The 1,073,287-nt window shown below is 42.1% G+C and overlaps 5 protein-coding genes and 1 pseudogene across 7 annotated transcripts; all 6 read right to left on the bottom strand.

Annotated features, from left to right (window-relative positions):
• Window positions 1–341,575: 341,575 nt before the first annotated feature.
• Window positions 341,576–345,800, bottom strand: Fzd1 (frizzled class receptor 1). Its single transcript, XM_038315363.2, has one exon. The coding sequence runs from the start codon at window positions 345,340–345,342 to the stop codon at window positions 343,414–343,416; it is 1,929 nt and encodes a 642-aa protein (XP_038171291.1). The 5' UTR covers window positions 345,343–345,800; the 3' UTR covers window positions 341,576–343,413.
• A 45,825-nt stretch (window positions 345,801–391,625) lies between these two features.
• Window positions 391,626–921,155, bottom strand: Cdk14 (cyclin dependent kinase 14). The gene is made up of 15 exons (XM_038315331.1): window positions 921,014–921,155; window positions 914,199–914,230; window positions 797,699–797,944; window positions 783,290–783,384; window positions 742,303–742,382; window positions 684,372–684,466; window positions 650,676–650,738; window positions 639,923–640,046; window positions 604,932–605,052; window positions 584,960–585,053; window positions 525,186–525,249; window positions 504,501–504,549; window positions 471,829–471,968; window positions 465,864–466,006; window positions 391,626–394,926 (listed from the first exon to the last, which is right to left on the bottom strand). Exons 1-14 carry the CDS (start codon window positions 921,102–921,104, stop codon window positions 465,891–465,893), a joined length of 1,410 nt encoding a protein of 469 aa, XP_038171259.1. The 5' UTR covers window positions 921,105–921,155; the 3' UTR covers window positions 391,626–394,926; window positions 465,864–465,890.
• On the bottom strand, window positions 490,396–490,548 carry LOC119804096 (annotated as a pseudogene).
• Window positions 921,156–988,044: 66,889 nt separating the features above from the next.
• On the bottom strand, window positions 988,045–1,009,360 carry Pttg1ip2 (PTTG1IP family member 2). Its single transcript, XM_038315598.2, has 6 exons — window positions 1,009,216–1,009,360; window positions 1,002,779–1,002,825; window positions 992,231–992,324; window positions 990,846–990,939; window positions 989,350–989,423; window positions 988,045–988,196 (listed from the first exon to the last, which is right to left on the bottom strand). The coding sequence occupies exons 1-6, from the start codon at window positions 1,009,358–1,009,360 to the stop codon at window positions 988,045–988,047; spliced, it is 606 nt and encodes a 201-aa protein (XP_038171526.2).
• A 23,209-nt stretch (window positions 1,009,361–1,032,569) lies between these two features.
• Window positions 1,032,570–1,039,628, bottom strand: Cldn12 (claudin 12). 2 transcript variants are annotated; one of them, XM_038315567.1, is made up of 4 exons: window positions 1,039,484–1,039,628; window positions 1,038,008–1,038,079; window positions 1,035,988–1,036,041; window positions 1,032,570–1,033,333 (listed from the first exon to the last, which is right to left on the bottom strand). In XM_038315567.1, the coding sequence occupies exon 4, from the start codon at window positions 1,033,302–1,033,304 to the stop codon at window positions 1,032,570–1,032,572; it is 735 nt and encodes a 244-aa protein (XP_038171495.1). In that variant the 5' UTR covers window positions 1,033,305–1,033,333; window positions 1,035,988–1,036,041; window positions 1,038,008–1,038,079; window positions 1,039,484–1,039,628. The 2 variants fall into 2 exon arrangements, with proteins under 2 accessions (XP_038171495.1, XP_038171496.1); XM_038315568.1 differs by having other exon boundaries at window positions 1,039,349–1,039,486.
• Window positions 1,039,629–1,043,504: 3,876 nt separating this feature from the next.
• Gtpbp10 (GTP binding protein 10) lies at window positions 1,043,505–1,067,202 on the bottom strand. 2 transcript variants are annotated; one of them, XM_038315424.1, is made up of 10 exons: window positions 1,067,111–1,067,202; window positions 1,064,204–1,064,397; window positions 1,062,874–1,062,965; window positions 1,062,041–1,062,185; window positions 1,058,445–1,058,518; window positions 1,056,113–1,056,165; window positions 1,052,885–1,052,992; window positions 1,052,118–1,052,195; window positions 1,050,918–1,051,041; window positions 1,043,505–1,048,250 (listed from the first exon to the last, which is right to left on the bottom strand). In XM_038315424.1, exons 1-10 carry the CDS (start codon window positions 1,067,141–1,067,143, stop codon window positions 1,048,063–1,048,065), a joined length of 1,089 nt encoding a protein of 362 aa, XP_038171352.1. In that variant the 5' UTR covers window positions 1,067,144–1,067,202; the 3' UTR covers window positions 1,043,505–1,048,062. The 2 variants fall into 2 exon arrangements, with proteins under 2 accessions (XP_038171352.1, XP_038171353.1); XM_038315425.1 differs by lacking the exon at window positions 1,043,505–1,048,250 and adding an exon at window positions 1,050,148–1,050,296.
• Window positions 1,067,203–1,073,287: the final 6,085 nt, after the last annotated feature.

A 1,073,287-nucleotide genomic window follows, 5' to 3' on the forward strand; every position in this document is an offset into this window, starting at 1 on the left:
GGAGTTTGTGCTCGCTGGGTAGAAAGACTGAAGTGCCAATTATCATAGCAGCAGCAGAAGCTGAGTTGCTCTTGTTTCATTGGACATAGAAGGGAATAATACATAGGCTCCGTGGTTGACTTTTTGAAGCAAAACATGACTGAATTAGTTTGGATTAAATGATGTGTCCTTCCTGAATGACCTTGGGGGATATCTAGTCTTATAATTTGAAGATCAGCTTTATCATCCAGGGAGAATTTAGGTTTATAATGAGCATGGCTCTTTGCTTCTATATTGGCAAATGTATGAAAGCAATGTGATCTGCACCGTCCTTTTGGTAGCTTCTGGAACCTCAGGATAACCTGAAGAATAACTAAGATGGAAAAGTCTAGAGATGCTGGGTTGTTGCTTTGGCAGCGTCACACATTGTTGTTCTCTTGGTGTTATTCTCATCCACAATGTAGAAAGCCGTTCTTGTCAAGCCTGTGACTATTAGGAACTGCACCAACGAGACATCTGAAATATCCTTCTAATTCACTCATGGCAAATTTAATGGATGATGATTTGATTGTGTAAAAACAGCTTTATCGATTCAGTGGTGGCTTTTATACACGTTGGAAGTTAAGTCGTCTTTTTAAAGTGAGCACAGCATACAGTACTGTAAGCCTAGTAAAGCAGGGAAGTATCTCATTTTGTGCATTTTCCATCCTCAAAACTAAAGTGCCGTATGCTAGCTTGTGAAAGCATTATAGAGAATTATAAGGCTGCGAAAGGGGTAAAGTTACAAGGATGGAAGCAGTAGATAAAAAGCTGGGGACTATGGGAAATTCCATCACTCAGAAGCATAAAAAGAAGACAGGGTAGGCAGCAGAAGAGAGCAGGTAGTTGTTATGTGGGAAATGTGAACTAAGAAAAGATGCATAGAATCATCAATGCTCAGTTTTTTTTTTTTTTTTGGTGGTTGCTACTTTAATGATCTTAGACAAAATATTTTTCTCCAACATATAATTTATTTCACTATCTACTATTTATAATATGCATTGGTGGACATTAGTCAGAAAGCAATTTTACAGATAACTTAATTTAGTTTTTTTATTTTGTGGGGGGGCGATTTGGAGACAGGTTTTTTTCTGTGTAGCCCTGGCTGTCCTGGAACTCACTCTGTAGACCAGGCTGGCCTCAAACTCAGAGATTTGCCTGCCTCTGCTTCCCAAGTGTTGTGATTAAAGGTATGTGCCATCACACCTGGATTTAATTTAAAATTTTTTAAAGTTAAATTTTCCATAGGATTAAACTCACTTGCCCCTCATGAATCAGGTTTTATTTTGAATTATATATTGTATTTCAGAAACATTTTATATTTGATTAATCCATATGATTAAATGTTTGATAAGTCCTAATATCCCAATAAATGACTGGTCTCAATAACAAAAAGCAAGAAATCTTTCTTGGTGAGGATGGTATTTTATGACTCGTAAACTCTTGGTTTTCAACAACTACTGTCAACAACTTCTTGAGAAGCTGCATGGAAAAGGACTCTCTGTATAAGTATATAAGTGGGTGTAAATAGTCTAGTCACTATGGGAACCCATATGGGATTAGCGTGCACCCAGCTATACCACTCTTAGGTATATACCTGGAGGGCTCTGAGTCAGCACATCAGAGAGAATTGAAAATCTATGGCAGCTACGGCACTATTAGTAGTAGCCAAGTTATAGAATAGGCTTAGGCTCATGTAAACAAATGAATCCATAAAGAAAATGTGACACACATGGGGTTTTATTCAGCTCTAAATAAAATTCAAATCACTTGATTTTTCAGGACAATGAGAGGAACTGAAATCATAATATTAAATAGAATAATCCAAACTTAAAAGACAAACATACTGTGTGTGTGTGTGTGTGTGTGTGTGTGTGTGTGTAACTTTTGAGGGGACAGGATAGGAAGAGAGGAGAGTAACAGGGCTAAGGATCTGTGAATATCTCATATTGAAACTTATTATTTTGTATGATAAACAGCACACACACAACACACACACACACACACACACACACACACACACACGCATACACTCATGCAAGTAATAAGACCTTACTTAAAAATGCTAAAATTAGTCAAGGACAAATACCTTTTCTTTTTTATGTAAAACAGAATATTTTTATTTAATTTTCCCGAATCTGAATTCTCTCTTGGTCCAATCTTCAACTTGTCAAATCTCCATCTTCTCAGACAGTAGTGTAGAATGACCCTCTTACCAGCAGCAAATTGAAGATATGATGACACTTACCAAGTTGAGGAAGTAGCCTGTGCTAAAGTCAGGTTTAGTTTTGTAAGCTTTGATGGGTGAAGAATTTTCAAATTTCTGACTATGACCTGTTCTTGCTCATATTATGAAGGCAGACTTTTTCTTTAAGGGGAGACTATTTGGGAAGAAGAGGACCAGCAAAGGTGGGGGAGTAGAGGAAAGGACAAAAGTGGTCAACAGAGAGGTACATATGACAAAGTGCATTATATATAAATGTCTGAAGATCTCACAATGAAGCCCATTCTTTTGTATAATTAATTTATGCTAATACAACCTAAAAAAGTAGAATCATTATTTTACATTGAAGTTTTGATTGGAGTCAGCACTAAGTGTGCTGGGCATACTAAAACATTGTTTAATGAAGTTCCTATAAATTTCAGAGGATCATGAAGTTTAGGTAAAACTCCAGAGGCCAAGCAGTGAGTGGAGACAGAGCTAGATCATGTCTGGTGCAGATCCTCCAGGCTCCCTTTTGACCATTTGGAAAAATGTCTACTTTTGTTCTATACTTTTCATGACAGCTGTTTTCCAGAAGTATACCACTTTTCCTTTCAATGCACGGGTGAGCTGCTAATCTTAAGCCATACATCCTCCTTGTGTTATTTGAGTATTTCGTGGCCATGTCATGCAGGACCATGTTTGTTTAGGGTATCCCAAGGGTACTTTGACTTGAGAACTATTTGGAAGCTCTTGAGTGTATTTTCAGGCTCTGTCTTCCGATCTTTTGGTATTTAAGAAAGAGATGGCAACACCAGAGAGTCATGAATGCTAGATAGAAAAATTCTAGAACCTTCTGTCTCATACTCTTTTCCTTATTGGTTTGCCTGCAAATTTCAAGATGCTTTTTTTCTGCTGTGTAGTATTCCATTGTGTAAATGTGCCACATCTTCTTTGTCCATTCTTTGGTCAAGGGGCATGTAGGCTGTTTCCAGGTTCTGACTATGACAAATGATGCTGCTATGAAGATAGCTGAGCACATGCCCTTGTGGCATGATTGAGCATCCTTTGTATATACCCAAAAGTGGTATTGCTGGGTCTTGAGAAAGGTTGTTTCCTAATTTTGTGAGTAATCACCATACTGATTTCCAAAGCATCTGTGCCAGTTTGCACTCCCACCAGCAATGCAGGAGTGTTCCCTTTCCCCCACAACCTCCCCAGCATAAGTTGTCATGGCCATTCTTTTTTTGTTTTTGTTTTTGTTTTTCAAGACAGGGTTTCTCTGCAGCTTTAGAGCCTGTCCTGGACTGGAACTAGCTCTTGTAGACCAGGCTGTTCTCGAACTCACAGAGATCCGCCTGCCTCTGCCTCCCGAGTGCTGGGATTAAAGGCGTGCGCCACCACCGCCCGGCTAATCTTGGCCATTCTTACAGGTGTAAAATGGAATCTCAGAATTGTTTTGATTTGCCTTTTTCTGATGACTAAGGATGTTGAACATTTCCTTAAGTGTCTTTCAGCCATTTTAAGATTCCTCTGTTGAGAGTTCTCTGTTTAGGTCTGTACACCATTTTTTTTTTTGGATTATTTGTTCTTTTGAGGACCAATTTTTTGAGTTCTTTGTATATTTTGGAGATCAGACCTCTGTCTGATGTGGAGTTGGTTAAGATCTTTTCCCATTTTGTAGACTTCTCTATTTGTCTTGTTGACTATGCACTTTGCTTTACAGAAGCTTTTTAGTTTCAGGAGGTCCCGTTTATTAGTTGTTTCTCTCAGTGTCTGTGCTACTAGGGTTATATTTAAGAAGTGGTCTCCTGTGCCAATGCGTTCAAGTGTCCTTCCTTCCCACTTTCTCTTCTATGAGGTTCAGTGTTGTTGGTTTTATATTGAGGTCTTTGATCCATTTGGACTTGAGTTTTGTGCATGGTAATAGATATAAATCTATTTTCATTTTTCTACATGTTGATATCCAGTTATGCCAGCACCATTTGTTGAATATGCTTCCTTTTTTTCCATTTCATATATTTTGTTTCTTTGTCAAAAAATCAGGTGTTTGTCGGTATGTGGATTGATATCTGGGTCTTTGATTCTGTTCCATTGGTCCTCCTGTCTGTTTTTATGCCAATACCAGACTGTGTTCAGCACTGTAGCTCTGTAGTAGACTTTGAAGTCAGGGATTGTGATGCCTCCAGAAGTTTCTTTATTGTATTGTACAGGATTATTTTGACTATCCTGGGTTTTTTGTTTTTCCATATGAAATTGAGTATTATTCTTTTGAAATGTGTGAAGAATTTTGCTGGGATTTTGCTGGGCATTGCATTGAATCCGTAGATTGCTTTTGGTAAGATTGCCATTTTCACTATGTTAGTTCTACCTACCCAAGAGCATGGGAGAGCTTTCCATTTTCTGGTATCTTCTTCATTTTCTTTCTTCAAAGATTTAAAGTTCTTGTCATACCGGACTTCCACTTGTTTGGGTAGAGTTATTCCAAGATACTTTTGTTATTTGTAGCTATTGTGAGGGGTGATGTTTCTCTGATTTCTTTCTCAGCACACTTATCATCTGTGTAAGAAAACAAAGAATTTTCATTGTGCTAAAAGCCAGCATTTCTTAGGAGCAGCTGAGATGTGTTTATTTGATCTTGATTTGGAGATTGGATGAGGGGAGGAAGTGTTGGCTTCTGAGTGAGGGTAGACTGATCCAAGAGGAGAGGCAACAGCTGTCAGAACACCTGCAGACACGGGGTAGCATCTGCTCCATCACTGCAAACTCAGCACACTGTGTTAGTCTGAGAAGAGTTCCTTAGGACACTTCTGCTATTTTACGACAGAGGAGCGAATGAAGCACAGATAGGCCACATGTTTGCCCAGAGCCACACAGCCAGGGAGGGGTCATTCTGAAACTGGAGCCCAGTCAGTCCCGCTCGGATTCTGCGCTGTCAGTCAACCTCTATACAAACACAGTGGAGAGCACGAAACGGTGAGGTGGCAGACAGCGAGGAGAGCGGTGTGGCTTGGGAATAAAGGTCAGCGTTGGGGGGAATTGTGGGAAATACATTGCAAAGGAGTTGGGGGGGGGCATGCCATGAAAGGCTTTGAGAGAATATGAGCATAAATTTCCTTTGGCAGAAAAGAAGGGACACTGAGGGAGCACTGTGGTCAGAGCTGGGTTGCAGGAGACTCAGACTGGAATGCTGTCAAGTATGGAGACAAGACAGGGAGAGATGTGTGACTTCTTAGGGATTGAGTGTGACAGCATCGGTGACAGCAATGAGGGTCATTGCAAACGGAAGGGGCTCACAGAACCTAGGAATTCATTGGCCCACCCAGAAGGTGTGTTAACCTTTGACCTCTGAGAAAGGCAGCGGTCACAAAGGGTTAACTGAGTATGCCTGCTGTGGAGATTTCTTGGGCATTAACATTTTCTCCTTTCCTTCAGTTGTATCGGATGTCCTTGTGATAGGAGAAACAGTAGAGACATCAAAAGTACCTTTTAACTCCACAATTCTTTCTAAATTTCTTTAAACTTATAGGGCTATACTGCTGATTTGCAGACTTCAAAGTACACAGAAGGATCAGGGTCAGAGAGAGAAAAAAATCATTTCTCACAGAGTGATAAAATATGCATGCAAATCCCATGACCTGCCGCGGAAATTATTTATGTGCTAATGTGACTTTGTAACGTTAATTGCATAGCTTAATGTCCCCCCCCCACCCTCAAGTTGCTTTTTCTCAGAAGGCTGTGGTAAATAAGGTTTCTTTGTTTTTTATTTATTTATTTATTTTTGCTGTATTTTACAGGTTCTACGTGCTGCTTATGGATTCAAGACTGCCATGCCCTTTTTGAGGAATTACGGCCAGAAAAGTAAGTGGGGTGCATTTTCTTGGACACATGTGGGCGCTGCTATCCCTCAATTAGGTCAGCTTTTAAGACTTAATTAGTTTTTACTACCTAATGAGAATGCCATCTCAGTATATATTGGTCATAATTTTCTTCAGAATTAAAACGCTGGTCTTAAAATAGTTTTTTTCCGACATGTATGCATGTTCCTCTCCTGCTCCTTAGGAGGGAAGAAACCGAGATAAATGCACAATAATGGACAGTCTCCTGCTTTATGTGTTTGTGGGATCCCATTAGTATCTGAATCTCTATGCTTCTGTGGATGAAAGGTTAGTTCTCTGTTTGTGTGTCTGTATGCAATGTGTGTGTCTGTGGGTGCTCATGAGTGTGCAGGTATACATACGAATTTTACCTGTGCATACGGAGGCCAGAGATCAATCAACCTTAGACTCTCATTATCAGCTGCCTTCCAACCTAGTTTTTGAGACATAGTCTTACATCGGTCTGAGGCTTGTCAATCATGCCAAGCAGGCTATCCAGGAAACATCAGAGATCTGCTTCTATGTTGCCAGCTGTAATGAGGCAGACATCAAGGAGCCCATGGGATTACAAGTGTGTGCCACCATGCTGGACTTTCTCAGGTCTCAGTGTTGATTTCTTTTTTAAATTTTCTTAAGGTAGGTGGGCTGTGTCCATTCTTTCTGTTGTTGTTAAGGTTTTTGTTTTGTTTTTTTCAAGACAGGGTTTCTCTGTAGTTTTGGAGTCCGTCCTGGAACTTGCTCTGCAGACCAGTCTGGCCTCGAACTCACAGAGATCCTCCTATCTCTGCCTCCCCAGTGCTGGGATTGAAGGCGTGGGGCCACCACCACCCGGCCTATGTCCATTCTTGACTGTGTGGTGTCTACACAGTTATTTTAAGAAGGTCCCTTGACTTTTTCAGGGATTTGAGGCCGTGAGGGAAACGGGCTCTTGTTTCCCGGTGCTGCTCTGAATGGAGGGTGTGTGTTAGGACCGGGAGGGGTCTTTTTGAAGGAGAAACGATGATCAGAAGGTCTGAAGCGGGCAGTCTGAGGACCATACTGTGAGAACTACCCCTGGTTCCAAGTTCACGGACTTAGGACCTGTTGGCCGTGCCACCTTGGGCAAATCACTTAGTAAACACTCTCAGCTCATTTTCCTCAGTTGCTCCACACCACAGGGAGATTTAGGAGAGCAAGTGAGAAAGTGTCTGCAAAAATCTGTCCCATGGAAGAGGTTCATAGAAGCAAAAACAGGTGGTGCCATTTACTGTTTGTCCTTCTAGGTGGAGTGTCATTTACCAACCCGGAAACTCAGACTGATGCACAATGTCTACACCTGACTTTTGCCTCCTCCTCTGTGGGATGGCAGGCAATATCATCTACTTTTGATAGATTTTGTTTGCAAACCAAGAAGACTGTTAGAAATCTGTGAGGTTTCCTTAAACTTCAACTTGTGAGTCTATAACCATCCACAGGGTATACTTCTCGGTCTTTCAAAGGGAGGATGAAGCATGTTATCCTATATTTGTTTCTTATGCCTATAAACTAATTCAATTACACATAGTTTATAATATCTCTCATAATTTCTCTCCCCATATGCTGGTTACTGTTTTTAAGGAAAAGTTCTACAGACAAGTATGAAGTACCAGGGATTAAATTCAATCAGAATTCTAGAAAAACCCCTTCATAGCTGAAGACGAAATTGCCTTAGGCTGCTTTGCAAATGATCATATCTGCATCATATGATAGCTTACAAATCCATTCAAAATGCTTGCTCAGTTATTCGGATAACTGTCTGGAGCTTGCTTCCAAATTCCAGTCCTAGAGAAGAAGCATCCCCAAATATTCACCTACAAGCTTTGAAAATTACATTACGTTTTTAACAAATGTAAGCGATATCACCAAAGGGGAAAGATCTTTATTAAGAAAATAAATTACAACATAAACAGGCATTTCGGAAAAACATCCAGCATATACAAGATTTGCTAGTCATCCAAACTTTTTGTGGCTACGTTAACAGCTGTAGGGTATGAGCAGGACTTTGTTGTAATGAATAAATAGAAATTTGAAAGTGGAAGATAGGTGAGTTGCTCTTTATTACTATGGAAATATTCCTGTCCATTTCCCAAGGGTTTTGAAGTCTTTAGAAGCTTTGTTAAAAATGCAGCACTGCAAAGGAGTGGAGAGATGGCTTTCGCACACTGCCAAACCCAATGCAAATTTGTGCCTTCTGAGAAACTACCTGCGAAGATTGCTGTTTCTCTCTATCTTTAGAGGGGTATAATTGGCAAGCATCCCATAGTTTTATGGTGTACTATATGATGACTTAATAGAAAGAGAGAGGGGAGGAAGAGGGAGAGAATGACTATTACCTATCATAATCAAGCTAATTAAGACATCCACAGTTACCTCACGTAGTTAACACTTCCATGCGTGGATGATAAGGATACTGAAGGTCTACTCTCAGCCAATTTCAGTCACACAATAAATATTATCAACTATAGACAGCATGCTGTACGTTATACCCCTAAGGACATCTACTACATCGAAGCTTGGACCTTTTGCTATATAATATCTCATTCTTGCCCAGTCCTATCCTTCCTGGTCCCTAGAGCTCCCATTCTGTTCGCCGTTTCTGTGTTAGAATTGTTTATTTGATTTTCTTTTATTCAGACAGTTTTTTAAAAATATTTTGTGTCTGATTTACTTCACTTAACATGGTATCTTCTGGGTTCATACATATCAAAATGGCAATTTTATTTCCTATAGCAAAATTACACACACACACACACACACACACATACACACCCAGCCACCGATGACATAAATAAGAATCTTGCATGCTGTAATGCTATAATGCTGTAAAGAGATAAAATCACTCACTCACACACACACACACACACACACACACACACACACACGCACGCACATTAGCCCAGGCTGTCCTTGAACTTACAGTGGAGAGTAGGCTGTCCTTGAACTTGTAATCATTCTGCCTTAGTCTCTGTAATGCAAGGACTATAGGCTTGTACCCTTGTGCTCAGTTTCCATGTGTATTCTTACTGCCCTTGTCAAATGGAGTTGACCATAAATATAGGAGCTGTCAATTTGGTTTAACAGAGAGACACATTGGGCCATGGGTTCATTTTTATGCTAGTGCCCATTCTGCTTCCATACTATAATTTACTTTGCAATATAATTTGAAATCAGAGACTGTGAGGCCTTTTGTTTTGACTCGATTCTGTTTTTGCTATTAGCTTCTTTCTTTTCTCACTATTTAGTGTCCCTTGAGAATCCATATGAGCTTCAGGGTCAGTTTTTCTGTTCATGAAAAAGTCTTTATTTTTCTCTCTTTCTTTTGAAACAAGGTCTCACTTTGCAGATAAGGCTGGCCTAAAACTCACAGCAATGCCCCTGCCTGTGCCTCCCGAGTGCTGGGATTAAAGCTTGCACTCCATGCCCAGCTTCATGGTGATTTTGACTGCACTGATTATTCCATTGCTGTAGGTAGTGTTGGGGGCTGGGAGCTGAGGAATTAAGGGCCTGGAATACATCATGTAGTCTCCACCCTGGGCCACTGGGCTAGTCCTCTAGCCTAAAAGCGGTAATTCATCTAACTAATGGGACCAGAATGCATTTCCATCCACTCATATCTTCTTCAGTTTCTTTCACTAATATTTTATGATTTCCCTTGTGCAAACCTTCACATCTTTGGTTAAAAAGTTTTTTGTATTATTGTGAATTAGACTGTTTTTGTAATTTCCTTGGAAGTTGTTCATAGTCAGTGTACAGAAATATAACTTATTTTACGTGTTAAATTTATATTCTGCTATTTTACTGAATTCATTTTTTAAATTTTTTTTATTTTCTGAAATAAAGTTTCTCTGTAGCTTTGGAGCTTGTAGACCAACTAGCTCTGTAGACCAGGCTGGCTTTGAACTCACGGAGATCTGCCTGCCTCTGCCTCCCAAGTGCTGGGATTAAAGGCGTGTGCCTCCACTGCTCAGCTTTCATTAATTATTTTAAACAGTTTATTTGTGTGTGGGTGTGTGTGTGCGCGCGCACACACACAAGTGTCCAGTGCTCGTACATAGAAGACTGAATTTTCAGGTAAGTATCACTTCACATTTCTTTTCAGTTAGGATGCTGCCTCTTTCTCCCCTCCTCCTCCTTTTCTTTCTCCTTCCAGTTTCTTCCTTCCTGCCCTCTCTTTCTCTCCCTCCCTTTGCCCTTTCTTCCTTTCCTCCCCTTCTTCCACCTCTACTTATTCTCCTCTCCTCTCTCTTCATGTAACTGCTTTTGCTAGAGCTCTCAGTACTGTCCTAAATAGAAATGGTATAAGCAGGCATCCGTGTTTTGTTTCTGATCTTAGAGAAAAAGTTCTTAGTGTTTGACCACTGAGTATGAATTTTTATATAGTGTTCATCATGCCAAATTCTATGCTTACCTCTACTCCTTGGTCACTGGATACTTTTAAATGAAAGGGCGTTGGAGTGTGTCAAATTCTTTTCATGCACCAATTGAGGCCATGTGTTTTTCTTCTTTATTTTGTTAATAGGTTATATTACATTGATTGATTTTCCATATGTGGCATTGTCCTTACATCCTAAGAATAAATCCAATTTAATGTGTAATCTTTTTAATGCAGTGCTGAATTCATCTTGCTAGTGGTTTGCTGACAGCTTTTTACATTGATGTTCCTAGGTGATACGGGTGTGTAGTGTTTTTTGTTTTCTCTTTTAGTGTTTTCATTTTGATATTCTGGTGATATTAGCCTCATAGAACGAGTTGTTTTTCTTTAAGGGTATGGCCTCTGGCAGGCAGGTCAGCCATGCTCCAGTGGATGGCCCAATGCTCACGAATATATAAGTAACACAAGTTGAATTCATCAGCGTACTTAAAAAAGAGGATATGACATTGGGGGATAGGGTAGATCTGGAAGAGTTAGGGAGAGGAAGTGGGGTGAAATATAATCAAAATTCATTATATGCTTGTATAAAATCTCAAATAGTCAATAAAATTACTGCATTAAAATAAATAAAGGTTAATTTTATTTAAATGCAAACAAGATGAGCTAAAGTGAAACAAACACCTATGCCCACAAAGAGCACTGAATGTAAAAGTTTAAAGAGGTAGTATTAATTTTCATTTATTTCCTTTTACTCAGCTTTTAATTGACAGGGTTGTATTTGCCTACAGTTTATCAGTATCACGGAGCTTTACAATACAGATAATTGTGGAGTGGTTAGCTCAAGCTAATTAATGTAGATATTACCTCAAATAATTATTTGTTTGTGATAAGAATGCTTGAAACCTACTATTCTAGAAATTTCTGGGGCCTGGAGAAATGACCAAGTAGGGAAAGCGCTTGCTGGTACAAGCATGAAGACTTGAGTTCAGATCTCTAGAAATCAGGGAGAGTCAGATGTAGTAGCTCACGGCTGAAACCTCAGCGCTCCTACAGTGAGATGGGAGACTGGACAATCCTGGGAGCAGATGGGCCCGCTAGCCTTGTATGCACATTGGGGAAGTGACGAGACTTTGTTTCGCACAAGGTGGAAGGTGAGGACTGATCCCCAGGTTATCCTCTGACTGCCACACACATTCCATGGAAAGCACAGGAACATAAACATTCTCATTCACATACATACACAGACACACACACTTCCAGGCATTTGATGCCTTGTTATCGACTATATGAGTGCTTATAGTGGTAGCTTCATAGTAGCCGGAAGGCATCAATAATTCTAAGTCTATCAATTTATGAAAGGATTAGTAAAAGTACATATTTACAATGGCATCCCACTCACCAATAAAAAGAAATAAGATAGTGATGTATGTTATAACATGGATGGTCCTCAGAAGTGTTATTCTCAGTAAAAGAAGTTACATGCAAAAGACCACATACTACATTACGCCTGTGTATAGTTAGCTTTCCATGGATATACCAAACAGATGGTGTCATCAAACTTTAAGGAGAAAAAGGTTATTTTGGTTCAGTTTCAGGAGATACGGTCTATACCTGCGTGGCCTTATTGCCCATGAACATGTAATGAAGCAGGGCATCATGGTGGAGAGTGTACACTAGAGCAGATCTCTTCTCTTATGGCTGGTGGGGATGAACTCAAGATCCTAATATCTCTTCCATGGGCACACCATAATGATTGGACCTCCTTCCGCTATGCCCTGCCTCTCTAAGGTCTCACCATCTCCCTGTAGCACCGCAGGATGGTGATTGAGCCGTTAGCATATAGATGTTTGGTGGGCATTTAAAGTTTAAACAGGTTGAATAAATACTAGAAAAAGCAACAATCATAGAGAAAGAAAGTATAGTGGCTTAGTGTTGACCAGGGCCTGGATGGGAATGGAAATCAGTGGCAAGTAGATACAAGGGATCTCACTGTGGTTATATAGTTTCTAAAACTCGATGATCTTGGTTGTCTAACATCATGAGAAGTCCTTCTAATGTACTCTTTGTGATATGTAGCTCAGAAGACCAGACAGGCATTGGGTCAGTAAAATAGCCACATAATGTAATGAATGAAGAAATACATGCAAGTAGGTGTGTGTGCGTGAGTGCGCGTGTGTGTGTGTGTGCACGTGTGTGCGTGTGTGTGTGCACATGTGTGTGTGCGTGTGTGTGTGCGTGTGTGTGCGTGTGCGTGTGTGTGCGCGTGTGTGCACATGTGTGTAAGTGTGTGAGTGCACATGTATGTGTGTGTGCTATATTGTTTGGATTTGTGAGAAAATGTATTTAACTATGTTAAATAGTTCTTTAAAAAAAAAAGAATCCAAGGTTGCGCTAAAGTTATTCTGTTGCTTCTGTTATTGAACTAAGATTTGAGATTTCATTTAATATACCACTTGAGTCACAGGGCTTGGAGCCCTAGCATCTTCTTTCTGTTGGATGTTTTCTTTTCAGAGTTTGTGGGGAGAAGGGACTGGCTTTGAGGAGCCCATGTGACTCTTCCAGTGGACTCTCTCCTTTAGGATGTAGTGAGGCAGTACAATAGCACAAGCACAAGCAAGGACACACAAACTCACAAGGAGTAAGCAAATTGTCCAAGACAACCTGTCAGCAGACCAAAAGCATGGTAACTAATGACGCGGGCTCCTAGCCAATCACAACACGCCAGCAGTGACTGCCAGTTTCTAAAGGACCAACCAGAAACATTCCTGAAGCAGCTTAATTTCACTAATCCCATAACTCCCCCCCCCCCCGACCTTTTTACAATAAAGAGCTTCTGTATTGGAATCTCTTGGAGTCTGTGTCTTTGCCTCTAGGTCTTCTCAGTCCTGTCCCTCGAGAAACAGGGATCTCACAACAGGCAGCAGCAACAATCCCTCAAGAACTACAAAGTAGTTTTCTTCAGATCTGAAAATCTCTTTGCTCTCTGGTTCGTCCTCCCATTTCCAGTGACATTAGTCATTGAAACAAGGACAAAAGTTGGCTGTTGGGTTGCCAGCTAGTTATGGATAGGTTGAACACTCCTGGCCTCTGTTGATAAAACAGACAAGTAAGACTATCTGATGGTCCAGGCAGGGGAGGAGGCGTGAGAAAACGAGAGCAGGCTTTCTGTTGAGACACTATGGGAATCTGGTGTTATCCAAAGTAGGGCCCTATTCTTCCCCATTCCTTCCTGTTGCAATAGACCTGGTTGTAGGATTTCCCATGCTCTGCAGACATTCATGTTTCTGCTACATTTGCAGTGAATAACGCCCTACGATAGTAGATGATGCTAATTGGAATGGCATAGATTTATTTTACTGATAGTATAAAATGATGGGGAGAATAAGGTCACATCCTAATGTTTGAACTCTTTAATGAGATGCCATATTAGCTCTCTGGAGGGAATCAACTGCCAGCAGCAAGGTATAGAAATAGAGCCACTTTCACACAGGAAAGGAGAACATGCTTCCCACTGTCCAGCTAGCTGTTATTTCGCATCAAGATTTGATCTTGTTGTGTAAGCTTGTGGTCTTGCTTTACGTGGGCTGATCTCCTACTTCAGCCTCACGTGAGAGCTGCACAGGCGCAGAGAAGACCAACAGCATCAGATGAGAAACCAATGTCTACACCCATGGTAGACCATGGAGATCACGTGAGAGCGGCACAGGCGCAGAGAAGACCAGCAGTGTCAGACATGGAGCAAATGTCTACACCCGTGATAGACCATGGAGATCACGTGAGAAAGGAACACAGGCGCAGAGAACACCAGTGTCAGACACAGAGAAAATGTCTAAACCCATGATAGACCATGGAGAACATGAGAAAGGAACACAGGTGCAGAGAAGACTAGCATTGTCATACATGGAGCAAATGTCTACACCCCTGGTAGACCATGGAGGTGGACCTTCAGATTTCTTAGGGTGTTTTCAGGGATTTTTGTTTTCATGGAGGTGGAGTCACTTTTTAATTTTAATGTCATAAGCAAATAATATGTGACATTATTTTAGTGTTGCTACTAAATATGTTGGCCAGTCTTATGTCAACTTGACACACAAACTAGAGTTATTTGAAAGGAGGGAGCCTCAACTGAGAAATGCCTTCATAAGATTGAGCTGTAAGACATGTTCTTAATTAGTGATTGATGGGGCAGGGCTCAGCCCATTGTGGGTGTTTCTATCCCTGGGCTGATGGTTCTGACTTCTACAAGAAAGCAGGCTGAGCAAGCCATGGAGAGCAAGACAGTAAGCAGCACTTCTCCATGGCTTCTGCTTCAGTCTCTCCTCCAGGATCCTGCCCTGTTTGACTTCCTGTCCTGACTTCCTTCAGTAATGAGCAGCAATGTAGAAGTGTAAGCCAGATAAACCCAACTTGTTTTTTGGTCATGGTGTTTCATTGCAACAGTAGAATCCCTAACTTAGATACTAAATAATTCACAACATTCCCTTTTTATTAAAATGACTTTTATAGTTACTTTGTGTGTGTGTGTGTGTGCTCACATGCACACACACTCATGCCACAAAACGCATATGAGAGTTGCTTCTTTCTTTTCACCAAACTAAGGTCATCAAGCTTGGTGACAAGTGTCTTTACCTGATAGGGCATTTGCTGACCCCCTTCCTTCTAGCATTCATTGCTGGGAGTCTTCTGGTATCTCTTTCCACTGCCAGCATCATATCCTGGTGTACCCTGCTAAATCATTCTCTCTTTAATGACTGTTAGGAGTTGCTAAATAAATATGCTTGTTCCTTGGATGAGGTTATTCAAAACCATGTTTTATTTACTTGACTTCTAGATTTTTCCTGTAACTTTTATAGCTTCAGGTAGTTGCTTTCCATGGTAGCTGATTAAATAGCATACCTTACATTGATGTCTTTGTTATCCCAAAAGATACCACGTCCATAAAATCCTCTGTGTCAGAACCTACTTCTAATAACAGCTAAATAGAGGTACCCTCAAGCCATCTTGAGGAGCAAAGTTGAAAAATAGTTCAAGTTCTCCAGAAACATGCAAGATACAGCACCCATAGCATGATATGAACCCGAATTTAGCTAAATATGCATTAGATAATTTTTTGTAGCTTGTTTAGATGTTCAACTGATATTTAGAAGATATTTTATGGAAAATATGTTGCAAATTCCAAATAGCTGAAGTTTTTTTTTTTTGTTGTTGTTGTGGTTGTTAATCTAGTGCCCAAAGTTTGTTGTCTGGATTATCTTATTAATGTTTTTGAAAAAATTTACTTACCCCCAAATCTCATAATTAATGCGGATTGTGTAGAAGCCTAGAAACCACAACCACACTGAAACTGTTATAAAATAAAACTACTGCTCTAAGAAATGGTTTCTAGATTAGTTGTCACAGAAGAACTTTCTGTAGGATTAGAACTTTCAGGTAGGATTTGTTCCTGTCAGATTTCCACAGTCATGATGGGTTCTCCCTAGAAACCAAGAAGTAACATAGGCTTGTGAATATAAAAACAAGAGACACTTTTGTGAGCATATGGCCTGGTCAAAAAGATGATAAGCAGACTATATTTACAATAAAGATGGTAGAAGTCTTGAGACACAGGGGAAAAATTACAGATGATCTGAGAGTGAAAAAAACCACTTCTTATAAGAGATGATGTTGAGATTCACACACAGGGAATTATACAGACTGGGCAATAAAATGGGAAATATCACAAACAGAGCACAGAAGTGTGTGTGTGTGTGTGTGTGTGTGTGGTGTACTGCAAATTGGTGTGCAATTTTCTGTTTCCCCCTCCTTCATTTTGAAACTTTGCTTTCCAAGTTGTAGCTAAGCATATGCACACATGACTAGAAGCCACATTTCCTGGTCTGGTTTTTGAGGTTTGTTTTGAAACAGGGTCTCATTTTATAACTCAGGCTGGACTCAAACTTGTGTCCTCCTGCCTCAGGTTATGGAATGTTGGGATCAAGACTAGCCATGGCTTATGAGATTTGAATAAAAGCAATGTGGGAGCCGACACTTTACTGGAATTTTGAAAGAAAGATTAACGTATGTTCACTGCAAATCGTAATTTGTTAGTTTTTGTTATATCGGTTCATACCCTCTGCTAAACTAATTGGATTGTTATTCTGTAAGGACCCCTTGAAAAACTCAGATACATTTGACAGAGCATACAGTTGCTTCCTCCTACCCCAGAAATAAGTATTACATAGAATGTAAGCATCTCAGTCATCACCAGAATGCTAGCAAGCTGAATTCATCAGCAAAAGATCAACTCACCCTGTGATCAGGCAAGCTCTACCTCAGGGAAGAAAGGGGGCTCAACACATCCAATCCTATAAATGTGACATGCTACATTTACATAGTGAAGGACAAAACCATGTAACCATCTCATTAGAGGCAGAAAAAACATGCAAAATTCAACATTCTTTGTCAGCATCTTAGGTGTAGAATGGGCATGCCTCAACACAAGAAAGACTCCATCTGAAAAATCCACAGCTTATATCAAGCTTAATATTAAAAATAAATGAGTTTTCCTCTAAGGTCAAGAATATAATAAGGATACCCATTTTCACAAAATATATTAGTAGAATACCTATACATTAACAACAAACTGTTGAAAAACAGGAAAGAGCTATCCACATATACAAGGATGAAATTGAACCCCATACTACATAGTAAGCCACCCAAAACAACGTATTTTAAAGATTTAAACATATGACTTGACCTGAAACTATGAAACTACCTGAAGAAAACAGCACTATCATCTTTGTGCTGCTTTGGGGGTTTGCCCTCAAAGGCTCAGACAGCAAAGAACAAATATGGAAATAGAATTGCCACATACTGTAGTGATGAGGCGAGCAGGCCTGCTTTTCATCCCGCCCAGCTCCTGGCCACCGGCTAGCTTATGCCCTGAAATAACAACACACAAACTGTATTCATTTAAACACTGCCTGGCCCATTAGTTTCAGCCTCTTACTCACATCTTGATTAACCCATATCTAATAATCTGTGTAGCACCATGAAGTGGTGCCTTACCGGGAAGATTCTAGCGTATGTCCATCTTGGGCCAGAGCTTCATCGCGTCTGACCTGGTGGCTGGCCTCATGGCGACCGTCCCAGAGAGAAGAGGTGGGCAATTTGACTGAGCCATCTACCTCACTTCCTTCTTCCCGTTCTGTCTACTCCACCCACCCAAGGGCGGGCCTATCAAATGGGCCAAGGCAGCCTCTTTATTAATGAATGAAATCAACACAAACAGAAGACTCTCCCATATCAACATACTGAAAGGGTTCTGGTCAGCAGTGGTCATACTGAGACTGGGTTTCTTTATTGTGTTCAGATCTTATGCCTTGAATCTAGGAACTCCATAAGCCATAGTCATACGGAAACCCATTGGTTACAAAACAAAACCTGTCCTAGATATTTAGACAGTCACCTTTCCACAAAAGATGTGCGAGTGTGCCTGAGTGAATTTTTCAAGTGTTTTACGGTCCATGTACATGTGGGATGAAGGTGAGGCACCAAGAAAACGGAAACTTCTGAGAATGACCCTGCTTTCCACAAAGGGAATTACTTTTGTACACAGCAAGTGAAGCAAGGAAAATAGGACCTGGGGCTTGAAGACCTGAATTGGAGCCTTGCCTTTCCTTCTCATTAGCTGTGTGATCTGAGATAATCATGTCGTCTCTTAGAGTGAAAGCCCATCTATAAAAATGTAGCTAAGACAAAACCTGCCCTCCTTCTTTCACATGACTCTTATGAAGACGCAACAGAGCTTTATGAAGCATAAATATGGTAGAGATACTAATTATTAGAGCTATAATAGTATAGCCAGAGTTGTTTCTTAGAAGGGGTGCAGGACAGTATTCTTGTGAGCAGACTATGATGCCCCAAAGTCAACGTCTCCGTTTCTCTTTGGGAATGGAGCTGGGGAATTGCAACAGGGAATCTTCAAGCAATGGTTAGCTCCATTTTTCTATGTCATATTGCTTGGCTTGGGGGAAGTGATATATAAAAGGTCCATATGAGAATAAGACAAAGATTCTTTTGTTGAATTGAGATTCAGACAAAGCATGATTTGGACCCAGGAGAAAGAAGGTTGGGAGACATAATTTTCCTTGTGAAGTAAACCCAGGCTAAGCTTATTTTTTGGAGACTTTAATAGGTCTTTAACAGGAGTCTTGCTCCAAATTAGCCCCTGTTTTGAAATAAAATTGTAATGCAAAATAGTTTCAAAAAGTCTAAAGCATGAAATTAACATCTTGATTCACACAGTGAAAACCACCCCACTGGCCTGGCTTCTTGGAAAGTTTCAGCCTGCTTTCCCCTTTGCTACAAGGGCAACCACACAGTTGCTCTAACTTAAGTTAGACTAAACGTCAAAGCCTGTGCAACCTGATCTGAATAGAGATGGAGCCTCAAAGCAGAAAGGAAGTCAATGAGAACAGGATTCTAGTATCTTAGAAGCCATTTCCTCTTCTGCATGCGGAATTTAAATAGAACAGTGCAGGCAGGGGTGGGGAGGGGCTAGGGGATTGGAAACAGAACACGAAACTGGCCATGCGCATGTGCCTGTGTTCATTGTCTACCGTAAATAAGAATCACCCAAACTGTGCAAAGATGGCGGCACACTCTAAATTCGAAGAATGCAAACAACTTAGGAACACAGGTGACGTTTTTTGAAATGCGGCCATTTGGGTTTGGCTGCTGAGCTGTTAGGTGTTTTTGTATTGAACTATGATCTTGGAAGTCTCCAGGAGCTCTTGATTATGTCAAATCATTTTCACGTCCTCATCTGGTTCTCATTATGAATCTCCTGGATTTGATTCCCCCCACACACATTGGTCATTTTCCTAATATAAAACAATTAATTTATTTAATTCTACTTTCCCCATCCCTAACCCCTTTCAGATGTGTTTAGAATGTAGCTAGTACCCAGAAACTTTCAGCAGAGAGGACTAATTTCCGATGCTGAACTATTTTTTTCCCCTTTGACAGAGTTAGCAGGGCTTTCGGATTCATAGATAAACACTTACAGCCGAAGTCTGACAAAACACCAACACATGGCATCAGATTGTGGGCCAGGAACACTCCTGTTGCGTGGTTCCTCCAGCGACGGTTTAGGGGTATGCTTGCTGGCTTGGGAAAGCTTTCTGTCCATCTCAGATCCCTATCAGTGAAGACCTGCCTGCGTGTCAGCTCTGACCTTAGGACTCACATTGTGATTACAAAGTAACTCACGATGGGATTTTGGGGAGGATGCTACCGACAGGGTGCTAGATAAGAACTTTCGTGAAGTGGGACGTGAAGCACTGTAACAGAATTCAATACATGTGTGTTGTTGTTTTGTTCTGTTTTCTTTTCAGCAAGAAAACTAGTGTTTGAATGCACGCAGGAATTCACCACGCTAGTTTCCAAAGTGGCGACTTGCTTTATTCCTGTTTGATGACTTTTAGTTTTTCACACACATGGTATGTTCCCTGCATCTGTTTTACCGTTTCGTTGGCTGCCATTAACAGCAGGAGAAAAGAATCTATGAAACTGTATAAGTCTGTAGTTACCCTTGAATAGATTAAATTGGCCACACCTTAAACCGAACCCCTCCTTTTGACTATAGTGTACAATCGAATGCTTCTTCCCTCTCCTTTTGACTTCCAATCAATTTGGGGCCTAAGGGTGGTGTAATCCATGGTTGACAGATATATTTAATGAGCCTGGGTTTGAGCATTCATAGCTGAGGGACTGAGGATTAGGTTTTATCTTACTTCACATCTTGATTAATAATGCAGGAGAGGCTTCTGCATGCTAATGAAATTCAGTCTGCAGCATGAACAAAGCTGGGAAACACTGCAAGCCAGAGGTCAGCCCAGACGGACCAGCGTGAGGCGGGCAGGTGGGAGGCCGCGTGTGAGCTGACCCCACTGCATTCTCTGTTGAGGGCATTTCAAGGGGCCTAGGCCTTTCCGGGCTTTCTCACGCTGGATCTGAAGGCTGCAGCCTGCATGGCTGCCCAGAGTATAGCTATTTTGCAAGGTTGTCCTCATGGCTGGTTAATGCCAGCTTTGGAAACATAGGATTTCTGTATCAAGGACAAGACCAGAACGTAGCAGTGCAAGACAGAGCTGGAGGCAGCCCTGCAGGAAGTGTTTGCGGTACAAACTTCACTGTGCAGCCGAGTGGAGAGCCGAGATGCCTTGCCCTGGTTAGTCTCTATGGTCTACCGCACTGGTTAGTCTCTATGGTCTACCGCACTACCTACAGAATCGTGGCTCCCCAATGGGAGAGAACTGCAATCTGAGTCTCCCCAGCTGGAACTACTTTCTGGTGATGGAGAGAGCTGGATATCTGAATTAGGTAGATCTTAATTTGGTTGTCTCTCAGGCCTCTGTGCCGCTTGGAATCCAGGGAGGCGGTGCACTGCACGCCACGAGAGCTTCGCCTTTGGGACTGGTGTGAATCTCTTTTATGGATTCCATGTTTGTGCTGAGAAGTGGGACCTTTGCCAGGTGACGATGTCACACCCTTGGGACACGAGTCACGACATGAGTAGGGCAGTGCCATTACTTCGGGAGTGACTCTGTCATATGGAGGAAGTGGGTTTCTTATAAAAGTTTAAGTTTGGCTTTCTCTCTCTCTCCAACCTCCGGTCTTCCTGCCTTCTGCCATGGGATCACATGGAAGGAAAGCTCTGCCCAGACAGGGCATGGATGCTGGACTATCTCGGTCTACAGAACTGTTAGGAAGGCATTTATTCTTTTTCTACCCAGTATCCAGTCTGTGGTATTCTGTCCTAGTAATCTGAAGTAGATTCAGACAGTTCTATAAATGCTTTTCCCCATGAGATGTGAATGAACCCAGCTGTCCTGAGTTGTAGCGGAGGCCTGAGGTACTACGCACGGGTGACTTATTTCATCTCTGTTTCTTTGTCTGCTGTTTTTCAGTGACAGTTTTCGAGAAACAAATATATCATAATTTTTGAGTGGGAAGGGAAATCAGAGTTGAAAGAAAGGAATTTAGAGCTGGCATCAAAAATCTTTTTATTCCATTTCTGCCTGGGGCAGAGACCACAGGGAAAAAAAAAAACTGACTTGCTGAAAGTGACTAGGATTGAAGGGAAAGGAACTGGGTGTGGCCTGGTCCCCGGGCTTCTCGGTTCATCCTCTGTCTTGAACTTTGTGTCAGAGCATCTAGATTGAAGGCAGAAGAACCTCTTAAGGACACAACAGTGACATCCATCAGATGGTACATGGCTTCTGATGAATCCATCAGTTACAGGGCAGGAGATTTGGAATATTTAGAAAAACAGTAGTTTTGCTTGTGCTGTTTGAAATAATAATAATAATAATAATAATAATAATAATAATAATAAAAGCAGTGAAGAAGTTTGTGTCCTTTGAGCTCTTCGTAGGAACCGTTCTGAAAATGTCAGCTGTTCAGAAAATCTGGATGGAGGGCACTGGGGATGATTTAGGGAAAGAATTGGATTCCTCCAAACTTTTGAAATTTCAAACCTTTTCAAAGCCATGCCTCTACCCCAGTCCCTTGGTTCGGCTACTAGAGACTTCAACATCTGGAAAGTCAAAAATGCCAAGAAAATTCTCTTCCCAAGAAACTAGATGGCTGCAGCTTTTGCATGGGGGAACAAACTGACTAAAAATGTCAGCTACCAAATGAGGGGAGAGAACGAGGGGAGGAATGAGGGGAGAGAACGGTCCTGTCAGAATTGGCCAGCGGAGGGCAAGCTGGACTAGGGCTGGCTGGGGAAGACATCGCTACCTTAGTTTCCAGGTAGCTTTCACTGTTCCCAGGAAACTCACCGAATCCTTGCTAGTATGTCATTCTCACATATCTGTGGGGGATAGGTTATTGAGGAAATGTCGTTTGTTCCTACTCCTTGGAATGAATGGTGCTTGAGGAGTATAAATATATGTGGTTATTTTGAATATCTTTGGTTTAAATTCCATACTTCAAAGGTCAGGGAAGTGGGGGTGTTCTTAACCCCCAGGGTGGTGTTGTAGGCCTCAGGAAGTGTAAATTTTGAGAGCTCCTAGATAGGAAAAGCATGTCTTTCTAACAAAAATAGATTTGACTTTTAAAATTTTTATTTTCTAGTAAAATAATGCTAGTATCTGAAGTTTATTCTTAAAAAAAAAAAAAAGGAACTTGCTTGAATCCTGTGAGTTTTCTGACTTTGAGAACAAGTGGCTGATGCCGTGTGGCATACATAGAGGGATGGAAAAGGTCTACTCAGAGGAGAAAAATGAAATAGTGGAGGACAAGCAGAGGAAAAGGAAAATCAAGTCGAGATCAAAGGCAGGGTAAAAATGTCAATGGGAAAATAGGAGAGTCCAAATCGTCTTGAATATTTTATAGAGAGCTTGAGTGTGGGCTTGATCACCCAAAGGACACACCGCAGGGGTCAGTGTTCACAAATGAGCAACAGCTGTTGGCTGTCAACAGACAATATCCCAGTGGGTGGAGAGCATTTTGGGTGAAAGACTGTGTCTTCAGGTAGTCACCGGTCCTTCGGGAGGGAAATCTTTGATGAGGAAAAATATTCTTTCCCATTGTTAGGGGATGAGTAGATCAGGCCGGTGGTTTTCTAGTGAATGCACTTCCAAGTGAGCATGTAAGGAAATTCAATTAGGTAATGGTCACTTACAGAGCACCTTTTAGGTTGAAGTTGCTGCACTTTGTCTTAAAGCTCCCAGAGGGATTGATAGCTGGAGACGATTCTGATTAACCAATGCCTTTGAGCCACTCTGATTGTGTGGGGAGGAATGGTTGTTTCTTCAGGACTGAGGTCTCTAAGATACGCTCCCTCTCTGTCTCTATTTCTAAAGTATTTCTGCCCTGTCGCCCTGGTGAGGGTTTGCTCCGTTGCTCACATTTCGTCCTCATAGTGTTTATCATCGTCTGAAACTTTATGTGCATATTGTTTTTTATTCATTGTTTGTCTTCCTTACCAGTAATAAACTCTCCACAGTTAGAGATAGTTATGCTTTCTTTACGCAGTGACCTCAATGCCAGTACTAGGACCTGGCACAGGGTTGGGCAGGCACTTACAAATGCATCCAGTGAGTTTCCAGACATGATATGTAATTAAAGAATTCAAATAAAGAGGGTGCATATAATTAAGATAAGCAGAAAATGTAGAATCACAGAATCAAGAGGGAGACAAATCATAATTTGCATGCTGTTCACGCTATCTTGATTGGTAGGTTGAGAAGATATCGAGTCTGGACAATCTCTGGTCAAGCTGGGTGTATCTGAGGAACTTGTTAGGAGGAAGGTCAGGCTGTGTCTTCGCTGTAGATCACTGAGCGGCTTCCTTCACCCGTCCCTCTCTTCCGCCAACTGTCTCTAAGCAGAATGCTGAGGGTTAGTGTTCCAGCTTCAGAAACCTGGGTACCGATTGGTCTGCCAAAATTAACCAATTTGTTTGTTAAATATATATTATTTGATTTTACTAATTAGTGGGACCACCCAAAATAAATAATGTATTGTTGTAACTCTAAATGGAACTTAATATAGTTGGCTGACAATTATTTAGCCGGTGTTGTGATTGATGGGACTCTATTATTTTTACTGCTCTCAGAGGATGGCAATGGCCTCTTTGGGATCATGTGACCTCTAGCTCTGTTAATTTGTGACATCAGTTGGAAATAGAGAGCAGTAGATACTGAATTTGCTTATTCACTAAAATAGGATTCAAGAACCTAATAACTGTGCTTCAAAATGATTGTTATATTATTAACATTATTCTGCAAAACTCTTAATCAAGCTCTGTCCCCCCCCCCCCCCCGTTAATTTAGTGAGCCAGTTTCTCTATCATGAGGGGTCAGTTAAATTCAACAATCAGATTAAATTCCTACAGTGTGCGAGGTACTGGGGAAAGAAAAATGAGACAGACAAACACGCATAGTACAAGGAGCTCCAAGTACAGAGGGTGAGAAAACCCGAATCGTGACTCAAAATGGCAAGAGATGAGGTGTAGCTTACAAAGGCTCTGCTAACTCTCTGAGAAGTAAAGGGAATAAAGGCAATGGGGGCTGAGCCAAGCCAAACCCAAACCCCAGCCTTTTGGGGGAGACTTGGAATGTTCCATCTCTCCTGAATCTGAGGTCATAGAGAAGGGAGATGCAGGCACCACTCAGGCAAGCTGCAGTGGTGCTGAAGGGCTTGGATGTTGCTTTCAAGTTTAGTTCTTCAAAACTTTTTAAACTTATTATTATGATGTGTGTATACGCATGCTGTGTGTGGAGTACATGAGTCAGGGTGCATTTGTGCAATCCAGAAGACAACTCTGCGAAGTTAGAGCTCTCCTTTCTCCTCTGCATGGATTCCGGGAATGAACTGAGACCATCAGACATATGAAGCAAGTGCCTTGACCTGCTGAGCCATCTTCAGCTCTCAAGCAGAAGTTCTTTTTTTGGTTTTTTTTTTTTTTTTTGGTTTTTCGAGACAGGGTTTCTCTGCAGCTTTAGAGCCTGTCCTGGAGCTAGCTCTTGTAGACCAGGCTGGTCTCGAACTCACAGAGATCCGCCTGCCTCTGCCTCCCGAGTGCTGGGATTAAAGGCGTGCGCCACCACCGCCCGGCTCAAGCAGAAGTTCTTGATCCAAGACTTGAGGGTGTGGGAGAACACATGTGGCTTTGACACTGGGAGTTTTCTTAGGCATGAAACTAGCCTATAATTTTTCATAAAAGTAAACTTATTCTATTTGAATAAATATTCCTTCATTGGAGACTGCTTCTCCTTATGGTAAGCTGTTTTGGTTGTAAAATAAGAGGTTATTATCTTAATGTCTTACTTTGGCAGAGATAACATACCTGGGATCAGCAGGCACCATTGAAAAATCATTGGAAATGAGAAAGAGGGACGAGATGATACATGAAGAAAAAAGGCAGTGTGTAAATTCACTTTGTGTGGTTGTAAATGCATCCATGGTGTTCCTCTGAGGTAAAGATATCATCACCATACTAAGTGCTCAACACGCCTGAATTAAATGTGTAAGCCTTTCTTCCATCTGGAGTAACTGTTCTAAACTGTTGAAAGCAGTTTCTCCGGCTTGTGACTTGAAAGGTTGATAACATGAACATATCTGTAGCAATGACGGTAGTGTGTACTTCTCTTACTGTCATCGTTTGATTTAACAGTTCCAGGAGAAAGGTGTGAGTCTTGCATTAAAGAGGCGGGTAGATAAGGCAGGGAAGAGCTGGGTGCTTCTTCATGGAGTCTAGAGTCCTAGGAAATCATTCAGCTACTTAGCTGTTTTAGAGTGAGTTCTAGGAAACAGAGGGGAGAAGCCTCCTTCTCTACAGAGTTTTCAATCTAGTGAGTTATAAGACATTTGGGAACAACTTGCCATGATGCAGACATGAGACAGAGACTCAAATTGTATACTACATCTGAAAATTGAGGAACATGCTGAGCCTGTACTGTGTCGGACACTTCCAGAGGAGACTGAAGGTTGATTCACCTGGACAGGACTGTAAGAGTAAAGTCAGGGGCTAAGGGTTGGGATGTAGAGAGAAAATCTGTCTCCATCAAAGACCAAGTGGTCCACTGGCTGGAATGTGGGCATCGGGAAGGGATGTTAAAGGTCATAAGTAGGTAACAACTACATCACAGGTTGAATCTCTTGTCTCAAGAACAAATTTGATTTTGTCCTTTAGATATGAGAATGCCTAGACCAAATAGGATTTTAGAGCTATTGAAAAATGCATTTATTTATTTGTGTATGTGAGCTTGTGTGTGTCCGGGTGCATGGAGTGCCAAAGACAACACTTATTTGTGTGTGTGTGTGTGTGTGTGTGTATGCATGTGTGTGTATCCAGGTGTATGGAGTGCCAAAAACAACTTGGAATCTCTTCTCTCCCTCTCCCACGTTGGTTCTGAATATCAATTGCAGGTCATGAGTCTTGATTGAATATATGGCAGGTATGGTTAGGGGCTTTTTCTGAAATATGATTTACTCTCTGAATAAAGATCAGTAATGTGTATTTTGGCTCATTCATTTGTCATGTACTTCACAGTTTCCCATCTCAAAGACTCCCAGGAGCTGTCTTCCACTGGTATGCTTTCTTCTCTGTTTCTGTAAACTCCAGAGCTATAGACACCCCCCAATATCCCACCATCCCAAACTAATTAATTCAGCAGCTAATTATGCAGCTTTTTTCATCTCAGAAATGCATAGGATGTAGGATTGATTTCAGAATGCAAGTTCTGTAGTCAGAATACGTGGGGTTTTTTTTGGTAATTATATATATATATATATATATATATATATATATATATATATATATATTTGATTTTTATTGAGCTCTACGTTTTTCTCTGCTCCCCTCCCTGCCTCTCCCCTCCCCTTCAACCCTCTCTCAAGGTCACCATGCTCCCAATTTACTCAGGAGATCTTGTCTTCTTCTACTTCCCATGTAGATTAGATCCATGTATGTCTCTCTTAGAGTCCTCATTGTTGTCTAGGTTCTTTGGGATTGTGATTTGTAGGCTGGTTTTCTTTACCTTATGTTTAAAAACCACTTATTCATGGATACATATGATAATTGTCTTTCTGGGTCTGGGTTACCTCACTCAAAATGATGTTTTCTAGCTCCATCCATTTGCCTACAAAATTTAAGATGTCATTTTTTTCTGCTGTGTAGTACTCCATTGTGTAAAATGTACCACATTTTCTTTATCCATTCTTTCGTCTAGGGGCACTTAGGTTGTTTCCAGGTTCTGGCTATGACAAACAATGCTGCTATGAACATAGTTGAGCACATGTCCTTGTGGCACGGTTGAGCATCTTTTAACTAAAATCTAACTCTATTGTTTCCATCTGTAAAGAAGGTAATACTAATATCTGTGTTACAAGATTAACTGAGCATTAAATGATGTGTTAGCTGTTCGCCATGTGATGAAATACTCAAGGTAAGCCACCTAAGAAGGTAAGGTCTCTTTTCATGGTTCAATTCAGTTACTTGGTCCCATTGCTTGTAGGCCAATGAGAAGGCAGAGCCATCATGACAGAGAGCACAAGGCAGAGGGACTGCTCCCATCATAGAAACCAAAAGGCAGAGTTTGTGAGGACAAACTTTGGGTGGTAGGCATGACCGCTTCTTCTGATTTTTCTCATAATCTAGACTGATAACCCATTGGGTGGTACCACCCATACTCAGGACTGGTTGTTCTTCACTGATTGCTATCCCAGATTCTAACTTACTCTAGAAACACAGCCGGAAGTGATTTTTACCAATCCCTTAAGTGTCTCTCAATCTAGTCAGGACAACAACCAGGACTGACAGTCACACTGAGTTCTCTTAGGCAGAGCGACTCATCAAGTACATAGACAACTAAACACTTGCCATATGATGGCGGCTGACATTCTGCCTTTTTGCTTGAAACATAACTCACATTTAAACTGCTTTTAAAAATATTTATTTATTTTACATCCCAACTACAGTTTACCAACCCTCCTTCCAGTTCCCCCCCCCCCACCTTCCTCTCTCTCCCTCCTCATCCACACCTTCATTTCTATTCAGAAAATGGCATACCTCTCCTGGATATAAACAAAACACGGCATATCAGGTTGTAGTAAGCCCCTCCCCTTATATTAAGGCTGGACAAGGCAATCTAGTATGAGGAGTAGGGTCCCAAAAGCCAGCAAGAGTGTCAGAGGCAACCCCTGCTCCCACCGTTAGGAGTCCCTCAAGAAGACCACATTATAAAACTGTGACATATATGCAGAGGGCCTAGGTCAGTCCCATGCAGGCTCCCTGGTTGTCAGTTCAGTCTCTGTGAGCCCCTATGAACCCCGGTTGATGATTCTGTGGATCTTATGATGTCCTTGACCCCTCTGGCTCCTATAATCCTTCCTCCCTCTTAGCAGGATACCCTGAGCCTGGCCTGCTGTTTGGCTGTGGCTCTTTGTACTTGATTCCACCAGCTGCGGGATGAAGCCTCTCGTCATCCACATTTTATTAGAGCTATTTATGTAATCTTTCTTCTTGACCCAAGTGTCACTTCCTTGAGGGCAGGACTCATTTTCTGAGTTTTTAAAAACACTATCATAATGTTACACACACACACACACACACACACACACACACACACACACACACACACACACACAGATTCATCGATCTTTGTTGGTTTTATATACAAAACTTTCTTGTTTTTGAGAAAGCAAAACATCAGCCTATTTTCCCCACCCAGGCTTCAACCCTAGTCTAGGTTTTTAGTTGACTGCCAAGACATTTTGCCATTGATATCTGTGGTGTCTTGATTCTGAATATTTGGTTAGGAATATAGCTGCCAATTATTTCACTTCTGTGGTGGGAAACACAAACTTCTTTATGACTTGGTTTCCAGGAATGGTGAAAATTAAAGACTATTTGTGCTTTCCTAAAACACTGATATATATTATCTCAGGGTTTATAATTTCCTCGTTTTCATGTCTACTTCCTGGACACAAAGCCAAGAAAGGCTTATCATCCGATTGTCCACCCACACAATAACAGTGTGGTCTAGTAATTATAGGCCACATTTTCTCATTTAATGGTAAGCAAATCAGAGTCAAACTCTCGTTTATAGCTAGGCTAGTCAACTACAAATAAAACTTCTCACCCATATCTACTCACTCCATGTCTTTATTACAAGGAACTCTAGCTATGTGAGTTTTTGAAGGAATCGAAGCTGTTATCCAGGTTCTCAAACTACCTTCACTTTATTTATATTCACTGAAAATTCTTTAAAAGAATGACTATTTCTACTTCCTTAAACACACAGTAGCAGACATCAGACTTCTCACTGACAATTCACAGTGGAATTAAATCAACTCTTGCTAACTACTTTACCGCATGTTTGGTGAAAGGGGTCCGAAGACTCATTATCTGAATCATAATTGCTGTACAGTGCTGATGCTATGCAAAACTAGCCTTGGGGATGCCGAACAACATAGGGCATTCACCTTTGCCTTGAATGTTGCCCTCGGCAATTTTAAGTTTTCATCTATACTCTGGATTTTTGCTGCAACACCATCAGGTTGATTCTCAACCTTCCTAATGCTGTGACCCTTTAACACAGTTCCTCATGTTGTGGTGACCCCCAACCATACAATAATTTTGTTCCTATTTCATACCTATAACTTTGCTACAGTTATGAATCACAATGTAACTATCTGTGTTTTCTGATGGTTTTAAGGCAATGCCGTGAAAAGATCTTTTGACCCCAGAAAGGGTTATGACGCACAGATTGAGAATCGCTCTTCTACTGTGGTCTCAAGAGTCCATCTAGATTCTGACCCTGTAGCACATGAATCCAGGGTGCTGGCCATGATTGTAGAGGTACAGACTTCCTTCTGAGGGTCTCAGGAAGACCACCACACACTGGGGGAACTGAGAGTGAGGTCTATGGGCTTCAGACACAGAGGAGCATGAAGACACATGCCAACCGACAGAAAGGTGTATGATGCTTGCTAAGTTTGAGCAGGCCATCCCATCCGTCTAAGCCTCCTCTTGATTTAAGGGTCCTTAGGTTTACTGTCCTCATCTGCTGCAGGCAGCACCTTCCTTAGGAAAAGCCTTTTCAGGCAGGGGTAAGAGGAGTATTTGGTGTCAGCCGCCATTTCCCTGTGGTTCCAACATTCTTCTGGGAACACTTCGTTTTAGTGCTTCCAAAATCATTTTGGAAGATAGTTTCTGTTTTTGGTAGCCATCCATGTGAAGGGAGAGAAGCTTAGTTCTGACCGTGGGTCTTTTTAGCAAATCATACATATTTCAGTTTGTTGCGTTCATAGTGCTTCTTTCCAGGTTCTTTTAATATTGCTTGTCTCTTGGTTGTTTGAGGTCCCCAAGTATATGACTTTACAGATCAACGAGTTATTGCAATTTCTAAAGCGGTCACAGCAGTGATTTTTGTCAGTTTTATTCTAGGTGTAGACCACACAATTTTATGCTGTTGTTTTAAGGACAGATGTCCTTGGGTCTGTAAAGATAAATATGATGCTGTGTATGAGCAGTGGCCAATATTTTTAATCCCAGATCTCAGGAGGCAGAAACAGGCAGATCTCTTTGAGTTCAAGGACAGCCTGGTCTACACAGTGAGTTCCAGAACAGCCAGGGATACATGGTGAGTCCTTGTCTCAAAAATACATACATTATTTAATGTTGACAACTATTTTATTTCCTTTACTTCTTTAGGGTTTTTAAATTCAGTTTATTAATGCTTGTATTATTATTATTTTGAATGCGCAGAAATGTCGCTCACTAGGACATACAGAGGAATTACATTTATCTTAGGAAATATATCAAATCCTTCCTCTTCTCCTTCTTCTCCTCCCTTTCCTATTTATACTTCCTTTAATTTCCCCTTTAGTAGCATCTGGCTCATTAGATCAACCACATCCTTTCCTTCTGTCTTTTCTCTGGTATCTAGATAGCATCTACTAGATTTTAAGTGTATCTTGTAGGAGCGTCTAATCTAGAAAAGAAGAACAAAATGTACACAGATCCCATAACCAAGCACAACTTGTTTAAATGATATAAAATTATAAAATGTGTTGGGCCTTTGTCTTAGTTAGGTTTCTATTGCTGTGAGGAAACACCACGGCCACAGCAACTTTTATGTGGGAAAACATCTAACTGGGTGGTTTACACCTTCATTGGTTTAGTCCATTATCATCATGGTGGACATGGCAATGTGCAGGTAACAGGAAGTGAACTGTGATACTGTGCATAGCTGGAACACAGGGCACTTCAAAGCCTACCCTCAGAGTCACACACTTCCTACAGCGAGACCCATGTTTCCAACAAAGTCACACCTCCTAATCGTGCCATTCGCTTTGGGGGCCATCTTCTTTCAAACCACCATAGCCTTCATGAAGTAACAATGATTCTTGGCAGGGTGTTTATACAAGATCCAGCATCTCACAGAACGAGTTTATGATGAACACAGTTGAGGACGTAAAAATGAGAATGCACAGTCTTGGAGAGGTGGGTGACAACAGAACCTGGAGGGCCTTGAGGGCCAGACTGACAATGGGATACCACCAGCGCCCCCATTTTGTGCTTCGGATGAGCCCAGTATAATGGGGGCAGGATCAGTGTGAGGAACCAGCAGCCATGGAGTTAATTAGATTTGGGTGGGGAAAGGGCAGAATCTTTGGGTGAGATATGGGCAGAGCTGGAGGCAATGCCTCCTTTGACCAGTCGGCTGTCAGCCTCGTTGGCAGAACCACCTGTGAGAGGGCCAATGACATTCTTCAAAGCTATGACAGTGGAGGGAGAAAGTAGCTACAAGGTGAGCTGGACTGATCAGCAATGCCGATTGGGCAGGCGCCTGTTCAGACAGGTCCAGAAGCCGGGTAGAACTTCCCTTCATCTTGGTCAGAGTTTCTCCCTCTATGTTCACTGTCAGTTTTTCCTGTCATTTTATTCTTCCTACTTTGCTCCCCCCGCCACTTAGTGCTTTTCCCTGTATCCTTTTGTTTTTAGGTCAGCCCTGCTTGATACAGAAGTCCTTGCTACTACAGGTCGTCTGCCACCTTTTCTTTGGAGAATTTTATCTAAGATAACTTTTCTTTCTTTACTCTGGCTCCTTTCTTATTGGAGATACATTCTTTGGCATTGGTGGATGCACATCGATAATACCAGGGACTTTGCCATTGGAGGATGCCCATATGCAGTACCAGGGACTTCGTCATTGGAGGACACACATCCACAGCGCCAGGGGCTTTGCCGTTGGAGGATGTGCATCCATTGCATCAGGGACCTTGCCGTTGGAGGATGCGGACTTTGCCATTGGGGGATGCACATCCACAGCACCAGGGACTCCCGGGCTGTTCTTGACTAATGCCACTCTAACATGTCTTGTCATGGCCTCAGTTTTCACTATGAGTTGAAAGGTGAATGCTTCCCACGTGCTCATATTTTAAATGTTTGAACTTGTGGTGCTGTTTTCAAGGCATGCGGCCTTTGGAAGTGAGGACCAACTGAAAGAAGCAGGTCACTAATGGTAGCCCTTTGAAGGTTCTAGCCAGGCCTTTGCCTCCTGGTTGGCCATGATAAAAGGCATCTCTTCCACACGCTGCTATCTCCATAGCTTCCCTGCTATGATGGACTGAGTTCCTTTCGAAACTGTAGTCTAGAATAAATGATGCAAAAGCATCAGTTTGATGTCAAAAGTAACTGATGCAATCTCATTCTAGGCTTTAGTGGTCATTATTAGCTACCAGTCCTGTCAATGTCTGCCACACGCTCTTAGACTCTGCATACTCATTCCCTTAGCTTCCACTGGCTGAATTGTTCTTGCCTTTCTCCACTTGCAAACATAGAACGTACCAGCTTGATACACCCCAGAGCAGGGATTTTATGCCTAGGGGCATTTAACAAAGTCTGCAGACATTTCTGGTCATTGCGACATGGCCAAGGAAGGGGTGCTGGCTTCCAGCAGTGCAAGTCAAGGGTCTATGAAAACTCTCCTAGCACACAGGGACACTTTCCACCCCAAAAGAGTCATATCCAGCCTGAGATGGCAACCTTGTTAGACTAAGAAACTATTATCCAGAGGTATTTGTTTTGGTTTGCAGCTGAAAATCTAAAAATAATAGGATTAATTAAAAAGAAAATAAGTTGCAATCAATTATGAAAACAACAAAGGAATCTGAAGACGGTAAATAGCAAATGTACCTGCTTTAATAACAGAAAGAAATGGATTCTTTTCACTTACAAAATTATACTGATTAGGTTTCCCAGCCCCTCAACAGCTCTGAGTTTGATAGTAGTAATGTTTTAATATAAAGGAAATACGGCATAGAAAATATGATGCCTCTCTTAGAGATGCCATCCAAACAGACCTATGGATTTTTACTCCAAATATAACAACAACCGCCCACCACCCCTGCCCTGAAGACACTACACAAGGCTATTCACACAGCTTAACTGGGGCTATAATGGCAGAAAATCAAAGCAGGAACCAAAGCTGCTGTCGCAAAGAAATCACTCACCCCGTTCTCTATTTGGTATTTAAAAATAGGAGAGCAGGCGCAAAGCTTGAACCTGAGATGATGCTCGCCACTTTGGGAAGGCTCTCGCGGAGCATCGTCTTCGGAACAAATTGGCCCTCTCCTACAAAGGTTTCTTTTTGTAGTCTTGAAAACTCCTTTTTAATGGCTTGCGTGGCGTCGGTTATGCCCCTGAGCTGCAATGAGGCGCTCTGCAAGTCACCACATGTGAGTGAGAAACAAATCTCGCCAGAGAGGACAGAGCTGGAGCCTTAATAGGCTTTAATCCACGGTAAGCAAGCCCATTGAGCCACCACCATGTGCTTAAAAAATCTAAATGTCATGATATTTTCAACTGCTTTCTCCCGCCCGCAAATCAGTTTGGGTCCAAGAGACAGGTAAAGACGGATCAGAAGCGGAAATCCCAAGTGCACATAACTGCCCCGGAGCACACCTTGAGTTTACAAGCATCATCCAGGCAAGACACGGTGACGGATGGAGCACAGCAGAAACTGGAGGCTGTGGCTCAAGCAGACGTATGCAAAGCCTGTGTGTGCAGCAGAGTCTGTCTGGCAATACGTTTGATTGTATCTTCAGTATATGGGGTGAGAAGGGGCTGGGTTTCACTGAAACAGAGCGACAGTGGATGTACTGCCCACTTCTTGCACTGTTCCTAGCCAATTCACAGAGATTTGGTTACCACATACCCATCCGAAATTGCGCAAAGCCTTGGCAGCTCTTGCTAGATGCCGAACCATTGGGGAAGGAATAGACTCTATGCATGGAGGCAAAACAGATCAGCCTCTAAACTAGTGACACTTTTCACTATGTCCTTTCGCAGGTGGATAACAGTGACATGCAGATCTAGACACAGGGACTTGTCCTTAGGGCTTTGGGCCAAGGCTACTGGTCCCATATTCAAGTGTCTTGCACATACAGTAATTTCTCTAGTTAACTGCAGACAGCATCTTAACGCTTGAGATAGCATCTCATCTCTCTTGTGAAAGGCAGATTCTATCCCTAGTTACTCAGCAACTGACTCACTTAAGCAAGTTGTGCAAGTCCTGAGGCTCTGGAACAGAACACTTAAAAACTAGTTATATTTTCAAATTTGTATTGAGACATCGCTGCAGAGCTTGCTGTGTGCAAGGCATGATTCCAAGAGCTTTATGACTTTCATTCTCATAAATCTTCTGGAAGGAGATCCTCTCATTACACCTGATTTAAACGGGCCAACAGAGGCACGGGGGAAGCTAAGTCATCGCACAACTCATGGGAAGCGGAAGTACAGTTTGACCCCTGGGTATGTTTGGAGCTTGCATGCTCCTATTGCTATGCTATATTCCTTCTTGAAGCAAGCAGGGGAGTCTTTGCATATAGCCTGAAGCTATGCTACCTTGGGACATGGATGGGAGTCTCAAACCATCATCAGTTACTCCAAATGACAGATCTTCATTTGGGAAGCAGAGCAAGTGGAAAAGAGAAGGAGTCGGAAGGTCTAGGGTAAGTCTCAGACTTTCGTGTACTTATGACTCTCTTGGGGATCATGTTGAAACACAGATTCTCATCATAGGCCTAGAGTGGGGCTGGGAAGTCTTCTGAGAGTTGCTGGGCCATAAACCATATTTTGTTGCTGTTTTAAATTTAATTATTTAATTATTTATTTTATTTTTAAATTTATGAAATTAAAGATTGTTTTTAATTTCATAAATGGAAATTAAAAGATTTAATTAAACGATTTTGATTAAATCTATTCCGGACTCCCTTCCTTACAACGTTTCTTATGCTTCTTACCATTTTTTCCCTCCTAACTTCACAAACTGTTTTCAAAACCCATCGAGTCCTCTTAATGTGGCCAGTACCTTGTGTGGGTGTAGAGTGATCCACTGGAACATGGCCCGTCTATCAGGTGCTGTATCCCCCCCATTTCCTGTAGCTATCAGTTGCCATAGCACTCAGCTAGGGCTGTGGCTTTGTGAGCCCATTCCCCATTCATGCTGGAGTGTCATCTAGCTTGATCAGGTACAGATCTTGTGCATAGTGATAGCTACTGCAAGTTCAGGTGTGTAATGTCCTTGTCATGACCAAAAATCATTTCTTTTTCATAGAAATCCTCTACTACCTCTGGCCCTTATAATTTCCCCAACCTCTTCCACGAGCCTCCAGAGCAGAGGGTATGATATATGCTACCATTTAGTGCTAAGGATCACATAGTCTCCTATTCTCTGCACTTTGACCATCTGCTGATATGAGATTCCCCCTCTGTGTGCTGTGAATATCATTGCTTAACAAAGGAACTGCTTTGGGCCTATAGCAGAGCTATAGAGGAACAGAGCTAGGCAGGGAAAACTAAACTGAAGGCTGGGAGAAAGGAGGTGGAGTTAGGGAGAAGCCATGGAGCCATCATTGGAGACAGATGTGCTGAAACTTTGCTGGTAGGCCACGACCTCGTGGTGATGCACAGATTAATGGAGATGGGTTAAATTAAGATGTAGCAAATTAAATTAAATTAAGAGTTAGCAAATAAGAAGCTAGAGCTAAATGGGCCAAGCAGTGATATAAATAATATGGCTTCTGTGTGATTATTTCGGGGCTGAGTAGCTGGGAACCAACAAGCAGCTTCCCTACAACAATCTACTACAAAAAGAACCTTCTCTGATGAAAGCTGAGAGTTGTATTAGTCTGGAGTTATAAAGGTAAGTATTTCAGATGAAGTTTAATATTTTTTCCATTTAACTAAACAATGGTGAGAGGTTCTCTCCTAAGGCCTATGTCCTATATAGCCATGGGTTCTTGTGCCAGTTAATAGGCCCATCCCAAGTTGTTTCATCTTATGGAGTAAGTTTTAAATTAAATCAGGAAGTGGTTGGTCCCAATTCATTCATAGCACTATTGAACTTGTGGCATATCTTACCATGTCAGCACTGAGCATATTTTGTTTTTGTTTTATTATTATTGTTATATTATTATTATTATTATTATTATTATTATTATTATCCTTCCCTCCTCCCATTTCCCTTCCCCTTCCCCCATTCCCTCTTCCCTTTCCTCTCAGTCCAAAGAGCAGTCAGGGTTCCCTGCCCCATGGGAAGTCCAAGGTCCTCCTCCCTCCATACAGGTCTAGGAAGGTGAGCATCCAAACAGACTAGGTTCCCACAAAGCCAGTACATGCAGTAGAATCAAAACCCAGTGCCATTGTCCTTGGCTTCTCAGTCAGCCCTCCATGTAAGCCACGTTCAGAGAGTCCGGTTTGATCACATGCTCCATCAGACCCAGTCCAGCTGGCCTTGGTGAGTTCCCATTAGATGGGCCCTACCGTCACAGTGGGTGGGCACACCCTTCTCAGTCCTGACTTCCTTGCTCATGTTCTCTCTTCTTCTGCTCCTCATTTGGACCTTGGGAGCTCAGTCCAGTGCTCCAGTGTGGGTCTCTGTCTCTATCTCCATCCATCACCAGATGAAGGTTGTATGGTGGTATACAAGATATTCATCAAAGTGGCTATAGTATAGGGCCAGTTCAGGCACCCTCTCCTCAGCTGCTCAAGGAACAAGCTGGGGACATCTCCTTGGACACCTGGGAACCCCTTTAGAGTCCATCTTACACCTGTCAGAATGGCTAAAATCAAAAACACCAATGATAGCCTTTGGTGGAGAGGATATGGAGCAAGGGGAAAACTCATCCATTGCTGGTGGGAATGCAAACTTGTGCAACCACTTTGGAAATCAGTGTGGCAGTTTCTCAGGAAATTTGGGATCAGCCTACCCCAGGATCCAGCAATACCACTCCTGGGAATATACCCAAGAGATGCCCTATCATACTACAAAAGCATTTGTTCAACTATGTTCATAGCAGCATTATTTGTATTAGCCAGAACCTGGAAACAGCCTAGATGCCCCTCAGTGGAAGAATGGATAAAGAAAGCGTGGAATATATACACATTAGAGTACTACTCGTGGTAAAAAAAAAAAAAACAATAACATCTTGAATTTTGCATACAAATGGATGGAAATAGAGAACACTATCCTGAGTGAGGTAACCCAAATTCAAAAAGATGCATATGGTATGTACTCACTCATTAGTGGATTCTAGCCATAAATGAAGGACATTGAGTCTATAATTCATGATCCTAGAGAAGCTAAATATGAAGGTGAACCCCCCCCTCAAATGTAGTTATCCTCCTGGGTATTGGAAGTAGACAAGATTTCCAGGCAAAAATGGAGAGCTTGGGGGTGGGGGTAGGATGGGGGTAAGGGGAGATGGGAAGAGAGAAGTGAGAAGGGGAGGATGGGGAGAACTTGGGGGAATGGGACAGTTGAGATGGAGGAGGAGTGGATATGGGAGCAGGGAAGTAGATATCTTAATTAAGGGAGCCATTTGAGGGTTGGCAAGAGACTGAGCATATTTTGAATACAAAGATACGGACTTTATTAACAACGTCCCCATCACCAGGAAGCTTTTTGAAAATGCAGTCTTGGATTTGACTCCAGGACTATCTAACCAGAATCTACATTGTAACAAAATCTCCAGGTGATTTCATGTGCACCATAGTGTTTTGAGAAGTACTAGTTCAGTTTATTCTTCAGTATACAAGGATTCATATACTTCATTAAACACACTATAAACAAACTGGTTATAACAGCAAGAAAGATAGAAGCAATATAAAGTCCTTACCAGAAGTTTTATTCAACTCTTTGAAATATTTATTTTATGTGTGATCACTTCAATTAAAGAAAAAGTCCTTGACAAGTCCCCCATACAAAGATTATTTGCAAGATTTGTGTAATATTTTCATTTCAGAAGAACTACTCAACTCCAGTTGTTGTTCCTTTAGAGTCAGGCACAGCTGGACACTGGCACAGTTAAAATCTGGAAGAGAGCCAGGAGTCTTTCCCACCGGCATCTCCATCTCTAGAGTGCTGTGCTCTTAGCCACCTACAGACTGGGTGTGGCTCTCAGACAGACTGGGGATGACTACCACCTTGCCCTCGCAGAGATGTGCTGAAGCTCACACCCTTTCCTGTGGTAGAGTTTAGACCATTGCGGATGGCAGAGGAATGTGGGTCTAACTTTTGACCCCAAAAGAGCTGGGTGCTGCTGTAGCTGGAAGAAGCTTGGAAATGGGCTCGAGGAGGATAAACTTGGGTTTGCTGATGCGCCAAAGGACAAGAAGAGTGGGGACTGAGAGGAGGGACGTGGCGGGAGACAGGACTGTGCCACAATTTCATGCCTCCCAGCGTGATTCATTATCGCATTGATATTCCACCTACAGTTCACAGACTTAAATATCAGACCATTATAAGAATTTTAAGATAGTGGCTCCAGCCTCAGGCTGAAGTGCAGGGCTTATCTGAGGACGGGCCCGGTACAACTGTGTTGGTCCCGTGGCCCTGAAGCCAGACTTGACTCTGGAAGCTGCTTGGAATCTTGGCATTTGGGGATTGATTTGAAGTTCAGTATGTTTTGTCCCTCTGAAACCTAAGCCACACTGGTGTTAATCATAAGGTCTAACAAGTGCTTCTCCAGTTCTGGACCTAGACCATCATTATCAGTAACAGCACCTGAGAACCCTTTGGGAGACAGGTTCTTGCTCCCCGCCCCACAGTGGGAGCAGGGTCTAAATTGCAGAATCCAGAGGCCTGTAGTTCTAATAAGCTCTCCTGGCACATTCTTGTTTGCTGACCTTTTTCATTGTACTGGGACTTGAACTCAGGGCCTTGTATGTACTAGGCAAGTTTGACCCGCTGGGCTGCATCCTTAGACCCTCTTCTAGAGGCTCTCCATGTTTGCAAGTCAACTGGCGAATGGTTCTGAGGTTTCAGTCTAAGGGTAGCTTTATACAACTGTTTCCTTAACTCATACGTTGTTCCTTCAGAGTTCCCAACAATTGCTTGGAGATGACAGTCACATTGAATTATGGACCACATAAATATTCGCTATTTGTGCCTGTTTTCTTCTAGTGAGAAAAAGCCTCTTTGTAGCAGAATTGAGCCTGGGGGAATAGTGTCTGCTGTAATTCTAGTACTTAGAGGCAGTGGGCTTTTCATGACTGAGGCTAGCATGGGTTACTACACAATGAGAGGTAGAACAGAGAGGAGTGCCTAGCTAGACCAAAACTCTAAACTCAAACCCACATCAAAACAACAGAAGAGCACACACACACACACACACGCACACGCACACACGCACATGGGCACATACACATGTGCATGCACTCGAAAACACCTGAGATTCCTCAGGGACCCTAAATCTTAAGTGTGTACTCCCAATAGCTACTCAGAGCTGCTAGGGAGGCTGTGGGTGTGGACAAAGATTGTAGAAGGTCCTTAGTGTGGTTCGAATCCCAGTTCTCTTTCTAATTAATAGTGAAGCCTCAAAAAGATTATTTACCTCCTCTGATAAAATTGAGATAATGTTAGTAATATCTTGTGTCTGCTTTAGTGTGTGTGTGTGTGTGTGTGTGTGTGTGTGTGTGGTGTGTGTGTGTATGTGGTTTGATTGCGCTCATGAATGGGAGTCCTTATAACTGAGCCTGGCTCATAGTCAGCATTTAAAAAATGGAAGCTTCCATGCTTATGTCATTTAAGAAGATGGAGCAAGGTATTTATGGATGGGTTGATACTAATAATTACCTAATATAAACGGAAACACTGTTTCTATAAAGGTTCATGGAATACACAGACAGACACATAGAGGCACAAACACACAAGACACACCAACACACACAGGCACACACACACACTGACACACACACACACTGACACACACACACGGACACACACACACTGACACACACACACACTGACACACACACACACTGACACACACACACTGACACACACACACACGGACACACACACACTGACACACACACACACTGACACACACACGGACACACGGACACACACTGACACACACACACGGACACACACATACACACACACACACACTGACACACAAACACACACAAACACACACACACACACCCCTTATAAGAATTCTTCCGTGGGCCTTCTTTTCTTTCACTGTGTTTTCGGGGATTCTGCCTGGCCCTCTGGAGGCTTAAGTTTGCTGCAGGAAGTTCACTTCTTCCCGTTATTAGCTTTTGTGCTGAGCATACAATATCAGAATTTCATAGGATTGCTTCCTCATAGCGCCCATATACTTTTAAAAATCAATGATTTGCAAAGTAAAAAGGAGTCCTTTCAGTAAATATTTGTGAGGCAGATCCATCTTCCCCTGCTTTCTGAGACAGAGCAAAGGCCTTTGTAAGCCTGGTGTTGAGAGGGTGATGCGGTATTGATTTTCTGCCTGCTCTCCGCTCCATCATCGCATCTCTTGTAGGAAGAATAGAATTACCCTTGCTCAGATACGCGGGTCCTTTTGTGTGTGTTTGAGTCTGAAAACAAACTCCAGGCTACTTGTAGTTGTCTTATTGAATAATAAATGAAGATCAAGGTCTGTTTGGCTCTGAATACAAGCTCACTTGAGTGTGAGTTAAATATGAAGGCCAACAAGCTTTTCCTGCAAGCATGAACTGCTTTTCGATTAGTTAAAAAGCCAACTAAACAAAAGCAAGCAAGAAAAGAAAAAAAAATAACCCAAACCCCAAACGGCTCAGTAGTAAAAGAATACTCTCTTCAGAGCCTTGGGTCCCAGGTGGTATGCATCTGGATGCCATTAGTGTTGCAGAACTTTGATGCTAAGAGCTGAGCACAAGTATACCCAGCTCTCCCTGGTATCGATTTCCTTCACACTGATTTACTGCCGGCCTCTTGGCATTTCTCTACTGCTGCTAGCAGCTCGGCTCCGGCCCCAAAGGGCTTTAGTTAATGAAACATAGGGCTTAGACTGTGAGAAGTTTGCCTCAGGAATTGAAGTTGTAGACATCCCGATGGAGAAAACATCCAGAGAAGTCTTGTGCGGGAACCACCGAGGGATGAGACTACGGTACAGAACCTGAACTGCAGCGTTTGTTTTAAAGAGACAAGGGACTGGCAGCCTTCGTGTGACTGTGGAGAGTTAATGGGAGCTGAAAGATAAAGTGCTTCTGTGAAATATGTACAGAAGTCCCACTGGGAGAGGACACACGAAGAGGAGGGGGTCACACATCATAACTCTGGAGACGTCCATCACATCAAAAGTATACACCATTTATAGGACATAATTATTGATGGAAGGGAGAATTAGTGAATGATTATGAAAGACCCCCAGTGTGGGGAGACTCCCACTCAAGTCTCAGGATAACACGACCCCCCCAGTAACTCACGAGAGATCGTCCTTGCTGCAATCACACGAGGTTTAATGATGAGATGAGATGGGAACCAGTGCACTGGGGCCGAGACTCATAAACCCATGCAGGGGAAGAGTTGGACCCCGAGTGACCAGGAGAAGGGGCTTTTAAGGGAAGAAACCACAGCCCAGTGATCTGAAAGGGGCAGGGAGGGTGTAGAAAATTCCGAGAATACCAGTGATGATCACCAGGGGGCAACTCCCTGCCTCTCAAGACCACTCCCAAAGTCATAATCAGCTAGTTCCTTTCTCAAGATTATTCTCAAGATTACAATCTAACTTTATCTTTAGCTAGTTCCTGAAACATAGTCACTGAACTGGCTAATCCTAGATTCCTGATTTTTCTCTCCCTGCTTAGATTTTTGGCTATTTTCTTCCTGCTGGAGGTGGGGGGGGGGACCTGGATTTATCCAGGGCTTTCTTTGGGGAGACCTGGTTTTATCCAGGTCTTTCATCTATGGTTGTTTGGGAACTGGCATTTAGATTTCAAAATCAAGAAGATTTGTCCCGGTGTGCAGTGAAATTCAGTTCAAAGTAAAAAGAACACACAAGCATGCCACCTGTATCGATGAACAAAATAAATAAGTGTTGTATGATGATTTTAACAAAAAAAAAGTGTTTTTGCATCTTACAGAAGAAGTGGACCAAAAAAACAGTAAGCAATTGAAAGTTGGTGGGATGCGAAACATATTTGACCCTTTTTCTGGCTGCAAACATAGCAGGATTCCAATGCTACAAGTAGTTTGCATCGAACCTACCTACAAAAGAACTGACCCCGGGGTGCAAGGAAATTTCAAAACCAAAACTCTGAAATGGCCTCACCAAGCTCATCTACTCGGAACGAATCAGGAAATAAACGAGATACAGGAGCACTCCTGTGAGCTGTGCTTACTCTGTGGTCTGACTGACTCTTGGGCAAGAGGCTGGAGCCGAGTCTGACTTTCTGGGCCTCACCTCTCCAGCAAAATATTGGTTTTTTTTTTTGGTTTTCTGAGACAGGGTTTCTCTGCAGCTTTAGAGCCTGTCCTAGAGCTAGCTCTTGTAGACCAGGCTGGTCTCGAACTCACAGAAATCCGCCTGCCTCTGCCTCCCGAGTGCTGGGATTAAAGGCATGCGCCACCACCTCCCGGCCAAAATATTGGTTTTTATAATCAGGACAAAAATCAAGATAATCACAACTTCCCATGCCGAGGTTGCATAAAACCTGCACCTCAGGGTTAAGGACACTGTGCAGCGTGTACAAGCTTAACAAACTCAGGTTCTCTTGCTTCAAAACTGGCTTCTCTAGTTTCTTTAGCGAGACCAGCCAATGTTTGGTACAGGAACCTCCAAACTCATGCAGCAGAGTGGTGGGGGTGAATATGAATGGGGGTGGTGGGGAGGGGGTGGGTAAAGTACACTGTAGTGCAGAGCTGTGGGTTGTTAAGATCTGTTGGGGGTGGTTGGGAAAAGGACCAAAAGGAAGTATATTAGATTGTTGGGGTTTCCCAAACAAAGTGTCACAACGCGGAGACACGGAGGCTTAAACAAAAGAAGCTTTCTTCCTCATAGTGTGGAGGCAAAAAGTCTGAGATCAGAGGATTAGCAGGACTTACTTCTTTTCAGGTCTCTCTCCTTGCCCTGCTGATGGTCATTCCTTCACAGTGACTTCATAGCTCTTTCTTTTCTGTGCCTGTCCGGGTCTTCAGTAATCTCTGCTAACACCAGTCATAATGGATTAGGCCCCTAATGTCTTCAGGTAGGTTTTGCATCAAAATGCAGCCCCATTCCAAAATACTGGTGGTTTGGGGTTCAGTATACAATTTTGTGGGGATACCGCTCCACCCATAGAAAGACAAGTGATTTGAAACAATGCGGGGGTCGTTCCCTTCAGACTTGATTCTGGGACTCCAAGATGACGGCCGTTTGGAGCGGACTTTTGCCTAACGCATTTGCGGGGATTATAACGAGGATGCATGTGAGAGGGGACACTTTGCATTGGGAGGAAACGGGCTGGGTAATACGGCTTTGTCAGGAGCCCATTTTCAGACGACACCGGTGGTGTTCGCACTGCTGCTCTGCCATTGTCCTCCCAGCAGCCAGAAGGCTGACTTCCCAGTGAGTTTTCACCTAATTTTCTTTGCGTCTGCTTCATAACGAACAGTCTGAGTCCCGAATTTAAAAACGAACAGCAGCCAGAATGCTGATTTATTAGTGTGTATCGAGAAACAGAATCACAGAGCGACCTGGATCCTCCAGGTCCTTGGCCAGCATATGTTTTCCCTGTGGGTATTCAGCTAGCATGTGCCCATAAGCGGAGGCGTGGTGGGGGGCGGTGAGGGGAGGCCTGCTGCATTGTCATCAGAGGAGAGCTTGTGCAGAGTCCAGAAGGGAGATTCCTGATCCGATGACCCTAGCGGTTTATCCTTGAGGCAGTTTATCCTTGAGCGTTTTATCAATGGGCAGCAGCGCACACTGACCCTGACTTCCCATCATTCCCTCTGGCTCTTTCCAGTCCAGCTCCACCAGCCTTGCTCTCAAAAGCATTCCTCAGTTTCCCCAGAGCAGAAGAGGACCCGCTTCCTCCCCTGCAGCATGCTCTGCACAGTAAGTAGTTTGAATTCTGTGCTGTGGTGACGTAATTGCTTCCCCAGTGTTCCACGGACTTGGGCTTGTGAGTGAAGGGCTTTCCTCTATCACGGAGAACACACAAGTGGCAGTGTTCAGTAACTACTGGGCTGGTTATCGGAAATACTTTTATAAATGCCTGCTTTTGTTTTGGCCTTGTGGTTTAAGATACTTCCTAGAAAATAATTCATAAACCCTTAACCTTGTACCCACAGCGGTGAGGTGAGATAGGCAGGCTGGCATATTGGCCTAATCTTGCAAATGCGCTCAGAGGTTAAGCAGTTCGCCCAGTTTTCTTTCCTTTATCTTTTCCAAAACTTTAAAAAGAATTAATCTTGAAGCTCATTCAAGGTTTAGCATTTTTATGAAATATTTCAGTTATCATAACATTTCCTTAAGATTTGTGTATTTTTGGAAATGACTGCAAGAATCTAAAGCCATGCATGGGCACAGAGCAAGCACTATTTAGAAACAGTTTCTGTGTGACGTACAGTCAGCACCAAAGCCCTGCATTGGGGCAGAGAAGATCTCCCCTGGACTTGGTTACAGGGATTTTATTTTATTTTTTAAATTGGTTCTTTGTGCCATGCTAAATTGGTTCTTTGTGCCATGCGCTTTGATCATGTTCACCTCCCCTCCCACTTAACTTTAGTTCCTGTTTCCTCCTCTACCAAGCCCAGTTTGTACTAGCTGCATATTCTTGGATACATGGCCTTCCACTGCATATTCTTGAATACGTGGCCTTCCACTGAAGCGTGGTGAATGTTCCTGGGGCTACCCTCTACAAAAAATAAACCACCTCTTTCTGTCCCAGCAGCTACCAGCTGTTAATAGCGGCTCATCAAAGGTGGAACCTCGCGCCCTCCTTCCCTTTCTGATGGGTTTGGTCTGACTCGGGCTGGCACGGGCCTTGTGCACGCGGTCACAGTCACCATCAAGTCTGATGTACAGTTGCCCCTCAGTGTCCGGATGACACGGTTTCCTTGCAGTTATCCCTACCTCGCTCTTGCATTCCCTTTGCTCCATCTTCCACAATGATTCCTGAGCTTTGGAAGGAGGGGGTGTGACAGAGGTGCCCCACTAGGGCTGAGCTCCCTGTGGTCTCTTCTGTCTCGGCACCTTGGCCAGCGTTGGGTCTCTTGTCCATTTTCAGTTAATTGCACTTTTCACCAAACCTATTTGCCTTTGAGATTGTCTTCCCTCCTCTCTGTCCTCCTCATCCCTGCTCCATCCCTACTTCATGGGTCTACACTTGCTGCTTGAGCCTTTCCCCTCCATTGCTTGCCTTCTTTTCTTCCTTTAGCAACTCACGGTCCTCTAAATATGAGACACTCTCTTTTGAAGAGCCCCGCTCAGTTATGCCTTCCTGGGAAAAATTCTATTCTTCAATATCCTCTTTCCCCTGTTATGAGCACCTATCCCCTCCCCACCTTCCTAGTAATTTCCATGTGAAAATCTCATTCCCTTGGAAGTTTTGCATAAAAATGAAAACACTATGCGTAGTAATTTTCCAGGCACACGCTCATTTTGAGTGAATTCCTTACAACATCATTTTGAAAGCTGACTTCTTCCTTCTCCTCTCTTCCTTTCTATTCTTCTTTCTGTCCTCTTTCCCCTCCTCTTATAAACACACACACACACACACATAACTGTGTTTACTCTGTATTTGGTAAAGTTTTCTCATTCTTTAGAAGCTATTTTTAAAAAAAGATTTTAAGAAAATGTTTTAGAACTTACAATTCAGACTCTGCCATGAATGAGTTCCTAAGATCATCTGTGGCTAGTCATTAGAGCCATTGGGAAGACACAGTGCTTCACAGATGAGTCGTTCGCTTCTGGGCTCGGAGAACAAATCTGCAGAACCTTTTCATATCTTCTAATTAAATACATTCTGCAGCTTGCAGATAAACATGCCGATCTGACAGGGAGTTAAGGGGGTTTATCGGCATCTGTGCACCTGCGGCGTTGACACTGAAAGACATGACTTCATTAAAACTCCCTGTGCTTGTGAGAACAATGAGGGATGGCCGTAGGTGGAGAGAAGAGCAATGCTACCAGATGGGGGTTTTAAGCTCATCTTTAAAAAGGTGAACTCATTCTGTCCCACACGTCCAGCTGTGCAAACAGCAAGGCCAAGCACGCTGCAGTTAGCTGTACCAATACAGAGGCCAGGCTATATATAAATGATGCCAATGTGTAACATACGCGAATGCTATATATAAATGCTGCACAGAGCAGGGAGAAGAGCTCCAGAAACAACTGTTTTTCGTCTTTTGAAGCCAGTGTTTCCTAGGACAATAAAACAGTACAGAACACCAGTGTCTCTAAAAGCTCCATTGGTCATCATAAGGGTTGCCACAGTTCCCATCATCTTCCCATAAAACCTCAGAATGAGGAAACGGTGTCTGTGTACTTACCAGAAAAGGGTAGGCAGGGTAGGCTGGGTGGGTGAAGAGAGTCCTGAGCCTGGGTTAGGAGTTCTGGCAACGAGGGTTTAGGGCCAAAGGAAGTAGAACTCAGATTCTAGAAGCTGTGGCAATAGACAGATAGGTCCAGGACGAGCCATTCCTCAGTAAAAAGCCCACTTCATCTGAGAAGTACTGGTAGGAGCGGATTCTTTCTATGGTCCACTCTTTGCTGAGGGCTGTGAGTAATGAGAACCGGGCTGCTCAGAGTCCCTTCGGGTGGCAGATACACAAGGAAATGCTTATCAACCAACAACATCAGCAAACACTGAGTGTCTAGGCACCAATCCCCAACCTTTGTGGTACTGTCATACAAATGGAAGAATGCCAGATGTTTTTGAAAATTTACCATGTAAAGTAAGATATATGTTGATTTCTCTACTAGTCTTGGGAGCTGAATTTTGAGCTCTCCCTCATGCTTTGGGACCGTCATACACTGAATCTCTGGGAGGGAGGGTTTGCAACATCAGTTTTGCATGAGTGACTTATTTCATCAGGAAAAAAAATGCAAGAACTAGGCACAGCAGTACACGTCGTCTTAGGACTCCAGGAGATGAGGACAGGAGAATGGTTAGTCTGAGACCAGCCTGGGATGCATATTGAGATTTTGTCTCTTTAAAAAAAAATGGAAAACCTACAATACAACGTTCAGAAGTGATCTTAGAAAGATTTGCTGCAGGATGTACTTATACTCTTGCTGTTAGTCGTGTCTCATGAACCCTACAGTATGTCTTTGCTTTTTTTGCCAGTCACATGGCAAGAGCTAAAACTATCTTTTAAACAAGCTGGGATTGGGCTTAGTGAGACAGTTCAGAAGTTAAAGTGCTTGCTGTTTGGGTAAGAAGACTGAAGTTTGGAAATCTCAAAACTGGGGATCCCCAAAGCAAACTGGCTAGTGAGACTAGCCATATCTGTGGGGGCCATGAGCTCTGGGTTTGGTTGGAAGACCCAATCAAAATATGAGAAAGACTGAAGAAGAGTCCCTACACCAACACGGGCCTGGGCATGGCACACCCACATACGCTTACACATACATGTGAACACAAACGTATGGAAAGGGGGAAGAGGAAATGTTCACTCTCGTAGGGCGTGAGCATAAGACAGAGATACAGAAGTGAAGGACACAATCCCATGTTTAAAAACAATCACAATGGTGTTTCAGAAAGGCAGGAAAATTGCTTTGCATTAAAAACACTTTGGGTATCTATGGATAAACTCTAAACTCCTTTAAATTCTTCGACCAGTGAGATGACACTTGCCACTCAAGACTGGTTACTAGAGTTCAATGCCTGGAGTTCATATAAAGATGGTAAGAGAAAGCCAACTCCACAAAGTTGTCCATCGGCCTCCTCCTGTTTGCAATGGCATATGCCCTCCCAACCTCAATAAATAACTAAATACATTTAAAGAAAGAATATTAAAATCTTTGGTAGCTATACATCTGATATAGAATTAATATCCAGAAAATACAAAGAACTAAAAAGAAAACTAAACAACAAGAAGTCAAACAAAACAATCAATATGTGTTAAGTCAGTATAGTTATCTAAAGATATATAATATATCTTATATTTATATAAAGATGTCCAATAAACATTAAAAAAATGTTCAGCCATCCGAAGAATGTGAATTAAAACTACACTGAGGGCTGGAGAGATCAGTACCTGCCTTGCAAACCTGAGCATCTGAATGTCATACCCAGAACCACTTAAAGAGTTGGATGTGTTGGACTCGCTTGAAATCCCAGTGCTGGGAAGACAGACATATAGACACAGGCAGATCTCTGGGCTCTCTGATCAGCCACCCTAACCTTCTTGATGAGTTCCAGGTCATTAAGAGACCCTACCTTAAAAAAAATTCATGTCTGAAGGTTAGTCCATGGCTCCCACGTGCACAAGAACACACAGCAACGCACATATGCACATATGCACCCACACACATATAAGTGTGTGCACACACCTCCCCCCAAAAATACACCGATGTTGAGATTTCATTTATCCCAGTCATAACACCTGTCATTAAGAAAACAAATAAATGTTGATGAGGATATGGACAAAGGGTTCCCTATACAATGCTGGAGAGAAGTCAATTAGTCCAGCCACGATGGAAATCAGTATGAAGACCATTTAAAAACTAAAAATAAACCTACTGTATGGCCCAGCTCCCCCACTGCTATGTGTCTACCAGAGGACGCCCAGTGAGCATCACAGAGATACCTGCAGAGGGATGCTATCATAGCGCTATTCAGTTGCGAAGCCAGGGAAACAGCCAAGCTGTTTGTCAGCAGAGGAATGGGTAAAGAGACAGTGGTATGTATCACAATGGAAAATTTTTCAGTCATTAAAGAAGACTGGAGTGATGTCATGTACAGGAAAATGGACACAACTGGAGGAATTATAGAGTGAATTAAATCAGTGTCAGAAAGACACATATTGAACATTTTGCCTCACTTTTGCATTTCAGGTTTATGTAGCAGCGTAAACTCATAGAGGTCAGACAGAACAGAGACTAATGGAGACCTGGGGAGTGAGAAGGTAGCAGGTTCTAGTGGGCATACACTCAGCGTTTATTATGTATGTACATGAAAGTAAACTTGTGCAAATAATAAAATAAAAACATACTTTAAAAACATGAGTTACTTCTTTTTACACCCTATTTCAACCCAATACAATGTTCAACATGATAGATAATGAACCAGTCATGGGATTGGCTAATATAAATATGAAGCACACATAATTAACAGAATATTTAAATATTCTCAAATATTTCTCTATATTGCTTTGTTCTTGGTCGACACTCTTAAACATCTCTCCCCGTCTGTCCACTGCAGGAATCGCAGCAGACAGAACTCGGGATTTATTGGCACGTTGGTCAATACGCTGCTGAGGCTAATCTTCAGTTAATGAATCAGCGGCCAGGGAGCTGTGTAGATGACGAATGTCAGTTTTCAGAAATCTCTTTCTCAATCTGCCTCTCTTCCTTCTGTCTTCCTAATTATTGATTTAATGCGTGAGCCCCTCCTCCCCACCCTTTAGCCAGCACCCTTGAGAGTTCAGTCTCTTCGAGATGTTCTCATTAGAGTCAATAATTCACCATGGCATATTATATAGTGCCCTGAATATCTATAAAGCCGGGCTTTCATGTTGTACATCCTGGGGTGCTCAAATAATTAATCTGACTAGCTTTACAGAACAATACCTTCCATTGTGAGTGGTAGAAGTGTGCTATGCAGAGAGGCAAATGTGCAGACATGCCTGGGAGGACGAGCTCTGGAGGGGAGCTTCCCCAGAGGATTCAATGCTGGAGTGAGGGACTTCTGCCCTTGGCCCTCTACGAAGCTATAAAGTACACCTGGGATGTGGAAACAATCAATTGCCAATTGATTGAAATACTTTCTTTGGGTGTTTTCTTCTTTATTCTAGCTTTTAAGAGTAAAAAGAATTCTTTAAAACAGTTTGCTTGGTGGCATTAAAAACCTTTCTTTGACATAAAGCATTCCAAAGACACAATACTGAGAGAGACTCAGGAAACCCTACTGTTTGCTCCTTGCATCAGTTTGGAGCTGCCAGGTTTTAGATAGATATTGGTATGAATGTTAAAGACTTCTGGTTAGCTCATGTTATTGGAAGTCATTTGTTAGAAAAAAATAAATGTTTGTACATTAATGTTTTCATTATTGCTAAGTAACAATGCAGACTCAAATTTAGACTATGGCATATGAATAACAATTTAGATAAACAACATAGGAACTTTAAAGCAAATCAAGAACCTTTAAACTTATATTCCATGATTAAGATTCAGTTGTTCATAATTCAAATTCTTGTTTTGCAAGAAATTAAGTATAAGGCCTTGAGTTAAGCCTGCCTTGGTTTCCAAGTCTTGTCAATTGGAGGTTAGTTTCTTCTAGCTTGAGTAGTCTGTGTTTCTTTCTATGATCATGGCTTAGATTTGAATTAAAGAACCACTCATCAATTGGAAGCGAGAAATTCAATGGCCATTCACAAGAAAGAAAGAAGGAAGAATGAAGACAGGGAAAGAAGGAAGGGAGAGAGAAAGGAGGGAAGGAGGGAGAGAAAAAGCAGACCTTGAGATACAGCAGTTACAGATTTAGCTTCACCCAGAAGCTGGAGGAGAAACAGTGTCACCACAGAGAGCAAAGGTCTCTCTGCAGCAATGAAGTATCTGCCTTGGTCTATGATGATCAGTCTTTCTGGTGATTTGAGCCATTCTTGGGGGCACCTGAGAAATCTGAGACGGGGCTTTCTTTTCTAGAGGACTAAATGTCACCACAACCAGATCGGACAGTCTTCTCCCCCTGCTGCCCACCATGAAAAAAAGGCTCATTTAACTATGGTAAAACAGTAAGAGAGATTACATTTATAAATATTTTTGCACACCCAAGCAGTAGCATGTATTACATGTGCGTTCTAGTTATCCATTATTTCTTACTGTGGATAATTGTATAAACTGAAACAGTCCCCATATTTACTATTGGAATCTTAGGCAAAGGAACGCATCCTTTTCTTGCACATTATATTTGTCACTAAAAGTCCTTTGTCTCCAGGCATCTAGTTCTGAGTGTTATTCCTAAGAACCCAGTTGGTACAACTTTTTGGAGTTAATAAAACTCGGTCTCCACTGGTTCCCATTGCTGCTCTGTGCAGAATTCCCCACTGAGTATTTGATGAATTTCGACTCCTTGGGGGCCCCGATGTTTTTGTGAGTATGCTGGGGACCCACCAACTTTGTCGAGGGGAGGAAGATGATTTCCTCTGATAACACTCCCCTGGCCCCTGAGGAACTTATCTGAGCCCTTTATTTGGCGGGTTCTGTGATGCTGGCATGGGGCCAGAGCACCGGGAAAGAAAGGGTTGAGCTTTTACAGAGAACACTTTATTCCCTCTTGGGAAAAGTGAACATGACTCAATGTCAGGAAGGGAAATTTTTCATATAGATAAAGGGAAGGAACATCCGCCTACCTTTTTTAATGGTTAAAACACATTTAACGGTCCTGTGTTTTGTTTTCTTGGGGAACTGGAATTATTTGGAGAAAAAAAAAAAAAAAACACTTCTGTTTTCTTGAAACAAGACTAAGCCCAGCTTTTTTTTTTTTTTTTTTTTTTTTTGGAAACTATTTTCCCTTTCCCTAAAGACGAACATGGTGAGCGGAACTAAATGAGTGGATCCAGTAGGCTGCAGATTGAAGGATGTGAGGGTAGTTTCTGAAATAAAGGCCCTTGAGGAGGCAGCGAGAACTTGAGTAGAGAGAGGGATAACTGTCACCGGAGGTTGACCAGACAAGGTGATGATCAGTGTGCCCAAATCTATTGTATAGAACCTTGTTATTAAAAAAAAAAAAAAATCACAAAGACCATATTCTGGTTTGGAAGCTAATGGGTGATGGCAAAAGTTGGTCCAATCCTTGTTGGCCTCTGTCACATTTGCCCTTGCTCAATCCTAACAACCTTAGAGTGTGTAGGGATTCTTCTATTTTATTTTCGAAAACAACCCCCTCCTCAGAGTTCTGAAAATGCGCTCACCATCATTAGAGATGCTCAATAAATACTTCTGAATTGCCCAAGATAGACATAGCAGCACTATTTGTCACAGCCAGAACCTGGAAACAACCTAAATGCTTCTCAACCGAAGAATGGATAAGGAAAATGTGGTACATTTACACAATGGAGTGCCACATAGCAGAAAAAAATGACATCTTGAAATTTGCAGGTAAATGGATGGATCTAGAAAACATCATATTGAGTGAGGTAACTCAGACACATAAAGACAATTATCATATGTACCCATTCATAAGTGTTTTTTAAACATAAAGTAAAGAAAACCAGCCTACAAATCACAATCCCAGAGAACCTAGACAACAATGAGGACTCTAAGAGAGACTTACATAGATCTAATCTACATAGGAAGTAGAAAAAGACAAGATCTCCTGAGTAAATTGGGAGTACAGGGGACCATGGGAGAGGGTAGAAGGGGAGAGTAAGGCAGGGAGGGGAGCAGAGAAAAGTGTATAGCTCAATAAAATCAATAAAAAAATACAGTAATTCATATAAACTCCAGGAAAGGTGCTGCCCATCAGGACTGAGGGAAATGCCTGTTTTTTATCTACGTTCTCTGTAATAAAAAGACAAGGTTGTTGATAATCAAGGCACAGACAATTAATACCTGCCTCTTATTTTTTCCAGACCCAGGGTAACCTGTTTGCTAGTAAAGAATGAGGAATACTTCATGTGGCAGAGTGGTTGAGACCCCTCCAGGACCGTCCACCACATTTACACTCCTTAACGACTCAACTACTGTAAATGGATGAGCTATTATGTTGCTGCTGTCTTATTTCATCTGACAAAATAGCTTCAAGGTTCGTCCATGTGCTACCATATTCTTTCTATTTTGACTGAGTAATATTTCGCTGTATGTATATGTTTTCCTGTTTATCTTCCTCTATTAATATGAATGTTGAGGAATGTACACATTTGGTTTATAATAGCACTCTAAAAATATTCACATTCTTATCCCTAGAAATTATGAGTATTACATAGAAAAAACATTTTGCAGACAGGATTAGCTTTAGGATGAGTTGGAGAGGGTCCCTGGGATGGGTCTCCGTCTGGCTTTCCCAGCTAGGTCTTAAAGGCAAACACTCAAATCTTCCTAAGAGGGAAATGGGGATTTCAGAAATGAGTTCAGTCTGCCTCTACCTGGTTATCCTCCTGCTTCTGCCTGACTCTCACTTCCCTTTCTTAGGCTGAACACTCTGGAGAAAATCACTTTGCACAATCATTTTGAGTCTATTCTGGGTGATTCGTGAATTGTTCCTTTTTGTGGACTTTATCATTCATCTTTTGAGAGTCTGCGCTGTTTCTCTTCTCCTCCCTTCCCTTCCCTCCACTCTGCCTTTCTTCCCTCTCCGCTTTTCTTCCCCTCTGTGTTTCCCTTTCCTCTCTGCTTCTGCCCTCCCTCCACCGCTTTCTTCTTTTTCTTTCTGTGATGAGTTAAGGTTAGATCTCATGGCTGACACTCACTAGGCAAATGATCTACTACTGAACTATATCCTCAGCCTGCTAGAGTTCTTGATTTTTATCATTTTATTAATTCAAATAATAAAAATGTAAATACCTTAAAATATAAAACTTATTTTTTAATATTTGTGCTTATGTAATTGTAGATATATCTGTAAAGTATTAAGAACAAAAATGGTAATTATATTATAATAAATTCAATTTCCTGGATATTCCAATAAAAATTTGGTTTGGGATTTTTGTGTGCAAGATAAATTCTATTAGTAAGGAGTCTGAATGTTTTGCTTCAAATAAAGAACTCTATGTACTTGATAGTATCAAGTAATAACAACTTCACTGTTTTAGAAATTTCGTGTATAGCTATTATTAATTCCATCTCCCTTAACTAATATCAATTTCATTTTTTTTCAAAATGAATATTTAGGGAGCTGTCCCACTTCTGGAGAGATGGTAATTCTGAAATCTTAAACATTATTAGTTTCAAAATTATTTCATTTTCACATGAAGAGAAAGGTGCAAAAAAAGTGAGAAATTGCATGAAACCCTTTGAACTGGCAATGTCTCAAATGTTCTAGAAATGCGCACACCATGAATGACCAGAGCAAGGGCTTGCCGAGTGGAACCAGGGTTTCCAATGATGAAACTCACAGAGTGGGCAAGGAGGGTTTTCCATGGGAATGGAACCCTCAGGTTTAGGAACCATTGGGTATTTTTCCCAAATGAACATAATTGCCGAGGAGTTAACTGTAGAACAAATAGTTTATATGTGAGGGTAGAAGGGAACCAGGAATGAATGAATGCTGCTTTGGAAAGTAAATTGTAACAGCTGAGGATAAGTAACACCGTGGGGAGACTGTAACTCCCTTAGCTGGAAGGATCCTTTTGTTTTGTCCCAGTGACTTCCCGTTTTGTTTGTCTAGGCAGGGCTTGGCTGTGTGTACTGCTTTAAGAGTCTGCTGATAGAGTATGCATTGCTTTTCTTCCCTTTTCAAAGTAAAAGGCTCCAGGGAGAGTCCTTTCTGCCTCAATCTTTGAACTTTGGTCTCAGATCATCCCCTGGAATAGTATCTGGGCTTCCGTATGCCATCTTGCAGCTTCAAAAAGATATTATAAACAATTTTGACTGCAATAATAAAGTTGAAAGTGTACAATAAATAATTTAGTTAATTTATGAGACACTTCAGAAGAGGCTCAGCTGAGATTTTTCTTTAATATAGCACAGTTGTAGCAGGAGGCTCAGGACACCAGTGGAGCTCCCCATTTGGAATATTGTTATTCAATCTATTAAGATGCAGTTGAATTGACTAAGGTTCAGCTAGTCTTTATAGAGCATGGAGGTGGAAAATTTCCTAAAGATATTGGAGAAGTTTTACCCCCAAATATGTATATTTCCCTTTCTCTTGGAAGTTTGAATAAAAACTACCATTTAAGGCTAATTTTGGAAGAGTGGAAGTCAGTTACTTAAAATGATGTAGAATATGTTTTATTTGAGGATGTGGCCACTTATAGTCCATGGTGGCCTTGAACTTGGTGTGTTTGAACAACCTTGATCTTCTCTGGTCCTCCTGCTTCCAACCTTCGAGTGCTAAGTTTGTAGGACTATAGCATGCTGGGAGTTGACCTCAGTGCTTTATATGTGCAAGACAAGAGCACTACCAACTCTACTATATCTCTAGCCCCAAATGCATTATTTCTGAAGCTTAAAATTTCTTGAGTAGCTATAGGTTACAGCAAATCAGCTCTTTATCAGCGAGTCAACATACATCTGTTGGGTAGTTATTCAGAGAAGTGTATCATTGCTCTGTGACACTGAATGCGTCACGTAAAAGACATCACCCAATAAGGGACACAGGAATGTAGTTTTTTTTTTTTTTTTTTTTTTTTTTTTTTGTTATTGTAGTTTGTTTTTTACCTTTCCTCTTTTGGGGGACTGCCACCCAGCTCCCAAATAAATACATGGAGATGTATTCTCACTTATGAATACCTGGCCTTAGCTTGGCTTTTTTTTTATTTTTCTAACCAGCTCTTCTTAAATTATCCTATCTACCTTTAGCCTCTGGGCTTTTATCTTTCTCCTTTTTTGTGTATCTTTTCTTTCCCCCTTACTCCATTTCTGGCTGTGTGGTTGAATGGCGGCCCCAGTACCCTCCTCACTTTTTTGCTCTCCTTAATCTTCTCTTCCCAGATTTCTCCTCCTATTTATTCTTTCTTCCTGCCAGCCTCACCTATCCCTCTCCTGCCCAGCTATTGGCCGTTCAGCTCTTTATTAGACCAATCAGGTCTTTTAGGCGGGCAAAGTAACAGCTTCACAGAATTAAACAAATGCAACATAAAAGAATGCAACACATCTTCGAATCACTAAACAAATCTTCCACAGCACAAACAAATGTAACTCATCTTTAACTAATATTCTACAACACAGGATTTCTTTTGGACAAAATGACTTAAAACTTTAATGCTTTTTTAATTCCTGATTGGGTTTTTCTCATATTTTGCCATACATATCATACACTATCACAAAAAAATCTATGCTTGGCAATATTATATTTTATATTGCTATATATATTATATATATAATTTATATCATAAGAATCATTAGAAACATGGATTTTTATTTTAAGGACATTGTTGAAAATATCTGAAATTTTATTCAACACTACCTACACAGATACTTTCAAAATAATATGAGGCCCACTGGTAAACTCACTGGCTAGACTCGGTGGGTCTCTTACTAAAACAAGGTGAAAAAATAAAAACCCTTGAATGTGGTAAGGGGACTTGTAGGAAAATAGGGGCATTAAGAGGAGGTGGGGTAGAGTGACACTAATCAGAATACATATTATAGATGCATGAAATTGTTAAGAAACTAGCTCAATAAAACAATTTATTTGCTCACTCATTTCCTGGTACATTCATTCAATATTTGAAGACATTAGAAGCAAAGCAAAGCCCAGGCCCTTATTCTTCTCCTTATGGAGCTCAAAATTAATGTGTTCCCCTGCGTGTGCACATGTGCGTGCAGACGTGTGTGGAGTGGTGTCTTTGTTGGTGTAAGACATGTGAAAGAGGAAGTTAAGCTGTTTCCTAGAGTGGGCCAAAGACAGACTTCAGTGGACCTTGAAGGGGAGATGTTTCGGGAGCTCAAGAGCGGTGTGACTATGACTGAGCCCGTTTTAAGTCAGAGAATGACTTTATCTGATCTGTAATTTACAAACCAAATCACATCTGTCCTGAAGGAGGTTGCAGTAAACTAACCTCGGGTTGGGGTAATGTGCTAAAATAGCCTGGAGCAGAAATGCAAATAAGCAGGCCTAGTGAAATTGCTGGCTGATCAGATAAGGCAGGCTGCCTTAAACTGAGCTCTCCAGGAGGCAGGATGGCTTAAACTGAGGTCTCTAGGATGAATGGCGGCCGCCTGGAGGACTAGATCTCAGGTGTGGGCAGAAGGGGGCAGAGGATGATGATGGGTTAGCGTCTCTGTGACTAGCACAGTGCAGAAAGCATCCTTCACACAGAAGGGCCGAAAGGCAACCGGCCACTAAATGTCTAATTTCTGCAAAGTATCCTATCCTTCCAGACACCTGACTGGCACAATGCTGTGGACGAGAACTTCAGATCTCTTTTGCAGATGACGCAGCGAGCTCGCCAGAGACTTCAGGTCTTTGTGTGAAAGGTCATTATACAGACGATGATAAAGCGGTGTGGATGTCCTTGAGCTACAGGAGAGCTTATGGCTTGGGAGAAGCTAATGTGCACATGCAAACAAATGATCATATTGTACCAATAAAGTTATATGACTGTTAAAATAGTATGCATTAGTTATTTTTCTTGGTGGGATCAAATAACACAACCAAAGGCAACGGAGGAATAAAGGATTTATTTTGGCTTGTGGTTCTAGAAGAAGAGAGCCCATCATCGTGGGGAAGGTCTGGCATGGCAACAGGACAGGGATGGGAAGTTGGCCGTTACATTTTCATCCACACACAGGAAAGAGAGAGAGAGAGAGAGAGAGAGAGAGAGAGAGAGAGAGAGAGAGAGAGAGAGAGAGAGAGAGAGAGAGAGAGAGAGAGAGAGAGAGAGAGAGAAAGAGAGAAGTGGGGGAGTGGAGGTAAGGGCATAAGCCCTGAAAGTCCTCCCCAAGTACATATTCCTCCAGCAAGGTTCTACTTCCTGAAGGTATTCCTCCCACACACAGCACATTTCTTGCAGGGAAAACACCAGAAAAAAAGTAGAACAGGATGCAGTTTTGAGTTTTGATAGCAAGGATAAGACCTAAAATGCCAAGGACTCTGAGGGGGGAGCACTGCAGGTATCAAGAGCTGAGTACTTGGTTGGCATGTCCGAGCATACAGGGCTCAGTCACCTCCAGGTGTGTTATATCACGTCAGGATGAATAAGTCATACAGAGGGCTGTTCTTGGTCACATGCTAGGGAACATAGACATGTCACATTCTCATTTGAGAGAAAGCCCTGTTCCTTTCAAATGCTCATCACACAGAGTGGACAGCAAAAACTCATAAAGTAATTCCAGCACTTACATAAGCACCAACCCGAGGCTACCAACCCCTCAAAACGTTCCTGCACTTTTCTGGTGTTGTTTGACCCCGAAGAGAGACTGAGTGACAGCCTCCCTAACCGTTCTTCACACCGTTGGCAGAGGCACCACGGCTGACAGCTGACACTGGCTGGATGACCTCGACCCTCCCTGAGACGGAATATCATAAAGCATCATAAAGACATCCGGGAGCTCAACAACCACATTTTATGTACTACACAAATGATCGCATATCAGTTCTGGAGCGACTGGGTATACAAACTAGAACGTCGATGATCCTGGTTTTTAAATGCCAAAAGTTTAATTTAGGCAAGGATGTCTGGTAAGCTTTAAATTTTAGCCTCCCATGAGTCGATTTACACCATGTACTGTTGATGGAGATAAATAAAGGCCAAAATGGAAGACAAGATGTCTCCTAGGGATAAGCCCACCTCCTTGCTTCCAGCCACTTAATTGAGTTAGATAAATTCACTGGTTTTATAGTCAAATAATTTCGGACAGCAGTGCTTTAATCTGGCTGAGCCCAATGGTACTGACCTGGCTGCAGACCACACTTCTCTTCCTGCGGGGGAAGGCTCTTCTACAGCGCCCTCGGCAGGCCCTCCATTGTTGGGGAAGACATTCTTTCAGAAAGTCCTTACCATTAGCTAAATCCCTCTTGAATTAATTAAAGGCATTTAGTTCTCTTTTCCAGAAGGATCATTGAGAAGGACAGCTCGTCACTGTTGATTTCAGTCCCCTTCCTCACCCTGAGGACTGTAAGGAAGTGCCCAGTCAGGCTGCTTGCTCCAGTCAGGGCTTCATGTGCTCTCCCACAGGGCTCCATTCCGTTCCCTTTCAATCTGACGGTGTTAGCAAGGGAAGAGAGGGAAAAGAACCCAGCATATTTCATCTTCCCAGGACTCGGCTTTTTCACCTATAAAGCAAAGGCTCGGAATAAAATAAAATGTTTCCAGCGCTCTGAAGATCTTCATTTGGGTGTGGATTCTGGAAATGGTATTTGTGCACGCGTGTGCAAATGTGTGTCTGTCTCTGTGCATGTACTCAAGCGTGAGACTGTGGGAATGTAGAGGGATGGGGTGCCAAAGAATAACCTAGCATATATGTCTTTGAAAAATTATTCTATTCTATGAAGGGAGTAGAGAAACAACCCCTCGTATATGTGTACACAGTTGAAATGCGTAATTCTCTGTTTGCAGCAAGCCTTTGCCTGGGAGAAACTATGCTGAGGAAGTGCTCCACCCTCAAACCCAGCCTCCCAGAGAAATTCTTGAATATGGAAGGTAGAATCTGTATCTGAAAATGTCCTAGGGTAGTTTCCTTTGTAATAACAAAAATAAAAACAAATCCAAACGGCCACGAAAAGCAGGCTGATAGATTGTACTGTCTTGTTAAAAATGCCTTATAACAGGGGAAGTAGCCGACATATATCTGTTTACCATCACATGGACCAACTCTCAGAGGGTTGACAAGAGGATAAAAAGCCAAGTCACAGCACACAGAGCAGGACTCCATCCACGTACAATTAAAAGTCAGGCAACCCCCAAATTATGCATATAATGAAGTGAATTATTATTACTATAGAAACCAGGGCAGCAGTTTGTTCTGGCAGGGGCACAGCCTGATGTGGAAGGAACTGGTGTTCCCGTTGCTTGGGGGAATACATAGGTGTTTCTTAATGTGATGTAAAACATTCATGCATAATACTCTTTTTAGTGCACAATATATTTCAAAATAAATTTAAAAAGCAGCCAGGGATCAAGTTATGCGCCATTTTATTTCTTAGAGAATATGACTATTTTATAGGATCTCAGAGATTAAAAAATTTAAAGATCATATAAAAATAAACGCTTGGGCTGGGCAAGATGACTTCGTGGATAACGGTGTTTGCTGCCGAGCCTGATGACCCAAGTTTGATCCCTGGGACACTCATGGTGGAAGAGAAATGAATTGCTCTAGCTGTTCACTGTCAGACTCAAACATGCATGTACCCCCTTCACGTGATCCCACCCCTCCCTCACCCCATCAGACCATGACAACACTTGCAGAGCCTGAAGTTTCAATGGTGTTAAAAGTCGCCCACTTGGGCACTAGAGGGAAGGAGCCAAAGAGATACTCGGAAGGAGAAAATGTATTTGCCATGCAGTAAAAGTAATGGAGTGAAAAGCTAGCTGAAGCAAGCAACGGGCCAAGGAAAAAATAAGAAAGGAGCCAGCCTACGGGGGAGGAGAGGCGGGGGAGTATGAGGGGAGGGACGGGGCAGGGCGGAGGGAGGGGAAGGTGAACGAACAAATGGCAGAGATTGAGGTTCAGGTCACACATGTACCAAAAAAACGCATTCCATCCTGGGTCCAAAATGACCCCACCACTGTCAGACATGACAGAGGTTCAGAGTGGACTTTCTTTTCAGCAGGACTTCACCAACATTCCGAAGGGCGCGCCCACCAGTGCACTCGGGTTTTTCACAGGGTTTCTCCTGTGGGAATTTAGCATCTTGTTGCCCCTGAATCCATGTATTCTCAGATGAATTAAATAGGTCATTATTAGGTAAAAATGATATTTGCATTTCAGATTTTTCTCTTTTAGTTGTGTGTGTGTGTGTGTGTGTGTGTGTGCGCACCTAGTTCGTTTCCTTGCACAGTGTAGAAGTCAGGGAACAATTTGTGGGAGTTTTCCTTCTTTCCATTGTGAGGGTTCTGAGGATCACACCCAGGCTCTCAGGCTTCAGGGCAGGTGATCTACCCAGTGAACCATCACACCAGCCCCAAGAATTAAATTCACCAGTGTCTCTTTCCAATCTCCTCTTTCCCCCTCCCACTTCTCTCTCTTTTCTTTCATCCTTTCCATTTGTTTTTCGGGTTAACAGATGAAGTATTTGGTTTCACGGCATCTTCATATGTGGACATTACTGTACTTTTTTTTTTATTCCCCTCTCCCTCACTACCCTCTGTGGAGACCTTCCCCCCTCACTTCTCTCCTTCCCCTACTTCATCCCCCCTTCCCCATCTGTATTTCTTATATACAATTAATTACTTCTTAATTCCACACGTCCTTTAAGAAGTCTACCTCCTCTCCCATGAGCCTTTATGTAGTTTCATTATCTACAAACACGTATGTAGATACATAGGCACCACACTCCCACACACAAACACCATATTCCCACACACATACACACCGCACACACCCCACATTCGTACTCACACACATCCCACTCGCTCACACAAACCACACTCAGATACACACACCACACTCACACTAACAAACATACACACACACACACCACACACACACACACACACGTACTCTCACAATTTTAAGTTCTGTGCAGGAGAGAACATACACCAATATTCTTTCTGAGTCTGTCTTATTTTGAGTAATTTAATAATTTCTAGTTGTGCCTATTTTCTGCAAATGTCATAATTTCATTTTTTCTTTACGGCAGCATCAAATACAGTGTGTGTGCACGTATGGCTTATATTCTTTGTCCGCCATCGGCAGGTGACGATCTAGGCTGCTTCCAGTTCTTAGCTATTATGACTAGAGCTGGACTAAACATGGACACCGTTCTCTGTGGTCTGTGGACAGCATCCTTCATAGTGAAGAGGACACAGCTGGGCCACATGGCAGCATCGGTCAGGTTTTGAGAGACCTGCACCCTATTTTCCACAGTGACTGCGTAAACTTGCATTCCCGCCAGCAGAGCATAAGTGTGCCCTTTCCTCCGCATCTCTGCAAGTCCTTGTTGCCATTCTTTTCTTTATGATAGCCATTCCCCATGGGTCACGGGAGACACAGAATCTCAATACAGCTTTAATTTGCTTGTCCCTTGTGGCTAAGGATGCTGAACACTTTTTGCCGTGTTTATTGTTCTTTTTTTGTATTTCCTCTTTCGGGAATTGTCTATTTAGGTCACGAGTCCACTCACTTACTGGGTAATTGGGTTTTCTGGTGTTTAATTTTTGCAGTCTCTAATACATTCTCCACACTAAGCCTGTCTGTTGTGCAGGTGGCTCATGTCCAGCCTCCCCCCCCTCACCCATTCTTCAGGCTGTCCCTTACTCTGGTGATTGTTCCTCTGCTGTGTAGAAGCTTTTCAATTCCATGTAATCACACTTGTCAGGTTTGAGGATTATTTCCTATGCTGCTGGAGTCCTGTTCAGAAAGCCCTTGTCTCTGCCTATGACTCGAGGTGTTTTACCTGTGTTTTTCTTTAGCAGTTTCAAAGTGCCAGGTCTCACACAAAGGTCTTTGATCTATTTTGAATTGATTTTTGTGCAGCCAATCCAATTTCTAATATGTTTTTTTGCTGTTGAATAGGAAAGTAAAGAATTGTATTGGTCCCCAAATTAAATTTAATCTAATTTAAATATAACTATGCCTACTAGCTATCACTTTTATCTTTAAAAATATGACCAAATATCTGGGGGAAAGATCAATGCAAAAGAATATCTAGAAAGTATAGAGGAAAAAGTAACAATAATTATAATAATAGAATTGCATCAAAAGTTACCAATACATACGCCAAAGCTATGGTAAGACTGTGACATTATTTTTAAATAAAAAAGATGGAACAAAAGGCCTAAAACTTACAACTATGTGTGAGCATTTAATGTTCCATAACAGAACACTTGAAAGAGAAATTTAAACAACAGAGTTCATGATTGGGCAACAGTGTAGGAAACTAAAACATTAGCTCACAGTAGAGTAAAAAATAAGTTGCAAGTGGCTAATGGTTTCACCATCCAAGGCCTATAAACTCCAGAAGAATCTGTTAGAATGTTGAAGCAAAGATGCTCTTCTTTAATCTATTGCCAAGGTCTGGCTGTATGAACAGAGGATGGGCAGATGGACTTCACAGGGAAAACTTGTAAAGAGCAAGAGGCTAAATTATGAAGGTGGAAGTCAAGAGATGAACTGAAAGGTATAAAATGGGCTAGTGTCCATAACTAATCGATAGATTAAAACAAAACCAACAAAAAAAAAGAAAAAAGGGAGGGAAGAAGAGAGAGAGGTAGGAGAGAGAGAGAGAGAGAGAGGAGAGAGAGAGAGAGAGAGAGAGAGAGAGAGAGAGAGAGAGAGAGAGAGAGAGAGAGATCACAGTTTGGAGCATAGGGTAAGTGAAGGCCATAATAGTAGCTTCCACACCTTTCCAAGAGCCTCTGACGACTTCTCTACTCTCCAGTGAGACTGGCAAGGGAAGAGATAAGCTATTCTTTATGCCCATTTGACAAAGCTTTCAAAAAACAGCTGTCTCATTGTGTGACTTTATACCTTTGATTCTGAAGATTTACTATTCTCTCCTATAGCGGTGCCCAAGTCTGTTTTTACCAAGCACCTTTGGAACATTTTTGTTTTGAATAGCTTGCAATCACTTCAAGTATTCAGGTTCGATTCATTTCTGACAGGATACTTTCTATGAATTTTCTGTACACAAACATAAGATCCCATATTGCATTAGTTATTTATTGCTTCTTAACAAATTAACTACAGAGTTTGGCAGCTCAAAGTTTGTTTCTGTGAGAAATTTGTTTAGTGCTTGGTTAGATGCCCCTGCTTCAAGGCAGTGAGCTACAGGGCTCCATGGGGGAGGAGCTGACATCTCACCAGAAGGGCTGACAAAGAGAGCATGTGACGGCTTCTGAAGTCACTCACAGGATTGCTGGCAGAATTTAGGTCCTCACACATTAAGTCCAAGGGGACACCACTGTGGAGCAGCTTGTAATCCTGCAACTGCTGCTGCTTAGAATAAGTAAGGATAAGGATACCATAAGGATACAAGAGAAAGGAGAGTTACCCAAGATGGAAGCCACAGTATTTTTGCAATCTGGTATCAGAAGTTATATATCATACTTTCTGCTGGATTCAGTGGGTTGGAACTCAGTCACAAGGTCTAGCTGGTACTGAAAGGGAAGAAATGATATGGGTCACTGTGTTGGTTAGTTAAGATAAGCTGACACAAGCTAGAGTCATTTGGGAAGAAGGACTTTCAATGAGAAAACATTTCTATTTAATTGGTCCATAGGCAAATATGTTGGGAATTTTCTTGATTAATGATTGATGTGAGAGGGCAACTGGTCCCGAGTTGTAAATAAAGCAGGCTGGCCGGGTGGTGGTGGCAAAGGTCTTAAATCCCAGCATTCAGGAGGCAGAGTCAAGAGGATCTCTGTGAGTTCAAGGCCAGCCTGGTCTACAGAGTGACTGAGTTCCAGGACACTCAGGGTTGTTACACAGAGAAACCCTGTCTTAAAAAAACAAAACAAATAAACAAAAAAGAAGACCGAACAAACCGTATGAAGCAAGCCAGTAAGCAGCGTTCCTCCATGCCTTCTGTTTCAGCTCCTGACTTCAGGTTTCTGTCCTGACTTCAGAGATGAAGCGTGACCCAAGAGCTGTAAGATAAAACAAGTCCTTTCTCCCTGGTTTGCTTTTGGTCATCTTATCATAACAATAGAAACCTGAAAACAGACAGGCATAGGTGCCAGGAGGTGGAGTTATCAGAAATCAAATTAGATACTGCTTGTCCCAGACGCTGAGACATCCAGCTGAGTTGACAACACAGGCAAAGTTTGGAGTTAGGAAGCAAACTGGCCTGCGCATCACAAAATTCAGAGACATCACAAAATTTAGAGACAAAAACAGATCAGAGGTAGAAGCTCATAGCCAAGGGTGGGAGAACGAAGTAGGAGCAGAATGGGTTGAAGCTGAAATTCAGAGTTCAGAGTAGCTACGAGGATACAGCTGGGTATGCATTCCAAAGCAACAGGCTGAGAACCAGGACTTGGGAAGGCACATCCACAGCCCGGAATGCTGGTAGAGTTTGGCTTCAGAAGAGCTGACACAGGTTTATGGGCAACAGTTGGGTAGAAAAAGAAGTGATAGGAAATTTGGCAGGCAATGCTGAATCATAGGGACCCATGGGAGAAAACTTTCAGAGCTGGTCTGGCCTTGAAATAAGCCTGCCTTCTCAGGGTTCCAATGTAGAAGGAGCGGCGGGGCTGTATCCCGCCACCCGGCTAGCTTTACCCAAAATAATTACACGGAAACTGTATTCTTTTAAACACTGCCTGGCCCATTAGTTTCAGCCTCTTATTGGTTAATTCTCACATCTTCCTTTAACCCATATTTAGTAATCTGTGTAGCACCACGAGGTGGTCGCTTGCCAGGAGAGATCTTAACCTGAGTCCATCTCAGAGAGGAGAGGCATGGTGACTCACTATGGTGACTGCCTGAAGCGTCTCCCTTCTCTTTCCCAGAATTCTGTTCTGTCTACTCTGCCTATCTAATTTTCTGATCTATCGGGCCAAGCAGTTTCTTTATTAATTAACCAACGAAAGTCCTCCATCATTCCAAGTTTTGAGAAGGGCATATTAGTTTTCCTTATGACTTGGTCCCAATTTGCCACCCCCTTTTTTTGCCTCTCCCAAACAATGAATTTCAAAATAATCATTGAAAGTCTGTAGTTGTGTACTTAAATTGAGAGCCAATGGTCCATAGCCAGTGACTGTCTATGATCAATAGATGGTGGTTGTCCTAATGGTTGGTAGATCATGGCCATGACAATGCTCGGTAGTTTGTGCCAATGGTGAGTTGATGATGGCTGTGCCAATGGCCAGTAGATGGTGGCTATGCCAATGGTCAGTAAATGGTGGCTGCACAGCCATTAGGACTGTTAGATAACCCTCACTTTTCTGGAACCAGGGGCCTCATGCCACCAGATTGTGGATAACAATATGCTGAATGGCTTTAGAACTAAGCACACGCCGTTCTCAGATGGGGCTATGGTAGACATTGTTCAAGCGCTCTCCACGAACTCTGTGGCTCTAACATCACCTGCATGCCTCTTTCTTCTTATTTCCAGCCTAAGTGGCACTGCCCTAGTATGCTGACCCTCGTGGGCTTTTTGTAAAGGCTTTCCTTGAGAATCTGCTGGAAGGAAACTCTAGATGCTCTGTGATGATCTTGCTACCATTTGGTGTGTCTTCTCTCTAGTTCCTGGGCCTAGATAGTTCACCCTGCAGACTTGGTACAGGGTTTCCTGTATCTTATCAGAGTGGGATTCATCACAGGGTTGCTGCATCTCAACTCAACCCTCTATCAGCTTCCCCTGTCCCCTGGTCCCTGTATGAGAACAAACTGAATACTCGGGGTTTTCCACCTGAACTCTGGGTTGCTGGATTTCTGCCTGTCTACACCTCTTTACACAACTGGCACCATTCCAAGTTGGTACAAAGAATTCTGCCTGGTGCTCCCCCAGAACAACCAATGAGAAGCAATTCAGTTACACTGCTCAGCCATAGCCTCCCTCCATGCCTATTTATAGCCCTTCACAGTCTCTAGGTCAAACGCCAGAGAAAGGACACTGGGACACTTGTGTCCACTTCTGTCCCCATTTTCTTCTGACTATTACCCTACCCCATTCACCTCTGCACTCTGCCTATGGCTGGGCTGTGGGTTCATCCTCTTCCAAGCTGTTATTTCCTTTATATCATAATTCTTTTTTCACAATCATGGGTTATGTGTCTCGGCCATAAGGCAAGTAGAGACGGGAGCAAGATTAGGTTATTCCTAAGAATTGTCAAAGCAGTAAAGATTTTAAAAATATTATACATAAACCTAATATGTTTTCACAATGTCTAAAACATGTTCATACAGAGATGTCATATTGAATACTTTTAGGGGAAGGAAAGATATGAATTTATGTGCAGATAAGATTAAATATACTTTAAAATATCTTTTTAGTAGTCTTAGGTGTGTGCTATCTTATTTCAAGATTGCTTGTCCTGTTCATCAGGATTTTATGACCACTCCATTGCATGAGGAGCTGACTGGCTTAAAGAATCAGCCCTTTCTCTTCAGCGTAGAGAACTAGCTACCCAGTTTATCTAAACGCACGGTCTCTGTACCTAAATGCGATCATACTCAGAGCTCATTCCATGTTTTTCCTAAATAGAAGCTAAATTCATGGGTCAAATATAGTTCTACTTCTTTCGCCTGTGGTTTCAGGACTTTTCTTTTGCCATGAAAAGGAGGATAGGCCATAGATTAGATGCACACGATATTCATGGTTAAACAAGTAATCTCCCATCCCAGGTCCTAATTCCTGTGACTCTTTTAGCTTATAGACATACACTAACGTGTCTATCTGAGTTTGTTTGAAATTTTCTAATTTTAAAAAGTTAATTTTATAGCCTAGTATCACTACAAACACCAATATTTAAAAAAAAACTTACTAGATTTCTCAAAACATTAAAATGTATTTTAGATGTACAACACATTTCTCATATTTAACATCAGACTAGCATTAATAGTATATAGATTGGACAAAGACACTAGCCATATTCACCGGTTATTGGATTCAGGTGTGCTAAAATGTTTCCATATCTAGAATCAAAAAAATTGCTAAAAAGTTTTTTTTTTTTTAAAAAAAAAATAAGTTTGCTGTAATTATCTATGCGCCCTTGATCAGCTCATTTCAATTTGCTAGGCTCCAAATTTTTTTCCTTTATAAAATCCAGAGTTATATTAACTTTCCTTCCAGCATCTTTACTCAGATATAACTCTGTGACTCTGAATATACATGGGGAAAGGAGCCACATACACTGAGAAAAACAGACCAGGAGACATCTCCACCAGCTACCCCACTTTTAACTGTGCCCTTGTAATTTTCCTGCCAAACCAAGAAGGGGATATGGACTGTCTGGCAAAGTCACCAGGACAAAGGATTAAAGGGAGAAGAAGAGATCCAGATGTTTCCATTTGGGGTAATTGAATTTTCAGACACATCTAATTCAGATGAGCTGTAGCCATGAGCAGCAGAGCCAAGGACAGAAAAGTGAATCTTACCGTTTCACAGAGTTTGCCTGCTACCCGTTGGCATTGGGCACTCTCATGGGTACTTCCCTTTTGTGTGCCTGTGAGTTGGGGGAGGAGAACCCTCATCAAAAGCACATGAAAGCCTCCATAGCGCCCCCTCTCCTGCCCTGTGGGTTCATCGAAGAATTTATTGCATGGCCAATGAAAACTGTTTTAAGTGAGATGGGAAAGGCTAGAAAACATAAGGATAATAGCACTGCAGAAAGCTCTCAGACTATTTGAAGAAAAGGCGTGCACATTAAAAAAAAAGGTTTTATGGCCTTTAAAAATGTCCTGTGAGTAGCAAATGTTTCATCTGTGCATTGAATGCTCTCTTGGTTCCTTCAAGTTTAGTCTTTTATATAAATTTAATTAACTAAAAGATGAAGAGGACCCAAAAGTTGCATTCCACTTGGAAACTTCGATCTTTATCTACTAAGTCTTTTAAATGCTGAGGTAAATGGTAAATTTAGGAAGTAAATGAGAAACAAAGGCAATAAAAATTGTTGAGGGTATAATGTATCATCCACGTCTTTCGCGAGTGCAAAGGGGCACTTTTAATAACTATACACACATATAGCTTAAATGGGGAGTACTTTGACTGATCTGGGACGCATGTCTGACCTTTATAATTAAGATACAGATTTGTCTCAAATGTCACTGGAAATGGTCAGAATGAAATACAATGGAGATCAAGAACCTGCCTGGCAGAATGGTGAGCCAAACTCCATCAGACCCTGAGACATTCAGTGCCATTTGTCATCTCTTCTCCCCTAATGCTTGTTTCCCTGAGCAAGCCCTTATTACTTATTGTTTGTTGAACACCCGTTGGAAGGAGCGGTTCTGATACAATCCTGAGTTGGTTGCTGATGTGGACAAGCGAGCCTTGAAAGACAGTTCTCAGTTATGTTATCAGGCCCTGTGTGGCCAGCTACCCAATAAACTGCAATGAGTAGGAAGTTAGGAAGGGAGATCACTTGACCATCAGGAAGCGGGTGGGGATTTAGGAGAAGATGCGGACTTCTGGTTGGATCATGAGGAGTCAGTGGAAATTTCAGTTTACAAAGTGGCACTCAATGTTTTCTCAATCATTTCCAATCTGCAAATGCTAAGGTATTAAATATGGATGGCAAAATAATTGCAGTAACAAAAAAGGCATAAGTAAGTTTGCAACTTGTTGGCCATAGAAAGTATAAATGCTTGACCATGTAGAAATCATTAAAAGGATACACATCTCTAAAATATTGGTCTGAAGATGGGAAAGAGCAATTGACAAAAGAAAAAGTATGTGTGGCCATTATTTATTTAAATTTTTATCCATTTACTGGTATTTGAAAAGTGAAGGAAACTTGGCAGACTGATAAAAATAGGTAGGAAGCTCTTGGCAGGAGAGAACACGCCGGGATAGCCTATTTTGTAAATTAAGTCTGAGTCATAGCAACATATACATTTTTTTTTGGTTAAAAAATGTTTAGAAAGTTCTTCTTTAATCAGCTCCTCTTACAAAGGTGCAAGCACAGTGAGAACGTTCCGCACAGTGACCTTCCTAGTCACTGTGACATTAGACTTGCGGCTATTGGACGAGGAAGCTATTGCTGCAGTCATTTATACCAGGTGCCTTGTCACAGCAATGCAACAGTGACTCGGGTAGATGTTCAGTGGGGAAGTTTTAGCACGGAAAGTAGCTATGTGGGCAGTGGGTACATTAATGTGTTCACTACGGCAATCATTTCACAATCAAGACGTTAAGCTGCCACATTTCACAATTTGGATGCATGCAATTTTTATGTGTTTATCATAACAACAGTTTGAAATTACACATTCATGCATGGTCTCTGAGAGAAAGCGCAAAAATATCCATTATAAGATTATTCATTCAAATCAAGTTAAATTGGTATTCATAGTGTAATCCCTTCTCCGTAGCCACAAGCATAGAGAAAAAGTTACGTAGCCATCCGTGTTCGGTCACGGTCTGTGACTCCAGAAATAGATGGGTGTTAGGATGCTTGCCTAAATATTAGCAATGGTTAGTTGTTGTTGCTGCTGGTGGTGGTGGTCTTCTTCTTTTCCTTTTTATCATTGTCTTAGTTAGGGTTTACATTGCTGTGACGAGGTACCATGACCACAGCAACTCTTACAAAGGAAAACATTTAGTTGGGTGGCTTACAGTTTCAGGGTTCTAGTCCATTGTCCTCACGGCGAGGTACTGTCTAGGCAGACATGGTGCTGGAGAGGTAGCTGGGAGCACTAGGGAGTGAACTGGCACTCTGTGTGCTGTGTGTGGCTTGAGACTTCAAAGCCTATCTCCACAGTGACACACTTCCTCCAACAAGGCCACCCCTGCCTATAGTGTCACTCCCTTTGGGGGGGCCATTTTATTTTTTAAACTACCACATTCCACTCCCTGGACTCCAAAGGCTTGTAGTCATAGCCTAATGCAAAGATGCATCTAGTCCAACTTCAAAAGTCCCCATAGTCTATCACATTCTCCGTGGTGTTGAAAAGTCTAAGTCTGTTCTGAGATGAGTGCAATCTCTTAACTGCAATCCCCTATACAATCAACATCAAAAAATAGACCACATACTTCTAATATATATTGGCACAGGATATATATTACCATTCCAAATCCTAAGGAAGAGAAGATAGTGAGGAAATACTGAACCAAACCAAAACCAGGCTGAGCACACTCCAAGCTGCATCTCCATGTCTGATGTCAAGATGCTCTTCAGATCTCCAAATCATTTCATCTTGGTTGACTGCAGCACACGTCTTTCTCTAGGGCCGGTTCCACTCCCTGTTAGCTGCTCTCCTCAGCAGGTATCCATGACTCAGGCATCTCTCACATCTTGGGGTCTTCAAAGCAACCCAGGCTTCTCCTTCACAGCTTCACACAATGGCCTCTCTGGGTCTCCATTCAGGGACGCCCCTGACATGTGCCTAGCCTTAGTGATTTTCCTTAGCTGAGGAGGAATATTCCATAACACCCCTTTTCTATCCTGAAAGCCAGAACCACATTCCTGAAGCTGCCAAGTTCTGGTGCTTGCTGGGGCTGGAATATGGTCCCCTCAATTACATCTTCACCAGCTTTCTGTTTCCAGTTTCCTTCACTGTCTAAGGCTGGCTGACCTGGAGCTTGCTCTGTAGACCAGGCTGGCATCAAACCCAGATACCTGCCAGCCTCTGGCTTCAGGGTGCTGGGATTAAAGTTGACTACCAGCACATCTGGCTCTAAGCTTTAATTTTTTTTCACAAGCTGGAAACTTAGCTGGGCAGGATGAGCCCTGAGATCACCACCCCCTTTTTCCATTTCTTAATCTGTTTATCTCATTGAACAAAGAACTTAGCTCCATTTCTTCTTCCTGGTGTGGTACTCCTTTTCTCCTCAAATTTTACATGTTGTAATTTACCCTGGTCAGCTTGCTTCTTTTCGTTATAAATCTTCATCACCACCAATAACTACATGACAGGGTCTATACTAGGCTGTTTGGAGATTTCTCCTGCCAATAGAATTAATCCAAAGCTCTTCCCTTTAGCCTCAGGCAGACTCTTTGGACAGGGGTAAAAGGCAGCCACATTCAAAATATCACAAGGCTGGTCTCCAGGCCACATATTAATTCTTTTCCACAAAACTTCTTGAGCAGGCCCCCACAGTTAAATAACTCTTAGTAACACTGGTTTTCATATTCCTATTAGTAATGTTCCATTAGGCAGCACTTAAAGTGTCCTGCTGCTTTCATATCCCAAATTCCCCAAGTTCATACTATTCCAAATAAAAACAGTCCCATCTATCATAGCAATATCCCAGTCCTTGGTACCAACGTCTGTCTTAAAGTTTCTGTTACTGTGAAGAGACACCATGACCACAGCAACTCTTATAAAGGAAAACATTTAACTGGGTAGTTTATAGTTTCAGAAGTTTAGCCCATTCTCATCATGGTGGGCCACGGCAGTGTGCATGCAGAGATGGTGCTGGAGAAGGAGCTGAGAGCCCTTACATCTTGACTCATAGGCAACAGGAAGTGAACTGATACACTGGGTGTGGCTTCAGCATATATGAGTCCTCAGAACTGGTCTCCACAATGGCACACTTCTCCCAACAAGACCCTCCCCACTCCAACAAAGCTACACCTCCTAATAGTGCCTTTGGAGGCCATTTTCTTTCAAACCACCACATATATCATGAATTCCAATCCCTCTGCACCTGAAACCTCCCCCCACAAAACAAAACAAAATAAAATTTCAATGAAAAAAATAAATCTCATCCGGAAGCCATAGCGTGACACAGTGAGTTACACAGTGTACCCTTTAGTTCACTGCAATGAACTGGTTCTAGGCCTCTGGCTTCTGCTTGGCCCTCACTGGAAGTCCTATTGAGCATCCTGTGATTGCCCTGTGTTATAGAGATCCTGCAGATACGAAGCTGCAGGACCAGCCCCTTCATCTGCTCTGGCAGATTATAGATGGGGTGGATGTAGGGGTGGGCAAACTCATAGACCTGGTTTTGGGCCTGGGTGATAGCTGGGTTGGTCAGGCCACCATCTCTCCCTCATCCTCACCATGGGCAAGCTCTCCAACCTGCTCCTGCCTCAGGCAGTGAGGCCCAGGGAGAAGGGCATCTTTCCCTGGCCCGCACTACCACCCGGCAGATGGGGATGTGGGGTCAGCTTTTCTGCTCTTGTGCCTTTGGGGCCCGTTTGCCTGTGAGCACAGAGTCACCTCTACCGTGCTTCCCAGGTGAGGCTAAGGACCTGCTCTCCTGAGTGCTGCCATTAGTGAGGGGCAGGGCCAGTTCTGCTCTCCAGCCTGCATCACGTGAGCAATAATTATTTCCAAATGGTAATATGAGTAATATTAGTAGTCTATATCTGTAGAGGACACCTTGTTTTAATTTTTATAATATATTTATACTCAATTTATAATATATTTGAATTTTACTCTGAGTGTATGCTGTCTTTAGAAACAGATTGCACCATTAAAACAAAAATATTCCAGGAAAATTCTCTTGCAGGTCTAATAAGTAATGGCTACATTATAGGTACAGAAATACATTTTCAGTGTTGTTCCTTTCCATAGTCCTCATATGATATATGGCTATGTCCCTAATGAATGATTTAGAGATTTTTTAGACAGTTCATGTGTTGGTATAGCTGATCTTTTTAATCCTTTCTTAACTCCTTCCTTCCTTTCTTTCTCCCCTCTTCTTTCTCCTCTCATCCTTTCTTCTTCTCTTTCTTCTTTACTTTCCTCCTCCTCTTCTTCCTCCTCTTCCTTTCCTTCTCCTTTTCCTTCTTCTGAGACAGAGTCTAATTGTGTAGCTTAGGCTGGCCTTGAACTCGTGAAAATTATCCTTCCTCTCTCTATCAAATGCTGGGATTACAGTAGTATGCCAGCATGCCTGAGTTCTGTGTATATGTTTTGATTCATAAATCAATTTCTGAATTTCTAGATGTATGCATGTCTTAAATATTTCATTTAATATTGTTTCTCTAGCTGAATTTTAGGAAAAAGATTGAGTCACAATGAACCCGAGATTGTACTGCATGGCAATTCCTTGGACTGCATCTGATCTATGTAGTTGGTGACATAGCCCTCAAGACAAAGGTAGGGTTAATATTTTTATTGAAGGGAATGAACCCATTGATTGTAGAAATATATCTGGGAGGAGGCTTTTCCAGCTCCTCGGTGAGGACTCCTCAGTCTTGCTAAGCCTTTCAAGAGAAAAGAGTTGGAGTCTTATTTATTATTTAGGGAACAAATGATGTGTAAAGTCCCACTGTTCCATAGTATGCTCAAAACAGTTTTGGCTTAAAACATGCTTGACTTGCCAAAGCCACCATAAACCTAAAGGCACACCTGCAAACAAATGGCTCCAGAGAACGATGCTAATTTCATGCCTATCCTCCCACTGCACTGGTAAGGAAACAGTTGCATGGTATAGCCACTTACTAAAAGAAAACAAGACTTGGAAATTGTTGGAGGAAACCACTAGCTTCGTTCAGGCTGCTCAGTCCTGAAATAACCACACAGATACTGTATTAATTAAATCAATACTTGGCCCATTAGCTCTAGTTTCATCTCGGCTAACATATTAATTTAACGCATTTCTATTAATATGTGTATTGCCAAGTGGCTTACTGGCTTAAATTCCGACCAGCATCTGTCTCCAGAGGCTCCATGGTGTCTCTCTGACTCTGCTTTCTTCCTCCCAACATTCAGCTTAGTTTTCCCTACCCAGCTAAATTCTGCCCTGCTATAGGTTCAAAGCAGCTTATTTTATTCATTAATGGTAATCACAGCATACAGAGGGAAATCCCACATCAGGAATAGTAACTATGTTGTAGAATAACAAAGCTGCCAAGCCTGTAGCTTTTGGTGGTACATGCCTGCAGTAATCTGCTAAATCCAATCCTTATTAAGATAGTAAAATATGTTGATTGCACGAAAAAAATGTTCTTTCAACTCTTTACTCCTGGAGTTATAGTCAAGTAAGTTGAAAAAATAGAGTAAATATAAAAAAAGACTATAGAAAAGCTAGGCCTTAAGTTATATTGAAATATTTGGAAAATCACAAATTAGAAAGGATTTTAGGAAAATCATACATACACATGTACACACACACACACACTGATACCAGATTAATAAACTCTATCTTCTTTATACATTCAGAAAGGAGATTTTATATGTGATGAAGCCTAGTGTGCAGGTTTTCAAAGCATCAGGGCATCTCTGGCAGGTGGCCAGGTTGAGAACCATTGCTTGAAGGGCTGAGCCCTTGTCCACACTGGCTATTCCTGTCAAATAAAGGGTTAGGTTGTTATTGTGAGGCCTTTTAGCAAATAAGCAATTAAAACTGTGCTGGATTTGGAACCAAATAACAAAACAACTCAAAAAGCCTCCAAGTTGAGATTAGACTTTTTTTTTTTTAAATTAAAAAATGTTTTGACTGGAAAATTTCTTACTTTTTTTTCTTATAAAAGCAATACATGTTTACCACAGCCATATTGAAAATGGACTATAGAAGTTTGCAAAAGGGAATCAGGAATTCCATCCACCAGTATTGCCGAGGCAGTCACTGAATCCCTCAGAATCTCATATACAGACAAACTACGCGGTGCATGCGTTTTTCTATGCTTTCTAATATTGGCAATGCAGTGAGGGAAATTGCCCTTATTAATATTCTTCTGTGAACTAATGTTCAAAGGCTACAGAAAATATGATCTTGTAATTAATTTTACTGCTTTTTTCATTCTTGAAAAATGTAGCCTTTTGATTTATGACTCAATCTTGCAGGGATCGCCTTTCCCACTGGTTTTTATGCGCATTTCGAACACTTCCTTAGGAATGCTGGAGGTAGGAGTGTGGCTTGAAAACAAACTTCATAAAGAATTTCCTGCAATTTCTTTAAAGAGCCTTAGGAGAGAACAGACTGATTTTATTCTTTTGGCCAGGGTTTCCAAGCCATGAATCCTTACGAAGGAGTCACAATCTTTGTTAATCATACACTGACAATGTATCCCAAATTAATTTTCATTTCTTTGAAACAACTTCTGTAGGTATTTACTGTTTCCCTTTGTGATTATTGATCAAATATTTTGAGAGAATTGTATTCCCATGTCCCAAATGTTTCCATTAAAATACTTGCTTTTTCCATAATGATGTAAACAGTTTACATTTTTTTTTGATTATTTTTTTGTTATGCAGACTGTATTTCTCTACTTTGTTCACTTTAAGTTTTCTTATGTCGATTTGGGGTGTACAAAATGTAGTAGTTACTTTTTTAATTAATAAAATGTATTCATTGACAATTCACATATGTGTATAATGCTTTCTGATTTTCTTCACTCTTTCTTATTCTCCCTAGACCTGTTGACACCTCCTCTCCTAATTTCCCACAAATCCCTTTGTACTTACACATTCTTTTGGTTTGATTTGAGCCACCGAGTTTAACCAGGGCTCTCTGGATGACCATGGAAGTTGAGCTATTCACAGGAGGCTGGTGGGCTCACCAGGGCGGGGTACACAACTGATAACAGCTAATGCCTCTCCCCCCCTCCCCTCCCCTGCAACAGTCATCCATAACCAGGAATTGCTCAGGAAGGGATGGGATCACACGAGACTCTCCCATACCCTGGCTGTTGCTAGCCCTGCTCACGTGCCAACAGCCACACTGCTGTGAGTTCACGGCGCAATGGTTCTGTCTTGCACACGAAACAGCATTTTGCAGTCTCTTTCTGTCATCTGGCTTTTGGGTTGCCGAAGAGTCACCCTTGGAAAGAGCACGAAGTTGGATAGAATGAAGCATTCTCTTCCTGCAATGGAGCACTGGAAACACAGCGATGGCTCTTACGACAGTATCTGGTGTGGTCCAAGCTATTGATAGTTTGCTGTGAATTTAAGTGCTGAGTTCACATTTCAGTTACTTAGACTTTAATCATTTCTTCTAGTTAGGTACCATGCTCTGTTGAAATTTTAGATACCGAGGAATATGGGGAGATAAAATCAGTGATGCCATTAGTTATTGAACATAGATGATGTAAAGTATATAGCATCAGCCTGCCTAGGCTAATGGATCAGCTCATTGAGGCACCACAAGCATGCTGTATTGCAAATCATTTTTTAAATGTACTACTCTAAATGTATATCTTGTTCTAATAATGAGTATATAGTAAGATTTTGTGATTGTATAGAACCCTGAAATAAAATCCACACACTCATTTGTTTCTCAATAATAGATGAGGTAAGCAGGGCAGTGAGCAATATCAGAGATGACATGGTGAGAAAACTGACTCGGTGGTGGTCAAGTATTGACTACCCTTATTGGATGGGGATTATTGAGCTGGGATTAAAATGTAGGATGATCCACTACCAATTAATTGTCCATTCAAAAGACATGAGAGGGAAAAAATGTAAAGAAAAAAAAAAAAAAAAACCAAGGCATCAGATTTCCCCAGCGTAAGTGAAGACGCAGTTGAATGTTATTGCAATTGCAGATTTTACGGGATGTTGCCTTTGTCTCTACTTCTGAGCCTTACTGTTTACTCAGGAGTTTATTTCCTGCGGCTGAGCCTTGTCTTTTCACCGTCTCTGTGGTGAAGCCTTTTTCTGCGCATCACAGCTCTGTCCACACAGATATGTGTGGAATTCAGGAGCTGGGCATTTTGGTCAATCCATACTTGGACTCCGTTGTGAGCAGCCACAGTGTCAAACAGTTGGGCGAACACAGGCACCTGCAGTTACAGCCTTGCTTGCCAGCACTGTGAGACAGCGTGGAATAAGTTCGATCACAGTCTGCTAGCTCCTCCTCCAAGTGGCTGGCTTTCATTTGAAGCTGTGTTTGGCTCCGAGCCTCAATGAGCTGATCCATTAGCAGGGAGGTGACGTTGAGAGGAAGGGAAAAGAGAGTTTTGAAAGAAGGGAAGGAAGGGAGAAACATTAAATTAGACACCACAGAAACTCCAGAGTTTGTGTAGAACGTACGAAAGGAGCCCTGCGACGATGAGAAATCAATGGGGAAGCCAAGAGACCAAGGGCGAGGGCTACCATGGAGCTGGAGAGAGTGAGTTGGGGAGAGGGTTTGTGTCCGATGTGGTAGGGAGAGGAATGCTCTGATAAAGAGAATAAAGATGATAAGCAGAACATTGCATAAACCTGTGGCTGAACTGTTGGAAGATGTTTTATCTATAGACCTGATAGGAGAGAGAAGTAGAGTTTTCTGGGAATGTTGTTGCATCCAGCTTGCATCAGGGAGTGTCAGAGACGATTTTTTTTTTCCTAACATGGAAGTAAACAGAAAGAAAGAAACACAGGGACAACACTTGATCATATGGAAAAGTTGACTATTTGCTGATCAACATAGTTTTAGGATGTCCCCGAAACTGACCAGATTCACCTGGCAGCTCCTTCCTCAGGACTATATAAACAGAAACAATGTCAAGAGTAGCTCCCAGGAAGCCAAATTTCAAAGGAGACTCTCAGGCAGGCCCAGCTGCCAGGAAAAAGAGAGACCAGCAGAACCAACTAGGAGAAACAAGGAGCAGCAGAGCGGTTTAGAAGTGGTCAGACGGCTGAGCCCTGGGGAAAGGACTTCCCTGACTTATTGAACAGTCTATAGGCTGTAGAACACACTCCTGGTTTCTGGCTCTTGTGGTGTCACCCATGCTGGTACGGGCTTTGGTGATGCAGCTGTCTTTGCGTCATTTATGCCTCTGTAAGGAACTGATCATCCATATTCCTATAAGTGACCCCAAGAGACCCACTGGAACACCTTGTCAGACTTGGTGATACCCCTGCTTTAGTCTGTCCTCAGTTCCCTCTCTGGGGTGAGTAGAAGCTTCTTCACATTTACCCAGGAGTAGTGCCACAAAAGACCCACGCTGATCTCAAGCTTTCTGTAGCTGAGGAAGACTGAACTCCTGATTTTCCTGCTCTACCTCCCAAATCCTGGGATCATGGGTGAGCACCATCATGCCAAGGATGTCTTTTGGTGTTCTTTCAGCAACGTTTCAGAGTTTTGAGTCTGTAGAACTTAAAACTCCTTTCAGTGAATTGTTATAGCAGTGGTTCTCAACCTTCCTTATGCTGCAACCGTAAAGTCATTTTTGGTGCTACTTCATAACTATAATTTTACTACTGTTATGAATTGTAATGGAAACATATATGGTTTCCAGTGGTCTTTAGGCTACCCCTGTGAAAGGTTGTTCAGTCCTCAAAGGGGATCATGACCCATAGGATAGGAACCACTGTGTTAAAGAGAATTTTTATTCTTTTTGATGAAATGAAATTAACTCTTTAATTTTATCTTTGAATTTTTCATTGCAAGTAAAAGCTGATTGGTTTTTGTCTATTGATTCTGTCTTCCATTATGCAGGACTCATTGTAAGTTTGAATAGTAGCTTTAGTGGAGTTTTAGAATTTTCTACACACAAGAGCATGCTGTAATAGAGAGAACTTTATTTTTTTATGTTTTAAGCTTGATAAAAAAATGCTGTCTTTTTATTTTCCAGATGATTTAGCTAAATGATGATGAAATACTCGTTTAGATCAGACCTAATAATATTGTTGAGAAATGATACTTTACCTCCTAGCTGGCCTTGGCAGTTGGAGTCCTCAGGACCAATACTGGAAAAGCATCATTAAATGACCAAGATTTGGGCTATTGTCACAGTGCCAAGACCAAAGCAGTTTCTAAATTGACTATATTGTGCTTACTAGAGATTAAATCATTTCTCTAGAACACAAGAATTAATGTATATATTTTCACCAACTTAACTGGCATTCACAGTTGCTCTGGTGAATCCATTAATAACATTCTTTATGTTAATGTATCAATGACTTAGTCTTGTCTAGAAATAACAATACCCTATTGTTGTGGCATTTTCTGGTATCACGTTATTAAATCACCATTGAGGGTTCAATTCAAAATTAGGACAAGTTGCCCTTAGGGTGTAACTTCATGTGTGTGCATAATCATAAACATTATAGCAACTGTTGCTGTGAAATATTTTAAAACAAGTTAAAGACATCAACATGATAAACAGTCGTTCCTTACTTAGAGCGGATAAAGCAGAACTCTTTTTCTTTTTTTTAAAAGATTTATTTATTTATTATGTATACAACATTCTGCCTCGGTGTATGCCCGCACGCCAGATCTCAGTACAGATGGTTGTGAACCACCATGTGGTTTGCTGGGAATTGAACTCAGGACCTTTGGAAGAGCAGCCAGTGCTCTTAACCTCTGAGCCATCGCTCCAGCCCCCAGAACTCTTTTTTCTTAAAGGTGTTTCTCCATGGGGAATTTTTATCATTATCTCTTTCTATATCACCATAGTACAGATTCTAAAAAACTAAGACTTGATTTCGTGATTCTTCCTCTTCTATAATCAATGCATTCATAAATCTTTGAATTATCACTCAGGCGTGGCTGGAGGTACCCTCTTTCCTTCTACAACTTTAGTCAAAACCATCATATTTCCATCAATTTTTAAAAAAATGAAACGGTGTGACGGGGGAATCTATGCTAGTTCCTGTGGTCACCACATTTTATGACATTTTTGAAAGTTTGAGTTAGTCACCTTACAGATATTTTGACTTTTTTTTATGCCATCCCTTCCTTCTACTTGATTCCATTCTCAGAGAGGCAGCCAGAGGGATCTTTTAAACGTATGAATTATATAACATCACTTCCTTTGCTAAAACCAACCGATGACCTCTAATCATACATACAATGAATTCCAAACTCCTCAGTCTAGTCTGAAGTCTCCATGATCAGGCTTCTGGTTTCTTCTTGGCCCTCACTGCACAGACTCTATTTTGCACGTATGCTAGCCAACTTTTTGGTCTTTGAAAATAACAAACTCATTCTTTCCTTGGGTCCTCTACTATGCTGACTGACTGCTCCTGCCAGACAGCTTTCCCCTTGACTGAAGAATGTTCTTCAGACTGCAGTTTAAATAGCGTTCCCAGCAGAGCCTCCCAACTCCATACTCTAACTTGGATGCACTGGGTCAGGCGCTACCACGCTCGCCTTCTTAGACCTGTCTTTGGGCACAGATGTCATCTCTTCCAAACTGAACCACTAGCTCCAAGGCAGTAGAACTATTACTCAGGGTTAATGGTTTGCACATTTATATTCCCACAGTAGAGAACCCATGGCTAGGACCTAGAAGGACTCAGTACATGTCTGCTGAATAAAACGGACATTTCATAATAAGCCTGATAATGGAATAAAATGAACTTCAAAATTTCCATTTTGGGGGGCTGGGAAATGGTTTAGTGGGTAAAGTGCTTGTCGCCCAAGTGTGACAACCTGAGTTAGACTCCCCCAGAACCCATGTAAAGCTGGAAACAACAGCATGTGTCTATAATCCCAGCACTTCCTCCCAGCTTTGTCCTACACAGTTGTCCTCTGACCTCCACCCGTGTTCAGTCACGGCATGTGCCTATACACCCCACATCCCGTATGCATACATACACACCCAAAGATTTTAAAACTATGTTTGGAATTGATGATAGTAAATCTACTTGGATAAATGGATTATAATATGGGACATAATACTTCTTTGGGAGACAAGATTAGGTTATATTTCTTGTTAGTAGGACATAATAAAGACTCAGTTTTCAAACATCATATACAATATTTGTTTAAGGTGTATATCACTAAATTTATGGCCTAATTGCGTTGGGTAGTCCTGCATCTTACCTGCTTAACTTCCCTACAGTGTCTGATCTATCAATTAACCACCCACTGCACATACACGCAGCTCTTGGCCAGTGTTCTAATGGAGTCAGAATCCCTTGTGGTGCTCCAGGAAGGAAACCCATCAGCATTCCTGATTTTCAAAAAGATGAAATTTCATATAGCCTTATATGAAAAGTCTCAGGTGCTACGCTCTTTAATGATTTTTTTTTTAAAAAATTAATTTTTCTCTTCAAAAGGAGAAATATACCTCAGGTTACAGTTACAGGAGGATGGAGATGGGAGGGGAATAGAGCCAGGAAACACAGGATGATTGCCGCTGTGTGTGCTTCCCTCTGAATATTAATATTTAGAAATCTTCATTCCCTCATCACTCCCGTTCTTAGCTGTGCTAGGGCCACGAGCTCCGAGTCTGCTGTGAACTGTTAAGATTTATCAGCAAAGCCTGAAATCAATGCTGTGGAGTCCTGCAAGTGACCAACAAACAGCTCTCCAGGGAAGGAGCGTGGATTCGTGATGCTGACAAGTTCTGTGGGGTGACTCCGTGTATGTACATCCAAGCTACCCAACGAGACACAGGGATTTAGGATATAGGAAGAGATGTTGATAATTAGCCCTCACAAACCCCTTGACTGAAGATACAAATTCTCAGTTTTTATAAAAAAAAATTCAAAACCAAAAGAAACCACGCTTTAAGTGGAAGGGGAAAGGTGAGAACAGTTCGCAGAGTAGAGATGCTCGTGGACAGGAGGTCTCCATTTGCACTCGTGAGACATTAATATATAATATTATACATTATATATGCATATATAACAATATACATATATGTTCAGATAACATAACATTTGAATTAGTTAACATTTTTGTTCAGTGATGGAGATTGCACTCAAGACCTCCCACATACTAAGGAAGCACTCTACCACTGAATTACATCCAGAGCCTAGGTGAACTGAGTTAAAGACAATTCCTTTCCATAATGTGGACAGGCCTCAGCCAACCAACTGGAGCCCTAAGAGCAAAGGCCGAGGCATGAAGAAGACAGCTCTCTCCTCAAGGCCCATCACACAGGGTCCTGCCTGAGTACCCCGCTTGCTGCTCTCTAGAATTTGGACTCAGGACTGCAGCATCACCTCTTGTCTGGATTTCCCTCCTGCTGGCTGATGCTGCATAGTTCAGATGCAGCAGTTCCCCTGATCATGTTTAATTCCTTAAAATAAATAAAATATCTCCCCTTTTGTCTGTCTACCTGACTGTCTCCCCCCACCCTCCACAAGCGTGAATACATTTTGTTGTAGATTCTGTCTCTCCGGAGGTCGCTGACTATCCCAGCGTCTTTGATGGATGTACTGTTTCTTCTATCCTGTTGGCGGCTGTGAATGTACAGCAGTTGGCTTTCGTGCTCTCTCGTCCCCAGGTGAACCGATGGGAGGACAGAAGTCAGGAGGGGCGTAAGGTCAGAGCATTGATTCTCTTGACACCCAATTCCCTGGCTTGGCATATAGTTATAGCCGCAGGGAGAGGCAGCTGAAGCCTCAGTTATCGGGAGGTTCCCAGGGCCACTCCTTTCCTTGCTCTGCAGGCCTAGGTTGGTAGGAACGCCCCACGCTTGCCAGACCGTTCCACCCTGCTCCCACTTCACCAGTTTTCAAATTTTCCCTTGATCCTGTCCAGAGCTCGGTAAGTCCTCCCCATTTCCCCATGCCATCTGTTTCCCCTCAGAGCGCTGGGTAACTCAATACCCTTGTTATTCTTTTATGCATGAGGAAACTGAGGCCCGGACAGATTTGGTAACTTCTGCAGGGCTGGGATTTGAGCCAAGGTCTCCGACTTCAGTGGCAATATTCACAGCTCGTACAAGACACACCAATTACTTACTCTTTCTGAATCATAGTTTCCCCGTTTGCAATAGGTCAGTCCAAAAATTCTTCTGATGCTTAATTTTATGTGTCGACTTAACTGGGCACAGGATGCCTGTACGTCTGATTAAACGTAATTTCTGGGTGTGTCTTTGGGTGTTTCTGGAAGAGATTAACATTTGAATTAAGGGATTGAGTAAGGCAGATGACCTTCCCAATGTGGGCTTGTACCATCCAATACACCGAGGCGCTCTCTCTCTCTCTCTCTCTCTCTCTCTCTCTCTCTCTCTCAGCTGGTAAGGTGATATGTCTGCCTCCTTCTGCCTTCTGCATCCTAGTTCTTATGCCTTTAGACACAGACTGCTATGTATACTCTATGACTCTCCTGTTTTCCAGGCTTTGAATTGCACAACCGGGTTTCTTGAGCTTCCACTCTGCACAAGATGGCAGATTACAGAATTTCTCAGTCTCTATGATTGTAAACCTCTCTAAACACACACACGCACATGCATGCACACACGCACACATGCACATATATGTACACAATACTAAATGAACTTAGCAGATTGTATTTATAAATTTGTATGTTTTGTATGCATAAACATATGTAACAATAATAATTAAAGAATAAGAGGCTATGAGTTTGAGAAACAGTGGGGACATCGGAGGAGTTGGAGGGATGGGAGTGAGGGGAAAATGATGTAAATACAGTACTCATATATGAAATTATCAAAAAATGAATTTTAAGTTTCTTATATCTATATGCCTTTGTCTCCTGACTGCTTTCTTTGGAGAGATGAGCTTCCAGCGGATATGTATGATGAATGTGAATTTATATGAAGTGTGCCCCCTTCTAACCTTGGGGGTAACTCTAACTTGGCCCTCAAGTCCTGACGGTCTTTTCAGAGCAGCCTCACAGGGACAACACAGGTGTGTGCGCTGTTTGAGGTTTTCAGAAAGCTTCCTGTGTTTTAGCCAGAAAAGGTAGATCTAGACTGATGTCTCACCAAGACCATTGACACTGCTTTGGACGTATGGCTGAGCTGATGGAGACATCCTTCATCACTGTCTCCCTGGGTACCCTCTATCTCTAGTGGAGTCTGGGATCTTGGGAACCCCCATGGCTGAGTAGGGTTTTGTAGATTTAAGGAAGAAACCCCAGAATACAGATATTTCTGCGGTTAGAATGTCTCCCCCGATCAGGTGCTGAAGCCATCTGTGTGTGATGGAATTAAGCAATGGGGTCTTGTGGAAGAGATGGTAAGTGAGCTGAACCTTCATGGATGAAACTAGGGTCTTTCTAAAAGATGTTCTCCACTGCTAACTTGCCTGTTCCTCTATTCAAGGATCCTCGGTGAAGGCGCTAGGAACCCCAATACCAGCTCTCACTAGACAGCAATTATGAGAGCACCTGGCTCTTTGACTGCCCAGACTCCAGAGCTGGGAGAAGTTTCCGCTGTTCCTAAGCTACCCGGGCAATGGCTGTTGTTACAGCATTCTGCAATGACTGAGATGACCCAGGAAGTGGGAATGCTGGTGAGAAGTAGAGCCAGGAGGATCGGGAATTCTTCAGCTACGAAGTGAGTTGGGATCTGACCTGAAGTCCTGTCTTAAAAACAGCTGCAGAAAAAGCCAGGACACAGTTTGTGGGATAGAAAGCTGAGTGAAGGAAAAGGCTAAGGGAAAATTAGTCACTGGGGGGGGGGGGGGGGGGAGTTTGTGCTGAGGGCAATTTCATTCTGTGTTTCTCTGCAGACACCTCTGCAGAATGTCAGGTTTTGTCCCCACAGTGAGCCAAGGTCAGCTCTTGACCTTCACAAGTCTCCTTTCTCCTTCTTTCAAAACGGGCTTGGATTAACAGTGCTGCCCTGAGAGCTTCCTACCTGAGCCTGGGAGAATGCTTTGATAACATTATCCCTAGGCTTTAGAGAGCACTGGGGGTTTTAAAAATCAACACCCAGCCCCCCAAGCACGCACACACACATACACACACAAACACACATTCACACACCACCACCACCACCACCAACAGCAACAATACAACAAAATTAAACATTTTATAATGACCAGAAGATACTGGGCTGAAAATGGTGGCTTTTAATCAGGGATTAGGCAGGAAGTGGGTGAGGCAATTGCAAAATGACAAGGACCATTTGAACTGCCTACTGGAATATTGGCTGAGGTTTTCAAACACTCCAGTGCCCTTTAAAAACCGTTTCCCCCTCTGCTCTTCTGTTTCTGCGCAGCCTCGGAGGTGAAAATGTAATAATTGGAAGTGAGATGCAGGCTGTATTGACTTTTCTCAAAGGGAAGATGGCTGACGTTTCCTGGGAATGCCTCTTGCCAATGAAAGGTCCTTAAGAACAAGACTGGCTGCCAGATTTACAGAGACCATTGCAAACACAAAAATATGGGGGCTTTTGTTCAGTTACTAAGATGTCAAGAAGACAAGGGAGCAGTATACCAAGTGTGGAACCTTCTGAGCCTGGGAGCCTTGTGTGAGTGCACAGGTCATAGGCTCATGGAACTGGCCTGGCACAGCAGCCGATGGAGAGTCGCTGTATTCTGGCTTTGTAAGGTTGCTTCTTCCATTTCTAAAGTTCCGGGAAAGTGGTAAAGTGTGTGTCTGTGCGCGTGCTATTTTTAGGTCCTCAAGTCCACAGTCAAAATGGTTCTTTAAAAAGTCAAGCATTTTTGAAACCCCGTGATCACATCGGACCACTGTGATCTAATCGGGTGAGGCGCCCATTTGCTCTCTGGCCGAGAAGTCTCAGTTTCGAGGCTGGCTGGGCTAGCCAGCAGGGAGAAAACATAAAACATTTATTTCCACAATGAAGCCTAGTGCCAACTTCCTATAAACGTTTGTCGTTCCATTTCTCAACTGAGTACAACTTAGTACAAATGTGTGTGTGTTTAATGTTTACAAATCTTGGCAGATTGCTTCTATTTTGATTGGGGAAATACAGCAGGTTTTTAGGAGGCCATTATTAGATATGCAAGTACCACGCAGGATCACAAATACCTTTTTATTCTGAAGGTTTCTGAATTTTGCACGAACACATAGGTTTTTTTTTACCATAACACTGCACTCTGCTCAAATATCACACAATAAATAATTTTGTCTTTGACACTGAACTTTCGATTCTATCATAGCATCTCTAATAATGTCTGCTATTTCACTGTGCTGTAATGAATATACAAAAGACATCCTTTGCCAGGAATGGTGATGGGCATCTGTAATCCTAGGACGAAGGTCGAAGTGGATCTCTGTGAGTCTGAGGCCAGCCTGGTCTACAAAGTGAATTCTAGGCCAGGGCTACATAGCAAGACTCTGTTCCAATAAATAAATAAATAAACTCACAAGCAAACAAATAAACATATAAATAAGCAAGACGTAGTTTGTTGGATTTCATAAATTGAATTAAAAAACCAGGTGAGAACAAACTAATTTTATCTTTGAATCAGCTAGAGTACCATTTTGTTTGAAGCTTCTCCTTGCTTTTTATCTGTTCTTCTGCTAAGAAAAACCAACACAGTTGCCAAATCCCTTTCGATATGACTGAAAGAAATTTGAAATACTAAGAGGGTGGTGTTAATGTTGAAGAACAAACATTTGAGGCCAGCAAGAGATTAAGTGATCTGCAAATGGCTTCTGCAGGAGAATATGGGACTCAGTGTGCACCCCCAACACACATGCATACAGTAGAAGGAAAGAATCATTAAGAGAAAACTCCTGCTCAAGAGGACAGAATCTCTGGCTGGGTCCAGTCTTCACATTAAAAGCTACCAAAACCAAAAGCTAATCCAGTTGGGTTCGTCAATCAGCTGACCAAGAGACTACTGCTCTGGAACATGTGACACCCCTAGAAAGGCAGACTAACCTTAATCCATCCTGAGGAGAGGTGGGATAATTAAACCTTTAATGAGATACTGTACATTTCCTTCCCAGAATTCCTGCCCCACCTGTTGTATTGTCATGGGGTTTGGGTGGGTCTCTTCCCTCATTTGAGTTTTGGTTCAGAAAGGACTATATATTTTCTCCTTCTCTTTCTCCTTCTCCTCCTCCTCCTCTTCATCTTCCTCCTTCTCCCCTCCTCATTCCTCCTCCTCTTTCTTCTTTTTTGTCTCTTTCTTTTGGATTCTGGCTAGAATCCCAGCATGTATGTTGAGGAGAGGACAAAGGGCCTCCTTATGCTTTCTCTAAAGCTCCCCACCCCAACCCTCCCATGTGCCTGCCCTTTGCTTTCCAGCTGATCTATCAACTTGACTCAAACACTGTGGCTTCTCCACCTTCCTCCTCTCTAGGTGCTAGCCAACATTTACAGAGAGTGAATAGTGATCTGGTGATACCAGGGGTATACAGATTCCTGTCTTGAGCTTTTTAGTCTCACTGATAAAAGAACTTAAGGATAGACTCAAAATTCAAGGATAATTTTATTAGAATTTAAAAGAAAAACAGTGTTCTGTGGTCACTGTTCACAATGAGCTCGGCCTTTACCATAATCATCAATTATGAAAATGTCCTACAGGTTTGCTTTACAGACCAATCCTACGGAGGCACTTTATAAAGATTTATCTTCCCCGATGATTCTAGCTTGTGACAAGTTGACAATCACAATGGTCTTGTCCATTTAGTATAAGAAGAGAGGTGACCACACCAGAAGACTGAAGAGCCGGCACATGGCAAGCACTTGTAGTGGCCACTTTTCTCATAATTGTGAGAAAATACTTAATCAACTCAAAGGGAAGGCTAAGTTAAAGCTTTATACATCCCTATATTAGCGTGGTTCCAGTTCATCTTGCTGGGGAGGGTGTGGTAGCCAGAAAGCAGAGGGATGATGGGGTCAGGAACCACATACCCCTCCAAATTCACATTCCCAGTGACCTGCTTCCTCCAGCTCTCAAAACAGAGCTGCATCTGGAGACTAAACATTCAATGCATGAGCCTGTGGGGGATATTTCATATTCAGAGCATAATAGTACTCAATAAATATTTCAATAAAAGGAGTCAGTGTTAAAGGCGCTACAGAAAGCCACCGACTTCCCCAAGGCTGATTTTGTTTGTTTTTGTTTTTGTAGCATTCAATGATCTCTGGTTAGCTTCCTGATTATGTGTTTATGATTGGCTATTTAAAGGAAGTTTAAATAACCAAAACACAGTAGCAGTAGCATCTAGAAGATCATTGTAAAATGGCCTCACATCATTTAAAATGACAAAGAACTCTTTCTTTGTGAAGGCCAGATTTTGCAAGATTTCCCACATAAAAGCCAGATGGATCACTTATCTCAGAATCGCTGCGAATCCTTGGGTGAAGACCTGCCTATCATATTCCTTTTTCCTGGAATGCTGACTACAGACTTTGCCTCTGCTTGTCAGGTCCAGCTAAGCAGCTAAATGCTGATAGTCAATAGTACTTGATGTCCTAATTAGATCTCCTTTCAATACAAGTCACTGCTGAATTTTGCAAAGGCATGCAGAAATTCAAAATCTAGTTGCTAATGTCATTCTTAGCCTGCTGTTCTGGTTCCAAGCTTTTGGTTGATTGGTTTCTAGGCTTTTAATGAAGTGGATGCTGGGAGCATGTTGGAATAGGGGTCAACAGCAGTGTCAGAACACGATTTCTCACGGTGCACCGTAGCTCGATTCAAATCTTTGCTGCTGCTATTTTCTCCCTGTATGTTTTTCAGCATAGAAGAGAGCTAATATATTTTCCAAGAATGTCATAGAGGCACCAGATAGTTGCATTTTCTCAAAGGACACAGATGTCTGTATTAGACAGGAAGAGAATTTTCTGGTTGGCTCCCGAGGGGTGAAATAGCCTTGCATGTTCTGAAATTTAGTCTCTAAATTCTCTAATGGCATAAAGCAACTTGTGCTGCTAGAAAAATATACAGGAGTAAAGAGGAAATAAAATCTCGTCATCCTTAGCTTTGCCAGAGGGTGTTCCATGGACCGGGGTTCTGGGAACTGTCTCAACAAGAAGTCTTCGATGGCCACCGTCCTCATGCCATGCTTTCTGCCTGAACCTTCGAGACACAAGCTCATGTAGTAGACGGCCTCACTGTTCCCGAGTCCAGTGAGAGCCTGGACTGCTATCACCTGGAGTTATAATGCTCTTAGCCATGTCATCTGCATTCCGTGGTACCACTGGAGAAAGAACAGACGGCTGTGACTCCAATTTCAAGTCTGTTTTTCCTGTATCCGCCGTGCTCGGGACTCGCTCTCTACCGTCTGAGACTCATTTCCTGCTAGGCGCGTTGATCTAGATCACTTCTGCTCTTTCTTCTCTTATACAAAGCAAGTATCTTCACATCCATAGAAGGTGTGCTGGTCAGACTCACGGTGCCCCCACCACACTTTCCCACTTGTTCTTGTTCTCTGCCATCCCCTCCAAATGTTTGAAAGTGTCACACGACCTTATAAAAATCAATGACTGCCACTCTTCCCTGTCAGCCAGCTAAGGAGTTTGTGTCTTGTCTTCTTCTTCTTTGTTTTTATAGCTTTCTTGTCTTCCTTTTCCTTAGCAGGCCATTGAAATGTAGCTGTCACGAGACTCGGTTCTTTGTTTCTTATCCTCTCTAGTCTTATCCCCAAATATTACTTTGCTCTTAGATTTGATCAGCATAAAAAGAAGCCTCTGTTTCTATTCACATCTGTAACTAACAACAAAACTCATCCAGATTGTGGATGCAATATCTTGGCAGGCTGACATAATCCACGTTTTCATCTTTGGACAGAATAACTCTACTGTACTTCTCCGCAGTGTAGACCACAGGAAGTCAGCAGTCTGTGGGCCATCTTGCTTCTCTGACACATGCCTGGCCATCTGGATTTATTAAATTAGTCAAGCAAGTGTACTGAGTGCTTCTACATGCTGGGCATGAAGGCACAGTGACAAAGGCCATGGCAACAGGTGCCCGCTATAATGAAACAAACTAGAATAAGGTTTAGGCAGTGACTTCTTTCAGTTTATAACAGATTTGGGGGTTTTGTTTAAAAGCTGTCCTGACTTAGGCTTCACAAGTGCCGGGCAAATAGGCAGAGGCCACCATTCCTGATTTCGTTCCCTTTTGTAAGCAGCTAAGGGAGACCCTGCCCTCCACAGACTCTCACATTCTGGGCCTCTAAGGAGCATCCCAGGGTTGGCTGCTAAGAACAGCCCTGTGTTTGGAGCCAAGACAGGTCAGGTTAGTAAATACAGAATTGGTGTTTAGGACATCTAATGCCACCCTGCCTTCCGTAGTCTCCTGTCTCCACAGCGTTGTTTTCTTGTCTCCAGTTGCAACATCCACGGGGCCTTAGAGGGACCATGTTGTCCTTTGCAGTGCCGTGTGTCTCAGGCTGTTGATTTGACATGGCGCATCTGTGAGAAGCTTAAGAACACTGTGGAGGAGAAGGGGAGAGACTGAGAACCAGAGGTGGAGAAGGACTACTGAGAGAGTGTCCCCTAGAAGTGAAAAGTTGCACTCCTGAAATCGCAGCAGCTAGGGCTGCCTGCACAGGGTGGGCACGAGAGCAAGCCAGTCAACATTCCAGCCTGCAGTGGAGGGGGCCCCTAAGACCCCACCCCTCGCTGAGTGCCACCGGCCGTTGATGGCTGCTGGAGAGGGACTGTCATCTCTCGAAGGCTTCCCACGCTCCAGTGGATGGCTCCACAAACACTGGCCACAATAATGGGCCTCGGTGGGTTAGAAAGGCGTGGGGGTACACGTGAAGTTGGGAGGGGGTGTGAAGGGGTTCTGGGAGAAGTTGGAGGGAGAGGAGTTGAGCATGGATATGATCAAATGATATTTTATACATGTCTGAAATTCTCAAGGACTATATAAATAAAATTAAAATAAAAGAAACATTAACAATGTAAAAAAAAACAGCTGCAAGTGAAAATTTTAGTTTACTTTCTTTGGGTTATGAAAACTGCAAGAGTCTTAAATACAGAATAATTAATATCATAAGGAACATGGGATAAGATTTTTTTTTTTTTGGTTTTTTGAGACAGGGTTTCCCTGTAGTTTCTAGAGCCTGTCCTGGAACTAGCTCTTGTAGACCAGGCTGGCCTCGAACTCAGAGATCCGCCTCCCGAGTGCTGGGATTAAAGGCGTGCGCCACCACCGCCCGGCGGGATAAGATTTTTAAGGAAAAGAAAATTTAATATTGGAAAACTAACCTGAGTGCTGATGGCTACTGTGTCATACGTGCATCCACTCATTGAGAATGTCCTGTGACTGTGGCAACTCGAGAGCTCTCGAAGATACATGAGCAGGAGCTGTGTCTCCTTCTCTTAGAAAGCCTCTAGATTAGGAAGACATGAAGTGCACTTGCAATGGATGGAGAGGCAAAATCAGAGGTGTAGAAATGTAACTACAGCAACAAAAACAAACCAACCAACCCCCAAAACCTATATAAAGAAACAATATGCCAAAGGCAAACTTCTGACGACACAAAAGTCGCCACGCATAACTGAAAAAATAAAAATAAAATTGACCCCAGTTTTTGTTAATGGCTGACCTGAGGTCGTTTAAAAGTGCTACTGTTTTATAGGAGAAACACTTGTAGTTTGGCCTCTCTATGTCTGGTCTCTGCAGGTCTGAAACTCTCAGAAGAGATGTACGGGGCAGCTTTCTAGCCTTGCTATAGGAAGGCCGGATTCTTCAGACTCATGTGGCTTTTGAGCTGAGGGAGGTAATGAGGTTCTCCCAAGGGAAGGATTGTGGAGGAATGTATTGGAAGTTCAGATCAGATAAAACTACTTATTTATTTTGAGTGTGCTTCAAAAATGAAGTGGTTTCAGCCCAGATGCATATGCATTACCAACATTCTTGGTTGGGGAATGAAATGTTCAGCTAATTATTTTTGATGTGTGGATTTCTGTGTGTTTTCAGTGATGGATGATATGCCTAGAATTTGAACTTCTCCAGTAGGCACTGATATTGGTTTACGGTTCTCAAGATAATTAACATTTTCCCTGATCGAGAAGCAAGAAGTTGTAGCCGGTCAACATCTGCCCTTGCACAGATTAACTCTATAGAAACCAAACTATTCTTCCTAGAAATATTTTCTTGTGAAATACATACCTTGTACAAAAGATTGCCATGCTTTTGAAAGGAATTCCATGCCATGGTAGTCAGCAGAGAAATGAGGGAAGGGCTCTGTATAGGACAGATGATGGGCATTTCCACAGAAGGGCATAAGGTATGAGTTAAAGAAGAAATCATTTCAAGCCTAGTAGATCGGGGAGAGCTTTACAGGAAATACCTCATTTGGGACTTGGAGAACCAATCTTATTGGCTAGCTACAGAATGCGGGCTAAATCCATACTGGATACCATAGAGCCCATTCATGGATATGTTATTTGTTGCCTGCATTTGCTTTGATACAAGAGCAGAAAGAGTGATATAAAAGACATTATGGAACTCCCAAAGCCTGACAAAACACCATCTGTCTCTTCACAGAAAATGTCTGACTTGGGTTTATGTTATCTGCTTAAATGGCAACTACCACTTTAAGAACAAAAAAATTATTATTTGTTGACCTAAAATTCAAACTTATGGACATTTTGTATTTTACGGTTCTCCAAAGTGACGTAAATTTTGACAGCCATTCAACTCATAGAGTACCTTTATACTCATGATGAATGTTTTCGTTTTTTGGGCTTCATGTAGGTCAAAATAGAACACTCTGTTTAACTGGTGCTATGGTTCGAATGTGTACCCTAAAAGTTCGTGGTTGAGAACTTCACCCTCAAATTCATAGGAATGGTATTTGGAAGTAAGACTTTAGTAGATAGTTAGGGTTATATGGAATTGTGAGCAGGGAACACGATAGCATTGATGACTTTATAAGAAAAGGGAGAAAGGCCTGAATGCTGAAGCTCTTGTCACTGCAAAGATTTGTCACTCATACTGGTTTAATAAAACACAGATTGTCCAGTATATAAGCCTCTGTGTGTTTCTTTGGGACTGAATGGCTGTGTGACTAGAAGGGACAGAAACTTCCATCTACAAATGGTGCCCTAATATTTGACAAGAATTCCCACATAAAGCTGGAGAAAGCTTTAAAAAAAAGATTCTAGTCAGACAAGAACAGAGTCAAGTACAGCTTTTTGGTAACTGTCTTTCCTCTAGTAGACTCTGTTTGCTGGTGGTGAGCAGAGGTGTGATTCCTTTAAGATAGGCTTCCTGACTCAGTGTTAGTGACAAAAACCTTGGAGCTCTTTTAAGAGGCTCTGTCACCAAATACTTAAATGACATTTATGAGAAACCAACAGAACACTTCTTGGTGGTGACGTGGACCTAGAAACCCCACAGAGTTTTGACAATAAGCGTGGCCACTGCCCAGCACCTCTGCCATGAAGTTAGACTCTCAGAAAGCTAAGGAATTAGGTGGAACCAGTCACCAAACAGCAGTTTTAATCCTAGCCATATTGCTTAGTAGATTAAGGACTCATGTGGTCAGAAAACCATAGAGATATACAGAAAAATCATATTCAGACAAAAAAAACCCATTCTAAATGGTTGAGAGTGTGTTAAAAAAAATACACGTAGGCTTGGGAGTGAAAAGAAAAAGGATTGAGAAAGAAATAAAGTAGTTGGGTGTGGTGTCACATGCCTTTAATCCCAGCACTTGAGAGGTAGAGGTAAGTGGATCTCTGTTGAGTTCAAGGCCATCCTGGTCTACAGAGTTTCAGGACAAATTGAAGATACACAGAGAAACCCTGTCTCAAAATAAATACCAAACAAAAATTAAAAAATTAAAAGAAATAGAGTTTTAAAAAGCCATACAAAGATGGAAAATACAGAGAGAATCTCTGAATACTATATGTTATTGTGTTGCTTTTAAATTGTTTGGCTGCTGAGAATGGAGCAACAGCTGCTAAAAGACATTTGATTATAAATGCTATATATTTTGAAAATGCCTTGACTTTAAAATTTATGTCAAGAGATATGTTACTTTGGGGAAGAGCTTTTGCTTTTGTTTCCACACAAAATAAGAGGCTGTGAATTCATTCTGGGTTAAGAAAAATAAGGTTTGATCAAGGAAGAGCCCCTAAAATTCTCTGATAGGAGTGACGATCCAGATGATCCAATGTTTTAGAGCACTTTGTTTTCAGTTTCCTCTGAGTTCTACCCCCAGAACAGCTCCAAGACTGGTGGCTGAGGTGATCATGTCTCACAGAATACTCCAGTCAAGACTTGACCATAATCCTGAATTTTCTTTGGGTCCCCATAATAATATCAGCACCCCCAATTAGCAGGAAGTAGCCTACAAAACTATGGCCTCATTCCCTAAAAATGGATTATGGATGTTTGCCTTTGTTTAGCATGTTGTTTATAAGTTGTTATGGATAATGGTCAGGAAAAAGCTAATTAAAGGAGATTTGATTCAGGGTTTTTGTTTTTAAACAAGGGGAAATGCTGTGGGATAATGTTCTTGTACATTATATAGATTTGTTAATTATATTGTTTTAATAAAACATTGAATGGCCAGTAGCCAGGCAGGAAGTATAGGTGGGGCAACCAGATGAGAAGAATTCTGGGAAGAGGAAAGGCAGAGAGTCAGTCATCAGACAGATGCAGAAGAAGCAAGATGAGAATGCCTCACTGAGAAAAGATACCAAGTTACATCACTAACCATAGACAAGAATTATGGGTTAATTTAAATTGTGATAGCTAGTTAATAACAAACCTCAGTTAATAGGCCAAACAGTTTATAATTAATATAAGCCTCTGTGAGTTTCTTTGGGGCTGAACAGCTGTGGGACAGGAGGGACAGAAACTTCTGCCTTCACCTGAATGAAAGCATGTACTTTTTCTTTGTTGTGAGGGTTGCCTCACAAAGTACATGCAGCTTCTCCATCTTGAATGCTTAGTTCCCAGAACTATGGACTGTGTAAACTTAGATTGTTTAATAATATTATCAGTCTGTGGCATTTTGTTATTGTAGCAGAAACTAGACTAAGACATTAAGCACTTTGGAAGCAAAGTATTTTTGAGTCTTGGGAGTGTATGAATGACAGGACGATGGGTGGGTGTGACAGATGGATTGTGAGAGGGGCATGTTATCAACAGAGTTCACAATTTTTACCCAAAGGAAATAATGAACCTAGATTAGGGTTGTAGACATTTCAAAAAGGAAGTGAGTAAGCACTAAAGTATGAAAACAGAAGGCTGAGGGGACCAAAAAGATCTTCAGCAATATGACTGGGGTGTCAATGATTCTTCCATTTAAACAGATCTGGCAGGATTAATTGGATAGTGCTTCTACACTCAGTCCAGTCAAAAGGAGGAAGAAACTGAAGCAGCATTACCTGTCCAGGTCGGTCAGCACTAGGTAGAGAGATGCTCAGCCTTCCAGAGATGAGAAGTGAATGTTGAACCTTGCAATGGAAAGCCTGCTATTAGACAGAAACAGGCTCTGGGTAGGTGCATGAGGGCACTTCCTGGAAGGATTGACTGAGAAGGGAAGGCCCTTCTTGCAGAGCTGGTAGCAGATTCTGGTGAGAACTCAGAAATGAGGAGGTCGAAGGTATAGCTGTTGTTTTCTGCCTGCCCACCTTTGCCTCTTGCTGGTAAGTACATCTACTCTGTTTTCATTGCTGCTGTTGCTGTCACCATCTTTTCCTACCACAAGAACCCAGCTTCTTTAGCCTTCCAACATGGACTGAAAACCAGTGAGCCTTCAGAAATCTTCCAAACCTTCAGTGCTACAGTGGACTACTAAGGCTTCCAACCTCAGGATTATAGCTAGTTATCAGGTTCTCAGCCTCTCCAGTGTCCAGATAGTCATAGTTGGACTACTGTAGATATATCATGGAAGTCGGTCTAGTAAGTTCCTACTCTGACACCTGTTCATTCAATTGACTCTGTTCCTCTAGAAAGTCCTCATGAATGCAAGAGCTATATCTCAAATATTGCATGTGTATATTAAAAAGGCATATTATTCATTTGAAATTCATATTCAACTGGGACTCCATTTTTGAACAACAATGCAAAATTTTGAAGTGAATGTTTTTCTGAGTATAGTGGTATTTATGTTAGAATGTTAACTATTATTTATCTAAAGTTCAATTGGATTTTTTACTTATTTATGGTTTTTAATTTCAGGAAAATTGAACACGAATTTCAGTACATTTGCTTTTCTACATGGAAGTTAGAATTGTCTCCTCCAGCCCCTTTGAGTCACAGATGAATGAAATCAGCCCCGAGAATGAGCCACTATTCCTGGATATAGACAGGATGAGTGTGGATCTGATCAACTGGCCAGACTGGCTGACCATCAAGCTCTTGATCTTTGGTATGTTGGTTGAGTGGGTGATGAGGTATTATTTGCCAGGTTATCTCATAGAGATGTCTTACAGTTAATTTTGCCTGTCAGTGAGAGTATCTAGCTGTCGGGTTAATTTCAATCTAGATACTGGCTGTTGGTTGGTGTGAAATTGTTTTTTGAGACATAAATATAATTTAAATCAGCAGACCTTGGCTAAGGCAGATCACTCTGCATAATGCCAGTAAGTTTCGATCGGGTGAAGGCTCCAGAGAAAGGGCCATGCTTACTCATGAGGAGGGAATTCTGCCTCCAGATTGAGTTTTCATTCAAGACTGTAACATCAACCCCTGGCAGAATTTTCTAAGTCATGTATATTTGGAGCTTGTGAGCCTGCACAGTAAATGTGACGTGCGCGTGTGCGCGCACACACACACACACACACTTTTGCACCTCTGACTACCACAGCTACTATTCAGGTGGTCCTGCAGCAGCAGCAGCAGCAGCAACAACAACAGCTGCCATCCCATGACACTGCTTCATGTCTATTTGTTCATTTAGAGCAGAGCTCATGTGGCCATCGTGGACCAGATTTTCCTGCCCACGCTTGGACTGAGTGGCAGCAAGACTACCTGGTTGCCATGCAGGTTATAAAGAGTGCCTGTCTCTTTTGCATCAAGCCTCCAAGGGTGTGTCATGTTAGAGTGGGCTTCTCCCCCCTCCCCCTCCCCCATACAGGATAGCCTTGGAATTTAGGGAACAAGGCTGTGCCCTTTGACTTCAGGCATGCCTTCAGCAGAGCTGCCCAAGCACGCCTTTCAAACAATCTGTTTTTAAAGTAGACCGAGGCATAGTTCTTTCCCTCCTCACACAGCTGCCTCGCTTGAGAGATGGAGCAAACAAAGGCACACAGGCTTGTATTAAAAAATCTGGTGGATGTTGTGTCTGTTCACTCTCCTCCTAGCTCCCTAGCAACGGCTGTACCCTCCTTTCTAAATCTTTTCACGGAAATTCCAGCTTTTCTGTGCATGTCTGCTTCTTCTTCTGTCTCTCAGTTTCTTTCTTCCTCCCTCCCTCCCTCTCTCCCTCCCTCCCTCTCTCCCTCCCTCCCTCTCTCCCTCCCTCCCTCCCTCTCTCCCTCCCTCCCTCCCTCTCTCCCTCCCTCCCTCTCTCCCTCCCTCCTTCCCCCACTCTCTGCCTCTGCCTTTCGCTGCATGTTTCTTTCTCTCTAGTGTGATTTCCCACATTAGCGCCGTCCATTTCTTTGATTCCTTCTTGGCAAGGAGAGCTATAGCAGCATTCCGGAGCAGGCAGGCCTGCTTCCCTGCTACCTTAAAATACTAATGTCTCCTGGTGACAAGTGGATACAGTTAACAATGGAAGTAAAATGCTTAGCAGGCAGGGGTGCCACCGTGCCAGATTTCTCTTCCTGGCAAAAACAGAGAGCAGCCAGAGGAGTCTCTAAAGAGAGGCACATGTATGGGGAGGCTGGAGATGCTTGCCAGGTGCACACTTCGACTGTTTGATTCTCTACTTAGCTTCTGGGGGCTCAGACAACGTTATCAGAAATAAACAACAGTCATTCTTAATTTGCTCAGTTTGTGTCTCTCTCCTCTGAAACTTGAAGAGTAATGGCCGTTTAGAATCTGGTTTCACTGTTCCTCTTTTTCCCTGATGAAAAAAAAATTTTTTTTCTTTAAACAAACATAAAACAGTCTGAATTAATGAGGCAATGTAATCCTTTGTGTGGTTCAGTGGTGGTAGTTTTATATTGTATCAGAGAAGGCCCAATTAAAATTTAAAAGGAAATGAGAGAAAGAAAGAAAAAGAAGGAAGAAAGGCTTTTCTTCCCTTTCTAGCTTTAGCAGTGAGAGGGAGAAAATAATTTACTATGTAAGAAATCTTCTGTCCACATGCGATCTGCACGCATGTGCATGTCTGTACTCTGGCTGTGCATGTTCCTCTTCCCCTGGGTGCAGATGCTGCTGGAGGAGGATCACATGTGGGCGATGGATGTCCATATGCCGGCTTGCTTGTGCATGTAGGAAGAAGGGAACAAGAGATTGAGGCACAAAACACACAAACCCAAATCAAGAGCAACTGGCCTACCACAAGGAAAGCAGGTGGACCTTGCCCTTCTGCACACTCCACTCTCTCTTTGCCTCCAAGATCGATCTTTGAAATAAAATAAGAAAGCATGGTAAACTAACTGAAACATAGGTAGAAATAATATATTTGGGTTTCAGAAAGAAGGAAGGAAAGAAAGAAAGAAAGAAAGAAAGAAAGAAAGAAAGAAAGAAAGAAACCTGGCATAGCTTAAAAGGCCCCATTGCATAACAACACATGTGCAAAGAATTAGAATAATTGCAGAGCACACATCGGTAACAGACAGGGTGAACAATGAATATTAAAAACACATTCCTAGAGCTGGCCCCTTGGCTTGGCAGCTGAGCTCTGCACAGAGACCTGTGCACTCCTCAAAGGAAGCCTCTTAGCTTCCAGAGCTGTCAGGGCTTGGCAGGAGCTGAGGTGAGCCCTTTGCTGTTGAGCAGAAAAGAGGGAGGCAGGTGGTGGGGACTGTGCTGGCTGCTGTGACTTCTGTCTTCCCCTGGCAGAGCCCTGGGATGGCTTCAGGAGGGGTTCATAGGGAAAGTCAGCCTCGCTGCTTTGGGGCTCCAGTTTGGAGCTGAATTGGAGCCAGGCTGAAAAGGAGGAGGGATGGGGCTAGAAAAACAAGCACAAGAGAACAAACAGACAGAAGGTAAGCCTGGGAACACCCAGTCGGAGCCCTGGCTGAAAACCCCAAGTCCTCTCCCACAAGCCCAGCCTCCATCCAGCATGATCTAGCATGAAGGGCTTTGCTGCTGTGGAGACTCACTCCCCAGTGTTTACCTTCTGTGGTGGAGACTCTGGGCTGGGCTGCCTTTCCCATTGCAGTGCTCATCATGTCGGGGCGGGGGTGGGGTGGGGTGGGGGAGGGCACGGATTCTCCTGGCAGCATGGTCCAGAGCCTTCAAAGCCTATGGACCGAACAGTAAAGGTACACAGCTCTCTTCGAAGTGAATGCCTTCCATTGTCGGGAAAGACAAAGACCACCTCTTAAGAGGAGCTCGGGCCATGTTTGCTTGACATTGCCAGGAGCCTGACTCTTGAGTTCTTACTTAGCTAGGAGAGGGGCCAGAGGGTGGGAATCTCAAACTAGAATCTGGTTCACAGAGTGAACAGAGGTCCCACAATTCTTTTTTTTTTTAATCTTTTTTTAAATTTTCTTTTTTTTCCTCATTTTTTTTATTAAAAATTTCCATCTCCTCCCCTCCTCCTCCCCCTTTGCTCCCCTTCCTTCCACCCATATCCCCACTCCCTCCCTCTCCAGGCCAAAGAGCCATCAGGGTTCCCTTCACTATGTTAAGTCCAAGATCCTCCCAACTCCCCCTAAGTCCAGGAAGGTGAGCAACCAAACTGACAAGGCTCACAGTGAACCCGTCCATGCTGAAGAGTCGAAGCCTATCACCGTTGTCCTTGGTTTCTCAGTCCTCCTCCACCGTCAGCCACATTCAGAGAGTCCGGTTTGGCCCCCTGTTCCATCAGTCCCATTCCAACTGGACTTGGTGGTCTCCCGTTAGTTCTGTCCCACCGTCAGGTCCCATAATTCTTAAACTGTGGATTGGCGAGGAGGAAGGAACTTAGCAGAGTGCTACACATTCGATGTGGCGAATTTACAACTTTAGTTTTTATGAATCTTTGAAGTTCAGTATTCCTTCAATCACAATGCAAGATACAAACCACATTTATGCTAGTAATAATTATGACTCGACCATGAGTAAAAAATCAAGAGTACTTTTGGCAGCATTTCAATGAGGATTTGAACTCATTGCTATTTTGGAATTATAGTGGTTAATAGACTTGTAGCAAGATCTTGTTATTTTGTGCATATTGAAAAAGTAATATATTATAGTGAAATACTTTCAATAACTGTGTCTTTAATATAATTGGTTGTCTTTAGTGTGTTATATACTGTTGCTCCTCCTCCTCTTCTAGAAAGTTTATTCTAGGAACAGGTATGTGAACCACAACGCCTCTTTGCTAGAGGACCCATGGTCTATTCATTCAGCAGGCCTCGATGAGATCCTAGACTCTAGGACAACATGCTTGCTGGGCCTCTGCATAGGGAATTCCACAATGGGCTGCCTGCATGATCTCTACACATGGGTGAAGAAGGGAAAACAATCATGTGTGTCCAGACACAACCAAGTACTAGGCAAAGGGGCTTCTGACTTATATGTCCCTTGATGTGTCTATCACATGTGTATGTCAAGGTGAACTTTAGCATTTTTTTTCTGTGATTTGTAGCAAATCTCCAGATTAGTTTCAGTGGAAAGGAAAGAAACAGCCAAGAACTGTTGCTACACAGTCACAGTTGACACACACAGGGAAGGGCTACAGATGAGAGGTTTTGTCGGTTTCTGCACCAGCGGAAGTTGGAGTGTCTGTGAGTGGGATGCTGAATCAGACAGCACGGTGTTTCCGACATCATGTCTGACAAGAAGGCTCTGAAGGAGTTGGCTACAGGAATAGACACCTGTACATGTCAGAGAGGCAAACTTACAAAGTCCCTCATGCTATACAGAGGAACCTTCAGCATAGTAGGACTGACCAGAACCTCAACTCCTGAGGAACTCTTGTCCCAGAGCAGAATCTAGGGCTAGAAGATTCCAAGGTCTGGAGAAAAATAAGTCCACTTCTACTTGCTTACAAGTTAAGCCTCAGTATCTGGCTTACAAAGAACAAGGAGATTATTTTATGAGAAGACATGCAAAATATTAGCCATCTTCAGAGGCATGTCTAAGAAAATAACTCAGATATTGAGCGTTTTACTAGTTTTGTAGCTTTCTAATATAATCTCAAAAAGTTTTTTCTCTCCTATCATCTATCCATCTATGTATGTATGTATGTATGTATGTATGTATCTGTCTGTCTGTCTGTCTATCTATCTATCTATCACCTATGTTTAGTATAATATAGATCAGCTACTATATTAAATATCTTTTACATACAGATGTATCTCTTTTAATACTTTTAGTATATCTAAATGGTGTTATTAGCTCACATCTTCCAGATCAGGACCCTAAATACTAGAAGATGAAGTAATTTGAGAAAAGCTACAAAGCTAGTCTATGTGCTTTTTGAGCCCAAAGCTACTCTCCCATGATTTTAAATGTTTCTAATTATATACTCATCCAAGCACTTCACATACATGTGTGTGCATGTAAACACACACACACACACACACACACACACACACACACACATACACACACACACACACACACACACACCTGCCTCTGTGACTGAATTATTGAAATCTCAGAAGTAGTTCTAGGAGCAGAAAGTGTCAAATTTCAATTTGGGAACATAGATGACATTGTGGTTTCAGGTGAAAGAAAACCATGGTTTCAAACAAAGTTGTCTCTCACGTAAAGTAAAAAAAAAAAAGAGATTGAACTGTTTTAATCATTTAATCATTAAGCAAGTGCAAAAAGCAGATTTGAGAGCAGAGGCGAGGTTCCCCCAGATGCGCAGTGCTGGGGTCAAAGTCACTGTACTTGCTCTAAAAAGGAACGCTCCAAGTCATGCCACGACATTTGTGAGGAGAGTTTGTCCCCATCCACATTTCTGCACCTGTGTCAAATGAAACCTCAGTGAGAAGCTGAATGAATTTTGGGTCCTATCCACCAAACCATGAGACAAGCCTTGGTGACTGAAATAAATCTACTGACTCTCGACACTGTTTTGTTAGATTCCAAGAAAACCCAGTGCTTGCTTAATGTTAAGTTTTACTGACCACGAAACAAATGCTGCTCACCTCTGTCATAGCCAGTTAAACAGTATCTTTTACAGTGGCCTTCTGCATATCCGAAACCCTTTCAGTCAGGCCATGACGTGATGCGGCAGACTAGACACTACAGACACTAAGTGGTAGTTTAGAATAACCTCCATGACCTTGTCTAGCCTCGTTTCCCTATGATTCCAGGTGACTAACAATTGCCAAGACAGAAGGAGCTCAGAGGGTGCCCACTTACTGTGTCATAGCTGTCAGAAAGTAGAGGGTGCTTGACTTAGACGTGGCAGGGTAAGACTTCCCTAGTCTTTCATTCTCCAGGAGCTGCTCATTCAGTATTCATGACCAGGACAAGTTACAGGGCTTCAAAGACAAAGCAAATAACCTATGATCAGAAAATTCAATTTGTTCCTGAGGTGGAGAAAGGAATCCTGCCATTAAGTAGTAAGATGGAAAACACGCAAGCAAACCACAGTCTGTGGGAGAGAAAAAGAACAGGGAAAGCCCCAGCCCAGACGCGGAGGCAAGCGCAGAAACACACTCAGCAGAGGCGGGGTGTCTGTCACAAATATGGAAGCCACAGCCTCAATACCAACTGAAGTTTCAAGCTGAAAAACCAGAGCTCTCACTCTCAGGCCAGTTGCCCCAGTGAAGAGCACAGGGGAAGTCTGTTGCCCCTGCACAGGTGACCCTTGGAGAAGACAATTCCAGTCAAGTCCATTATGGCAAAATGTCAGTGCCAGGCAAACCATGGTGGTGGGCTCAGTTTGACAGGTTCGCTTAGCTGTTAGGCAAAGCAGATGAAACTGTCTCTGGATTCAGAAGCAACAGCTCATGATGAGCACAGATTCGGCATTTCTGCAAAGCAGCACGGAGAAGTGTTGGGAATGGGGAGGTAACAACTAGTCTTGTATTAGGTGTCTCTCCTCTGTCAAGATGCCCTGTCAGTCTAATGCAAAACCTGCATGCTCTCTGCTGCCCTTTTCTTTATTGTTTGTATGCTTTCTTCTGTACAATAATGAAACTGTAGCATGAGGCCAGAAGATGGTTCAGTGGTTAGGAGCATTGACTGCTCTTCCAGAGGCCCTGGGTTCAGGTTCCAGCAACCACATGGTGGCTCACAACCATCCATGATGGCAACTGATGCTGTCTTTTAGCATGCAATTGTCCATGCAGATAGAGTACTCAGATACATAAAATAAATACATCTTCATTAAAAAAAAAGGAATTGCGACATGTAAAATCAGATCCTATGATACCTACGTTGAGAGCTGCTATGGCCTTGGCTCACTGCCAGCCAATCAATCTGCCACAAATCAGAAAAGAGATCCTCCTTATCACAATATGGTGGTTGGGCGAAAGTTTAAGCCTCATTTCAGGTTTAGTCTCCCTTTCTGCCGGATGCTCTTGTGTAGTCCCTGGTACAATAGTCTCTCTTAGTGTAGGGCGAGTGCGGCTGGGTATTAAGATCCATAATGCATCAGGGCGTGTGGCTCACGCTGCTGCTGTCTGGCTGCATCCCCTCAGCCATCCCGGAGGTTATCTGCAGCATTAGTGCTCAGGTTTCTGTGCAAGTCAAGATTTCTTACCTCCAGCTCCTGTCCATCTCTGCTTGAGGACATTTTAATGACTTCAGGGATGTACAGAAGAAAGCAGGGATCGCCCCGAAGCAGTTCCTAACCAAAGCCGGGTGGTGTGTAGCTGGTGGGCGATCCTCTCAGGCCCCTTGCCTGTGGGTGGGTTTGCTCTGAGTTGTCCCCACGGTATCCCACATGACCCTTGGCAGGACTGTGCTGCCATGGCTTACACTGCTTTTCTGCTTGTCAACACACCCTCTGCCAATGACCTTCCTTCCTTGTTTTACTTCTAATTGTGGACTAAAAACTTTGTTCTCAAAAATTTATATCCCATACGTTAGTATTAGGAGAGAGCTTTTGGAAGTTGATGGATTTTGGAACGGGGTTTGTGCCCTTATATGGGACCGCGGAGAGACAGTTCACAACTTAGAAAAACTGAACCCAATCATCTTGATAAGGGATCTGGGCTCTGAGACAGTAAGAAACAGACCCAATGTTATAAGCACTACCCGCTGTGATTACTGTCTGTAGAGACCTGATCTTAAGTATAAGATCTTCATGTCTCCTAGGAGCAACCTCCAAGCCGCTGCCAGGAGAAGTTTCTCAGTTTACTTTCAGAGAAATCACAACTGGGACCTTGGGATTCTTTGCTTGGAATTCTAACTCTGGACTTGATACAACATCGTATATTTAGCTTGGGCACTATATGACATTCTCCCTGACTAGAAGAACCATTTCACAAATCAGGTAACATCCAAATGTGAACAAATCACACCCTAAGAAGAAAAGAGGCAAAACTGTCACCCAGGAAATTTGCGATGACATGGAGATGTCCAAAATTGTTTTAAAGATTATTCTGAACAGAAAACCAAATGGGTAAGTCCTTGCAGTCAGGACAGAGGAAGAAGAAGGGGTAAAATGGAGTACCCTTCCCCGCAACATTGTGCAGTTGCATGGACTTTGCTTTAGGGAGATCTGAATGAAGGATGGGCAAGAAGTCACGTTTTGACCTTGACTATAGAAGCCTGCTGAAGATTGGCTAGAAGAGAAGCAAGGGGCTTTGAGCAGCAGCAGAGAATGAAGCAGGTACTGTTCATCTATCTATCGAGGTTTGACGGCATCCTCAGTAACTAAGAACTCCGCTTTGCATTCATCATTTATAGATTGTCACCACATTGATATGTGCTGAGCACGGCATTCGGCATCCCTTCATGAGAGACTAGAAACAAAGATGACACACGTTCTCTTCATAAGGAACCTGGTAGTCTATAGAGAACGCCAAGTGTGCTAAGACCTTTGGCATAGGCCAGAACCACCCCTGTCTGCTGCCATAGGACGGCCAACCAGACTGCAAGCGTCTTTAAGACAAGACTGTATTTTTTTAAAAGATTTATTTTAATTATTTTTAGTGTGTGTGTGTGTGTGTGTGTGTGTGTGTGTGTGTGTGTGTGTGTGAGAGAGAGAGAGAGAGAGAGAGAGAGAGAGAGAGGCACAAACATATGTGAATGCAGGTTTTGGTAGAGGCCAGAGGCATTCGATTTCCCAGAACCTGTAGTCACAAGTGGCTGTGAGCTGCACTACATAGATACTGAGAACCAAGGTACGTACTCATCTTCAAAAGAACAGCGCATGCCCTTAACTATTAAGCAATCGCTAAAATTCCCACCCCAAGATTGTATTTTCTATACTTTATCTTCAGGCAGTGCCTTACATACAGTCAAAGCACAAACACTGGTGTCTGAACTACCCAAGGAAGAATCTGATTCTTCAACATAAAGTTTTCTAGGAAGACAGAGAAGTCGGAAATCCACTGTGACTGGGGGATTAAGGAAAGACTTCATAGGGTGGGTGGTTATGAAGTTGATTGACCATTTCAAAGTAAAGTATACCCCCTACCCCCCAAAAGGGACTCCTGTGCTATGAGTAGAGATTTTTGTTGTAGTTTGGACATGTGCTCTTTCTTCTCTGTCTTCTAGGTGTCCCCTGGGTGTAGATTCAATTCTGTCTTATACATCTTTTGAAACGGTTTACTCTTAAAACACTAAAAGTCATAGCCTTTCCTTCCCTTGGCACCAATGAAAGAAGTTCATTTCAACGCTCTTTCCGCAGCAGAGGGACCAATGTTGGTTGACTCTTCATTGTTGTTCAGAGATACACAAGGATGCATTTGAAGACGGGAAACAAAAACAGGGAAATGCAGCCTGTTTAGGAAAGCCAAGCCTCCCAAAGAGAAGACAAGAGGCTGCCAAGTAGATTTGTGTTCTAACTTGTAATCCTTCTTGCTCCCAGCTTGTAGTCAGCTAACTCTCTTTCACACCCTATTTTGATTTTCTTCTGTCAGGAATCATAACAATGCCCTCAGGGGATGCTCCATGTATGTCAGGGATCAGCAAGAGTTTATGTGAGGGACCTTTACAGAGAGAAGTCCTTTCAAAGACAGCGTCTCCCCAGGGATCTGGCAAGGTCACCACCTGCAAGTAGAGAAACAAGCTTTTTATTAATTGCTGAACCTCATGAAATTGCCATTATTTTTAATTGTGGGTCAACAAACGGTTGATTAGCAGTAATTTTACATGGTTCAAACCAACAATTTTCTTGGCCAATTAGTCTATCACCTAGGAAAATAAAACGAACCTTAAACCTTTCTTCTTTGCTTTCCCCATTTTTACTCCCTTCCCCTTCTTTCTTCTCTTCTCTTTCTCTTCTTCTGTCCTTTGATTTTAAGCTTGGCATTGACCCCTGTGAGTGGCGCAGATGTACAAACATTTGGTAAGTTGGCTCTCATGGCAGGATGAGCTCAACTGAATTGCAGTGCAGCAATGAGCACTTCGTGCGGCACAGTCTCAGAGCCACAACCACCTGGACCACGGCATAGTGCTGCCGGGAGCTCACTCAAGATCTGCCGTCAGCCATCTCTGTCTTTAGCTTTTGTGTTTAGAAACCATATTGTATGATTCTATTCCTGAGGAGATGTCAATAAATGCCTACTCACCCCAGAGAGGGAACTAAGGGACAGAGCAAACTAGGGATGTCACTAGGGTCCGAGTCTGTGAGCCAGTGAGTTTCACTGGGGTTGCTTGAAGGAGTATGGGCAAAGGTTACTTATGAATGACTCCAAAATCCCAACACAGCTGGGTGACAGCTCATAAAAGTGGGACCCTGTAGCCACCTGCTCCAGGGAAGGCAACTCAGCAGGTTGGAGAAGTATCCTTTCGACGTAGCTCTGGTGAGCGGAGTCTCTTCTTGGAAGCTCTGCCTGTCTGAGCATGACACTAAAGAGTCCTTACAATTTCCACCTGCTTGGGGAGGGAGAGCTCTAGTGAGCCTGGTCAGCTTCAGCGTCTTCCTGTAGCTTTGAGTATTTCCCTGCAGGATGGAATGTTTCACTTCCTGTCGTAAAGAGCATCTCTTCAAGACGGGTGATTAATCTCAGAAGCAATTGTTGCACAGCATACAGAAAAATTCCCTTTCCTTTTGGTCTTTTCTACCCACAGGCATCTTCCCTTCCTTCTACTTCTCCAGCAAATTTGCTGTGCTCTAAAAGTTTGGACTTTTGGAAAGACTAGCCAGAAATCCCTAGAGACTTCCTACCTTTTTTTAGGGGTGGGGAGAGGAACAGAGGACCTTTTCCTGGAGCGGGTGAGAGCCGAGCTCTTAAGTAGAACAGGCATGAAAGGAAAATGCAGAGAGGGACGATACTATCACAAACTACTTAGCTGCAAAGAGAATATGGCGGCGTGGTAAAAGAACACCATCTCATGAAAGGTCCAGCTTCAGCTTCCCTGATGGCTCAGGGAACAGTTAAGCCCAAACTGATTGTTCCTGGGTTCGTTTTTTTTTTTTTTTTTTTTTTTTTTTTTTTGTTCCTCAAGGCCCAGTCTTCACGGGAGGTGAATGTGCCCGCCACACCCTGCCCAAGAGTGAGGCGGAGGAGAGCTACAGTCGGATTTGTGTTAGTTACTGCCTTGTCTGAGCTGGCCTGATACAATAATCCTATAAAAAGAGCAGGGTTCATTTCCAGACACCAGGCGCAGAGCGGACCCGTGAAGGGTGTCCTTCCCAAGCCAAGTCACAAGACTCCTTTTCTAACACTCCCGAAGGTCCCCAGCCATTGAGACCTTTTCTTCTAGGACGGCTTCCAGCTCCTTTGCTAGTCTCTTTGCCACCTGTTCACAAGCGGGGGACAGCACAGGATGATAGGTCCATCTAATTTTTCACTTGCTTTCCTTCCCACGTGAATGATCTGGCTACTTGGAGCGCCATCTTCGGAAGCCCTGCCTTCCGTTATGCACCACTGACAGCAAATACTTCAAGACTGAGTCAGAGCCGCAGCCTTTGTGGAGGTGGCCCGGGGCTGCTTTGTCTCCAGTGGTTTCATTGCCAGGCTGCCAAGGAAGTCCTTGCTGGGCAAGCTGGGAACACAGTGTCTGTCGGAAGAACATCCCACTCGGGAGCTGCAGTTTATGCCAGGGTTCGACAGTCTCCACAAAGGCGCACAGGGGCGACCCAAGGAAGGAAATGAATGACAAAAATCTCAAAACCTGACTGACATACACTGCCCGGAAGTTTTCTGTTAATAGCATGCTGTCTTCTGACAAACAGACACAGGGCCACACAAGAGGAATCTGCTTCAATGAGGAAAACTGGGTGCCAAATAAGAAATGAGCTAGAATAATAAAGCTGGATCGAGGAATTCTATGGAGTTAGAAAGTCATAAAACATTTATGGGAAAATCCTTCACTTGGGGAGAGTCTGATGGTTGAAGAAGCTTGGGGTGGGGGCGGGGGCAGAAGAGTGTTTACTGAGTTAGTTAAGACGTGCCCCTTATTTAGTACCTCAGTGTTTAAGAAGAGGTAAGAGCGTTTTGGCTTGATGTGAGGAAAACGTTTCAGAGAGCAAAAATGAGGCAGGCCAAGTTATGTTGATGGGATCAAGACCTGAGCAGATGAAACCTACAGCAACAGTCGTAAGGATGAGCCACTCTACATGACCTCAGAAGGACGAGGACTGGTGCCCTGTGTGCTCTATCTGGCCGTATAATCTCTGTGAGGGAGAGAAGAACACTTTCTGGGACAAACCTTAGGAGGCGAAAGACAGCGCTGGACAAAACCGGGAAAACCTTTTACTGCTATTGATTCAGTTCCACAATTTTATAATTGTCAACTGGGAGGTCATAGATTTGACATGTTGTTCCACTCACGGGAAAACTGCTTGAGAGGAATTTAACCTTTTTTTTCCTCCTTGAGAGCTTCTTCTTTTTTTTTTTTTAAAAGAAAAAACTTTATTGAGTTTGCTCTTTGGTAACTTCATACATGTATGAAGTATATTCCAATTACTTTAGATTTAGAAATGGTTCTTTCTTACCCTTTCTAATCTCCCCGTTCCCTCCCATCTCCATTTCTCCCCCATACCTCCCCATAAGTCTCCCATATTTACGGGGGGCAGGGTTGCTGCTTGTGTTGTTTTTTAGGCCCACTGAATTTAAACAGGACTATCTGTGTGACAGTGGGTTTGAAACTATCTACTGGAGTCTGATGGTCCCCAGAATAAGTCAGTAGCTGACCAGGAAGCAGTTTGATCCTGTGAGAGCCCTTCCCTGTGAGTCCCGCCCTCGTCCATGATTGACTGTTGCCTGGCCCAGTCTTGTTACAGGCCCACAGGTGCCACAGCAGCTGTGAGGTCTACCTGCGCTGGCTGGTTCTGCCATGCCCAGAAGACGGGCTTTGACAGGACTTCTCCCTTTATCCTCTTCAAGAGACTTTAAGGGAGTATTTATCACGGCCTTCAGTGTTCTGAGGCCAAATTCTAGTCTCCAGCACGCTTGCTGCCCAAAGACAGCAGAACTATCCTCTCAGGCCACAGACTACCTCAGACAGGGCATACATTTTTGGCCTCTCTTCACAATGGATCAGTTGATCCAAAGGTTTTCCGGGCTTTGCCTGGGAAGGAGCGAGGAGGCTGGAGGCCACCACGCAGTGCGTCCAGATCTCTGCTTCAGTTCTTACCTAGCCTCTCCACTTGACATACCACAGGGACTTTCGACAAAGGCTACCTTGTACTGGAACTTTCCTGCGGCAGGTCAGTCACACAGATTGACAAGCCACCAACAGGATGTAGCTTCTTACTGTGGAGAGAGCATGACCCACGCAGAAAGGAATGAATAATTGTGAAAAGGCTATTTTTACACTTGATACAGAATTTGAGACTTTTTGTCAGCTCATTTAAAAAAAATGACAAGCCGTTGTATGAATCAAAGTTCTGCCCGGATTAGAAGCAGATGCTTTGGAAAGAGCCACCGTTGAGCGGGACGCCTCTCTCTTCCGTTGCCGTCCCCATCCCACGCTCAGGCCTTTGGTGGCAGAGTTGAAATTTTGCAGGCTGAGCATATCAAGTCAGTACGTGCTCTAGCATTAAGTGACTTTGGAACAATGGCTTACCCACGCTGAACCCCAATGATCTTGTTAGTGATAGGAGTGCGCACAGTTTCTCAACACCAAGTCTGCTTGTGAAGATCACCAGCGAGCACAGAGGGAAGGTCTTCCAGAGCTTCGAGGTCTACGGAAACCCAGCACGAGGCTGGCATCCCGAAGAGCAAAGCTTCCTTTGCACAGAGGGCCCAAGCGACCGTAGAGACGGAAATAAGTGACGCCATTTTTAGCGCCTGTTGCGAGTGTGTCTGCGTTTCTGGTTTTCAAGCGGCCTGCTTCTGAGTTTCAGAGTCCTTTTAGATTTAAGAGGCACCAGGTGCCTTACATTCTGCTATCTTTTTTTCCTGGAAAAGCCTTCCCTGGCCGTTTTTATGGATCACATGGTAGCTGGTTTCCATGAAGGGCAGTGAGGGGTTAACTCTCAGCCCCTCTTATTCCTCCTAGTAATTGAGATTTTATAATTACTTCCATCAAAGGTATGTCGGTAAGGCCATGCAGGAAAAAAATGGACTTGATTTCCACTGAGAAATTTCATAAATCCCAGGCCCTATATTCTTCAGCTTTCAGGGTCTGTAGATCAATTTCATTAAAACCAAGACGCATAATGGAAAAAAAAAAAAAAAGCTGATTTGCCCTAGAACCCTTTTGTCTTCTGCTGAACAGATACAAAGACAGTGAAGTTTGTTTCTATGTCCCTTTGCCCTTCACTTAAGACATTTACATTCCTTTGCCTTGTGCCAAATTTAGGCAGGGTTGGGGGCGGAGAGAATGGACACTAGGGAGATGTTTATATTATATTCACTCAAATCTCTCCTTCAGTTTTTATTGTAGGACTCTGAGCTCTCTGTAGGCAGGAGAGAATTTTGAATGAACTCAGCTTTTAGTGACCAGGAGTGGGGACATAAAAGGAGCTTTTCAGCCTCTCTGGTTACAGAGATAAGTACAAAGGGTTGCTGGCACTAAGTCTGTCGTAATAGCTGCTCTAAGTACTGACCGTGATTGGAATCTCCGGATAACTGATTCTGGGGAGGCCGGAATATTTATCAGGCCATTAGGAGAAGCTGTTCCTTGCTGATAAGACGCCTACAACCAATGAGGTCCACCTGAAGACAGGGATGAGGCTGGTCTTGATTTACAGCCATTTGCACGGAGAGCAAATAAATCTTGTCTTTAAGAACAGCATGAGACATTCATCAGCAAAATTACATACCATAGCCCGGGGCAAACCTAGAGAATGCTAAGGAAAAGAGTGGGTGAGGACCCCGGTGTATTAGGTGTTTGGAAACTGCACTTGGGCTTGGTTCATGATGTTAGGATTTTACTGGTTTGGAGGCCAAGGAAGTACAAACAAAAGGCACTAATGGATCTAAAAAATGAAATCACTTATTTTATAACATGTCCTTGGTAATTTCTGTAGAGGCAGAAACTGCAGTACAGTCAGCTCTGAAGTGGGGACGAATACTAACAGAGGGGCCATCTACCTGCGTCTTGTTTTCCATGAAGTCTTCCACCCTGTGAAAACTAACAGCACCTTCCAAACGTTAGCCTGGCCTTGCTGGGCCCACCTGGCCTTTCCTTTCCTGCCATTTCTTCTTGTATCTCCCGTTTCTGTTTGTCGACACGTTGGCTTTTACAGAAATGAATTAACTTTTTGCAAATTTTGAAAAACGTATTACTTTAATTAGCTTTGAAAACTTAAACTTTCTTCTAGATATGTTCTATTTCTAGGGATGAAATTGGGGTTCAGCAGAGACTGTGCTGGTGGTTGGGGGTGGGGAGGCAGATCTGCAGCAAGGCTCTGGGTAGAGCCCCACCGCCTCTGAGGGAACCCCTTTCTTCCCTCTCTTTGCCTGATTAGATCAAAAGCCCCCAGATTTCTTTTGAATTAGCAGTACTCTACTTCACTTGTTCTAGGCTCAAACCAACCATTATCCGGCACTTGCCCAGAGGTTCCTCTGAGAAAATCAATTTCTGATAGGTGCTAGAAGCTATGCAGTTATTTTTTTCACTCAGAATGTTAGATTTTTATCTCTGGATCAAACCAGGTCACCAGAGAAATGGTTCTTTGCATCTTGCTGGTTTTTGCTCCCCTGGAAGACTCATTTCTACTGAAATTATAAATGTAGATTTGGTGTTTTGCTGTGAGGAGGTTTTCAATTTGCTTTGAACACCCTGCCAGTAAATAGCTCTGTGTATCATGTATCCTGCTGCCTTTGAACGTGGATGCCTCCGACCAATCACGTCTGTGCTCTAGAAGATTCTTCCTGCTCAGTTAAAGTGTGTGTGTGTGTGTGTGTGTGTGTGTGTGTCTGTCTGTCTGTCTGTCTGTCAGTCGGTGGGTTGTTAGTCGTTTGGCCATTTTTGGAGTTTCTGACTGTCATTGGTATTTAGCCCCAACTAGTTTTACCTTGTTCTTGCTGGTAGCAAAAGAATGCTGGTAACCAGAGGGCCTGGATTTGGACTCTGCTTCACTCTCTACTCCACTCTCGAGACTGGGCTGCTTTAGTAGATACAGTAATAGAACCTCATGCTGAGGTTGCCGGGGAGCTTTAAGATACAAAGCACTATGGGTGTGCCGAGCATGCCTGTCGCCTGTCATCAGTATGTGGGAGGCCGGGACAGGAGATTGTGAGTTTGAGACCAGCCTGGAAATATCTAGTGAGACTCTGTCTCAAAAATCAAACTGAAAAAAAGAAGGAAAGGAAAAATATAAAGCTCTTTAATTAATATAGAATGATTTTGATATAAAGGAAAGGTAATATTATTAGCCTGATCAGTTTCTTTTCAAAGATTATTTTTATTATGTATATTTTAATCAGTTACTTTAAATTTCTTTGATAAGGAATAGGAAAGCATTCTAGAATGTAAGAATTTAAATAGAGACCCAAGGTCTCTATTCAACTCCAGTTGACACTCTGATTATTACTTAACTTCCTTGAATGTTTTTGACCAAACTGCTCTTTGCCTGTATTATTTTGGATAGTTACAGCTATCTCTCTATTCCATGTGAGCAAACTCTCCTGACTTCTTCTTCCCTTCTTCCCTCTTTTCCTCTTCTCTTTGAGATGGTGTTATGCAACTCAGGCTGGCTTTGAATGCAGATGTAGTCAAGCAGAGATTCTGGGCTTACCCACCATGCTTTATGCTGTGAGGTGCTGGCGATCAAACCCAGGGGTTCACATACTAGGTAAGAAGCACTACATTGGCTGAACTGACTGAGCTAACTCCGCGGCCAAATCCTGATGTCTTTCTGAGGTAAAGCACCTCTTGGCTTCATATTAGGATGGACGCTAAGAATAATGGAAGACTCGGGAACTTCTCTTGGTACCCTCCGCTTTCCATCCTGCCATCTTTCTGATGCTGGGGGATGCAAGTAGGCTCCTGCACACACTACACTAGCAATCTAGCGCTGAGATAGACCCACGGACCTCTTTTTACTTTTCATTTCCACTCAAAGTCTAGGCTGAACTTGAATGTGTTCCTCACCTCCCTCAGCCTCCTAAGCTGTTAGGATTTCAGTCCTGTGCCTCTAAGCCTGGCCCATCTTATTATAGTGGGCGCCTCTGGTATTTTCAAAATGACAGTGATGTCCTGAATGAACCACAGCCGGAGTGCAAACTCAGATTCCTGCTATGACACCGCTCTCCCGGTATACTTATGAGCACTAAGCCAGAAGTCTCCCCTGAACAGCAGCTGTGGATCTCCCTCTGATGATCCTCAGTGAGTTGACTCTGTCCCTGCAGAGATCCCTGGTCCCCCAAGGGCTGGGCTTTGCCACGGAAGGAGTAGAATCTGAACGGATGGTTCTTTTACAGCGTGCCTTATTCCTGCTCAGTTCCGTGTCTTCCAGCACAGACGTTTCAGGCACTAGATTCTCTGGGCCGGACTTGCTTTAAAGCCCTTACATCAGGCTAAACAGATAAAATATTAAGCACCAGTGTGCTCCCTAAATCATTAGCACTGGGTCCACAGGTAATGAATTCAGCTCGAGGCTATTTGGGGCCTGTTGTTTTTATCTTCCACCTCCAGCGCTCACTGTTCGGTAATGAACTCTCCCTGCCCAGGACGATGGTGCCTATCCTCTGTCCCCAGAAGACTCAGGGTGTCTTTTCTGTCAGACGCTCCAGGCCTCAGGGCTCCAGATCCTCTATCAGAGGCAGAGAGGAGGAAAATACACAAGTCTGTTTTTACCGATCAGAAAATGATCTCTTAAGACAAATTACTGATTTGACACATTTTTGAAGATTTTTAAAAATCTGTAATGACTACAGAATCACTTATCTGACCATGTAGAAGCAATGTATGGAGTTGTATAGAGTTAGGAACAGAACGAGGCTTGTTGGAAGGGCTACCTTAATCTAGATGAGTATGTTTTTATTCATGAGTTCATTACAATAAGTATTTTTTAAAATTAAAATCAATATCAGACTAAAGACAGTTTGTCTTTTCCCTTTTTCCATAAGTATTTTAGGTTGGCTCATTAATACACCACTATCATTCTTCATTCTGATATGGATTCCAGGTGGCTTCTGTCTTGCTCTCTCTCAGCTCTTAGGAGAGAAGTTACATTTCAAGAGAAGTGAGTTTCCAGTCTTCTGACACGGGAGAGGAGACAGCCTGATCTTGAAGCTTTCAGATTTCACTACTGATCCAACCTTCCCCTTACTCTGATTCAGTGGGGAATGGCAAGCTCACTTTGAAAAGGACCTGCCAGAAATCTTCAGTAAAGGAAAAATTAATTCCACTGGAGAGAAGGTGTCAGCTAGGTGGACCAGCTGCACAGCTAAAACACACTGGGGAACTGGAAGTCCCTGGGATGGAGTAAATTCCATTCATTAAATTGTCAAGGAAATTTTACTTTGTGACATTTGTGATCATAGCCCTCTGTGTGTGTGTGTGTGTGTGTGTGTGTGTGTATGCATGCATGCACACACATGTATCTCTCTCTTGTTAGACTTTTTATGTTATCATTTGTTATATGAACATCATATAGTTTAAATATACAGTATTATTTGCCATGTATTTCTCTGTATCAGACTCACAAAGTCAGCTACTATTCACTCCTGATTGGAATTATTATTTTTTTCTGTGAAAAAATTTATTTCTTATAATTTTAATTGGTTTTTATTGAGTTCTACATTTTTCTCTGCTCCCCTCCCTGCCTCTCCTCCCCCTTCAACCCTCTCCCAAGGTCCCCATGCTCCCAATTTACTCAGGAGAGCTTGTCTTTTTTACTTCCCATGTAGATTAGATCTATGTAAGTCTCTCTTAGGGTCCTCATTGTTGTCTAGGTTCTCTGGGATTGTGATTTGTAGGCTGGTTTTCTTTGCTTTATGGACTTCTAAAGGCCTTTTCGTTTAATTCTCTGAATCAGACGGAGGGACTGCAGAGGTTGTATTTAAGAAATTATCTTCAGATATACAAATCAGTAAGTCGATGTGCAGAGCGCTGGGCTAGCTGGTGATTAAACCCATAAGAATACTGTGAACAAACAGAAGAGCGTGAATGGAGTGGGAGGGTTCTATTCTAATGTGCTAAGATGATAAATCCATCTGAGGATAAATACATATGGCTAAGTGCTGAGCAGAGCCTAAAGCAGTGGGGCAGAGCCATTGAGAGAGTTGATGAATGAGTTTGCCTTCAGAGATTATCAAGTATCAGAATGCTTCTACTGTGATGGAAACCTCAGGCCAGACCTGTTGAAGTGAGGCGGGACCTTGTTTCTGGAGGTAAGGAGACATTCCAGACCGGCCTAGTTTCAGGTAAAACTTTGTTTCACAGGGTACCAGGACCCAGTCTGCGCATCTTCTGTCCTGGCTCTACACTCACTCTCAAGAGTGTTGGATTATTTCTGCAACTTTGTGAGGTTTACAGGTGGTTATAGCCATTAGTCACACTTAATATGTTCAGTTAAGGTTAAGGTATTTTATTAAAAGCTGGGCACCACAGATCCTAAAGGGAAATGTCACATTTTCTCTTCTATGTGGAAGCTAGATTAAAAAAAAAAAGTTCCAAGATGGGCTATTTGGGAAGAGGAAGGGACCAGTGCAGTGGGGTAAATTTAACAAAGAAAATAATGTCAATGTAAGAAAATATCATGAAGGCTAGCGATATGACTTAGTAGGTAAAATGCTCGCCTCACAAGGGTGCCTGTAATGTCAGTACCTGGGTGGTTAAGGCAGGGCAATGTTGAATTGAAAACCAGCTTGGTTTTGAATATAGTGAGACCTTATTTCAAAAGACAGTCTCCCCCTGCTTCCTCTCTCTTTCTACCTTCCTCCCCTCTCCCTTTTTCTCTCTCTTCCTCCTTCTCTTTCCTCCTTTTTCCTCTCTGTATTTTGGCTCTCCTTCCAGTTCTAGGGATTGAATTTAGGGCTTCATGTATGCCAGGAAAGTGCTCCATCACTGAGTAGTACCGCCCATCCCCTAAGAGGTGGTTCCATGACTTTTCTCTGAACCAACCAGAAGGTCCTCTAGATCCAATTTGCCAGTTTAAATCACATGACACCCATTGTGTAGAGTATGGAGTCAATTCTTCCATTATGTTTATGCAATTAAGTGGGTACTCAAATCAGCATGTGGCAAGTTGGTAAAGGAAGTAGGACACATGGAAGACAATGAACCAAATCCTAGTATCTACTCTACATGGCATGGCCAACAGTATTGGCAACAGAGGGAGAAGTGCATTAATACAAAAATTTTAAATAACCTTTAAATGATGCCATAGCCCAATGAATGAGTAATAGACTTATGGGCACACCTTCTAAAATCATATGCATTCTTCAGAGAAGATAGAGTAGTGAAAGACCTACACGTTGGCTGTGATGGAAGACTTAAGATGTTTCTAGAAGGAGTTTTCAACTAGGTTTGGAGACATTACTATGAAAGCCTATTGGTGCGCCTATTTTTCTTCTTCTACCTCTCATGTTTCCCACCCTGAGCAGGAGTACTTGTAATAAAAATCAATCAAGCAAACAAACCTGAATACCAAAAACAAATCGAGCCAGCCCCACCACAAGAGCTGAATTAGAGAATCTAGACAGTGCCTGTCTAGGTGATGGTCATTTTTTCTTCCCCAACCTTCAAAGGCATTTATAAGAATTGTACACATGAATAAGAACACGCTCTGAGAGCAATAGGCATGCAGCTGATGGGCTGTGAACTTTGGTCTGAGGTTGTGTGTTTTTTATAAACTAGAGGAGAGATGCTTTTCTAGATCTTTCTAGATCTTCCCAGAGTCCTATCAAGAACAATAAAACATGCCAGCCCTAAGCAGTGCTGAAGCCTGCATTCATTCCCAGTGCGCTGGTCACCAGTGGCATCTCTCCTATCCACAGTCCCAGCACATTGATCAGCATGGGCATCTACACTGCCCACAGTCGCAGCGCACTATCAACAGGGGCATCTCCACTGCTCGCAGTCCCAGCGCACTCGTCACCATGAGCATCTCCACTGCCCACACTCCCAGCGCACTGGTCACCAGGGGCCTCTCCACTGCCCACACTCCCAGCGCACTGGTCACCATGAGCATCTCCGCTGCCCGCATTCCCAGCGCACTGGTCACCAGGGGCCTCTCCGCTGCCCACACTCCCAGCGCACTGGTCACCAGGGGCCTCTCCACTGCCCACACTCCCAGCGCACTGGTCACCAGGGGCCTCTCCGCTGCCTGCAGTCCCAGCGCACTGGTCAGCATGGGCATCTCCTGCCTGCATTCCCAGCGCACTGGTCACCAGGGGCATCTCCACTGCCCGCAGTCCCAGCGCACTGGTCAGCATGGGCATCTCCTGCCCGCATTCCCAGCGCACTGGTCACCAGGGGCCTCTCCGCTGCCCACACTCCCAGCGCACTGGTCACCAGGGGCATCTCCACTGCCCGCAGTCCCAGCGCACTGGTCAGCATGGGCATCTCCTGCCCGCAGTCCCAGCGCACTGGTTACCAGGGGCATCTCCGCTGCCTGAATCATGTGCCCCAGCTCTTCTTGGCCTTGGTCCATACTTTAACTCTAGGTTCAGCCTTCGGGGGGGGAACCCCCCCCCATTTTCTTCCTTAGCCTAATGTCCTCATTGCTTTCTTTGCAGCACATTTTTATTATTGGAAGTTGATGTGTTTTCTTCTTTTGCCCTTTTCTCAATACTGGGACTATGCTCTTTGTAGGTCACGGTCTTCTTTACATTATTCGCTTCATAGACCACTGCTGGCACACAGAAAATGATGACGTGTTTGTGGATTCAATAGAACACAGGAATAGCAAAGTGTCTTGGGAATCACCCAGCCCACATTGCCAACACAGATGGTGACGTGAAGCATTTCTACCGCGGCAGGGTCTCCAGGACCTTTTGTGTAGTAACCTTGTCTGGCAATCTAGTGACACCAGCAGAACCTTTCTAAGATTATCTTAAAAATACCTTCAAAGATACACTTTTGATTACATTTTCAAATAAAATAAATTATGTGGGACATGCTGATAAAAAATGTTTGTGATATAGTAATACATATGGTTCCTTATTAATGTAGAAAATAAAACTTACTGATAGATCTAGAAACTAACATGACTTCAAAGTAATGATAAGAGTCAGTTATATTTGAGGATACTCTGATATGACCAGAAGATGTGTGGGATTTCTTTGGTAACAAAGTTACAGATATGATAAAATTCTCATAGCTTGTTATCTATTACTGTAAATTTAACCAAAGGCTAATAAAAATGAAGATGAACCATTTCCCCAATGTAAGTGCATGTTTCCCTTGAATTCTACACACAGAATTTTTATGGGGACCATTAGGAATCTCCATATAAAGCCCTTAAACCCCATAAATCTGCTAGGACTGAGAATGGAGGGTAGAGCTGCATGCAGCTCAGCTATGGAGATGGATTACTTCTTGCCCTTCATAGAGTTTTGAGCCAAAGATCTTAAGTACCACTAAAGAAAGCTCCTGACCTGGAGACCCCACAGACATTTATAGACCAGATGCTGTTGCAGTTCAACTTCTCAGCTCAGGTCAGGACCAGTAAGACATAGGGTGAGGTTAGGACATCAGGCAGCTCTCGTCTACAACATGCATACACACCATATCACACCTCCCCTTTGTCAGGAGAAGAATCAGTTTATCTTGAATTTTACCTTTTCTAGCAAATGTTAAAATAGAAAAGCCACGGTCACGATACACTTATCATCCTGGCATTATGTTTTATGATTATTTATTTATCTTTGTCTTTGTGGTTTATGTAAATATCATGGGAGACGTGACCTACTCTAGTTTAGAAAGCTGTGAAAAAGAATTGTATCTTTCATTATTTTCTTGTCATTTCCTATCAGAAACTGCATACTATCCTGTAACAGAAAGTCCCCCAAAGAAACAAAAGTTTAAGGTTGACTGTCCCTCTTCAGCTCACTAGGAAGGCATTTATCCAACTCAAATGACTACAGAAGCCCACCTGTGATCCTCTTCCAGCTGGAAGATGAGGCAGTGTGAGTGCTTGCACCCATTTCAATAAGGCTTTCAAAGGGATGTTTAAGAATTTACTTCCTACCGTGACCCCGGGACAGACTGTGATCCTCACACCACTTTTCCTTCACTCTTCTCAGGTATCATTAAGAATTTAGAAACATAGCTATAACTTTTAAGTTTTTTTTCACACATTTTGAAGTATACTTACATTTAATATGAGCGTCTCATTTTGGGGGGCGTTTTTGGTATTATCTGCACTAGCAAGGGTAAGATTTTCTTTCATTCAGTTTGACACGTGCAAGAATGAATATACAGATGGTTTTGTTATGATACCAACAACAACAACAACAACAACTACTACTACTACACACATACACTCAAAAGTTATTTCATACATTTTTTTTTCTGTTGTCCAACACAGAGATGTCTGTTGATTACAGGTATTGGGGATCATGGCCAACGGATGCTTTCTCTATCTGGACTTATGATTCTGGTGATCTTTATAGCACCAACTAGGGAGTGTGGAGATCCTGACTGGTTCAAAGCATGACACATCTTTTCTGACATTTTCCCATTCAAGAAAAGTACCACAGCGACAGCAGACTTCAAGCAGCAGAGATGTACATGTCTCCTATGTACATGGCATGAGGAAAGCTGGGCATGCGTGGGAAAGGCCCTCTCTTTGCTTATCAGTATAGGTGACTCTCCAGATCTGTAGGTTTCACCACTATCTTCGTCAGCGTCTCCTTGCCGCGAAGAGACGCCATGACCGTGGCAACTCTTATAAAGGAAAACATTTAATTGGGGCTGGCTTACAGTTCAGAGGTTTAGTCCATTGCTATCATAGTGAGAAGCATGGTGCTGCACAGGCAGACATGATGCTGGAAAAGGAGCCAAGAGCTCCATCTGGATCAGCAGGAAGTAGGAACAGAGAGTCACTGGGCCTGGCTTGAGCTTCTGACACCTCAAAGCTACCCTCAGTGACACTGTTCCTCCAACAAGATCATACCTCCTAGTAGTGCCACTCCATATGGGAGCCATTTTCATTCAAACCAGCCAAACTACCAAGAGTTGAAAATATTTGAGAGGAGAAATGTACCTGCACCGAATGTGTACAATGCAGTTTCATAACTCTTTATATCATTTTTATATTGTATTCGATACTATAAGTAATCTAGGTAGGATGTAAGTATGTAGAAAAATCCTGGGAGTGGTCTGTACAAATTCTAGCCCATTTTATGTAAAGAACTTTAATATCCATGATTTCTGACACCATGATAGGTACTAAGGTACTGTATACACCAAAGAAGACTGTATTTTATTCACATCTTGTTCCTATAGAGGCACTCATTGGTAACATGAAATTCAGAGGCAAAAATTTCTGAAACCTTCAAAAAGCCTGTATAGCATATCAAGAAATAGCTGTTCTTAATCCAAACAAATTTTAAAAAAAAATGTGTAATATTCCATCTGTTCATGATAATGAAGTAAAACAGAGATAAAAGAGCTCAGAACATAGAAATATTTAGAAGGGGAGATTTGGAAATACATAATTTTGCAATCCCTCTGGGAAGAACTGGCCTCTTTCCCCGAGAGATGGAGTATGTGCTCATCAGATGGATGGACCCTGCCCTCAGCCCTCAGGTCCTCCCTCTCTGAGTAGCCCCTCAATTCTCTGCTAGCTCCTGGTAACAAGGCTGGTCACATGGTAGGTGAGCTGGAGGACTATGCCTCCCCTGAGTGCTGGTTCGTCTGCTTAGCTTGCTGTGTCGCCTCTGCTGCTGCTGGAGCAAGGGTATTTTAAAACCACACAGTCACAGTCTGTTCAGTGGTTCCCCTGGCAACACAGCTCTCCCCAAAGCATGGTCAGCTTCCCATGCATTTGGTTCTAGTTAGACATGCGCTAAGAGCTTTCTAATAATTCTCTTTTCTAATATGGTTACTAGGTAGTCTTCATGGACCCCCACTCTTTCTCTACTTGATGTAAATTCTTTGTAGTTGTCAGAGTTTGGAACAAAACTTGCTCTTCTTTTCCTCCTCCTGAATGTTTCTGTCTCTTTGGGTGGAGTTATTGGGCTGTTCTCTGACAATTCACTGCTTGGCATGTGGCTAGCCAGTTGTGCTAACACTGTGGCTTGAGTAGGCACTCCTGTCTCCTATGCAATTTCTTGCTTCCCCATTTGCTACATTCCTGTTCCCTTTCTTGAATCACTCTTCCGCACCCCTTTCTGTTCTCTCTTTATGCCTTTCCTTCTTTATCTTTCCCTCCCCTCCTTTCTTTTCTCTCCCTCTCCCCTGCCTCACCTCTTTAAATTTGGTGTTTGTCATCTAGTGATAACATTTTCGCTACAATCTGTTATTTTTGCCTAAGCTGATTTCCTTCATTAAGCAGATTTCTCCTCTCCTCCACACCCCTCCACTCCCTTCTCCTTCTCTCCTCTCCCCTCTTCTCTCCTCTCCCCTGCTCTCCTTTCTTCTTTTCCTCCTCCTTCTTCATTCCCCTCCTTCCCCCTCCTCTTCTCCCTTCTCTTTACTCTCTCCCTCCTACTTGCCTTCTTTCTCATTGTTAATTTAAACTCAGATTAAGCATCCCAAGTAGTGCTGTTCTTAAGAAGCCAGAGATGTTCATAGATCCTCCCCCAGAAAACTGTTACTGAAGAAGAAAGCAGGTACTAAGATTCCCAGTGAAGTAATCGTCTCATCTCAGCTCCCCACTCTTCTATAGTCCTTCAGGCTCAGAGTAGAGAAGCCACGAGCATGAGACATCTTCACCCTTACATCCATTGCACTCCCACTACAATAAATATAATAAAACAGCAAAAACTGGATGCATCCTAAATTTCCATCAACGGACTATTGGGGAAATAGATATGGCAGATACACACAATGGACTACTACTCAGTCACAGGAACATGTGTAATCTTTCTTTTGTGACAACATAGAACTGGAGACTATTATATTAAATAGAATAAACTATGTACAGGAGGAAAAGAGGCTTTGAATACAATCATTTGCGAAGTCCCTAAAGCTTGATATCCTAGAAACTGAGAACTGAATGGTGGTTCTGGAAGTTTGATTAGGAGGAAGAAAGGTCGGTAAAAGACTGATTAAAGGGTACAACATTATAATCCATTAAGAAAAATAAAATCTGGTGTTCTATGGCACAAAATGATGATTTTTTTAAATGATAGAATAGTGTACATTAAAAAATGCCCAGGAGATATGATTTTGAGTGCTTTTGCTACAAAGAAACAATGATTTGAGCATTATACATTGCATACATGCATCAAAACATCACGTGGAATCCTATATATGTGAATTTATTAATAACTATAAATAAATAAAAATGTAAAAGAAAAGCCCATTTCTCGTCTCTTTATCTACCCTTGGTTATTTAGAACAAGAACCATCTATTTGTAAGAGAGTAAAGTATATCTTTTCCTTCAAGACTCTGATATGCTTTAGAAACTGACACTCCACAGAGTCTGCTTGGCAGGAGAGCCTCTGCTTGTCCTAAGTTTTTCATACTGTCCACAGCACAGCCTCTCTTCAGCAAGACCCTAAACAAGCCTGACGTCTGGTCTCTCTTGTCCATGGTGTGCAGGAGCAGAGGAAGGAGACGGGAAGAAATCTCTGGAACACAGAAAGAGTAATCCGACATGGAAAAGGATAATTTCCTTGATGGTTGTGTTTGTGGTGATGAAAAAAAAAATGGACAAATTCTGTGGGCATTAGAGCCCTGTCCACGTATAAAAGTGTGAGTGTTCTTCCATAGAATGCCCCCAGCCAATTAATGATGTTCTTCTTCTACATGGAAGGCAGGCTTTCCCTTTCAGCTCGAACTTACAAGCTCATATGTTACTCTCCCCTACAGTACCCCTCATATGTTTCTGTGTTTTGATGTCCCCTTAAAACTCATGAAATTTAATTGCCATCATTAATTGTCAGTATCAGGAAGCAGGACATTTGAGAGATGTTAGGTCTTGAGAGCTTTCATGGCATTGGATGGATGGATGGATGGATGGATGGATATTGTTATCTTGAGAGTGGGTTGATTATTATGAGAATAGGTTCTTAATAAAAGAGTAGGTTGCCTGGATTTTCTACACATGCTCACTTGCAACTCCACCACATTATGATGCAACACTGACAAGACACTTGCCAGGAGCTGGTACCATACTCATAGATCTTCCTCATCTCCGCAACTATAAGTGAAAAAATATTGCAACTGCTCTGCGATTCTAACGGCAGAAAATGGGGGAAGTCACAACAACATCTCAACCATTAGCTTGTTTTGAAATCAAACTATATATATTTTTGAGTGTGTCAAGTCAAGTAACATCATTAATTTTTAGCCTGGCCTTTTAGGAAATCATTATTATAACGATGATTCTTCCGGTTTCTGTTTAAATACAGGGTCTGGGGACCAAGTGTTATTTTAGCTGTAATGGAGTACTCAGTTTCTGCTTTATATTGTTCCAGTCGTCAGGTATTCTTAAGTCATCAACCATCACTGAGCTTAGCTATCAATAGAGTATTTTTCAACTTTAAATTGCATTGAGTAGTTAGAGAATGGAGAATTCCTCAACATGATTTAGTTTATGCTCTGTGTGTAAGGACTGACAAATCACTGCACACTAGCAACTGCAATGTTACCATGGAAAACCAAATTAGAGTGGTTTATAAATTCAGATGAGTGGGCGTATGAAAGGAAAATAAGCAATTGAATTTGGTAAGCGATTTGAATTTTAAATACTTTTGAAATGATGTTAAAGCATGCACAGTATCATGACTCTCCTAAAGTAAAGTCTGATTGGAAACCATTAGAAGGGACCTTGGAATCTTGCTTCGTTTAGAACAAAAGTTTTCATTTCAGAACGCAGCTAGTCGCATTTACTTGTAAATAATTAACTGGCTTAAATCCACCGAGGTTTTCTTTATGTTATTCTCTAAGAGACTTAGTTTGCTCATATACTTAATTAAAAATTACTGCCCTGAATTGTCTGTAAAATAGTCTTTACTTGATATAACATCCGGCTGTATATTCTCACCACCTCAGAATGCCTTTATGGAAATTGAGAAGAACCTTTAATTACAGCACTTCTACCAAGTACCCCCCAAAACATGGAAAATATCCACTCAGCTGCCCGTTTTCCTACTCCTGGATATTCATGGTGCATTCTTTTGTGAGATTCCAGTGTTGTCTTTATGGAACAGGGTATAGGTCACAGAGTTCTTTGGCCAGAAAAACCCTCTGTGTCTCTTGCACCAATACATGCACGAGATGATGACTTGATAGATGTCTCTGATAGAGGTTTTCCATTTTATCCAATGCCTGCTCATCTATGATGGAATGATTAGCCCACCAACTCCCTTTTTCATTTTCTACATGCCTGGCTTTGAAAATACACACACCAAATGACAAGGGGTGACCAATAGCCCCAGCCCTGCTTACCTCTTCTTGGTTGTAGTGAGGATAGAAAGGATTAGAACACATCAAGTCTTTAATCAAACACTCTCTGAACATTTTAAAAGGATATCTTGAGGCACTGTCCTTTTTGGTTTTGGGTGAGAGAAAGATAAGACATGATGCTTGTTTTTTAGGATCTTGGAGCCTAGTGAGAAAGAGCTAGATGTAAACTCTGGGTACCAGGTACATAAGAGATGATAAACCCTGGGTACTAGCTACATAAGTCCTGGTAAACTCTGGGTACCAGCTATATAAGACCTGGTAAACTCTGGGTACTAGCTACACAAGACCTGTTAAACTCTGGGTACTAGCTACATAACAATTGGTAAACTCTGGGTACTAGCTACATAACAATTGGTAAACTCTGGGTACTAGCTACATAACAATTGGTAAACTCTGGGTACTAGCTACATAAACCTGGTAAACTCTGGGTACTAGCTACATAAGACCTGTCATTTGTATTTTAGATGAGTTTTAGCGTTTAATATGGCTACTGCCATAGTGTTTAATGTGGCTACTGCCGTAGTTTAATAGCTACAATTCTAGAAAAAGCTGTAGAGTTCACAAGGTTTCATCTTATCAATAATTTTTCTGGTTTGATTGGATACTTAAACCCCTTCATTCCTTTCCAGAGAGCAAAATAAAAAATTTTTACTTTAAAATGACTTACTATAATATTTCCTACTTATAAGTTCTTCCTTGGCATAGATAATGATTTCTTTGGGGCTTTAACTAAGAAAAGAATGGTTGCAACATTGATTTACAATGGTTTTCTTTAGCTGTCAAGATACACGAGATATTGAATGGATAGTTCAACTGACAGAGAATTTATTCTCACAATCAAAGGTTTCACTGGGTTAACGAGCTCGTGCAAAAATTATTGTAGATGCTGCCTCTTAACTGAGGAGATGCAGGAATCTGTGCATATGGAAGACTAAAGTCAAGTCATGCTTAGGCAGGTAAGGAAGCTTATTATCTCATGTCTCCATATTTATGGCCTAATCATGGACAACAGAGGAAATACACGGAAAAGCAGACTTTGAGTCCAGTATCAAGAAGAGGACCTCAGACTGACACATTGTACACCTAGAACTTGCAGGTTTGGTGACAAGAGATATGTCCCTATGGGACTTTGTGACAATAGTGAAGTACCCGTGTTTCACGTACCTGTATTGTGAGGCATGCAGAGAAAACAATAAAAGCACCTAGAGCCTTTCAGTTCTAACTAAAGGCATCTGCCACATTGACAAACTATATCATAAAGTCAGGAGTCTTCTGACTTGAAGCATATATACACCTTGAGTTATTTCTCCTCCACACAAAATTTATTAATTTTGACGTTTTAATCATTGTTTTAGCACCTTCTCCAGTCAAAATAAAAACACAGCAAAACAAAGCTACTCCCTGTGTAAGTACTGCAGGCTCATGGTTGGCTGAAGCTCTCCTCCCTGGTGGTACATGATGGCTGCCATGTCTGCTTAGGCACCTCGGTGCCCACAGTAGGTCAGATGTTACTGTGAACTCTATAGATTACAGGGTTTCAGCATCAGGGCCACATTCTGCTAAATCTTCTTTGTGAATCCAAGCAAGTCCAGAGCTACAAAGGCAGTGCCATTCCTGGATCTGTGCTGAGACAGACCACTTGGTTTCCTCCTCTAGGCATTAGACATCACTTGCTAGACTTTCCGTGTCCTGTCCTGACGGCATTGGCTCTTTGCCATCTGTTGAAAGCAAAGTCCAAGTATGTAGAGTCCTGTATTAGGACGCACACGGGGGACTATAAATTACTACATATGTAACTGCCACTGTGAAGAGGCTGGCTTTTCCCTTCACACACCACATAGGAATCTCAAATCTTGGGTGACTGAAAGAGGTAGATTATGTATCTATCAAGACACTTCCAAGCAAATGCACAAGCAGCAAAACCAAGTCCTGTTTCTACTCCTCGTTCATAACACAAAAGCTGCACCGCAGTCGGTGAAAGCGCTTTGCACAGACAGTGAGGACTATCTGATGATGGGGAAGGAGGGAATGTCCACCCTTTCCTGTTTCTCGAGGACGCGATGAGGACAGTGTCAAGTTCAGGAGCCATCTGCACTTTGAGTGTGGTGAGCCGGACAGACCAACAACAGTTTCTAGCTCTAGGCCTTGAGAGACATAAAAAATTAGCCACACACAAGGACTCTGCAGCTAGAGAAGCAAAAAGAGCTAGCTAATAAAGGGAAGAGGGGGAGAAGTTGAGAGGGAGTTAGGAAGGGAAGGAAAGTGTGTGGGAGGGACGGGGAGCGAGCAGGAGGAATGGGGGTCAGACACACACAAAAGCCGAGACACAAAGAAGGGGTCTCCGTGCCTTGTGCTGTTTCGGGTTCTGCGACTCTGTAGGCCTTTACTTACTTTCTGTCTTTGTGTCTGAAGAGATTCCTGTATAAGCTCATAAAAATCATCTCTCTCTCTCTCTCTCTCTCTCTCTCTCTCTCTCTCTCTCTCTCTCTCTCTCTCTCGTCTGTTTTACTTAACTCAAGTTGCTTTTAGTTGTTTGCAATTTAGGGGTCTTAGCAATTATGAGTGTTTCTTAGAATGGGCTAAGCTAATTTCCTCCCAAATACAATTATAGTTCTCTTTTTCCAGTTCTCAGAAAAAAAACATAATGAATAATCTCCTTGATTTTATGTTTTTCTCCAATAAATTACTTCCCAAACTGTTGAAAATCGTAACCATTTGCGTGGTTGTGAATACTCACAGAGGTCCAAATGAGAACATTGGGAAATGTTAGCAGGAAAACTGAATGGAAAAGCAGCATCTTGTGTTTAATGCACAACTCATTGTGTTAGACATATGGTAATGATTTAGTATTGTGTACATGTATGTATATGCACGTACATTTTTATGCATGCAAACCTATAAATCAATGTAATAATCATATTTCCTACTACACAAGCGATGCTAGTTTATATTTTAGAATTAAGCAGAACAATAGGTGTTCTTGGCACCTAACGAGTTTTCAGAGCCGTTGTCTTAGATTTACTTAAATCTCCCCGTTTTCTTCATTTTCGCCTTCCCCAGGCACCGCACCATCATGTTGGCTCCCATCTGCCTTGTCTGGCATCAGCTCGTTCACTAACGGCCAGATTTCTAGCCTCTTACCAGGTTTGCGTCTCCTTCTGCGATAGCACTGACTGGGTAGAGAGCTGACAGCCATTGCTCTTGCCTATCTGGGAAGAGCAGAAGTAGTCCATCATGGTGACTGCAGCAGGGGAGGAGACCCTCAGGGGCCATCTGCCGACTCCTGCCTCCCGGTTGGTCCCGATAAGGAACCCTCAGTAGTTATATGGCTTCTTCATCTGCCTTAGCAATTGTGGGACCTTAGCAATCAGGTTTGGGATATCACACTTGTGACTTACTAAAATAAGTTGTTTATTGAGGTGTCCATGAATGGCGACCAGATAAAAAAAATGATTTTTTATCTTGTCGCCTTCAAGACTGAGCCAATGATTGTCTCAATGTTTCTATGCTTTAATGACGAGATAAATGCTCATTTATCTAATTGTGCTTGCCGTTCATTTAAAAAAATCTCTTCTTTATGTAGATGACTGGCAAGTTCATTATTAACGGCAATTCCAACTTCATTAGCTGAGATTTTAAGAGCTCCAGCTTCCCCTTGGGAAGATCACTTATTTATTTATTTATTTATATATTTATTTATTTATTCAGACTAATTTGGCTCTTAAAAACCTGCTTTTGGGTCTTCTTCATAGTTTGGTTGTTTAGAAAAATCACCAAAAAGAAAATTTCTTTTATTTTGGTATTTTTTTTATGTAACAAAGAGTCTTTAAAACCATCTTCCACCAAGTATTTACCTCAATATATTTGTAAAGTGTGCTTTTCAAAGAGCTAGCAGGTGAGACAAACAGGAAACAATTTTATGTAGTCTTTCTACTCACTGTTCATTTTGTAGACATAAACCATCAGTAGATTTATCTCCCCCCACTTTCTGCCTCCTCTTACTCCTTCACATGTGTCTAGAGGTTCTCAGCCATGCAGCGAGGATGAAGGATGGGGTAGACTTTATGAAGACCACTTGGGTACCATTTCTTAATTGTTAGACCTGACCTCCTTGGCATCCCATTTGCTGACCCGCTTGCACTGGAGTAAGACTCTGGTATGTATTTTTATAATTGTTGCTGTAGGTGATCCTTCTGTCATAAGAAATGGGCTGCATGGTGTCTGCTCTCGAAGGTCTTGCTCAGTATCGAGCCAGATAGCTTAGGCTGAAGTTTCTTCTTCATTGTTCAGAATGGATAGGCAGGGAGGCAGCCAAGCAGTCACCAAATACAGGTTTTTATGACGATCCTCAGATGGGCCTGTGAGCCTGCAGTTTGGAATCACTACTGTAGTGTGTGGCCTCTGCATGCATATATATATATATATATATATATATAAAATCAAATTTTCTCTCTCTCCTTCATCCTTTGGTTCAGCATCATATAACAGTCCACTTTACACCCTGCATTCATGCTAAGTTTCATTTGGAAAAACTTGATTTAATTATGATCGCAAAAGTTATAGCTTTCATCAAAATTAAAAAAAAAAACAAAGAAATTAGAACTCTGATACATAAAAGTGGAAATCAAGCCCAAGATGTAAGCAGGGAAGTGGACTGCAATGCACAATAGCTCTTTAGAGTGTAAGGAATTGGAAGCAGGAGCTTCATTATAGGAGCAATGCGGACAGGATCGGGAGTTTAGCAGGACTTGGTGAGATAACCCAGTGATATGGACGTGCGAGGCCCAGCTCCTAAGCTAAAGGAGGAGGGGAAAGGCAGCACCATCGGAGTTCAGGAGCTAGGTCACATAGGGATGGCTAGAAAGGATGCTGAGGGCAAGATGCATTGATGCTGGCCACGTCCTACATGGATAAAAGGAGGCTTTTCCTAGCTAGCCATGATTCAGTCTTGGTCAAATGAAGCAGCGGGGTCAGTCACACAGTAATATAGAACAGGGAAAGAACAAAAACCTGAAAATAAGACAGAAATGAATCTGAAGCTAAGAAGGCATTGCCCCTTCCTGTGAATTGCTGCAAGACCTGCGTTTCCAACATTTATCATTTGTATCTGTCTTTTCATTAATTAATGATTATGAGTACTGAAGCCAGGTTCTGAGATGAACTAAAAAATATCTCCTTTTATATTCTTGGCCATTTCTTCTCCCTTCTCACTATATAGCATGTTTTGTTCAGGATGTCCAATCTTAAACTTTCCTAATAACCAGAGACCTCTGTTTCTGTTCCTTTCCTATGACCCTGTATTTGGCATATTAAAAGGAGAACTCACATTAGCAGAGGTGCTCAGTGGTGAGGAGTCCTTGCAGTTCCTCAGAGGACTAGCATTTGATCCCCATGCCCAGGTCAGGAGGCTCACAGCTATCTATCACCTGAACACCAGGGGCTCTGATGCCCTCTTCTGGCTTCTTGGGTATCTGCACACATGCGCGTGCACACACACCACACTGAGTTTTTAAGGTATCTGTCTGTTTCCCTACACTGATCTTTAAGGTTCTCCTGGCAGGTTCGTATCCTCAGCGTGCAGTGTTCATGTGACAGTATCCAGTGTGTTAGAGTTGATGGGATGGCAGTCAAATGGGTATATATGTTTGGCAAAGACAATGACTGTATCCTGTGTGTAAACTAAATCTTGAAAAAAGGTGAGTCTTCTCTGAAGATTTCTGTGCAATACCCAGATTGCACAGGGTTGTGGGGGGAGATTGTTCTATAGAGATTTCCATTTTAAATAGTATTACAAGTGAAGAAGCTGGTAGGGGATTTCAAATTGATAAATATTTATTATACACCTTCCTATTATAGCCTCTCCAGGTCATGGATGCAAATCAGAGGAAGAGGCATGTGCAAAGTCACATTGCTAACCAATATGGGAACCATATTACCTGCTTCTGTGCTTAGATTCCTCAGTATAAAAGTACACAGCATCAAGTAAGTTAATGGGGTTGAGGATGCGAGAGCTGCTGCCTCTCAGAATGGACACCTAACCTTCCTTTGGTCTGTAAGGAGCAATTTCAAAGCTTGTGATTCTCTGCAGTGTTGAGGTGGCCCATGCTGACCACACAGGGTGGGGACTGGGATCTCAGCAGGAAGCATCGTCATCTCTAGCTCTGCTCTGGTCCTATGACTTTACCTTCCAAGGATGGGCTTTTCAAACTTAACTTCTGAGAGACCAGATTTGCCATTAGCATCTTTTCTGGGACATTTTCAATGGACACTTCCACAGGGTTTGAACTCTCTCTTGATGCCGGACTCACACACTTCCAACACGAGGGTCAGACTGAATATTTGTGGAGTAACTGTAGGCATTGAACAACAGAGGAGCCAGCGGCTTCATTTCCACCAGCAACAGCCTGCAGTGTTGCGCAAGCTCTCTGACGCAGCTTCTTGAACTACAGAATTAAATCTGCAACCACAAAAGAAAGAAGTTGATTTCTCATGGCCCTTGTGTAATTTCAGAAAGGGCTCGGGAAGTCTCTAAATTGAATTTAACTGCTGAGCACAGTCTGAACTTAAAACCCTCATCTGTTTTAAGTAAGCCCCCCCCCCTCTCCCAGACATTGTGTACTCCTTCAGGGGCTGAGTCCTAAGTGCTCTGGCTGTAGACATAAGCTCTGGGTGGAAGGCCAAAGAACCCGAGGGCCATGATTGCTGCCTGCATCACCACATTCCTTCTGTTTGAATTCACTCGGCTGAAAAACCACGGAGTGGTAGTGAGATGCCCTGAGCACCGTGGGTTACCAAGGTGGGCGGAAAGAACACTGGCCCACAAGGAATGCCACGTTAGGATTCAGAGAGGAAAACAGGAAGGTGGGAGGAACAATAGACATTTCTCAACCACTTGCCCCTAATTTCTTAATTCAGAGGGTGTCATCAGCATCCAACGTGAAGCCAGACCCAATGGTAATTAATGTTTTCCTTTGTGTCCTGCCACTGGCTAGGCCAATTATCTTCTTGGCACTCAGTGAGCATCCCCAAATACAGGGGAGGACCGTTAATCAGGATAACTGTTGTAACAGGCCACTGATAGCTAGGGGATGCTTGAGTAAAAATTACTTCTTGCTGATGGCACAGCCCGGTGACAGGAAGAAGGGGTCCTGAGGGTAGATGTTCTCTATCCAGCTACTCAGATAGCCTTCTAGAGGATGGCTCTGCTGTGGATCCTGGAATGTCCTTGCCTGCATTGGACTGATACACGGAGACAAAATGCGTTCGTGGAAGACCACAAGGAGACCCGGGGGCTAGGCCGAGCAGTACCTTAGCATCACTCCTGCCCATATTCCGTTGTCAAGAACTCAGCCTTCCGGCTTCAGCTGACTTCTGAGGAAGTCGTAAAGTGTGATCCAGTTTTATGCCTATGACCCCAAAAACGAAAGGACAGATGAGGAGCACGGAGCACCGTGTCTGTCTTAGAGTACGGCGCTAAGCGGTAATAACACGAACAACACTTTCAGAAGGTACTTAAATACCTACTGCCAAGGGGGAGAAGCACATGTTCTATGCCAAGCTGCCCAAGCAGTGCTGTATGGCTTCTGGATATGTTAATGGCACACAGTGGGCCATCGCTTTTATGCCATCTTCATGACCGATGCTGACTCTTTAACCTACGGTGTAGCCATTATTGCTAGTTACAGAAATGGGTCCTCAGTACAGATATCCTGTGCACTATTGAAAGCACACACATTTAAAGGGATATACCACACCTTTAGCTGGTCAAGGTGAGGATGTGAGATTCTATTAAATAATTTTGTTCCTTTACTTCTTAACGTCACACCACTGAGCAGTCAGTGCATGTTACTCTCATTAAAATTTAAGATAGCAAATCTTAGTCATAAAACAATGTCCATGTTATGGTGTGGATTGTGAAGCCACTAGAAGGCTTATGTGCTGGGTATTTGGTCCCCTTCTAGTGGCACTAATGTTGGAGTTCTGGGGACTCGAGGAGGTTAGTAAGACTTTGCTGGAGGAACTAGGTTCTTGGGGGAAGCATACTCGGTGCCCATCTTCCCGACTCTCCTTGTTAGCCAGGATGTGACAGCCTCTCCTACCTCATGATCATACCTCCTAGAAGATTCCCAGGAACACAGAGCAAAAGGCCACAGACACAACCCTCTGGCACCGTGAGATAAACGAAGGAATGCCTCCTTCTGAGCTGATCTCACTGAGGAGAAAAGTGATACATCCTTCCAAATTTGTTTCCCTTGTTAGTAACAGTTTTCAAACCAGTCAGAGCCGGTGTCAGAAATGAGGCTTTCAGGAGGTGGAGGGTACGGAGAGAGAAGAGAGGTAGGCGCAGACCTGAACTCCCAGCAGGGAACTGAGCTGTGGTTTGGAGCCCCCAGCAGTACAGGAGGACCTTTAGAGTACCAAGGTTCTTGGAAAAGTTGGAAAAGAGAAGAAAATTTCAGAATTAGAATTCATAGGTCTTCTTTCTAGCTGTCTTGGTGTAGGCACTTCCAGCTGACCCGGTCCCTCTTGCTCTTGATGCGTTATCTGGGTTAAGAACTAACGAAGTTCCTAACTCAACCTCCAATTGGGTTCTTTTGGTTGATCCTGCATCTGAAATGTATAGGCAGAGTTCTCAGGCCGTCGCTGTCAAACTGCCTTGCGATTTCCTTGGAGTTTCTTTATCAAAGACCTGACATGAAGCTGGAGGATTAAAGAGTCGTTACCCTAGTGGTAAGTAGAAATCCAGGCTGCCATCTCCTCCTGCCAGAGCTGTCATTCCCAGGAAAGTCACGATTTAATTTCCTAATGAGATAGAGAAATTCTGTTCCAAGGGCATTTTCTGTTTCCAGTGCTCTTCATGGCACGGTGTCACAGAGCCACTGCTAGGGGTCCCGGCCTGCACGTTCCCATGTGGCCGACGGTAACAGCGAGTGGCAGAGTCTTTTACTAAACCCGTCCCCTGATGCCACGGATGTGATGGGATCCATTGCTGAAAGTCCTTGAGGTAGATGTTGCTTTTGTTTCTCATATGGAAGAAATTACTTCCTCGAGAGTTTGAAAACTTGCCAAATGTAGAAAGCAATTCTTCCTTTGCCATAAAGCCTTCAGGGTTTTGTAAAAGTACCTCTAACACAGGCCCGCATGAGCGAGGGAGGGCTCCTTTGCACCTGTGGCCTGTGCCATGCCCTCACCTAGGTAGGAGGGAAGGGTGGCCTAAAATCCCATCCCTGGGAATGGTGAGAACAGAGGCTGGGTTGAGTTGGAGTAGCGCTATTATCTATTCCTCTTGTAAGATAACGATTTCAACGGCATGGATGAGTCTTAACTGAGAGACCGTGAGAGGGAAGGGCTCGGTGTCCTTTATTCATTTGAGATTAACTCCAGAAAAGCAGAGTGGCCTTTCCACGCCTCTGGTCCCAGCTGCCTGGGCCTGAGGATCTCTGGAGCCCAGGAGTTTGGGACTGATTGGGCAGCAGAGTGTCTCAGAGGAAGAAAGAAGCAGCGATCACTGCCTAAGTGTAAGGCCTCTATTCAGAGTGGTTTCTTACAAGATGCCTAAGGGAAGCTCAAAGAACAGAAATCGCCCTCATGGGTGGAAAAGTCACATGACTTCTCTAGTCTCTTTGTCTGTATGAAAACCCAGAGATTTGTTTCTGTTTCCTTAGGGATTTACTCTAGTGGCCAAACTTAGCTTTCAGGATCCCTCCCCCACAATGTCCCACCCCCCCCCCCCCCCCCACACACAAAGTATTCTTCATTTGTGCTGGGCGCAGCTTTGTGGGCAAGACCTTCCTTTTATTTGGAACTTTGGGTTCAGGTTTATGACTCTAGATATTAAAAAGAATAATACTTTGCCATTTTGGGGATGAGCAAAAATAAAATGGAGACATCAGCACTTGGGAGGCTGAGGCAGAAAAATTACAGGTTTAAAGCCAGCCTAGAACCTGGTTAGACTTTGTCTCAAAATACATAAAACAGGAAAACCAAACAGGGGTACTAAGCATACACTTGCTGAGTTATTGTGAGGTTTATGGGAAGTGGAATGTGTAAAAGTAATCCATCCAGGGTTTCTCGTAGAGTGAGAGTCAAGCAGAGTTTAGGAGGAAGAAGGACATCAGAGAATGACACAGAATCAATCAGCGAACTCATCTAAGGAAAACAAGCGCCAATCAGGTCTAAGAGTTGCTGGAACAGTTTCAGGCCCTTGAAAGGGTGATCGGTTTGCAGAGCTTATATAGATCTCTCCCTCTTTGATGCCATTCTTGCAACCCCCAAACCCACAGACGCATAGATTCTAGGGGCAATGCCAGCATCTGCATCTGGGAGATCTACAGTTTCTTGGGTGAAGAAACATCAATAAAAGCACTTTTTTGGTAAAGAGTCATATGTAAACATCTATATAGCAGGTACCTTCCCAGCTTTCAAGGCTCCTCGATAGTTAGGCTCAGGGTCTAATTATCTGGATGCTTAACTTACACACTGTTTCAATCTGTTTCTGATCTCTCTGGCAATGTATAACAGCTGGAGATCTCTAAAATAACCCATGAGCCACAGGGTTGGAAGACAGGAATAACATCCATGCTACAACCTGGCAGTGCTAAACCAGGCTTAGCGCGTTTCCTAAAGGTGAGCGAGAGGTCGTGTGTCATCTGCCTTCAATCAGGGACATTTGTGGGGAAAACGAGAAGCGTGCCATGCCACAATGCAGTCCAGCTGTGTGAAGAACCTCCAGGGAAGAGCCAGGAGAGGCAATAATGCAAAGCAGGCAGGGTTCAAGGTGACTCAGTGGCTGCTCTGGACTGGCCCATTCCATATCGGGAGTTCTCTAAGGGAGCCATTTGGGGGTTAGGGGTGCTAGTGCTGCTTTTAAATGCCAGCATGGGTTCAGCAAATCCTTCAGACTCCTCTTTTCCAGAACTCGGCAGCTCTATGGTTCTCTTTTGTCTCCTCCTGGATTCCCATTTCTGAAATGGAAGAGAATTAACCTGGACTTTATTCTGTAATTTGATTCACAATGCATGGAGCCCAAAAGGCTCTCCAGGGGTTATATGATAATATTATTTCTTTGATAATTCAGCCTGTGGCAACAAACAAACAGACAGACAAACCAACAAGCCCAGAGTACATCTTTCCTGACTCACATATCATCCCACAAGTTTTGTAGGATGTTTTCCATCTGATGGGTCATGAATGCACCATTCTTCATGCTATGGCTGCATACTTTTAGGCTTGTAAGTGTGTAATCTGTACCTGGGAAACAAAGATGTCTCACGTGCCTTTCTCTACCGCCTTAAGCAGTGCTCACCCCACATCCGTGAATAACGAATGTTTCTTGGGCAAACGAAAAGAATGAAGCTTGAACAACAACAGCAACAAAAAGGCATTGCCGTTTTGCTTATGTTGATATTTTTACTTCAGTCCCTGGATCAGGGGCTTTAGTTCACCAGCCTGCAATTGCTCAGCTGGATGTGATAGTGTGGGTTTTCCTGGTACCATCTGCTGGCTAAGTCATTCCCAAAGGCCAAAACCAGAACAAAGGGGGCATTGGGAAAGCCGGACGGTGGTGGTGTGGAAGCTGGACAGGAAGAGGTGTTTAAGGGAAATGGTGTCTGTTAGCAGATGTCACAGAGATTTATTCCTGTTTCTGTGGGGATTTACTCTAGTGACCAAACTGCTTTCAGGATCCTCCCCAACACCCCCCCCCCCGCCCCGCCCCAAAGCTCTGAAAGCATTCGTCATTTGTGATGGAGACTGGTTTGTGGGCAAGGCTTTTCTTTTGTTCAGATTTGGATTTGGGTTTAAGGTTTGAGATAGTAAAAGGGGTGATACTTTGAAGTTCTCGGGAGAGAAAAAAGGTGCAAAGCTTATGATGGAAGAGTCATTAAAACATATTCTCAGGTCTACTTCTCAAAGGTATCCCCCCCACTACTCTCTCTCCTAGAGCGGCCACATCAAGGCACATGAGCAGTGGAGACCACAGGCCTTTGCGGGGTGGGAAATGCAAGAGGTCCAAGCCCTCGACGTGTTGTTTAAAGCCACATTGTGGAACTAGTGGCCAGACAAGGCCCTGTGTGTTCTCGGGGGGAGCATTCTCCTGCCTGAGGCTTTAAGAGTTTCCAACTGGTAGGGAAACCCATATATAAGCCATGCACTTAGGAGACTCAATAAATCCTCGCTGATTAACTCCAGACCAGGGCTCCCTTCCCAGCCTGAGATGTAAATTTTCCCTAAAATGCATTTGGAAGATTGTGTGTGTGTGTGTGTGTGTGTGTGTGTGTGTGTATGATTGGAAGGGTTTTAAAAATGCAAGTCTTTCTAATTTCATGCTTTGTCAGATTTTACAATGAACCACACCACAAAAGACTTTTTAATGATACTTGTTTGACTAGCACGAATAGCTGCTCAGGACAGCAATTATCATTAACCCCGAGCTGATAGGTCCGTAAGGAACCGAAAGTGAAATCACTGGGGGGAAAAAGTGATTAATTCCCATGCAGTAAAATAAGTGAGTTAGTAAGCATGAATTATGGAGACTTCTCTGAGAAGAGCAGGAATACCAACGCTGGTCTCCGATTAAAAAGGACACTTTGGTCAGGACGTGTTTGCTGCTATAACAAGTAAGTCCTATAATTCCTGTGCCTGTCACTAGAAACCTTTTTCCGCGTGTAATTATCCACTGTGGCTGTTAGTAATTACTAGAACGGAGGTGTGAAAGCTTAGTTACCCCACTGTTCTGTAGGGAGTAAAGTTGAGGTCATTCTATCTTCAACATGTTTTTTCCAAACACTCCCCCCAAAATCAGCATGAGTAACAGCTAGTTGAGAAAGGAGAGAGACAGGGGGAAGTTTGTTCTGGTATATGCATGCACTTCTGCTCATATTCCACTGGTAGAGTGATCTTGGCAGGGCCTCACCCTAACTGTCATGGAGCTGTGTCTGTGGTCACTGTTCAGAAAGCCAGGGCCTGGCCCACACCCTCTGTTAGGCAAGTATTCCATGAGAATCCGGGACTGTGTCGAAATAGAGGAAGCAATGGAGTTGAGTTTATAAAGTCATGTTTGAGTTCTGACTGTCACCCTCTAGCTGGATGATTTAGTCTCTTAGATCGACAGTTTCCTCATCTACAGAGTCAAGCTCATAATAACAGCTCACCGCGATTGCAGCGAAGACTAAATATAGCACTAACTGTGAGCGTCTTTGTAAACAAGGAAAGGGAGCCATGGCACTCCTGCTGCCTTGGATAAGCAGAGCTGAGTTTTTAAAAACTTGGATTTGCTCCATATTTTTGAAGTCACACTTTTTGAGTCATTAAAGACGCCATAACTGAAGAAAATGTGTGCTTCTTCAATGAACATTATATGTCTTAATTATCGCATGGGAAAATCTCATGAATTTTTAAACCTGCAATTTGGAAATGGGGGTTGGGCTTGCAGAAAAAAAAAAAAGCCGGAATTCTAACAGCAGCTCTGAATGAAGGTGGCTCATCGACAGACCACAATCTGGTCACTTCATCTGTCTGGGCTCTAATTTCTTCAGAGACAGAGGGAGGGCTTAGCAAAATGGTCCTTTCCTGATCAGGAATGAGATATTGTGAGGAGAAACTCAGCTAAAAGACTCACCCATGTTATCGGATTACAATCAGGAGCGGGTCACTGGAGAAGCAGCACTCAACCCATACAAATTTATATTGACATCTTTCCATAATTTAAGAGGAGATCATCAGTTTTGTAACTTCTACGGGAGATGATTTATTTGCATGCATAAAAATCAAGTGCCTAAACACTTCTATGTTGTGTTGCTTGCCTCAAATCCTTTCCCATTTTCTTGAGCTACTGTGGGCATATGTAGAGCACAAACACCAGAGATGGTTGAATAGAGTTACTTCAGTGCCAACTGACAGTCAGACTATGACAGAAAGATCTGCCCCGGAGTAAATTCGATCTAGAGATTTGGAGGAAAGACTGATGTTAGGCAGACTGACGATTGAACCCATACCTCTGTGTCAGGAAATGAGCATTCACTTACATTTCCTTTCTTTTCTAGAATCCCGTGTGCAAGCAAAAGCTTCGGGGTCAGAGGTTAAGTAATGTGAGAGACTGCCCCTCAAACCTGTTAGGCTGCTGAGGACAAAATGACTACTAATCGTACTTGGAGTACTTGTGTTTTTATACTCTTATCCACAAATATGTAATTGTTCAAACACACAGTGAAATGCACATCATCTCTATTAAACCAGGGAGATGGCCATGGCTTTGTCTCTGACCTTCAGTTTTCTTGATCATTAGCCAAGGATAGCTCTTTCTTTTAGAGTGTTTGTGCGATTGCACAACTAGAGAAGGTGTATGAGAAATGCCTGGTGGAGGGTCTGCGTGCTTATCAGATGGCAGGACTCAGCTATTCATCTAGGTTTTGATGCTCTGCTTTGTGACTTGTGTGTCATGCTAAATCATGGAGATTAGAAGAGGCTTAAGAAATGGTCCTTACCATAAGGAGGGTGGGGACAAGGAGTGTGGGGACTACCTGAAGAGTGGCGATTGCTAATGACACAAGCTGATGTCATAGCACAAATGTCATGGAGCTAGCACTAGTAAAGACACCCTTCCTTCCCCACAGGCAGTGTGACTAGCGGGTTTTTACAATGTATGCATCGTATTTAAATAAGAATCATTATTAAATTTGCATTTGTAGACGGATCTTTTATTTGCACAATGCTTTTGTTGTTCTGTGGTTTACAGTACAATAATGATGGGGACCAGTTAAATCCTCCATCTCTGGCGGTGTGAGTTTGTGGATGTGTTTGTGGGGTTGTTTGTGCCGGGTTCCGCGGAGGGACAATCAGAAATCAGATGTGTTGATACCTATGCTAGTGTTCATCTCTCCAGGTCCAATTGGGGTTCAAGGGAATAAGATTTACTGGAGAACTGAGTCTTGTTTTTCTGTCTCTTAAAATTCAGTATTTTATTCTAAAAAGACGGATGGCTCAAATGAACATTGGAGAGTGTCTCTACCTTTCATCTCCTTCAAATCATGGCACAAAAAGCCTCCAGCGCATTCCACCCTAGCTTACCTTTTCTAAAGTTTCTATCTCCCTAGATGACGGTAGCCATGGAATCGCTCCTTGTTAACAGACAGATGACTCCAGAAACTTCTGCACTTCAAAGGGAATCTTTTATTCACCTGAGTGTTTAACTGTGTCAATGTGCTCTCATTATTAGATTTAATTGAATAATTCAACAAGGAAATGTGCCCGGTACATACGTTGTACAGATGTGTTTGCCAAACTTCTCTTGGCTTACAGGAGAGAGCAATTCTCTGATGTCCTGGGTTATTCAGAAGGGTTGTAGCAGATGTCAACATACCGGGGAGAAGACAGATACTTGTGGAAATGTGTAAAGACTGAAATAGGCCCCTAGTTTCTTCTCCCGTCATGTTCTGGGATGCCATCTTGTGTTCCAGCTGTATAAGGGAGCTGCTGTGCTGGTCATGAGCAAGTGTGCTTATTCTCCCACTGGATGCCATTCTATTCTTGGCCACCATACAGTCTTCTAAGAGTGGCTATGCTCCAACATGATTGGATGGCCTTGGCTATGAGAACATCTCGCTAGTTTCCAGACCTACTGACAGAAAACAGCTGAAATCTTAGATAATATGGAAGTGCAGGTGTGAGAACTGGAATTAATAATGTTTCCCTCCAAATTAAAATGCTGGAACTTTAAATTCCAAGGTAACAACATTAACAGAGAGAGCCTTTGGAAACTGAAGAGTCATGTGAGTTAACCCCTTGGGAATGGGATGGATCCCTTTAGAAGTAAGAGTCCAGAGAGCTCTCGGACCTTTCTGTATCTTCTGCCATGTGGGAAGAGTGTTTGCTTTCTGCTAGTTCTGTCCTTTTAGATGAAATAAGAGGGTCCCTATTAAGCAGAGACCAAGTCTTTAGTAGACGCAATCTGTTGATGGCTTGATCTTGAACTGCCGTCTCGAGAGCATGAAAAATCATTTGTTGCCATTGTTTATGAATTACTAGCCTGTAGGATTGTGTTATAGAACCAGACAAGGACCAAGACACAGAACGATTTTTATTATATTCAACAACAAACATATAACCCAAATGATTTTTCTTTGATAATACAGAAACTGGATTAAATAGTGTAATTAGACATATAATTTAAGTTAAACCATTACTGTGAACCTTGTAAAATATAGAGTATGCAAGAGTACCTTAGTACAAGATTGATAGTAGTCAGTTTCCTGACACAATAACTCTGTGTAACAAAATTCTCCCTAAATCTTAGTTCACATATAAAAAAGCAGCAATTATTCTTACTCACAGGTCTATGGTTTGGATATGAATAGGTGGGACCCAGTTGGACCAAGTTTAGCTACAATGAATCCTCTTATCCTCAGACTTAGTTTAAAGAAGCTTGGTTCTTCTGAAACAATCTCTCCATTGCGCATTTCAAGAGGGCCAACCAAACTACACGCATACAGGTAAAGCCTCTAGTTGAATGTCGCTTATATTATATCTTCTAGCAATCCATTGGCCAAAGCAAGTCACTTGTCTCAACTTCAAGCCAATGACTAACGCATCTAACCAAGGTGATGAACAAAGAAGGAACAAGGAACGCTGTCACCACATCTGGGAACTAAGGTGCTGCAAGAGTTCAGGGCTACTGGACCACAAGGAAATTCCATTGAGTTAACTAGGCATCCAACCAACCTATATACCATATATATCAACAGCACTGCAGTGCCCTCAAAATCATTGTGCTTGTGTTTTCCTGTCCATGAGAAATGGATTTCAGTATTTTAGTGTCAAAGTATGTCTTTTGTGGCAAGAAAGTGACTGCTAAGCCTCAAATTAGGATCATTTTTCTTTATTGTTTTTATTGAGCTATACATTTTTGCATGCTCCCTTCCCTTCCTTCCCTCTCCACTTCTACCCTCTCCTGTGACCCCCACACTCCCAATTTACCCAGGAGATCTTTTCTTTTTCTCCTTACTATCTAGTTTCTATTTCATACTTTGAATAAAATTTTGCAATTTGGAGCCTTCTCATGTGAAGGGTAATTGAACAATAATATGCATTAACATATAGTCTTACTCTTACTGTGTTTGGACTTTATAGTCAATGAAATACAGTTATTATGTAAATCTTATTTGTTAGCACTAGTGTTCACGGATGTTAATTACATAGTACATGCTGAAATGATTGCACCCATTTTGTTTCACCTTTAATTCTGATCACATATTTGTGAATATTATTTCGAAATAAATAGTGTAACATGAAGCGGGGGCCTGCTTGTTGGGGTTTTTCTGTCCCACCCAGTACCCCACAGCTGGCAAGCCCCAAAGAAATAACACAGAGATCTCTATAAGTTATAAAGCTGATTGGCCCATTAGCTCTAGACTCTTACTGGCTAACTCTCACATCTTGATTAACCCATTTTTCTGATCTATTTTAGCCATGTGGCTCAGTACCTTTTTCAGTGGGGCAGATCACATCCTGCTGCTTTGGTGATCTGGGCAGGAATGCAAGGAATCAACTTCCTCCTTCCCAGAATTCTCCTGTTCTCATTGCATCATTTCTACTTCCTGTCTGGTTTTTCTGCCTATACTTCCTACCTGGCCAATCAGCATTTATTTAAAACATGATTGACAGAATACAGACAATTCTCCTGCACCAAAAAAGAGGGGAATGCAGGGCTTGACAGAGCTCGGCACTTGCAGCAGCTTTCTCCTGGATGCCTGGCCTGAGGACACGATGTTGGGTGTCTCCCGCCGACTGCTCTGGGCCGCCACCTACCTGACCGTGCTTTGCTTGGCGGTGGCACAGACGGGCACCAGCAGTGAAATAGGAATTATTTATAGTAGTTCTCAGTAAAATGAAGTCTCCTCCCCAAGCCCAGAGTCAAATATTATTAGACAGACGTAATGAAGAAAGGCATTAAGAGAATGAAAAATATTTCAAGTTGATTTAAAAATATAAAAATCAGGCTGGGCCTGGTGGTGTATGCCTTTAACCTCAGCACTGGGAGGCAGAGGCAGAAGGATCTCTGTGAGTTCGAAGCCTAGTCCACAACTAGAGTTCTAGAACAGTCAAATCTACAAAAAAAAAAGCTCTGTCTCAAAAAACCAAAACAAAATGAACAAATAAACAAACCGGCATACACACACACACACACACACACACACACACACACATTTTATATATGTAATAATCATGGATACTTTGTAGTTGACAGCAGAATTTAGAGACATTAAATAGAAATCAGTAGAAGTAGGTAGACTGGATATAATCAAAATAAAAAAAATGAGTTGTTGTGTTGATGAGTTAGCTGGTAAGATAAACAGCTGCAGGAGCTCAGACACAAGTATAGACCCACAGAATGCACATAAATGCCAGGGACAGTGAGAGATGTGTGCCTGAAGCCTATTGGCCAGCCTCCAGGTCAGCAAGAGCTCCTGTCTCAAAAAATAAGGTGGACCCCCACCCCTGCCACACTCTACTGTTTGATTTTTATTTTTTCCATAGAGAGCGAGAGAATAAGCAGAAAATTGGGTGGGTAGTGGGATGGGGAGGATCTTGGGGGAGTTGGAGGAGGAAAATACATTTGTATATTTTATAAAAAAGGTATTTAAACAAAAAGTAAGTTGGAGAACAAAGAAGGCACCCAACATTAACCTCTGGCCTCCACATCCGTGTGCACACACATGCATGTGCCTACACTAGCAAGCACCCCCACCAGACACATACACACTTTTAAATTTATGATTTTTTAAGGGTGTAAAGTTACCATTTGTCCTGCACGCTATCTCAATATTTATTTTAGCTCCAAATTAACATATGAAAATAACATATTCAATAAAGGAAAATTACACTGGAGACTATATCCTCTCATAAATATTCAATTAATATGGGACAGACTGTTTTTTTTTGTTTCCAAACATTATTTATCTATATTCCATTTGTTTCTGCTGGTTTGTATTACTTGGAAAGCAGCTCTCTAAAGTACTGTCATGTGTGGTTTCCCAGAAAGGTAATAGACATTAATCTTGTTATAAATACCATTGTGGTAGAAACCGAAACAGAAACAATCTGATGGTTTCAGCAACAGCGCACTGCGGCCTGCAGGTGGGCGATGGCGCATCAGCTCGTGGAGAGCGCTCTCTGACTTGGCTGCCCATCTTGAGAACCACTCTTGTGTTCACCCACTTGGCTTGGTGGCTGGACTCTGGCCCTGGGTTCCCAGCGCTGCAGAGACTCTTTGGAAACCCAGATTCCCAAAGCTTGCTGAGTCTAGTGCGTGCAAGGCCCCAGGGTATGCTAGAAGACGTTTCTGTGAAGTGTGGGGTCTGATGAAAAGGGATAAAGGCAAGGGAAACTTTGCAGCCAAGCAGGAGCTTGTCTTCTTCATACAGCAGGAGGTGGGATCTATGTTGGAATCCTGAGAAAGCAAGTTTCTTTTGCTTAGGTTTTCAAGTCCCTTCCTATGGGATAAAGCCAGGAGTTTCTCTAGGGAAGCACATTGTAAACTATCCTTTCCCTCTTCAGTACTCAACATCGTGTTCCTGTTTGGCATAGAGTAGACCTAAGCTGCAGCTAATACATGGGACTGTGGCTGTGCCCAAGAGGAAGGCACAATTCACGCACAAAAATGGACAAGTTACATTGCTTAGCTAGCCACTGGGATCAACTAAAAGAGGCTACATGCTGATTAGGGGGGGTCAAGAGAAAGGTGACGTCATATGCCCTAGACAAAGTCCGTGGGAAACAAGACGTGGGGCTCAAGAATGTCTAGGGCTACATGGACCATGATTTCATGTGAGAAATGTAAGGTGTGCTGAAAATTGATTTCTCATCTTATTATTGTGTGTGTGTGCACGTGTGCATGTGTGTGTGCTTGATTTGGATTTTAGATACCCAGGGAGTTGCAGTTTGCAGGGGAAATGCCGCCAGCACAGTGCCTCTGCCCCATCTCTTGGGGCAGAACAGTCCTCACATGTTTCTTTCCTAACGGAGATTCTTATTTGGTTTCAAGGTCGGGAAGTTGTTTTTTATTTTTTTTTTTCAAAGTATCCATTTGCTTTTTCATTGCCAGTCTACATTCTAGGGTTTGACTTGCACGTTCAGATCAGAGCTTTTCCTTGTCAACTTTGCAGATGACTTTGGAGATAATACAGTTCTTCAGAATAAAGACAATGCCCCTGAGAGACGTTCCGTTTAGGATGCTATATTCCCATCACCTTTCAATCCTCGAGGCTAATCTAATGCAGACGGCATCCAGCAGTGTGGAGCCAGTGAGCACAGGGAGAGCTGCAGGGAGTCTCCATTGCCTTGGAGTTCCTTGCTTTACCACAGAGGATCAGTTCTTCCAAAAAGGCTATTCCCGGTAATGCTAGTGGAGACATAACCGTTCACATGGGAGAGTGCTTGTTCTTTAAAATAAATTTATTTATGTATTTTACATCCAGGCCGCAGTTTTCCCTCCCTCCTCTCCTCCTAGTCCATCCCCTTCTGTTCCCACCCTCTGTTTCTGTTTAGGACCCGGCAGGTCACCTGTGAGTATCCACAAAACACAGCATGTCAAGTTGCAGTAAGACTAAGCACCTCCCCTTGTATTAGGCTGGGCAAGGTGACCCAGTATGAGGAGGAGGGTCCCAAAAGCCAGTAAAAGAGTCGGAGACAGTCCCTGCTCCCATTGTTAGTTCCTCAAGAGGACCAAGCTACACAACTGTAACATATATGCAGAGTGCCTAAGTCCATCCCATGCAGGCTCCCTGGTTGTCAGTTCAGTCTCTGTGAGCCCCTATGAGTCCAGGTTAGCTGATTCTGTGAGTTTTCTCGTGGTATCCCTGACCCCTATGACTCCTCCAACCCTTTCTACTCCTTTTCTGCAGGATTCTCTGAGCTCTGCCTAATGTTTGGCTGTGGGTCTCTTTATCTTTTTCCATCATTTGCTCGATGAAAGCTCTCTGATGACAATTGGGCTAGGCATCAATCTATAAGTATAGCAGAATATTGTTAGGCATCATACATTGACTTTTTTTTCCACCAGTCATTTGCTGGTTCTATCCTAGGTCTCTGGGTCATCCAGCCCATGGGTCTTGGTGCTCCAGACAGTGGGACAGTGCTCCTTAATGCTACGGTGTGCTCATGGTCTTCCTGCAGCCTAAATTAGCCGACTATAAAGAACATCAAAGGGAGATCAATGTGCTAGCTAAATATTCTTCCCCCAAATCGCCCAAGCCTATATTATTAATAATCTTACCATTATCTGTTGTGTGTGCATGCAGCATTTTGTTGGTTTAAAAATCTGTTTCTTTTTATTCTGCTTGTCTCATTGATTTTATATATTAAAATAGTAATGAAAGAAACAGTTCTTTCCAAAACCACACGCCCAGAGTTTTTCTTATAATGACATAGTTTCAGTTTTTACTGTGTCCTTTAAGATATACTCAAATGATACATATTCACTGGGGACAATTAGAAAATACAGATAAACAAAAATAAAAGGCAAATACTAAACTAAAGGGGACCACAATAGAGTTTGGTCTGCAGGAGATTCTTCTGTCTGATTAGGTGCTTTTATTGTCCATCTAGCTGGTGTTTGGACACTTTTTAAATTTGATATATAAGTATATATATATATACATACATACATACATATACACACATATATACACATACATCTGTCTGTATTTACATCTACACCTACATTTATATCTACATCTATCTATATTTGTATCTATATCTGTACCTATACCACCTATATGTATATCTATACCTGTATCATCTCTATCTCTATATCTATCTATACCTATATACAGGGTCTCTCACTGGAGCTGGTGATCACCTATTCAACTAGACAGGTTGACCATTGAGATCCAGGGACCTGCCCCTCTGCAGGTGCCATCCATACACTGTCCCCAACACTGGAATCACAGGACTACAGTTCTTTTTATGTTGTTGCTGGGGACCCAAACTCGGGTCCTCACAGACTGAGCCATCTCCCCAGCCCCGTGCAGTTGTAATACCTGCATTGTTGTCTTTCAGAATCGTTGGTCATTTTTTTCCCCACTTTCTTTGTTTGTGTCCGTTGTTTTCATTTTAATTCGTCTCAAAGTACTCTCCTGTCCCAGTCTGCGCATTCTCTCTTCCGGTCCATCAGTTAATGCTGTCATGATTGCTCCATGCTTGTTCCCGATTTCCCTCTGCTGTCGGTTTCTAACTTCATTCCACTGTGGTCGGACAAGGCACTTTGCACACTTTTAGTCTTTTAAAACGTGTGCGCTAACATGCATTTGCTCCCGGAGAAATGCTGCATGCGTTTGCGAGGGCTGTGTATAACCCACTGTAGTCGGGTGGCAGGCATGTTCTGTGAGACCTGGCGGGTCTAGCTGGCCTACAGTGTTCCTCAGTTTCTTTATTGGTTTTCTAAGTAGCAGGTCGATCTGTTATTGAATGGGATCTTGAGGATGGTAACTACCACCGTAGCCCATCATTTCTTTCTTCAGTTTTATCTCCATTTGCCATGTGTAGCTTGCTGCTCTGCCACTGTGTTTATAACGATCGCGTCTTCTTGTTGTATTGACACTTATCATTCATTGCACAATGTCCTTCTCTGTCTTCGATGATGGGTTTTAGTGTAAATTCCATTTATTTATTATTAAAATAGCAATCCACATATTTATTTGGTTGTCATTTTCATGGAAAAATACCTAAGTTTTGAATGTTTTCATTTCAATCCATTTGTGTCTTTGGATATGAAGTAAGTTGCTGGTGAACAGTATACAGGAGCATCATTTTTTTTTTAAATTACTTAGAACAAATTTTGAATGATTTTCTTCAACCTCTGTATTTTATACTTATGGTAATTAATTTAGGAGATATTTGCTTCCATTGTGCCATTTTATTCTCTCTCTCTCCATATGTGTATATATCACATACACACATATTTTTGCTTTTCCGCCATCCCTGGCTACCTCTGCATTTAGTTAATTTAACATTTTCCTCTAGTGCATTGCTTTGTTTTTCTTTTTGTTTCCCTTCCTGTATTGATGAAGCTATTTTTACCCTGATTACATTGGGGATTACGACTACATTCTTCAGCTACTTAGTTTGAATTGATATCAGCTTACTTTCAGTGGCATAAAGGCTTTTCTCCTGAATATCTCTTTCCCTCCTTTGTTTGATGATGTCATAAGTGACATCTCATACCACGAACATAGGTTGAAAATGACTGCTTTGTGCATTTTCCTCTTAAATTATAGAGGAGTTACTAATACAAAATAGAGTAATATTGCAATGTACCTTTACATATTTATTTCCTCATTTCCTGTGTGTTGTTACTGTCTAGTATACTCCCTGCCTCTGTCATTTTAACCTAGAAACTCCCACAAGGATGCCTTAGGGTCAATGTACGAGTGGCTAATACTTACTTTACTTTTGAAGGATAATTTTGTCATTTTCAGGACTCCTGGATGGTAGGGTTTTTCTTTTCTTGTAAATAACTTCAGTATGACACTTTACCTCCTCCGTCCTCCATGATTTCTGTTAAAGTGTCAACTGTTAATATTTTTGATTATTTTCTGTACAACCCAAACTACTTGACTCTGGCTGTTTTCAAGAGAATGGGCTTGGTCTCTCTTACAAGAGTCTGAGTATAGCATACCCCAGCATGGAACTCTGAGCTTACTCTTTTTGGAAACTGCTGAATGACTTGGATGTATAGATCTGACTTTTAGCAAATTTTAGACATTTCCAGCAGTTGTTTTTCAAATGTTCTCTCTGTCCCTTTCCTCTCCTTTGGGATCATGGTTGCACCTTTGCTGGTGAACTCATGGTGTCCCCTGGGGGCTATAAGATGTGATTCTGTGTTCCTTATTTTTTTCTGCCATTGTGCAGACAGGATGCTTTCAGTGAATCTACTTTTGAATGTACTAATTCCTCTTTTGCTTATTCAAATCTGATAGCTAAACACCAGAAGGGGTGGAGTAGGTTAAAAGTAACTTCAGTTGCGATAGAGTGCTCCACTGTGTTTCAATCATGTTCCTTTCCCCATTAAACATTCATGTGTCTCCTCTGAATATTTGATAATCTTCCAGAGTTCTGACAGAGTTGACTTTGACAGCTTTCACCAGCCTATTCAGGGGTTCTGTTGCAGGATGGACTCTTGGCGCTCCATACTCTACTGCTTGTTCTTTCCATTCTTTGAAAACATCTCCCAAGTAACTCAGACAGAGGAAGACAAATGCCAACTATCCTCAGTTGTATGTGGAGTCTCGGGCCTCTGACTCAGAGAAGCAGAGGGTGGGGTAATGGTCTCTAGAGGCCGGGAGTTGCAGGAAAGAGACAAGATGAATAGATCAAGGCTGTAAAATCTCAACTAGAAGCAGGGAGTTATTTTTGAGACATAGTATATTGCACAGTGTTTATTGAAAAAAAATAATGTATTATACTTTTCAATATCACCAAGAAAGTACATTTTAAATGTTCTCATCATATTGAAAAGATAAATATTTGAACCAATGGATGATTTAATAAGCTTGATGAATTTTACATTGAATTAATAAATTATAACATTATCTTGAACCCACTAAACTTTCAAATTTCAAGTAAAATAAAATACCCCCTACTATATCTTGTTTTAACCTAAATTTATTTGACAAATATCACCTTTGTAGTTATTTGTGGTGTATTACATTTGGAAACCATTGTAAATAACACCATGGTGAACATCTTTTGTGGCCAGAGTTTTCATTGGCTCGTGCCCAAGGGTGGTTTCTAGATAAGGAAGCTGCATTTTAGGAACAGGAAAGTTGGAATCCTAGAGTTATGTAGACTTTGGGTGCCGTTAATGTTGATGTGTGATACTTCTATTCATTTCCAAGTTTTTATAATAAAATTTGTGAAATTAATTAACTTTGGCAGAGAGGAAAAATTCCTAGAACCTCAATTATTGATATATCAAGAATCAAGTCTCACATTGTTAGGGTTTTATGTGAGGCATTTGAGTGGATTAGAAGTATTCATTCAAATGCAACATGTTTGGCTTCTAAAGCAGACCATTTCCAAACCTTAGTTGGCATGTGTGAGGGGCTCCTAAGGGGTTCCAACTGACCACGAGGGCTAGACTTGTATATTGATCATGAACATCTCTACATCGGAGCCTATGGGAATGGAACTTTTGCCATGGGGGCTGTGCCCATGAATTCTTAGACGAAACAATTCTTAGTCGGCCACAGACAAGTGAGCCAAAGGGGCAGATTTTTGCATCTACAAAGTACCAATAGGATAAGACCTTAAAGAACTAAGATGGGATAGAGATGGTAGACATGCATGCAGACAGTAAGACTTCTGTATAATTTGTACTTGAACCTGTCAGCACAACATCTCTAGGAGACTTGAAGTACTCCAGGCACGCCTTTAGTGCCAGCACTCGGGAGGCAGAGGCAGGTGGATCTCTGTGAGTATGAGGACAACCTGGTGTACAAGATCTAGTTCCAGGACAGGCTCCGAAGCTACAGAGAAACCCTGTCTCAAAATAAATAAATAAATTGGTCCAGGCTCTTTTTCTTTCCTTAGCAACCTTCTTTTGAGTCCTTCTATTCTCACTTCCTATAAGCTATGCAAGATCCAAATCTAATTCTTTTTGTAAAGAAAAATCATGTTTCTAGTCATACGTTTGTCTATAATGTTGTCTTACTTTTATAGTTTATCTCTTTTAGTGTATTGTTTACAACCTTTTATGTTTTCTATTTCAGTTTACCACCTTTTCTCTCGCTTGACAAAACCAACCACCAACATAAGCTGGATTGGAAGACTCATTCCTATGACCAACTGGGATTGGTTTTGATATTCAGGTCGCCTAGATTCTTCCATTTTAGTACTAGAACATGATACAGTTTAGTTGAATTTTGAAAATAAATCATGTTTATGAATAGGTCAACTTTGAAGAGAAGGTCATCATTCCCTTCTTTTAAGTGTTGCATAGGATTTGGGATTTTATATCCTATTTCTAAACAAATTTTCTCTGAAACCAGGGATAATTCTGAGTATGGGGAGAGAGTTTACACTGGGAAAGCACGACCAGCTATCACACACAGTCAACCTGCAAATGGGCCTCTGCCTCAAGGTTCAAGGCGGCTCTGTTCAGCTGCAAAAGTTGTGAACCAATGTATTTCAAGACCAACCTTAGAACTCCAGAGAAGGTATAATGTGGTCTGGAGTTGCTTCGATGTTTTTGAAGCCATTCTTTCTAAATAATAGTCAAAGACCGAATTTCTTGTTATTATCCCTAAAATAAAATTGATATGGTGATAAATCCTGAAGTGTGACTAGGAAGTGACTCTTTTTCTCATTATACATGGTCTGACTATTACCGACTCCTCCCCTCCACTTTTTCTAGCTCTGACCTGACCGTTAGTATGAAGCTCAAATTATTTTTTCCAAGGGCACTTTGTGTGAGAATGAATGGCAATGCCTCCCTGGAGAAGGAAGGCATCATTTGCCCAACAGAAAACAGTCTATTCCTATTTATTCATTCATCCATTATTTATGAATTGCCCTATATACATCAGGAACTGGGCTGCACGGTGATGAAAGAGGTGTGTATTATTTTCTAAGACTGAATGTCAAAGCAGAATCCTGGGTCAGCACGCTCTCTCTGGAAGAAACCATGAAGCCATCCGGGGCTATTTCTAACCATGCAAATTGATCCGTCAGCTCCATGGAAACAGGAACCCATCCTTTGTGCTTATCCAGTTTGTGTTCTGCTTCACTTCTAATTCTTCTTTTAATTTTTGTCTTTTCACGTGGCTGTTTTGGAAAGAGATGCATCAACTTCAGTCTGAAATGTGGAAGGCGCGTTGCTGAAAGGGAAAACCTCATTTTTTTTTTTTTTCTTAAAGACCGCCTTCCTTTTGGGCCAGGTGTTCCAGGAAGCAATTACTCAGCCAAATGTGTATTTACTGATCATTATTCTAGATAACCCGTAAGAAAGGGTTGCGTTGCTTCCTTGAATTCTCCAGTGTCTGGCAGGAGTACCATAAAGTTTAGGGAGGACCTGTGGGGGGCGGGCAGGGCTACATATGCTCCTAGAAACAGCCAGCTTGCTGATCCAGGATAATCCAAAATTCAGTTCTCGGAGTTTGTACCAAACTTTTATAGGAGTTCCTGGAATTAAGTTTCTGAAATCTTGGGTGGTTCATTCATCTTCAGAAATCACACCAGGAGTCACTGAACGGACTAGCCCGGAGCAGTGGGAAGAAGCTGCCACAATTTGGTTCAACATGTCAAGCTAGGAAAATGGTCTGCGGTGAAGTGGCGGGGCTCTTCCTGCACAAATAATGCCCAGCGTGATGTTTTGCGTGTGCTGCATTTCAGAAAGTAGGAAAATGGCATCCTTTATCTCTAACTGGGTTCTGGAATTAATTTTCTCATTTTTATTCGCATCAGTAGGTTCGTCCCCCCCAGTCCTCCAACAGCATCCGCTTCATCGGCGCAGCCATGTACAAAGCTCCCACACAAAGAAGTGTTTGTTTCCTTAGAGAGCAGGGTAGATAGGGCATTATTGCTATTTTGCTACCAGATAAAGTGCCTCGTTGTACATGAGAACATAATATTGAAGTTGCTTATAGGGGGCCTGCACTTGGTTTTTAAAAATTATTCCACAGTAGAGTTTTCAAATTGGCTTTAAAACTCCAAAAGCCCTGGGATACATGAATATTTTTTATTGTTTTCATCTTACTGGATGCGGTGGGTTACTTATAGGAGCTTCAGACTATAAAGAATTTACAAACTATTTTATCGTGCAGACCTGGTTTAATAGGATAGCAATAACACCATATAGAGCAGATACTCTTCACAATGAAGTTCATCAGCCTTAGGGAGGCAGAATAAATTCACCAAGTAACTTATACTAACACTAAAGAGATATGATGCCCGGAAATAGGGATTTATGTATGACTTTTATCTCATAAGGGAAGAGTATAGGAAAATAAGATAGTATTTTAACAAAAATTATTTTGATTACAGGGTGATTCTATACTGATCTCAGGGTCATAAGAAAATCACAATGGTAAATACTGATGGATAAATCAGGAGGCTGGATTGGACATCTTGGCCACCGAGAATAGGTGACAATGGTGACAAAAATAATGGCTGTACAAGTAACTTCAGAAGAGCAAGTATGAGTATTGAATCAACGTATTAAGTAATTCAAAGGTCCTTGAAAATCGGGAGTTGTTTGCTGTTTCAGTGCAAGTTCAACAATGCAAGATCAGTGGCTGGATGAATGTTCCTAACCTAAGAAAGAAATCAAAGTGTACCTCAGATAAAGCACAGAGGCAACGAAGTTCCGGAATCGTTCCTGGGGCATCCAGAGTTCCCATATTAGCTCCAACTGTAAGGAGCACCCAGTTTGTGAGATCACAGCTTCAGGGCAGGTCCCTGACAAAATGAGATCGAGATAGAGTAATCATTAACCGCGGATCAATGGATTCATTAAAATGTTGAGTTGAGAGCTATTAATGGAAGGATCAGAATGTAAAGCTGAAGGAAACCAATGTCTTCCTCCACAGTGTGTCTACTCAGGTGCAGGAAGCTTCATACTGGCAAGTGTAGACTGGCAAGCTGTTTTCTTGCAGGTCAATGGCCATTTTCAGGGGATGTCTTGTGGCCCTATTCAGATTCATAAATGACAGATTCCTGAACAGAAGCATATTTGTATCGAATAAGTTAAGCACTGTTTTTGAATATGCCATTTTATGACTTTCTAAGAGAATGTTTTAGGTTCAGCTCCATCTGGATCAAGATAGAGTAATCATTAATTACTGATCAATGGATTCATTAAAATGTTGAGACACTGGTAGGTCTACTTTATTAGTATTAGTGGCTAATTTATAATTCAGTTCTTAATTTTCATTGATGGCCAAATGTCATTATCTACTAAATATAAATTATGAAATCTCAGTTTTACTGTGAATTTTCTTCAAAATGTATGTTATTTGTCAAAGATCAAGTTCTATTTAGTTTCTGTTGACTTACTCTAAGTCCCAAGTAGAGTTTAAAGCTTTGCTTGTTGGCTAGCAAATGTCAGAATATTGGAGAGTTAAGCTGTTATCATGTTTTAGCCTTCAAACAGTGGGTTCTGTGTTTTCTTCCACCTTTCAATTAGAAAACAGATTTAGTTCAGAGCCCTGAGAATATGGTTGTTTCTCACATACTTTTTCCCAATAGGGAACTCTACAAATACCTGAAAAAAACCTTCAGTTTTTGCCAAGTTTTATTTTATTTTCTTCATTTTTTTATATACAAGATATTGAGATAGCCCTACTTAATTTAACTTGGCCATCCCTTGGCCTGTGGAATGATCGCTAAAAATAGAGTGTCAACTCTAAATGAAAAATAGTGATTTTGAATTGTAGGGAAAAAAAAATAGACTCACCCATCTGTGCGAAGCTTGCTTGCTGTGGAATATTATTTTAAGGTGTGTTACATTCGTTTATGCTCTGGAACATTCCTTCAGTGATGTAAAGATGTGTTGTTTTTGTTTATGCTTCATGTGTTTAACTCTGTGGAGCTGTGTTTCTTTGCCTGTCTAAACACCTGATGGTCTAATAAAGAGCTGAACGGCCAATTGAGAGGCAGGCGAAAGGATAAGCAGAACTGGCAGGCAGAGAGGATGAATAGAGGAGAAATCTAAACGAGGAAGGAGTAAGGTAGAGCAAGGCAAGGAGGACAGCAGGAGCCACCAGTCAGTCATGGCGTAAGAGTGAAAATAAGACATGCAGAAGTAAGAAAAGGAAAAATCCCAGAGGCCAAAGGCAGTCAGGATAATTTAAGGAAAGCTTGCTAGAAACAAGCTAAGCTAGGGCTGGGTATTTATAAGCAATAGTAAGACTCAGTGTGTGATTTGTATAGGAGCTGGATGGTGCCCCCACCAAACCAAAAGAGGAGAAAACAAACAGCAGCAACTTTTTGGTGTTCCAACATGGGGCTAGAGTAAAAGAAAATCCAACTGCACTTGCTTGTTGGTCCTCCTAAAGCCCATGTGACTGTACATCCTTTGAACGAGGAGGTGGAGACACAGACTGAAAGAGAAATGAATGAAGATTCTATGTTTTATCTTCATTTTTGTGTTCATGCTACTGGTTGCCTGAACCGAATATTGAGATTTCAAGGGTATTGTTAGGTGAATGCTTATATAGGTTTAAGACTCTTGGAGTTGAGGTACGATACATGTTGATGTTCTTCCTCATGAGAAATAGTTTTAGTGATGAGTTTGGCAGAGACTGGCTGCCTTCATGGTGACAAGAAAAGTCAAGAGAACTCATCAAGTACATTTTACACACTAGATTCTAAAACCATGAGAACTACAGACTTGGAATTACACACATTTTCTTTAGAATCTGATAGCCAAGTATGAGTAGTCTTTCTCATGAAAAATCATACAAATAATGGGCCTATTTTTACTTAAATCCCATAAAGGTGCTGGGTACTAGTAGACATTCAATAAAGACTTGCCTGATTATCTGGTTAATTCTATTAATCCTACCACCTGCCAAAATAGATTATATCAGAAGAGTCTTTACAAATCACTATTTCTCTGCTCTAAGGTCCCTATTTCCTTCTAGATAAATTTGCAGAGTGGCCTTTTATCAGTAAACTGTACACTTCAAAGCATTTTTATGGAGACAGGAGTATGATGAAGGATAGTTTCTACTGCCCCGGTTTTTAATTAAGATGTTCTCGGCTATAGGTAACAGGAAGTTTCAGTAAGCAAGCTAAAATAATTTATCAGTCACAGGATCTTTGAGATGGCTCAGCTGGTGAAGGTGCTAGCTGGCATGCCCGACAGCTTGAAATCGTTCCCCAGAACGGACATGATAGAAGGAGAGAGACACCACTGCACGTTTTCTCTGATTTCTACATATACAGCATGGCATAGGCACAATACATTCATACTCACATGCAGAGAGAGAGAGAGAGAGAGAGAGAGAGAGAGAGAGAGACAGAGAGAGACAGAGAGACAGAGAGACAGACAGAGACAGACAGAGACAGAGGGAGAGAGACAGAAACAGAGAGACAGAGGCAGAGAGAGAAATATTAAAAAGTTTATTACCTCCCAGGGACAGGGCACTATCTTTGCTTTCTCCTTGGAATTGAAATGCTTACATGTTGGTTTTATTTTCAAATGAACATAAGATAGCCACATCAGATCTGGACATCATATTCACATGAAGATCTACCAGAGAAAGAAAGAGTCCTTTGTCTTTCTCATAGACCTTTTAGTAGCAAGCACAACATTTCCTTAGATCCATGCACCAGCCTTCCTTCATGGATTACCGCTAGATTTAGGTGACTTCTTATCCTAAGTCACACACTAGTGTGGGAGATACAGACAACAAGTTGGTAGAATAACCATTTGTGGAAGACTTTGTTCTTGGAGAAGACCACATGACACCTTTGCCTTGTTGGTATGTAGTTCAAATTTTTATATCATAAACATCTTTATATATTAATTACATAACCTATTAGTCTAAAATATATTCTAATTTGAATAAATCCTTGATGTTGAGGATTTTTTTTTGTAACATAACCATTAATTGTACTGCAAAATAGTAGTAATTCTTTCTAAAAATCTAGGTCTTATGGATTCTAAAGGATTAAACTAAAGGACTGGAGAAGAAAATTAAAACCAAACAAATAAGTGTGTGTCACTTTGAATGTCATCATTATAGTCTCTGGACACCACTTCTCAATGCCTGATGATGTGGAAGGAAGAAATGATACCACCTTAATACTACAGATAATACACAGAGGATTCAGAGATATGAGACAATACTGGCAGAACCAGGAACAGAGTCTGATCCTTAAAATGGAAATGTAATATCTAGATTTCTCATTTACTCTGAAAACATTCTATAGGCTTCTTTTTTAAAGAAACACTTAGAGTATAGCAAGTGTTACACAAACAGCACCAGCTACAGATCCTTCTGTCTTTTGATTCATTCAATAGCTGCTCTTGAGGACCTAGGATTTCCAGGAGCCCTCAATACCAAGGCAATTTATTTATATGTCCTGGATATTTCTTCTGGTTCAAAAAGTGCTATGGTAGGCTGAGAAATGTCTTGTATTTAAATCCCTTCCTTATATTTATAGTCAAGTGTTTTTTTTACCCTTTCTATGCAAAATAAATGATTGAATAGCAAGCACCGAGGCTGAGATCATCTTAGTTAAAAAAAAAATTATTTTTTAAAGTATCTTTTTTCATTTCAAATATCAAATCCAGTTCCCACTCACTCAGTTCCTCTCACACCCTCTAACTCCCTCCCCCAAATCTTACCCCCATCCACTTCTCAGAGAGGGTAAGGCTTTACATGGGAGGTCAACAAAGTCTTCTACATTGCTTTGCGGCAGGACCAAGGCCCTCCCCACTATATCTAAGCTGAGCAAGGAAGGTATCCTTCCAAGTAGAATGGGTTTCAAAAAGGCAGAACAAGAAGTAGGGGTGAATTCTGGTCTCACTGCCAGTGGCCCCACAGTCTTCCCCAGTCATACAACTGGCACCTACATTTAGAGGACCTAGTTTGGTCCTATGCTGGTTGCCTCGCTATCAGGCTGGAGTTGGTGAGCTCCCATTAGCTCAGATAAGCTGTTTCAGTGGGTTTTCCCATCACGCTCTTGACCTCTTTGCTCATAGTCTCACTCCTTCCTCTCTTCAACTGTACTTTGGGCGCTCAACCCAGTGCTCAACTGTGGATCTCTGCCTCTGCTTCTATCAGTTATTGGATGAAGGTTCTATGATGACAATTAAGATAGTCATCAATCTAATTGCAGGTATCCTCTCCACTATTGCTTAGTCTTAGCTGGGGTCATCTATGTGGATTCCTGGGAATTTCTCTGGTGCCATGCTTATTAATAGCCCCATAATGGCTCCCTCAATCAAAACATCTATTTCCTTGTTCTCTGGCTTTGTCCTTCCCCAATTTGACCATCCCATTCCCTCAAGTTCTCCGTACTCCCCTTCCCCTTCCTCCACCCCTTCTGCCTTCCTTTCTTCCTTCACCCCCACACTCCCTGTTTCCTCAGGAGATCAAGTCTATTTCTCATTCCTAGGGGGATTTTTGTATGTTTCTTTCTGGGTTCTTCTTGTTACTAAGCTTCTCTGGGGTCATGGACTATAGGTTCCTTATTCTTTGTTTTACAGTTAATATTCACCTATGAGTGGGTAAATACCATGCTCATCGCTCTGGGTCTGGTTACCTCAGGCAGGATTTTTTTCTAGTTCCATCCATTTGCATGCAAATTTTAAGATGTCATTGTTTTTTACCGTTGAGTAGTACTCCATTGTATAAATGTACCATATGTCCTTTATCTGTTCTTCAGTTGAGGGGCATCTAGGTTGTTTTCAGGTTCTAGCTACAAATAATGCTACTATGAACATAACTGAACAGATGCCCTGTTGCATGGTTGAGTATCCTTTGGGTATATTCTCAAGGGTGGTATTGCTGGGTCTTGCAGTAGTTTGATTCTCAGTGTTCTGAGAAACTGCTACACTGATTCCCAGAGTGGTTGTACAAGTTTGCATTCCCACCAGCAATGGAGGAGTGTTCCCCTTGCTCTGCATCTTCTCCAGCATAAGCTGTCATTGGTGTTTTTGATCTTAACCATTCTGACATGTGTAAGATGGTATCTCAGAATCATTTTGGTTTGCATTTCCCTGATGGCTAAGGATGTTGAACATTTCTTTAAGTTTCTTTTAGTTATTTAAGATTCTTCTGTTGAGAATTGTCTATTTAGATCTGTTCCCCATTTTAATTGGATTATTTGATATTTTGGTGTGTAATTTCTTGAATTTTTTTATATATTTTGGAGATCATTTCTTGGTCTGATGTGGGGTTGGTGAAGATCTTTTCCCATTCATTAGGCTGCCTATTTGTTTTATTGACTGTATCCTTTGCCTTTCAGAAGCTTCTCAGTTTCAGGAGGTCCCATTTATTTATTGTTGCCCTCAGTGTCTGTGCTACTGATGTTATATTTGGGAAGTGGTCTCCTATGTCCATGCATTGAAGGCTACTTCCCACTTTCTCTTCTATCAGGTTCAGTGTGGTCTTTAATTCATTTGGACTTGAGTTTTGTGCATGGTGATAGATATGGGTCTATTTTCATTCCTTTACATGCTGACATCCAGTTATGTCAGCACCATTTGTTGAAGATGCTTTCTTTTATCTATTGTATAATTTTAGCTTCTTTGTCATAGGTGTGAGGATTAATATCCAGGTCTTCGATTAGATTCCATTGGTCAACCTCTCTGTTCTTATGCCAATACTAAGCTGTTTTTATTATTGTAACTCTATAATAGAACTTGATGTCAGGGATGGTGATGCTTCTGGAAGTTCCTTTATTATGCAGGATTGTTTTGGTTATCTGGGTTTTTTTTGTTTTTCCATATGTATTTGAATACTGTTATTTTGTGGTCTGTGAAGAATTATGTTGGGACTTTGATATGGATTGCATTGAATCTGTAGATTGCTTTTGGTAGGATTGCCATTTTTAATATGTTGATCCTACCTATCCAAGAGCATGGGAGATCTTTCCATTTTCTGGTGTCTTCTTCAATTTCTTTCTTCAAAGACTTAAAGTTCTTGTTCTTTGGTTAGTGTTACCACAAGATATTTTATCTTTTTTTTTTTTTTTTGTCTATTCTGGATGGTGGTGTTTCTCTGATTTGTTTTTCAGTTTCTTTATCATTTGTATATGGAAGGGCTACTAAATTTTTTTGAGTTGATCTTGTATCCTGTCACATTACCAAATGTGTTTATCAGCTGTAGGAGTTCCCTGGTAGAATTCCTGGGGCCACTTATGTATACTATCATATTATCTGCAAATAGTGAAAGTTTGACTTCTTCCTTTCCAATTTGTATCCTCTTGATCTCCTTTTGTTTGCTTATAGCTTTAGCTAGAACTTCAGGAACTATGTTGAATAGCTATGGAGAGAGCAGGCAGCCTTTTCTTGTTCCTGATTTTAGTGGAATCACTTTGAGTTTTTCTCCATTTAATTTAATGCTTACTGTTGGCTTGCTTTATATTGCTTTTATTATGTTTAGATATGTTTCTTATATTCCTGGAGATCATCCTATTCTTAATGCATTTTTGGCTGTGCACCATGTGGACATTTTCCCAGGGATGCTCATGAGTAGGACTAGAAATATTTTATGTTACTTGAATGTCTCTCAAGTTGCTACACTTACTTAGTATAAAACTTATGGAGCAAATTAACACTTTTTTTCTCAGTTATTTTAAATGTCATTATTCCTAATCATTTAATTCACAGTCAGGTTAGCTAAGCAAATTCATCAGTTCTTTCCATTATATGGTTCCATGCTCACGTCACAGACTTAACTGGGAAAGGGACTTTCAGAATGGTGACTTGAACCCTCTTGGTCCAAGAAAAGAAATGCCCAGGTAGAATGAAGGCAGGTTCTAGCAGGTAACAGAAACGTCAATGTTGTCTATAGATCAGGATGCTTCTTGCTATTATTGTCCCCTAAATCAAAATGATTCAATAAAAGCATGCCTCTCCAGATGTCCAGCATGTATCTCCTCCCAGTAAAGTCACCACTGAGCACCCAAAAAACCCTCACTTTGACCCACAACCTGCAAGAAAAGTTGCTCAGTGGTGAATTTGTTAGGCTATATATTCTTGTAGCAAAGTGTAGGTTTTCTTTCTCAAGACTCTTATTGCCTCATTGGGGTAATTTTTAAAAAATGACATCTGCTTGTTTTCCTAGTTACCCCATGACTAAGGAATAGCAAGTTGAATAGGTAGAAAGTCTACGTTGTCAAATAAGAGCTTTAAAAAATAGAATCAGCCCCAATTTTCTACATTTATTTGTTAAAAGAGTCTACTGAGTATCATAAATTGCCCCCAAATTCGTGAACCAAAAAATACCAAACGCACACAGATACAGATACACTGCCATGCTATTGGGGTGTGTGTGTGTGTGCATGTGCACGCATGTGTACACGCGCGATCATGTACACATGCACATGCATGCATAAGCATACACCCATGGCAGTGTATCTGTACCTGTGTGTGTTTGGTATTCTGTGGTTCATGAATTTGGGGACAGTTTATGATACTCGGTAGATTTTAGGATAATTCTGTATCTCCTATTTTAAATGAATTTTTTAATTTCTTCCCATGACTGGGGAATATTTGCTGTGGTGGCCTGAATAAGAATGGTCCCCCATAAGCTTATATATTTGGGACCACAAGCCCCAAATAAACTCTTCCTTGTATAAGTTGCCTTGGTCATGGTGTGTTATCATAGCTATAGAAAAGCAACTAAGCCATTTGCCAAGTAAACCGATAGGTTTAAATATGATTGGTCCCCACCCACAAGCACTCAAGTTACTTTTCTAAAAGGGAACTAGACAATGTGTGATCAAGCAACCAAGGGACAAGGTAGAAGGCACCTAGGTAACACACAAAGGGAAAAAAAATCACTTTGTAAATTACTGATGTTGTTTGTATGTCTGAATGACCTCAGAATAGTAAAGGAAGCTTGTGAGTTTTCCCCTCGATTCATTGAGAACGACTACAGAAGTTACAGCTCCCGCAACCACCATAAGAGCCTAGGAAACTGAAGGAAATTCTCTCTCATTGATTACAAAGAGAGAAGCGACTTCCCAACCAGCTAGCTCTACAGCATAAAAGTGGTAATTTTGCTGGTACAGATTCAAGTATATTTTGGTTATTTAATCTAAGAAAGTGGGTCTTAAAAAGTAGAGGATGTATTTTCTATAGCTCCCTAGTTAATTATAGTAGAAAAACTGCTCTCTCTCTCTCTCTCTCTCTCTCTCTCTCTCTCTCTCTCTCTCTCTCTCTCTCTCTCTCTCTCTTTCTCTCTCTCTCTCATACACACTAATCATTACTGATTGACAAATAGCTCCCAGTTGGAAGTTGGGAGGAAGTATATATATTATGTATCTGTATAAATGAAGTATAAAACAAATTTCAGACACTTGAAAATTAATACCTGGGAAAAGTAGGAATTTTGAGTGAAATTAGGAAACACGCCAAGGTTTGGGATCATAAGAGAATGAAGGCTTGGGAGAGCTAGCAGTACAATGGGCAGGGGCGGCCGGTCCTGTAAACTCACAGTGTGGTCTTTCGCTGTCAAGCGTGCTTCCTGGGAAATGATCCTGCTGGCAGTATGAAACAAAGGGAATTTAGAGCCCTCAGTAGAAGAGCGAGAGAGTGTGACAAACGTGTGCATCCGTGTGAAAGCCCCAGCAGCAGCAGCAGGCGGCTCTAATTGAAGTTAGATTATTGTCTCTGAAGGAGCTAGGCCAGCGTGCGTGGATTGGTGTCGGTTCATATTGCATCAATAGTTGTAGTTACTATAATTCACTTTGCCAGCGTCATTTAAAATTGTTGTGCATTTCACAAATGAAGACCAGGAGCCAAGTCCTCGCACATGGTAGACAATGAAACTGACCTCTGATCCCAGACCTGCCTCCAAATCCTAATAGCTTATCATTAAACATTGTGTAGATCCGGTTAGAGATGGCAGCAATTGAAATAGTGTAGAAGTCTGAAAATTAAATTTTATAATTTAAAATTATAGTTCTTTACGTTTTTGAGGCAGGATCTTCTGTAGCCTAGGCTGGACTTGCATTTACCATGTAGCTGAGGCTGCCCTTGAACTCCCAGCCTCTTGTTTCCATCTCCCAAGTATTGGGATTACTGACTTGTGTTATTGGCAAGCCTGGGTTCTGGAATCTTAAGCCAGATGCCTGCGTGCTTCTTCACTGACTTAGCAAGACAACAAAAGTAGAATCAATTTTCCCTTCCCTCGTACTTCCATTCCCTCCCTTCCTCCTTTCCTCCCGTCTGCTTCCTTTCCTTATTTCTTTTCCTGCCTTTTCTTTTCTTTCTAATGGAATCACAATGGTAATGGCATAGAATCAGAAGACATATAGTATAAAACTGTCTCAGACTGGGTAAAAAAAACATGAAAATATTCTTACTGTTTTATGATCCCATTTAGAGGGACCATTTTATTTATAGCTTTCCTCCCAAATACACATTAAGGTGATATTGAGCTTTTGGTAAAATTATATCATACATCTATGCTGACAGTTTGCTTCCTGCACACAAATCTTTATCTGCTACTTTCGGCTTTCAATATTTTCTCCAAAGAAGTGAGTTAGGACATTAAAGGGTCCAGAAAGAAACATGAAACAGATGGAACCCAGGTTTTTGTGTGAAGTGAGGGTCACACTGAAGTAATGGAAAGCCAGCCAGAGGGAGATGTGAGAGGGAAATCCATGGAGCACACACAAGGAGGGATCTTCCTAGCCTGGAACCTTAGGTGTTTACAAAACACTTAGAGTATCCTTCAGATGGTCCTTGAAGTTGGGTGCTCTTAAATACGGTATAAGAGAATGGTCCTCAGCTCCTCCTGCAGGCTTCGGAAAAATACTTATAACCATTTAACAGTGCTGACATTTGTGACTCTAGTGTTTGCTTTTTTTTTTTTTTAAACTTTCTTCCCTGGCATTCTGACCCCTGAGATCTACAGCAAGGCATTGGCTCTTGGCAGTGACTGCAGACACATCCTTGAGGCAGAGAGGAAGCAGGTTTAGAGGGCTGGGTTGAGCTGATGTTGGGGAACAAGACTTACTGAAGTTTTGAGGCTCGGAAGAGGCTAGGCCCAAAAGGAGGCTGATAGTTGAGGAAGCCTAACTCAAAGGCAGTGTTTGACAGCAAAACCTCCAATTTCTGTGCTACCCAAGAAGGAAGCTGGGGATGTGAATCTGCAGTTAAACTGGATGGTAGGATGGGCACCAACAGTCATGGTGATTTAACCCTCTAGCTCTGTGTTTCCCTGTTTATTCATTTCTCCTAGCGGGATCACACCTGTCAGCATCTGAATTTCCCCGACCTCCCCTGCTTAGCAATCAGGAGAGAAGCTCCGGTACTGCTTCCCTTTAGCCGCCCTCCCTCTTTCCTTTACAGGGGAGTTTGTCAAACTTCTGTATCCACTTGCTCCGTTTCCTCACACTCCACTAGCTCCCTTAGAGACCCATTTCATTTTGACCTTTGCTCCTTCGCTCTAACAATACAGCTCTTGTTGAATTACCTGTGACCACCGTGCTTCTAAACCCAGCAGACAATTTCCAGGTCTTGTCTCAGTTGACAGACAGCGCATTAACACCCCACCTCCACCCCCACCCCCACCCCGTTTGATCATTGATCATCCTTTCTCTCTTAAACTTTTCTCTTGGCTTCCCTTATCCACTCACTCTCCATTCTTTGGATTTTATCTGTCTTTCTAGCTGTTCTCATTCATTCTGTTGGCTGGCACTATACATCAGAGTTTGTTTATTTAAGGTCACGTAGGAGCCCTCTTTTCTCACCTTGCCCTCTTGTACAGGGTATCTCACCCCTGCTCATGGCCTAATAGTAATGGGCGGGCTGCCGTCTGGATTTGCCTCTGCTTTCGTCATTGCTCAGAATGTAAGGACTCAGAGTTACAGGTTGCTTTCTTGTTTCTGTTTAGCCCCAGCAGATCCTTGTAGGCCAGCTTGCCCTGGCCGTTGGTACTTAGAAGAACTAAAATAATGCCTGCTGGCCTGAGGGAAACTTCCAAGGAGGCGGGCATGTCTCCCCTCTACCCTGGTGTTGGGGCTTGAACTCTGGACCCTGCCCTGAACTGAACAGTATTCTTCCACTAAGCAATACTAAACATATTTAAACAGGTCTAAAAATACATGTCACAACAATACTTTTGCTATTTTTCTTCAGTTCTTTTAAAGCTTAAGTTTTTAATCAAACTTAAAAAAACATGTACAATCCCCCATATTTAGCATTCTATTGCAAATTAACCAAAATTTAAACTATCTTTTGCTTAGTAACTAGGACTTTTCAAATAAGGAATTGTGTAGAAGTATGAGACAATTCTCTGTTTTAAAGTAACATTTGCAATAAACATTACTATTATTGGTTTTCCTTGGCCTGCAGTTTCAAATAACTCTGAACAGAAAAAGGTAAAACAAAATCCTTGCCCCCTGGGCCTTTTGATACCAGGCAAGTTGAAATAATAAGCCCTGGCCAACAAAAGGCTTGAAGCAGGCAAGGAGAAAGAGTTAATGAGATCCTGCAACCGGATCCTAGGACCTCAGCAGACAGGGACAGCTGTTCTCTAGCCCTAATGAACCCTGAGAGATCACCTCCTGGCAAAATCCAACCCTGGTAGGTGCAGGCAAGTCCCAACACCAGGGAGGTGGCTTTGCCGGTGTAAATAACAGGGATCTGTTACCATGAGATTACCTGTCTGCAAAATACCTATTTATCTTCATTAGACTGGCTTTAGAGGAAAGAGATGGGGGTGAATGTTGGCGTGTGCAGTGATGGAGCCAGGGGGAGAGATGGCATCTCTGACCTCAGGTGAAACCCACTGTAACTTAGTGAGTTTTTCTGACAGACGGATGGAGTCTGTAATGCTTAGCTCCAAGTACTGAGTTCTCATTAATGTTACTCGAAAATATAAGTAACAAAGTAAGGCAAGGATGCGTGTGTATTTGGAATCACAGCATCACAGTTTCCAGCTGGTAATTTCGATCTGATAATTTTAATGAAGCCGCTATTATAGCCATTCTTTCACCGCGTTCTTGAGTGAATACTGCATGTCTGGCACTGCGCTGAATGTAGGTACCCAGCAATAAGTGAAGGAGACATTGCGCACATCCTGACGGAATCTCCAGCTAGTGGTGCAGGGAAGACAATCAATGGATGAATAAAGATGCTATTATATATTCAGAAAAATGTTCTGGAAAGGAAGACTATGTTACCACAGGGGAAAATAACAGGAAAACCAGTGGGAGAGATAGACTTTAATCTCATCCATAAAGTGTAAAGTGAAGACAGCTATGCGAAGATGGGTAGAAGGTAAGGATAACACACTATAATAATGAATCCCATCTTTATCTTGATTTTAATATAAAATTTAAACATAAAGCATCATGTGATTACAAAATATATAGTTAATCAAAGAGTCCATGAATAATGTAAAGTTAAAAGAACACATTTTTTTTTCTCTGTTTCCCTTGGCAGAAAGCATGGGTGATTGGCTGGTATATTGAGTAATTCTCCTCTAATCATTTATCGTCTGTGGAGGAATACAAGCATGGTCTCTGACTTTGGGAAAACTGCACAGGCTGACTCAACATTTGCAAAGGCAGCCTACAGCCAGAGCCTTTCTTCAGCGTCCTCTTGTGCTTCCCCATCGAGATAGTTCGCAGCTATGCGATGGCCAGTGGACACCGAGTTCTTCACAGCCTGTATTCCAAAGTCACATTCCCACACCTTGTAGCAATGCCCTTAAACAGAGCTGGTAATTGTCGTTACCTTTCTGGCAGTCAATAGAGCTAGTAAAATTGTTTTACTACTTTTGTTCGGTGGCTCAGATCCAGGTTGGGTCATTCATAGTGCGTTGCTTCTGCACATATCTGACTGATTTCTGAAACAATGCTGAATACAGAAATAAAAGGATCCCAAAGTGGATACATGGGGCATAACATTACTACATAATAACAAACAGATGGTCCTCCGAATATCAAATTGATAGCACTTTCTATTTTACCAGATCAAAAATATGCTTGGAAACAATCTGGTTTTACTTTAGAAGTACAGTAAAAAGGTCAGTTACAGACTCACAGTCTTTCCCTTGAGGAGAAATCAATCCAGGGTTTACACCTAGAGACACTGAGCCCGCTCAGCCTCATGCATTCCTCACTTTGCAGGACTGTGAATTCCTGACCGTGGTAGAACCTGGACCGCGAGAGTCCCGAGTCTCCAGGGAAGCCTAACAACAGAGGAAGGGAAACTGTGGGGGGGAGACAAATGCCCTCAGCTGCTGATGGAAAAGTAGCCAACACTTTTTAAACGGTTCAAAGGCCTGTGAAATACAACACGTGCAGAAAAGTGGCAAATCCGGAAGTGTGTTTAGTAAGTGGAATATCACCTGTGTGACTATGAACCAAATGTAGAAATTGGTTGCCAGTGCCCTACAAGCTTCCTCCTGTTTCTTTCTGATTCCAGTCCCTTTCCATCCTTGAAGTGTTTCCACCCCGCCTTTACCTCACAGCCCATTTGCCATTTTATTTTCGTTTTTATTTTTGTCACCTAATTATGTCTTTAAACACTAGAGTGTAGTTATGGTCAATTTTGAGCATTATGTAAATAAATCATATGTACGCATTTTTTTTTTTTTTGCTTCTGCCCTTCATCGTTTGGCATCCTGCAGCTGACCATAATAAAGAGTCATTTATTTTTGTTGCTATAGGGTACTCCATTAAACGATATCTCACAATTAGTGATCTTTCAGTCGACAGAAATGTGAGTAGTTTTCTGATGTGGGACAGTGTTCTGTTTGTGTTGATTTCATTCGCTAATAAAGAAACTGCCTTGGCCAGCCCTTAGGTGGGTGGAGTAGACAGAACAGGAAAAGGAAGTGAGGTAGATGGCTCAGTCAGATGCCACGCCTCTCCTAAGTTAGTCAGACCACCATGCCTCTCCTCAGGGAGAGAGATGCGATGAAGCCAGCCACCAGGTCAAACATGCTGGATCTTTCCCGGTAAGACACCACTTTGTGGTGTTACACAGATTATTCGATATGGGTTAGTCAAGATGTGAGTAAGAGGCTGAAAATAATGGGCCAGGCAGTATTTAAAAGAATACAGTTTGTGTGTAATTATTTTGGGGCATAGGGCGGCGGGAAGCCGGCCCACAGCTCCTCACTACAGTTTTCACAGTCTGGAAGTAATGTTTCTATGTGCCTTCTTTCACTGTTTACAAGAAATTTTAGTTAAGAATGGATGAAGTTGATGGATCATGGGTTATGCATATATCTAATGCCACTGTACAATGCCAGAGTAGTTGCCTGGATTTAGCCTCTCGCAGGAGTGTGCAGGGGTTCTTTCCAGCACACCATCACCTACTTTTGCTGCTGTCGGACTTGGTTTGGCAACTTGATGTGAGTATAGAGTTGCAAGGTGATTTTCCATTATTTGTCTTAGGGATCATGTAGAACATTAGTTCGATTTAATTTATGTAAATACAGTAAACCAATAGAACATTGCAATATGTAAAAAGGACAAAGCATATATTCTATTTACGTGAAAATAAATATCAGATTAAATACAACTGTAACAATATGTTTATCTTTCAGTAGACTCACCTTTTCAACTCTACCATCTGGTAATAAAGAGAGAATAGAAACAGTATTCATGACTCTATAATCGGTACCGAGGAAGTGTGGGTAAGTGAATGGTCTGCCAAGACAATTATTCCATGTGGCCTGATCTCTTTTATTATGTATTGCTTAACTTGAATGGTTTTCCTCGATCTATTTATCCCATACTGGTTTTGCCACTAGAGTTTTATGTCTGTCATGATTACCTATGCATATGTCTTAAGTTTTACTTACAATGTGGGTTATTTCTTCTTTTAGAACAATATCACACATCCATGTTGTGTTTTCGAATCTGGAGACGTAGAAATTAGACTCCCTGAAGATGCAAACATTAATGAGAGAACCTTTCTCCCTTATTGGTTTCACGTACAGGGCCGGGTTTCAGCTGTTATGCTTCCAATAGTCTCGGAGTGTGGATATTCCTACAGCCTGAGTCTCTCCGGGTCTGAATCCTAGAACTGGCACTACTCTGACGATGGGATGCGTTTGTTCTGACAGGTTGTTCAGACTCCAGGCTATGTTTCTATAATCGTGATTGCTGAACTACGGGGAATTTGCTCATCCATGAACTCTGGATAGAGTATCTTTTTCTGTCAATGAAATTTGATCCCAGAGATAGCTTGAAAGTTTGCTGCCGTTTATGTCGACATTTTATACTTTTTGAACAAGGTCTTTTTTTTAAAAAAAAACTATATCCTATATTATATATTTTGAGCAAGATCTTTTTCCTGTATTACTATGTTATTACCACTATTTCTGTTGTATGGGAAAGTTAATAATTTTTGTAACAAAAATATGGTGAGTGGCTAAGTAAAGAAAAAAACATTTGTATGGAAGAGTGTAGAAAGCATAAATGTCTGGCTTAGCAAATTTCCACACCCCATGAAACCCTTTAACCAGAACCTATATCGAGAAACACAAAGCCTCTGGGACGCCTACACTCCCTAAGTAGCCAGTATCTTAACCAGGAAAGGAACTTAGCTATTTGAACATAGGTAAACACGTCTGATCAGCATGGCCTCTGTCTACCTCCTCATGCTCAGCAAGATGCTCTCAGGGTTAGTTTATGATGCTGCAAATGCTTGCAATGGTCACCGCTGTGTGAAATCGTCTTTTGCCCTTTTACCTCAGTTTGTCCATTTGACCCTCAACGGCCATATGGATATTTCCAGCAATGTTGTTAAGAGGGTTCATGTCATATGAACATGTGGGCATTCCCGCTGGTTGTAATTACGGAGGTGGTATCTGAGTATTGAGAAATGCATACGCTAAGGGTTTCTCTATCCCTTAGCCACACTGCTCAGAACCAAAAGCGCTTTAGATGTTACATTCTTTCTAAAGTTTTGAATATGTTCATATACATAACAAGAATATCTTGGGGATAGGACCCAAACTTTAGCATGGACCACTCAAAGTACTTTTTAACAATATTTTAATGTGCCTGCATTTCCTTTCAAGTTGACACACAACCAGCCAACACAGCTACTTTCCCAAGAACTGGTGAGTCTCTTTGTTTATTTACTCTCTCGTGTGATGCTTTCATTCTTTTGATGTCTGCTTTTTTCAGTCTCCTTTCTTTTTCCTTTCTTTCAGTTCATTTTGCTTGCTTTCTACCCTCTTCAGTCATCCCTAGTAACTAGAGTACATTTTCAGATGCAATTCTAATTACTACAAGAACCATTTGCTTATCAAAGCTTCCTTTTGTATACGTTATTGAGCCAGTGAAAGTTACCCAGCTAATTCTGCTTTTCCTTCAGTTGGGGGGGTATGTTTGGAAAGTAGCTATTTATTTTGTTTTATTACTCATTCTTTTCATTTTTCTGTTCTTGTTTATTAATTGGCTAGTTTACAGCCTGATCACTGTTTTGCCATCTTCCTCTCCTCCCAGTTCCTCCCTCCAGTCTCTTTCCTCTTCCCCCATTGACTTCTCCTTTCTCTTCAGAGAAGGGCAAGCATCCCATGTATATTAGTCAACCGTGGTATATCAAGTTGCAGTAAGACTAGGCATCTCCTCTCCTGTTGAGGCTGAAGAAGGCAATCCAGTATGAGAAGTAGGGTCCCCAAAGCAGGTAACAGAGTCAGAAACAGCCCCTATGCCCATTGTTAGGGGTCCCACAAGAAGACCAAGCTAACAACTGTAGTATGTGCGGAGGGGCTAAATAAGTCTCAGACAAGCACTCTGGTTAGTGGTCCCATCTCTGTGAGTGCCTGTGAGCCCAGGCTAGTTGATTCTGTAGGTGTTCTTGTGGTGTCCTTGTCCCTTCTGACTCCTACAATTCTTCCTCCCCTTCTACAGGATTTGCCATTCCCAAGCTCTACCTAGTGTTTGGCTGTGGGTATCTGCATTCATTTCCGTCAGTTGCTGGGTGAAGCCTCTCTGATGACAATTGGAATAGACAACGGTCTATGAGTATAATAGAATATCATTAGGAGTCATTCCATTGACTTTTTTGCCTGTTGTGTTAGACTCCATCCTACGTCCCTGGGATATCCAGTCTCTGGGTCCTGGCCCTCCAGGCAGTATTATGGGTGAGTTCCCTCTCATGGTATGGATCTCAAGCTGGACCAGTCACTGGTTGGCCACTCCCACAATTTCTGTGTGCTCTTTACTCCAGCACATCTTGAAGGTAGGGAAAATTGTAGGCCAAATATTCTGTGACTAGGTTGGTGTCCCAGTCCCAGGAAGTCTTGCCTGGTTACAGATGACCAGTTCAGGCTCTATATCCCCTGCTGCTAGGAGCCTTAGCTGGGAACATCCTTATAGATTCCCGGAAGCTTCCCTTGCCCTAGATTTCTAGCTCATCCCAGAGATGCCCTTGATTCCGGTTGTCTCTCCTAGTACTCTCTCCCTCCATCCTCCTCCTACCTGGTCCCTCCTATTCCCATGTCTACCCCACTCCTCATCCTCACCCTGCTGCTACTGTCTGCCTGTGATGCCTATTCTATGTACCCTTCATATTGAGATTCATGCGCCCCCCTTTGGACCCACCTTGTTACTTAGCTTCTCTGGGCCTGTGAACTATGGCATGGTTATTCTTTACCTTATGACTAAAATGCACTTATTATTGAATGCATACCTGGGTCTGGGTCTTTCTGGGTTTGAGTTATCTCTCTCAGGATGATCTTTTCTAGTTCCATCCATTTGCTTGCACATCTTATGATGTCATTGTCTCTAACAGCTTAGATACCATGGCGCTCAGAGGAGGTCGGTCGAGAGTGAATGTGCCCCGTTGACATGAGCACAGCCTATCACAGCACCAGTGCCTTAGGTCTATGGGAATGCCCACTCTTTCCCTAGGTCAGGCTCAAGGAAATGGCAAAGTCTTTCCCTGCTCTGAGCACTGATGTTGACAGTGTGTACTGAGAGCAGCCACTATAGCAGGTCCCTCATCCTGGAAAACTGTTTTGGAGATTGTTCCCCTACAGAAACCCCTATTGAGTTTCTAGGCTGCTGGTGCATCTCCATCAGAGAGCTTAAGGTCCACTCTCTCCCAGCATGCTTCTGTTAGTTGGGTCTGTCTTTCTTTCTTAATCGTTCTTTATCTCTAGTCAGGTTTACAAGTGCAGCTGTTCAGGCCGTGGAAAGACAAGATGGCTATTAATAATAGCTACAGGTAGTGTCATTTATTTGTAACCCTAGGCAAGACGCTTTGCTAAAATCTTCATTGACACCCTTTTACCTAATCTTCATGATAACGCAGTAAAGTACACACTACTACTTTCTTCTTTCACAGAGGAAACCAACATTGATAGAGGTGTAGTGAACTACAATTTATATTAATAAACATCTGTAGTAGAAGCAAAGTTTGAACCTGAGTATTTGGTGCCAGAGCCTATATTTTTCTCTACGTTCTTTATTCTCATATTTTTTCTGTTTTTTTTTTCCCCTTTTGTTACATGATCTCATGCTGACCTCTAGTTTGGCAAGTAGATTATGCAGCTTAGGCTAGCCTTGAATTCTTTCTTTTTTTCTTTTTCTTTTTTTTTTTTTTTTTTTGGTTTTTCGAGACAGGGTTTCTCTGCAGCTTTTTTAGAGCCTGTCCTGGACCTAGCTCTTGTAGACCAGGCTGGCCTCGAACTCACAGAGATCTGCCTGCCTCTGCCTCCGAGTGCTGGGATTAAAGGCGTGCGCCACCACCGCCCGGCTAGCCTTGAATTCTTAATCGTCCCACTGGGATTATTCATATGTACACCTATACCTAGTAGAGCCTACGTTCTAAATTTTAAATTAAGCTTCTTCTTGTGTCCAAGAAGAATTCTACTTTATACCCCAAAATATGTTAAAGTTGGCTTGCATAAGCATTGATCATATATTGATATTAATGTCTACATTTCTATCAAGGACATCATTTTGGGGAGACCTATAGAGCAACTGATGTGCCCCCCCCCGAAAATTCAGGTTCCATTCTAAACAGAGCTAAGAGAGTCCTGATTGTCTTAAGGCAAATGGCAGCTCCCAGACCCCTTAGGTCAGCTGCTACCTAGATTGATGGCATTCACAGGAGCTCTGATGGCCAGCTGCTGGTCACCTGTCTCTTTCCTTCTCTGTGTTTCAGGGAAGCTGGGCAACCACCTGATTTCCATCTCAGCATCCTACATCTTCCCCAGTGGTGAATGTAGAGAAAATGTAATCAGGGACTCTGGGGAACCACTGTGCTCTTGAGGTTTGAAAGCTCCCATCTTCACCACATCCTTCTACTGTAGACACAGCCCCCTGTACTGTTTCACTGCTTTGAACCAAAGCCAGTGTGAATCCGAACACTGCCATGGGAATCTTTACAAATCCATCACAATTTAGGCAGAAATTCTTTCAAATCTGTAGAAATCAGAGGAAGGCAACATGCGTATGGTTCTTCAATTGAGTTTTGTTAGCTTCCCTTTTAAAGCAGTATTTAAAAGTTGTCTTTTAAAAGTAACTCTACTTTTGCCAAGGAGTTTTTTTTTTATTAAAGGCAGCATAGAGTTATTAAAGACTTCTGAAGAATAATAACTGATCAAACAAAGCTGCTCATAGAAAAACTACATTTTAAAAAAAATCTACAGGATTTCTCTCTTCCTTCCCAAGCTAGGTAGCCTACAGCACCTTCAAGGGTAAGTGCCTTAAATTGGTCTCTATATGATATACCATTGAGAGCACACCATTGTACTGTTTCCACAATGCCTCTATTAGAATCCTGTTCATTTCTGAGGTTTACAGTGTTTGTCACCTTCCAAAAATACCAGATAGACACCAAAACTTGTTTTCATGTGAGCACATGCTGTTTCTCTCCTTTTCTTGTGGATTTTTATTCCTTGCTGTGAAAATCCCTAGTTGCTCTGAGAGTAACAGTTGTATGCGGCCCCTTGTAGACTAATCTTGAGACTGTGCAGCCATGCCTCGATTGAGGCACCTACTTGGGCTAAGAAATTTAAGTTTCTGCCTCATCATCTTGGACGCTTTTGATTTCCCTTCATGACATTTCCGGCCAAGAGGTATATAGGTGAATCAAAAACATGACGACTATCAGACTTTGAAACCTAAAGGATGATGGGCAGGTTAATTAAGTCTTGTTGGGGGTCATGTCATGTAGCAGGCAGATCTCAGAATAAACATTAGAAGTAGCCACTGGGAGAGACATGGAATCATTATTGGTCTGTGACAATACATTCTGACCTAGATTTATATGCAATATCGCCTACAAGCAGTTTGCTGCAGTTAATTTTTTAATCATCATGCTGTGGGCCATGGAAACTACAAGACATTTTGACTGTTGATTGGTCAAATAAAAGTCACAGAACGTCATAGTGGTTTCTATTCTAAGTCTATGTAGATGGGTAAGCACTAGCTCCTTCTTCGTTGGCAGCACAGTGACAGGACCTAGCAGCATCTTACAGCCCCACAGTTCATCATAAAAACTTAACAACAAGTTATTGAATAATGAGCAACTTGGTACGTGAGTTTGGATTTCTCCAAAGATCAATCTAGTCCTTAGATTACTCTTGCAGGACTATCCCCATTGGTATGGGGAGGAGATGATAAACTCATATTTCTTAGAAAGCTTTCCAGTCTTTCCTGGTAGAAGCTGAACAACACCTAATATACTTTCTAGACAAATGATCAGAACCAATAGCATCTGACAGGACTGATCTGATGGAAGAATCCCGATTGAAACTGTAGGGTATGAAATAGGAGGACTGGTGTAAGTCGGGGCCAGGGTAAGGGGGTCAACTCTGAGATGCTTTCTCATAATCTGGAAAGAGGAATTGAAAGACATCATAAAACCGGAAGTAGAAGAGTGTGTGGTCAGCCTAGGAAAACACAGGGATCAGAAAACCAGAGTTAAGAAAGGGACAGAGCTTAGCTAGCAGGAGGGTGTCACAGACTGATCCTTAGTTGTTGTGCCCCTGGTTCTTTGTGTGCTGTGAACAGCCCCTGGTTCTGGCAGGCTATGAATGACGCTCCGGGACCCTGTCATACCCAGCACCAGGCTTGTAGTAACTTGAATGGTAATCTTGACTCAACGGATGTAGGTATCCAGAAGTTCCAGGACCAAAAAAAAAAAAAAAATGAAAAACAGCTTAATTTTCATTTGTTCAAGAAGGAGATGGGACAAGAATGAGTGGAGAGAATGAAAACATTGTGGATCCTTAGTGTTATAGTTCCAAGTCTCTTCAACTCATTTTCAGAAATAAACATTGTTTTTGTTTTTCCTTTAGAAAAGATCATCGTCATGAAACGCCCAGCGGTGTTCCCAACCTAACTGACTGCTCCAACACTAATGTGTCCATCTATGATTAATGCTGACAAATACCCTATGGTTCAGATTCTGCTATGCACATATTCCAGTCAAATTATTATGGCACTTAACCAGCATATAACATTACACAGGGGGCCCAGTTATTATTTAATAGAAATGTTTGTTACTCAGAAAACAACAATAAAACTCACAAGACTCCTGTTGTGGCTAAACAGAAATTTGGGGGCTTGGCTGAAGACCTTTGTATTAATCTTCAGTCCATAAGTATAAGAGATTAACTGAGCCAATCAGTTTGTAAAGAAGCTGCTTTGCCTCCATTTTAGAAGGCGTTTCCCATAATTTGGCTTCATCGTTTTGGGTCTGTGGCAGAAGAAGTCACTTCCAATACGACCAAGAAGCAAAAGAGAAGGAAGGGAAAGGGCTTGAGGATCCCCTTCCCTCTTAAAGAGCATTTTCCCCAGTGACTTAGACTTTCCATTAGGTTACCTCCCAAATATTCTATCATTTGTCAATAGCACCACTCTGGAGATTAAGTCTTTAATATACGAGCTTTTGAAGGGGCATTCAAAATCCAGATTATGGAAGTACTCTTCCGGTCTGTGCTTGGCCCTTTCATCACTGGGGACTGGCCCCTCCCCGCATCTTCAAGTTGCTTGCCTCCTCTGGGGCTCAGTCTGTGAGGCAGGTGGTGAGCCCAACTCACTTTGTTTCACCAGATATCTCTGGGAGGGCAGCGGTTTCCAGTTTCTTTTGCGTTTTTCTCTGCTCTTCACAGCACCAGGATTCTGTGAGGAAATTAAACTCTCTAGCCGTGTTCGACGCTGAAATTCTCCCGTCTTCAACTATGTGAACAGAATGAGAATTTCCATTTGTTTAATTGGTTAATACCTCAAGTACCTTGTGCCCTGCTAGTGTCCCTGTCGATGGTGTCACACTTGGCAGATGTACCTTTTATCTTTTCCCCCCCATAGGTTTGTTCTTTTTCTTCTTTCTTTGTGTGACTGGTATGTACTGGCTTTTTGAAATCCCCAGAGCAAGTTGTGAATGATGTATGAAGTGAAAAGTCTTTACTCACGGCACAGTAGGGATACAGAGAGTGCGGCACGTTCACCGCTGGGCTGAGACTTGGGCTGTGCTGGAGGGATGGGCATCCTGCGTTCACCCTCTGCTGCCTCAAAATCCCTGGAGCTCTGGCTTCAGCGGCAAGGAGCAGAGAGTCCTGAAGAAAAGCAGAGGGCTGAAATGCATTAACCTCTAACGATCCTTCATCACGCCGTCCTGCGTTCAGTGCGGGCAGGGCTCCTCAGCTCCCTGGGATTTTAACAAAGAGACAAGAATGGGAATCTGAGATTTAATTCAAGACAGAGAAAATTAACCCACAATCTGTGATGTGCGGAGGTGGTGGTCGGAGGCTGGCGACCGTCAACATGCTGCAGCACCGTTGCCTCGAAGAGGACATGCTTCTCTCATCCTGGGTTGGGAGAAATTATCATGACCTGAGAAGTCAGGAGAAATGGTCTAGATCTGTGATCTACAGTCTTTTTCTCTCAAGAAACAGTGAGGTCCCTGAGAATCAGCACAGCTGTCTGAGAATTGAGTCTATTCTTGGTACACCATCTAAATTCTTGTCTGTTTCCAGATGAGATGCCCGGTTATCCAATAAATATATATTTTTAAAACTTTAAGAGTAATTTTGAAATGTGTGCATGTGTGTCTCTATGTGTGTATGTGTACGCAGGCGCCTTAGGAGATTGGAGCCCAGAGCTGAAATTAGAGTCATTTGTGAGCTACCTGACAAGAATTCTGGGAATCGAGCTCAGTTTCCCCGGAAAGCAGATGTGCTCTTAACAACTGAGTCATCTCTTCAGTGGCCCCAACATGAATCTTCTACAGACATTTGACATTAGTGTTGAGCTGGGTGCTAATAGCTTACCCCTGGTTCAATGGAGCAGGACTGTGAAGCCTATGCTCATGAAGGAGCGGACTAACTGTAGTACACTAACTGGACTTCTGTAACTTATCTAACGGAAGCCAAGCTTTTGGAAGGTTAACATGGAATTATAGTAGCTCAGGCTACAAGGGATCCCCAGGAGCAGAAGGGACAGAGTTCCCATACTTCGTTTCTTCCTAATTTTTTTTCAACAGGAAATCCAGAGCCTTATGCCCATTCTGTGATGGCATACTCCCTTCCTTGTTATGTTTTTACCTTAGCATATGAAGCAATGGTGTCACTGTGGCATTTTCATGTGTGCATTACTATGTTTTGATTTTAGCCAGTCCCCTCCGCACTGTCCTCCCTGCCCCGCTGTGGCTCTTGACCACAGTTAGACCAGTGTTTAACATTGGCTCCAGTGGTGCTTTAATCTTTGGTTTGATTTCGTCTCCTTACTCACACACTGACAAACAGCTGCTTTCACAAACCCTTTGGTCTCTGAGAATGGGCAGTTATACCAAATGGACTGACCAACATTTAAGTATGATCCTCGACTTTCCAAAATTCACCTTTCACACGTCCTTTGCTTACTGATAATTGCATTTTAGACATGGCATTCAGAGTTAGACTCTCATTGTGTATCTGAATGAAGAACAAGCCAGAGGTTGCCATAGCTCTGCTTCTTACCACATCCTGCAGTCTCCTAGTGAGCCTGGGGAGACTCATGAGAAAGAAGAGGCTGTAGGTAAACTAAGAAACCCTGAGTCTTTTTATTCTGAAGAAAAGATACAGAGACAACATGGGAAGTCATTGTGTTGAGATCATTCTAGAAAAAGAAACAGCAACAACAAATGAAGAGGAACACACCACAGGAAGGGGAACACGAATCAATTAATACCATACTAGCTCCAAATAGGGTATAATAATGCGTTCTTTATTAAAGGGGAACTCATGGATCACAACGAGGAACAGGAATGGAATCCAACATCTAGATGTGGTGAGTGGGGAGAGAGAGAATGAGCAAGAAGGCAGACCCGTGGGCTTTTTGGTACCCAAGGCCACTCCCAACCTGGTCCAGCCTCTCAAAGGCCAGTACCTGAAGGAGGCTCCCCATCAACTCCCCCTTTTGTCTAAATAAGAGAGTTTCAAACCCAATACAAAACTATATACAATAAGAACAAATATCAAGTTTAAAAAACAGAATTATAATTAGCATAAACTATTTTAAGTAAGAAACATATGCTAAATGTTTTAATAATTATTTTATCCTAAGGAGTCTAAGTCTTATATTAGAAATTGCTTGGCTAAGTCATAAGAGGAAAGTAACTGACTATCTAGTCTTTAATGCTATTGAAGGTCTGAAAAGGGAGATAATATTACTTGAGTAGGCAGGAAGTGCAATCAAGCAGCTTCCAAAGTGTGCAATAGATGACAGAGACAACTGGCTACCTGGGCAATCACCCAAAGTCTCATTTGTAACATTGGAACAACCAACTCTGGCTAATGCCTAGAGTAGCTGACAGATCATTTTCGGAGGCAGGAAACATTTTAAAATCATCTTATCTTGTATTGGCAAGGTTTGGCAGTCTTTCTTCTTGTGTCCTGCTAGCCCAATCCAGACACTGTGCATTTTGTCAGTGGTGGAGGCATGGGCAGTTCCTTGTCCAAAGGCCAGTTGTGCCAAGAAGAAAACATGCTCCAAGTGTCTTTGGTGCTCAACATTTTCTCAGGAATAGACTGGTGCTGCCAGGAGCAATTGTGTCTTATATCAACAGAACCCTAAGTTATTTAAATGCCATATTTTACTGTTTTTTGAAGTGGTTGAAGATTATCCATATATGTAGAACACAATTTTTATGTATCTAAAGAACCTGATTAGTCTAACAATAATTATGACAAACATGGATGACTATTGACCTATAATAATTAATACCTGTATAACTTAAAGACTAAGACTTTATATTAGAATATTAGGCCATCCTTAAACAACTGGGTAGCAAATGAGGACAATGACCTCGAAATGTAAACAATGTGTAAGTATCTTGATCAGAGGTAGAAATGTACAGTGCAATATGATAAATACATCCTAAAATTGTATCAATATATGAAATGTCTTAAACAGAGGTGGAAACATGCATGCATACAATATGACAAAATAACTTTGCATAGGTGTATAAATACTTTAAACAGAATAGGAGCATATTTAATATAAAAAATATAATTTGAATTTGTATCAATATACAAAAATCTATACCAATGTAGGTTGTCTATAAACAATAACTCACAAGTATTCACTCTATTACTATTGTTATTATTAGAGAAAGCTCACACTTGTCTACCTATTATCCCATTCAAACCTCATGAGAGATTTAAGAGTTTTACAAATCATCCGCCTAAATCTTATTACCTCTTAATTTTGATATGGAAAAGTTTATCTTATTCTCAGATCAACAATTTCAAGATATTTCCTACAATATCAAAACACAAATGAAAGCACCTTGCAGAGTCACTAGGGTAGGGTTATTCTGAGAATTTTGGCCGTAGCTAGAGCTTGTTGGCTGAGAGAGCAGACGATGCTGTTACAGCTCCAGCCTGGTTTTGGACGTCGGTCCATATGTGGTCTTTAGTAAAGGTAAAGGGCATCACAGCACTTAGAGTTCTCATCTTATTCTTTTTATCGCCCCAGGCGTTTATCTAGATCCCTTCCCAAATGAAACCTGAAACTTGCTAGCTTCTTGCATATGTCTCTGAAATTCTATTTCATGTCTTCTTTTAGTTCTTGACAGCTGTTAGATGCTCATTTATCAACTCATAGCCTGGCAACTTCCCAGCTATCAAATGCATAGTTTGAAATGGGGAAGAGGGGGCAGGCAGAAGAACCTGCCGTCTAAGTTAAAACTGTGTTTTATCTCTAAGGGAAGTTGAAACCTTAGGGCCCTGGTATGCTTTAGGAATATATTTTCCTGCAGAGACTACTCTGATTTTTAAGTAGCCCGAAAAATAACTAGTCCAAGAAATAAAAATAAAACCCGTTCAAATCAAAAGCAAAGGTGCTAACAAATCTTAAGATGCTATGGTTTCTCTGAAGGAAAAATTCAGCAGGGTTCTCTTACTCAAGAAGCACGACAGGACCATCCGAATCGGTGTGTTAAAAAGCCACTGGACACTCTGGCCAGTGCACACTGTCAGCAGCACATTAAACTGCTGAGATACAATTTGTTGTGTCTCTAGTAGTGAAGATCAAACAATGCTTGAAACGCAAATTTACCTCATCTCTTCACCAACAGATCATTTCAAACAACCAGACAAAAGCCGGAGGAAGCCCCCTGAGAGCTCCCCAGCTAGGAAGAGCCAGCTGTGTCCTGACTGCAGGAATGGGCTGTCAATAAAGCTGCTTGCCAATGACTGTCTGACAAATGCCACTGCTGTCTCCAGCACCATGCTTAAGACAGGCCAACACGGAAAGAACATCCTCCGAAGACCGTTATTGGACAGAAACACAGTGCATTCACACCCCGCAAGGAGAGCGCCCTCGTCCATGCCACAGGAGGCCACGGAACACTCCTCAATGCTTCACACCAGCCCTTGGTGATTTCTCACAGATATTTACTTAGCGCATGGCATATAGAACATTAAAAGGCTTTCGAAAAAAATCCCTCAGTTTTCAACTTCTGAAGGATTATTAACTTCAAAGTCTGAAGAAATGTCGCCCTTCTATCTCTGGAAATGCCAGGAGCCTTTGCATATCCCTTACCGCAGTACCAAGCAACCCCCAGCAGAGACGAACGATTACTGCCTCAGTGGCGAGAGGACAGCTTTTGATCTCTTAACATATTGGAAATTACTTAAAGGTAAGCCATCTGCTAGCTGAGGAACAAAAACAGATTACATCACACCCTGCTAGAAAGATTGTGTTAAATCCTGTATATCAAGGCTTTTTAATAATTCTATATTAAGTCAGCTAATAGGATTAGTTACACATTTTCTTTAGGCTTATTTCCTCAACTGTTAAAAAAAAAACTTTTTTGTGTGTGTTTGACGACCTGCAAAATTCAAGAGTATTCTACTGTGACTATAAAGGATGCTTTCAAGAGGAGACGTAGCTTATGTCACCACTGCTAGGTACCACCCAAGTACCTTTCCAGGCGAGCTGGAGGGGGCAGGAAAGCCAGTGTGTCTGTTGCTGCCAATATGAAACATTACCTGTACATTCCAAATCTGCCTACATGGGGTTCCCGCCTTCGCTGTTCTTCAGCAGGTCACAGGGAGATTCCGACAGAGAGAGGAGGAGAGGTGGCTGGTCCTCTCCATAATAATGATTAATGGTAACTATGGAGACAGGACATCATGAGGCTAGATGGCCCACAGGTATTGTGAATGATAAAAGTATAAGCTCTGACTGCTAAGAACTAAAGTATCTGCAAGACTGAAAAGTCCCAACCTGAGAAATCTGGCATTCTGGACAAAATCACTCACACAGACGAAAGGTAGGTGTTGCCTGTCTTGTGTTGAGTACTGGCTCACGACAGAATATTAGAATATATTTGTATGACACATGGCAATAAAAAGAAAGGGCTGTTACATTTAGCCCTTCTTTCAGAAATTTGTTTAATGATGTTCTATGATGCTAAAACATGAAACACACACACACTGTAAACAACTTCCGCTCACTGCTTCTAAATCTGGGCTTAAAGGTGCATTCTGTGCGCCAGTCACTCCTCTCTGGGGACACTGAGCATCGAGGGTATAGCAGCGACAGCAACAAATACGCTTATCTCTCAGTGGTACTTCAGGTTAGAGAGAGAGAGACAGATACAGAGACAGACAGAGACAGAGAGATGGAGAGAGGATCCTGGAGCTAGGCTAGAGGCCAGCAAGCTCCAGCAATCCTCCTGTCTCCGCTCCCCAGTTGTGAGCAGTCCTGGCCAGCTTTGTCGGTAATAAAGAGATCAGCACTGAAGCCCTCATGCCTGCACGGTAGGCTCTCCTACTCACTGAGTCACCTCCTCAGTCCCCTGAGTTCTTTAAAAGGACAGAGCAAACCTCAGCCTGGCTAAGACACGGTAATTTTTTTTTTGTTGTTTTTTTTTTTTTTGTTGTTTTTCGAGACAGGGTTTCCCTGTAGTTTCTAGAGCCTGTCCTGGAACTAGCTCTTGTAGACCAGGCTGGCCTCGAACTCAGAGATCCGCCTGCCTCTGCCTCCCGAGTGCTGGGATTAAAGGCGTGCGCCACCACCGCCCGGCCAACACGGTAATTCTTACTTGATGACAGCACAGCCTCACAAAGAAGTGCAGAGGGCCGGATGAAAAGGGGAACTCATCATGGTTAAAAAGCAGTGCAACCCTTTTTCAGACTTAAGACATTTGAAAGGCATTTGTTGAATCACATTTCCAAAATTTCTGGAAATGTTTGCTTTAATTGTGCTTCAATTATTGAGTAGTACATTATGGGATTAATTTGTCATGGCACAACGAGCAAGGAAACCGCGAAAGCAGTGTCCTGAACATTTTGTTGTTACCATTTATGCCTCGGTGCAAATGGCCCAAACTTACTGTTGTGTACCCTTTACAAACGTGATGAGTACAATTAAGGATAAAGCTAATAACATCTCCCACATAAAGAGATATGCTACTCATAAGCACTTTGAAATCCTTATCTCTAATCCTTATAATTTTTAAATTTTATTTATTACTTTGAAATTGAAGAACTGAAATTTGATGCAAGCAAGGAGTCATCAGATGAATCACTAGCCTTCCTTCCTTTAGGGTCTCAATAATGATTTAGCAAAGGGCAAAATCAATAGTCTCACAATGAGAAGCATTTTTTTAAAAAAATATATTTTTATTTTAGTCTTTGAGAATTTCATGCATGTCATGAAATTATTCATGAAATGTGTACCTTGTATTATACGAGGTATTTTGGCCATATCCTTTCTCCAAACCACCAATTCCTCCATCCCCCATCCATACCTTCCTCCCAGCTTCTGTCTCCTTATGAAAATACACTGATACCAGTTAGTGCTGCCTGTCTATGCACTGGTGTAGGGAGATCCACTGGAGCCCAGGTGATCTGCCAGGGGCTGCATCTCTACAGATAACTGTCTCTCTCAAGGCAGCCACCACCTGTTAATGGCTTCTTGACAGAGTGGGGATTCGTGAGCCTCTCCTCCAACTGTACTGGAGTTATGACTGGCTGATCTGATGCTGTTGATGACAGACACCATGTGCCCCTGGGTGTAATGGCCCTACTTTGTCATGAGACACTGCCCCCAAGTAGCCCTCCCCAGGCTTCAGCTTCACACCTTCTCTGCCCCGTCTTGTGTGACGTCCCCATCCTTTGGGGAAAGGGGGAGTGTGAGCAATCCTCATTTGTGGGAGAGAACACTGGAGGTTTGAAGTGGCTAAAAGAGTCCAAAGTGGATGCAAGAGTAAGGATTCAAAGGAGGATTTGATACCAAAGTCTTCGTCCTTTCTGCCGCCACTCGCTCCACTAGGAAAGGGCCAGGGAGTCTCTGCATACTCAGTGACTTACTCCAGTTCCCTTTGTTTCAGATCTCTTCATAAACAGACAGAATGATGCTGTGGGATGCTCAGAATTTGGATTAAGGAATCCACAGGTCTCCTTAGAACCAAACCTCACTAGGCCCCTCTAGGTTGCTCCTTCCATTTGCTGACTTGAGGCAGTCAAAACAGGATGCCACTCGGGTGTTTTTTCCAAGGCTATGGATTTTTCTCTTTCAGAAACCATCAATTTTAAGTTTACAATTTTATATTTTTTATGTTAAAAATGATGCTTTACTAACTTATTTTCTTGTTAGAATATTTCAGTGGAGGACAAAGAGAAGTAAATACATAAGACAATAGTCATAAGAAAACTCAGAAATACGATTTTAAATACCCCTTGTATGAATGATTATTGAGATGAAGTGACATATACCTAACAATAGGAGCATATCTGCTAGTAGAGATACTTTCAGACACTTGAGCCTTAGATAGGTACTAGCACTCAAAATATTTCTTTAAGACAAATGATAATATTTGTGTAATAGCAGTACTAGCTATTATACCAAAAACACCACCCCCAAATTTTAATGCCTTAAGTTTATTTTTTGCTCACAGAATTCTTCAGTGTTGGGTTCCCAGGAGGATAGCCTTCCATGTGGCATTCTGGACCATGAGTTATTTGCATGCGCATCTCTGATGTCTTTAGAATGTGGCTATAGGGTCCCTAGATCCGCCTGCACCATGATGGGAAAAGGGAAGAAGCATAGAGAATGTCCCATTGAGATGCTTGTGCCCAGCACCTCTCTGTTGGCTAAAAGTCACAAGGCCACATCCAACTTCAAGGAAAGCTGAGAAATGTGCTCTAAATTTGTTACTGGGAAGAAGAAGAAGAAACCTGCTTGATGGTAAATAGGCAGTCTCCAAAAACCCTGACTTCCAGATTATTGCCATTGAGACCATCGCGAGAATCAAAAGGTAGATACACAAAATGTTTTCAGATGGAAATACCAGATGCAGACCAACAGCTATAGTTGGCTGATAGAAATGAAAGGACTCACCATAAACACAACAGAAATCTGACTAGTATATTAATGAGTATATTGACGTATCAAAACTCCTTCCAGCTGTGTTATCTATGCAAGAATTCACATCTTAAATTTTCCTCAGTTTCAGCAACTACGATAACCCTGGTGCTGAGAACTAACTCCACTTTCATGTTTCATCCATGCTGATAGTTGTTTATAATAGCCAAGGTATGGAAGCAGCCTAGATGCCCATAAACAGAGGAACGGGTAAAGGGAAGGTGGTGTAAAGATGCAGAATGGAGTTTTATTCAGCCATAAAGAAGAGCTAAGTTGTGTCATTTGCAGGAAAACGGATGGAAGGGGAGACCATCATGTTAAGGAGAATGAGTCAGACTCAGAACCCAAACCATCACATCTCTGTCGTCTGCAGAAGCTAGAGTCGAACATGTATGGAAGTTCATACATATGTGTGTAGAGATGGGCAAGGAAAATGGAGATGAGGTGAGAGGAACGGGACTAAAGAGGAGCAGGGAGGGGAGACAGGAGAGAGGGATGGACGTGAATAGGGAAGAAGAAGGGACTAGGGGAGTATTGGGAGAGAAGGGGGCCAGGGAAAGGAGGAGGGAAAGAGTGTGGGGAATAAAAGGGTGAGTATGAGCCAAGTACGATGATAAAGTTGCATGAACATGAAAATAAAACCTATACTTGGTACACAAACACTAGTTATAAGGAGCATAAATGAAAACTTTGGGAAATGTGTGCTTCGTGGGAGAAAGGATTTTAGGACTGTGCACAGTCTTCTGTGGGCTGTTCAGTCTTCTGTGGACTGTGCATGGGCTTTTGCCGACTGTGCAGGGTCTTCTGTGGGCTGTTCAGAGTCTTCTATACCAAGTAGCAGAGATCACAGGCCAGATGTCACAGCAAATCAACTCTGTCTGTTGCGGTCTCATTTGTTCTGTATTCACAGCAATGGCTAAGATCTTAGTTATTCGACATTTCAAAACTGCATATTCCTCTACCCTGTAATTCAGTTCCTGGCACAATGCGGTGTTAGGTAAGCTTGCCTTTGCCTATTTGGACTCCTAGGTGAGAATCAACAACTATGCCCTGTCTGGAAGGAACAGAGAGTCTAGAGTAATCTCATTACCTCAACCTCTGCCTCAGACAACGGCTTATTCCAGGGTTCTCAACCCTCCTAATGCTGTGACCCCTTTAGTTCAGTTCCTCATGTTGTGGTAGCCCCAACCATAAAATGATTTTCATTATTGATACTTAATAACTGTCATTTCGCTATTGTAATGAATCATAAATAAATTCTGATACTCAGTTCTTCTGATATGTAACCCCTATGAAAGGGTCATCCAACTCACAGGTTGAGAATTACTGGCTTATTCCTTCTGAGCTTCAGTTTCCTCATGGAGAAAATGGAACTAATTACACTAATAACACCTACTCTGCAGAGTTTTAAGTACAGAAACCTGTGTCTGAAAGACTCAGAACTAAGGAAGCACCTTATAAACGGTCACCACCACTGTTATCATTTTGAATAATAGTGGTTGGTTAATCATATGCAATTATTACATGAAACAAACACACACATTGCTCAGTATTGCCTCACGTTACTCGAAGTCAACAAGAAAGCATAAATAACTGGAATGGACACCATTATAGAATTCTGATCACAGAAGAGCCGATTTTGGCCTGTGTCTCTCTGCTGAGTCCCTCTAAAGGACATGTCTCGCTGGGAACAGATGATAACACATCAGAGAGTGTGTCCACCACCAGCTGGACTTCTGTCTGCCTGGGATTGGACCACCCTGCCTCAAGCTTCCCCAGTGCGAGCAGTTCCCAGTGACACTCGGATGACTTCTGGCCCCGTGCAGCCTTACTAGAGGGTCTTATCTCTGTTAATACCTAACAACAGGTGTCGATTATTAGAATATGTGTACAAAGAATTGACTGCTGTTTTGAATTAGCAACCATGGTTCAAAAACGAATGGCATTTTTATATCAAAATAACAGAAGCTTTCTTTTCCCTCTCTTTGCTGAGGCATAACATTCAACAAGATGGGAATGGCCTTCAGCTGAGGCTGATCAGTTTCCACGCGGCTTCACCCACCAGTTCATTACTGTTGACTTCATTAACCGTTTTCACTTCCCTTGGGGATTATATTTTCTACTATTTTGCCATAATCAAACTTGAAATTACACAGTAAAGTTTTCTATTTTTTTTTCTTGTTTTATTCCTTTCGTTGTGCTGAATTTATTTCAAAATAAATTATTTTCAGGAAAATATGAGCTTTCAACTTTATCTCTCAGTTCAATGTTTAGATCCGGTGGATTTGTTTGTTTGTTTGTTTGGTGTGTGTGCTCATGTCTGTGTGTGTGCACGTGTGTGTAACATGTGCATATAAGTACGTGTGTGTGATATATGTGCATATGGGTATGTGGGTACATGCATATTTTATCTGTGCATATGGAGGCCAGAGGAGAACGTCTGGTGTCCTGTTCTGTCCTCTCTGTCACATTCTTTTGAGAAGGGTCATTCTCTAGACCTGGAGCTAGCTAACAGCAAGCTATCCTTCTACCAGTAATCCTCCTCTGTCCGTCCCCATACAGCACACGGGGGTTACAGGCATTGGTACCAACCCTGGCTTTTCATGTGGGTCATGAGTTCAGAACCCAGGTCCTCAATCTTGTGCAGCAAGCACTCCTTTCCCTACCACGTCCTCGGTCCTAAGAATGGAACTTTACTTGAAAAGAACCTATTTCTATTTCTTCTATCCCTTTTCACAACCCAAGAAGGTTCTCAGAGAGGAGTTGGCTGGTCTTTTACATTTCTGCAGTATTCACCTGGGTAAGCTTGTACTCTGATACATATGACAAAGTAAACTACTATCTTAAGGTAAAACACAGCCAGCGATAGCACAAAGGGGAAATCAAATGTCGGGAGAGAAGGAAATGCAGTGGTTTTTGGTTTTGTCGTTGGAGACAGGGTTTTCTGTAGCTTTGGAGCCTGTCCTGGAACTAGCTCTTGTAGACCAGGCTGGCCTCGAACTCACAGAGATCCACCTGCCTCTGCCTCCCGAGTGCTGGGATTAAAGGCGTGCGCCACAACTGCCCGGCTGGAAAAGCTTTCCTTCCGGTGCTTGTGTTATCACCACTGCTCTAGCTGGTTAAGCGTGGGGAAAGAGCTTGGGCCTCAGACTTAGACGCTTCCTGGTTCTTCGCTTGCATCTGCCATTCTGTTACCTGTCCCTGGGCAAGTCCTTCGCTTACCTGCACTTGTCTGCTTCCTTCTCTGGAATACAGAAATATTTTTACTTCTCAGGATTGTCCTGAAGGTTAAGCAAAGTGAAATGTGTTGGCTATGTGTTCTCTACCAGGAGTTAAGCACAGCGTTTTAAGAACACCAATGGGCCAGCAGCCGGGGCCTGGGTGTCAGCAAGGCTATGATGTAATGAGCAAGAGTCAACTTAAAAGGATCAGAAGTCTGCTTTGACTCACAGTCTCAGAAACAGTCCACTGCTGCTTGCCTCATTGCTTTGGGCCTTGCGAAAGCTGATATTGTGAGGAGCACACGGCAGCGCAAAGCCATGTGCCTCACAGTGGCAGGAGCAGAGGGAGGGAAAAAGGGATGGGGCAACAAGAGAGCTCAGGAATAATAGAGTTTCCAGTGGAGTACCCTCAAGACCCCTCCTCTCAACCGGTCCCACACGGCTGAAGTTTCCATCACCCGCACAGGGCCCATTGTAATGCAGTTCTATCCTTGGAAAGATTCACCTTTAAAGCCACGCACCTCATCATCCAGTCGTTTCTCTGAAGTCCTAGGACATTGTTACACTGTCGCCAAGCCTTCTCACATAGGCCTTTGCAGAACATTTAATGGTTAAATGATAATGCTGCGTTCACCAGAGTGCCGCTGGAAGCAGAGCTGTCTGTGCTCTCGCTTTGACAGCAGGTGCAACCCTGGGGAGTGACAAGGAGCAGGAGGCCGAGAAGCAGACTCCAGGCAAATGAGTGAGCAAAAAGCACACATGAGCAAGTCCAGCTCCTCCATGTGGCTCCCAGGCCATTCTTGCCCCCACTGTCTATCAGCAGATCTAGTTAGAGCAACAGGTTAGCCCATCAATACAAGGGCACCAAAATGTCAGAGATGAAGCTTCAAGCTCAGTGGGAACTTTTCCATTGCCTTGTGGAAGTTTCCCTTTCCTTCTCCACTCTAAAATGGAAACTGGGACTTTCAGGTCATGGGGACAGAAAGCACCGTTTCCACAACTGGGTTACTAGCCCTCCAGAAGAAAGGGAAATGGTTCCGACCCATTTTCCTTAAGAGCACAGAAGAGGATACCGTCGCCCGATTATTTCCACAGAACTTCTATCAGAAGATTTGCTAGTCCAATCATGGTAAATCACGGGGGCATTTGGCATACATCTGGTTACCTTTCTGACAACTTACCATTATCACCGTCTTAATTAGGGTTTCGTTGCTGTGGTAAAACACCATGACCAAAAGCAACTTGGGGAGAAAGTTTTGTTTTGTTTTTATTTCATCTTACACTTACAGGTAACAAAACATCCATCACTGAGTGGAGTCAGGACAGGAACTCAGGGTGGGAACCTGGAGGCAGCAACTGAAACAGAAGCAATGGGGGAATGCTGCTCACTGGCTTGTTCTCCATGGCTTGTTCATCCTACTTTCTAATACCACCCAGAACCACCAGGCTAAGGATTCCACCTTCCGCAATGGGCAGGGCCCTCCCACATAAACCAGCAATTAAGAAAACGCCCCACAAGCTTGCTTACAGGCCAATCTTATGTAGGCATTTTATCATTTATCATTTCTTCTTCTAAGATATCTCTATCTTACCAGAGAGAGAGAGAGAGACAGAGAGGGAGAGAGAGAGAGGGAGAGAGAGAGAGAAAGAGAGAGAGAGAGAGAGAGAGAGAGAGAGAGAGAGAGAGAGAGAGAGAGAGAGAGAGAGAGAGAGAAAGACTAGTCAGGTCATTCACCATGAGTCTTAAACTGTTCAGCATTAGAGAAGCCCTGGGATGAACATACAGGAGAACTCAATTCGGAATATAATGATTATATATGTTTATATATCCCTTATATCTCCTGACTGTGGTCCTGGTCTTGAAGTCCCTGTTAGAGTTGCTTGTAAAGTGGAGCGAGAACAGGAATAGAGTGTTTAGGGGGCTTCTGACTTTCTTCTCCACTCCTCATTGTTTGGCAAACCGTTAGGGTTTCAAAAGATGATAGATAAATTTATCTCAGTCATGTACTCAGATATAGATAATGTTAGGTTGTGTGTGGGAATACTTTAAGGTACTTTGAAACAATCCCAGGTCAAATGTCCCTTACCACATGGTGTGGAAGTGGTTACTCTTAACTGGAGACCTTTGAAGGTACTTGTGGTCCCTTGATAGCATCTCAACTCAAACTTCTTATCTCCCTGGCTTTAACATGTTTGAGTTTCCCCATTTTAACAGTTACTTTACCACATGTATATTTGAGGCAGAATCAAAGGAATATTTCCTGTGTATCTCATGAATCATCGAAGGACACTTCCTCAAAGGATTCTGACCTCCCGACTAATCCCTGGCTCTAGGAGCTGATGTAGATCTGCAATGGCTAATGAGGTAGAGATGTTAACAATCTCTTCACCAAGTCTGAAAATGCACATGAACTGGTGTGCTGAGATTTGGTTTGCTCTAACAAATAAAGCTTGTCTGGAGATCAGAGTGTGGAGCTAGCCACATGTTAGCCACAGAGAGCAGGCAGTGGTGGCACACACCTTTAATCCCAGCACTCAGGAGGCAGAGGCAGGCAGATCTCTGTGAGTTCAAGGCCACCCTGAGCTACACAAGATTGATCCAGTCTAAAAGAGAAACAGAGCCGGGCGGTGATGGCTCACACCTTTAATCCCAACACTTGGGAGTCACACACCTTTAATCCCAGCACGAAGAAGGTTGAGACAGGAGTGATATGGCTGGGCAGAGAGAGAAATATAAGGCAGGAGGAGATAGGGGTTCAGCACATTGATTCTGAGTTCCTCACTCCATTCTAAGATCTCGAGTTTGTTTCTGTGTACAGAGCCCCTACTCTTACCAGATCACACGAACGCATTCTGAATGCGGGTGGCACTATCCCCTGATCTGAAGATTTGGGCCAGCTAAGGACTTATAATAATCCGCACTTTCTGCATCCTGACGATCCAATGTGACAGTTGCCTCCCGCTCCTGCTGCCTCGCCTTCCCCACCACGCATCCCTTCTCCAACCAGGAGTCACAAGAAATCCTATTTCCCTTAAGCTGTTTCTTCTCAGGTGTTTGGTCACAGAAATAAGAAAAATAATACATACAGTTTTTGTAAGCACCATATTTCCCATCCTTTAAATTATTGTGGCCCCTTTGTTTACCAACTGCCTCTCAGCTTCATTGGCCACAGAGGAAAGTCTTAGGATAATGCCACCAGTACACCTGCATCAGCAGTGTGGTGTCTATGAGTCAGAGCCAAAATGCCTTCCTGAGGACCTGCTTTCTGGAGGTTTTGTGATACCAATTATCTTCACTTTGGTCTGGCATCTCAGTGATATAACTTGTCTTCACCTTGGTCCCTAAGAAAGAGGAGCCTGAACGGAAGGTCTGCGGTGTACTGCTTTGTCAGGTAGGGAAGTACAGAATGAGAATAGATTATGAGGAAGGGAGAGATGGGAGAGATGGGAGAGAATGTTGACCATGCCGGCTGCTGCAGAACTAGCTTATGCTGCACCTTCTGAGGAACTATATATATAATTGCCTCTCAGGGAAGGTTCTAAAGGGAAGAAAATAAATCAGCTCATGGACTCCTGTCCCCTACCCATCAAATTTTCTTCCCATGGGAGTATTAACTTCTTTGCGTTTTGAGAGGATCCTTGTATAAATGCCTAGGAAGTTCCGTTGCTATTACAAACCTCTGTAGTATGTAACAGAGGAACCTTGGTAAAGTCAAGGTCTTTGCTTTCGTTATGAGATTGATCTTGGGTGCATTTTACCCATGCACAACCCAGCCACCACAGTGGTGACAAAAGCTGGGGACAATAAAAGAGAAAGGATTCGGTGTGGTCATGGTAGGTGTCTGCTACAAAGGTCTCTCCTCTTCTGTTCCTCTACTACCTCAATAAGCATAATGTCCATATTCTCTGTTTTCTCTTCAAAAGGAGTTCAGCTTTGGTGTTTTTTTTTATCGCTTTCTATTCTTAACTCTTCTAGGCAGGCAGAAGCTGAAATTAGTCCTATAAGAAGCAAACTAAGGTTCAGAGTGGCCTTGAATTATTGGAAGGCGGTAGCAATGAATGTCATGTCTATATTCATAGCTTAAGAGATTTACCCAGAAAGTGCTTTCAGGGAGCAAGGTGTGTATTGGCGGGTATACCACATAGCTGATTATTTCTCTTTCTCTCTCGAATTCTGATTCTTATGGCCCTGACTTCATGGGCATGTTATTGTAAGACAGGCTCTTACATCCAAGTGATCTTGAAGATTTGGATTAAAAATAAATAGAAGTTCATTTTCCATGGTTTTCTATTTTCAGTTTTGGCCTCCTTGGTTTGTGTTTGCTTGACCTGAGAATAAAAGAGACTTTTTAGTAAGATACCAAGTAAGGGTGGCCCAGAAAAAACGGTAGAGGCACATTGAATACTCCATGTATTACCCCAAAGAAGACATTACTCCAAAGTATTCTTCAAGGGAAGTCGGTATCACCTGTGCCTGTCAATGCCTTAGTCTTTGCCCAGAAAAACACAACTATTCCAGATGTTTTTGTTGAAAAAAATCTTTAAAATGTCTCCTTCTCAGATATATGCACACCCTCCCTTCTCCCTTCTCTCCATTGTCAAGGCTAGTTTTACAAGCTACACATATTTTTGAAACATACTTTACCAAAAGAAGCAGATTCTAAATAGAGTCATCTCAGGCATTATCATGACCATCACGGAGGTTATTCTAAAATTCTACGTGGGTTTCATGACATAGCAAGCCTCCTTTCAAAATATCAAGTACTCAGACAATGGTAGCAGTCAAGGAAATAGAAAGACTTCACAGTCTTTCCCCTGAGGGTGCTGATGCTTTCCTGACAACCCTGAAAGGGCCATTGAGAGGACACACAACTTACCTCCAGGCTCAGGGACATTTGCCTAGAATCATTAGCCAGTTCTTCCCTGGGTGACTTGAACTGTTTCTGTGATGTCCCTTCCTTTTGCAGATAATAAGCCCCAGGCATAAGAGCTGCTAAACACCCTCACCAGACAGTGAACCCCAGCTGTGCCTCCACTTCTACTGCAGCCCCTAGTGTGAGGCAGGGGGAGCTGGAGTCTTTAATTATTCCTGAAGGCTGAGTTGGCACGAGGCATTGCTTGTGCCAGAATCTCTCTAGTGGGTGCTACTATTTTCCTTTGGGATAGTACATATTTTCCATTAACCAAAAGAAAGCTTTCTGACTTTTTGGAAACGGATGTTCTGAGGTTTGAAGCCCTTAGCAACAGTCCTAAGCCAAGGCAGAGGCTACATACTGACACAGGGTAATGTTTAAAGTAATGGAATCCTGCTTCAGGTGGTTGGGATGTCAATCCTGCTTCTGCTGCTTTTCTGTGTGTCAGCAGGCTTGCCATTTATCGATGTGAGAATGCAGAGAAATATAGGACATACCCAATAAGATCACTGTGAGGAATAACTAGATGAAATCATGTAAGACACTTAGCTTAACTGAGTGCTTAGTACCTGTGTTTACACCTGCTAGGAGCTATTAACATCATTAGCACAGTTAGTCACTGTCAGCTGGAACAACTGTCCAAGGTTGGTAGTGACTATATTTGGGAAAGTGTCCACAGAGAACAGTAGCATAATCCCAGCCCTTGAGAGGTAGAGGAAGTCGATCTCTGCGAGTTCGAGGCCAACCTGGTCTACAAAGTGAGTTCTCGGACAGCTAGAGCTGTTACACAGAGAAACCCAGTCTCAAAAAACAAACAAAACAATTCATCTGGGAGACAAACCTATTACAGAACTTCCTTCAAAATGCTCAGCTCTCTATGTTTTCTCACTTGCACAAATGGAAGCCAGCATTCTTTTAAGACTTGAAGGAATTATTTGTCACAGACAGGGTCAAAGTTAATATCCCCCTCTTTCTATTTCCTTAGAAGCTCAGCCTTCTGTGGGGTAAACGCTAGACTCCAGCTAAGAGCATCGTGGGGACTGATCACCTCAGTACCCTGAATTGGCAGCATGTGCAGTTCACATGGTGAATGGTATTTTTTTTTAACCAAATCAAGAGATGCAGAGAGACAAGGCAAAGATCTTCAGAGGAAAATTCTTTAGTAACAGCCTTCAGCAACACAGTCCTTTCAACAGACTTGCTTGAAGGACTCCACATTTTGAGCAATCCAGCTACTTGTTTATTTTAGCTGCATCTTTCCATAGGTATAGGTCCACCCATGGCAATCCAGAATGCCAAAAATACATGCAAGTATAAATTAATACTTCTAGATGAGAACACTAGAACACGTGAACATATCTAGAATACTTCTAGACGTGAACATGTATGATTCATATGTGCATATAACATATGCTCTTTTATATAAAGAGAAACCTGGTCTTAATATCTTTCTTATGGCACGTTCTTATCTACCCTTTGGTCTAGTAATTAAACACTTAAGTGCCATTTATGATAATTACACATTTACAACAAAGTGGTAAATAGGCATTACCTCACTTGAGAAATATGTTCTCTGTTACAGCCAGTATGACCACACAGTAGCAACCACGGGCTAAGTATCGGTGTTTGGCACATGGCTCAGCATTAACACCATTGTAGAAGACAGTTCTCCAGTACCTGGAGCAGAGGCGGGGGAGTCCCGCGCCAGGCTTAGTGAGAGGGGCCTGGTGGTTTGCTCAAAAAAAAAAAAATCACTGTTTTGTTAGTGCCTCTTATTCCTGTGCACTCTATGGGGGTAAGAAGAGGACATACATATTGTTCACATACACATACACATACAAACACACACACACACACACACATACACACACCATAAAACTTGTCATGATTTTCTTACTTGCTTATCCTGTATGAGTTTGAATATCCCTCATGAGTCTCAACGTTAAAACTTGCTCCATTACTCCCAAGAGGAGAAGCGATAGACTTTAATTCTATCCTACCTATATGGTCAGTTCTTTGTGTGTGGCCACGCACATATTTGTGGCTTGTCACTGATCAAGACTGAATATCTTCCATGTCATGAGCAGGCCCAGCCTTCCATGCAGGGAAGGGGGAAGTTAGAAAGAAATATCTCAGTAAGCCATGTCCACGTTGGAAACTAGAAACAAGTACTCGCTCATCCTACCCACTTCAAAGGGTGAAATCATTACAAGCAGTTAGAAGAACCATAACACTAGAGAAGACAATCGTAGCAATAATCACCACTTATGGATGCTGATGTTGCCATGGATGACCATAAGAGCACAACAGTGTGTGTGTGTGTGTGTGCACACGTGAGTGTGTGCGTGTGTGTGCGCACATACGTGCATGCACACACATGCTGGATTATTGATTCTTGCAATGTCCCATGTTCATCTTTGAAGTGCACTCTCTGAAGGGCTCTAGCACATTATCTGAAACTTCAGCTCACAGTTTCAATACAGGAAGTAGGTAACATTAGTGTGCCAAACCGTTTAGGAGGGCTCCAGACTGAGCAGATGCTGCCACAATGGTGGTGTTATCTGCCATTTGGGGACAGAAATAAAAGGGGGCAGTTGAAAAATAAGATATAGAGATGAAAAAATTCTCCCTATAATACAGAGACAGAAGTCAACTGGGTGTCAACGTTGCCTTCTACGAAGATGGAGCCTTGATCTAGAGCCAAGCTCCTGGATCTATTCTGGCTAGGATGCTGGTCTAAGGGGTTGGTGTAAGAATCTTTCCGCTGATTTAAATAAATTTAATGACCACAGATAGAATTATTTTATTAAATACTGGCAAGAATAAATCAACGAAAATGCTCCAAAAGTACAAAGGTCACATTAGGAGCCCTTGCAGCATTTTTATTCCAGAGGGCCACAGCTTCTGGTGGATGTACATGACACTTCTTTGTTATATTTAGAGCAGAAAAGAGCTTGGGAAAAAATTCGAAGGTGAATTCTTAAATAGAGTTTCATTTTCCACAAACCATCATTTCTTCTACTTAAAGTGGTTGTGAATGTGAGGTTTCTGCATTGCTGGGAATTTGTCTGTGGGTGCCATCAACACAAGAGCAGTCAAAGGACAGACCACTTGTCAGTCCTGCCACCATAACAAAACACCTGACATAGGCGAATAATGAGGAAAAACAGGCTTACTTATCTTACAGTTTTGCAAGTTCAAAGACACAGTATTTGCATGGCTCAGCTCATGACATGGCATGCTCTATGGCAGACGGTGGCATACTGTGTCCTGTCATGTTGTATGGCAGAGGGTGGCATACTTATCTGAACAAAGCACCTCATCTGAAGCCTGAAGCAAAGAAAGAGACTTATGACCCACCATTTCCTTAGAAGGCCTACCTTCCCCAGCCGTCTAAAGATTCTATCACCACCCAATAGCATCACCCTACAGCACAAACCTATCACAAGGGACTTTGGGCAGAGACAATGGAGCAATTCCAGAACCTGTACTCTGATCACCGGTTAAAGACTCTAAGACTCATTCACGAACTGTGTCTGTCCCCTGTAAGCAGAGCAGGAAGGTCTGTTTAGCATGAGGCATGTCCTGCTTGGCCCTTTGTTGTGTGCTGGGGCAACTCAGTTTTGAGATAACTAAGATTCTTGAAATGATTCCTGCTAGCCAATAGCATGCTGCATGTCGGATTTAAAACCATAAGACTGGAGAGCATACACATTCTTTTTAAAGTTTTATATAAACAGATACAGTTGGGCATTTTATTTTTTAACAAAGAAGTCCCACCAACTTACAGAAATCCTTTGCAGTAGCCAGTTGAATAAAGAGAGAAACAGGGGGGAATGGATGGTGCTGTAGTTAAATGGGAAGGGAAACTGAGTCTGCTGTGAGCTCCAGACTTGGCCACCACTCAACAAACAATGTCACAGCTTGAATCACAACAAACTAGGGTTCTCCACCTTTTCTCAATAAACCAGTTAAAAGAACCAAGTTAATAATGACAATAATATTAAAATGGAGATTTTTTTAAAAAATGTGGACACACTGGGAACAAAGAGAACCAGCAACTGTCAAAACTCTCAAGTCCGTACTCAGGTCTTAGCATGTGGGTTAAATTTAAATAGAAGCAAAGAGATTTGCATTACTAGGCAATCCATCAAAGGCGTGGTCCCAAATCTATGCTTTCTCAGCCCTGTCTCTCCTGCAGTGGTCATCTGACAAGTTGTAAATCTGTCTCCAAGAAAAGCCCCTCTTTGACTATTCAAGGTTTTCAGTCCTGCAGCAAGTGATTCCCTGGGAAACCCCAGTTTCCTGTTGTCTATTGTTTAGTAGTCTGGTAACCAAAGGTAGGAGCTCAAGCCTCCTTAGAATACAGATATTCCTGCCGGGCAAGACCGGTTCACATTTGTGGATTAAGTTAGTTGCTCATTCTCACTTTAAATCCAGCACACTATTTTGTGCTTCAAAATGGTCTTGGGAAATTACTCTGTCCTAGGTAGCAGACTGCTCATCTTGGACAAATGTAGGAGAGTCGTTGTTTTATTTCCCTTTAATTCAAAATAGTGCCGAGGATATCTTGTGGGGACAGCCACTGAACATGGGTCTAATCTCCCCCAGGACATATTTCCCTCTGCAGAAGTGTACGAGAAGGCCTCAGTGTAGTTTGACAAGAGTCCTGAGCGAATCCCCTCCTCTCCTGGGTGAGCCTCAGCGTCCTTGTTCACAGGGAGCAGAGGAATAGGTCCCTTAATTCCACAACTTTGATTTTCAACCTAGTCAGCAGTTTTTAAAATGTGAAATGTTTAAAAAACAATTATAGTCCACTCCTGTAAGTTTCCATAGGATCTCTTGTAGAGATCCAAACAAATTCTTTCATTTACTTTTGCTGAATAAAAAAGACAATCAAAGAGTAAAGGGCACAGCCAGAAAAATCTGTCTATGTCATAGAGAAGTAAGCGAGTGTTGCATCACTAGGGTAGGCCATAGAGAAGTAAGCCAGTGCAGCATCACTAGGGTAGGTCATAGAGAAGTAAGCGAGTGCAGCATCACTAGGGTAGGTCATAGAGAATAAGCCAGTGCAGCATCACTAGGGTAGGTCATGGAGAAGTAAGCGAGTGTTGCATCACTAGGGTAGGTCAGGAGGGATTGTGAACTTTGGAAAGATCAACTCTGCCTGTTCTCGGATCCTGAGGTTCTCTTTTCTGTAGCTTGGATGCTCTCTGTTACAGTAATGAATTTTGACTGTCCCAAATGACATTATCTTGGAACAAAAGATTCTAGAAAGTTAAGACATCTTATCTCCACAAAAAAGGAAAACAATGTCAGGGACTGAAAATAAAATGCACGTAGCAAGAATAGTAAACCAATAGATCCCAAATTTGGGAGGGACAAGAATGAAGGGTAGGAGTGATATATGTGCAATGCTCATGTTTATAGTAATAATAAAAGAACAAGACTATTTTAAAACAACAAAATAAGTACATTTTAAAATGATACAGTGGGCCTGTGCAAATGTTCCTAATGACATTAATCTACTTTTAACAGCCTTCTCTGCTTATGAAGGGAGCATCAAAGCTCCAGGACACAAACTACAAATAGCCCCACAATAGTAGCAGGATGGCATTTCAAAAGAAGGCATCAAAGAAAACTCACCAACAGTGATACTTTTTCCTAATGGTTCTGAGGGATAATTAAGTTGTTTATCACCTTTGATGCTATAACCCCAACACAGGTGTTCCCTGGAAACCAATTAAAAATACTTACAGCTGATAAAGAGTGCCTCGCAGCTCAACAAATTTACTAATAATTCCAATCCCATTTGGAAAACAATCTTGTCAAGTCTGTTGACACCAAAAGGCAACTTTCACACTCATTTACACTTCAGTGCCCACAGTGATAAGCACACAAGGGGTATTTACTCAGCCTCCCTTGATCTCAGGACAAGAGTCCTCCAGACAGCTTCCCCTGACTATTGAGTGACAACTTTAGTTTTGAAGTATGATTTGCTCTGGGTAGCCTAGGTTGCCTTTGAAAGGAAATAGTCTAGGATCTTGCAGATGGTAACTACAGGGGAACTTTTAGGAAATGAAATGCCTTGACTCTATTGCTGCCAAGTCTGTAGCATCCAGCAGGTACAAATTTGATTGCTTTTAGGCCTCATAAAAGAAGGGAAGGGTTCCCTGTGGAAATCCCAGATGGTAACAGGTGGCATGTGTGGTAGACCCATAGAAGGAAGAATCTAATTTGGTAGATTGGTTAGGTCCTACTTATTATTTCCAAATTCCTGAGAAGTTGTTCCACCACCTCACCAAACTTGAATCTCTCCCCGTCTGTTGATGATAGTGTTAAAGCCTATCTGAAGCATGAGAAGACTATGTGACATCTTGTTAGTCCCACATCTACCACTGGCTATCTCAAAGGGACACTCACTCAAAGTTATCTTGAGCCAATTGCCTAAGACTGGACAAATTTGGTTCTAATCTGCTGCTTCAGCCTACATGCTTTAAAAATAGTTTTAGCCAATCAGGTTTGAGACGCTTTTGAGATATCCAGCAGTGATTTGGATGTGTAGTTATGGAACTAACAGGGTAGCGTGGACTGGATGTGTGGGTTTAACCTGGTTGAATGGTTCATCGACAAAGTTCCTGGTTCCTGTGTCGTGAAGAATTGCTGGTTTTCTTGTGGATATGTTTGGTCGACAGCCTGTATTTAGACTCCTTTTCTCTACTCCATCCCCATACTAGTGTCCTCTATGCCTTCAGAACTACAAAAGATCTCTGGTCACTCTCTTCCTTATTAGCTATCTGTCTTTGCTGGGGCAAAAGCTGTGACATTGGGTTCAGATATGCTTAACTCTGGAACTGCGTGATTTTGGCCAGTCTCTTCTACTCCCTGGGCATTCCAGTTCCTTTATTTGAAAGAAGAAGAGTGACCACGTGATACATCAAAACCTCTTTAGGTTTAGGTTTTATATAATGATTTTGGCTGATGCAGATGGCAGATTTTCATTTCTCTTGTAAGCCAGTGAATTTTACCATCCATCCTCGTCTAATCCTCTTGAGTATGCAGGTGCATTTAGGAAACCAATTTTTGTTCACTATTGCCATAGTTGGAGAGTGTGGGAGAGGGTAGTAAGGGACACTGGAAAGTGATGTTGGGGCCTCTTAAGACTCCAACAATTTTCCCCACAGATAGTAAAACCATTTTAGCTGTAAATGTGGAGAGTTCATTGGTAGGAAATCTGAGACAGTGGATTTACCTCTTTTGATTAATAAGCAAAAGCTAACTCGTTTGTACCATGTGGCCATGGAGTCACAGACAAAAGAAGGATGTAAGAGCAATGCAGAGAATGAGCTACACAGGAGTTGGGGACATCTGCTGACTTTCAAGGTAACTCCATTAATTGCCTGGAGACATCACCACCAAGACAGGGCAAAGTAGGAGAGGATCAGGGGCAGAGTGAGCAGAAAATGGTTTACTTACTTTTAAAACTTTTAGTGGGGAGTTCAAGACAGGGTTTCCCTGTAGCTTTGGAGCTCTTGTAGACCAGGCTGGACTTAAACTCAGAGAGATTGACCTGCCTCTGCCTCCTGAGTTAAAATTAATTTTGTTTTCATCCAAAGCAACAAGTTTCAGGTTTCATCACAACCATTTTCCTATATATGACACTGTACTTTGCTTATATTCACCAATCCTGCTGTGGGACAATGGTCTGTACCCTGTCACTTGTATTTAAGTAAATATTGATTGACCAGCAGCAAGGCAGGAAGTAGAGGCGGGGTGATGAGAACAGGAGAATTCTGGGAAGAGGAAAGCTCAGTCTGCAGTTGTCACCCAGACAGGGAGGAAGCTAGACACAAAGCAAGCAAGACGTGACTACCTCACCAAAAAAGGTACCAAGCCATGTGGTTAACACAGACAAGAATTATGCACTAATATAAGTTATAAGAGTTAATAAGAAGCCTGAGATAGTAGGCCAATCAGTTTATGATTAATGTAGACCTCTGTGTGATTTCTTTGGGACTTAATGAGTGTGGAAACTGGGCAGGACAAAAACCTAGGTCAACACAATCCTATTATCTTATTGCTTCTTTCCACCCTGAGTACCTTCTTCTGTCTGATTAGCATTATGCTTTCATGTCATATCGTACATGTATACAAACATACACACACAAACCTAGATTCTGCACATGAGGTAAAATACATGATGTCTTTTTAGCTCCACATCTGCATCTCAAAATTACCACTGAGTATGTCAAAGATGTCTTAAAACTATCTTGAACCCCCTGTTTGTATACAATCAGTATAAGAGTATACAAACTTGGTTTTCTAAGACATATTTGGAAGATTTTCAAGGACATGTTAGAGTGAGATAGCGTTGGGATATCCATTGTCAATTTGGTTATAGGTATACAACAAACAGGGCAACATGAACTGGGTGTGCAAACTTGGGAGTCACCAGGAAATAAATAGTCCCTGAGGTAAGGGGCGTAAAATGAGAGTTCCTGAAGGAGAGAAAGAGTGAATAGAAAAGAGGGTCTAGAACTAACTCTAAATTCTAGTGCCCACAAAGGAAACCATGCCCACAACTGGGTGCTGGGTATTGATCACACAAGCAGGAGACAAGCCAGAGGAGAAAATGCAGGCTTACTTCGTCAAGTAGGGAGTGTTCAGTACCATCCAGTTTCTTTCAGAGACTAGACTGAGGGTAATTTGTGAGCACATGGATAAAATGTGACTATATTCAAAGCTGTTTTGGTGGAACACTTAAGAACAGAGGCAGACTGAGGTAGGAAAAGGAGGAACTGAAGAGAAAACAGGGGGACAGAGGCTCTCCAGACCTCATTAGACACCCAATTCTGTAGAAGGGAGAGATGAAGGGGTAGACTTAGTGTTTGTGGGGTTTAGCGACAGTTACTTCTTAAAATGACAAAATATTCATTGCGTACTATCTCAGGCAAAGCATGAAGTAATTAATAGAGAAGCAGAGAACTTCAAAATTCCCCATTTGCATGGAACCTAATAGTGGGAAGGTGGAGAGATACAGACAGTAAAGAAAAGCACTGTTAGAGAATTGTCCTCATCCTGGAGACATAAACAAATGTTTACTCCTTCCTAATAAGGACCCAGCAGCAAGTCAAAGTACTTCCTTGGGGAGACCAGTGAGCTTATTGTGCTGACTTATAGAGCATGGGTAAGGGGCTACTTACAGGAGTGTTGTTGACCCCAAAGCATCTGGAAACCCTCACCTCAGCATGGGTGACAACTTCCTCACAGCTGCATAGACAGAGTCCCTCTTCATCTCAACCTTGCACGGTCTGTATGCTCAAGCTCATATGGACACAATGAAGCCTCGGGTCATTTGGACAGAATTACATGTAACTGGCTGAGAGGTAAAGGATGGAATCTCAGGCGAAGGTCCAGTGACCCTTCCCATCCCATTCTCCAGATGGAATGGCAGTAGTCAACAAGCCTCTCATCTCTGGGGGAAAGGGTCCTCTTATAAATCCTCACAATCTGTTGATAATGCTGGCTCTTCTTGGAGGATGATGCTCCACCACAAACACAGATAGAAGAATGTACTGCAAATAGCAAATGTCCACGTGGGCTGGAGTACTTACTGATTTATACACCAAGTGATTAAGAAGGTGTGTGACCATACCCCATTTGAAATTTGGAGCACAATTATATCCCATATTTGCTTTTAAATCTAAATTCAAATTTAACTGGGTATCCTGTATTTGTCTAACAAGATTATTCAATGTTTAATCTCAGAGATAGCCCTACCATTTTAAAGGGTCAGTAGAATATAAACAAAATAGAAAGGAGGTTGCATTGAAGGGATGCAATGACCTGGTGGAGGTGGAGGAGTCAGCCCTATACAATGAAAGGGGGAGGTTGTGGGCATGCGTGGAGTAGTGAAAAGATGGAGATATGACCTCATGAAGAGCACAGGCTAGCCCCACAGGAGAAAGTTGTAAGGTTAAGAGTGAAGGGTCTTCATAGCCATTACTGAGAGCCCTGGACACAGGAGAGAGGAACTGAATATCTTCTCTCCCCCCTCCTTCCCTTTCCACCCTCATCCCTGCAGCACAGAGGTTGCTAAGTACTGACTTCAGCATCTTTGCCTGGGGTCAGGGCGGGGCTAGAGAACAGCAACTTCTGCTGAGAACCGGACCCTTTTAGCACTGAAGCTGCCTTAGCTTCCCTGGAAAAGCTGCTACTGGTGAAGCCTGTTAATCACTCTCCTTTGGAAAGGAGATAGATGAATTTGAAGATAACATCAAAAGAGTCAGTTATAAGCATCATCTAATTTAGACACAAGGCCCATCTATATTCTTTGAAGAGAACTGGAGATTTGAAAGTTATCTCCGTCTTTTGAATAATGTGGATAGCCAGTGTGGATAGGCAATTGAACTCGCCTCTTTGACTTTTGGCTTTTGTTTCTGTCATGTTTAGGTTTCTGTCATTTCTACACTACTTGGACGTGGCGTCTTCTTTTGGTTGCTTACACTTCATCTAGTAAGGAGGCAAATAATTTTGAACAAGTTGAGACGGATTTTCCTCATTAACACTTCACATTTCATAATCATATTGCTGCATTCTTAACAAGCGTAATAATTGCTTTGCATTATTTCGCTTACATGCGGAACATTTTTTGACATGTGCCTTCATGTTCCATAAGTAGGAGGCTAAATCCAGACATTCCAGAAGGAAAGTGATGTGAATGGAACCATCTTTCATGTGAAGGTTTGCTCAGGGGACCTTTATGGCATGGCTCCTGCTGTAACAAAATGGCACCTCAGCCAAGCTGCAGCCCTCAGCGGCATTTCCCGGCATACCCGGCACTCAAGTGGTATGACCTGTTCAGCAGAGGTGTGTATATCCACCAGCTGTGGAAGGGTGTATTTACCGATGTGAGGGAGAGCTCAATAGAACAAACCCCATTCCTCCTTCTCCCAAGGGAAGGGTAATGCTGGCAACCTTCAGTATTACATTCCCAGCACAGACTCTGGGTAGATGTCAATAGAGAAAAAAGACTTAGTTGTGAAAGAATGTCATTTGCAGGTCAGAGTGGAAGAAAAGGGAACTGATAAGACAAGGACATGATATTGGAATATTGATTGAAGAGCAATACCTCATTGATTGTCTTGGACTTTGTCCTCTTTTGGTATTCCTGTATGCAGTTTTAGACGATCCAGACCTGGGTTCCCATCTATTGTCTGTATTCATTCATCTTACAAAAATGCAGTCTTATCCAGGGGGAGAAAGTCCTTTGGAGTTGGTGGACTCAGTGTGAGAGAATGGACAGAAGGAAATGCTGCCTAGGCAGCATGCTAGGAAATGTTGCCTCTTATGAATGGGAGAGAAAAACCCACTTCTAAGTGAGCCTTCTGCGTGCTTTTGTACAAAATGACAATGGTTGATCAGGAGTCTATGACAAGTTGCTTCTTAGCTGTGGCTGCAATGTAGATGTCTCTATAAAGAGAAATTATTCAGTCCTGAAAGAGACCTGACCTTGTCCAGTGGTCATTGTACTGGGGCAAGCTGGTGAGTCACAATCGGCTGAGAACAAAATGCCCAAGGCTTTGCTTGTCAGAGGGATCAGCAATTGTCTCTATGCTCATGCCTGCTTTCCTCATTCGGACATTTCTGTTGACTGGGAAGCCAAGAGCAAATATAATAATGGAACACCAGGCACAACCAAGAAATCTATGAGTGGAGACCGTCTGATTAAGTACAGCAGGTAGGAGGCATGAGGTTTATTTCTGAAGAGGGCCCTCCCAGAACAAATAAAGCAAGGGGCTTGTGTCATAGAAGACTATCCATACTGAAAGAGGAAAGCACTTTAAAGGTAAGCATGTTTTGGAGAATGCTGAGTGTAAGGACATTGAACAAACATTTGTTAAAATCATAGACAGAAAAGAATGCCCACTAGCATAAAAATTTGAATGGAGGCTCCATTGGTCATATCAATTTTCCTCAAATTGTTTTACTTGAAACAAAAGGAAGGGGCACAGTAAAGGCACATCACTATATGATTTTTCTCTTTCTGATGCTTTCCTCACTTTGTGGCCAAGTAGTCCAGGGACAGTACCTATGGATCCCTACTTCCTAAAGCTCATGGATGTCTATGACCTTGAACTATGCTGTTGATGGTACCCATCAAATAAGGCATAAAAGGGAGAAACATTGAGAACCACATTACTATTAATGGATAGTTACATCATGTCTAAAAGACAGATGGTGACATAGTTTACACTCCTTCCACTTCAGGGTATGTCCTAAGAGATTGAAGAGGTAGCTGGAAATCTTGTACTTTTATAGAGTGGTAGTTAGCACCAGGACTACCATTTTTAAAACTGTCTTCAGCCTTTAGACAAGAAAAGTGACTATTGGGAATGAGGGCTCAATCCATACATTCCAAGTCTGTCTGTGAAAGATGGTTGTCATTATTTTCCCAGAATCACCAAAGGAAGGCAAATTTTCATGGAGTCTTCATCTTATGCATAGGCAATGGAATAGAGGTTGGACTTAATCAATGTTAATCAGTGCACACAAGGAATTGAAAACTGGGTACAAGATTCACATATTCTTATCTAAGTAGGCTTGTGGGATCTAAGTACACAGTCATAACTTTATTTCAGGTTTATACAAAGTGTACTGTGGGTAGGAAACTCAGTTTCCACCTTTAAAAAAAACTTACGTATTTATCTTTTTAAAAAATTATCTTTTCTCATTTTACATGCCAAATCCAGTTCCTACTCCTTCCCCTCCTCCCACTCCCTTCACTTTCCCCTCCACTCCCCATCCACTCCTCAGAGAGGATAAGGCTTACCATGGAAAGTCAACAAAGTCTAGCACATTGCTTTGAGGAAGGATCAAGCCCCCCCTACTATATCTAGGATGAGCAATGCATCCCTTTAAAGAGAATGGTTCTAAAATGTCAGTATAAGCAGTGGGGATAAATTCTGGTCTCACTGCCAGTGGCCCTAAAGTCTGCCCCAGCCATATACAACTGTCACCCACATTCAGAGGGCCTAGTTTGGTCCTATGTTGGTTCCCCCACTGTCAGGCTGGAGATGGTGAGCTCCCATTAGCTCAGGTAAGTGGGTCTCTCCATCATGGTCTTGACATTTTTGCTCATTATTATTGCTCCTCCCTCTCCTTGACTGGACTTTGGGAGCTCAGTCTAGCGCTCCTCTGTGGACTTCTGTCTCTGCTTCCATCAGTTGCTGTATGGAGGTTCTATAGTGACATTTAAGACAGTCATCACGAAGTGGAGGATGGGGAGAACTTGGGGGAATAGGATGGTTGGGATATAGGAAGGGTGGATATGGGAACAAGGAATTATATATCTTAATTAAGGGAGCCATTCTAGGGTTGGCAGAGACTTGACCCTAGAGGGGTTCCGAGGTGTCCAGGAAGATGCCCCCAGCTAGTTCCTTGGGCAGCTGAGGAGAGGGAGCAGAAATGTCCAGATCCTATTGCCATACTCATGAATATCTTGCATATCACCATAGAACCTTCACCTGGCGTTGGATGGAGAAAATGACAGAGCCCCACATAGGAGCACTGGACTGAGCTCCCAAGGTCATGATGAGGAGCAAAAGGAGGGAGATCATGAGCAAGGAAGTCAGGACCATGAGTGGTGCGTTTACCCATTGAGTTGGTGGGACAGAACTAACAGGAGACCACCAAGTCCAGTTGGAATGGGATTGATGGAACAGGGGACCAAACCGGACTTTCTGAATGTGGCTGACGGTGGAGGAGGACTGAGAAACCAAGGACAACAGCGATGGGCTTGGACTCTACAGCATGGATGGGCTCACTGTGAGCCTTGTCAGTTTGGTTGCTCACCTTCCTGGACTTAGGGGGAGTTGGGAGGACCTTGGACTTAACATAGTGAAGGGAACCCTGATGGTTCTTTGGCCTGGAGATGGAGGGAGTGGGGGTATGGGTGGAAGGGAGGGGAGGGAAGGGGGAGGACGAGGGGAGGAGATGGAAATTTTTAATAAAAAAATGAGGAAAAAAAGAAAGAAAAAGACAGTTATCAATCTGACTACAGGGCAAGAAGAGTTCAAGCACCCTCTCCACAATTGCTTAGGGTCTTTGCTGGGGCCATCCTTGTGGATTCCTTGAAATTCTCTAATGCCAGATTTCTTGCTAGCCCCATAATGACTCCCTAAATCAAGATATCTCTTTCCCTGTTCTCCCTCTCTGTCCTTCCCTGATCTTGACCAGCCAGTTCCCTCCAGTTCTCCTCACCCCTTTCTTTCTTCCCTCCTTTTCCCATTCTACCCTCCCTTTTCCCCCTATATCCATGCATAGTTTCTATCTTCTTAATAAACACTAAAACTTCTATTTCCTGGAAATAAAATTCCAATTGAGGTTTTACTTTGCTTTCAGGACCTGATATAGAAAAGATACAGAAGATAGATTATTAAATCTACTTTAATCTAAAAAACTAACTGTTAATCTCAAAATACTTTACTTTGGTATGGATTTTGGCTTGCTGATACAAATTTAAGGTTAATTTTGTTATCATATATATATAATATATAAATATATACTCTTAAATAAGAGTAGAAATATATATAAACAATATACTCTTATTTAAGGTATTATGCTTATGCACCTCATTTAAAAATATAACATAAAGTTAAAAATACAAATTAATAGTCATCTATAATATCCAGACTTATACTTATGTTAATTAAGCTTTCTAGATATGCCCAGATAGATTTCAGATGGATAGGTTATCTTCAAATACTTCAAAGATCTACAGAATATGGCATTTAAAATGTTTTAAGAACTTAGGCTTTTCTTGACAGTAAGAGACATCTGCTCCATCAATTACTTCAATTAGGATGATGGTATTGAAGCAGTTCCTTATAGAGTTTGCTTTCAGTATGCAAAGCTAGCCATTTGGGCAAGAAACTATTGTTGCCTGGACTGCTTGATTGTATGCCATATTAATTGTACATCCAGGACACAGAGGAAAGTGACTGACAAACTGCCAATTTAGGCAAGACAGTCTTTCAAATTTCTCACTTCATTAAAAGTCTGCCAGATACTATGGGCCAATAGGCTAAAGATGGATGCCTCAACAATACAGTAGAACTTTGAGTGACTGTCCAGGCAGCCAGATGTCTCTGTCATTTCTAGAGTTTTGGAAGTTGCTTACAATATACTTCCTATTTACTTAAGTAATATTATATCCTTCTGGGGTCTTTGATGGAGTTAAAAGCTAGATAGTTATAATTATAGCTTTTCTTGGTTATGATAAAATATAAATTAGATTCTCGGCCGGGCAGTGGTGGCGCACGCCTTTAATCCCAGCACTCGGGAGGCAGAGGCAGGCGGATCTCTGTGAGTTCGAGGCCAGCCTGGTCTACAAGAGCTAGTTCCAGGACAGGCTCTAAAAAAGCTGCAGAGAAACCCTGTCTCGAAAAACCAAAAAAAAAAAAAAGAAAAAAAATATAAATTAGATATGAAACTTTAGACTCACAAATCTAAAATGTATAATAGAGCACTTTCTCTAATTTTGCTAAATACAAATAGACTAAATATTATAACTGTAATTCTTGTTTGATACCTGTTTTGTTGTGTATAATTTTAAATGTTAAAGTTGAAACCTTAATTTTAATTAGACAGAAAATGTGAGATTATGTAGGATGCCCTTTTGGATGCTATGAATATGGTTTATTATCATTGGTTAATAAAGAAGCTGATTCGGCCAATATTCAGGCAGAATTGATCCAGGTAGGAAACCCAAACAAAGATACAGGGAAAAGGGGAGGTGGAGTCTGGAAGATGCCAGCAGCTGCTGGAGAAGCAAGATGTGAGGTAACAAGCTATGGGCCTCATAGTTAAATATTGAATAATAGAAATGGGTTAATTTAAGTTTTAAGAAATAGTTAATAATAAGCCTGAGCTAATAGGCCAAAGCTTTTGTAACTAATATTAAGTCTCTGAGTGGTTATTTGGGAACTGGTAGACAGGAGAGAAACTTCCAGTTACAGGGACCATTAAAAACAAAAACAAAACAGCAAGCAAATAAATTTGCCAAACAAAACCTCAAAGCCTATCTTCATTCATGCATCAGATCACATCAATGAATGTTGTGTCATGGGTGATATCAATGTGCTCTTTCTACACAATTCACTTTAACATATTTAATATTTAATTTTGTTTACTTACAAGAGTAAAATGGGCAACAGCATACATTATACTGTAGTACTATTAATGTCTATATTGATGACTACATTTAATGACTACATTAATGTCATTAAAAATTATCCTGAGGCTTATGTCACTTTTTCTCCCATCCTGACGACTTTTATTGATGAGAAACAGCTCTAGTATGGCTGAATGTGATAGGGTCACATCAATGTCAGTGAGCTGTATCAAAATAGATCCCTACATCTAAGTTAAATGCATGGTTGCAAGACACTTTCTGACGCATCTTCTTCAGGTCTTATCAGATAAACATTGAAAAATAAAGCACTTAATAATTTATGCAAAATTCATGCACTAGAATATTTACAACCATGAAAGCTTGATCAATGTGAAGTGGAGTGGTCATAAATCAATGAAGACCTTGCAGAAGACTGTACAACCTGACTCCATTTTAAAATTTACTTTGCAAGCGTATCCACACTGAATAACATGTTTGAGCCTGGAAGGCATCAAGCTTTGAAATGGCAAGGAAAGGCTGGAGGTATGCCATTATAACTTTTTATATTCCCCTAAAAGGACAGTGGGATTATGGGTGGTTTATAAAGCATCCTGTTTTACATTTTGTGTCATATTGTCTTGTGACACAGTCCTCGACTTGTCTTCATGTGATCCGCCTATCTTCACCTTCCAAGTGTTGGGACTGTATTTTTAAAATGAAAGGTTTTCAAAAAAAAAAAAAAACCTTTATTTTAAAGATGTGGACATGAGCCCCAAAAAGTGACTTTTATAAAGTCATGCAGCTCAATCAGAGAATTCAGCCTCATGGTTCTCTAACAATTTCTGTAGCCACCATTTCATTAGAATACAGCACAGGAGCTTCAGCTAGAAGAATGGCTTCCACCCCGACCCTTTGGTGTGTGGCATTACCTCAACACTTCCTGGTCAACAGCAGCAACCTTCCAGCATAGTTAGCGAGCAAAGATGTCAGTTTCTTAAGTGCGTGTGTTTTGCTCTTTCTTTCTTTTTTTTTGGTTTTTCGAGACAGGGTTTCTCTGTAGCTTTGGAGCCTGTCCTGGAACTAGCTCTTGTAGACCAGGCTGGTCTCGAACTCACAGAGATCCACCTGCCTCTGCCTCCCGAGTGCTGGGATTAAAGGCGTGCGCCACAGCCAGCTGGCTGTTTTGCTCTTTCTTAAAAGACAGCTTTCCCTCTGGATGAATTTCTAGATGGACATCTGAAAGTGTATTTGTGTCCTGCCTGTACTTGGGGAGCTACCACACACTCTGTCTCGGTTTCCTCACCTGTGAAAATATTGTGCTGACCTACTTGTGTGGTAAAGCTGGGTGGCCTGCTTCATGGTTTAAACGTGCTTGAAAGCACAAAGCTCCATTGAAACTGTTCGTCAGGAGTTCCTCCTGGCTTACACCTTCCTTTCTGCTCACATTCTTCTCTGTAATCTAAGCCACGGAGCACTGGTGTTTCTTATGTCTGATTTAAAAGTCCACAGAATTAAGTAGTTGTTTTTTAGTTGTAAAATTTGGTTTAATGATACTTGTCAAAGCATTTTTAGGATGGAAATCTACCCTCACACCCCAACTCCCATCTGATGCCAGACACAGAGCAGTTGGGGATGCTGGCATTCTAGAGGCAGCTCTTCCTGCCACTGTGAGGTTTAACATCACCTACACAGTGAGAATAAATAGTCCAGCTTTAAAGCAGGGGTGTGGAAATTAGTTTCTTCTGTCTCCCCAGGTTCCTTTTCCCTGCCTGTCCCATTACTGCTCCCTCCAGCCAGCTGGTGACTTGAATGCCAAGGATCAGGCAAGCCACACAGAAACAAAAAACAACAACAAAAAAAAAATTCACAAAGTGAAACTGAGTTTTTAGAACTATTCTCACCAACTAAAACACCATCAAATGAAAGTGAGAGCCCCACCAAAACCAAATGGAGTTCTTGCCCCATTTCACTCCATCTCAAACCCTGCTGGGTCCACGAGATGAATGAGGCATTGTGCACTGTCGCAGAGACGGTCTCTTTCATGGAGCGCAATAACCCACAGGTCTGAAAGGGATCCAGTAGTCTATCCTTTTAAGTTAGAGTTGGGATCCTCTTCAGTTGTTCTGTTGGCTTTCCGTTGTGAACATTTTCAATGTTTTCTCAATGTTGGCCTTACGTTTTGGATTAGTAAAAATGTCTTTCTCCAGATATATTACACTCTCCTTGGGCAATAAACATCTTGTCACTCTTCCAATACCTACACCAGCGCTCTGTGCACAGTGGTCAAATCAGAATGCCTAATAAAAATCCTTCGATGGTGTCTAAGGCGTTGTTTCTGGTGGGTCAACCCTGTGTGTTGCACTGCACACACGCTTAGGAGTGGGTGAGTGTGAGACTTAGTGTGATACCTTGAACAACTGTGATAATGCCCAAGCTTCTGCCACTACAGGTTCTGTCCCCAGGCTTACAGTTCTGAGCATAAGCAGAGTTTACTTTTCGCTAGTGTAACACCAAACATTAATAAAACTGACGAGAATTACTTCAATTGGCCAGGAGGATTCTGAGTACGGTACACACTGTGGTAAAGTGCCTTCTTCATCACTGGAGATGCTCATAATGACATCAAGATGACAGAAACCAGGGATGCTAGTGTAGCAGCTAATCCCATCATAGAGTCTAGTCCTTAACTAATGAAGAAGAATTAATTTGGTAACATGTTCTGTTATCTTTGGGTTCATGTGGCCAGAGTTTTCTAGAGTATACAACTGATAGAATGAATATATGTGAAAAAGGGCTTATTAGATTGGCTAGCATGACACTGTCTATACAGCCCAACAATGGCTATCTTAACACTGGAGAAGTCAAGAATATGGGAGCTGCTTAGTCCATGAACTTGGCTTCCTCAGCATTGCGAAGCCAGGGCAAGGGACCTGAAAGATTTCTGAGGAGTCACTGGAGATCCAGGAGCACTAAATTCATTTATCTTGCAGCTATTAACTATGCAGCATAGTTCACACTATGGATTTCCAGTGTTCTCCATGCTAATAGGAGAGTTGTTAGCATTATAGGTTTCATCTAGTCGGAAAGACAACACCAGTGCCACCAAGCTCATGTTTCTCTAGAACCACTTTTGGGTACCACAATCTGGGTTAGTCCAGGTTCTCTATATGAACAGAACCTATAGAATAAATGTTTACGACCAGGGAGTTTATTAGATTGACTATATAGTCTAGGAAGTACAACAATAGCTGCCTTTACAGTGGAGAGGATAAGAACCTTATAGCTGCTCAGCCCACAGTGCTAGATGTCTCTGTAGTACCCATCTACAGCAGCAGGCCTACAAGCGTCATGAAGAACTACTGGACCTCTGTTGACACCAGCCCTCTATTCAGCGTGGGAAAAGAATTTTGCTACAGGAGAACTGGATATTGCTGAGTAGATAGACACAATGGTTGCCCAATAACACAGGTGATGTTGTTCTCATTGTACACATCAAGAAACTACCATGCAGAAAAGTCAAGTAACTCTTGCAAGGTTGCGAAGACAACCTTCAATCAAGACCGCCCCAATGCTGAGACCCATATACCTTCCACTCTCCCTCAGTGTCTACTTGCCTAGAGAGCATGCTGATGTTGCCTTTGGAGTCCTGCCATGCTTGATAGGCTTGAACTTTACTGCTAGTCCCAGAATTGTCAGTGTTCTTGAGTCCCATGCCAGTTCCTAGGGGATAGCTCTACCAATGATTTCTGTCTTTCCACATGAAACTCCTCTTGCTCTGATGCCCTAGGCGGAGACAAGAGAAAATGAAACTACTGCTCATCTTTCCAGCTCATCAGCTGACCCTGTTTGTCCCTTGGGAGCAACAATACCTCCCTTTTTACATGCTGACCTTTCAAATATTTGCAACGAGCCCTCTCCCACCCAGGTCTTTTCTTCACAAGCCAATATCCCTGTTCCTTTAACAGTTCCCCACCCTGCAATCCCAGAGCACCACACGGGGATAATTTCCATATGTCAGCTAATTCTCTAAGACTTACATCAGATCAGAATCTGGCCCTGTATGAAAAGAAACCCTTTTCCCCGGCTCTCTCTTTCTGATTCATTAGATTCCACATAAACCTTTCTGATGACTACCTGCTGTTCCCAAACTCAGCTGCAACTCGCTGTGAATCACAAGGCAAGAATGGCGGTCTCCAGCTTTCACTGGTCATGTCCTAGCCACCCAAGGCCCCCAAAAGTGTACTTCTGGGGCAGTACCCAATGGGCAATATGCCCATGAAAAAAAAGGTCAAGTTATGATTCTTGATCATTTTTAATTTTTATAAAGCCACATGACTTTTTGGAGTCAAGTGATTTTCTTCTTCTTCTTCTTCGGGGGTGAGGAGGAGGGAGGAGGAGGAGGAGGAGGAGGAGGAGGAAGAAGAAGAAGAAGAAGGGAAGAAGACGAGAGAGAGGAAGAAGAAGAAGAAAGACGAAGAGAGGACAGAAGAGAAGAGAAGAGAAAAGAGAGAAGAAGAAGGAGAGGAGGAGGAGGAGGAGGAAGGAGGAGGAGGAGGCGTCGTAGGAGGAGGGGAGGGCGCAGAGAAGCTGGAAGAACGAATAATCCGACTAATGTAAAAACGCTACTAGCATCTTCTTCTCTCCTTCCACGCTTCTTTCTTCTTCTTCTTCTTCTTCTTCTTCTTCTTCTTCTTCTTCTTCTTCTTTTTAGTTCAATGTAAGTAATTTTAAGTTTGAACAGCTGTAGTTGAACAAAATACCCCCAAAGGTGGCTGAGAGTGTTACGTGCCAGAGCTTCCCTTTACCGTTTCTTTAACTGTTCTCTCGCCTTAGCCGAAAAAGGGGAAGTAGAAATCCGAAAACTGATTTGAAGTTTCGGGCATTTGCGGGGACTTTCCTCGCGATGATAGCTGTGCTCTTTGTGAAGCCAAGTGTTTGGTTATTTTGACAGAAAACTCGAAGCTTGAAGATGGGGGAGAAAAGGAGAATTGAGAACGACGGGAAAGCAGCTGGTATTTTACTACTCACAATATTAAAGCTGGGTGACTCCAAAGACTTTATGTATAAATGACGTATACATTTTATATATTATAGAACTGAATAAATACTGAAAGCTGGGCTGAATGGATGTGAGTCCTGGGCCCAGAAAACAACTCAGACACAGGCAAATGTTTCCCTGCACACAAACCCAAGGCCTTCTGTTTATGTCTGTACAGCACAGAAGATGAACTGAACAAAGGGATATATGATTTTAAGGCTCTGCTCTTAAAGCCATGAGTCTAAACAAGCCATTGTTCCAGGGAGATGGTCTTGAAGGATGACAAGAGATTGACAGAAACTGTTGAACAGCTTCACGTAGAGAACAAGGACACAGCTTCACTCCCAGGCCTCTGCCTGATCGAACTGAAGGTTTCCTAAATGGAGTAGGGATTGTTCAATAAGATGGCGGCTTCTGTAGTCACTGGCTATCAGCTATAAGGAATCATAGAGGTCTCAGATTAGGGAAGCCCAAATGTCCTCTGGTGCAAATTTTGGCCTGATGCAAAAATAACCCCATCGACTAGGGAGCACTGGCACCTGACTGGAGGACGACTTGGTGTCATGGATGTAGAGTTCCCGCGCCTCCACGGAAGCCAATTCTCTTCTGACTCAATATCCTCTCAAAGAACTGAAATCTATCCCCTGCTGATGCTGTACACACCCTTTTCTGCCGCAAAGTGTGATAGCCGCAGTGCTTCCAAACCAGCAACTCTTAGTCTGTGGGTTGCTTGTGTGTGTGTGTGGGGGGGGATCAAGTGACTCTTTCCCAGGGGTCACCTAGGACCACAGGAAAACACGGATATTTATATTACAGTTCATAGCAGTATCAAAATTACAGTTTTGAAATAGTATCAAAATTAATTAATTAATTAATTAATTAATTAAATTTGAAGGCCGGGGGTCAGCACTACATGAGGAGCTGTGTTGAAGGGCCCTGGCATTAGGAAGGTCAAGAGCCACTGCCGGAAAATGTGTATTTCATCTTTGTTCATGCTATATAATCTTTACTATCTTGATATCATCTTTAATATACACTCCATTTTGTTGCAACCCTTTGGACATAGTTTTACTAGAAGTACATCTCAGGTTTCTGGGTGTCCAGACTATGATAACAAGGCTTTATTCTTTGTAGTCTACCAGTAACTAGAAGTACCTGGAAGCTTTTAAACAACACATATGTGCTGAATGACTGAATCATCTACTTTTCCACCGTTTTCTTCCCTAGAAAAGGAATACAAACAACCTACTATCTATCTAATAGGGAGGGAATTGATCCTTTTATGTTTCAGTTACAATAAGGGCAGATCCCGCTCTCTCACTCTGTCTCCCTTTTGTGTGTGTGTGTGTGTGTGTGTACATGTGGCATGTGTGTGCATGTGGTGTGTACGTATGTGCATGTGCTGTGTGTGTGTGCATGTGGCATGTGAATGCATATGTGCATGTGGTGTGTGTATATGTTCATGTGGTGTGTGTGTGCATGTGGTGTATGTGTGTGTGCATGTGGTGTGTGTGTGCATGTGGCATATGAATGTATATGTGAATGTGGTGTGTGTGTGTGTCTGGCATATGAGTATGTATGTATATGTGGTGTGTGTGTGTGGTGTGTGTCTCTGTTGTGTGGAATGAGTGTGTGTGTTTCTCTTCAGAGTCAGGTTAGATTTATTAGAAGGCTGGTAAATTTTGCTTTAATGCTGTATTAAACTACATGAAGACATTATTGCTAGCGAATAATTTAAACATTAGACAAATTGCATTCCACATGTGTTGAACTGATGTTTGCGTGTGACTTTGTGATTCATGAAACTTTCTGGGACCTTCTGGTTAATAAAAGTTCATACATCTGCGGGAAAATGAATCATGGATTTTTGCTTCAACTTAATCTGCTAAGTAATGATATGAAATCTTCATAAGGCCAACTCTGGCACCTGGCTTTACAATTGACCTGGATAATTCCTGAATTACCTTGGCACGTACCTCTGTAAATGACTGTCAGAGTGGGTGGGTGTTCACGGGACTCCAGCGAAATGAAACACAGCTGTCGAGTTATTTATGTTCACTTTAAAATCAGAGAAGTCCTGTGATTCCACTCACAGGTTCCAGGCGCCACAAATAGACTTCAGCTGGTCCTTTACCAAGAGAGGATCCAGGCCACGTCTGCATGAGGCCAAATTGCAAGGTGTAACTTTACCCTCCGTAAAGGACTGCTAGCTGGCATGTGCCTCCCTTTGAGGACAAAAAAATAATGTCTTAATGGGATTTCTTATTGCGTGTACCACTTCCAGGGTTAGTGAGATCAAGTAACTGAGTGAGGTTTTCCCGTAGTGTTATTTGCGCTGAGCTGGGTGCCTGTGTGCGTGAGCATGTGCTCTCTGTGCTTCTACCTTCACAAATAGCCAGGAGACTAAAGGGGGCCTGGCCAATTAGTCCTCTGCTTCCTGGCAAGGAATCAGAAGCTGAAGGAAATCAGCTTTAAAAGCTTTTTTGGCCCCTCACATCATTGTTAAGCTAAACCTAACAAGGACATGGGGGTTGGGGAGCACACTTTCTAAGGAAACTAGCCTGAGGCTATTTAGAAACATGCTATCTATAATGTCTATTTTAAAAAGTTCTCAATGCCCTTTTCTCTTAAGATCTGAAATAATCCCTTAAAGCCAATATAATTACAGCATTTATTTCCAGACAACATCTATTTTCTTAGCCTTTTCCAACCTCAGTCTTGCATACCCCTCCCTGCTGGAAACCACTTCATTTAAATTCATAAAGAAGAAATTACTATAAAACAAAAGCAGAGCAAGGTCTCATCATATGCAGTCCCAATTCTCAGTAAGGACGGACTCCAGAAACTACGGCATATGAAAAAGGGTCAATGTGTTCTGTCCTTGAGTTAGCTGGCTTTTAAAAAGTGGATTACCAAGCAGTACTTATTGAGTGGTCGGGTTTTATTTGTAAAGGAATGATTATAGTTCACGACATGTCGATTAATAAATTTTTCATTCTTTCAAACATCTAAACGAAACTTAGTAGCATATACTTACAGGGCTCCTAAAGGCGAGCCTCGTTCTGCGCTCACGTTCCTTCCCGTTCTCCGCCAGCTTGTCTTCATTGCGAAGCACTGATGGCCGGACTCGGCCCCGGGGACTGAGGAAAAGGCTCTTCTCACCAAAGTAAGGAGGGACCGACAGTGTAACTATTGCCACTTAAATATAAGCCCGAGGAAAAGGAGAGAGTATTCTGGGAAAACATTTGGGCTTTGTAGTATTGGGTCATTTTTTGGTGCTCAGAAGACAAACATAGAACAGAACACTCCATCTCGATAATGTTTACTTGTTTCCAGCTGTGTCCCCTACACAGCTGGAAACTTTATCAAAGGCGAGAATTGTGCTTTTTGCACTGTTTTTTTTTTTTTTTCCCCATCCCCACAGCCTTGTTTGGTACCTGGGACATGGCCAATACATATCTGTCAAATTAATCCGTGAAGGTAACTCAAAGTACACAGTGTGGCGTTAATTGTTTCTATTGGCAAGGCCTTTGGGAGCCAGTAAGTGGGTCCACCATGGGCTTGGTAACCACGGTACTGGGCGCTCTCCCCCTCTTCTGGCCCAGCTCATGGTTAAGGGAGCTTCCGTTTGATTTCCACATTTGGAGCATGCTGAGTGTAGGCCCAGTCCTATCCTCCGTTTCATCCTGAGACTATGGGCGTCTTTGGAGTCAGGAAGTAACATCTGCTGCGGTGAGCTGATTGCCAATGAGAAGAAGAAGGTAAAGGGCAGCCGTAGGTGGGGTCTGGCTTAGCTTCAAAGCAGGCATATGGCTTCTATCTTAATGAGAGAATTTCATATTCAGGAAAGACGCATCTGAAGAGCAAATTAACTAATTCAAGACAGAGCGCATAAACACAGGGTGGCTGGTCGGATCCCACCCATCTATGGCACCCAGTCTTGTAAGAACCTCGCAGCTGCAGCGGAACCTCTTTCCAGGTCCCCACTGTGCAATTTTAGTTGACACCCTGACTGTCTAACGGCTGGATTGCCGCAGTGCGGCACATAATCTGCCTTTGTCACATGTCCCTTTGTCCCAAACCTTGTTCCACAAACTAGAATCTTAACCTCGCCAGAGCACTATATTTGCTTAAAAGCCTCCGAAGTTGTAGAACATTTAACTACTTCCACGATGATCTAACCTTACTCCACATTTTCACGCTACCTCACTACAGAATCCAAGGCAACTCCCCAGCCTGACTGCTGGCCATGCAATGGCTCCCAAGTCCTTTTTGCTTTGTCCTGCTTGCCTGTGTGTCCCAACAAAATGTTTTCCTTGCAGCGGTGGCGCACGCCTCTAATCCCAGCACTTGGGAGGTGGAGGCAGGCAGATCTCTGTGAGTTCAAGGCCAGCCTGGTCTATAAGAGCTAGTTCCAGGACAGCTAGAGGCTAGAGCTATTACACAGAGAAACTTATGCCTTTAAAACCCAAAAAAGAACAAAAAACAAGTGTTTCCCTTGCACAAATTCTGCCTCTCCATCTTGACTCAGTCTCTCCTACGTTCTGTAACTCCCCCTTGTTGCCATTCTAACCCTCAACAACAGTTCCTTCTCTGAGCGGTGTCCGGGAAACAACTCTAGGCAACTAATGTGCGCCTGGATTTTAAATAACTCTCATCTAGACATAATTCAGTAAGATAAAAAGCATAGGGTTTTTTTGTGTGTTTGTTTTACAAACCTCAGTGTCAGCGCATTGACTGTCCACTGTGAAGATGCCTGTAATACAGAGAACGAAGACCCAGACTAACGGGGTTTGACAGGTACAGCAGGGTCAGGCCCTCCATCCTCATCAGCGCATGCGGGGTTTGACAAGTACAGCTGGGTCAGGCCCTCCTGCATCAGCATCAGCGCATCCAGCCAAGAGGGTTTGGGTCGCGTCTTCTTGTATCTTGTTAGGCTATGTTTGGTGGATATTCCTGGCCACCAGCTTCTCTCTCTCTCTCTCTCTCTCTCTCTCTCTCTCTCTCTCTCTCTCTCTCTCTCTCTCTCTCTCTCTCTCAGGGAAATAGAGGAGAAGCTGATCTGGGGAGAGAAGAAGTGGGGAAAGGGATTGGGAGGAGTGAAGGGAGAGGAAACTGTGGTTGAAATATAATGCATGAGAGAATAAAAATTAAAAATAATTTTACATAAGTTGGTATTTCACAGGTAAGAAAAACGACATTGTTAAGGTAAGAATGACATATGCTGGTATTTAAATAATCTTGTCTAGTCTTTCAAAAACTGATATGTGTAGGTACGATTGTATGCCTGTTTGTCTGTATGTGCTGATACGTGGTGTTCCTGGAGGCCAGGAGAAAGCACTGGATTCCTTGGAATTTGAGTTACAATCAGTTGTGAGCTGCCTGATATGTGTGTTGGGAACAGAATCTAGGTTTTCTACAAGACCAGTGAATGCTCTTACCCACCGAGTCGCCTCTCTAGCCCTTAGTCTAGTCATTTTAATTAGAAAAAAATGTTGGTCAAGACATACAAAATTGACTTCATGACCCACTACTGAGACAGCTATGTTAGAGCTGTTAGGAACTGCTGACTTTCAACACCAGAGAACAAGAACTGAGAGAGATGCAGTAAACCCAGCACCCAGAACACCCTTTCTGTAGTGGAGGGGCTGCGGGCAGGCCTGCTTTTCATCCTGCCCGGCTCCTGCATGGCTAGCTTTACACCCGAAATAATTACATGGAAACTGTATTCTTTTAAATACTGCCTGGCCCATATTAGTTTCAGCCTCTTTTTGTCTCATTCTCACATCTCTTGCTTTAACCCATATCTAATAATCTGTGTAACACCACAAAGTGGTGTCTTACCAGGAAAGATTCAGCATATCTGACCTGATGGCTGGCTTCATCGCATCTGGCATCTCTCTGAGGAGAGGCACGGCGGTCTGCCTAACTTAAGAGAGGCGTGGCATCTGACTGATCCTTCTACCTCACTTCCTCTCCCTGTTCTGTTTACTCCACCCACCTAAGGGGCAGTCTATCAAATGGGCCAGGCAGTTTCTTTATTAGCCAATGAAATCAACTCAAACAGAAGACTCTCCCACATCACACCCTGAGAGACCAACAGGGATGTTATTTGTGGAACAACTTCAAAGGCTCATTTTAACCCTCCATCCTTTGTTGTTTTGACCCTGCTGCTGTAGGATGGTCTGCTTAGAAACATGAGCCTAACCTAGAACCCAAGGATTCATTGGCACTGTAGGGATCTCTGTAGCGATCGATGTTCACAGCCAACCCAAGTCCAGCCTTTGCCATCAAGCCCAGGCATTTATGTTTCTGCAGCATTTCCTTGTTTCCCCAGCCTTACATGAGCAAGATGGAACTTCGTGGGATTAAAAGGTTTCACGAGCTAGGATGTGCCAGAGTCAGGATTTGTATTCGATCTTGCAGGATTCTGAAGCCTGCCTCCTTCTTATGTCTTCAGGATGTTTCTGAACTTAGGAAGATGGACACTAATGTGAACACAAGCATGAACTTTGTCTAAACTTCTCTTGCATATTGGTCAAACTCTTTGAATCTTAATTTTTCTATTTCTAAACCATGGAGCTTCCCTCCGTATAAAAGGGCAATTGAGACGATTATATGAGGTGATAACTTACATAAGTTATGAACTAAGTTCTGCTTTGTAAATGTAAGGAGCCATTGAAGACTTGGCTTCCCATGAAAGGCTGACGGTAAACGGAATACTTTTGTAATTGTGTGGCATCCTGCCTGAAAAGTGATACACGCCCAATGCATTTACCTTTCCTTTTCTTCTTTGTCTGTCATCTTCCTCCTTAGGGTGTTGGTATGGGACATCTACACATCTCATACCAAATAACCAATAAATAATAATAAGGAATAAAGCATTGTAAGTAAACTCCAGACTGGCAAGAAACAAGGCAAGCACCTTGTGGTACCTACCAGGAATCACCAGGCAGAGCTTATAAACCCAAACCTTAAAAGATTTGTAGCCACTGGAATCCTATGTACAGATGGAAACACTTGGATTCAAGCTGCCAAGAAGCAATTTCCCAGTTGATCTGTGCCTTTGGAAAACTGGCTTGAGCAACATTTATATCTCTCTGTGTCATAGGCATCCTTACCTGTATGTAATTCTTGAAAGCAAATCAGCAAATAGGAGAGTGGTTTGTTTATATTTTAATTAAAAGTCATCAGCAGTGGTCATTATCTCCTCCCAATGGCCCTAAGGTTCTCCAGATGCCTCAAGAATATACCAAAGAACACTGGGTTTATTATAGATTTCAAAACTAGACCTTGTCAATTAGAAATCAGAAGATCAAATGAATGGAATGTTGCTCTCTCTCACCCAGCATTTCTTCCACATCAGAAGCAAAGTGGAAAAGCAGGCTCCAAATCTTCATACCCAGTCAGCTGTGGAGCAGAGATCAGAATAAAGCTCATAAGCCATAGCATCCTGACTCTGCCTACAGTTCCAAACACAGCCCCTGTGGATGGTGTGGGTTTTTGACCAGCCATCCCCTCTCAAGGAGGAGAAGGGAATCAGCCGAGAGCCAGAGAAGCCCCCAGCAATCCCTAGAGAAGAGCGGGAAGAATACCAATGATGGTGGGAGGTGGGATGGAGAACAATTGGTCTTCCTTTTGCAACATCGACTTTGTCTCTTCTGTGTGAAGCAGAGATTTCTAATTAATTTTGGTGGCAGATATCTTGTGTCTTCTTGATCTTCCAGCATCTCCCCCTCCTTGATTCACCGAGTTTAGTCAGGAACCGTGTTGTAATGAAAGAAACCTAACGGGGATCAAGGTGCTCCTAGCGGGTGAGTTAAAAGCAAGCGTTTGGATTGGCTTAATGACCTGTGCTTTCCCCCACACAACTAGGGCTATTAAATGTTTATTTTCAAGTCATTATTTTATGTGTATGAGTGTTTGACTTGCATGCATGTCTGTGCACCATGTGCATCCCTGGTGCCAGTGGAGACCAGAGCAGGGCATTGGATCCCCTGGGACTGGAATTACAGAAGGTTGTGAATGGCCATGTGGATGCAAAGAAGTGTATCCTGATCTTTTGTAAAGACAAGCGCTCTTAACCAAGAACCATCTCTCTAGCTCCCTAAAACTTTATTGCTGAAATTCATGTTGGAAGGAGAATTTTCTTGCAGCCTTGCATCTGATAACCAGGTTTAAGCTGCCTGCAGAGCCCAGAGTTTTGTGACAGTGACAATAACCATATTATGGCAGACAGAACATATTTTATTCATTAAATACCTAACTATCTTACATGTTTTAGGCAGTCTGGAGGATCAGGAATTGAAGACGATATAGTTTACTATTTTAAAAGCCAAGCAGAAAGGCAGCGAATGCCAAGAATAACACTACGAGCTAGATGCACAAAGCTAACACTCAGCCAGGAATGGAGTAAAGAATTGTAGCGGGGTCCATTTGTATATTAAGTAACAGGGTGTTAACAGTTTTGGAGTCAAGCGGTGGGGGTCTTTGGGAAAGAAAGAGGTTTGAGATTTCGGGGAAGAAATGGAATTCTAGCCCATGGCCTCTTTTCTGCTTAATTTTAGAAGGCATCTGTTGTTTATAGGGTGGCTAAGCCATGCTAGGCAAAGGGATTTTTCAAAGCAAGGATAGAGGGAAAATTGGAGAGGGTGGAGGGGGAAATGTCTTGTTATTGGACTGGGCAGTGAAAAACAGAAACCTCAGTAAAGGCCAGTAGTGGAGAATTCTCCACGCCAGTCTAGGGAGCTTGGATGGTTCTCTAAGGCTGTGGGTCCTTATAATGTACTGTGAGCCAACTGCAGGAGATCATGTCTGCTTTGTATATATGAACCTTAGCTTTGGCTCCCAAAAAACTACAGGGAGATACAGAATCCCTGGAGGTGGTCATCCTCATCCAGGCATGCTGGAGGCAGGACTGTGGCTGTGGGACCTGGAAGAACATGGATGGAGCTGGTGACACTGATTATTCATGATGTCACCCAGTAATAGCCGTATCCCATGAACTTTAACAGAAATTCCCCTTGGTCATGTAACCTGTGAATCATTTCTTTTCTCATGAATAAATACAGACTCACTCAGATAAATGCAAATTAGTTTCAATACAATAGTCAAATTTTGATACTATATTAATTAGTGAGATGCTTAGGAGTTTGAGAATCAGGTGGAGAGGTTACTGGGAAAGAGAGGGACCCAGGATTCCTGAGAGGAGATGGCATCTGAGTCGAGTCTTCAGTAGGTAGCTGTTTTCCCACTCTGCCTTATTCCCTTGTGAAAGAATCTGTCATTTGAACTTGGAGCTAAGCTGATGGTCAGCAAGTCCCAGAAATCTTCCTGCTTCCGTTCTGCACAGCCCTTGCATATGCCAGCTTTTTATGTAGGTGATGAGGACTTGAACTTGGGGACCTGTGCTAGCACAAGTGCTTTTACCTGCTAAGCCAGCCCCCCAGCTCTGAAAGTTTGTTCGTTTGTTTTTAATCAAAATAATTATGAGGTACTTAATCCTCATGGGGATGGGAATTTGTTGACACAATCACAAGATGCTTTGGAAAAATCTAAAAAGTCTGAAGAATCAAAATGAAAAGACAACTGTATAATCATTTTTAAACAGCTTGGAGTTCCTGAAGAAATTGGAAAATGGCTGATTATATTTTGCAGATTATTAAATTTATAGAAGATTAATGGAATTAGCTTTTGGCAAAGTTTAGTTTTGTCCTTTTTGCATATGTCTCATGGGTTCTGAAAATAACTGTGTGCATTTCTCCCACATCTGTACACTTTTTCCAGGTTCTCCATTCAAAGGCTCTACCCCTCAGCTATGCCCCTATGTTCCAGGGTCTGCACTTCTGTATGTACAAATCAACAGCAGTGCTTGATCCAGAGGATGAGGTCGTACCCAGGCTTTGGGGAGCTGCTGGTGGTCTAGGGACTAACAATGCACATTGAATAGTGAGGTGGTAGAGTGGTTTTTGTGCTCTGTCCCCGTGGAGTCTGGCTATGATCACAGGGGCGCCTACATTCATAATGAAAATGTTTTTCTCCCAGGCAGTATTCCATGAAATTCTCCAAAGTCACAGGCACTGCTGAGGGAGTAGGCTAGGATTTAGAGGAGGTTCCACTTAAGGACCAGCATAGGCTAATGCTTTAAAGGAAAATTACCCATAGTGAGAAAGGAAGGACAGGATTGGAGAAAGGGCTTGGAGAGGGGAAGTGCTTGCTGCCAAGGCAGATGCTCTGAGGTCCATCCCTGTGATCAATGCAATGGAAAGAGAGGACTGATTCTTGAAAGTCATCCACTGATCTCCACACAAGCCATGCATGTGCCATGAAATGTCACACACAACTACACGCATAAATTAAAATGCAGTAAAATGTTTAAAATGATAAAGATGTGGGAGAAAATAATGAAATGATGTCTTTCACTTTTCCTGTCTACTATTTGTGAAGGAACACTAAGGCTTCCTGGCAACGTGTTCTATAGTAGTCTCATACACTTGATGATGTGTTCAAGAGCAACAGAGAAGATAGAATAGGGTGCTAGAGCTGTGCAGAACTATGCCTGAGTTATTCCACACAACCCATGATTTCTCTCCCTGTTAGAATTGTGTGCTGTGTCCTAGCCTTAGGGGTATAGTACTCTGTCTTCTTTGGTGAAAGCTACATAATGTCTGAAACTATTCAGTATTTGCTAATGGACTCTGTAAAGAAAGAGAGTGGGTAAAAGTCAACACACATACATAAAAACAATTCTATTTTTATATATGGAACAAATGAGAATTGGCATACTAAGGTTAAGAAAGATATACCACGTGTAATAGCTTCAAAAATTGAAAGCATGAGGTTTATAGGAAGATGATGGCCATTTCCATCATTTCTGTGTCTAGGTTACATGGCAGTGGGAAGAAGATGAATCCTCTCACACACAAACAGGGATAACTTGGACAGTCCTCCCAAATTTACTCTTAGTTAAAATAGTAAATACATGAATATTTAGGGTTATTAGCTCCTGCAAGTGTTGATACCTTTTATCATTATGAAACTGAATGTGTAGCTCTGGCAATATGCTTTGTCTTGAAGTCAAAGAACAATTTTTATGCCGATGGAATAATTGGTTAATAAAGGCAGAGCTCTTAAAATCCAATTTCTTTCCTAAAGCCCATTTTTATGAACACTGCTTTCAATATCAAAAATCACTTTTGGTAGTTAATTACTATATGTAAACCACAGTATCCACCTCTACTTTCCAAAAGGCTCACATCCATCCCATAATGTGAAGTCCATTGAGTCCATCTCCAGGAGGTTGAGGATCCTGCATGTTTAAAAGTTCCCAGTCAAGTATTCTTGTCTATGAGCTGCTGTACAACAAAAAGATGATGTTTTCAACCCATAATGATACAGAATAAGCATTCCGATTCATACAGAGAGGAATAGGGGCACAGAAGGGAAGGGCTGAACCAAAGCAAGTACAAAAACCTGGGGTGGGGGGAGATTGAATTCTGTGAACCTATAGCTGACTTCCAGGTCGTGTGGTCCAGTGATGCAAGCTCCAAGGGACTTCCGCACTCCTGGGTCCTTGTTCTTTGTATCCCACATGGAATCTCTCTGGGGATGGATTTACACTGCCTCCAATTTCCCTCCACAAATGTTCCACATTCATGATGTTGCTTACTTCCTGGAGTTTCCACGGAAGTTTTGACATCACCCTTCACAGCTGTAGGCATCACCTTTTCAGCAGGTGCCTGCAGGGATCCTGATCTTGCAACATGTTATCTGGCCCCACAAGCCAGACACAGGCTTTACTTTTAAGTTAAAGTGGGGGCCTCTTAATCCCATAACTCTTATGTGGTGTAGGAGGTCCTTCTTTTTATGTCTTGCTTTCATTGGTTAATCAATAACGAAACTGCTTGGCCTGATAGGGCAGAACTTAGGTAGGTGGAGAAGACAGAACTGAATTCTGGGAGGAAGAAAACAGAGTGAGAGAGCTGCCATGGAGATGCCAGATTAGACATGCTGAATCTTCCCTGGTAAGCCATGACCTCGTGGTGATATGAAGATTAATAGAAATGGGTTAAATCAAGATGTGAGGGTTAGCCAATAGGAGGCTAAAGCTAATGGCCAAGCAGTGTTTTAATTAATACAGTTTCTGTGTGATTATTTTGGGTATAAGATAGCCGGGTGGCTGGGAAAAACAAGCGGGCCCTCTCTCCATCTCCACTTATGCAGTACATGCCTGCAAAACCAGCACTGCCCAGGTCACATCAGCATCTTCTGCCAGCCTATGCAGCCCCCTAAGACAACTGAGGCAGTGGCCTCTGAAGGTATGAGTGGCTGGACATGAAGCAGGATTCCTAGGAGGTCTTATGTGAACAGGCAGCTCTGGGCCAGTCCTTTGGGAAAAGGCTTTCTAATGTTTCAAAACCTTTATATCCTTGAGTCTGCAAGGGTGGGGTAGTCAATTCCAAAGGTGCTCTAATTTCCAAATGAAAAGTGATTCTTTTAAGTGGACCCACCCTCTTTATTAGCCTTGCTTTCCTTGGCCCCAGCTTAACATGTGCTTCTTTGCTGGAAAAAAGTTCAAGTTTTTAAAATGTTTCTGCTCCTTATTATTTATTTATTTATTTACTTACTTACTTATTTACTTATTTATTTATTTATTTTGTCATTGCCCTGGTGAAAGCAGTTAGCAATTGTCATCTAGCCTGTAGCTACCATGCTAGCTAGATGCCCATCTAAATTCACCCTTACACAAAGTCTCAGGACATGAACAGAATGCTAATACATTCCTTGCCCAAATATTATATACACGCATTCTAAGTTGAATTCCCACTAGTCTTTGTTTTCATCTGAAATGTCATGATCACAGACTTTCATGTCCACATTCCCACCAGCTCCATTAAAGATTGCAGTAAAACTATCCATTAAGTTCTGCCTGCATGCTAAGGCTTCTGTCGCCCACACCACCAACCTTTCCAAATTCTTCTCACAAAGCACTTGGAAGGCTCCTGAGCCACATCATCTGTTCTGTGAATCTGTGGTGTGACAGCCATTACCCCTCCTCCATCTTACCAATATTATGGGGTAGTCACTTCCACCAATGAGACAAATACATGAGAAAAATAAGCCTAACAGAGAAAAATATTTATTTTGATGAATTATTTCAAAGGTTCAGGTTGTTGTTGGCTGGTTCATTGATGAGGGACTGAGGCAAAGTCAGACATTATGTTTGGGAGCAAACATTGAAGAGAAACTGCAAATCTAATGGTGGATAGGAAGAATTCATGATTAGATACAGTTCAGACTTAACGATACTGGCAAATGATTATGTTTCTAAAACAGAAGATGGAACTAGGAGTGGGTTATTGCTGTAACAGGCTGCACCATGCTGTTTGTTGGAGGAATGCGAGAGACTTGGGGCTTCGGACTAGAAACCTGTTTGAATACTTTGAGCAGAGCTTAATAGGGTATCCCAGTAGGAGTATGGAAGAAAGTGTTGAGGTTATGTGGACTGTGGGGCCCAGCTCAAGGAGTTTCCAAGGGAAGGAATATTAGTAAGTGGTCCAGGTATCATTCCTGTGATATGTTGGCAAAGAATGTTTATTATTGTTGCCCTAATCCTAAAAATTTGCCTGAGTTTTGGATTGATGGCATTGGCAGTGGAGATTTCAAGACAGTTTAACATCGACCCTGTCCTGTGGTTATTAGTATTCACCCTTAGGTCGATCTATAATGAAAATAAGCAAGCTGGACAAAGAGAATACAAATTGCATAGTTTGAGGAGAAAATGAGCACCAGGAAATGTATTAGAGCTAAGTACCATGCTCAGGAGATGAAGCTCAAAGAAAAGCTCACTACTAAATGGAATAAAAAGAATGGTAACCTCAGGGCACAATCCCACTCATTTAAACTTCCAATTTGTGAAAATGAATTAAAGAAAAGTTTAAGCAGTGAAGAAAACCATCAACCACAGAAAGCTGATGCAAATATAATTAAAGAGAGGCCAAGTTCTAGTAGAACTTGGCAGTTTCAGGTATGTTTCTGGTTTTTGAGTCAAGGGAATATGAAAGGATTGTAGAAACCCCAAAGAAGCCAGGTAAAAAGTATACACAGAGAGGGCCCTAGGAAAGGGAAATAGTTAAGATCTCCTGGGTAAACTGGGAAGAGGAGTAGAGGGGAAGGAATGGCAGATGAAAACATGAGGGTTTGAGATGTCCAATTTGGGGAGAGGAAGAGAGAAGAAGCAATAGAAGAGATATCTTGATAGAGGGAGTCATTATGGGGTTAGGGAGAAACAAGGTGATAGGGAAATCCCCAGGAATCCACAAGAATGACTCCAGCTAAGGCCCCTAGCAATAGTGGATAGGGTGCCTGAACTGTGGTCTTCCTCTATAATTAGCTTAGTGACTATCCTAATCTAGAACCTACATCTTATGGAAGCAGATGCAGTAACTCACAGCCAAGCACTGGGCTGAACTCCTGGAGCTTAGTTGAAAAGAGGGAGGAAGGATCATATGAGTAAGGGGGAGAAGATCATGATTGGGAAAACCATAGAGACAGTGGACCCAAGCTAGTGGGAGCTCACTGACTCTGGACTGACAGCCAGGGATCAGCCTGGGACTGAACTAAACCCTTTGAATGTGGGTGACAAATATGTGGCTTGATCTGTTGGGGAGCCCTGGCAGTAGAACCAGGACTTATGCTGGATGTATGAACTGGCTTTTTAGAGCCCATTTTCTATGGTGGGATACCTTGCTCAACTTCAAAACAGAGGGGTTTGGTACTGCCTCAACATGGTATACAAGATTTTGTTGACTCCACAAAGGAGATATTACCCCCTCTGAGGAGTGGATGGGGGTGGGATGAAAGGGGGTGGGGAAGAGAATGGGGAGGGAGGGGATATTGGGACTGGTAAGTAAAATGAAAAATTAATTAAAAAAGAAAAGAGTTATAGAATCTCCCTCCATGCCTAAGGAAAGCCATGGAGGCCAGGCATGTGTCAGGAGTGTTCCTGAATGGATGGCCATCCACAGAGGTCATTGTATGAACCTGTGTAGGTGAAGCCTGGATTGTATTGGAGAACCCATGATGTTGGAGATGCCATGGAAGAGGTGTGAAAGCTGAAGACCAGGCACATAACAAGTACAAGAGAGAAGTACACAGCAATCAATAAATCTGGAAGGAGTCGAAGCTCTGATGAACACTTTGACACCAGACATGGAGTTGCAGAATTTGGATTTTCTTTCCTTGTTTTCAGTCTTTGGTCCAGTATTTCCTCACTGTTCCCTTTCCTCCCCTTTGGGATGGTAATATATATTCTGTGTCACTATATGTTGGAAGTTTGTGATCTGCTTTTTTATTTTGATTTTATAGAAGGATATTTTAAGAGACTGTATGAGTCTCAGAGACTAAACAGTGTAACAGTAGCAATAGAAACCCAGAGACAGATATTGGAGTTCAAGCAGAAGATATGAAAAGCAAAGCAGCCAAGCAACTAGAGAGTTCTCACCTCTACCAAGGCTCAGTCAAACAAAGGGATGATTATGCAGTGCTCTCCACTAACCTCAGACTCCACACTCTGCTGAGTTCCTGTCTCTTCCCCTTTATATTCTTCTTTCTGCCCAGCTTTGTAGCTCCTGCCTTCACCTCCCTAGTGCTGGGAATAAAGATATGTGATCCCAAATACTGGGGTCACCTTTGCGTGAGTTCTGTTTCTCTTTTAGACAGATTCAATCTTTTATAGTCCAGAGTGGCCTTGAACTCACAGAGATCCATCTGTTTCTGTCTCCGGATTTAATCCAATCCTGGGATTAAAGATGTGTGCCACCATTCCCTGATTTATATGGCTGATTAGTATGACTGTTTTGCCCTCTGATCTTCAAGCAATCTTTATTATTAAAACACAAATAATATACCACTATAAAACAGTATTAAGACTGTGATAGACTGACTATGGGATTTTTGAAATTAGACTGAATGCATTTTCTGAATTCTGATATTGCTACAAATCTAAAGGGGTCAGGGAGTGGAATGTGGTGGCTTAAATAAGAATGGTTCCATAGAATCATATACTGAATGCTCAGTCTCCAGAGATTAGAAATCATTGATAGGATTAGAAGAATTAGGAGGTGTGGCCTTGTTAGAGGAAGTGTCACTGGGGGTGGGCTTTAAGGTTTCAAAAGTCCTCTCTCTCCTTTTCTCCCCCCCTCCCCATCTCCCCCCTGTAGTGAGGAGCTGTTGGGCCGGCTTCCCGCCGCCCGGCTCCCGGCCACCAGCTAGCTTATGCCCCGAAATAACAACACATAAATTGTATTCTTTTAAACACTGCCTGGCCCTTAGTTTCAGCCTCTTCCTCACATCTTGACTAACCCATATCTAATAATCTGTGTAGCACCACAAAGTGGTGCCTTACCAGGTAGATTCTAGCGTGCATCCATCTTGGGCTGGAGCTTCATCGCATCTGGCATCTCTCTGAGGAGAGGCACGGCGGTCTGTCTAACTTAGGAGAGGCGTAGCATCTGACTGATCCTTCTACCTCACTTCCTCTTCCTGTTCAGTCTACTCCACCCACCTAAGGGGCGGTCTATCAAATGGGCCAGGCAGTTTCTTTATTAGCCAATGAAATCAACTCAAACAGAAGACTCTCCCACATCACCCCCCTCTCTCTCTTCCTCTCTTCAGATTAAGATGTAGCTCTCAGCTACTTCTCCAGCACCAAGCCTGCCTACTGCCATACTCCCCACCATGATGATAATGGACCAAGCCTCGGCAACTGTAAACAAGTTTCCCATTAAATGCTTTCTTCCATGAGAGTTGTCTTGGTCGTGATGTCTCTTCACAGCAACAGAACGACGACTAAGACAATACCTTTCTAGTTAATGTTCTTCTTCCAATGAGCTCCTTCCTTTCCCCACTTCCTGAAAGCTTATTAAAATATTATATCAGTCAATGGATTTATACATCGATGATGGCAGAATCCTTAGAACCTAATCACTTTCCCACAGCCCCACCTAAGAACACTGCTTGCAGTAAAGACTAGGCAACTTTTGTCATACTTTGGGAGATACTTCATACCCAAACCAAACCATAGCAGATTACTAACATGACTTTTTCAAATATCTTTTACTTAATGTGTACATGACACATCAAGTCCCATTATTTAACTGCCAATCTGTGTACTGATATTTAAAATTCCTTCCCTGTATACAGTGTTTAGTCATGCATTAGTTATTATTTTTCCTGTCTGACAATCTTGGAGTGTTGAGTTCATAAATTAGAGGGTGAGCTTATTCACATTTGATCACATTATTCATACAGCTGGATTTAAATCTATCATCCATTTGTTTTTTTCTTTGTCCCCTTTATACTTTTGTCTCTTCTTTCCTGTTATATATTTAGCAATAAACTAATTTTTAGTGTTGCAGCTGGACTTGTATTTATAATTCTCCATACTGCTTTTTAGAAATTAGCATATGTGCTTAGGCTACCCTAGTCTACAATCAATTCATGTTATACTCATGGATAAAATACAGTTTCATTTATATGCTGACCTTTTTTTGTGCTGTTGTTGCTAAATATTTCAAGAATCCATACATTAAAATTGTCTAAAGTGAATTGTTTTTATTATCAATTCACTTACATATCTTTTCAAAGACAGTATTTCATAACTTAACACATATGGTTGTGACCTGTATAATGATGTTTTGACTAATAACAGACCTCAAGTGTGCACTGATCCTGGAAGATTACAATGGAACTGCAAAATTCGTATCAACCATAACACTGTAGTGAAATGCATTACTCATGAGCTTACGATGGTGTTAGATTGCAAACATACTCATTGAGCTCTTAATTATATAAAAGTATAGTGTATACTATTATGTATGGTTCAGACTTGATAATAATAATGAATGACTTTATTACTCATTGAAATAGTAACTACACCCTTTGCTGCTATTTTAGAGAGTATATCTTTTGCTTACATACTTTTACAGTTGGCTGTGGATGCAGGTTCTTTAGAAGATCTTTAACATCAAAGCACTGATCCATTATAACAACACAGTTCTAGCTGTACTCTTTCCACTAAAGCAGGGTGTGAAGCTGGAGAAGGTGAGCTCAATGGCCCTGACTCTGTAGGCCTAGGCTACTGTGTTTGTGTATTACTTTGTTTTTAAAAACAAAGGAAGTTTAGTCCAGGAAAGAGTTTATGGCCATACTATCCTTTTAAGATCTTTTAAGAATGGGAAAAATATTTAAAACACAAAATAATCTTATCAAATAAGGATAACAATAAAAAATATTTTGAAACTATTAAGAAATGTGTTTTTAAAATAAATGTTATTGCAACAGGATCAAAAATTTGAAAAAGAAGAGGAAGTTCACAATTTAAAAAGTTATTATAAGCTTTAGTTAGTAAATTTATTACTGAAGAAAGAAAAATATTTGTATGCACACATTGTAGCTAAAGGCACAGTGTTCATAAAGTCCCCAGTGCTTTATACTCCTGTCTGAGGGTTCATATCCACTTCCCAGAGAGTCAGCCACTCACTGACTCACCTAGAAAAATTTCCTGAACACATTTATGGGAAGTGCCCTAAATAGACATGCCACTCTTAATCTTTTATTTATTTATTACCATGCTTTTTCTATGCTTAGCTATGATTAAATGTATAGATACGTACCCCTGTGTTGCAATTACTTATTACATTCAATACTGTACGAGGCTGTAAAGTTTGTAGCCTGGACTAAATAGCCTATTCCATGTGGGCTGTGATGTGGTAGATGATACTGTTGGGCTAGTGTAAGCAAAAGCTGCGATGTTTCAGGGGGTCTCACTGCATAGAGAACAGTTTCTCAGAACACACCCTGTCCATACAGGAGAGATGACCTCATCTGTGATCTCTGCTGCTCCCCCTGCCTTCCTGGAGATCTGACTTTCTGGCCTATGTTTTCCTTCTTGGAGGCATTTTTTAGTATTTAGCTGGCAGAAAGTTTTTAAAAGCCAGACATTTCGGATCCTTGCTATAATTTACACCATGTTCTGGTAGTACTAATATTCTCACACTGATCTGAGGTGACTTTAAGTGTCACTTGATAATAAATTTCCAGAATATATTGTCATCTCTAAGTTGCTGGGGCCCAGATTCCCTATAGACACAATTTGATGGAGGAGACGTTCATCGCGGCTCATAGTTTTCAGAGATTTCAGCTGCACAGCAGTGGAGAAGGAATGACAGAATAGCCCCATCCTTGGCAGGAGAAGCAGTCTCCTCCCAGTACAGAGGACCAGGAAGCAGATCCTGGGCTTATTCAAAAGTCCGCCATCCCTAAGGACCCTCGTGCAGCCAGGCTCCAGTCTTCCATCTTGACCTTTTCCTGGACTGGAGCAGAAGCATTAAAAATATGAGCCATCTAGGTTGTTTCCAGGATCTGGCTATTACAAATAATGCTGCTATGAACATAGTTGAGCAAATGCTTTTGTAGTATGATTGGGCATCTCTTGGGTAAATTTCCAAGAGTGGAATTACTGGGTCCTGGGGTAGGTTGATCCCGAATTTCCTGAGAAACTGCCACACTGCTTTCCAAAGTGGTTGCACAAGTGTGCATTCCCACCAGCAATGGATGAGTGTACCCCTTACCCCACAACCTCTCCAGCAAAGGTTATCATTGGTGTTTTGGATTTTAGCCAATCTGACAGGTGTAAGATGATATCTCAAAGTTGTTTTGATTTGCATTTCCCTGATAGCTAGATGCCCTTCAGTGGAAGAATGGATGAAGAAACTGTGGAATATATACATGTTAGAATACTACTCAGCGGTAAACACAATGACATCTTAAATTTTGCATGCAAATGGATGGAAATAGAAAACACTATTCTGAGTGAAGTAACCCAGACCCAAAAATATGAACATGGGATGTACTCACTCATAATCGGTTTCTAGCCATAATTAAACGACATCGAGCCTATTATTTGGGATCCTTGAGAAGATAATAAGAAGGTGAACCCAAAGAAAAACATATAAAAAATAAAAATATGAGCCAATGGGGAGGGAACATTTCAGATTCAAAACATAGCAAAGTTAGTTTGGGTTCGATTTTAACATCATTCAGTTGTGTTCTGGCTTCCACTTCCTTTGAGGTTATTACTCTATTGTCCCTTGTGCTCAGGTATCTGCTTTTCTCGTCCTAAAATTCTTTTCATTCATGGTTGGCTAGCAGCTGTCTTTCCGGTGATGTGCTCAGTTGCAGCCATCCTCATTTTTATCCTTGGGGATTACTGAGCATCCTCGATCTAGGGGCTGTGAAGTTTACTTTTTGATTTTTTAAAAAAATATATTGAGCAATTATTAAAAATTCTCCTCTATTCTTTCCTCTGCAAAAAAATCAATTTGCATGTATGTAAGGCTGCTTAATATTAACCCACATGTTACTTTGACTACTCATTTCTACCCATATCTGTTCCCTCTGTATTTCAATTTGAATGATCTGCCTTCAAGCTCATTCATTTTTTTATTTAGTTGAAATGTGATTTTAAGCTCATCTGGTAACTTTTTAAAAGTTTCAGACAGTGTATTTTTCTGCTGCAGGTTTTCATTGATTTATTTCAGTCTTACATCTCCACTAAAGTTGTGCATGTTCATGTGTTCACAATATGTGTTTCACATACACATATTTTCCTTTAGCATCTTTAACTTAAATATGGTAAACATTATAAAATCCTAAACCATACTATCTCTAATAAATTTTTCTTCCCACTTTGCATCTTTCCATATTTGTATGTCTAGCAGTTTTTAATTGTATACTGGAGGCTGTATCCACATTGCAGAGAATGTAAAGATTATAACCCGTTTTCAGGACACTCTTTCAGAGTGTCACATTTCATCCAAGAAAACAATCTAGTGACTGAGAAATTACTATCAACTTTTAGAACTTTGACTTCATGCTAAACTGGATCAATTTTCATTTTCTCAGTTTCCAGGTAAACTAATTTTTACAAGCCCTTTATTCTTGAGGACTCTGCCATTTTGGTAGGAATTCTAAAGTCTCTTATCAATGACTCAGACTTCTAATTCTATGCCCCATGTAGTCTAGCATCTGCAAATTCCCCTCTGTCTTTCAGCCTCCTAGAGGCCTTTTTAGTTAGTATTTTTATTGCTGTGAAGAGAGACCATGACCACAGCAACTCTTATAAGGAAAATATCTTATTGTGGTGGCTCCCTTACAGTTCAGAGGTTTAGTCCATTAACATGATGGTGGGAAGCAAGGCAGCATGAAGCAGACATAGTGATAGAAAAGGAGCTAAGAGTTCTTACAGTTTCATTCACAGGCAACAGGAAGTGGTCTGAGACATTGGATGCAGCTTGAGCATATATGAGACCACAAAGTCTACCCTTACAGAGACACACATCATCCAAGAAGGCCATGCCTACTCCCACAAGGCCATACCTTCCATTAGTGCTACTCCCTTTGGAGACCATTTTCTTTCAAAGTACCACAAGGCCATTTCCCCCATAGGATCTTAGGAATCTTATTCATGCATCTCCTGTTCACAAATGAATTAAGCAACTTCATGTTTTTGAAAGAAAAATTCTGGGGGTCTTATCTACATAAAGAATATTTGCTTTAAAAAGAACTCTAATACATAGAGCAGAGAATGACCTTACAAATGTGGACAAGTACATAAGAAGTGAGGAGATTAAGGGATACAAAATGGATGAGCAAGCTTAGAGTCTCATGTATAACATACGAACTGATGTTAATTAATTTCTATTGTACGATAGATATGTGTTAAGTGGTTTTTAGCTGCTCTTGTCACTAAAATGTGTGCAAGACACGTGTGAGATGACAAGTATTCTAATTATTTTCTATAGTAATATTTTGCTGTCTATATGTATCTTATAGCATATTGTTATAAGCCACAAGTATTCCTGATGTGGTGATTTGAATAATAATGATTCCCATAGGCTCTTATATTTGAATGCGTTGTCCTCAGTTGGTGGAACTATTTGGAAAGGATTAGAAGGCCTGGCCTTGTTAGAGAAGGTGTGTTACTGGGGGTGAGCTTTGAGGTTTCAAAAACTCAGGCTATTTCCAGTGAGCTTTATCTGCTTCCTGTTTGTGGATGAAGTGTAAGCTCTCAGCTATTGTTCCAGCCCAGCACCTGTCTGTCTGCTGCCATGCTCCCTACCATCAGGTCACGGACTCCCCAGTGATATTATAAGTCCACATTAATTCTCTAAGTTGCCTTGGTCATAGTGCTTTACCACATCACTAGAAAAACACCCAACACTGATCTGGGATAGCACTTTCTTTTGAAACAGAAGTCAATTAAGGATTTGATAAAAAAATTGATATACAGAATTCAGCACTCTGCGTCAGTCACAATTGTTCCCTCTTTTTATAGACCCAACACCCTCAGTTTCTAGTCTCTCTGTCTGTCCACCCATTCTTCTGTATTCCTTCAGTTCAAACAGACTGTGGGGCTCTGCTTGAGTCCTCATACACTGTGCTGCACAAAGACCTGAGATTCTCTTCTGAGAATAAATTTGTTCTTTCAGAGTTCATGGGTCAGATACCCCCTGTCTCTGACTACTGCTGATAACTGTCCAGTCCCATCTACTGGCTGTTTTGTTTTGTGCTTAAGTTCCATCTAGGATCATTGTTATCTGCATGCGCACAACTCCAGTAAAACCCACTCTTCTCTGACAGGAACTGGGGTTCTCTGATGTGTCTGACATCCATTATCCTGGGTCCTCTAGAGCAGCAGGTTGTTTTTTGCATTATTTAATTTATTTTTTTCCATTCAAAATTGTACACTTCCTTCCCTTCTCCCATCCCCCTCCAGCTCTCCCCCTCCCCCTCCTCCCTCACCCTCCCTCCTTAAGAGAGGGCAGGGTACCCTCTTCTGTGGGAAGTCCAAGGCCCTCCCCCCTCTTTCCCGGCCTAGAAAGGTGTACATCCAAATAGACTAGGGTCCCAAAAAGCCAGTACATGCAGTAGAAACAGGTCCCAGTGCCATTATTGATGGCTTCTCTGTCTGCCCCCATTGGCAGCCACATTCAGAGAGTCCAGTTTGATCATACGCTCATTCAGTCCCATTCCAGCTGGTTTTGGTATGCTCCCATTAGATCAGTCACACCATCTCAGTGATGGACGAACCCCTCACGGTCCTGACTTCCTTGGTCATCTTCTCCTTCCTTCTGCTCTTCAACTGGACCTTGGGAGCTCAGTCCTTTGATCTGATGAGGGTCTCTGTCTCTATCTCCATCCGTCACTGGACAAAGATTCTACGGTGATATTCGAGATAATCATCAGTGTGATAGTGGGGCAAGGATAGGTCAGGTGCCCTCTTAGAGCAGCAGTCTTTAATCTCTAGGTTATGCCCCTTTGGAGGTTGAAAGATTGCTGTGTCAATTGTATTTTAATAAAATGCTGATTGGTCAATAGCCAGGCAGGAAGTATAGGTGAGACAACCAGGTAGTAGAAGTAGAGGCAGAGCAACGAGAACAGGAGAATTCTGGGAAGAGGATTCTGCAGTTGGCACTTGTGAACCAGACATAGAGCAAGCAAAATGTCACTGCCTCACCAGAAAAGGTATTGAGCCATGTGGCTAACATGGACAAGAATGATGGGCTAATATAAGTTAAAAGAGTTAATAAGAAGCCTGAGCTAATGGGCCAATCAGTTTATAACTAATGTAGACCTCTGTGTAATTTCTTTGGGGCTAAATGTCTGTGGGAACTGGTGGGACAGAAAACCTCAGTCAACAAAAGACGCTTTCACAGGGTTGCTTAAGACCATCAGAAAACACAGATATTTAGATTAAAAGTCATAACAGTATCAAAATTACAGTTATGAAGTAACAGATAAAGTAATTTTGTGGTTGGGGTCACCACAACATGAGATACTGCACTAAAGGGCCACAGCCTTAGGAAGGTTGAGAACCACTGTGTTATAGCATTTTTCAACAGGTGCCATTTTCTGCCACTCATTTGGAGATTATTACCTCGTGGCGTTTGAATCACCTCCATGCTCCCTGTTACTTTTAGACCAATGGTTTTGTTCAACAAGCAACCAATACTACAGTTCACATTTTCTATTGCTATTTTAGAGGGAATATATTTTAGAATAAAATTCAGAGGGCATGTCTGAAACAGAGTTCCAGAAAACCCAATACAAACATCTTTGGCTACAACTGGCCCTTTTCAGGACTTCACATTTTCAGTTTTGCTTTTACACTTTTGTTTCATCTCACAGAGCAGAATGAAGAAACAGCAAGTCCAAACCTCACAGGACTTTGGAGGAGAATAAACAATTTGTCATCCCCACGGTGGAAGAAGGCAACAGATTTCTGTCTTTAGTCTAAACTGGGCCCCAATGAGGAAAAGAATCTCCACAGAAGCTGAAGTGTGCATGGCTCCAGTCACACGCCTTCCTGTAGTCTCTTTCATGGTCATAGAGGAAGTGCAAGGCTCAGCTAGCGCTGGGAAGTTCATGCTGCTGCTGTTGGGGCATCATCTGAGAAAAGACTGATCTGGTCTAGGACTTAGGCTGAGGTAGAATGGAACTGTACTAGAAGAGATGACAGAGTTGATAGTTCATGAGCTCTGACCTAGGTCCCTTACCATTATACAGGTATGTCATCCTTCTCAAATCTTGTTTTTCTCTGACCTGAAAAATACAGAGACTATTTTACATGGTCCTTTAGAGAATGGAATTGAAGAATGAATGTGAAAGCACTTTGAAAATTATTCAGTATTAAGTATACATTTTTGTGACATCTTCCCCATACCTAAAATCTACTTTGTAGGCTGGTAAGGGACAACCAGGTTTACCTTTTATGGAGATGACTTGAGGGTATTAGTGTGGGAGGTCCTTCTGTCTATGTGTTGCTTTTATTGGTTAATGAATAAAGAAACTGCTTTGGACCTATAGTAGGGCAGAACTTAGTTAGTTGGGGAAGATGGAACTGAATGCTGGGAAGAAGAAGGGTGGAGTCAGAGAGACGCCATGGAGCCAGCGCCAGAGTCAGACATGCCAAAACTTTGCCAGTAAGCCACTGCCACAGATTAATAGAGATTGATTAAATTAAAATGTAAGAGCTAGCCAATAAGAAGTTAGAGCTAATAGACCAAGCAGTGTTTTAAATAATATAGTTTCTGTGTGATTATTTTGAGTCTCTGCTAGCCTGGGAACCAAACAAGCACCTCCTTCCAACAGGGTGTGATGGGTTCCTGCTATGATTGCTCTGACTATATCCCAGAAGTTCATACACTTGAAGTGTGGCTGCCACTGTAACAGTAGGAGAGGTAGCAGACATTAAGAGGTCGGGCCCATGGAATGACACCATTTTTGGAGATACTCGGGTGCTTATGGGAGCAGGTTAGTAGAATGGGGGGTTTTGAAGCAGTGCCACCTTGATGTTCTTATCATTTTATGCAAGCAGCAATGTCCTTTTCTGCCTCTTTACAGTATTGTGATACAGCCACAGGGACCCCTCAGAAGACCCTATAATCATATTTGGATTTTCCAGTCTCCACAATCATAAGTCAAGTAAAACTGTTTTTTTGGGGGGGTGGTAAGTTCCCAGATTCGGGTGTTTTGTAACTGAAACAAAAAATTAATTAAACACCCATGTTGGATAAGCAAGGTTATCAGCACCTTGACGAATGACGCTAGTTCATTTGGATGACAGACTTCTGATTAGGTTGGTTTGTACCATTTCTGTAATGATAGGTTCAGTTTCCCCCAAGAATTACGCACATCCTCTTATATCTAGCTCACTTGTTCTGCCTTTGCTGCCTGAGCTTCTGCTGACTTGAGCAGAAACACAACCACTGTTCTGGTCTGAAGGCTGTCGTTTATTTCCAGCACATTGCTGCTTCTTGTGGAATTGTCACAGAAACTCCATGACTAACTTCCCCATGGCCACCAAACTCTCCCAGTGAAAAACACGACATGTACCCACACACAGCATGGGTCTGTGGAAGATTCTATCAGCCCATGGCTGCTTAAATGCTGGTTTTGGAAGTCTTTTCTAAAATACTGTTTAAAATAAACTGTTCATCCCCCTCCCATGTGTGGTGATTTTAGTCAAGTTTTCTGTCTTTTGTATTGAGTTGTATCTGTTGGATAGAAAACCAAATTGGGGGTGGGGGTGGGGAAATTGCCTGCTATGCATTTTAGCTAATGCAGTGACTAATTGAACCAGTCAACTTGGACCTTTTCTGTTTCCAAGGTAAAATAAATCATTATCTGTCAGGATTTACATGTGCTTTAGTTCTTGCCTTTAATATATATGCACACACATACTTTGTTTTTCCTTTTAAAGGAAATTAGAGAGTTTTAACTTCTTTTCTCCCCATCCTCAGCTGACTTCTCACGTACTGTTGGTCTAAGAGAGATGACCCTAAGAAAAGGACCCCATTCTTCCAAGAATTAGGGGCACTAAACACAATCCTGTCAAGTAGAAAGCAGGTAGCAGGGATATAATTGGTTGTGTTGAAATGGCTTTACCAACAATCACTTGTCCATTTTGAGAATGCATGAGCTGTCAAAGTGGGCAAAAAAAATCTTTATATTTTTTAAATGTTGATTGTTGCAGAGTTCTCTGAAACTCGTGGCTCTAATTCAGATCATTCTACTTCTTAGATTTGTGACCTCAGGAAAATCCCAAAGGACCCCAAGCCCTTTTTTAACCTATTTATTAAACAATGGGGTTCATCTCAGTCATGCTTTAAAGCCAGTTTTACGTGATGATTTCTTTTCTGTGAAATGTGAACCCATAAGAAATATCTGACACTAGTCTGTCAAACTGAGCTGCAAAGACAACATTATTTAGATAAACAATAAAAGGGAAGTGCCTGCTCTTTGTAAGGTTGCCAAAACAAACTGAAGTTTGCCGTTGCGGGGATGGGGTATATCCATCTTGATTGGCATTTCAAAATATTAGCATAAATTTTCATTTCAAGTGCACAATAACTCTACGTAAGAGCAGGACAAATTTTAGCAGTGATATCAATAGGAAGTGAGGAATAGAAACTCTAGCAATTATAGGACAGTCACAATGTAAATGGTAATGTACTTTCCATGCTGTTTGTGAGAAATTAGCATGCAACTAACACAACTGTGTGCTCTCTCGCTTCGAAATGGGACTTTTCTGATTGCAGGTGTGCGCAACACTAGCATCTCCTGGAGTGATTTCCTCTGAGTTTTTTTCCATGGACATTTTCCTTTAGGATGCTCCTCTACTTCCTTTCTATCTTCTATCAACTGGCTTTGCTTGATGGTTTGCTTGCTTGCTTACTTGCTTGCATTGCATTGCATTGCATTGCTTGCTTGCTGATTGGTTTGCTTTGAGGTGCTGAAGGAATGGCTCTCCAGGCCTTGTGTTCACGGGGCAAGTGGTCTACCACTGACTCAGGCCCCAGTCCTCCGCATCTAGCTCTTACTTCTCAGATGAACGTGCTTCCAATGGAAATTTATACTCACTTCCCTCCACAGCCCCAGCAATAACCTTTTATTACAGTTACTACATCATCTTAATGAATGCAGATTTGAAACCATGCCCAAAGCCTTTATAGGTAGTGTTTTGTGGTCATTGGATTCTAAATATTTCATAAGTTCCATTATCACTTATTCTCTGATTCATAAATATTAATAAGATTATTTTTAGGCTCTGAACATAAGAAGTTTTCCCGGCCTTTTCGTTGTTGTTGGTGTCTAACATTGTATTGTGAAGAAGAAGGAAGTTTGTGTTATCCGTTCTTTGCTATTCAGATTACTGCTATAGTCTGCTATGTGGTCAGTGTCCACTTGAAAAGAAGGAATTCTCTATTTATATAATATGGGCTTGTCTTCTGTACAGATTTGCTTTAATCTGAATTAATTGTGTTACTCAAAATATCTACTTTTTATGTATTGCTACTCGATCTGCTTCTAAATGGAGGATACAGAACCACCTTCTGTTTAGTTTACCAGGTCTCATTCACTGACCACATCAGGAGCCTGATCTGTTAAAGCCGTTTGGGTTTCGTGTTGCTAGTGCCTCTGACAACTGCCCTTCATCATTCTGCCATGGTTCTCTTTACTTCTCCAGACTTTCTCCACCTCTAAACTTCACCATGTTACTTTTTTCTCCCACAGCAGCATGCAGATGGGTTTATTGTCTACATCTGAGGATCTCTACTTTGAGCAAGTTAATCTGCTCACACTTACAAAGATTACTGATACATAGTTTCAATCTCTGTCCAGTGCCTTTTCTTATCTCATTTTTTCTACTTCTGCTCCTTATTAGGTTGATATAGTATTCTTTGGTCCTTTCTTTTCCACATGTGTTTTCCCCTCACTTCTAAGCTTTGAAATACATTCCTGCTCATAGTCCAGAGTGAAGCAGGTCTCTGTCTTCATCCTAAATGCCATAATTTGTACTTTCTAATTTCCATTTCTCCCACTCTCTGTGGCCATGCTATTGTCTTCTAGCATTTCAATTTTACATTTGGAAATCCCTTAGTTATCATTGTTAGAAACATGCTTCTTAGATTAACAAACATGTTTAAAAATTTTTTGGCTCATGGTTCTCTCTTGATCTCCATTTCTTTGGGATTAAAACTCTGATTTCCTAAAGCATATCTGTGTCTTAGTTATAGTTCCATTGCTGTGAAACTATGAGCAAGAAAACTTACAGATGAAAACATTAGATTGGGAACTGGCTTAGAGATCCATGGTAGAGCATTGAAGCAGGCAGACAAGCATAGGGCTAGAGCAGTATCTGAGAGATTACAACCCTATGCACAAATAGGAAACAAAGAGAACTATCGGGAAATGATACAGGCTTTTAAACCCAAAAACACACCTCCACTGACACATCTCCTCTAACAAGACCATAATTCCTATCCTTCCCAAATAGTTCCCACAACTGTAGTACAAATAATCAAATATATTAGTCTATGAGGGCCATTTTCATTCAAATCAACACAGTCTTTAATGAGTTCTTTTGGTAAGGACCCAAACTTGATGATGAACTGTTTCGATCTTTGCTTCTCTGAAAATGCCGCTTTATTTCACATTTAAATAATCAAGAACAGTATATTATTCTATATTTTTAAAGATATCATTAATTCAGGCATCATGTTGTTATAAGGAGACTACTGTATATTTAATTTGGCATTTCCTATCTCAATAACTGTATATTATTGTATCCATGGTTATATTCCTTTACTCAGCATATCCCTATAGCAGTCTGTTTTTTTTAAAGCGTGAGTTTGACAGACTCCCATGAGAATCTGATAGCAGAAGTCAACCCCACAGTCCAGGCATATGAGATGAGAAGAACCAGAACACCCTTGAAGTCTACCTGCAAATATAATTAAGAATCTTCGCCTAAAACAGTAAAAGTCAACTTAATCAACGAATGAGTTGAAATCTGAGTAGGTGAGGCAGTAAGTAGATCCAGAGGCATGATAGCAAAGTCACCTGACCTCCTGCCTGGCATTCAGCGACATGACTGAGAAGGACATTTTCTTAATCTGCTAACATAAGTGTAGCTCACGTAAGAAAATTGCTGTTTACTTCTTAGAGATATGTTTCTATTTAAAGGGACTGCTTGCTTGTTAGAAACAGTTTCATCAAGAAGCCAAAAAAGCTAATCATTGTTTGTCTTTCAAGAATTCTAAATATTTTCTCTCCTTCCTTCCTCCCTCTCTCCCTTCCTTTCTCCCTTCTTCCCTCTCTCCCTTCCTCTCTCCCTCCCTCTGTCCATTTTTTCTTCCTCCCTCCCTCTCTCCCTCTTTCCCTCTCTCCCTCTCTCCCTCTCTCTTCTTCCTCCTTCCCTCCCTCCCTCCCTCCCTTCCTCCCTCCTTCCTTTCTTCCTTCCTTCCTTCCTTCCTTCCTTCCTTCCTTCCTTCCTTCCTTCCTTTTTTCTTCCTTCCTCTCTCTCTCTCTTTCTTCTTCTTCCCCTACTGTGCCTGGCCATCTTAGAAAGCTCAAGTCATAAAGGAATCTGTATGATTTTTCTATTGTCTGATTTACCTCCCCACCCATCACTTTCCTTCATCGATCATCCTCCCTTGACCCACTTTCCTAACGAGAGACTTATCCCTAATACTATCACTTTGAATATTAGGATTTTTTCATGTTATTTAGTTATTTAGTCTAGGGGTTGAGGGTGCTCACACCATGATGCATGTGCGGAAATCAGAGGACAACTTGTGGGTGCTGATCATCTCTTTCTACCATGCATGGTCTGGAGACTGAACTTAGGTCGTCCTACTTTTTAGCAAATCCTTTTTACCATTTGAGCCATCTCCTCAGCCTGGAGGTTAGAATTTTGGTGTGTGGAATTTAGAGAACACAGCATTTAGCTTATGATACCTTAATCTCAGAAATACTCTACATCAATGTTAGGTATTTGTAACACTCTAGCAAGGCAGCCTTGTATTGAGAAAAGAGACAAGCCCAAGCCTCCAGAGTGGTCCTTCAGACCCAGGTGGTACTTCAGCATGCTTCATGTAGACAGATAAGAAATAGGAGAGTGGGGTTGGGTGGTTTTCCAGTAGGCAAGCTGTGTGCAGAATACCTCAGATGCGATCCTAATTCACCAGGCTACCTTCTCATACGACCTTTTTTTTTACTGGGCCTTGGTTTTAGAGTCTTTTCCTTTAGAACAACTGCTCCTGCTTTTCTTATCCTGCAATGCCCTCTAAATTTAGCGTGCATCAGGCACCATGCTTCAAACTTTCATCCCCCCCTTTTTTTCCAGCACTGACAGGAGTACAAATTAATGCAACCTTTCATGAAAAGCATTTGACAGTATCTAATAAAGTGGAAACACACACACACACACACACACCACTCTTAGGCATAGACATATATTCACTAAGAGACACAAACATCATTATCCATAATATTGTTAAAGCACACAATATTAAAAGACAACCTCTCAGTAGTAAAATGATAAGCAATATGTACTTGGCTCATACAATGGGATATCATATTATCAGTGATAGTGAGCAAATTGCAGTAGGATGAAATTTACAAACATGATCAAAGACAGCAGAGGCACAAAAAAACCATACACGCTATGATGCTTTCAGACTCGGTACAAGAGAGGCCAAGTTAGTCTCTGGGTAGAAATGAAGATCGTATCTCTCTTTAGATGGAGTAGAAGCTGGAGGGGAGACAAGGGAATATTTTGAGGTTCTGATAATATTCTATTTCTTACTCTACTTATTGCCTGAGGGAGTTCAGTTTGTGAACTGTCCAATTACATGCTTATTTCTCTGTATGTACATTATATAGATAACAGAGTAAACATTTATCTCTGCCATAAGTTAATCTAAATATAGCTACCTAAGGACTTACATATGCCATACAAATGTTCATAGATTTAAAGATAGTAATCCATTGCCTTAAAAAATTATCAAAGTAAGTCATTGCTCTTATCTACCAGCTGGGGCCAGAGCTGTGTCTTTAACTCCTTCATTTCATGGGATATTATGTTAATGCCCTCCACCAAACTACGCCAAGATCAGTAAAGACATTATGTAAATACAGTAGCCAGCCCTGATGAAACAGCAATTATATATCTTAGCAGCTGTGTGCTTCTGTTCGCGTTAGATAATTAGCTAGAAAATTGTTTGTATAATTATTTTATGGAGCATTTGGTGACTTAACCATTTACCTCTGAAGGCTTATCCAAAAGTCATTAAACCATTGGATGTGGCAGAGATCAGACTCTACGCAGTCTCAGCAAACTTAATAAATCCCAAATGGCCTCGGAATTCCACAGCTCTCCTCTGCATGGCCAGTCATTGCAGTTGGCAGGTCAGAACTGGCTTTTGCTTTTGGAAATTTTATTATTTTCTCTCTAAAGGACACATGTGTCGACTCTTTTAAAATGATATACAACTGAAATGAATTCTTGGGCTTGCCACTGCTCTTTCTGATTAGCTGAGCACACACTCAAATCAGTGCTGCGGTTATTAAATCCATGTGCTGCGTTCCATGCTTGAGATAGAACACACTGAGAAAGAGACACAGAGAGAAGTTACAAAGGGTCAGGGACAATAAGCGAAAGAGGTCTTGGAAATTGACTTGGAAATTAGCTATCTCCATCCAATACAATCACATGTGTTAACATCTGAGGGTTTTTCTACACACTCTGAGTGCCATAATGATGTAGTTGATGATATGAAGTTCCAGTCATGTTGTCCACAATGTGGAGAGGGGAATGAAATGGGTAGATCTGTTGAAAAACTCACCTCTGCGAACCTTGCATGATCTTGGGGCAAGAGATATGTGGGGGCTCTTAGTTGATAATGGCATGGGGCCTGGGCTGTGAGTACTTGCATTCAGGTTCTAACTAGGCCACTGTCAGAATTTGCTTCTGAAACAGGAAAGTTGAAGCCCTGAGAGCAATGTTTGGAGCCAAGACCAGAAACACCCTGCACCTACCCTTGGTCTCTGCTCTGCCTTCTGAGCTCTGTGACCTTTGGGCTTCTTGTCACGGAACCTCTGTGCACTTGATCAGACCCATCTCCTCTGAGGGTGAGAATCTGCCTTCTGTTTGTTTTGCTGTAACAAACTACCTTGTACTAGGTAACTTAAAATAATAGAGATTTCTTTTCTCAGAGTTCTAGAAATGGAAAGATCTGGTATCAAAGCCCAACTTCCACAGCTGATGAGGGTCTTCTTGTTGAGTCCTCAATGGGTGGGAGAGATGGAGGGGATGGATTTGCTCCCAGAAACACATGCATATGGCAATAATTCCTCCAGGTTTGACCCCCTTCTAAAGATTCTGCATTTCCACACTATCACAAGGCTGAGTAGGTTTTAGTATATTCAGTTTGGGAATCCGTTATGACTAGGAGAGCATTTGATTAATTTTGCAAATGAGAAGCTCTTAGGACTGCCTGGACCAGAAGGGCACCTTATAGATACTGCTATTTTTACATTTAACTGTTGTTTGGAAGCATAAATAGAATTGTGTGTCTAAATGTGTGATTTAAATTGTAAATTCTTAAAAAGATGATTCATAACATCCTGCAGTTTCCTAAGGAGAACCCAACCATGATTCTCCAGGGAAAAGAGAGGAGAAATTCAAAAATCAAATTTACCAAGAACAATATAAGGTTAGTGCTCCCTCGGGAAGAAAACCCAACTGCCATCAATTAATTAAGCCTTTCCAGAGAGACCATTGTAGGCCGAGCTCAGCTGGAAGATCGCGAATGAATAGTTAAGCCCAGGAAAAGAACAAAAGATGGGCAGCTATTGCTCAAGAAACACATGGAGTCATCTTTTAAAAACCTCCCTTGAGAGTCACGGCTAATGCGGTTGGGCTTCTTTTTAGCAACGAAGATGTAAAATTGATTGTGATGGTGGTTACATTAATTCAAATACATTAATTCCATCAAATCGCATATTTTTAACTGGACGAATATCACTGTGTGTGAAATAGAGCTCACTGGAGTTTTATTTTTAACTGGCCCCCTGTGCTTCAATTCATGTTACATATTTCTTTTTAAATATTCATAAGTAAGAGAGGAAAAGAGAATGCAGTTGCCATCTCTGGAGTAGACCGAGGCTTCTGCTCCTAAGACTGATGTCAATGGCTGCAGTATGGCTTTCTGAGACATGGTTGGGTCCTGCAGAGATGCCTGAAACCCTCAGGGGACCCTGAACAAGTGGAAAAAGAAAGACAGTCTCTTCCTCCTTGCTATTTGTTTATAAAGAAACGCAGAAGAGACTGAAAATCAATGTCCTACCGGGAGTGTGTCCCCAACTCTGGTGGTCAGACTCCCAGGAACTTTCTCACAGGAGGCAGCTTGGTACATAGGAGCAGGGAGGCTGGCCATGGAGCTGTGGTGTGCAGATGCCTAGAGGAACAGAGATTGCTTCCAAGGAGAGGGGTCTCCTCCGCACATGGCACACTTTCCCCCAAGTTGTCTGCATTTCCACATGGTCCCTGAGGCAGAGACGGAGTTCCAATGTGCTGGTGGGAGGGGTGGGCCAGGAGCTCTCAATCTACAAGAGAAAATATGCAGTATTTTTGTCTATGCTCTTCCTTACCTTCTCTTGGTTTCTCCCTTTCCCTTTCCTTTAGACTTTTTCTCCCCATCACAGGCCTCCTTGTACACACATAGGCATATATATGTGTATATGTATGTATATATTTGTATATGTTCTACATATGAAATAATCAGAAATTGAGGTGGTGGTGAATATTGCTGATTTCAGTTAACATGATTTGGTCCAGTTATATTCATTGTTATAGCTAAATAGAACTCTGTGTATGTGCATTTTCTCATATATGTTACATGAAAGCAACAGCAAGAGAAATATTTACATGTAGAAAGGATATCGGTGAAAGGTAGAAAGCAGGATGGGGGAGGTAGTTGGATATGTGAACACAAAAAAGCACAATGCCATTTATGTATGAAAATGCTCTCATGAAACCCACTATTTTGTATGTTAACTGAAACCTTAACTAAAAATACCTTGCAGCACAAACTGCCAGAGTGAGCCTTCAGGCTGGAGGGAGGCTGGAGCCCATTTGCTGGGCCCATTGGTCCCTCTTCCAGCCTGAAGAATGGACAGCCTGAGGAGACAGCGTTCCCTTCCAGAGATAGTGGAAGGTGTCTTTGAAGCTCAAGAAAGGACAAACCTGGTGTCAATCATGTTTCTTGTCTGGGCCATCTTTACTGCCTCAATGTCCCCCTTCCTTTCTTTCTGGGGGAGAGGAGCTTCAGTGAAGAATTTTTATTTTTCTTATTTTTAGTCAAAAATTACACAGGAAGGTCAAGTTCTTAAATACTCTAAAAGGTTAAACTACTAGAGGAAAATGAGCAGAAACACAGTGTTTATATAGCCTCAGTATCCCTCCCCACGAGATTTGTATCAATTGCCAAGAGAATAATAACAGAAAGATTTAGAAGGCCTACTGGGGAAAACGGACATTGAGCATAGAAAAGAGCCCACAGTGCCTTCTGGGATATTTCTAACAAATGTGTGTGGTTTGAATATAGGAATGAGAAAACGTCTGGCCAGCTCAAATTAGGAGTGCAAAGTCTTAAAAGGAAAAAAAATGGCAAAGCAAGAGTTGAAGGTTAAAGGAGCTCTGTCTGGTCCTGAGTCAAATCCTTTTGTCATAGAGTTTATTGTTGGGACAGGGTCAAATCTGAAGACGCGAGGATTAAAGTACAGCAGTGCTAACCATCTTATTATGGTCATATTGCTATATTTATGTCTCCCACTTTAGTACCCGTACTGTCGTATTTAGGGGTATAGAAAGTTAATGTCTGCAGGTTGTTCTCAAGCAGAAAATAAGGTGACAATTCTGTGTAATTAGTGAGAAAGGGCAGAAAGCAAAAGTGTGCTAAAAAAATAACATTTGAAATATCTGGGTGAAAGGTCTGTGAGATCCTCTGCACTGTTATTGCAATTCCTTTACAAGTTAGAGATATCTCAAAATAAAAACCACTAGATGAAACTTTATATTGCCCGGAAGAACAACGTAAGGTAGATCCAGTCTGACCGGTTGCACTGAGCTTCCTAGCTAGAGACTCCTAGAGGAGAAAGCAGTCTGGACAGAGGACTCCTCGGGCCTTCTCACACACGGCCCTGGATTTCTGAAGGAGCTCTGGAATTCCATGAAGTTCTGTGGGTTGCCGAGCCCATCCCTTCCCCCAAAGGGAGCCAAACAGTTTAATAGTTAGGAGAATGGGAAACACTCCCTGGACATTCAACATTTGGAAATAATCACTAGTGTGATAGAGCGGCCTGGTACTCTGTCTGTGGAAACTGTTTTTCCTCTTCCTTCTGTATGGCATCAGAGAGCTATTGTTTGGGATTGTTATGATAATGAGATGCATATGAGAGATTAAATTACAGTTCTATAGACTCTTGAAATGCTGTTCTAGTCGGGTGTGTGTGTATGTGCGTGCGTGTGTGCAGATGTGGGAACCAGTGTGCAAGCACATGTGTGCCTGCCTGTGGCAAGCAGGGGCTGATGTCAGGATCTCCCCCCATTTTATTTTCTGAGCCAGGACTCTCACTAAACTCATAGTTCACCAAGTAGTTCACCGGGTCAGCTAGACTAGCTAGACAGATTATTCCCGGAATTCCTTGGCTCTGATGAATTTACAGATGGACTGCCAACCAGCTGGCTTTTACTTTGTTTCTGGGGATCTGGGCTCAGGTCCTCTTGCACTGCTTCATCTACTGAGCCATTGCCTCAGCCATTGTTCTGCTGGATCCCAGTGATAGCCTCCCCATCTAATTTATTTATTTTTTCTTCTTTTTTTGGTTTTTCGAGACAGGGTTTCTCTGCAGCTTTTTTTTTTTTTAGAGCCTGTCCTGGAGCTAGCTCTTGTAGACCAGGCTGGCCTCGAACTCACAGAGATCCGCCTGCCTCTGCCTCCCGAGTGCTGGGATTAAAGGCGTGCGCCACCACCGCCCGGCTTTTATTTTATTTTTTTTACATATTATATGTTCATTAGTTCATTAACTGCTGCTGCCAAAACACCCTAAAATGATCTTAGGACTTGTAATTCATCCTTTGCCAAATGCTTTTATGAAAATCAATAGAATATTTGACTATCCTTTCCTCCCCCAGTCCAATGTTCACATCTAACTGAAAGAAAGAGAGCAGAAGGGGAGAGAAGGGAAAGAAAGGGGTAAGAGGGGATGATTACAAAGAAGGGAGAGGAAAGAGACGTAACAAAGAGACTCGTTTCAGTATTTCACTTAATCCTCAGTCTTGTTGGGAAGAGAGGTGGAAATAGCCATCCACAGAGAGAAAGTATGATTCAAAAATGCCAAGGGACCGGGCCACTGGAGTCAGCAGACTCCACACTGCGGTTTCCTTGGGTCTGGAATTCGTGCTGGCTCGTGGAAATGGTGCTGAGGCTCAGTTGGTAAAGTCCTTGCCAGGTATGAATGATGGCCTGGATGTGATCCCTAGAACCTAAGTAAATGGCAGATATGCATCTGCAAACCCAGTGGAGGGGAGGTGGAGACAGGAGGACCCCTGGGCCTGCTGGCCGGCTAGTCTAGTTAAGTTGGAAACTCCGGGATCAGAGGGAGACCCTGTCTAAAACAATTAAGGTGAAATGCTTGATGGAGACAGCCACATACACATGTATACGCATAAGCAACCATTCATGTGTCCAACACACAAGCTGTCCATAAATACAATGTACAAGTTAATGAATATTTGCAATAAAACTTTTCAAGAGAATGAAATGTGGCTTCCTGTCGTTTGAAATTCTGATATACAGTTGTCTTACTGAAGCTATGCTTGCAATGAAAACAATTGTAGAAATTCAAAACCTAAATTTCGTTTCTCCCTTCAATAAGAATTGCATGTGCTTTAGACGTCTTCAAAACGTACTCTTATGAATATTAATTTTATGAAACAGTTTCAGCATCTAACTTGTTAAAATTTCTGTGTGAGGGTGATAGATTGCAAAAGATGATCATGACCGCTTCTAAACTTTGGGGCTCTACGCTTCATCGGGTTTATTTGTCCTCTCCGTTAACTATCAGCCCAGCTGGGATAAGGGTCATCCATATCCATGGGTTTACTTACCTAGAAAACCCAAATTTCCTAGCTCCCTGGCTGAGTGGCTTGGGTGCAGTTCTTCCACACTAGGTAGGACGGGCTAAAAAATGGAGGTAGCTGAGAACTGTGAACTAAGATCCATTCTTCTTTTCTTCGGCTAGTCGTCCCCATCTCTGTGTGAACTACATGGGGAGAAAAGCCTGCAGGGGTGAAAGAGTTCCTCCGGCTCCTGGTTGCCGAGGTTTCAGCCCATGGTCTGCTGGCTTCTTTGCTCTGGACCTACGTAGAGAGAGAGCGCGCCATAGCGGCGGGGCATCCCGTGAAGAGGAAACTGTCCACTTCACTGAGGCTGGGAAACCTGAGGTTGAAGGAGTTGTCGTAAGATATACCCTTAACAGTACCTGCTTCCTTCACCTGGCCCAGCACCACTTCCCTCAAACACCACTACAGTATGGGATTCCGACGATGAAGTAGACTGTTATGGTTCGCCTCATTCCTCAAATTCCATCAGTTTCGGCTAAGTCCTTAACACTGAGTGTGGGGAGACGTTTCAGAGTCAAAGCCCAGCATGCACCTAGCTCATCTACCTTCTCCACCCAAAAGAGGCAACAAGAGGCCTGACCTGCAGAAACCGCCCGTTCACACTGCCTCATTCTCTTTTTCTTCTGACTCATTTGCTGGCTGCCTCCAGGCGGATCTAAAACAGCTGATGGAAGGGAGCAACCCTTCTTCCATCATTCTGCGTCTCCATTGACTTCTCTACCCACTTCTGGTAATCTGGAACTTTCCCTTAGGCTACAACATTGTTTCCATGGCTGCCTGTATCCAAATCATAACAGAGATCTACAGGTCCCTTCTAGCTGTCAAATACTAAAATAAATAAACACTGGAGTTATTCAAGTACCTTTACTTGTGTGAAAGAAAGGAACACTTTACACTGTTGGTGGGAATGTGTCTTGGTGCAGCCATTATGGAAAACAATGAGGGTATTTTCAAAAAATGAAAATAGAATTATCACATGGCCCAGGCATTTTTCTTAATATATACTCAAAAGAAACAAAGTGCTGTGATGTATGTTTATATGTTTATTTATTTTAGCCATAAAAAAGTAATAGGGTTAAGAAGATGGCTTAACCTTTTGTTCACACCCATGGGAGGCCTGCCCCTTTCTGAATGGAAGAGGAGGAGGAATGAATGGGGAAGGGTAGATGAAGGTGGGGGAGGAAGGGAATGAAAGGAGAAGAGGGAGGAGAAACTGTGGTCAGCATGTAAAATAAATGGAAAAATTCAAATAATAAAATAAAATAAAGAAGATGGCTTGCTTGGTAAAGCACCTGAGGTATAAGCATGAGGCCCCTGAGTTTGTGTCCTTAGCACCTATGGCTGGGCAGCATGACTGCTGTCTGTAAGCCTACTACCAGGCTGAGGGCTGGCAGGAGCATCCCCAGAGTTCCCTGGCTAGCCAGTCTAGCCAACTGCTGAGTTTCCATTTTTTTTCAGAGATCCTGTCTCAGAAGTTAAAATGGAAAGCAATCAAGAAAGAGATATAACATCATCTCTGGACATATGTGTGTCCACAGGTAAGCCCATCCCCCACTATGTATACATGTATGTCACATACATGCATATAAAAAGGAAATTATGTCACTTGTGACAGCATGGATGAACCTGGAAGACATTGTATTAGGACCCAGAAAGACCAGTAACAAATATACTATTTCATTCATTCAAGTATATCAAATATGTATATCCTTGAGAAAGCATAATTCACTGAAACAGAAAAAAAGTGGATACTAAGGACCAAGAGAAATTATTGGATATCTGTGGAAGGTTAAACTTGCAGCTATATACTAAATGAAGCTTGGGGCCCAATGTACAACCAGTGATTATTGCTAATAATATTATATTGTATATTTAAACCTGCTAAGAAGATAGATCTCACATGGTTTTTCCATATACACAGAAGTAGCTATAATGAAATGATACATGTTAATTTAATTGACTGTGGAGATTATTTTGCACTGTATTTATACAGTGAATATTTGTTTTATACTTAAATATATACTGTTTTGCTTGCCAAGACTAGTAAAATTTTTTTTAAAAAAATGAAGTTTGAAAGAAATTCTTAATGGTACCGGGCTGCATTTTGTTCTTGTCCCAATCCCATGTTGAGGTTCTGATGCTCACCATCAAAAGACAAACTATTTGAAATCAGGACCCTTCACACTCCTTCAATGCCAGCACTGGGAGGCAGAGGAAAGTGGACCTCTTGTGAGTTTGAGGTCATCTTTGTCTACAGAGTGAGTTTCAGGACAGCCAGGACTACACAGAGAAACCCTGTGTGGAATAAACCAAAAAAGAAAGAAGGAAGAAAAAAGAAAGGAAGGAAAGAAAGAGAAAGAAAGAAAAAGAAAGAAAGGAAGGAAGGAAGAAGAAAATAGGGTCTTCACACAGGAAAGCAGCTTAGCAGGGTCTCTCACGAAGGCTCTCATCAGCTGACTCATGTTCTTATAAGATGACGTCACCAAGGATCTCCACAGAAAAGATCGTACGAGATAGATAGATAGATAGATAGATAGATAGAGAGAGAGAGAGAGAGAGAGAGAGAGAGAAACCCTGCCTCAATGTACAAGGTTGTAATCTATGAGAAAGGTATTTTACATCAACATTGGACATCCACACATGAACATGAACCCAGGCAAGCAAGAAATGAGAAAATACTTTCTCATCAGAAAAGATATTTTCTGTGGTGATATTCTGTTTGTGCGTTAACAAATAAAGCTTACATGGAGATCGGAGAGTGGAGCTAGCCATTAGCTAGCCATAAGAGGCCAAACACTTGGGAGGCATAGGCACACAGATCTCTGTGAGTTCAAGGCCACCATGGGCTACTGGAGATTGATCCAGTCTAAAAGAGAAGCAGAACAAGGCAGTAGTGGCTCACATCTTTATTCCCAGTACTTGGGAGTTACATGCCTTTATTCCCATCACTAAGGAGGCAGAGACAGGAAGGGATATGGCTGGGCAGAGAATGGAATATAAGGCAGAAGGAGACAGGAGCTCAGAACATTCCATCTGAGGATTCGGTGGAGATAAAAAAGTCTCTCTAGTGGCTGGCTCCTTTACTTCTCTAATCTTTCAGCATTTCCCCAATATCTGACTCTGGGTTTTTATTAAAATCAATTAGAATTCATGCTACATCTGTCGAGCTGTCCTTAGCCTCAGCAATTTCATTATTCATCTCCTGGGCGAGCTTCAGGTCATCATGTTGTTGTTTCAAATGCAGCCTGATGGATGGTTCTTGCACAATGAGACGGATGGCAGTGCCATTTAACTCCAGGTCTTAAAGACTGCTTCCCGCTCTCACCCTTGTGTGAAACGGCCGTTCTTTGCTTGCTTTCCAAGGAACCAGAAATGTTGCTTTCTGGCTTGAAGGACTGAGTTCACTATCAGGACAGCCTGGTGCTGGGGATATCATGAGGGACCTTCAGGGGGTGTTGTTCATGAGAGTGCCTTAAACCGTGGTCAGAGGAGGGCAGGAGGTAACTATAAAAAGAGCTTCATGCAGTCCTTTGGGGTAGAGAGATGAGGAAAAACTGAGAAGTCCCTGCATAACATATAAATAAGCCTCATATGCACAAAGACCTCAAACAAGTTGGTGCTTTGAAGTCAAAGGGAAACCAAACACAGATTAACATAAGACATCTTTGAGTAGAGAGGTGTAATATCACACTCGCAGAGACAACTGGCAAGACCCTAAAGATGGAGAGAGTGGGAGTTGTTTGTAAGGGTTTAGGCATTTTTATCTTGCTGTTCTTGTGAGGTGAAAGCAATCCTGTCCTTGAGAGAACGCGTAAGGCTGTCTTTCCTATGGACAAAAGAGGAGGCTCTGAAAACAGCTAAGTGTCACGGAACTTTGAAAGAACTGAGATCAACTTTGTGTTTGACAAAGCTCATGTAAGAATGGTAATCAATCCCTTGGCAATGGAAATTTTAAATTTAAAATAAGCTTCGACAAAGCCTTTGAACCTTCAAACACTTCATGCCTAAGAAATTAATGGGTCCCTGAAGAAGTCACATTTCCTTTTCTGTTTCTGTAATATATTCTTCAATTACATTAATCAACAATGTGGCTGCATGAGTGCCACCAACAACTTCCAAGTCGCCTTGCCGCCTGTGCCTTCTCTGTGGCAGAGACGTGTCTTCTCAGCTCATTAATGGAGGTTTATAGAAGCCTGAATAAATATTTGGTGTGATGCTGGATTTCCCCATCCTGTTGTCACCCTCAGCTCACCCCAGAGTCCTTCCCCATCCTTTTCCCTTCCGCCGCCATCTCTGCTTCTCATGACTAACTGTCTGGCTGACAGAGACCTGAAGCTAAAACCTTGACTCTACGCCATCTAGGAAGCTCCTGAAACACTCATCAGATGAATCCCCGTCTAGAGCAAAGTGGGCTTTTGTTTTTCATTATGGAAAAGTAAGCAGAAGAATCTTTGATTTGTCTGCTGAATTCTCTGCCGTCTGGATAATTAAAGCCCACCTTTAATGACACCCATCCTTCAAGACGTGCTGCTAGGTCTAAACTGGCTTAGCATTCATTCCACTTCAGCAATATCCCCACTCAAGCTTTGAGTTCGCTGCCTTTTTTTTTTCCACCCGATAAAGCTAGAAGGTTCCTACTGATACAGGTTTTCCACCTCTCTGTCTCTGCCTCCTTCTCTCTCTGAGTCCCTCCATAATACCCTTATTTAATAATCAGTTTGCAAACAAATGGATAAATTTATGGTTCCTACAGTAAGTTATCTCTTCTCAGGATCTTTGGGTTTAATTCAGAACATCCTCAGAGGAAATTCAATGTTTTTTAGGTGGAAGCCCCTAAGCACCATGGCAATGTAAAAACTTTGAATTAGATTAATGGAGACCTCTGAGGCATTTAAGCAGTTTAAATTTTCATCATTTGTAAATTTTTGTTTCTTGTTATTGTGTATTACCTGAACAGAGTAACGAGTTCCGTTAGGACATTTAATATAGGCATATAGAATACTCTGATCATCTCCAACCCTCTATTTTCATATCCTGGTTCTCCCTCCTCCCACTTTTTTCTTCTCTCTACATCCAAGCCCTCCTCAACCTTCATGAATTGTCTCTATTGTTTTCTTTTCTGTTTTGTTTTGTTTCTCTTTGTCTTAAATTATTGTTCATGCATGCACGCATATAAATAAATAAATACAACGTGATGAACCTGTTTAGAGTTGCTCATATGTACATATGTCTTAAGGACTAACTACTCGGTATTGAATAACCAACCAATCAGGGTCCAAATTCCTTAGCCATTAACTTGCTTAAATTTCTTTTGCAAGGTTTATCAGATATTCTTCAGATTGACAATCATAAGGATTCTACTGTTTATAGTTTAGATATATTATGAGAGAATTTGATTCCACGTGAAGTAGCACATGTGGCTAAAACTTCTGGGGTGAACGTTCTACTTTAGATTTTAAATGTCCATCCTTACAGCTAAAATGCTGAAATTTTCGTCTCCAGTTTGTGGTAGTGAGAAGTGGCGAAGTCTTTAGGAAGTGGAGCCTTGTGGGAGAATTCTAGTGCATTGGAGGCTTGACCTGAAAAGAAATGAAGGGACTGAGGTCTCTCCCTATTCTGTGTCTTGTCCAGGAGGGGCAGTGGTTTGGCCCTGCCGTGCACTTCCACTGTAATGTGCCGCCACAGGCCCAAGGCGGTGAGGACCACTCATCACAGACCTGAATTTCTAAAATTATGAACCGAAAGGAATCTTCTCTCTTTGTAAGTTGAAATCACCTTGGCGTTTGTTATGAATGATGGAAAACCGACTAACATGGTTGTACACTGGGTTATCGAATCTGCTTGGCGCTGAAAGCGAATCCAGGACATTGGGAACCAATGGAAAAGCCATCTGTACCCATGACTGGACTCTTCACTAAGCACACGCATGCTTTAGAGTCAAGCAGCTAAAGGCTTAGAAATCCACAATGAAGCTGTCTAAGCCAACGGAGCTCCCCACGCTTTGCTCACATTCGCTTTGCAGCAATCGGGAGATTTTAAATTTCTTCCCTGTAGCTTCTAAGGGAGGAGAAATGCTCATCCTCTCTGGGCTGCCAGTATAATGTTAGCTGTTGTAGTCTTGCGTTTAGGCGGCTTTCTTTTATTGAAAGAGATTGGTGGTGTAGAGAGCTAGAAAATTTGGGACGAGAGTATTCTACCCACACAATTGTACAGAAAGGATTTGTTTGGGTTCAGACCTTCATGAGGATAGGAAAGGAACGCTAAAAGGCCTCTATGTGCAGAGGCAGGTTTAGCCTGTCCTAGCATCTGTGCATTCAAGAGGGAAACCACACACATTCAGTTACCTGAATTGGCCATGAGCAACACACAGCACTTCCACGGACTCTAGCAAAATGAGACGTTACAGGTTCCTAGCAGGAGCTGACAATTAAGCTGAGTGAACAATCAGAAGGAGGCCAGGGAGTGGGAGTTCACGCTGCTCAGTCACATGCCTCGGGTGCTCTGGTGAGTGTGAGGCCGAGGGCCAAAAGCTTTCTACCACCCAAGAAGCCCCATCCTGAATCCAGCAACCTTTGGCATGCTCTTCTGTTTATGATCATGGAGACTCCCCTGTTTCTTCGAACGATTTCCTCTGGCACTGTAAGGATTTTGTGAGGTGCCAGGGGAGATATAATTCATTAGAATCAAGTAACGATTTGTAATATTTAAACTATTCCATTAAACCAGGAAGCAGGTCAGAAACTAACCTTTAAATACAGCCGAGGGAAAAAGTCAGCACAGCCGCTTAAAATATATATCTTTTGCAGGAAGCATGGAGCATATAATTAGCAGCAATTTCTGCAACTGCAGTCAGGGAGTTTTATTTTCTTGCTGATAGGCCGTGTTATCTCCCGATGGCCTAGGAAGCCAAATGCTAGGGTTTCCTTCCTGATTCACATATAGATCCTGGTGGGTGGCTGTGGGTAGGGAGGACGGGGAGAAGAAGCAAAGAAAAAGAATGAGCAGGGTGGGGCTGGAAGCCCAAGGAGTGGCAGGGAAGAATCAAGGTGAGAGACTCTTGATTCTTTTATAGGAAGTCTCGGAGTTTCATGAATTATATTCAAACGTATTCAGATTTCTAGTGCAATCATTTCCCGGGGACATTTTTAATGCTTAATATATTGAGCAAAAGCTATATTCCTTGGCTCCCACTGCAGTCGGGGAGGAAGTTACATGCGCTACCGTTAAAGGAACACTTTTATTTTGGGCTATTTCAACAAGCAGAGGTTATTTTTTTTTCCAGTGGGCAAGTTTCAGTCTGGCGGAGGCATTAAAAATTAGTAAAGGTGGAAATGCTTTGAAACATTTGATCTCTTCTCAGGAAGCTGAGCAGAGGGGAGGGAGGCGCTGCAGAAGCCGTGCTGGGTGGAAGCATATACACCAACAATGAGATTTTTCTCCAGTGCCTCCTGTGGCCTGGAATTCTCTCTTCTAGTCTGGCTCGGAAGGAGGGAGGATCTAACTCTCTTCCCTGACATCTGATCTAATTCTCCTGAAGTCTTTAGGGAGGCCAGGGGAGCTCAGATGGGGGCAACAGAGCGAAACCCAGCAACAGGGTAGTAAATAAGTCGGATTTCTGCTGTTGTTTATTGCGGTCAAGGCTGGTGTAGCTTGCTGGGGGAGTGATTGGTGCATGCCTTTGTTTTTCTGAAGACTGTCAAATCCTGGCTCCTCTTGCCCTCTGAGCCACATCAACCAGCTAACCATTGAACAAACCCACGAACAGACACCCATCCTTAACACGCAGGACACCAATTGACACTTTGAAAAGTCCATCTCTTCCTGCTGTTTATCAGGATTCTGCAGGGTACGCAACCTATTTTACGACTCTCTATAAAATTTCTACAGTTCATTTGGTAAGGAAGATATATGATCTTAAAGGACTTAATCTTTGAAAATATTGTATGCTCAGCCGTGCACCGGAAAAGCCTCGCTGCCCTACTCTCTTGGACTTCCTCAGTGATCTGGCTTTGATGGAGCTCACATTCAGATGGGTATTATCCTGATAGTCCCCAGATACCACATCTTGAATTACAAACTCGGGCATCTTCCAGGTAGTGGGGGGGGGGGAGGATAAACCAAGAAGGTGAACAAACTCTCACTAAATGAGAAATGGAAAACCAAGGGGTACCCTTCCAGGGATCTCCGTTGCCAGCATTTATTCCACCACAGCCACAATATACAGGAAAATGCTGGGAACTCTGGCTTGGTCAGATAAATCCATGCACCGCATTATAGAAGCAGCCTGAGACCATTTCTCGGGAGCCCCTCCTCTCTTCCGCAGCATCTGTTCATCTCTAATGTAACAGCCCTGCGCTGACCTCCGGAGCGGAGCCGCATTGTCCCAGCTATGAATAAATCATCAAGCCTAGTTTATTAATAAGGCTAAGCTAATGGTACTCCCACCTCGGCCCTGCTCCTCCCTTCCTGCAGAGCCTCAGGAATGAGCACCACAATCCTCTTCCTGTGCTGAGCCTCGAGGATGCACCTTGAAGGGTCCCGGTTCTGAGGCACAAGCTGACTGTCGGTAGAGAAGCCTTGATGCTGAAGCCTTGGAGATTGTGGCTGATGAGTGAGTCAGATGCCTGGGACTGCCACTGCATCCTTGTCACCCCATGAGGCAGGACGGCTATATTGTCCTGGGGAGAGAGCTGGCTGAAAAGAACTATCTCAGAAAAACTCACCGTGGTTTCATTTTTTAATGAAAAGGAAAGGTTATTTTTTTTAAATTTTTTGGTTAAGAAATATTTCAGTATTGTATTCCTCCCCTACTGACCTGGAAGCCTGGCTGTCTCCTTGGAAACAAGGAAATAAATTACAAGCATGGTTTTCAAAAATTTTATCAGGGTGGAAAGCTCTTTGTTACAACACACACACCCTATTACATGTTATGATTTAGGTTTCCTGTTGTACCCAGACTTCTTATAGAGGCAAATGATGGCTCACAATTTAAACTGAGCAATGAGGGTGAAATGCTGGCGGACTGAATGTCAGAATTAAGGATGTCATAGCTTATCTCTGGGCCTGGTCTTCACTTTCAAGCGGGCTGTGTTACAGGGTGAACTCCACCAGGAATTTCTTATAAGTCTTGGGTACTCAGTCGCTCCCTGAAATGTCTAAAACACTGGACTTGAGAGAACCAGCAACAATTTGGCATGTCCCTGGGAAATCTGATGAATTCAATCCTGGGAGCCCTGGAACTTCCCAAGTCTCCCCCACTCAGTATATAATAACCAATATCCATTCAGGGGTTACTAACAGCCTTCAGCGCATCCTAGGGCTCCTCCGTCCTCTCTCCTGTTCCGGTCCAACAACCAGTCCTGCCATCCCTATCTTCAAAGCATATTTCTCTTTATCAACTATTAGATCTATTGCTATAGCCCTCATCTCAGCCATCATCACCTCTTATTGAACCAATGCAAGAACATTTGGACTCTGTCTCTGCTGGCATTCTTGTCCCTTAAGTTTTTCTCTTCCCTGTTTAACTACTTGAGCCTTTTCAAATAATCATAATTAGTGTTTATTTCTGCTCAGTGCTTTCCAAAATAATTTTCTTCCTCTCGTGAAGACTGGCTTATTAGTTACTCTCCTTGTTGCTCTGACAACATACCAGACAAAGGCGATTTCAGGAAAGAAGGGTTCATTTTGCCTCTATTTGAGGAGGGCTTAAGAAGGGATATGGTTAGTCTTGGTGAAGACAGCATGGTATCAAGAGAGTAAGGCTGGTGGCATAGAGCTCAGACAGGAAGTGGAATAGGGCTATAAAAACTGAAGACTCACCCCTAAGGGACAGATTTCTGATGTAGGTGGATCTTCTATCTATCTGTTGTTTTCATTGGTTAATTAATAAAGAAAACTGCTTGTCCTGATAGGTCAGAACATAGGTAGGCAGGGAAGACAGAACAGAATGCTGGGAGGAAGAAAGCAGTGAGACAATGGCCATGAAGCCAGCCACCAGGTTAGACATGCTAAAATCTTTCCCGGTAAGCCACCACCTTGTGGTGCTACACAGATTATTAGAAATGGGTTGAGCAAGATGTGAGAGTTAGCCAGTAAGAGGCTAGAGATAATGGGCCAAGCAGTGTTTAAAAGAATACAGTTTCCGTGTAATTATTTGGGGTAAAGCTAGCCGGTGGCCGGGAGCTGGGCTGTGGGAAGTGGCTGGCTGTTCCTTCTACAGATTTCCTCTGGTGGATCTCTACCCTCAAAGGCTCTAGAATCTTCCAAACAAAGCCACCAACTGGGAACCAAGTATTTAAACACATGTCACTATGGATGACACTTCACTTTCAAGTCACAATTGTTGGGATTCTGAAATCAAGGTGTTGGTGGGGTTGGTTTCTTATGAAATTTTTATGGAACATTATAGTCCACATTCTCAAGGTTAATGACAAAAGACAGCAATCCTATGTTTCTTGGCTATGGCTATAGCCCTTCAGTCTCTGCCTCTGTCATCCCATGGACTAACTCCTATGTCTAAATTTCCATGTAAGTTCACATTCACAGGCACCACAGTTTAATTTAAATTAATTAAACAATAAATTAATTACTAAATTAATTAAATAAGATGTTAAATAACCTATGGTGCCTATGAATGTGAGCTTATATGAAAAGGGAGTTTGGCAGCTGTAATCAAGTTTATTTAAGCTTCTACTGGCTTAGTTCAATCACTGATAGCCTAAAAGGACAATTTAGATACAGAGACACACAGGAACACAGAATACACAATTCCCCTGCCCAACACAAAACACTCTATGGCTTGCCCAAATTCATGTCCAACCCATGTGAAAAAATATATTTTCCATTACCCTAAACTCTTAGAACTCATAACCTATTGAATCAATTCTAAAGCAAAGAACTCACCTAAATATAATCAAGCCACAGCTGGCTGTGGTGGCTCATGTCCATAATCACAGCAGTGCAAGGCTGAAGTTGAAGATCAGCATCTGGCTCTTCATAGTGAGTTCCATTGTGGGCTCTATAGCAAGACTGTCTCCAAAATAACTAAATAATATGATACAATCAATTCCAAAACTTCTAAATTGAAGCTCTGGAATTATCTTGATCAGATTTTGGAGCTTCTCTTGGTATACGCTACATGGAAGCAAACCTCTTCTCCTTCCGTGGCCCCTGGCAATGTAGAACAGTTTATTTGTTTCCAAAATATATACATACATATGACATTGGCATAAGATGACCGTTCTTAGTGGTAGAAATTGGGAAGAAGTCACATGCCCCAAACACATCTCAGATCCTACAGGACAAATTCATGTTTCTAGGCAAAAGAATAACTTTGTACAATTTGATACTCACTCTGCAGGGCCAGTCACCCAGTGTACTGGAGTTGGCAACCTGAGCCCCTGGAAATTATAGAAAAGCCTGAATTTTTGAAGGTGAGGCATCTAGTAGAAAGTGGGAAGTGTCTGAAGACAAATTCCCTGTTGTGCCACGAGCACCACCCCTTGGATTAACTTTAGCCTTGTCTGCAGTTCCCAATATTCTGGTAGTCCTGGAGACTAAGAGGAGGGAAGGGAGAAGAAAGTCCTCTGGTGTAAACCATTTAAACTTGAGAGTATAATATACACAAGACCAACTTCAAGAGTGTGTGACCTGTGCAGATGCAAAAGGCCTTCCTTAGAAAGATCCAGAATCACTTCGAAGTTCTATGGGATCATTTTCACAAGCATAATGCTTGAATCAAATATATATATATATATATATATATATATATATATATGTATGTATGTATAAATTTTACTATGTACTCCTAAAGTATTTAACTAACCCCCAATATAGAACACTGTCATATACATACTTTTGCAAATGTGTAGAAAAAAAACCCTAGAATCTGTCTTGTATTGTTGACAGTTATTTTTCAAACTGGGATTAGGATAATTTTAACCTTTCCTGCTCTTTGTATTTTCTAATTTTATATCTTACACCACCATGATGCATTGCTTATGTAAGGAAATGTATCTTTAATTTTTTGTAATCTGTTGATATGGAAATGTCAGAGAAATTACTTCTAAGGTCTGATTTCTACCTTGAAGTCAACCTGTAACCCTTCCCTTACAAGAAGTTTAGTGGGTAGCAGTTATCTGGGCCAAGGAAACTGGATGCTCTGTTGTGAGCAGCTGGTAGATTCAGATTTCTAAAGGAAAATGCTTCCAAGATCTTTAAGCCGTCTCCACCTCATCTTCCATAAAGACCAGAATTGTGGCTATGCCTGTGATGCTCATAATCCATTTCTCTCTGTGGATCTAACTACTGGTTTCCATTTCCCTTCCAGGTTGCCACTGTACTGAAGAAGAGACCCATGGTGCTCTACCAGTGGGCCCCCTGCATTGCTATAAACTGAACACACTGCCTGGGCTAGACCGTCCATAGCTTTTTAAGCTTTTCTTTAAACCCCTCAAGTTTTAATAATTTACCTTCCAAATAAAGTTGTGTTTCTCCCTTCATATAACACACGATTGTTATATAAAACACATTTTTATCATGAGCATCTCATTGTCACTTGTATCCAATCTTTGTCATTCAATGCGTCTTTCAGGATACACAAAACAAAATATACTAACTATTAATGCAGGAGTATACCCTTACCAACTGTGGGAGTATCTGATGATTAAGTGCTAGCTAATATGCTTTATAAGTTATCTCTGTTCATCTGTCTAAGGCCAGAGCTCAATTTCTCTATCTTCTGTCACTGGTATTCACTTGACTCTCTCCAAATACAGCCTTCAGTAGCTTCTGACTTTGAATTATTTGGAAGCTCTTGATTTGTATTCTTGGAATTCAGATTCAAGAAGCCCAATCAAGAACTTTCAAGATGGTCCAGCGATAGTGCCATGCAGAGAAAGACATGCTGTAGGCTTTGGGTCAACCCTGCTAACACTTAAGATAAATGAGTCACCGTCATGGGTGACCCTGACCTATCACAAAAGACTCCAAGGAGGAGTACAGAAAAGCCCTCTGGCTTAGTCAAGTCAACCTTAGTAAGCTAAAAGGCTCTGAGTTTATGGTAAGAGCTCAGCTTCTAAACTTCGGGGGTTTGCTCGGCAGAAATAGCAATCTGAGACACTAACTTTCTTCCCTGGCTTCATCCTGTTAGCTTTGTAGTGCAACCTTTACCAAGTGCAGTGTGCACATAGGTGGGCAAGACAGTGAGTAAAGTGGTGAGCACATGGTTAGAATCCTAAACTCTGCCTTGCCTTGCACAGTATGAATTTCTTTGGGGGAATTTCTTTCCGACTTTTTGAGACCTCACTCTGGACTGCCATTCAAACATTTGGCCCATGATCTTCTACCTTCGGCAGTAATTCTTCGCCTGGCATTTCTGTAGAACTCGTTTATATCTAAACTACTTCAATCTGGATAGAGTACTTGTGGTCTACACACAGCAGGCCATTTAAAGTTAATGTGTTTTGATTGCTCTGGAGGTCTGTCTGATAGCGAGGTATTTCATAAATGACTTGATGAGTCTTTTTCCAGGCTTTCAGCCTACTCAGTAACTATATTGTTCTCAGCAGCGCCCTGTAGGATTTTGAAAGCAACAGTTCACCGTGCACGTCAGGGGGAAAGAATGGATTTGAAGAGCTCAAAGGAAAGTGTTGACAAGCTGCCACATTTATTAGCATCTCGAGGAATCAAAATTTTTAAGAAATTTCAATTGCCCTTCATTTCTTTAGGCCAGTACAGACCACTGTGCTTACATTACAAATTAGAATGCAAAGACTCTTGCTTGAAAAATATTTCCAAAGAATTTCTAGTGAGTCTCCAGTGAGACTCTCGTGTCTACTCTCACACCGGAGTCCTTTCTTCTCCCCATGTTTCCCTAGACACTTGCTAGCCCTGTTGTGACCTCACAGGACAACTGTTTTCTACTGGCAACTTGGAATCTTCCCCATTCCCAAATGGAACTGGGAGTTCTTCTTTGGGAAGAATGCCACATTCTGTTATCTAGAGACATAGTTGTCCTTCTTGAGCACATGGTTTTGCAAAATTTTCCTAAGGTAGAATTATTTGGTAGGCTCCTTCCTACCAAAGGACTCAGAAAAATGCAGTAGGATGGAGAAGACTCATCTTCATGAACAGTGACAGGAACCACACTCTGCACTCATGACAGTCCCTGTCACCATAATCCTGGTCACGGTCCCATTTGCATTGGGAAGGGAAACTGCAGATCTAAAAGATGTCCAGCATGCCCAAATAATAATCATTTACCTACAACACATTCTAAAAGGGACTTTGTCTTAGTCCATTTATATGTTTGTTTTGTTTCATTTTGTAGCAACAGAATATCTAAGACTGACTAATTTATAAGGAATATATATAAGAATTGTGTTGTAGATATATCAATAGGCGCCGACCACCTCACAATCAATTGCTTCCTGCATTTTCACCAGTTTTGGTTTTCTGTAACAGTCTCAGTGTGTTGCAAAGAGAAGTTTTTTATTTTTATTTTTATTTATTTTTATTTTTTTTAAATAAAGAGTAAGGCTCAGGGAAGATCACTGAAGAAGGGATGAAAAGTTAGTAAGAGTCAGAGGACCAAGAAGTCTACTTGCGAGATTGTATCTCCTAAAATGCAGGGAAACTTTACCCATGATACCATAACATTATGGTTGCCTAAACAAGACCTGAACACACGCAACGCCAGCGGGCATGCTAATATGGAGAGAAGAAACCTTGTGGGGTTCTACCCACAGACAGAGAACTGTAGGCAAGTAAGGAATGCTGCAAACGGAAGGAATAGTCTTCTCCAGGGACGAGCTCCCCAACTGGTTATTACATAAAAACAACACTAAACAGACTGAGATGGTTGTGTGTATATATTTATGCATATGAAACAATAGCAATTAAAGAAAAATGAATTTGAGAGCTAGATGGGGATCTGAAGGGAGAAAATATACAATTATATTTTAATTTTAAAAGAATACAGACTTATTTCTTGCAGCTCTGAAAGCTGCCAAGACCAATATCAATGTGCTGATAGCATCTGATGAGGACCTTCTTATTGTACAATGTCAAGAAACAACACATGATGAGAGAGAAAACGTGTAAATGTGTCAGTTGGTCTCCTTTATAATAAAGCTACTAGCAGCATTATTGAGACCTCACTGATGACCACATCAAATCCCAATTACCCCTGAAGACCTCACTCTTAAATACCATCAACTTACGAATCCAGAGATAGTGTCTAGTACACAGATATTTGGAAGACACATTCATAGCAAGTGCTTACCAAAAAAAACACAGCCAAAAATTACATGAAACTGAACGCCTGAGACAAAGGTGTAAGGAGGTCATTGACCTTTAACTGGTGGGGCCTGCAAGAATGTGGAAGTAGGAAACGTTTTTAGTACAGCCAATTGTACATTACCCTGATGATTCAGTCTTACTATTTCTATTTTAAACCTAGGAAGAGTGGAAGTAGATTAATCAATTTGCTCAAAAGTCACACAAAAAGTAAGAAGTGGAATTTGAGTTCAGACTGTCTGATTAAGAACATTCATATATAGTATCTGTGTTTCTTGACCTCTGTACTAATAACTTTTGGGGACTGAATAACTCTGGCATGGCAAGTTGTTCTGGGTATCATAGAGTGTTTAGAAGCATCCTCCTGGCCTTACCACTAGACACCAGAATTACCCCATTTGAGACAGCCAAATATGTCTCTAGACATTGCCACAACTGTTTCCTACTGAGAACTATTGTTTGTTATTAAATGTTTCCACAGTATGATAATGTCACCTGTCATTAATCTGACCAATACTTCTTGTCTTCAGTGTTCTTGGGGATAGTGGAGGAAGGGTGAGGATAAACATTACATAAGTTAAAATAAACACAATGCTTAGGAAAGGTCTGAGATCAGAATGAACACTGAAGTAGGTAATTCTCCTTCCTACTGCTTCAGTTGCTGTCATCCTGGTGAGAAAGACAACAAAGCAAGACAGGAAAGGCTCTAAAGTGCACAATTGAAAAGCTGAGGACTGATCCTTCCCTAGTCTTATAAAATAACGACAATAAAGGCTCTAATGAAGAATGTCCAGCTTTCCTTAACCAACTTCAGCAGCCACAGCAAGTGACAAGTACCATTTAACACTGTTAAAGCATAAGTTTTATAATATTAATTACATGAGATATTGTTTTAAAGTTATTCTGAAAATACATTCTCTTTCTTTCAGCGATGCTTTTGTTATTGGAGTTTCCCATATCTTGAGGCATCAGCCTCTGTTCTTAAATAGAACACACCTCCTGTCAGTCAATGGCTTAAGGAAGATAAAGAACAGAGACTTAAAAGAACCCTAAGGGATGTGTACAAGGACAGAGCAGAAAGGGAATCATCACAAACTGTTCCCCAGTTGTTCAACAGAGAATGGAGGTGAAGTGGGCAGCCATCTTTGGCAGTGATTGCAGGGAAAGGTAGTTAAGGAGTGGGTGTGACATCACTCCTCTCAGGCACTGTGATCCATTCCAGAAACAGCCACTCGGACTTTAAGGAGCAGATGGGATGTTAAGTACTCTGAGGCAAAATATGCCCTAAGTTTTATCACTAACATGAAGAGGAACACATGACATGGCATTCCCCTCTGTATTCTGTGAATACCATTGATTAATAAAGAAACTGGCTTAGCCTGATAGGGTAGAAGAGAGCTAGGCATGGAAAACTAAACTGAATCCTGGAAGAAGGAAGGCGGAGTAAGGGGAGAAGCCATGGAACTTCCACCAGAGACAGATATGCTAAAACCTTGCCGGCAGGCCACGAGCCCCATGGTAAAATATAAAACACTGGAAATGGGTTAATACTAGGTGTAAGAGCTAGCTAGCAATACATTTAAGCGATTGGCCAAGCAGTGATTTAAATAATATAGTTTCTGTGTAATTATTTCAGGAGTCCCAGTGGCTGGGAAACAAACAAGCAGCTTCTTACTACAGACACACAGTTAGAGTCTGGTGGTATAGCTGCTTTACAAGAAACATTACAAATCCAGGACTGTTCATTGTATTTATATAATATGGCCACCTTCCCAATACGCTCATTCAACTGTCTTCTTTTTATCTATCTGAAATCACGACCATGTTGTATATGCCTTTACTCTCTTCATACTTAATATTTAGCCCCTGAGAGGTGGTTATTAATTAACATGTGAAGTTCAATCTCAGAGAGGTTTTCATCATCCTAAAGTCAAAGAATTATCCCTAAGGCCTGCATTCTTTTTTAAATAGACCATCTCCATGAACGGCTTCCCTGAGCTACAAAGTCCAATAATGTTTTTGAACTTTGAATCTGTAAAGCTATCTAGTCCTTAAATGTTTCCTTCACTTCTTAGAAAAAAAAAATTCTAGTTTTTATCTGTTTAATCCTTTTGGAATGCATAAAACTAAATGGTTTATAATGAAACTGGATCATATATCATAGTTCTGGAGGCTAAAAAATCCAATATCAAGATGCTCCAGACTGAGATTCTCAATACTGCATCATACCATAACCGAAAGCATAAGAGGGAGACAAGGTGACAGGTAGAGAGGAAAACAGGTAAATCCGAGTAATCAGAAACGAACCCCCAAGCTAACCATTACCTCAACAGTGCTATTGATCCACTCAGGGAGGCAGAATTTTTGTGACCTCATCTCTTCTGAAAGGGCCCGCCTCACAGTGCTGTTGCGTTGGTGGTCAAAGTCCCAACCAATGGAGTTAGAAGATACAATCAACAGCCGAATTAAGCCATCAAAGACTGGGAAATCTGCCGAGGGATCTATTTCTTTCTTTCTCCTCTATTTCTTGTTCTTTCCTGCCCCCACCAGTTTGGATAACCTGGCAAAGATGACCAAATTCACCTGTTCTAGATAAATGTTTAGATCCAGTAGTAGACCACAGGAAAGACCCACAGAGGTCAAGCTATCTTTGGGAGACATAATCCAGACTTATCCTAAGCAGACAAGGGCTGAGTCAGTCTGGCATATGTCTGATCAATATAGGCAAATGGGAAATATATATATATTAGTTATGGAAGATGAAACTCCATTTGAATACTTACCAAGAATACAGTGTCTTCAATATCTAGTCAACTGAAGACAAAATAATTATCTTCTTTCTCATTGTACATCAGCATTGCTATGACTGGTTTAAGACTCATGATTGGTCAAATAACATGCAAAGAGAATGTATAAACTAAGAAATAGCCTTCGTATTATTTTTAAGTTAATGAGAATATAATATTTCTTCCAAAATATGAGGAAAATTAATTAAACATATATTCAACATATTTTCCTTTTCAGGGATGCTAGTCACAAAGTATGGATTCTTAAAAAACAACTAATGTCTCAGATTTTCTTGTCATTGCTGAGTGAGAAGGCAACTGACATTAATACTTCTCTTTCTTGAGTTATCTCAGCTGGTGTGGATGTGAGTACATATTGCCTACTGTTACATTTTTGAGGTAGACAACTGGTACAATTTGGGCCAGAAGTTCCAGTTTCCTCAGGCAAACTAAGAAATTTACTTCTTGTGCATACCCCATGATGTGGAGCACAGCATGGTACACAAGCAGGTAAGAAATACTTTGTGCACAATGTATAAATTGTGTGGACTTTACAAAGCCACTGGACCATATTTTCCCCCATGTTAGTGACGTCTATAGTGTCAAGAGAATGAAAAATACCAAGAACGCTGCAGCCTTAAAGTACACACTTTGGGATCAGGCGAAACTGAGTGTAAGTCCTTCTGCACTGAGGTGTGTAGCCTCATGCAGCTCAGTTTCTCTGGAGCTAGACAGTATATATGCACAGCCTCAGCTCACAGCCTCGGCTGAGATGATTTGACACACTCGGCACAATCCTTGGCACCTGGAAGATGCTCAGCAAATTGCTAGATATCTTTCAAGCCTTTATCCCTTCTGCATAAGAAGTCAAAACAGCACCGCATGAAAAATGCATTCCCCTGGGATACACTTCAAAATCAGACCATTTAGACAGGGATGAGAGCCAAAACTGTCTGTAGGAACTGCTTTAGAGCAGGGTATAGATTCTCCATTCAGGAAGAGCTATTTTCAAAAAGCTCTAGAGCTGACTTTGAGGAATAAATGGGGGAGGGACTCTTTTTAGCAATTTTTAAAACTTTACTTTTACTCTCAAAGTTAAGATTAGACTATTTTGAGAGAACAATGTTGTTTCATATAGGGGTCTATGCTTACTCTAGGGAGTTCCATAAATATTAGTGAAGGGCCCAGATGACAGACACAAACCTAAGCAGTGCTGGGGTAGTTCTCGGGTCTTAGGCCTTCTGTTTGCACCAGGGGGTTGTTTCACATGGAAGCATGGTACAAGATCCATTTTGTGTGATGTGTCCTCCTACTACTAACGGTAAAGTCTGCTGCCACGTGCACTAAAATCAGTATGACCGAACTGGTTCAGTTCATACAGCTGTTTCTTTTGTGTCGTCTGAGATTCCGTTTGCCACAGAGACTGCAGTTTTTGCCTTAAAATGATTATTGGTGGGCGTTTCTATGTTGGATTCTTGAGAACCATCCAGCAGCCACAGTTTTGACTAATCCTATCATAGGCTTCACAAACTTCAGCTCCAGGGACTCCCCCAACTCACACACAGCTCTCTTAGGCTGCCTGTCCTGCTTATCCACAAGACGAGATATGGCCTTTCAGTAACTGACCAAAACGTTTTACATCTATGCAAAGAAATGTTTGGAGATTTGTAAACTTTACACTTATTTATTTATTTATTTATTTATTTATTTATTTATTTATTTGGTTTTTTGAGACAGGGTTTCTCTGTGGCTTTGGAGCCTGTCCTGGAACTAGCTCTTGTAGACCAGGCTGGTCTCAAACTCACAGAGATCCGCCTGCCTCTGCCTCCCGAGTGCTGGGATTAAAGGCGTGCGCCACCACCGCCCGGCTCTTTACACTTATTTATAACAACAAAATAAGATACAATGGTATCTGAGAAAACATTGTAAGAAACCATTTGAGAGAACGATGAAGAACATGGCAATAGGCACGGAAAGTGGACATCAGGATACATTTCAAAGTGAAAAAGGTTTTTTTTTGAAGGACTTCTGCCTTCTTTTTTATTCTCATGTGGTTTTTATATATAAATATACATAGGAAAATACCTTAAAGATATTTTTCAAAATATTAAGTGGACTATCACTGAAAGGTAAGATTAGAAGTAATTTTCACTTATTTCTTTTTGATAAAATTTAAGTTGTTTAAATTGGGAGAAAACAGAAAAATGGGGAGTGTTTTAGCTGCTATTCTCATTGCCATGACAGAACACCGGGCGGAAAGCAGCTTAAGAGGAGAAGGAGGATTGATTTTAGGTCACAGTTCATGGACACAGTCTACATTAGTCAGGATTCGCTAGAGGACAGACCTTGTAGAATGATTCATACACACACACACGGGTGCCAAGGATTTAGTAGAATGGCTTACAGGCTATGTATGGTTCATCTGATCCAACAATGCCTGTCTACTAATGGAAAGTTCAGGAATCCATAAGTTGTTCTGTCCATGAGGCTGGGTGTCTCATGTATTCACCACAGTCCCAAAGAAGTAGGCTCTAATGTCAGTGAAGGAATGGATTTTCTATTGAGGACAAGAAGGCAAAGAGATGACATGCTTCCTTCTTTTATGTCCTTTGCCAGTAGACAGTGTGGTCCGCATTAAAGGTGGATCTTCACACTTCAAAGATCTGGATTAGAAGTGAGTCTCCCCACTTCAAATGCTTCAATTAAGAAAAAAACAAATTCCCTCATAGGCATGCCTGGCCACTTGGGTTTTAGTCAATTCCAGATGTAGTCAAGCCATGGCATAGTTCATCATGCTTGGGAGGTCGTGACGGCAGGAACCTGAGGCAGCTAGTCACATTTCATCTCCTGAAAGTGATGAACTCTCTTCCTTAGCTAGCTTTCTCTTTTTATGCAGTCCAAAGCTCTGGAAAAACACTGCCCAAATTCTAGGTGGGTCTTCCCAACTCATCGAAGAGACTAACCTAATCTAGAGGCCTGCAAGCTGATTCTAGATAGTATCAAGTTGACAATATAAATCATCCAAATCCACCCCATGCTAATCGGGCACCCAAATGTATGACTTTTGAGTCATACTCATATACCCCTTGCTCCCATAGACTCATGAACACTTCAGAATGCACAGTGTGTTCAGTCTGGCTTGATCCAACACATTCAAAAGTTTAAATGCGGAATCATTTCTGAGATTCAGACAATTGGGATCCCTTGTACAATAAAAACAAAGGATACATCCACTATAAAACAATACAGAAGACTCATTTTCATTCCAAAAGGGAGGAATAGGGACACAGTGGGGCAAGTTCAGATCAAACCAAAATCTAGCAGGGCGAACACCAATTCTGAAGCTCTGTATCTGGCATCTAGGACTCATATGGAATCATCTGGACTTCACAGGGATTGCACAGCCTCTCCTCTCCAGCCATAGTGTCTACAGCATATGCATTTCTCTTTAGCTGGATTCACTGTGTGCATGCACGTTTCTTCCATGTTCTGGTGATGTCATCATCCTGGGACTTCCAGGGGTTTTCCGAGTTTACCTTTATTACTTCATTCAGTGCCCTCTGGAGCCTTCTTGCAGGAACCCTGCTCTACTTCACATTTCCTACACAAGTGGCTCGGTGGGATGGAGGCACAAGATGTTGTGTCCCCCTGAATCTCACAACTTTCATTTTGGCAAAACCACGTGGACAGTACTGCAAAAGTGAACGCTGCCAGCTTGGGACAGAGCCTGATTTCCTTAGATCACAGTTGGATCTGCTTCTGTCAACCCTCGGAAACACTTCCTAGGCGGTTGTATTCAGTGAGCAGGGAATCCTTTCGGTAGCACTCACAGTTTAAGCTTGCTCCTTTGAAATGAATTTGTGTTTTCACCAGTTGGAGCCTTTGGTTGGTGGTGTCCTGTCCTTGGGGCACCTGTTCTAGTATCGCAGCACAGAAAAGAGATTTTTTTTTCTTAACAATCATGGGCTCTTTTTTTTGTTGTTTTTTTTTTTTTTGGTTTTTTTTTTGTTTGTTTGTTTGTTTTCTCGAGACAGGGTTTCTCTGCAGCTTTGGAGCCTGTCCTGGAACTAGCTCTTGTAGACCAGGCTGGTCTCGAACTCACAGAGATCCGCCTGCCTCTGCCTCCGGAGTGCTGGGATTAAAGGCGTGCGCCACCACTGCCCGGCCAATCATGGGCTCTTTTTCAGGATGGGCCTTGACTTCGGTTGTAAACTTGTTTGAGTTCTTTTCTACAAACTGTGAGGCCACTTGTTCTTTTCCCTGTAGGACCAGAATAACCATGCTACAGCCGAATGTTAACCTGTCTTGAAATTCCTTTTTCATTGTTATTATTTTTTATTAAAAATGTCCGCCTCCTCCCCACCTCCCATTTCCCTCCCCCTCCCTCCACTTCCCTTCCCCTCCCTCTCCAGTCTGAAGAGCAGTATTGAAATTTGTCTTCCCTCAAACACTAGTTCATTACTTTTAAAGCCATCCTCATGTAGGTTCCCTGGACACAGAGAGAATGCATTTAAACTATTCACCACAATACAATCTAAATGGCCTTTAGCCACGATTCTTCTCACAGTCCATGCTACCCTCTCGGACTTTATGAGCAGGGCCTCCACGGCCCACTTACCTCTCAGTCTTTTGCTTTTCGCATCACCCATCCAGAACAGCAAGTTACGTTCTGTTTACGGTGTTCAAGAGGTTTCCTAGCCCAAAGCTTCAAATCACTCTACAAATCCTCCCCCACACAAATTTCAATGACCCGAGAACTCTATGCTTAGGTTTAACACAGCCACAGCTCCTCTCCCTGGTACCAAGTCACTGGTTTACCTCCCTTTTCATTACCATGACAAAATACCCAACGAGAAGCAACTTAAGAGAAGAAACGCTCAAACTGACTCACAACTCCAAAGTATAGTCCATCACGTCAGGGGAAATCATGATGTCAGGCTGGGAGCGTGAGGCAGCTGGCGACATTGCATCCCTAGTTAGGAAGCAGAAATCCAGAGAATGATAAATACCTTAACATGGCTATTCCTTTCCTTTTTGTGTGGTCTAGGACCCCAGACCATAGAGCAGTGCTACCCACATGATGGGTAGATATCTTCCCATCTCAATTAATATAAGCTGGATAATTCCTCACACACATGGCCAGAAGTTTGTCCCCTAGGTGATCCTAGAGCCTGTCAAGGTGACAAGCAATATGAACAATGACAGGGGTATACACATATTTATGCCTAACTTAAACCTACAGTATGCTAGCTTTTTATACTGGGTTCTTTATCCATAGATTCAACCGATTCCTCGTTGAAAATTCAGAACATTAATCTTTACTGATTATTTATACACTGATTCTTGTCACTGATTGCCATATTTCCTAAACAACACAACCTATTTATATAGCATTTATATTTTATTCTATGTCCTCTAGAGATGACTTGAAGAACGTGGGTGTAGAGGATATGTATAGAATATTTGCAAACTACATCATTTTATGTAAGGGATTTGAGTATCTTTTGTTGTCCTTAGATAGGGCTGGTCGTGGAATTAATCCTCCCTGAATACTATGATGGTCAACTACCAACATTCACTTTAGAATTGTTCTGGGGCCCTGTATGTTCATCTAAGTGAGATGGTGAATCTTCCCTAAATACTATGGGGTAAGTAATGGTCAACCACCAACATTCATAGCAGAATATTTCTGGGGCCCATCTGCGTTCATCTAAGTAAGATGGTGAAGACAGGAGAACACCATGATTCCAGAAAGACTTGGGGTCCACAAGAGTGTCACTCCACACACCACTCTGCCTAATTTGCTGCTCTTTGTTCTCCCTTTTCTCAGGGAATGAAGAGCTTATTGGATATTCATGGTGTCTCCAACACCAGCAAGAGATGCTGAGCTGTCAAGAGAATAAAGGTGAAAGGGATGAAGGGCGTGTTCCACGAAGCCAATGAAAGCATTTGCCCACTACATCCAGAAACATATTTACTAGTTAGAACATGACCAACTGAAACAACCAATACAAGACACTTAACATTTCTTTGCAGGGACTTAACCAGGCACAGAGAAAAAAATCCAATGGTTTGCTTTCCCTGCTCTCTCTCTCTCCCTCTTTCCCTCCCTCTCTTACTTTCCTCCTTCCTTCCTTCCCTCCCTCCCTCTCTCTCTCTTCCTCCCTCCCTTTCCCTCCCTCCCTACCTCCCTCCCTCCCTCTCTCTCTTCTTCCTTCCTTCCCTTTCCCTCCCTCTCTCCCTCTCTCTCTCTTCCTCCCTCCCTCCATTTCTATCTTCTATCAGTCACTATACTTTTCATATGGACCAAGCAATCCCTGGAGAGAGAATGAACGAAGCTTCCTAAGTGGCAGGCTGGCATGTTTAAATTTAAAAGTTCTTTTCTCCCCTCCCACCTCCAGCTTCGCTATCTGGTCCTTCCAATACCCTGCAAAGCATCTCCTGTCTGATATGCTGCCTCATTTCAAGCCTGAGTTGGATTTCTCTACCAGGCACATAATGGACTAGTTAAAGCTGCATACGCATGACAGCATGGGCAGATTTCACTTTAAAGGATGCATCGCTGTCCACGAGAGAGGAAAAGCTGTTATCCTGTGTAGGCCTGGTCTCAGTTTCAGTTGGAACATGAAAGAGTCCTGGCTGCAACAACTAGTCTTCATATGCTAATGCAGCCAAGTCAGGTACACTGTGATTTCTTGCCATTTTCGTTTTCCTCGTGTAAAGGTTGTTGCCATTTCACGCACATTTTGCAATGACACAGGTAGTTCTGTTACCGCCTCCCGTGTAGGAACAGGGAAGAGAAGGCATCTCATAGCCGAGTTTCAACAAATTTGAGTTCGCTTCTTCAGATCTCCCTCTAGTCTATCTTTGACATGTCTTTCTTTTCTAGTAATCTATAAGTAGACTATCTTTCTCTGTGACACACAAAAATATGAAGCTGGCATAAACGGATGCGAGCCAGGTCTTTGCTCTATCTGACTTTTGAAAATAGAAACAACAAACACAATCTATGACTTCCAAAGCAACTTGGAGGCGAATGGATAGCACCCAGACTACAGGGGCGGGGTAGGGGGAGGCAAAACAATAATTAACTGTCAGGAGAACCTGCAGTCCCAGGTCTTGGGAATCCAGTCATTCAGTCCACACCATTTCGGTCATGGGACATGAGAACTAGGGAGGGGAGTGGCCTCAGCCTATTGTTGCAATAATTTATGTGTATTAGAGAACATGGCTACTGATGATGCTATTTTATGGAACATTCATGTTCTTCTCTGGACACTTGGTGTCGTAAAAGGGGGGAAATCAAATGCAAACTGAAACAGACTGTTGCTGAGTTTAAAGACTTCCTCTCTAATTTTCAGAAGGGAAATTCTGTGACTTTAGCCTTTCAGTTATATCAAATATGACCAAGAGATAACAGGGGGGAAATAACCCCCCAAACAACAAATAGCATGCACCGGGAATTGACAGCTACCACAGAGACGACTGACCTGCACTGGGTTCTAGGTGCTAAGAGCTAATATTCTCCCCCCCACAAAGAACTGTGGGGAAGCAGAAATGAAATGAAATTGCTTCTGATTATAAGCATTGCTTGTGTCTGGGCACAGGTTTCTCTCATAAACAATCCTCAGCCAAATGGCTGCTTCAAAGCAAGTGGAAACCATTGGCCAGTCTGTAAGGAAACAATTAGATCTCCAAAGCTAAGTATAGTTAGACGACAAGTCTTTGAGTCAGAACTAAGCATGACTAGTTCTCTACAAACGAGTCAAAATACAAAGAGCTCATTGGCTTTTCTAGTTCTACACTAGAAAAACAGAATTCGGTACCGGAGCTTTTCAATTTAACTTTTGTACCTTTCTGCAAACATGAAACACGAGATGTCTGATCACTTGCATTATGCTTGAGGATTTGCGATCTGCCTTTGCCTACCTCCCCCAGTCTCACTCCTCCTTACCTCTCCATCCTGGTTTTTTTTTTATGCTTTCTACCTTCCTTTATATCCAATCGCAGAAGGGAACTGTGAAAAGCTGTTTAAGCCTCCTTAATGTCCTGAGAAAGGAAACTACCTGACCATTTTTTATATTCCATGATATTAAAGCAATTCATCTGAATTTGTGCTAATGACAGTAAATCTCCCATGCTGACAAGCTGTGGTCAATTATCCTTTCTACAGCCTTTTAAATCCAAAGCACTAGGAAGTGCGTCAGTGCTGGGATCTTGTGGCTTGCTTATTCAAACAAAACAGCCAATGGGCTTGAGTAGCTCTTCCACTGCTTCACCACTGAGTGCTGAGCCCTCCCAGGGGCCAGCAAACGCTGGGATCCTTCCAGCGGAATTTACACGGATGGAGGAAATAGTTTAAATAAAGTGGGGTGCTATTTATCCCTATAATGAGTAGTTTAACAGTGACAATTAGGAAGGAAATTCTGCAAGCTTGAACTCCGGTTACTTATTAGTGCCACTGAAAATCAATTAAAGTATCTAACTAATGACAGGGATCGCATATTCTGTCGTCTGACAGGTCCCATTAGAGGGGAGAGGGAGTCGGTTTGTTTTGGAGAGCTTGCGATGTAGAGTCCATTACGCCGGTTAGCTTTCAGACTCGGGAATGTGTGAAGGGTTTGCCACCACACAGCTGCAGATCTGCTCACCTGGGAGAGCAGAAACATTAACTCAGTTTCCAGCTTATCTTGGATGCAGTTCATTGACAGAGAGTTTTCCGAGAGGTGGGTGGGGAGATACTCCCTCTGCCAGACTAGCCACCCAGAATATCATTGTTTATCCCGTAGGGTTCCATATTGCCCCCCACATCAGCTCCTTACTTCTTGTTCACTTCAAGGCCACTTTTTTTTTTTCACTCCGAGGGCTGTTTTCAGTGGTCTTAGGCAGCCAAGCTTCTAAACATCATTGTGATTCAAACTGTGACTTCTCTTGGGCTGTTACTATTGACCCATCCCCTGCCTTCTGCCTGCCCAAACATGCTTCTCCCTTTGTCAGATTGATCCTAGATCCTCCTTCAAGAAGAATCCAATACTAGACCGCTCCTCCTCCAAGTGCCTGTGTGGGTCAGGATTTACTGCCTGATAAACAGCCTGTGAAAACCCATCAGGGCTGTGTCCTAAGAGTTTGCTTCCTGCCAAACATCTGGGAAACATTTACAGTTCCTGAGTGGTATTTTTCTAATTCTTGCTTTTTGTTCCTACTGTAGTTAACTCTCGTGCTTGGCAAGACACCCTAGTGACACTAACATGTTTTTATTTGTTCCTTCCATCCACACAGCAGTGTGTTTAGAACAGCTACTCGGAGCAGAACACCTGAGTCGTGACCATTGAGTCATTGAGTGACCATTGAGTTTCCATCTCCTGCTACATTGAGTCAATAGGGAATGGTCGTGTTCCCACTGCCACACACAATTCAAGAAGTCTCTCAATACTTGGCGAGTCTTTATGAGTCCATATTTGTAGGAACATGATCATAAAAGCACTCATCAATAGACAATTGGGCTCTCTCCCTTGTCTCACCTTCTAGAGCAGTCTCAGCAAGCTAGGAAACAAAGAGAGGAAAATATTTTTCAAATAATTTTCCAAATGACATCAAAGCTTTCATGCGGTTCAAGTTCAGTTCAAGGGATAAGCAAAAACGTGGGTCAGCCAGCTCTGTTAGGTCAGCCAGACGCTGCAGTCAGCTGGTCATGTGTGGGGTGAACCAAGAACATTTCTGCGTTTTCTATCTCCATACAGATACTGGAAATTGGAGTTCACTTTTCATAGTCTCTATTTATGGTGTAAAGTCTCAGTTCGCCTTGGAGGGAGATGTCCCTGAGGATCCACTTCCTCATCCGTCCTTTTTATGACCTGCCCTGTGCCATCACTTGCTTTGTACCTGGCGTGGTTAGAGTTCCTCTCTCCACACGCATGTTTGTCCAAGAAGGAAATGAACATACTTCATGTGCCCAAGACCCCTGACCATGAAGAAACAAGAAATAGGACTGGTGGGAAAATCCACAAAATGTTTTTTATTAAAGTTTCATGCTATTTTCAGCAATAAACATTGCTCCCAACAGAACATTGAAAATAAAGGGTTCTCAGACATCAAACAAATGGCAAGACACCATCAGGCTTCTTCCTGTCCTGTAGACCACGCCTTCTCTTGCTTCACTGGTTACTTGCCTGTGCAGCAGTTTGGGATTTTATGCAGCTTCTTCCGTCTATTCTTCCTAGGTAACCGGCATCTTTTAAAAGAAATTCCTTGTCTGTGTCTTTCTGTCAAAATGCTTCCCTCTTGCTGCTTTGGAGTTCCAGGTTATGCTCTGTGATGCTGAGTTGAGCTTGTATGAGCAAGAGATGGATGGGGATGGGTGTGCTTCTGCCTTTCACAGCACCACTTGCTGAAGAGGCTGCCTTTTCTCCAGCCTTAGGCAGCACAGTCATGGACTGTGTAGATGTGCCGATATGGATGAGACCCTGGCTTTCTAACCATACTCCATGATCTACATGACCCTCTGTAACCACAGCTCTGTGCTGGAACTTGAAATCAGGGGTGTGCTCTGTAGGGCATTGCCCTGTTTGCTAGGATTGCCTGGGTTGCTCAGAATCTTTAGTGCCTCCATTTTTTTTTTTTTTTGCTTCTTTGGTTACTTTTTTTTCCATCTGTATTCAGGATCAAATATAGGGCCTCAAGATTTTGGATCCTAATTTCACACATGCTTAAGATCCTTTCTGAGGCTTTTCACAGACAACTGCGTGTAAACAAAATATCTGCATGGCCATGATGTGTATATACTAGTTTTCTCATAACAAACACCTTTTGCACTGAGTTATTTTTATTAACCTCAGAATAATCTGTATCACATAAAATGCTGAAAAATGAGGCTCAGGCACAAGGCCTATGTAATGTTTTGAATGACATTGTTTTATGATTTATTTCCTAGAATGTTTAGTAATAACATACATTAAATGTTCATATGTATTCTGTACATGTAAGAAAGCATGCAATATTTTATGATGACTTTAAATATAATAAAATGCTTTCTTTATGAAACTTTAAAAATCAATCTTTGTACAAGGGAGTTGGTCAGAGAACCTATCAGTAAAATAAAGGTAGATTTCTCCAAATAATACTGTTTCTGTTTTGAGGTTATTAATGTGGAAGAATTTAGATATAGTCTGAAATGGCATGGAGTCAAATCTAAGGGGCAAGGTGGTTTATCAAACTTAGCAGCAACAATCAGGTATTTGTAATTGTGATAAAGAGCTTCAATCTCATTCTGGTACTGAAACGGCTCCACCAAGGTCAGAGTTTTGAAATGTTCAGAAAGGGTTAGTAAGATGTTCAGCAGGCAAAGGCACCTGCCATCGAACATAACAACCTGTGTTTGATCCCCAGGACCCACATGGCTGAAGGAGAGAACTGACTTCTACAAGTTGTCCTCTGACTTCCACACATCTGTTGTGGCAAGAGTGTGTTCACACACAGGGAGGTTTTTACCAGGACGGGGTCCACTACTCATGTTGCCACACCCATTGCCTTGGCTCTCCTGTGAACTTAAGGATAATGAGTTCCCTGAAAATTTCTCAGCTTAAGAGCAGAGTGGGAAGAATACATGTTCAGAATATCTGACTATCACAAGTTTAGAGGCTTTATTATTTTAAGAAAAATGAAGCCATTTCCTCCTGAACATTATTAGAATGAAATGACTCTAAGATCACATCTGGGCAAAGACACTTCGGTGTTTGTGTTCCTGGATTAACATAGATTTGCACTCAGAAACCTTCTCTATGCCTAAGAGATTAGCATCTCACTTCATCATACTGATGAGGTCATTCAGAGGTTAATTAAAATAATGAGAACAATGTGCATTAAGGAAAACCTGATATACGCATGTCATAGTTAACTAAGTGCGAGTGCTTTCTTCATATGTAGTGATCCACAAGAAGGCATCAGAAGGGTGATGTTAGAGGTGTGGTTTGTGATTAGAACACTTGCCCAGTGTGTGTGAAACACTGGATCTTATTCCCAGAACAAGGGGGAAAGCTTAAAAACTTGCCCAATTTGTTTTAAAAGAAGTTGAGTCTTTGTTGCCTTTATCAGTATCATATACATATATATTAAGGTAGATCAAAACAAATTCTGAATGTATGTAAATATTCTATTTTTATAACCTAGTGGTTATAATAGACTTTAAATAAGCTGAAAAATATTTAAATATATCTCTTGATGCTTTGTCAGATAAACATTCATGAAGCCTACACCATAATCAATACAAATGAGCCATCAACTCCAAAATGCCCCATATCATTCATAACCTCCCCAACTTCTCACTTCCTTTCTGTCACTATTTATTCTTTTGATATAGAGTTTCATGTAAATGCAATCATAATACTTATTGTCACTCGCTCTGCCTTCCTTTACCTCAAATACTTATTTTATATTCATCCCTGTTATTGTGGGTATCTGTCCTTTATGGCTTTTTAAAACCAGTTTTTCTCCTGTTCACCTCAAAACATCTCGTTTCCTTCATGTTTTTTCCTACGCACCTTTATGGGGAATGTTTTAGGAAGGCCACTTGTTCATTTCCCTGCCAACCAGACTCCCGAAATAACCACACAGAAACTATATTAATTAAATCACGGCTTGGCCTGTTAGCTCTAGCTTTTTATTGGCTAGCTTTTACATATTAATTTAACCCATTTCCATTAATCTGTGTATCGTCATGTGGCAGTGACTTACCAGCAAAGTTTCAGCATGGCTGTCTCTGGCGGTGGCTCCATGACTTCTCCTTGACTTCTTCCTTCCAGCATTCAGTTTAGTTTTATCTGCCTAGATAAGTTCTGCCTTGCTATAGGTCCTAAGCAGCTTCTTTATTAATCAATGGTAATCACAGCATACAGAGGGCAATTCCACATCAGGGAAATATGCCAAATCCTCTTTAACAAGCTAATGCCCACCAACCTGCTTATCTAAGGATAACTTATAGAACATAAAATGTTCTAGGTGCTGAAGTTACAGCAACAAATAAGACAGGCAAGGGCCCTTGACCCTATGGAAAATACATTGTTGCTGTTGTGCTCTGAAAGACCACCAACATGATCTGTGTTGTTTTGTCTTGACTCCCAGGTCTTCACTAAAATAGGAAGCACTATTAATGACAGCTGCCTTGCAAATCTTCCCTGGCCCCTCTCCTAACACAGGGTCAGTGTGGAGGTTCTATTTTCTATGGCCTCCCAGTTTCATTTCCACCCCCTTTCTTTTTCTCTCTCTTCTACTCTCATTTCAGAAATGTTTCTCATGAGAATTCCTCAAACAAAAGCAGTATCTGTAGTCAGGAAGATTAAGGAAAGTAAACTGTTGAGAGAGAGTGGGTGGGGGTTCCTGGAGAGACTTGGGTCATGTCAGGAAGGTATAATAGATTCAGTTTAGGTGAGATCAGCCAACAACACTTTTAAATGGTTTAACAAGGGATTGAAGAGATGATTTCATGGTTAAGAGCAGGCACTGTTCTTGTAAAGGACTCACCAGAGTTCAGTTTCCAGCACCTGCATCAGGTGGCTCATACCTGCCTGCAACTCTAGTTCTAGGGGATCTAACACTTTCTTCTGACTCCAAGGATACCTGCACTAATATCCACATATAGCACATGTACGCACATATACAGATTTAAAATAATACAAATAAACCTTTTAAAATGCTATATGATTGTCTAGGTAAGTGAATGGCTTATGGCATAGTCCAGTTTCATCAGTTATACAGAGATGACCTGCATCCCTTTTCAGTGAGAAGGCTGTGAGAACAATCCAGAGCCACTCAGGACTCAGAACTATATCCTAATAGTCTAACACTGTGTGACAAAGCTTATAAATAAGGAGAGTATTCCGTGCTCTTCCCCCACTTTGTTTTTGGAATGAGATGTGTTCATGCTTGCTCAGCCAATGGAACAAATGAGGTCAACCATTTGTTTTCTCCTATGACTGTGAATTCTCACTCTCTCTTCAAATTCTCCTACATCTATGCCTTGAGCCTTAAAAAACCTCTGGAACGAAGAGAATATATGTGCTCCCAAAAGTAAGTGTGGTTAGTGTGCATGGCACATCTCCCATGATCATCACTTTCTCAGCCTAAGCTCTGCGCTGGCTCTTCTGGTTCTTCTCTTCATCCGCTGGAGTCCTCAGAGGATCAGAATGGGTCAGTACTCACAATATAAAACAAGGACAATCTAAATCCAAACCCAGTCAACAGCAAGAAATAATAAAAACCAGAGCTGAAATGAATAAAATACGTTTATAAAAGGAATCAACAAATCTAAGAGATGGTTCTTTGGAAGAGAAACAAAATTAGCAGGCCCTTCACCCAAATAACAAAGAAAGAGAGGGTACAAGTTAACAGAATCAGAAATGAGCATGGCAACATTACAATAGACACAAAAGAAATTCAGAATTTTGTAGAATCTGTACTCCATGAGGTTAGAAAACCTAAAAGAAGTAGATAATTTTCTAGATCCATCCAAGTCACTAAAATTAAACTAAGAAGTTAAAACTCTAAAGAGACCCATAACAAATGAGGAAATTGAAATAGTAATAAAAAGCCTTTAAGCTAAGAAAAGTCCAGAGCCAGAAGAATTCACAGCAGAATTCCACTAGACATTTAAAAATGCTCTACAATTAGTCTTTCTTGAACTATTTTAAAAAATAGAAACAGAAGGAACCCCCGTGACCCCGCCTGCAACAGAATTCTATGAAGTCGGTATCACCCTAATATCCAAACCAGGTAAAGACACAATTAAAAAGAAAAACTACAGGCCAATACCTCTAATGAACTAGAAAAATACTCAATAAATACTTGCAAACAGAATACAGACATACATCAAAAACAATATATACTATGACCAAGTTAGCTTTATCCCTGAAATGTAGGAATGGTTCAACATATACAATCCATACAATATGGACTTAAAGACAAAAATATTACATGATCATTTCAACAGTTGCAGATAAAGTCTGACAAAATCCTACATGACTTTATGATAAAATTCTTAGAAAACATAGGGCTAGAGGGAACATATTTCAACACAATAAAAGCTATATATAAGAAAACCACTGCCAACATGATTCTAAAGAAAAGAATGCTTGAGGCAATCATACTAAAGGCAGGAATGAGACAGGGATGTTTCCCCCACTTTTCAACATTGTCCTCAAAATACTAGCTGGAGTAATAAGGCAAGAGAAATATGGGCGTTTGAGTAGGTATGGTCCCAATAGGCTCATGTGTATGAATGCTTGGCCCACTGTGAGTGGCACTATTAGGTGGTGTGACTTTGTCGCAGTTGGTATGGCCTTGTTGGAGAAAGTGAGGAAGTGTGTCACTGTGGAGTGGGCTTTGAGGTCGTATATGCTCAAGCTATGCCCAGTGTGGAACATAGTCTCCTTCTGTGACCTGTGGTTCAAGATTCAGAACTCTCAGCTCCTTCTCAAATACCATGTCTGTCTGCATGTCACCATGTTTCCCACCATGACTAATGGAATAAACTTCTGAAACCGCAAGCTATTCCCAATTAAATGTGTCCCCTTATAAGAGTCATTATGGTCATGGTGTCCCTTCACAGAAACAAAACCCTAACAAAGACAAGGAAATTAAATTTAAATTGATACAAACAGGAAAAAAGAAGCCAAACTATCTCTATTTGCAGATGATAATATAATACTAGAAATGATAAATAAACTCAGCAATGTGGCAGGACATAAATAGAATCAATTTATACAAATGATTGTCTCTACACCAACAATAAATACATAGAGGTAAACACGGACACATTCCCATTCATAATAGCCTCAAAGAAAAATATATCTAAAAATAAACCTACAAGGAAGTAAAGAATCTCTACAATGAAAACTTCAAACCTTTGAAGAAAGAGAGAAAGATACTAGAAAATAGGAAGTCATCTCATGCTCATGGATTGGTAGAATTAACATTGTAAAAATGACCATTTACCAAAAGCTATTTCTAGATTTCAAAAGAAATCCCCATCTCATTCTTGGCAGAATAAGAAAAAAAACTATCTTAAAATTCACATGGAACCACAAAAGACAATAAATAGCAAAATTGATCTTGAGGGAAAAACAAAAACAAAAATGCTGGAGGAATTACAATTCTAGATCTTAAGATATATTACAGACCCATAGTAATAAAAATAATGTGGCATTGGCACAAAAATAGACATGAAGACCAATGAAACATAATAGAAGACCTAAGCTTGAACACACATATCTTCAGTCACTTAATATTTGGTAAAAATGCCAAAACCATGCATGGAAAAAAAGATAGCATCATCAAGAATAGTGTTGGGAAACTTGGATATATGCATGCAGAGGAATGAAATTAAACACATATTTATCACCTTGCACAAAAATTAACTCCAAATGAATCAAAGACCTAAACTTGAACAGAAAAGTTGATAACAACTAGAAAGAAACAGGAAATATTTCACCTATATAGGTATAGGAAAGGACTTCCTGATAGGCTCTCTCTTTACTCCAAGAATTAAGACCAACTGACAAGTTGGACCTCATGAAACTAAAAAGTTGCTGCATAGGAAAAGAAACAATCCCATTCTGTGAAGCAGAGGTCCACAGACCAGGAGAGCATCTTTGCTACCTATACACCTGGCAGAGGTTTAATATTTAAATATACAAAGAACTGAAAAAAAAGATGAAAAAATGACCCATTCAAATAATGGGCCTGGGATCTGAATAGGGAGTTTGGAGAAGAAGAGGAGAAGGAGGAAGAAGAGGAGGGGGAAAAGAAGGAGAAGGAAGAGGAGGAGGAAAAGAAGGAGAAGGAAGAGGAGGAGGAGGAGAGGAGGAGGAAGAGGAGGAGGAGGAGGAGGGAGAAGAGGAGGAGGAGGAGGAAGCTAGCAATTAGGGAAATGCAAAATAAAATGACTTTGAGATTTCATCTTACCCAAGTCAGAATGGCTAGGATCAATGGGAGAAACGATGGAAATACTGAGGGTATGCGGGGAAAGGGAACTGCTGCTGCCACTATGGAAATTAATGTGGAGAATCCTCAAAAAGCTAAAAATAAATCTACCATATGGCACTTAAACCACACTTCAGAATATGCCAAAACCCTGCCTTATACTCGACAGACACTTGCTCAACCATGTTCATTGCTGTTCTATTCACAACATCTAGAGAATGGAAATAGTCCAGAACGCCCTACAACTGAGGATGGATAATGAAAACGTGTTACACATTTACTACAGAGCACTATTCAGCAGTAAAGAGAAGTGAAGTCAGCATCCTTTAAGGTAAATGGATGGGACTACAAAAGATATATTAAGTGGAGTAACCCAGACCCAGAAAAGACTAATGTCACATGTTCTTTTTTATTGGAGGCTCCAAGCTCCAGATCTTTAGGTGTGAATACATAGCCTTAGACTACAGAAACTGGAAAGTAAAATAGGATCAATGCCAGGATAGGGAGATTGGGAAACAAAAGAGAGGCAATAGTAATAGCAAGGTACAAGTGATAGGACCAGACAGATGGGAAAAGAGGGGCTCCCTAGGGAGTGGGAGGGGATAAAAGGGAATCGCAGTATACAGTTGACATGACAGGGGTAAAGAGAAAATAGGGGCTTTTCAGAGAAGAGGAGGGGGTAGAAACAGAAGAAGGAGGGGGGGTAGATTAAATAGCAGTATTGACGGCTGAAAAGCCACAAAGAATCAAGCATTAACTATTTACCAAAAACCTTATAATGTACCTAATTCTGTTTATAAATACAATGTGTAGTTTTAATGACTTTTTCTCATCTGGGCTGATTCACCCCCTCCAAGAGCAAAAGACTTTCTAACTAAAACCCCAATACCAGAATGAGAAGCCATCTTTTGAATTGCTGGCAAGAGCTCAAAACAGTCAGCCTGCTACTGTTGCCCTTGGCTGCCTTTCCAGAGTCTGAAGTACCTGTTGCTTAAGGAATTATGCACTTCAGAAACAGGGCGGAGAGGCTCCTCAGCTAGACTGACCTGGACACTCCCTGCCTAAGGACTAGCTTTCATGGTACCAGAATGGTACCATTCTACTCTGCCATGACGCCTATAAACTCCATCAAAGATCAGCATGGCACCATAACTCCACTAGGGCAATAGTGACGTGCATAACTTGATAGTAACTGATGGCTCTCTAACTGAACAATCTTGGACTGAAGACCTGCTCAACAATGATACCGTTCCTAGTACTGGAAATCTAGCTAACTCACCAGTGCTAGTGAAATCACGGTTATTGGAGGAGAATCTACAACCACTTATTTACCCAGCAGAGGGTGGCTTACCAGCATCTGTGCCCAGTCAAAAATCACATGTGCTGAAAATAGCAGAGTACTAAAAGACAAAAGTAGATTTCCTCACAGAATTATTGTTAATTATATCTAGTAACCTAAAGGGGCTAACATATAATCTTCTACCCCCGCCAACAAACAAACAAACAAACAAAACTGACTTATCTGTGTGTTTGAGACAGGGTCACTTGTAGAAGAACAGGCTAGACTCTAATTCACCATGCAGACCAGGCTGGACTCCAACTCAGTATGTAACTGAGCATGGCCTTGAGTTTCTGATGTTCCTGTCTCCACTTTACAAATGCTGGGATGATAAGCCAGCCAAAATGGAAATTTTTTATAGATAGATGTTAAAGTACTGCTGGTAAGTAAATGTAAACTATTGAAGAAGAAAGAGAAGTAGGGGTGCACGCCTTTAATCTCAGCACTCAAGAGGCAGAGGCAGACAGATCTCTGTAAGTTTGAGGTCAGCCGGGTGTACATACGGAGTTTCAGGCCAGCCATGGACATGTAGTGAGACCCTGTCACCAAAGAAAAGAAATAAAATAAAATAAAACATTGAAGAATAAATGTTAGGAGTATTAAAGAAATAACCGATTTCTTTAAATGAAAGAAGAGGAAAATACTCATATTTGTGAAATATATGGTATATATATATGTGTGTGTGTGTGTGTGTGTGTGAAAATTGTATTTTTAACATGGCAAACAAGATATTAAAATAAGAACTTTCAAATGTGTTAAGAATCGTTTTTAACTAATTAATTGTTGTTCCATATGACTATACAAACTAAATATATTTGTTTTAAAGTATTGTCATCTTCATTTGTAAACAGAATATTTTGTAATACACAAACAACAGGGCTTGCAGGTACAGAAAATACAAGTTAAAACAGCAGCAGGATGGTGATGCCTTAAAGTTCTCTTGATTAGGAGCTGTCTGCAAACACTTTTTAGCTCTCTCTGTTCTACAGTTCTTGTCGGGAACTGGACTGAATGGAGCAGACACGTCTTCCGCTTCTTCTTGCGGGAAGGCTCACCTCTCAGTAATATATCTTACCAGTTGTTCCATGCTGGCACACGTGTGTGTACCTCGATCTACAGTTTCACAGTCTCAAAGGGCATCTTCTGCATTTACAGCTTTTCTTCCCAGTACTGCTCCAGTCATCACTGGGAGAACATTTCCAATCCAACATCCGTAGCAGGTTCTTCTGCGTCTATGGTCAGAGCACGTGGTTCTGCTTTATGCGCCCGCATGCTGGGGTCCTTCTACTGCTGCCGACTCCCTCGGGGCCACCGTGTCACCTGACTCATGGCCAGCACTTCAAATGCCTCTTTGATTTTTTGTGAGCTCCTTCCATGTTCTCCTCCTCCTTGCCACCCACCGACTTTCTACAGAGCCCGTCACCTGGGCGCCATTACCCTCCATCTGGAGCCACTTGGTACCTCCAGAATTTTTAAAAGAAGAAAAGTCGGGGTGGGCAGAACAATAGGTAATGGCAAACAGTACACTTATACACTTAATCTACAAGAAGTTATTACCTGACCTGGAGAGACATGAACAACTCATTAGAGAAAACCAAGCAAACAGTATGTACAAGCCTGTCCCAGAAGAAGAAACATATGTAAACATATGTAAACAGAAAGAAAGAAACACAACTCAGTTTCTAAATATCTATCTATACATGCATATAGGTATATATATATATATATATATATATTCCCATCTTAGAACAATGAGGTATAAGTTTGCCTCTCACATTACAAAAACTAGAAGGTCACAATGCCCCACATTGGTTTGGATGCGGAAGGAGCCTCTTCTAACACACAGTGGCTGTGAACTTGACATTGACCCTGGAAGGCAATTTGGCTGTTTCTATAAAATGTCTGTGAAAAGTTCCATGAAACTGTTGACCCAGAAATGGTGGTGCCATACGTTTATCTTCTGAAAACGCTCCCAAATGCCTAAAGATATTTTTACAAGGTGTATACTTCAAACTGTGCTGTAACCCAACAGATTGTCCGCTCAACCAATTGGCACTTTAAAAATAGGTGGAGGAATGGTGCTTTCTCGTCCAGCATGATCTGCTCTTTCTGAAACAGAAAGAGGTTGCTTCACAAGCACTACCTGGGAATGTGTCAATGACATTCAGCAAAGAGTAAGCCACAGAGCAGTGTGCACAGAACGATCCGAATTTGTAAAGGAGAAAGAGGATAGAAGTGTTTGGCATATACAAAGATGAGCAGCTTACCAAGAAGCCTCACTTAAAGGTGAAAGAACCCACAGAAACTCAATTCCACTAAAAGAAATGTTTTGCCTCATGTGGCTGGAACCCATAGGTGGATCTGGCCCAGGAGTTGCAGGATCCTGAGGGTTCCCATGCTGTGTGCAGCAGGATGGTCTCTCGGCTGATTCTGCTTCCCCCTGGGTTTTGTCCTCATTCTCTTTCATTCCATACAGCTGCCTCCTTCCTAAAGCTAAAAAAAAAAAAAAATGTGGTCACTGGCAAGCTAACTTCAGCTGTTACAAATAGAAACTTTCCAGCTAGTTCTGGAAGGAACCCTGGGAAGGACCTTGATACTTTGTGTGCCCTTTGGAGGTCAGGATCACTCCCACTAGCCTCTATTGGCATTTGGAAGACTAGAGGGACAGTTAGAACACAGAGTAGGCATGGGGCCTCCCCAAAGGAAGAGATTCTGGTATCAACCTATGTATGCTGCCTATTATACAACTTTAATAGCAGCCATTTTGGAGAGTGAATTACCATTGCAATTTAAAACACAGCTGTTAGGACTGTAGGGTTTGGGTTTCAAATGAACAAATAGCTTCCAAGTCCTACAACTCCCTTCTCAGAAGGCACCTCTTAAGACTTACAGGAACCTCTGCCTCCCCATCCTGTCTCTCCATCTACCTGTCTCTCTCCCTCTCCTTCTCCATTCTTATTCCACTATCCCTCTTCATCTCTCTCTTCCTTTTTCCCCTCCCTATTATTATTTCGTCCTAATGTTGTTTATGTATTTCTTGATAATGAAGTGGTTAATTGCAAATGTCTTCTGGAAATATACTGAAGAGGAATTTGAGGGGAAAAAACAAACTGGCCGGATCTTCTCTGAGAGCATTTTGGGATTGTACAAGGTCCACATAGAAAAGAACAGACCCTGGAAAATGCTGCAGTGGCTGTATGTGACCTTGTCCTCCTGGAGAAGCCCCCAGAAGGGACTCCAGGGTGGGACAAGTCTGGTGGCTATGCTGACCTCAGCACTTGAGGCATGACAGCTTCTGAATAGGCTGAAAATGTCCTCAGAATTTTCCTCCCCAAAAGGTAGAAGCAGTTCTGTCTGCTGCTCTTGACCTGATGGTTTTCCATGAAGAAAGCATATCAGAGACAAACCAAGAATGGAAGAGCTGGTGGCTAAATATATCATCTGGATCCCACAAATTGAGGCTAAACAAATCAGAACTATGGAAACGCTTTTATATTTGTGATTGATGACTAAAGGATTTATTTTGCAAATTATAGAGTAAATAAGATCCCAGTGGAATGGATTTCCCAAACATCATTCACTATTTTAGTGATCAGCTGATGGACATATCAGGAATGATGAAGCACCGATATATAGTTACTCAAATAATTAAAAACAACAACAATAAAAATTATTACTTCTACAAGACCCTTTCTGTTGCCATAGTCCAAGAAGATCTGAGTACTATGTGAGCAAGGCGGAAGATCTTGTGTCATTCACATGGTGTGGTCTTACAGACATTAAAGATGCTTCAAAAGATGCAAGGTCAGGGAGGATCCACCTAGAAGTCTAAGGCAAGCATGAGAAGCCAAACAATGTGTGACAGGGTTGGAGTTCACTCAGGCAGCTTCTAGGAGGGCAATACCTGAAGCTACAATGAAGAATCCTAAATTATAATGGAGATCCAATTGGGTAGGACATTTGAAATTGTGCCAAGGAACACAACAGTCAATAATGAAGACTGCCCAAGAGAGAAACTATTTGGTTTATAAAATGCAAGGTAGTAGGGTCAGGAATGCCCAGGCCTGATGGACCTTATAAAGGACACATCTTTTTGTGTTGTCTTATTTTCTCTAGCTAGAACTTTAAGTATTATATTGAGTAGATATAGAGACCATGTAGCTGCCAAAGGAGAGAGATGCTGGAATCTTACTGTAGGCCACAGCCTCAGAGTGATACACAGATTAGTAGTGTATGCAGGTTAATTTAAGATGTAAGAGCTAAGTAGAAATATACCTGAATCATCGGCCAAACAGTGCTGTAATTAATATTGTTCTGTGTGATTATTTGGGTCTGGGCAGCCAGGAAACATATGAGCAGTCTCCACTCACACATGTGGAAACTCTTACACTGACTCTGTGTGTAACTAGGAAAACATAAAAGTGTTTCTCACAGTGATTTAAACAAGTTATAATGGATTCTTAGGTACCACAGACTGTGGGAAAATTTCTTGACAAGCCTAGATGTGGATAAGAATGTCAATTTTTAGGAGATTCTTCAAGCGCTTGACTCTTAGGTGTCATCATTGGCTCACTCTTCTTGACAACAAGCACACTGAGGAGAGAAGAGTCAGGTGAGTTCTGGGAAAAGCAAAATATGCTGTTGGCGTCTCTCAAAAACAATTTTCCTCAAACTTTATCACTACACATCTCTCGGCGTGTGTAATGTCAGACACACACATTTGCACACAGGTTCGTATAACATGTAGCAAGTCACTTTGCATTTCAATGTTTGTCTTGGTCTGGGTTGAGGTAGAAAACATGAGTGAACAGGGGTTTTCACATGGTCTTCTTGAATGTGTCTGTCAGTCCCATCAAAACTAGCGCGATGCTGGTGTTGGGCAGAGCTAAACGTTAATCATGACCCTGCCATTCTCAGTGCAACTTGATACTTATCTCCTAATCGTTTAATCTTTTGAAGCCCAAGTTTCCTCAACAACAACAACAACAACAAAATGACAGATTTTGTGCCTGTTTCAACAGTTCGAGTGAGATAATACCCCCAAACGACTATTACTCACACAGTTACTGCTCACGAGGAAGTTCTTAATTAAACATACTGACACCAGCAGCTATTGTGTACACGCCTGTCAGTGCAGTAGGCTGAAAGACAAATGGCAGGTGGAATGAACGCTCTGCCCTTCTGGTTCCGCTGCGCTTCAGAAAAACGTCTAAGAAGTGAGAACTAGTAACCGTCATGGTGATGGTGGGGATTAGGTCAAGTCTCATTCGCATTCAAGTCTATAACTGGAAGCAAAATGATTATAACTGGAAGCAGAAGTGAAAGCAAACTTTTCAAAATTCCAATGAAAGAGAAATTTGTTAATTTGATATATTTGGAAAACTACATTGCACTTATAGTTTTTTCAGCGCTGTGAAGAAACACTATTTCCATTCATCATCATTGACTTCGCTGCAGACAACTTCACTTTTGATAATGTTTACTGTAACATCTTTACATTTATATTTAACAGTATTTGTAAAATAAGCCACCTTTAAAGGAGGGCTTGTGTGGTGGCTGAATAAGAATTATCCCTATAGGCCCATAGAGAGTAGAATTATTAGAAGTTGTGGACTTGTTGGACTGGCTGTGGCCTTATTGGAAGAAGTGTGCTACTGGCGGGAGGGGTTGAGGTTTTGGATGCTCAAGCTATTGCCAGCGTGGTACACAGTTTTCTTCTAAAGCCTGCTGATCCAGATGCAGAATTCTCATCTCCCTTTCCAGCACCATGTCTGCTTGCAGGCCCCCATGCTTCCTGGCACGAGGATAATGAACTAAACCTCTCAACTATAAGGCAGCCCCAGTTAAGTGCTTTCTTCTGTGAGAGTTGCCTTGGTCATGGTGTCTCTTCACAGCAATGGAAGCCCTAAGAGAGCTGGTGATGGTGGCTCTATGACGAAGCACCTGTCTAACTTGCACAAAGCCATAGGTTCAACCCTGGCACCATGATGAAACAAATGGGTTCTGAAGGACTTGCCTGCCGTTGCTCACCAGTCACCACAGCTTCTTCTGCCCCTTAAAATATGTCTCCATGTCTCCTCTGACAGCTCAGATCCTATGCAGTCTTTCAGGTTTACCATTTACATTACCTCTCTGAGTCTTTCCTAAAGTCAGTCTGGTTCTTGGGTTTTTCCTATTCGTGTGAGTTGTATTCCAGATCTCCATTTAGTTACAAAACAGACAATGATCATAGCAAGCCAGGTACTGGAATTCCTACTAGAGATGTACAAAAGAAGAAGATGCAGGCATGCACACCCTAAGGAAATACAGGGGTAGATGGTATACTAAGAATTGTAATTCCAAGGGATTGTTTTTACAAAAAACAATTTTTTTTTGGTAAGAAAGAGATATTTGTGGAGAAATACTTCTCCAGAAACAAAACCAGTCATTAAGTTATGTGGGGGTTTTTGCTTGTTTGTTTGTTTTGACAAATCTACATTTTTGTGTAAAATGCCCAGCTGGACTTTAAAATCTTTTACAGTGATGGAAATATGGCCATTTGCATATGGTTGCTGGTTTTCTGTGTCCATAGACAGAGGGAATACTTGCCTTTCTATGAAGACTCTTCTTACTGAACAAAAACATTCTAACATACATTTTTATTATGCAACCGTAGAGCCAAAATGCTACTCTGGGAATAAAGACATTGAGAAATTAAGTAGCTATATAATAAACTGCTTTGCATAGGTGCAAAACTTTTACTGTTTATGGAAAAAGTTGTATCTTGTGTCAACTAGCTTTGGCCACAATAATAATGTATACATAAAAAGTAACCCCAAAACTTAGTGACTGAAACAAATACTTTTTTCCCTCACAGATCTATGAGTCAGTTGGCCTGGTTTTACTTTACAGTGTAAGTCTGCAGGTCAGAACTTCTGGCAGCTCTTTCATCCTCCTTGGTCCCACAAGGCTATTCAAGGCACATTCTTCTTGGGGTGACGGCCAAGGCACAGCCAGAGGTGATTTTAACCTCCCACACACATTTCAAGCATTTCAAGCATTACCTTTTGCATTACATCTGCTAACATCTCATCAGCCAAATCAAAATACGTGACCAAGGCCAGAGTCAAGCAGTAGGGAAGCATAGTCTGAGTTCAAAGGACGAGCATGCAAACATACAAGGCAAAAGGTATGGATATAGGAAATGATTAAGTGTTGGGTACAATAATTTAGCCCACCAAACTCCAGAAAGGTCTTTGTTGAAATATATTTGAAATTGAGGAAGGATTTGAGGTTGCATTTCCTCTTGGTAGACCACAAAGGAGAGCTTTGCCAGATGGAAGGAAGATATGAATACAGGGGAGACTAAACAGTTATTATCATATATTAAGAGATGGGAAGAGAGAGAGATGCTGGTCATTCTGTTATTGCCAAATCCTCAGTGGCATTAGCTATTACTTGACAGCAGCTAAGTTTGTTAATTTTAAGAGAAGTTCATAAACAAAGCAAAATCAGGACCATTGCATACACAAAATCATTTGGGGATGATGTTAGAACTCCTCTATAATACACTGCCCAAGAAGGCAAGCCATAGTGTGGTGCTTTAAATAAGTTTGGCTGCCATAGATTCATGTGTTTGAATGCTTGGACCATACGAATGGCACTATTAGGAGGTGTGGCTTTGTTGGAGAAAGTATGCCACTGTGGCAGTGGGCTCTGAGGTCTCAAGCTATGCCAAGTATGGTACACAGTCTCCTTCTGCTCCCTACAGATCAAGATGTAGAACTCTTAGCCCCTTCTGAAACACCTTGCGGGCTTGAATGCCACCATGTCCTTGTTGATAATTGACTAAAATTTTGAAACTATAAGCCAGCCCATACTAAATGTTCTCCTTGATCAGAGTTGCCATGGTCATGTCTCTTCAATGTAATAGAAACCCTGACTAAGACACATAGTAAAGGTGGATGTGGAACACATGTGTGTTCTCCTAGGATTTATAGGAGCGTTTTATGTTGACACTAGTTTTCTGCTAGGCAAGTAGGGTCTGCTCTTTGAGTTGTCACATTTGAGAAACATTTATTCTCCATCCTAGTGAACCAAGGTGTAATTAGTGTTTATTTAATTCAAGCAGCTTTCCCATCAGTAATAATAAGAATAATTACAATTTCTCTGTTAGCGATTATATTAGATTTAGTTGCTTCCTGGGTCTCTGAAGCCAAAGGCATTTATGTGGACACAATATTAGCATCCCCTAGAATCTTAAGTCACATAGATCATGGTTACTTGTATCACTTATCACTCATTCAATCATAAAGTATGGAACCTACTTTATACGGATACTATGTAAGATAAAGTTTCTAATGTAACAGTACAAATAAGTGCTAAGTATCAGGAAAGTCTATAAATGCTCTGAACTAGCAGAGGTACTAGTCAATGAAAGTCTGGACCTAGTAAAGTCTAAAACAAATCTAATCATAGAAATAATGTTTTCAAATGAACCATGACAATGAGGAAGGAGCTAACTCAGCATTCACAGTATAGAGAGTCAAACATCCTGCTCTACGGCATCTGAGATTCTCCCAACTGATACCTGGATACAGGATGCCAAAGAAATTAAGCACAACTGGTCACGTATATATTCAATTAAAGATGATGAGAGTCTTACTATATGGCAGCCATGCACAAAAGACGGAGCAGTGGATAAAGGTAGATCCAGGACGGACTATAAAGTAGCAGATTGAGTAGGTTGAGACAAAAGTCGCATGTGTCTCTCATGTGCAGAAGCCTGTGAGTTTTAGGCATGTGTATTTAAGATGAAGCAATTGTGCATACAGGATATTAAACCAGGCAGGAGGAAGAGGTGAGGAGAAAGCAATAGGACTCATGAGAAGCAAAAGCAGAAAGAAGTTTATGGCCAGTGTGGAGGGGACTAAGGGATGACAGTGGATAGGGAGAGAAAAAAAGGAGGAAGAGAACTAACAAAAAAACAAATTTTGCTTGAAAATGTCCTAATAAAACCTAATATAGTTCATGCTAATTTAAAACTAAATACATACATTAAAAAGATGTAAAAGAAACCTGTTTTCTTGTCTGTTGGTTAAGAGAGAAGATACAAAAATCAACAAGCAAAGAAACCTTACTATTACTATGGAGATGCTAAGGAATGGCAGTGTGCTGGAGCATGGTCCGTGTGTCTGCTCCCGCCACAGGGCTAATGTACCCAGGATGGCCATGGGGGCAGAAGCCCTGCCCCTGAGGGCCAGCAGCAGCTCCAAAGCCCATCACTGAGTGTGATGTGGCAACAGAGATCTGCTCCACCCTTTCATCCCCTACTTAGTAATAAACCCAGCTTTCACACACTTTCCAGGGAGATAGGCCAGGACTAGCTCAAGACTCATCATAACCACTGTATTTTTATATTCTAGGTTATGTAGACATTAGGGAGAAGACTGCATCTCAAAACTTGGAAATAATACAGTTTTTTGAAAGAAGAAAAACAAATGAAATTGTGGCATTAAGGGTGAAGCCTGAAGCCGAGGGAGAATGTATCCAGATGTCACACTTGATGGTTGTGCTGCACAAAAACACCTTTTTCATGAAGGTAAAAGACATTCACAGCATCCTCCCATCTTTCTTGTCCTTTATATAAGCCTCTTTCTCAGAGATCTTTTCTGAAGATCTCCAGACCGAGGCAGGTGCAGGCATGTGGAAGATGCAGGGCTTCTTTGCAAACACTGAGGCCTAGCTTGTGGTACGGTTCATGCCACATTTCCTTTTCTTCTAGCACCTGCAGGAGGATGGGCTGCTACTAATAGAACAGCAACGAGATGAAGAGGCCTTCATCTTCTTTAAAAATGGGAAATAGGAACCAGGAGTGGTGTCACATGGAGAATCGCAGCAGGTTCCCAGGAAACCGAGGCAGGGGGATGGTGGAGTAAAGGCCAGCTTGAGCTACATAGCTACATATGGTAACCTGGTCTCAAAAACCAGAACTGAAAACATCTTTTCAAAAGAGGAAACTATGTGTGATGACCTCTGTTGCACACTTTTTCTCGTCCTGGCTCTCCTGCCGAGGGCAGAGAGATAAGCAGAGTGAAGCGGCTAGACAGATATTCTGATTTTAAGCTGGTTTGAAATCCTCGGCGCCACATCGTTTTGGCTTTCTACCATTTCCTTAGAGGAATGAAGTGCTGATTAGTCAGATGCGCAGTGAAGGGATGCTGAAGGAAAGCACACAGCAATGGCAAATGACCCCAGCGTTCACTTTCTAAGACTGATTGCTTACAAGCTCAAGGAATGGCCATGGTAACATCTGTCGTCTTCAAAACTTCCTGGCTCTGTCCTACTGCATTTAGGGACAGTTGGACAAAGCTGAGGCAGGAGGTTTAAACGATGAGGCCGTGTTAAAAAAGAAAGACCATATCAATTTAAAGAAAAGAAAAGGAGAAAAATAACAACCCTAGTTCTCCCGCCGGCAGTCTAAAATTGTAAGAATGTTAATTGGAACAAATTTTGTGCTGTAGTCTTTGTCGCGTTATGAAATAATCCCTAGCCAGCTGTGAGGTTCCCGTTCCTCAGAAAGTATTATTGGCAAAATGTAGAACAAGGAGGATCATAGTGGTGTACATTTGTTTAAGGGAATTGGTTGGCTGCTTGTATACACTAATATGTCAAGACAACATTATATACAGGTCTAAACACTTGATTTCCAAACCAATGCTGATAAAAAATGGTTATTTTTTATAACTTTCTCATCATTATAACTTAGTTTTCCATTGACAATATTGATTATACAAAGAAATTGCATAGTCCTATATTATATACTAATATGGTTTTGCTTTTGTTGTTGATTGGGTTTTGGTATGGGGTGTGTATGTGTGTGTGTGTGTGTTAAAGATAGTCTCATGTATTTGAGGTTGGCCTTGAACTCCCTATGTAGCCAAAGAGGAACTTGAATTTCTGACCGTCCTGCCTCTGAGTACTAAGAGCTTGGGTTACAGACACGTGGTACCATGCCCAGTTTATGCAGTGCTGGGGATCCAACCCAGGACTCCTGTCACACTAGATAAGCACTCCGCCAATGGAGCTGTGGCCCAGTCCTCCCAACAAGCTTCTGAGACTTGACGTCATACCCTGTCCTCTGATTGGGATGTGCTTATTAGAATTCTATAGCCAGTTTGCTCTGGCTCTTTAAAGCTGGTTGTTACGTTTCAGAACATTTGTGACTGGACAGTAAAAGCAGTTGTTATCATAATAAAATAATATGAATTAATACATTGAAAATAAGACAGACTTAATATCAAAAACTCAACCACTTCCTATTTTATATTTTTTTTCCTGGAGTTGTTCTGAAGAAATATCACACTGTGGCATGCTACTGAGCGGTCCTCCTCATGTCCATGTTCAGTGACGTCACATTGGTGGCTTTGAATGGACCATGGTGGTAGGCCCTGCCCCATTAAAATCGGAGGCCACAGATCAGAGCAAAGATGTGACAGTTGTATAGCTTGGTCCTCTTGTGGGACTCCTAACAGTGAGCGCAGGGGCTGTCTCTGACTCTGTTACTGAATTTTGGAACCCTACTCCTCATGCCAGGTCACCTTGCCCAGCCTTAATACTGCAACTTGATATGCCATGTTTTATTGATACTCACAGAAGACCGGCCCTTTCCTAAACAGAAATGGAGGAGTGGATTGGGGAATGGGAACAGTGGGGTGGGGTGGGGGATGGGTTGGGAGGGAGGATGGAGAGGAAACTGTGGCAAATATGTAAAATTAATTAATTATTAATTAATCAAAAAGAAAGGGAAATACAAGAATAAAGGACAAACAATATGTACTTAGTTCAAGTTTAAGTATGTTCAATAAGCGTATTGGATTTTAATCATTTAGGAGACCTCTTCTGTATTTAGTCATAAGAAAAATTTTTTAAATTTAATATTGTTTCTAATTAAAATATAATTACATCATTTCTCCTCTGAGCCCATTTAGTGCTGCTTGAATGTGGATGTTTTAGAGTTGATCACATGGTATTGGATGATAAGTTAAGGGACTCATCCCTGGGGAATAGGCTCAGAAGAAATGTGAACTGCATTAACCTCAAAGAAGTCTCTGTCATGCGTCAGGGCCTACTCTCTCACAGTGAAGACCCCGACTTTAAAGAGCACCCTTGACTGGGAGTTTCCTATCCTCCAGAACTCATCTCCTCTAATGTGTCTGATCCTCGGTCTTATGTGTCCTCTCATAGAGGGCAATGCAAAGCCCTTCGTGTGCTCCCAGGAAGGCCCCTGGGCTTCCAAACTTGATTTTGAAGGTGGAGTAATCACCCCAAATCCTACCTGAACATATTTCCTCAGTACTCCTCCTGACATTGTCAGTTGGGTACTGTGGGGGCAGACTTAGAGACAAAGAATTTTAACTAGTACTCTGAAGATCACTGGTTGTGAAAGGAGTAGAAGAGAATGGGCCAGAAGGAAAAGCTGAGAGTCCTGGAGTTTCCCAATGAACAGTATGTCAGCTGAGAGCTGTGGAGCTCAGGCGATCCTTGGGATTGTCCCGTTGCGGGTGTAGCACCCTGGCTTCCGTGCTTTTGCATGACGAGTCTTTGGAAACGAAGCGAAGAGTGGTATTGTGCGCTTTTCTTATTCCTAGATACTCTCCACTGGGAGCTGATATGTGAGAACTGTCTTTTTGAAAGCACTCCAAGAACCTGCATTCTGGGGAATGGAAGCCCTGAGTGAGTGAGTGTGCTGTTGATATGGGGGTGGTCATATCAAGAATCATAGCTATACCCATGGGAAAACAGCAAAGCCTTACCCATAGGGTGCAGCTCAGAGAGATACCAAATCATTTATCTGGCCCACATGTTGATGCTGACAGAAAATATCCACCTTAGCTTTCCTCTCTCTGCTAGTTATACAAAGATTAGCTAAACCTGTCTCCTCGATGCATCTTTTTACCATAAACCCTTTCTGTATGTAACAAGCCCACCTCATTGTTCAGCTGCATGTAATACCCCTGCCTCTCTGTTCAACTATACATGACACACACAGAGAGGGGCTGCAGTTTCCCCGTTAAAGATCCCAGTCGATCTGATGACCATTGTTCTATGAGACCTTCTTTCTGTCTCTGTTTGTTTGTCTTTTCTTCATTCCCTTGCATCCCCAGTCAAGCAAAGTGCCTGGAACCATGCACAGATGTAGTATTACAGTTCTGGAATGGGGCTTGGGTGACAAAGCTTAGCACTGTGTCGTGCCTCCTATGTGCCAGGCGCTGTTTTGGCAGCTGGAGATGCAGATAATAAACACGTTTGGAAATACTGAACATGTAAAGAGAAGCAAACAGGGTCACTCTACTGCTAAATAACATACTTGATGATCTTCAAAATCACCACGATGTTCCCATCCCAGAGTCTCTGCTGCACACCACTCAGGGCTTCGCTCTCTTTGGTCTTGGCTCAACTAGTCCTGCTCAATCAAATGTCCTCAGACTTTTCTGTTAGAAATAAGAGGGGTACCCCCACTAACATAGCACATCTTCACACCCCCATCTCCCTCTCCCTTCCTTCAGTTGCTAGCTTTCTCTGTTCTCCTAAGGGGTCTCCTCTCTCTCTCTCTCTCTCTCTCTCTCTCTCTCTCTCTCTCTCTCTCTCTCTCTCTCTCTCTCTCTCTCTCTCTCTCTCACCTGCCATTACCCTGAGCATCCTTGTTGGTCTGTGGTGAAATACTTCTCTTTCATTTTACTTCTTCCAAATTGGGTGGGGGGGGAGGTGTCACAATTAAGAAAGCAGGGTAGTTACTTTGTTTAATTTCCTCTCACTCATTACTCTCACCATTATATGATTTTTTTTTTCAAATATTGGAAGCCAGATGGGGGGAATGTTTGGAAACTCCAATTAAAGCAAATCAGCATCAGATGATCTAATTGACTACAAAATGGTGTATGCACGCATGACTGGCTTCCTAGGAGGCAGTCTTGGCCCCTCAGCTGCTGGGATGGGATTTTCTTAGCAAAAGCTTCCACCGCCACTGCCCATCTGCCCGACCCCCCCCCCCGTATGTGTGTGTGTACACACATACACACACACACGCACACACACACGCAATTTATTTAATGAAAAATATAAAAATAAATCAACCTGGATTCCTGGAAACAAATGAGAATATTTGGAGTTGGTTGCATGATCTCAGCATCTGGTTTGCTAAGAGACTTAAGAAGAATTCTCTGTGTTTAGTTTGCACATGACTTAAAAACTGAGCAACCTAGTGATGGAACTACGTTTCAGACATGAGTAAAGAATGAATATCACCCATCCCATGTTGTGTGTGCAGTAAATACTCATGACTATTTTCTCAGTCTGCTGTAGTATGCAGAAGAGTTGGCATTTGTCAGTTGTCTGGCACAGCCATTTCTTATCACTTTTCCGTCTTTGCCCCCTCACTGCCAATCCCCTACTGGACTCATCCCAACCCACTTCCACCCATCTGCCAGCCACAGACTCAGTGTTCCTACTGGGCTGCTATTCCACCAGATGGCAGGAACTCACTACCAGAACTCCTGTGACTTCACAACAATGTTTGCCATGATTCTTTGTTCTCAGTGTGTTCGGGTATGACATCCACTTTATCCATCATCAACACAGTTTTGAACATTATCTTCTCCAAAGCACCAAAGGGAAAGTTTCAAGCAAGTAGACAAGGAGCCAAAATTAGAGATCATACTTGCGTTCAGAAAGCAGGGTTTTCAAAACAAATACTCACCAAAATAAGATTAACATAATTTTAAAATGTTTGTCTGTCCCTTTGAGTGGGGTTATTTATTAAGTTGTTTAAACAAATATTTATTTAGGATCCATCCATTACATCATTATCAGTACTTGGAGATAACAATGAAGGTTTCAATACTGATGCCTATGTATCAGGAAGGAATGATAATAACGGACATAACAATATTAACTTCTGTGCTCGGTAGGAGCATCCCATGTGATACCAAAAGCTCTCCCAAGTGGTAAGAGGACAGAAGAGAAAAGACAGGGAGATTCCGAGAGAACAGAATTGTTGGGGTGCAGTTTACTACACGGCAGCCAGGACAGATAATGATATTTTCATTAAAACCAGAAAAGTCTTCTAGGCTATAGAAACATATCGTGCAAAGGCCTGGGGAGGAATTTACCCAGCATAATGAAGGAACCAGCAAAAGGTCAGCATGGAGTGGATCAGGAAGCAAGAAAAGGATGAGAACATACAGGCTCTAATGGACCCACGCCACTGGACATTGAATTTACTCTGATTTGATTTTAAAAAGTAGTTTAATTAAAAAAATTGGGAGCACTTTCATAACTGCTTCAGTTCCATTGTCGTGGTTCTGTTTAAGTTGTTTGTCGCCTCTTGATTTAATTTTGATAAGTCATATGTGTGTAAGAGTTTATCAGATTCTTCTGGGTTTCCTAGTGTGTGTGTGTGTGTGTGTGTGTGTCTGTGTGTGCGTTTGAATGCATGTTCTTAAGTATTCCTTATGGAGTCTCTGAATCTCATGAATCTGTAGTAAACACCTCTGGGCTTATCTTCCTACAACAGCAAAAAAGGCCCCAGCAGGACCCTTGGCTGACTTCTGTTAGAACTTTTAAAGAAGAGCTAACACCAGTGCTCCTCAAACTTTCATAAAACAGAAAGGGAAAGAAGACTTCTAAACTCAGTCTCTAAAGCCAGCATTCTCCTGATACTAAAACCGGCTAAGGACACAAACAAAAAGAAGTTTGTGGACTGTTTCAATCAATATAGCTTAAAACACATACAAAGGAATGAATCTAGCCAAGAAAATGAAAATGTTGTTTTGCTTGGGGTTTCTCTTGCTGTGAAAAGATACCATGATCATGGCAGCTCTTATAAAGGAAAGCATTTAATTGGAGCTGGCTTAACAGTTCAGAGGTCTATTCCATTGTTACCATGACAGGAAGCAGGCAGACATGATGCTGGAGGAGAAGCCAAGAGATCTACATCTGGATGGGCAGACAGAAGGAAGAGAGACTGACACTGGACCTGGATTGAGTTTCTCAAACTTCAAAGCCCACTCCCAGTGACACACTTCTTCCAATAAGGCCACACCTCCTCCAACAAGACTATACCTCCTAAAAGTGTCACTCCTTAGGAGCCTATGGAAGCCATTGTCTTTCAACCCACCATATTCCAGTCTGCCCCCCACGGGTTTATAGCCATTTCATAATGCACAAATGCATCCAGCACAACTTTAAAAGTCCCCATAGTCTATCAGTCTGAACCCTGTTTAAATGTTCTAGGATCAATGTCTCTTCTTGAGACTCATGAAACTTCTTAACTGTAAGCTACTGTAAAATCGAAATAAAAAAGCAGACCACATACTCCTAACATACAATGACACAGAATATGCATTACCGTTCCAAAGGGGAAGAAAAGAGAGATAATGAAGAAATGCTGGACTGACACAAGACCAAAAACCAGCTGGGCAAACTCAAAACTCTGTATCTCCATGTCTGATGTCAAAGTATTCTCCAACTTCTTTCCGTTTTGTTAACTGCAACACATTTCTTTCTCTTGGGCTGGTTCCACACTCAGTTTGCAGCTTTCCTCAGAGGGTTTCCGGTGACTCTGGCATCTCCAACATTTTGGGGTCTCAAAGGCTTTCCAGACTTCACCTTCACAGTTTCTCATGTATGGAGGCCTACAGAGGCCTGGCCTCAGTAGCTTTCCATAGTCACAAAGTGAGATTACATAGCCCCTTTCTTGTCTGCTTAATTTGAAAGTGAAAACCATCGTGGCCAAAGCTGCCAAGTTCTGCTGCTTGCTGGGGTTAGAACATCGACTCCTTGTTCAGTTGCATTTTTATTAGCTTTCTGTTTTCTATAATTTCCTTTACTGTCTAAGCTCGGCTGTTCTGAAGCTCACTCTGTAGGCTGGCCTTGAATTCAGAGATCTACCAGCCTCTGCTTCTGAGTGCTTGGGTTAGAAGTATGTACCACCACACCTGGCCCTAAGCTGTTCTTTAATTCCTTTTTACTTTTCTTTAATTTCTTTTCACAAGTTGGAAGCTTAGTTGAGCAGGGGTATTGCTCGGAGGTCACCATTCCTTTTATTCCACTTAACATCAGGCTTTAAAAAAAAATCTGGTTGCCGGGCGGTGGTGGCGCACGCCTTTAATCCCAGCACTCGGGAGGCAGAGGCAGGCGGATCTCTGAGTTCGAGGCCAGCCTGGTCTACAAGAGCTAGTTCCAGGACAGGCTCTAGACACTACAGGGAAACCCTGTCTCGAAAAACCAAAAAAAAAAAAATCTGTTTATATTTCTCGTTGCTTCTTCTTCTCTCCTCCAACTGTATATTTTGTTTTCCCCTTAACTTCTTTGCTGTCTTTTCATTATAGATCTGCATAAGACTGGCCAACAATAGACAATGCAAAATAATAGTCAATGCAAAGTTGTTTTGAAGCATCCTTTGCTAAAGCTGGAAATCCATACTTTCTCAGTGTAGCTAGAGGCAGACTTTTTTACACAAGGACAAAAAAAGCAGCCATGTTCTTCACCAAAAATACCATAAGAACAGTCTCTAGGTCGCATACTAATATTTTTCTCCTCTGAAACATCTTGGGCCAGCCAGACCCTCACAGTTCAAATTACCCTCAGCACCAGTCTCTTTCTTGCTCCTGTGATAACGTTCTAATTAAATTCTTCTTGAAGCATTCAGCTGATTTTCAAATCCAAAGTCTACATTTTTCTAAACAAAAGACGTGGTCCAGCCTATCACAGCAATACACAACTCCTGGTACCAACTTCTGTCTTAGGGTTTTTATTGCTGTAAAGAGATACCATAACCACAGCACCTCTTATAAAGGAAAATATTTCATTGCAGATGACTTACAGTTTCAGAGGTTTAGCTCGTTTTTGTCATGACAATAAGCATGGTACCATACAGATAGACAGGGTGCTGGGGAAGGAGCCAAGAGTTCTACATCTGGATGGACAGGCAGCAGGAAGATAAAATGACACTGGACCTGGTTTGAGCTTCTGAAACCTCAAAGCCCACCCCCAGTGACACACTTCCTCCTACAAGAACACACCTCCTAATAGTGACACTTTCTACGAAACGATGGGGAGTATTTTTATTCAAATTATCACAGACGTCTACCGTGGAAATTTTAAAACATTGAAGTAATGAAGTAAAGAAGGTACTAACGGACAGTCATGTTCTTATCTCCTGCACTGTGTCAGATACCAAGTACAGACTGAGCTGGCAGAGTTAGAGAAAAGCGGCATTGTGTTTTATTAGACACACTTGATGAAGGAGGAGACAAAGAAAAAGAAGGTGTGTGCAGTGGCACGTCTTCTGGGGATGGAATCAGTTGTAAAAAGACGGGCACTGGCATGTGCAGGGTGATGAGGAGCCGGGGCAGGGTGGGAGAAGAGCCAAAGTCCTAGCTGAGTCAGAGTCACACTCAAGGGGCCGGGAGAGGTGACGGGAGTGTCAGTTCTAATGGATCTAATGGATCTTAGAAATATGACTGTAATGGAGTCAGATATTGGGGGAAATGCTGAGAGATCAGAGGGACAGAGGAGCAAAACCACAGCCATCTTATCTTCTCACTGCCCAACCAAAAAGAGACTGAGTTCCCGTTTCCTCCCACTTTATCACTTCCTCACTTCCTCTCTCCTCCCAGCCATATCACTTCCTGTCTGTCTGTACAGACCTCCAGACCTCTATGGTTAACTAGTGGCCAGCTCCACACTCTGATCTTCAGGCAACCTTTATTTGTACAAACAAGATATTGCCGCATTTCCCCTTTTTTGTCTAAAATGTTTTTTAAAAGGTTATACCTAATATAAGAAAAACTATATACAATAAGTACAATAACTATATACAACATATATAGGTAATAAATACATCAACAATGTCCAGTTCGTTAATTATTAACAAATTCAGAGAAAATATTGCATATCTATCTTATTTTGGTAAGTTCAAAAGTTGTAGCTAAATCACTTTCTATTCTAACCTGCATAACCAAAACTGTCTTTTTATGTCTTTCAACCTTATACGCTTTATGTATCTTTAGTGAATTTCTTTTTTGAATCTGGTAACAAGGAAAACTATAACTGCTGGATCTATTCCCGCTAATTGATGAAGTTTCCATTTTCCTTTTCTAATTAACTCAGAGACCTTTTCCCCATAAGTTTTTAAAGATTTTACTCAGTTTATGTGGTTAAAAAATTCATTCTAATATAATATCTTCCCTCTGCATTAAAATTCCTATAGGGGAATGCTTAGAGGGCAAGATGACCAGAATGCAATTAAATTTCAGAACAACGCAATCCACCTGTGCCTTCTGTAATTTATCTTCCACCAAAGTCAATTCTCTCTCGCTTCAGCTGATAATTTCCTGAAACTATTTAAGTCCTTGTCACCATCTAATGTTTTGTTTAAATTAATCAGTGCATCAGGTTTTATACCAAAAGGGGGCCTTAGATAGGTAATGTTTCATAGTAATCTTTGAAAGTCCATAAGGGTCTGCAATCGGTCTCTTCTGATTTGCACCTTTTGGAGTCTAATGTTTTGTAAACCTATTTTATATCCTAAATAATCAGTAGAATCTTGTCTTTGTTTTTTTATAGGAGCAATTTGTAATCTCCAACAAGGCAAAATTGTCTTTATTTCTTCAAGCATTCTTTCTAAAGGATCTACAATTTAATCAGTTAATAATATGTTGTTCATGTAATGGTAAACTATAGACTCAGGAGATTACTTACATAAAATTTCCAATGGCTGCCATACAAAAAATTGGCACAGGGTGAGGCTATTTATCATTCCCTGTGGGAGAATCTTCTATTGATATTTTTTGAAGTGCTGAAAATTATTATAAGTAGGCACCATGATAGCCGGGCTGTGGTGGTGCACGCCTTTAATCCCAGCACTCGGGAGGCAGAGGCAGGCGGATCTCTGAGTTTGAGGCCAGCCTGGTCTACAAGAGCTAGTTCCAGGACAGGCACCAAAGCTACAGAGAAACCTTGTCTTGAAAAATACCAAAAAAAAGTAGGCACCATGATAGAAACTTTTTCTCTGTCTTTTTATTATAAAGATATAGTGAGGAAATGATCTTTCGGATCAATAACTATAACTATAAAGCCATCCTTCAGGTACTAGAGAAGGCAAAGGAATACCAGACTGTAGGGCCCATTGGCTAAACCACCTTAGCTAACAGCTCTTAGATCTGTTACCATTCTCCATTTTCCAGATTTCCTTTTAGCAGCATACATAGGAGAATTCCAAGGACTGCTTGATTCTTCAATATGCTGAGAATGTAACTGTGCCTGTATGAGCTGTTCTAAGGCATGCAGTTTCTCAGTTGTTAAATGTCATTGCTTAACCATACAGGTTTGTCTGTCAAGCACTTTAAAGGTAGGGTTGTTGGTGCCTTTGAAAGGTCAGCAGAATGGTTGGTGACTATGCTTTTTAATAGCTTCTAATATTTTCCCCAGAAACATATGTTTATGTATTGTTTATTTCTGAGATTAGGGGGATGTTAATCTGAGGATTTTATTGCTGGAACAAATCACATCCCCATTAAGTTCATTGCTATGTCCCTCACATATGGCTTTAATTTTCCTCTCTGACTTCCTGGTCCTATACGTTCAACCCATCTCAAGCTCTGTTTTAACTGAGATAAAGTTCCAATCACTAAAAGCTGAATATTTACCTCCTGAAGTGTCCAATTTGGATGCCAAGATCTGTACCTGTATCTACAAAGCATTCAACGACAGTGTCATTTATTTGCGATTTCCATTTTGGTCTTTGTTCATTTATAGAAGTTTGCCAAAATATTAGTTTATGGTTTCTCCTGATTTTTTTTTTTGTTCTCTCCTCTACAGCTTTTCTACCATCCAGAGCAGTATGGTTTCTTATTATAGACATTAGGTCCTTTAATTGCTCTAAGAAAAAATTTCCTCCATGGTTACAGTAAATGACTGAACCAAACCCAGCATGGGGGCCTGCAAGAGGCCACTCAAGGAGTTTCCCAATTGCAAAGCGTTACCTTGACTGTCCCATGTTGACCTACATTTATTGGTCCAATGCTTGCTTTTGTCATACCTTTTATATAATCCAGAAGGGAGAAGTGTTCCATTTGAATTATACTAGGAAAAATCATTGTTTCTAGGAATGCCCTGTTTACAGTCCCTTGTTGGTGACTATGTTTGTCACAATTGAAACATTTGATATTTTAATTTTTTCAAGTGTCTGGAAATCACCTCTCCTATCCATGCATCATCATGGTCATGAGATTCAATATTGATTGTATCTCAGATCCATTCCTCCAAGGGCATTGATCTTGCCGTTAAAGGCCTAACTACTATTTTGCATTGAGAATTATCATTTTCAAAAGTCAAATGTTCTATTATTATTTGTTTAGCTTCTGAATCTGGTATCATTCTATTTAATGCTGAAGTCAGTCTTTGCAAGAAATCCATGAAGTCTTCCTTTTGGCCCTGTACAACTTTAGTAAATCAATTTTCTTTCCTACTTTTCCAATTCTGTCCCAAGCATTCAAAGCTTCTGTGCAGCATACATCTAAGATGTGGTCATCATATAGAGATTGCCTTTGTACATCAGCATAATCTCCCTCTCTCAGAAGTTTGTCTTGGGAGATCTCTATAACTTTAGCCCCACTTCATTGTTCAATGGTCTTAGCCTCTTCTTTCCACCAGGCTACCTATTGTAATTCAGGATCAGACTCCAAAACTCCTTTCATCAAGTCTCACAAGTCTCTAGGAATAATTCTATTACACTTTTACCGTGAGTTTAACATCTGCTTCACAAAGATGAATGCATGCCGTATGAGACTATTGCTTTCTTGATTCTTCTTAAATCTAATATTTCCACAGTAGTCCATTTAACTTTTATACAACTTTGGAGATATCTGTGATTTGGTAGTTTCTGTAAGGTAATTGGATAAATTAATTTCAAATTGGTTGTTTGAAAACCTTAGGCTATTTCTCTCTAACCTTATAATGCAATAATGGTATTGGTTCTACATTAAATTCCTCTGTATCTGAATATCTCTAACATTTATTTAATTAAATTTTTCTAAAACTGGTATTTTAGAACTCATATTAACCAACTTTTTTAGTAAAAAAAAACAAAAATGATAAAACTGATGTTTATAATTGTCTTATCTAAATTATTTATTCTTTCATTCAATTGTTTTATTTTCAAACTGTCCAGCATACTATCATACAGAGACCTAGATCCCTCCATAATAATAGTGTTTCCCATTTTTAATGTGGGATAAACTCTTTTAACTAGTTCCTCCCTTTAAAAAAATACCAATTGTTTTACCAAATCTGCCAACAATATCAGTGGCCTGTGTGGCATAACGGATTTGAGCAGAGAACACAAGTGGTGAACAGCTTGACTGGGGACAGCTGCAGCTACTAGCATTGTAACCATGAGCTGTGAGTATCAGCCTGAGGAGGGGAGGGGGTGTAGGGAAAACCTATAACCCATGGTGGAGAGAGGGGGGAGGGGGAGAGAGAGAGAGAGGAGAGAGAGGAGGGGGAGAGAGAGAGAGAGAGAGGAGGGGGGAGAGAGAGAGAGGAGGGGGGAGAGAGAGAGAGGAGGGGGAGAGAGAGGAGGGGAGGGGGGAGAGAGAGAGGATGGAGGGAGGGAGGGAGGGATGGAGGGAGAGAGGGAGGGAGGGAGAGAGGAGGGGGGGAGAGAGAGAGAGAGGAGGGGGAGAGAGAGAGGAGGGGGGAGAGAGAGAGAGGAGGGGGAGAGAGAGGAGGGGAGGGGGAGAGAGAGAGGGAGGGAGGGAGGGAGGAGGGAGGGAGGGAGAGAGGGAGAGAGGGAGGGAGGGAGGGAGGGAGGGAGGGAGGGAGGGAGGGAGCTGTCTGAAAAACATCACACAGGGGATTGTAGAAATGGCACATGTGGTGGGAGCTGCCTGAAAGCAGAACCAGTCTAAGGTGGGTAAGTCTTGTGGTGTTTGGAGTGAAGGTGTTTTTGGAGCTTGAGTGGCAGCTGTTTCAGAGAGGCTACAGCAGGAAGATCCCAAATTCTCTCAGTGACTTGGGGGAAAAGAAAAGAAAGCCTAACCGGGTGGGGCAGGAGCCCCACATGCAGCTCCCTGGCTAAAAACCTACAGACAAGTAGCTTTTACCTGAATTCCTGCCTTTAAGTTGGGCACCAATATGTAGCATGAGCTCTACTAGGTCTTAAGAATAAAAGCCTGGAGTCAGATATTGGGGAAAATGCTGAGAGATCAGAGAGATGAAGGAGCAAACCATAGCCACCTTACCTCTCCACCCACCTTATCACTTCCACTCTCAGTCCAGTCACATCACTTCCTGTCTGTCTGCACAGACCTCCAGACCTCTATGGTTAGCTACTGTCTAGCTCAGCCCTCTGATTGTCAGGCAAACCTTATCTGTAAAGACAAGATATCACCACAGGAAAGGATGGTCAGAGTGGGTACATATCTTTGGGAGAGGCATGAAAGGACGGTTAAAGAATGAAAAGAGGGAGGATCTAAGATTTATAATTCTATGTTCAGTATCAATCTCATTACCTTAAAAGATTCTTATGCACAGAGGAAAAAAACTAGAAAGAAAGCTAGATGGAAGTTTTTGTCCCACCCAGTCCCATAGCCATTCAGTCCCAACCCAAATAAACACATAGAGGCTTATATTAATTACTAACTGTTTGACCTATTAACTCAGGATTACTGTTAAATAGCTCTTACAACTTAAATTAAACCATAATTCTTATCTATGGTCAGCCACATAGCTTGGTACCTTTTCTCAGTAAGCCATTTTAACTTTACTTCTTCTGCATCCGGCTGAAGACTGCACCTCTGTCTTTCCTTTCTTAGAATTCTTTTGAATTCTGGTTGCCCCACTTATACTTCCTGCCTGGTTACTGGTCAATCAGTGTTTTATTGAACCAATACGAATGACAAATCTTTACAGAGTATAAGAGCATTATCCCACAGCATATCCCCCTTTTTTCCTTTCAAAACAAGAACCCTGAATCTAATCTTTGTTTGGTTTTTTTTCCTGACCATTATCCATAACAAATTGTAAGCAAAACACTAAACAAAGACAAACATCCATAATCCATTTTTTTGGAGTAATGATGTTTATTGTCACATCTCTGTGGCGTTTCTAGGTCTATGCCACCACCAAGATGCATGCCTGTGGTTATTCATAAACAACATTTAAGTGTTTGGTGGCAGAGCCTCTTAAAAGAGCTGAGAGGTTTTTGCCATTAATGCTGAGTCAGGAAGCCTCTCTTAAAGGTGCTGTTCTCATTTTGCTTCCTCAGCGTCTGATTGGTGATTGTGTCTTTGCCTTTCCTCTTCCCAGAATTTCCCTACTCTGGTTGCCCTACCTATACTTCCTACCTGGCTACTGGCCAATCAGAGATTTATTAAACCAATATGAGTCACAAATATTTACAGTGTATAAGAGCATTAACCCACAGTAAGGAAATATAGTAAAATGGCCAATGGGGTTCATCTTGAAGTAAAATGCGTTTTATCTTTACATCTCTTGTCATTTTCTAAATTCCCCCAAAAAGGAAAAAAATTAACAAAATGCAGCAGAGAGAATACACATTAAATTTTAAATTATTTCTAGTGCATTAAATTTCCTGAGTGCATTTATTATAAAACTGGAATATTTATATGTATTATTCATATAAACGTATTTCACTACATATTATTTTCACTGTCAGTTTCCATTGTCTTCTGCATGATACATTCCTTAATTTGAATAAAATGTGACACAATGTTTTGACTAAGTTTTAAACTGTCTTTTGTCTTCAAAGAATATTTCATATAGCCCATGAAGTCTTTTGCTTTTGTTTTACATTTTAGTCAATAGGGTAGGGACCCAGGAATTTGCTTTTATCCGAAAGTAATGTAAATGACTGTTCAAATTTGAAGGGCTCTTTCCTTCTAGAGAGGCTGCATGCCCTTTAAAGAAAGACCATAAAATAAAACAGCAACTCTGAGAATAAAGCTGGATCATCTGGGTCAAGTGTGGAGAACCCATATCCTCTCTTAATTGCTGCCATTCGGGGTTATTTCGGAAGAGCAGAATTTCCACTGTGGAAAATCTTTGCCTCTTAGTGAGCCACATTCTTATCAGATAAGTTTAAAGAGAATGATTCTAATTAATTCCTTTTTAAAAAATGTTTTAATTGATATAGAACTATATCACTCCCTTATCTTTTCCTCCCAGCTACCATCCCTGAACTCCTCCCACTCTCTCCCACTCTCGATTAAATAGTATCTTTTCCTTTGTTTATATTTATTACATGTATGTGTGTACGTGCAAATGCATGGTAGTTGATCTTTTTAATGTCATAAAATTTATAAAGGATATATTTTTTTCTTTTTCATGATCTTAAAACACTATTTAAATTTAAATATATTTTGATCACATTTTCCCCTTCATCAAGTTCCTCTAGATTCTCTCTCCCTCCCTGTGCAACCAGATCTAAGTTCTTTTTCAACAAGTAAAAATCCAATGCAACAACAAACTCCTCCCAAACTAATAAAACAAAATAAAACACACAAAAGAAACAAACAAACCCCCCAAAAAAACCAAAATAAAACAAAACACCAAATTGTAACCAAATAAATGCACATAAAATCCTGCAGAGGCCGTCTATGTTGGGTCAGCTACTCCTGAACATGAGTCCTGTCCTGGAGTGGTTAATATGTAATATTCATACAGTGTCATTCTACTGGAGAAAACTGACTTCACCTCTCCAAGAGGGTATACGTGACAGTTCAGTAGTTCACCTTTACCCAAATGGCTAAGTTTTAAATCATTTATTTATTCATTCAGTCATTCTAAAGACCATAGCAAAGTAGAATATAGTAAGATAAAACAAAAATTATCTCTTCAGAATTGGACAAGACAAACCAACAGAAGGAAGAGAACCCAAGAGAAGGCACAAAAACCAGAGACCCACTCTCTTTCACACTTAGGAATCCCACAAAAACAGTAATCTGAAAACCATAGCATATACTCAAAGGACCCGGTGCAGACAGGGCCAGGCCATATGTGTGGTACTTCAGTCTTTTGATCTTTTCAGTCTTTTGAGTCAGATCATTTGAGCTTTTTCATGATGATTTAGAGGGCCTTGTTTTCTTGGTGTCCTCCTTTGGCTCTTACGCTCTTTCTGCCTACTCCTCCACAGGGTTCCCTGAGCTCCGATGAGAGGGATTTAATGGCAATATCCCCTTTAGGGCTAAGCGTTCCAGGGTTTCTCGCTCTCTGCATAATGGTCTCTATTTTTGTTCCCATCTGTTGCAGGAAGGAATTTCCTTGACAGTTAATTCTTAATTTAAAATTAAAACTAATTCAAGTGAAAGCACACACACGGCTCTCCCTCTCACACACACACAAACATACAGGCACATGCAAACAAGCACGTACATGCACACACTTTCCCTTCCCCCTCCCCAAGAACTAAGTGCACATTTGTGTTTTTGAACCTATTTGTCTTTTGTTGCTCTTTTTTTTTTTTCCTATAGCTTCCTAAAGAACTTTTTCCTGATCTTTTCAGGAATATTGTATGGGTGATGATGTCAAAAGACCCCTTCTATCTGTCATTTCAGTTGGTTGCTTTAAGCCCTTGTCTCTAAAACCCTCTATAGGATTACTCCATAGAAGACTAGGTTGGAGAAGATAGAAGACAAGATTTGAGATTGAGTCACATGATACTTGAGTCAATATTATCACTGTAGAAACATTCATTTATAAAAGCATTAACCTTGTGTTGACCTACTCCAAGGACAAATTCCCCTGGCCACTTTTCATTTTTAACATGTAAGGTTAGAGAGGGAAACTTACTTTTGTTTGAAAGCCATTTATATGCAGCTTACTTGCAAGCTAAAAGAGAAAGGGTGATTGAACTAGGACCATGGAAAGCTTATGAGTCTAATCTCTGCAGAAGTTCTCTGGGGTAATTTAACAAAGAAAACGAACATGTCATCTAAAAATTAGGGGGAAAGGTCATTGTTAAGTATGAAATTTCATAAGTCATTCTGCTACTTGAGTAATGTTTGCTTGTCTTGAGCATCCTTGTCTGAAAATCTAGCACCTTCTACCTGGCCAGACTAGGGTGGTGATGTCCTCAGTGTCTCCTTCTGTCGTTGCCTCTCTCTCTAACCCTAAGGCCAAGATGGGGGCAAAAAAAAGCCTACTTCTAGTCACCAGTCACTGGCATATGGGAACTTTGAAATGTCCCGGCAACACATAGCCCTTGTGATGATTCCACTTTCATGGTGATATCATCATCTCCAAGGGTGATGAAAAAGGCAGAGAAGTAGAATAGAGCCCAGTATTGCAGACTAGGAAGGTGCACACACACCAGCCAAGTTCTGAGGCAGGAATGCTTCGATGACCTTAAAACCTCTTGCACACACACATATATAGGAGTGATTCTCGATTCTCTCCTTTTTTTACACAGGCACATTTGCACGTCTTCAAAGCTTCAGGTAGACACACAAACACATGCAAACATGCATCACACATACACACACCTCTATAAAGAAGGCAAACTCAAATTTTGACTATAGTTACTGATTCAGTTGTTTGCTTACTAGTGACTGAAATTCCTACTTATTTCAGTATAACATTTCAATTGTGGGTAGACAGATACTCTGCATCCCAAACAATATTAAAGGTACAAATGTACAAATATTTTAGAAATACATGTTAAACGGGAAGGTTAATGATGTTTACTATACATTTTCAGTTTTCCACAAGATTCTTGAAGTCTGTATTAATTCTAAATAAAGTAAGAACAAAGTGATGTGGTCTGAAGAATGCAGAAATCTTTCGACCTGCACAATCCGTGCAATTACCAGGACCTAGGCAAAAATATTAAAAATCAGTGGTGTAGTTATATAAAGAAACTACTGAAGTTAAAACTACAACCAACACCTATATAAACTAACACTACTTACAAAGTGATTACTATGTGGCGAAGACCGTGCTGCTTACAATATTATATCCTTTCTTAAGTTTTAGATTTATCTTATTTTATATGCACAAGTGTTTTACCTTGGAATTGGAGGTTAGGAAGGTTGTCAGTCACCGTGTGGTACTGAAAACTGCTCTGGAGTCCTCTACAAGAGGAGCGAGTGTTCTTAACCACTGAGCCAGTTCTCTGTTCCCTAAAGCATCTTTATAATTCAAATCTTTGAGGATAGTTGCTGATACCCGGCTGATTTTTATAAATGAGAGAGTGGGCATCGGAAAAGTGATACATTTTCCAAGATTGCACGCTATTGAGTGATCAAGTTATGACTAGAACCCAGGCAGTCTTAACCGCTCCATCGACCTGATAGCATATCACAGTTACCAGTTAATTAGAAAAGCATGCTTCCGTGTGATAGATCTGTGTATTCAACTGATGGCTAATGTGGTTATCACCTTATAAGCCTTAGAAATGTTGCCTGTCAAGCGTGGAAAATGGAAATATTTGTACTTACTCTTCTGTTTCCAAGACTAAGTTTTTAAATTCCATGAGCACGTTAAGATAGAGACGATGGGGAAAAGCCAATATCATAAACAAGCCATTAGACTAAAAGTCTATACAAGCATGACCTAACAATTTTGCAAACTGATGGTAGAAATGAGTGGGTTGGTGGACTTTAACCACTGCATAAAAGCAACCAACGTACCCCCTGTAAATTATTTCTGAACTCATTATTCATTATGTATTGTGCTTCTCATTACCACACCATACACACATCAAATCTTGGCAAGATTTGTCTGGCATCCAAACTACATCTTCCGATGCAAGGAGCATGCCTCTCGGATGCATCAGCCCGCTGCAGGTGTTTCTCCTCCATGCTGAATAATTACAGCAAACAAAGACGAGACCTATTCTAAAGCTGACAAAACCACACATCTGAAATCTGTATTCTCCATCTCTTGGGAAATTAAAATCCACAAGTGTAGGGGCTTCACTGCCCATGTCTTGGGGCCATTCCAGGATTTTAAAAATGATTTTTTTCTTTACACACCCAAAGATTGCAATAATGCAGGAAATGAAAGCGCATTTACAGGCTGGATGGCAGCAGGCTAGCATGCTGTCGTAGTTTTCTGAATCCCCCCCCAACAAAACTAAAAACACTGGCAATCACACGAATGAGGCAGAAGTGACAAGTGTTTTGACAGCTCTAGAACACTTTGAGGTATTTTTAGCATATTTTTGAGTCGTATTAGCTTAACCTGTAATAGAATATAAATGAGCCCATATGGCACAGATGTAATTACGTTCCATGTGAGAAATCCCTGTGGTCGACTGGGGCAGGAGCAAGGGAGAAGAATGCACCAGCCTGCTCGCCCCTTTCCCTCCCCTGCTCGCTCTCACCACATGTGCCTTCTGGAGGGCATGATTTACACAGCATTTGCATCAGGAAGAATAGGGAGAAACACAATGCTAACAAAGCAGCCCTGGAAGGAGCAAGGGAAAGATTGGGGATCCCGAGGGGTGCAGCTCTCTGTGGCTGACATCCAGTAGGAATAGAGGCGGCTTCCCCTCGGGATTGCATTGATGAAGTGATCTGTGATTATGTGGGCACAGCAATCATAAGGAATAATTATTATTACTGCCAGGGAATGGGCAACAAGTCTCTAGGGGAAGACTCTGTCACAGTCATTTTGCTGGCGTATGCTGGAAGCAAATGCGCTCCCAAGGATCATTTTCATTCCAATCTGATATTTAGCTGAAGTGTCTTTGACTACCAGTCATGAAACATTAAATATAGATTAGAGACAGAGAGATGTTGAAAGTTGAAATTCACTGGAGGTGCACGGCTGTGTCCTTGAGAAACAACCTGGAATGCTGGCCAGATGTTGCAGCGGCAAGGCAGAGCAGTCCCAAGCTACAAGGAGGCCACAACAGAGGCCAGAAAAGATGGTTAGCATTCCGCCCGCTTTCTGTTTGGTTGGTTTGTACTGCATCCCTTTAGCAGAGACGTCTAACCAGCTGTTCGCAGTAGATGTTGCAAAGTGTTCGCTATCTCGCAAGGATGAAGAAGGGGTTTTGTGCCAGGAAGGGGAGTGAGTCAAAGCACGTAATTGATTTTCTACAGTTTCTAACTGTGAGAAGGCTTAGGTCTAGCAACAGAAACATATGGCAGCAGTTTTATCTCTTTCAGAGTAGATACAAGGGAAAGCATACTCTAACCAGTAGATGGGTAACTGGCTTTGCTCCTCTCCCTGGATATTAACAGTCGATGGTGGTGAAAGCTGGAATACTTTGGCCTGCTTTGGAGCAGTTTGGAGAGGGCTACTGTACTGGAGAAAGCAAACCTCACCGTCCAGTGTGTGGCAGGGCCACCCCTTCCCTTTCCACAATAAGTCATGAGTGCAGCGTGGACTCTGACCACTCTCCCCTCATTCACGTTTGCAGAAGAGGGCCAGGGAAAGGCTCTTCTGGTCAGACCAGACACCTGTGGCACACTTCATTCAGAGAAAGCTCTCTAAAAGCTTGGCACACCAGTGTCACTAAGGAAGCCATCCTGGAGGGAGCTGACCAGCTTGTCTCCCTAGTTAACAGGACTTGGGCCTAGACAAGACAAGAGATAGCAGCATCGGGCTGGGAAGTGAGACTTGGGAACTCTACTGCTGACACATGCCTTTAGAGATCAAAAACGTTTCATTCCCACAGACTTTTAGAAACAGGAGGGGCTGGTTAGTTCCTCGGATCTTTCTGGAAGCCAAGAACTGGATTAGACGGACCCACATCCTTTCCGGCATCCTAAGATTTTGCTTTGCTATCAAACTCTCTTACAGATTTGCTGAATCTCTCGCTCACAAAAATTTGAAAAGAAAGTAGAAACCAAAAGCTTTGTCTGAAGTTGAGATAGTCACTGGGGGCCTCGAATCATTGCTTCAGGGCCTAAGGTGATCATTAGCAGGCAAGCAGGCAAGCGCCCGAGGCGAGAGACGGTGGGAGAAGCCACCTCGACTCTTCGCTTTTAAACAGCCCTCAAGCTAGAGGCCCCTTCTGCAACGCCGAGTTTGTATTTATCCTGACAGAAATAGATTTGTAGGAATAACCTTCAAGTCACATTAAGCAAATCCAGTTCACCAAAAGTGGAAGAATGCCAGGCTGTGCCAATTCTGCTCAATCTCTGTCCCACTTATAGAAGAACCTAGGCCGCTGAGTGTAAAAATAACTCCAGCTCCAGAACAGTGCCATACTCCCGTGGGCAGCCCTCCTTTGGTAGGTACGGGTGGGAAGAAGGTGATCCTTGAGTTGGCTCTTAAAGGAAAAAAAAAAAAACAGGAACTTTTGCATGAAGTTAAGAAATTCTAGCTACTAAGAACGGCAGTCCCTGCAGTTGTGTGGCCCAGGCAAAAGCACCGTAGCTGTGACAAACCTGTAAATTGCCAAAGGCTTTTGCTGTTGTTGTTTGTTTTTTGTTTTATTGGTATTGTTGGTTTGGTTTGGCTTTTTCGAGGCAGTGTTTCTCTGTAACAGTATTAGCTGTCCTGGAACTTACATTTGTAAACCAGGCTGACCTCGAACTCACAGAAATCTGCCTGCCTCTGCCTCTTGAGCGCTGGGATTAAAGTCGTGCGCCACCACCAGCCTACTGGGGCCGGAGTTTAATAAGGAAGTAGGGAAAGGGAAGAAGCTGCTGGAGAGATGTACATTGGTGTTCCTAGTGTTCTAGTCATTGAGGGGTTCTGGGTAGCAAGAGAGATGGGATTGACAAAGGAAGATCAGTTAGCTGGATTTGCATGGTGCAAGGGAGAGGAGAGCAAGAGCAAAGCCCTGAGCTAGGGCTTGACAGAGGGGACAGACACTGTAGAATCCATAGATGTTCAGGTGGGGGAAATGACTGGTCTCAGTGGCACTTTGGGTGCGAATGGCAAGAGAAAGGAATTGGGGATGACTCCCAGGTAGAGGAAGCAGCGAGAGGACCAGCTGCCATGTATTTGAATTTCCTAGCTAATTGGCTTATCAGGCAATTTAGGAAGTAAGCTTGAGTCCCTCTGTTAGACTGGATTTTCGAAGCAGGTTCACGGCAGTGTTTCTAGAATGCTGGGAAGCCCGAAATGAACTGTAACTGAGAAATAATTAATAGCCACTCTAAAAGTCTAGTTTAGAGTTCTGCAAATGGATAACGTGAGGAGCATAAAAGCTGGACAGAACTGACTTTCTCGCCGTCCACAAATGAGAGGCGCGTATCTGTGGAAGGAATCAACCGATAACTTGGCTGTAAACAAGAAAATTCATTAAGATGACTGATTCTGTGACCTGAAAATAAACAAAGTTGCCTTAGATATAATGTGCAATAAAATGCCAAAAAAACCCACCCAAAACAAAACGAAACAAAAAGAGGAGCTTTGTTAAGGCAGCATCAAATTGTCTGATCAAATGAAAAGATCTCCTAATTGACAGCGTAGATGATTCAGCATAAAAAAATCAATTCTTCTTAAATCAATTTATATTTCCATGAATTTCCCAATAAGGACATTAATCTTCATGGGTTTAGTTAGTGATGATCGTTTGATAGACTTTGTCTTTGCCCTTCTTTGCTTTTGAATAAGCAAAGTAACTCTAAAGTTCATTGTAATGAGATTTAATATTTGAATATGGGAAAGTAATATGAAAGTACTTAGCCCCAACTGCATAAATTTTAGTAAATACTTCTAAATACATGGCTAAGTCAGTGGGAGTGACTTAGGACATGAGTGAGCCTAGGAATATTCACTAGGATTCAACAAATGACAAGTAGCCCCGTGCTGGTCTAGCCTTACACTCGGCAGTCCATGATTCTTCCGGAACAGAGCTGCAGTATGTCAAGATTTAGACGTGGGCTGGAGAGATGGTTCAACAGCCAAGTATTTGTTATTCTTCCTGAACACCACAACTTGGTTCCCAGCACCCACATCAGGTGGCTGCCAAAGGACTCTGTCTCCTGCTGGGGGGGATTCAAGGGTCTCTTCTGCTCTTCGCAGGCCCCCACATTCACATGCATAGAGCTACATATGTGTAAACTAGTAAACAAATACATAAGTGAATTTCAAGTAATCTTTTGCCCATCAGAAAATATTATAATTTTTTTCCATTTTCATAAGCAGGGGTATAGAAAACATATTCACTTAAATCTGTTTGTTTGGGCCAATTAATGTATATTGCTAAGAGCTATGTGTATCAGCCACATTTATGTTGTCATCAGACACTCACACTACCCATATGCGACATGTTTTGCTCAATGCAGACATTCTCGGGTGCCCAGAGAAACAAAGCCATTACATTGTCATCTTGAGCAAAAGGTTTGATAGGTAAGGCATTTAAAACTTCTGACTAAAATAAGGTTTGGGGATTATTAACGGATTTAATTTCTGCAAGCCAGTCCCATGACACATTACCAAGGCTGGCTAAGCATTAACTGGATTTTCCATCCGTTCCCCATATTGTTGAGCTCAACCTTAGCTTGTCAGCTTGGGTAAATCCTTTAACTCCTATAAGCCTCAGTTTCTTCCCCTGTCAAATGAGGGCTAGGAGAACTGATCCCCGCAGGCCTTTTTTGCTCAGAGTTTCTGCTATTCTGGGAGCAGCAGCTTGCTGCCATACTCCTGCAGTAGCATAGGTGAAATTAAAGAAATGTTCTTAACTGCAGAGGACATCTGAGGGAAAGTAGTTACTTAGGAACAATGATCTCTAGGTGTCTTTGAGTCTGTAGCCCTGTGTTTAAAATAAACAGCAATCAAAAGAATGGCGCACGATATTTGTAAAAGAACATTGTTATAAATTGTACGCATATATTACTATAAATGTATATAAGTATTAAGGTCCACTGCAGGGATCTTTATCTTCATTTAAGTGCACATAAAACACAAAATGAAAAGCCCTAATAATTCTCATATCCCAACAGATTACAGGTAACCTCTAGAAGTGTTAGATTATAGTTAGAGCTGGTCTTGCTCTAGTTGCTATATTTAATGGAGAAGAAAATAGTAGAAAATTTTAATTAGTCTTTGGTGGTGAACCAGCTAAGTTTGAGAAACAAGAGTTCATTTGAGTCTGAAATAAGAAAGCCAGCATTTGCATGGCTGCCCTGGCAGTCAATAAAATGTCATTGTACCATTCCCCAGAACTTTTTGGTTTGTTTTTGTTTGTTGGTTGGTTTGTTTGCTTGTGACATGGGCTTACTCTGTAGCTCAGATTGACTTGAAACTCACTGTGTGCACAGGCTGTCCTTGAACTCATGGCTATCCTCCTGCCCCATTTTCCCTAGGGCTGGGATTGTAGGCTTCACCACCTCACCATCATACCCAGCTTCCCCACAGACTTCTTTCATTACCCTCAACATCTTTATAGTTTTTGCCTTATTTTCTTCATATATTAAATGTAGTTAATACTATGTGCCCTATACACCTTGCAAAATTATTGTACCTAGATTACACAGATACAAATTTTATATGCTAACAAAGCAGATTATATGTAATATTTATATATTATATATACAGTATGTTACGATATTTGCATGTAGTTATATATTTTAAATGATCTGTTTGTGCCATATTACATATAATGAAACATGCAAACTCGAAGAATACATTGTTGCCAGTGTACAACAAGTATAAATTATAGTTTAATCTAAGCCTGTTAGATACTGATAAACCTAACTTCGATTAGATAAACCTAACCAAAGATTACTAGGTACTGGGTATCTTAAATTGATAAAGATTCTCATTCTAAACAAGAACATGGTGATTCCATTAAAAATACCTTCTGACAAAAAAAATGAGCTTTTCAAGTTTCTAACTAACAGTATTTCTTTCTAGGTGACAGGCCCGTTGGTCACATTGTGCTTACATCCTGCTACTCAGCTACCTGAGGTTCCTTGGCAGTATTCAGCTAGTTACTGTGCCATGCTGGATGACCTTATCACGTTATTACCTCTTACCTGTCCCATGGCATATTCTTTCACACTTTTCCTGCCTTCTCATGGGTAAAGCACTGCCCCTCTCAAGTAGTACCACCAGAACAGAAACCTGGGATCTTATTTACTGTCCAAAGAGAAGCCAGCGAGAGTTCAGCTGTGAGCAAGTTTCTAGCAGGGAGGGAGACTGGCATTAACCTTGGGTGTACTGTGACTACGTTCCTCAGCTTTCACCTTACTCTTTAGTCAAGTTCAAGACTGGGATCACAAACCAAGGGTTGCAGCATTCTTGGCAAGTTGTGCAAGTGGGGATTAAGCATCAACCACTGTTCATAACTTCTCAGATCCAGAAAGGACGTAAAACTGATGGCAGCTGACAACTGTACTGTTAACCATTTACCAGGTGTCAGGGTCCATCCTGAAGGCTTTTGTGTTTTATGCAATCTTCATTCACAACTCTGTGACACTGAATAACAGATCAGAAAGACAAAGAAGGGCATGGATGCTGGGATCTAAACTTGGATTCTGCTAACTGGTGAGCCATCTCTCTAGTCCGTTAGAACTTTCTTTATCTTGTTCTGAAAAAATTGTTTTATTAAACAAGTATTTCTGAGCTACAACTCTGTGACTGTAATTTTAATTTTAATATGAACTAGCCCTTGCATTCCTCTATACCTGAATACTTGGTTCCTGCTGTGGTTGGAGCTGTTATAAGAGATTATGGAAACTTTTAGACATGGGTCTAATCCTGGTGGACAGGAGGCCCTCGGAGTGATACTGAACATTTATAGCCAGACCTACTCTCCCACTTCCCAGTGGGCAAATCGCTACACATTTCTACCACCAGGAATTCTCCACTATTGAACAGTGAGATACAAATACATCCTTTCTCCCGTTCCTTCCTCATCCCCCCTTTAACAACAGCTAGTGGGGGAGCCCAGTCCCAATAGACACGTCTACATCACATATTCTACATCACATCCTGCTCTGGGAACAACATGGAAAAGGGGCAGAGAGATTTTAAGAGCCAGAATATAAGTCTGTCCTAGAAATGACAGCTTAAACAAGAACAGACATGCTAATGTGGAAGGGGACAATTTTGCTGAGTTCTACTCCCTGACAAAACACTCACTATAGGCCAATAATGACTGCTGGGAGAAGGAGAATTTTGGGATGGCTATCCAGTATAAAGTGATCAGTCCCCAAGCTATATACACACAAGAAATAAAGACCAACTCAGCAGTGCCTTTAAGATACCAGCCCACTTGGGCATGGTCTCATACTATAAATGCAGCTGTAAAACTTATTCTCTCTCTCTCTCTCTCTCTCTCTCTCTCTCTCTCTCTCTCTCTCTCTCTCTCTCTCGGCTACTGGATTCAGTTCCTGTTCCCCACTTGTGCAGAGGACAGTGATTTGTGAGTCTATCCCTAAATAAAAAACCCTTCATTGTACTCAATTCTGAGCTAGTATGGGACTGCTTTATAGGAGCAGGGTATATTTATTTGTCTGTGCATTCATATACATATGGTTGTGTGGGGGGAGTAACAATAATAAAGAAAAGAATTATCAATTTGAGAGTGGGGGATGTGGGAGAAGTTGGACAGGGAGTAGCTGGGGGAAAGGCTATAAGGAAGAAAAGGAATAGAGAAAGTAAAATAATTCTGTTTTAATTTTTAAAATGTATTTCAAAATTTCCTTTTGTCAGATATTCTGTCACCTCAACAAGCAAAGGAGCAGCCCTGTTCTAGGCTCTGAGAATAGAGCCATAAGCAGACTCTCCATCCTCACTTCTGCCAGGAGACCAGCAAAGCTGCTGTGGTACCTGTCTGCTCTCGGCGGGCATGAGTCTGGTGTCTCCCGAAGGCTCACAAAAGTACTAGGACAGTGCTTGAAGAGTTACTATTCTCTCTGTACCCATCAATGGACAAGAGAAGAGGTTCAAAGCTAAACCTTTAAAACCTTAGGGACCACATAATAGAACAAGTGCACTTTACAATGGAAGTTCCTAGATGAATCAAATTTTACCAAAGACCAAAGTTCAGCTCCATTTAGGAGCACCTTAAAGTAACATCCCTTTCTCATTGGATACTCTATGTAAAAGGAAACACCCTAACATCAGCATTGGCAAGACTGATGTAGCCATCTATGATGAGGAAGTCTTGTGTTGCTAATCTTCACCCCACGCTTGTAGTAGAGGAATGTCTCTTTTGACCTTGGGAGACTACTATCATGGAGATAAGGCCAGGCGGGGAGTAAAGTCAAGTCACTAACACAGGGCACATAGAACTCAGCATTGGTACAAACATGCTAAGCAAGGTGGGAATGGAGTGCTTTGGGTTTCCAGCGGACAATAAGTAGTCTAAAGACCTACAGTTCTAGAGGTGAATATAGAGTTGGGGAGGGCCACCAGATGTGAAAGTTACCTGTTTTGTCTTGCCACTCCTATAGCATCCCGATTCTATTGAAAGACCCATAGTTACGTGTATTGTATTAGTCTATTGAAAACAGCACATGTTTAAGATAAAAGCGCAAACACTGCAAGACAGAGTGGAGAGTGGGGGTCCTCATGACTTCCCTGTGCAATGTAGTTTGTCTAGGAAGGTCATTTATGTGTATTATCTCAGCATAGTTATTAAGAGCAATAATTGAATGCTTTCATTCTTAAAGTATCTTCATCTGGTCAGCCAACTACATCTTGCCCTGCTTCTAACTTCCATTCTATGTTGATTCTTACAGTGTATTTTGAACACACACACACACACACACACACACACACACACACACACTGGTTCCAAGGGCTCTGTCAAGATTGCATGCCTAACATGTGCCCAAGAACAAGCTCCTCACAGCCTTTATGTGACACCCACCATTCTCCCTTCCTGGACTTTGCTTTTGAAACATGAAGCATCCATGGTCCTTCTAGGAAGGCACTTCTGCAAGCTCCCTGCTTGCATTTGCTTACAATGCCCTCCGTTTATTCCCCAAACTAGTCCACCCAGCATATTGACGAGACTGTAAAATGAGAGACGGGTCCAGGGAACCAAAGGGGCCAGCATTGCCAAAGTTGCCAACGACACAGGGACTTTCAGCTTCACAAAGTCAGGGTGAGTTCTCCGGCGCAGCCAAGCGTGTGTGTTGTCAGTGCAGCAGCGGAGCTTGCTTCTAGCATCATCTACAGAAAGGTTTGTAGGAGACACTTTTAGGATTCATTCGCAGGTTGTCTTTGGTGGACTTCAGAGCACTTCATGGGGATGGATTAAAGGGTGCTATAAGAAACGAATGCAGGTCTTCCACCAAGCTGGGAGGTGGGGTGGGGTCTATTCCTGCCTAAAGAGGGATACATTCTGGCAGAAGTCTTGGGCCTGTTAAAAAAGAAGCATGGTGTTGCTCTAGATTCCTAGACATTTGAGTTGTCACGTGGTCTTCAGTGTCGCGTGCAAGCGTCTTTTATTCAGTAATTCTAAAATTGCTTTCCGCACTTGCTCTCCCGTCTTTTCACCTTTGGCTTCTTTCCCTCTCTCGCTTCATCCATATTTTCTTGACAGCTTTCCAGTCTCTGTGGTGGTTTATTAGGGTGATTCATGTTCATTATTATTAATTCTTCTGGTTTTAAAATTTACTTTTATGATGGTAGATGAGAAGAGGAAAGAAACTTTCTTGTCAAATGATATCTCTTTCCAGATGTCAATTACTAGAGAACAGGACCTGTCGCAGCCCAGAGTGAACCTCGTGTCATAGGGATCTTTAACGGGTGTGCTTACGGTTCATCATACATCCTTCATATTGTTAGCTTTTGACAGAACAGAAATGCAGACATCAGGATGGTGTAAATGTTGAATTGAGTCAGGAAATAGAACTACGTTTTTATGGCGCCAACTACCTAACAGACAGGGAGGAAGCCAACGAGGGCGGGGCTTGATTCTTCCAGTTCTGCTAAGAGAAATCTTAATTTTCCTGCTACATGTGAATGCTTGCTAAGCAGAAAAATCTCCAGTTTTGATACTGCTCCAATTCTTTCCCTTTTACGTTTCTGTGGTCCTGAAGACCCCTTTGCTAATAAACCCGGCATCGGCTCCTGCATCCTCAAAGTACAAATAGATAGGAGATTATGTTGTCTGGTCAACGAAACGGCTCTCAGGGATAGGCTGAAGCTCCTAAGCCTGCACACATTCCTGTGGATGACAGCCCCACAGCTCCTAAAACCCTGGCTTAGTTCACCAAATGGGACTAGTTAAGATAATTTCAAGCAGCCTTAAATTTCATTGCAGCGTTTTGTGTGAGGGAACCAAAAGTCTTAGCTAATTAGGAATATTTTTACCATGGGAATGCCTTGCACAGTAGAATCTTACAAAATCAAATTACAGCGGATTCTCACCGTAATGCTCTCCTTGGGCTTCCTGCTGTGGGACCCCCTTCCGGTGTGAGAGGCTTCTAATAAGACCCTTTTAGTGCTTCAGGAAAGACACAGCTTGAAGAGCCAGTGTCTCCGATGCCCCAACCCACTCAGCATTGCAACCCAGACAGTAGGACAATAGCGATCAGAACAATCGAGATTGATTTGACTGGTATTTTGTTTCACGACAGATTATTATACAGTGCTCTGCATTTTGAGAGATTTATTTCTGCCAGTCATTATTTAATTTGTTTTTAGTGCAACGGAAATGATCCTATCCGAGAAACAATTTGCTTTGTTGTGACTCCTGCCTTTCCTTGGAACAAACAGTGTCCTTTGCTCCTCTGAGACATCAGAGTTTCTCTTGTTTGTCATTGAACCCATGCTAATCATGCAAATATATATAGTATCTGTAGACATTTGGGTGACTGTTCTAAGATGGGTGTACCTCCAATCAGACAATGTACTGAACTGTTAAGACATGAGTAACATAGAAACTGAAGGATGTAAAAAGAGAGAGACAGTTACAGACATGATCCCATAGTATCTCAATGGTCTGTGACACTGGAGGGACAGGATACCACAGGAATGAGTATCAAGGACACAAGACATGGGGGCAGGGACATCAGGCAGATGAAACATAAATATTGTCGTATTTTTTTTTCTAAAACTAAATAGAATCTTCAACCATCACTGGAAGATTTGGTCATGTTTGAGAGAAGGACCATGGCATTTTAGAATCTTAAATTAGATGAGCAATAAAAATTCCACCTCCTCCATGATTATGTGCACCGTTGGCTTCTTTAGCGCCAGCGAGGGACTCACGCTGAAAGCTAAACACAGTTCACTTCATCCTCCCGAAGACAGCCAGTCAGTAATATCCTGGAAGACAGAGTGATCGTCACAGCGGGCAGAATTTCAGATGAGATTTATCATTTTAGCTTGCAGAGGTGAAGTTATCTTTTCTGGGATACGTAAGAAGGTTGAAATGAGAAAGTGGATCAGGGGAAAGCATGGTCTGGTAGCGGTTTATTGAGAAGAAATCACAGTGTTTGCTTACATTTTCTTGGGCGCTAGAGTGAACGTGTCTGTGTGGAAAAGCTGTAAGGGGTGATTTCCAGCGCAGGCAGGTACTGAGGATGTGGAAGATGTTTTTCCGTTCTGGGGTTCGCTTTTAAAGACGGGCAAAACTCACGTGTGCTTATGGGAGTGAGCGAGATCAGGATATTAATCTATGCTTTTGGACACCAGCTTTGTGCCGGGCACTGATGACATAAAAAATGAGTACCCTTGTATGAAATAAGTTACAGCTCACTGCGGAGGACAGACACAAACACATCACTATGCTAAATCCCACAAGCAACAGTAACACAGAAAGGAACACCTGATTCTGCTGAGAGTATTAAGAGCCTACCAAAATGATGCCACCTGAGTTTGACCTTGCAGGATGAAGCTCACAAGTTCTTAGTAGTAAGAGGGAAAAGAGATGGAAGGCAGAGGAGGTTTTGCAAGGCAAACAAATACTGAAGCTGGTCTGCCAGAAACGTATCAGGAACTGAGAGGAGCTGGGGAATGGAGAGACAGTCGGGGCTGGCAAGTTTATCCTCGAGTCTCCTGGAGACGGGAGTCATCAGATCTTCATCACAGGAAGGATATGGATGTTCAGCTTTGAGATCCACCAAGCTTTGTGTGTGCTCCAAACAGTGCTGATGCTAAATGAGGAATTCAACAGAGCAGACAGAGTATATAGACGGAAGTGAGAGAGCTGCCCTCAGCTTTTCTGCCGTCTGGAATTGTTAGTAATGTGCAGAAATGCCCCAGGATTTGGGATCCCCTTGTTAATGGTGGGATCAGAAAGAGAACAAAGGCCTAGCAGTCCAGAGCTGTGGTTGTTTTCAATCTTACATACACCGTGTATTTTCCACGGGATCACTTTGTCTCCTAGGAAATTCGAAAACAAAAATTTAACCCTCTAAACTATTTTACCTGTATTTCTTACTCACCTCATACACTTATATTTTCCACATTTATGTCGCATTATGCATTTTGATAAGCCATACTAATTACTTTATTAATAGAGTAATATATGAATAATCATATAAATAAGCTTTTAATCTTACTCTAAAACCACTTTCCTGGGTGTGTGCTCATGTGTGTGTGTCTATTCATGTGTGTGAGCACACGCCTCAGTGCTGGTGGGAGGGTCAGAGGACATCCAACCTCAGATGTTGGTTCTCATCTTTCACCTTGGTTGAGGAAGCTTCCCTATTCCTTTCCTGTTGCGGGAGCTCCTTCAGCTCCTTCAGCCAATAGCCGCTGAGATACCAGCCCATTGGAACGTGGTCTCTCTCTCTTTAAAACCAGGGCCACTTCCCTCCACTTGCTCTCTGGTTTCCAGCTCGCTTCTGGCAACTAGGCTCCCTTCCTGATTGCAGAGAGGGCTGTTGTCTGGGATTAGAGCCGGAAGCCAGAGAGTGACTGGAGGGAAGTGGCCGCTTTTTTTTAACGAGAGAGACCACGCCCCAATGGGCTGGTATCTCAGCGGCTATTGGCTGAAGGAGCAGAAGGAGCTCCCGCAACACTCTCCTGCTGCACACACCCTGCTCTCCAGCTCTCCTCCCTCTCTGGATTCTCCCGCTCCATCTTCCAGCTCACCCACTGGGGTCATTACAGATCTTCCCCAGTCCCTTACAGCTTTCCGTGTACTCTGAAGGTTCACACTCAGGTATTGATGCTCAGAAGACAAGGGTCACCAGCCCCTACCTTCCTTTTCCAGGTCTCCACAGGTATAAAGGCCACCATGAGCACTTACTACCTCTCCCCTGGAGAATGAATTCCAAGTAGTGAATACAAGCAAACTTACCACAGCGATGACAGCAATGTCCCATTTCATATGCATTACAATGTCTGCAGTCAAAAGACAGTCAATAGCATGCGTTTGCATGGATATAGAGAAAATGAAACCACCAGATCAACGTTATTGTTGGGAATGGAAATAATTAGCCAATTAAACAGAGTCACTATGCGGCTTTTATGGAAATTGAATTATAAGTTATTAAGATTAATACACATCAATAAAATCATTGAGTTAGTTGATCAAATTTTATTTTCCTGCAAAGAATTTTACTAAACTATTACTTCAGTAATCTCTACTTAATTCAAATGTGTTCTGTGGCAATTTTCATTACAAACTTCATTTTAAAAAATGTGCTTAACAGCTGGAAATTTGCAGTTTGTTATTCAGAAGTACAGCAGAAATGACTGCTAAGTGACAGTCTAGTAGGTAGCTGAACTGTCTGTCCCTTGTATTAAGACTATGTCAAAGTAATTATAAATATTATATTAGTATTAGTACTAAATACTAATAAATTCTTATCTTTGATACCTAGATTACCTTGTTTACATATTATTGGCAAGCATATGTAAATATGCAAATAATGTCTACACAACATTTTGCTTTTTTTAATGACAAGAATCACTTTCCATCATCCCTAGCTATGTTGATGTTTGTACCCTATGTGCCCAGAGGAGCTATCTCCTTCTAGAATAGCCCACAGTACAAAGAGGCTACTTTCATGAACTAAAACTTCTCAATTCTAAAAATATTCATTGGTCTTTCTTTTTCTATTCTGATTTCTGCAAAGAATTGGCATTCTTAAGATGCTTAAGACAACACAAGTTTAAGTATCTGAAGCGTGGGTTTGATGTTTTTATCTCGCGAAATCAGTTGGGATCAGTGTTGGCCTGTGTTTCTCAAGGTTCCCACTTGCCTGACTTAATTGATGCAGCAAAAGCAGAGGTGCTTGGAAGTCCAGACACAACAGTGGAAATAATCACAGTTCTTAGTTAATGAATGAATTGCTCTTTCATAAAGATTTGTTTGTGTAAATAAATAGAGTAGTGCCTTGATTAGTGAATTCCTTGGGAAGGAAAGTCCTCCTGAGAAGTCCTGCTGTATTTAAAAGCTAGACAAAACAAAGGCTCTGAAGGGTGGGAAACTGAGCTTCCTGGAAAGCATTCAAGCACTGTTCTGCCCAAGGCAGCCCCACTCCAGGGAAGCCAGGAGCCCTCTGGGTCTCTCCTCAGCAGTTTCTTCCTGCCCACACCTGCTGCCCAGCACCAGAGCATCCTTCCTATTTTCTCTTGGTGAGGGGCTAGACTGATTCCATTCTGGCGGTCTTTACATTCAAGAAAGAATTCTAAGCTAACCTTTACTTGCAGAATTAAATAGCCCTCTTAAAAACAAATAAAAGTCAAAAGAATGGATCCAGGAAAACTCCACAGAATACTGGAGAGGAGTTTACCAGGCCAGAGAAAAGAGGCAAGGATAGGCCAAGGAGGACCACGCGCCCCATTCTGAGGGTTTTGAACAGAAGTGCTTGTGGTTGTGACTGTGATGTGTTATGGGACCTGGTTTGCAAGTGAAGCCTTGCCAGGGGTTTTCTTGAAGTTTGTATTATTCCTATTTTTCATAAGTCAAAAACACGATCTCTTCCCTAACCAACACAATCGGAATCTTTGCAGATTAAGTCCAGAAATTCTCTTATCTAACAAATCTCTTGTGTATGTTTTATATACACCCAATTTTAAGAATTTCTGATGACCCATTGCCATCTCTGGTAAATACCTCTTATTTTGAGAGTGATTTTCATAGCATTCAATGGAGATCCATTACAGCCTTTCTTCTCCAAGATCGCCAGGCATTCCCTATTCCTCTTGTATATCTTGCACTAATTCAGGTCAGCTCTAATCAAGCTATGCGTTATCAAAACCCATGTCCTTTACAGAGGCTTTACTCCATTCATGTACCCTTTAGTCTGCTCCTGGATTATTTCTCCTTCAGGGGTGGGGGAAGCTACAAAGAAGATACATGCTAGCAGTACTAAGTAACTTTGTCCTGTTAACTATGACTCAACACTAAAAAGTTTGTTACAGCTCTGTAGTCCTTTTATATTCAGCTTTGAAAAGAATGTGTATCTGGGGATGAGTGAGAACATTGGCGGTCGTTCTTAAACAGTTGCTGGCTGATTTTTATTCCCAGACTGATTTAATGTGCACAGGAAGGGAAAACAGGCTGCTGACCACAGCAGTCTAGATTTTAAAAAAGTTTTCAGTTGATTTCTAGAATAGGTCAAAAATTACATTTTAGAGACTATTTTAAGGATCGGTTGTGATGCTAAAAAAATTCTTCTCCAAAAATAAAAATGTATATTTTAAACGAGGGCAGGCAAATTTATTATCTGAATTTGTGTAAAATGCAACCCAGGCAACTGGAATTCTTTGTTGACAAATGTTTAAACAGAAGAACACCTTTTCTCCATAAACAGGATGCTGACTTCGTACAGATTTAAAAGATGGAGTCAACACTAGAGGTACATGTTAGGTTCCTAAGAGATGAGATGTGGTGGTGGTGCGTGCCTTTAATCCCAGCACTCAGGAGGCAGAAGCAAGCGGATCTCTGTGAGTTCGAGGCCAGCCTGTCTACAAGAGCTAGTTCCAGGACAGGCTCCAAAGCTATAGAGAAACCCTGTCTCAAAAAACAAAAACAAAAACAAAAAAAGCAGGGGGGCAGGGGATGAGATGAAATGTGTCAATTATCTCTCACATTATGCTCCGTATCAAAGAGCAAAGCCACAATCACCTCACAGATGTGTTTTTGAAGAAGAGCACACAGTTAAGCAAGCTTACTATCTATAGCTCCATCAAAACGGTGGGGTCACCATGCGCAAAGACAGTTGACATCAGCGCATCATCTTTTTCTGACCTATTTCTGGGACACATGGAGAATATGAATCCAGAGAGATGAGTATTGCTGTGGGCCATTGGAGTGGGCCCTAGAAACTAGAAAATAAGATGAATTTTTCCTTAGAGTCTCCAAGAGGAATTGGGACAACACACCACCTTGATCTTAGCCCAAGGGGACCGGTGTCGGTCTTCTAACGTATAAGAGCATAACATGATAAATGTATGCCTTTCAAGTGTAGCGTGATTTGATACAGCAGCAATAGGGAACGAAAACACTAGACCCTGGAGGTGAGTCAGACACCCAGATGCTTAGCTGCTCTTTCCGTATGAAAAAGAAGACAACAGCCGTAGCAAAGGGACACTTTTCATAACTGCCAGTGGAAGTGCCATTTGCCAATACAGTCAACAAGGACAAGCTGAGAGCCCTTGAAACTGTTCAAGGTCTGTAGAGTAGACAGCCATGTTTCTATGAGGAAATTATAGCTCTTATTCTGATGGTGTCTTAGCGGGCCCTCAAAGAGCTGTCTCTGTGTTACCCTAGTGTGAAACCTACCAATTAGGTCAGAATTGTCTGCAGCAATATAGAAATTGTATTGAAACAGTGTGTTGTAAAGCATGCATAGATATGCGGAAATGTCTGTGTAAGAGCAATTTCTCTAGTTGATTGATATGGCACATGATTTGTGTCATTTAACTTTAAGAGTGCCCATTAACTTAATCTTTGTGTGGCTAAGTCTTAGAAAACATGCTTAGCTTACAAGAAAGGATGTGGGAAAAAAAATCAATGGCATCAAGTTACATCATGCCTTTTCAATTTCCATCAGTAGTAACAGTGAGCTACGGAGGCGGAGGAGAAAAGGGAAGTTGGAAAGGAAGGAGATAAAAGGAGGAAAGGTTTGCAGGGAAAGGAAAGCAGAATAGGGTAAAGAAGAGAGGAAAGGAAAATGCCGGGCGGAGAAGAATTCGAAGATTGTAATGACCCTAGTACTCCAAGTACCATTTTCTACTTCATGTCGTAATCTCCTTAATAGCTATGTGAGTTAGGAAAAGATTGCTGTTATTAATATTTTAGATAAATGGATCTGAGACTAAGAGCCGGTTGGGATACAGTCCAGATCTTACAAATTCAACATTCTTTCCAAGATGACATTCAATTCCTCTCTAAAATTCCTTATTATCTTGAAATTGAATTGGTTTAAAGGTGGAGGAAGAGGAGGCAAGAAAACCATTTTTCCTCCCGAAGGTTATGACCCTGTTTCGGAGATGTTTCCATTCCATTCCCACCAGGACCTGCTCAAGGAAAGTATTGTTGACATTGGTTTTTACAACGCCCCTTCTCATCCCCTTCCCCATGCCAAAGATCACAGCTGCCTGTCTTCAGGACATAACCATCCACAAGTTGCTTTTTTTATCTATCCAAACTCACCCATGAACACATTGACAACCTCCAGCCATGGTGTGAGGACGATCAGCCCAGAATATCTGCCTGTGGACTTGCCACATGTTGACCTAGATCATATTCCTTGGCCCCCACACCCCCTACTATCTCTAGCTCCAAAGCCCTTCGAGAATCAGGATCTTCTCACATCAGCCTGTTCAGACCGAGACCTCCTTCTAAGTAGTGTTCAGCTCCACTAAAATAATTCAGCAGGTGGACGCCAGACAAACTCACCTTCAACTGAAAATTTCAACTGAAAACTTCCCAGCAGGAAACTTGCCTGGGTATGTCCAGAAGCCAAGAGTGTTGGTAAGTCAGAGGCCAGGGAGCTACGAAAACTAAAGAGAGATATGGAGACACCCTGCATCCCTTCAATGGCTGAAGCATTTCTCCTTAAAGGAGAGCAGTATAGCTAAGTAGAAGTCTTCAGACCAATTATCTTCTTTAACCACATTAATGTGAACACAAATGACACCACTTCACACTCAGACTTCACTCTTTGTAAAATAAAGGGTGATAATTTAAAAGAAAATGGCCCCCAAAGGGAGTGGTACTATTAGGAGGTGTGGCTTTGCTGGAGTGGGTATGGACTGGTTGCAGGAAATGTGTGTTACCGTCGGGGTGGGCTTTGAGGTCTCATATGTGTTCAAGCTACTCCCAGTGACTCAGACCACTTCCTGTTGCCTGTGGATCAGGTTGTAGAAATCTCAGCCCCTTCTCTAGCGCCATGTCTGCCCGCGGGCCACCACGCACACCATGATGATAATGCCACCAAACCTCTGAAAATGTAACCTACCTAAGTTAAATCTTTTCCTTTGTAAGAGTTGCTTTGGTCATGGTGTCTTTTCACAGAAATAGAAACCCTAACTAAGACTGTGTACACATGTTATTTCTTTATTATCACTACTTTTGAAAATTTAGACTCTATGATTCAGATCAGCTCTCTTAACATAGTGAATCAAGACTAAAAGCCAGGTTTGGGGGCTTCCTGATTGGCACACCTCCCACAATACAGGGAAAATACAGGAAGGAAAAGGTCAATGGGGAACTTTTTCATTACTCTTGATATTCAGAACTTTTTCTTCTGAAAGTGTGATATTATATATTTCTACCTAGATTTAAATAATAAAATAGTTTTACTTTATTGACTGTGATGGAGTGAATGGCTTTGTTTTGCCTTTTTGTTGTGGTTTTCCTGTATTTACATATTGAAGCCCTCCTCTGCAACAGGGTTCTACTTGAAGATAAAGTTTTCTGAGAAACAGAGCTATGTGAAGGTCTGGGAATGGGCCTTCTACTACATCAAGGAAAGGCTGTGGGGGTAACCTCCAATCAGGAGCCTGATCACTGGTACCTCAATGGTGGGCTCCTCAGCCTTCAGGAGTGTAAAAATAAAAGCATATGGCTTACAGCACCAAGTTGGTAGTACTTTGTTAGGGAAGTTTAAAAGAAATTGACCAGAATGCAATATTATCTAGCTTTCCATCAACTTAAAACAAATTTTACATGTCAAAAGTAAGAGGACTGGACATACCAACATCATCCACAATGTTCTAAAAAAATTTTAAATATATTTAAAATATTTTATTATTTTAAAATGTATATTTCACAATTTCAGTGACTCATCTGTAGCAAGGAGTCTTCACTCTGAAAGTTTGAATTGGATGCTGGTGATTGTGGAGGGCTTTTCTGTGCCCTAGCATCTTGGGTGTGTCCACATGCTACACGCCCTACCACTTCCCTTCCCACTGTCATGATAATCAGATATGTGTCCAGATACTGGCCAGTATCTCCTGACATCTCCTGCTGAGAATTGGCTCAAGAGCCCAATGTGTTCTGGAATAATTATGTCAACTTGTATGTTTTTAACTTCATTTACATTGAGTTATATTAGATAACGGTAGTAGCGCAATTTCAACAAAGCCAGTGACATTTCATGTAAATTTACATGAAGGGGATGGGAGTGGACCAATTCTGAGCGAAGAGCTTTGTGAGGAAGTGTGAAGGCCCTAGATGGTGTTCTACAGTGTTCTGCAGCTGTCAATAATCACAGCGGAATCCTAAAACCTAGCTGTCACCCTGTTCCCCCTTTCAGAAATGGGTTTGAGTTTGGGGGAAAAATGAGTACTAACCCTACTTATCTCTAGGAAAAGAGTTTGACAGGTAGATTGGTGTAGAAGTAGGTAACCATTTGGAGTGATTTCCATTGGAGTGTGTCCTCTTACTCCAATGGATTGCTTTTATCCTAAAGGAAAATAAAATAAATGTAAGCATGCAAAAGTCCAGCAGTTCCCTCCAATCTGATATAATTGTTGATGCCAATTTAAAAAGCGTTCCGAGGGAATACATATGAGATTCCTTTATTAAAAAATAGATGTTTAACCAGATCTTATGAATAGCAAGAACAAGGTAAAGCATCTGGTTAGACTCCTGCCTGCGTGCATGGTCTCTTCATTGTCCAGTGTTTACTGTGGCTTGGTCCATGACAGCTCTACATTCCACAAGCTTCTGCTGATTGGCACTTGCTGTGAAGACATGCTACAAAGGCCTGAGCTCACTGCCTTTCCATCCGGCATGGCAAGAACACTACAGCCACGGAGCCCACTTTGAGTTTGTGACCAACATATGTGCTTTTCAAAAACGCAAAGTGGCCAGGCAGTGGTGGTGCACACCTTTCAATCTCAACATTTGGAAAGCAGAGGTGGGCGGATCTCTGTGAGTTCGAGGCCAGCCTGGTCTACAGAGCTAGTTCCAGGAGAGCTAGGACTGATACACAGAGAAACCCTGTCTGAAAAAAAAACAAAAAATGGCTGGACAGTGGTGGCATATGCCTTTAATTCCAGTCCCAGCACTCAGGAGGCAGAAGCAGGAGGATCTCTGTGAATTCAAGCCCAGCCTGCTCTACAGACTGAGTTCTAGGACATACAGGAATGGTTCACAAAGAAACCCCATCTCAAAAAGAAAGAAAGAAAGAAAGAAAGAAAGAAAGAAAGAAAGAAAGAAAGAAGGAAGGAAGGAAGGAAGGAAGGAAGGAAGGAAGGGAAGGAAGGAAGGAAAGAAAGAAAGAAAGAAGAGAGAGAGAGAGAGAGAGAGAGAGAGAAAGAAAGAGAAAGAGAAGGAGAAAATGAATTTTATTATATGTTGTCATTGTACTTTGCTTGTATTTACCCAGCATATTTGCACTTTATTTTATGAGAGTGCAGTTTAATTCATGGTACAGAGCTCCAATACCCATTTGTTCAGAACTTTGTTGATTTTATGACTGCAGCTTCTCTGTCCTGAAGAAACCTGGATAGTTGGTTACCTTAGTGGAGCAACTACAAATTTTTTCATGGGGTATTTACTAAAATTAACATTTAAAAATACTTGTCAGGAGTTGGAAACAAAGGGTCAAAAATAGTCTCTAAATATACCATTTAATTATTTAGATGGGGTCTCACTATGTAGTTCAAAGTGAGTTATAATACCCCTAATACTACCTTCCCCCAGCTTGGGTTGTGGATATGTACCGCCGTGCCCCAGCTTGAATCTGCTTCCTAAGAGAAACATACTCCTAACACTTGAGTAGCACAAGACATGTGGAAAGGGTCTCAGCCATACTGTAGGACTTTCTGGGAAGACAAGCATGTTCAAGGCATGTGGAAAGGGTCTCAGCCAGACCTCAGGACTTCTGGGCACTGCCGCTACAGCTGTGAAGACAAGCATGTCCAAGGACAGGAGCACAGTGTGTCTCAGAGCACTGCATGTAAGCAAGGACACGCTGCCCCCTTGAAAAGCAATAAAGGCCACCCTTTGTCTACAGGGGATGCTGCAGTTATTTTTCTGCAAATTTAATTCAAACAGGTACTGAGATCTGAAATGGAAATATCTACAAAATAGAGGGATACTCGGTTTGGGTTTCTTTAAAGGAAAGAAAAGGAATCCAGGCCACAAAGAACTATCTCAAAGCAGCACCAGCAGCTCTTTTGATGTTAATTGCTGCATTGCCAACATGTTTGGAAAGTCTACACTGTGTATGAAATTTCTTGGGATCATTATATGAAATATCCATATTATAAGTAGTAAAACTTAAAAATTGTTCTCAAGTGTCAATTTCACCTTTTACAAAAGTGTGTGTAAAGTATGTAAATTCTATTTGAATATTCCATATTCCTTTCAAATTAATAATGCAACATTAAATGAAGAAAATTCAGTATTACATGAGTTCTGTCCAACTTTATCTCTAGAATATGAACATCTTAAAGGAACTCATTTCTATTGGAAGTGGCACCTTATTTTTTTTAGGGAACTTTAGAATCTAAAACTAATTATAATGTACAAAATATCGTATGTTCACATGTTTACAGATTATACTCAAGTTTACTGAACATATCACAAGAACGATTTCTGTGAGTAAATCCTTCATTTTTACCTGTTATTACATTTCCATGTTAATCTACACACAAAATTATTACAAAGTAACTTGACTCTGTAATGGCTGAAGGAAAACTAGTGGAGAGATTATGCTTCAATTGCCAGGTCCTAAAAAAGAACTGCTTTCTGACAATACTTGCTGCAGCTTGGCATGTCTATTAAAAGTGTGATCTGTGTGCACAGAGATGCTCATTCCCCTCCATCTTAAATTTTAAGGGAATTTTGAGCCATGAGGAAACTCAAATAGTGTTTTCTCCTTTTAGAGGTTCCTGACACCTGTTTGGCCAGTTTCTTCTGAGACATTATAGCAAATGTAAAGCCTCAACACAAAGCTTTTGAATTTGGTAACATTACAATTTCTTTTCAGTTACCTAAGGGTCAAATTCCCATACAGCCCATGCCTTATTTGTGCTCCCACAGGCCAACCCTGAAAAACATTGAGACTGGTGTGTTTTTAAACTATATCATGACAATATTAATAGTATTCACATGTAGACATATGCAGTGACCGTGTTTGGTTTTTAATTTCGTGGATTCCAGTTATATAAAAATATATCATCTGAAATATATCAAGGGTATTCAATGTCATACCACCCTCATGGTCGCTTTACCTAGATAAACACTGGGCCTTTAATAATCATGTACGTATGGCAGAAGGCTTCAGTGCTCACAGTGGAGACAAAAGGACCAGGACTCTAAACTCAGGTTAACAAGAGACCATTGCAGAACAGCTGAAATATCCCCTCTGGTTCTTTTGCATATGCTTGTCTCTGAGATGAAAAATACAATTCTCTGTCTCCCAAATAAATTATTCTCACTAAAATAACATTTACATGACGAAAAAATTAGGGGCATCTGAAGGTTTTCATGTTATAATCACATTTACTGTAAAAGCTAAATCAAGTGTACTGTTGTGGGTTGGTAACTGACTCCAATAGAAAGCTGGCAGATTGTGTGTGTGTGCGTGCGTGTGTGAGTGCGTGCGTGTGTGGTGTATCCAGGTAAATCAAACCATTTGCAAACAGGAGTTGTCATGGAAACAGCATCCTAATGGGGTCAGATCATCAGTGTCTTTATGGTTTTCCGGGTAAGTTCTATTTTGTCATCAATACGGAATGAAGCAAAGTCAGCCAAATCAGACAAAAATCCCCCTGGTTTTGTGTATCCCACACACCTTAAAATGAATTGCTCTCTGAAAACAAAGCCTGACAGTGAGTTAAAATACTATTTGGACGTTCAAATGCAGAATATAAAGCCTTTCTGTGTCAAATTCACATCTGCATCTTTTTAAAAACATCCACAGAAACACTGGTTTTGACATTTATTCCTGGGACAAAAACTAATGAATTGTCTTGAAATTTTCTCCCCAATGTTACAGAATTACCTAATGAGACATGTTCTAATTTGGCTACAGGATTACTGTTTTTCATGTGTATCTATGTATAAAAGGTTTTCAAATATTACCTTTTTTTATTAATGTAACAAAAATAAACATATTGCTTCTTGATACTTAAAATGATATGTTTTCCATTAAATTAAAATTTAAGTGTCTGAAAATGAATTAAGACACATAACACAATTCCCTGACAACCTGAAGAGCATTCTTTGTAGTAATTGTCTTCTCTTTAGCCTTTTATTCTTTCACTTTAAAAAGTAATGGAAAATGTAATAAAGATATTTTTTAATCTCCAGATATTTGAAGTTTTCCAGTAGCATTCCTTTCTCATATTATTTCCATATTATAAGATGTAAATTGTGTATTTCTACTTTAAAATGTAATTATGTCTATAGTCACATGCATGTGTACAGACACATGCACACACATACATATGAATTCTGAGGAAGGGGCGGTCAACTGGGAAATTCCTCAGGGAAAGGAAGGCTCTTTGGACAATATGAAAATGGAATCTTCAGAAGTAAACAAACGAAACACCAGACTTCTATAGTCTACTGCTCTCCGATGATGCTTAGGAACCAAATCGGTGGCCACTTACGGATTGCCTGCTTTTGCGTTTGGAGTGTGTAGGTAACAGGAAGACAAGACAATCCCTCATGGAGCATCAGAGGTGAGGACTGAATGATAAACCTCCATAGCAAAAGTCACAGAAATGCTTCCCTTGAAAGAAAAAAAAAAACCTTCAATGTTAAAAGTGAGTTACCTTTTAATATTAGTATCGTTTGATATTACTATTATTCCAAACAACGTTGAGGCCTTCCGCTCTCTGCTGCCAAGACAGCAGCCTTTGCATGGGACTTGGCAGATGCCACTTGGAAGGCAGGCAGGCTGGGCATTCTCTGGATTAGACTTTCTCTCCGATTCTTGAGGTTGTGACATTGTGGGGCTGGATATGAGGCTGGATTATAAACTGAGAAGATGCTTCAGAATGATCTGTTGTTATCAGGCACAAAACAATGTGATTTCGTACAAAACTTTCATTTTTTTATTTGCGAAATTAAAAATATGGCATTTTATATATATATATATATATAAACTTCTATTCCTCTATAAATATAAATGGTTTTGTGATAAATGGACAGAATAAATGCATACCAAATTCAAAAACCAATGTCAGTTTAGGGAACGACAGACAGATAAATTTAGGTCCTATGTGCCGGCGTTTTTGATAAACTCTTAAAGTTTAAACACTACAATCAGGAGGACTGCTTTTCTCTTCTTCAGAGAACTAAAGTGAATGTTCTAAATGGCTTTGAGAGATTCACACTCAACACACTGTAAATCCACACAGGAGCACACACGGTGGGTAGGATGCAGTAGGAATGTACACACTTCCGATTCAGCATGCAAGCCCACATTGCGTTTGTTTCTCTCATCTACCTCCTCCGTCTTTGGAAGTATACCAGGCTATTCCTGGGACTGTGGATGGCTCCTCCCTCAGAATGAGTGGCTGAGGAATCATAATATGTTGACTCTGTACAACTTCTCGGTTGTACAGTTGATACAAGTCTAATTGCAATCTGATTAAAACCAGAAAACAGCGTTTCATTTTGAGAAAGTCCACTCCCCTGAGCTCTCCCTAAATTTTCATAATCTGGGAATGCTCTGCTAGCCTGTGAAGGAAGGCGAAGATCAACTCCTCACCAGGCTTTCCAGGCAACCTCAAAGTCTCCATTTCATAGAAGGGTAAAATCTAAAAGCAGGCAGCCACACGGGATTGGGTGGGGGAGGGGCGGGAGCAGGTTACCAACCATCAAAATGCAATTAGAACTAACAATTTATAATCTCCCTCTTCAGCTTCTTCCAACCCACACAAAGCTTGCTGCCCTTCCACAATCACTAGCCACGTCTTTCCATAATGATGGCCAAACCCATAGCAGGTTCTTACACTAAAGAGGAAAATGAGCTCACCCATAAAAAGGCAGACTTTCCAAAGTTAGGCATCAGTTAGCACACTTACTCTCTGACCAGTTTAGGTGGGAGGAGGGAACATCCAGGCGAGGAACACCAGCGAAGAGGGAGGCTGGGCCAACAGGCAGTGACCACCCGGTGGGCTTCTATGAAACTGGAAGGTGGCTCTCAAAAACCAGCATGAGAAGTCACAGGGGCAAGGCTCCCCACACTGTGCCTCTAAATGGGGGGGGGGGGGAACTAGAATGGGCGGGGACCCACCTCCGGATGGGGAAACTTTGTGAAGCTCTGCACCTTGAGTTTCCACCGCAAGCAAGGAGGGGAGAGAGAAGCTGAAGGAAGCAGCGATGGAAAATGACCCTCAGTGCCATAGAGAGCCAGGCCCGTGCTCCCACAACTGCTGTGGGCACAAGGGCAGGGCACTCAGCAAGTGTGCTCCGTTGTACCTCCTCTGTAGTCTCCAGAAAAAGGCGAGTGAGAAAAGCTTCAAATGCTTAAACCTCCCTAAATAATTAAACATTTTCATAAAGAAAAGAAAATCGCGTGTTCGGTAGTCTTTAAATACAAATATACTTACAAAAATCTTACACAGGCTATTTACAATCATAAAAGCATACAGTCCCAGTATCAGAGCTAAGACTGGAGAGATGGGTCCACACACACACACACACACACACACACACACACACACACCTCTGGCAGTTGGGCCCTCTCTCCTTTACCCCAGGGATGGAAGTTTTTGCAGGAGCTCTGTTGTTTGTTGGAAGGAGCCTGCCAAAGTTGACTGTCTTGCGAGGAAGCCTGGCGTGGCCAGGCTTGGCAGGAATTCCATGGGGCCAGCTTTCAGACAAGGGCAGGATCTGACCAAGAACTGGGGAAGAAGGGCATAGTTCAGGTCTCAGACGGTAGTCTCCCCCTGTTTGCTGTTGGTCAGCCTCGTGTAGAACTTCCTCCAAGAGTTCAGTGTCTTGCCGGACCAGATCCAGAAGCCAGATGTGATGCCCACGATCAGCGTCATGAGATACTTGATCATGAAGACTGTAAAGTCGGGGCTCATGGGCGGGTGTGGTGGCACGCCTCCACCCCCCTGGAGGTGAGGGCAGGGGATGGCATAACTCTTGCAGCTCTGGGCCACCCAGCTGCGCTCCCACTGGTCCCGGAAGGCCTGTTCGTAGAAGTAGCAGGCGATGACGATGGTGGCCGGCACCGTGTAGAGCACGCTGAAGACTCCGATGCGCACCATGAGCTTCTCCAGCTTCTCGGTCTTGGTGCCGTCATGCTTCATGATGGTGCGGATGCGGAAGAGTGACACGAAACCGGCCAGCAGGAAAGATGTGCCGATGAACAGGTATACGAAGAGCGGCGCCAGCACAAAGCCACGCAGCGCGTCCACGTTGTTAAGCCCTACAAAACACACTCCGCTCAGTACATCGCCGTCCACCTGGCCCAATGCCAGGATGGTTATAGTTTTGATGGCTGGTACAGCCCAGGCGGCTAGGTGAAAATACTGCGAGTTGGCTTCGATGGCTTCGTGGCCCCACTTCATGCCGGCTGCCAGGAACCAGGTGAGGGACAGGATCACCCACCAGATGGAGCTGGCCATGCTGAAGAAGTAGAGCATCATAAAGAGGATGGTGCAGCCCTCCTTCTTAGTGCCCTGCGCGACCGTGCGCGCCCCGTCCTCAGCAAACTTGTCGTTACACACCACCCGGTCCTCCAGCAGAAAGCCAGCGATGTAGGCCACGGCCACCGCTGTGTAACAGCCGGACAAGAAAATGATGGGCCGTTCAGGGTAGCTGAAGCGCCGCATGTCCACTAGGTATGTGAGCACCGTGAAGAGCGTGGAGGCGCAGCACAGCACCGACCAGATGCCAATCCAGGTGCGCGAGAAGCGCAGCTCCTCCGGCCCGAAGTACATGAGCCCATAGACCTTGGTGGGTTCGCAGGGTGCGCCGCAGTCCTTCTCCCCCAGAAAGTGGTAGTTGAGGTAGGAGGGTACCCTGAGGGCGCGCGGGCAGGAGAACTTGCCCCGCTCCACTGTGCCGGCGCCCCCCGGGTAGCCACCTCGGTAACCACCGCCGCCGTGTTGCGGATTGCTGGTCCAGAACTCCGGCAGCAAGGAGGGAGTCGGGGTACCTTTGTCGGACGTGTTCTGGCCCACGCACAACTCTCCTGCGCCGTGCACCGGGAACTTCTCACACTTGAGCGTGTCTGGCCACTGGAAGCCGAACTTGTTCATGAGCGCCTCGCAGCCCTGGCGCGCGCGCTCGCAGAGGGAGCGGCAGGGCGGCAGCGCCTGCTCCAGCACCGTGCACACCGGCGCATACATGGAGCACAGGAAGAACTTGAGCTCGGCGGAGCACTGCACCTTCACCAGCGGGTAGAACTGATGCACCTCCAGGCCCGCGTCCTCCTGGTTCGTGTGGCCGAGCAGGTTGGGCATGATGGTCTGGTTGTAGGCGATGTCCGTGCACAGCGGAATGGATATGGGCTGGCAGTAGCCGTGGTCCGGGATGGAGATGCCCCGTTCGCCGTTGTACTGCTGCCCGCCCTGCTGCTGCTGGGGCGGCGGCGGGGCTTGCTGGCCCGGCCCGGGTACCTGGCCCGCCGCCTGCGCTCGGACCCCCAACAGCAGCGGAGCCTCCAGCAGCCAAAGCAGGAGCAGCAGCCCGCTCGCCCAGCGCCGGGGTTCAGCCCGGGGAAGGCGGTGGCCGGTCGCTTCCCCGCGCCCCTCCGCCTCCCGCTGGTCCCGGAGAGCCCCGGCACAAAGTTCCCAGCTCCGCCGGCCCGAGGCCGGGGACTCGCTAGGCGCCGCCTCCTCAGCCATACTTTTTCGGCTCCCTCCTCGGCGTCGGTCGGCTGGGGCAGGCAGCGGCGCGGCGGGTGGCGGCTCCCAGTATCTTCGGGGAGAGCTGGTCCCCGCTGGTGCCCTCCGTCGGGCTGCGGTCGCGCTCCACCCGCTCGCCCAGATCCTGCTCGGAGTCCCGCAGCCGCCGCCGCCGCCGCAGAAACTTGCGGTTCATGAAGCGCGGGCGGCAGGGAGAACGCGAGTGGTCCCGGCGATCCGGGGTCGCGTCCCTCCTTCCCGGCCCGCGGCGGGCTGGTGGCTCTCGGCCCCGCGGCGCCGCGCTAGTGGCCGCAGCCTGGGAGAGGAGCGGGCAACTCTCGGCAGCCTCGCTGCCGCCTCGGGTCCCCCCTGCGCCTCCGCCTCCTCCTCCTAGGCCGCCGCCTGACCATTTGTGTCAATCCCTCAACTCGCTGCCTCTCCTCTCCCTCGCGCGCCCTCCAACCGGTTTCCAGGCGCCCCGCAGTCTGTCTTTCACCGAGAGGGAGGAGCCTTGAAACCGACACGAAGCTAGAGGCTCAGGGACCGTCGCCCAATCGCGGCACCCGCTGCCGAGCGTAAAGGGAGCCCTTTCCCTCCCAGCCTCGGCTGGAACCGGCTGCAGGCGGGAGGAGGAGGAAGTGGTGGTGGTGCTGGAGGTGGTGGTGGCAGAGGCACCGCTCAGGCACAAAGAGTAGCTATGAAGCGGGACGGGCTTGGTTGCTTTTGCTTGTGAGGAAGAAAGAGCGAGAACAAGTAAGAGAATGGTCCCATATGCTGCTGGAGATAATGAATAGGAGTCGGCAAGCAGCGGGATTTAGCTCTGCTCTGCTTTTTTTTTTTTTTTTTAAATCTACTTTCAAGTTTTAAAAATCCTATCCTTGACTCTAGTCACAAACAGCTACTTTGAGCGATGGTTCTGAATGCATGCCCCTGACTTGAGAATCGGGTTTCCTTTGAGTCTAAGTCTGTCGAGATTTTGTTTAAAATATGACTCCAATAAACCGTGGAGCTGGCAGACTGGGCTCGGCGGGCTTTTGGACGCGCCATTTCCCTGGATCACTGTCGAAAGAAAACAACAGAACCAAAGTTTGGTGGGATGTAAAATGTGAGCTCAGATGCGTCTTCTATTCTATTAGTAGTGTGCTTCGGGTAATCATACTTCACCCCTCCTTTTTTAATGGGATCAGAAACAAGCAAAGGAGAGCTAGCTACCCATTAAATGTTAGAGGAAAGCGGTTGAGAACTTGAGAACCGAAGCCACGGGTGCCCCAGCATCAGACCAGCGTACAGGCAGACAGAGGAGCAATCCCGGACCCTTAGGGGGCCCCTTTTGAACTCCGGACACTGCTGAGTCCGGTATTTAAGTCCCCCAGCTGAGGTGCTCACAGCTGAAGGTATTTGTTTGAATACAAAACACAACCAAATCGAGTCTGAAAGCAAAGGGCCAACCAGGCTCCAGAGAGACAGAGACAGACGGGGGGGGGGGGGGGGGGGGGGGGGGGGAAGGGGGGGGAATGAATCTGTCTCAGTAGATACACATACACACGGTTTTTTCTTGATTATTTTAAAGAATTACGTGGATCAGATTTTCAATAAAGTATCATTGCGTTTTACTAGTTTTATTGAGATTTTCTCTTTTGATTAGCCTTATATGGAGAGACTGTTTCCCGATTATTTTTTATCGTTTATATATTCATTCTTTCAGTAGATACTTACCAGACATCCATTATACACTGAGCACTGTCACCGGAGGTAGGGGACACAGACGAAACCCTGGCACATCCTTAAAGGAGGGCACAGTACAGTGGACACAGGAATGTCAACCAGTGATGACAATGTACACCCGCGATCAAAAGGGCACAAGGGAAACAAATAGGCAACTAACGCAGGCCACAAGGAGTGGGAGGGTCCTACGGAGAGACAGATGTCAAATGCAAGAGACAGAAGCCTAGAGCAGCTTAAGTTTCTGAAGGGCAGGATCATAGAGTGTGCATGCCCTGGGCAAGAAAGGAAAGAAAGGGCTCTTTAACTCATGCAAAATAGCAGGAGCCAAAGTGCTCAAACAATAGGGAGCTATTGCAGGTGGCTTTCCCCCCTCAGAAACAGGAAGTGGTTCCTGGGTGTCTGAAACGGGGAACAGGGCACAAGCTGTCATGGAGAAACATCAACATTCCTCTATACATACAGATCACCGCTCAAGATGAGACTTGTCTACACACTCACGAGCACTGCGAGGTTTGTCACCATGTTGGTGTCTGAGGGAACCTGCAGTCATACTTTTACCTATGAAATCAGAGTGGCATCTATTTGTCTCATAGATACAGTATCATTATTTTTTTAAATGTTCACAGAAACCGCAATGTTCACTTTAAAGTTTCTTTTGAGTCTTTGCATGGAAGCTCGTTTAAAACTATCCTCCTGCCTCAGACTTCTGGGTAGCTTGATCACAGGTACACACTACTATGTCTGGCGTGTTTTAAAGTATTTTTGAAGAGGAAAACGAATTTTTTTACATTCCTAGCATGTTTTAAAGAGCAACAGGTACTAAATACATAGTAGGGTCACAGGTATTTGGGGACAGAAGTGTTGAACGTAACTCATGTGTCACATTTGATAGTGATAATGAGGTGGGCAGAAGCGTCCTCTTCTGAACCCTCATGTTCATTGCTCATTTTATCTTCTTATAGCTTCCTGGTCCACAGGCTCCCTGGTACTGGCTCCCTAACCTTCTGCTATGCTGCCTACCCCTGTCTCCAGGCTGAGCATCTTCACTGAGCCATCTCTCCCCTCTTAGACATCGGTTATAAAGATGCACCTGTCTTGTGTCTCGTCCTCGAAATTATTGAGCTGACGGTGCTAGGTGAGACGTGAAGTTATTAAAATGTATTAGGTACTGAGAAGCATCACATAAATTAAGCCTTTACCACCACTATCACCCCCCACGGTCTCGCTTTCTCTTCAGAAAAATAGGAATAGTGCAGGGGGCTTGGTCTGTTTCGCGGAATAAGAAACGGCTCTGTTTTCAAAGTTGCTCTAATGAAATTCCCGAACTTTCATCTCCCACCTAGCGATGAGATTAGGAAGGGGGCTGAGAAAGACAGTCAGGGTTTTCACCTGCAGGAACACAGGTCATTTTTATCATGTCCTGGACCTCGAAGCTGCCACCAGACCAAAGATACCATCCAGGAACTAAGTTTTTCCCCAGTTTACAATTCAGAGCACTAGGTCCAGATTTAAGGGATGTGTCAGCTTCAGGTTAATGGGTTATCTGACCTTGATTCCATCAGTTCCCACAGTCTCTCAAGTAACTCTCATTCTTGGTATTGTTTTTAAAGTCGGTTTTTTAGTAGATTCTTTCTTTAAAGAGATCACATAGAAAAGACGATGCAACGCCGGGGCCGGGGTGGCGCACGCCTTTAATCCCAGCACTCAGGAGGCAGAGGCAGGCGGATCTCTGTGAGTTCGAGGCCAGCCTGGTCTACAGAGCTAGTTCCAGGACAGGCTCTAGAAACTACAGAGAAACCCTGTCTCGAAAAACAAAACAAAACAAAAAAAGACGATGCAAAATTTGAAAAGAGATCATTTTCTAAGAGCTGCCTTTCAGTGTTAGGTCCTTTAAAGTAGATTTCCTGTTTATTTGTTGTGTCAATACAACGTTTTACATAGTAAGCACTTGTAACACAGAAGTTGCTACTAAAGTTTAAAAAAAATAAATAAAAATAAGTTTTAAAAATCAAGCCATCGGTGCCCGGCGCACCATGGCCACCAGCACCAACTTATGTTAGAGGGGAAGTCCATTGAGATGGTGATGTAGGCAGTGGAGAAAAGGAAAAAAATATCAGAAGAGAAATTTGAGTGCTGTATTTAAAACACTATTTTCTGGGGACGTGGAAAGTTTCTAGATTCACAGATTAAAAATTCCTAAATTAGTATGAAATGTTACGGCCTTGGTAATAAAACATTTCAACTACCCCAGCATAAACAATAAACATAACCTGATTTCTTCTTAGTTTTACTTTGGCAGGCATCAGAATCACCTACATATTTTTCTTATTTCAAAGATCTCCTTTGAGCAGATCTTTCCTAAAAAGTGTGAAGAGTCGCAAACTGCTTACACCAGTTGAGTCCGGACGGTGCGTTACTAGGGATAGCGATCCAGTTTCAGTTGCATGGTTTCCTGTAGGCACTCAAGAAGCTAGGTAGACGCTTCAGGTGCAGCCAGAGGGACTCACTTGGAAGGAATTTGGTTTGTTGTTGCTTTTAGATGACAGGCTTAGATAGCCTCAGTTGAATAACAGGAATTATATCATGGATTAAGACTATGTTCTTTGGGGATTATACCTCGGATACTTTCTTAACATTGGTTCACCTGCATTGTGTTCTTTGAAATGTATTTTGTTATGGATATTGATTATTAGCCGCCCCCCCCCCACCATTAATAGGTGAATCTAGGTCTCTTAGTACTAAACAATAGTAAATTCTCAGTGACTGTACATATCAGGGTAGGCCTTGCGTCTGACCAGTGCCACAGTGTTCCACCGAGTGCAGTCTGTGAGCATACCCAAGCCCAAATATCACAGAAGAAAACGCAGTTTCTAGGTAAGGATCATGGTGGCCCCTTGGTCTTTAACGTAGCTTCCTGTATCAGGATACTGGTGTAGGCGAAACACTGAGATTCGCTGTTGAGTTAGACCAGATTTTCCAAATTGTCTCCTGCGCAATACATGTTCTTCCCTAGGGGTGTTCTGTAGAATAAGTTTGTTCAAAGAAATTTGTAAAAAAAAAAAATACTCTTATGTTCTTACTGGAGATTTATGATAGTCTAAAGTCTATGAGAAGTGCTAAAGTAAATATTTAACTTTTGTCCTATCCAGCATTTTACACACACACACACACACACACACACACACACAGAGAGAGAGAGAGAGAGAGAGAGAGAGAGAGAGAGAGAGAGAGAGAGAGAGATCACATCAATGTTCTGCTTGTATTAATACTCTCCAGAATGCAGTCTGAGGAATGCCAGGATGGTCTATGTATTGTGAAGCTGTATCACACTGTATCACAATACTTGGACTCTTACTTCTGGATCAGGCGGGTGTGTCAGGAGAAAGAGAAAACTTGCTCCATTGTGCTTTGGAGCCCCGAATAAGCATGCTGATTGTTTAAGCGGCCAACAGTGGTAAAGGGGTTCACTGTATATTCTCCTCTCTCTGGGGCAGCAGCAAAGAGGAGTCCCCTCTGCTATCTTTCAAGAGATAGACTTGGTGTAGTGTACTTAACCTTTTGCTAGAGATTTCTTATTGATTGCCAACCCCCAAAAGTCCTGCATATTCCCCCTTATTTTTTGTTGTTGTTGTTGTTTTATTTTGAGATTTTCTTTATAACCCAGGTTGACCTGAAACTTACAATCCACCTGTTTCTGTCTTCTAAGTATTGGGATAACAGGCATGTGCCATTACACCCAGCTACATATGCTAATAATTATCTACTAACACATATCTGTTCTCTGAGAGCGAGTGTTTTCAAAGTGTTGTGCATGTGTACATGCGAGTACCCTTATGCACACACAGGTGGAGGCAGATGTAGGTGCCAGCTAGCCTCCTTCATCACTACCCCCTTACCTTTTTGAGGCAGAACCTCCCACTCTACCCAGAGCACAATGATTTATCTGAACTGGATGGGTAGAGAGCTCCAGCAAATGCCATGTTGGCATTACAGACACGTGCCACTAAGTTATTGTGTGTGTGTGTGTGTGTGTGTGCGTGCGTGTGTGTGTGTGGTATAAAGGATCCAAACTATAGTTATCATGTTTGCATGTCAAGCCTTAACTAACTGGTCCATCTCCTCAACCCCCTCCCCCCCAAAAAAAACCATCTGTATACTTTAAAAAACAACTGTCTCTTTTGTTTTCATCTGTACACAAATACGTTTTTAGCATTGATGAGATGCTTCTTGCATCCACTCATGCTCAGAACTTCAGTGTATAACTCTCTTGGAAAAGCCCTTCCTTTAGACACAAACGGACCCACAGTTTTCCCTAAAACAACTTAGCAAAAAGAGATTTTCAGGTACAGTACGCTCCTTTTTATATGTGGAAGTTAAAATTCACTAACTACACAAACAAACAAGCACACTTCACCTAAGTGTAGAATAGGGATTATTGAGGTTAGGAAGTGAGGGGGACGGCAGGAAATATGTCTGGATTCAATCAGTCAGTACACACTACATGCATTGAAATATCGTACTGACACCCACTAATAAAAGCAAGGTATAACAAAGGAGATTGTCATAACTTTCGCCTCATAGAGTACTCACAGCTGATTCGTAGTAAGCTCTTAAACCAACTTATCATCTAAGTGAGCTGTAATTTATTAGCATTTACATTTTAAATACAGTAAGATAGAATCAGTTTTGCTGGGCTTGTTCATAGGCCTAAGTGTGAATCCTTCCACACAAATATCATAGGACATTTTAAGACAGAGATAGGAAGTATTAAGGGACAAAATAACACTGAAATTTTCACCAACAAAGTTAATCCTTAATTATTTCAATTTTCTTGGCATTCAAAGAGGATGCTATCAAGTGAGATTTTTGCCGCGTGTACGTCTCCATCTTGAAAAGGACCAACTCTGAAGTCCCCAGGCCTCCTCTTCCTCAATTAGTTCTGTTGACGGTGTACAACTGGAAATGGTGTGTACTAAATGACAAAACTTCCCCCACGACATGCAGGCATTTCCACTGGATTTACAATGTAGTCTTTTGTGAGGCTCCAGCCAAGAAATATAGATGAACCCTCATAAATTAAAACCTTATGCATGGTGTGCTTGAAGAGGCCCGGCTGAGTGGCTAAGATGTGGGGAGCTGGATTTGCAATCCTTTGGTACAGCACGAGAACAAGAGAACAAGGAAAACACGTGCTTCTGTGAGTGAATGCTCGGCTTTCCCCCTGCACCGCTCGGCTTCTGTTAGTAGTTAGTGGATAAATAATTTTGTACATTCTTTTTAAAAAAATCGTAGTCTGATAAATTGTTGACTGTTCATTTGAAGTTTCTTGCTTTGTCCTTGCTCAAGGTAAACAGGAAGCTGATCCATTTTTTAAAATGTTGGCACAAATTATCAGCACCTTGGAATTATGACTAAAAGTGAAGGGAGTATGTTGCTAGACATTTGCACGTCAGATAGGAAACGTCTTTGTCCGGTGTGGGAAAAGCACTGGCCGGTCTGTGCTTCACCTGACATCTTAGTAAAGATTCCTTAGCACTGGGGCTGGAGAGATGGCTCAGAGGTTAAGAGCACTGACTCCTCTTCCAGAGGTTCTGAGTTCAATTCCCAGCAACCACATGGTGGCTCACAACCATTTATAAGGGGATCTGGTGCCTCTTCTGGCAGAACACTGTACACTTTGATGGAGGAGGGTCATTTGTCTATGTGTTACTTTCATTGGTTAATAAAGAAACTGCCTTGGCCCTATAATAAGACAGAAAATTAGGTAGGCGGAGTAGACAGAACAGAATTGTGGGAGAAAGAAAGCAGAGTCAGGCAGACACCTCAGGCAGACGCCATAGCTCTCCTCTCTGAGATGGACGCAGGCTAAGATCCTTCCTGGTAAGACACCACCTTGTGATGCTACACACATTACTAAATATGGCTTAAAGCAAGATATGAGAATTAGCCAATAAGAGGCTGAAACTAATGGGCCAGGCAGTGTTTAAATGAATACAGTTTCTGTGTAATTATTTTGGGTAAAGCTAACCGGGTGGCGGGAAGCAGCCCGCCGCTACCATCACAACAATACTTAATAAATAAAATCTTTTTTTAGCACTAAAAGGGGGAGAAGTAGAGAATGAAAACGAAAACTCTCCCATGAAAGTGTTCCTACCATAGTAGACCCTGATCTAATCTTCCCAAGTCTGCTGCAGGATGGCCACCCTCACTCAAGGCGGAGAACTGCACCTTGAGATGCCAAGTCTCCTGTTGATGCTAGAACCTTTGAATGTTCTTATGGCACACACCGACCACAGCCGCACACAAAGGAAAACTAATACATTCCATGGCATTTGTAGCCTAATTAAAGAAAGCTCATTAGCAAATAAATTTTTCCCCCAAGAACATACCTCTGAGACAGTCATTTGAATCTTTAGTATAATGATAGCAAGCACCCTAAGGGCAATGTCAGAAGGCTGTTCCACAAGACCATGTGACCATGACAACAACCAGGATACCATAGTGAGTCAATCTCAGCTTGAGAGATCGTGCCTGGAAGGAGGCAAACACCCAGTTCTATACAGGGTTTTCCTGTGAACGGTATTTGCCAAGGGTAGACCGTTGGGTGCTCTGCTCTCCATCCTCACATTTAATTCCACATTGAAAGAAAGGACAAGACACTAGAGAATTCTCACTGCTGGGTAACAGGCACGCAGTCTTCCATCACGGTGAGCGTGCCATATTTTATTCAGCCTCAGTTTCTTCATGTGTTACTCCATGGACATTGTTTATCTTCCTATTGTCATTGCAGAAAGGTCTGTGTGTTTACATTTGGAAGTCAGACTACTAATAAACAGGCTAGGACTCTTGTAGCTCTCTGATTTCAGGAATTTCTCTTCATGGTTGGTCTGATAAGACTGGGTGATTAGGTGCGATAAGAGTCTGTTTAAACCAAGTTCTTTCATTTCCACTCAGTTCTCTGGAGCTCAGAAGTAAGAGAAATCTGACTGCAGGAGCTGGTGCTCTTCCCCTAGAGGCCTCTCGGGTCATGTGACTCCTGTGCTTCAGGGCTTTCAGATTAACACAGACCATTTGGCATAGACAGAAAACAAGCTGCAGTTACTACCAAACGCACATGGATTGGGAAGTGTGCACACAGGTAAAGATTTGTTCTGATGCTCTGATAACGCTGAAAATTTCCCCTTAATCTCATTATTGCCCCACATTCATTCGTTTCCAAATGTTCTTCATAGTTCTACAGAAAAATGCTCCAAATTTAGTGGTAAAACAATACATCCTTTCATGTATCTCACAATTGCTGAGATCAGCAGTGTAGACAGACATCCAGAAATTACCGGAAACTAACAGAGAGGACATTAAGGACATCAAGGAGTGTCTTAGCCAGTCGTGAGATCAAGCAAAGAAGGGCAGAGGGAGAGTTTCAGAGTTCACTTTCCAAATGAACTGTTCTGGGACTGTCACCCAGAGAGTTGGAGTGACTTCACCAACGTGGCCATCTCTTCGTACACAGGAGCTTGAGGTGTCAGCAGACGAGGGGGAGCTGGGCATTCTTTCACAACTGAGGCTTGGATATTGCATGGTGTTGCTTCCAGAGCATTCTCATGACCATCCTTGAGCAAAAGCAGGTGCAGGGAGCATGTACCATGTCAGTGGGAACACTGTACATGTATGTAGCAATGACGAAAATCTGCAGTAGCAGGAAATCCAAATTTTCACTATGCAATTATATTATGTAATGGTGTTAAAGATGGGGTAGTGATGAAATATCAATTGCTTACTGTGCTCTTGTTGTCAGTTTTTAATCAAATTTCTGTTATCGCCATCTCTGTAGAGTGGGAAGAAGCATCGAGAGGCTGAGGAACTGGTCACACCCTGATGAACGGACAATGGAGTACAAGCCAGCCTGATTAGAGCCTAAAGGAGCTTAACCAGTAGGCTGAAAATTTTCTCTCCAGCTAAGTAGATTGAAGATCTGATCAAAAAAAATAAAGATATGACTGTCTTTATGAAGAGAAATCTTGAATAAAATCATTACAAAACAGATTTAGTGGCTTTGGGCCCACAAAAACTAAACAAAAATACCTCACCTCTACACAGACACCTGTACCTTGGCAGAGCGGTTTCCTGACAGGACTGGGCAAGCTCAGACTCACAGAACTGAAACCTTCCCCAAGAAGAATGAGATGAGTCACCAGGCCTGAGGCTGGCTGGCGAGGGACTGCTGGGAACCCAGGCTTTTGTCCTTGACTCTTAGTTGGATATCATTCCTTAGTCCAGAAATGGCTTACATCCAGAATTGGGCTCTTATTGAGACATCTGAAGGCAAAGTTGCTGCACCTTTCAGGACAATTAGAAAACAGATAGCTAATGTTCAGAACGGCAAAGCCCCATTCTTAAACTCAAAGTTCACACAGCAAACCAAGCTATCTAGCAAGTTCACTTCCTACCAAAAATATAAAGTTACAAGTAAATACAGATATTGATAAACTAAAAGTCCATGTTCTGAGGGAGCCTGCTTTTTACTGAAATACCTCCGTTTGCAGGTAGAAGAGTATAAGAACCCTTGTGATGCCAACTGCGGAAGAGCTAGGACTGGCGAAAAAAAGGCATTCTTGGGAGCTCTGCAGCTTTAGAACCAATTTGGATGCCAAAATTTCAACCCACTGGCCATTTTTCTCATTTTCCTAGTGTATGGGATTAGTCCAGGGAGGAAATGGCGTTTTTCTTATCCCCCTACTCCAACACACTTGCTACATATGGCTGTCATGGCTGCTCTGGCCACCACACAGAGGCCAGAGAACATTCTGGCTGCCCTTTCATTGCTTCTGGGGTCAGTCACAACTTGTCCTGTGTTGTAAGAAGCCGCTTGTTTGCTCCTGGCTGCTCAACCCCGAAATAATCTAACAGAATCTGTGTTAATTAAATCACTGCTTGGCCTATTAGGTCTAGATTCTTATTGGCTAACTCTTACATCTTAATTTAACCCATTTCTATTAATCTGTGTATCGCCACAAGGCTGTGGCTTACCGGGTAAAATTCTGGTGTCTGTCCCCAGCAGGGCTCCATGGCTTCTTCCTGACTTTGCCTTCTTTCTCGCAGCATTCACTTTAGTTTTCCCTCTGCCTAACTAAGTTCTGCCTTGCTATAGGCCAAAACAGTTTATTTATTCATTAACCAATAAAAGCAACACATAGACAGAAGGCCCTCGCACACCATTTCCCCTTTTCTGTTTAAATAAAAAAAGGAAGGTTTAAACTTAAACATAGTTAAATTACATATAACAAAAGAGAGATCAAGCAAGAATTAGTTACAAAATTTATATCTACTTTATTGTCTATCATAACTATATATTCTTCAACACTGTTAAAGACTTCAGAAGGATATAATATTACCTAAGAAAACAGGAAGTGCATTATAAGCAACTTCCAAAACTGTAGAATTGACAGAGACATCTTGCTGCCTGGACAGTCACCCAAAGTGTTTCTGTACTGTTGGGGCATCCATCTCACAGGTCCATAGTATCTAGTAGAATTTTCCATGAAGCAGGAAATTTCAAAGACAGTTCCACATATATTGACAGTTTGTCAGTCACTTTTTTCTGTGTCCTGCAGAATGTCTGGCAGACTCTTTCATGAAGCAGGAATCCCAAAGGATCATCTCATCTTTAAGCAAGTTCAGCAGTCATTTCTCTGTGGGTCCTGCATGTCCAGTTCATACAGCAAAACATCAAGCAGTTCAGGCAAGAGCAGTTTCTTGCCCAAATGGCTAACCAACTCCATTAGGAGCCTCTTCAATGCCCATCTTCCTCTTGAAGTAGATTGGCGCTTCAGGAGCAGATGTGTCTCATTGTCATGAAAAATCCTGAGTGATTAAAACATTTTAACTGCCATATCCTGAAAGTCTCTGAAATATTTGAAGAATACCTATCTAAATGAAATATATCTCTATATATCTATCTAGAAAATCTAACTAGCATGATTATAAGCTTGACTATTACAGATGACTGTCTATTAACCTATATTTCTTAATTATACATTACATTTTTAAATGAGCTGCACACACAATACTTTAATCAAGAACAGAAATATACATACAACAAAATTGACCTAAAATTTGTATCAATAAACCAAGACTCATACCAATGCAAATGATTCATCTCTATAGCATATCCCCCTTTAAATGTAAATAAACACTTACAGACAATCATTTAGGGAATTTGGGCGTAGTTCTCTCCAAACTGCTTCCTGCTTTTTGTTGAGTGGAGAAATTTTTGTGGGTGTTCATGGCAACCTTTCAGAGGGATCTTGGTCCATCAAACCACATTAGTCTGAAAGTATTCCACAGGCTCTCATCCTCTGTGGAAACAAAAGAAGAACCTCTTTTTGAAAGCAACTTATCCATAGATCCAAATTTTGAAGTCAAGATACCTTTAGAATATATATATTGGTTTAGTCTAGCAGTCTGTACAATGAAATGTCTCTTTGTACTTAGCTCCTTCACAGTCAAAAACTTCAAAGAAAACACAACAATATACATAATCCAGACTCTTTGTGTGTATTCCATCTTTACATGGCTTCTTTTTCTTCACTCCTATTATTTTTTCTACAAGTTTACTCTGTCTCTTGAAAGACTTTATTTTTGAAAACCATTTACTTCTTTTTATAACTCTCTATATTTGTTTACCTCTCTTTTTCTCTCTCTCTCAAGCCTATGTACATTTATCCAACACTGTGACCCATTTAGAGGTCTTTTTCCATCTGAATTTGTCTTTATTGTGTATGTGTGATCCTTTTATGACCAGGAGTGCTTCTTAAAATGCTAAATGCTTCTTACAAACCTAAGTGGAGGCATTGCTAGGACAAATGCAGCCCTGCCTGTTTGCCCTGCCCAGTCTGACCACCTCAACTCTGCTAACCGGTTGACCTATGCTGCCACCAAGTAACTTGCAGCACACTGTCCACAAACCCCATTAAATGCTCGGTCTCCTTAAAGAGTCAGAGTTCACGGGCAGCACGGCCCAAAAAGCCACTGTTTCAAAACTGTGTAATTTTTTTCTGCTATTTTTGAATCAGAAAAACCTCTCTTAAAGGAGCTACGGTGTTAAGTTGTGCTTAACTTTGTTTTTTTGCTTGTTTGTTGGCCTAGAATTTCTTCCCAAACTCTCACAGGTTTTAAGTGGATTTTAGTCAACCAGGTTGGGCACCAATTTGTTATAGGAGGCTGCTTGTTTGTTTACAGCTGCTCAGCACCAAAATAATCACACAGAATCTGTATTAATAAAATCATTGATTGGCCCATTAGCTATAGTTTCTTATTCACTTACTCTTACATCTTAATTTAACCCATTTTTATTAATCTGTATATCACCATGAGGCTGTGGCTTACTGGGTAAAATTCTGGTGTCTATTCCCAGCAGGGCTACATGGCTTCTCCATGACTTCATCTTCTTTCTCCCAACATTTAGTTTAGTTTTCCCTGCCTAGCTAAGTTCTGCCTTGCTGTAGGCCAAAGCCATTTCTTTATTCATTAACCAATAAAAGCAACACATAGACAGAAGGACCTCCCACACCAGTCCTGGTTAGTTTTCTTTTTATCAACTTGACACAGCCAGAGTTATCCAGGAAGAAGAACCTCAACTGAGAAAATGCCTCCATCAGTTTATCTGCAAGCAAAAGTGAGAACATTTTCTTGATCAGTAATTGAAGTTTGAGGGCCCAGTTTGCCAGCTTCCTTCTAACCCCTACAAGTGGTCCTGGGTTGAGCAAGTCACAGGGAACAAGTTAGTAAGCAACATTCCTCCATGGTCTATACATCAGTTCTCGCCTCCAGATTCCAGTCTTGAGTTCTTGCCCTGACTTTTCTTGGTGATGGAGTGTGACCTGAAGTTTGTAAGATGAAATCAAGCTTTTCCTCCACAAGTTGTTTTTGACCATGGCATCTTATCACAACAGCAGAATCTAAACTAAGACACAACCCTTTGGTATTCACTGCTTCGCAGAGCTACCATCTCTTGCCTCTGTCCTACTTAAATTCAGAGACCTTTTCTGACTCCTATAGGTAAGCTCCCTCAGTCAGTCTTGTTATGCAGAGGTCTCCAGGATTCACACACCTCACTTTCTGACATTGGGATGCTTCCCAGTGGACAGTGAATTAAAGGTCTAACTGGTCAATTGAGTTAATGAAAAACTTCAGTTCAAAATGGTACTCACCATCATCCAATCCAAATCCACACCATTCCCTTAATTATTCTAACATATAAAATGATGTCTCATTCTTTTCCAGAGACTTTCCAAAGAGCTATCTATGTTCTATATTTCTATAATATTCATTTATTCATTACTCATTCATTCATTCATTCACATTCAACAATCATTTATTGCTTCCAAAACAATGCCAGACAATGTGAGTTACTTTTCTGTCTTTGCAGAGCTGTCATTGTATCAAATGACACAGGAAAAAATCAAAATATCTATACTATTTCTCCACACATTCATAAATCCATCCATGCATATATATATGTGTGTGTATGTATATATATATGTATATATATATTGTATTAAGTTTTTAGCTAGGAATTATAGATGACTCTGGATACTTTCATCAAAGAAAGGTATGCATGGGAATGGCATGGCAATGTCTAACAGGATCTAAGGAAGAGACAGCAAAGTGCAAGGCCCGAATTGGCTGAATCTCTTTGAAGTAGTTTACAACCTTCCTTTCCATATGCTTCATTCACGTGACTTCGTTATCAACAACCCCAAATCTTGCCCTTAATAAGGGGACTTCTCCTATCTCGCTTGAGTGTAATGTCTGCTCTTGGGCTAATTAATGCAAGCTAGGGATAATAGTTTTAGAGGATAGCTGTGGTTGTCTGGGTCTGCCTCTGGATTGAGAAGTCAAGCAGACTCTGTAAAATTATGTGTACAAGAAAAGAAGGAATCGTCTCAAGGGCATCTGACCTAGTTTTAGGAAGAGGGTGCCATCAAAGTTTCTCTATGCATGAGAAAGATGATCTTACAATCCAAAGGAGGAAGAAAAATTAACACAGTCGAAAGGAAACATGGGCTAAGGATAAAGAGTAGGAAACCATGGAATGGTGTCTGTGAGATCCCCTGTGCAAAGAGGGGACTTATCAGAAGGCTGTTACTCAATGGCTTAATACCAAAAGGTGACGGTCTCACCTCAAACCCCAATTTCCTATCATCAGCTCTCCCTGGAAGCCTGCGGGAATCCTGGTAGCCATAAGGGAAGTCAGGGCTGGGCACCAAGAGCTGGGCTCTCGTTACTGTTAGTGAAAAGGTTAGTTGACATCTTTGTTTTATAGTCTGTTTTCACCTTCCAGAAACACTCACTTTCTTACAGAAATCTATTGGCTTTTCTATTGGTGTGGGTCAGGGAAGAAAAGATTGGTTAAATTTTCTTTCACCTTTTTTCTCCAGATTTCATCTGATGCAGCCCTATATAAATTTGAACTGAATCTTAAATGGTTGTCAGGCAGCTTTTCAATTCCTGAAATTAGTTTTTTTTTTTCTAACCTAAGGCCAGAAATTGAGTCGTTTTGTTCTTTTGGAGAAAGGTAATTACTACGAGTCATATGTGGTGAGATTCTGAGTCATAATTATTAAAATTGTAAAGGGATAGCAGCAAATACATACAGTGATAGCTTCAGGGATTCGTACTGAGAAAACCAGCAAGTCAGAGGGGAAGTAAATACGATCAGACAGTCCTTGCCATTCCTCCAAAGCTGAGGTGGTTTATTTTCAATCCTCTTGTGTTGTGCATCTGGAGAATGAGGGAGAAGTGATACTGCCCTGGATCCATTCCTAAGTCTCCACAAGGAAGGTAGAGCCCATGCTTGTGTTCTAGAAAACAGCTGCCATACTTTTAAGAAATTCCAAGGGACTACTGAGCCAGAAAGGGGCATGCTTAGTCCTACAGTGGGGTGCCATCTTGTGAATCCCAGTGCCAGCCAAACTCTTCCAGCTGAGTGGAGTTCACGAACTCAGACACACCGTGTGATGCAGAACTGCTCGCATGGGTCCAGTCCACCCACAGGCTGGCCAGACATACAAACGTTTTCTTAATGGAAGCTGTTTAATTTGGAGTGCCGCGTTATGAAACAGTAAATGCGTCAGCAAGATCCAAGGTGAGTTTCTTTTCCATTTCTTTAGAAAGATGCAATTTCTGTTATTTTCTTTATTTTGTGTCTTAAAAAACTTATTTAATACTTAAAGCATTTGCTGTTGATAATTATTATCAGAAATTGTATAGAAAAAGAAGGCTTCCTCTTAATCCCCTGGTCACTCAGTTCTAAATCCAGGATGATCACTCTTGGAAATTGCTTTTGTTCTGTTGTTTTGAGATAGAATCTCACTGTATAACCCCAAGATGGCCTTGAACTCCCAATCTTCCTCTTCTGCTTCCTAAGTGATGGAATTATAGGAATGTGTCATCATGCCTGAGTAGGTATTTGAATACAAGCACAAATATTGGCATCATCTTTTTTCATTTGGCTACATACTGCCATTATTCACTACTAAATTTTGATGATAGCTTCATGTTTGATTTACACAAAGCTGCCTTACTTTTTAAAATATGACATCATATTCTGTTGCACAACCTTAGTTTATCTAGTGATTCTCCTAGTCAATGCTGTTTGCTTCTAATCACAAATGAAGCTGTAGCAGGGCATAGTAACACATGCCTATAATTCCAGAACTCCAGAAGCAAAGTTAGGGCCATTATGGGTTTGATGTTAGCTTGGGGTTCATAATTTTGGTTGTGAGCCTAGTCTTTAAAGGCTGAGCCATCTCTCCAGCCCTTGGGGTTCATAATTGAGACTATGTTTCAACCAAACAAAACAATGAATAAGCAAAGTTGTAACAAATGTATTTGTACATCATTTTATATATAGGCAAGTACGTGAGCATAATATTACCAATAGAATTGTCTGGCCAAAGGGTATGTCCATTTTTAGCTTGACAGCAGAAACAGAATCTTTCTGCTAAAGTGTACCTAATTAAACTCCTTCCAGCAAAAGGAGAGAGTGCTTACATCAGTGCACCATGCTTAAAATATTTCAAAATAATCCATCTGTGGTTTGCTGTAATTTTGCAGTTGATTCTTAAGATTTTTGACAATGATAACTTTCCCCCTTTCTGTTGTTGTTTTATATTTCATTTCTTTCCCTCTTCTTGTATGTGCTAGCATTTTCAGAAGAATGCTCACCAGTACTGATGACATGGAACATAACTGTTTTATCCTTGATCTAATGAGAAGGGTTTTACTGTTTTCTCACTAGAAAGCTGGAACAAAAAAAAGACTGAAATTTGAAATGTGACACATTAATTTTGTCATGTTAAAAAGCAATGTCCAGCCGGGCGATGGTGGCGCACGCCTTTAATCCCAGCACTCGGGAGGCAGAGGCAGGCGGATCTCTGTGAGTTCGAGGCCAGCCTGGTCTACAAGAGCTAGTTCCAGGACAGGCTCCTGCAAAGCCACAGAGAAACCCTGTCTCGAAAAACCAAAAAAAAAAAAAAAAAAAAAAAAAAAAAAGCAATGTCCATCTATTCCCACCACTGAGAGCTGTTAGTTGGAAAGGATCCACCTTCAGCATCTACAGAAGAGCCAGGCCATCTTTAAATCTCTTTCAGTCTATGAATATACACAGTGGGTTAATATAATTGTCAAAAAATCATTAAATATATATTTTATCCTTGCTTATAAAGATTAGCCTTCTAGATTTATTTTTTTTTATTTGCTATTTTAAAAAACTTAGGCATTATGTTACGTTTTATTTAGGCATTCTAAAAAGAAATTGACCTGCTGTTTCAAAAAACTTCCTTAGAAATGATTCCACCAGACACAAAAGTGTAACAATGTGACTAGATAAATCACCAGGTGAGAAACTCCAGCCAAATACAGAAAATGCTAAGGATGAGAGAGACCACCTCTCTACTCAAAGAGAGCCTGGGAGAGAAAACCCAGGCATCCTAAGTGGGCTGGAAGGAGAGTAAAGAAGCTTACATCAGACTATTGAATTCTAGTCAAGTGGAGACAGGAAAGAAAGTCGGTGCTTGTAATAACAAACTCATATTGGAGAAACGCCAGATTGCATGTGGAAGTGGGCAGATGATGTATAAAAATATCTTTAAATTGTATCTTAATTCACTACAATTGTCCTGCACCTAGAAGAGAATAAAAGAACCAATTTTCTTATGGAAAATGCTTCGCGGAGGAAGAGAAGGAAAGCGGCTGTTTGTGACCCGTGGGGTCATTGTCTAGCTCATGCCTTATTCATCCCTGACAAGTGTCTTTTCGTTCCTTCTTTGGTGGAATGATTTCTCCAGCACAAGGTTTATAACCCAGCAGAAGGGACACACTTCTGCACAGGGGTGATGTCTTTTGTTGAAACCTAGGGCTCCCTGCATTAGGGCAGTGTGTGAGCAAGCAGGCAAGTTCAAGTCCTGGGTGTGGAAGAGGCAGCTTCTGGGGGCCCTTTCCTTATGGCGCTGTGAGTCTGCTTTGTTTTCTCACGGGAAAAGGAAGCTGAACTTGAAAATCATTGGATGTTCTCAAAAGTTCTGGGTGTCTACAGACTTGAGCAGGCCTCGTTCTGACTTTTATTTGTTTAAGTGTTTGAGCTTAGCAATGATATCACCAGAAGTTATTAAGCTTAATACGAGATGAGACAATTTACAGACTTTATTAACACACGACACAGACATGCTCTGTTTCTGCATCTCATTATGTGGGTGACGTTGGGAAAGCTTACTGAGTGATGCCGAGCCTCACTTTTCTCATCTGTGAAATGGCTGTTATGAAAACAGGTTCCCCAGTGACATCATTGGGCAGTTGTGTAAGGAGCAAATGAGATAATGAACATACGCTATAGTGAAACTCCTGACTCGAAGAACATGGCATAAGTCACTTGCGAAAAATAACTCTGCTCACTATGACTGCTTATCCCAATTCTAGGGAAAACTAGTAGAAGAACTTCGTAATTCTCCTTTTTTTTTTAGAAAAAAAAAAAGCAAGATAAGGAAATAATTTCCTTTTAAGGGGTATCTTGTTGGAGTCCAAGTGGGAAAGTCTGAGAGGTTACTGAGCTTTTGTTGGTCTGAAAACTACCTGACTAGTCATGCTGTTAGAATTCTGACTAGCCACCACCTAGACTTTAAGAATCACCACCATGGACAAGACTGTTAGCTGATTAGATAGTTTCTCCCCAGGATGGCAACAGGTGACTCACAAGTATGGGGAAAGCCCTTAACTAACACAAGGAAGAAAGAAATAGTACATTTTCAACAAGTAAGTATTAAAAATTTAATGACTCCAAAAATATTTCTTAAAGGAATGAGCTCAGGAACCAGATTATATGGATTTGATTCTCAGTATATGCCATTTAATAATGGTGGGAACTTAGGCATGCTTCGAAACTTCTCTGCGCTTAGTTTCTTTGCTATGTACGGAGGAGGAATATAAAGGTATCTCCTTCCCAGGATCTTTATGGGGATTTAATTAGTATTTACAAACACTTGAAACTGTGCACACGCAACTTCTGTGTAAGGATGTATTCATGAGGTATTTGTCGGGTGCTGGCTAGCATGCTGGACTCTGGATCGAAGCCTCCGTGTTTGCTTATTGGAGAAGGTATACACCAAGGATTCTATTCGAACACAAGGTTCAAAGGGCCTTTGAATTTATAGACCTAAATGTAAAACTTTTAGAGGCCTTTTTAGTATTTATTGTAAAAGCTACGCCTAAGTACTTCACACATGCTTTCTTTAGACAACATCAAGCTAGTCTGGGAATCTGGGATGTCAGATCTGATCTCAGTTTAGAACCCACTCAACTCTTCATACCTCAGCTGCTTTCTGAAGAAATGCAATAAAAAATGCTGGCTTGACAAGGAAGTCATGAGATGCAAATGAGATAACGTTGGTAAATTCTGAGCGTTTGCCAGGAGAGGCGGCACCTAAAGCAAATTATGTAATTATTAACAACATCTCACATCCCACTGGAGGCTGCTTTACGCATTATTATCTTATTAAATGACTAAAGCCAATCTTAGAAATTACAATGTTGGGGGTTGGATCATTAGGACCATGGTGCCAGACAGCCTCTTGCAAGAAAGTGGTTGGGAAGGCGCCACAGAACTGCTGGGTTTAAACTCACATGGATCAGTACCAATGCACTCTGCTTGGGTCCAGCCTGAGGGGCGGGTCTAAGCGTTTCCCCAAATATGGCTCCCTCGGGTTTCTGTCTGTGATGCGATCCACGGGAAGAGAGCCGAAGATTGGGATGCTGTGTTTCCTACCTGGAGTTCATTAGCCACTTACACCGCTCCACATGCAGTGGAAGCCATGGCTTTACTATTCTGACTATTCTACATTTTCCTGAGGATGCATAGCAGCTGACTAATGCTTGTGGAAATTAATAAGCGGAGATATGTATTTTTCTAAGAAATTCGACTACTTCTTGGGGACAGAATCTCCAAAAAAAAAAAAAATGCTACCAGCAAAACAATGCAGGTAAGTCAGGTGATTTTAGGTAATGCGCAGATAGGTATTTTATGCACATACATAAATGAGTATGTGTGTATATAAAAGCTGAATATTGTACATAAAGCCACACATTCATAGATAAAATTACGTAGCTTCAAGTTTGTATTTGAAGAAGATGTTTGCTGGTGATGAATGGTCTTGGCTTAAGAAACCAGGCAATTTACAATAATAAAAATTACAACTAAAGTTAAGGACACAGCGTCTTGGAATAATGAGAGCATCCGTTTTGTGTTTTCAAATTTCTGAATGTGGGATTTAGACCCTAGAGCAGAAATTAGAGGAAAATGATTTCTTCCAGCTGGACCAATCAGCGCTGCTTGCAGTTGTTTTCAGGTCAAACATAGTTGCCGCTGTGTAGTGGATGGAGAAACAGAGTTACTGTCTTTGGAATATTGTGCAATAGCAGGCTGGCAAGGAAGTTCGATCTGCATATGCTGTAATGTTGTTTAAGGAAAGGATCCCTGCATATGCTGTAATGTTGTTTAAGGAAAGGATCGCATGCTGAGAGGTTTCTACAAAGTAGAGACCTGTTTGCTGAAACCAGTGGAGACCTACTTAACTCTTTGTGCGCGCGCACGCGCGCGCGCGCGCACACACACACACACACACACACACACACACCTTTCATGGGCCTATCTTTCCAGGCAGTAGAAGACAGGGAAAGGATGTTCTCCAGGAAAGTCTAGCCTTGGCCTGAACCCTGGAGGGGGCCATGAAGCCCCCTTAACTATACCACCCACTAAGTATACCATAGAATTACTATTTGCTGAGACCAGGGGCCCGTCCTTTCTACATGTATCAGTTGGTCATTAGCTGTGTCTACGCCCACTAGCTTCCAGGGTGAGATGGTTTGCTCTAATTGCCCAGGGCAGGTTTCCCAGAAGCAGGGACAGTTAATAAGTCTTTGGCAGGCTACATTCCAAACAGCTGGAGGAGGGTACACTAACCCAGTGAGTGGGATTTGGGAGGGGCCACCACTGCAACATCACCTCAATCCTGAGCATAGTTTCAATGACATTCGACTGCTATCTCTGTACCCTAACACATGTGCACACACACACACACACACACACACACACACACACACACACACACACGCACACGCGCACACACACACGACAGTAGCGAGTTGAAAAAATACATAAGGTTCCCTTCTCAAATAACTGGAAATTGAAAGCTAATATTTTTAGAACAAATACACAAATAAGATATGAATACAGACAGACATATATAAACACGCAAAATACAATATGTGTTTAAACATAGATATGATTATCAATATTTGGAAAAAAAATTTATCCCAGAGAATGGAAACACTTTCTGTTCAAAGGGTTCAGAAAGTAAATTCTCCTTCCACAGAGCTTATCCCCTTGGGCTTTGCCATAGCAGGAAGAAGACTTTTCAAGAAATATCAGGTTGTCCTCCTGGTATATTCCCACTTTGTTCTGAGACAATCTAAGAAGTGCATTTCATCAAGGCTAGACATATAGGTTTTGATAAAAGTGAACAGAAAGAGGGAAAGTGGGCAGGGATCTACAATGGTATGAAGCGAGGGTCTGGGTTTAACCTTTAGAAAAATTGAGATGAGTATCATACTAATTCTTCATATCAAAGGATGTTAATTGCGTACACAGGCCTCATGGTGGGAGACATCAATAGGAACCTTTGAGGCTAGTTAAGAAGAAAGGAAGGAAGGAGAAGTCCAAGTGAGTGTAGGTGCTCTTAGTATTTTTCCTGATTTCCTTCCAGATGTCATCCCAAAGCGATTAGCATAACTGGCATTTTACATAACAGAAAGCGCAGGCACCTCAGACCGCCTTCTGCATGAAAAATGTTTAATTGGAAAAATAATAGGATGGAAATGAAGTTGGTATTTGCTATGACTGCAACAGAGGCTTGTCCTAGAGAAGAGAATTCAGTTTTCCCTCACCAAAGGCCCAATACAAAAGAGAATCCTAAATTAAAGCTAGAAAGATCTGTGATGGAGGTGAGTCATCTGTCTATGTGCTACTTTCATTGGTTAATAAAGAAACTGCCTTGGCCCTTTAATAGGACAGAAAATTAGGTAGGCGGAGTAGACAGAACAGAATTCTGGGAGAGAGAAGGCAGACACTTCAGGCAGTTGCCATAGGCAGTCGCCATGCTTCTCCTCTCCAAGAGAGACGCAGGTTAAGATCTCTCCTGGTAAGCGACCACCTCGTGGTGCTACATAGATTACTAAATATGGGTTAAAGTAAGATGTGAGAATTAGCCAATAAGAGGCTGAAACTAATGGGCTAGGCAGTGTTTAAAAGAATACAGTTTCCATGTAATTATTTCGTGTGTAAAGCTAGCCGCTCCATCTACAGATCTGCTGTTCAGCCTGTGCCTACAGTTGGAGGTGGAACCATTCTCCTCTCTCTCTCTCTCTCTCTCTCTCTCTCTCTCTCTCTCTCTCTCTCATTTTCTCTCTCTGTCTTTTCCTCTCCCCCATGAAAATAGTAAAAATGAATGTGACATGTATTCTGAAAGTTCTTAAGGTAAGGAAGTCCATATTAATTGCTTATTTTCAAAGGGAAGTCTCTCTAAATGTTGCGTGTCCATCTATAACATATATTTTATCTTCTTAGATGGATAAACAAATGTCAAATTAACAAGCAGTCCCATCCCACATCGCATTAATAACCTAATTTTAGCTGCAAAATAATTCAGTGTGGAGCCTTACGCTAAAATATGGTAATTGATATTGTATGGTTTTGGAGAAACAAGTTGTGTTTCCCAGTGTCTCTTTCTGTCATTGTTGATCTGTTGCCTTTGGGTGTTGAGTCAGAGGCCATAAGACTCATCCTCATCATAGACTATGACAACTATAGTAATTCCCCCTGCTGGCGTTGGCTCATAGACTTTCCTCTCTCTAACAGGAAATCCTGTCATCAAAAAGGGAAAAAAGTTTTCCAGAAATTGGGACCCTGAATCTTCTTTTCATTTCAGTCCAGCTCTGTGCTGGGTCCCCAGCTCTTGCGTTTCTCTTCCATGACAATTGTTTAGATGCCCTGTGCTAAAGGGCAGGATCCAGGGGTCAGGAGCCAGTGCCCTCATGCATGAATAACTGGGTCTGGTGGTTGTATATCGCTGCCAGTTTGCTAAAAATTAAGACTGAAAGCCAATACAACCGATAAAAATCTGAATGGAATATTCATAGGTTTTTCTAATTACAAAAACAAGCATACATTTTTTTTCAATGAGAATATGTAGAAAGAGTAGGAAGCCCTGGGTTACTTCATCCCCTGTAGTTGATGTTACTGATTTTTTTCCACAGTTGCTACTTTTCCGGTAGTTCACCTTTTCAATAGTTCTACTCCTTCAAGGGTCAGGGCAAATGAAGGTCATCATCCGGAAGAAGCTACGAAAATTGTTATCCGTGATAACACTGCATATCTCCCAACAGGGGCTGCATAGAGATGGTCAGGTGATTCATATCGTGTGCTTGATGGCAGCACCTTCCCAGGTTCCCTGACACCTTTAGATGAAGGCAACTACAGGACTCCTGCGGTTGGGATCTCAGATAAAATTAAATGAAAGTTAAAACAGATGAACTCGCAGCCCAGTTATCTTGTTATTGTTTTAAGAGGAGAGAGTCTCATTTATATAGCCCAGGCTGGCCTCTGACTCAAAATCCTCCTGTCTCAGTCTCCCAAGTACGGAAATGACACGCATGCATTCCCCATGCCTAACTGCGCATGCATTCAGTTTTCCGTGTATGATTCTTTGCTGAGTCCCTAGCGCTCTCCTAGGGCTCCGGGACTTGAAAGGAGCGTGGACTGCAGTGGAAGGTGTGGGAGGGTGTGGAATTCTGTGAACCTGGGCGTCAGAGAGGAGGCCCCTGGCTCGTGGGCCTGGGTAGCAGGTGCACTTGATAACGGAGTGTCTTAGAGCTGGTGCCGTGTGGGAGAGTATCCCAGGAAGTCCCTTTCTGTCCTTATTGATGATGCCCCAAATCAAACCTGAACGATCTCGTAACAGAACTACTGACAGCAACGGGCTCCTAACGGCTCCTTCGGTTCTGTCAACTCAAATCCAGTCTCATAACAGCTTGGGTGAATGTCCTCATGTCGTCCCCTTTGCCTCGGGAACCAGAGAGAAGCTCCCAAGGGAAGCCTCCAGGAGCGAGCTCTGCCCGCCCCTTTGAAGGCGTCACCACGCCTCACGCTCGGCGAAGCACACGCATTTCTCTATGTATCTTCATACCACAGCGCTTTCGATCCTTTACTTGTGCTCCCGGCTCCCTAATGTCTGCAGGATACGTTTGCATCTGGAAGCCTCAGCGCATGAGAGACAGAGCATCTAAAATCTGTGGATTCTTGTGGGAGGGAAACAATGACTATACGGAACACAGAGCTCCCGGGATACATAGGAAGTTTTCAACACAGTTAACTATTTCACTATTGTGATTTGTTTCTAAGACATTATCAGGCGTAAGTTTTCTTGTTGCTGCCTCCGATTCTACAGGGCATATTAAACCTCCTTCTCAAGTGATCCTGACCTGGGCATAGCACCCAACATATAGCCCTGAACTCCACTCAAAACAAAGCTTCACACTGAGACCCTCCTAACAACAGGGGCCATGTTGTCAGCCGTTCCTGTCAGCTACTCTGAGCATCGGATATTGTGCATAGGACCAACGGAAGGCTGTGTTTGGTTCTGCACGATGAATAGACAGAGCCTTGAGAAGGCCGTGGAGACAAGAAGGAGCAAGCTTGCACCTGGCACAGGGAAGGGATGCTTCTGAGGCTACCACTGGGAATCCAGGTGAGGCGGCAGACTCACAGAGGGTCAGGTGTGTGACCAGTCTGTGACCAGGTAATCAGACTACAGAATTCTGTCAAAGGAGCCCGGACAATAGGTTGCAGACTTAGGCAATGGGCAGTAAGCCTATGATTTCCCAGGAAGCATTTGCTTTTGGTACCTCTGGCGGGTCCCTGGATTCATCCTCTCTAGAACTGAGACAAGAGAAAAGATACAGGATGATTTATCACTACCAAAAGGCAGTCATAAAAGGCCTGGAAATCAACAGATCATTCTCATCTCCATTAACATCTTTTTCTGATTTGAAACATTGTGGGAAAGATGTGTTCTCTTTTGTAAAACTCCATGCTGGTGACCCATCGTGATTGCTCTGAATCATACAAATTTCTAACCATGATGAAAGGAAGTATGGAATACCCTACAGACCTCTGATGGTGCCAGCCTTAGCCCCGACCATATAGAACAGAGCATATTGAGAAATAAAATACAAAATCGATGAGTACCAGCCTCCTTCCTGCTTATGAATTATAAGACTTACAGGCATGCTTGTTGGGCAAACTTTGTTGAGGGCCTTTTCCATGTGATCAATAGAAAGCAAACAAAGTCCGGCAGACAGAAAGGCAGGAAGTTTTGAGTCTGCCTTATGGTTATTGTTACTAGGGAAACCAGTTCTTTAGTATTCATGGGTTCAGCTGCTAGCCTCGCAGAATCTCTGAGGCCAAGGAAGCATCTGAGGTGGCACAGGAGGAAAGAAGGAATGAAAAACCACGTAGACAGCTGAGCAAGGTGTCAGTGATTTAGCCCTTAACTGCGTTTCCCACTGGCTTTCACAGTGAGATCATGGCCAGCATCAAATGATTCAATGTGTGCTCGGGTCTTGCTGTCACTGTTTTATGCTGTCATATTCGCACATCATCTGCTCAGAGGGAGGAAGAGCTTCTCTGGGGACAAAGGTTCTTGAAATCTAGTTCCATTTTTAAAATAAGTATTGCTTAACACAAAGAGCTGCCTGGATTTAGGCTGGTTTATTTTTATTCCAAATTGCCTTCCCCTTAGTATTTAAAGAAGGTGGTAAATGCAAATTCATCCGTAGTGACCTTGACAGTGACATTTTCCCTACCAGACAATAGGTGCATGTATCACTTCCTAATCATTACCCCTAATATATGAAAGTAAGCAATGACACAGTAATCAGAATTCAAGGGGACACCTTGTAATTCTACTCAACAGCCTATGGTTGAGAATAATGAGCAAAAGGGCCAAGCCAGGGAATTTAGAACCCAAGTCATGGATCAAAGATTTCCGGATGAAAGAAAGGAAGCACAAGGGATCAGGCGAATAAGAATCCACTTCTCGCTGCCATATTACATTCTTGAACAATAGCAAAATATCTGAGATAGATGGAGAGAGAGAGAGAGAGAGAGAGAGAGAGAGAGAGAGAGAGAGAGAGAGAGAGAGAGAGAGAGAAAGAGAGGTAGAAGGAGCGGCCGGGCTGCGTCCTGCCACCCGGCTAGCTTTACACCCGAAATAATTACACAGAAACTGTATTCTTTTAAACACTGCCTGGCCCATTAGTTTCAGCCTCTTATTGGTTAATTCTCTCATCTTACTTTAATCCACATTTAGTAATCTGTGTAGCACCACGAGGTGGTCGCTTACCAGGAGAGATCTTAACCTGCGTCTGTCTTGGAGAGGAGAGGCATGGCGACTGACTATGGTGACTGCCTGAAGCGTCTGCCTCACTGCCTTCTACCCAGCATTCTGTTCTATTTACTCCACCTACCTAATTTTCTGGCCTATTAAAGGGGCCAAGGCAGTTTCTTTATTAACCAATGAAAGTAACACATAGACACTCCTCCATCAGAGAGAGAGGGAGGAGGGAGAGAGAGAGAGACCATCTGAATCCAAAAGTACTTGGTTCCATTGCTTCTGAGGCCATGTACAGTAGAGAAGGACATCCCCATGGACCATTTGGCTCACTATGTGTTAGATGTTAGGAGAGAGGGATGGGAGAAGGGATGATATATTTTTCAAAGGAAGGCATACTTGCAGTAATATATTTCTTTCAATTAGACTCCACCTCTTAATATCTTTTTCATAATAAAGTTACCAATGGGTTGTGCTCATTGATTAAAGAGTAAGTGCCCCCATGATCCAATCACATGTCACCTGCTGGGGCCCCAAATCTTTAACATATATAACTTTTGGAGGGACACATCATTTTCAAGCCATAACACCCCCCCATCCCCTCCCACCAATCATTAGAAGAAAGCTCAATGATATTTAGAACCGGGATTGTGTCTGACCAGTGATTTTCCTACTAAGAATCTGGTTAAGGAGATAGGTAAGAACTCTTTATCTTCTGCAATGTTATCTAAAACTAAAATGCTTGCTGAGTGAAAATGATAGTGTCCTTGTCCCTTCATCTGTGCTCTGCAAGGCCAAGAAGCAATCAATTGTCAATCACTTGTTATTCTAGGGATCACCTCCTGGCTTGGGGTTGCTAATGTCCACTGAACTAAGTACATCATTCTTAACAGCCTGTTCGTAGTCATGGCACTCCGCAGCAGGATGAGAGAAGAGATGTGAAAATTAGTAGGATGCACTCTTCAAGTTCAACAATTTCACGGATGGTTCATAGCACTAAAGTATAAACATGAGCTAATGATATCCTCATTTAACACATCAAATGGAATATAAGCCAAACTAATCTGACTCCTACCCAACTTCTTCCGCTTCATCAGCTTGGGTCTCTAGCCCATTCCACTTCAATACTGACTTCATCCAGTTTACTTGTGCTTCCTCTCACCATTAAAGCTCAGTGAGAAGGCTCCTTCCTAAGAAGGTTTATCCAGATCTCCAGTTCAGGTGAACTGTTAGGCCTTCTCACCATGGCCTCCTGTTTCCTCAGTTGCAGGAACTGTAGTTTGGTTGTGCATTTTGGAGTCTGTTTCAAACTTTGCAAAGTCACTATTAACCCCAGGTGTCATCCTGGCTGAGGCAGAGTAAGCTTATGTTCATGGCCGAGCATTCAAAACCCATCATATGTTTTAGCACAGAGCTGACAGTCTGTAAGATTTCTTAAATCAATAAATACATGTCCACAAGGACCTAAGTTAGAAGGTGAAAGAAATAAGATCCACACACCAAGAGCTCTTAGATGAGGTGACTGCAACAAATGTTTCTCCCTCACACATTTTCTGTATGCATATGCCTTGCATACAAAATATTTCAGGAATAAAATAAATGAATGATGGAATGAGTCAATGCAAAACCATGTCTCATTCACCTTTGTTTACATAAGTCTACTTTACATCAACAGTGAAATTTAAAATATATTTGTTTTTGTGTGTCTACCACACAGCCTTGTGAAGGATGGGTTACAAAAAACAAATGCACATACAAAACAAACAAACACAAAAACCTAAGGTACAGGAACTAGGTAGATGGCTTAGTGGATCAAGTACTTGCCATGAAAGTTTGAGGACTAGAATTCAGATCCTGTGAAACCCACATCCATATTAGATGGGCAGGGTGATCTACCGGTAGCTCCATCCTTGGAAGGTAGAAATAGATAATCCCCAGGGTAAGCTGGCAAGACGGACTAGCCATATTGGCAAGCTCTACATTTGGGTGAGAGACCCTACATCAATGAAAAGGTGGAACTATGATTGAAGATTCCAACCTCCTCAACCTTGGGTATCTGCATGAATGTGTACATGCATTTATACATAGTGTGCCACACACATTCAAAACATGCAACACATACACAATGGGAAAAGGAAATGAAAAAACCCAAGATGCAGCTGAGAGACAAGCATCCATCTGTCTTTTTTTTATATAAGAAAAATAGGTGCTGAATATAGAAGAAACCAGTTGGGGCTGGGATGTGTCAGGAGAAGGCTTCCAGATGTTTTCTTGGCTCCATCATGGAGCAGGAATTTAGGGCAGGGGTGAACCTTGTGTCTTACAGAGATGATGGATATACTCTGTGTTCTGCAAGACAGAAGTGTTTTCATTTAACTGGATTAATCCCTAGAAAGCTTCAATCACCTTTCTACACACAGAATTTTTCATGCAGGTTCTGCAGCTATTCCCTTCAAACCCTCAGAGACTTGTGTGATAGCCTTGACTTTGGCTTCCAACTCCAGGACCACAAAATTAAAACAAAACAAAATAACTTCTTTGGATATGTTCAAATTCATTTGGGGTTCTTCTGCAGTTAGACGATATTTTTAGTTCATGAGATAGAGGTTTTAAACAAAGATTTGGGAACTCCATATTCTCTTCTGAAGCTCCATCTCTGTTTCCCAGTACCATACCCTTCCAGTGTCAGGAGTCTGGCTCTTCTTTGTGTAACATGATTGACTCTCTTGAACTTCCTCTGTTCTCTATCCTATGACAAATAGGGGTAGATTTACTCCCTGTTGTCTTTCATGACCTTTAAACAGCTGTAAACATCCTGGTACCAGAGATTACATCATGGAGCCATTTTACAAATGGTTTTAGCATCTCTCAAGATAGGGGGAGTGACGTAAATTCATTAATAATTAGTGAAGATAGGCAGAAATACTTTTTAAAAATTAACCCAAATGAGTGCGTCTAATAATATGTCTTTTTATTATCATAATGTATTTAATGAAGATCAATCAACCTGAGGAAAGGTTACTATTGAAGAGAAAAATGGGGCATTACAGAAGTTAAGACAACTCAGACAAATGTATTTTCTTAAGCACACAATCATGGATTCAAGACATTCTTTGAAATTTTCTGATCAAAGACAAGCTTTGGCCACTAGCCTTCCTCTTACTGTAATTAGGTAGCACATAAGCCTGTTCCAATTGTTTTATCAATTGGAACAGAACTTTAGAGAGAAGGAGCAGCAGTTGTGATATGTCTATTGTTATCTTGGTGGCTGAACAGAAACAAAATGAATAGATCCTGAATTGTGACTGTAAACAGATGTTTCTGTCCCACCTGGTCCCACAGCCATTCAGTCCCAAAGAAACACAGAGGCTTATAATAATTATAAACCTTTTGATTTATTAGCTTAGGCTTATTATTAACTAGCTCTTATAATTTAAATTGACCCATAGTTCTTATCTATGTTTAGCCACATGGCTTGATATCATTATTTTCTGCCTGTCTACTGGCCAGTCAGTGTTTTCTTAAACCAATATGAGTGACAAATCTTTACAGGGTACAAGAGCTTTATCCCACAGCACTGATGGGAGTTGGGAGTACTAGTGCTTCTCCCAGATCCAGGTGGCTAGGTTCGAGTTCCAGTTCCTAGAGCTGAAATTCCAATTCCAGCTCTGACCTCTGCCAGTGGCTAAAAAGTCTTAGGCAAAAGGCTTTTTAATAAATTTTTACCCCAAAAGTTGGGTACCAAAATGAAGCATAATTAATATAAACTCAGAGACAGATATTGGGTTCAACCTGAAGACCAGAAAAGCAAAGCAATCAGCCACTGCCTCTTACCTTTACCTCAGTCCAACAATGGCAATCCTGCCTCCAGGAAACATCAGAATGGGACTGAGACAGAGGGCCGTCTCCTCCCAATTTATAATCCCCTCTAGGTCTGGGATTAAGGGCATGCACCACTACTGCCTGGTTTCTATGCAAGCTAGTGTGGCTACTGGGATTAAAAATGTGTGCCATTGCTGCCCAGTCTGTAAGGCTGGCCAGTGTGGCTGTTTTACTTTTCTGATCCTCAGGCAAGCTTTATTAATTAAAATACAAATGAAATGCCACTACATGTGACTTTCCTACAAGTATGAATAAACATTTCCTGGTTGGTGGCTCCAGTTCCAAGAACTTTAGCTAACAACAAAATTCTAAATATTTTACTTTTGGAAGTTAAAGAAAACAAAACAAAACAAGGCAACAAGAATAACCAAAAACCCAACCATCTTTGTGGGAAGTTGCTTCTAATATCCCACTCACTCTATAACAACAGCAAATGAAATACCTGTTGCCATTGGCGATACTCTTAACTGTAGGATTTTAGCTGTTGACACTCAGGAAGGAAAGGTACAAAGAAACTGAGACCTGAAAGTTGACCTGATTCACATGAGGCTTCTTCCCCACAGCCCACTGTCCTGCTTCCTCCTTTCATGTTGGTTCTTCAGCTCATCTAAAGAAATGGTCTCTAGAATTCATGGTGCCTGAGTGTCTATCAAAGTTTTGCGGACTCCACATGAGAGGGGACTCTTCACCAGTGGGGAAGAGATGAAGGACTCCCCTGTAACAGGATGACAGGTACTCAGCATCCAAAATGACAGTGTTAACCAAGGAACTCTGAACATACATTTCCCTTCTTAACTCCCTCCAAAGCTGTATGCACTTTGGTCCACCCCTCTGTTACAAAGTGCAGAATCTTTGAATAACTCTAAGATTGTTCATGTTTTTGTACAATTTAGTTTAATAGCTTAAATTATTCCCTGGGTCAAAGATGTAAACAAAAGCTCTACTTTTTCCTCTCCAAAGTCACTCTCTCTCTCACTAATGAGTCAAAAATGGGATTTGTGTTTGTGTAAGTTATGAGAAATAAGTCTTAAGCTTGAGGAATGAATCACATGTGGCTCTTATTCATAAACATAAATGAGTAGAGCATGGAGAAAGGGAGACAGAGAAATGATCTAAGGGGGAGAACAACAAGTAATGCATTTCTATGAACTCTAAGACATAGTCTAAATATAGAAAAGGAGGTGCCAATCATCTCCCATGGCTTAATATTTCCTTCTGCTGAACAATCCCTATGCTCATAGACATACTGTCATTTGTCAGTCAGCAAATAAATATCTCTGTACACCCAGAGTTTCTTCACACAGAATTTATGTCTTATCATCCTAGTAATGGCTACAAAGCTTACAGTCCCTAATATCAACAATACCTAATACAGATTCCACTGCCTTGGATGGGGTGGGGTTGGAATCTCGATTGTCTGTCCAAAAAGATGCTGTATTTATTCCCTGTGAGACATTTTAAGCTAGAGGATGTCTTATTTAATTCTGTGGAAAGCAGTGTTTTAAAGAATTGGTACTGAAAGCTCCTTGCCTAGTCTAAGGCAAATCCAAGGATTATGAGCAAGTCTCAGAGACTAGAGGAGGAGTGACCACAGTTTATGGGAAGGATTACTTTCCCTTGGGGCAATGGCTACTTGGCTTTGGGATTCAGGAAGCCAAAGAAGGACAGAGGGTAGCGTTGGAGGGAGGCCTGTTTGTTGGTTTCCAGCTTCTCAGAAGCTCAGACCCAGAATAATCACACAGAAACTGTATTAACAAAATTACTGCTTGGCCCATTAACTCTAGCTTCTTATTGGTTAACTCTTACATATTAATTTAACCCATTTTTATTAATCTGTGTATTGCCACATGGTTGTGGTTTACTGGCTAAAGTTTCATCTGGCTCCAACGGGGCTACATGGCTTCTCTCTGACTCCTCCTTCTTTCTCCCATCATTAAGCCTAGCTTTCCACACCTAACTAAGTTCTGTTTTTTTTTTATTAATCAATGATAATCATGAAATACTCACCTGTGTAACACTGAACTATATGTGAGGCAAGGGAAATACCAAGCAGTTAGCACCTTGAGATTCAAGAGCAATAAGGTAGGCAAAGGTTTACTAGGTGATTATGGGGGATAATAACAATTGCAGACAATTTCAAAGACTTGAGACATGCTCTCCAAAAGCACAAGAAAATCTCCATCTGCTTTTTTCTCATCATTCTGGCAAGCTCATCTTAAAGAGTACATTGCTGTCCAATGTGGCACCAAACAGATAAGATAAGATATTAACTTACCTTCAAATTCTTCAAAACATTGCTCATTGAGGAGCTGAGTCTACTTGGTAGCTCAATTCTAATCTAGGGAAGAACTCATTCTTTATGACTTTCAAGGTTAGTTATAAAGGGTATCAAAACCTGTCTCTCTCTCTCTCTCTCTCTCTCTCTCTCTCTCTCTCTCTCTCTCTCTCTCTTTCTCTCTCCTCTCTCTCTCTCTCTCTCTCTCTCTCTCTCTCATGTTCATATATTTCTTTGGAGTATGGAAATCTCACATAATAGAAATTCACAGACAGAGAGACCACATTGTTGGCTCAGAGTCCTCATGACTTACTATCACATGCCATCCTTTCATATGGCATGAGGAGAGGTTTAGGTATACAGTCCAAAGTCACCTGCTCAAACATAAAACAAAATTTATCTTTGACTTGTGCACACTGCACAGTCTACACTTGTGCTAATGCAGACATATACGTTACCTTTAAAAGTTTGTGTTTTCAGGGGAAAAGGGACCGAACACAAATGAAGACGAGTGACCCAGGTGATTCAGCCTCTCAGAATGCTTCTGTTGCGGTTTCCTCAAAATTCTCCACCCAGAACAACTTCAAAGCTGCTAGTTGAGTTGGTTCGGCCTCACAGGCTATGCAGTCAAGATTTCAGATATGTCTTGCACTTTCCTGTCACACAGACAACAAATGATACAGCTAGTTTTCCCAGGGACTTGACCATTATCTCAGTTTTCTCACGGTCCCCTAAAGATGCTGTCACCCACAGACAACAGGAAGCAGTCTAGAGAACATGATGCCCACATCCCTAAGAGGTGGGGTGGGTGGTTTTTGCTCATTTGGTGGGTTATGGATGTTTGCCATTGTTTAAGGGGTGTTGGTTATAAGTTGTTATTGGTCATGGTCAGGAAAAAAGTGAAATAATGGAGATTAGACCCAGACTCAAGCATCTATCTCTTTCTGAAGGAAAAGAGAGGGATATAGTATAGGAATGATGGAATAAAAAGGTGGATTGTTGAGTCTACTTTTGAACTAAAAAAAAAAAAACTAATAGCCTCAAATCTTTTACATTGGTATGGATGTTTGTATATTGATACAAATTTAAGGCTATTGTTATTACACTGGAAATATGTTTCTGTTCTTAGTTAAGGTATTATACCTATGCACCTTATTTAATAATTTATTGTAAATTTCTAGTCCTTTAAAGCTATTTAGGATAATAAATACAGGTTAGTAGTTAGTCATTTGTAATAATCAAACTGATAGTCATATTAGGCATGTTTTTGAGGTCAAACAGAGATATATTCTAAATAGATAGATGTTCTTCAAACACTTCAAAGACCTACAGAATATGACATTTAAAATGTTTTAATAACATAAGACTCTTTGTGACAGTGAGACATATCTGCTCATGGCAAAACCAATATACTTCAAAAAAGGATGATGGGCATCAAAGAACCTCTATATGGAGCTTGCTTTTATTGTGGCAAAGTTAGATACTGGGCAAGAAACTGCCCTTGCCTTGGCTGCTGACAGTATGCTGTCTAAAGTGGACAGGCAGGACACAAAATAAAGTGACTGCCAAACTTTTCCAAGACAAGGTAGGTCAGTCCTTCAAATTTCCTGCTTTGCAGAAAAGTTTGTCAGATATTCTAGGACTATAGGACAAAGATGAATACTCTAACATTACAGAGGAACCTTGGGTGACTGTCCAGACAGCCACCTGTTTCTGTAATTTCTTAGTTTTGGAAGTTGTTTGCTCTACACTTCCTGTTTACTCAGGTAATATTATATCCTTCTTGAGTTTTTGATTGGGTTGAAGACTAAATAGTTGTAGTTATAGTTTTCCTTGTTACTAAATTCAGAAAAGACACTCACAAAAATGTATAGTGTATAAGGCTGAGAGACATAAAAACTTAAGTTGTTTATCTAAGAAAATGTTTTAAGGCCTAAAGGGATATTTTTTAGGATGATAATACAAGTTATGATTAAAAGTGGTTTAAGATAAAGCATTGTAATTAGGTGTAAAAAGCTGGAGGACCAAAGAAAAATCTGTCTACACCATCGACAAAGAGGTGCCTGTAAGGACCCAATAGTTTCAGCCCTAGCTGTCTGAGTTATTGTTGCCCGTATGCCAGACATGGGTGAAGAAGGTTTGCATTGGCTCCAATCCTGGCAGTATCAGACAGCAACAGATCCTGATCCAGAAACACTCAAATCAGACAATTCAGAATGCTGGATCACTAGGAATTATAACATATTAAAAAAAAAGCAGTTGAATGCTGGTTGTTACAGGCTATTGTTTTGTAGGTACTGTTTTTAAAAAAGCAACTGTTTTATTACCTATGTGAGCTGTTGCCATGAGAAAATGGAAAACCTCTCTCAGTGATTTGGGGTCTAGGTGGAGGGTCAAGGCTTTGAAAGAGCTGTGGATGAGAGATTAGGGGGGAATAAAATATGCTTGAAGCCAGAGAAAAGGAGACCTTGATGAAGAAGAGGTGCAACATCTAACATCAATGTCTTCTGTAGTGACAGAAAACAGAAAAGCACAGAAGAAAATGGTGGATTTAGTAAGGAGACTTTTGCGTAGGATGATGACCTACAAAATTAGGAGAAGAAAGAGGCAGACCAAATAAGTTTTAATTAATATGAAAGTGCCAAGACTTTGGTGATTTAAAAAGTGGACTATTTCTTAGCATCATCCTCTCCAGGTGGCAAATGAGGCTGAAGCAAGGATGAACAAAGAGTCCATTCTGTAACCCAGCTGGGTTGAAGGTTTCAAACAGTTGGAAGCTCCTCGAAAGATTTTAAGGACATGGCCACCAGACATGTCCATTAGGCAAAAATGTTTCTGTGAATCTAAATTAAAGGCACCATCCCACAGCAGCCTTTATGGGACCTAAGAGAAAAGAGTTTTGACTGAAGGAGAAGTTTTGACTGTGGCTTTCATGGACGAGAGAAGCTCTCAATAAGATCGTCAGGAAACACGGGGTTTTAAAGTGATGTTACTCCCCAAAATGTTGCCAGTTAACACTAATGATTACAGAGTTCATATAAAATGAAGAGGGGCTTCAGGACCCCTGAACTCACCTGAGAAATCATTCAGTCATAATATTGGGGTACACTAATAGGAAAGGAGTATATCTCAGAGGAAGAAACCAAGAGCTTAGAAGATGGAACTAAAAGCCATAGGGTTGTTGAGCTCTAATCAAGGAACAGGCAACACCATCTGCAAACTTCAGAGCGGTCCCAGACTGCTGATTACTGCAAGTGTTTGAACCTTCTGTATGGGCCGTCCCTGCTGACATTACCAAAGTAAGATAAATGTGGAGCAAATACAAGGGCCTGCACATGAGCAGCTTCGGGTGCAGCGCTTTAGCTAAATTGAGTGAGATTCCAACAAAATCCTAAACCCGAGACAGATGTGTGACAGCTGATGTATTTGAGGACGTTGTGCATTGTGGAATGTGCTGGTTAATTGTTATTCTCAACTTCACAACCTAGCATTAGCCTGGGAAGAGGGAACCTCAGCTGATGGATGTCCAGACCAAAATGCCCAGTGGTCCTGTCTGGAAGAGACTGTCTACGATGGATGTGGGAGGGGCCAGCCCACTGTGGGCGGCACCACCTCTAGGTCTATATAAGAGAGCTGAGTAATCCAGTGAACGGCTAGTAAGGAGCCATCCTCTGCCACTTCCGCTTCAATTCCTGCTTGAGTTTTAGCTCAGAATTCCCTCCCGCAATGATGGAGTGCTGTCTGAAAGTGTAAGACGAAATAAATCTTTTCCTCCTCAGATTCCTTCAGGTCAGTGTTTTAGCGCGGCAACAGAAAGCAAACTAGACTGTGTTTCTAGTAAGGGCGTTTTGTATACGGGATCAGTGTACATGACTTGTGATCAGCAGTGACCTCTACATCTTTATACTATGACCACAATTTCTATTAAGAGATAAGGTCTGATTCTCTTTCAAGACAGGTTGGCGCTGATTTCTAACAAGCCCAGTGCTACACCATAAAAGGCAGTGCAGCCTCACTTGGCTGTCTTGTTTGTGTGTGGAGAGTGGAGCCCCGAGTCTCTATGTACATTGTTCAGCTAACCTGACGCCATTGAGCTCAGGAGACCTTGTGGGGAGCTATGTTAATTTAGAGAGCTCTAATCCAGCTGCCGCTGCTCAAGTCAGCGACTGGTTAAGATCAGGTACCAATTAGCCACCACCAGATTGCAGCCTGATTTCATCAAATGTTGCAAGTCACAATCATCAAGATAAAGTCCTTCGGAACCCATTAAAAGTATGAGATAATGAATGTCTGTTGTGAGATACGTCATGCGGGAGGGGAGCTATCACGTAGAAATGCACGGCCGAACAAACAAAGCACCACGCTACGTTCTGTAGGAGTGGAGAACCTTGGAGCTCGGAGCAGCTCAGTGTGAATTCTTTTCACCACCTGGGGCTTCATTCCGGCAGCTTCTGTCCCTACTTTGAGACTTCCTCTGGACCCCAGGCCATACTTCCTCTGACAACAACACTTTAGGCGCCACTTCAGTAATCTGGGGCCTTGGCGTTTGCTAATCTCTTTTGAGATTCTAGCTCTTTCTGGAATGTCTCTGATGTCTATATCAGCACATTTTGGCCTCACAAGACCGTATCTTTCCATCCTCGGGTTTTCTGACTATAGGGACCCAGGGCACCCCTGTCAGCCAGCCCTGTATCCAGGCTTTATTTTTAGCCGATGCAAACTGCCTGCCTCTCCTTTGCTCTTCAGGCTGCCCATAACGGGAGCAAACATGGTGTACTTTCAGAAAAGCAGGCATGAGGCCTATAGGGATGCTTTCACAGACTCGGGAAGGACTCTTAACTTTCCCAACCCACAATGTGGGAAGGTGCCGGTCCCAGGAGAGCAGCGAGATTGGGGCTCTCCGAGGTGCAGAGCCCAGACAATGCTGCCTTGATTCCACTCACCAAGACTGGGGTAAGTTCTGTGTCTAGTGCTCACTGAAAGCCCTAAGGCAGCTTAGCTAGAGACAGACTGTTCCCAACCATGAGCGGGAGGCGGGGGAGGGGTGCGGGGTGGTGAATCTTTGGGTGTATGGCTTATTGCTGCTGCAGCTCTGAGAAACTGCTACTTGATTTCCACTGTTGTTAAATCTGGGAGCATTCCATTATCATTTCTGAAACACAGGACTGCTCTAATAAGGCCTTCTGGAGCCTTGAAGTAACCCTCAGAGGAGAGATAATTTCCCTGAGTTAAGCCACCAACACAAAGGTGCCCATTCATGATCTCTGTCCCGGAGTTTGAATATGAAGCTGACATCATTGTCATCGGCAGCTCGGGGATTTATTTTGTGGCTGCAGTGGCAGCATTTGCATTATATTTCCCCGGTGCAGCCTAACCCCCAAAGGATCAGCCCTAGACGCCAGCTGCACCCCATCCCAGCATGGTGACCTTGAATTTGCTAATTCATCACTCAGGCCCTCGCGTTGGCTTAGAGTGTGGGCATGCACCGGGCTTCCCAGTGAGCCCTCCCTCCCAACAAAACTGCAGCTGGCAGCCAGAGCCTCCGAGGAGAAAGAGCAGCAGTCCCCATGCAACTGCAGGCCAGCACGGGCGCCGAATTTCAGAATAAGCATCTGGCTAAAACTCGAGCATTAACTGACACAGGATGGGCAGGAATGAGAGTCTTTAACTGATCCTGGAGAGAACACTGCATGGGTTACTATTTTGGCAGAGCCTGAAAGCATGTGGGCTCACTTGGATATGGGCACAAAGACTGAGGGAGGATTCAGTCCCTTTCCCCAGGTACAGCCTCTTCTGCCAGAGCTCCAGCAAAGTAAATGGACCAAAGCACACGTGTAACTATGCCACATGGAGTCGAAGCCATGTACCAAAACACACGTGTAACTATGCCACACAGAGTCAAAGCCTGAAGTTTGAGGAGTGCTTCCATTACTTCATAGAAAACGAGAAAGAATTGGACCTATATTTTTTGTTTAGCTTTGTGGAGATAAAGGGAAGGGCCTTGCCAATAGGCTCCTCTCTCTGTGTTTTCTATGTGCCTAAAGCTAAATTCTCTCACTGCAAATATCTGGAGACCACAGAATTATGCTAGGTACAAGCTATAGAAATGAAATAGGTAAGTCTTGGTGGACCCCTTCGGGAGCTTTGTGTCTTGAGGAACATCAGAAAAGTACTGGTCTACAGTACAATGTGTGTGTGTGTGTTTGTCTATATGTATGTGTATGTCTCTCTGTGTGTCTGTTCATGTGTGTTTGTGTGTATATATGCATGTGTATGTCTCTCTCAGTGTCTGTTTATGTGTTTGTGTATATCTCTCTCTGCGTGTATGTATGTATGTGTGTATATGTGTGTGTATATCTATCTGTCTCTGTGTCTGTGTGTATGTGTGTCTGTGTGTATGGATGTGTGACTCTCTGTGAATCTGTTTATATGCATGTATGTCTGTGTGTACATGGTCTGTGTCTGTGTGTGTCTGTTTATGTGTATATGTATTTGTATGTCTCTCTGTGTGTGTATGTGTGTACGTCTGTCTCTGTCTGTCTATCTCTCTGTCTCTGTCTCTCTCTCAGTGTGTGTGCGTGTATGTCTGTCTCTGTCTATCTCTCTGTCTCTCTCTGTCTCTGTGTGTGTGTGTGTGTGTGTGTGTGTGCAAGAGCATGGATATGGGAAGGCCTGTGCAGAGGGCCTTGGGTGGATTTGTTATTTTAAAACTTGAAAGTCACATTGAATTATAACACTTAGCTTTGGCAGAGGAAAGTCAGAAACCTCAGTGTTTCTTCTGCAGAATTCCAGAGTTGGGGCTGAACTAAGAGGAGTGAAGGAGGTCATGGCACCATGCACTGCTCTGTGTTTACTTTTCCTTCCTTCCCGAAAACCCTACCCATGTTCCCTTGGAGACTCTCTTGTGTCTTTTCCAAGGCAGCCTCCCTTTCCCCAGCCCCAGCCCCAGCTCTGGAACCTAGGAGAGGTGACCGATCTTCCATAACTTTCCCTCATATCCCTGCTGCATGAGTACAATGTCTGCACAGTTGTTTCTCCCATGGAGGCTGAAGGCAGGGCCGTGTCTTCCCGGCTCACTGCCTGATGAGCCCAGTTCAGGGTCAGACTGGCAGGAGGCATTTGAAAGATGTTCGGAGGAAGGAATAACACAACGCAACTCAGGCGGAGGTCATGGTTCTTGAAGGAGGGTCTTGATTGTGTCGTTCTTTGCTGGGCAACTCAAGATAAAATCCCTACCTTTTGGTACCTGCATTCTGGCCCAGCTTTCACCTCCTATTCCCCATTGCCGCAGCTGAGGTCCTTACTGCTTCCCCAAGTACCCTGCGCTGCTAGTGTTTCTGTTCCTGTGCTCGTGTTCCCTTCAGCTCAGCGTGACTTCCTCCCCTACTTCAGCAGCTTTGCTGAAGTTCACTTTGGGTGGTCATCCTTCAGGAAGTCTTCCCAGGTACTTTCAGGCAGCAACTTCCCCGACTTTCTTACTTTCTTTCTTTGAATTCTGTTTCGTTCACCCTGCTCTTGGGAATTCATTGACTCCAACAACATTTATAGGAAACCTGGATGGGATAAAGTATTATTCTAGAATGTAGACATGGGAAGCTGGAAAGGGTCTAGAACTCCCCAGGGAACTGGAGTCGAATATGTGGACCCAGGAGGTGGTGGTTACGGTACATGTGGACCCAGGAGGCGGTGGTTATGGTGCATGTGGACCCAGGAGGCGGTGGTTACGGTACATGTGGACCCAGGAGGCGGTGGTTACGATGCATGTGGACCCAGGAGGCGGTGGTTACGGTACATGTGGACCCAGGAGGCGGTGGTTACGGTGCATGTGGACCCAAGAGGCGGTGGTTACGGTGCATGTGGACCCAGGAGGCGGTGGTTACGGTAAGATGGAAACCGTGCAACAGTGGAGATGCCAGCACTCTCCTCTTCAGCTCATCAGTGCTGGAAACGGCTTCCTGCGTTTTTATTTATTTGAAGTGCATGCGGTTGAAATATGGCCTTGTGTATGCACTCTGCCACTGAGCAGCGTGGCCCCCAACTCCCAGGGTTTGCCTCTAAGGCATCATTGAAGAGAAGTGTTGTTTATAACCCATTTCCAACACTCAGCACATTTGTGATACATTGTAGACCCTCAATTATTAGTTATCCAACACATTGTTAGAGTGTACTGTTTTAGCTTTTCCAGTTAGTTCATACTGATGGCTTGTTCAAAGTCACTAAAAGATTTTTTTTGATTATTTTATTGTTCCATTCCAATCAGACATTCTTCCATACTGTTCCCCTTTCTTTTTAACCATATGGCTTCCAACATGTCTTAGTACACAAAGATCAGTTCTTATGGCCAGGCAGTGCCTTGCACAAATCCTCAACACTGCACATATGATCCACTGACTACACTAACATATATGATCCACTGACTACACTAACATATATGATCCACTTGCTACACTAGCATATATGATCCACTGACTGCACTAACATATATGATCCACTGACTGCACTAGCATATATGATCCACTGACTGCACTAACATATATGATCCGCTGACTGCACTAACATATATGATCCACTGACTGCACTAACATATATGATCCACTGACTGCACTAGCATATATGATCCACTGACTGCACTAGCATATATGATCCACTGACTGCACTAGCATATATGATCCACTGACTGCACTAACATATATGATCCACTGACTGCACTAACATATATGATCCACTGACTGCACTAGCATTGGTTGTAGTTTCCCTTTCCTGAGAAAAGACAACGCTACCTCCATTTCAGTCTTACTTAAGCTGCACTCTCTTTTAAGTTCTGCTAACCCTCTGCTACACCCTGGGCACTGTGTCTAGCCACAAGGACATAGAGATTAAAAAGAAACCTCAACATTATCATTTTTTGCAATGATGTGGGAGATGAGAGGAGGCAGTGCTGTGTTTTGGTGAAAACCTCCAGGGCCAAGAATTCTAACTGCGAGCCTGGTCTTCCTGGTCATTATGAAGGCATATTCCAAAGCGACAGTGTGGAATCCATAATAGTTTTACTAGCTAGGTTTGCATCTTAGGATTTGGAAACACGGATCTTCACTTCCACTCCCATCCTACATCTTGCCAATGTTAGAAGTGGTCCTGATCTGCCTGCCCCCTTACCAGGGCTGACTTCTAAATCCCAGCTTCTCTAACTATAGTCTGGAACCCCAGTTAGGATCTTGTAACTAAATTTAGGGTCCTATGAACTTGGCAATCGTATTAGTTTTCTGTCTGAGTGTATGATCATAAATTGTGTCATAAACATGTGGTAAATCCAAGATGTTTTTGGCAGTGCTCATCTGTCTATCTATGTTGTTCCATGTTCTGGATCCATGCACACTTTGTATGGCACATGCCACTCTGCCATCCATGGCTAACGATGGGTACAACAGACGACTATAGCGTTTTTACTATCCACAGAAAACTTCCTGCTTTTTAAGAGCCACGTGGTTTCATTATGGAAGATACTTTTAAAGGGAGGGTATAATGCTTAACATCACATATTGTTTTTCCCAGCCGACCAAGTTTGCCTTCCTGCACCTAACAACTGTTTGTAACCCCAGCTCCAGAGGACTTGGCAACCCTCTTCTCTCTTCCTGGGACCTGCATACCCATGGGGCAGAGACATAGGCAGCAAAGCAGCCATTTGCATAAAATAAAACTTTAAAAAAGATTTTTAATAATTCCCTGCCATGATTCTTCCACATGGAAATATAAACTGAGTACACTTAAAACACATGATGCTGAGAACATTGAATTTTAACAATTGATGTCCAAGTTGCTAATTTGAGTTTCATGAATAATGACTAATGCTGGTCTTGGGATTATGGCAGACTCTCCTTTACTGAGGTGCCACTGTTCGTAGCCTTGGCAGTAGTCAAATCAAAACACAGAGATCTGGAAATCATTGAAGATGCTCTGTGTCCCGTAATAGCAAATATTCCGCCAAAATGTAATTTTCGCTGTCAACATAACTAACCACATTCACCTCACTAGCACGCTCATTTCCTTTTGCTTTTAATAAAATTTTTTTAATTAAAATGTTTTGTCATTTATTAATTGTGTATGTGTGTGTAATAGTATGCACCATGGGCCACATGTTGAGGTCAGAGGACAACTTCAGGGACTTGAGTCTCTCCTTCCACACTTGAGTCCCCGGGTTGGAAACAGGTTGTTGGGTTTGTCTGAGGGTACTTCTATCAGCTGAGTCACCTCTCGAGCCCCAAATAAACTTATTTATGATGTACTATGAGCAAATGTTTGATTTGTGTATCTATTTTCTGTGCTTACATATCCAGGGAACTGTAAAACTTTCTCACATAAAATAGGTGGCAAAAAAAGGAAGCCTGTATTTAAATGATGTGTTCTCCATGAAGCACAAACAGGGAGACTCACAGGCATTCCCATGAGTGAGAAAATTAGCTCCACCCTAAACCAAGATTTAAAGATTTGCTTCCATTTTATTTGCAATGAGTATTTGCTTGCATGTATATGTGTGCACACTGTGAATACCTGGTACCCACAGAGGCCAGAAGAGAGCCACATCCCCAGGAAGAGGAGTTACTTTCATGTGGGCCTTCATGTGGGTGCTGGGAACCTGTCCTTTGCAGAACAGCAATTGCTCTTTCTACTGGGCTACCTCTCCAGCCCCTGTTTTTATACTTCTAAATGCCTTTCAAAAATCAAGACAGTATTTCTTGCAGGTGAAAATTTCAGGAAACCCAAGTCTGCGTGTGCAAATCATCTCCTCCCAACACTGCCCGTGTGTGTTGAGAACGGCCACTTTTGCACCACAGTGGTAAAGTAGGTAGCTGTGGCGTATTGAACAGACTGGGAAGACAAAAGTTCTTACTCTCTGGCCCATGCAGAGAAAGTGCCACCTGCCTCTCCAGGGGACCACAGACAGGAGGAAAGCCAGCCCGGCAGTTCCCACGCCGGCTGCACAATACAATCACCTGTTGAGTTCCCCACACAAATCAGGGCCAGGTCCCCACCCTCAATAGTTCTGGAATGAATTGGTTTGGGGTGGAGGCACTTTTAAAACTTCCTGGTAATTCCAGCAAGAGCTGGAGCTGAAAGCCACCGGATTAGTGAATGACTGCAGGAGGGTCTGAGCTTCCCAAGTGACTTTTAGGCAAGATAGTCACAGACCCAGGTCGGTTTGGAGCACAGTAAACTGCAGTCTGTCTTTGGAAGGAGCCAGGCAGTTACTGAGGCTGAGGGAGAAAGGGAAAGCATTGTTCCTCTCCATGGCGTTACTTGGAAAGTTCAGTTTTGAGCTTCTCTCTGCCCTTGAGCTCCAGACATCTTGGGATTGTGTACACATGTCAGGCAGGCCCCCTCGGGCTGCAAGGCAGAAATCCCTGTGGGGTCGTGTTCAGGATGCACTCCGACAGACAGGCCACCTCTCCTTTGTCTTTGCAGTACGCCTTCCATAATTATTGGTGATCTCACAGGGAAGGGGGGAAAAAAGACAACTCTATCAGAATCCTATTCTCGGCTAACTCTGTGGGCACCATTGGCACAGGATGGTTCTGGGGCCGCGAGGCTGCTCTGAGCTATTATTGAGCCTGGCTCCTTCTCAGCACGACTCAACGCTGACAATGCAGCACACAGAGAGCATGAGGGATGAACAGTAAATACGAGGCCTCGGATTTTTTTTTTAATCTTGTCAGTTTTCTCCTGATTTGTGTCCTTTATCCTAGCCCCTCTGCTATATAAGCTTCTCAAAGCTAATGCCCATAACGCCACCACCCACTGGTAGCAGCAGGCTGCTGGGCCACTGTGGGGTCCTCATTGCAGGCATTTACAATGCCTGCCATTATTCAGCAACTGTACGTGTTAACCCAGTGGCATAAGGTTGCTCCAACACCTTCCCCTCTGGTTGCTCTACACTCTGGGGGCCAGAAGCAATGGCGAGAGTGCCGTCCTCCAGACTCTACCTGCCCGGCTCAGACGGCACACATCACATCTTCCCAGAGATAGAACAGCCCCTGCTGAAAAAGAAGGAATGCTGGGTAATTATGGAACGCAGAGGGAGCTTGACACCTCTGCCACCACTTTAAGAAAGTTAAAAATATTTCTCAGATGTATTTCTTTGCCTTTGGTAGACTCCAGTGCCGCATTTCTCCTTTGGTTTATGAAGAGCTCCCATGATTACGCCAACGGTGGCATGCAGTTAAGAGCTGCAATGGACGCTAGCTGCCGGGGCTGCTGGGAACGACTCCTGACGGAGGCCACAGAGCTGTTGGGGAGTGAGGAGGGCCCTCTGCTTGGCTCCTTTGAAACACCTCCCTAGGACAGGTTATTCATTTTATACTTATGTAACTTTGGTTGCTCTCCACAGTAACTTATGGATCCCCACATTTGCAAACTATTGCTACTTTAGTTATTATGAAGGCCACCTGTATACAGAACCCTATCTCAACATACAGAGGCGGTGATGTAGCAACTGTCTCAAATCGAATTTTCCCAGGTGCCTCTGTGCCTTAAAGACAGCAGTGGAAGCAGCTGGGGGCCGAGGAGCCATGGCTCACGTGAGCTGGAATACGCATAGGCTAAGAACTGTTTTATTTAACTATGGGAATGTGGCTTTGTGGAGGACTTAAAACAGAAAACCCAGGGGCTACAGAAGAGCAAAGGAAGGGGAATCAGCTGCTCCTGGTCGTCTTAAAAGGAATGCAGCCTTGCAAACACTTTCAAATGAGCAAGGACCTTCTGTACATACAGAAAACTGTATCTGCCATGACCCTCATTAATTACTTGTGAAATCACGTGGGCGTGTTTGGTATTGTGACAGATCCAACAAGGTGACAAAAGGGAAAGGATGCATCTCCCCAGGTGCTGATATCCGAGTATGGGCTCCTGGCACTGTCCTGGTCACGTGGGCCCAGGTGGTGTCACAGATATACACTAGCGTGGCCTAGGAGAACAGTACTACCTCTCCCAGCATGCTGGCAGAGTCTGACTGACTGTTGGGGAGGGCCACCCACTCACCTCACACATGAGGTCCCATGGGGATATGTGGAAGGCCAGACAGATGTGAGTAAGAGACTGAGACGACCACAACCAACAAATAAGAGAGGCTCCAGATCTGTGAGCTAGGGGAACACGTAGGAACACGAGCACAGGGCCAGGGGAAGCCCTGCGGCTCACAGATTTGGTGCACAGGGCCCCTGAGTTTCTACCCCAAATTTGGCACAGCAAAGAAAGAAAGGGGGAAGACCTGCAGGGCTTTCTAGAATCCTCCAGGAACCCACTTGTTCTCCATATACTGCACATCTGATCTCTTACATCACTCTTTCAGAAGAACCGTGTTGAGTCTTCAGCTGCTTTGGACACACGGGGCAATGCACCAAGACGACATCTGCAGATTTGGCTGTACTTTATTCCGTATCATGTTACAGAAAACAACAAGGACAGCGGACAAACCATTACATCCTTCATAGTACAAACAAATTACAATTGGCAACACATATGCAACATGTAGTGTTCCATTCTCCTTGCTATGAGTCATGTTGAAGCATGATGAAGATTATCTGAGCTACTAACCCCATGAGAAAGCACACAACTCAGTGCCTCGTATAAACAAAGGGGGGGAAAAGAAATAAAAGGAAATGAGAAAAAAAACCCGAAAGTCCACTCACAAACCAAGGTGTCGATTTAATATGTGCCTCTAACACACGTTGCTGGGAGAGGGGGCAGTGAGAATAGGAAATTGCCTATTTCGTTGGAGTTTTAAAGTTTTTCCTTTTGGTATATGAGGAAACGGAAGACTAGCATACAGTTTCCCCTGTGTACAAGCCAGGGATGGAGAAGGAAGTTATGCACAATTATGCAGCATGTTTCTATGTATAGGGGTAGGCAACGATCTACCCCAGTATGTACAACCTAAACATCCTCTTATATAACAGAAGATTACAAACCAGTACTATTCACAGATGGGCATCTGCCGTGGACGCATACATAGGGTGCTGATTACAGTGGCTGTCGTATACACACAGGGGATAGGGTACCAAGAGGTCTTGGTTTTCCTGCAACCCCACAGGCTCCCTCGGAAACTTCTAGTAACTTGAGAGCTAGAAACAGATTCTCATCCTTGCACGGTGGGAGATGACTGCCCCTGCTTTCTACCCCTCTACTTTCTGGCCCTAGCACAGCAAACACATTTTTGCAACCTATGTGTCTTGTATGTCTTAATTAAGCTGTTCCCCTTAAGAAGATGGAAACTGAGTCCCATACTTCCTTTCCAAATACTGTGTGCAGTGAGGTTGAGCTGATACAATCGCGTCGAGGCGTTCGTGCTAATATCAGCTGTCCAAACCCAAGCGATTCCTTCATAGAAAAATAATCTCCCCGAGCATTGCAGCGCTTTCTCAACTGTATACTAACATGCTAATGGATGTCGTCTGCACGGATTTTCATGATGCCCCCAGAGAGGGCGGGAGAGAAAAGCAGGGTATGGGGGATAGGACTGTGCCAGCTTGGGTTGGGGGGGCACTTTGGATGTCCCTTCCTCGATGACAACGACGTGAAACTGAAACCCTTCTAACCTGAGAGGTGGGCATGACTTGGGGCAGGCCCCACACTGAGCAGTGCTATGCCTTCCTTCCCAGGAGACACTGTCTAGACAAGGGCACGGATCTCTAGTGGCCTTTACATTGCTCACTCGAAACCCTCCAACATTAGCGTGGAGCGCCCAACTTACGCTTGGTAAAATAGAAACAAGATGCCTCCTCGCCGCCACCCAGATGAATGGAGGATTCTAAGCAAACCACAGGGGAAGCTGCTTTTAATTACATGTAAAGTTTTCTCCTCACTTACAGAACTCCCAATCTAATTATACGTTAAGTCAAAATACCTGCAAAGACTTCCCACGGAAGGAATTATGAAAGAGGTATGAAAATGATTCCCAGGCAGCAAACACTACATGCGGTCACCTTGAGAGACACTCCGCCTTCTTTCAAACCATCCGGGAAGCAATTCCTTGCTTTGTGTTTTCGAGATTGTGAGTACTTCTCCCTCTGAATAGGCTAGACGGCTGGTTATGCCTATCACTCAGAGACAATGCCTTTGAGAGTTTTAAGAACCTGGCTTTACTTCCAGGGACACACTGGGTTTGACTACTGGCTTTGATACTCATTCGAGAATCAGAAAGCCCTTGTCAAACTGGATCATAATTCATCTTGATCCTAAAAATGTGTGACACATCTCAAGAGTGTAGTCCCTTCTCTTTGCTCAGGAGTAGTAGAACACAGAGCAATGTGCACACATGTGTTTCCATAGAGATTTGTGTCCAGAGGTGCAAAGGGCATGCTTTATGTGACATTTCCTAATGCCCCCCCCCAGCCCCTCCTTGCTGGATTATGTAGAGAGGCTGACTGTGGAAGATGCACTGGGTAGCTCCCCCCTGATCAAGGTGCAATGTGTGCTTGAGTCCTCTCTCCCAGTGACACAGACTTGCCTTCATCTTCTAAAGCCCCGGAGTGCCTTAAAACAAGGGAATCCAGGCCTTTCTTTGCCATTTCTATTTTTAAAGCAAAATTCCCGCATTGTTTAAGAACTGAGTTTGAACACTTATTACGGGAGAGTGGCTGAAAGTCTGGTACCCAGCGGTGCCTTCTGAGCGGCTTGGAATGTGTCTGAACAAACCGAATTCAAAGGTGCTTTGTTGTAAGCGAGCAAAATTTTAACTCTAGATAATTTTTAAACTTGCCTTTTAAGCATTAATTGGCAAAGACGGCTCTCAGGACTCACCCTGACAGTTTTTTTTTTTTGCACCCAAGTTTTAAGAAAGATATTCCTCACTATTTTCTCCAGTTAAAAAACACAGAGCATAACAGAGCTGATGGGGAAAAAAAATCAGATGTTGACAAGACCCAGAACACATGTAAAAATTGACTTGCTTTCTACAGGTTAAAAAAAAAAAAGAAGAAGCCTTCATCTTCATCTTTGTTCTTGCTGCTTGTTTCTCTAGCTACGGCCTGCTCAGAAACAGCCATGCCATTGGAAATGCTAATCGGTTCTGGGTGCCTATAAATGTGGGGACAATTCCAATAAAAAAGGAAACCCCACATTTCCAAACGTCCTCGAAGGTAAGCAACAGGTCGTCGGGTCCTGCTGTCTGGGACCGTGGCGTCCAGTCAGTCAGAACATGGGGTTGGTTTTAGCAATAAGAATGTCCTTCCTGGTGGGTGCAGAATGTATTCTGTTCTCAAAGAAAACACACATTGTTCCATGCCACTGTGTGGCTTTCAAGTGCAGACATTACAGAGGAAGTGTGAACACCAAATGTGTTGTCTTAATGTATTTAAGACATGGCTGGTGAGAGCATTAAACCCCTTCACAGAGATACTGTGCAGCAGAGGGAAATCAAACAGAATCAAACACAAAAGACTGAAAAGAATACATGCCATGTATCAGTAAGCAAAGCTTAATCTTCACATAGTTCTTGGAAATCACAAGGTATCCAAATGCGTGCAAGGTTTTAAATAAATTGCAGGGAAAACAGGGTCTTGCCAGTTTCAATTTTCTTGTAAGTGAAATCCACCACAGGGGGCAGAAGGGAACTGGTCCAGGAGCCCAGCACTGTAGGCGACTTCATTAGTGGTCTTTTCTTTTTGTATTTTTTCTTCCTCTTTTTCTTCCCAGAATGATGACAACTTAATCCTGGAAGAAGGAAAAGAGAAAACTGTTGCATTAAGAAAAAACTTACATCAGTCATTTTTACTAGATTGCTTGAGACATTAAAATTGGTCAGGCAAGAGAGAACCACTGCTGGTCTCCGCAGCTCTGCCAAGCACATACACGGGAGGCAGAACAATTTCCTCTGTGAAAACATCTCTTCAATATGATAAACAAATGTCCTGACTGTTTTCTTCCCTTGAAAAAACTGTACATCTATGAATTTAAATGGGCTAAATTCCTCTCGGACTACTTAGAGATAAATACACCCAACTAAATTCCTTCCCTAACCTATTAGAGGCAATGCTGGTCTGAATTAAGTGCCCGGAACAGCAGATCATTAAAGGACAGACCCTCATGTTTGTTTGTATGAATGTGAAAGAGAAAAGTGGATCACACACATGCCTTTAAAACCCAAACATGTAATTCCTTGGTTGCATGTTATCAGTTATATTAGATTCACCAGAATGGAAGCTGGCCAGTGTGGCGCCTCTTCCCAACTTTCTGCGCAAGCCTTAAAGCTTCCAAAGACATTGGCTTGAGACTGGGAACCCATTGTAGGCAAGATTGTCACTGCACATGAAGGAATCTTCCTTGAACATCTTTCCATACTTCTTAAAAAAGCTCTTATTCATCTTTGTTGAACTCTGGGTAGGAAAGAGGACATCTGGGGGGTGGTCTCATTTCAAGGTTAAGTCCCCCAGTTGAAGGAGTTAATGCTTCAGTTCTCCTTCACCCCAGAACAACCAGGCTTGGAAGCTTGTTCGTGATCCCTGCCTACCCAGGGCTGCCCCCATAGATCTGACTATTTCAGAGACCCTGGTCCTGATGCTCTTCCCATGGGCTGCAGCATCGAGGACATTCCATGCCCTGTAGGAACTAGCAGTATATGAACCAAGAGAGCAAGAAGTTCCATTCTTATACTTAAGATACATGAGAACAACATCACCCCTACCCTCTACTGATCTTCACTAACCTTGAGGAAGTTTTAGAGTTTTACCCTCACCTTCAGTTTTATTCTTAATGGAGATGAAATTCATATCACACAAAACCAACCATCTGAAGGTGTATAACTGGGTGGTACTTGGCCCAACCACAATCCTGTACAACCGTTTGCTCTCAGCACTTTCAAAGGAGGCGATGCCATTCCCAGCAGCCATCCGCATGGTCCTCTGCCACACCCACTGACCAGCACCAACTGTCTGACTGTCTATGGAGCTACCTATTCTGAGAGGAGTAGGGCAATGTGAGATCTGTTGCATTTGGCGGCTCTCAACTAGCATTATGTTGTTAAGGTTCACCATGTTGTAGTATGGACCGGTACTTCATGATCTTATAAAATGTTTAGGTAATGTCTCATTATATGGCTATATCACATGGTCCTTAACCCATCGGTTAACACATACTCGAACTGTATTACCCTGTGGCTGCTGTAAAGCTGATATGGTGAGTGTTTGTTCTAATACCAGATCTGAATCTTTTGATTATACACCTGCGGGTGTAATTCCCGATCAAACAGAAATTCAACTTTTAAAGTTTTGGGAAACGACAAAACTTTCCATAGTGAGGGCACTGTTTAGCTCTCCACCCACAGTAAAGACATGCTTGGATTTCACCAGACCCTTGCCCACACTTGTTATTTATGTTTAAACTATAATTATTTTGTGATGGCTGACTTACTTCTATTGATTAGCCTTTCCTAATAGTTAGTGGTGCTGAGCATAGCTTTAATGAGCTTATCTGCCATATGGGAATGTTTCTTCAAGTCCTTTCCTCGCTTTATAATTCATTTTGTTTTGCTGCCGAGCTGCAGGTCTTTGTACACTTGGGACATTAATGTCTCATCAAATATACAATTTGAAATTAACTTTCTGGTATGGATTGCCAGTGACACCATACTTTGGATTTTGAACGAGTTCAACTTACATATTTTTATTGCGTCGCTTATATTTTTGGTGTCGCATTAAAAAAACGCAAAGCAAAACCGAAAGATTAGATCCATAGATTAGATCTATGATCTCCTGCAGTTTCAGTTCTTTCATATATTTTGGGTACGGCATGAAGTCGGGATCACCTATTCTTGAGCGTTCTCTGCCACCTGAGTGGAGGGGATGTAAATGATGTTTCTGGAGAGGCCTTGGCTGGACAGACACTGCACAGAAGCCCTTTCCCACCTCCGTATCCCAACTCATCCAATGTTATTTCAAATGTTTGCTGCTCTGGCTAGCATTCTCTATCCATAGCAATTCACCCTTCATTTCCACTCAGAGATACGTTTCTTAAGTCTCTTCTAGAAGAAGTCACAACCAGAGCGCAGCAATGACACGGAAACACCCCTAGAGCCCCAGCCCACCCCTTCCTCCCAGAGAAATAGAGAAAATGCACTTGGCTCCTTTGCATTGTTATGTCAGCACACATTCTGAGCTCTGCATGAAAATTCTTCCTGAAGTCCTGATCAAGGAGAGAGAGAGCACGTGACCCTACGGTATTCCCACAACACTTCCTATGCCAAGCACCCTGTCCAGTCCCTATCTTGCTACCAATTCTGACCTACTTATTAAGCAGATGACAGAGATGCCCTTTCTATTCTATGCATGAGAATAATTATATTGCCGACTAAACCGAGTGTACCCAGAGCAGGACACAGGCATAACCCAGGCACATGGTAAGTGGTTGACGAAGAACTGTAAATGAGAAGGAAGGATCTGAAAGCATAGGGATGGGTGTGAATGGCGCACTCCCTGATGCTCAACAGTTCTTTCCTGTGGCTGCGACAGTCGATACTAGGCAGCTACTTCAGCCACAGTGCCCAATTGGCTCGGTATAGAGAAGAAAGCTATTGGCAGACACACCACCAGTCAGTCAGGAATAGAGGGAAGGATTTATTCTTTGGAATAGGAAAAACATACTTTTAAACTCTATTATATTCAAAAGCAATGTTTTGATTTCAAGTATATGTTACTTCACATAACAATAAGTTATGTTAACACCATACATTTTACTATCCTCTTGAGTTCATTAAAGATGTTTTCTACACTGATACTATTTATTTGGTCTTGCATTGACCTGACTCTGACTGAAATCTAGGAGAATCATAAATGCCTAACCTAAGGTATAGCAGAATTAGATAGCAAGGGCCACATGCTAGCAATAATTGGCTGTTAAGTGATAAATGCAGGGGTTAGTTTTGAGTTCTGACATTTAGTGGAAGAATCTAAGAACAAGAAAACAGAGGAGGAGCCCATGACAGCACACCTCCCATCTCTGTGATGACTCTGAACAGCTCGTATCGTACCATCTTCCTGCCTAATGCTTCTACAGAGAACGGGATGCTCATCCTCTTGCCTTGGGCATCGTTAGGTTCAAGCTTTACTGAAAGCACATAAAACATGTTTTAGGAATCTAAGTGCAATCAGGTATTTCACGGGTGGGGATTTAGGCTGAAGGAGTGAAGATTTGCTTTGACAGGCAAGTAACGATGGGACTGTAAATCTCTCTTACATTTGGTTGTTAATAAAGCACATCGGACGCACGATGCAAATGAACAGTGAATATGAAGGATAAGCTGGATGGATGGCCAGCGTGCACAGCCAATCCTAGTACGTAACTCACAAGGCAGGTGGGCGCCATTTTTTATCTAGTTTCCACAATGAGCTTTCTCTAAAATGAGTGTTTTAAAGACGATTTGATTGATTCGACTGACAGAATCCTTACTCAGAAGTATCTACATAGAGCTTCTCAGCTATAAATATTAATTAATTGAATCATTGGTACCCATAATGCAACTTTGTTCTGACCCACGCGCCCTATGAACTAGATATTTTTTGGATTCAATTTTCTTAAAACCAACTGTCAGCATCATGTGATAGAGGAGACGAGAAATGAAAATGAGGAGCCGTGCTGTGCAGGTGGGTGACCTGTGGGAGAGAGTCTGCCTGGTAGGATTTTTACACCGACCATCAGACCCAGACCAATTGATTAGATCATCTCATACCCGCCACCAACTAGGCTCAAGAGACTAATTAGAGAGAGTACTGCCTGCGCGGGCACCCCATTGACACCTAATTTGCTCAGCCAAAGCCTTTGGGGAAAATGTATTATCTCTGCTGCTGCACTTCATGCATTTCTGATTTGAGGCACAAGCAAGGAGTGCGCCGTCACTCTTTTGAGCAAGCTGAATGCAGAAGCCCTTAAGTGCTAAACGCAAGCAAACAGACTCAAATTAAAGCCAGGCCAGGCGCTTTCTAATTCCCCCTTGTGCTCTCTGATAAATCTTTGTGTGTACAGACACACACCACTCAGTACACACGTGCACACCGTTTCCGTGCCGGAGGGCGAGCAGAAGCAGCCGAGGCCCCAGACCAGGGTGTTCGGAATGATCAGTTGGCCTGTGGTTCACACTGGCCTGTTGACCTTCTCCATGGCTTTGTGTTTATTTTTACTGCTGGCTCTCCTGCTCCCACTCCCCGCACCCCTGGTCAGGTCACCGTCCCTCCTTAAAGCAGTCTTTTCTTTACAGGGAGACTTTTTAAAATCATTTCCCTCTAAGCTTCGTCATTTTGATTCAAAATTAAAACAACTATATGTTTTCCTTTAATCACCCAAGTTACAGACAGGATGCTATCAGGTTGTAGGTATGGCTGAGGGGTGACTGATCATTTCCTCTATTGCTAAGACTCCTGAAGAAGTCTCTACTTAACTGAGAAGAAACACCAACTTTTGACAGAAAGGAAGCTCTCTCATGCAGAATTTATCAGACAACTAAGTTCTCTTTTAACAAAGGAATATCATTTACCTGAGTTTACTTTTATCTGCTTCCAAGGTAAAGTGTCACTAATGGTTACCCCCTCTCTGATGGAGAGAACCACGCAGAGGCACAGGGGCATTTAAAGGTAAGTATCTAACTACACGCTTGGAAAAAGAAGGTAAAACAATTCAGCTAATATGGAAAAATTGGGGTGACTTGGTACCAAATCTGGAGGATTCAGGCAATGAACTTCCATGATAGACAAAGAAGAAAGAACAAAGCCAAAGGGGCCATTTTGTAGTGTGGTTTCCTTGGTGGACTCAGCGGACCCATGCCTCGCTGCTCAGGGCTACATGGATTAATCTTCCTATATGCTCGGAGAAATTCCAATAATTGCAAAGTTCTTTATGTTCATTTAATTCCTAACTACTCAATAACTAATTTCTAAGAAACTGCTTTACCTGCATGGCTTTTAAACATGTATTTAAAATTGGACTTAACAGGGTTCCCGTCAGTGGAGTCTTGTGGCCACCAGACTCTTTTTCTAAGGGTATTGAGGGAGGGGTTTAAAAATATTTTAAAACTGGAGCCTTTACAATAGCACAAAACTGTCTGTAGAACTTATTCTGGTTTTCTAGAGAAGAAAGTTCAGAATCTTTCTTGTCTACAAGATTTCACATGGCAAATGTCTAGGAAGGGCCACCAACTGGTCTCTAAGGCTCTGTTTGTTTAAAGCACTAAGAAAACCAAAGTAAATCTTTGTAGCTATTCATCTTCAAACATAATGTGCTGTTGCACAGAACTAAATGTAAATGACAATAACTGCTAAGTACTGGGGGTAAGGCCAGATAATCACACACACACACACACACACACACACACACACACACACACACACACGCACACCATCTCATTTGTGTGCACATACACACCACATGGACAGCTTTTATTCTGAACGTTTTTTTTTAAAATCAGTGTTGGAATCAATTCAGAAAAATCTGCTGACGGTTTAAATAACTATCTTTTTGAGTGAGTTCATGTTATGATTTAGCTAGAAATACAGGTTTTCTTTCAGAACATCTGAAAGATGTTTTCCAGTTTCTCTTGCCCTGTGCTGACTCTCCAGGGGTGGGAGAGAGTGTAAAACAGACAGAAGTGGGAACTTAGCAAGCCTACTTCAGAAACTTATTTCTGGTTTGTGAGAACCATGCTTCCTTCCTACAGAAGAGAACCTATCTTTGAGACCAGCAAGATACTATTAATTAAAACGAATACAGAGAAAGACAGGCTTTGTTTTCAGCTCACCAGAAGGTCCATCATCCGAAATAGCCCAAATCCTTTAAGTTGAAAGCTGTTTGGTAACATCCATATGGACGCACAATTCACTAATTGCAGCAACTTTGCACATTTTAAGCTTTTGTGCCAAAGTGGTAATTTTAATTAGAAAACCTTCAGGCAAAGCTGTAAGTCTGACATCGCAAAACAAAGCATTTCTCAAATGAGGAGATGGGTTTAACATATCATTTTAATAATCATCATTATCAACAAACATTTACTGAAGTCCTCATTAAAGGCCAGGCATTATATGACGTATAATTAGTATTGATCGAAAGGATTGTGCTATTTTAATGGTGTGACTGTTTATTAAATCGAGTTTATGTAAACGTCAAACACTGGTCATATTTTTGACACATAGACAAAAGATTGACAGTTTTGGGATGGCTGCCCACCTTAATGAGTGCCAGGAGGGCACAGAGAAACTCTTGATGAGATCTCCTTAGAACCAAGTCATTATTCATGTCTTAAACACACATATATATTACAAATACATTAAATTATAACTGGATGTATATAAAATGCAAAATATAAAAAAAAACCTGTGTGGCCTAAAATAGCCCACTGGAACCATTTTAATGACAAAGCTGACAGAGAGGTCGTCACCAAAGTCGGCTGATTCTTCACAAGGATTTCTTGTTATCTGAAGCTTTCTATTTGCTCAGCAGACCTTTACAAGTTGACTGGGTCCCAAGTGAGTGTAAGTTAATGAAACAGGATTCTAATGCTTTAACCTTCCTCATACATTACAGCCCTATTAAGATTATATTTAAACAAATCCAATGCAGCATCATGGAACTGAGCAAGGTGAGCATTTTTACAACCTACACTGGGCACATATACAATAAGACTGCTTTTTGTATTTAGTGGTCTGACAAGCACAAAGGTTCACATTGCATCTTAATTAAAATATCTGAGAGGAGGTTTGGCTCCATTTTGGGTAAACCCATTATTTTTTTTAGAGTACTCATGCAGCATTATTGTCAAAAAATGTTTTCATGCTTAGGGTTCTGAATTTAATATGTATGATCATCTGTAATTCTGAACCCATTTGGTGAACTATTATATTTAGCAAAAACTTACAAAGATAAAAATTAACTTCTATAGCATACACAGATAGCATATAATTGGTCAGCAGAGAACGATGCCAGTATACCAGGATAATGGGGGATTTCTTTCTAATTCTATACTTGTCAAGTATGAACTAACAACAGCCATGTGCAGGATACATAAATACAGTGCAAGCCAGCCAACGAGGCACATGGCACTGTTCACTCCACCCTCCTATCCCGCGTGCCTCCTTTCTGTTTGCTTTGGCTAGAGGCTCTGTCTTGGGATGAGCTGTTAATTGTCTCATTTGTCCGAGTCCTCTGGCCTTTCCCCCTCTCTACCAGTTTTGGTAGCTCAACCTCTTCTTCAAGCCCCTCTCACTTGTAAACTGTGGTACTCTTTAGTCCCTGTCATGAGGGAGCATGACGCTGTCAAGTCGTATAAAGTAATTATGGTCTGCCTCCTACTCTCCCCCCATAGGCCCTACAACTTTTACTGTAGGATTTTCCTCAACAGTTAGGAACATGAATGTCACATTGTCCTAGACATGTCTATTCTTATGGGAACACACTCTGACACTGTCACAAAATGCTTCATAGCATTTTTTCCCACCAGGAAATGTTTGCAGAGATGTTTGATGCTCATCTGCTCAGCGCTATGGACGGTGAACAGGTTGCTAAGCTCCCCAGTGTTGCACCATGAAACTTCCTCCATCAAAGACAGATCACTGAATGTTGACTCGTGGACGTTTCAGCCGAGAACCAGAGAACTACAAAATCCTCCCCACCAAGTCATGAGCTGTTAGGTTTAATTGTTCAAGTAGTTTCATATTTTGCACCAATAGTTGCTACAGTTTTATGATATTCAAGATAAACTATAAAATATGTCATCTCAGAACATACATATTAGTGTGAGATATAAACACAAGTATTTTGTGCTCATGGACATTTTCTACTATTTTTATTCTAGTGAAGGAATCCAGAACGAAGACCATGACCCATGGAAGAGAAAGCTTCCATAAACGTGACTTAAAAAAAAAAAAAACAAAGTTCTGATCCCTTTCATCATCAGCTGAATGCCCTCTAGACCACTGTCTGCAGGAAGCCTGTCACAGGGCTCAATGCTCAGAGCTGATGACAGGACTCACACCTGTACAGAACAGGAGACACAGAGCCCAGTTTGCCCGGATGGAGGGGACGCCTATGAAGAGACGTTTGTTTTTAAAACTGAGGCAAGCTAGAAGGAGTTGGGGACCCTTGTAAGAGCACAGAAGGTGGCCTCCAAGTGTACTAGGAAAAGAGAGATGGCAAGATTGGTTGGTACTTTATTATGCTGAAATGAGAAACATGCTCATTCTCCACCCAGAAACACGAGCCATAAGTGTGAAAGGACAAGAAGAGTGGAAGCTCAGTGACAAGAAGACAGGAGCTCGCCCCGCAGCCTCTCTCCTTCTTCTCACTCACCCCCTTAGAGGAGATCTATCGTTGACTCTGTGGTTTTGGAGTCATCTCTTTTCACCAGGGTTATAATGAGACCCGTTCTGTTCCAGGTTCCTAAGGTATGCCCGCTAACATATGCCTCACCGCCATTCCACAGATGCACCTTCCATAGACCCATCTACTGGAGGGCATGCATATCTATGCAGTGTGCTACACGGACAGCAGGGACACCATGCTTAACGGGAGAGAAATCCAAACGATCGCAGATCACTATGCTATGGAAAGGAGTCTGCTGAGGGCAGTGTCGAGTACTGCCGCCATCTGACTCCCACCCAAACTCCCAGGAAATACTTACGAAGCATCTGCCTTAGTTAGGGTTTCTATTGCTGTAAAGAGACATCATGACCACAGCAGCTCTTACAGAGGAAACCACTTCATTGGGGCTGGCTTCTAATACAGAGGTTTGGCCCACTATTGTCATGGCAGAAAGCAAGGCAGCATGCAGGCAGACATGGTGCTAGAGAAGGAGCTGAAAGTTCTGTATCTTGACTCACAGTCAATAGGAAGTGGTCTGCCTCACTGGGTGTAGCTTGAGCGTATATGAGACCTCAAGGCCCGCCTCTACAGTTACACACTTCCTCTAACAAGGCCACACACACACACTAATAGTACCACTCCTTTTGTGGGTCATTTTCTTCCAAACCACCAAAGTGTCTACTTTTCATGACCCCCCCCAAAAAAATAATTGTCCTATCATTTTGTATCCCTCCTCACCATTCAAAATGTTGGGACTACAGATAGGAACCATTATGCCCTGCTCTGGGTACCTATTTTTACCTTCAGTAGAGTTTTAAAGGGAAAAGGGGCAGAACAATGCCAGGGCTTGCTATTAAAGCAAAGTCCTAATGGTGATCTGAAACACACATACACTTGCACTGCTGTGGGAGAGCTGAAGCCCACATTTCCAGATGTTGCAAGCTGGGTAGGTACGCTCCTTTCACATCATGCTAGAGGACAGCCAAGCATGGCTGACAAGCCTCCTTTGTCTCTCAAGACTGCCGAGCATGTAGCCGAGCTGTACAGTACTTAGGGAACCTTAGAGTTTGGCCAGGACAAGGGCTGTCCCCGTGTCAAAGTAGGATGTGTAATTGTTATTCCAGAACTTGTCCACACAATGAAGAAGAACTGTGCATGAGAAGATGGTGTACCACAGGGTGACCATTGCCGATTACCAAAGTTCCAGCATTTTGATTTTGTGATCACAATTTTCTGGCACCTTTCTACTTTCATTTGTAATGATTCTCACTATGTGCCTTTCCCTTTGGGGAATTTTGTGGGGATTTTTTAAGGGTGAAAATGTGTACAATGGCAGCCTCTGCAAACAAAATAAATATTTAGAAAAAAAAATCCCTGCCACTGTGTAACCAACCACATAGCTCGATAATTCTGCCTGCTCCCATACAAGTTAACAACAGGCCTCTAGAAAATTTAGATACGTAACATGTGATTGATAACTAAAGTATCTTTGATAATCAAAATTATAAATTCCTAAAAGTCTACTCAGGTTCACAGTAGTATTGTCTAGAGCTTTAGCTATTTTGGAATAAACCAAGCCATTTAAAAAAAAACTACAATATTCCACAACGGAGTGTCAGATCCTCCAAGACCTTAGCATTTAGAACAAAGTCTCCATTCCCTGGGGGCTTGAAGAAAGTTCTGCTTGAGAAAAAGGGACATTCTTGTCTCTGGCAAGAGGAACCCATAGCCCTCCATTAGTATGTGACTGGTACCTATTAATTTGTCAAGGTCAATGCTAATTTCCTCAACCACTGATTTCAAGCCACACACCAGTTCACATACTCCTTTCTGTCCTATGTACAGCTACAGAGTACAAAAGGCGTATTCTTTTTCAATAAACGGGCAGCCGTCCTGATCCACTCTCCAGTCCTGTTAGCCTCCTCCTTTCCCCTGCTGACTCGACACCTCCTGGTTGGAATTTGAACCCCACCAGAGTGGGTCTCCAGCAAAAAGACTGGGGATGACAAGATGCCACAGCAGATAAAGTGCTGGCCATATAAGGACAAGGACCGGACTTGAGTCCCCTAACACTCATGGAAAAGTTGTGTAGACACCGAGGCTGCTTGTAGTCCCAGTGCTTGGGGGGGGGGGGGGGGGGAGGTGGAACAGAGACGACGAGGAATCACTGGATCAAGCCAGCTCATTAGAGTAGCTGAAATCGGGGAGCTCCGGGTTCAGTGTGACCCGGCCTCAGCAAGAAATAAAAATAAAAAAGGAGGAGAGAGCAATCAATGAAAACATCTCTCTGTGTGTGTGTGTGTACATCTGTGAACCCACACATGTGGACATGTCTACACGCACAGGCACACGACCATACACATACACATAAAAAAAAACAAGAAAGAAAGGTAAGTCCAAACGGTGTCTAGAGAAAGAGGAAGGTGTTAATCCTGCCAGTCAAGGACTCGGAGGCAGCAAGTGGCCACTGCAGCGGGCAGGTATCTGCCGCATGCCAGTCTGCGGACGCAGACGGAGGCAGGGGAGCTGAGAGGCTGACCAGAGTGGCAAAGCAGAAGTCTGTAAAGGCCTGCTTAGGAGTTGAGACTTAATGCTATGTGTAGTGAAGTGGTACAGGGGACTCTCAGGTCCCAACCCGGGGAAAGACACATGCTCCTCACACTTCTGAAGTCTTGAGGGGCTGTTTTAAGGGCTGTAGGCAACTGACATCCTCTTTAAGATGTCACCAAATAGGAGGGTTCGTCTTCCAATGACTACTGCAATTGCTAAGTACCAGGCTTTGTAACATTAAATGCTGGAATGTTTTATTTTACCCGAGGGAAATATTCAGTGTTAGGGATGAATGAGGACACAGAAATTAAGTTTCCTCCCAAGGACCATAATTTGCAAAACATAGCCCTTGGGGACAATTTGGAGATTTTCATGCCCTGGGAAGATGTATTAGGTGCTTGGTAAATAGCGTGTTCATTCATGTCTTTACATTTGTCTGTGTAGTTAGGCAGAAACTACAAGAATAACTCCAGTCTGTATTGCTGTGCCGTCCTTCATAATTCAGACACGATCGCCTGTTTTTGATTAACGCACAACCTCAGACAGACTTTCAAATTGCAGCATTTGGAGTTCTGAAATGCCATTGCATCCTGGAAAGAGCAACTGCACCGAATGAGAAAACATCGTCCCTTGTCTTGATTCATTGTGGTTGTACATGGTGCACGAGGAGGTGCAGCCCATTAGAAACGTGTGAAGCCTGTAATGTCCGGTGAGTCAGACGTTCACATTAGCACAACTGCTTTCCTCCCGGCATAAAGCAGTTGACATGCTAACAACTCAGCGGTTGAGTGCCAGAGCAAAGAACAGCAGTTGCAGACCTGGGGTCAATTTCCCACTTGCATTAGCAACAGGGCAGGAGAATGCAGTGTGCGGAGCCGGTGTGCTGCAGGCTCCTGGGATTAGAGGATGCTCCCTGCCTTTGTACTGCCCACCAATGGCTGACTGAAACAAAGCCCCGAGCTCAGGTCATGAATGGAGCTTATATTGTGAGAGTCGACTCAACGCCTCTTGCTTTGCTCTGCACCAGCACTGCACACAATGCAGCGGGGCAGGAATGTGACATTTCCTCCTTCACACCTGTGAGTGGGGAGCACATCCCAGAAAGATCTCATTTCCTCTTCACAGAGATGCTGAAGAACAAAGCCACGTCTCGTCTGGGTTGTGCTGTTTGTTTTCCAGTCTGCTGGCATTAAAATTGCACCCTAAGCACCTAGCACGTCTCATGACTTTCTGCTAAGTCCTTTTCAAAAGCTCTGGCTTTTCAATACTTGGTGTCATTTGGAATTAAAGGGAAAAAATATAGTCGCTTGGCTGTTTCATGTTATCACAGGGAAAAATCATCCCAGCTCCACTTAGAAAATAATGATCAAACAGACAGTATATTGCAGAAAGTCTATTGATTAAAAAGAGGACGAGCCCAATAAGCTTCATGGGCCACACTGGTTTTATTCCTTTGGCGAATACTGGAGTCAGTTGTCCTGAAATGGCAGATCAGAAACACTTTCATTTTTAATTACTAACCTCCCATGTTTCAGCACTACAGCCAATAGAATTCTCATAACCAATCTTTGAGTATTTTTGGGCAAACAGGATATAACACCCACATGTTTAGACTAATGTAGTAAAGCTAAATTTGTCTCACTCAGTACTTTCTTATCAAAAACAATTCTAAAAAGGTTGACTTTTAGACTTTGATGCATGTAAAGGAGAAATACAGCCTTCTCCTAGGCCGTGGGATCTGACAGAAAGGGTGATTCAGCTAAGAGAAGGAATCAGCATCAGGGGATTGCTCTGAGCCACGGTTCGTGTGGGTAGAAAAACTGAGATGCTTCAGAAACAAGAGAAAGAAGAGCTTACTGTGAGAAGGGCAGTCGATGACACTGTACAGACACTACTGACCCCAACAAAACAGCCAACCGTGGTGATTACTTGGAGGCCTATTATGCTATCTATGGACATACTGTACTACAATAATATCCTCACCATAAACTCTTTGCCTCTGAAATCCAAGCATGTACAGCCTTAACCTCTGGCATGGACGGCTTTCCAAGAGGATGAATAAGTATCCAAATTGCGAAACCGAATTCTTGAATACCATCTCCTTTTTCTACTGCCACCAACACCTCAGTAAAGTGATCAATAAAGCCGCTAGCAGTGAGCGAAAGCTCTCAGCTCAGCAGATCCTCACCTGACCAATCAATGACAAACACGGCAACCAGATGAACACAAGGCAACTTCCTCCAGATGGCAGCATGTTTAGCTACACGCAAGAGTATACCGTACAATTCCAGCTGGTTCATAGACCTTCTGGCACTATGAACCAGCTATACCTGTACACCACAGGGCAAGGATCTCTGCCAGGATGCCATCCTGCTGGAGCATCAAGCAGCCTTTCCCCTACTAGACGTCAGCCCCCAGCATAGTGCCAGGGAAATGTCACCATGACATGTACATGAAGGGACCAAAGAAGGCATTCTAGGGACAGTCCCCTTTTATGATAAAAAAAAAATACAAAGACAAAGGAAAACAATTTTAAAATCCCAGGCTGTGCGGCACATTTTCTTCTAGACTATTCTATCTAGTATCAGCGACAGCAAGCAGGCGAAGTGACAGGGGGTCCCTGCTCACGTGATCCTGGGAGTTTGGGGAGCTGAGCAGAAAACACCTTTGCCCAAGTAGAACCCTTCCTCTCCCCTCTTTTCCTTCTTTATTAATATCAGTATCAGTGATGAGAGATACATGGAAGTTAGCTTTACTAATGTTAAACCTCATTAATCACTTCCTTTAGCAAGCTATATTTTGTATGTGCTTATAAAAATAAAAGGTTTTGCATAGTTTTGCCAATGACCCTGAGCTGTTAACTTTTCACTGGGGAGGAGGGGTAGACTCAACATTAGCTGAAACTTTCAGTTGTTCTGAATCTGCCCTCCATCTTCCTTCTCCTCACAGAGAAGCTTACAGACACAACTAAGATGAGTAGTTATGTGCCTCCAGGCCTCATGACGACCCTGCCGAGCAGGGATTGTTGATCCATTCGGTAGCTGAGAAAGCGGGAAGCCGGGCAGTGCAAGCTGAGAAGTGTTCCCATTCATCCTCCCGAAGCTCTGCTTCAGTCACCACCGCCAGGGCTTCACCAGCCCTCAGCTTTTCGTCCCCATCTGCTTCCAGGGGCTTGGCTGGCTTTCATGGCCTTGCTTTGGTTCTGTCGTACCAGAGTTGTGGTGTATCAGGACGTGGCCGGGAAGCCTGGCATCCGGATGACACTTGCTCACTCTCCCTTCCCTCACAAACTTTCTCTACATCGAATCCTGCTCCTTTCACACACAGCACTGTCTGTGCCTTTCCTGCCAGGGGACGTGGACTTCTAGGTTCATGGCATCTCTCTGTGAGGTGCTTGATAGCATCAAGACTCCAAGGACCTCAAACCTTCAGGAGCCGGGCAAGAAGACGGCGAATGTGGAGTCAGGTATGAATCATGAGTTCTCAAACATTTCAATCAGCATATGGTTGCCATAGCAACCTCACCTAAGTGCTCCCCTATCTTGTCCCTCCTGCGGATCAGCTTGCTGGCTTGGGTGTCCAAGGTAATTTGCACAGACTTGCTTCAGTTCCCTGATCCACACGTTTTCTTTAAAAATTTATTTCATCCCTTCTCTTGAACATTCGACTAAGAGTTTTCAGAATCATAGCACACAGCCGTTTCTGAGTATTTTCTCCCAGCCGAACGGCAGCAAACCATGGCTCATTTCTCTTTTTCAAAGCTTCCTCCTCCTTCTTTCCTGTGACACACTGCCAGCCGTTTCTACATGCCCATCCTCTGAACAAGTTTGTGATACGTTGAGGAAATACTCTGAAGAAAGATTCTAACTATGCAGACGGGGCCGCTGTGCACTTTCAAACATTGGTCCCTTCTACAATTAAGGCAAAGCTGAGGGTATTTAAGGAAAAAAAAATGGACTTTGCACAACAAAATCTAAACTTTCTACATATTTCTTGCCTTTCTTTTCAATGATGAAGGAGGCTTAGTGTTAAAAAATTAATTTAAAAAAAGACTAGAGGAATATAGAGTACTCTTTACACGTCCTGGCACAGGGTTGGAGGAGAATGGACACAAAATTTACCCTGGTTGTCTTAGTCATTTGTGCCTGACAGCCATGGTGTCCTTAGCCTTGGATTGAGCCAGGATGAAACACCAGATGCCCTACAAGGTCAAAAGCATTTTCTACTCCAGGGCTGATGATACACCAGACACCGGGAGAAGTACTGGGAACTAAGCAAAAGGTGGGTCCAAAAGGCTTGCAGGTTATTTAAGATGGGGGGCTGCTACCTTTGATGTCCACAGGCACCTGGAGATGACGTCATTTAGGTTGCACTTAGACCCTTTTCTGGCCTACGAGTGTGTGACTGATGTCTAGTAACACGCGAGACAGCCCACTTAGCTGTGATGCCATCCTGCCCCTGTTCGCATTTCTGCTTTTACTGATACCTGCGGGCTGTGCTCTTTTCCATGTGAGAATATTAGGTTATAGTTTGGTCTCCATATTTGTCTTCCTATCTTGCTTTCCTGCTTCCTTCTTGCTTTCTCTGAGATCAAAGAAAATAACAAAGAATGGCTTTCTGCTCACTTCTAGAAAAGCATAATATCACCTCTAGAGCCTGCTCACAGTTCTGTGCTGGTTGGTTGTGGGGAGCAGAGAAAGTACTAAGTAAATGTGTATTGTTTGACAGGGGCATAGCCATGTCAAGAACCCATGAGAGTCACAAAGACTTCTCTGAGTGGGGCTCGGGGGATGGCAAAGTCTTCCACTGATGTGGGAGTTCCTCTGTGTATATGTTGCTTTTATTGGTTCAATAAAGAAGCTGCTTCGGCCAGAGGTTTAGCGGAATAAAGCAAGGCAGGAATTCCAAGCACATAGATGAGGAAAGAAGGCAGAATCAGAGAGATGCCATGTAGTTGCCGCAGGAGGCAGATGCAGATGCTGCACAGAACCTTACTGATAGGTCACAACCACATGGTGATACACAGATTAACAGAAATGGGTTAACTTTTTCTATTGTTAAGATGTAAGAGCTAGCTAGAAATACGCTTAAGCTATCGGTCCAACAGTATTGTAATTAATAGTTTCTGTGTGATTATTTCGGGTCTGGACAGCTAGGAAATGAAAGAGCAGTCTCCACCTACATTCTAGAGGTCTGAGTGTGAATGTTGGTACTGTAGAAAGTTATGTACACCACAGCCTTTTCCTGTGATATTTACTGCTGAGGACTGCTCTCCACAGAGAATGCTCCTTACCAAGATGGCCTAAACCTGCCTGCCTCCTTATGTAGCTGGATATAAGAACCCCGCCTCCTTGTTTATGTTTGTAATAGCCATACCTCGTGGTTCTACTATATATAAAAACCTTGTCTCCAACCCTATTCAACTGTATATAACAAACACACTGAGTGCTGTGGTCTCTCCAGAGGAGAGTCCAGTCCACCCAACCTCAGATTTTCTATCCATATATCTCTGTCTTTGTCTTTTTAATATTTTTTTTCATTTCCTCTAAACCTCAGTCAGGTTAAATCCCTGAAAGCCATCAAACTGTTTGGCAATCTGAAATGGCATTCAGCAATTTCCAGATCTCTGACTGCTGGCTTCTATTGGATGCCTTCTCTCAGAAGCTAAGCCATGGACATCTACCTCCTTGTAAAATGCATTTATACACAAGACAGAGCTATGCAGCTGTATCTACATTGGTAAATCTCATTCTCAAGGGGACAATGGCAGCACTTTGTGAAGATGGAGACTGAGTTGGCGTCTTCTAGAAACCAATGAGCACTGTGGTATAATGACTCATCGTCACAGAGAAGCTGAGGCTGCCTGAATGATTCAATACCTATCATGTATAATTGGGATCATAAATTCTTAGAGAAAAAAATTGCATCTTATCCCATACTCTTGAAGTCAACTAGTGATGTAACTGTCTCCTTTTAACCTAATGAAGGATACAATTGGACAATACACAGAGTTCTTCAGATCCAACATCTACGAAGTGACAAAGCTGAAACTTATATTCCAGTTTTATTGCTCAGATTCTACTTTTTCTACTTGAATATGATGCCAGCCAATTTATATTGTGAGTAAGAGGTTTCATTTTGCAAAGCAATAGAACACAACTATACTCAGTATATCTGCTATGGCATTTTATTTTGTTTTCTTTGGTTTCTTTCCTCTAGCAATAGAGAGGACTATAGCAATCCATTAAAAAAAATGGTTGAGCTGCCTATAATTTGAATTTGAATAAAATTCGGGTAATAATGGTCAGAGAGACAGAATTGGGCCTGGGCAGAGAAAGTGGGACTTTGTGGGGTAAATGCTGTTGTTAGGACAGATTCCACTTGTGAAGGGTATGCAAAGTCAGAGGGGTTCCTTCATATTTCTGGGAACGGACAACATTATGTAAATAGCACTTTGGAAGACTCATGTGACACCATTCAGGGCACCAGAGGGCAGGAGAGCCTGAAATCAGCAAAGAGTCAGCATGAGCTGTTCAGTTAGTTTGGAGAAACTTGCAGGAATGCAGGAGCGAGATGTCAGAAGGAAGGAGCAGAGCAAGGATTCAGGGGGCTGATGGGTGAGCTTTGGATGCCGAGCAGAAATGCAGAAGACTACAACAGCAGGGCCCCTGAGAGCCCAGAAGGACAGAAATGAGGAGAGAAGGGATGAGGGAGCAGCTGAAGCAGACATCAGCTCTGAGTGTGCTGTGTGGTCACAGAGACACTAATACAAGGCACGTCTGTGACCCAGACTGGAATCTCCCAGTCAGACCTCCATCCCCCTGTGTGCCCCGCCAACAAAGGTCTAGAGTCCAGTGAACGGAAATAAAATCACTTATAAAATTAATGGAAACAATCTGCTTTCTTTTCTTGCAATAGAAAGGATTTCTTTCTTTCTTTTTTTTTTTTTTAAACTTTGAGTTTTCTACCTTGTAACTAGATGAAATCCCCAGACATCAACTAGGAACAGAGGTTTGTGGCATGAGGCTGGCGCTTACACTTGTTGCCTGTAAACTGGTGAGCTCTGAAGAGCGCTCCTCCAGCCAGGGCAGGGGACACAGGTTTGTCTCTCTTGCTAGGGCTAGCATGGTGCTAGTTAAAAAGTTAGCAAAAACTAAACCCTTCGCGAACATCTCAATGCAAAATTAGGTTTTCCAATAAGAATCTTACATTTGTATGGATACTTTCCTCAAGGATAGAAGTGATCTCCACCTATTCTTCCACTTTTGTGTTTGCCAAACTCTTCTTCAAGTGCTGTGGCTCTTGTGCCACAAACAGAAGCACGCTGATGTTTGTCCAGAAAGAAGTCACAAGTACAGACAGATCCACCTGTCCCTGTCATGAAGAAGTCCAACTCCCTTCCTTATATAACTGACTTTAGCACAATTCATGGCTTAGTTGAATGCACACCATGAATGTATTAGTGGAAATCTATCACGAAATCTAAGAAAAAATGTACAGGAAAGGAGAGCCAGGAATGAACAGATTTTCTGAAGCTATCTTGTTTCATGGCTCCGACTTCAAGAATATAAATGTATTTCACCACACAAGAATCCCATTCTCCCAAGAGGGATAGTTTGCAAGGCTTCCAGTGGACGCCTGAAATTTTAGATCCAATTAAATTCTAAACATACTAAAATTTCTCCTATTTCCAATAGCCTTGTCATTTATGGTAGGATTGACATCTTTTCTGTCTTCTCTGATGCCTATAGTGTCTCATTACTTCTGTGTTTTGTGGCCACTTAACGTAAAGCAAGAATTAGTTGAACACAAAACCTGAGATACTGAGACATCTGATTGGTAACCAAGTGACTATTAAACACATCACAAATGTTCTACAAAGGTAGTGACCATGTACAACATGAGGATAAAAACGAGTCAGGTGTAAAATATTACCACGCTGGTCAGCAAGACACGATTTAACACTTAGGAATCATTCCTGGAATGTTCCATTTAACAATGTGTTTGGGGGGATTATGGTTGCTCATGGGAAGCTGAAACCATGGTTTATGGATAAGGAGACGCTACTGTATAGTCAAGAAAAATATTAAAAGACAATCTTTAAAATGTTAGTGAGCTAGTTTATGCAGCTGGCAACATAGAAGGGACATTGTTTCAAGTAATTTTAAAACAGAATTTGACGGTTGTGTTACAGCCAACCAGTCTGAACCGAGTATGCTCCATTTGCGTGACCGACTAAAACAAATAACTATACTATGAGGGATAAAGGAAGTGAAAATCTTAAGCCATCTAGAAGAATCACTTTGCCATCACAAAGCTACTCTGCAGTGTGGGCTGAGTGGGTGATCAGTACTTCGTCTATAGTCCAGCATGTAGAAAGGACAGATTACTCCGAAGTCACATCTGAACATGAAGTCAGAAGGAAACCATGGGTACAACCATTGTTTCATATTTAAAATGAATATGAGACAATCTCAACACACAAACACATCAACTCTGTGTCCTGACCAACCCGGGGGTAATGCGGACCTTCCAGGCTGATTCCAGGCCTGATGCAGGAGAATTATGAGACTAGGGCATCTTGTCCTAGAATAAAGAACAGAGCCACTAGAAATCCTCAGTGTCTTGTCACAAGGAGTGACCAACATCCTAGAGAGGCTCTCCCCTCTCCCATTGCTTCAGGGTAAACCAAAACATGTCCATCACCTTGGGAAGATACCTGTTTGTCTTTGTTTTGTTTTAAGACAGAGTCTTACTATGTAGCCATGGCTGGCATGAAACTCGAGATATTATAAGATCAGGCTAGCCTCAGATTCACAGAGATCCATCTGCATTCCAAGTGCTGAGATTAAGGTGGAATATTACCATATCTGAATGGTGAAAGAAGAGAAAGAAGCAAGTTGTTTTATATATATATATATATATATATATATATATATATATATATATATATATTAAGAGTTCCTTAGGGTAGCAAAATGATCAACAAAGAGGAATTTTTATTTATGGAAATATTTTTGTTAATAAACTAATAAGAAAATATGCCTGAACTTACAATACCATTATTTCACAATGGCTGATGAATATGATTATAAACAGCCATGGAAAAATACCGTATCATTATCTCCAATACCATATCATTATTTTGCTAAAGCATTACATCAGAGTCTGATCAAAACTCAGCACCAGTTTATAAAACCATGAGAGAGGGCAGCATGTCAAAGGTACAAGAATGCAAACAGCAAGCCGAGTGTGGGAAAGCCTGCGGAACAGTGACAAGCTTGGTCTTTTCAGCCAAATGTCAAACAGAAAGGATAAGAAAAGGGGACGACAGGGAGGCAGAGGAGACAGAAAGAAATCTGATTTGAGCAAACTAAAAACTGCCAGATATTTCTCACATTTCCCCAGCACTTCCGGGGTTAGGATTTGATAATTTAATAGTTCTCGTTCTTTTCTGTTTACTATTTTATGCATGTTTTTGTTAATCTGTTAGACATCTATTTAAGTATCTGTACATTTCCTAGTCAAAACAGGATTTTAAAAATCAGTTGTAAATAGGAAAGACTGTGAAGTTTTGGTTTATTGAAAACATTGGTACTTTAAAACAAAGATTTTACACACTTCTTTAAAATAAGTGTAATAGCATATAAAAATTGAACTCATTCTCTTCTACTCTGTATGAATAGCTAGCTGGTCATGGTCATTCATGCCTTTAATCTCAAAACTCAGGAGACAGAAGCAGGAGGATCTCTGAGTGTGATCCCAGTTTTGTCTACATAGTGCGTTTCAAGTTAGCCAGGGCTACATACTGAGATTCTGGAGAGGGAGAGGGGGAGAGGGAGGGGGAGGGAGAGAAGAAGGACAAGAAGAAGGAAGAAGAGGGAAGGAGGAGGAGGAGGAGGAGGAGGAGGAGGAGGAGAAGGAGGAGAAGGAGAAGGAGAAGGAGAAGGAGAAGGAGAAGAAGAAGAAGAAGAAAAAGAAGAAGAAGAAGAAGAAGAAGAAGAAGAAGAAGAAGAAGAAGAAGAAGAAGAAGAAGCAGCAGCACATGAATAAATTTATATGGCGGCTCATGCCTAAAATCCAAGCATTTAAAAGAGTTTGAGGCAGAAATGAGACTAGGTCAAAAAAATATAAAACATTAACAAATTGAAAGGAAAATGTATCATTATTATAGAAAGGGAAGAAAAAGAATTTAACAGTGGGCTGGAGAGCTGGCTCAGTGGTTAAGAGCACTGAGTTTGCTTCCTGAGGACCTGTGTTCAAGTCCCAACACCCACATGGTGGCTGACAACTGTCTATAACTCCAGTTCCAAAAGGATACAATGCTTCTTCTCGCCTCCATGGAAACTACATGCACATGGTGCACAGACATACATGCAGACAATACACCCATATACATAAAAATATAAACAAATAAATCCTCCAAAATTATTTAAGAATTTAACAGTGTTCAACATCCTGTCATGGTAAATCCCAACAATTTCGGAATGGCAGGAATGTGTCTTAACACAACAGAGGCCATACATAACAAGGCCCCAGCTGTCATCACATTCAACACGAAACATTCAAATCCGTGTCTTACAAGAACAAGATGGAACCGCCTACATTTTATTCAAACTAAAAGTTGTAGCCAGGCTGGGGAAAAAGCTCAGTGGTAAACAAAGTGCTTGCTTGGTATGTGTGAGAGGCTCCATGTCTGATGTTCAGCACCATCTTATTTTTAAAAAGTATGTGAGCAAATTACTCTTTAACTATTGAAGAACTTAAATCACATATTCTTTCAACTGGTACTATCAATACATATGCCTTAACAGAATTGTATTCTAACATAAGAACCTTCCTGATCTGTAGAGACATAATAAACAGCAGTTTATAAAAGCAGCACAAAGTCAGACAACATTATTTAAAATGTGAAATTTTCTTCTGGGTTGAATTACCATTAATAGAAAAAATTGATATATTACTTATCAAACATGTTTCAAAATAGAAAATAATAGTTGAACATGAAACTAAACTTTTCCCGGAAATGCATCCTTCTAATAGGGTAAATGAAAGTGGGTTCTCCTGCTCTCCAGATGGTCTGGGAGGAACAGTATCCAACAAGAGAGGACCCAGATGTACGCTGGGGGAGGCTTTCTGGGCACCAACAAGTAGATTTAATGTTGTATTCATTAACTCAAGGCTCGTATGTTCATAGGGTAGACACAAATTCAAAGTAAGATGTGCTATCTGTGAAATAGCTAGTTACAAGGCAAAAGAGAAAGGAAAAGTTACCACTTCATGGAAACTTAAAAAAAAAAAGACTTCTTAAAGGAATAAGCCCAAGGGAGTGAGGGTTTCTCCAGACATGGGGGAGATGGGAGAGCAGGCATGTTCGATGTTGCAAGCCCGTCCTTCACCAGAGCCCAGACTGAGTTTCAGGAATTAGTAGGAAAGATGAATCACAGCCAGTTCCTTAGGACTCTGAATTCCGTTGGCATCCAGGAGATGAAGGCCAGCAGAATATGTCTAAGTAGGAACCCACCCAGGATGCCAGCCGGAGAAGCTTCTCTTAGCCGTGAAAGGGAGGATGATGGCAAGAAATAGGGTCATGGGAAACAGGAACAACCAAGGGAACAGGAATTAAACAAAAGGAAGTCCAGGCAAGAAGAGAGTAAACGTGGAGTGTACGGCGATGTCCAGACGGCAGACTTGGGTTTCTTCTTAATGCCAGGTTAAGAAGACGGAGGTCAGAGGTCACGGAAAATGCTGCGCTTGCTAGCTTGAGCAATGTGTTGACGATGACATAATTCCAGAAGTGAGAAAGGGCTCAGAAACTCCCCCAGCGGAGGGAGGACCACTGCCCCGCTCACGCCTGTTCCTGCACACACTAACAGATACTGGGCCAACGGACAGAGCTCTCGTCCGTTGGAGCTCTCAGCTCCAAGTTCCATAAGACAGCCCTGGCTAAGCAGGATTTACATTCTGTTTTATGCTAAAAACTCAAGGATCACACACAGGTGATGTTCAGTCAGAACCGGAAATCCGGTCAGCTGTTGACAACAGCATGTGCGCTACAGAAGCTGTGACTGACAGAGGCACGGTGACCAAACGCTGACATGACGCTGGCGTGCTTCAAACACGCAATGTCGTGGGGTTCAATTCCTTGGGGGCAGCAGACGTTTATTTACATGTTAAGAGAGACAGGCGTTTGTTCTGGAACATCCAGTAAGTTTAAAAACCTTAAATATACTCATAAAAGCATCTTTCCGGTCATATGGCTATACCAATGGTAAACACGTTCATGGTGTCCGCAGCAACGAGAAAATTATCTAAAAACTGAACCAAAAATTGAGAATTCAAAATAGTTCTGCTACAAACTTGCATGGTTAAATAAGTTCACTTAAAATTATCTCCTCTTTATTTGGCTTATTATGCTTCAGAAATAATCCAGTACAAGCAACTGAAATTATTTTTAAAATTAATCAATCAACTGTCACTGAGGGGAAAGGGATTCAGTTGAATCCTTTTATGTAAAATCCATCTTCCGATGTGGAAAGCAGTCTGGAAGCAGCTAGTGCCGTGGCCTCTGAGTTGCTCCCCAGACAGCGATACTAAACGAAAGCCCAGACACTTACCATGCCACATTAAACTACTGATCAGATAAACACACTGATTTCTGAAGGGGAGATTTTTTTTTTTTTTTTGGTTTTTCGAGACAGGGTTTCCCTGTAGTTTCTAGAGCCTGTCCTGGAACTAGCTCTTGTAGACCAGGCTGGCCTCGAACTCAGAGATCCGCCTGCCTCTGCCTCCCGAGTGCTGGGATTAAAGGCGTGCGCCACCACCGCCCGGCCTGAAGGGGAGATTTTTGACAAATTTAAAGTGAGGTCATTCACAACACTGAAATTAAAAGAAAACACCCAAAAGTAAAAGTTTTCATTCTAAACGAGGCGCCGTGGTGTGCACCTGTAACCCCAATACTTAGGAGTAGGGTGCAGGAATTCAAAGTCAGCCTGAGCTATGTAAGTAATACGAGGCCAGCCTGGGATACATATGACCCTGCCACCCTTATCCTCCCAAAGGAAAAATAAACTTTAAGAGAGAGAGAGAGAGAGAGAGAGAGAGAGAGAGAGAGAGAGAGAGAGGGAGGGAGGGAGGGAGGGAGGGAGGGAGGGAGGGAGGGAGGGAGGGAGGGAGGGAGGGAGGGAGGGAGGGAGGGAGGGAAGGAGGGGGAAGGGAGGGAAGGAGGGGGGAAAGGAGAGGAAGAGAGAAAGAGAGAAAGAGGGACAGAGGGAGAGAGACCCAAATCTAGAGACTTCTACTAAAGTGAGAGCATTTGCCCTTATTTTTAGGCCTATTATGAAGTTTGGGCTCCAGCCCTTTCCGGCTCTGTGAACACACAGGGAGCAACTTATCCTAGCATCACTATTCGACCTCCAAGGCTGGCTCGTGTCATCACGCAGCAAAAGTGCTGGCGAAACATTTATCTAGATGAAAGACCTCAAGCAGTTAACCTGCACAGCAGAGGCAATGCAACCAGGCGACAGGATAGTGACCTCTATCCAAATGTGGAAGGTGCATCAATTTAATACCCTGACAGCTCCACAAAAGACGCCGGCAGCTCGGCGGGAGAACATTAGCCATGATAACATGCCGCACTGTATGTGAAAAGAATGAATTAGAAAGCACAATGCTATTTGGGCCGGAGAGGGATTTTTTTTTTTTCCTCCCTTAACCAACTTTATATTTAGGGCGATAGTCATGCCTAAAGCTTCCATTCTTTTCTACCTGAAGAATATCCTGATAAAAGGAAAAAGGCAGTGTGGATTAAATTGACAGCTTCAACCCAATTGGAGTTTCCTGAGCAACCCAGGAGATGCTGCTGCTCATGTCTGTAGCATCACTTGAGAACTCAGTCCCCGAGCATAGATAAACTGGTCTAATCCAGAAGACAAAGACTGGTAAATGATTGGGTAAGCCCAGTCTTTCCATGCTTGTTATTCTGTTTTATTTGATTACTTACTAATTTATTTTATTGTGGAGAAGCAGGATCTTTCCCTGTAGCCCAGGCAGGCCTGGCACTCAGATACTCTTAAGGGCTGGGGTGATTGGCATGCACCACCAAGCCTGGCTTATCTTACTTTTAACTAGGGAAGGTGTCTGGCACATTTTGGGGGCTTATAACCCCTTAGCTATTAAATGTCCCCACTGCAAATTTGGTTTATAAAAACAATCTAATTCTAAAGCAGCAGCACACTGACGCTTGTATGTTTATCTAGGGCCCTTTCCTCTGTGGCAGGGGTTTCAGCCTGTGAGGTTTTCTCCACACATGGCAGGCAGCTGTCAGAACCAGTGTGAGGGGTCAAAGGGCAGCCTGGTTGCTCTGTTAAATCATGGGGTTCCATCAACATCTCAGAATTCCTGCCGAGTGGGAGCTGGGAGACCAGAGATTAGAGTACACTGGAGTGTGTATATTAGGTCACTCGGTGTCTATCAAAGCAATATCATGCCGGCGAGCTGTACAATAGATTTGACTGTGTTCTGTTCAAAGGCAGTGTGAGGAAAGTGGCCATGTGTGCAGCAGACCACAGCTGAACGCTGAATTCTTCTTGTCTTTAAATGGATGGATTTACTGTCCACAAGATGAATGAAGAACGGGGGCACAATAAGGAGCCGTGGCAAACATGCAGGGCTGGTGGTTTTATTCAGCTCCTGGAAACTGCCTGTGACGGAGCTCACAGAATGTTCCACCCAGCCCTGAGCAGGGAACAAGCGCCTGGCCTGGCTGCTGCCCTGGACCCGCTTCAGAACTCTGGATGCTCCCTTTGCCCCGGTTTCACAGAACTTCAATATGCATAGTTAGAAACTGGAAATAATATCACCCTTCTCTCCCCCTCCAAAAGGGCTTTGAAAAGTTTAAAGAACTTAGTGTGAGGTTATAGTGGAAACAGGAAATCAAGTTTCATAAATATAATAAAAAAGTAACAAGTGCTAATTAATATTTGGTATACATGTAAATACTTGCTCTGAATACTTTCTGTTCAATTTTTTAGTAAATTCATATTACACAAGGTATAATATGCTCTTTAAGATAATAATATATATAATGTGAAGAGCATCAGGTCTGACAAGGAAATATTACAAAGTTTAAACACTGTTTACATTTGAGTTCCTTACTCTCTCTCTCTCTCTCTCTCTCTCTCTCTCTATATATATATATATATATATATATATATATATATATATATATTATATATTATATATATATTACAAGGCACCCACTGACTGTGGTATGTGCCTGAATTTACATTAGAAACAATAGCTGGGCACAGTTATCATCATTTTATAAAAATTTACTTATTCAACATAACCATACATATGGTGACTACTGTAATTAGCTTTTAGCTTACATTACATTTATTAGGTTTTTTTTTTTAGATGGAATCTTATTGTGTAGTCCATAGTGGCTTAGATTCATGGAAATTCTCCTACCTCAGTCTCCAGGGTGTGGGGATTACAGGCTGGAGCTTCTGTGTCCAGCATGGATCATTATTTTATAAAAATAAGAATGCATTACAGTCATGAGTTGAGGTAGGTGCTTTCTCTAATCTTGTAAAACGCGAACCAGTCAACAACTTTCTATAAAACAAGCTTTCGGGGGGGAGAGGGGTTGACACTATTCTTTCTGCAGTTCTTTAGGTCAAGGAAAGTGCACAGCAACCAAGTGGCGGGTGTGGGATCTGCCCCCAGGACGTCTGCTTCTGGCCACACTGGCGGCCTCTTGGTGCGTCAGAAGGCCTGACACCCACTATTGTCTATGGTCGGTGTCACTGTGTCTGCTGGGCCTATTTAGAAACCCGAACTGAAATACTAAAGTAAGATCTAATGAATAACCTAAAAAATAGGCCAATCAAGAAACATGGCATGGAGTCAAGATTCATGTTGGAGCCATGGCCCTGTCCACAGAATGGATAGGCCACTGGCCGACAGGACTTTGGCCCTGCCTAAAGAATGGATAGGCCACTGGCTGGCAGGACCCTGGCCCTGTCTACAGGACAGGCCACTGGCTGGCAGGACCCTGGCCCTGTCTACAGGATAGGCCACTGGCTGGCAGGACCTTGGTCCTGTCTACAGGATAGGCCACTGGCTGGCAGGACCCTGGCCCTGTCTACAAGATAGGCCACTGGCTGGCAGGACCTTGGTCCTGTCTACAGGATAGGCCACTGGCTGGCAGAACTTTAGGTATGAATGCAGCAAAATGTACGTAAAAATGTACCTTCCAAGGGAGGAAGCAGAGAAGTGGAATTCTGGGCTCGCGTCCACCACCCGGTGAACTGGACCTGAAAAGCTTTTCTGATGCTGTTGTGCGTAGAGAGAAGAGATGTACTAATTAGGTAAACATGGGGCCCTTGTCTTTTTTCTTTTTCTAAATTAGAAATATCTGTCATCATTTGGAAATGAGTCCTTGAAGGAAACCTTTAAAAGACAGAGAAGAAATTGATAGATTACGTTTCATTTTGCCTGTTGCTGGGCGACAACAGAGAGTATGAGATTGCAGAAACAAGCCCAGACAGAGCTCCTGGAGCAGCTTTGTAGCTTCCCCTTCAATAAATGCACAGACTGTCTTTGTATCCAGTGACCTTTAAGGAAGGATTTAAATAAAATTTAAAAAAATGTATCAGAAGACCCAATTATAATCCTCAGTCTCATCCTGTATAGTTACTTCTCAAAATTCAGCTTAGGTGAACAAGAACTTAAGAAGAGTCCTGGTTTCTGGATAACATTATCAAATGCAGCGAGGCCCAGGCGTTCCTTCCCAGCTCTGTGCACGGTTGCTTCCACTGGTGACTGACTCCTAAGGAGCTCGCCAGCAGGGCACAGGGGCAAACACTGCCCAGTTCTGTCCTGCAACAGTGATCAATTCAGACAGATGGAGTGCACTGTGAGGACTGGCCAGAGGACCACAGCGTACACTCCATGAATAACAAAACAGAAATGGAGATGCATTTGTAACAGCATCCACCTGTACTCAGACCTTACGAATAAAAACCATAGATGCGAAATTACTTGGTTGGTAACCGGCCCCAGCACTCCACTTCTGGACTAGTTCAGCATCCTAAGAAAAATGTAAGAATCATGATAGGATTTACTTTTTAATGGATTTTCAACCGGAGAAAAGAAATTATTAACCTTTAGTATACAGATTGTTTTACTGATATTCTGCTTGAAAAATCACCATTGTACACGATATACTGTATATAATGTTTTATATGAGGCATGAGTAAACCAATCTAATGAACATATCCATCATCCATTTACTTATTTTTATGGCAAGACATTGGAAATTTACTTTGGGGGACACTGCAATATCTACATCATTGCCGACTTGTCAACTGCAATCACCCCATCGTCCAAACCATCTCAGAACTAACTTATTTCCTTCTGTCCATCTGAAACTTCCCATATCACCCCCCCCCCACACACACACACACTAAGCCTCTGATAGCCACTGTTCAATTCTCTATTTCCACAAGGTGAATTTTATCAGATTCGTCATGGGAGTTAAATCACGCCATGTTTCTCTCTGCGTTTGACTTATTTCCCTTAGTGCAATGTCTTCCAGATTCATCCACGTCGTCACAATGACAGCGTATCCTCTTTAAGGCTGAACGGTATTCCACTGTGTAAATGCAGTACAGATTCTTTGACCAAACATCAGCTGATGGGCACTCGGGTGGATTCCCGACCTTGGGAAATGCGAATTGTGCGGCAATGAACAGGGAGGTGCAGGTGTCCCTTTGGCATAGCGATTTCAGTTCCTGTAGATGAAGGCTCAGAAGCAGGACCACTGGTTTGTTTCGGAGTTCTGTTTCATAAGGATCTTCCATATTTAGACTTTGGCCCACAGGAACAAGGATTCTCTTTGCCCAAATTCTTCATCACTCATGTCTCATCTTTATAACAACCAGTGACTGGCACCAGGTGCCACCTCATTAGCTGGCAGCATGATGCTGGATGCATTTCTTCCATGGCCTACTGACCGCCTGTAGATCTTATTTAGAGTATTGTCTAGTCTAGCTCTTTTTGTATTGGGTTACTTTTGTTTCTCTCCCGCTACTGGACTGCTTGAGCTCTTTACGTATTTTGGATGCTGATCAGCTGTGTTGGTTGCAAATACTTTCTTCCATATTCCGTGGGCTGTCCCTTGTCATTGTGTATCATTTCCCTTTCCATATCCCGTGGACTGTCTCTTTTCGTTGTGTATCATTTTCCTTATCACGCAGAATCTTTTTAAGGTAGTACAATCTCCTTGTCTATCTTTGCTTTCGTTGCCCATTCTTTCGGCGTTGTATCCCCCAAAAATACTGCCCAGACTTAGTCGTGGAGTCTTCCTGTCAACCATATTATTGTTACATATGTGCTATCACTTACAATGTATTTTGGGTACATATGCTATCCACAGCTTTGTTATTTTTGTTCAGGATTAGTTTTCCCTATCTGGGGCCTTTGAGGAGGCGTTTTCTGTGCATTTCAGAACTGATTTATTGGTTTCCCCCTCTAGTTTCTATAAAAAGGACACTGGAATTTTTGCTGGGCCCACACTGAATCTGCTGGTCACTATAGGCAAGTTGGCCATTTCCACAATGTTAATTCTAGTCCATGAACATATACTGCCTTGCCATTTGTGTTTTTTAAAAAAATTCGTTCATTGGTGTTTTATAGTTTTTAGTATGCAAAGAAAAGATTGTTTTCTTCCCTTTCAGACAGTTTGTTACTTGTATACAGAAACACTAGTGATTTCTGTATGTTTATTACTTGTATGTAGAAATGCTAGTAACTTCTGTATGTTGGTCTTAAACCATGCAACTTTACTACTTTGACTTTCAGTTCTAACTGATTTTTAATGGAGTCTTTAGGTTCCCATGAGTGGACCCACACCACCGGCATACCGTAGTCCCCATTTTCCTTTTCACTAGAATGTTTTTCATTTCTTTCTCTTCCTTAATTCCATTATCGGTTGGTTAGATTTTTCTAGTCTTAAAAAGCGTAGATAATCTAACAGCCTTCTACAAATTAGCTTTATTCCATAGATCTCTGCAGACATGGCAGCTATAGGCATTGCTTTCCGAATAATTAATTAAAAGGCACTTCAAGTTCAGCCTCGTCACAAGGCCATCCAACTTATTTATAACTTTTATTAATTCAGAAGTCAGTTGCTCCTCAATGGTGTATTTATGTTCAACTAGGTCAGGTCCGCTGGGATGGTATTTGGTCTTTCACAGAAGACACACAGAGCCTGTAAGGACAGCAGGCTAGAGCTACCAAATACACTTCCTGCTTCAAGATATGACTGCAAGGACTTGTTAGTGGAAAAACATATAGAAGTCCAGATATGCATTTCATAAGGCTGTCTACTGAGCCCTTCTATACACAAGGCTGCCAGTATTGGGAAAACAAGCATTTGGCAAACAGTCCTCCAGTGACAGTTTGTTTCATGCAGCTTAATGTAGAGAACGGTGAAGGGCGTCCACAGATATAAGAAGGGAGAAAACACTGAAAACAGCCTCCTCATATCATGTTAGCTTATTTTAAAAGTATCTATTTGCTGACCAAGCCACAAATAACCATTTTTAAGCTAGCTGCAAATCCAACAAAATTTAGCAAAAGACTACCTAGGTGAGATTTCAAAGTTGTGTTCATATTTCTGATAATGCCATGAAAGACAAACTCTGATAGTGTTAACAATGTAAAGATTGCTTCATACATGTGATGCAGCAGATCCATGTGTACCTGTGCTAGTCACACCCAAGCAAGCACCCTTGGTCCCCTTTCAGAAAAGTTGTACAAGGCTTGAATGCAGAGGCAAGGATCACAACCACACTCCCCCACCTCTGGGAGCACTAGACTCCTGGGAGCGTTAGTAAGCAGAACTCACTGATGGCATTGGGGGCGGAAGGGGTCGTGGCAAAAGAACTCACTGATGGCACTGGGGGCGGAAGGGGTCGTTGGCAAAAGAAAACTCATTCTTCTTTCTTAGAGCGGGAGTTGAGAGCCAGGCTTGGTGGTGCATGTGGAACGCCAGAGCTCTGGACCGAGGAAGGGTTGTGAGGTGTCTGAGAAAAGACTGGAGTCTGGAGTGAGGATGAGGCCAGCCTGGGCTGCTCGTGGGGCCTCTTTCTCAAAACAAAAGAGAAGGAATAAGGACTTGCAGAGTTTAAGTGATCCGCTCACGGTCACAGCAAACTGGCAGCAAGGCTAAATTTCGCCTGTACCCTTTGTCTTTCGATGCGTAATCACGTGCCCTTTCGCTCCGTCGATGTGATGAGCTACAGGCAAATAATACCAAGTGCTCACGGTTTCTACGTTGGCACTTGGCTAGCGGACGTGTGCTGCCGACTCCGAGTTGTCTGAGGTTGGGAGAACTGTGCAGCAATCTGAATGTCACAGGCCTGCAAGTAATCAAAAGGAAGCCAGACGCCAGTCACAACTGTGCATAACGCTTGCAACGTAGCTGCGGTCGGCTGCAGTGTATTATTAGAGCGTGGGTTTTTGTTGTGACTGTATGAACCATGCTGCACAGGGAACGCTGAAGAGCGATTACAAAAATACCTTTCTTTCCCTACTGTCCCCTGAGCAGCAGGGATCAAATAACTGTTTCTCGGCTGCCTGTCTTTTAAACAAAAATATCTGCTTCGCTCAACACGCATCCGTGGCAAGTTGGTGTCTGCTTCTTCTCTGTGCCGCTCTGTTTTCCTAAGACCCCAACCATGGATCACCAGGGGATACTGAGACTAGAAAGGGCCTGACATGATGTTTTACAAATTTATCTTGGATTCCTTCAGTGTGTCACAGTTTGCGTTCAATAGAGACAGGCAGTAGAGAAGAGGGAGGCAGAACTGCTCTGTGATTGGATGTGGGGGGAGAGGAGTGGGATGCAGCCAGTCTTGGTATCTGACTGGGTACGATGGCTTCCATTTGCATTTGGGGTCAGATCCTATTATGCCCATAATAGAACAAGTGCTTTTTAATTAGCAGCAGCACAGCCAAGTTTAGCTATACTTGCCCAGGAGATCACAGAGTTTGGCGGGAGATCTTCACTTACCTGACTCCTGGTCTGCCCACAAATCCCCCAGTTTCTTCCTCTGATAGTAGGCCTGCTAACTTGCTACAAGGACATGTTTCTTAGTGTTATTTTGTCCTGACTGGCTCGTGTAAAAAGAGGAGTAGTAATGGTAGCTCTCTCTGAGGAATGCTATAAAGTCTTAATCTGTAATATGTTCGGGATTTACAGAGTCCACGGTGTGTTATATAAACACCACTTGTTATAATTATTACTTCCACTACACAGCATTAAGACTTTCTTGTAGTTTTGAGTATCAGGTGGCTGTGATTTCTTTTACATCAAGGAAGGAGGATTTATTAAGCTCTTGAACATCGTATGGCTATATTCTATTCTATTCACCAATTCTATTACTAGATACAGTTTGTTCCCAAAGTTACACTATCTGTCACTTCTAGAAACCAAAGACTTCCTCCTGGATGTGGACACTATTTCACTTTATAGTTTCTAAATGATTAAACTAAGATTTAGACAATAAAAATATGATGCCACCCCACAGCCAGTAAGCAGTACATGTAACCCTCAACCCTGTGCTTTTGGTTCTCCCATCCCGTTTCTGGCCATCTTCTTACATTGCTGGCTATAATGGTACTCAATCTATGTACTAAAGGTTGCAAAGCCTATGTACATGCATTTTTTTCTCATGTGGATTCTCTCTTTTATCAGAATTTTAGAATATCACTAAAGGTGAGAGAGGGCAGGAGAGGAATGCAAAGGGCACGAACTTTCCCTTAGACAAGGGGACACTGAGATACGTTACATATAGGACAACTACAGTCAATGGCAGCATACCGTGCATTTCAAAATAACTGAGTAGATCTTCCACGTCTCATTAGGGAGAAATTACAGGTGAGTGAGTAAGCCTAACATCTCACTGTATACATGCATCAAATCCCTAAGTGGACATAATTATAATATTTCAGTTAAAATAATTTAGAAAATAATATAAAGTAATTTCAGAGGTATTTTTCCTTCGACCCCAACTCCTCAACTTGAAATCTTGTTGAGGTCAATCACTGCATGTCACTTCTGAATATCGATAGAGATGTTTAACTGGGGCAAAACTCTGTAAGTATCCTAAATTCATGCTTCATGCACGTGTGAATTTGGAGATCACAGGTGTACTAAGAGAGAGGGATAATGGCAGCAGAGTCCCACATTAAAGCTGAGGCTATCTATTCTAACTGTGTGTTCCTTCTCCAAAAAGACCCTATTACAACAATAACACCATTAATAATAGCTAAGGTTTACTGATCATTTAGCATGTGTTTGACAACACTCTAGGTACTTTAGATATGTTAATTTCATCATCATAATAATTCTTGATGCAGATATAATCATCGTTGCTGTAAATTTTCTCAGTTTGAAAACAAAGGAACTAAGCTGCAGATAGGGAAACTTAGGGCTTCAATGTGAAATTTCCTGTGATGTATGTGTGTTGAAGAATTGGTAGCTAGCTGATAAACATTTGGGAAGCGAAGGGATCAGAAGGGCTTTTCTCTCATCAGTAGGTGCCCACTGAGAGTTCATAACTACATGTCACTACTTGGTCTTGGCTGAAAGATGTAGATAACTCTCTTTGTTTCCTGGTCGCCACGTGGTGAGCAGCGTTACTCTACCATTAGAGTAAAATGGTGACCTTCTGGTTGACCTCGGGTCCCGAAAGGGATGGACCAATTAAGCTCATGGTTAAGCAGTGAAGCTGTGAGCCAAGATAAACCTCACTTCCTCAGAACTGGCTTGCTCATTTTCTCATCTTGTTTGTTGACTGTCACAGTATGTCCCCCACATCACTCGGTCAGTACTGGTCTCTGACTCCAGCAGCCTGCCCTGCAGGGTCACGGCTCTGGAGAAAACCCTGGTGTCCTTGGTTCCTTCATTCCCCTCAGCTAAGGCACAGAAATCTGCATTCGCTCATTCTTTCCATCTGTCTCTCACACTGGTGCCTTCATGCAGTCTCTTAACCAGCCAGTCAGATCAACCCCTGTCTCTCGCACTTTCAGACGGTCTTCCTACTCTGTCGCAACACCCTGGTGTGGGGGAAAGAATTCACACTTATCACTAAACAAGCAAACCGCCTCCTTTCGACGCAAAGCTTAAAATGATAACTAGGAATACTAAAAAAAAATTAATGTAAATAAATGGGAAAGTATACTTGAAAGTAAATAAAATACTCTTAGAAAAAAAATGTATTGCTTAAAGAGACTGCAGCATCCCTGCACCATCTTAAACAAAAGATCCAGTAAATAAAAACATGGTACTTGATTGGACAAGTGAGGCCGACTTGGGACTGCAGCAAGCACTCTACAAAACACAGCTCTGTGAAAACTCAAGATAATGTGTATGTTTCTTTGAGAGGATGCTCAGCTGAAAGGAGACCAGAATCACCGTATTCCATGGAGTACAGCCCCCCTCCTGAGGGTTTTTCCAGGCTGTCCATGCCAAGGCAACTAGCCAACTAAAGAAGGCACTAACTGTTCTCCTATTTGCACCTCCCTTCCATAGGTTTAGAAAACCACAAACACTCGGCATATCCAAAAGATAGGAAATGTTTTCTCAGCATCAAGCTTAGGGAAAGCGAAATGGTTAATCTGCTATCTTGACTTCTTTGAAGATTTTATTACATTAGTGTTATACAAAACATGTGCTTACATTTCATGTTTACATGCCATTTTACAAAGTGTTGATACAAATTATTGACTCAAAAGCTGAAGGAGAAACTAATATTTTATTTATTATGTTTATTCCATATGCTGAATGCTAAGAGGAATTTGTTAGTATCCATTTCCTTCTGTCTGTTTCAGTATTTCACATTATTTTATTCTGCAACTGTACCTTAGATTTAAAAGCCATTTTTTGGGGGGCCAGTGAAGTGGCTTAACAGATTAAGGCACTTGCCTCCAAGTTTGATTCCCAGGACCCACATGGTAGAAAGAAAGAACTGTTTGACATTTGTCAAGGTGTCCCTGACCTACACACACACACACACACACACACACACACACACAAATAATAATAGTAATAATAATAACTATAATAAAAACAATTGAAAGTAATTTTTGATTCATTAAGTTTTATTTAAAAAGGTCTTCAATGTTTTAAAAATGTCAAAGGACTTATTTTTTATTTTTCATGTATTTATTTATCATTCATGTGTTTCTGTGTATGTTCACCATGATGTGGAGGTGGAGGTAAGAGGACAGCCTTCTGGAGTTGGCTCTTTCCTTCTATTCTGTGGTTTCCAGAGACCAAACTCAGGTCAAGTGTGGCAGCAAGCATCTTTACCTACTGAGCCACCTGGCCTGAGGAAGTTAAGGGTACATTAACAAGGATGTTCAGTTAGAGTAAGGAAGAGGTTGGTTACTTAATGATTTTGGTGCCTTCACTCCACAGCCAATTTCAGGATCAGCCTATTGTGGAAAGGCTTGTGCTGTGACCTAGTATCAACACACAGTTATACCTCACTTTGCTCTGGTGTTATGGAGACACGCACTGCTCTGAGCAGTACACCTTGCATTTTAGGAACACAGCCCACTTGGTTTTCTCCGTATATGTTGTAAATTATATAGAGAAAAAAATGTTACGCTTCAATTCAGGCATTCAGCTCTACACCCATTTGTTTTTACCAATTTTGGTGATCACACCATTGATTCTGTGTGGGGCAGCTCTTGCTGGACTCTCTGTCCACTCACAGTATCCACAGCTTACCAACATGCACAAAGCCCACTCAAAAGCCACCTCCAGGGGGAATAGGCCACGCCAGAGCCAAGGTCTCCTGGTTCGGGATTCTGCCCGATTGCCTGAACCTGTCTCTTCTAAGAAAAAGAACTTCAAGTTTCCCACAGGGAAACACCCCACTTCTCTGCCCTATGGAAGGAAAAAAATCTCATTTCTAAGTACATAAAAAAACATTTCCTCAGACAACACACTCTCTTACTTGAGGGGAATTCTAATCTTGCCTGTTAAACAGTGTAAAACATGGTATATGATTAACAACCTGGAAAACAAGAGCTTTCCTGAACCTATCAGACCTGCTGAGGTGCCTCTGAACTCGCTCACATGTGTGACTGAAGATGCCAGGGCCTGAAAACAGTACTGTGGACATATCCCAGAATCCATCACGAGTCAAACTTCCATTCCAGGTCAGCTGACCCAAGGACAGATCTCGCTTTACTGTCACCTGTTTTTTGGGTTTTTTTGTTTGTTTGCTTGTTTTTTACAGACTCTTCATTGAGATGTACAACTCACACTGCTGCCTTCTGTCCAGTTTTGAAACCTTCCCTCTCTCATGAAGACCACTGTGCTCTGCAATCTAGGGGTCTAGTCCTCTTCTCTGCTCCTAGCAGTTCAACGACAAGTGTGGAAGGATGCTCCAGACGATCTAGACTCTGAATACTGGCCATGGGAACTGGTAATTATATCTACTTCTGATTTCAGGTATCACCTCTAGGGTTTTTTTTTTGTGCTCATAATGATCAGGCCATTGCTCTCCTCACGATGCTGTCGTCTTCAGCAGGCAGGCAATAGGGAGAAAGAGGATTCTGTGTTATCTTGGATCACAGCAACAGGTAAGGGCATCATCATGGTGAATCCTTAGCAGAGCAGTCTATGGCCATGATGCTGTTATATGTGGGTAACCAGAAGCACTCAGTTCCCTTTGTGCCTTCCATATTTTTCTTGGTAAGGTGGTCTTATACAACTTGTTTTCAGTAACGAAAGACAACAACTCACAGTCATGATACCAAGTTTGCCACACAAGCATGAGGAACTGAGTTTGATCTCCAGAAAGCATGGGAAAAATCTGGACATGGTTGTATATGTTTGGAATCCCAGCTCTGAGAAGACAGCAGATACCTAGGGCTTGCTGGTCAGCCAGCCTAGTCTAACTGGTGGGTGCCGGGCTAAAGAGACACCTTGCCTCAATGGAGGTAGACAACACCTGAGGAACTCACCTGATGCTGACCTTTGGCCTCCCATATATGTGCAATACACATGCATATGTATCTTCACATATATGTACTTACACACACAGAATAGTACTTCAGTTACTGTCTATGCCAAGCATGCCGGAAATCACAGATATCAGTATTGCCTGCCAACAACCCTATAAGGTCAGCAAACAAGAGCGAAGAGAGCTTCTCACATGTCTAGCAAGTACTAGTATAAGTGCTTGAAGAAGTTGTATCAGTAATTTCTCAGAGTAAGTCTGTGGATTATAAATTTGATGCCCCTGTGGTCTAGATAAGGCATTCCCAAGTACACAAAAACGGATGTTTCAGAGCTAATGCTCAAACAATTAAAGGGCAGGCTGCAGCACCTCAATGCTTCTTCAGTAAGTGAAGCACTGAGATACGCCAATGGCATATACTATACAATGTCAATCTTTTTGTATCAAATATTACAATGCTGCCATTCACTGACAACAGAAGCTTTGTGAGATCAGTAGCTAGAAATGAAGACTGGGAGCCTGGGAAATGTTGAACCATTTGGCCATGGACACACAGTATGACGTGATGTTGCTGGGATTTGAATCCAGATCTCTGTGAATATGGAACACAGCTAGAAGCAGTATGGCGTCTGTGAAGAACAAATCACAGAAGCCTTCTTGATCATCAAGGACAGAAGCTGACCATGGTCAGAGTTCATGCGCTCATAAACCAGTATCTCAGGTGACAGTAGATAATCTTAGCTACAATTTGCCTTTCAGACTTATATGCTCATTCTCCTTGTAGAGAAGGAGGAAATGCATGACATAAGACAGAACAACCTTTCTTGTGAGCTTTATCCCTTCCTTACCCTAATTCAAATTCAAATACCAAATTCAAGTTTCTCTTTCCATATGCTTCAATGCTTAAATCGTTTCGAGCACTTAAGATATCTAGGTCTCGAGGATAGAAATCAATCGCCAGAGACATATAATACACAAAATATGGAAACAATTGCAACTTAAAGTCAAACACAGGCTGTGCCACCCAAATGAGGGCTGATCCAGAAAGTGCCAGCTCAAGCCGCCGACGCTTCCTGAGCTGCTACTTGTTATCAGTTGTGTCTATGGCGTTTCTACAGCTCTGTTCAGTGCTCAGTGTGGATGGCGCCAAAAGGTGCAGTGTGAATGGCTTCCAACACTCAGGATGTCATGTGAACCACCCAGAAAGCCATATGGCTTTTCACAAATGCTCCGAATGTTCACAGGTACAAGATTGAAAAGATAACCCTATCACTATTAATATACGAATAAATCGATGGTGGCAATGCTTCCTTTTCCTTGCTAAATTCACAGATGGGTTGGGGAGTGTGAGCTGCCTCTGCTCGGTGGCTGATTTTCAGTGCAGATAACTCATCTTTATTCATTTCCTTTCCGTCGTGATGAGCCATGTTGAGAGCAGCTGTAGGCATAGAGGAAAAAAGGCTCTCCCCCTCCCTCCTCCAAATCCTTGTCAAACAGTGCTTACAAAGAAATCCATCTGGGCTCAGGGCTGTGCAGTGAACCCACGAAATAACAGAGAATGGAAGCGGGAGCCCAGTTAGATCTAGTGTCAAGATTTAAAAATCACCTGGCTACACATTTTAAGAGAAAAATCAGTTTCTCTAGTTTCTGGATAATGTGATGCAAAGTCAGGTAGCGCAGGGCAACAGAGAAGTTATACGTCATTCGGTTTCAAACCAAACTGAACACTGACGGAAACAGGAATTGCTAAGAACAAGGAGCTAGTTCCGAGAGGCCTGGTAGCCCATTCCAGTTAAGAGTTACAGAGAAAGCTAGAAGGTGAAAAATGGATGTTCATAAGCTGAGTCCAAAATGTGACTTGTGACATGATTAATGTCTGTGATTGAGGATTTAGATCTTAAAAATATTCTTTCAGGTTTAGGATCAACACTTGGTTTCCTTCCTTCCTGTTGCCTTCCTTTTTAGAATTATGGGTGCATGATTGGTTTTTTTTTTCAAATGTTTCTTGGATGAAGCTTCGTCTGAGCTAGGAAGTAAATGTTTTTAACATTTTATTTAAAATGATTTCATCTGTTTTAATATGTAAACCCAACAGAAATCTTGTTTATAGATCATTCTACTACACTCCAATGACATAAAAATGGCTCCAGTTTCAAAGGGGAGACTTGGCAAGTGGTTATTGCATAAAACACTGCAGCCTTGTTTATTTTACAGCATTTTTGCTCATGCATTTTTAATGGTTACACGAACCAAATGCTTCAGCAGCTATGCTCAAGACGATAATGAACGAGCAACAATGATCTGTAGCAAGCAAGGGACTGGGCGGACGGCTCCACAAACCGCCTGAGCATACAGCGCACTGCTAAGTGAGGGCATCTAGGCTCTAAGAAAATCACCAGGGCAGACAGTGATTACAATTAAGAACACTTACGCTAACAGGAAAATTAATGGAAGATTTGTCACAGAAAACTCCCAGAGCATTCCAACTTTGTAGTTTTTCTTACTAGAGGTAGAGGCTGTCCCCTTCCAGTCACCCTGAAGCCTCTGCCACTTGGCACTGCCAGCTAGCCCCTCTCCTATAAGACCGTCATCACTACCCATGTGGTTGTCCTCTGTGATGGAGTCTTTTCTGTCTTCAGGGCTCCTCTGCTCACGGGCTCTGTCTTCCTCGCTGCCCTTCCTCCCCTTTCCTCCTGTGCTCAGGATTCTGACTGAGCCCTGCCCTTATAGCACATCTCCTTGATGCCAAGAGAGCAATTTTCCTTCCCAAGTCCACGCCGCCCTTTCTCAAGTCTTTGCCCTGAAATCCTCAGGCACCAGCTGGAGTCCATTTCCTGCCGTCTGCTTCAGCACAGTTAAAGCCAGAGGCCTTCTCCACCACCCAAATAGTCCTTCCTGTAGGCCCGAAAACTTGGCCACACTTGCAAGGCCTCTCTGATAGCCAATGAGTCGCAGAGTCTACTGGCTCGCTCACGTGTTCTCTGTGCACTCTTCTCACTCATTTAACAATGTTGGGTTTGATGTGCCAGGCGCAGCCCTACCTGTTTCACGGGGGTTAGCCAGTTGCCTAGGAAGAGACCATGGCAGAGAGACGCATTTAGCGAGCTTACACAGCAAGAGGAAGCAAGATCTGAACTCAAGGTATTTAGCTAATGAGGGAAATAAAATTCTCACAGAATTTCTCACCCAAGTCCCACTCCACGCTACATCACTTCATGTTCCTGAAGAGTGTTTTAAGGAAAGAAATAACCAGCAACATCAACTAACCGCACCTGTGGTTTGAAACCTAGTCAGTCAAAATTTTTGGAAAATTATTTTAAGGAAATACAAGAATCATAAGAGGGCAAAATTAGAAAGAAATTTAGTTTGCAAAGGTTGGTGAGAGATACTGTGATCAGAGAGATCACAGCATCGGGCGTGACTCTGCAGAACTGCCCATCATAAGGAAAAATGCTCAAGTGTACTAAGGAGGAAAATAAATAGCAAAATTAGTCAAGCCAGAAGGTATCTAGCAAAATTTTAACCAAATCAGATTATATACCTAAATATTAACCAACCTAAAAGATAAAAACCAAAGTGGAAGATATATACAAAGATATTAACCAAACCAGAAGATATATACCTAAATATTAACCAAGCTGGAAGATATGTACCTAAATATTAACTAAACCAGAAGCTATATACCAAAATATTAACCAAACCAGAAGAAATTTACCTAAAGATTAATGAAACCAAAGATATACACCTAAATATTAACCAAATTGGAAGATAATAGATCCAAATTTTAATCAAACCAGAAGATATATGCTGAAATAGTAACAAAAACAGAAGATATTTACCAAAATACTAACAAAACCAAAGATATATACCTAAATATTAACCAAACTGGAAGGTATGTACCAAAATTTTAATCAAACCAGAAGACATAGACTAAGATAGTAACCAAACCAGAAGATATATACCTAAATGTTAACCAAATTAGAAGATACATATACAGAATATTAACCAAACAGGAAGATATATACATAAATGTTAACCAAAATGGAAGATATATACCTATATATACTTAAATATTAACCAAAACTCTTTCTGAGGCATTGGGCTGAAGCTAAGGAATTTCTGCTATGCATTTCTGTTCCCAATCTTTTCCAATGGCTGTATGACACATAAGATCAGAACTCCCCACCGTGATGAACGTTATTTCAAACAGCACTGAAATCTCACTTCTCCCATGGTGCCATTTCCTTGCTCAGGGATACATGACTGCTGTCTGTTGCATGAAGTTGAGTTTCTTTAGCTTGAATTCAAGTCCCTCTGTCTAGGACCTTGTATTGGTTCCTCATTCCCAACCTTGGAATCTTCCAGGAGAATCTTTAACTATAGTCAGACTGGGCTCCTTGCTGCACTTTCTTTACCCAGGTCCCATCAGCCTGGCAGCAGGGAGAGGGAAGTCAGAGCTCTGCCTGTCCTTAGGTCATAGCTACAGTGCACCAATCTCTCACTGGGATTTTAGAGCACACCCTGGATTTCATCATAAAGTGGTTGGTGCTCCTGTTTAATTCTGACATGTTTAGAATGGCACTGAGCACATGAGCTGTGCATTTACTACGAAGGCCATTATCACAGGCAGACGGGGTCACAGATGCTTCTTACACTTATGTGCTGTATTTATATGTTGACCTTTGTGGTTACACTGTCTTCTACAGCATACTGTTCACACGTGGTCTACACACTACCTACCTAGACTATACTGGTATGTCTATATGCATCTGAACTGCCCAGCTGCCATTCCTTAAGCATAACCGTATCTCTAATGTCATTCACTAGCTCCAGCACAGAGTACACAGTATTCACTCGACAAACATTTGAGCACTAAACTATATATTAAAGTATATAAATTTGTATGTAAAATAAGTTGCTTAGGGAAAATCCGTATGACTCATGAACAGAATACACCACTAGCAGCAGGAAAATGTTAATGAGATAAAGGAATATTATAGTTAAAGGAAATGTCTAGATTCACTTAATTTTGTTCATGTATACAAATAAACTTAAAAACTCAATGCAGTGGGATTTCCCTCCAGCTTATTAATGTCTTATAAGACTATGATTGTTCAGTAATAAGATGGGTGAAGGGAGAAGGAAGAAACTGTAATGACTGTGACCTCAAATAGTAATCTTAGTTGGTATTTCCCGCACTATTCCTAAGTTACTCTTAACTTATTATGTGTCTATGGTGACAGAAGGGTCTACTATGACTCATGAGACTCAGTATTGTATGAGTAAGTGGTCTTTTGGGGAGCTATAATTTTTCTGTGGGGCTCTGGAGAAGCTATAACCGCTCAAGGAGAGCATCACGGGTATATGTAGCCAGCAAATCCACTGGTTGCAATTAAGGATACCATGATGCCAACACACAGGTTTGGTTTTACATAATGCCTGGGTCTAACTCTGTCTGCATACCACAATGACGACTCTCTTATGTCAGTCCTGGTTTTCATTTCCATAAACAACTTCACATCTTTCTTTTGAGCATGTAGGCCATATCCTTACCTCATGGATGGACAAACTTGCCATCATAATGGTTGTGATGTGTTATCAAGAGGTCAGTGATGATTTTATCCACCTGGGTGTAAAACTGAATCCAACGGAGAATACACAGAGAAAAGGGGAGAACTTTTCTTATGCCCTACTGGATACTGAATAAAAGTGACTTTGTAGAACTAAGTTAGAAAATCAGTGGGGGGGGGGTAGTTTAAAACCAGTTTTGTTGTTGTTGTTGTTGTTGTTTTTGTAAGAGAATAACAGTTTTGATCCATTTTGAGTGAGTTACAGCCTGGGATCACAGATATAGGTTACCCCCAAATTCTGTTTCAATGTGGAACCAGTTTCAAGAAATTTCATAGTTTTACAGAACAAAAGAAAGTCACAAATCAAGGCAAATTTAAAATATATTGGTGAGAACCTCACAGAGGCGGGTCTGGGGAGATGGAAGAAGCTTGTCCAAAGGCCCAAGATGCCATCATCATCAGAAGCAGAGGTGGGCCAGGCCAGAATGGCTGTTCTGCAGAACTAGAACTAGCCCAAAATAAGGCAATTACCCCTGGGACCTGCAACACTCCAATCTCCCCACAATACAGAATTGGAGTCAATCAGTTTCATCTGCCATAGCTTCTTCAAAACCAGTTTTTATTTGAGTGCTTAAAATCATAGCAGGCATGTTTTTAAATAGCATTTTAAAGAATTGAGAGAAATAACGTCAAAGTATCATAGAAGGCCTAGTTGTAAGTGGAATCCTATCAAATGCCGAAATCAGGGAAATTTGATGCCCTCACCTCATTCTGTAAGGTGAACGACATTTCCTCAACCCTCCAGCTGGTGAAGTTTTGCAAAGACTAAGAGCCTGATTCGGTTTGCAGTTGCCTGAATCTGAACACTAAGCCATTTGTAACAGGCTATTCTGCATCAAGTTCATGATTCTGTAATGAAGATACCCCTGGCTGACTTACAACTGTTAAGTGGGACTTTTGAATCCTCAGTCCCAGATTAAAAAAAAACAACCTAACCGCTGGGGTGTGGACACAGCAGAGACAGCACCACTGCCCTGCAGCAGAAGCACAAAGGGCCTCTGGATTTAAAGAATAAATATATACTTCATGGGATATACAATCTTTGGAATATTGTTGATTTTAATGAAAGATATTAATAATGAGTGTAGACTTCTCCATGATAACACATTAAAATGCTTTACTTATTAACGAGACAAAATTAAAAAAAAAATCTTGTGTTTATTGTAGTAAAACCTAGTCAATTTAGACTAACGGCCTAAAAGTTACATGTGAATCAAAATCTAAGTTTTACTATAAATGAGTACACACAGAATGTAGGCTACCCTTCATGCTGAGGTCCTTCATGGGTCACTTGGAGTTGGCAAATTTATGACAGTTCTACCATGCTTGAGAACAGTTTACTTAAAAACTCCAGCTTTCGTGTTTTTCTTCAGAGTACTGTTAGCTTATTAACAAACTACTTTCCAGATGCAGAGTTAAGGCCAAATTCACAAGCCATTTTATTTATTAACAATTATTACATACTGAAGTTTAAATACATAAGAACTGTATGAATTGACCAATGATTGATCACACACACACACACACACACACACACACACAAACACACACACACACCTGCACACTTAGAGAGGGCGAAAGTTTTAGGTCTTGCTCATTTTTTAAAGAATGCCATGAAACAAAATCTGTCAGTGTGTGGAAAAACAACACAAACACAAACACACAAGAAGGTGTGGTGGACCGTATGAGTAGGCTTCATTAAACGTATTATTAATTAGTTGCTCCAACAGTCTTTAATTGAAGGGAGACATGGAAAGGGAATTACACGAAATGTTTTAAACATGTAAACATCATCTTGTAAAGAGCCATTGAGCAAGAGCTAGCACACTGTGGCATTAAAAGTGTTCAATAAACCACTATCGTCGCTCCCGCTTCCTTCAGGATAGAGGGTCTTGTAGGATTTATGAACCAGCAGGCCAGTTAGCATCCTGAAGACAATGGGCTCTGTCTAGATCTAGCCCATACCTGCTGGGAAGAGACAATTCCCTCACACTTGGAACCCTGCAGTCCTTTAAGCTGCTTGTCCTGTAGCAGTGCCAGCCGGGCCCGACATCATTCTTCATTCCCGACCACCAGGTCTCACTGAAGACCATGGTGCCTTGTTAGCCAACAACCGGGCGTGAAATCACTACACTGTGATCCCACACTTTCCGTGTCAATCAATCCCCCCTCTCCCCAAAATATAGATCTGGGTACACAGGGTCCATAAAGAGAGAGGGGGCGAAGCAATGGAATACCATGAATGTATCAGGGCAGCCGTAACATATCCATATGGCATATTTAATTCCATATGGGGAGATTAGTGTCTTCACATAAAGCAGTTCCGAGCTGGCTAATAAAAAGCAAGACGCGTGCTTTCAATGTCATCATCAGACTTTGAACTTGCACGGGATATATAATGCAGAGAGGTGTAAAGACAGATGTATGGACGGGAACAGGCCCCTGTCAGCCTACAATTGCTAACAGATTCGAGCGTGTCTGACACGGCACTGGGGTCGGAACGTATGTTCTTCTTAAGGAGTATTAACACTGCAGGCATAAGCTACATGCCAAGAAAAGAGGGTCTGAGGTGCTAACCACTACTAGACTGTCACTTGCGGGCCCTCAGCAGTTCCCCATCACACCCAGAATCCTGCATGCTTGTGTGTGCCTGTGCTTAAGAAAGGTAAAAGGTCAAAACGGGAACAGGCATGGGGCTGTAACGAAAGTGACATTTTTGAAACTTGAAAGCCAGGATGCTCTGCAGAGGGGTTTGGGAGGGCAAGTAAATGTTTTGAAATAAAGTTCTCAGTGTTTCTCCCCACCTGTTAGGGAGGGAGATGCTATCTAGTATCTGTAGCTGTTGAAATTTCCTTCCTTTGACAGCTATGGACTTGGTGTCTTAAAAAAAAAAAAAAACTCTCCTGCCTATATTCATAGAATAGTTCTTCAGGAGGGAAATATTATTTTATGGCAAAAATCAGAGTGCAAAATGAAGATTACTAATGAAAAGACATAAACTAAGACTCTGAGCTAAACTAAGACTCCAGAGTGTTCTAAAAGCGTAAGTTCTTCCATGTAGGGTACATATGTTTTCACATACGGTGCACTGCGTTTTTCGTAGGAAATTTCAAGAATTGTTGCTGCTGACCTGCAGGATATGCCCACGGGTAGAAGCTATATCTCGTCTTCTACAGTGCTTGGAAACAGAAAGAAACCGACCAGCGTTTGTTGACATGTACTGATATAAAGGAAATAAAAATCATAAAATAAGGGGGCTGGAGAGATGGCTCAGAGGTTAAGAGCATTGCCTGCTCTTCCAAAGGTCCTGAGTTCAATTCCCAGCAACCACATGGTGGCTCACAACAGTCTGTAATGGGGTCTGGTGCCCTCTTCTGGCCTGCATGCATACACACAGACAGAATATTGTATACATAATAAATAAATAAATATATATTAAAAAAATCATAAAATAATATCTGTAAGGATGGCAAGCTACTGTCTAACTATACTTTCTCCATGGTGCTGCCAAGAGTCTCCTCCAAGTATGCAGACCAGACTCACAGGTGTCTCTCCAAAAAAGAAAGCTCTGTCTTTAGGAGCGGGTACTCTAATTCTATAGACACTGTAGCCTACACATCCAGGATAGGGTTGTGTTTATAGGGTCACTGTACTGTCTACCCTACAGCACCAGTGTTAACTATTAACTTACAAACTTCACCGTCCCCAAAGAAGCTACCAGTACATCTTACAGAGAGGCAGGGGACGGCAAATTTTTTTTTAATACGAATGAAATGTAGTTTTGTATCTACTCCATTATTTGGACTGCAGATTATCTTTAAAAATGAACTTTTAATTTCAGTATTTATGTTCCTTTGAGTTTTAAGGTAACTATTGCAAACTGTGTGTCTGTGTAGATTTACACGTGTGCGTGTATGGACAGACAGGTGTACACACATCAACTTTAACCCTAGATCTCTATTTGTTTCTTGACTAATTCCTTCATGATTTGAATGTTAAAATATGCTAATGTGAAGATCAAGCATAATTAGAATCATAGATTAGAAGAATAGACATTATCATACCAAAAGAGGAATAATTTCACTTTGTTGCTATGCTGGATTATTTATTGTCCTTTCTAGTTTTTTTTTATGCAGGAAAAAATAAAGAATGGTTTTGATCCTGAGACTCACAGGCTCACATCATATATGCATGCTGGTAATAGCCACACTGATGTGGAAGATAATTATCACATACGCAAACACAGTCTGCTAGGGCAAAGATTATATGGCTTAGATATATAGAGAGGACAGTGCACCAATAATTTTGAGTTCTTTGAGAGGGCAAATAAGCAGTGCATGTCATTTATTTTAAACTTCTGAGATGCCCTTGACAAATTTCTACGTCAAAAAATGCTTTATAAATACAGCAAACATGGAGTTAGGAGAGAGTATTTTCTCATATGTGGACATTAGGTAGGTTTTCTACTCAACATACAAATTATCTTCACAGTGAGCATACTGGGGGAAAAAAAATCTGCAGGGCCCACCTGCCATTTGCCTTTTTCTGACAATAAGATACCCTAAAACACAGTCCCCCCCCCAAAGTAGGGCTTTTGAAAAGATAAAAGCAGCAAACAATGCTAAAATAGACCAATGAAAACAGGGAAATAAAATTTAATATTTTAAATTAATAAAATTAAATAATTTTTTTAAAAAATAGTATTTTTTAAATGGGGAAAAAGCTTCATTGTGTATAATTGTGTGTGTGTGTGTGTGTGTGTGTGTGTGTGTGTGTGATAAAAAAACATAGGCACATAGAAGATAGAAAAACAAAGGTTATTTAAGCAGAAGTTAGGACACAGCGGTAGAAAGTTTGGGATGTCACATAGAACATGGGCAGATGTCCAGGCAAACCCCTCAGAAATTTAAACGGCTCCTTTGGACACACGACAGGAAGGACCCAGATTTACACAACTGGTGCCATTCAAGACACAGCTGCTACTGGACACCCGCCTAGGCTCAATGACCCTGGGAAAGGAAGGGCAGCTCCATCCCTGACAGAGCAGTAAAGGAAACAGGACTGTCTAGCTGCCTCCCACCTTTCAAAAACTACTTCAAGACAGCCTTGAACTTCCTCATGGACAGGGGCCGTGGTGTGGCTGGCCTGGGAAGCCGTTTCTTCATTCCCCGCCACTAACACAGAAAATGGGATCTGAGCATGAGCACTGTATTAGCCACGGCTGTTGTCAACACCAGCCACTAACGACCCAATTCGGGAGATGACGGGCGGAGGGGAGGAGGTTACAGACCAACAGCAGCAGTGTCTAAAGATGTAAAAGATCTTTCTAGAGGTAATTAAAAAAAAATTGTTGGCAACTTTAAAGGCTGGCTTTCTTGTGTGCAGCATGGCATAGAACAGCTTGTAGGCTGCAGACCAATAAATTCCGGTTAACTTTCAAGTCATGTCAGCCTGCAGCCCTGGCTGGTTTATTAATTTAAGGCTCAGCCCTCTAAAAAGCTATATCTAGAGGAATAAGGCACTCAACGGAGTACAGCAACACTGCTGGATCAGAACAGGCCTTCAGGAATTTACTGCATCGACTTGAAATCCCAAAATACGGAAGAGAATGATGGGTCGCCCCTCCTCTGGCACGCGGTTCCTTGGGAAGGTGAGAGCTCTGCTTCTGAGCGCACGCTGTACCGCTGTACCCGTGCGGCAGACGCCAACGGCTTTCCTTACCCAGGCTTCAGCAATTTGCTACACAGGCGTGAAAAGTGAAGGTGAATGCTCGGAGCTTAAGCCAGAATGGAGCTGTTTCCCCTCTTTCTCTCTGTGCTGTTTCTAACAGCTGTCTTGAGTGTACAATTAAAGCCTTAAGGTGGAAATGAAGTGCCAGGGAGCTTGTGATTTACTTTTTGATCATTTCTGCCTTTGCATATTTTATTTGGATTCTTTACCTTGCTTTTACTTTATTTTTTAAATAATTTTCAGAAAAGGTAACAGTTGTCAGAGTCTCCAAGGCATCGGGGTGTTCTGGAGTTACTGATTAGTATTTTAAGAAATGAAAATTAATCTTCCTATCAGGTGATCATGCTAAAAAAAATCACTATTATATCAGTTGGAGCAAAGCACATCAAACCACGTGACTTCCGCTCTTTTGGTCATTCTAAACAAACAGGGATAGCTTCCTGGCCCCATCAGAACCAGTCAGCGACTAAGGCTTCAGTGAAATTCTGCTGCTCTAACTGTATTTTTATCCTGAAAGAAGTATTTATGAGATGCCAATACCATCCAAATATGGCCCATAGTGACAGCATCTAATACACGTGTTTCTTAAAGCACCAAATGCTTATGCAGAAATCTCAGGTGCCTTCAGACCAATGTGCTTTCATGAAATTTACAAGGAACATCATCATGTTATTAATAACCAACTGTGATATATATTTGAAGAACCAACTGAAACAATGACAATGACACTTCTGCCACATTTTCATGTTGAGAATTTTAGATTAAAGACAGATTTACCCTTTTTTTTTTTCCTGACTGCATTCAGTTTTAATCAAGATTCCCTGGGCTTCTCACTCACAGTGAAATTGTATTTAAATAGGGCCTTTAGGGTGTTCAAGTTACAGATTAATTAACTCAATTTGGACAGGGTTTGAGGAGCACTGTAGTTCTTGAATCTCTAATTTTATCTCCAGAGGTAGCCGAGTTCCTTTAGATATTAGCAATGAAATAATTGCATAGGCTTGGACTGATTATGATTGAAACATCTAAAATAAAGTGGGCTTGTCGGGTGCAGAATAACAAGACAGTGATAAAGGCAGTAATGATACACTATTAGTTTACAGATGCCAGCTCACTGCTGCTGAGCTTCCGTCCCAGACTCCACCCTTGCAGACGAGGTATAAAGACACTCTCGAGCACGCTGTGCCGAGGACTCCCTGAGCTTGTTCACGCAGAATGCTCCATGTGGCTTCTGCATGCATCAAGCACTCTGTGAGTGAGATAAGGGATCAGGTTATGACTCTGTGGTACAGTGTGTGCTTGCCTAGCATGTGCATGCTTGCTTAGCGTGTGCATGCTTTGCCTAGCATGTACAGAGGGCTCTGGTCTGCATCTCCAGTGCTGAGGAGACAAAGGAGATGCAATTGCCATTGTCACTACTAATCTTACTGGGCTTTAAGGCATGGCCGACTCTGGCGTTAAGCAGAGTTTATGGAAAGTGGTTTGTGTGTCTTCTCATATGTTTTCTGCTTTTCTTCGGGGACCTATAACCCCGAATCTCCTGTCAAAGCTACAGCATTTCTTCTCCAGCTCCAAATATACTCTGACCGGCAACCTTTCCGGGCAGGACGAACCTTTCTGGAGTGGGTTGTTGATTGTTCAGTACCAGGTCTGATGCTCCAGCTCCATTTCAGATGCCACCTTCTCCCTGGCCACTGCTCCCCAAAGTTTGTTTCTCTGGCTACGCTGCATTTTAGTTATTATTGTACGGGACAGTCCGTTTCACATTTAACATGGAATAGAAAGAGCTACCATCGAAGGCCACTTACTGCGGAACCGCTGGAACATGGGAGCTGTCTCCTACATGCCTGTATGGCTTAGAGAATCCCTGGGATCTGTTGACATCTGATACATGTTTGCTGGTTTGTCTTCTGGCTCTCACTCGTCTCTGTCACTTATTCCCATGACAATCTTTTCTTCCTTGGAAATTCCCTTCACTCCTGGATGCCCAGAAACTATATGAAAATCTTTCGCTTTGTGGGTAGCATTCTGCCATGTGCCATGGAACAGGCAAGTTTACCTCAAAGGAACTTTATGTAATAATAAACCTGATTAACTGTCAGAAAATTTGAAACACGTCTCAGATGAGCTTTAGGAAGGCTATGGAAGACGACTTAAGTGAGAGATGTGTCCTAGGTTGCCACCAGGAAGAAACATCCAGAAAATAAACAGAGCTGAAGGACACAGGCCCTCCCTGGTGGCAGGGAGAGAGATGGAGGGCGTGGGAGCTTGACTCACGGCCCTTCCAATGGAAGCCGACACTGCTCTGTTTTGTTCTTTTATTTTTTTAATGAACTGCAGAAAATCTGTATTTTTACATGAAATCCGACTGACTCTGATCTGAAAGCTTTAAAACACCGAGTTAGGCAAATGCTCCGTGGATGAGAGCAGTATCTATCACACCTTTAGAGGTTCCAACTACACACGTGTTTCTACACGGTTGCAGGTGAGGGTGCCCTGGCTGGTCATCAGGGAGGGAGACAGGCACCCGGCATGCACCTGGCACTTCTGTCTTCTTGTCTGACCTTACGCTCTTTCCTGTCGGTGCTGACCTCTCCCCGCAACTCAGCAACAGTGGCCGGGCTTTCAAACATGGATGCGTATCTCATCAGAGCTCTCTTGTGTCTGGAGAGAGGAAATCTTGGGTCTTGCTTTTGAATTCCCATCCTCGGGCTGCTGCTAACGGGCTCAGTTCTACCTTCCCAGACTTGGCCAAGTTGTTCTCCTTCACAGTTCAGCCCTCTTGAGCTCCTTGAGGACCCTTGTATAGGGGCCATGTGGTCAGTGAGCTCCTCCCAACACTTGGGCATAATTTTATTAGCCTCCTGGCTATTGCTCTCCATTTCAACTTATGGCTATGCCACACTGGGGATGCCTTTGGAACGGCCACTACTGATGGGATTGTAATTATTGCTTTCAATGACTGCTTCCTCCTCATCACTTTCTCCGCTTAACACAAGCAAGTCTTAGCTATCTCCTGCACCCGGTCCTTCATTTGTGCTTCTTTGTTACTGAGGAAAAAGATCTCTTGAGTGTCTCTTCCCAATCCTATAGAACTCTCTCCTTCAGCCCTTTGACAACTCATACCAACCCAAGCTCTGATCATCCTTCCTCCTTTTGTGGCCTTTACTTATCATTTGTATTAACTAACAAGATGCATTGTAAGGGGTGTCTGTTTTTTCTTTTCATTCTGGATAAATAAAGTAGAGGGCTGAAAAAAAAAACCCAAAACTAGCATGAAATAGCTCAAATAAATCTCTTGTGTTTATCACAGATGCTGCTGGGTTCATAGAAAACACTTCAGTTACTGAGCCCTTTGGACTAAATACTCCAGAGTCTACATTCTGGCTTCCCACGTGCTGATGGGTGAGACAGGTAGGGCTTCACCGCTGGGAAAGCCAACGTTCAGAACTGCTGACCTAGCCCAGGATACCAAGCTTGTAAGTCATATGGCGAGGTCCCGGAGTTCTGGCTGCAGCTGTAAGCTAGGCAAAGGCCTCCACAGGACCTGCTCCAGTTTCAGAAAGCTGCTGCAGCTCAGCGAAGTCCGCAGAGCAGGACTGTGTAATAAATGATTAACGAAAGGTCCATAAGAGCAGGCAAATATGGAGGAAGCTCATAACGGCTCCCATCTTTTGTTGAATAAGCACTGAAAAAACTTATCATTAAATATAAGAGCCCCCATAGAAGGGTCTGGCTTTGGGGCAGTCTGTGTCACATAGATCTCCTCATTCAATGTCAAGGGCAGGGGAAAAAAAAACAATCTCCAACTCTATTTCAACTTTCCAGAGGAAGTCACATAAAATACACTTTGAGGAAAGTCAGCTTGTTTTGTTCTTAGGTCTTTGTTCTTTTTGGTATTTATCTTTGTTGAGGAATCTCTTCTCTTCAAGGTCCTCAGCTCTCTAAGGACCTCATCAGAGCACGTGAAGCAGCTCCCAAGTCCTCCGTGCTCCTGTCACTATGGCATGATTCTCTCGAAGGAACCAGACCGGAGTGATTACGGAGAGGACTAACGGCTTCTCTCTTTATTCAGTTGTAAAGCTTTTAAAGTCTGCTTATATTTAGTGTTGCTCAGAGCTTTTTTTCAAAAATGGAATTAATTAGAGAAAGAAGATTCAGCTTGGATGGAGGAAGGAAAGAAAGAGAGGGAAGGGAAGGGAGAGGGAGGGGGAGGGAAGGAGAGGGGGAAGAAGAAGGAAAAAAGGGAAGAGGAGGGAGAGGGAGCGAGAAACAAAACACAGGTCTAGCTGGCTCCCCAAATCTTTTCTAAAACAGAGAAAAAGCACAATGTCTGGAAACCCTCAGGGAAACCTGAGAAACCGTCCCTTCAGTCTTCTGGCCATTGCATCCTTTGTTTAAAAAACATCTTAGGTGGAAGCATAAAGTGTAAAGCAGATTAAAGTGGAATTACTTTGATGGGCAAGTTCAGGGGCTGGAGGTCTGCCCAATGCTCCCCTCCCCCTGCCTCCCAGGAGAAGCAATGAAGGCGATCTGAGGAGCAGGAGCTGCTTTGAAACTTGTTTTGGTCACAGCTCACTGTGAAAGAAAATGCATTTTATTAAGTGACTTAGTGTAGTAGTATGGCAAACACGCGCACACAGACACACACAAGCATGCACTTGGCTGAAAGAATCATTTCATGAAACCTAACTGACTCCTACATGTGATCAGCGCAGGCAGCTCTTCTTTCCTATTTCCTTTTCTGCACCTAAGAGACACCACTTCAGTCTAGCGCGGTGACATCATGCTCCGTCAAGGGAATCAATTCAAAGCACTGCATTCACTACCCAGAAGAGTTCTGCAGATACAGAACATGGCTCAGTCTGCACGTTCCACCAACCAGTACTAAGGGTAAAACGCAGCAAGAGGTGGTAGGTGGGAGGGACCCTTCCACCCTGGTGGATTCGCTTGTGGGGCACTGCAGCGCTGACCTAGAGTGATGTCTGCTTGCTCCCTATGACAGAACACAGGCCAAGCTTACCTGGTTCCTATCTCGTGAATGAGAACAGCAGGGAAGCCAGAACTGAGACCCCAGGATGATGGTACAGGCGAGACCTCAAGCCGCAGTCCCATCATCTCGTTTTAGCTTTGCTTTGGCTCCACCAAATATCCTACATCCTTGTGGTCATCTCGTGCTTTATGAAACCAAGAGAAGAGACCACGGCAGTCATGACGAAGTTGATGAGATTGTCATCAATGCACATAAAGTCTCCTTGTACTACACAATTATCACCAACATGAGGGGAGTTTTACCAGAGCAATGGAGAAAATACTTCCAATGAATTTAAAGAATACTAAAGAGAATAAAAATGGAGAATTCCCAGTGCCTGTTGCTTCTCTCCTTGGGGTCCAGAGATAGTCAAAGGTTTTACTGCATTTTTCTCACTAATGTAAAAATTTAACAAACAGAGAAATAAACAAATGTCGCTATTTAAATGTTTGTCCCTCGTCGCCTCCAATATCAGCAAGAGGTTCTAAGAAACACACCCTTTAAAAAGAATCCAGACACCGTAAAGCTCCAGCCAGACTTCAAACATATGTGCTTCCACACCACATTACAAAATGGACTTTTATAAACTTCGTTCTACAAAAATAAATAAGTTGAAGTAATAAAAAAAGATAAAGCCTTCATACAGAATTGCAGCAATTATATACCCACAGCTACACTATAACCCAAAACTTTGCAAGGGCTTTGATTACTGAACCATGGCTGAGGTGAATAATTTGCTTTTCACTAAGAAAACAAGCACATTCATTCTCGCCACAATGGAGAGAGGCAGTTTTAATTAAACCTTATCAAAAGATGAATAAGGAATAAACTCAATACCCATTCCACAGAACTCTATTTTCATCTGTTTAGTTTAAGCGCGCCATGTTCATGCAATAATTATCCACTGTCCAAGGAATGCCGGAGTTGTGTTAATGTTGGTAAAGATTTAATTAGCTCAATTATCTGGAGAGTATTGAAGTGAAGCTCGGCACAGTGCACATTTCTTCAGGCTTTATGCATATCTCTGATCCAAAAACATGAAACTGCAGTCGGAGTGAACAAAAGCTTCTTACCTCTGCAAGTCCACCACAGAAACAGTTCCATACCTCGTAATTTTATTACTCCAATTAAACATGCAGTCTTTAGAAGCCGGAAGGCTTATCTCCGTGTGTGTGTGTGTGTGTGTGTGTGTGTGTGTGTGTGTGTGCATGCGCGCGTGCGCGTGCAGTACATATAGTCAACTTCCTCAATCTGTAAATACGTTCTTAAAAAGTTAATTAAATTTGCCATTTAGATAAATATTAACATCCAAAGTCCAACCCCTAAGAAGGTTCTCTTCTCTTCAACATAGCCTACTTGTATTACCTTTTTCCCAGAAAGCAACACATTTAGACACCGTTGAAAGCACAGCGATACAGACAACTGTTTCAATCTGTCAGACACCAGGGACAGACAGTAGGGTTCGTTTCAGAAAACAGATTGGCCCCCAGCGACCTGACCTTCCTGGTGGGAAAGAGAACACAGCGCCATGCTTGACAAGCTCAGCAACAAAGAGGTATATTCAAGTCCCCCCACCTCAGACATGCTTCTCGCAGGGAAATGCAAAGCAGGCGACAAAATGCAGCACTTCCAGCAAGGAGAGTTCACTGAGATCAGAGGCGGCAGCCCCACCATCACCAAACTGACATAGTTAGCAAAGTCGCAAGCACCGCTTCATCCTCCCACTCACAAGTTCAGAAAGCTCCTACCGGCCATTGCCAAAGCCTCAACTCCCGGCCTCACCTACGAGGATTCCCACCAGCTTCAGAGCAGCAGCAGAAGCCCCCAGACAGGGGCTTCCTGATAAAAGGTGCCTCGTTTCTCTGTCACTGAGTCCATAGCCTTTCTCCCAGAAGCCAGGGCCTGTGAATCTCTCTCCTCGTGTGTTATCAGTTCTGCCTTGATTGTGAAAATCAGACAGACATTCCCTGTTTTCATAGATACAGAAACATTTCTCATTATTTCCATTTTATGTTTGTAGGTGGGCTTCCAAGAGAGTCTAAAGTGAGCCAAAATCTAGCTTAAAGATCAACAACTAAAAAGAAAGCGATAAGGCAACGGCCTTCATAAGGAGAGACTCAAGCTGCATTTGGCACTATAAAACAATGCATGTACTTTTTCCAACCTCCAATGTCACGTTTATTTTACATCCTAGTTGATCAGTTACAAGGAATGCTTAGCTCACATGTTGTAAATTTTACACACACGTACACACAGACACACACACACACTCATATGAAGATACTAGATTTCTTTACTTAGTCCTTGAGCTCTCTGTGGAAAATCGTCAATTCAAAAGGCCGTCACAACTGCTCATGCTACCCTTACAAACAAATACACTGACTAAAAACAGAGTAAGACCGAGCATGTGTTTCTAGTACACATTTTCCTGACTGACAAGGGTTAAAAACACTAGGGAAGTTGAAACAAGTCTTGCGTTCAGGTCCCTGAATACTGGGATGGAAATGGACTGCAGAAACACACAGCTCACTACAAATGTGTAAATGTATATACATGACATGCACTTACAGGGGAGAACACACCACTACATGCCTCGTAGCACATTCCACGTTGGCAAGGAAGGAATCATTCTGAGGACTGGACGTAGATTCAAATCACAAGCCCATTGCACCAGATTAAAGACGAGGCCGGTCGAGAGTAGGAAAAGCTGCACTGCAGAGCCGTGCAAAGGGCTGATCTCAGCTAGGACGTGACCCTACAAGTGCGGCAAATCCCAGAAGGAAGCAAATGACCCATGCTACTCAAAACTGCTTTTTATCTTGAGGAGAGGAGCATACTTTTGGTAAGTGAGCTGAGACCTCCTTTGTGTCGGCAAAGAAAGACTTAAGTGAGGGCTGCTTTTGCCTTGTTTGGAGACAGCAAGGAAGTGATGGAGGGGCCTCTTTGGCTTGGACCTAAAAGGGACTCTCAGGGCTTCAGCGTTCTCTGCGTAAGAACAAAGGGGCTTGGGTTCAGGCTGCAACACAAGCCATTTTCACCACACAAATTTCCCCCTTTTTTCCCCTGCTTGTAGGAGGGGAGACTTTGAGCCCTTTAGGTTTAGAAGATCTTCAAACAGACAATGGTGTGCAAACAGCCCTCAAGAACAGAACTTCACCGGAGCAACCTCAAGGCTAAGCCCAAGGCTTTGAGAAAGGCTGATTCCCCTGTGCTCCTCACCCTGAACAAAGCCAGACCCACATTACTGACATCTCCTCTCTATGCATTAGGCCTTTGCAAGAAAAGTATGCAAATGCTACCCAGGCCCTCCTTTGAGCCTGTTCTTCTTGAGGTAGCTTTTCTCGGGATGACTCCTCCAGCAGACCCTCCACTGCCTGGCTCCCAGAGACCAGCCTTCTAATTCTGCATCTTTGACACATCTGACAGTCAGAACCCTGGCCTGCCGCCTCTTCTAAAAGGGGCTCACTTAGTCCTAATTAACTATTCCGTACATTTCCTAAGCACGGTAATTGTGCTATAAGCCAACAAATGCGACACTCATCCTACTTCTCAGTTAAGTCTTTGGCCCCTCGGCAACCTCTTCCCTCCGACTCCTTGTGCACATACCCTTCTCTTTTTGTGGCTCTTTGGGAGCCTTCCACATGAACGGGTGGCATGAAGGTGGAAGTTGGAAGGCAGGCAGTTCAAAGGACAGACACACTGAGTGGTGGGAAGCCACAGAGAAGACCAAAGGGGTTTTAAAGCGGCGCACAGTGTCTTCTGCTGGCAGAAACAGAGGCAGATACACACACACACACACAGACACACAGACACACAGACACACACACACACACACACACACACAAAGACCATGGATGTATTTATGTAAAATAGCCAGGGAAGAAGCAATGATTGGCCCCTGCAGATAAAAATCCTACAAATACACTTTTTCTCCATCTTGTTTTTGATTTGCTACATTTTAAATTGTTTTATTTTATTTTACATCCCTGCCACAGTTTCCCCTTCCTTCTCTCTTCCCAGTCCCTCCACCCCCAACCCTCTCTGTACCCACCCCCCCCCATCCACTTCTCCTCTGTTTCTGTTCAGGAAAGAGCAGGTCTCCCATGGGTAGGAACCAAAAACATGGCATATCAAATTGCAGTAAGACTAGGCACCTCCCCTTGTATTAAGTCTGGGCAAGGTGACCCAGTATGAGGAGTAAGGTCCCAAAAGCCAGCAAAAGAGTCAGACGGGCCCTGCTCCAACTGTAGCAGTCTCACGAGTGGATCAACTGTAATGTGTGCAGAGTGCCTAGGTCGGTTTCATACAGGCTCCCTGGTTGTCAGTTCAGTCTCTGTGAGGTCCTATGAGCCCAGGTTAGGCTTCATCCAGTAACGGATGGAAACAGATGCAGACCCACAGGCAAACATTAGGTGGAGCTTGGGGAATCCTGCAGAAGTGGCAGGAGAGAGGATTGTAGGAGCTAGAGGGGTCAAGGACATCCCAAGAAAATCCACATAATCAAACTGATTTTCTTAACGTTTGATTCTTTGCGAAATTAAGTTTCGATTTCTACTACAAATAACTGGTACAATCGGAAAACAATGGCTTCATCTCTCATCCTTAGCATGCAGACAGGACAGAAAGAGGTTCATGGATCTAAATGTTTTACCGCTCACTAACAGCTTTAGACCCTGGCAAGCAGGTGGTTGTCTATTAAGACTGCTTATGTTCCTACAGGCAGACCAACCCTACTACCGTCAGGAGTCATTTAGGACGAGGTGGGTGCTAAGAACATTATTTACCTGGAAGACTTTCCATCAGCCAAGAACTATTTAATTTTGTCCCCCAGAACAATCTAGAAAACAGGTGTTTCTTGCCACATTGCCATCTGCTCAGGCCAGTTAGTCTTGGCAGAGGTAAATACATTAAAATCTGAGCACAAAGATCCATTGCCACCTGGATCCTGCTAGCTGATGCAGTCTCTTTTGCTGACTCTAAATTCCCTACCTTCTTCCAGAACATTTCTAAAAGAAGTTGAACTTTGTGCCAGGGCTTTGCTTTGGGGCTTGCTTCCCTTGTTCTAAAGCACCATTCCTCTCCATGGGAGAGAGAGCAGAAGGAACACAAGAGCTGGGAGACAGGGAGAAAGACTCTGTCCGGAGTGTCAGCTTTCGAGTAGGCCACAGCCATGGCAATCACCAACTGGCAGCAGCTACTCTAGGCCTGCACAAGACTGGTCCTGTTGGACAGTCACTCACAAACGGGGAATGGGAGCCATGCAGCCCTTCTCTTCCCTGTTGGCAGAGTCCAGCTGATGGGGAAATCATTGTCTTCAGTTGTGTACCTATTGGTATGGTGAGTCTACCGGGCTCCAATAGTTCAAAACCCATGGTTACATGGTCCTAGCTAAGCTCAGTGGGTCATGAAACAAAACAACAAGATGTGAATATGGGAAATATATTTAAATGGAAGAAACAAGTATAACAGGACTGGAAGGAAGATAAGAGAGGGTAGGGCAAAAATAATCAGAATAATGCATTATATAAATACATAAATGATCAAAGAACAAATTTAATTTACAGCAATAAAGAAAAAGCACCATTCCTTTCCTTCATGATTTATGCAAATTCCAACTTCTCCTTCTGCTCAGAGCCTCTCCCTTTGGTACTACTTGGGCAAAATCCTCCGGCAAAATTAGTTTATCCTTCATCTATTCCTCTGTATGGGTTTATGCAAACTTCTGCTGAACCCATTGCGTTTGTTAGCTAGAATTATGAATGTCTTTTTTTTACTGCAGCCCAGTACAACAGCAATACCGTATTTAATTAATCTGCTGGGGTATGTTGTTTGGCTGAAGAAAATGATAGAAACACGCTCTTGCTTCTCAGAGATACACAGCTAAGAAAGGACACATTATGGTAGCTTTCTACTTGGCTACAGGTACTTTTTCATCATAACAAAACAAACGGAAGCTAACTGTAGAGCTTTCAAACATTAGGACACTATACTATAAACAGAGTTTAAAAAAAAAGAACAAAGAAAACCTCACTTACTTTTGGCATCACCAATCTTGCTTGAAAAGATTTTGGAAAACAACCCAGCTCGCAATGGCTAATCAAAGTTTTCCATGCTTTTCTCAAACACTAATTTTCTATCAAGAACTCTAATTTTATCAACTGCAACAGCTATTCTTGGCTACCTTCCAGGAACGATGTTTTCTATGAATGGTAAACTTTTTTTTTTTCGCTTATGAGAACATGCAGTCAAATGCCTACCCAAGTTTGAATTGCCATAGTTTGCAAGTTTGTTTCGACTTAAATCTAGATTCTGGAGATCAAAGCATCTAGATTAGCGTGTACCTCAAACAAGGACCTGTGACCTCCTTCCCAAGACAAGCATGAAACCCTCGGATGCGGTAGACAGGATTTATGCACGTGTGTTGTTAACTGCTGCAGAATATTCATAAGATGTTGAGCCAAGAGTACAGACTTGGTAAAAATGAATAACTTTCATTTCTTTGTTAAGAACAGTACTATGTGGAACTAGCTTTTAAGAAGCTGTAATTGGTGCCAGTGAAGAACGGAACTCCAGCAACCATCTGTTGTTGCCACTGCCTTGATTCATGGCATGGTAAGAAGCCAGCTTGGCTACGGACTGACGCGTCGGCTCACTGGTGAGAGCACTAGAATTGGTGAAAGGCGACATTTCAGGATGTGTATGAAAGCCACTCTCCTGTGTGGGGGCCTGGGTGGTAAACGCAGCACATGTGGGGCAACGTCTGCTTACACAGAGGACGCTTCCTTTCCTGGGGCCCAAATCATCAAACCTGAAGGCGAGACTGCAACAATGCTCACGCGGTCCCTAGAGTTCGGAAGGATCAATATAGGGATGCCAGGCTCGATCAGAGGAGGGCAACACAGAATTCAAAATATCAGAGTCCACAAAGGAAGTGAACACAGAGCTGACTTTGTAGCACCGAGCTGAAGAAAACAATAAGGAACGGGACCAGGCCTGAGCATCTATCTCCTCCCTGTATAGCAGCCATCTCTGAAGTCTGGGCCACCGGCCTAAAAGACAGTGACAGCCTGGGAACCCACTGTAGGCAACCAGCCACTTAAAATGAGTTTTTATTTGCTTGTTTATCTATCTATCTATCTATCTATCTATCTATCTATCTATCTATCTATCTATCTATCTATTTATCTATCTATCATCTATCTATCTATTGATTTATTTTGTGGTGGAAAACGCCTTGGGGAAAAACAAAACACCATTCCCACAAAACTGATAGATCTGAGGCACACCTCCAGTCCCTAATTCATTAAAAATTCATTTTTCTAATAAATCTGCCAATAAGTTGAATTACTGTGATAAGTAATGTTCAATTTGGGTGAACCATTTCTCATACAGAAATGTGGAAAACCATGTATTTGTATATTCCCTTTAAGGCCACTTTCTGGACTGTACAATAAAACTCTCACATGGAGAGAGGAAAGGATTCTCACTGATGTTTCAATTTTTTGATTTGAAAGAACTAACGCAGTACAACTTGACAGCTATATGCTTAGATTAATGCTAAGCTTTTTATGCGAGATACAGACGAGAATGAATTTTGCTCTGGTGTTTTGACAGGGAGGGTTTAAGAGTGCTATTCACCGCACACAGCAGTCTGGGGCCTCTTGATAAAACAGTCTTGGCTATTTAACAGTGGCCTCATAAAGTGTCTCGATACTTAGGAGGAAAAAGAAAGCCAGGGCAAAGACATCTGAACACATGTGTCCTCTGCAGAACGTGGGCACTGAGTAAACACTGTCAGGAAGATCTGCAGCTGAGGCCTTCGCGATAAAACAACAGGATGATGCCCTCCAAGCGAAAGACATCATAAAACTTATCAGAGGAAAATACACTTTCTAATAGAATTTATGTAGGTAAAGGCTCCACACTAAGACATATTTAATTCATTGTAAAATCTCCTGGTTTTAATCCCGGGCCTAGAACAGGAGCACATGTCAGGAAATACCATTTTCTGCACTGCCACTACGCTCTTTGATTTTAAACGTGTAGGTTACTTTACTTTATTTTTAGTTTTGTTTGTAAAGTGTTGAGTGTGAACTGATATCTAGGCCATAGTGAAATTGGAAGCTTCCCCTTTAAGAAGAGCAAGGATTAAAAATTTAACCGTGGACCAAAATATGATGCAGTCATTGTCTAGTAGGCCTTACTATTTTAGCGCAGGTCTGATGCAAATATCTCAGAAGGCACTGGGTCTCCTGTACCAACGAAACTGCCTGTAAATTGAGGACCCCGGTTTGATTCATGCAGTGACTAGGTAGAAACACACCAACCCTTCTGCTTCAGCATGCAGCTAAGCTAGTCCTGCACACACCAGCCCCTATGCTTTTGGTATGCAGCTAACTAGTCCTGCACACACCAGCCCCTTCTGCTTCAGCATGCAGCTAAATAGTCCTGCACACACCAGCTCCTTCTGCTTCAGTATGCAGCTAACTAGTCCTCCACACACCAGCCCCTATGCTTTGGTATACAGTTAACTAGTCCTGCACACATCAGCCCCTTCTCCTTCAGTATGCAGCTAACTAGTCCTCCACACACCAGCCCCTTCTGCTTCAGTATGCAGCTAACTAGTCCTGCACACACCAGCCCCTTCTGCTTCAGCATGCAGCTAAGCTAAAGTTGTCCATCTCCCTGTTTCTGTGGAGTCATCGCAATTGCACAGATAAAACATTTTAGAATATGCCAGCTTTAATTAACGTAACATGACCTGATCGGTTCCCCAGTTAAGGATAAAGAAGTTTGCATTCTTGAAATCCGAAGCTCAACCTGCAGATTATGCTAAGTGGCTTCATTCTTAGTCCACGCTCCTCTGCTCATGTCAGAAGGACAGCATTTGTCCCCTCTAGTGATAAACAAATTATACATGAAATCAATTCCACTTCACAATCATTTTTCCTATTGGGTATTATCTTTCCTCCCTTGCCCCCTCCAGTTAAAGCCTGCATCCTGTAACTAGCTAATGAGCTGAGGGCTTTCTGTTCCAGGTGGCACCCCCTGCCTGGAAGTCATGACATTTCCCATTTCGAATGCTGCTGGCATTTTTCGACAGCTCCTGCTAACTAGCCTTTTTGACCTGCACTAAGAGGAACTCATCTGATCGAATCCTCTAACCTGCCAATCATTCCAGCAAATGATCTTCACAGTCACTCCCAAGGCAGGCATGGAAGGGGGGAAGAAAAGAAAAGCCAGGGAGAGAGCGAGGGAGTCGGCGAGGCTGCTGCCTCCGCTGCTATCTAATGAGAATACTTTAAGTCTCTGAGGCAGCCGGGACGCTGGAAAACTGGTGGGAAAATTAGGACACAACTGAATGCCTGGCTCTGTAATTACTGATTTCCTTCCATCCTGCGATCATTTTGAGAGCAACACCTCTGAGATGTGCCGGTTTCTAAAGAACACAGTAATACCCCACCCCTACCCAGAGAAGATAGATTCATTTTCTCCTGCCACTATGAATATGCAGTTCTCCTAATCCCACTCTGTCAAGCGGCATCCTTTGCAGAATTAATTATGCACTATAAGCTTGTTAAGTGTGCATCTGTAAACCAAGGATGATTAGAATGTTTGTCACAGCCGAGACAAGCCCTCTTTTCTCCTCGGGCAGATTTGAATGTGGCTACTGCCACGGATGGGGCTGATGACACGCGCACACAAAAGCAAACAGGTACAAAGGGACTCGGTGTTACACGCTGGAAGGACTACATTCCCGAGACTCACAGAATTTAGTCCTTTGAACGTTTTGAATCAATGAGGTGAAGTTTTCTGCCTTCTGTTTTTGTCTTTTCACATTTAGATGTGTCCGGCTTGCACAGAAGCAGTGTATTCAATTACACTCACAGAATAACCCAATTACTTCACAAAGAAGGGTCCAGTGGGTGGCTTATTGTCAATGGATCGCAACTCCGTGCATCTCACTATGGAGATTTGTTGGCCAAGGGAAGATACAACATAATTATGTGTTATCATTATGCCACTGTATGTAATAAAATAAAATAAGTACTGTACATGATCTAGCTGCACATGATAATCACACATCTTTCCCATTTATAGTAATTAAGCCAATAGCCTCATTTACAATAATCATGTAATTGAGGGCATTTTACTAATTGCATTGGAAATTATAATCCAGCGCAATTAAAAATCCAAGGGCACTACACAGAACACAAACTACTTTAAAACAATGGTGCTGATTCAAAGGTGCTAATTCAAAATTTCACCCCAGTGTGGGAGCTGAAGGAATAGTATTTGGCTCATATGATGATATTAGCTATGGGATAAATTTCCGCCAAATCCTCTAACTTTATATTGTTTTAGTTTTTCTAGACCTTGGACAGTATTTCCAGAGGTGGAAAGGTAAGGCTCTAATCTATATGTTGTTACTTCAACACTCTATAACTATTGAAAAATTAGTCTTTGATGTGTAGCACTGAGTATGAGTGTGTGTATGTGAGTGAATGTGTGTGTGTATGAGTGTGTGTGTGTCTGTGTGTGTTAGTAGAAACAGCAGCCATTCTAAGTTCCAAAAGAGACTCAGCAAATTATACATTTGCATAACCAAATTCATGTTCTTAAAAGCTTTATCCACAGTAGCATCTCAGAGTAATGCAAACATTTTGTTAATTATACTTGTAATAATTTAGCCAAATGTTCAACTTTTCTTATTGGAAGACCTTTTATGTGATGTTTTTATTATATTTATTTATTTATATTTTTAATATAAATATTAAATATAATATATGAAATATAAATATATTTATAATATATGTATTATATATGTTTATTTAATCTGCTTAAGGCCCTCATTTCATGCTTGAGCCCTAATGTCTAGCCCTAACCCTGATCCCACTTGTCACTCGGACAAAGCTTGCACGAGAGGACCATCTCGGAGGGAATGATGAGGATGACCTGTGGGACCAAAGGGGTGGCTGAGCTTCTTTCTGCCTTCCCCTCTCAACACTGCCCTTTATGCCTCGTGCTCCACACAGTACAATGTCAGCTCTGGCCATCAGCCCACTGCAGCTCAAACAGCTTCGTTTTATGCTCAGACACCTCTTAGAGTGCCAACAGACCACAAAGGCAGTCTGGTGGGACTCGGCTGCTCTCCTGGTATTAATAATACAATACAACGCAGTGAGAGCAAAGGCAATTCCTTCTGCACCCCCAAATCCATAAGAATCAACATTAGGTGAAAAGGAAAAATAGAATTCCTGAGCTGAGGACAACCAGTCAGGGGTGGGACCATACATTGTAAAATACAGTCTGGTTGTTAGTTACTCACACCTGTGCCTCCTTCTACGCAAAAAAACTTTACTCAGATTATGCTGTTGGCAAAAAGCTTTGGGTTTTGAACTGTCAGAAGATGCAAGCTGCAGTGTTACTTTCTCTGCCCAACTCATAGTTTGAAAAATCTTCTAATCTAGAAATGCTAAATCACACACACACTTAAACACACACAAAAAAAGAGGAGAGAGAGAGAGAGAGAGAGAGAGAGAGAGAGAGAGAGAGAGAGAGAGAGAGAGAGAGAGAGAGAGAGAGAGAGAGAGATAGAACTTGTTTTAGGATCTGTGGGCTAAGAAGCTAGTCTGTAGAGTATGAAACTAGTATCTTTTCTTTCAGTCACTTCAAAACCAAAACCTCAAGCAAACACCCAAAACAAAAAGCCACAAAATAACAGGTAAAACAGACACCAACCAAATAAACAGAAAACACCCTTAATCAGAGAATGAAATAAAAAAGACAAGATCAAAAAGCTATCATTATTTTTAATATTAAAACTATAACTCTAAATTGCTTTTTTTAAAGGTAAGTACACTGTATTACTTAAACATAAAAGGTCATCAGATAAATAATGCACAGTTTAGAAAAATTAAATGTTTACTCATGTTTACATATGGCAGAGGTGGGGGAGAAAAAGAGAGAATGGTATTTAGGAAAGTCAGGGAATGATACTGTTTTTATAACTTCTCCATAAGTCTACTATTTCAATACAAAACCAAGTGGTTTACAAATGCTCTCCCGAATCACACTAGAACGCTTCCATTCTGCTTTTAGATAGTCGATCCCTCAGTCTTTTGCTCATCTGCTTGTGGAGTTGGGGTGGTAAGGATGCTGAGTGTGGATTAGAGGTGCCCCAAGAAAAGGAAGGATGGAGGAGGGAACAAAAGAGGCAAACTTCTACAGTCTTTCCTCAGCCCTTTAGGAGGTAACAGACTCCTCAGCATGGAAGAGAGCTAAACGTGCAGGGGTATCCAACCTTTTGACATTGCCACAAAGTGGCTGTGGTCTACAGCATAGCTATGCTGGAATTCATGTGGTCACCCCATTACAGTAAAGGGTGTGGAGCTTGGCGGGTAGGAAACTGATTAAGTCTGCAGCATCTTCTCAGGCCGGTGCTTATAGCGCGCAGCATGCATCGTGTACCAGGTACTAGGCATCAGGCACCACGCAACTTTACAGAGCAGATGTAAAGTTCTGTCTCAGTTTTCTAGTGCAGTTGGAGCAATGATAAAGACTGGGAGGATGCTCAGGTTTGTTCCTCTGCTCCTACTATCTATTTCCACAAATGTTGTCAACTACCCAAGACAAAAGAAATGATGAAACTACAGTTGCTTGAGAAGAAACATTTGCTGGATCGTGCAGAGTCCTGGCAACAACAAGACAGACTGTGATCTTCCTTCTCCTGAAAGACCCAGATTTACCATTTGAATAAAGATGGTGATACATCCTAATAACCATTCTCTCCATCTGCAACTGTTGTTGAGAAAATGCAAGAACTCAACAATAACAACAACAACAACAACAATAACAAACTTTAGCCAACAGCCCCAAATATCAGCCAATGAGGATCTGATATACCGCATGGATGTCACTGAGTGTTCAAGATGAGCCTTCCTCTCGCGAGTCTAATTAGAACCTTGCCCCAGCCAGATCAAGGCCCATTGTAGTCACATGGTTTGTTTCACAGAAGCTTTTGGGACAGACAAAACCAGAGTTGCATTTTGAAGGGTCCTTATGAATCATGTGGCCACCTGACTTATAGCTGGGTGAACTGAACCAGGCTCAGTCCTGACCTTGAAGTGGCCTGGGATCAGGCTGTAGCTGATAAAGGGGTGGTTGACCCAATAGTCTCACTCTCTTCTTCTTGATGATGGTTATGAAGCATAAAAATTGGAGATGTCTTCTAGGAGGGTTTTAGAATCAAAGGCAATAAGAGCCCACTAGTCAACTCCTCCAGAAGTCAGACAAAGGGAAGAGAGATGAAGATGGATCCATGAATAAGCAAAAGCAGGCAGCAGAAGCCACAAAGGAAAGGGAAGATGAGGACAGTAGAGTTGACAGAGAGCAAAAGTGTGAGCCACCACAATGTCACAGCATGGAGGAGAGCTATTGGTGGCTACATATCCTGGAACAGTTTCCAGAGTCAATATGGCAGATAGATTACGGCTACTGCTGACTTTTGTCCGGTCTTTGCGAAGGCTGTCTGTGCCCTTCCTCTTGCCCACAGCTAACTGAGGGAGTCACTAGGGCACTTCACTGGAGGGACACCCCTGCCAGCTTCCCTTCATGTCTGTTCCTGAGAACACCAAGCTCTGTGTCTCTCCTGTCGCCCTCAGTCTCCTGGCTCTGACTCTATACCTCAGGCTTTGCCATGGGCCTCTTTCCTCTCTTCAACACAGGGTGTTCTTCTGAAGTGGTCTGAATCTAGCACTAAAACACACTCTACTGCAATAAATCCAGCTCATTTTTTTTTCTGATTTCTCCTTTAAAAGATGGATAAGAGACGTGTTATCCATCAGTATTGCCCAGAAGGGCACTGTGAGATGCTGTAGAGTGACCATAGGCTTCAACTATCCAGCACTCAAAATTCTACCAAGGAAGAGATACTGAAGGGGAATTGAACTTAATTAAAAATAATTGTAAATAGGCAAACAGTTACTGATATTCTATGACACCATTCTTTCTTATGGAAAAGGAAGAAAGGGGAAAGGGAGAGATTAATAGAAAGACAATTAAGTTATTTTGGTTCATCTGATAAAATGCTATTTTTCTAGTTTATCTTATCCTGTCCTGATTCAGGTAAGTTGTTTATTTTACCTTATAAATCTACAACCCCTGAATATCTAGTGAAGACTTCACTATCTGTGGTCCCCTCAAGTTCTTTAATTAAATTAAATAATTTTATGCATTTATGCAAACAAGTGGGAACAAGCTCTGAAACAGCTGGGGTGTCTCTAGAGAATCACAAAATGTAGGGAGTCTGCTTTAATCCCCAGTGGCGGTTACCCCTACTCTTAACCCAGGCACTTGCAACTTTCTTTTCAGTTAATTTGGCTACAAGACTCTAAAACCCAAATTGCTTTCTTCTGCACAGCAAAAAATGCATCTCATTAGCTTTTCCACTAAGGCCAATTTATGTAAATCCAACATTATTAACTAAATAATTGAAGTGACCTTAGTTTGCGAGGAAGGAAATAATGTGGCATTGAGGGATTGGAGAAATATTAGGACTTGAAGCATTCCTGCCTGCCCAGTCCCTTTTATTTCAAAATCAGCACGGCATAATGCAAGTTCCACACTAAGAGCCCTGCTGATCACCAGAGCCTGTACTCAGGCTCCCTCAACACCCAGGCTCTTCTCCTCTTTCTCCTTCCCAGTCACTGTGGGTGTTATAAAAAATTTGATATGCTCTTGTAAAATTTAATGTGCCACAGACTGCTATAAACATGTGACAAATAAAAAATCAGAAAATCAAAGACTAGAGGATTTTATCTTATTTTCTTCCTGAGAACATGACTTTTAGCTTCATAATGTCTCTAGTTTGGAATTCATCTACTGGTCGGAAAGAAGCCACACCATATACTGCAGGGGACCAACAAACAGGCTGCACTGTCTGATCTCTAACATGGAAACATTTGGTAGTCATACTTGCAAAAAATAAGATACTAAGATGATTTCTTTTTCTATTGACAGAATCCAGTTTTCCAAAAAACTTCTGAAAAGAATTGAGATCTTGCCTTAGTGGCCTACTGAATCAGATGTCATAGCTGGAGCAGCAGTAGTACTGAAGCCTTCACAGTTGGTGTAACAGGGCCAACACTCATTGGGAAAGTCCATGCACTGTTATCAAACACTTGCAGAGAGACTCAGCCACTGTGGATCCAACTCTGGATCCGGTGTGAGGAAGCTCTATCAGCTTTATAAGGACTGCAGCTGCAGTCCCAAGCACCTTTGTAAACATCTTTTCAACCAGCCAGTTTTGAATCTTTCTGGGCAATGCTCTGTTCTGCCAGCTCTCTTGGATTTCTACAAGGATGAGTTGGTCTTGAACACACCACCGCAGCCTTGACTGCATCGGTCAGGAACGTTCTGAAGAGCCAAGAAGAAAGGACATATATGGTCCTGGGGCGGAAAGACAGACTTGTTCGTGTGTGTGTGTGTGTGTGTGTGTGTGTGTGTGTGCATGAGTCAATAAAACGGGGCCCACTTTTGTTTTCCTTCTACCTAATCAGCTAAGGAGTCTGCAATGTGGGAGCTAAACACTTTAAAAATGTGCATGCCACATACAACTCTCATGAATCAAACCACTCTTGGAAACATGAGGCTACCTGTGGAGCTGCAGGCTTAAGAGCAGCAGCTTCTGGCCAGCCTTTATGAGCCATATTTTAACTAGGAATCTTTTTTCCCCTTCCAAATCAACATAAATCTCTACCGCATCTCTAGGCCAGCAAAATTAAACTCCATGCTGAGAGCATGAAAAGCTAAGTTCTAAAATCGCCGAAGATACTTGGCAGGTCTTTCACAGGGCTGGGTATATATTTGAATTTACAGTCCTTGCCATCTGTCCACTTAGCTTCTTACCAGATTTTCAAATAGAAGAAAATCAGGCCATTCCCCAAAACACATTTTAAAAAAAAGACAAACATGGCATAGTTGTAACCTTAATGCTAAGGAGGCAGAGACAGAAGGATCCCTCAGGCTTGCTGGACAGGTAGTCTACCTGAATCAAAAGTTCCAGGTTCAACGAAAGACTCTGTCTTAAAAAATAATGTGGACAGAGATTGAGGGAAGAACTTGGCATCAATCTCCGGCGTACACTCCCATTCCAGCCCCTACACACACACACACACACACATACACACACACACAGACATACACACAGAGAGACACACACACGCGCACAGTTTTTATTGTACACATCATTCAGCTCACTTTACTTGGCAGTTATGGAACACAGAGAAGTGATGAACATGTTTAACAGGGACCAACATTAAGAAGTCTTCCTCACAAGGGAAGCTCATTCTGAGATGTGGCCAGCGGTGACACGTGCCTTTAGTCTCAATACTCAAGAGGCAGAGGAAAATGGATCTCTGAGTCTGAGGCCAGCCTGGTCTACAGGGGGAGTTCCAGGACAGCCAGGGCTACACAGCAGCCCTTACTTGAAATGACAAACAAACGAACAAACAGAGGGAGATATTACAAAGCTCAGACATTGCCCTCTGGTAACCCAGAAAGACACAACCTTCCAGACACTGTTGTCTTCCGCTGGCCACTGGGCATGTGTGATGAGTTGGTAGGCTGACATGCCTGGACACCACCAAGCTAGTTTATAGTTCCTGCCCACAAAACAGTAGAGGTCAAAGAACCAAACTGTGAAAGCCAAAGTTTCACTATGGTAGGTCTGTGGCAGGGGCCAGACGAGAATCAGAAACCAACGAGGGCCCAGTGGCCAGCTTATTTTAAAACGGGGACAGGGCTTCTCCTTATCACACATAAAATTCTATGATGGGATGGAAGGAGTATTGTCAGAGTTGCCAATGCTTCATGGAATGCAAGAAATCAAGACTTCTATATGAAATATCCTCATTTTAAAATGACAGTAGACAATTAAAAAACCAAATTTTATTGGTCAAACGAAATAGGTTCATGCTTTAGGTGCAGCTCAGAGTGGAACTTCCCTAATATCAGTGATGAATTGCAGATCAGTTAAAGTAGACGCTCGTGACTCAACAGTCTGCATATGACTGCATCACTGCATGTGACTGCATCACGAATGCACACGACACAGCGGAATGTGGCTCGCAGCCTAGGTGGTGCCTGAAAACACTGATACTCCTGATTGGTCTCTGCCCCAGCCAAATGTTTCATGAATGCCAGAATAGCCCATGGAACTCCTGAGACAGTGTCCAGGGGGAAATGAGGCTGAAAGACTTCAGTGAATAGGTCTATTCCACGTCTATTATGAATATTATTTTCCAGTGAAGCAGGGTCTCTTACCTGTGCTCTCCCAGAGTGCCAGGCTTGTCAGTGCTTGCTGTTGGATAGACTTTTCCCATAACTATTGTTTTTCCCAAAGGCCCTCATACTGTCTCCAGCTTCGGGCTGCAATCTCACATTTGGGACGGTAAAAATAGAAGACACTGAAGAGAGAATGAAAAGGTTCCATTTACATAGCTATACACACGTTGACAACATATCGTCTAAAAGGAAATGAAGATTGCAATGCAGTCTGGATTCCCAGCATGGGGTACACTGTGGTATGTGGCGTTGGCGTTTGAAAGGCCAGTGGTCAAAAGCACACACACGACTATAAACATTTCCACACATACACACGTATACACACGTACACTTGCACAACACGGAGCCACAGATCATGTCTCTATGATCTCAGAACAGTAAACCTGGATTTGGAGACAAGCCTTTGCCATTCTTTCAGTCACTCGTGACCGAAGTGGACTTTTACTCTAACATTTCCTGGGAATCACAGAATCCTACAGCAAGCAAATCAGAGGAGAAGGAAATGCTGGCTTGCCTTGGGACTTTTGACTGGAAGGAGGACAAAATAAACAAACAAATACATCTAATAAATAATGGCAGTGAAGAAGGAAAGTAGAGAAGGAATAAAACAGAGGTTGGAGAGACGGTCAGGGCTGTCCCTGATAGAGAAGGGATGTTTGAGCAGCCATGTGAAGGGGAGAGGGCAGGCAAACCTGGAGGGGAAGCAAGCATAAAAATATGGAAAGAGGTGAAATCAGAGCTTGCTTCAGGGAGGCAAGGGAAGTGGTCTGAGCGGCAAGGCCGCTCTTGTGAACATATATGAGGGGAAGCGGCAAGGTTAGGTGGGTACTGGTGTGGCTCTGTGGAGGCATGTGACAGAAGCCAAGAAAACAATGATCACCTCCATCACCCAGAAAGATAGTGTGGCCATTTGTTCTCAATAGCAGGAATTCAGCAGGGGCAAGATGGGGTGAAAAGCTTACGAGTCTGAGTCTAGTAATCCTAACTTTTCAGTATCTACTATGGGACTCAGGAGAGCAAGGACTAGGAATGGGACTTCAGGGGCCGGCAATGTTTGGATGATATCTCAATCTCGAGACTGGGTGGAATTACCCAGCTCTAGGGAGTGAGCCAGACAGGAAGGTCTAAGGAGGACACACTGGACCACTAACCGTGTGTCTCAGCCTGCCGGCCTGGCGTGGGAGTTTGCAGAGGACGGTTCTAGGAGATGAAAAGGAAACCGTGAAAGAATCCTGTCCAGGAATCCAAGTGTCAGCAGAAAGAGGTGGCAGATACTGTGCGAAATCCCAGTGACAGATCAACGTGATGCTGGGGAACCAACCCCACAAAGACAGAGGAGTTGAAATGGCACCATAAGAGCTATTGCTGCCTGGTGGGGAGACAGTCAAGACACAATGGGAAAAGGAAACGGCAAAGCCGTTTAAAGTAAGTGCTCTAGTGGGCCAGCACAGTCATGCAGGAGCTTAATCCCAGCCCTGGAAGACAGATGCAGGCAAGGAGCTCTGTGAGTGCAAGGTGGGTCTAGTGGAGATAGTGAAACCCTGTCTCAAATAAAGTTATTAATTAACGAAAGAAGGAAATAGGTGTGCTTGCTATGCTCATAAAAAGATGGCGTGACACCACATAATAGTATCACGGTGTTAAGGGATTACAGAGGACCATGTGGGTAAAACCACAAATATGAGATCTGGGAGGGTCCCTCAAGACTACCATGCCGTATTCAACTCGCTCTCTGAATGAGAAGTGGAAAGCCCAGAGGGACGAAGGCCCATGTCCACAGTTGCCTGACCAAGACCCGTGGAGCTGAGCTTCCAGTCGGAGTGTCTGATTTCCTGCTCAGTGATCTCCACACCGGACCAATTTGCCGGCCTTCTTTTAGGAGATTTGAGTTTTATGAATTAGCAAATGAATGTAATAAAAATCAAGGATTCTGTGCTGTGAAGTATATTTTGTTCATTTACTCTGACAAGCATAGTTCAGCTTCAATTATTTATGTAACTTGACAGTATACACAGGAGAATGCGCTGTGGTGTGCTTCGGGAAAGTAATGAATTTCTTCTAAATCAACCCTCTATTTATTGACCTGCAATTAAATCTTTGTGAAGAAGTAGAGCAAGGCTGTTGGGGTTTGGGGACAGGAAGAGAATGCCCTTGGTCAGCTTTAACTGTCAGACAGATCCCTAGGCAATTGTTCAATTTCTTTCCCTTGATGTATTTATTTTATTTCCTACTTTGGTGACACTAATTCTTCACTTCTAAATTTTATTACATAGCTATAATAAATGTTCTAATGGGCTTCAGTGACCATTTTGAGAAGTCAGCTGAGTTTTCTCACATCACCATCAGGGCTTGGCCATCCACAACACACTTTCACTTCCACACTTCCTAGCCTTCTCCTGGTGAATCCAGATCAGCATCATCAGCCATATTATCTGGTCCCTGGTCGGCACTTCCCTGCGAGGCCCAAACAGCTCCACCGATTCTATTGATTCTTACACCTATGTGGACCGTACACCCACGAGGTCTGATAAATCAAAGCATATCAAGGCTGGAGACCGATATTCCCCTTTTAACTTGGTTTCAGGTTCTGCCTTAAGTTGTTTTGGTGTTGTTGTCTTGTGGACATTCTCCTATAAAGTGCTATGAGTCATCAGAGACTAAGAGCTTTGTGGAATGAATTGTGCCCCCTTGCAAATTGATGTTAGTGGCCTAAGCCCCAATATGTTGGTATCTGGGAATGGGACTTTTGGGAGGTAATGAAGCTTAGAAGCTTAGATGACCTTAGGAAGGGAGTGGTCCTCACAATGGGATTAGTAGCTTTATAGGAAGAAGAGGAGAGACATGTTCCTCTCCCTATGAGGACCAAGCAGGGCGGGCCTCTGCCAGTGTGAGAACAGAAACAGAATCAAGCAGTACCTCTGTCTTCATCTTCTGTCTATCCCTGGAACTGTGAGGATAAATATCTACTGTCTCAGCTTCCCCCGCTGTGCTATTTCCTCATGACAGTGTAAGCTGACCAAGACAGCTGGGTTCCTCAGCCTGGTGATCAGAACCACCACGTGTGGGCTCGTCCTTCTGTTGGTTCTGCAGTACTTCCTGACAGGTCCATCCTCCCCCAAATGCTCTTGAAAGGGAAGACATGAGAGTTCTGGGTTCTGTGGCTGTCACAAACTCTGCCATATGCCGGACAGTGAACTTTACAAAAATCTACACAAATCTGAAGTTTGATTTGAAGACTCTGAAAATTTCTGAGTACAGTCAGTCAAATATTAACTCACGCAAGAGTCAAGCAGCCTAATTCCTGAAGTCACAGAAGTCTGGGGATTCTTTGTTTTGCAAACATGTTTACAAGGGCAGCCACGTTGTTCTAAATGGAAATGACTATAGTATTTAATACTGGGATTGTCCTTTCTTGAGAATGGATTTATCCTTCATAATGATTATCTTCTAGACGCAGAAATAGCATTTCTGTAACTCAAAATTGTTACCAGAGGCATTTAGTAGAATCTCGCTTTAAAAATATAATGATTTTTCATCTTTATTCTCCCCCCTTCAAAAGGTTTCACTGCTCGCGATGTTTAACGTTATGCAGAGACGTGTTTCTGCCAATGAATATCGCCTTATGGTTATGCTTCTGCAAATGGCCTGCTGTGAGCTGATAAAGGGATTAATGCAGCCAAAATTCTTAATCTGTGAAATTACAAATTAAATTCTCATATTAAAAATACCACCCTGAGGTATTTTTTGTGGTTTTAATTCCCCTCTGGTGTTCTGCATACATTGCACTTGTTAATGACGGGGGCAAGGCTGTCTCGGTTGGCAGTCTGTTGCTCAGTGATAATGTGTAGGCATTTACTCCCTTACAGAAAGTGGATTTAACCACCGGCTGATAAACTAAGTGGCAAAGGGGTAATAAGTCCATATTAACAGGAAAGTACTACTACAGAATTCCGAATTTGCAGACCCTCAAAATTTGACTTAAACCCAGTCATCAGGTTGACTGGGATTGAGATGTCGCTAAGGAGGGGTGAGATCAAGGTGGGAGCTCTACTGCATGGGGAAAACAATCCTCAGTTCTGAAGTTCAAGAAGCCATACACTAAGGATCCCATTTGCACCTTTTGTTTTTACCAGTATAAAGATATGCATGATCAATTCATTATTTTGTTTTTTTCCATAGGTTTTAATCTTGAATTTTCTTTAAAAAGTTGGGATCACTGCTATAATAGATGGTAGATCTTTGGAAATGAAGTAGTATGGATGATAAAGGAAATATAGGCTGGGAATAATTGAGGTGTTAAAGAAGATTTGTAAGAATAAGGAGAGAATTAGGTCAATACATCTACAGTTACCTTAGGGCTACAAGAAAATGGATAGAAATAAGTGTGAGATATCTATCTCTCTCTCTCTATCTATCTATCTATCTATCTATCTATCTATCTATCTATCTATCATCTATCTATCATCTATCTATCTATCATCTATCTATCTATCATCTATCTATCTATCATCTATCTATCTATCTATCTATCTATCTATCTATCTATCATCTATCTATCTATCATCTATCTATCTATCTATCATCTATCATCTATCTATCTATCATCTATCTATCATCTATCTATCATCTATCTATCTATCTATCTATCTACCTATCTACCTATCTACCTATCTACCTATCTATCTATCTATCTATCTATCATCTATCTATCTAATTTAGCTTGAGAATGCTCAAGGGAGTTGTTACATAGGATTTAGTGCCAAAATAGAGGGTGATTGTGGCTGTTGCTATGGAGAATCCAATCCAATACTAGAGGGGTAGTCAAAACTCTTAGAGACAAAGGCAGTAACTTCACATCTACTTTTAAGTGATGTATGTACAAGAATTAATAAATGCATTACAGATATTTATGCATCTATGTAGTATGCTATTTTAAGGCAATCAGGAAAATATGTTAAGAAATATCTCTAATGGGTCTTTTGGAAAGAACATATCATCACTGAATAAAAATATTCCTACTGCTGCCACAGTGTATTTTAAAATTTCACAAGAATTCTGTTTCACACTTGGGAAGAAAGCTGAGATCCACCCAGCCATAAATCCTTCCCCAAATACTTTAAATGTAATTGGAAAAGTCTGTGCAAATATGAGCACTTCTGTAAAAACAAAACAAAACCCACCCAGGAATGTGTTTTGTTTTAAAAAGATCTAGAGAAGAGCTGTCTGTACAAATACCAAGAGCATGTGCAGTTAAAATGAATTACATGTCTTCAGTCCTTACATGCCAGCTCAGTCCATCAGCCAATTGCCAGCTCTGCTCTTCAGCTCCCTGCCTAACAGTGCTCTTTAAGGTTATTGTTACAACCAAGATGGCCTCTGAAAATCAAACAGAAATGAATCATTTTTCCTCTGTGTACTGCAGCCAGTTAAAATAGCACTGTGTGCAGAAAGCACTAAATATGTAAATCATATTTTCCTTTGCCTTTATGACTGCTCAGATCATTTTTTGGACACACACATAATCAAATACAAAGACGTGCAGCTGCAGACTGCAGAGTAGAGATAGCAAAAAATGAATCCATTTTCTTTTTGTGTCTGGTAAGCTAGCAATTGAATGGCAGGACTCCAATAAATATATATACATGATCCCCCTTCTGGCTTGAGCAATGACACATCTCTCTCTCTCTCTCTCTCTCTCTCTCTCTCTCTCTCTCTCTCTCTCTCTCTCTCTCTCTCACACACACACACACACACACACACACACATACACACACACACACTCTCTCTCTCTCATTATACATACACACACACACTCTCATAACACATACACATATATACATAACCTTTTGATTATGCACACATAAATGAGGCCATCTGTCTATATGCAAGCTACATATTGAGGACAAAGTGCTCTGATTGGACGCTGCAGATGGGCCCTACTCACTATCAGTCAGCTCCCATAGCCGCGGGGGCAGATCGCTGAAATACTCGTGGCTCAAGGCAGCCTGTGCAGATAGCCTGTTCTTTGGGGAACACTGTAGAAGCTTGGAAGCCAAATCTTCGGCATGATTTACATAGCTGAGCCTAGAAACACAAGCAAAAACACAGAAATCAGACCAAAGAAGAAATCCACTAAATAGGACCTCAGGTTTATGGCATGTTTTATATACTTCAGTTGATTCCTGACCAGAAAAACAACTTAAATTACCTGCTGAAATAAACCAACCAAACTCAGATGCATCCTTCCAGTATCTGTTACTCCACGCTGACTTTTTCTCTAGATATCCTAAGTACTGTTGACTGAAAATATTTTGACTGTAAGCAAAGTACTGATTATTTCAGATGGATGAAAGTAAGTCCAGAAGTAGAAAATTAGAGAAGACAGTTTATCAAATAGTTGCCAACACTTATTCATAGAATCTTTGTACAGCATTGCACATATGGATGCATTTATAGGAAATTAATACCAAATAACTGGGAGAATTAAAATAGAGCTGCTATTAAATTCTCTAGTTACTAAAATTACTTTTCCTCTAAGAATTTCTATTTTCTTGCCTGAAATATAAAATTACTGAAGCAAGTGTCCTGCCAAATGCCAGCCATTTTGATACAAGCATCCAGGTTAACAAATAGATATGCTTATATGATACGGGGCAGAATCAATTCGAGATGACCTTTAAAACAACAGTAGATAGAGGATCTGTGTCTCTTCAGATTATTGGAGAGAAGGCTAGAAGCGAAGCCTTTGATGTGGTATAAGCTTTCCGACGTGCGGCAGCCATGCTCCCTCAGCCCGGCTTTGCTTTTCATGGAAACTATTCTGCTGGTCAGGGCAATCAGACATGGCTAATTAACCTAACACTGATGACACCCCCTTTACAGAGAAGAGAACGTATGTCAGGCACTTTCCCAGGCACTGCTCCCATTCGCATACATATTACAGTCCAGCAAGGAAACTACCCCCATTGACAGCACGGAAAGTAGGTAGGAAATGGCGGGTGGAATACTCAATGAAGCGATCCATGCTCTCCAAAGGATTTTAGCCCGGAATCCCTGTATTTCTGCAAGCGGGGCTAACTGCACCGACTCTCAGAGGCAGCCAGGGGAGGATAGGGCCAAGCTGCTCTGGGAGTGTATTTTTAAAAGTCTGGAAGGTACTGAGCATGAAAATTAGTGCAAGTAGGACACTCAAGTATCTCTGGAGCCGGTGTGGAAGGGGAAAGGAGGCGACACACTTCAATCACAGGCTGGTCCATGAGACCTCACTAAATTCTCCTATCAGAAGGCTTCAGGAATGGATCCAGTGCTGCATGGCTGTTCATTTGTTTCTTTGTTTCTTTCATTTACAAATAGATCTATGGCCTGGTTTTAGAGTCTTTGTTGAGAGACATTCGTCCACAAGAAAAGGAGGCTTTCTTAAGATCCTTCTTCTCTCCCTTACAGATGGTCCAAGTCACCAACACTGTACCTTCCTGTCTCAAGACCTTCTCACACTTACAAAGCTGCCATTACTATTTCTAAATATTAATTTTGAAATAGACTTCCCAATAAAGACACAATTATATTGAAAGTACTGTTTATGTATTACCACAGTGAACGTTTCATTTCTATCAATTTTATATCATTTTGATAAAAGAGCGTGATCAAGTCAAACTGGAATCATACCTGATTTTGAGACCTGACACAAATTTATACAAATTAAATAGGAATCTTTTCTGTTTTGTTTTTTAATACAGGAAATCTTTTTACTTTTATTTTTTTCATCTTTTTCATTATTTTTATTGAGCTATATATATTTCTTCACTACCCTCCCTTCCTTCCTCTCCCTTCCTGCCCTCTCCCATGACATGCTGCCAATTTATTTAGAAAATATTGTCTCTCTTAGGGTCCTCTTTGTTGTCTAGGTTCTTTGGGATTGTGAATTGTAGGCTGGATTTTCTTTGCTTTATGTCTAAAAGCTACTTATGAGTGAGTACATATTATATTTCTCTTTCTGGGTCTGAGTTACCTCACTCAATATGATGTTTTCTAGATCCATTCATTTGCCCACAAATTTCAAGATGTCATTTTTTCTGCTGTGGAGTACTCCATTGTGTAAATGTATGACATCTTCTTTATCCATTCTTTGGTCAAGGGGTATTTAGTTGTTTCCAGGTTCTGCCTATGACAAATAATGCTTCTATGAGCATAGTTGAGCGCATGTCCTTGTGGTATGAGCATCCTTTGGGTAAATACTCAAAAGTGGTACTGCTGGGTCTTGAGGTAGGTTGTTTTCTAATTTTCTGAGAAAATACCATACAGATTTCCAAAGTGGACATTCAAGTTTGCATTCCCACCAGCAATACAGAAATGTTCCCTTTACCCCTCAACCTCTCCAGCATAAGTTGTCATCAGTGTTTTTGATCTTGGCCATTCTTAAAGGTGTAAGATAGAACCTTGATTTGCATTTCTCTGATGGCAAAGACTGTTGTGCATTTCCTTCAGTGTCTTTTAGCTATTTTAGATTCATCTGCTGAGAGTTCTCTGTTTAGGTCTGTACCCCATTTTTTTTATTGAATTATTTGTTCTTTTGATGACCAAGTTCTTGAGTTCATTGTATATTTTGGAGATCAGCCATCTGTCCGATGTGGGGTTACTGAAGATCTTAAGCTTTAGAAGTGTTTCTTTTACATATGAGAGTGCCTTTGTATCTGGGGCATAGAGATGTTCACTATGAGATTTCCTCTTGATAATTTTTTCCTGTGACTAATATGAAATATTCTTCATCTCTTTTCAGTGATTTTAGTTTGAAGTCTATTTTGTTAGATATTAGGATAGCTATACCATCTTGTTCCTTAGGTCCATTTGATTGGAAAATTTTTTTTCCCAATCCTTTACTCTGAGGTGATGTCGGTCTTTGAGGTTGAGGTATGTTTCTTGAGTGCAGCAGAAAGACAGATTCTGTTTTTGTGTCCAATATGATAACCTATATCTTTTTTATAGGTGATTTGAGTCCATTTATATTAAGGGATATTCATGACAATGATTGCTAGTTCCTGTTATTTTAGTTTTCATCGTTGGTGACATTATTGTGTGTGTTTTGCCCTTCTTTGGTATTTGTTGCTGTGAGATCATCTATTGTCTGTGATTTTGTAGATGTAGCCAACTTCTTTGGGTTAGAGTTTTCCTTCTAGTACGGGGCTGGGCTTGTGGCTAGGTATTGGTTAAATCTGGTTCTGTCATGGAGTATCTTGTTTTGTCCTTCTATGATGACTGAGAGGGTTTCTGGGTATACTAGTCTGAGATGGCATCCAGAGTCTCTTAATGTCTGTATAATGCCTCACCATGACCTTCTGGCTTTCATTGTCTCCATTGGGAAGTCAGGTGTAATTCTGATAGGTCTGCCTTTATATGTTACTGGTCCTTTTCCTTTGCAGCTCTTAATATTCTTTCTTTACTCTGTATGTTTAGTGTTTTGATTATTATGTGGCATGGTGACTTTTCTTTTGGTCCAGTCTAATTAGTGTTCTGTAAGCTTCTTGTGTCTTCATATTCATATCTTTCTTTAGGTTGGGAAAGTTTTCTTTTATGACTTTGTTGAATATATTTTCTGTTCCTTTGAGTTGGACTTCTCATTTTTTTTTATTCCTATAATTCTTAATTTTGGTTTTTTCATGTTGTCCCTAATTTCCAGGATATTTTGTGTTACGCTTCGGTTGGATTTAATATTTTCTTTGACTGACAAGTTAATTTCTCTATCATATTGTCAATGCTTGAGATTCTCTCTTCCATCTCTTGTATTCTGCTGTTTATGTTTATACATGTGGTTTCTGATAATTTTTTTTCATATTTTCAGTTTCCAGAATTCCCTTGGTTTGTGTTTTCTTTATTGTCTTTATTTTGGTTTTCAAGTCTTAAATCATTTCTTTCATCTGATTGCTTTTGATTTGTTTTCTTTAAGGGATTTGTTGATGTCTTCTAATTTTTTGTTTGTCTTTTTCTCCATTTCTTCGAGGGAATTTCTTATTTCCTCTTTAAGGGCCTCAAACAATCTCCATAAATTATTTTTAGGTCATCTTTTCCTGCTTTATATATATTGGGGTATTCAAGTCTTGGTGTTTTAGAGTCACTAGTTTTTGTTGGTGTCTTGTTGCTCTTTGTGGTGTTAAGTGTGTAATTACCTTGTCTACCCATCTTTTCCTCTGACTGGTGTAGTTAGCGTCGTGTCTCTGGTTATCATGCTTCAAGGTGCCAGTGGAGCCAAGGCTCAGATGGTTGTTCCCTGTGGTGGAGTTGGGACCACGGTTCCAGTCAAGTCAGAGGTCACTCAGTGTTCTTAGAAGTTGCTCTGTGCTCCCAGAGGTCACTCTGTAATCTTGGAAGTCAGTAAGGCCTCCTCCTGTGGAGATCGCTGCCTTGGGCCTGCTCCCACAGATGTCCCTAGCTCAGGCCTGCTCCTGCTGAAGTTTCTGGCCAGGGTCTGGTCTCGCGGAGGTCACTTGCTGGGGCCTGCTCCCTCAGAGGTTGCTCCCTTGTACCTGTTCCAGCAGAGAGCGCTGGCTCAGGTCTCTAAATATCATTTATTAAAAGTAGAAAGAATGTTGTCAATCACCCCAAACCCTATGGTACTATATTCTGTATACATAAAGAAACCAGTGATAACAATATTTGGTATGCCAATATCCAACACTAAATTCATGACTGTAAATATGCAAAATATAGAGCAATGCATACCATTTCTTTCTATTTTTGGTTTTCTGAGATAGGATCGCATTTTGCAGTCCAGGCTGGTTTGTCATTCACTGTGTAGCTAAAGCTAGTCTTGAACTCATGGTCAACCTCCTGCTCCAGCTTTCCAAAGTGCTGGGAATATATACATGAGACATGAGCTAACATGTCTGACTTAACACATACTATTTATGATCTTAATTTTCTCATCTAAGGAGTAAAATGGATGAGCCACGTGAGTCAGCATCCGCCCACTTCCAAGAGTTATGTGTAGCACTTGAAGCATGGCTTACTACTTTGAAGGGTTATATTTTCTCAGTTGTGCCTTTGCTTTTTCAGTAGCTCTTTTGTTCATTACATTTAGATATAATAAATTATTTCTAAATTTGAGGAATACACCAATATAAGATAATCTCATTCTTCTCATCCAAGTTAACTACATTTTTAATAATGTCTATTAAATAAATTTTGGCTATGATATCAAACTTACACACAAAGTTAAGTTAAGAAATAAAATTCTGGTGTGGTCATTTTACTACTTTCTCAATCATATTTCAAAAACCAGCTTTGTTCCATTTTTCCCCGTGCATTTTTAGTACCAAAGCTTTGACCACTGACTCTTCCGGGTTGTGGGAGATATCATACTTTGGGGAATGAGTTTTATTTGAAGCCATCCTTTTACCTTACCAGAGAGCTATAATGACTGGCTATTGATCTCCTATTATGATGGCATATTTTTCATATCTTCCTATAAACCCATTATTTTTTATTTTTATGCTGTGCAAGGCTGGTAATTAAATGCATAACATTCTAGCAAAGTTACACCTTACATATAAAGTAAGATTTTCATCCGCATATGATCTTTTCCTCATTTAATAAGACATTCAAAGCTAAAGTGCACATTTTTCCCCTCACTAATTTAATGACTGCATGTGCCTTTGAATTAGAATTCTTTGACACCTTTTGCAACCTGCCTATTCTTTTATATTACATAGTTGGGCTTAATTTTCCTGTACTCAAGCAATCCCTGTGTTTTAAGAAGAAAGTTTATTCCATTCACATTTTTTAATTATTGGTACATTTAGAATTGCTGCTATCGGGGTAAATTTGCATTGCAATCTTATCTTCCTATGTCTTTTTCTTTTCCTACTTTCTTTCATATTGAATTTGCAAATTCGATGTCTTTTCCCCTCTTTTTTAGTGTAAAATATTTAAATGCTCTTCTATGTACTAGTGGCTACTCTTGACTCTAGTTTTCTCTTTTAAAAAAGTGTCATTATTTCCTCAGATGTTTAAGATCTTGCAGTAAATTTTCCTAAGATGATGAGAAAAACCAAAGAACTTGGTTATAATCACACATGTATGATTGAAGTAACGTGAATATACATTAAAATTTTATTGATTACATAACTTACAAAACATGCAGACATTAAGTTCTGCTGATCATGTGGCATACAAAGTATTAAATGTGTGCTTAATTCAGTAGCAAAATCTCTTTACAAATGAGGTTTAAAGATTAGAAAAGAAAGCACACTCGCCACAAAAATATTTGGCAAACAACTTTCAATAGGTATGAAAATATTTCACAGAACTTGAGTTTTTATGGTTCGGAATTATTGCTGGTTGTAGTGGCACGAGCCCATGGGGGTATACTACATTAAAGAGGCAGAGGCAGTAATACAAGGCCAGCCTGAGCTACACTTTAAAACCAAGCTGGGTGTGGTGGCACATGTTTTAACCCCAGTAGTTGGGAGGTAGAGGTAGATGGAGCTCTGTGAGTTGCAGGCAAGCCTGGTGAAATCCTGTTTCAAACAAATATACTGCAACCACTGAACATGACTGCCTTTAAAAACCATTTAAAGCTGAAAGTCATATGTCCCGGAAAATCAAATATATTTTGCTAAAAATACTTAATAGCTCACTTCAAGTCTTTCCTCAGCCTTTCTGGTTCAAGATGTACCCTAAAAGGCAAACATCACACAAATTGACATTTTTTGCTTGAAATATTAAAGATGTATGCTTTTACATATTGTGGACTTAACATGAACTTTATAACTAGAGATTTGTGAGTTTTCAAAACAGTGGTTTTCATAACAGCACAAAATAAAATTTACAGAAAGACATTAAGAAACCATAAGGCTTGGACCTTAGCCAGCAAAATCACTGGCTATACAACCCTGTTGTGCACTGCTTTAAATATGGGAGACACAAGCAAAGAACAAAAGGCAAATAGTCAATAAAGACCGTACCGCCTGTGTTTAAAATGCCTGGGGGTAAACTGCAGGTCTAGACCACTGTTCATATTCCAAAATTCCAGTTCTGCGTGATGCAGAAAGCTCAGTGATTCTGCTCAGCATTCACTCACCTAATCTCTCTGAATGGCTCCTACAGTGACAAGATTCCGCCATGGGAACAGCTTTAGAGATGGAAGCAGTGCTACCTGGCTTCTTTCAGGAGAGCCAGCTGATACAAATGACAGATACACCTTACATGCTGGGCAGGAAGGAGACATACTTGATCGGGGATTCCGTTAAGCTTTAGGCCCACAACACTGCCATAGGTGCCTCATTGGGCTTACTCACCGTGTATGATGAGCTGCTATGAACATGACTAAGTGTTCTTGTGATAGGACGGAGTGTCCTTTGGGCATATGATCAGGAGTGGTATAGCTGAGTCTTGAGGAAGGCTGATGCTCAATTCTCTGAGAAGCTGCCATATTGATTTCCAAGATAGTTATAAGTTTGCACTCCCACCAGCAGTGGAGAAGTTTTCCCTTTGGTCTACATCCTTGCCAGCATGAGCTGTCATTAGTGTTTTGATCTAGCCATTCTGACAGGTCTAAGATTGAATCTCAGAGTCGTTTTGATTTGAAGTTTCCTGATGGCCAAACATTTTTTAAGTGGTGCTTGGCCATGCCATTTGAGATTCCTCTGTTGAGAATTTTCTCTTTAGATCTGTACCCCATTTTAAAACTGGATTATTTAGTTTGTTGATGTCTAGTTTCTTGAGTTCTCTATATATTTTGGATATTAGCCCTCTGTCAGTTGTGGAGTTGGTGAAAATCTTTTCCCATTTTATAGGCTGCCCTTTGGTTCTACTGACAGTAGAGTCCTCTGCGTTACAGAAGCTCTTCAGTTTCATGAGATCCCATACATTAACTGTTGATCTTAGTACCTTTTCTATTGGTGTTCTGTTCAGGATACATCTCCTGTGCCAATGTGTTCAAGGCTATTCCCCACTTTCTCTTCTATAAGGTTCAGAGTATCTGGCTTTATGTTGAAGTGTTGGGTCCACTTGGACTTGAGTTTCATGCAAGGTGACAGATATGGTCTATTTGCATTCTTCTACATGTTGATATTCAGTTAGACCAGCACTATTTGTTGATGATGCTTTCTTTTCCACTGGCTATCTCTGGTTTCTTTATCAAAAGTCCAATGTTCATAGCTGTGTAGATTTATATCCAGGATTCCATTTGATTCCTTTAATCAATGTGTCTGTTTTTTACACCAATACCATATGGTTTGTATCACTGCAGCTCTGCAGCACAGCTTAAAATCAGGGATGGTGATACCTCTGGAATATTTTTTTATTTTTTAATATTGTTTTAGTTATCCTGGGTTTTTAGTTTTTCCATATGAAGTTAAGTACTGTTCTTTCAAGGTCTGTAAATAATTGTGTTAGAATTTTGATGGGGATTACATTGAAACTGTGGGTTGCTTTTGGTATGATGTTCATTTTTACTATGTTAATACTACTCATCCAAGAGCATGGATGAGCTCTCCATCTTTTGATGTCTTCTTCAATTTCCTTCTTCAAACACTTGAAGTTTTTATTATACAGGTCTTTCACTTGCTTGGTTAAAGTTATTCCAAGACATTTTTTATTACTTGTGACTATTTTTGAAGTGTGTTGTTTTCCTGATTTCTTTCTAAACCTGTTGGACATTTGTATATAGGAGAGCTACTGATTTTTTGTTTGTTTGTTTGTTTGAGTTAATCTTGCATCCAGTCACTTTGCTGGAAGCTGTTTATCAGCAGTAGAAATTCCCTGGTAGAATTTCTTGGGCCCCTTATGTATACTATAATATCATCTGCAAATAAAGATACTTTGACATCTTCATTTCCAATGTTGCCTTTTTGCTCTAGCTAGAACTTCAAGTTGAATAGATATGGAGACTGTAGACAGCCTTGTCTTGTTCCTGATTTTACTGGAATTGAGTTTCTCTCCATTTAATTTGATGTTGGCTATAGGCTTGCTATACTTTGCTTTTATTATGATTAGGTATGTCCTTTAATCCCTGATCGCTCCAAGACTTTTATTATGAAAAGATGCTAGATTTTGTCAAAGGCTTTTCCAGCATTTAATGAGATGATCATGTGTTTTCTTTTCTCAGTTTGTTTTATGGTAGATTGTATTGAAAGGTTTTTATACGCTGAGCCATCCCTGCATCTCTGAGATGAAGTCTATTTGATTGTTGTGGATGATTTTTTGATATATTCTTAGATTAAGTTTGCTTGTGAATATTTTATTATTTCTGCACCAATGTGTGATTTGAGTGTTAGAATGACTGTGGCCTCATAAAATGAATTTGTAATGTTCCTTTTGTTTCTATTTTGTGGAATAATTTGAGGAATATTGGCATTAACTCTTGTTTGGGACTCTGGCAGAAACTTATGCACTGAAACAGTCCGGTAATCGGCATTTTTGGTTGGGAGCTTTTTAATGGCTGTTTCTATTTCTTTGGGAGTTAAATTGTTTTCTGATCTTGGTTTGACTTTGGCAATTGTTATCTGTTGAGAAAATCATCCATTTCTTTTAGATTTTCCAATTTTGTGAAATACAGGTTTTTAAGTATGACCTAACAACTCTTTGGATTTCCACCATACCATGCTATGTTCATCTTTTCATTTTTGATTTTGTTAATTTGAATATTCTCTCTCTGATTTTCATTTAGTTTTAGATAAGGGTTTGTCTATCTTGATGATTTTTCTCAAAGAAACAACTCTTTGTTTCAGTGATTCCTTGTATTGTTCTCCTTGTTTCTGTTTTACTGATTTCAGCGCTCAGGTTATTTTCTGCCATTTGCTCCTCTTGGATGTGTTTGATTCTTTATGTTCTAGAACATTCAGGTGTGCTGTTAAGTCACTAGTATGAGCTCTCTCTTTCCTTTAAATGAAAACACTTAGTGCTATGAACTTTCCTCTGAGCACTACTTCCACTGTGTCCCATCAATGTGGGTATGTTCCACATTCCTACTCACTGAATTCTAGGAAGTCTTTCATTTCTTTCTTATTTATGCCTTAACCCAGCAGTCATTCAGTGGGGAATTGTTTGGTTTCCATAAGTTTGTAGGTGTTCTGTTGTTTCTATTGTTACTGAAACCCAGCTTTAATCCATGGTGGTCTGAGAGGATACAGGGGGCTATTTCAGTTTTCTTGTATCTATTGAGACATGCTTTGTTACCGAGTATGTGGTCAATTTTGGAGACTATTCCATGAGGTGCTGAGAAAAAAGTATATTCTTTTGTGTTTGGGTGAAATGTTCTATAGATATCTATTCAGTCCATTTGAGTCATAATGTCTGTTAGCTCCATTCTTTCTCTGTTTAGTTGACATGTCCATTGATATGAGTGCAGTACAGAAATCGCCCACTGTTAATGTGTGAGGTTTGATATGTGATTAAGGTATACAGATATAGATATATCCTTTTCTATCTCTTTTGATTAATTTTGGTTTGAAGACTATTTTGTTAGACACTAGAATAGCTTGTTTTTTGGGTCCATTTGCTTGGAAAAAGATTTTCCAACCCTTTACTCTGAGGTACTATCTATCCTTGACATTGAGGTGTGTTTCTTGTATGTAGCAGATAGATTGGTTCTGTATTCTTATCCATTCTGTTAGCCTGTGTGCCTGTGTATGTGTATGTGTGTGTGTGTTTAATTGGGAGAATTGAGTTCATTGATATTGAGGGATATTAATGACCAATGATTGTTAATTCCTGTTATTTTGTTGTTGGTAGTAGTGTGTGTGTGTGTGTGTGTGTGTGTGTGTGTGTGTCCCTTCTTTGGGTTTTGCTGGTGTGAGATTATTCATTGTTTATGTTTTCCTGGGTGTAGTTAACCTCCTTGGTTTAGAGTTTTCCTTCTATGTCTTCTGTAGGGCTCAATTTGTAGATAGATATTGTTTAATTTGACTTTGACATGAAATATCTTCTTTTCTCCATCTCTGGTAATGAAAAAGTTTGCTTTCATCAAAACCAGAGATGTCTGGCTGGCATCCCTAGTCTCTTAGAGTCTGTAGCATATCAATCCAGGGTCTTCTGGCTTTTAGGGTCTCTGTGAGAAAACAGAGGTAATTCTAATAGGTCACAGCAGTGGTTCTTTAGTCCCGAGATGAGGCAAGAGAGAACACATTCTGCCAGGCTTACCCAACTATTCAGAACTCTTGTAAACACTGTTCCTGACTTTTATTCCCTTCTCAGGTGTCCTAGTTAGACCCTCTCATAGTGCTTCTTGGTGAGATAGTAACAAATTTCTATATGGCACTTTGGTGCATAGAAGCCATGCTGTATGACTGACAACGATTTCTATTGGCCTAAAAAGTCTCAGAGTCACCCAAACTACAGCAACCAAATGGCCTCTCTGGGAAAGTCTAGCTTTTACCATCAAAGAAGTATCAGAAGAAACTTCACATTCCTTAGCTTTGAATATAATTTGAGGAAATTTGACTGCAAATTAAGGTTTAGAGTAATCTTTACTTGCCTGACAAACAATTCAAAAGAAATCAGATTACGCTAAGTTTAATGACACTACTCTTTTATATAGTTATTGTCTGATATTTGCTTTCATTTTCTACTTTCTTAAAAAGATGCACATTTGATGCTATTATTGCTGTTGTTGATATTATATTACCACTTTTTATGCTTATTACTTTATTAAATCACCTCCCATCTCATGGTTCAGACATTCCTTGCTACCTTTAAAAAAAAAATCTCAGCCGGGCGGTGGTGGCGCACGCCTTTAATCCCAGCACTCGGGAGGCAGAGGCAGGCGGATCTCTGTGAGTTCGAGGCCAGCCTGGTCTACAAGAGCTAGTTCCAGGACAGGCTCTAAAAAAGCTGCAGAGAAACCCTGTCTTGAAAAACCAAAAAAAGAAAAAAATAAAAAATAAATAAAAAAAATCTCATGGCTGCTTTACTTATTTATCTATTTATTTACATGAGTTTGATGTATGCACATAGCTTTCATTGTTTTCTAAACATCATATCCATCAGTTCTAGAAAAACTGCCCTCGGTTTAACCCTTTCAGAATTCTCTTTCCTTGTTTGTAACTGTTGTACCATGCCACCTCACTAAATTTTCAATGTCTATACCCACTCATGCATATTTGTCATCTGTTGTTCCCTGTTTTCCAGGCTAGAGTCACCTCAGAGTCACTTTCCATCCCAAAAGGTTCGGCAGGTATTGGCATCTAATATATTGTTTTCCCTGTTCAAGTCTATGGACTCTCGGGCTACTTTCAAATTTGACCTTTTCTTTTATTATATTTTTTTAGATAGATGAATATGTCAGATATGGGCACATCTGACAATTCCCAATAACTGAAGTTGTGAGTCAGGAGAGAGTTTTATCAAGTTTCTTTGGCTATTGATTCTTAGTTCAAATGATTTTTCTCTAATTGTTTGTAATTCTAGTCTGTGAGCTTATGCTCGCATGCTGGTGACAGTGGATTCCTGGGGAGCAGCCAGTGAGAATGTGTTTCTCCATGGCGATTTTCTTTGACTCTATCCAAGATCACCAGGACTCCCCCAGGACCCAGGGACTTTAAAAGATTCCTGTTGCTGGATTTTGAAACCCTGAAGTTGTGTAAATTTATGGCAACCTAAGAGGAATTCTCAGGGGAGTGGTGGTGCATGCCTTTAATCCCAGCATTCAGAGGCAGAGGCAGACAGATCTCTGTAGTCTGAGGACAGCCTGGTCTACAAGAGCTAGTTCCAGAACAGGCTCCAAAGCTACAGAGAAACCCTGCCTCAAACAAAACAAAACAAAACAAAAACCCTGTGTTTTTCATCTCTATCTAGAGGGAAAACTGCCATGAAAATTTTTTCTTGCAGTTTCTCATTTCTAGAAGCAGGATTGTTTGTTTTTAAAATCGAAAAAAAATGCAGTCTATTGCTGAAGCTGAGTTCTATTTCTGAAGCCCATTCCTGTGTGTTGAGCCCCTTTACTCTATGTGGGGACTCTCGATCCCTATGTCCTATCTTTCTCAGGCTTACAGCAGTGTTTTCTACTTTAGACAATGACTCCAAGAAAATTGCAACTTCATTACTCTGGTCTACTTTTTCCTTCATTCTTTGCTCTCCTAGATTTTCGCGTATTGATGCACCTGTGAATTTGAAAGAATGCACTTTAGGGAGCAATGCAGATAATTTCTAGTGTTAGTAAAGAGAACATACAGTCATGTAGACACACATGCCCACATATACATACATACATATATACACATTATATACATACATATATGCATACATATGCACACTCCCCACAGTCTGATACCTTGCTGTAAAGTCATCTATAGTTGTAACTTTCCCATCCTTATCCCTGGAATAATCACTAAGCTGATGTTTCCTCATGCCCACTTCCTCTTTCCAAATCAGTTCTTTCAGGTCTCCTCTATGTAGCTGGCCAGGTGAAGTTGACTTGAGCTGCTCTTTTACTAGTGGTAATTGACCTCTCCGTCTACCTCTGACTGATGGGAGACATTCTACCTATCAGGTTGAGGACGCTGTACTCAGTGAGACTCTGTGCTCATGAGGAGGTCAGAGAACCCTAGCAGCTACGTGGGGATGTTCACGTCATGTTCATTTTTAACAGCGATCGATTGGTGGAGAACCAGGAGTTTAGGGACTCGGTACCAAGATGACCTTAGGACATGGCTGATGGATAGAAGATAACCCGTGAGAGTTAGGTCCTTCCTTCCACCATGTGGGTCCCAGGGGTCAAACTCAGGTCCCCCCGATTTGGCAAAAAGAGCCTTTTCCCCAGTTAGCCATCTTGCTGGCCAATATGTATTCAATATGTATTCTAGAAAAGAAAAAGACACTGCTGTTTCTAGGAATTCTTTTTTTTTTTTTTCGAGACAGGGTTTCTCTGTAGCTTTGAAGTCTGTCCTGAAACTAGCTCCTGTAGACCAGGCTGGCCTCGAACTCACAGAGATCCACCTGCCCCTGCCTCCTGAGTGCTGGGATTAAAGGCATGTGCCACCACCACCCAGCGTTTGTAGGAAGTCTTTGGGAGAAATTTTAGAAACTGAAAAATCTTAAGTTAAAATTATAAGAAATAATTCTTAGTGGATCTGGAGCTTATGTGTGTGTGTGAACAGAATCTTACATCATGAATGACTTTCAAGCAAATACTTCTAAGTCCACTAAAAATAATGCTATACTGCTATTTAAATCATAGTCAATGTTCCGCATTCCTCTTAACTTGCCCTGCCTCTCTCATTCTCTCTCTCTCTTTACTTGACTTTTCTAATCTTGGGGGGGGGGGGGAAAAACAACACACAAAACACACATACTACTCCTATGTATGCCAGACCTGCCCTTGTGTGTGGCTTATACACCTGAGGATACTATTGGAAAATATTGTTCCCTTTCTTAGGAGGTATCAACTGTAACGGGGGAGGGAGGGTTGTGACCACCTCCCCTTCTCCCTCTGGGATTTTGTGCAGTTTGAACCTAGACATGTCTGGTGAGGCCGTCACAGTCTCTGTGAGTTCATATGTACATCAGACTATTGCTGGACAATGCTATCTCCTTAGAGTCACCCACCACATATACATTGAGACAAAAACACAAGACCACCGAAACTCCATGGCCTCACCCCATGTGGCATTCTCAAGGACATCAAGAAACTCACAACTTCCCATCATCCAGATAAGTAAGGGATTAGCAGCTTTCTCCTACCTCCCAGAGTTGTTGGAAAGACTGACATTTTCTATCTTTAACTTGCTTACATTGATCACAGATGTCTTATTATTTTATCTATCTCACCAGCCCTTAAAAGAATCAAGAGTGAAGAAAAAAAATTACCAGTGCACGTGAAACCATGTGATGCTCTTGGCATTTATACCCGTTTAGCCAATTTCTGTGACTTCAAAGTGGCTGATTAAAGTATGATTCCATCTGAAGAGGATAATTCTTATTTTTGACGATAAGATGGAACTAAGAATTCAAAACTAAATCTTCACTTACGAAAAATAATCAATCGGCATTGAGCTTTATAAATGGCTTCTGTTTCAGATAGATCAGCTATAAATATTTAGCTCAGATTGCACGGTTGGCATGAACCCTTCCACCATAAGAGGCTCCACAGAAACCGTCCGACTTCATGACATGTCTGCTAGAGGTAAAGAGCGCATAGCAATGGTAGCTGCTTCTCAAGCCCCGAAGTCACAAATCTCACCTGCAGAGGAGTTTCTGAAGGCAGAAACTGCCTCACCAGAAGGGAACAGAGTGTCCTTCCGCTGTAAACAGGACTCAAAATAGCTCCTGAAAGGCCTCATTTTGTGGGGTATTATTTCACCAAAAGAAAAGAAAAAAAATTCTCTAACCCTGAACAAAACCTCTTCAAAGTTTATGTTCTCAATAAAACGTTCACTGAGAACTGAAAATATAACTCAGTAATACAATAAATGCCCTAACAAATATATCAGATTTTTCACTTAATGCCTTTTACAGGCTTAAGGCAAACGGAGGGAAAGGAAATCCCCATCCACAGCCTGATTCCTGCAGGAGCCCCGCTTTGCTGCAGTCCTTTAAAGTAGGCATGGTGAATTCATATCAACCCTGCTGAATCTTAGGGCATGACAAAAGGAGAGAGACTTGACAGCAGTTAATACTCCACAGGGCTCTTTCTTCATGTTTATTCCCTTACTGACCTGACACAGCCCAAGACAGTAAGGAACATGGGGACTCTAAAACCCTCAAGGCACAAAGACACATTAGTGTTGTATGTTAACATGGAAGACAAGTATCTCCGCCCTTTAAACAATATCACCTTGTTTGCTGAAGGCATTTCATTACATACAACAACAAATATTTGTTATGTCACACGCTTCTCGAGGGTTGGAAATCTAGGAGCAGTTTATCCCGGTGGCTGAGACTCAGTCTCTCAGAAGGCTGTGACCAAGTTGATGGCCTGAAAGCTTGTCCTGTCCTATTTCCAATGTAGCTCATTTACATGACTATTGGCAGAGGCCAAGGTCTGGTCAAGTGATGTGGCAGCCAGTTTCCCCAGAGCCAGTGAGGAGAGGGAGAGAGTGAGGAGGGAGGGAGGGAGAGAGGGAAGGAGGGAGGGAAGGAGGGAGGGAGGAAGAGAGGGAAGGAAACAGACAGGGAGACAGAGAGGGAGACAGAGAGGGAGAGGGAGAGGGAGAGGGAGAGAGAGAGAGAGAGAGAGAGAGAGAGAGAGAGAGAGGAGCCAGAGTCCACGGGAGATAAAATCTTTTACAGCCAGCCCTCAGAATTAGTATTCAGTCAACTTCCACTGCATACTACTAGCCACCAAGACCAAGCCTTGGTGATATGTGGGACAGACAATGGCAGGGGAGATCAGAAGATCCATGGGGTCACTGAGAGTCAACATGGAGGCTGCTGACCTCCTTGAGAATTACCAAAGAAACATTGCAAATGTTAATTGTGAGTAGAATATCTCTGTCTGTCTGTCTGTCTGTCTGTCTGTCTGTCTGTCTGTCTGTCTCTCTCTCTCTCTCTCTCTCTCTCTCTCTCTGTGTGTGTGTGTGTGTGTGTGTGTGTGTGTGTGTGTGTGTAGCCCCTAAAATTGCCATTTGGAGCATCTGTAAATGTCCAAATCAGTAGTAGTGAAGTCATGTATCAATCAACTGCTTCTAATACTTATTTCCCATGATATCTACCTAAACAAAACCACTATAATAGTTATAAACAATACTGTCCTTATAAAATGATGAAAACAAAAATAATTTTTAGAAGTTATAAACTAAATCCCTCAGAATTCTATCACCATAACAAAACTATGTTCATCCTGTAAATAACATTTTATTTATAGTTCAAATACATTATAATAGTTATTATGGTAATGTGCATACAATTTCTTATTTTGGTCATTTTTAGAGAAATTGCTTTTGTGTTCTTATACATAGTATCCAACAATGCTTCATCATATTCAATTGAGCTCATAAGTTATGGGGTATTAAACCTATATACCTGTCCCCTTAATTTGGATAAGTTAGTGTGAAGTCTTTAAAAGATGTTTCTTACATCTTTCCTTATTTATGTGGTGGGCTGTAGGGTCAGCAAACAACTCTCGAGAGTCGGTTGTCTCCTTCCACCATGGGTGTAACAAGACGGGGAGCCAGGCCTGCTTGTTGGGGTTTCTGTCCTGTCCGGTACCCCACAGCCGGCAAGCCCCAAAGAAATAACACATAGGTCTCTAAAGTTATAAAGCTGATTGGCCCATTAGCTCTAACCTCTCACTGGCAACTTTCACATCTTAATTAACCCATTTTTTTCTGATCTATGTTAGCCATGTGGCTCAGTACCCTTTTTTTCCCAGTGGTTGCAGATCACATCCTGCTGTTTCGGTGGTCTGGGCAGGAGTGGGAGGAATCAACTTCCTCCTTCCCAGAGTTCTCCTGTTCTCATTACATCATTTTCACGTCCTGTCTGGCTTTCCCGCCTATACTTTCTGCCTGGCCAATCAGTGTTTTATTTAAAACATGATTGACAGGTTACAGACAATTCTCCCACACCACATGTGGGCTCCAGGATAGAGTTTGGCTGACATCTTTCCATGATGAACAAACTGAATGGGCCAGGACCAAGTCTTTTTACATTCATCTACAAAATGGTGATGAGACTCTCGGCCACCAGTCTTCACTTATTTCTTTTAGTGGGTAAACTAAAATCTCAAACGATTGTCCTAGAGGCCATGCCCTACCGGGTGGCTCTCTTCACTGACCCGTGTCCCCCCATCTACTCCCGAGCTCTCTATGGTGACCACTCTTCTTCTACAGCGTCTACCAAGCCCCTTGTGTGATGTGCCCTGCCACCGGTGCCTTCTTCACGCGGCAGCTGGCCAGTGGGCTTCTTTCTAATCACATCACCTGTCTGCCTGACTCTGTGGCCCAATCCCCCTCCGACATCACCTTATCTTATTACTGTTTGTTATTCTAGAGCAGTGGTTCCCAACCTTCCTAATCTGAGACCCTTTAATACAGTTCCTCATGTTGTGGTGACCCCCAGCCATAAAATTATTTCGTTACTACTTCATAACGGTGATTTTGCTACTCTTCTGAATTGTAATGTAAGTATCTGGCACACAGGACATCTGAACGTGAACCCAAAGGGGCCGTGACTCATAAGTTGAGAACCACTGCTCCGGAAGTTCACATCTAGGAGAGCAGGAACCTTCCTGAATATTCTCAAACACATGCAGATAGTGATAACTACAACTAATTAAATGTGCCGTGACATAATCATGGCTTCCAGCATACTTCCTTATTTTGTGCATGTGTGCATGCGTGCGTGTGTGCGTGCGTGCGTGCGTGAGAGAAAGAGAGAGAGAGAGAGAGAGAGAGAGAGAGAGAGAGAGAGAGAGAGAGAGAGAGAAATTTATTATTTTCCAGGGCCACACACAGTAACAAAATGGGCCAAGTGCTCTACCGCCTCCCTAGAATTAATGTTTTTGAAGAAGAGCTGTAGTCCTGGCAGTGGTGTTAATAAAAATATAGTTCAATAGAAAACACAAATTTACCCTCCACACACTCAAGGAAAACACCATTCAGTCCCCCACTACCACAAATTATGCAGTAGTTGAACTTCCTGCATTTGGGGATTTTGCAGGGGTCAGCACATCTAGAATGCAATGGATAAGCCTCACCCTGGGAAAACCACCTCTCTGATCACGCCAGGTAAGTATAAATATGTTCAATTTCTTTTTTTTTTAAAAAAAAAACTCACTTAAATAAAATGTTATAACTTGGCCACTGAGATTTTCTTTTTTGTACACTGTCTTATACTCGGAACCCACGGTCAGGATCTTATATGCCTCAGCTGTGCCATGTCTAACACGGCAAATGAGAAAGTCATTAGAAATCTGTTCTTGGGGCTATAAAATAATTGAAGACAGAAAAATAAAATTTGTAAAAGGGGCTTAGATGTGTGAGGAAAACATTTGAGAGTTGTTTCCAGAATTAAGTGAGGTGCTGCAGACAAAGCCTTCCTTGTGCGAGGAGGTGCGGTTACGTACGACCCAGCCTCCCACCACGAGCCAAGCAGCTGTTGGTCACCATGCTACGGGACTGCTACTCTCCACTGTATTTATAGATGTAAAAATTCAGCTGTCTCCTCAAGCAATATAAGGAAAGTACTTCAGGGCTATAGCATTTTTCTCAAATCATAATATTCCCCTAGACGTAATTTGCAAGAGCCAACTCACTGGACAATTTACAATTAATATGGAAAAAAATCACAACACAACCCAGATTTAAAAAAAAAAAACCAACAAGACGAGACAAAGCAAACACAGCGGTCTAGCAAGATGGCTCGGCAGACGAAGATGCTTGTTTGCCACCAAACCTGATGACCTGAGCTCCATCCCTGGGACTCTGCTGGTCCCAGAAAATCAATCCTCACAAGTTACTTTCTGACCTCTGCATGCATGCACTAGCATGCACATACGCATACATGGATGCACGCATGCATGCACGTACACACACACACACAATAAAGAAACATGGGATGCAAAACTAAAAACAAAATCAGGAGGGCTGAGGTAGGAATCAATGTATATATAAATATTACATAAAGTTGGGAGCACAACGTGGTAGGGGATGGAGAGAAACGAAAGGGCAGGAAGTGGGGCACAGATTTTGTTAAAACATGTTATGTGCACACATGCAATTCTCAAACAATAAGAAAAAAGAAATAGAGTTCAACAGTTCTGTGTAGAAATGCCTTCTTTTTTTACAGCCACCCGCAGAACAATAAAAACCAAGATGGGGCTGCACCTTGAAGGTGTGCATTTGGGGAACATATCTACAGAGCCTATTCTAATCCTACCCTATGACGAGACATGAAGAACTGGTGCCTTTGTCCCGCTAGTTTCAAAATCTTGGTCTATTTAGTTTCTTACTTCATGAACCCTCACCTGACTGCGCTATTAATATCAAGTTCCTAAAGTGCTGGCATTTACAAAACGCTGTTCCCAACATAGAAGTGCCTGTTACGTCACAGAGACTTCCACAAAATGATTTTTTCTGCAGATAATCTTCATTATGAGCAGAAAACCTGCCAACCTTAAAAGTGTCGGTATCTGGCTTTGCCCAGGGAAGGCCGATCTGCAAGGCCATTACTGCATAAACACAGGGGTCCTCCAGTACCCACCTCACTCTGTCAAGTCTCGTGAAAGGGGAGACACAGATTTTACTGAACAAGAATCTCACAAGAACCGACCTTGCATTCCTCTCCTGAGAAACTGAGGGCACGGGACCTGCACACAGGGATTAGACAGGGGCACAGACTACACTGAGGCAGTGTCTGAAGGCATATGTGCTATTCGTGAGGCAGGAGAAGTGGCATGCTATACATCACAGCATGAAAGGTCTATCTAAGTCTTGGGGCCAACAGTATCAGCACAATGTAGAGAACTGAAGAGACACACTTTCTGCTCTTCTGTAAAGAGACGCGAGCATTTTAAAATGTGAGAGAAGAAATGTTATCTGATTACTTGGGACCTCACAGAAACTTTTCAAAAGAATGATATTATATCAGAATCAGACACAGCAGGCCTCATGCATAGCCATTGTGAATAGCTGTTTATACATAAGCATACAACCAACTTACAAAACACACTAATGTGTGTCAAATGTCTATACACATTTTCTCACATTCAGTAAGTCCTGTTTTTATCCTTGGAAGCCTAGACGCAAACAGGTGGCAAAGCTTAGGTGCAAATCAGCCAGCACCCCCAGAATCAGTGTGGCTAGGATCCACGCTCTGAAACTCCGTTCCAGATACCCAAGGGAAATGCATCTAATATTCAACAAAATTGAAGAATTTGAAATATGAAAATCTCTTAGATGTTCTGAGGGAAACTACATCCTGGGGCAGGAGTCAGTGATTTGGATTTTAGTCTGCAGCTATGTGAGGCATTAATAAGTATGGAAATAAAAACCTGGGTAGTAGTTTTCCTGCTGAAGAACTTAGCCTACCACCTAATTTATTCTGCTAAGCACTTGCTAAGAGCCGACCGGAAGTTATGCTGTGGTCTTCCATCCACGGAGCTGCCCTTCTCGCTACTCATAAATACCGAAATTAACAACAATTGCATCTCACAAAATCCCCAGATCAATGGCAGCAGTCACATTCTAACTCACAGTCACATGTGGCTGGTGACTGCCACATGACAATGAAGACCTCCAGGATTGGGGCTGGAGAGATGGCTCAGAGGTTAAAAGCACTGCCTGCTCTTCCAAAGGTCCTGAGTTCAATTCCCAGCAACCACATGGTGGCTCACAACCATCCGTAATGGGGTCTGGTGCCCTCTTCTGGCATGCAGGCATACACACAGACAGAATATTGTATACATAATAAACAAACAAACAAATATTTTAAATAAAAGAAAAGAAAACCTCCAGGATTCTCATCAGTGCATAAGGACCACTCTAGTTCCTTAAACAGTTGATGTAACTTCTAGACATTTCCAAATTTCCTCAAATGAACTGGGTAGTTCCTCCACTGTCATAGCCTGGCTCTAGAGCTGAACAGTGGAGCCGGGGTTAAGAAAACAAAGACCTTGGCAGGTAGCAGAGAACATGGCCCTGGGTTAGGGATTCACCCTGCAGAGGTGTGGGCTGACAAGGGAAGAGGCTCTGTTCTGAGCTAAGGTCCACAGTAGAGAGACCGGCTTCTCATTTCCTACTTAGGGACAGTGGGATTCTTTTGGTGGTTACAACCTCAAAGCAATGGATGTAGGACGGTAGACTTCTTAGGAAATCTAGGCGTAATTTTACTCCAATTGTAAACTTTAGCCAGGGTGACGAATGACAGGCAAATGGACACCGCTATTTGTACTAATCCCATCTGTAAAGGACGTGATGTGCTTAGTCCTGCGCAGAGGCAAGCACTTAAGACCTGGTGGGATCCTTAAGTAGCCTCTAAAGCAATAGCTGAGCCCATTTCTAAAAATATCCGTTATCCACTGACACTAATTCATCAACAAGGGCAGACAATCTAAGCAAGCAGTCATCTGGATTCTTTACTGGAGAAATTTTAACCATTTTGGTAGAGGAAAAAAAAAACCATAGCTATTCATCTCTTATTTTATAGAGATAACTAACTAGTCAAGTTAACCCTGTAGCTTGACTTGGTTTGGCTTTGTTTCATCAGAACATGCTGCCCTCTAGAGGCCATATGAACACACACCAGGCTCAGCTGGAGCCAAACTAACTAGACTCCTTTGTAAAGGTAAGAGAGAGAAAGGCCAGTAGCGTGGTTGTGTCCACAGGTCTTCAAGCTTTTAGGAACAACATGAGAAGCAATCAACATAGATTGTAAAGCTTAAAAGGCCTTGCACTTTCAGCTGACATATGTAAGAGAAGTCTTGAGTAGTGCTACAGTCCCACGGCATTTTTTCTTAAGAAACTTGTGAGCATGGTGGCAGCCATTTCTGCTATTGTTTTAAACAGGAAGGACAGGGTGCAGGAGACAAGGAGGGTGGTGGATGAGTCTTTACAGGGCGTACCAACATCTCCAAAAAGTAGCAATGTCTGTTTTGACCTGAAATTCAGCAAGTGGAAACTCAGCTCCAAATGTGGACATAAAAGGAATAAATCTAAAGCAACATACATAACCCTATCCATCCTTCAATGTCTCAGCTTTTAAGCCCATATGCAAAATGTGATTAAAATCTGACCTAAGAGAGAGATCAGTCCTTCCTCTTTACTTTGAATTGACTCTTCTGCAACAGTCACGCCATATAGAAGTGCTCTCTTTCCTCTCGCTTTCTCCCTTTCTCTTCCTCCCCTCCCCCTCCCTCCCGTACCTCACAGCTGGTGTAGTTATTAGTTTAGCCACTAAAGGATTTATCTGGACAAACATCACAAAGATGATGGCTGATTTAATTGAATTTATGATCAAATGTTTTTCACTTCAGGAAGAGTGGGAAATCACTTATGGGGAGATTTGAATAATTTAAGGGAAGTTCTCTGTTTGGCATGATGTTTGTATATCAAGTCTTCAGGGATTAAATGCGGCCGAGGACTAGCAAAGATTCCATATACAGACACACAGAGATAAGCAGCGCAGCTATGCGGGGAGGGGGAGGGGGAGGGGGGGCAGACATCAGCCATCAATTCTCCCCATTAGACTCCTTCCACGTACATGCTGTGTGCAGAATACAAACACACACACACACACACACACACACACACACACAGAGAGAGAGAGAGAGAGAGGAGAGAGAGAGAGAGAGAGAGAGAGAGAGAATTGTTTTGACGTCCTCCTAATGGTAAAAAATTATATAAAGAATCTCTTAAGCAAAGCAAAAAAGAATGGGCCAGAAAGCAATATATGTGTATAAGGCATTTGTTGTTGGTAAAGACACCGAATCTACTAATGAAGTCATTGGTGTAGTGGATATAAGAAACCCAGCGCAGGATTGGCCCCTAAGGGTATTGGCCTTGGCTCGGTGTCTGAAGAGAAAGGCCAGTCGCCTTGGGAATCCCTCTGCTTGCCTCTGCAGTGATGACAGAGGCAGTGAAGCCATGCTCCCAGCCATTATTTGTATTGCAAGAGATAAGTCACCCACTCTCTGCATCTGAAGCATTTGAAACAAAGACAATTATTTTCAGTTTCAAGGCTGAAACAACAGATCAAGTGAAGACACCCAGAACCCCTACATCTGACTGAGGTCACCCATCCTTTTGTATATTCAGGGTACCATAGAAAAACTCTACTGCTAGGCATTTGAACTTGGTAACAGTGATCTGGATGTGTGTTTCTTTCAGTCTACTTGGGAAAACTGTCTAAAAGATGTGTTTCAAGATTTAGGATAAATCAGAGGTTTTCATTAATTATGTACAATGCTATTTGTTAACATATCACTCTTAGGAAGAAACTGTTGGGGGAGATAAAATCTCATTTCCCCACAAGTATTTACAAGAAGAACAAAATGGTGTGCAGGCAGTTCAGCATGCACACCATGCACACCATGCACACATTGGGAAGGTGCAAGGACCTTCTAGCTGCCTGGGGACCCGTATAGAAGTAGGCTCCATGTTCAAGAACAATGCTTTATTTGGAACTAAGTTAAACTGACTGGTAGGGGAAGACAAGGCGTATTGAAAAGCATAACGGAAAGTACAGGGGTGCAAGGGACTAAGGCTGCTAAGGTACTGGGCAATTCATACTCAAACCTGCAGCAGCAGAGATCAGAGAGGTTAGTGAGCTTCCTGAAGTCACGAGGCTCATGGAGGACGGAGGACACCAAGTATGATCTTGGCTCCAGGCATTTTCTTGTCATGTGCGCGAAAACCTGGATGTGCAGCTTCCTTCCTCTTTTCTGCTTCCTCTTGGTTCGTATTAATGGCAGCTGTTGACCGTATCCTCTCAGGTGAGTAGGAGCACCATGCGCAGCACGCTGATGCTAGACACCTGCATCAGCATGAGTAGTCTAGTAACCGTCTTCCCGCTGCAGTGGGAGATGAGCCCTGAGGGACTCCCACAGAGAGGCCCCCCGGTGGCAGGGATGCCATGATCCATCATGGCCAACTAGAGAAGAGGGGTGTGGGGGTGCCAGTGACTATAACACTCATGTTTAAAAATCATCTTTCCCCATGTTCTTTATCATTTTGAGTCAGAAAATACACTAAATTCATAAACATTTCCTAATCAATAGAAAAGTATGCCAATAAGTCTTGAGGAAAGGAAGAAATTATAGGAGCATCTAAATAAGTAATTTCTGGAATATGCTGCATTTCTGTTTACGTGTGACATTACACAAAGTGGCAATTCCCGGCCTTCCCGAAGCTCACATACGTACATATGTATCCAGAGGGCACAGTGGGAGGGACCTGGCACTTGATTCAGGATTTTATTTGGAAAATGGAGTCCTCTTCAACAGCATTTCCTCTGTGGTGAGCAGGAAGCTGGCTTCTGCCATATTTTCTGAGCGTGGTGAAGGAAGATCAAGGGAATCAGAACAAGAGCTGAGAGGTGAATTCTTCAGGGAGTTCAAAAAGGGGAGAAAGCTGTGTGTCTAACCCCTACCAGTTTTCAAAAGGGGAGGGAGAGAGGGAAGGAGGGAGGGAGAGAGAGGGAGAGAAAGGGGGCGGGGGGAAGAGAGAGGGAGGGAAGAAGAGAGAGAGGTAGGGAGTAGGAAGGAGGGAGGAAGGGAGAAAGAGAGAGAGAGAGGGAGAGAGAGGAAGAAAGAGGGAGGGAGAGAGAGGTAGGGAAAGGGAGAGGAGGGGAAGAGAGAGGGAGAGAGGGGGGGTAGAGGGAGGGATGGAGGGATGGGGGACACAGGAGGAGAAAGGAAGCCAGTAATAGGCAGAGCCTGGGTGGGGGTGGCAGAAAGGCACCTGCAGTGCGAAGAGGTGGGGGAGGGCTATCTTCCTGATTCTCTTTGATACTATTTCCCCTGCGGATTTATTGCACTTATTGGGAACTCTAGAGCTGCTGTCTTCTCAGAGTGTTTACAAGTGAAAGATGGGGGGGGGGGGGGGGAGAAAGCTCTCCAGACATTTAGGTACAAAATGCAATGTCTTTTAGACATAATATTCATGCTTGTATAAGCCTGGGATGCATTTAATAAATGAGTATTTCATATATAGAGTTGCAGCTGTGTTGCTCAATACGGTAGCCACTAACTACAGTGGCGCTTAACATATCAATTAAGTAAATTCAAATTAAATTGAAGTTGAGTTCCCAAACCATACATTCTAATGATTCCGACAGTGGGTTTAGAAATGTCAAGTCAAACTTTCAGCTATTATCAGGCTTCCTGAGTATAATCTCTTTTAAAACTCTCTGCTAAGAATAGACAGTGATTCCTTTCTCGTGCATAATTTTGAACGTATCTCCTCAGAACCAGGCAAAGTGGATTATGTCTGAGCTGGCTAGGGCTGGGTTTCCTCGGCTTCACCCAGGGCTTGTGATTACACAGGGAATCCTTTCCCTCCGTGTAAACAGAACGGCTGCCTAAGACGTCCTCGTCACCAGCAACTCCTCCAGGCTGTCAACAGGCTCCTTCCCTGGTAGACAGACCTTGCCACTGTGACCAGTTAATCAGCTTACACCAGAGAGGTAAACCTGGGCCTCCTCTGCTGTTCCAACCAAATAATAGAAATGTTTTGAAACAGAGGACTTCCCCCCACTGGAGCCAGAAGAGATGGGGCAGAAGGGAAAGTCAGTGAGACCTGAAGGCAGCAATGGGACAGGCAGGCAGGGAAGTCTTAGGCGCTCCCATCTGATAAAAGAAAGGACCCAGAGGCCTTAGCTCTCGCCCTAAGAAACTTAGCTGCTGACATCCTGAAGGAGCCTGAAAGAAAATTCTCCACAAGGCCTTCTAGGAGCGAGCCCAAACTGGTTCATATGTGATTTTGCCTTCTGCAATTCCAAGCAATGGAACAAGCTGGATCCATTCAGAATTCTTCCCCACAGATGTGTGAGATAACATTTACGCATCCATGCTCCCGTGCAACTGTGGCTAGGGAGCACGAACTCCCACCTCGCACTGGCTGAAGCAGAACCACCCTGCTGGAGTCTCCTCGGGGCACAGTTCAAGAAAGGCCTCTCCTGGCAATCCTCCTGCCCCTGGGAGCTCTGGGCTGCTTCAGAAACTGCTGCTGGGTTTCCTGCTTAATGAGCTGCCCAGCAGACGGACGGCATTAACCTCACCAGAGGCCTGTGGACTCTTGGATGAAGAGCCCAACACATAATCCAAATGATGAAAAAAACAATGACTGTTGCCAACCCCAAAGCCTGGCACGTACTGCCAATTAGCAAGAGAGAAGATGGCTATTTCCTGCCCGTCAGAAGAACAAAACCTGCCACCTGGCAGAAAGCAAGCAGCATGGGGCCTGCTCTTGGCCACCATAGGAGCAGTTAATATCAATGGATTTGGGGGGGAAAGGGGGCGGGGAGAGACAGACAGGCAGACAAGAAATCTGGCTACAACACAAAATAAAGGGTAAGTCCCTTAGGGCGGTGAGGACTTGTGAACAGGTAAGGAGTTTCACTCTCAGGAAGTGAGTGGGTGGGCGGCATAGTTGCCAACCCTTGTACTCAGTTGTTGTTGAGTCCAACCTCCCTCCCCCTTCCTCCATCACAAGACGCTCCTGTCATGGCGGAAAGGAGGCATGAGCTGGGGGAGTGTGCAGGGAGCTAGCTGCTCACACTTCCTTGCCCCAGAACTCCAGCCTCTGTCTGCTGTGTGAGGCCCGGGCCGAAAGACATTTGGAAGAGCTCTTTCTACGCAAAGATGTGCCAAGAATAAGCAGAGCCAGGCTATGTCTACGTCCACACGACAACTGGATGCTGGTGTCCACAACACTCCCCGGGGCACACACGCCAAGCTGGGATTTCTCAATCCATTGATCGTTCGCCTGTCCCCTGCTTTTATACTGCTGTTATTCACCAGTAATTGGCAAAGCCATTAGCTCTTTCTCTTCATCATGGAAACTGCCCCAACTGTGTGTTTACATATATCTTAATTCTACCTTTTATGCGGTTCTAGGACACCTGCCAGGACCCACACAGCACCCTTCTTTCTGGCCCGCCTCCCTTTCTTTTGTGGACTCCCCATCTGCAAACTCCTAGGTGTCCAGGGGTTGACTGGATCTGCCTAACAAATTCCCACACAGTCACTTTGAGGAGCTGAACTAATGATTCGTTATTACGAGAACAAGCGCACACAGAACTTCTCTGAGCTGCCTTTAGCAAGCAGGGAAGCCTTCTGCGTCCAAGGTCAAACAAGAGACCAACTTGCTCATCACGTATCGAAGGGGACATTTTCAAGGGAAATGAACGTGGCAAGGAACTACTCTACACGTCCTTCTATTGATGTACCCGAATGCACAGAGACAGACATCTGGCAATCACAGCCCAGCCCATTCTCGAATTAAGAGAGAATGAGAGTCCAAAATGTCTGGTTTAGAGCTGGTCACCCCAACAAACACCACACCCCCCAAAGTCAATCAATGATGCAGAGAATAATTTCTTTGAAAATATTATGAAAGGAAGTCTCCAGGCACTAGATAAATTAAAACTGCTACTTTGAAGTAAATAGAATTATAACAACAAAAAAAAAAAAAAATCACCAACAGTGAAAAGGAGGCAAGTACACGGCTTTAAGATCTGGCTTGACTCAACTGCGCCCCCTAGTGTACCGACAGTGTTTTTACCTTCATCGTACTTCTCTGCTGGCCAAGAAAAGTAAATCTCTAAACTACTCTCACACTGTATTGTTTTATTAGGTACTGTTAAATCAATTTCAAACATAAGAGAGTAGAAAAGATAATCTTTCTGTTTCGGGAGGAGGCGCTTATCTAAATCTTACTGACCCACATCAGATAATGACAAGAACAGTAGAATCCCCAAACAGAAATATACACAGCGAAAGCTGCTTCCCCCAACATCACTTCACCTCCTAGTTCATGCTTTATGCACATATAATATAACTAGCTAGCAGGTCATTTTAAAAATACACTCTGGAGGCTAAACACGGAATTGCATAAAATATTCAAGCAAAGTTCAAGAGTACAAAACTGGGTGATTTCTAAATTCTCCGAAGTAGGGTTCATGGGTCTGTTAGGACATGGAAGCATGGCAGGGATGTTCCTTTTTTATTTCCAGGACAGCCAGGGCTGTTACACAGAGAGAGACCCTGTCTCAAAAACAAAACAAAACAACCCAAAATATTATGCTCACAGTTACTGATCTACGTAAATAAAGGGACTTCGCCAGTGCCTTTGTATTTACTGCACTTTTAAAAATGCCAACTGCATACATTCCTAAGAGAATCCAGTTGTGCTTAATGAGTAGATGGATAACTCGCCGGAGCAGCCTCAGAACAGGGCAGGGACAAGCCTGGCCTGACCCTGTTTGATGTGCGTGGGCCTCGCTTGGCGAGCCATGAGCTGGATTTTCCAGATGTGTCTGTCTCCTGTGAGTTGGTGGTTTACCCTTTTAGTTCTCACTTCTGAGCTTCCAAACCTCCCAAACTGTTCAGCTGTTAAAGACTTCCAAAGCAAGCAAATGTGTTCTTGGAATCTCACCCTTCTCTTCGCTGTAGAATATACACTAAGGCCTTTTCTCCAGCCAAAATAATAAAAGATCTTTAAAGTGGCTAAAATTCTTGGTGGATTGCACAAACGTGCCAATGTCAGACAACTATAAATAGAGAGATTTGCAAGAGAAATAGTCTTCTTAATTCCAAAAAAATAAAACAGACTATGTTGAAGGCAGTTAAAAAATAGGACATACTTTTATGAAATTCAGATTTGTCTCTATTTAACCCCAAATCCCCTTTATGCAGGAAGAGCTTCCTGGATCATACACTTTTAGTGTCTTTATCTTTAGTGATGATAATTTTTTATTTTCAAGCTGATAATATTTTTCATTATGTTAAGGCTTTTTGGTTTGGATATATACTGTATCTTTTGATATCTTCCTCTACCAATGCTTTGTTATTATACAATATTAAAAAATTTTAGAAGATAAATTATGCTTATAGACCTGGGCATGGTAGAACTCGGAGGCAAAGGCAGGTGGATCTTTGTGAGTTTGAGGCCAGCCTGGTCTACAGAGTGAGTTCTTGGACAGTTAGAGCTTTTACAAAGAGAAAGATCCTGTCTCAAAAACAAAACAAAATGAAACAAAAATTTATGCTTATAATTATTGATATAAGTGAAATCAGTTGAGATTTTCACTGGTGTAACCTAGGGCAGATGAGGTTGTTTTTCACTAGTGTGATCTAGGGCAGATGTGGTTGTTTTTCACCGGTGTGATCTAGGGCAGATGTGGTCGTTTTTCACTGGTGTAAACTAGGGCAGAGGTGGTCGTTTTTCACTGGTGTAACCTAGGGCAGATGTGGTCGTTTTTCACTGGTGTAACCTAGGGCAGATGTGGTCGTTTTTCACTGGTGTGATCTAGGGCAGAGGTGGTCGTTTTTCACTGGTGTGATCTAGGGCAGATGTGGTCGTTTTTCACTGGTGTAACCTAGGCCAGATGTGGTCGTTTTTCACTGGTGTAACCTAGGGCAGAGGTGGTCGTTTTTCACTGGTGTAACCTAGGCCAGATGTGGTCGTTTTTCACTGGTGTAACCTAGGGCAGATGTGGTTCACACATGAGCTGGATTACTTGTGATAGCTATCTAAACTCAAGGATCTCTTTCTCAAGAAATCCCTGTTCACACTGGCAGGTTAACACACCCCCATAGTTTCCATGGCTTGGATAATGCCTGTCTTTAAAGGTATTGTTACTTAATTTTGTACCTTGATTTTTAATAGCAATGTATTTTTGTTTTGCTTTTGGATTACCATACCATCATATATTAACCAAATAATTTGAATTCTTGGAAATTATTTTGAATCCATTACTATAGTACATCAATTACTTCAATTTAGTAATTATGCTCCATATTTTAAAAATATAGATAACAATAAAGACCCTAATAGAGATATACATGAATCTAATCTACATGGGAAGTAGAAAAGACAAGATCTTCTGAGTAAACTGGGAGTATGGGGACTATGGAAGAGATTAGAAGGGGAGGGGAGAGGAAGGAAGGGGAGTGGAGAAAAATATATAGCTCAATAAAACAAAAAAAGAAAATATATATCAATGATTCCCATGACTGAGGAAAGGTAGAGAGAGGAGCATTCCTTTAAACTGCAGACTTTCAGTATTTTTCAATTTTGTACCATGTGACTAAATTAAATCCACAAAATAAAAATTAAAACCTCTTCCCTGAACAGTTAAAAAAATATTCTACAACTTAAAAATAGATATTAGCATATATGCACTGTACAATGCGATAGGATTCCACATTTTCACTAAAATATATCATGTGCTTTACCTGACAGACATACATTATCCTCTCCTATTTTCCTATATGGTAGTCGTTTCTTCCTCCTGAATGGTCGGCCACATTTCTACTACTATGTTATTTGTATGTGTGTGCGTATGTGTGTGTGTGTGTGTGTGTGTGTGTAAAGTCTAGATTCTGTATATACAGAAAACATGCCATATTGACGTATGGACTTTAACGTATTTTGTTTAGTATGACGTTTCCATTTCCACCCATCTTCCTCCACAGGACTGATTTCAGAGTGCAGCCTGCAGAGGGCGACCCTTCAGATGGTGAAAGGAGCTGGCATATGCCCTCAGGAACACACACAGCAGACAGAGATGCTTGCCCTGCTGTGATTGGCAGGGCACAGGTCCTAACAGCCAACTTAAGGCCTCGGTGTCCACCAATATGTGAAGAGATAAAGGAAATGTGGTATGCAGTCGCAATGGAGCTTTATATATCCACGGTTAATGAAGATAGATGTACATAATGATGTACGTGATACATTTTAAGAAAAGTGTCGCGAAATTCATTGCTTTGTACAATGAATATATCCTAATAATTAAAAGAGCTACATGCATTACTTTCTAAGAGAAGCTTTATAGAAGGCAAAAATAGTCATACTTTTCTAAATAATTAATTTTAAAAATGGTTAAATCCTTCAGACTATAACATATTCATCCTAAGGGCTTGTCACTATTAGGTGCCCACCATGTCTGCTGACAGCACTGATTAAAAGCATTCTTGAATAAATTCTTTTTTACTTCTTATTGTCATAATCGGCAATGCCCCAAATTAAAATGTCTCAACAGTACAAAGATTGTTCTACCAGATTCCCTACAGACATGTTAGAGTGGATGATAGCTTACTTCATCATGGGAGCTACAGTTTCGGCAGTGTGGCATTTCAAGAGCGATTCAAAGCTCAAGGGGACGGCTCAGACTCAGCCTGTTCCAACTTCTAGTGTTCCACTACCAGGCTGGAATGCAATAAAGGCCCCTAGAGGACTTGTAAGCCCCAAGTTTTCCTGGTCAACTTCTCAAACCAACAAATACATTTTATTCACTTGTTGTTTTGATGTACGTGGGTACGTGTGGGCCACCACATGCGTGTGGAGGCCAGGGGACAGCTTTATGGAGTCAGTCCCCTCCTCCACCTTTATGTGGGTTCAGGGAATTCAATCACAGTTGTTTGACCAGTGTGGCAACCTTTGAATCATCACACCAACCTTCATACTTCATACTTCATAATAAGATCAGTTTAAATGAGAGAAATTTTTAAAAAGTGCATATATTCTTCAAGGGATAAATTTGCCTATCCCCCCAGTGTTCTTTAGAGAGGGAAATTAGGTTAACTGGAGAAAAACAAAAGAAAGAAACATCCATTTTTATCTACCTCAGTAATAATCACTCATACCATTTATTAGAAAGCCCATTATCATAGTATATTTTCTAAGTATTATTCTGCCAATACTAAATGCCTCCCAGAAATTAGTTACAAGATGGACCAGAGTAGATTCTAGAATTTACAGTTCTCATACAATACCACATTGCTCTAAGAACCTGAACCCACACTGCCTGTTGGCTCTGTGTGAACATGGTACGGTACATAGTAAATGTTAATTTGTGTTAAATGAATGGAAAGGTCCAACATCAGTGAATGAAGGCATGCTGTGATAAACTCACTCAGTAAGCTGGAGAGAGGGGGGGAGGGAGAGAGAGAAAGAGAGAGAGAGAGAGAGAGAGAGAGAGAGAGAGAGAGAGAGAGAGGGAATGTGCACCATCTGTAAACAGACTTACTTATTCCACGCTTGTCTGAGGCTTTTAGAACTGTACACGGTAAAGCGTTCTGAAATAAAAGAGAAAAATAGTAAGCAATCTTTGTATCAATTGTATATACCAGAAGTCTGTTGAAGAAAATAACTTCTTTTAAAAGAAAGTCTCACTGCGTAGCAAGCTTGTGGCAATCCTCCCTCCCTCTGCCTCCCAAGTCCAGGGTTCATGGCCATGTACCACCACACTCAAGAACACTCGGCTATTTCAAGAGTCACTGTTTGATTTGACTGTAGTTAGACATAGGCATGGAAGGACCATGCTCTTGAGATCGAGAATCTTAAAAACAGTAAAACAGGAGGAACATAGCACTGACCACAGTGGAATACCACTATGTTGCTTTAGGGGGATTTCTTTCACAATCTATTTTGTTAACGACTGAATTGAAAAAGTAAGTACAAATTACACTTTCAGAACCATATGCAGCCTTACAGACAAATATCAGCACACTGGACAAGAGAAGCTTGCTGATTGGTCTACAGCAGTATCTTAGACCAAATGCAGTCGTGCTGAGTCGCCAATCTTATGCTACATGGTACTCAGTCAGGCACGTTCAAAGCCAACCTGTGTCCAATGGCGTGTACTTTCATGTACAATCAATTATGAGACCTTTAAATTAAAAATTATACTATGCTAAACAACGGGCACGAAATTCACTCTAGTAATTTCAACTACTTCCTCTTTTTCCCTCCTGATAATATAACAATTGTTAGCTTTGATATGTCAGTTCCCCCTCCTCTCTCTCTCTCTCTCTCTCTCTCTCTCTCTCTCTCTCTCTCTCTCTCTCTCTCTCCTCTCTCTGTCATGTGTGTGTTTCTAACTTTTTAAATACGATGTGCAGTAAATACTCCAAACATGTTTGGCATTTGATAACACCAAGTGGGTAGTCCTTCAATCAAGAAAATGTACATACAATTGTTTTAAAAATGTGTAGCACTCCAGAGAACAAAAGGACCACAGCGTGTCTGCTGAACTCTGAGGTAGCTGTCCATTACACGTGACGCTTCAGTGGGCCCACTGGAGCAGCTGACTTTATATAGGACAGTCTCATTTGTTAGGCGTACTCTGTAAGGCTGCGTGGCATGTGGGGCTCATGTCTTGTATTTCAGCAGAAGTAGCCCTGCTTTCCATTTCCCACCAGCAATGAGGAAGAATGCCTCCTCTTCCTGATGCTTCTCGGTGCTACCTGTTACCCAGTCTTTCATAGTTTGCCCAACCACTGCTCCACAAACTTCACTTATCTTACTTGGTTATGATTTTAATTGGGGAACACTGGTTCTGTATCAGTCTAGAGATGTTTTTTAGGGTAAGTCAAGTTGCCCCATACATATACACAGAGTCCCATATGAATAATGACTTGGTCAAGAATGGATTGTGTAACATATTTACAATGGTGGTCTTGTCAACTTATAATAGAGGGTAAAATTCCTATTATCTGACAATGCTGTAATGTAATGTCATAGTTCAATATATCTGTCACTTGTATACTTGTGAGGATATTGTGCATACAACCCAACTGTGCAGACAGTTCATAAAACACTGCACATTTATTACATAAAGCACAAATTCTGGAAAATGGCAGTAATAGTAACAGTAATAACTGTGCTATTAGTTTACATATTTACTATAGCATGCTTTCAATGGTTAAAGTCCTCCCTCCTTTATGCCCCTCTTCATAGCCTTGCTTGTGCGTCCATCCATGCAAATCTTTAGGAAACTGCACTGGCTAGTTTTATATAAACTTGACACAAGCTAGACTCATTTGAAAAGACAGAGACTCACTTGGGAAAATGACACCAGAAGACTGGCCTGTGGGAAAGCCCATGGTGTACTGATGTGGAAGGATCGAGCAAGTGGCCACCCCTATGAAGGTGGTCCTGGGATTTAAGGAAGCAGGGTGTGTCTTTGCCTTACAGAGGCTTTTCAGTTTCAGGGGCCCCATTTATGGATTGTTGCTCTCAGTGTCTGTGCTTCTGGTGTTATATTTAGGAAGCGGTCTCCTGTGCCAATGTGTTCAAGGCTATTTCCCACTTTCTGTTCTGTCAGGTTCAGTGTAACTGGATTTATGTTGAGGTCTCTGATCCACATGGACTTGAGTTTTGTGCATGGAAAAAGATATGGATCTATTTACATTCTTCTACATGTTGACATCCAGTTATGCTAGGACCATTTATTTAAGATGCTTTCTTTTTTTTCCTATTGTACAATTTTGGCTTCTTTGTCAAAATTCATGTGTTCATAGGTATGTGGATTAATGTCTGGGTCTTCAGTTTGATTCCACTGGTCCATGTGCCTGTTTTAATGTCAGTACCAAGCTGCTTTTATAACTACAGCTCTATAGTAAAGCTTGAAGTCTGGGATGGTGCTATAAGACAAAATGGTAGCCTACAGAATGGGAAAACACCATCACCAAGCCCACATCTGACAGAGGACTGATCTCCAAAATATATAAAGAACTCAAGAAACTAGACATCAAAATACAAAATAATCCAATTTTAAAAAGGAGTTACAGATCTTAACAGAGAATTCTCAACGGAAGAATCTCAATGGCCAAAAGATATTTAAGGAATTGTTCAACATTCTTAGTAATCAGGGAAATCCAAATCAAAACAACTTTGAGATACCATCTGAAACCTGTCAAAATGGCTAAGATCAAAAACACTAAGGACAGATGCTGAAGAGGATGCGGAATAAGGAGAACACTCCTCCACTGCTGATGGGAGTGCAAACTTCTACATCCACTTAGGAAATCAGTATGGCAGTTTCTCAGAAAATTGGGAATCAATCTACCTCAAGACCCAGCAATACCATTCCTGGGCATATATCCAAAGGATACCCAATCATACCACAAGAACACTTGCTCAACTATGTTCATAACAGCATTATTCATAATAGCCAGTGCCTGGAAATAACCTAGATGCCTCTCAACCAAAGAATGAATAAAGAAAATGTGGTACATTTACACAATGGAGCATTATTCAGCTGTGAAAAACAATAGCATCATGAAATCTGTGGGCAAATGGATGGAACTAGAAAAAATAATCCTGAGTGAGGTAACCCAGACTCAGAAAGACAAACATTGTGTGTACTCACTCATAAGTGGATATTACACATAAAGCAAAGAGTGACCAGACTACAATCCACAGCTCCAGAGAAGCTAGCTAACAAGGAGGACCCTAAGAGAGATGTGTGACTGGTCCTAGAAAGGGGTAATAGGTAAGAGCTACTGGGTAAACTGGGGTGGGGGAATGGTAGAAGGGAGGGAATGGGAACGAGAACATGAGGGAATTAAATGGTCGAGTAGAGGAGGGACAGAGAGGGAGAGAAATGAAAGAGATATATTGATAGAGGGAGCCATGATGGGATTAGGGAGACCCTTTTGCTAGAGACATTTCCAGGAATCCATAAGAATGACCCCAGATAAGTCTCCTAGCAATAGTGGAGGGGGTGATTGAATTGGCCTGCTCTTTTAATAAGATTGGTGACTACCCTAATTGTCATCATAGAACCAGTAACTGATGGAAGCAGATACAGAGATCCACAGCCAAGAACTGAGCTCTGGGAGTCCAGTCAAAGAGAGCAAGGGGTAGGGGGTGGGGGTCAAGATCATGACTGAAAAACCCACAGAGACAGCTGACCTAAACTCCTGGGAGGTAATGGACTCGAACCACAGCTGGGGAGCCTGTATGGGACCAAACTAGCCCGCTGTGGGTGACAGTTGTGTGGCTTGGTCTGTTTGTGGGGCTCCGGCAGTGGGACTAGGATCTATCCCTGGTGCATAAATTGGCTTTTTGGAGCCTTTTTCCTATGGTAAAATGCCTTGCTCAGCCTTGATGCAGAGGGGAGGGGCTTGGTCCTGCTTTAACTTGATGTGCTGGGCTTTTGTTGACTCCCCATGGGAGGCTTTACTCTTTCTGGGAAGTGGATGGGGTTGGGGGAGGAGAGGGAGGAGCAGGAGGAAGGGTGTGAGGGGCAACTGTGGTTGGTATGTAAAATGGACAAAATATTTTTAAAAAGAGAAAAAAAGAAAAACGAAGAAAGCAGGCTGAGCAAAGCTTGAGGAGCAAGCCACTCCATGGTCTCTGCATCAGTTCCTGCCCTGACTTTCCTCACTGGTTAACTGTTACCTAGAAGTGTAAATGAAATAAATTAAAATAAAAATTTTCCTCCCAAGTTGTTTTTGATCATGGTATTTCAACACAGCAACAGAAACCCTAATTAAGAAAGAAATATTCCAGGCATTGTGATGACAGGAAGTTACAGCTCCTTGAGCATTATGGCCTCTGAAGACCTCCGCAGGGACAGGATGTGGTGCTGAAGCCAGGGATGCTGATGGCCCTGACCCTGTGCAGCTCTCTTAATGATCACATCTTAATTTGTAACAGGAACATTTGAAAGGCAATAAAGCAAGAAGAAATGACGTTTAGGGCTGAGGGGATGAATCCCAGAACCCATTTAAGAAAAGCTGGGTGTGGTGGTAAAAACTGCAAACCCTTCACTCGAGAGGCAGGGACAGTCGGATTCCCAGGACGAATATTGCAGGACTTCATAAGGTTGCTCCCCTCTCTCTCTCTCTCTCTCTCTCTCTCTCTCTCTCTCTCTCTCTCTCTCTCTCTCTCTCTCTCTCTCTCTCTTCTTCTCTTTCTGTCCCTAAACACAAATCTATGCATGTTTGTTTGTTGAGATAATTCCTCTGTATATATCCCTGGCTGTCCTGGAACTCCAGGCTGACCTACAACTCACAATGATCCACCTGCTTCTGCCTCCTGAGCACTGAGATTAAAGGTGGGTAGCACATGGCTACCCCCACACAAATGTTTTTTAAATAGACAAAAACTCCTAGGTAGCTGAGGATAGAGGTCAGTTGGCACAGTGCTTGTCTGAACTGTACAAAACCTCAGATTCAACCTCAACAAGGCATAACCTAGGCATGGGGGTACATCCTGTAACTTTAGCAGTTGGGAAATGTAGGCAAGACGATCAGTAGTTTAAAGTTATTTTAAGCTACTGATTTCAATTACAGCCCAGGATACATGGGCTTTTTATTATAAACAATATAACAAGGAAAGAATTTTTTATATAAGAATATGTATTGTGCCTTAAGCTAAGTATTATTATAAGTCTAAAAGATGTTTTAAAAATGAAAATCTAATGTATAAAAGCTATAATAAAGTAAGAAGATTTATTGTTGAGGAACAAAAACTAGTTTCTGTAAATTAGTGCAGCCTAAGTGCAGAGGACTGAGAAGCTCACAGCAGTGGACTACCATGCCACCAGCGTTCACAGTCTCCATTTACTCACTGACACAGAGGACAAATTCTAGTCGGAAAAACTTCATTTATAGTAAGTGTTCTACATAGGGTACGTCATTTATTACCTTTTATATTATATTTCTGCTATACTCAGACATACAAATACTGTGTTAAAATCACCTACAATGCTCAATATGACAACATATTGTAACATGTATGCAGCCTAACAGCAATAACACTATATGGTCCAGGCATAGAAGGTGATACTATCTAGGTCTATGTAAGAACATTCCATGATGGTCACACACACACACACACACAGACACACACACACACAAAATTGCCTAGCCATTTCTCAAAATTATTGTAGTTAAGCATGAGTGTGTGTATGTATGTATATAAATTTAAATGTACAGATCTGTAACTAAATTTAAAATACTGCATACTTCTTGACTTGTTTGTTCAAAGAAGACAGACAATAATGTTGGGTGTGTGTTATTCACTAACTTATTAATCATTCTCCAGTAATTTGAAATTACTCCACACTGTGCTAAGGTCTGAAATACACGAGAGCCTAGATCCTTCATGTTCTTCTGATTATGCTAGCGCTGTTTTATCTTAACCACAATACTTTATGCTTTTGCTGTTTGCTTTTCGAGACAGGTTTTCTCTGTAACTTTGGAAACTGTCCTGGAACTAGCTCTTGTAAACTAGGCTGGTCTCAGACTCACAGAGATTCATCTGTCTCTGCCTCCCAAATGCTGGGATTAAAGGCATGCGCCACCACTGCCAGGCTCCTCATGTTTTCTTTTAAAAGCTCCTTTTCTTATTAACATTTGTCTTTCTATATAAATAGCTACTACCTCATATAAGTGTTGATATAATAAAAGTGTTTTATGCTTTCTTAGTTTAACATTAAATGTGTTATTAAATAACTATATAATATATCAAGTATGGTTTACAAAGGCGATTGCTTTTGAAATTATATTGTCATTTGAGTTTATTTGTGCAAATTGTCTATTGTTAAAACATATCCAGATTTATTTTTAAATTGCTATGAAATGCTTAAGCAACTGCTTTACTTCAACCATAAAAAACAATGCCAAGTGAGTCTGAAGAATATGGGGTCCTACAGCGACCAAATGGAGAGGGAAAGGGGAGGGACATGTCCAGCCCCTGCAGAGCACGGGTGTGAATTGGCTGCACAGAACTTCTTCTTGGGGAACGTCTTCGATATAGACGGTGGAAATGATTCCATGTTGTTGTGAATTATGCACTCAGATTCACACAGATAGTGATGTGACGTACACCAACACAATACTAACAGAGGCGTACACTGGAGCCTGAGTCGCAGTAAGAAAAACTTAGTAGGCAAATTCTGAACATTTCTTTATTCGTAGGCTCCACGTTACTCTCCACAAATGGCGCTCATGCTGAGAATACAAGAGGGGCACAACAGAAAAGACGCCATTCCTGCCGGGTCACACTTTTCCTCAAGGTCAAGAGAGATGGGGAGTTAAGTGTCAACGCTGTCATTCACGGCTACAAACACTGCCACAAAGGAAACAATTGTGCTGGTTTTGAAAAATGTGTTTGTCAAACAAGGAGCTGCCTGACTGAGTGGTGCACCTGAAGGCCTTCTGGGTGGGGAGTGAAGGCAGGCCAGTCATTTATTTATTTATATTTATTTATTTATTTATTTATTTATTTATTTATTTATTTATTTATCTATCCATCCATCCATCCATCCATCCATCCATCTATCTATTTATTTATTTATTTATTTATTTGGTTTTTCGAGACAGGGTTTCTCTGTAGCTTTGGAACCTTTCCTGGAACTAGCTCTTGTAGACCAGGCTGGCCTCGAACTCACAGAGATCCGCCTGCCTCTGCCTCCCTAGTGCTGGGATTAAAGGCGCGTGCCACCACCGTCTGACCCCCTTTTTTTTTAAGGACTACACAGGCCATTCGATTCTTTTATTTAGAGAACAGGACAACAACTGTCTGGGAGTGAAGGCAAAAGCAGGGTCAGAATCTGAAAATGCTCCGAAAGGATGACCAGGGAGGTTTACTGATGCACCGCATGACGGTGCCACAAAGAGGCAGGAGTCAAGATGGCCGGCAAAGCACCTAACTGTCCTTAACTTTTCAGGATTTGAAGGCATTGGCATTTCGTTCGCAACTTAGGTGGAGCCTGGAGAATAGGTTTATCTCTCTGTAAGGATTCAAAATGTAGTTAAGGTGTAGCAGCAGAGACCGGGACGTCTGTTGGTGTCCTGTTGTGTATAAGGCACAGGTGAGCAGGAAAAAGAACAGGAGCCAGACATTAAGTTATAGTGGTGCGCAGAGCCAACCGTCCTTCTAATGTAGAGATTCATTGTTCTGAAGACATGTTCCTCAACAGTATATATGTTGACGGATGGATAGATAGATAAATACAGATAGAGATATAGAATGTATAACTTCGGATTTACTCTTCACTGGACAGCATTATAAGGTGCAGTGGAATTCAGGCACTTAGTGTAGTAGAACCAACTGAAGGGTTGTTCTCTGTTTGAGGATGAAATGAGGAGGAAAGGAGACATGGGAACAATAGCTCTTTGTTAAAGATTTTAGAAAAATAGCATCGAAAGTCTGACACTAGGAAAGTAACACATATTTCAAAAGTCAACAACACCAAATGTCCTTGTAAAACAAAAATTTGATTCTCTTGACTTTGTGGTCCCTACAAAGCATTGTGAGTAATTCTCTCTCATTCAAGATGCACAGGAATTCTATTGCAGACAAAACCAACCCAATCTTGCATTCAAAGTAAATTATTATTCTCACCAATTAGTGACTACACATGGACACTAGTTTTAAGCAAGGTCTCACTTTAGTGCTTGACAAGATTTTTTAGAAATGTCATTTTCAGCTGTGTATAAGAGACACAGTGAAAGCAAAACGTGTCACATGACATGGGGGTAAAAACAATAAAACATGAAGCTTCGTTGTTACATCTGCGTCACCATCTACATAAAATCTCCGTTCTGTCAGCAAATATTTTCCGTGAACTTGTCTGTGTGTCAGGAGATGCACGGGGCACACTGAACTGATTTCAGTTCAGACCTGTGTGTATAAGTGTGAAATCACAGACACAGGGTGGGGGGAAAGCTTCCCCATGGATACAGACACGGGGTGGGAAAGCTTCCCCATGGATACAGACACAGGGTGGGGGAAAAGCTTCCCCATGGATACAGACAAAGCTCCCAAAGTCAGGATGACTAAGCAGAGGTGCCACTTTTCCACACGAAGACAAAATAAACTCAAGAATCTGCAGTGAACTTAGCAATACGCAGGCTTTCCGGTACCCCACATCATCTTAACTAGTGAGATGCACAGCTTTAAGAACAAGTGTGTCTAGTATCGGGAACCCAAAATAAGCTTATATGAATGCTGAGGGTCAGAAACTGGTGTATTTTGCAACAGAAATGACCGTACAAAGAACGCTATCTGATTATTCGAGTATCTGCATATGCCCGTGCTCACTGTTCACCTTCAGTGCTCACACTCTCTTCTGCCTGGTGGCTCTCTCTTCCCTATCACGTTTAGAGTGTCCTTAAAGCTCTGGCTAAGGCAGCTTCACCAAGGAGTGCAATTAATTTAAACCTGCAGGCTGACTTTCACCTTCTCCTCTTATTCCTCTTATGGCTGGGACATTGTAGAGGATGAACGCAGCACAGCAGGGGTAAGAGCCCTCGGAGAAGAACAGACTCGCTAGGCGACATGACTCAGGGGACAGAGGACAGAGAAAGGTCTCCCTCCAACCCAGTGCCTGTGCCCTGCAACAGGAAAGCAGCTGGAGAGCAGCGCTACATATGTAAAGTTCTACGGCTTCAAAGCACTTGACCTGACAGGGCTTGAAGCAGACTCTAACCTTCCTGAAGACAAAGCCTCCACTAGAGTTTACACAGGTGCTCACAGGTCCACATCCTGTCATCCAAGCAGTTAATTCCCAGTTCTCTTCTTTCCTTGCTCCTCTCCCCCAAGCTTCTGTAACTTACGAGATACTGCTGTGTTTAGAACCTCAACAACACGAGGCCACGTTGAGTAAAAGCAACCAACCAATTCCAAAATGTGCAAAAGACAGGGACGGTGGAGTGTGGGTATTTTCCTCTTGGGAAGCGTGAACACGGAGGAGAGCAGCATAGAGGTCATAAAAATGTCTCAGAAATGGATTTGATACTGTGTAACATGTTAGTACCACAGAATGACAACTTGACTATAACTTTATATAAAAAGAGTATGCAATATACATATGTATATATAAACATAGATATAAATATTTATCCCAATTAAACACAAAGGAAACCAGAAGAACATTAAACACAAATGTAAAAGAAAAAAGGCAATGAATCTGGAAGCAAGCGAGGGTGAGTGCATGAGAGAACTAGAAGGCGGGAAAAGGAAAGGAGATATGATACAATTGTTATAATCTCAAAAGGTAATAAAAATGTTTTAAAATTATGTCCAAACTGCCACATGTCTGTTGTGCTAGTCATTCTTTAGAATTGAGTCTCTCCAACTATCTTCAATCTGAATTTAGAATTACTTTAAATTTTAGTGGGTGTACTTGATGGAGAAACTCTGTCAATAGTCATCTTATCTTTGTCATATTTATAATTAGACTAATCAGGTTAGTCTTTAGATACATAGAGATTATATTCAGTATAGATAATCTTCAACCTCTTCAAAGAGCTGTAGAAAATGACATTTAATCTAACTTAGAATTCCATGGTAGTGAGACACAATCGCTCCTGGCAACAGTGATCTATTCCTGAGAGAATGTTGAGCACCAAAGATACTCCACCTGGAGCTTTTCTTCTTGGCAGAACTGGCCTTTGGGCAAAGAAATGCCCATACCTCGACTACTGACAGAGATACATAGTATCCTTAAGTGGATAAAACAGCACTGTCATATCCTGCCAAGACAGGGTAAGATAGTTTTGAAAAGTTTCTTGCCTTTGAAAATGATCTGTCAGTTATGTTAGGCCTTAGCCAAAGTTGGTTGTTTCAACGTTGCAAATGAGACTTTGGGTGATTGCCCAGGTAGTCAGTTGTCTCTGTCATTTGTTGTACATTTTGGAAGTTTCTAGATTGCACTTCCTGTTCATTCTAGTAATATTGTTTCCACTCTCAGATCTTTGATGGAGTTAAAGATAATTGTAGTTACCTTCCTCATGATTTAGCCAAGCTTAATTTCAATGCAATATTTAGACTCCTTGAAATAGAATGTTTAGTAGAACTTTTGTTATGCGTTCCTTGCTTAATATTGTTTATTGTCTGTAATTTTATATTTGGTATATGTTCCTATTTTATATAGTTGTATTGGGTTTGGATCGACCTTGTTTAGACAAAAGGGGGAGATGATGGGGGAAACTCTGTCAACCAATCAGGAAGAAATCAACCCAGGAAGAAAACCTGGGAGGACCCAGATGCACCCTCTCTCTGCTCAACTCCTGCCAGACAGATAGGAAGTCGGACCTCCCACTCTTGTGGCGTGAGTTTCCCTTTATAACCATTAAAATATAATTGTTATTCTTGAGCTGGCCTGGTTATTTATTGGACTGACCTAATTCGCAACATGCACTGTTAAATTGGTAACAAAGTGGCCAGCATTTAAGCAAAGAAACAGGGATATCCTGGAGGCCGCTCCCATCTGACAGAGACATAGAGCAATCCCAGCGCTTCTCTTGGGATTGCTTCAGCAGAGGGAAACAGTTTGGCTTTTGTAGAAGTGAATAATCGCCATAGTCATGAATCACTCTGGTTACACTCCAAACAAGCACCCTAATTTTATGTTTGTATAACAGACAATTTCCTCAAATCCCTTTGCATAAGAGTCACAAGGACCCATTCATTCTCTCAGTCATTCCACAAATACATTGTGTAGGTCTGCCATGTGTCAGGTTCTATGCATAAAGCAGGGAACAAAATAGTTATACGTATCCTACAGGCACTTACCTGTTGTAAGCAACATGGCAGGCCCCCAGCAGACGAAAACAGAAAACCAGACTCACAAATGTTCATGAGTATCAGGATGGTTATTTTACATTCTGGTATTAGGAAAACCAAGCAAGACATGAACATTTCACTTGGGGTTCCAGTTCAGCTATTGTAAAAGCTATATCCCACAGTCTCTGGAGTACGGGTATCCGAAAATTCACAGACGAAAGCTCACTTTGAAGAGAAAGTATCACTCTATTCTAAACTCTGAGGATTATAGTTGTGTTAATGCCAAAATAGCCCAGTGATCACAAAAGGCATTCTAGAAACACTACCCTTGTTGTGTAACTGTAATTCCTGTCTTTAAAGGACTTGAAATCCCCCCCCAATATATCATGGTTGAGCGCTGACAGATGCCTGGCTGGAGCATTCAGAGGCTTTTACATGGCCCATGCATTCTAGCCTGACTGCCGGGCCTTATCATTGCTATGCAGAGGGCCATGGTAAAATGCTGGCACAAAACTCAAGTCCAAACAGATCAAAGACCTCAACATAAAACCAACCACACTAAACCACATAGAAGAGAAAGCAGGAAGTACACTTGAACATATTGGCATAGGAGACCACTTCGTAAATATAACCCCAGTAGCACAGACACTGAGAAAAACAATTAATAAATGAGACCTCCTGAAACCGAGAAGTTTCTGCAAAATAAAGGACATGGTCAGCAAGACAAAAAGGCAGCCTACAGAATGGGAAAAGATCTTCACCAACCCCACATCAGACAGAGGGCTGATCTCCAAAATACACAAAGAACTCAAGAAATTGGTCATCAAAAGAATACATAATCCAATAAAAAATGAGTACAGATCTAAACAGAGAACTCTCAACAGAGGAATATAAAATGGCTGAAAGACACTTAAGGAAATGTTCAGCATCCTTAGCCATCAGAGAAATGCAAATCAAAACAAGTCTGAGATTCCATTTTACACCTGTTAGAATGGCCAAGATCAAAAACACTGACGACAACTTATGCTGGAGAAGTTGTGGGGTAAAGGGAATACTTCTGCATTGCTGGTGGGAGTGCAAACTAGTACAGTTGCTTTGGAAATCAATATGGTGATTTCTTAGAAAATTAGGAAACAACCTTCCTCAAAACCCAAAAATACCACTCTTGGGAATATACCCAAAGGATGCTCAATCATACCTCAAGGACCTGTGCTCAGCTATGTTCATAGCAGCATTATTTGTCATAGACAGAACCAGGAAACAACCTAAATGCCCTTTGATCAAAGAATGGATAAGGAAAATGTGGTACATTTACACAATGGAATACTACACAGTGGAAAAAATGACATCTTGAAATTTGCAGGCAAATGGATGGATCTAGAAAACATAATATTGGGTGAGGTAACCCAGACCCAGAAAGTCAAATATAATATGTACTCACTCATAAGTGGCTTTTAGACCTAAAGCAAAGAAAAAAACAGCCTACAATTCACAATCCCAGAGAACCTAGACAACAAAGACGACCCTAAGAGAGACATACATGGATATTTCTAATCCAATCTACATAGGAAGTAGAAAAATACAAGATCTCCTGAGTAAATTGGGAGTGTGGGGATCATGAGAGAGGAGTGAAGGGGAGGGGAGAGGAACGGAAGAGAGCAGAGAAAAATATATAGCTCAATATAAACAATTAAAAATGCTGAGAAACCATCCTCAGACCCCAGACAGAGACACAGCCTCTGCCTGGCTACCACAATCATCTTCCAGTTCCCGACACTATGCTTTTTCAAAGCAGCAGTCGCTGAGAAACTTCTAGACTCAAGCATTCTGTTCTATCCATTAAACATTTCCGCCTTCTGTGGTGCACATACGGACATGCGTTCATGAACGTCTCTGGAGGAAGAGTCCCCCCGCCCCCATCTATACTTCCTCCTCCCGCACAAGACGAAACACTTCTCTTTCCATCGGATGGTTCTTTCTAGGGGGCATTTACAGAAGCTTCAAAGTGCACTCTTTACAGGTAACCAGCTTACAACTCTCCTTGGAGAAGGCAAGAGAAAGAAAGTAGACGTTTTTTTGCAGAGAGCAGGAGGAGGGGACGTCCACACAGTCTGGAGGACTGCAGTAGCACAGGGGTGGTCAGGCCTGCAAACCCCTTCATCTTACAAACCAGCACAGAGGACAGGAACTGGGTTGCCCGAGATGTAAGCTAGTGGCAGAGGCTGAGGTGGGACGGTGTGCTCCAGGCTCTTGTTATCAAAGAGCGGTGGACACTCAGGCCTCCTATGTGGCCTCCAAACAGAAACCTACTTTACTACTCACAAGCCCACCCCCGAGGTGTCAGCAGTGTATTCTATACAGGTGGAAGCTGAAGCACAGACACTGGAGAACCTGTGCATAACACAGCTCACAAATGGAGCAAAGCTATGGGCATACACTGTGGGAGCCTACAGTGCATAACACACAGCTCACAAACAGAGCTGGGCTATGGACATATACTGTGGAACCTACAGTACATAACACATAGCTCACAAACAGAGCCGGGCTATGGACACATACTGTGGAGCCTACAATGACTCGGTTCCTTCTGAACCTAAGGTCAAAGAGTTCAAGCTTGTTCTTGCTCCTCAAGGCCAAATAATATTGAGCTTGGGCAAAGGTATAGTTACTAGATGTTTTGAGAATCAAGGAGGTGATTACACTTGTTTGTTCCTTGAACAAACAGCAGTACAGCAGTCTTCTGCCCTCCCCCCTTTGCTTTGGGCATAAAGAGCTATTGGAAATGAATTTGGGGTGCTGCAGTATTCACTGAGAGCTCCCGAGTCTATTCTCTAATCCTAGCTTCTCCTTTCAGGTATTGTTTGACAAGTCGGCTGGCCCCGACAGTGTACTGTCCAGAGCTGAAGTCTATGCTCCAATCATTATACCATGAGGTGTGTTGCGATTGAGAGAGTCTTGAAGTTTTACCGTGGAGTCACAAAGCCAGATCAAAGCTCCTTCAGCAATAACAGGAAATCTGCATATAAACAACCCTGCGACCTTTCCTCATCTGTAACACCATCTACCTTTTTCCCAAACGCCTCACCCTACTCTGGGCAGAACAAACACTCCTCATGCTCATAGGAAATATGAAACGTAGCCTTTGAGTTTTAGTATTCAACAATTCTTGGACATATCATTTAAACTTCCAGTGCCTCGGAGTCCCCCAGAGTGCAGGTCAGGATGCTAGCAGTTTCTATGTTATAGAGACACTGAAAATGTATAATAAGAAAATGCATCTCCAGAGTTAATAATAAACACAGAAATACTCTAAACTTCCTAGCCATGACTGCTATCACTATTATTAATAATATGTCTTAGAAAACTGACCATCTTACAGTCAACTACCTATGTGTCTGGGAGACATTCAGTATTAGAAAGCAAATATTACTTCAGAGAGAAAACTATGTTAAACTTCATTTTGAATCAATAGATAAACACCACAAACATGTTTGTGTTCTTCTAACTCCTGATAGGTAATGTTTTATTTATTTTGGGAGGTGATGGAATTGAACCACGGCCTTGAGCATGTTTAGTGAGTGTTCTACCACTGAACTACATCCCAGGCCTAAATCTTTAAAGATGAGGTATTGTTATGTAGCCCAGGTTGGCTTCACACTTGTGATCCTTCTGTCTCCAGCAGAATGATGCCATTACAGATAGAATGCACCATGCCCGGCAATAATTCTGTGATTCTAATGCACTAATGAAAAGTGAAAGCTGACATTCTAAGAAAATATCAGTTGTTCTAATTTATGGTAGAGGTGATTAATGGAATATACGAGGCCTCCTGAGACACAAGCATCTCTGTGTGTGTGCTCATGTGAATAACACACACACACACACACACACACACACACACCACAACTTTCTGAGCAATACCCATTCAAGGACAGGTGTAAATGAAGGAAGTTTAGCATCCCAGTGATTTCATCCTGTTGTGGAATATTAGCTGAAGATGTGTTATACTTGTTTATGCTGTGGAATGTTTATTTAATGATGCAAAGATGTGTTGCATTCTTTTATGTTGCATTTATTTAACACTGCAATGCTGTATTACTTTGCCTGCCTAAAACACCGTAGTGGTCTAATAAAGAGCTGAACGGTCAATAGCTAGGCAGGAGAGGGATAGGTGGGGCTTGCAGGCAGAGAGAATAAATAGGAGGAGAAATCTAGGCTCAAGAGAAAAGAGAAGAATAAGGAATAAGAAAAGGAGGAGAGGAGGCTACCAGGTGTCAGCCATCTAGCCACACAGCCAGCCAAGGAGTGAGAAGGAAAGAAAGATATAGAATAGAATAAAGGATGAAAAAAGATCAAAGGCAAAATATATTTAAAGAGAAACAGGATGATTTGTTTAAAAAAAAGACCTATATCATCTACCACTACAGTCCATGTGCTGATCTAACTAGAACATTTGGGGTGTAAAAACACTACCTGAAGGCTGGAGAGATGGCTCAGCGGTTAAGAGCATTACCTGCTTTTCCAAAGGTTCTGAGTTCAATTCCCAGCAACCACATGATGGCTCACAACCATCTGTAATGAGGTCTGGTTGCCCTCTTCTAGCCTGCAGGCATACATGCAGACAGAATATTATATACATAATAAGTGAATATTAATAAAAAAAAACACTACCTGTATCATATCTAGTTCATTCACCTTAAAAGTAGGTAGAATAAAGAAGGATGTGTAAGAACAGATGTTTGCATTGAATTTCCATAGAAGTTGGTGTGCTGGATGGAGCAGACACCCTCTTTTCTGAGGAATAGAGGAGGGATCTCTGCAAGTCACAGGGGACCCTCACTGTAGGGTGGTCCATGAAGGGCACACTATGACACTAAGATGTCCCTCTCTCTTGTCTTCCTGCATGGCATATTCCCACCCATGGAATCCTGTTGCCTCCAAAGCTTTTCTAGTACCTTATGAGATACTTGAGAAGACCCAGGAGTATGACTAAAGCCAAGTCCCCAAACCTGCCTGGATGTGGAAAGGACCAAAGCGGCATTTCCTATCCCAGGTACTGAGGACTGCAACCCCAGGCCGAGCACTAGCAGCGGACTTTTTGTTACATGATCTTTCACACTCTCATACTTGCCAGCAGTGCTGAGACTAAGTGTGTCTGGCTACAGAATCTGTGCTCTTATTCCTATATCATATGCTTTGACTAAAGAAGCTTTGGAATGGATAATACATGGAATGATCAAGACTCCAATCACTCAAGGACAGTCCTGGTTCATGGCCATTGTCCCAGTGAAAGTATTCGTTGTATTCCTTTCAAAAACATATTGAAGAGTAAATCATCTGAAATAATTTTTAGAACTGATAACTTATTAGAAGAGCAGGTGAAGGGTTTAGAGCTGCCCCAGTGAGCAGCTGGTGGGTGGAAAGGTACCATAGGGAGAGAGTTCTCTGTGAAGACACAGTCCTTCACAGCACTAGCTAGAAGAGGCAAGCCCTCTTCAAGAGAGGGAGCAAGCTTGGGGCCAACATTCAGAGGTGGCTAGTCCCTTGTCTGTAAAATGGAATTGCAATATTAAGACAGTAGTATAGTAACTCAGACTTGCGTGAATATCTATAAGATAAGGTATTATATTGTTCCGTAAGTAGAGAGAGCACTGTGCAGTGAGGTACCAAGGTAATACTGAGTGGCAAGGTACCAAGGCACTATAAGTCTGAAAGCATTTAATACTTCCTCCCTTTGAAAACAGAAGGTTGGCTATACTTGATTTGGGAAGGCCTGTCTGGGACTAAGTAGAACTTAAGAAGAAATGTTCACTTCATTGCAAACAGTATAACCAAGTCCACGTGTAAATGCTGACTCAAAGGTCAGTGTTTCTGCATGCTTGGTCTGGTACATAATATGTTTTAAATATCACCATTCCTCACTTCGCTGCCAACTCTGGTGAATCTTCTGCATTCATCTATCTCACTCATAGAAGATATCCCATCTTCAACAACTGAACAACCTCTTGCATTGGGTGACTAACATTCCCTGAGAAACAAAGTAACCACTGTAGATGTGCCCCCACCCTTTGCTTGATTTTGGAAAACAGGACTATTTTATTTGAAATTTCATTACTTCTCATTGCTTCCAGTCTGGCAGTGTTGTTTCCTCCTTGAACTTTACAGTGTCTTCCTGTCTGGACTTCTGAATAATAATCTGTCATTAAACCACAGCTGAATGCCCCTTTGTTAGGAGAATTTAAGAGCTGGAAGAAAGTGCCATACATCGGCTCTACAGGCTATTTGAGGATGACACTATTTTGTACAGAATTAGTTCAGGGTTTTGTACACATTTTAAAAATACAGACATGAAATTTTCTCTAAGAGATGTAGCTGTCTAGATTTATATATGGCCTAGCAGCCTAGAATACAACAGTAAAATAAACTATTTGAAAACCAAAGTGTCCTTATATGAAATACAGACCCAAATTGTGTGTGTGTGTGTGTGTGTGTGTGTGTGTGTGTAACAGGATTTGGTATTAAAAATCATGCATATACTGTTTTGCAAATGTCATGAGATTTTTTTTTGAGGCAAACTTTATTGTTAAGCAAGTCGGAAAAGACATAACCTAACAGTAAGGACTATGTTTAATCTTGCTTAAAATTTTAGAGGGCCTCAGGCTTCTGCAGGACCAGAGAGCAACCTGTGGCCAGACTCTAGTACAGTGGCCTCAGATGTCAGCACTGGGCCCAGACTTCGGCTCCACTGTGCCCAGCATCCTGTGAGAGTCTGGAGCACTGGTCCTAGTGGGCTCTGAGGTCATTATGTGTGTAGAGTTTCCGAGGTGCCAGTGGTCACTTGAGGACCCCTCTTCACTCTAGACAGAGGTGCAAGGTAATATAGCCATTGGGGTTTTCTCAGAAAATTAAAACTAGAACTACCTTATTTTACCCCACTACTTCACACATGGGCATATACCCAGAGAAGTACATAGAGGTATCTGTACTCATGCCTACTGCTGCTGTATCCACCACAGGAAAGAAATAGAGTCAGCCTAGTTGTCAGCCAACAGATGAATGGATAATGAAAATTTGGTCTGTCTGTCTGTCTATCTATCTGTCTGTCTATTATCTACCTATCTATCTATCTATCTATCTATCTAATATACACACATATGTACATATATATGTGTATGTGGGTAAAAAGGGGACAAGAAAGGTTACATATCAGGGTGTGAGGAAGGACTGAATGCAGGTAACAAGCAGGAGTTATGAAAGGGGATATGAGGTCATTGTTTTTCTGGTTCTAATTCTGCTGTGGGATTTTTGGTTTTGGTCGTAAACAAGTGCATAAAAATGTCTGATAGTGAAAGCAAACAATCCAGTGTTGAGAAGTTTCACAGCCTCTATCCTGAACAGCTAATTTACCTGTACTGACTGATTCCGACAGTTCTCGGGGCCAGTTCATTTCAGTGTATTTTCTGTGCAACATTTTTGGTATACACTTGTGCAGTTAAATCTAGAGAGGAAAAGGGCTTGCATAGGTAAAAGAGAAATTACCTTAAATTATAAAATCTCCTAGAATTGGAAGGGCGATGACATAACTTTCAACTATAAATTGAGCAAAGGCCAAAAACAGTTCGCAGCAAGGAAAAAGCTGAGACAGTGAACGGCTGCCCAGCCTCACATTAGAGGACGCGTGCGAACCCACATTCAGGTGAGACTCCTTTCAGCCGCTGATGGGTTGAGTCTGCCCCACGCTCCAGAGCAGAGCAGGGAAAGCATGCCAAGCACTGAAATCCCTCCATATTTTTTAGTACGGACACTTGGTAGGTGAAATCACTATATGAATCGGTCCTTTATGTATAAGTCTTTATTCATTTAAAATCTTATTTATTTATTTGTGTTTTTTTTTTGTAAATGCTAGGCCGGGGTTCTTTCTGCCAGTGAGCTAAACTCTGGCCTCTCAGGATTGTCTATTTTATTTCTTGCGTCTCAAAACTGTATATCCTAACAAGATTGCTAACAGTGAGAGCCTGTGCCTCTTAGGAAGAGCTCTCTTCTTGAGTTAAACTCCACTAGGAGTAAGTACACTGCTTACAAGATGCTTCTTGCTCAATTAAAAAAAAAATCTATTACAATAGATAGCTGTGTTTCTAGATTTTTTTTTCCAAACATAGAACTCATTTATAATTTTCAGTAAAAGTACCAAGAGCCTCTGGGCTTCTGAATATGATAAAAGAATTCTCAGCACACTGCACACATTCAGAACAAAACTACGAAGAATAAAAACAGTTCCCCAACTCAGTCGTTCTCTGAGATTGGTCACTTATTCCCGGACAGCGCCTGTCGCAAGTCAGTGAAACTCCTTCGAAAACGCTACGGCGCGTCTACATTTCACGAACCACGTTTTTGTAACCCCAAAAGAAAAACACGGGAGCCCCTTTACAAGAATTCATTTTCCTGATTTCGTTCAACTTTCAACTGCAGATCTTTCATCCCTTCCATAAAAATTCAGGACATGAGGTCAGATTTTTGTCACTGTTAAAACTGAAAGCTTCGTGGCTGCCCTCTCCTGGCGAGTGAGGAGGTGACAGCTTATTTTTGGAATACTGCGCTCAAAGGCCTCCAGCTTAGAGGCCTAAGGAATTTCCACTGACTATCCAAAGCCACACAGTTGGAGAATCAGGACAGTTTATACAAATTAAGCTCAAATTGTCTGACCACCTATTACTAGCCTAAGTCAAGATAGGAAAAATGTTAAGTTTTCTTTTTGTATAATTTACTACAATTTCTTAGTAGTGTCCAGAAGTAGTGACATGTTTGAGTTGTGATCGATTTAAATCGTGCTCGTGTGCGTGTGTGCACGTGTGTGGAAACTGGGGCTCGTCTTCAATTTCTCTTCACTTTCGTTTTTGAGACAAGGTCTCTCACTGAGCCAGGAGCTCACAGATTCTAGACTTACCTTGTCAGCGCGGTCAGGGGGATCTGCCTTCTTCCTCTACCCAGGACTGCGATGATAGGGACCACCCACCGTGCCCGGCTCTTTTCATGGATGCTGGGAATCCGAACTCGTATTCTTATGCTAATGTAGCAAATGCTCTACCATTGCTTTGCCATCTCTCCAGCTAAAGTTTGCTTTTATAACATGTTTAATTGATAATGAAATCAATAGTTACTACAAGATCGTTTCGACAAATCAAACATAGTTTATATGGTGACACTCTCTCGTGATGGATGGACAGGGAAGTCAATTATAAAAAAAAAGAATGGTGCAGATACAAAGATAACTCCATTAGCACATAAAATACACAACGGCAAAGGTTTATAGGCGGGGTCAAGGCCGCATGTTGCTTGAATGTGCACATTTGTATAGTCTCCTTATTCATACCCTAAGCACCTAATATTTGCAATTAGGGAAACATACCTGGCTTGAAATGCGGTAAAGAATGAACTCCCGGCCACGTGTCCTCATTTGGTGTTCCCAGAACCTAGTAAAGAACAGGACATTGTGAAAACAGACATTATTTCCAAAGCACTCAAAGTTCTCAAGTGCAGGGTTTTCATTTCAACAAAAGCAAAGCCGGGTAAAGAACAAGCCAAGGCGACTCTCTGCGTTCTAACAAATGCAGCTGAATGTGACAAATGAAGTCTGTTATATTTTAATCAGTTCATACTTAATAAGTTAGTGAAGAATCACACAGTGCAATGTCATCTTCATGGAACCGAATAAAGTGTGCCAGTGCCCCTCACGGCTCTCTCACAAGGGACTGTCCTTCACTTCACCTTCAGAGAGTATCACTGCAGTTATGAGAATTCTGTCGTTTGCTCCCATTCCCTCTGTCTCAGCATCGCAATGTTTCGAGGACTCCAGGGTCACAGTTTAACATGTTCAAAATCTCTCGGTACGCTTCATTTTTAGCCACTGTGATTTAGTTTCTTCTCCGCAAAATGGTCTTCCGCATGCAGAGTCTCTTTTTCTAGCCTTGTTCCTGTTTCTCCCTCATATACTTTTGCTCTTGTAAAAGGAATTCAAGGACAGTTAGGGCCCCCACATTCTACTCAAGTGTTCCGTGCTCTTAATAATCACAGAAACAAAACTCAGTAGTTCCCATCAAAAGTGTGGAGTTGAAGAGGTAAGAGCCTCAAAGACAAGCTCACTTGGTGTACACCTTTGCTGCTTTCCTATCTCCAAGTAAACGTGGGCAGGAAGGAGGCCCTCAGGGCTTCCCTTTCCACACTGATAAACCAGGAAGTGATGACATTTGTCTCATCTGGCTGGAGAATATTCCATGGCATTCAATAAATAAATAATGTCCTACAGAAAACCAGATTGACTCAGGGATGCAAGGGGTTTGGAGACAGCTCCTAGCTCAGGGGAGTCACAGTCAGATGCTGCCATTAACATGACCCTGGGCAAGCACCGACAGCCAGCAAGTTAGAAGGGTAAGAACAATGGTGGAGAACTGTGAAGAGGGTAAAGGGGTGGGCACAATGAAGACAAGGAAGCCACACACTACTCTATCTGGGGATCAGCAGGCACTACTAGGGAGAGGCAATGCAGAGCTGGGGTGACTGGAGCAGGGATTTATGGGCAAAGGGTTCTAGGGCTCTGTTGGCCGAGGGTGGCACACACAGTGAGTGTTTTATTTTTGTTTCGTACCCTGGTGAGTCAGTAACAAACACATGGATCATGTCTTCACTGAGATATTAAATCAACACATGAGATGATAAAATTCTTCTTTGAAATTAGTTGTTTAATTTTGAAAACATTAATAAAATAGATCTTGTCTTGGTTACTTTTCTATTGCTGTGATAAGACACCACAATACAGGAACTTTATAGAAGAAAATGCTTATTTGTGACTTAGAGTTTCAGAGGGTAAGAGTTTTTATGGCCACTGTGGAGAGATCATGGCAGCAGGCAGGAAGGCACGGTGCTGGAACAGCTGTCGAGAGCTTACACTTTTAGCCACAAGCATGAGGCAGAGGGAACTAACTGTGAATGTTATGGGCTTTGGAAACCTCAAAGTCCAACCCAAGTGACACACCTCCTCCAAAAAAGCCACACCCCCAATCCTTCCCAAACAGTTCAACCAACTTGGGACAAGCATTAAGACATATGAGCCCATGGAGAACATTCTCATTCAAACCACCACAGAGCTATATAAACAAGATTACATAATTGATGGACTATGTGGAGAGAGACTGGGAGACAGACAAGGGGCCCAGAGGGAAGAGAAAAGATAACTGTACAAAAAACTCTGGTAACAAAGTCTCTGTGAAAGGCACTTTCCCACATTTTCAGAAAGAAGCTGATTGGATTGGAAGGACTGAAGTTGGATTTGATCAAATCTCTCTCTCTCTCTCTCTCTCTCTCTCTCTCTCTCTCTCTCTCTCTCACACACACACACACACACACACACACAGAAATACACACATACAAAAATATACACAGAGAGAAACACACACATACACAAATACACACACACACACATGACTGTCTGGAGATGATGTTCCTCTTTGTTCTCACACTGGAGGTCAACAATACTAAACTTTAACACCTGAAGAGAAGCACGTTCAACTCAAATGTGTCCATGGGCCTCTGGATATTCCATGAACAGCAAGCAATTCAGCAGGTCTAAGTCTTGCTGAATGACTACTGTCCTGGTGGTAATGTTCTCATAATGCCCACAGCAACTCTTTCCTAGGATCACCCTCATCCCTGTACGGTGCTCTGTTTCATGGAGATTCGTAAACCCTATGGCTTCCACATGAAAGTTAACGGGACAGAAGACAAACCACCCGAAACTGTTCTTTATGACAGACTTGGCCATCAGGTCCTGGGCTCCATTTCTTCTGTACACATTCTTGAAGCCTTTGCTCAGGAAATGCAAAGTGGGCACAATGTTCAGAAGGGAAAATGAGAATTAAAAATTAATTTTGTTTCCAGTATAAGGCCTTTCAGAAGGGGCAGCGTGGGTTAAGTGGATGATGGGCAGGGACAGGCATCTGTGCACTAGGGAAGTGTGTGCCTTGTCTCTGGGCCAGATTTTCATTTGCATGAACTAATAAGTTCCAATGCCAAGACATTTCGAAGTCAGCAAAAGAACACTGCCTAGAAGTCAAAAACAATCTTTTGTTAATAACTTAAGAAAAAGAAAATTCAATTTGTGTTATCAGAATTTAAGAGTCCCCATACACATAAGTAAATGAGTTTATAGTATATGAAAGCCCCTGCCATCTCTAAATAACATGTCACAAGAGTTGAGAGGTCTTTTTTTTTAAACCTCCAGACCTTCTATATACTTCTCCTTGCTCTCTTTCAAATTCGCAGTCTCTTTTTTCATTAATCATTGTTATGGGTGTGCACGCATGCACACACATTCCTATATACATAAACAAAGCATGCTTAGTCTGTATGACCTTAGTTACACGTATGTTTTCTGGGTTTAACATCGGGAACCACAGCATTGGCCAGCATGTCGCAATAACCCTCATGGGGTTAATGTGCTGTAGGGGCACACATCCCCTGGCAGTAACCCACAGCTCTGTAATTGGACTTAAGACTCACTTAAGAAGAAGAAAAGAATGCCTGGTACTGGAAACCTAGGCACTACTCAAGGCAAGTGAAGTCATAGATCTCTGGAGTAACCCCACAATCAGCAGGCTAGGAAAACAGCATGATCCCTCACTACATCCCAAATACTTGCCCTCTTAAACCTACAGGTAAGTGTGGTTCTCACCCATAATTATGGAAACTTCTCTCCGCAGCAAACAGATCACTAAAACCGCAATCAATCAAAACGTAGAGTTAAGAAGAACAATTCCCAACTGATACATGGAAAATACGCCCCCTACACTGACGGCTCCGGATCACTGCAGAAGACAGGGTGGGAAGACTGTAAGTAAGAGGCAGAGGGATCAGGGCGTCTGCTGTGAGACTGGCATGTCAGAAGCTACACCCATGAAGTCTCACCAACAAGACTATCTAAACAGAGCTGAACAAGGACAATAGACACGCTAAAGTGGATGCGGGAAAGTCCAGGGGGCCTCAACCCAACACACAGAACTACAAGAATCTAAGCAATGTTGAGAGGAAAAGATAGTCTTCCCGGGGAAGAGCACACCAGTTGGTTAACCCGACACTAACCGGTCAGCTCTGAGACGTCTTTTAAACACCCATTTGTGCAGGTCAGCTTTAAATCTACCCAAGCAGCCTGGGTGCCTCCAGCTTCCCACAAAAGATGCAAAGCCTGGGACTCCCTTGGAGACACTCCTGGCCTGGTGAGGGAGGTGAACAGAGGAGAAATCAGTTTCCTTCCACATGACAAAGGGTCTCTACAGGACACTGGAGTGGGTGTCGGGGAGGACACTATGCTTGGCTTCCCTGGGGAGGGGAAAACCTCAGTGCAGGGGAAGTTAGTGAGACGTGGAGTATTGAGTCAAAGGCAGTGCCAATAAGGAAGGCATAGAAACACCAGCGGGCAACTGGGGGGAAGCAACTGGGGGGGGCGGGCAACTGGGGAGGGGGTTGCCACTGCAGCATTTCATTTCTCAAAGCTGCTGGACTGCCCTGCAGTGCTTTCTCTCCTTGCTTTCATTTCCTAAATGGTTGGCTTCTGCTTTGGCCAGCTGGACTCCCACATCTGCTTCACCTTTGCCTGAAAGAGTCTCTGGACAATCTAGTTCAAGGCCCGTATTGCTTCTCTGTGATCCCAGAATACTTCCTTCAGACTTCTACTTACAGAACCCCTAGTGGTTGACAGATGACTTGTTTCCCATTGGACTGCGAGTCTCACAGTAGAGACCATGTTCTTAGTGCTCACCACGTTTCTGGTACTTGAAACAGAGTTGGAAAATGTTGAATAACTGGATGGATGGGTGGGTGGGTGGATGGATGGATGGATGGATGGATGGATGGATGGATGGATGGATGGGTGGATGGGTGGGTGGTTGAATGGACGGATGGATCGATGGAATGGATGGATTGATGGATGGAAGATGGATGGAGGGATAGATGACTGGGTGGATGATAGGTGAATGGATGGATAGAGGGATGGATGAATTGATGGATGGATGATGGATGAATTGATGAATGGAGAGATGATGGATGATCGGGTAAATAATGGATGGATGGATAGATGGATGGGTATATGGATGGATGATGGATGGATGAATGAAGGGATGATGAATGTTTGGTGTCTGGTTGACATAATAAAGTACCTGGCCTCAGACTGAGAGGCTAAGATCAGGTAATGGATCCAAGGGGGTTATATTTATCTGTTACAGGGTTTAGCACCAATTATGAGAATGTAAATTTTATGTAGAGTTGAAATAGTCCCCCAGGGTAAAATGCAAGTTCCCCCACTACTTTCTGGGATAAACATAACACTTGCTGGTCAAATGGTGGGGTAAACCAATAAATTAATAGTGAGATATATGCCAGACATTATTAAAAAACAAAGGCAGTAAATATCAGAGAGTGATCAACAGTAAAACATAACACTTTCTGAAGCATATATAACTGTGTGTGCAAATAGTGAGTCATGATGCAAAAAATGTTTATCTAGTGGTTAAAACCAACTCCTCTTCCAACAAGAAGCTAAAAGCATAAATCAAGAATGCAAGAGATAAAAGAAGTTTAGGCTGAAGAGCAATGGGTTTAGCTCTGAGTCTGTTAAATGTTAGGAATGCCTTCAGGTCAAGAGAGAGGTTGTATGCAGGGCAACTGGAATCAGATACGGGTCGTGGGGAAGAATTTCAGACAGGAAGAATTCTTTGGAACTCCTCAGCATATATGTGGTAATTGAAAGCAAATGTCAAATACGAGTTACGAAATGGTCTCAGTTTCCTGTGCTCCCACGTATGTCAGAATCGTGTCTCTGCGACACACTGGAGTGCTTGCCATCTGTCGAGACAAACAAGAGACTAGCCCATCTCTATCAGCAAGCTTAAAACCAATAAGCCTAGACCTGCTTTTCTGGGATTGGTCCTGACATTACTGCACCAATCTTACTCTCACTAGCCTCAGTTGACAGAAATAAGAAGAACAGGGTCCCTCTTTAGAAATATTTGATTTACAAATCCATGAAGAAAATAACCGGAGCTCGGAGTTAAAAAAATTAGTGTTTGCTTGCAATATTTACTTATTCTCCCCAACCATGAACAATTACAAGAATGCTTATGCTTTTCCAATTTGTATTTGCATGAGCCTTGGACCTGCTAACATGGAGCAGCACATGGGCTTCCCCACCAAGAACACCCGGGGCTTCGGGAGAACAAGAACTACCAGAATAAGAACTACCAGAAGTCCTCCATAGCTTAAGAGGACCCAGAAGTCCCTAACAGAGACTCCAGCACAGGGTAATTCTGGCATATGGATGTAACGTAACAGTGAGTCACGGCTCGCGTCTTGATTCATGAGTGTTTCTGGCTCCTCAGTGGGAAATCCTGGGGACAGTCGTAGCAAAACTCAATGGGATTAACATACACGGCACTCTGGAAGAGATGCTGGAGAATGAAAAGAGAAAAAGAAAGCTGATGGTTCAAACCCTTGTCAGGACAGTGCACTCTCCACGTAGGACGATGGTTAAGTGGGAGTGCAGAATACCTCACGCTGCCCAGAACCACACAACACTGTGCACTGTGAAGGAGGAGATGGGTGGTGAGAAGCAAGGGTCCAAGGAGCATGGTGAGACGGCAATCTTAAGAGGACACGGTGTTGGCTGGAGTGGCAAAGAGAGTTACAAGATGGGTAAGCTAAGAAAAACGGGCAAGGTGCAAGCAGAAGGAAATCAGAGATGCCTGGGACAGAAGAAAATACTGCCGTCGAATTTCTGTATGGAAATATCTAGAAATGCACCTTGCATGCTTAAATCAACTCATGACTATGACGGTTTGAATCTGGCACTTCTCCACAGTCTTGGGTCTCCAGCTGGGGTGCTATTTTGAAAGGTTATGGAGCCTGGAATTTGGCTCCAGTCTAGATCTCTGCTTCCTGGTAAGCCACCTCTTGGTGACTGAATCTTGCGATTCACCTCACACTGTCACCGGCAGATAACACTGTTCTTGCTACCACACCTTCTGAATCACCTCTAAAACAATGAGCTAACACAAATCTTTCTTCCCTTAGGTTGCTCTACAGGTATTTTTGTCAGAGTAAAATGGAATCTAAAACAGCCATTCTCTATTTATCTATAACTTCTGAGGAAGCCATAGGATTTCTATAAGGTATTGAGTAAAAGCAGTAATGTCTGTCTGCACACGGATGGGTGGCTGAATGAGGTAGAAAACCCCTCACTCTTTAACTTTGGATCGCACTCAGTGTCTCTTCACACCTGAGTTATGCTTTCCCGACTGCAGGGCACTGTCTAAGAGTAGGTTAGCTGGGGAAGACCCACTCTAAATGCGGGTGGTGCCACTCCCTGGGCTGGAGTTCTAGTTGCATAAGAAGAAGCTGAGTACCAGGGCTCATAGCTCTCTGCTTCCAGACTGTGCATGTACTGTGACCTGCCACCTCATGCTTGTGGCGCTGTGGTAAATAATTCCATCCTTAAGTTGCTTATGTCAGGCATGGTGCCATGGCAACAAGACAAGTAGTTAATGTACCACCTGCGGTGGTTTGGATGAGAATGGCTTCCATAGGTTCCTATCCCCAGGTGATTTACTGTTTGGGAAGGATTAAGAGGTATGGCCTTGTTGGAGGAGGTGTGTCACTGGGGGTGCTCTTTGAGCTTTCAAAAGTCCACCTCTGGTTCTCTGTCTTTCTCTCTCCTTCCCTCTCCTTCCTTCCCTCCCTCTCTCTGTTTGCCACCTATGGATCGGATATAAAGTTCTCATCTATTGCTCCAGCCCCATGTTATTTCTTCTTCCCACCATGATCATCATGGACTGTCCCTCTAAAACTGCAAGCATAACCCCCCCTTTAAATGCTTTCTGACAGTTGTCTAATTCATGGTGTCTCTTTACAGCAAGAGAACAGTAATGAAGACGCCATGCATGTAATGAACAGAAACATACTAAGTGCCAACAACATGGGCCCTCTCTGATAAACGCTAAAAGCGGAGGCATGATGGGTCCGGATTTATGACTCATCAAATCCCTGGAGACTCATGTGGACATGGTAGACCAGAAATTGGGAGATGCAGAAAGTGGCCACAGGAGGAGGCTGAGGAAGGGCTCTTACTTGGTACACATGACAACCACCAGGAGTGAGTGGCTAAGGCAGCTATGTTGCATGCTCACTTGCAACACAGAGTTCTCCCTTTATGTCACATGTTATCTTCACTGCCTGGTGCTGGCACGTGTGACCATGCCTGGCTTTAATGTAGAAGCTTAGGATTAGAACTCGGGTCCTCATATTTGAGCTACAAACACTCTTAACCACTGAACCATTTCCTGAGCCCACCCCACCCTACCCCACCCCACCCCACCCCACCCCACCCCACAGCTTCTGGTCCTAATGCCAGTGGTGGGATAATATTTGGTCTAGAGCAGCCTTCCCCACAGTGGGAGATGTGAAACCTCACATACAAGTGGGTTTAGTTGATAAATAGAAGTTGGTATGAAAGTTACTCTCTTAATAAAAAGTTGTTCCTTCTTTGGCTCTCTTCCAATTCTTTTGAGAACATTAAGGTAAAAAAAAAAAAAACTCTCATCTTGCACAAATACTCGGCACACATCCCTTTGATGAGGAAGTGGGCCTTAGGTTTAGAATCCCGGGTGGGATTCAAACTTAATAATATCCCTTACTTTCATTGATTTTATTTTACTTTATTTTCTATTTTGGAAACTCTTAAGAGATTTCTGCTTTCTGTAGTGATATGGACAAGCAAAATTATTTGAAATGAGTTGATTGAAGGGATAATATTAAACCAGGGACAGCAGACCACGGTGCTGCAGCAGAGGTCGCAGAAACAAGGACAGAGTAGCTGACGCGGGGATTCACTGTCCTGGTTGGGGAGGGCACTGCAGTGTTGAGGGCAGTGAGTGGACCCCTAGGAGTCACCGCAGATAGCCTGCTTTTAGAACTAAATGCTAAGAAGCGGCGTATATAGATCTACCCTCCATTAGTAATAAAGAGCAGGGGACTAGGGACTTCTCAGGATTGCCCTCAGAGCATAGCAGTTGAATATAAAGACACAACAGGGTTTCCTAAGACATTTTTAATGTCTTTCTTGCTATTTTTATACACGTCTCAACCACACTAATGTTAGTTTTCCTGATAGTTTCTGGTTTTAATTTCCCTGGGTAGTCTTAAATCCACTCATTTTCTCCTTCTCTTGGCACATCCAGACTACACCAGGGTCCCATCTCCGGCTAAGCCCAGCACTCTCCAGGTGATCTACCTAGTAATACATTCATACTCCCGACTGTCTCTGTGACATCAGATTGGAAGTGCCACTCTGGGAGGAAAGGTCTTCGATGGCCCAAGACTTTCCTCTGAAGATGAACTGTCTCCAGTGACTCGCTGTGACCCGCTGCCTGGCTGAGGCCTACAGACCTCTCTTCCCGTATCTACAGTTGTTTACACATTCTTTTCTCTTTGCACTCTGTCACACTGGTCTTCAGAGCCTGCATCTGGCACATTCTCTCGCTAACCACAATTTTCCCATATGCCATTCTGAAGCCTGGACATCTGTGCCTGCTCCATGTAATTAGCCGCTGCCTAGTTTCTCAGCTGTGTGCTGAAACCTCATCCTCGGGTCAAATCCCATGACCTGGGTGTTAGGACGGGATTCCTGTAATATGCAATCGCATCACCAAAGGCTACACAGCAACTGGCACAGGCTAATTTTAGTCAATGTTTACTTAGCCTTCAATGACTTTCTGTTTCTTCGTTTACTTTCCATTCCTTTTCCTACCTAAGTCTGTGGCATGAAGTAGGCCCTTAATATTTGTTGAATAAACTGCATAGACTTGAAGAATCCTTATGAGTGACTTAACGGGTATCAGAGGGAGCCAATGTTCTAACTACAGAAACTTATTCTTAATATTCTCCAAATAAAAGCAGTGTCTCATATACACAAGGCATATATTATCCGTACTATTTAACTTTATACTCCTAAAGAACAGAAATGCACATTCAGATTTTATTTAGGAACCAGGCAATCGGATGGTTTAAGCAAAAGGTTGTGTATGGGGATGCAAGAAAAAAGGTTTGATATGTGTGCACTCCTGTCCCCAGGAACACTAAGTAGCTCATGACTGTCAAAGCCACATGGAACACAAGACAGTACCTCCAAGACTTTCCCTTCACATAAGCGTCTAGATGAAGCCAAATTTCCTATGGAATTGCTCTAAACTTGATGAAGTTCAAATTTCTGTGTAAAAATTACTAAATTCAAATTTTATACAAAATAAAAACGAAATGGGTCCACGTCCTGAATTCCGAGAAGCAGGGCCACATTGAACTTATGTAAGGTATGTTAACTTTAGCCAGACATTAGTAAAATTAGTTGTTATTCACTGGGGTAACTTATTACCCCTGGGAAACACAGGTCAAGGTCGTGGAGTGAGAAAATGCTGGTCACCTGACTAGAAAGGCAAGGGTTCTAAGAGCCATACTTCCTGTCTCCCGGGGACCAGGGAGTCATGAGGTTCAGAGTCTCACGAACACAGATTTTGTCATTCTTTCCCCTCAGCATACATGCACACATATGTAAGTGTGTCAGTGCATGTGTATAGAGTGTAGGAGTGCCCATATATATATATACACGAGCACCCTCTTCAACATTTTTATCAATGATTTGACAGAGGCAGAGAGGAACTGCCTTACACTTTCAGCTGAAACGTGTAGATGGAGTGGCGGGGCTACATCCTGCCACCCGGCTAGCTTTACACCCGAAATAATTACACGGAAACTGTATTCTTTTAAACACTGCTTGGCCCATTAGTTTCAGCCTCTTATTGGCTAATTCTCACATCTTGACTAACCCATATTTAGTAATCTGTGTAGTACCATGAGGTGGTGGCTTACCAGGAAAGATCTTAACCTGCATCTGACTCAGAGAGGAGAGGCATGGCCACTGCCTATGGCGACTGCCTGAAGCGTCTGCCTGACTCTGCTTTCTTTCTCCCACAATTCTGTTCTGTCTACTCTGCCTACCTATGTTCTGACCTATCAGGCCAAGCAGTTTTCTTTATTAATTAACCAATGAAACAACAGATAAACAGATGACCCTCCTCCATCAGAAACGCAACAAAAGAGACTTATGGGACCAGGGAAGTTCAGGGTGCACAGTATGTGCTCAGCATGCAAAAGGCCCAAGCGCCAATCATAAGCACCCCCAAACTGGTGAGGATGTTTAATGTACCGTACAGGAGAAACAACCATCTACTTAATGCAGAGAAAGCTGGCAGCAATAAACATAAAGTTCACGACTCGGGCTCCACTTAGCTGTTTATGATGGAAAAGAGACAGTAAGTGACATTTAAAAGCCCATTGGAGAGCTCCCTGATGCCCACCACTTGGTAGCCACACCCACTTCCCAGAGTGTGGGAGTGGTCAGTGACTTGTCCCAACAAAGGAATGCGAGAAAGGTAAGCTATTGCTTCTGTGACTATGTTGTCCACTCCTATTGTGTGAGAAAACTCAGTTCCTTCCTGGCTTTTTGGAAGCAAACAGCCATGGCGGGAGGGTTTAGAGACAAGAAGCTGTGGCTGATCCAAGCCAACAGCCAGCAAAAAATTGGTGAGTCAGTACAATAGCCGGCAAGAAACTGTTTCCAACAACCACATGAACTTGGATGTCTGTCCTTATCTAGTTACCTTATTTAAACTTGCAAGCCCCAGCAGATTCCTTGATTGCATCCCCGTGAGACCAGGAAGCAGAGGCACCATCTTGTCCAACTCTGGAAACTCCCAACCCACGGAAATGTTGAGGTGATAAACATGCATTGATTTGGCGAGTTTCTGCCAACACTTGATACAGCAACAAGCAGCTTCAGCTGTGGCTGGCACGAGGGATACTATGCCAGTGGCAGACACTGCATGTGAAAATGGCTGGGAAATAAAATTGGGCAGTCTTCAATGGAAGGCCAGAGGATGGTGGGCCCACATCCTGTGAAGGCATCTGGAAATGTTTACACTTGTTGAAAAGAGTGGTTTGGGCTCTTATCTCCAAATGATGAAAAACTGCCTTTTCTCCTAGAGGAGAATTAGCATTGTGCCCAGGCAGATACAAACCAGCATCAAGGGAGTAAGATTATTCATAAAAAGAAAGAAATGAGAAAAGCTATGTAAAATGCAATGAGCATGCTCATGAGAGTTAGGAGAGCTAAGGGTTGCATGATCACAGTCTGCATTCACATAAAGGTCAGATTCGGCCCCCAGAATGGAACAGCCGTGATATATATAATACTGTGGCAGACAATCTGGATTTATGTCTGCTGTTTTTTATTCAGCTATAATTAAACTTGAAATACAGACAAAGGTGAGTTAATAAACATGTTTGACTAATTAAAAAAGATAGAGAAGTCATTCACAAAGGCTTTCCTTTTTATATTTATTTATATAACTACCCAGTTACACACATGTTTATAGCTCTCTTCTTTCCTCTGTACGTCCTAAGCTGCCACAGATAATGATATAATGTTTTGAGTATTCGCTTGCAGCAATGGCACGCAAGCTGGATGTGGGATTTCATAAAGACTGCTCCGAGCAGAACGGATAAGCACTTGTGGGTTGGGGGGGACATCCAGAGGCAGAGGATATAAGGGATATAAGGGATGGGGGTAATATCACATGTACCCATGAAGATGCCATAATGATGCCCATTAATTTGCACGTCAAAATTAAAAAGTTAATTAAGAAAAAGTAGTGATAAAGTGAGATAATATTTCTTTAAAATCAAAAGGAAATAAGACTCCTTTTAAAATGCCCGGATTCTGGGCTGTGGTTTGCTGAACAGCAGAACGAACCATGGTGAAGCTCTGAAGAGCCACACGCATTACAAAGAAAAGGCCAGCAGGGGGAGCCGACAGACCAAAAAAGTAAAAGCTGCCGGAGGAAAAAGGATACACTATTTAACTGGCTGCTTAACTGCAAGAACTGGGTTGAAAGAGAGGATGTTTTCAAATACTTGCAGTGTTCTCAGCATGGCCAACATTTAGACGGGAAGGAACCCAGGTAATAAGGACAGCTACTGGAAGGTGTTCAGTACATATTCAGAGGCAACGCTCTGGTTCAGGGGTGCTGGACCCATATGGGGCGCCTCTATAAGCATTAAGAAAATATTCACCAAATTACGTGAGCAGCCACGTAAGCAAGCATGAGTTCAGTATGATGTAAAAGCCAGACAGCGCAGTGTACCTGCAACCCCAGTGCTGGGGAGGCAGAGACACATAAGCCCTGAGCATTGCTGACCTCTTAGTACAGTTGCATTTGGTGAGCTCCCGTTTTAGTGAGTGATCCCGTCTCAAAACAGAAGGTAAAGACTAAGAGAGGGATGACACTCGGCACAGACCTTTGTCCTTCTCACATGTGTGCACACGCAACCATGTACATGTGTATACATATACAGATGCACACACAGAGAGGAAATATGGAGCGAGCTGAAGAATTATTTCAGTGAGTAGAGTACTTGTTATAAAGCACTAGGACATGAGTTTGATCCAGCACCCAGCTGGATGTGGTAGTGCCATGTTTGTAATCTCTGTACTAGGGAAGCAGGGACAGGAGGATGCCTGAAACTTCCTGACAGCTAGTCTAGCCTACTTAGTAAGACATCCTGTCACAAAAAATCAAGGTGGAAGATGCCCGAGGAACAACACTTGAGGTTGTCCTCTGGTTTTCACATGTACAAGAATACACATGTATGTGTACCAGCGTATAAGCTGATACATGTGTGTACGTGTGCATGTGTGTGCATGCACGTACACACACACACACACACACACACACACACACACACACGAAAAAATGGCTGAGATACTCCCACCCCAATGAATCACTTTACCTGGCCCAGAGGAAAGCAAGGATATGTAAAATATTCTACAGCTCACTAATATACAACTAGGGCCAAGCCTCTGCCTGCTACTGTCCAACTAGGCAACCATTAGAGGCTTCTCTGTTAAGTGACTTGTAGATTCATTTGTTTGCTTTTAACCTGAGCCCAGGGGCCACAGAATATTTCCAGAGAAAAACAGAACAGTTGTTTGAAAACTTTGAGAAGAAACAAAAACCAACTTTTAAATTGTTCCAGAAAATGCTCTATATAACTAGAAAGTCCTACAGTAAGAAGAGCTCACTTAAAACGTCTTTTTCCCCACATCTTTTTATTCTTTCCATTTCCCTTTCTCCGGTTGCTTTGATTCTGTCTGCCCAAACCCTGACCCTCACTGCTGTAAGCCTCATCTCAATGACTTTTCTTTTCTGAGTGGGTGAGTTACTGGGGCAGGACCTCAGACTATCACTCCCCAGGTGTGCACGGGAGCCAAGGCAATGAGAAGAGCAGGTAGCAGGCAGTGGGACAGCTGCATGGGAGGGGGCGCTCCTCATGCTCCATCCAAATGCAGCTTGCTCACTGGAGCACCACAGCAGAGCTTCCGAGAGACCCAAGAAAGGGGACAAAAGCAGTAGATGCGGGACTCTGCCAGTCAGGGTGTGCCCCTTCAATTAGCAGCACCAGGATGGCTCTGGATCCCAGGTAGAGGCCACAGCAGCACAAACTCCCAGGGATTCTGAGCATACTGGCATGAGAACCACTGCTTTGCCAGCCTCAGTCTAGGGACATCCCACCCCAACCTAAAATGCAGGCGCAATGCAGAGAAAGTCCTGACCACAGGTTCTCCTTCCTCTGAAGAACCAACACCACTGGGAACAAGGGGCTGAGGCAAGCTGGAGTCCAGCGCCACGGGCATCTCAGGTGATAAGGATGTAAGAACTGGCTCTGAGCTTTATGCATCAGAGCTGGCCACATTTCTCCCTGTCCTCGCTGGGCTGCTGTCTCACAGCCTCGCTGTCTCTAATGGAACAATGCATCCTACCACTTCAGGACACAAATAATGATCCTGGTCCACCCACGGAAACTCTTCACTGTGGCTGCACACTTAAGACTACTTAAATGATAAAAGTTAATGTTGATTTGGATTGCCTCAAAAGCCGACATGATAAAGCTATCGATTATGAAACATGAATATCCTTAAGACTATTATTTAAATACATTTGTGATGATTCAAACGACATGTCCTCCATAATCCATGGGCAGTTGGTGGCTGTTGGAAGACCATTAGGAGGTAGAGTTGGTCTAGAGGAAGTTGTCACTGGGGGCAGGCTCTGAGGTTTTAAAAGCCATGTGCTGCTTCCAGTGAGCTCTGAGTGCTTCTTGTTTGTGGCTGGAGAGATAAGCTTGGTTAGCGGCTCCAGTGCCATGCCTGCCTACCTGCTGCAATGCTCTCCTGCCGATAGCGATGGCCACCTATCCCTTAGAACCAAAAACCCTAAATAGATTTTCCCTTCTAAAAGGTGCCTTGGTCATGGTGTTTTAGCACAGCAATAGAAAAGTGAACTAATATGATATTACACTCAAAGCATGAAAATGTGAATACATTACCTTTTCATACATATTTGATACCTTAGAACATGTAGAAGGAGCTGCGGGCCACTTCCCTGCTGCCCAGCTCCCGCTACCTGGCTAGCTTATACCCCAAAATAATTACATGGAAAATGTATTCTTTTAAACACTGCTTGGCCCATTAGCTCTAGCCTCTTATTGTCTAGCTCTCACATCTTGGTTAACCCATTTCCAATAATCTGTGTAGCACCACGAGGTGGTGTCTTACGGGGAAGGATCTTAGCCTGCGTCCATCTCAGAGAGGAGAGGCATGGCGACGGCCTGAGGCGTCTGTCTGACTCTGCTTTCTTTCTCCCACAATTCTGTCCTGTCTACTCCACCCACCTGTGTTTTGCCCTATCAAAGGTCCAAGGCGGTTTCTCTTTTAACCAATGAAAGTAACAAGTAGACAGATGACCCTCCTCCATCAAGAACAAGACAAATATATCCCCTCCCAGTTTGGGGCCTGAAGCCAGCAACAGTTTCAGTGAACTGACGGAGATGTCAGTGGGGCTTTAGTCAAAATACAGGCTTCACAGAAGAACCAGTGTTGGCCTGTTCCAGCTTTTATTGGTGCCTGACATTCCTTGGTGTGTGGTCATATCAAGTCAGTTTCTTCCTCTCTCTTCATACTGCCTTCTGTTTCAACTCTCCACACATTTCTTTCATATAAGGCCACAGCTGACGGCCTGTCTGGAAACTCAATGGTGTACTCTCCTTCTCAAGGCCCTTACCTTAACACCATTTACAACCATCAATTTTCCAAACAAGGGGCAGTTAAGGTTCTGCCTAATATCTTGGGTATTTATTATTTAGCCTAGAATGGAGTGAAAAATCACCATTTCTGAAGTTTTCTTTATAAATGGTCCTCAAAGTGCAGACTGTGCACTATAAATACATGAACTCAACAGAAGAGGCCATGGAAACATATCCACTTGGCTGCAGGAACTCAGAAGAAGCCGCCTTGGTGTTTGCAAGTTTACAGATATGATTCCATGCATTGTTTATCAATCTAGTCAAATGGCCAAATAATGGAGAATGCCAAGAGAAGACATCACCCCTTAAGTGCCTAGGCAAGAGTCACACACAGAATCAGGACCCTGGTTGGATCTATAATCCCTGATCCCCGAGTCTCTTCCCATCTCAGCATACAGACTTATTGGACATTATTGATGTGACTGTAATTTGCCTCCACTGACTTGTATGCAAGCAGCTTATGCATGCAAGAAGAACCAAGACCAATAAACTGAACCTGAGTGGCCGGCCAGATGACCTCTCAGCTAAGTGACCCTGTCCCTCTCTGCAGGAGCTGCTGCCATCCTATGGATCTCCTGAACATACTTCTTTAAGGAGGACATTCCCATGTGGTTCTTCCCATGAAAACCAAGTTTGTGATCCATTCTCATTTGACTCTGGAAACTGTATATAGAAATGTTTCTCCTCAAACCAAGGAGAAAAAGACTGTAGTCATTATCTTTTTATTTCCTTGGACGGGACACACAGAATTTTGTTTAAATTAACTCACCTAGGCAAGAACTAGGTCATTAGAAACCATATCAAACCCTATGCTCTCTACCTGAAATGAACTCCACCTAAATCATGTTTATTATTGTCTTTCATTTAAGTAACTTTATTTTTTAAGAAGGACATATAATATTTTCTATCATTTATTTTAAGGTTTCTACACAGTATATAATACTATAGCCAATCTTTTAGATTTTTTCACTTATCCTCATATTGCTAAATTCATTCCTGGTGTCACTATTATGTGGATGGAATATGGCTCATCCAGTCTCCTGATCATGGCACTGTCACGTCTTGTAGGTTTCTACCCTGTTACAGCAAGGAAAAGTTCACCATGAGGCCTGGCAGTGGAAAGCTGCAGGAGACCTTATTAGCCAGCAACCTACTACCAATGCAGAAGCAAAACACTGATCCCATCTAGGTTGAATTCCATAAGTCAGAAAGCTATGAGAGACCCATACTAAACTCCCAACCCCCTGGAAGAGTAAACAAAACAAAACCCAAATCCTATGAATGCTAGTAAATCTCCAGGCCAGTTCAAAAATGGCAGAATTCACAAAAAAACCAAAAACATTAAAAAAGGAAACTTAAGACCATGTGTCCTGATATAAAATACTTTCTGATAAGAATCTATCTGCCGGGCTGGAGAGATGACTCAGAGGTTAAGAGCACTGGCTGCTCTTCTGGAGGTCCTGAGTTCAATTCCCAGGAATCACATGGTGGCTCACAACCAACTGTACTGAGATCTAGTATGCTCCTCTGGCATGCGGGCATACATGGAGGCAGAATGTTGTATACATAATAAATAAATAAATAAATCTTAAAAAAAAAATCTATCTGCCATGGACATCTCTGTGTTCCTCAGAAGGAGGCAGCCAGGCAGATGGACAAAACTTTTAGACTCCTCTCAAAGCTAGAGTCTAGGACAGCAAACCTACTCTCAAGGAGGAACAATATCACGGACTAAGACTTCCTAGAAGAAAGAAATGTTAGGTGGAGACCCTAACCCTAACCACATCCCCCTAATTCAATCCAAACTCTAATCTTAACCCTCTAATCCAACCCAAACCCTAACCAACTCTAACACTAACCAACTCTAACCTGTGGGGTCCTCTTTCCCTCTTGGCCCCTTGGTCATCAGGTCAAGAGGGAAAAGAGGCAGAAAGTACGACAGAAAGCTTCATACATGGCTTGTGAGCATGGACTGAGGGAGGCCCCTGGGAGACAGATTTCAGAGAATCTGCTCAGCTTTATCCCAGAGTATAAGGATATATAGGATTGGGGAACCTGGGTACAAACCCTAATTTGCATTAAGTGGCCTGCTCCTATCAAAGCTTAGTCTGTAGCACTAGGGTCCCATAACCGAGCTCCTAGCATATGTCTTCTTAGCAGGGATCTGTGCCAGGGTCAAGCTAAAGATAAATTAGAGACAGCTGGTTCAGAGACAGCTTTTAGATAAGGTCAGTCCTCCAGGCCCAGGGACATTCTCCAGATAAGGACAGGTAGAGAGCAGGAAGTCTTCCTGGGGATGGAGGAGGTTTCCATATTGCTGAGCTTAAAGAGAAAGCTACTAGGCCATAGCAGACTGCAACCTCTAACCAGCAACATGTTCTAACAATAACCCTAACCCCTCCCTCAAACCAAACCCTATGACCACAACCCTCTGACCATAACCCCAACCCCAATACTCTGGCCCAACTCCAACCCTAACCCAACCCTAGCACTTTACCTATGCTCCCTTAAATGGGTCACTAGTTCCAAGCAGCGTTAGTGGGTCAGGAACTGGTATTCAGTTCTGTCACTCATAATCTAAGATTAATAAAAGCAGAGGCCCTCAACTGAAAGATCTGTGACTTAGAAGGGACAAGAGCTACAGTGGAAGGATGAGAAAGAATTAAAAAGCAACCTGGACTTTCAGTACCAACGAACAGCGAGGAGGGACAGGGAGGCTTTGAGTACGCATCTCCACTAGGTGACAGCCTTGGGTTTCTCCCCGCTCTTCTGCAAATTCCCTACATCTTCTTTGGGACACAGGATGGGGCATTTCAGAGACAGAATATGAGGATCTCGAGAGAGGTGGGGTATACAGAAAGGGGTCATTTTCTCTGTACTGTGGTGTTCATGGGGGCAGAAGGGACAGCCAGAAGCAGAGAAAACCTTGAGGATTGTCCTAGCCAAACAATGGTCTTAAGGCTGCTCCTACACTAGAAAATGTAGGACAAGGCCTGTGTCTGCAGAGAAAATCCATACATTTCGTCTTCCTAAAAAAATGATGCTGTTATTGTTACAGCTGCGAAGGGGTCTACAGGGCTGAAGGAATTACCCTAAAACCCACGGCAGGCATACTGGCAGGAAATCGTTACAGGGGATTTATGCCAACAATGATTTTATTAAAAACATTTATTAAAATGCATCTCAATTCTATTTTCTCATGTGTAGATCCTCGCTTGTGGGGGCTTCTTGTATGTATGTACCTGGGGATTAGCATGGGGCTTGGCTATAGAGCTGGAAATGAAGCCAGAAGTGGACAAAGAGGTACTGAGGACAGGGGAGGGCAACAGGACACCCGAGACACCACAACTGACAGTTATAGGGGTGCAGGGGGGTGGCGCTCAAGCAGATGGACAAGGAGACAAGCGGGAGGATCAGTGAAGACTCAGTAATGGCACCTGGCACTGCACATACCAGGCTTTCTTAAAGGGCTGCATTTGAGATATCTTAGCAGGATATATAAAATTTAGAGAGCTAAGATTAAAAATTTTAATAGGTGTGCATAGTATTAATTTTTTATTTACTTATCACTAATTTACAAGAGCCTGTTTTTGCCAGCGACCATGATCAGCTAGGACACAGCCATGGGAAAACACGGAAGCTGTGTGGACAAGAATCCTCAACTCCAGGACTGACTTCTGTCCACAGTGTGGTGCTGTCCTGGCCACCCACTTCCCGCTTTACCTATGTTCCCTTCAGTGGGTTGCTGGCTCCTAGCAGTTAGAGGGTCAGGAACAGGTATTTAGTTTTGCTGCTCATAATCTAAGACGAGTTAAACAGTAAGAGGAGGCATTCCTGGGAATGACAGCTTGGGCCATGCCCTACAGCCACTGACACCTGAATTTCAGGGTTTCTACAGTTCTCTGGACAATCCTGGGGTCTGGGTTCACACCCATGTCAACAACGCATTGGCTGCAGCTTGGAGTTGCTGTGGCTCTTCACTGTAAGTGCTAAATCATTTTTGTATCCTCAGTGCCACCACACCATGCACCTTCCTACTGTAAACTATCCAAGTTTAATAATACATAGGAACACACACACACACACACACACACATACACACACACACACACATTCTCTCTCTGTGTTGCTTGTTTGAGACAGGTCTGGCTTAGCACATCACTCTTGCCTCTGCCTCCTGAGTGCTGGGATTGTAAGTGTACCCCACCCCCAAGACAACTTCCTGGTATACTTTAAAGTACTTCTGTATCAATAACACATCTGGACAATTATTTTCCAATAACTAGAAACGGTAATAGCACATTGTAGATCACAGATGCGCCAGCTAAGACGCTCATCCGTATTCATTGTTCCCTATCTATCTTTTGGCTAATATTTTTGAACACTGACAGGGAAAGCAGCCAACAGACCTCTCTACCTAGTTAAAGACACCAAGGAAAGGACAGTGGGAACCTGGCCTAAAGGAGTCTCTGGTAAGAAGCACAGAGGTTTGAACTTCTCCGATACCAGGAGAATGTAGGCGGTTTCTAAAGACGATGGGGAGAGGGCTTCATCACGTGTGGCTATGAGATGGGACAGGATGAACAACAAGCCCTAACCCCGCTATATGCTGACATACACGCACGGCATCTGAGACAGGCAGAGCGGCTTGCCGAGGGTTACACGGGTTAATGGTGACTGGTGGGGGAAGGGAGAGCAGATGGCTTCTGAACTCTGGGGACATTCCCATTAGATCACACCAGAAAAAGAACTTCACCGCACGTGCTGACCTTGGCCAGTTCGGGATGAGCAGGAGATAAAGAGCCTCGGCCGGCAGGGTACTTTCTGTCAAAACTCTGGAGGAACAGTCTGCCTTGGTATTTCTCGAAAAGCTGATTGCTCTCGGGATGACCAGCCAGTCATACAACACTCCCAAGCTGGCTGATCATGTGGGGTAAGGGATAATGTTTCTGCAAAGTTAGGGTCTAGACTGCCTATAGCTTGACCCCCTGCCCCAGCTCAGCTGCCGCAGGGGCTCCTCGCTGCTGAAGAAGGTAGCACTGTGTCCCCCTCTCTCCCTGTGACAGGTCACAGGGACATATGCCTGTCAGGAAAAGGACCAAGGCCAGTCCCTCCATGTCTCAGGGGATTCTGGTGCTCTGAGGTCCTAGAATAGCCAGTGAGGCTCCCTCCTAAACGAGTTTGCCCAGAGTCTGAATTTCTAGCCACTTAAGTCCTGTTGTTCAGAGAAACAAGTTGGGGACTGGATATAGCACTGAAGAGACATGTTTGGAAGATGAATTGTCAGGACTGGGCTGTCATGAGGACCTAAGCTGGATCCCTGGAATCTGGGTGCCAATAGCTTTGCAAGGGTGGTGAATCCTTGTAACCCCAGTGATGGAAAAACAGAGATGGGGGATTCCCATGGGCTCACTGGACAGCTGGCTTAGTCTACTCAGGAAGTCCCATCCCAGTGAAAAAGATACCGTCTCAGGAAAAAAAAAAAAAAAGGCAAACAAATAAAAGTTATGGAGGAGAGAGACACGTGAATTTGACCTTTGACCTCCACATGCATATGAGACATCCATGCACACAAGGCCAGTATCCCACTTCTGCCCCAAATCAGGGTTTACTTGTAAATTGTTAAGAAATCCTGGGGACTCATTCTCATACCACATAAAAATTACATCAATAAGGGAAGGAAACCATTGCCCCCCGCTCCTGTTTTTCCACATCGCTGTAGAGACTGCACAGGCAGCTGGCGCTTGTTCTTGCTTTCAGAAGGGCAGCACTGGCCTCACAGACAGTGCCTTTCAGACTGCACTGAGACTAAAACGAGTCATTGTGTCTTCCCTTCTCTTGCTAGCCTTGTCCCCAGAGAGACGAAGGTCACCCACGGTCCCTTGGAGTACGAGACCTGAGTCTAAGAACAGCTGCCCCCTCCATCGCCCCCTGGTTCTGCTCCGCACGCACGTGGGCAGCCATCTAGTGAGCGGAAGCCAGAAAGCTTCCCAGGCTGCTTCCGAATTAGCCGCCTCCTGCTTGAACTGACCACCAGGGCTGCCCCAAGACGCCTTTTAAAACTTCCATTTCTGTCTGCACAATTCCCCGGGGAAGGAATCTATCTCTCTCTCTCTCTCTCAGCGGGCTCTTCACAGCAGACTTCAGAATGAAGAGGTCTGAACAGGGTGACAGCCCCGACTACAGCAGAGCGTGGCATGCTCGCTCCAGAACCCCAAGTTCCACATATTTCAGTTGACTCCAGTGGCAGGAAGGAGGTGATTAAAGACACCCATAGACATATCCCCCCAGTTCCCAAGATGACTGGAGGTCACTCAGCGCCATCTGCACTCAAGGGCAGGGTGGACCTGTGAGGAGGGTAGAAACTCAGATGGGGACACAGAACGTTCAGGATGCTCGACTTCAAGGAAGCTGCAAGACACATGCGTTAGGTGCACGCGAGGAGCTGCTAGGGTAGGAAGATGTGCTGGGGGAGCGTGGGCTGTGGGCTAAGAGGACGAGGGTTCTCTGCCACGCCACCATGCACCTCACTCTACCCCTACAATAGTCTGAGTAGGCCAGATTCTTCCACACTGCAGACGTAGAGGGTGAGATTTGACTGAGGGTAAGCAGACTCAAGAAGCAGAACTTAAAAAAGAGGGTCTGTTATAGGTGGGAATGTAAATTAATAGAAAAGTATCTAGAGGCTCTTCGCAAACCGAAATAGAATTACCAGATGACCCAGAAATCCCACTTCTGGGTGTACAGCATAACGACATGAAGTCAGTGTGTTCATCGGAGCTGCTACAAAAAAAGCATGCGTCAGTCAACAAAGAGGTATAGCTCAGCTCTTCCTAACACATTTAAGGTCTTGGGTTCAATCTCAAAAAAGAAATACAGTAATCACCATTCTACTCCTTGCTTCTTTTAATTCACTTGGTTTACATTCCACATACAAATGAACTGGGGTATTTCTGGGACGTTTCTTAGGTTAAGTCCTTCGAGTTAATAAAAGTTGCTACAAGTGACCAAATTTCCTCCTTTTGAAAGCTGATTTGTGGGGTGTGTGTGTGTGTGTGTGTGTGCGCGCGCGCGCTTATGGTGTGTGTATGTGTGTATGTGTGTGTGTTTGTGTGCTTAGGCCTGCAGGCAGGCATGCCATTGCGGAAGACAGAAGTCCACACCAGATATCTTCATCTCTCCACACTTTATCTCAGCCCCTCCCCCTGGCCATTCTAGCACTTGAGTTATAGATGTGACCCACTATGCCCAACTTCTTACATGTGTTCTGAACTCAGGCCTTCTTCGTCTGCATAACTACGTTAAGAGACACAGTTACTACATGTAGCACTGAGAAGGACAAATACTCACATCCCACACTACATGACAAAGACAGAAAGAGCTATTTTCATTGGTCCTGCCTAGTGGACAGAGAATGTCTAGATTTGGGCTTGGGCCTGTAACTCACCAATCACACAATCATGGCATTAGAAATCATGATGAAATGGTGGCTTCCAAAGCCATTCTACCTATCAATCTGACCTTCCCAACGTCTCAGTTCCCAGTCTGGCAAGAAGGGATAACTCACTGGGACTTGGTAAGAAGACTGAATAAAGTAACGAAGGTAAGTGCTGAGAACAGGGTGAGGTTTGCAGTGATACTCATCATCACCAATACTGTCAGAGTTACCGCCATGTCCCAGGCCGCTCTTGAACTCAGTATGAAGCTGAGGGTGGCCTTAACCTTCTGATCCTTCTGTCGCTACGTTCCAGGTGCTGGGTTGGTCACCACAACTCGTGACATGCAATGCTGGAAATCAAACCTAGACTCAGTGTATGCGAGGCAAGCATCCTACCGACTGAGCTCCGTCCCACTGCCTGGCTTCTTTAAGAAACACATTCATGTACAGAGTATGGGCTAGCGACGTACACACCTCACAGCATTGGGAGATAATGAGAAAAAGCATGAAAATGCTTAGCATTGTACACTTTTAGCTGCTAGAAATAGTAATAACAATAAAACTAATGTATTTATTTCCTATACATCATCTTTTCTATTTAGAAATCTTGGTCCCTGTGATTACCTAGCAATTCGGAGAAGTCTAGTTTCTGAATCATTATACAAATACTCAAGAACTAATTGATTCTGTGGAATCACTGTTTTACCACATAATCATGTCAGGAGTATCACTTTGAAAGAACATCCTTGAATGATTATATATCACTCAAAAAGTCAAGGACATCAACTTTATATGAAGACCAACACCATCTTTATCATCACCAAAACAAACAGGAAACACAAACAAACAACCAAACACCCAAAACCAAACCAAACCAAACACCCAACCAAAAGTAAACATTTTCTGGAACTACAACATGAAAAAAAATACATTTATGGAATGGCAACGCATCTCTTATGAAAAATGGTAAATCACACACATTGATAAGTGAAAATATTGTTATATGAAAAATATTCCACTATACAATAATGTGGTAGTCTGGTGTAAAAACTACAGCATCACCATGGATGTGGTGCCTTTGGTAGCACCAGGAAACCAATAAAAACTGAAGTCCATGTACGCCTAACAAAAACTAGCTGTTAGGGTTTTTTTTTTTTTTTTTTGAAAGATTCAGTTGCTTTGTTAGATGCAAAATGCATATTTAAAGAGCTTAAAATATTTGCTACCCCAAAGAGCCCCTTCTCACAGCTCCATGGCAGCAGTCTGGAGACAGGCCATGGTGCAAGGCTCCAGGGGCTGAGGAAATGCAAGAAGGGGATGCTGATCCTCAATCACGTGTGAAATCATTCTTCCTGAGATTCAGCTCACAGAAAGCTGAGCAGCCTTCTTAACAGCACAATGGAAACAAAGTAAAGCAGATTTATTCTGAACATTTTACTTTCATCCCCACTGCACAGAAGTGTAAAAAAGTCACTAATAAGAAATATAAAGCACACACCTGTGTGTATTATAAGCCCACGGCCATATGTGAATTCCCATAAACTTCAGAACAATTGCTGAACATCTGTAAACTAAAGGACAGCAGCCTTTCTGTCTCTGGAAGAGAAGAATGTCACCGGGCTGTCTGGAGTGAAAGACACATAATTTACCACTGCTCCTTCTGTCCCGCTTGGATTTATTAAAAGCATGCATGACATATTTTAAACTTCACTAAAAAATGTGTTATGTCTAAAACAGAAAATGCACTGGGGATATCTGGCAGCGTTTATAGACATTGCTGGTTGTCACAAGTTGGGTTTAGGGTGGGGAGGGCTTCTGGAAGCTGAAAATTAGAAATCTGGGCTACTGCTAACCATATTGCCTGCATGCACAGGACAACCCCACACCAAGGAGTGAGGCAGATCCAAAGGGCAAAAGCACTGCTGTTTGGAAACCTCTAAATGATGGGTCTCTGTAGCCAGGACAACACCAACAACTACCAAAGCCACCCCCTGTTCCCCAGACAGAGCGAATCATTCAGGGAGACAGGAGTGGAAGCAAGCCTGCAGATGGTGCCCTGCCAGCAGTTTCTAGCACACTCCACACCCCAGCAGGGACAGGAGTCATCAGCAGCTCTCAAGAAGGCAACAGGGACAGCGAGCACCGGACTCACTGCATTGCCTCGACCATCTCAGGAAGATGACCATAAAGCCCTCTCCTGTGGATCTCCATGGGTAATCAAGTTCATCCAGGGGCAGGACTGCCCCAGTGATTCAAGTTCAAAACTGGTCAAAGTCATTCACATTTCCATAGCTCAGACACTGCATTGGCACCTCTGCTCAACCAATTACATTATAAGCCAGTGGCATCTGCCAATGGTTTATTCAAGACTTCGGGGGCTGGAGAGATGGCTCAGAGGTTAAGAGCATTGCCTGCTGTTCCAAAGGTCCTGAGTTCAATTCCCAGCAACTACATGGTGGCTCACAGCCATCTGTAATGGGGTCTGGTGCCCTCTTCTGGCCTGCAGGCATACACACAGACAGAATATTGTATACAGAATAAATAAAAAAAATATTTTTTAAAAAGTTTTTTAAAAAAAGACTTCAGGCCTCATTTAATTCAGGAGAGTATAATATCCAAAGGAGTATAGATTCTAACAAGGCAGTATTTGTTTGAATGCTTTAGTTCCAAAGCAGGTACTTGAGAAGATACTCCCCCACATATCAAACCAGAAAATACTTCAGGAAGTACCACTGAGAGCAGCATGGAAGAGGAACGAAGCTTGCTCGCTCGACACAGACAGCTCAGAAGACTAGCTTCGCCAGGCTACTCCATCACTCCCTTGCTCTTTCTTTTCTAAGAAAATTTCCTATTTTTGTATCCTAATGTACAAAAAAAAAAACCCCAAAACCAAACAAACAAAAAACTATGTGGTTTGAGGTGCAAGAGATCTTTAAAACCCTGTGGCAGAGTCCTTCCAGGAAAGAAGTGATAAAGTGGAGAACACACAGGGATTTCTGCTACCAGGTAGTATCTTAAGTGCTTTACTTAACATAATCCCTTCATTCTCAAAGCTGCCCCTGAGGATGAGAACATAATAGTACACCATTTTACTGAGGAGAAAATTGGGGCACAACACAAGAGGCTGAGCACTACAGCAGCCAGACCCTAAGACTACAAATGAGCCGAGCCCTTGCACAGCCCCCCCGCCCCGCCACCTGCAGGCTGAACAGTATAGGGCAATGACGGTGGAGTCGCCTCCTGTGCAGCTCTAGCAAACAGGACTTAATACACTGAAGGTTTTCTCCTGCTGACTGGTAGCAAAAGCTTGCAGGAGCAAATAACAGCCAGGAAAGAAAGAAAAATAGAAAAAGAAAGGAAGGAAGGGGAGGGAGGGAGGGAGGGAGGGAGGGAGGGAGGGAGGGAGGGAGGGAGGGAGGGAGAAGAGGACTTCAGCTCTTTGGCCACAAAGAATTAAGATCTACCAACAGCCACATTAGACTGAAAGAGAAGGCCAACTTCCAGAAAAGAATGTAATCCTGTTAATCCACAGACTGTAGCCTTGGAAGGTCCTGACGCCAGGGCCTGGCTAAGCTATGCCCAGACACTTAACTCACGGAAACTGACATGATGTATGTATGTGACACTGAGTCTCTGGTAGTTTTATGCAGCAATAGAAAGAAGCACTAAGGCATACCTAAATGACCCAAGATCACAAAGGATCTAATGGTCAGTTTTTAAATTCTGCAATCCCTTCAACCCTAAGGAAAAGCCATTAACAACCTCTGCAGCAGAGAAAAGGGAATTATTTGCCTGCCCTGTTCATTTTTTTCATTGCATTTGTCAATCTTTATTGCACACTCATGCACGCAAGTGCGCATGTACATGTACACGTTATTAACTCTCTCTCTCTCTCTCCTCTCTCTCTCTCTCTCTCTCTCTCTCTCTCTCTCTCTGACTAGAAAATGAGGTCCACACGAGCAAAGATTTCTGACGCTCTTGGTCACTATAACACCTGTCATCACTTAAGCAAAAGGCCTGGCAGTTCTCCTATTTTTCTTTGTCTTCTGTGACAAAACACTCCAAGAAAAGTAGCCTAAGGAAGCAAGAATTTACTCTGGCTCACAGTTAGAGTCTACCATGGCGGCGGGGGAGGGAGGGTTCAGGGGAGCAGGAGCCTGAAGTCAGTGGTCACAGCACACCCTAAAATCAGAAGCCAAAGTCACACATGAGTATCTGCTGCTCAGTTCTCTCTCCTCACCCACCACGTCCAGGCTCTGAGTCTGACTGAGAACACGCAGCAGATGGATCTTCTACTTCAGTTAATGTAATCAGGATAATCCCCACAGGCATACCCAGAGCCTATGTGATTCAATAGTCTGCAAGGTTGAAAGCACAGACCATCACAGTGTTAAACAACAATATGGAGCTGGGTGGTGGTGGTGCATGCCCTTAGTCCCAGTACTCTGGATGGAGGGGCAGCTGGATATCTGTGAGGTTGAGACCAGCCTGGCCTACAAAGTAAGGTCCCAGACAGTCAGGGTGTTACACAAAGAAACTGTCTCAAAACAAAACAAACAACGTGGAATAGAAGAAATGGAGCAAGTAATCACTGAAAAGCTGAGGCCTGGTGACTGCTCCAAGTCCCTTGACCATCAGTGGAGTGGGAAGCCAGATGTGGTCAGCTGTGTTATTCATGTTGAAGATGCTCATTCATTACCGTTTTCCATAACTCTAACTTTCTGCTGTATGACTTTGTATTTCTGTAATGACAGTTTCACTTACTCGGCCAATGGAATGGGCCTGGAATTGAGAGGGTAGTTATATCCCCATGACTTAGGGGGCACCACGTTTGCATTCACAGTTCTTGCTGTTCTGACACAGTAAGAAAAGAATGGCCATAACTCGCCTGCTGGCCCAAGAGGGATGAGGAGTAGGCAGAGCAATGCCGGTCTCAACCTAGAGTTAATGAGCAGACTTGGATGCGCCAACCTCAACCAGTTCATGAGCACCTGAACAAGGACAATTGCCGGGAGGAACTTTAGTCAGTTCTGTAGCAGCGTGCTAATATAACATTAGCACAGAGTACGATGCGTTCTCTGGCTTCCAGCTCATCAGAGACCTATTGCCACAGGATTTCACTGCACTGACATAATGGTGAAGAAGTTCCAAAAAGTACAGGCAGGTACAATCAGTGCCTTGACAGTCCTTTGTGTGTGGTAAGATGGCTTGCAACCACCAGGTTAAAAGCATCCTTTAGAATAGAATATTGTAAAACTTATGGTTCTGATAAAATAGCAAAGCCGATGCATAAATAGCCACTTGTGAAATTAAGGCAGTACAAGAAAAATGCATTCTATAAGATTAAAGGAAAAATTGAAGAGTGTGTTGGAGCCAGGAGTTCAACAGACAGCAGGCCCAAGCACGGCAGAGCTGACAATGGTTAATCATCGGCTTTCAAGATCTGAAAGGGCTGGAAAGGTTTGGATTTTTGCAGCCTGAAGTTTCTAACTACTTGAAAATAGTGTATTATAGTCCATAATTCAGTCGAAATTGAAAAGAGATCAAAGTTAGATCTATTTGGTGTAATTTCCCCTGGGCACAGAGGCAGCAGGAATGTTAAAGCTTAATATTGTAGACATACATGAAAGGCCCAGGAAGCGACGAGTCAGGTGGAGATGTCCGTGCACAGAGAAGCCACGCTTACCAGGCTGAGATGCTGCAAATGGAAGCCAACTCAGCGGGGGGGGGGGGCTGCTACTTCTGCTGGTCACAACAAAAATTATTCTTGTTGTCTGAAGCTTACTGGAGCCTCTACTCTTACCCTGTCTCTCCCTCCTAAAGTCTGTATAATCTTCAGCCAACCACAAAGGTGCCAACAAGTCACATGTCAGCTATGGACTAAATGTTCATATCCCTCAATCCCTTCATTTGTCACCCAGCTTCATATGCTGGGAAGGTTTAGGACATGAAGGCTAGGGATGTGGTTAGTTTGGAAAGACTGCACCATGACGGGAAGGATGGTGTCCTTGGAAGCCGCTAAGGAGATGAGGCTTTTTCCATCCATTCCGTGAGGATCCACGGTGAAGATGTCTTCTGTGGGGAAGGGAGGCACTGCTTATGCTAGGGCCTTGATCTGGGACCCTGAGAAACAAGTTTCTAGTGTTCACGCCACTCAGTTTACAGTGCTGTGCTGCCGCAAACATGCCCGACAGACCAAGATGGCACCTTCCTTTTCGCAGCACAGAAAGTGCCAAAGGTGCAGTTCACTGTGCACGGGCAAGCGGCTACTGAACACCAGAGGACAGAACAGCAGGCCCTAGAGGAGAGCACGCGGGTGGGTTCCCTTCCTTCTTTATGCTTTCTTTGTGTTGAGATTTCAAATGGACTCAGTCTTTCTCTCCTAACCATCAATGTCACAAATTACAGAATACATTTTATCAGAAATACCAGCGCCTCCGTGTTTCTTTTAGGAAACGCGGCCTCATCTGGGTGCTGCTTGCCAGCACAGCCTCTGGTTGATGGAAAGCCAATCTAATTTGGTTCCACTCAAGCCGGGCAACTGCACGAAGGGGGTCAACAGCACCGTCCTTTAGTTATGGAAATAATCTGGAAGGCCGGGGTGCTCTTGCACCCTGGAGGCCCTGTAATTCAAAATACCTTATCTCTGTGTGCAAATGCAGCTACTCACAGAAGGAGAGCATTGACTGACAGAATGCACTGGCGAGTCTTCCTATCAGAACTCTATGTGTGCCAAACCTTCCAGAAGCCCAGACAATCATCCACTGTAAAGCACCGCCCGTTTACCCTGCTAATGTCGGGCAAAACACCCCTTCTTCTGGCATCTGAAGAGATCAGCAACAGCTGCATAAAAACCTCAGCATTCAGAGGGCTTTAGGGAGCATCCCACCTCCTGCTGAGCTAAAAGTTTACATCAACAGGAGCCAAGAGATCCGTGTTTTAAAAGGAGACCTCTGAGAAGTCCCTAGGTAGAGCATCACAAGAACAAAATAATAATGAAAAGTTCCTAAAAGTTCAACTGAAGTGTTTCTATTGGCACAGGCTCCGCTATGAGCGCTGTAGGGGGAAGCAGGAAAGTGGCAGGAAATTCTCCATACCGTCCCTGGACGTCACAGCATGTCCATCTGTTCGGCCCCACTCCCCCCTCTCCCACTAAAGGCATAGAGACCCAGCTTAGATTTAGTTTTCTCTTCTTTTACATATCTTAAAAAAAATCTTTCCATATTGGAGAAAACAGCAGGAGACCGTCATAGGTCAGTTTCCTTTGAAAAGAGGAATATGTCTCAATAAGAAGCATTAACTTTATATTTTTGCTCATTACGATGGATGCCAGCAGAGGAAATGAAGAAAAGAGACATCGCCGGAGACCCAAGAGCAGACAAACGAGGAGCATGCTAGGAGTTTTGTTCGTTATCCCCCGCTCCTCTTTTGTGAACGGGAAGCGGTCATGCTTGCGCAGAAGTCCTGCTCGGGCCACCTTCCGTTCTTCTGTAGGACCAGGGCATGTGATGCTACCATTGACAGTGATGTGCTTAGTTTTGCTTGAAAGTTTAATAGAGGGGTGAAAAAAACTGCGGCTATCTCCTCTATCCCTCTCCCAAAGAATCTGGTTTGTAAGGCTGGGGGCCTCTCTGTAGATACTGAATATGAGATGCACCCGGTATATATATCGCTTTGACTCAAGAAAGATGATACTTTCTTCAAGTTTCAGATGTACCCTGGAAGTCAGCTTCTGACATAGATTGCAGCTCTCTCCTCGGTACTCCCTGAACACTAAAGGAATGGAGGCTCGGAGGAATCTGTTAGGAGGAGGAGAGGAAGGCAGAGAAGCGTGCTTCACAATCAGAGGAGGTGGCAAGTCAAGGCGCGACACCTAAGCAGTCTTCAGGCAACTAAGAGTCGACGGACAATACTAAGTAAGCAGGAATGTTCACCTAACTGGCCTGGTTGTTTAGCCAAGTGGGTAGATGATTTCATCAACACTCACGTGCACGCTTGCAACACGCTTCCTGTCTGGAAGTTCAGGCAACAGGAAGTTAAGTCTGCTAGACTTGAAAGGCTGCTGGGAACCCCGATGGAGTGAGGCAAGCTTAGGGCTGGCAGAAGCATGAGGGAGCATCAGGTTTCTTCCAGCAGAGGAAACATACCGGCTTTCAAACCTTCTCCCATCTGAATTCACAAGGCCAGAATCCTGAGCGTACGGGCTTTCTTCTGCAGTGGCTACTGTCATGGGCTACATTTCTCAGGGGCAGCTCGCTGCAGCTGCACACAAATCATTCAGTGGAGCTGCAGGCTAGGAGAGAAACTATTCACTTTAGGTCAACAGCCAGTTTCTAGGAAGGCGATGTGCTATGTGCAGATGCTGAGAGCCTATTCCCCAGGACTTGAAAGGGAAACGATTTTGGTATGCCCCATTGATTTTCTGAAATGTATTTCAAGCATGGTTTTCTAAAATATAAGTCACCAGCTGTCATTTAAAAATGCATCTTGAAAACGAAAACAGTGTCCTATGGTGTGTTCAGATACTTTTAATCTATGTAGATATACCAAACTGAACCTGACCTATATTTCGTGAAGCAGTTATTGAAAGTCAAGTCATGCTATATTATGAGAGAGTAAACCTGTTAGAAGAAGAACGTTGCAGGGCCCCGTGCAAGTGTTGTGTGCAATACTCAGTCCCAACGGCAAAAGGGATGAAGAAAACCTTTTTCATCCAGGAAAGGGCAATTACTTTGCTAGGCAAACTTGAGGAGGCTGCAATCCCCACAGCAGTGGGGATATAAAGAACATGGGCAAAACAGAGAAAATAGGGAGCGCCTTCAGGAAGGGGTCGGGGTCAATACAAGAAAAAACAAAGGAGTTCGGTTATTAAGGAGAAAGATCAGGTTTGGTGAAGAAAAACAACAGGTGAGTGAGGTGGAGTGAGAGATCAAAGTATCAGGCCTTCCGCTAAAGCTTCAGGGAAGCAAGGAAACAAAGTAGAACACGTCACACATGATAGGCCCTGACAGAGCAACGCGGGAGGGAAAGGGACTGAGTATATGAGCAAGAGATGGGTGCCGAGAGACATCAGGTTTGAGAACTTAGGTTTAAAGGGATAACGTCAGGCTTCCATATGGACACATTAGTAATCATAGGCCTTGAGAACGGAAAGGGCTTTCACTGTTGTCCCAGATGACCACACAGCGTACAAATGGCTGCTTTATATAGCTGGTCATTTGGGCTCTGGAGCTTGAGACACGCCCCACACCCAGGTTCCTCACCCATTCTGGGCAAATACTAAGGGCTATTATCTTAAGGACTGATTAGAAGCAAAACAGAGAGCAACTATTGCAGCTTAAAGACAATTAACTTCTGGTAAGGTTGATTAAAGTATTAACTCGTTTATTTGTTACACCTTTGGCCTGGTGGCAATATATGATCTCCTGATAGGAATAAAGGGGAAGTTATTAGCAATCTATCCAGAAGACTTGGTAATGTTTGACAAAAAGAGTAGGAAAAAGATGGATTTGACCATTGTTTTAAAGATGCTCATGTTCTGTCCTAGAGAGACATTCACACACAGCATTCTTGATTTCTGTTCTAGATGTCTTGGTGTTTCAGATTTCCACATCTAAATAAAGTATTGCATCGCAGAAGAGGAAATCCCTAAAATATAAACTATTTTAGGAAAGTTGGGGGAAAGAAATGGTGGGCAGTTTAAGACAGGCAAAAGGAAGCTTATTTTGCAGTTAAATTATGTCTCGTTACTCCACATTCCAACTACACTGGGAAGAGAAAGAATCAGAACTGTGGTTTTCTAATGGACATCTTCAGAATAAGAAAACAGCCATCACCAGGCTATTAAAACCAACTGGAGGTGATTCCTGGTGACAGAGACAACAGAAAGACACTGTCATCTTGTGTGATGTCTTCATACCTTAGCAACTCACAAAAATGCCACTAGCTTTAACACCAGAGTTTGGGCGCAACACTCGAGACACATCTGTAATTATAAAGGGTAATAAAATGAGGTCACCTACTTTGTAGTTGGATTCACTCATCCGGAACAGTTTTTCACCAGACACAGAGTCATGCAGGATAGAAAGTCTCTGCAGTATTCTCTCCTGTGCCGGGCTAAGAAACCACTTTAGACTGTGTCTTAATTACCCATTCCCTCAAATTATCCTGTTATACAACGTTTGTGATTATGACAGACACTAGGGTTCTCTGAACTAAGAACCAACTTTTATCATTATTATTATTTTTACTTTTAAATTTTCATTTATTTATTTACTTTAGTTCAAGATAAATCTAGGGGACAAAGCAGAAAACTCCAAAAGGATAATGAGACGCTATGATCAACAGAATGATCTTTTTTTTTCCCTAGTACCCGAGAAACACCATAAAAACTTAGGGTTTCCACTCAGATATCTCAGATTATTTTCAGTGCCAAAGTGACACTTTGAAAAAAAAAAGTGGTCCAACGCCATGGATTCACAGAGTATTGCTTACCATAGTAGCAATAAGAGGGTATTGGCTCAGTATCAAAGAATCTACTTAGTCTAGATTGTGGGGCCCCATAAATGCGAGTCTGTTCCACTGGGAAGTCAGAAAGACCGAGCTTATTTTTGCTCTTTCAAAGATTTTGACAACAGGTGTGGCTACACACCCTGACCTCGGCTGTGGTGAGTTGGAGTTTTGGCCCATAGAGGTGGATCTGCTCCACCCTGACCAAAAGTCAGAGAATTCAAGCATATTCCTGCTCCTTCATTTTTAATAGGAGGTTTGACATAGGGAGTGGCTGCCTACAGCCTACTTGATCTAGGGTGTATCCACTGAATATCCTGCCCAAAACATCAAATCCTTTACTCGGGAGATAATGGCTCCATGTCTCAAGTACTGAAGCGAGTAACTAACTGTTCTGGCTGTCCTTTGTGTTATGTGAAAGCAGTCTTTGCCTTCTTCCCCTCCTTTTTTGTATTGGGTTATGAAACTGTACAAAAAATAAATTTAAGCGAATTCAGTATTCACTGAGTTGCCCTCCTGGTAAAATTCTGTGTCTCTGTATTTCTTCCCTATCTCTGTTCATCCTACCTACGTTTCTAATCCACACACCCCCACCCTGAAACGTACAAACCCATCGTGGCTAGCCTGTGGCAGAAATCACCCCCCAAAATGTGGCTTACAACGCTAGATCAGTGGTTTTCAGACTGCGGGTCACAACCCCTTTAGAATTGGACCACCAGAAAACACAGACTTTACACTCTGCGATAACTGTGGCAAAGTAACAGTGATGAAGTAGGAACGAAAATAATTTTATGGTTGGGGTTCAGCACAACATGGGAAACGATATTAAAGGGTTACAGCATCAGGAGGGGTGAAACCCACTGGACTAAATGCTCCCCCCCCCCATTTTCCAGAGCTCCAGAACAAGGTCACAAAACCGGACTCTCTGAATGTGGCTGACGGTGGAGGAGGACTGAGAAACCAAGGACAACGGCACTGAGCATGAACTCCACAGCATGGACGGGCTCACTGTGAGCCTTGTCAGTTTGGTTGCTCACCTTCCTGGACTTAGGGGGAGCTGGAAGGACCTTGGACTTAACATAGTGAAGGGAACCCTGATGGCTCTTTGTCTTTGGAGAGGGAGGGAGTGGGGGTATGGGTGGAAGGGAAGGGAGGGAAGGGGGAGGAGGAGGGAAGGAGATGGAAATCTTTAATTAAAAAAATGAGGAAAAAAATGATAAAACTCTTATGCATGATTTGAACTTGTCATAGAATAGTTGAAAATGACCCCGATGGGAGTGGGGTTAAAAATAAGCAAAATCTGATAAGAAAGAACCCTGTGACCTATGCCATTGTATGAAAAAAATTATTGGAGATTTGTGTGAGCTAATCTCTATTGTCAGCTAAGAAACAACCATGGATCCAATGAAAGGAACCTTTCCCTGTATCTGAGATACCATCACCAGTCTCTGGTGAAGGGTCCTGCTGAATTCATTCCATGGGACGGACAACACACCCAGACAGGAAGTGTCAGTTAGAGAGTGAGGGACCCGGACTGTCAGCAAGAGGTAGGGGACACAAAAGCAACCACCAGGGAGTGAAAAGAGCAGAGATTGGTAGATGACTGGACAGAAAGTAACAGATGTGTAAGGAAGGCAAAATGGCAGTCCCTGGAAAGTAAAAGAAAGTGACCCTAGTGTCCTGGACACAAAGTTAAAATCTGATACATGAGCGAGAGAGGATACTAAAGCCACAGCCAGCAAGGAGAGCATCTGAGAGTCCAAGACAGGAAGTAACAGTTACAGATTGAGGCAGGACTCCCTGCTTTGAGAATCCCCAACCCTGGGAACAGAAGAGGCTCTCAGGGTCTAGGACAGAGTTACAACTACAGGTTATGCAGGCAATTGAAGGAGCTGAAGTAAATTACAGACTCTTAAACAGAGAACCATCAGCTGCTGAAAGAAAAGGAAGAAAATTAACAAATTTTATTAGAACAGACAAACAGCTCACATTCTGGGAGGTGTGGGAGTGATCCCAGAGGTGAGAGTTGGGGGGGCACCTTGGGGTCTGACTTCACAGGCTTCTGTGGGCCCACCCCCTCTGAATCCTTTTCCTCCATGATTGGTCCTGGCCAATACCTTCCATTGACCAGGTTCTTTTTCTCCAAAACAGTTGCGGTTTCCTGCTCTGGGGTGAGCAGGTGGTGGCACAATCCCGGAGCAAAGAACTGGTTCTTCTAAAAGGAGTCGATCTCAGTTTTCCAGGTCAGCCCAAATCCCACTGACTCTCCTTCGATGGTATTTTGTTTCAAGAGCCAATCTTTAGATCTCGAGGGTTCTTACCCGATCGACACACTTGTTCTCTGATGGATTTACAGTATGATGATGCCACTATTGAGAGGTGATGATGGGGGAAAGTGAGACCCAAGCTACAGAAAGTAGGTCATAGTGGCTACACCAATGGGGCTATAGCTCAGCCAGGTCCTTTTCTCTTTGCTCTCTGACTCCTATTCATCAAGTGAGAACAGCCCCTGACACACACACACACACACACACACACACACACACACACACACACGACGCGCGCGTGTGCGCCGTGCTGCCGTGCTGCTCAGCCCCTAGTGCACAGAATCAAGAAGTATGGATTAAAACCTCTGATATAATGAGCCAAAGGAAACCCTTCTCATCTTAATGTGTTTCTCTCTGGTGCTTAGTGCCAAGGATGCAAAAGTAACTGATTCAGCATTCAAAATGAAAGAAAATAAAACCCATGAGAATAGAAAATTAAACTGAATCCGTCATACCAACCCATAAAAAAACAAAAAAAGAAAGAATTTGTGAAAAAGAAAATTAGAGACATTCCATAATCTTAAAAGCTACAGGAAATACTATGCATATTAAGGAGAAGTATAGAAGATATTTCCACAAAGAAGACCCAAAATAAACTTCTAGAGAGAAAACCTATGATGTTCAGAAGAACAATATAGTGGATGAATATGGCACTGAATTAGATATTGGAGAAAAAAGGCATAATTAACCTGAAGACACAGTGACAGACACCAGGGAAACATCCAGAGGGAAAGGAAAACGTAAAAAGGAAACTAAAGTATCGGTGACATATGTGGCAATCAGTGAATCAAATGACCCAACAATCATGCAATTGAAATTGAAAATGGGAGAAACTAAGTGGGACATGGAATGGGGTGGGAATTCATAGCCTAAAAGTTGTCAAAACTCATGAAAATGATGAACACCTAAGAAGCTGAGGAAACGCCAAGCACAAAGACCTGGTGGGAAATGGGTATCAACCCATTACAGTAACACCATGTCAACCAATGATAAGAACACATTTTAAAGACATCTGGAGATGAAAGAAAAAATCTACACAGAAGAAGAGGTGTGTGTGTATGTGTGTGTGTGTGTGTGTGTGTGTGTGTGTGTGTAGATTCTTTTCCCTTCAAAAGTAACTACTATACAAACAAAAAGACTGGAAAGGCTATTTTCAAGCTACATAGCCGATATAGCTCTCTCTCTACCTTGAGCTGAGCGCAAGAACCTTTATCCATTGAGTCATATGTTCCAGCCTTTTTATTCTTACATATTTATTCAAAGGAAAGGAATGTGCTCAAATAAATAATTTTGCATAGACAGCTGACTATCAATATCAATTTGATGTGTAATAGCTGGAAACAATAAAACTGGAAGCAACGTAAATATCTACCAGTATTTTACTGTTTTAAAAAGTGGTAAATCCATGCAATAAATAAATTAAATACTGGCAATAGTTAAAACAAGATCAATGCCAAAATAGTTAAGATTCTCTGAAAGACCAAGACTCCCTACCACAAGAAAGCATGTAGGCTGTGTATCTACAAGGTTTAGGATATTTAAATTAGTCTCTAGTGACAATGGTTGCCTGGAATAAGGGTGGGGGAGCGGGGAAAGGAGAAAAGATGCAGAAGTGTTCAGGAGGCAATGCCCATAAAACATTCAAGTCATCTATGGAATCAGCATCCTGGCTCAGGGAAACAAAGAAGAAAAATAGCCAAAGGGACTTTTATACTGGCAAGTTCTCTTCTACTCACTATAGAAAAATGAAACTCCCATCAGCTTTGATTTTAGGGCGGGGGGGGGGATATTGTCAAGTATGCATTTGAAAGACATAACGCATACGTAAGGGAAGGAAGATGAAAATGGGAGTGAAAAAAAGGGAGAGGGGAGGAAGCCAGACTAACGACAAACACACTAGGAACCGTAAAGAATGGCCTACCTGCAGGCTGACTGCGAGTGTTTGCTTCTGGCCTTCATTCTAAACTTAGCACAGAAGCTGTGATGTTGATACAGGTAGGGATGTGCTCATTTCCCTCACCCGCCTGTGTTTCTCTCACCCTTGGTTATTCTGAGGATTCCACCTCGACACGACCCGCACAATTCCAGGTCATTTGTTGCCTGCACCTCCAGTCAACAGAGCTCTGTGAAGTGCCAGACAACAGACTCCTGAGGGGAAGGGCTGTTGCTAGTCCTAGTTACAAAATTCCACACCATTCTGCCCTTCTCCCTACCCTTGCTCATGGCTGCGGAGCTCTGAAAGGCTGCCCTGTGCTCAGAAGGAGCAATCCAAATCCCAACAGGATGGCTGAAGAGGTGAAAGTCTCTTCTGAAAAGGCCACCCCCATCCCAGTTACAGACTGTCAAGGCTGAGACCACAAGACGGACTGTCTAACAAAACGCAATGTTTGGAATTAACAGACAAACCGGAATGTAAAACTATATTCATGAAGACATCAGCCACATGAAAATACCGACAGATGGCTAAAAATTAGAAAAACACATGCAGAAATGAAAATAAAGAGGTTGTCAGGAATTTTGTTTTTCTCTCCCATTTTTCCAGACTATCTTTATTGATGCTATATTGTCTTTATAGAATAAAAAAAGATTATTGACAGGTGGTAGCTTGAAGGCTTTTTCATTCCATCCAGCTGAAATGAATCTGAAGCTTCTATTCATCTGGGAGAAAAACGGGAAAAATAACATTTATTTTGCTGCAGTGGTGGGTGGCTGTAGCTAGGCGGATTTGTTTGACTGCCAATTACTGGTAACAGTTATCTGGTTGTTATACATTTTATAAATGTGTCTAGCAGTGTTCTGTCTATTATGAAAATGCTTATCATAACTTAATACCCTATCCCACAGGATGAAGAGTGACCCTCTTTAATTTAGCATGTAGCCCACACTGCACTTGAGAACAGTATGTGAGGAGATAAGTCCCAGGAAGGTATGGGTTGAACAACACTGTTGTCCAGGGAATCAAGTTACAATGGCAAATCATCTGGGACATGAAGAAGCTTCTGCAGAAGTGGGTACATTGCACGCTGGAAAAAGAATACTCGGCTGAGCAGGCCTACTGACTCCCACCACCCAGTCAGCAATGCTGGCATGGACATCGGATAGGGGAAGGATACTGGACTGAGCAGGCCTACTGACTCCCATGCCGCTCCGTTGGTAATGCTGGCATTGACATCAGACAGGAAATGCATGCTTATGAGAGTGCAAATAAGCTCAATGTTCTTAGAGAATTACTTAAGAAACATAAAGATGTTAGAGATGCATCACCAAGTCCTGAATCATTTCTGCACAGAAAGCGTAAGCGTGGAAAGCACTGGGTCTGATATGGGAGCGGGGACCCAACGGGCCTGCCTTTCATGACAGTGAAATACTGAAGAACAACCTAAATCTTCAGGAGCAACGGGGATAGCTGTGCACCCACACAGACTGGGTGACATGCAGCTGAAACAAAATCAAGGTTTATGTGAAATGAGTAAGAAACCTGCAGAAAAAAAAAAAAAACCAAGACAAGTTGGAATAATGTTTATATGACATTTTAAAAAAAAAATCAAAACACATACCTCTTTCAAACATACGCTGTTTAGGACGCGACTGCACAGATGTAAGAACAAGGATAAGCAAGGCGTTTTTAATCAGCACTCCTAAGGATTACAGCGGTGCTGAAGAAGCCTGGCATCTCAATTTACAAACTTCACAACCTGGTGGGATTTGGAGTGCTTTTTAATTTAGGAAGTCATAAAAGGAGACACGGTCTGCAGGGCATGGTGTTGAGTGTCTGGAATCCCATTTTTCAAAAGGCTGAGGCTGGAGGATCATGGATCACTGTCATGAGATCCAGCCTGCCCGGCCTGGTCTACACAGCAAGGTTCAGGCCAATGGGGGCTAGAACAAATAAAAGACAAGGCAGGAATAAATCAATTTAAGTGGGGCAGGTTATTGAGGATGAATAACAATGGGATGTGACCAAATTAAGAAAGTGAACTTGGAGATACAAGTGTTGGTAGCAGGAAATTCTTATCAGAGGGGTTATGTAATCCTTCTGGTATAAAGCAGACCACAGGCTCAGCAACTCCCCTACTCCTTTTATCTACCCAGTTACAGGCTAAGACTCTGGGCAGAGGCAGCTTATACAGCAAATGGAATGAAAGATTAAGACTAAATAAAAGTGGAATCTTCTGAGGAACAATGATCTCAGCATTAGGATTTATTTTTTACAAATTAAGGAATGCCAGGGGAAGAAAAACTCCAAATTCTTTTCCACACTGAAACAGGCCTGGCTGTGCTTATTCTGAGCACAGCCAGCAGGCAGAAACAAGCTGTCTCCAGCCACCCTTCTGTTCCGGGCACTGCCTGTCTGCAGGGTGCAGCAGGGTCCACCCACGGGGATGGCTGGCACCATCTTGGGCAGCGCTGTCTGAATGAGCTCGTAGCCATCACTGCCTCTAGGGTGGGACAAGGATAAGACTGAACGTCTTTATGAACCACTTCGGATCTGCCCACATCGCCATCTGTTGAGTGCCATGTGGACGAAAAGAAAAATTCTCTTTGCTCCTAAAAATACCATTTGCCTTACAAGGAACAGTCACTGATGGCCCCGCTTCCCCAGCCTCTGATTTATATAACATTAATTAGAGATGCTAATTCTGTGTCAGAATGGTACTGCAGCCACACCCTGGAATGTGAAATCCTAAACCTTAGAGATCTGCCAGAATGAGCCATTTCACCCAAGAGCAACAAACTCTGCTTAAATTATTTATATTCCACGGCTTCCTGACCACAAGTCTACTGAACTGGAGTTGCAATCTTTAAATGGGATGATCACCATTAACTCACGGTATGTAAGCCCGATTTTGTCACCCATTAGTCAATAATAACATTATACACATTCACATGTTTGAAAATGAAAACGTTTTTGAATTTTTCAGTCAACTTTCATGGTGGACATTACAAACTCCGCTTCCAAGGCAATGCCATTAAGCTCCAAGCAGCTGCCTGCGGCACTTCCCTCTTTCCAGAAGACATGCTATCTATCAGTTTTGTCAGGTCAAAGATGTGGAAGGGACCCTGGAGGAGGAAGGCTCGTGACCTGATCTAGGTAGAGCCAGGAGACCCTAGCAGTGCCCTGGTCACCTGGAGATGCTCCACTTGCAGCCTTGCATGTCTCTCCAGCAGGACTTCTCAGCCTGCCAGCTTCAGCCCACCAGAAGCCAGTCTGGCATAGGCCTGGGACTCCTTGCCCCCTGTGTCTGACCTGCAGCTGTGAACCAGCTCCAGCCAAGCGCCTGTCTCCCATCGTTTTGCTTCCCCCCATCCCGGTTCTGCAAATACCCCCCATTTTTATTTCTTGACCAGTGGGTCTAAGTGATAACTGCTCTTGACTTTGTTGATGCTTTTAATTGGTTTTGCTTTCAATTTCATATCTCTTCTTTGACATTTATTATTGTTTTCTTTCTGGTTGGCTTTGATTTAATTTGCTTCTATTCTCCTACTTCATAGAATAAGCACATGAATCATTGATGTCAAACTTTTCCAGTTCCTCATGTAAGCTTTTAATTCCATAAAGTACTTCAAAGTACTGCTTTAGCCGACTGCACACATCTGATAGGCAGTATTTGGAAGAATCTGTTTAATATTTTAATCAAAGTACAACACAAAGTTATTAAAGACTGGACATAATTTGGCTCTGAACAACTGCCCTATGTGAAAGTTTACTTATAAGCACTGCTTATTTCCTCTAATGGCAGTCAATCTTCTGGAACGCTCTTTGAACATGTGGTGGCATTTTATCATGTCATATCATGTTGCAGGACTCTGGACAAAATTCATGAGAGAGAGCAAGCAACTTCTAGGCTGTGCCCTTAAGAAAAGGCTCCTGAACGCTGCAGCAATTTTTGAGGCTTAACTAGGTGGATGGTGGCCATACTCAACAGAGCAGGAGTTGTGGAGATAAGAGATGCCAAGGCTGGAGAACACATGAAGCACAACCTGGGGACACCCACCAGTTGTTTTCTGAGACACACCATTGCTGTTTCTTCTGAGATATGCAAGCTAACAAGCTACTAAAACACTCTGGTTGCCAGGGAAAATGAGAGGAGCACTCAGGATGAAGGCAAGATGGGCGCGGTGGTGATGATCAATGAAGATATAACGGCATCTTAGAAAAAGGTGTTGTAAACTGTGTGCCAAATCAGTATCTACTTTAGGACATGAACAAGGATAACTATCTGATCCATTCTATTAGCACAGGGAGGGGATGAGAACGCAGAATGATTCTTTAATTGCTGTCACTTACTAGAGAGGAAAATGTGAATTACTTTGTATATGATACATCAAGAATCAAGACTGAGATTGTTGACATCTGATATTGCTAGAGAGGAAAATGTGGAGAAGAAATGTGAATTACTTTGTATGTGATACATCAAGAATCAAGACTGAGATTGTTTACATCTGGTATTCCTATGAGACACTAGTGGATGGGTTACTAAGCAGGCTACAGACACGAGGTCTTGTTACCACACATTATAGTAACACCCTTCCCTGTCTTTCTCCCTGGCCACACTGGGAGGTACCAGGATACAGGGACGATGTCTTTTTATCTTTGTATCATGGTTCTTATCGCAATAAATAATCTGAGGTAAAGGTTTAGTAAATATTCGTTGATTTAACTTATAATCAAGCATTAATAAAAGAAACACCAAGCTCAGGACTGTGAAATGCGACGCTATGGGATTAAAATACCTATCTATGCAGCACAAATAATTTGAATAATAATAGCTAAAGGAACTCAGAAGGCTGTAATCAACACTTTAGTGAAAACTATGAATTGAGACATACAGGAATCTTTATGACTTTATCTATCTATCTATCTATCTATCTATCTATCTATCTATCTATCTATCTATCTATCTATTATGTATACAGTTAGCCAGAAGAGGGCACCAGACCTCATTACAGATGGTTGTGAGCTACCATGTGGTTGCTGGGAATTGAACTCAGGACCTTTGGAAGAGTAGGCAATGCTCTTAACCACTGAGCCATCTCTCCAGCCCCCTATGACTTTAATCTTAAGTTAGTAGAGATTTTAAGACAGAAATCTAACTATGGTGGAGAAAGATGAACAATTTGGAGAAACATCAAGAATCTTCTGTTCTGGTGGCTCTCATGGGATGTTCCTGGCAGAGCCATACTTCTCCAAACAGAACAGTTGCATGGTAGGAACAGGAGGCAAGAACATGGGATTTAGGAGTCTCAAGATTATTGGTGAAATTCCATTTTAAAGAGGAACTACACTACTAAGGGATTCTTTCTTTGAAAATTGTGGATACTCTTACTTCATTTTATATGGGAAGGTAGTGGGCCCTGTTCTTCTGTTTTAGAATTTCTCTTTAAAAATGCTTTGAACCATTTTTACCAACTTTCATCTCCTGGATACATGAGTCTCAAGCCTTTAGAATGAATGGTTAAGTAGCATCAGATTTTTTTCCTGGACTTTAACATGGTGTAACACAGAGAAGGGGCTTTCAACACCTCTATCAGGTTTAAGTTCTGTCAGCATATTATGACAGAAATATTTTAATAAAGATAACTCATTATACTCAAGTCAGCCAATTTTGTTCCATGAACACGGCCAGGACATGATGCACAAATCACTAAATATATCCTAATTTCCTCCTGAGTGTGAAGTAGAATTACATACTACAGGAGACAGACAGAGTAACAGGATAAAAAGACAGTTGCTATGCTCATCTCTGAGAAAAATACTGCCTTTCCCAATAAAAGGAAAAGAGAGAGAGGTAGAGCCATTATTGGAAGTCCCTTCAAGTTCTGTTTTCAGTACCATTAGATCATTTATCCAGCAGGTTTGACTACAACATGCCAAGGATAGAATTTCATCATTTCCTTTCTTCTCTGTCCTAAGCCAGTTATATTTTATCATTCAAAATGACAGGCTGGTATTATCAAAGCTATGTACCCTGAGAGCCAGGGGCAGGGGTAAATTTCCTTTTTTCATTATTTTTGGTAGAACACACAGACCTTAGGGGTAAGCTATCAGCCAAGAAATGCCTTCAGATTCTTACAAGGCTCCCGCAGGGGGGAAAGGAGGTAATTAATCTGTCATTCTAGACAGTGTACTGTTGCTCCACAATATTTAAAAGCCAATTTCACTGTGATAAAATTTTGTCGTAAATAGATGAACTAGAACAAAAGAAAAGGAGTGAAAAGAAGGATTTTTAACCCATGCTTGCTGAAGAACATGAGGGGAGATAATAATCTGAAGAGTTTTCAGATCACAAGACTACAAGAAAAATCTGTAATGACCAACTGACTGAAGCAATATTTTTGTTTGCTGATTGATTCGGCCTCTGCAGAAGTCGCTCATATTCAGTGTTTGAAAGGCACTGATTCCTCATCAAGCTGATACTATTTTATCTCTCTCTGGCTCCATGTTCCTTCAATTATTTCATTTTTTTAAAGACAGGGTCTCACTAAGTTTCTCTGGCGGGGTGGAGCTTGCTTTGTAGACCAGGCTGGCCTGGAACACACAGAGATTCCGCTGCCTCTGCCTCCAGAGTGAGTGCTGGGATTAATGGTGTACACCACAGCCTGGCTCCTCTGGAGTCACCTTCAACTCCAGAAACAACAGGCTGATGAATAAAACATGTTTATAACTTGGGACTCAAACTGTCCCCAAGCAACGGGAACCTGCAGGCAATGATTCATCACCATAAGGCTGCACTGTAGAGTAGAGGCAGTCATGTCACGAGAAACAGAGATGCCAGCGCTGACTTCTGGGGAGCATTAGATGCCAGCGCTGACTTCTGGGAAGCACTTTGCAGAGCCAGAGGGAGGCCGTCATCAACTAGCCCACACCATGATCAGGACGGCTAAGCGGAGTATTCATCTCTATGCCGCCCCAATTCTCCCTCCTCTTTAACTCAGGCTCACATGGACACCTGGAAGCACAACTTGTGGCTGCAGCATTGCCTCATCTTCCCCGCTTCCTAGGGCGACCACATTGGCTAACTCTCTTCTCTCTGCTTTCCACAATCACTCATCTCTTAATTAGCCTGCTGCAGAGGCCTGGCTGGGTCTGTTAGGAAGGCAAAGCAGGAGACTTGGACAGAAAAACACCAAAAACTGTTGGAGAAAGACCCTCTTGGACACATTTATCTATTTTTCTTTCTTCCTAAAATTTGTCCTAAGTATGGCCACAGGCTGTCTCGAAGCTCAGGAACACCGCCAAGGCATCAGTCAGGTAATGTGGAAGGAATAAACAATTCTGTCATGGTAGCGACATCTTAAAGGATGACTGGCACTTACGAATCTCAGTCCTGCCACCTGTCCAAAGCTTTCCTGGATGTCATCTCAGTGCCATAAACATAAACCCTGGCACATTGCATCATTAAACAAATATTTCACACAATAAATAAATGAGTGTAACACATCTTAAATTAATATTCCGCAACAGCGGGGCTCACTCATTAGTCTCTAAATGCAAAATAAAAGTGACCTGCTGTATAGAACTGCAGTCTCAGTATTTGGAATATGGAGGTAGGATGATGAGAAGTTCGGTTTGAGGCCAGCCTGCTATACCTGCTATACCGACAGCAGTGGGAACCACATAGGAGTGAGCAGAGCACAGAGAAACACAACGTAGCTGCTTCTTGGGAGGAGCACAGGAGGAGAGATGGGAGGATGCTGACAGGGAGGCAGAGGACACTCCTTTGATTTGGATGCAAGCCTCTGAACTCAAACACAAATCCTTAACTGGATTCTATGGTTTTGTCAAACTCAGTTTTTAAGCTGTGGGCCTAACAAGTTAGTCAAAAGCAGCTCTTGAACTTTATTCCACTTGCTAACTTTCTGAGCAAATTGACAGCACACAGTTGGCTTATTGAAACACCCCCTCCCCATCAGCCCTCCACGTTTCTTTTCTTTCTTAAATAGCACTTTCATGAGCAAAATGACTACTTTGGATACCAGAAGTCAACAAAATACATTGTAGGGAAAGCAAAGTGATTTGAGTGGTTTAATGCTTTCCATTAAATTTGGTAGCGGCCCTTAGGCAACTGCTGTCCTGGAAATTAGCAACTGCAACTCCACAGCTTCCTGTAGCAGTTCTCCTAATCAGGCAGAGTTCTGTTCCCTCAGGCACTGGCTCTATCTGGCTTTACCCAGATCTCTACCCCTCTACAGAACTCAGGATTCAAAGGTCGAGGTGAAATCCTGCTCACTCAGAGAGGCTGAGTAGCAATTAGCTAACCTTCTCTCCTAGCTGGAGTCTCCCCAAAGAACAGCTTGTCCTTCTGCTCCACCCCCACTTAAGAACCCTAGCTACACATGGTTCCTCCCTACCACTTCCTGTCAGCTAGTAGCTGATGGAGTCTCCTGACCCTAGGTTAATTTTATTTGATCAGACAAGTGTAACAAGTCTTTGCATCATTAAACAAATATTTCACACCATAAATGAGTGCAACACATCTTGAATTAATATTCTGCAACAGTGGGGCTCACTCATTAGTCTTTAAATGCAAAATAAAAGTGACCTGCTGTATAGAACTGCAGTCTCAGTATTTGGAATATGGAGGTAGGATGATGAGAAGTTCAGTTGGAGGCCAGCCTGCTATACCTGAGATCCTGTCTCATAAGGAAACAAGAAATAAATGTGAAAGCAATGGCCAGGACACAATATTTTATTAGTGACAATGACAACTCAATAAGTGTCACATATTACTCATGTCTGCAAAAATAGATCATCCTGATCTTAAAACTCAAAGGCAAGACATTATTTCCTATTAATGGCACTGAGTTTTGTGTAAAGGATAATGGGGTTGAGCATCTCTTCCTCTGTTGAAAGAAAGGATGATACAGGGCTGGGCAAATAAACGAATGCTCCCATTGTGACCACTTCAAACCAAATTAACCACTAAATTAGAATTATCATCAGTAATATCCTCCCATCCCAAGCATGCCCCAAGGTACAGTGGATAGGGTTGCTGATTATTAGTATATTAAATTATAATTATTAATAATATCATATTAATTTATTTAGTGTGTACCAAAGGGAGGGGGCATGAACATGCCAAGGCATGTGTGATGGGAGCACATTTTCCCATCCCCCGCATGGGTCTAGGAGATCAAACTCGGGACATGGGTCTAGAGCCAGCGCCCTCTCAATGCCCCTGGGTGCCTCAATTTGTATTCCAAAAAGATAACTGAATAGAAGATATAGAGAGTCCACATGAATATTATTTTTAAAATTACTGAAATAATTGAACTTAGGATTTGGAAAGAAATCATACTGTCTTACATGTGCTTAGATATGTGCTAGGGAGGGGCCGTAATTTCCTAAGCTAGTGCCGCTAACAACAGTATCCAGTTCAGCACTGCGGTAGAGAAGGAAGACTGGAATCTGGAGATCAGCTATTCAATTCACTTCCTGATTATTTAGCTCTAGAATGAAGTTTTACTATGAGAAAGAAAACTTGTAAATAATATATAGACATATTTAGTGTCCCCATAATTGTAACTTTTTCATTCCCTCAGAGTAACACCGTCTTCAAAAGAAAATTTAATGGAAACTCTGTAAACGCTTTCAAAAAGAGAAATTGTTACTTCTGAGCACATCACAGCCCCAAGTGATAAAGGAATTGGCTCTAAGGTCGGAAGTACACAAGGTCAGGTGTGCAGACATCACTATTCTGTATGAGGTGTGAGCACTATTCTCATTTTGCCTAAGTGTGAGGAGATAAGAAACTCGTCTAACGTTGTTCTTCAAAATGGGTTCCTCAACACCTTCAACTGCTTGCTTTCCACCCAGGAAACACAAAACATTGTTAAAAGTGGATTTTGCTTAAAGTGAATAGATAGTTATCTGTTCAAATGAACTTCAGTGAAAAGAACTCTGAATGATCAATGTTATCTTTTTGGGATTGGATGCTATTAGAACCAAGAACTCCAAACGGAGAAAGGGAAGAAAACAAAAACACATCTATTTTTTAAATAAGAAAGAAAGTATCTTCAAATTTTTATGGGCTTCCTAAAGTCATTCCCACGCAATTTTCCTAAGTATGTGTTTCAAGACGAGCAGAGAAAGCTGAGCATGGTAGCTCAAACTACTATTCTAGAGATTAAGTAGGAGGATAACCATGAGTTTGAGACAAGGATGGGCTACACAGTTAAATCTTATGTAGTGAGGCCACAGAGTGTCACCAAAAAAAATCAAATGACTGAAAAATAAGTTCAAGAAATTGCAAGTACCACTCCTTGCATCTAGGCATTATGAGTTGCGATAGAGGCGGTGTCACGGTGTACACCGGGGCTTGCAACGCACAAAGTCCCCTCTCCTTTCCATGCCTCCAACTGAGCCTTATACCCCGATAACTGAATAAAAACAGCAGTAATGAATGCGGTATAAAGTGGAAATTGAAGGGAGGTAGGGAGGTAGCAGACAGGTTGATGCAGGAACTAGAGGTGAAAAAGGAGAGGCAACTTCCAGCTGGGGATTCAGAGAACTCCACCAAGGCACAGGGGCCATTGCTAGTAGAATGATGAATTATGTTTAGACAAATATGTAAGCATTAAGCGCAAAGGCTGGCTAGCACAGGAAGTGTCCCTGTGATGGTGTGAATGAGGAATGTCCCTCCTCCAATGGACTCCAGTGTTTGAATACTTGGTCTCAGTTGGTGTCACTGTTTGGGGAGGTCTTGAAACCTTTAGGAGGTAGAGCCTTGCTAGAGGAAGGCTCTATCTGGGATGGGCTTTGAAGGTTTATAGCCTTATTCTTGGACCAACTTCTCCACCTCCTAAGACCATTCCCACTCTGTTCCATGTGCATGGATCAAATATAATCAGTCAGTCAGCTACCTGCTCCTTCTGGCTATTGTAGATACTCCCTGTGGAACCATAAGCCAAAATAGAATCTCTTTTCTAGAAATTGCTTCTAGTCGTCCCACTCTCTTACAGCAGCAGAAAAGTAACTAATACAGCCTCTCAATTGTCACCAGATTCTTGCATGGTCACCAGAGACTGGAAGCCATGAATGCTAAAGGGTAATCCTGACATCTGTTCTTGTCCTGGAGACAATGGATTCCCAAGCAGAGCCTGAGAACCTGGACGCATTGTATGCATACAGCCATTTAAAAAGTCCATAAAACCTTTGTTTAGATCACTTATTATACTAAGAGAATGTACACAACACTTTTCTAGTACGTGTAAGCTTACAAGGAAAGGGAGTCTGGAAAGAATACAAATCGCCATGGTATCTACACAGCCTGGAGAATGCAAGCCTATCCCTGTCTGAAGACAAGAGAGATGGAGGATGAACCACTTCCAAGGCCAGATGTCTGTTAGCTTGACTTAGACAGAAATTGCTCTCCAAAGGCAATGCTCCGATGACTTGGGTAGATTATTTTATAAGACGAATTTTAATCAAACAGCTACAGATTTTCTCCAAGATATTTAATAGAGACTTGAGTGATGAAGTGAGAGGAAAATATTTGGAGGAAGATTTGTTTCCTTGCAGGGGTTTGGGCAGGTGATGATTGAAGGTCCCCTTTCAAGTGAAGCTGTTCTTCACAAAAAAGATTAATAGCCAAGACTGACTCACTTTGAAGGGTAAGCTTTCCTGGGGAGTAAGAGAGGGGGAGTTACAAAATCAGTGCGGGAAACACATTATCAATCAAGTAATGCCTGCCAGAGATCATCAGTCATGGTGCCGGGACAAGCTGATCCAGATCTGCATTTCCTTGTGCGCACGGTACTGGGTACAGAACAGCATTAGAGGAAAAGTCACAACTGTTTTGTCTTAAAAGGTTACTTTTTAAAGTTGGCATAATTTTATGTGTATGAATATTCTACCTACATATACGTGCACCAGATGCATGCTGGGTATAGGTGGAAGTCACAGGAGGGCACAGATCCCCTGGAACTGGAGTTAGGATGTCAGTGAGCCATCATGTGGATGCTGAGAACAGAGCCCTGGTCCTCTGCAAGAGCAAAAAGTGCTCCAAATTGGTGAGCCATTTAACCAGCCTCAGAAGTAATGACATTTTTATAGTTTAAACTGAGAATTGCTACACATCTCCATATTCTAATTATTAGAAACAACTCACTGTATCCAATCCAGTTTGCCAAAAAGGAGAACCATCTCAAATGCTGCCTACACAATAAGAGAAGTTCTGTCCTAAGGAAGAGTCTTTTCCTTACATGTGGATATATACTTACAATAGAAAGAAAGGCTTCAAAAAAAAAGGGCAGAATTTGAGTTATGTGACAATCCATTAACATCCTGAGAATTTACAAAGTGTAATTTCTCCACCTGTCTCAGATCTGTTACACTACAGTAGTATTTAACCAGTCTTTCAGTTGAACACATCCACGAACTTGCTAGTGTAAAGGGGAAGGAAGGAGGGTGAGCAAAGGAAGTACCCAATGGCCCGAGAGAAATAAGGTGAAAGTTCACACCTGCACATTATCATGGCAAACAGCACACATTGTGAGGACCACAATGAGCCTTGGGGGAAAATATGGAAATAAAAATAGGAGTTCGAAGAGAAGGTTGGCAGAATATGTCTCCCGACAAAGTTGTCTATGAGCCTCACATTATTTGATGAAAATTGAGACAGCCATAGTAACAGTTCTAAAAAGTAGTCCGATTATATTTGATATTCCTCCCTCATAGAATTAGAGTCGGCATCTCTTCTGGACTTTGGGAAGGATAAATGATTGCTTTGCCCAACAGAGAGCTACTCTGTTGACTTTTGAGGCTCATTTAAGAGAGACCCAGTGGCTTCATTTGCTTCTCTTGGGATACCTGCTCTTAGAACCCAACCACTGTGGGTGAGGAAGCCTAAGCTAGTTCAGGCAGAGAACCTTTGGGATAACTCTACCAAGACTCTACAAAGAGGGACAGAAGTGTTTAGCCAGGCTGCCTGCTCCAATCTCTGCTCAGTCCAGCACTAGCCGTGAATTCTTATCCAGTCCCAGAACTTCCCAGGCAAGCCTTTACTGAGTTACTTACTCTGAAACAGGAAAGATGCATTTATGAAATTATTAATATTAATTTAAAACCCACAGTTTTTGGTTGGCTGCATGATGAAACAAGATTGGAATAGTGAGGAAACTTATGCAAACAATTCATCTCTTTCTTGGCAAAATGGTAAAATATTTATTATTTTATATTAAATATGTTTACTATCTATTATAATTATATATAATATAAAATGGGACTATATTAGTTTAAACTGAAAATAATCATTAGTAAATACTACTAACCATAGCCAGGAACTACAGACAGGCAACGGAGCTATAACAATTATAAAAATGACCATATTAATAAGAAAGTAAACAGTTATAAATTTAGAAATTGGAAATAAAACCATTACTGTTTTTATAACAATGTCTCAAATCAACAAAAGTCCTCAATAAGTGGTCAGCAACTGCCTCCTCTCCTGGTCAAGTAATAGTCACAAATTATCACCTGTTACTGTCCCTACAGTGAGAGAGTATTAGATACCCTGTCATTGTCTCCCCCATTTACATGGCTGTGCTGACCCTACCCCCCCTTTCATTCATAGAACCTGCGATGTACTTCTGAATTTTTCATTGCTCTCTACAGTTTTATTCAAGTCTCTCATCTTCCTTTCAAGGCACACCTCATCTCCTCATCCTCTCTGGCTTTCTGCAAAGCTGGGATCTAACAACTATACCTTCCTCAATCTTCAGTGTCATTTAAAAATACCCTAACCTATACCATTGAAAAATATTTACGATGAAACTCCACCCGTGGAAGCAGATCAGTGCCTTGCTCAGCCATCATCAGAGAAGATCCCTCCTACAGCAAATGGCAACAAATGCAGAGAGCCATGACCAGACACTATGCCGAGGGTGAGACACCTTGGAACACTCAGCCCTAAACAGGGTGTCTCTATGAAATTATTCCCCAAAAGGGCTCATGGAACTCCATGGAAGAGGAGACAGAAAGAGTGTAAAAGGCCAGAAGGGATGAAGGACAGGAAGAAAACAAGGTTTTCAAAACCAACAAGATCAACACACATATGAACTTAGAGAGATTGAGGCAGCATTCACAGGGCCTGCACGGAGCTGCATCAGATAGGGTCCTAGAGCTGAACAAAGAAGTGGACACAGGCCCCCACCTCTAACCCAAGAGCAATCTCCAATTAAAAACCACTTACAAATTAAAATTCAGCTTCCTCCAAGGGAGTCTCACTGAGGAAACAAATTACACTTAAGGGTAGCTGCAGGCCCAGCAGTAAATGGCCAGTATGGCCACTAGAAAAAGGACCCAAGAGCATTTCTGAAGGTTCCCTTTCTCAGAACATCATGTCGGGACTATTCCTTTCTTATTTTTAATTTTGTCTTATTATGTATATATATGTATATATGTGTGTATATATAAAATCTTCTTTTTACCATACAGGTACTTTGTATATGTACTATGGCTTCCAGAGTTTTTATGGGATCCTGAGTGTGTGAATGAGTGGGTCTCTTTCTTGTGCCTTCTCTGGGTCTCTTTTCCTTCTCTTTTGTGTGTATCACCCTATTACAATGTATTAATTTTCATTTTATTATTGTCCCTTTGAAGCCTGTTTCTTTTTCTAATGAGAGACAGAAAGGGAATGGATCTGGATGGGAGGGGTGGTGGCTGGAACTGGGAGGACTAGAGGGAGGGGAAACCATAATCAGCATATATTATATGAGAAACAAATCTATTTTCAGTAAAAGAAAAAAGATACATTTATGATGTATCATAAAACATATAAATATTGATGAAAAAGTACCTATAGGGTAACATCAACCCCCTATACTGATCCATGTCTTAGAGATGGCTATATTCATGGTTTTTCAACTTTCACAGCCCACTTACAGAATTCCCTGTAACTTAGCTTTGCCAATCTATCATCATAGAAGTACTGGCTCAAAAGCTACAAACAGGGCCTTTTTTCTTTCAGCACCATCATTAACCCTTCTGTATACAAGAGGCATAAAAGAAGCCCCCCTGCCCCTCCAGCGCTAGTGCTGACAACTACACAGGAGGCAGAGGAGAAACCCTTCACCTTCCAGCGCTGCCATTCAACAGTGAGCACAGGCTTGCTGCTCTGGGCATCTTCTCTCTTCTCTGAGCTATCACCTGTTCTCCCAAATAGAAACATTTCTCCCTGCCTCCTCTCTGTGCCAACTCTCATGGGGAACTAACGCGGAGGCCCTTATGGCCAACCATCTCATAATTTCGTCTTTGTAAAGGCTCTTTGTTGATTAGGTTTCATATTTGATATAGTAAGCTATACCCGACCCGAGTGATTCACACACAGCAAACATCCCAAGGGGAGAAATGCTTTTGTAAAGGAGGTCAAGCAGTAAGAGTGTGCAGAATCACCTGGAATACAAAGAATGGCTTTCACTTAACAGACGTGGTCTTAAAGACTTTCATTTTAATGCTGTGGTCATGAGCTATTCCTTCAGCCTGAAGTACTCACATTCCTAGTATCTTTATGCCTTCTGCCCACTACCTTCAACCAATAAGTACCATCTTCAGAGACAGCACCTCAACATGGTTAGAAAGCCAGTGCTTCTCACAGCAACCACAGAAATACAGTACCTGTTTGTTTGCTTATTGATCATCTTCTCTTGTGGGAATGAAATCTCACCCAGCACCAGTTCTGAACAGTCCTCTGTGTACACATACAAGGTCCACTCCTACTGACCCTACCCTAGAGCTAAGCCATGACCTCCTGCGTATCCCCACATGTCCCTCTTATTTCCACGTCTACCTTCAGCCCTGTTCTTCCTTCAATGCTCCGTGAAACCTCTCCGAGAAATGTCTTCTTTAAGCATCTACAAGCCCGAGGCCTAATCTTGCAATACCATGCATCTTTAGAATTAAAATTTTGGTCAACAAGAGGTCAATTAATTTAACACCAAACATGAGGGTCATACACAGCAGAAAGAACTGACACCAAAAAGCTCTCCACATGTGCACTGTGGCATGTGAGCGTGCGCGCACACACACACACACACACACACACACACACACATCCTGAATGACACGTATACCAATGAAGGGGAATATTTTAATCAAATAATTTAAAGTAGGTTAACAACTGCAGGCTAGGAGACCTAGCAGGTAGAGATGAGTGAGTCTGTCAGGGCAATCAGCATTCAAAGACGGGAGAAGAAGAACAGGCCTGTAGAACACAACCATGTGCCCTCTCTGTCACCACTGCTGTGCTTTGGGCCGCGAGCCACATAAACCCAGAAGCACCTGCCAAAGTTTCTGACAGCTGTGCGTGCACCCTCTGCCATTTGCTCAGCTGTTTGGAAGTGAAAGGCACATATTCCCAGGGTTCTGCCGTGTGGGCTTCTTTTTTTTCAAGCCAGAACAACGTGCTCAGAATCCAAACTCTTATTTTATTAGCTCTGATTTGGCTCACCCACCTAAATGAACATATCGTATGCTTATGCTCTGAGCTAATATAGGTGACGAGGACACACCGTGTTGTGTTTTAAAATAGCCAATGCTGACGAAATGAGAACAAATCACTCTGTCCGTCTATCAGCAGAGCCAGCTGCTCCTTGGAGAACTCGCTCCCTATTCGCATGCAGCCTCACGTGGGGTAAATAGGCTTTGCAAAAACTCTGACACCTCGGTGTCTTGCATATGGACATCATGAACCCAAGGAAAATGATTTCATGTGAGACTGCAGACTGCAGCAACGCTAGCTCACTTTGTATACCAACGTGGTTATGATGCTATGAAACTGAATTAATTGTATTCGTTTAAAATGTAACCACCTTTCTCACACCAAAACAGTGAAATACAAAGAAAGGAAAACAGAAAGGCTTTAGCTGGCTGATCTTTGCTGCCTTGGATATTTTTTTAATAAAGACTCGGTATGTGCAAGCTAATTATATTGACTATTTTGAGTATTAATTTTGTGCTTCAAGGCTATCAACCACTTTTGTATGTACAGTTCGCAGGAAAATAACTGGCTTAATCTCAAAATTAAGATGCCAAATAAACCAAATAACACCATGTTTCATGACTCTCAAAGTTGATGGTCTCCTTGGCAATGCTTTACCAGAGCCCAGATATCCAACTGCCGCTTTAGAAAAGAGGTTTCGCAGTTTCAAGTAGAAGCCTGTTAAAGGGGATTTAATCCCCAATTAACATCCTTTCTGTTTAGGCCAGATATAAAAGGTCACAGAGGAAAAGCAATCTTTCCCTTATTGAGTTTCTTCGATGTTCTTATCCAGCGATCAGAGAGTCCTGAGAGTGGCTTCTGAGTATGTTATACAGCCCCACTAGCAAAAATCAACATTCCAGGGGAGATTATAAAATATGTAAGATTATAACATTTGATGTCCAAAGTTCCTAAATTTCTTAGTTTGATTTTTGTCTAATTCTTCTAGGCAAAATGTCTGATCATTTCATTCTGAACCAGCACTCTTCCACAGATGATCTTCAGCTCCTAACCATCAAAGGATATTTCATCTTAAAGGGTGTTATGTCCCTCAAGTACATATGGGAAATGAAACCATTATTGCCAGTAGTCATGATGTTATCTGTATTCACAGGTCTCTGTGCTCTAAGAAGAGCCAATCATGACTTACTACATCAATAATCCCGTGGGAAATTTGTAATGATTTATTTTCCTGGCTTATTAAAAGCCTGGCCAGGGCTCAAATGTCTCTGGATACCCATAAAATTAGAAAAGCATTGCCATAAAATTAAGAAATAGGAGTTAAATATCCATACAGAAAGAGATCCAACAAATGCTCCCTGGTGTGAATTATTTGCATTTGACAAACATTTCCAGTAAGAATTTGTTGTTGTGAAACTCAACTTCTTAGTTTTATTGCTTTATCATATAATTCATTTATATCACCATTCAGGTTGGTTTTTTTTTTTATCTCATCCTAAAATAATATACAAGAAGAAACTAGTCCCTTTTATGCTTTGTCATTTATTTATTTAATAGTTTTTTGAGATCGGGTCTTGGGCAGCAGAGTGACCTAGAACTTGCTATATTGCCATGGTCGGCCTTGAAATCCTGACCCTTCTGCTTCTGCTTCCCAAGTGCTGACGTTAAAAAGGTGATGACCTAACTTTCTCATTTTAAGTATAGGAAAGTAATTATTTTAGCAAAATACGAATTTTAAAATTTGGAAAGGTTATATAATTATTGTTTGATAGGATTCAGAATTTAAAATTAATTAGAAATGTCTAGAATGTAACTAGAAATTAGTCTCAGAATGTAACTGAGTTATATAATGACTACAGCTGGGTATTAAATCTGAAGGTTAAATATTTAGACATGATTTAGCATGTTATAGATAAAATATAAAAATACCTCATTAAAATGATTTTTGCAATTGTTTCAAAGAGTCACAGAATATGTAGAAAGGCTTGGTGAAAAATGGCTCAGAGGTTAAAACAGTTGCTACAGGAACTATTGAAGTTTGGGTCCCTGGAATCCACCTATGCATCAGGCATGTCCACTGGCATGCTTATAACTCCAGTCTCAGATAAAGGAGTCAGGGCATCCCAGAACAAGTTTTCCAGCAAGACTAGCCTTAGGGTGAGTTCTGGTTTAAATTAAGACAACCTGCTTCCAAAGAATAAGATGGAACAGAAATCCAGAAAGATTCCAATATCAAATCTGACCCTCCACACTTATTCTCGTATATAGACATGCACACTCAGCCACCTCCACACATGTGAACATGCATGCACACATCATATTTAGAAACAGGAAAAAGGAATAAAAGGAGAAGAATCCTTATGGATAAACTGTTTAAAATAATGAATTAGAAGATTATAGAAAAAAGAAAACAAAAATATGTTTATAAGGGTTATACATGTGGAATTGGATGCACAGCTCAGTCGGTCGAATACTTGTCAATATACACAACGTCCTAGGGTCAACCCCAGTGCTGCATAAAGCTAGGCATGGTGGCCCACATCTGCCACCCCAGCAGTTGTGAGAGGGAACAGGAAAGTCAAGGTCACCCTCATCTACATAAAGAGTTTGAGGCTATGCTAGACTGCATGAAACCCAAAACAGTAACAACAACTAAACTGATAAGTGGTTAAAATACCTCTTCTTCTAGAGGACTCAGGATTGATTCCTAATGCCTGCATAGCAGCTTACCTGTCCAGAACTCCATACCAAGGAATCCAACAGTCCCTCGTGACCTCTGTGGACACCATGAAAGCATGCGGTGCCAAGACATACATGCAGGCAGATCACTCTTAAACATGACATAAATCCGAAAAATTAAGAGAATTAAATTATTCACATATTATGACTCATGCATATTACATGAATAATTTAGTTTTAGGAGAAGTAGCTCAATATTATATTATTTGTTTCTCAAATAATCTACAGACCCAACACAGTTCAAAGAAAAAAAAAAACATAAGAGATTTTGATGAGTACAAGTGGATGAGGAGCTTTGTGTGTTTAGATGAAGTAATGGACATATAAGAACACAACAAATTTATGAAAATTTATTATATTAAGAAATTTTTTCAATTCTAATGACTAGTCTTAATAGGGATACAATGTAGCTTCTAGTAGCTTTTTAAAAATAATAGATCAGATACATAGTGTCTCATCCATACAGTGAGACATTCTGTCATTAAAAATGATGATGCTTCCAAATTTTCTCCAGTGAAAAGTGTTTGTTACATACCATGAAATGAAAATGGGAGCTACAAAATGGCAGACAAGACAAACTGTAAAGCGTATATAAAGGAATTCAATGATGCGTACATATGAAAACACGAAACGCGGTTTTGTGTGAGGGGGAGCATGGAGGGATGGAGGGCGACACTTCGGCTTTTATGTTTTGGACATTATGGAGGTTTTCCTTTATAGAAACACATGATCCTGTAGTCATGAGAGTTCACTTCAGCACTGTAGACAGAACGTCTAATAAAGTTGAAAGAAAGAGATAGAGATAACCTCTAGGAGAAAGAGAAAATTCAGCCCTTCAGCTCTCTGAAGGAAGACCTCCTATTCTTCCGTTTGTCATCACAGAGCAACTAGAAGAGGGGACGCTGCGTGACGGAATCCCTTTGTTTCCAGTCCCCTTTCCCGTCATTCCACAGCTGGCAGTGAGGGAGACACAGGGGTGGCAGAGTCTCAATCTGTGCACAGTATCCTCCTGTCCTCTTATACCAAAGGGGAGAACCCCCGTCTCCAGAGTGAGTGACAGTCCATCACCTGACACATGTCTGCACTAAAAACACCTCAGCGTTTTCACAGGGAGTTTTGTTAAGTAAAGAGAGTTACGGGAGTGTGTGCTATGGCAATGTGTTTAGTTTAAATACTTTTAATAAAATCTTTCATTTATCTGCATAGTATTCTGGGTTTTAAATAATATATTTCTGACTACTGCCTAACATAAAAATTCCACCGAATGAAACTACTTGCCATGAGAATGATAGAATCAACGCAGCCCGTGCTTATTGTATGGCAGGACTTAAGAAGCACTTTCAATTGCTAAGTCGATGATTTCCTCAAAGTGACCCTTGAGAAGCATTCTGTTCACATACCACTTTCATCTATGAGGGAACAGTTTCAGAAAGTGAGGGAGGCCTTGTCCAAAGACACCAAGACAAAACAAGACAGAGCAGGACAGACTCAGACGAGCTGCCTCAATATAACAGATTTGCCAAAACTCAAGATACGCCTTCAGTTTTACAAAAAAATTCAAAATTATATAAAGATTGCAAAAATATTAGTAAGGGTTCTTGAATACCCTCACGCAGCTTCTCTTGTTCAAGTTTTACCCATACATTTGCAACAAATAAAAAAGCCCATTATTATACATGGGCATTAGCTAAGCCCCCGCCCCCTTCATAGACATTCCTCTGGTTTTCCAAGCTGTGTTCTGCTGATCCAGGGATTCACCCTTGCCACCAGTTTCCTCCAGGCTGTCACGCGTTCTCAGTGTCCCCTGGGTCATGACAGTTTGTCAGACGTCCCTTGTTTTTGATGACAATGGCAAGGATTGAAGAGTGTGCATAGGGAATTTTGTAGAACGTCTCGCCTTTGGGTTTCACAGTGAGAGAGGAGCTATGGTCTGAGGAAGATGACAGAGGGATGTGCCGTTTTCCTCACCTGCCACCATGTGACTTCTCATACCTGAGAACGGTCTTAAAGACCTGGCTGTTTCTCTGCATGGTCACCATGCCTCAGGCACCTACTATACTCCGTATTCAACGTTACAGACAGTTCGCAGTCGAAGCCTAATGTGCAGGCGTGGAGGGAAGGGCCTAGATGAGCTCCATCTTCTTGGAAGTCTGTGGATCTCTACATACTTTACTTGAAACCATTATGCCTGCATATTAATTACAGCCCATCATTCTATACTCCTCTTATCTCAGTCATCCTTACAATTCTATCATTTTATTCACATATGACAATTTGAAGGCACACTGGTCAATGAATTCCCTGCTTTTTAAAGGCAAAAGCAAATGTGACAACATGGACAAAAATGGTTTAAAGTATTTCCGGCAGATCATTAAGTCATTAAGTAACTAATTAGAGACACATTTTTTTTCTGAGAAGCACTTTGCGCAAAACTTACCAGAAATATTCGTTCAAGTTGATCCTGAATGTCTTTCATTCCTGGAAATGCGGCGACTCCCTGGATCATCTCAACAAAGATGCAGCCAACTCCCCTGGAAAGAAAGGAATCATTACAAAAACTTCAATTCTGTTTACAAGTCCAAATCAGAGATTAAACCCAACCCAGGGAAGAGGCAATGAATCAATAACACTCTCAATGATCAGCCCAAACTGAGGCACACTCTGCACCCCACTTTTCCTATTGCCCAGAAAGAGCTCAAAATGTATGCAGCTACCCTAGCTTGAACACGATGGAAACCAATCAAGAAGCAGGTTTTAGTGGTCCCTTTACACCTGTAGGTCACAGTGAGAACGTCCTTGGCTTGACACAGGGGAGCCTCAGAACACCCTTTCCAGCTCCCTCCCAACTATATTTCACAGCTCGTAATGGGCTGTACTTCCAGCTGCTCAGGGCACTCTGAATCAGCATCATCTGGGCAACTTTTAAAAACCACAAACGCTCTGACCACAAACCCCAAAGATTCTGCCCAGGCATGAGCTACTGAGGTGGCTCAAGGCATCTACACACAGGGTTGCTGAGTCAGGCTCGCCGCCGGCCAAACAGAAATGCTCGCATGGCCTTACCCTACAGCACTATCTCTTTACCTGCTCACTCCTGAGCTCCGAATGCAATTCAGCCTCTGCAATCCTGGGGCAATGTCATCCCCTCCAGGAAGCCTTCCCTGGACTTCCCAGCAGACAAGATAGTCTCCCTGCATGAGCTTACACTAGTCATACCCTATCTCAATGCATCCATCATCCAGTGAGCTCAGACTTGCCACCTACCTGAACTGCCTGCCATGCTCACAACACCTACCCACAACACAGGCAAACAGCCAGTCAAATGCTTGTGCTGACATTTGGAAGAACAAGTCATTTAGAATAGGATGAAGGGAAACTGGAATAAACCAGAGAAGTCATGCTAATGGCAAAGAACTAACATAGAGCTCTCATTCCTGCACAAGAGACAAGAGTATACAGACAGCTCTTTACTTCATAATCATTCATTATCATTTTTTTCCTGTTTCCACCTTGGATGCATTTAGGTTTCCTGACTTACTATACCATATCCCTCGGGGTAAAAGACAGACGAGTGACCCACTTCTGTGCAGCGGCTCCAGTTGTCACCACAGTTGTGATCAACACTGTTCTGCATTAAAGTCATACACTAGTAGAAATTCCTTTCCCGCAATGCACGCATGCCACATAACTTCAACTTAAACACACACAAGGGTGTGTGCTGCCAAAAAACGTCTGCACAAAGTCCCGCGTTACCTCATGAACACAATTTCACTTGGGGAATGAGAATTAGTTTCATATCATTCCAGACAGATGGAGTTCAGATGTCTGATTACATCTACTTAAAATGCTAGTATGGTGGTTTTCTAGATTTTTTTTTTTCCTGTCGAGAATTCTTTCCAAGAATACTGACCTGAGTTTCCACTGTCTTTACTGTGGATTTGGAATACCCACACCTTCCTGTTTGTATGTAAGAATAAACTCTCTGTTCCCTGCCTTCTTTCACATTGCCCCCACACCCAGCAACTCTGACTCCGAGGAGCCTCAGCAGGGGCCAACCACAATCCTATCTGTGCAGAGCTGAGCTGCCTGGTGGGTGGGGGAGGTAAGGGTGACACTGCCTACAGAATTTCTTTTACAGCTACATTTATTCGTTTATGTCACCTCCAAAATATGATATTTAGAAGACAAACCTACACTACAGCTCTGTTAAGCTGGAACAAAGTGATACAGTTATTCCGTAGGCTTTTAACTGCTTAGCTTGCTAAGGGATTTCGACTTTTGTTCCTAATGGATGTTTCCTATGACACCATATTCCTCAAAGGCACTGAAGGGTACATAAATGAAGTTGAAAGAATTATACTTAGCGACCATATAGAAATTATAATGCAAAAGAAAAATGAAAAATAGGCTTACACAACAGAACTACAAAATTGTACTTAGTGACCTTATAGAACACAAAAAATAGAAGGACACAGTGTATCCGTATTGTTAAATGCGGGTTCCTTTTTACTGGAACTGCCAAACAGCAATAAAAGTCCTTCAACTTCCCATGAAGGAACCGTTCTGTGTGCTCTCCTCTTTCTCTGCCCTATCAGTTATGTGCCCCTTCAACAGACAGGGCAAGCTGACTGCATCGAACGGTTTGCTGAGAATGAATTCATCTCCTTATGCACTACACTTCGGAAATGATACTGTAGCCAGGTGGTGGTGTCTCACGCCTTTAATCCCAGCACTTGGGAGGCAGAGGCAGACAGATCTCTGTGAGTTCGAGGCCAGCCTGGTCTACAAGAGCTAGACAGGCACCAAAGCTACAGAGAAACCCTGTCTAAATGGAGGACTCGGGAGTTGGCTAGGAGTGAAAGAACTTCTCTCCATGAGCCATCATCACAGAGCTTTTGTGTTCTCTTTAGAAGAGGAGGGGAGAACCTCTTTCAGGAATTTCTTGAAAGCATTACCATTTATTTTATAACATAAATACTAGGAAATCCAGTCTTTTAAATTGAATTTTATATGTAAATGCACAGCTGCTGGGATCTATGGTTCCAGGAGAGGTTTTTTTTTTTTTCTATCTGTCTATACTATGCCCACATCACTGTATGCTGATAAAGGGGGAAGCCACTGTTTTTACATTATATCTTAAATTTTTTTTCTCCTTGTACTAAATAATGGAGATTGGAGGCATATACAGCCCTTTTGCTGTTGTTCCTATCATGAAATACACAAAGCAGACTAGCTCTGTTTATAAAGAGATTTTATTTACCTCTCAGTTAGGGAAGTTGAAAGGCCAAGTAACAGGCAGACGTTCTAGAGAACCCTCCCCTTGGCTGCTGCATCATCTCATAGAGAAGCAGGAGGAAGACAGGAGAGGATGGGGACACGAGGAGGGAAAGACCCTTCGGGTTAGAAGCAAGCAAGCGTTCCGGCACAGAAAACAACTACTTAGGGCCATGCTTTCCCAGCCGGAACCCTGCAACTCTGTAGAAATCCCACGAGCAACCCCTTGTGCAATCCCCAAAGCTCCTGGTTTTGGTTGATCAGATTACAATCCAATCCAAAGTGCCCTACCCCAGTCTAATCCCATCAGAATGAGAAGGATGACGAGGGGGGTACAGGGATACAGGGGGTGGGAAGCTGCTTAGTAACCTATTGAGATGTAACTGAAAGCTACCAAATGGCATCTCTAACTAACTCTTAGACACTTGTGACTCTCCCTGGAGGAGCCCACACCACACTGACCTGTGTCATAGTCTTCCAGTTCTCTTAACTCCCATGTTTAAGCTTTAAGTTTAGAAAAATACTGTTTATTAGACTGCAGCTCTCACTTGAGGGGCTCACAGCCATATTGGAAATGCCGTTTTCTGTCCCTGAGCATCTTCCTCTCTCTTGACCCTTGTGGTTGAGTATATAACCAAATTCTAAAACTGATGGAATGGGGTGAGGTTAACAAAACCACCTACTGATATGCATTCTGAAATTCCTGTTTATTATAATCCTGATCAGACTTGAGACCGCAGACAGAGACCGCAGGGACCCATTGAGCTGCAGGGAGAAGCTGCACCTCTGCATGCAGGCTTCTCCAACTGCGAGCTCTAGGAGGCCTCCATTGCAGTCTAAACACTTAGTCACAGCTTTCTAGATCTGCAGCTTCAACCCTTTCGGAAGGGTACTGCGAATCAAGAAGAAGGCGCAAGCAGTTGAACAGACCCCAAACTCAATGCAACTTGATTGTTTTGCCTTTCTGCCTCTCAGCATTACGTCGGCAGCAGAAATCCCAAAGCGACATGGGAGTAGCTTCTCCATCTAATGTGTATGCTGGTCCTGGGATGTAATCAGAACCTGGGTTCTGCTTTCTGGGTGAGGGCCGAGGCTGAGAATCTGAATTTCTAACAAGTTCCTAAGTGATGGTGGGGTGGCTTGTCTCCAAGTCAGACCCTGCAGCAGGAATCTAAAATGATCTTCATAACTGTTTTGAAAGCAGTTTGGGGGGGGGGGCTCAGATAAATCCTGTGAGCATGTATTAGAGATGTGCTAAAAAAAAAAAAACAATGAAACAATCAACTAGTAAATTAAATCAGGTTAAGTGTGAAACACAGTCTAAATTCAACACTAACTCACCAAGCTTCCTCATTAACTAACCTAGCAGGTAATTTTCTTTAGCTGCGGTTCGCTGAAATGCACCATTATCTAATGAAAGCTGGAGCTACTTTGTGCACTAAGGTGGCCATAAATTTATCCCACTTTTCTCTGAAGAAAGGTACCTACTTGCAAAACGGACCTACTTCTGCTGTCTAGAAGACCAGCTTCTAAAAGACTAAAACAAATTTTAAAAAAAAATCAACTTACTTTTATGATACCTTGTAAGAAAACTTCTGATATATAACTGATGCAATCTTTTCATCCTGGCATTCTCCGTCATTGAAAAGTGAAAGATTAAAAAATTACACTTCACCATGCCCTTGGCGGGCACTGACAGGACTGAATTGATTAAAATGTCACTCACCATTTACTGTGGTTAGTGCTTCATTAGGCATGGATAGGCACAATATATCTTTGTCAAATACTTCTACGGAAAACTTAGCTCTCCGGCCATGAAAACACAAAGCCCTAGACTGTGAGGAGAATCCCTGTGTGGAAAATATTCAAGTGCGAATGATAGCGTTTTAGCAAAAAGAACAACTTGCAACTAAATTTTCAAGTATTCAACAAAATTACATCTCCAACAAGATGTATTTACATACTGAGCTAGTCAGAATAAGAATTAAGCAAAAGTAAAGAATGGGTTCTGAAGAGTGGAGTCCCAGGGTGGCCGGAGGTAGGGGGGATGGGGGAGGTTGCAGGCATCAGACCAGAGTCCACATGTGCAGTTAAGAACAACAAGAAATATCGGGAGCCTTGAGTACCCGCCTCAGTACCCCCTCAGGGCTCAGAATAGGATGTCTACGGCAGGCGAGGATCTGCCGGTAAAAAATTAACCCAAGTACATTACCTCTGCAGGTTCTTTATTTTTCATGTGAGGGGAAAAAGTGAAGCGAAGGGGCGCGAAGAAGAAGAAAAATAAGGGGAAGAATAAGGAGAAGAAAGAGGAAGGAGAATAAGGGGAAGAACTAGAAGCAGCGACAAAGAGGAGAGTAGGAGTAAGGGCTGATCTCCGCGAGGTTTTTAGTTTTCACAGAGGTAGCTGGAAAACTCCATAGGCAGGGACAATGATAATATGCATCTCAAAACCAGAAAGAGGGCAGGTAGAAGCTGACAAAGCAGTACTCTGGAACAGGTAACACCACCCAGGCAAGAGCCGGCCATTCAAGGGGAAATACCTGACCTCCCAAACCATTAGATAAAGTTACTAAGCATCCCTGAATCCTGGATTCACCCATTCTCCTCAGCTAATCTCTTTTGTCATAACCAGCTTTGGGGATGCCCAGATTTGTTTGTTAGCGAAGGTGAGGCGTGCTGCCTTCCTGCTCCGTGGCTGTCTTCTACAGAAATTTCTATGTGGTCTGTTTGCAGGTAATTTTGATGGATTAACTCTACGTAAATTGGACTGGTAGGACAAAGAATGAGTGTTATGGCTCCCAGGCCTCACAGTGTGGGGGAATGGAGCAAGGTCATTGCCCTGCGGAGGTCACACTGCTGGGGTGTTCTGGGAAGGATCCCATTTCGAAGGGAAGCATCATGGCTTCACAAGGTTTCCACGGATATGGCAGCGACTTTTCCAAATGACACGTGGTCCCGCAGCTCCACAAAATGGGTTGTCCCGTAAGTTGTACACTTGTGGTTCTGCCTTTATGAGTCTGTCAGCTGTACATCTACTGCAGAGTCCTGTGCGCTTGTGACAAAGACACACGGATCCCGCCACCCCACAGTGCCCTGTGCTCCGTGTGCTTCAATGATAACTTCTGCCATGTGAGCTCAATCACATGTGCATGTCTGTGTTTAGGAGTAGTTGGCATCGAGTGGAAAACGAATATTGTTGCTTTCTTGTTTCTTTTTAGTTTTCTGTTTAACATCTCTGAGTTCCCAGCCATCATTGCAGGAATCACAGAAAACCTTGCCTTTCCTGGGATACAGTCAAGCTGTCAGCTGTCATAGCCTGAAAGTTCTTCTTTACTCTAGGTGCTTGCTCTTCCTTCGCCGCCAGCCCTCCGTTTTACCCCATAGCAGCTTCTGGGTTGCTGCCTGACATCTCTATCCACAAGTGCTAATATTTTCTGTCCTAGCAATACCTCCTTCCAGGCAAGCATCCAGCATTGTCTAGGGCAGCACCCAGCACAGTCAACTCACAAGGATGATGGGCTAGATAGTTTTATATCAACTTGACACAAGCGGGAGTCAGTTGAAAGGAGGGAACCTCAGCTAAGGAAATGAGATCCAGCAGTAGGGCTTTTTCCTAATTAGTGATCAATGGAGGAGAGCCCAGTCCAGGGCTGGTGGCCCTGGGTTCTATAAGAAAGCAGGTTGAGCAAGCCAGTAAGCAGCTCCCCTCATGGCCTCTGCATCAGCTCCTGCCTCCAGTTTTCTGGCCTGTTTGAGTTCCTGTCTTTGATGTGGGATTCCCCTCTGTATGCTGTGAATATATTTTATTACCATTGGTTAATAAAGAATCTGCCTTGGGCCTATTGCAGTGCAGAATAGAACAAGGAAGGAATTCAAAGCAGAAAGAGAGGAGAAAAGAAGGTGGAGTAAGGGAGGCGCCATATAGCCACCAAAGGAGACAGATACACGGGAATCTTACTGGTAAACCAGAAGCCTCATGGTAAAATACAAAATAATGGAAATGGGTTAGCTAATATAGTTTCTGTGTGATTATTTTGGGTCTGGGCAGCTGGGTGCTTACATGTCTTGACTCTAATCCAGTCCTCCCCAACTTGCTTTTCAGTTCTGGTGATTCATCACAGCAATAGTATCCCTGCCTCAGACAGATGACTTTCTCAAGTTAAGCTGGGGACAACCACGGGACAATGTGCCTTTCTGCCTCCACTTCTTCTCTCTCTCCAAGGATGCTTTTTCTACCCTTTCCCTCAGAATCACCACTGTGCCAACTATATTCTTAGTAATAACGCAGGATCTTGAATGCAAGGCTGGCATCTCTCATTCTTGTGTCCAGCACAGGGACTAGTACAAATCATCAGAAAATATTTTTAAAAACAGTGAGTTGATCAGTGAGTCAATCAATGACATAAATGAGTCTGAGGAGACAAAGGAAACATCTGATTGATAATATTACAGCACAAGAAAAAAATTAACTAAAAACGTCTGACTGATAATTAATATTACAGCATAAGATAAAAAAATTATTAATTTCCCCCCAAATACCACCACTCCAATTTTGTTTATAAGATACCCCAAAGGAACTCCAACAGTTGCCATGGAAACCTCTCATTTAGGAGGGAAAATTATTTGACTGTTAAAACCTAGAGACAGAATAACTTTATTAATGCCTCAAACAATATCTGTCTTTGATTTATAAAGGAACTGCATCTTGTAAGTGCATGTCCAGTTTCAGTGTCAGGCCCGGGAGCTTCACTCCTCAGCCCTGGGTGGATGACCACTTCATTACGCTATGCTGCCACCCCAATTACGACAGTATGCCTTGGTCAGCTCATCACGGCCAGACAAAAGGATATTAAGATGAGAATTGTGTCTTCTATCCAGGAGACACAATGGTAGCTGGATAGAAACAGCTGAAATCAAGCGCTCAGAGCTAGAGTTTTAGGCAGAGAGTGTAAAAGAATTAGCCTAGAGAATACTGTCTGTCACCACTGGGAGCACCCTCAGCATAGACAGTGACTGGTCTTTAACAAGTCTGGGTACTGAAGATGTTGAGTATGGACTGCTGATAGCTAGCAACCATTCATATTGAGTGGACTGAGAAAACACCCCACTGCAGCCCACTCTGGGGAAAGCAAGATAGAAAATGCGAAGAATTACACCAAACAGCAAGAAAACATGCCATGTTGTATTTTAGAGCAATTGATGAAGGAAGTCATTTAAAATGCAACCAATAAAAGGGCTTCTCAAAGGATTAACCAGGCAGAACAAGAAAAACAAACCCTGAAGCTCGAATGTCTTTGACTTATGCTTCTCTTACAGGTGATGCAGAATAAGGAAGCTATCTCTTAAGGTTTCTCTCAGCAAATGCTTTGCGTCCTGAACAATGAAATGGGGAATTACAGCAGTGTGTGTGTGGTAGGGGGTGGGAGGGCTGATCATGGGCATCTTAAAGATCTGAGCAGATAACTTGTTTAAGCCTCTTTTTTAAATTATTATTTCATGAAACTCTATCTGGTACATCATGAAGAGAAATTACAAAAAATTTCTTGCAAACTATTCTTCTACAAGGAAAATGCTAAAATTCAATTTAGGTTGCGAGTTACATTGATAGTCAGGTCCGTTCATCATGTGGCAAGGCTGAACTTTGATGTACTCTGATTATGAATATTACAATGGTACTACACCAAGGTATGTGACAGGGTAGCTGATATTTAAGAATCATACAGTAACTCAGATAATATATAGAAAATAAGAAGCCAAGAACCCTTTTCACAATCCACTCTTTGGAAAAAGCTGTGAACTCTTTGGAGCATTGGCCAACACTTCCCTGAAATGTAGTTTACAAAGACCTGAACATGGGCAATGGACTAAGGCAGGAGGCTGTTGTTTAAAGGCGAGGTCAGTTCCCGTACACTCCTGAATATCCTGTAAAGTGTCATTCAAAAGAGGTGAATGAATGAATGAATGGGTAGATTCACTGCATGTTTAAGGGAGATCTTCATGGGAGTGAGGCTACCCTGGGATTCTAGAGATGGTTTTGTCTCTTGCATTCTGTTTTATTTCTATGCCTCCAGCAAACAGTGGGAAAAACATAACCAAACATCTCCAGATGGGGTAGGGTCCAAAAGGGTCATAAAACAACACTAAAATTATAAATTGATTTCATGAGGTTTCAGAAGCAGCTTCTAAGTTTAACGTGTTAAATTAAACATGAAAAATAAATGTAAGTTTATATAGTTGCTATAAAAGAGTTTTAATCTGTTGAATTTTCATTAGGTTATGATGTATTCGATTTCTTTTTTTGTTTGTTTGTTTGTTTTTCAAGACAGGGTTTCCCTGTAGTTTCTAGAGCCTGTCCTGGAACTAGCTCTTGTAGACCAGGCTGGCCTCGAACTCAGAGATCTGCCTGCCTCTGCCTCCCGAGTGCTGGGATTAAAGGCGTGCGCCACCACCTCCCAGCGTATTCGATTTCTAAAAGCAAATTCAGTAAAAGCGAGGAACAAGGAAGGAGCTATTTGAACTATCAATCAGAAAGAATGATAAAAGCCTTGCTGGGCTCTGCAGGCAATGTAATTAGATAAGCATCTCACTCTGGGGAATACAAAGAATACAAAATGCCATGTCAAAGATTAACTGCCCGCAAGTGCCCCAGCAAACACTACTTAGATCCCGCCTCTAGGAGTCACTAAGTGCCTGACACATGCACGAAGTTCTAAGTATTTTAATGGAATTTACAAGGTATTTCTTGACCACTGATAGGTTATTTTAGTTAAATTTTACTTTAATTCTATTTTTTTTTTTTGGTCCTGGAACTCACACTGTAGCCCAGCCTGGCCTTGAACTCACAGAGATCCGCCTGCCTCTGCTTCCCAAGCGCTGGGATTAAAGACGTGTGCCACCACTGCCTGGCTTTTTTAAAAAATTATTTATTTCTATTTTTATATGTATTGATGTTTTGCCGGCTTTTATGTCTGTGTGAGGGTGCCGGACCATTGTGAGTCGCCATGTGAGTGCTGGGAACCGAACCTGGACGCTCTAGAAGATCAGTCAGCGCTCTTAACCACTGAGGCACCTCTGCAGCCCTACTTCAATCCTTCTAAGTCATTGCTTTGGAGATGGAGACATGGCTCGGTGGTTAAGCACAGTTGGTATTTTTTACAGAGATCCTCAGAACACACATCCATCTGTTAACTCCAGTTTCAGGGACTCTGATGCTCTCACCCATCCTCCGCAGGCACCAGGTATACATGTGGTGCACATACATAAATGTAGGTAACGACTGTATACATAAAATAAATTTTGAAGAATTATTGTATTATTTTCCTCATTCTTCTAATGACACTGGTTAGCAGTAATAAAGAAAACTACACAAAAATTAAAGAAACGTAAGTATCTCTGTTTATTAATTGTATGCTATACCATCAAAATGGAAAAAATAATACATCTAGAATTTACACAACAGAATATTTGTGAAGAAAATATGATTATCACTTGACTATATCCTAGACAAAGCAGTAACAAGAGGAGTTAATACAGCAGGGCAGTGGTGGTGCCAGCACTCAGGGAGGCAGGGGAAGGTGGCTCTCTGTGACTTTGAGGCCAACCTGGTCTACAGAGCAAGTTCCAGGACAGCCAGAGATACACAGAGAAACCTTGCCTCGGAAAACCACAAGTAAAAAAAATAAGATGCAGAAGAGTTAATCCACAAATGTCAGAGTGCACAGACACTGCTGGGCGGTGAAAGCAGTGCCGTCTCTTTATTGAATGCTGCCAACAATGTCATTCACAGCATTGCCAGTTGTTCGCCAACCACATTTCCGTTCCCACCCAATTATATCATTCCCGTGCATACAACAGCATTCTATCGTTGCACGCTGACTGTCCTAAAGATTTTCTATTGGGTGAGATATTTCTTGGAAGTCTTGCTTAATTAATTTTTCTATTGAGAAAGTCTCACGTTATCCAGGCTGACCTTCAACTCAGTTTGTACCAGAGAATGAACTTGAACTTCTGATTCTCCTGTTTCGACACATCAAGTCCTGGGACAGCAGCTATGCACCCATGTCGTGTTTCTATGGCACCGGGACCAGGATTAGGACCTCACACGTGCTAGAAAGCTCTCTACCAACTGAGCTACATCCCTGGCAAGTTTTGCTTGTTGAAACAGCAAGTTCATACTGGATTCTTACGGGATATAAATCCAAAGGACTGCCCTCTTCAATAGATATTATTTTTTATTTTATATACTTTATATTCACAGAAAACATTTCTCTCTTAAAATCTATGAATTCACAGTTTATTTTCTTTCATAACTGGCTCATAAATCAAAACGTGGTTTTTTTTTGTAAAGGTTGCTTTCCTATATAAAGTTATTTTTTGTTTTATAAACAATGAAGTAAAAAGGATTATCTGTTTCTACCATCACACCCAGAGGCTGGCAGTCACAGTTTCCCCCACTGCTATGCTGTCTCGCTGGTTCCAGGGCCACCTTAACAAGTATCCATGAGCAAGGACTCTGGCGGCAGCTCTTCAGTGTTAAAGCCGTGAGGATTGAATTATCAGCAGGAAAAGGGCATACAGTAAAATGTACAGTTCTTTTCTCCTCTCCAAGAAGGCAATGTATCTGATTAGGAAAATAAAATTAAAACACAAACACAAAAGAAGGCACACCCGGGTGAGAGATAACTTGTTTTCAGATGTGCATAAAGCCATAACTATCTATGCAGATTACAGACAACAATCCCAAGTTAGGTGAGAAGTTGTGCGTTTTGCAACTTAGAAAAGGCTAAGCACATGGAGACACGGGCTTTAAACATTGTGAAGACGAATCAAACAGCCAGAAATAGGGAGCAGGATTAGGAATAGTAAAGACAGTAACTGCCCAGTAGGCTTCTTCCAACTACCCCTCCTCTTCTCCACCACACACAGCAGGATATGTTAAACTGAACCAAAATAGCTTGAGACTAAGGGTAAAACTTGCAGCAGAGAATGGGGAGGTGCTGAGAGGAACAGAGAGAAATCTACTAAAAAGTGTGTAGATTGGTCTGTGTGATTGATCATCAGCTCCGTCTTTCCCTGATCTGAGGACGATATCAATCAGCTGTCAGCCTCTGTGGAAGGACCAAGGAACAGGCCTCTGGTGCTGATCTTAGAGGATTTCCTGGACTCTTCCAAGAGTCCAGGCTTTCCCCACAGTTCCTTATTAGTAACTTTTCTCACTACTGCGACCTCTACTGGACAAGAAGCATTTTCATGAGAAAGAATGTATTTGGCTCTGGGTTTGAGGTTGCCCATCATGGTGGGGAAGGCATGATGGCAGAAGCAGCTCTCAGCCTTCACGCTTCACCTCAGTCAGAGGATGCCAGCACTAGGCTGGCTTCCTTTCTTCTTATATTCACAACTGCCCCAACTCCAGTTCCAGGGGATCTGACAACCTCTCCTGGCCTCTATATGCATCTGCATATCCACAGCATACAAAGAGATTAAAAATGACCAAGTCTTTAAAGTGTACACACACAACGACTTAACACAGTGTATTCCTTAAAGATGACAAACAAAAAATTGTATGGTATAGAATAACACACTCCCACACTTAAGGATCAGGGATTAGTGCAGAAGAGCAGGGCTGTGAGACTGTGTCTCCTAGTGCCATCAGAAGTGACACTCATGAAGTCTCACCAACATGAGTGCCCAGAGGTGACCTGAAAAAGGAGGACACCAAGGGACATGCCATAAAGAACCACAGACGAGCAAAGCTGGAAGAAGAGGCGGCCTCCCCAGGGAAGAGCACAGCAGTCTGTTGTCTTGCTGACAGTCAGCCCTGAAAACTACATATAAGTAACATTATATGGACTTAAAAATTTACATTTAGGAGTATGTGTGTGTGTGTTCGTGGGTGTATGTATATATATATATATATGTGTGTGTGTATGTATGTATGTACAATACAATGTAATATACATACAATAACAATTAGTGAAAACATGAGGTCATAATTTGAAGGAGTTGAGGGCATATGGAAAGGCTTGGGACGAGGAAAGGGAAGGGAGAAGTATTGTAAATAAAATGTAATCTTAAGAATTAATATATATGATTATTAGATAAAGCAATTTTGCGATACGTCTGAGAATTTGGAAACTTTTTTTTGCAAATAGGCTACATAATCATTTTTAAACTTTAAATAATTAACAATATGAATAAAGGCAATGAAACTAAAAACATTAAAATATAATTAGGAAATCCAGAAAACAAAAAAAAAGAAAGGGAATATAATGAATTCTACCGGACTTATTAATTTTTAGTAATTTTGACCCACTCATATATGAAAATATAAATTAGATTCTATACGGGGGTACCGGGATAAAAGAAGAGTGGGACCAAATTGGTAGAAGAGTGTAAAGTCTCCACCCACCACAACACCCACTTAGTATAATGTCCAAAAAGTAAATCAAGAGGGTTTGCATGGACAACGCCATATATTAGCGCCCCGCCAATGCAAATCAGCCAATAGAATTAAATTGATAGATAATGAGGCAAAGAATTATGCAGACCCTATGAAAGAGATGGTATTGCCAGAAGAGCTGAAATGGCATAGCTGCTCCCGAGAGTCAAGAGTAGCCCTGGGTAAAGCTGATCTCTGATCTCGCAATTGGCACTGCTGTGGTAGCTGTTAGCTATCCAGCTATACTTGAAGCTGTCACAGTTTTTCTCGCTGGAAACTGAAAATAATTGTTGAAAGCTTTGGTCAAATAAGTTGGACATGGCGCTAACAGTGGGAGATGGAAGTGGACTTGGGGCTTCAGTATGGTTTTGGTTAAACATAACCTCTTTTTAAAATAAATAGAAAAGCATTGCATGTTCAGAGAGATGGTCTCTCTCTCTCTCTCTCTCTCTCTCTCTCTCTCTATATATATATATATATATATATATATATATATATATATATATATGGAACTTAAAACATGAAAGGGGGATGGCTTAGTCAAGCAGTATTTGCGGCACAAGCACAGGGACCTGGGATTGGATCCCCAGCACGTCAATAAAAAGTCAAGCTTGGGGCAAGCATCTGCAGCCCGGAGCTTGGAGGTGGAGACAAGTATGTCCCTGGACCTCACTGGCAAGCAAGTCTTGATGAAGCTAGGAGCTCCAGGTTAATTAACAGACCTGTCTCTAAACAAATGGATAAACAAACAAACAAACAAACACGCTGCAGAGTGAGATTCGAAGAGTCTCAACAATGATCTTTGAGTTTCATACATGTACAATCATGCCTGGATAGAAAAACATATCTACCACAAATTAAAGGTACTAATCTACATGCTCCTTTCCTTAATTTACATATTTCTATGTTAAAACACAGTACCATGTTGCACCCATGTCCTACTCTCCCGTGTAAGACTCCTCCGAGTCAAATGTTCTAGTTCCAAAGACAGCCTATATGTTTAATTCCTTAAAATCAAACACAGCATCTTCCATTTCATTGCCATATTCCATAGCCCTCTTGGATGCTATAACCCCACAGAAACACAAGATATTTAATTTGGTTGATTGACAGACCCAAAAGACAATACGAATACTACTTTTAACATTTAGATATTTTTATAATTCCCAAAACTTTCTTTCTCTTCTTATAATCTGGTGAGTCAGTGGAGTGTACCGTGGATATAATACTGTCAGGAAACTTAGTCTCTGTGACCGGCTATTTCAGAATCATTCAGAAATCCATTTGTGGGTAGCCAATTACTTTGCTAATGTTGATTAAAAAGAAATGAGGAGAAACTTAATTAGTTTTAGAAATATTTAGCAGGGAAGTCTACATTAAATGATTCATCCTATATATTATCATTACTACTAAGTGGCCAAATATCCTGACTGAAATACACTGTTTTACAGACACACACTGATACACAATGAGATGTGAAAACGATAACCACAGATTTTGATAATAACTGCTTCCCTGACCATCCCAGAGGCAGCTCTGGTTTGGTGTGTTGGCAGCCATTCCACAGTTTTACAAGCGGACAGGATTAGAGAGCTGTGCTGACCAAGAAAGCTCACAAGCAATGATACATTTTCCGCAAGAGGTTTTTGTAGCCACCAGTCAGTCCTTAGGCGTGACTTAAAAATTAAAACATAGCAAATCTCTTCTGATTTGAAAGGAAGAACCAAATACTGTTCTAGTGTATTCTAAGTCATATGGCACAGTCAGACCCTCTGTACCCACTGTCCTTACAGAATTATTAACTCTTGTCATTATACATGGATGAGTTATTTGGTGACTCAGATTTTAAGAGCCCTCATTAGTTGCAATGAACTCAGAACCAACAGGGACATGTGGATCTTTGTGGCTATCCTCAGTTCTTCTGTTGGGTTGCATTCCACTGCTGGTGGATGTAGCGAGTCAGATAGATCATGCATTATTCGAGCCCTGCTTAAGAGCTACCAGGGAACTATTAAATTTGACAGTGACTGCTTCGTATCTTCCTGGGCCTTATGACTGCAATGATTAGAAAGCCTGCAAACGGCACTGACATTGAGACGACTCTGCGGTAGTTCGGGAATCAATTCTCGTTCTTACCTAGTACTCCCTTTAAAAATGGATGCATCCACTTTAGCAGAAGTGATAAGTAAGTAGTGACTAGGAGCTGGGAAAACGTATGTCAGCATAGACAAGCAAGTACTCAATTCAACAGCAGTATGCAATTCAATGATTCATGCCTTGGCTTTTTTTGAAAAAGTCTTACTTGAATAAAATTATATAGTAGAAGCTTTGGAATAAAGTCACCAGGAGAGACGGACAGCACAGGCTCACGAGGAGAGATCCAGAGCCCCCAAAATATCTGAGCTACACAAAAGACTTAGAATGGATTGAAGCGTGATATATTACCAAGTACTTTATTTGTGTTTCAAAGGTACATTAGTAGTAAAAGGAGACCAATTTCTTAGAAACCATCTTCTGAGACAGCACAGAATGTAGTAAGGAAGGGGTGCTGGGAACAGTGCCCTAGACGGAATGTTGGCTACTTACTCACCATTTGACCTGAATTATGCCACTTTCTTGGTGTTCTCTATTTTGTTGTATAATAGGGAAGTAATTTAAAAGCGTAACAGGGCTCAGATAAAGTTTATGGTCAATAAAAGTATCTACTGTTACTATTATTATCATTCAAGCTTTCAAATTAACATAGACCTTACATAGAATATGTCCAGTGTAGCGGGTTTAGGAAGGTTCATTTATGATTCTTTCTCTTAAAACAACAGTAAGTAAACCTGAGTCGTAAGAAATTTCATTGCATAAACTGCTTTGATTCAAGACAAAAGGATAAGTAAAGATAATAACAGAACACTGGATAATGCCAATATGTATGGCCATTAAGATATGTAATATGAAGCAATGCCAAATGGCTTTATGATACTTAATGATTAGGCAATATTCTTTCTAATATATTAGAGATCAAATTTGATGCACACATTTTCCTATATATTATGACTAGCACAGACTTTTTTCCTAACCACCCAGCTGCTATAATGTTAAATAAATTAATTTTAATCTTAAATCAGATATGTAATAGAGACAGGGTGATTTAATATGCAATCTCATTATGTTTGACAGGCTTATTTATAAATGATCTGCCCACATTTTGACGAGCATAGTTAATATGTTAATTAGCTTTTAAAAAGATGATGATAGGAAGCGCTTGACAAACCATCATTCTTTGCACACTGTGTTGGGGGCGCTGCGGTTGATACCCAGGGCCCCCTCTAAAGCACAAAGCCTTTGAGGAGATAATCATTTATTAACAACAGATAATTTAGCTACCTGATATTAAAAATTAATCCGGTAAAATAATCCCCAACAATGCTCTGCTTGAGAGAACCCGAGCAGCTGCAAAGGCAGGTCAGAGCATACAGAGAGGAAATGAGCTTATTTAAAATCCCAGCTCTGCAGAAAGAGCCGTGCTCTCTAGTTAGCCAAGAGTTACATGGATATGCTGCCCTCACGTCCATACTCCCTTCCTGTACTCCTCAGAACCCGTAAGTCTCTCTGGCTTAGAAGCTTAGCAAAGCTTTTAAATGCTCTGACGTTCAAGGTGCTACGCAATCCAAGCATTAACAGATGCTTTACGAGAGGCAACGTTCAATTCGATTTTGCTTCTTAGATCTTCACTCATGAAAGGAAACAAAGGTACCAAAACCACCGTGATGCGCTCTTAACTTGTTCTTTGCATTCACACATCACCATGGTGCTGGCGACACACAGGAGAAGCTCCTGGCGGTGCCAGCTCTGATTTCCATCACATGCTGACACTGTTATTGCATATGTGTCTTCATTAATATCTTTAGTGCCTGTGGCTATTGAACGCTGTGTAGGGATCATCAGTTCTTAGTTACTCCAGCCCCAGGACAGTAAATGAACTGTAAAAATAGCCTGAAACTCCGGCCACCTGCCTCCGCTACTGCTGTCCTTGGGTTAATATTTGTATTTCTTTTTGGTGCAGCTGAGCCATGACTCAATTACAATCCCACTTCCAGGTGTCTGAATAGCCTGCATCGATGTCATTGATTATGCAAAAATCAGCTCCCCGTGAACGTTCCCCTCCCCCCATGGGAAAGACACATACATTTTTACCTGATTGCAAAATAGCCGAGCAGCTTTTAGAAAATTGCTTGGAATGGAATCAGATTCAGAATGACAGGCATGGCACAGACATAACTCAGATGTTAGAGCTGGGATGTGAACTGAACATAAGCACGGGAAGCTCAAACCTGACACACTTGCTGTTTGTTTCTGGCAATGAGTAACGTTGGCATGGGGACAAGGGGACATTTGGGGTCCCCGATTTTCTATCAGATTTCCCCCTTCCTCTTAAATAGCAGGCTTCTTCATATGCTTCTATTATGCCTCTGTTCAAAGCAAATTGGCAGCAACTGCCCGAACCATCCCTTACACACAGAGAGAGGGGTAAAGCGGGGCAGGTTAGAAAACAGTGTGTGCCAGGAACAAACATATGAGAAAGTCAGAGCCCATCCTGTGCTCGGAACTATAAAAGGCACCCTGAATGTATGCACGCGCACATGCATATATATGTGTGTGTGTATGCTTGCATATGGAGGCCAGAGGTCAGCTTTGAGTGTTGTTTCTCAGGAAGCTCTCTACGTGTGCAGAGGAGGGCAGTTCTCTGACTGGCTTAGAGCTCTCCAGGTAAGCTAGGCAGACTGGATGGTGAGGCTCAGGGATCTGCCTGCTCAGCATCTTCACAATTGTACATTGGTTTGGGGGACTGAATTGAGGTCCTCCAACGAAGCAATAACTCCAGTCACTTAGACCTCATTCTGTTTGTGTGCTGTACATATGTGTGAGTGTGTGTACGTGAGTGTTGGTACATGGATTCAGAGCAAGGTCAATGGGGTCCTTGCTGTCCACCTTCACTTTTGAGACAAGCTCTCTTCCTGAATTTGGAAATCACTGATTTGGCTAAGTTGAGCTCCAATATCTCAAGACTGTGACATAATGATTACTTGCACAGCCAACGCTCAACTAACAGGAAAAAGTAATAAGTGATTAAGAGGGTAACTAAGTGGTACCCTGGTGTGTGCTCTGGCCTCTGTCTCTGACTTTCCCCCATTATAATCAAGGATCTAAGTATCTATGTTGCCCAAAATTAGACCTATCCTTAGCGGAAAATATTAACTACAGAAAGAGTAAATAACCATTAAAAAGCCAAGGCCAGGAAGTGTGATAAAAAAATGATTAACTCAGCCACTCAGCAATAGATGGTGATATTTATTCTTGGGATTTTAGAATCATTAAAATGTGATCAGATTTATGATAAAGCATACAAACTTATGAGAGCAAATCTTCAGGCGCTTGGCGGCCTAGATTCTTAAGTTTTATTGAAGCTATCTAGACCTACAATGTTAGTTACATGGACATAAGAGTCTGCAGATGACATCAGTGGCTCCACAGAATACCAAACCCTACAGTTCGGGGTATCTTAAACACACATTAAGAAAGTCCCAAATTCTTAAATGCCAAAATTGTTCGGGGGGGGTAGAGGCATGAAGTTACTACACAAGAGGAAGATAAATAACACATACTGAAGTTTTACTGAGGCCATAAACATTATATGACCAGTTGTAGCATAAATACGGGGGCATAATCATTCCAGAATGATGACTCTTTCATAAATCAGCCACAAGCTACAAGAATTATTTTACTTCAAACGCAATCATGAATCCAGAAAAGGAAAAGCCATGTTCAACGGCCATGTGTGACTCCCTCCAGAGTGTTAAGAAATTCATTGCCTTCGATGTTTATGACATTTAAATCTTACGTAATTAGCAATGCAGAGTAGTTTGCCAGTATTAACAAATATTTCCGGCCATTCTAATACACTAAAAAGACTTTAACGGCTGGTGAACTACTGCATGGAATTCTTCTGTCCTGAAATTATTCCATATTTCAAAAACTCAAGGCATTTCATTTTGGACAATTGTTATCAATAGCTTTTAGTCAAACCAATTACCAGAGCTACGTAGTCAACATAAACTCATTCCCTGTTACTTCTTAGCCTACTGCTCTTTGAAGATACACACTTCCTCGTTATAAAATAAAACAATAAATTATGACCTTACAGAGAAACTTACAGTAATGACAGACAAAAAACCCTCTGACCTTGTCCATCAAGAACCCTGAGAAGGTTCCATATGGAGGAGTCTCTGAGTGCCATTCCCAACCAGGATTGAAAGTAGCAACAGCACTGCCACACACAGGCTGCACTCCTGCATCACTGGTCCTCCTTGGCAACAGCCCTGCCACACACAGGCTGCACTCCTGCATCACTGGTCCTCCTTGGCAACAGCCCTGCCACACACAGGCTGCACTCCTGCATCACTGGTCCTCCTTGGCAACAGCCCTGCCACACACAGGCTGCACTCCTGCATCACAGGTCCTCCTTGGCAACAGCCCTGCCACACACAGGCTGCACTCCTGCATCACTGGTCCTCCTTGGCAACAGCCCTGCCACACACAGGCTATGCTCCTGCATCACAGGTCCTCCTCCAAACGGTTGATGTTTGCCTAGGTTTGGCCCAGACCAAGCGTGGCACACAGGTCAGATAAAGTGTTCATTTCTTACCACATGTCAAGGCAGGTGGAATATTCTGTGGAACCCAGGAGAACATCTGGAGGTCTGTACCACAAGGTAACCACTTCATTGGAATACGTGTGGCTTGGGACGGACTTTGCTCTTGCAAGACCTGTAGGTTACAGGAAACATAAAGAGGTTAGATGGGCATAAAAAGAACATGTGTTTTAAATTGAAATGTTCCATTTTAAAAGGTCAAACAACACTGCTGTAATTCAGATTCATGAATGTAATGTCAAGATGAACACAAAGTTTGAGGGGAATATATGTCAGTTCTTTATGTTGTTATCACATTAATAACCATGAAATAATGCATATTGAAAATAAAGCATCTGTGCGAGGGCTCCGATCAAATATCACTAGACAAAATCAGAACAACCTCAGAGTCTCCTGGCTACTTCATCTGTTTGCAGAACTCTAGTTCTGAGAGTCCCCAATATGTAAGTCATATCAGTAAGGGTTCTTTCATCAAATAACTTGCAAAAAATGATATATTAAGAAACCCAAAGCCTCCCAGCTATACAAAGGACCAGTGCTAGCAATGTTTCCGTGTGTATTGAATCTGTAAGAAGAAGCTGCAATACTTTTCTTAAAGAGTTGCCCCAAAAGTTTTAAGGTGTGTTTTCCAAAGACTCACAAGTGGATACACATTCAGGAGGTTTAACTGAAAACCAATGAGCTATACAATTATAAAGCAATGATCAAATTGGAACATACAGGTGATGAAAGTTAATATCAAACCACAATGGGAAAAAGTGGCAATATCGCTTTAAAGGCAATTTGACCTAATAACCAAAAATATTTACACACAGACACAAGGCTGCAAAACAAAACAAAACATGTATTCATGTATGTCCTCCATGGTTTTAGCTCTGTAACACATGATTACCCATTTTTAGAAAGATTTGTTTTACTCTGAATTTGATGTGTATGGTGGTATATGCGCATAAGTATGGGAGCCCACAGAGGCCAAAAGAGGGTGCCAGAGCTCCTGGAGCAGGACTCCCAAGAGTCTTTGAGCTGCCTGGTGTAGGTACTGGAAGTGAACCATGGTCCTCTGCAAAGCAGTAGGTTAGAACATGCTCTTACCTGCTGAACCATTTCTCTGGCCCTGCCCCTTTCATAATTTAGTAAGGTTTTTTTGAGTGTTTCCCCCTAGGTTGTATGTAATGACGAGTTCTTTTTTAAAATAATGTTTATTTGCAATGCTAAGGATTGAACACACTTCCCCGTATGTTAAGGCGGCATACTACCAACACGCTATGTCCCCAGCCTAATCCCCTTTTCAAAAAGATTCGCTTTTACTTTGTGTGTTTACATGTACACATAAGTACATACATGCACGTACTATGTGGGCACACAAGTGGGTGCCTGTGGAGGTCAGAAGAGGGCACTGAATTCCCTGGAGTGGAGTTGCAAGCAGTTGTGAGCTGCTTGACTTGGGGGCTGAGAACTGAAGTCAGGCCTTCTGCAGGAGCAGTAAGCATTCTAAACCCCTGAGTCATCCCCCCCACCCTTCTAAACCCCTGAGTCATCCCCCCCACCCTTCTAAACCCCTGAGTCATCCCCCCACCCTTCTACTTCTTTTAAAGGTCACACATCTCACAAGGTTGTTTTTGAATGTCAAACAAGTCACAGCAGATCACTATCTGGCCATACCATTAATGATCAGTGCAATATTTTAGACCTGAATGTCCCCTCATGGTCCATTTGTTAGAGAACAGTTCAGTGGCCCACAGTGGTACTGGGAGTCGATGGACTATCCAGGGGACGAGGCCTAGCGGGAGGAAGTTAGTACACTGGGTCATGAAGGGGACTTCAGGGTGGCAGCCTTTCTCCCTTTGCTCCTACAAAGTGAGCAGCTTCATTCCACGTGGGCTTTTTCCTGTGTTATTCGGCCTCACCATAGATCCAAATACAACAGGGCCAGCCCATTCCTGGCTGAAACTTCTGAGACCATGAGAAAACAAACACCATCCCTTCATTTAAATTGAACAGCTCTGGCAGTTTTGCACAGCTATACGACAATCAACACCACACATATAAAGGATTGTTTATCGGTATTATACTTGAAGTATAATACAAGGTTTTTGCTGTGACCCTTTTTTAAACATGCTCATTTCAATGATATATTAAAATTATCAGAGCTGTTTAGGAACATCACTTCTTCCTGTATTTTAACCATAGTTGTTAATTTTCTGGTTATTTGTAAACTTATAGCTGGTAAGACAAAAAGTTGATAATGAATTCAATTATCATTATAATCCATTGTTCTACAGTGTACTTGTTACAATAAGGTGATGACATACACAACGGGCTAATGTTCTTATATATCCCATCGAAAAATGTACAGCTATAAGAAATGTACAAAAATATTAACTTACTGCACCTAATATCTTGGACATAAATAGAGCTCTGTCCAAGCACACATTCTATGTAGCATGTTCTCAACTTTGCAAGGTTTAACCCACCTCAATTCAGACAAAACTATACTATTAATATGACAGTAAGGCTGGGAGAATTTTCTGCAGAGATCGGCAATCCCTTCAAACGACAACATTTCCACATAGAAACCAAAGAGCTAAGGACGGGTCTGAAAATAGGTTCTGACACATCCCATATGTGGCTGTCAAGTAAAATGGGATGCCAGACCATCCAAGCTAGAGCTTCTTGCTTTTCCTGAGGCCTTATTGTCAGACAGCTCAAACAAAGATGGGCAAATGAAAAAAAAAAGTGAGATTGTCTTTGACAGTTAGTACAATCGGGCTGGTTATTAAATAGAAAGCGACAGTCTAAGATGAGAAAAATATATAGGAAACTTCAGGATTCCCTAAATACAATGAAAGCCCAACTACAGCATGTGATTACAGACCAAGTGTGAGTTGTTAAATTGGATTAGGAGACAATGTAAATGGAAGTTCCTAGTTCCTAGTTCACATCATTTTCTCCTGTCTGACATACTCAGGTCAAGGAGAGCCACAACTTCATTTAGTTGGGCCGCAAGGTTCCCAAAAGAGCAATGAGGATGAGTTTTCCAAGTTACGAAAAAGGGCTTTTTAAGAGTGTTTGCACAGAGAGATGTCATATAGAAAATAATGGGCTCTAATTCAGATGAGTGCTTTCTTGGGCTCCCTAGAGTAAGTTTTCTTGTCACCTCACTTGGGGTGATATAGTCAGTTGGAAGCTGTTAGTTTTGAAAGTGTACACACATCAATGAACGAAAAGTACTTACTCTAAGGATAGGCACATTCATTTCATAAGAAAAATGAAGCCTATGGTTTCTCAGGAAAGACCGAATTACTTCAACAGTGGCTTATTTTTTTTTTTTACAAGAATATCTTGAAATGTGATTTTCTAGTGCATTTCCCCAATCTTTTTGGTGAAGACAACACCATGTTTTTGTAAAGTTCACAAATCAAAACCTGCTTACTCATGCAAAATTTATTAAAGTGCATCTTCCAGCTGAAGGAAAACTGTAGGGCAGGATTAATTAGCACAGCATGTGCGAAAGCTTTCTCTCTCTGGTCCCTGTCAGTCGCTATGGTTACACTACAGGAAGAGAGCTACACTACCTTTAAAAAAACCCACCAAGTTCATGGGTGATTATCAAAACTTCTTATATTAGTGTTTAGTCTGAGCTGGAAGTCTTGAAGAAAGCAAAACGCAAAGGAGATGAGGGCAGCTTGTCAGCAGTGTGGCAAGGCCGAACTGGTGCTACACTGGTGCTGCCAGCTCCCCTGGGCTCCCCTGGGCTCCCCTGGGCTCCCATAACCAACAGATGGATATACTCTTAGTGTTGCCACTTCTAAGGAGGACAGACCTGAGCGGAAAGGGGGATGCCCTACTATTAAGAACACTGCTACAGTTCAGAGTGGGGCTACCACCATTCCTGAACAGAATCTTTGACTTCAGACGTAAACAAGTTTTGTAGCTAACAATTTTCCAGTGAAAGAATTCCTTTCCCCTGTCTACAGCATAGGCAACTCACAGGTGATAGCTGCTGCCACCTTGAGTTTGCTCCTGTCCTCTAGCAAGGACAAAGGAGAACTCTCAGGACTGTGTACTCCTCCACATTTTTCAAGGCGGAAAGAGACCTTCACCACCAAACAATGGATATTCTCCTCTTATCTTAATTGTTCTCCCTATGGAGTTACACCCTGCAGATCACTTTCTTTATTTAAAATTTCCTCCTTTACTTCTCTCTTACAGAATAGTTAGCCAGGAATGACAAGATGTCCCTCTGGGACCTTATAATATTTGTCTCATACTGGTTTTGAATAGGCCATACATTTAAAGTAGTATCCTCTAGTGTGGAAATTCATGCATTGAACACTGGGTGTGTAATGCTTAGAGGCAAGGCTTTTAGGAAGAGGTTGGTTCCTGAGAGCTTTGACCTAGTAATGGATTAATTCATGAGCACCTCTGGGCAAGTGGCCCTAGATAGTGTAAGAAAGTAGGTTGAGCAAGTCATAGCGACCAAGTCAATGAGCAGTCTTCCTCCTTGGTCTCGGCTGTGGGTCCTAACGCCAGGTCCCTGACTGCTTGGCTTCTTGCCTGGGCTTCCTTCAGTGACAGATTATTCCCTGGAGCGGTATGAGGAAATAAACCCTTTCCTCCTGTAGTTAGTTTGCTCATGGTATTTTACCACAACTACAGAAAGCAAACTAAGACACTTTCCAAAGAAAATAGAAAATGCTCATATCATTGAGTTTCAATACAGGACTTATAATTTCTTACATGTTTCTCTGAGAGATATTAATTGAAATGAAATGAATATATAGAGTAAGGCCACTTAGAATGATTGGGCTAAATACCACTTGACAAGCTCATTGCTGTGGATTAGTCTGTGTATTAAATAAAGCTTCTGCTGACATGGCAAAGCAAACTGCCTGATGTTGATTCCAGAATTACCCAGGTAGTTAGATTTGCTCAAGTTCCTAGGGCTCACTAGCCTTTGGTTTTGTTTGTTTGTTTGGGTTTTGCTTGTTTTTTTATGTTTTTAAATGAGGAGTCTGAAATCTGTGGACCATAAATTGAACTAATCGATGGGCATCCGTCATTCTAAATAAATTCTTTTGGAAAGCATCTACATCCAGTTATTCAGATGTGACAATGGCGGCGTTTCTACTGAACAGCTGAGTAGGGGAGCTGACAGATGCTCTGTGATCCAGAAAACAACTTTACTTAGAATCCAATACACGAGGAAGAAAGGTCTGCTGATACCTGTGACAGACTGTGTTAATTTTTGTGCTCAACAAGGAATCGAATTCAGCAATCCTACAGATGTAATCCTAAAAATTCTTCATTAGATGTATAAAAATCATATACACCCTAGTTCCTCCAAAGCTTCCACCTCAGCAGTTCCGCATCATGGATCTCGGCCCATCTGCAGGAGCAGAGGGCGCAGAAGCATCTCCAATGGGGCACGTGTTAATAGGCCACCATTTCACAGCTCACTGCCTTATGCTTCTAGTTTCTCTTTCTCAGTTCATGAAACTTGATGTATTATTTTAATTCCAGATGACAGCACCGCACAGCAAATGAATGCCCTGATCTGGGCAAATTGGCAATTCTGATGGATTGCCATGCCCATACTGGCTTCTTCCCAACTTTTATTATTGCTATTTTTTAAGACAAGATTTTAGCCTGGTCATGAATTTGCTATGTAGCTGAGGCTGACCTTAAATTTCTGATCTGATGGGATCCATTTCTTGAGTGCTGAAGCTACATATGTGGAACTGGTTTACTGAATGTTGTGGATCAAACCCAGCGCCTCATGAATGCTAGATAGTACCCTACCATCCGATTTGATTTGTACTCATTATAATTTTTAAACTGAATGTCAAAACCACAAAGTTTGTCATTAAAAAAAAATCTAAGTTTTAAATCAAGACATAGTACTCAACTTTCGAAGCATTGGCTTACAAAGAGTATTAATCAATAATATCACCTAGAACATCATTGAATATGCATGACTATATTGAACAAAAGATACTTATTAATAAGAGGGAAACTGCTTAACTGCTAAGAGAACTTGATTACAAGGCTGACAACCTGAGTTCGAGTCCCAGAAACCACATGGTGAAAGAAAAAGAGCCCCCAGCAAGCTGTCTCCAGGCCCCACATGCAGTACTCTAGTGCACAAGCACACACACGCTCACTCACATACACATTTTAGAGATATTGATGGAAACAGTTACAGTTATAAGGTGAAATGGAGGGGTGGAATACAAACCAGAAAGGAAGAAGTCAAACAGTCTTTTTTTGAAGAAGATATGAGAGTATACAAAAGTGACCAAATCTCCACCAGGCAACTCCTACAACTGATAAAGCACTTTCAACCAAGTGGCTGGTTGCAAAAGTAACTCACAAAAATCAGAAGCCTCCTATATATAAATTGAGAAAAATATCAGGGAAACTACACCACCTTTCACAATAGCCCAAATATAATCAAATACCTTGGGGTAACGCTAACCAAACAAGTGAAAGATTTGTATAATAAAACTTTTTGAAGAAATAAATTGAAAAATATCAGATGATGGAATGATCTCCTATGCTCATGGAGTTAACATAGTAAAACAAACATAATCTTACCAAAAGCAATCTATAGATTTAATGCAATCACTATCAAAATTCCAACACAATTCTTCAAAGATTTTGAAAAGACAATTCCCAGCTTCATATAAAAAATGTGGAAGAAACTAGAAGGAGTATAGGGAGGGGAAACTGCAATCAGGATATATTGTAGGAGAAGATTATCTATGTATAATAGATGGGGAAAATTTAAAAAGATATTCATTGAAATAATTGTAACTATAAGGCTAAAGAAAGTATAATTTTGTGCTAAAGGTATGATTTGCACACAAAAGAAATGACAATTTACTATCTATCTTTCTATCTACCTATCTACCTATCATCTACCTATATATTTTTCTATCTACTATCTATCTACTATCTTCTATCTACTATCTATCGATCAATCTTTCCATCTATCATCTATTATCTATCATCTATCAATATTTCTTTCTTTTTAATCGATCTATCTACTTATCCACTTAATTCATGTGAAATATTATATATCCTTACTTATTACCTCATTCATTTTTAGCTTTCAAAAGAATTAAAAAATTTAGAGAAGTTTATGAAAGACTCATTTTTACTTATTTCCTAAAGTGCTTTGTGTTGAAAGCAGAGGAAAACAATATTCTTGTCTTCTGTTACGAGAACAACATACCTGTGACTTAATAATCTAGAAAGAATAGAGGTGTGATGGCTGAGAAGTCCCCAAGAATGATGCAGAGTCCCACAGCCCAACATTAGGTGGAGCTTGGGGAGGCCTACAGAGGAGGGCAAGGAAGGACTGGAGAATCAGAGGAGTCAGGGGCACCACAAGATTATGTTGCACAGAATCAACTGACCAGGACTCATCAGAGCTCACAGACAGTCAGGAAGCCTGTAGGGGTTTGACCTAGTTCCTCTGCAATTATGTTATGGCTGAACATATGTGCTTATGGGGTTACTAGCACTGCAAGTAGCAACTGTCTCTGACTCTTCTGCCTACTTGCAGGACCTTCCAGCTCCTGTTGGGTTATGTCTTCCATCTTTGATGGGATGGCATGTGCCTGGTCTTAGTGTAGCTGTTACGGCATGTGCCTGGTCTGACTGTAGATTATTATGGTATGTACCTGGTCTCATTTATTATAGCTTGTTATGGCATGTGCCTGGTTATTGTTGTAGCTTGATATGGTATGTGCCTGGTTTTACTGTAGCTTGTTATGGAATGTGCTTAGTCTTATTTATTATAGCTTGTTATGGCGTGTGCCTGGTTCTTATTGTAGCTTGTTATGGTATGTGCCTGGTCTTATGGTAGCTTGTTACAGCATGTGCCTGGTCTTGGTGTAGCCATTATGGTATGTGCCTAATCTTATTTATTGTAGCCTGTTCTGCCCTAGTGGTGAATGCTCCCAGGAGGTGGAGGGGGGAGATCTGAAGGAGAGCAAAAGAGGAGGAGGCTAGTGGAGACTGAGGGGGAGGGGATGGAGGGAAAACTGTGGTCCAGATGCAATATTTTTAATTAGAGAGGAATTAAAAAAAAAAGAGTACAATGCTAGAATTGGTTAGGCATCTGGTAAGGGCTTTCTACAGTGTATCCCAACAGACCAAATAGCATCACGTGGCAAAAACAGAGAAATATTTCCTGTTTCTTCTTTTTTTATTTTATTTTTTAAAAAAGAAAAACTATCTTTTTTAATTTAAATACCAACCCCAATTTCTTTCACTCTTCTCCTCCCACTTCCTCCACTTTCTCCCAACCCACTCCCCATCCATTCCACAGAGTAGGCAAGGCACATTGCTCCAAGAAAGGACCAAGACCCTCCCCACTATATCCAGGCTGAGCAAGGTATTCTTCCAAAGAGAATAGGTTCAAAAAAATCAGTACAAGCAGTGGGGCCAAATCCTGGTGTCACTGCCAGTGGCTCTGCAGTCTGCCCTAGTCATACAACTGTCACCAACATTCAGAGGGTCGAGCTTGGTCCTATGTTGCTTCCTTCCCTGTCCAGCTGGAGTTAGTGAGCTCCCATTTGCTCAGGTAAGCTGCTTCAGTGGGTGTCCTCTTCATGGTCTTGACCTTCTATGACTTTCTGTAGGGCTGGATTTGTGGGTAGGTATTGTTTAAATCTAGTTTTGTCATGGAATATCTTGTTTTCCTCATCAATGGTGATTGAAAGCTTTTCTGGGTATGACAGTCTGGGCTTGCATCTGTGATCTCTTAGTGTCTGCAGCACATCAGTCCACGACCTTCTGGTTTTCATGGTTTCCACTGAGAAGTCGGGTGTAATTCTGATAGGTCTACTTTTACAGGTTACTTGACCTTTTTCCTTTGCAGCTCTTAATATTCTTTCTTTATTCTGTATGTTTTGCGCTTTGATTATTATATGGTGAGGGGACTTTTTTTTGGTTCAGTCTATCTGGTGTTCTGCAAGTTCCTTGTACCTTCATAAAGATATTCTTCTTTAGGTTAGGAAACTTTTCTTCTATGATTTTGCTGAATGTATTTTCTGTGCCTTTGAGCTGGATTTCTTCTCCTTCTATCCATATTAGTCTTATGTTTGGTCTTTTTGTGGTTTCTCAGATTTCCTGGATGTTTAAATAATTTGTTGGATTTACTGTTTTCTTTGACCAACGAATTTATTTCCTGTATAGAATCTTCAACATGTAAGATTCTCTCATCCATCGCTTATATTTTGCTGGCTATGTTTGCCTCTGTAGTTTCTGTTTGTTTACTCATATTTTCCATTTCCAGAATTACCTGGGTTTGTGTTTTCTTTATTGCCTCTATTTCAGTCGTCAAGTCTTGAATGGTTTAATCTGCTCACTTCACCTGTTTTATTGTTTTTCCTTGGTTTTCTTTAAGAGAATTACTGATTTCTTCCCATTTTGTTTCTCTATTCCTCCACTTCTTTAAGGAAAATTTTCATTTCCTTTTTAAAGGTCTCCATCACCCTCATAAAGTTACATTCAACATCATTTTCTTTTGCTTCCTCTGGGTTAGGATGATCAAGTGGTGTGGGAAGTCCTTCTGTATATGTGTTGCTTTTATAGGTTAATAAATAAAGCTGTTTTGGCCAGCGAATTAACAGAATAGAGCTAGGTGGGAAAACTAAACAGAATGCTGGAAGAAAGAAGGCAGAGTAAATGGGATACCAAGCAGCTGCAGGCGGAGACAGACACGCTGGAACCTTGCCATTAAACCACGAGCCTTGTGGTAAAATATAATATAATGGAAATGGGTTAATATAAAATAGTTAGCCAGAAATACACTTAAGCTTAAGCTATTGGTCAAACAGTATTGTAATAAATACAGTTTCTGTATGGTTATTTCGGATCCGGGCAGCTGGGAAATGAATGAGCAGCCTCCATCAATGATCAAGTATTCCTATTGTATGACCACTGGGTTCTTGTGTTGCCATACTGCTTTTTTAGGTTGTTGAATGAATTCTAGCATGACGCCTACCTATCTCTTCCTCCAACTGGTACTGGCAGGTTTTGTTTTCGCTCTTGGTTCAATACTTGCAGTTGCTGTTAGTGTCTTTGGTCTGCTCTATACTGTCACTGTCTGTGTCTTAGGGAGCTGCTGAGGTCTTTCTTGGTCTGCTCTCTTGGCCATCTCTGTGTATTCAGAGCCTGTGCTTCAGAGTTCCTCTCTTGGTCCTTTCTATGTAGTTGCAGCCTGTGCTACAGAGTTCCTCTGAGGTCAAGGGAGATAGATGGTTTGGGGGCAGGGTGGAACTTGTAGCTTGCAGAATCTGATCAATGGGGTAGAGGTCTCTGTTCCTTCTTAAAAAGATGCTAAAGTCATCATAGAGGCCAAACCCTCATGAACTTATCTAATCCTAATCACCTCCAGGCAGTACCATGTCTTAACATTAACAGAAACTTGACGATTAACACCTAAATGTTTTAACTTTTGAAGAATACATTCAAATTATGATAAAGTTCTTACTGGGCCTTATCACAGATAATTCAAAATGATAAAAAAAATCACTGAATATATTAGTGTTTATACCATACAGGAAGAACTGCTAAGAATTTACAAAAACAACTGTATATAACCTCATAAGTATTTTTAGGCATTTGAATGCATTACATCATCTAATGGTTGGAATAAAAATATGACCAGCACAGGACAATAGCCCTAGGGTGCAGGAGTGGCATGTGTTGCATACTCTGAAGACAACAAAAAGCTCTCTAACTGGACTCAAGACCCACTCAACAAGAGGGAAATTATGCCTGGTACTGGTCAGCCAACTACCCAGGGCTAGTGAAGTCACAGATCTGGGAGGACAATCTACAGCTGCTACTATAGTAATCCATCATACTCCATAACTACATTCTAAATATTTGTCCTTACACACACAGATGAGTGCAGTCCTAAACCCACATGAAGGAAATTGCAGATACAGAGACCATTACAGAAAACCACACCCAATAGAAATGCAGAGCTGTGAAGCGCAGGTGCAAATGATGCAGCTACAAAACACTCCTGCACTTAACGCAGCGAAGGGATAGGAAGACTAAGAAACAGGGAATGTTCAATGAAATTTTGTCTCTTAGGCATGTCAGAAGTCACACCCATCAAGTCTCACCAACATGACTGGTTGCCTCCACATGAGCTGAATAAGGATATCAACAACAGACATGTTAGCATGCACATGGGAAAGCCCTTAAGACTCAGCCCTACACGAAGAACAACAAATAACTTAGAAATGCTGAGCTCAGGAGAAGGCACACTAATATGCTCTACAGTACCAAATGCCTTAACACATACATTCAAGCAACAATATACAAACTGAGTAGGTTGTATTCAAGTGTTTTAGAATACATGTGAACATACATATATGTATGTAACAAGAAGTAATACGGAAAGAGAACATGAATTTGAAGAAATGTGGGGAGAGGTTCATAAGAGGAGTGAGATGGAGAAAACAGGAGGAACGATGCAATATAATCTCAAAAATGAACCATTAAAATTAATGTGTCTCCCTATTATAAAAAAAATATACCCTGAGAAAATAATGAGATTCAGGTCACAAAGTAGTAAATGGCTATGCCAGGCTTTGAAGGCCCCTGTGTGACCTTCTTCCCATGAAGACAGAAGCATGGTGTCAGATGTGTGATTGTCTGAACAGGATTTTCTGGTGAAAGAAAGAAGACAGGAGTTGGGGGGGGGGAGGGAAGAAAGCAAAGGAGGAAGAAGGAGAAAGCACCATGACACCACCCAGGTACCTGTCATGTGTACGCGCACATGCGCGCGCACACACGCGCGTGCGCACACACACACACACCCCAAATCTGACCAGACTAGAACAAATGACTGAATTGCCTAGGTAGCTGCAGAGCAATCACAAAGCATCCTCAAGAGAAGGAATCGAACAAGCAATTTCTCTTGGGAAATGCTTGGGAACCTTCAAGCTAGGCTGCCAGATGCGCATGGTTCTTTCCTGCTTTGTCTGCTGGATTGTTCCATGGCTGTGAAGGCTTTGAAGATAATTAGCTAGAAACTGCAAACACACACACACACACACACACACACACACACACACACACATTCGCATAAATCCCTACTTGGAGTTAGATGACCCCAGGGCCCCAGGGCCTCACAGGTACTAAGCAATGGCCCAAGACCTTGAATCCTTCCAAGGAGGACAGTGGGCGCTGTTTATCTTACAGGATTACCTGCAGACTCTTTGCCTGGGGGTGAGTGCCAATCAAAAGAACATGTAATAAACTGCCTGGGAAGCTGGAGTTCTTTGCCATGCTGTCACCAAATTTCATAAATGCTATCTGAGATGTAAATAGCCAATAATCTTTAAACAAACTAAGACTTTTTACAACAGTAAACACCATCTAAACTACTTGTAAACTTATAAGGCAATTATTGAGGCAATTTAAGGAAGGAAAGTCTGTCCAATTGAATGAGTAGCACTGGCTGCCCTGGAACTCTCTTTGTAGACCAGGCTGGCCTTGAACTCACAGAGATCCGCAAGTTTCACTTTTTTCATATCATATTTTTTGAGAAGCATTCAAATCGTACATTGGGGTCCCAACAGTGAACTCACCACAGAATTTCAGAAATAATTACAAGAAAATCTCTACTAAGAGAAATGTAGGCTTATTTAATTTTGACGACCCTGGTTATCCTGAAAGTAGAACTGGATGTTGCTAATGTAGAAAAAAAAATCAGTTTCAAATCTGTAAAATTGAGAATTGGGGGAATATTTTCCCAACCGCATCAGTATACGGGTGTCATTCCCACTGCAGAGAAGAACCCACAGCCTTCCTTCCGGAAGGGCTGGAAATAGCCCTGTGTCTTCTTCAACACTCTCACTTTCTTTAGAGAGGAAGGAAGCTGAGGTCGCACCTGTATTACGATCCCCAGTCCATGCCCTTCCGTGCACACAGCACTCTACCCCCTTATGCTTCAGTTCTGAGCCTAAGAACTCTCGGGTGGTCTGTCAGCTACAAGGTGTGTTCTCCATCTCCTCTACTGGTAAAGAAGCAGTGTTCTGGTGTGTGTGACAGTTTCTCTGAGTCACGTGAGACCACTTCTACAAATGCCATTTGGGGTAAAAGACACAGCTTGGTGGCTTCTCTGATGTGCCATCTTATTCAATGCATATGGCAGTTCTGTTGGGTACCCATTTCCCTCCCTACCCCCCGTGTACGCCTCCTCACCTACCCGAGCCTATGCTCCCTACAGGCTGAACTGAAGGATCTCCACTAGAGTGCCCTGGTTTCAAGCTGGGTTTGGCCAAGGGAGATACATTGACCAAAAGGTGAGGAAGAAGAAAGCCAAGGTTCCTCTACTTATCTCCCTGCAGCCTTCCCAGACAGACAGGAAGGCAGGCATGGTGCTCACCAGGCTCCAGCACCACTCTCTGCTGAAACCCCATGGCGGAGAAAGAAAGAGCCTGCGCTGCTGCGAGCCTGGAAATGTTTCCCACCCTTAACCACCCAGTTTCATAAACATCACTCCATTAAGTTGCCCTTTATCTCCCTGTAGCATCCTGATACAGTCGCTGCACCTGACCCACTCTGCATTCATGGTGGTTAAACGAGATAAAGCATTGCAAATACTTAATTGTGTAGCTGACCTATGTAAGTACCCATTGCTTACCGGCAAATACTATTACTAATGTACTCTCTCACACACAGTCATTCCTCTTAGTGAGTCTTTTGACCGTATTCTAAAAGTATAAATTCTAAGGAATAAAAGCCATGATATTAATGTAGCCTTTGTGTTTAGGCCCACTTTGAGCAAATAATGAAGCTGCCTATTTTTCTCCACTATAGTGGTACAACATGCTCTCACGTCCTGCCGAGCCTTATTTAACTGACAAACTCCTACCTAACTTGTCCATGAAAATCATTCAAAAAAAGTCCTCTAGGAGCTCTGCTGACCCCCCTCCCTCCCCCTCCATGCCAAGGACTGTTCTCTGAATGACTTAGGCCCGGTGATTGCACAAGATGTCCCAAGTCCCTCATTTATGAGAAACTCTCTTCGGATCGGTTGGGACCACTTCCCACCTGCTTTGCAGTCCCAACTTCTGACAGAGTGATGTCACAGTATCTGGTCCACAGGGAGCCTACTGCTGGCCTGACACATGCGGCAGGAGTGTCTGAAACACGGGGTCCTTCACAGAAGCGTAGGCCTGCATTCCTGTCAGAGAAGCTGACCCAATGGACCCTCACCCAGGTACCTCCTCTTGCATCTGTTTCACAGTGGAGATTTCAAATAAAAACTCTTCCAGTATTTCAAGATGATCAAATACCTGTGACTAAAATCCAGTCAAGATCCCTATGTGGGGAGAAAGTAAAAACCCAAATACTAAAGACTTTAAGGCTCAGGGGGACACTGAAGCAGGTTTTTGTTTGGGGTAATAGACTTATTAGAAAAGTTATTGATGCCATAGACATTCAGACAGCAGCACAGTAGGCTCTGAAGAGATTTTTAGCTTCATGTGGCAGAGGTTGGCTATGCACAGGAAGCAGGGAGTGCCTACAGAACAACGTAGCTTAGTAGCCTATAGTATGTGCTTGATAGTCAGGCTGTCTCTCGACTTCTCATATTCCTGGAATTTAGTGCACTTTTTTCATGGTTGACACATGATACCAGAGAAACCAGTGTTCCCTCCTGGAATTCTTGATCTAATTAATGAAAGATTCAGAATGATTCAAATGGAAGCGTGAGAACAATTTCATTAGGTTTTATGAAGAAAGCTCCCCCAAGGCAGGTGAATCTCCTCAGTAATCTAAAGGAGCGGAGTGGAGAAGAGATGGGCACAAGTCATGTACAGATCACTGGCATGGAGGTCCACCATGCAGCATCGGGCAGCCATGGAAGGGAGCTGGTATTGACAGAAAAGTGACGAAGCCCAATATGCCCTAGAAAAGGAACACTTAGGTAAGTAAAACCTCAGAAATTAATGTTTCCTTAAAGATTTTTATCCCCTCTCATTTTCTCAGCAGCCAGCAACTGAAACTGTTTGGGTTCCTATATTCAAGCTCCGCTTATCTTCCGACCCACATCATAAGCCCCCTAGGAGTAATGGCCATTCCTTGTAATTACCTCCCTTCTTGCTAGTGGCTAGCCCCTCTGCATTCCAATATAATAGCAAATCGTTAGAAAACACAGAGCTTACATAACACCCAGTCTGTCAAAAAAATGTTCAGAAGAGCATCAATGTTCCTATTATGAGCTCACAGGCTGCAAACTGCAATACTCAAATGTATTCAGTAAGCTAATGTCTCAACGGTAGCATTAACAGCATCCCTGATTCTTCCAGGCCTGGCTTAGATGCCTCACAAATAGTTAACTAAGTGCTGTGTTTTCTTGTTTTTAAACAACACGGATGGGTAAAAGTATAAAAGCATTCATTTCAAAGCTTCCAGCTGTTCAGTTTTACTGAAGAAAGAGACCTGAACTTACCTTTGAAACTGTTGATTTGTTCCCAGAAAATTAGCTTAATTACTGTTATGTAAACGTAAAACAAAGCCCTCATCACTGTTCTGGAGCAAGCTGTGAAAGTAACCTACATTTTGCTATTTGACAGAGACGAAAAGGGTTAGGGTAAACTTGGGGCAGCTTCTGGCAGAGCTGTTTTTGAAGCATTGTGGTTTCCTGGAGAAAGATGTTTGTCTCAGGAAGGAGTAATGATGCTTTCTCAAGCTCCCCAAGAGAGGTGTTCAGAAACCTGAGAACTGAGGAAAGGGGACAGAGTGATGGCTAGTCTCCACTCTCCAAAGGACAGGAAGTACACAGTGATGGCTAGTCTCCACTCTCTGAAGGACAGGTCCAGTGAATCCTGAGGGTGGTTGCAATGAAGTCTAAATTTCACAAGAGGGCAGATGCTGGGGTATTTGCTGCATTCTCAATTACATACTGGGCACGATGGAGAGATCTCTGTCTCGTGGCTGAGAGGAGTGATTCATGAGATTTGATTGTGGACCCCTCAGGAGCCATAGGCTCTTGGGAAACAGAAACATCATATTTTCCCATGCTTTGGTTTTGGGAGAACATGCTCTCAAACAGAAGCTGCCCTGGACCTGGTGAGGAGGCCCATTTGATGGAGCTGTAGTGTTGTCTTTGCACTCTGGTGTGCCTATGCTTCTGGAAACCCTTCCTGCTTACCATTTTCCATCAGTCCCCATATCTAATTTTAATGCCAAACCATTCAAACTCCCCCTAACCTTAATTTCGATGCCACAAGTCACCGTACAAGATCCATCTGCAGACCTGATTTGTTATCTAGCGTTCTACCCTGATGGATGAGTCACTGGAGAGTGGACCTGAATTACTTAAGGCAGGGCACTGTCTGAATCTGGACATTCACACACACACACACACACACACACACACACACACAGGAACGTCACAGAAGCAATACAGTGGTTGGCAGGTTTAAAAAGGATTAGAAGAAGTCACTGCTCATGTTTCCAAAGATTCCAAGAGTCACCAGTGGCAACTCCAGGTGCTATCTACATATCCGTAAACACAAATATTTAAGTGCCTGGGCATTGATCATGACACCATAGAAAAAGACTACAATGATCTTAATGCATAGGAGAACACTGGCTAAACAAATTATGGTATGTACTTAAAATGTGAGTAAGGCCAGTACATTTTTAAATACTGTTATGAAATGAAGAGTAATATGTTGTTAAGGGAAACAGCAAAATGCAAAATAAGGGCATGCTATGTACTTATCTGTGCACACAGTATCTACGGAAGACACATCAATAATTGTACAAGGCAACTAACCATGGACAAAAATGGGAGGGAGAGTGAAACACTGTTCTCCCATGATACCATTGTGGGCACATGTTATCTGCTTTAAGAAATAACTGGTTTTAGATAGAAAAAGAGAAAAGGTCAATGAATCCTGACCCAGTTCTGAGTCCACCACCACAAAAACCCAGCCTTTTCTCTTTATGCCACTGTCCCCAAATAGGTCCTCTTCATTCTAAATGACAGACTACCTCTGCAAGACAGTGGAACGAGAGCCCTCTGAAGTGAGTTAATGGCTGGGGGAAGAGGCAACAACAAACCAAAAGATCCACACATCCCTACCAGTACAAAACCAAGCGGCTCTTTAAAACTCACTTGTCTGCATAATAGCCAGAGATAAGCTTGCAGATAAAAATCTGCCTAGAAGGGAAATTTACTCATATGAAATTACAATGAATGTCTCTAAGATGATGAACGTCATAAAGCGATTGAAACAGCTGGGAGTGTATTTTTTATGCCCATTCATACCACACAGGGTATGAAAGATTCACTTTTACATCCAGGCAAGTGTTTTAAATAACTAAGCACCAATGGACACAAGAGTACAGCTGGGGAGACTCTGAGATATTCCAACACAGAATCATCAACCTGCCAAGTCTGTTTTCTCGCTTGTCAGCAAACATCACACATTCGCAGTGTAGAGGGCCCAGCGTGTTCCCAAAACGGTGCTCTGGTTCTAAGAGAGCTGTCGGCGGGAAGACAAGCTTATCCCGTACTACCAGGGACAGCTTTCCTATTGCTAAAGAACTGCTCACAGAGACCTCACATCTGAGCCACACCCTGCTTCTGAACCTGCTAAGTATGCTTTAAATAGTCACATCTTGTCAGGTCAAATAATTTGTCCTTTACAACACTTATCTTTCTTTATGAAGCTTTGTTTGACACCTCACAATGTAATTTAAGATATTTTCAAATAGAGAAACTTTCTTCTTCATAACAAATTTGAATTAATAAAGTATTTATTAGTGGAACGCAACAGGGATTGGGGATATTTCTAAGACGATAAAGCATTCTAAAACTTGATTTGTTCTTAAACAAAAAACCTAAATGGTTGTGGAGTTAGTTTTAACATTAACTTAAGAAGTCACTGAATTTTAACATACATAGTTGTTAAAACATATGTGTGTGCATATATATACATATAAAACAGCACAATAGAAACACCAAATCTGAGGGCATAAAAGCTGAACTTTCAGAAGAACCTAAACAAACTATTTGGCATTAGACACATTGCAAATTAAAGCAATGGCCATTCAACAATACTGGAGACATTCATTATCTAAGAGAATGACTACAGAGTTCAAAGAGGATTAATATCGACTGTGGAGCTTTCCCCAGCTATAGCTTGCTTGGTTTAAGAACTTGCCCAGCACATTCAATATTGAGATTAAAAAGAGCAACATAGTATTTCCCTTGGGATGCAGTGTTGTTGGACTTTGGGATCAGCACTGCTGCCATTTCCTAGAAAAAAAAAATGCTCCTCCCATTTCCTACCGTGTTGCTGACATCTTACACAAATCATGACTTTCTGATCAACATGTGGGGTAGGTTCTTGATGACTACAGATGGAGACATCCTCTGGCCTTAAAGGCAGCAGCACTTGCTAGTGCTAAGTTTGGATCATAAATATCCTCCAAAGGTTCATGTGTCAAGGATATGGACACTAACCTGTTGTGTTAGTAATTGGGAGGTAGAGTCTAGGAAGATGAAATTAGGTCTCTGGGTGGGTGGCTCTGAAGGGTGTTTGGATCCCTTCCTTTCTCTCTGATTCATAGCTACGAAGGAGGAAGCCGACTACATTAACCACACAGTTCCCATCATGACATTCTGCCTTGCCACAGGCCGCCAAACTTAACCATGGGCCAACCCACCCATGACAGAAGACGCAGTGAATAAAGCATCCCTCCAATTTTGTTTTTGTTGTTGTTATTCTTATTGCTTTTGGTTTGAGACAGGGTCTCATCTCACAAACCCCACACTTCTTTTGAACTTAGTAAGTACCAAGGACAGAGCTGAAGTTCTGGTCCTCGTGTATCGTATCCCCTGTGCTGAGATCACAGGCATTACACCAACAAACACACCTGGCCCTTTCCTCCTTGGACATAGGTTTTCTCAGGAATTTTGCAAAAGTGATGGAAAGGCAACTTAAAAGTAAAACGCATTATTGTGTAATCTCACGGTAAAAGCTATTTTAGCTATTTTATCTTAGGGATGGGATAACATGCAGACATTTTCTTCCTTTTATAACTTCTAGTTTAAAACAAGATATATTATTCACAGCTATAAAAATATATATATAAAAAAACCCTTTTGCTGTGTCAGGGGAAATCAGACTCCATGTCATCAATAGCATAGTTGCCACTTAGTCAGGATATGGATGAAAGTATCAAAGACATGAAGGTACTGAAAAGCAGTAAAATGTTCCCATACACCTGTTTATAGGACAACGAGCAAGGACTTTTAGGGTATTTATTGGGTATTATTTTATTCTCAGTATTTATTACAATGAAAAATGTGGAGGAAAAGAGGAAGGGTTACACACTGTCTTTTGGTGTACAAAAAGATACTTTTCATTATTTGTCTACAGAGGCTGAGCGATAAGGCTCAGGGACTGGTGTGGGACAATTGTCTATATTCTGTCAATTATGTTTTAAATAAATGCTGATTGGCCAGTAGCCAGGCACTTGCCTATAGGTGGGACAACCAGACAGGAAGTAGAGGTGGGTCAATGAGAACAGGAGAATTCTGGGAAGAGGGAAGCTCCCTCTGCCGTCCTGCCCAGACACAGAAGGAAGATGGGACCTGTCCTGCTGAAAAAGGTACTGAGCCATGTGGCTAACATATACTAGAGTAATAGGCTAATGTAAGTTATAAGAGTTAATAAGAAGCCTGAGCTAATGGGCCAATCAGTTTATAACTAATGTAGATCTCTGTGTGATTTTCTTTGGGACTTAATGAATGCAGGAACCAGGCAGGACAGAAAACTCAGTCAACAAGGTACAAAAGCTTGTCTATCATACCTGAGGTCTTTGAACTCCTAGCACCAAAGACAGGGAAAAGCCTTGTTTAGTTACATAATACTTTCTGAAAGGACGAAAATTTTCCCATTCCTTCTCCTTTTACAGAGTGGCAGTAAGCAGATGGTGACCACCAGGGTTCATTTAAGTGCCACTAGAACAGGACGAGGTCAGGAGAACATGTCAAGACTGAACGGATACCATTGTTGAAGGGGTGGGTTTATGACGAAGCAACAAGTTCAGCTTCCTGCCTGTGAAACACAAACACATAACCCCCCACACACACATATGCATACATATGGACATGCACACACACATGCAAACACACACGTGTGCACACCACCCTCTTTTCTGTTTCACACCACGGCCCTCAGTACATGCTGGCAATCTTGAGCTTGATCTTAGACTTCCTAAACCCCACAACTATGAAGAAGCAAATGTCTGTTCTCCATGAATTGTACAATTTGGATATTTTATTACAGCAACATGAAATGGACTAGAAAAATGTCACTGAAAATACAGAAATCTCCATTCCAAATGAAGCTGGCAGGCACAATAAATCTATATTTGTCATCTTTCTTGCATTATTTCCACTGGGCAATGCAGAAGTACTTCGTAGTTGGCAAAAGCATGCTTGAGGAAATGACCAGACAATGTATAATGTATATACATCTGGTAGGCAATGGAATGAGAAGAGTTTAGACAATTTTGTATGTGTTGTATGTGTGTGTGTTAATGTCCATGTGCATGTATCCATGCATGTATGGGAGTGAATGTGGGTGTAGATGTGTACATCCACATGTGTGCTCATGTAGGTAGAGGCCAGAGCACAACCTCGGGTATCCCTCCTCACATTTCTTCCATCTTTTGCCTGAGAGAGGATCTCTCATTGGTTCTCTCACTTGACTGAGTCTCTGCAGGTAGACAATGCTAACCGGCCAATGACTGCAGAGAGCTGCCTGTTTCCATACAAGTGCACACCATCTTGCCCAGCATCTTCCCTGGCTTCTGGAGATCCAAACTCAGTTACTCATACTTGGGAGGCAAGTGCTTTACTAAGCTGTTGTCTCAATATAAGAAATAGGTATTAAAAAACATTTCAAAATATTATAACTCGGAACTGAAATATCTTTAATTTACGGAAGTCAATTGTTGAATGACTTGTCTTAGGTCACTCAGGTTGTTCTTTCAATCTTGGCCTCTGCGTTTGATAGCTAGGTTTGGGCAGGCATCACCTGAGCTTGTCTGTGACTCAAGTAGGGTCTCACTCAGAGAAACACTCAGAGCCAACAATCTGCCATCAGCATTGTGAGTTTGAGATCAGCTACTTCCCCATTCTGATGACCCTGATTGCCTGCAGCCTTGTAAAAGCCCTCAAAGCAGGAGAGACCCCAGCTAAGCCATGCCTCCTGGGTCCTTATCCCACAGAAACCGAAGCACAATAATGCATGCCTATTTAGTTACATTAATTTACAGAAATTTGTCATAAAGCAATAGACAGCTCACTCAACAGTCTCTAAATTAACGTTCAAGAGGGTCTAAAATCTGTTCTTCCTTAATAAATCTAAGAAATGCTATGATACATTTTACTTTAAATTCAAAAAGTTCAAAAGTCTGAAATCATTAGGTAATTTACATTTGTATTCCCATGGAAGGAGGGAGCTGGGATGGGGGATACAGACATGCAAACTTTTACTCCTTAAGTAAATATGACCAAGATAATTTTTTAAAAAACTTTTTAAGATGTTTTGTTCTGTGAAAAAGTTTCAAATATCATAGGTTGGCCTCAAATGGCTATGTAGACCAGGGTGACCTTGAAGTTCTGAATCTCTTGCCTTCATCAGGGAATACAGGTATCTGCTAGCCCGCTTTATGCAGTGCGGGGGACTGAAAGCAGGGTTTTGGACGACCACTCTATCAAGTAGGCTGCACACCCTTTTCTAACACTAATTTTTATTAATGTACATTCCAGGTTTAGAAATAACATTTTAGCTTTTAGTTCTAAGTTGAAGAGAAACATAAGAGTCACCCAAATAAGTGGGGGATTGCCTTACTCCTCCTCCACGTCACACAAGGATAAAAAAGTTCATACAAAGTATGAACTTAGTCATTTCTTGCCTTTTATCACTTTATAGCAAATAAGATACTTCTGTTAGCAAAATAAATTATGTATTTGTATTTCTCAACAAAACAATTTCTACCTACAAACAACACAAAACAATAATACCCCTTTATTCCTCCATCCCTGCCACCATCGCCTTGTAGAAATAATTTCTAGGCAGTATTGTCGTTGCCTAAGGTCTGGAGTGAGACAGAGGAACTTACAGAGAGGGAAAGAAAAGTGGAAATAGAGTATAATGAGGATCCTGCTTGATAAGACAGTGTCACTGAGAAAAAATGATTAAAAAGTATCTTGCTGATTCCTACAAAAAAATCATCTTTGCCAAAGAAAACACAAATCAGGCAAATATGAATGCCTTTGTGCCTTAAGACATCAGTGTGTTCAAGTCAGAGGTAACCCTTTGTAGATTCTGTATGTTACTTTCTTCATGAACCTATATATCTGATGAGTAAAGGGTAATGCTTCACCCTTCCTTCAGTGATTCAAAAAATTTCAAGTTTGCAACAAATCTTCTATTTGGGTAAAGTTCTAAATAAGTTGATACTATAATTGAACATTAAAATCTCTGATTCTAATTGGTAATCTAATAAAGGTTAACCCAGGAGAAGATCAAACACCCCATTGGCAGCTATTCAACTGGCATATAAATTAAGTGGTAAGTTGACTGTAAAAATTCACTTAGACATAATTTTATATTTACAAGATCATTGTTCATAACACGACTTGGTACCATCTGAAGATTCTTCATGGTACTTGAAATATCTGAAAACAATAAAATAATCTTATAACATTATTTCAAGATGAATTATCTTCTATCCTACAAACTCAGCAGAAATGCTCATTTAAAATGCTGTTCATTCTGATGACAGAATTGAGCTAACATTGGCAAGCATGTGTCAGCGTTGTACCATTAGAAACAGAGCAATCAGAATGGTTCTGTTGTCTTCATAGAGAATATGCTATGAAGCACTTCATAAAAAGTACAAAGGGCCATCATTGGTATTAGAAAGAGCGAAACTGAACGAGAGTCACTGTTCTGCCGTAAAAACAATCTAGTGTCAATTGCTGCGGATCAGATGCCCTTAGGATTCAACAGTGAGGATGCTTACACATGCTGAAGTCAATATTCAGAAGAAACAATACTCAGTTCAGGCTGGCTTTTTCATCTCGTACCAGGCAAAGTGCTTGTGCTTTGTTTCAACTGCACAGCACAGATGCCCACCGCCATGCCACTCATAGAGAAGGTCAGATAAACAAGGCGCACCAAGTGACACCACTTGCTATCCAACTGCACAGCACATTTGCCCACCGCCATGCCACTCACAGGGAAGGTCAGATAAACAAGGCACACCAAGTGACACCACTTGCTATCCAAGCCAGGGATGAAAAGCTGCAGGACACTGACATTTTTCCTGCAGAGAAGTAAGTACATAGAACACAGATGACTTGGTTTCTAAATTTGTAGAGTAATCCATCATCCACTATTTCAAATCATTCATTTTGACATTTTGTCTATTTTTTCTTAAAGATGGCATGGGCCTTAATTATGAATGTTTTTGGTTATACACCTTTATTCTCAAGGTTTAAAAAGACTGTTCAATAAACTTTCAAATTTAATTAGATTAAATTATAAAACAAACTGCTCCCTAAAAAAGTTCTAAAAAAGCAAGTCAGAATGCTCTTCATGTTGTTCTCAGTTAAACTTATTTCACCATTAACTGCACAGCAATCCACTAAAGATGATTAAAAATCAATATGCCATTACATTTCTGAGTTATTGTAGAACATACTTGGACAGCAGCAGGATTGATGCCTAGCATATCATAAACTTGGAATGTGAGTGACAGAAGGGGGGTGGGCTTCTAAAGGGTCTCCCCGTTTCAAAGCAAAACATAAGAACACTATTTAGCATCCCTGCACATCCCCTATGCAGTCTTCTAGAGTCCCCACAGATCAAAATCTGAGCGAGCTCTATATCACATACCAAGTTATACTACTTGCTTATAATCTACATATATGCGTCTCTATAACTGAAATAAGCTGTAGATTACTTAGAGCACCTAATTGTGTCAATATTTGTTTTCTCTTTGTTTATGGAATGATGACAAGAGAAAACTGTAAATATTTCTTCTTTCTAATTGTTTATTTATTTGCAGACACGGTCTCACTTTGTACCTGGTCTAGAATTCTTAGCAATGTTTGAGCCTCACGCATCCATGCTCTGGGGTTACTGATTTGTGCTTCCATTTCTGTCACAGGTTTGTTTTATAAAATCTAATACAGCAGAAGCTATATATATATATATGAGAGAAATCTGAATTAAATCACAAAATAATGAGGATACAATACACCACAGAGATAACTGTCACCTCCAAGTGAAATCTCCAGTGGCAGAAATGGATTACATCTAATTGATCATTGGATAATGGGGGCTTCTGGATAACCCCCCCCCAAACAACCCAGGTTAGTGCCAAGGCTGTGGTTGCTCTCCAAAAACTGATGGGAAGGCCTCACTATTGCTGAAGACAACACCTTTATAACTCATTGAAGATGGAGAAGCCGAGCTGGTGCCTAACTGGAGCCTTCATCTCTAATCACTGGTGTCCATGGCAACCAATCAGTACCTGATTTGATTTAAGGCCCACATCATGAGATAGAACCCATCCCCAACACAGCCTGGGTAGCCAAGAACCTGAGACTACATAGACCAGGGACCTAGGATCAACCAAACACTAGAGTTCTGCTAAAGGTATTTAGCAAGGAATGACTCCTAAATGTTCTGCTAGACTCATAGACCAGCATCTTGCTCAGTCTTCTGCTGCAGGCAGGAACAAAAGACAGAGAACCACAAGTGCAGAAAGTATGAGAGTGGAAACATTCAGTCCTTAAAGGGGGTGTCTCCATCAAATCCCTCCCTTCAGAGATCAGGGAACTGCAGAAGAGGAGGCAAAAAGGTTCTAGGAGCCAGTGGGGATGGAAGACATAAAAGAAACAAGGTGCTGTAGAAACAACAGGACTGTGTACCACATGTGAACTCATGGAGATGAGGCAGTGTGTACAGGGCCTGCACTACTCTAAATCAGATGGAGTCCAGGAGAGAAGAGAAGTAGACCCCAACCCCCATCCCTAACACAGAAGCCATCCCCATTGAAAATCCCTCACAAAGAAAAAACTAGGTTTTTGTTTGCTTGTTTGGTTGCTTTTTTCCCCCAATGGTGCCTACTAGATATTCAAACCACACTCAAGGGCAGACTCCATGGTTAGCAGTTGATGGCCAACACAAACTAACTCAACGGTATTTGTGTGTGTGTGTGTGTGTGTGTGTGTGTGTGTGTGTGTGTGTGTCTGTCTGTCTGTCTTATAATGCTTTGCCTGGGCATATTCCCCCTACAGGTCTTTTGCCTATAGTTTCTAGTTTTATGTTTTTTATGAGATCTGTGTACGTCTTCGCATCAATATGTATTTCTTGTGATTTTTCTTTGCTCCTTTTTTCTGTTTGTTTTGATGTCATTATTATTATTTACTATTATTATTTTAAAAGCCTGTTGGTTTTCTAATGAGAGAGAGAGCGCGCTGTTTAAGATCAGTGGGGAGGTGCAGAGACCTGAGAGGAGCTAGGGAATAACTATAATCAGAATATACTGTAGGAAAAGTATCTATTTTCAATATAAAAAAACCTTGGTTTCTGTTCTTAGAAAAATGTAATAGTTTAATTACAAAAAACAATATCTTAATACTTTGCTACCATCATTGCTCAGCATATGAATAATCAAAGGAGTATTTCTCTGGACTGTGTTGTATTAGAGCATTTAATTAGAAAAGTGGCCATATGAGTTTGACTTAAGTTTGATTAAAAAAAAATCACTGAATAAAATTTGGCTATAGAAAATGACAGCATACTTCTGTTATGTCAGACTATATATGTATGCGAAGCTTGAATTCCCAGCCTTGATTCTTATAAAGATCAAACATTGATCAATTCCAAAAAAATTTGAAGATACTTTACATTTGACAGTATCAAATATTCAGTCAAGATATAATTCTTCATTTAAAAATAAGCTGCATTTATCTCAGTATATAAGTTAAATTTCTTATTTGATACATGGTAAGATCATATGTACACCAAAAGATTGTCTCAAATTAAATATGTTTATGAGTTATCATAAAAATTCCTACTTTTTTCATCCATGGATGGTTGAGTTCTTGGATGTAAAACCAGCAGACATAAAGGTAGAATTATATACGTTTTTAAGATCTAAACTATATAATGCTATTCTTCTTAGAACAAATTTTTCTCATGATCTTTAGAATTTACTCAACTCATAAATCACTCCTCAGGAAAACATCTGACAGGGTCCCACATTCTGACATGAATGTGTAAGAGCCAAGTAGCCTGTTGCTTAGCTAAGAAGTGTTCCATCCTGTAAAGGAATTAGCATAGAGTGTGATCCTATAATGAAAGCACACCACAGGGACACAGATCGCTCAGAACGATCACATCACTGCATGTCGCCCCTTTGCTGTCGGTCCTTCTCCTTAGAGAAGGCAAGACTGAGAAACTGCGGTGGGAAGTAAAAACAACAAACAGGTAATTAAAAGGTCAATGTTTTTATATAACATAATATGAAAGATGTTATAAAAATGTAACCACTTTAGGAAGATCTCACTAGTCCTCGGGGGCATCTCTAAAATATGGTTACTGGCATTCAAGAGTGATACCAACGCTAGAGAAAGGTCACACGAGCAGAAGCAGGAAGGATGTGCCTCTGCTTTGTGTAGTCACGTCTCTTTCAAGCTGAGGTTTGAGAAGTCAGTAAGGACCAATGATGAAGACCAAAGGATACGCATTACATCATAATGTCACACTGAGCAGAAATAAAACAGTATAGCACTCTGGGTAGAGATGCAGCAGAAATACCAAATAAAAAGGAGCAAATCTAATTTTATTTGCATAAAAGCAAAGATTAGAAAAATATCATGTTGAATAAAACACCACTTTAATTATCTAATAGGTTAATAATAAACATGAAATTTATATTTTAACCCAGAAACTGTTACGAGATAAATTAGAAATACTAACCATTTAAGTTCTTCTAGCAACTGGGTAAAACATACACACTTAAAAATACATTAAGACACAGAATTTCAGTAACACACCAAATTATGTGCCATTTATAAGCAATAGAAGAGGATTCAACCCTGGCACTGGGCCCCAGAATCTGTATTTGGGGAGATTTCTCTTCAGCTTAGCTTTTCATGAGTGTCTTTGTAAAATCTTCTGTCTTTTGTGGTGCTTGCTTTTACAAGTTTTGTTTTTTTTTTTTTTAACTTGCTTTCTGTGTTACATCTCTTCCTACAGGTGCACAGGATTATCTCTAACCAGCATGAGGCATTATGATAGAAGTGTTTGCCTTTTGTCCTATTAAGGTTCCTAACATACTCTGGAAATTTTCTAGAGAGAAGACCTTGTTTAATCGTAATATTTGGTCTTAGTCTCCAGTTCTTGACATGAGTCCTCGTAAGATCCCTGAAACCTCTGAACTCTAAGACTGTTTTACTTGCACACTAAGGAGACGATGGATGCCTGGGGCCCCAAGATAAATGGCAAGCTGGAGAGCACTCCATAGTTGGTAAAACCTTGATGTGGTGTGCCTGGAGAAGTGAATGCTGGGAGCTCTGCACCCCCTACCCCTGCCTGTTTCCAAATTGAACGTTCTACAGTAAACTAGTGAATCTAAGAGCGTTTACTTTTGTGTGTGAGCCATTGTTTGACCTAAGGAGGAAATTGTGGGAACCCCTATTAGTAGATATCTGGTTAGAATTAGGGCTTTGTGATTGGCAGCTGACACGTGAGCAGTCAAGTGACATTCGTTTTTTTACTCTCTGGTGACTGTCGGCAGTCGGGTAGAGCTGAGCTGAATCTTCAGAAAACCAGCTGATATCTACAGTTTGACAAACTGGGATGCAGAAACAGCCCAAAGTGGGGTCTGGGAATGTTGGGAGTGAAAGGATGTTCCATAGACTGTAGAGGTCCTAGAATACTGCGCCCCCGAGGAATCCCTGGCATCTACTCAGCTAGAGCACAGCATGGCTGAACGGTAACAGAAACACTGCTAAAGAAAATTCATCTTTTTATTGCCCAAGGGCTTCTCCATGTTTCAGTTCATCTCATGAATTATCGAGGCTCCAATCCCTATGGATAACTCCAGTAAGATCTCTAGGTCTGTAAGAAATGTCCCCTTTCTCTCTTTTTACAGTTTCTGTAGGAGGCATGGTTGGGTCTAGAAGGTCATACAGAGTGACATCTAACATAATGGATCCCATTGGAAAAGAGGGACCTTACTGTTCAACTTGCCTCAGGTCATTAGATCAGTACAAACGATCATGTCAGGGACGCCTTCTTAACACTCTTACCTTCCCATGTGTTTGGGGAACAGGCTCAAATAAATTGTCTCATTGGTGCCTTGCTAAAGACTCTGATCATAATATAGGGAAACAGTAGCATGAGGCATCATTTCTTGGTGTAGCAATCACACTGCTAATGGGTTTCCATCGCTGGGATACTGTCTATGTCTGAAGTTCCATGGAAATGCAGAGGGGGATGGGGCATAATGCAGTGGTAGAATGTTTGCTTGATGTGCATTAGACCCTGGGTTTAAATGCCACAGGGGAATATATCTACATGAAAAATCCTGAAACTGCAGATATGAACGATTTTCCCTTTCTCTTATAGATCTATAACTGATTTACCTTCATTTCACCTCATAGATTTGGGGCCTCTATTTTGAAAATGAGGCCAAAGGAAAAGACTCCTAATGATGTAGTTTACTGACAACTGGATGCTGGCATTACCAACACATACTTATCAATGTATACTTATCAATGTGATACTTACGTATCACATTGTTTTAGAGTTTTCTTCTAACTCTAGTTACAAGAGTCGGTGACTTTTATAAGAGTTTAATGTTAAGTATTCATAAGCCATCACAATCACATGGACCTGGAATTTCCTGCTCTTTTCTGCTCTTTCATCTACTGGTCCATTTCATAAATAAAAGCTCCCAGTTAGCTGGCTCTCTGACCCCATTCACCCTTGGTACTCCTTTCTGTCACTTCAAGGTTAGTCTAAGTAAAGTTCCCATATCCGGCACTATCTGCCAGTTGTTTTTCAGGAGAGATTTCCCCAGTGAAACTCCTGTGGTAAGGGTGGAAACACGTCTCTAACCTGACAGATGCTAATGTGTTAATGTGAGCTCCCCACATAGATGCATGCGAGATGCTGAGTAAGAAAGAGCAAGGGCACAGCTCTCTCCAAATTCCGGAGTGGAACATCTCATTCTAAACATATTGCCTGTTTGCAGAGCTACATAAAAGCAGCTGCCTAAATTGTGCATTAAAAAATTGCTTATATGTTTAATGGTCTGACGGTCTTTTAAAAGTAGAGTGACGCTTCATTGGGTAATAATGTCATTTATAATTACATACTACATGCTAGAGGTAACACACAGTAAAATAGAATCCTGTAGGCTATGACAAATTGGTGGAGTTCAATCTTAAGTCAATTATTATATCTCTAATCATAAATTTCATTTGTGAACAATACAAAATAGTTGGACATCTATACCTTTTGGAATAAAAGACTTCATATCTAGCAAACCAACAGGAGAGACCCTACTTTTCATCTGAAATTTTATTTCTTTGTGTTCTACTATTTCCTATGTGAATTCCAAGAAGCACAGAACAAACAACCATCCACTTAATATGTCCTCTACATTTCTAGTGTGTCCCTTAAATTAATATAAAGTCGGTTTACAGAAGTTCCATAAGAAATCTCGGTGAGAACTCTCGACCTCAGGAAAGTGATGCTCTAGGCCAATGGTGGGAAGACTCTAGTGATTTTCCTTGACTAAAACCACAGAGCTGTTTAACTCCCCACCTCCACTAAATAGTCAGGAAAACAAACTATGACTTCAAATGCTGATTAGAGATTTCTTGGAGATCTCTCTCCACCCCCAGGCATACGCTTAGCCTAATTGTCTTTCAACACAGTGATACTGTGACCATTAAAGACAGAAGAGACCTAGATGACTCCAACCCCATCTTCCAAGAACCACACAAAATTGGAAATCCACTTTGCTTTAATCTAATTGAGATGAAAAATACTTGGAGTTCTTACACCACTAAACAGAAAATAAACTTCTAAGTCTTGATGAATTCATGCATTTGGTGTTGGTGCTTCAACTTCTTTTTTTTTTTTAAATATTTATTTATTATGTATACAATGTTCTGTCTGTGTATATGCCTGCAGGCCAGAAGAGGGCACCAGACCCCATTACAGATGGTTGTGAGCCACCATGTGGTTGCTGGGAATTGAACTCAGGACCTTTGGAAGAGCAGGCAATGCTCTTAACCTCTGAGCCATCTCTCCAGCCCGGTGCTTCAACTTCTTTAACGTACTCAATACATCAGGAAAGTATGACTGGACTCATCTGTTTGAATCTCAAACAACTGAAGACATATAAATAACATTATATGGGCTTTGCAGGTTGTATTTACATATTTAGGGAGAAACACACATGCATACATATGTATGTAACAACAGTTAAAGAAAATGAGGCCATGCATTTGAATGAGATTGAGGGTGTGGAGGGAACATATGAGATGGGTTGGGGGAAGGAAGGGAAAGGGGAAATGATGAGATTATATTAATCTGAAAAAAGGAAGAATAGGGGGCTGGAGAGATGGCTCCGCGGTTAAGAGCATTGCCTGCTCTTCCAAAGGTCCTGAGTTCAATTCCCAGCAACCACATGGTGGCTCACAACCATCTGTAATGAGGTTTGGTGCCCTCTTCTGGCATGCAGGCATACACACAGAATATTGTATACATAATAAATATTAAAAAAAGAAAAGGTCACTGTTTTAAAAAAAAAGGAAGAATAAAAATAATCAAAACTTAGATTCCTGGGAGGAATAACGGGATACTGATTTAGACTTAGTGGACAGATTTTTAATTACTAGTAAGCCCCTCATCACTAGAAAATAGGTTAACATGGTCAAAAATGTTCAGCACAAACCATCAACACTAAAAAAGGCCATTGTCCGTCATTTCACACACCAAGCATAGGGCGGTACACATAGCACAGATAATAGTGAGCAAGATAAGCAAAAAGTAAAAATAAAAAAGCAAGGGACTTGAATACCTTCAATGCATTGGAAATGTGAGTGAAGTGACTAACTGACGAGAACAGGGAGAATGGCCCTATTCTGGGTCACATGAACTGTCCCTCTATAAATAATAATAATAATAATAATAATATAATATAATAATAATAATAATAATAATAATAATAATAATAATAATAATGACACCCACATGGGAAGCAGAAAGATGAGCATCCCAGGAGACAATAAAGGCCAGTAAAAGGTTTCGGTGTGGGGACAGGTTGGGGACTTTGTTGTTCCATTTGTGGCCTATGTCCTCATTACCGTGGTCCTGAATGATAGGTCTGAAATACTTTCGCTAGAGATAAGCTAGAGACAAACGGAAGTGAGTCCAAATGGCGCGGGCGATTCTACCACACAACAGTGGAGTAACCCTCTGCAACAGGAATGCCAAGGTGCTAAACTAGTTCAAATCATTTATTCTAAATGCACAGAGAAAATGATGTTCAGGTGAGTGGTAAGCAGGACTCAGCTTCCTGAAAACGTTAAATTATATTCTGTTCCGCGGTAAAGGATCTACAAACACAGCAACATCTGGTTTACCTTACCCAAGGACAAAAATCACCCTAGTATTAAAGTCCAATGTACCCATTACTGCTAAATTAGTCAAATGAAAAAAAACGTTATGTAAATTTTGAGATATATTTTATTAGAGTGATCTATGGACATAGCGATTATATCATATTTATTGTATGTAGAATAAATCTACACACATCCATATATAGCATTCACATAATGATCAAGGCTTTACTAAGGAATTAAAGAATTTATTAAAGAATTAGGTAGCAATTTACTCTACGGAAAATGTTTGTGTCTATGAATATAAAGACACAGGGCCGGGGCTGGAGAAATGGCTCAGAGGTTAAGAGCATTGCCTGCTCTTCCAAAGGTCCTGAGTTCCATTCCCAGCAACCACATGGTGGCTCACAACCATCTGTAACCTCTTCTGCCCTGCAGGCATACACACAGACAGAATATTGCATACATAATAAATAAATAAATATTAAAAAAATAAAGACACAGGGCCATCTGAGATTAAAGGTTCCTACTGTCCCAGATTTGTGGCCACACACCTATATGGCCAAGGCTCCTAAGGTCTACCTCATTCCAAATGTCACACTTCTCTTAAAAGGTGGGCTTCTTTCTATAAGCCTATTTAGTGAGGAAACAAGAAGTGACTTGTGCACATACAGAACACAGGATAAGCCTGATAAATGTTAGTGCTTTTATAATCCAGCATATTTTTTTCTAATAAGGAAGCAGCATTTAAAGTATAGGATACAGTCATTTAGAACACACTTGCCTCTTTTAGCCAGATGTTTATTGCCTTTGTTCACAAGAGAGATAAAGGTAAGACAAACAATTTACAAAGCTCTTCAAGTGTTGGGCTCTGGATGAAGACCTGTGTCTAATTCTGCTGCCTGGAGCTGTCCTGATTCAACTACTTAGCTTCATTGTACTTTCCCATGCATTTCCTTCAGCTCTCACACACTTGTGCCCCAACACAGTAAATCACAGTTAATCACATTTCTTAAATTAACATACAAAATGACGCACACTTAATTGGGGGAAACTGTCAATTGGTGAACAAGTCTTGCTCCGAACACTCCATGCACAGGCCCCACGCCAACTGCATGCTCCTAGCTGGACAACTGAAATGTCACAGAAAGTTCATGGGCCATGCTCTGCAGATCAGTCTGGACCAAAGAACTGATTCCGTTAAAACGCTCATCACTGCACTGCTAGTATATCATTCTTTAAACAAAAGGAGTGAGATACACACACACAGGAGTGTGCATAAACAGAAATGACACTTTAGCTAATAACAGAAAAATCCCAGCTGATACAAATGATTTTTGCCATACTTCTTGCCATGAATAAACATTAAAGACATATTAGATAAATACTTAGACAAGAGTACGCGTCTATTTTGAGGATATGTAATAGGTAAGTGAAACAGAGGTACAAAAAAGACAAAAAGAAGCTATATAAAAATGTTAAAATATAATTTGAGTTATTCACTTTCCTAAATTTTCTACATTTAAAAAAATCACTGCAGGTTTTAAGACTTCCATCTCAATTTGTCACTGAATCTGATATAAAATGCTAATGTTTTGTTTGGAAACAGATATTCCAAAATATAACCTATATAATGTTAGTTGAATGAATATTTTCAGGACTGACTTGACTGATATTGGACAACCAGAAGACTTAAGAGAGTCTTTGAAAATGAACATACCTTGCTAAAATAGTAACATCTTAAAATGTAAAACTAATCATAAAGCACATTTAGACAATTCTACTGTATCTTCAGTTGTGTGGACAAATAATCTCTATAATGAATATTTATTGAGATATTCAACGCACAATGTAAGGAGCAGGCTCAATTCAACAATATACTTCAACAGATACCTTACACTGGCAAATCATGATTTAAAAAAAAAATCACTGTTAAAATGTAAATTCTTTTAAAGTCGACAGCACCAAACTACAACATGGCTACCGCAAAGCTAGCTCCTTGAATCTGAGGAACTACAGAATTTTTCTCTACCACTCCCCCCCACCCATTACTTGTTTCTGTATTGGAACAGACTTTATATCTAGCGACCTCATATAATCCTGATGCCAAATCTGGCAATAAACAACACATGCATGAAACCATACAAAGCTTCACTGTTTATATTAAAGTAACTGATGAAGAAAGGTGTTTCATAACACACATCACTAACCGTGCTAACTTTGCTTCCTTTTCTCTCTGGAAGAAAGGCACACATAAAACCCAGTAGTGTAGATGTGCCTGGTAGTGTTCAACTACCTGACCTTGAAATAAACAGCTACTCCTTTCCCTCTTCTATTTATTCAGGGTTGGAATAAGGAAAGATAATTATTTTCCTCAAAAGGTTGTCTCAATCTCAGGCATCTTTATATCCCAAGGGTAATATTTTCATTCCATTCTTCATGGAACAAATTTCTAATCTGAATATGTATTCAGAAATGATTGAGGCAGTGTAGCGTCAACACAGCACACTGCCATTAAGTGTCATTCCCTATGCGGAGACCCCAGTGAGCCACAGCACAGCAGCAGAAGGGAGAGGAGCCTGATGGGCTTCCTTTGGATTTGCAAAGATGTGAAAGGCCAAGCTTCAAATTTCTAAGAACATCTTCTAAAAGGCCTGCTCCAGAACCTAGAATTGTGGTAAGTGTTCTCGTTCACAGTGCTATGAGGAAGGCCCAAAATAACAGTCACTCCTGGTACAATTACACTAGACCCCACATTATCGTGTCCTTAGAGGAACATATACTTTGGAGTGCCGTCCGCCCAGGATGCCAAAACTGGTACTGGGATTTCACTTCGCAGCTCCTCACACTTAATAAAATGCTTAGACTTCTTGCAAATTGTGTGGTAAGCCGCCCTGTTATTTGACTTCAGATTATTCTCATACTAAAAACTAGGAAAAGAAACTAGGTCTCCTCGAGTATATTTTATGTTCAAAATTTTCCTGAGATTTTTGTTTGACGTCATGTGTGAAGGTCTTGTGATTATTTATATAAGGAAGACTAGTGAACAGTCTTCTACTCTATAAAAATCCACCAACCATTATGTTTTTACTTCATCACTTTTCAAAAGATGGAACTCATTTCTTTGTTCCAGAAAAAAAGGATTACCAGGATCAGTGATGACAGAGATCGGTGCCTCAACAAAGACAGTGCCACCATCTGCCTGGCATTCGCACAGTGAGACAAATAAACTGGCAATTAGCTGCCCTCCTACCGAAATCTGCCAGCTTCAGCTCCCCCGTGTCACTGATCAGAAGGTTCTGCGGTTTCAGGTCTCTGTGCAGAATATAGCGCTGGTGGATGTACGACAGCCCCCGCAGCAACTGAAATAAAAACAACTGGGAAGACAGAGGGGAGAGAGATGAGAGTTAGAACCCAAGTTCAGATAAATGCTACTTCATAATACAGTCTGACAAATACGTCCGGGAGAACGGGCAACCACCTCTGGATTTCCTACCAATTATTAAGCAAAATGTGCAATGTTAGCACATCAGTCACTAATTCATCAGGCAGTCAGAGGATTTCTAAAACATCATGGTATCAGTCAAGATTCTTCCTCAGTCACAGTCTATGAACGGCAGAGAATATGGAAAATAAGGTGATCACAGTCTTACAGTATCCATCCTTCTAGACTAAAACGTTGTCTAAGAGAGCAAAGTAATCTATAATATTATAAAAGATAAGAACTTTATATTACTATTTATTCTTATTTGATTCTATAGAAATGGCATGAGCAAGGCATCCATGGGTCCACCACTAACGTGCTTTACGGGATGGAAAGATAAGATGACCTGAGACTACGAAAACAGGACAGTCACATGGTCCAACCAACAGCAAACGGTGATCAGGCTGCCTTTGTACAAATGGCTGTGGAGATTGGTTATTGCCTGAAGACACATGTGCACCTTCACTAATTGCAGAGCTGACCTTGCCTAGCAGAAACAATAGTTTGGGTGTGACAAATATTGACAAAATGACTAGAGGACTTCGCTTTGGCGTTTACATCAAGCGAATGCTTCTATTTTAGTAACTGAAGAATAATTCACTCGTTGTTATCCCAAAGCCCCGCTTGCGGGGAAGTTAATTTCAAATAATTTGCTTGCCAAAGTCACTCTCATTGACCTAGTATTTAAACGATCACTCTCCCAAAACAAAAACAAAACAATGTATTTTACATTTATACACCAACTACATACATCCTGCTCATAAATCCAACTAGTAACAAAAAGCTGTGCCAAGGATATCCAACAAAGTTAAAAGAACGAAGCTGGAACCCCTCTGAAATATTCAAGTGGAAACGATTAGCAGCTCCTGGAGGGCACTGAGAGCTGGCATTTCTGGAATGCTCCCACTAACCAGGGCTACGAAATCCAAGCACACTTGTCTTCTGACATAGCCTGTAGCAATGACAGTACAATTAGTTCACCTCAAACATCTTTATAAATGGTAAATATGCATGGGAAAGAGAAGGCCTTGGCTCACTATTTCCAGAGTGCAAGTAGACAGATGTGAGTATCTATTCTGAGATAGAATAGATGGAAATTCCGGCTTAAAGACTCCAGAAAACAAACATCTTTCCAGAATTTGACTCCTCTTAATTCTTCCTACGTAGAAGATGGAAAAAGCTGAACACTAGCATCACCCTAACTTCTAACCCTCTTTATCCTGGGACTTAACCAAGGCGTATGATTTCTATGACATTCCTAGTTCTTCAGTTCAGAAGGAAGATAAGCAGGTGAATTAAAATGCATTAAAAGACACATGGATATAGAAGCATATACTAAAATTAAGAAATGACTATCTTGTTAAGAAAAATTTGGCATTGCCCAAGATGCTGGGCATTGTTTAGAACCTGTAGGACCGAGGATTTGGCTGTTTAACCACGCCAATGCTTTCAACCTGAAAGATAGGAACAGCACAAAGGATGCTCTACCATTATCCCCATCACAGTGATGTGGAAACAGTGTAGTTTCTTAAGATTTCTCAGCAATTAAGTGTAAGGCCCAGGGCACAAACTAAGATTGCTTGATTACAAAGCTGACACTCTTCCCTATCCTGCACAGGAACTAGAGACAAGGATCACCGTGTGTAGCCATGTTGACATAGAAGCTGCTTCCTCAACCTGCTGGCGTAGCGTATGGACATCCAAGAACACGCCCTGGGAACTCAGGGAACTGAACTCTAGCTTCAGCCAGGTGCTCCGTCACTACGATTTTTTATTCCTGACTCACCATAGTCAGAGGCATGCTGCTTTCCAACTCTGTACCCTGGTCCCTGCTGCCTTCCCTGACTCCCTTTCTGTCCCCTCTCAGCCCCTCTGCTCTGGATAAAACGTTCCCACTCTATGTCCTCATTGCTGTTTCTGAGCACATCATACATACAGAATTAACCCCAGCTCACACAAGCGGTATCCCTTATAGCTCATCACAAACCAGACACACAGTTGGCATTTCTGTATCAATAACGGTATTACCAAATGGATTAGAGACATCTGGATAAAGACAGATAAAAAAGATCACAGATAGGAAGTCCCGGAATAGGATGCTCAAACAGCTAAGTGCAGAAGTGGGCAGATTAAGCAGGAGCAAATACCCTCAGTAACTAGTGAAAATATAGAATCCTTCTGCTAATCCAGAAGCTATTCAACTAGGATATCATGCATAAGCTAGCCAGGCAGCCAGGAGCCGGACGGGAATGCAGCCCGCCGCTCCCATCACTACAAAAGCTTGGGTGTGCTAGTGCACATCTGCAATCCCTGCACACAGACTGACGCGGGAGGATGGCAAGTTCCAGACCAGCCTGAGCTATATACTGAGACATTATCAAAGAAACAAATGAGAAGAAGAAAGGTAAGAGGAGAAGGGTTGCAGGGAGGGGACAGAAAAGAAGAAAAAAGGGGAGGGCTAGCAGAGGAAGAGGGAAGAAAAAAAGAAAGGGCAAGGGTGAATGTGTGTGTTTTACCAATAGCATCTGACAGTGGCTAACAGTCTATACTCTGGAAAGCAGAGTGGGAGACACTAAGAACTCCGCCCCTTGGTGAGCTACATAGAACATCCTATGTGGTACTCTGGTAAGACTGGAGAACTCAGTTATGGGGCTTTCTCCTTATGCAAACCAGGAAAGGACCTTAACATTCTCATCTGAGTTTCTGGGACCGCCACGTCTCTCAAATGTTACATAAACCTTAACACGATTAAGCTGCCACTCACCTTCTACAAAACAACAGAGGATGTTGAGGGGAAAGGACCACCAGAGTGGCTCACACAGGCCAAGAGGAAGGATCAGATTAGCTTGGTTATTAAAATGAGCAGATGCCGGAGGAACCCCACAGAATAAAAGAAAGGATAAAGACTTACTGCTAAGGTCGCTCCAAGTACTGTTACATGTATTATTTTAATCCCTGTGATCTCAAAGTCTATGTTTCTGATAAAGACCTGCCAACAGGGCAAGTCCGAAGCACACCTCCTCCGAGTTCTCACGATGCTTGTGAACTTGCATTGCATCACGCTATTGCTAACCATAGTAAGCTGCACTTCTGATGAGGTCCGACACCCAAGTACTTAATGTGCTGTCATTATTAAAGGAACACAACTTCATAAAAGATCCAATTAGCATAGAACGAACTAAAGGTTTTTCAAGCTTCCTTTTTGTTCTGTTCAAAAGTCGCCCTGGAAATAATAATGGCATCAGGCAGGAGCATGGACAAGACTGATAGATCCTATTAGGAATCACATTCCCAGCTGATTCCCAGCTCTCTACTGCAGTGTACAGGAGGCCTCCCCAAGAACACTCGGTCATGGAATATCCTACTTAATCCTTCTGCAAAGACTCATCCACACACTCTGAAGGTTTATGCCCCAGTATGAGTATGTTCAATTGCTGTAACTGAAATACCAGGAGACAGCCCTTCCACAATGATCCAATGAGCGGGGATGCTCTGACAGGAACTCACCTCTAGCCCCCAAACCTTGCCATCCGTTGCAGGGAACTGTTCACATTCTCAGTGCCATGGCATATCCTTGCTAAAAATACTCCCGTTTTGTTCTTTATCAATGCAACACTTACTAACATATATAAACACATTGCTTTATAGGTACAAGAAAAGGGAGATTAAAATTCAATAAATTTCAGGCCGGGCAGTGGTGGCGCACGCCTTTAATCCCAGCACTTGGGAGGCAGAGGCAGGCGGATCTCTGAGTTCGAGGCCAGCCTGGTCTACAAGAACTAGTTCCAGGACAGGCTCTAGAAACTACAGGGAAACCCTGTCTCGAAAAACCAAAAAAAAAATTCAATAAATTTCATTTACAAGTGCCCTTTAATACTTTATTCCTTTTTGAAACGTGTTAAACAAGTTTTCGAAGTGAAAAAAGCAGGTATTTTAATCATAACTTAGGAAGTGAGTTGGTAAAAGTACACATTGTTGAACTTAATATGCTGTACTTATTCCTCAGACATGTTAGAGATACAGCAACAAGCTTTTTAAGTAACCCCTGGCACCAGAGTCTACAATGTAACTTCAGATGCACTGTGCCTTACAATATAGACTCACTGGGTTCTGTGAATGGTCAGAAATACAAGCATTCTTTAAAATACAAGATTCTCCTTAATACAGGATTAAGCACGGAGAACATTTTGCAGATTTCCAAGGCATGAAAAATTCCCTTTAAGGAGTTTAGGGTCTCAGGGATTATATAGGACTTTCAGATCTACCAGTAAGAGCTATTGGCAATAGTACACATCCCCATGGCATGCCAGAAGTTTCCTACAAAGAAAGCAAACCTATGCTGCTGTCATCTTGAGGCTGTTAAATATTTCTCCTTCTTAGGTTTCTCAGTTTAAGAAGGACTGCTTGAGTCTTAGATGTACACCTTTAACAGATACTTGAACTACTAAATTATATCATTTCACAACTCTATGAAAAACAATGGAATAGGCACCAGGAAAAATGACTGCAGTATTAACCACTTACTGGGACCTTGTTATGGTGTGCATTGTTCTAGGTGTTGCTACATATCCATCTTTCTAGAAAAATAACTAGAAACACTGACAAAATATTCTAAAACTTGCATCAGATAATCTTCTCGTTAAGCTAGCTCTTCAATGGGAAGACTCTACAGAATGATTCATTATGACTCATTCCACTTAATTAAGCTTCAAAGACTCTAATATAAATATTGAGTCCTAATTTTCAATATAATATATTCAATCATGTCTAAATAGTTTTACTTTACAAAGTGTCATTGCAATTTGATGTGTCAGATTTCCAGCAATAGCAAGAAGGTTATACAAGAATAATAAATAGGATGGGATTTCCTTAGAAACTAGCTTTTCAACAAGGGAAGTTGCTAGCTACTCTGTGACAGTACTTGAAAGCCTTTAACGAAGTGTTCAGACGGTAAAATACGCAGGGATCCATGGCAGTGAATCGAGCCACGTGGATGCATTTTCTGCAGTGCACTGCTCAACATCCAGCTGTCAGGAAACATGCTGACATGGGAGAAGAAACTAACCACACTTCCACCCTCTTGGATTTCTCTACTTTCTACTGCTTTGTTACATTCCTATACCATCTTGAGAAAGACAGATAACTTGATTCAGAATCCCTAGATAATATCAAAATTAGCTGACAGTTCTAAGATCCTGAAACACTAATAAGTTTTGTTTTCTAACGATAGCAGCTTTCTGAACAGGAATATACGTTTTTTAAATGAGACTCTGAGGTATAGAGCCAGCTATTGTGGGAAGAACTGTTTTCATTTGATTTGAAAGTTGGGCTCATCAGATCAACTGTCTTCCATCACAACTTAGTCTAATGGGGGACACCAAGCAAGGTCATGCTCTTGGATGGAAATGCCCAGAGTGACCAGGTTGAAGCTGCAAGATCTAGAACGAGGAGACTCCTAGGGGACCAAATTTGCTTGCAAGATAGATATCTATTTCCTGTAAAGTTCCGTGAAAGCAGGCCTGATAGAATAAATAGGCTTCCAGTAGCTACTAGGCTATATCCAATAAAAATGCACAGAGAGCCATGGGTCTTAATTAGGATTTCTATTACTGTAACTGAATATAATGACCAACAGCAACTTGGGGAGGTCAGGATTTGTTTCAGTTGACAGTTACATACCACAATTCATCATGAAGGGAAATCAGAGCAAAAACTCCATGCCGAAACATGGAGAAACGCTCACATATGGCCTGTTCAGCCTGCTTTCTCACACAGCCCAGGGGCGACCTGCCTAGAGAGCAAACCACCCACAGTAGGCTGGACCCTCCAATATCAATCTGTAATCAAGGAGTTGGACAGGCTTGCCTACAGGCCAACTGTGGGGAGAAATTTTCTCAGTTGAGATACGTTCCCCAAAGATGGCAGCTTGTTTGAAGTTCACATGAAACTGACCAAAACACAAGGATTCTATAACGAATTGCTAACTATCCCACACTTAGAAACTTAGTGGAAATTCTTTTCCAGACAATGAAAATGAACAAGCATTTACATTTCAATGATTTTTATGTCCATAACATCTTAGAGACTAAATCAGCATGAAATATCTTGATATGAATCAAGAAGGGTAATATAAATTTGTTTTAGAAAGAGATAAAGATACAGCCTGGAAGACTAACAAATAATGAATCAAGCCTAAAAGTCTTGGAGAATATTCACCAAAGGAAGCTACACGACAGAGAAAAATAATTCCAAGTGAAATGTAATAATTAAAAGACTTGTGAGTTTGGCTATATACAACCAATGAATTTCTTTCAATAACCTCCCGAAGACATGTGAAGTAATAGAAATTTACATACTGATGGGATAATAACTGTGGGCTTTCCTGTCACACAAGCCATGCTTAGCCAAGACAATCAAAAGTGTGCTGAATATTGAACCCGGTGTGCAACTCCACTGCACCTGCTGGTTTCCCTGATGGGCATTTTGTCCTTTTTGATAAACAAAACACTAGTATACTGTGCTCCATCCATTGTGGAATGCAGAGGGGTGGGAACATAAAACACGACTGCACTGTGCTATATCCATCGCGGAATGAAGAGAGGCAGACAGGATAATCTGGTGAAAGTCTGAATCCCCGGATGGCATCTCCCCTATTCACAATGGGAACTTCCACTTGGCTGTTGCCCTATAACTACATACAGCATGCCTGATTCTGCGACTGCATCCTACCATGCTTTAAGTTTGAGTTTTAGAACAACTGAAGAATGTACTATTTAATTAGCTGGCCTTGATTTCTCTATCAGACCCAAATGGTTAACAAGTATATCAACAAATGAGTCCATTGAATGCTGGCCTCACTGGTTAATCATAAAATATAGTTCCCTTGCATGTCTAATACACTATGGATTGATATGCACAATTTTATTGTAACTTTATTTTCAATCAATCCTTTAATTTCTAAATAGGGAGTATAATTACTTACTACAAAAATAGGACAAAAGTGTTCAGGAAATTCCTGGGTAAGCACTAATAATGTACGTAGAATTTTTAAAAAAAACACTAGGGATGATGAAAAACATATTTCCCAACATACAGGATTAGGAAAAGCTCTATAATATCCCTGGCAATGCATCAGAAGGTATCATTACTAGGTCAATGAGAGCTCTAATGAAGATTGCGGAGAAAATCAGGTGCCATTTGGTTTCCTCTCTAAGCATCAGAGTGTCTCATTTAGGAATCAATTCTCAGTGCCATCTGTATAAGACAATCTTAATTTGGCATAACATTATTTTATCTGTTATACACCTGCTTGTTCTCTGAACTATAGAAGAAAGAGAGCCACTTTTCACCATAATAAACTTCATATTTTAGCTGAAATGAAAGCCAGGAGCTAGTTTTTATACCAAGAGGATTGCAGATACTTCAGGGAATAGGGCGAGGAGTTCAAAATTACTCTGGTCATTTTCAGTTATTTAAAAAATAAACGGGAAATATAACTTTGTAAAGAATCATCTAGAAAAGTCATTATACCACAGAAATGGAAATACATTACATGAAACACAGGAAGACTCAATCTCCTCATGATAATAAGATGCCATCATCTATATGTATGCCTGCCAGCTAAAGACAGCATCAATTAATCTTTTCTTTTTTTTCCATGAACCTTAATTTCCAGTCTCATGGGCTTATCAATTTTTAAATACATGAAACCAGAATAAAAGGAGACATTTGAACTGTTTCAGTTGTTGAAAAAAATTCAATGGCCAAGCTACAACTCACTAATCGGTATAAGATCATAAACTGAAACGAGTTTTGTGTGTGACTCAATCACGACCAAACTCTAATATGCTATAAGGTAGCTAGTATTTAAAATGTGGAAAAATATGGAGTCTCCAAGAAACCTGAGAAGTTCCCACATGCCAATTTCTGTGCTGTAGAAATGGGTTGCTATGTCTTTAATCATCATAAATATTTATAATAAGGCCCTGTCCTCAGGCTTTAACATCAGGTTTAAAATCGTCCTCTTGGTAACTAATTGCTGAAATTACTCATCTGTCAAAAATGTATATAATGCTTAGAAATGAACTATTAGTTAAGAGTTAACGTTTGTTTCAGAATGCCATATTAATAACAGATACATTCTGCAGGCAATTTAAGTAGCGGCATGGTTTGGGAAATTTAATTAATACTGACTAATTTTCTTGAGCTTATTCCAGTACTAACCTGGAGTGCTACACAGAAACAATAAAACTTTCACAAATTTTTCACCTAAAATTAGTACCAAATGAACTTAAAATATTTCAGATGCTCCTGCAGAGTTGGAGGGCACAGGGCGGTCCAGGTGCCCCTTCTTTTTCTCTGTTCTCCCACAACACATTATGCTTGTGGTACCTGAAATTCTGCCCAAATCAAACTTAAAGAAAAATCCCCTCAATTCACAAGTGTATTGACTTATCAATTATATTATTGGCCTGTATGTTTATGGGGGATGGCAAGTGTGACATTATGTGTTTGAGAGCTTGCTCTCTCCTTACACCATGGTGGTCCTAGACGTGGAACTCGGGCGCTTGGGCTTGGTAGCAAGTGCTTTTACCCACGGAGCCATCTCCCCATCCTGACGTTGACATTTTATAACCAACAAATATGTAAGAAGTAAAAACAAAGAGAGTATGTAAATTTAAGATAAATGTCTAAAAACACTTCTACACATTGTCAAGAGAAATCTGTATGTGAAAGAATTTGATCATTTCACTTCTCTTTTTCTAACCAAAACACATACTGAGCATTATCTTCTGATCATCTGATGATGTCTGACATGTTTAGCCAAACACTGAGCAGTAGATGAGTTAGAAAGACACAGTCTTTCAGGACATACCTTCATTTAAATATTTTACTGTTATTATTACATGCAAATTGTATGTCAATGTGAGTACATGTTCGCTCCAGCAGGAGCATGGAAGGCAAACTTTGGAGTGTGTGCTGTCCTTCCATTACAGGATCCTGGGTTCTGAGCAGGTCATCAAGCCTGTGCCTCACAAGTTCTTTGACTCACTGAACCATCGTCACAGCCCAGGGTATACTCTTTAGAGATAATAACATTTCACCTCATTTTCAAGTCTTCTAATAATGGAGAACTCTTTCAGTGTCCTGGTTTTAGTTCAAATGATTTCCTTTTCCTCAGTCTCTAACACAGCATTATGAACAGTTGTTAATTTAGCGAATATTATTACTATGTTCTTCATTTTGTGTTCGTAGACTTCAGTGACCATAATTATCACCACCTGAAAGAATATGTGAATACATCGAACGGAAATACCAATGGGACATCTCTCACCATGCCATTGTCAGACATCTTGGAAATTAATTTCACGTGCAGAGTAAATCCTAACTGTAACCCTGGAGGAGTGACTCTTAGCAAACAGTGAGGAAAACCAACACATAAATAGGTGAGTGGCCTCCCAAGGAAATGTAGCTGTCAGAATCCAAGGTCTGCATGTCAGATGCCAGAACACAGGGCATTCAAGTTCACTGTGTTTAGTTTCTAATGTTTTGTAACTTCAGAGAAGAGAACATTGTCATCTTCAATATAAAAATGGGAATAAACCTATATGACCAATTCTTAATAAAGTCGTAATACAGCTACCAGCAGTAATTTAATGTATTAATTTTGTACCACAAGGAAATAAACATTGAACAAAGAACGAAGGTCCTTTAACAAATGTCTCAATCTCAGTAGCTGTGATGTTTATTTTCTACGAAATGTGGGTTCCAAATGGATCACATCTCTGTGGTGCTGGCATTATCCTGGGCACGACTTACAGTTTACCCTCATTCTTCACCTGATGGTTGGTATGTAGTGCCAGGTTGGAAAAAATTTTGCATCAAAATCTTCAAACAGTTATCCCACCACCACCCACCATCTCCCTTTGCTGGTGTGGTTCCTTCTTCCTTCCTTTTTTTTTCGATTTTTAACTGACATTTTATTTTAGCACAATGTTGAAAATGTTGAAAATATTAATTAAATAAATCAATAAACCTCTGCGTTTTAGTCAGTTTTTTCTTGTCTTCCTTTAGCTTTTCATGAAAACATCCTTTAAACCAAGGTTAAACACTCAAGAGGAGTAGAATACAGTAAACATGAGTAGAATGCAGTAAACATCTGAAGAAAGAACAAAGCATCTATTTTTTGCTAAAACTTGAGCAAATACTCTCAGCTTATACATCACAAATGCTCTTTTAACTCAATTATCTGAAATTATCATGTACATTATTGTATATGAGATATGATTCAAAAGTGACCACAAAGTACAGAAAACAATCTAAATGTTTTTTATAGAAAAACTATTTAACGTTAAAACACTATTAACTTCTACCAACTAAAATAACGACTAGTTTTTAATTTGATGTCCTACATACAGAAGATTTTTTTATAAACTTTCAACTGATCATAGAGATGTTTGTCTTGGACTTAAAACTGCACATGAAGAATGTAAACCCTTCGTTTTCACATCCCTTTTCCTACCTTCACATTCTCTGGATGGAGTCCTCCAGGGTGCTTGTCCATGTACTGGCATAAATCAGTGTGCTGGAAAAAAAGTGGGAATGTATTAATATCCCTCTGGCTATAACACGATGGATCAATATTTTTCTACTTCAAAGTCACCATTACCTCCTAGACAAACCAAACAAAGGACAAGTGAATGGATTTTTTAGTGTATGCAATTGCATGTTCCACCAGTCCCCATTTTAACCATAACAGAACCACCTTCATCTTTAGTTTTACGTCAAACATGTATGCATTAAAGCAAATACATGTTTATAGTTGGAGTGTCAATTTCCTCATTGACTATATATCCTGACACATAACAAAACTCTAATCACAAGTTCTTCACAAATGAATTTAGGTTCTTATTTACTTTATGTGAGTTGAAAACACTCGAAACCATATGACAGTGAAATTAACAACTGAAATTTTCACATATCTACATACAAATATTTTTTTTTACTTTTCAAGAACTGACTATATTTAAATACAAATTATAAATTAACAAAACACATTCAAAGTAACAACTTTAAAAAGACAATTGTGCATTAAAACACTAAGATAACAAGCAGTTATTTTTCAAGTATGAGAAGTTAGCAGGCCAATAACAGTATCTCTCCCTACCTCACTCGTGTTTATATGGTGAAGGGCACAAAGCTTTCTCAAAGCACCGGTTTACTTAAAAGTTTGCTCTGTTACTGTAAGGCATCACCTAACATACAAGACAAAATGTGTGCTCGGTGATTCTGTGTCCATTTGGCTTGGGTGACTGAGGGCGTGCAGGTTTTATAAAGCATTCAAGGATCTTGCTGTAACCATCATACCCACAGTTCAGATTTGTTACTGGGATTTGAGTGGACATCAGAAGGCAGCCGTTTATGACACACGGCAGGGTAGCCTCGCCCTTCATGCTGAGCTTAGGTCAGTCACCGAGGAGGTGGAAATAACAAAGTAGCTGTGGACAGGAGTGCCGAGCACCACAGCAGAATGCAGAGCATCCTGTCATGGCACCCTGTAAGGATCACCAGTTCAACACGGGGCAGAATGTCCCCCAGACAACTCAGAAAGCCTGCTGGGAGAGATCAGTTCTGAGAAAGCGGAGCCCATCCAAAGACAGATTACAATGGGACAGAGGAGCAAGTCGATACACATTCTTACAGCACTGTCTTCCATCTAGAACCACACAGGGGGTTAAGGATCAGTCAAATTCTGTAGTATTAGAACTATTTAACTTGGAAATTATGATCTATGAGATCCAGACAGCTGACACAAGAGAACATTAACATAGAGAGTCATACATACATATAAGATAAGCTCATTAAAACAAACTCAAAATATAATTACAGTGGGTCCATGGGGGCTTTTCCGGAATAACTATATGAAAGTTTTTATTTCAAGCATTTAAGACACTGAGGGATTCATCTTGATCTAAAACCCAAGGTTTTTATTATTTACTTTCTCATTCTTTCAAATGTAGCTAGGCTAACATCAACTTCAGAAAGGAGCAAATAAGTACTTAGGAACATTTGCTTTTTGAAGAACAAATAAAATTGTATACAAAAACTTTTAACCTATCAGGTTATGCATACAGTGCGTGCGTGCGTGTGTGCGTGCGTGTGTGCGTGTGTGTGTGTGTGTGTGTGGTATAAGATCCATGGAATAAGAATGATACCAAAGTGGCTTAATATTTAACACACGACAAGCAGAGTGGCGCACAGAAGATACGTCCAGTCACACAGACAGCGCCTGCTGTGGTTGGATGTGCTTTCAGAGTTCTTTTTCACCAAAGGACTCGTGTGTTAGAAGTTTGCTTCAAAGGACGTGGTGCGAGGCTGTTGAGGTTGCAGAGAGGTGGAGGCGAGGGGGAGGTCATGGAGCCATTGTGACCATGTCACTGGAAGGGATAAAAATAGCTCCTGAAGGGCCCTGAGTAGATCTGCAAAAGAGATTTGGGGTTGTTTTTTTTTTTTCTTTTTCATTTTGTTTGAGATAGGATCTCACTAGGTAGCCTACACTGGATTTGAGTTAGAAATTCTCTAAAGTGATAGAATTACAAGCATATGCCATCATATCTGGGTGATAGCAAGCTGTTACAGGAGTCTGAATTCCTTACGGCTTTCAGTCTTGTTCTGTGATCGTTCTTCTCAAATACACACGACTCTGGTCCCATCTGTCAGGATGTAATCCATCCAGAGGAACCCTAACCAGAGGAGCACTGTGCTATTAGTCCTTGCAAAGGCCCCTGGAAGAATGAGATGAGAAACCCGTTTTCTGAGTAACACAATGAAGTGAATAAACCTTGGAAAATCTGACTTCTTTTAAAGTAGAAGATTTGGCCAAGATATAATCAACACCAAGAATCAGAAAAAGGAGACTTCCATGTGATGGCACTCTATGATATTCCTACTTCACTAAGACATAAACAACATGAGGAAAGCTTGGACTACAGAGCAAGACCGCCTCTAAAAATGAATGAGAAATATTATGTGTCAAAGATGCACGATTCTAAAATACAGTATGGCTGTAGCACAACCGACCAACGACTACAAACCTCATTTATTCACATATTTGACATCTAGATAACAACTAACTTTTTTTTTTCTAAAACCAGTAAATTACTACATTTCATTCTGTAAGAAATGAGAACTAGCCGGGCGGTGGTGCACTCCTTTAATCTCAGCACAGGCTGATCTCTGTGAGTTCAAGACCAGCCTGGTCTACAAGAGCAGGACAGGCTTAAAAACTTCAGGGAAACCCTTTGTGTATGTGGGGGGACGGGGGGGGGGGGGGCTGAGAGAAATGAGAACTAAAGAGCTATACCCTGCCCTACCGCCAAAACAAAGTAAAATCAGGTTGTTTTGGTGCAGAGTCCTTCAGACTTTAAAGTAAGATAAGCAAATTACTACAAGACACAGAAACTTCCTGCTTCCCAACCAGTCTCTAAAGGGTGAGGTCAATGCAGACAGAGGCAAGGGAGGGGAACCTAACCTGGCAGTCACAGAGGTACTGTAATCCCACAAATTATCATACCAGGTAGCAGGACTCAATTCTGAGCTGGCAGACCAACAAAGCAAGCTCAAACAGGAAAAACGCTAGGCACGAAGGAAGAGCTAAGTATCTGCTAATATGATCCAAGATCAACAAGTAAAGGGGTGGGGTGCTGGTGCTAAAGAACTCTCAGGACATTGCATACAGGACACATGGTGATTTTGCATTAAAAACACAACAAAGGGTTTGCTCTAATATTATTTAACTGTTGTGGAATTTTTATGACTTCTCAATTGTTTTCATCTGTTCAAAAATAAAGTATTTGGGAATGTTGTTTAAAATGAAAAAAAAAACATAGGAGAAATAAAACATAGTAAAAATTAAGCAAAAAGTCCTGATTCTCAGGGAAGGCAGATGACCTGTTTATGTCTGCCCTGTGACCCAGCATCATGAACTGCAGGAGAGGTTTTTCCAGATACGAGTTCTTAGGAAATGAGATCTTTGTAAGCTAAGTCTTTGAAATTACTTTATACTTTAAACAGTATATCTCTGGTATGTTGACAAAGCCCATATTTCCTTACACATAGGGCACAGAAACACGGTCTTTGGACATGTGTGCGTGGACATCACCCACACACACATGCACGCACACACATACACACACACACACACAGAGCTGTGGCGGCCATGTCACCTTGTGCAGGCCACACAACCTCTCACTGCCACACCCCCTTCCTCTGTGTGATGATGTAATCAGCACACCTACCTCAGACTTCTGTTTGTGAAAATAGTGAGCAAACAGCCACACTGGTTCCAAATTGCCAGTGCACAACAGGTAATATTAGTGATGAGGATGGTCATGAAATTCTGTCTTGTGCTTACGTTAGGGAGGGACATTTGGAAGGACTGAAACAAAACATGAGAATAAAAATCTAGTGAGAAGGGAAAAAAAGCCACTCCTATGGGGTAGCCTTTCACGGTTATGTGTGACGCTGGTGTGCACACATATTCTCTTTCACACTATCCTGCTCTCTGTGTGGTAGCGTTTCACGGTTATGTGTGACGCTGGTGTGCACACATATCCTCTTTCACACTAACCTGCTCTCCATGCTCAAGCACTCCGAGTGACCCAGTGTATACACCATGGACCTTAGACTTTTCTGAGTGACCAGGAGAAAGAAACTGAAGAACCTTGAGTCCATGAGGGGCAAGCAGGAGAGCCAGACCAGACTTACTGTCCAGTACAGTATTCGTTTTTCACAAAGAGTTCTACCGACACTAAGAGCTGTTTATTCCCCCCTTCCTATTTCCCAAGATTCCTTCCCATTACTGTAGTCTACACTCCCCGCCCCCTTTTCTAAATGGAGTATTCTGCCTAGGGCTGAATCCGATGTAGCAAAATTACAAATTTCATTATATCTTCCTTTAACTTCTTTCGTCAGCTCTGGGTCGTATAGCCTTTGTGTTTGGACTGCTGTGGGAAATAAGGGGCTAAATAATGACATCACCAGTTATTTCTTAGTGCTTCCATCTGTCAGTGTGAGTCAAGAGTCAGATTTGAGCAGGAGTTTCTCCCAGATCCTCCAGCCTGCTCTCTGGAAAGTCTTCCAAATTAAAGGGGCACTTGGAGCACAGCTCCCTGATGATTGCACATCAAGAACTCAGCCCTCTACAGTCTCCGGAGCTGTCTGCACTGGGATCTCTTCTTCCCTGCCCTCGCTCTCTTTCTCCCCAGTCACGTTCACCACATAACTGCTGCTCATCTTCACGATAATGCCATTCAGGAGCACTACAGATGCTTCTGTCTGACAGGTTTATATTTGACGCCTAGGAACTTCAAATCAATCTTCAAGGGAGTAGGTGGTTCCAAGTGTGGTTAGATTGACAGACCACAAAGAAAAACAAAGGAAATGAAGACTCTAAAGATCTAGTCCCCACCTAGCTATCTTTTCCCCCCTTCCTTCCTGCTGACTGCTCCGGGAACATTTCTAGGGGAAGGAATCTGAGACAAGAGCTGAAATGAGAACCCAATGAAGACTAAATGTTCACAACAAAAGCATCTGTAAGATACGGAATCTGCTGGTCATCCTGACAGAATTTCTTATGGCTGGATCAAATTATAAAATGCAAGGTATGGAGAGACCACAGAAAATGAAAGGGCTTCACCCCATAAACTCTCTGGCAAACTAGAGTCTTGGTCAATTTAAGCCACATGCGGACTTTCACGTCACAATGACTGCCATCAGTCATGAGGCCTAACTCACAAGACAGGAATGAAAAACCACAGCATGGTAACATTAAAACATGTCCACATAAGAACAGCTCTTAAGAAAGAGAACCAGGAGAAAGAGATAGGGGAGAAGAAAAAGGGGGTGAGTGAGAGAAGGGAAGGGGAACAACACAGGGGAAGACAGTCAAAGGCTAGACTACAACACACCACAGTCTGGTTTTTTCAGGTTTCATCCCTTTGTCTTTTTTAATCTGGCCTGGGTCAGGGGCCAGAAAACAATGCACGTTCACAGAACACTCTGCTGAGAAAGCTAGTGGAACTCTGGCAGCCTTTCGGACACAAAGATTTGCCCATTCTCCACTGGCAGAACTGTGAAGCATGGCCCAGCATTCATTATGTATTTATGGATCTTTTTATTCTAGCTTATTCTTCATGAATTCAGGTTTCAGTGGTTGGCTCCAAATAATCAAAGTTCCTACTCAAAAGTCCTCAAGTGCTTCGGGGTAATTTTGCTTTTGAGTGTCCTGAGCTTACAGAAGGGACATGCCTCGTTAGAAGAACAAAGCCCCTTCCCAAATATGCATGTCTGTTTCTGTTCACTTGCAATCTTAAGTATTTGTCAGCAAATTCGGGCACTCGCTGGAAGCACTGCCAAAAGACGGGACTGAAAATAGCACAGTCCTAATTTTAAGCATCTAGGCTAAAAATAAAGATCCCAGAGAGGATAACCAACAGAACCCATCATTTTGAAATTACATTAAGAAAAGCTTCCCTAGCATTTACACTGTTGATTTGACTTTCCACTTGACAGAGAGAGGAAAGTCAATATACTCACACTTAGTAAAATTCTATAACAGTGAGAAGAAAAACAGTCTGTGTAATAAGAATATGGAGAAATTACAGGGGTTAAAAATTAATTTAGAATTTCTGCATTCTTAATAAATGGATTAATTTTAAGTTTAATCACCAAAGCTCTGTTATAATTCTATTATGAAATTAATGACATAAAAACAAAAATTCACTGAAGCATACAGGAACTAATGGCTAAGATAGATAAACTGGGCATCAAAATATAAGGCCCTCTTCTCCCCCACTAACCTTGGAGTGTTTGAAAACCTTCTTATTACACAACCAAGTTTGATTCTAGGCATTTTCTCTTCATCCAGGCAAGAGAACCATTATAGAGAACCTTTAAATGGTAATCTTGATTATATGAGATCAAGACACTGCAAATAAAAACACTGTAATTTTCTAAAGGAAAAGAGCTATCATTTGCTCTTCAGTGGTATCTCATGTGGTCCCAAATTTAAGGCAATCACAATAACTCTGAGTGTGCCAAAGCTGGTAATTGTAGTGACTAAGGGTACCCTTAACACTGTGCCCTGTCTAGGACATGAAACCCTGTAACTTTTTCCAAACTGTGATGATTAATTATCATTGTCAGTTGATTAGAATAGGAATCCTCAGTGAGACCCGTACCCAGACATGACTAGGAAAGTGTTTCCAGAGACCCATGCTGAAAGTGGGTGGCACCGCCCCTTGGGATGATGTTCTACCTAAATAAAAACGGTATAAAAGAGGAAGCCAGATGAACACTACCATCTATCTCTCTGCTTTTTGACAGGAGAGGCAATATGACCAGCCACCCCACAGCCCGCTATGTCTTCCTGCCATAGAGGAATTGTATCTCTACAACTGGGCTGCAAAATAAATCCTTCCCTCCCTTAAGTTACTTCCAAACAGATATTTGGTGCCAGCAATAGGAAAAGAACAAGACAGATTACAATTTTTTGGCATGCAATCCGAAGGTCAGTGTGAAATTAAAACAGTCCTTTCACAACGGCTATGAACTTTGGAAGACGATCTAACCTTTTAAATCTATCTAACCTTCGTCCACGACCACCACACAACTCCCCAGGGAACTGTCGCTGCTCTACAGGAGGGAAGAAAACTGACAGAACGGAATACTCGTTTCTTCCACAGCAATCAGAAGCATTTTCCTCAAGGCAAAAATCTCAATTTTAAGCAGCTCAGAGTGCTGCAAGAATCAAAACATCGAATTACTGAGCAGTTAGGCGCAAACTGCTCTTACCTGCAGCCCGCAGGTTTAAATTGACTGAGTGTATTTTTCCCTGTGAAGTTCAACAGCACTCTCTTATTTCAGTCCTAAATCACAGCTAATCAAATCACAATGCTGCAAGTTCCAAAACAGAAGAATCACTCATTAATTTAGAGAAATGAAAAGAAAGCTTAACCCACAGCATTTTAGACAAAATCAGAGCCCCCCCCCCCCCCCGCATCTAATGAAGGGAGCTTGCACCCACTATACATAAGCAAGGACTTTTATTTGTTAAACTGTAGTGCTAGTCAACTTTAAGCAAGCAATCAACTGTTACTCAGGCTATAGCACTAATACATTATAACTCCCCACTGTCCTTAACAAAACAAGCATGTGTAAATGAGTACAGAGGTACTGCCTCTTTCCTCTGAGGTTCTCATTATAACTGAAGTATTGTGCTTCTGGTGACATTACAAGAGACAACATGGTCTTCCAGTCTATATATCCTGATATAAGTAAAGATATTATTCTCAAATATGTCACTATTTCTGCACAAACTTATTTCAAATGTCACAAAGTCTATTTTCAGACTCTTTTATTTTTATCTGTTTTTAAAACCACATAGGAAATGTTTGAAATTCTCTCAATAAACCACACACATACTCCCTAGGGAGGGTAAAAGCAATTAGGACAAACGTAGATTATGCTACACAAAAATTCTTCAGTAATAACCAGTGTGGAACAGTTTACTTCTAATTGAATTACACATTTCTTTTTCATCATTTAACATTTTCTCCTCCTTTGTGGGAATAATAAACCTATGTGTGACTGTCCATAATTCTGCCTAAATGCTTTCACCTGTTATTTCTCAGTCCAAGATGCACGAGCAGCCTGGGGCTGGTGCACGAACAGGAGACATTTCCAACCACATTCCCAGCATGCAAAACCAGCAACCTTAAATGTCCCTTCCATTAAAACAAAATACTTACTATTTGACTTTTGGGAATAACATCATACAGAGAAGTATTAGCCATTTTTCTCTCACCAAAGGAATGCAGATGTGCATGCTCCAATAGTTTGTGTCTTCAGCAGCTCCAATATTGCTAAAGCTAATTCGTCAACTCAAATGCATTTGTATCTACAGGAGGGTTTGGGAACTTTCAAAGGGAAACCATCTTCTTCTTTGAAATTAAGCACATTCAATGCCTAGCTTGGAGACGGCTCGGGAAATCTGGGGAAACCGTACGAAACTGTACTGAATGTGCTCTCCTAAGGGCTGCCTAGTGTGTAGATCAGGGGTGATACAGCACACCACTCACCAGCCTGAACCACATCAGAAGAGGGAATAGGATCATCCTCAAATAGTCCCTTTCTAAAAATGGTCATGGTACTTTGAGACACAGTTGAGTTTGTAAAAATAAATAAATAAATCACAAGATAATGGAATATACTAAGCATTGAATATAAGAAACAAAAAGAAGTTAAAATTATTTACTCTTTTCTTTTTCTCACAGTGTATCCTAAAACTAATTATTTTTAAAATTAAAGATTATACACCTGTGAAGCTCACTGCGGTATAGTTAACTCTCTAAGCTATGCATCTCTTCCCAGACCAGCTCCCATGCGAGAGCAGTCAAAGTTCACAAAGAAGAGGAGGGAGACAGTTCAGTGGATAAGATGCTGGCGCAGTAAGCATGCAGACCTGAACTCAAATCACTAGCACGCACATAAAGAAGTCAGGTAAGCTTGGAAGCCTATCTCTAACACCACATGGGAAGCGGTCTCGCGTCCTGGAGCAGGCTGGGTGTTTAGACTAGCTGCACTGGCTACCTCTGTGTTTGGTGACAGATTCTGACTCAGGAAAGGAAGCAGAGAACCACTGAGGGAGACGCGGCTGGCCTCCAAATTCACGTATGTTGCACACGTGTGCCCACACAGATGCGCTCACACATGGAAACACATGTACGCACACATACACGTGCAAAACAAACTGATCTGGAGTAGCACTCATGACTATCTTAATCCTGAGCACACTCCCTGGATCTACCCTCTTAGAAATACGAGAGAGCATAAAATTATGGAGCAAGAGCGACAATAAGCAAGCGGAATTTGAAACAGAGAGAAAACGGGGGGTGGCGAGAAGAGACCAAGACCAGAAAGAGAAGACAGTGGTAAACAATGTGGCTAGTCTAGAATTGTTTTGGTTTGGATTTGTTGTTGTTGGGAGTTTGGGGGGGGCGGGGGAACAAGCCATCATATTGTTGTCAGGCTGGCTTGGAACTCTCCATAGAGTTCAGGCAGTTACTTTCCCAGGTGCCAAGGCGACAGCACCTAGCTACCACGCCCAGCATGGGACAGCTCCAAGGCTACAAGGATGAGTAGAAGAGGCTCTTCATTGGCTTGCTCTGAGGGAGGACCGCACTCACACGGGAGCTTGTCATTCAGAGGCTTGTGGCTCAGAAAATGAACGGCAGTGCAGACAGCTTCAAGAGTGTATAATTTTTAATTTTAAAAATACTAATTTTAGGACACGTTATGAGAAAAGAAAAGTATTAAACAATTACGCTTTGCTGTTCTGTTTTTTGTTTTGTTTTGTTTCTGCTTTTTGGAAAGTCACCTGAAAGTCTGTATCAATCTTCCAGGGCATTATAAACAAATAAAAGATCATAAAGCTCCTAAAGATGAGTAAAACATCTTCACTACATGGGAATTTGCTAACAACTATGGGAGATACAAATAAAACCACACGTTATTCCTCTACACAACTGAAGGGAAACATGCATAAGCTCGCTCACACACTTTCTCTGCATGTAATAATTCCGGGAAGCTTTCCCAAGACAGCAGAGAAGGGCACATTAGAAGCAATGTTATTAAAATTTTCCTAAATACTATAGAGTTCTTCTTTGTCTAGTTATGAAGCCTGATTATCTGGGGAAGAAAGCCTATGGGCCACAAACTCCAAAATAGGATTAACCGAAACTCTCTTGAAGGAGAGGCTTCTAGAAAATAAAAATGAAGTAAAAAATGTATTTTCCTGACTGGAGTAACACACAATGCACAATGACGCATGTTAGAGAAATCTTTTCAGGCAGTAAAGTCTGCAAATGTCTGTTATGGCCACGGTGCAGGGAGTAACTCAAGCTGCCCTGTGGTGCACGTGAACCATGTGAATTTTTAGGAGGTGGAGGGAGTAACTCACGCTGCCCCGTGGTGTATGTGAATCATGTGTACTTTTAAGGCAAAGATCTCAAACTTTTCCCCTCACATTTTTGTTCTTATTTTTGCTTTATGTTGCTTGAGGCAGGGTCTAACTGTATAGCCCAGGACAGCGTAAATATAGTGAAACCATGATTTTCTTCTTTTTTACTTAAAGTTTAGATCCTTGCAACACTGCCAACAATAAAACCCTTCCTAGGCATGTGACAAACTTAGCAGGAATACTTGGTGTTTTAAATATGAACCTGGAGGTGGCTAGAAGCACAGACCAATGCTGTTGCGCACCATAATATGATTTCACTTCTAATGCCAACATCTAGTCAGTGAAATGGAGCTCCCGATACCACTTCCTTTTCTCGATGGGTGCAATGTGTCAAAAATAAAAAGTTTGTTGAAAAAAATTTCATGGAAAAGAATAAAACTTCACTGCTGAGTTACAGAAGAATTCATATTGTCCTTTTCTGATTCCAGGGTGCACACATTTGAAATTTTGCCTCTGCCAATTTTTAACACACAGCACCTGCATCAAAACTTCTACCAAGGAGATGAGCATAAGACACGTTTGGCAAAGGAAGTGACCACACAGGTACCACCACCACCCAGGATACAAAAGCCTGTGATAATAAAGCCGACTTATGGCCCCAAGTAAGAAAATGAGGTTACTGAAAGTTAAAACAGCAGAACAAGTGAGTATTAAAATGTCTGAAAATGATCATCGCTCAGATTCATTTTATTAGGAATTTCACAAGTATGCAAAATTTGAAACATGGGATGCACAGGATGTGTTCATTTAAAAATAGGAATGTACACTACACAAACATATTTACGGATCTTGAATCTATGTGTTTAAACAATTCAAAAGTACAGGTAACACATAATAAGAATATATATATAAAATGTCCATAATAAGAATATATATAAACATCCACGGGTTACATGCATGTGAGAACGGATCACATGTCTTCAGAGACAACACCTAGTAGCACTGTAACCTCTGGAGTGAGGGACCGAATGTGATGTGAAGTATGTTAGTAAGGAGGATTAGTCAAGTTATACAAAAGCAAAAGATACGGCTCTAATTCATTAGCTAAGCAAGGGGCGTGCCGTGTCCAAGTTAGACAGAAAATGCATATACTCTTCCTGAAAAGAGTAATATAGTATTTGATAACAGACAAATCCTACTCAATAGTTTGTTCACTAGTGATATGGTAAAACATAGAAAGGATATTAATACATATAAATATATTTATATTTGAATTATATTTTAAAAAAACTTTAAAAAACTATGATAAAAATTCAGTAACTTTAAAAGAATGCCACATTATATTACTTTTTTTTCAAAATTAACTTTTCTTCAAATTCTTGCTATATTTGGACTTTCTGGCACTGTGTCATGTATTTGGATCCTTAAATCAGAACGCCATATACTAATTGTATCTTAAAAGGTTATCACACCCTTGAAAAATGAAGGGTTAAAATCTATTTGTAATTTAGCATTTCTACTTCTTCAGCATGAAGAGGTTCTTCGGAAAGTAGAAGAATACTAAGTTTGGAATAAAGTATATTCAGAACAAAATAATATATAAGGAAAAATGGAACCAAAATAAAAGAGCAAGAATGGACCTGGATAAAGGAAGCCAACTATACTGGTGGCCAAGGCATCGGGGTGCACCAACAGAGTCAGGGCCCTCATGACCCCTCATGATCCCCAGTCTCCAAAGGGGAACAGCATGACCATCAAAGTGGGTGATCAGCAGCTGGGACAATCTTGGAGGTGGTAACAGCTCCAAGAATTATTTCCAGCAGCTAGACTAAGTGCTTACTTAAAAGAGGTATGGTTACCTTTTCTCTGCTTCTGTCATACTCTCTAAGGTAGCTCAGTGAAAGGATACTGTATTCTGAAACACATATGCGCACACGCACGCACGCGCGCACACACACACACACACACACACACACACACACGTGCACACATATTCACACTGCTGCGTTGAAATGAAACTGGAAATTACCTGCTTGAAATGTTAGGATTCAGCACATAAAATGAGAATCTTGTTGCAGCCCTCGGGATGAAAAGCTGCCCATTTACCTGTTACAGATGCCATTATCGAAAACAATAAAGATCAAGTGGCCTTTGACCCCTTTACAATCTGCCTGTCAACTCACAGTACTGGTCAGTGGGCTGAGCTCTGATTTGTGTTTATAAATAAAAATTATTGGTCTTTTGTTTTCTTCTAACAAATACTCCATGAATAATTACATTCTTCCCCCATGGCTCATTCCTCTTGCCGACTGACTTTGTGTTATTGGCAGATTTAGATGGCTTCCTTCAACATAGTATCAAATTTCTAACTGGATTATAACACTATCTATCCTCGCTGCTTCTACACTTTAGCCCAGAAAACCAGAAAGAGAAGAACTGGTAGAAAAGAAAATCGACTTGAGCTTATAGATGCCCTTGAAACAGAAAAGGCTAACTGGGGCTCCACGCTAGAAAGCAGGGCACGGATCAAGGAAAAATGAAAAATCCCACCTACGGAAAGTTTTTACTTAGAAAATAGTTGCCATGACTCATTAGCTTTTCAGTTCCTGAATTACGAAATGGAGACGAAGAACGGGCATCTGTTAAGGACTGAAAACTGGAGTGGGCGTCAGCTGGAAAAAAGTAAATTACTCGGTGAACCTGGATGTAACTCAAAATACTGAAGTCAAAAAGAGGTTGTTAGGTGTGTAAATGATGGAAAACCAAAAGGCTGTATATTTTGAATAACTGTTCTAAATTCAGACCACCAGCTACTTCTATACAGCATGAACGCACATTGCTGTGTACACTGCCACCACACAACCATTAAGACAAGTCATAACAAACACCAATTAGCAAAGATAAATATGTCTACAGATATAAAAAATCCTAATAAAGACACACTTTGGATTTTGTTTATGCCTCTAAATTTTTAAGGATTTGATGGTAATGAAATCACTGTTAATCTGAGTATCTTCACTCCAGTGACCTTTGTCACATTTGATAAACTATTAATAATTGATGAACAGCAAAACGGTACATGCTTCGCAGGATTAATGTGAACAAAACTAACCAATTATGCAGTGATTTATATAAGCACAAGCTTTTATAAGATTCCAAGATAAACATGACAAACAGAACATGCATCTACTTTATACTCTGCCAAATCCACACACCACCACATTTTAGAGGCTTCTAAACAAACAGTAGCTAGAAGAGCACAGCAAAGCACAGAGGAACAAGTACCACTGTCAGTGAGGAAAGTCCAGAAGCAATAGTTTATATACAGAAGTATCAGCAGGTAGTGACACCGAGACACACAAAGTCTACACAGGAGGTGACTGGAAGTCCTCAGCAGCTCCTTAATCCTGAGATCCTGTTCCCAGCTCCTTACACACAGAACCCCTTCTTATACACAGAGAGGTATGGGGACTGAGAAATCAAATTAAGATCAGGTATCATCCAAAGTAGGATAATTAAGTGCAGTCCAATCACCTAATCTATTTCCACAATATTTTTCTTTGGGCATTCCGTGCTCATACTCTCTAATAGCACTGGGGGGAAGACAGGCAGCAACGTCCAGAGCTTCTCAATAAAAGGGAAGCACTTCATTGTTTTGCTAAAGTTCGGGGTCTACCAGCGACCCACACACTCAGAGAACTGAGTCAGCCTGTTTCTGTATCTAGTATCTGACCAAAGTCTTTACAATTAAACATAGCAGCCACAACAAACAACAAGAAAAAAATAAGTAACACAAGGCCAACAGCTTCACTAGCATTGAATAGTACTGTTAGTTAATATTTTCAGTAGACAAAACACACTGCACATTGAAAATGAGAAAATGATTCATAAATGGGAATATTCTGAGATAAGATATACCAGAGATTCATACAATTCAAAACAAGAAAGTTTAAGTAGAATACGTAAAACATAAAAATGAGAAAATGTCCATTAATCCTAAACTCAGGGAAAAGAGAAGCAAAAATAAATGGCAAAGAAAAAAAGAAAGATTGAAAAGCAACCAAAAAGTCAGATATTTAAATTTACAGAGAAAGAATACAGAGAAGATGAAAGGGAGAATATCATACAAAATAATCTATGAAAATTGCTTAAAGTCGGGCGGTGGTGGCGCATGCCTTTAATCCCAACACTCGGGAGGCAGAGGCAGGCGGATCTCTGTGAGTTCGAGGCCAGCCTGGTCTACAAGGGTTAATTCTAGGACAGGCACCAAAGCTACAGAGAAACCCTGTCTTGAAAAACTGAAAAAGAAAAGAAAAGAAAATTGCTTAAAACAAAGTCTCACATTAAAAGATGTTCAACTTATTATTATTCAAATGCAAATTCAGTGATGACTTCTGAACAGTCAGAAAGTAGACAATCACCAGCCATGGCATGTGCGGGAAATCTGTAATCATGAGCCATATGTTTCATATCTAAAGTGGGGATCAACTTCATAAAACTGTTTAGCAGTCTCTCTGCAAGTTAAAGAGAAAACAGACACCACAGAGACAACACAATACATACAAACACACACACAGACACACAAAGAGTTAAATAATTAAAAGGGAAAAGAATTGAGAGGACGTGAGAGTCCACCGTGAGAAGATGGACCCAGGGAGATTAAAGCTGCACTCTGGTATCTTTTTGGCTTCCACATAAAACTTCAGAACATTTAACGTGATGGGAAGTCCTTAAACAAAAATAATAACTCTTTTTGGGTGGAAAAGTTAGGAAGATTTCCAAACCTTGGCACTGACTGAACCTGGAGAGGTATCTGGGTTACCAGCTAGAGAGTCCTGCTCTCTAGGCCCTAGCCCCTGGAGGCATATTCCATGCCCCACCTCCACTCACAGAAACCCCAGAGACTTGAGAGCAGTCTCCCCACTATCCCAGTCATTCCTCACCACATCTATGACCACCTAAGCTTTGGCCCTGACTGCACCAGGACAGGTGAGTTCTGGGTTCTTGGCTCTAGTGCCATGCTCTCTAGGTCCTAGCCCCTGAGGCATATACCACGCCCAAATCACACTCCTGGAAGCCCCAGAGACCTGGAAGCAGCCTCCCCATGCCCCCAAACATCTCCCACTGCATCTGTGACCATTGGAACCATGGCCCCTTCTACACCAGGAGGAACAACTACCAGAGCATTGGCACTGCCTGTATCTGGAGGAGCCCCAGAGCCACATCAGTGACTACTAGAGGCGCAGCCCCTTCAGCACCTGAAGGAAGAGCAACCAGCTAACCCAGAGGCCCCATCTGCACCAATGGGAGAAAGATGAACCCCCTGAAGCACAGGTCCTACCTGCACCCATTTGAGGAAGAAGTGAGTAGATGGCAGTGTAAGAACACATGCAACAACATAAAGAGCAATATGGCACCACCAGAAACTAGTGGTTCTACACAATCAAGGCCTGAAGATTCCAACGCAAATGAAGCAGAAGAAAACAACCTTAAAAACAGATATATGAAGTTGACAGAGGCACTTAAAGAGGAAATGAGAATTCCCTTTTTAAAAAAAAGGCAAAGAAAGCCAAGAAAGAACAAACAGGAGAAGGAAATGGTTCAAGACTTGAAAACTGAAATAGAGGCAATAAAGAAAACACAACGGAGGGAATTCCGGAAGTGGAAATCTGGGTAAATGATCAGGAACTGCAGATGTAAGCATAACCAACAGAATGAAAGAAATGAAAGAGAGAATCCCAGGTGATGTGAAGATAGGATACAGGAAATGGATCAGACAAAAAAAAGTTGAATCCAACAAATTCTTAAGACAAATTATACAGGAAATATGAAACAGCGCGAAAATACAAAACCTAAGAATAATAAGGATAGTGTGTGTGCTGCTGGGGTCATATCTAGGAGGTGGTCTCCTGTGCCATGTGTTCAAGTGCCCTTCCCATAAGGATAGTGTGTGTGCTGCTGGGGTCATATCTAGGAGGTGGTCTCCTGTGCCATGTGTTCAAGTGCCCTTCCCATAAGGATAGTGTGTGTGCTGCTGGGGTCATATCTAGGAGGTGGTCTCCTGTGCCATGTGTTCAAGTGCCCTTCCCACTTTCTCTTCTATGAGGTTCAGTGTCGTTGGCTTTATGTTGAGGTCTTTGGTCCATTTGGACTTGAGTTTTGTGCATGGCAAGAGATCTGGATCTATTTTCATTCTTCTACATGCTGATATCCAGTTGTGCCAGCACCATTTGTTGAAGATTCTTTCTTTTTTCCCATTTTATATTATTTGTCACTTTGTCAAAAATCAGGTGTTCATAACTGTGTGATTGATATCTGTGTCTTTGGTTCCATTGGTCCTCCTGTCTGTTTTCAGTACTGTAGCTCTGTAGTACAGCTGGGAGTCAGAGATTGTGATGCCTCCAGAAGTTCCTTTATTCTACAAGATTGTTTTGGCTATCCTGGGGTTTTTGTTTTTCCATATGACATTGAGTGTTTTTATTTCAAGTTTCTGAAGAAACTTGTGCTGGGAATTTGATGGAGATTGCATTGAATCTGTAGATTGCTTTTGGAAAGACTACCATTTTTACTATGTTGATCCTACCTATCCAAAGCATGGGAGATCTTTCCATTTTCTGATATCTTCTTCCATTTCTTTCTTCAAAGACTAAAAGTTCTTGTCATACAGGTCTTTCACCTGTTTGGTTGGAGTTACCCCAAGATATATTGTTATTTGTGGCTATTATGAACAGTGACGTTTCTCTTATTTCTATCTCAGACTGTTTATCATATTTATATACGAGGGCTACTGATATTTTTTTTTAGTTAATCTTGTATCCTGCCACATTACTGAAGGCGTTTTCAGCTGTAAAAGTTCCCGAGCAGGATTTTCAGATCACTTCTGTATACTATCATATTATCTGCAAATACCGCAACTTCAACTTCTTCCTCTCCAATTTGTATTCCCTTTGATCTCCTTCTGAGGGAAAGGATATGAGTAAGTTTGCACTCCTCCATTGCTAGTGGGAGTGCAAACTTGCACAGACACTTGTATGGCAATTTCTCAGAATATTGGAGATCAATCTGCCTCAAGACCCAGAAATACAACTCTTGGGCATACACACAAATGCTGGTTAATCACACCACAAAGACATTTGCTCAACTATGTTCACAGCAGCATCATTCATGACAGCCAGAAAACTGGAAACAACCTAGATGTCCCTCAACCACAGAATGGATAAAGAAAATGTGGTACATTAAAAAAAAATGGAGTTCTACTCAGCAGAAAAAAAATAACATCTTGAAATTTGCAGGAAAATAGATGGACCTAGAATAAACCATCCTGGGCATCCTGAGTGGGGTAACCCAGACCCAGAAAGACAAACACACTGTGTACTCACTCATAAGTGGACCTTAGAAATAAAGCAATGGAGAACCAGCCTACAGTCTACAACCCCAGAGAAGACAGGAAATAAAAAGAACCCTAAGAGGGACATATATGGATACTCCAAGGAAGGGGAAGTAGAATGCATCTTCTTAGTAAACTGGCAGTGTAGGGGGAGGGTGGAAGGGGAGCAGGGAGGAGAACATGAGGGACTGGGAAGGTACAGTTGGGTGAAGGACAGCGAGGGAGAGCAAGGAAAGAGGTACCTTGAAAGTGGGAGCCATTATGGGGTTAGCAAGAAACCAGGCACAGAGAAATGTAAACAGATTGCAATTTTGTTTCTGGGCCACACAGACTTGAATAACCACACAAACTATATTAATCACAACACCGTTTGGCTGATAGCGCAAGCATATTTCTAGCAAGCTTAACCCATTTCTAGCAATCTACATATCACCATGAGGCTGTGGTCTACCAGTAAGGTTACAGCATATTTCTCCTTCTGCAGTGACATGGCATCTCCTTGACTCCGCCTACTCTCTCTATCTGTTCAGATTTCCCGCCTGTCTATACTCTACCTTGCCATATGCTAAAGTGACTTCTTTATTAACCAGTGATGGCAAATCATATTGATAGCGTACAAGGGGGAATCTCAAATCAGGGAAATTCCCATGAAACCACAAGGATGACCCCAGCTAAAAATATAAGCAATAGTGGAGAAGGTACCTTAACTCTCCTTCCCCTCTAATAAAATTGAGGACTATCTCAACTGTCATTATAGAACCTTCATTCAGTAACTAGTGTAAGCAGATGCAGAGATTCACAGCTAATCACTGGGCAGAACTAAATTCCAGTCATAGAGAGGGAGGAGCGATATTATGAGCAAAAGGGTCAAGACCATGATGGTGATACCCACAGAAACAGCTGACCCAAGCGAGAGCTCACTGACTCTGGACCTACCACTGGGGAACCTACATAAGACTGAACTTTGCCCTCTGAATGTGGGTGACAATTGTGTGGCTTGCACAGTTTGTAGGGTCACTAGCAGTGGAACCCGTATTTATCCCTAGTGCATGAACTGTCTCTTTGGAGCCCATTCCCTACAGAGATATCTTCCTCAGTCTAGATACAGTGGGGAGAGCGTTGGTCCTGCCTCAAGTGATGTGACAGACTTTGTTGACTCCCCATGGGAGGCCTCACCCTCTCTGATTAGTGGATGTGGGCTGGGGTAAGGAGAAGGTGGAGAGAGAGGAAGGACAGGAGGAGGATGGAACTGGGATTGTTATGTAAAATAAAATTGTTTCGAAAATAAAAAAAAAATTAAAAAGAGACACAGGCTAACAGATTGGATACAAAAACAGAATTCATCCTTCTGCTGGATACAAGAAACAGACCTATACTTCAAAGACAAATATTATCTCAGAATAAAGTGTAGGGAAAAGACTTTCCAGTCAAATAACCTACGAAACAAGCTGGTGTAGCTATCCTAATATCTAACAAAATAGACTTCAAATTAAAATTAATCAAAAGAGATGAAGAAGGACATTTCATATTTATCATAGGAAAAATTCATCAAGATGAAGTCTCAATGCTGAACATCTATGTCCCAAATACAAGGGCACCCATATTTGTAAAAGAAACATTGCTACAGCTTAAATCATAATCAAACCCCACACCCTAATAGTGGGTGACCTCAACACCCCACTGTCACCACTGGACAGGACTGCCAGACAGAAACTTAACAGAGAAACAAAGGAACTAACAGATATTATTATTATTCAAATGCGTTTAACAGACATATATAGAACATTCCACCTGAACACAAAAGAATATACCTTCTTCTCAGCACCTCACAGAACTTTCTCTAATATCAGCAACATACTCAGTAACAAAGTGAACCTTAACAGATACAAAACAAACTTGAATAACCCCTGTGTCCTATCAGATCACCATGGCTTAAAGTTCGAATCAACAACACTGATGGCAGAAAGTTCACAAACTCATAGAAATTGAATAATGCTCAAGTGAATCACCTCTAGTTCAAGAAAGAAATAAAGACTTCCTAGAATTCAACGAAAATGAATGCACGACATACCCAAACTATGGAACACTTTGAAAGCAGTGCTGAAGAGAGTTCATAGCCTAAGTGCCTACATAAAGAAAGTGAGGGAATCTCACACCAGGGACTTAACAGCACACCTGAAAGCTTTAGAACAAAAAGAAGTAAACATATCCAGGAGGAGCAGATGCCAGGAAATAATCTAGTTGAGGGCTGAATTCAATAGAATAGAAACAAAGAAAACAAGACAAATAGTCAAAGAGACAAAGAGTTGGTTCTTTAAGAAAATCAACAACATAGAAAAACCTTTATCTAAACTAACCAAAAGGTAGAAAGAGAAAATACAAATTATATTCAGAAATGAAAATCCGAAATGAAAAGGGAGACATAACAATAGACACTGAGAAAATCCAGAGAATTATCAGCCCGTACTTCAAAACCTTGTACTTCACAAAATTGGAAAATTTAAAGTAAATGGAATTTTTCTGGATAGGTCACACATACCAAAACTAAATCAAGAACAGACAAACAATTTAAATAGATCTATAACCCCTAAAGAAATAGAAGCAGTCATCAAAATTCTCCCCACCAAAAAAAAAAAAAGCCCAGTGTCAGATGGTTTCAGCACAGAATTACGCAAATTTCAAATAGCTAATCCAAATACTCCTCAAATTATTCCACACAATAGAAACAAAAGGGACACTGACAAACTCTTTATGAGGTTACAATTACCCTGCTACCAAAACCACACAAAGACTTTACTAAGAAAGAGAATTACAGACCATTCTCACTCATGAACATTGATGTAATAATACGCAATAAAATACTGGCAAACCGCATCCAAGGACACTTCAGAAAAAGCATCCACCATGACTATGTAGGCTTCATCTCAGAGATGCAGGGATGGTTAAACACATGAAAATATGTCAATGTAATCCACTATATAAACAAACTGAAATGATCATCTTATTGGATGTTGAAAAAGCCTTTGATAAAGGTCTTGGAAAGATCAGGGATACAAGGAACATACCTAAACATAATAAAGGCAAAATATAGCAAGCCAACAGCCAGCATCAAACTAAATGAAGAGAAATTCAAAGCGACTCCCCTAAAGTCAGGAACAAGACAAGGCTGTCCACTCTCTCCATATCTATTCAATATAGTTCTTGAGGTCCTAGCTAGAACAATAAGACAACAAAAGGAGATCAAGGGGATAGAAATTGGAAAGAATGAAGTTGAAATTTCACTATTTATAGATGATATGATAGTATACATAAGTAACCTGAAAAAATCTACCAGGAAACTTCTACAGCTGACAAACACCTTCAGTAAGATATCTTAGGTTAACTCCAACCAAACAAGTAGAAGACCTATATGACAAGAACTTTAAGTCTTTGGGGAAAGAAATTAAACAAGGTATCAGAAAATACAAAGATCTTGCATGCTCTTGGATAGGTAGGATCAACATAGTAAAAATGCCAATCTTACCAAAAGCAATCTACAGATTCAATGCAAACCCCATCAAAATCTTAGCAAAATTCTTCAGAAACTTGAAATAAAAATACTCGATATCACATGGAAAAACAAAAATCCCAGGATAGCCAAAACAATCCTGTAAAATAAAGGAACTTCCAGAAGCATCACCATCCCTGACCTCAAGCTCTACTAAGGAGTTATAGTAATAAAAACAGCTTGGTATTGGGGAAAAAAATCAGACAGATTGACCAATGGAACAGAATCAAAGACTCTGATATTAATCACCACACCTATGAATACCTGATTTTTGACAAGGAAGCCAAAATTATATAATGGAAAAAAAGAAAGAATGTTCACCAAATGGTGCTGGCATAACCAGATGTAGACATGTTTAAGAAGGCAAATAGAGCCATATCTATGGCCATGCACAAAACTCAAGTCCAAATGGATCAAAGACCTCAACAAAATCCAACCACACTGAACCTCATAGAAGAAAAAGTGGGAAGGTAGCCTTGGCACAGGAGACCACTTCCTGAGTATAACCCCAGTAGCACAGACACTTAGAGAAACAATAAATGGGACTTCCTGAAACTGAGAAGTTTCTGTAAGACAAGGTACACAGTCAACAAGACAAAACAGCAGCCTATAGAGTGGGAACAGACCTTCACCAATCCTACATTTGACAGAGGGATGATCTCCAAAATATATAAAGGAGCCAAGAAACTAGATATCAAAATACCAAATAATCCAATTTTTAGAAAGTGGGATACAGATCTAAACAGAGAATTTTCAAGAGAGGAAACTCAAATGGCTGAAAGGCACTTAAGGAAATGCTCAGCATCCTTGGTCATCAAGGAAATGCAGATCAAAACAATTCTGAGATTCCATCTTACACCTGTCAGAATGGCTAAGATCAAAAACACTAATGACAGCTTACGTTGGAGAGGAGTAAGGGGAACAGTCCTCCATTGCTGGTGGGAACGCAAATTTTTACATCCACTTTGGAAATCAGCAGGACAACATCTCAGAAAATTAGGAATCAATCTACCTTAAGACCCAGCAATACTACTCTTGGGTATATACTCAAAGGATGCACACTCATACCACAAAGACCACAAGGAGTTAACACTCAACTATGTTCATAGCAGCATTATTCATAATTGTCAGAATCTGGAAACAACCAAGATGCCCCTCAACTGAAGAATGAATAAAGTAAGTGTGGCACATCTGCACATTAGCGTACTACTCAGCAGTAAAACACAATGACATCTTGAAATATGCAGGCAAATGGACAGAACTTGAATAATCCATCCTGAGTGAAGCAACCTGGACCCAGAAAGACAAACACGGCATGTACTCACTATGTATCACTAATATAAGTGAATATTAGACATAAAGCAAAGGATAATTAGACTATAGTCCACAACCCCAAAGAAGACAGAAAACAAGGAGGAACCTAAGAGAGAGATACAAGGATGCCCCAGAAAGGAGAAATAGACAAGATCTCCTGAGTGAATTGGGAGCATGGGGGAGTGTTGAAGGGGACAAGGGGAGGAAGGAGGAGGGATCAGAAATGTTGAGCTGTGGGGATGCTAGAGAAGGAGAGCAAGGAGAGAGATGACTTAACAGAGGGAGTCTGTATGGGCTTAGTGGGAAACCAGGCACTAGAAAAATTCCCAGGACGGTGGCCTCAACTAAGAATCTAAGCAATAGTGGAGAGGGAGCCTTAACTGCCCTTCTGTGTAATAAGATTGGTAACTACCTTATCATCACAGAACCTTCATCTAGTAACTGAAGGAAGCAGATGTGGAGATCCACAGCTAAGCACTGGGCCAAATCCCTGGAGCCCAGTGGTTGAGAGGGAGGAGCGATATTATGAGCAAAGGGGCCAAGACCATAATGGAAATACTCACAGAAACAGCTGACCTGAGCTAGTGAGAGCCCACTAACTCTGGACTGGCCACTGGGGAACCTGCATAGGACTGAACTAGGCCCTCTAAATGTGGGTGACATTTGTGTGGCTTAGGCAGTTTGGGGGGCTACTCAGAGAGGAACCGGTCTTTATCCCCAGTGCATGAACTGGCTTTTTGGAGCCCATTCCCTATAGAGCGTTACCTCTCTCAGTCTAGATATAGTGGGGAGGGCCTTGGTCCTGACTAAAGTAATATGAGAGACTTTGTTGACTCCCCACTGGAGGCCTGACCCTCTCTGAGAAGTAGACAGAGGAGAGTAGGGTGGGAGGAGCAGGAGGAGGGGAGGGAGAGGAAACTGAGATTGGTATGTAAAATAAAAAAGATTGTTTTATGAAATAAAAAAAGAAATAATGACAAATAAGAAACACAGAGCACTCTGCTGAAATGTGAATGGAATTATTCCCGACCAGAATCACCACACCCAGATGTCAATCAAGCGCCGTGCTGAACTATATGCAAACACATTCCCATGAATGGAATTATTCCCGACCAGAATCACCCACCCAGGTGTCAACCAAGTGTGAGTGCTGTACTACATACAAACACTTTCCCGTGCTTGTTCCTGCGTAGGATCAGAATTTATGTTCCTCAAGTAAACACAAAATGGATAGGGTGACTCTCCAGATGAAGCAAAGAATGGGGGAATACCAGGAAACCTGAGACTTGCCATCTCTGAAAGGTTCTAAAGCCATGAAAAACATTAAAGTCAGTAGAGGATTATTTCCGGGGAGAGGCAGCGTGAACAGAGAGAGAAGCACAACCATGGGATGTTATCTGCCTCAGCAACAAGACATAATGACACATACCATAAATACTGAACACTAATATAATCACAATTACAACGGTGCTGTTGGGGATGGAAGAATGGGAGGCCGACAGGGGCCAGCAGTCTACTTTTAAGTGAATGGGTAAAAGAACCAAAAGGGACAATCCTCTATAAGTTATATAAATAATACTCTGCTATTAAGGACAAAGCAATGGCTGATCCCAAAGACAAATAACCAACCAGAGACAGTAAGAGGGGGCGAGAGAGATGGCTCAGCTGTTAAAAGCCCATGTTGCTCCTGCCAAAGACCCAGGGTCAATTCTCAGCACCCACATGGCAGCTCACAAGCATCTACAACTCCAGTTTCAGGGGGTCCAGCACCCTCTTCTCACCTCTGTGGGCACTGTACACACACTATACCTACATACGCAATAAACACCTTTAGTAACAATTTTTTAAAAAGATATTTAAGACACATTAAAAAGAAGTTTTATTGTATGTTTAGGAAGAGCAGAATTGGTTTTCTTAATGTAAAAGATACGAAGTGAATATCTGTGCCTTCCTAAGGAATTAAAACTGAAGGACTCCATGCAAGTTGACAAGGATATCACCTCAAATCATGGATGATACTGATAGTGGCAAATACCTGCCTTACCACAGAAAAAAAATGCACACTAATTTAAAATGCCATATGACCTGAGCTAAATATTCACATTTAAAAAAACAAGAATTAACAACTTTTAAACAAGGGAACGAACCTAGGCATTCTGACACATGCCTGTAATCACAGTGTTTGGCAGGTGGGGTAAAGAATCAGCAGGTTCAAGAAGAACCTGTGCAACAAGAGACTGTGTGTCAACACACACACAAGCGTGCACACACAGAGAGGAGTCCACACAACGGATGCACACAAATACTCCACATGCACACATGTACACACACAAATGCATGCACATGAATACATGCACACATTGGCATGAATGCATGCACACATTCACACACAGACAGAAGAATGCATGCATGCACAATAAACAAAATCAAAGAAGTACACACTAAAATGATACATATTTCTCAAGTTGCTGTGAGAATTTCGGAATGTTACCTCCACTCCATTTTGTGTGCTACATAGCAATGTGCACATTACCACTTAGAATGATGCTTTCTACAAGCATTTACTGACCTAATCAGTCTTAATTCAAAGGTAATTGGAATCATTGATTATCTTCACCCTGATCTTGGTAAAATTAAAAAAAAATCTTGCATTTACAAGTAAAGGTGTCCCTAGTTCCTCCGAACTCATCAGCTTTGATAGTTTTATTCTACTTAATGTGTCACCATCCTGCCTCCCACACCCCCTAACAAGCACACTCATGTAATATTGTTATTTTCTTAAGAAATATAACAGCATTTCTGGTGAGGAAAAGAAATTAAAACTGTCTTCCTTTCCCAGGAAACCCTCTTTTTTAATATATCTCTAATCTTCCACGTGATTTCTCGACTACTAAATGCCTGTGGTTTAAATGATAGGATTGTAAAATAAAATGAGAATTTAAAATGAAAACAAACCAAATCCAAAGAGGCAGAATGTATTCAAACAAAATGGTTTGAGATACAGTGGAATACGCCTATAACTGTTTGTAGATAATCAGGCATTCTCTTAAGTAAGTTAAAGATTAGACTCACTTTCATCTTAGACTATAGAACTAAAATCCTGAAATAGGACTGGGGCATGCAATCGGCTGGCAACCACATGACAAGACACCACAGCGCAGAATATAAGTGTGATACAAGAACAAAGAAAAAGACACTACCATCCCAGCATCCAACATGACAGTGACCAAACAGCTGAAATGACTGAAGAAACCGCATGCCTTATTAGATGAAAACAGTCACGGGGAAAGGAGAGAAGAGGAGTTAATTGACTTTGTTTTTACCAATTAGAGAAAACAGGGAGTTCATAAGAGAGCCCTGATTGCAAGCTAGCCTGATTCCTTTTCATTTCTTCAATTTCTCCTTGTGGTTCAGAATCCTTGATTTCACACTGTCTGCTGTCAGTCAGCCACAATGCCTGCATCTGCTCTTCCACATTTGGGACCCCCGTCTGAAAGACAGCTTTCCCGTGAAGAATATGTAATCACTAACACCACTAGTTCTCCATATATAAAATAAAACACCCCTAAAACCTTTTATAAAGCCAAATATTTGAGTCCAAGCTGGCTTCCCACTGTTTTCACCAAATTGCAAGGTTGCCATAGTCCCGTAACCCGTAGAAGTGTGGCTGCCATTTTAAACTCCAGCGGCTTCTGCAGCTACATCACCAGTGTAAGATCACCAGGCTTACTACAGACAGACACAGACAGACATGTATGCAATTCATTTCTTTTGTGTGTAGGCTTTCTTGTTGTTGTTGTTGTTGTTGTTTAGAGGTCCTAGCTATGCAGTCCAAGTGGCCTTAAATCTGTAATTCTTTTGTATCATCCTCCCAAGTGTTGGGATTACAAGTGTGTACTACCATGCTGTGGTTAGGCTGTCTATCTGTATCTCTAGACTCAAGAGGAAAGGGCCTGTCAAGACAGCCCACTTAAACTAGAGGACAAATAAGTCAATTAATGATCAAGTGAGTGGCCATAAAATTTTTAGTTTGTTTTCAAAAAAATGGTCCCAAACGAGACAAATTAATGTAATAGTTGCAAAACTTGGTTCTTTCTGATATAACTAGAAGATACCTGGACTAACACTAAAACCAGCCTGCTTTGTGAATCTTGACGGGAAACAGGACCTGCCCATCATTACTCAGACACAAAAGATGACAGGACACAGCTACAGGAAAGAGCAGGAAGTACGTGAATGAACCCGGTTTTCTTTATCAGCAAAACAGAGGGATCTTATGAGAACTCCAAGGTCCCAGGATGGACCATGACCTCCATGTACTAAGACACTCAAGTAACATTTTAGTGCAATGCACACAGCACAGGCTAGGAACACCTTCCCCACACACATACAGACACAAGGAATTTCAGCTGTGACGAATTCATCCTGACGAATAAACACATTTAGGAATAAAGTGTTCCTTGTACTCTAAGATGCCAAGTTTAGTTTACTAGTAACAGAGAGAACTGGAAGATTCTTTCCAAAATGAAGCTACAACAGGCATCCTGCAAGTCTTGCCCTTGGCCTCTGCAGCCTCTCTCGAGCACAGGCACTGCTTCCCTCTCCTCTGCGCGAATGCTCATCTCTCTTATGGCTGCCACCCTGCCATCTCATTAGCCGACCTGCGTCAGCTCTGCTTTGCTCCAGTTCCTGTCAACACACACACTCTGCACTGCTACTGTGGTCTCCTGTCACATCTCAGTGCCAGCTCACACAGGAGCAAGGAAATTACCAGTCTTGTTTTACACGAATCATTTTTAAGTACATGTGCTTGCACTGTCTTCTTCTATATTCAGCTAAACTGCCCTTTAGGAAACAGCCAAAGAGATTGTTTCACACAGAATGTACCTTGAAGGCTAGACTCATCATTTCACCAGACTACTTTCTGACCCTTGATGACATCACTCTAACTGTTAATTACGGGTGCTACCTATGCAAACGCAGGTGGTCAGGCACATCATTACCACTTCTTCATAGAATCCCTAACTATGACACAGGGAGAGAGAGGAGGAGGACACTGCCCTCTAGCACTCCCCAGCTGACGTCCTGGCTCATGCCAATGCATTCATCAATGGGTTTGGGGGAAACGGCTGATGCAGAAATAAACAGATGAGCATGGTGACCTGAGACGCAGACTTCATGGCCATTCTGTTAGTTCAGATTTCATTAGAGCTCTAGGAACGACCAAATCAAATCCTAGGACAATCAAATAATACTTAATGAGAATGAAGACTCTCAAAATTTAATATTGAACTATAGTTTGGAATTCTGCCAATATTCTGTGTTATGCTGTGTATCTATAGATGTAGAGCTCTATCTTAAATCACGTTTTTAAAACTAGATTCATGCTCAACTGCTTACAATTTAGAGGATTTCTCAAAGATCATTAATGGAGGATATGTGAGCATGTCACCTGAAGTTCACCTCACATTCTTACCTGTAACTGGGTAATGCAGCTAATGCAGTGACTGCTTCTGAGACAGTCGGGGACCATGGCGAGCAGGCACTACACTGGAACGTGCACTGCATGCTGGGAAAACCACTGCCGTGCTTTGTGAATTTATCTATCTATCTATCTATCTATCTATCTATCTATCTATCTATCTATCTATTTACCTAGGGTTTTACTATGTAGTGCTGACTGTTTGGAACTCATAGAGATCTTGCCCTACGTCACCCAGAGTGCTAAATTTAAACGCATGAGCCACTAAGAGCAGCCTATTCTGTGAATCTTGAAGAGCAACAGGATCTGTGTGCCATCACGAAACACTGGACACACAGTCCTGTGGGCTCCAGTGCAGTCAAACCATGACATGTGACCTTATTTCAGCCAACTATACCTAAACAATTCTGGCTCATCATTGGATGGCAACAGCCCAAAGACGCAATGAGGTCGCAGAGGCTATTTTGACATCATTAGCGGAGTGGCGACTCTATTAACCCAGGAAAGCCATACAAGCAATTGAGAGATGCAGTACGTTTTCAACACTTCCAATGGCAGCAGGTGCTCAGAGCACACTTCCCAGCCGTAATTCTTGCTCTAGGTCTGACTGGCTAGAGTCACCTGATTTTTCTTGTTTTTTAAGTCCAGTTATCGGGTTGCCAGTCACAATAACCCTACAAGACTTTCATGCATGAATCAGCCAAGGAGAAGTTCTGTTTTGCAATAGGGAACTCTGGTTGGCACATTTGTTTTGAACAGAGTCTTTAAATGCTCGGACACAACTGTGGATCTGTAGACATGCCATTGTTTGAAGCTGCTATGCCTGCTCACGTAGCATGTTTGCTTGGGTAGAAAAAAGTTTAGATGTGAGAATACAGATGGAATGTAGATCAGCTGGGTGGAGACATAAAATACGAGTTAAATGATGATTTATGAGTTAAAGTGATGAAAATTTTGTCTCTGCTGTTTCTCTCTCTCTCTCTCTCTCTCTCTCTCTCTCTCTCTCTCTCTCTCTCTCTCTCTCTTTGTGTGTGTGGGAGGGGTAAGGGGTAGTTGTGTGAACAAAAATGTTTAACAATTTCAGATGCACCAGATAGCATGGTGTGCCTGAGAGAATTAATCACTGCCCTCATAAACCTTGGCTCATTTAGAAATCAGGCTGGGTTTCCGACAAGAGAGTGTCCTCAGCATTGTGACCACTGAAGTGGGAGTGTCCCAGTGTTCAGGCATGGATATCTGTTCTGTAGTCTACATTAATTTATAATGCCATACTTACTGATTAATGCATGAAAAACTAAGCCAAGACTTAGGGTGTTAACGTAACAACCATCATAACATCACAATTTTTTTTGTTTTGTTTTGTTTTTTTTTTTTTTTGGTTTTTTGAGACAGGGTTTCTCTGTGGCTTTGGAGCCTGTCCTGGAACTAGCTCTTTTAGACCAGGCTGGCCTCGAACTCACAGAGATCCGCCTGCCTCTGCCTCCCGAGTGCTGGGATTAAAGGCGTGTGCCACCACCGCCCGGCACATCACAATTTAATTGGACAACATTTATGGCAATGTTTTATAAAACTAATAGAGCCATGAAATTTTTGGTGATCTTTCAATCATTTTATATGATTTTTGGTTGCACTGTCTTTTTCTCATGAGGCACAGTCTTACAGTTTTAAGTTTTAAAATACCTTCCATATTAGTTTGGACTCTTCCAATAGTTTACATCATAGTAGGAGGAATAAAATGACCACATCGATTTTTCTTGGGATTAGCTATGAATTTCTAGGTTTTCCTCCTGTCACTTTTTGAGCGGTAACTCAAAGACTAACATCTGTATATATTCCACATACGCCCGAGGACTCACGACACCCACACACCCCCATGTTACCATCACCACGACCAAAGCAACGAAGTTATTAGACACGGCCATCTCCTACATAATTGCATCCTTTTGCTTATGTTTATTCATGTTTTGGTGGCATGAATAGTTGAGGTAATATCTGGTCTTCTACCAAACTCCTATATGCACAATATCATACATCAATCTCTATAACTTATATATCTTGTAAAATCAAAACTTTGTTCACATCTGAAAACTTCATTCAATTTTGTGGTTTTATTTTTGACAGGATCTTACTAAGTGGCCTAGAACTGGCCGAGAACTCTCAATGTAGACCAGGTATACATGACAGAGAACTCTGCCTGCCTCTACTTCCTGAGTGTTGGGATTAAAGGCTTTTGTTACCATGCTTGGCTTTTGCTTCTTTTTGTACATCATTAAATATGCAATAAAAAATGATGTTCCAGATGGCTTGCTCTTTTGCAATTTAAAGCAAAACACAATGATTATGAAATTAATGGCAACATACATTTCTATAATTGTGTTTACTATTAATATTCTTATTCCCACTTATGGAATATGTCTTACATTTTTTCATCATACTGTTAAATACAATGTGGCACTCATTTGTCTTTGACAAAAACCAACGAGCATAAAAAGCTCAATTGCTTAAGCTTTCTGCTAAAGTAGAAGAACAATTTTGTTAGCCTTGTCACAGCTAAATGTATTCTGGAGTCAATGATTCTAAATGCTATCATATTTCTCTTTCAAGTTTAAACCCATACCTGAAATACAGATTGCTGCCCCAGTGTCTTAGACCATTAAGAAGCGACTTCCTTCCCAAGCCTGCTTGTCCTTCCCGAGATTAGAGGTGACCCTTTGCATCTCCATTGAGAGATGAAAGCAGTTCCAGGAGCACACTTAGCAGAGGCCCCTGTGACCTGCCACTGAGATGTAAGTCACCCAGGGAGCCCGAGGCCAACAAATGCCGGCTTCAGAGCTTCCAGATCATTACAGATGCACACAGTGAAAGTTGGGAAGAATTCAGTTTCACAATGTTTTAAGGTATTTGAGAGGAAGAACAAAGTGCTATTAGCCACTGGACTGCTGTGCTCGAAAGTCGTTTCCTTGAGCATTTTCCCATATCAACAATGTTCTGTCACGTATTTCATTATTCTGGCCTTCGGAAGGCTTTCGGAAACCTACAATATCACTTGTGAGAATAACATAAAAGAGATAGGACTAGGGCTCTCTATCAAAGAAAGGGGTAGACATACATTATATTGCATGGGCATTGACATAAATAAGAACCCTTCGTGTAGTGAGGCTCACGGGTGCACCTCAGAAAGACACTGAAAACAATTCTAATGGAAAACAAAGATGTAGCAGAGCTCCAAAAAACTGCCAAAGTCTCTTGTTTTACCTTTACATCTAGAGTTTTAAGAGTGTGGCATATTGATTTTTTTCCCTTACATTATATAACTATGTCCTTTCATAAATGTTTATTTGTTTTCTTGCTTGTTTGTTTGTTTTCGTGGTGGCCAAGACTGCTCCCATGGTCCTTTACAACTAGGCATGAACTTGTGCTGGTTTGAATGACTAACGCCCCCATAGGCTCACATACTGGAACGTTTGGACCCGGCTCACGGCACTGACTGGGAAGGCTATGGAGCACTGTGGCCTGGCTGGAGAAGGAACACCAGTGATGCCAGGCTTCGGGGATTGACAGGCTCGCCACTACTCCAGTTTGCCTTCAGCTTTGTGCTTGCAGTTCATGGTATGAGCCTTTAGCGTCTTGCTCCTGCCTCTAGGCTTGCTGCTTGCTACCGTGCCTCCCCAGCTAAAAATGGAATTCTAAATATAAAAGCAAAGCAAAAAAAAAAAAAATGCCCAACTCTCTTGCTTCACTTCAGGGCAGATTCACCCCTTCTGGAACCTTATGTGAAAATAAACCCTTCCATGCATTGTTTTGCTAAGGCATTCTACCACAGCAACAGAGATCTAATGGTACAGCCCTCTCCCCAGAGCTGCATTCCTACACAGCACTCCCTGTGGGCACAGGATCTTGCGAACTTCACCAGGCTGGCCTTCAATTTTCTGTCCAGCCCAGCAGGCTTTGTATTTATGACTCTCCTGCCTCAGTCTCCTGAGAAGTTGGTGTTTTGTGCCACCAGGACCAGTGAGAAGTAACATGGAACAGCAAAATCAATGCTGCTTATAAAATGAGTTTGATATCATCAACTTTAAAATATGGTAATATCATAAAGCTTGAGAACGTTTAGATTGCAATGTTTGATACTGATTTCAGAGTACACTAAAAAACAAAACCACAAGCTGATGTGTGCGTATATGATTATGTGTATACATTACCTTAATTAACATACACATATATCTGTGTTTTAACTTCACATCTGTGGACAGTACACGGAAATCAATATAAGGTCCGTTAATATAAGTGACCCAAACATTGTTTTTTTATTCTAATTTAATTGCCCAATTTGAGGGAGGCAATAAGTATATCTTTAAACACTCTTTCTGTAAAGCATTGTGGAAGACAGTATAAATAGAAAATTCTAGATTTCATTGAAATATGTAAATCAGACCTACTAGAAAACATGAATCGAAAGTCACAAGCCTAAGTCAGCTCAATACATTATTGACTACAACTCATGGAGGAAACAAAAGAAATTATATCTGTATTGATGGGTGAATCTGCTTCCACTCTTGGTAGCACGTAATATATGCAACTCGCTAGCTCTAGCTATCCTTGTAACCACATTACCATATTATTCAAATGTATTTATCATTTATATGTAAATAGACTAGATGAATGGCTTTTTCATGAGACAACAATTTTCAAATGATAAACAGACACAGGCAGACATTAGGAAGATATAAAATGCTTCAAATATTCATTCTTTTATATTTTTAAGGAAAAAGGGGAATTAATTTTAAAAAAAATTATAAAAAAGAGACCTTAATACAGTCAAAATCCCAGTAGCTATTCTTTACGATAAAAAGTCAGCACCGGTGTCATTTGTATCTTATAAATTACATGCTCTCAGATCCATCTGGAAAAACTGGGCTGCTAATTATCATGGTTACATTTCATGATTCCACAGTTAAATGATGAGACGGTGCTACACAAACACCATATGTTTTAGTGAGGGAAACGAAGAAAGATTAATTACCAGTTGAAGTTCAGGTCTTCCCGCAGTGACACCCTCAACACAAGAAGATTGTTACATGGTATGCTATACAAATTGGAAGCGTTAGTTAACAGCTGAAAGAACTAAGGAGGAAAACCTTGATACCTAGATTTCAAGTATCTGGATCCCTCCCCAACTCCTGACAATATATCTCTCTATGTATCTATATATAGAAATAGATATATATCTTAAGGATGCTTTTGTGAAACTACATTACAAATTCCAAGGAAAATGCAACTTGACGTTTTTCTGGACCTTCTTTTAAGAGGCATACTCAAAAATCTCTCACAGGGCCACGATTTTACACAAAACAATGTCACACGTACTCAGAAAAACCACTCATCTCAGGATAGCCATTAAAACATCAAATGCTCTCACTGTAAGGTTTTTATTCGTACTTAGCTAGACTATACTCTGATTCCACTTACCACGTATTCAAAGACAAGCGTCAGTGTTTCCTTGGTGTGGATGATGTCATGAAGCAGCACGATGTTTGCGTGCTTCAAGCCTTTCAACAGAGACGCTGCAAGACAAAGTGGGCAGAGAAACAAGTGACCATTAGTAAGCCGTGTCACACTACCCATGTGCTCACTGCCAGATGAAACCCATCTACTTCCCACGTTCTACGCCGATAACAATGAGAATAATGGTTGGAAGAACAAGATTTTCCTTCTCTCCCAACTGCTTCAACTGTCAGTCGTCAGTAGTCTCTGGGTGGGTTCCACTGAGTTCAGAGTACATGTTTGCTGTGGTTTCAATTCTTCCAGAGGAAAAGAACTAAAATGTGTGTGTGTGTGTGTGTGTGTGTGTGTGTGTGTTCCTGTGTGCACAGGGTTAGTGCACGTGTGGAGTGGGGGAGAGTCTGCAGGAGCTGGTTCTCTCCTTCTACCATGTAGGGTGTGGGACAGATTCATGCCATCAGTCTCAGCAGCAAGGGCCTCTGCCCACCAAGCCACCACACTAGCCCTCAATTCTGTTAAATGCTTGAAGTTTATTTTCATGAGGATTATTTTCTATCAGTATGGTTTATCACAACATATGTTCGACGTGCGTGTGTTCTACCAGGACTGGATAAAAAGTCCTGTAAATATCAACTAAACCATATGGCTTCATATGAGTTTCTCGATCCTTATTGACTTTCTGAATAGAATAATAGTTATGACAGCTACTGAGAGTGCAATGTTAATGTCCCCAACTAAAATTGTGTCTTAATGAAATTATGTTTTGAGTTGTGTAGTTGTTTTTTTTTGCTTCTTTTTTAAAATATTTATTTATTTTGTGTGCTTGTTCATGTCCTAACTTAGTTTGTGCTGTCATCCTGACATAGCCCACGGTTTTCTGAGGGAGTCTCATTTAGGAGGCTACTTCACTCAAACTGGACTGTGGAGATGTCGATGGAGCATTTTCTTGACTGCTAACTGACACAGGAGGGCCCGGCCCGCTGCTAGCAGCATCATTTTTTATGTAGGTGTAGCTGGGCTTGGTAGGAAAACCATGCGAGCAGAAGGCAGGGACAGGACAGTAAGCATCATTTCTCCACGGTGTCTTCTTCGTGTTCCTAGCTTGCTGGGGTTTCTTCTGATTTCCATCTGTTATAGACTATTGCTCACAGATGTAAGGAACTGAATGTGCCTTTGGGGCATAGTGCTCATCACAGCAATGGAAGGCAAACTAGTGTGCATGCACATGTACACATGCGTGTATGTGGAGGTCAGATGTCTTCTTGCAGGAGTCAGTACTCTTTCCCGCGTGTTGCCAGGCTCGATGACATGTGCCTTCTATCTACTGCACAATCTCGGCAGCCCTGCTTCAAGCTCCGAAGTGCTGATGCTCACTGCACACACCCTTATATTCTTTGTGAACTGACCCTTTTAGGGCTGTATATCGTTTGGTTGTTGGAAGTATCTGATGCTCTGCCCTTCACCTTGTGTGGCCTGTCCAGTTTGAATGAGATTGCTTACATGGTGGACCTTTTATGGTCCTTTTTCGTCTGTCTTACCAATTCTGCCATAACAAGTAAAGTTTTACACACAACATATGTTTTTAAATGCCATCCTGCCGATGTCTGATTTTCACTTGACGGGGTTAGGCCACTTACATTTGCTGTAGATATTAAATGTGTGGTCGCCTACTATTTGCATTTCCCCTGAACACCTTGCAATTTAACTTTCTTTTTGTTTTTTTGTTTTTTATCTTCTATGTTTCTCAGGAGTTCAACTAACACTCACTTTAATTTTCTCCTTTCTTCCTCGTTTTCTGCTGAGCTTTGGTATTTTCTTTTTTTAAAAAAAAATATTTTTATTTATTTATTTATTATGTATACAATATTCCGTCTGTGTGTATGCCTGCAGGCCAGAAGAGGGCACCAGACCCCACTACAGATGGTTGTGAGCCACCATGTGGTTGCTGGGAATTGAACTCAGGACCTTTGAAAGAGCAGGCAATGCTCTTAACCTCTGAGCCATCTCTCCAGCCCCGAGCTTTGGTATTTTCAATCCAACAAGGCTCTCTGTTGGTTTCATATATTCAAAGGGCTGAAGAAAAAATATTTAATTCCTATTGTAGTCTTCTATATGGTTTTCTTTAGTTTTATGGTGAATTTCTGGTGTGACTCGTCAGCTGAAGTGCACATAGATTCTTCTCTACTCATGTTTGAAGATGCAGACTCCTTTGTTCTTTCCTTGCTCACTAAATGGACTGGAGGCCTTGTTTGAGAGTCCTCTCTCTTGATACTTCTATCCCCCTCTATACAACTGGTGTCGAGCTGAGAGGTGAGTGTCCTCTTCCATCTCGCATGATCTTTCTCATTTCCCTGTCCTTCCTTCTTCGTTTTCAGCATCATTCGAGTGGACTGCCCTTACTTTAGATGGCGTCAGCTCCACAGAGGTGATACTTTGCAGGGCCAGCACCCCTCTGCTGGAAACAGTACTGCCATGCACACTGACTCTAGCTTCCTTCTTCTCCAGCATTATCCTGAGCTTCAAAACACCCAACATCTCTGTCCCTTTTCAGTTTCTTAACCTTCTCTTCGGCCTCCCCAGCACTTCTCTCCCTACCCGCAAGCTTGCTATGGTTTTCTATTGATCCTGAAGGCACGAGTCACCTGTGCTTTGGGGGAGTGTCTGTACCATGAAACAAGAGCAGGCTACCCACCTCCCGCTCCACAACACAAAGGACATTTCTTCTATTGGAGCATCCCTATTGTGTACACAGATGGCACACGAAAGGAACTCACATTGACTACCTGCCATTCAGTTCTAGGAACAGTGTACACTCAACTTCTGGGCCATGTCTCTAGCCCTGATTCCTACATTCTCTCATGGGAATTAGAAACATGTAGGACTAAATGTAATATTTAGATTTAACAAGCAATGACTTGTAAATATACCGATGATTTTGACCTTGTAGTTCCTTTAAAAAATTTTGTTAATAGGGCCATAGTCTTAAGTTATAAGAAATTCAAATATATCATTATTGTTCATCCTAGTAATTTATAAGCTGTCTTTTAATTATTCAACTCTCTCGTCCTAATGAATTGCTAGGACTCGGCTATTAATCTGTAGAACAAATACACATTTGCTGGTTGTCTTCTGCAGCTTTTTTTCCTGAGTTTTGAAGCTGACTTCAGGAGAGGCTGTTATCTCCAGTCACAGCAGAGTATTTGGAACTGATAGCCAGGACAGAGCTTAACACCTACTCTTCCACACAGGAGGAAAACAAAGGAACCAAACGAGGGAGCCTACAGAAATCACAATGAACCAAAGGATCCTGGCTGTGTGAGGCGGGTTTCAGGAATATATGATGTCACGTTATTTGTAATCTCATTTTTCAGTGCTCTCCTATGTTGTCAAGTTTAGCGATGACCCATCTGGATGGATAAAAGTCTAAAACAGAACTGAGGCTTTGACTGCATCAGGAATCCCACACTCACCTGACCTCTGGCTTGGCTTGCTCTTCCCCACATCCCCCATTATTGCCTTTCTTTTACCACTTCTTCCAAAAGCCTTTTCTTATTTCTCAAAATAATATCTTCACACCCACTATGTATTATGTACTGTGCTTTCCTCATGATTTCAACAACAACAAATGCCTGCTAATTCTCATCTGGGGTAAAGCTTTTATTTTCCTTGAAAGACTCTAATGTCACAGACATAAATATTTTTGTAATTTGACCCATGTCATATGATGTTTAAAAGCCTCAAAATACCTTTTAAATAGGTCTCAATTTTGACAGTTTGTAGTTTCCAGACTATATTTATGTATGCTTTCTCAACATACTGGCAGCTAAGTAAGAATCACTATTTGAAAGTAAGTGCTCTTTTTGAGATTAATGTAATGAATCTGTAACTGGAAAGGGACAGGGCCGCATTTTCCAAAGGTGATGACAGAAAAATGGCATTTGATGGTGGTGACAGTGGAAAACGGCCAGCAATCTACCAACACGAGGACAGATGATAGACACGACCCGCTTTGTGCCTGCCAAGCCAGCAGCCACTGTTGTAGCAGGTGCCCAATGCTGTAGTTCCGGCTGCCACCAAGGCAGATAAGTCTCTTGGGTGCCAAGCCAATCCAACGCACCAGTGAGTTCTGGAACCAGTCTCTCCTTCTCCACAACAAACAGTTTTCAAAATAACACCCTTGTAGACTCAACTATATCATAAGTATACCATGTGTTATTTTCTCAGAGTTTGCAAACAAATCAAATCCTGCAACATTTGCACTGGTTACTCAGTAGACTTCCTTTCTGCACAAAGTTTAATCAACCATCCAGCAACACTTCAAAATCAGTTTACCAGGAAGGTTTGAAATGACAGAATTGTGTATGATACAAAATGCTGAATTAGGATTGAAGGTGAAAATCATAGTTTTGGGGCTCTGATGTCACAATAATATGACTGAAAGTTTTCCATTCTAAAAGGTAACTGTGGGATGCAGGGAACCCCACCATCGAGGGCCCAACTTCACACATAGCATCAGTCAGTCATACTGGGGACCCCCCACTCTGAGAACACAGAGAGTGTCCACTCTGATTGGAAGGGGATGAATTTTATCTAAAATTCAATCTCATCATGATAAAAAGAGAATCTGAACCAATACATGAAATTGAAGTAGTTTGGTTTGATTAAATCTCCGGTGCAACTGATAAAAACTGTTTATAATGAGGAAAGGAACCCATCTTTAGAATATGAGAATGTCTGCTTCTCCTCGGGAAGAAAAGACTGGAGACACAAAACATATCCCTGTAACTTCGGCACTGGAAAAGAAATAGGACATTTTCCATTTCCCATCATCTTTTCTGTGTTCTTACCAGTGGGTGAGATGTAGGTTGGTACCTGATTTTTCCCCAAAATAATAAATATCGATAAACCCTATCTCACTCTATGAGGAACAGATAAAAAAAATTTTCAGCTTGCACTCTGAAACTCGCGGTTTTTTTTTTTACTATAAACAATAACAACTTTCAACTGAACTCCTATCTTACTTGCTAACAGATTCTGAATATTTTCTAAATTAAGATATTGAGAATGGGAAAATTCTAAGGATGAATTGGAGGAGTCGAGGGGGAAGAGATGACTCACTGCTTTCTTGTGTCTGTGGTGGGGATGTGGTTTACACGGAATGAGAGCAAACATGTATCCTGAAGACTGATGGACGGCTCCTGACACTCCACCCACATTTTATAACGCATGCTGCCTACCTGGATACAGGCTGGAAAAAACAATTATACATGCCATACTTCCACTCATTTCTGGTTCTTCCCTTAATGATATCCAGTATTACACAGTATTACACAGATAAATATTACACAATAAATACACAACAAGAAAGAAAGAACCTCAAGACTAATAAAAAGTATTATTATAGCTTCAAACCTATATTTGTCTTTTATGTGTGGGTGTGGGTGTATTTGTGTACCAGTTTACACGATTGTGTATGCACATGTGTGTGGAGGTCAAAGGTCAACACTGAGTGTCTTCCTTGGTTCTCCTTATTTTTTGAGGCAGGGTCTCTCACTAAACCAGGAATTTGCCATTTTGGTCAGATTGGCTGGACAGCCTCAGATACCCTTCTGTCTCTGTGCACTGGGACTACAAGTACACTAAATTGCTAGACTCTCTCTCTCTCTCTCTCTCTTTCTCTCTCTCTCTCTCTCTCTCTCTCTCTCTCTCTCTCTCTCTCTCTCTCTCTCTCTCTCTCTCTCGGCTCTGGGGGAATTTGACTCAACGCTTCAGAGTAAGCCATCTCCCCAGGCTGCTCTTTGCAGTTTCTATACACATACTCCCTGAGTTATGTAGGAGAGAAGTCATAGCTCATCCAAACCACGAGGCTAAAGTAAATATGGCACCATATAGACATAAACCCCACACAGGTCTAAGAATAATGTTCTTGTGTCACAGATGTGTGACTTCAAGTGTGAAAAGGTAATGCTAGGCTAGGAATACTTTAATAGTATCTGCCTTTGCCTCTAAAGGATACATACCGTTTTATTTGTTTCTTAGCCTTGTCTTCCTGTAGGCACAAGGGCAAATTCAACCCCCCTGCATATTCCAACTGCTCGGCCTCTCTGAGTTCTCCAATGACACAAATGTGGAGCACGCTATTGGACGTTGAAGCTTCCATCTACCCCTTTGACATCAACAACCCACTTATCCAGCCCTTGACTACTGCAAAGGCCAGTCATCTAGAAGTGACTTCCACACTGCGGCACACACACAATACTGACTCCTTCCTATAATGCTTCGAAGAACAGACCCCTCCATTAGTGTGGCTTAACCACCAAGACTGCCACGATATGAAGCATGGTTCAACCCAAGGAAGCCTAACTGATTCAAAGTGACTAAGAAGTCTTCACAAATGCATTCCTGCCTTTTCCACCATTAACATTAAAATCAACCAAGCTGCTGTGAAAGAGCAAAGCATTGGCTACAAAAAAAAGGGAAAGTACTTATCGAACCAATTTTCTTTTTTGTTTTTGTTTTTTTGTTTTGTTTTGTTTTTGTTTTTGTTTTTCGAGACAGGGTTTCTCTGTGGCTTTGGAGCCTGTCCTGGAACTAGCTCTTGTAGACCAGGCTGGTCTCGAACTCACAGAGATCCGCCTGCCTCTGCCTCCCGAGTGCTGGGATTAAAGGCGTGCGCCACCACCGCCTGGCTCGAACCAATTTTCTAACTGAGAAGAAAGAATTTAATTTTCTACACCCACTTTTCTGTATCATTTCACTTGCTTGTGACAAAGAAGCATTATTTTCAATTTAAAATGTTTCTGAAAATTTCTTTATTTTCAGCAGACTGACTAAAATAAGAAGCATTCAGATGTTTAACTGCATGATTAGCAGGCAACTCCAGAGCAATTACAGAAAGGAAGCACCATAACTGCATCACGTGTGTCCTGCATCACGTCTGTCCTGTGTCCTGCATCATGTCTGTCCTCTGTCCTGCATCACATCTGTCCTGCATCACGTCTGTCCTGTGTCCTGCATTACGTCTGTCCTCTGTCGGGCATCACGTCTGTCCTGTGTCCTGCATCACGTCTGTCCTCTGTCGTGCATCATGTCTGTCCTGTGTTCTGCATCACGTCTGTCCTCTGTCCTGCATCACGTCTGTCCCGTGTCCTGCATGTCTATCCTCTGTCCTTCTCATTTCCTGTGCTGAAGAACTAGCAAAAGCAGTGGAAGGAAGGCCCCACTCTTACCCTTCTAACTCAAGAACTCTGAGGATCCCTAAGAAATTCAACTTGTTTCGCACACCACACAAATAGCTGGAAGTATTCCTTTTCTAAAGACTGACTTTCATGAAGATAACATTAATCCTCACATTGTAAACCATCTCAGCTCCTGGTCTAGACTACAGTCAGTTCAGCCTATAAATCTCCGTTCAGCAGGCCTACCACAATCTAGTCAATCTTGTTCCTATCTGCCCCAAGAATGACTCTCTCAAAAGCAGGCAGCACATAAATGTGGAGCATGTGGTTCTTCTCAAAGACGAACACATCACAGGGAACTTTGCAGAAACTGCAGTGCACAGCAACAGGGTGGGAACAATGGCGACTGTGCTCTGGACCCTGGCTTCTGAGCAAAAGAGGCTTTCTGAATAGAGATTCTAGAAGGCTTGATAATGCGAGCATTGGTTGGCTGGATTTTTTTGTTTGTTTGGTTTTTTCAAGACAGTGTTTCTCTGTAGCTTTCGAGCCTGTCCTGGAACTTGCTCTGTAACCCAGGTTGGCCTCAAACTCACAGAGATCCACCTGCCTCTGCCTCCTTAGTGCTAGATTAAAGGTGTGTGCCACCACTGCTCATTGGCTTTTATCTGGCTATAAAGGCAACTTTAGTTATTTCATGCTTTATTATACAAATTTTACAAATTCAGTGAGAACCGTGAAAAGCATGTCACATGGAGGCAGTGTGTCTCCTATGTCCTCTGACTGTGAATAAACATTTATATCGCATATGATATTAATATTGGCCAAGAATTAAATCAACCTCTTTTATATAAAACTACATTAATAGCTTCTGATGGCTAATATTAATTGTCAAGTTGATACCCATGAGGGATGCTTCTGGGCACACGTGTGAGCAATTGTCTAAATCGCCTCTAGAAATGTCAATGAGGGGAGATCTTCGTTACTCTAATTGACGTGGGGGACTGTGAGCCGTATGAACTGGAGAGGGCACGCCGAGCACTGGCATGGACTCATTCACTGCTTTCTGCTCTTGACTGGGACGGGACCATGACTAGCTCTGCCATGCTCCTGCCATGGTACTTCCCTGCACTGAGGGGAGATGGCCTGGAACTGGCGACCAAAATGAACTCATTCTCCCTTAGATTGCTTTTGTCAGGGTATTTAATCACGGTGAGGAAAGAAACTAAGAAGCAGTTAATTTCAAGGCCGAAGCCTCCTTTGTTGTGGCTGTGTATCCTAATGCCTTAACAAATGCATGTGAGACAGCCGAGAGATGCATGGCTGAACACGCGAGCACACACACACGGGGGGGGGGGGGGGGGGAACAGACACAATACCAGACTCAATTAAAAGTTAAACTCCTAAGCTAGAAGGTAAAAGAAATTCTTGGCTCTACACTTCTAATCATATTTTGGCATGCAGTTTTGTTATGTTGAGTTCAAAAAGGCAAAAAAAAAAGTCAACGCACAGGATCACTGGGTGAATAATACATTAGTAAGGTCATGGCTGTGTGGCCTTTGAATCACACCGCAATTTCCAAAGTCAGGGAAACTGGAAGACGGGCTGTCAAATGCCAGAGGAACATCACTTTGAGAAACAGACACCTCACTGTCTGGAGACAGTGCAAACAGATCAGCAGCCAGGCAGGAGCAGCGGGGACAACGGAGACCAAATGCTGATATTTTGGTTGAGGCCACCCTGGGATTTCAAGTATGCTAGCACTTCATTTGACTGGATAACACTCTCACGGGAAGAAGTTACACACGATAGCAAAGTTCAGGTCAAAGCGCATTGTCCTGGAGTACACCACTCATAAACCATTTACTTCCCCACCGTCCCGCCACCATCACTGCTAGCACAGGCACTGGCAAGACATTACAACAGGTACCTAAGTCTGGACAGGCCACACTCACCTAATCCCCCAACTAACCCCAGTGACTTACTGCAAGGTCACTAGCACGCAGAACCTAACCAGGTTCCCCTGACATATACCACACCCTCCTTTTCAGTGACCACAGATAACCAGCTGCAGATGTTGCAACACTTGGCCCACTCTCACTGTACCCGGATGTTCAAGTTCTTTACAAGACATCTAATGAGAGCAGTAACGGCTTCGGCCTGCCCTCTAACCATGGTGGGAAAAACTGCAGAATGCCAGGCTCTCCTTGCTTGCATTTCTTTCTCTCTTCCTAATGCAACATTCAGAGGCTGCAGCAATAAAAAATGATAATAATAATTCTTGTTTATGTCAAGTCACAGAGAGCAAAATCTTATTTAATGACTTTGGGGAGATGCTTCTCCTGACTTATTCTGAGAAAAATTCTCTAAATCTCCTTACCACTAGCAAATCTACTTGGTTACCAACAATAACAGCCACTTTAAAAGCCTGCATTTGGGGCTTCTAGTTTCTCACTAAAAGCCATTTTCTCCTCATCAGGAGCTGCCAACGCTGGTGTTAGATTTCACACAAGCACTCCACAGATGCCTAGCTGAAGACATTTGGAGGTATGATTTACTATGAGAAGCACATGAGTAAAAAGATAAGCTGCACATTATATACTTTATGATCTGAATTCACAACGTAAGTTCAGTTTGAGAGAATAGCTTAAGAGAATAGCAGTTTTTCAAGAAATCAGACACACAAAAATAGGTTTATCTGTTATAATTAAAAATTTCTAAAAATTTTGCATCTCTGTCTCTACCACTGGCGACAGAAGAATGGAAGGTGTACCTGGTTCCCAGGTCAAAACAATCCTACTGTGTACTGTACGTCTCACTTACAGTGAAGAAAGCAGGGCTACCTCAGAGTCTGTGCGTAGTGGCTGCGGCCAACCACACGAGCTGCCTTCGCATACAGGAAAGACAGCTCCTGAGAAACATGGCAAGCATCACTCATTCACATCCCCACCACCTGTAAAAAAATTCATCTAACTTCCATGGACTTGCATTTCCATTTCTAGAAAGTGTCATCATGTCTCATGGATTAAATTCACCCATAATTTAGCTTCTACAAAAGAGACTGAATCAACAAACCCAGTGGAAGTAATCCTCACCCAATTAATCGGGTGAATGGCACCTTCCAGATTTCTGAACTCAGCCCTCTGACTGAAAGTTATAAACACTGAAGCTGAGAAATGGGGGCCACAGGTCTCGAACTCCAGCCTTCTCTGTCCTGATGCGGTACAATCATTGGTGCTTTTGGAATCCAATTAAGCATTATCTGTTTCGCTGTCTTCATTTTTCTAACTTTGTTCCAAGATTTTCCCCTGTGGCCTTGGATTCCCTTTATGTTCAGGTGTTTCCAGATGCTGGGGCAGAAGATCCTCACACGAAGATGCTGATAAGGACATCAACTGTATCTTGATGGTTGTGAGAACTTCTCTTGTGTCATTTCCACTGCAGCAAAGACTTTTTCAGAGATAACAATAAGAAAAGAAGAACACTAAAGGGAAAATTGCTGTTCAAACCAGCTTTTAAAAATTGCTTTTATCTGATCAAATTCCCTTCTCCTTGTAAAGCCTTTCAATAGCATCTTAGAATGTAGTGAAGAGCTGCGGGCAGGCCGGCTTTTCATCCTGCCCGGCTCCCGGCCACCTTATGCCCCGAAATAACAACATACTAATTGTATTCATTTAAACATTGTCTGTCCCATTAGTTTCAGCCTCTTATTGGCTAATTCTCATATTTTGCTTTAACCCATTTCTAATAATCTGTGTAGCACCACGAGGTGGTTGGTGTCTTACCGGGAAGGATTCAGCATGTCTGACCTGGTGGCTGGCTTCATGGCATCTGTCTCAGAGAGGAGAGGCATGGTGATTGACTAACTTCCCTTCTTCCCAGCATTCTGCTCTGTCTACTCCACCCACCTAAGGGCTGGCCTATCAAATGGGCCAAGGCAGTTTCTTTATTAACCAATGAAATCAACACAAACAGAAGACCCTCCCACATCATCAGCAGAGCACAGAAGAGGCACAACAGGCCCTTATTGGAGCTCTCCTTACCCTCCCTTCATTCTGCCGTGCTCTGGGTGTCCAACATGCAGGGTTTCTCTGGGATCTCCAGTCATGTGACCACTCAGACTTCTGGTAAGTTATCCATATGTCCTCTATCTCATTGCCTCTGGATCTTATCAATTCGCTCCACAGGTTCAGATCTTAATCGGGCCATTTCATTTGAAGGCCTTCTATGGCCCATACACTTGAAATCAGAAGAATTTCCTAACAACACAGTGGTGCCCTTTCACTGTACCATAATTACCTGATGATCTGCTTCCAACTGTCAATCCGATTAGTCACCGTGTACTTACTCTATCTGAGACTTGTGCTGGTGTTAAGTTTACAGAAGATGCCTATGCTCCAAATACTGCTTGAGTAACAGAGACATGAGTAAGAAAAAGGTTTTCAAATGTTCTATAAATCATTGCAAGCAACACAGCGATTACTCTCTGATGTAGATTGGTCATTTTAGTACACTGTGTTTGGTCAGCCTGGATATATTGATTAATAAGCTTGTTGTCAGTCTGATGTCAGTTGGCAAGCACAATGCCATTATATATTTCAGTAAAGTAGAAGAAATCTTCTCCAGTGACACATGAGTGCTCCTTTTTTGAATTGGAAAATGCTATATATTAATGGTCACTATATTTGGTATTCCTCTATTTTTTGTTACAAAAAAAAACACCATGACCAATGCAACTTGTGAAAAGTGCCTACTTGGGTTTACTGTTTCTAAGAGTTAGAATACATGATGGCAGAGCAAAAAAGGACATGGCAGCAGGAACCGATAAGGACTCGCCTCTTAATCCACAAGCAGGGGACAGAGAAGGCACTTGGAATGGTGCAAGTTTTCTGGAAACATCAAGCCCATCACCAGTGACACACCTCCTCCAGCAAAGCTACACCTCCTGATCCTTCTAAAACAGTTCCACCAACTGATGTCTAAGCATTCAAAAATTTGCCTGTGGGGCAATTGTCATTCAAACTAACTATGATCCATAAAAATGAATCATTTTCTTTCTATTCAAAAGTATGGAAAGGTGGCAAAAACATTAACATGGAGAATACCATTTATTTTTAAAAACTCCTGCCAGAAACTAGAATAGCATCATAACATTGTGTCCAGCAGGAGATAAACTCATTGACAATATGGCAGCCAAGAAAAGATATACATTCTGACCACACATGGATTACAGGAAAGTCAGATGGTAAGGGCCAGTTGGTTTAGAATATACAACATTTCAATTTTTTTAAGAGCTTCAAGATCTGAGGATTGCATATATGTTAACTGTGACTAGAAAAGTCTAGCCACCTAGGCATTATGATGTAGGTAAACCTTGCATCGTTGGTGTACACAGCTAACCTTGAAATAATCATCATTGCCATAACTTTAAACTCTCCCTTCCCCAGGCAACAAAGACAATTGCACCTTGTATTTGCCAGACTGCTTAGTCTGTGATCCCAGAGTGAATACTTGAATGTCATATAAAAATTCAACAACACTTTGACTGTCCATGATAAGGTAACAAGAAGAACCTGGGAGTTACCAATGCACAGTAAGTTTTATGATCCTATAAACACATAAACAGAACAAGAAACAAAACAGCAAGAACACGGAAGAAGTCATTACAACATGGTCATAATTCCTGCCAAAAAAAAGTAAAGTCAGAAACAATACTATACCCATTCTTTACTCAAAGCCTGGGAGTCTGCCACTCAGTAGAGAGTCAGCTTTTTGGTGTGGCTAGCAAAGGACTTTACTGAATTTGCATAGCTTTCCTCTTTCACTTTAAATACAGAGACCTTGACTGAAAAAGATAAAATATGGACTTTCTCTTCGGCCAGAAAGAATACTGAAAATCTCTAGAATCAGAATACCTCTTCCCTTCTCCGGCCCTCTGGTTCTCTGATTTGTTCTCATAGATTTTAAAAAGGTAAACATTAAAATTCTGATACTGGTCCCCAAGAAAATGAGGAACAAAAAAACAAAATAAACTTAAGGCTGCAACAAAGAGCCAACAGTCAACCTGGGTCAGCAGCAAGGTCTTGGGTCCAAGACCTGAAGTTGTGACTTTCATTTCAGAAAGTAACAGGCAATGCTTATGATGGCCAGACAGACCCCAGAAGACAGAGAAGGAAAAGAATGTAGAAGATAGTCACCAGGGAAAACATTAATGCACCAAACACAAAGTCAATGAACCCAAACAACTATTGACAAAGATTCACATTGAATAATATTCAACCCTTCATGGTATTCCTGATATGAGGGTACCACTGGCAGAAGAGGAAAGATTGGTCAACATCTACCAAAGCTTAAAATATTGTTCATAATCTTTCTGTCTGTCAATCTGTATTTCTTATACGTGACATTTTGAAATGAGCTGTACAAACACAATACCTTAATCAAGAGCAGAAATAGACATATACACAATGTAACAAAATTCACCTTAAATTTGTATCAACAGAGTAAGATCCATATTGATGCAAATATTCATCTCTATATCATCTCTTCCCCCTGCCCCATTTTTAGAAAGAGATTTAATGTGACCATTAACCACTTATAATCAACTCACTTTAAATGAAAATAAACATTTATAAACAATCATTTTGGGAATTTGGGTATTGTTTTCTCCAGACTGCTTCCTGATGTTTGTTAGGCAGAGAATTTTTAGGGTTCATGGGGACTTTTCGAGGGGTCTTGTTCCTGAAACCACATTAGCCTGGAAAAAAACTATAGATTCTCATCTTCTGTGGAAACAAAAAGCAGAACTTCTTTTCCAAAGTAACATATCTTTAGACTAAAATTTTGAAGTCAAGATACCTTTAAAATACATATGTTGCTTTAGCTTAGCAGCCTTCACAATCAAATGTCTCTCTGCATTCAGTTCATTAATAGTCAAAAAATTTAAAGAAAACACAGTAATATATATAATTCAGACTGTGTATTTTCCATATTTACATGGCTTATTTTTCACTCTATTACTATTTAACATTTATTTTAATATCTTTACTACCTGAATCTATGACTTTTTGTACTCTTTATTCTCTCTCGTAAGTCCATTCGCATTTATCCAACACTGTGACCCATTCAGAGGTCTTGGGGGGGGGGGCACTGAATCTGTCCTTTTGTGTATCTGTACTGTGTTGTTTGTCTGTTTGTTTTTCTGTGCTTTTTTTTGTTTTGGTTTTTCGAGACAAGATTTTGCTGTGTGGCAGTCTTAGCTGTCCTGCAGCTAGTTATAGACCAGGCTGGCCTTAAGTTCAATGAGATTCCCCTACCTCTACCTCCCAAGTGCTGGGATTAAAGGTATGTACCAACACTGCCTGACTTGAATTTAAAAAAAATGCTACTCGGGCATGGCTCAGACTAACTCTGCAGCTTTGCTTGTTGTCTCTACTCTGTCCAACATGGCAGAGGTATGTTCATTGCCTCTGTGAACTATGCTCATCACTCCAGCTCCAGGGACACAGCAAGTCTATGTCACCATTAAGCACCTTGTAGCACGCAGCTCACAAACACCATTTAAAGACTAGTGAGACCTCCCAAAAAAAGCCAGAACTATTTGTGTAGACAGCTATAAACCAGGAAGCCATTTCTTAAAGAAGCCATGCCTCTGCTTGCATCCAGCAAAGAGAGCCTATCTGAAAAAAAAATGTGGCTAACAAGAAGCTCCAACTGACTCCCATTTTAGTGGGCTAGGAACATTTTTTCTTCTTAAACTTTTTTAGGTCTTATGTGGATCCATGACCCATGTTGTTCACCATTTATTAATGAAGACTGCGTATTATGCTTCCTAGCCACCCAGACCGAAATAATCACATTATATTGATTACAATACTGTTTGGTCAATGGTTCAGGCATATTCCCAGCTAGCTCTTACATCTTAAATTAACCCGTTTCTATTCATCTATGTGTCGCCACAAAGCTGCGGCTTACCAGTGTGGTTCTGGCATCTTTCTCCTTCAGCGGATGCACGGTGTTTGCGCGACTCTGCCTTCTTTCTCCCTGCATTCCATTTAGTCTTCCTAGCTCTAGTCTGCTCTGCCATAGACTAAAGTAGCTTCTTTATTAACCAACAGTAATAAAACATATTCACAGCACAAAGAGGGGAATCCCACATCAGTTCACTAGAAGTAGTGAGTAGGAAAAAGCTACAGATAATTTGTTTTTCATTGTGTTCTGTCTCATGAAGTATGGCAGATACACATCACAAAAACACTGACTAGAAATCTGATGCCGTGCAACAGTTGTAAACTCACTAACACTGGAACATTCATAGGATGCTTTAGATGGGAGAAACCGAGAACACTAACGATTGAGGGAGGGGTGGACCACTCTAGATTCTGTAAACAGGCTTACCTGTGTGGAAAGATACAAAGCATAAGGGTTGAAGCGTGGGAGAATGAGATTATCTTCATTATTTTTTTTTTGTTTACTTCCCTAGACAATTTAGTGTACCAAATGTGAGTGGAACAGGGACAGTGCGGTAGGCAGGGACGAATAACACCAAGGTTGTTTGATACACACACACACACACATGCACACACACACTCAGAAAACCTAACTGCCCATACAGGGAAGTGGAAATGCCAGAAGACGCACAGGATGGTTGTGTTCCAACCCTACATCACTGTGTATGGTTTGAGTTTCGTGGACAATGTCCAGTCTGCTCAGTTTCTAACCTCCCAGAGATGATGAACAAGTCATGAATGTCTAGGGAGTCATCCAGTGGTAATTCACAGCACAGACTGCTGTTGGATAAGAAGACGCCTTTGTAGAAAGCAGTGTGAATGCACATCTGGGAGATGGCTTTAGAGAGCCATGACGGTGAAGAGCAGACTCACAGCTGGCAGCGTTCCTCAGTGACAGAGCACTGCAAAGGAGGGTAAAGGACACACCCTCTCACTATTTTTTTAGACAGACACATAGAGATGATATTAGTTTACATAGAAATGTGCTTGTCTAATAAAAGGTTAGCATGGCGTTGTTCTCTTACTTGTCAGGAGAACAGTATACTTTACTTCTCTTACTTGTCAGGAGAACAGTATACTTTACTACAAGTCCTAAAGAAAGGCCAGGGTGGATATATTCAAACTTGAGCTGCACTGGAAAAGACTGTCAACACCGCCCCCCAAGAATTCTTTTCTTCCTGAGATATAAAGATTCCAACGTTAGACATTTTCTAGAATTCTGGTTTTAAATTACTATTTCATTTGAGTAAGACAGGGTATAAGAGGAATTCAAACAAGGGACGTAATCAATTTTCCAAAAGAAATTTTAATGAAAGAGGTTCTCCTTTAACAAATTAACAATGACAAAGAAACCAGCTGTGCCTGTGTGGTGTGTGGTGCACACCTATATTCTCCGTATGTAGGAGGTCGAGTAGGAGGATCACAAATTTCAGGCTGGCCTTAGTTACATAGCAAAGTCCCAGAAAGCTTGGCCTACAGTGTGAGCCCTTGACTCAAAGGGGAAAAAAGTGAGGAATAAAATGAAATATTTAACCAGGGGTAAAATATACTGGTAGTCAAGACTACTTTAACCACAAGTATTTAAGAGTATTTTCCATAACTGATAACCCTCAAAAACATGTGATTCAGACTTAAAGCTCAGAAATATTCTAAAGCAGTTATTTTCTTATAATAATAAATGAAAGCAAAACCCCATCCTTTCTTGCCAGGGAGTGGTAGCACCACGCCCTCCTTATCACAGTACTGGGGAGGCAACTCGGTCTGCAGAGTGAGTTCCAAGACGCCCAGGACTACACAAAGAAATAAACAAGCACTTTGTTACATGGAAGAGAAAAACCAAGAGCTGCCATGACTGAGGTTTTCTCAGTCATTACTGAGGTTTGGCTGCCTTAAGGTTAACGCTTTTAGACGTAACACTAAGGCAATACTGCACAGAGAAGAGGAAGGAACCCCATCTTTCAGATAGACTTCTAACTGCAAGACAATACATTTCCTTTTGGCACTCAATCATTTAAGGGAAAGACCTCCAGGACTTGCATCAAAACCTGTGCGATTGCACACAAGGCAGTGAGATTGTCTCATTGAGCCTTTGTTGTTTCCAAGGCTGCAAACACACAGATCATAAATCTGGAGCTTAGAAAGGAAATCTGATCACCTCTGCCAGCCTTTTCTAACCTACAAAACTGAAAGATGAGCAAACTCCAGAAACAGATAGCTTTCCACCTGGAAGGTCTAGGAAAATAATCTACATTTATTTTAAGGCAGAATAGACCTAGAACGGGGATTTACAAGCTCTACTTTCTGAGTATATAGCCAGTTCTCTTTACAATCTGCTAGGAGCCAAGACAACAGGAACCAATAGAAAGCCTGCTGACTATCTGACCCAAGCCCTTCCTTTGGAGACTAAAACATCCTTCATTTCTCACTTAAATGCCAAGAAGATATTCTGCTGGAGTCAAGGTTTCTATAAAGCTGATTATACTCTGATTTCTGTGGGTCACCTCTCTCTAGGCTCCAGGATTCACAGGCAATTAACTACTGAAGTGCTTTGCTAATTTTTCAAAATCTTTCTGAACTTTATAGAGCCTATTATTGCTTTGTTGTATGCATGAGAATAAGGGCACTCCACAGAGCAATGGGAACTTCCCTACCATTTCCTGAGCAAAATGCTCGAGGTGCTGTATTGATGGGATATAACAGTAAAATTTACACTAGACTACATAAATCAAATCAAGAACTTCATTACCTGGTGCAGAAACAACACAAAAGCCACTCAGTTCAATCAAGGCCATTCAACTCCAATGCACAATAAGTTTATAAAGGTTTTAGTCCCTTACTCCTAGGGCTGTAGCTCAAAGGAAAAGTACTTGACTCCTGAGCATGGGCCCAGGAGTCAATGCTTGAAACAGTCCCACCTCCCCCATGCATACAAAAAGATTTCTCTCCCTCCAATCAGGAAGTAAGCTTTGGTTTACTGGGCAGAAAATTGCCTGTAGGCTGCCCCTAGGGCCTTTATGCACTGGGGTGTCACCTCTCATTTCTCAGTAAAGAGCTTCTGCCCCAGACATTTTTGCCCTGGGTCTGAGTCCAGAGGACCCACTGTGACCACAACACTGAACAGGCCAATCCTTTTCCAGAATACATTTTATTCAATAATACCACGACATCTGATGTTTCTGCTAAGGACCATTATCTTAAGATTCCGAGATTCCAAAGTGTTTCAGTATCTTTCCCATAGACAATATTAACCTGCTGAGCCAGACAGAGTTGATTCTCAGTGGCATAATCAGTAACACCATCAACTAATTCAAACAGTTAAATTAACCCAGTCTACGAGTTTGAATATATTTGGCCTCCATAAACTCACAGTGGGTGGCACTCTTAGGAGGTGTGGCCTTGTTGGAGGAAGTGTGGTCTTGACAGAGGAGGCTAGGTGACACTTGCCTTTAATCCAGACCTGGAGGCTGGAGGGCACACCTTTAACCTGGGTCAAACATTCTGGAGGCAATGTGTCACTGTTGGGGCAGGCTTTCTGGTTCCCTACTCAGGATACCACGTGGGGGGGATGTCAGCTGACTTCCTGTTATCTGCAGGTCATAAACACAGGGCTATTTCTCCAGCACCATGCCTGTTGCGGGAGCTCCTTCCGCTCCTTCAGCCAATAGCCGCTGAGATACCAGCCCATTGGGGTGTGGTCTCTCTCTTTAAAAAAAAAATGCGGCCACTTCCCTCCACTCGTGCTCTGGCTTCCGGCTCTGCTTCCGGCGACTAGGCTCCCTTCCTGATTGCGCAGAGGGCTGTTGGCTGGGACGGTGATCTGTAAGTTTTTCCCTTTTAAATAAATAACCATTCTATTAATCATAATTCTAAACTGGTGTGGGATTGTTTGTGACATACGCCTTCATCTGGCACCCAACATGGGGCTCAAACCCACGACCTTGAGATTAAGAGTCTCATGTTCTACCGACTGAGCTAGCCGGTGGCGGGATGCAGCCCAGCCGCCATCTACACATGCCTGTCTGCATGAGGCCATGTACCCCGCCACGATGGGCCGAATCTCTGAACTGTAAGTGAGCCACCACAATTGAACTACTTCCTTTATAAGAATCATCATGGTGTCTTTTCACAGAAATAAGAAACCTAACCAAGCCACAGCCATTAGTCAACTTTCTGATAAAGCATAAAACTGGTCTAAAGAAGATGAATCGATCTGTTTAAAATTGAAAGCGTGTTTCCCTATGCGCCAAGTTCATGAGTCACACTGAGCCATATGCAATTCTTGAAGGGAGAAACTGAGACTAGAACAGTGAGCTGAAAGGTTAGATGAAAACATGACTAGTCCTGCTAGAGCAAGTTCCTTGTGTGCCTGATTCAAAGAATGCACACAGATGTCATTTGCTTCCGTTCTTAGGGAGCTTCCACGGTATGAATCTCCCTTACAAAAGCAGCAATGGCACCAAAGTCATTGATGTCCCTATGGAAGATCTGTAGGGCACACTGAGAAATGCCAGGCTCCTCTTTATTTTGCATGTTCAGATCCTCATTTAACTCCAACTCCAAGAGAAAGACTGATAAAGAGTTTCAGGAAGAAGGGCTCTGGGTTTTAACATGATCTTCTCATTATATAGAGTGCTCGTTCATTACCAGTTATTACCACCCACTGTGAATTGTGCACCAACTGTGCAAGCAATGACTGCTGTCTGTATATGTGTATGGATGTGTGTATGTGTGTGTGTGTATGAACACACATGTGAGTACGTAAGGGTTGTGTGGGTGTGTTTAAAGTGGACACACGTGTATGCATGTGTGTGTGTGTGAGGGCATATATAGGCACATGTGTGGATGTGGTTAATGTATGCATATATAAATACACATGTTTATGTATGTGTGTATAAATAGAAACACATATATGGGTATGTGGACATGTGCACAAACATGTAGATATGTGCAGATATGGATAATCACATGAATGCTCAGCTTCTGGATTTTTCCTGATAAACTCTGGTGATTCTGAGGAAGCAGCATCCTTTTGTTTTAGAAACCCTTTCTAGTGATTTTTTTGCCTTCTCTAATCTGTGCTACTTGTACCTAACCCCCTTCCTTCTTGGCTTCAGTTGCCCAAGCTGTGGTATCACACTTTTCTGGAACACAGTATCACTGGTATCTTTTGCACAATTCTCTAATAAATGGCATTTTCCACACGAAATCTTCACACACTGGTAAGGTTTTGTGGGGATCCTTTGACGGGAACAGAGACTATGAAACCAACACAGGCAATAGTGCAAGCACAAGCAAGCGCAATGCAAACTACAATGAATAAGCAAAATTGGCCAAAACAACCTGTCAGCAGACCAAAAGCACAGAAACTAAAGGCGTGAGCTCTTAGCCAATCACAACATGCCAGCAGCGGCTGTCAGTTTCAAAAGAACAAACCAAAAATGTTCCTACGGAAGTTTACTTTCCCTAACCACATAAAACCCCGACCTTTTAACAATAAAGAGCTTGGAGCTTTTGCACTGGAATCTCTTGGAGTCTGTATCGTTGCTCCCTTGTCTCCCCAACCCCTGCCCTGGGAAATGGGGACTGCACAACAGGCAGCAACATGAAGCCAGGTGTCTAACAGTATTGGCAACATGCCAAATGACAGCTTCACAGGATCTAAATAGTATCTTTTTGGAAAATACACAAAAATAATGTAATAAGGTGACTAATATATAACAAACAGTCATGCCACTCTTTAGGAGACATAGTCTCACTGTGTATCTCCAGTTGACGAAGACTATGTAAACCAGGCTGGCCTTGAATGCACAGAGCTCTGCGGGCCTCTCCCTCCCTAGTGCGGGGATTAAAGGTGTCCATCGTCATGCCTGGCCTGAGATAAGTGGAAAAGATAGGTTCACAGTTTTGTACGCTTTAGGCACTGTCGCTGAAGGCCAACAACCTTCCTTGCGAAGGCTTTCTCTCATCCAAGAGGACAGAACTTACACAGCAAAGACATACAAAGGATACATGAGCACAAAACAGCCAGGGCCCAGCAGACAGAGGGAACCCCACGAAAAGTCATCTCCTCTGTCCTATAAATGAGTAGAGCTATCAGGAACATAGGAAAGGCACTGCAAACTTTGAAGTCTAAAGGGAGGTTTGACAGCGGCGTACCAAAACAGAGCTAGGCCAAAGGAATGCATGCTGGTATTTAACGGTGTAGAGGAATGGCTGCTGTCAAGAAATCAGTTCCACATTCTACACAGACTGAACAGAAAGAAGTTCGAGGCCAAAACCATAAATGACAATGAGAAGAAAAATGCTTTCTCCTGGTTTGACAGGCGCATGCTCTATACTTGTGCGAAATCATTCAAACCCTACTGCTGTGGATAATGAACACACGTGGATAAAATAAAAACAACTACATGTAAGCAGCCACAATGCATCCTCCAACCCTCCCAGCCCCCTGTATTTCCCTAGGGACGTCGACGGCACTACAGACGTGATGCAAATGCCATGACTCCAGCAGCAGCTTGACGCCCAGATGCTACTTCCGAAGTCTCTGCGAAGGCAGCCAAGTAACACATTCTGTTACCACCGCAAACTTAACAACTGACTGTGTGATTTCCACTTGAAAATTAATATTTTTTTGGCTTTAGAGTAGTATAATGCTTAATTTTGAAAGCTTCAGGAAGTTAGGATACTTCCCATACTATTTTGTTCCACTCTTTCCTTTCCGTTCCCCCTTACTATTAACATCCTGCATTACTGGACCATGATGTGGGATGCCCCTCTGTATGCTGTGAATATATTTTATTATCCTCTGTTAATAAGGGGGCTGATTTGGCCTATGGAAGGACAGAATATAGCGAGGTGGGAAATCCAAGCAGAGGGACAGGGAGAAGGAAGGCAGAGTTGGGGAAGATACCAGCAACCACCGAGGACGCAAGACATGTAGAAAATGAGGTAATGCCACATCCATGTGGAAATACATAGATTAATGGAAATACGTTAATTTACATGCAGAGGTGGTCAGCAAGAAGACTGAGCCATCGGCCAAACAGTTTGTAATTAATATTAAGCCTCAGAGTGGTTATTCGGAACTGGTGGGCGGGGCGAAACCTCCAGTTCCAGGACATTTGCTACAGTTGATGAACTAATGAACGAGTGAATCATTTTACTGCAGTCCATAGCTTACGTTCACTGCAATGCTGTACACCTTGTAGGTTGTGACAATCACAAGCTGCAACCACCACTACAGTTTAACAGTAATTTGATGTCTTAAAAATTCTCAGCAGCTTTTCTTTTAGACAGAATTAGTCTAAAAGAAATCTGTTTGTGAAAAGAAATATACTCACTCAGAATCAGTTTATCATTCTCAAAGGTAAAAATAAGAGATAACAAAGGAAAGTGTATTCTAATCCAGCTGACAGGAAACCACAGTTCAGCCTCTGGCCCAATGTTATTTTCCTATTCACAAGTTCACAGTGGATGTAAGTTGATGGTTCTGTGTGTGTGTGTGTGTGTGTGTGTGTGTGTGTGTGTGTGTGTTTGTTTGTGTGTGTGTGTGTGTGTGTGTGTGTGTGTGTGTGTGTGCATGTACATGTGTATGTCTATATGGGTGTATGTCTGTGTGCATATGTGTCTATGTATGTGTCTGAGTTGTTTGTGCACATGTTTGTATATGCGCTTTCTGGTATCTTTATTGATGTGAACTTTAACAGGGAGTTGATTGAAAAGTAGACTCCCCAGGATTTCCACAAACGCACTGTTTGTTTGCGCTTTTTGATGGGGACTAATTCTTCTGTATATGAATATTCACAGGTCTGTCTCATCTTTTATTGAAAAAGTTTAATTATTTGATATCAGAAAATGTACCAAAATCCAAGTTAATAAAACAAGAAGGGAGTCTGGAGATTTACTCTGGATGAAGTAGAATTTAAGCAACTCTTCCAGAGCATTCACAAGACCCAGTCCTGAAACCTTGACGTTTCGGAGTTCCCACACACCAACTCTACCAAGCAAAGCAATGGATTAGGAAGAGCACCATTGCACACACGAGGAAATACTGTAGTGTCACACTTAGTTTTAGGATCAAGTCATATCATAGCTGTTCTATATAAGGAAAACTGATGCAGAATCATATGCTTTTACCTTTATGAACTAACTTTCCCAGCATCACATCTCCATGGACAAGAAGAGTTCTGCTCATCACCTACTTCTTGAAAATCGTTCTGCCAATCTCCTCAACAAGAAAAGCACACTCGCTACCCTTATCACTCATTGAAAGTGAAGTGGGGCTCAAAAGGCTGGCCAGCCGTTCCTGGTGGCAGCCATAAGTCCCTCTCAGAAGGAAAACATACTTGACCTGACCTGTGAAGTAGGTTATCTCTATGCTATCAGCCTCCCAACTCAAAGTTCAAATGGCAATTGGCTCGTTTCACCCTGTGTTCTATCTTTCCAGATATCTCCATCCTAGGCATGCTGTAAATGCTGACCTGAATGTCCCAGCGACCGACATGTCAGTACACAAAGGAAGGGTATGGGGCCTCGCTGTGCTAAGAAGCGATTTCAAAAAGGAAACAAAGATGCACTAAACAAAAGGACTTAGTGACAGTTCTACTCTTTGTCTGAATGAGAACTTCATACGCAATTCTAGTGCTCGGCTCTCTTCTCCCAATGCTGTTCTCAAGAGTCAAGTGGGTCTCTATCTCTCCCTCTCCTTCTCTTTTCGTGTCTCTCCCTTTCTCTCTTTTCTCCCCCATTCCTTCTATCCCAATAAAACTCCTCACTTAAAAAATGGATTGCTCATAAGATTAATATTTATACAACCAACGGTTCATATTGGAACAGGAAGACAAGCATAGTCATCAATAATGCCACTCAGAAGTTTGAGAATATAACTAAAAACACAATTATTTGTTCCTTCCTTGTAATATGTGGCTTCCACGAGCTGTTCTACAACTTATGAGCCATAAATTTACCGTGTTTCTGGATCTTGAAAAAAATCACATAGCAGCAAGAGGGAAATTAAGATACTGTACTTTAGGTTGGGCAGAGAGAGGAAAGAGCTTTCAAGATTAAGAGATGACTAGAAATCTATGCTGCTGGGATTTCCACACTGAAAAATCAGAACTGGACTGGACAGACTAACTGCTCGACATTTAAGTTCACTGGTTGCTCTACCAGAGAACCAGGGTTCAATTTCCAGCCCCCACATAGGGACTTACAAACCATCTCTAACTCAAGTGCCAGGGCATAGGATGCCCTCTTGTGGTCAACATAGACTCAAGAACACACTTGGTGTGTAGACACACATGCTGGCAACATATCATCCACATGTAAGTATATAAAATAATTATTTTTTTAAAAAAAGAAAATATATAACTGCTTATTCTAACTAACGAATTACTCTGTATGAATCAAGATATACAAACCAAACAGTGAAAATACATAAGGCTATGAGTACAATCTCAGTTCCTTACTATTTACTAAATAACCATGAATAACCCAATCAACTAACCTCTAGGACTTGATGTGGGTCTTCACCTCTTAAGTAAATGGTTAAAAAAAAAAAAAAAAAAAAAGTCTTGATATTTTTAACATTCCAACTTTCTACAGGACTTTCTCAATGGCCATGAACAAATCTGTTGTCTCAAAGGAAATTTAATTCATCCATGTTATATACTTTGCACCATAAAAACAGCATGTATGTGATACACATTTTTTCCCAGTAACACAACCTCTTCCCTCACTACCACACTCTGGCCCACCTTGAAAATGACTACATTCGACAGTGTTCAATAAGTCTTGTGGCACTAATGTTTTATGGAATTAAGGACCATCTGACAGAGAACAGATGGTACCTGTATATTCTTCTGAATCTGTCTGCCCAAGTAACCTTGGCCAGGGTAAACAGAAGCCAGACAGGCAGAACCAGCAGTAAGAGTCAATGAAGGAAAAAGACCAGACTTGGCTAAGCTTCTGAACCTATCTACAATACTGTGGCAGGCCACACCAGCCTTCACGCCTCCTTCTGCCCACACAGTTCACATAGCAATTATGGCAGTTAATGTTAATTGTCAGCTGACAGAACCCAGAATCACCTATGAGGTGGCCCTGAGCATGTTTTTGAGGAATTGTCTTGATTATATTGATAGAGGAAGGAAGACCAGCCTACTGTGTGTGCTGCCATTCCCTAGGCAGGAAGCTCACTGTGGGTGGTGCTATTCCCTAGGCAGGAAGCTCACTGTGGATGGTGCCATTCCCTAGGCAGGAAGCTCACTGTGGGTAGGGCCATTCCCTAGGCAGGAAGTTCACTGTGGGTGGGGCCATTCCCTAGGCTGGAAGCTCACTGTGGGTAGGGCCATTCCCTAGGCAGGAATCTTAGATGACATAAAATGGAGAACATTAGCAGATTACAAGCATTCACTGTACTGGTCATGCTCTGTATATTACATGTGGATGCAATATGACAAGCTCCCTGAAGTCCCTGCATGATTACTAAAACCTGGAACCAATGGAAAAGGTTTATCTATTTCATTATGCTCTAGAACCTACATCATAATCTAGACTACTATCCCCACCCACTCACTCCCAACCCCATAAAGCATGCTACTTCTTGGAATTTTGTGTTACCCTGAAAAAAGAAGCCTGCTGCTTATTTGGGATTCTAAAAGAATCTTTGGTCCCCCAAAATTAAACATTCTTCTTTTTGTGGTTGGAGGAAACAGACACCACAAACACCACACACACACACACACACACACACACACACACACACACACACAAATGCTGAACTAGCATTATATCACAACTGTGACTTGACAAGGGGTTAAATATGAAGAAGAAAGCAAGAAGTACTGTAGAAAGTACTTGCCGAATGACAGATCATTTCCATTTACCTGAGTTTACAGCTGGCAGCACACCCGGACCTCGATCCTCACTGGTTTGTGCGGTCCTGCCCATAGCGGGGACACTTGTGGTCATTCTCTGACCTTCCTTCTCATTCGCTTGTCCTCGTACTGCCTTCCAGTTAGTAACTCGTCCCTGCAGAGCCTTCCTCGGAACTGAATCATTCTCAATCACTTCCAATCAGAATCTTAGGAGTCTGACTTGGTTTCAAGGTCTTCACACCTCATCTGCATTCTCAGCAACCCTTCAGCATCCCTCCGTAGTCCTCCTAGGATTCCTAACGCTCACTGGTTATTCCTTCTGTTACCTGCTGATTTGTACGCAGCCTACTCTAGCATGGCCCGCCTCTCAATCTATCAGCCAATTCTGTCTTTCAAGTACATCTGAGGCGTCAGTCTCCATTCCTTTAGTGCCTTCATTCTCGTATTATCCTATATCTTTAAAACACTTGCCAGGTCCCTGTTGCCACGCCCTTGCCCCCATCACCCTGCTAAATGTTAGTACTTGCTGATAAAACTCACTGACACTTCTCTCGATTTCCCCTCTATCTGGGCTACACATGCAGCAGCCAGACAGGGAGAAATGGATAGATGATACTGGTCTTCAAAAGAATCTTTCCTTTTCCCAAGATGTGCCCCAGAACTGTTACTAAAAATGCCTCCTACTTCCCTAGAGGCTTACAAACAACCACCAGAAGCTGACCTGGATTCCCACTGCTCTTCCCCCAGATCGACCCCAGGAAGTCCCAGCGGTAGGGCCCCAAAACCGAACTGACATCATTCACTTCCCCATTTCCATAGGATTGACAAGTCTTCCTGGTTTACTAAAAACCAAAACACAAAAAAAGCCTTTTAAAATATAAATCAGATTATAATACTGTTTTGCAAAAAGGCAAATAACTCCCCCCAGTTTCCTCCTGATTGCTCCAAAGGCATCCTCTAGCACTAAATAAAGCTGTGACCCTTACACGGGAAGCTCTACCTTTCACTAGGCTCCCTACTCAGTTCACGCCTCCAGCTTCACTTCCTTTCCACTAGGCATCAGGGAATGAGTGCAGCCTGAATGCCTGCTGTAGCTCCACTGTTGCCACAGTCTGCATTGATGGGATAATCACAGACCACCTATTAGCAACGTTGATTAAAATCCCCTTCAGAGTAACTTCCAGGCATCCACATTAATTATGTATGCTAGAAGAAGGGGAAAAAGATAGAGAAAAATGTTCTATAATGGAGTCCATCTTTTATATCACTAACTTACAGAAATCCCCATAATAAAGTCTCTAAAAGCCACTGATATTTGCAATTATAATCATGTAAGAAGACAAGATCAAACTTATTTCACCACCACCAGGGCATCTTGATAGCAGCAAGGACAGTTTTCTAACACGGTAATGAGGTAAGTTGGTTTACGTAAGTTTGAACTGTAATGAGGACTATGAGGACTTCCATACAATATCCAGATTTAGTCCTGAAAGAATCTGGTAAGGAATTCTATCTAGTTCATTTTACAGAATGGTTTTACCAAGACAGTGAAAAGTAACTAGACCAAAATATCTGAGTTTTTTTTTTTAAGCCCTTCTTGAAAAATCTTGTCACCTGTGAGCCAGGAGAGTACAGAGGAACTACACTAATGACTGGCACACTCAGATAAACCCTGCTGCACTAGCGCTCCTTCTGACGCTTACCCAGCCATAAATCAAGGCTTCGACCCTGTGCTATCTCATCTAGATTACCCCACATTTAGATCTCATGCACGCGCGCGCACACACACATACACACACACACCCCAATACATTGTCTAATCGTGCCTTTCGTGATCATTTTCATTTTCTACCTCTAGGAAAGAGTTTTGAAGGAAGAAACTTTAAACTGTTTGTACCTAATAGAGGAATGTTCTCCAACATGCAAACATTCTCAGAATCCCTGAGAAACTTGAAAAATGAGATCCCTGAATCTCAGACACAAGGCATCTTTGTTATCATTGTTATCTAGCATGTACACTCAGGAATCCTGCAAACACTGTCTGCTCTCTCGGCTCCTTTTCATGTTGCTATACTAAAATCCCCTTGACCACGGCAACTTAAGGGAGAACGAGTCTATTTGGCTCACAGTTCACAATTATAGTCCATCACGGCAGGGAGGTCACAGCTCAGGAGCAGCTGACCTCATTGTGCCCACGGTAAAGAAGCAGGGAGAAATGAATGTATGAGCTCTGCTCAGCACCCTTTATCATATAGATAAGGATCTGAGCTCAGGAAATGTCACCCCTAGTGGAAGAGCCTTGCCAACTCAATTAATGCAATCAAAATAATTTCCCACACAGCCCAAACTCCCCAAGAATTCCAGGTCCCGTCAAGCTAACAATTAACAGCATCATCAACTCTGAGGACTCTGGTATGCCAATATGGTCCAGAGAGGCAAGCCCAGAGCCCACTGTTCTCCATATCATATGAAACATTTGGCAAATGATTCTTCAATGCTAGCAAAGAGGTCGTTTCCGATGACAACAAACAGTTGCAAAGCACCCATTCTTAAAGAATATGAGGGTGATTTAAAATAAACACAGATTACGTGACACTATGTGATGGAATTAACATCATATCAGGTTATTCTGAATACCGAAATCCCACTGTTCTGTTTCATCTGGAGACAAAGGCATGGGCAAGCAGAAGCACCAGAAGGGTTAGCGATAAGGAGAGGGCTAGGGAGGTGAGATGCATGCATGGCACTCTTGGGTTCAGGGGATGTAACTTGGCAACAAGTGCCTTTACACAGGGAATACCAGACCAATGCCACAAGTTTTAAGAATTCCTTTTAATCTGAGTTCATTTCCACACATGCTAACGGTAATGGGGTAAGTGCTTCATGCCCTGAATTAGCTCTTCATACATAAAAGCTTATTTCATCCTAAACGACACTTCAATTTGGAGCAGTGGATTTTTTTGACTGATATTTTTAAATGTGATCTTACTTAGGGGGTTTTCAGATCTATTCCTCTTGAACATACTTATCTTCCTTTAAATACTGTGAATTTTACTATAAATTATACTGTACATAAAATGGTTTATAAATGGCAGTGTTTAGTGTCAGTTCTTTGCCAGAGATGACAAGTTACTTTAGCAACTCTAAGCCTTCCAATCATTTCAAGTATTCCATCTTATTGGCTTTGTGCTTACATTAATTGTCTTCTGGCTTCTCTTGACATAAAAATGCAAGACAGAAGAAAACTCAAGTCAACAAGCTAAGGGTGTGATTTTTAGCTCAGCTGTCCTACTGTAACTTACAACAGATCCCACTGGCCATGCCATCAATGGGGCTGGGGAGATGAAGGCTCAGTTACCCAGATGCAGAAAGCATGATGAAGGGAATCTAAGACCAGGATTTGAAATGTGACACAGAGATCACACTGCAAACTGCTCACCATTTATTCAATAAGTATTTATTGGGACTTTGTTTGGCTGAGACACTATAATGCAGCTGTATTATAATATACAAATATATTATAATGTATAAAGGCCTCTGCCTTTCCACTGAGCTCTCATTGTGAATAGGAGCCATGAGTTCCTCCACTCAACACGTACATCTGCCACATATGCTGCTGAACACATTAGTGCCAGGAAGTATTCCAGGAGCCAAAGTCATTGCAATGTACTTGGAACAATCAATAAATTAAAATGTAGAATACCAGCAATCAGGACAGTTTTCTACTGACGAGACCACAGAGTGACAGGGAGTGGGGCAGAAAAGAGTAGGGGACATGAGGGAGCATAACCCAGAAACGATGGTCAGAGACTACCTTTGAGGAGGCGAACCTTGAGAGAGATGTAATAACATCTGTGAGAGGGGCATACTGTCATGTGACGGCAGGAAGGCGAAGGATGCCCAAAGGTACTGAGGCGGGGACTGAGCTGAGCTTAGTGATCCAAAAACAATACCGAGGACAGTCTGGCTACAGACACACACTGGTGGAATATGAAGCCAGAGAGAAGCCTGTGACCTAGGAATACAGGCAAAGATTTTCTAATTGAGTCCCTTATGATTACAGGCACTGGAGGGACAATACTGATAGAGTAACATTCTGACTTACGTTTCAAGAATGACAGCTGTCATAGAGCAGAAAGACTACAAACTATTTAAATGTTGAGCCCAAACTAGTGGTGACAGTAGCCATGAATCAGGAAAGATGTTGTCAGATTCCTAGGTCAAGGCCAAAAGAATGCAACGACAGACTAGACGTGGGAGCTGAAGGGGGCCAGTCAGCTAACTAAAAAAGCTAACCCAAAAGCTGTTCTCCAGAGGGAAACGTTATCGAAAGGCTGTGTTTCTATCTGAAAGTCACTCTGGCCCTTACAAGATCCACTCATTTACCACACAGATATTACACAAGACCTCATAGGTTCTAAAAAGTCATAATTTGTCATTCCTTAATGCAAGAAGCTCATAGTCACTGCTCTTCCAGTGAGTCATTAAAAGTAGCAGGCAATTTCCATGGAAAGTCAGTTAGACATATGTCAGAGATTATAATAAACAGGAGGAATTCAAAATTACTGTATTGCATTAGCATGAGGAGCTCCGATCTCCTATGTGAAAAATCCTTGTGTCCAGGAAAACTGTTCCATGTATGGGAAATCGTTTCCTGCTAGCTATCCACCAGCTCTCGCTCTTACAATCAGCTAACACGCCTCTTCCCTAAGAACCCCTGAGCCTTGGGAGGAAGGCACAACTACAGATGCCCCGTTGAGGCATCTCTTATTTTAGGCAGTCTCTTATTTTCTGCATCTTAAACAGTAGTGGGTCTCTGTGTTAATCAACATCTACTGCAATAAACAAATAAATAAAACGACAAGAGTAGAAAGGCTTGACCAGAGTTGAGAGATGTAATGATCCCTCGGTAAAAGATAAAGCATTAGAAGTCAATTTAATACTGTGCCCACCCAGCAGAGTAGCAGTAGTAGGTTCTGCCCTACGATGTGTGCCCTATTGAGCTACAAACTCTTGGCCCCTAATATGGCATGCATAAGAGGTGAGCACAGGGACCTGCTCTTAGCTGAGTTGCTACTGGCAACTGACAGCTGCTGGAAGACACACACACACACACACACACACACACACACCTCTTAGTTGAATGGGAAAGGAAAGGGCGTAAGATCTGGGAAGCATTGGAGGAGTGGGGTGAATAATGATCAAAATACACTGTACAAAATACTCAAAGAACTCATTTTAAAAGAGGAAACAAAGAGTTCTGACCTCAGCAACAGGAAGAGAAATAAGAAAACAAGAAAGCTTTCAAGGAAAAGGTGGAGGGACTGGCTGAAGCGGGTGAAATTCACCTGACTTAAAGGAAAAAGGAGAGACTTCCAAGCAGAAACCTGGTTGTATGACCTTTGTGACAAGGACTACATCAAATGATCCCTCACCAATCCAAAAGGACAAAGCCACTGGGCACAGATGGCAGCCTCCCAACTGGTCCTGACTTTCTAGCTGTGTAAGTCTCCAACCTCATTCATAACACAAGGCCACCACTACTGGGAATGGTCACTCTGGATCACTATGGGTATCAGGACACTGTGAACGTTTAGTTTTAAACAGCAACATCGCAATTCAAATCAAAACCATATTTTAAACCATTGATGGTAAGTTTAAGAATCAATGCATGTCTTATTTAGGGGTTCTGTTGCCATGAAGAGACACCATGACCATGGCAACTCTTATAAAGGAAATCATTTAATTGGGGTGGCTTGCAGTTCAGAGGTTCAGTCCTATTATCATCATGATGGGACATGGCAACAGGCAAGCTGTTGTGAGATATTTTGTGTTCTGACAAATAAAACTTGCCTAGAGATCAGAGGGCAGAGCTAGTCACTAGTTAACCATAGAAGCTTGGTGGTGGTGGCACATGCCTTTAATCCCAACACTCAGGAGGCGGGAGAAAGGAAGTGATATGCCAGGCAGAGACAGGATCTGGTCCCTTTTGGACTGAGGAAGGTCACAGGTACTATGATCTTCCAGGTTTTAAACCCATTATCTGACTCCTGCTTTTTATTAAGATTATTTAGACTAATACGTCAGCAAGCTGACATGGTGCTAGAGAAGAAGCTGAGAATTCTACATCTCTGATCTGCAGGCAACAGAAAGTGGTACTGGGCATGGCTTAAACATTTATGAGACATCAAAGCCTGCCTCTATAGTGACACACTTCCTCCAACCAGACCATACCTACTCCAACAAAGTCACACCTCTCAATAGTGCCATTCCCTATGAGGTTACGGTGGCCAATTCCATTCAAACTACCGCAATGTATACTCACAGGGACAGAATTTAGTAGTTAGTTGATGGTATGTTTATTATAAGTTTCGTATGTCAAAAGCTATACTTACAATTTTAATTTATGTTAAATTCAAATAAATGAAAACATATGAGAAAATTTTAATAGGTTCCCACCAATACTGAAATGCTTTAGATGAGCTACATTTAAAATACATGTTTTAATAGGTTTATAAGGAGAGGTTAAATATTTGCAGAAGTACTAGTTATAAAATCACAACATCTGAATGCTTAAAAAGAACCAAGAATATTAAATTTACCAAGGCATTTGAAATATTTCTAGAAACCTGGAAAGAATTCAGTGGTGAAGAACGCTTGCCACTCTTCCAGAAGACCCTATGTAGGTTCCCCGTACCCACGCCAGGTGGCTCACAACCTCCAATATAATCCTCCAGGAATTTTCAGGATCTGACTCTCTTCTGACCTCTGTGGTCACCTGTACACACTTGACATGCACACACACACACGGAGAAACACAGGGACAAGCACACAAATCATGTAACTAAAACAAATAATTTCTTACAAAGTTTTTGTGACTATTGCTTTAAGGTCGTTTGAGATAGGACTTAAGTATTAGTTGCTGCTTCTCTAGGCTGCTCTGCTAATATTATAGGAAAATGTCTGTCCAGGGCTGGTGGGATGGCAAGCACACAGGGCCAAGATGACAAACTGACTTCAATCTTCAGGATCCACATGGTGGAAGGACAGAACCTGCTTCTACAAGCTGTCCTCTGTCCTGAACACATGTGCCACTGCACACGTGAACACATACATACATACATACATACATACATACATACATACATACAGAAAAATAAACAAAAAAATACAGAGTTATTTTTTTAAAATGTTCTTCCAGGTTCTGCCTGACTCTTCTAACACTTTTTTAAAATATATTCAATAGTCACTAATCTGCCATTCCACAAAAGCAGTAGGGTGCACACAGGTGTTGTTTGCGCTTTATCCTAACAAATACACTCAATGTCTGCCTCGTTTCCATGACAGTTAGAAGAAAGTAGGTACCTGTTATGGCTTGGATGGGGAATGCACCCTAGAGATTCCTATGCTGAAGGCTTATTTTCAGTGAGTGGCACTATTGGGACACCGGGAAGTACTGGAGACTTTAGGAGGTGAAGACTTGCTAAAAGAAAGAGGTCACTGGGCTGTGCCTTTCAAGGGTATGTTTGTCCCTCTGCCCTTCCTGTCAGTGCTGTCCACTGCTATGTTGTCACAGGTGAGCAACTTTCAGCCACTATGCCTTTCTACTGTGATGTTTCTGTTTCCCTGCAAGCCCAATACATCAGTCAACCATGGACCAAAGCCCTGAAACCATGAGCGAAGATGAAAGTGTCCTCCTTGATATTCTCTCCCTTAAGTTCGTGTGGCAGTGACAAAGCTGAATACAGCACTAAATGAACCAAAACCTTACGTTCATTCAAAAACCTGTGTAAGGGGCTGGAGAGATGGCTCAGTGGCTAAGAGCACTGACTGCTCTTCCTAAGGACCTGGGTTCAATTCCCAGCACCCACATGGCAGCTCCCTACTGTCTGAAGATCCAGTTGCAGGGGATCTGACACCTTCACACCAATGCACATTAAATAAACCATAAAAATATTTAAAAAAAAAAAAACCTGTGTAAGAATGTGCACAGCAATGGGCACATTGCCACTCTTGCAGAGAGTGCTTGCCACTCTTGCAGAGGACCTGGGTTTGGGCTTCCAGCACACATGTAGTGGGCTCCTAATCGTAACTCCAATCCTGGCCTCCACAGAAACCAATGTGGTGTATTTACGCATGCGCAAGCAAAACCAACATACATGTAAAACAGAAATGAATATATCTTTAAAAAGGAAGACTATCCTTAGCCACTTTGTTCAGAACTGCCTAAACTTAAAGGACCTTTGGAGTACACAAGCAGGTAACGTATGACACATTCACACGATGCAATCCTATTTCATCTTAAATGAGCTGCAGAGCTACAGAACGATATGCACAGCCCTTAGCTGCCTATTGCTGAGTGGAGAAGCACTTACACAAAGGCTCGCTCGCTACTCTGGTTCTACCCATACCAGATGCTGGGAAAAGAAGACTACAGAGACAGCAGATCAGATCAATAGTTGGCGGGGGGTTGATTGAATGTGAGAGGTTAAGTAAACACGGCACAGGAAGATTAAAAGCTGTGACGCACTGTGTGGTACTGCCATGACGGACATAGGACATCACTTCCACACAGAGCAGAATGAACCCTAACATACACAATGGTTTCAAGTAATGATTCCATGCCAATATTTCCTCATCACTTGTATCAAGAGTACCACACTCATACTCAGTGCTGGCAACAGAGAAACTCCACGGCAAAGGAAAGAGGTTTATGGGAACTGTGGGCTGTGAACACATTTTTCTATAACATTTAAATCAGTCACAAATAGTTTTGATTTTTAAAACATGTGTAACTGTATATGGACATTTACTGAATGTTAAAGTTTCAAAATAATGAGAAATTTAAAACTTTAAAAGTAACCCTTAAAAAAAACTATCTTCCTTTGGTCTGGCTTTCCTACCGATACTTTTTCTACAGAGACAGACAAGCAGCCAGAACACTGCGTTCTTAGAGAGTAACACAAAAACAGTCAAGTTTCATTGAAGAATTCAAAGTGAATAGATTAATAGTCTACAAGGCTTTCTTTGTTGTTGCTAATTATAGCACTTACACGCTTCCCCTAAATTGTTGGAAGCTGAACTCAGACTCTCACATGTAAGTCACTCTGGCAGCTGGAATTAATTAGCATTCTACTCCATCTCTCTGGGAGGAATTCTTGACAGATAACTGTAATTGCAAAAGCAGTTTCTGAAATTTCTATCCAGATGACTAATCAAGTCTTTAATTTTAAAAAACAAAACTGCTAGGAGTTTTGACTGGGAGAGAGATAAACGCTCTATGTGGTCACTTTTGCATCCACATGTCATCGAAGAGTCCTTCCCAAAGCGTGAGTCATAGCATCGGTAAACAATGACAGACTCGTGCTACAGGGATTATGTCAGTCCTAGGTAGTCATCTTAGTAAAAGAATCTATTAAAAACAATTGCCAAGTTCCTGGTATTCAGGTCCCTTCAACTACAAAAAAAGAGAGAGAAATTGTATCTGTTACAATTTGCATACAAGACAATCTTTTTCTAAAATAACATTATCCCAAAAAGAGTTTAGCTAAAAACAATCACTTCTGCTGGGTGTGATGACAGCCTTGGCAGCAATCCCAGGATTAAGAAGGCTGAAACAGGGGCCTCATGAATTTGAGGCCAGTCTAAATTATGTAGCAAAATCTTGCTTCAAAAAAAATTTTTAAGTAAAAGATAAATATAATCACTTCTGGGGTATGGTTTATACGTGGACGTCTCCATTTCTTCCACAGCAAGTCATGCGGGAGCAAAGGTTACAGTGTCTCCTGGCTCTGAAGCTATTTGAGTTTAGTTTTTTAGAAAGAGTCATTCTGGGCTGTTAGTTGTGCTCAGGGGCATCTTCTTAAGTAGAAGCATTGCAAATGACTGCACGGAGCCTGTTGTCTCCATCGCTTACAGAAGAGTTCTCCTGGGAGGCTCTCTGGCCTCCAACATTGCAGGTTTCACTCTGTTCAATGAGCCAGTTGCTAGCACAGGGATGAACACTACCACAGACATAGAGCAGGTCAGGGGGAACTGGAGAAGAAATGAAGTCTCTTGCCCCTACTGTATTGCTAAATTCAAGCCCCCATCAGCTGTGCACATGGGTTTTAGTTATGAACATAACCCCATTCCTCATGAAGAGACCTCCTGTGATCTACATGTTAATTTGTTCATGAAGCCTGAGCTGAAGTCAGAAAGTTGGCAGCATGGCCTGCACAACCAAAGGTAACCTTCCACTATTTCCTGAAGATAATTTAATTGCTTCTTTGAGCCAAAAAGAACATGAACTGTAAAATCTACCAAAACAACTTAATCAGCGAATATCTGAAATATTGCCAGGAAAGGGCAACTTAATCCTTGTGTGGCCATGTCGTTCTAAAGTATCATGGTCTATTTTTATTACATTTAAACACAATTATAATGGTATTATATCACAATCACAGTGGATATTAACAGACAACTAACAAAACGAGTTTACTTTTTTAGGAATTAGAGAACTTCGCAAGCCCAATCTGTCAGTAGAAGAACTCAAGAGCACAGAAAGAAAACAGCAGTTTCCTGGAATCCCTTCTTGTAAAGCAGACGGAAGGCCAACTCTGCTGAGCCGCTTCTCCATGGCAGAGCGTTTTAAGCCAGTTCTCACTCCCCATCCGCATCCCTTACACTACACAGTGGGCCCTTTTAGTACAGGGATGCCATTCTCGTGGGCAATAGAACCGAGTTAGGCTCATTGACTCACAGCTCCCTGAAGAGCAATTGCTTTCAAAACTACTTTGGCACCATCCGCTACCAACACCATTCCAACTCAGGATGATGCAGTTGGCCACAAGGGCTTTGGAAAGAGACACCTACCAACTGTTTCAGGAATTATGTGGCTCCGGGCAAGTTATACCCTTTCCCTAGAAGCTTTGTCTTTCTTGTAAATCCTGGGGATAACGCCAATAGATACACGTCACAAGGCAGCTATGTAGACCTGCTGAGATAATGAATCTGAAGTAGGAAATCAAACACCTAGCTTATCATCCTTGCGAAAGCAATATTGTATATTACCCTTATGCTTAATTTCCAAAAACTCAGATAGAGACATGCCTCTGTTTGCCAGTATATATCTGTTCCAGACGCAGATCTCAAGAATCTTTGTTTGCTATAGAGGCCCTTTGAATTTATGAAAGGTTTTGAACTATCTGCCAACACACACCATAACATTTTTAGTTATTTTACTAAAGTTTGCTTTCGATGAGCAAGAACTGTTTCCTATTTATTTTCACTTCCCAAAGAAACGAAAAGCACTTGCTAAGTGGCATCCTTATCATGACACTGTATGTTTGAAATGACAGTCCGGAGGCATGTGAGTCCCAAGCTCACATTACCACAGCAGTGACCAAAACTGGGCATGAAAGTTCTCTGGTCTTCACAAGAACCTCACGCAGGAAAGACACACTTTAACTGCTTATTAGAGGACAAGATAAATACTCTGCCCAATGTCAAAGTCTTATTAAGTGCTGGGACCCAGAATAGAATCAAGCCCAGGTTAACGCAAGACTCCATTTGTGTGAGGGTACAGATGCCCACACCCAAGCCAAACTGAAAAGCCCAGTAGGGCCTACTGTGTTTAGAAGCAATGGCATCATAAAAATACATGTCTGACCTGAACAAAGTAGGGGGAAAACAGAGTAAGAACTGGTCTTCTACCTCAATATAAATCTACATGTGCCATCTGCTAGATCTTCTGGAGGATCTAATGAGCTTTTTTTTCAAACTAAACATTCAAGTCTGTGAGTCTATGCCACATTCACTTGGCAGAAAAAAAAACCAGACTCTATATTCTCCAAGTTCTTCCCCCAGAATCACCATGAAGAAGGTGCTAAAGGGTGCCCAAGCTTATGATCATCGTACCAGCCTGGAAGCCACACTTTGGAGAGGATCAGTACACTGAGCTCTGTTCACAGAAGGGCTCAGCCTATAAAGCAGAGAGATCATTTATAACTATTTTTATCAAAGTATATCACACACACACACACACACACACTCAAACAAAGAGAGACATTGGGGTGGGTAAAAATCACAAATAAACACCAACAAGCTTACATTAATGTAAATTTCACCTGATGAGATCAAGATTTCTAGCAGTCTAGATGTGTGTATATAACCCTCTCTAAATATTATTCTTAAGACTGGAAGAAGCGGGGCAGTCCAGACAGAGAACATCAGAAACAAAGGCCTGAAGTAAACATATAAATAAGTGGCTACAAGACAACAGAAGAGGACCACTGGGTAAATCTGAGTGTAACATTCCCCTAAAACTGTGGGTGACAGGGTGACAAAGGTGACCTTTGGTTCCAACAGGAAATCAACATGATGACGGTGGTAATGGATGGGACTGGGATGGAGGCAGTATCAGGAGCAGCATCTGCATTCCTCATCTGTGTCACAGCTGTGCCGTTTGGTAGGAACAGCTTCTGACTCTAGACACCGCCTCCTCCCACTCTTCTCCTCTGAGTGGGTAACTTTCTCAGATCCAGGCACTTGAGGTGGAAAGGGGTAGGAATTAATATACGGGTTACAGAGCAAAGACAACCAGGAAGCAAGCAGGTCAATTGGAGGGCCTTTGAACTATCACCACTCAGGAGAACAAGGGTTGGTGTCATCACCTGGCCTTTTGTCTACTCGGAAGGTCTACCCCAATTTCGGAATATCCAGGATCAGCTGAGACTTCAGGTACAACTCGGTCGTGTGCCAGCTTCTCTGCTTGCCCATCCCTTCCCACCTCACCTCCCACCCGCTCTCATTTCCCAATGACCCCCAATAAACTTGTGAGTCATTCTGTCTTGACTGTTTAAAGGGTTGATCGTAGACTATATTTTAAGAGTCTAAATCTTGAGGTGGAATGTAGAAGAAACAGAAAGAAGGAAATACAAACAAAGGGGACCCAGAAAGGGTGGTGTTAGCACTTGTCACCACTTTCTATCTGGGATCATTGCAATGAAGCTGGAAAGGACACAGAGAAGTAGTTACACTGGTGACCGTTCTAAAAACAAGTTGAGAGACTACCTAAGTGGAGAAAAGAAATCTGACAAGACCCTCAAGGTGACAACACTAACCCTGAAAGCAACACCGAGACCATGGTCTGAGGCACCCAGAACAGAGGTGGCTTAGTGTCAAGGTGGAGAAACCAGGATATTCAATTAGTTACACTCTACTATCTGAAATTCAGTGCTGAGAGCAAAAGTAGAGCTGTGGATTGAGAAGTTATCACCAGGAGAAGGGGAAAATCATCATAAGGAAATGATGGTTGGCTCCATGAAGTTAATTTACTTGCATAAGAGAGTGAAGTTAGTCAAGGCAACAGATTTCTGGATGGTCAGAGATGACCATCCACAGAGAGGAAGGAAGAATTAAGATGGCCAACTAGCAAATAAGAATACAGGATGACCAGCTATGATTGGGATTTCCCCTCTGTGTGCTGTGAATATGTTTTATTACCATTGGTTAATAAAGAAGCTCCTTTAGCCTATGTCAGGGCAGAATGGAGCTGGGCGGGAAAACTAAACAGTATGCAGGGAGAAAGGAGGCAGAGTCAGGGAGATGCCATGTAGAAGAAAGATGCTGGAAACTTACCGGTAGGCCACAGCCTCGTGGTGATACATAAGCTAATAGAAATTGGTTAATTTGAGATATAAGAGCTAGTTAGAAATATACCTGAGCAATCAGCCAAAACGGTGTTGTAATTAATATAGCTTCTGTGTGATTATCCGGGTCTGGTGGCCGGGAAACATAAGCGCAGACTCAGTCTACACAGCTATCCTTGAAAGGCCATCGGAACTGGCCTCCATACTCCATCTGGTGACCCTGGGGATGGGGGAAGGGGTGTCTTCAGGAACATTTGGTGCTGGCATTAGTGGCATCCCAGGAGAAAAAGAACCATAAGTGACACTGGCAAATAGTGTCAAATTAAACAAAGTTAAAAAGAATAAAAGTTTTGGGAAGGTCGTGGATTTGTACAACCTTCTAAGGAAATATTCTCATTTTTATTTAGAAAAACCCATAAAAGATTAGTCTCTATGCTTGAATTGTGTCTGTCTTAATGTTAGTGACTTCTTGCTGTTCTTTTATGAAAGTAATCTGAAAGAGAAGAATTCTGTTGCTCGCCCATAAAAGGGCAAATATCAGGCATGACAAATGCTCCTCTTTCTATGGGTGAAGCCCAACAGATTGCCTCACCAAACAGGGAATCCTCAAAATGTTGGCTTTCTAAATTAATATGTGCATTTTGGGTAATCATTCAAACATTTTTAAAATGTCTTCTCCCTCTTCTCTAATGACTAAATATCGATTTAATGGACCCACAGCAACTAAAAGGTTTCCCTCATGTTTATTACTGTGAAATTTATAGAAGACATCATTTTCAGCAGGGAAATGCAAAACACAAAATGCACTTATGAAGAATGAATTGTATGAAATAAGCATTATACTTTCAGGGATGTATTGAATGTACAAATGTGCACATATGCATAAAGTATTGGAAATATAAGCCTCACAGAAAGTATGCTGGCCACACTGTGAGACACATTCACAAAGCAAATAATTTCAATTACATCCTTGTAATGGAAAAAGAATAAACATACTTTGTATGAAAAATCCAAAGGTTTGGATAGCCTGTGTTGTGAGTGTCATCCTAAGTTAGCTTTTGCACTGTATTTCATCTCTGAAGTATAAAAAGCCACATGCTGCCCTCCAATGACACACAAAGCTTATACCGACAATTCTACACATAACCTACACACTATGACACTGTTCTTACAGATCTGCCTACATGCAAAATGGTATACAAGATTATTGAGTCATTAAAATCGCATGCCCATGTTTTTCTGATAACGTCTTGCTCTTCATGTGCACAAGCACACACCCAGTATTGCAGCAGCAAAGGAAAGCTGGGCTGAGAACTGTGCATGTTTGTGTGTATAAAAATGGCCTTTTGTTCTTTATAGGTTAAGAAAGCAGGGTATCATATTAAAGCACTGCAAATCCAACGATAATAATTTTCCAACATTCTCCCAAATTTTCAAGTCAAAGGAAAAAAATCAAGTTTTTAAATAATTTCTTGGTCAGAATAACTTTAACAGTTTAGGTAAATATGAAAATTATAATGGTATGGACTTGTTTGCCACTTACTTTCAGTAAGTTACCACCAAGGCAGAAATCTTCAGGCGATCGAAGAACTATCTAGAAGTATGGTACTCAAGTTGTAGTTAAACCACCAGATCTTCAATTTTGAAAACACTGAAGCATGCACTTGAAAACAAAGCTGCTGTACTGTCTTGTCTTCCATGTTCAGTGGAGTCGAGCTCTCGAATTTCTTTTGCATAAATTTTTCCACCATGAACACAGGTTCTGCCATATCAATTGACTTTATGACACAGCAAGAGTCTTAATGGTGGTTAATCCATTATTCCACTATTGAATTGGTGATGAGTGACCTCCTGCCAGCCAAGCCTTGGTTGTTTACTAACGCTCCTGAGCCTAGAGTGAGGGCTGCTTATATTAGTCTGGTACCAGATGTTGGTCTGCCAACCCTGGCTGAGAGAGCAACAAAGCATGCTGCCGTCAACGTCACCATTGCTTGCGATCTCACAGTAAGAAACCACATATCCCAGCGTTCAGTCAGATAGACCTTGTGGTGAATCCACGGGTCATCACTTCTACAGACTTATAAGTCATTTGCCTTCTGCACTCTCAAGCCATATGCAGTACTCAAAACACATTACCATGACGGTAGCAGAAGGAAGGACATATTCCAGATCTTGGAAGGCCAGACGACAGTGGAAATGCTATCTGCTTCTCACTGGCTTGTGCTCTTCACAGTCTGGACAATGGCATTTAGGCAACAGTGTGAGCGCAAGGTATAGCAGTGTATATCTGTAACCCCCACTCCCTGGGCCTGAGACAAAAGCAATGAGAGAGAAGACAGTCTGAGCTACACCATCTGAGAAACCCTTGCAAAAGAGATAGAAAGGAAAGGGCACAGAAAAGAAGCTTGGTGGAAATGGAACATTGCTTGTAATCTCAGTACCTAAGAGGTCAAGGTAGGAGGCCTGGTCTGAGCTCAAGACTAGATAATAAGAACCTGTCAGGCCGGAGGAAGAAAGGAGCAAAGGAAAGAGGGACGGAGGTCACAGACAACCACTTATTCACTATATTTAGCATTTCCAAACATTAACATAGTCAGCTTAAGCAAAACAAAAATCAGTTTTCTACTTATCATGGAAATTGGCATAATTCTCTGATGACAAAGAAAGTCCCAGTATACTGAAAAATCAGTCTTTGTCTCCATCAAGAAAATTTTCTAACCATAAATACTTCTAAAAACCAATTCATCATCATTAAAAGTGACCCACCCTTGTTGCTAGGTCCTGCCCACACCACTAGCCCTAAGCTACAGGATACACACACACACACACACACACACACACACACACAGAGAGAGAGAGAGAGAGAGAGAGAGAGACAGAGACACAGAGAGAGAGGGGGAGAGAGAGGGAGGAAGGGGGAGACAGAGAGAGAGAAAGACAGAGAGACAGACAGACAGAGAGAGACAGAAAGAGAGAGAGAGGAGAGAGGAGAGAGAGACAGAGACAGAGAGACACAGAGAGACACAGACAGAGACAAAGAGACAGAGAGAGGGGGAGAGAGAGGGAGGAAGGGGGAGACAGAGAGAGAGAAAGACAGAGAGACAGACAGACACAGAGAGAGAGATAGGAGAGAGGAGGACAGAGAGAGAGAGAGAGAGAGAGAGAGAGAGAGAGAGAGAGAGAGAGAGAGAGAACGGGACAACTGCCAAGTTTTTGCTGAGTATTTCCTTTAATTCTTTTTCTTGGGTCCCGTTCAAAATGCTAGAGCTTCTTAAAAAGTCCTACTATCAACTAAATGCTCTTGGGTATGCTCAGAGAACTGACTGAGATGGCAAATATCCAAAAAATATAAATATCCCAAACCAGAGTTTCCTTTAACTTTGCACTTCTGAACTTCCCACAATATTCTATAATGGTACATTTTCTCCACATAAGCTATTAATTAGGATTTTTTTATAAATTAATATAGGAATTACTATTTGATGGTTTCATGAAGAGTTCCACTGCATTCTAAAATGTCACCAGAAAATGAGAAATGCTGAGAAATCTGAATGGCCTACTTTTTGGCGCTTCACACAAAGCTGGGATCCAATGTGAGAGGAGAGCAGCACTGGGAAGAGCTGAGTCACCACCAGGGCTGGCTCTCTGCAGGGATGACACACAGGACTCTCAGTCCAGGTCTGAGCTGCACTGATCTTGCTCATTTTAACACTTCTCCCCAGGCCTCGGCTGATCTTTTGTAAGTGATAGAACCAGATTACATACACAGTCACTGGTGCTCTTCACAGCCCTCACAACTCTGGATTAAGTCCCTCCAGGGGTAAATGTCTTGAGCCCTCAGGCTGAGTAGAGGATGAATTTAGTAACTTGGAGCATACAAGTCTCACAATAGTTCTGTCAAGTCAAGCTCTCCGTACTCATAATGCCCCTGAAATGGATGCATTCAACACCCAGTTCTATCTCCTTAGTGTTTTCTGGTAGATCCCAAACATAATGGTAATAAAAAGATTAAAATTAATCATAAAAACTAAGATGTTGATCAGAACAATGCTAAGATTCACACTCTCAAGGAATCACAGTGGACACCAGACCAGGCAGAGTCTGCATTAGATAATTTCTGAACAACCTACATACCTCCTATCACAAGGTAGAATTCCCTCTAGGCAGGCAAACGGGTGGGGTTGCCTGGTGCGCAGCAGGGAGAATATTTCTACTTCAGCTAGCTACTTAACAACAAGTTCCCTCTGCCCATTTCTGACCAAACCCTACGTACCCTAAGACTATGCCAGTGATTACTGCCACTCTTAATTCTGAAATAATCATGGCCCAATTTATTGCTGCCTAAATTCTATTAAATCACTGACTGGACTCTGGATTAGCTCCATTTTGATAGCAGTGGGGGAATGTTTGGCTTCTGAGGAATCAGCCACACCATAGGCGCTAAAGCACCTAGAGGTCACCAACAGCTCACAACTGAGCACAGCTGACCAGAACGCTTAATGGAGTCAAGCACTGAAATGGAAGCGGACAAGAAATACACAAAGTGCAGAGAAACAAAAGGAAGAAAGACAAGAGGACAGCAGGGAAGCGGCAGTACTTAACGAGGTATTACAAGAGGGTTCAAGTGGAGTTGGAGCTGGGAGGGCACAGGCCAGAAAATGGCAGGAGCAGCCATTCCTCCCTCAACACTCCTTCCTCTGGCTGCTTCTCCCTGGCAAGCCATAAATGTCGGACCTGTGAGCTGCCACAAACAATAAGCTTCTTGGCTGTACAAGTTATATAATTCTTTTGCTCATATTGAGCTACTTTCTTGCACTGAACAAATAGTATGCTGTATATCTGCTCATCAAAAGCTGACAGTACTTGGGCCTAAAGGTAGACCTGCCGCCCCAGCTTCTAGAGATGCTGCTCACCCAAAAGACCCTGACTTGCTACCCATGGGTTCTTCCTCACTCTTCAACAAGCGACGTGCGTGTAATTCTACAATATAATTTATAACATATGAGTTTCCTCATTATTGAATTTGGGCCTTTTATACATATTTTAGATTGCAATCCTTTATCAAATATATTATTTGGCAATATTTTCTTTTTTTAACTTGTCTTTTGCTTTCCTAGATCTGTGTTCAAAGACTACACTTTAATTTATGGGCTATCTTCTTCTACACATTCTGCTAATCTCAAGTCCAAAAGTCACGAAGGCTTCCCTACAGGTTCGTGCTCAGAAATCCTACAGTGTTTATATTGAACACATCAAGTTTGGGTTGAGATTTGTATTTGTGGTAAAGTATTAATCTATCCTTCATTAACACATCTAATTGTCAGAGCAACAGCTTCTAACAATATCACTTGTCCGCTTGTCTGATTTGCTGGAATTAAGCAGCTCATAGTATCCTGTTAAAGTCTCATTGTTTCTCAAGATCCATAGTGATATTTCCTCACTGGTGTGGTAACTTGTGCCGTTTTCATCCTGGTTAGTTGGGTGAGTGTCTGATAATATCTCATAGCAAAGAAGCGGCTTTCTGTTTAACTGGCTTCTCTACTGCTTCTGTCTTCCAGTCCACTGATGTCCACTGTGATCTTTATTCTCCCTCTCTTTGCTGGAAGATGAAGTTGCTTCTCTTTTTTAATGGGGTTAAGGTAAAACTTTAGATATTTTTAAAGTTGAAATCATGTTTTTCTTTTCTGAAATGCATGTTTCCAGCTCAGCCTTTTCTGACAAATACTCATTTATCTGCATCCCACAAATTTTCACAATGTTTCTATATTCACTGAGAATACAATATCAAATTTGATTGTTCTTTGCCTGTAGATTACCTAGAATATGTTTTGTTTAATTCCCAACTTCCCCAAATGTAGTTTTGCTCTGTTTACAATGTAATAGTTCAGTAAACAGAATCCACACCTTGAAACATTTCCATCATTTTCCACATACTTAGACTGGTTTTAAGGTTTAATCTGTGATGTACTTTTGATAACATTTAGTTTGCTCTTCAGTTAAATGTATACTCTACTGGAGCTGGATGAGCTATAGTCTATTAGCCAACTTGGTTACCATATCATTCCTGTCTTCTATATCTTGGTTGACTTTTTCCAACTGGTCTACTGATATTTGTGGACTAACATTAACTGCTGAATTGTCTATTCTTTTCTATTAAGTCTATAAGATGATGCTTCCTGTATATGTGAACTCTAATGTTGGGTTTATGTGTTTCTAATCGTGAAACCACCCTCACACATTGACTCTTGCATCATCATAAAATGTCTCTGTCTATAGGAATAGTACAAACGTGTGTGTTAGTGTCCAGTCTAGTTTCTATCTTGCCAGATTTCCCATGGATATACACCCTTTTACATTTATCTTCTTGAGTCGATAGAACTAAAGCTCATCTCTTGTAGAATGCATAATGAATTCTAATAAGAATTGCCTCTTCTCTTTCTATCTAGCCTGAAAACCTTTTTCTCTGGATGTCTTAAGTTCAGAATGTTGATGTGGTAGAGTTTTATCTTCGTCTACTGCATTTTTGCAGGACCATTCAACATATTTTCCTGGGTTCCCCTTACTGCCTTCTTGCATTGGTCTTTCTCAGCATACTTTGAAATAAACCATATCATATTTTGTTGACGTTTAATCAGGATATTTTCTTAGTGATTATTCCATGAATTATAATTCACAGCTTGATTTTATTGCAGTTTACTCCAGGCTAACATCTGCTTAATGTTTTTAAAATGTAGCTTTTTCTCTCCCTCACAGACATTAGGTCTGTATCTAATAATGTAATCTGTATCTAGAAATGTCAGTCACTATACTAAACAGTCTAATATTTTACAGATTCTGAGATTAGAAAGAATAATGTCTTTATAGAATTGTTTATATTTACTCACAAATTACCATTTCTAACATTCTATTCTTTTTTCTACTAAAACGTGGGTCTGGTGCCACTTGCACCCAGCCTGGCACACTTCCATGAGTATTTCACTCAGGGTTTCCTGATTTGAACAAGACTTGCCTTCTCTTCTAAAGGACAGTTTTGTTAAGATGTAGAATCTTAATTGACAGGTTTTCATTTTCTTTTCTTTTGTTTTTTAGAATATGTCAGTACTTTGCCTTCCTACATCTGGCAGTTTAGAGGAAAGGTCAGCTCTTGAGTACAGTTTTCTCTGCTATAATGAGTTGCTTGTCTCTTCCTACCTTCAAGATTTCCATTTGTATTTTTCTTTAAGCAATTTTACTTTAAAAAATTTACCAGTGTGTCTCTTCGTGCTTTTTTTTAATTGTAGTCTACTGACATGTTTGCAGGCATGAAATTTTATGGGAATTTTACAACCATGACTTGTCCAGCCCTTTCTCCTCTTTCCAATACATATCATGTATCTGCTTTTTGAAAGGACTGCTAAAAAAAGTCACATTATTTGGTATCTTTACTGAGTACTCACTAAACATATAAGAAAATATGACTTAATATAGAGTCTCAAGATATATAAAACACCAAATTCTGACAGTGTGCATGACACTGGCCATAAAATTCAGTTCACAGTTCACCTACCTTTTGACTGCTTCTATTACTACATAGTATACATGGTATGTAGCAGAGCAATGTAATGACTTCCCAAATATTAAGAAACACTAAGTGTGGGGCATTAACGTTAAAGCAATACATAGCTATGTTAACAACTCTCATACAGGCGGCAAATATAAAATAAGTTTATATGTATACAAATTCATTAATGCAGGTTCCTGAGCTTGCAATATTTTTTTTTTTAAATTTGCCAAGAAACTTTTAGGTGAAGAATGAATTACCTTTGAGCAAACACTTCGGTTAAAACCTTTGTGACAAAGAAGAACTCATTTATCCCTAGGCCTCACCTTCCTCTCCACAGGATAGAGACGTCTGCACTGAAGCCCTAACTCAGGACTGTGGAGAGAAACAGGTGAGGCGACACGCCCACCAGCATGGCCAGGTAAGAAGCGAAGATAAACAAGGGGATTTGAAGTAAAATTTAAGTATTCAGAAATCTTTCTGTCAAATGATAGTACTGGCCTCAATCTTTTACCAGCTGGAAAATCCCACAATTGTATCATCAATGTTCTTTACACACATGCGCACACGCGCACATGCTACAATGAGACATGAGTCTACTGCGCTAAAATAGCCCTTTTAAACCATCAGTAACATTCCTTTATGTCTGTCACTGCAAAAATTAACATCCATTGCTGTAGAGCCTTTTACAATTGACAGGCAAAGATTTTGTAAATGGAAGGGGAAAAAAAAAAATCCATGAGTCTAGACTGCGATTCTAAGTAAGTTTATGTAAATTGATCCAATTGTTATTCTTTGTAAGTCTGAGAAATGTGATGGCTGTCTGGCAGCTAATATCAACAAAAAATTGAAAGCTGTTGGACCATGTGACTTTAAAACCTATGAAAATAGTGGGTTTCTTTTATTTTGTTAAATTTGAAGATTAAAATTTATCTTTTAATTGAGCAGCTGCTTTCTTGGTTGGTTAAATTAGAAAAAGTATTATATTTCATCTTATTTTGTCAACTGGTAATATAAGTTACGATATGATGCATTTGTATTTAAGACAATTTAAGAAGGATTTAGATAGCAACCCCCACCTGAATGCATTTCTAATTGTTGAAAATTCCCTGAAGACATCTTCAGCTTTTACCTTTCCATGCTATTAAAGATGCTAAACTCATGTAATTCTCACAATAATCCTGTGCTAATATACAGATCAGAACTATCTCTAAGGTGCAGATAAGAAAGTTGGGGCTTAGAGTAAGTATTAGTCCTTTATGACATAGTTTCCTAGTAAACAGAATTTTAACTGGAGGCTGTTATAAGAGCGTTTATTTAAAGATAATGCATTTTAGAAGAAAGTTCATTTCAGAAATGAAGAAACTGTAGATACAATGAGTGCAGTATTTGCTGAGGGGCACAACCTCCACCAGGATGAGCATTTACTGCCAGATGCAGTGTTTTTCCAAGTCTCATTTTGCTCTTTTTCTTAGCTGACTTACAATAAATAGTCTGTACAATTCTGATCCATGGGTTTCTGCCTCAACAGCAATGCAGAGAGGATCGGAATGCATTCAGGCATTTGGTTGTGGTATTGAGAATCTACTATGTGACAGACAGTTCACCAGACTCTGTTGTTGGTGTCGTTTGACAAAACTATCTGGAGTCTGCAGTTCTTTGATTGATAAAATGAAGATGATGGCGTCAACCTTCCTCAGAACAGTAACATAGACCCTGCACCTGAGCAGTAAGATCTTCAGTTGGGGTGTAACTGATCTGTCGTTTCAACAGCACCACTATGTAAACAAATGGCACGTGGGTGCCAGGTTTCAAATTTAACGCTTGCAAGACTGAACTCCCTAAATTTTTCCTAATCTCCATCCTTCTTCATAGGTTCTTAGCACAGGCTCTATTATCCAATCCATGTCCCAAGAAGCAGCTTAGATGTCATCCTGAAGGTCTCCATGCCCTCTGAGCTTCTTGTCAAAACACATACTTCACCCTACATGTTGCTCCTCTTCAGAACCACACATCCGTGTTCTAAAATGCACTTGGCTTTTTTTTCCCCTAAGTATTTCATTACCTTCCAGTCTCTCTTACATCAGCTACAACCAAAATCTAACCCAAAACCTGGGAGGTGAATAGAATAAAATTCTGCTTGTGCACGGTAGAGAATGCCCTGTAACCTGTCTCTCTCTCAGTCTCATACTGTGAGCAGCAAACCTAAGTCCTTCAGTCAAGAAAGTCAGTATCAATGTGAAAACCAAAGCCTTCTACAAAAGAACTGTCCTATGTTGGGATCTGATGAGCAGCAAGGAAAACGAATGGGGGAGGCACTGCATCCCCATCATGTCTGCATAACTCACCACACAGCAGTCCTTACCCAAACACCCAAAGGCGCCAAGCTCAAACTCAAACTAACTACCAAAGTCTTAATCATGCTCACTGACATGACACAATTCACCTTACAAGCCACATACCTCAAGTTATTTAGTCACGGAGAAAAAAAATTGAATTTTTCTTTAAAAAATAAATAACAAATAGCCAGATCACCTTGGAGAATGTTAATGAATTCATTTTTCTAATATACACACACATTTTATTAAGAGAAAACGACCAGCAAATATTATCATCACTACATATCGTGACCCTCTGATAAACGTTTGAATAAAAAAAAATGCAGTCCTTTCAAATGTCTCCATGAAAATAACAAGAATAAAGATCCCGAGTGAGTTGAACCATATTTCCCCACATTCCTTTCTACACGGGACCTCATAGTGTGACTTTACCTGCAAATACTCCACATAAATGGAATTAACTAAAATAAACCCACACTCGGCTAAGCTAGGCCCAGAGTACAATGGCGGGCACCTTTCTAAGAAGAGGGTGAGATGCAGAGCAGGAGGCTGAGTACCATATACACACGTCACAGGACCCCAAGCATTGCCAGGAGCCAGCCAAAGCTGGCAAAAAGCAAATGTTTCTCAAGTGCAGTTTTCATAAAAAGCCTGCCTTATCAACGTTTTGATTTTAGGCTCCTAGATTGGCAGTATACGTATTAAAAAAAAAAAAAAAACTACTAGGTTTGTGGAACTCTATAATTGAAGCTATAGAAAAGCAAGGTACCAGCACGAATACGAAATTTAGCTTGGTTAATTTCTAATCGAATTACAACCCAATGAGATATCAAAACTAACGCTCGTTATCCACACACTCAAACTATATCATTAATTAATTAATTAATTAATTAATGAAGCAGATAATAAAGATGTTCTACAGCAAAGACGTAGTGGGAAAAACCAAATTGAGCACCGCAGTTCTCATTGGCCAGCCTCGTTTTCTGTTCCATGATGCTATCAAATTAAAAAAATTACAACTCCAATTGTATGTGCCTAATCTACTGCAGTATTGGGATTAATTTAATTTAATTCCAAAAGTTAGCTGCTCACTTTATAAGCAGGCTAACAATTTCTAAATGCCTTATGAAAGGTGCTCACAATTTTCCCTTAATTTGTTTCTCAACTTCTACCCACCTCCTCCTTCCTGCTATCATAGGTGAATATTAAAAATATAAACGGTTTTCAGAATAACTAATAAAATACACAGAGAGAAATTAAGACTATCCCAGACTTCTCTTGAGTTCACACAGGGCTTTGAACTCCCAATTTGCTGAGAGCTGCCATGGGTGGGTATACAGCATGTGACAATCCAGCATCTTCCCCTTCCACCATCCCTTCTCCCCCCACCCGCATGTTCCCAATTTGATCAGGCTATCTTGTCTGTTTCCCCTTTCCAGGTGGCTCTATGTATGTTTTTCTGAGGGTTCACCTTGTTACTAGTTTCTCTAGGATCACGAACTATCGGTTCAATATCCTTTGCTTTACAGCCAGTATCCACTTATGAGTGAGTACATACCATGTTCATCTTTCTGAGTCTGGGTTACCTCACTCAGGATGGTTTTTTTTCCTAGTTCCATCCATTTGCAAATTTCAAGATGTCATTGTTTTTTAACCACTGAGTAGTACTCTAATGTGAAAATGTGCCAGAATTTTTTTATCCATTCTTCGGTAGAGGGGCATCTAGGTTGCTTCCAGGTTCCGGCTATTCCATAATGCTGCTACAAACATGATGGGTTCACCCGATGAAACAGTTTACCTGAACTAATGGGAGCTCATCAACTAATGGGAGCTCACCGGACAGGGAAGGAAACAGCATAGGCCCAAACTAGTCCCTCTGAATGTGGGTGACAGTTGTATGGCTGGGGCAGACTGCGGGGCCACTGGCAGTGACACCAGGATTTATCCTTACTGCTTGTACTGGGTTTTTTGGAACCTATTCTCTTTGGATGGATATCTTGCTCAGCCTAGATATAGTAGGGAGGGCCTTGGACCTTCTCCAAAGCAATGTGCCTTCCCCTCTCTGAGGAGTGGATGGGGGGGGAGGCTTGGAAGAGTAGGTGGAGGGAACAGGAGGAGGGGAGGGAGTGGGAACTGGGATTGGTATGTAAAGTGAAAAGAAGATTGTTTTTCTAAATAAAAAGAATGCAGCTGTGTGGAGACAGATTCTTAGAGAGGATTATTTTAGGCCAGCCTGGTCTACAAGAGCTAGTTCCAGGACAGGCTCTAGAAACTACAGGGAAACCCTGTCTTGAAAAACCAAAAAAAAAAAAAAAAAGAAAAAAAAGAAAAAAAGAAAAGACAAAGTTACCACCAGAAAGTGTGTGTTTCCTTATTTACCCCTCATATAGATAAGAATATTTCCTAGGCCCTCGTCACATTTTTAGATTTTTTTTTTTTTTTTTTGCATACCCTGGTGCGGACTGAAGGCTGGCACCCATGTTAGCAATACCGACTTCTCTGACTCCACCTCTCAAAGTGCTAGGATGACAGGTGCATGACAGAATACTTGCCACACATTGCTACTATTTTCACCTAGGCTTGCTTTGTTTATAGAGTATTTAGATTTCTGTGGATGCTTACCTTTGAAAACTACCAAACATTCAAGAATTTACAGAAATGACAACTGTTCCCCTTGCCTTAACTGTCAGACACTTTATAGGAAATGTTTATGCTATTAGATCTACAAAGTGATACCACGGAATAAGAACATCTATGTGATGAAGGTATTGAAAGGTGGCACGGCCTAAGATATTTTATCTGCTCCCTTCTAAACCTTCCCTTGTGCTCAGACCCTCTATTAGAAGTGCCACAAGCTGAGGAGATTTCACCCAAGGATTCTAAATTAAAACAGGAACACTGACCCTTGCCACAGTTATGTTAAGCTGCCACCAAAAACATCGTTAAGTTTCAAAGTTATCAAACCTAAGTTGAACCACTATATGTTCTCGAGCTCACAAGATATAGTTAGTTCAGTCTATACGGACACACAAGTCTAAGCAAGATTAGAGCGGCTAAGCATTTCCACTTTGGGTGAAAATTACGTTAAATCCTAAATTCCAAGATAATCCAAAATGTGGAAAGCAGGCACTTAAGATCCCCTTCCTGAGCATGGTGTGTCCCAACTCCTAGTCTTCACACTATTGACATTTTGTGAATGAAGAATTGACCAGAATAGCAGAATAGAGGCGAACTCAAATTTCAGCTCTCCCTCTCATTGACCCAGTGCCTCGGGCCCCCCCAATGTTTCATGTTCTCCCACTTGATCCACATATAAGTTACGCCCAACCTGTACGCCTAACGCTGGGATTGACAAGCCCAGCAGTAACAGCAGCTGTTGTCTCTATACATAACAGACTGTGAGAGGCAGGAAGAGAGGTCAAAAGAGGAACACACATCTAAAACTGACCCATTGTTTCAATCTCATTATTATCATGAAGTCATTTCACTTCTGCTAACAACAGAGGGGATAAAGAGGCGGCTCGGAGCTTTACAACACTCGTTGCTCTTACAGAGTGCCCAAGTTTAGTTCTGAGCACTCACACGTGGCTCCCAGTCAGGAGCTCCAGGGAGGAACCTCACACTCCCTTGGGACCTCTACAGTCACTAAGCACTCACATCGTACATACACCTACATGCAAGCAAACATTACACACATAAAATGTAAATAAATCATTTAGAAGTCAGACTTCATTGTAAAGACTTCGGAATACTGTACTTAAAGGAAACACAATGTCATTTTGCGATGGGCCATCCCAGGCCCCAACAATTCTTGCACCATTTTCCATTACACAAACACTGAAAAATCTTAACTGTAAGAATTCTCAGGAAATCAGAAGAATCATATCAATATAGAAAGTCCATAACCAAAGACAAAAGCCAATACCTACCTTCTGCAAATAAGGTTTCTAGGGTCCCAAACTATTAAGTGGTGTTATGGGCTGAAATGTGCCCTTCCCCAACAACAACAACAACAACAACAACAAAACTGCATGCTGAAGTCATAACTCCAGTATGTAGCTGGCTGTGAGTCTGCAGGGAGGTAACTACGGTAAAATAAGATCTTCAGGGTAACCTCTAATTCAGTATGACCAGTGTCCTTAGAGAAAGAAGACATCTGTATGCAGACAGGCACAGACCTAGAGACACCGGGACAAGACGCCTGTCTAGGAGCCAAGGAAGGACCTTAGGACAGATCGTCTCTCTCAGCTTGTAGAAAGGGTGTCATGGTATCGTGGCTTTGGCCTTCTGTCCTCCAAAACTATGAGGCGATATCTACTCCTATGCAACGCACCATCTAAGGTACTCTGTCAAAGAAGCCTGGCAGTACTGGGATGAAAGACAAAGAAATAGTCAAAACCCAGAACTCCAGACTCCAAAAGCCACTCTCTATAGATTACCCTGACTAACAGTCAATCTCTCATTTGTACCAAAAGCTCTTGACCTCAAAAACATTAAACTTGCTTTTACTTTGGCTTTTGTTCTTCCTCTGCCCTCGACTGCCGCCCTTCTGCACCTCAGGGGCCACAGCCCTGCTTTTTACACTTTCCATCGTCCAGAATAACGACTCAAATAAACCTCTGTTCTAAATTTAACTAAATAAAACTAAAGATTTTATGATTCTAAGGGTCTTACTAAATGTGTTGTTTATATTCAACTTCTAGGAGCTCCATCCCCACACCATTAGAACTCAGCCTGTACAAACAAAATCCTCCAATGGTACAATACCTCCTACTGCCACGTGACCAGCCATTAAGACCACCTCATGGAAACCATACCCACTCCTGGCACTAAGAAAAGTCACTGAGTTTCAACCCCTGCTCAGTCTCTGTGCTGGTCCAGACAGCATCTTCTCCATCCAGACTCCACAGTTTATCATCGGATTTCTGCCTCTAGGTCCAGCCGACATCTTAGCCCACGTCACTAGTGGAGAACCTTTCTGGGAATTCGCGATACTTCAGAAATGATTTGGCATTTATATGGCATGGCGTGTTATTCTTTGATGTATTATTTCAATCTTCTTGCCTGCCACCTGGATGACAGATTCCGCAGGAGTACCATCTGTATTGAATACTCCATCTTATTTACTGACTCTAGCTTTAATGATGCTCTTTCTGTAAGCCACTCGATAGCTGTTGCGGGGCGGGTGTCAAACAAGGTCACTAACCTCATTAAAGTTCTATATGAACAGAGTGGGGAGGGAGAGCATTTCACATTCCAGGGAGAACGGTAATGGAAACGAACGGGGTTATCAGCATGGTGAGCTGCATAAAGGTGGGTAAGGTAATAGCTGCTACTGTAGACAGGATGGTTATAGAAAATTTCTCTGAGAAGAGAACATACGAGTTTGTAGTTGGTACCTAAACTGGTCAATGAAGAGGATTCTAGACAGAGGCAGAGAGTATGTGAGGGCCGGAAGATCGGACACTGTGGGATGGTTGAAAGGAAAGCAGCCAGAGTACTGGGTTCAGGTTTTTAAAGGTGGGATTAATTAAACATGGCTTACATTTTTAGATTACAATAGTTTCAAAGTAAAGGAGAAACAATAGAATGACAAAGAAGGGGAGGGTATAATGCAAAGTTCCTGCAACAATCCAAGGAATCCTGCGATACACTGAGGAGACTCGGCTGCGGACAGATGGGAGCCACCTTTAGAGATGGACCCAACAGAACCACATTTGCTTAATTCGCTGGACATGACCTTTACTCATGTATAGAGAATACTGCATGGGATGTGACGGACCAGAGTTATGTTTGGATATAAGGTTTAGGTTATTTGTTATACTAGTTTTACTTGGTGGTGATAGCTTATACCTGCTATTCAAATTTAGGGAATGAATGAAATTATGCAGGAATGGGTGCTTACTAGAGAAAAGCAGGCTTTTTTTTCTCTCCTTAGGGTCTACAAACCTAAAGGGCAAGACAAAGCAAAGAGAAAAACTGACCTTACCTGGAGTCTGCCGTTGCAGGAAAGACTGTTTCAACCATGTGCAATCTGCTAAAATGTTAGAGAAAATAACCAGAAAACGGAAGGTTTGGTATATAATAAAGAGGCAATGGATACATTTTCTAAGATGTTTCAGCTAAACGGTAATGAAGAAAGCCAAACTGCAAGGAACTGAAAGGAAGAATGAGATGAGAAAATAGAAGAACAAGCACACCCTGGCTAGTTTTCTGAAAACCTGGCACGAGCCAGAGTCATTTTAGAAGAGGGAGCCTCAACTGAGAAAATGCCCTACTGGACTGGACTCTAGCCTAGCCTGTGGTACATTGATGGTTGGAGTGGAAGGGCCCAGACCGTTGGAGGTGGTATCACCCCTGGGCAGGTGGTCGTGGGGAGTAAAAGAAATCAAATAAGCCAGCCATAAGGACCAATAAGCAGCATCAGCTCCTGCCTCCACATTTATGCCCTCTTTGAGTTTCTTGCCTAACCTCCTTGAATGATGAACTGTGATATGGAAGTGTAACAAAAAGTCCTTTCCTCCCCAAACTGTGTTTGGTCATGATGTTGTATCACAGCAATAGAAACTATAATTAGGGCAAAGAGGAAGACTAGAAAGAGGAAGAGAGGGGAGCAGCATATCAACATTATCATCACCAAATGACAAACCAAATAATGACGGAGTGTACTTAATTTGTCAAAACTAGGTGGCAAAACACGGATACATCATGTGGATCAGCAGAAGATGTAGCTTCGGTCCCTCTGATAAGAGAATGAACTGAGGACTCGGGTAAAGAGAACTGCATTTTTAAAAGACGTAGAAGTGAAGCTACTAACCGTAACAGTTATGACAGAACTGAAAAATTCCCATGAATAAGATGGCTCTCATCAATAACAGAAACCCTCTTCTACATAAATGAAAAAGGCGAAAGACGCTCCCCCTTATTTCATAAACCTAAGGCCTTATACGTAGCATCTACTGCATTATGAGAGAACTTTAAAAAAAAAAAACAGCAATGGGGAAAATATTGCAATATACATAATACTAAGGAAATGAGACAACTAAAGGATAAGATCAATGGTGGTGTAGATTGGCCCACACCACAAAAGGGAGACCAAGCCTGACACTGTCTGCATGGACAGGAATCAGAAACTGGACAGTCCAGAGACCTACAATAAAAACCAAACATGACTCTCTCTTTCTTTCTTTCTCTCTTTCTCTCCCCCCTCTGTGTCTCTCTCTGTCTCTCTCTCTCACACACAAACAAGTCAATAAAATGATTACTAGTGATATTCTGCTATATCCATAGATTGCTGCCTAGCCCACTTGTTAACAGAGGGGTATCATCCAGCATCTGTTGGGAGCAGATGCAGAGACCCATAGTCAAACATTAGGCAGAGCTTAGGAAATCCCACAGAAGAGGGAGAGGAAAGACTGTAGGAGCCAGAGAAGTCAAAGACACCACGGAGAACAGTACCAACTAATCAGGACTCACACATAGGGGCTCGTAGAGACTAAAGTAACAATCAGAGAGACTGTGAGGGTCTACGGTCTCTGCATATATGTTATGGTTGTATGTTGTATGGCTTGGTGTTTTTGTGGGTCTCCTAGCAGTGGGAATGAGGGTGTCTCTGGCTCTTTCTCCTGCTCTTGTGGCCCCTTTCCTCCTTGTCCAGGCTTGATATGTGCCTATACTTGATGTGACTTGTTCTTTATTCAGTGTTCAGCTGATATCTCTGGAAGGCCTCCTCTTTTCTGAAGGGAAACGGGAGGTGGATTGGGTCCAGGGGAGAGGGAATGAGGGAAAGAGGGGAGGATGGAGGGAGAGGAACCATGATTGAAATGTAATATATGAGAAAAGAATTAAAACAACAGCAAAAGAAAGGAGGAAAGAAAAGAAAAACAAGGGGACCAAGAAAAAGAAAGGCAAATGAGCAACCGGGTAAGGATAATCCTTCATTTTTAAGAATTTCCTTTAAAAATCAGGAATCTATAATAATGCCACTCTGACATTTTAGCATTTTAGTATTTAATACTTAATAGTGCATTGTTTAGTATTTTAGTAGTGCTGCAAACAGAATCAGACATAAAAATATTCTTCAGTTGCCTAGAGAGCCCACCATGAATTTTCCCCCCACAAATCTGAATATAGAAAGATGGTCTTGTCTTGTTTAATATGACTTGGTATGATTGCAGAAGGTACTGAATTTTTAAAATTACAGATTACACAATCAAATGAGACACTTAGCAGTGTAACTAAATCTCAGCATGTCTGGAGATGTACCATACTCACCGTGCTATGAAAACCACATAAATACAGAATCAGACAGAGGACAGAGTGCCTACCTTCCCTGATGGCCGTGAATGGTGTCCCCTCTTCCTCCTGCAGCCTGATCACCTTTAGAGCCACCAGCTTCCCGTTTACCCTGAAGGAAACCAAAGAACAGATGAAAGTGACTCTGCAGAACTCTGTTGTGGGTCTAATTGAGCACCCTAAAATTTCTATTCCGTGCAATTATGCATTGAGAATGTCAGTGACATATTGATTTCAGCAAGGCTGGGAATCCTAGAGTATTGTAATTATTCACATGGTAAATACACTTGCAATACGGCTAAGATTGAACCTGATATTTCTATGATTTAGTCTTTCCCTTCCAGTGAAACTAGAGTTCAACAAAACCACTTGACAATAATTCTCAGTGTAATGAAAAGCAAAGCAGTGAAAGGAATATTTTCCTTTGTTTCTCAAACTGCATCTTCACTTAGATAGGATCATTTAATCCCAAGGACAGAAACTTGACACACACATTCCCTTCAACCCCACCCCCGCCCACCACTGCCACTCTCTTAACTCTCCCCTTCCCCCCCCCCCCACTCTCTCATCTTCCATAACATCTTTCCCATTTTTAAAATATGAGCTTCTGAAAACCATAATTGATCTGGTTGTGTTTTATATTACGGCATATCATCAAAAATTTAATGAATAGGGGGCTGGAGAGATGGCTCAACAGTTAAGAAGACTGACTGTTCTTCCAGAGGACCCAGGTTCATTTCCCAGCACCCACATGGCAGCTCACAACTGTCTGTAACCCCAGTCCCATGGGATCTGACATCCTTACACAGACATACATGAATACAAAACACCAAGGCACACAAAAAATAAAAATAAATGAATCTAAAAAATGAAGAATATACTATTACAAATTATAAAAGACATACTATACTCAAAGCAAATGGCTCTTTGAAACACATTCTGCATGTGTATGTCATCTCTAGTCAAAGGTAACATTACACTGTGGAGATAGTTCTTATTCAGTCAGTTCTGCTACTATAACATCAAGGCATAACCATATACTCTGGTCCTCTTGATTGCTTTATTTTCTACTTTTACTAGGTAGGCCTGATGGAATATTTCATTTGGTGGCCTTTTTCCTTAAAATGTTTTAAAAGGAGATACTAAGCATAAAAAATACAAAATATAATTAATGCCAACCACCGAACCAGGCAGTGGGGGTGCACGCCTTTAATCCCAGCACTTAGGAAACAGAGGCAGGCGGATCTCTGTGAGTTCGAGGATAGCCTGATCTACAAGAGCTAGCTCCGGGACAGGCTCCAAAGTAACACAAAGAAACCCTGTCTCAAAAACCAAAAAGAAAAGAAAACTAAGCACCCTGACACACTCTTCCCACCACCCAGGTCCCATCCTCTGGAGCCAACATTGAGCACTGTTCAGACATACTCTCTGGTCATAGCCCTTCCATATTCACATGTAATTTTATATGTCCGTGTTTATGCCACATAAACTGACATATGTATATTTATAGACACCTGCACGATACAGAAAACTACATACAGAAATGTTGGTATATGATACAAGGTGCACTGCTTTGTATAAGTATAGTATGCCTAATCCCACACTAACCTTCAACTAATAATCATCTAGCTTATTCACAGCTTTCTGATACTAGAGTGAAATAATTATATCCTTGTATATTTTAATCCATATTTTTTAAATGTGAGTAACAAATTCCTAAGGGGAAAAAAAAGAGTTGCAAGGTCAAGCCATATGCAACTCTATTATTTTTAATGAAAATTCAAATTTTGTATTTACCTTTCCTACAGCAACAACGACAGTTCCTAGTCCTTCCCTCTGTCTCCTCTATGTTAGCAATATTTGGGTTGCTAATCTTATATGTCAACATAGTTTCTTATTACAATTGTGATTGCTACCAGAAGTCTTCAGAGGAAACAAAAGGGAGGGATCATGTGACCCAGAAAACCCTGTGTCTGAGTCTGAAATATGAATGCTAATGTCTTTAAAATAAATAAGTAAAAATTAAAAATCAAACTCTCTAATTTATTTTTGTTCAAAAAAGCTGCCCGAGAAGGGAAACTCAGAAGCCAAAGTCCTCATCACACTCCAACTGCCAGGTGATATTTCTCCCTGAGACCACTGACTCCATCATTACTGGGCAATGAGAGGCATACATCTTGTTACAAGGCTCCACCATGTACAGTATCCTCCTGAGAATCAGATTCAGGATGCATTGCCTGAATCCCAGCTGGGAAGACATGCCTAACAATTTTCTGCTGGTCAACCTTCTCTGCTGAGCACATCCCCTTAAGTTTTCTAAGCCTATTCGCTCTCTGGGTACCAAGGTGCAAGCATCCACAAACGCCTGCCCGTCCCTTCAGCTGGCTTCTCAGCCTGTGATCCTCACTTTGTGTTTGGGAACTAAGGGAGCCTCTGGCAGGGACTGAGGCTGCGACTCAGAGATGACATCTGCACAGACTTCTCAGCCCAGCTGAGCTCATCAGTGGCTCCCACAGGAGGCAGTAACTGATTCCAGGAACGCCTTGGAATTTTCCCCTCACTTACAGACATTTTCCTCTCACCCATAAAACACATGCAGCACCTTCTTTCCCCAAAGCTTCCCAATTCCCTTGAGAAGAATGAAACTGCATGTACCAGGAACTGAATTCTGGAGTATGGGATCTCATGCTTCTAAAGGCCATGCACATCAAACAGGCCCTGGGACCATGAACTATGACTAGTCCTCAGCACAGGGAAAGCAATGGAGCCTTTCCTTAACTTAACACTTATTCCTGATATGCACCTAAAGTCAGTGTGGTGGTTTGCACAAGAATGCCCCCCATGGGCACTCTCTCTCCCTCTCTCTCTCTCTCTCTCTCTCTGTGCCTCTCTGTGTCTATCTCTCTCTGTCTCTATGTGTGTCTCTCTGTGTCTATCTCTCTGTCTCTGTTTCTCTCTGTCTCTCTCTCTGTCTCTCTCTGTCTCTATGTGTGTCTCTCTGTGTCTATCTCTCTGTCTCTCTGTTTCTCTCTGTCTCTCTGTCTCTCTCTGTCTCTCTGTGTGTCTCTCTGTGTCTATCTCTCTCTCTTTCTCTCTGTTTCTCTCTGTCTCTCTCTGTCTCTCTGTCTCTCTCGGTGTCTCTGTCTGTCTCTCTCTGTCTCTCTCTGTGTCTCTCTCTGTCTGTCTCTGTCTCTGTCTGTCTCTGTCTCTCTCTGTCTCTCTCTCTCTGTCTCTCTCTCTCTGTCTCTCTCTCTCTCTGTCTGTCTGTCTCTCTCTCTCTCTCTCTCTGCTTCTGGATGAGAATGTAACTATCAGCTATTGCTCCAGTACCACCATGCCCTCACTATGATGATAATAATGGACTCACTCTCTGAAACTCTAAGTCCCCAGTTAAATGCTTTCTCTGATGAGTTCTTTGATCATAGTGTCTCTTCACAGCAACAGAGCAGTGACCGAGACAGCCCCAGCACTCCCAAAGACCAATCTACATCATTCCACGGTAATAAAAACATTTCCTTTGAATTTACTTTCTGTAAACACAAGAGCCAGTTTCATGAAATTATGATTATGCAATTTCTATGAATTGAAACTCCAAGTGTTAAGGTGTCTATTTTTTTTGTTTAAATTTTATTCTGTTTTATGTGCATGTTCTATGTGTTTCATCTGCATGTAAGTCTGTTCATCATGTCTGTGTTTGGTGCCTGAGGAGGCCAGAGACAGATATCAAAGCCCCGAGAATTGGAACTACAGATGGCTGTGAGCCACAATGGGTGCTGGGAATCCAACTCAGGCCTTCTGGAAGAGCCTGTGCTCTTGGCTTATGAGCCCCTTCCAGACCTCAGTGTTAGGGGACTTTGTGGGTTATGATAATTTCAGTTGTTGTTGACACTGATATTTTAGATATCATATCATATGAAACTAAAAATTTCTTTAAAGGTTATACATTAAAAGCTCCAGAAATAAAGAAAATGCTTATTTCACTTCTGTGTGACCACTATTCAGAACCTTACTGGCACTGCATACATTTTACAGAATAAATATTGATGCAGTTAATTCATGGATACTTTCTCCTTTATACTAAATAAATCTAGAATAAAGTAGAAAACTTATTTCCAAATCTTTCAGAGACACAAAAATTTTATAAAATAGCAATATCTTCATTCATGTTTGGCTTAAGGATTTATTTTCCTTTTATCTTTAGTGATCCCTCCACACATACACCCCCCCATTAAAATTCTCTGATCCCTCCACACATACACCCCCCCCATTAAAATTCTCTAATTCTTTTGCACATGGTGACAAGTTTCCATTTTGTGGAAGTTTTAGAATCTGTAGAATACTTTAACCTTTTTAAAGCCAACACTCGTTGCAAAACACTGAAAACCCTTTACTAATCTAAGCACAGAACTCTCACCAGCCTCTCTCTCTTCCAAGGCTTTACTTAGTTTTCCACTAGGAATCATATCGATCATCAAATACCTCTTTAACCTGAGTCACTGTGACTATCTCCTTCCTTAATTAGATTTTCTCTGCATGTCTGGACACTCATCAACTGCTGAGTCCTTCAGCTTCAAAGACCAGGAAAAATGTTAAGTCACAGGCTCAACCATTCTAAAAAGGATTTTTGGGAAGAATAATATTATAAAATTGTCTAATGTTCCAATTTGTGTACAAATATATATATATATAATCAAACTTTAGTACTACTATCTGAAGCACTTAAAATTCGAAAGTACTAGCTATGCATGTATTTCACTTCTTAAGGGTATCAAATTAAGATGCTATCACCTAAAAAGCAAAAAAGTCATATTTTCTAATTATTTTGTAGTTTGAAACTACTTTATGAGGACTCATAACATGTAATTCAAACACCTATTTAAATAAACACAATATTCAAATTGAATCAATAAATCAGAGCTGTTTATAGAAAAACATTGAAGATTCGCCTTTAACAAGTCATATTAATTAAATCAAAAGCTAATGAATAAAAGGCAATCAAGGTCTGATTGCCAGTGGAAGCATTAATTCATATAAATAACATGGTGAGGAAAATATGCTTTAACTTGTGTTAATGCTGCCCTAGAACATTCTCTTGGAGACACTGTATGACGTCACTGCGAGATGCAATCTAAGCCTCAAGGATGAGGAACTCGGTGTTCTAGTCTGGCCTGTATGTCACAAGGAATGAGCTGTTGAATGCAGTACAAGGCAGAGCTGTATAAAAAGGTATTGGGGGAACTCGAGTCACAGAGAGCTGGAGACACGAGGTGGCCAGGCAGAGCCATGGTCAAGTAGGATTCAGCTTCAAACAGATTCTGAACAGGGCTTCAAAACTCTAAGTTCAGAAACCATGTCTGTAATTCCAGGTGCCCCCTGACAGTTGTGGGTACAAAATTCTTGTGTGAGAGTAAAGCCTCAAGTGCAGAGTTTTTAAACAAAAGCAATGGGCTACTGCTTTGTTTTGTTTTCTGTCCACCCATTCGTTCATTTATTTCTAGTTCTACAAAACCTACAGACTCTCCCTTTTGCTCAGGGCACAGTTTCCAGTTTCAAAAACTGATGCTCAAAACGAATTTCCATACATACAAGTAATTCTCAAGGGAAAGCTGGGAAGTCTTCTATTCCATTAGTTACCTCAAGTTAATAGGAGAAATTAGTACAATAAAACAATATTATCTAGGTCGTGCGCTAACACCTAAAAAAGACTGTGTCTGGAAGATATAAAGGAAATTAAAGCAGTGTACCTAAGAAAAATTTAATATATCTGGGAAATTTAATATGTGATGTCTCCCTCATCCGCTATGATCTTGTAACAAGAGAAACTGCTGAGGAAAGCAATAGCCAGAGAAGCCAAGCACAAGGCTTTTGTCCCTTGCTGTGTTGACATGGGGGCAACAGTAAGCTGTGGCAGAACCAAACCAGTCCTCTGAGCTGACTTTATAAACTGGGGGCAAAGTTAGTAAAACTACTTGGAAAATTATCCCAATCAGGCTTCATTTATTAACAACATCTTTCAAAACTAGTTCAAATGTTCAGTTTCTAGCACTGAAACTTAAAAGTTATCCAGCTGTTCTGTGGCCTGGCTGCTGTCTTCAAACCATCTTTTATTTGGATGGGAATGAGAAGTCACCTCAGTACTACTTAACCATTGTTTTCTGGCAGATCCTGACAATGCTAACCCCCATCTCTTCTAGGTGCTAGCGTCTTACTCTAAGGGAGAGAAAAATTAAATAATTATAATTTGAAGGTAAACTCTAGCAGCCGCTTCTCCTCACATCTGTCAACATTATGTAGACAGAAATGGAGGAAAACTTATACTAATTCTTGTTAAATCTAAGGTTAATAAAATAACAGTATAAAGTCTATTTGCTAGGAGGTGATTAAGAATACAAAATCTGAGGTTTTAATACAATGAGCAAAGAATACATTCAATCATCAACTATTACCTATAAAATAAATTGTAACTAAAGCATGGTTCATGATTTTAAACGTTTTATCAAACATACAGACACATACTACCTTGAAACATAATTAGTCTGGACATTTTAAATCATTATATTCATGCCAGAAAACAGAACTGTGTATGTTTTCTGTTGGAGGCTATGGGAATACACAGCATATGGCAACTGTTAACTCAGATGTCCACCCACCAGAGGAGAGATTCTCTGCTGGAGGTTAATCTTGTCCAGGTAAGGCCTGCAGGACCATCGGCTGTGGCTCACATTTGCTAAAGCAGCTTGGTGTCTCCCCGATACCTGCACTGTAGTGTGTGATCTAATGTGATATGTATATGTAATCTCATAATTACATCTTAATCTTATGGGCACGTATATCTGTGGATGATCAGGAAGATGACTTTTCCTTTAGCTGTATAATTTTGATATACAGAAAATATACTAGGACATGCTTAAGAACTAAATCTAATTTGTTCCATGAGGATTGAAGACACTTAAAAGCCTGTCTTGATCCTTTTGCTCAGACTAACTGCACACAATTAGCTCACTTTTACCTCAGAGCAAGTTCAAACTGGACTAAAGGCTTTCTGTAAAAAGATCAACAGCTATGGAGGGAGTCACAGGTGTCCAACCTAGGTTGCTGCACAAAGCACCCGAAGAAAAACATGCCAGTTCTTCACTTGCCAAGTCTGCTAACAATAGACCCATGGCTCAAAGTTTGTTACTGGGGACTACGCCCCCCATCTGGTTATATTCTTACTCCTGAGCCTTGAAACCTTTGTGTTGTCACGGTAAATGGCTTGGCTCCTTGTCACTTACTCTAGGAACGTGCTTTTGACCAATGAGAGGTAACTCTTATAATTTTTTCATTGCTTCTAGCCCTGCGTGGCAAAGTTTTTAGGCTAGAGGAGAAAAAGCCAGAAGAAATTAGAATTAGGACAGAAGAAATAGAACAGAATCAGAAAAATAAAGAGACTTGTTCAGAAAAGCATGTAGGTGAGGGAATTCATTTTCCCTCAGATATCCTATGAAAAAAAATGCCTTTTGTTTGCTGTAGCTGAACCCTGAAGAGGGCCTTAGGCCTGGACTCTAAAGACCCTTGATAATTTTCACAATTTTAAGCTCATCAATTTTGTGCCATTCCAAAACTACAATCTGTTAAGAAAGGATTTGAGAGGTTTGTTGAGGAAGGCGAGCACAAGAGTTGTTTTAGTGTCCTGGGCGCTCACCCTCCATTTGGTTTAGGATTATGCATGGGGGTTTGTAATGCTGTTCCTGACAGCCGAGCTCCTTCACCTGCACATTCTGTGCATACACACCGTCTCTAAACAATGCACTTAGGAACATCAGCACCATTCAACGCCATCTACAGTGGACTCCACATATTCCCATCCTTGCACAATGGTATGAGTTCCTCATCTCAGTAGCCATCAAATTCAGGCAGTCCATTCAAGTATACCCCCTAACATATCTGGATTAAAGAACAGAAGAGCCAACCTGACCTGAACTGGTCTTGGGTTTTGGACAGGAAGGAAAAACTGTGGCTTCTAGTAACTTATTATGGGGATATCCCCTATTTACTATCTTATGCCTCTCCATAATTAGACATGTAGATGACTAAAACTGATGAGGACTCTCATTGGTTAATAAAGACTGCCTTGGTTTTTTGATAGGGCAGGATTTAGATAGGTGGTTTAGACAGAACAGAATGCTGGGAAGAAGGGAAGTTAGGCAGACGCAATGAAGCTCCGGCCCAAGATGGACGTGGGTTAGAATCGTCCCGGTAATCGTGGTGCTACACAGATTATTAGAAATGGGTTAACCAAGATGTGAGAGACTAGAGCTAATGGGCCAGGCAGTGTTTAAATGAATACAATTTGTGTGTTGTTATTTCGGGGCATAAGCTAGCCAGGCGGCCGGGATCCGGGCGGCAGGAACACAGCCCGCCACTCCTCACTACATAAAACCAGGCACATTGTGGGAAAAACATAAGCAATAGAAAATCTATTTTAACCTGATCTGTCAGTTAAAATTGAGGACCACTCAAATTATGTCCCTTAACAGTAACAAACTCCTCCTCCTCTTCAAGTCCATAAAAAAATTTCCCTAACAATAATTGGGGCTTTTGAGCATCCTCACTCATGTGGCCTTCTGTTAATTTTGACAGTACAGCCATATTTAATTTGTACTATATCTTTGCTCCACAGAAAAATTTCAGTTCTTTGGATAGGAGGGCAATAACCTGGAAACACCTGGCAACAGTGACATGGCTATCTCGCCATCAGAAGATACTTCAGTGACAATGAAGCTTTCAAAGTAGAGAGCCAGCCGCTCATTGCCATGGGTCCTTCAACTCTCACTGCCATGGCCAAAGAAGTCCTTCGAAGACTTAGTGGGACTCAAACCCCTCTACAGACATCCAAACTAGGTCATTCTTTCTGCTGCTGAGGGGGAAAAAAAATCTGTCACCTGTAGTTACACTCTCTGCTTCAAGTTCTGAACCAACAACAAGAAGACCAAGCCCTACAATCCAGCCCTCCCTTAACGTTTAAATATTTATTTCTTATTCAACAAATAATAATACTAATTGTGAAGTTGTGAGTTTGTGTTTGGGATAAACAATAAATAATGATATATCCTTGCACATAAAGATCTTGAGTCCAGCCCAGGGGTCCAGAATAATGATCTAAAAATCAAATGAACGGGATACGATGAGTGGAGGCCAGCAGGTTTTCACTCGTCAAGTGGCAATATTTGCAACAGAAAGACATCGAGTATGTTTAAATCTATGACTATATACTAAAACTAATAAAACCCATGGGGTACTCTGTGGTAGAAGGAAGAAAAAGCTGCTGTGGTAAATGCTTACTTTGCAAAGGGCATAGAAGATGCTACTGGAAAGTGTGTGTTTCTGGTGGGAGCTGTCATGCTCCTTCACGGAATTAATAGAACCCAAATCTGAATCTGACCATACCTAGATTAAGTGCTTTCTGAAAGAATATAATCAACAAATTACGTAATGTTATTGGGTTATAATCTGAAAAATTCAAACTTGTAAGACACTGTAGGAAGAACTAACATGAACAAATAAATTTCAAAGTAACACTACCTGAGGTCTTAATGTTATTAAGACATTAACATTTGTTTTAATTTTGTAATGTTAGAACATGATGGATGTGTGTGTACATGTGTGTGCATGCACGTGCATGTGTGTGTGTGTGTGTGTGTGTGTGTGTGTGTCCTGTGCCTTTATAAATCCTCAGAGGCTAGAAGAGGACATCAGAGCCCTGGAGTTGGGGTGATGGGTACTGAATGAACTCTGGCACTCTGCAAAAGCAGCAAAGGCTCTACGCTCCAGCTCCATAGTTGTTTTTTAATACAAGAGTCCTCATCTTTCAAATAATATTCTGTGAAACAATTATAGTTGGAGTTTTTCTCGAAACTACTAGAAGAAATGAAATGACAAAACAAGATCAGATACGAGGTGGACAATGTTTAAAGCCATGTGATGGGTTGTCAAGGGTTTACTACAACTACGATTTCTACTAATGATTTTCCCCACAAAGAGGTACAGAAAGAAGGAACGACTTAGGGTAGTAAGGGGTGCTATAAAATGCTGTCTTCTTGGCCTAGCATGGCTCTTGTTTTCATGAGCTAATAGCAGCTGTGATTACCTGCAGAAGACCTGCATTAGATGGAACCCATCAATGTTCCACCATGGATGGAAGGGGCTTATTAGACTACACTGCTCTCCAAGGAGCAACTGGCTGCTGGGGGAAGGTGAGGGACTTTCTTAGTGGTAGCAACCGCTGATAAGTTGTCATTGCTCCAATACATTACCTCACAACAGGAAGGGTGGTCAAGAAGCTGAAGCTGCAGTCCAGATGAAAGATGTGAGCATTCATACTGGGGGAAAAACAACGGAGAAAGGCGACAAGCTTCTGCAGTCAAAACTGCAAGACTGAGCCTTGGGAACTTAAAGGGATGACTTATAATTTCTTGGTTTCAGCATGTGGGTACTTGGAGGTACCATTTGTTGATACAAATGGAACTAAAACTTGGAGGGATGGACATGTGTTCCAAGAATTTTATTTGGTAAGATGTCGGCCTGGAAACATTAAATGAAGATGCAACTGACACATTGATATTTATAAGTCTGGATCTTGGTACAAAATTCTAAGCCAGACATAAATTTGTGATTCATTTGTACTACAGGGACCAGCCATGATTCGGAGTTAAGAAAACACTCAGAACAGAGATGGGGAGTAGGGGATAATTTGCTGATCTGGGGGTGATGCTCTTCATCTGGAAGACCCAGAAGAGTGGAAGAAGCTACCACTAGAGAGCACAAAGAAACATGAATGGGTCATGAGAGTAGCTGACAGTTAAATGTAGGTCTTGGGTGATGTCTGATGTAAACAAGTATGTGAGGCAAGAGACTCAGCCCTGAAAGTATCTGGAAAGCAGAGGAATGGGGATACTGTTAGGGATGCTGGCAGCATAGTTGTCCCCTCAGTACACAGGCAAGGCAGGCAGTAGGACCGGGTCAGTCTTTGCAACTGTGTACATTCAAGTACATTTTCTCAGCTCTCACTGCATAGTAGACCCACCAAGGGGCTACACCACAAAAGTGGCCAGTCATACCTCTGAGTTAACTGGTGTGGGCTTGGGGAAGGGGTAAAAGCACCTGTATTTGGAAAACTTCCATTGGAGATTCTAATGTCTAAGCGTGGCTGAAAAAAAGCTTCTCGTGTCTCTCTCTTCCTTGGCCTGTTCTCTTACACTGATGTCTTTTTATCACTATAAACATGCTAAAATGTCCTGAGACACTGTGAGTCCCCTCTGGGTCTTAGCTGACATTGTCTTGCTAACCCTCAGTTGCCTGCTCCTTCTCAAGCTCGGCTGTCAGGAAGCACAAACCACCAGGTGTGCTATATTAGGGCTGATCCGATTAGGACACGCTCCCTTCTAGAAACTGAACTGTGAACTCGCTGATTGTGCCAAAAAGTATACTGTGATGGTTGTCTTCATGGACCTTGAAATTGTAGTATCAATCAGAACATGCCCCATTCTAGAAACTGAACTGTGAATTTGCTGATTGTGCCAAAAAGTATACTGTGATGGTTGTCTTCATGGACCTGAAATTGCAGTATCTCTCTCCTTCTGAAACATGACTCAGGAGTATGCTTTCCCTCTAATAAAAGTCCAACCTGTTACAGGTACCCAGTGCTCATGCCTCTAACCATCGATTCTATATTTGAATCTGACTCATGACAGGCATTACCTCCTCGCCTCCCCTGTTCTCATACTCAAAAGACAAAAACACTGAACACAGAGGGACCAACACTGTGCTTTCTCGTAGTGCACTCTGGACCCAAACCCCATCCCATTTCAGTGCCCTTGGCTTCAAGTGTCTGTGTCTCTGTGTCTCTCTGTCGCTTTGTCACCTCTCCCCCACCCAGGCCTTGTTCATGCTCCCCTTGCAGGCAGGCCTCAGCTCTCCATCACTGGTAAGTATATTGGTGTTCCACTGCCACTAGACTATGCAGGAAGATCTCACTGGTAAGTATACTGGTGTTCTAGACTGTGTACACTGGTGTTCTAGACTGTGTGCTGGTGTTCTAGACTGTGTGCGCTGGTGTTCTGGACTACATATGATGGTGTTCTAGACTGTGTGCGCTGGTGTTCTGGGCGATGTACGCTGGTGTTCTAGGCTATGTGCGCTGGTGTTCTGGGCTGTGTGCGCTGGTGTTCTAGACTGTGTACGCTGGTGTTCTGGGTTATGTACATTGGTGTTCTAGACTGTGTGCGCTGGTATTCTAGACTGTGTGTGCTGGTGTTCTAGGCTGTCTGCGCTGGTGTTCTGGGCTGTGTGTGCTGGTGTTCTAGACTGTGTGCGCTGGTGTTCTAGGTTGTGTACTCTGTTGTTCTAGACTATGTGCGCTGGTGTTCTAGACTATGTGCGCTGGTGTTCTTGGCTATGTATACTAGTACACTGCCACTAGAATATGCAGGGAGTCTGTGCCTAGGCACGGAAATAGCACACACTAGAGTCTCTACTGCTCCTGGGTCACTCAACCAGCCTTTATCAAATACCCTGGCAACACCAAATCTACCTTCTCAGGACTTTCTTTCCTGCCACTACATAATCAAATACACCTATCAACACTTATAGGCAAAGAAGTATGCTTGCTAGCTAATCTGTCTCGCTACCCTCTTAGCACCACAGTTTAACTCTCAAGAGAAAAAGTTATTCAGGTATGGCACCACTGTTGCCAACCTCTTAACCTCTATTTTCACTTCAGAACTGTTCAGAACTAGCCAAACAATATTCTTTTCCAAATGTTCAAGGAGGGCGCACAGGTAAAAAGGCATACCGACATCCTTAGGTCTGCTTCATCCATTGTTTTGAACATTCCGACACTCCAGAACTACTAGTATCTTGTAGTTTTTATAATTTCCACAGAAAACTGACAGATAAATAAAAAACTGAAGTACAAACTTTCTTAAAATTCTATAGAAGTCATCTCTGGTCTGAAAACAAGTTTTTAGAGAACCACCATTCATCCCCCATATGACAGTGAGCCACCGTGCATCTTGCATCTGACGGTGAGCCCCCATGTGTCTGCATCTGACGGTGAATCACCGTGCGTCCTGCATCTGACAGTGAGCCACCATGTGTCCGCATCTGACAGTGAACCCCCCGTGCATCCCGCATCTGACAGTGAACCCATGCATCACAATCTGATGGTACAAGTCCCTCCTGTGCCTGCTCCGCATTTGCGGACGGAATGGAACTCTCCTTGGGAGCAACGATATAAGCAAAAGGGGAGGTGAGTAATTGCATCTGTTCTCTGCCATCTTTCTAGAACAGCAGCATCTTCAATAAGTGGACTTGAGGCCTGAGCTCCTCCAGAGGACTTCCTGCATCTCAAACTAGGCCAATCTGGCCTCATCTGGTCTGGTTGAGTTTCAAGAGACTGTCATCATTTACCCCGATACACGACCTTCTGCAGGATTAAGTCAGAGGACCGTAAACTTCTAAGGACTCTAAAAACAAGTGTCTCCGAGATGCAATGAACCCTCTGGGGATAACAAGAGCAACCCACAAAAAGCTAACTGAAGAGATCCCAAGCTAGTGGAGGAGACGAGACAGAGCCCAGCAACCCAAACTCATGGCAGATAAAGGTAATAATTCTAGTTTGGTCTCCACTGCTGTGATAAGCACTGGGAGCAAAAGCCACTCAGGGGAGAAAGGGTTTATTTGTCTTATAAGTTAGAGTCACCACAGTAACTGAGGAAAATAATTTCATTAGAAAAAAAATAGTTCCTTATCAGGAAGCTGTACAGATCCCCACAAAGTGAGACCTGAAACACACTGTGTGATATTCACTCACAAAAACACAACATACCTGGACCGGTGTGCACTGAAAATTAAGAAAGAAGAGAAGCAAAGTCAGAGAATCACCAAATAGAAAAAAACCAAGCAGTGGCAGGGTTTGGTTTTGTTTTGCCGTCTTCCTGTTTTCAAGCACACTTGTCTGGAGAAACACATCACAGAAAGCTTTGAAAACGCTGCATTTACACTTCTGGAGAAATCACATTTTCTCTTTCTGAGGTCAAGCAGCCACTTCAAATAGATTGTCATCTTCGGCAAGTTTTTTTTCCTCTCCCCTCCATGACAAAAAAATATTTCCAATGAGCTAAAAAGAAATGACCATTATCTCTTTCCCAAATCCTGGGTTGCTTGCTTCTTATGCTCTGGCTAATTCTTATACATCACATCTCAACCCTATCTAAGAATGAGAGGCAAGTCTATTCACCTGTCATTTCCTTTATGAATAGCATTACTATAGCCTCACAACCACAGAGAGCTGGGCTAACAGGAAGAAAGCAGATAAAATCTGATGCTCAACTTTACAGTACTTCAAGCCTCCCAGTCCAGCTCCTATGTATCTAACAGAGCCAGAAGAGCTCCCTGGCCCCAGCCCTGGCCCAGACCCACACACTGGGCACAGCAAGAGCAAAGCTGTGCTCCCACTCTCAGAATAAAAGCCTCCCCACAGAAATCAGAAGAAATGCACGGAAAAGCACATCACTGATTTTCCAGCAAGGTTTTGAAGAGTCCCCAAATACTCACTGCCAACTGGTGTTCACCACAGAGATCTTGTTTTTCCCATTCAAAAAGAGCCATACAAAATTAAGCAAACTTTAGAGCCACAGGATAAAGCAATTAATGCAGCCCCAGAGAGTCATTTTGACAGGATATTCAGAGATCAGGGTATCCTCCACCCATTCCAACGAAGACCAAAACACACACCCAGCCCTGCAGTTTATATTTCTGCCAACATAGAAAACCAGCATTTTCTTTTTGGTGGTTGCCTGCAAAGACACATGGAGAATGAACAAAGGAAACTTCACCTTAACCTTGTGAAAAGACTTCGCAATTGAAGTTAAGTCAGAGGACGTGGAAGGAGGGGCTTTTCTCCAATGAAAAGGCATTGATCTCATAATAATGGGAAGTATTAAATATATTCAAAATGAAATTTAAAATACTATCAAGGGCAGGCACATTTATTTGCTATGATTTAAGTCTTATATGGTAAATGGTCTTCACAATAGTTCTATCCAGCACCATGAATGACCTCAAGCTAAAAGAAAGTGTCCCTTAAAATGGTTTGTTTAGAAATAAGTAAGGGGTTAACCTAAAGGTGAAGAAATTTCCCTGCACCTGTTGAAGACAGAGACTGATCTGAATTCCCACACTGATGAAAAGCAGATTAAGGAAAGATCATTATAAAAACATTCATGATCAGTAAAAAATAAGATAGATATAAGCTTGCCTTACTTCTAAAACCTAACAGCAGGGCCAGAGCACAAGTTAGCCCTGATTTGGGATGAGCTGGTTTCATACACAGTCAAGGTCCCGCTGGGTAGCTCAGAACAGGGCACTCCCTAGCCTGAACGAGGTTCCAGCTCCATCTCCAGCACTAAAAACAAGACAAAGCTGAACTAGGAGGGAAGTGTCTTCAAATCAAAAACAACCCTGATCCTGAACACTTCTACAAAATCTCACTCCGTGCGCCAGGTCCTAAGGGGAGACCTTCCTTTCCATTGTCTCGCTCCTTCCCTGAAACACCTCAGTGTAACAGATACACACATGAGCTCACTCTCTGGAGAAACGAGGTACGGGGCGACTCAAACGACTGGAAGTCAGATGTGAGCTCTGGATCCAGGTCAGTCCTCTTGTAAACTTGGAGACACAGTAAACAAAACCGCCAAGGGCGGTCCGAGGAGCCCGCATAGCTCCTCACTCATCAGAGGGACGCTGCTTCTAGCGCCATCCCTTCCCATGACGCTCAGGACGAAATCATTTATCCTCATGTGTTTGGGTGCGTGTGTTCATGTTTGGAGGGAAGGGACGTGTTAAGGTATGCATGTGGAGAGCAAAGGATAATCTTGGGTATTGGGCCTTGTCTTCCACACTGCGGAAGACAAAGGCTCCTGCTCGCTACAGCGTGCACTTAGTGTCTGTCCGACAGGCTTCTGGGATTCCCCTGTCTGCACCGGCCATCTGCATTGCTGGGATTACACATGTGGGCATTATTACATCCAGCTTTATGTAGTTTCTGGGGATCTGAACCCAGATTGCAATTTACCCACCGAACCATCTCTATAGCTCTGTGATTAAATTATTCAACATAAAAGCAGTTTCTTTATTCTTTGGGATACCATTTCTCTACTGCTGTTCCTAACCAAGTTTGTACCAATGAAAAATTAAATGTTTTAGGATAACTCTAATGAGTTGTATCCTAATTACAGCCTGATACATGTTTATTGCAGTATCTGCTGAAACATACTGACAGAGTTGAAACTGGTAAGAATCCCACCATCTTTTCACATGTGTGTACACATTCCACATCATTTTCCTATGTACAAATTCTTTTCCAAAATGGCACCCACAGAACATTCATAATTATTAATGCATTTTATGTCAGTTATGGTTTACTTCAATATTTTTATCAGACATGACTGCTATAAGAAAGCAAATGGCCCCAAGTTCTAACATGGCCATCATTACCATTCAGGAAAATGGGCCTGGCATGTCATTTCTCATAAGGTAAATTCACTCCCATGTTTCTACTTCTTAATAAAAGCAACTGTGCCCAGGATAATCCTTAAAGGAATGACTAAGGGCACATACTGCATGGGCCTGGGACTATGTGGGGACAAGAAGCTTGAGGTTGCATGCCTCTGAGATGGCCTGGCTAGATATTACTCTAACGGGAGTATCCATAGACTCAGTGAAAGTAAATAAAATCCAATTATTTTCAGGACAAATGTGCTAGCAGATTTTACTCCGTGAACCCAGAGAGATGACTTAAGAACTGCACAAACCAAGGCTTAGATTCCAAGTGCACAGCTGAAAAGAGCAATTCCTGTGGTTCTAAAATTCCATCCCCCCAAGCCATCATTCAGAGCCGGTGTTGCTATGACCTTTGGGAGGCAACTGGATTTTAAAGGTTCTGGCATCATCGATACAGTATCCATTTATGGATCGATCCGGTAAAAGGCTGTTGAAAACAGGGGTCCCTGTGGTGTACTGTGCTTTGTCGCCAGTCCCATCTTCCCTCTGGTCCCTGGCTAACACAAGCTGAGCGTGTTTCTTCTACGGACACTTTAGCATTAAGTACTCCACCCCAACCATAGGGCTAATGGCAAGTGGGCCAAGAGAACAGGCAGCAGCCTCGGAGACCACAAGTCAGGCCAGCCCTCACTCCCCAAGGTGACTTCTGGTATTTCATCACCATGGGAAAAACCAACACACAAACTCATCGTCACAGCACTCTAGACATTTTCCTCCATCACCATATAGTGACATTATTTACTGACTGAGGGACTGGGAGCACTGTGCCTGGTACTAAAGAATAGGTTAATACAGAGGAAGGAAAGGAGACACCAAGAAAGGCCGAACAGGAATAAATATTAAATCTCCTGACACATGTGAAAAGTTAGACTCTAATGAGAAGTGTCAAACTTCTGCAATGGGGGAGAGAATCTTGGGCCTAAGTTCCAAGTAGGGAAAGTGAGAACTACCGGCAGCATTGGAGTTAATGAACTGGCCTGGCAGGATTCATGCTAAGGGCAAGCAGGTAACTGGTTATCTAGGTGCAGGGGCGCTTGCATGCACTGGCTTGGCGGGATGCTTTCTAAAACTGTCCTATGTAAGCATGTGAAAGATGGGGGGGGGGGTGGCAAGATCAAAGCTTAAGCAAGAAGAACGCTTAAAGAAGCCTGACATAGAGATAAATTTCAGATATGTATTAAGTCTGATTTGAATTAGCTTCCAAGACTTAACAATGTGTAAACTTGTTAAAAGGAGAGGTGAGGCCTTTAAGTACTGGGCGAGGGGACATCCTGTCACAAACAAGTGTTCGAAGCACACAAAGCATAGAGAAAGCAATCAGGACGTGCGTGCTTTGCGTGTGTGTAAACTGAGGATGGAATTTAGAATAAGAATACAGAGAACCACCGAGGCAAGGACTGTAGTGAGGAGCTGCGGGCTGCTTCCCACTGCCCGGCTCCCAGCCGCCTGGCTATAACAACACACAAACTGCATTCATTTAAACACTACCTGGCCCATTAGTTTCAGCCTCTTACTCACATCTTGATTAACCCATATCTAATAATCTGTATAGCATAATACACAGTAATACAATAATAATCCGGTCCATCTTGGGCCGGAGCTTTATCCTGTCTGTCTCAGAGAGGAGAGGCATGGCGATTGCCTGAGGCATCTGCCTGAGCCATCTACCTCACTTCCTTCTTCCTGTTCTGTCTACTCCACCCACCTAAGGGCCAGCCTATCAAATGAGCCAGGCAGTTTTCTTTATAACCAATGAAATCAACTCAACAGAAGACCCTCCCACATCCAATGGCCATCTAAGAAGTTCAATAGGAATTCTGAATCCTAAGCAATAAAAAATAATAAAGCACATTCATAAAACCTACCAAAAAACACTATGTGCTGAGTCCAGGATAAACAAATCACAAAATTAGTATCTTCATAAATATAAATTAACCACCCTAAAATATTTCATTAACCCCTAGTATGTTATACATATATACTCTGGCTATACATACATACTATAGAATATCTATGAGTACACATACCTCCTCAAGTCAAATACTTGGAAATGGTTAAGACTCTGGTCAGTAACTGTCTACTTTTTTAAACTCTTTCATTGTTTTCTTTTATGCTTTTCTTATTAAAGTGGAATTCAATCTCATAAAAATCACTGGTTTTTATATTCAAGAGAACACTACTAAAACCAAGATCCTATGCCTATGGTAGGTAAATAATACTGTCTAAATTATCTTTCCTGTCTTCTTGGGTTTAGGCAGACACTATCATTTCTAGCATGTTTTTGTTTAGTCTTAAAATCCAGGTTTTAAAGAAAATGTCATTTCTTTTCTTCCTTTACCAAGATCTTAAAATCCAGAGTACTTATTAGTCAACTGAACTTACAGACTTTGACTTTACAGAAGTGAGGGGAAGTATGGCAAATATACATCTGCTGAAAATATGACAAGACCACTAACTCCGATTGAATAGGAAGACGATAGATATGGCTGAACTGCATGTCTGAAAGGGGCAGAAGGGCTGTGAGTTTCCCCTGGAGGGAACGGCTCCCACTCTGGAGTGTTGTGAGAAAGGAGCAGGTTAAGAAGCAGAGCCACCACGTCCAGGGCAGGGCTGGTGCCAGTCAGCTGTGTAAAGGCACCGCCATCATTCGACCTGCCAGCCCTGCTTATCCAACTTAACAAGCACACCCTCTGCATCCTCTCCCATCTCTCTCGCCCATAAAAACCACATACATGGGAGCATGTTTGACGAGTGCTGCAAGAAACACAACCGTGCAGGCTGGCTGCAAGAAACACAACCGTGCAGGCTGGCTGCTAGCATCCCGAAGCAGGGACCTGGCCATACCAGCTTCAAAATGGCATCTGTAACGCTCGCATTTACTACTCAAAATAACCTTCTACACTGGTACCCTTTGGACCTTATTAATAAAGCAAGCTCCTCTTAGGACAATGTTGAGTTAGTTGGAGTCATAGCAGTCATCCCAAAAATGATTGGCAGCAGCTTCAGAAAGAAAGTCCCATATAACAGTTTGTATAAATACGTATGATTCAAAAGTGTCCACTTAAAGCACAAAGAAGTAGCTAAAAGTGAAAAGAAAGACCTTGAAATTTTGGCAAGAGTTTCAAAGCACACAATAGAGGCAGAGAGCCATTTTTCTCCTTGCAGCCCATCTTCAAAAACCACTTATGTACGGTCACCATACGTTGTGGAGATACGCTTCAGGTTAGAGTCAAAAAAAAAAAATCTGAATTTCTAATTTACTCAAAATCCCATTTGAAAGAGTTTCATTTTGGAAGATTGGCTATGTTACTATTTCTCCTCTATTTGTGAGGGCTATAAAAGGCCACAACTCTGCCGGCAGTCAGGAGTTATTTTCTCATATGGCAACAATGAAAAGGGGCAAGGGAAATGGACGCCACGAAACCTTGAGCTTAGGCTCACAGGAAAAGACGGCAGTAAAATGGAAACTCTTCCCTAAAACGCAGAGCCCACCAGAAAGGAGAAGGGAGCAGCTCTCGCTCTCGCTCTCTCTCTCTCTCTCTCTCTTTCACACACACACACACACACACACACACATCCACCACAGTGCACAGAATTTCACAAATTACCAGGATGGAATAAGTGAGGAAATAGCTCTCAGGTCACTGCAGAGTTGCCTAGGACCGTGGAAACACAGGTAAATGGCTAAAACCAAACCGCAATACTAACTTGGGGGCAGGAGTTGAGACTATTATCAAATTTATTCAGTTAAGAAGGTAGGACAAGCACAGATTTAAAAGTAATGAATGTTTTTTTTAAAAGTCCTATCATATCTGGAGTTGAACTGACTTGTCCTGATTTATGGCAGAGTCAGCTATGTAGAAGATTTTCTAGACTATGCTCACATCAGTTTCTTCCTTAGTAAAATGTTGGAAATTGTCTTATTTCAAATCTCTTCTAAGATTTTTTTAATGACAAATTAAAAATGCACTCACTGGGCACGCACTATGGTGACACAGCATTCCCGACAGGATGTGCTTAGTCAACCATAGTCGTCCAGATTGAGAGGAATGATCCAGTGTGAAAATTTTACATATGTTGCACGAAGCTAAATTACACAGGAAAAAAAGAAATAACGAGAGGAGAGGAGTGGAGCACAAAGCAGATGCTACTTTAACAAATCACACTAGCGCTGGGGTGAAAAACGTCAAGAGTGCAGCCACACTAGGGCTCCGTGGCCTCTCTGCTGCTGAAATAATCATAAATACAAAGGCAGAAGAAACGCCTGAGGACCATTTCCATATGGTCTAAGTCCTAAATACGGTGAAGCTGACAACGAAAGCAACATTTGAGGCCCACAAACGGTCAGAACAAGAAAGGGAAGACCGATTATCTGACACACGTAGAAGGAAGTCTCAACTGACGTTTGAGAAATGGCTCAAATTTTTCCATCAAGGACATATGAATATACTTCAAGGGTTTCCTCAGTCATTTCTTCCCTCTTTGCCACTAACCCCTTCATTCTAGTCTCTCTTTGTGTCTTTCCTATTGCTTTAAATCCAGAATGGTCTTGAACGCCTCACCTCTCACTCTCCCTGAATCAGCTCTCAGAGTCTTCAGGCACCATCCCTCAGAAGAGGGGCTTTTCCTCTCCAGAGATCTTGTCCTTCATGCACTCAATCTCTACTCCCACTGGGACCCTACAAACACTTTAAGAACACTTCCTTAATGACAAATTGTCCTGTCTTTCCAGAATGCCTCTGAACCTTTGACTTTCTTGTATCACCTGATCTCTCTTATGCTTGCTCACTCACGAATGATCTCCCCCCCCCAACGCACTCTCCTCTCTTGCTATGTTCCCTCCTAGCCTCTGCTCCTCTCTGCTATGCTGTTACTTCTTTTTATTTCATTTAGAGATTAAATGCTGCTTTACTCAGAAAATCCACTGTGCATTTAAGTTGGTCATGCTCCCTGGTGCCCTCAGAACCCTCTAGAGTTTAGCACTGAAACATCCATCCTAATATCCTGGAGTTAATGTTTTTGGTAGTGTTGTGTTCTTTTATAAAATGTATTGGTGTTTAGTCTATCTCTTTCTCGTTGGGAATTCTGATCCCTATGGAATCCCAGTGGGCTTCATCTGTAGTACTACCCATTTGGTTTCTCAGTATCCCAGTTTTCCAGTGCTCCTCCTAAGAGGTTTGATCAGACATACAACAAATCCCCTGCTTCCTTCAGGGTTCTTCTATCCCTTTCTACAGATTCTGACTTCAATGCTGCCTCAAAATTCACTAACCCATCAGACCAATTAGAAACAACTTCTATGGTATTCTCTACTGGATTACAACAGGGCTCTCAATATTATCCAAAGTGCCCAAAGTTTACAGTTTCCCCCAACTGAGACAATGCAATCCCAAAGAGGCCATTCTGAACTTGATACCAAATTAGCTTTTATAACTTCAAAGGATTCATTTATGCAGGGAAATGTCTGTTTCTTTGGAATGTTAGAAAGAAAGAACATATTTGCTCAAATCAACCATTAAAAAAATTACAAATGTTTTATGCCTGAGATCTTCAATTTCCTTTCTGAGACTTTTTAAGCTCAGTTATTTTGTTGGTTCAAAGCCAGTAAGCGCATATCATATTTCCCATTTTCAGATTCTACAGGTAGAGATATACATCATTCTCATTGCTGCAGGATGAAACCACAGACCCAGCCTTAAAGTTGAACTTGTCTGATACCCCATGCACATGCAGGAAAAGGGTCACTCCTTTCTCTAAAGCCCCTCTCCTCTCTCATCTGCTCTACTATGATATTCTGTACTTCAAATTCTCTGATGGAAACAATGTCTATAACACTGATTATTCAATGTAAATAGTAATACTAAAATTTCAGGGGCTTATCTATCTTTCTATTATTATTGCTAATGGCGTATACATCTGGTTTTGAGTTCATGCTAAATAGGAAACAACTGACTAAATTCATAGATGCTTCACCTTGTCGGCTACGGATTCAAATAGAGCCTGAGTTCCGCTAAGCTTCAGTTTACTCACAAATTCCTATTTCACATGTTCAGTTATTGATAGTTGTTGATGCTTTCTTTAATTATTTGGGACACATCATTAAGTTGTGAGTAACAAATGATATGAGAGGTCCCATGAATTTTAGGCTGATTAATTTTCACAAAAATCATAAAGTTGAGCATGTACACATTGTTATATAAGAAACCTTTTCCAACTTATTGACAATTTTAAGTAGGTGAGAATCACACAGAATTCAGAATGCTTCTATAGAATCATTGAAATGAATGCTTTTCAATCTTCAATTTGATAGAGTATAAAGTACTTTAGTCCAATTTTATTTTAGGAAAAAAATATTCCATCAACTTTCAAGAAGCATTAGTACTATTTAAGTAAGCTTATCACATAATTTTCATGAAAATGAAGACAATATTTATAGTAAGAAAGAAGTGATGACTACCGGTGACCAAAGACAATATATGTAAACTCAAACAACAACAACAACAAATCAGGAAGCAGGTCCCCTTCCAAACAGACCCTTCCTCTTCTACACAGAGTATTTACACACTTAAAGGAGCTATTCCCCCAAGTATAAGTGCTCAGAGAAGAAAGCTGTGCCAGAGAAAGGGGAGGAAAAGAACTCAGATTAGAGCAAAGCCCAAATCCACAGAGGCTTTTAGACGTGGCCCCCAGCTAATTCATGCTCCCCACTGAGGTGTGGCCTGTGTTCCCTGCCCTTGACTCTGCTCTCTTTGAAGACCTGATCAGCAGAAAGGGTAATAGGGCACCACACATTCAAAGGTTGGCCAGTCTCAGTTTATACATCTCAACAGTCCAAATCCGCACCCATGTGCTTGAAGAACGAATTACGGACAAAAGGGCAAAGGTCAGGAGACTTTTCTGTCTCAGGAAGTCCCATCTATCCTCACCTCTCATACTTTGGAATTATTTGTTTTGTTTTCTCTTTGACAACAGAGAACTGAGTCTGGTTTTGTTCATTTAGAGTCTTTTAATTGGTACATTTTGACCACTTACATTATTTTGATTGAGTTGTATGAAAATCTATTGTGTTTGTGACTATTTTCTGTCTGTTGTATTTGCCCTTCTGATATTTCTGCTTCTTCTGATTTTAACCGGGAATTTTATATGTTCCTATTTTATACATTCCCACACCTTATACTTGCTTAAATTTTTATAATGATTGCTCTAAAATGTATAACATCTGGTTTTAACTAAACTAAGGCCATTTTTGTATCTCTGGATCACATCATATATTATTGCACAGAAACCTCATTTCTGAGAATTCTCAACTGCAACCTCCTACTCTTTTGTAAGACTGATGGCAATCACCCTACTCGTCCAAGCTACCATCTAAATATCTAGCACCTTATGATTTCAGTGGTTGTTAGGTAATCAGATGCTGGCTACAAACATCTGAACACCCATGTCTCTCCAGAGATTAGGACAGTGGCTTGCCCTGTAACATTCTCTCAGTTATCAGGGATAAGAAAAGTCATTCATTTCTCCACGCATGTTTTTCTTTATAAGGGCAATGCCCGAGCTCTTTATATGGCAGCACTGATAACTTAAGTTTGTCTGTGTCCTCGAATGCTCACCGTCCTATAAGAAAACCCAAACCATGTGCTGGTTTAGGAACCAGCTTTCAGCCAGACAGTGAACCATTATGTCAGTGATCCCTCGTATTGCAGTCAAACTGCACCAAGCAACCAGAAATAAACTTTTTATATCCAGTCCTTTCCCAGCTGCCGGCACATGATAATAAATGATAGTTGTTTCAAGTCTCATTTTGGATGACTGGTTTTGCAACAATTGCATAAACACAAATACCCAAGGATAATCCTCAAGGTATTGTAGACTTCTCAAACTGCCCTGTACCATCCCGTAGCCCTAGTCACATACCTTTCTCTGAGTTTGCAGAACAGACCCATTTCTGTCAATTTCACCAAGGTCTCTTCTGTATTGAGGCCTGGTCTGCAATACATTCTTCCCTACTCAGCACCTAGCTGGCCAAACAAAACCCAAAACTCTTCTCTTTCAGATAATCAGCACAAATATCCCTTCCTCAACAGGGTTCCCAATGTCTGCCCATCCAGAACATACCTCCCCCTTAACTCTTTCTCATTGCTCACATTTCCCGAACACTATTTGAAAGTACAGACATCTACTGGTTCCATCATTCCTTCTCTCATTAGATGACAGACACCATGAAGAGAGGGCCCATGAGTCTAGTTCACTACACCCCCGCCCCACTGCACACAGATCACAGCAAGTGCTTAGTCAGAAACTCAGAGGAATGCGCGCTTTTAGACAGATGCTGTCTCTGTGCATTCCATGGCTTAGAGCAGGGTATATCAATCCCAGGAATACTGATATCTTACCCAACTACTTCTTAGTTTCAGGAGAGGGTCATGTTAATTTATAGGGCATTTCTTGGCAGTGTCCATGGCCCCTAGCATCTCCCAAATGATGAAAACGAAACAAGCTTCCAGACCCTATTAAACGTAGCCTGGCAGGCAGGCGAGGGTCACTGGCTTCGAGTAGTAAGGTGCTGCTACCTAGCATCCCGATTCAAACCAAAAATGATACTACTTAGGATGATGGCTGAAACAAGCAGCATCCTTGAAGCCTTTCTCTCCCTTCTCAAACATGCCCTAAACAGAGACCCCCTCACACTATGAAATGTAATCATTTCAATAATCAAAACTTTCCAGGTTTACTCTTTCAGAAAGAATTAGTGAAGACACTAACACTGACTTCAGTATGTTGTTCTGTGGATATCCCAATGAAATGATCAAAGAACTCAATCAAAAAAGGCTAACAGAGGCCACCACACTTAAGCAGGGTCTAACAGAACGTTGTTCCAGTACATGTTATTCTAATAATTGAAATCGTGCTCTTTTTTTTTTGCTTAAACAATAACCTTATTGTTGCTTTTGTCAAAAAGATTAGGCACTGTTTGTTTTATCTGCTGCAAGCTAAGTGAAACCAGCTGTACCAATGAACTAAACTCTAATGTCTGCTTTCTTCCAAAGGAAATCAGGGCTGGAATCTGCAATTTGAGTAAGCTTTAGTGCTTCTAAAAAAAAAAATAAAATTAGCAGATGTAAGTGGGTGGACTGTCATCCTCCTTGGACTAGGTAAGGATAAGAGCCCTGTTTTCCGACTTTCCCCTGTACGCAAAGAACATTTAAAAATCACGTGACAAACCTCATTTCTTACGCAGCTACTCTGTATAAATCCCATTTCTCCTATTGTACATGGCAATAGCATATTGTGGACATTAAACCACAAAACACACAGCTGCATGCTCTAGTGTCATTCTCATATCCTACACCTACTGTTGGTCCCAGTGCGACCTCTGAAGCAAGGTGCAGACAGCTCAGGCCCATAGCCCCCAAATCTAAAAGGCATCAGGAAAATTTAATTAGAAACAGGGAGGAGCATCCCAAACAATCCTCAAGATGAGATCCAATTTGCCTCTCTTCTGCTCGGAGCTCCTATCTATGGACAGGTGACCTCTAGGGATGATCTATTTATTAAAAGCTAAGGTTGGAATGCCAATAAACCTCGTATTCAGGGCTTTCCACCTAGGGATTTCTGACTTATACAATTCTTCCAACTCCTCCTGATAGTGTTTCAATGGCATTGACCTCGAGGGCAATCATAAGAACCAGGTCTGTAACCTCCCACATCCTGGAAAGGTGGTCAACTGCCCAGCCTTTCTCCTCCAGTGCTTGTTTAATTAAAAGCATTCCTTCCCCCTGTTTCTCCCTGGGGCTTTGAAGAGCTCTTTGAAATGCATTTAGTATACATCAGTCTGGGTTTGGCTACCCTCTCAATTTATAAGGTCGTTTAATTTCAAGTTCAATTATTCAGCACAAATTGGCAGAATGCAATGCAAAAGAAGATGGACACTTTCAGTCACACAAATCTCATGTTACATAAAAGGAGCAAATTCCTCTGTTGTTCTTATTGACCTCTGAGATAACAATTCACTGCTGGCAGGAACCAGTGTGGGCAGGTTCATCAGGAGCAGCTTAGCAAACTCCTGAGGAGGGAGGCCTTTGCACCTGCACCTTCACAGAAACAGGGGACAAGCAAGAAAATGGCTAGGAGCATGACCATCTGTGGGGTGACTGAGATCAGAGGTGGAACAAGGAGCTGTTGTTCTTCCTCTGACTGACATAAAATGTCCGGGAATAGCAGAAGTAGCAACTCAGCTGCGGGGAGCAAAGATTTATAACGTTGCCATGCACGTGGGGCCTCACATTCGAGCTTTAGCAGAGTTCAGGGTTGTTCTGTTATCAGTGTCCAACAGAATTTGGGTGTGTACATCTCGTTTCGGGAGCTGACATGGCAGGAGGCCTTAGCTCTGTTTACTATAACCACGCCATCATGCGTACCCTCATGCATACCCACACAGGCCAACCACCAGCCCTTCCAAACTATACTGCTTGAATCAAATTCCACTTTAGTACTTTTGCTTAGTCAAAAATCTCCACAATACCAAAGTAAACTCAGCTGCTTTTACTTTGAGACCTTCAGAGTTCAATAAATTTAGGCTTATTACTAACAGAATCAAATCCTGTATTTTGGTGGGGAATTGAGATTGGCCACAAAAGGAAACCATGCAAAAAAAAAAAAAAAAAAAAAAAAACACAACACGAGGAGCACAGTGAAGCAGCAGACCTGGGTTGCAGCACTGAAGCCATGGCTGCACACCTCAAATTCTGCAGTCAACAGCATCCTTTATCTTGTCCCCTTTTGAAATAACCATACCAGTTTAGCTGGACCTGTTTTGTTTTACTATATATTAGTTTATACAGCACAGAGAAATCCTACCTTATATAGAATAATTTGTGTACCTGTACCATCGCTCTTAAAGATTAAGTTCCATCCTAAAGCCATTGGTTATTAAACAAAACCCTGATGGCCAAGCACAGCATACCACCAATGAGTTGGACAGACTGTTGCCGTTTCTCTCAGCCACACACCTCAAGATGATTAAGACTCGATTGCTAGAAAACGCCACACACCTTGGCTGCAACACAGTGAAGATGGAACAGAGCTGGCAGCTTTGTCTTTAGCTAAATCCTAGGAGCTACAATACCTACCTAGGGGCAAGATGTGTCCACTTGTTGCCGTACTAGCATGACGGTTCCTGGGATGACCAAGTGACTCAAATAGATTTACGGCCTGTTCCACGGATGTAAACCCATGCCTCTTACCTTACACCCGGTCAAAATCCCATGGCTAGGGAGGCCCTCGGCCCCAGCAGAGGGACTTAATACTGCTTTTCAGCTAAATTAACACAGCATCAAACAGCCTTCTAAATAAACGTTCACCTTTATAGGCACAGACAAATTCTACTCTCAGTCTCAAACGAGTCTCTTTTTCTAGGGGCTAAAGCAACCCAGTGACAAAACAAAGCCAGAAGAAAAGCCTCCAGGAAAGGCTTGGTAGGAGGGAGGAACCGTCCTGTAGGGAATCGGTCTTGTAGGGAATCGGTCTTGTAGGGAATCGGAGGGAGTGAGATGCTAGAGAGAGAAGAAAAACCAGAAGAAATGCCTCTAGGAAAGGCTTGGGAGGAGGGAGGAACGGTACTGTAGGGAATCGGAGGGAGTGAGATGCTGGAGAGAGAACAATGAGAATATGTTATATACACGTATGAGAATGTCAGCAAACGATGATGATGATGATGATGATGATGATGATGATGATGATGATAATGATGATGATGATGATGAGATTCAGTTTACTAAGAGCAAGTCCACATCTGGTACTGTTTTCCTCTGCCAGAGGCAAAGACCTGTATTTTGTTTACAGCCATCTTAACCCCTCTTCACTTAAGAAGGGGGCAGACTGGGGGTCAGAGACTGAAACTGCTATTTAATAACAACAATGTCTGTCATTGTGCTCTTACTGGAATTGACCTAATGATATTTGTAACTGCTTATAGATGTTGAGAAGAGTTTGACACACCCTGGAAAATGTTTGGGTTTTAATGCAAACATTTTGAGCCCTTTACACCGTCTTAAAAGAGAAATGTTGTTTTTATACTGATCATACCGGGATAGTCAGAGATAGCATGGCTAAGGTCAGAGAAGGATTAGAACAGGAAAAAAAAGAACAGAGAGAGCAGGAGGAGGTTCAAAAATTGGTTCTCCACCTACCCCTGGGTCACCACCCTCTTACCTTCCCTTTTAGGGCCCCTTTTAGGATTTGTGGTTTTTTTTTTTGTTTTGTTTTGTTTTTTTTTGTTTGTTTGTTTGTTTTTTCGAGACAGGGTTTCTCTGTAGCTCCCTTTTAGGATTTGTATTATTGATGACTTTTGGACCATGTGCCCTTAATAGGCTCACTAAGTTTGTTCACCAACAGGTGGATTCTCTGACATCCAAGCCCATTCAGGTCCATTCACCGGCTTGATCTGGCTGATCGAGGGCTAGAAGAAGCCCCTGAGAGCGAGTCTCCTATAGCAGCCACATAAAACTCAGAGATATGTGTGTCTGTCCACGACAGGCATGGGCACCAGCAAGGAGTGGGAGGCAAAGCACTGCAGCGAGAGGACCAAGCATTCTGTCTCTGGGTCCCTGAGGAACATGCCTGATTGCATAGAGTTTGACATCCAGAGGTATTGATATAAAAACCTAGACCCTCTCCTCCCCAAAAAGACATCTGTAACTCTGAAAAGAAAATTCTTCCACCAAGTTGGAAAGAAAATTCCCCCACCAATTAAACATAGGAGGATGGGGCCTCTGCCCCCCCCCCACACACACACTGGTTAATGCCTGCTCATCTACCAGATAACCTTTAGCTCACCTCATTCTAATACTTAAAAAGGGTGGACATGCAGCACTCGGGAGGCAGAGGCAGGCGGATCTCTGAGTTCGAGACCAGCCTGGTCTACAAGAGCTAGATCCAGGACAGGCTCTAGAAACTACAGGGAAACCCTGTCTCGAAAAACCAAAAAAAAAAAAAAAAAAAAAAAAAAAAAAAAAAAAAAAAGGGTGGACATGCCGGAAGCAAAGACCTGTATTTTTTAGATCTGTATTTTGTTTACAGCCATCTTAAGCTCACAAAATAAGTAAAATATTCACCTCTATCGCCTCTGCAGGGTAAACTCGGGCCTGGGAAATCAACCTGGTATCTTATCTCCTGGCGAGACCTACAGGCCCCAGGCTTTAGAAACAATTAGCATTTCCTTTGTTAGTCAACAATCACAGACCCTCAGTTTTTCCTTATCAGCTAGGGACGTCTCTGGACCTGAATTCCAGCAGACCTGACACCCTCCCCTCCCCCTTGCCCATTTGCTAAATAACACCTTCTGAGAAATAATAAAGGACGGCTTGATCAGAAATCCTGTCTTGCTGTCGTTTCTGTGTCTCTTGCCCTTCCATTCCTCTCCTCCAGGTTCATCAGGGACCCCCCCACCCCCGTTCACCTCCCGCTGGCCAGGATATTTCTCCACTGTGCCGTCATCAGCTTGACTGGACCTGGAAGTGCCTAAAAGCCATGGCTCTGAGTAAGTATTTCTGAGAGTCTTTCTGGGACTGGGACGGGGAGGCCCACGCAAAACACAGACAGCACCATTCTGCGGGTTTGCACCCGACACTAAGGGAACAGGGAACAATAACGCCAGCAGCACTCACCACTCTCTGCCTCCCGACTGTCACATGTGTCAAGCTGTGAGCCAGACAAGTGCACCCTTCCTCAAGCTGCTTGTGTCCCTTCTCTTACTATAGCAAAGAGTAAAGTAACTAATGCATCATTAAGGGGGATAATTATAACACTGGTTGACTAAACTTCAAAAATATTAACAAGAACTAGCAAAATAGGTAAAGTCCGTAGTCACCAAGCCTGGCTGAGTTTAATCTTCAGGACCCACAGAGTGGAAGGAGTGAACCCGCTCCCACAAGTTCACATACACCCCATGGCATATGTGCCTGATCCCACCTCCTCTGGGCACACACACACACACACACACACACACACACACACACAAAAGCAAATAAACAAACAAATACATTATACAACGTATATCAAATCCTGGCCTGGGAAAGTGTGCCCACCTGAAATCCCCAGCATTTGGGAACACAAGACCAGAAGGATTACTGAAAGTTCAAGAGCAGCCTGGTCCACAGAGTAAGTTCCAGACTTTCCCCTCAGAGCTCAGAGAAACTCACAGAATAGAGGCTGAGAGACTTTCAGAGCCAGAGGAGATGGGGGTCAGCAGGAGGATGAGGCCTCTGAATCAACTGTCAAGGCTCGTATGACTCAGACAAACTGAGACCAGCACAGGGCTGACTCCGCTCTGCACGAGATCCTCTACCTATTCTGTATAGATTTCAGCTTAGTATTTCTATGAACTTCCCAATGTGTGACTCTTGTGCCTTCTCTTGGGCTCTTTGCCTTCTGTTAGTGTGCCTTGCTCAACTTTGATGTGGTGGATCTTGTTTTGTCTTTGTGTATTTTACTGAGTTATATTTTGTTTTTATATCTTAAAAGAAGATTGTTGCGAATGCACCGCCAAATCGGAAGACTGAAGATGAGTAGCTGCTGAGGACTAAACAGGGTCCTCCAAGAAAATACATGCTTCCACTCTAACCAGACCTGAACTTAGAAAGGGACGTTATACGACAACATGGCCTTGGGGATTGCGAAGATGGTTCATTTGTTTAAATTCTTGGTGTACAAGCATGAGGATTTTAGTTTGGATCCCCAGCACCAATGGAAAAGCTGGGCACAGAGACACACAACTGTAATGCCAGAGTTGGTAACACAAAGACAGGTGATCCCAGGAGCTTACGGGCAAGCTACTCTAGCCTAAATAGAAGGCTCCCGGTTCAGAGAGACCCTGTCTTAAAATTGAGGTGAGCAACAATAGAGGAAAAGATCTGATATTGACCTCTAACCTATATATACATATGCAGCAGACAGTCATCCCCCAAACACATATATGAACATATACATACATGTATACATATATAAACACATACATGAACATATACATATATGCATACATATATAAACACATACATGAACATATACATATATGTATACATATATAAACACATACATGAACATATACATATATGTATACACACACAAAGAGGAAGAGTGAAACAAAAACCATAGTCATCAAAGAGCCATCAGGAAAAAGTGAAGTCATTAAGAAGGACATTCTTCCCATATGAGCTATGTCCTGACTCAGAAGGAACACTGGACAGAGGCAGCCAAGCATACTGAGCAGACTGTGGAGATTAAAGCAGAGTGTTTTCAGTGTGATGAATGCACAACAGAAGAACCACAAGATCACCTACGCCCCCCGCCCCAAGCTAGAGAGAGGAATGGAACACACTCCCCTTGGAAGACCTGGAAGGAACAAACTGCCGTCCCTTGAACTTTCACGTCCCACGCCACAACTGGAATAAAGACCCAACAAAAGTCTCATGTTTAAGCCACCAAATGGGTGGTTCTCTGTTTTGCCAGCCGTGGCCAGCAACCACAATCAGGCTGGTGGTACAATCTAAACATGAAACCCATATATCAACACAATGAACACGTGTGTGAAATCCTCACAGATGGAGAATCACTGGAATCTCAAGGTTCAAGCAGCTCTTCTGGAAGATGCTGAAAAACTGAGGAGAAGGCTAAACAAGTTTCAAAGTAGAGTCAGGGCTGCTGACCTTTAGGAGAGAATGTTGAAGAGTGCAGAAACAAGCTCCCAAGGTTTAAAAGGCTCCTTTAATTGTGTACCACTCTAGGAATGCACCAAAAAAAAAAAAAAACTCAACTCTTAAATTCTCCTGTAGGACAAGTGCATAGCTGTTGTCTTATCCAGAACTTGTTACATAAATCGAAAGGAGCCAGGCAGCCTATCACTTCTTAAATCTGGTGAGGGGGCAACGGATTTCATCTCCTGCTGGAGGAAATTAAATTCTACCTGTGACCAGTAGTCTTGAGATTTCTCAAGGAATGCTGATAAGATAATTTAAAAACTCCTGGAACAGAAGCTATCAATGTCCAGAATCATCCTTCTCAAAGAGTAAAGGAACTGGTGACGTCTTTTTTATATTCAGGAACAATAAATGGGAAGATGTTCAATACTCTCTAGGATTTTGAAATACATCAGCATGTTAAACATTTAGTAGTTATTCACCTGCACATTAGCTGAAGGCATCTTTTGTGGGCAGGCAGTTCTAAGAGCTTGCTTCCATACCATCAAATAGTATGTTTGCTTTTGTCTGAATCACAATTGAAACAAGGCAGAGCATATGTGAGAACCATCTGGATTATTCAACAAGGACCGGATCATTCCAAGGCTTTGCAGCTTGTATTATTATAGGAGGAATGGTGTCGTGATTAGGAAAAACAAAATGTCTTACAGCCAAAAAGACATGAGCTCGACATGTGTTGCTACTAACTACATGTGTGAGCACAAAAAGTTGACGAAAGTCCATGCAGCAAGACTGCTGACGGGTGAGATGGAGATGCTTGTGATGCAGGTAGCAGGTAGACCATTGCAAGAGGTAAATAAGATAAAAATTAAGTAGTGTGGTTTATACCAAATAACTGCTTCATAATGGCTAGTTAGCATCACATTATTGGTCTTAAATGTACAAATAGTTTTTATATAATGACTACTACTAATTTTCTTTAGAAAAGAATAAAAAGCTTGGGATGCAGCCTTGAAGTGACATCTTGTCTGTACTTCAACAAATAAAGCTTGTCTGAAGACCAGAGGGCAGACAGACAGAAAGAGACATGGCTGGGCGGAGAGAGGAATATAAGAAGGGAGGAGACAGGAGCTCAGCCCTTTCTTCATCTGGGTGATTGATTAGCAAGGTAAGAGTGGGCTGTGGCTTGCTCCTTTCTCTTTCTGATCGTTCAGCATTTACCCCAATATCTGGCTCCAGGTTGTGATTGCTAAGGCCAATTAGAACTCACGCAACACAACCTCTGCAAAAACAAAGCATTACTCTACCCTTCCTTGCTTCAAGCTGCCTCGTTAAGTCATTAATAGTAGAGTTCTCTGGCTCTACTTTTTCCCATGCCCTATCATGTGACTCCATAGTGAAAAAATAAACCCTGTAAGAGCACTCACAGTTAGCACAATTACTACCCTTAACAGTATATTTCTGCATTTCTTAGCACATAATCTTTATAAGGAATACTTAATCTTCTTTATTTAAAAACCCTGAAGAAAAATGAATATACACACTCTTACCCAAATTAGATCTAAATCAAAATTTTCCATTACATGTTCTGTTTCAATTTTCTGTCATAGATTTTATAAAGACATTACAACAGGGATGGTTTCAAAATTATTTTTAGTATCATTTGGTAAGGTTATTAAGGTGAAACATGGTTTTTGCCTTGGGTTACTCCTAAAACAGAAGCTTCCTATAAGCTTCTTGTCACTGAATACAGTTGCTTCCCAACATTCAGAGATGGGAAAGTGTGGGAAAAGGGATCCTCAGAAATATGTCTGGGAAGGCTTTTTAAAAATCCAAATCTGGAAAAAACCTGTGCTCCAGCAAATTGGAAAATCTAAAAGAAAAGAATAGTTTTCTTAATATACAACCACCTACAAAAGTTAAATCAAGGTCAAATAGGCAATTTAAACAGACCTAAAACCTCTAGTGAAATAGAAGCAGCCAATAAAATTCTCCCTAACAAAAAGAGTCCAGGGCCAGATGGTTTTGGCACAGATTTCTACCAGACTTTTCAAAGAGTTATTGCCAATATTACTCAAATTATTCCACAATATAGAAACAAAAGGAACATTGCCCAATTCATTGTATGAAGCCAATTACTCTGCTATTCAAACCACATAAAGACCCCCAAAAAAGCTGTATGTAGAAGATTCAAAATAGATGCGTATTTATTACCCTGCACAAAACTCAACTCCAAATGGATCAAAGAACTCAACATAGAACTAGATACAATGAACCACAGAGAGGAGAAAATAAGGAATATCTCTGAACTCATTAGCGAAGGAAGACTTCTGAAAGAAACTATTAACACAGGCACTAAGATCAACAACTGATATATAGGACATCAAGAAACTGAAAAGTTTCTGCATGGCGAAACCATCATTCTGACAGAACAGCAGCCTACAGAGCGGGAAAAGATATTTACCAATCACACATCCAATAGAAGGCTGTCTTAGTCAGGGTTTCTATTGCTGCAAGGAAACACCATGCCCAAAAAGCAAGTTGGGGAGGAAAGGGTTTACTCAGCCTATACTTCCACAGTGCTGTTCATCACTGAAGGAAGTCAGGACAAGAACTCAAAGAGGGCAGGATCCTGAAGGCAGGAGCTGATGCCAAAGCCGTGGAGGATGGCTTACTGACATGCTTCCCATGGTCTGCTCAGCCTGCTTTCTTACAAAACCCAGGACCACCAGCCCACAATGGAGTAGGCCCCTTCTCCAGGGGTCACTAATTGAGAAAATGTCCTACAGCTGGATCTCAGAGAGGCATTTCCTCCTTTTCTGATGACTCTAGCTTCTGACAGGTTGACACACAAATCCAACAAATACAAGGGCTACTATCAAAAATACAGTAAAAAAAAAGTAGGTATCAAGAAAGCAACGCAATAAAAAATGGGGTACAGATCTAAATGGAGAATTCTCAAAAGGGAAACTCAAATGGCTGAGAAACACTTAAAGAAATGTTCAACATCCTTTGCCATCAGGAAAATGAAAATCAAAAATAGTTTTAGATTTCATCTTATGCCCACCAAAATGGGTAGAAAAATATAACACATGTGACAGCTCAATAATACAGCAAGGATATGGAGTAAGGGAAACACTCTTCCACTGCTGGTAGGAGTGCAAACTTGTATGGTCATATGGAACTCAGCAGAGCAGTTCCACACCAAGATGGGACTTGAATTACCTCAATATCCAGCTACATAATTCTTGGGCATATACCCAAAGGACACTTCATCCTACCAAAGACACACTTGGTAAACCATGTTCCTTTCCGCTCTATTCATTATAGTCAGAAATTGGAAACAACCTAAATGTCCCTCAACAGAGGAATGGATAGAGAAAATATGGTACATTTATACAATAGAGTAGTACTAAGCCATTATTTTAAATGATATTTGCTGGTAAATGGTTGGAACTAGAAAAAAATCACCCTATGTGAGGTAACACAACCTCAGAAAAACAAATATGATATGTATTCACTTGTATATGGATATTAATTGTTAAATCAATGATACGCAAGCTAAAACCATAGAACCACAGAGGTTAGGTATAGAGTAAGGGACTAGCAGGAATAATTAGATCTAATTAGGAAGGGGAACTAAAATTGATAGTTATGGATAGATGGGCAAGCTGAACAGGATAATTTAAAAGGGAAGGGAGGGATATAGTGATATTTCATTTGTATTTTAATAAAGAAAGCTTGCCTGAAGATCAGAGTGCAAAAACCTAGAGGCCAGGGAATGGTGGCACACACCTGTAATCCCAGGACTCGGGAGACAGAGGCAGAGGAATCTCTGTGAGTTCAAGACTACCCTGGGCTACACAAGATGATACAGAAACAGATCCAGGTGGTGGTGGCTTACACCTTTAATCCTAGCACTAGGGAGGTAGAGACAGGAGTGATGTGGCTGGACAGAGAGAAGACTATAAAGGGGAAGTGACAGAAACTCACTGGAGTGTGGATTCTGAGGTTAGATGGAGATACAGTACAGTCTCAGCAGTCTGGAGATCACCCCTTCGGACTGAACACTGGTAGAGGTAAAAGATCTCTCTAGTGGCTTTACTACTCCGATTCTCTCATCTTCAGCTTTAACCCCTAACTCTGTCTCTGGGTTTTGATTAACTAAGACTAACTAGAGTTGATGCTACAGAGGGGAAAGAGGGTTGAGAGACGGGGAGAGGCAGCTACAACTAAGGGCCATGAGGGGTGGTGTGCAGACCAAATACAAACAACGGAAGCTTCCTAAAATATAGCCCTCGTCACAGTTAGGGTTTCCACTCCTGGGAAGAGACACGATGGTGACACTCTACAAAGGAAAACATTTGGACTGGGGCTGTCTTACAGCTCAGAGGCTTAGTCCATAGTCATGATGGTGGGAAGCATGCAGGGACACATGGTGCTGGGGAGGTTACTGGGAGTTCTACATCCAGATCCAAAGGCAGCAGAAAGAGACTGAGACATACTTCCCCCATCAACACCACACCCACTCCAACAAAACCACACCTCCTAACAGTGCCACTCCCTATAAGCCTATGGGGGCTTTTCGTTTAAACCACCACATACATATATGAAAGCAATCAAATTAAATCACCAAACAATGGGAGATACATAGCCCCCACTAGCTATCTGGGAATGGGTTATATCTAATGGAGTTGTTGGTAAAAGGGGTCCCATCAGAACCCCCCCAAATAACCCAGGCTCTTGCCAAAATTACAGATTGCTCTCCACAAACTGACAGCACAGTCCCATTCCTGAAACAACACTTACACAACTCATTGAACATCGAGCAGTCGAGCTGGGGCCCACCTAGGGCTTTCATGACTGCAGCCCAGCATCTTGGTTATAAGAAGGTACTCCACACATTACCACTGAAGACATGTAAACACCATCTCAGCTACAAATCTTTGATCTACTATGATGCCCTGTTTACAAGATCTGCTAGTGCAATCATGGCCCAAAGCCTGTGGGAGTAACCAATCAATATCTGATTTTACTGAGGCCCCACCCCTACGAGCTGCAACCCCTACCTTACACTGCTTTGGGTGACCAAGAACCAGAGACTAGATAACCTAAGCACCTATGGTAAAACCAGATCTTTAAAAAAACAAAACAAAAAAAACCGCAACAATAAAATGACTCCAAATGGCATTCTGCTATCCCCATAGATCAGTACCTTCAAAAGAGAACCAGAGAAGTTTCTTCCTACAACAGATGAGAACAAATATACAGACATTTTGCAGAAAGTGAGAGACCTTGGAACATGCGAACCCCAAACAGATGTCTCCCTCAAATCCATCTTCTCAGAAAACCCCACAGAAGTGTAGGCAGAAAAAGTGCAGGACCCAGAGGTGATGGAAAACAGCAGGAAAACCAGGCCCTCTAAGTCAACAAGATAGACACACATATAAACTCAGCATGCACAGGGCCTGAACAGGTCTGCACCAGATCGGGTCCCAGAGATGAGAGGAGAAGTGGACACACGCCTGCATCCCTAACCCAGAAGGAACCTCCAATTTATAACCCCTTGTGAATGAAGATTTAGGTTTCTCCACAAAAATCTCATTAGGAGAGAAATCACTCTTAAGGGTAGGCCTCATGCTCCACGGCAGGTGGACAACAGAAAAGCTAACTTAAGGCCATCTTTCTCTCTCTCTCTCCTTCTCTCTCTCTCTGTCTCTCTTTCTCTCTCTCTCTCTGTCTCTCTTTCTCTCTCTCTCTGTCTCTCTGTGTGTCTGTCTCCCTCCCTCCCTCCCTCTCTCTCTCTCCCTCTCTCTCTCTTCCCCCATCCCTTCCTCCTTCTTTTCTTTCTATTTAATTTTATATTTTTACATTTTCTCTGATTTTTTACCCTACAGGTCCTTACGCATATATTATGGTTTCTGATTTGTAGTTTTGATTGGACTGCTTGGTACGCTATTGAGTTGGTCTGCATCTATGTTTCCTGTGCCTTTTCTGAGGCTCTTCTCCTTCGGTTTGTTTTCTCCTATTCAGGAGTGGTGGTTTGGGTTTTGCTGTTGTTGTTTTGTTTTGTTTTTGTTTTTTGTTGTCATTGTTGCTGTTGATTTTTTGAGGGGTGGTGTACCTTTTATTTTATTATTATCTTTTAGAAGCCTATTCGTTTTCTGATGAGAAACAGAAATGGAATAGATCCAAATGGAAGGGAAGGTGGGGAGGACATGGGTGGAAAAAAGGGGAAGGGAAGGAGTAATCAGGTTATAATATATGAAAACCTTTTCAATAAAATAAAACAAAAAAATCTAATGTAAAATCACTTTGAATTTTGAGAAAATCAAAGTATCATTATTCAGTCACTAATGTTTGTGTGGAAAATTCATCCGAATTGAAACATTCTCTTCTGGATGAAGAGGCAGGCTCATGAGATTCGGGGACTAAAAACTGCTTCACGAGGCTCCTCCACAGAGTAATGAAAGCAGTGAACAGTTCTAGGGCAGAGGAAGATCTGAGCTGTCCAGCTGACTGCAAGTCTGCCTGAGATCTCCAGTCAGGCATCTTTCAGGAAGCTCCTAGGCTGAGGAGGGTAGGGGGCTTATAGCCATGTAGCTGTCTTTGAGGCACCCTTGTTCCTAAACAAAAACCAATATCTATTGCCCAAACTCCTGCAAGTTGTCCTAATAAAGATACTGGCACTTGCCCCCCCCCCGGCCCCCTGCACGCACGTGCATGTGCGCGCACGCACACACACACAAACACGATCTGTCATTTAATATTAAAAAAAGTAATAAAGGAGGAGAACTGTGGGAAAGAGGAAAAGGTGCTTCTATGTGTGGAACTTTATGCCAAAGGAGACAGGTAAAAAGGAGTAAAATGAAAGCTTACAATTTCAAACTAAATGACTTGGGAAAGGTGGAATAGATGTTTAATACAAAAGGATGTCAACAGTGACAGTACGCTTGGATTTAACCCTAGAAGTCCTTCAACCAAAGAACTGATAAAGAAAATGCGGTACATTTACACAATGAACGATTACTCGGCTGTTAAAATAATGATATCATAAACTGGAACTAGAAAAACTCATACTGAGGTCACCCAGACCCAGAAAGGTAAATACGGAATATATTCTCTTCCATATGGATATTAGTCATTAAGTATATGGTAACCACGCTATAATCTGTAGGCCCAGAAAGGTTAGGTATACAGACAGGGTCTAGAGGAGACACATAAGATTTCCCTGGGATAGAGGAATAGAATAGACTTTACAGGTGAACTTGTGGCAGGTGCAGGTAGGAACAAAAGAATTAGGTAGGGAGAGGGAGGGGAGGGAGAGTAGTGGAACAGAATGCAGGGAGAGATGGCTGAAAGGGGGGGGAGCATTTGAAGAAAGATATGGAAACGTAGTACAGTGGAAACTTCCTAAGATATATGATGGCGATCCTAATAATGAGGGATACGGAGTCACCTGTCCACCTCTTGTTGCTAAGAACAGGGACTAGATTGCATTCAACTGACTTACTGACCAAGGGGATCACATGAAAATCCCCAAACAATCCAGGCTGATGCTAAGATGCTGGATTGCTCTCTGCACACTGACAGTGGAGTCTCACTGCTGAATACAATATCCATACAACTCACTGAATACGGAGAAGTCCAGCTGCTACCTACCGGGAAGCCTTCTCCCCTACATTCTTGGGTCTTTGATGCAAGAAGACACTCTGAAGGCTCACAAAAGAGACGCATGAACACCACCAAGCCCAACATAAGACCTTTGACCTACAATGTGAGCAGATACGCTAGGGCAACAGTAGCCCCGAACCTGTGGGAGTAGCAATCAATGTCTGGTTTGACTAAGGCCTACCGCATTAGACGATCCCTGACACTGTTGGGTGATCAAGAAGCAAAGACTGGAGCGCACAGAGACCTAAGGTAAAACCAAACACTACTGGTCTAAAAAAAAAAAAAAAAAAAATCAATGAAATAGCTCCTAATGCTATTCTGCTATGCTCATAGATCAGCGTCTCCTTCAGTCATCAACAGAGAGGCTTCCTCTGACGCATGTGGGAAAAGGTGCAGAGACTCACAGACAGACATTATTGGAGACAGAATCTAAATGGGACGTCTCCATTAAATCCCTCCCCTCAGAGCTCAGGGAGTCCTGGGGAAGAGGAGGCAAAGAGTTAGAAAAAGTGTAAGGCCAGAGAGAATGGAGGCCAGCTGCAGAACAGACCTGCCGAATCAACTACGCCAGGCACACATGAGCTCTCGGAGACAGGAGCAGCCGCAGGCACAGGGCCTCCAGAGGTCTGCACCAGGTTATCTGTGCATATACTGCAGATTTTAACTCAGTATTCTGTGGGCCCTTTGAGTGTATATAGTCGGCATATATTGTATGAGAAAATAATCTATTTTCAATAAATGGGGAAGATGAAAAAATAATAAATGGTAAACCACCAGGAGAAATTAATTACCTCATTCACCTGGAAAATAATTCTCATTTGAGGATTCTAGCTCCATTGTGAAAAAGTAAGCTATGTTAAAAAACCACTTCGATTAGCTTTTAGACTTGTTTAAAGCAAGGTCACAAAAGTTGGGAAACCAAACAGCAGGAAAATCTACTCTGTAGAAAATTTGAATTATTTAACTATTATTTAACTATGCTGCTATTTACTATTAAGAGAACAGATACCCTGCACATATGACTTGTTCTTTAAAACATTTAACTTACTTGCTTTTCCCTTTATAGACTGTTGCATAAGATCCTTCTCCTAGTTTCTCCAGTTTTTCATAGGAATCAGCTTTTCCAAACTTGGGACTTGTTGGCTAAACACGGAACAGCGGGAAAACAAAACAGATTGTATCAGTACCAGTTTGTTGACTCTGAATAAGTAACATTTCCTGATATCAGAATGGTTTTTAAAACAAGGCAATAAACAATCATTGTACAAATTCAGAATACACAAACACACAGAGAATTGTATTTGCCCATAATCTAACCAAGGTAGCCCTGTAAATATTTTGATATAGCATCACCCAAGGCTATCTTGCTGGAAATTGTTTAATACAGATGACGTCACATTCAATGTACATGCTTGATGACCTGTGTTCTCACATTCAATGTGTTATGAACATTTTCCATATTATGGCATAATATTCTAAATCATAGATTAACAAACTAGTATATGCAGGTCAAACATACTCTGCCCCATGTTTTTATACATCCCATTGATGTATAATAATTATTACCTTGTTTCAGTAGTAGGGGAGGAACCAAAAGAAGAAAATTTTGTGATACATGAAAGTTGTACAAAAATCACATCTGACTGTGCACAAAGTTTTATCAGAATGGGCATCTTATCTATGACTTTCTAGTTATAACAAAACTGTAGTTACTACACGTATTATACAGCTGCTGATGCTGGGAACACTGTGTTACTCTACAGCCAAACATGACTGTATAATACTTAGTCAGAAAAGTTCTCCTCCAACATATCTCATCAGTAAATCACACAGATATCACATACTATCTAGAGATAACTGATCATTCTAACCTCGCATCCCCACAGGTGATAATTGTTAAGGACTGACAAATGAAATCGAGGGCTGTCTGCTCCGCAAAGGGGACGACCATCAGAGTGGCGAGACGGCCGGCAGAATGGGAGAAAATCTTTGCAGCTGGATATGTGGTAGAGGATTAACACAGGCAATAAAGAAGGTCCCAAGAATTAAACATGAAAACCCATCTAATCAATAAATAGGTGAATAGAACTGTTCTCAAAGGTAGAACTTCAGACAGCCAGTATGTGGAAATTGTTCCACATCCTTAGCCATCAAGAAAATGCAAATTAAACAACACTGTGATGCCATCTCACCCAGTAAGACCGCTGTCACCAGGAAAACAGCGTGACAGACATGCTAGAGAAGTGTCATGCACGTTTACGCTGGTGAGAGTGTAGCCTGGTGGCTTTGCTACGGAAGGGAGGCACTCACAACACACAAGATGAGCAGCAGATTAATTTGACGAAAATATGGTTCATACCCACAGTGGAGTTTTATACAGCCATAAAGCAGGTGAAATATAGCACCTTCAGGAAAACTAATAGAGATCATCAGTAACATGAGAAATCTGATGTAAAAATAAAAATGGTAACATAAGTAGCACAAGTCAGACTCAGAAATACATGAACCATATTTTCTGTCATATATGGACACATATTTATGTGTGCATGTAAGCCCATATGTAGGACATACACAGATATGAAATAAGAGATACTATGATGAGGAAGGAAAGGGAATAAATGGGGGAGGGCAAAGAAAGAAAGAAGAAAAGACAATACCCCATATTTCCCCTCATATGCAGAATCTAGACTTGGTCACACACACGTGAAAGCAGAGAGACTACTTACAGGGAGAAAGTTGTACCCTGAGGTTGCAGGGGAGAAGAGCAGGGAGGTCAAATACAGGAAGTACAACGATACACATGAATGAAAGGTCATAAAGAAACCCATTACTTGCATTCCAACTGTAGCAATTAATTAAAAATGAAAATACTAAATATGTTCTCTAGTCTCCTGCCCACACCAAACGCAACACAGTGACTAAAGATACATTCTTCAAAACTAACAGTTCATGATCTTGAAATAAGAATTATCTAACCAGACATTTTGAGGAATATTGAATGGTATAATGCAATTGGGAGTAAAATTTCAGAGAAATGACCCAAAACCCATGAGAAAACTATTAGATTAAAATAGCAGAAACCTTTACGTATATGTGAGAACGGTAAGGGGAGACTTAATTTTATAAAAACAGAAAGGACCGATGAGAATGAGGTCACTGAGTTAGAAGGGCCAAGCAAAGACTCGGCCAACATCTACAGAAACAACAATGTACAATTACAAACGGCCAACAAATATTTAAAGCTGCATTCAGCATCCCTAGTCATCAGAAAAATGCAATTAAACCTAAGGGTACAACCATGGCTTTTTTCGTAACAGTTTTAATGAAAATAGAATTACATCATGGCTTTTTGATGCAATCAACAGAAGCAAGAGAACGAAATAGAATAAGCTGACAGGTTTCTCAAATAAAAGCACGAGTACAAATCCTAAAGTCACAATTCACGAAAGATGAAACCATGAAAGAGAAGCATGGAGCTCAACGGGCAGAGGAACTAAAACTCTTGGAACGGCGGTTCCAGTGAAAAGGTAAGGGTGACTCTGAAGTTACTGTATGACCAATATTTAACCAGCATAAAAAACATTTAGTGAGTACTGAACGAGAGAAAAGATATAGTTGAAACAGCAATAAACTCGGGTTTGAACAAAATTCTCACCAGACATTTCAAGGAGCGACTGCATCTACAAAGAAAAGTTAACCAGAGATAACAAAATGGCCAGGAATATTTTATAAACTTAATAAGAAGTGATTTGGCTGGGTATGGTTAGCCCTCCAGAGACAGACATAGAGGGATCTCTGTAAGTTTGAAGCCAGTCTAGTCTACATTGTAAGTTCCAGGTCAGAGTTATGTAGAGAGAATCTGCCTCAAAACAAACAAACAAACAAAAAGAGGCAACGATTTGTATCACTAATAGTGCAGTAGTTAGTGTGCCCAAAAAGAGATATGTAGACATGGCAACTTTTATCAGCTGGGGCAGATAAATCAAGGCATTAACCTCCACAGTACTTCAACATAAGGATTGGCTGGACTAGTGCAAGAAGTACAAGAAGGCAGAGAGAGGGGGGAGAGAGAGAATCATGTTGAGAATTCTTGAATCAATTAGAACAGAGAGTAGGCACTAATTAACTCCAAAGTCACAAATTTTAGGATTTTCCTTACATCTTAAAAGTATTTGTTACATTTACACAAGTAAGATGTATACATCTTAAATAAATTGAGGAATGATGGGAAAATGCAAGAAAGTAAGAGATAAGGAAAGGGAAATTAGACGAGGGATTCTCAAAAAAAATACACCAAGTAATTCATCATTAAATAAGGATAAATTTAAGCTCAACTATATCAAAGATTACAATAAACATAAATGAACCACCTTTGGCAAATAAAAGTCCACAGATTTGTGATCAACAATATGTTATTGAGAAGATTCAAAAGAGTATATCTGAAAATAAGGAGAAAAAAAAATACCATTTGGAATTGAGTTTTGTACAGCGTAAGGTGTAGGGATTGAGTTTCATTCTTTCCATGTTAACACCCAGGGTTCTCAGTCCCATTTGGTAATGTTGCTCATCAACAGATGAATGTATAAAGAAAATAGAGCATACATACTAAATGGAATTTTATTCAGCTAGACACAAAACTGACATCATGAGATTGGTAGGAAAGTCAATGAAGCTTGGAATTTTGTACCAAGGGAAGTAACCAAGGGACAAAAAGACAAACGCTGCCTCTTCTCTCCCGTGTGTGTCCTAGCTTCCCTCCACTCCTCGGTCCCATGTGTTCAACGTGGAGAACCTCTAGAAAGCAGGAAACTAGAGAGGAGACATTGCACAGGGCAGGGCACCTTAAGGAAGAGGGGCATGGAAAGGGTGGGAAACTTGGGGCGCACAGGTTCAAACAGGTGGGAGAGACAAAAGGGTGGAGGAAGAAATATCAAAACGGGATGTATGAAAAGCCACAATCTGGTAACCCTTTGGCAAATACTGTCCAAGACCAGACAGGGCCATTCTTGGAAATAATGAGTCACTAAACAAAAACCCTAGTACCAAGTGTGGGATACAGGTTCTTGGCATCCCTCTTGGTTGCTCACAAAAACTAGATGGTGAGGCCCTATTGCTAAAGGCATCACATGCCTTGGATGCAAAATAAGGAGCTTGAGCCTGCTCCCTGCTAGCTAGCTTTCAGGGGTGCTGGACAGTCCTGTGTTCTGTTGAGGGTGTAAAAGCATTAGTGATCTTACCCAGCTGTGGACTCTATGAACCATGAAACCAGACTGTCAGTCAAGATGTGCCCATTGGCACAATAGTGGTCAGCTCTTACGGGGGATAAACAACTGCTTCCTGATTAGATTGGATGTGTGCTCACAAGAGAAAATCCAGGCCTAATGCTATACATCTGGTTAAAACCCCATGACTGAAGAAGACTTTTCTCCCCGGGAGGGGGAGAAACCTACTGCTACATTGCTAAGTTGGCACAGATTCAAGCCACCTTCTAAATATTTATATTTATACCCACATTCAGAGGCTACTCTCACCCTTAGTCAGAGAAGCTTTTCTCTGCAGAGAGTGAAGATGAATGCAGAGACCCGTCGCTCCACAAGACACTAAGAATATTGGCTGATTAAAGACATTTACAGCACCCTTTTAAGGTTCAAAAAATATTTTAGAAGTGGGGGCTGAAAGAATAGATGATCTGAAAGCTAAGGAAAGGATTTCAAACTGAGGTCTTCTGAGCATGGCAAGGCCATGGCAATCACGAACTCACAGTGCCTGTGCCCACTGTGTTGGTGTTTACAAGCCAGGCTCACCCAACAGTCAGTGAGTAGAGAACGTGCTCACAGGGTCCTGCACTTAGTGGTGAACGACTGTCAGTAAACAGGTTATGGGAGAAGGACAGACATAGTAGCCAGGTGTACCCACTGATGATCAGGTCAGCAGTCTCTAATGTCTAGTTGCAAATTCAGGTTCACAAACATGCAGTTAAAGTCCGCTGGACACTAAACAAAAAGTTAACAAATACATAAGAAGAGTTGTGTAAGGAAGTGGGTGTGTGGCTGGCAGAGGTGGAAATGAGGAGGATGTTTTATATACATGTTTGAAATTTTCCAAGACCAAAATTAAAAGAAAAAAAGGTAGGAAGGAAGAAAAATGAGCAATACATATTTTTAACAGGGTTCATCTTTAGCATCAGAAAAATGCAAATAAAAATAATTGTGAGATTCCATCTCACCCCAATCAGAATGGCTACCATCAAGGAAAAAGACATTTAATGCTAATGAGGATATGGGAAAAGAGGAGCCCTATTCACTGCTGGTGGGAATGTAAACTAGCTCAGCACTACTGAAACTAGAAAGGAAGAGAGGGAGAAGAGGAGGGAGAGGAGGAGGAGGAGGAGGAGGAGGAAGAGGAGGAAAAGGAGGAGGGGGGAGGAGGAGCAGGGGGGGAGAAGGAGGAGAAGGAGGAGGAGGAGGAGGAGGAGGAGGAGGAGGAGAAAAGAAGAGGAGGAGGAGGAAGAGGAGGAAAAGGAGGAGGGGGAGGAGGAGCAGGGGGAAGGAGGAGAAGGAGAAGGAGGAGAAGGAGGAGGAGAAAAGAAGAAGAGGAGGAGGAGGAAGAGGAGGAGCAGGGGGAGGAGGAGGAGAAAAGAAAAAGAAGAGGAGGAGGAGGAGGAGGAGGAGGAGGAGGAGAAGAAGAAGAAGAAGAAGAAGAAGAAGAAGAAGAAGAAGAAGAAGAAGAAGAAGAAGAAGAAGAAGAAGAAGAAGAAGAAGAAGAAGAAGAATCACCACTACTTGACCCAGCTACGCCACCACAGTTCCTTCACCCAAGCATTCTACACCCTGCCACAGAGACACCGACACAAATATTTCATTGTTTCTCCATTCACAATAGCAAGAAAACACAACAATGCAGACATCCAATCACTGATGAATACAAAGAAAACGAGGCACATTTACAATGGAATTTTACAAATCCAGAAGGAAAAATGATGGATCTGAAATTCCTATATTAACTGAGTTGATCCAATATCAAAAGACAAAACTACATACTCTCTCATATGCAGATTCTGGCTTCTAATTTTTATTATGTATATTTACATGGGAGTGAGTATGGCTAAAGGTCGTGAGACTGGAAAGGGGGTTTGGAGAATGAAAGAAGGTTTTTGCTTTGTTTTGTTTGTTTTTTGGAGACAGAGTTTCTCTGTAGCTTTGGTACCTGTCCTGAAATTCATTCTGTAGACAAGGCTGAGCTGCACTTGGGAGGCAGAGGCAGGAGGATCTCTGTGACTTTGAGGTCAATCTGGTCAGCCAGAGTTACATAGTGAGATCTTGTCTCAAAAAAAAAAAAAAAAAAAAATTCCAAAGATGGAAGGAAAAAATTCAATTTGTCAATTATGACATCAACTTTTTCCAAGTGTATATGACATGGTTGGTAACTCAGAGTTACGACTCTACTTTAAAAATATGATAGGCAAATTCTGCTTTTTATTTCAATACTGATAAAAAGAGAATCATCTTCTGGTCCCAATTATTAAACCCAGGTATCTTTAGATGCTGACAGAGCATCTTCACAGGCAGAATGAATGTGTCAAGGCAGCAACAGAGATTGCAAGAAGTTTTCCAGGTCAGTTATTCAATCTGCCATAGCGTTGAACACCATAGTAACCCATTTCTCCAACAAATTATCCAATGAGAGGACAATTCCACAAAGCCACACCAAGCTCCATAGTTACATGTTGCTAAATTTTTAATGAAACATGGACCAAAAATAGAACTCTTGTTTTCACAGAAATCAGAAATAACTAGAGCTGTACAACACTTTTGGCATCATTTACTCTAGTCGAAGTGTATAAATAGGAGAATCTCCCAGAAAGATGACTTTCTCCCAAGACTATCTGCTGAGTTTTAATTAAACGCATTTTTTCCTCAAAGCAAAACTCATCTGTTTAATGTTCCCATTCAGCATGTAGCATGAGGGGAAATAGCAAAATTTGGTTATGAACAGTATTTTAAGAAAACACCCTAACTAATAACAAAGCATTGTTTTCTAGATATGTATTAGTTCCCCAGAGGTTTTCAAATGCTGCAGCCTGGGTAGCATCAACAACAAAAAAGGGCATTTCCAATTATGGAAGACAGCAGATCAGTTGGTGGTGACAGCAAGTTTGGTTCCTGCTGAGGCCTCTCTGTGGCTGGAGTCCTCATCCTGCTTCTCCTCTCCTTAATATCTATCTATCATCTATCTATCTATCTATCTATCTATCTATCTATCACCTCTCTCTCTGTATATATATATATATATGTATGTATATATGTGGTGTCCCTCCCTCAGCTCATAAGACCATCAGCTAGAGGACCCAGCTCCGTGACTGCAAGTGAACTTAATCACCTCCTCGAGGATCTTATCTGCAGATAGGGTCTGAGGTACTGTATTTAGAACAGCAACACAGACATTGCGGGGGAGGAGGGGCAATGCAGGTCACAGAAAAATAGACAGCTTGATGACAGACAAATATACTTCAACTGTTACCACAGACAGGAAGGGAATGTGTAAAGGATCCAAGATTTCTTAATGGTATTTTGTTTCTACATATGTTAAATTACACATCACACTGAAGAACTTTTACTTTTTCTTCTCTCAAGAAAACACATAAGAACCAAGTAAAATGCAGTGGACATTTGCATTCTGAGCTACTTGACTAGTCCTGTGTGGGTCGATCCGCACCCATTTCTCGTCGCCAGGAAGCAGCTGGCGAATGTCGCACTTCACCATCACCCTCCCGAGCCCAAGTTCTAAATAGAAATTTTAAAACCTATATTAAACTTCGTATAAATGATCTTCCATGGAGAAAATATTGTGTTCACAGTTCCTCTCTAAATTATTTTAAATCCGAGTGAAAAACTCTTCACGTCTGCTGTTGGACTCCTTTAGGGATGAATCTGAGCTAAAGGAAAAGGGAGCTACAGAAAACCACCCCTTTGCTCCTACTCTATACTGACAGCAAGTTCTAGGAAGCAGGAACTGGCAGAGATGGAAGACTTCCGTCCCTTGGGAGAGGCACAAGGAATTGACTAAACATTGTATGTTTTACTCTGTGCAATCTGCCTGGAATATGTGATTGCTTTCAAATGAGACACTGTAACACTACCTAAACACTGAACAGAGGCAACCGTAAAAATGTGAAAGTTTTCATATTATAGAAAGCAATATCGATTTTATTTAAAAGAAAACCAAACAAGTAAGAAAAAGCGATAATGGCACATACGGTCTATTTGTCTAACTAAATGGATTTGGATTTGTTAAGTGCTGTGGTTAAAGTATATTCTATTAACACTGGAATGGCGCAAAATTAATACTCTGCCACGTTTCGCAGTAAAACAATCAGCTATTTGCCCTGTGGTACTGATCTGTAGACATTGTGGAAATAGCCTGTAATTTGCAGATCAATCATACAGTCTTCCTAAGACAGACCGAAGGCATGTGATTCCCCTCTAAAAACAGCTCTGGTCTATGAAAGGATAGTTCCTTGAAACATGGACTATATGAGACAGTCTAAGCTTTGAGGATTAGATTCTTTAAGTGAGTCTTCTATTTTAAGCATGGAAAGGAGTCTGATGTGCAACTACCACGCATATAAATAAGGAATCCAAATGCCAAGCATTTAAAGAGGCCACGAGTAAAACCTTTCCTATCCAATGAACAAAACCAAGAATAATGCAAAAGTGGGGGGGGTTCCTCTCTTAAAATTAAAGATCAGGTCTTTCATTTGCCTTTCTCCACACAACTTTATTATGCTGCCCTGTTTAAATGAAGACACTAGAACACACAGAGATGCGGGCAACCCTAGCATTAGCTTTGCTCTGCAACATCAGGTGCAGGAACGGATGGAACAGCCCTATGGGACAACCATTTCCTTCTATCACTTCTCTCCTTAGAGTGCGCACTCAAAAGCACCATGGTGACTTGGAAATACAGACGGCTGAGGTGCAGCTGCCAACAGACACTGCATGGAGACATTGAATTTAAGGAGATAATGCATTTTTCAAAAACAGAACAGAAGAGCAAAGGGCTGTCAATTGCCAGGCTCACTGGAGGGGAACATTGGTCTGGGCAATGGAAAGAGTGGAGGCTGCAGCTGAACAGCGCTCGCCACCCTGCCACTCGCAAGGCAGGACCTTAGCAGCTCTGCTTCATTGTCTGCACCGCAGTGACAAATATCAAAAACACTGAAGGCTTACTCTTTAGCTTTTGACATTTATTACCTAAGTTTATAACCAATGAACCCATCGTAAGGTTGATTCTATTCTACACCCCATTAAAACACGGAGAATGTAAAGGGTGAAAAAATAACAAAACTTATTCTGTAGGTACTGGCAGAGCTAGAATTAAATAAACTGATGAGAACTGAGCATCTCTTTCCTTTATTACTACTACTCTAGGAAAACAGCCCCATGGATTGAAGTTCCTCCCAAATGGGGACACAGTCAACTGTGCTTAGCTCTCTCTTCTGCTGAAATCTCATTCCTAGAAGTAGGGATAGGTGTTGAGACTGTATTATTATATACTACATGAGTATCCAGGAATGTACATCCCAGTGATGCAGCCATAGCTCCACTGACTTCACTGAAGACTCGTTTTCATTCTCCATAAGGACTATTTGTGTAAGGCTGACAGCCCTGTGCCTCCTGATAAAATATCTAACACACACAACTCACCAGAGGAATGGCTTATGGGACTCATGGTTTCAGTCCATGGTCACCTGAGTCCATTGCTTTTAGTTGGGATGGCCCAGTGCCAAATGACAGGAGCATACAGAAGGCCTGGTTACCCCATAGCATCTGGGATGGGGGCAGGAGATGGAAGGGAGGAAGAAAGAAAAAAAAGTAGGGGGGAAAAGAGACAGAAAACTGAGAGACAAGAAAAACAAGAAGTAATTGGGGTGGTCCAAATAATACCACTTAAGGGCACATGCCCAGTGACCCAGTTTCCCTCCTGTGAGTCCTACTTTAGGAGGCATGGATAGCATCCAAGCCTTTAACACATGGTCTTATCCAGGTAGTCATTGAAGATGGGGACCATACCACCACTAACTGCAAGAGAGCCACAATTAAGGGTGGCTGCAGTACCCTGAACACCCATGGATATTCAAATGAGGGAGGAAGAAGCCAATCAGAATTCTGTAACCTCCAGTCATCTTGTTTTTCCTTAAGCCCCAGAACAAGCTCTATCTCTGCAATTTTATCCCTTCATTAAGGCAATCCACAGTAAACAGATAACGTAACTGCAAGGAAGATCTAACTGCTAGACAAAGGGATGGCCCCAAGTACCAGACATGGAAACACGCTGACAAAGAGGTTTGGTTTGGGGGAATTTTTCATTCAACAGAAAGGAGGCAATGCCAAGAGGACTCGACCCCAGAATGGGTATGTGAGGACTCTCATCGCAAACCCATACCTTCCTCCTCTCGCTCCAGAATTAGCGCCGCCTATCATGGCATGAAGATTTTTATTGTATGGAAAGACGTAAATCTGAAACAGTTTCTAGAGTGTTTGGAGACAACTAACCTAAATAACGAAATTTCTGAAAATACCCTCTGTTTGGGCTCAGCAGATGTCAGCCCAACTCAGGGAAATGCTTTCTAACCTGGGACACCAAGACAAGCATCTACTGTGGTCCTCCCGATAGCTAGGGCTGGTGAGAAGGGGGTGGCAGGCTGTGCTGAAGGTGACAGAAAAGCCTAGTGCATTCTTATCATGTTAGTAATTGCATCAAATACTGATAAATAGTATTTTAAAAAAGTGGGCATTCAACAAAATGCTGGAAACTATCAAGTATGTTTTAAATATGTTAATTACTATAATACTTGATTCTTTACAATACCCCTGAATTTTAACATGTCATGGTCTGGGAACAAAAACGCAAGTATGGACTAGCATAAAAAACACTGATACCAAGGTTCAATTGATTCCTGTACTTCAGCCATTGTTCCTAACACATAACAGCCTGTATCTGGGAAGCACACACACACACACACACACACACACACACACACGTGTACAAGAAATGAAGGTGTGAGTAAGGTTTTTCAGTGGTTTTAGTTTCTGGTTTGGTGTTGTGTTTGGTTTTTGTGTAGAGACTGAAGATGAAGCTTGTCAATCCACGACAAACAATTGTTCTACCCCTGAGTTACATCCCCATACCAAGGTATGACATTTTGAAATAGGTCCCACCACAGTCTGTATAAGAAACAGTCATTTCCTCATTACAATAGTAGTAGATGTACTGCCACACTTCATCATGTTGTCTTTCCAGCTGTACTCCTAGGGACAATCCTAACTAACCAATAGTTTGAAATGATGATGAGATGAAGGGTACAAATCAATACTGCTGTGTCAGGGCAAGAGTACTTGGACCTAGCAACCTAGCAACCTAGCAACTACATCATCAAATGCTTCAAAACATAACAGAACCCTGTGCCAATAGTTTTCATGGGTTTTCATGATTTCCTACGGTTATCACAGGTATAAAATAATCAAACTAATGCACTGCTGTTGAGGTTTAAACAGTGTTACCAATCTTACTAGTCAGTGACAAATGAAAAGAAAATGCAATTACAAGTAATAAAAATTAGAAATGTAATCATAGTACAGTATCCTTTCTGTATTATAATACACTACCAAATGCTATATATTAATGTAAGCTTAAAATGTTATATACATGTATTTATAGATACAAATATAACAGAGAAACTGCTTTGTATATTCCTTATTATCCCATAAATTACTAATTATCCCTAAATTCTGTTTCTCTACGTCATTTCTTCCTGGGCCTCCTCGTTCCCTTGCTTCTATTGAATCTACCCAGTGCAGAATTCACTCCAATACTTTCTACGTAGGGCAAGAAAAATAACTCGATTTGTCTTTTTAGAGAAGTCCCAAAAGAAAGTCATGGGACCACCTGCATCCCGAGACTCCTTGCACTTTCCTTGCTCTCCCTTACCCACAGAAGCCATGGAAACCCTCTGAGGTGTCAATGCTCTGCAGGTTTCTTAGTGAGCTGTCACGTGTCCCTGGTGAGAACTTCAGGGTCTTCAGCTTCCCCCTCACTGATACTGCCCAGTTCTTGTTCCGTCTGTTCCCTGAGCTTCATGGAGATGCTGTGTGCTTACTGGAGAAATTGTCTCCTGGTTCGGCTTTACTGTACTCATTTCTCTAATTATATGGTGGGTTTCAGAACCTACGGCACTACCATCTGCCTAATTCTATCAAATCTGACCCTTAAACTATGTTCAATTCTATTACAATAACAAAAAAACCCCTTCATGTGGAAAGAGAAGTATCAAATACAACAAGCAGGTGGGTCCCAGCTTCTCTTGTTTTAGCTAATTCCTTTTTAAAATCTATAAATTAGTATTCAAAGGACATTGTTAATGTTTACATCATGATGCATGCATTGCATTGACTTTTCAAACTGCATGCCCTCCATTAGCAATAAGCACACACAACAATCAAATCATGGTTTCTAAGTTTCATTCTGCAATTGGCAGGGGATGGAGGGAAAATGAGGGCTGTCTAGAGAAATGGCAGATTCAAGACCAAAGGCAGAAAACGTATAATTATAAACCAAATTATTGTTTAGAATCAGAAACTATAAGAATTTTCAAAGCAAGGGAATGAGGGTACGTTTAAACTGAAAACCAGAAACAACCTAAAAAGCTTGCACCTATAGGAACAATTATAACAATAGGCAAAAGGAGTATCATTACCCATACACTGTAGCTAGGATTCCCAGAGAGCATACAAGATGATCACTCCAATGAAACCAGATAGATAGTACTTCTTAGCATGAGATTAATTCATGTAATATCTAGTATGATAATTTCTGCAAACCATTACAGGCTAATATATGGTACCAGGTAACTACAGAGTAGATTGTATACACTTGCCTTAAGATGGTTGGAGCTTGACTGCTGTCTACAGCTCTCAGTTTCTTCTACATAACACTAGTTCTGAAGGTTCTCTGGGAAGTCAATGGTGGAGCTGTGACACTGGCAAACCCACTTTACAGTAACAAGTAATGATCACAAGTAAGGGTGTAGGGCTACATAACCCAGTTTCAGAGGTGCTGCAGTACTATTTACTTCTGCTTTATTGACACTGGATCTGCTCCGTAGCATAAAACGTTATGAAACTTAAGTGTCAACACTACTGGAGCACTTCAGTGGCTTTTCTGGGTCTGATGCCACAGAAACTTTGAGCTCAACGCTTGTTAAATACCACGTGTTTTTAGCAAGGTAACGGAATCAGGCTTCCTTGCCAACTCCCTCTCACTCCTTAAACCCTTAGGGCATCAATGTCCAAAGATTATTAAGTGTCAGTAAAGTCTGAAAATTATTCCGTTTCAAAAGATCACAGAATATTTTTACAACAATAAGTGCCAGCCAGCCCTGAAAGTCTGAGTTCCAATTACATTTTTGTAAGTGAGAAGCAGCAAGCATCCTGGATGAGAATGCCTCTTCGACAAGCTACATATTGAAAATGCCCCATCTCAGTGAAGCAGTACTTAGAGGTGAGAGCTGGGGAAGGCAAGGGGCTCATCCGGTTGTGGCCCTCATGAGTGAGAACGGTGTCCGGACTACAGGCTCACCACACTGCCAGGATCCTGACTGAGGCCTTCCCAGCTCTAGAAGGAGGAAAGTAATTGTCTCTTTCTGAGGCCACACAGTCTACTGGATTCGCTACACTCAAACTAAGGCAAACACTTTAGTCAAAAAGGCAAGAATTGCCTTGGTTTTGAGCTGAGGGTTTCCTAAAAATGAGTGGCCTTTCCCTCTGAGGATCAACGCCTGGCTGTTAAATTCTAAAATATTTCCATCGGAAGCAAACTGTGAGATAACACCTGAACTGCGCTCATTGTTCAGTGAAATGCTTTGTGAACCTGCCGACTTAGAAAACTTCTCATGAGCACAGACAAGTCCACAGACATCTCTAAGAGGGTGAAATACAAAGGGTTCACAATGATAAATTTTTCTAACTCCAAAAACAATTCTTTTGCATGGTTTTCTGAGACAGGGTTTCTCTGTAGCTTTGGAACCTGTCCTGGAACTCACTTTGTAGACCAGGCTGGCTTTGAACTCATAGACATCCGCCTGCCTCTGCCTCCTGAGTGCTGGGATTAAAGGCATGTGCTACCACCACCCGGCCAAACAATCTTATTTTTTTTAAAAAAGAAAAAGGTATTGTTTTGTTTTCTTTCTAAAAATAAGTTAAATGATTTCATATTTGCTTGCTGGGCACTCTTAACTCAAGAGTCTTGTCTAGTTTTCTCTCTTCCAAAATATTCAACCATAGGAGAAAAATGCATAAACTCTCACTAAAAACACCACCTGCCGTCATCCGCACAGTGTGTGGCTATGTTGAAGACTAGTCCTTCCGGGTACCCCCTGATATATGGGGGGGGTCCTTACCGAGCTGGGGCTGGAGTGCCGCCGCACTTTGGGTGACTCTTTGCCAGCCAAGGAGGACTTGAAGTTAATGCAGGCATTATTCTCGGAATGCACCCTTTTGACTTGGTTGGCAGGCTTCTCGAAGGGGTCGAAGGTGCTCTGTGTCCTCTGGACTCTGACTTTTTTGTCCTCAGGGATGGTGTCCAGGTGCTTGATCACTGAATCCGTCCCCTGGCAGTTCCGTGTAGACATCTTTGTGACACATATCTGGAAAATAGAAGGGATGACTTGAGTGAGCCTCACTGAAACAGCACGAGCACAGCACGCACTGATCTGGCCAGGACGCGTGTCAACTTCAGAAAAGCCCACTGAATGAGCTATACTCATGATGCAGAAAATTCCTTATAACTCTTCTGTGTAGACTCGCAGTTTGCACGTTAAAAAAATAAAAAAAGAAAATTTATCTACCTAAGACAAACAAACAAAAATACCTTATGGCATAGGCCGTGTATCCTGCAAGGTTCTGGACTCTCAGGTTTTATCATCTGACTGCAAATGGGTATTTCTAAATCATCAAAAGAGTGGAAAACCCATTTCATAAAACAAACAAACAAACAAAGCCACAGTTAGCCAGGATGGAACTGGCACCTACCAGGCACGGCAGGAGCTGACAGAAGCAGGAGCTGAAGAAAGCTAAGGAGTATGGGGCTACTTTGTTTCAAACGTTTACCTCTGAAGACCCAGGTTGAAAATTTCCACCATCTTGATTGACTTCATGTCAAGTGGAGTGAAATAGTAGTTAGGTGATAATAACGAGGACGATTGTGGGTTTTCCTTTTTGATTTGAAAGCTAAGGGATTAGACTACCAGCGAAAGACAGCAACTTTACACCGTTTACACCATTACAGGATGTTTCCCTTAGGCACCTCCTTTCCCCTCCCGGGCCCACCTGCAGTCACTTTACTGTGAGGTGGTGGATGTGTAAGTGGGTGGGCCCAGCAGAAGGAAGTCAGACCACTGACTGTGTGCATTTCCTTCATTTCTGGACTCTAGAACATTCTCTCCTCCTCCTTTCTCTCCCTTTCCCTCCCACTCTGCTTCTCTCTCTGCTTTGCTCTCAGCAAGGCCTGCAGCTGCCATACCACAAACGTGAGCGTCTTTGCTCTACCATGCACCTTAGCCGTGGTGCTGCATGGCACAGGGCCCCGAGCAACAGTCAGCTACCTGAAGGCCGGGATGTGGAAACCTCTGCTGGTTTCAGGTCATCCCGGGTATCTTGTCACAGCAACAGAAGATCTACACAGCAACCCCAGGGAAACAATTTCGGGATGGAACTGCTTTTACCGCTTCTCTTAAAAAGCTTCCCTACATGATGTCAAACGAGAAAAGCTGGGGAACATTTACTAAAAGTCCATATTGTTAAAGCTCAAAGACCAGCACTGGAATAACGTGCAGCTTGAGTCCATTCGGAGAGTAACTGTGTGTGTGTATACCGATACACACACTGTTGTGACCACACAGAAACAGCTGTGGTGTCAATGTTTCCGAGCGTGCATAAACACAGTGGAAAACAACAGAAAGCAGAATATCAGCTATCTGCAGACACAAGTAAAGGTTATTAAATTTATAAGCTTTTATTTGAATGATGCAATAAATCTGCAAAATTGTATGCTAAGAAATAACAAGTAAAATGTGTGCATAAAATAAACCAAGCTTCAGGAAAAAATTAATTCGATATTCAGCATCTACCCTGTTCCAAGAATTTGCCACCATTGTTGAGTATAGGTTGAAGTATGATTAAACCAAATGAGACAGATCCTTCTGAACACACCTCAGAAGTGCTTAGGATGTTTTGGGAGTCTGGGGTTTCTTGTTATTTATTTTTTATGTACATGTATATGTGTCGCTGTGTATGTGTGTGTGCGCGCGCACGTGTGTTCGTGTATGTGCCACATTTGTGTAGTATCTGGAGAGGCCAGAAGAGGATGCTGAGTTACCAATGGTTCTGAAACCACCAACACGGATGCTGAGAACCAAACTTGGGGCCTCACGAAGAACAGAAAGTGATCTAAACTGCTGAGCCATTTCTCCAGCTCTGAAGGTATATATTTTTAAAGATTCAATATAGAATCTTCTACACATGATCAAAACTTAATAATATACCATAAATATGCTAAGAGCATTCAATATTTTAAGGATTTGTGTTCTTTTTAAAGATAGGAAGTCAATAAATAAAAAACTAACACCATCACTGAGTCAGTCAACAGACACATGAGCCTCGAGTGTCACTAAACCCTAAACACAAGAGGTTCTTAGACAAATTCATAAACATGCAATGCTAATATATAATATATAATATATAATATATAATATATAATATATAATATATAATATATAAATGTGTAACGTGTAACGTGTAATGTGTGATATGTAATATAATATGTAACATGTAACATGTAACATAATATATAGTATATAGTATGTGGTATGTGGTATGTGATATGTAATATGTAATATATAATATAATATAAAATATAAAATACACATACATAAACATAATATTAAATGAACGTAGGAAAGAAGAAAGATATAAAGATATAAGCTTGGAATCAATCTTAAGATACTTAGAAGAGTGGATGAAATCCAAAATAAGAATAAAATTAAATAACAATTCAAAATCAAAATGGAAATAAAAAACATTAATGAAAATGAATAAAAATTAAAAACAAAGTTAAAAATTGACAAACATCTATGTAGACTGACAAAGAAATGGAAAAAAAACTCAATTTCTTTTAATTTAGACTCCAGTAACTTGAGTTGGAAATAAATCAGCCTGCCATAGTAGTTTTCCAGTACCACGCTCTTCATATGTGAAGGTCACACTAGCAGACCATATGTGAGGGACATTACTGCTCTTTTAAAAACCTTAAAGGTTTTTTTTTTTATTTTAGTTTAGATGTATGCATATTTTGCCTGCATATATGTATATGCACCACATGCATGCTCAGTGCCCACAGAGCCCAGAAGATGATGTTGGAACTGGAGTTGCAAACACTTGGAAGCTGCAAAGCGAATGCTGGGAACATCCCAGGTCCCCTGTGAGAGCAGCAAGTGCTCTTCACTGCTGAGCCTTCCTTCCCTCCAGCTCTGAGCTTCAACAATCCTTCGCCTAAGTCCATGAAAGAAAGGGCCACGCAATGTTACTGCAGCCTTTCTCCAGTCATGCTCAGTTCTTGTAATAAATTTTATACAAAAAGAATAATTAATCATCATGTTTTATTTTAAAAAGAGCTAAAGGCTTCAAGACATTCATCCCAAAGCTATTGTTTAAAAAGCACAATGCTGCTGCAAAGATAACAAATGCATATGTTCATGAATAGCTATCATCAAGATTCTTCTGCTGAAGGTTTTAATAGGTGGATTCTAAAACAGTATCTGAATCTCTTGCCTTTGAATAATCCTCTCCCTTTTCCATGCAAATATAATATGATATATACTTCCCTGCTCCCATATCCACCCTTCCTATGTCCCAACCATCCCATTACCCCAAGCGCTCCCCATCCTCCCCTTTACACTTTTCTCTCCCCATCTCCCCTTACCCCGATCCCACCCTATCCCCTAGTTCCCAATTTTTGCCCAGCAACATGGCAGACAATGAGGGAAGCTGAGAAGCCAAGGACAACGGCACTGGATTTTGATCCTATTACATATACTGACTTTGTGGGGGGGCTAGCCTGTTTGGATGCTCACCTACCTAGACCTGGATGGAGTGGGGAGGAACTTGGACTTCCCACAAGGCAGGGAACCCTTACTGCTCTTCGGACAGGAAAGGGAGGGGGAGTGGAGAGGGGAGGCGAGGAGGAGGCAGAAATTTTTAATAAAATAAAAAAAGAATTACAACAAAACAAAAAATATATATAATATGATATCATATGATTATATCGTTTTATATACACACACTAGATTACCTGGTGGGATGAACAATATTAAGAGAGCCCTCCAAAACCAAGAAAGACAGAAAGCTGAGGGCTGACTAGTCTGAAAGGCAGCCATGACCACACTGAGCACTATAGGATGCGACCACGAGGTATAACACAGCCTTAGCCTGACAACTGTCAGGAAAACTGGGACCACAGAACTGCACACACAGTAAAACTAGTTCTGTCAACAAGGAAGAGGACTTTGAGCTTCAGGCGAAAACCACCACCCAGACACCAACCTGACTTCAGCCTGGTAAGATCCCAAGACGAGAAACCCTACTGAAACTGAGAAATAATAAGCCAGTGCCTGTGAGGTACCATGTTACCCAAGGGTAGAAACCTGGTATGTGCACTTTGCTGAAACAGCCTGAAGCACTCTGATACCTGAGCAGAATGTACAAAAAACATAAACAAACAAGCAAAAACACTGCTGTGTAGACCACTAAACAAATTTGATATGCTGTATCAAATCCAGGCTAAAAGAAGCAATGGCTGTCATGATTGCTGTCACTATATATGGCTATGTACTGGGCACCATCAATCATAACTTCATGAGTTACAAAGCTCATTAACAAGTTTCTCCACATAATTAAGGTTATACCGAATTTATGCTGCTCTCCAGGTCAGCCAGGCTGCCACAAAACATACAGGTAACCATACCTTCTCTGGGCATGCATCTTTATCAAGGGAAGAAATGTATACTGAGTTTTCCATATAACGCAAAGGAACTCTTCTAGGTAGGTTTCATGTTCCCAGTATTTAGGACACAGGACTTCAACGTGATCTGCCCAACAGTGATCTGTTGTCTATGAGCACAACAGAAAGCCAAGCTCACTCGGGTCCTCCTGACACACCTGGGCTCAGCTCTGCTGCCTTCACACACTCCTGGGAGAATTCTCCTGGAGACCCCGAATTAAGAACTCTGGTTCAGAGAAGGACCCAGCAAGGTGAAATAACAGCAAAGCCCATGCCTTGCGCGAAGCTGTAATTTCCGCTAGCTCTTAGCATGGAACTACTGAGTGACACAGACCCAGCAGAAGAGGCCTGGATGACAGATTCCATGTGTGTGCCATTCCCCTGCACCCACATCTTCCTGTGAGCCCCTCCGTAATCTGTAAGCAAGTATGGATCATGATTACAGATATAACCTCATAAGTAAGAAGACTCAGAGACAGAACCCCACACCTCGCAAGGAGACTTCTCCAGCCCGTAAACAGTAACCTCTTCATCCATTTCCAGCTCATCCCACTGCGTGCCTGTATTCTGGCTGATGTTATAGCTCCCACTGAAAAAAATAGCTTCCAGCTCACAGGACATAAGTGTCGGGGGTGGGTGGGAGAGAAGAATTGAAGAAGAAAAATAAATGGAGCCTAGGAAACATCCAGCTATTGACTGGAAAGCTAGAGGCCTTTTTTAAAATAGCAGAAGAACGTTAGTCGGATAAGAGAATCTGCCTAACAGAGCCCCCACTGATGATACAGTGGTTGGTTATTCAACTCTCAAAAAGAAACATAATATTGTGTTTAAATCAAATGAGTTACTGAAAAAGCATGAATTCAATGTGATTTCAAATGACAAAAGCCACTAAAGTAGGAATAGCAACTACAATAGGAAAGGATGAATCCAATACAATATAACCAATCTTAACACAGAAAATGCCAAGTAGTGCTACACCAAGCAGGAAATTTACTGAAGACATGGAAGGATGCTCACGGGTCGGGTGGGGTGGGGTGGGGGACAAGCGGGTGGTGCCAGTTTAGAAACAAGAGTAACATGGTCTGCTCTGGGGATAAAGACCAGGGCAATATGACAGTGCCGTGAAGGATAGGCAATATTCCCCAAATGACATACTCCAAAATGCACATCTGTGAGACAACAGACTGCAAAAAGAAATGCCCACCTATGCGAGGCAGCCTTCAAAACAAGTTAACTTTTTACAAGATATGTGAAATAACCCCTAAGAAGAAAACTCAGTTTGACTTCCATTCTATGGTTCAAGTCTGAGTCACTTAATTTAGATAAGACAACTAAGACCCCCAAATGACTAACAACTAAGATTCTATAACCTATGCTACTGTACAACTATAAAGATAACACAATCCCAAGAACACACAAGAAAATATTGTTAGTAAACTTCCTGGAGAGGCTTCAGAAATAAAATGAGTCCAACCCCTAGTATCGGTGTTTAGAACAGGACATGCATAGATATGGCAATCATATTTACAACAACCATCTTCATGTTATGTGCTTTATTTAGAGTATATGAAGTATGTTAGGATCAGGGAAATTAGTCTGTAAAAGGAGGGCAACTTGAGTAAGTCAGCAATCAGAGATTAAATATGGAGAAAGAAAAATTTTAAAGATTTAAATATTTATATATGTGTGAGAGACAATATGAAAGAGACACTGAGAGAACAAGTGTGTGTGTGTGTGTGTGTGTGTGTGTGTGAGAGAGAGAGAGAGAGAGAGAGAGAGAGAGAGAGAGAGAGAGAGAGAGAGAGAGAAAGAGAGAGAAAAGACATATGTAGTATGTGGGTACCCACAGAGGTCAAGCACCTCTGAGCTGGTTATGGGCTGCTGTGAGCCACCCAACATGGGTGCTGGAAACCAAACACTGGTCTATACAAGAGCAATAAGCACTCTTAACAACGAAGCCATTTCTCCAGACCTAAATTAATTTTAATTGACTGTATTAGCTACACATATTTTTAAGGCTATGAGTACTTGGCCATGCACAAAGATAGCAGACTGAAGCTGCTCCAGGCACAGGAGACTTAGGCCATTCCATAGATCAGCAGCTTTTACCATTTGCTGCATAGACTTTGGCAGTGGCCTTCCTCCCAAGGGAAGCCACAACTGTGCTAAAAATTCCCTCTGCCTAGAAGCCCTTGATGATTCAGACACTTAGCCAGCTTTATTAAGAATCCCTTCAGTGACTGCATTTAATCTGCTATATTTTGTGTACTTATGTTGCAACACTTCCTTTTAATTAACAATCTTAACACTCTCTCCCCTCCGTAGGGCGATGACTTTATCTTATATTCATTCGACAACTCTCAAAACCAATTTGCCTTCAAAGGTCCTCTTGAAGAATCTAGCCGATATTTGCTTACAAAGTCTTGAGGAACAGGATGCATCTATGGTTTAAAAGTGGTCTTCTCAAATCTTGGGGCCAGGAGAAAACATCTTGGGTACATGTGCCTGAGGCGGATCACGGTAAACAAGCACACTATCGCCCCATGTGAGAACAAGACATGCCAACACTAATGGGAATTAAGGATCTATTTTCTCCAGCTGCGGTGTTTCACACTGCATCTACAAACAGAGGTGACACGAATTACATAAGCAGGGACGTGTGGTACTTGAAAACACTTAAAAAGAAGAAAAATCATCATCAATAGCCGAATAAACTTATTTTCTTTTCTTCCAGTGAAGTCAGCAGAACCTAAATTTTTGATCTAGGTGAGAAATGAAACCACACATAGAGATATTCATCTGAATAAGTATGGCCCACTACCTCTTTGTGTTGTTCTTTGAGAATGTCATATCATATATTTTATCATACTCTTTACCATCCTCCAGTTCCTCCCATCTCCTCCCTGCTTCCCTCCCCACCAACTTTGTGTCCTTTCTTTCTTATAAGATAAAAAACCAGCACCATCACCACCAAACAACAACCACAACAACAGCAGCAACAACACCAGCAATAATACCACCAATAACAACAGCAACACCACCAACAACACCAACAGCAGCAGCAAAAACAACAGCAGCAACAGCAGCAACACCACCAACAACACAAACATATCACTAAAAAGGTGCAATCCATTTGTGTTGATCAACCACTCCTGAGGATGTTGATGTACCCCGTTTCACTCCACAGAAGGCACCTGACTTTCTGTCAGCCAGCAGCTGTCATTTGTGAGCAGTGGGCCTTCGTGCCCACTTCATCACCATGCTGGGCCTGTGTCTGCCTTGAGCATCTGCCCTGCTGTGTCTGGAAAATGCTGTTTCTTCCAAACTGTCCACCGCCGCTTGCTCTTCGAGTCCTCCCCTTCTGCATAAATCCCTGAGCCTCAAGTGGGGGTGACAGCGACATCCCACTCAGGGCCAAGCGCCCCAAAGTCTCTCACCCTCTAAACACTGCAGCTGTGAGTCTCTGTGCTAACTGCCGTCTACTACAAGAAGAAGCATCTCTGATGAGGGCTGAGGAAGGTACTGACCTATGGGTACAGTGATACCATTGGGAGTCATTTAACAGCTTTGTTAATTTAGCAGAATAATCATAGTTGGTTCACTGGTTCCATGAATTATTTAGCCTCATTAATTATATCAGATATAGGTTCCATCTCGTAGAGTTGGTCTGACCATCCTTAACAAAAGTTTGTTAATTTGTTGCTACACCCTAACTTGGTTTAAGAAAAGGAAAAGTTAGCTATTCAATGTTGGGGCTCCAGCAGGCAGAGTTTGACCTATGATTTTTGCTTGCAGCTATGGAAACCTAGCCAACTGTCTACTGAAACCTCAGCAGTAGATGGGAGAGAGCGTAATTCGGTTAAGGCTGGCATTCGTTTAAACCGAATTCATTCAGGTTGAAAATTGTCGCTTTGAATCAGCCATTTTCTGGTGATTGGCGTGTTTCTAAGATCCCAGAGTGACCTCTACTTGCTTAGTGGAAGGCAGCTACCAGAGAAGAATGGCTTTCAGAGATGACAAGCTTACCTGTGTCAAACAATCCCCACATATCTAGCAGGGGCGAGGTCAGGGTCTTCTGAGGTTCATGAAGGGAGTGTCTACCACAGGGGCAGTACAAGCTCTGCCATAAGCACAGTCTTAACAATATCATCGATTTCTAGCTAGCTCTGTTTTGCTTTTTGCATTGTACATTACCCCCATGGAATCTAAGTATATTCTCCTACTCAACAACTTCTCTCAGAATTGCTCCCAATAAAAATCGTTAGTCATCTACAAGTTTTTATGTAAAGTGTTACCTCCACCAAAAATACTTGAATTTTAAAAATTATAAACAAAAAGATTCCTCCTTTAAAAGGAATTTCAACTATAAAAAGACAGCTAGGAACCGTATTCTGAGGAATAAGAGGAATTATATCACCACTGGAATAATGCCCATGACAGCCACCTTTGTCAGTTATTTTAACCTGCAGGGTTGAAGGGGACGGCATCCACTCCTGTGTCGTAGGCTGTGGTTTCTTCTCTCCTAAATTAGTGTGTGTGTGTGTGTGTGTGTGTGTGTGTGTGTGTGTGCGCGCATCTTTGTAGGTAGAGGTGCCTCTCGGAGCACACGGAACAAAGATAAAGGATGTGTTAACTGCACGCGCATACGTGAGCACGGGCATTCTATTACTCACCATCTTGTTTTACCAAACTCAAGCTCTGCGTAGCAGCACTGACTAACATGCATGACTCCGAACAGCTTCGCAACAGGTCTGCTGAGCTCTCTAGGTCTGTCTCCTCGCCAGCTAAATGGCGGGGCTGGTGTACTTAGCAGCTCCTTTGACCTTTCCCGCCTCTCGTATGAAAATGGGCTTCAGGTTAGAGGTGGCGAATGGTTTTAAATAGGTAAGTGCCAAGCAGATAAGCTCACTTCTTTGTGGTCCCTTTGTGTTACAGGCAATTCCTCCTCGGCAGCTGAGGATTCGGGAAGCACGGAGCTGGCACAGACTGTAAACATGTGCCTTGGCATTTCGGGCCTCGGATTTTCATTAACTCTGACATCAAAGACTCGTTTCTCGGTGATAGCAGCATGAGCGTGAGTGTCTGGGTAAGGAGCCAGTCACGTAAAGCATGGAGTGGCAGGTCACGCTGTGAACAGTGGCTCTGCCCCTGCATCAATGTCACTCCTGCAACCACTAATGCCCTTACCGGGACCTAAACCGCTTTCAGATCGCGCCTCAAAACCTGCGCTAAGTAACTGTTGCGCTCACATGCGCAGGTAAGCTACAAGCGGCCTGCTTTCCTGTATCTGACCGGAGCAGCAGGAAGTCCCTCTCTGTTTGGTTGTCGTTATCTTTCTCGTGTATTAATTACATTCCAGGCCCAAACTGTAAATACCTTGAACACATAAACTGTTTTCTGTGTCTTTAGTGTCCTAAAAGATGGCCAGGAAATACAGGCTCTGCCAGTAACTACTCGATGATAAGCCTATCCCTTTAACTAAAGTAGGCCGTCTTAAAAATCGCCCTCAGAAATGGAGACACGCTCTGAGTTGAGGTCTTCTCCAGTCAATGAAAATGCTTTCACCAGCTGCTCCTACTCACCAGAATTCAATGTCCATTGCAGCGACCTTGTTTTAAAACGCTATTTACTTTTCCATCCATTTTTGTGCATCTTAATTGTAGGGAGTAATGGCTTGACATTTTCATACACGTATTTACACACATTCCATCACCCGTCCTGCCCGCCCCCTTTCCGCTGGCCCCCTTTCTCTTTCCGAATAGACTTCTACTTTTGTCTTTTCTCCTGTGATCCAGGCTCTGCATAGAAAAGGAAGAGGAGATACCTGTGGTTCTGAGAGTCTGACTTACCTCACCTAACATGATGATCCCTTAACTGTATCCATTTTCCCGCAAAGGTCATTTCTTTCTTTCTTCCATGGAGCTCAACAAAACTCCATTCTGTATATATACCACATTCTCTTCATCTGTCCATCTACTGACGTCACGCAGCAGGCTCCTTAATCTTGATCCTCACATACCGTTATGCAATAATTGTGGTATGCCTCTATCTCTGTACAGTGCTGACTTTAGAGTCCCAGAGGTGCATGGCTACTCAGAATGACATCGCTGGAACACGTGAAGCTCGTATTTGAGTTTGAGGAATGCCTATCCTGACTTCCATTAAGGATGCACCAACCATAGACAAAGATTTCTTTCCCCTGCATCCTCACCAGGATCTGCTGCCATTTTGTTTCTTTAAGGCAATGCAACATATATTTCTCTGCTGACTTGTTTCTTTGGGTCTGACCTAATTTTATTTGATTCCTTCACGGACAAAACTGAACCATGTCATATCGCCTCAGGGACTGTAGTTTTGTTATATCCTTTCTGGGCTCCAATGTTTACAAGCTGGGCCATTGTTTTTGGTTTGTTTTTAATTCTAATGAGAATATTTATGTATGCTTCCAGCAGCTGAAGTTTTAGTAAATGTAATCAGTATAACTCTACGTAGCTCTATCAACTATATTACTTATTTTATATATATGTATATATATATATACATATACATATATATATAGTATTGGGTTTATTTGAGATATAGTTTTGTCTACAGGCTCATAAAGATATATGCAGATACTTATACAACTCTAGCATCTTCATTTTTGATTATAATGATAAATTTAAAGCAGCAAGGAAAATATCTCTATAGTCACGTGAGGCCGACGTAGGACCTTACTCATGTTTTCGTCTTCAGGGAATCACACTTCTCTAGAATACTCTGTAATTCCCTTGGTGCTCACTGTAGGAATGGCCCTGCCTGGGATCTCAGGCCACCACAGTCCTACCTCATTAGAATCTTGATTTTTAACACGATGTCCTCAGGATTGGTGTTTGAGACACAAAGTCCTAGACCACGTAATAATATACTGGTATTATGGTCAAATAAAGGAGAAAAGTCAACTCCTTTAGAAACAAATTTTGTCTCCATTTCTTCAAACCACAGGGGTGACATGTGCGTCATCATCTTTGACTAAAACTTTTGCTCAAACTTCCCACAAAATAGGGGGGCAATTTTAGATAATTACTATTATTTTGCACATGGAAATAAAGTTTCCTAACAATATACAGCCAATGTGTATATAAGTACTCTCTATTTGAAAACAAAAAGCAAAAAGATTAAGGTAAAAATGAATAATATATACACAAATTATTACAGCATACTTCCTGCCTATCAATTAATGTCCTTGTATGTTTCTAGTAAAGAAGGTTTCAACATTAACCATCGTGACTATTTTTTAATGGCATTAATATTTTTCTCAAGAGAATTGAATCCAAAACTGTGTTCTGCTTGTTTACCAAGGTCTATTTGGCATCTTTGGAGGGAAAAGGTTTAGAAAGAAGTTTCTCCTAGATCTAGGAAGAAAACATTGACGTGTACAAAGTATTGTGTACCTACCCTACAGCAAGCCCTGCCATCGGGGGGGAGCCCTCTGCCTGCTTGGCAGAATGGAATGACCCTGTCCAGACCAGAAAAGGACCTGGGCTCTGACTCCTACTGTGTGGAAAGCTGAACGGAACACCCTTCAAACACTGGTCCCAGTAAAATTTTACCAAGCATCCCGAAAGGTCAAAGAAGGTATTCTACAAATTCTGACTCCCGCTTGATATCCCCAATCACAATCTGGCTAAAATACCATCATGTAAAAAGAGAATTAAGAAAATAGCATTCACGCAGGATGACCATGTGAGTATCCACAGTTGGGAGCTCGAAGAGCAGAACTGATGCCTGTGTTTTCTCCCCGACCACATATCTGTGGTCACAGGGACCAGAAAAGGCATATGTGGGATGATGAGAATCCACACATGGCAAGGGAGTGACCCTGTCCTGCTGTTCCACAAAGGGAAGCTCTACCAAATAACTAAAAATCCCCACGGAAACTGAAACATCAAGCCATACAAACAGGCTTTCAATGCATGGCTAATTAGCTTCTTCATCAAGAAACTGTTCCCTTAAAGCTTTCAAAAATATCTATTCCAAAAAATAAAAGAAAAAAATCTATTCCAGCACAAAAGAACCTTTTTCTCTGCTCTCGAAGACGCTACAGCTTTATATACAGTGCTTCTTTTCACTAAGCTCTGTCTTCGGTCCTTCCTGAGAAGGGGGAGTCACTGTAAAAAAGATCCCCCATTATGCATTAGTGAAGGAACCTGGTCAGGAAGATTAACATGAGCCACAGCAATTTAAACACCAAGCCCATGCCCCATTTCAGGAGTCCTAAGAGCAAATAAAAAGAGCTGAGTTAGAAATCAATGGTATATCCTAACCAGGATGGCTTTTTGCCCGTCCTGGAATGCCTACTGTTTGAATTTCACCTTCTAAAAGACTCCAGAAGCCGTCATCTGCCGGAAAAGTTGTGCAAAGGTCAGTCCCAGGTGCCATCCATATCCTTGTGTTTCAGTTCTGAGCCTCACGGAATCGTCCCTGGCTTGTTTGTGCTGAACCAGGTCAGTTCTATCTTCACGAGTATACCTTTCAAGTGCCTCTCTATTCTGTCCCTCACGCAAGATAAAGCATACAGGAAGTACAATGACATTAAAGAATGGAAACTAAAAAGAATACACTACTGGAGATAAGACCGATCCAGTCGGGCCTGGATTCTTTTTACCTGGTAACTATATAAATATGTAATAATAAAGATTATAAATAGTTTTAAAAATTTTTTTCTTTAAAAATTCTTCCCTGAAGAGATAAAATGCCATACTAAGATCTTATTCTGAAACACATAGGAAATGAACACAATATCTATCGTCTCACCTGGATCAAACATCTTTAATAAAAATGTAATTGCATTATTTGTGCTTGGCAATTACGGTCGAGAGTGATGTTACAATGGTTAAAATGTGATGTTTATCTTCCAATAAAATCCATCTAAATAAAATCTGAACAAAGAATGCTGAGAAATACAGGGCATCACTGAATATAAGACAGGCTTCTGAAGCTCTTGCCATTTTCAGAGACTCATATGTGGGTCACTAACCACACGGAGCTCCTGAAGAGAAACAGGGAACAATGAGCCTTTCGGAAAACATAGAAGTGCCCTTCAATGCAGCCCTCACAACTGGCCCATCCAAGGTGAAGAGCTAAAATTTCAGCAATAATAAAACCGATAGCGACTCTTTAATAATAAAGCCCCCTGACTTCAGGAAGACCCTGTTCTCCTTTCCCACACCAGGAAAGAGTCAATAGCAACTCCTCACTAAGCCGGCCAAGGTGAACAGAGCAGAGCAGCAGGATGTAAATACCCTGCTGCTTGTCTGCTGCCTGAAACAAACCCAGAGCTTCCACAAGCATTTCACGGCCAATGTTTATAGCAAGATCTCATTTAGTGGAGGAACTGGCTGCTGGTTGAAATGGGTTGTCGATTGGACAGAAAAGAATGTCTTTGCAACAGACACCCTCCCAAAGTCTGGTGGATGAGAAGCAGAGATGAGCAACCTACTACCATCTCCTTTTCTCGTCTGTGAAACTAAGACATCCTCTAATGAGGCAAACTGGAGAAGGATCTGGGACCTGGCAAAAAAAAAAAAATGTAGCTGTTAGAAAACAGAGGGGGAAATTGTGGGCTTCTAGATAAGGTGTCAACGACAGTAACGATGGCTAGTATTGTGGAGGAACTCTTCTATAGCAGTTACTACAAAAACTACCTCTAACATGATATCTCAGTCTCTACAAGAACTCAGGAGGGGACATTATTACCTCAGTTTCATGGGTAATTAAACTGAAATACACATGAGCCAAGCCACCTGTCCAAGGCCACGCAGAGAGTAAACAATGGGAGTGGAGGTTCACTGCAGGACCAAACTACACAGCAGGAGCTCCTGACCACTGCACATGTATCCCCGGAAACCTACATCCCACGTGCAATACTGTCCATCCATTTCTACCTCATCGCCGCTGATACAAGAGAAAAAGCATGATCAAAGCAACGCAGATTAACTGGGATGTGGTTTTCTGGCCTGCCGTTCCTTCCTCTCGTCCAGCTCACCACCCAAGTAAACATTCATTTAATTAATCTAATTCGGAGTCTGCCTCATATGAAAAGTCAGGCAATAACAGAGGGGAAAAAAAAACAACAGAAGAGCATAATGCATTAAGAATCATTAAGGACAGGATGCCAAGTGTGGTTACAAGCATCTGTAATCCTAGCACTTGGAGAGCAGAGGCGGGAGGTCTCAGCTATATATTAAGTTGAAAAAGTCAGCATGCCAATATAAGATCCCATTCCCCCCAAAACGCAGACTAGGAAGATGAAGGCTACTTAGAAAGACGGGATGACTCACATAATAAACATTGCTCCTCTGTTAATGTTTAGGTGCCTTGAACAGGGAGTTGCAGACACAGATATAAAATTTCCAGGGATCCAGTACAGACATCGTCAGATCAGTTGATGGCAAACAAATAAATGGCTCTGGGTGGGGCCATAGCATGCCCTTTTAAAAAGGAATCAACTATTAGAAAAGTATCTTGGGTTTAAGGGAAGTGGTATGTAGAGAAAATCAAGAAAGGAAAACTTTATTGATGAAGCTAAGCTTGCCTATCTAATGAGAAACTGTTTGCTGTGGTATCCAGCACACACCTTCTCTCCATTCTTCTTGACTAATGCAGAGGCTAGGGTTTCTGGTTGACTGTCCACTACAAACGGAACTGGAGGCAGAAGGTAGCCAGAGCACAGCGTTCACAGGAAGCCTGAGTGGTGTTCAAATGTCTTTGCTTACATCTAGAATGAGCAACGCACTGGGAGCGCAGTAAGGAGAAATCGTAATGATGACAAAAGTCGCAATCCCGCCTCACGATGGACATTCCGGCTGATCATTGCTCTTTTAGCAGCAAAGAATAGACGAGAAAATGTAAGCAGTGCAGGTACGATGCTCAATCACCAGGCCATGGGAATAACCAGATATCAGTGGGTGGTTCTCGGGGTGCACTGCTAGTCCCCATGCCTTGCTGTTTCCACGGGCTACTACTTTTAGAAGCTCTACGTTATCTACTACATTGTCCATATGGGAACTTGATTTAGTGACACCCTATACTAAAGAGGAAAACTGCTATCTTTTCCATATTAAAATCAAGCATCCCCTCCACAGAATGAAATTCCAGTGTATGGTACTACATCAGCGAACAGTGAAAACGTGCTAAGCGAAAGAAGCCAAATACAATGTCACTCCACCTGAGAAGAAACACAGTACCTAGCGGATGCTGACCCACGGGCACAGAGAGTAGAATCACGGCTGAGGAAAAGGGAGAATGGTAATTACTTTTTAAAAATTTATTTATTTATTATGTATACAATATTCCGTCTGTGTGTATGCCTGCAGGCCAGAAGAGGGAACCAGAACGCATTACAGATGGTTGTGAGCCACCATGTGGTTGCTGGGAATTGAACTCAGGACCTTTGGAAGAGCAGGCAATGCTCTTAACTACTGAGCCATCTCTCTAGCCCGGTAGTTATTACTTAACTGTTTGAGATGGCAGGAAGTTCTGGGAAGGGATAGAGGTAATTATTGCAAAACACTGAATATACTCCATAATGCCACTGTCTTGTCAATCTAAAACTGGCGAGTTCTGGGGGATGTGCATTTTAAAGATAGTTTTAAAAATCAAAGCAGACAGTATCTCTTTCGCCATTACCAAAGTGGAAAAACAAAATTTCCCCCACAGAATTTCTCCACGAGGACAGGGACCAGAACGCCCTGTTCCACTCACAGTGTCTCACAGCAGACTGTGCACAAGTGTGTGTGCACAGTGTACACACAGACTGTGCACAAAGACTGTGGACGTAAGTGAATGCCTGCCTGCAAGAAAGAGGCTCTCCTCAGCAGTCATTACACCCGTCTGCAAAGTTCCAGAGTTACTTTCTGAGAGGACACAGGGCGCAGACTGCAGGGGAAATGGTAACGTTTCCCCAGGGCCTTCTATCTCCCCTCTTCTTTCTGCAAGCGTGTCTCCCAGTGCCGTAGACACAGTGTATAGATGACAGATGTTTGCGTGATACAGACAGAAGAGGGATACGGCAACATAATGTCGAATTACTGCTCTACTAGTCCCCTTTTGAAAATTGTTATTTGCAGATGTACCGTTCCTTCTGTCACGGGATGAAAAAATAAACCTCACGGCTTACACAAAGTGAAGGTAAAAATATAAATAGGCAGAACATAACACTCTCAGGAAAAGCCACAGCAAGCAGTGCATCGTCTCAATAGAATTAGGTGAAAATCATTTACTGTATGGAAAATAACAAGTGACCAAAACACGAGAAGATTCCAACACTCCTTTGAACAAAATCCAAATATTCATTCCTAGAAATCAAAGTCCAGTTTTACACTTAAATTTGAATAAGTACAGAAGCTCCTCCTCCAATAAATCACTTACTGTGAATCCTAAATCCCGTCGATGTTTTCCCCAATTAGCTGATTCTTAGACTGTTTTATACTACAAAATTAGATAAAACTAGTTTCTGGCCAAGATGCAAGTTACTGACGATTTGGTCGACGGATACTCAGTGACTGCAGCATGCACATTTCAAGTGAATTCCTATGTTGAAGCATTCAAAGTAAAATATTTTAAAGCCAAATATCAAATGCTGTCATTCTTAATATTTGGCACCTTCAAGAAAGGTGGACCCAGACAAATTCACAGCATCATCTAATGTATTAGTCTCAATGTGAACAATATAAAAATACATCCTTCAACTTCAAATCCCTTCACTACTTAATACTACGCCTCAATCAAGGAAACAAGTAGAATTTCCTCTGTCAAGGTTTATATCCCAACCTGGTTCTCTTCATCTTCTCCCTGAGCAGGCGAGCCTCATTTTGGATGGAGTAGTCTGTCTACTACCCCAGCCTCTCAAGCATACAGGGGTTCTCCATCCACGTCTGCAATGGAAACAACCCACTAGCAGAGCCAGCACTTCCAGCAGAACTGCATGGAGAATTACCACTTCTATGCAGGAAACCAGAACCACTATAGATATAGGGATGCTAAATGACAGCGCCCTGACCTCTAGCCGGCAACATGCCTGAACCAGGTGCATTCAGGACTCGAGGAGGGGAGAGGGCGAGCAGAGAAAAAGCTGCCGGTCTCTAACATAGTAGAGATATCAATTCACAGCCGTCAGTTTACCCGGAGGAAAAGTGGTCTCCCGTCCTTCAGTCGCTTGACTCAGAGGGCATTCAGCCGAGCATAACCAGGCAAAACAATCTGCAAGGGCTCTTTAAGCTATAAAAAAAAGAGACGAGTTTCCAAGAAATCCGACTCAGCTCTGGCAAAGAAGCAGCGGCTGAACATTTTCTTCATCTTATCTCTGCCACTGGTGTTTACAAACTACAAGCAATAGCCTCGGGAGCCTCCGGAGACTCCTGAGTAACCCCCCCCCCCATCAGATCCTTAATTTAAATTACCCTTTATCAATCTCTGGAGGTCCCGGCAGTTAAATAGAGGGAGGGAGTAAAATGACATGCATAAAATGAATCCTTTTCAAGTTGTAAATGAGTGAGTCAGGATTCAGACTTGCCGAGATGCTCCAAATAAAAACCCTTGCTAGGATTCCAGGCATGCTCCGTCCTTACCGTTTTGCGGTTGTCTCTCTCAAGCTGGATTCACCTGGAACTCTTTAACATATCTCTAGCAATGTGCTTGCACCAGGCCAGCCTCACAGAGCAACTGAATTCACATCTTTCTGCACTAGCAAGCTGAAATGGTACGGCCGTACTACAACCAAGAGAGGGGGAAGCATAAGCGGGGGGGGGGGGGGGGGGGGGGGGGGGGTGGAATCCAGAAATCACTCAGAGGAGCTGATCTCAGTGGAGCAGAACCAAAAAATGGTCTCAGAAGAGCACAAAGGACATGCTAATGTTCAGTATCAGAAGCTTGAACAGTTCAATTTTTCCCTAAAATAATCTATTTTTTTTTCCTCCAAACACGATGGACTTGCCTGTGGAGTTCCCAGGAAGGCAGAGTAACCGCGCTCTGCAGCAGCTTTGCAGCCAAAGGAAGCATGCATATGCTGTCTGGGCAATGCACAACACACTGTCTCTCCAGAAAGCTATTGATTTGCAATGCAGGGCTGCTTCAAAAGCATATGGAATGGAAGCCAAACAGCTAATGGTGATTGCACATGAGGAAAAACATTTAATCAAGAGATGCACCTTATCATGCTCAATTCAATTTTTTTAAAAGCACTAGAGAAAGCCAGTAAGTGTCCTGAGTGACAATCCCATTAAATAATGATCTGAGGTCCTACAAAAGGCCAAATTTAGGCTACTATCATCAATGTTGAAAACGCTTGGAAAATGGTTTAATGTGTCTATATGCATACATTTGTCTTATGTAAATGAGACATAATGAGAACTCTAAAATTACCATGCCTCAAATACATGAGGTTAAAAAAAAAAATAATCACACAGGTGTGGCATTTACTGAACGCAAGTGAGAGAATGCATAGCTATGAGTTTAAAGAATTACTGTGGGCTTAGGACCCACAACACCCTCAAAAATAAAATACCAACACAAACCAGAGTATACAATCTTGAAGTAAATTGTGCCAAGTCATACCAGAAGGTGCTGGGTGGCAAAGGAGTACTAAACTGCTACTCTCTTAGCGCCCCCTACAGGAGAGAGGCTGATCTATGCCTCATATTTGTTTTAGGATGTGCTACGCCTGAAAACAAGCCACTAAGGTTCATAAATTAGAGTACAACAAAAATGGAAAATAATTCGCACAAGCAATTTTAGAGTGGCATGGCAATCTCACTTCATAAACGTTAATTGCATGATGAATATAGTCATGAGAGACGGTAACCACTACGCTATTGGGGAGTGGGCCGTATCCCAAAGCTCTGGTCCTGAGTCTGTGTGTGGCCAGAAGACTGAGAAAGAACAATCTGCCCATCATCACATCCCCACTGATCCAAAGGAATCTCCTCACCTTCCTGCTACTTCACCCTCATCACTCTGAATGACCCCTCAGAAATAACGACCTTGATTTTTGTCTGCAACACAAAAGTCCCTGCAAAATCCTACCCAAATCAAACAAATCAACAGAAATTTAAAAAAACCTGTTAAAATAAAAATATTATGTACTTCCTTCTTTACCTAGCTAAGAAGTGTGTGTGTGTGTTTGTGTGTGTGTGTGTGCGTGTGTGTGCATGCACGCACACGCAGGAATGTACATTTGCATTTCAGAAGTCAGGCTCAGATGTCATCCACCATATTTCCCACTGACCTGGAACTCACAGTCTACACTGCCTCCTGATGCCGGGGTTATAAGAATGTAATTCCATGCATGGCATTTTACATGGATTCTGGGATTGCTTTCAGGCCCCCATGTTTGCATGGTGATATGGGAGTCCCCTCTGTGTGCTGATTACCATTAATGATTAAAGAAACTGTTTTGGACCTATAGCAAGGCAGAACTTAGCTAGGTGGGGGAAAACTAAACTGAATGCTGGGAGGAAGAAGGAGGAGTTAGGAGAAGCCATGGAGCCGCTGCCGGAGACAGACATGGTGGAACTTTGCCAGTAGGCCACAAGCCTTGTGGCAAAATAGAAAACACTGGAAATGCATTAATTCTAGATGTAAGAGCTAGCTAGCACTACGCTTAAGTGATTGGCCAAACAGTGCTCTAAATAATATAGTTCCTGTTTGATTATTTCAGGGCTGAGCAGCCGGGAACCAACAAGTGGCAAATCCTTTAGGGCAGAATTGGCTCCCCAGCCAAAGCTGTCACCTTAATATCAGAACACTCTAGAACTGTATGAACACTATGTCTGAAGAACAGACTCTAAGTCCAAAATGTCTTTCAAGACTTGAGATTCTGTATGGGACTGTTCATCCGTCCTACCCCCCCCCCCCCAGAAAAAAACGCTCCCTTTTGCAAAGGCAACGTCGCTTTGTATTTGAATCCTTTAGGATTTAATTATATGCTGTCTCATAAAACGCTCTTGTATTATTGGTATCATCCCTGTTTTAAAGTCCTCGAGTACAAACCATGCAATCACTGGCTTTTTTCATTCCCCTTTAACACACAGCTAGGCATCTAAAAAGCATTGACTATATCCTTAAAATAACTAATCAATTTCCCAACTCCATGTTTGGGTTCTAAAATTAGGCAAACTCCCTTCTCTCATTCAGTGCTCCCATGATACAAGTCAGCTTGGTCACTTCACCATAACAATTCCTGTGGTTTATTTTTCCTGAAACTGTATGTGAAATATTCTTGTTTACTAAGGTATTCTGTTTAAAAAAAAAAAAAAAAAAAAAAAAAAAAAAAAGGCCGAATTTTTTAAAAAAAAAAAAAACTTCTTTACTCTTTTAGTTATTTATTCCACAAGCTTGCATTTATAGTGTACTATGAACAACCGTGTTCTCTACATCCAAGGAGCCACATGAGTGGTTGGAAATAAAGAGCCTACTACGCGCAAGGACCCGAGAGCACTCTAACACTAGCAGCAGACATGTAAACACAAGGAATGCAAGACGTGAGACTAGAATTATCAAACATTTATGTTTGCGAGAAATTACATTTGCAAGAAGATCGGATTAGATCTAACTCAGAAATAAATTTTAGACAATACTTTCAAGCACTTAACAAAATCTAGCATAAGACAAAGCTAAAGAAATAAAAACAAGTTATTCTAATGTGATAAAAATAAGTCTCTGGTGCTGGTGTGTTAGGACAGGGTCCCACTATGTAGCCCAGGGTGGCCCTCAGCAGTTTATGCAGATGTGACTTCCGCAAACACTTAATCCTCATGTGCCAGCCTCCTGAGTGCCAGACACAAGCATCCCTGATGAAGCAGGCTTTGACAGCACATGTTAGGGTACAAATAACCTCCTTTCGGTAGCTCGGAACAGACTCCACAAAGGAAGTAATGTCAATCTGAGGGCCAGGAAGAAAAGGGCATGTGAGGGACAGCTTGAAGCCTCAGGTGGAAGCTGGCTGCGGAGATAGCCAAGCACGGTGGTGGAAACTGTGCAAGCTGAGTGCCAGAAGGTTCCATGCCAGAGCATAAAGGGCCATGGAAAGCACAGCAAGAATTTAGGCATTTTACCCCATGTGAAGTTGCCATGGAATCCAAAAGAAAAGTCCTATGGGAGGCAGGCTGCATGGGGGTTTTCATTGTTCAACAAGGAGATGATGTAGAAAATGAACCTAAACAAGGAGGGAAGGGGGAACGCTCAGGAAGCAAACGTTTAGACAAGACCTTAAAGAAGGCAATGGAATTAGGGACGGGAGATAAAGAAGACTGAGTGGACAGGAGGCTTAGCAAAAAGGGGGAGCCCTAGCACAGCTCCGAACTTCTGGTGTAAGGAGGAGAAAGAGGGTCACAAACAAAGACAGATAGAGAAGAAAGGCAGCTGCAAGGGCGGAAGCTGCGCTCTGGCGCATGCATATGTGCATGCTCAACAGCGTGCTGCCTTTTACGCACCTGGGTCAGAGTCCTAAAGTCTGGCTCGACCAAGACACTAATTCACCAGAATTCTTGAGGGGTATCTTCTTGGTGGGGGGGTGGTGGAGGGAGGGAGAAGGCAGGACAAAGAAGGGGGAAAAAATCAAAGAAAAATTTGGCCACAGATAAAATGCTTGTACCCAACACTGGTCCACCTGAAACTAGAAGATAAGCCATTTATTGCCTCAGGCAGGCAGGCACTGACTGGACCTGGAGAGCAAGGGCTCCAGGCGGGGCTGGTCCCCTCCGACAGTGCAGAACTGAGAGGTACTTGTAGAGAGCATAATGACAAAACAAGAAAAAAAGAGACCAATGGAAGACAGGAATCGAAGACTGCATTAAAAACATAAAGGAAAGGACAGCATCAACGAAGAAAACGGTGTGAAAACCAGGTGAGGTCACCAGAAAAGGCTACGGAATGCATTATGACGCTGCACGTTCTATGAATTAATTTCATTAAACCTATATGAGAAACACTTCTGTATTATTTTGAAAGTTGATAAAAGATGGGTATTCCTCAAAAGAAGACCATTATCAAATGACTACAATTCCGCATGGCCCTAGCAATTATTATGATTAAGCATTTACAATAAAATGCTCATTATACGGACTGATTTTTAGATGTTGGTGTTATTTTATCACTAAACATAATCTTTAGGAAACTTGAGAATTTTACGACTCAGTTCTTCTACATCAATGACACTCAGTACCCACAATTCCTATATTTGGACAAAAACTTCCTCGAAACCCTGCAGCTCTGGAGGAGCAGCTGCTAACTGTTGAAAAGCCATCCCACAGCTGCACTCAAGCTGCCCTTAGGTCATGGTGCCATTTCAGGGAAGCATCGGGATCCTTCACTTACTCGTTTCTGAGTGTTCTCTGGACTCCGGAGGGAATCAAGTGTGACCAGTTTTATCAATGCACACCCCTCATTCTACTAAGACTTGAAAAAAAATGTTTTTGGAAAAGTTTATCAGTCTGTTAAACTGCAACTTACAAAAGAGCTAGGGAAGGAAGATGGAGGGCACTCTCAGAATCTGTGCACTCCGAGCAGGAAACCAAACAAAACAGCTCTGGCAAGCACACTCACAACGTCCCTATATTCTTTTTTCTTTTTTTTTAATTTAACAACTATGTAACTTTTTAACTGATGATTTATGTAGTATATAGGTATATAGTACAAAGTGATGTTAGGGTTTATGAACAATTGGTAAAAACATTCAATCAAGCCAAATAACACATCCATCACTTCAAATTAGAAACACTGGGGGTAAATATCACTACTCATAAGCAGCTAACAGATGTTACAGAAACTACAAAAGTGAAATCGGTCTGTTGCCTCAGTGCTGGCCTTTAAAGGCCACTGGCCATGACAGCAACAGGACTCTTGCAAAAGTCACAGACGTGCTCTAGAGACATGTGCAGGATGTGAAGAAAAAGCTAAGAAGATGTTCATAGTGAACTATGTTTGTGTTCCTCACCCCTAAGATATTTCTCTCCTTCTATTATTTTACCAGTCATTTGCTGAGTTTTGAATTCCACATTGTGAAGGTAAAGATGAATGGGGCACCACTGTTCCTCTCACAAACACTCAATGACTACAGCGAATAAAATAACTCCCATAGACCTCATAACAGACGATCCTTTGAGAGTTCGGGCTAAGGGAGATTTCAGAGAAATGGGCCAAGCAACGCTGGCCTGTGTCCAGCTTAGGTAATCAAAGTCCGAATACCAGAATCACAAAGAACCCAACGGGTAAGATAGTGTGAGGTGGGAGCTGTATATCCAAACACTAGCAGGTCACACTTAACACAAGAACAGTTATCTCTATCTGGACGCGAGCTGACAGCGTAACAGCGAGGCTCTGCGATACCATAGGGCGCAGCTTAGGAGAGTGAATGGGCTCTGCAGCTCAAAGCCTCATAGACAATGGCTCTTGGAGACTCCGGTGGAAGAGTGTTTGGACGGACTCCAGGCTCTCCAAGCACACTGCCTACCTACAAGGGTTTTTTCCTAGCTGCCCCGGATACAGACAACAAGGCTTTCCCCAATGTGTTAAAGAAAACTTAACTTTAGCAACAGTTGCGATAGTTTGACTCAAAGACTTTGGAGGCCATCTTTCCTTCTCTAGTGCTCTCTCCAGCAGCGACTCTAATTCAGAAAACGTTTATGCTTTCACTTACCACAGTGGGAAAGTCAAATCAATGAGGTTGGCTCTGTGGACCCACTGCTAAAGCAAGCACCTCTTTAATTAACGCCCCACTCATTCAAGAAGATTCAACTCCTATAAAACACAGCGTTGCTTACAAACAGATCCCATCAACACCAAACTTTCTACGGGCAAGTAGTAAACAATCTACAGCTGCCACTGGACCACCCAACAACTTCAAGGGACCATACACAGTGCAGAGCCTCCTCGCTCCAAAAAATAAATCCTGCCTGGCACACCAAAGCAAGGTTATTCACCTTCGAATTCTTAAGAGATAAAACAAGTTCAATGAAAGGAGGGGGGAAAAAAAGAGGCAACCTCATAGACGAACCCACATAAACAGGCACACTGGAGCACCAACTCCAACATACGCTTAGACAAAGTAGTCAGACAGAGAAAGAAAGATCAAGGATGAAACAAAGACGAGTTCCTCCCAAAGGCCTTCAGCAAGATACCTTACGTAAGGAAATAATACAAATTCCTACGCTTTAAAAGGTTCTTGTAAGACTAAGGAACAGCAATGCTCAATAAACCAGGGGTTTTCAACACTAACGATCATATATATTTAGGAGCGACCAGGCACTAAACTTTTGGGCACCACAGATGTCCTGCCTCTTGGAGCTTGTGCTCCGGCATGCAGCATGCGATGTGGTACCTATGTCAGTGCCCCTGCTTCAGTCCAGCCCACACACGCCTCCTGTAGGTGCTAAAGGCCTCCCAGGCATTTCCCAGTCTCTACTCAACTCCCTCCGTTTCTACTGATTATTCCCCAACATCTTTGTCCCATTGCTACTGTACTTTTCTTTCACACTATGTCAAGAAATTGAAAACCTTTTAGAAAACCTATATATCTCTAGGGGCTTTCTTGACATGGGCTTCAATTTCCTTGGACTTAAGATGGAAATGCCTATTGATAATTCAATATTAAGTTTATACTTTCTCCCCCTTCCTTCTGTCTTTTTCTCAGCCTTCTATTTCCCTATTGGAACTAACTACAAAACTCCAGTGTGTAAGATTCAAGCCAGAACTGAAAACCTAGAGTGTATAGAGTTTGAGACCAGCCTGGACCATAGAGTGGGCTCCAGGACAGCCAGGACTATATAGAGAGACCCGGTCTCCACCCTCATGCCCCCTACACACACACTACAAAGCAGAGGTATTTACATTTGCCAATAGGAAAATCAGATGCACAGCATATTCACAAGTGAGTACTTACCACAAAACACTTTCAACGAGAGAACATTAAAAAATAATAGCTCATCAAGAATTAATTTCACTAATAACAGTCAAGTAACTTCTCAAATAAACAGTTTTAAATTGACAGGCACACATTTCTCAAAAAAGGAAAAAGGGAGGGTATTTTCATTCTGTTGGGGCCAATCAGAAAGGAGGACTCTGTCTTCTGAGACAGTCCTAAACAAAACATTCTGTCTAAGCACAGCAGGATTAAAATAACGAGGCGTCGGGTTTTAAGGCATAGTCAAATGACTGGCTTCCCACTAAAGCCATGGGAAGCATCCATGATGCATAGATCTCTGCAGAAACAGAACCTCCCCACATGGATTAAATCTCAATGAGGAACACCCACAGCAATGATGAGCTTCCTCTCATGAACGAAAATGTTCTACTCTTTAGTAGGACAAGCCAGCTACTTCAACTAGGAACCGGCATTTTTATGGGAGATGGATCTCATTGACATACTATCACTCCAACTAATAGGAAATTAAAATAATAACAGAAGCATTCGTAAAAGATAATTATTGGTAGAACAACATACATAAACACAGGTAAAATGTCCCTACCCCAAGACTCTGCAGAAATTTTCTCTAAGACAGTACCCTGAAGTTGGTCTTTTTTTTAACTCTTTGGGGAATCACTACTCAGCTCCCCAATAAATAAATGGAGACTTAATCTGGCTTATGAATGTTTGGCCTTAGCTTCACTTGTTTCTAGCCAGCTTTTCTAACTTAAATTATCCTATTTCTCTTTAAGTTTTACATCTGACTGTTTTACCTTTCCTTATTCTATGTATTTCTTCTGTTCTCTCTACCTGGCTAGTCCCTGGAATCCTCCTCTTCGCATTCCTCTCCCCCTCCCTAGCTTTCTCCTCCTACATACACTTTCTGCATGCCAGCCCCGCCTACTTCTCTCTCCTGCCTACCTATTGGCTGTTCAGCTCTTCATTAGAAGCTCTTCATTTTTTAGCTTCACAGAGCTAAACCAATGCAACCTAAAAGAATGCAACATGTCGGCATCACTAAAGCAATGTTGCGCAGCGTGAATGCATGGGACACATCGCCAACTAGTGTCCCACAACAGCGCCTTCACTGAAAAGGAAAACACACAGTGTGTGGGCAATAAATGTAAATTAGCCTAACCCTGCCCATGGGGACAAGCATAAAGCGGTGTGCGCCAACTAATTTTCAGCCGGTGCTTAAGCTTGTCTTCACGAAAGCATATGGCAAGTCCATAAAAAATGGTTCTTCTACAGCAATTAGTACTTGGAAAATAATGACTGATTCTTTTAACCATGTTTAACCATCTCAAAAGAATTAAAATACTTGCACCAATTTTACTTCCGACTAGAAATCCTCTCTAACGGTTTTACATTGAAATTATTTCTGGGTTTATAGAAAAATCTCACGCAGGGCTGTTCGGCTTTATAGCAGCCCAAAGACACCATCTAACATCTGAAAACCTAGAAGAAGAAAGCACCGCAGTAACAATGGGACCTGATACTCTATAAAAAAAACTGCGGCACCGCAGAGAAGAGAACGAGCTCTAACTCGTTCCGTGACAGCTTTCTCCTGTTTATAGGGTAGCCTTGTGTCCCAGAGGACCCTTTTCTGTTTGTTAAGACGAAGAGGAATGAAACCTTTTCAAATCCCACAGTTCACTTTAACCTTAAATCTCCTTAATCCCAACTCTGTTTCTCTAATTTTTTTCCTTTATACCAATTTATTGTAATGTGCATTGATGTTGTGCCTGCATGTATGTCCGTATGAGGGTGTTGGGTACCCTGGAAACTGGAGTTACAGACAGTTGAGCTGCCGTGTGGGTGTTGGGAATTGAACCCAGGTCCTCTGGAAGAACAGTCAGTGCTCGTAAATACAGAGCCATCTCTCCAGACCTACCAATTTGTTTTTTAAAAGGAAGACTTGGCCTTTCCCAACCCCTCTTTACATTTATTTTTTTTTTCTTTTTTTGGTTTTTCGAGACAGGGATTCTCTGCAGCTTTTTTAGAGCCTGTCCTGGAACTAGCTCTTGTAGACCAGGCTGGCCTCGAACTCAGAGAGATCCACCTGCCTCTGCCTCCCGAGTGCTGGGATTAAAGGCGTGCGCCACCACCGCCCGGCACTACATTTATTTTTTTAATTCATTAAAATCGGGCTTATCTTCTCCATCCCACTTGGCTTTCACAGGCCAGTGCTAAACCTTAGCAGAACCTGTGGGAGCGCCTAGCACAATGGAGCAGCTCCTCTATCCCTAGGTCCTCGTGGGGGGGGGGGGGGAGAGGGCTCCAATTACACAAGACCAGTTCTCTCCTATCGGACTGGCTCTGTCTCTCTGCAGTTACCACGAACTCACTTTCTTCCCAAGTGAAGACTGAGATGTTGCAGTCCTGGAACCCCGGACGTCTGCTTGCTTATGTCTGCATCCTCTCCACAGCGAGCTCATCTTTCCCTGATGTTCAGACAGCACCAATGGACTTAGGATGTCCATATTTGTTTCCCCAGGCCCTATGGTCCCTCATCTTCAGACTCATATCCACTGTTTAATTCTGAGGGCTGGGCTTATCCAAGGTTTTCCCTCAGGCCTGGATGCATGGAGAAGGAACATAGCTCCTTCTCTCGAACCAGGATCATACTTTGCAAAGTCAGTAATGGCCCAGGACCAGGGCCTCACAGAGCTATGGCTATCAGTCCTAACACCACTGTATGCTTATTATTCTCTGTTGTCCTTACGGTATCTTCTGTCCCCGTGTGCAACATTGTTTGATTATCTTCTTACTGACTTCATCCCATTGCATGATGTTTTTTGCTGATTCTGTTTTTTTTCTTCTGAAAATATTATATAAAATGCTGTATTTCTTGGGTTTTTTTTTTCTTTTTTTTTTCTTTTTTGGTTTTTCGAGACAGGGTTTCTCTGCAGCTTTAGAGCCTGTCCTGGAGCTACCTCTTGTAGACCAGGCTGGTCTCGAACTCACAGAGATCCGCCTGCCTCTGCCTCCCGAGTGCTGGGATTAAAGGCATGCGCCACCACCGCCCGGCAAAATGCTGTATTTCTTAACAAACTTGCTTGGCACAAGATATAGCTTGTTAAAGATGTACTGAGCCCTAACTTTTTTGTCTCCTTATCTTCTGATCCCCTGATCCTCTCTCTCAGGACCCTGCCACTGAAGAACGATCTGATGAATCAGGTCAATTTCCAGCAGAAATTGTACACAAATCTCTAATTTATCAAGGCCAAAATTTAATTCTTGAGTGCCTAACCTTTGACAACCCTGCTCCTGCTCGCAATACTCCTCCATCCCTAAACCACCTTCCAGCTAACCCATCCTCTAGACAAAAACTCCAGAGTCCTTTCTACACAGGGAGCTCTCGAAAGAAAATCTGGGAGTCAAGGGAACAAGGCAAGGGGGCAGGTGGGAGGGGAGATCTGGGCAAGGCAGAATGTGCGACAAACAGAAATCGTGACAGGCCCTGTGCTTAGCATCTGAACTGTGTGTCACTTTGGGTGTCACAAGCAAGGAAACACTAATCAGAATGTCATCTGGGAAAGGTGGTTGTGAACAGATCGAGGAATGCAGCCCATGTGATCATGTTTGTTCTCTAACTGCTCCAGAGAAGCTCAAAGACACACAAGGTCATCAACCAAGAGTGACTACTTAACCCGTGTCAGCCTTTTGCTGATCACTTATCCCAGTGACTGCCACGGTCAGCTCCAGGTGTCAACTGGACAACACTCTGGAAGGGGGAGCCTCAACTAAGGAACTGCCTCCGTCCGACTAGCCTACGGACATGTCTATGAGGCATTTTCTGAATTACTACTTGATGCTAATGCGGGAGGCTCCAGTCCACGGTGGGTGGTGCCCTCCTTGGGTCTGGACTGCACAAGAACGATAGTTGAATGAGCCGGACGAAGCAAGCCAGTAAGCAGCATTCCTCCCGGCTCTCTACTTCAGTTCCTGTCTGGAGCTCCTGCCCAGGGATGCCCTGATGATGAACCATGACCTGTAAGTATAGTAAACCCTTTCCTCTCCACATTGCTTTTGATCATGGTTTATCAAGCACTGTAGACTGGTGATGAACCTCAGCACATTCTACTCCGAATGCGTTCAGCTTATAATCAATTAGCTCAAGAACACTTTGCTACAATCTTCAATTAATGCTCAGCTTCCTGTATGCACAGTCAATCAGTTAACTTCTTATAACATTAAATGTTAATAAACCCTCCTTTCAGTAGTAAAATATTCAGGAAGAGAATTTAATTACAGCTGTTTTGATTTGTATAAATATAACATATAAGTAACTGTCACCTTATTATTAAAACACCAAAATAACCTAGAATTTCTCCACTACAAACTTAAAATCAAAGTAAGAGTTTACAGGGAAACAAGCATTGTCTGTTTACTCTCTAATGTGCATTGGGGAATAGGGGAGGCAAAAAAACAGTGACCAGGAAAAAAGGAGATAAAGGCGGGTAGAGAGAGTGAACACGATCTAAGAACATTACACTTTGAGAATGTCACAATGGCATCATTATTTTGAACAATATATGCCCTTAAAAAAATAAAGAAATTTCAGTTGGCCTCGACAAGAAACATGAGAAGTCCTAAATACTAATTTTAAATTAAACTTGTTTCTCTTTAAACTTTCTTTTTATTCTATGTGTCTTTTGCATCATATATCCTGATCCATTCATCTCCCCGTCCCTTCATGTCTGCCCTCTTCCACTGTGCACGCGCGCGCGCGCACACACACACACACACACACCAAAATATAACAAATTATTTTTAAAGATTTATTTATTTATTATGTATACAACAGTCTGCCTCGATGTATGCCCGCACACCAGAAGAGGGCACCAGATCTCAGTACAGAAGGTTGTGAGCCACCATGTGGTTGCTGGGAATTGAACTCAGGACCTCTGGAAGAGCAGCCAGTGCTCTTAACCTCTGAGCCATCTCTCCAGCCCCAATAAAACAAAATTTAAGAGAAAAAGGGAAAAATTAAAAATCTCCTCATGGAAGCTGCAGTGTAACAGAGCGAGTCAGCCAGCAAACCCCTTTATCCATACATCTTTCCTTTGCAATGAAGTCACACGACGCTTGTTTCCATTTTAACATTAAAATTAATATCAACAAAGGATAAAACAGCAAGTTCAGTCTTAATATTTACTAGTTAACAGAATAGTAATATAGAGCCTTAGTGAACTTTTATCAGTCAAATGTCTTTCAATGAAAATGAAATGGGTATTTTTCCCCAGTGGGTTCTGTTTTTCAGACATCTCCCTTCTTTTCTAGGCCTGTTCTACATCCTTAGAATCAGTAATTTAATCAATCATTGAGTTCCTATTATACCTCAGAGCTACTATCTATGCCCCCATTTTCTGTGACTTTGTCTTCAACTGCTTCACAAAAATATAGATAGCACCTGCTACTCATTAGCGACAATGCCAAGCACTAAGGATCAAAGTTCAGAAAGGATAAGATCCCCTATGGAGCAGATCCGTAAGCAGCCAGTCATTCATCTTCCTTTCTATCTCCTGGGCATCCACAGTGGCAAGTGGATCCGTCTAACACATAGGCTTACTTCTCTCTGCTTCTATTTCCTCATCAGAAAGATTTCATCCAATGGTCTGTGTGCTCTTCCTCCATGATTCTCCTGGCATTGGTCTACACACTACTACTGATCCAGAAAAGCAGAGCAGAGTGAGGTGTATGGCAGCTCGTGACTAAAACCCAACACTAAAAGCCAGGCAAAAGGATGCTGCTGTTTTAGGCCAGCCTAGGGTATGTGGTGAGTTTCAGACCATCCTGGACTGTGGTGCAGAGCCTTATTTCAAAAGAAAAAGAATAAGAGGATGAGGAAAGAAAAAGGAAGTGAGGGGGGCAAGGGGTACCACCACCACCACAATCGGCAGCAGAGTAACCGGAGCCCGAGCCTTCTGAGATCACTTCCCTCGGTTTTACTAGCAAGTTTATGACTAACACCAAGTGGGAGAGAATCTGGACAGAGACTCATTAAGAGATTTAGAGCAGAAGGCTCAAAACAATGAAAAAGTGCATTTCTTCCTTCACGGAGTTCCTCACAAGCACTGAGGCACAGAGGTACACAGCACTGGTTCTCTGCAACAGACTCGCTGATAACTTCTCTCTCCATCCACTGCCCTGAGAGCCTTTCCTAGATGCCCCAAGTAGCACAACACTCAGTGTGCAGTACCACTGGAAAAGCCATCAAGACAGGTGTCTGCATAAGCTATTCCTTCTAAAGATTCCTTAGAAAGTGATGGGGAAACTCCTAAGGTGTCTGCTGGAGTAGCCCACGCCTCGTGCACACTAACCTTGGTGTGCTCCTACCAAATCTCTGTTGGCATCATCACCAACGATCTAGTCTAGGTCAGGTGTGCCTATGACTTATACAACTTCTGTCCAATAAATATTTAAATATGAAGGAGCATAGATGTTTTAAATTTTAAAAACGACCTTTAGACATCAACCTCAATATTTATATTCCACAGACGCGGTCACATTTTAAATACCTTTGGGAGGAACACACAGCATAACCATCTCAAAATGGAGAAAGAGCAAATATGTACAGATCCGAAATGCTTCCTCTAACGGCACAAGCAGGGAATCTAGGTTTTCACACCAAGCTAAAGCACAGCTCTTTCATTCATGTGCTCTGCATTTCTATGCACCTTTTCCTAGAAGAGACCACAAACTATAGAATTCCGCTGGCAAAACGCCGTTCCCTGGGGAAAAAATATTTTTAGCTTGATAGATAAAATGACTTGAATTTAAAGTAGTTTTTTTTTCTTTCTCATCAGAAAGATGTGATGACCTCTATGCAAAATATAATGAGAAACATAAGTGAATGCTGTAAGTTAGAAAATGAAGCCTGGGTTTGTAGCTGTGAAGAATCAGATCTGTGACTTTGGAATTCTTTCATGCAGTTGAAACAAAGGAAATACAAACAGGCTTATGCATGAGACCTTCTCCCCTCAGAAGACAGCACCGGGACACTGATTCAAACTGCCAGTCTTCTTCCCAAATTCTCTAATGGTAAAGAAACGGATACAGACGAGGGGGTGTGCCTAGCGTTATTGAAATTTGTTATGCTGGGTTTGTTTGATATTCTTGGGAGGTCTGCTCCCTTCTGAAGGGAAACAGAGGAGTGGATCTGGGGGGAGGGGAGCGGTAGGGAAAGGGACTGGGACACATGGAGGGACAGGAGGCTGCAGTTGGGATGCCATACATGAGGGAAGAGTAATGTTTTAAAAGTTCAGTTATTGCCATTTTATTAAGAAAAAAAAACAGATACATAGAAACACCATGACGTCAAAGTTAGATAAAAATCCCTTATTCCTCATCATATTCCATTAAAAACCCAATCTATAGTAAATGCAAAATGTATATAAATGGAAAAGGCACCAGACGGAGATTCAGTAAAAGCCAAGTCCAGTCTATTCATCAAGTATGAAGTGTTTTCCATAAATATATACATGCTTGACTCAAGAGCTGGGTGTTCATGGGTGGGGGGGGGGCCTGAGGTAACAGCTGCTCAGGGACTGATGTCCTGATATCAGAAGATAAGGTGGTGGTGGCAGAACTCCTACTGTCCTTTTCCAAGAGTGGGAACTGAAGCACGCAGCAGAAAATAACCACGTGGGGCCTACACCTGAACAAGGATCACAAGGCAGCACCCAGAGCACGAGTGTTCCGGTTCCAGATCAAATCAAATGCCTACAGCAAAGATGATGAAGAGCACTGGGAGAGACCGGGCAGTGCAGGGGCGTGAACACACCAACACAGCTGAACACACCTCATCAAGAACCATGAGAACAGATTCTCGGCCAGTCAGTGAAACGAAACACAACATCCCTGTAGGAGTACAGGCGACAGACAAACATGAAAACCAGACAGGTGTGGAAAAGAAACTTGAGAAATACATAGTATATGAAATCTACAAAGTGGTGGCGTGAAGGGGGGGTGTGCTGTCACACACATGCAACCAATACTGTTACTGTAAAGTGCACAAGGTGCCGGTATTTCAGTGTGCTAGCCATTAAATGCTAACTTGCATTATCCTACTTAATTCCATTTATTATTCAAAGAGATGGGTAGTGGTATTGCAACCATATCAGGTAAGGACGAAGTGAAGCTCAGGGTTGCTAAGCAGCATGGCCAAAGTCACAGGGTAACAGGTGGAACTGAGGTCAAGCCTGAGTCTGCAGCAGGAAACCCTCACCCTCCATGCTGCTACCTATACGCTAAGCCTCTCAGGCCTCTGAATTCGAAGGCGACCAGAAAGCCCTTTTTTTCCCAAAAGCATCTAATTCTTAATGAACCACACTAAAATCCCACACTGTCAATCAAATTCTGGAGTCTGAGGACCTTGAGGAAACTGGTCTTTCAGTTGATACTAACTACTTCTTCACAGAACACATGCGTGCTGTGATGGCTGCAGACATGAGGTCATTCCAGGCGTCACATCTGAGCTCTACGGATCTGCATCGTGATAGATCTCCATACAAAATCACTTGGGTTCTTATGAAGGGGTCACGTCACCTACATCTTCTCATTGCTTAGAGGACTTCCTGCCCCCACATAAATAAAACTTGGGTGATTCCACTATTTATCTGCTGAGCCACAGATATAAAAGGGAACCAGTGATTGAGCTAGCTAGTAAAGTTTAATGTCTAAACCCCTCGCCAAGAGAATAAACAGATGCCCCAAGTGGAAGTCATCGATCTTCACCTTACGGCCTCTGAAAATGTGCCTGGACCATTCCATCCTACTCACACAATGTGGATAATTACAGGCAGGGCAGAGATCTGGTCCCTAGGAAATGTCATTGAGACATTTGAAACACCACATCCTCTCCCTTCTGTGAAGCTCTATGGCTAGACAAGGGTAAAATCTCCCAGGTAGCCACCAAATCAATGTGGTCACAGTCTGCTTTGAAGACAAACACCTTCAGCAGTGAGAGGGAGGCTCATCTCCATGACTGCGGAAATTGCAGCAGCAAAATCCTGGGTGTTACCCACTTGACATGCCCACTTTCCCAGAAGGTACACACACAGGACTTGTAAAGCTGATGAGACTCCTATTCTGGAATTTGTATTGCATGAGCACTAACACATTCAACACTTCTTTCTTTCAAAGGCTTTTCTTCATAATCGTACACTCTTTCTGCAAGCACTCGAATGTCCATCATGATGCAGGAAAAAAAACTGGAAAAGTTTTATGAGTTTTACGTTGACACGAAGTCAGCATCATCATCCTGGTCTTGGTTATTATTCTGTCACAGTTTTATAGGGCAGGGAAGCTGGGCTCAGACTGTCTGGGTTCATATCATGACCACTTTCCAAGTGGTCGACTTCAAGCAAGTTCCTTCACCTTTGGTGTCTGCTTGCCAGAGAAATGGAAATCATTACGACAGCACCGAATTCTGAAGATTGTGGTTGAAGAATTCAGTTGCCTTTCCTAAGGTTCTAGAGCAATACTTTGTCACAGAATAAGCACGACATCCAGGGACCCCTGGAGTGTTCATTGTATAAAATACAAATAATAAGACTATGTGTAGAGATTTTGCAACTGAACCAAACAATGAGATGGTTTTCATATCTACAAGTAACACCATCCTTCAAAGGAAACTTTTAAAAGTTTTAGACTCAGCCTCACTGCAGAAATAATTTCAAGGTAGAATGTGAAATTCTTACAGCACAGCAGGTTAAAATAAAACCCAAGTGGCAAGGCTAGAGACATGGCTCAGCGATTATGGATATGTATTACTCTTGCAGAGAAACCCATCTCTGTCCTATGTGTTCCTAGCATCCATATCAGACAGCTCACATACCTACAACTCCAGCCCCAGAGGAACCGATGCCCTCTGCTGGCCTCTAGTGGCACCCATCTGTACATACCCACAAGCCTACGCGTAACTTCAAATAATAAAAATCTCTAAAACAAAACACCCAAACCCACATGGCTTGGTGGGACTGAGACATCTGGTTCTACATGGCAGACTGAAAACAGACCTTTTTTTCTCCTCCTTTATCAAAGCAAGATATAAACTCAATAGGACACAGACAAAGTTAGAAACCTTTCAACAATGCTGATGGAGCAATTACTGGTTTGAGTAAGCAGAGGAATCTGGTTTGGGAACCAGTGACATGTGAGCTAGTTTCTGCACCAAATACAGACAGGTCAGAAAATGGAGAGAGAGGATAAGAAGCTACGCTGAAATTGGAGAGCTGTGCAGGCTCTTGGGTCACAACTTAAAGCTCTAATCCCTGCACATCCTCACCCAATGGACCCAGGTTATTCTCTTAGATACAGGCGTCTGCACATCCTCACCCAATGGACCCAGGTTATTCTCTTAGATACAGGCGTCTGCACATCCTTACCCAATGGACCCAGGTTGTTCTCTTAGATACAGGCGTCTGCACATCCTTACCCAATGGACCCAGGTTATTCTCTTAGATACAGGCATCTGCACATCCTTACCCAATGGACCCAGGTTGTTCTCTTAGATACAGGCGTCTGCACATCCTTACCCAATGGACCCAGGTTATTCTCTTAGATACAGGCATCTGCACATCCTTACCCAATGGACCCAGGTTGTTCTCTTAGATACAGGTGTCTGCACATCCTTACCCAATGGACCCAGGTTATTCTCTTAGATACAGGTGTCTGCACCTGTAAGCTGGAGACACCATGAAAGGGAAACAGAAAGGTCGCCAGCGCTAACTTCAAAGGACTCAATACTGTAACAGCATTTCTTCGGGCTGCCAACCAGCTCCCAAATCATGACTCAGAGATTTATTATTACTTATGAATGCTCAGCCTTAGCTTAGGCTTGTTACTTGCTAGCTCTTATAATTTAAATTAACCTGTTTGATCTACGTTTTGCCTCGGGGCTACGTTAACCTCCTTCTTTGTCCTACTCCTTGTCTAGGAGGCTGGCGGCTGCCTGGCTGACTGGCCCTGGGTTCTCCCTCTCCTTCTCCCTGGTTTTCTCCTCTCCTTCTCTTCTCTCCTAGATTCCTCCTCCTACTTATTCTCTCTGTCCGCCAGCCCCAACCATCCCTTCACCGCCTAGCTATTGGGTGCTCAGACTTTTATCAGACCAATCAGGTGCCTTGGGCAGGCTAGATAAAACAGCAACACATCTTTCTACAGTTAAAGAAATTCAGTAGAAACAGCTGTAACACATCTTCGTGTAGTTAAGCAAATGTGCCATAAACAAATGCAACATACCTTTACATAGTTCAAGTAATATTCCACAAGGGAATACTGGGTTCACTCGGACCCTCACATCAAGTTCCTTAATCTGCTCACACACACAAGGACCAACCTAACCCATCTGATTTTCCCATCTGAAAGAAAAATGTCTCCAACAACGATTGACTCCTTTGAGGAAGCCATTCTTGTCGCTGGGTCATTACCATTAAGCAAAGCAACTTGCTAATAAGCTTTCCATACGGACAAGGGCCAATCAGAGAGCACATCAAGACTTTTCCTTACACACTGGATAGATGATAATCATGCAAATCATGTATTTATGAACAGCTGCAAACATGTAAGAACAGCAAACAGAAGAAAAGATAGACACATATAACAGACTTACACAGAACAGAAGAACACTTTAAAAGTAAGAAATCAGCTGGCTATGGTGCCACACTCCCATAATCCCAGCACTCAGGAGGCAAAGGACGGAAAGTTGCAAGTTCAAGGCTATCCTGAGCTACATCATGAAACCCTGTATCAAAATGCAAAAGAAAAAAAAAGGAAAAAAAAAACAATGCATAAAGGAACCTGGCAGACAACAGAATGATGATTTTAAAGTTCTTCAGGGAAAATATTTCAACTACAATTCTAAATGAAACCAATATATCAACTGAATGTGAGAACAGAAATGAGGGCAGTAACAAAACTTTCCTTAGGAATCCACTGGTTAAGCATCCTTCGAAACAAGGAGGCAAGCCAGGGATGGTGACTCATGCTTGTATCACAGCACTTGAGAGACCTAGAGAGGAGGAGTCTGCAACCAGCATAGGCTGCAGAGTGAGATCCTGTCTTAGGAAACAAACCTAGAGAGCAGGGGGCATAAGATCTTGCTGAAAAGTGAAGGAATATAGGATTCTGCAGGATTATGGGGTCCTTCGGGACTAAGGCAAGTGAACAGGGAGCCTAGATCCAGAAAAGCAGGTACTGTGGGACAGGGGTCCCTAAATGCATCCAGTCACAAGGATGACTCTGAGGAGAGGAAGACGGACAGGGACACAGACAAAGGGGCAAGTGTGAAAGTGTTAGTAAAGTCAAGCCGAAACAGAAAGAAAGGCAATGTGCTATAGTATATCTGTCGGCTCTTAAGGGCATCTCTGTGTGCCAAAACAAAGTTCATGAACTTCAAGTGACAACCAGTAAGTGGTTTATAGGCAATTTTTAAATCAACTTTTGAGGAACTTTTCAAAAAAAGTATTTGGGCAATTATGGCACCATTTTCAAATAAAACACAGCTACTCAATATAGATCGTGTTTGAAAGTAAGTCTTCAAAAGATAGACGTATAATAGAAAATCTGTGTGTATCTTCTAAAAACTGAAGCAATGAAACAAAAGGTACATTTTTGGCCTCCATAAGAAGTGTCTCGTAACCGATCGGCAACAGAAAGTGGGAAGTCAGAACAAATCCCCAAGTATTTGCAATACAATGCATCTTTAAACCATCTCTAAGCACAAAATGCATCATACACTTCTCAGGTCAAAGCACACCACGCTTCCTTCATCTCTATTGTGCATATACAGACATGCATGGTGTGAAAATTGCACCATTCTCTCAAAGCTAACCTATAAATGAACCAGAACCATGTCTCTACTGCCCTACACCAACCCTGAAATTGGGCTAATCCACCATCTTCTGGATTCTCACTTACTGAGTCTGCTTACAAAACAAAGACCCCAACCACCTCTCAGGACCTCCAGCACAGCTGCCCTTGTGAGGCAATGATGACACCACCGTAAGACGCTCTTGACTTCTGCAGGAACGTCTCAGCTGCTTTCCGGCCGTCGCTGCCCTTTCTCAACATAACTGATAACGTGTCCTTTCAAAATGGACGTGAAGACACGTCACTCTACTCAAATTTATTTCAGTTTAGCTTTAGTTTGGGGTATGAGCGTTTTATCTGCATGTGTACATGTGTCCCACATGTGCTCTGGTGTTTTCAGAGGTCAGAAGTGCCCTGGAACTGAAGTCACAGATGGTAGTAAGTTAGCACATGAGTGCTGGGAACTGGACCTGGGTGCCCTGCCAGAGCAGCAAGAGCTCCTAACCATGGTGCCACCTCTCCACCCACTCACAAACTCTCACATGGATGTATGTGGATTTCACACCTGAAATCCCAGCATTCAGAGGGTGAGGAGGGGGAATCTTAAGTTCAAGGGCAACCCAAGCTATAAAGACCCTGTCTCCAGATCCCAAACTAAAAGCAAATCAGAACTTCTTTGTTAGATATATAAATGGAATGGCAGCCATTGGATGATTCCCAAAAGGACCTGACATACAACTGCATTTCAGGAATGGGAAATATCAGAAGAAGCCATAGGGCATGACTAGGTCTTAAGACAGAAGAGCATTATGAAGACAGCCTAACAGTTGAGAGGACTGCCACTGAGGGACCATTTAACATAAGAGAGATAAAGCCTCCATGAGGGGGTGGGGGGAGATAAGAGCCTTCAGAGGAATCCCATGAACAAAGGAAAGTATCTGGGTTTTATACGTTTTCAGGGCTAGGAAGAAGTTTTACACCACGTGACTTTATCTGGGACAGTTGTAGCAGGACATTGATGAAAATGGCCCCATAGGCTCTTACAGAGTGGCACTATCAGGAGACGTGGTCTTGTCGGAGAAGTGTGTCATGGAGTGGGATTTAAGGTCTCCAAGGCTCAGGCCCAGTATCGTTCTCCTTCCTGCTGCCCACTGACCCAAATGTAGAACTCTTGGCCCCTTCTGCAGCACCATGTCTGCCTGCGCCATACCATGCTTCCTGCCGTGATGATAATGAACTAAATCTCTGTAAGCCAGGCCCCTGTGGAATAACCTTTTTATACACTGGGAAGGTGTGCCTTTCTGATTGGTTTAGTAAAAAGATGAATGGCCAATAGCTAGGAAGGATTTTTCAGATTCACAGGACACTGGGAAGAAGAAGGGAGGGGTCACCAGTCAGACCGAGAGGAAGCAGCATGGATAGTACAGAGTAAAGGTAATAAAGGCAAGAGACAGAAAGTAGACTGATAAAAACGGGTTAAGTTGTAAGAGCTAGTTGTTAATAAGCCTGAGCTATCAGCCAAGCTTTTATAATTAATAGTAAGTCTCTCTGTCATTACTGGGGAGCCAGCAGTTTTCCTTATTAAGAGTTGCCATGGCCACTTCCCTTCTCACGGTCCCCTCTGGCGTGTGCCCATGTGTCTCTCTCTGTCTCTCTGTCTCTCTAACCCCTTTCTCCCTTTCCCTTCCATAACCCCCTGAATAAATATTTAACATAAACAAAAAAAAAAGAGTTGCCATGGCCATTGTGTCCCTTGGCAGCAACAGAAACTCTAACGAAGACAGACAGCACATCCGACAAAGAACATGTGAGAGCCAGATACTGGTGAGCGGAATAAACCAGGAGTTGTAAAACCACACCACAAGACGATTCTTAACCTTGTCCCTTAAGCATTGCAGGAGGTGGAGGGATAAGTGGCCTGATGTTCATCCGACTATGGGGCCTTACTTCCTAGGGTAGCATCCTCTTAAAGAGGCAGGCCACAATCCAACCTTCTCACAGTTCTTGTCTCCTAAGTTGATGCTGTTGTAGAGCAGCCTGCAATGTATACAATGTAGGACATATTTCTGACTTTATCCCTACAACCTTCCCCCTCGCTCACCATGTCCCACTAACAGTGGCCCCTCACTGCTGCTGGAAATCCCAAGCTCCCCGGCATCTCCACACCTTACCCCTCCAGGCCTCATGGCTACGGAAGCACCCTTTCTGCGAGTCCTGGGTGCGACTGCCTGCCTCACTCCACAGTTGAGTTCCAGGAGGGGGGACTTTCATCGGATTCCTCCACTGCTGTATCCTCACGGTCCAGAACAGAGACAGACACACATGCTATGATATTTGTGAATGATCTTCAAACCACTAGGTTGCATGTGGTCCATTGAGAGTAAGTACATTTTCAAGTTCAAAAAGGTAGTTTCAAGTAATTATAATGATGTTTTAAAAAACTCACAATACAGAGCACGTAAAATGTAACCTGAGGGCCAAGAGAATAGTAGTCCTAATTATAACTTACAAATTATTTATTTTATTTTTTTCTTAACTTCTAAAGCGATCTTTGTGAAAGGAGCTCCAATCAGTATAATTTTAATATATTTTTTTTGCTCTTAACAGTATCTAGATACAAACGCATCTTAATTACAAATATGTAAATGATTCCACCCATTTCTTGTATCGGTGCTTTAATTCTGGATTAGCTACAGTTTGAAGCAATGTTTGTGCTTTCTCCTACAATGACACAACTTAAGAGTCCTAATTCTGAAGTTACAGAATGTCACAATGTGATAGAAGTCACGCTACGACACTGGGGTTACTGTTTCTAAGGAGACCTCTATTTAAGACGAAAGAAACTAAGTTGTGGCATTTTGTATAGTCAATAAATCCTTTATAACCTAAAACTGAAGAAATTTAAGAAAATGATATTTAGTAACTATTGCAAATAATAATAATGGGAACTGCCAAACGCATTTTGTATGTACTGCAATCTAAATAGGCAGAATAACGATTTGAGCTCGGTAGGCGCTATTGTTGATTCCATTTTGGAGATAAGGAAAGTAGGACACTGAGAAAATAAGCCATTTCAATAGGAACCCGTTAGAGTTACAATTCAAATCCATGCCACCTGACCCGAGAGCTCACACCCCTTACTGTCCCGTGACTTTCCCTTTCTGAAACAACAAATTCCAAGTTCATCACTGACTTTCCCTTCTGCAGCAGACCTTTGGTTCTCTTGAAGTCTAAAGCTATAGGCTTACATTTTTGGAGGACACATCACTTCATCTGAAATTAAGACACCAACCTCTGATTCCAGCAATCAGGAGGCAGAGCAATCAGATTTCTTGAGTTCAAGGCCAACCTAGTTTATATACAGTGTCAGGCCAGCAGAGCTTCACGGTTAGGCAATCTTTCAAATACAACCAAAAACAAATTAAGATCCTGTGGGAAAAAAATAATTAGATTCTCTTGATACATTTCTCCTCGCCCCCCTCCCCTGGTATGTGTGTATGTATGTAAACAAAATACATTTTTTTTAACCTAAAAAACTTAAGATGTAGGTTCAGGCATCAACTAAGTAGCTATGTAAGTCAGTTATAAGTCTTAAGGACAATCAGAAATATAAAAATGTATAAACATTTCCTCAAAGACTAAAACCTCCCCTTTCCATTGGGTCATCAGAAAATTATTTTGTATTAGCAACTTCTAAATTCTTTCATTCATTTACCAACCAATTACAAACTCATAGAACCTTCCTAAACAGTAATTCTAATGTAGATAATTGTGTTTAATGCTTTCAGAATAACCTGAGAAAATCATACATACATTTTTCAAATGCCATGTTGAAGTCAAACTCTGCCCAGTTATGTCAACTTCATCAATTCTGAATATGCAAAAACCATCCCACCCCAACAACCAAAGAAAGTTTTTAGAGAACAACTAAAGGATTCTAGGTTGACAAACCAAACTGCCCACCACTGCTCCTCCTACTAGACATGGGGAAATGTCCACCATTGCTCCTCCAGGGTCAGCATGGGGAAATATCCACCATTGCTCCTCCAAGGTCAGCATGGGGAAATGCCCACCATTGCTCCTCCACAGTCAGCATGGGGAAATGCCCACACTGCTCCTCGAGGACCAGCATGGGGAAATGTGTTCGTAACACCTCCTGAACCAAGGCTTCACAGACCACAACTCAGTTAACAGAGCATTGCCATCCAGTCGCATGCTCCATCTCTAAGACTTCTCCATACTCTGCAGGTTTCTGCTCAACAATGTAAGGGTTTTCTCTGTTCTCATCCAGCCTCCCAGACAACCCCTTAGATCCATACACAAAACAACAAGGGATGTTGGTGATGAAGCCAGGTGTAATCAAACTGAAAGACAAGCCCTTATGTTCTAAGGCCAAAGCAATCAGGAAAGCCACCAGCAGCAACGTCTGCGGGTCCTGAGAGTACCCACAAGTTTCTTCAAGAACTGCACATGTCTCTCTCCCCTCCTCCAACCACATGGAGCCATACTGGTTGTCCTTGTGTGCCAGAAATCTAGATAATTACACAAATACCATGTTGGTGCCAGACCCCAACTTCCAGCTGACTGAGATCTAAGGACCTGGAGGCGAAAGAGTGGAGCTTGGCAGAGCTCAAACTCCACTAAGAGAAACAGGGGAAGCCAGGAGCCAGACTCATGTGCAGTGCGACCACTGCACGCCAGGCAGGTAGATTTTAAAAGCACGGTTGTGGGTGTGTGGGATGAAAGACAGGGAAGGGAAAGGCTGCCAATTCATTACAGGCTCCGGGCTGACGGAATGATAGCATCATTGCAACCGCTGTTTGCTCACATGAATGCTACTTAAAACTGTCTGAAGTCAGCACTGATTACGCCAGTGGAGAAAGAAATGCCCGCAGTCCCAGGAAGCTCAGTTTAGGTCACAACCCCACTGGGACACTAAGGTGAGTCGTTATTGAATTACCACTAAACACATTTGCACTTGAAAGGCACCACAGAAATGTTTGTTTTCCAGTTTACTTTTATAATAGTTTGTTAGTTGTGGAATTTTTTTTGTTAAATCAGTTACACTGTCAAGAATTACTGACGTCATGCTTAAATATACACGACTGCTGAGTCATTTCCATATATTCCTTAAATAATAACAATTCGTTATCGGGCAGAAATAACTAAACAGATTTTTAACTGCATAATTTTATAATGATATATATGGAAGGCTAATTGTGTCCTAGGAATACAAACAAAGTGTTAAGGTTAGGTTTTTTAAATGATTGCAAAACATGCCATTTATTTCCTTCCATTTTTCCAGCCCCTCCTTTTTTGTAGGGTACCACTGCTGACTTCCACTAGAAATCTGCATTCACTGGTCTATGACTGATCCCAGGTGTCAAAAGCAGATATTGGACTCCAGAGAAAAATCTCTGAAGCAATCATTATCTGCCCTCATTTTCAATGCAGGGGTGGCCCATGGGGGTGTTTTAAACATGTGGACTCTGACTGCTATGACCACCGCAGCCCAACCTTCATCTCTTCAACTTTACTCCCCAGTTCCCTAGAAGTCAGGGCCTTTCCCTTTGTATTCTGTCGTCCATATACTGTGAGCACTGATTTATGGGAGACAGAGAGAGAGAGGGGGGGGGGGAGACAGAGAGAGGGAGGGGGATAATTCTACGTCACATTTCTCAGCAGTCAAATCTGACAGCTGCCTTGAACCAGTATTTACTGACTCCTTCCTCTGTCCTGAAGCAGCTGCCATTGCTGTAGCTTCAATAACTGTTCCTAGTTTATATCACCATGGGAGGAAACTGCCACCATGTCCCAAGGGCATTCCTCGGGGTGCCTCTAGATGGCTTTTATAACCTAAGTCTCTCCAGGACTAATAACTCCATCCTGTTTTAAGTTCCTTTGGGGAGCAAAGGTTAGCTATTTTTAAAGGGAAATCTTGTTTTAAATAAGGGCCTTTTTAAGGTTACGGGGACCCTTAGCCCCAAGGACCATGGGTAAAAATTTCCTGCCCGGGTATCAAAACCTTCTACAAGGTAGCAGTTCCGCTCCCTTTCCTACCTCCTCCCACACTGTGTATAAAGGGCAGTGCTGCTGCCCGCACCCCATAATAATTTCTCCTTTCAATGACAGCATTCCCACTTATCCTTGGCCCCTCCTGGCCAGCAAAACCCGACTCACTCTTAAGAGCATGACGTAAATGTCCTCTGGGTAGCACGTCCCTCTCCCCCCCCCCCCCCAGTTCTTGCTTTGCTCAGCTTCCCTGAACGCAGCAGTACCAAGCTTGTTCTCGCCAGATCGCCAGATCGGCCTGATTCAGTCCAGTCACGGCAGGCTCAAGGAGGTCTTCTACACGGACTTGTATAAACACAACTGCAGCTAACGGTTTTGTAACCGGGGCCTCTCCTAAACCTCCCCACCCCCTCGTGTTCACCTGGTACTCGGTAGCCCATTGGGATTGTGGAGTGGAAACGACCGAATGGACGGGCTGGTCTAGCTGACAGTTCTGAATTTTATACGTTGCAGCGGCTCTGTAAACGTCACTCCTAACTAGACCATGCCTTCACTCATTTGACTGTCATGATGAGTGAATGTTTAATCCCTTATGCTGCCATGGAGACTAGCTCACACGCTGCTCTTGCTGGAGTTTCTGGTCTGTTCCTGGCCATACGCTGTCCTGGAACGGCGTTGCTCACAGCTAAGCTGGAGTACAGCAGAATGCTGAATGCGTGGAAAACTCAAAACCAAAAAAAAAAAAAAAAAAAAAAAAAAAAAAAAAAAAATCCACTGATGCTCTCAAAAACTCAAGGGTTAATGGCCACGGGTTGCAATTTGGATTCATCATTTCCCGGGAAATCTTATTTTTAGAAAATAATGACGGGTACGCACCTGGCTTGCCCTACTTGCACCATATAATTTACGGTTGGTTCATTGACTTGGCGGTGTTTACCAGCATTTATACAAGGAAGTGGCATACGCTGTGAAAATACAGTCTTTACTAATACAGTGTTGGAGTTCTATCTCAGACTACACCATTCTGAACAAAATTTACAGACCATCTCTTCCAGGAGTGCATCAATAAAACAAAAACCACCGTGTTGCATATTTAAGTTGATTTTCCAATATAGATAACATTTTGATCAGTAAGTTGAAGGTGGCAGAAAATGGTGATGACGCCAAAAACCCCTTTCTCCCGAATTAAACTGATCCTAAAAGGTATTTCTAAATTCTTACACGAGGGGAAAGAGAAGGCAAAAGTTGACTTAGAGATGAACGGGTGAACAATTCAAAACTAAAGTCAACTGAAAACACTGCTAAACGCAGGAAGAAAATTCAACAGCTCACAGACACTGGGGAGATCTCAGCAGTAGGGATGCTATTCATCAACTGAGAGCTTTACCAACTAATGTATTTAAAATAGGGTCTTATCTTACTGTTGAACACTCCCCTTGAGAATGCTATAATCTTACCCAGTTTATAACCAGACCAGTGGAACAGGCAATTTGCCCAAAGATACACAGTATGCTGTGCTTTCTTATGTATCAATACTTTTGTAAAGGAAATATAACTGAATAAGAGGAATCATCGGTGTCTCTCAGTCCTCTTCAGAGAAGTAGGAAATGGCAATTAATACAGAGACATCCCCTGGGCAGACTTCAGACTACAGGAAACTGTGGACTGCCCAACCCTAAATGGGATGTGTACATATCATATCCATCCTTCCAAGACTCAGGTATCTTCTAGAAGACAGGGTAGAAAGGTTAGAGAGCCAGGAATCCTGGGTAAATCCAGGAAAATGGTATTTTCTGAATACATCAGGGCTGCCCGTATGAACTCACAGCGACTGTGACAGCAACCACAAGACCCCATACAAACTCACAGCAACCACGACAGCATCCACAAGACCCCGTACCACAAGCCAAACAAATCTGCAGCAGGGGAAGTGGGAAGGAAGTCCCAGCACTAGCTGAGGAACTGCTGGCATCTGAGTAAAAAAGACAGTCACTTTGTAGATTGCTCACACTCTGGGCAGGCCCCCACTCCCCACGGCGCTGCCACAGAAAAGAGAATGAGAGGGCTGTAGGAGGAAGAGCAAAACCCAAAGTTGGGCGGGGAGGGCAATCGGGTGGAAAGGGGAAATCTTGGAGGAGTGAAGATGGAGGAGTAAATATGATCAAAATATGGAGTAAAAATTAAAAATACTATTTTAAAAATAAGAAAAAAAACATAAATACCAGGTAGTATTAGTAAGAAATCTACATGATAAAAAATAAAAATGAAAATAAAAAAGAAAACAAATTATTAAGTGATTTAAATTTAAAAAAAAAAAAGTAAGGAAACTATCAGAAGAAAACATGGCTGAATATTTTTCTCATCTCAGTACGGGAAAAAACTTGTATTATATAAACCAAACCCCAGAAACCATAATAATATTCAAAGATTAGATAAATGTGAAAAAGAAATGTGTATATAAAACATATATATGTGAAAGAACTGTGATAAAATGGCAAAGAATTGTATGTTATAGACATGTATATAACAAAGATTATTGTCCCTACCAATACAACAGGCTCTCAAGAGAAAAAAAAAATCACTTTCTCAATACAATAATTGGCAAAAGATAAAAACAGACTACACACACAAATGACAAATGCTTTGTCTGCTCTTGTAGTTCAGCCTCATAAATTAATTAGAAACAAAAGTTACAATACAGAAGCAAATCAAGTTCAACACGGAGAATGTTTAATTAAGGCTACTCCGATTTAGGAAATATATAAAGTATTTTAGTACAATAAAAGGTCAATCAGAAAATATTCAGGCCGGGCGGTGGTGGCGCATGCCTTTAATCCCAGTACTCGGGAGGCAGAGACTGGCGGATCTCTGAGTTCAAGGCCAGCCTGGTCTACAAGAGCTAGTTCCAGGACAGGCTCTAGAAACTACAGGAAAACCCTGTCTCGAAAAACAAAACAAAAAAAGTATGTGTGTGCATATGCACCTATATGATGGAGGACTCTCACTGGTTAATAAAGAAACTGCCTTGGCTTTTTGATAGGGCAGGATTTAGATAGGTGGAGTAGACAAAACAGAATGCTGGGAAGAAGGGAAGTTAGTCAATTGCCCTGCCTCTCCTCTCTGAGACAGTCGCCAGGAAGCCAGCCACCAGGTCAGACATGCTGAATCTTTCCCAGTAAGACATCACTTCGTGGTGCTACACAGATTATTAGAAATGGGTTAATCAAGATGTGAGAATTAGACAATAAGAGGCTGGAACTAATGGGCCAGGCAGTGTTTAAATGAATACAGTTTGTGTGTTGTTATTTCGGGTGTAAAGCTAGCCGTGCGGGAGCAGGGCAGTATGAAAAGCAGGCCCGCTGCTCCCTTCTACACCTATATACAGAAATTCCTAAGAAAGAATGCATATATGAATGCATGTGTACAAGGCATGGCTACATTTGCTAGCCCTCTCTGCTCACACCTAGAAACCAGATTCTGTGATAACGAAGAGCACAGCTTCTCCTAATCTCTCTCCCCCTCAAATGAATTGGTGCTTCTTGGGGAAATGCTGAAGTCAAAACATAGTATGTGAGCCTGTAACCTCTGGTTTGCTATGAAATGGGGAAAATGCTTAAATAAGATTTGGGGGCATATAACAAAGACGTGTGGCCAGCCTTAAGTGGTGCCTATTGCCACTCAGACTGCTGGAGGTGCCAGGATTATTTTAAATGAATTACAACCCTGGAGGAAGTGGTAGCATCGAAGGACGCAGCAATAGTAAATGGACAAAGATAACAGGGCAAAAGGAAGGTGGCTGCTTACTCCAGGAAGCCTGCATCACGAGGGTAAACCTTGTCACTCTTTAACCACCTGAGTAAATAACCAGTAAATGCTAGCTGCAGGTCTGGGGAAGATACGTTCATGGGGACCCATGCATCTGTAGTGAATGAGTCTCCCCACATACGGCCTACAGACACTGACAAATGGTCAATTGGCATCAAGTCTGAGGTGTGGATGTGCTGCAGAGGCAGAAGCCCAAGAGCATGTCAGTGACGCCATGCTACTGGAAATGCATAAATAACCCTAAATAGGAGGAAGCAGTACACAAACACGGCATGGGGCAGCAGTCTATTAAAAACAAAAAACACCTCCACCTAGAAATGCCAATGTCATAAATATAGCATTAGACCAAAGGAGCCAAAACTACATAGCCAAGCAAATACAATATATGATTGTAGGCTTGGGTCTTCCCTGGGGTGAAACAATGCCAGCCAACACTATTTGTGAGGTGAGATGACAAAATTAGAAAATAAGCCATATGTTAGAGCAAAAGTATTCAATCTGTGTTAAGTATACTGAAGTTGACAGCGTAAGAGATCACATATACTATTTTACATACAGCTTACTCTCAAATCTAAGACTGTGTATAAATATGTGTGTACACACACACACACACACACACACACACACTGCACAGACAGGTCAATGATGATGATAGAGAGGTGGGCATATATATGGAGGAATTAGAGAGGAGGAGGGAAAATGAGAGAGAACAGAAAAAACAATGGAAGGGGATACTTTAATGGTCTTTGTAAAATTTTACACATGTTGAAATAACTTACAGAAAAAAGTTTTTAAACATTAAAGATTTTTTTCACGAAAACTAATCTTTTACAAATACAAACCAAAAAAAAGGAGGGAGAGAGGGAGGGAGGGAGGAAGGAGGGATGGACAGAGGCAGGGAGTCAGGGAGGGAGGAAGGGAGGGAGAGGAGCGGAAGGAGGGAGGGAGGGGAGGGATGGAGAGAGGCAGGGAGGAAGGGAGGGAGAAAGCAGAGCCAGGTGGTGTTGTCACATGCCTTTAATCTCAGAATCTGCATGGCAGAGGCAGGTGGATCTCTGAGTTTGAGACCAGCCTGGTCTAGAGAGCAAGTTCCAGGACTATACGAAGAAATCTTGAAACCCTGTATCAAACAACACAAACAAAACAAAAATTCATATATTCCCCCCTGAAGACTTGTCTACATTATTATCATTTTCTAGATTTTTTTTTTTTTGGCTAGATAGAGAAATGTAAACTTTACCTCCTAGACTTCTAACTAAATGATCAGAAATGACACATGGATGGGGCAAATATAATGTCAGGAGAGCACAGATCACACGCAAACTGGTAGAGGCATAAAGTTATAAGACACCACAGTACAGTGAATGTCAGTACTGAGTGGACGCAACCAAAGTATCATTTAAAGTGAACATAAAAAACTAGATTATTGCAAACGTCTTTTATGTTTCATTGCACATAATTCACTCAAGAATCCTTTTCTTCTTTAACTTGAATAAGTTTTTTTTTATTCTGCCCATGGGGACCTTACCCCCCCAAAAAAATAAAATAAATAAAAATAAAACCTCTTGATTTTAAGAAACTTAATATATCTTTAAAGACAATTATATAAATAATAGAATATTATAAACATCATAAAATATCACATTTTACCTTTATCTTTAATATTTTATTCTTTGCAAATTTTACGTATTTTGATTATATTTACCCCAAATTCTTTCCCTCTACAATTACTTCCAGAACAGATCCCCTCTCCTCCTGTCTCACTAAACAAATCCACCCTCTCCTCCCTGTCCCCCAACCTTCATGTCCTCTTTTTTTTAATCCATGGAATCCAATTGTGTTGCCCACATATTCATGATATGGGGTCATCCACTAGAGTGTGGGCCTACCAGGAGGTATACTCTTAACAAAAGCCTCAACCCACCCCCAAGAAAGCATCAACTTCATAGCTCTTCAGTTAGGTGTGGAGGTTCATGACCCCTTCCCCTCCTGTGCCATGGCCCCTTCCTTGCTCTCCATGCTAGAATGCTGACTGACTTGATCCCATGCCAACCTGTTCACTCAACCACAGCTGCACTAGTTGCTATTAGTGCAAAGGTCCAAAGGATGCTGCTCCACTCAAGTTCTCCAAGTAACAGACTTTCTGTGGTAGCCAGATTTTCCTGCAAACAGTCTAGAAATTTAGGCTCCTCCCACCTCCCATTTTAAGCATAATTATAAACCACCACCTATAAATTCCAGTATTAAATTTCAAAAAGGATGATTTAAAGACTGGCCAGGTGTAGCGGCTCAGGTCTGTAGTGTCCCTGGGGGTTGAGGCTGTAGGCCTGCAGTACTAACACCCAGCCTGGGCCACACATGCTGAGACTGTATTGGGGACAAAAACAGTCTCTGAAGTCTGTCCTGTCTATAGTGTTGTCTCTTCTGCAACTGAGTCAAGACAAAAATAAATTTCATAACACGCCTGAATCCTATGATCCTAACTCATTTATTTCCACAGAAACAATCACTTCCTTTCTCTGTGCCCTTAGATTTCATTTGTTTCTCACTCACTTATATCTGTAGGTTACTCTTCATTGTCAAGTTGACTTGATTTAGACTCTCCTAAGAGACACGCCTAATTAATGTGTGTCTGTGAGGACGTTCTCAGAATTAACTAAAGGGGAAAAGCCCACTGCGACTAGAGGTGACAGCCCCCATGGCAGATGCAGTCTCTGCCTAATACGCGGGAAAATGAAGCAACCCAAGCCGCCTGAAAGGTAACAATACCTTCTTGCTACAGGTACAAGTGTAAGGGTCATAGATGTGCCACTTGGCAGACAGGGCGACCAGCAGTTGTGCACAGCCATCCATGGTGCTCACGCCACAGTCCTGGCTCCCGGAGGGAGTGGAGAGAAGGGCCTATCAGGAGCCACGCCTACCAACAAGCATTACTGAAAACGCGTCTCAAGCGGCTACTAAGAACTTTGTGAACTGTCCCAGATGGGCAGACTGGCACAGGGATAAAGTGGCATTTGATCAGATTTGAAAACAACTTCAACTTTCAAGTCTCCCTGTTTCCTTGTAGACCTCTCCCCCCACCTTACCACAGGGCAGAAATGTCTAAAATGAGGTAATGCACAGACAGTATTTGAAATATGTATCCTGAATGGTCAAGTTTTAATTACACTGCTTCACTTAAAAAACTCAGTAGAAAGCAGTACCTTGGGTTCAATCCCCAGCACTAAAGAAAAAGAAAACCAAAAGAATGATAGAAAGTAAAGGAAAATTTAAGAGCTGGCTTATGTTCTCTGGTTAAACAAACAAACAAAAAGCATCTTCAAACCTGTATATGACAACAATACAGAGTTTGTCTCTTCACAGAATCCATGAAAGAAATGATTTAACTTTCCAACAGAGTTTGGAAAACACTGAACTGTATACAAAACCATGTTCTAAAACACAACGACATATAAAACTGGGTTTGTGTTTGCCCCACAAAGTTTCAAACCATGAGAAATGAGTTCTTTTGTCTTCTAATTTGGGATCACAATGGTGTTTAGAGTACAAAAAAATGCAGATAAAACAATGATATAATCAGTTCTTCTCCCCCTAAGAGCCACAGGAACTGAAGCCTGCAAACACTCCAGCAGCTGATGTGGATCACGGTGCATGTGTAGTACGTGCAAGGAGACATGCAGGGCAAGATTCTGCTGTAAGTCGTAAGGAGTCATCAGAAGGGACCAGATTAAGCTACAGAGTAGCCTTCCACTGTTGGGCCATGTCACTGAGTGCAAGACAAATAAAAGCTCATTCCATCTGACCCCAGCTTCTTCTATACTGTGGCTCTAAATTTATTATTCATGCTGTATTTTGTTTCCCCAATCGACGCAGATATGGGGTTCTTCTATGCACAACTGTGTCGCAGATAACAAAATTTAATTATATTATTTGGTAACCTAACATTCAAATAAACTGAGTATTTTTAATTAAACATTGGAAACTGTTTAATAAATTCATCTGAAGAGACTGTTGCAAAATCCAAGGAAGATATAAACTGATGCCTTCCTAATGCCATTAGCCGAGGCAATATTTCATAATATTAACACACTCCGCTGCTACACAACTTGTGATCTTCATGTTTGTCTGCTGGACTGGCTAATGTTTGTCAACTTGACACAAGCCAGAGTCATCAGAGAGGAAGGAGCCTCAGTTGACAAAATGCCTCCCTGAGATCCAGCTATAAGGCATTTCTCAATTAGTGATCAATGGGGGAAGAGCCCAGCCCCTGGTGTGTGGCGCCATCCCTAGGCAGGTGGTCCTGGATTCTACAAGGAAGCAAGTTGTGCAACTCATGGAAGCAAACCAGTAAGCAGCTCCCCTCCAAGCCTCTGCATCAGGTCCTGCCTCCAGGATCCTGCCCTGTTCTGAGTTCCTGTCCTGACTTCCCTCAGTGATGAAGAGTGATGGTCAAGTGTAAGTCTGATAAACCCTTTCCTCCTCAGCTTGCTTTTTGGTCATGGTGTTTCGACACAGCAATAGAAACCCAGACTAAAAGTGTCTGTGGAGTGTTAAGATTATAGGTATGTGCTATCACCCTTGTCTTAGCTATAACACTCCTCCCAAAATAAACTGCTCTGGAGGCTGGTGTTTCAAGAGATCCTCAGGAGAAATATATGCTGAACAATTTAACAAAATCACCTTTATTCAGTGAGGATAACCGCCACTATAGGCCATTAAAGAGACAGTACACTGCCTGTCCCAACAAGTCATTAGTATTATGAAAAAAATAAATAGAAATGTTTTGGGTCAATTATAAGAAAAAAATATTTGTAGTAATAAACTTTGAAACATTCTCTTCGACTATACAGCTCAACTTACTTTAATTCAAGTTGCAATCGGTTAACAGATTTTGAGCTGATCACAAATTGCTGAGCCACACACATTCCTGAAGAACTGCTCCCAACTCTTCTTACAACTCCTCCCAATGTAATTCCTTTCAAGACATTTACATCTCAGTGACTGTTGCTCTCTTGAAGCTTTTATCTTGAATATGGAAGTCTGCCTGCCTTTCTCAAGGCACTAAGCTGTGTCTGCATTCCGAACACGGACATAAAAGACAGTGCCCAGCACACACACTAATAATGACAAATGTGTGAGGAACCAGGGAGAGCTTCTACGCCTATACAATCCTTCACTAAATCCCACACCCATCCTGCACCTCTAAACGAATAGAAAGTCGAACTGTATGCCAAAGGCTTACAAAAACCTATCAAGTAACAACTTACCATCAGCCTGGAGAGGGACATTAAAGAGAGAAATACGGTTTGCCTTTCAGCTCGCTTCAACAATGCTGGGATTAAAATGAACAAGCATGAACATCTACACTCTAGTGGGGGAGACCGAAACCCAAAGCAATAATAATGCAGGCGGTAATGCTTCTCTCTTCCTCTCTTCTTCGAAAGCTTTGGGACGGGTTCTTTTGTTCCTGTGCCTACCTGTGTGAGAGGGCTGCTCCACAGCCTGAGGCAGGCAAACAACCTGCACCCTGCCCCCTCTACTGGTCCCTCTCAGTGCCCACTGCGAGCTTCGTTTCATCGAAACACTACAGTTTCGCCCGATACTCTATAAACACGAACGGGCTCCCTGGACAGCTGGTCAAACGCCATCTACAGCCCTGCTCTCCGGCAGGGAGGAACTGCGGCTTGCCTCCGCGTTACCCTTATCATCAGCTAATAACTAGGCAGGAGCTCCACTAATCATTTAAACTAAGCAAATGTTGACACTCGCTGAGTCACAGCCACTCGGACCCAACTGTTGACTCTGCCCAAGAGACACCCAGGGACCAGCTGCCTGCCAGCCACACAGCTGGCACCAGTGGGCACCCTCCTAACCCATTCCCCTGGCAACCTAAAGCAATAATCCTCCCTGAAACAGGGCGCTGGTGCATAACCCATAGAGACCTGACCTTCCCAGTACTTGGTCCCATCCCCAACTTCCATGACACAAAGGCACAAGATTCGCAAATGTTAAGCAAATGGGGAAACACCCAATCTGAAGCACTACATGAGTTTCAGAGGACACAGGCCTGATCATCCATGCATCTGTGTGCGAGCACAGATGGTGGGCTTTTACGGAAGAGCAGCTCTCAGCAAAGCACATTATGTGTTCTCTCCCACCACTTACGAAAGGCGGAGCCGCTCAGAGGTTTCCCCTTTGGTAGCTATGAAAAAAGAGACCTCCACTAAAAGGCTAGGAGGTTGTACTTTCACAACAGAACTGGAATCACAATTTTTAAAACAGGACCCCACTGTCTTTAAATAAGAAACAGCTTACAACACAAGAAGACTTTGAAAATGATCACAGGACTGCGTGGTTTTAAAGCGCACTTGTCCAGAAGAAGACCAGAAAACTTTAGAGTGGATCTGAAATGGCTGTTACAGCCGCCCAAGCTCCACCGTAAGGTTTTAGGGACTGGCTAACATTGGGGAGAGGGTGGACGAATACAGGGAAGGACGCTTCAGGGTCAGCAGAAGCAGTCGAGACTGTCAGAGCATGATTAAATGACAAAGTCCACCATCTCTTCTTGTTACAGTGGGCATTTAAGGATTTGTTTTGCCAGCGGATCTAGGGAGATCTTCTGCTATTTGCTTCCTGATTAAATAGCAATGCATCCAATTTAGAAGCACATCCTGAAATATCTAAGAAACTATAAAAGAAACGGTGATAAACATATACCTCAACACAGAGTTATCACTTCATTTCTTAAACAATACTGGAAACTTGAAGCACATTAATAAGCAAATTTGATATACAACTAGAGGGGATGTTTTTTTAAGGATGGTAGGGCAGGTTTCCTGGTTTTATGTGAGCCTTGGTACTTTTACTCGAATAAGTTGACATTGTTCTAACTGATCCTCAGCTGCAAGCGGCCATGACAACCTCTTCTGGTCACTATCTCCTCACTCACTCTGCCAGCACATGCCACCCCCTCCTACGATCACATCAAGGCCTGTGCCCTGGCTGCCCCTTCTGCAGGGCATGCTCTTCTGGCACTCCTACGTTCCCCTCAGCCTGTGGCATTTAGCTAACACCCACTTCTCAGGGCTGCGCTCCTGGACCACCACCTGTCTCCTCTCATCCTTCTCTTCCTTCTTAACGACTACTTCTAACACACTACGTAGACAGCGCCGCTTCAAAACCTTTCTCTTCACTAAAACGCAAAGTTGATGAAGGAACTGTGTCTGCTGCTAAGCAGATCACTGCACACCCGGGGCCCCCGAGGCCCAGGTATATGGTGGATGCTCAGTAAACATTTCCTTGTAAGTGGGCAAATCTACTGCTGTTGGTTAGGTCCACAGTACCTTCTGGGAGTGCCAGACAGCCTCCCGGGCCCCTGCCTAGCCCCTTGCTCGTCTTCTTTGCCGCTCTTCTGGTTTTCTTCGTCCTCCCTGTGCTTAGCTCCAGGTCTTGTTAAAAGGAGCTTTCATGATAAGCAATCTAAAATCATTCATGAAGGTAAGTAGGGTTTAAGGAAATCGATGAGTGGACTTGAGGTCAGGGGAACCACAAGAAACATCGACCATTTTTGTTTTGTGTGTTTCTACAATCTTTGGATCATATCACTGTAAGATCTTCTTTATATAAGATCGTTCTAGAAAGAAGGCTGACATTTAATCGATATAGGAAATAGGTGACCGTTTTTATAGCTGTTTGCTTTGTAGAAAAGAGAATAAATTGCACAGGTACATTAAATTGATTCTATTTGTGACCAAAATTCATGAAAGTGCTGTTTTAAAGCAATACATACATAAACTGCTTAACACAGATAAAGCTGGTTGGTTATCTGGCAGTCCCTCCTCGAAGCTTCATAATACCCCAAATTAACTGCTGGGACTTTGCTAGGAACTGCCAAATCTCTATTTTAACACCAACAAAAAGAAAGTTTTGCATGGCCTATGCCAGCATTCACTGAGGAAGGCAATGCATTATCTACAGAACTCTAAAGCAAAACATTTAAATAGAAGATAGTCATGTTTGGAAACGACAAATCAAAGGTCCACACTCGGTATGCAGACATGATAGTTACATGGTTGCAATGAATAAAGCAACAGTTGGGCACAAGAATACATCCACTGAGAAATGGGGGATGCTGCCTTAAGGAAAACAATCCCTATCTATCTGAAAACAGTGTACAGGAAAAACCATACCCTAGACTGTCCCTGAGCTAACCAGACAGGTTATGGGTGCCTCCTCCTCAGCCACGGCCACATTACGAGAAAGGATCACAATCAACAAATGCTCCCAAAAAACACCACTGGGGCAAGCATTATCTAAACCTTCGCCACATCTCAAATGGAGAGGGCTCGGCTCCACCTTCAGGCAGAAAAGGGGAAGAAGAGGACCTTTTGGTGGCCTGTCCATCACAGCAGAGCCAGGAGAGGACCGAGCGTGTCCAGCATGCAGGCTGGAAGAGGCTATGTGCTCTGCAGAAAAGCAAGCACGGAGCTGTTGTCTCTACTGGCCATTTTTAAAGTTGCCTACAAGAAATGGTTTTTGGAAAAGATACTTGCACAAACCATAATTATGTGTTTTATGATTTTATTTCTCCTTCTGGGAAGAAAATCCTCCCTAAATGTCTGAATGTAAAAGTCTAAAACAGGTTTTTTACCTTCCCGTTTTCAAGAAGTGTAATCATGGGTGCAAATTAAGCTGCCGAATTCCTCTATAGCTTGCTCCACTCCTCACCTAGAACATGGCTACATCTGCAGAAAGTCTCTCTTCACATTCTCTAGTGGACTAGCCTTTCCGGAGAGGCCATCTCTAATGGCCAAAGGTCCCTCTCGAGCTCTGGCTATCTTCTCTCTGCACTGATAAGACAGACAGGTCTGACAGGTCCACCAAGTGACCCCTGCTACCTCCCTCACCCAGCAAGACATTCCACACTACAGACTCCCCTCCCAACTCTACCCTAACTGACCCACGCTTCCATTAGTCATAAATGACTTTGTTCCAGATCTTGTGTTATATTTTTTTCTGCTGAAAACAACTATAATTTTTAAACTTTGGACACAGACTTTCCAGAAAAGTTCATGAGGAACTTTTGTGTGATTCGATATTGTCTGCGTTATGCACGACAAGGCTATCTGAAGATGGAGCGAGGGTCCAAGAGAATCAGCTAAGTTGAATGTCTAGATGTCAAATGCTCCCATGACAATGCAGTCACCTCAATGCCATCAGCACTGATCATTAGATAAAGGGTGCAAGTGTGTATATGGAGTGGTACACCAGCTGTTAGCTCAGTTTAGTGAGTCTCTAGTAGCCATACAAAAGCAAGTTCTACCCTTGATATAAATTAGTGGGAACCAAAACACCTAAAATTCACCTCTCATACTATTTAGCTATCTTAATAGTGTCATTAGTGGAAGCCAGGAAAACAAAAGTATAAATATGCTATACAGTAAATAAGAGGTGAAATTAATAGTTTTGTGACCTAATGAACATGAATTTTTTATTATTAGTGCCCAGGTTTTTCCTCAGTATAAGCTCTTTTATATAATAATGTAGATGAGTTTATATATCTGTAAAAAAAAAAATAACGTTTTAAACATGAATCTAATGTTTTAACTGTCATTTCTATTATGAATATAAACCACAAAACATGAAAAAACTGATGCAAAACTTTTTATAATTGCAACTATATTTTTCACATTATATATATATAATTTCATATATATTTTTCACATTAATAAAACACTGTTTTAACACTAGAAACTTCCATCATTCGTGAACCCATGAACCCATGTTCATGCACCAAGAAGAAGGAACTCACAACTTTTGGGCATAATCTATGGCCCATGGGGCTTCAGTTTTCTTCTCTATGAAATGATGTGTTTGATGAAATCGTGTGAATCACACAATAAGGTCAAACTAAGATCAAATCCGTGAAGGAAGAAAAACGTATATTGCCCTAAGCTCCTGGCCTTGTGTCTGTGTCAAGTCACAGCTCCTTCAGGAACACACCTGGAAAGGAGTGTGCAGGCTCACAGATCTGGAAGATCCAGCAATGGTCTGCGCTCCACGCTCAGCTACATCCTAGACTTCCATATTACTTGTGTTTTAATAAATAAATCTTGCCTGAAGATCGGAGATCAAAGCGGTCACACACTAGTCAGCCAAACAGGCCAGGCAGTGGTGGCGCACACCTTTAGTCCCAGCGGCCACACTAGTCAGCCAAACAGGCCAGGCAGTGGTGGCACACACCTTTAATCCCAGCAGCCACACTAGTCAACCATAAAGGCCTGGCAGTGGTGGTGCACACCTTTAATCCCAACACTACAGAGGAATATCAAACAGGAGGAGACAACTCTCAGCTCAGTCTTAGTCTGAGGATTTGTGGTAGGAAGAGCGCTCATTTTGGTCTGAGGTAGAGGTATGAGTCAGTGGCTGGCTGCTTTGATTTTCTGATCTTCAGCCTGAACCCCAATATCTGTCTCTGGGTTTTCATTATTCATGCTACAACACGAAAGGCGTATCTTTGTGTCTCAGCCCACACTTCTCTCCATGTTTGCTTTTTTTTTTTTTTTTTTTTTTTTTTTTTGGTTTTTCGAGACAGGGTTTCTCTGTGGCTTTGGAGCCTGTCCTGGAACTAGCTCTTGTAGACCAGGCTGGCCTCGAACTCACAGAGATCCGCCTGCCTCTGCCTCCCGAGTGCTGGGATTAAAGGCGTGCGCCACCGCCGCCCGGCTCCATGTTTGCTTTATACACAGACAGATGTCCATCTGGAGTGGTAAGACATCTATAGCTCCAGTCTACGCCAGCTTCCTTTCATACCTGTTTTGGTTCTCTCTCATTATCCTTTCTCAGTCTGTGTCCATCTCTGAGCTACCTACTCTTTGTGCAAAGACAATTTATAAACCAAATGGTGAGGAAGGAATTCCACAGGGAACAGATCGGGTGTCATCATCAGAGAAACAGAGAGCAGGAGAGAAAGGCACAGTGCCAGATGTCCGCTGTAACTTAGTTGTTCATTTAATTAAATGTAATCACATTTATAAGGAGACTTTGTCCTCCCTTCGATTCTATTTCTACTGCTTTGAATTACACAAATACCAATTAATTATGTCATTATTCGTTAAGAATGGAGGATCTGGGACAAGGATGGAAAGGCAAGAAGATAGAAGTAAGGAGACAATAACTACCTTTCTAGGTCATCCTATAGCTGAAGTCAAATTTTATTCTTAATACTGTGGGCTTACCTTGCATTATATATAAAGATTAACTCAAAATGGATCACTGTCCTAAATATAAAGGCTGCAACTAGTAAGTTATCAGTAAAAAAAAAAAAGTGTAGATGAACAAGATCCCAAATTTGGTAATGGTTTCTTAGGAATGAATTGTATCTTTAAAAAAAAAAAGCAACCAATCTAACTGAAACAATGGAAAGCTGGATCCAATCAAAATGTAAGTGTTAGTGCTTCGGAGCACATCAACAAGGAATGAAAAGAAAAGCCAAAGGATGGGAGAAGATTTTTGCAGTTTTTGTCTCTGAAGCAGGGCTAGCATCCAGAATCAGTGATAGAGTACAAGTCAATAATACAAAACAACCTAGATAAAAGACAGTGCTTAAGACAGATGTGGTGGTGCACACTTTTAATCCCTGCCCTCGGGAGGCAGAGGCAGGTGGATCTCTGTGGGCCTGAGGTCAGCCTGAACTACAAGAGCTAGTTCCAGGACAGCTAGAGCTACACGGAGAAACCCTGTCTCGAAAAGATGGATGGATGGATGGATGGATGGATGGACGGACGGACGGACGGACGGACGGACGGACAAACGGACAGATGAATGGAGACGGACGGATGAAGATAGATAGACAGACAGACAGACAGAAGGCAGTGCTTGAAAAGACAGTTCTCCACAGAAGATATACAACAGAAAATACCAAAATGAAAAGGTGTCTAATCACTGACCATTCCACGCCACTGTGACTGATAACATCAGAAAGGATGTAGAAAGTGGAACTCCCTGGCACCTCAGGTGGGATTTAAAGAGTGCACTCTGCAAAGTGCTGGGCTGTCCCACCGGCAGCCATACAGTTGGGGAATGTCCTGGAATATCAGTTTTCCTGATATATGCCAAAAATGAGAACATATGTCAACAAAAAAAAAAAAACTACTGATGAATGTTCACAACAGTATAGTCACAGCAGCCAGCAAGTAGAGACAGCCCAAATGTCCCCAAGTGATGAATGAAAAACAAAACGTGGTATGTAGGAAGGAATACAGCACAACAGGCCAGTTAGTGTCCATAACAACCACAATCGAGACACAAAACTTACAGCAGTTAGAGGAGAAGAAACGTGAAAAGTGAATGCTAATGAGATTGGGCATATTTTAGGAGTGAGAGGAAGGTTCTGGAATTAAGCAGTGGCGATGATACATACTTTTATGAATATGGGATAGAATGAATTTTATGGTATGAGATTCTATTTCTGACTTTTCAAATGTGAATATTAACACAGTATTACAAATTGCCCAAGAATTACATCTTGGTAGGCACAGGAATAGCACTGAGATAAAGTAACATCCCTTTATGAGGATGCTCCCGGAGTCTGGGGCCCACAGTTCGGGGGCACCGCAAATCCACATATGCTATTCACAAGGCCCTGCTCCACTCCCCGCCCCCCTAAGTCCTCCCAGGAAAAGTATGCACACACAAGATGAACAACAAAATATTTCTTATTACACTTTAAAAAGTGTTTGGCCAAAGACTTGGTAAATAACATGCAATTTTGGTAACAGTTGAATTTGGATAATAGAATTGTCTTAACTTTTACATGTGTTTTAAATCTTTCAAATAAAAATTATTAAGAGACTGACATAAAAATTTCATTTCTTGCACTTGGAATACAAGCAATTAGGCCAGACCTGGCTTTAAATAAAATCCTCTGAAAATGAAGTAAATATTGAAACACTGAAGCCAAGTCATGGAGAGAGATGAATAAAATCTGCTTGCTATTCCCATTACTTCTAGAACATTCCTAAGACATTTCCTCTAATTAACTAAAACCATGTTTAGCACAGCATTTTCCTAAACTATACTTTGTGCAACACCAAACAATACTCAAGACAGAAACAGATGTTCTCCAACAGAAGTGACTGAAAGTAGGCAAGAGAGACTACATCACAGTTAGCTACACTCTCAGGCCCTTCATACACGCGCATGTATGGTAAGCCACCTGAACGAGACACAGCGCACCTCACTGGGGAAGCAGGGAACTCCACTTCCTTCTCTAGACTATCTGTTAAACTCACCGAGTAATTTCTCAGAGAACCGGAGCAGAGAATGCACCTCTTCCAGAGCCTGATATGAACACAAACTCCAAAACACCCCCGTATGCTCTCTCATCTCCCTCACTGTCAGGGGTCTCCGTACACAGCGCAGACTAACACCGAACTCATGAACCTCCTGGCTCAGTCTCCCACACGAGGGGATTATGGTACACCACCCATGCCCGCTCTTGTCTGTCTCTTCAATCCACGCAGAGCCAGAGTTTATGACATGAAAGCTTTAGAGAAAACGCTTTCCCTCGGAGAAAATATACTCGAGCTAAGCCTAGAAATAAAGCAAGAAATGAACTCTGCAATGTTCTATCCAGGGCAGAGAGAGGCAAGAGCAAGCGCAGGGATCTGAGATGAAAAGGGTCCGTGGAGCACATAAGAATCGATGAGGAAAAAGGAAAGGAGCACCCACATGAAGGGAGGGGGCTGAAGGATAATGGCATGCACCCACAAAAGGACTGCTCTACGATGCTGCCCAATACCGTTCCTGAAAGCCCCAAGTACGGGAATTATTATATATGTGCACATGCCAGAAAGTAACTCTGGAAATCCTGCTTTTTTTTCTCTTATATCACCATTTCCAGAAAGAGGGTAAAACTTCTAGGATAGTCTGGGCCTGCAAAGAATCCCCATCATTACTCAGAAGCTTTCTCTCCTGCGGCTTTTCTGAGCTGCTCTTTCTAACACTTTTACTTCATGTATTCAATGAAATTATAATAATACCTAGCCCCCATCCCCGACCCAACTTCATCAAATGACCACCAACACATCTCACTCCAGCATCAGGTCTTGGGTTGTTGTTGATGTTGCTGTTGTGGTTGTGGTTTGGCTAACACACTAAGTGCAGTCAGGGCTTTGTGTCACACTTGCAATTGCTCAGACTGTAACTGAGATTAAAAGCCACCCCCTGCTGTTAGCCTCCTTTCTGCTTTTTAGCTTGTTTGCTGCCGTTCATCGAGCTGTTATGGAAAAACAGTACATGAACACATCCAAAGACCTATAGGAATCAGGATTTCTTGGCTTCCTTGACAGTTTGAAGATCTGACAATGTTGAGACTTTAATATAACAGGATAAAAAAGCTGGAGATAAAGTGAGCTTGCTTGTCCTCAACACATGACGTACCTTAGATGGACCTTACAGATATGTACAGTGCACGGGCGCGCGCACACACACACGCACAAGCGCACACACACGAAGATACAGGAGCAAAAACACAAGCAGAGAGACAGAGGATATTATATTGTTTAATGTTGATTCTGATACTGATTTTATTATGTTTTGTTTTTTGAGACAGGGTTTTTCTATGTAGCCTTGGCTGTCCTGGAACTCACTCGTTAGACTAGGCTGGTCTTGAACTCATAGAGATCCACCTGCCTCTGCCTCCCAAGTGCTGGGATTAAAGATCTGTGCCACTACCTCCTGGCTGATAGTATTTTTATTAAATGAGAATTAGGCTCACCTAAATTTTATACACAAAAAAATTGATGAACCACCACCAGTCAATTAAAAGGAACAAGCAAAAGGGATTTCCAAATATGTAGTTGACATTACTTACTGCAAAGGAATCCTGTCTTTTTTTTTAAAAAAAAAAAAAAACAAAAACAAAAACAAAAACAGAATGTCAAGTTACTTTTTCAAGTAAAACTTTCAGGGTTCCAAGGTAGGGCTGAGCTCACCAAGATCTGAGATTTACAAGAACACCTTCAAACCTTGGCAGTAAAACTGCTTCTTACAGAATTATACATAGGCGTAGAAGAGCCTCCACGTTGCTATCGGCTTGCTGTCGATACATCAGAAGATAAAGGTCGTAAACTGGCTGTGCTTGGTGGCTCAAGCCTTTAGTCCCAGCACCACTCCAAGGGACAAACGCAGCAAATCTATGTGAGTTCAAAACCACCTGATCTACACAGAGTTCCAGGCAAGCTAAGGATGCATAGTGAGTCCTGGTCTTAATGAAAAGGAGGGAGGGAGGGAGGGAGGGAGGGAGGGAGGGAGGGAGGGAGGGAGGGAGGGAGGCAGGGAGGGAGGGAGGCAGGGAGGGAGGGAGGGAGGGAGGCAGGGAGGGAGGGAGGGAGGGAGGGAGGGAGGCAGGGAGGGAGGGAGGCAGGGAGGGAGGGAGGCAGGGAGGGAGGGAGGCAGGGAGTCAGGGAGGGAGGGAGGCAGGGAGGGAGGGAGGCAGGGGGTGAAGGGAGAGAGAGAGAGAGAGAGAGAGAGAGAGAGAGAGAGAGAGAGAGAGAGAGAGAGAGAGAGAGAGAGAGAGAGAGAGAGAGAGAGAGAGAGAGAGAGAGAGAGAGCAGCCATAATCATTTGTGGTCACTGTAATCATTATCAACTGTATTAAAGTCTCTTGGCTCTTGCTCTATCTACTTCTAAACAGGCATTCCTCCTGGACCCTTCTGAATGAAAACTGCTTTCAGACTCAGACTCAGTCTCATCCCACCCCAGTAAGAGGACAAAGGACAACAAATGCTTGGGAGCATGGGGAAGAGGAGCATCTAGACATGCAGGTGAGAACCAGTAAACTGATGGAGCCCAGGATGAAAGTCAGTGCAGAGGTTTCTCAGAACACTGAAAACAGAATGGCCATATGAGCCAGCAAGGTACCACACGCCTGGATATATGCCCAAGGGACTCTAAATCAGCACTGTACAGAGAGCCTCGCACACCCGTGTTACCGCTACACTATTCACAGTAACCAATATCCAGAGCCGCCTACGTTGCCATGAACAGATGAAAGGAAAAGAAAGTATGATATACATACATGATGGAACTTTATTTAGCCATAAAAAAAATGGAAACAATTACGTTAAGCAACAAAAGCCAGGCTGGAAAGTCAGATGTCAAGTTTTCTCAGACACAGAATTTAAGGCTGTGTGTGTGTGTGTGTGTGTGTGTGTGTGTGTGTGTGTGTGTGTGTGTGGTGTGTGTGTCTGTGTCTGTGTGTCTGTATGTGTGCGTGTGTCTGTGTGTGTGGTGTGTGTGTGTGTGTGTGTGTCTGTGTGTCTGTGTGTGTCTGTGTGTGTGTCTGTGTGTGTCTCTGTGTGTGTCTGTATGTGTGTGTCTGTGTGTGTGGTGTGTGTGTGTTTGTGTGTGTGTGTCTGTGTGTCTGTGTGTGTCTGTGTGTGTGTCTGTGTGTGTCTCTGTGTGTGTCTGTATGTGTGTGTGTGTGTCTGTGTGTGTGTCTGTGTGTGTGTGTCTGTGTGTGTGTCTGTATGTGTGTGTCTGTGTGTGTCTGTATGTGTGTCTGTGTGTGTGTCTGTGTGTGTGTCTGTGTGTGTGTCTGTGTGTCTGTGTGTTAGTGTCTGTGTGTGTCTGTGTGTGTGTGTCTGTGTGTGTGTGTGTGTGTGTGTGTGTGTGTGTGTGTGTAACATCAAAGTAGAAAGGAGGAAGGAAGGTTTGAAAAGTAGCAGCGAAAAAGAATGGCCAAAGATGTACGTGACAAACAGCTGAAGGCGGCCTGGGAAGGAAGGCAGAACACCAGTAAGGATACAGGGAACAAGGGAAGGTGGTGAAGCGGGAGAGGAAGGAGAACAAGGAATAACAATATCCGTCCAAAAGTGCCATTAAGAAACCCATTATATTGTTTGGTGTCTTTAAAAAAAAATAATTAAAAACCAGTATAAAATAATTTTTTAAAAAACCCCACTAGCTTCTTAAAGATAATAAATAATCGGCTTTTGCTTCTGAATTATTTTTAGAAGGACAAAGATATTAAGTTGCTAATAGACATTTCCTGCTCTAATTTAAAAAACAAAAAGGAAACCATTTGGCCCTGGGTGTGAGCACAAAGCTCTTGGCAGCGCCAGACTGCAGACGGGCTGCGGAGGCCTGCAAGGGGCCACAGGTTGTTGCTTGTTTAGCTTTGAGGAAGGCGATTCTTCCTGCCATGACCTAACATGACCGTTCTCAGATAAACTCCCAGTGCACAGTGGCGGCTCAGGCCATGGCCTGCTGCTGCAGCTGGAGCTGGACGTCCTCTGGTGTAAACGCAACGGGAGGGGAGCCTCGACGGTACTTGGAATCTTACATCCTACAGAAGCCGTGCTTTTTGTTCTTTCTCTGGCTTTGCTGCACAGGGAAATTTAAAGCCTGCGTTTCAAGGCCTTGCATGCATGGAAGATCTCAAACGGCTGCGAGAAAATGACTGAGTCCCTACGATTTCGGCGACACGTTTAAAAACTTAGAGAAATAGAGTATTATAATGCTTATAAATGAAACATTTCATGGGAAAAGCGCATTCATCCCGACCCAGTGGGACAATTCATCGTATCTCAAGTCGTGTTTGTTAGGCTCAATTCATTTTGGGGCTGGCAAAATTAGAAATTTCTTTTGACTTTGACACGTTCTTGAACATTATTTCATTTTTTTAACCTACTTTCCAGTGCACTGTGAACTCTTAGAGGGCAAACGCCAAGGCCACACCATTCACCATTCTGTCCCCAGACCTCATGACAGCACCTTCCACACCGAGCACCGCAAACGCAGAGACAATGGGTTTAAATACTGCTATAGCAACTAAAAAAAAAAGAAGTCAATTTACAAAGTTTTTAAGCAAAAGGTAGCAAGTATGAGCAAAGTACAAAGATGACTTTTTAAAAAAAATATTTATTCATTAAGTATACAGGGGTTCTGCCTGCATAAGTCCCTGTAGGCCAGAAGAGGGCACCAGATCTCATTACAGATGGTTGTGAGCCACCATGTGGTTGCTGGAAATCGAACTCAGGACCTTTGGAAGTGCGGCCAGTGCTCTTAACCTCTGAGCCATCTCTCTAGCCCCAAAGATGATTTATTTATATTAAAATATTATAATGAAACTCCATATTTTGCAGAAAAAAATATTTTTTAAATAAAATGTGAAAAGTAGAATGTAAACATTAGCCTTGGCAAGGATTATCTACTAAAAGGTTATCATTAATACTATAAATAATTTTCACTGACTTCAGACTCTATAAAAGTAAACTTATTTTCTGCAAAACTATTTCTCTTCTCTGGAGGGAAAGTACTGCAGAAGGCAAGCATCACCAAGGAGCCAGCTCTTCAGCCATCAGACCGACTGGAAATTTGGTTTTGCTCTACTGAAGTTGAAAGTGACTGGAAGGTACAACGGATTTTGAGAGAGACACTAAATAGAAGGATATGACCAAACGCTTTAAGCACAGATATGTACTGACACTTGGCTCAGGAATTGAATCCGAAATTACGGAAACAAGGGAAATACCGCTGCTCCTCAGAGATCAAAAACGGACACCCTTAATAAGAAGGGATTAACACTAAAGCAGGGTTCTGAACACAGTGGCAAGAGGCTCACTGCAGCAAGGTCAGCAGCTTCCTCCTGGGTGACTCTAGCCCCTCATGAGGAAAGGGTGGACAGAAGAACCACAAGCAGTGGTTTCTTCTCAGAAGTATTTACCTACAGAAACAAAATGAATGCCAAGTCAGTCGTGTTAAGCAATGGTTTCTTCTCAGAAGTATTTACCTACAGAAACAAAATGAATGCCAAGTCAGTCGTGTTAAGCAGTTCAAGAAGATATGCAGGAAATGGTGTTTATATAGAGAGAGTAATGAAAGCTCGAAAGAGCTTTAGATTGGAAACAGACACGTGTGTGTGTGTGTGTGCGTGCACGTGTGCACGCACACACGTCTCCACCCATCTTCTAAACACTTCGGAGTGTGCCGACATTACACTCGGTGGAAAGGAGACTAAGAGAGCTGTGTGACAAACAGGACAGGCCTCTGTCCCCTTCCCTCCTCTCCACACCGAGATACACAGGCTTACCTCTCTGTTGTGTGCAAATGTGCAAACTCTACACATGTGCACCCTGAATGCACAGCATCTTAGCCATACCTAGAAAGCAGAACTCAGACTCGGGCCCCTGATTATCTGTGCCAAAATATGTTGCTGCCATTTTCATATTCTTTCACTGTCTGCCAGAGACAGGGGTCTCACGGTGGTGCCCATGCTTTCCTTCCTGGGGCTTTCGGAGTGGCTGGGTTTACGGGTATGTGCTACAAGGCCTAGGCCCTTTCGTATTCCAGATATAAGCACAGCTACAAGTTGATGGCTGCTCACTCCTCTCTACAGATAATTCTTCTCTTGTATATGGAGTTTTTAAAAGGCCATTTTCAGCAGGTAATCCTACCAGCTCATGGTTGTTTGGCACCACTGTGTGCCAAGTGCTGGTAAGAGTCCCAGCGTTAGCTCTCCACACCTGATCTTCTGGAGGAGTGGTGGGATTTACTGATTCGAAGACAACGACACGGGGAGGCTGACGGCTAAAGGTCCTTCCTCTGAAGTGGCAAACACTTCGTGTGCCAGCAAGTGTTCAAAGGAGAACTCACCCCCACCAAGAGAGGACTACTCTAAACACCTTCCCAAAGGCACTTGCTCAGGGCAGAAACAAGGGAGCGAAGCAGGACTTGCCTTTGTATCCCACTTTTCCTCACACTTGAGAATTCCAAACCCACACCTTCCCAGCACTACACTGCCGAGGTACCAGGTATGTCTTCCCACCCAGACTCTGGCTTCCCAAGCCTAGGCTTCACCCCGTTTTACTACAGGGAACTCAAGGTAAACTGCTTCAGTCTCAAACGTTGGGGGTGAAATCATCAGACTGGTCTCACACCAGCAACCACGGAGAGATAACCGTGAGCATAAACAATGAGCGTCTAGTTTACAAACTCCTCACTTACAAGAGCAACACATACAAGCCACAATCACCCCGCCATCACAGTTCCTTTTCACCTCAAAGTTAAGACAAGACAAGCGTATTCTTCTGAGTACCTAGGGCACTCGGTTAAAAGCAAATAATATACTTCATAAACTTTATCTCCCAAAGGAAGTGGCCTTGTGGGGACAGTGTCAATTTTTTATGCCTTGTGTTGAAATTCAATTGATTTTGCTTCTTGAGTTGTTCTCAGATTCCTGCCAGGGAGCCCGGCGAGCAGCACACTTAGTCTTTCAGGCAGGCACACAGCGGAATTCTGCCTCTCGTCCTCAGAACTGGCTGGAGGTACTGGAAACTGCCTGGAACAGCCGGCTGCACAGCCAGCCTTGCTGCTGCTCTGGAACAGCCTCCTAAGCTCCAGCATCAACACACTGAATAACCTCAGACCTTCGGGAGACAGCAGGAGGATGGCTGATCACCACCAGCAACTGCGGCTCCAGCTGACAAAAGACAGGCTGGAATGTGAAGAACTTGCAGGAGGGTGAGAAATCCTCTACCCAGGCACTAGGTGACTCACGCTGATAAGGTGTGTCACAATAGCCTGTGTATGAACAGTGCAAGGAGGGGGACAGCGCTGGACACGTGCTAGGTTAAATACAGGGTCTCTGTAAATTGGGAGCTTAGGATCTCGTCCAGTTAAAGGCCCCGTTTCATCAATAAGACCAGCACACACTCTAAAGATGTTCTAAGAGCATGACAGACCTCAGGACTCAGACCTCCATGTGCGGTTGTGTGCTTCACAGTTCCGGGGAACACAGTCTGCACTAGGCATCTGCGAGGGGCCCTTCTCAGCATTCTTCTGAAAGGACAGCAGAGGCCCAGGTGAACTTTATCAACCAAACAGTAAGGACAACTTGTTAGAGCCTAGGCGCCTTGCACTGCACTGTGCTGATGCTGTCCATCCACACCGGTTCATGCTGTTAGGGGAAGAATGTGTGTGAGCACGTCAAATTTTCTGTTAACGTTCCCCTGCCTACATCACAGTCCCAGGGGCATCGGTTACCACGCGCTAGGCATTTGCCAAGTACCAGGTACTGATCCAGATACTTTTGAGTATATTAACAAATCCATCCTTCACGGCTGTTCGAAGAGGCGGTCACAGTCGTTGATCTTGTCTCTGCAAAAGAAGAAACTGAGGCTTGGGAGGTCAGGTAGCTGACACCAGGGTCTGAAGCTAAAATCTCTGCTCCCAGCCAACAGGCTATTATTCCTTCCCAACATCCTCTGTATTCAAAATGTGGCCTGCAATGATTATGCATCAATCCTTCACTGCAGAATAATTTACAAATATTATCTCTGTCTAAGAAGACCAGGAGCATACATTATTTATGCCATTAGTTTCTGTGGAAGTTAGTCTTGGTGGCCAACCTGTCTGGACTGAGCGAGAACGGAAAAGCACACCTTTGATATGTTCGAGGCTGTTTCCAGAGACATGTGTCACCTGATAAGACCTCGTGTGGCCCAAGCCGTGGGCTGGGGCCTGGACAGAGTGCAGCATGAGAAAGCAGGGAGGCCATATACGTGTGTGTGATCCATGCTTCTGAGCAGGTGCCTTTTCCACCCTGCCACCACTCACAGACCATGCACCCCAGGTTGCTCTGCCTTCCTGTGTGGATTTGCGCCCCCATCTCTCTGGGGTCCTTCAGCCTCTTATTGGGGCTACACCAGTAGTTCCTCTTGATCTTCCTGGACAAAGCTTCCAGCGTCTCGGAGCGACTCATTTCCTCACCTCTGCAGTCTGTCACTGTCCACTGGGGGACACTGGTCATGTATGCCAGCCCGGGAACGTCCCTCTTCAAACTGTATGTACATCTTATTGTTTCTCGTCCTGACTCAAAAGTCTTCTCACTATGAAATTCTAAGCTCAGTACTTACCCACTTCCTTCTTAGACTCCAAGTTAATATTTTTTTCACTATTAAAAAATAAATACAGAAGACTTATTTAAATACAAACATGCACATAAACATATACACAGTACAGACACACACACACACATACACACACACCATCGTCATCTCCAGAGTGTACCCTCTTAGGGCCTCCCATGACTGGGCCCCTTCTGAACTTCTGGAACTTTCCCACAGCCTTCTGCTCCATCACAGGGCACTTTCCTTCATTTCTGCTTCATGTCATGGTTTGTGTAACTAATGAACCCTGATAAGATAGGGTAAATCAAAATACCCAAGTGTATAGATCTTTTTTCCTTTTTTTAGCTAACTGTACTACAATTTGGGGTCATATGCTTATATGGCTACATTTACCATATCCTTTTCTTAGTAAAACTATTTCTGGAAATATACAAGGAATTATTAAGCTGTTTTTAAAAGCAGATTCATATTTCTGTCATTTCAGCCACAAATGTCCATCTGTTAAACAGACCTAACGTGGTAGACAGACCAGCAGGAGGCTCTCAGCCTAACCCTTCAGGTCAGAGCAGAGGACGCCACAGGGACACACTAGAAACTAGGAGGGATGTTCGTCCTGCTTTGAACTCAGCAAGTTCCCTGCACATTTCTCGAATATTTACGAAAAAGTGCAATTTGTTATTTCAACTTATATCCTACCAGCAACCTATGGACTCCTGCTGTCCATGCCACAATGAGGATGCCACTCAGCCAAACAGTGCGTTCTGATGCAGTGGGGCAGAAGGCAACCATGAGAGAGAACATACCCCCGACTCAGAAATAGTAAAGAGTTACATACAGTACAAATACAAACAAGCAAAATGAAACTGTACCCCATGAACACCTATATGGGTATCTCTACAGCAGCAACTGTTTTCCTCTTACTGAAAATGCTCTACTCTCTCACATACTATATCCTGATTACGGGTTCCCCACTCTCTACTCTTCAGTTCCTTCCCACCTGCCCTCCCATCGGGATCCACTCCCTTTCTGTCTCATTAGAACACAGGCTTACAAGGGATAATATTAAAATATAAAAAAGAAAATATAATAAAAGAAAAATTATCACATCTGATTTGGACAAGACAAATAGGAGAAAAAGAGCCAATGAGAAGGTATAAGAATCAGAGACCCACTCATTCATATGCTCGGGATTCCAATTAAAAAACGCTAAACTGGAAGCCATTATATATACTTGGAAGACATGGTGAAAACCCATGCAGACCCGTGCGGACCGTGCAGGCCCTATGCATGTTGCCTCAGTCTCTATGAGCTCATATGAACTGAGGGCCTTGCTTTCCCGATGTCCTCTATCCACCCTGGGTCTCACACTCTTTCTGCCTCCCCTTCTGTGGGGTTCCCTGAGCTTTGAGGAGAAGGAATTTGATGGAGACTTCCCATCTAGGGAAGAGTGTTTCCAAGGTCTCTCACTCTCTGTACAATGTCTGACTGTGGGTTTCTGTGTCTGTTCTCATCTGCTGCAGGAGGAAGCTATAGCAGCAATTCTTAAGATCACGAAAAGGTTGGCATTAAATTAAATAATACATTAATTAATAAGTAAGCAAGACACGGATTAGCTATACAAGGAGTATTATTGAATTACCTAAAGAACCGAAGGACTTTGCCTTCAAGGGCATACGTGATCCTTGAAATCATGGTACATAAATACGACCTCATATAAAATCCCGTTTAGTGATTTATGGCACAGATCTCAAAGTGCATTCCATTCCAGTATAACCTCTGGTGGGATGGTGGTGGGAAATGGGGCCACTGGAACGCAATTAAACCAGAGACTAGAACCCTGAGAGTGGCTTTGGTGCATTGACCAGGAGGACAGAAGGCAAAGCATCCCTTTATCTGGTCGCTGCAGGAAGTCAGGAGCTCTGCAGTTAGCACAGCACTCTCATCGGACAAGGACTAGACCCATGTCCCCATCTCAGACTGCCAGTCTCAAGAACTGCTTGCTACTAGTAAATACACGACGCCTGTAAGACACCAGGACAGAGGACTGCGTGACACAAGACTGGAGCAGCCGAAGTCGTCTCTGATGTCACTTATGTAAACTTCTTTAGAGAAAACAATGGAGGAAGGAGTTGCGAGTGGGGAGCGGGGAACAATGCCACTGGATCTGGCATTTCCTATTAGGGTGGTGAAAACAGCAGGAAACTGTAATCTAATTGTAAAGTATTAGAAAAGCAAAGATTAATCGTGACTAACAAGAGATCCTATCGCCGGAGGAAAAAAGAACTAGACTCTGTCACTAAACAGGAGCAAAGACACTGGACATCCGGCCTGGCCAAGCTTCTTACATTCCGTGGGCCTAGGTTTCCCTGCAGGGTAGCTGCAGCTCACAGCGGCTTCCTTACAGTGTGACAGGAGCTCGAGGTATTCTTACTTGTGGTAAAAATGAAAGCTGCAGCAACATTCTTAGCATGATGTAAGCAGACAGACAATAAATTCTGGAGAACGCCTTGAGAAAGGAAATTGCTCTCTAGAACTGTTGATAAAGCAGCCACTAGCTCCATGGTGTTTCCTAAAGGAACTAAGATGAAAACTTCAGTTCTTCAGTCCCAAAAGTCACCTCCCACAGACTGGACAGGAAGAACCGTATAAGGGCTACATGATTAGACAGTATGGGTCTAGATCATCTAGAAAATGATCACAGACATGGATCCAGAACATCTCTGCCATTACCGCTCTAAGGGCTACATGATTAGACAGTACGGGTCTAGATCATCTAGAAAATGATCACAGACATGGATCTGGAAATCTCTGACGTTTCCGCTATAAGAGAAGAAAAGATGTTCTACCGCATTTCCTACTCACTTTGAGCCCTTTATCGTAGCTTCAGTTCCGAGCATTGCTATGGAAGGTTATGTAAGGACAATTAAAATGTGAAGAAGAAAAGATTGAATTAACAAAATTCCCTGAGAGTATCTGAAAATAAAAAGGACTTTGAGCAAGAAACAAAAAGAAAGTTGCAACCAAAGTCTTAATCATAATGATCCTGATTGCTTAACAAGCTCTCTCAACATGTAAACCCGTGATATTCTCTTCATTGCACAAGATGAGATTAAGTTATGTGAGCAAGCAGCAGCAATCTCCAACAACCAAATGTCTATGGCATCAATTTTTATCAGTAAAATTTCTTGGAAAATATTTTGAAAACCTATGTCTGTATAGCACGGCCTGGTTGATGTCAACAGGAGGCTTAAATCTCCAAGAGCAATGAAATATTGTCATTTTTAGCCAGTCATTGTCTACAAAACAGACTTTCCCATCTATTTCTAGTCGTGTTATGAGTGTAAAAATACTTCCTGTTTATGACTTTGAGTAAGTACCAGGAAATAGAAAGTTGTTCCTCACTGCCAATCACTTTCCCTGGCCACAGGGACAGCGCTAAACACTGGAATGCATCTAGGAGCTGGGCATGACCAGCTCAAGAACCTCAGAGCCCTCCACAAACTCGAATGAGATCTTATTTACCTCATTTTAGGCTCAGCAAGACTCTAGGCCACTGTATATGACGTAATGAGCTACAGATGCCAAAATAATAAGGTCAGACTTGTGGTGGAGCGTTGGGTAATAATTCTAAAACTCTCCACTGCAGCTCAAAAGCTTTTCCCGCTCGACATGAATTAGCCCTCTAAAGGAGTCAAACGGAAGGAAAGGGGTAAGCATTTGATTTTTCAAGTGGGTGCACTTTGTTTGCCTTACACCAGCTTTAATATGCCAGTAATTATGCCTAGAAGTCGCAAGGCACTTTCCCCTGAGAACTTTAAGAGTTCTAAAACCATGGGCTAATCTACGCTTACAGGATCCCAGGCAGCAGAGGGGCTTGCCATTCTCTCAAACACTAAAAAGCTGAAGCAGCTTTACCCAGGTTGAGCTTTCCACTGGGAACGTATGTGTTGGGAATGTATCTGGCTCACGCCACAGGCAGCAGACCAGAAGATTAACCGACCACAGAAACTCCAAGGATCTTTCGACATGAGTCAACCTCTCTGAAAGAAAGGCTGGCAAGGTCCCAGGATGTCAACCCCCTTGGCAGAATTACAAATGGCTGCAGAAAAGCACGAAGAATGAATGCCCGTTTGGCTGGTCCACAATGAGCAAGGGCCACATTAGCGTCCCAAAGATGTGGTCACGCTCCAGATATGCATGTGAAGTGTGTGCAGAGCTCTCGGCCTGAAAAAAATGACTCATGGAAGGGGATGAAGCAGGTAAGTGTGTGTGCTGATTTCTATCAGATAATCAGCATGTGCCTCAAGTCTAATTCTCAGCTTATCAACAGCTATCTGATGAATTAATAACTTAATTAAGCTTCGGGGTGGCTAGCAAGTAAGTCAGTATCTCCACATGGCTTTGACTAGATCAAAAAGCCCTTTTGTGGGATTAGAAATTGTACTCCTCATCTGAAGATAGATGGTTTGCTCCAAAAAATACTTCCTTTCCCATAGTACCTTCTGCTACTACAGTGTAGGCTTCCTACTAGACATGTCCAACCAGCCAACCTTTTAATAACAGCTAGAGAGACAAAACCCAATGCTCCTTTCCAAATTCCACTTCCATCCTAAATCTAGAACATCGATCCAAAACTCCTGTTATCACGAAACCCTATACAAGAAAGTTGATAGCCACCTCATTCATGACTGCCAGAACCTGGAAGGAACCAAGATGTCAATCCATAGGTGAGTGGGTAAACCAACTTTGGAGCATGGAGAGAAACAAATACCATTTAGACATTTTATTCTTAAATATTTAGCCTTAAATGCTTCTCACTAGGTGAAATAAGTGAGTCTGAAAGGATTATATACCATAACATTTAAATATATAATACATAACATTCCAAAAAAGGGCGAGCTATCGAGACAGGAGAAAGACCAGTCGTCAGCAGGGGTTCAGGGGCACGAGTGAGGAATGAGCAAGGATAGGTCACCAGAGCTCTCCAGGGCCCTTGCACCAGTCTGTTGATACAGTAATGGGAAAGGCATGCCATTTTCTTTTCAAATTCTAACTGTGAGGCACAGAGTGGACCCTAAGGTGAACTGTAGTTAACAGTAATAATCATGCCTGTTCCCCACAAATGTGCCACGCTAAGATAGTAAATAACAGGGGGAGAGGTGTAAAAGATGATGGGGAACCAGGTGAAGGTGGCACACACCTGTCATCCCAGTACTCTCGGGAGGCAGAGGTAGGTAGATCTCTGTGAGTTCAAGGCCAGCCTGGCCTATAGAGCAAGTTCCAGGACAGGCTGCAAAGCTACAGAGAAACGCTGTCTCGAAGAAACAAAAAAGGAAGAATGATAAAATGCTATAATGCTATCTTTCTGCTCAAAATGCCTAAAACCGTTCCAAAAGATTAGCTCTCTAGTAATTTAAGAAAATAAAAAAACTTCACACTTGACAAAGTGGGCGCACACCTTTAATCCCAGAACTTAGGAGGCAGAGGCAGGCAGATCTCTGAGTTCAAGGTCAGCCTGGTCTATGAAGTTAGTTCTAGTACAGCCAGAACTACACAGAGAAAACCTGCCTCACTTAATTAATTAATTAATTCTTTAAGAACAATTCATATGGATCATAAATATAGAAGCACAAATCAGGAATGTCATTAGTGGCTACCCCTTATTAGTGAAATGCATTCTGAAAACGAAGCTGCAGCTGGTTGCTTCGCTTTAAGAGAATCCATATTCTCCTTGACAGCGTATCAACCTAAGCAAGGAAAAAGAACTTTTCAAGATTTTGACCAAGTGAAAGTTAATCTACATGTTAGCAAAGGTAAGCAATTAATTTAGGAACTCCTATTTGCATTTCCCGGTAAGCAATCAACCAATTTCATAAACTAGACTGTTTTGAGTGTGTGGTATGTGCATGGTTATAGTCAGATGTGTGTAGATGTGCATTACATGTGTGTAGTTGTACAAGCGTGCAGCTACATGTGGTTCCGGATACTCATGTGTATACTCCATGCCTATGGAAGCCCGAGGATCACACTGTGTGGCCTCCTCGACTGTCTCCACCTTCTACACTGAGGTAGAGTCTCTCGCTGAACCTGGAGCTCATGGATACTGGCTTGGTCTAGCTAGCCAGCTTTCCCTGGGGCCCCCATTTCTGTGCCCCAAGTTCTGGGATTAGAAACGGGCTGCCCACTTTTCCAGGCAGGAGACAAGTGATAAAGGAGAGTTGGGACACAGGGGGACACAGGGGGACACAGGGGGACACAGGGAGAGCAAACAGGCGGGGACTGACAAAGAGGAGCAGGAGAAAGAAAAAGTCCCGCACTCTCTCTCTGAGCTCCTGAATGCTTCTCATCGGTCACATCTGGCTGCAAGACACTGTGGATGGGTGTTCACTGGTTGAATCCACGTAGATTAGCCTCCAGCGCTCAGAGCAGGATGGAAACCTCGCAGAGGAGATGACATCAAACCATTTCAAAACACTCACAAAAACCACCGCAGCCACAGGTCGGCCACGTCTCCACTACAAACCTGACGAAGGCCAGCCAGAACCCTGACTTCCGTCACTTTGTGAGTGAGTGTCTTTGGGCAAATGAGCTGACGACTGAGCCTCAGAGTCATCACTTGTAACACAATGAGCCTGCCGTATAAATACTGGGACAACAAAGTGTTCAGAGCCTGTCAGAGGAAGCACCACTGTCTTCCCTACAGCATGTACCTAAGATTTATCACATCGGGGCTCACGATGTCCATCCCTTTTCATTGTTGTATGTGGTTCCTCTCTTCCTAGCTACACAGTACGGTCTTTCAAGACAGGCAAGAGATAAGCCATCTCACTTCACTGCCATGTTCCAAATGCACCTGCCTAAAATAGAGTCTTCTATACCATGCAAAAAGATAAGTGTGCTGTAAAGACTCATGTAACCCGTCTGGTAGACACAGAAAAGGCCGAATCAATCTACTAACCTGAAGAACAGAAGCGCCATTAATGGAGCTGCTAGCTGCTTCCTTGGGTCCGTAATGCACTCATCCAGTTCATAGGTTGGTATCATGATGCTTCCTCGTGCCATTACCCTTATGTAAAGTACAAGCCATTCCACAGATACACCTTTCTCAGCAAGTGTTTCCAATTTTAATATACACTAACTATCAATCATACCAACTGGGGGCAATAAGAAAAAGAGGGAATTAGGGTTTGCCAACAGAAATGGGAAATAAAGCAGATGACAAAGCAGGAGTAAGAGTCTTGGGGAAAATAAAAGAAGAAGAGAGGAAGGGACTGCGGGCCTGGAGTGGCCCACTGTGAGCCAGAGGCCACTGTGCAGCATAGGGAAGAAGCCCAGCAGCGGGCCCTTGGGTCAGGACTGGCGGCACGCAGAGTTTATCTCATGTGGCCAAGGTGATGGGAAATGGCTTTTTTTAAGCTCCTTCGTTAAAAAGATTTAACAAAAGTACCCAGCATAACAGAATAGCTGTGTCTGTGGGGCCCTCAGAAGGAGACCCGAGGCCGGCTGCAGGAGACACAGACCAAGGAAAAACGGACGCAAACATGCCTCTGCAGTTGTCAGGGATGGTGTCTCCAGAAATCTTAACACCTGCTTCAGTGTGTGTGGGGGGGGGAAGCAAACACCTCACACGACTGGCAATTTTAAATGTAGAGATCAGAGGAAATCGGTCACATGGGTGTGGGGACTGAACAGTGAAAATGGGGCCTTGGTCATGAGACACTAGTAGCTGCTGGAAGCACCAACAAGGCTTGAGAAACACAAAGGAAGATAAGAAACTGCAAGATCTAGGTGTGAGAGTGGGAACCACACAGAGTGTAGCGGCTTTTTACACCTCAGCCAGGAGGGGTCAAGGCAGCCCTGGCTCTTGGCGAAGCTATGAGCTAGACACAAACAGTTGCTGAATGGAGCATTGGTGTCTGGTTGCTCCCCTTCCCCGATGGCTGAGTCTCCATGGGGTGCCTTATCCTCCTGGAAGGGAACAGAAATCCAGACAGCAGAGGAATCTGGAAAGCAGTCTGCAGAGCCCAGCCCCAGTCTCATGCAGCAAAGTCTAAAATGGCAGGTCTGAAGCTAAACCACAACCGGCAGCCAGCACAGCTGGACATCCATATTTCCCTGGATTCCAGCTCCCTGGTTTGACAACCCTCCAATACGGGGTTTCCAGGAACCTCAGACTCAAATTTGAGAACCAACGAATGTTATATGTTTTTTTCTGACTAATGCGAAGTTAAAATGTTGCACTAAGCATATATTCCTCTGCCATGATGATAAATATATTTTCTATTAATTCCGGCCAGAAATTCCATGGAACAGAACATCATTTCTAATTGAGAATACTGGGAATTCCAACAATTTCTTCCAATAAAGGAAAGTTTTTAATGAATCCCTAGTTTTCGAAATCTGTTTAAACAGCTCCTGATCCCTCTCCAAGACGCGGGCTCCACTGAGATGAAGGACGGGTCTTGAGCAGAGCGAGGATTTTGTCTGGCAGGAGGGAGAGATGAGAGGCTTAGAGGAAAGGGTGGCCATTCTCCAGGCAAACCCCCAGGATTGCGCTTTTCCTGGCGTTAGTAGATACAGGCGTGTATCTACTAAGTAGAACTCATCTGTATGACCAAGGGGACACTGAAAAAATGACAGTGTATGATTTCCAGGGTCATGAACGACATGTGGTTTCCATTGGTCTTTCTCTCTTGGAAGACTCCCTCTGGGAGAAGCCAGCCACCACAACAGAATACTTGGACAGCCCTATAGAGACATCCATGTGGCAAGGAATCGGGGCCGTCTGCCAACAGCCAAGGGGTGAGTCACTGAGCAGACAGGCCTCCTGGCTCAGGCAAGCCTTCAGAGCACTTCAGCTCAAACAGCTATCTTGTGGGAGACACTAGAGTCGGAAACATTAGGCTGGGCACTCTAGATTCCTGCCACAGAGGACTCTATGAGAGAACAGATGAGAGAGTTGCTTCAAGACGTGGAGTCCAGGGATAACTTATAACTTCCCTACTGTGTCTCAGCACATAACCAACGTACTGAGGGGTGCTGTGTTGATTATATTCTCTTTTTCTTCAGGTGACTGAATGAGATTCATTAAGCATACATCAGCCCTTGACCCACAGATGGACCTGAAAGAATTCCGGGGCTCCACTAATGTCGTTTATTTAAAGAAGCCAGCTGCTCCCACAGTCTCTCTCCATTCAACTACTCTTAGACCTGGAGATCTCTACCAGCTGAAGCCAACATGAATGAAATGCTATGGGGTTTAAGCCCCTTAACGCTGGGCACATTCCAGGAGATTATCAAAGATCAAGTCACACGAACCATTCCTACCCTAGGGGAAGGTGGGGACAGATGACCTCCAGAGCTCCCCGCAGCTGGAAGCGGGAAGATGCAAGCCCCGCAGCGTCCTAAATCTTATCAAGTAGTAAAAGTTAAGAGTCTACAGGGGAGGAAACGGTTTAAAAACAAAAAGGAAAGACAATCAGCTTCATTACTAAAGTAATTCACCCTCAAAACAACTAGGAAATCACCAGTGTTCATGTGTCTACCTGGGAAATCTTGTAGTTTCAGGAAACAGGAGAGGAAAGGTGAGGGAAATGAACAGTGGGGGTCAGAGTAAGCACTTTCGGCAGCACACACAGGTATGTGCCGGTCACGTGATGGCAGACTTGTGCACAACAGTGGCCCCACAGCCTGTAACTGCACAGTAATGTCACAGCCATCAAGTTTGTGCAATGCCCATAACAATGAGACTGCCTGACACCACACTGCGTGTCTTGGAACATTTTCCTGGCACTAAGTGATTCGGGAATTTGTTAAAATTTTACACGCCCATAGCACACGTGACTCGGCATTTACAAATGTGAACAAAGCCGATCACTTCCCCACGCTTGTAAGGACAAGATGTGTATAAAAGCTAATGTCGGAGCTAGAGACGCGTCTTGTAGAAGACTCAGGATGGATTCCCAGCACTGCATGGCAGCTAACAACAACTGTAACTCCAGTTCCTAAGGTGGGGAGAAAAGGAGAGAAGAGGGGAGGGGAGGGGAGAAGGATAGGGGAAGGGAGGGGAGAGGAAGGAAGAGGAGGGAAGGGGAGGGGAGGGGAGGGGAGGGGAGGGAAGGGAAGGGAAGCGGAGGGAAGGGGAGGGGTCATGGAAGGGAAGGGAAAGGAGGAAGAAAGGAATTTACAAGCAAAAAACAAAGTACAGAAACAGTGTTTAAAATGTTGTTCACGGTCACCTACAGGGAAGAGCGGCTGTAGGCTAGGAAATAGCAAGAAATTTTTATGATCTGCCGTTGTTTTAAACTATATATTTTAATGCTTTAAAAGTAAAACAAAAAGGCTTAATAAAGAAACTAGACCAGGGAAAAATAAAGGCTTACATTATAGCTAGTCTTGAACTAATTTATAATGCCATCCACTCAGAGTAGCCAGGACCTCGTTTTGGGCTTAAGACACTCACATGTACATTCAAGCGTTAAAAATCACCATTTGGAGGCAAAGGTCTTTCACAGCCAGTGTGCCTCTCACTAATTAAGGACAGCGCGCTGTCTCAATGTAAAGTCAACAACGGGAGATGTGCACGAGCTGCTCACCCTCCTGCCAAAGCCGAGCGAATCGTGAGAGATGATGGAATTGCCTTTCTCTGAGTGTTCAGGGAGAATGGCAAGGTTAAAGAAATAAAGAGAAGTCAGCTTTCACTTCACTAACTCTGCAGGGCCCCAGAAGTAAGAAGCTGTCAGAGAGCCGGCTGCTCCTGCCTCCCGACTCCACCCATTAATGTCAGCTGTAATTTTCTTCTCCACTGACCAAACCCTTTCTGAGACCAAGGGAGCGCTTCCCAGATCTGGCTGCATTTAAGAAGTCTGGTGAGTGCCAGTTAATTCCACTCAGTGTGCATGACATGGAAGGGAAATTCAAGTAGGACAACATGCTTTCAAGAGAGAACATTCCCTTTCTCTTCTGGCCAACGTGTCAACCATGGGCCCTTGTGACTGAACTAGGCAGAGGGGTAGCATGTTTCTGTTCACCTACAAATAAACCGTAGCTGTCTAAAGCATTCATTTGAAGGGCTACCAAATACGTGCTTGGTCTCCTTTAAAAGGAAAGAAAACAGCCGAATTTTCCTTACAAATTATTTAAGCAAGATTATCAAGTCTAGACAGAAAACACTCCAAACCACTTTGCCCATACCTTCCAGCCGCTCAAAATCTTTTTTAATTCAGACCTGGGAAGCCGAGACTTAAGAAAAAAAAAAAAAACTATTAAAGGGGGATACCCATTTTTCAATGTGTCAAAAAAGACACTTGCACATGGTATAAAACCATCAACCCTTAGGGTGGAAAGTACCAGTGACAGAAAATTCATCAGCCTTTGGAACTCTTTCCACCAACTGTTGAGTGCATTCTTGTTGAGCACTTGCAAGTGTGACTGAGTGTGTGTGTGTGTGTGTGTGTGTGCTGCGCACACATGTATAAACAAATACACATAACCTATAATCGACAAGTGTCTGCTCTGTAAGATTTAGAATCTTACCTGCAAAATGCCTACCAGATTCATTTCAAAGCTCACCAAAACCAGAGAAAGTCTTCTGTTTTTTAAACTATTTAAAATGTGGCTTCCCTTCACACAGTCCAGGAAGACTACCAACACCAGCAGACATTCCCGGGGTCTGGGACACTTCAGGTCACCTCACCCGTCTTGGGAGGGGAGGCTTTGAAGCCACCCTCGAGAACACTGCAAAGACTCCTGGACCTGTACTATTTAGTATGAGAAGAGCAACGCAGAGAAACTGAGAGCCAGATTCTTGAATGACACGCTACAGAAAGGGCCACACTTCGGTTCTACCTATACCGAGAAAGATGGAGCCAAGCCCCCTGCAGGACAGAGCAGGGAGCAATGGTAAGAACCCTGCTTTCATGATCACACCTCCACACACATGATCTACCCTCCAGCACAGATCCGTCCAGGAACCCACAAGCATGGTGGCAACGGGAAGGTACTGCTCAGCCAAGGACATGCAACTTGTGGGGGGCCACAATGCACAGACAGGAGCTTTTCCTGTTTCCCGTGTTGATAACAAGTCATTTCAGAGACACCTACTTTCTTTTCTTGGGTGTAAACTGTCTAATCAAACTATCTACTTTGTCAGCTTTGCCTGCTTCATACAAGAAAAAAGGGAAATGAAGTGAAACCTAATAGAACTGTTAGGGTCACAAAAACAAAATTTATTCATGCTGCATTTCTTTTAGATCAAAACATAAGAACAAATGTGATGGCTTGGATTTTTTTTTTTTTTTTTTTTTTTTTTTTTAGACAGGCTCTCACCTGTAACCTTGGCTAGCCTGGAACTTGCTGTGCAAACCAGGCTGGCCTCAAACTCAGAGATCAACTTGCCTCCACCTCCAGAGTGCTGGAATTAAATGCGTGTGACACCATGCCTGACCTTGATGGTTTGGAACATGGTACAAGCATGTTCTCAGGCAACTCAACTTTAAGAAAGAGTAAAACAGAAGCTGACAGCCTAGAAGTCAATTCTCTTCCATCCATCAAGCCGGCACAGCTCCTGGAAGGTCATCTTTCTCACCATGCTCCTCTTGGAAGAGACCTGCTTTCAGGACCTTCGAGATGACTGTACTATATTGAAAGATTTCAGATGGTGAACTCCTAATAAACTATACAGTCTCTCTTTGCTAACACCTCATTGTCCATAGGACAGAAACAGTAACATACCAGGAAAGAAACTGAACTTTCCCAAATACATCACAATAAAATACAGAAACAATCAAGCTCAACAGTTGGTGGAAAGAGTTCCAAAGGCCAATGAATTTTATGTCACTGGTACTTTCCACCCTAAGGGTTGATGGTTTTATACCGTGTGCTCCCTTAGACAGTGATAACCAAAAAAGCCCTAAATAGCTACTTTTAAAATCAGACCTAAGTTTGACAGGAACTTATGACTGGATTAATATTGCTTGTAGTCATCTAAATGTCACTTTGACAAACGAAGTGTTTGTCTTGATGACATCTCCCCCTAGGCATATGGCGCTTCCATTAACTCCAGCATCATCTCTGCATCAGAAAAGGAGGACTCATTGTCCTCAGAATATTCATAATTTACAAGCCGACTCTCTGGCCATGATTGATAATTGCTCATAATGTTGAGGGGAAGATCCCTGCACAGATGCTATCCAGTGTGGAGGCTTTCTGTAATTACGGCTCATTTCATGGAACAAAGAGTTCTCTTGGAGGCAAACCCCTAATGGCCATGATTCACATATGAGATGGAAATATTACCATAAAAATATAACATAAAAAGATAACATTGGAAAACTCAAAGAAATAATTACAAATCATAGAGGGATAAAAATGCATAATGTTAACAATTTCACCTATCAAGTATTTAAAATTTTGCCTTGTTTAAGACCCTGTAATAAAACTGTAAAAAATAAACCTTCGCTTTCCTTGAAACTACTGTGATGATCGCAAAATACATTAAAAATCCAAGAGCTATGAAGAAAATCTGCAACCAAATACGTATCCTCAAATATTGTCACAATTCAAAATTATTTAAGAAAATGCCCACTTCTAAAATTAGTTCAACACTACCTCCATATGGGTTGCACTATGCAGCACAGACCATGGCAATCTTGAAAAACAGATATAATACTCAAGAATGAAAAAAAGTGATTGGAAAACTGCTTGAAGAACATAAGGCCACAAAAAATAAGAACGACAGCACTCTCTGTAATTCACAAATAAAGAGAGAAAGAGCCCACAGTTGTAAATATGCATTAAGGAAATCAAAACACATGTGTAAAATTCTTTTAATACCTTATAAATAAAAATGAATGCATAAAACTTATTTTATAATTATGCTAAAGCATAGCAAATTATGTTATGTGGTTTTCATAAGAAAATGTGCCCCAAATCTTTATATCATTGTTTTTCTAAGAATTAGAAAATAATTGCAAGTAAAAAAAATGAGAATTGGTTTCTTTTCATAGTTATAGATTTATTTCCAAGAAGACCCAAATTCAATCAAATTTTCTATGCATAATAGCCATGAAATTTTGATCTTCATAATAAGGGGATTCACTTTGAGTGACCCTTTTATTCTTATCCTTGAGTGTCTTTCCAGTTCCAATTAGTAAGCCATATTCTAGCTACATCCAACAGACTGAAAGTACTTGTTTTTGGCGGAGCTTTCTGCTCTTGCACCTATAAGTACTACTAGCATTTATCCCAACTCAGCCCAAGAGCCTTCCCCGGTGCAGAAAGGGATACTATGCACACCCCTTTGGCCTTCGGACTTTGTGTCCAACCCCGAGATAAATGCTGAGGGAGACATTCTTTTAGGTTCGTAAGTCCCATTATTTAATCATTCTAAACAGCAAGCACAAAACTATCAGAAACGTCTTGCAGTACTGGATCCTGGTCCAGGGACCATAACCTCTTCCCAGAAAGCCCAAACACACTGCGATGCTACTCACTGGACCAGCATCAGGTTTCACTCATGAATACAACCTCATTACCATGTCACCACGCCCCACACCCCTGCATCAGCCACTCCCCACACCCCTGCATCAGCCACGCCCCTTCATCCATAGGATACACAGCCCTGGCAGCACGCTTGGCCATCCTGAGGGGGCTGACGGTAGGCCACTTGGCAAGCACGGCCCTTGCCACACAGGCACGTAGGAAACCTTTCCTAGAACTTTCTCACAGTGATTTGTTAACCTGTCACTAGTATTGTGGATGACCCGGTAGATAGAACTTGAATGAGCATTCCACATAAATAAACTGAATATATGCTTAGCACGCTACCAAAACACAGGACGCTCCTCCATTTTTTTCTGTATATTTGCTTTGTTTTTTTGAGACAGGGTCTCTCTACGTAGTCCTGGTTAATGATGCAAAGTTCACCACGTAGACCAGGCTGGCCCTAAATCTTCCATCTTTTGAAAACAAATAGTTGTAATCTACCCAGACAATGTCTAAACAGGAGGAAAAAAATAATAAAATACATAAACTAATTCATAATTGCAAAATAAGAGGAAGTTTATATTGCCTTTAAAAACTACATAATGTATATATGTAGTTGGTTTTTTTTTCTTTTTACTCTTAGTTCTTTTGGGGGGGGGGCTGTAACCCAGCTCCCAAATAGTCACATGGAGACTTATTCTTTGTTATGATTGCCTGGACTTAGTTTGGACTTATTTCTGGGTAGCTTTTATTAAATTATCCCATCTAACTTTTACCTCTGGGTTTTTAATTTTCTCTATTCTTTGCTTCTTAATCTGAGGCTTGCTGTGTAGCTCGGTGGCTGGCCACCAATGTCCTCTTCTCTCTCCTTTTCTCACTCCCCGATCGTCTCTTCCAAGACATCTCTTATTTATTCTCTGCCTGCCAGCCCCTCCTATCCTTTCTCCTCCCTAGCTATTGGCCTTTCAGTTCTTTATTAGATCAATCAGGTGGCTTAGACAGGCAAAGAAACATAGCTTCAGAGTTAAACAAATGCACTATGAAAGAACGCAACTCATCTCTGCATCATTAAATAAACATTCCACAGCATCAACGAATGGAACACGTCTGCAACTAACATTCCACGACAGATATATACATATCTAGAGATCTATATGCTTGGGTCTAACGACACCGCGTGAATTAATAATAAAATGTTTGTAGTTCCTTTTTAAGTAGTTTACGTTTTAAAGAAATGAAAGTCCTTTTACTGCACTTCTTATAGATGAATTGGAAATATGCCCCAAACACGAATGAGTACAAATACACATTCATAGCTACCATACCACTTCCAGCTATGTATTACTGCAGTTCATAAACGCAAGGCCACAAGCCGTTCTGTGATTTCAACTAAATCTGTCTAGATGAAAAGAAATGTCTTTATAGAGTAACTTATATAAAAAAAGTTCCTAAAGTTTTTAGTGTAAAATTGAAAATACACACACACACACACACACACATACAAGCACAAACGTTTGCACTGTCAATGAACTTAGATCTGGTCAATCAGAGACGAGCTCATTAACTGAGTCTCAAATAGGAGCGTTGCGAGATAATAAAGGAGCCGAGGGCTAGTGAAGAATGTGACATTGAACAACTGTGCAAATAATTATGTCAATACAAATGCATAAATACTCAGAAAGAAAGTGATAAACATACGGCTAATTTGGAAGGTGGGATAAATCAGACTTTAGAAGTTAGTCATACACTATGCTTATTCTGTGTTACTAACGCAGAACATGAAGTGTTCTTAGCTTTTGAATTCTGTCATGAAAGGTCATTTTAAAAAATAATAACTACCATTTACAATAACCATGGTAACAAGGCAGGGAAGAAATTATCTCTGAATTATAAGAAGATATACAACAAGAGTGCTTTCGGCCTGGGGGAAAAATCTCACTATGTTCTTCTTATTTTACTCTTTTAGTGGGAGGTTAGTGAAAAACCTGCTATTGCCTGGAGTTTTGTTACCATGGCATGCCACATCATTGCTGTTCCCAATGTGGACTGAGGACCAGCAGTAAAACATCCCCTGAGACTCTGTGAAAAATGAGAACGCTGAGGCCCACCTCAAACCTCCTACATCACATCTCATGGACCAGATCCCCCAGCGTCCTCTCCTCATCAAAGCCCGAGATGCACTGTCTAGAACATAGGCCACGTGGAAATCCTCCAATGGCTGAAATTCCTCCACGACCACCTACACTGGAGACTCATACACCTTCAGCACTTCATAATCACTGGCCAAGAAGAAAATTGAAGAGACATGGAAAAACCAAGGTGCAGTATGAAACATGAGTCGGCAGGCTAGTATCAAAACCCAATCCCATTTCATAAAACTATATGACCTTGAAAAGTAACTGGGCAGCAAAACAGAACCAAGTGCTAACCACAAGCAAACACAGCATTCACAGTGTTCAGCGGGTTTCAGGGCTTCTGAGTGAGCACAGGCAACAGGAACTGTGTTGGGTGACAGCCCTTGCCACACTGCCAGCCCTTGCCATAGACAGAGCACACTCCATGGGCCAGCCTCTCCTCTGCTGATCTCACACACACATGATGAATGAATTCATGCAAGGAAATCTTTCATCCAAAATTAAAAGTCTCTCTACATATCTGTGGCCACTGAGGTCCAGACTCGGACTCTTACTTTGGTAGGAAAGTAACCACCAGTGTGACAAACACTACCTCAAGGATTACATGGACCAGTAGGACACCTGAATGGTGTTAAGACCGTTCTGAAGGCAGAAAAGAAACAGGAAAACATTCCAAAGTATAATTTCCACATTTGTTGTATGCACCATTATTCTATTTTTTGTATTTAGGGTTAAGAATACACACGGCTAAGATAACATTGCTCAGAGACACGGTATATGAGGTTGCATTGGGGCATAAATTTATCTATTTCTTTTATTTTAAAATTTGACTAACAGGGAAAAAATATGTCAGTTACATTATACTTCTCTTTGACAGTTATGGCCTGGAAGCTCATTAAAATTATCTGAACACTTATTTTAGCAAGTGTTAAGCAGTAGAGCCCTTGAGAAATGTTTGTATGCGGGTCCCTAAATTCATTCCCTAAGGAGAAAGAAAGCCTTTAATAAAAAATAAAGTCAGCCAGCACAGGGGCTGCCAGGGTCCAAGCGTACTCACAGGGATGCCCCCATGCCCCGTTCTCTCACAGTCTAGGAATGCGGGAGTGGGAAAGATAAACAAATTCCATCCACAATGGCCAATCATTTCCTGGCCTAAGCCTTTTAAACGGCCACCCTTTCCCACCTCAGAGTACAATGAGGAAATTAATGTAGTCTCGGATGCCAGAAGCAGCTCTGGGTGGGAAACAGTCAGAAATCGTCGGTATTAATTTGTACAAGAGGGGCGATTGCTTAAAAGTAACCCAATTCTTCCATGTTACAAAAGAAAGGGGGGAAAAAACCAAAAAGGCGCTCCTGACATTAGGGGAGGAGACTGGAAAGCCATGTTTAACAGTAAGACTTCTGCACACTGAGTTAAGGCAGAACTCCCGATGCTGGGAAGGGCTGCTCTCAGTTCAGCAGGAAGGTTTCCAATCGGAAGCCAGCAAAGCAACCCAAGCCATCTTCCAAACCTGGCAGATTCCTCTCATTCCTGGCCCAGGAACAATTCTGTCAGTCAGGAAAGCTGGAGCCAGGCCAACACACTGCTCCAGCAGCCTGCTTGGGGGGGGGGGGGGGGGGGGAATGGGTGAGGAGAGGGAACTGTCTGGACAGCTGGCTTTTGTCACAGAGCCTTCCCCTCTTCAAGAGGCTTATAATGAATTTCCTTGACATGATAAAGACAACGTTTAAAAGTGATCAATAGGATAAAAATATCCAAGGTGTGAAAGGCCAGTCAGTGCATGAATTAAATCTGACTCAAATAGTAAAATGTGATATTCTAGCTGTTTTTCAGTTATTTTCATTAGACTAGCTTCAAGTGTCTGTATGGAAGAAAAAGAAGCCAAGACACTGAGACCTTAATATACCCACTAGGTAGGCGTTTTCCTCACTTTTAAGGAGCACTGGAGCCCAGTGACCCCAGGCAGATCACCCTGGTTCAAGGTACTGAGAGCCCTGGCCACCACCACCACAGGCAGACACACTGAGGCTCAGTGTGACTCAACAGCTGTGTTCCTAATTTGGAATGCCAACAAGTCCTTCCCTCTTAGCCAAACTGCCAGGACTCCCTCCATCGCTTGAATTGTTGGAGCTTTAAGCACCTAAAAGATTGTGAAATACGGTTTTCAACTATGGAAAACTAAGCATTTAGAGCCATGAATCTGTAACACAAGACACAGAAAATAAAATGCATTTGTCTAAAAGGATAAATTAGTGGATGGCTCATTTGATCACTCATAGTCATCAAGGAAATAACTATCAATTTGAAAACCACATTAGTAAGGTTTGTAGCTATGGACAAAAGATTCCAAAAATAATCTAGACTTTCAAAATGAACCTTCCTTGTGGCTGATTACCTATCAGAACCGCAATGCCTGCAGAGTTCTGGACGCTTCCCTGTCTGTCACTCGACTGATCTACTCAAAGGATGGGTTGCAGGTAACATTTTGTCTCTTTGCTTCATTTTTCTGGCCAGAGACACACTTAGTGTTTGTTAAGTTTGATTGGCACCAAAAATAAAAATCCCCAGGATTCAGCCTGGGTCAGAGGGAACAGCACAAGAGACTAGTTAGCTCTAGCACGCGCGTCCTAAGGCAGTCTCTGGCAACCAAGAGGGCCCAATGGAGAACTTCTTTCCCAGAGGATAACCAACCATTCCTATACTTTCTCTCAACAATGTTCTGGCTTCTTTGCTTTCCAGCCTATGCCTGCTTTATCTAAAGCTATCAGCCTAAACAAGGGGAACCCTGCCCATTTCCTTCCCTATGATGCTCGGAAGGAAGGACTGACTTCTATAATCATTCTATAATCATTCTGTAGACAAACTCAGAGACTTGCCTACCTCTGCCTCCCCAGTGCTGGGACTGAAGACATGTTACTAGCTCTAGCATGACTAAGGTTTTCTCACAACATAACAAAATGGGGATATAAATGTTCTACCTTTTTGTAAAACTAGGCTTCCATAGATTTCATGCAATTGGGTTATGTGTTGTTTGTGTCAAAAAATACATAATAAACTAAGGACACTGCAGTGTATTACTTCATTCATTTTTACTGTATACTAAAATTATTTTTGGCATGCCCAGTTTAGATGCATGTGTGCAAATGGACTCCATACTTTTTTGTGTGTGTTTTGTTGTGGTGGCATGGTTGTGGGTTGGCATTTTTCCTTTTTAGGTTTTATTGATTTTGTTGTTTTCAGGTTTTTTTGAAGAGAAAAAAATAATGTGAAGTTGGATAGATAAGGAGATAGGAGGAGCTGGGATAGCTTGTGGAAGGGTTTATATAAAAAATTAAAATAATGAAAATGTCAAAGAAGATCGACATGTGAAGCTTTATGAATGTGAGTATTTTGGTCATTGATTAAAAGACATAATAAATACATACTGCCTCATAAACTTGGGTACACCTAAAATCTTAAAAACTATAAAAATGTTAACTTTGGATCTATCATTTCATAAAACCTTAAAATGAGAATTATTCCTATAAAGCAACATCATTAGAATGAAAAGATTTCATTAAGCTATAAAATCAAATTTTATGTACATAGATCTCAGTAAGGATTCCCTTCATGAGGGCTTGAAATAAATACCAATGTCAGTTAAAAATCATTTTGTTTTTATGAATCATAGGAAAACTGTTAAATGTCATGTTTTCATTAAGGCTGGACTACAAGCAGAATAACGGATCTACAGATTTCCTAAAGATCTTTTGTGCTGTGTTTCCTTTTCAAGGTAGCAGAAGGCATAAACTCAACTAACAGCATTCAGAATCTTCGGTTTTAAAAATCTATATCATATATATATATATATATATATATTGTCTCCATATGCTTACTTTGTTTAAATATCCTTTATTCAGCATCAAATTATTTGTAAGTATGTAAATTAAAGTTGTTAAATTGGCCTAGATTCCCTGAGGCTCGCAGTAAAACTAGAACTTCATGGTAAAGTGTCAACTCCACCTTCCCAAAAAGGTAAGCGGGCTTGGCTACAAGTATATAGAACAAAACAATAAATGAAGATCAAAGAGGGGGTATTAAATCAAGTTCAAGGGGTGGGAGCAGATGGAAGAAGGTCATTCTAAAATCCTATGTCAAGATTTACAAAAGCATCCTAAAGTTTACAGAAAATCTCAACGAGTTATATCATAATATCTGGAACAATACTCATCATTTTTAGTTTTAAAGAAACAGTTTATATAAAATATTTATTAAATGATTAACAGATACTTAATACAAGAGTAAACAGGTGGCTGAAAAGGAATAAAGTAAAAAATGTCAGACTTAATCCGGCTTTGAATGTCTTACAAACTTCGATGAAAATTTAATCCTATTTTTTTAACAAAAACAATTATTTTTAATTGAAAATTGTTTTTTGTATACCATATTTTAATTATGATTCCCTGCTCCCTACACCTTCCCAGATCCTCCCAGCCCCACCCAAACCAACATCCTTTCTTGCTCTCCCTCTCATTAGAAAACAAATGGGTATCTAAATAAAATAAAGCTAAAATAAATAGAAACAAATGAACAGAAAAACAAGGAGTCAAAGCAAAAAGCAGAAGACACACATACAGAAGCACAAACATTGGCAGTACCACTAGTCATGGATGAGAGTTCCCCTTACTCCACATCCTCTCCAGCATTGAGTTGCCATTTGTCTTATTGATCTTGGTCATTCTGACAGGAGATAAAAAATCTCAAAGTAGTTTCCCTGATAGCTAAAGATACTAAACATTTCCTTAAGTGCTTTTCAGCCATTTAATTTTCTTCTATTGAGAAGTCCTTGTTTAGATCTGTACCCCATTTTTAATTGTTTTCTTGATGCCCAGGTTTTTAGTTCTTTATATATTTTAGATACTAGCTTTCTATTGGATGTATAGTTGGTTTTAAAAAAACCTTTTTCCATTCTGTAAGCTACAGCTTTGTCTGAATGAAAGTATCCTCTGCCTTACAGAAGATTTTTAGTTTCATGAGGTTCCATTTATTAATTGATCTTAATGCCTGTGCTATTGGTATCCTGTGGCCATGAGTTCAAGGCTATTCCCACTTTCTCTTCTGTCAGGTTCAGTGCCACGGGCCTTGTGCTGAGGTCTTCGATCCATAATGAAGTTGAGTTTTGTGCAGCCATCAAGGTTGACCAGTACCATTTGTTAAAGACACTGTCATTTTTCTAGTCTGTATTTTTGGCCTCTTTGTCAAAAATTAGGTGTCCATAGGTGTACAGATTTATGTCTAGGTCTTCAAATTGATTCTATTGACCAACATGTCTGTTTTTATGCCAATACCATGTTGTATTTTTTACACTTTATTGTTTTTAATTGGGTTCCTTCCTCCCTTCTCCCCTTTGACCCTTCCCCTAAACACAATTTACTCAGGAGATCTTGTCTTTTTCTCCATCCTATTGTAGATCCATGTATGTCCCTCTTAGGGTCCTCTTTGTTGTCTAGGCTCTCTGGGGTTGTGGACTGTAGCTGGTTATTCTTTGCTTTAGATATAAAAGCCACTTATGCATGAGTACATATGATATTTGTCTTTCTGGGTCTGGATTAGCTCACTCAGGATGGTTTTTTTCTAGTTCCATCTATTTTCCTGAAAACTTGAAGATGTCATTGTTTTTTACCACTGAATAGTACTCCATTGTGTAAATGGACCACATTTTCCTTATCCATTCCTCAGTTGCGGGCAACATGGTATTGTGCCAATAGCATGCTGTTGACGAGGTTTTCTGTCCTACCTGGTTCCCACAGTCATTAAGTCCCAAAGGAATCACAGAGAGCCTACATTAGTTATAAACTAATTGGCCTAATAGCTCAGACTTATTATCTCTTATAACTTATATTAGATATTAGCCCATTATTCTTGTCTATGTTAGTCACATGGCTCGGCACTTTATTCTGTGAGGCAGTCGTATCTTGCTTCTTCTGTGGCTGGGTCTTCCTTCTTCCCAGGATTCTCGTGTTCTCGTTGACCCACCCGTACTTCCTGTCTGGTTGTCCCACCTATATTTCCTGCCTGGCTACTGGTCAATCAGCATTTTATTAAAATATAATTGACAAGATACAGACCACTGTCCCACAGCACCATGCTGATTTTTTACTGTAGTACTGTAGTACCATTTGAGATCAGGGTTGGTGATACCTCAAGCAGTTATTTTCTTATTCAGGATTGATTGAGCTATCCTGGGCTAACAAAAACAATGTCAAGAGTTTGTTATAATTATTTCAATCTTTAAGAAATAATTAGTTTATATTTTATTTAAAAAGCACAAAACTATTAGACTTTATATAACTGTTAGATATTTTAAATACCAAATATGTTTTCTGTGTTTTAGATATAGCCTCTTGAGTTTTCATTTTAAATTATTAAAAGCTATTTAGTAACAGTAATATTAATGATAATGATAAAAATATCAAAAAAGGGAGATAAAAGTTATAGGTATAAGATATATATTTTAGTTTCCTCCTTGGTCTCCTTCTGTCCAGTACCCCTTATAACCCTCCCCTTGCTCCCTATGAGATTATTTTTGGTTTAAAAATCAAGGTTAAAGAAAAAAATGGTTTTGCAACAAAAAGGATATTGCATGGTAAGATAAAAATTATTACAAAATGAAATCAGTGAGACTAATGTTATAAGATTGAAGTACACTGAAAAAAGATTTTTTTTTTTTTTTTTGGTTTTTCGAGACAGGGTTTCTCTGTGGCTTTGGAGCCTGTCCTGGAACTAGCTCTTGTAGACCAGGCTGGTCTCGAACTCACAGAGAAGTTAAAGAAAGTAAATATCATTAAAATTTAGTTCATTTTAATATAAGGGTTATTAACTTTTTATGGTAAAATTCAGTACCTTGAGATAAAATTAATGCTCTATTCTCTGTTTTACAGTAATAAGGTTTTCTTAAATATTGAACTGTTTTTTGTGGTGTACAAAATGTATCTCAGACAAACAAACACTTAAACATGGTAATAAAATTCAGATGTAATTACAGAGTCTTTCTCAAGGATGAAGATGAAGTCACCAACTGAAGGAGACAGGAAGGACATCACATCCAAGATTCCATTTGACTAGAAAAAGGGGGCTGTCTCCAGGTCCCTCTAACCTCTGCTGTCCCTCAAAACTCAAGGAAATGGACATGCAAATTCCAAGTTCTCCCAGCAAACATGTGCGGACTTTATCAGAACACATCATGGAGACTCAAAATACTGGGAGCTCATCTCCAACCACACGACAGTCACATCCCCCAAGTAGCTAAATATTTCTTAAATCCTCTTATAGATATTTTCAAAATTATCTATGATTTTCATGAATATTTCACTTAGTATACTCCTAAGTAATAAAATACTGCTAATCTTGTTTCCAATAAAGCTAAACATTAGGGTGACGTCATCTCATTTCCGAATCTCACTGTTTTAACTATTCGCTTGCCCCAAGCCCCTACCTAACTTGAATACAGTTTTTATACTTCAGAGATTCAAGTGTTTTCACTGTCTCTAAGAAGATTTTTTTTTCTCATTATACAGTAAAATTTGTATAAAAGAAATCTAGTTTTTAAATTGACAAAAACGTATTTTAAATCTTCCAAAGAAAACTCATTTGGGGGTACATATATTTTAAATCCAAATTTCTTCTGTAAACACTTACTTCTTGTTTTATATGCAAACGTGTTCTCCATGCATGTATTTCTATGCACCACATGCAGGCCTGTTATCTACAGGGGTCAGAACATGGCATAGAAGCCCCTGGACTGTAGTTAGCACATGGCTGTGAGCCACTCTGTCAGTGCTAAGAGCCAAACATGCGTCCCCAGCTCTCTCAGCCATGCGTCCCCAGCAAGCTCTCTCAGCCATGAGTCATGGCTCCAGCCCTCAAACCAAAGTCTCACAAAACAATGTTTTTCTATTAAGAAAATATACTCTATGTGTGTGTGTGTCTAACCAATTAGATTACTGTGTTTCTACTTACGCTGAAATGTTGTGATACAACAAATTAAACACTAAAAGACCCCATAACATGCTCAGTTACTTAAGCAGAGGAAGTTTAGCTTTATTTACTCAAGTTACCACACTCAAAGATTTGAGTTAACTCTTTTCCCCCAATTTATAAAAAAGACATCTATCTACATAACAACATTCCTGACGACTTAATCCCTAAGCGCTGGCATTTCCTAAGTAAATAAGAATTTAAGGTGTCATATATTACAATTAGCTAGTATCAAAGAAAAAAAGAATTTTAAAGTTTCATATTTTGCTAATAAAAATAAAATGGGCAATACTACATGACCCCTTCTAGAGTCCCATTTTCCATTTCTGACTATCAAAATAATTTTAAAAAATTATTCCACAATAAATTCTATAAAACTATAATTTCTAATAGATCTGACTTCTTGTTTATAACATTGTTATTGATATTTGGTACATTTGAAAATAATATTGTTCAAAACATTTTTAAGAAATATTATATTATTATCTAATTTCTTCTATAATGTGGCCTTCCAGTTACTTTTCAAAATAAATCTAGCAAGATAGCAATGGAATAAAACAGATTCACTCAGTATCAACCAATAAGACTTATGGTAATTTAGATATTAAATACAGGTTTTTCCTCAGAATGAGAGCTAGCCACTCCACATAATAGGTATAAGGTTAAGCTGGACAGAAGCAAAAACAACACAAAACAACCCTGAAATTAAAAGATAGTAGATTTTTTAAGTGTTCTAAATACAAGTAAGAGTTCATTGTACACCAAAACTAAATCTGGAGGGGGAAATACAGTCAATCAAGTTTGTGTGTGTGTGTGTGTGTGTGTGTGTCAATTTTGGTTGTTTACAATGTTACCTTATCTCCCCTTGGCCTAACAGTATTCTCAATTATTTTAATTTAGAATATAATATTCTTACAATTACTCTTGTAATATTCTTATCTGTTACATCCGATATACAGGACCAAATAAATGACAAATTAGTCAAAATAAGTCAGATACAACAACTACCAATTTTCATCTAGTCCAGGAGTTTTCTTAATGGCTTCAGCCAGCTCATCTCTCCAACAGATTGCTGCTCCACCCAGTCTCATCTGCATCAGATCCTAAGAATGACCCTTCACAACAAGGGTTAGAATATGATTAGGATATTTAATAATACAGCACGCATAAAATGTGACGTTTGGCCAATAGGGAGAACCATGGATTGGAATTCCCAGAACAAACCTTCCGTGTGGCTGATTACCCATCAGAACTGCAGTGCCTGCAGAGTTCCGGAAGCTCCAAGTCCAGAGACAAGTTCTCTTGAGCCTCCTCCTCAGGCCTCTCAGGAGCCATGCATCGCCCCCCTCTGTACCTAACCTAAGAGCTCTGCAAACCTTAGGCAACTCATTAGCCATCTACAGACAAAGCACTAGTTTCCTTTGGAACTTGTTAACTTAGCAGATGACTAGCTCCCACCAACCCAAAAGCTAACTAAGCCTGTCGTCCATCCGGAAAGATCTGAGGCACACGGTGGAGATTTCTCCATCTGGCTGTGGTCCTGCCCCTCTGGTGCTTCCAAGAGTGTATTTGAAAAGTGTCTTGATGTATGACTTTCTTTGTTCTGTTACTAATAAAAAAAAACTTGATGAAATTGCCTCCACATTGGAAGGAGCAATCTAAATCTGTGTTCCTGAGCCATGGCCACTCATATTTTCTCCAGAATCAAACTATCCCCTTTGAGGTAAGAGCTAAGAGAAGTCTTTAAGGCCAGGTACGCAGAATAACAAGAGTGAGGGGTGAGGGCGGGAAGGCACAGCGTCCACTCCTCAGAGCGCCCTGTCCTCCTCCACAAAACAGAGATGAATATGGGAGCACAACGCGCCACAGGACTGTCACGAGAAGGTGGTGGTTAAGGAAGAAAGGAATGACTTTGTAAATTCCGAAGGCCTATGAAACTTGTTAGGAATAGACAAGGACAATTTGCCGTGATTAGACAGCTGTCTGTCGCTTTAATCCCACATACCCCACAGCTCCACCTCCCAGATTTGAAGGTGTGGGGCTGTTGTCGTTAAGGACCCTGAGAGATAACAAGCGCTGATTGAAGTAAAAGGCTTAAGAGCTCAGGGGGGCACCACAGGGCTGCAGCTGTCTTCTTAATCACCTCTTCCCAGGATGGCCCAGGGAAGTGCTAATAGCTAGACTGTCACCAAGTATGAGATGGGGGGGGGGGGGGGACAGGGGAACAATACCGTAAAGTGACTTAAAAGGAAAGGATAGGCCCAGGGCTCCAGTGTTATGATAAAAAAAAAAACCATAATAATAATAATAATTCTTGTACCTTAGATTCTAATGTTCAGAACACAGCAAATTTTCATTTTCTGATAATTTTTTTTTTTTTTAATTTCAGACAGTCATCATGCCAAGACCCCACTCTGGCACACACATCTTGCCAGAGACATGCTCAAGCCTTAGATTCAATCCCTGGCGCTAGCGAATAACAGTTGCTACTAAAACAAATTAAAAAGAACTTTTTAAAAAAGGAAAGAGACAGACTCAAATACTGCTGTTGAGATGAGGGCCCAGAGTGGAAACTTTGATGGAGGATAAGATGGGGAGATAAAGAAAGAATTTCCTTACACTGTGTAAATAAATAAACAGCACAAACTACTCAGTGACAGGAAGGGCTTCAGTCCAAACAGTCAGGGCAGCACTGGGAATAGGGCCATCCATCCCCCCCAGTCACTAATAGAATCACTGGGTAGTCTCCCCAGCCCCCCTCCCCACTCCCCACTTAATGCAAGAGACAAGTCTAGACAAAACCCAACACACTAGAGAGCACTCTCTGGGGCTCACTTTTACCTGTCTTGGGACCCAAGTAGAAAACCCCGATCCAAGTAAAATTACTCCCAGTATATTGGCTTAGAAATCATGACTTTTTAAACCAGTTGCAATCTGGGGCTTTAGGAAAAGGATTGTATTATCAGTTTTTCTACAACTGTCAAGATTGGCAGAAAAAACTCACAAGCTAAAAATGATGATCTCTCTGACACACACACACACACATACACACACACACACACACACACACTGGCTTTTAAAGAGAACTAGCGCACTATGAACAGTCATTTTATTTTTAAAAATGTAACCAGATTATTCTGAATTGTTGCCAAACAAACAGGAGCAAAACTGCCATTGGAACTGGGCTCCTGGCAAGCACGTCCGGCCTGCACTTTTTAATTAGCTAAGAAAGTCTCCTGGAGGCAAAGGCGATAGGATTTATAGTCAGTACTCTACGCTGGGAAATCAATTTGTATGCAGCACTTTGGTTCTGTACTCTTGTTTCTCAATTAGTCCCACCCCAATGTACTCTTGGCATTAATTTGCAACTTGAAAGTTACAATTCAACAGAAAATGTAACTCAATCAACACTCAGAGCCAGGAATTTTCAAGGCTCCTTTCAAAGGCTAACCCAGCAAGCCTGTCTCAGTGCTAGGGGGCTCGGGACTAAGTCATGACTAGATCATGGCTCACCACCACTCATGACCCCTTTTACCGGGACAAACTGTTATGTGACCCTGGGTATACACCTATATAAAAATAAGTATCAACATTAAATAAGTCAAACATTTACTGATAATAAATCATGAGTTTTATCTTAAAACAATGTGGGGGCTAGAGATGTCCCAAAGGACATGGGCTTGGCCCCAGCACCCATATCCAGAACTCACAACCGCCTTTAACTCCAATTCCAGGGAATCCAATGTCCTCTCTGGTCTCTGCAGGCATCTGCACACACGTGATATAACACGTTATGGTTTTGGTCCATGTCCCTTTAAGAGACAAGCCATGCCCATTCCCTCCCCATCCGCTGAGGCAGGCTGATCTTCAGCTTCTGGTCTGAGCTTGCTCTCTTTTCCATCTTCCTCTCGGAGAGGCAGCTTCGCTTCTGCCTCTCTCCCCACTTCTCTGCTTCCCCATCTCTCCCCCCCCTCTTTCTTTCTCTCTCTCTCTCTCTCTCTCTCTCTCTCTCTCTCTCTCTCTCTCTCTCTCTCTCTCTCTCTCCCCCCCCCTTTCCCCTTCATAACCCCCCTGAATAAATATTCAACCTCACCATGTCTCTGTCTTCTGCCCGCCTGCCATGTGTCTCCCTGCCTGGGACCAGTCACTGCTCAGGGACCGGCAGCCATCTCTGCCTGGGACTGGCTGCTCCCAGAGCCCACTGCCTGCCACCACATGGGCCGCCACCACATGGGCCACCACCACTGCTCAGGCCACCGCTCTAAGACCGGCAGCCTTCTCTGCTTGGGACTGGCTGCTCGCAGGGCCCGCTGTCTGCCGCCACATGGCCTGCTACCACCATTTGGGACTTTATAGCATTTGCTGCTTGCGTACAGCTGCCTCCTGGGACTCCGCAGCATTTTTTTAAAGAACAAAAACACAGACAAGCAGCCATGTCAATTCCTCCAACAAAATACTGAAGAGGAAAGTGAGCGTGCGCACTAATGAGCTGTAGGTACCGACTTCTTTCTACATAAAGAAGGAACACCTGATTAACCCTTTAGACCTACAGCATCTTCCGCATTTCTCAAAGCCGACCTATAGTTGGTCTACTCTACAGCTGTCAGTGCTGAGAACACCGTTTCACACACATGCGTGACAGCAAACCGGGGGAGCTGCGTTGAGAGTCATTCCAGAAAGTGTTGGAAATCCCAGCCTAATCCCAAGCAAAAGTTCCTCTCGTGGTTTTTCATGAAACTTAAGTCAGCATTTTCTTTTAAAAATCAAACATTCTAATCCAATCCAAAGTGATCCAAACCTGATACTTAAATGAGAAATGACTGCAAAAATAGTAACCTTGCTTTCTGTAACTAAACCACTGTGTTTATATGAGACCAGAAAACTACCTGTGTGCAACTAAAACACTGGTTCAAAGCATGTATTAGCCTTGAATTTTCAGGGGGTGTGGTTTTTTGTTTTGTTTTGTTTTTTAACTCTTTTACACTTTGTTCTTTGGGGGGCCCACCACCCAGCTCCCAAATAAATACATGGAGGATTATTGTTATAAATGCCCAGTCTTAGCTTGGATTGTTTCTAGCCAACTTTTCTAACTTAAATTATTCTATCTATCTTTTGCCTCGGGGCTTTTACCCTTCTATACGCTGTTCTTTATTTCTTATTCCGTGGCTTGCTGTGTAGCTCCTCTCCTTCCCCTTTTCTCTCTCCTCTCCTTTCCTTTTCTCCTTCTATTTATTCTCTCTGCCTGCTAGCCCCACCTGTCCTTGCTCCTGCCTTGCTATTGGCCAATCAGGTGTTTTAAACAAGCAAAGGAACACAGCTTCACCGAAGTAAACAAATGCAACATAGAAGAATGCAACACATCTTTGCATCATTAAACAAATATCCCACAGCATAGAAGACTCTAACACATCTTGAACCAGTCTTCTCCAGCACTGAATCTGGCCCCAGGCACTGGCACTGCATGACACAATGGTGTGTGGTGTACAACCACGTGTTCAAAACCAACGTGCAACAAAGCTGCGCGGTGCAACAAGGACAATCTTGGCCAAAAAGACATGGACCGCATCATACATTTGATGTAGCATTAATTTTGGTCATGGCATGCTCCAAAATCTATCACCAAATTGTCCACAAGAGCCACATTCAATAAAAGCAAACTGACACAGGGCCCCAATACAAAGTTTAAGAAGCTGGGGCCTACATCACCCCTCATTCAGAACCCTCACTAGCTCTGTGCTGTTTAACTACTCTAAGTTTCTTCCTTATCTGTAAAACGAAATTAATGAAAACATTATTTAAAAATTTAAATAAAACACAGAAAGAAAAAGAATTAAGGTGAGACTTATCCCATCGCCATAGACTTACCTGTGGCATTCTGAAGAAAGAAGGGGAGTGGGTGAGAAGGTCCAGATAATACAAGAGCCCTTAAAAGATATCCAAAGTGTTAGCTGGCTGGTCTTTCGGTCTTTCATCTGCAAGCGCAAAGGACTGTGCTGAACAGCCTGGAGAGGGGAATATCCTGATGGCGCAAGTGGGTCGATTACTCAGTACAGGGATGCAGGAGCCAGGGAACTGGGGAAACGGGGCTTCTGTAGACAATGACTGTGTTCTAGTGAAAATGTCGGTAAAAACAGAGAACCAGATGCTGGAAGGCCTCGAACTAGAAGAAGGAAAGAACAGGAATTATCTTCCTCCCACTCTATTAAGGATGATCGATGCTATCTGTGATGTAATTGTCACAGGTGCACACTGGAGACCGTGACATACGTGAACCACCCATTCGTGGTGCTCACAAAGGCTCCTGTCTGATTGGACATAACTCTCATCCACCAAAAACCACCTGGTAGCCAGTGCTCACAGTGAGGTCCAGTCAACAGGTGTCAACCCAAGGCTGTGTGACTGCAGAAGTTGAGACAGTAACAGGAGGAAGCCTCCGTGTGGATTTTACAGTATCGGTTCTCTCATCTTTAAATGAGTTTCTAAAGTAAGACCACTGGTGCCCGTGCTGAAGTTAGGCGGGCACTATGTGGCCCCGCGCCTGAGCCCCTCGATGTGGGGCTCACAAAGTCAAACGCACACCCATGAGTCTCTAGAAGTGAGAACTCACAAATCCAAACCCACAGCACGCCACGTGTATACAGGGTGCTGCTGGGAAGTGGCAGCGCAGGCTCTGTGCCAGGACCTGGGAAAGGATTTACAAGCTCTAGGTTACCACTCTTCACAACAACTTCTCCTGGCAGGACAGATAAGGAAAGGAGGCTCCCAGAAGGCTTTGCGGAGTCTGGAGGAAGGTAAGAGGAAGCTCCCACATCTCCTGCTCTAGCTTTGCACCCAGCACCCAGCACCACTCGCAGTGCCTGACAGCACCACAGTTAGAACCTGAGAGCTGGATGCTGAGCCATGCAGAGATGAAAAATAAATCTCAGAGGAAACTGCCTCGCCCAACAGACGGCTAAATCTGGAATTCCTATAGCTATTCACTGCCTTGCAGATTCCCCAAATGACAGTGTATATCCCAAACACAGTTCATCAGACTTTCTCATGATTCCAGATATACATATACACCATGCTGGAATTTAATAATGGAACATAATTGGCAGTTCTTTGACATAATATGCTTTAAAAGTTTATCCACAGTGCTATGAAATGTGTCTGATGACCTTTTGTCATTAATCCAGAGAGGATACAACAATCAATATTTTATGTTCATTAAAACGTTATACCATAAAAACTCATCTGAGACCTATGGAGAATTAATAACTTCCACTAAGAAAAGCTACAGCATCAAAGAAAAATATTAATTTCATACGACACTAGAAAAAGAAAACGTTAAAAAAAAATAAAATTTGTGGATAGCCTGATTATTTAGCTAGGAAACCTCTGAAAAAGACTGAAATCAATAAAGTTGAGTGAAATTACCAATATGCAAAATAAGTTAATAAAAATGGATTCTGCCCCTTAACTAAGGATTATGTATTAAACAGTGTCTCAATAACACCAAGGCAGACTTGTGAGAGGAAATTGTCACTAAGGTTAAGAGAGCAACATAAGCCTTTATGACAAGATCATCTTGATTTTTTAAAACCTTTAAGCTGAAGTCAATATTCTGCTTCAGTGTTAAAAATAAGGAGCTGGAGAGGCAGAACAGCAGTAAAAAGAAGAAACTGCTCTCTCAGAGGCCCCGAGTTCGGCTCCCAACATCGCATTGAGCAGTTGACACCTGTGTGCTGTAACACACAACTGTTAGAGCCGTTACACTGCCTGTAACTCCGGCTCTGGGCGATCTGATGCCTACTTCTAGCCTCCAAGGGCACCTGCACTCATGTGCGCAGACACACACGCACCTACACACACTCACACACGCACGCACCCACACACACTCACACACGCACGCACCTACACACACTCACACACGCACGCATGTACACACACACACACGCACCCCCCACACATACTCACACACTCACGATTTTAAAAGAAAATCAACCCTAAAATACTAATGAATTAAATATTGAAAAAAATGAGTTCTTACTAAGCAGAAACCTTTCTCCCTAAATTTCCAGTATTTGTATGTCCTCTGTATGTTTTCGCCTTTCCATGAGTGATCGGGTGCTTTTTTTTTTTTTTTATAATGCCAGCATGTCACGCTATTAGAATTAATAACAAAAATACACACAATTTTCAGATCTGATCTTTGGTTCTCCACGGTTGGTCTTTAATCCAACGCCGGATCTTTTCATACTTCAACAAGCTGATTAGAAATGGGTTTAAAGGCACAAGACATCATTCCATCATTTGATCAAGACTGGGCAGCAGACAAACAGGGAAAATGTGACTTGGTTTTAGTTCTTCCCTGAAACCCAAGATGCATGAAATTTCAAAGAAAAAGAACACAGCCGGGTCCAGGACGTCACATGGGCCACCAGCCTCTGAGTAAAGTGCCTAGTGGAAGTAGATAGTAGTTTGAACCCTCGAGTGCATGTTAAATTCTTGCCAAACAAACAGCAGGAAGGGCAGGCAAATACATTCATTTTGAAAGTAAATATTAACTTAATGAGCCTGGTGACTGGAAAACTGATTTTGCTCACTTGAGATTTTCACTTCCCTACGCCTTCTCATCAAAAAGAGGGGGAGAAATGCATCTAAATGGCCCCGAGAAGAACCTAAAATCACTCCTCATGTGGGGGCACACACATCTTCTCAACACAACTAGTGTTTTGTCAAAAGCAGACGACAACATAAAAGACTTGTGTACACTGGAGCCCGCCAGGGTCACAGCAGGGAGCAGCATGAGGGCCAAGCCTGGTTCTAGAAGCTGGACATCACAGAACATCTCTATGTCCTCCCTGAAACACCCTCCTTCTTCCCCAGCCTGTACCCGCTGTGCACCCCCTAAAAGTACTACATTAGCTTCCATGGGACGACAGCACTAAAAATGCCCCTATCCCAAAGCACCAACCCAGTGCCTGGCACATTAGTTCAGGACAGAGGAAGCTCGGCAGCCACGAGCTCTACACGTCTGCCCTGGAGGAGACAGCAGTGTGTGCTTCACCAAAGGCAGGCAGCGTTCAGAACAAAAGAGAAGACTGGTCAACCTACGAAACTGGGGTGGGGGGCAGGGGGAGAGAAGAGGGTAGAGAAAGGAGAAGAAAATTTTCAAACAGGTCTATTTCTTTCTTCAGCACGCACTGCTACCAGAAAAAAAACAAGAAAAATAAAAATAAATAAATAAATAAATAAAAATAATACAATGTCTCCCCTCTTTGCTCACCGAAGTCTTTCATCTTTCTTTCTAAATGGAAATGTTGCAAACTAGCTGCTTATTTTCTCTATAGCTATCCCCTTCACAAAGATTCCAGCTGCCATGATATGAAATAAAATACAAAGGCAAAGTCCTTTCATATGCACGAGCTAGGAATCCATGTATATATTCAGGACTTGAAGGAAAATATATTCACTATTAACCGTTCTGCCTTGTCCAATGAAGGCAATCCCCACACACACTGTCAAATGCTCCAACGCCGCTTTCAGGACCTGGCATCTCTCATCAGGCCTCCTACTTTGACCCCATCTGTAGATCGTGCAGCTGCCACCCAACAGTTAACCTCCACCATCTCCAGAGCTCTGCATCACAGACAAAAATGGTAGCAAATAAAATACGTTTAAAATTGAAATCTGAGATGGAGAAAATGAGAAAAGAGACTCCCTCCGGTTTCAAAATAACTAATCAGACAAGCTCTCTCCAATATCATTTTTATTGATGTAATTATTTCATGTCCTCGGGCCTTGGTTTCTTTTCAATGGGCTGGGTGGGGCTTGATTCCAAAAACTGTCCTATCAGGGTTGGAGAGTGAGCTGAGTATTTAAGGAGTTCTTGCTCTTGCAGAGGACTTGGGTTTGTTCCCCAGCACCCACATGGCAGCTTACACCTGCAAGTTGCTGCAGTTCCAGGGTACCACCACCCTCTTGTGGCCTCCTCGCCCCCCTGCACGCACATGGGACATATAAATTCAAGCAAATATTCATACAGATGAACAAATAAATAAATAAATAGATAAACAGGTAAAGCTTTTGTGATGTCATTTACTGAAAAAAAAAATAATCCATTCAGTCTTTTAAACTTTTTTATTGAAAACTTTTGAAGACAATATATTTGTTCATGTTTTCCCCTCCAATTTCTATCACATACTCCCCACCTCCTTACTCACAACTTTACATTCTTTCTTTTTCTCTTTCTCTTTAAAATAATCAAAACAAAAAAAAAAAAACCACTGAAAGTCAAAGCAATACTCAGCATCACGCCTTGTTGGGAGCAGCTACACAAACGCTGGGGTTGCTGCCAACGCAGGCAGTCTCTATGGGAACTCTGTGTCCTGCACAGCGGTGTGCCGTACATCACACCGCACCTGCGCAGTGTTTCTCCTGCGGGGCATCCAGAGAAGATGCTGCTCCGGAGGTTGACTCCAGGCAATGTGGTCAGAGTAATACGGGGGATGCAGGACACGAGCACAATGGAGCCAACGGTGGGGTCACGCAGTCAATGTCGGCCACGCAGGCCATGCAGGCTCTCGTGTTTTCATCTCCCCAAATCCGTGGTGCGCTTCGCAAAGCACGTGTTTGCTTTTTCCTCGCTGAGACTAGCGCACCTTTGGGTGTAACACATCATCTAGACAAAGTCATGTGAACCTCCTGGGGAAGTCCCAGACTCAATTAAGGCGTCTACGCACAGGCCGTGTGTTACCAAGCCTTTTGCACACCTGAACCCCAATATCTAATGACCCAAGGATCCCCATTTGTAAGACTTAACAGTCTGCCTTTTAAGGAGGAGAGGTGAGTACTATGGGACGTTCTCCATCATAGCCACTCGAAAGCAATCGAAAGCGAGCCAGGGAGCTGAAGACAGAAAACCAACGACCCGCCTACAACACCAAAGGATTTGTAATTCCGGCCGTGAAAGACAATTCCTAACAAACAAGTTCATCTCACCAGTCTTTATTTCTTCTTTATCTACACTTCATCTAGATTAATGAACAATGTTTTTAAGAAAATAACGAAACTTCATGGTATCTGACATAGAATGATTTCCCTTTGTTAAGCATTTCTGCATGACTAACTGACTTAGCTTTTCTTTTGGTTAAGGCACCTGGAGTATTAATTTGGCATCAAAAGGTATACGCTGTAGCACCAAGAAAACCCAATTTTCTGAATCAAAACTCAGACACCGTGTTCTAAAATTAAGTCATTCTAGAAAGTTCAGCACCCATATTCTGTTCCCTCCCAGTACGTCAGCAGCGGGGATTTAAAGGGGACCCCTGGCCATTTTCATCATTTGCACACACTTAAAGGACACAAAAAGCCCCAGCACCGACTCCGGCTACCTCCAAGCATAGCATCGAGGTTTGAGTAGAGTCGGGCCCCGGTAGGCCTACACCCCAATCCTCAGGGGATGGTAGAGAACTCTCTCCCTTTTCCCCTCCCCTCCCAAGAGCCACTTCGGCTTCATAGCCCCGGTGCCATAAAGCAGAATAAATCAATACCCAGAGAAAACTAAGAGTCACTGTCTGGCCTTAAAAGAAGAACTAAATTATAGGGACATACTTCAGTTTGTTTCCACCAAAGCATTCGCTATGGTTGATAAGATTAGGACGGACACGTTCTCATTGGCAAACCCTGGGATGTCGCAAGTTTGTGGAATCCTAATCACAACTCTGTCCCCTTCTTTTCCTTTCCAAAGAACCATTAAAATGTAATGAAAGACCGGCATCAATCTGCTATTTTTTTTTTTAAAGACAATGAGTTGCACACTTCAACCTTTAAACTGACTGGGACAGAGCTGCATAACACGTTTGAGGGATAGTAGGACAGTATTATAAATCCTAAACCGACTACGAAGACACCGTCCAAACATCACACCATATAGACTCTTCACATGTGGAGGTTCTAGGACTGAAAAGGAACTAATAAGGACATAGAATTGAGCCTTCAAATACTCCCTGAGTTCTCCGCCTCTTTCAGTACCTACATGTAATGGTTATATGTTTTAAGCTGAATGTGATATGCAAACCCAGCACTAGGAAGCTGAAGCAGGAAGAGCACTATGAATCCAAGGCCATGCTCAGCTAAACAGCAAATACCATGCTAGCCAGGGCTATACAGTAAGACCTTGTCTCAAACAAAACAGAAAAAAAAAGGCATTTTTAATCACTGATAAGACAAATAGGAACTTTCCTGGGAATACAACTACGTATTGTTGAAATATTTTCTCTCTTCTATCTGCTCATAAAAACCATAGATTTTTTTCAATACATTCTTTCTATACATAAATGTATACGTGTATATGATTTAATATTGTACGATTTGGACTAGGTATTTTAAAAGTGTATGAAGGGCTGGAGAGATGACTCACCAGCTAGGAGCACCAGTTGCTCTTCCAGCAGACTTGGATTTAATTCCCATCACCCACATGGCGACTCACAACTGTGAATCTCCAGTTTCAGGGTCTCCAGCACCGCCCTCTTCTGGCCTTTCTGGGCACCAAACATATATATGTTGTACGTGCATACATGTAGACAAATACTCATACTCACAAAATAATAAAATAAATTTTAAACAACAAAAATATATGAAGAAAACTATCTCCTTATTTTAAAAATTACAATGTAATAAATACTACTGTCATTAATTCACATTATTTGGAAAAACATTTTAAGAAAATCCCTAGGCTTATGTGCTCTAAAAAGAAGTAGTTAACAAAATAACTAATAAAGCTCAATATTAAGAAAAATGCTAAAACTAAATAATAGATAAAAATAATGAGAACCATATATTAAAAATAAAAAAATAAAACAGACTCACCAGGAGAAATGTATTGCTCTTATTGTCATAAAATGTTGAAAATGCTCACTTAAGAAACTTAAAAATATCGATACGGCCTTAAAAAAGAAATTTGTAAAATAAACCTGCTGGTTCAAATGGTGTGTGATTATATCTTCAGAAATGTGAGACATTGGGAAGAAGAATAAACGCATTTGTTTTCGTTTTAGAAATCAAATGCAGACCACCGATTCAAGACCTGAGAAATTCCTGAGACTCCTCACCCTTGACTGCTGACCATCGTGTTTGCTGCTAGGAGATTACACAGACACTTAATACTCCATAAATGTGTGTTTCAAACGCAAACACCTGCTGAAGAAATGCACAAGTACGTATGCAACGCGGAAACGCTTCCGGTGTCAAAGGCCAGCTTTCCACACGCACAGTTGAGGGAGGCAGGAGGGAAGAACTCACCCTCAAGGCAGAGACACAGCTGCAGTCTGGTGATCCTGCGGGCAGAATGGGGACGCTCAAGGCAGAGACATGACGCTGCTTGGGCTTTCGATGCCTGTGAGCTCTCTTGCCTTCTCAAAATGAAGGTGACTAACTCCCCCAAATGTCATACATTTTGCATTTCATGGCATGTTCTTCCCCTCTGACTCGGTTACAGCACGACTCAGACGTTTCAGCCACTGGCCGGGACGACACATAATTACGGTAATTATGTCTACCATAATTAGGGAGATGGCATAGCTGATCAAACATTTTTAGAATAGAAATCCCAAAAAACACAGAAAGTTTTAAGCATGCGAAATTTAAACTAAATTTCCAACAAGAGAATTAAGGAGATTTGGGGTTCTTTTTGCAAATGATGCAGGATGATATACTTGAAATGCAATGACTTCTGGACTTCTGCTATAATCAAACAATAGTTCGTAGGTTCCTGTGCGTCTCAGCCAGGCTTACCATTGCTGTGACGAAACACCATGACCAAAGGAACTTGGGGAAGGAAAGGTTTATTGGCTCATGCTTGCACGTCACTGGAGGAATTCGGGACAGGAACTGGAGCCGGGAGCTGATGCAGAGGTCATGTAGGAGCCCTACTTATTATCTTGCTACTTATGAATTGCTTTCTTGTAGTACCCAGAACTACCAGCCCGGGGATGGCACCACCCACAATGTCTGGGCCATCCCTCATAAATCACTAATTAAGAAAAGTCCCTACAATCTGGCCTGCAGCCTGATCTTATAGAGGCATTTTTCTTAGTTGGGGTTCCCTCCTCTCCGATGACCCTCACTCAGGTCAAACTGACATAAAACTAGCCAGCGCACTGCGATCCACAGCACCTAGGGTTAAAATGTATAGCGGTGATTGGGGTAATAAAAAAGCTGAACAGCCAACAGCTAGGCAGGAGGGGATAATCACAGGAAGAAGCCCATGAGACCTGGAGGGAGTTGGACATACAGAATGAAAGAAGGTAAAAAGCTATGTAGCAAAACCTGGATTAATATACTTGGGGTTCATTTAAGCTATAAGAGCTAGTGGGACAAGCCTACGCTAAGGCCAAGCTTTCATGCTTAACAAGAAGTCTCCCTGCCATTGTCTGTGAACTAGTGGCCCAAAGAGAAACCTGTCTACACAGGCATGATCACAGAGAAAAAAACAAGATGATGCAGAATATTGCTATAAGACAGAATAAGACTGAAAAAAATGCCAGGAGATAAACAACTCAACGTTTACCTCTCTGGAGTCCGACTAGACGGAGGCCGGGGTGAGCGCATCTCCAAAGCCTGACACAAAGCAGGCATCCATAAACACCAGATGCGTGAGACTTTAAAGAGGGGACATCTGGGCAAGGCTGAAATGGGGCAACAGTGGAGTCGTGGGAGCAAAGAGGAGCTGAGATAAAGCAGGTGACAGCGGCAGCACTGAACTGACCAGCGGCAGAGGCGATGACAATGAGAGCACCAGAACAAGGGATAAACGGCAGCCAGGCACCGCGGGGCAGGAATGGAATTGACTCTGAAAAGCCTTGAAAGTCAAGCCAGGAAAAGGAACTTGAATTTGCAGCTGACAAAGACCTTTAAAGGTGGGGGTATAAGGACACAATTTGTATGGGAGATCTTACATTAGGCTGGAACAGGAAGGAATCCACAGACAGGACAGTCAGAAGACAACCACAAGGCCAGGCAAGAGATGCCGAAATTATGCGTCCGAATTAGTGGTGGGAAGCAAGGGAACCGAGGGAAAAGAGCCAAGTCAGTGCTTGCATGAGGGGCCGGAGAACTTCAGGCTCCCAGCCTGGAAATCACACAGCTGGGAAAGCCAGTTTCTAAGTTAGAGAAGAGAGAAAGTATACGGCTGTGGACCATAGGAATTACTAATATTTTGTGTGCACTGAGACCAGGATGGCTGGAGAATACAAGGGCAGAAACATCTAACTGTGTAGCTGGATATGCAGTGCAGAGTTTGGAACAGGAAGCTGAGCCAGACACTCTGGTGTGACTCTAATAGCGGGGTAGCCAAAAGCAAGGCACAGCCGAGACACTCAATGAGAGCATGAGAAATGATCTCAGAGGCTCCTGTTACAAAAGAAAGGAGGGCAAAAGAAGCACTGTCAGAGCCTTGGCAAAAGTGCTAGCAAAGGGGGTGACAGAAAAGACCGAAAGGAACAGAAGAGTGGGAGACGTGGGCTGGGGGACAGGAGAGAGAGTGGCCTGACGCAGGAGAAACAGAACACAGAGAGTCCTCCGAGAGCAGGGCTGGTGTAGGAGGCGGCTGTGGGAAGGCAGTGAAGATCCTAGCAAGCCTGAGTACTTTAAGAAAAGGAAGGCTGCAGCTGTTGATCTCTGTCCACTAAAAACTCACAGGTCTAAGCTTTGACTCCGATATTTCTGAAGTGACCTTATTTAGGAAGGAGGAAAAAAGACGGTTGCTAATTTAATTACATTAAGAGGAGGCTACCCTGGAGCTGACCGGGCACCTGAGCAATCTGAAAGACGCCCGGATTTGGGGGGGGGGGGGGGGAGGAAGGAAAAAGTTAGTGCCAGCGCTTGCTATGCAGAGGTAGAAGGATCCTGAGTCCAAGGATAGGTTACATAGTAAATCCCAGTGGAAGGAAGAGGGGAGAGAGAGAGGGAGGGAGGGAGGGAGGGAGGGAGGGAGGGAGGGAGGGAGGGAGGGAGGGAGGAGGGAGGGAGGGAGGGAGGGAGGGAGGGAGGGAGGACGGAGGGGGAGAGAAACAAACACTTTGAGGGAAGGTGACATAAAGAATCCAGAAGAAACCAGCATCCACAAGCCAAGGAGAGGGAGCTAAGGAGAGCTTGTAGAAGGCACTAACTTTGTCAACATCCTGCTTTCAGACTTCTGATCGCCAGGAACGTGTGTTGTTGAAAGCACCCAATTTGCCTCCCTTTGCTCAGACAGCCCTAGGAAATGACTATAGAGTGAAGGACATCTAGAGACAAGGAGCAGGGCTGAGGGGAGCGGGAAGGTCAGTGACACAGTTACACGGAGGACGAAGGGCTGGCTGCTCAGCTGCTTGAGGTTGCAGCAATAGCAGGAACTGATAGGTGTATTTGCAGAGGGATTTCCTCAAGCAGTCCCTGGCAGCCACTAAGTGAGAGGAGAAGATGACAGGTCAAAATCCACGCTCACAGAGATTACAAATGACAGGCAAAGGGGTACATCACTGGCAGCACTGTCAGGAGACAGAGATGCCCAGGGTGAGAGGAAACAAGGAAAGGCAACGGGCAGAGCTGCGGCAGTGGGACTGGTGCCAGCAAGGACAGGGGAGAACCGCAGAAATGCAGGAATGAGCAGGAAAGACTGGCCCACTTCCTCTGGAAGCTAGGTGAGCAGGAGGTGGCTTGGCGCTCCAGGCGGTGAGTGTGGACTGCCGAATGCCAGGTGTGGACCCACAGGCACTGGGAGGCCATGACAGAGAGAACTACAACGACTGGAAAACAGAGTGCAGGAGCACCCCTGCACCCCAGCCCGCTGTTCTCATGAAGTCAGTTACTGTTGCAGCTACTATCTCAAGCATTGTGTCATTATATGAGTAACAGGGACCATGCTCTAGACTGGAAGTTAACATAGTTAACATAGTTAACATAGTACACTGTCCCCATCTATCCGCAAGAATTATTACAGTCAATATATATTGTAAGGTGGTCTCTAAAATAGACTTCTGGGTACTCACAGATGAGATTTTATAAGTGAAGATTTTTTATATATTTTTGTATGTATTTCCCTTGGATTTCAAGAGTGAAATAGGTGAAAAAATATCAACATCAGTCCTGGGAGCTCCTGCAGGTTACAAACATGACAGAAGCAGGCACGGGCGAGAAGGCTCGGGACACTGTGAGGCTTTTCACCACAAAAGAAGAGATGAATGATTTGGATGGGAATACCATCCTCAGAATGAAGCACTTCACACCTCAGAGATCTATCTCAAGCATTCAAGTTTCTGTACTTCTCACCCAAAAGCCGGGGGGGTGGGGGACAGCACAAAACACAACTACACAGCTTTTCTCATTTAATCAACAGCAACTTACGAATTGCTGTAACTTCGGAAGTTTCCAATCCTTTCTATGTGAATTCATTCACGTTTACTGAAGCTTTTGTCTCCAACATGCAAGACTTTGTATTTATGTTAGTTTTGCATACAATCATTAAATGTAAACAATGCGTACAATTATTGAATAATATTAATGAACAATAACAATTGTATTCTCTTGTCTTTTGTATATTAGGCATCATAATCAGTCAAAAACAATCCATTAAGAATAAAACTGAGATTCCGTATGAAGGCATGGTGTAGGGTCACCAAGACATTCCAAAGATCTACAGAATCTCCCACACTGAGTGACTGGTCATCAGTGTCACCACCAGGCCCAGTAACAACAATGGCATAAGAAACCAGCTTTCTTTTACCTTCTTTCTAGTTGGTTTGTTCCCCTAGTATGTACCTATTTAGTTCCTTCGTCTCAGCCACGGATCGCACCAAACCCTGCAGATCCAAACTTCTGTTGGTTGTGGAAGTAAGCTTAAAACTTGAAGGGGGAAGAAAAATCTTTGGAAATCCTAAAACTGGTTAGTTCATTCAAAAGTTATAGATTCAACTCACAGTTCATAAACTGGCTACCATTTTACTCAGGGTCCAAATGAATGCACAATAAAGGAAGGGCTGATGATCATCCTGAAAATTTCCTGTCTCCAACTATAAGGGGTTTCAGCCACACCCACTACCTATCATCGCAAATGTCTGCAGTCCTCAACACTTAACTGCAAACTAGCCACACGTAAACACACACACACACACACACACACACACAAATATACACACACATGATCTACTTTACATAATTCCTGAATACAATTTCATGCTGTTTTGAAAATCAGCAGAGTATCACAGTCAGAGAATAAATAACTAATGCATAATTTTATTCCATCGTTCAAGGTCAAACATTCCCACACACCGGAAAAGAATCTTCACACTAATCTCGGAGTAGCACCCACACTCCTGTGGCCAGGCACCCTCTGGCGCTCCCTCTGATAAGGAGCCTGAAGCTTGTAAACTCCGGGTAAGGAAAGAGCAGCCACACCTTGCCCGCATAGCTAAGATACTGACCCAGCCCTCCAGCTGCTGGACTCCAGTCTCGAATGAATTCCAGGCAACTATAGAGACTGGATTCCAACAAGAGGCGAGGGAAACAGCCAGAAACCCACACATTCAAGAAAACTTCTACTGGACAACCTGAAAATGATCCTCAAAATAACTGTTACTTCCCGTTTATATGAGCACATATCCAGCTCCTCTTAGATTCCAGTGGACTTTTCAAAATTATTTGTTTCATTCTTTATTTTATATACGTGGGTGGTCTTGCCTGCGTGTGTGTCTGTGTGAAGGTGTTTGAACTCCTGGAGTCGCGATTACAGACAACGGTGAGCTTCCGTGTGGGTTCTGGGAAGTGAGCAGGGGGTGGGGGGGGGAGGCATCTCTCTAGTTCCTCCACAGGCAAGTCCCCGGCAGAGGTAACTTTGCCACTTAGAATCCTACACTAGAGCCCAGAGCACTTTTGAAGAGTGCCGTCTAACTGTTGGTTTACAAATGAGGAAACCAAGACTGGGACTATGTTAAGAACTTGCCCAAATAGCTAAGAAGTGGCAGAGAAAAGTGATGACGTCTCAGCTCATCCCTCTGCTCCTGCAGCAGACAGCCACTCATTCTAACGCACACTTACGGAATCGGAGCCACATGCAGGGCGTCCAAGGGTAACAAGGGTGGTTGTGGCATCCCCTTGGAGAGGATAAAAAAATGGTGGATTTTAAATAGTATGCTCACCATCTTAATTCGAAAATCATTACACAGTCTTATATGAAATTTTAGTGGTATATCTGTAATGAAATCTCCTCCATAGCCTTAATTTTTAATTGAAATCTTCCATTGCCCCTGTAGCTCTTCCAACTAAAGAGGGTAGATTATCACAGTTAGCACATCAATGAAGATGCCCTTGGTGACAGCGGCGGAGATGATCCACACTCTGCCAGTTCCAGCACGCCAGACATTCTTCTAAGAGCTTTATATACATTCATTTATTTAATCCACTCTAGCCGTCTGAAAGGAAGCAGCCCAGCATTGTGCAGACCTGTGCAAAGAGGAGCAGTTGCTCAACTGCAGGTGCATTAGCATCGCCCCCCCCCCCGGGCACGCCTGCATCACTGCTGCCCTCCTAGATCAAGACCCCATGTCTTCCTTAACCAGCTGAAAATTACTCTGGCCCTCCGCCTCATAATGCGCTCATCTGTGAAATGCCGGGATGGGGAAGTGGTGGTTTCTGCCACTCTTCTGGGTCTTTCTGATTAACAATGTTAAAAAAGGAAAACAAGGGCTGGAGAGATGGCTCAGAGGTTAAGAGCATTGCCTGCTCTTCCAAAGGTCCTGAGTTCAATTCCCGGCAACTACATGGTGGCTCACAACCATCTGTAATGGGGTCTGGTGCCTTCTTCTGGCCTGCAGACATACACGCAGACAGAATATTGTATACATAATAAATAAATAAATAAATATTTAAAAAAGAAAAAGAAAAACAAAACCTCGGTGCTATGAAAGAAGGAAAATACTGTGTGGGAGCTGGTGATGATTTTGTGCCAAACAGCAGAATGTCTGATTCTCCAGAAGTTTCAGAAATAAGATTACAGGAGTACCTGCAGCTTGTGACATCCTTATACACTCCTCACCCACTTCTCTGTCCAGACTCTCGGGTTTATGCGCTTGTTTACACAAATGTTCATGTGGCTGGGAGACAGACTAACACCATACAACCACCGTGTATACGCAAGAAAGGAGGCGGTTTGTTTGTTTTTTGTTTTGTTTTGTTTTCTAATTCCGTACACTGACAGGAGGAGCCTATGAGGACATGGAGAAATACGCCTTGGGTTAAAGGAGAAAAGGGGTATAATAATGGGTTATGGTTTTAAAACCTGGAGAAAGAAGCAGGAATATTCAACAGTGGTTATATCTGGATAGCAGGACTGAAGAGTTTTAGCCTCCCCTCTTTTTTCAAGTCTCTCTTTATGTAGACTCAAATTACTTCTATAATTATAGGGGAAATTTTTCTTTATAAAGAAAGAAAAGGTACCCAAGAGTCTCACTCTGACTCCTCCTGAATAAATACTCTCTTGAAAACAGATATCTCAGAAATGAAACGGTAGAAATTCCAGAAATACGGGTTTAGGGGAAACTAGTAATATCTACTAGGATGGAAAAGGAAAACTTCTTCTCTTCCTTCAAGACCATTGGAATTAAGCTTAGGAGGACGTTCCAGGAACGCTGTCTGGGAAAGCTGTTTTGGACTCCAGTAACCCGCTTTATTGAGCTCGGACCAGGAAAGTCGGAACAGGTGCCGTGATGAAGCAACAGACCATGAGAGCCAAATGGCGCTGGCCCCGTCCAGAAATCCTGGCCTGCAGCAGGCTCGCCCTGAGTGGCCCTCCCCGTAGAACAGGACCAGCACGTGGCTAAAGGGACATTCCATGAGCACATATGTCCTTGCCTTACTGCAGTAGTAAGGGAGGACTGCCAGCACCTTTCACGGAATCTGAGCGTGTTAAACAATCAATGCCAACCACTCTATGCGTTCGTGAGGCTGTGGGGTAAGCACGAGGTGTAGAGACATCTCTGTGTAAACAATGGAACTACATACAACGGACACGACACAGCCCGCCCATAACATCCACGTGACTGGCTTTATATGCGTACCAGGAAATAGTTTCCCTCTGCGACGCCCTGGAAACGGTAACAAAAACTCAGGAAAGTACAATTTTAAAATCATATTCAGAACGCTTTGTTACCTAGGAACGTAGGCACTTTCTTTACCACCTTGGTAGCAGGTGAAGAGAGAGACGGCCCAGCTGACCCGGAACAGAGCAGGGAAACTAGAACAGAAAAAAGTCACCTCCTCCTCGGAGAGCCTTGCAGACGATCTGTGGCATCGGCACATCACGCCCTGATTCAGCAAGGTCTGCAAAGGAGCCTTGACTGCCTGACTTACCAACAGCTCAGGACTGCCCCCCCCCCCCCACACACACACGCATGTCACATAGGGCTCCTCTGGCTCTACCTTTAGCAGGAAGGTAGCAACACAAAGGCCCGCATGTGTCTTTTGTTTACTGATTCAGACACACCTCTGGTGATCACTACAACATTCAAATGACTATTTGAGATGGGAGACTAACATGGGGCAACAAAAGAAGCAAATGTTGTCTCTTGTTACTTATAGGTTTTTTCCCCTGGTTTCTGAAGTTTATCTTTTTCTGTTTCTAAGCACAAAGTTGGCCCCTAAGACCTAGACACCTTTACGTGAGAGGAAGAGAATCGGCCTACCTCGTCAAAGGTGCTGTCATCTTTCTTCAGAGCTAAAAGAGAAAGAGAAAGGAGACCGTTATTGTGATGCCTCCCGGGAAAGGAGAAAGGGGGTGCGGTACAGTGTTTTCTTCCCAAAAAGCAAAACTGTGCCCCCCACCTGAGTAACGGTGCCATGAGATAAATCCAAAAACTGCAAATGAGAACGGGAACAGCGCAGCACGCATCTGTGAACGACTTTTCATAAATATGTAAATGAAGCATTCTCGGAAATAAGGAAGAGAAGCCCGTGTGGCTTTCACTGCCCCACACTGCCACTTCTGCAGCAGAACATGCTTCAGTGGAAGTATAAAAGGGACACAAAGTAATCTCAAACAAATTTCCTCTGCAGCACCTGGCGTTTCCTCCTGTATGCTGCGTGGACCTCCCAAGCCACTTGTTAGGATGACAAACGCTCTGCACAGTGTCAAAGTGATATTTTAGTGCCAAGGAAAGTTTGAGCAAAAAAAAAAAAAAAAAAAAAAAAAAAAAAAAAACAGGCATTATCAAATGAGCACTGTGTGGGATAGGAGACATAATTCAAATTTTAACAAGATGGATTTTACAGTCAAGTGTTTCCAAAGAAAAGAACACTAAGAAAATGTTTCACAGAAACTAACAAATACCTCAGATTTATCTTAAATACACTTAACCTTAGAAATGAAATTTTATCTGACTCTAAAGAAAAAGAAAAGAACACAACCGGTAGTTGTCAAATACCGGTTAATTAAGTCCTGTAGTTACAATGTTCCAGAGTGGTGAAAAGGCACAAAATAGCTCATTTCTCGGAAACTACCAGTTTGCAGAGATGTTTCCAATCTACAAACTCCTGCCTAGGTGTTTACAGGCCTATACTGGATGGTCCTAGCCTGGGTGAAAAGGCTCAAGTATCCGTTGCTTGAAAGGCCATGCTCTGATAAAAGCAATGAGAAACAAATTATTCTGGCAATTGAGTTCTGAGAAATTAATAAGTCTAAGCAGAAACTCCTTAGCAAAAACTTATATACTGTAGCTATGTGGTGTTCGGTGTGGTGTGCTGCCCTGCGATTTTTGAGACGAGGTCTTATTCTGGAACCCAGTTCGGCCTGGAACTAGCAGCAATCCTCCTGCTTCAGCTTCCCAAATGCTGGGATTACAGGCTTGAGCCACCATGTCTGGCTTTCTAGCAATCTTGAATCTTTCTAGCAATCTTTTTTTTTTTTTTTTTTTTTTTTGGTTTTTTTCGAGACAGGGGGTTTCCCTGTAGTTTCTAGAGCCTGTCCTGGAACTAGCTCTTGTAGACCAGGCTGGCCTCGAACTCAGAGATCCGCCCGCCTCTGCCTCTCGAGTGCTGGGATTAAAGGCATGTGCCACCACCGCCCAGCCTTTCTAGCAATCTTGAATCTTTCTAGCAATCTTAATCTTACTCCGCTTTAGATCATAAATTCATCTTTGTAAAAGGTCCAGAAGAATGTAGCCGTGATGGTCAGCCAGTAGGGTGCAGGCTGGCCAAGGCAGCTAAGACACTTAGCACTTAGTTCTTGGTCTTCCCTTTCAGCCGGAAACACACTGCCCACCTTCATCCTTAGGTAGCAAACTGCCCTGAATTAAAATCAAAGGACGGTCCTTGTCCCAGCCTCAGTGGCTGCTCCTGAAATCAGCCACATGCATATTTTAACCTCAGATTTGTCAGCTTACACTAAACCTGAAAGAAGGAAAGGAAGAAGACCCTAGCTGACTCTACTGCCTAATTTCCACCAGAATGTAACTCCTAATCTCAAAACTCTCAAGCCCAGCCAGCAAAGGTGAGTCTTTTAATTAATACGCTTGTCTGGCGAGGCCATTACCAAACATTAGTGACATAAATATAAACAAGCTTCTCCACTTTTCAAAAGGATGAGCATTTTAGACTAGCACTGCCTTCAAACACGAAGTACCCTGCGAGCACATAATTACAGCGCCAGCTCATCCATCAATCAGTTAGCAAGAGGGAAGAAGCCACATGACGAGCCTTGCAGACGCGTGACTCAGAAGACAAACTTTCGAAAATATGTTATCTACTGTGGCCACTGCAAAAGTGCTGGAAGTTTAGACACCTGTCTTCTCAAGCAAAGATGTCCTCTGGACGACGCTGTCCCATCGGGGTCCGGAAATGAGGAGTGAAGGGGAGAAACGAATTAAGTGGGGTGAGGGGTTCTCAAATATTCACACTGGCCCACTTCTCCCTTCTTCGTTCTTACAACTTCCCACCATCCTTAACTATAAAGGGTAAATCTAAGATTAGACAAAAAAGGGGGAATAAAGAAAAAATTATAGGTGCATTTGACAAGCAACAAAGGAAGGCAGAGTCTCTCTCCTGAATGATATACTCAGGCCCTGTGTACCACAGGGCAGAACAGATTTAGACTCAACAGATACCTTACATTGTTAGATTAATACCTGACACAGTTTTTTCTAAGTATTGCATCCTTGCCCTAAAAAGCAGTTAATAGGAAAACAAAGACCACGGTGTCCTTGCCAGATAGCTATCAAGTCCCTGATGATGAACTCTGACCTACACGTGCACGCAACATCTTGTTATTGATTACATTCCCTGATTGTCATTAATCATTGATGTAAATGTAAAACCACAATTGTCCTCGAGGATATCATGGGACAACAGGCAGACTGTGCTACCCTGGTTTAACCAGAGGATAAATATGAGGTCATTTAATAGGATCAGACAGTCTATCTGGCCCTCAGTTCAGACGCAGTTCCTAAAAGGCTTCCGGCTCCTTGGAGAGATACTAAGGTGTCCTCCACTGGTGGGTTCACCAACCTCCACTACAGAATTTCCCACTGAATGGTGGGACTGCCCATTCATGAGCCTGTCTTCCAGCCACACTGTTCACTAACTGTAGAATCTAGCACCAGAAGGCACATGGTGATATGTGGGGTTAGCAAGTTTTGCCTCAAAGGCAAAGAGAGAGAACCTCATAACTTGATATACACTAGCGTTTTCATAAATAAAAACCATATGTATTTCTCTGTAAGAATCATAAGCACAGATTCCATTACCATGATATCCCCTCTCCCCGCCCCTCTCTTGTGCTAGGCAGAGAGCTCAGGGCCTCACACACCATGGGAAAGCTCTTACCACTGAGATAAACTCCCAGCCCCAAATTAAAATCTCTTATAGCTTCTTCGGAAAAGAATACGGGACAACAACTAGAGTGCGTGTCTAAACGTTTAACTTTATATCTCTCCCTCCTCTCACAACGGCTCTTCACTGACAATCAAATCTAGTAAGGCACACCTATGGCAGAAGGCAACAAACCCACAAGAATTCAGCCTAACCACGGCTTCCTCTTTTGACCCATCACATCCTTTAAAGGAATGGCCTACGTGGGTTCGTCTCAAATATCAAACATAAACTTCCTTTCTCTGGGGAAGACTCCAAACGTGTGAAGGAATGTCACAGGACCCAATCATACAGACGTGTAAGGAACGTCATAGGACCCAATCATACAGACGTGTGAAGGAACGTCACAGGACCCAATCATACAGACACCTCACGCCCTTCATCTGCCTGAACCTCCCTGCAAACTCCAGGGAATCTCTCTGAGTTCAAGGCCAGCCAGGTCTAGAGCAAGTTCCCGGACAGGCTCCAAAGCTACAGAGAAACCCTGTCTTGAAAAACAAAAAATTCCAGGGGAAAGACATAGGTTGTAGTGGAGTTCAGCTATCTAGCAATGAAGCTCCTATTTGTTCAGCTAGCCTAAAAGTCCTAAGTGGGAAACGGGCGGGAATCGTGTAAGACAAGAATAGTGATTCCTAAATAGTGACCACACTGACGTCACTGAGCAGGAAGCTGTGAACACTCACTATGAAATGGACGGTTGGCCATAGAATTCAATCACACTCGCCTCATATGGGAACTCAGCTACACTGGAGCCATTGCCTAGCAGATGGCATACTTAGAGCCCTGTGGCTTGAAACACAATGTGTTTGATCTGACCTTTTATAATACAGCAATCTCAGATCAGTTATGTTTGGGGAAGATGGTAACCAAGTTGGCATCATCTATGATGTGCGTCAAATTAAGCATTATTACTTTTGTATTCAGAACTACTGTTAAGAATAACCACTGACTGCATACACATGCACTATGAACTCTCATAATCTTCTAGGTAAATGGTTAGTGATTCTTTAATGACTGAACAATGATAATGGACATTTCACCGTATATGAAAGCTACACCTGAACTGTGCTGAGAGAAGGAAATAGTCGGTATGTACAGGTAAGAGGCTCTCTCGGATGTGCCAATGAAAGGGAATGCATGGTTCTGTTGGGCTGTCCAATGGGAATAAACCATTTATTCTTCTACCTCTCCATGGGGGGGGGGGGGATGGACAAAGAGAAATCAGAACAACTATCCAGAGCTCCCAGTACCGATGTATCACATCACGTTATTCTGTCTTGCTCAATCTCCACAACAAGCACACAAATGTGTGGCGGTGAGAATGCAGGCCTTTAAGAGGATTACTGGTTGCCCAAGGAGGGCGGGAAAAGAGATGGCCAGGCCCAGCTCGGTCCAATTCTACCCCGATTTCCGGCTGCTATAGTACAAGTCTGTCAGCGCTTCTCTTTTCCTTGCTTTCTGTAGAGTCAGGCCAGGATGGTCTCGTGCCCGATGACGACAACACGGTGCAGACATTTATGGAGTGCACAGTGCATGTCACACAAGACATCGGATCGTTATTTCACTAAATGCCAACAAATTGAAAACTGAGACTCAGAAAAGTTAAGGGACCTATCCAAGGTCACTGAGCTCGGACTGGCAACACCAGGAACCCCATCTGATACACAGACCACATTCCCTGCACAAACTCTCATTCCATTGCCTTTAGCTCCTCAAAAACTCATTCAGTCACCAGAATGAGTTCACTGCCTCTGAGTGTGAAGAAAAGCAGAGGAGAACGATATGCGTTCGGCAGTTCTGTTTCTAATAAACACCCTGGCTTTGGTGCAGATACAACATTAAAATCACTTTAAAATGCCAATAATTTCTTTCACAATATACCACAGTATGATCTCTCTTTGAGTCACAGGTCCTCTTTCAATACATGACATGACGTGTTTCCTTTACTGAGCTGTTATTACCTCAAGCCTGCATGTAATCACCACATATCATAGAAGGCATTTGTGAGAAGAGTTCGAGTCAAAAGAAGCTTTCCCATCACTAAATCTCAATAATCTAGGAAGCCCAGTTAACTCTAATACCCATTTGCCAATATTGCAGTTACCCCAAATTTTAGTGATTGGCCATCAAACCCTAAAATTATTTAAACATACAGAATTTTTCTATTAATGCCCTTGGTTTCTTACTGAGACTTAACTGCAATGAATTATTTAACACAAAACTGGAGGGGCTCCAACGAAATCATTAGCATTAGTAAATATCTAGTTAATGCGCTTTAGAACAGGCCCTAATGGACTCCAGAACCCGCATGGGTGGTGATTTGGGCCCAGCACGGAAACATCCTTGTGAATAATGCACAGGACTCCACACCTCACTCTCCAATCCTCTGGGCTTCGAACTTCATTTAAATGGAAGACTCCACATTGGACTGCCTAATACAGAAGAGTGAGTTTGTGTGCATTCAAACACAATATGGAAAGGCTGGATTAATCTGGCTTCTGCACATAACTTAGAGTGTTCTCCAAAAAAATCAACAAATTTGACCAAAATAATAATAATAATTAACAATAATAAGCTTGTCTAAATGTGTTCTTTCACTTGAAGACAGTTTGCATGCATGAACAGACAGCTGACATTCACTGGCACATCAGGGTTTTAAGGAATTAGCTTGTTTATGATTAATTAATAAACACTTTCATTAACATGATCACAGCGAACCAAAGGCCAGAAGGTACACTTGGACACTCTGATAGGTTTGTCTTAGGCTCTGTGGGAATCCCTTGCTTGGCACAGTTACCTGTGTCAAAGAAAGTTGTGACAGTTGAGGAGGCAGCTACACCTCCAGGTTAAGAGGCGCACTTCCTGCCAGTAAACCTCAAGATTAACAAAGCCATTCCACATGACTCTGTTGTCATCTTGCTGTTCCCTAGAACTTGGATCTATCTTTTTAAGTATCCTAAACATTCCCTGATCTTGTTGTTGTTTGTGTGTTCTTTGTTAAGTCGGTTGCTTTTTTTCAAAGACAATAGCCTCGGAACTGTACTACTGCAGCAGTTCAGGAGACTGATTCATAGAGTCCCACAACTTCATAGCTCACATTTCTCTACAGCAGCTGGAAGGTTCAGCGTCCTAGGAACTGAACACCCAAACCTCCATTTATAGAGCCCGAAGTAGGGAACAAAAGGTCTCAAGGTATCTGTCCCACTTCCTTTAGGTTGGCTACGTTAAACAGCTTCAGGCACACGTCAACGCGATTCTCAAAGCTAAATTACTAGTTAAACACTTAATACCGAAGCGCTTTAAAAATAACAAGTAATCTGGGTGGCCGCAGAACCCCGATGGCATTGAGGACCGTGTGTCCCCTCGCGGTCCACTGCGGGTGCAAAAGATACTAGTGGCTGAGAGGAGGAACCCAAATTAAAGGCTTGGGACGGTACACAAATGAAGCCCAGATCCTGGGGAAGAGGGGGCGGCCCTCCCAAAGACATCCCCCTCCATCCCTGGCCCACAGCTCGCCCGGAGGTGGCAGCTGCCTGGCTGGTGCTCGGAGCACGGGTGGGGGCACGGGGCTGAGAGCGCGAGCTCGGGGACAGCCGGCAGCGCTCTGGGGTGGGGGGGGTCAGCGGAGCACACTCACCGATGCGGCTGAAACTCTCTGACAAAGTTCTCCTCAACTTCTTCATCCTGCCGATCTTCTCGCTCGGCTGCGGCTCAATGAGGTCGCACATCTGGGCGGCGCGGGGCCCGGGCAACTTCGCGAAACTGGTCCAGCGCGCAGCGCAGACAACGGCGAGGGCGCGCGGCAATGCGCGGGGAAGGCGGCGCCTCGTCCTGCTCCTCCGCCTCCTCGCGGGCCGCGGGCGACACGCAGCGCTCGGTCGCCTGCGGGGCTCGGGCCTGGGCCGAGGCTGGACGCGCGGGGGCGTCTTAGGTGGTGCCGGGGGCGGCCGCCATCCCCGCCGCCCGGGGGGGCCCGCGCCGCGCCGCCGCCCGCCTCATTCGCCCTCCTTTGTAAGGCAGAGCCGCGCGGCGGCTGCGGCCGGCGAAGGGAGGTGGCGCGGCCGCCGGACGAGGCGCGGGCGGCTGCGGGAGACGCGCGCGGGACAAGTTCCCAGCCCGAGGCGCGGTGCCGCCCCGAGAGCCGCGGCTCCTCTGGCCCCAGGCCTGGCGCGCGGGACCCCGGCGCGACCCCGCTGCCTCTCCGACTCCGAGGCCTCCGCCGCCCTCCTCCCTCCCTCCCGGACCCGCCGCGCCCCCTCCCGGCCGCCCGCGCTCCGGCCGCCGCCGCCGCGCTCCTCCCGCGCGCTCTACCACCCCGGCCCGCTGACTGACGGACGGATGGACAGACTGACGGCCACGCTGGGCGCCGCGCAGACCCAGCCCACCCGCTGCGGCGCGCTCCGTGTGGTCCCCCCGAGTACGGAAGATTTGGGGAGGGTGTAAGCCCGTGCTCGCTGACCTCGGGGACCCGGTCGGGTTTAAGACAGACTTGCTTGGTCGGTTTGAATTTACAGAGAAAGTGAACGCTTTGCTCCAAAGGGAGGGAGAGGCCCCGTTTTAATGGGGTCAAGCGCAAAAGCTGAAACTGCCCCCTGGAGCGTCCAGAAGGTCTCCTGTGTGTCCCCCAGTCCTGTCTCTGGGTAACAGGGATATCACTGTAGGTGATTCTTCAGAGGAATACCCGTCTGTCGGTAAACAGAGTCCTCGGTCCTTGGTCTACTTACAACCTATTTTCACAAATGCCCCGTTTCTGAATCGAAGACTTAGAGGCTAAAAACCATATTCACGTTCTTTCCCCACCTCAGCGAATAAACTTGAAAAAATGACTAAGAGTGGCTTTTTCTAAAACCCAGGACAAACAGTTCCGGCAGAGGTTTTTGTTTTTGTTTTTTTTTTTTTCTAATAAACTTAGTACTCCAAACGTCAGTCTCCCAGGGGAGAGTGAAGGAAGATGGGGAAAGGCCTGGTGTAGTGATTACAGGCCAGCAAAGTTCTTAGGAATAGAAACATTAAGTAATCTTGAGTCATCTGGCTGTGTAAGTAATAGGAGCTTGTGCGGGTTTGACAATGCTGTTTGGTTTAAAGGAAGTTTTAGGGAGTTTGTGTTTTGTCAAAAGATTTTTATCTTAAACAAAAACTAGCCCCCTGCCTTCCTTAAATTGTGAGGTAGACCGCTGATGTGCCCCGCCCTGTGCTGAGCACTGTACAGGGTTTTGGTAGATTGCCATGGATATGAGGCAGCTAGTCAGGTCGAGCCCCCAGCGGAGGAGAGAGCCAGGAATTCATGAGAAAAGTCAAAATAACTTAAACGCAAGGACGTTGAATCCTGACACCCGTATCTCGATAATAACAGAAAGCACCAAGTGTGGCCTCATACAGGAAAAAGTTTTGCCGTTTACCACTTCCTCAGACTGGTTAGAAAGTCAGCAGTTACAACTGAGTAGGGAGAGAGAGAGACTCACAGGGAAAGAACCATGCAAAGAGATAAATTCTTCCAGTTAACAAAATGAAGAAATGGTCACTGGTAAGAAGTGCTGCGTGTCTGCGGCCATGCTCTTGTTCCCATTGGAAATGGCTGGTTTGAGTACAGCACACAGGCCCAGTGTCGTGGCTCAACGGTGTTTGCCCTCAAATGCTGTGTGTATGTGTTTGTGTGTGTTGTATCTGTATGACCTCTCCTAGACTTCTGATTTGTTCAAAAATTCAATTACTTCTTCAATTACCATCTATGCATAAAAAGCTAATGTATGTGACCATTTTTTTTTAAATAACATAAACTTGTATGGGTATTTCTAGGGTTAGTAGAGAATGCATACTTAAAATTAAAATGAGGCAAAACACGCATAAATAGTGACATTTCTGTATGATACGAAATTTCTGGAAACAAAAGGAAAACCTAGGAATATCTACTAGGTGGGAGAGAACTTAGTCTTTGCCCCTTATACTTGCAAGGGGAATCTGAGTAGTTTAACCTCCCCAAATGCATTCACTTTACATAGCAAAAATACTAACTTAGAACCTAATGGAACTTTATTTCATTTTCCCTTCTTGACTACAAACTTTCAGTCATCTCGTCGGCCGGATTCCTCCCCGGATCAGAGTAGTTCATCTGGAGGCAAGAGCTGACTCCAGTGACAGCCAGATGAAGCTCAGCTACTGCAAAAGTCTGTGTTTGTCTGTGGCCTTTCTTGGGTGTGTGCTACACCAGCAAATTCTTCAAGAAACCTCCAGACTAGCAAAGGAAATTATCTTCATGCTTTTGAGATGTGTGTACTTCCACTTAAGGATTCAACATGTGTGTGGGGGTAGGAAAGTGTATTTGCGTGGGATATGTGTGTGTATGTGTGTGCAGATCTGTGTATAAGTGTATATGTATGTGGATGTGGATGTGTGTTTGTGTAGGGTATGAGTGTGTATGTGTTTATGAATGTGTGTATGTGTGTGTGTGTGTGTGTGTGCGCGCGCACGTGCACATGCATGCCATAGTGCACACATGAACGTCAGAGGACAACTCTCAGCTCTGGGATGCTATCTTGTGGGATCCAGGAGATGAACTCAGGTTGTCAGGCCCTCCTGCAAGTGCCTCTACCCACGGAGCTATTTCAGCGGCCAGGAAGATTCAGCTCTATGGAATTTCTCACAGTTGCCTTCGTCATGTCTCACAAGTTCCACAAGGCCCGAGACCCTACCCTGGGAAAGACGCCATACGTGCTCCAGAGAGGATTACTTGCTTCTCCGAGAGTGGAGAATGGATTGCCGTCGCTGTGAAATGGTCTCTGGTTTGTTTAGAGAAACAAAGCTACGTATCCAGCATCTGGGTGGCATATGTTTCATCAGTGGGAGGATGGATCCGTGCCAGCCCTCTGTCTGCACTTGTGGTTCACAAACCTATAATTGGGGTGACCTAAATTGAAAGTGCAACATCTGAGAACAAAGGTATCTAGGGCCTGCCCCTCAGGTGTTGACCCGTTCCAGACCCACCAGTGCAAGTGTGGTAGGCCTGGAGACGTAACTGTGCAGCCAGGATCCATGAGTTTCATCCCTACTCCATCCGTAAATGTTGTGTAGCCTTAGACTAGTAACACACCTACGTCCTTATCTGTAAAAGTAAGAGTTTGAGGCGGTGGGGTGGGTCATTAGCTACAAGACCTTTGGGGTCATTAGCTACAAGAATCTGATTCTAAATTTAAAGATAAAATTACCCCACTCTCAGCTTACAAACTAAAACTTCATAAACCTTTGATGTATGAAGGCTGATGTATAAGGTACAGGGTATTTCATAAGTAAAGAAGGCAAAGATTCATTGACAGAAATTCCATGTGATGAAATGTCCATCATTTCTAGTCCCAGTAGACATAAACCGGGAATTTGTTATAAAATACTGTGGGTCTTCTTACAGATTCTTTCTGCATAAGAAAACGTGGGCTGCTGTGCTGTCAGTAATTAGAAAGGCAGGAAATTCTAATCCTAATAAGCTGCAAATGCAGGATTTGATTAGGATCAGAGAACCAGCAAAGCAGAACCACTGACCCATAACAGTGTGCAAAGACAGAATCAGGGAAAAGAAATCCACCGAATCAGGAAGCCAAGGACATGGATAGCAGAGATAGAAGAACAGGTATACTTATTAATGTAAGGTTTCATAAAATTGACATCCAATTAGAATAATTACTAAAGTGGTAGAAATTTATGGAATTAAATATCCTTCAAGAACTCTGAAATGTTCAAGTTAATTATTTTTAGGATCAAATGTCATCCATTTCTGAACACATTCAGGGAATGAAGGAGCACACGGTTTAGGTAGTTTGTATAATTTTTTCTGAGTCATCAGTGAAATTGGTACATGTAATTCAAAACACTTAACTGATCCTGCTGCCTTTTATTCCTACTGATGCATAGGACTGGTTCATAAGAGCTCCCTCCCTCCCTCCCTTCTTTCTTCTCTCTCTCTCTCTCTCTCTCTCTCTCTCTCTCTCTCTCTCTCTACCTCTCTCTCTCTACCTCTCTACCTCTCTCTCTTTTTCCTCGCTCTCTATCTCTCTCTTTCTCCCCCCCTCTCTCTAATAAAGAGAGCCTTGAACCCAGAGAGGAGAGGAACACGGTTGCAGAGTCTGGCGTAGCTGAACTCCTATAAAATGAGACTTCTCATCTTTCCTCATTCTGCCACCCACTGTTTGCCCACTTCTTATTCGGATTCTTTTCAGATTATCAGAAAAAAAAAAACTCCTTTTTGACACAAACCTCCAAATTTATCCAGAAATAAGGACTACGTTTGCCTGATTATTTTGTGGGCAGGCCTGAGCACATTCATTCTGGAGCTGAAGAATCCCAGTGACCTAAGGAAAATGATCTGCTTGCAAATAGTTGATGGAAGAACAAAGAAGTTGTGAAAGCATCTGAGTAATGTTACATATAACTCGGACCAGGTCTGAAAGCCACAGACTACACAAGTCAAAGCGTGCATCAGAGACTAGCAATAGTCCCCTATCCTATTAAAGCATGCATCAGAGACTCGCAATAGTCCCCATCCTATTAAAAATGTACTTAAAGACTATAATTTGCCATGTTAGTTAAAATATTTTTTTCAGTTGTTAAAATAATTTAGTTTGCAGAAACTATCTATATGAGAAAATATCTACCACTATTTCTAACAAGACACAATTGGTTTAATCCCATCCTTTGGTGCTGCTTCTGTGTGTTATACAGATGCACCATTGCATAAGAGTCTTCATTTATGAATGTCATCTGCTTCAGTGTTTCATGTTGCTCCCATGATAACCAAGCTTCAGAAGCCAGTTTTGCAACTGAAGTCTGGACGTGGATTGTTAGAAGCTGTTGCTTCAGAGAACCAAAACCTTAAGCCTTTTGGATCGGTAAACACAAGTCCTCTTAGGAGCAATTAAATAAAAAAAAAAAAATCCTATCTTTCCTTCCAGGATGAATGACAACTTGTCTGCATTCATGTGTCTGTTCCAACCAAGTACCTACAAGTCAGGAGAGGTTATCTACAAAACAATCAGCCATGGTGTCATCATGTGACACAGCCCCCAAGTGCCGTGACTTACTACTTATAACTTCAAAATGTAACTAAAGTTAATGCATGTTTTTATAATCAGCAGTGACTTGAATAGGTGAACCCATTTTATTCTAACCTTAATCTTTATATATCCCCCTCTGAGAAGCCTTAGTATCCCTGTGTTAACATGTAGAACCGGACCTAACAAGGGCATGAGAAAGTGTCTTAGTTAGGGTTTCTATGGGTGTGAAGAGACACCCTGACCACAGCAACTCTCATAAAGAAAAACATTTAATAAACATTTACAGTTACACTTTCAGAGGTTCAGTCCATTATCGTCATGGTGGGATGTGGCAGCATGCAGGCAGACATGGTGCTGGAGAAGGAGCCGAGAGCTCTACCTCTTGATCTGGCAACAGGAAGTGAACTACGTCACTGGGTGTAGCTTAAGCATAAGAGACCTCCAAGCCCGCCCCCCCCACAGTGTCCAGGATCATCATGTACACTCCAGTCTTTGACTGAGATGCTTTCAGTTTTCAAAAGAGTTTTGAGCAAGCCACCTTTGTAGCATGATGTATGTCTTTCCCATATCTGAAACGTAGTTGCACCTATAATATAGAATGACAGAAGAATTCAAGGAATGAGTCGGACTTTAAAAATTTAATAAATGAATCAAAATTCCTACATATAACACTGTATGTTGGCCTTCCCACACATGGGAAATGAATGTGCTATTGAAAGACATACATCTGACTTTGGAAAGAGAGTCCTCACTACTCAGATTGATGTTTAGAAATGAACTAAACGTTTTTAAGTTATCATTTAAGTCATTGCTACATGCTAGGCACCCAAAGGCTCTGCCTATCACCTCACTAACACTCTGAGGTCTCTTTTATTATTCAGTGTTTCAGATAAGAACATTAAGGCCCATGGAGATCAAACTGGTTGCTTAAAACTAGCTTGATACTAATATTATAAGACTAAGAACAGAATTACAAAAATCTTTATTTTGTAAACCTGAGGTAACAGTCGACAGAGGCCCAAAAACCACTAGAGGCATGAGGTAAAACATGTGTTCACCGTTCCAACCTGTTCGGGCTACTTTAAAAAATATGATACTACGCAGATTATACATAATAGAAATTTGTTTCTCACAGTGAGGGAGGATGGGAAGCCAAGCCAAGGTTAAGGTGCAGGCATATTTCATGCCTGACGTGGGGCAGCTTTTACAGGAAGTGCTTCTTACTGCATTCTCATGCAGGAACAGCATTCAGTGTCAGTCAGTAAAGGCTGTGTGTTCTTTCATTCTCATGAGAAATATCAGACTGCATGCACCCAATATTCTTTACGTTCTTCTGAAAACTCATGAAAAACATATAGTGACCAGGTTTATTTATTTTATTTTAAAAGAAAGAATCTTGGTGTATAGCCATGGCTTATGAGGAACTTAGCCTATGTACCCAGGCTGGCCTTGAACTTACAGTGATTCTCCATGAGTCTGCCTCCCAAGGGATAAAAGTACACACATAAAAGATAAATGAACAACATGATTTGGGAAGCTAAAAGACAAAATCACCACTACATATTAACTGAATTATCAGTCTCAAGAGAATTGAAAGTTTACACTAGCCACTGGCTAGGCTGAGGAGGAACCTCCCAAAAGACATAACTCATGGTGGAGAACCCTGCCTGTCTTTCTTGCTCTTTCCCATGGTCCTGTCCAATAAGTGGTTCCACAGTGTATGCCATGGCAGATCCAACTATATCATAAGTCAGGCTTCTTTGAGACATTTGACTGCCTCCCTCCTGGATAGTGGCAGGCATTCATGGATCTTTAGACTCTGAGTTGAGTTTCCTAGTAAGAAAGATACAGGCCAAAGCAAACTAACATAGAAAATCAACTAGAAAGCACTAAAGATTATATAGGAGGAAGAAAGCAATATTATTAATATCTTCAAAGACTTAACAGCTACGGAAATGTTATAAGATATTATAGCCACTAACAAGACATAGATACTAAAACTTTTTTATTTTTACTATAAATTACTATAAATGGTAAAAGTAACCAGGTGGTGGTGGTGGCACACACTTTTAATCCCAGCACTCCAGGTTGGGGGGGCAGATCTTTGTGAGTTCAGGGTCAGCCTGGTCTACAAGAGCTAGTTCCAGGACAGGCTCTAAAGCTACAAAGAAACAAAAAAACAAAACAGACGATAAAAGTAAACCCTTGTATAGTAAACTTTTCAGTTAAAAAAAAAGACAAATATTAAAAATATATATAATGAGGAAAACCTCCCATAAGTCAAAGCATGATAAGGCATTAGAAAACCAAGAGAATAAAGCACAAGAGAGGTGCAGTCTAGTACAGGAAAGTCCCTGTCTGAATAATGGGAGCTTCAGACAGGAAACAAGCGGAAAACAGAAGAGAAAATTATCAAAGGAACAATTCAAGAAAATTTCCTGGAATGACAGGACGTAACTTTACAAAGTGAAAGGGCCTATTGAGTTCCAAGACAATGCCTGAAAATAACCCCACACTGAAACACATCATTGTAAAAACCACAGAACCACGTGGACAAAGGGTATTGTAAAAGCTTTCAAAAACCAAACCCAAGATTCCAAGTAGAACTGGGTACAGAATGGCTTTAGGCTTCTCAGCAGCAACACTAGATGACAGAAAGGAACGCAGGGCATGGCTGCTACCCTGGATGCCCATCTAGACCAATGATGCATTCAGTGAAAGGCTAATCAAGCTCTTCACACACCAGAAGTAGCCAGAGTCACCTCACAGGTCCATTGCTGAGGCAGGTATCAGCAGAGTTGTTCAGACAAGAGAAAATAGAATTTAAAAAAAAAACACAGGGTTCTGATATACAAGAAAAGACAGAGAGAGAAATGAGAACCCAGGACCATAGGCCTAAAGAACACTGGACGAGAACTAGAGCAGAGTAAATGACCTTAGGAGAAAGCTCATCCCAAATATTTAAAACACATCTGGGAAGAATTACAAAGCTAGAGGTGAGGACATGCTGGGGGCATAGCAGTAATAAACAGAAAGCTTTTCTAGTCCATTCACCCAGAGCTGGGCACAGTTGCCCACTCAGGACTTATATACCTCAGTGGATCCAGCCGTGAACGTAAATAGAGTATATTTAGTTCCCACCCAGGCTCCCAGCAGTGAATGCTCTCCAGTTCTAACATGAAGGTAAGCACTGGGCTAAGATGGCTGTTTTTACTATGGTCAAAGGCCAACGTAGTGGGCAGTTCTCCCACCTGGCCTAGAATCCAATTTTAAATTCACACTGATTCTTAGAGACAAGGCCTGCACAGCTCTCTTTTCTTGGTTGTCCAGATATGTGGGGATGGGGAGCAACAGGGGGTAAAAGCTAACCATATTCAAACAAAGCTGGAGCCAGCCTCTTCCTCATAAGAGACAAATTACAAGGAATCTGGTAGGTAGTTAGAAATTATTGTCTCCTGGGAACTGAGAAACAAGAACTGGCAGACAATGGTGTAAGAGGCATATGTTGGACAATGGCTAGTGTGTGTGTGTGTGTGTGTGTGTGTGTGTGTGTGGTGTATCTTTACTTCTCCCACGATTAGTGTGGTTCTAAAGGCACTGGGAAGCGACTTGTTGCCTTGGAAGCCCAAGCACTGAGAGCATCGGATGGAACGATCTGATCTGCATATTCTCAGAATCACCCATTATAAAGAATTAAAGGGATGGGAAGGTAGGTGCTGCGGTGTATATGAGGAAGCCGTTAGTGGTCAGGAGCCTGGAGTCTGGGCATGAGGTGGTAACTGGCATGAACTCAGGTGTGGTGGCCGGGTTATCTAAAGGAGATTTGTGGCTATTTAGAATCTAGGATGGGAGAAAGGAGCTCAAGATTGACACTGCATATTCTGAGTTAGACAACAGTTAGGTAGTTGCGCCATTCATTTAGACAAGAAGTACTGAAGGGGTTTAGTCTGGAGGAAATGATCTCAGAGTTGGGTATCCACGGCCACCAAAATTGCGAATCTGGAGCTCCAGAGAGACAGCAGGGCTAGAGAAGTGGACTTGGAATTAACATGAGACATGGCGATCGTAGACTACTTAACAAAACTCCCAATAACAGGCATGAGACCTTCCCAGTTGTTGGTCTGGGAAGTGCGTGCAATACTCTCAAAACAATATCGGCTACTGCTGTTGCAGTCGGTTCCCTCCTAGAAATTGAGAGGAAGCTCCCAGTGCTGAAGACATCCTGCGGTTTGCACGCAAGACCCCGAGAACCTGAAAGGGACTGGACTTGCAGACTACCTTTCAATAGCCCTCAAAGATGTGATGACAGCTTCAAAGGGAGGAAAGCATTCAATAGTCCTACACAGCTACAATGCCTACGAACTACTTGACGACCAGCATTGCAGAACAACCCTAAGGATGCAATAGGGCCGTCGTGTCTGGGCAGTAACCAGTAGCTCTGATTGGACTTAGGGCACACTCAATATACATTTTACCTGGTACTGGAAACCTAACCAACCACTTAGGACTAGTGAAGTCATGGATCTTACTACCACTTCACTACCCCAACAAAATGTCTAAATGCATTCTAAATATTGATCTGTATAACCACCAATACACCTAGCTCTCACCACTCATCCACCAAACTTCTCTTTGCAACATATAAAAAAAGCACAATTGCCCAGGTGGTGGTGGCACACACCTTTAATCCCAGCTCTTAGGAGGCAGAGGCAGGCGGATCTCTGTGAGTTCGAGGCCAGCCTGGTCTACAAGAGCTAGGTCCAGGACAGGCCCCAAAGTTACAGAGAAATCCTGTCTTGAAAAATAAAAACAAAAAGAACCACAAATGGTCAAAATGCAGAAAACAAGTATCTGAGTGGTAATTAATTCCCATAGCTACATCTACAATGTAGCTCCCACACCTAAGGCTCTTGGATCATTGAGAAAGAAGAGGCCTAAAAATTGTAAGAACCAAAGAACCAGAAAATCTGCTGTGAGATTGTATCGTTTAGAGATAATAGGGAAGTTTCACCCATGATACCTTAACAATATGGATTACAAAAGAAAAAAAAAACCGAAATAGTCTTTTCCAGGGATGAAACTCCTAGTTGGTTATCCAATGCCAAATGGTCAACCCCCAAATCATATACATACAAGTAAAGGGACTAAGCAGGTTGTACTCATATTTAGTGTGTGTGTGTGTGTGTGTGTGTGTGTGTGTGTAGCAACAACAAAGAAAAAGAGGTCATGATTTTAAGAGGGAACAAGAAATGATACGTGGGAGAGATAAAAAAGACAGAGGTCAACTGTGGAAAATTATATTTTTATTCAAATTTTTAATAAAGAAAGAAAAGGCAGCCAAAGTTCTAGAGGTGTGTGAGATTGCCCAGGGGGTCATGTAAACAGGAATTAGAGTCTACATATCTAGTATCTAGAACTGAAAACAGAGGCTCAAAGAGATACCTGTGCACTCCACGATCCTGGCAGTATTTTCCACAAAGGGCGGCACATATGCATACTAGTATACTATTCATCTTTTAAAGGAAGAAAGCGGATATGGGCTGAAATGTGACTGAGGATGAGATTATACCTAGTACAATATAAGTCAGAAAAGGACAAAGGCTGTGCAATTCTTCATATATGAGGTACTTAGAGCAATCAAAATCATTAGGATAAATGGTAGAACTGTGGGTGCCAGGGTCTAGGAGGAGGGAGCCTAGACTATTTAATGAGTAGATCAAATAGGTATTTAGTGAATATATTAAATAGGTATTTAATGAGTGTAAAGTTTGAATTTTACAGAGTGGAAGGCTATGAAAGTAGATAATGATGATGATTGTACAACATTGCCATATTTGACACCACTAAATTCTGCACATAAAAATGTTCATGAGGTTTGATTTTATTTTTTGACAAAATGGAAAAAAATGGGTGGGGCAGTGTTTGTAAAGAACTCAACATCCAAGGCAGACCAGGAACTAATATAAAGGGAAGGGGAAGAAAGGGAAGAAAGGGCAGGCCTGGGAGTAGAGGGAAAAACTGTATTATAGGGGTTCGAGAAGGGTGTTAAAGGTAAGGGGATGCCCAACTGCGAGCCAAGATAGATAGGAGAAGCAAAAAGGAATGGCTTTTAGGAACCATAGACTGAGCTCTGGGTGCCTGAGTATGTAAGTAATCTCTGTAACCACAGAGAATACATTCCCTCAAGAACTTCCTGTGGAACACATATTACATACTTTACCTCATTTAATCCATGAAGTAATGCCAGTTTCATGAAATACATGCTGTTATTAATATCCACATCTTTTAGATAAGGAAACAGAGTGCGGAAGGGCCCAGCTGGGCGGCTGACATCTGGCTCCAGAGGACAAATTCTTGAACATTGCACTCATCTTCCAAATGGTTTGCCCCAAATTGCACAACTCATTCATTCATTCGGCAAGCCTGCTGTGTGCTAGGTCATTCAAAGCAAAGCTCTGACTTCATGGATTCGCTAGTGGAAGAGGTCTCAACAAGTGAACTTTAAAATGTTTGTGTAGTAATGAACAGTAAGAAAGTGGAGTGGACAGACGAAAAGCCATTAGAGAGGAAAGCCATCCTGAGACAGCATCACAGAAAAACCCCAACGACTCCCAGGCTTGTGACTTGAGAAGATGGAATCCAGGCTAAAGGAACGGGAAGTACATTGACCCTGAGGTGAGGGTGAACTTGACTTAGCAGCAAGCCTGGGACAGAGGCAGGAAGAGAGGGAACTAGGGAGGCAATGAAATTAGACAGGGAGATAGGGCTGTACCACCTTCAGTTTCTAAGACTTGAGTTATTGTTCCAGCCATGGTGGGAGGTATTCGGAGGACTGTGTGCAGAGTGGTAATAAACCATGACTCACAGTCCCAACTGTGGTTGAGTCCAGACTCTACATTCTGTGACCTTTGCCCCTTGGTGCCTGTCATGTGGTTTCAAAGCATTTGAAATGTGAGTGGTCGAAATGAAGTATGCTTTATGTGTACCAAGCACACAAGGTTTCAAAGACAGTGCAAAATATGTAAACAGTTGCTTATATTCCTTGTGTGTTTAAAATGAAAATATTTTAGTGATGTTATGTTAAGTATAGCATGGGAAGTAATTTACCTATTCTCCCACCACCGTGTGTGTGTGTGTGTGTGTGTGTGTGTGTGTGTGTGAGAGAGAGAGAGAGAGAGAGAGAGACAGAGAGACAGAGAGAGACAGACAGACAGACAGAGATAGAGAGACAGAGAGACAGAGAGACAGACAGACAGAGAGACAGAGACAGACACAGAGAGAGACACACAGAGAGAGAGAGGTAGCTATCAGCAAATTTTTAATTAAATACATGACTCTAGTTCTGTTCCTATTGGCCAGCACCAGTCTGGACAACTTCCCCTTGGGTTGATGAGTTGTTCTCAACCTCAGAAAGCTGTAACAACAGAGTAACATGCATAGGGCTGTTGAGAAGTCTTACGAGAACATCTTATGCAATAACTCACATTACTCAGACGACAGTCATCCCCCAAATGTGCTGGTTCCTTATAGGTCAAAGATAATGTTAAAGTCTGGTTGTGGTTTTGTGTTGTTTTTCCTATGGGGGAATGAGGTTATTGAAATCAACTGACCATTCTGGTTCCCCCTTACTCTTTCTTATGTCCCTAGCAGCACAGTTTTTAAAGCATGGCCCATGCTAAGAACAGAGTTCTCAGAGAATTCTCTCTGTGCAATGACTGGCAATTAAGACAGATGCTCACAAGGAGCCAAACTCAAAAAGAATTTATAGAGTACTTAAACATAAATGGTATTTCTATAACACACACACACACACCCTTGCCAAGACTCAGGAACCATTTCAGAAGCTGGGGTTGGAAGGGTATATCAGAGCCACAGGTCAGGGAGGACCCCAGCTGAAATCATGTCCTCTGGATGTGACAGGACCCGTATAGTCATGAGCTCCCAGGAGCTGAGGTTGCCTGCACATGACCTGCACAAGAGCAAGCCAATCAACATTTTAGCAAGGAGGAGCAAGGCATGCATGAGCACTGGCCCCTAGCTGAAGGGCTACAGACAGTTGATGACTTTTTGAGAAGAGAGTCAGTTTTCTTTAAGGGTGCAGTCACTCGTAGGTTAACCATGCCTCTAGGAAAGCCTCCACAACCCAGAAGAAAATGGGGCAGCACAAACTGGAGATGTGGGATTCCCCTCTGTATGCTGTGAATATCATTGGTTAATAAAGGAACTGCTTTGGGCCTATAACAGAGTTATAGGGGAATAGAACTAGGCAGGGAAAACTAAACTGAATGCTCAGAGAAAGGACGCAGAGTCAAGGAGAAGCCATGTAGCCCCGCCGGAGACAGATGCTGAAACTTTAGCTGGTAAGCCACAGTCGCATGAAGATACAAAGATATGGGTTAAATTAAAATGTAAGAGCTAGCCAATAAGAAGTTAGAGCTGATAGACCAAGCAGTGTTTTAAATAATATAGTTTCTGCGTGTTTATTTCAGAGTTGAGCGGCCAGGAACCAACAAGGGGCCTCCTTACTACAGTTGACGCACCAATGTGGTGGACTAAATCCATGTAAAACCTGAGAACGCTTAAAAAGGAAATCTCAGACACAAAAGAACAGAGTTAAGCATGGCTTGGTATTTTTTTGGGTGGGCTCTGTTTGCTAGAGGCAAGCAGAGGCATGGCTCCTTTAAGAAAGGTTTTTCTGATTCAGTGGTAGCAGAGAAAAAAAAAGCCATGGCAATTTTGAAATAGTATAGGTGGTCCTTCTGCATTTGTGTTGATTTTATTGGTTGAATAAAGAAGCAGCCTTGGCCTTTTGATAGGGCAGCCCTTAGGCGGGTGGAGCAGACAGAACAGAATGCTGGGAAGAAGGGAAGTGTGGCAGACGCCATGCTTCTCCTGCCCAAAATGGATGCTGGTTAGACTCAGGCCAGTAAGCCACAATCAAGTGATGATACACATTAATAGAAATGGGTTAATCAAGATGTGAGAGTTAGCCAGTAAGAGGCTAGAGCTAATGGGTCAGGCAGTGTTCTGATTAATACAATTTCCATGTGATCATTTCAGGTGTAAGCTAGCCAGGTGGTGGGACACAGCCTGTTCCTTCTCTTTACAACATTGAAGTGTTAGCTTTCTGGGCCATGCTGCCAGCACGACCTCTGGCTCTTTCAGGAGACCAGGCATTTAAATAGGGTTTGTGAACAATGTGTTATGGCTTGCTTAGTGGCAACATGGACCAGCTGTGTGCCTAGAGATGGGGCATTGTGCATGGCTCTCAGAGGCAGCGAGCAGCCTCTCCATGCTGGACTGTGTGGAGCAAGCAGGAAGTACTGCATATACCCCAGCAATGCCACAGCTTAAGTTTTTAAGAAGCACTTAGCATTTTAAGAAGCACTGCTGGGCAGAAAGAATTACAGATATAGAATAGGGCAGATTCAGACATAAAAGACCTCTAAATGAATCACAATGTTGGATAAATGTATGTAGGCTTGGGAGAGAAAAGAAAAAGAGTATAGAGAGTTATAAAAAGAAATAGTTTAAAAAAACAAAACAAAACCTTTAAAGAGACAGCGTATAGTAATAGATTAAAGGAGTAAAGATAATAAAATAAATATTAAAAGTAGCATAGTAAAAATAAATAAGCCACGTATGGATGGAATATACACAGAGAGCCTAGATTATGTATATTATTGTGTTGTCTTTTAATTTTTTGACCGTGAGTGCACTGAGCACAGAGAGACATTTCATTGTATGGGCTGCTAAGCTAAACCAGCATGTATATTATGAAGGTATCTTAACTTCAGAATTTGGGTCTAAGGGTATGTAACTTTGGAAAAGAGGTTCTTCTTTTGTTTCCACAGAGGATGAGAACCTGTGGATTCATTACAGGCTAATGTGGTTTGATGGACCAAGAGCCCCTAAAATGTCTCCTTAAACATTCCTCAAAAAATTACTTTACCCAATAAACATCAGGAAGCAGTTTGCAGAAAATTACATCCATATTCCCAAATATTGATTGTAAATGTTTCTTTACATTTAAAGGAGGATATGCTATAGAAACTTGCATTAGTATGGATCTTGGTTTATTGATACGAATTTAAATTCTGTTATATGTATATTTTTGCTCTTGATTAAGATATTGTGTTTATGTACCTCATTTAAAAATTTAATGTATAATTAAGAAATATAGGTTAATAGGTAATCATCTTTAACAGTCAAACTTGTAGTCATGTCAGTTAGGTTTTCTAGATATATAAAGATATATTTCAATTAGATAGTTATTCTTCAAACCTTTCAAAGACTAGAGAATATGGCATTTAGAATATTTTAAGAAGTTAGGCAGGGCGGTGGTGGTGCATGCCTTTAATCCCAGCACTCGGGAGGCAGAGGCAGGCGGATCTCTGAGTTCAAGGCCAGCCTGGTCTACAAGAGCTAGTTCCAGGACAGGCTCTAGAAACTACAGGGAAACCCAGTCTTGAAAAAAAAAAAAAGAAGTTAGGACTTTTCATGACAATGAGACAGATATGCTCCTGGCTACTTCAAGAGGAAGATGGGCACCAAAGAGGCTCCTTATGGAGTCAGTTGGCCATTTGGGCAAGAGATTACTCTTGCGTGAACTGCTTCATGAACTGAACATGCAGGACCCACAGAGAACTGAACTTGCCTAAAGAAGGTGAGACATCCTTCAGGGTTCCTGCTTCATGAAAGAGTCTGCCAGGCATTCTGCAGAACACAGAAGAAAGTTACTGAAAATCTGCCAATATAAATGGAACTCTCTTTGAAATTTCCTGCTTCATAGAAAAGTCTGGAATACTATGGGCCTGTAAGCTGAAGATGGATGCCCCAATGGTACAGGAAAACTCTGAGTGACTTTTCAGGCAGTGAGATGTCTCTGTCAATTCTAGAGTTTTGGAAGTTGTTTACAATGCACTTCCTGTTTACTTAGGTAATATTATATCCTTCTGGAGTCTTTGATGGAGTTGAAGAATTTATAGTTATAGTTTTCCTTAGTTATGATAAAAGATAAAGTAGATACAAATATTGTAACTATAATTCTTGCTTGATATCTATTTTGTTATATGTAATTTTACTATGTTAGATTTAAAACCTTCCTTTTCATTTAAACAGAAAAGGGAAGGTGATGTGGGATTCCCCTTTTGTATGCTGTGAATATCATTGGTTAACAAAGGAACTGCTTTGGGCCTATAGCAGAGCTATAGTGGAACAGAGCTAGGTTGGAAACACTAAACTGAATGCTGGGAGAAAGGAGGCAGAGTCAAAGAGAAGCCATGTAGCCCCACAGGAGACAGACACCAGGACTTTAGACAGTAAGCCACAGCCATGTGGTGATGCATAGAGTAATAAAAATAGGTTAAATTAATATGTAAGAGTTAGCCAATAAGAAGCTAGAGCTAATGGGCCAAGCAGATTTAAATAATATGGTTTCTGTGTGATTATAACGTGAGTCTGGGTTGCCAGGAAATGAACAAGTGACCTCCTTCCTACAAACTGGACTCTGTGAGTTATTAAAAAAAAAAAAAGCAAGCCAAGCAGTGGTGCATGTTTTTAATCTCAGCACTCAGGAGGCAAAAGCAAGAGGATATCTGTGAATTCGAGGCCTGAACTGGTCTACAGACTGAATTCCAGGACAGGCTCCAAAGCTACACAGAGAAACCCTGTCTTGAAAAATCAAAAACCAAACCAAACCAAACAAAACCAAGAAAAAAAGCCAAGGGTGAAATGGAAGAGTTAGAAGAGAATATGATCAAATAGTGGATGCATGTCAGAAAGTCTCAAAAATTAGGAAAAGTATAGTTTTTAAAAGAATATAAATCTCTAGCCTTGGAAAATTTTTTTAATGCTGCAAAGGTCTCTGTATAAATCAGAACCTCGGATATTTAATATGTTATTATAATTATCTGGTCTACTCAAGCAAGAAGATTCCAAATGCCCGTAATTATATCTGTAATCTTAATTATATTATCTTAATTGTAGTCAATTAGAATGTTCTTATATTTTAAGAATTTGTGCGTATGTTCTAATGTAGAGAGTTTCCTTTGTGAATTTATACAGTCTGACAATACTATAACTCAATGGTATTTTGAAGTACTCATAACAGCCTTGTAAAAATAAAATTATAAGAGGTATTGCAAGTGACCTTTAATAGCAATGAAGAAATAAAAGCCTCATATAGAGACTCCTTCAAACACTTTGCCTCCCATTTTGGCTTCATTCTGTTGCTGTGATAAAACATTCTGACCAAAAGCAATTCAGTGGAATCAAGGGATAATTTCAACTTGCAACTGCCAGGTCACAATGTATCACTGAGGGAAGACACAAGAGGATCTCAGTGCAGAAATCATGGAGGGACGCTGCACAGTTGCTAACTCTCCGCTCTTACAGGCTCATGTCCAGGAAATGGCACCGTTTACAGTAGACTGCCCCCATCACCTAAGACAAAACAACCTCTCACAGACATGTCCACAGCTCAGCTTTCTAAAGACCATCACTCGGTGACTTTAGATGTGCCCCGTTGTCAGTCAATGTTAACTAGAACACCTGTGTTACTGCAGCCACCTTCTTTTCCTCACCTGTTCTGCACATGGGCAGACCTTCATTCTAAATTTACATCCGTGTTCTTAGTTGTCTCCTTTCTTCTGTGCAGGAACTGACTTGCTTTCCTCTTCCCTCTCTCTACATGTCACAGCTGCCCATCCAACTAAGTCTTCTTCATGAACAGACAAGCAATAGCATTGCCTATCTTTCAACAAGCAGATGTGTGTGCGCGTGTGTCCCTCCCTACCCCTTACTTTCTCATCTCCATCTCTTCCTAGAGCCTTTTTGCTCTTGATGGTGATGTCTCTTTGGGAAAGGGTCTCCTGTAATCCAGGCTAGTCTCGATACGACCCTCCTTTGCTTGTCCCCACTCACTATTCAATACACTACAATTCGCTTTCCTCTGTTTTTGCAATCATTCTTACTAAGAATACATAGAGACTTCCATGTGACAAAATGCAGACCTCTCTACTTTCATCTCCATGCTCTGCAGAGCCTGTAATACACTGGGTCCCCTCTTCCTTGAAATACACTTCTCTTGATTCTCTAATGCCACACTCTGATTTCCGTGTGCCCTGTTGGCAACTCTTTCTCAATCTCCTGTTTAGCTTCCAAATTCTATCAGACACCTAGACACTGAAGATTTTATGATTCCTTGGGCCTTCTAGCTTCATTCATCCTATCCCTAGGGGCTCACATTCATTCCTGTTGCTTTAAATACCTCCAATAGCTGATTGATTCTCAATCTAGATAGCTTCTTTAGAGTCCAGGTTAACCTGTCTCTTAAGCTGAACTTCAACTATATATCTTGAACTTAGCATCTCTAGAAAATACACTAAAATCATTTGGCCTTGGGCTTTTTTTTTGTTTGGGAGACTTTTAATCGCTGCTTCTACTTCACTAAGATTTATATGTCTGTTTATATTGCTTATCTTGGTTTAATTTGGTAAATAGTATGTATCAAGAAAATAATCAATTTCTTTCAAATTGTCAAATTTGGTGAAATATAGTTTTTAAAATATGTCCTTATGATTTTCTGGATTTCCTAAAGTCTATTGTTATATCCTTTTTCATCTCTAATGTTATTAATTTTGATATCCTTTTAGTTAATTTGGATAATGGTTTGTCAATCTTATTGATATTCTCAAAGAACCAACTCTGTTTCTTTGATTCTTTGTATCATTTGTTCATTTATTTCTATTTTATTGATTTTAGCCCCAAGTTTCATTACTTCTAGACATCTGCTCCTTTTGGGTTTGATTTCTTCTTTTTGTTCTAAAGCTTTTTAGGTATGCTGTTAAGTTAGTGGTATGAGATCTCTCCATATTTTTTCTTTTTTAAATGCAGGCAGTTAGTGTGCCATGAACTTGCCTCTTAGAACTGCTTTCATTGTACCCCATTAAGTTTGGGTGTGTTGTGTTTTCATTTTCAGTCAATTCCAGGAAGTCTTTAATTTCTTTCATCATTTCTGTCTTGACCCATTTTTCATATGGTAGTGACTTGTCCAATTTCCATTTTTTAAGCTTTCTGCTGTTTCTCTTACTGTTGATATCTAGCTTTAATCTGCACCTGGTAGGATGCAGTCTGTTGTTTCACTTTCTTGTATCTGCTGAATCTTGGTTTGTATTTGAGTATGAGGTCAATTTTAGAGAAAGTTCACGAGATGCTGAGAAGATAGTATATTCCTTTGTGTTTTGGTTAGGTCCATTTTGTGCATAACATCAGTAGACTTCAGCTTTTCTCTGTTTAGTTTTTATCTGGATGACCTGTATATTGGTGAGAGCTGGGTAGTAAGTTGATGTGGGATTCCTCTCTGCATGCTGTGAATACCATTGGCTAATGAATAAAGAAACTGCCTTGGCCTGTTGATAGGGCAGAGTAGAACTAAACTGAATTCTGGGAGAAAGAAGGCAGAGTCGGGAGAAGCCATGTAGCCCTGCTGGAGACAGATGCCTGAACTTTACCTGGTAAACCACAGCCTCGTGGCGATACACAGATTAATGGAGATGGGTTAATTTAGGATATGAGTCAGTCAGAAATACATTTAAGCTACTGGCCAAGCAATATTGCAAATAATATGGTTTCTGTGTGATTATTTTGGGAGTCTGAGAAGCCGGGAACAAACAAGTGACTCCCTACAACAGTAAATTTCTCAGTATCCGTGTGTGAGGGTCAATATGTGATTTAAGTTATAGTAGAACGTATATATGTATGTATGTATGTATGTATGTATGTATGTATGTACTATGAACTTGGGCTCCCTTGTGTTTGCATATATGTTAAGAATTGCAATGTCTCCTGATGAATTTGTCCTTTGATGCATGTGTAGTGTCCTTCCCTGTCTCTTATGATTAGTTTTGGTTTGAAGTCTAATTTGTCGGATGACTTTTAGCAAAAATGATTATACTAGCTTTCTTCTTAGGTGCATTTGCTTATAATATCTTTTTCTATCCTTTTACCCTGAATTGATGTCTATCCTTGATGTTAAGGTGTATTTCTTATGTAGAATAAGGATGGATATTGTTTTCATGTCCATTCTGTTAGTCTGTGTTTTTTTTATTAGGGAATTGAGACCAGTGATTCTGAAAGATATAAATGACCAGTGTTTTTGGATTCCTATTACTTTTGTTTTGTTGTGGTGTCTATGAGTGTGTGTGTGTGTGTGTGTGTGTGTGTGAGAGAGAGAGAGAGAGAGAGAGAGAGAGAGAACATGTGTTTTCCCTCTTTTGATTTGCTAGTCTGGGATATTATTTGTTCTTTTTCTTTGTACTTTGTGGATTGTGTTGGTCTCTTTAAGTTTGAATTTTCCATCTGAAGCTTACTTTAGTGCTGGATAGATATTGCCTAAATCTGCTTTTATCATGAAATGTCTTATTTTCCCCATCTATTATGACTGAAGGTTTTGCTGGGTATAGTAGTCTGGGCTGGCTCTCTTAGAGCTTGTAGAACATTTTTCCAGGCACGCTGGCTTTTAGAGTCTCCCTGAGAAGTCAGGTGTAATTCTAGTACATGTGCCTTTATATGTTACTTGATCTTTTTCCCTTGCAGCTTTAGTGATCTTTTTTTTTTTATTCTGTACATCCAGTGTTTTGATTGGTATATGATGAGAGGGATTTATTTTCTGGTCCAGTCTATTTGGTATTCTATATGCTTCTTCTACTTTGATAGGCATCTTCTTTAGGTTAGGGAAATTTTCTTCTAAGATTTTTTTTTTATTTATTATGTATACAATACTCTGTGTGTATGTCTGTAGGCCAGAAGAGGGCACCAGACCTCATTACAGATGGTTGTGAGACACCATGTGGTTGCTGGGAATTGAACTCAGGACCTTTGGAAGAGCAGGCAATGCTCTTAACCACTGAGCCATCTCTCCAGCCCCTTCTTCTAAGATTTTGTTGAAAATATTTTCTGACCTATTTCTTTCTGACTTTGACCTATTTCTTCTCCTTCTATTCCTATTATTCTTAGATTTGGTATTTTCATAGTGTCCCAGATTTCCTGGATGTTATGTGCCAGGATATTTTTCTTTTTAGATTTAACACTTTCTTTGACTGAGTATCTATTTCTTCTAGCATGTCTTCAAAGCCTGGAATTCTCTCTTCCATCTCTTGTATTCTATTGGTGAGACTTGCCTCTGAGGTTCTTGCTCGAGTTCCTAGATTTTTCATTTGCATATTTCCCTCAGTTTTTGGTTTCCTTTATTGATTCTATTTCCACTTTCAGGTCTTGAGCTGTTTTATTTATTTATTTCCACTATTTGTTTGTGTCGTCTTTGTCTTAGGCTTCAGCTATGTTGCAATACTCGGGGCCTCTTGTGGTAGGGCTTCCGGGTTCTAGAGGAGATATATTGTCCTGCTGCTTTTACGATGGTGTTCAGACATCTGGGTTTGGGGAGACTGTAATTCTAGCTGCTGCTATCTGGAATTGTCTTTGTTGGGCGGGTGTATTTAACTTGGTTTCTGTTGCCCTCCCTAGGTCTTAGTAGGTTGTGGTGACTGTGTGTTGCTTGGTAGAAAATTCTTCTGGGACCCTGATAGGTGTGGCCACTGGGAATTCTGAGTACAATGAGTTTCTAGGTATTGGGAACTGATACTTAGGAATGGGAATGGGAATGGGCTGGAGGTGGGGACTGAAGGGCCCCACAGGAGGGAGGAAAGCAGGACGTTGCATTAGGGTCTTCTTAGTCCCACGGTAATGGAGGCAGAGAGTGTAGAGAAGTCACACATGTAGACTGCTACAGAGCTGAGGACGAGACTGGGGAGATTGGATATGGAGAAGAGGATGGAGAATGAAGATCTAGCTAGCCTACCGGTCCCGCTGGCCTACTTGCTTCTCTATCAGGTTTAGCTGGAGGTTCCCAGAGAAAGACTGCTGAATTGGGGGTTGAGAGAATTGGGAAGGGAGATTGGAGAAGATCTGCATGATCAGCAGGAGATGGGGACAGAAAGGAGGAGGAGGCCGCAGCAGGTGCCTACTACAGAGGTAGGAGTAAGAGGAGAGGAGGGAGGGGTGAAGATCTGCAGTCAGCCTACCTGCTTCTCTGACCTGAGTGGCCTGTGGGTTCCCAGGGAATGGCTGCTGGAGTTGGGGGAAGCGATAAAGCCATGAGCGGAGGGAAGAGTGGTTGGGGGAAAGGGTCTGCACTGTACTGGGAGGCAGAAAGGGGAGGCCACAGTACGGTCTGCTGCAGAGCTGGGATGAGACTGTGGGATTCGATCTGGAGGAGAAGAGAGAAAGGTGAGGATCCACGGCAAGCCTACCTGATTCCCTCGCGTTTCAAAACTGTTAAGTTACACTTATTTATTTATCTATCTCAACTTATTTATTGTTTGTTTTCTTATTCTGTGTGCCGTGGCAGGGGTATGTACCAGGAAGCAAGTGTGCAAGTCAATGATAACTTGCAGAAGTTGCTCTTTTCTCCTCCCATGGTTTAGGACCTGAGCTGGAACTCAGGTCTTCAACCTTAGTGGCAAGCACCCTTACCCACAGGACCGTCTCACTGGGTCTCAGTTACCCTTCAGTTGTTATTCCAGAACTGGGTAACACCTACAAAATACAGTAAGTAGTCTGATGAGCTGCATGGATGATGTTAGTTCCAAAAAGCAGAGACACGGGTACCAAAAAGCAGATTGGTCTTTAAAGGCCTTTTCCTCATAGGGGTCTCAGCAGAGAGAAATTTGACCACTAACGCTACATGTTTGGGAGTTTGACTGTTTAATCTCTCCTTCCTTCCTCCCCTCTCTTCCTCTCCCCTTTACTCCTCCTCTTTCCTCTCTTCCTGTATAAATCTTACTTGGCAGAAGGTGTTTTAAAAATTGAAACAAATGAAAGGACGGGAAAGAAGAAAGAACAGAGTGTATTTTTGTCTCTAGTGAAGTATTTGGGTCCCTGTCCCTTACTTCCTGTAGGTAATCACTGTGAACACTGCCTAACCTGGCTACCTGATGAGACTGGGTCCTGTCACCTTGTGTATCTGAACTGTAACTGCTTTATTCCAGGGCATTGCTCTCTCCCACCTAGATGGTCAATATTCTCCCAGCTGACCTACACTTGAGCATCCTTGGCTCACTTAGAGAGCAATCTTAGTGATCTTACAAAGCCATAAGTCAGTTCCTGTCCCTCTCTGGTCTGATGATCCCCAAACTTGCCCTTGTGCTTGGTATAAGATACTGATGCCCTATCAGTCCCTGCCTCCTCTCACTCACTTTATGTGCCCTCCCTTGCTCTCCTCCGCCTTGGGGACTTTGTTTGTCCCTGGCCTTTGAATCTAGAGCAACTTTCCTTCCAACTTCCTTCCACATTTTAATGTCAAGTCCTCTTAATCCTCCAAACCTTGCCTCAATGTCTGCTCACAGCCTTAGCGTCCTGTTAAAGCACTCACTTGCTTTGATTTTTCTACACTGCCATACTCCTGCCTAGCGTTTGCCACAAACTGGGTGGCAGAGTATTTTTTTCTCTTTGTAGATTTTAACTTAATTTGAGGAAAATCGCACTTTTTAAAAATGTGCTCTCGACCCTCTTACTCCCTCTTTCTCTTTGCGAATGGGAAGATCCACAGACAGTTGGGTCAAGCCCACGGCGCCGGTCTGGCTGTGGAGTGTGCTTCCGGCTGTGTGCTCCTTTCTAGAGTTCCTCAAGAAACTGGTTCAGCAGAGCACGCAGCAGACTACAGAGGCCATAGACGCACCAGGAAGCACGGTGGGATCGTCCCTTGGTAAGAATCCTGGTACTAGGCTGGAGCTTGATGGCTGTGGCACAAGAAAGAGAAAAAAGAGGCCTTGCGTGGTGGCCCCCATGGGTACACAGCAGCAATGTTCCTTCCCTGGCAGGGGTGAAGACCTTGGGTTTCCCTCTTTTCAGCGTGATTAGAAATTGTACTCTGTAAGCCATCGTGTACACACACACATGTATGTACGTGTGTGTGTGTGTGTGTGTGTGTGTGTGTGGTGTGTACATATGAGAAACAAAATGTGGAAACAGTCCACTAACTGTGGATAAAAATTATCATTTTTATGTAACTTAGAGACTGTTTCTAGAACTAAAAGATGCCCAACTCAAACTGGCAGACAATAAAAAAAATTCTTCTTCTTTGTATTTTGGGTTGTTTGGGGCATGCGTGTTTCTCTGTGTGTATGTGGTATCTATTCATGCATGTCTTTTCATTCATGCTATTAAATCAATATTATAGGAGGCCATTGTCTTGGACCTAGAGTTTCCATGAGATCCAATCAAAACAGAATCCTTCGCCGTGCAGCTCCCTATCACTAACATGCCCATCTGGTCTGAGAAATCGGGAGTAGAGGCTGTCCAGATGCCAACGCATGGTGATGTCACCCCATTAGCCTTAAGCATTTCACATGCAAAAATAACCTAAAGGAACCTGGCCTAGCCAGTCAGCTCTTTTTCCCTATCGTTCTATAGCTCTTAAATTCATTTAGCAGGAAAGTAACTTTAAACTGATCAATCTGGTTATAAATTTTTATTTATCTATCTATTCATTATGTTGGTCTCCCTAACCATTCCATATCTTATATTTTATAAAACCGAATGCATCTCCTCCTCTCTCTGGAACACATGTTCTATTCCACGGGATGAAGTGTTACTCAATTCCAGAATCAAAAATAAAGGCAACCTTAATTGCTAAGCAAAATGATTTTCATTGTGTGCTTGGACAGTTCACTTCAGTCCACTTGAGGGCTTTATCTGGATGAAGTAGGAATTCTTCCTGGACCAGTGACCCTGACTGACTACAGCCAAGTTTCTTACTGTTTCAAGTTTTGCATTTTGGGTATATATCTAAAGAATTTAAATAACTGAGTTCTATTGTCCCCTATTAAAACAAAAGAAAGGGCTGGGCATGGTGGTGCATGCCTTTAATCCCAGCATTTGGGAGGCAGAGGCAAGTGGATCACTGAGCTTGAGGCTAACCTGGTCTACATATACATTCTGGGTGGGCCAGGGCTACACAGTGAAGTGCTGTCTCAAGAAACCCAAACATCAAACCTCCATCATTCTAATTGACGTGTTCAACAGAAGGGTTTTGAAGCATCTGCATCTACAAATAATGAATGAATGCTGAACCCTGGTGTATTTGCCTAGAGTACAAGGGCTGGCAAGCGTATACCCATTTCCATAAGAAATAAATTTCAATATAATTTTACATTTTTAAATCAGCAACATCGGCATATATGTTTTAAAGTTTATTTTTAACCTTTAAACAGGAAATTTAAAATAATTCCCAGATATCTATATATTTTTGTTGCAGAGAAGCATGGAGTACTCAACTATAAAAGTATAATAGCGGACAGAATGAGGATATGACATACAGGAGAAAATGAACACAAAATTCCCTCAGATAAAGCAGCAGGTAATACTTTTGCTCTGTTCTGTTTCTTTAAAGGAAAAAAATAGGGCCTCACAATGCAACCCCAGTTGGCCTGAAATTCACATTGTAGACCAAAAGAGCCTTAAATTCACTCAGATCTTCTTTTTCTGCCTCCCAAGTGCTGGCATCAAAGGTGTGTACCACCAGGCCTGTGTGACCCACAGCGTGATACATAGCTGCTAATGCTAGATTATATGCAGAAAATTTGCTTAGAGAGTACATTTTAGGTGCTCTTATCACAACCAATAAAAAGGAATTACAGAAAGAGACACATGTCTATTTGCTTTGCTATAGTAATCATTTCACTATATATAATGTCATATATATATATATGATGTATATATAATATGCTTTATACCACAACTGCATATAATAAAAATAAAATGACTTAAACCTCGGTGGAACTCTGAAACACAGCCTGCTCCAATACTGAAGAGACTTAAGAGGGGGGGTGAACAGCCCCACAGCAGGACACCACACTCTATAGAACCTCCACAGTGGGCAAAAAATCCTGGGCCCCTCCCCCAACTCCCTTGGCTTTTCTAACCAGCCAGCAGGGAATTTCCTGCCAGTAGGCTCCCTCAGAACCCAAACCCATCCACTGGCCCCCTCTAAGCTACTAACCCCACCTCACCTAAGAGCTGAGAGCTTGCTACAATACTGAGGGGACCAAGAGCTTGCTACAACACTAAGGGGACCAAGAGAGAAAACCAGGAGAGAAAACCAAGAGATCAGGCATACAGAGACCTCAGAGGCTTCCTGAGACACAGAAATTGATAGTACAGAGCAGACCAAGAAAAACTCCCAAACACTCAAGACAGCCACTGCAAGGATTGGACCAAAATGCAAAGACACTGCCAGCCTCATTTGAAGGAACCCAGTGGTCACACAACAGGAAGACTTGATCATCCTAACCCAGAAAAAGCAGAAGAAATGACTTAAAATATAACTTTATGAAAATGATGGAGACCTTTAAAGAGGAAATGAAAAACTCCCTTAAAGAAATGGAGGACAAGACAAACAAAAAAATTGGAAGAAATTAATAAATCCCTCAAAGAAACCCAAGAAAAAACAAACAGGTGAAACAAACAGATCAAGACTTGAAGACTAAAACAGAGGTAATAAAGAAAACACAAACCAAGGGAATTCTGAATATGGAAAATCTGGATAAACAAATAGGAACTACAGAGACAAGTATAACCAACAGAATACAAGAGATAGAAGAAAGAATCGCAGGTGCTGTGCTGGCTCAGAGGTTAAGAGCATTGCCTGCTCTTCCAAAGGTCCTGAGTTCAATTCCCAGCAACCACATGGTGGCCCACAACCATCCGTAATGGAGTCTGGTGCCCTCTTCTGGTCTGCAGGCATATACACAGGCAGAATATTGTATACATAATAAATAAATATTTATTTTTAAAAAAGAATCTCAGGTGCTGAAGATACTACAGAGGAAATAGACTCATTGGTCAAAGAAAACATTATATCCAACAAATTCTTGACATAAACACCCAGGAAATCTAGGACACCATGGAAAGAAAAAAACCTAAGAATAATAGGAATAGAAGAAGGAAAAACCTCCAGCTCAAAGGCACAGGAAATATAATCAACAAAATCACAGAAGAAAACTTTCCCAGCATAAAGAAGGATATCCCTATAAAGGTAAAAGAAGCTTACAGAATACCAAATAGACTGGATCAAAAAAAAAGTTCCCTTGCCATATAATAATCGAAATGTAAAACATACAGAATAAAGAAAGAATATTAAGAGCTGCAAAGAGAAAGTTCAAGTAAATATAAAGGCAGACCTATCAGAATTACCCTGGCTTCTTGATGAAAACCATGAAAGCCAGAAGGTCCTGGACAGATGTACTGCAGAAACTAAGAGACCACGGAGGTAAGCCCAGACTACTATACCCAGCAAAGCTTTCGGTCACCATCGACGAAGAAAACAAGATATTCCATGACAAAAACAGATTTAAACAATATGTATCCACAAACCCAGCCTTACAGAAGTACTAGAAGGAAAACCCTAAGCCAAGGAAGCTAACTGCACCCAAAAAAACCCACAGGCAACTGATAACCCCCCACCAGCAAAGCACAAAGAAGGGAAACACACAAACACTACTACCGAAAAATATCTGGAATTAACAACCACTAATATCTCTTAATATCAATGGACACAATTCACCAATAAAAAGACACAGGCTAAGAGAATGGATATGAAAACAGGATCCAGCCTTCTGCTGTATACAAAGAAACACACCTCAACCTCAAAGACAGACACTACCTCAGAGTAAAGGATTGGGGAAAGGTTTTCCAATCAAATGGACCTAAGAAACAAGTGGATGTAGCTATCCTAATATCTAACAAAATAGATTTCAAACTAAAATCAATCAGAAGAGATGGAGAAGGTCACTTTACATTCATAACAGGAACAATCCATCATGATGTAGTTTCAATCCTGAACATCTATGCCCCTAATACAATAGCCCCCACATATGTTAAAGAAACATTACTAAAACTTAAATCACACATCAAACCCCACACACTAATAGCCAAAGACTTCAACACTCACTCTTGCCAATGGACAGGTCACCCAGACAGAAACTTAACAGAGAAATAAGAGAACTAACAGATGTCATGAATCAAATGTACTTAACAGACATCTATAGAACATTCCACCCAAACACAAAAGAATATGCCTTCTTCTTAGCACCTCATGGAACTATCTCTAAAATTGATCACACACTTGGTAACAAAACAAACCTCCATAGATACAAAACAATTGGAGTAACCCCCTGTGTCTTATCGAATCACCATGGATTAAAGTTAGAATTTAACAACAATACTACTCTCAGAAAGCCTAGAAACTCATCAAAATTGAGCAGTGAACTACTGAACGACCCCTGGATCAAGGAGAAAATAAAGAAAGAAATTAAAGACTTCCTTGAATTCAATGAGAATGAAGGCACAATGTATCCAAACCTATGAGACACCATGAAAGTAGTGCTAAGAAGAAATTTCACAGCACTAAGTGCCCACATTAAAAAAAAAAATGGAGAAATCTCACACTAGCAACTTAACAGCACAGCTGAAAGCTCTAAAACAAAAAGAAGGAGACTCACCCAGGAGGAGTAGAAGACAGAAGATAATAAAATTGAGGGCTAAAATCAACAAAATAGAAACACAGAAACAATACAAAGAATCAATGAAACAAAGAACGGGTTCTTTGAAAAAAATCAACAAGATTGACAAACCCTTATCCAATCTAATCAAAAGGCAGAGAGAGAGAACACCCAAATTAACAAGATCAGAAATGAAAAGGGGAACATAACAACAGACACTGAGGAAATTCAGAGAATCTTTAGGTCATACTACAAAAACCCGTACTCCGCAAAATTGGAAAATGTAAAAGAAATGGACAATTTCGTAGATAGGTACAGTATACCAAAATTAAATCAAGACCAGGTAAGCAATTTAAATAGACCTATAAACTGCAAGAGGATAGAAGCTGTCTTCAAAGACCTTCCCCCCCACCATCCCCCAGAAAGTCCAGGCTGGATGGTTCCAGTGCAGAATTCTGCCAGAACTCCAAGAGTTGGCATGTCTCTGTGTTAGAAGCTCTTTTGTTAAATGCCACACTCTCAGATCTGTAAAGGCATTTGAGAATTACCTGTTATATTTAAACTAGACATATAAGCTAAATTTAGGCATGTATTTTATCCAATTAGTTACAGCTTACAAATGCTAGCAAATGTAAGAAGATTAAAGGGAGTATTTTAATACATCAAAGAATACTAGCACATGTTGGTGGTGGTGAAGTCAAAATGGAGGTTACCCACGTATTTATATTTTTCCAGAGCTGTTGTAATCTGGAGCTATAAGTTTTACATATCTTAAAACAAGCACACATGCACACAGAGAAATAAGACACACATACTATAGAAACAAACTATACACCCGTAGACATAAAAGCATAGTGTGGCCACATTATTTTATCAGACAGACAAATAAAACTTTTTTAGGGAACCTGTGTCAGCTGACCAACTTAAAAATCCTGGTGTAAGCAGGCAGCAGAAGCCAGGGAAGCACGCAGGTGGTCTCATTAAGGACCAATTTAGCAGATGCTGTAAGAGGGAACAGAAACATAAGGACGGAAGAACTATACAGTTTTAGAGTGGAATGAGGGGGGAGAGGGAGGGGAACAGATCTGGATCCATTGTAGAGAGTCCCAGCATGAGACAAACAGCAAACAGCTAGGGAAGCAGGGGGGAAAGCTGGGAAGGGGAGTGGAGGAAGAGAGCCAGGAAGGGGAGTGGGGGCTGGGGCACCACATACAGAAACCATGGGCTTTTGGAGCTTTGTTTGTGTTTACATTAGGTGTTAGCCCCAATTTTAAAGAATTCTTTGTAAAAGGCAGCCCAAAGGCGTTTGAGCTTCAAATCACAAAAACCCATTTAGAAGCCCATGCCAAATCCTGGGACTCAAGCCTGTTGCATTGCATCCACTGGGACAGAGCTTTTGAGTCAGAAACAGGCGGTCATGAGAAATGAGTGACAGACACCTCTATCCACTCAATCCCATCTCAGCGAGGCCTGGCTCGCCGCTTGAATGGGGCATCCGGCACAATCGTGACTTCTACAGGAAGCTCGAAAATTGACAAAAATAAGAAAGCACAAATGCCCCCTACACACACCCTAGCGACAGGTACTCAAAAAGGGGAACTCACCGAGACAAAACCAATCTTAATCTGGCAGAGAGTACACCTGAGAAGGGCGTTTTAGAACACGTGGCCTTGGGCCTATGGGATAAACAGCCTCCCCTACCCCCGAGGAACCTCCAAATGGTAGGTGTTTATCTAAGACAAGCCTCTTCGCCAACACAAATAATTCCAATCAAACCGAATTAAAAGACACCCATGTTTAATAGATTTCCTTACTCCCAGGTAGCCCCGAACAAAAATGGAGGGGGGAGACATGCAAAATCCAGAGACCATGTGGTCATTCTCTGGGGGGCAGTTTAAATAGTGTGTGGGAGTGGTCCCGACCTTCCCTGGGGAGGGCTTTCTTGACCCTCCCTGGGGAGGGGTCTTATGTCGGGACCTGGGTGCCCCCAGGCAAACAATCCGGACTTTTTGTATAAAGGGGTGTTGGGGAACTGGGGTGATGCTTTTGACCAAACATTCTAGGCTTTTGGGATAAAGGGGTGCCAGTGAGCTGAGGTGAAGCCCCTCAACCAAACAGCCAAAACCTGGAAGCAACCTACATGCACCTCAAGCGAAGAATGGATAAAGAAAATGTGGCACATTTATACATTAGAGTACTACTCAGTGGTAAAAAACAATGACATCTTGAATTTTGCATGCAAATGGGTGGAAATAGAAAGCACTATCCTGAGTGACGTAATCCAGACCCAAAGAGATGAATATGGTATGTACTCATTCATAAGTAGATACTAATTATAAACAAAGGCTATTGAGCCTATAGTTCATGATCCTAGAGAAGCTAAGTAATAAGGTGAACCCAAAGAAAAACATATATAGATATACCTAGAAAGTAGAAACAGACAAGATCGGCTGACAAAATGGGAGTATGGGGGTGGGGGGAGAAGGGAAGGTGGAAGGGGAAGAAGAGGGGAGAAGGAGATGGGTGAGGAGAATTTGAGGACAAAGGATAGTAGAGAAGGAGGAAGGACAGAGATGAGAGGAAGGAAAGTGATATCTTGATTGAGGGAGCCATTACAGGGTTAGCAGAAACCTGGCTCTAGAGAAATTCCCAGGAATCCACAAGGATGACCCCAGCTAGGACCCTAAGCACTAGAGGAGAGTGGGCCCAATCTTGACTTGCCCTGTAGTCAGATTGATGAATATCTTAAATATCACTATAGAACCTTCATCCAGCAACTGATGGAAACAGAGGCAGAGACCTGCAGCGGAGCACTGGACTGAGCTCCCAGGGTCCAATTGAAGAGTGGGAGGAGTGAGAATATGAGCAGAGGTCAAGACCATGATGGGTTCACCCACTGAAACAGTCTACCTGAACTAATAATGGGAGCTCACCAACTCCAGCCAGACTGGGAAGGACCAAGCAAGGGACCAAACTAGTCCCTCTATATGTGGTTGTCAGTTGCATGGCTGGGGCAGACTGAGGGGCCACTGGCAGTGGCACCAGGATTTATCCCTACTGCATGTACTGGCTTTTTGGGAACCTATTCTCTTTGGATGAATACCTTGCTCGGTCTGGATATAGTGGGGAGGGCCTTGGACATTCCACAGGGCAGTGTGCATTGCCCTCTCTGAGAACTGGATGGGGTTGGGGTGGGAGGATGTGTGGAGGGAGTGGGGGGAGGGGAAGAAGTGGGAACTTGGATTGGTATGTATAGTGAAAAAGGATAGTTTGTTTTCTTTTTTAAAAAAAAATAAATAAAAATAAAATGGGGCAACTAAACTATTTTATATTTAGTTATTCTGCGTAAATATCAACTAATGATATGATGATTTAAAATAGCATTTATAGGTATTAGCATATAAATGTGTTTATAAATATGCACACATGTGTTGCTCTTTTGTCATATGATAAAATATTGGGGTCTCAATATCGAAACACAAGGAAGAATGTATTGCTTTTAAAATATCTTAGGACCATGCGTGTAACACCTTTGCAGACAACACAAAGAGAAAATTATGTTAGAAAAGCAAGCAGGAAAGGGGAGAAGGGCGCTGTTGGGGCTGGTTGTGGAACTCAGTATGATGACAAAGGACCTGTCTACCCACATTTCATTCTGTATCTGTTAGCAAGGAGACCTTCTAACTAAGAATGATTGAGTGGACGTTGGTAAAGGGAAAGAGTAGCTCAAGATGGAAAAAAAAAATTGTAGCAGTCGATTCCCTCGGGAGCCAGAGAGAGCAGTGAGAATAGCAAGCATTCAGTCAGCCGGGATTGACTCCAAACGGAGTGTTATCGATGGCCTAGAGACAAGATGTTAAGCTGGGCTCATCTGCATCATGGACATGATGTGATTTACCACAAAGTTAAATTTAATACTGGTGATCAAGTGCTTTGCATAGAGTCAGGTACAGCAAAACATAAACAGCAGTTGTAATTGATGTCACCATGTGCCCTGGGGTAGTTTGTCATCCATGAGCCTCACTTCCTCCCCTCTCATACAGAATAAGAACCTCTACACCCAGGATGCTGTGGACATGAAATTGCTAAAGTCAGTGTTTGTGAGGCACACAGGCTCTCCGGTCAGTATTAGTTCTTTCTCCAATCTCTGTCATATTGCTTTTGGATAATGCTGTGGTACCCTGATGAGCCACAGTGAAAAAGACTCTTAACTAAATACATGCTTATAGAATATCACTGTTGTTGGCTTTAGGATCCATTAGCTAAAAATAAACAGAAAAACAAATCTCTTGCTGGAAGAGAAGAAAAGAGGCCAGGGTCTTACATCATACATGACTCTGCCTTTGGGCTTTGCTCTCAGGTCTCATTAATGACAAAATTATTTTTATGAATGGTGGAATGTAAATATATGTTGTGCTATAACCTCACATCAATATTCTCGTGGAAAGGACAGCCTCACAAAGGAAATTTACCTTGTGTTTCTTCTCTCATGCAAGTGAAAAGAGACAAAGCGCTTACTAGTCTTTGGGAAGAAATGTTGTTGACTGACAAGCTTCACTTTTTTCTATTGGTAAGAAGTTTGTTCCTGCCGCTGCTTTGTGTGTGTAAGGTAGACACGCTGTAAGATGAGCCAAGACACCCAGTGGGAAGCTAGGGAGCCAAGTCTTCTTGAACCAGCAATGAAATGCCCTTAAATTAATGTCTTAATCTGAGGCTTCATTTCACATGTAGCGGTAGGTTTCCAAGTTGCTGTCACCTGCTAGAGTCAGGAATGCAGTGACCTTCAATAGTCCAATGATAGCATAAGACCTTCTCTTGGCCAAGATCCCAGCAAGAAATAAATGACATACTCCTGGGGCGACAAATTATTATAAACACTGTGTAATGAGTACCTAGGCTTCTGTTAAACTATTCTCTCCATTCCTCTGGGTTTGAATGGTCTATAATAAAATATGAGCAGAGGAGAGAGGAGGTGGGGTGAAGACAGGTCTAAGAAGTGCATATGCAGGAGCCAAGGAGAAATAACAGGAAAGATGACACCTTTTTTCCATTCCCTACTAAGATGCACTCTCCAACTCACCCCAGGGCTGGCGACGGGAGTAAGTGCTATCAGGACCAAACTTGAAGGCACAGGGAGAAGGGCGTGACTCTAGATCACAGGACACTCAGAGGACTCTCCTCAAGTCTTTGACCAAATGATGGAGGAATGTAACCATCATCAACCAGAACTCACCACCTATCTTGGAGCCCAGAGCAAAGTGAAAAAAATGTATAGAAAAATGGTGGCTAGAAAGAGTTTGCTTCCATTCTAAGAATGGAACTAGGATCGAGCGCAGAGAGGAGAGAGAGCGGCGATCGAGATCTGCGAAGAGAGAAGAGAGGAGAGAGAGAGGAGATGCGACGAAGATCATAGCGTCCTCTCTCTCTCATAATCCTCTCTCACTCTCCCTCTCTCTCTCTCTCTCTCTCTCTCTCTCTCTCTCTCTCTCTCCCCCCACACACACACACACACCTTTAATTTTGGAGGGCTTTTGTTGTTGTTGTTGTTGTTGTTTTGTTTGTTTGTTTTGAGACAATGTCTCATTAACAAGCTCTGGTTGACCTGGAACTCACAGAGACTCATCTGCCTGCCTCTGCCCCCCAAGTGCTGGGATTAAAGGTGTGTTCCACAATGCCTGCCCATCTCCCTTGTTTTCAAATATTCCTGTTTAATCATCATTCTACATAAAGGAAAATCACAATTTTAAGTTAGCAATAAAATCTTATTGTTTAATATTCAGCCATGTCAGCTTTACATGTATTACAAGACTGTTTAACTCCTTTGCATAGCTCCAAAATTATATCAAGCATATTTCATAGAGTATGATAGCCCGTGTTTTCTTCATTTAGAAACAGTAGAAATACTACACAAAACTAACTCAACTGTTCTACTTCACTTCTTTACACGTTCATGTCATACCGCATTTTACCTTGGCTTACCCAGTGAACAAGGACCAACTTGAAAGGAAAGGGTCCGGGCTTGCCCTTGGCTGCCCCTCGCCTTCTGTGCTCTCTCTTTCTGTGTGTTTCGTTTTCTTCTTGTTTTTGAGACAGTATTTCTCTGTAGCTTTGGAACCTGTCCTGGAGCATACTCTGCAGACCAGGCTGGTCTCGAACTCACAGACATCCGCCTGCCTCTGCCTTCCAAGTTCTGGGATTAAAGGCGTGCGCCACCACCGCCCAGCTCTGTGGTCTCAGTTTCAAAGGAAGCTAATTGAGTAGGGAAAGGTATGGTTCACTGGCTGTTAGTGTTTCTTAGAATCCCACTGCCTCTTTAATGAATTTCTAGCAATTTTGGTTGACATGGGAAGCAAGACTTCGCGAGTTATAGTTGTAATGGGCTCACCTTAAATTTGTTGTTAACTTGTTTTTCTTTTAGATATTGCAGAAGGATAATTTTTTAAAAACTTATATTACATAACTTTAAAGTATTTATTTTCCTTTTTTGGGAATTTCATTCTTGCGTACTCTATTCACATATTTTCCCTCTCTTCCTCCTTCGACTCCTCCCATTACCCCCACTCGCTCTCACTCCATGGCTTCTTTAAATTCTTTAATTAGTTACATATGTACAATGTGTAAACAGACATATATATATATATATAGAGAGAGAGAGAGAGAGAAAGAGAGAGAGAGAGAGAACTTGTTGAGACTATGTTTTATTATTCCTATGTATGTAGTTAGGAATGGCCACCTGGGATTAGGTGGCATACCAGGGGGCTTATCCCTGGAGAAGACTGATTTCTGTCTCTTAGCAACCATCAGTTGCTATATCTCTTCATCTGGGGGATGTGAGATTTGTGAGGTTTCTCCCATCCATGATGGGGTGTCAACTGGCACTGTCATTGTGCAGGTCTTGTTCAGGTCACCACAGTGCTAAGATTTCACAAATACAACTCTCTGTCACATATAAAAGACACCATCTCTCACTCTTAAAATCTTCCGCCCCTCTTCCAGGATGTTTCTTAAGCCTTGGGTGAGGAGTTGTGTTGTAGAAAGGTAGTAACCGTCCTCAATTGCTTTGAGTCTTTTTTTTTTTTTAACTCCAAAGCATTGTGCATGGGTGCTCAGAAATTCTGAGACTCTATCAGAATATCTATTGTTATGGGAATCCAAATGGAGAGAGCGGGAACCGCAGACACATACATGCAGGAAGTTCTTCTATGTACTTATTTGTTCTATTCTCCCATCTGATTTCATTTATAAACTATACACTCAAATACTAAGCTAATAGTATTTCCAGGACAGTGACGGTAGAACGCTAAACCAAGAGCGGGAGTCTTCCAGCGTGAACCTGTTCACAGTACAGATCGCACCCACAGTCTTCCTCTTGTCCTCTGTCTCCTGCAGACAATCCCACCAGTGCTCCCCAAAGTGATGGCGAGGGAGTCAGGGGCCTATTCACAGAGAGCAGTTCTCCTAGATCACCCATCATCGTCTAGGGCAGAGAGAAGCACGAAGCATGTGTTGAGAGGCAAACCAAAGCTCCAGAAGTTCCTAAATCTCCTTCCAGCAAACTCCATTCTTTTGTATTTCATTGGGGTAAGAACAGCCAGACAGGCTATGGAACAGTTCCTGATTTTTGTAGAGCCAATACTTAAGCAAATTTGTGAATTCTCTTCCCCCCCAAAAAAATGCAATTAGTAAAACAAATGGCAAATCTAAAGGAAGTAGGTGCAAAGCTGGCTATCAATTCCGTGGGTCTCTTTCCTCTGAAGAGACCTCAAGCACATGCTGGCTTCCCTTCCCCCATCCCCAGCACTCCAGGGCTCCAGTAATGCACACCACTCGTGGAGACTGGGGGATGTAGGAACCCTGAGGCTTAAGCATTTTCATTCGATAATACATTTCTATGTTGTCCTGGCTGGCTTTGTGTATCAACTTGACACAAGCTAGAGTCGTCAGAAAGGAAGGAGCCTCGGCTGAGGAAATGCCTCCATGAGATCCAGCTGTAAGGCATTTTCTCAATTAGTGATCAATGGGGAAGGGTCCTATGGTGGGGTCACCCCTGGCTGGTGGTCCTGGGTTCTAGAAGAAAGTGTGCCCAGCAAGCCAGGAGTAGTAAGCTAGTAAACAGCACCCCTCCATGACCTCTGCATCAGCTCCTGTCTCCAGGTTCCTGTTCTGCCTTCTTTTGATGATGAACCATAATGGGAAGTGTAAGCCAAATGAACCCTCTCCTCCCCAGCTTGCTTTTTGGTCACGGTGTTTCATTGTGGCAGTATAAACTCTAACTAACACACATGCACATGCACGCACATGTACAGACACAAATACACACACAAAATAAGCAAATAAATAGATAAATAAATAAATACAATGTAACACCGTTTTTAAGGCTACTGCTTAAGAGCATGGATTCAAATCTGCACCTGAGTCTAAGAAGATCAAGGCAAGGAAACCATTGTCTCTGTCCAGGTCTCTTGGTCTGTAGAGCAGAGGTGCGTATATAATGTCTTGTCACTCCGTCCTAGGTTGCATCACTTCATACGTACTGAGAGTTCTTTACAGCATTTGTGGAGCTTACCTCAAAGTGTGTAAGTAGTAAATAAATTAATATAGAAGAACCGTTTAGTATAATTCTTGGTATGTAATTAGTGTTCAAAGTGAGAAAATATTGCAAAACTGACTCCTCCATTAAAACTTTCATAAAGAATGAAGCCACTACTCCATTTGTTCTTATTATATTAATTGTATAAACGTATCATTTTGAATTAATGGATATTTTCATGTTTAATGTCCAGCTAAGAATCAGTCTTGTGGAATTTTGGTAAACAAAACATTCCTTTGCTTCTTCTAACCAGAAAACAGATCCACTTTAACATTTTAGACCCTGAAGAGAATCTGATCATCACCAGACAATGTAAACAGAGTTGTTTTTCTGTAACCTTCCAGGTTACAGAAACCTTCTGCTGATTCATATACTATGGAGTAAGGAAATCAGATCTCGGAGTTAGGAAATCAGATCTCGTCAAGCAAACAGTCGGGGGGCGGGGACGAAAAGTAACCTCAGATTAGAATTAAGTTTGATTAAAGTACAGTTTAGAAAAGCTTGCAGACTTGGTCATTACTCTTCTTTGATTTTAGAAAATAAGTTGAAACCCACGTGGGGCTTTCTCTTCCTTTGTTCCTCTGAGCAAGTACATTGCTCAACCTCCCTGTCTTCAATGTTCTCATCTGCAGAAGAACAGAAGAAGCCCGAGGAATAGAATGCCTAACTCCAGAGAGTAAAGTGTGTGTGTGTGTGTGTGTGTGTGTGTGTGTGTGTGTGTGTGTGTGTGTGTGTGTGCGTGTATACAGGGATGTATAGCTGAAGATCCCAAGATTGGGGAGGACCACTCTACAGAACCAAAAAGCATTTACTCACTTTATTTATCTCTACCTACGATTCAGCAGCAGGTAGATTGATGCAGCTGCCAGAGAACAGCCCTAAATTAATGCCATTCACGTATTTGAAGTGCTCTTACCCATATCTGTAAGAGAAAGCTCACACTTCATTAATCAGCTGGAGTTCTGTAATCCTGGTTATAAACAGAAAGTTTCTGGCACTAGTACACACTCAATAAATGTTTGTTGAATGAATTAGGAAGTGCTATAATTTAAAACGTTTGACAAGATTCCACTTCTGAGGCTGCTAAAAGTCAAAACAATGGCCAAACAACCTTGTTACTAGGGAGATGCAATTTTCATGGAGAGGGAGTTGAATAACAAGAACCAGAGCCTAGTGACAAATGCTTTTCTGGTAGAACCCACAGTTGCAGAGTCTGTCCCGCATGGGTGCTTGGTTTAATATTCCTACATGTTAAAAAGGTGGAAAGCCATGAGGACAGCATTAAAGTCTTCCTTAGAACACAGCAGAGAGAACAAACCACAAAGGGCTCATGGGTTTCATGAGAGCTAGGAAGACGTGTTACCTTTGCTTTATGTACGTTCTTAGAACAATGGCTCCCTAAGGTAAGGGTCTTATAAGCCTTAATGAATACGCTGGAGACTTGGGAAATGAGCTGGGAGTCTTCCTTGAGTCCAGACATATGGGAAATGCTGGCTACAGTCTTTGGAGAGGGTGGGAAAGGATTGTTTTCCTTGTGTCTATTGGTATGGGCTTCTGCCAGCTGTCTCTTCTCAGCCTTTGTCCCAGTATTTTGCAATTATTCGCCAGCATTTTTTTCTTATTTAGTAGCTTTGCAATCCATTCGACTTGGCTTTTAGTATATTTGCAAGGTGGATTGTCATCACCGTCTAATTTGAGCATGTCTCTAGCACTCATAGGAGGAACCCATGTTAATAGTCACTTCCCATTTCCCTTCTCCCTAGGGACAACCATGTCTAATCCAGACATTTCCCATAAAGGGAATGATGTAATATGTGCTGTTTTGTGACTGGCTTCCTTTACTTAATGTTTTTAAGAACTACCTTTCTTGTGTCAGTGCTGCGGAATAGAAGATTTATTTAGCTATGCAAAGATATGTTGCATTTGTTCGTGTTGCAGAGTATTTATGTAACAATGTAACATAATGTGTTGCTTTTGTTTATGCTTCATTTGTTCAATTATGTAAGGATGTGATGCTTTTTCACCTGGCCTACCTAAGGCACCTGATTGGTCTAATAATAAAGCTGATGAAGCTAGGCAGAGCAGGCTTTAGTGGGGCTGACAGGCAGAGAGAAAAGGGGAGTCAGTCAGTCAACAAGGGTGCCAGTCAGTCACTGGCCAGAAAGACAGACACAGAGGAAGCAGAAAAGCAAGATGAATAGCATAAACATGAGGCAAACTAGCCTTAGGGCAGCACAGAGATTGATAAAGATGGGCTCATTTAAGTTTTTTTTTAAGAAGCTAGCTAAGAAATAAGCGAAAGTTTAACATTTATAATTAATAATAGTCTCTGTGTCTTTATTTGGAAAATGGTTGGCGGCCCAAAGAGAAAGCCTGCTACATGTCACATATGAGTTAATTTTTTTATCTTCTGAATAATATTCCACTACATAGCAACACTACACCCTTTTGCAGTTCCTAAGCCTTTGGTTGTTTTGATTTTGGAGTTATTACAGATGATGGCATACAGGACTTTGTGTGGGCATGTAAAGAACCCTGAACCAATTCTTTTTGCTTGAAAAGGTAGAGTTTACATACTCTAAAGCTTACCTTTTCAAAGTGTGCTCTTGATATACCCGCGAGGCTGTGCGGCCACCACCATCATGTAACTCCAAACTGTAGCCCCTTCCCTGAGACCCTGAGTCCAGTAGCTTAGAACCAGTCAGCACTTGACCAGGAAGTCCACGGTCCCCTGCTCCTCTGGGCTTCAGGAAAGTGATTTAAAGATCTGTCCTTTTTATTCCTGTTAAAACATCATCTGCGTACTTGAAAAGGAAACATACTGACTCTTTAAAAAGAATTGACTTTATCGCTGTGTAACCCAGACACCATAACATTTGCCCTTTGTAGTGTTTGGTTTGTGGCTTTTAACAATTGCACAATTGCAACCATTCTCACTGTCTAATTACACAACCGGCTTACCGTGCCCAGAATAAACGCTTTATTTACCCATTAGCACTTGATCCCATCCCTGCTTCCCCAATGTCTGGCATCTGCTGGTCTCCTTTCTGCCTCGGTGGATTTGTCTACACTGAGTTATGTTTGACTCTTTGGAGTGCAAGAGGATTGAGTTTGAAAGTCATCAGATTTTTAGAACAAATTACAGCGTTGCAGTTCAATATAGAGTTAAGATAGATCAGTTTCAAGATATTCATCAGGAAAGGGAGGGAGGGAAGGAGGGAGGGAGGGAGGGAGGGAGAGAGGAAAGTATTGTACATTGGGAAATGCACAGATTTTTTAAGGGAAGAATTTTGCCACTTTTGACAAATACTGGCACCAGCTGTATCCTGAATGAGACGCAGAACAGCCTGTCACAGCAAGAAGGTTCCTCAGCCACTGGAGCTGGAGTTAAAGGTAGGTGAGCCACCTGTGACGGGTACTTGATCTGAATTCAGGGAGCAGTTTGTGCTCTTGGCTGAGCCGCCTCTCCAGCCCCTGTAGGCATGTGACTGCAAGCCTGTGGGTTGTTTGCTCATTCTCTTCCCTTTGAAGAGGTTCAGTTTACATGCCTCTTCCCTTTGAGTGTGTTAGTGCTGCCTGTCTTTTCCCTAAAATGTACTGACCACCGAAGCTACAAAGAGACCTTCCTAAGGTTGCTTTCGGGGGAGGTCATAACGTTTCTATCCAGGTCTATCTATGGTCCTTCTTAAATCACCGCGGTGAACAGCGTGAAATCTGAGCAGAGGTCTGTCTATTGTTTTTCTACATATGAACACTGAACTGTTTCAGCTCGGGCTGATGAAAAGGTTTTGTTCTAGTTTCACTTCAGTAAATTGTGTCAAGAAACAGGAAACTTTCGAAGTGTTACAAAGGGAAACTGGAGTGAAATGAGTACTTGACTCATGCCTGAGTCATTCTCGGTACTGAGAGGACAAACGGGCTTGAGCCTTTGTTTCTAAATCAGCCATTACACAGGGATTTCTGACAGAAAGATCAATTTTCTGAATGAACAAAACTATTTGATGTGGAGAGCAAGAGAGGGCTCCATCTGCTGATAATTGCTTTTATGGAGAGGGGGCTCTATCTGTTGATAATTGGTTTTATGGAGGGTAGGCTCTATCTACTGATAATTGGTTTTATGGAGGGTGGGCTCTATCTGCTGATAATTGGTTTTATGGAGGGTGGGCTCTATCTACTGATAATTGGTTTTATGGAGGGTGGGCTCTATCTGTCGATAATTGGTTTTAACTTGCAGCCTTTTTCTCTGTAACTGAATCCCTTTAAAGTCAAGAAAGATGTACTTAAAGAGACATGGGCTGGGTGGAAATCTCTGGGGGATGGTTCGGTTATGCAAAGATCAAGCCAACTTTCTTTTAGATGGAGAGTCTTGAGCTCTTCAAAGAGTTAAGGACGAACACTGGTGCACACTGGGCCGACAGGCTGTGCCCAAGGCTCTCAGAGGGAGAGCTAAACATTTTCGGAATTTTTCTGCTGAGATGGTTTGTGTTCTGGGTAGGCAAGAATGTGGAAGGAGGCCTAAGTGGCGGGAAGGAATAGGGTCAAAGGTGGACAGATGGGCTGCATTTTTCTAACCCATCAAGGAATAAAGACAAAGGTCAGAACCTTCTTGGAAAGCTATGGCTTTGAACTTTTTTTTTTTTTTTTTTTTTTTTTTTTGTCCGCATTTCTAGTCCGTGGAACCTAAGCCTTCAGCAAGGCAGAAACAGGACTTGGTTTGCTAATTAAGAGGGACAGCGAACCATACATCTGTTTGTGGTGAAACGGGAGGAGTGAAGATGGCAACTTTTAAGATTTAGCCTTCAAAAGCTTAAATAATAAACTGGAAAAACTGCAAGCCAAATGCATGACAGAAAACATCAATGTGTTTAAAGGTTATGATCTGATTTATGGGAAGTATTATGTATTTATTAGGATTTCCGTTTTCAAGAAGCTTAGGCTCCAAGACATGATTTGACTCTTTCAAAAACCATCTTGAAGCACAGAAGCAATCTGTGGCTTGGGCCCTTCTGGTCATTCTGATGTAATGTGAGACTCACTGCTCAGGATCTGTATGTCAAAGGCCTCAATTACAGGCGCCATTTACCTTAAATCTGTGTAAGGTAACACATATAGAAATCCATTTCTTTGATTGCGCTAGTCACATTTATTTTTCCTTCTCAACTTTTATTGAATCTCTGTGGATTTTACAGCAATCATCCTGTATCTCCCCACCCCCTACTTCTTCTACCCTCTGTCCTTGCAACCCCACCAAAACAAAACAAAATATAAAAGAAAAACCAAAAAACAAACCCTCCCCCGCAAAAAGACAACCAGAAAAGGATCTCATCGTGGAAGCTGTAGTGTGGCCCATTGAGTCACACAGTTCACCCTATAGTCCATTCATCTTTACTTGGAAGAGTTTATTGCCAAGAGTCATTGGTCTGGTTCAAGGCCTCTGCTTTCTGCTAAGCCACTGAATGGGCTCTCTTGGATATCCTGCTGTCCTGTGTCACGGAGCTGCCGCAGTTTTGGATCTGCAGGTGTGTTCCCTTCACATGCTCCAATAGTTCATAGATGCAGCGGATGTTGGGGCAGGCAAACTCATACCCTGGTCTGGGCCTGGGTGGTAGCTGGGTTGGTCAGCCTGCCAGCTTTCCCTCATCATCGCTACCCAGACGAGCTCTCTAGCGCCACCTCCGCTAAGTCACTCAGCCTGTAGCAAGGAGCAGGGTCCTCAGATCCAGGTCACCCACATTCACATCGCCAGGGCCAGCTCTACTGTTCTCGTGCCCTCGGGTCTGGCATACCTGCACCCCAGCACACAGCAGAGTCAGCTCTAGTGTGCTGCCCCGAAGTGGCACAGAGCCCACTCTTCTTTGCGCAGCACCTGGTGAGGGGCGGGGCTAGTTCTCCCACTTTTGTGACCCCAGGACAAGCTCCACAGGTGGCAGTAGGTGAGCGAGGGGGAGGGCATCTTTCTCTCTCCCATGCCACCACATGGCAGATGAGGGGGCGCTGGTTCAGCTCTCTTCTCAGACCCTCAGAGTGGGTTCACCTGCATCCTGGAACACAGGGTCAGCTCAAATGTGCTGAGTTGCACATCTGTGGAGGTGAGGGTGGGTTTATCTTTCCCAAGTGCAGGTGGTGGGGCAGGCAACTCTCTCCCAAGAAGTGGGGCCAGCTCTCCTGCCTCAGTATCCATAAATAGGCAGGATCATCCATCCCAGGGCCAGCGAAGGTTGGGACTGGCTCGGTGCAGTTCTCAGATTTCGTAAGGTGGTTCCTATGACCCACTTTGCTAACACCAGCTATGAACAACATTGCATGCCCCAGCTGCAATAGGGTCACGGATCCACACATGACTTTCAGCAGCGGCCAATAGAAATGATGGGGGAAGGGAATGGGGTGATAAAGGGGTAGGGAGGGAAGGTTAACCAAAATGAGGGGTCTATGGAAAAAGCCATAAGGAACCCTACTATTTTGCAAGCCAACTGGAACATGTTAAGAGGCTGGCTAGATGGCTCAGCTGCTGTGGGACAATGCTCTTGTTCACTGGAAAGATTTGTCACTTTGTTTAATAAAACACTGATTAACTAGTAGTCAGACAAGAACTATAGCCAGGGCAACAAGACTAAGAGATTCCTGGGAAGAGGAAAGGCAGATATGCCGTCATAGCCAGACATAGAGGAAGCAAGATGAAAATGTCTTAGTGAGAAAAGGTATCAAACCATGTGGCTTAATGTTGATAAGAATTTTGGGTTAATTTAAGTTGTAAGAGCTAGTTAATAATAAGCCTGAGCTAACAGGCCAAACAGAGTTTATAATTAATATAAGCCTCTGTGTTTTTCTTTGGAGCTCAGTGGTTGTGGGACTGGGCATGACAAAAACTTCCATCTACAGGATAACACTTATTTAGAGAGATGGGAGTCCAATTTGCTACTTTCATAGTTATGGCAAAAAAAGTCTATGTACCATGGTCTTTGACTATAATAGGAAGAAGGAAAATGACAGAAAGATGAAGAGAGCAACTAATGATGAAATTGGTTCTATATTTTGCTGAAAAGAACTGCTGGATACTTGTGTCTACAGCTTGGGAAGCAGTTCAAGCTATCAATATGAGATCCATTAGGAAGTGAGTTTACCCAAGTGCGGTGTAGCTTTCCTATATGGCAAGATGTCCATCCAGTAGAGCCAAGTCACTGTGGTGACCAGAGAGCGGGTTGGCTGTGTTAAGGGCAATGAACTGAAGAGCACACTACAGTGGAGTGAGCTGCAGGTGGACAGGATGAAGGAGAGATGCTCGGTGCAGACAACCCAACTGCGACTCTAGAGACAGAGGAGGCATAGAAGGAGAATGAACATTTGGAGGAGTCTCCTCTTATAAGCGTTCCCACCCCCATGTTACAAGTGAGTAGCAAAAGACTGCTGGTGTAGAAAAGAGAAGGGGGTGAAAAGGGTTCAGAGCATAGATAAAGTCTGCACTAGCATTTACGGCTTCATAAGAAACAGCACAAGATTTAGCTGCAAAAAATGCCAAACGTAGCTGGACATGGCAGCGCATGCCTTTGAACAGGTAGATGCCTGTGGATTTGAGGTCACCCTGGTCAGTCAGAGCAAATTAGTGAGGCTCTGTCTCAAAAATTAGATAAAATAAATACCACACATTATCTCACATCTTTTAGGACTCAGAAGTCAGTGCCCAGCCTAGATAGGTGCTACAGGCCAAGTTCTCTCATGACAATACACTATTTGCTTGGACTGTGGTCTCATCTGAAGACTCAACAAGGGAATCTGCTCTTAGAGAGATTCAAGCCCTACCGACTGGTAGATGGCTGAGAACATACACCTCTCAACAAGCCAGCTGGTGTCCTCAAAGTAGGGAAGAGAGCAAGAAAGACCCAGAGGTCTTCATTCTGCAACCTTCTCATATAAGTAACATTATGTCATTTTTGCTGAATTCCATTTATAGGTGTGGTTCCCTATATCTAGCCCTCCAATGGGAGCCGGCTGACATGGGCCTCCCACAGACTGGAAGGCTTTAGACCTCTTAGAAAGGAGGTCAGAGAGTTGGGGCTGGGGTTTCCAGTCGTGTTGCATAACTGCAGTGAGGAGGAGCGAATACCGCTCAGGAGGATTCTCTTCTCTGTGTACACTGCAGTCCTTCTGAAAGTGAAGGAGGCCTGGAGTTGTATGGGGTTTGATTGGAGAGAAGGGATACCTGTGTGAAAAGGGGGACACTGGATAAATCATGGCAGAGGTCGAGAGAAAGCAGTGAGCTGGGAATGGGTCAGTGGGGACTCTGCTGAAGCAGCTACATGTAGACTCACAGTGAGAACCTTCCACACTGTGGCGTGACCTGTTTTTCAGCAGCAGTTAGCAAGGAGGCCTTCCATGGCTACGTCTGGATCACTGCCCACCTGCCTTGGGGGACACGGAAAGAATGAAAAGCTGACCAAGCTGAAACCCAGATCCATGTGATCACCGGAACTGAACAAAATAGCTCTCCCAGGTAAGAGTCTGAAAAGCAGACTTGACATACAATGTTGTGTTTGCTGCAAGGAACCCCAGAGTCAGGGAAAAGACGCTGGGTCCACACCACCAGGTTTTCTCTTTATTGGCCTTCCCTGGGATTCATGCTTGCTAATGCAATCAACACCAATCAGAAGAACATAAACGTTTTTCTTTTTTTCTTTTTTTTTTTTTTGGTTTTTCGAGACAGGGTTTCTCTGTGGCTTTGGAGCCTGTCCTGGAACTAGCTCTTGTAGACCAGGCTGGTCTCGAACTCACAGAGATTCGCCTGCCTCTGCCTCCCGAGTGCTGGGATTAAAGGTGTGCGCCACCACCGCCCGGCTTAACATAAACGTTTTTCATTGATTATACTGGAATGTATCTTATGAAACATTCCCAAAATAAAATTTTAAGAAATAGATACACCCCTTTTCTTTCTCTTAAAAAATATAATTAATACCCACTTTGATTGTTTTATGTCCCATATATAAATCTTTGTCTCATGTCAGAGGGAATAAGCTTCCCCAGACTGGAGGCCTGACTACGGGCAGAATGTTGATAACGTTTTCTGCTGCTCTGTCCTAGGAGCTAATTGCTGCCTCTGGTACCTGGATGATGCTTGCCTCTGGTACCTGGATAATGCTTGCCTCTGGTACCTGGATGATGCTTGCCTCTGGTACCTGGATGATGCTTGCCTCTGGTACCTGGATGACGCTTGTCTCCTGCAGCAGGGAAAGGCTCGTGCATGCACATAAATGCTGTCCGCCTTACCTTGGGTATGCTCGTTGTCTGCCCCAGCAGCTGAAACAGGAAAACGTTGTAACCTGCCTTCACTCAGCCTTACCTCCTCGAGGGGCTCTCAGTGACGGCAACTAACAGGGGAACAAGGAGATAAGAATTTCCCATAATCCATATAGCCCCAAACCAGGCATGCATGTGGGGAAAACAGGCAGATAAATCTCTCTATAGTGGACAGGTATTCTTAGGCTCTGAAGGACAGAAACCAATTACTCAATGGGAGTAGCTGTCATATTAGTCACCATGGAATAGGACATGAAAACAGGAGCTGCTGCAAGATGTGGGAGGGACACTGTCACTAGAAGTGGTGTGTGTGTGTGTGTGTGTGACTGTGTATGTATGTCTGTGTATGTGTGTCTCTATGTGTCTGTGTGTCTGTGTGTATCTGTGTATATGTCTTTGTGTGTATGGCTATGTGTATGTGTGTCTGTGTATGTGTGTCTGTGTGTCTCTATGTATATGTGTGTGTGTATGGCTGTGTGTCTGTGTGTCTGTGTATGTGAGTCTCTGTGTGTATGTGTGTCTTTGTACCTGTGTGTATATGTCTCTGTGTGTCTGTGTGTGTCTCTGTGTATTTGTGTCTGTGTGTTTGTGTGTCTGTATGTGTCTCTATGTGTATGTGTGTGTGTCTCTATGTGTGTATGCGTTTCTCTATTTGTATGTGTGTATGTGTGTCTCTATGTGTATGTGTGTGTCTGTGTCTGTGTGCCTGTGTCTATGTGTCTATGTGTCTGTGTGTGTCTCTGTGTATGTGTGTATCTGTGTGTGTGTTTGTGTATATTTCTCTGTGTGTATATGGCTGTGTGTATGTGTGTCTGTGTATGTGTGCTTGTGTGTCTCTATGTGTCTCTTTGTGTATGTGTGTGTCTCTGTGTGTGTATGCGTTTCTCTATTTGTCTGTGTGTCTGTGTGTATGTCTGTGTATGTGTGTGTGTATGTCTGTGTGTGTGTCTGTGTGTGTATGCATGTGTTTGTGTGTATATCTGTGTGTGTCTGTGTATGTGTATCTGTGTGTGTGAGTGTCTCTGTGTGTCTCTGTATGCGTATGTGTGTCTGTGTGTGTCTTTATGTGTATGTGTATGTGTGTCTCTGTGTGTGTATGTGTGTGTCTCTGTATGCGTATGTGTGTCTGTATGTGTCTCTATGTGTATGTGTGTGTGTCTGTGTGTATGCATTTTCCAATTTGTATGTGTGTCTGTGTGTATGTCTGTGTATGTGTGTGTGTGTCTGTATGTCTGTGTGTCTGTGTGTGTATGCATGTGTTTGTGTGTATGTCTGTGTGTGTGTCTATGTGTATCTGTGTGTGTGTGTCTCTGTGTGTCTCTGTATGCGTATGTGTGTCTGTGTGTGTCTTTATGTGTATGTGTATGTGTGTCTCTGTGTGTCTCTGTATGCATATGTGTCTGTGCGTGTCTTTATGTGTATGTGTGTCTCTGTGTGTCTCTGTATGCGTATGTGTGTCTGTATGTGTCTCTATGTGTATGTGTGTGTGCCTCTGTGTGTGTATGCGTTTCTCTATTTGTATGTGTGTCTGTGTGTATGTCTGTGTATGTGTGTGTGTCTGTATGTCTGTGTATGTCTGTGTGTGTATGCATGTGTTTGTGTGTATGTCTGTGTGTGTCTTTATGTGTATGTGTGTATGTGTGTCTCTGTGTGTGTATGTGTGTGTCTCTGTGTGTGTATGCGTGTGTCTCTGTGGTGTATGCGTGTGTATGTGTGTGCAGACCAGAGAGCTGAGAGTGCCAGAACAACTAAGGTCAGAGAGGAGGGATGTTTTTTGTTGTTGTTGTTTTGGCCTAAAATGGCTTAATCTCACAATGCCCGAGTATTTAAGGCCTTTTCATGGTGCCTCATGCATAACTACTGCACACAGAACGACTAATGAGGGAGCATTCTTTCCAGCTATGAGTTTGCAAAGTTTTATTCATAGTCTTCAGGAGTAGAGGCCTCTCATTAGAGAGCACAAGAGGAGCAAGGCAGTGAAAACAGTCTGTAGTATTTGCTGGCAGATACAACTCCCAGGAGGCTTGGTTACAACAGCGGGCACAGATTGCTCTTCCAGCGGCACGCCCACGCCACACACTTACCCTGATTCTAATACTAAAGGTGGCCTTGTGGACACACACACACACACACACACACACACACACATTGTGGGAAACAATAAATCAAAAGCCCTGCCCTAGTAGGCCCTGCTTCTTAGAAAGGCCAAGCAAACAGCATAATCACATAAAGAAGGAAGCCAGGACCAAACAATGGAGAATGACTGCTGGGTAGGGAGGAAGCTGCCACCCGAGCTTTGATGCTCAAGTGACCCATCAAGAAAGACGGCAGCCGAGTCTGGCTTCCAGCACCCACACCAGATGCCTCACATCCACTTGCAGCTCCACCTCCAGAGAATCTGGTGCCCTTTCCTGCTCCATGAATGCCCTCTCCTGCTCCATGGGTGCCCTCTCCTGCTTCCGTGGGCACACACACTCACACACACACACACACACACACACACACACACACACGCACGCACGCACACATACACATAGTGAATAAAACAAACCTTTAAAAAAAAACCAAGAGAAAGTGGCAGTTGATGTGTGATTTGAATCATAGCATCTGAAGAGGATTATGGGAGAGACCTGAGCCTGTGCCCAGGAACTGACCAAAGCCCAGCAAGGCTGCAGCTGGGCAGGGCAAGCAATGAGCTGAGAGATGGCTAGAGTTACCAGCAGAAGCGGATAGTACTACTTTGCAGGCCTTGGGAGCGTTTGCACTGCTCCAAGCACAGTAGAGAACTCTGCTGGCATTTCTGCCATGTTGCTGATACGTGTAACGCTTTCTAAAGGTAGCACTGGGGAAATGAATAATATATTCATTTTATGTTATGAATAACATATTTTAAAAGATATATCTACTGATATTTCCAAAACTGTAATCCTCATGAGTACTGTTTTGTATATACTTTTAAAAGTCTGTGTTGCAAGGACTGCATGTCCCTGAAGGTCATTTGACAGGATAAACAGGGTGGTGCATGCCTATAATCCGACTATGAGAAACAGAGGCAGGAGAATCAACGGAAGGTCACCGTAGGCTACACAGCAAGCGTAAGGCCATCATGGACTTCATGAGACCCTGCCTCAAAAACCCTTTACTGTTCTCAAAAAGGAACTTGTTATAGAAAGTGCAAGAAATGTATTCCTTTATGAATCCATTCACTCAGTATAAACAGAGTAGCCTTGGAGTCCTTGTGAAGTCATCTGGGGTAATTTTTAAGATTCATACCTTGTCTGTATTTTATCTCAACTTCCCTCACTATTCTTATACTGTTGGGAAATTGGGTTAACTCTAATTTTATCTATTTTAATTATGCCAAATATATAGTTGGTATTTTTCAGTGTGTGTGTATGTGTGTGTGTGTGCGTGTGCGTGTGTGCTGGCTAGTTTTATGGCGGCTTAACATAAGCTAGAGTCATCTGAAAGGAGGTAGCTTCAATTGAGAAAATGCCTCTATAAAATCCACCTATAAGGAATTTGCTTATTTAGTATTTGTTGGGGGGGGCAGCCCATTGTGAGTGGCGCCATCCTGGATTCTATAAGAAAGCAGTCTGAGCAAGCCATGAAGAGCTAGCCAGTTAGTAGCACCCCTCCATGGCCTCTCCATATCTATTCAATATAGTACTTGAGATTCTAGCTAGAGCAATAAGACAACAAAAGGAGATCCCAAGTACGGGGATTAAAAGCTTGTGCCCCGCCGGGCGGTGGTGGCGCACGCCTTTAATCCCAGCACTCGGGAGGCAGAGGCAGGCTGATCTCTGTGAGTTCGAGACCAGCCTGGTCTACAAGAGCTAGTTCCAGGACAGGCTCCAAAGCCACAGAGAAACCCTGTCTCGAAAAACCAAAAAAAAAAAAAAAAAAAAAAAAAAAAAAAAAAAAAAAAAGCTTGTGCCCCATGTCTGGCTCCATTTCTTATTCTTTATGGCAATGTGAAATGTTACAATTTATCTTTACCAACAATTGACACAGTCAGTGTTTTCAGTGTTCACTTTCTGGTGAATATAGTCATTTGGCTATGGGTTCCCTTTCCCTAATGAGTGATAGTGATGAAGATGCATTGACTTGTAATGTAACTGTGGCTTCCCCAATCAACAAGCATAAACTGAGATATTCTTGGGCAAAGCCGAATAAAAGAGAGTGAAGGAAGGGTAAGGGATGGGGACAGGGAAGGGCTTGTCTTACTGGGTTAGAATGCTGTGTGTGACATTTTGTTAGCATGAGGTGACATAATATCTTTTTCTTGCTACCGTATAAACTAAAAACTCTAATGTAAATTGACTTGTTTTACCCTGAGAAGGAAAAACATAGCAAAGGGATCTGAGAGGTTAACATTTTTCTAAAAGGTGGCAGAATACATTTAAAATTAATATATGCGAAATACATTTGTGTATACTACAAAGCTTCAAAGAGTATATGTGAAAGAGCACAACGCTGTAACTGTTTGATCACATATTCAATATGAGTCAATTTTAGAGAAATTGAAAAGGGTTCCACTATCTAGGCAATCATTTTTCTCCCACTGCACAAATGAGAACGTGTAAGGTCACAGACTGCTATGGGCTCTTTTGGAGACGCTCTGCCAGGCCTGTGAGGAGTCAGAGGATGAGACACCTGATTGAGCGTTGGGAACCACAGATGTTTGTCCTTCTGCTCTGTTTTCATAAAAGGAGACACTGCCAATCAGAGATGTTTATAGGGAGCCCGTAGGACCTTTTCTATCTTCACTGTCTCTTAAAGTCAGACAGCGCCAGTCTGTTTCCTGCAGGCAAGAGCAGCAAATGGAACAGGGCTGGGAGGAACTCTGCCTTCTCTGAGTCAGTCCCGGTGTCTACAGAACATGACGTCCACTGGAATGTTATAATACTTTATGTGCAACATATATTGCCATTAATCTCAGTAGCACAACGTTTTATATACAATAGAGTCATTTTTTTAAGATTAAGCATCAGACACAAAATCTCCTACAAGCGGAACTGGAGTCTCCAGGGCTTTAGCACCTGACGAGAAGGATAACCTTTAAAATAATCAACTATGCTCACTGGGTTTTCAGTGATGAACAATATAAACATTTGCTCTGCGGACCGCTGGAGGAATTTGAGCCCAACAAAAGACTGATATGAGATAAAAGTCTCCTTAACTTTCATAACAAGCATAGATTTTTCTGGTTAACCAGACACAGTTGTGGCAGCATTTGCTTCTACAACTGTTTTGTTTCACCGACAGGGGAGCCTTTTCTAGAATGATTCTTTTTCAAATTCAAAAGAAATTTTGGGCACTTATCTCACAAAGTAACAGGGGAAAAGAAAACTGTGTGTTTCCGAGCCTAGCTCCACATCTTAAGTATATGACCTTGGGCAAGTCATATTGTCTTCACTGGTTTGAGTCTTTAAAATTCTGTGCAGAACAGAAGCTCTGAATGATTCATTTAGGAAATGAGAAAGCCACCATTTTATCAAAGTCGTTTGTCAAGATCACCAATAAATTTGTCATTGCTGAACGAGGGTGAAGCCTAATATGTCAGCCCCTTGATTTTCTATTCCAAGAACAGCACTCAGCCTCTTGAGTTGAGCCATGAAACGTGGAGTTGGTATGTAGCTTCAGCCAGTGGCCGGGATTAAATGGGCAGTTTTGATCCCTCACCTGACTGTATCTTCCTACCATGAAAACTGTCCAGACTTCCAGTTCATCTGAAGCTGATCGCCGTCTTGGTGGAGTATTATCTATGTAGCACCGGAATGCACAACAAGTCAACAAAGCCATGCTGTCTCCCCTCATAGAATCAGCAAAGTGAGGGCTGACCCTTTGGGAGAAACCGGAGCTAGGCGGATGGCAGGGGCTTAGGAAGAACTAATCAGATTCCGGTTTAATTTACTGTAAGTCCCAATGTGGATTCATTTACTGGACGTGGAAACAGAATGAACGTCCATAAAATCGCAGTGTTTCATGGGTTGTTGGGAGATAACTGCATTTTTAAGCCAATGTAAAAATCCTCTTATTTCCCACAGTCACTGGGGCCATTTGGATTTCTCTTTGCACGTTGGCTGTCATAGAACTCTCTTCTATTTCCTCCTCACCTTTCCAATTTTCCTCTCACAAACACGTGACTTGGCCCAACTCAACCAGAAATGGATTATCTGAAACCACCGGTTTACCTGTTCATGTTTTATGGTCCCGAATGCTTTCCACACACTTAAAAAAACAAACCCTTCACGCTTGTTTCTCAACCATGCATGCGAATTGATGACCTACACCGCGGAATAGTTACAGACTCTGAGTGTCCCTCAGGTTGCTAAGGGCATGCCAAAGGGAGCCAGCCGAAGACATTTCAAAGATCAGTAGCAATGAAATAAGTGGAGAATTCCCAACAGTGAATGCTCTCAGGGAAGAACATCACTTGGATACTTCCTCTTAAAATGTTTGTTAAATGGTGAGTCAGATTAAGCTAGATAGCTATGTTTCGGATGTGCAGATGCTCAGTGTAAGTGTTTGGATGTTTACAGTCTTAAGGTCTCCTGCACATTTTAAAAGGAAAACTCAAAAGAGAAAGGCAGATAAAAAATCAGCATGTAAAATGCTATGGGAAGAAGCACCCTTGCTGGGAAAATATAGAGAAATTTGACCGGTTTCCTAACACAGAAAACATCAGTTTTCAGTAAAGAAAATGTTGTGAAAAGGTGGTTATATATCAGTATTTCTAAAGCAAGAAAAGGCACAGAGAGAAGTTACATGTCAGGAGTCTGATCACTTTAAAAGGTCTTTTGTCTTGTAATCTCAAAATATATTTTATAATAATTTTAGTTTGCAGAAAATTTAGGGCTCAGTTTCAACTTTATCAACTTTAAATTTTATGTCTTGTGAAATAGGCCTAACACTACACGTATGCCTCATCTGGACGCTTTGTTTTGTTATATGCCACTGAAAATTCAGGAATCATAAATGCACCAGCCTTTTGTCCTGCAGCGTAAGTGCAGGCACTCTTTAATAATTCAGTGGCCTTCTGGAATGATGAAGTCATACTGATGAGCTCAACAGAAAACATTCAAACACCAAGCAAAACCTAAAGAGACTGGTAAGCATAATAGAGCAATAAAAATAAATTCTAACTGCTCAAAATGTTTTGCTTTTTCTTACATTTATGCAGATTTCTTAAATCATAGTGACAGCTTTTCATTTCTTTGTTGGAATACATGACAGCTAGTCATATTCTGGAGCAGGTGCAAGACATAAATGCTTTCGTATTCAAGTCAAGACTATCAGTATTCCATGTACGGTGATGGGCAGGCCTCCATCATTTTGCATAAGTTATCTCCTGGGACAGCTATCACCATATCCTGGTACTGCTCTATCAATTTATTCTCACCTCAAGCAGTTATTCCTCAAAGGCCATGGTAAAAGGCACTTTACTTTTTAGATGCACTGATAAGGAATAAAAGAAAGAAGTCAAACATAACAGAGAACAAAATCACTAGTAAGCTTAACATAAAAAATAAGATCTAATACTTTTGAAATGGTATTTTGTACTTTTGAATAATGATAAATTGATAAATATGACTATGTAGAATAACTCATTGAAAAGCAGGGGAGAGGGTAACAAGTGCTTTTCACAGATTAATAGGTATGGCAGATTATAAACTGAATTACGATGAGACAAGAAGAGGTTCATTCAAAAACCTATACTATAATCAGAATAAAATAAAAGTTCCCACTGTGGTTTCATATCATTTATTTCTTTTGCTGTTTTGTTTCTCAGATAATAATGAATCAAAGTCATGTTCAGGGTGCATAATTAGAGAATAATTTTGACAGTTTATTGACGGCGGCATGAATTACAGCACAGTTGTTTTGAACTAAGATACTTGGAATTCTTTTTAAATGAAAGGACAAAAACCATTAAATTTCTCCAAAGACATCAATTAATGAGATTTTCAAAGGAATGTGAAATGGCCATTATGTAGAGAATCGCTGTTAGCAATTGACTGCTGGCATTCTAACCGCTAACAGAGTTTGTGATAAGAGTTCTTTAAAAACAACATATTTAAACCTGGCAATTATAATCTTATAAGTGGTCAAAGCTGAATATCCTTTCAGTTATTCTTAAGTTTTCAACATTAAATAATCTTGCCATTGCCTAGAATTTTGATAGTAAAGCATTCATTTGTGGCAAATTGTGTGATTTACTGGATTCCAGTTATGATATTTCCTATTGAGGAATGAGGCCAATTGATTTATACAGCTGGTGTAAACCCCCAAGAGAATTTCTACTAAGAGAATCTCCCCAAAACTAAAAAGACCAACCAAGAACCCTATAATATCCTTCTCTGCTGGTGGGGTTTGGGGCTCACTCTGTGACTTCAGACACCAGAACACGACTCAAGTCTGAGAAAATGAGGCAATAGAGAAATGGCCTCAGCTGACTAGATCGCTTCCTCCCCAAAAGGACAGAGAAAGTCCCAGGATTCTGGTTGAACAAACAAGATGACTAATTTCCAAATGACTGTTTCAGTCCATTAACTAAGGTTCAAGTTTCTGCCTGTGAGCACTATAATTTGAATCTTAAATATTTCCCAAAGACACTTGTTGTGGAATATTAAAGATGTGTTACATTCCTTTTATGCTGTAGAATATTTGTTCAATAATGCAAAGGTGTGTCATGTTCTTTTGCACTGCGTTTATTTTTAACTCTGTGAAGCTTTGATTCTCTGCCTATCTAAAACACCTGATTGGTCTAATAAAGAGTTGAACGGCCAATAGCTAGTGAGGAGAGGGGATAGACAGGGCTGCCAGGCAGAAAGAATAAATAGAAGGAGAAAAAGAGGAAAGAGGGAGATAAGGAAGATGTCAGGGGCCAGTCACTCAGTCACACAGCCAGACACGGAGTAAAAGGGAAAGAAGAGACATTCAGAAATAGAGAAAGGTAAAAGCCCAGAGGATAATATAAGAAAAGATGGCTAGAAACAAGCCAAGCTAAGGCCGGGTAAGAATAAGTCTCCGTGTATTTATCTGGGAATGAGGTGGCAGGCCCCCAAATAGCAAGAGTTAAAAACAACCAACTCCAGACATTAGTGTGTTAAAAGGTGGGGGTCACCAGACTGTATAGCAACTGGGAGGCGGTGGAATCTGCAGAAGGTGGACTTTATAGGTCTCTGTAGAAGTGTCTTCTGAGCTATTGGGACATGGCACCTTATCCAGTGGGCCGTGAGCAGCTTTCCTCTGACACAAACCCCCACCTTGATGTCCCAAAAGCAAAGGAGTCAAGTGACCATTGGCTAATGACCTCAAACTGTGCACTAAACTAAACCTTTTCTACATTGAAGTCAGTTTGTATTTGAGGTAACTTGTGACAGCAACAGAAAGTTGATTTAAAAGAAAGCTAGTAAAGCCATGCTGGTGGCACACAACTTTAATGCCAGCCCCTGGGAGGCAGAGACAGGTGGATCTCTGTGAGTTTGAGACCAGACTGGTCTATGTAGTGAGTTCCAGGACAGCCAAGACTACAATAGAGAAAAACAAACAAACAAACAAACAAGCAAAAAAAAAAAAAAAAGAAAAAAGAAAAAGAAATTCCTAAAAGAACGAGGCACAATAAAAAGATCAGTTTTGATCCAGTGCAGGGCATGTCTTGTTTTGCACGCACATATCCAGGTTTCCCTGGCTTAAAAAGTCTAGCTTCGTCACGTTGGGCAAAAACATTAAATATATACAGAATCAAGCTTCATTGAACCATTTACGACAGTAGATAATTTTTCAGTTCTTGATGCTGTCTTCTCTTGATCCTGGAGTTCAGATGAAGAAGACTATGAGGTTTTATACTGAAGCAATGTTGCTAGCAGAGAGAATTAAATCTTTGCACATTTTGCCTAACACCAAGTGGAAATTTTAAAAACGACAAGAAGAGTTGTTGCTTTTAGTCACAGATTTGCTCCTTCTTGTCACAGGCACTCAGGGCCCGAAGGATAATCTGTCACGGGGGCCATGGAAATTTTGGCAGCAGAATGTTGGCTATCAGGGTGTGAGTATACGGGGTGTTGTGAAGACTAGAAGCTACACTCTCCCCAGAAATGTTCGTGTCATTGCTGCCTTGCACTTTTGCTGATAACATGGTCGGTGTCAGCATCTCTCTGCCAAGAGGAAGGCCCTGAGGACAAAGAGGGTGCCTCCTGACGCAGCTTATTAAGACACGAGAGTACGGTTCAATTCGAGCTTCATGTAGATAGCAGGGCCTCCATGACTAGCGGTGGGTTGGGGGCACAGCTGTGTTCTTTGAGGGACTCTCTGCCCAGCTGGGATCTAGGAGGCTCGAGCCACACACAGTGACAAAGGGTGGGTGGCCATGCAGATGAAAGGGATGTACCATGTGATCAGCTACATCTCAGGTTCTCTGCCCAGAGGGATCCAGGGGAGGATTCAGGGGAAGTTGCTCATTCAACTGTTACTTCACAAAACTCAGTGCATTTCCTGGAAACCATCATGTCAAATACTACCAGAGCTAAAATATCACCAGCCAATGGGGAACAGTTCATAAAACAACTGTGAATAGATTTAACTGATTATTATCAAATGGTAATGAAGAAACTGCTTAGCATTGACACTAATGTGGTTTGTTTTTATTATATTAAAATCATCTAATATGCTGAACTGTAAGAGCCTTCATATTTTGTATTTTTGAAAAAAGAAATATGTACATGTTTTTTAAACCTATCATTGATTTGATCAAAATTTCATCAAATTCTCATAATATTAATCATCTCAAATTTGATACTGGAGGGAAACTTTGAATAATAGAGCTCTTTTATAAAAATGAATGTGAACAAAATTAGAAATAAAGTATTTATTGTCATTGCCACAATGGGAAAACAGTATCTGACATGACTATAAGGTAAGCCACTAAAGCTGAGTATGGAAATGGATGTGTCAAATGCATGAATATGTAATATCTATAACACTTTGTGTCCAAAAGCAAGAGTAAAAAGATTATCAAACTAGTTAGGATAAATATTACTCAAAATTTAAAAACAAATGAAAAAGAAAACCCAAATCTTAACTAATAACAAAATCTTTTTCGACCCCTACAATCTCAAATTAGCAGACAAGTCTAAGTAATAAAATACTCTACAAAAATGTTCAATAGAATTAAGAACGTTTAACTTAAAGGAGTTTTGATGTGCAATCAAAGAGTCCGTAGACATCAATAAAATCCCAATGGAAGCCTGAAAGAAAAAGGATATGATAATTACTGGATGTTAACTCTTACACTGCATGTCCTGACTAGAAGTCTTAAAAGTTCAAGGCAATCACTTGTCGTGTTTGTAGAAAGGCAATATTTTCCAAGCCGGAGGTGATTACTTGAAAACCTTCTATATGGTCACAATGATTCTAAGCTCAAATTAGTCCTTCCCCTGGAGTGAATTGAGAATGGAATTGAGAATGGAAGGTTCTACAACTACCCAAGTGAACATAAATGATTTGTTTTCCTTCTGCTGGCAGGGAAGGGAACAAGGTGAGTGATCATGAGGATGGCGTTTCCCAAGCCCGCACTGAAGTCTGGGTGCGCACCCACTATAAAGATTCTGGAGAAAAGCTGAACGTGGCAGAAGAGAAACCTTGTACTCTGGGTGGATGTGATGAGAAAATTCAGGAATGGGCAGGGCAACAGTGAAGCAGCCATGGCGGCCACTGAGCACAGGGTCTCCCATTCCCGGCGCAGCTCCTCAGCCTCATCAACCCATTCCTCAGCTCCCTGACACTGCTCTAAACCACAACCCATGACTTTCCTTTACCACCTGAAATGTCTGCTTCCAAAGAGTCCTCAGTGCAAGTCCAGCGGAAAAAAACCACTCCACCTGTTATGTGTAGGGCAACCTTTGTTTTTTTTTTTTTTTGGTTTTTCGAGACAGGGTTTCCCTGTAGTTTCTAGAGCCTGTCCTGGAACTAGCTCTTGTAGACCAGGCTGGCCTCGAACTCAGAGATCCGCCTGCCTCTGCCTCCCGAGTGCTGGGATTAAAGGCAACCTTTGTTTTTTTTTAATTATCATTTAATTAATGCTTTTTCATTTATTTTATATACTGGCCATATTATCCCCTCCCTCCTCCTCTCCAGTTCCCTCCCCTTCACTTCTCCCCTTCCCGCCTCCCATCAACCCCCTTCCCCATCCACCCTCCTCAGTCTCCACTCAGAAAGGGACAGGCCTCCCATGGACTAGAACAAAGCATGGCATATCAAGTTGAGGCAGGAACAAGACTGGGCAAGGTAATCCAGATGGAGAACCTGTAACCCCAACACCTTCAGATGGCTGTCTGTCTGGGGTACACACCCTCTAGGTATCCTCTCTTGAGAACCACGTCGGCTGTTACACCCAACTCCCCTCCTGGATGACTCTCATATCACAGTTAGGGGTATTTTTATTGTTTATACACAACAATACATTTAGTTATGAGATTTTTTTCATACACATATCCAACGCCCTTTGATCACATTTTCCCCATTCTTTGTCATCTCATCTCCCCCACTGCTCCCCAAGAAGTCCCATTTCTACTCTGATACCTTTCTAAAAGTCTAGACTCTGTACATGTGAGGAAACGCAAGGTGTGGTATTTGGGGCTTTGATTAAGTCCCACCCCTTCAGGGATGCCTTTCTTCTTATCCCAACCAGGCCACCTTCCCCGAGTCCCTGCTTTCTGTCCCTTTTGATCTTCCAGTGGTGCCTCAGTTTTCAGGTATTTTTCTATGCACCTTACTCTTTTTTTTTTTTTTTTTTCTTATTTATTTATTTATTTATTTATTTATTTATTTTTTTTTTTTTTTTTGGTTTTTCGAGACAGGGTTTCTCTGTAGCTTTTTTAGAGCCTGTCCTGGAACTAGCTCTTGTAGACCAGGCTGGCCTCGAACTCACAGAGATCCGCCTGCCTCTGCCTCCCGAGTGCTGGGATTAAAGGCGTGCGCCACCACCGCCCGGCACACCTTACTCTTTTTGTAGCCACGCTAGAAAATATCTACTCCCTACAGGTAGAGAGTTCTGCCTGTCTTGTGTAAGTTGCATTCCCAGTGCTTGACATACAGAAAACAATCAATAAAATATTCAATCAGTTCCCTCCCACTCTGATCTAGCCCACTCCAGCTCCCTTTAGTCTTATCAATTCCACAGAAAAATGACAATTTTCTCATTGTCAATCAAATCGATATGCAGAGCCTACAGGGCAGGGTCTGTGAGGTGCTGTGTCACGGCTATTGTGTGCTCTGAGCCTCTGGTGTGCACGGTAGTTATCAGACTACCACCTCAACCATGGGGACATGGAACTATCCCAATCCCAATCTCACAGGCAAGGGAAGAGGTATAGAAAGGTTAATACTATGTCCAAGACATCACAAGCGGTGAGGATTCCACATTCCACAGGGTAAAGTGCAGTATCTGCCCTGCTGTAAGTACGAGGAGACAGGGGACAATAACATGAGGGAAAAAATACATACATACATACGTACATACATACATACATACATACATACATATGTACATGGGTTAGGTCAGGGGTTAAGGTTAGGGTTAGGGTATGTATGTATGTATGTATGTATGTATGTATGTATGTATGTTTCAGGGAGGCCAGGATCATCGTATGAAGATGAAAATTGAGTTAAACTCTAAGGGTAAAAAGATTGGGGTTTTTAATGAATGAACATCAAAAACCAGTGTAAGGACCTTTATCAGAAAGTAAATAGTGAAAACAAACCTACAGAGGAAGAAACACTAAAAGAGAACAAGAAGTTAAAAAACATAAAGAAAAATGAATAAAAACTGAATTAAGGTTTGAAGATTATTGTGATGGTTACTGTAGGCCCCTTTTCTAGTAATACTACTGGTTTTATTATCTGCTTCTGGTGACTACTTCAGCAATTTTAGATATTCTGATGATAGGCACGACCAAAGTCTTACACTGTCACAAGCAGCGCCATGAAAAAGAAAGAGAACTCTGACAATGTCAGCAGGCAGGAGAAAAGAGACACAGAGAGGCCAGGCGGGGACCAGTCCAAGCCAATGGAGATAGAACACAATCCCTTGCCTGCACGGGGCTTATATCCAGACACATAGATGATGGCTCTTGTACACTCCTGCAGCGGAGTAAATACAAAAGTTTACAGCTCCCAAATTCTACAAAACAAAATTATTAAAAAAAAATATTACTGGCCGGGCGGTGGTGGCGCACGCCTTTAATCCCAGCACTCGGGAGGCAGAGGCAGGCAGATCTCTGAGTTCGAGCCCAGCCTGGCCTACAAGAGCTAGTTCCAGGACAGGCTCTAGAAACTACAGGGAAACCCTGTCTCGTAAAACCAAAAAAAAAAAAAAATATTACTGGGGCTACGGGATGGCTCGGCTGGTTATAGTGCTTGCTGTACATGCGTGAAGAATCGGTTTAGAATTCCCAGCATCACATAAACAGTGGCACACACCTAAGCCCAGTGCTGGTGGTAGAGGGGCTCCAAAGGCCAACACTCTAGCTGAAAGAGTGAGTGGGTTCACTGGGTAACCCTGTCTCAAAGCTAATGTGGTAAACAACAGAGGAAGTCACCCAGCTGATGTGGGAGTCCCCTCTGTATGCTGTGGTTACCATTAATGAATAAAGAATCTGCTTTGGACCTATAGCAGGGCAGAACTTAGGTAGGTAGGGAAAACTAAACTGAATGCTGGGAGAAAGGAGGTGGAGTTAGGGACAAGCCATGGAGCCACCACCGGAGACAGATGTGCTGAAACTTTGCTGGTAGGCCACGACCTCGTGGTGATGCACAGATTAATGGAGGTGGGTTAAATTAAGATGTAAGAGTTAGCCAATAAGAAGCTAGAGCTAATGGGCCAAGCAGTGATTTAAATAATATAGTTTCTGTGTGATTATTTTGGGAGTCTGGGCAGCTGGGAAACAAGTGGCCTCCTTACTACAACACCCAACATTGACCTCCACATAACACACACAGGCAAGTACACACATGTTCATATGGCACACACAAACACACACGCACATGCATGCACACACACACACATACACACACACACAGAGTGTTTAAAATAAAATTAACTTCAGGACTGGAAAGATGGCTCAGCCATTAACGGGTAGACTCAATTAGTTTCAATGGTTACTTAATTCAAAAGTATTTATGCAAAAATGTCAATATTAAAACAGGTACATTTCTATGATAGATGAAAATAAAATAAAAAATAAAAGCTGCACATACTTATTTATAACATCTCCTTCTGAACCTATCCCCTCAGCGAATCCTCTAACTCTGCTCTTGCTTTCTCTGGCCCCTGCCTGTAGTTGATTGTAATGAAATTTCTTAAGCTGAAGAAACACTTCCTCTCCTCTTTCAGTAGGAAGCAATTGCTTTATTCTCCTTCCACATCCCTACCATCTTCCCGTAGAGTATTTCCCTCACTTCCGAAATATCTAAAGCCGTGCAGAGAGAGGAGAGAGAAAGAGAGATTCAGAAAAGACCTCAGTGTGCACAATTTTCCTGTGTTTACCCAGCCAGACACAACCGTTTTCCCTGGTACTTTAGGAAGCTTGCCATCACCCTGTTTGTGGGAAATGAACCCTGGAAAACTTCGCTGCTGCAAAATTAGGGAGATTTGTTTGCTGTTCTCCCTCTGTCTCCCTGGGTCGCTGTCTGTTCCCATCTCTCCCTCTCTCTAATAATCATACAACTGAGGAGAGCTAACAGTGCCGTGGGAAGCATCAAAGGGTGGAGGGGCATGATTTGGTGGAGGGTTTCCCTTCCTACCACCCCTGGGCAGAAGATGCCAGATCACAGTATTCCTTCCCTAGGCATTGCTTAGAATCCTTTACTGTCTGTCCAATGCTTCACGTAACCAATGTCTTTTAAGATAAAACATTTATTGTGTATTCTCTTAGTACACAGACCATTCTCTTAGTACACAGAAGGCATCCTGTAACTCAAGACACTCCGGGAGAAACTACAGTCTATTTTCAACTGCCGTAGAACCTATTATTTGGCAAAGTGCTTCTTAGTAGCTTGAAACACTAATAGTTTAAAAGCATTATAGTAGTTTATAGCAAAGAGTGTGTAAACAGCTTTCGCCTGTGCCGTCTGCTCCCTGCTCTTCAACACTGTGCTCACTCACTCTCGATCCCCCTCCCAGGCCCTCAGAGAACTCCACAGCCTCTCTCTGCGCTCGTAGATTGGGGACCCTGAACCACGCACTCCCATCCTCTGTTCTCTCTTCAGTCCGCAAGCATCCCCACCCCCATCCAGGGTTTCACGCACTGTTTCCTCGCTTAGGGATACAGACCAAATATCACTGGTTCCAGCCCCACCGCTCTAGCTCCTCATTGTACATTCACTTACAAATGTGGTTGCTTTCTCTTACCCATTGAAACTTCACATTCCTTCACTTTCAAGATTGTGTATGGCCATCACCTATAAAACAATGCTTAAGTCCCTAGGTGAAGATTTCGAGGTTTACTGCAGATCAGGACCAAGTGACTTTCTCAAAGCACAGTACGGTGAATGACAGCTCAGGTTCCGGAAGCAAAGTGTGTGGCAATGAGCAGGCCCCCGTGCCCATAGGTATTGGCTGAGGTGTCCTTTCTGCCTGAGAGGCAGGCATCTAAAAGCAGATCCCTGAGCCATGTCCATGCTGAATCCCGATTAGCTGGGATGCCATGGTTACCTGCTCTAAGCCCTACCCGATTCTCTACCCTTTAACTTAACCCTTGGGCACCTATAAACCTTGTCATGAAACTTTACCAGAATGCAGTTGGTATTGTATAAGCTTGTCTTAAAGTTTTATGTTCCTTGAAGGATTTTAAGTGTCTTTTAATGTTTCTTCTAAATGTTCTCACAGAGTTACAGTGGCATAATAGGCTCAAATAGCTAAAACAGCATCATTTATAGAGTACCCAACGTCTCAGTTCCAAACAGTAGCTTACATATAGTCTTTATTTCTCAGACAACTTTCTCAACATTTTCTCCTCTAATTCAGGGAGAATTCAATGGTGTGCTAAATTCTCCAAAACTGCAAAACAGAGGAAAAAATTAACTGAAGCAAAGATAACCTGAGTTCTTCCCAGCTCAGACTACGTCCTTCCCCTGGCCAGAGCCACCCTTTCCTGCTTGTGAGTTACAGTCCAGGGCTGTTTCCTTTAACGTTACTCCCCACTTTCCTAGCTAAGTTGTTCTTCTGCCTTCCCTGCCGGTAAGAACTCAAGATCCAGCAATCGGAGCAATTGCCTTAGATGTGTCAGAATTAGTAAATTCCATGTAATACTTAGAAACCTGATTCTAGGGCTGTGCCATCCACCCCTCACCCCTCCCTCAGACAGCACTTGTCACTTGGAAAGAAGCCATTCCTTCATAGTTATTCATAAATTCTGCCTATGTAATTTTTGACTTCAATATAAATAATGTGGCCAGTTGCTGTTTCTCACAAGAATTTGATGCGGGCCTGGAGAGATGGCTCAGAGGTTAAGAATGCTTATTGCTCTTGCAGAGAACCAAGTGGTTTCCAACACCAGCACACACACACACACACACACACACACACACACACACACTAAATATATAAATAAAAATAAATCCAAAATATGCATCTCTTTCAAAAAAAGAAAAGAATTTGAAGGGATTTTTACATGAAAATAAGCTTAACATTAATATTTATATAAATAAGTTATTATATAAACAATTGATCAAGAACATATGAGGGATTTGTAGTTGATGTTTATCATTATTAACTTCATTAAATTATTAAGTTTTATTTTACATTCTATTGTATTCAAATGACTTGGAAGAGTCAGGACAAAATGTAACCCACAGAAATAAGTAGGCACCAGTCTGATCCCCAAAGGAATCTTGAACTAGCCATTATTCACAAAGAACAGAGGGGAGAAAGAAAGATACAGAGATAGAACAAACCACCAGGTTTTAATTTAGTATAAGAATATAATTTCACGGAAAGTGAAAAACTGGGGAAAGTTTTAACGAACATGAGTATGGCTAACATATATGTACCTAACTGACATATAAGGAGCTACCGAGGCAATGAAAAAGTCCTTAAAATACACATCATTTTACCTGACATGACTTGAACAAAGCTGCCATTCAATTTTGCCAGTGTCTATTACTTGATTAGATAAGTCCTACTGCTTTTTAAGATTGTGTGTGTGTGTGTATACAAAAGAATTCCAAATACATTATTCCAAAAATCGCACTGCTGGTTATGACAGCGCTAGCTTCCAGAGCTCCCTAGTGGGAGGAGCCAGCCTGCGATGCATTGTGGGTAACTAACATCCACACGGAGGAAGAACGCTGGTGAGTGAAGGGAGGGCAAACCGTTTCATCATAGCTACCATAACGCCAGCATTTCAGACAATACTAATCGAATTTACAGAGCCCTGGACGAAGCTATTGCCATTCTGCCACTCACCCCCGTGTCTTTAACTGGTACCAACTACCAGAGCAAACAATAGCTTGGGTCTCTCTTCATGATTTCCAATTACAATTTGTTCAGTAGGCTCAGGCATACTCAGTGTATAATTTCATAGCATCCATTTATCTACAGACAGCCAAGGACTAGACAAGTTTCTCTTTAATTCTACCTTTAAGTGAAAATATTGTTATAAGATTACATTTAAAGGATCATTTTTTATCATCTGAACAACGTGTCCACAAATCATGGCTCACGCACCAAAAGCGTGCGCTTGGTTGGAACACAGACACATATCTCCATCTCTGAATTGTGTGTGGGTGCTTTCTCACCACGAGAGCGATGCAGATATGTTAGGATCAGAAAGCACCCAAATGCTGATGCAAAGTTTGCCAATTCTGTCTTATTTTTCTAGGTGAAAACTATACCTTCTGGGCGTCATCTTCTGTTCTCCATTCTGAGCCATCACCTCTGCTTTCTATCTTTTCCCAAAATATCTCAGTTGAAAATTTTTGCTTCCTGGTAAATCTCCCATCTTATATTGGTGTATATTTACCTTTCAGTAACTATCACAATAACTCCATTCCAAAATTTATTAAACTTGAATATTAAAAAGGTCAAAGGTGGCCCAGGTTTTGCATGGAATCAATTCAACGAAAAATCAACTCAATAATGACCAAAAAAAATCATAATTGGAAGAAATTTAAAGCTTTACTTAGTGTCTTAGCTACGGTTTCTATACTGGGATGAAACACCATGACCAGAGCAACTTGGGAAGAAAGGGTTTATTCGGCTCACACTTCCACAGCAGTGTTCACCGTTGAAGGAAGTCTGGACAAGAACTCAAGCAGGGCAGGAACCTGGAGGCAGGCGCTTAGCCACAGGTAATGGAGGAGTACTGCTCACTGGCTTGCTCCCCTTGGCTTGCTCAGCCACCAGCCCAGGGTGGCCCACCCACAATGCACTGGACCCTCCCTCATCAATCACCAATTAGGAAAATAGATCTTATGGGACATCATCTCAATTGAGAGTCCCTCCTCTTCAGTGCCAAGCTGATATAAAGCTAGTCAGCACACGTAGGCTTTAAAGAAAATACTAAAAAGGGGAAGGGAGAGTGTGTGGCACAAAAGCACCCAGAGTCATTGTCCTCCACATTCCCCTAGACCAGCGGTCCTCACCCTTCCTAATGCTATGACCCTTCAGTACAGTTCCTTATGCGGTGGTGACCCCCCAACCACAAAATTACTTTTGTTGCTACTTCATAACTCTAATTTTGCTACTGCTATGAATCGTAATGTAAATATCTGTGTTTTCGGGTGGTCCTTGGCCACCCCGGAAAGGGGTAGCGACCTACAGGATGAGGCCCCCTGGCCTAGATCAATGCCAGCTGCTGTGGTGCGGGCCACGGCACGGCACATCACTCCTGTGTCTTCCTTCCCCAGGGACAAGGCATCCATTCTTCCAGACGCCAGGTCCGCTTTGCAAACTGACCTCATTTGTGTCTTGCATTCTGTATCTAATGATTGAAACTACTGTCTCTCCATGGGTCAGTCCCCGAAGGCCTGGCTGGTTCCAGAGCTCCTTCTACGATTCGCTGTGCTCTCTCCCCGGCGTCTCTATGTCAGTTTGACTCTTCCCTCTGCCCAAAACTGTTTCTGTCTGCCCCTTACAAGCGGGACTCCTGCCAACACCGCTGCTGAAATCCAGCAGGCCTGTGGGCCTCTTTCAGGGAGCAGCACCCCACATGGCTGTTCTTCTGTTTTCCTGTTCCTCTAGACCTGGACTCTTTACCTCCCTGCTTCCTCCTCCTTCCAATCCTGCTTCCGCCATTGCTAGATCAATGCTTTGTTTCTCCTCAACAGAGTTTATTGTCTTTCCTTTAAATTTATCAACAAATATAAAAAGAGACTCGCACAGCTCCATCTTCCCTTGCCTTTGGGGTTAATGCCCTTCAATTCAGGGACTGAAATTTGTCTATGGAATTCACAGATTCAGTGTTTCTTTCTCAATAATTCTAATGATGTATTCCTGAAAAGCTGTTTCCTACAAATGGGTCGGGGTAAAGAAATTCTCTGCAGTATTTCTAAGAAGCTTACCATTGAAGAACGTTCACCTTCTCTCTCCGAAAGAGCTGTCTTTTCAGTTATTTATTCATAATATGCTATGGAAACGGAAATAAATTTACCTTCTCAAAGACCTTTGACAAAATCCAATAATAACATTACAGTTTTAATCTTTAAATACATCAGCCATAAAATGTCCACGGACGCCATAAATACACTACTGTGATCTTAATACTACTGCTATTGAATACTTAGAAGTCAAGGAACATGGGGTAGCATTAGCCTGGTGAGAATCTGACAAAGAGGAAAAAGGCCAAATGTTTGAGGAAACCACCAGACTTGTTGTCCTCCGTGGTGATCAGTAACTCCCTAAGCCAGGAAATCATCCAGAGACATTTTCTAAGAACTCAGTGTGGGCCAGGACTGCTCTTTCTCCCACCTGCTTTGTTAAATAACATTGTATAAACCCCATGTTTTCCTACTCCTCAGACCTGAAGCCTGTTTATTCTCTGCCTTGTGTAGGTGAAGGTGACCAGCCAGAGGAAGCCACAAGTGAGGGAGGAACTAAGGGAAGCTTGAAGAACCCAGAAAAGAGTTGCATCTTGGGTAACCTGGACTGGGTGAGATGAAGGGGGAATCCCCAAGAATTCCTGAAGACAAAGATCTCCTTGGGTTTCCTCAGTTAAGTGGTAAAGAGGGGGAAAGGAGAAGTTATTAAATCCCCAAATAGTTTAAAATTTTCAACACTCCCCTGCCAGTACTCCGATTATCATCTTTGTTACTAGTTTGCAAATCCTAGTCTAACTACTGAATTATTAACGTGTTTTTCAAAATGAAGATAATGACAGCAGTTGTCACGTTTCCCACATGGACCTTAGCTCTGTGGGCCTACAGTAAGAGCCTGACTTCTGGCTGTCAGCCGCTGAAAAATTCTGGGGTAGCCTATCAAAATGAAGAAAGCACTTGCCGGTAGCATTCCAGTCGCCGTAACCAGGAACTGGTCCATTTCTTGCATAATAAAAAGCCTGCCGCCTGTTCAAAATGGTGGTGAATTTAAAGTTTAAGATTGGTTACAGTTGAAATTATCTTAATTCATGGTGTAGAGTATAGTAGAGTTGCTTTCTTAACGTGAAATATTCTCTTATCTACTCATCAGGAGAACTAGTGCATTTTAAGAAAAATACAACTGAATTAAATGGAATATCACATAAAAATCAATTGACAATAAAACCAACAATTGCTTCTTTACTCTTCTCTGTCCCACATGCAGGCAAAGTATTGGCCTTTGCCTCACAGTATCTCTAGTGACATGGATACTTAGTGCATATCAAATGATAACTACTTAGATAAAGAACAAGCATTTGAGAAAACGAGTATATCAAATATTTATGTGTTATTAACATTTAAAACTTTTAAAGTGCTTTAATTTTTTTTTGAGACAGGGTTTTTCTGTAGCTTTGGAGCCTGTCCTGGAACTCGCTCTGTAAACAATCTGAGGTGGAATTACAGTCGTGAAATGGAAAGTAACTTCTACATAAAATCAAATGAGTGTGAAAGCTTACAAAACTGGGGGCTCAAGGGAAGAGAGGATAAACGATAAGGAATACGGGGAATCCAAAAAAATATGTTTTCGAGACAAGGTCTAACAATGTAGGCCAGGCTGGATTCAAATTCAGAGATGCCCTGCCTGTCTTCCTCAGTACTAAGATTAAAGCAGAGTTGCAGGACACCGTAACGCACCCTTTTAGTCCCAGCATTTGGGAGGTAGAGGCCAGCCTGGTCTACAGAGCTAGCTCCAGGACAGCCAGGGCTACAGAGAAACTAAACTCTTCCTTGGGAAACAACAATAAAAGATTAAAGGAGAACATTACCACTCCTGGCCCTCAAATTTCCTTATCTTAATATAAAATTTTCTTATTATAAAAACAGAGGATTAAATGGACTAAGTAAATTCCAAAAGATAAGCAATATATAAATACTAGTAACCTTTAGGTTACTAAAAACAATGAAAAATGGCTAAAAATCTCAAAATAGCACATAAAATAGCAAAATAAGATAATCGGGACAGCACAAGATAAAATATTCAGTTTTCCAGATGGGGCGCTAAGTGTAATAGTGTGTGACGTTACAGCATGAAGCATTCAGCCATCTAATTCAGCGACATGAAGGTCATCAGCAGGACCACAAACAGCCAAACTGCAAGATGGCTTCAGCAGAGGCATGCTGGCTTCAGCAGAGGCATGCTGGCTTCAGCAGAGGCATGCTGGCTTCAGCAGAGGCATGCTGGAGGTGGAGGTGGGACAGGAAACTTGGTTAGTCTTCCTTTTTAATCTTATAGCAGTGTATGTACCTTTCAGTATTTTCATTAAGCATTTATCTAAACACTTCCTGTTAACTATCTTAGTATTTGTTTTCAGTGCTACCATCCCAAAGCGGACTCTTAGGAAGGGTGAAAGGACGTACTCCTCCATGTATAAGTGGTAGGCGAGGCAATACCACAGGAATCCTACTGCTAATAATGCAACAAGTATCAGCATCGTGATTCCAAACAGGTCAACTGAAATTGATGAAAAGAGACATATTTTTAGTAACAGATCAAAAACTGCTTATGTTTCTAACTCTTCTAGCATCATGCAGTCTGAATTCTTAGACGCACATTCTCAGACCTCTGTTGGGATGAGGCTACAAGAGCATGCACTACGTGTTCTAAGGCCACCATTAATATGACAGTCACTGCTGAAACCCGCATGGTAGAAGAGCTTAGCAGCCTACTGCACCAGTTCCCCTGTATTTGGCCTCTGTTTCATTTCTGGTACTTTCTCAACAGGGAAGACAGTAAATGCCCAGACTGCCATTTCTGGGAAGGTGCCTGTAGACACCAGGGGGTGGGCTGTTGTCTAAGCACCAGTGTTCTGTTATCAGAGACAGCCCACACTGGCTGGAAGAGAGGATGTCTACTCTGGTGACCTTTCCCCTCCTCCAGAACACACAGCTTATTAGCCTGAGTTACAGTGAGATGGGCTAGAAGGGAAAACACAAAATAGGGGAGCAGAGTTTCTCTTCCTAGTGAATGCCAAGAGTTTGTCTTTATAAGGTCCAAATACAGACGATTTAAAAGACCCTTAGAACCTGAAGCAAGCAGAGATTTAGGCAGAATTCTATATTTTCACTCCAGTTAAGAAACTCACTGATAGATGGGCTTTTCTCACCAGAGTCCTGCTCACTTGGAAAATCACCTGTTTTAGCTTTTCTAGAAATTTCATTGAAAAGTATTAGTACTTTGTTTTCCTGCTTTGGTAACTACCATATAGCATGTCCAAATTTGACATTACAAATAGAAAGATTCTTTTTGGTAAATGAGATTTGCTATCTGAAGGAGTCACCATTCTTAATGGTAATTCTCCATACAGACTCCATTCGCTGAGGAAGTGTGTTACAGTAAAACCACTTGGCTCAGAACATCTGCATTTCAGTACCAACATGTACATATGTACATACATACAGATACATACAATCACACGTGCACACCACACACTCACACACACACAGTCAAGAGTTTCTAACATCACAACACAAACATCCCTTAACTAGGTTATGAACATCCTACAGCAGAGATTTTTACAAATGAAATCTAAACTGTCAAGTATTACATCAAGGGTCCCAACTGACTCACTTTGAATCAATTCCACCCGGAGCAACCCACGAGGGCGGCACTGAAGAATAGCCCTGGACTAGAGAATTTTACTAATGCAAATGCAATTATTTTGAAACCCTTAAATGCAGCAAATCTCTACTATTTGCAAGTCAGATGCAATGAAGCCACAAAAATTGAAATGGGGCCCACTTACCTCTACAGTTTGCCCAGAATATGGAGTTGAATTTGCAGTCGGAATATGGGAAACAGTACTTTTTGCAGACTCCTTCTTCTCGGCACCAAATGCACTGAGTCAGAAGGCAGAGATAAAGCGGTGTCAGAGTACGGTAACAACTGCAGCAGGTTTGCGAGGGAGTGGTCGCACACACCTTTAATCCCAGGACTCAGGATCTTTGTGAGTTCAAAGCTACCCTGAGCTACACAAGATCGAGCCAGAAACAGATCCAGGTGGTGGTGGCTCACACCTTTAAGCCCTGTGTTTAGGAGCTACACATCTTTAATCCCAGCACTAGGGAGGTACAGACAGGAGTGACGTGACTGGGTGGAGAGAGGAATATAAAGGGGAAGAGACAGGAACTCACTGAGTGTGGAGTCTGAGGATTTGGGGAGAGGATCTTGCCCTTTTGGTCTAAAGATTTGGTAGAGGTCTATCTAGTGGTTGGCTGGTTTGTTTTTCTGATCTTCATTTTTTTGAATCCCAACATATTTTTTTTTTACTAAATCCCAAGCATTCTCAACACTGTTAAGGTATTAGTAGTAGAAGTCATTGGAGGCCTGTGAAGGGCTTTTTTTCCCCCAGACCTGTGTTCCCAAACAACAGAAGCAGTGCATATTGGCTGCCAGGGGTTCACAAGTTCCCTTTGGGAATATCTACCCTTGAGCACCATCTTGCCTTTGAGATTTCTATCCTCATGGGCGAATGACTGACTAATACAGAGCTCCAAACAGTGTCCCAGTAAACATCTTTGCTTTTAGCTAAAGGGCAACTCTGCTATGTGTTTTCTTTTTCTTCTTCTTTTTTTTTTTTAACCAAAGGTGATCCGTAGGTCAGAGCAAATACAGACACTGAGCTCTTATCTTTTCTTGACTCTTGTCCCTTGTCTTAGGATCCTGGGACTCCTTCACTACTACTCAGAAACACAGATGTCACGCACACTTAAATCCCTTTCTCAGATGCTGCATTTTGGAGGATTCAACCCAAAACCTGTGTCAGGAAGCAGTGTTGAGAAGCGCAAGAGGTAGCGTTTGAAATGTCTCTAACATCGCCCTCAAGTCCCTTTTCTGTGGCATCTACTCTGGGGGGGGGGGGGGGAGAGCCTGTCTCTCTTACGGATGGTATTGGTTGTGCTGGCTGTCAATCAGCCTCGCGTCAGTTCCCGCCACCGTCTGCTCACTGAGGAACAGACAGTCCCCTGGAAACAGGAAGTCTGAACGCAAACGCTTGTCAGCATCAGGAGCCCAGTGATGAGAACGACTGTGCGAGCAAAGAGCAGACCCTGGAAGAAGACAAAAATGCCAGGAGTGGAGCTGCAGAGATTGCTCGACCGTTAAAGGGATTTGCTACTCTTTCAGAAGATCTGGGTTTCAGTTCCTAGTACTCAGCTGGCTTACATCCACCTGTAACTTGCAGGCCTAGGGGATCCAACTCCCTCTGCTGGCCTATGAGGGCTTCAGGCAAGCATGTGGTACACGTGCACACATGAGCAAACAAACACCTAAGATAAACATAAATCCTTTCCGCAGATGTTCAGACTGATAAACGGCTGCCACACAGGGCTTAGCCCATGACAGGTACTGTTCTAAGTCTTCCATATGAATTAATTCATTTCATTCTCATAACACTCTTGTAAGCTAGCTTCTATACAGATGGGGACAATAAAGCACAGAACAGGCCAATGACTTGCTTAATAGGATTGCACAGCCGGTAAAGATGGCAGCCCAGTTCTGAACCTGTAAACCATTATGCAGACTGAGTCTAGATGTACTCACATCACTCCTTGCTGCAGAATCCCAAAACTATGGAGGTAAAGAATCACAGAGAAGCTTTTGTTCCACACTTGCCAAGATCAAAGGTCAGATCAAGTTGTTAAAGAAAACCCAAGAATGGTGTCACCTGGGTCAACAGGCCTGTTACCTTAGGTTACGGCTTAAAGACTAGAACTGCAAAGGCAGGGACGAGACTCAACGCTAAGGGAATGCAGCTAGCCTTAGCTCTTAGTTCTCGGAGCTCCTAAGAGTCAAGCTCATGGCATACGGCAGTTTGAGGAGAAATTGCCAGAATGGATGTGAACCTAGCAGAGATGAACTTGTTATTTAAGTGCTACGCTCACTGACAGGACGCAGTAGCCATCACAGGTTCACAGTATCCTCTAAAGTATCTCCCTCTGGAAAATGAAGATCTTTAGGATGCGTAACTTGGATGTACCTGTTGGCCAAAGAGCTCACTGCTCGGCCCAAGAAACTCAAGATGAGCACATAGCATAGACTCTGTTACAATACCACTAATGGCTGCCCTCTTTTCTGAATGGCCATTTTTACTATTGTTACCTTGATTTTCCTTTTCTGTTGATTCTGGGGAGTTGTTTCATTCATTGTGTAGCTGACTTGATGGATCATGGGGACTCATATCCAAACACAGGATGTGTTCATGTCTGTGTGAGACTCTAGACTTAACTGGGAGCAGAACTCACAGTGACTGTGATTAAATGTCACGTTTAGTGAGGACTGATAGCGTTATTTTGCCTGAGGCATTTTTTTAATGAAATGTATATCCTGAACAGGCAGAGGCTGAAATGGGGCAAAGGGAAGCAGTTCGATTTTTCTAGTGTTGACCCATCTTGTGTTTCCACTTCTGATAATTATACCCTATGTCCTTGCGGGTATCTTCACTCAATGCTATGTGGCTCTGAAGCTATCAATCAGCTCTTCTCCGTTCCTTTCTTACATATAGAGCAGTTTCATTTACTTGACCCAGGCAGTGACACTCAAGGTAATTCTTCCCTCTGGCCAGTCCCTAGTGCTGGTTTGACCTAAAGAAGAGTAATTAGAACTCTTTTTGGAGCCACTGACATTGTGCGAGCTGTAGCAATGATCATTCTCCTTGGTGGTTTGGAGAAGACCCACATTCTGTGGGAGAAAGTGAGGTCACTCTACGGGGAAGAGGAGAAACGGGAGTGTGACAGCCTTCGGGAGTCAGCTGAACATGAGGCCACGCCCACTCAGTTTTATGAAGGCGTGACTTCCCCCTTCTATTAAATTAGCTTGAGATGAGTTTCTACCACTTAACCACAAAAAAGAGACCTTAACTACTGTAACTATGTCCAAAAAGTCTTCAAAGCACAGAACTTCATATTCATTGCCCAGGGTAACGGTATAATGTATTGAGCGTCCCAAATTGGTAATGTATAATTTAAAACTAATATAACATGAGATTTTCCTTGTAGCTAAGGAGGGTGAACCGTGTAACGCTGAGAGCTTTACAACCACAGCCTCTATGTGACAGCTGAGAGTCCAGCTAAGGGTTTTGGAGTGATGGTTACTATTGCTCCACAGGACAACTGAAACATTCATTTTGGAGTAGAACCTATTTTTAACAACTTTATGCACATATAGAAACTGCTATTTTATATGGAAATGGTATTAAAATGTAAAATACAGGAAGGGCAGAGGTACATAATGATAAGTGGTGGGTTAATATTGTGCTTAAAAGTGTGTAATGTTATGCTACAAACAGAAAATGAGTGTTAGGATGCAAAGAACAAAAGAAAGTTTACAGCCAGGTGCCGCAGAGATTGTACAGATGAACAAAGCATTGTTTCTGCTTCCTGGAAGGTGGAGTGTGCACACTTTAGACATCAACAAATTCACAGCTCTGAATGCAAGAATATTATAATTTCAAAATGATCAACCTTTAAAACATGATAGTTAACAGGAGAAAGTATCCCTTCTATTCAGAATGAACGGACAAGGTTTCTTTCAAGCAATACGAAGAATGTAGCATGAGTCTTGAGGAACAAGCAGATGTGTACAGGGAAGGGGAGAGATGCAGGAGATGCCGCAGAACACTAAGAAAAGGACCGTGGTGGCAAAGTGAAAATCCGTACTGGTGGGTCTTTGTAAAGTCGTTCAGAAAGATAGATGTCTCTTGCATTGTGATGGGCTTTGACTGTCCAATTAAGGGGTTCATATATTGTGTTTTACTTAACAATAGAGACTGAATTGGATTATTTGGGATGCAAAGGTGACAATTAAAAATCTAATTATAATGACTAAGGCTTGAGAAGAGACTGGAAGGTCAGGGGTATGCAAATGAGGGATAGAGTAGCAGTATACAATGTCTAGGATTGCTCCATTAGAAAGCAAAGAATAGACATGTTTTCTGGAAGGCAGAGAAGTCAAAGATTTTTAAAATTAGAATTTTTGAGGAATGATGCCAGGAATAAACAAGACAAAATGATCAATTGGGTTAAAGGCGTTTTAAGTTTGAAGTGAGGAAAACAAATACCAAGAAGGAGATGTCAATCTAGCAGCTGTGAGCATCACTCTTAGAGAGCTGGTGGGCGTAAGGGTCTCCAGTAGAAGCCATGACTGCAGGGAAGAGAGCACAGGATGAGCAGCCATCGTAACAATGTTCTCCTTGCAGTAGACGGTAATAAACACAGAGACTCACAGCCGGACAATATGCGGGGGGGGGGGGGGGGGGGGGGGGGGGGGGTTAGAGTGCTCAGCCCTGAATGGGATGTAGTTACCATATCCCTCCCCTCAAGCCTCAGGGGTCTGTGCAGAAGAGGAAGCAGAGAGTGTAAGGTCCGGAGGTGCTGGGTGATGCCAAGGAGACAGTGTTTTCCAGCTGCATCAAAACCGATGAGCATATGAACTCATAGAGGGACAGCATGCACAGGACCTGCACAGGTGCAAACCAGATAGCATTCTAGGAAGTTATTCATTGATGGATGCTGGGAGACAGAAAAATCAGTTTTCTTCAGTTAAACCCATTCTTCAATGTCAACCATATTCAGGGGCAAGCCTCAGGGGCTCAGGAAGAGTTGGTCCACACAAAATGGACTCCAAGTTTTATTTTCGTTCTTTTAGCTTTTATTTTTACATGTGTGCATTTTGTTTGTTTTGCTTTGTTTGGGTGGGGTCTTTTTGTTTTTTAAGACAGAGAGAGAGAGCATTAAGTTGGGTGGGAAGGGGAGGATCTGTACAGAGTTGAGGGAGGGGAAAGAATGATCAAAGTATGTTGTATGAAAAAAATTCAATGAAAATACATTCAAAATACTTCATGTTACCAAACCAAAGATGAGTATATTAACTTAGGGATGCTCTCATTTAGGAAGATGAAACGAGGAACTGGTAAGGGACGGAGAGGTGAGTGAGTGAAGAGGCCCCTGGGAAGGGCAAGGTGAACAAAGAAAGAGCTAACATCTGGAAGAGTGAGTGAATGGTTTGAAAGGCCCTGGCATTTGGTTATGGGGAGGCTTTAGCAACCTGCAAGTCAGTTTGCTAAAGACAACATGACGCTGTGTGGCAAGCCGTAGTAAAATACATACATTGCCTACGAGAAAGAACAAAAAGGATTTCTTTTTCATTTTTTCTGAACCAAAGGAAGAAGACAATGCAGAGAAACAGACGGCAGTTCTAAGCGATCAATGAGATGACAGCACCTCTGAGTCTTTAAAGGTGTGTGTATACTTACGCGCTTTTTAAAACTGTGTTTATTTCATTATCGCGTATGTGTGCACACGTGTACAATACACAGCCATGGCGTGCATGAAGTCAGAAGACAGCTTACAGGAACCGGTTCTCTCCTTCCATCTTGTGGGTTCTAGGAATCAACCTTGGGCCAACAGACTCTGCGGTAAGAACATCTCCCCACTGAGCCCTCTCACTGGTCTGCTTCTGAGCCTAACCCAAGGACGGAGGCAAGACTACAGAGACGCACCTTGAAGGAAAGATAGGTTTCTAAAAGAACATGTAAGAGAGAAAGCACTGGCATCATTCAGCAGGAGAGAGAGAGAGAGAGAGTACAAGGTCTACCAGATGGCCTTAAACACGTCAAAGAAAAGCATCCTCCACAAGAAGGGTCATGACAAGAGTATGCACTGTGTCGGGAATACTTGCCATGGAAAATAATCCATATTTCTGGCTCTTGTTTGTTTTCATTTGGAGGACTTTACATAGGTGATACATATAAATTCAATGCCATGTCTGGATCTGACCCATCATCTCCTGTTATATATGCCCTACACACTTTTGTATGTGTTCACTGTCAGAAAAAAACAGCGTTAAAATGGATCTCTTGGTGCAGTGTGGGTTACAGCATTTATAAATGCAGCTGATAATCACATAACAGCCTTTCCATGTGAACTAGTCAACACATAAGTTAGGCCATGAGAGGTTTACAAGTCTCTTATAGCTTTCTTTATATCATTCCTTTCTTTTTTTTTTTTTTTTTGGTTTTTCGAGACAGGGTTTCCCTGTAGTTTCTAGAGCCTGTCCTGGAACTAGCTCTTGTAGACCAGGCTGGCCTCGAACTCACAGAGATCCGCCTGCCTCTGCCTCCCGAGTGCTGGGATTAAAGGCATGCGCCACCACCGCCCGGCATATCATTCCTTTCCATCCTGAACAATAATCCATATCAGGAAGTGATGAATGAGAAAGACTCGTTTGTAGAGACAACCCAGGATCTACTCTGAGGCACTGCTTTAACTCACTGCAGAATTCAGCCTTGTCAGTCCTATTAGTCAAGAACAAAACTTACTGAAGACAATCAAACCACTGTGACCTCAGGATTGAGACCATCATTTCAAAGACTTGGCACTGATACCTAAAAGTCTAAATGGCAGCAAAAGACTCACAAAAATTGCTTAACCTGTTTTAGTTGGCATAGTCTTCTTAAAGGTTTGCTTTTAATGGAACAAATACATCACCGCTTTGGTGGTGCGTGAGTGCATGTGTGTGTGTATGTGTGTGTTCAAAGTATGAGTGTGTGTATGCGTGTGAAATCCAGGAATCAACTTTAGGTGTTGATCCTCAGGAGGTATCCCCTTTATTTTCCACACAGGGTCTCTCAAAGGCCGCAGGTTGGCCGGTTTGGCTAGGTTAGCAGGGATTTGTCTGACTTGCCTTCCCCAGCCCTGGCTTTTCTCATGGGTCCTAGGGATCCTAACTCAATTCCGTGTGCTCATAGTGAGCATTTCACTGACTCAGCCAGCTCCCCAGACCCTACATTTTCTTTCTCATATGCTGTGTTTATGAGCAAGTTAACGGTGGGGTTTTAAATAAGTTTCTTTGTATGGATTTGTTTTTGGCCAGAACATTTTCTAATTCTAGAAAGGATGGTCTTTGCTATCAGACTACAAGGAAAATATTCAGACAGAATCTAAAGATTCTCTTTCACCTGAGAACATACATTATATGAACTCAAACTATAATGTTTGGGGAAAATTAGGTGCTGGTATAATTCTCTTGAGTTAAGTGAACCAGTGAACACAAAGTAGGGCTTCCCAAGACATGCCAAACATCTGTCCATCCTGTGTGGCTCCAAGGAGAATGCAAATACTTGGTTGCTGTAGGAACTGCTGCCTATAAAACAGTGTGGAGCAGTGTGGGAAATAATAAAATCTGCGAGTGGAAGTCACTGTCCTCCCAGTTAGTGTGAGGACAGAGGATCTCTTCAGAAGACAGCACTCTGATTCTACACAGATCATGCAGAGTTACCCTTTCATTAATCCTAAGAGAGAGGGGAAATCGCTTTCACATCACCCTCAAATGCACCTATCTCCAGACGTATCATAATGGTTTATGTGTAGAAATGTTTCAAGATAAAACTATCTATCTTGTTACATTAGGGAGTGTATTGAATGTAGTGTAAGCTTCTTCTAATAGCTCAATAGTTATTGAATGCTTTCCACTCAATAACTGGAAGTGTGTGCTAGGAAATGTGTGAGGTGTGTTGACGCAAAGGTGGTGAAAACCCTGCCTTTGTCCTAGGGAACTGAGAACAGAGGAAATATGACAGCAAAAAAAAAATCACAATATATATCATATGAAAGAAAATGTAATGATGCATATGTGTAGGTCCTATGAAGTATAGCAGGACTACAGGAGGTATTAATCATTTAAGGAAAAATGATAAGGATATGTAATTCTGAATAAAAATGACAGTCGCCCTATAATTCAGTGATTGAAGCTAATACCCAAAGTCTCTGTTTTTGTCTTTAAAATTAAAAGATCAAGTCGCCTTTTGAGATTGAGATGTGAGGGGTGTGGATGATATTGGCATTTTAAGGATGGTTACAATGTTCTAGAATTACTACTGTGGGCATTCTTAGGAGAGGTTGCTAACCAAAAGAGCAAAGAATAAGTAGCATCTGGGATCAGGTGACCTTAGCAGCTGTACTAATGAGGGCTGTGTTGTAATGTGTCTGTGCAGTAATCAGCTAATAATGCATAGCACTGGAGCACAGAAGGATCAGAGACCAATCAGAGCTGGCCAAAAGGAAGACAAGTATATTAACAATATAAGAGAACATCATTTACTGCTGACATCATCAAAGGCTAGTCCACAGTCCTATCCGTCTTCTAATGTGTCTTCAGCATTGATATTACCACCAAAAGCCCCTACAGAATGTGTTCAGTCCTTTCCGTCTAGTTACTAACCTTATAAAAACAGGGAAAAGGAAACCAATAACAATAAAGCCATCTTAGTAATGTGGATATGACCAGCAAAGCCCTGCCTAGAGGAAGCTCAGCAGGAGAACAATCTATTCTCTAACAAATAATTTGCAATAAAAGAAAAGGAGACTAGAAAGAATGTATAGACTCAAAGAGACTTAAGGTATGTCTCAACCAATTACAGTATGTGGATCTGATTTAAACAAAGAAATATGAAACAAAAAATTAACTGGGTACTTAGTTGTTAATTTTAAGATGTGATTATAAATGTAATACTTCAATTTTTTTATTGAAGACATAGAGGGTCAAATATTTACAAATAAGATGTTATTCACAGAATTATTGACTTCCAAAATCTACTTGGAAAGATGGGACGTTCATGAGACAAAGTTACCCAAGATGACCCTTAGTGGTATAAAGTTTTATTATACTGTCTCCTATATTATTTTTTAAATGTGGGGTTCCTTTTAGTTGCCTAGGCTAGTCTTCAACTCCTGGACTCAAGTGATGCCCCTACCTCAGTTTCCTAGAGAAGGACAAGGAGCTCATGCCATAGTCCACAGATATGCTTCCTCTACTTTTATATGCTTGAAATTTTGCATTGCAAAACAGTTAACAACAAAAAGGTGGGGGGATTGATTCAGGTGAATGGTATTAAAATTCACAAGAAGGAAGGGAACCTAGTAGGATCAGGGGCAAGCACCTGAAGCAAACTGAGGGGACTAAAGGGCTGAGTGGGAGGGTGGGTAGATAGACTTATCTTGTTAAGGCATAAGCATAGGTATAGTGCCAGGAAAGGAGGAAACGGCGGGTGCCATAGGCAGTTCAGGGCTCAGAGAGTTATTCCTGTTATCCAGACTGCAGAGTTAAGGAAGTGAACATGGAGACAATATGTGTCTGGGCCAAGGTTATCTGAGGAAAGCTGGTAACATGGTGGGAACATCCATGAGCCAGAAGCCCAGGTCCTCACAAAAGCACAAGAGTGACCTGGAAGAAGAGCAGAGGCCAATGATGTTTGTCTAGACCACTATGGCAGAAACCATCACCAAATTGTGTCCCTTGTCTGTGATGTGGTCAGTTCTCCAAGAGAGTAGACCTGAATGACTTTCCAAGTGTCACCACACAGCTGTGTGGTGTGGGACGTCCTCCTGTCTATGTGTTGCTTTTATTGGTCAATGAATAAAGAATCTGTCTTGGCCTGTGATAGGGTAGAATAGAGCTAGGCGAAGGAAACAAAACTGAATGCTGGGAGAAAGAAGGCGGAGTCAAGGAGATGCCATGGAGCCACCAGAGGAGAAAGATGCAAGTCACCAGTTAGAACCTTGCTGGTAAGCCACTAGCCTCATGATAAAATATAAAATAATGGAAACGGGTTAAATTAAGATATAAGAGCTAGCCAACAAAAAGCTAGAGCTAATAGGCCAAGCAGTGATTTAATTAATACAGTTTCTGTGTGATTATTTCGGGAGTCTGGGCAGCTGGGACATGAACAAGTGTCTCCTACTACAGCTGTGCACTAATGGATACTATCTGCTTCATCACTGGTGGGATTTTTCTACTTGTTTGTTGTTTTCTTCAAAGCTGGAAGATATTTATATATGAGAGAGAGAGAGACAGAGAGAGACAGAGAGAGAGAGAGAGAGAGATTTAATCATCTGAGAAGGTGACCTTAGTTACTCTGAGGTTATGGATCACATGCCATTCTTTCTAGCCTTTAGAGGTTATAATGAAAATATTGCCATATTTTAAAAGCTATAACTTTGCTTACAAAAATTCTTCCAACATTTTGGTGTGATTTCATTTTTCAAGCAAAAGCTTGCTTTCTTTTCAATGTATTATTTTCCAGATGGAAGTACAAGTCTGTACTGAAGTATTTCCATTATTTTTTTAGACCCACAAAGGATGGTTTACAGTAAAGGGACACATCTTCATAGCTGTCATTATTCGTTTCAGCTGTCAAAGTGTAGGAAACAAAGCTTAGCACATCTTCCAGGTGACAACTGTAAACATGTGAGTTCATAACATTCCCAGGACAATTTTATTCATAAGAAAATTAACTTACTCTCTTGTCTCGGGTACAAGATGGACAAGTTTGCTTTTGAGCACAGTCTACAAAAAAAAAATAAAAAGCATAAAAATTAAAACCAAAGCCAATTTATTGCTCAATTTATCCCTGTTTCAAGCTCTATTCATTCATATTCAAGCAGCTTGCTTTTTTATTTACGTATGCCTAGATGCTGTCCTCATGTGGTGGTTTGAATACTATCGGCCCTACAGGCTCATATGTTTGGAAGCTTGGTCCCTAGTTAGTAGAACTGTTTTGGGGAAGGATTAAGAGGGGTGGCCTTGCTGGAGCAGGGGTGGCTTTGAAGTTTAGAAGCCCACACCAGGCCCGCTGTTTCTCTTTCTACAAGCCTCCTGCTTGTAGACCAGCTGCTTGGAGAGCCTCCCCTACAGCTCCAGAGCCATGTCTGCCTGCCTGTTGTCATGCTTGTCACCATGATGGTCATAGACTCGCCCTCTGGAACTGTAAGCAAGACCCCCAACTATTTTCTTTTATAAGTTGTCTTGGTCATGCTGTCCCTTTAAAGCTATAGAAAACTAATGAAGACACACTACCATTACAATTTAATCCCCAACTCATTTCCCCTCGTTTCTGAAAAAACAATTATAAGATGGCATTATTCAGTGTTGATTAGCCAACTTCTACAAAACAACTTTGACAAGATAATGAAAATAAGCAAATTGTCCATTTACCACACAGTTTTAATATTATCATATCATATCTTAAAAATAGTTTAGTAACTTCTTTGTTGTCAGAACAGTTTTTCATAGACATTCCTGGCTAATTCATTAATCCCTTATTTAAAAAGAAACCTGAGCCGTGCAGTGGTGGCACACACCTTTTATCCCAGCACGTGGGAGGCAGAGGCAGACAGATTCTTGTGAGTTCAAGACCATCCTGGTCTACAGAGCAAGTTCTGGGACAGCCAGGGCTATGACACAGAAAAACCATGTTTTGAAAAACCAAAATAACAATAATAATAAGATAAATAAAAATAAAAAAGAAACTTGCAGTTCTACCTGCTTTGCCACAAAACTTATAAAGCTCCTTCCAGATGGAGATATTTTTCCTTTGTAGAAAAGCAATAGTATCACTTATATTCAAAAGTTCTACAATGAAAACTGAGCTCAAGTTCAAAAACTCATTTGTTATTACTCTGATGGCTTCTGAAAAAACGAAGTTCATATCTGATATCTGGTGCTCATGTTTTATAACACAAGAATAACCAAGTTATTCTACCTATTATTTGGTGGCATAGCTCACAGGCTTTGTAAGAACAGTCCATTTAGTTTCAGATTGTTTAATTAGATGCAGAGCTCACCCGGCTGGGAAAAATTACAGTTCGGTTCTCGAATTAAATCCTATCGATCATTAGGTCTTTTCCTAGCCTTGAAGAATGTTAAAATTCCTACAGAAGCATTAAGTTAATGAAAAGTCAAAGTGAATAGAAAAGATCCTAAGGCTTCAAGAGAGTCTAAGATGCCGCTCCGGGTTTATTTCAGGAGAAATGACCTGGTCACCATTCTCTGAACTCTGAAACCAGGGCCAGCAAGCTGGCCTCAGCGAGCAATGGCAAAGGCCTTGCAAGCCTGAAGGCCTGAGTTCAGGGCCAATAGAGGTGGAGGAGAGAGCAGACCGCACAGAGTTGATCTCGGACTTCCACAGGTGCACTATGGCGTGGGTGGATCTGAGATACACTCCACGCTCACACTAATAATGAATAAAGTTCAACTTCAAAACGAAGAAACCAAAATTAATGTATTGCTTTGAACGAAGCTGCAAATTTTCTCGGGGTTTCATCCGTTTTTTTTACACCAGTGTCTTGTTTGTGCTTCAAGGTCTTGTGGGATTCCGTATGGCCTTCAGCCATTTTGTGCCCTCCCATCGGCAGCAGGGCTTAATGTCTGTCCTGGTTTGTCATGACCTGGGAGTTTCCGATGAATGTGGATCAGCATTTCATGGGATGCCTCTCAGTTTGTATTTGTATTTGTAACTATGTGTGTGTGTGTGTGTGTGTGCGCGCGCGCGCGTGCAAGTGCGTGTGCAGGTTTACAAACACCAAGGACATGTGTGGATCTCAGTTTATAGCCTCCATAGAGGTCTCACCTTCTACGTTGTTTTGAAGCAACTCTCTTGTTTACCATTGCACATCCAAGTTAATCTGGTCATGAACTTCTAGGAATAAACATGTCTGTCTTCCCTCTTGTCGCAGATGGGGATCACGGATGTGTGTTACCATATCTGACTTTATATGGTTTCTGGGGATACGATCCTAGTCTTCATGCTTAGGCTCAGCTTTAACCACTGCACTATCTTCCAACCCCAGCCTGGTTTTTATGTTTGTCTCCAGTGTTTATTTCCTTCCATGCAATCACATTTTTCATGACTGCTAGAACATGGCTCTTTGCTAGTTTTTGTGGAATATTGCTGGTCACACTCTATAATATCCAGAATGTTGCTGGTCCAGAAAATCACATCTTCTTCCTTGAGGAATATAATTACAAATGTCTAGCTGGTGACATCAATATTTATAGCCAACTTGTCTTAGGGTTTCTATTGCTGTGAAGATACACCATGACCATGGCAACTCTTTGTTTGTTTTAGTTTTGTTTTGTTTCTCGAGACAGGATTTCTATATGTTGCTTTGGAACCTGTCCTGGAACTAGCTCTTGTAGACCAGGCTGGCCTCAAACTCACAGAGATCTGCCTGCCTCTGCCTCCCGAGTGCTGGGATTAAAGGCGTGCGCTACCACTGCCTGGCCACAGCAACTCATAAAATATTTAATTGGGTGGCTCACTTACAGTTCAGAGGTTCAGTCCATTAGCATCATGGTGGGACATGGTGGTATGCCGTCAGACATGGTGTTGGAGAAATAGCTGAGATTCTTACATCTTGCAGCAGGAAGTGGTATGTGTCACTGAGTGGCATCTTGAGCATATATGAAACATCAAAGCCTGCCCCTACAGTGACACACTTGTTCCAATAAGGCCACGCCTCCTAATAGTGCCACTCCCATTGAGCTTATGGGGGCCACTTACATTCAAACTACTACAAACTTCCTTTTTATTGCCATTATAAATAAATTAACAAATAAAGTTACTTAGGGAAGAATTTTTTTTTTCAAGGATAGCTGAGAGAAAAAAGATAAACAAGATTCTGTTTACTAAATTCCTAGTTGCTAAGAACCTAAACTGACATCCCCACTTAGAAGCTCAGCGGCTTTCCTGATGTGCAGCTCCTTCCGCTGCTACTCTGGAACCTGTGAGCATCTAGAATGCTTCTGAGCGGCAGCGCCTGTCACAGTGCTGATAGGTGAGCCTTATCTGGACTATAAATGTCTTGGATTGTCTGGTAATACCTTCTCAAGATAGAGAAAGGCCTTTCCTACCAGACTGAAGAGACTCCAGGAGTTTCCGTCTATAATAATCCCTTATCCTCTCCCCTGAGATCTTAAAGACAAGACTGCTTAGACTTGTGAACCATTAAGACTTAAATTTTTCTTCAATAAAAAAGGTCGTAACTTACAACCTCATAATGCTCTGCTTTTAAAATATTTCAAGATTGAATTCCTTCATAGAAACCTTTTCTATTTTCCCCATTACTATTTTTTTTATAACACTATGTGGGATCTTATTCTTTTTTTTTTTTTTTTTTTTTTTTTTTTGGTTTTTTTCGAGACAGGGTTTCCCTGTAGTTTCTAGAGCCTGTCCTGGAACTAGCTCTTGTAGACCAGGCTGGCCTCGAACTCAGAGATCCGCCTGCTTCTGCCTCCCGAGTGCTGGGATTAAAGGCGTGCACCACCACCGCCCGGCTGGGATCTTATTCTTAAAACTGGACAATGTATTATGACACCTGATGGCTCCAGACATGTGGACAGCAGCCCAAGGAACTTGCCAAAGGCTCACAGAAAATATTTTGTGTTTTCTAGATCACAGAAGTTTCAGACTCAGATTTTTGAAATGCAGAGATTCCAGTCAACCACTGGATATACAAAGTATTCTGAGGGGATGCTATTGATGAACTAGACTGCCTCCATTCTAGGCTTAAAAGCCATCTTGTAGTAAAGACAAACTGTGTTCATTCGTATTTACAATTAAATCTCTGTTTCTCAAGGACTGGGCTGGGTCCTACCTTGTAACCTTAATCACAAATGATTCTGTACTGCCTCTTCCAGGAAGGCAACCATACCTTTGTTTCAAAGGGTTATTATGACCACCAGTTGCTATGACAACCTTGTTAAGCCCTCTTTGCAACCATGTCTTTCTTTCAGAAGATTGTTATGACTAACTTGTTATTCTTATGTTCTGCTTCTATAACCCCACCTATTTGGCCACCAAATCATCCATTTGGAACTCCCTACCCCTGAGCTACAAAACCTTATCTTCCTCACATCCAATGCTGACCTCTCAAACCCACCTTAGAGGGAAGCCATCCACATACACAAATAGAAAGGCTTGCTTTAATTAATTGTTGGCAGCCGGGCGGTGGTGGCGCACGCCTTTAATCCCAGCACTCGGGAGGCAGAGGCAGGCGGATCTCTGTGAGTTCGAGACCAGCCTGGTCTACAAGAGCTAGTTCCAGGACAGGCTCCAAAGCTACAGAGAAACCCTGTCTCGAAAAACCAAAAAAAAAAAAAAAAAAAAAAAAAAAAAAAAAAAATTAATTGTTGGCTTTAATTAATTTGGCCTTGATGATTTGAGTCGGTGATCTTTGTCCTCGCATCTTTGGAAGCAACAGTTTCTGTCCTTTATAGGCAGGGATCATGTAGAGTATATGGAAGTAATTTGAAACACAAGTCATTTTTCAGCTCCCCCCAAAAGAACTTTGAGACCCTGGCCCTGAGGGCAGATTTGAGGCAAGAGAATGGGGGTGGACAAAGAGATTGGGAGGCCTCCAGCAGAGGCTGCAAAATTCGCATATGAAAAGAGCAAGTTGACAAAAATGAAGGCCAGAACAGCCTCCCACTGGCATTCACCCCCACCCCAGAGACTAGAGCCAACTAGAGTGCAGAAGTAGCCCTCCAGAGCGTCTAGTTCCTCACAATGGAGAACCCAGTCCCTGGGTGGGGACAGGAAGCAAAAGGGGTGGGACCCAGAGCTGCAGCATGCCAAGCGCAGGACACTCAATCATGTGCAGGCTGGCATCAACACCCAGCTCTTTGGAGCTCTAAGAGCATCTTGCCTTAATAAACTAACCGTCCCTGCTTCTGCTGGAAAGAACTCTTCTCGACCCCAATTCTCTCTACATTACCTGTTGATTTCTCACACAAACGTGTAACTTGTTGAATATTCTTTTTGAAAAATATATCTTTCCCTGTACAGTTTAAAATATTTTTAGGCAAGTAAAAGTTTATTAAAATGTCATCGTTGTTTATTGTACTGTGTGTAAAAATAAAACGACACCAGCTCCTCTGTTTGATTTTTAATTTGAGATTTCTCTTATTTAATATTAATATTGGTACATTTGCCTTCTTTAATAGCACTTGCAAAGAATTTTTCTTTAGGCTCAAGAAACTATTTTATTCATGTTTAAAAGGAAAAGAGAAAATAAAACTCAAGGCAAGCAAGCTACAAATCTCAGTAGTTATCAAAAGGGCAATGAAGAACAGAACAACAACTACTCATGCTGTGTGAGTCAGTGAGGAGGTCAGATACACCGAGAATAGACAGCTTCGCGGTGAGAAAGGGCCCCAGATGTTGGGGGAAACCCACAGTGTTTGAGCAAGCGCGTTCAGAAAGGAGAAAACGGAGACCAACTTAGATAGGTGCTCAGACTTGAGCTTCACGGTTGCAGCGGGGTGAGCTCCTGCGCTGAGGGCACGGATTCTGGAGGGGCGAATATATCACCTCGGAGAAGGACTAGGCAATTCACCCGTCTCTAGCTCGTCTTCCTAGGGTTGGCCCCTTGGCATGGTGGTTGATCCCTTCAGATGGAGTGCTAGGCCTGCACCCAAGCCAGGAATTCCAATCTCTTGACCAGAAGGAGCTTTATCTTAGCCCATCATCCCTGCTTCTCTGACATGTCTCCCTCTGAAGAGTTAACCCTAAAATCATGTAAGAGCCAGATCAGGCATGAGAGCCCCCATGAGAGTCCGCTTCTGGCATCTCTGGCCCCTGGCAATGAGGGGACTGCCAAGAAACAGAATCTGGCCACTTTTCTTTGGCGTCTTTTTATACTAAACTGCATAGCCAGTTTCTCCCTCTGGTTCTCATCGATAGAATTTAGGCAATGGAAACAAACGGAGTTCGGTTTTCACTAGATTCCCTCACAACATAAAGAACCTTTTTTAAAAAAAATGTCTCCACAGCCCCCCACCACCACCACCACCACGCGACTGGTTTTGAAATAAGCAATTGAGACAGATAGGATGCCCCAACCGAAAAGCCCGCGGGGCACCGCCACAGCACCCTGCCTGGCGTCACGGGTCACTCACCCATTTCGACGTGTTTTGCTTCTAACTGCCGGTTCCAGTGTTGGAGGGTTTTCGTACTTTTATGGTCGGAGATAAACAGCTGGATGAGGGCTAGCGAGAGGAACAACGGCAAGAGAATATGGCTCCAGGCCCTCAGCCAGCGCATGGCTTCTGTCGCCCTCTGCACACTGGACACTGGACTCTATAGGAAGATCCTACGCAGGGACCCCACCCAGCCCTGGGCCCCAGGCCGTCCTGTTCTGACCCTGGCACGCCAGCATAATTAGCAGAACCTTAGAATGTTAAGGCTACTAGAAGGAGAATGTTGAGACTGCCCTCCTGGTGCGCACCAGACTCAAGCCCTGAGAGCCGCAGGCCGGCTGTCCACGGGACCAGATGGAAGTCTCCTTCTCTGCCCCCGAAGCCTACTGCCTTTTCTGCTATGCTGCTGATTTTTGATGAGAGGAGTACGATTTAATTTCCAGTGTCCGTCGCATATAAAGTAATTGGCCCTTCTGGAGAGTCGTAAATGAATCCCCATTCTCTCGTATCTCTCAGGAGGGTACACGGCAGGCCACGAAACGCATTGTCTGAAAACTTCCAGTCCTGGCCTTGACTTGGCTGGGAACAGGTGATTTACTCCAATGCAGTTGCTCAAGGCGTGTGTTTTACGCAATACAAAGGTGAACTGCTCTTATTCTCATAATCATTTATTTAGTAGTCATAATATAGGATGGCAACAATGTAAACTTGCCTTTTAAAGCAAATCTCTTTAAAAACTCAACTTTCGGAAATACAATAGTTGTACACAAAGGATATGGGCAAAAGTTGAGCAGTTGGGACCAGAATGCTGTACCCTGAGCGACTGCAGAGAACCAGAGGTGGACGCCAGAGAGATACAAACGTGCCCTGAAGTAAAGACCTTTTTGTTTTGGTTTTAAAGATGGTTTCCATATTCCTAGCATACTGATCTATACTGTGACTTGCCAGTGAAGTATCCAATACTGGCCATAAATATGGAATACAGAAAGACACGCTCGAAAGCTCAGGTTCCTTTCCGCTTGTCTTTTGGTTAGGCAGACAGCAAACAGAGGACTATTTGCCGTAACAGGAAAAGTGCTTTTACAAACAAGAGAAGCACAAAGCTAAATGGGAAAATGAGCAGAGATGGGAGGAACCCATTTAAAGAAAAGAAAGTCTAAGGAAAAAAAAAAAGATCATCGCTAGTACGAGACAACGGTGAGTCACTGTAATAAACCACACGCGCTCTCACGGCGGACCAATCAAGCCGCTGGCGCTCATAAAGGAAACTAACCCAGCTGGTGAGGATGTGGGGAAAGTTACCTTTGGCACAGCTCTGAACTGCCTTTGGAAAGCACCCTGGGAAGCTACAGGAAATAAAACTACTTAAAAATAAGTATGTTCTGGGGATATAGAATATACTCAGTAAATGTGCTTCTTGATGCCCATTAGTTCTTATGATACAACTCAGCATGGAAGGGAAGCCTGAAATATTAGAGTGGAGAAAAGCAAGGCATGGAATTTTTCCTGGCTCCGGGGTGGGCAAATGGTTTAAGTGTATCCGTTCCAAGACCCTCTCGGAGCTTTTACAGAGGCTTGGGGCAAGGATGCCTGTTTCCTCTGGCTTCAGACTTGGAAGGATTCGGTCTCCATGGCTGCTAACGCCAGCCTGAGGTAGAGTTTGACTGAGAAAAGCCCGAATCAGAGCGTGAGTGACGGATGGCTCCAGCTGTTGGGGCCCAGATTCCTCGACATTTTCATCCCAATGCTATGATTCCTGCGAATTGTTCAGTCAAGACTAAACATGGTGAGTCACCAATATGGAACGCCTTCGGCGGGAGATTTTGGATAACAACTCCCCGTAAATCTAGCTGAAATGTTCTTGGAACTGTGCAGTGCTCTGAACCACGGTCAACCAACACTTCTTCCTCCCTTCACAGGTTAGACCTGTATGAGGACTCAAAGAGTCTCACCTTCTGGAGCTTTCTTCCCTTTATCTTGCCTCACATTTCCCTAATGAATATCTTGTACATATAATCCATATGTATTCTCTCAGATGAATCTCAAAAGACCCAAACCAATGCAAACACTAAAGGAGAAGTTCTAAGAAATGGTGTTAGGTTAGCCAACATGCTTAGCCTCACTCTGGATGCTGGTTACCTGGTGACTGGAGGCTATAGGAGAATACCACAGATTGGCTGACTTGAACGACAGAATTTGGGGCCATTCTGGAGGTGCTGACAAGGACGGCCTCTATGGAGGCTTCTCTTTAAACTATGTGAGCAGCACCTTCTGGCTTTGGTCTCACATCATGTGTGATTCTCTCTGTGCACACAAAGCCCTAGCATCTCTTCTCCCGTGAGGACTAAGTACTCAAGGCTTAGCACCCCACTTTATGACTTCATTTATCCTTAATTAGCTCCTCAGGGTCCATGTTTCTAAACTGTCATCCTGGGGGCCAGGACTGCATCACCCAAGTCTGGAGGGAACACACCGTAATAGTGGCAAACTAATTTGAAGGATTTCTCTCTTATCATTCAGCTTTCTATTTTGTTTCCTGTACTCTTTGTCTTTCAAAATTATTCCTGGTCCTCATCCCGCAAAGTACAAATCCTATCTTCTCTCTTTCCCTGCTTCTTACATAATCTCTGTTCTCCCCTTAGTCACAAGCAAATGTGTATTCATTAAAAATAGTTTCCAAGCACTTTCTTAGACATTTGCATTGATCGGGTACAGAGTTAATATCTAAACAATTTCAAAAGGTGTGACTACTAGCGCCACCTGTTGGTGGCCACAATAACGGCATGGTTTTTCGTTTAAACAGTTTGTTCTGGTCCATGGAGCGGATGTGCTCAAAGCGTAAAGGGAAAGGTGAAGCAGCGTCTCTGTTTCTCTTCGCTCTTTCTTACCCCCCTGCAACAGTGAAAACACAGAGGTTTGGCAGGAGTTACAAGAACAGGCCAGTGACACACTTACAGGTAACAAACAGTGAAGGAAGATGCCGCCAGAGACCACCAGCAGAGACTGCACGGGAGGCTGCTCCTCTGCAACACAGCTGCAGTCTTAAAGCTGCAGAGATTAGCGTGTCTGATGGAGTAGGGGAATCGCATACCATGACTTCTCTGTCTCCCTCCTCCCGTTGTCTTTCCAAAGGCGGAGGGATGGAGAAACTCAAGCAGTACGGCCGGCAACGGGTAAGGTGGAGCAGAGGAGGATGAAGGGTGGACTTGGACGCTTCACTAGGGATTCACCAGCATAGCCAGAGCCGTATCCCCTCCCACACACGCGCTAAACCACTTTGTATTTGTATTATGTGCATTTACTTGACATGTGTGGTACCTATATTAACCGAAGGTTAAGTTATCTAATGTCTCATCTATGATGATAAAACTCCCATACCCCATTATAGGAGGAACTCATAAATAAGAACTTTTAAAGAAATGAAAGAATGAATGCATACTGATTTTCTATCTTCACAGTTTAATATCTTGCTGGAGGAAAAGGGTTGATATAACCCATTTCGTAATATGTCTTAATGCTCAGTGAGCTTCTATCTCAAGTTCAACATGTTTAATTCTAGTTTTGAACAATACTTATATCAGTGAATAAGATAAATTCTCTGGGTCCCTGATTGTTAATGTGTAAGGAGCAAATCTGAACACCATTTTCTAGGAGTGCTTCCCTAGCAGTTTGACTTTTAAACAAAAATATAATATAATTAAAAAATAAGCCTATTATATTTATCTCTGGTTTGACTAAATGTCCACACGAAGGCTTTAAATGGAAGTGGAGAGTCACATTAATCTCTAAAAGCAGCACTAAGATCAACCCTAAAGGCATCCAAATGTAGCCTGACAACTGAACTTGTAAATAAACAGCCTGTCGAAGGTCAACAGATAGAAAGTTCCCCTCTGCTGCAGGTTAATAAGGGAGTACTGCTCCAGCCAGTGCCTCCATCCCTTCTGAAGACACACAGAAACCATGATGCCCATCCCTTCACTCTGACCATTGTAAAAGGACTCAGCAAACTGCAGAAGGTGCCCGATGAGACATTTAAGACAATCAGACAAGCGTTCTCATCATGGCTGTCTAATTACTGCGTTGACGGAATGACAGGGTCACATCAATATTTTAGTAGCGTTATTAATCTCTAAGCCTCGGAGCAGCTAGTTCTTCAAACGTCACAGTCCTTGTACATTCCTAACAAGGGAGCGGGGAGCATAATGGAAATTGTTGGTATTCCGTTGTTACAGAACAAGGACTGTTTATAATCTACATGACATTTCTGGGGGCACATACATAGCATGAAAAGACATTTCAATGGAAAACACATACGTTCTGGCTGGTGAATGTTGCTAAGTGCACCATTCAGCAAATGTTCCACTATATTGGGTTTCAGGCATCGGCTGAATTATATTATGGCGAGAGTTGTGATTAAGGTATGCTAACTCAAAACGACAAGCCAAGGGCATTTAAAGCCTGTGTCGCAATGAAACCTGGCAGCACAGAAACAGCTGCCTTAAGCCCGCTCCTCTAATATTTCAAAGGAGAGTATCAATGGATTTCTGATACCATATGTGCCAACTGCAGAAATTCTAGAACAGCGTGAGAGACCGTGGGTGAAAGGTCACACTGCCTTCTACAGATGGCATGTTTAATTATTGAAGAACAATTTTCAGCATCTAATCATTTCAGGCTTGAAATAAAAGGTCTTCTTGGGTATCCCGAAGTTTGTGGCAACCTAAACTCCACTACCCAACTTGTATGAAGCCAGTAAGTAGCATATGTTATTTCAAACCCTAACTTGATTTACATTCTCACGTGAGCTGGATTTGTTTTTCAGACAAGCTCTAAAAGACCTCCCATGGGGAAAAAAAATGGAGGTCATATCTTTGGCAGGGGATTTTTAAATTAAATCGAAATCTTTGCTTCAGTCTTAAATCTGGCTCGAATTCTCCAGGAGAATGGAAACTCCTTCCATCAGTACTGCTTGTACTTCTGCTAGACAATTTCTCATCTAGCTTCAAAAATGTTCTGAAAAATGTTTTTAAAAAGTGTGATAAAAAATACCCTGACAAAAGCAACTTCAAAAGGGAAAGTCAATGCTGGTTCCCAGTTCGAGGTTACAGTCCATCACGCTGGGGGAGTCAGGGCAGGGGTGTGAGGCGGTGCCAGGCATCCGCCCCAGGAAGCAGAGAATAATGGAAGCTCACGGTCACCTCCTCTCCTCTTCTTACACAGTACAGGACAGGGAATGGTGTCACCTACAGTGGGCTGCTCTTCCCCCCTCAGTTAACCCAATGAAGACAATCTAGCCCAGGCTAGCCCAGAGGTCCATCGCCCAAGTGATCCTAGATCTCATCACCTTGACAATGGAGATTAACTATCTCACATCCAGCAAGTGCTAGGTTCTCTATTCATCAATGCATTCACACATTTGCATGCATGTGTTGGGTTTCACACCGATGCAACTTAAAAAGGAATAGGTAGAATAATTATATGTAAATATATATATATATATATATATATATATATATATATATAATAGAAACCCAACAGGCAATGTCTGCCATGTAAGACAGGTCCAGAAAACATTCCTAAAAGGCAATGGAAGCACCTACTGGAAGACTGAGCAGCACTGAACTTACAGAGCTAACCCCCACCCCGCCCCGTGAAATGAAAGATTAATCAATACACCTTGTAAAAATCTGACTGACGTCCTATTTCCAGTAAGGGGTGGGAACAGTGACTTTACAGTCACTCACATTTAAAGCCCAGAATTGTTACCAGTACTCTTGGGCCGAAGACCACCAGGGTCTGAGCTGTCGTTGAACGGTGGGGTTTGTTCCTTCTTACAGAGAGGAAGAATTCGCAGCATGGGAAAATGGAGGCTGTCTCAGTAAGAAGGTGTTGGAAGAGTCTATCACAGAATTTAGATGTGTGTTAGAGATGAGAGAGAAGTCTTAAGGAACCAGGACTTTCTCCTGAATTGATTTCTAACAGGGAATTGGTTTGTCTTATCTAGGAGGAAGCCTAGACAGTGTCTGATCCTGTGTGTGACAAGCAGCAGTCACTCTTACTAGCTGGAATAGGGCAGATACTATCAACCAGAAACGAGGTAGACGAGGTAGGATTTGAACTGGGAGCCTAACCAGCACTTGCCCATTTACCTGTTTTCCAGACACTGGCCACAGAAGCAAAAAAAGGAGCAAAACAGAGTAGGAAAGGTTCCAAGAAGCCTCAGTTCCACAGTCAAGCACAGGAGGAAAGTTGGATCTTAGTGAATAGGTTCCCATCAAGTATGCAAAGTCCTGGCTATGGAATACACGCCTAAGACAAGGTGGTTTAGTGGGGACTGACATCTGCCATGCTAGCCTGATGTCTCCTCTGAGTTTGCTTTTACTTTGGCCATCTCCTTCGGGGCTCTTAGATCCTTTTGGTACTCTGTGGAAAGGCTCTGTCAGGAGAGGGTTGCATTAATTCTTGATTAAAAAAAAAAAGCATGCCAGGAGGGGTGAACATAGGCTGTGCCCTCAACAATGGGTCTCTCTGCCCCTGAACATTAAAGCCCTGGGCTCTCCTGGACTAGCTTGCCTTTCTCCATTATACACGGTCCTGGAGGATGCGAAAGTGGAGGTGTCTTCCCAGCTTCCTTCCTGGCACAGATCAGCAAGCCAAGTGATGCATGGTGTCGCAGCACTGAGGAGATAGAGACAAGAGGGTCAACTGAACGTCGTCGTGGTTACAGACTAAGTTCAAGGCCTACTACGCCACGGTATACTCTGTCTCAAAGAGTCACACACACACACACACACACACACACACACACACACACACACACACACATTCTCCTGGGGAAGAAAGTGTCCTCCTACCCGGAGCCTGTGTGAAGTGACAGATGAGGTGTTAGAGGTGACAAAGGCTGTTCTCTGAGGAGACTCTCCCTCCCTTGCACCAAGAGCCCTAGAGCTTGCTTTCTTGAGGTTTAATTGCCCAGCGTGTTTTCTGAGTCTTTGGCTCACAATTTGTGGTTTGTATCCAAAGAACCCTACTTGACAGAGATTTATTTGGCAATGTTCTCTATTCCGCAGAGTTTGGGGACAATGTCCTCTGCGCCACCTCATCATAATGAGAAAGGACACACTGGAAGCTGTGACTTTCCAGCTCTTGGGGAAACTGGACAACATTCTCTCAGGGTCTCCTGACTTACGACATTATGGGGCTGCACCCCGAGCACTGAGAGGGGTCAGAATGAGCACCACAGAGACAATGGGTCTTCGACCTCGATGTGTTTCTGTTACTCTTTTCAATGGGAGCAAATGCAGTTGAACGCATCAGATTGCTGATCCAGCTTGTATCACTGACGAACGAGGAGAAGGCCTCTATTTCCATCTATTTATTCAGAAATCTGAAGAAAAGCCTTCTCATTCTGAAAAGCCCTCTCCAAAAGCTCACTGGTATATGAAACTAGAGCTATTCCCATATGAAGTAACATGTTTTTCTTTTTTTAAAAAAAAATATTTATTTTATGTGCATTTGTGTTTTGCCACGAGTGCCGGGTCCCCTGAAACTAGAATTATAGACAGTTCTGAGCTCCCATGTGGGTGCTGGGAATTGATCCCAGATCCTCTGGAAGAACAGTCAGTGCTCTTAGCCACTGAGCCATCTCTCCAGCCCCCCAGCATGTTTTTCTGAAAACAAGGTCAAGCACGTGCTTCCAGTTCTGTGGCTTTGTAGTGGGCATTTGAAGCTGCCCCAAGCAACCCGTGGGAAATGAACCTTTGGGTGACAGGCACGGGTGGGGAAAGACACACTCCAGCTATATCCCTTAAGAAAAACTTCAGGGTGGGAGAGAAAGAATCTGCGTTGGAACATAAACACCGGAGAGCAGTTTTAGCTTAGAAATCAGGGGTCCAGGAGCTTTTCATCCTGCAAAACCAAAGTCATGATGAGAGAGACGGGCGTTCTGAGAACACTCGCCTGATGTTTCCAGATGATTGCCCACGTAGCAACTCCAAGGAAAGCTGCCGGCACTTCAGACTAATCAGAGAGTTCAGAAAGAGTCCTTGAGTGCAAGGCTTTAGGGACTCCTGTGTGTTAGCCATGGTGATCAGAAATGTGGTTGGGACAGAATCCTATTTGTAGTATCACAGAAGCCTGTTGTTTACAACGCAAATCTCAAAACAAGTGGACGGAACATAGATGCAGAAATGATAAATTTGTCATTTAAAATAAGTGCAAATTATTTCTTATGTGTGCATGCAGGTGTGCGTGTGTGCGTGTGTGTGTGTGTGTGTGTGTGTGTGTGTGTGTGACATGCATAGAAATGAGACAATTTGCTGGATTTAGTTCTCTCCTTCCACCACGTGGGTTACAGGGATCAAACTCAGATGTCAGATCTGGCAGCAACTGCCTTTACCCTCTGAGCCATCTTACATCCCAGTGCAAAAAAAATGTATTTTTAAAAATGTTAAATTCAAAGGTATTACGTACATATTTTGGAATAATATACAAAATGCAGATTGTTAGGTATCTCTGGCCAATGCAATAGGATTGAGACACAATTATAGGAATTTTATTGCTTAGAAAAAATTAAATAAAAATCTATGGGAACATGTTAAGGTGTATTGTATAATAGCAGGGTGGAAGTATTACTATTCTTTTCCTTATTTTCTATAATTGTATTTATATTTCATTACAAAATGTTTTTAAGTCCTATTTACATAAAGAGCAAGAAAAAGATGTTCCTATGGTCTCTTATTCAAACTAGAAAATCACAACATGAAATAAGATCAGTTTAAACATGCACATGCTTTCGGTGTTTGGTGGGAACTTCTTCTGCACTTTGGCCATTAAGCCATGCTTGAAACAAGCTGGAGCCACACGTCTAGGGTCGGTGCTCTTTGTGCAAATACTTCCTCTTACGAAGAAACTTCTCGTTCACATCTCTACTCCATGTAGTGCCTGTGGGCTCGGGAGGAAAATGTCACAAGTCCAGGCTCCAATTTTGCCCGCTACTTACCTGCAGAAGTTATGCTCACATCCGGGCAGGCTGGATACGTACACAAGGTGAGAGGAGTGTTAGACTGTTCTCTGTGTAGCGATGCTGCAGGATGCTCTACACAGCCTTCGATTTCCAGGTGGAAGTCCATGAAAAGTCAAACATGACTTAGATGCCAGTGGGTGAAAGCAGGCATATTTTGGGGGAAAGTGGGAGTATCCATGTAATAATGAAGGCTCCCAACCTGCTCATGTGAATGGCGTTTAACCACAGGGTAGGCCAGGTGTAGCAGTGTGCACTCTTAATTCTAGTACTTGGGAGGCAGAAGCAGAAGATAACTGTGAGTTCTGAGTTCCAGTTTATGTAGTCTACATAGCAAGTTCTAAGACACCTAGGGCCATATAGAGAGAGCCTGTCTCAAAAACCAATTCAAAGCACTATGTACTCATGGATAAACTTGGATTTCTGATCTTAAGGGCTCTTAAGGGCTAGGACTATAGGATGTGCCACCAAGCCCAGTTCCATGCTGTGCGGAGGACAGAACCAGAGCTTCATGCTTGCTGGGGAACACTCTGCTGCTTAAACACATCGCCAGCCTCCAAATCAAATCTCATAGGAAAAAAAAAAAAACTGCGAATTATTATTCTTGTTGTCATTGTATCTGCTTTTGTTTTTATTTTTTTAATGCTATCACCATCTATATAGCTCAAGTAGGCCTTAAACCTGTGTCCTCCAGTTCAACTCCAGAGTGCTGGGGTTGCAGGTGTGGGCCACCCCCCCTCAGGGGGCCACTGCATAAGGATACAATAGTTAGCTGGGGTGGAGAAGAGAGAATGGTGTGGGGTTATTTGGGAAAAATGCTATCTGAATCTAAATCACCCCACAGAGATCTGTGCATACAACCTAGGACGTAGTGACTTCTTTTCCCCTTTTCTGCTCCCAGCTGTCACACATATTTACCATAAAGTAGTTAGAAAATAGAGGCTAGTGTGTCAGAAGACAAATTTATTCAGAGCCTTCCACTCCAAAGTCACCGATAGCATTTGTTGGTGTAGATCCACCCTGCACTTTTTCTTTACATAGGGATCCTTTTGTTTTCTAGATCAGGGTACTTTATTCATTGCTTTGTAACTTGTTTATTGGGCAAAAATCCAACTATTTCCTGTTGAGATGACCTACATCAAAGAGGGAAGGCTTTGCTTGGCTCACGGTCTTGGAGGCTCCAGTCCTGGGGTCAGGTAGCACACTGCTCTGATATCTGCTGCAAGCTAGGGTAGCACGACAGGGGCCCATGCTAGGAGAAATCTTCCTCATAGCCATATACAGATATCAGGAGCAAAGAAGTCCCACTGCAGCCTTTCAAGGCATGCCCACAATGCCCAAGATCATCTACTGTATCCCATTTCTTAAATTTTCCACCTCGCAGTGCCCAGTTGGGGATTGTGCCTTCATTTAATACCTGGGCACAAACACAAACCATTACATCTCCTCATACTATAAAATGTTCTTTAAAAAAACAATTTCTATAACATAAATAATATATGCTCATGATAATATGTTCAAATGGTAGAGAACTATATAGTTTCAAAGGTAAAACATTGCTCCTTTTGCCAGTGTCCAATACGTACTCCCTAGAAGAACTCACTTCTAGCTTTTTAAAATTAATTGTTATGTTTGCCTGCATGAAAGTCTGTGTACCACCTGTATGCAGTACCCATGGAGGCCAGAAGAGGGTGGCAGATTCCCAGGGACCAGATATATAAATGGTTGTGAGCTGCTATGTAGGTGCTGGGAATTGAACCCAGGTCTTCTGGAAAAGCATCTAGTGCTCTTAACCACTAAGCCATTTTCCAGCCCCACACTAATAATAGTCTTATGTGTGCATAACCCTGACATACCTGTGTACACCCTTTCAGACATTTTCTGTGTCCTTGCAGGTAAATAATTTTTCTGCATAAATGGAATTAATATTGCTCTCACTTATATTGGTTTGTTTCCCATCACAGTATATGGGCACACATCATAATCTTTCTTCATAGCTGCATTTAGATTTGTGAATCATCTTTACATTGCTAGGGAAAAATAATGTTCTATCTTTTTATTGTTAAAATATCAGGATGAAAGGTTTAAATGAATAAAAATACTTGATTGTACACAGCATATTACCTAGGTAAACATAAATGATTTTTTATTCTTGTCCTCTGTGTGGTGGTTTGAAACAAAATGACCCCAAAGTGAGTGGCAGGCTCTGTTAGGAGGTGTGTCTTTGTTGGAGTAGGCGTGGCCTTGTTGGCGGAAGTGAGTCACTGTGGGGTTGGGCTCTGAGATCTCCTATGCACAAACTACTCTTAGTGTCCCAGTCCACTTCCTGTTGCCTTCTGATCAAGATGCAGCCAGCACCATGTCTGCCTCTATGCCGCCATGCTGCCCTCCATGATGATAATGGACTGAACCTCCCAACTGCAAGCTGCCACCTCTGTTAAGTGTTTCCTTTATAAGAATTTCTGTGGTCATGGTATCTCCTCACAGCAACAGACACTGTAACTAAGATACTCTGAGAGGAGAGGCAGTCGTATTATATGTGATGTGAAAGTAAATTGCCTTTATAATTATAAAGGAAAGTGTCATTATACCTCATTTCATGAAAAATCACAACCACATAAAGCAGAGTGTGCCCCAGTAGTGACACCTGCCTGTCGTGCACCAAACCCCAGAATCTACCTGTCACAACATGAACTATAATACACACTTGTAGTTTTAAACTGGTGTGTGTGTGGGGGGGGGGGAGTTCAGTTAAGAGTCTAAAGTCATCTGAAGATTGGCCTGGCCTGGAGATCTTGTCTCAAACAAAAAAACCCACTCCCAAAATAAAAATGAAAACCAATAAATGACAAATTGAGATATTTTTATGCAAGGGATGATAAATGGGACATTTCTTCAATATGGAAAATCTTACGACGGCGGGATATAGATAGGAGCTGGCATTTCATGGAAAAATACAAAGGGAAAACCAGGAAGAAGAATGAAAACAATGGTCCTTCTTACCAAGAAATGAAGGTTAAGGGAACTGGAGAAATGGCTCAGCACTTAAGACTGCTCAGTGCACCAGCAGGGGATGAGTTCAGCATCCACGCCGGAGGCTCACAACCACCCATGCCTCCAGCTCCATGGGATCTGATGCCCTCTTCTGAATCATGGGCACTGCACTCAACACGTGCAATTCCCATGCACAGACATATAGTGGATCTAAATCTTAATTTCTTCTTTTGGTTTTTCGAGACAGGGTTTCTTTCTGTAGTCCTGTCTGTCCCAGAACTCTCTCCATAGACCAGGTTGGCCTCAAACACAGAGACCTTCCTGCCTCTGCCTCCGGAGTGCTGGAATTAAAGGCTAAATGAATCTTTTTAAGATATGAAATAAAAGCTGGGCGGTGGTGGCGCACACCTTTAATCCCAGCACTCGGGAGGCAGAGGCAGGCGGATCTCTGTGAGTTTGAGGCCAACCTGGGCTACAAGAGCAAGTTCCGGGACAGTCTACAAAAGCTACAGAAGAAACCCTGTCTCGAAAAACCAAAAAAAAAGATATGAAATAAAGATTAAAATGAGTCTATAGTTGATGCATGCAGTAACTGTCCTAAGCAGTGTCACCTTAGGGTGAAATGGTACTGACAGCATCCCCAGGTTTAGTGCTCTGATTTCTCCTCATCCTGTATAAATGGCCCTTAACAAGAATTTAGTAAAGAAAAACAGCACAAAAATTAAATTAAAATAAAATAAAATAAAAATTCTTGTAATTACTGAAATTTTCCACTAGATGTCAGGGTTGTTCCACACACAGAGGCGTCAGGCAGGCAGGTCTCATCTAAGCCACACAAGGTGGGTGTGCAATGTACCGCTATGTAAAATGTAGTGTGTAGCTGTGTCATACCGCACTTTGGAAAAACCACATTTCTTCAAATTTTAAAAAGTGTCTTAGTCTAAAGAGATTTTCTCTAAAACTGGGTAGACTTCCACAGTATTAATTTGGTGGCTTTTAGAAAAGTCCCCCTGTGAATGAACCTTAGGACAGCTGAGGGGAGAGCATACGAGGATGACCTGACTCATAGCTGGGGCTTAAGGGGCCTTCCGCGCTGAATGTTTTGTAAATGCTGTCATTCAGAGTCGGCCTACCACTGGCAAGTCCGAATACCTCAGGAAGCCACAGGCCCCAGCTGATACGCACCTTATCAAAATCCATAGTCAGGCATATCATACCACTCATGAGTACACATGCATGCTTTATGCCAATCTAAAATAAATAGGCACAAATGCATACTGACTAGATATCACTCGTTTCAGCATAAATAGACCGATCACTAAAGCAAATACTGAAATCGGCTGCTGAAGGAGTTCCACACATGAGTTTCTTGTACACATAAGGCTAAGTAATTATAAAGCTGGGCAACAAGAACTTCTTTCAGGACAGAAACAGAAATTAAACAGGGCTACAGAAGCGGTGCCTACCGAGTACACGGTCGTATCATAAAGATCCTCTACCATACCTTACTCAGCCTCGACACGGCATGGCTGGGCTTGGTCCTGCCTCAGCTTGGTACGCCAGACTTGGTTGACTCCCCCTGGGAACTGCACTGGGTGAAGGAAGATGGCTATTACTGGTCCTACAGAAGAGAAGACCAAGGAACACCGACAGGGAGCTTCAGATGTCAACCCAAAGCCACCCTGCCATCAGGACGGAGGCTATAGCATGAGAGAGTTCTCCCCATTTCATAGGTTCCCTGCTCTGTCCTCTCCAAAATAAAAGAGATATGGTCCAATGTCGCATAGATGGGCATTTACTTTTGAAACAGGGTGCTCCTGTGTATCCCAAGTTAGGCTTCAACTAGTAATCCTCCTGCATCAGGCTCCAGAGTGTGGGGGTTACAGGAACAAGTCAATGTGCTGCCATGCCCAGCTTACATGCATCTTATACAACACTAAATTCATTTTCTGCTCTAGTCCAAGGTCTTGGAACTGTTGCCTCTCAACTGCATTCCCCACTGATCTTTACTCTCCCAGATCCCGTATTTATGAATTAGCCTTCTTACAAAAATTCGTTTATGACCTGAGTCAATGAGCACTGTGCTTTCATAGCGGAGATCAGACATCTGCAGAGCTGAAAACATTTCTGTGGGTGTCAAACCCTTGATTCCAGTGGGGTGCCAACAAGCAAGCTCTGCCTTTCTATCTCAGCTCTCACACGAAGAACAAACATCTTTTCTGTTGTATGCTTAGCGCTGTGTTTCCATGCTTTCGTGTGGTGTGTGTGGTGTGTGTGTGGTGTGAATGTGTGGTATGGTGTGGTGTGTGGGATGTGTGCCTTTGGTATGGTGTGGGATGTGTGTGATGTTTCTGGTATGCAGAGGGTGGGTGTGTGGCTGTGTGTGTGGTGTGTGAGGGGTTGGGGTGAGGGAGGTGTGTGTGTAGTATGTGTGGAGGGTTGCTGTGTGGGTGTGTGTGGTACATAAGAGAGTGCACGCGTGCGTGTGTTGATTTTGCTAAGAGCCCTGTCCCCAGGATAATCTGGGATTGTTGCGCAGTGTTCACAAGCAGAAGAGTGTGTAGCATGAAGGGAAAAGGAATGCATTGTGTAACTTTGCTCTTTTATTGACTCATAGTGCCTCCGACCGTGAGCTGTGTTCGAAAGTCAACACTGCTCATACATAAGGTATTTTTAAACAGAAGCACACATACAACAGTCTGAACGGATCAACTGATTAAAATTTAACCAGAGGTTCCCAGGCATCTCCTGAGTGCAATGGTTCAGGATTTGCTAATTTGGCATTGTGGTGACCACATAACATTAACGGCCACAAAATAATGAAAACAGCCTATTTAGGCAGAATCTCCTAAGTTGGCTTGAGGCACATGATCTAACTGTATGAAATGTTGGGGGTCTGTATTGGCTCCCTGACCTCTTCTGCAGGGTACTGCACAAGTGATCACAGTAACACTGAAGATTTGGTTTCTGTGCTGGATAGTCTGTCAACTTGACACAAGCTAGAGTCATCAGACAGGAGGGACCCTCAGCTGAGAAAACGCCTCCATAAGATTGGGCTGTAGGCACGCCTGTAGATCATGTTCTTAATTAGTGATTGATGGGGAGGGCCTGCTGTGGGTGGTGCCATCGTTGGGTTCTGTGAGAAAGCAGGCTAAGCAAGACATGGAGAACAAGCCAGGTGTAGCACTCTTTCATGGCTTCTGCATCGGTTTCTGCCTCCAGGTTCCTACCCTGCTTGAGTTCCCATCCTTTCTTTGATGATGAATTGTGATATAGAAGCATAAGCCAAATAAACCCTTTCCTCCTCAACTTACCTTTTGGTCATGGCGTTATATGGCAGCAATTGAAACCAGAGGACACTTTCTCTTTGGTAAGTTGGTGCCTCAATATCATTCTTTGAAAGTGATGAGCAATCAAGGCATAGTTCTTTGGTTGCAAATATCTGGGGCTAGGTTTGAAATGAGAAGGAACCTGTGGTTTTGATAATGGGAACGGGGAAATCCTCCATCATAGCTACAAGGGAACACGAGCACACACACACACACACACACACACACACACACACACTTGAATCTCCTGATCTTTCTATTCACTTTATTTCCACTGACTTGTTTGTCTAATAGAATCATTAAAATATGACTACATTATAGGCAACAGCTAACATTAAGAGGACTGTTTACTGTCTTCATCTCCACTGCCGCTGATGTTATAGTCATAAGGAGCTATGAAGATCCTGGTGATGCTGTAAACCGCAGCTTCCTGTAAAGAGATATATTTTTCCAAAGATAGGTATTTATGTGATGAGCACTGATCTCAATGGGGGCTGACTGCACAGATTTGCTTGTCTGAGTAATCATCATAATTAAAGCACACTCTCCTGCGTGTCTTTCCTGCACCCCGCTGATGCCTAACCTTCATAATTATGCCAGTACGTAGCTGAGATTGTACTGGCTGAAGCTGAGAACATGGTTTCTGTGGGACATGTAGCCTTTGCGTCGCACAGTATGTATGGGAAGCAGTTTGGAGAGAATCCCAAATCTGCCTGGCTCCAAAGCTTGTGTGTTGCTTTCCCCAGAATGTCTTCACATAAATAGTCCACATACTTTATGTATCCCTGATCAAAATGAAAATTCATGGGCTCTTCTGAGATAAATATTTTAGGGCAGTAATCAGAATATTGCAACAAGATTCCCTGTTGCAGGTTATGTGACTGTACAGGTTTTTATTACATTTTAAAAAGATTTTTGATAATCTTACATATGAGTACTGTGTGGACACCATTTCCACCCTCCCTCTGCCTCCTTCTTTGCCCCCCCCAAAGTCATTACCTCTTTTTCTTTTTTTATAATTTATTTTTATCTTATGTGCATTGTGTTTTACCTGCATACATGTCTGTGTGAGAATGCCAGCTCCCCTGGAACTGGAGTTACAGACAGTTGAACCATCATGTGGGTGCTGGGAACTGAACTCAGGATCTCTGGAAGAGCAGCTAATGCTCTTAACTGCTGTGCTCCTTCCCGCCACCAGGCTCCCGGCTAGCTTTACCCAAAATAATTACACGGAAACTGTATTCTTTTAAACACTGCCTGGTCCATTAGTTTCAGCCTCTTATTGGTTAAGTCTCACATCTTGCTTTAACCCATATTTAGTAATCTGTGTAGCACCACAAGGTGGTGGCTTACCAGGAAAGATCTTAACCTGCGTCCATCTCGGAGAGGAGAGCTATGGCAACTGCCTCACTGCCTTCTTCCTCCCAGCATTCTATTCTGTCTACTCCGCCTATATAAGCTGTTGTCCTATCAAAAGCCAAGGCAGTTTCTTTATTAACCAATGAAAGTAACACATAGACAGATGACCCTCCTACATCACTGCTGAGCCATCTCTCCAGCCCCCCTTTTTCTTTTTTAAATAGGATAATATAATAAGATGAAACATTAACACACCAGAACTGAACAAAACAAACATAAAGAACCTAAGAAAAGCCACAAGAAAGAGACTGTCTTCTCAGTATTTGGTGATTTCACTTAAATCACCCTCATATGTATATATATTTTAGGAAATCTCTACTTAATTAGGTTTCCATACTACCCCTCACATGGCCCTTAAATCTCAGCTGTCTCTGTATTCCCTCTCATCCTCCTCTCCCTCCCGCTTTCCATCTGACCTGCCTGTTCCAGTCTGCCCTTCCCCATCCATCCAAACTACCTTTTTCCTTTTCCCTGAGAGTTCTATCTGCTCCCCCCCCCCCCCCCCCAACCCAGTCCCTCACTCTATACCTAACTTCTGTGTTCTGTGGCTTGGTTGTCACTAGCATAGCTAATATCCACATATAAGCAAATACCATGTTTGTTTTTCTGCATCTGGGTTACCTCACTCAGGATGACTTTATAATTCCATCCATTTTCCTGTGACTTTCATGATTTCATTTATTGTTGTTTGGTTTTTCAAGACAGGGTTTTTCTGTAGCCCTGCTATCCTGGTACTCACTCTATAGATCAGGCTGGCCTCGAATTCAGTTGATCCACCTGTCTGCCTCCTGAGTCCTGGGATTAAAGGCATGCATCCATGCATCTGTTGAGGGACATCTAGGTTGTTTCCAATTTCTGGCCATTCTGAATAGAGCAGCAATGAACATGGTTGAGCAAGTGTCTCTGAGGTAGGATGAAGCATCTTTTGTGTATATGTACAAGAGTGGTATAGCTGGATCTTAAGGTAGACTGATTTCCATCTTCAGACGAACTGCCATATTGCCTTCTACAGTGGTTGTACAAGTTTGCAGTCCTACCAGCAATGGATGATTGTTCCCATTACTCCACATCCTTGCCAGTACGAGCTGTCACTTTTTTTTAATTGATCCTAGGCATTCTGATAGGTGTAGGATGAAATCTCAAAACAGTTTTGATTTGCATTTCCCTGATGGCTAAGGTGGTGAACACTCAAGTGTTCTTCAGAGATACCTGCTTGGCCATATTCGTTGCTGCTATATTCACAATAGCTAGGAAGTAGAAACAACCAAGAAGTCCTTAAACTGTGAATCCACAATGCTCAGGAAGCTGGCCCTGTCCTCTTGTCACAATGCCCCCAAAGAGAGCGCAGTAGAGCTGGGGACGCTTCTATTTGGCACTTGTATTATTCACGCTTATGCCATTCACTGTTAGTTTCTTTGGCAGTCTGAGTGTCTTTGTTTCTAAAATAGATTGCAGAGGCATCTGTCAAAACGAAAAAAAGCATTTCAACATAGAAACACAGGCTGCCAGACTCGTAACACGTAACTGATGATGGTGGGGCTTTTATCAGAAAAATAAAACAAACAAAAAAAAATAAAACACTTCAAAATCAAATAACCAAAAAAAACCCCAAAAACCAAGGGCAGGCCAATTTTGTTCTTTGCCATGTGAATTTATTTCAATACTTACCTGCTGTTAGCTCTTTGAATAAGTGGAATTCATTTTGGGGTGCAGGTTTCCTTTGAGCGGAGCTATAGATAATGATTTCTTCTGTTTTTTATCCAAGCCTATTTTACCTAACTAAAACCATTGGCACTGTGGTTCTTCCACTAATCTCATCCTCTCCTACCAAGGGCGCTCTGTGTCCTCTCTGTTAGGAAAGTCATGAGATTAAATGTCGTGTACTAAAGTCAGGATGTCTCTGCTTCCTTCTCCACAGCCTTAGCTCTTTTATCGTAAGAAAGCTAGTCAACTCAACCGCTAATGAGAATAAACTATTTTCGTCTTCAAATAGCCGTGGTACTTTCAAATGAGTGACTGCAGATACATGTGGTTAGATAAAAAGTTATGTATTTTAAAAATAGGAATTGCAGTGGTGGTGCACGCCTTTAATCCCAGCACTCGGGAGGCAGAGGCAGGTGGATCTCTGTGAGTTCAAGGCCAGCCTGGTCTACAAGAGCTAGTTCCAGGACAAGCACCAAAAACTACAGAGAAACCATGTCTCGAAAATAAAAAAAAAAAAAAAAAAAAAAGGAATTGCTGGCCGCAGACATGGGTGCAAAGGGATGGCTGCTATAATGCCGAGTAGCAGAGACCACCGAAACTTTATTATGTCCTTATTAACGCATCTGAAACTCAGCAATTTAATCTCTTCTGGGCAGGAGTATGATGGTAAATGTGCAGTAATCAGAGGAAAGGGTACTACTGGCGTTGCGGCACTTGGTAATTTCAGAGGCACAAATGCTCCCACCGTGACCAATTTCAAGCCACCAGCTTGTCACTCTTCAGTGTATTGGGAAGCAATGCACAGTATGGTTTTCCGGGACCACTACCTGGCACCAGCATTCCACTGCTTACCTTTGAGCTCTTAAAGCAGCCAGAGCCTGGTGTGGTGGCACCCCTTAATCCTAATACCCAGGGGGCAGAAGTAGGCAGGTCTCTGTGAGTTCTAGATCAGCCTGGTTTGTGTAGTCAGAGGTGACAAAGGACAAGATGGGCCTTCCAGGCACCTGCTTACCCCAGAGGAGGGCTGCCAGGTCTCGGGGCAGCCTTTTGGCCTTTCCACTCCACGGGTTTATTTTCTAGAAATACAGGCAAGAAAAAGCATATGGTAGGGTCTGAGCTGATGGCTTGGCAGTTAAGAATACTGATTATTTTTCCAGAGAACCCTTGTTGGATTCCCAACATCCACGTGGCAGCTCACAACTGTCAGTAACTCCTGTTTCAGGGGATCTGGTGTCTTCTTTTGGCCTCTGAAGGCTCCAGGAACGCAAGACATTCTCTATATACATAAAAATAAAAGCACTGGGGAAGAGAACCCCACTTAAAAGATGTTGGTGCCCTATCTTGATTTATCAATGATTTTTTATACCTTTTTTTTTTTAACTGTAAGAAGTGACTTCTTGTCATTTCTATCAGTGTGATCATATAGCTGACTCTACATAGTGGGCCACAAACTCCTATTATGCACTGCGAAGCTCAGGGTTTCAGATTGGCCTAGTGGGAGCTCCTTGACTTGGCTGCTATGTAACTGAATGCACCTTCAGGGCGCTGACCGCAGGTGTGCGGGCTCCTTCTGCATTTTTCCTGCCTCAACACTGACATAGCTGTTTTTCAAGAGGCCCTATGCACATCCTGATAACGGATGCAATGATGTGTATTCTTACTTCTGGCTAAAACCCAGACTCTTCTGATCTGGTTAGCATAAAATGACTCGCTAGCACTTGATCACCTTCGGCAAGTCTGCGGAACTTAGGGCAGACTCTGGATTAGTACGCTTTAGTACCATTAGCCGGGATGCTCGATTTGAAGCTGCTTCTGATTTCTGATGTAATGTATGGCTCTGCCGCCTAAGAGTTCACAATAAACCATGGGCTTCAGTGGGGAGTTCATGTCTGGAATGGTTCCAGATGCCTATAATTCCAAAACAAAAGCTCATCACAGATTTTACTTTCTTGTAACCCTTCCCCTTTGGATGGGGAAAGACGCCCCTACCTAAATACTTCAGATTCCTGATCAGCCTAAACACAGAAGTTCACTGATGAAGAAGACTCGGCCGTCATCTTTCTCCAGAGCATTTCCGTAGATTGGCAAACAGCCCAGAGACTAGAGGATGAGCTCTGTCAACGACTCCTTGCATCACAGCGACTCCCCACTTCTAGATCCTAGTCCACAGTCTTTAGGAGTGCCTTAATTTCACTGACATATACTTGAAAAACATTTCTCAAAATGCTTTACCTTAAAGCTGAGAAAAGAACAGAGACAAACTTGTAAAAATACATCTTTTAATAAACACGAGGCAGCACACCACACCCACTGAGGTTTTTACCGTGTGGTTTACAGCACACACTATCCATCATAGGGCACATACACAAGCAGAGTGAATTGATTCTTTTCTGAAGCTGGACAACACAAGCCTGGTGTACCATCTCACATTTGAGGCTGGGAACCAAGCTGGCTCCTTAGGAGGCCTTTAAAATGAACAGCGTTTAAACAACAGAAGAAGTTATCCACCCCATCTCACATGGCCCCAGGAATGCTCAAGAGGCTCGGAAGGACTGTGAGTGCATGCTTTCCTTTGATGGCTTTACAAAACAGCTGTTTATGCCAAACCTGCAACACTAAAACGGCAATACAGAAATAGCTGTTTCTCTTCCTGAGTGAATTCATAATAAATACTAATTGGAGGCTGAGATAATGATGCAAAAGGCTCTCCTAAGAAAGCTTCACGTTTGCAGTGCAACCCTGGGAGCCGCACACTGTCGTGTTCTCACTGCTGAGTGAGTCTGCTTGCTGTTTTTCTCTTTTTTTTCATTTTTTGAGACAGTGAGCATCTCACTGTATACCTCAGACCGGCTTGGAACTTGCTACGAAGACCAGGATGTCCAGAGAGATGCACCTGTCTCTGCCTCCTGAGTACTGGAATTAATGTCATAAGCCACCACGCCTGGCCCTACTTTTAACTCTTTATACTACAACCAAGGGATGGTGGAATTCTTGGCCCTTTTGAACAACAGTTTAGTGAGAGAAAAACTAAGACTAACTAACAAAAGGAGAAAAACTGATACTAATCTCGAAATCCAGCTGCCATTGTCTTGGAATGATCAACACTTAGCTGTAGCTATGAATGAGAAGAACCAGAGGTGAAAAAGATTCAGTGATGATTTCAAAAACCATAGAAGTGCATGCTTTGTAATGGCAGCATTAACAATTCTACGACCGGCTTTACTTGCCTACATGAAGTAGTGGTGGACTTAGGGAAAACTACTACGCATCTCTATAGAAATACCCAGATTTGCAAAAGAGGCATCATGAACTGTTTATCACAAAATCAGCCGCTTGTAAAAATCTGTAAGTATAATATACCACAATCCTTACAAACACAGTGCTAGCACACTGAAATTATACCAGCTGAGCAGCTCAAGCCACTAAGAGCTAAGACCCAACAACTCTTAATGTTACTTAGTGTTACTATAGTGTCAACGTGCTTTCTTCCGCTTGATATCACATCAAGAGACGTTTTTAAAACTGTCTCTCTCTAATGCATCATCTTAATCTCCGAGGTAGAAAGGGCACAGTTGAATCTCTCCACTGCCTTCCCGTTCTCCTTATCTGAAACTGTTATCACAGCCTGGAAGCTAACTTAGGTCAATCTCTGTGTCCAGGACACTGCTGCTGGCCCTAGGCTGTCTGTGCCAGGAAGGCACGGCTTAGCTGAAATATTTTCCTGGATCAACGCTTGAGAAGTCCACCAGCTGCCAGGAAAAGCAGCCTTTTGGCTGGCTGTCAGTTATCAGTTTGATCTGTATTAGATCAGAATTTCTACACAGATGTAGCTACATCCTCCTTTGAAGTGTCCTCTAGAGCACCACCTCAGTGCGAGGTGGACTAAAGGCCAGCTGGGAGGGAGGGAGCAGGAACAGGAGCTGAGCAGTCCAGCTGCCACCATGCACGTCACTCATTACCCACAGGAGCCACCACGTGACTCTCTTATGCCGTCAACTCAGAACAGGCTCCTGTGCCCTGCCATGTAGGTCTAAAAGGCAACCATTTGGCTTCAACAACCTTTTGCTCACTTGTCTTAGCCGCTAAGCTAGTACAGGGCACGAGGACTACCTGACTGATGGGTATCCTGTCACTTGGCACATTTCAACTCCAACAATGTAACGTCTAACTAAAAATTCTGGCACGCTAGATGTGGTTGGGCTGCAGTCATTGCTCAGGAGGCAGACAGGAGAACGGTGAAAAGTTTGAGGGCAGCCTGGCCTAGAGAGGGAGTTCTAGGCCAGCCAGGAGTACAGAGCAAGAGCCTGTCTGAAAACCAAAAGAGAAGTTAAATGTTAACCTTACTCTGACATCATTTAAAATGCATATCACTTTCCACGGATACGAGGTAGAAGATAGTAATCTTCAGTATACTGGTGCCTATTCAATTAGTCCCAAGAGAGAACAAAATTACACCCTCGAGCTGGCAGAGTCCTGGAGACGAACTGCAATCCTCTCCTGACGGAAATTCCTTGTACTTAACTGCTCTTCTCAGTTTAAGTCATCAGAGACAAACAGGATCTGGGATTCCGCAAGGATCAAGCACAACAGCACTGCTCCTCACTGTGCTGTTTTCATCGCCTCAACTGCTATCACAGACATCAACAGGGGGCTAAATACCCTTCTAGGACTAGAAGCAAGATAGAAGGAAGGTTTCACACTTAGAAGAACGTAATATATACCTCATAAAATCTAGCAGCATTTCACTCTACCAAGATATATAAATTTGGCTCCACTGACTAGTCAAGAACAAAGGAAAAAAGTATACAGGTCCAAAAAGGCTCTTCACGCAGGGGACCGCGAGGCTGCCGTACGACACGGACTTGTTAAGTGCTATGTGAAACGACTGGAATGTCGATTTCTATGGCGGAGAGGCGGGAGCGCGATGAGTAGGGCTGAGAGTAAGTGTGCACACCGGGAGCGCGAGAGTACAGCGGCTGCCAGAACGGCGAGGGCAGAGATCTGCACGCGCAGTACCAAACGAACAGAAGAAGTGCGGTCATAAACAGACCCCCTGAGCTAGCGATAGTGACAAACACCGCATAGTCAAAGGCAAAGACCGGCTCAAACTTCCTGTTGAGGTGAGTGTTATAAAAGATGGCCCAGATGGATGGGGAGAGGCTCACAGTGCCGGCCAGGAAAAACAGGAGTCCAGACACCAGATGGCAGCCTGCACTATTGACCAGACACTTGGCCAGTTTGATGTTAGGCACCGAGGACCTGAAGGCCGTGTTACACATTCCAATCAGACAGAGCAGCAAGGCACCCATTGCGATCAGGATGCTGAGAGGCAGGGCAAACTGGAGGACACGCAGGTCCAGCTGGTCCACAGACAGGTACCAGGTGCGGTCGTACATCAGGCAGTCGCTGCTCCCATCGTACCGGACACACTTCACCCACAGGCCGGTGTAAACGGTCAGGTTCTTCTCGTTTCTGTTGAACGTGAGGAGTCTCAGTTTCCTCCAATTGGGAAGCAGAGTCCCCGCGGAGAGGCCTGCTACAGAGGCAATGCCACACAGGAAGGAGAGCACTGTGGCCGCGTGCACATCTCGGCAGCCCATGGCAAGTCGGCGTGAACAGTACGGTCACACTAGGGGTGACACAGAGGGCAAATCAGGCACAGCAGGAGAGAGCAGAGCTACCAGTGCCACCACCCGGCAGCATCAGTGAAGACATGACCGTGCAGAGGCCACTTCTGCAGAGCTTGCCGGCGCCTGCCTCTGATCCTAGCCCTTCTGAGGCAGGAGGACTGCAGTAAGTCTGAGGCCAGCCTGGTCTCTATGGTGAGTCCTAAACCAGACCACACCCCACCCCTCTGGAAAGAAAGAGAAGAAGGAAGGAATGAGAGGGGGAGGGAGGGAAGGAGGGAGAGAGGGAGGAGGAGTAGGGGGGAGGGAGTGAAAAAGAAAGGAAGGAAGGAAGGAAGGAAGGAAGGAAGGAAGGAAGGAAGGAAGATGGAGTTTCTGTCTCCTCCCTGTACAACAGGAATGCACATTAGTATGTGTGCCCCAGGTCAGGCACACACACACATACACTTTGTCATCACTGTGTCACACAACAACTAAAAGTTTTGGCCATAACCATTTTCTTTCAAAATTAACTTGAGTAACATCACACCTAAAATTTTCTTTGTTGTTAATATTCATTTGGCATACATACATGGGCCAATCTGCATATTAGGTGTACAATGAAAAAGCAGACATTAAGCACGAATAATTCAAATTACAGCAGGAGCTAGAACTCTCAACAACGAATAGCTAGCTGGCTGCAAGTGCTCCAGCCTGAGCGTTAGCACCCCAGCAAACACACAGCGAGACTCGGACAGCAGGGGTGTAAGGGGTCTGGTCTGCAAAGGCAAAGGTACGAAAAAAGCATGGCAGAACAGCAGGCTGTTAAGAGCTGACTCTGGGCCAGACAAGACGGACAGACATTCCCTGTGCCTTTAGTCTGCATCCGCAAAATGGGTACGAAAGCAGTGTCTTCCTACAGGTTCCCACAGGGATCCAATGTGTTCGTGTAACATCAAATGCTTAGAACACTGGGATGCACTGTGTGAAGCCACTCAGCGACTGCCTTTGTGTGTGACCGTGCTCAGGACTCGGCACACCGGAGAGCTTTGAGCCATGTGCGCTGAATGGATGCTAAATGAGGAAAAGGCAAACACACCTCACTGCTATAATTCTGGCACGTCGGGAAATTATCAGAAGGGGAATGAGCTCATCTCCAGGGAAATCAGGCAAACAGAACAGGAGAACAAAGTCCTGGTTTCTGCTCACCTACCTTCTGGCTGATTCAGTTTGATCCAAGTGTTTTTCAGGGAAATCTCTAGATTTTGGTGGTTATAGAGCTATCAACGTTTGTGGACGATCAATGGAGATTCTGAAGTAGAACACCTGTCTCTGCTGATGCTATTGTAACAGAAACAACAGCAAGGCTTTTCTTGCTTCTCAAAGTAGTAGGCTGTATTCTTTTCTCATGTACAATTAACTATATAAACCAGTATCTGATTCAGATTTAAATTTTTTTTTGAGAGTTTGCAATGTATCTCAAAGCTCTACTCAAATATATTTTACAATGAGGCCACAGAGCAGACGATTCTCAGGGCTACATTTCCTTTTGTTGCTGTTTAAAGCAAGGTGAAGGGGTGAAGTTGTGTTTATTTCTGATACATTATCACGGTGCTCACAGAATCCATTATCTTTTCCAAAAGCAAATATTCTCTACTGAGATGACACAAGAATATTCCCAGAAGTCAGGATCAGAAAGATAACCAAGACAAAATGCTAAGACACTAGGTTAGCACATGTCTCAGCAAGCAGGTACAATGTTCTTTAGAAAACTCTGCTACATGCATATGCATAAGTTATATAGTCATATAAATTAGGAATAGTTTTACTAGCAGAAACTCTATGCCTGCGTTTTCAAATAGTAACACATTACTAAGTGTACCATATGAAAATTGGTTTGGCCTTGACTAGAGTAACGAGGGCAGGTCTAAGTTTCCCACAGTTACTAGCTACCACCTGTGCTGCCTTCTGTCAGTGTCAGGACATTTTCAGAATAAAATGACAGATTATAGTTTAGTTTGCATGCAAGTCAGAAAAAAAAAATCCTCCTCTCTTGCTTAATTTTAGCAACAAAGAAGGAATACTTTGGTGCAGGTTTGAGAATGCTTGCATTAGGAATGCTTACTGCTGCCAAGCTTCTGAATTCGGTTCCAGGAATTTTTTGACCTGGTTCCCCCATATACGATGAGTATATGTATAGCGCCAGGCATACAATTCATTCCAGGGTTATGAATGCATAGTGGGCCCTGTACCAAGACCATGTAGAGTAGTTCACAGATGTGGGCTAGACAAAGAAATGGCTATGACTAAGAAGTCACTTGTTCAACAAATATTTTTTGTTGCATGTGACACATATGGAAGATACCCTGCAAAGACACCAAGGTCACTGCTCTAGTGTGCTAATAAAATATGCTGCTCCATACAAACTCAAAATACCGATGGTTAATCAACTGTATAATTGCTGTGTATTACGTGAACATTGTTATATATTAAGCAACACAAGCCAGTAAACCATTTATTAAAAAGTTATTGCCCTGGGTTAGAGAAAGACTAAGCAATAAGAAGGAGGTTATTCCTGTCTCGTCTAAAGCTCCAAGACTCCTTCAGCTACTCCTCACAAACTCTTCACTCAATCACAGTTCCATCCCTGCTTCCAGGAATGGGAACAAATACTTACAATTTCAAAGTAATTGGTATCGTTCCAAACAGTGTCCTGTGCCACCGATTCCTGCAACCCAAAGGCAACGAGGAACAGGATCAGTATATGCAATTATTAATCCTCTCCTGCAACCCTTTGCCTACGAACAACACTAATGAAGATGGGCAAAGCAACATTTACTGCAGTCCTAGTGTATTTAACCACACCTGCGTCAAGTCAATGTACGTTCTGCATCAGTTCTCTGAGCTTGCCATGGTGATACAGCAAGGACTAAAAGTTTTAAACACAGTCAACAAGGATACCATAAAATGTGTTTCAGAAGCAGAACCAATCTTCAGCCTCAACCCCAGTGCTGAGGTTCATGTCTAGCCTCTCACGGCTTCCTTTTGTGATCACTTTTTGTCCTGTTATTAACTCTACATATCTACAATCTGATGTCTTACTCCACTTTGAGATAACATTTTACACTGCGAAGGCAAAAGGATATATTTCGTTGGAAAACTGAAAAAGACTGCTGTCTTCCAATTAGGACTTTTCATGTGTGAGAGAGGAAAAAGATTTCTACTCTGTGCTTGGTCAATCAGCTCTATACCTAGAACATTTTTTCTTGAGACGCAGATCTGACTGTGGCTTCATTTCTTTCCTCTCAGTAGCTTCCCATTTCCTGAATAATAAAGACTCTTGAGTCAAACCTTCCCAGTTACACCAGTTCTCGGCCTCTCATAGGTCACTCTCACCTTATAGGCCTCACGGTCTATGCCTTTCCGTCCACCTGTCCAAATTTCCCACTTCTGAATTTAATTAAGAGCTCTGGCCACATGTCAACCCTCCACGCTTTTTACAAGGTTTATTTTCATTTGCTGTGTATGGATGTTCTGCCTGCATGTATGGCCCACACGCCAACAGTATCTGCGAAGGCTAGAAGAGAGTGCAGCTGGAGTCACAGCTGGTTGCGAGCTGCCGGGTGGGTGCTGGGAACCACACCTGGTCCTCTGCAAGAGCAGCAAGTGCTCTAAACTGCTAAGCCAGCTCTCCAAGGCTCTAAGACCTTTCATAGTCCCTGCCTATCCTTTGTTTACCTGATGTCCGTCATCTTGTGGGGGAAAGCAACCTAACCCTCTCGCTTTCTGAACGACGGCCTTCCTCCATCCCTGGTGCATGATGTGAGCAGCACTCTTTCTCTTCGGCAGTGGTGAGAATGCCTACCACTCCTGGTTTACATACTGTTCTTTCCAACAGACTCAACTTCAGGCCAGAGATCCTTGCTTTGTCCCTGGTGCTTACCACAGGCCCACGGGGGAGGAACTCCATTACTCGCTGACTGAAGGAGTAAATACATAGCTGCCCATACGTGTCTAGCTGGGATACAGAGAAAATGACAGCCTTGGTTTAGTGTAAGTTCCGCTCACTTCACCCGGGACAAGTCACCACATCCTGTTCCCGGAGGCACTCCGGCTGTATCTAGATTGAGTGCTTGTTTCCTGCTCCTTAGTGGCCAAAAGTCTCTCTAATTTTGTAAAATGAAAAGCAAAACGTTTCCCTAGCAATGATGACAGTTCTGGGGTGGTTAATGACCAAATCAAATGCTCTGTTCCCAAACTGCCACCCCACATCTGTCTCTTGTGCCAGAGGGACTTTCAGAGAACATCTGGTACACAAATGTTATCAATATCACCTGGAATAAAAAATATTTTCAAAAGGATATTTTCTCTTGCTTTGAAGAGAGTTCAAAGAAGGCTGATGCAAAATAGTGGCTAAGAGCTTTGGGAATTCACGAATCCATTATAATTTTTTCAGGGACGGTTCCAAGGAAATCACTTCAAAAGCATGTATGTCTCATAGTCACTAAATTAATTCTTGATGTTAACAATGGCCATCCGTTCTATCTATAATTTGGGTTTTCTTGGAAACCGGAACCACCAATCCCTGTACCACAAGGGTTCTACACTGCTATTCTGTTGAAGAAAATCACTGCTTCCGGCTGAGACAGCAGAAGAAGGGAGACGTCATAGAAGCAAAGGACACGCTCACCTGTTAGTTAGTGTACCTGCTCCTCCAGAATCAGATGATACCGGTGCACAGCCGCACACAAAGCAGAGATAATGTGGGCCTACGGAAACAGGAAAGGCTCCAAATTACTACAGCACTTCTCTAGAAACTAATTCACGGAGAAGCAGAAAAAAAAATAGCAGTCATCTAGACTTAATAAAATGCTACATCAGAAAAGGCAAGCAATCCGTTTTTCAAAAGGAGAGTGTAAGGCTGAGGATGTAGCTTAGTGCTAGGATGCTTGCCCGTCATGTAGAAAGCCCTAGGTTCAATCACCAGCACCACTACAAAGCAAACAAAACACAAACAATACAGGTGATCGATTCTTACATTCACCGTTGGATGTGAGCCCCAAAAGAAAAACAACACTCGCTTTGTGATTCGAAAGTTCAGGATAATTAAGGTTAAAAATAAAAATCACTTTACTGGGTTAGAAATCTATGAAAAAGAATTAATGGCTTTTCCCCCCCAAGATTCGGTTTACAGATATCATGAAATAATGAGAACGGTGAAGAAACTATACAACTGTCTTGGAACGGAAAGAAATGCATTGTTTTAAAAGTGTTTTAAAAAACGGTGCTCACAATAAATCCAGACAAAACGGATCTGCATTGTTCATCGTGAAATTTGCGACCAGAATGTTCTTTTTAGTTCATGCCGCAAGCTATCACCCTTGGCTCAACCTGCCATTTCAGGAAGTTTTCCTATCTCTAAACAGGAGTGACGTCCTCTTTAAATACTACTTAGCTCAAACAGGTAGGCTGAGTGAAAACTCATAAACGCCCGCGAGCTTCCTGGATCGAGGCGTTTATCACTCACTGGTCCTAGTCCAGTAATTATGCAGGATGTGGCTGGGTGCTGACTTCGGTCAAGGTTCCCCACTCGCGTCTATGATTCTTGAACTGATACCAAGCATGCAAGCATGACTGCTTCACAATCAGAAGGGCCCATCTGACATCAATGGCACCATTGGGACCCCTGGTGACCTCTTCCAGGGCGGTCACCGAGGGTGGCAGTGGTGGCAGTGCCGTGCTGCGGAGACTGTCCCTCCCCTCCCCGCGGTGGAGCCGCGTCCTCAGGAGACCCCGAGCAGCCGCGCAGGGAAAGGGGCGGCTGCGCTCAGCCAATGGGGCGAGCCCGCCACACGCGCTCGCGGTGCGTGGGGGCCGCCGCGGGTCAGCGTTACACAACCGGGCGCGTCAGCCGCTGCCGCGAAAATAGCAACCGCAGCTCGCGCCTCCACCCCCTCCCCCCGCCTCCCCAGCAGCGCGGCCCCGCATTTCCATGCTCCTCGGAAGGGATGAAAATGTTGTAGCGCTCGACCAAATACCTCCTCAGCCAGTTTCCCCAGCCGCACAAGTGGGCAGCGTTTAAAATGCCGACTCGCCGCCACTTGGCCGTTCCACACGACACCCTCAACTACTTGCAGAAGACTCCGAGACGGAGCGTCCCTGACCACACCTACCGGGTCCTCACGTCTCGAGCACCCTGCTCGCCCACTCGGAGCAGCCTCTGGCCGCGCCTCCCTCCGCGGTCGCGGAAGTGCGTCCCGGCGAAGCCGCCTCAGCGGCTTCAGGGAGCCAGTCAGGCTCTTCCCGGGCCCTGCTCAGGAATACCTTGCGGCACGGGAACTACAGTTCCCAGCATCCACCGGGCCGCGGGCCGCAGGCCATATCCCGCGAGCACCCCCTACTTCCGGTCCCGCCTCCCTTACTTCCTCTTGCACCGTTATGGCCTGGTTTAGGAACTGGCTTAGAATGCCGTAATGCACACGCCTGAGAAGCAAAATCGAGAATCGCTTGAGTACTGAATCAAATGCTGTCCAGTAAGTACAAAAGAATAACCACACAAGTTTACAAGGGGCCCTTTGCATGTTACTTTTCTGGTTATCTTACAACAGGCAAAAGATAATCTACCGCAATCCTTTCCTACGTAAAACTAATTAGGTAATTAGTCTAACTTCATTCTTCTACACATCAACTATCCTCTCTCTTCTTCTCTTAAATGTAAGTCCCGTGCAAGTAAACATCTCAAAGAATTTCTGTACACTAGCCAATTATTTTAAAAAAAAGATTTAAGAAATGTGATGCCTACGACTTGCACCATATAAACACGCACCGATGGAGAAACAAAAACTGAGGTCAATGTTGAAAACTTTTTAAATTATATCTTCCATACATTCCGATTATATTTTTTCCTCTTCCCCAACTCTTCCCAGATCCTCCCCACCTCCCTACCTACCCAATTTCATTTTATTTCTCAGAACCAAAACCCACAAGAATCAAAATAAGAATCCCAATAAAACAAAGATGCCAAACCAGATCATGATGAAAAGCACACAAAACACATGGTGTCTTGCTTTGTATTAGCCAACTACTCTTGTGGTTGATGTCATCTGGAGAAAAGAGCCTCTAGGTTGGGGCATAATTTTAACTCTAAGCAAGGATGGGAACGTTTCTTGTATTAGTCATTTAAATGTTCTGTAACTTCTCAATTGCAACTTCTCAGAAAGGATGGAAAACGATCCTATTTGACACTACTGTAGAAGATCTCATCCATTTCTGGCCTGCTCTGCCCTGGTGCAACCTTGGACCAGGAGACCTGTGTGGCCTATGGTCTCCATTTGTAGAGCAGGGTGTCTACACCAGAAACTCATGAGAATTAAATTCATTAATCCTGATAAGGAATACATGGAAAGGTACAACAGTATCTGCCACACAAGGACTTAGCTATTAACAGTTTCCATTTTGTGTTGCTACAGTAATAATTGAACTGCTGGCAAAGAAGGGGACGTCTGTTATCTGTCCACTGCTGTCGTTTCCTGATCAGGGCCGTATTGCACAGACCCTGAACAAGTCTACCCAAGGTCAGAAACCATCCCGCCTCCAACCAGAGCTGGAGGGAACGTGCCTCTCACACAGGCCTTTTTACCCCACCCGTTTCTGGCACCAGATTCTCAGGTGCCTCCTGGCCCTTCTGCTCCCATGCCTGTGCCACCACAATGATCTCAAATGTGAGAGTAAACCCTTCCTGCGCTCCTCCTGTCAGGTCACGTGTGTCAGTGACAAGACAGGTGGTCCAGCCCATCTTGAGAAGGAGCAAAAGCTGGTCAAGGCTCTCACACCACACCTTCGGAAACTTCCCTCCTTCTTCCATCTTAACATCCTATGATGACCTGAGCACACCCAGATAATACAGGATGTCACAATTCTGTAGAACTGATTTGTAATTTACATTTCACCCCAAACCACACATACACACCTTGCCATGTTACATGACATATTCAGATTCTGGAGATGTGATCCCCTTTAGGAAATATTCTGCCTATAATATTCTAAGAACCTCTTCCATGCCGAATCAAAAAAATCAGGGTTTTGTTTTTGTTTTTTAGTTTTAATTTGCTCTACTTTCTTCTTTAACCACTTTTTCAAAAAACGTTTCCTTGCATTTGAAAATGCTGCATTGCTATTTCTAATTTCTCTAGTTCCTTGCCAAACATTTGCTTTCATTTTCTCCTCAGTCTCTAATATAACTGGTAAGAGGTTTGGTCCTCTTCTCCTCCCTCAGTCAATACACTTCCTTGGAGAGAGGAACAACCTATTTTCTCAAAACCACATCTTTGTCTCAGACTTGCCATCACTTTAGAATAGAACTGCCAGCCCATCTGCTTGAGTACTATTGTTTGAATTTCAGCATTTGCTAATGCCAATTAACCCCAGAGACAGATATTGGGGTTCAAGATGAAGACCAGAAAAGCAATGCAGCCAAGCTACTAAAGTGCTCTTACCTCTGTGAAATCTTCTGACTGAAAGTGAGCAAGTTCCTGTCTCCTCCCGTCTTATATTCCTCTCTAGTTTTGGGATTAAAGGCATGCACCTCCACCACCTGGCCTCTATGGCTAACTAGTGTGGCTACTTGGATTAAAGGTGTGTGCCACCACTGCCTGGCCTGTATGGCTGACTAGTGTGGCTAGCTTTGCACTTTGATCTTCAGGCAAACTTTATTTTTAACAAAATAACAAATAAAATCTCTATAGAACCCGCTGTGGCATTCACCGATTCTCTACCATGAGAGTGCTTACACTTTATTACCCGTTTTCAATGATGTATCCTCCACACTTCACTTAAATTAGGAACCACATCTTGATTCCTCCTTTAATGAACAAAGAAAGCAAGGTTAGACAGTTCTAAATAAGTTAAACAGACAACAATTTTGTTCTGTTTTTGGGTTTTCTAGACAGGCTTTCTCTGAAGCTTTCAGAGCCTGTCCTGGAACTTGTTCTGTAGACCAGGCTGACCTTGAACTCATGGTGAGCCACCACTGCCCAGCTCACTTGAGAACTCCTTAAACATGTAGGAGTGCTGAAACAAGCCGATAGCTACTTGGCTGAGGAAGGAGGATCATTTAGGCGTGGAATTCAAACACCTGCCCAGGCATGTAGAGTGTCAATTAAAAAAGAAAATACAGCACAGAAAAAGAGAAGTTTCTTTTGAAGCATTTCCAAAAACTGTTAGGAATCCATAGTATAGTACGGAACAGGACGTATGACAGAGCGTTTCGTCGACCGTAGGTATGGTACTGGGGACTGAACCTCTGGGCTCACAGTGCTGAGCACTCTGCCACTGAACCATATCCCGTCTTAAAAACAAAGCCCAATTGCACTCATTCATTTTCCAGTCAGGATTGTGGGGAGCCCGGGCTGGCCTTGTTGCCCAGCAGCTGGGGTTACAGAGCGGTGTGCCCACAACTGCAGTACGTTTCTAATACCGAATAACGTCACCACTCACGGACAGGGACAGGCCATGGTACAGAGGAATTTGTCTAGACGTGACGCAATGTTTTCTGGTTTTTAAACCTTTTAGTGTAACTATGACAACCACCACCATTCCCTCCTATCCCAGTTTTTAAGAGAAACTTGTGACTTAAACTTTTAAAGGAATACATTACAAATTTGGAATTATAACATGAATGGTTCTTTGAAATAAATTAGCTGTTGTGGTCTATGTTTCATAGGAAAATCTGTCTGTATTCATCATACAGTTTTTACTATTGTTCCTGATGAAAATGGCACCACTTCTGGGAAAAATTTGTTTTTGAATCTGAGGTTCAATTCTTATGTAGTTCTCTTATTCCCCCCCCCCCCCCACACACACACACCCACAACGCAGCTGACTGGGGCTTTGGCTATTCTATTTAATCATGTTTCAGATCCTTCCAGTCAGAAGCTTTTACTCAACATCTGTCCTTGATTTAAAACAAGCTCCATCCACGTCCTGTAATTTGTGACAAACCATATACAAATAGAAATAAAGGTATATTTTAGCTGTATAATTATGTTTTCTTACTTAATATAATAAAATTACACTACAGTCTTTTAAAGTCTTTTCATATATAAATAATACCAAAATAATGTTTGATAACCAATAAAAAAAAACAAAGGCATTGGTTAGAAAACACTGGCAATTTCAGAAAAACACACTGGAATATGAGGTCATGAACAAAGGAAGCTTTTGTCCTTTGCTTTCAACTTTGAACACACTCAGAGTTTACAAAACAGATGGGAAAAATACTTTATCATATATTGCTTCAAAATTAGTTACAATATAAACCGCATATCCTGTTCTCCAAATTCCAAGTATTTCAAAGGTCATGATTCAGACAGTAGCTATGCTTCACATGGCTTGTATCTGGGCCCTCCAAAGACTTCGTTTCTATTGTAGACACTTTAATGATATGTACAAAGAGGATAACTTCCTCAACAGTTGTCCAAGTATCTGGTAACTATTAATTAATAAACTGTCACACGGCGAAAATATTTGAAAACTATAATTTCCCCCAAATGAGTGGGTGGGCATGGCAGGGATAGTAGCCAAAATCACGCCTGTCCTTTTTATACTGGTCATAGCCAACAGAGACAATGACCCTACCTGTTTCTCCTAAGTTAGCCACGGAAAATTTCAAACATTCCTTCCATTTCTATCATGTGCTTTCTATTCTCCTTCAACTAGTTAACAATAGCCATGCAAAGATAAAAATGAAACCCCTGGTAGGTATGTTCCCTCTACTTGCCAAGTTCTAATCAGAAAACAACAACAAAAAAAAATAGTCAGAAATCAGAAATAAAATCAAGATACCTCTTTAAGGGAAAACAAAGACCTGCTTTACTTCTCATTGATTTTACAGTAAAAACTATATTGTCTTAACTGCCAACATTTGATGCCAATTACCACCTGCCTGGTTTAATCCCAAGTTATAAAATGTTGGAAAACAGAGTATTATTTCAAATGTCTTTAAAATTAGACTGCTGAGACTCATAACATGACATTTCTTTTCACTTACTAACTCTTTTTGAGATAGTATCCTTTGTGCCTTAGTTGACCTGGAGCTCATGTGGTAGATCAGGTTGACCTCAAATTTGAAAGCCCCACAGCTTCTGCTGGGATTAGAAATCATGGGCCACCTGCCCCTGTCTCACAGCCTCCTCACATGTCCCAGCCAGCATCCGAGAAAGGAGGAGAAAAACAAAAGGACCGGGAGGAAACGCGCTCAAGTATTTAGCTAATACAGATGTCTAAGTGCCTAGCCTATGGTGACAGTACCATTTTAGATGATGGACATGCACTCAATCAGAAATCCCATGTTCATTCACTATGGAAAGCCAGATTTAAATCAAATTTGCAGTATTCTGAAGAACTAAATGTATATATTAAATTTAATACGTTCTTTAAACATAATGTTCCCAAATTTTTAAAATAAGGTATCTTATGTGTATTTGTATTTTGTTAATTTCTGAAAACTACAGTAAGAATGTTTACGCTACTGCTTTGAAACATTTTCATCATCATAACTGAGCACTTGTGCTGGGAGTCAAACGCAGGGCACTGCATGTTAGGTAAGTGCTCTACCGCTAAGCAACACCCACAGCACTGAAACATTAGTAAATGTAGCTTCACTCTGTAAGCTTCTGCATGGAATGCACCTTTGCTAACTGGCTTTTCAATCTTACCTTACGAATTAGAAAATATTTCATGCATTTACGGACTTCTTTTTATTTGTCGTGAGGTCTCTAGCTTTCATCTCCTACTTCAAAAGAATCTCTATCTGCTATCACGGCAAGGCACTGAGCCCAGTGGAAACTCAGCTTCACTAGAAGCTGGACGGACCCGATGCAGTTCACCCGACACAAGCTGTCACACTATAAATCAGACTTGGGCACTGAGATGACCAGGCCACTTGCTGCTGCACATGTGTGGAGACCTGAGCGTGATCCTTTAAAGGGGAAAGACAAAAAACAACTCCATGAAACTCTCCTCTGACCTCAACATGGATACAGTGGCACACATGTCCCCAACACCATTTCAAATAAATAAGATATTTGAAAAGCAGACATGTCTCTTTACATAGTAAATACAAATCTAAGAGTAGACACTTTGAAAATATATTTTGAAAGGTAAAATGAATAGCCTTGGAAAAAACCCAAAATTTTATTCCAGGAAATGTTAAAATATGTACTTTAAAGTTAATTAATTAATCAGTGCTGCTCTGTAACTGAACATGGCTCAGCCATCACGTGTTAGGCTCACAGTTAAAATGAGTGCTTGCTGCAACATCTGTGAACTCCAGCTCAGAGGGCAGACCCAAGGCCTCTCTGTTGCACATGCACACACACACACTCGAGTGCACACACACACATGTGCAGACACGTTAAATTGTTATAAGAAATCTGAAGTTTCTCCTTTTGTTGTCCAAAAATGACAGTTTTTAAAAGGGGCTAAGTGGAATACACCCCCAATAACCAGAAAATCCCAATTAAGTGGAACATCCATTTCAGTAATTACACAATAAATCATGAACTGCGTTAGTGGTGGTCTAGGCGTCACTGACAGGCACACCCCTCACAAAGGACACAGTCAGATTAGAGCACACACTCCTGAATTCACCCCATGAGGCTGTCAGGTGGAAACGGCTGACAGGGACATTGATGTGAACGTGTGTAACAAACCAGGCCTCGACACGGAAGCTGGCCAGTGCAAACTCCAGAGGCTTTTCCTCAGCCTCATTCCTGTGCTGTAAAGTAGGCCATGCCAGCTCCCTGAAGCTCAGCTATGAAGCATAAGCAGGATCTGTCTGTTTTTGGAGCCCTGCAAGTGCAACACCCTGCGCAGTGCTCAATAAATACCCATGTAATGAAGAAAAAAGAGATACAAGAAAAAGTAGTCCAGAAACTAGAATGAAAGGTAGGTATAGAGAACAGAAACTAGAATCAAACTGAAATAATAAACGTACCCACATTATCAAGTCAGGAAATTTGTCTAATCAACATAAAATTAAAAAATGTTTTTTTAAAAGGGGTCAATTACCACAACTGTTATTAAGCGCTAAATTATCAAGTAATTTTTAACAAAATGTAATATTAAAGAAAAGGGCTGGAGAGAAGGCTTAGCAGTTAAGAGACCAGGGACTGACTTCCAGCATCAACACGGCAGCTCACAACAGTAGGTAATGCCAGGTCCAGGGTATTCAATGCCCTATTTTGGTCTCTACAGGCACTGCATTCACATGGTGCACAGACTTGGTTGCAGGCAAAATAAAATATACTATTAAAGAACAGCATTTCTGAGACATGGTCCCACTCGAAGTCCAGACCAGCCTACAACTTGTTAAGTCACCCATCAAGCCTTCCGGAAACTCAAAATCCCCACTGTTCCTTCCCAAGGACTGTGGTCATCGCCCGCACCACCACAGACTACCACACTTGCCCAGGAATATTTTAAAGGGCATTAATTTGCTGCTACTTTGCAAAAAGAAAAAAAAAGACAGGAAAAAATTACAATAAACTCATTTGGGTTTTACAAAAAAGTGTAAAAATATAGGCTACTTACAGTGCTTCCTTTGAGAAAGACTGACAGTCTCAGGAAATAGAAATGTCTGCGGCCTCATGCACCTATATACTGCTTTAATTTTTTTTGTTGTTGTTGTTTTACAATTTTAAAAAGTAAATGTGTACATTTTATAACATTTTACCTAAAGGAAAAATGTCTATTTGTAAGTATTGTTTAAATACTTTCAAAGGAATTAAGAAAATGCATCTTCCTGGAAGGCAAGCTCACCAATCAATTATATGAATCATTTACTCTTCCTAGAAACTTCAAATGGCCAACATGTGATACCTAATTTGAAAAACAATGTAATAAAGAGGGTAGTTGTGAGAAACTTTAAAATCTAAGTAGTTTAGCCAGTGTTTCCTGACCGTCCCCTTTGACTCAGTAACCATTAGTCAGACCAATGGGATGAGACCCAGTCACCAGCCAAATCAAGGATAAAATATAGGAGCTCTGTTGCTCTCAGTGTGTGTGCTAGCCCAGTTTGGGTCTTGCGTACGCTTTTTGCAAAATGAAATTGCTTTGCTGAGCTAACACTAGAAGAGGGGGAAGAAGAAAATTTCGCTTCCTGATAATGCACATATATCAGGAAACCTACTGATAAAGGCTATTTTTAAAATGTGAAAACACTTTCAAATTAATTTATATTAATTTGAAATATTTTTCCTTGATACATAAAAACTATACATGCATCTTTATCATACACAGTGTGTTTTGAAATAGACTCAAGCTCATTTAAAATATATTTTCTCAGATTTTTGTGGTTAGAACACTTAAAACCTACTGTTACATATTTTCAAAATATGGTACATTGTTCTAACTATAAACAACTAGCTATACAACAGATCTGCAGAGCTTAACTGAAACTTTGTATCTTTTGAGCAACATCTGTTAACCTTTTATCTCCCTGTCCTTAATAATCATCACTTTTTAGGATTTCCACCTGTCCAGTTTTTTTTCTTTTTAAGATTCCACATGTAACTGAGACCATGTGACATGTGTCTTGCTGGTTTCTGGAACATAATGCATTCCAGGCTCATCTGTGTTTTAAATAACATGATTTCCTTCTTTGTTAGAACCTTACACTAGGCTTAAACGCTGCCCGCTCTGGAAGTGGACAGCACGCTCTGGCGTGCTCCCTCTAAGATGCTCCACTGGAAACCTACAAATGGACCAACTGCTTCCGATGATGTACATCGCCGTCTGTGCTGTCCTGCTTGTCCAGCGACTTCCTCACACAGCTCTTCAGTTCCTCGATCCCTTCCCCAGTAACCGCAGAGATGGGCACGATATGTTGGAACTCCACAGCCTTCTCTGGAAGCATGCTTTTTTCAAACAAATGCAGAAAATCTGAAACAAAGAATAGGTGGTTTTCACGACCTTTTTAAAAAATTAAGTAAAAATTACGCAGAGGTTTGATCTGAGAAGCAAGAAACTGACAACTTAGCACCAGGAACTCCTTCCCTGCTCTGCCCTGTCTCACTGGCTCTTGGGATCTTTGTGTTAGTACTGACAATGGTGGTTCTTAGCACAGAGCAAGTACTTGGTTAATTACTATTGGAGAAATTTATTTTAAGCCAAATAAAGAACAAGTATTAGATAAACCATGACAACACTTAAATAATAAAATTTGCTTGAGGAGGCTGAATGAAAAAAAAGTTCCCATAAAAACAGTGACATCATGTGGAACATTCTGGCTTGCCTTAGTACACACAAGCTTTAACGTTCCGCAGGAAGAGCATCGACATTTAAAACTGCAGCACAAGATCGAATAGTTCAATGGTAGATTTTTTTTTATTTAAAATTTTAATTTTACATACTAGCCCCAGTTCCCCTTTCCTCCCCTTCTCCCCCACCCCCATCTCTTCCCTTCCTAAACACCATCCACTCCTCAGAGGAGGTAAGGCCTCCCTTGGAGAGTCAACTAAGTCTGGCATACCAAGTTGAGGCAGGACCAAACCCCTCCCCCGACCCCTATCAAGGCTGAGTAAGGTATCCCACCATAGAGAATAGGGTCCAAAAAAAGGGGAGATCATTTTATCTGAATCCAATCAATCACCTAGGGCTACCAAAGCTGCATGACTTTATCTTCTCCCTAACACCATGGCAGTGGGATGTGAGGTGAAGGGGAACAGCGAACTGACTAGATGATTCAAGCATCATATAAACTAAAATGGGCAGACTAAAGTCATCATGGAGCCTGGCTTCTAAGAAAGTCCAGGGAGACAAGCTTAAGAACTGTGGTGGTCCAGAGACCTACAGACTCCTGATTACCTAATTTCTAGCACCGCCTCTTGCAAGGTCAACAAGCAAAGAGGACTACTGACCTGAAAAAGCAAATGGCATTAGGGATGAACACTATTAGGGAGTACGTATGTCCCAGACTAATGCACTGTCTCAGAGACAGTTCTAACACGTACACCATGTAGGGAACGATTTTCAAGAGAAGAAAAATGACCTTGGTGCTGTCTGCTCATCCTAGTATATTAAAGTCTGTTTTCCACAATTATCAGTCTTGTAACAGAAAAGAGACAAATCAGTATTTTCAAAAGCAGATGGTCACTTGTCATCTGTGCCCCTTCTCCTAGGCCCAGAAGCTAAGACCATCATCGCTGCAGGATAACAGTGTTTACAACAGCCAGTTCTCCAAACTGTGCAGAGTATCTGGTGTCTGAATAAGAATGGCCCCTGCACGTGCACACGTTAGAATCTTTAGTCAGCACAAGTGGAACTCTGCTAGGATTAGAAGGATCAGGAGGTGTGGCCTTGTTGGAGAAAGTACGTGGGCTTGGCCTTAAGCCCTCTCAAAAGGCCCATACAGGGCCCAGTGTCTCTCATCTCTGTTCTCTCTTTCTGCCTGTGAACCAGGATGCAGCTCTCAGATGTTGCTCCAGGGTCATGCCCTCCGCCCCATGATGATAATGGACTAAATGCTTTCCTTCCTAAGAGTGGCCTTGGTCATGGTGTCTCTTCACAGCAACAGAACAGTGACTAAGACAGACCCTTGAGTTTCTTTATATAGTGGAAATATTTTCATTTAAGAAATTCAGACAAATCCTTTTAGTCAGAACATGTATTTTCTGTGTCATATAAACACAGGTCCACACAGTGATTGTTAGGCCAGCCAGGCATACATTACAGAACCCTGTCTAAAAATAAGAAAAAATAAAAACAAACAGACCCAAAAACCAACCAACCAACCAACATTTATTGTATCTTTAATAACGGATGTCTGGGTGTACAGATGTGTGTTAGCACAAGAGCCAGCAAACCCGCCTGAGGCTGGAGGTCAGGTAGCTATGAGGCCCTGACATGGATGCTGGAAACCAAACTCTGGTCCTTCACCACAGCGTGTGCTCTCAATGGCTGCGACATCTCTGAGTCCTCTCCCATACCCTTTAAAGATCCACATAAATTTTAATTCTTTATAAAACTTTACCTTTTTGGACCAAAGTAATCCTTCTTTTCTTTCTCTAACTTAACTGCATCACCATTTTGAAACTTGATAATGACTGGTCAATGCTATTTCAGTGTTTATACATTATGAGTTCAAATATAGTTTCTCAGAGTAGAAACTACTCATTTTCTTTTTTTTAAAGTTCAATTTTTAAATATTCATTTATTTATTATGTATATAATATTCTGTCTGCGTGTATGCCCGCACGCCAGAAGAGGGCACCAGACCCCATTACAGATGGTTGTGAGACACCATGAGGTTGCTGGGAATTAAACTCAGAACCTTTGGAAGAGCAGTCAGTGCTCTTAACCTCTGAGCCATCTCTCCAGCCCCATCTACTGATTTTCTTTCCCACTGATGTTTGCTATCATCGGTCAGGATATAACACACCTATAACCCCAGCACCTGGGAGGAGGAGGTAGGAATTCAAGGTGGCAAATTTGAAGCCAGACTGGGTCACAGGAGACCCTCTCTCAAAATCTTAACTCCTTCACCAAAAATGCCCCAACATTCTGTGATGCAGCTCGTACCGAGGAACAGAGAAGTGAAGGACGCTTTACCTGTGGGGTTCTGGAGCTGCTCCATCAGTTCGTCAAGCTTCACCTGGGCGTCAGGCAAGTCCATCTTATTAACTGCCAAGAGTGCAGGTTTTGTCTGCAGTTCCTCTTTGTACAACTCCAACTCCTTTAAATAAAAAGAACAGCCAAGTAATTTCACATCACTATGTATATAAATGAATACTATGGCGATATTTCTTTAATGACCTGGAAAATCTAGGGCTTATTCACATCACCACAGGGCAATAAATCCCAAAAACTATAAAACCAACAAAGGAAATTCAGAAAATGCTTTTTACTAAACCACGTGAATAAGATGTTAGCTCACATGACTTCCCAGAAGCAGCTGATTTTGTGCCTAGAGTCAAATGAAAGTAAGTAGACTCAACAGAGAGAAGATTCATGGGCCAATAGTAACAATTCAGTATTGTTGCATTCTCAGAAAAGGCATATGTACTTAGTAAATTTCAGAAGCTGTGGGGGTCGCTAAAAAATTAAAACAAGCCGGGCAGTGGTGGCGCATGCCTTTAATCCCAGCACTCGGGAGGCAGAGGCAGGCGGATCTCTGAGTTTGAGGCCAGCCTGGTCTACAAGAGCTAGTTCCAGGACAGGCTCTAGAAACTACAGGGAAACTCTGTCTCGAAAAACCAAAAAAAAAAAAAAAAAAAAAAAAAAAAAAAGAAGAATTAAAACAAAACAGATTGGGTTATTTTGCTTCTTACTGTGAGTGGTTAACGAGTCACTGAGTCACAGATGCCTAGTAAGTACCCAGTCTAAAGCAGGAGCAAAGAGCTGGCTATGGGTTACAGCTTTGGCAGTCAAGGCTACATTCACTGTAAGCAATGGGAAGTAACGGCAGTGGGTAAGATCACAAACAACTCTCAGTAGCCTTGCCTCACGGTAAGACAAGTGCTGGAGTTACAGCCTGACGGTGGAGTGCTTGTGCAGCGTTCACAGCTCCATCAGCACCTCCACAAAAGGAGGAGACAGACACCGGGCAGAAGCGATGTCAGCGGAGAAGGGGCATGGGCACAAGAGGGCGTTACCCACAGAGTAATGAGAAACGGGGAAACTGAAGAACTGGAAACAGCAACTTTGACTCCTTAACTGGATAAAATCTTTAAAAAGGTGATTATTCTGATTACTGTGTGACTCACATACATGGAGAACTAACTCCAGAACATAGTAAAACAAAAAACTTACTTTTGTAAGAAGTATTATTGTTTCAAAGGCAGTTCTGTACGGAGTTACAGAAGAGAGCTGAAATCCCGAAATATCAACCTAAAGAGAAGAGAGAACCCAGAACATAAAACAGTTGCTCAGTTCTATGCTTAGCAATGTCTTCTCTCTGAATCATTTCTCAATCTATATTTTACTGACAACTTAGTCATGAAGTGCAAGAACAGAAATTGAGTTGTTATGATAGCTATAAGCATTACTATAAAATGAGTCATTGGTGAGAAACCATTACAGATAACTGATATTATTATAAGCAATCTCATCCATAACTTAAGCATCACCAATTAAGAGAATATAAGAGATACTATAGAAGAGCATGCCAAAATCTCCAGGAATCAAGTCTTGCTAAGTATGGCCACAATACAGTAGCAACAGCATTTCCACCCCCACGCTATAAACAATGATCTACTGACTTGTCCCCATTGACACTGACTTACTGGAGTGATATGTATTAGTACAGTCATGTTCCTAATACCAGAGCTACATTCTGAAAACATGCCCAATGATCTTCTCACTATGTGAACTCATAGAGTGTGATCACACATCTAAGGTGGCTCTGATGCCACCAGGTTGTAAAAGCCTTTGATGCCTCTACAAGATGAACAATAGACCATCAATGATGAAAATGGGGTTTGTGTCACATTATCTTTAATTTTACTTACAAAATATTTCTAGGGAAACCAAGCGAACTCATTTGAACATCACACAGGAATGTATAGTATATGACTTACAACAAAGAGCAGTTGTCTGGTTCGCTCTAAATGCTTGAGGAATTTGTGGCCCATTCCTTTGTTCATATGTGCTCCTTCTATCAAACCTGGCAGGTCGGCTACTGAAATCTAACATAAAAGTAATGATTTGTTGAAAAAGAAAAATAGATGAGAACCAAGTTCAATTATTCCCAAATTTTCATATTTCATAGTTTCTAATTAAGCACTCTATGGTACCTTTGAAATAAACATGTTAAAAGGTTTCATCAGATATCTGGATCCCATTTTAGCTCATGAGTCTACCAATCTATAGATATTGGGATTAGTATATTTATTACTTTAACAGTTATTAATAAGGTAAGTTTGCAATTTTCTTTTCACAAATAACTCAAATAATTAATTAATGTGTGCATATGTTTTAATGTATCTTTTGGTTTCTTTCACTGAGCAATATGAATTCAAGCTCTTCTATAACTTTTCATGGCTTCATAATCTAGTAATTTTTAGAACCGACTATTTCATTCTCCAGATGTAACAGTTTATCCGTAACCATACTGAGATGGTGTAGGAGGTCCTTCTGCCTTTGTGTTGCTTTCATTGGTTAATAAAGAAACTGCTTTGGGCCCTTGATAGGGCAGAACTTAGGTAAGCAGGAAAAATTAAACAAAATGCTGAGAGGAAAAAAGCAGAGTCAAAAAACTGCCATAGACCCGTCACCAAAGATAGATGTGCTGAGACTTTGCTGGTAGGCTACCACCTCGTGTGATACACAGATTAATAGAGATGGGTTAAACTAATATGTAAGAGTTAGCCAATAAGAAGTTAGGGCTAATGGGCCAAGCAGTGATTTAACTAATACAGTTTCTGTGTGGTTATTTTAGGTGTAAGCTATCCGGGCGGCCGGGACAAACAAGCAGGCCCTCACAATGCAACAATTGGCACTCCAACGTGGTCGACTATATCCACATAAGAAAGAAGGTAAAATCAGGAAGAAGCCAATGTAGCTCGCTGGATATATATATATATATATATATATATATATATATATATATATATATATATTTCTGCTCTTGATTAAGGTATTGTGTTTGTGTGGCTCATTTAAAAAATGTAATGTATACTTTGAAAATATAGGCTAATAAATAGTCATCTATAATAGTCAAGTTTGTAGTCATGTTAGATTTTCTAGATATATAGAGGTATATTTCAGTTAAAAAGGTATTCTTCAAATCTTTAAGAGACCTTCAAAATATGGCATTTAAAATGTTTAAAAACTTAAGATTTTTCATAACAGTAAGACATATCTGCTCCTGGCAGCACTAAGCTACTTCAAGAGAAAGATGGGCATTGAAGATGCTCCTTATGGAGTTGGTTAGCCATTTGCACAAGAAACTGCTCTTGCCTGAACTGCTTAACTGGACATGCAGTACCCACAGAAAAATGACTGCTCAACTTGCCTAAAGGTGAGATGATTCTTTGGGGCTCCTGCTTCATGATACTATGGGCCTGTAGGCTAAAGATGGATGCCCCAATGGTACAAAAGAACTTTGGGTGATTGTCCAGGCAGCAGCAAGATGCCTCTGTCAATTCTAGAGTTTTGGAAGTAGCTTACAATGCACTTCCTGTTTACTTAGGAAATATTTTATCCTTCTGGAGTTGAAAAATTTATAGTTATAGTTTTCCTTAGTTATGATAAAAAATAAATAAAAATATTGTAACTGTAGTTCTTGCTTGATACCTGTTGTATGTAATTTTACTATATTAAAGCCTTCCTTTATGTCTAAACAGAAAAGGGGCGGGCCGTGGTGGTGCACGCCTTTAATCCCAGCACTTGGGAGGCAGAGGCAGAAGGATCTCTGTGAGTTTGAGGCCAGCCTGGTCTACAAGAGCTAGTTCCAGGACAGGCTCCAAAGCTAAAGAAAAATCCTGTCTCAAAAAGCCAAAAAACAAAACAAAACAAAAAACCTACACAGAAAAGGGGAAATGGTGTAGGAGGTCCTTCTGTCTTTGTGTTTCTTTCATTGGTTAATAAAGAAACTGCTTTTGGCCCTTGATAGGGCAAAACTTAGGTAGGCGGGGAAGACAGCACTAAATGCTGGGAGAAAAAAGGTGGAGAAAGAGAAAGACACCAGGAAGCCGCCAAAATCAGACATGCCAAATCTTTCTTGGTAAGCCACTGCCACGTGGCAATACATAGATTAAAAGAAATGGCCTAAATCAAGGTTTAAGAGTCAGCCAATAAGATGTTAGAGCTAATAGGCCAAGCAGTGATTTAATGACCATAGTTTCTGTGTGGTTATTTCAGGTCTAAGCTAGCTGGGTGGCATGGATGAACAAGCGGCCCTCTTCCTTGCAACACTGAGATACTTGATTGCTCCAAGTTCTAGTAATTATGAATAAGGCTGCTAGAAACACATATGTGCAGGCTTCTCTGTATATAGAAAGAAACTCCAGGGCATAGTTCTTCCTTTATGAAGAATGTAAAGCAAATCTCAAAGCAGCCTCTTCCCCAGAACCAGAAAGCTGGAATCAGTTTCCACAGAAGTACTATAGTTTCAATTGGAAGTGCTTTCAGGAACTGGAGACTAACAATTCACTGGGGAAATATGGTTATATACTGACAAGAGACAGACTAGGAAGACATAATTCCATAGGGATGAAATAAGCACAACACTTCCAAGAACAAGAATTAAATTCTTATTTTACTCTAATAATGCTGAACATAATTCTTTGTCCATAGTTATACTTACCATAAACAACAACAACAACAACAAAAACCTCTTTGTTTCTTCCTCTAAGACCATAAACACATGTAAATATAAAAGTCCTACTACTAGAGAGATGGCTCAGTGGCTAAGAACACATACTGTTCTTGCAAAGGATCTAAGTTCAATTCCCAGCACCCAAATTAAGCAACTCACAACTGCCTGTAATGCCACCTCCAGTGACTGATAGCCATCTGACCATACACACACATAAATAAATAACAATAGTAAATACTTTGTTTTGTTTTGATTTGCTTTTCGAGACAGGGTTTCTCTGCAGCTTTGAAGCTTGTCCTGGAACTCACTCTTGTAGACCAGGCTGGCCCCAGACTCACAGAGATTCACCTGCCTCTGCCTCCCAAGTGCTGGGATTAAAGGCGTGCACTACCACCACCCAGCAATAGTGAATATTTTTAAAACTCCTACTACCAAAAAACCCCTATAACTTCTAAGCATGCGTGTGTTTTACTTTAAAAATACCAACCTGTTTGAAATCATTGTACATAATCTTTCCAAGTTCGGGCTTTAGTGTTGTAACTGAAAGGAAAAAGGACAGCAAATTAAGGAAAGAATAAAAGATAAATTATCTAGAATAATGTCAACATTGTATAGAATGAACAGTATCTTCTTTCTGAATATTTAATCCCACTTTAACTTTCTGAAATGGAAGCTACAGTTATACCTATCACTCACACTATACTTTAAAAAGACAGAGATTTCTGTTCTCTGGCCTGAAGTCCTGTTCCATGGCCAGAGGCAGCCTGAGAATGTTTAGGGGCTCAGAATTTAGGTTCTGATCACCACCACTGATTCTACGGTAAAGATTTTCCTTCTTTTCTCCTTACAAATTGATTACCTTTATTATGCATGTCCTTACTTGGGGAGGGGCTTGTGCATGGAAGGGTATGTATGTGGGGGTCAGAACAACCTATAGATCTCGGTTCTCTCCTTCACCCAACGTAAAGAAAATTCAGGTTTTAACGGCAAGTACCTTTACCCACTAAGCCACCTCACAAGGCCGAGTAAAATTTCTGTAGTCTGTTCTCATCTGAGTTGTTCTTATGCCTTACCATTTTGTACTAGCCCTCTCCTAGGATTTTTTTGTCTTTCCCTCTATCATGGCTAATCTGGCCTGTCTACTGACAAACCTGGGGAAGGGGAACCTCAACAGAAGAGTTATTGGCCTGTAAGCATGTCTATATCTATCATAAATATATGTGAAACACACATATACATATATCTCACATATATTATTATTTTTTTTGTTTTGTTTTTCGAGACAGGGTTTCTTCTGTAGCTTTTGGAGACTGTCCCGGAACTAGCTCTTGTAGCCCAGGTTGGCCTTGAACTCACAGAGATCCACCTGCCTCTGCCTCCCGAGTGCTGGGATTAAAGGCGTGCGTCACCACCGCCTGGCTCACATATATTATATATATTTGAAATTATATATAAATACAGATCTTTATATATAATATTTAACTTGCTAATTGATGGAGAAAGGCCTAGTCTACTGTGGCAGTGCCACCCCTGAGCAGGTAGTCCTGGGGTATATGAGACCAGCAGCTGAGCAAGTCAGAGCAGCGGGCCAGTGAGCAGCATTCCTCCATGGTCTCTGCTTCAGGCTCCTCCTGCCCTGAGGTCTGCAGTGGCTTCCCCGGGTGATGGGTTATTACCTGTAATTCAAATAAACCCTTCCTTCCCGAGGTGATTTGTCCTGGTGTTGACCACAGCAAGAGAGAGCAAACCAGAACACCTTCATTCTTCTTCTAAGGGCTCTCATGTTATAACAAACACTCATCATGTAACTAATAGCAATTAGCTCAAAAGTAGCCACTTCATCAGGTTCTAAGTTTTGAAAGGTTTAATATTATTTTCCAGGTTAATGCCATTGTGCTTTTTTCTTTAATAATGGCAAACATTCTAGATTTACTTAATGCCGTTAGCCTACTCTTTCATTGTATGTCATCAGTCTACCGCACTACCATACTAACGAGATTCATTAATCCTTATGCCGATCAATTCTGTATTATAGGCTAAGAGAGCTTTTAGAAAGTTCTATTCTATTTTATTCTTTGCATGAAGTCTTCCAAATATTCTAAGATATTTAATAAGGTAAAAGATAACCCACACAGTCTATGCAATTTGATCTGATTTTAATCTCATTTCTCTCTCTTACTCCATTTTCTCTAGACAAACTTCCTTGTAACTACCAAGCCGTATCCAGGCTGTTCTCAGGACCTAAAGGCCCTTTACCTCTATTCTAAGGCACTATTAATAAAATTATTATTTATATCTCAGCCAAACATTCTATCAAGAAGGTCTACACTTACCTACACTCTTCAACAGAACACTTTTATTCGCTTATATTTATCAATGAGACACACACAAATGCACACATTCCTTTCTCCCCTAGTATATGTATAATTATAATAGTCTAAGTATAAACATAATTGCTGGTTTTGCTTATCAGTTTTCTAGCAGTTTAGCCTAATATGATTCCTATATATAAATCCTTATAAAATTAATAAAAATGTTCATCTCGGTTTTCCCAGTATTTATCAGTGTGTAACAAGAGCTCAGCAGCTTATAAGATTCTACATTAACCAAATAAGGGACTGTGCAACCGAGAAATAAATGCAGCAAAGTTCATCCTAAGGACAGGAAACCTGTGTGAGGACTGTAGTGGCCTGAAAGAGCAAGAAAAGCATGGAACCTAACCGCTGGAAGCTTCCAAACTAAAGCTAACTTCAGAGCTTTATTATTCTTATGCAAAGAAAACTTACCCTCATATATTAAAATACATCAACTATACTTACATGCATAATCTGCAATCTCAGGTCTTGCATGGGAAACCTGACTCAGTAAAGAGGATTTTCCAGCATTTGGGAATCTGAAATAACACATTATATGTATGTGTGTGTTATAACAATATAATGCATATGTCCATTATAACAAATACCAGAACTACTAATAGTTACATATTTCTGAATTCCCAGTATTTCAAGTATTTACTGCTTTAGTTAGTGGAGTGGGGCCTAAAAGTGAGATGAATTAAAGTCTCATGCAATAGCCAACTTTATTCAAATATACTCTGAGAGACAGGAAGCATCACATGGGTAAGGCATCCAACACAAGGGCAAGCCACATGTGGCAACACCAGGGTTTCCATAGAGACACATGAATAACCACAAGTCATCTCACTCCTATTCTATACCTCAGAGGGGCAGGAAAACACACTCCAAGAACAGTTCTGTGCTTAACACAAGGGCAAGCCACAAAAGGCAACACCAGGGTTTCCATAGAGACACATGAATAACAACTGAAGTCAGCTCATTCCTATCCTACCCCTCAGAGGAGCAGGAAAACACACCCCAAGAACAGTTTTGTGTTTTGAAGAAACTGAGGTCAGAGACTCTTGTTTTCTTGGAGTTTTCTCACAAGCACTCAGAATTCCCATACAACATCAAGAAATAAATTTCTTGCCCGATGGTGGTAGCCCATACCTTTAATTCCAGCACCTGGGAGGCAGGAGGCTCTCTGAGTTCACGACCAGCCTGGTCTTCAGAGCTAGCACAGAGAAACCCTGTCTCAAAAAGCACCCTCTCGAAAGAAGTAAATTTCTTGAATATTTCTGAATTAAGATTAGAATATGGGGTACAGCTCAGTAGTAAAACATGTACTGTGCATTCGAGAGGCCTACGAGTCAATTCCTCAGTCCTTCTCCACAAAACGTCGTCAGTCCAAAATAATATTACAATACTTGAGAAAATACAAATAAAGATATGAATTTAAGAATTAAAAGAGTGAAGTACCTGTTTTTTGTTTACTTATGTAAACAAAATAAATAATTCAGGGCTGGAGAGAATGGCTGATGGTTAAAAACAGTTTGCACTGCTTCTGCAGAGAAGACGAGTTCGGTACTCAGCATCCATCCTGGGCAGCTCACTAGTGCTTGCACGTGACTGCAGCTGCAGAGGGACCTTACGCCTCGCTCCTGCACATGCACGGGGCTGACATGCTCACAGCCCGCAGACACATGTGCACAAACGAGTGCTTGGCGCTAGAAACCTTGCAATTCACCATCTCTCTTTTCTTTTAAGTAATTAGTCTTTTGTCTATGGTGTTTTGATTATATGTCTATGTACCGCACGTGTGTCCTGTGCCTGCTGAAGCCAGAAGAGGGAACTGGAGCCCCTGGGTGTTGCAGACAGTTGTGTATTGCTGTGTGGATGATGGGAATTGATCTGAGTCCTCTGGAAGACCTGCTGGTGCTCCTAACTGCTGAGCCAGCTCATTAGCCAAACACCGACAAAACATCATTTAGTATTTTTTTGGATTATGAACATTTTCAAACACAGACAAAAATACAAAATTAATTAACATAGTAATACACTATTAACACAATTTTTAATTTTTACTTTTTTAAAAAAATCAAGATTATAATAAAATTAAAATCTTTATTCCTTGCCTTTCCTCCCTCCAAAGAGTTCCATATACTCCTTCCCACTCTCCTTCAAATTCATAACCTCTTCTTTCATGAACTGTTATTGCATGCATATGTGTGTGTGTCTACACACACACACATTCCCAGATATAACCTGGGCCATTTGTGCTATAGAATTTCCTTTCCATAGTTCAAAATTTTCTGCTGCCAGCCAAGCGGTGATGGCGCACGCCTTTAATCCCAGCACTTAGGAAGCAGAGGCAGGCGGATCTCTGTGAGTTCAAGACCAGCCTGGGCTACAGAACTAGTTCCAGGACAGGCTCCATAGTTACTGAGAAACTGGTGTAGGAGGTTCTTCTGTTCATGTGTTGCTTTCATTGGTTAATGAATAAAGAAACTGCTTTGGGCCTGATAGGGCAGAACTTAGTTAGGTGGAGTAGACAGAACTGAATGCTGGGAAGAAGGGCAGAGTGAGAGAAGCAATGGATCTCCTGCCTGAGATGGACGTTGGTTAGAATTTCCGGTAAGCCACTGGCACGTGGTGATACACAGACTAATGGAGATGGGTTAAACTAATATGTAAGAGTTAGCCAATAAGAAGTTAGAGCTAATGGCCAAGCAGTGTTTTAATTAATATAGTTTCTGTGTGGTTATTTCATGGGCTAAGCTAGATGGGTGGCTGGGAAGAGCAAAGGGGCCCTCCTTGTAACAAGAAACACTGTCTCAAAATAATAAAATAAAATAAAATATAAAAATAAAAAGAATTTTCTGTAGCAATGTACACAGCATCATTGAATGTTCTAGTATACTCCTTTGCCCTGATTCTATAAGCTTTGTTCCTCTAGAGAATCCCAACTAATATAGAATGCCTTAAGGTTGGTTTTTTTTTTTTAAAGAATATTTCCTAACTGACTGACCTTCTTTTAAACTGCATGACATGATATTAAGAACAACTTTTCAATAGTTAATATACAGCTTACCCAGCCAACTTTCTAGTGGCAGTTACATAGCTTCTATTTTTTGCAATTATAAACAACTGCAAAAATATGTATATTACAGTCATCAAAAGGCCTTCACAATGGCTCAGGGGGTAAAGTCTGACTTCTGTTTGATCCCTAGGATTTACACATGTGCTGTGACAATTGCACACTCAGACATTTATACACAAACACAAATGTAATAAAAATGTGTACACAACTGGAGAGATATATACTATTAACTGATATTTTGGAGTGGCAGGACTAATAACTAAATTATTCTTTTATTTTCTCTCTGCAAAAAATTGTATATATTGTCTTATTTTGTTTCTAAAAATTTAAACACGGGGCTGGAATAATGGCACAGTGGCTAAGAGCATGGGCTACTCTTCCAGAGGACCTGGATTCAATTCTCAGAAACCACACATATTCCTTCTTTTGGCCTCAGAGGATATCAAGCATACAAGTGGTACAGAGATATACATGAAGGCAAGATGCCATACATATAAAATAAATAAAAACTAAACAATATGGTGCCTATCTTAAATCTTTGTATCTTTAATTTCTTTATTAAAATTTCTACATGAGTAAGTATAGGTTTAAAATACATGATCACTTTAAAAGCTTTTGACTTTACTGCTAAATTACCCTTAAGGGCCCACTTGGTATTAAGTATTAAACAAAAGCATTAAGTAAAAGAATTAAAATAAGAGACACGTAAGAAAACATTACCTGCCACCACCCACAGGTTCCTTCGGTCACTCACCTAACCTCTCCAGCCAGCCAGCCCTCCGACTTCGGCCTGGTAAGTCTCCCTGACTTCCTCACTCGTGACTTCTCCCCAACCAGCCACAGGTAGCCTGGGTCACATATCCAGTGCTAGCACACACATTACATAAACTAGGAATATTCACTGCCCCAAATTATTATTTACATTTGTTTGTAGTATTGGTCTGCCTGAATGTTTTATAAGAATATAAATAATACTTACCCTACTAGGCCTACATCAGCTATAACTTTTAGGTCAAGGTGAATTATTCGCTTCTGGCCTTTCAAAGGTAAGAAATTTGTGTGTAATTTACCACCAAGGCCACCTTTAGCAACCAACATTCTATCTTCTTCTTTATTGAGTTCTCCTTTAAGAGGAAAGACAACAAACATTAGTAAGTAAAACCAATAATATGCTGTGTTTTGTTTTTTCACAAATACATGTCAAGAAATTCCAATTTAGAAATCTAAAGGCTAAACTTAAGATTTAATGTCTTTATAAAAGGTAACACTTAGCCGGGCGGTGGTGGCGCACGCCTTTAATCCCAGCACTCGGGAGACAGAGGCAGGCGGATCTCTGTGAGTTCGAGACCAGCCTGGTCTACAAGAGCTAGCTCCAGGACAGGCTCTAAAGCTGCAGAGAAACCCTGTCTCGAAAAACCAAAAAAAAAAAAAAAAAAAAAAAAAAAAGAATGCAAAAGGTAACACTTTTAAAAGCAACTCCCTGGGGCTGGCAGCTCAGAAGCAAAGTGTTTGCCTACTATGGACACAAGGCAAATAAATACTGACCCCAGAAAAACATTCTTATAAGCAGCTAAAGGGGAGCTGATTAATATGTTTTAAAACTAAGTATCCTTAGCTCTTTAAAGTCATGTTAGATTAGCAGTTAGTTTTAAAATATCTTATGTACACTTAAAAAATATTTAATAAGCCAGCAGCTAAAATGATAAATGTTAAAAATTTTAACCTGCAACTTAAGAAGCTATTATACTGTTTTATGAATTAATTTTGGAAACTGCTCATTTCTCAGCAGCTCAGAAGCTGCAACACACCCACCTATAATTCTGCCATTTTCATCAGTTACTGAAACACCCACAGGCACAGGGATTTCACAGTCTTTTCCTTTGGAGCCCTTCAGTGCACTAACTCTACAAAACAACAAAACAAAAAAGGATCACAAAATTAAATGACTTACAAAGGCAACTAGCAATAAATCCTTCTCACTAATACAGTTATTAAAAAGTTAAATACTAAAAAGAGATTATTCTTTTTTACATTTTATACTGTGTACATAAAAATAGAAATAAGTCATTACCAAGTTAACCACTAAGTCATTTCAACCTGAAATGAATATATTGTACATTTGAAATATAAATGATTGCTACAATACAAACAAAGTAGAAAACCCCAATAAACCCATTATGAATCTTCTAAAAAAAAAACTGACATAGAGCCGGGCGGTGGTGGCGCATGTCTTTAATCCCAGCACTCAGGAGGCAGAGGCAGGCGGATCTCTGTGAGTTCGAGACCAGCCTGGTCTACAAGAGCTAGCTCCCGGACAGGCTCCAAAAGCTATAGAGAAACCGTCTCGAAAAACAAAACAAAAAAAAAAAACCATAACTGGCAGTACTTATATCTTACATGAAAATAAGTTGGTATAATTTTCTAACAGTAACTCCACTTGTAGGAATTTATCAAAAAATTGAACATAAGCATACGAAGAAACAGGGGCACTTATTGTAGAGAATATCTACAAAGGATATCAGTAATACATTGTGGCTATGGCGATAAAAAAAAAACCAGAACTGACAGCTACCTAAAAACTGGCAATGATAAAATGTTAATCCCGATACTGTGACACAGCTTTCTGAATAAATGTTAATCCCGATACTGTGACACACAGCTTTCTGAATAAATGTTAGGCATGAAGAGCTAAGGAAAAAGAGGGAGCTGTAAAATATTGTGCTCTTTCATCTTATTTCTTTATGCTGGATTTTATACACATACATACAATAATTATTTATATAAACACAGAAGGCATTAGAAAAGTTGACTCAAAGTAAATACTGGTTCTATTTGGATGGAAGAGTTATCAAGCAAAGATTTCATGGTGGTGAGCTGCAGTGGCACTGGGGAAGTTTCGCTCAAGGTGAGTTTGGAGAAAAGTAGGGATTCAGATAAAATCCATTCCCAGAGAGGAAATGCAGAAGGGACACTGGGAGAATAAGCGGATAAAGGTCCAAACCACCAAAGCAGTCATGTGAGACTTTTGCTTGTTTGGAATCACATAAAATAATTTAGTTTGAGTTATTAGTTAAGTTCTGTATTCTGTTTCCCCAGGAGGGTTTGCTTTTCATGAAGCTCAGATCGTTCCACGAGCACTTACCGACTGTTAGCTCCTCCTCCAGCCACAAAGCGTTTCTGAGGATATTTGTTCTTAAGTTGTTTCAAAGTCATATGTTTATGGGCTACGACCCAGACGTCACCACCTCTTCCACCTTCTCCACCTAAACGAGGGTAACCCATTCCACCACTTCCTCCCTTGGCGAAGATTCTTAGGTTATCAATGAAATTTCCATACTTTAGAGAGAGAGAGAGAGGATATTTATACACCAAATGTTCTGATCAATTTAAAGGTGCTGGTTTCATTATACTGAGGCTTCTTTTAAGAAAGAACCAAAGCTTTCTATATAAATATTGCAGAGCCTTTCCTTAGATCACCTCCCTTTCCAATTCCCCTTTCTTACCGCTGATTGCTTCACTGATCTTTCTCCTGTTTAACATTCTAAATTTCTCTCCTGGGTGATCTTAGTAGGTACTAGCAACTATCCCCCAGGAAAAACAGAAGTATTTAGAAGTTTAAGCCCACTGAAAGGTGAGAGTGTATTGCATTTATATTTGAAACTCTTTAAGTAACTTGATGGGTATCAGTTGAATCGATGTCCCCTCCAAAAAAAATGTTATAAAAGCAATAATAAAAAATCTGTTTTCATCCTTAGTCATCAGAGAAATGCAAATCAAAACAACTCTGAGATTCCATCTTACACCTATAAGAATGGCCAAGATCAAAAACACTGATGACAACTTATGCTGGAGAGGTTGTGGGGCAAAGGGAACACTTCTGCATTGCTGGTGGGAATGCAAGCTGGTACAGCCCCTTTGGATGTCAGTGTGGCGATTTCTCAGAAAATTAGGAAACAACCTTCCTCAAGACCCAATAATACCACTTTTGGGTATATATCTAAAGAATGCTCAATCGTGCCACAAGGACATGTGCTCAACTATGTTCATAGCAGCTTTGTTTGTCATAGCCAGAACCTGGAAACAACCTAAATGCCCCTCAATCGAAGAATGGATAAGAAAAATGTGGTACATTTACACAATGGAGTACTACACAGCAGAAAAAAAATAACAACAGCTTGAATTTTGCAGGAAAATGGATGGAACAATAAAACATTATTTTAAGTGAGGTAACCCAGACACAGAAAGACAATTATCACATGTACTCACTCATAGGTGGTTTTTAAACATAAAGCAAAGAAAGCCAGCCTACAAACCACAATCCCAGAGAACCTAGACAACAATGCGGACACTAAGAGAGACCTACATAGATCTAATCTACATGGGAAGTAGAAAAAGACAAGATCTCCTGAGTAAATTGGGAGCATGGGGATCTTGGGGGAGGGTTTAAGGGAGAGGGGAGAGGCAGGGAGTGGAGCAGAGAAAAACATAGAGCTCAATAAATACCAATAAAAAAAATCTGTTTCCCCCAAATCATGATCAAAGTTTATTTGTTCACTAATCAAATGGATGGCTTTTGACTGTAACTGTGGCTTTCCCAGAAGCCTAACTCTTTCCAGTACCGCTCTCCTCTTACAGCCTTGACTGTTCACCCCACATGGCCTTTCCGTGCTTCACCATTTCCTCTTAGTGCATCCGCTACCGTGAGACAAGAGCTCTTTTCTTTTTTTCCTTAAGTGAAGTTGATGTCTGCATTTTCCTCTGCACAGAAACAATCATGACTTTGGGGTTTTACTGCTTATGAAATAACAGAATCCTCACAGACCTGTATTCACGTCCTTCACGCTATCACCGGAGTATTGTTTACCAGTCTCTGCCACTGTATTCCTGTTCATGTTCCTCTACTTAGATCATTTGTTCTTTTCTATCGTAAACCCACTTCCTGGTGTGAAAGAACAGAACTAAAACATGGCTTCACATATCTGAGGCATCCTTGGACTGCTGCTCTCATTGACTTTTACTCTGCTTTTGCAGGCTTCCTCAGAAACTGGATTACGCCGGAAATCTTATTCTGCATTTAGTGTCTCTGTTTCCCCTCACTAAATCAGCACCTTTTTTTGTTTTGTTTCTTGGTTTTTGTTTTTTTGGTTTTCCGAGACAGGGTTTTTCTGTAGCTTTGAAACCCTGTCCTGGAATCACTCTGTAAACCAGGTTGGCCTCGAATTGAACTCAGAGAGCCTCTTGTCTCTGGAGTGCTGGAATTAAATAAGGCATGAGCCACCACTGCCTGGCTAATCAACTTCTTATAAAGATCCTGTGTATTAATCCCAGGCTTTCAAATTACAGAGTAATTCCTTAAGTATCCACATTTTTTATAATCTACAAGATTTTGATAATCTGCAAACTTAAAAAGTGAAGATTGACCACCCTGGTATAGCAATACTCTTGGTAAGGGCTTTTAAAGCTGTGTTCAACATGTGACTTCTTCTTTACTTTCTAGATTCACCAAATGTATTAAGGATCTTACAATGGCTGTGAGTAGCAGGAAATGGCTTAAGATGTCTTCTAGTTTCCAAAAGCCATTACTAGTAAGCCAATTGTGATTTTTTTAAATCGAAGCAGCTGGTTGCGAATTGTTATGAAAATAGATTCTAAAACAGACACTACATAAAAACTAAAATCTCTGTAGGAGGCACAACAATTACACACCTTTGGCTTCCAGAAAAGATCTTCAGAAAGATATGAAAAGCGGAACAAGGGAGGAAAAACGTATAAGTACGGGTTATGAGTACTACTTTAAACAAGAGTGAAAACAAACAAACAAAAAAAAACAAAAGTCGCCGTACACCACGTACACCGTAAAATCGTGTCTAAGCCGCAGGCAGGTACCCCAATTTCCCTCCCACGTGCTTTGCGGAATTTTCTAGCAATTCCCCAAAGCCGGACCCAAACAGGCCTAGCCACGTCAAGGAGCACACGAGGGACCTGAGGAACGACAACCAGGCAGAGCGGAGACAGACCCCCGCTGGGGCAGGACCCCCCCGCCACGGACCTTTCTCAGCCACGCGCAACCGCAGCGCACCATGACCGCGAAGGGGCGGACTCCCTCCCGGAGAACCCGCGCGGACTCGGGGCGGGCGCGCCGGTGACGTCACTGCTGGTCGCCGAGGTGACGCCGTGGCGGGCCGGCGCGTGCAGGGTGTAGCGCGCTCCGGGGTGGGAGCCTCTGCAGGTAGCGCTCTGAACGAAATGCCTCACACCAAGTGTTAGGGTCACCGAGGAAACGGTGAGGGGCCAGAATTCTCTCTCTCTCACTGGAAAAGCCTTTCAACAGGAGCAAAGCCAAACGTGTGAAGGACACGAAGACCCTGCAAGACTGCGAGTGTAGCCGAAGGTGAACCTCAGGAACCAATCACTAAAGACTTGTGACCCAGACGTAATGGAAGAAGTGCGACGATCTTAGTCTGCAAGGAGAATCCTGTGCGTGGTGGAGGCAAACCAAAAACCCCAACCTGGAACTGTCCTGTGAGATCAGGAGATTACCGGTCCTTAGTTTGGGGAGGAAGCATCAGGAAGAGGTTGTATATCAGCCGCCTTCACCTCCTCCCGGCGCTCTCAGTGACAAAATGTGGCCAGGCATACTAGAGGGGTCTCCCCACACCGCTCATTATTTTCCCTCACGAGATTTATCAGGTTTAGAATCCTTCCTGGCGGAATGTGACTCCCTCAAGGTCACCCGCCAGGGTGGTGCAGCCGAGAGGACCTGTAAGAAATTGTTATGTTCTGTGTTCAGTGTGAGATGTTTTAAAGTTAGTGATGGATAGCAGGAGGCCCCGTGCCTCCAGGCCTCTCCCTTAGCTGGCATCTGGCAAAGGTTTGCCTCAGAACTCTGAAAATTGGAAAGTTACAGGCATTGTGCTACATGCCTAAGCCCTAGGTTAGAAAAGGGGGGCTGTCTTAAATCCCAAATTATTCATTAGGAATGGGACAAGTCCTAGTATACGGAAAGAGATCACCAGACCAAGTGACTTTAAAAGAAAGAAAAAACCAACCAACCAAAAAGTCTTGTGCAAAATCATCAAGTCAGCCGTTTTGTTTCTATGCTGGCTCCCCTTTCTGCAAAATTATTTTTTTACTACTCTCTTGAATTTATTGTATTTCCCACACTTCTACACCTTAATGTTGACAACTTCTTCACGTCTCATTAAAGACACTGTTTGGAAAGACAAAAGGAAACTTCAGCTCCATCTAGATGCCTTCTTTCGTTGTTCATGGACTTGTCATTTAACCTGTAACAGCTGGTGTTTTGTTTGGTTGCTCGGCTTTGAGGTTTTGTTTTGTTTTTTGGTGTTTAACATTTATAAATTAACAATAAATATTAGCCCAAATATCAGATGTTAGTCTCCATCAATATAGTTATCTCATTAATCAGAGTATTAGGTTGCTACTATTAGACTTTTTCTGTTAAGTCTAAAAACATTTTGCTACCATTTGAATTAAGTCAGAATGTTTAGCCTAATGCATGCATTTGCTAATGTTTATTCTTGATTATTGAGTACAGGCCATTCTCTTTCCCATAACATACCCAGAAAATGATAACAGTAAATGAAATATAAATAAGAAATCGATATCTAAAATACTAAGGATCATTGATGCTGTAAACAAAGGATGCTGTAAAATAAATATATATTTGTGTGTGTATCTTGAAAAAATATGATCAGAGCATGTAATATTTTATTATGATTCTAATTACAAGATTGCAGAAAGAACCTTTTAAATCCATAAACTCTCGCCTAAAAACATACTGTTAAAATTGACATGAGATGAGGCTAAAGAGAAGACTCACTGGGTAAGAGCACTTCCTGCTCTTCCAGAGGACCAGGTTCTGGGTCCTAGAGGCCAGGGTAATTATCTCACAGGCTCTTGTAACCGAGCTCCAGGGCATCTGACAGCCCCTCTGGCAGCTGGAAGCACCTGCAGGAACACGCACATACTTCCAGGGGCATGGCTTCTCCAAAGATGAGAGGAGGAAACCATTAAACTTGGCAGGACTAGAGAAATTTTCATGTTATTAAAACCACAAATGAGTCACTGACATAACTCACCATTTGATATAAATATATATATACACACATACATATACATATATATAAAGTGCAATCTGACTATTGTGACCTTTCACTCCCTCTTACATTACTTTGCACCCCAGTTGCCTCTCTTCCCTACAAAACTCTCCCACAGTCATGTCTCCTCCTCGTCATCCTTTGAGACCCACTGAGTTTCATCACAATTTCCTGCGACAATGGCTTTGCAGCTATGTATTGAGCCTGAGTCTTCCTCATGGTTACACCCTGAAGACAATGACAGATTTCATCATTAGCATCCTCAGTAGTTCAAGGAGGCATAGAGCCATGCGTCTCGCTTCCTGAGCTTTCTGACCATGACTGATTAATAGACCCATTGCAGGCAGACACGGAAGCTTCGAGGTCATGTTTGCAATGGTGCTGCCATGCCCAGAAGACAGCATCTCATAGTCCTTCCCCGTCTTCCAGGTCTTACATTCTTTCTAGCCCCTCCCGCTATGACTCCTGAGCCTTAGCATAGGCCGCATCAATGTTCTGTTTAGAGCTGGGTGTTCAACACTCAGATTCTCAGCACCTTGAGCAGCCACGAGTCGTCAGTCACTGCAGTCACTGCAGAGAGAGGCTCCTCTGATTAATGCTGGGAGTAGCATTAGCTTGATGCCATACCAGTTTAGCTAAAGAGCAGCAGAAAGCTTGCCTCTCAGACTGCTACAGCTATGAGTTTTGACTGTGTTTAAACTACCATTCTGCAATATTTTATAATTTACAAGAAAATTGAAAAGATAGTCCACATTTGTCTGGCATGTCCTAATGTGAATATATTTGGTCACCATCAAAATGGAAAAAAAATAGGCTGGACATAGCGGTGCGTGCCTGTAATCCCAGCACTTGGGAGGCTAACGCTGGAAGATTGGGCTACAGAATGAATTCAAGGTTTTCCTAAACTATATAATGAGACCCAGTCTCAAAAATCAAAGAACAAGGGGCGGGAGAAATTCGATTCCTGCCATTTGTCTATAATACTTTTGGGTTGCACTTGTACAATTGGACCTAACAAGGTTTACATGACTCAGGCCCTGAGCTCAGCAGAAACTGGATGTTTCTTGCTGGTTGTTAATTTATTTGATTTATTTATTTATTTATTTATTTATTTATTTAATTTAGACAATCGCTATAATGCTGACTCTTACAGCTTTACTTTAAGACCTGCCAAAGCAGCATAGTAAATAGCCTCTGTTGGATGCTGTCCAAATGTTGTGATTCCAGGAAATACTGTAAACTGGGGGTCTGAAAACTTAATATGAAATCATTTGAATCCTTGAACACTGGAACTACAGGCCTGTACCACCACCACCTGTAGCACGGATAATGAAAACCCAGAGATAGATAGATAGTGGGGTTCAACCCCCAAACCAGAAAAGCAAAACAGCCAAGTCACTAGAAAAGTCTTACCTCTACCAAGGTTGGGCAACTGCAGGCTAAGCAGACTGAGCAGCCCAAGCCTCTCTCTCCTCCCATTTTTATAGTCCCTCTAGTGCTGGGATTAAGGGCATATGACTCCCTAGTACTGGGATTAAAGGTGTAGGCCACCACCACCTCAATTTATTTCTGTATTGATTTTGTGTAGCCCAGGCTGGCCTTGAACTCACAGAGATCCATCTGACTCTGTCTCCCAAATCCTGAGATTAAAGGTGTGTGTCACCGTTACCTGACCTCTAGTGGCTTTAGCTTTGTCTCTGGTCTTCAGGCAAGATTTATTTATCAAATTACAAAATATATACCACTACAATCACCCAACATAGAAATCTTCTATATAATTCTTATTAAGAAAAAATAAGTACAAACCTTAGTATGTAACAAAACATGAAGGAAACTCCACAGAATTTTGAAATTTAGCCTATGCTAGAAGGTGGCTAATGACTGGAGCAGGGATCAGGAATTGAGCAACAGAAAGTCTCTGCCTGTGTTTAGTAAGGGATACATGTTTGTATGTTTGTAGACGGCAATGAAGAAGGATGGATTTGCAGCCCGTCTCTGTGAAACTTTTTTTTTTTTTTGGTCTTTCGAGACAGGGTTTCTCTGTAGCTTTGGAGCCTGTCCTGGAACTAGCTCTTGTAGACCAGGCTGGTCTCGAACTCACAGAGATCTGCCTGCCTCTGCCTCCCGAGTGCTGGGATTAAAGGCCTGCGCCACCACCGCCCGGCTTCAAAATATGTAGTCCACGCTGGCCTCGAACTCCAGATCCACCTGCCTCTGCCTCCTTCAGCAAATCCTACCGGCCTGCGCCACCAGAACCGGCTCTGTGAAACTTTTTATCCACTAAACTACAATCCGGAAGACCCGATTGAAAATCTCTTATCCCCTGTTATTCTCTTAAATCCTTCTGCTGGGTTTCCTCTGACACTGAATTCGAGTGCCACTACTGTCTGCTCACTTCCATATGATGAACACCCCTAAGACGTTTTAAGTGCACAGAGACTGTACAGCTCCGAGACACGGTGTAGATTCAGTGCGTCAGTCCACTGGGAGGTTGCAAAGCTCACCATTTCAAGATCCACTCGCTAAGAAAGTTGGAGATTCAACTGATCATTTGAAAACATGCCTAGCATAATTCTTCCTTTGGCATACTACTTTCCATGTCATTTTTTTTAGGTATATTAAATAAGCAAAATAATATTTTCTTGGCACTGGCTTTAGAGAGTAAGCAGTCTGGAAAGTCTACAGCTCTAACCTGTGTTTAACTCACATTTCATTCTGAATCTGGGAGTGGAGTGTAGCATCTTAATTAAGTCTTCTAAGATCTGGGGGTTTGGGTTGTAGTTACATATTATTATTATTATTATTATTATTATTATTATTATTATTATTATTATTCCTACTCCGTTGCTTTATGTTGCATCCAGGATCTCACCAAGTTTTTCTTATTTATTTATTTATTTATTTATTATGTATACAATATTCTGTCTGCATGTATGCCTTCAGGTCAGAAGAGGGCACTAGACCTCATTACAGGTGGTTGTGAGCCACCATGTGGTTGCCGGGAATTGAACTACAGGACGTTTGGAAGAGCAAGCAATGCCCTTAACCGCTGAGCCGTCTCTCCAGCCCCCCTCACCAAGTTTATAGACATTTTTTTCTACACGTTTCTTGCTATGAATTCCTATTTCTAATAAGGCCTCAGAGGGTTCCTGTTCATGTTTCATTTTCTTGCATGATCCCCTTTCTCTCATTTCCCATTTTCCCTACTAGTATTGCTATTTCTGAGTGTTCTAAATGCTGATTTTTTTTTAAAATGCAGTTGGCTTATGTTAGCCTCTCATACCTGAGGTTGCACCTCCTTCTATGGAAATGTTTTCCCCTAATGGGTTTAAACTTCACTCTTATTTACCAGAAATCATAAAAATTAAAAAGTGTTGCTTCTTATATAATAACCAATAATAGCTTAAAGGTACATCTTGACCTCTACTTAGTTATCCCTGATTTAAAGTGCAAACATATTAACATCAGCTTGAGGACAATACATATTTGAACCAAGAAAGTTTATGTTTGGGTTTGTTGCTAGTAGACTAGGTTTGAGTTTCTGGGATTTTCAGATGTTGAAGCTAAGTCTCTCATGGGTGGTGTTTTGAGTGCTTGCCCCATCCCTGTGGCCTCTCGTCCCTGCTAACCTGGCAGACAGAAAGGCATTTGGCTGGATTTAGGCTGCCTCTGTTCTCCAACCTGTTGAATGACACTTGGAGGGATCTAGTTTACATCCTTCGCTGCTTTAGGCGTGGAGGACCTGAGACGCCTAAGGATGTGGTAATCATTTATAAACCTGAGTTCGCTTTCACACATTATTTTAGTTTGAAACATCTACTTAGACACTCCGCTTGATGTGCCATCTGGAATTTGTCATTCAGTGACTGAGAAAGTTCCTGTTTTGGAAAATGTGAAATTAGAGGCTAAAATTAATTTTACTAAAATACACATTTGTAGGCAGAGACTGCTCATTTGTTTCCACGCTGCCCAGACCTGAATAATCAAACAGAAACTATATTAATTACAACACTGTTTGGCCTATTAGCTCAGGCTTCTTATCAACTAACTCTTACATCTTTAATTAACCCATTTCTATTTATCTGTGAGTCACCACGAGACTGTGG

This window comes from Arvicola amphibius, chromosome 18 (genome assembly GCF_903992535.2).
Source record: "Arvicola amphibius chromosome 18, mArvAmp1.2, whole genome shotgun sequence".
Lineage (NCBI taxonomy): Eukaryota > Metazoa > Chordata > Mammalia > Rodentia > Cricetidae > Arvicola > Arvicola amphibius.

What these genes read in the sequence shown, in the direction of transcription:
- Gtpbp10 (XM_038315424.1), bottom strand. Translation starts at nt 1,067,143, where the DNA reads ATGGTGCGCTGCGGTTGCGCGTGGCTGAGAAAG. An exon ending in GGAGGAGGAGCTAACAGTCG is followed by an intron (nt 1,062,966 to 1,064,203) that starts GTAAGTGCTCGT and finishes GTTGTTTTGTAG; the next exon opens with AGTTAGTGCACTGAAGGGCT. An exon ending in CCAGACAACTGCTCTTTGTT is followed by an intron (nt 1,052,196 to 1,052,884) that starts GTAAGTCATATA and finishes TCTTCTCTTTAG; the next exon opens with GTTGATATTTCGGGATTTCA.
- Fzd1 (XM_038315363.2), bottom strand. Translation starts at nt 345,342, where the DNA reads ATGGCTGAGGAGGCGGCGCCTAGCGAGTCCCCGGCCTCGGGCCGGCGG.
- Cldn12 (XM_038315567.1), bottom strand. Translation starts at nt 1,033,304, where the DNA reads ATGGGCTGCCGAGATGTGCACGCGGCCACAGTGCTCTCCTTCCTGTGT.
- Pttg1ip2 (XM_038315598.2), bottom strand. Translation starts at nt 1,009,360, where the DNA reads ATGCGCTGGCTGAGGGCCTGGAGCCATATTCTCTTGCCGTTGTTCCTC. An exon ending in AGCAAAACACGTCGAAATGG is followed by an intron (nt 1,002,826 to 1,009,215) that starts GTGAGTGACCCG and finishes TTTTTTTTGTAG; the next exon opens with ACTGTGCTCAAAAGCAAACT. An exon ending in CTTGTACCCGAGACAAGAGA is followed by an intron (nt 992,325 to 1,002,778) that starts GTAAGTTAATTT and finishes CTTCTGACTCAG; the next exon opens with TGCATTTGGTGCCGAGAAGA.
- Cdk14 (XM_038315331.1), bottom strand. Translation starts at nt 921,104, where the DNA reads ATGTGCGACCTCATTGAGCCGCAGCCGAGCGAGAAGATCGGCAGGATG. An exon ending in GTCTATAAAGGGAAAAGCAA is followed by an intron (nt 742,383 to 783,289) that starts GTAAGTTAAATG and finishes GGTTTCCTTCAG; the next exon opens with GGTAAACGGGAAGCTGGTGG. An exon ending in CGCTTGTCTTTGAATACGTG is followed by an intron (nt 650,739 to 684,371) that starts GTAAGTGGAATC and finishes CTTTTTTTCCAG; the next exon opens with CACACTGATTTATGCCAGTA.